The sequence below is a fragment of the Microtus pennsylvanicus genome, chromosome 2 (genome assembly GCF_037038515.1).
Source record: "Microtus pennsylvanicus isolate mMicPen1 chromosome 2, mMicPen1.hap1, whole genome shotgun sequence".
Taxonomy (NCBI): Eukaryota; Metazoa; Chordata; class Mammalia; order Rodentia; family Cricetidae; genus Microtus; species Microtus pennsylvanicus.
The window spans coordinates 122784660-123888773 of record NC_134580.1 but is presented as its reverse complement, the minus strand read 5'-3'; the positions used below and the strand labels follow the sequence as shown (position 1 = coordinate 123888773).

The window sequence follows — 1104114 nt, the reverse complement described above, 5'->3', positions numbered from 1 at the left end:
AGGCAAGGAACTAAAGAATTGTCTTATTTAACAACCATTTGAGCCTTCTGTGCTGGCTGGCTGTGTCAGGCTGGTGACTCCAGTGGGGTCAAACACAAAAAAACAGATTCAGGTCAGGCAGCAGACAAGAAAGGAAAAGCTTAAAGGGGCAGCTTTTGTGAGAGTGTGTTTGCGTTTGCTTGAGGACGGTTATAGCCTGACCTTGAAACAAGGCTTGTTTGCGTGTTGCAGGAAGTGTAACAGCTCCACCCATCCTGTGGTCCTGCTGTACCATTTTTGTAACACTTAACAGATAAAGTCAGGTTGCCAAAGGGTTAAATTGCTTGCTTGTTCGTACATTTCACTTCAAGTAAGGATCGTTTAATCCTCTGTTCTCAAACCAACATGATATTTTTATCCCTTGTTTTCTGGTGGCTTCAAATATTTTCTCTCAGCATATGAAAGAAGAAGTATGAGAGAGGAGGTATTTGTGTCCATTTGTTCAAGCTTGGAAGTCTCTCTTCCCCGAATCCCCTCTTGGCCTGACAAATCACACTCAATCCCAAAGGCTCACCTCAAGAGGCCTCTGTGTTTCTCTGCTACCTGTCAGGCAGTAAATCTTGCCCCTTCCTCAGTGATTCAATGACTTGATTTAAATGCTAGCGTGGAACTTAGGTAGTTAGCCCATGTTTAATTTAAGGATAGTAAAAAAAATAAAAATCCTAGAATATTATAGCTATGAAGAAATTTCTCATTTTAATTGGAAATAGCCCTTCTAGATAGTTTGGTTCCCCTGGGATGCGCTATGCTTTTGTAAGAACACAAATTTGCAGGCTAGCTGCTTGCTATATTGAACCTAGGAGAGGCCATCACAGACAGTTTTGTGTTTTGAAATGTAAAGAAAATTAAGGCTGTCTAAAATGATAAGCATTAAAATTTCTTGGTCTGGCAATGAGGCTGGGACCTGTAATCGTATCACTGAAGAGGTTGAAGAGGCAGGAGGCCAGCCTGAGTCAGACCCTATTGCAAAAAACCAAGGAAAGATAGGGAAACTTCTGCTAGTCTACAATAGGAGGAACAGGTGTAAGACCAGTTCCAGGGGTTTTTGAGACCCAGCTAAAATCCTTCCCTTCTTGTAATTTGGTTGATAAGTGTAGTTTGTATAAGATTTCCCCCATAGTCTCAGGTATTTGAATGCTTGGTCCCCAGTTGGTGACAACTTTTGGAGAGGCTTACAAGGTATGTGTTTGGAATCTCTGCTCAGGTCTCACTACTCCCATTCCAGATCCTGCACCTCAGGAAGCCCGCCAAGGGTCAGCTCCTCCCCAGGAACTGCTCAAGACCACGCCTATAAGGTATTAAAGACCTGTTGCGAGCCCTACCCTGTGATTCCTCTCCTGCCTTTCTGGGAGTCACCCATTAGTGCTCTGCTTTGCTTGGCTCTGTTTATTAGATCTGGTCTTATTAATTCGGTCTAATGTGTCTTATTGCATAGACAGAAACCAAATAAACAGAAATTCAATACTTATCAGTATGACCTTTTTGACATAAGTGTGTTACTGGAAATGGACTTTGAGAGTTTCAGAAGTTAGGCACCATTCCCAGTTTTCTCTCTCTTCTTCGTACTTGCAACTGAAGGTGGGAGCTTTCCGCTTTTTGTGGCAGCTGCAACCATGCCTGCTGGCTGCCATGCTTCCCAACCTTGAAGGTGATGGACTCTTCTCCCTCTGGAACTGTAAGCACAAATAAACCCTTCTATTAAGCTGCCTCAGTCACAGTGTTTTATCACAGCAATAGAAAAGTAATTAATACAATGTTTGTCTGTTGATTATATACATGAGCCTCCACCCCCAAAAAGCGCTTTTACATTAAGCTACTTTGTGCTAAGCCCCTGTCTATTGTAAAGACGTGTCCTAACAAACCAGTTGCCAATTTAGGGAACTAAAAAACCCATTCTCTTATGTAGTGAAATAATCATTTTATTTACATAGAAGAGGTAGAAAAACTGAACATTTGGGGGCTGGAGCAATGCCCTCTAATTCAAGATAAACTTTATTGGCACAGCAGAGGGGCCATGTGAACAGTTCTCCCACAACACTGTATAGCCCAGGCAGACCTCAGACTTGAAATCCTCTTGTATTAGCCTCCAATTGCTAGGATTACATTCATGCTCTACTTCAACTGGCATCAAACTCCTGCTTTTATTAAGGAGGTCAAGCATAATGGCTTAAGACCTAATAGCCTCATTTAATTAGCTCATTAAAGGACCTGTCTTCAAATACATTCACATTTCGAGGTGCTAGAGGTTCTGACATTGGTAAATGTATTTTCTCCTCCTCCCCCTCCTCCTCCTCCTTCTTTTCCTCTTCCTCCTTTTTTATTTGTTGAGATAGTACTTATTTATAAAGCTCAGATTGTATTTGAACTTGAAATCCTGGGTGTTGGGATTGAAGGCCTCACCATGCAAGTCTTCATTTTCAATTTTTATTTTCTTTTACGGTTGATATCTCATTCTTCTTTTTCTTTTGTTCTTCCTTCCTTTCTTTCTATTTATTTATTTATTTTTACTCTTGGAGACAGGATTTCTCTGTGTAGCCCTGGCTATCCTATAACTCACTCTGTAGACCAGGCTGGCCTTGAACTCAAAGAGATACACCTGGCTCTGCCTCCTGAGGCTTTGGATTAAAGGTATGCATCACCATACCTGGCTCATATTTCATCTTTATGAACTATATATTTCAGGAAAAAAATCTTTGCCTCCTTGGTCTTCGAGTAGGAAACAGTTCCAAATGCCACTGCCTTCTTTCTGGTAGCGTTGGGAACTTATGAACAGTGACTCAGTTCACGTGCAAAATGAGATTTGTTAGGAAGCGTCATAACTTTGGGGTCAGAGACACTCAGGTTCTCGCCTTGGCATCTCATTTGTTTAGCCACGATAGGTGGCTGGAAACTTTCCACTGTCGCATCTGTCTTCCTTCCCCCCAACTTGCATCTCTTCCTCACTCCCACCTTGTTGGGGATAAAGTGCTAGTGCCCCCACCACTTTTTGCCAATTCAAATATTGCTCGTTCTTCCCTTTCTCCCAGCAAAGAAGCCCAGTCTGACTTCTGCACACCTCATCTTCCACATAAACTCAGCTCATCAGGATGTGGCACCTGTTTTAAGTTGTTTTCAATTTCGTTCTTTTCATCACTCTCTTTCTCCTGCTGCCCCCAGTCCCAGAGGCTTCTCTCTCTGTCTCCCTTGCCCTCACCTCCCCAATAAACGTCCCATGTGAGTTCTGTTTAAGAAATTTTTCTTCTAATGTATGAGAATAAAGGTATGATTTGTTGCAAGGACAGATGATTCTGAAGTTTGATGAGTTTGCCACCTGTGAGGCCAGGCTCCAGGGTGGGTCTTCTTATGGTGAAGTAAATCCCAACCAGACAAGAACAAGACCACTACTACAATTTTTGAGCCAAATTTGAAGCAAGCTTTATTAAATACTGGCCAGAATGATGGGCACTGACCAGATCCATACCCAGGATCCCCATAGTATGGCACCAAATTATATAAGTTAGAGATTTATAAAGGCAAAACCCACATGGCTATGTACATACAATAAACATTGGGGGGGGGACGAGTACAAAGAGGCCTAAAGGTTAAAGACATTGAAAAGTTGTATTTTAGAACATAAAGCTAGAAAAGGGAGCTACTAGCTTCTGTTTCTGGAACCCATCTAAAGCTTGTCTTTCAGATTTCTAGGGTTTTGACATATTCAGCTTCCATTTTAAATGTTCCTCACCACCTAAAATAATATGTAGTCATTATTGTTGGGTGAGTTACTTTGCCCATGGCTCACGTTTCTCCTTAATTGTGCTAAGTACTTTAGGAATTACAGAGCTTTGCACCCCTCCCTGTCTGTTTCTTTAATTGTGTTTGCTCTCCTTTACTCACCAAACTGCACATTGTTTTCCTATCTTTCTACTCTCTCAGTATAAGCATAGATAGCACAGTAAGTGGTAACTGAGTCACAGCCTGCATGCTTTGCTGACTTGGAATTTCCTCCACCCAATAACTTAATCCATCACTTTTTGATTCAGGTTTGCTCAAGTTTTTAGGACACGGACAAAATGAAGTCAAGTTCTATAGTGGTATATTATTTGTGTTTTAATAAATAAAGCGTTCCTGAAGATCGGAGAGCAAAACAGCCATACTGGTCAGTCATACAGGCCAGGAAGTGGTACACACCTTTAATCCCAAGACTAGGGAGACAGAGATCTCTGTGAGTTCAAGGCCACCCTGGACTACACACAAGACTGGATCTGTCTGAAAGAGAAATAGAGCTCACACAAAGCACTAAGGAAGTGGAGACAGGAGTAATATGGCTGAGTGGAGAGAGGGATATAAAGGGGAAGAGACAGAAATTCAGTGGAGTGTGGAGTTGAAGACAGGCTCTCGCCCTTTTGGTCTGAAGATTTGGTAGAGGTAAAAGGTCTCTCTAATGGTTGGTTGTTTTGCTTTTCTGATCTTCAGACTGAACCCTAATATCTGTCTCTGGGTTTTTATTATTCATGCTGCCATATTCCCACACACTGGTTCCACAGGTCAAGTTTATCACTCAGGGCTCTACTTCTCAGTACAGTGCGCTGTATGCAGCCTCTTTCTCATCGCTGTGACAAAATCCTGATAACAACTTACAAGAGAAAGGATTTATTTTATTTATAGTTAGAGGCATCATAGTCCATCACAGTAGAGAAGGCGTTCTGTTGGGGTATCACTGCCATCTGGGCAGGGCAGGAAGTAGAGAGAGATGAATGCCCTTGCCCAATGGGCTTTCACCTCCCCTCCTCTTTATTCCAGCTGGGCCCTCAGCTTTTTGGCATGGTGCTGTCCACATGTAAGAGGAATCTTCTCTCCTTAGCTAAACCACTCAGGAATCAGCCTCACAGGCCATCCAGGAGGTAAATCTTCTAGTCGATTTTAAACCTAGTCAGCGTGAGAGTGAAGATTAACCACTATAATCTCCAAGTGTACTTTGAAGACAAAAGTAAAAAGGATGTTGGTGAGCAAGTATTCAGAACATGTTTGTTTATGTACAATTCTAGCCTCATTGACCTTTACAATGTAGCTCAGAAACAGAAGAACAGAAGTGTAATATAGAAATGTAGATAATTAAAAGACGCATTTTAAAGCTCCAGTAAGGATACGCTGATAGTATAATCAGAAATATTATTCAGTTCTAAGGCTCCACCGTTAAAGCTCACATCTTTTGGTTTTTCAAGACAGGATTTCTTTGTGTAGACATGGCTATCCTGGAACTGGATTTGTAGATCAAGTTGGCCTTGAACTCACAGAGATCTGCCTGCCTCTGCTTCCTGAGTGCTGGGATCAAAGGAGTATGCCACCATCATCCAGCTTCTGCTCACATCTTAAGTCAACTAAAACCATATCACATCCCCAGCCACAAAAAAACATAACAATGAGAAGTGTAGTCTAAAGTTTGTGAGAAAGATTCTTTTGTGGAATAACCAGGCATTTGTAACCAAGCAGACTGCATTTGTGTGGTCACCTTAAAGCCTTTTTGCCAGCCAATCTCTAAATGTTTCTGACAGTGAGATTACTGTTTGCAAAACACTTGCATTCCTTAGCTGCTTTGAGAACTGAGGCTATATATATAGAAATAGGTACCTGCTATTACTGACACATTTAGTAAGTTTGGCTACATGTACTAGGTTTCAGGGAGAAAGATACGATAAAAACACAGACCTAAATCCATACTTGGTATTACATAGATTTCTATGACAAATCTTATGTTTGAGTCTAAACTATAACCTACGTGATCAGAGCCTGCTACAACATGATTTGCTGGTAAAGCAGGTGCAAGATGTCCTACATCCAGTACAATGAAAGGAGCCTACTCCATTTCCTTCTGTAATATGACATTTGAGGAAATTCTGGCAGATTTCCATTTAAGGCCACAGGTTGTATTGTCTCTTAAAGGAAGACAGGCTGTTGACAGAAGTCACACATTCCTAAGAGTGAACAGTGTAATTCCCTCTGTGGTACAAATGGAAGAGGCTCAATGGAAAAGACCCCAGTTAATGGATAATAAAGTGCAAAGCACTCTGAGAAGTGTCGAAGGTAAGACCTCAACCCTACAAGCTGATAAGCCAGCCCTGACTTTTATTTAGTGACATGGGTGACAGTTATCTGCCTTTCACTAGAACATCTAATCCACTTGTCAAGGTGTGACTTTAAATGGAGGCCTGATTTCTGGTCAGAGTTGGCAGGCTTCGAATACAAATGTGACTGCCCTGGCTGAAATTTCTTATTGGAAGAAAAAGAGATTGTGGAGACTTACGGCACCAACACCAGTTTGTCTATAAAGATATTCCCTTGAAGAGATTCTTGCTCCTGATTGAAATTATGTTTTGCCAATTAAACAATTGATTACTAAAGGGCTTACAAACCCCACTACTCCCTCCTTGGCCCCTGAGTAGAAGCAGAACTGTAGGTATCTTCTCCTTACTTCCAAATTGTTTACCCAGACCAGTTTTGGAAACTGAAAGTCAAGGTGACTGAAAGATATCTAGACCTGCCTAGCTCTAAAAGGAACTGTGGAAGATTGAGGGTCCAATGTCACCATAAGGAGCTTATGTTCCACGAGAATACGCATAAACACATTTAAAAGTAAATAACGTTAAGCAGTTTGTGAAGGGAGAGACCTTAAACATTTAGATAAACAGAGCTTAGTATATGAGTTCAAAAGAGAGAAAGAAGGGGGCTGGAGAGATGGCTCAGAGGTTAAGAGCACTGATTGCTCTTCCAGAGGTCCTGAGTTCAATTCCCAGCAACCACATGGTGGCTCACAACCATCTATAATGAGATCCGGTTCCCTCTTCTGGCATACAAACATACATGGAAGGAATGTTGTATACATAATAAATAAATAAATCTTTAAAAAAAAAGAGAGAGAGAGAAAGAAGAAAGGCCTAACATGAGTGCTGATGAAGTGAGGCAAGAATCGGTAGAGGGAGTGGAACAAGAAACAGGCCTTCCTGGTGGGATAAATGAGACTTCCATTAAAATGATGTATCATTAACCCCAAGAAACAATGTTCTCTCTCCCAACTTCCCCTGCCTACTCCGCCCTTTCCTTTTCTCTCCTCTCCTCGGCTCCTTGTCCATGTTTTGTTGGTCACTTAATTCATTCTGTCCTACAATATAGGAACCTTGTTATGAGCTTGTCTAGCCTCATCCTAAGTCATAAACACCTCAACAAAGTCTTCTTTGTTTTGTTTTGAAATAGGGTCTCACTCTGGAACCCAGGCTGGCCTAAAATTCACAACCATCTTTCTACATCAGCCTTCCAAGTGTTAAGATTACACCTGAATAATTGTGTCATCTTGGAAAATTTCCTCTGTTTTCCCTTTTGTTGTTTTGTTTAAATATTTTATTTTAATTGTGTGGGGGGGATGGGTGTATGTACCCAAATACATACAAGGTGTCCAAGGAGGCTAGAGGCACTGAATCCTGCTGGAACTGGATTCACAACTGCTTAAGAGGTTACTGGGAACTAAACTTGGGTCCTCTGGAATACCAGGACATGTCTCAAGTGCTGAGCTATCTCTCTAGGCTGTTTAATTTTGTAGTTATGGTAGGGTCTCACTGTATATCTCTAGCTGGCCTGGAGCTTGCTATGTACACCGGGCTGACCTCAAATTCACAGAACTCTGCCTGCCTCTGGTTTTTGAGCGCTGCAATTTTAAAGGTTGCACCACCATGCCTGAGTCCTGTTTCTTCTTTGCTATGTCCAGTTATGGTTCTTTTATTATTATAACATTGATTTACTGATTGCTTGCTTGATTGATTTTTTTGTGGGGACAGAATTTCTCTGTATAACTGCTATTCTAGAACTCACTCTGTAGACCAGGTCAGCTTCAAACTCAAAGATTCGCCTGCCTCTGCTTCCTGAGTTCTGGGGTTAAAGGCGTGTGTCACTACTGCCTGGCCATGATTGATTCTTCTTTCCTTCCTTCCTTCCTTCCTTCCTTCCTTCCTTCCTTTCTTTCTTTCTTTTTAATTAACTTTAGGGTCTAGAGAGATGGTTTAGCAGTTAAGAGTACTAGCTGCTCCTCCAGAGGACATGGGATTTGCTCCCTGGGCTCCACATACAGGCGAACAGCTGTATCTCTAGCTTCAGGGAATCCAATGCCTCTTTTTGGCTTCTATGGGCATTGCATGTATGTAGTGCACAGGCAAACATGCAGGCAAAACACCCATATTCATAAATTAAAAACAAATAAATCTAAAAACAACAACAATAAAACCAACTTATGGAGGTCCAGTTACTTAGGTACAGTTACACACATTAAAATGTGCTTTAGCTGCTAGGCCTGGTGGACTCCAAAAGACAAGCACAGCACAAGCAGGGCAGTGGTGGCACACGCCTTTAATCTCAGCACTTGGGAGAGTGGGCCCTGCACCTAGTTCAAGCAGCATAATAGAGCAGACCCCTTCGACAGTAAGGAATCTGGCCCCACCCTTCATCCGCCACCTGATGGATTGGGGGGGATGACCTTCCCCCTCCCTCACTCCTTGCAGCCTGTGGCAGGTGGGACAGCTGACTCTGAGGTCATGAGAGTGGCAGAATTGGCACTGCCATCCTCTGGGAGCAGCTCTTGGGAGATCCAGGCCGGGTACCTTACCTGGGCCACACAATAGAACTCACCCTGTTGGTGGGGGGAGGGTGCTGGTGAGAGCGGGAGGACTGGCCCCACCCCTCTTCATCTGCCATGTGGTGGCATGGGTGAGAGAAAAAAAGAGCAGATTTACCAGGAACATTACAAATTCCATTTGTTTATAGTTAGGAAGGGCAAGGAAGTCATCACATCTGCGGAGGCTGATAACTCTATCTGCCATATCAAATTTTTGCTTTTGTTTCCACAGGAGAAGAAAAGTTATGGATACCATCAAAACTGATAAAGATTCAATTTGAACAAGAGAGATCTCTTAATTAGAAGAGATGATAGTTCATCAAGCAGCTTGGCCATTTAATCTAAACTAACCTATAAAACTAGCAAATGCTTTTCATTTGATCAGATATAATTTGCCAAAAGGGAATCTCTCCAAAGTTAGGGTTGGGGCAGGGTTTTGTTTTTGTCCTTTCAGGATAATAAAGATATCCAGCTAAGGAATCTGAAGGTCACTAGACATCTGAAGAAAAAGGACAAATCATCCAGAAAAAGAGTAAATTGGTCTATTGATATATCACATTTTAACAGGATAAAATTTCATAAATCTTCCCAAATGTTTGTTTCTGCTGTTCTCTACAGATATATAATGGAAATGGTCTGTTTTTTATGGTCCCAGTCCAGTTAAAAATTAAAGCTGACTTTGGAGTTAGAGTGTGGTTCTCTCCTTCTCTAAACCCAAGTATGCTTGTTAAAGTAAATCCCTATAAATCCAAAATCTCTATCTCATGTGAAAAGAGCCACTGATAAGAGACAGAAGAAAAAGCAAAATTAAGAGTCTATTTCATTGCCACTAATCTCATAATCCTTTGGTTTTATTTTGACTCTTTAACAGCTTTTCTTAAGGTATAAATATTATCTCAAAATTTATAAGATTTGCCAGGCGGTGGTGGTGCACGCCTTTAATCCCAGCACTCGGGAGGCAGAGGCAGGCAGATCTCTGGGAGTTCGAGGCCAGCCTGGTCTACAAGAGCTAGTTCTGGGACAGGCCCCAAAGCTACAGAGAAACCCTGTCTTGAAAAACCAAAAAAAAAAAATTTATAAGATTTATATATACACACACACACATATATTTTAAACTTTTTGTCGTGATATTAATGGTCATATAGAGTACTAAATAATTCTAGAAAAAGGCTTCATCTAGCTCCCTGTACATGATTTTGGGTTTGAGTTTCTAGCAGGTAGCTAGGAATTAAGTTTTTATACTCTGGATGTATATACATAACAAATATTGATCCTTTAACCTCTTTGAGGTCTGCTGCATATGACACTTAAAATGTTTAAGTTTTCTGCAGTGAACCAAGACCATGCCTAGCAGCAACTTCTGAAGTCTCCAAAAGGAGAACGGGGCCCCACAACAGCAATTCCATCAGGGCTATGATAATGCCCCTAAGCTGACAAACATCACCTAAAGATCAGCTTTGCACTACAAACTGCTCAGAACAATTTCAAGGTGGCTAGCTGGGATGATCCAGCCTTACACACTACTGTAGCCAGGACTAGAGACAAGCCCTTATTTTCCCATTGCACAGAGACTAGACAACAAATGATACAACTACCTCTCCCAGGACTTAACAATTAACCCAAATTTTTATTTTCAGGATCCTCTAAAGTTGCTGTTGCCCCCAGACAGCAGGAAGTAAATTTAAGAACACAACACCCACATTCCCAAGAGGTGGGATGAGTGGTTTTGGTCTTCCATTGTGTTATGGATATTTGTAATTGTTTATGGGGGTTGGTTACAAGTAGTTATTGGTATTTGTCAGTAAAAAAACTGAACAAAGGAATTTAGATTTAGGGTTGTTGTTTTGAAAAGACAAATGTGGGATGTAAATATGATAGTATTTAAAGGTAGATTATTGAGTCTACTCTGAAAAGAAAAAGAGAGGATGTAGAAATAAGATAAAAAGGTAGATTGTTGAATCTACATTTAAACCAAATGAGCAACTACTAGTGTTAAATATTTAAATATTGATATGAATTTTTATATATTGATACAAATTTAAGGTTACTTTGTTAGAACATACCGTACACACGTTATTAATCTTGTTCAAGGTATTGTACCTATATAGCTCATTTAAAAATGTAATACAAATTTCTAGTCATTGAAAATTATTATTACCAAGTCTTTAGGATAATAAGGAAATGCAGGCTAGTAATTAGTTACCTATAATAATCAAATTTTTAGTCATATTGATATCTTTTGAAAGTCAAACATATTTTAAACAAGTCATCTTCAAACACTTCAGAGATGTGCAGAATATGGCACTCAAGATGTTTTAATAACATGGGTATTTTTTATGACAATGAGAAATGTCTGCTCCTGGTAGCATCAATTTACATTGGAGAAGATGATGGACATTAAAGAAATGCCATACAGAGTTTACTTTCTTTGTGGTAAAAGTAAGTCACTAGGCAAGAAAAGGCTCTTGCTTCGACTGCTAACAGTATGCTGTCCAAATTGGACAAGCAGGACACAAAGAAAGTGACTGCCAAACTTTGCCAAGATAAGATAGGACAGCCCTTCAGAATATCCTGCTTCACAGAAAAGTCAGTCAGATATGCTAGGTCTGTAGGCTGAAGATGGATGCCCCAACATTGCAGAGGAAACTTGGGTGACTGTCCAGGCAGTCAGCTATTTCTGTCATTTTTTTTGCACTTTTTTGGAAGTCTCTTGCTTGTACTTCCTGCTTACTCAGGCAAAATTATTTCCTTCTTGGGTGTCTGATGGAGTTGAAGACTTTATAGATATAGTTTTTCTTGTTACCAGATTCAGAAAAGAAATTCACTAAAAAGGTATATAAAGAATATATAAAGTTGAGAGACATTAAAAGATAATTTTGGCAATGCAAGTTATAATGGAAAGTGAATTAGGTACAATCCTTTGGACTCATCAAGATAGGATAGATAATGAAGTATTTTCTCTGAATTTATCTAATGCAAATGGACTAGACATTGTTGATATATTTATTGCCTGTATATATCATATATAGTTATTGTACTTATTGTATATAGGTTTTTTATATTAGTTATAATCTTTTTTATTTTAAACAAAAAGGGGGGAAAGGTGGTGATATTTTCTTTGTGCTCTAACAAATGAAGCTTGTCTGGAGATCAAAGTGCAGAGTTAGTCACTAGTTAACCATAGAGGCCAGGCAGTAGTAGCACACACCTTTAATCCCAGCACCTGAGAGGAGAAAACAGGAAGTAATATAGCTGGGCGGAGAGAGGAAGTGATAAGGCAGGGTGGAGACAGGAGTTTGGCCTCTTTTCAGCTGAGAAGTTGGTGAGGTAAGAGGTGGCTGTGGTTTGCTCCTTTGTCTCTCTGATCTTTCAGCATTTACCCTGGTATCTGACTCCGGGTTTTTATTATTAACACCAATTAGAATTCACACTACAGTGGGCCACTTGCTAGCCCACAGCTGAGCCATACCTCAGTAACAGTGTTTCTACTAGCCCTACAGCCACCCATGTGGTCATGACACAATTACTAGCCACAGGGGTCAGTAGAGTTCATCAGGGCCAATGCTGGACAGCACAGTGGAGGTATGACTTACCATGTTCTTATGCTAAATTTCACAGGTATGATCTCCATACCAAACCTGTTTATTTTAGGATTTTACTTTCTAAGGGAGAAAGGTACAGAGTATTTCGTCTTTACAGATTCAGTGGATAAACACTCAGTGAGCATCTGCTATATGCAAAGCTTTGGTGAGGGGGCACAAGGTTTACAAATATACAGCATCTCTGCCTGATGGGACTCATTGCAGAGCTGAAGACCTAGCAGGAAACTATTAGAGGTCCTGAGGTGACTAAGTAGGTTGATGCAACTTTAGCTGAAGCATGAAGTAGAAAATTGGAAGTATGGCCTATGACAGTTACAGAGCGAAAAAAGAAAGGCAACTGCAACAGCAATCCTGTCATGTTATTCATTTGCTGCTTAAGTGACTGATTATAAATCATCCTTTCGGTGATGCTGAGCATGCATGAAGTCTGGATCTATTACCAAGGCTATACCGTCATCACATATCAGATTTGGACCCATGAAGTCTCTTGGCTCAGTTTGTTATGTCTTTAAGATAATACTGAGGAGGAAGTGGAAAACAAGGATGGGTGAGAAAAAAATTATATTTTAAGAGTCAACAGTAGTCAATTTTGCTTAGTAATATGATGATATCAACTAGAAGCCCAAAACTTATTAAGAATTTAAGGTCATTGGTCATTTCTGCTGTTTCTCAAAACTGATGTACACCATCCTGCAAATCTCTATACTTTTCGGAAATTAATCCTCCACGGTGAACTAGTGTGTTTCTTTGTCCCAGTGTGGGTTCCTTAAATAGAGTCATTCAAGAAACTTGAATACGAGCTAAAGCACGGGACTGAGCACTTGTGTTATGCAAAAGCAAGCTATTATCTGGCTTGCGCCGCACAAAGCAGGAGCGGCTCGCACTCCAGAGTTTCTAGGAACACAATGGGAGAATGCCTGAAATTAATTAGTGTTCTCAGCATGCAACAAAGATAAGATCCAGAAGCTTTTCTTGCAGTGAGTGGCACGAACGTGTTCATATCTTCCTATCGTGGGATCAGTTGTTGAGGGAGGGCTGGCTTAGAAATCTTTACCTTTTACAGAGCGCGCATTGGTTAGCGCGGGCCGGGGATCGCGACTGACAATGAATAATCAAGAATCCTTTATACACAGCTGATCTCACTGCCAAAGGCAAATCAAATCACCCCAAACTAAAAATAATAATAACCAATGCATAAATAAATCATATCCTTTCCGTTTAGTATAAAGTGTGAGCTTTACATTGATGGGGCAATTCGGTCTCACTTATTTCCTCCCCAGCAGCAGGGGCAGACTAGAATTCAACTTCCTGATGCTGCACGGGGGTGAGGGGTGGGCAGAGCCATATCTCAGGACCCAGATTGCATGGTCTGACTTTAAACCTGCTGCTGTGAATCCTCTAACAAGCTCCTCACCTCTGTCCATAGCACTATTACAAGGTTATGGGACTCTTAACAGGTGGGGCCTAGATGGAAGAAATCAGAACTCTGGAGATGTGCCTTTGAAGAGGACGTGGGATGCTTGCCCCTTCCTTGTCCTCCCTATTGCTTCCTGGCCACCATAAGGTGACAGCCTTCTCCACTATGTGTTTCTACCACAATGTACTGTGCAGCCACAGGCCCAAAGCAACAGGACCAAGGCCCTGTGTTGGAAATTCTGAAACCATGAGCCAAAATAAACCCCTCTTCTTCGTAAGCTGGTTATCCCAGGAGTTTGCTATAGTGATGGGAAACTGATGAACACATGGAGGCAGCCGAGGATGCAGTCAATAGCCAAAGCTGTGAGCAAGTCATCAGACAGTTTCAGCCCCATGGCCTTTAAGATTTTCAGCTGAGGCCCCAAGCATCACAGCCTTCAGTCTCTATGGCACCCTCTAAGTTCCCAGTTCCCTGTTTCCCTGTCCACATAGTCTGATATATATATATATATTTGTTTTGAGTAACTAAGTTGGTAATTTATTTTTTTCAGCAGTTGATAACAGAAACAATGCTCATGTAATTGTGATTGGAAGTACAGAACATTTTCAGCATTCTAGAAAGTTCCTTTGGGCCCCTCTCAATCAATTCCCCTGCAAGCTCTTTCCTTTTCTTCTACTAGCACAGTTTAATTTTGCTGATTCCGGAGATGACAGATTCTTTGAACAAAATATATTTTATTAGACATCTCCAAAGAGTATGAAGGCAACTGTTCCGTGCAAAGTGCTCTGAGACAAACAGAGACAACATCCAACAATCCATGACATGGAGCAGAGGCAACATCCAAAGCAGAGGCTACTGATGGGGATGTGAGGGCAAAATAGACACCTAACATCAACCTTTGGCATCCAGAGTGTGCATATATGTGTATACACACACCCCTTACACACACACACCTTACACACATGCACATGCATATTACACACCCTACATACCCACACACATACATACACACCTACACATGTGAAAATGCACATGCCACAGACATACACATGCAAAGAAAGAAGAGGAGGAGGGCAAGAAAGGATTTACTGAAAAAAATCAATCAGAAACACTGGAAATGAGCAATGTGATAAATAAAACATTCAGTAGACAGCTTCACTGGCAGAATGGACTAAGGGGAGGGAAGAGTGTCCAAGGTTGAAGACAGAGTGGAAGAACTGACACATTAGTTAAGGACACTAATACATTTTTCAAAAGTGTAAACAGGACATGCAAGATCTTTGAGATATCATGAAAAGACCAAATCCACAATTATGGCCATAGAAGGAGGAGAAGGCCCCCATACCAAAAGCATAGAAAACATAAACTGAACTGAAACATACAACTGAAGCAGAAAGTTTCCCAAACCTAGGGCTAGAGGGGTCCATTCAGACATAAAAGGCACATAGAACACCAAGTAGATAGGACCGGAAAAGAAACCTTCAGATGATTGTGAAAATGCTAAGTATGCAAAACTAGCAAATGCATTGAAAGCTGCTGGGAAGGAGAACCAACTCATGATTGAAGGTGGCACAGGAAGACTCACCAGAAAGTTCCTACAGTAGATAAACCCTTTCAGCAAAGTGGAAGGAGTCTCTGATGTGGGCTTCCCCTCGGTATGCTGTGAATACCCATTGATTAATAAAGAAACTATTTTGGCCTACCGGCATGGCATAACAAAACACAGCAGGAGTTCCAAGCAGAGATAAAGAAGAAAGTAGGCAGGATTAGGGAGAAGCCACATAGCTGCCAGAAGCTGCATAGAACTTTGCCTAGACCACAACCTCATGGTGATGCACAGAATAATAGAAATGGGTTCATTTAAGATGTAAGAGTTAGCCAGGAATATGCCTAAACTAATAGGCCAAGCAGTGTTTTAATTAATGCATTTCTGTGTGGTTATTTCATGTCTGGGCAGCCAGGAAATGAATGAGCAGCCTCCGCCTACATGTCTAGGAAGAAATTAGGGAAATGATCCCATTTGTGATTGTCACGCACACAAAAACCACCTTAAAATAGCCTAAGTAGGGATGTGAAAGAGCTCTGCACTGAAACTTTGAAACAACTCAAGAGGGAAACCAAAGAAAATACTCAAAGAAGATGCAAAGACTTCACATTGTGAAAATGGTTGTCTTACCAAAAGCAATCTGCGGTCTCAGTGCAATCCACCTCAAAATTTGAATTCCACCCTTACAGAAACAGACAAAATAAATCTTTTTAAAGATTTTTTTAATCACATGTATTTTGGGGAATGGAGTCATGTGCATGTGTACCTTTGGAGTCCATAAGAGGGTGTCAGATCCCCTGGAACTGGAGTTATAGACAATTGTGAGCTGTATGGACGAGGAACTGAACTTGGGTCCTCTGCAAGAGCAGTATACACTTTCCACCACTGAAACTTCTCTGGCTCCAAGTTTTTTTCAAGACAGGGTTTCTCTATACAGCCCTGGCTGTGCTGGAACTCACTCTGCAGATAATGTTGGCCTCAAACTCAGAGATCAATCTTCCTCTGCCTCCCTCGTGTTGGGATTAAAGGTGAGTACCACCACCACCCGGCTCCAAAATAATTTTAAAAGACACTTGGAATCACAATAAACCTCAGAGAGGAAAAGTAATCCTGAGGGGATTGGGGAAATCTGGAGGTTTCATCAAACATAATTTCAAGGTATATTACAGAGCCACGGCAACAAAACGACCAAACAAACTTGGTAATGGTGTGCACACACACACATACACACCCAAAACAGACACATAAATTAATGGAACAGAATAGAAAACACAGATAAAACCTTGTGCAGCTATAGCCGTATATATATTTTTTTAACTAAAAAGTACTCAGTGGAGAAAAGACCCTCTTTAACAAATGTGTTGGGAAAATTGGGTATCTATATGTTAAAAGACTGAGGCTAGATACCTATCTCTCATGCTACACAAAAATCAACTTCACAAGTATTAAAGATCTTAATGCAACATCTGAAACTCTGAAACTACTAGAAGAAAAAGAAAGGAAAACACTTCAAGTTACAGGCAAAGGGAAGGACTTTCTGAATAAAATACTAATTGCTCAGGAAATATTGCTAGCACCTGACAAATGGGACCCAATGAAATTAAAAGGCTTTGCAGCAAGGGAAAGGGTTAATGGAGTGAAGAGGAAGTCTACCGACTGGGAGAAAATGGTTAGCAGATACACATATGACAGGGGATTCATATCTAGACTACACAAAACAAACTGAAACATCAAGAAAATAATCTAACTAAAAGATAGACTGTGTAGCTGAACACAGAATTCCTAAAAGAGGAAATACAAATGGCTAGCAAATAGTGTTCCCAGCCATCCGGGAAGTGCAAATGAAAACTGCACTTTTAGATTCCAATTCTCCCTAGTCAGACTGAAAAGTCAACTCAACAGTCAAGAAAACAGAGGACAATAAATGCTGGTATAGACGTGTAGGGAGGGAAGTCATGAATTTAGAAAAAAAAAACCTTAGAATGGAAGGATAAAGGACCATAACTCTTGGTTTAATAGCACCTCTCCTTAATACAATGCTAGGAACCCCACTGGCTATTAAAAGGGACCCAAGGAGTTAGTGTTTCCCTTTTTCTTCCCAGAGAAACAGTTTTGCCAGAAACTGGAGAAAGGCTTTCATGGAAGAGAAGACAGAAGAACAGATTACTGCTCAATCTTCATGGCCTGTGGAAAGAACCATTGACTAAAACCCACAAGGACAGTATTGTCCGTATTGAACAGACTTGGGATCCTTGAAGAGCCTCTCAGCCTGGGAGGACTATCAAACCCAGATCTGGAGTGAACTGGAATGATGCTTCTCCATTTTGAGGTGTTTTGTGTGATCTCAGGGTCTGTTTTGGCAGCTTTTCTAGCTCCCAGCTTGGACTGTTGTAGTGATGAGCTGAGGGCAGGCCTGCTTTTCATCCTGCCCGGCTCCCGCACCGCTAGCTTTACACCCAAAATAACAACACACAAATTGTATTCTTTTAAACACTGCTTGTCCCATTAGTTCTAGCCTCTTATAGGCTAATTCTCACATCTTGATTAACCCATTTCTAATAATCTGTGTAGCATCACGAGGTGGTGGCTTACGGGGAAAGATTCAGCATGTCTGACCTGGCGGCTGGCTCCATGGCGTCTGACCTACTATGCTTCCTTTCTCCCAGCATTCTGTTCTGTCTATTCCACCTATCTAAATCCTGCCCTATCAAAAAGCCAAGAGTTTCTTTATTAACCAATGAGAGCAACACATAGACAGATGACCCTCCTCCATCAGACTGTCATCCACACTTCAATTTCATAAAGAGACAGGCCACCCGCTTGCGGTATGAGAAACTTCTAATCACTTACTGGAAAACATGACTTGCTAGTTATGAACATCCCCTGGCTCACAGATGCACAAGATGACTCAGCTCCCAGGTGGCCTCTTGCTGAACTGCTGAGATTCAGCCCAAAGGCTATGTCCTTATCTAAGCTTGATAATAACTATTCACAGGCAGTCTAGGCAGTCTGTTAAGTATCTTCAGATGCTGGATAGTGTGCCTAGTTCTGGGATTCCAGTGTACGTTCGTGTGGTCCTGAACCCGTACATTTAACCATTACATGGCTCAGCCTCTCTGGGGATGCTCCTCTTTCAATGCCGAGCACACAGGCTGGTATAGCAAACTATCAGTGGTCCAGCAAAATTCCTTCCTCTTTTTCAAGATGGAGATGGTTTCCCAACATATTTTAAGTGAGTTATTTCTACGAAACTGAATGTGAGAAGGAACTCTCCTTTCTTGAACTTCTACTTTTACTGCCTATGGCTCCAGTTTGACCACACAAACCAGTATGGCACCCTGATGATGGTGGAAGAGCAAAATGGAAAGAAGTCCGACTTCTGAGTTCTGGAGTCTATCTAAACCAACTGAACAGAGCCACCTGCTCACCCTGGCTAATCTGTGATTAAAGAACGCACTCCAGTATTCCCCGAGTCACTACATTTGACTGCCCATTTGTTCTAGCAGTTGAAAGATCAACTAAACAATTCATAGTCAGATGATGTATTCTTTTTTTCCCCCTGGTAAGACAGACAAGTCCATGAGGACAGAGACCAAACCAAATCCATCTTTCTGTTTCTGGCCTGGAGTAGAATCTGACACACAAGTCCTTCTTGATGAATACACTTATGGAATGAGTGGTTGAATAAATGCTTACTATACTATTACAGGAATGCCAACAAGACGTGTATGTGGATTAAGACTGGACGCAGGCATATCTAAAATGGAAGCAGGATTGGTCCTCAGTCAGATTCCAGACCACATGTGGAACTCGCAGCATCCTTGTGGGACTGGAGGGAGGCATACTGTCAGATTTTGGTTGATTTTGTAAGGTAGTAGTGTGTAGACTTGCCAGTGCTAGCAAGGCCTGCCAGCAGAACCCCACGAGTGCCATTTAGTGACCACGGTGGTGATTAAATGCAGCATGCTGCACAGTGCCTCCCTAGCTCTGTTTCCAACATATTCTCCTGGTTGAGTAGCTGTGAATTTGGGAAGGCAAGAGATGGCAGAGGTACTGTCCGTCAGAATCATCTGCTGCCATCTTTGAGCTGCCAGGATGACAGCTGGGGAAGAGTAGGATCAAGTTGACTGGCAGGATGCTTTAATCTAATGAGTTTGTGCACAATAATAGTATAATAAATAAGGCTCTAGAGGAACTTGGTTATCACTTGCATTCCAAAAGTGAGATATGGCCTTACCCGAAGCTCACAGAGCCATCTGTCATCAAATATTAGTCTTTATGTCAATGGCTGGCCTGGCCTGAGGAAATGGAAAACATCAGCGGAGGGAGGTACACGATGACACCGTGTCTTTCAAAAAGACTTAAAGGGAACTACCTCAAGGAGCCAGAGATTTTCAGATGATTTTGAAGTAAATATCTACAACTACTCCCTAAAGCAGTTGGACTTGAAATCTTAGCTGCTGAATGCCAATGAGCCTTTCCACTGGACAGGTTCTGCCTGTCAGTTAAGTTATTGAGTAATATCGTTCTTATCTGCCTGGATTTGGGGCTGGAATTATTGCAATCATTTTTAATGTGTTTTTTGCCAGCTTTATCCAACTGATCCAATAAAATCTAACTGTCACCAGAACACTTTGCTAAGGATGCAGCCATTGGCGACAGGGATATCGAAAGTGGACAGAAGCTTGTGAATTAAATAAAAGCTGCTGGGATTTTCAATTGCTTGGTTTTTGCCCTTTTTTGTTATTGTTTGGAGAAAGAGAAAGAAAGAGAATTAGAACCTAAATGAAATCTTGTCAACCAAAAACACAACTAAAGACTGAGCCTAGCAAATCCCACAGTAATGGAGAAAGTCAGAGAGGAAAGGGTGGTACACTGATCACTTTAAAAGAACTGGAAAGTAGAATAACAATTTATTAAAATGAAAAAAATCAAGAATAACCAAGATCTAGTGGCAGCAAATACAGGTAACTGTCTGGGCTTAAAGTCTCCATCCAAGACTTACCTTCTTAGGATGTATGCCTTGACAAAGTGTGGGTAGTTATAGGGATGGGTTTCAAAGGACAAAAACTTGTGTCTACAAATGTCACCCAATGTGTGGGGTTTGAACCCATGACCTTGAGATTAAGAGCCTCTTGCTTTATTGACTGAGATAGTCATTCTGGTGAGACCTCATGGGTGTAACTTCTCATGTTACTAGGTGATAACTGTTAAAGTCACTTTTAGGAAGGGAAGTAAGAGGGAAGAAGCACATGGAAGTGAAGCGGGAGATTGTGGATAATGTACAGAAGCTGTGCATTCATGGTTTAGATCACGTTTTCACAACATTTTTTTTGTATTTTTACTTACTACGCATATAATAAAAGAAATTGCTAAGTCTGTTTAATAAATACTGTATGTGATAACCGCATAGGGAGTGACTTTATTAGTAGATGTGGCCTTGTTGGAGTAGGTGTGGTCTTGTTGGAGGAAATGTGCCACTGTGGGGGCAGGCTTTGAGGTTTCATATATGCTTAAGTCATAAATACTCTAGAAAGCAAAGTGTTCATCTATGGAGTTGCTGCTCTTTGGATCCTATCCAAGTTAAAAGAAAAAAAAACAGCAAAAACTCCATAGATGAACAGTTAGATTTTATATCAGTTTGATAAACAATACAAACAGACATGAGATTTTCTATCTATGTCCATGAACTTGGTTTTCTGATTTTAGCTTTGAATTTTCTTTTTTCTTATTTAAATAAGTTCTCTTCCCTCTTCTCTTCCCATCTCCTCTTTTTTCCTGTCTACTTCCCTCCGCATCCACTCCTCCTCCATCTCCATTCAGAAAGGGACAGGCCTCCCATGGGCTTACACAAAGCATGGCACATCAAGTTAAGGCAGGACCCAGATCCTCCTCTTAAATCAAGGTGGGGGGGGGGGCTGGAGAGATGGCTCAGTGGTTAAGAGCACTTGCTGCTCTTCCAGAGGTCCTGAGTTCAATTCCCAGCAACCACATGGTGGCTCACAACCATCTGTACTGACATCTGGCGCCCTCCTCTGGCGTGCGGGCATACATTGAGGCAGAATGTTGTATACAAAATAAATAAATAAATAAATCTTTAAAAAAAAATCAAGGTGGGGCCAGGTAATCCAGCACATGGGGAAGGTACAAAAGCCAGCTAAGCACCAGGGAGAGGTCCTGCTCACCCTGTTAGAAGCTTTACTAAGAGATGAAGCTACACAATTGTCACACACATGCAGAGGGCCTACGTTGGTCCCATGCAGGATGCTGACTGTTGGTTCAGCATCCATGAGCTCCTGCAAGCTAAGGTCAGCTGTCTGTGAGTTCCCCCATCATGACTCCCCTGGCTGGTGTAATCCCTCCTCCCTTTTCTTCCACAAGACTCTCAGCTCAGTGTAGTGTTTGTCTTTGGATCTCTGCCTCTGCTTCCATCAGTTACTGGGTATAGTATATCTGATGCTTTTAGTAGATGGCCAGTTCAGGTTCCCTCTCAACCATTGCTAGGAGTCTTAGTTGGGGTCATTCTTGTGGGTTCCTAGGGGTTTCCCTGGCACCAGGTTTCTCTTGAATTTCCAATGCCCCCCCATCAAGACTTCTTTTTTATTACTCCCCACTATCCTGCCTCCAACCTACCTCCCACACCAAGCTCACCCAACCCATTCCCTGTAGTTCCCACCCCCCAATCCCTGCCCCCAGTTTACCCAGGAGATCTTTTCTATTTCCCCCTCCCAGGTAAATCCATGCATCCCTCTTTGGGCCCTCCTGATTATCTAGCCTCTCCGGGGCTGTGAATTGTAGGTTGGTTATCCTATCCTTTACTCCCAATAACCACTTATGAGTGAGTATATACCATGCTTGTCTTTCTGGGTCTAGGTTACCTCATTCAGAATGATTTTAGCTCCAGATTTTCTTAATTGCATCTACTCTTAAAGTGTACTGGGATTTTGACACCTGATTAATAAATCAGCTTTTTTTTTATTTCAGTTCCTTCTGGTGTTCAGTGTCACCTGCACCCATGTCAGCATTCAGCATCTTGGGAAACAAATTTTCAAGACTTGGATACAAAATCCTTGATGAATGATCTTCATCGGAGGCTCTGGGAGCAGCTGAAGTGGGCAGGACACCTCAGGCCAGGACTCTTCATAGTAATGTAGTGTGAAAAAAAAATTAAAACTCGACTCATAAATCAAATTGTTATACGATCCAGCAATCCTACTTCTGGATATGACCACCCTCTAGAGTAAAAAAAAAAATCAGGAACATCAAAGAGATATTTGGGCATTTACAGTCATAACATAGGTCTTCACAAGCCAGAGTGCAGAAGGAACTTGGCTGTTCATCCATAGACAAATAAATATATATTTGTGGTCTACATATGGGGCAGAAGCTCTTCAGTCTCAGAAAGGAAGGAGAGTCTGCTTCACCATGAATGAAATGTGAACACATTGTTCAGGGTGAAACGGGCCACAAAAAGGGACAGGTACTGGATAACTGTCAGATACCCAGAGTGTGTGTGTATGGGGGGGACTCGCTGAGACAAAACATTGAAGTATGGTTGCCAAGAGGTGAACAGAAGTTACAGCTTAACCCTGGCGTCGGTTCTGCAAGGTGAATGTGCTTAAACCCAACACCATACTTTGTAGTGTTTAAAACAGTAAAGTTTAGGGGTTTTATCAAAGTTTTTTCTTTTTGTCTTTTTGAAACAGGACCCAGGTTGGTCTCAAACTTACTATGTACCCAAAGACTCCTTTAAGTGCCTGATGATGACACTGCCCCTCCACCTTCCATGTGCTGGGATGACAGGCATGTATCACCATGCCTGATTAAAGTCATGTTGAGGATTAAATCAGGGCTTCTTGCCTGCTAGGCAAATACTCTACCAACCAAGCTACACCCTCAGCCTTTACCATAATTTTTTTTACCATAATTTTAAAAAGAGGAAAGGATGATTTCATTGTTGTGCTTGTATAGAAAGACAAACACGGGATACATAAATCAGTTAGTGAATTGATTCCCCAGATTCCTTCGCAAGTAAGATCTGTCTCCTCTCAGTCATTTCTGATTCTGAGTGGCTGATGTCAATGTCGCACAGTGTTACCCACAGTGCATGAAGTCAGGTGTCCTTCCATTGTGTCATACATAATTTACTAATTGTATAAACCATTCAGCGGGGCTGGAGAGGTGGCTCAGAGGTTAAGAGCACTGACTGTTCTTCCAGAGGTCCTGAGTTCAATTCCCAGCAACCACATGGTGGCTTACAACCATCTGTAATGAGATCTGGTGCCCTCTTCTGGTCTGTAGGCATACATGCAGACAGGACACTGTATACATAATAAATAAATAAATAAATCTTTAAAAAAATAAACCATTCAGCGATGTGTTTCTAATTAATTAATTATTTTGGTGTATATGATGTATATGTGTGTGGTATGTGCGTACATGTGTGGGGACTGTGCAGTCCTGTGCACAGAAGCAGAGGCTATTAAAGGAAGTCCTTCACTCTCTGCCTTATTCCCTTGAGACAGCATATCTCGGCTTGAACTTGGAGCTATGCTGTAGGCCAGCAAGTCTAGCAATCCTCCGTCTCCACTCCGCCTAGCCCCGGGGCTAAAAGTGCATGTCAGCACACCTGACTCTATGTGTGTGCTGGGATCTAAGCTCAGGTCCTCCTGATTGTGCAGCAAGTGTGCTTACCGACTAACCCAGCTCCCACCCTCCAGCAACGAGGCTTAATAATTCCTCCAGCAATGAGCAATCATTATGTTCTTGTTGAAGGCATTAATGTCCCCATTTCTCCTATTTCAAACAACACTAACTAAATTGTTTCTTTTTCTTATCAAACTTTCTTTTTATTTATTCTTTGTGTCTTTCACATCATGCATCTGAATCCCATTCATCTCCCTGTCCCTTTGTATCCACCCTCTGCCCTTGAACAACCCAGCCCTCCCCACCAAAAATAAAATAAAATAAAGTTTAAGAGAAAAAAAGGGGGGGGGGAGGAAATATCTCATCATGGAAGCTGTAGTGTGACATGGTGAGCCACGCTGTAAACCCCTTTATCCATATAGCTTTACTTGCAAGTGTTCATTGCAGTGAGTTTTGGTCCAGTTCAAAGCCTCTGGTTTCTGCTACTATCCATGCTGGACCCTCATTGGGACTCCTCTTTGATATCCTGTTGTTGCCCTGTGTCATGGAGGTCATGAAGCTTAGGGTCTTCAGGACCTGTCCCTTTATGTGCTCCAGCAGATCATACATGTGGTGGGCCATTTCATAATCCTGGTCTGGGCCTGGGTAGTTTCAGGGTTGGTCAGGGCCAGCTCTACTGTGTCACCCAGGTGAGGTGCAGAGTATGGCAGCTGGCAAAGGGGACGGTCAGCTCCCTCGCCATCTGGAGCTGGTAGGGGCAAAGGGGGAGGGCATCTTTCCCTCACTCCCACACCACACGAGGAGGCAGTACCAGCTATGCCCCTCTCATGCCTTCGGGGCTGGCTCACCCGTGCCCTTGTCTACAGGGTCAGCTCTACTATACTGCCAGGCAAGGCACAGGGTCCATTCTCCTGAGTGCTGCAGCTGGTGATGGATTGGGTCAGGTCCCCCACCCGTTGCAGGTGTTGATGGGAGGAGAGCATCTTTCCCTCACCCATGCCATCACAAGGCAGATAAGGACATGACCTGCTCTCCAATTCTTACGCCTTCAGGATCAGTTTGCCTAGGTCCATGTAAACAAGATCAGCTCTAGTTGCTGTCCAGGTGGAGTGTAGGATCCTCTTTCTTGAGTGCTTCAGCCTCGGCAGCAGAGGTCACCCAGATCAGTACAACCCTGAAAGCAGCATGGGCCTTGGACACCAATATGGTTTCAGGTTTTCCACATTTCTTAGTAAGTATACTCTTGACAGTGTAGGAGTCCCCCTTTCCTGAACTCCTTCTTAGTACTTCCTATGATCTGTTCCCCAAAACTTTACAGTCTGCTGGGTATGACTCAGCATCTTATTGTGTGTTTCTTTTGTAGTATACAGCATTATGAATTTGGTTTCCTTATTATGTCTACTGATTGTATTTTCTAGAAATTTCTCCTTCTGAACTCTTTGATTTTTCCATGGAGTTGTATATTTCTCATTGATTTGGCAGATTTTGGCAAACAGGTATCTTACAAATGTCAGTGTTTCAACAATGGATTGTGACCTCACACTGTAGCAATTTTGCCACCCAGATGTTTTAAAGTCATATTTATTGACACTTTCCTTTCCCTTCATGAGTTTGTGTCTTTTCTGTTAATAAATTCTCTTTCTCCAAAGTCATGATAGTTGCCTTTTTTCTTTAAAAATTTCAAGTTTTCTTTTCCACATTTAACAATACTTGCCAACTCCTCCCCACTTCCCTTGTTTTCTTTTTGCACCCAAGCTGTTTTCTCTTGGCTGCCCATCATAGGGTTTCTAACCGTGATAAAACACCATGGCCAGAAGAAAGTTGCCGAGGAAGGAGTTCATCTGGTTTACTCTTCCACATCACAGATCATCATCAAAGGAAGTCAGGACAAGAACTGCAGGCAGGGACGTGGAGGCAGGAGCTGAAGCAGAGACCATGAAGTATGCTGCTTACTGGCTTACTTTCCATGGTAAGACTTGTTCCACGGTCTTTAAAAACAAAAAATCAAATACTTAGAAAGTTGTCTCTCTAAAATGCCCAGGTATCTCTGAAAATCCAAATCCTCTTTAAAAGTTCAAAGTCTCTCAACTGTGGGCTCCTTTAAAATGAAAAATAACTCAGAAACTTTCTTATTCCAGGAGGGAATAACCAGGGCACAGCCACACTCGAAGCAAAACCCAAACCGAAGTGTGAAGCTCAGTTCAGACGTCTGGGACACACCCAGTCCTTTGTGCAGACGTCTGGGACACACTCAGTCCTTTGTGCAGCGACGGGGGTGGTGGTTCTGCTTCTCCAGCTTTGCCATCTACAGCACACACAGCTCATCTCATTAGTTCAAGCCAGCTCGATGCCACACCTGCTGCTGTGCTTACTACCTTGTCTCATCTCCAAAACGCTGGGGTTGCCTGCTCCAACTGGGCTGCACTGTCACCACCAGCCTCTTGTGGGTTCTCTGCAGGAACTCTGACCTTGCCACATGGTGCCCAAGGCTCAACCTCTCTCCATCCCGGGGCTTCTGCTGCACCTTCACCAGTGGCCTCCCCTGACCCCGTGTCAAACCTCAGCTGCTCTCCATGCCCGATTCATGCCTTTAAACCAGTACCACCTGGGAGTCTAATACACGACTTTGGCTGCCAGCACAAGGTACAGCTTTGGCTCTCTCTGGACTACAGATTCTGTGTGTTGACCCTGAGGAAATACTTCCCAAAGACTGTGCCATCATCAACAATAATGGTCTCTTCTTAATCATAGATGATTCTTCCGGCTGAGCTTAGCAGCATCCATTGCAAAGGTTTCACTTTTTTTCTGGTCTTGTGTAAATCAGCAGATTATCCAACCCTTACTACCTAGAACTACATATTCTTAATGCAAAATACCACACAAATGGTCTTTGCTTCCCTCCAAAACATCGTAAGTCAGGCCACTACCATCTGCATCACTCTGAACATTCTTATCTTTCAAGCCCCCACAGAATAACCCATTAAACCCTGAGTACTCAATGGCTTTTCTAGCTCCAAGTTCCGAAATACTTCCACAATCCTCCCCAAACCAAGGTCAGGCCTGTCACAGCAATATCCCACAGATCGGGTACCAATTTCTGTCTCAGAGTGATAAAACACCATGACCAAAAGGGAGAAAAGGGTTTAATTCATCTTACAGCTTCTAGTCCATCATCCAGGGGAGTCAGGGCAGGAATGTGGAGGCAGGGATGGAATCAGAAGTAATGGAGGAACGTTGCTTGGTTAAAAGATTGAGTTTGGCCCTATTCCCCTCCTCAACTTAACTTCTCAGTTGCTCTACCATATGACACAATATAAAGACCTTGCCATATGCTAGCATGTGAAGAACTCTATGAATTTCTGTTTTATACATTATTCCCTATGGCTTTCTCATAAAAAATTTTCTTTCCTTCTTTCCTTCCTTTCTTCTTTCCTTTCTCCCTCCATCCTCCTTCTTTTTTTGTTTTTCAAGACAGCGTTTCTCCGAGTAGCTCTGGCTGTCCTGGAACTCACTCTGTAGACCAGGCTGGCCTCGAACTCACAGAGATCTACCTGCCTCTGCCTCCCTGAGTGCTGGGATTAAAGGTGTATGCCACCATCACCCAGCTAAATTTTCTTATGCCATCCAGGACCATGGGAAAAGAGGCAGCATCCCATATGCCACCTCCGTGGGATTCTATCCATCCTATCCACAGTGGGATGTGCCCTTCCAAATCAATGTCAATAAAGAAAATGCCCCACAAACTTGCTTACAGGCAATCGGATGAAGGCGTTTTCTCAATTGAGATTCATTCCTCTTCCAAGATCACTCTAGCTTGTGACAGGTGACAAAAACCTAGCCAGTACACACAAAGACCACTTCTGTTTCTAAAATGAGAGGCTTGATGATTTGGTCCCCTTTTGACTCAAAAAACTTGAGAAGGTAACTTCTAGAAAGCTTTTCCAGCCCTAAAGCAGTCCAACTCTTTCCATTGTGTATGTTAGGCCACAATGTACTTTTTGCTTATTTGTTGGATTGTCTTAGGCCTTTTCTGATGTTATCACAGAATACCTGACGTGAGGTAACAAGTAGAACAGAAATTCTTAGTTCTGAAGGTGCCAGCATTTGGCAAGGTCTTCATGTTTTATCAAATGCAGGGCAACTAAGCAGTGAGTCAGAGAGGGGAGAGGGGCCAAACTTAATCCTTTAACTGAGAACTCATTTCCAAGAAAATGTCATTCATTAATCTATGACATACCCTCTTACAGGTCCCACTTCTTAAATTTATTTCAGTGACATCAAATCTCAACACAAGTTTTAGAGAGAACATGTGAACTATTGCAACATAACTCTCACTTTCCCATGATAGCAAAAAGAAGAAAAAACAATGTTGGAACATGAAGCTAAAGTATTCTGAATAATAATATACTATATTAGTTAGGGTCTCTGGAGGAACAGAACTGATAGAACACACACACACACACACACACACACACACACACACGGGACTTATTAGCATGGCTTGCGGGCTGTGGTCCAACTAGTCCAACAAAGGCTGTCAACCAACTGAAGGTTCAAGAATCCAGTAGTTGTTCAGTCCACGAGGCTGGATGACTCGGCCGGAATCCCAAAGAAGCAGATTCTAATGCCAGTGAAGGAGTGAACTTGTTAGTGAGAGCAAGCAGGAACAGAAAGAGCTTCCTTCTTCCATGTCCTTTAGAGGCTGCCTCAGGTGTGGTCCATTTTAACCATGTATCTTCCCACCTCAAAAGATCTGGATTAAAAGTGGGTCAACCCACTTCAAATTACTTAATTAAAAACCCACACAGGTGTTACCAGCTGTTTGAAGTTTTAGTTAATTCTAGATGTCGTCAAAAGGGCAACCAAGAACCACCACCAGATAATTTAATTTTAAAAATTAGTATATATGCACACTTATATGTATATATGTTCACATATATATGTATGTATATATATAGCCCCACCTAGCCTGGAATTCCCTATGTAGACCAGGGCAGCCTTGAACACATTCATATAAACAAATTATAAATCATGCAGTCTTCTGTGGCTTCCTTTCATTTAGCGTGATATTTTCAAGGTTTACCCATGTAGCACACATCAGTTTCCACTCCTTTTTATTCCACTATGTGGATCGATCTCACTGTTAATCACTTACCAGGTGATGGGCATTTATTTCCACATTATACTTGCTATGAATAACATTTCTATGGACATTTAAAACACACTTTGGAGTAGATATAATTTCTCTTGGAATGGAATGGACAGACGGCAGAGCAAGTCTGTGGTTAACCCTTTGAGGGCTTACCGTATTCTATCCAATCCTTCCAGCAGCCTGTGTGATTTCTTCACATCTGTATCAACACTTGGATTGTCTCTTTAGAGCCCAGTGGTATCTCTTTGCGGTTTTGACTTGCATTGTCAAAGACTAAAAGCTTTTATTGTGCTTACTGGCCATCTGTATCTTTGGAGAGATGTCTAGTCAAATGCTATGTCCATTTGAGACAGGGTCTGTCTCAGTTACTGTTCTACTGCTATGCCAAAACATCATGATCAAAGCAACTTATAAAAAAAAAAGCATTTAGTTTCGGGCTCATGGTTCCAGAGGACAGTAGAGTCTATGACCATCATGACTGGGAGCATGGACGCCAGCAGGCAGGCAGGCAGACAGGCAGGCAGGCAGGCAGGCAGGGTGCTACAGGAGCTGAAAGCTTACATGTTGAGACAACAACCATGAAACAGAGATGTGCCGTTACACTGGCTCCCCACAGAACTCCCTGGGGCCAGGGATGAACGCCCCTGAGCCTCTCTCACTAGGCAAGTGCTGTACGACAGAACTATTCCCCAGCCCTTGTTCACATTTCTATCATGCAACCTCACTTGAATAGTCTCAGTTTTCCCCTTTAACAACTAGCAGACTTAGAAAGATATTTTTATGTTGGGAATTACACATAAACACACAGCGACAGTTTGTTTAAAGACTTTATTTCCAGCATGTAACAGCTTACGTGTCATAAAAATCATCGAAGTCATCAGACACGTTATGGTCTCTAGGACGAAGAGCAGCTTCGATGTCAGAGTTGCTGTCATCAGACTCCCCCCAGAAGGCTGGAAGAGAGCAGGACAAGGCTCATTAGCACTTTGTGCTCTAATAGAGGGTTTTCAAAACAGCAAGGCAACCGCCCAGTTGAAGGACTGGCCTGCCAAAGGTCTAAGGTACTGTGTCACCTGTACAAATTTACATATTTCATGCTATGCTCTCCACATTGTTCCCGAGAAATCCTTGAAGAATCCTTCTTTTATCTTTCAGTAAGTCCAACGCTTTATTATAGGATAGACATCTTCTGTGCCACAATTAGTGAGAGATAGTGGGACTGGAAAGCAGGTGAAGAGAGTACATCCGGGTTAAATGCTAGTAGCTGGTAGGGAGATGGGGAACTGGGTATGGAGAAGCCACTTAGGGCTACTGCAAAAGTCCTACCAGGCATGGGCAATACATACTCATGGGCTCTGCCTTGGGGGCAGGGAAAGAGAGGCAAAACACTCTGTAGGTAGAAGGCACCAATTCAGACAATCAATTCCAAATAAACTGTACTACCACTGAGGCCCACGGCACCTTCACAGTCCTTTCACTGAAGGCCTTGTTCATGGGCACCTGTGTGCACTGCCCCTGGGCTCACAGGACATGTCACAGTCCTCACACAAGGACACAAGAAGACAAAGACATAACATAACTATTTTGGTTAAGACGAGAAATGACAATTGGTGTCCGTTTATTTCTTACCATTTGACTTTATAGTGGTCACGGGGTCCCTTTTGCTTTCATGCCTATAAAATAAGAAAGTGAACATTGACAGCTGTCTAATAGTTTCACAGGGAGCTGCTCGGGAAGAAGCGGTGGTGTTTATGGTTTTTCCTTCCCAGGCTCTAAAAGCATAAAAGTGTCAAGGATCGGGGTGGCCAGAGGCACTTGCTGGGGGGCCCTCCTGCTGAAGGGAGACACAGCAGTAGTCGGCAGAGGATGATTTCCGCTCAATAGTCCTCTGCAAACACTGTGTACAAAGTGTCAGCACTCTGGAGAAAACGCCAAGTGGAATACCTGAAGAGAATTTCAAGGAAGGTGAGATACCTCAGTCAAAGCAGCAACAACAGTGCTAGCAGTTTAACAAAGGCAGTCACAGTAGACACACTGAGAAACAAAGGCAGTCACAGTAGACACACTGAGAAACAGCAGCTGTTTAGCTTTCTAGATATCCACTGATAGACATACCTGCGGCTATGGCCTTTGGTACCTACTGGCCTCCTCTGGTGAATGCAGGAGGGCAGGATAGCGGCTCTTTGGAGTGGGATTTCTCAGTGTGCCTTTCCAGGGCTGTATGCAACTTTATGAACTTAAAGAGCCCTTCTGGGAGCATCACTTATGCCCTGTATTGTACCTAAATTCTCCAAGTGTCATGCTGAGGGACATTAGGGAAGAAATACACTTTTTCTACACAAGGTATCACATTTCCCTCTCATGGCCAAGACCCTGTTCACCCTGATGGAAGAACTTTTCAAATTCATCCCCCACTTGGACAAGTCTTGACAACCTGCAGTTTACACATACGCCTTGTAATACAGGCATCAGCAAAGCAGGCTCTACTAAGGGTCCATCCTCTATGCTCTATAGTACCTTACAGCACTCCTTTGCACTTGGTACCCACTGCTGACCAGGATCCAGCAGTAGAGCCCATGGTCATTCTTCATAAAGAAAACATCAGAAAGGAACCAACAGACAGTCAATAGTCATGGTAGCACCCAATGCTACCATGGGGGTGGGCATCAACAAAGTGAGCCTCAAAAGTCCTTTTATGTAAGTATGCACACACACAATGAACCCATGTGCATTGTGAAATGATTTACCTACTTCCATTACCTAGGAGCTAGGTAGCTGGGTTAGGTGCAAGGAGGCAGAGGTAGATTATAAAAGCTCTGGGAAACTGGTAGTCTTCAGACAGCTGTGGTCTGGATAAAGAGAGGCATAGGAAGAGGGTCAAGTCTATTGCTGGATGGAATTGAGAGGACAAACAGCTTGGTGACAGAGAGGGCTGAGAGTTGCAGGGTCCCCAGATGGCAAGGTGCTTCTAGCTGAGAAAGAGGACACTGCAGCCCGGACTGAGGAACTAGATGTGGCAGCTGAATATCTTGATGCAAGAATCAAACCATAGAGGCAGCCACAACCAGACCAGGTCGCTACAGCTTCAGTGACTACTATGGGTTCCAGAAACGTGTCCAGCATACATCTGGTAGCTCTACTTGTCCTCCTCCAAAACAATTTGTCATCAAGCTCAGCAACCTTTAAGTGTGGTCTCCACTCCAACAGGATAGTCCTTTCTCCCACTGCAGAAAGTGGTAATCCCAACTCTCTGATTCTCCCAATGTCCCTTACCAAACATAGTTAATAACTATGCCCTGCCAACTTGACTTCCTGGTAATTCCCAAGGCCCTTACCAATTCCTTATGTACTTTCACCACACTGGCAAGCTAACCAGAACCTTCTGCCTGAATGTTTGCAATGGCTTCACTGATGACACCACATCTAATTTCTTCTCCTATTATCCAACTTCTGCTTGGCAACAAGAGTGAGATGCTCAACACATAAATCTTATATTTTCTGATGAAAAACTCTTTAATGTCTTCCCCACTGTTTTTGGCATAAAGCCTAAATGCTGAATGGTACTTCCCAAGGTGGCTCCCAAACGATGCTGAGCTTCCTGACTGTATCCCCATTCCCTTTCCACTGCAGTCCTCATCAAACTGCTGTTTTCCACCCATTCACTCTGCTAACCCATAGCTACTCCTTACCCCATAGGCTGCTCGTGGATTAGCCGGTGCTTAGCAATTAGCAGGTGCTTAGGGTGGAATGAATAAATGACCTTTTTTAAGCACTGGGTCCTACTGAAAGGCTCATGATCAATGTTCAATGACACAAAATGTGATCTACATGTTTATAATTAACACGTGACTCCAGTATCAGGTTGAGTTTCTTTGTCTTCTCAGCAAAGGGAAAAATATCCAGGGGAAAAAAGAGGAAGGAAAAGAAAAAAAAACTCACACAATGCTGCAAATGTGGCCACGGCCGAGTGACTATCCTCCACGCAAGTGAGTGTTTGTAATCACCCAGCTCATCAGAACCAAGTGAACTGAGCCAGCAGCAAGGTCAGGTCCCACTGTGTGGAGGTGACTCACTGAGCACGCCAGGGACCCTCTTGCTTTGTGCAAGGTAGTTTAGGCATATCATCTCTCCACGAGGCCACTCGAACTTCCCTTTTCTGTTTGCTCTGGGTTAAGCTGCATAGTTTTGAATCATTTAAGCCACTGGGAGCAGGAAACAATATCAGTGAAATATGAATTAATTGTACAGTGGCTTTTAATTATTAGACTACTTCCAAGAAACCTATTTAAGAATGTTCATCGCTGAGAAAGGTAGAGGATGCTCTCAAGTATTCTCCATTCTACCCTGGTATCTTAGGAACAATATTTTTTTTTCTCTTGGTAGGAACCCATCTCTAAAAATCAATATGATACTTTTTATTACGTACAATTCCTAGGGTCAACATTTCTTTCAAGGGTCTCACTAAGCATGTAAAGAAAGGCACAGGGAGTAGCTGGGCGGTGGTGGCGCACACCTTTAATACCAGCACTCAGGAGGCAGAGGCAGGCGGATCTCTGTGAGTTCGAAGCCAGCCTGGTCTACAAGAGCTAGTTCCAGGACAGGAACCAAAAAAACAAAACAGAAACAAAAACAAAAAAATCTACGGAGAAACCCTGTCTCGAAAAATCAAAACAAAACAAAAAAACAAAGAAAGGCACAGGGGAATGACTGTCTATGGAATCCTGGACAGAGTCAACTAGTTTAGTTATGGAGAGAAAAGTAGATGTGAACTCCCTCTTTCAGAGTAAGAAACTGGGTTTTACTTTCCAGGCCACACACTTGGGCCATCAGTCCATCAAAAGTGTTTATAAATGAATATGGTTGTACCTCAATGAAACTTCATGTAGAGAGAATGGCACTTGAATCTCATGTACTTTCACACGTCTTGAAACAGAACTTTACTTTGGGCCCTTTTAAATAACCAATTAGAAGTATAAAAACTAGCCGGGTGGTGGTGCTGCACACAAGCTACTTCCAGGACAGGCTCCAAAGCTACAGAGAAACCTGTCTCAAAAAACAAAACAAAACAAAGCAAAACAAACAAAAAAAGAAGTATAAAGACTGTTGGACACAGTGGTTAATCCCAACACTTGTGAGGCAGAGGTAGGCAGATCTCTGTGAGTTCAAGACCAGCCTGGTCTTGGGAACTAGTCCAAAAGGAATAATGCAGACCACAGTTTTGCTGTTATTTAAAGTTGCAATGCTGAGGATTCTGAGACATTCCTAGCATTATTGCAATGTACACGCAGACTGTCTCATTAAGGGAAGGTGTAAGTTGGCAACACGAAAGCAGGAAAGGAGGTAGAAGCAACATACTGTAAGGATTCACATGGGCAAGACCTCACCTAGCTCTTCATATTAGCTCCTGAATTTCATACACACTCAACACTGTAAGATGCTAAAAACGTAGAAGGCTGGAAAATTCCGAAGCTAAGAAGCATGCACTCTAAAGAAGACAGGGAGAAACTAGGGCAATAAAAGCCTAAGAGCACATAGCAACACAAAGACCAGGCCAGAGAGTACGTCCTGGGAAAATGGGATTCCTGCAGGATTCCTCCTAGATTACATATGAACTGGATCAGACATCATTGGTCAGCCCAGAAAGAAATGTTTGCAAAGACAGCCTGTCTCCCCAAATAGTCTGTCCGCTTGAAGCAGACAGTTTCAGGAAACAGACTATGAACACACATAGCCCCCAACAATGCAATGTTCTCCTCATTTCCAAGCCCCTAACCTGTATAAAGGTTGCAGCCTCCCTGCTCCCAGACCCTTCAGTTCCCCTTGCTGTGTGTGCTAATAAACACAGTCTGTTGAAAGTCAGACTCTGGTCTCTTTCTTCCTTCTGCCTCTTTCTGATGCTTCAGAAATCTAACACCAGGGGCTGCAGAGACTGGGGTGTGGGAATAAGGCAGTGAGTTCAAGAGCCTGTAGGCAAGTCTGTGGTGCGTCTTCTCGATTAGTGACTGACGTGGGAGGACAGAAGCTCATGGTCGCTTAAGAAAGCAGGGCAAGCCATGGAAAGCCACTCACTAAGCTGCATTCCTCCATGGTCTCTGCTTCAGTCCTGTTTCTGCTGTGAGATTCAGCCTTGATTTCCTCAAGACTGCAGCAACCAGATAAACCCTTTCTTCCCTAAGTTGCTTTTGGTCAAGGTAATTATCAAAGCAAACTAGGACTCTCACTAGATTGGAAAACCTAATAGAAACAGATGAGTCTCTTGATACAGCCGGCCTACTAAAATGAATGACTACATTCTGTGGTTACCAGTGGCCACTTTCATGCAGACCTTCAATGAGAAGGAACACATGAAACAAGGAGAAATATAAAATGTACAATGTGAGGAGAAAAAGAACACAAGGAAAGGTGATGCAGAGTCAAGTCCTGTACTCAAGGCGATAAAAAATTTAAAGAAAAGCCTATGCTAAAATGGAATAAAGAGAGTGGTAACCCCAGGGAAACCCCGATCTGGCTAAGCTTCCAACCTGTAAAAAGAAATGAAAGGAACACTAAGGCACAATGGGAAACGCCAACAACAGAAAGCTGGGGTAAAGGTAAACTGAAAGAGGGGACAAGTTCCAGCCCCAGCAAGCCAGACTTGGCAGTTTCGGCCTCGGGCCTCTGACTTACAGTCAAGGACACAAGACAGGGGTTGTGGAATCTCCCTTCACAGTTAAGGAAAGCCACTGAGGCCAGGTGTGTATTAGGGGTGTCCTTGAGTGGAGGCCGAGAAAGGTCACTGTGTCAAGCTGTGAAGGTGAAGCCTGGATTGTGTTAGAGACCCCCAAGACGTAGATGCCAGATTTGTGGGATACCTGCCAACAAGAGCTACAGACTGGGTGTGGGACCAGCCCAAGAGAGAGGAATATGTCACAGTCAACAAAGCTGAAAGGAGTTGGAGATCTGAAGACAGCTTTTACATGACACATAGAGATGCAGAATCTGGCCTTTGCCCTGCTGGTTTTTATTCTCCAGCATTTCCTCACTATGCTCCCTTGACTTCCCTTTTGGAATGTAATATACATTCTGTACCAATGTATGTTAGAATACGTGATCTGCTTTTTGATTTCGATTTATCGGAGTTATAGTAAAGAGACTGCCATGAGTCCCAGAAGAGACTTTGGGCTTTTAAACAGTGTTGAGACTGTAATACACTATTCTGTATTTAGAATGAATGCATTTTTTTTTTGCATTATATGGCTAAAAGCCTAAGGGCACCAGAGAGTAGAAGGTGGTGGTTTGAATAAGAATGGCTCCCATAGGCTCATATATTTGAATGCTTAGTCACCCACCACAGAGTGGAATTGTTTGAAAGGATTAGAAGGATTGGGGGTGTGGCTCTGTTGGAGTTGGTGTGGCCTTGTTGGAAAAAAAATGTGTGCCACTGGGGGTGGACTTTGAGGTTTCAAAAGCCCATGCCAGGCCCAGGCTCCTCTCTTGTACTTGGCTTTCAGATCGGGAGGGAGCTCTCAGCTGCTTCTCCAGCACCATGCCTGCTTGACAGCATACTCTCTGCCATGATCATAATGAACTAACCCTCTGAAACTGTAAGCAAGGCCCCAATTAAATGCTTTCTTTCATAACATTTGCCTTGGTCACTGGCCTCTTCACAGAAACAGAACAGTAACTAAGACAGTGGCTCCATTACAAACAGTGAGACTGACTGAGAAAAAACAAACCAAACCAAACACAATCACTGAGGGGCTGGAGAGACACGGTTAAGAGCACTTGCTCTTGCAGAGGGGCGGGCTCTTGGCACCTGCATGGCACTCACAAACATGTAAATTCCTCTTCTAGAGGACCCGACACCCTCTTCTAACCTCTGAAGGCACCAGGCACACATATGGTGCATATACATATATGAAATCAAACACTCATATATACAAAAAACACAATAAACACATCTAAAAAGAAAATCTGATTTAACAAAGGCCAGGCCCAAATGAAGTCACTGGTGAATTTTAACATACTTTCAAAGAAGAATTAATACCAATGCTTCTTAAACTATTCCATAAAACAGGAGGAAGCACTTCCAAACTCTAAGATGATACCAAAACCAACAAAGCTATAACAACAAAAGAAAATGATAGACTAGTCTCTTTGAATGCAGGCACAAAAATTTACAACAAAATTCTTGTGAACTAAAATCAATAAGACAACAAAAGAAATGCAAAAACAAACATTCGCCCTAATAAAGCTCAATAAATATTATTTATAAAACAATAAATTTAGCCGGGCGGTGGTGGCGCACGCCTTTAATCCCAGCACTCGGGAGGCAGAGGCAGGCGGATCTCTGTGAGTTCGAGACCAGCCTGGTCTACAGAGCTAGTTCCAGGACAGGCTCCAAAGCCACAGAGAAACCCTGTCTCGAAAAAAAAAACAAAAACAAAAACAAACAAAAAAAAACAATAAATTTAACATATCAATAAATAGAATCAAAAGAACAAATCACAAGGTCATCTTGGTAGATACAGAAAAGGTTTTGGACAAAACTCCAATGTCCTTTCATGACAAAAGTACCACAGCCCAGGAACAGAAGGAATGCATCTCAACACAATAAAGGCTGTTTCAGGGCCTTGACATGCACCAAGAGTCTACACATTCCCATCTAGGTCAAGATGAAGACCAGTCTTCTATCAGCAGACCGAAAGGCAGTCAGGAAGGAGCCCATGAAGACTTTCTTGAGCATGCTCACCTAGTTCCTGTTTCTCAAGACGGAATGCAGATGGCACTGGGACAGTCTGGGAAGAGGACCTCACTTGAGGTGAGCTAAGATTTCCCTTTGAAAATGTGTATACCTCTCCTATACATACCACTTGCAGATAACTGTATAGAATATATACTGCCCTTCAGCTCAGGAATGCGATGCCAGACTGAGGGGAAGCACTTTTGCTTAAAGAAGAAGGCTTGAGTGAATGGCAGAGCACACTCTAAGCAAGCACACTCTAAGGCACCTGGGGTGCCTGTGAGAGGCTCACATGGGGAGGAGAGACAGGTACCTAACAGCTTTTATACCTCGCTGGGTGGTGATAGGAACACCATGGGGCCCCTAGAAGGGCATCTGGCACAGTCACCCTCTGCTCAAGAAGCACTGGAAAAGTTAACTGAAGCCAGGTAAATGGTAGGGTAGGTGTATTCCAGTCAAACAACGAAACCCTCAAAGACAAAGGACAGTATGCTGCCTCAGGGCATGACAGCAGACTTGACACCGTGCTGGACATCCCTTAAGTCTACACAGTAGGTCAGCAAGAACACCTAGAACGTTGCTACTCCAGTGGGAGGGGTACATGCAGCGCATTGGGATGGGGCCTGCTTGATACTCACTTCTGATCCTGAAAGGACAAGCAGAGACTAGAAGACTGGGGAATATGGTAATGTTAGCAACATACTGATGGCCAATCCTCTCTCGCTCTATCTCTTCCTCTCCCCGCCCCTCCCACCCGTCTTCCACACGGGAAAAATTCCACATTAACAAACACACCCAAGTTACTGGATTTGGGGTCCACTTAAATTTGGCAATTAACTTTGAGGATCCTGCCAAGAACACAACTTGTGACAGCGAGGACAATTAAGGCTGGCTCTCGGTCGGCTGCACCCTCCCTGTTCTAGGAGAGAGCCTGCTGTGAAAGCTTGAAGACCTGCCTTTGGATCCCCAGTGTCTAACTCCATGTGCTGGGGGTGGGGCGGAAGTAGGCACATCTTTGGAACTCAGTGCCTGAACCTAGACAAATGGATGAGTTTCAGGTTCATGAGAGAACTTATCTTGAAAAATAAGGTGTAGAGAGCAATCAACAAAAACATCCAACATTAACCTCTGCTCCCCACAGTATGCCTCCACACATAGAATAAGAAGACATTAAAAAACTTACCTATGAGAAGATGTAAGATGTAGTATCTGTCTGTGAACTACAAAAATTTCTGTGGGCTTGAAATCAGTATTAAAAATTTTCAAATAGCATGTTTAATTGGATTTTTTCTTCAAAATAAACATACTTCTGGAAAAATGTAGGGCAAAAAGCAATCCAGAAAGAAAGGAAAATAAGTACAAATGGCCAGATCAACAAATCTCCGCGAATACCAATTTTAAGTTTTAAAAGGCCACCGTCTGAGGCTGTTTAAATTTGACAAAGCCTGAGCGCCCCCTGATGGCTAGTTGGAGCTCCTACAGCATATGCTGTAATTTTAGCAGCCCTGGGGTCAACTTGTTTACTTTTTTCCTTCAAATAACCAAAGTGATTATTCTTAAGCAAAAGTGCTGTGTGTAAGAAAAACAAAGTGTATGGGTTTACGACAGCAAATGTGGACTGTTTAAGAAGCTTCTAATTTAGTAAAATTGAAGGTCAAAGCAGATTTCCTAAGCTCGAGATGAGGTGCGCACTTTTATAAGGGTACATAAAGAACTGCCAGGGAATTTTTGCTTTTAATTCAGTGGATAACTAGTGTCTAAGAGTCTTTAAACCATTCCAGGGAAAATAACACAAATGATCAGATGAGAAAGGAAAGCTGCAGCCACCATCCGAGCGTCAGGTGCAGGCTGGCGCCCTCCGCTGGCCGCTCCCATCGCTGCAGGGCTGGCAAGGAATGCCACCCACGGTGGCCCAGCTAAGGGGTGTGGGTGGCCGGGTGACTTTTTGTACCTTTCCCCTAGGCAATTGTGTTGCAAGTACACACTCTTTTTCTTTTGGCAAAAATCTTATCTTGATTCAACCCGAAGGCTGGAGTTACAAGGGAACCGGTAAGCCTAAATTACAAGGGAGCTGTGCTGATACAGTCTCCATTGAATAATGGATCCTGGAGAGTGAAGCCGCCTCCTGGGGAAGGTAAAGAGAGACAATGTTTGCAGAGGAGAGGAAGCTCCGGCATGCACCCCGGAACAAAAGGGAACAAGTGGTCTTTACTCGGAGAACAGCTTCCTATTAGGACTCACTCCTTCGGACATCATGCCTTTCATCCCCACTCAACCACAAAATGATTTTACTGAAGCAAATACAATGGTAGAAAAAGATTTACACTGAAAGAATCTTTAATAATAAACTGTTGCCGATCGGCCTACTTGCCCGTGATTTATAATACAATAAACATCGGATTCTATTACGGCTCATGCACTGAAGCCTCTGCTCTGAAGAACGGAATATGAAAGCACGGGGACCCCGCCATCATCACAATGAAATGAGCATGTATAAATGTGCTAAGAGTATCTCTTTGCATCTTTTATAGCTTGTGTGTATTAATCTGTAACGCTTATTAAGAAAGTCATTGCTATGCAAAGCAGCACCCAATCCCTTTCTCTGGCTTTTCAACAGAGTGCACTGTTTAGCCAATAGGAGGGACCCTCTGGCCCTCATTCTGCATTCATCACAGGCAACATTTGCACAATGTATCTCTCAAAGGCGGCTGAAAAGAAGGCCTTAATACTCATGTAAACAACTGCAAACCAATTATTTAATGAATCAGGCCCACACATAATGAGGTGCAGACAAAGAGCTATAAATGCATTTTTGCGCCCAAGCCCCTGCTTTAAAGTAAAATCCCTCAGCTGTAGTTTGGGCTTAACTAGCACATCATAATTATTGTCTCTAGGACATCAGAGGAAGCCATTTTTTTTTAAGGTCCAACAGAGTCCTTTTTTTTTTTTTTTTTGAGGTTGCTCATCAGCTCACTGACAAAACAGAGCAAAGAAGAATTTTTAAAAGTGCTACAGCGCGCAGCACTGTTATGTTTATTCTCAAGTACTGGGTTTCGAGACCACTTGTAAAAGCAATAAAGCACAAGGAGTGACTGCAGTAAGTGGGATCCTTAAATGTAAAGCCTCTAAGAAATTTCAGCGAAGCCAGGCACAAACAGCAGAACCTGAGCTCTCCAAAGCCCAGGGTGGGGTATTAACAATAACAGCCCCAGCACAAGAACCAAACTGTGCCCAACAGCACACCAAGCTGTACACACTCACCGTCGAAGTCTTTCATGCTCGATTACTATCAAGTGTCTAGAACCAAGGGTTCCTGGAAGACCTTTTAGTGGGTTTATTTTTCTTAAAGGGGGAGGGGGTGATGAGATTACTATAACTTATTAGGAAATTAGCTTCATGCAGAAATATCATAACAAGAGGCTTCTTGCTTTAATTTGTAGGGAAACAAAGTTTAATTTTAATCTTTGAAATGTGCCCAAGTGTGAAGGACCAGGTTGAAGAAATGTTCTACATAATCCTATTGCTTTCTAAGTGTGATTAAGAACTTTCCACAGAACTTGTTTTATGTCTTTAAAATATAATGGAAACAAATATTCCTAACACTCTTAAAAACTGAAAGGATAAATTTTTAAGCCAAATAGTAACATTAAGCCTGGGAACTACCTATAGAATTTATTGACCTTTTAAAATTCTCTTAAAAGACTGAGAACTTGAATTTACAGTGTAATCCTAACGGTATCGTATTCAACACTCTGCCAAACCCAGTTAACTCCTGTTTTCCCCAACAATGTGAACAAAAACCAGGATTAAAGGTAAGTCCTGATAAATGAGGAAGCACCTTGGATACTATCAAGTTTCTAAAAGCAAGAATTTTAGAAAGTTAACCCATCCAAAGAGTCCAGGTCCTAAGATACTGAAATGTTTTTGTAAAACACAAATGAACAGATTTTTTTCCATTTTCATTTCCCTTTAGTATGACATTTCTGGATCAAATCATTTTGTTATGTGGACATTACACACAGCAGTAGAAATGTAAAGGTCACGTTTTAACATTTTAGCAGGGTCAAGTAGTAAATTCAAAGGTAACGCAATCATCTAAAGGACACTTTTTTAATGAGCATGCTATTACAAAGGAAACTTGCTAGGCTGCTTGAAATAGTATTTAGCCAAAGGTAAAAGAGTAGGCGCTGCATTAGGCAGGTGCTCAGATTCACATTAGAAAGGCTTCCTAAGAGACTGGAAGTCACTGCACGATTCATATTGGAGGCGGATGGCAAATTCAGCACACAACTCACTTATCAGAACTTATAAGGAGTGTTACATTCTAGCGAATGTAAAAGCATCAATTCTGCTCTTTAAAGGGAACAGGCTGGAACGCATTAGAAAAGGAATGAGTAATGTGGCCCAAAGACTTGTTAAGAGAAAAAGAAAGCACACACAAAAACTAACATACAGCAATTGCCTGTTGGTCTATCAGTTCCCCAGAAAGAAGAACATGCCACTTTATTTCTTTTAAGGCCTGATGTTTTCTCCCTGCCCTTTTCCTGACAACCTCCTTTGTGTGGTCTCTAAGCAGTCCTACTGCGAGCAGCTGTAGACGCTAATTTGTGGTTCACTGAGGTGTCAATTGAGTCTTAAACCAAGGAAACAACAGCTGCAAAACAATACTTGGCTCTGGTGCAAATATTTTCAGAGGTAGACTAAAGTTTCAACTGTTATTTTAGATAAACAAAAAACCCAAACCATAACCCTCCATCAAGTCATACAACAAAATAACAAGCAGCCAGGGCTGAATTCACTGCGTAGTGACATTTCTCATCTTGTTACTGCTATTCAGAAAGGCTTTCACGATTTTACCTTGACAAAGGACTTCCTTCACTAGATGAAAAACTAGCTTCCGAAGCGATTTTGTGGGCTGTCTTTGTCTTGAATGTGCTGCTGCCAATATCCAAACCTGTGACAAGCACAAACAAGGAAAGTGAGAGCTAGCCACCAAACAGCCACGAAACAAGCGCAGATACAGCCCCATGACGATTTTGGAAAATCAAGAGGAAAATTCTGTTTAAATCACAGAAGGTTTTATGCAGGAAAAATACTCACAGATCACAGCAAAAAAATAAGAATTTTCTTTGTAATAGAAAAAAAAAGGTAAAATAAAAAACAAAACAAAACAAAAAAAACCCCCAAAACTACCCAAAGAGTTCTGCTTTTACTTCAATTTTTCATTCTATTTTGTGGTATGGGGGCTGAACCCAGGGCCTCCTCAAATGTGGTTGGCAATCATGTGACCTAGAGCTAAGTCCTCAGCAAGTTCTGCTTGAAATGGCCAAGATGTATACATAGGAACATGGGTTGAATAACTCCCTTGGTTAGGACTTAGGCAGGGATGGCTCACCAAGACAAGTACTGGGAACCAGGTCTCAGACACAAGTGAAACTCCCGGATGACAAGCATCCACACTGCCTACTCTGAAGCCCCTTTGCTAAAACCTGTTTCCCATCCCACAAAGAATAAATTTCTGCTAAAAGCTACCAAGGCCACTCTTTCAGCTTGTGCTGAGGACATGGATATACAACACACTTTCTTCCCTGGGGATGGAGACCGGAGTCCTCACTGTCCTCAGCCTTGGATATTTCTGCAGCAATCTGGTTTCGATGGGCAGTCACCCCAGATCCCAGACTGCGAACGGCTTGCCTGCATGCCGTCTCTGTAGCAGAGTAGCTCTGCCAGCACCCGCTCCATGTTCGACTCAACAGGGCCTCTACTTTCATATAGGACAGGGCTTTGGGCTATGAAAAGTGGGGTTCAAAACTTAAGTGGTTTTCCTCTGTAACAGATCTGGAGACAGAGACCTAAACCATCTAACTCGGAAAGTGCTCCTTCAGGAATGAGCGGTGAGGATGAGAGTCCTATCCACACCGCCTTTAACTGCTGGGAAGGTTCCCTTTGCCTCACAGACCTGCGGACAGCCAGTGGAGAGTGGATGCAAAGCTCCATCATTCCGAGGACAGTCAACAGCACGAGAAGCTCGTGCCTGATACTACCATCAGACCACGGGGAATACAGTGTCACTGTGAGATGTCCCGAGGAAACTGACCTGCCTGTACTTAGCTGTACAACCTGTGATGTGTCATTTCATGCATGAAAAGTTTAACAGGCTATGATCAAAATACACTGTCTATGAACTGTTCAAATAGTATCATTTGAAATAAGTTATTAATATATTTAATAGTAGTATAATTTTTATAGACAGCCAAAAGATGACAATTTATGCCAAACAGCCATCTTTTGCACCTCCCAATGAGGTATCAAAATACATTTGCCAAATCATTGCAGCACCCCATTCCCAGTCATGTGGATTGCTAAGCAGTTATGCTTGGAGCAAGGCATGGCTCTCTTGGGACCTTATTTATAAAATGAGGAGGCTGGACAAACACCTTCAAGACCAGTCTTGATTCAGATTGTATGACTCAAATGTGAACAGAAAGATAACAGGCATTAAAATCTTTCCAACGCAATAAGGATCTCCTTTAGGAAAGAGGTCCTGTTTTATACCCCAAGAGACTTTGATTTTTGTATTTTCAGAGTTAAATCATAGCCACCAAAAGCTCTGCCCAGGAGGGGTCTTTAACCTAAAGTGGTTCAATGAATCCTTAAAGCAACCAAAATAAATATACAATCACTAATACTACCTAGCCATGTATTCTCCAAACATATACAGTTCTGATGCATCATAAGCAAGAGTCTTGAAAAGGTGTCTGTCTGAGGAAGAAATGCTCAACACAACCTGAAATTTGAATATAGTCCAAGAATTGTATGACATTAATAAATCACTGTACAACTCTGATCACAGAAACCTAAAGCCACTCTGAGCTGGGAAGATGGCTCAGCGGTTATGAGCACTGGTTGACCTGGGGTTTAATTCCCAGAACTCTCATGGTGGTCCACAGTCAATTGTAACCATGGTCCTAAAGAATCCAACACGCTCTTCTGATATGCATGGGCATCAGGGATGTATATGATACACATTCATACATGCAGGCAAAACACTCATGCACATAAAATAAAATATACATAAAATAAAAATAAGCTACTCATATACTTTCTCCTGTATTATGTATCTTTTATAAAGGATGCTAAATTGAGTAAGACCAAAAAATAAGATATAAGATGAAAATCACTAAAATAATAAATGTAAAATGGAAAAATATAAGAAAATTAAAATACAAACGAAATCCTATGTTAAAGGAACTATATTTAAGCCTACATTTTACCTTATTGGGGTTTACAGACCTTTCCTTAGGAAAACTTCCCTTCCCACAGAGTGAACACGCAGCACAAAGCTGCTCATCTGATGATTCAGAAAGGAGGAGATGTGGGGAAGAGAAGACAGGGGCATCCTCTGTGATAGCTGGTGAAAAGACACCATGTGAAACACCAAGTAGAACTGCAGAGTCTGTAAGAGCTATTACCATGCTGGGCCAGCCCCATGTACCCAGAAGGCAGGGACTTTCCAAATGTTTGTTTGCCAGGGATGACGAAGTTCTTGCTCACTCAGACTCAGTAACACTCCTCACAAAGCAAACTCTAAAACCACACTTCTCTCCGCATAGGATAGTTGCTGTCCTGAGCCCAAAACAGGATTCAAGTGTTGAATTTGTCCTTACTTACTTGAAAATTGACTTTCAAATCTCTCTTCAGTTTGATTCAAATTATCCTGAAGGGTAGACTTCTTCAGTAACTGGTAGGCTTTTGTCTCTATAGATGAAGAAAATGAAGAAAAGCACAGAAATATTTCCACTGTTTATAACTGTTACTTAAATTCCTCTTATGTGGCTAACACTGATGCATGGTCTCCCTATGGAGCCCAAGTGATGGCATAAAAGGTGTGTGCCACAAATAAAAATTGTGTTGAACCTAAATTTTAAGATTCGGGTTGAATTTTAAGAGTTTATTTGAGGCCGCGAATTGCACTCAGCTTTTTTGGTGGACTGTGGATAGATTCACTAGCACATGAATAGCTGCTCTCCATCCCAAGCCCTGCAGATGTATCCTGGGTAGGCAGGTAACTCTAGAGCACTCCAGGCCCTGGTTTTCAGGCCCTTATGCTAGAGAGAGGGGCTCTGAGAGAGAGGAGGGAGAATGCAAAGATCTCTGGAGGGGCAGAGGCAATAGGATGGGTCCAGTAAAAAATCTGATCACAAGGGCTAAGGAGAGGGAGCCTGCCTGCAGAAAGCAAGGCCAGGTGCACAGAGGGATCAGCAAAGCCGCAGCCAAAGGTACAAGTGAGATGCTAGGGAAAGCCTTCCTGAAAAGGCACAGACCTCAACATGATCTGGAGGGGTTGTGTCGGCTGTGATATGTTAAGTGGTTGTGGATCAGCTTCGTCTTTGCAGGCAAGTGTACTTTTTGCAAGAGATTCTCAAAGAATGCAGATCCCCGAAGCCAACTCACAGTGCAAAAAGGCCAAACAATGCATGTGAGTTTTTGGCAACATGGGCCCAGGCTCCTCTGTAAGGAAAAAAGAGAGCAAGGAATCGTGCAGTTGAAGTTGCAGTGGGCTGCTGCCTTGCAATGCAGTTACAAAGCCAAAGGAGAAGTGAAAAAGGAGACAAAGTAACATGCAGAAATAAAAGCTGGCCTACTATAAACAAAGGACTAAGGGATAAAGAATCGGCTGCAAGTATGGCATAAATCCGGAAACCTGAGGACTAGGTGGCTGCTGAGGGCTTGATGCACACTGTAGCTTGTGCCTGGGAACTCCAGGGAAACACTTCTCTCATTTGTAACATCAACCACTTGGAAAATATGGAGTAATAAAAATTATTAGATGAAACCAACCCTTTAAAAGAAGTCAATTCTTTTCATACATAGAAACAAATGTATATACATCTTCAAGTTTTTAGTTCTGAATCCTGCAGTCAAGCACCATTATATATTCAATTCTGTGTCAAACTTAAGCTTAAAAGTAGAAAATGTTGCAGTTTAAAACATACAACAAGGCAAGAGGTCTACATCCCATGTAGTATCCAGTCCCCAAGATATGAAAATCTATCCTGTTTTTTAATTCCAGGCTGATAACACAAGATAAATATATTTTTCCTCTACTTTGTTGCATCAGCTGGAACCCAATCATTCATCTCCCTGCAAAGTGCTGAGGCGATTTTTTTCTTTTTGGTATACATTTTTGGTCTAGAAAATAGAAGCAGCTATAGAGAAAAAAAGGTGAAAACATGCTGAATAAAGGGGCTAGGAGAGAGATGATGCTGAGGAGAGGTGAAAGAAAAAGCCCCAACTTCTTATCTTTTATTCTCTTTTATATGCAAATGTACACCTGCTAAAATACTCCTAAATCTACAAATAAAAAGAAAATATCTGATGAACAAGTGCTTTTAACAGCCCATTACAAGATACCATGTGTCTCACCAGTCTCTAAGGGGTGTATGGAGGCAAGGATCTGCCCAGTGCTTGTGCAGAAATCCTTAATGAAAAAAAAAAAAAGAGCTGGCCTGGAAAGGAATAACAAAGGGAAATACAAACAATACTATCACCGCTGCAAGGGAACCAGACCTTGAACTCACAAAGAACTGGGGCATTTAACTCAGGGCATATAAGTACTGTTCCTATATGAAGTGGGTAGAAATTCTAAAATTAAAATTGAAAAACGCTTTCTGTATAAAGAATGCTAAGGTTCTATTTATTACTTTTCATGGATTTCTAGACATTAAAAATGTTTTTTCCATTTATATTAGATGCATTGCCGATGAAATCAAACTCAGTTGCTTTTGCAAAATAAAATAAAAAGCAAAAAATATATTTCTAAAATGAATTCAAAAGATATATATTATCATTTTAAGTCCATAAATCAGCTATCTAGTAATCTGCTCAAATAAAAAAAAATTTAAATACGAGTGCTTTTACAATTATGAAAATACAAAAAATTCTTGTATATTTAAGACTTCAGAGAAAGAGGCCAAAAGTCTATGAATGTGGGCAGCACTGGCCCAGGGGACTCCTCACATCTGGACTTCCGGTGCTAAACTCGTCCCCCTGGAGACCTAGATCAGCAAATCCACTGTGAGGTCTCTCTATCTGCTTTCTCCACGAGTGATGCTGATACACAAGGAACACTCCTAATTCACAGGGGGCCTGGGGCAGTGTCAGAAAATAGATTTACATTCTAGTTTTAATGTCTGTGAAGCAACTCAACAATTAAACCTGAAAATAAATGCCAGGTTTGTCACTGACCTTTCATGGCTGCTCCCAAGCTGAACTGAAATAGCTCTGAGGGTACTATATCCGCTTCTCGGTGTCCTTCAGTTCCACATCCACAAGTCCAAAAACCAAACATGGATTAAAAAGATTTTGGAAAAAAATATATTAGTATTGGGTATGTACAGACTTTTTTCTTGATTTCACTTCCTGAATGACGCACTATTATGTAGCATTTACATCATATTAAGTGCTAAAAGTATCTAGAGACGATTTAAAGTACATGGAAGGATGTGTGTAGACTATATGAAGACACCAAACAGCTTTATGTACGGAAGCTGAGCATGTGTGCCCATTCCTCTTGTATACTGAACGACAACTGTACTTCCTACAACCTTAACCACCACACTGCTTGCTGCTTATCACGGTATAGTAACAGGAAGCAAATTTTCAGCTCTCAAACTCAGGGAACCTTTAACTTTTAAAAGATTGAGGGATTTCTGTGAAAAGCTGGGTTTTAACAGTATATTCCAGTGCTTTTCATTTTTCCTAGTGCCGGTGAGTGAACTCACGGGCTCATGCAAGTTAAGCAGGTGCTCTACCACTAAGCTGCACTCCAGGCCCTAAACAGTTCTGGAAAAATTACTTTTAGTGATTGATACTAAATAATTTATACATTGGAAGGGATCAGAAATATTGGCATTATCTTTGCTACTTACAGAATGGCCAGGAATAATTGGTATGAGGTGACCCAAATGCTAGAAATGCAAAATATGAAGAATGGCCTTCTTAAACCCTACAGTGGATTGAATATCGCACTGACTTCCCCAGCCCAAATTCAAATCCACTCAAACCTCAGAATGTGATCTTTTTGGTAACAGATTATTGCAGACACGTTAGCTAAGGAGAGCAAGATGACATCTCCCTGCATTTTCACTGGGCCCTAAGCCAATGGCTGGCACCTACTAAAAGGAATAGACACACAAACACAGAAAAGGAAATAAGAAAGCAGAAGCAAACACTGAAGGGAAACCACCACAAACCAGAACCACAGGGGCTGGGAAGAATTCTTCCCTGGTGCCCCATCCTGGTGGTACCTTGTTTTTTTGCATCTTGAACTGTTCTATTATCTCAGGTTTGTGGCATTGTTTTGTTGCTGAGGGAAGCTTTCGTTAGCACCAATGTTCCCCCTGTTGCAGCCTGCTGAGGACCTGGGACTACAGGTGAAGGTCACTGCGCCTGGTAAGGTTATGGCACCTGTCACAGCAGCTCGAGGAAAATGAGGCTGTATCTGAGTCCTGATTTCATGAAAATGTCTAAATTCTGACCTTTTCTCTTGATCTGAATTGCCTATGTAAAATGTCTTTTGACAATCTACTGTAGAGTCTCTCCCACTGCTTAATTCTCAACCTGGAGACTGACTTGGATGTGTCATAAAACGCTTACACCTGGGATCTACATCGAGTTCTGCTGTAGCACAGCGCAGGAAGCCCACATGGAATTTTACTGCATATTCACTGGGGGACTCTCTTCTCAATTCATGTCTTTAAACGCTGACACACTAATCAACAGCACTTCTCAGAAAGGTCTTTTTTTTTTTCTCTCTCACATCTATGTTGAACACGTCTGTCCCCCAGCTGCAAGCAGCAGGTAATAGGCTCAATGGCAGAGGCGCTGTCAGGCTGCCTTCTGCCTAGAGACAGAGGTGCTAACTATCATGGACAACACTACAGCAAACCATGCCCTGCTTTCACATTCATTGAAGTTCCGTGACCCAGGCACAGCAGATAACTTGTCTCTACTAATTCTTCTGAGTAAAGCACTTCTGAGACAAGGGAAGAAAAAAAGCATTCTTGGTGAACTTGCAGTCCTGGAGGTTATATGCCATTACACTTGGGTGGCCCAAACTTTTCACTGCATTCTTTTCTCCTGGGGTAAATCCAGTCACCAGTGACAACCTGGCCATTGTATGTGTCCAGCTCCCCCCGTTCAGCCTGGTATAAAACAGAAGCTGTAATGTTTGGAGGGCAGTGTCCAGAACTCCAAGCAGCACCCTGCACGTTGATCTGACCTGTAAAGCTTCTCCGCGGATGCTTCCGTGTGACGCTGGGAGTATTTCAGCTGGCCAGAGAATATTGAGGAGGAATGGCACAGGGAAGCGACACTTTTAACACAGCTTGACCAACAGAATTGGTGTTAAAAGAATGAGGGGCTGAATGGACATTCTTAGAGGCTTAATCCTCTTGAGATGAAAGCTGACAGCCCTTTTCACATGCAGCTTAAGGAGATGAGTTTTGCCAGGATGGGCACGTGGGGTGGGAAAAGTGGCAGTGGAGTGAGTGATTGAAGAGATAGTGTTGTGGCCTGAATCAACAAGCATTTAAGGAAATTCCTTAATTCCCCATTTTTATTCATTTGTGTGACAAATTAAGGGCCCACTGTGTGGTACGTACTATGTAAGGGGCTGGTTTTCATGATTTAATGTAAGTTGTATCATTTGCTTAAACTAAAGCTTGATACTGAAAGGGACATTAGTGTGAATACAAATTAAAATGCCATCACTGAGGATGTGAGTACTTCAGAGGGACATGTTCTCTCATAATCTTACTAAGCATCACTTTCCTCCTGGCTTGAGTATTTCCAGGGAAATTGACCAGAATATCCTGCATCCTTCATCTGGATGACGATGGTCGAGCTGTGCTCAGGCCCGTCACACTTTAGAAAAGGAAAGTCTGGCCTTGGAAAATCTTTGCAAGTTGCTCACTTCTCTAGGTGTAGTCAAAGAGAAAGGAAAGGTATGACTGCTCAACACTGCTCCCCAGAATTTCTTTGGTAAACCCATCTTTTGCTAGGATGTACACTGAGTTCTAACTGACCCAGATGCCTGAATGCAACCGCCTTTCTGCTGTTATAACAAAAGAGACAAGATGGAGGAATGAAAACATCGTACCCTCAAGTTTGACTTGGATTCCACATCCACTGAGCTAACCCTTATGCTTCTGTTTGACGTCAGGATGAGCTACTCAAATTGAGTCCTGCAGGACTATTGTGAATATTAGAAGTGACTGAGGCTTTGAGGCCAGCTAGGTCTACAAGAGCTAGTTCCAGGACAGGCTCCAAAGCTACAGAGAAACCCTGTCTAGAAAAAACAAACAAACAAACAAAAAAACAAACCAAAACAACAAAATGACTGAGGCTTACTGAGGGCAGAGGCATTCTTTTCTGACCTTAATATCCCGAGATTCAGTCTAAGTAACAGGCTAATACATTAAACATGTAAATAGTATATTATTACTTATCATATGAAGAAAAAGATATGTTCATAGATGTGACATTCATATGTTTTATCTGGATTCTTTATTAAGGATACTAGACAAATCAAAAGGGGTAGAGTGTGTTAACAACAGACTAGTCTGTAGAAATACTTGGTCTTGTTGACTGGGGAATGAGTGCTATTATGAGGGGCATTCTATTTAAATCTTGGTGAAGAAAATTTACTTTTTCTATGATGACTAACAGAGCAGATGTCTTTAGAGGAATAATAAATTAAGAATGAACTTCTCTGCTAAGAAGACTTAACGTTTGGGATGGCATAAATAAGAAGGGGAAATAAAAACATTAGAATGTTGGCATATTATAGTCGACTTTATTTGGGCCATCAACTCACAAATAACAACACAGAGACTTATTAATTATAAAAGCTTGGCCTTACCTTAGGCTTGTTTTTAACTACCTCTTTAACTTAAATTAACCCATTTCTATGAATTTATGTACTGCCCATCCTGCTTCCTCCGTGTCTCCTTGCATCTCCAGCTGGCAACTCCCCTGAGTGCCTAGATTCTTCCTCCTACTTCTTCTCTCTGCCTGGAAGTCCTACCTAGACCTCTGCCTGTAGTAATAAGGGTGCGGCGGCGGGGCTGCGTCCCCAACACCCCAGCCGCCTGCTCGGCTAGCTTATGCCCCGAAATAATTACACAGACACTGTATTCATTTAATCACTGCTTGGCTCATTTCTACCTAGCCTCTTCTAGGCTAACTCTCGCACCTGGACTAGCCCATTTCTTATCATCTGTGTAGCACCGGTCTTACCAGGAAGATTCTAGCCTCTGTCCATCCTGGGTCGGAGCTTCAGAGCTTCATCGCGTGTGTCTGCCCAGGAGCCGGGAGCATGGCGTCTCTCTGAGGCGTCTGCTCCCGAGAGGAGAGCTGTCGAGTCTGAGCTCACTTCCTCTTCCTCCCAGCGTTTTGTTCTGTCTACTCCTCCCACCTATCTTCTAACCAATGAAATGGGCCAAGGCAGTTCCTTTATTAGCCAATGACCTTCCTCCATCATCTGCCTAGCTTTTGGCTGTTCAGCTTCTTTTTTTTTTTTTTTTGGTTTTTCGAGACAGGGTTTCTCTGTGGCTTTGGAGTCTGTCCTGGCACTAGCTCTTGTAGACCAGGCTGGTCTCGAACTCACAGAGATCCGCCTGCCTCTGCCTCCTGAGTGCTGGGATTGAAGGCGTGCGCCACCACCGCCCAGCTGTTCAGCTTCTTATTACACCAATCATAGCAATACACCGTCACACAGTGGTCAAATATCCCACAACAATACATTAATTCCCTTAGTGTACAGGGAGAATCCCAGTCTTGTATGAAGGAATGACAGGATCTATAACAAGAATTCCTTCTACAGGGCCTGCTGTGGTTCAGGTTCTCAGCCCATTTACGATATGAAAGCTAGAAAGCCTGTTACTGATCACTGATCTGTACTTTAGCTATGTTCAGTAAATGATCGACTTTGCACAGAGCAGCTCCTCAAATATACAGAAAAAGAGAGGGAGCAGGCGTGCCCTTCTTATGTTAATGTCTCAGGACTCTTATTCTGAGAACAGAGTAATCTTAGAGTTCTCCACCCAGCCTGGAACCTGCCCTAGACTTCACCTTGCCCTCTTGCTTTCCTATTTCCTTCTAAAATGGATGCAAAGCGAATAGGAGAGCTTTTCCAGACACCAAAGTTACTACTATTACCTTCTGGTTAGCCTGAGGGACAGTTTTATAAGTAGTTTTCAATTCTAACACCCCAATATAATTTTATTTGAGTAGCCCCAAGTCTCATTAGAAAGCAATTTCATCCACTAGGAAGGTCCCACAAAATGGCACACAGAAAAACAATTGAGGATAATTTTACTCTACTAAAAAAGCTGATATCCCAACTGGATCTCTATTTTAAGAAAAGGTCCCAGGGGCAGGAGAGATGGCTCAGCAGTTAAGAGCATTGGCTGCTCTTCCGGAGGTCCTGAGTTCAATTCCCAGCACCCACATGGTGGCTCATAACAATCTACAATGGGATCTGATGCCATCTTCTGGCCTGCAGGTGTACACACAGAGCACTCATACGTAAAGTTAAATAAAATTAAAAAAGAAAAAGAAAATGTCCCATGTATGTCTTCCACGGTTGTTTCACAAAAAAAAAAGTTAATTTAATTTTCTTGGCCATTATGGACTTCATCCAGCCTGGTCTACACAGCAGATTCTAGGATATCCAAGGCTACACAGAAAAACCCTGCTTCAAAAAACAAAACAAAACAAAAAAACAGCAACAAAAACCAGGATTTCATTTTCAACTACACAACACAGTTGTGAAACGGCAGCTCACACTTTCAGTTTCCTTCTGAATCTTTATCATGGTATGCACATTATGTATGCTACAGAAAGCTAAAGATATCATACGGTTGGCCTCAAACTATGTTATTCATTGAAATATTTTCTGCACAGAGTGCATTTTGGGTAATGTTGCATTGTTCATCAATACTTATGAGATAGTACATTAGGGAAGGCCTGCTGCATGGTCATCAAATACCTTGCAGTCCATTCATCTGTGAGCATTGAGTCACTAAGGGCTTCTAGGCACACAGAACCAGACACCCCCAGCCTGATCAGTAAGATCCCAGGAGCCAGTCTGCAATTCACCCGTAAGGGTTTCACTTGTGGAACTCACGAGAATTTCCAAAAGTATCCAGAAATTCTTTAGGATTCTTTTCCTGATGAGTTAAAAATATCTTTCTGGAGTCAAATCAATGGCTGTGCTCTCAAGTGGAGTTGTCCTGAAAGAGCTAACTCAGCAGTACTGCTGGGAAGTACCCGATGAGCCACAGCTACACCATGTTCAGGCTGGTCTTGGGCCTCAGTCACGTCATAACTCAGGGAGGTTGAGCAGTGGCAGCCTGACTCACTGGAGCCAGCCAGCCACCATGCAGGCCCACCTAGGGACTTCTTTTTCTGAGGCATTGCATTCTCACCCCTATGATTATTTTGTTTGCTTGTTTTACTCTTTGAGCTTGTTTTGTAAGAATCCTTTTAACTGAGTGCTAGGAACTGATTTGTAAGTGTTAGGGGGTGTGATATCCTGCAAAAAAAAACCTTATTGTTACTAACATTTGGACTATTACTGTGGACCACAGACAGCAGGTCTCGAGTGTCTAATATCCAGTATTGTTATACAGAGAAGCCCTGTCTCAAGCACGAACATCCTAAGAGGCTGCAGGGGGCGCTTAGAAGGACAAGCCCATGGGTGGAGAGGACAACACAGCAACGCTCTAGGAAAAATAACTTTACAAAGTTTTCCAGGACTTCAACACTATTATTTATCTATTTATTTATTTTGAGACAGGGCTTCTCTGTGTATCCCTGGCTGTCCTAGAACTCACTCCGTAGACCAGGCTGGACTTCAATATACAGAGCTGCCTGCCTTTGCCTCCCGAGTACTGGGATTAAAGGCGTGTATCACCACCACCTAGCCTGAAACTTGCTCTTTATACCAGACTGGCCTTGAACTGGAAGATCTGCTTGCCCCTGCCTCCATCAGATACAGCTCTCCTGTGCTATAATACAGTTAATACTTCAGTACACTAGGGCATGGTATTCTCTGTCAACTATTGACAGATGGAGGGTGGGTTGTTAAAGTTATAACTTATTTTAAATAAGTTTACAGATGGCCCTTTGTGATCACAGGTTTATAGTCCTAACAAATACATCCAGAGGTCATTAAATACTTCTGCAGTCAAAGGTATTAATAAATATATACCAAATAAAAAGATAACCAAAGGACTTCATGGACATCTACAGCTTATGAATCATCTATACTTTTAGTAACATCACCAACAAAAATAAACAAACAAAACCCAGAGGGAACCCTATTAGCATTTTCTCAAAATGACAAAAAAAAGCACAATGGACATCAATTGGGAAAAAAATATTTAAACTAAGGAAAATCTTTGTATTTGGAAGTAAAATGTTACACATACATAATAATTGCTCTGCTATAAACTCCATTTTCAAAACAAGAGTTTATAACTGAAACTTGAGTTTAAAAATCAATCATCATGCCGTGATCTATCTTACCATAGGAGCAAGCCATTCACTTTTGCTTGTAAATGAAAACTAAACTACCTCATATGCAGATGAATGCCTCAGTACCTCAGCAATGGTGTGTTTATTTGTATAAATATTTAAAGTCAGACCTTTGAATTCATAATGAAGCAACACAGCACTTTACAAAATAAGGATCTAGTGAATTTAGATGTATAACAAATAAGGTTCTGTTCAGAATACTAATTGCTGCTTGCTGATATTTGCCTAAAAAATGTAATGATACAATTCAGATTCCACCTATAAACACACCTAATACATGTGCAGAAGTCTTAATAGGTCTTGATAGACGAAGCATGATTATTGAGACTTTTGAATTACCAGACAGGCTTTTGTACCTGAGGTATGAGCAAATTTCTACCTAGCACATTTTTTTAGAACATTAGTTTTAAGCAGTTTTCAGTCTGATTACTACAGGAAAGAAAAAACAAAATCAGAAACATCTACAGCTTGTCATCTAGTAACTGGGCACTCTGGCCAACGGACACTTCTCAAATGGCTACAGGGGCTGAAAAGCTGCATGATGGAGGATATTTACAGACTGAATGTTTAAAATCAAGACGAAGGGCTCAGTGGATAGGGGCTATGCTAACAAGCCTGCATGCAGTAGCTAGTATATTCTCTCTCCTCACGGAGTCCCTGGACCACCAATGACTGACCCTGGAAGCTCTGATGATGCAAAGACTGCATTCTGGGCCTGAAACTGTTAGGCTCTGGCAACTTTACCTGTGGCTGGGGTTGCAGCTATGCTTTCTTCCTTGCTCTCATCTCCACAGACACTTGAAACTTCTAAAAGTAAAAACAAAATAAAAATGTGTTTCAAATTTATGGAACAGATTTGTTCTTCAGTGCTAGCGGTGGAACTAGGGCCTCACACATGATAGGCAAACTCTCTGTACCACTGAGCTACATTCCCAGCCCTATAGGTGTTTTAAGATTTATTTTATGTACAAGAATGTTTCACCTTCATGTATAAATGTATGCTGTGTCTCGTGCCTGCTGGAGGCCGGAAGAGAGCTGGAGTTAACAGACAGTTGTGAACTGTCTTATGGATGCTGGGAACCAAACCCGAGTTCTCCCAAAGAGCAGCCAGTGCTCTTAACCCCCCTCTCCAACCCCTGTATGTGAAGTATTAATAACCATTTTCTTTTTCACTGTCTCTTCATTTACAATTCTTGTCTATTTATTTGTCTAAAGGGCACATAAGTGATTGGATTAAGATTTTTTTTAACTTGTGAGCATTTTATTTCACTAGAAGCTTAACAACAACACTTAGGGATCCCACTCCTGCCTGACTGAGAACGTGCATATTAATTGGAAGGTACCATAGAACAAAGACAGACCATGCACTTAAAACCTGGGCTAGGCTTTAGCTAGTCATCTTTTATAGTAATACCCCAGAAAGAGGATGCTGCATTGACTTGGAATGCCTTTTTGCTGTGGACACTGTTTAACAATGGTTACCTTGTTCCCTTGTAAGAACACTGTTGAGCCGCAGAGCGGGCTTTGCTTCCTTTATTCCATTATTGTCATTCAGAATAGAAGGCATGCTGCAAGATGATTCATTGCTGTGAATAGCTGACCTATGGTCACATTCTTCTGTAAGGACTTTTTTCAATAATGCTGTGGCCTACAGTGTTACAAAGAAAGCACACACACACACAAAATCAAAACAAACTGGAACCCCATTCTCTTTGCTCTCAAAGACTCAGATTTAAAATATAATTTTAGGTTAATCTTTACTTCGAATTTAGATTGTTTCCTGACATTAAAATGTCCTCAAGATCAAAATAGCAGAGAGGGGGAAGGGGAGAAAGAGAACCTGCATGAAGTTATGAAGTTGGGTGGGTAGGGAGGTGAAGAGAATCTTGGAAGAGTTGAGGAAAGGAAAAAACATGATCAAATGTTTTAAATTAAAAGTAACATCTGCTTATTTTCCAGTACAATTTAATTCTATACAACAGTTTCATCACAACAATATGTTCTTGAAGACTGAACCTTGTGCACACAAACGTTCTACTTAAGAAGTAGGCATGTGAGATGAGGTCACCTCTGTTTATCTGAGCTAGTCTGTTTTCCCTTTGGGATACGTAAGAGCAGACCCTCAGACCTCCTTTCTGTTTTCTAGACTTGTAAGAGAGAGTTGGTTTAGGACTGGAGATGTCTCAGCAGTTGAAAAGCACTTGCTGTTCTTGCAGGGGACTTGGGTTTGGTTCCCCGCACCCATATCAGGCAGCCTGTAACTTCAGTTCCTGGGGATCTGATGCCCTATTTGGACCACTGCAGGTATGTGATGCACATATAGACAAACACGCACACATACCTAAAAAATGAATTAAAGAAAAGAAATGCACCAAGCAAAAAGATAACCAACTTGTTTGAGTCTTAATCTTTAGCCAAGGATAAAAGTCTACACTTGCCTTTGAGTCTCCTGAGCAGCTGGGGAAATTCACCTGCGACCCTGCATATCTTTTTCAAAGTACACTAACTAGCCTATCTATATAAGGAAACTGATTTTTAATCATAGCCTACCTGATGAAGCAAGATGAAGAAAAATGGCAATGAATGGATCTGAGCTAACTAAGTGTTTTAATATCCAGGTAAGCACTTTGCTCCTAAGACACAACTTTGCTGATAACAATAGTTCGGTATCTAGCAGACAACCTCCATCCCACTGTCCCACTGACAGAGTACACACTCTATTAGGAATTTGCTCCATCCTGGTTATACTGCTGGTGACCTGTTGACTGATGATTACAGAAAATATGGGGCAGCATTCAATCTGTAAGAAATGGATCCAAGACACCACAAGCCAATAGGACAAAGGCCCTCAGGTTCTATGCAGTTCAGTGTCCGAGTAACAAGCAATTGTTCAGTGAACAAAAAAGAAATCACAATCTTTCATGATTAGCATGAAGAAGGAAAAGATGCTCCATGTGAGAGCCACTGAAGCGGAGCATGGGAGACCCAGCCCTGAGCATTCAGCTCAGCTAATCCTTCAAGACCACAGCCTTTGGCTCTAACGCTGCCTGCGCAGCAAAGCTCTTTCTTTCTGACTTCCTTAGGGTTTATCAGGGCTTATGACAGAAACTAGAGAAACTGGTCTGGGGGTGTTGTGTTAAGCAGCTGTAATTGTTGGCCAAAGACCCGGGGGTGTTGTGTTAAGCAGCTGTAATTGTTGGCCAAAGACCCAGCTATTAAGTTAGCCTCAGAGTAGGACGTTGTGCTGCAGTGCTAGTTATTAGGTTCTTCGCCTCTATTGGTATAAACTGTGCCTAGATTTTACTTTAGTTCTGACCAGTCTATGTAGAGGAACTACTCAGGACTTCTGCTTCAGTAGACTGAGGTATGGAATTAGAGCTCTGCCCCTAAAGCTAGGCCCAGAATGGCTCCCATCATCAGCTGTCATTCTGACAGCCCAGCAGCCTACGTACACCTCTTTACTATGGATGCTCTTTAGATCTGAAAGGAAGAAAGAAAGCCTCCTTGAACAGCATCCTCACACTGCCCAAGGGGCTTTCTGGACCCACCCTGGTCTATCTGCCTGTGCCCAGAAATCCTAAAGCATCATAAAGTATGAATAAAAAGAAACCTCACCTTTAGAAACCTTACAGTGAAATCCATAACTTGTTATGTTCTCAGGTTTAAATTATCCATACATTCTAATAGAACTTAGAATGTGTATTTCTAAATTATAATATGTGATATAATTGATAATAATTTTTAACCTCTTAAGAGTACTGTCTTAAATCTGTCAGTAGAGAAATTCCCAGGAATCCACAAGGATGACCCCAGCTAAGACCCTAAGCAATAATGGAGAGGATGCTTGAACTGGCCTTGCCCTGTAATCAGATTGATGACTATTTTAAATGTCATCAGAGAACCTTCTTCCAGCAACTGATGGAAGCAGATGCAGAGAGCCACAGCAGAGCACTGGGCTGAGCTCCCAAAGTCCAGTCGAAGAGAAGGAAGAGTGATAATGAGCAAAGAGGTCAAGATCATGATGGAGATACCCACTGAAACAGTTCACCTGAGCTCGCCGATTCTGGCCTAACAGTGGGGAGAACAAGCATTAGGACCAAAGTAGGACCTCTGAATGTAGGTGACAGTTTTGTGTCTGGGGTAGACTAGGGGGCCCTGGCAGTGGAACCAGGATTTATCCCTATTGCATGTACTGGCTTTTTGGGACCCATTCTCTTTGGAGGAATACCTTGCTTAACCTTGATAAAGTGGGGGAGGTCCTTGGTCCTGCCTCAAAGTAATGCCCTAAACTTTGCTGAATTCCCATGGGAAGCCTTACTCTCTCTGAGGAATGGATGGTGGTGGGAGATTGGAGGGAAGGTGGAGGGAGTCTGAGGAGGAGAGGAAGTGGGAACTGGAATTGGTATGTAAAAATGAGAAAAGATGATTTTTAATTAATTAGTTAATTAATTAAAAAATACTGTCTTAGAGAGAAGCCTCAGCAGTATGGTGCATGGGCTTGTGGTGGGCTATGGTGACAGCAGTAGCCTCCAGAAATTATCTGACCACAGTCTCAGCTCCACTTGCACCTGGAAGAGCGATCATCTGAGTCTTGGGCCTGAAAGCACCTAGAGGACTGATCACCAAAGCCTCTGCCCTGATTACACCTAAAGAAAGCCTTCAAGGGAGCCACAGTCCCCAACTACATCAACTGGAAGAAAAGGAACCCCCCTGAAACACAATTAGAAGAGATGGGTAGACAACAGGGTAAGAATACACTCAACAACATAAAGAGCAATACAGCACCATCAGAAACTACAACAGCAAGTCCTGAACATCTCAATGCAGATGAAACAGAAGAAAATGACCTTAAAAAATTTATGACGAAGATTGAGGTCCTTAAAGAAGGAAGGAAAATTTCCCTTAAAGAAGTAGAAGAAAAGATAAACAAAAAATTGGAAGAAACCAACAAAGCCCTTAAAGAAAACCAAGAAAAAGCAATAAAACAGGTGAATGGTTTAAGAACTGAAAACTAAAATAGAAGCAATAAAAAAAAACACACACACACACACAAACTGAGGGAAATCTGGAAATGACAAATCTGGGGAAATGATCAGGAACTATAGATGCAAGCTTAAACAACAGAATATAAGAAATAAAACACAGAAACTCAGGCATTGAAGAGACAACAGAAGAAATAGATTCACTGGTCAAAGAAAATGTTAAATCTAACTTTTAACACAAAATATTCAGGAAATCTGGGACACCATAAAAAAAACCAAATCTAAGAAAAATAGGAATTGAAAAAGGAGAAGTCCAGCTCAAATGCACAGAAAATATATTCAACAAAATCATAGAAGAAAACGTTCCTAACTTAAAGAAGGACATGCCTATGAAAATACAAAAAGCTTACAGAACACCAAACAGACTGGACAAAAAAAAGTCCCCTTATTACATAATAATCAAAACACTAAACATACAGAATAAAGAATATTAGGAACTGCAAAGGAAAAAGGCCAGGGAACATATAAAGGCAGACCTATCAGAATTACACCCGACTTCTCAATGGAAACAATGAAAGCCAGAAGGTCTTGGTCAGGTAAGAGACCAAAGATGCCAGCCCAGACTACTATATCCAAGCAAAGCTTTCAATCAACATAGATGGAGAAAGAAAGATATTCCATGACAAAACCATATTTAATCAGTACCTATCCACAAATCCAGCCCTACAGAAAGTACTAGAAGGAAAACTCGAACCCAAGGAGAGAAGCGCACATGCAATACCACCACCAATAAAAACAAACAGGTCATTAATATCCCTTAAGCTCAATGCACTCAAATCACCTATAAAAAGACACGGGCTAACAGGCTGGACTCAAAAACAAAATCCATCTTTCTGCTGCCTACAAGAAAGAACTCAAATAAGTATTTTATTTAGCCACTATTTTTAACTCTATGACCCTTCCAGAATAAGATCTGGTAATGCATAGCAAAAACCTGAAAAAATATATGTATACATACATATACACATACACATACATACATACATTTGACCTGATCTTACTAAACATAGGAGTTTGTTCTAAGAAATATGATATTTGAAAACTGTTGACATGAGGTATGACCTTTAATATTTAAAGTGTTTACAAATAGAACTAGGAGGATAACTGAGCGGTAGACTACATGCTTAGCACACAAGAATCTGGTTTCAGTCCACAGTAATACATGCACTCACGCATACGCGCGCGCGCACAAACACACACATACACACACACATACACACACACACACATTGCACTGTCAGTGTTTGAACCTCCTTTTCCTGCTTGCCACAAAATGAATTTTCTTTAATAACATCCCATATTTTTGTGTTTCATTTTAAATGACTTTAATAGTCCCTGTCCATTATATACAGTCCCCTGTCTCTATACACAGTCCCCTATCCTTATATACAATCCCTGTCCTTATACACAAACCCTATCCACTATACACAATCCCTGTCCACTATACACAATCCCCTGTCCCTATACACAATCCCTGTCCCTATCCCAATCCCCTGTCCCTATACACAATCCCTGTCCCTATCCCAATCCCCTGTCACTATACACAATCCCCTGTTCCTATCCCAGTCCCCTGTCACTATACACAATCCCCTGTCCCTATACACAATTCCTGTCCACTATACACAGGCCCCTGCCCACTTTACACAGTCTCCTGTCTTCTTTTAGTTGCCTGTTGAACATTTAAATTTATTCTTTTTCCCCCGCTAAGAAAGATTCATAAAATATCTATATAATTCAGGTTTTCTGTTCAACATTTCAGTTTCATTTTATTTTTCTGCTTGTTTCTTCAAAGAAATCACACCCAACTCTAAAGAATCTAAACTTTTTATGGGCACCATGAATCCAGAAAGGAAGGAAGTGGAAAGCACCTGGGGAGTTAAGCTCTCTTCTATACGCAAGCAGTGCCAGAGGCGTAATGGCAGCGATGACAGTTCCCAGAATTAACCACCACTTCCTCAAAATCCTTCCTCTTGGTCACAGAGAAATAATTTTCAGAAGAGAAACACATACACCAGTACCAGTTACTCGTGAGTTAAAGCAAGGAAAAGAATTTTATTCACTCATCATTTAAAAGACGAAGAGATTAATCACAAGAGCCAGGAAGTGAATATGTAGGAGATACCAGAAAACAATCCATCATTTAGGGGACATTTCTTCTGGTAAATAAAATATGTGAGAGGCAGGACCAGACCAACTCTGAGTGAGCTGCTCCTTTGTGTCACAGTCTGCCCATGCTGAAACAGACATCACTTGGGAGAAAAGAAGTATTAAGCCACTTTGTATTTTAATGACACTCCCAACTCATTTCCCCCACATAAAGTCATTACAAATTTCTCTGAATTAAAAGCATGCAGCTCAATTATGTAATTGCCTATCGGGTTATGAGGGTGCTGACAGATCTTCCCTGGTCTCCAGGGGCAGTGAGTTTCCATGGCTTTGGTCATGTGTTTACTCAAGAGAAGGGATTGACTAGAGCTGACAACACAGGGGCCCACAGGTAAACATCATTTACATGTGGCTGTTTAATTAGCCTTTTCCCCATGAGATCAAAGTAAATACTTCTGGGCTTCATTAGACTTTAAATTTCCAATGGAGTGTTCTTAAATTTTCAAAATCACTTACTTTTAAGATTTTCTCTAAAGAGAGATATTTAACCCACTGTATCTACTAAATATCTATCCTGTTTCAATATACAGAAATAACTCTGATACTCTATTTAGCTAATCACGGGAGGATGATGAAGGCTGGGGATGTAAAGATAAACATGTGTTTAACATGAACAAGACTCTGGGCTCAATATCCAGCAGCACATACACTTGCAAGCACATGGACACACACGCAGGCATGCACAAATCATCTTCAGAAATTACACATGCATTTTGTATTGAAGTTTACGGGCATGTTGTCATTTTGGTACTAATACTATTCTTTGGATTTGTGAATTTCTTTGGCCACACCTACATGTTTGAGAAACTGCTTGTTTACTCCACTTTTTAAGTAAAAGCCATCTTAGCCCTGCCCAAAGGCCTGCAGTCGTGTTCCAAACTCCAGGAGATATGCAACCCTCTTCTGGCCTTCATAAGCACCTACATTTACTTCCACATACACGCAATTAAAAATAAAATAAGTCTTGAAAAAAAAGACTGGTTCTACTGCCTCATATGTGCTGGTCTCTAACAGCTCTTCCCTGACACCCCAAACACTTTCCTGGTCTCACTTCGTCAAAAAGCCAATTTCTAACGGGTCACATCTTACATGTCCCTGTACTTCCATCAAAAGCTTTCCCTCACTGCTCCTCCAGGTAGCTGGCCTCCCTTTCTGGTATCCAGTCCTCAGCAAGAGAGGGCCATATGTCACTTATTTCTTTCCTTCCAATGGACCTGTGCACAATAATGCCGCAAAAATGTATCTGTTGGCTTCACCTTAATGACTTCACAATATTTTAAGTAGGACACACCGACAGAAAACCGGTATGTCACAGATGTTTCTAAACTCTGACGATGTTGTAGTGGATATATTTAAAATATCTCTGGGAATCAACAGTAAGTCAGAGTTATATCCTTTCACAGATATGTAAAAGGTCTAAGATCAGAAAGTCAAAAATATTATCTGCCAATCATGAAACCTCACCACTGTTATCATTTTTTCAAACATGTTTATTATTCAGAATATACTATTTCTCCAAACAGCTTGCATAATCTTGGAACTTATTTAAATGAAAGTTACTACTAACCCTAGTCCTTGGTTGTAACTAAGAAAATAACCTCATCACGTACCTCTTCTTTAAGAGAATTATCATGTTCCTTCATACATTGTCCTTGTGTCTTCAGTAAGTGCCAATTTGGTACTTGTTCAGATCTGTAAGACAGAAATAGGAGACACACACACTATATATATATATGAGAGAGAGAGAGAGAGAGAGAGAGAGACAGAGAGACAGAGAGAGAGAGACAGAGAGAGAGACAGAGAGAGACAGAGACAGAGATCTGGAAATATATGTAGAAATGGATAAATTAAAAAATTCCCATATTTTTAAAGGCCTTATAGCCAAGTTACTAACTAGAACAATGTTTATCAAGAAAAGTCTGAAACCTAACATATTTGAGACAATAAAACTGTGTTCAAACTCCCCTGTGACATGTGTGTGTGTGTCTGTCTTTGAGTGCATGTGCCTGTATGTGTGTATGTATCTTATGTCTGGCTGTGCTCACTTGCCTGTACACATGTGGAGGCCAGAGGTCATTGGGCGTCTTCTATTACTCTCCACGTTAATTTTTGAGACAGGGTCTCTTAATGAATCTGAAACTTGCTGTTCCAGATAGACAACTCTCGGTGAGTCCCCAGGATCCACATAACTCTTTATCTGACCCCATTAAGTTATCTTTCCCAGATCTTCACCAACCCCACATCAGACGGAGATCTGATCTCCAAAATATACAAAGAACTCAAGAAATTGGGTCATCAAAAGAACAAATAATCCAATAAAAAAAATGGAGTACAGACCTAAACAGAGAACTCTCAACAGAGGAATCTAAAATGACTGAAAGACACTTAAAGAAATACCCAACATCCTTAGTCATCAGAGAAATGTAAATCAAAACAATTCCATCTTACACCTGCAAGAGTGGCCAAGATTAAAAACACTGATGACAAGTTATGCTGGAGAGGTTGCCGGGGAAAGGGAACACTCCTGCATTGCTGGTGGGAGTGCAAGTTGATACAGCCCCTTTGGATATCAGTATGATGATTTCTCAGAAAATTAGGAAACAACCTTCCTCAAGACCCAGCAATATCACTTTTGGGTATATACCCAAAGGACATGTGCTCAGCTATGTACACAGCAGCATTATTTGTCAGAGCCAGAACCTGAAAACAACATAAATGCCCCTCAACCGAAGAATGGATAAGAAAAAATGTGGTACATTTACACAATGGAGTACTACACAGCAGAAAAAAATGACATCTTGAAATTTGCAGGCAAATAGATGGAGCTAGAAAACATCATGTTGAGTGAAGTAACCCAAACCCAGAAAGACAATTATCATATGTACTCACTCATAAGTGGTTTTTAAACATGAAGCAAAGAAAACCAGCCCACAAATCACAATCCCGTAGAACCTAGACAACAATGAGGACCCTAAGAGAGACATATATGAATCTAATCTACATGGGAATAGAAAAAGACAAGATCTCCTGAATAAATTGGGAGCATGGGGACCATGGGAGAGAGTTGAAGGGGTGGGGAGAGGAAGGGAACAGAGAAAAATGTATAGCTCAATAAAATCAATATAAAATGTTATCTTTCCCAAGTCCTTCTTTTTGAAAATTTATTTTGTTATGATGTTATTGCTAATAAGCATTCTCAAGTTTGACTGCATATAGAAATAGCCAGGAAGCTTTGCAAAATCTAGATACCTAATGCCACTACTGCTGAGTCTCACAAAATGGTCTATGCTGTGACCCAGACTCACTGCATTATTCTAAAGCACAACCATGTACCCTGGAAGCATGAGATATGCCTGTAAGTGACATAAATCACATCTCTATCTCAATAACAGCTTTTTGTGCCATTTTTATTATACAATGAAAATAATTCAGGTACTGTTTATAGAAGAGTTAAGAAGGAAGTGGTGCACCAGCACCAGCTGTATTTGCTATACTAAAAGGTGGCTCCTCAAAGGGAGGCTCCCTTCCAGTCTAGTTGCAAGAAACTCATCAGCTGAACCCAAAACATCAAGCAGCAACAGAAACTAAGATGTTCCCAACAGTTGCTGAGGGTTATTGAAGGATTCGGCTTGTCCTGAAGGGGCTCCCACAGCTGACACAGGAGACCATGTGGATGTCCGTGGTCCATGCTGTCATCAGAAACTATGTGTAAGTCCCTGATCCATGTTCCTGTTGACTGTGAAAGGAAAGGAAGCTACTGCATGGTAGTGATGATTGCAGACTTACAGCTGAGAAGGAGATGCAAATGGGCTTTTGTGACCAGCTCTACTCCCACACACTCTCCAAAAAAGTAACTGCCTAAACAGAAAGCCATCAGACTCTTAAAAATTGTGATGAGGCTGCTGCAGGGTAGCTCCCCACAACTGATAGCTTCTGGTGGGGGTGCAGGTGGGGAAAAGGACTCAGTTTCTTTAAGGGGCTGGCCCTGGGTCAAGCTTCAGTGGTATACAGGCAACACAAATTAGACTTTTTTCTTTCTTCTTTCCTTTTTCCCTTCTTTCTTTCTTTCTTTCTTTCTTTCTTTCTTTCTTTCTTTTTCCTTCCTTCCTTCCTTTCCTTTTCTTTTTCTTTCTTTTTTGTTGTGTGTGTTAGGGGTGTTCCAAGGACTGGGAGGACTGAGAACTGAATGTGTTTGGGGTTCACAATGTGAAATTCTCAAATAATCAATAAAAATGTTATAAAAATTTTAGACAGAGAACAAAGTACTTGACAACGTTCACATGCTCTTAAATGGCATCTGTGTCTATGTGGGCACACACCTGAGTGCAGACACGGACTATTTCCAGCCATCTTGCTTTTCTTTTTCTGGTTATCTGTGTCAGAACCTCTGTGGCACTATATTTCCTCTGATCACCTCTGTGTCACTGGCCCCTAAACCACAGGGTGCATAGGCTGGGCAGTGGCTGACATAACTAGAGGTGTCTTTCCATCTCTATGTACAGGAAAGGCTGTCAACAAGCTTTCTGCTGGCATTCCTTAGATTCTAGCACCTGTAAGCCTGTGTCACTGCTTATCCCTTTTCTAGAGACCTACTAGGTTTCACTGTAGTCTATGGCCTATGGTTTGGACCCGACTTCCACATGGAACACTGGGTGGTTCTGACTCAGGGTTTTCTTATCTGGTTGGGGTACTGTGCACTAAGATGCAGAATAGTCTCCTAGTCTCCTCAGACCAGCTCTGGCTTCCCAGAGTGGGATTTTTTTATTTTTTTTTCTCATTTTCTCTAACTCATTTTCATATTCTCCCCCTCTGCTTCCTTCCCTACCCTCTCTATAGCCCTCCCTTACTCTCCAGTATCTTGTAATGTAGCCCAGGTTGGCCTGAACTCACATCAAATTTCCTGTGTCAGTCTCCAAGTCCTGGGATTCCAGGTTAGTGTTACCATGTCCAGTTTATTTGAAATTTTTCATGATAAAATGTAGAAGAAAAAAAAATCTAGGTTCAATTTAGAATCTTTGTTGTTAATTTGTTTTGTTCTGAGAGAGTCTCATCATTTCACCCTGACTAGCTTAGGATACACTCTGTAGACCAGGCTGGCCTCCAACTCACAGATATCTACCTGCTTCTACCTCCTGAGTGCTGGGATTAAAGGTATGCACCAACACACCTGGCCCAGAATCTTCTGTAACATGTCTTGCCTGACCCAACCCAAGTTTTCCTGAATTGGAATAAGATGGGGTGAATTCTTAGAACCATTTTAAAACTCCTAAGGATGATTCCAAGACTTCCCACTCACGTGACAGAAAGCACCTTTGGCAATGTGGTTCCTACCACAACTCAATGGTATCCTGTTTCTGACTCTATGAAATGAAGTAACCTTTATGTCTATTTCTTTCTAGATTTTCCTACTGAAAAATGCACTGACTTGTTACTGACAAATTTTAGGCCATTCATGAAGTAAATCTGTTTTAACAAGTAAGTCAACTGTTTCTAGCTGAAAGTAAGTTTAATTAGAGTGAGCTTCCCTTACAATTATGCCAATTAAATTGTGAAAGAATGCTTACTCCAAGGACTAAACCATATGATTTTCGGTAGAAGCAGAGCCCAAGTGTGAGGCATTGGTTACTATAACTCCAGTCAGTAGCAGCTTCCCTGAGGCCAAGCTACTTAGAATTCTTGTATTTACTTATTAATTATTTAATAAAGTATTTATTTGCTACAAAAAGACAAAGCCAATTAATTAACTGGGTTGTGCAGAGCCCAATGGCAAGGTGAGAATGGTTAGAGCATCTGAGATTTGACTTCTGAAAAGGTTTCCTGCTGACTTGTTTCAGAACACCTGGGGCAAGGAGCTGTCCAGCCACAGCTGTCCTCGAATGTAGTCTTTCCCATGTCTCCACAGGAACACAGAGTATGAAAATTTGCAAAGTGGTACAAAAAATTGGAAAGAATTTTATTTACTTTATATTGTGAAAATGTATAACCTCAATACCATGAAGAGCAAAGAAAGTTTGATGTCATATAATTTATATACATCTCTAATTACAATCCAAACAAATATATCAGCTTCTCCTTAACTACAACTGATTTATTATAGATTGACAATTTGATCACCGTTTTAAATGCAGACACAGTAATAACTATCCTGAGTTTTATTGTGACTCTAAGTAGATAAAAAAGAAAATTTTGCATTCTTTACAAGTCATGTAAAGCTCACTGCCTGAGCTGAAAAGAATAATTATATTTGAAAGTAGATAGAGAAAATTAATTGCACCTGGAAAAAAATACAACGGATGATGGAAGTCTTACTACATTTTTCATATATGACAAAACTACTTAAAATGTTTTGTTGCAAAAAAGCAAATTTAAATAATTCAATATCCAAATGATGTGAATCGTATTAATTCATAATCGTCTAAAATAAGAACTTGGTTCTTACTTAGTAACAGTAAGTTTTGCACATGAAGCTCTTGGCATAACATAAATTAATCCTTGGTTTAACAGAAACCAATAATGATGAAAGTAGTGGTTTTATTAGTTTTTTTTCTCCTTTTTAATTTGCTTGATTTTGTGAGTAGGATTCCACATCTTTACATTATCTTCTGGAGTATGTTCTAGGGCAGGATTAGAAAGACATGTCTAAGTGCCATGTTTTGCTGAGCAAGGCAGGGCTGCAGTCATACCAACTTCGTATATTCAATAGGCTTTAAGAATTTCGTAACCTGCTAAGCCCTTCTGCTGTCCCCCCTTATAATTCTATGAGACGTGAGTCATTAACTGTTAGACAGCAGAAGTAAACCATTCTCTCCAAATCTGCACTTCTGGAACGGCTCATCAAACTGGCCTGCGGACTGTTTGGACCCTGGGAAGATCTCAGAAGAGGTACTTCATTCTGGGAAGTGCCCTGCTAGAACTCCTGGGTACTAAGGGTGCAGCAAGGTTGGTACAAGGAAGACAGAGGGGAGCATGGTGATTCAGATTCATCAGAAAGAGTTTGTGTTTTAAAATCTGACTTCTTGTCTCCCACAGGCCACAAAACTTCCCTTTTTCCCAAGGTTAGAGAGTGAATCAGTGCTACTCAGTGTTTTATAAGCAGCATCTCTGGTGACAACATATACAGCAACTCCAACCATAACAGAGCACAATATTCATGGCAGGCATTTCTGACTTCATCTGGTTTTAAAAATAATCACAGTGAAGAAAAGTCTTGAAGACTCTTAATTTTATAATTTGTGTGGATTAAAAGGGTAACGTCTTCTGAGGACTGGTGTATCTATAACTGTAGCTTGAAGGTCATATGAAATGAAATCATAGTGTAATCAGTGTAGGCCCACCATATCACTGAGAGCAACAATTAATAAATGGAACCTCCTAAAACTGAGAAGCTTCTGTAGAGCTTTTTCTAAAGAAGTTCCCAGTCCTATTGGTGCTACTGGTCCTGAGACCACATTTCAAGAACCAGCTTTAGACTAAGGGGTCTCTATCTAGAGAGAACTTGGAAATCTGGGAACTCAACTAGTGCTTAGACCTGCTGAGGTTCTTCCTGTCGGTTGGTAGCTATAATAGATAAGTCCTGAGCTGCTCACCTGACTGTACATCAGTCAAAGGTTACACCTCCCTCCCCTGCTCACCAAAGTAAACATTTGTATATTTATGATCAAACCTGTCTCAGAAACATTGCTACAAGAAGGCGCTGAATGTAAGAAGTTCACTAATATAAAAAACAAATCATTTATAGACAAACAGACGAGGATGTCTGCAAGCATGGGCAGCGTGCACCAGTTTCATCACGTGTCTTTTCAGTTTGAAGCCCTGGAACACGAGGGATGCCTCACCACAGCAGCCATTTCATGCCAGACACCCCATGTCCTGTTCTGCACTGTTGCTGCCCAGCTTCAAGTCTGGGAAGTTGTGAAGGACAGCTGTTCTGTAAACTTCAAGGTCTTCCTTCAGAATGTCACTGTGATTACAGAGCCTATAAAATAAAACAGGTACTGCCCGAGATGTTTATTTAAGCACAGACTGCCTGTTTCTAGAGGCTCTGGTGGTTCACGGTGGTTTATTGAAATATATCTGTGATATAATCTGGACATAAAAATGCAGCAACTACACGGTCTCTCCACGAAGATGTAAAATGTGGCAACCTGAAAAACTTGTGTATTTGTAGCAGTTTTACTTCCAAAGTAACTTTTAACTCTTTGATGACTTTAATGATGCTCAAATACACAGCTGGGCAATGTCATTCCACAGCCTATATTACCAATGGGAATACTGATAATCCTAACAGCAGAAAAGGCTAATTTTATATTGTCAAATCATTACAAAGTTAAATCTCTACAGCCTATGAAATTTATTTAAATTGTCCCTGCTAAGGAATTGCAATTTTCTGGCTTAAGTGTGAGTTACATCTTCTACTTCTAATGCAGAAAATGACTATTATTTTCTATTCAGCTCCCACTGCAGCAATGTTTCTTTCATTTTAATAAGAACTTGAAGGCATGGAAGAGTTATGGTAGCTTCTTTACTCATTGGGAGAATTTAACAATTTGGCCATTGTTTTAGATTAGCTCTGTCACTGTACCAAGAAAGCTCCAATAGTGCTGAGTAGTTATTGCCTCAAAAAATGTGTATTGGTGGGAAGCACGATTCTGAACTAATATGAGAGAAAATATTAAAGCCAAAACAGTATTTTTGCTTAGAAGTAGCTAATTACATTGTGAGTTGGGACTATTCAGCACACATACACAGAAAAGAAAATGAGAATTATTTATACAACTACTTATTAAGCTTGTTGGTAATTAATGTACTTAGGCATGTTACTGAACTGATGTGGTGGCTGGATGCCTGATAGCTCAGAGATAAAGAAGATGTGGGCTGGCTGCTAGAGGGGGAGGAACAGGGCAGACACCGTCCACCCCTATTCTGAAGCAGGTCTTTACAGTATAGAAAATATAAATGAGCCGCTGGATTCACGTCCCCTCTTGACTGTCATCTGTGATATTAGTGCTCCAGCTACAGCCAAGTTCCAAGCTTTTAGCCTGGGTTTCTTGATTCCTCTGTCAGGTCCTTCATCACTGAGGTCTGTTGCCCTAACCCTTCCAGATCTCCCAGTTCAGTCTGACTCAGGAAAACTTCTTATTGCCCAGGCAGAATCTGGACCCTGGCTCTTCTTGGAAGGCTTCATCAAGTAGCCACTTCATTCCAGAATACCTGCCCTATACTTCTGGAAGAGAAGGGTCCCCCAGAAGTAACCAGTTTCAGAGCAGTAAGGGGAAGCAGAGTCAATGGTGAGTGTCACCAGGCAGATGAACGGACTATCAGGAGGTAAGATAAAGATCCCTGGGGACAACTGGGAAGAAAACAATGTCGATTCAGGCTGTTCTGAACATATAAATTAAGGGATACTTTTTTAATCATAGAAAAGAAAAAGGTACTATGTTTTTTATTTCAGTACTACAAGTTGGGAATTACTTAGTAGTGAAAGTACTAAACTCCGATATGAAGGGGTATAAAAACAAAGCCCTTCTTCATCTCTACCTGCTGACTTCTTCATGTTTCTGTGAGTGCTATCTTTTGGAAGACTTCAGTTTTGTATTTCAGTTGCTGTGAGCTATGCTTGGTCTGGTAGTTTTATTTTCCATGGGGAAGAGCAGGTTGAAATGGTCATAAAGGGTGTCGAACTCAACTACATAATGTTACTTGTTTAAAGTTTTAAATATTTTACTGTATTTTAAATAAGATAAAATAATCATAAAACACTGTATTTGTTCACATATACAATAAAATTTTAGGGAAGTGCAGCCTATGCCAGCAGAACAGACAGGTGCCTAACCCACTGTCATCAGAGAGGCTTCGTCCAGCAGCTGATGGGAATGGATGCAGAGACCCATAGTCAAACATGAGGCAGAGCTCGGGGAACCCTGGGGAAAAGGGAAGGATTGTAGGAGTCAGAGCGCTGAGGACACGAGAACATGGCCCACAGAATCAATTAAGCTGGGTTCACTGGGACTCACACAGACTGAAGTGATAATCATAGAGTCTGCATGGGTCTATACTAGGTTCCCTGAATATATGTAATGGCTGTATAGCTTGATGTTCTTGTGGGACTTTTTACAGAGGGAGATGGGGGTGTATGGCTCTTTTGCCTGCTTTTGGGACCCTTTTCCTCTCACTGTGTTACCTTGTACAACCGTGATATGAGGGTTTATGGCAAGTCTTATTTATGTGTTTAGTTGGTATCTCTGGGAGGCCTGCTTTTTTCTGAAGGGAAATGGAGGAGGAGTGGATCTTGGGGGAGGAGGAGCTGGGAGGAGTGGAGGAAGGGAAAACTGCTGTCAGGATATAAAGTATGTGAAAAGAATAAACTTTTAGAGAGGTGTCTCATAGCCAGTGTTCTACTGCTATAAAGGGACACCATAAAAAAGGCCACTCTTATAAAAAGAAAGCATTTAATTGGGAGGTTGGTTACAGTTTCAGAGGCCTAGTCTATTACCATGGCAGGCAGCTGGACAGCAGGCAGTGGTACTGGGAAAGTAGCTTGAGAGCCACACTCCAACCCCAAAGCATATTCTCTCTCTCTCTCTCTCTCTCTCTCTCTCTCTCTCTCTCTCTCTCTCTCTCACACACACACACACACACACACACACACACACACACACACACACACACACGGGGGGGGGGTGAGAGGGGGAAGGGAGAAGAGGATAGAAGAGAATAAAACCTCAAATCCCACCTCCGGTGAAACACTTCCTCTAATGAGCCCACAAGTACCATACCTTCTAATACTTCTCCCAGGTGACTAAACATTCAAATACATGAGCCTATGGGGGCCATTCTTAGTCATATCACTACAGGAAGGAAAGTCAACTTCCAAATGCACAACAACAAAAGTCATCATTCAAAGAGGCGATTGCAAGGGATGAGTGAGTTATTTAGGAACAACCTGCATCCACAGAGGTAAAGAAGGAAAAAGGCAACTGACCTTCCCATTTCAGGGTCTGGTGAAAATTTCTATCACAGTTTGGCCCTATCCTTCTTCCTGGTTCATGTTCGAGGGGCCCGGGTCTCCCTTCCTCCAATCCTGGTTTTGCTCCCTCTACCTGCCATAGCTATCACAACCACTGACATGCGGTTCTGAGGAAAGGGGGCGCTCTGCTCTGGAGCTGGGGAGGACGGTTCCTGTAGCAGTTTGAATGGGAAATGTCCCCTTCCAGTGCTGCTACTCTGGGATCTAGCTAAGGGACACAGGCCACTAAGGGTGGGCCTAAAGGTTAAAATCTGGCCTTCCTTTTGGTTCTTTCTCCTTCCATGACATGAGGCCTTCAGCCATATGTTCCTTCAGCTACAGACTCCGCCATGACGGACTAAAATTATGAACTAAAGTAAGTGTTTCCTCCCTGAGGCTGTCTCTGAGAGAGGGACAGACCAGCGAGCAGCAGTGTTCTCCACAGAAGCACGGAAAGGGATGGAAAGCTAGCACGTTCTCACTAAGAACTCTAGGCAGCCTTTCTCACTTTTTTGCACTAAATTTCATTCAGTCTCTCAGAGGCAAGAAGACCAAAAGCCTGCTGAGAAGCTTTGGTCTGTGTGTTTACGTTGTCAGTTTTTGCTCTTAACTAAATAAATAAATAAGTTTAAAATAAACTTGCTGGCTAAACCCAAACACTAGAAGTTCCTTTTTAAATAGAAATCAAAGATGCGTTCTTTTCTGGATATTCTGTTCTCAACTGGTGTATATGTACGAATACATAAAAGCAAGACGAGCAGACAGTCTTCCCTTATCATTACTTCACTCCTAAAACATAATCTCTTGCCTTTGTATCACTGTCTCACAAACTCTCAAAGTTAACAACAACAACAAAAAAATTAAAACTAACTTAATTTTGGTTTTTCCCTGGAATCTCAAAAGGCTCTGGGCCTGACCAAGTCTCTTGGAATACTCAAACACTCTGCTTTTATCAAGGTTCAATGCACCACGGCACTGTTTTCACTCCAGAATACTCTTAAGCTCTCCAACATCCTTTAACTTCATGCGTTCAATTCTAGACCAGCCTAGAACTAGATTGTTCCTGCCTCAGTTTCCCTAGTGCTGGGATAGTAGGCAAGCAGCACCATGCCTCACAGTGCTCTTACTTAGAAACAACTCTGTATGCTCTCCTTCTGTCTCCTTTCCATGTGTTACATGGAAACTGTGGCGAGTGCCCAAGCCTTTTAAATCAGCGGTTCTCAACCTGTGGGTCTCGACCCCTATGGGGGTCAAAAGACCCTTTCACAGAGTCATCTTTAGACCATTGAAAAATACAGACGTTTACATTACAATTCATAATGGTAGCAAAATTACAGCCATGAAGTAGCAACAAAAATAATTGTATGGCTGGGGGGTCACACAACACGAACTGTATTAAAGGGTTGCAGCATTAGCATGTTTGAGAACCACTGTTTTAAATTATATTTTCTATCCTGAACATTATACTATCAACAACCCATACAATTCTTTTTTATTTCAGTGGCCAGAACATGGTCTCCTATGGGCACAATTACATGTTTGGTGAATAAATGACCAATTGTTTTATGATGGAGAAATAGTGGCATTGGTGATGAGGTAGCCATTAAAATACCCCAAGTTTATTTCCATTCCCACCAAGTATCTTATCTGGTCCATTATTGAATCCAGGTAAGTCATAACTCTTTCTTCCCCATTATTCTTATGACCTAGCTTCCTCTGTAGCCTTCTGTATTCAGAACCACTGCAGGTCAATGCAGAGCCACTGCGATGTTGGTGAGAAGACAATTTCACCTACTGCTTATAGGGCAACCTAATCTAGGAGCGCCTTTAAATACAGGGCAATAGAAACTAGGAGTGCCTTTAAACACCATGCCATCAAGTTCCGTCTCTTTTTTCTTACATTTCTGTCCCAAAGACATTTCATTACAACTCACGATATTTAAGATTATGAATGTTCTTAGGTTTAAATACTTGTATTAATTTCATCCATATAGCAAACACACAAGGCACCCATCTGCTGTAACATGTAACTAATGAGCCAAAGCAAGTCTGAGTCACTAATCACTCTGTGTGGCACAGTATCCATCATCCAAAGCCGTTTGGCACCTTCACTAGTCAGAGAACGGTCTAGTGACCTCCCACCCACAGGTAGACAAGTGCTACCTCCATAAGGATGCAAATTAAGATTTAAACAGTGGAACAATTGCCCAACGCTAATCCTTTTACAGAGGTGTAAATGGCCTTTGAGAACTGAATTCCAAGCTGCTGGCTTTTATAAAGGAGTCTCACAGACACATTCTACCAGAGTGGTGTTCAGCTGCCAGCTCTGAGGCCTCCTCATAAAATACTTAAATAAAGCCAATGCAACTTGTTTGTTTTGATATCAAATTTCCTGGCAATAACAAGAATGCAAATAAAACCACAGTAAGAATTAGTGCCCTGGGAAAATAAACTGGTTGTGACCATCTCAAGTCTGACTGACACCTGATGCCGGGAACTGCTGTATATGAAGCAACTGTGAAATTTGTAAACCGGGTTTTGTTTGCTACACAAAACGATTGTAGAAAGACAAACACATACATAGTTAAACAGTATTTTTCTTTGACGGGCTGTCTCACAAAACCTATGTTTTGGTGGCTACCTCGGTCCCCATTGTACAGCCCCCTGGGTGGTCCCTTCCAGGGGGCCACTTGAAGGGAGCACAATGCCCAGAAGGAGAGAAGGAGGGGCCAGCAACACAAAGGCCAACAGAGCAGGGCGGTCTGCGGCAGGCTGAAGAGCAGGGGTCAGCAAACAGCGCTGCTTCCCTTTACCCAGGAAACAAGGGTTCCTTCTCTTTACCTGGAAGCACTGTGATTAAGCTGACAGCTGGAATTATGGGCTACCTTTTGTAGGGTGCCGTCCGACTGTGCTAAGGTCCCCCTCATTGTCACAGAAACTGCACAAGCAACACTCTTGCCTTTACCCGCCTTTGGCCTCCCAACAGACCTCATCATTCTGTTCCATTTCCATCCTTAGAACTAGGCCCCTCCTGTCACCACGTTTTTTAAAAAAGTTTCTTAATGAGGAGCTGGAAGGCCTGGGAGAATTTATAATAGATGTTTCCCTCCACCCCTGAGCAGAGATAACCAGCCTGGACCTGTCACTGTTTCTAGTAGCCAAGAATCATTAGTGACAGCTGTAGATGTCTTTTAAGAAGCAGATAAGTGTTTGCAGTCCATTCTCTCTTTGGTAACTACGGATGCCATACTTAATATATAGGCTGATTGAAATCCTCCCAGTTGCAGATGGGTTAAAGATCATAAAAAACATGTATTCTTACTTCCCTGAATTTCTTTAAATCCTCACTGACCCATTGGAGAGGGGTTTAATTAAAAGGGTGTTAGTTGAGTTCTCCATCAGAATAGCACACATGGTCCTCAAATGGATCTCCAGGGCATACAGACTAAGCTTATTTTGCTTTACCATCTGATGAAAACCAGAGTATCCAGGGTAAATGTTTCATAATCATACAACTCCATAACTTTCCTAAATTTAACAGAATTGGACTGTGTATTTTGGAAAAGTCTTAAAACACTATAGGCAATATTTCTCTTAAGTAGTTATTAGATACTATTTTAAGTGGGTCCATAAGCTCCAGAATAGTTGCTCTCAACCTTCCTAAATGTTGCGACCCTTTAATACATTTCTCATGTTGTGGTTATCCCCAACTATAAAATTATTTTCACTGCTACTGAATAACTGTAATTTTCCTGCTGTTATGAATTAATATCTGTTTAATGATAATCTTAGATGACCCCTGTGAAAGAGTCATTCTACCCCCCAAAAATCATGACACACAGGTTGGGAACTGCTGCTCTAGAAGGTCCTTGAGGGAAAAAGACAACTGATATAGTCAGGGTAGAATCATCTTTGCTAGGACCTAAAAGTGGCAAAGAGCAAAACAACAACAGACTGCTGTGTTGTTACAGTTGTGTCTGGAAACACATACATACCTGTGTACATACATATATAGAAGGATATATATTATATATATGTATATAAGGAGGTTTAGGTGTGTGTATATATATGTATGTATGTATGCATGTATGTATAAGGAAGGAGACAGGGGACTCAGAGCAGACATGAAGGTTATGCCCTCTGAATGAGAAAGGGAAATTGCAGGTAGGTTTGCTGAGGTCTCAGGCAGCATTCACAACTCAAAATTAAGATGGGCATACTGGTACATGTCCACAATCCTGGCATTTCAGAGGTTGAGGCAGGAGGACAGTGAGTTCAATGCTAGACTGGGTTATAAAGTGAGACTATCTCAAACAAAACAAAATGAAGAAACAAAAACAAAACCCACCAGTCTTGGAAATATGTCACTTTTCCAGGAATAAATGATTCTCCATGTAGGCCAATTAACTCTGAGAAATGAGAATGGGGTCCAGCACAGAGTTTTATCTTCCACTGGGGAAGCAGTGAAAAAGTGTGCTGGTGGCATGGGGAGAGAAGAGTTGCCCTTCTCCCCCACGCCCATCAATGTCTGGGGCAGGTGGGAGAGCTGGCCCTGTGGTCACAGAGTGGGAGAGCTATCTTTGACCCGCCAGCTGCAACACTCGGATAGCAGGTCCTGCAGCTCACCAGGACAGCACAAGAGAGCCAACCATGTTAGCACAGGTGTGGGCGAGCCAGCCCTGAAGTTGTAAGCATGGGAGAGTTGTCCCCCATCTCACAACTGGTGGACCGACCAACCCTACAGCTGCGCAGGCCTAGACCCAAGGATATGACTTGGTCTGCCCCAACATCCACCCTATCTATGTTCTGCTAGAGCATGTGTTTGGGAACTGACCTGTATACCCAAAGTTGCAGGACCTCTACAACACAGGGCAACAACAGCAGGATATCCCGAAGGAGTCCTAGCAAGGGTCCAGCATCAATAGGTATTAGAAACCAGAGGCCTCTAAACCAAACCAATGACTCTTTGCAATTAACACTTGCAAGTAAAGATAAATGAACAAAGGGGTTCATGGCATGACTCACTGAGTCACACTGTAGTTTCTATGACAAAGTTTTTAAGTTTTTCCATTTTTTTCTATTGTTTTCTCCCCCCCTTACTCTTAAATTTTGTCTTATTTTGGGGGTGTGTAGGGGCAGAGAGTGAATGCGAAGGGACAAGGAAATGAATGAGATGAAAATATACGTAAAAAGACACAAAATAAATTTTAAAAAAAGGAAAGTGGGATGAGTCCCTCCCATAGCTCTGACTGGGTTCTAGGTCAGACAAGGACGGGAGAGGGAAATTACCTTCCAAAGTACTATATGCCTGGTCATTTCCATTTGCCTCCTACTGTTGAGTATGGCAGAAGCAGAGCAAGCCTGCTGAAAAGTCTGTGCTGGGTTACAGCTGAACCCTTCTAAGCGGCAGCATTGTATTAAACTGAAGGAGCTGAATCAATTTATGATGCAGATACTCATTCTCCTAAGAAGCTGCTGAAAGGAGCTGTCAACAAAAAGATGAGATAAGGAACAAGTGGGAAAAGCCCACCTCGTTATGAATAAACAAATGGATGAATTGTAAAAGGCAGCAGGCCAGAGGCTGTAAGGAGACAACAAAAGCTACTTGCTTTCCTAGGTTGAGTTCCTTAACCAGATGAACACACTTCTCTTGTCAGTGAGTTCAGGGAATATGAGCACAGCCCAAATGTTTTCATTTTTCAAAATGGCAGATAGCAATTTCAAGTGTGCTCTCAGCTGAAGATGGGATGGTGTTCCTGAAGCCACCTAGACCAGTATATGCCCAACACACCAATCAGGCCATCAAGGCTCCAGACTGGAAGGAGATTCGATTGTCTAGGAAAGCAATAGTTTTCAACTACTGCGGTGCAGAACACTTGAATTCACAGAAATTTTTGCAAAATACACTGAATACAAAAATTAGGGAAACATTTGCTAGCAGGCAATAAATGTATTATAATATGAAAATCAAACCACTGGCACATATGCCCACGATTTCTTTAAAAAAAAATCTATCAATGTCCACAAAATCATCTATTTCCACATGCTATTCCTTTTCATTTTTCCATTTATTTTGTTATCTTCTAGTAAGCAACTAGAGCAGGTACCAAACTTTTAGTAAAAATATTTTTCAGGTGACTGCAGTTGGAAGCCTATCATAGACCAGGCAAGTACTCTTCTACCACTGTTGTGGGTCCCTATCCTCATGACCCCCAGGACATCACAATGCTGTTCTCACCTTGCAATCAGAGCAGTAGGGCTTACCCACAAGAGATCCTCACAAGATTGGGTCTATTATCATTCCCTTATAGAAGAGCAGAGAAGTCATTAAATACTCACCTGAGATTACAGCCACTCCCTCCCTCCTGCCCCAGATGCAAGAGGCCCACGGGAGATGCTGGAGTATAAAGGACACAGGTTTACTGAAGAAGGGCACTTCACTTATGGAGCTTGTGACATTTTTACCCAGGTCTCTTTACAATGACACAGCTTTTCGGGGATCACTTATATTCTTGTAACTAAGCCCAATAAACTTATTGGTTCATGAAGCTGGACGTGGATGGAATAATTTCTTTAGTCTATGTTGGTGCCTTTCCTGGGGTTCACATCCCCTCAGGAAGTCATGGCAAGAACAACCAACCAATGATTCCACTTAAGGTGATTTTGACAAAAGCACCCAAATTACAAAGATTCATTTCCCTTAAAATTTAAGACTTTATTTAAGATTCACCACAAAGAAGGAAGCAAGTTCAAATCTAGCACTGTTCTTACCATATTCAATCATTCAGACTGTGACAGCCAGGCTGACTGATTTACCTTTGCGGAAGGAAAAGAAAACTTTAGACAGCCTATGAAAGTCAAGAACAGGAATTCTGAACTGCTCTTCATATTTCCCCGCAGGTGAGGGCAATGCTCAATCCCTACTAGGACTAAAGATAGTACGACTCAGTATAAAAGAGAGAAAACATAATAGGACCCACTCTTCACTCTGTTTTCTCCACCCATGTGGCCCATCTGCAAACCCTTGCCTCTCAGTGAAAGGAAGCACTCCCATTCTAGTCATCGAGTTTGGATATTCTTTTTCAAATACCTTTTTAAAACTTTAATATTTTCCATGCTCATGATTCTTCTTTTAAAAAACAGATTGGATATTATAATCACAACATTTCTTCCTTCCCTTTTTCCATCCAAAGACTTCTACATACCTCTCCCTGCACTCTTTCAAATTTATGGTCTCACTTTTTATTGTTATTGCCTGTGTGCATGTGTGTGCGCGAGTGTGCGTGTACGTGTATGCATGTATATATAAATATTCCTAAACGCACACTGCTTAGTTGGTATGTTACTTTTAAAGACGTCTCCCACCAATAGTTTCAAAGACTTTTCTTCAAAGGTGATAAATTAAAAAGAGAATAAAAGGGAAGGTGGACCATGAGGAACTGAAGAAGAATGACAAAGGAAAGGAGAAGTGAAGTGTGTAATGAAGAGGGACAAAGTGCTACAACTTGCCATTCAGCCACTAGGAACAGAACTCAGGCTCTAATAAGCTACTACTGCCCGTCCAAATTCTCTGACGTTCAGACAAGGTGGAAATAGGCCACATTTGTGGGCCTCCACAGACAGGTCATCTTCCAAACGGTTCAGAGATTTAAAGAATATGTCATTTAAGATGTTTTAATAACATAGGTTCTATTTTTTATGACAATGAGACATGTCTGCTCCTAGCAGCACCAGCCTACTTCAGAGATGATGTTGTCAAAGAATCTCCACATTTGAGTCTATTTTCACTTTGTCTTAAAGTCAGAGAGTTTGACCTTGCTCAAAATTGTTGACAACAACCAGGGTTACACATCCTGACCTAGGGTATGGTTACTTGGTTCTTTTGACATTAAGATGGTCTATACAGTTGGATCCATTCCACCCTGACCAATGGTCAGGATACTTAAGCATACTTCTGCTCCTTTTTATTAAAATAGGAGGTTTGGCCTTGGGAGTGGCTTTCAGTATACTTGGTCTGTTATGGGCTCACTGCCTAAACAATAGAATGCTAACGACTTGATGTCTCAAAGTATCGAAGCAAATAACTGTTCTAGTTGTCCTTTGTACCATGTTAAAACAGTCTTTTATCCCCCCCACCCCCCCGCAACTGTATTGGGGTATAAAAGTGTATGAAAATTAAAGGCAGGGGGATTTCAGTATTTACTAGAACTCCCTCCCAGTACTATCCTATGTTTTCTGCTTTATTATTTTCACTTGCATCTTCGTACTCTTTACTTATTTTCTGATCCCCATACTCCTATCCTGGTAAGTGGTATTTTTGCCAAAGCTAGTCTCTGACACCTGTCTATCTAAAGTATATCTCTGTTTTATCTTGGAAAACATACCTAATATGACTACAAGTTCAATTGTAATAGGTGACTAATTACTAACTTGCATTTCCTTATTATCCTAAAGAGTTGGTGTAATGGTAAAAATAAAACAGCACCATTCCCCTGATTGGCAGCAGTGGGCAGCAGGTCCCAAGCAGGGAACCGCATGGCGCGTGAGAGACCAGGACAGGTCAGCCGGTCCCATAAGGAGCTAGAGATGGATAGGCATGCCATGAGAAGCCGTGGTGGGTGAGAGACAGAGACAGATTGGCACACCATGCAGAGAAAGTGGGTATTTATTAAGTGGGTTTTGGAAGGAAAGGGAAGGGTAAGAGAGAGAGAGAGGAAGAGGGAGAGGGAGAGAAACAGAGAGAGAGAGAGAGAGAGAGAGAGAGAGAGAGAGAGAGAGAGAGAGAGAAAGAGAGAGAGAGAGAGAGAGAATAAAATATCCCATGTTTTTAAAAAGAAAATAACTAAAGGGGCTAGGGTGTAGCTCAGCGGCAGTTTGCCTAAAATGCAAAATGTCCAGGTTTTGATTCCTATCATTATAGAAATAAGTAGAAAGAAAGAAAACAATCACTGACCAGATGAGATGTCAAGACAAAGGTCTTTTTTTTTCTTTCTTCCTCAAGCACAGGAGTTTGGAATCAACATGGGCAAAATAGAAAAGATAGGGAGAAAAAGCATGAGAACTTGAAGATTATGTCAAAAGAAATCCAAAATTGGCATGTAAGGAGAAAGAAGGAAAAAGAGAACTGGCTATCCAAGTATTATGAAAATACCACCAAGGATACAGCATTCACACTGTGGAGATATCAGGAGAATAAACGAGTAAAGGAATAGAGAAAATATTTAAAGCAACAATGGCTTTGACTTCCAAAATAACAAGTATATCCCAACCCAAAATCTGAAAGTCAGAGAAACCAAGATAAATACCCCAAATTTCTGCGCCTAGGAATGTGCACATTCTTAATGAAATCAGAATGCAGTTTTAACTGGTATAATCTTAGAGATAAAGATTCTATGACAGCTTGAAACCTAAACCTACCTCTAACAGTAGCTGACTGACTCAGTGAGCAGTCAAGAAGTGTGCAAAGCAGACAGCAACAGCAGATAGACGTCACTGAAACACGAGGACCACTATACCCACTACCACCACCATCCAGTCGTCTCAAACTCAGAGCACATTCTAAGAATATCACACACCTTGCCAAATTTAAAATAATTAATTAATATGATTAAGAAGTATGATTTTTAGAACAAGTATGGAATACCACAGACTTGGTAGGTAAAATAACTCAATTGTGTTTCTTATGGTTTTGGGGATGGAAGACCAAGATCAGGGTGACCAATTCAGTTCCAGAGAAGGCCTGCAGGTGGCCCACCTTCTATCTGTATCTTCAAGTGTGGAGGAAAATTCTGGTATTCTTTATAATTTATTACCTCAGGTCACTTTTGGTACCTTCCTTCTCACAGGCCTTATTCCATAAACAATCACATTAGTAGTCAAGAGTTTTGACACAGGAATTGGTGTAGGCAGACGGGCAGACAAGTACTTATTTAGTTCACTATACTAGACTAGCAGAGAATGGGGAACAAATATCAGGACACAAAATTCAGCAGTGACAGTTCTTCATTACCGATATTACAAATATCAAATGGCGATTAAAAGAACAATATGAACAAGCATATGTCTCCCCATATGATAATTAGATAAAATTGACAGATTACTTGAAGGACAGGATCTATCACATACAAGGAGAAATAGATCATTTACAGAGACCTACAGCTATTGCATAAGCTGAATCAGTGTTTAACCTTCACTGGTGAATTCTAGTGACAGTCGGAGAATGAGCGCGACACCAAGCCTCTGTAATCTCTTCTCTGCGAAACAAAACAAACAAACAAAAATAAGCCATAGGCCAAGAGAAGACACAGTAACCCTTTTCATAGAGAACTGGTTATCAACACCAAATGGTCATCCTGGAAAATGTACATACAAGTAACATTATATAGACTAAGCAGGGTGTATTTAGGAGTGTGTATGTGTGCGTGTGCGCATGCACACACATGTAACAAAAAAAGAGTTTATGAATTTGAAAGAGAGCAAGGGGAGAGGCACATGGGAGATTCAGGAAAGGAAGAAGGGAATAATGTAATTACAGCCTCAAAAAGTAAAATAGATATTTAAGTATGGACAGATGCTTCTACTCATATAATCTGTGCAGAGATGCAAACTCACTTCCAATTCTTGTATCCACCTTCTACTGCTGCATAGCAAATCACAACTCTGGCACCTAACACAAATTTATCATCTCAGTTTCTATGGATCAGGATCTTGATACAGGTGAACGGGCCCTTTGCTCCAGTCTCACCAGCCTGGAATCTGCCAGACCCACAATCTCACCTAAGGTCCAATTCCATGAATTCCTTTTCTTGTCTCTGGAGAACTGAAATCTTCAGTCCCTGAAGGGTATAAAAACTATTCCTTGCCACAAGATGGCATTTTGCTTCTTAGACTTTTTTTTTTTTAATTTATTTTATTTATTATACTGTCTGTCTACATGTTTGCCTGAATGCCAGAAGAGGGCACCAGATCTCATTACAGATGGTTGTAAGGCACCATGTGGTTGCTGGAAGTTGAACTCATGACCTCTGGAAGAGCAGTCAATGTTTTTAACCTCTGAGCCATCTCTCCAGCCCCGGCATTTTGCTTCTTATAGTCTATCTTATCTGCTCAGAATCCCTCTAACCTAAGTATGGTCCCAATCTCTTTTAAAGCCTCATCTGATTAGGTTAGGCCCACCTGGATAATCTTGATTAGCCCAAAGTCAATTAACTCAGGGCCTTCATAATATCTCCAGAATCCTTTATCTTCCATATAGTATAGAATAGTCAGTAAAATGAAATTGGATGTTCAGTAGGGGGCAGGAATCTTGGATCCAACTTAGAATTCTTCCTACCATGTGAAAAATTAATCCTGAAGAGGTCAATGCTGTTACATTAATCCTTGCAAAGTAGGCCGGCCACTCCTCACATTGCCCGTCTCTTAAAATTATGTTCAATACTTCCACATGACACAAAAAATGAACTCCGAATGCATTATTCAAGGTCCTTCTCCACTGGAAACCTTAACTCTCAGAATCCCTCCTCAGTGAGTAAAGGCTGGGACTCATCCATACCTCAGTGTCCTTTGTATCAGCGTGCCTGCTTCCTTCAGACCTATTTTGCTCTTTCCCTCCTAACTTAAAGGCTATGAAGAAGCTGCACTGAGCCTCCAAGACCTTTCCTGACTCTTTGAACCCACGTTGAGTTTTTCTTCATCTGAATTTCTCCTGAAATACTGGAGTAGACTGCAAAAATGACCATATGCTTCCCATCCTATGTGTGCATCCCTTCACAATACAACTTTGAGAGCCCCACAACTCTTTATCCAATGGAAAGGCAGCAAACATGATGCAAGAAGATATCTGCACAGCACTCCTACAGGGCTGAGGGCAACTCTGTGGCAGAGTATTTGTCTAGCATGAGGAGGCCAGGATTCTAGCCCAAAACCACAGAACAAAGCCAAGGCAAGCACTAGGGAAATAGAGCTTGCCTTCATGCTGTCTTGAGGCCCTGTCACCACTAGTGACAGGCCATACTGACCTTCCAAATGATGAGAGACATGAGGCCAAGTCACTCCTGTGGCCCCCAAGTGACAATGTCACACGGAAAATAACAAAAGTAGTGCTTCAAATCATGAGGCTGGATATCAACTTGTATTTCAATGTATTTATTCTTTAAAATAAGGAGATTCAAAAATCACCCTTTTTAGTAACATTTTATGGCTTTATTGTAGTATATAGTTTGTTTTTTAAAAAATTTATTTACTCTGTGTGCATGTGTGTGTTTATACACATAAGCATACAGAGTGGATGTAGCAGTAAGAGGATAACTTTGTGGACTTGATTCTCTCCTTCCATTTTTATGTGGATTTCAAGGGTTGAACTTCGATTGTCAGGCTTGTGCAGCAAGCCTTTAAACGCTGAGCTATCTGTCCAGTCCTTGGCATGTTTTCTTATAAGAAGAGTTTATTATACTTATGATAGAGAAATTGTATAAACTGGCTTTCAATATCTGAAAGCATTTATGGGAGTGGGTCTGGAAACTGACTCAAACACTTAGCAGAGAGAGAGAGAGAGAGAGAGAGAGAGAGAGAGCGCACAAGAGCGAGCACGAGAGAGAGAGAATTTTGTGTTTGTTTGTTTATTATTTATTTGTGAGAAAAGGCTTCACTATGCAATTCCTAGTGGCCTCTAACTCACTATGTAGAACAGGACAGTCTCTAACTTAGAGATCCACCTACTTCTATCTCCAGAGCACTGGATTTACAGGTGTACACCACCATACCCAGCAAGATTTTATTTTTCTACTTATGTATGTATGTGTGTCTGTGTGTGGGTTTGTACCTTCAGAGACCAGAAGAGGGTATTGGATGCTCTGGAGCTGGAGTTATGGGTGGTTGAGAACTGCCCAAACCGGGGGCTAGAGACTGAACTCAGGTCCTCTGCAAGAGCAGTATGTGCTCTTAATTACTGAGCCATCTCTCCTGACTCTTGATTACCAAGTCAAGTATCATTAACAGGTAACTGTACAAATGATCTCTGGTATATCCATATACAGAAATACTATTCAATCATAAGAAGAAATGTATTTTGATAGATGATAGAATATGGATGTGCTTAAACTGAAATTAGTTAGACATAAAAGGGGTATGCATTACTCCACTTTCAAGAATTATTTAGAGTATGAATTTTAACTATACATTAAATATAATTAGTGTCAATGAATTGTGTATTTTACAATGGTAAATTTCATGCTATGTATTTATTATATGATTTAAAATTAATGGTGTAATATACTCAAATCCTAAACTGCATACTGTAAATAGGAGACTTGAATAGCATGTGAACTGTATCTTAATAAAGCTGTATATATATCAGCACACTAAGCTCAGTGGGAAAGGGTGCTTGCTTGCAGCCAAACCTGATGACCTTAGCTCATCCCCAGAACCTACACAACAGAAGGAGAGAACTGACTCTGAGTTGTCCTTTGGCCACCACATTTGCACCATGCACATATGCAAGCCCTCGCCAGGTGCACACTGAATAAACAAATAATTGTAATAAAAACAAACCCCCCTTCAACCTCATTTCTAGAGAGTGCTTTCATCGCAGAAAATCAATAAGCTCAAATTTAACAGCACAGACAGAAAATAACCATTGCTGACTAACCTCTTCATTTTGAGGAGGGGAGGTTATTAGCATGAATATTGAAAAATTACTAAATGCCCATATTTTCTAATGTGTAGTAGAAAATTCAAAAGTATTTAGATTTAGGGTTATAGGAAAAAGTCATTCATGCAGGAGATTTTACCTCAGAAAACCACCAAGTCTTAGGGAAATACAGTGGTCCTTAGCCTACAGAGAGAGGTACCACCTTGTTCGGCATATTGTCATAAAAATAAGCCTACTATCTTAGCTGGGTTTTTATTGCTGAGACCAAATACCATGACCAAGGAGCACGTTGAGAAGGAAAGGTCTTATTTGGCTTATATTTCTGCATTGCTGTTCATCACTGAAGGAAGTCAGGACAGGAACTCAAACAGGACAGGATCCCAGAGGCAGGAGCTGATGCAGAGGCCATGGAGGGGAGCTATTTACTGGCTTGCTCAACCTATCTTCTTATAGAACCCAGAACCATTATCCCAGGGATTGCACCACCCACCAGGGGATGGACCCTCCCCCATGTATCACTAAATGAAAAAAAATGCCTTCCAGCTGGGTCTCACTGAGACATTTCCTCTGGTGACTCTAGCTTGTGTCAAATTGATAGAACTAGCCAGCGCATCTATAAGCACAAAGCAGACCCATTCCATCCCTAGTCATAGTTTCTGATGTGCTTCTGGATGATGGATACCTGCAGCTCTTGGGTGAGTGAAGCATGACAACAGAAACCCCCTGGGCTTCCCTCAGAGGCATCCAGTTTCTATGACAGCCATCAGCCACTCTTGTGCACAGGCATGCACTCTGCACCTGTGCAGCCGTGCAGACCACCCGCTTTGACAGTCACTGCCCCTCCCTGCTGGAATGAAAGGCTGTCAGCATTTTGGTGCAATTGAAGGGTTTGGAAGGGGTGGGTCAGGAGTTAGGTGTGCAAGTTCTGTATGTGTGCGTGTGTGCATACATACACACACACATGCACACTACCCAAAAGGTTTATGTGATACTATTGTGCTCCTGGTCTTAGTGTAATCATTTATAAAAGATAAGGCCTACCTTAAACTTTTACTTAGGCTTCTTCTCCTAAAAGGATCTGATGTTACTAGCATAATTTAATTGGTTGGTTTGTTTAATCAAAGGATTTGTTTTCAAGACCTTGTAAGTTTTTTTTCTCTCTTTTTCTTTTTTAATGGTTTTTCAAGATAGGGTTTCTCTGTGTAGCTTTGGAGCCTGTCCTGGAACTCTCTTTGTAGATAAGGCTGGACTCGAACTCATAGTGATCTGTTTGCTTCTGCTTCCTGAGTGTTGGGATTAAAAGCATGCGCCAGCACCACCTGGCTCCCTAGTAAGTTTTCTATTCAGGGGGCATAGAAAAACTTCTATTTGGCCCAAAATTTCCAATCAATTGTAAAAACACATATCTTAACTTTTATGGAGGACATTAGTAAGTGCTCAAAATGTACCATGCTAATGCTCTACTGAGCACCAGGGGTTCCAATGTTCTCAAATTTACACCCAGAAAAGGAAGTCTGGCTTAGCAGCGAAGAAGTATTAGCTCTTTTAATGGTGTGAAGGAAACAAGTGACACCATGGAAAGACACACAAGGATTAAGTGTGTACTCATTAGATACAAAGTTCTGAGTTCCCCAAGTAGAACTCCTAGGAAGTTTAAATATTTCTCTCTTCCGTGGGAGAAAAATATTAAAACCATTTTTTTAAAGAATAATGGTAGGGGGCTGGAAAAAAAAATGGGTAAGGGTTGCATTGAGTGACTTGTAAATTTACCAGGGATTGCCTAGGAAAATTATAAACTGCCAATCACCACAGTTCAATGACACTCAGACTTTCAAAAACTACCTTAAAATTTATAAAAAGGAAAGGAAGGAAGAAGAAAGCAAGTGAGAGTTTACTTATAAGACAAGGCAGCTGACACAATCACTGCTGGGTGCTCAGTAACATTTTCCAAGTAGACTCTAAACACCATGAACTAAACAGAATGTGAAAAAGAATGGCTTACTGTCTTGGTGAGTCTGGGGAGGACTCCCCTTTTGAATCAGGAGGGCTTTCAGTCTGCAAAATGTAACCAGTGAAGAGCGGATCTCTTTGCTGCTCGGTGTAGACTGATCGTGAGGCCTGCCTTCTATCTTCACCCTCCAGCTTGGCTCCTGGATTTAGCAGTGACTCCAGAGTGTCCAAAATCAGATCATCTTCACTTACAGAAACAGTGAGATCGCTGCTGCTGCATGAACTTCCCTCCTGCTCTTCCTGCAGTTTCAGAAAGGCCTTTTGTGACTTTGGGTCCTCATGAGCAAGATCATCTGCAAGAGGGAAAACGAATGCACTGCTGGTTGCAAAGTTCTGAGAATGCAAATAACACAGAACAGAATTTCATTCCTTAAGAAAATGTACAGAAGCCTCCTGGTGTGGTAATATATGTCTGTAATTTCAGCAGAGGCAAGAGGATCTCTATGAGTTTAGGGTCCACTTAGTCTAGACAGAGAATTCCAGGCCTATAAGAGCTACACAGTGAGATTGTTTCAAAAATAAAACAGAAACAAAACAAAAGCAACAAACATGTAGAAGCACAGGTCTAGGAGACAGCTCAGCGAAGTGCTTGCCTCAGAGGCATGAAGCCATGAGTTCACCCTGGATGCACATACAGATGCAGGCTGGAGCGGAGCGCTTATAATCCCAATGCTGGGGAGGCAGAGACAGGGCATTCTTGTGGTCCACTGGCTGGTCAGTCTAGACAAACTGGTGAAATCTAGGCCAATGAGCAGCCTTCAAAGGAAGTAGGTAGCCTTTCTAAAGTTGACAGCCAGGCTTGTCCTTTGGCCTCCCTCCATATGCACACACATGTATATCCTCCACAAGATAAATATGCTCATATGCACACATACAAATGCATTAAAATACAGCAGCAATTCACAATTAGAGTATTGAAATCTTTCAAAATTGTGTTTCTTTTTTAAAAAATGTATAAATTTAGTGGTGCTAAGGCTCAAACAAACTCAGGGCCTCCTATATTGTAAGTACATATCTACCATTGAACTGAACATCCTCAACCCTCAAAAATATTTTAAGCATATGCCTTTAAAAATTCATATTTTGAACCATTTCTTTGAATATATTTAAGAAATCATTAGAATGAAACTCATTGACAAAGTCATTTCTTTGTTTTTAGACAAAGAGATAAAATTATAGATCATAACCAGAAAAGGGAGGCACTAAGAAAACTCAGCAAACAAACAGACTCTCATCTCACCTGAGAAACCATCCCAAGCGGAATGCTTCTCTCCAGCCCACTTATTTGCAGATGCACGGTGTTCTGAAACTGATAGCGTGGGGCCCAGCGGGCTAGCTCTTTCTTCTCCGACTTCAATATGTTCTTGTGTCAGTATTTCTCCATTTGATCCCTCTGATCTGCTGGAACTGTCACACTTTAAATCAGTGGTTCTGTTCTCTGGACTTAATCTTTCCTGTACCGAGGCATGGAGCTCAGCAGACTTCTTGCCTTCAGATAAATTACCCTTGCTGGGACGTGTGCTGCTCCCTATCTCCAAGCAATGAGTTTGTTCTTTCTCAGACAATACACAGCTTGTGACTGGCGTTTTCTCACCGATCTGAAGAGATGTCGTTCCATCTATTTTGTCAGACTTACTTGAGCACTGTGTGTCACTATTAGTTTGTACTACACAGCTGTCTGTCACACAGCTGCTCTGGGCTGTCTGTTGGTGTGAATGTGGGTCAGGAATTGAAAAGTTCTTTGTGGGTTGCTTAGATTTCTGCTCTGTACTGAAATTGTCCATGCTTGAGATGGCTGACATCTGGCGGCCCATAAAGATTGTTGCTGGTTGATACAATCCTCTTGACATGGCTGTCCTTGAGTTAATTCCTGCCTGTACTGCACCCTGCAAAAAGAGATGTGAGTTAAACACATTGCATATGAACAATGAAGCAGAAAGAAAAGGAGGTAAAGGAAGCATAACTATAGAATTCAACACCTACCACCAACAAAACATGTCTTCCCACTTAATGAGTTGGCAAACTCTACTACAGTCCAGATTATTATTGTAATAATAATGTCACTGTACAAAGTAACTATTGCCAAAAAACTATAGAACTCATTTCTAAAAATGAAATGCATGCATTTAATCCAGCTGAAGTACATGGCTCAAATAAAACAAAATTAGTACATTTTAGGTTATGTGTCTTTTACCTCAGTGACATTCCCTGGAAAGTGCTGAGTTATAAAAGCCCTCTACCCAGAGCTCATTTAGCATTGCTATAAAGGAACCTGACCAAAGACCAAAGAGGGGGAAAAAAAACAAGGAAATACATAGGGCAGACAATGAACAATGAACAGATTCAACTCTATTTCTACTGCTTTATATAAAATAAAAACTTCCAGTGGTGACCTTCATAACGGCATTAAAGCACAGGATAGTAATAATCTGTAATCAAATTAACATCAAAACTTCCTGAACATCTTTAAGGAACTTTTAAGTAATTTAAATTTACTAGCATGTTTATAGGAAATCTGAGCCTGTCCTTTGAAGCGTAGAGAAAAGGAGAGAAGACAGAAAGAAGCAAAGCTGAGCAGAGAACCAGCTTGTACAGGGGTGCTGGTGCCAAGCAGAACTAAAAGTAACAAGCGTGAAGCCTTCTAGAAGCTAAGTGCTTTTCTTCCCAGAGGACCAGAGCACGGCCACAGTCAAGAGTGCTCACTTCCCAGAGCCTTACACTGTGGATGGGGAAATGCAAAATGTATCTACACCCTTCCTCTGCAGAAGGAAATACCAACATCCAAATTGCAGGACAAGAAATGTCAGAAACAACAGAATCCAGGCCGTATTTCTCTTCAAACATTGTCTCTTCTAATCCTGGAATAACAGAACAAAAACCACAACCCACCCCCAACTCTGAGGTCAACAAATCAAGGACACCAGAGAAAGGCAAGGAGATAGAGCACTTACGCAGTCTCTGCCCTGCAACAGCTGACAACCCAGCAAAGCTCTTCAGCTCTCTGGGAGTTAATCAGCCTTCTAGGAATCTGGGGAGCATTTACTTAAGAGAACCAGTCAGATCTTGAAAAGAACTGTAAGCTTCTGAGCTGCCAGGTGATGGCCAAGTTAACAACCTGTAGTTACAGGGAAACCCAGACACCAGAAGAGGAATGGGGTGGGGGGTGGGGACAAAATTCTTTCAAGGGCCCCATTTCCAGACAACAGTCATCATTGGACTATCTGGTATCTCCTTGGGGGACTCCACACAAAAGACTATTTTGAACTAGCTTTGAGCCGACAAATAGCCTTTTTCCCAAGCCCAGTTTGCTGAAAATAATCAGAAGCAGTTCAATGTGGAAGCTGCCTAAGGCGTAGACAGCACTTGGAACAAACAAAAGGCTACATACATTTTAAAGAGAAAGCTGGTCAAAGAGCTGCCTGGGGTGGCAGACTCTGGAAGGTTCCAGTATACTCTTGGGAATCTGGATGACCACCTGCAGGCCCTGGGCTGTGGGAATGTTCAAGTAACAGGAAGTAAATGCCTGAGCTCTCACCTGAAGCTCACTTTGAGGCTCCAAGCAAGAAGTGACGGCCAGCTGGGCGGTGGTGGCACACGCCTTTAATCCCAGCACTCGGGAGGCAGAGGCAGGAGGATTTCTATGAGTTCGAGACCAGCCTGGTCTACAGAGCTAGTTCCAGGACAGGCTCCAAAGCCACAGAGAAACCCTGTCTCGAAAAACCAAAAAAAAAAAAAAAAAAAAAAAAGAAGTGAAGGCCAAGGTGTAGCCCAATGTACTTAGAACCTATAAGCAAAGACAGTGAGACTCCTAGTCTAATGAAAGCTGATGGTTATTAACTAAATTTAATAGAAATCTCAGAGACCACACATAAAAAAATAAATCACAAAATGGCTAAACAAACAGAAATTAACACAATTTCTGAGGGTAGAGTTCTCAAAATGGCCACATTTAATTACTAAAAATTAAAAGAAGTAATAAACTTTATTTCACATAGACAGTGAGCATATATAACCAGCAAAAACAATCTCTGAGCAAGTCCAGGTATTAAACTGACTAAAGCTATTAAATTAAGTATGATTAGCTAAATAAGTTAAACAGTTAAAAAAAAATCTTGTCCAAAGAACTAGAGTAATCCAACACACAGAGGCTAACTCCTCAGGCACCCAGATGAATGACTTTGAAGCCAGTAGGTGCATTTATAGAGAGCTCTCAAAAGTGGGAGGGGCAGGAGAGGGAGGAAAGGAGAGAAAGACGAGGGAGGAAAGGGAGGAAAGGGGAGAGAGATTTTAAATACAAGAATAATGTCCAAATAGAGAATATTATAAAGATAAATAAATTATAGGACTGAAGCCAAGCACACCTATAATCTCAGAAGTTCGGAGGTAGAGGCAGGAGAGTAAGTAGTTCAAGGCCAGTCTTGCTACACAGAGAATTCAAAGTCAGCCTGAGATACATGAGATACTATCACAAAAGAATTAACAGAAAGTACAGGTCTACAATCCCAGTACTCTGGCAGAGACAGGCAGATCCTTATGAGTTCGAGGACCATCTGGTCCACACGGATAATTCCAGACCAGCCAGGCCTACACAGTGAGATTTTGTCTCAAAACAAATCGTAGGACTAGAGGTCATGCCAAGGATGAGTAAAACCTAGGTCTAAACCATAGCGCAAGAGACATAAATGGTTAAAAAGGCCCAAGTGGGAATTCTTCAGTTGAAAACAACCATTATTAGAACGAAGGGCTTAGCAGCAGAAATAGACAGAAGAATGAATTGGCAATGCCGAGATGGATACACTGGGACAGTGCAATCTGAGGGAAGAAAGAATGAAGAAAACTATTAGCTTCAGAGTACCTCTTACTATAGCAAATGCATTCAAGTCCCAGATTAAAGGAAAGGGACAGAAAAAGGCTATGGGGGGGGGGTAATCTTTATAACTGGAATAAGCAAATGTCAAGGGTACCAGAAAATTAAAAATAAGTCAAAGGGTATTATTCTCTACAGTCCCTAAGCTTAACTTGTATAGAAACTCTGTCAAAAAGGTTTATTTTTGAGTCATGATTTGAATCTGGGACACAAATCCACACCAGTGATACTAATTAATGGAAAATGGTAGTTACCACAAATCAGGCTAGCCCACCAAAAATCAAAGTGACGTTTTCGTTGAAAACAGACCATTTCTGAATCTGTATTAGTACTTGACTACAAAAACAAACCTGAACTAATACCTGAGCTGTCTTCTCACTCGCATATATATATATCTTACAGCTTCAGCCATCAGATGTGGAAATCTCAAATAGCCTTTGGGGTTAAGTGTGCACAACCATTGCACAGATGGTCAAAGGGGTCTGGGAATCTTTGTTCGTTGGTAATGCAAACTACAGTTAATGGTGATCCTTCCATGCACCTAGAATAAGCTCTAAAGGGAACTATAAAATCTGAAAACTAGAAGATACCAGGATAAGGACAGAGCAAGCCCCACCGCTGCACTAGAACACACCTCTAGACTTCAGAAAGAGCACAACAGCCAAAATCAGTCACTGCTCTCCTTACTCACAGAAACAAACAATACGTTTTCCTCTGAAAGTCTTGTCAATGCTTGCCTTTTACTGTTAAAAAAAAATTAGCCCGCCCTCATGATGGGGTCATCATAGTATTTTTTGTTTTGTTTTTTGTTTTCCAAATACATGCTATACATATGCACTCAGAATCACTGACTGCCTTTTCTTTGTCTTTGTTTCCCTGAATGAATAGGTGTTGGAGCATCTTGGATGTTTTCTTTTACAATGGACACAGGCTGTTTAAAAACATAACAATCCCATTATCTTTATCATCATTCATTTCAACCACTTCTGATTTTCTGCCCTTCCAAAAAATGCTATATAGACTGAAGTGGGGCCCTGGCTGGCCCCAGGCTTCTCTGGAATGTTCGGAGTGCCCCATGAAGCTCTTTTCTCTCTTCTGTAAGCCTAAACCCTCCTTCTTCATATAAGGTAAAGCAGATGGGGAAAACTATAATGAATTCTTTCTTCAGTTAATCTCTTCTGGAGTAACTTTTGTTTCCTTTTAAATCACTCTTCTATCTTTTGCCCACATTTCCAATTCCAATTATCCCATTTCACTGTTGGATATGATGGCTAAGGAAATGGAGCATTCTACTCTTCAAAAAGCTTTACATGTCCTTTTTCTGTTGGCATGAAACAACACAGCTGAAGTCTTTCACCAAAATGGTAGCATTCATTATTTCCACAACCATCTTGGCAACATCCTCATTCTCAAACTCCACGAAGGCATAGCTGCAGCTACTTCCAAATCCTTTTACTTCTGGACAGTCTGAATCTTAGAATAGTGCCAAACTGGGAGAAGCAAGCATGGATTTGGCTTTTAAAAAATGCTGGAGGTAGGTGGCCCCAAAGATTGCTCCAGAAATGGGGAGGGGCTAATGTGTATATATGTACATGCTTGTGCATGTAGTATGCATGGAGGCCAGAAGTCAATGTCAGCTGTCTTCCTCTGCTTCTTCTTATTTTTTGAGACAAGGTCTGTCTGAACCTGGAGCTGTCTGGCCAGCAAACCCCAGGAAGCTTCACTGTCTTTGCTTCATTAGTGTTGAGATTACACATGTGTATCACTGTGATGGCTTTTTTTACATTAGATGCCGAGAGCTGAACTCATGCCCTGATGTTTGCCACCACCTCGTGTTACTACACAGATTATTAGAAATGGGTTAATCAAGATGTGAGAATTAGCCAGTAAGAGGCTATAGCTAATGGGCCAAGCAGTGTTTGAATGAATACAATTTGTGTGTTGTTATTTCAGGTGTTAAGCTAACCATGTGGGAACCGGGCGGGACGAAAAGTAGGCCTGCCCGCAGCTCCTTACTACAAATGGTGCCCAGACGTGGATAACTGCATACAAAGAAAACCTGAGAAAGCTTGGGAAAGAATAGAGTAAAGCATGTTTCCTTGGTAGCAGCAATTTCTCGGGTCTGCTCTGCTTGCTAGAGGCAAGCAAGCACTCTCATCTAAGACAGGCTTCCTGACTCAGCTTTAGCTGCAAAACCCTGCAGCTCTTTTAAGAGGTCCTGCCACGAAACATTTAAACAGTGTTGATGAAAAGCTGAACGCATGCTTTTCGGTTTTCAGCCGTAGCAGGAAAAAAGCTGTGCCATTTTAAAAATGTCGGTTTTCTGGGCCGTCCTGCCAGGGCAAACTCTGACTTTTTCAGGCAGGAAGTCCAACTAAGTGTGGTCTGTAAGCAGAATGCTGCAGCTTGCTTGCTGGCAAGGACCTTGAAACTCCATAGAGTTGTGGCGATAAACAAAGCTATAGCTGGTACCTCCACCATGAGGTCGGAAAGCTAAGGAATGGGCTGGATCCAGCCGTCAAAACCACGGCTTTAATCCTCTCCATAAAGACTCATGTGGTCAGAAAAAGAGAGATATACAGTAAAGAGAGATTCAAAGTTGAAGAAAACCTCTAAATGGTTTACAGTGTGTTAAAAATATATGTAGGCTAAAGGTTAAAGTTCTTAAAGTAAAAAAAAAAGAGAGAGAGAGTAGTTTGGTGTGGTGGCACACACCTTTAATCCCAACACTTGGGAGGCAGAGGTAGATTGACCTCTGTGACTTCAAGGTGTGGCAGAACACACCTTTAATCCCAATGCCTGGGAGGCAGAGACAGGCGGATCTCTTAGAGTTCAAAGACAGCTTGGTCTACAGAGTTATTCCAGGACAAAGATATTCAGAGAACCTGTCTCAAAAAATAAAAGTAAAAATAAACAAAATAAAGGTTAAAATAAGGCCGCACAATGACAGAAAATACACAGAGAATCTTGATACTGTATGCTATTATGCTCTCTTTGAATTGTTTGAATGCTGAGGAAGGAGCAACAGCTGCTAAAAGATATTTGTTTATAAATGCTGCTGAACTAATCCAAGATAGATATTTTGAAAATACCTTGACTTTAAAATTTGGATCTAAGGTTATAATGCTTTGGAAAAGTTCTTCTTTTGTTTTCACAAAGGATGAGACCCTGTGGATTGCTTCTATCCCAATATGGTATGATAGACCACGCCCTCCTGAAAGGTTGCTGTGAACACCCTCAAAAAAATTACTTCACTCAACTGCTGATTCAGATGAATCTTAGCACACAGGTTATACCATGAAAGACCTAGATTACAACGTCCCCATTCAGCACAAAGCAGTTTGGAGAGAAAAAAACTGTGCCCATATTCCCAAATATTGTTTATAAATGTTCTTTTACATTTAAAGGGGGAAATGATATAGATATGAATAATTTACATTGGTATAAATTTTACTCTATTGATATAAATTTAAGGTCAATATTGTTATATGTATTTCTGATCTTGACTAAGGTATTGTGATTGTATAGTTCATTTAAAAATGTAATGTATAATTAGGAAATATAGGTTGATAATGCATAATCATCAATAATAGTAAAGCTTGTAGTCATGTTAGATTTTCTAGATATATAGAGATATATTTCAGTTAGATAGACATTCTTCAGATCTTTCAAAGACTGCACAATATGGCATTTAATGTTTTAATGACTTAGGGCTTTTCATGACAATGAGACATGTCTGCTCCTGGCAGCACCAATCTACTTCAAGAGGAAGATGGGCATCGAAGAGGCTGTTTATGGAGTTGGTTAGCCATTTGGGCAAGAAACTGCTCTTGCCTGGACTGATGTATTAACTGGACACAAAGAATCCACAGAGAGAGAACTGCTGAACTTGCCTAAGGGTGAGATGGTCTTTCGGGGTTCTTGATTCATGAAAGAGTCTGCGAGACATTCTGCAGGACACAGCAGAAAGTGACTGAACTGTCTTTGAAATTTCCTGCTTCATGGAAGAGTCTTCTGGATACTGTGGGCCTGTAGGCCTAAGATGGATGCCCCAATGGTACAGAGGAACTTTGGGTGACTGTCCAGGCAGCAAGATGTCTCCGTCATTTCTAGAGTTTGGAAGTTGTTTATTTTTTGTTTAATTAGGCAATATTATATCCTTTTGGAGTCTTTGATGGAGTTGAAGAATAGACAGAGAGTTATAGTTGTTTTCCTTTGTTATGATAAAAGATAAAGTAGATATAAATATTGTAACTGTAATTCTTACTTGATAACTGTTTTGTTATATGTAATTTTGCTATGTTAAAGTTAAAGCCTTCTTTTTTGTTTAAACAGAAAAAGGGGAATGATGTAGGAGGGTCTTGTGTTTTGTGTTGATTTCATTGGTTAATAAAGAAACTGGCTTGGCCATTTGATAGGCCAGCCCTTAGGTGGGTGGAGTAGACAGAACAGAATGCTGGGAGGAAGAAGGCAGTGGGAGAGATGCAATGAAGCTCCAACCCAAGATGGATGTAGGCTAGAATCTTCGCGGTAAGACACCTCCTCGTGGTGCTACACAGATTATTAGAAATGGGTTAATCAAGATGTCAGAGTTAGTCAATAAGAGGCTAGAACTAACAGGCCAGGCAGTGTTTAAAAGAATACAATATGTGTGTTGTTATTTCGGGTATAAGCTAGCTGTGCGGGAGCTGGGAGGGATGAAAACCAGGCCTGCTTGCTCATCACTACACAGACTGGCTACTAACCCAGCAAACAGAGGACACAGCAGTTCTCATGATCTCTCTCTTTTTTGTTCTAAGCAAAAACCAAAGCCACAAAGTAAAGGGCCAGGTATAGATCTCAGATGGAAAAGTCATAGGGCAAAGACCAAATGAAGTGCATCTGAGTTACTCCCCCAGTAGTTCTCAGATCTCTCGGATTGACTAAAAGAAAGCAAACGATCCCCACTGAACAAAACTTAGAGAAGGAAACGCCAGGAACAAGTTAAGATGCTCATCAAACAAACAAGGGAAAGCAGCACATAATGGGAGCTTACAGTCATGCTTCAGACCCACAGGAAGTGGACACGATGCCCTGTTAACAGAGGTTTGCTTCTGGCAAGGAGAAGCAACAGCTCATGACAGGAAGTAGTTCAGTGCTCTCTGATTCTGCCAGGTGTGACCAGAGTTCCCAGACTACTGAATTCTGAGTTCTCTGAAAAGTTGAGCAATATACTTACGAATGAGAACATTAGGTTTTAGGGGCCTGTAGCTAGTCAGGAGTTATGATCAGACGGCCCTAACTACACATAAAAAAATGAAGTGGGACAACACTCACTAAAATCCCATACAGGCAACTCTAGAGGATCCATCAAGATTCAAGAAGTTTGGGGCTGGAGAGATGGCTCAGCGGTTAAGAGCATTGTCTGCTCTTCCAAAGGTCCTGAGTTCAATTCCCAGCAACCACATGGTGGCTCACAACCATCTATCTGTAAAGAAGTCTGGTGCCCTCTTCTGGCCTGCAGATATGCACACAGACAGAATATTGTATACATAATAAATAAATATTTTTTAAAAAAGATTCACAAAGTTCCTAAGTCTTCAGTTTGGTTTCTTCACTGGCTAGTTGTCACTGCTTGTTTATATGAAGTGATGTGTGGAAGTGCATGTATGCAAACTTACAGAAAAGTTGCAAGAATCACAGAAAAAAGTAGCTTAACACTCTTTAGCAAGATGGATCAAGTGTTTGCATTTTTCCCATTTCTTTGCCATTCTTCTCTGTTCTATACATGTGCCTGCAATACATTTACTTATATATGTAGACTAGTTCTGTATGTTTCCTAAGCTCAGGGCACTACATTCTTTGTCCCAGTGGTGAGCTTCATTACTATAATCAGAAAATTTAATGAGGATATAATTTTGTTCTCTATTCTGTAGTTCACAGTTTTTGTCAATTGCCCAAATAATGCCCTTTATAGCTAGTTACCTTTGTTCTAGGTTTAAGATTCAATTTAGGTTTGTTTTTCCTGAGTCCCCCTAATCTGCAGCAGATGGTTAGGCATTCTTTCTCATTCTTGACCTTGGCAGTTTTTAAGAACACAGGTTATCTGCCTGCACATGTTGTCTCTCAATGTATTTCACTGATGTTTCCTTAAGATTGCACTCATATTATTCATTTATGGTAGTATAATCACAAAAGAGTGTTTCCACTTTGTAAGGAGTAAGAAGAATGAGAGAAAGAAGAGAGACAGAGACAGAAAGGTTGATTGATGCCTAATTTTCTTCTAGTAAACAAAGTAATTAGAAAATAAACCCAACAGAAAAAAAAGAACACCACACAAGTGTAGTAGCATTTCACTTGTATTTTAATAAATAAAACTTGCCTGAGGATCAGAAAAGTAAATATTGGCCAGCCTTCTAGACCAGGCAGCAATACAAACACCTTTAATCCCAGCAGATACACTAGTTTGCCAGGTGATAGTGGTACACACCTTTAATCCCAGAACTAAAGAGGATTATAAGACGGGAGAAGACAGCTCTTGGGTACAGTCTCATTCTGAGATTCCTGGAGGCAGGATTGTCATTTTCGAACTGAGGTGGAGCTAAGAGCCAATGGCTGGCTGTTTTACTTTTCGGATCTTCAAGCTGAACCCCAATTTCTCTCTCTGAGTTTTTATTAATCATATTTCACACAAGTTCATGTATAGATCATTTATAACCAAGAAAAGTTGGGAGCAACCTATACATACAAAGTCAGGACTTTGCTTGGCAGCTTTTTCATTTGTTATCACTAGATTCTAAGACACATATTTCTTTTCTTTTAAAAATAATCTTCAAAACAGGAAAAACTGTAAGTTCTGAGTCTTCTCAGAGCAGTTTCTGAGTCAGGGAGAACTCCCAGTTCTTCATTATTGTTGGTACTGCATCAGAATAAGGACTTCAAAGGCTTATAAGAGGCAGACATACTGTCAAAAGAAGGCACATTTGTTCAGTATTTAAGAATCTGATATAAAGACTAGCTTGTCTGTGCCCTTCTACTGCTGTGTAGCTATGACCTGGCAGTAGATCCATCCTCTCAGGTTTTTGCTTTGTTCTTCCTTTTCCTGCACTATCCACCTTCCACTTCTTAAAATTTCGGGGAACTAAGGAGAGTAAGAGCGAAGCAAATGAACACGGCTGAACATACTTACTGGTGATCAGAAGTCTCACTAACAGTTATTTTTACTGAGGGGGAGAAAGGAACCTGTGTACAGATATCAACAAGTTTAGAACTGACGGACATAGGAACTACAGTTTCAAAGTAGATAAGTCTTGGTCCTTACTCTACTTTAAACAATGCTGCATTCATATTTTAAAAACTGATAGGAACATTTTAATTTTTCTAAGTGATTTTTTCCCCCTACAGCCAGGGGATGAGAAGCAGAAAGCTGAAGGAGAAAAGAAAAGGAGCTGTCAGAGCAAGCATTCAGTTACATGAAGAATGGCTTTGCTAGTGATGTATTATTTTACTGAGTATTAGCAGGGTTGAGATTTGCAGAGGACCCTAAAATGACAAAGAAAAAAAAAGCAGCAATGTATGTTTTCCTCTGGCACTCCCCTTGTGCCATGTCATGGGTGAAAGAAACCATTTCCTATAAAATGTATGTGTCTTTGCTAAACCAGCTCCCGCTTCTCTTGTCCTCCCCGTTCGCTGTTTCACCTTCCCCTCACTCCACTCCTGTATCTATGTGCATGAGTTTTCCACTTGTAAGAGCCTCTGCACCATAACATGCTTTCCCATCATCCCACCATAGACGGCGAACAAAGGAAGAGAACTGTCTAGCACAAAGTTCCCATCAAAGGTGTTTGGACTACGGGGAAAAGGCTCCTTCATGACTTGCCCTTTCCCACCATTTTTTTAAGCAAATTATTTTATATGGTTACCTAAAAGTAGGTTGATAGACATATTAAGACTCTTGACCAAAATAAAGTTTAAAAGCAAAACTATGGTTTTTGTTTTGTTTATTTGTTTTTTAAGACTCCGCACGATGAGTCTGTCTTTTAGGATTTGGATCCAGACTCTAGCGCTCAACAGTGTGGGGTCCGGGAAAGACAGAGAATTTCTTTGAGCACTTCTTTCTTGATTTGCAAAGTAGACATTAAACACACTGGATTTTGTAAGGCTGTTGTGGACTCACACAAATACACACCCACACAAATCCCTAGAATGAAAGCAGAAATATAGCAAGACCAAAGCCAATGTTAGTTACTATTAGACTGGTTTTCCATTAGATACTTAAAAGGCACACCTAAAGGAAGCAGGATGCCAACCGTGCAGGCTCCATCTGGACTGTTACTGCAGATAGGGCACATCTCTCTTAAAAGAGAAGAGCTCTCAGCGCTTTCTCCTCTCCTCTGAGCAGTCTATTAGCACCCTTTTGGTCTGAAAGCTGAGAGAGAACATTTCCTATACAGCCCTGAAAAATGGGTCTGTGCATCTAGTCTGCAGAAGGCTTTGAACTTGCTTAAATAACTCAATCCTCTTGAGAAACTACTATAATCCAGTATAGTTTCTAATTGTTTTCTGAATTACCAGCATAGAAATTAAAAAGTTATAGGATCTGGGAATGTGGCACAGTGGTACAGAGCTTACATTTGTAAGGGCTTGTATTCAGTCCTCGGCACTGAAAAACCTATTAATGAAGACACCGAGCTGAAAATAGAATGTTTTACCTTTCATGGCTCAGAGTAGAATTGACGTCATTGTAGATGTGAGAATGTCTCACATAGACGTGAGAAGGGAAGGTCACCATACCCGCAAAGGCAACTGCTCAGAGCCTCATTCTGGGAAGTCTGTTTCCATTTGAGCAGTGACTCAAGGGAGCTACTGGTGAGAGCAGCACCATAAACTGGTAAGGTCAGAAACTGGCCTTTCTACATATCTGTTGACAGTAACCTTCTCTGCTTATTTCCCATGGCAGCTGGAAGAGGACAGGACCAAATTCCTGGGCCCTCATCATCCTGGTGTACACCTCGCATTTTCCGACCACACCTGTTCCTCTTCATCTGTGACCTTCTGTTGACAGCCACAGAGCAGTCAGAAGTGGGGACAGACACACGGTTCAGTGGCTAAGCTGGAGGATAAATACCTTCCTTCCTTTCCCCTAGGGTAGGACACTTCTGGGATACATTTTGTCTAGTCTTCTGAGAGTGCCCAGTGGGCTGAGTGCCAGGTGCTCACAGCGATAACCCATTCAGTCACACACTCACTGGCTGCTTTCCCGTCTCTGAACTTCCCATCCTCCTTGACTGTGCTTCTGGGACTACCTCTTAAGTAAGTACCTGCATTAATCCTTGGCTTGGGATTTGTTTCCAAAGGATTCCCAAGTCATTTGCTCTTTCAATAGGGGCACTTGAGCTTTAGAATTCAGTTTCCTTCCTATGAGGGGTCTGTTCCTTAACCTCTTGGCGATGACCCTGGCCCTGCAGAGGCTGTCCTGGTTTTATGGATACTGCTCAGAGGCTGAGAACAGCTGTCGCCCCCCCTCCTTGAGCAAGGAAAAACCATCCTCCCCATCTAACACTGGGATGCTGCCTCTCCTACAGTGGGGCTGCTCCAAGCAGCAAGTAGGTCACCTCTGCTGACCTTCCTCAAGTCAATGGTTAAAGCTGTTTCAAAGCTTTTTCCTGACCAGCAGACTCACAGTGACTCTGGTGTCTGCCTGTGCAGGCTTTCTCCATTTAAACTCTTTCTACCGTACAATCAAGCCAACTGGAACAGATGTCCCCATTACTGAAACATGAAGAACTCTAACAATCTGCTACATCCCTAAAAAAACCTTTTTATGATCTAGCCTTACTGCTTTGATCTAGACTCTCTCCCCCATCAGTGATTTCTTCTGCAATAGTTACCCCGATTCTCATTTCTCCAGGTTCACCCTGGCCAGCTTCACTCCTGTGATATAATCCCAGTAAGCACAGATATGCACACAAGCACACATTATTCTAAGAAAAGCTCAGTTCTTGAGCACAGAGCCTTGTTATAGGTAACTGAATCTCACGATACATCTGTCCAAATTCATTTTATGGTGTGTCCCACAATCTCTTTAGATTTCAGCCTCACTGTGCAATGACCTTCTGGGCTTCCCTGCTCCTACTCCTTTACTGGTGGTGCTATGACTACCAACAGTGTCCACACTTTGCCAAAGATCATCCATCGTCCTACTCACCCTGTAGTGCCTGCCAAGCACCATTTCCTCCATTAACCACAGGCACCACAGAGGAAACAGCCTCATCTTTCTCCTGCAGCTCAAGTTCATCCCCGTAACTAACTTATTACACACTACCTTGTGCCTCAGAAAGAACAGTTTTGTGAGAATATCAAGAGAGCAAGAATTAAGACATTCTTGGAGAGGCCTACTGTGGTTTCTCAACAGCACAGTTACTCGGTGACTATACTATGCACTAGAAAGTTCCAGACACCAGTAACTGGGCATGGAGAGAAATTCCTATGACTATCTAAAGAAGAGGAGCTTGGATTTCAATAAAAAGTACAACATAATTCATAAGATAAGGACTTGTTCAGAAATTAGCATTTAATGATTAACTAAGCCATGATTTTGCTGCAGTGTGTTTACCTTTTAACTGATTAGACATCAAGAGAAAATTAGAAAAGGCAAGATACAAGTTCCTCAAAATGTTGCCTAATTGATTTTTATTACAGTCAACAGTCAAAGCTTTTGAGGAAAGCTTTCAGTACAAAGAAAATGCCCTGTTCTAATTATCAAATGGAGACTCCATAACTATAGGCAAGGTAAGGAGTCAGTAGTGCAGACAGGGGGTTAAAACTCTCCATTTTACTTAAGTGTCATTGATACAGCCACACTAAGAATGTGTCTATCAGGAATAGCAAAGAAAGAACAAACTGGAATATGTCTATCAAGAACAGCAGAGAAAGAACGAACCGGTTTGTAGATTCAAAGTATGTCAATTATTTCCCGGCCAAACGTCCAACAGAAATGTCAGTCTGGTCTGGAAGTCTATCACATCACACCACATTGCCCCACATCTAATGGTGTAGAAATCACTTATCATTAAAGGCCTTTTAATATAGGTCAAGGTTGCTGGGGCTTGGTGTTTTGTATCTTACTGTTTAAAGAATACTCTAAATTCTAGCTTTTTAACTTTTTAATCTATGGAAAAAGAAAACTAAAACTTCTATAAACTCAGATTAATGCCTGCTAGTGCAAGGAAGAAAGGAAAACGAAAACCTTCCTCCTACCATAAAAACAAAATAGTGTGGCCTCTGTTTCTTTTCTGATAAGAGTCTTAAATACCAAACAGTTAACTGCATAATAACATTTACTGGCAGCCAGGCAACCTGCTTAGCAGATATATAAAGCAGGTAAAAGGAGAAAAAGTTAATTTCTTGGCTGAATGATTCCATCGGTAGCTATAGGGCAAACCTGAAAGTCTTTTAGTAAAGTAGCAGTTGATTCTTCTATCAATCTGTAGCACACATACTCTTCCAAGGAAAGCATTAAATATGAAAATCATATCCCGTTATCATCTGTTTCCAGCTTTCAGCCCAGTAAGCTTTTCTTAATGAATGCTGCAGCCTAAGGAACAAGCACGCTGGTGGCTTCTCTGAATAATGGAGTGATGCTACCATTTTTGCTTATTACAATATCGACTGGCTGAGGGGGTTTCACACATAGTCACAAGTGACTACTCTTGCCAGCATGCTCCAAGTTATTACAAGATGTTTTTAGACATTTCATCTAAAAGAGCTTTACTGCTTTTAGTGAAGAAAACATCTATGGTCTTGAGCAGAATCATTTATATGGAGATAGGCAGAAGGATTAGAAGCCTGTATTACGGCAGATACATAGCAGAATTTATTTAAGTATTCCTTGCCAGTCTTTTTGTCTATTGCTTAGATATGCAATCTTTTCTTCCCACTTTGTCTGTGAAAAGGTTCAAATGTAAAAATTATACATACAAAGGAAAGAATCAAAGCACCATACTTAGTTTATTTTCATTTAAAACATTTCTCAATCCCATAAAAAGCAGCTACAAAACACTAATGATAAAAATACAGTTTTACCTTTTGCAACCCCTTCAGTTTTCTATAAAATCTTAAGTCCAAGTGACTACCTTTTGGCAAATTTAATTAAATTAGACATTAAAACAGTGTCATAGAAGCAAAATTCTTTAGATAATCATGGTTCCATCAAAAAATCCTTATAGTAAGATAATTTTATTTAAAACTCTCAACATATGAAACACTCTAAAAATTGTCTAAATTTTGTCTAAAAACCATAAAATCCACCGCCTTACTGTGCTACCTTTTCTCTGGCTTCACCTTCCGTCCCCAGGCTGTCTTTCAACAGGAGGTGCATCTTCTTCATCTCGGTCTCATATTCAGTCTAAACATAAACAAAGTTTGATTTTATGGGAGATACTATCACCATTACGAGTAAAAGCCACCTATAGCTTGCCATCTTTGCAACAAAAAAGGAACAATGGAGCAGAAAGAAGCTGACGTTGCTGAGAAATTCAGCTTATCTTAGAAAAAAGGCAATTTCACAAATAATATATCAAATTTGAACTCTATGAAATGCTACATAATTTTATAGTAAAACAAGGCTTAGTGGATTTTTAGTTTTCTACCTTTTTATGGAAAACCTTAATCCTCAATACACAGCAATAGCATATTTTCTTTAAACTATCATGAAAACCCAGTTACTTGATTCTAAAAGTTAGATGTTAGATATCTATTTTCAAAGCCTAAAAAGAAAGACAGAAAGAAAGAAAGAGAAAGAAAGAAAAAACAGAAGTCCTATGGGTTTGTTGTTTTATTACCTATTTTATCTTATATCACTAGGATCCTCAGAGTCACAAAATTCAGTACATTCTTTACTAGGGCATCAACTTGAATCAGTTTTATTCTCTAAAAATAAGAGTATACTGTAGGCAGTCACCAGTACCATCAAAATCAAGTTTGCTTGGGCATCAGTAACTGCACCAAGAGGCCTGCACTGTCGCCTCACTATAACTATATATATGAAACTATATGAAAAAAGGAAATGATTCAGTTCCAAAATGTATTCCTCTAAAATGCACAGCATGAAAGTACTTTGATTCAGTATATTCCTACTCAAAGCCTTAAAAAGCCGCTGACTGCAGTTCATCACAGATAAGTATCAGGATGTTTCTGAATTAAGCAATTATACACACAATTAGAAACATACCTCAGAGATAATGAATTAAAGGCTGTTTCCTTAGCTCCCATTCTGAACAAAAAATAGGTCTGAAATTTGTTTTGGCAGACAAAAAATGCATCAGCGACAATAACCCAAACTGAACATCTGCCTTAACATTTTTAAAGATATTATACATGCCCACCTTTTTAATAATGCTATTTCTTCTAACAGGTGCTATTATTAACATGACAGGGGATAATAAGGATCAAGGAACTATGTAGCTAAAGTTTATATAAGACCAGTGCAAATGATACAATAAGATGATAAAGTAAACAAAGATAGTGGAATAGGCAGCTATCAAAACGCAGTTCCCACGCTTCTGCTCTGCGTCTACACGTTTGAATTCTGACTGACTCGATTCCTAAGCCCAAACGCTTTCAAACCGCAAACTTGTCAGATACTAGGAGAAGTACCTTTAAAGGACGAGAGTCAGATTACAATAGACATAAAATAAAAACACATAAAACTGCTCCTGCTGTGACTATAATTTTTTTGTTATGATCAGTGAGTATTGGACCAGTCTGGTTATTAGGGATCATTTCAGAACCACCTCCCAAACAGAGCGCTTTCTCACAGAAGTACAAGGGTTTTATTCAATTAATTATGTTGAAGCAAAGAGCAAACGATAACTGCATAAAGTTTCAAGGAAACAGTAGAAATGCATTCTCAAGAGCCTGACCTAGACTGTTCTCAACACACTGAAGTTTACTGAACAATAAGGTATTCTTTCTAAAGTATGGATCAAAAAAATTGTTTAATAAATTTTGAAAGCAGAGTGATGCTACCATAAATTAATAACAAATACAAACTATATCTTTGTACCCTTTAGAAGAATAACCACCTAGAATATTCTGTTCTTTTTCTTTGCCCTTTCTGGACATTTAGTAACTACCATATCTATCTTCTGAATGCTAGAAATTTTCCAGCTGCAGGACTATTAGCTCCCTAGTGCCACCTTCTCTCCAGTTGCAATTAAACAAAAGCAAAGGATTCTACTACTTTTATAAGTTTATTTAGGATGGATACACACCAACATATCCCAACACTCAGTGAGGAGGCAGAGGCAGGAAAATGGTGAATTCATGTGTACCTGAGCCACACAAGAAATGTCTTGAAAAGGTTTTTTTTAAGTTTGGTTCTAAAATAGCATACAGATTAATTTTCCTAACTGTTCTTGAAAAAAGAAAAGAAAGAAAGACAAGAAAAAAGAAAAAAAAAGTCTAGTTCGACAGAGGACATGTCCTTGTTTGCATCTTCATTCTCTTGTCTCATCCCTAATCTTCTCTCTGATCAAGCTCAGGAGTTTTTTCTGTTTCCCTAAAAAACATCAGGGATTGGAACAGATCCTTTCTCTCTAGTGTATACTCCAGTCTTCCCTTCCTTTCTGACACACAAACTTTTCGTGGTTAGATTTGTTGATTTAGGGGGCAGGGCAACTCATGTCCCAGTAGCATCACCTAATCCAGAATCCCCAGGAAGACCCTCTTGTCATTTTCCCCAACCTAGAAAACCCGTTTTTATAAACTAACAGCAATGAGTTAACCTATGTGATAACACCTTCTGTCAGCAACAGTTCTGCTTCATGGCACTGGCGATGCTGTCCACCTAAATTTAAGAGAACCTCTCCACTTGCTTCCTCATATGCAAAAGCAATTGATTCAGCTAAATTACTAGGCACCGTTAACAATAAACTGGGCCATGGGAAGAAGAGACAAGCAGTCCCACAGGTCTCTGGGCTCTCCCCGCACTCACAACACATTTCCCCTCCTACTGCATTCCTCTGCTGTCACTCCCTTTTCCCTCCCCCACACTGTCATTTGCCTGACAATGTCCCCACTACCCTTCTTCCCTACTACTTTCTTTCCCTCCCTGGTTTCTGAAATCGCACAGCTGATTCTCAGTTACAGACTAGGGAAAGAGCTTACACTAAACAGATATTTAGGGTCAGCAGCCCCACTTCCACAGGTTGTAACTGAAGATGGGCACAGTGACAAATTGTTTAATTTGATTCTCAGGTGAATCTTTGGTTTTCTCTCCCCCTATTTTTTCCAATACCTGTGCTTCCTCTTAGAGAGTGGAGTCTCACTAGAAGACACAAGAGAACGTGCATTTATTCAACTAGCACTTATAGTAACAAGGTATATATAAGATATAACTAAACCCATATTAGTTCTCACATAAGTGGCTACAATCCATTAAGACAACCAGACCCCAAATATGGAAGAACTGACTTTCAATCAGGTCTCAATGCTTACTGAGTGCTTATTGGAATCACAGTCTGGGTGGGACACAGAGCACTGACATCCTAAGACAGGAACCCACAGTGAAATAAGAACAACCAATACATAAACAGAATTATCATGAGGGAAGGACAGAGATAATTACGACACAGACTTAAGACAGGGCAAAGTGACAAAGGCAGGTATGAGATAATGTGGAGCATTCAAGGAAATGCTGTTTGTTCAGCAGGTTAAAGGACTGTGGGTATATGTGATCATGAGAGAAAGGGTGCACATGTCCAGCAGATAAAGAGGTAGAGAAACAGTGAAGTAGAAAAACAGTGGGAAGATACAGGGATGGGAGAGGTAGAGGAAGGAAGACAGAGAGAGAGACTATGTGTATGTAAGTATGAGGGGTGCATCATAGGACTGAGGTGGGGATAGTGAGCAGGTACAGACCAACACCTGGGCTCTGACCTGAGATACCTGGGCTACCACCTCATAATTGGGTGAGGCTTGCCCTTCCTGAATTCTGACATGCTGGTGCCATGCCTAATACAGTGTGGTAGGCTGCACATATACTAGTGTCTTAAGGGCCTTTTTTTGTGCTCCAAAGTTCCAGTACCCGAGTACCTGTGTCTAGGGCCTCTCAAAGCCCAGGGAGGTTTCTCTGTCTGTAGGAGTACATGACTAATTCTCCAGCCCCATGTGCACCCCTACCCATCCATTCTCAGCCCACACTGCTCCAGAGCCACTGCAGAAAATCATAAGCTGAGCCATGAGGTCAGTTCATTCTTTTTTAGCTTTCAAGCTATTCTAAAGGATTTTAGCATTATATATACAAAGAAGGAGAAACTGACCAAATGTAACTTGAGAAAAACCTCCATCTCTCAAAAACTGTTTCAACTTGTTCTCCTTCCTGGAATTCTACGAACTTTAAGTTCATGTGTATTAACTATGCTCTATCCAGGACAAAGTCTGCAACATTTGGAGGTGTAGGTGATGCGCTCTGAACATCTTTAAGTAATTTACCCAAGGTCCTCAGCAAGGAGGTAAAGATCTGGCATCAAAGTGGAAAAGCATTAAGAGGGAACAGATGACTCCATCATAACTAAAGGCCAACACTAGACACTGGCATAAAAGACCAACATCTCCTAGGACAAACCTTTGCTTACAGCTAAACTGATGGTCACAAACTGGGTTTCTGGCATTAGTGCTGGGTTCTGCGGACATGTGCTCAGAGCACCATGTAGGCATGCACTAGAAGGGACTAAGGTGCCAGAATAAAAGGAAGCCTTGAACAGCAGTCACTATACACAGAGCCAGGAGCATGAAAGGCAACTTCAGGGAGCACTCATCAGTGTAGCCCAGACCAAAAAAGACACAAAACAGGAAAAAAAAAAAGGACTCAAAAAGGGAATCGACTTCTAAAAGGAACCTTACTGGTGCTTAAATTCACACAATAACAAATAACCCTGTTCAGACAACTGAAAGTGGCTGCCACTGATCTGGGAAAGCTTTTCAAAACACATTGTAGAAAACAAGATGCTACCTTCAGTTTCTGAAGCTTCTCTGAATTTGTGGTCAAGTGTTCAACATAAGTCTGGACACACTCGAACTTCTTTAAATATCCTTGGTTTCGGAGATGAGCCCTCCTTTCAGATTCACAGATTTCCTTCAGGTATTTCTTTAGTTTTGCACATTTCAGCTTAGCTCTTAAGGAAAAAAAAAAGTAGATCTTTAATAATATAACTCAAATTTAACAAACTTATAAATAATTTTCTTTAACAAAAGTGTTAATAAGACAATAAAAATCTAAGAAATTTTACTCAAAGCATTGATGCCCAGGGAATAGAATGCATATGAAAGTTCAGAGAAAGAAAATTATTATGGTATCACATTGGTCACGACATACTTCTCCTGAGAAATGCACAGTGCCATTGGACAACACAGGAAAGACTCATTCTGTTGGGACAGGTCTCACCATACAGCCTAGGATGGGCTGGAACTTGAGGTCCTCTTCCTTGGCCTCCCCCGTGTGAATATTACAGGTGTGTGGCACAATGCCCAGCTATGTGAATCTTTTGTTTTGTTTTGTTTTTTGGAGACAGGGTTTCTCTTTGTAGCCCTGGCTATCCTGGAACTTACTCTATAAGGCTAGCCTCGCTGCCTGCCCTGCCTTCTGAGTTCCAGAATTAAAGGCAAGCACCACCACACCCAGCTCTGGATTTATTTCTTAAACTGGAATCTGGTTTCAAGAGCACTGTCTCTTTAGTCATATTCAGATGCAGACTTAGCCCAGTTTCTATAGGATGACAATTTTTAAATTAATCACTCATACAAAAGCAGAATCAAACTATAAACTATAGTCCATAAAATTAAGAGAATTTAAAATACAAAAACTGTCATTTAAATAATGTAAAAACGTATTAGACATTACAACATGTTAGTGAAATACTTCATAGCAAAATTAAACTCTGAGAAACCTTTTGGAGACTCTTATCCAAATTGTAAAACTAAAAGACATAGTAGACAGCTAAGTACACAAACTTCTCTTCTCATAGACCGATATGCTAATCTTCTTCCCACTTCACAATGAACTGAACCACAAATGAGCACCTTATGGGGAGCATTTGTATTATTGGTCCAGTAAGATATTTTATATTTTTTCATCTACATATATTTTATTTTATATTCTTTCATCTACCTTCCCAGTACAAATTTTTGAAGATCCTAGAAATTTCAAAAATTAATCAACAATATATCTTAAGCCTCTAATTCTAGGTCAACAAGATTTCTGAAATCCCTGCCCCCCTCCCATTTGGGGGGCAGTGGTGGGGAGTGTTTATGTATGAATGTGTGTTCTTTGCAAGTCAGAGGACAACCTTGGGTGTCATTCCTCACCTTTTATCTCGTTTGAGACAGGGTCTCTTGTTCACCACCACATATAGCAGATTAGCTGGCTCACAAATTTCTAGGGAGCTTGGTCTCTGCCTTCCATCTTAATATGGGATTTCAGACAGCACCACCAAGTCAGGCTTTATGTGGACTCTGAACTTCAGTCCTCAGGCTGCCCAGCCAGAACTTTTGCACTGAGCCCTCTCCCCAGACCAGAAGGTTATCGTACTAACAACACATGCTTTAACTGTGATTGGCTGTCTTCATCTGTCCTTCTGAATATAACAATCTACCACTGTTTTTCCTGCCTGTACCTGTATGTCTGACACAAATGACGGTAATGGAGGGTGACTCAACACACTCATATCTAGAGACTTAATAAAGCTGCTTAGCAGCCATGTCTTCTCCACTCAAACTCTAGTCCTCATTCTTGCTATTAGCCTTCAAAACTGGTCATGTAAGCCATCTAGCCACCCAAGCAAACCCACATCTATTCAGTAGTGCAAGTATGAAAACTGTCTAGCTACAGTCAACAGAAAAACATGCAGGTAATTACCACGTGCTGAAGACCATGAGGAAAAGGAACGGACTTTTCAGAATAACCTGCCCTAGCTAAACCTGCAAGGAGGCCCTCACAGGGGCAGCAATTTTTCAGGTAAGGCCTGAAAGATGGAAAAAAGCTAGAACATGATTTAACCACTACAGGAAATAAATATGTTTAAATAAGAACAAAAAAGACTATACTGCCTTATTTTAAAACATTTAAGCAAGCTGGGCAGTGGTTGCACATGCCTTTAATCACAGCACTCGGGAGGCAGAGACAGATGGATCTCTGTGAGTTCGAGGCCAGCCTGGTCTATAATAGCTAGTTCTAGGACAGGTTCCAAAGCTACAGAGCAACCCTGTCTCGAGAAACAAAAACAAAAAAAAAAAAAAAAAATTAAGTAAAATCATATTGCTAACACAAAAAACTAAATACTGAAAACAAAATGTTTATAATAGCTATATAAAATCATAGTATTTACTGCAAATTATTATGCATTGAAAATAAAATAATGACAAAAACATTCCAACTATAAGAACTATGATATAATAGTAGGGATTCTTTTTTCCTTTTTCTTTTCTTTTTTTTTGGAAACAGGGTATGTAGTCATAGATGGCTTGGAATTTACTATGTAGACCAGGCTGGCCTCAAACTCACAGAGACACAGAGATCTGCCCGCTTCTGCCTCTAGAGTGCCAATACTAAAGGTGTGTGCAAACACCACAAGTATAGGGATTAAATTTTGACTAACAGCTGCAAACGAGCTGGACACTCATCACTGTCACCTCTTACCTGAACTTATCAGACTTATTGTATTCATAAAGCTTGTCTTCCAGGTCGAATCTCTTCTTTTCACTGTAATACAACAACAACAACAGAATAAGTCACTGTATTGTATAAGCTGCTTTTACTGTATTCAGACCATGACAACCTTTAAAATCACGCCTTTGTGAGACTGTTCCATCAATCTATTTGAAAAAAGAGAAAATGTCTTGAGTGGCTGAAACAAAGACCTATCACCAAGGAAGCAGAAGAAACAAGGGGAACACCAACGTGAAGCAAAATCTCAAGATTCTCATCATCAGTGGAGCTCTGTTGTGCATGCCTGTAAAGCCAGCACTTGAGAGGCTGTGGCAAGAGGATCAGGACATTGAAGTCAGCCTGGGCTATATAGTGAAAACCTAGCTGAAAAACAAAAATTGACAAGGATTCTCAAAGTAAGAGAAAATGTTTGAGGCCAGCTTGTCTCAGAAAGCAAACAAGGAAAAAAGAATGAACTCAGAATAAATGTTGAAAGGACATCGAATATTTATTTCCACATTAGAAATACGTGTTGAGATCATGATTATTAAACCTTCAAGGGTTCTATAACCAATTCGGTGCTCAGGAAAAATGAATGACTAGATGGTACAGGGAATTTGCACTTAAATGGATCTTAGAATGCTATGCCTCCATGGTATTACAGCCATGAAAGACTGAAGTCTGGTCATGAGGAATCATCAAAAGGACCCAGAAAACTTAAATTGTCAGGACCATGACCAACAGGGACGGACCAAAAATTTCCCTCCAAGTAGACAGAAGAGATGTGGCATACAAAATGCAAACCACGTTTCCCAATGAAACTCTAGACCAGTAAAGACCAGAAGGGAAGAGGGACACTGCTGGGACAACTGGTGTCTGGCCTGAGTGTGTGGACTGGCACCGCACGGCTGGCCGGTAGCTGTGAGAGCTCTACTGTGGCTGTCTAAAAGGGCATTGTTACTTTTTTTAAGTACATTGAAGATTTTAGTGATGATAAGCTATCACACTTGCAGTTTCAAATATTGCAGAGAAGAGCATTGATCTGAATATGCATATGGAAAGAGAAAATGAAAATACAGTATCGGGACTTCAGGAGAATCTGGGTGAGGAAAATACTGGAGTTCTTTGTCCCATGTTTGCAACTTTGCTGTAAGCCTGACTTGATTTTAAAATGAATCTGTGGTATCTAGTGAAGGGGGCCACCATTTCTCCAAAACTCCATCACCTCCCAAACTGCAAGTTCTTTTTAATAATGATGTAAAGATCTTTGGTCTCAGTTCCCTCTTCTGGGGATGCAGACACCTGCCAATCACACTTCCTCTCTTCAAACACTCCACATCTTAGCAACCACAGTCAGACACATTGTGGCTCTCTATTCTATGCAAAATGGTGCTGATCTCCTCGTCAGCTCCTGTCTTCTAACTCCTCCTCCATGCTGCTGCATCTCTAAATGGTGGTCCTTCGTGCGAGTTTTAAACATAAGGCTTAAAAATTTGATATTTACCTCAGTGAAAGTCAAAGGGAAGGCTTATTGGTTGGATCACTATGTGAAGCCTACATAGCAAATCTCTGTTTCAGACTCTGAAATGCCCAAACCTGAGATGCTTACACAGCCCACGCTTCAGTCACTTGTGCCTCTCATCTGGGCTTTCACAGCTGGCTGTTCTTACAAGACTGGATATTCTGCATTTTAAGGCACTTGTTCTGTCTGTGCCTCAATACTACAATTTTCCATCACCCTCAGCTCTACTCAACTAATGCCTCAGTGTCAATTTCTGGACCATTATGATATGTTACCCTGAATCAATATCACCATTGAAAATAACTGGGGCTGGTTAATGGACCTTTCAAAGGATGTTTTTATATACAATAATTGTTAAGCATCAGTCCCACTTATATGTTTCTACCACACTTGTGGGCACTATACACACTGCAACATGTCACTCCATTAGACTCTTTTAGATTCAATTATTGACTTTCGCGACAATGCAGAGAAAGCACTACATACACACAGAAAAACATTCAAGCTATATAATTACACCTATGTGTGAATACAGAGAAGATGACAGGGGTTCAAAACAGGGCAGTTTCAAAGGGAGAGCCCAGCTATCAGCTCAGCTAACCTTTCAATGGCTGCCTCTAAAAGGGGTGAGAAAGGCTGAGCTGTTTGTTGTTGCCGTTAATCTCCCGCTTCTCTAAAGTTTCCACATTGATAAAGCATTTCCGACTGCTATCCAAACAGCAGCATTCAAGAGGACCGCAGACTTTCAGGAGACAGCGCTCCCTATGCTGAGACAGGCTTTTAGCTTAAAATGTTATTACATTTATTTGTATGTATGTGTGTGCGTGTGTGTGCATGTGCGTGCGTGCGCATGTGTGTGCTCACACACATCCATGTGTGGCAGTCAGAGGACAACTTTCATGAATCATTTCTCTCCTCCCACCCTGTAGTGGGATCAAACTCAGGGCATTAAGTTTGGCAGCAGGCACCTTCACCTGTGGATCTATTTCACCAGCACAGCTTTAATATTTTAAAAGCCTACTAACCTAGTTTAAAAAAAAAGAAAGAAAGAAAAAGAATTCTTATTCTACATATATTAATCTAGTTCCCTCATTCTGCTGAAGAACCAAAGTTCAAAAAGGCCAGTGACCCTTTGTCAAGGTCTCAGGACTTGCCATGGCTAGAACTCATGCTCCCGTGCTCTTCCTGTAGTGTTCTCTCTAAAGTTATTTGCTTCTCTATCTTGTGTGCAGTATGCATTAATTAGAATTACTTACAGATTCTTAAAATGAAAAATGATCACACACAGGAACAGATTTATACTGACTTAAAAATAAAACAAATCTTCAAATGCAGGACCATGAACAGGCCATAAAATGTGATTCCAATTTCTTATATAACGTCAACAACCTTACCTTGCTTAATAATTAAAGCAAGAAGCGCTAAACATAAAGTGGATAACCACTACACAGTTATTGTGCCATAAGGATCATAAACAGCCAGGTGTTTCGAGCACAGGAGGCAAAAATAACTCACCACTGACTTAGCTCAAAAAGAATGTCATTTAAATCAGTCACATTTTAAGACCAGATCTTTAGCTATGAAACACAAATAAGTTAAAGCCCAAGGTAACTAGACAACTCTTCAACTACAGCAACGAGCTAAAGGCACAGAAACAAAGTCTTGTTTTTTAATTATCTGGTATATGAGGACATTTAATATCACCTTCGATGACTAGAAAAGTTTCGTTATTTAATGACAACACAAGGCCACTGGGTTCCACATAAGGCATTCATAACACCTAGACACTAGCTAACTGACTCTTGGATTCCACTCATAAACTCAAATATTTTACCAAACTCCTCTTTCACCAAATGTACTACACTGTAAGCCAAAGGGTCTGCTAGGTGTCATTTCCTCCCTCCCAGAATACTCAATGTAGGCCAAAGAAAAAAAAGGAAAGATGTCACCTGTGTTCCCCAAGAAAGCAGTAAACAAGCTGAAGGTACAAACATTACGAAGTGTTTGGAAAAGAAAGGCTCTGCAGGGAATGATAGATATGATAGATAGATAGAAAGATTATATATATATATATATATATATATATATATATATATATATATATACACACACACACACACACACACATACATACATATATAATACATTGATATTTTTCTTCATAGATATTTTTTTAACACGGGATCTCCCTGGATAACCTGGAACTCATTATGTAGTCTAGGCTGGCCTCGAACCTGTGATCCTCCTATTTCTGCCTCTTCAGCATACGCTACCACCAGCACACCCATAACTGATTAATTTTTTTAAAGTGGGAGATTACGAGATCCCTAGGTAGGTGAGCAGGAGTGCATCTGAAAGAAAGCAGGATGTAGAAAGAAGAAAAAACATGGCAAGGACAGCTAAAGCCTGTGGTAAATAGCTCACAAACAACTGACAAAAATTACGTCTAGCATGAGATGCAGTTCCTTTGAAAAATCACTTACTTTACCTCACCTGCAATTATCGTTATCATCTTAGAATTGTTTTAGCTCTCCTGTTCCATCTGAATGATTCTGTAACTTTAACACTCACTAAATGTTTTATTTATCAAGAGATCCAAAAATCTATTTCCTTTCTTGTCAACTAATGAGATTTCTAAGTCCAATTAATTTGGCAGCTAAATAAGCGTTCCGACAACTTATCTTTCATGTGGTTATTTATCGTCAATTGCTTTACAATTTTCTCTCTTTATGCATTCTTAGATCTAGCTCTTTCCAATGGTTCTCATCTTTCATGCCTTAATTAAAGGCAATACCAACCCTCGAAGCTGAGCTCGTTGAAAATTTCATCCCTTCACTAAAAATTTAGGCAGCCCCCGACACCTCCAAATGACTCCTGCATTTTAACAGGACGTGGGTTTTAAATATACACTTACACGCACACCACCCCACTCCAGCCTGCGCTCCTGGACCCGTCATCATTGATGCAGTGTCAGTGTCAAGCTAGGATGACAATTTGAAGAGAGAGTGAGGAGGAGGCATGTAGAAGAGGACTAGAGAAATTCACACGACTTGACGGGGACTGGCAGGCAAAAGAACTCCCACTCTGACTTCTGGCCGCATCCCTCAGGCTGAGGGACACGGCTTTAGTTGCCATGGGAGATTCTAGTCTCTCTCTCTGTGTGTGCCTAACTCAAACAAGGGGTCATTTGTGTTGAACTTTGTGCTCCGGACCCAATCCGGAGCTAGTGGAGGGTCGCAGGAGGGTCCCGGGCCTGGCGAACCTTTGGCGGGAATGGGAAGGAACGCCAGACAGGGTACCCGAAGATCTCAATGGCGTAGCTGACTCCCCGACCCGTCCCGCGACCGTACCTTTCCCGCAGCGCCTGCTGGAGCTGGCCCACCCTTTCGTAGTAGCTGGGGCTCGCCAAGGGCGCGGACGCGGCGGGGACCTGGCGCCCACCACCGCCACCGCGCCCTCGCGGCATCGCCACGGGGCAGCGCGAAGGCCTCCGTTGCCAAAGGAGACCGCCCCGACATGCAACGCGGGTAAACACGGAGCCAGGCCGCCTGAAGAGGGCGGGGCGGAGGCGGGGCGCCGAGGAGGCGGGGCAAGATGCCGTGCGGGGCGGGGCGGAGGCTGAGAGCCTGGCAAGGCGGCGAGCCCTAGTGGTACAGGCTGCTTAGGAACCAGAACCCCAGAGAGTTGTGTCACCTCTCGGCTACAACTGTGTTGCTCTTCCCTGCTCCTGCTATAGAATCCGTTCCGACTGTATTCATTTTATCAGATGCAGTTTCTTGTTTCCCACTCCTTTCCCCGCCTCTTCTTAGAATTTGCAGGGAGATACTGTAACAAGGTTATTTTGCTACCAGCACTTAAAAAGCAAAGCAAAAAGCCAGAAGAAGAAAAAAAAATTAAGGACTCCCAATACTCAACAGATGTATACAGTCCCGTGCTGTCCTAGGAACGTGATGGCTCCATTTGCCATTAACTTTTACAGGAGAGAAAGATTTGGTTTCTAACTAGTTACTTGTGAATCAATTTACTTCTACAGACAATTCTTCGAGGTGTGGAGCCAGACTGCCTCCAATAAATCCTCTCTCCCACTGTTTAGCTGTGGGGGAATCCAAGGCACCCCAGAGTATATTAGGCAGGCTGTGACAGCAAGATTGATTTAACCTTGGATCATTTCAAATGAATTAGGGGTTTCTAAGGAACCAGAACATAGGATCAGTTTTTATCATTGCCTCCATCAACATGGCAAAAGGCTTCTTGAAGAAAGACAACTATATTCTAAAAAACTCATTTAAAAAGGGAAAATAAAAATAAAAAATGTGTAAGCACATGTATGGAATCACTGTGTGGTTCCTTATTCTACACTTTTTTAGCTTTCTTTTCTCAAGCCAGCAGTTTTATATGCAAAGCGCCACTTTAACCAAAGCATCTTTAAACAGTGAGTCAGGACACCATGGCCGTTGCACAGAATCTGAATGGGGTGGGGCTGTGTATTAAAGTTTGCAGCAGTAAACTATTCCTAAATGTACAAAGACCAAAACTCAGTTGAAAATTAAGGCATCATGTATCCCAGGTGTTTCTGGAAGTATTTGTCCGTGTTTCACACCTTGGCATAACACGCTCACTGTGCACTGCGCATGTCTGTCACGCTGACTTCAAATCCTAAACTGGTCATTCGGACAAGCAAGGAAGTCCTCAAAGGTCAACAATATAAGGTTATGACTTTACTTAGCCTTTCTTCCACGTACTGTCTGCCTAAATGTTGAAAGGTACAAATTAAACTCGACTGGGCAATATATCCATAAAATTCCAGCACTCAGTGGATGAGGCAGGAGGATCTCTAAATCCAGACAGGCCTTACAGACTCTGCCTTTATTTTAAAAAAAATGTGGGCCAGGGAGGTATCTTAGCAAGCAAAAGATGCTTGTTTTGCAGGTATGACAACCTGAATTTGATTTGCTTCCCCAAAGTTGTCCTCTGACCTCCACTGGTACACTCTAGCACACATGCATGCACATTGATGCACACACAATATTGATCTAATTAAGCTCATACAATATTGACCTAATTAAGCTCTCATGTATCAGGATAAGAGACTATAAGTAAAAGAGGGTCTTCCTCCTGTCTTCACCGTTATACCTTTGTAAGAGTGTGGACATCCCAGGGTGGAATTCAGTTCTTTCTAACTAATTCTGACTCCTTTCCTAATCCAACCCCCTGCTGTGGGACAATGGTTTTGTACCTTATAAAGAATTGCTACTTGTATTTTTAATAAAACGCTGATTGGCCAGTGGACAGGTAGGAAGTATAGGTGGGGTGACCAGGCAGGAAGTATAGGTGGGGCAATGAAAACAGGAGAATTCTGGGAAGAGGAAAGCTCAGTCTGCAGTCGTCATCCAGACACAGAGGAAGCAAGATAAGAATGCCTCGCTGGGGGCAGGAGGGATGGCTCAGAGGTTAAGAGCACTGGCTGCTCTTCCAGAGGTCCTGAGTTCAATTCCCAGCAACCACATGGTGGCTCACAACCATCTGCCTCTCTGATGAAAGGTACCAAGCCACGTGGCTAACACATACAGGAATAATGGGTTAATGTAAGATGTAAGAATTAGTTAATAAGAAGCCTGAACTAATAGGTCATCAAGTTTATAATTAATGTAGGCCTCTGTGTGTTTCTTTGGGACTGAAAGGCTGCTGAACCAGGCAGGACAGAAATCTCTGTCAACACCCCCTAATTTCCCACCCCAGGTTCAGGGTTGCATGATAAGATGCCTCACTCAACAATAGGGCTGTCTGTGCCCTACCTTCTCTCCATTCAACAAATCCCATCTGCATCCACAAACCTAACTCAGCCTCCTTTTGACCTAAAGCTAAATACTAGTGTTGACTCCTTGTAAGAATGGCCCAGGAAAGAGCTCTCTGGAGGCCCTGGAAAGCAGTTTGGGACCCTTAGAACTAGGTAGGGGTCTGGGTACATGGTACTGTGTTCTAGAAGATGTGTGTTTGTGCACCCTATAGGCATGTGCTTGACTCATGTCAAGTGACCAGAACAGGTCTGTGATATGCAGGGCTAGTGCAGGACTCTCCCATCCCGTGATTAGATAAGCAAGGATGTGACTTACACTTATTTGCTCTATCAACTCATTATCGCAAGTCAATCCATGCTTGTGTACTGAGGTTTATTTTACCAATTTTAGTGTGTGATGATTAATCTTCTTTGTCAACTTAATTAGATTTGGAATCACCTAGGGGACACATCTCTGGGACGGGGATGTTTTCACAGAGATTTAACTGAAGGGAAAGGTCCATCCTGAACATGGCCTGCAGCATTCCACAGGCAGCAGGGCCAGACTGCATAAAAACAGAAAACAAAGCCGGGCGGTGGTGGTGCACGCCTTTAATCCCAGCACTCGGGAGGCAGAGGCAGGCGGATCTCTGTGAGTTCGAGACCAGCCTGGTCTACAGAGCTAGTTCCAGGACAGGCTCCAAAACCACAGAGAAACCCTGTCTCGAAAAAACAAAAAAAAAAAAAGAAAAAAAAAGAAAAAAAAACAGAAAACAAGATGAGTGTTAGAATTCCCTGTGCCTTGTTTCTTGGCTCTACCCAGATGTGAAGAGTGGCAACCGCACACTTTTGCTGTCATGGACTCTGCCATCCTTTGCATAACATGGTGGCTCTGGAACCCTCTGGAACCCAGGAACCAGAAGAATTTCTTCTCTCAGTATTTGCTCACAACACTGAGAAAAACAACCTATACACATAGAACCAAAGTTTTACTACAATCCTGACAAAAATAAATAACTTTTTTTTTTTGGTTTTTTTCCGAGACAGGGTTTCTCTGTAGCTTTGGTATAAATAACTTTTATTAGTCCTCTAGAGTAGTCTGTGGGGTGAATGACCAGGACCCACCCCACAGACTAATGTCTAAATGGACCATTTCCAGCCCCTTGAAATGCAGGCATTTACCCTACAGTAAAAAAGCCCAAGATCAGGCCCCAAACTCCCACCAATCCCAGGCCAACCTGGAAAGCTCATTATTCCTCCCTCCCCCACCACCATCACCACACACACAAAGAAATCCTAAGTAAAGTATGTCTCCTGCTCCGTTCTTTGCTGTTTCTCTCCTGAGCAGAGACAGCCATCCTCGTCTGTCTTTCCCAATAAATTTCTTATATGATGTTTGTTGTGTGGTGTGGCTTTGTAGTATTCTTTGGCTCCTGACAGCCATGATACCTTTCCCTCAGAGATGTAACACTACACCTTTCATTTTTAAGATATTTTATTTATGGCTGCACATTCTTCTACGATAACAATTTAATAATTACATTCAGAAAATAGCAGTGTTGACCGAGCACCATTCAGTTGATAGTCTTCTGTCCTGCCCAGTTCCCGCAGTCATTAAGTCCCAGAGAAATCACACAGAGGTCTACATTAATCATAAACTGATTGGCCTAGTATCTCAGGCTTCTTATGAACTCTTATATTAGTCCATAATTCTTGTCTGTGTTAACCATGTGGCTTGGTACCTTTTTTGGCGAGGCAGTCACATTTTGCTTCCTCTGCATCTGGGTCACGACTGCAGACGGACACTTCCCTCTTCCTAGAATTCTTGTTGCACCACCTCTACTTTCTGCCTGGCTCCTGGCCAATCAGCGTTTTATTAAAAATAATAATAAGTGACAGGATAAAAGACCATTGTCCCACAGCAGCACAGAGTAAACAGGACAGACAGTCATTTACCATCCTGCCCCTGACCACACACACACACACCAGGGGTTTTTTTTCCAGACATGGTTTCAGAGAATTCATTCGGTAGACCAGGCTGGCCTCAAACTCAGAGATCAGTCTGCCTCTGTCTCCCGAGCGCTGGATACCACCACATCTGGCTGGCATCCCAATTTTTATCAGGTCAGTTTAGAAGAATCTAAAATTAAATACAGTTAAACAATAAATACTCAAAATAATTAAAATGCTCAGGCTATGGCTGACACATTAATGGCATATAATAATTCTAGATGGAGGGCCTCCTTTATCAACAGTAACACATAGCAAATGGAAAGAATATTTCTAAAGTATTTATGTCAAAATTATACATTTGGAATAATGATAAGCATTTAACAAATTCAGAATTCTTCACTTTAAATATTTAATTTGGCTCTCTTTTAATACTTTGCTTTACTTCCTCTAGTAGCCTGCCTGGACTGTGAGTCACTGTCTAATGTTCCTGCAAGTCTAGAGTGAACTAGATGGGAGAAGAGCTCTGACTTTAGCCCCTTATTTAATTTAATTAATTATTTTTTTTATCAAAAGGGTCTTTTTATGTAGCCCTGGTGGCCTACAACACACTATGTAGATCTTACTGACCTGAAACTCATGACAATCCTCTTGCCTCTGTCTCCTGAGCACTAAAATTATAGGTTTATTCTACCATTTTCAACTTTGGTCTCCTCATTTTAAAGATGAAGAAAAAGTCTTGCAGCTGGTAACATGTGTGATTTTAATTCAAAATTTGTGCCCTCAGTAAGCCAACAGCACCGGGGGCCTGTGTGTTGAACCAGCATTCACATGGGTCTTTGGATAAGCTACATGAAACTATTGTATCTGTTAATTAAAGCAACTGAATGAAATGCTGGCATGGCTTTTAGGGATATGTTGAAATTAGAACTTTACCCTTTAAAAGATAAATATCATGTCCTTCCCCCTCTTTGATTGAGCCCTTGAATATGTTAAGTAAATGTTCTACCACTAAATTTCCACATGCTCATACACACACACATACACGTACACGCATGTGCGCGCGTGTGCATGTGTGTATGTGTTTGTTTGTTGGGGGAGGAATTCCACAGCCCAGTTCCACTATTTTTCGCCCACTGTTTTGTGTTTTAGCTAATGTGTCTTGGAGAGATAAATAGACATCTATCTATACATCTCCATCAAGACTTTTTGTTTTCTTATGTGCATATGTGTGCACCTAGGTGTACATGTGTGTGCCATAGGCAGGTGCTTGAGGAGGCCAAAAGTGGGTGTTGGATACCCTAGAACTGAAGTTACAGATAACTGTGAGCCACCTGATGTGGGCACTAGGAGCTGAACCCATGTCCTCTACAAGAGCAACAAGTGTTCCTGACTACTGAGCCATATCTTCAGTCTGGCACCTCAAGATTCTAAATAGCTGTGAGGCATTTTCTATTATGAGTACTACCTGAGACAATTCATCTAATCAGTCCTCCTTTGTTAAGTTTGTTTTTGCTTCATATACTATGATATTGACAGTGATGTTTAATGCAGTAAATTATATTTTTAAACAGAACTTTGGATCTGCCTACCCCTGCCTCCTGAGTGCTGAGATTAAAGGCATGAGTCACTACCGCCCAGCTCATTTTCTATGCTATAACAAAATATGTAAGGCTGAGTACTTTATACATGAAAGAGGTTTATTAGCATGTATTTTGAAAGGCTGTAAGACCAAGGTCAAATGGCCTCTTGGTTTGGTCTCTGGCCAAGGCATACTATCAGAAGACAATGAAGATGAAGCTGTTATAACAGAGATCACATGGTGATATCAGAAGCCAGAGAGAGTGATGTGGGATGCCCTTCTGTATGCTGTGAATATGTCTTATTACCATTAGTTAATAAAGAAGCTGATTTGGCCAATAATCAGGTAGAATATAGGTGGGAAGGAAATCCAAGCAGAAAGACAGGGGGAAAGAAGGTGGAGTCAGAGAGATGCCAGCAGCCACCAGGGAAGCAAGATGTCAGGTAATAAGCCACAAGCCTCGTGGTAAAATATAGAATAATAGAAATGGGTTAGTTTAAGTTATAAGAGCTAGTTAATAATAAGCCTGACCTAATCGGCCAAACAGTTTGTAATTAGTATTAAGCCTCAGAGTGGTTATTCAGGAACTGGCAGGAGGGAGAGAGACCTTCAGTTACAAGACAGCATCAGGGTCTAGGCTACTCTGCACTACGTGCTATCTGAGAAACATGGTAGCACTTCAAGACCAAGACTATGATGAACATTTGGCTTCCAGCACAAGAACACTTGGGGAATACACTGACTTTGTATCTAAACTGCAGCATCTACATACCTGGATGGGTCTCATATAAAGGACTTAGGATATAAGACTAATAACCCCTAAAGTCTCATAAGCCAATTCCCACACCCAACCTTCCAACATATATCCTGCTGGCTTTGTTTCTCCAGTGAATCTTGGCTAAAACAGAAAGCTATGGGATTGCTAAGAGCATTTTGCTGGGAGACATTGAGATGATAAGATATAGGTAGTCTTAAAAAAGAACAGAAAAAGGTATGTATGAGGCCCTGGTTTCGATCCTGGAAACATTAGGAAGTAAACAAATAAAAATGTCAATGAATAAATTTTCTCATTTTCTTTCAAAACAGAAAGACCAACAACTACTAAATACCTGAGCTACCAGAAAGCTAAATAATAGCCAAAATACAGACTAAAGAGGAGTAATGGGAAAATGAAATGTTAGAGGCATTGTTTAACGAGATAGACTCTCTTTGTCTCATAACCCCTGTCGACCTACAAGTAAGTCCTTGAATCAGCTCCTCCGAGTTCTCCAGGACTGCCTCTATAGGAGCCCTTTGAAGCATCATATCCTTGTACACTCTGCCCCTTGAGGAGCTGGACTGTGGCTTTGAGTACCAGTCAGGGACAGGTCTGCAGCTCTGGATGTGCGAGTGGCAGGTTGTAGGTGTTGACAACACACAGGAATTGATCTAACAAGGCCAAGATCCTCCTCAAACATCATTTGGTGGATTTCATAATTGTTTGCCACTTGCACGCACTTCTCATCAGGGTTCAACAAGTACTCCTACCTAGAAGGACTGGAGACAAAGAGACACTCTAGGCTTCTCTTATGATGGTGCACTCACGGGAAGGTTAAAACTAAAGAGTTTTTGCATAATAAACGCCGGTTAATTTGATAGCTACATGTTCATGTTTACAGGGTGAGATGGCACCGGTGGAGAATTTTGTACTTCTCATTGTGTTCAATTATCTAGGAGGCTTTGTAGAAACACAGGCTTCATTCATTCCTGGGGCACCTCGGTGGTGAAGCCACAGAGAGCATTTTCCCTACTCCAAGTACTTACACCGTGTCCTTGAGAAGTGGTTGAACAGAGGTTGAGAATTTTGAAGCAGGTGCGTCGTTGATGTGGTAAACTATTGCCTGCTCTTAAAAACTGGGTGCCTTGGGCAGAATGCTTGTCTTCGCTAAGCCCCGAGTCTGTCACTTATAAAATGGTGGCAGTATCAGCGCCCTCCTCTCTCAGGGCTGTTGAGAAGATTAAATGGTAAACTGTGTGATGTTTTTTGAATTATGACCAGTATAGTTATTGCATCCACATAAGCTGGAATTGTTTCTTTAGAAGGCAAAGAAACAATCCGGTGGGAGGCAGAGTGGGGTCAAAGGGGTGGGCCTTGTTTACCTCATGGTCCTGTATCATGCAAAGGCTTAGGTTTTGATTTTTGCTTTTTTTTTAAAGGAGGCTAGCTTCCTAGAGTTTCCATTCTTCATTATTGTTTCTGAGGCAATAATCATGCAAATTTAGTTATGGAAAATAACATACGGTGAAAAAATTCTTCTTGTCCTTGCCAGCAATCCTCCAATTTCTTCTCCTACTTTCTTAATATGGCCTTCTTGAGTTATTCAAAACATGCATCTGTCTGTGTCTATAGGTAGATGCGATACTACTTTAAATATGTTTTTATGTAGAGTGTTTTGTTTTGAGAGTAGAAGAAGCACAAACTACATTATGCCTGTGGAAGTCTGGTGACAACTTAGGGGTTCTTTCCTTCCACCACGTGGGGACCTGGGTACCAAACCCAGGGCATTGGTCCTGATGGCAAGTAACCTTCCCTACTGAGCCATCCATCTGGCCAGCTCCACTAACTATGAGACAGTGTTTCTCTGTGTAACAACACTGCCTGTCCTGGAACTCTCTTTGTAGACCAGGCTGGCCTCTAAATCACAGAGATGTGCCTGGCTCTGCCTCCTGAGTGCTGGGATTAAAGACGTGCGCCACCACAGCCCAGTTCCACTATTTTTTACCCACTGTTTTGTGTCTTGTGTTTTAGCTAATGTGTCTTGGAGAGATAAATAGACACCTATCTATACATCTCCATCAAGACTTTTGTTTTCTTATGTGCATATGTGTGCACCTAGGTGTACATGTGTGTGCCATAGGCAGGTGCTTGAGGAGGCCAAAAGTGGGTGTTGGATACCCTAGAACTGAAGTTACAGATAACTGTGAGCCACCTGATGTGGGCACTAGGAGCTGAACCCATGTCCTCTACAAGAGCAACAAGTGTTCCTGACTACTGAGCCATATCTTCAGTCTGGCACCTCAAGATTCTACATAGCTGTGAGGCATTGTCTGTTATAGGTGCTACCTGAGACAATTCATCTAATCGGTTCTTCTTTGTTAAGTTTGTTTTTGCTTCATATACTATGACATTGACAGTGATGTCTAATGCAGTAAATTATATTTTTTTATTCTTCAAATCTCTTTTATTGTTTCATATATAACAAAAGTAATATTTCAAAACTATTTTTCCTTTTTTTATTAGAAATTTCTGTCTCCTCCCCGCCTCCTTTTTCCCTCCCCCTCCCCTCAGTAAATTATATTTTTAAACAGAATTTTGGAATGTCACCAGGGTAGACATCTTTATAAAATGCCACTGCCCTGCCCACGATTGTGCTAATCAAGAGGTCATTTGTCCGTTATGCACATGTGCTTTGCTTGTGACAATGGAATCGTTATGGTGGAAGTGAAGATATTCTAAAAAAAGACATTTGTGTCTTTTCCTTTAGGAATCATATTCTTAAGTTGTTGGTCCCCAAGAAGTTGGAATTTCCCCATAAATCTCACGCTGGGAGAAAGAAAAAGCTTGAAGCCTGGTGCCAACAGGAGGGCAGCCAAGACAGGAGTATTAATTGCCTTGAGTATGAGGCTAGTCTGGGCTATATAATGACTTCAAGGCCAGTCTAAAATACGTAGCAGAGAGAAATAGAGTCTCCAACAAAAAGTTTGGTATCAAGAGATAGGGCCTTTGGAAATTCCTAGGTTATGGGGGCAGATCTCTTGGGAACAGGATTAAGGCCCTTCTAAAAGAGCCCTTGTGCAATTTTCCCCATTTGTCTTTTCTCCTTGTGAAGAAATAGCAACAAGACATCGTCCATGAAGCAGAGATCTGTCTCAAGAAACCAAATTTGCCGGCCTCTCCGCCTCCAGAACTCTGAGCAGCAAGTTCCTGGTGTTGATAATGTACCCAAACTGTACTATTTTGTTGTCGCAGCCTGTGCGGGCTAAAACAGCTTTCTAGCATTTCCATTTTTCATGTACTCGCAGAGCCGTCCCATTCCAGGAACACTGTCAAGGACAGAGATGCAGAATGACCTGGGTCACACAGAAACTATAAATGAAATCTCCGGGTGAACCAAGAGAAAATTAACAAGGGCAGCATTGCTGTTTAGGAGCAGCATACTCACTGGCTCAGAATTTAGCCTTTGTGTCCTTAATGACACACTTCATGATAGGTCAGCAAATAAGGACTTTTGAGTACTTGGCCTAAAGAGTGCCTAGCACAAAGTAAGTTTCCGTGGAGAGCTTAGAATACGAGCCTAAGAACTCTGATGCGGACATGGTACTCACTACGGTTCACTCACTGGTTGTATTGTTAGCATACACGACCTCGCAATTAGAGCTCCAAGCATTACGTGGTCTGTATTTACTAACACTCAGAGTTTATATGCTTGTCAAAGTCTCATAGAAGACAGAGAAATCAAGGATAACCCATTGCAATCTACATTACATTGCCAGGGCCAGCAAGATGGTTCAGTGGGTAAAAGGGCTTGCCAGGCAAGCCTCAAGACCTGAGTTTCATCCCAGGAACTTACTATGGAGAGATCAACTCCTGAATGGTGTCCTCTGACCTCTGCATGAGTGCTGTGATGTGTATGCTTGTACACGCGCGCGCGCACACACACACACACAGGCACACGCACACATGCACACGAATAGTAAATAATTTTTTTTTTGTAAATAAAATTTTAAACATTAAACTACAGCTTTATGGGGAACCTGAAAACCAAGCAATATCCTTCTGGTTTCTCCTAACTTGCTGAGGAGATAGGAAGATGAAAGAGCGGTACCCAAGAACAATTGTATTTATATATAACAAGAAGTAATTGGGGGTTGAAATATTTTAAATACCACTGTGCTAGTCCAATTCTCATCTCCCTAACAGATTCCTGAGAGGGTTGAAAAGGAAGACAGGTGATTTTGAATCACAGTTGTAGAACATCTGCCTCACGGAAGGAGAGGAGACATGCTGGGTAGGATTGTTCCTTTGCCTTTTATGTCATCTTGGCACCCAGCCTATTGGATGGTACCACCCATATTCAGGGTGGGTCTTTCTCCCTTAGCCAGTCCCCTCTGGAACTGCTCTCGCAGCAGTCCAGTAGTAAGCTTTACTAACCTTTCAGGTGCTTCTTGGTCCAATTACCTTGACAGTCAGAACTGGTTGTCATTCCACGTACAATATGCTCTGGTTTGAAAATCTCCTGAATTCATATTGCCGTTTAGCTCCCCGGTGTAACAGTGCTGAGAGACTGCACATCCGTTAGGAAATGATTGGCATTAGTAACTAACTTGACAGTGGGTTGTCATAACGGGAGGCCACTCTGTGTTGTCTTCTTCTTAACAGACCTGCTTGTCCTCTGCTTTGCCACCACAAGCAGGAGCCCTCACCAGACACAGCCATTCATTCTTGGATTTCCAGCCTCCAGAAATAGGACCCAAATAAAATTATTTTGTTTATAAACTATGCAATCTCTGATATTCTCTTACAACACTAGATGGAGTAGACACGAGAGCATTTAAAAATATGAGTTATCTCAGGATAAACCTGGTGTAAAATGGGGAGAAAATCTTCTATGCTGAACACTGTGATTATTGCTGAGAGGCATTAAAGAATTTGTAAGTAAATTGAGAAAATGCTGACCAGGGCATGCAACATGGCTGAGGGAGCAGATGTGCTCAGATTAAACTCGGTACTCAATGGAATCCCAATAAAATTTCCAGCAGTTTTTGTTTCTTTTGAGATACTGACGGAACGATTATAAAATTCATATAAAGCTGGGTGGTGGTCCCACAGGCCTTTAATCCCAGCACTCAGGGAGGCAGAGGCAGTCGGATCTCTGTGAGTTCGAGGCCAGCCTGGTCTACAGAGTGAGTTCCAGGACAGCTAGGGCTATCCTATCTTAAAAAAACAAGAACAAAAATTCGTATAGAAATGCAGAGCCCTAGAAAACAAACAAACAAATACAAAGGCCGGCTGGGCAGTGGTGGCACACGCCTTTAATCCCAGCACTCGGGAGGCAGAGGCAGGAAGATCTCTGTAAGTTCGAGGCCAGCCTGTTCTACAAGAGCTAGTTCCAGGACAGGAACCAAAAGCTACGGAGAAACCCTGTCTCGAAAATAAAAAAAACAAGAACAACAACAACAAACAAATACAAAGAAAACTTTAAAAAAGAAGAAATCCAGAGAACTAATGTTGTTTTTAAGATTTCTTATGGGAGCTAGCGAGACAGATCAACAGTTAAAAGCACTTCCTGCATTTGTGGAAACCCCAAATTCTGTTCCCAAGACCCATATGGAAGCTGACAATCATCGTACCTCTAGTTGTGAGGGATCCACAACCCTCTTCTGGCCTCAGCAGGCCCGTGATACACATACATTCATGCAGGCAAAACACACATACACAGAAAATAAAAATAAGTATTTTTAAAAATACTTATAATGGGGTTTCAATACTGTATTGCTCTAACCAACAAGAAACCACTCAGGTGTCCTCCACACCCAAGATTTGGGTTGAGGAACTTGGTAGATACACTCAAAAGCTAGATAGTGGAGGACTTTTGGTCACAAGCCAGAAATGCTAACCTGAGCCTAGATCTTGGTCCAGCTTTGTGGTGTTTGCACTCCTGTGACTTTAAGAGATGTTAAAGATCTGCTAAATTCTGACCAAAAATCAGGAATAACACTCTGTGCAGTGCTCTTCCTCAGACTGAAGTATGTGGGGGTGAACTAAAAAAAGGAAGCAGAGCGAAGTGGCTCATGCCTGTAATCCCAGGGCGTGGGAGGTCTTAAGGCTACCCCTGGCTACAGAAAGAGTTTGAGGCCAGCCCAAGCTACATGGGCTCCTGTTTTATAAAATAATTAATAATAAATATAAGGAAAAGGAGATGAGATAAAATAATTTTATACTCTAGAAGTAACAATACAAAATGAGAGAAATTCAGGTGTCTTAGGTTTTTATTGCTATGAAGAGACACCATGACCATGGCAACTCTTAAGAAGAAAACATTTAGCTGAGGGGTTCACAGTTTCAGAGGTTCGGTCCATCATGACCATGAAGGGGAGCATGGCAGCATTGCAGGCAGATGTGGTGCTGGAGCTGAGAGCGCTACATCTTGCAGACAGGAAGTCGACTGTCACACTGAGAGAAGCTTGAGAAAAAGAGACCTCAGAGCCCGCCCCCACAGTGACACATTTCCTCCAACAAGGCCAATTTTATAATAGTGTCACTCCCATTGGAGGCCATAATCTTTCAAACCTGCACATTAGGTCACCCGCTACTGAAAAGCACACAGAACATGTTCAGTCTCTAGGAAATGCTAGAGCAGAAAGTCAACATTCTTTATAATCCAATTTCTTCTCCAAGACCATCCTTCCTCCTTTCCACTTCTACCCTCTTCTCTCTTCTTCTATCTCTCTCATGCTTCCTTCCTTCCTCCTTCCCTTCCTCCCTCTACCCAGCCTGGTCTACAAAGCAAGTTTCAGAACAGCCAGGGCTGTTACACAGAGAAACCCTGTTGTGAAAAAACAAAACAAAACAACAACAACAACAAAGAAGAATGATTTGTGTGGGGGTGCACATATACATTTAAATGGGTTGATGCCTGTGAATGCAAAGTTTGAGAAATCAGAAACATTCAGGCCATTAGAAACTCAGGAAGGAGCTGGCTTGGGGCAGAACTGTTCCAGAAAACCTGCTTTTGTTTTCAAGGTGTCTAACTGGTTTGTGGTTTGTAGTGATGCTACGTTCTCAAAGAGGCTCAGAAAACAAAGGTGGGTGATGGAGAGCTTTATGAAACAAAGCTAATTCAAAATTTACAACTGGCTTTCTTAAACCAGAGCCCTGGGCTAGGAACTGAGAAATGTTGAGTTCCTGCTTTGGCTGTGAGCTATGAACAAGCACTGTGAGTCCCTGTGCTAAGCGTATTTCCACCCCCACCCCCACACCTCTAGCATTCCAGGAACAGTTGGTAATGTGTACAAAAACAGCAATATAAGCTGTCATGGTGGCAATGACTTTTAATTCCAGGACTAGAGTGGCAGAAGGATCATTAATTCTGACCAGTTTGTCTTAAAAAAGTAAAAAGTGGAACAAACAAACATAACAACAAACCAAAACCAAAACCAAAAAATGACAACACAAACAAATAAGTAGAATTATTTTCCCCACATTTAGGCTTCTAGTTGACTAAACATTGTGTTTTCATTGTTTTGAAAGCTTTTTATGTGGTATGATTCCTCAGTTCACATTTCAGAAGAGGATACTATCAAGCTCACTAATTCAGGTTGTGTTCAGAGTCTCCAGGTTTGGAACAAAGTCTTCAGAGACAGGCATTTGTCCACTTTAACTCCTAGGATACAAAATGATCTCTTAGTCCCCGACAACACATGTCCCTGTCATTGCAGAACAGACGTAGGCATCACTGCCTGGATAAAGATAGTCATGATATTTTTTTCCTCCATGGGCTTATGAAAAAAATCATACAATATTATGTTTCTTCTCCTCTGCACTAGCTTCTGTAGGATTTATGAATTTCACCTAGCAGCGCATGTGTGTGTGCGTGTGTGTGTGTTGAGTTTTGATACCTATCTCTTTGTGTGTTAGTGAGCAGGGCAGAAAAACGCAGACAACAGACTAACAGAAGAGAAAATATCTCATGAATAGACACATTTAATATTATTGATGATATTCTGTGATAAAATAGAACCATAGGATCAGGATTTATATATTTATTTGCTTACTAAATTGGCCTCATACCCTGGTAGGAGAATTAAATGTAATTTAGCTTCGAAGGATTTTGAGCATATCCTTGTTTGGCATTTGTTTTATTTTATATTTTTATTTATTGATTTGTTTTAGTTATTTTTTTTTTGGTTTGTTTGTTTGAGAAAAGGTCTTCTGTAGGTCATGTTGACCTCAATCTAGCTTTTCAGCTAAGAATGACCTTGAACTCCTGATTCTTTTGTCTCTACCTGGATTACAGGCAAGCACCACAACATCCAGCCTATTTTATATTTTTGAAGAGAAAATAAATCGGCTGGATCTAAGGTTTCCTCAGAAAACTGTAGCTAATAACTGAGCTTCACCGTAGTCTCTTCCTAGAAAGACTGGCGCCTCCTGGCCCTCCAGGCTCAGTTTAGTCTGAGCAGAGGAGACTGGCTGGGTGCGAGAGTTAGATTTCTTCTGAGTGTGGATTTCAGAATAGACAGTTTAAAATGCATATGTTGGCTGACAGGTGGGTATCCCTGTCACCCCTTCCCAAGGTGGGGATGACTTCCTTTCTGTATATTGTTGTCTAAGCCTAAATGCTGGGGACTGGCCACAATGCTCTGCACCAAGACCACTTTTAATAGGCCCTTGTTTCTTGTGTGTATAATTAAATCATAATGTAACATTGATTGGTTTGTTCATTTTTAAAAGATCTGGTTAATAAAAATAGGAAAGGGGGAATCAAGAAAGTAAGATGACTTTATGTTTTTAAAAATGAAACCTCCAAATACGCATTCAACTGAAAACATTTAATTTTTTTTCTTTATTCGCAATTTGTAGTGTTCAGAAAAAGAATAAGACAGCCTCATTGCTCTGAAGTTAAGGAAGCCATCCTTGGAAATGTCTTCTCTGACCTGGCTCCATCGTGAGTGAAGAAGCTGGGATTCAGTCAAATTCAGCCTTCTGAAAAACTGCAAGTGAGGACACTGTTGATTAAAATCGACTGTCGTTTGTGTAAATCACCCCGATTAAAATCTAAATTTCAAAAAAAATGGGCCGCGAAGGATGTGGTTGGACTTCCGACAAACTCTCTGCTGAACTCTAAAGCTGGGACTGCACCTTTCCAAATCCTTTTCTAGGCAAGAGGTCCCCACAATCCGCCTGGGGCTTGTGAGTTTCTTAAGAGTGACTGGAGAGCCCCCCATCCCCCAAAACCAGACGTACCCGCAGCCGGGTGAACCATTCAGGGCTGTCAAAACACAAGGCGCCGTGCTCAATCCCAATAACTAGAGTGATGATTAATGAGCAGCTTGATCATTTAATATCTCATGTGATTAAATTATAAGGCGTGGGGGAGGGGAGCTCCGCACACTCCCGACAGCGGTGGGGGACACGGATCAGCCAGCGGGTACCGGCAGCACGCGCGAGCCCTGCATTCCTGCTTCGAACGTCGCCTGGCTTGGCTCCGCCACCGCCACCGCCGCCGTGGGTCGGCGCTTCTCAAGGTCAGTGGGTCTGGGGAGGGGAGGGAAGGAGGAACTCAGGTGGTGGTGGTGGGGGGAAGGGGTCGCTTGCCTAGGGGAGGGGAGACGTGGACACTCGGCAGGGTAGGTCAAAGCCGCCCACTCTTCCGGCAGCAAAGCAGCTTTAATTGCTGGAAAAGAGCCTCAGGCAGAGGACTATCAGACCTTAAATCTCATTCCCTCTACTGGAGTCTGGGGTGTTTTGTTCCTGGAAAGGAGGGACTGGTGGTCTGGAGCTTTGGATCTCCACCTGTCCCTGGACCCCACGCACCTAGACCTGGAGTGGCTTTTCCTGTACATAGGCCTGGTGACCGTCGAGTGGGAACACTCTTTTTGAGCCCGCAGACCCTTGCGGGGGCTCGTGCCGAGCGGGGTTCACGCCAGTCCGGTGTTCAACCGGAAGGTGTGCGCAGTCGCCCCAACGTACCGAGATGCAGGGACGCTCAGAGACTCCACAAAACTGCTGAGGGCTTCTAATTGTCTGGGGGAAGGGGAGTCGGAATCGTGGGAAAACGGGTTCCTTTGGTTTTTTAAAAAGAGGTTCAGCTGAGATTCCGGTGTGACTACCACTTACCTCCGAAGAGTGAGCGGTGGGCCGCGCTAAGTAAAAGGGCGGGGGCTGTCACTCGGCAGGGGCTGGAGCTACACAGTTCCGCCTCGAGCGAGGCAAGTGGCTAGTGGCCTTTGCAGTTCAGCCAAGCTCAGGGTCCGCGCTGGGGACAGCAGCCTCAGAGGGGTCTTGAGAGGCAGCCGGTGGTTCACCGGGGGAGCCACCTCTTATTTCATGATCATATTTTAGGTTTTACCTTTTAGCCAGGGGTGGGCAGGCCCTCCTGGAGCAGACCCTAAGAAACTGCACCCCAGAGATTTGTTAAGAGCCGATGCAGAAGGGTAAAAATTACAGCGCCATGCCCAGAGCTGCAGAAGGCCTCTAGCCAGGGTGAATTTTCAGCTCAGAAATGGTATCCAGTGGGGAACTGCTGGTGGAAACCAAGGCTTTCATTCAGCTCTGGAGAAGGGTGAGAGGAAGGAAGAGTGGTGGCCTCCGCTCTCTCCTTCAGGGGAAAGATTGGAAGCTTTCTAGAGCAGTTCCTTGGATATGGAAAAATCATCTCCCCCTAGTTCCACCTAATTTCTTTGAGCATTTGAAAATAGCATTAAGGAGGGGAGAAAAATCACTCATAACTAAACACACCTGTAAATAGAAGTCACAATACAGAAAATGTTTACACGCATGCATGCATATGTATGTTTCTCTTATTGTGTATGCAAATGTTTATACAAGGTATTATATATACCTAAAGAAAATGAAAAGAAACCTACCCATCTAGACTAGAAAAAAGCCCTCAAAGAAGGAAGGAAGAAAGAAAGAAAGAAAGAAAGAAAGAAAGAAAGAAAGGAAGGAAGGAAGAAGCACTCTACACTGAGGTTAAGAGGCTTGGCCTGAAATGCCTCCAAGTTAACAGATGCAGATTTTGACTGCTATTTCAGGATATTCTGTCTTAGGGAAGAAAAATCCTGAAATGGGGGGAGGGGTCAAAGGGGGAAGCCTGAAAGCCGCTTTGGTCCTTGGTCTTAAGTGGCTTCAAACCTGGTCGCCTCTTCCTTTCCAAGGCCTCTTCTTCTTCTACCCCGGGCCCAGGCTCTAAAGAGGCCACTCCCCTCAAGGTGCATTGGTAGTAATCGGAATAATCGAGGAGGGTTTATGGTCAAAGCTGTTGCCTCAGTAGATGGCAGGGCCAGAATATTGCCTTTGTTTGTCTCTGGGGTCCTGACACGCCCTCAGGCCAACAAGTAGTCTCCAGCCGGACAGTTTAGTTCCAGTCCCTCAACCTCGTTCTTCAATTTGTTTCTTGTCGGTGCTTTATTCAGTTAGCCCTATATATCAGGTTCTCTGGGAAATGGCGGCTTGGATCTACAGAGAGTCATTTTTAAAGTCGGTGCCAACCTTTCTACAAGACATACACACTATTGCGTAACTAACTTGTGCCTGGTGGAAGCAAGACCTTTCCCAGGAACTACTGTGGGCTCCGGGGGCCCGACAGGGAGAAGCCTAGCGCCCTAGACAAAATGAGCCTCTGAAAGAACTACTCCGTGTTTTCAATGTTAACTAGGAGCAGGGAGGTGGAAGCATGGGCAAACTGGGTTTTATTTCCCAGGTTATCTGCTGACTCAACGATGCCAAGAGACTAAGGATTCTGAAAGTTTTTAAAGGAGAGTTAGTTTTATTCCCCGAGTCCCAAGATCACTTCAGTTTGATGGTGGCAGAGATCTGCAGAACAGCCTGTCCAAATTGGTGGTGCCACCGGCGGCGGCATTGTTCTGCAGGACTTGCGGGTAAGCGCTCTGCGGAGGGACCTTTTCTTCTACCGGAGCGCGAGTTGGCGTGCATTGATTTCACCCCTCACTCTCCGCCCTGCTGCTGCCCAACATCATTTAGGCCAAGATCGGGTATAATGGGAAACACCATCAGCAGACAATTACCCTTTCAGAGGATTCACTTTTCCTCGCAGACACTGTTATTTGAGAAATAGGATCATTTGATTTCATATTGCACTAAATAACACCCAGCCGGTTCAAATTGCCAGCTTCTTAAAAACCGCCCATTGGAATAAATTGCAAAGGCCTCTTTGGTTTTTCAGGCCAGTGCTGTGGGTACCGGGCAGAACTTAACAAAAATAACTCTAAAGCCAACCCTGAACAGTTGACACACCGCGCTTCCCTCCACCCCCCACGCCCAACTTTGAGATGGCTCAACCACTTGACTTTGGAATTAAAATGCACAGTTTCAGTCACCCAGGAAGCGCTTCGAACCACAAAGTGCATTAGTGTTCATCGGAGGAAGATAGTGTGGTGCAGCAGACAGCGAATTCTCCGTATCGTGCAAGATTGCCTTAGCGTGCTTGAGGACTGTTGCAAGTTTGGGCTTTACTACCCCTGCTTGTGCCTTTCCGGTTCCCGGGTGTCTCACTCCCAGAGCCAAGTGCCACCACTGCGGACACCGCGGGTACAACCACATGCCCTCTAGCCCTGCTCCTTCTACCCTCGCAGCTAGAGTCAATTGGGTATCTACGACTCCAAGGGCCTGCCTAGATGGCGGGGGGGGGGGGGGGGGACACTGCATTGGGGCATCAGCGCGGCCCTGTCGAGTGGGAGAGAGGAGAGGACCAAAAAGCCAGCAGAGAACATTAGATTAGTTAGTTGCGCACACACCACCACAGTCATTTTAGGAACTATTAAGCCCTCTGAAGTTGATCAGTTTGCTATGGTTTAATTGACACTGTTCAACTAAGTGACAATTGTTCTGCTTATGGGGATGATCCATCCACAAACCACGCGCTTAAAAAAATTGAATTCTTAGCTCCTTCATGCCAAGGGACAGAGTGTGTTTAAGACACACAGAGTTTTGGCAAATCTGACCTTTGGAGCCTTTCTTTGTTAGATTTGTGCTTAAATACTTCGGGAAGGTGGGTTAGATTCTTCCTCTCCTAGATAAAATAAAGACAGGATCCTGGAGCTCTCCCTGACGCAACCCACTGACCTCAGCAGCAAGAAGGGACCTTTTGTGGGCCAGTAGAAAAGGCCCTCAGTGACCTACTGGAGAGCCTTTCCCTTCTGGTGGGATTGGGAGGAGCCAAGGAGAAGCGAGTTGTGGGCCCTTAGGAATTGTTCAGAAGTACCAAGTTTCTCCCAGTTGGGCAGGCGCTCGGGGCAGGGTCAGCGGTGACTGGGAAAACGTGGGCTGTCTACCTAAAATGGGTAAGATACTGTGTTCTCATTCTGCACTTGGCACTGCCCTGAGAACCCTTAACCTCGCCTCTCCGAAGCATTCCGTCAGATTACTTTTCTTCCTCATCAATAATAGCCTACCCAGCAGGCCCAATGTACCCACATAAAAATCTGGGCAATGAGACTTGGGTGGGCCCACTTTCCCATACAGCCTTGCATATCCGGATCCAAGGCAGGCTGGGACTGACCACTAGATCCCAGAGAGAGTTTGGGCGCCTGCCCCATACCTGGCGCCTTATTTCGTCCACCCACTCCATAGCCTCCGGGCCGGTCATCCTCAACTGGAGTAACCCTTTTCAACACCCCACCTTTTCCGGGTGTACTACATAACCCAAGAACCATTTTCCCCCCAAGTGCTAAGGCCACAGGGCAGCTTTCCTAAGAGAGGTTGGAAAAAAGCGGTTAAATTCCGAGGTTCAAGAAAAGCTGTCTTAGGGCGATCGAAAGTTCAATGCCTGTGTAAACCGAACCTCAGAGCTTCTGACGGAACAGCCGAGCGCCACAGCAACTCTGATAAGCGGACCTCCGCTGGCAGAGGCTGCTGGTCAGCCGGCCGCGCCCCGGGAAGGATGTCCACGCATGCCTTTGACACTCTCCTCCCGGGTCAGAGTCCGCAGTGTGTGAATTAGGGTCGACCTGCGATACCAGCTGGGGGAGTCGTGCCCGCCCCGTCCAGGCCGGAGTGCCTAGGTGAGGGCAGTGGGACAGCTGTCGCGGCTCCAGTTGCTTTGGGGAGTGGCTAAGTAGGTCAGCCCCTTTGCCCACTATTACCGCCCCCCACGGTCGCTCGCGTGTCAGTGCCGGTCCCCCGCGCCACCCTCACTCGCGCGCTGTCCCTCCAGGTCGCAGCGTTTACCAGCGCGTTTTGTCCGCAGTTGGATTCCAGGCTGAGGGGCTGTAACCGTGCTCTTCTCCGACGAACGCTAATCAAGTAATTTCCCCATCCCAGTCCCATCAAATTGCTCTTTAGCTGTTGAACCACGGAGTTTTGCTCGTCTTTTCACATGCTAATCACGCCCATTCAACGGCTCTCCGTGGGGCTGTTTGTCGCGGGATAAATCTTCTTGTTTGCCCGCTGCATGATTAATTGATATTGTTGTCTGGCTTTTGTGGGGACCGCTAGGAGCTGAAAGGCGACGCGTCGTGGCTGCGCCGGGGGCCGCTGGCGACGTCTTCGGGCTGCGGAGGTCCCCGCAAGGTCGGGCCAGGGCTGATGACATTATGCGCCCGATTTGGTTTTCCTTATTAGAACGATGATGAAAGACTTGGAGACCCGAGTCTTTACAGCCCACCACCCGGGCGCTTGAAACCACACAGCGTTTAAGCCACAAGCGCAGACAAAGCCCTGGCATTTGCTCAATTCAGGAAAACGAGTTGGGTGTCCACGCAGGAGACAATTACATCTTATTTCGGCCCACCCGGGATTTCAGTGGAGTTGAATGTGGCAGTGCCGCGCAGAGGTTGGGTTCTCAAACAAAGAATTTTTTAAAAAAGTGTTTTTGATTGAGGGCGCTAATAGAAAACAAAGGATCAGTTAAGGAAGCCAGAGCCGTTGTAGGGCAGCCGTAGCGCAAACGCGGCGCAAAGGCGCCTTCCTAGGCGCCGGATACTTGTGCTTGTGGATTTGCAGAAGAGCGCTGTTCTGTGACTGCCTTGCCAGCCACCACCAGGATCCGCCTGGACAAGAGCTCTAAGGCCCCAGTCAGTCTGCAAATTCACATTTTATTTGAGGGCACCGATTCCTACTCGGTGCTGTATTTTTCTGCCTCTGGCAGATGTGCAACCAAACCTCCAAATTCCTCTGCCCCCTGAACCCTTCCTCTGCGCCCTGGGGTTTTATCCTCCACAGACATCCCTAAAACTTGGAGATTCAATTAAACAATTCCACTTACGCAGAGCTCCTACGGTCTGCTCATTGCAAATATTTCCTTTTTCGAGTTCTTCAAAGAAAAAAAAAGCAAAGTAAAGAAAAGAAACTGTCGCCTTCGCTTTCACTGCGTGCGGGGTAATTGATAGGCGCCATCAGAGGTCAGAATTTGCATAAGAATTAAGAGCAGTAAATTAATTTAATATTCCGTGCACATCCCCAATTATTCCTGGAGACCTTTGTCTCCGCGGCTGCCAGAGAGGGGATTCAGCTGCTCTTCAACCAAACAACATCTGTGCGGTTAATAATTTGATAAACAGCTCATACAAATAGTTTCTGAATTATCTTGCTGCCCAATGACTATTCAGTTTGGAAACGTTTTGGCAGGGTCTCCCGGAGTCCTCTGAGGGGCTCAGGCTCCCGCCCTGACAAATGTCCCATCTTTTAAACATCAGCAGAAGACAATGTGTAGAATAAGTCATTATCATTGAGTAATAATCCTACTCCTTAAAATAAAAAAAAAAGACACAGCCTGGGTGTTCTGGGTTAGGGCAGGTCATCTATTAGAGATTCCACCTGTGATAAATAAACAGGCTGGGGGTTGAATAGAGTGAAGGCATACTATGTGCAGGTAAAATGGGGTGCTGGGAGAGTGAAGACATACTGTGTGTAGGAAAGATGGGATGCTGGGGAGAGCAAAGAGAGGTTGCAGGATGCTTCCCTTAACTCCTTTACAATTGAGTAGCTGGACTTGTACGTAAATAAATCCTCGAGGATCTTTGGGGGGTGACGGACTAGAAAACCAAGGTATGACAGAGGAGCAGATGGAGATTAATTTTCTACTATGTTGCTTCTGATATCTTTCATTTTCCCCCCTCTACATATGAGTGTTATTTATTTAAAAAATGCATACAAAAGTCACAGGGACCGGAAAGAAGGTAAGTTATGTTGGCTCATGTAGGCCTTGACGGATTTGTCCCAATGCTCCTCTTTGGGCACCACTACTTCTAACCCACCATGATTCACCCACCAGTATCCTGAAAACAGCTTCTCCCAAAGCCCAGGTACAGACAAGACAGATGGACAGGGCCCCCACAAAACTTTGAGTTAGCCCAGCTAGTGAAACAGCTATAATAAGATGATGCTGTCCTATGTCAAACCCAACCTGAATTTAGACACTAACCCCTCACTGTTACTGTCTGTAATACAGAAGATGTCATGGCTGTCATTATGTTCTATTATCTTCCTGCCACCCTTAGCAAAGCCTCTTCCTGATAGAAAGTCTAGAAAGGAACCATTTGATCTTGAATGAGACTCAGACTGCTCTAATTCCTGCAACCTGGGCATTGTGGCTGTTTACAATGAATCTGTATTTACCCCGGGATTGTTCTGCAGTGACTTCAATATAACAGGGTGTTTTGCGAGAGTCTTTATCTCTGTCTATACATTTCCACATGTTTGATGTACACACCTCATACATTCCGCATCCTACTTTTCATTCCCCACACTGCTGACAATCTAAGTACTTGAAGTCACTGAAACTACCTACAAGTTCTGAGGAGTGTGGAGGCAGCAATATGATAGACCTTTATGCTTCTACTCTAATGAGCCCCTGGAAGCATCGAGCTTTAAAGACAGGCAAATCCTTCAGGCTATAGGTCTAAATATATGACTTTACACTGAAGGCAATGCTTGCCTGGGCTCAATTGAAGAATTGCTTTTCCAGAAAACAAGTCATTGTGTCACCCAAATAGGACAATAGTATTTCTACTGGGCACATTTATTTCTATTTTTAACATTTTCTTCTTGCATTTCATTAGGTTTCTCTACAGAACTGTAGGTACTGTGGGGCCTGGCAGGCTTTTATATGCATACAAATCATCTCTGTTATTTATGATTGGGGTATCTGTCTATATTGTTTTATTAATTTCTGACTTTGATTCAGACTACTCTAGTCACCCAGAGTAATTTGAAAACATTTCTTTTCTTAAATGGAGCATTATCAATTCTTTGGGGAGCCATTCTATTTTAAACACCAACATATTCAACTGCTTAATCTCTAGCTCTGATGTTACTCATTTTTATGCCCACAACTTACCCCCTTTGGGTTTTTTTATACTCCATATTTATCTTCCTTACATGTGTTTGACTGTGGTTTTTTTTTTACAGCACTGTGGGCAGAAAAATGGTTAGTAAATAAGAAGGTAGATAACTGATTATATTTTTGACTCCGTGAGTAAAAAACACAAAACAAGGAAAGTAGAGACTCGTTTCCTACTAATGAAACCCTGTTCAGAAAAGCATTCTGGACACCATCGAAGTTAATGAGTTTGGAAGGCTTGTCCTCATAAATGCTTGGCTCTTTGGTGATGAAATGCATATTGCCAACAGTCTACTAATTTAGATATATCTTTGGAGGGAGGTTTGGACATAACCGGAACTTGGTCCTGTATGTTTGTAGGTAACCAACTTTCTGCGTCGAGTTCAAATCAGAGGTAGCTCTTCCTCCTCATGTCCACGAGCACTTACAAATATTGGGGCTGTTGTAATGAGTGATATTTGGTAACTTAAAGAAAACTCTGGGGGTCCACAAGATGGGTCAGCAGATAAGGGTACTGGCCACGAAGTGTGACCATCTGAGTTCCAATTCCCAAGTCACATGTGATAGAAAGAGAAAACTGACCCCCACAAATCATTCTCTGACTTCCATACAGAAGTGTGGAATGGCACACATGTTCTCTTTATCTCTTTCTCTAAATGAGCGAATGAGTATAGTTAGTTTAAAATAAAAAAAGATTTTATTTTTATTTTTTTTTTCTGGTAAAAAAAATACAAGAGCACAAATCCACTTTTATTTATTTACTTTTCATTGGTTTAAATCCGGGATGGGTACAGCATCACACGGATTCTGTGTCCAATGGCTTTTGCAGGAAGGTTGCTTCGGAATTTGGCACGGACCATGCCACTGTTTCCATGGACCCGAGTTACTTTCTCCCAGGTCACTCTGCTTTTGTTTGGTTTGCCTCCAGGTGTCACTGTGTTGTTTTTTGCTCTATACACATAAGCGCATCTCTTGCCCAAGTAGAATTCAGTTTCATCTCTGGCATAAACGCCTTCAATTTTAAGGAGAGCTGTGTGCTCTCTCTGGTTCTGGACACCCTGCTTATAGCCAGCAAAAGTGGCCTTGCACCACAGCCTTCCAGACATACTGTCCTTTAGAAGTCCTGTTCCCAGCAGGCCTCCACAGGCACCAAGATGGCTGAAAGCATAAAAAAAGATTTTAAAAGCACAAACTTTGGTAATGTTACTTACTGAAGTTGGAAAAGGAAATACAATCCCATGTCTTGGGGAAAGTTTAAAGGCCAAGAGGCAGAATGATGATTCAGTGCGTTCTTTATTTAGATAAAGGATTTCCCCCAGTGCTGGGAAGCAAACCCAGGCTCTTTAAGATACATTTGACTGGGATGTTTTTTCTTTCTTTTTGAAAACTACAATTAGTAAATAATCAGGAAATTCTTCCTATAAACAAATTCCTCTAACTTATTTGCTTCTGTTGATGTGAGTAAATACAATTTTTACATATGTAGTCAGCTTAACACTCAGAACTTAAGAAACTTTGAATTTGAAAACATCGACATACAGAAAAGCTATGAACAGGATCACCTAAATAAAGTGGTCCGTTCTCATTGTCTTCTATTTTCATAACTAAATAAACTGCATTAGTTTCTCCACCTGAGATACTGGTTCAAAAGGATGCATCTCTGTGAGCTTTGGATGTTTGGAAACCACAGAAGTAAGCCCGGGTTCTCCAGAGATGATGATCCAAAGTTTCTGGTCACCAAGGGTATCTGCTACATCCCTGGTTTTTTCCCATTCTCTCCTGGCCAGGGTTGTAGTTAGGCAGGTCCAGCTTCACTCTTCAGGGCTCCCTTCACATCGCTGTGACTACAACTTTGTAGAGTTGTTAGCGCAGGTTCTGCATAGGTAATAGCACTCCTTGGTAAAGAGGTGCCAGTGAAAGAATCTGTGGCCAAGAGCCAAGGTCACCATGGTTCTGCTTAAAAGGAAGAGTCACGGGTAATGGGGTTTATGAGTTTCCTTTGCTGCTTGAGTTGCTCTGAAAGTCTGATCCAGTAAACCCAACCCACGAAGGAGTTCAGGAGCATGCTCTGCTTTGCTGACTCTGTTATGAGGAACGAGGGATCCACATAATACCAGATTCAGCAACATGGCATTTGAGACTTTCTATAGCGGACCTGGTATCAGAGTGAGACTACAAAGGAAAAGTTGTGGGCAGGAAAGCTCATGGTTCTACTTGTCCACTCAGTAACTGCAGACATTGCCTGATTTCCTATGTCACAGACTACGGTCTGCCACTTTTCACCATTTATTTTCTTTCTGTAGCATATACAAGGCGGTCCAGCTGAACTGCGCTGCTTAGCCTTCTTTGCAGCTATATGTGGCCCAGGAGACCATGTTCTCCCCGATGGGACACAAGCAGATTGGCATGCATACCCCTTAGCTCACTTATGCCCCTCTCTTTCTTCTTACTGTCTTAGAATGACATAACTCTGGGACCCCATGACATCTTCTAGGCTAGAGTCATCTCTTTTACTCTGGAATATTATATGAGGAGAAAAGAATTTCTATTTTGATTTAAAACGTTCATAGTTTTGTTCATTTTTTATGGAATGTATTTAGAACAATCTTCTTCCTAGCTTTGTTTTTTTTTTAAACTATGGAGTGAGCATATGTTAGTTCTGATTTCTTCAAAAGCAAGCACTGTTGTAGAAGGTGATCCCAGAAAATACCATTAGTTGAAGGATGGGAAGAAAGGCAACTTTCTGGTATCAGGGAAGAGGAGTTCCACTAAAGTGTGTTATAAAGCAAATTATTGTTATGGGCAGCTAGAATTTAATTCTTTGGAAGAACTAGAGAGACTGTGAGCCCTTATGAGTTGGAGTATTTATGCTCCAACCACTCTCTGTCACTAACTGAAGGCTATTCTTTGTGAGCATGATTTCCCCAACAAGGTTAGCTTCAGAAGGGACAAAACAAGGTACCGGTGCTTGGCCATTGAACTGGTACACACTAATGTATAAAAGGGAAGAGACAACAGACAAGATACTGAGCAGCACCTACCACAGAGGATTTTGGATAGACTGTCTTAAGATCTTCCGGTATTAAAGTTATTTAGGTTCAACATTAATGTGTATTCTTCTAGCTGCTAGTCTAAAATGCCCTCTCCAGCTGGATTGGTTTGCAAACTTGAGTTTCTCATATAAGTTTGTTCTTTACTTCTGCTTTTTTTCCCCATTGGAAATCAGTTACCTACTCTTGAACTCCGTTTATTAATGATAAAACACCTGTCTACTGCTTTTTAACCAACTACTCTGTGATGCCATGGCTTAAAGCAAAACTTTCTGTGGGTCAGAAATCCAGGCAGAACTTGCTGGGCATTTTTATTCATGGAGGTTCAGAGTTTGTGTAGAAATCCCAAGATGACCTCTCACCCCGCCCCCCCATCCATCCTATGGCCTAACAGAGACATCTCACCTGCATAGCAACCGAACTGTATGAGAAAGGTAGTGAAAAATGCAGGTCTTAAAGGCCCAGACAGTCCAAGGTCCAGAAAATGTTACTCCAGTCTTATTCTACAGGTCAAAACACTCAAAAAGTCGGTCTAGCTTCCAGAGAAATTGGCTCCTCTCCCTGATGAGAGGAGCTTCATGAGATGGGAGGAAGTTAGGTGCTGTCTATCTTGCTCACACACCCCCCTTTCTACTTATCCCAATCCCCAGGATTCATTTCTGTCCTACATCATATAGGAAGCATAATGTGTCTTCTATTTCATGTCCTCACCCAAACTGTTAAGGTATTTATTAACCCTACTTGTTGAATCTTCCTTAATTATTTATTTGTAAACAGAGACTGCACCTTGGTTTCCTGGCTATCAGGAAACCCACATCCCACATCATCTCCTCTTTATAATAGAAATGGGTTAATTTAAGATGTAAGAGCTAACTAGGAATATGCCCAAGCTATTGGCCAAGTAGTATTGTAATTAGTAAAGTTTCTGTGTGATTATTTGGGTCTGGGTGGCTGGGAACTAAAGAGCAGTCTCCATTTACATTTATTGTCTTGTGAAATTTTTTGTCACAACTTATCACTAATCTTCCTGGACAGAAAATGGAGGCCAGCATTCCAAGGACATTTTGAACAGTTAGGACCACATAGTGAATTCTTAGCTCATATTTGTATACATACAAAAAACACAGAATGAGAGCCAGCAGAGAGAGTGACCAGCATCCATATGCTCTTGTATTAACATCAAGAGCACTAAAAGTCACTCATTTCAAGTATCTTCTTCTAGAGTGTTCAACTATATTCTAAAAAAATATTTTTAAAAATCCTCCTAGCATAAATGAGACCTAGATGATATATATAAATCTACATGCAGAAATGCTTGTGAATGGAATGGGTTACCTGGAAGGCTCAAGCTTCTTCCCAGAAACTAGTAGCCCCACTGTGATGTTCTAGCTCCTGGTCAAACATTAGCCTTTTAAAAAAATAATTAAAAAACTGTTAGAGATAAAATTGGGTCAGGAAGGGTGTAAATTTAAATATCTGTGTCTTATTTGTAAATTAACAGATGAGAACAATGTTTTTCTTTCTCTTACAGAAGAAAGTAGAGCAGGATCAATGTTCTGGAAGATCAGAGGTTACTGGAGCTGAGGAATAAAGAACTGAGAATGAAATATTTCCATGGATGAATCATCTCGCTTCACTTCAGTCCGGCTGCTGGTCCAAGAGACATAACGAATTATTTATTATCCCGGGCAGTAGAAAGTAGCGTCTATGCCCATGGAAAGCGGAGAAACACAGAAATATGAACCTAGGGAAGATTTCAGAACAAATGAAAAAGTTTGTGTGTCTTGGCAGTCAGCTGATGGAAATCTCTCAAGTTTCTGGATTCTAGTCTCCTACGCTATGATTCAACTCTTAGTCATTAGGTTTCCAAAGACAGAGTAAGTAGAAAAATGGGCCATCATGTCCCTAGGATATACACAGGGTTTCTTCAGCCCCTTCTTTCCTTCCTTCCTTCTTTCCTTTCTTGACTTTTTTTTTCTTCGTTTTTTTCCTGCCTTCCTTTCTTCCTTTCCTCCTCCTCTTTTTGGTACAGTCACCAAAGGAAGATCTGCAGACAACTTGGATGACCAAAAGAGCCAAAGATTGACAAGACTTCCTCAGTTGATTCTAACTGACTAGGGCTAGGAATATTTATATAGCTTCTTGACCATGGTCTTCCTGCTCATTCCACCCTACTTCCTAACTAAATGGCTTGAACAATCATTTTATGTTGAAAATTTACTATATCAACCAAAGAGGCATTGCTTCAGCGAATCCCCTGGCTAAGGGTGCCAGCTGAGTCAAAGATGCTCCTTCTGACACACTCACTGTCACAGCTAGTGCCATGTTGTGCACTGGTAGCTGGAGTGCAGAAAATGCGCTGTGTGGGGTTCCTGGAAGTTTGTAGTGGATTCTCTGTTCTAAGGAGGCAGAATAGAATAGGGTCTACCAAGGAACACACCTAGGTTTAAATTGCTCTGTCTTTTGCTATGTGATCTTGAGTACATTGGAAAACCTCTATTAGATGCATGAAAACATTTCCTCATCTGTAAAGTGAGGGTAGATACACTTGACTCACACGATCATTGAGAGTAATACCTAAGCCGGTTGTGGTGGTGCACGCCGGTAGGATTTGCTGAAGGAGGCAGAGGCAGGAGGATCACGAGAGTAATACCTAAGTAGATAATACTGTTTCTAGGTACCAAATTGTACTTAATAAATGGCTTGTAAAACAAGGGTCTTTTTGTCATTCTCTGATCATTTCACTACATCACTGTGTTTGCAGTCTGTGTGTATACAGGTCCCACCAGTAGATTATAAGTAGGTACCTGAGACTCCTAAAGATAGAAGAGAAAACCAGAGTAAGGAGTCTTCGCGGCCACCCAGTTAATTGAGGAGAACCTTTTGGTGCCAATTTGAGGGAATTCATAAAGCAGACAAAGCACTCAAACCGTATCAGAGAGGAATTCTGTTTTACGAGAGAAATAACATGAGAGCTGGTATAAAATTTGGAGTTGTCCCTTTTTCCTCGAACATTCACTACCCAAATTACATACGGCTGAGCCCTCTTCCTGCCGCCTCGTTTCCTTCTAAGACTATAAAAGAATCCTTTCCCTTTCTTTCTTTCACCATTTTCGTCGTTTTCTGAGTCCTAGCCGCACTGACATTTGCGTCTCTCTGGGAACCTCTGTAAGCACTCCCTCTTGTCCCATCATTATCCCTTGGCCAAACTTCTCCCTGTGCAATCATCCCTCCAAAAATAAATGGTGAGTAATCCTTCCTAAGACCTCCTCTTCCAAAGGCTATTTGTTGGCTGATGACACTACAGAATTTGCAGTGTGCTTAAATGCCAGTGGAGCAAACATCTCTCCATTGACTCCAATTTACCTGAAGCACTCTGATGAGGGTGCCTTTGTTTGTCCTTTTCAGCTAGTCATTTGTCAGAAAGCCAGGACTGAGAGATTTCAGAAAGGACAAAAGGAACGCCATCTCAAAAAAACAAAAAACAAAAAACAAAAAAACCCAACTCCTCCTCTCAAAAAATTGGAGAGGGGAAAAAAGTGCCTGGAGAAAATTAATTTTAAAAAGATAAATAACACACTTATCTGGAGAACTGCAAGAAGTGAAGGCACTCAGAGATGTAACCTTTTGGAGGGCAGCTCTATTCTTGAGTGCCATTTTGATCATTATTGCATGAGTCCACTTCCAAGGATGCATGCTTCCAAGAGAAGTAGAGACAAATGTCTTGGAATTTGCTTTTCTGTGTGCTGCTGTGAGAAACTCAGAGCTGGTCTGGATAGCAACCAGGAATGTAAGGGCAACAGCCCCTTATATACTATTGGCTGGAGGTGGTGCCAGCGTGTGGCAGTCGTTAAATCTCTAACTAGTATTCATACACATGAAGGAAAGTTGTTGCTTCCCAATATGATTGCGAAGTTCTGTCCTTCGCTACCAGTGCAGGAAAGGGAATCAAGTGTGCCTTCTGAAGGCACTCAGGAGCTAGGACTTTATTTCTACTTTTGGGGGGTAAAGGGCTTGCACAATCTCTTCACTGAGTTTTTAATCGAGTTGCTATTCCACTCTTCCTTTTATGGAGCCATAGAAGTGTCTGTAATGAAAGATTAAAATGGTCCTGTGCAGTGGTTTGCAGTGGCTCTGCCCAAATAAAATATGACAGCTCTCTCGTAGGGCCTATATGCAAGCAGAGGCAGCTTGGGAGCAGGCTGCCTTAGACTCTCTGCCATGCATACTGATTGAAGGTTGTATGGGTTTCCTGAATGCTATAAAAAGGGGGCGGGTAGAGGTTGGTGTAGGAGAGGAGAAGAGAAAGAGAAAGAAGGAGAGAGAGAAAGAGAGAGAGAGAATTTTTTTCATCAAATTACTGCTGTCCCATGTACACCAAGAAATTGAACAAAGCTGTTTATATTTCCTGTAGCAGAGGTAACACACACACACACACACACACACACACACACACACACAGGCTAATGGCTACTTTCCCAGAGTGGTAGAAAGAAGTAGTAAATGGGACTGTGTTGATGCCAGGAGAAGACCCGGGCAAAGATCAAGATACCCAGCAACATATCGGATAACACATAATTGGCGGGTCACAGCCAAATGAGTGTAGTCACGCATCTCCGGGCAGGCCTTTGCTGGTGATAAAGACACTTGTAAACAATTCAGTCCCAGAACACGGCAATAATATGTTGATCCAGCGTGTAATGAGGTGTTCCTGGAATCAATAAGCAGTCATGGAGAGCAGGGAGCAAGGGCAGCGGCTGGCTTTTTGATGACCTTTTCTCACCACCAAGGACCCCATCTCCCCTGAAGAGGACTTTTCTCATTTTGCAGCAAGCTCTGAGTGTCAGAACTTCCATTCGCAGCCAGCAAATGAACAGCCAGGCCCTGCATGCTAATGAAGTCCAGGCTATTTTGCACCTTTTCATCCGCACATTATGCTCTTGACTCTGGAGAAGGTGGGAATTAGGCCGGACCCCGGTGTCAGGCTGCCTGATGGCTCGGCTCCGGAAAACTGGTAATTGAAGCTGGTGACTGATGCGAGGGAGGCCTGAATTTGGAAATAAACAGTTTCAAGCACTGCATGTCATTTCTAGAGAGACTGCTGAGAGAATGGAAATGAGCTCCTTTTCTTGAATCTAATGCAGTTTCTCAGCAGGAAAAACAACGTCTTTTAGACAACAATGCCAGTCATTAAGATTTAAACGTTCTGGCGATAATAGACGTACTGGCCTTGGCGTTGACAAACAGCACTTATGTAAATGTCTTTCAACACCCAGATCTACATGTAATCCACGCCCAAGAAGATAACTGTGTGGGAAAGCGGAAGCAAAAGCAACTAGGAGCCTATAAATATCTCTCATAAGGAGAGAGAAGGAACAAACAAACAAAAACCTTTTGGCCAGCACGTCAACCGTTGCTTGTCAGCGTCGAGCTTGTCAGCACCGGCGAAAGCGGCAGCCCTCGTTGAAACAATGGAAGGGCAGAATAGCACCAGCAGCTACACTTTACCTGATTACTTTCTCAACACCGTGCTTTATTTCAAACGACATCCCAACCTCTTCATGTGGAAAGTCACCCATGCTCTCTAACTATCCACGGCATCTGGGCTACGGATGCTCCAAGCTTAGGGGAGCAAAAGTTTGAGTCTAGATTCCTTTGCTTGCAGTTTTTAGAAGGAAGTTCTCTCAACAGTGATTTCTCTTAATATCACCAGACTGTCACAAAACCTGGGACAGAACACGGCAAATCATCGTGAGGTCTATCTTGTTCTGCAGCTAAGATGTACTGGACATTGCTGCATGCAAAACAAAAAGGCCTGTAACCTAAACACAGGCTTGTGGGTTTTAAGAGGCCTTAAAAATCATCTTTACTAGACATGCCGCCAGCCCAGTTCTTCCTGTGCAGGTAAAACACCTTCAGGGATGAAATTACGAGCCCCGAGAAGAGGAGAGTGGGGACGCTGTGATTCATGGTGGCAGGCTGTCAGGGAGTCATGAATATCCATTCCTTTGCTCTTTTCTCGCTTTCCTTCCCTACCAGAAGTGAGGTTTTGATAGTTCAGGCCTTTTCCAATTTAATAGTGACATGCAGGATTCTCACATGCAGGCTCTGGTTTGTTAGAGACATCAAGGAGATGAGTACAACTTGAGCCTGCTTGGATGTCATTGTCACTTCAGTTTAAAGGTAGCAAACCTATCTCACAAAGGATCAACACTGAATTATTTCAACATTTCAAAAATATAGATAAGTAATGCATTTCTAATAGCATACTTGTGGGCTACCAGATGGATCAATGAATATTCAGCAGTTCTTTGCATAAAATGTATAGACCTGAAGAAGAAAGAGGTGACGTATTAAGCAGGCATGCATGTACATGTGTGTACAAGCACACAGATGCACACACACACACACACACACACACACACACACACACACACACACCACACTCACAGTCACCTGTCCTTCCTTATGACAAGGGTGCTCCATTCTGACTTTACTCCTGTGCCTCAGAGGATCTCCCAAGTCATAATAGTGGAAAAGAGGGAGAAAATTGGGGTCACCAAAATCTGATAATAATAACTACAGGCTCTCTGAGCATGATGGGAACACGTAGACTAGGAATTTAATATTCACATAATGATTCCTTCCATGTTCAGAGCAGCACTGGTTCTTTTTTGAAAAGCTTGTGGGTACTTCATCACTGGCTTCTCGTTATAAGCTTATGGCACAGAGACTGATTTATTAGCATTATGGAAAGGGGAGACAGAAAAAAAATCATGTGATTTCTTTCTTTAAAGATCAACAGCAAATACAATGGCCAAACCAGGATCAGAACTCTCTGTTTCAAAGCCCCTGTCATACGGTTCTTTTCTATAAACTCACACTTCCCCTAGTAGATATCAGTTTACATAGTTGTGCAGTGTTAGGTCATTTCTATGGTCATTGTTCACAAGCCTTTCGTCTTCTGTTGCTGTTAAGGGACTGAAATTAAGTTTACTTGGAGTCAAGATTTGAGACTCCCAACTATCCTAAAAAAGAACAGCCAGTTTGAGGCCAAACTGTTCTACATGGTGAGTTCCAGGCCAAGAGACCCTTTCTCAAAAAACAAAACAAAAACAAAGACAAGAGCCAGGGCAAGAGTCTTTACTGGCCATTGGTGGAGACTTCTACAACCTCCCATCCCTTTTGAGTGAAGGCTTGTGTGCCTTTACTGAGAAGTCTCTTTCAATTCACCCCAGAATGAAAAGCAATGGCATGCCAAAGAAGCCATTCCATCTTAGACCAGCTTGATGAACCGATGCATTCTGGTGTGCATGTGTATGTGTGTCTGTGTGTCTATGTGTGTGTGTAGGTGGGGGAGGATCATTTTGGGAGAAACGGTGACTCAAGTAACTGCCCTACCAAAAAAACTACATCTTAGCGTGAGTGATGACTCATGAAAACCGCATCTCTGGAGTCTTGCATCTCCAGGCATCCTCCACCTTCTGTCTACTTTAATATCAAATGCAGCTGGGGCAGGATTACCTACAGCTGATTGGAGGGTGGGGTGGGGGAAAGCAAGAGGCAGTGGTTGGAGTCTCAAGTGAGGGTTTGTTAACCAAGGGATGTTAACAGTCCTCATGTGTGAGGGGCTCCTATGGGTAAAACCACGGCTGTTCTGATTTCCCATTTTCTGATTTTCTGCCTGGAAGACAGAGTGCCACACCAGGAACCCTGCCTAGGAAAGGGTTACTCCACACATCTGAAGGGTTAAGCGCACAGTCTTGTCTTTGCCCAAAGTCCTGGCTCCATCACCATATCAACAATAGCAGAAGAGCCAAGGATCCTGACTCTGCTCATGTAATGAGAATGCACGAAGTCAGTCGCCTAGGATGGAAAAGAACACTTGCTATGATGTCTGTGTCCCAGGTACTGTTTGTATTTTTAGTCCACCTGGCTTCCATCATTGTAGTCCAATCTCAGTTCTGCCTTGAGGTTGCCTCCGGGGTTGTACAATGGCTGCTGAAGCCTTAATCTCATCTGAAGGAAGAAAAAAGGAAGGATATAACTGCAAAAGAGCTGGGGGAACCATCACTGCTTGCAGTAGCTTTGAACATCTCTAGCCTTCACCTTGTGCCTACAACTTATTTCCATCTGCAGAAAAGCTGGGAAGTGTGGAGTTGAGGCTGGGTATGTTGTTGCTACTAGAGTGAGGATTGTTTTGCTAGGAAGAGAACAGATGCTGTGAAATTAATTCTTAAGAAGACCCAGCTTCCACCAACATTCAATGTGCAAATTTAAGCAATTATTTAACTTTTAGTTCTCAGTTTATAATGATAGTGGCTCTTTCCTCCCTACTACGCTGGGGATGGGTTAAGTTATAGTTTGGATCTGAAATGTCCCTCTATGTTTATGTGTTAAAGCTAGAAGTGGAGAGATGGCTCAGTAGTTAAGAGCTCTTACTGTGGACTGAGGTTCAGCCCCTAGCATTCTTAATAGGTGCTTCACAACTGCCTGTAAAACCAATTCCAAGAGATCTCGTGCCCTCTTCTGGCCTCCTCGGGCACCTGAATGCATCTGCTGCTCATAAACTCTTTCAAGCACACATGTAAATAAAAAATATTTAGAGTTTGCTTCTGAGTCCATGATGCTTTTGGACGTTATGGGATCTTTAATAGGTGGAACCCATGGAAGGTCTTAGGTCAATGAGGGTGTTCCACAGAAGGAGTCTGTGGAATGCCTATTTCTGCCTCAGTCTCCCTGTCTTTGCTTCTGTCTACCATGAGGTAAGCAACTGGTTCTACCATTTAATCCTCACTATGACATGCTGCCTTGCCCCAGAACCAAACTATAGGTCCTGATCATGGACTAAAATGGCCAAAACCATGAGTTCAAGGCAACCTTTTCTCTTTTATCTCAAGTATTTATTATAGTAATGGCAAACTGACTGACACAGGCTGTGAAGATAGAGTTGTTCACAAAATGTGTTCATTGCCGATCCTGGCATGCAAATGTTAATATATGGCAACCCAGGAAATAAGATATGAAGATAATCTCTGCTTAGTAGAGACTGGGAAGATGCAAATGAAACACCAGCAGGAGGATAGATACTACATCTCTCTTCTAACACAGCAGTTAAGTGAACAACAATATATGGCTTGCAAGGCCGCAGGGAACTGGGCAGTCTCAAAAACCACCAGTGGGATAGCAGACAAGGATCTTAGGGGGAAATTAGCAACAATCCTTCTCAGAACTCACCTTAGGTAAAATACCTCTGAAAAGACCTGTCTGGTAGGGGTTGGCATTGAATAACAGGGGTGGTAGTGGAGGAACTGGACACAACCAAAAGGAATGCCCTGCTAAACTGGTTCATCTCTGCCATGGCTCTCTACATAGCAGATTAGAAAAAGGAAGATGCGTTGGCATGGAAGACAAGAAAAGGGAGGGCAGATATGGCAAGAATCTGCTCAATCAAAACAAGCTGCAGAATAGCATGTAGGGTAATGCGTGTTTGTATATATCTCTACTGTATACACACACACACACACACACACACACACACACACACACACACACAAATAGAGGTTTGTCTAGACAGACAGACAGATGTATACTTGTACTTTTCTACCTAGTGTTCTGAAAATGTATGCATCGACCAAATCACAGTCCACTCTGAGCCTGGGAGAAGGGGAATGTCCAAGGAACTTTGTTTTTAGGTTTGTCTGTCATGAAGTACTCTCTTCTTGTACTATTGTTGGGAGGTAGTTAGTTGTCCCTTCTGCCTATCTTGTGAACAGAAACATTGACATTGTTAAACTTTTGATTCTTTTAAAAATTAAAGAAAATATTTCAAAATAAACTGATGAAGCAAACACACATATTAATGAGTCACCAGGTGATATTTTGATACATGCACATATTGTAGAATGGTTAAATTAGGTTAAGTATATTCTCTCTCCAATATTTATCCTTTCTGTATGTCAAAAACACTTAAAATCCTTTAGGATGTTATTCTATAGTCAGTCTTCTATGTAGTAGTCAATAGAGCTTTTTTTTGTTTTGTTTTGTTTTTCGAGACAGGGTTTCTCTGTGGTTTTGGAGCCTGTCCTGGAACTAGCTCTTGTAGACCAGGCTGGTCTCGAACTCACAGAGATCCGCCTGCCTCTGCCTCCCGAGTGCTGGGATTAAAGGCGTGCGCCACCACCGTCCGGCTTGCCAATAGAGCTCTTTACTCCTGTCTAACTGGAACTTACTTTCATTAGTCAGCATCTCTCCATTCCTCTCCTTTCTCTGTGCTCCCCAGCCTCTGTTAACAACCATTCTATTCAGCTATCTTTTCAAAGGCATTTATATAGTCAATAGCCTTGTATCATTGTGTCCTTGAGAACAGCTAGATGGTAAACCATTTCAACAGAGGTTATTGTTTATCCCATGATATAAAAATGCCTACTGTGGGAAAGAGAAGCCATGGGAAGATCATCCATGGAGAGAAAACTCAATTAGGGATTCTAGTTGACGTCTTCAACTTCTCCAGTTGGTTTCTGCTGGGTACTGTGCGCACATAATTTCATAATGTCATCTCTGTCTATTGCTATTTGTTCTTTTACTTGGAAACCTCACCAAGGGAACTCTGTCTAAAGGAAATTCCAGTTGACTGATTCTATTGGGCTTCCTCATTTGATTTCTGCTAGACATTTTGAGCACCTGAACTGATGATGTTTTGCTATCTGCTCTATCTATCTATCTATCTATCTATCTATCTATCTATCTATCTATCTATCATCTATATAAACAATCAATCTATTACCTATTAATCTATCTGTCATCTATCTATCATCTATCTACCTCTTGTTCTTTTCTTTATCCTTTTACTTAGGCTTGTTATTTACAAAACAAACCCACTTATTCGAATCAAAAGGATGGCTATCATAGATCATTCTCTTGGCTGAACAGAACACCTTGAAAGGTAGCAGAGCAGCCCACTCTAAAGAGAAGCAGATTTTTTTTTCATGTCCAGCCTTAAAACTGGCAATATGTTCTTCTAGTGAAACATTTGAACAAAGTTTGCTATGGTGGCTTTGAAAGATTGGGTTTCCTAAGCTAGCATTTTTCAGGTCCGATGCAAACATCCTGTGTATATATTACCCATTACGACTAACCTCTGTATCACCCCTGTGGTACTTTGTGACCAGGTTGATCAGATTTACATTTGGAAACTTGGAAATTCATGGTTTCTATGAGTAACAAAGTTGATACCTCTGACAAGTCTTATGTCTTCTACCAGGAACCATGAAATTAAGGCAAGGTAAAACCACAGATTCTGACATTTACTTTATGAAAGAATATAATACAAATACTTAAAAGAATGTAAAATTTAAGTATACCATTGAATCTTCAGAAAATGGATTGAGCAAGTCAGTGAGTGTTGTTGAAATATTATTCCTTTACGCTGTGTGAAGATGTGTCACTGTGATTGTTTAATAAAACGCTAAACGGCCAATGGCTAGGCAGGAGGTTTAGGTGGGACTTCTGGACAGAGAGAGCTCCCGGAAAAAGAAAGGCAGAGTTGCCAGCCAGATGTAGAATAACGAGGATGGGCATAATGGAGATGCGGTAACAACCATGTGGAAGAATGTACATTTTAAAAAAATGGGTTAATTTAAGTTATAAGAGCTAGTTAGAAATGAGCCTAAGCTACGGCTGAGTTTTCATGATTAATAAATCTCCGTGTTATTTCTTATGAGCTGTTGGCTCAAAAAGAAAAGACCATCTATAAGTAAGAAGTATTCTCTTGTGGTCTATTCTTCAGTTTCCACATCTAGGTTCCTGCCTTGAGTTTCTGCCTTGGCTTCCCCTGATAATGGACTGTAACCTGTTGGCTCAAATAACTCCTTTCCTTCTCACACTGCTTTTGATCATCGTGTTTTACCACAATGGCAGAAGCAAACTGGGGTAGACTGGCACCAGAGAGTGGGATCTTGCTGTGATAGACCTGATCATGCTGGTTTGGAGAAGATTGTAGCAGCATTTAGCTCTTTGTGCTGGGAAAGCTATTGAGCAGCGGGAATTTGAGAGATAAGAATGTTGATGGAGGCAGGAGGATCTCTGAGTTCGAGGATAGCCTGTCCTACACAGTGAGTCCAGGATAGTCAGAGCTATACAGAGAAACCCTGTGTGTATGTTTCGGGGGGGGGGTGGGTGAGGTGGGGAAGAATGTTGATGGAAATACAAATGATGGAGAGGCCTGGCTTGTGAACCTTCAGAGGGAAGCAAAGACCCTATTAGGGCTCTTCGTGTGACAGTTTGCCTTACTAATCTGTGGAACAAGTGACACCTACTTGTGCTTCACTGTGGCATTTGATGTTGACTATCTGGGGCTAAAAACAAAGTCAGCTGTGATGATTAATTAGAGATCGGCATCACTCAGACAAAATATTCTGGGAAGTGGGCCATGTCCAGCATACTTTGGTCTAGAACCTGACTGGGACAATGAAGGAATAAAGGAAGGACAGGCCGACACACATACGTACAGAGAAGCTGTGATCAGGTGGGCTTTGCTCATGCTGGTAGAGCGCCAACAACTGAGCATGCTCTGGAACTTCACTCCACTTACTATGCACAATCGCAGGAGGGAGGCTTGGCTAGCCTCCACAGGCGGTGTCCGTGGGAGTTTCAGGTCACAGTCATCTGGGAGCAGGAAGCATGACTGTGACCTGAGACTCCCTTTGTGAACACTCTTGGACCAGAGAGAGAAAGGCTTTGCCAACTTCCTGAGTCTCACCTGGTGTGTTGGCCAGCTTCATGACAAAAGCCATCGTTATCTAAAAGGAAGGAACTTCATTTGAGAAAATGCTTCCTTTTGCATTAGTTCCTGTCTCCAGGTCCTTGCTCTGTTTGAGCTCCTGACTTTACTGCTTTTGAGGATGGATTGTGTGGTGGTTTGGAAAAGAATGGCTCCCATAGACTCATATTTGAATGCTCAGGGAGTGGCTTTAGGAGGTATGATCTTGTTGGAGGAAATGTGTCACTGGGGGTGGACTTTGAGATTTCAAATGCTTGTGTCAGGCTCAGTGTCTCTCTCTCTTCCTGCTACCTGTGATCTGGATGTAAAACTCCCAGCTCCTCCAGCACCATGTCTGCCTGTCCACCACCATGCTTCCCACCATGACTATAATAGACTAAATCTCTGAACCTGTAAACCAGCCCCAATTAAATATTTTCCTTTATAAGAGATGCTGTGGTCCTGGTCTCTGTTCACAGTGATAGAAACCCTAAGAAAACTGTTACATGGGACTGTGAGTGAAATAAACCTTTTCCTCCCCAAGTTGCTTTTAGTCATGGTGTTTCATCACAGTAATGGTAACCCTAACTAAGACACCTGGAGAAAGGCTTTGCCAGTTAGCATAGGTTTGAGGCACTAGAGTCATTGGCGTGGTGTGTCCACCTCAAAGTACACATTCACTCAGGACTCCATCCATCCTTTGCACATTTACTAAGGGTTTTCTCCATTCCCCATAGGGAAGTCTATCTTTAGGGTCAGTACACAGAAGCTGGGACTGGGCTAGTCAAGAGACACAAAGCTTCACATCAAATTGGCAGCAGAGCTTGTCAAATATTGTACAAGAGTCTCCCACGTGATACTGGTTTTGAAGGCAGGGAGGGTTCGTGGAAAGCACTTGAGTGTTGGCACTGTGTGAAAAATATTGCTCAAACACAGCCATGTGTTTTTTATTTTACCCATCAGGCAAAGTGACTGGGCATTTTCTTAATTGCTAATTAAGGTAGGAGGGCCTAGCTCACTGCTGATAGTTGTATCCTTAGGCAGGTGGGTCTGGGTTGTATAAAGTAGCTGGACAAGCTAGTTTTATTCCATTGGAAAGGACATGATAGCTCCCACCTTTTAATACTTGGTGAAAAAGTTTGAGCATGAATTTTGTAGGAATAATATATTAGTTTTTTTTCTGCTGCTGTGACCAAAAGTCCCTAACAAAAGCAAGCCAGTAAGTTCCTCCAGGGTCTCTGCAACATTTCCTGCCTCCTGGTTCCAACCTTGGCTTCTCTTGATATGGAATATAACCTATAAGATAAAATAAACCTTTTCCTCCCCAATTTGCTTTTGTGATGGTTTTATCATAGTAACAGAAAGCAAACCAGGACAATATTATTGGATATTTTTTTTATTATGGAAGCTTTGACTATGGACACAAGTAAACACAATTGTATAATGATCCCCTGTGCACGCAGGGTCCAGTGTCAAGTGCTGACTTCTGATATTAACTTATAATCACAACTTAGCCATTAAAGAAGGAGTGTCTCAGTCTTGACAGAGACCCAGGCAACACACCACAGCATCTCCAGCTGAGAGACAGTATGCTGAGTGACAGCTCTGTGGTTTGAATGTTTGTGTCTATGGTTGTTTAAATGAGAATTGCATCCCCTCCATGTGCTCATGAACACTTGGTACCCAGCTGATGGTGCTGTTTAGGAAAGTTATGGAAACTGTATGAGGTGGGGCCTTGCTGGAGGAAGTCCATCACTGGAAACAGTTTTTGGGTGTGTATAGCCTGGGGTCACTTCCTGTTCTCTCCCTGTCTCTGCTTCTTGTATATAGATGAAAATGTGGGCAGCTAGCTTCCAGTTGCTGCTGCCATGATTTCCTTGACTGTAGCTGTGCCTTTCCCACCATGACAGACTTTGCCCTTCTGGAACTGAAAGCCAAAAGGAACTCTTTCTTCCTTAAATTGTTCTTGTCTCCCCGCCCCCCCTTTTTTTTCCTAATCACAACAAGAGAAAAGTTATTTGATACAGTGTCTCTTCCAAATTCCTGCTGAAGCTTTATCTCCAAATGATAGTGTTAAGAGGTGGGGCTCTTGGGAGGGAGTGATGAATGCATGCGAGCTCTGTCCTCATGAATGGAAGTGATGTCCACAGAAAGTGACCACACAGACCTCCATGATCTATCCCCCACTCTCCATGCTATTTATTCGAAGCCTCTTGCTTTCCTCTTTGGATTATTTTGGCATCTTTATTGAAAGCTGACTAGACACTTGTAAGTCTACACTTGACACTGGTCTGTTACATTGGTCTATGTGTGTGTTTTTGAAGCAACACCACAGTGTCTTCACTAATATAATTTCACAGGAAGTCTTAAAATCCAGTAGAGACATTAGTTATCCTAAGTTGCTCTTTTCTTAATCTCATGATTGTTTCTGCTAACTTGCATTCTTTACATTTCTATACACATTAAAAGTCAGTCTGTTGGTTTCTAATAAAGCTTGCTGGGACATGGTTAGAAATATGTTGAGTAAATGGAATCGATATGGGGAGAACTGAATTTTCATCTTTATAAAATTGAGTCTTCTAAGCACTGAAAATTGTATCTCTCTTTTATTCAGGTTTTCAAAGTGATATTACAGTACTATAGACATGCTGCAACTCTGTTACACTCATCTCTGGGTACTGGATGTTTTTGATGCTATTGCAAATGACATTTCAAAATTCCTTTTTCTAGGGAAGGGGCAATATAGTGGATAAAGGTCTTGCATTGCAAATATGAAAATTAGAGTTTGGATTTCTAGCAGTTATGTAGTACCAGGAAGGCCGGCCACCTGCTGATCATCCCTCAGGATGAAGAGAAAGAGGATCCCCAGAACAAGCTAAGAAGATAGTCTTAGCTAAATCAGCAAGCTCTGAGTTCAAGTGAGAGACCCCAAGTCAAATATATAAGGTGACCAGAGAGCAAAGAAGACACCTGACGCCATCTCCTGTCTTACATACACACAAGCACATATATTTGTATGCATACCCACACACACATGTGCCTACATACATGTAACTATGTATGCATGTATTTATACCACATGCATATATGCACACAAACCTTTTTCCATTTATTTGTTTATGGCACACAAAAATAAAATTATTTTTGTATATGGAACTTTATTCTATTTGTTCTAGTACCAGTATATTTGGATTTTCCACAATACAGTACATCATTGTGAGTAGAGGCAAATGTGTCTTTTTGGGTATTGATGCTCTTGTTTATTTGGTTTGTCTCTTTTATTCTGTTATTTGTTTCTCTTCAGTGCTTATTGTTTCTTGAATGCTTTTCTTTTTCTTGGTTTTCAGGGCTCCTATCTGTGGATCTTGTATGTCTTAGTGTATTTTGTCTCTAGTGTTTCATGGCTGTCTGGAACAACACCTTTATTTTTCACTTAGGTAACAGGCTAGCAGCCTTTCATCCAAATGCAAATGCTGTACAGAATGGGAAGCAGGCTGCATGAGAGAAGATGGGGACTTGGGATTCGGATCCACTAGTTTGAGATGCCCAGTTTCTGAACTGTTCAGCTCATCGGCATAGAGGTAACACCAGGTTTGTTCACCATCGACATGCGTGTGAGGTCGGACATGTGCTTAATGGAGGCATTCCCCACAAGGGTGAAGAAAACAAGGAGACAGAACTCTAGGCAACACTATAGAGAAGGGCCCACTGGACTTGCTAACCAGGGAACCCATTAGAGAGCTGGCTAAATGGCATTTGGAAAGATGAGGTTTGCAAGGGGAAAAGGAGGGGGTTGGGCGGTGGGGTGGGGATTGTGAGGCAGGTGACAGTGGGTGAACAGCATGGGAAATATAGATGCAGAGTGTGGACGACTCTTTGCATAATTAGAAGTCATGCCGAAAATGCCTTGGAAGAGCAAGTCTTGAACAGCGTGGGAGGGTTTCCAAGGGAAGCAAAACTCTTCAACAACTTGAGCTGCTTTTGATTGTCGATTGTCTCCAAACTCCACTTAAAATGACTGTTCTCTGGGTTTCTTTTCTTTCTACATTTTTCTACTAAACTTGATAGAGGAGGACTCAGCTCTTCATCTTCTCTTCCTCTGTAGGCCCTTTGAGTTTTCTCTTCTGGGAACCATTACCAACTTTCCATCCATTCTTTTCCGCTAAACATATGTTGTGGTGACCACACATTTAGAAAATTTCTGATGTGTCTCTTTCCTGACTGTAATTTTTTTTTCCTTTTGAATCTGGATACAGTTTTCACCATTGATTCCATCTGAACCACTTCAATTAAAGACAGAAAAGTAAAATCCACATGAGAATTCTTGTGTGTGTGGAATGAAGCCTCATCAAATACACACACACACACATACACACTGAACACCTGAGTCTCCCTTTTATCCCAATAACAAGGGCGAGAAACGCTTTGAAATCCTCCCTGAATTCCATGTAAATGACCAAGGCAGTTAGGTAGCAAGTGATCTTCAAAGCAGGCGGCATCTTTCCAATGAATGTCTGCGCTGATTTCATTATTCCTCAAGGCTCACTGATGTCAAAAAGAACAAAGAGATAAGGGAAAAAAGTATCTCTTTGATTGCACCCCTTGGTGTGTATTTCAGAATGAGGATGTGATACTGGACTATTTCTCTGGTCATTTAGGGACTTGCCGACATTCTCTATTAGCACTGGTGAAGAATGGGAAGTTTCACATGTGTTGGTGGGTGGGGTAAGGACAAGCGGAATTACGGGGTCAGATGTCTTCATGTTCTATCTGGTGTTTTTTATTGACATTGGGGATTAAGCTGCGTAAGAGCAGGTTAAAGATTCGGGATGCAACTCAGGGGCAGGACAAGTGCTCAGCACTCACAAGCCCCCAGATTTAACCTTCAGAAGCACAAATCAAAACCCAGAAACAAGCAGATAAGAACCACACTAAAGAATCAGGAGGAACCAATAGTTATTTTTACCTAATATCAATTGCTGTTTGAACTTCAAACCTTTAATCCTTGGCGCTGTAATGTTCAATGCTTTCATCTTTAATGTGATTTTTCAGTTTTTAATTTTAATTTGTAATAGAAAAAATGCATCCTCAAAATAGTCCTGTGAAACTCTTGAATTTGATTTCTACAATTCCTCAGAGTCCTCATTGTTGCAGCAAAGATCAAATCTCAAAGATGTTCTAGAACCAAAGACTCCACAGAACCTTCTTGGCTTCATCACACTGTAGAAAAAGAAACCAGAAAGGGCGTCCAGTGTGTATTAAATAAAGGATATCAGCTACCTTACTCAGGGATTTTCTAGCAACTGGGGAAGGAGGTAAGTTTGAGGGGATGGTGGTAGGACAAAGTAAGCTAGTGTTTTTTTGTTTGTTTTGTTTTTTTTGCGGAAGCAGAATACCAGGATAACATTATTACCTTTTTCATTATGGAGAAAATTTTTCTGACTCTTAAATTCTGGTATTTAGAAAATGATTAGTAAGAAAACTTCATAGGAAAATTAATTATATATTAACACCTAAGGAGAAATGGGTTTGTTATTTTAATTTAGCTACAGAGGGCCCAAAAGAACACAGAACCTTAATTGCTTTGGCAAGAGGAAGCTATAATTTAGTTTGTGTGCTGACCCAACTCTCGTGAATACTAGTAGCATAAGTCTCCTTGAATCTGTCCAGTGGACAGGGAGGAACAGACCTGGAGATGGAAGCAGACATGTAGAGAGAAACAGATAAAAGCAGACACATATAGAGAAACGGACATGTAGCTCACTATTTTTGTCACACCGTCAACCCCCGAAAGAAACAAGTCAAATCAATTTTAAAAGAATAGTTCAGTTACCACGATAGATTTAAAACAGTTTTTATTTCCATATATAATGTGAAAATGTTGAGATGTTTAGCTTTGTGTTTTTCTTTTCTTCTTGTTCTATCTCTGAATTCTAACGTGCATTTGACATTGGGATCCCAGCTTAAGTTAGACATTGCAATTACAGTGGTTGAAATGACATTTAACCTTACCCAAACAGCAACTAAGCTGTAGAATATTTTACACACTTTTAGTTTTGAATATCAAATTAATTAAAATGGAAAGTAATAATAAATATCAATTCTTCACTCAGAGTAACCACATGTTTGGCCGTTGCATGTGGCTGCTGGCTGCTATCAGTTTTCTCCAATTTGCCGTTTCCAGCATGGCCCTAATCAAGCCTCTCTCCAATCTTCCAGCAAGAACTTGTTTTGGACTACTTCCAGCTATGAGCTGAATTACATCCTTGCCAAATTCATGCAGAAGCCCAACCTTCAGCAGCTCACAATGGGGCTGTGTTCGGAAAAGGGTATTTAAAGATGGGATTAAGGCAAAACTGAGGCATATGAATGGTCTTCAGAGAGGGGATTTGCACACACAGACTCCAGAGGTGCTCCTACATGAAGAAAAGCCAGAGGGACAAGAAGGATGGCCACGTGAGGCTCCAGGAGAGAACGCCAACCACTGACTTCTCTTGCATAAGCCACCTAGTCTGTTGAATTGTGCTATCACAATGCTAGCAAAGCAAAAAAGGAACCTAGCAGGTGGAGGGTAAACAAAGGTCATATATAAGCACCCTACCCTTTCAGAAGTATACCTTTCATTTAGTCACTGGCTTCGGATCTTGGTATATCTGTAGATTCCTAAAACTTGGCTTTCAGAACACATTTTAAGAAAACAGGTTTCCAGACTTCCTTTTTGGGGTTTGTTTCTTTAAATTGCATTCATCTTTTATCAGCCTGCTGGCTGGGATATAGCGTGGGTTTTCCATTCAGAAGCTGGTGGATGAATGAGATGCACCCCAAAAATCACAAACACCCAGTTTTGAGGTTCAGAGTGAAGGGTCTGCACCCATCAGGTAGAATCTCTTGCCTTTGTCCATCACAGCCACTCAGTCTCTTCATGATCGCCAAAGTTTGTTAATAACATTTGCACCTATGCTAATACAATCAGAAAATTATGCAGCCCGTCTACTTCCTCCCAGAGAGAATGGGGTGATCAGCTATTAGTGATTCACACTGATGAGCCTCTACTAATTGCACAGAATGTAATTAGTGATTATATAATATTTGAGCTCTTGCAACTGTCATTAATGTCCACAATTCACCAGAGATGGGCCCTGCTGAATGGAGTATGATTGCTGCATGCTGAATCTAGTTAATCTGAGGTATGGTAATCAACACTGGGCACACTTTAGGCAGTGGTTAAAAGCACTGGTGACCTCAGGAGAGAGAGAGGGAAATCTCACCCCTGCCACCTAGCAAAGTCTGAACTGCATACAATAAATTTCTTTCAAAAAGAGGAATTCAATAATGAAATGGCCTGGCAAACTCAAGGGCATAGTTATTCCATGGCTTTAGCCCCTTTTAGATTGCTTTTGTAACAGATACAGTGATCAAAATGTTGTATTGGTGCTGATATTAATTATGACACATTAGATTACTGACTCAGGATGTGTGAGATGTTAAAAGTTATGGTGGTTTTATCAGGTGGCTGAGAACTGGATCAAGACAGTTCTTGAGGAGCAGGAGAGGTCCTCAGCACTTTAGAGCCTATACTACTCTTCCAGAAGACCCGAGTTCAGTCATCAGCACCTTTATCAGGCAACACAAGAGCCTACAACTCCAACTCCAAGAGATCCCACACCTCTGGCCTCCATGGGCACAGGCATTCACATGTGTATGACCCAACACAGACCCCTCATATCATAGTTAAGAATAAAATGAATCTTAGCAAAGAGAAATAGTTCTAGGGTGTGGCTCACTGGTAGAGAGCAAACAAGCTTCCCATGTGTGAGGGCCTGAGTCTGATACTCAGCAAGGAGAGAAAGCAAGAAGAAACAGGAACCATTCTTCCTGAAAGGAAAGCCGGCAAGATGGCAGATAGGGTGAGGGGGTGAGGGACTTTCCACCAAACCTAACATGCGATCCACAGGGTAGAAGGAGAACAAAATGGCCACATGTTGTTCTCTGACCTCCACGTGGGCGTTACGTCATGGCTGTAACATGTGCGTGTGCATGTGTGTGAACACACATGTAGAGCCAGATGAATGTATAGAGTTTAAATGCCCCTCAAAGGGGCCGTGTGTTGAAGATTTGTTCTCTAGTGTGGCATTAGTGGGAGACAGTGGAACATTGAAGAGGTAGGGTCATGGTGTCTCTTCACAGCAATAAAATCCTAACTAAGACAGATATAAAGTGATTTCCTATATCTAGGTGTGGTCCTTCATACCTAAAATCTTGGGATTCAGGAGTCAGAGGCAGGAGGATTGCTATATATTTGAGTTTAACCAGGGTCATAACAAATTCCAAGTTAACTACACTACACAGTGAGACTCTGTCTCAACAAAAGTCAAAAACAAGTGTTGAGGCTATAGCCCAGTAGTAGATTACCTTCTTAGCTTAGTGCCCAGTATAGAGAGAACAAACTACAAATGAGCAAACAAACAAAACCAAAACAATTTCCTCAAAGCTAAAGTAGTAACAAGTCCAAAGCATAACTAAAAGCCTCACAGCATGTGAGGAACACAGGAAAATGCAGGATGACAGAACCCCCAGGTGACCTTGGTAGACCCATCTCTTCTGTCCCAGACTTGCAATTCTGGGACTGAATGTATCTCAGATGTGTCAACTGGAGACAAGGAGAAAATGTGTGCCATAGCCTCTTTCATCCAAGAATGTGATGTCTCAACATGCCTGTGCTTAGTGGCACTGGGGACTGTTTTCAGAGGCCTCGGTTATAGTGCGATGTGGAGCCTGTACATGAGTCTGTCCATACAAGGCTGCTTGCCTGGGCCTTGCGGAATTGGTTTGCTGTGGATCCTGAGAGTGTCTATTCATCCTTGTGGTCTATCTGCTGGACTAAATCTGCTTTCTGTATTAAATCTGCTTTGCCTGACTTATGGGAATGTTCTGCGTCAACGGGCTTATGCAATTGACAGGAAACCTTTGCAGAGAACTTTTCTAATCTAATAATGTGTATGTATCTATGTCCCACAGAAAGCCTCGCAGTTAATGGTGAGTTCCTGAGAGCTTCCCTTCTGTAATTGGGAATGGAAGAAGGGTGCCTGCTGGCACACATTTCTTCAATAGCATAAGGTAGTTCTGGCCAGCGCAAACTGGAAAGAAAAAAGGAGCTTATGTGTGTTGGAAAGGAAGACAAAAAAAATTTAATAAAATAGCTGACACAACTGATACCAAGAAAAGAAGAAATAGTTTATAGATAATTAGGGTTAATAAATGGGCTTAGTAAGACCAAAGAATTGGTGACCAGTTGGCAAAACCAGCCTTATTCCCAAGACAATACCAAAGATCAGATGTGAGCTTTTAAAGAATTGTACTATGTCTAATATCATTTAAGATAAAACATTTAGTAATAAATATGGATATGTGAGAGTCCCACACAAAGGACCATGGAAACTGGGAGAATTCCTAATGTTATAAAGATGCCAATTCTTTGTAGTCATCCGAAGATTCAATGTAAAAGCAGAAACAGCATGAGAGGGAGGGAGAGAGAGAGAGAGAGAGAGAGCGAGAGAGAGACGAAATGTACAAGTTGACCCTCAAAGTCCTATGGAAATACAAAGAATCAAGAGTGGTCATGGAACTGTTAGAAACAAAGCTCACCTAATTGCTGCTCTGTTATAAAACCACATGGAAAAGACGCAAGATGGACAAACAGAGCAACAGAGCCCAAGGCCCAGAAGCAGACTCACACACACTTACCCTTTTGACTTTGGTGAAGAGTGTCATTGGAACTCAATAGGGAAAAGGCAATATTTTCTATAAATAAATCTGAGTTAACTAATAACCCAAAGGAGGAAAAAAAACGTCATTGGCTCCTCCTTGCATCACACATAAAGATAAAGTTCATCTGGATCATACATCTCAAAATGAAGAAATAATTTCTCAGTGGATAAAGACACTTGCTGCCAATCCCGATGACCTGAGTCTGATCCCCAGGATCCGCAGGGTGGAAAGAGAGAACTGACTCCCCAAAGTCATCTTCTGACCTCCGCATAAGTGCCAATGCATAGACATGCCCCTCACACACACTCACATGTGCATGCACACACAAAATAAATAAAAACTGTAACGGAAGTAGCACGACAGAGTATCTTAGTATCCTGCAGAAGGATAACATTTCTAAGATGATGATAATTACCAGTCATGGGCAGGAGAGCTGACTCTGCTATTAAAACCACTTCAGTTCTTAGCACCTGCAAGCAGCTCGCACCTGCTTGTAACTCTTCCAGCCTCTGCAGGCACTAGGCATATACATTATACTTGCATACATCAGGCAAAGCATTCATTCATGTATAGAGAGTGAAAACAAACCTTTGCAAAGTCACCACTACTGTGCTGGCTAGTTAGATGTCAGCTTGACACAAGCTGGAGTTATCTGAGAGGAGGAATCTCAATTGAGAAGACGCCTCCATGAGATCTGGCTGTAGGGCGTTTTCTTAATTAGTGATCAATGGGAGAAAGCCCAGCCCATTGTGGGTGGCTCTGTCATTGGGTTGGTGGCCCTGGGTTTTTATAATAAAGCAGACTGAGCAAACCAGAAGAAGCAAGCCAGTACATGTACCTCTCTATGGTCTCTGCGCCAGCTTCTGCTTCCAAGTTTCTGTCCTTTTTGAGCTTCTGTCCTGACTTCCTTCAGTGATGAATAGTGATCTGGAAGTGTAAGCCAAATAAACCCTTTCCTCCTAACTTGCTTTTTGTTCATGGTCTTTTGTCACCGTAATCAAAACCCTGGCTATGACAGCTGGTTGTAAAAAAAAAAAAAAGTCAAGTCACAGATGAGGAGAAATACATGCAATATACACATATGTTATTATTTGTGCTTGTATAATACATGTATGTACCAGACCTAAAGGCTGATATATTGTACATGTAAAAAATTCCTATAAACCAGTATAAAAAGTGAGTCACGAGAGAAAGGCTTTTAAGTACATTGCATCAATTGCTGCTCAACTTAGCAGGGAATTGCAAATTAAAACGTCATAGAATTGCTATGATATGTTGTAAATCGCCCATCTTGATCCAGCCTCTCAAAGGCCATTGGCTGAAGGAGGTTCCCCATCAAAGGAGAGAGAGAGAGAGAGAGAGAGAGAGAGAGAGAGAGAGAGAGAGAGAGAGAGAGAGAGGAGAGTTGGAATTGTAAGATCTACCAAGGATATAGAGTAACTGGGAAGTCTCCTATACTAAAGGTAGGGTTTTAAACTGGTGCAACCACTTTTGAAATTGGTGTTAAAATTTTCTGTAGAAGGGCATATATACATCATATGGCCTAAGAATTCTATTTGAAGATATCCAGTTAAGTTTGCCTGTGTGCTCAAGAGGCTTGTAGAAGAACGCTAATTGAAACATGATTAAAATTAAAATATTCCAAGCTTAAAATACTCTCAGATTTATCAGCCATTGTGTTAGTCCACTGTTTTATCATTGTAACAAATATCTGAGCTCAACAACTGAGTGGAGAAAGGATTCATCTTGCTCTTGATTTCAGAGGTCTCGGACTGTGGTCACTTGGCTTTGCTGCTGCCTCTGGGACCATGTGTGGGGAGGCAGAGCATCATGGTGAGCAGCATCTAGTGGAACAAAGTGGCTTACCTCATTATGTACAGGAAGTGGAGGCAGGGAGGAGCAGGGAGTGACTGATGGATAAGATACCACCTGGAAGGTACTTCTCCAGGAACCTACTTTTTCCACTACTTAATAGGCAATTCACCTGTGAACTCATCACTCCATAGGTGGGTTTAGCATCTTCATGATACCACCTCTCAATAGTGTCCCTATCTGGGGACCAAGTCTTCAAATGAGTCATTTGGGGCCTTTCGTATCTAAATCATAGCAACAATAGAGTGAATAAATAAATTTTGATATAATGTTAATATTGGAAAATAGCAATAAAAATGAAGAAACCATAGATGTATTTGTGTATATGTATGGATGATCTCATGAACCAATACAGAGAAAAAAGACGGGCACAAAATAATATATACCGCACATTTCCATTTATATTAGAGTTCAGAGCAGGCAAAAAATGTACAGTGATAAAATGCAGTCTAGTGATTACCTTTGTAGGAGGCAAAATTTGGGAAAGGCATGTGGGAAAATTCCTTTTTTTTCTTGATACTGTATCATGTAAACACCTGTACAGATCAAGGCTTTTAAAAATAAAATACACTTGCCAAAATATACTCAGATGAAGAACTAATATAGTATCAACAATTTTATTCCTGTTGTTGTGGGGAGCACATGCGCCATTGTATGTGTGTGCAGGTCAAAGGATAAGTTCCTAGAGTCTGATCTCAACTTCCACATGACATAGCTTCCAGGGATTGAACTCAGGTCTCTAGGCTTGTATGGTAATCATCTTTACCTTGGGGAAAGTTGTCATCACTGCAAATCAATTAGTCAAGTTAGCAATTAAGCTAATTAAGCAAATTTAGCAGTTTAAGACATCAAAAGAAAGCCCCAATAACATCAAATAAAACCCTATAAAGCAATATGTGTATATATATATATATATATATATATATATATATATATATATATAAAATTTTAAACATCAAAATGTGATATCAGGGATAAAATCCTTAATAGAAAGTTTACAAAATAAAGTTGAGGCAGTATCCTAGAATCTAGCCAGGACAAGGAAATGAGAAACTATAGCAGAGAAAAGTTTAAAGGATCAATTCAGAGTCAACATTTAAACACCGTAATTCTAGAAATAAAGAAAAGACAATGGAAATAAGAAACAAAACAACATTACAACTGAAGGAGTAACCAGAGGGGAGGCTCCTGCCAGTTATGAGCTCTGTAGGATTTCATCACAAAGCAAGGGATGAACTAGCCTGCCTCCATTTTAGGCTTAAAAGCCAATTTACAGTCAGGCAGTGTTGGCACACACCTTTAATCCCAGCATTCGGGAGGCAGAGGCAGGTGAATCTCTGTGAGTTCAAGACCAGCCAGGTCTAAAGAGAGAGTTCCAGGATAGCTAAGGCTACACAAAGAAACCTTGTCTCAGGAAAAAAAAAAAGAAAGCCATCTTACAAGAAAGACAAACTAGATCCATTCCTGTTTATGATTAAATCTCTGCTTCTCAAAGACTGAGCTAGGTTTCCCCTGTAATCTTAACTACAAATGGTTCTGCTCTGCCTGCTCCAGAAAATGGCAATCATGTCTTTGTTTCAAAAAATTATTATTTCCACCTTGCAACCATACCTTTGTTTCAGGAGGTTGTTATGATCATCTTGCAACCTTACCTGTGTTTCAAAAGGTTATTATGATCTCCTATTGTTATGGCCACCTATTGTTATGACCACCTTGTTATGTTCTGCTTCTGTAACCCAACCTATTTGCCTGACAAATCCCTCATTTGGAAATCCCCTATTCCTGACCTATAAAAACCCTTATCTTCCTCACGTCCAATGCTGACCTCTTGAACCCCACCTTACGGGGAGGCAGCCCATGTACAGGCATGAAAAGCTTGCTTTAATTAATTGCTTGCTTTAACTAATTTGGCCATGATGATCTGAGTTAGTGGTCTTTCTCCTCACATCTTTGGATTATTCCAATATTGTGTTAACAATATTGGAGAAGGTCTGAGAGCCGCAAGCAGTTTTTAGAGGGGGCCGGGAGTCAAAAGCACAGACAACCAGATGACTAGAATTAGAAAAGCAATGGGTTAATACTCTTGGACTTTCAAAAGAAAAATGGTTTCAAATTAAAATTATTCTTGACAGTGAAAATATCAATCAGTAAAGATGTATCTTTAAGGAAAAAAATTTTAGATTTGTGTACTGTGTGTGCGTGTGTTATTATGCCATAGTCCACGAGTTTTGGTCAGAGGCTTGATCGCTTTGATTTTTCTTTGTTAAAATCTCACAAATTGAACTCTTATTTTTTTTCTTACTCACTGGATTGCCACCACTTTTATTTGGGCCTACAGTTATGTGTGTGTATTTGTGCAGTGGTAAATGACAATCAACATTGACTGACCATTGTCTAGTGCCAAACACTATGCTATGTGAGTTTCTTGTGCGTGTGGAAACAGCTTATGCCATGTCCAGGCTGTATTTCTCATGTGCTAAGCCTTTTGTGTACAGTGTGCACAGTGGCCAGATGAGTGAGGGGTCCTTACTCAACTCACTTTCTTTTTCTTTTGAGGGAGGTTCTCACTCTTTGGTGGCCTCTAACTCATGGTCCTCTTGCCTCTGCCTCTGGAGTACAGACATGCACCATTATCCCAGTTTCCTTACCCCTGACATGTGGAAAGAGCTTGATTTACCCAAAGACTGATACGAGAGGAGTGATATCTTTCAAAATCTAGACATACATAAACCTGCCAATTTTTCCTTCAAATTCAGTCCTGGCATCTTTCCTTTAGACCTTTCTGATTTTTAGCTATTAAAATACTGTAGTAATAGGAGCAGTGGGGCTGCGTCCCCAGCACCCCGGTTGCCTGGCTAGCTTATGCCCCGAAATAACAACACACAAATTGTATTCATTTAAACACTGCTTGGCCCTTTAGCTCTAGCCCTTACTGGCTAATTCTGATATCCCGATCAACCCATCTCTAATAATCTGTGAGCACCGGTCTTACCGGGAAGATTCTAGCCTACGTCCATCCTGGGTCGGAGCTTCATCGCGTGTGTCTGCCCAGGAGCGGGGTATGGTGTCTCTGCTCCGGAGAGCAGAGCTGTCCATCTGAGCTCACTTCCTCTTCCTCCCAGCATTCTGTTCTGTTTACTCCTCCCACCTATGTTTTAACCTATGAGGGCCAGCCAAGCAGTTTCTTTATTATAATTAACCAATGAAATCAACAGATTGATATATGACACTCCCACATCAAAATACTTTTGCTTTTTTAACTTATGTTTTTAAGAAATTCATATATAGCCGAGTGGTGGGTGGTGGGGCATATCTTTAAAATCCCAGTAACTCTGTGAGTTCAAGGCCAGTCTGGTCTACAGAGCTAGTTTCAGGACAGCCAGGGCTTCACAAAGAAACCCTGTTTTGAAAACCAAACAAACACAAGAGATTCATGCTCAATGTGCAGCATCTCACCAACCACCTGTTTCCAGGATTAGTGACAGAAGACCTGCGCTACTGCCTCTAGCAAAGTTCTCTCTCTAGTGTCCCCCACCGTGTCCGACAGCAGTCACGTGGATCTCTGCTGGATGACTGAGAATCAGAGCGAATGACTAGAACATTGCTCTTCGATAGACAGTGAACATGGAAGTCTGTCTAAAAAGATATAATCACTCTTTTTGAAAACTGTGTCTCACATAAACAGCCTTTAAAACTTAACTTTTCTGCCCTTGGAAGATGACAATATCCTTTATAGCTGACCAGTTTCACTTAACAACTTGCAAGAGATTTCCCTCCACAGCGTTGAAGTATTCTAAGTAGGTGATTAAAATACCGGCTGAAGCCGCAGACCTCTGTCTAAACCGCAACGCCATTGAGTTTTCCACCTTTGAGGCTGCAGGCGGCGATTCCAGCACTGTTGGATCATTTTTCTGCCACACCGAGCGGGTGTCACTGAGACTCAAGAAGTCTTCTGGCTAGTAAAGGGCTTCTTTCAAAATGAACTGTGACCCTGAGGGCTTCTCTGTGGTACAGACGCGCTCTTGTCTCTTCAATTCTCCCTGTCTTCTGGGAGAAACCCTGCACACATGCATTCAGTGGACTCATAGATGGTTCCTTAGCCTCCCTCCTGCCTCAGCACCTGTTGGTTTGGAATTACCAGGGACCCCTGGGGAGCTTTTCTTCTCTGCTGGCTTAGGCTGATACAGTTGTTCCTCTGTATCCACCAGCTCAAAAAAAAAAAAAAAATCTAAAAGATGTCTGTCTGTATAAAACACATACAGATTTCATTCTTGTCATTATGCCTTAACAATACGGCACACCAGCTGTTTGAATGGCATTTCTACTGTATTGGGCATTATATGTAACCTCCAGATGATTTAGCCTATGCTAGAGGATATTCCTAGGTTCTGTGCAAATACCGCACCATTTTATTTAGAGGATTAAGTATGTATGGGTTTGGGTATCCAAGGGGGTCCTGGAGCTGATCCTCAGACAGATACTAGGAGACTCCATCATATAGACACCATAGCTAAATCTAAACTGAAAAACTGACAGCCACAGACAAAATCTGTTGGAAGTAGCATCTTCAAGGATGGAGGAATGTCTGCCTAGGAGGGAAAGAATGTGTTCAAATCTGTCTGTTTGGATTAAGGGTCTCCTGGCCTGTGAGGTCTGCCAGTAAGATTCCTTCCTTTGTCTCAGCATGCCCCCAGCTGGCAGATGGAGCTTACAATTTGTTTTCAAATATCTTGGCCCGGCTACAGGATCTGGTGTTTAAAAGGAAAAGAGGTACATGAAGATTTCCCCAGCCTGCAGCACTCTGGGCAAATAATAATCATCTGGGGGCGATCTTTGGGCTGTTGCAACACGTGAGGATTAACTATTCAAATAAAATTCCTTCTGTTTGAGAACAAGCAATTCATTCAATCCCAGTCAATCTGCTCCAGGCTGAGGTCTTTTGCATTTTTTTTTTTTTTTGCATCAGTGTTTTCCCACTCTTTCCATCCATCCCCCTCCCTCCCAGGGGACAGAGGAGGGGACAGAAATCACAGTCAGGTTCTCACTGGCGCCTCTGCTGTACTAGTCAGTGGATCTGTCACGGGTGGGGAAACTCTTCATCTGGAGCTTGAAGAATATGACAGATGTCTCCAGGACTCCGCCTATGCTCCCTTAACTTACCCCAGAAGCAGCCTGCAGACAGTTTCCTTGCCAAGCCAACTTGCTTCTCTCTGTTTGAGGTTATTATCAGTGCTCAAATGGGACAGAGCAGTCACACTATGGAATTAAAACCCTAGAAATGGCCGTCAATCCATGATGGATAATAGTTAGTGAGAAAATATCCTAGGATCCTTGCTTCCCAGAAAGACAATTCCTTACAAGCTCTCAGAGGACCACGAGGGGCCTAGTGCCAGGGGCCTATGGCAGTAACCCATTGGCCAATGCAAGCTGGTTCCCCTGGGACTGTTTTTCACCACTTAGAGTCTTCCTGCATCAGCTCCGAAGTTGGTCACCTAAATTCAAGCCCTCATCTCAGGCTCTATTTTGAGGAAACACATATTCAGTCAGGCAGCCTGTGCCATGGTAGGAGCTGGCAAAGGCAGGCTAGGGAGGGGTGGGTAGGATGGAGCTCTGTTGGTAGACTGCTTGCCTAGCATTGTAGCGGCATTTCATTTGTATCTTAATAAATAAAGCATGCCTGAGGATCAGAAAAGTAAAACAGCCACACAGGCCAGCCTTACAGACCAGACAGCAATGACACACACCCTTAATCCCAGTAGACACACTAGTTTGCCATAGAAACCAGGCAGTAATGGTGTATGCCCTTATTCCCAGAACTAGACAGGATTGTAAAATGGGAGGAGACAGCTCTCAGTCTCTTATTTTCATTCTGAGATTCCTGGAGACAGGATCGCCATTTTGGACTGAGGTAGAGGTAAGAGACAGTCAGTGGCTGACTGTTTTGCTTTTCTGACCTTCAGGTTGAACCCCAATTTCTGTCTCTGAGTTTTTGTTGATCGTGCTTAATAGCGTGGATAGAGACCTGGGCTTACTCTGCAGTATCACATGAACCAAGTGTGATGCTTGCCCTTAATCCTGACCCCCAAGAGGTGGAAACAGGAAGGAAGATGAGAGACTCAAGGTCATTCTTGGCTACAAAGTGAATTCAATAGTAGTCTTGGATACAAAAGTCTCTAAAACAAACAAACCTAGCCAGTCTTCTGTGCCATCTACCCCAATGCTTGGGGTTGTTTACAACTTCTTTCCACGTTTAAAATTAGTTCTTGTCCTTGGTGACAGCCAGGATGATCCCAGTAGGACAATTTCTGACAGGGCTCCCAGGCGAAGCTGCCCACCTGGGAGAGTGAGTGGTGGAAACCCAACTCCAGTCCCACCTGGTTCTGGCTGTACCCACCAAACTCTGATCACGAGCCTGGGTCATCAGAAGATGAGCTCTTTGCTGACTGGTCCATCTAGCACAAATCATAGCTAATCATCGCATCATAGAGACAAGATTCTCATTTGCCCAAAGATTATTTAGGTCTAGCAGCCTTGGCAAATGGAAGATCACTGATTACACCACCACCTTCTAATGAAAGGTGATGCTGACTTCTTGAGGTGAGCTCCTCAGGCAGCTTCAACCCCTTTCCCTGGACTCTGCATTTCAGAGATCACACAGTGCTAGCTGGTTTCTTACTACTATAATGAAATGTCGAGGATTGGCTACTTTATAAAGAATAGAGGCTCAGAGTTTGGAAAGTGCAGTAAAGTCTAGGGGTTTCTGGCGATGTCTTATAGAGTCCTGAGGCATCACGTGCCAAGAGACAAAGAGTGCCTGTGTGGATATGCACCTCTGCTGGCACACCCAAACAACGTTATTTCATGCAGGAAGGAGGGCTGCTTGTTTGTCCTGGCCGCCTGGCTGCTCAGCCCAGAAATAACCACATGAAAACTGTTATCATTAAATCACTGCTTGGCCCATCAGTTCTGGCTTCTTATTGGCTAATCTTATATCTAAATTTAACCCATTTCTATTAATCTGTGTATTGCCACGTGGTTGTGGCTTACCGGCTAAAGTTTCGGCATGTCTTACTCTGGCGGTGGGTCCATGGCATCTCTCTGACTCTGCCCTTCTTTCTCCCATCATTCAGTCCAGTCCTCTCTGCCTACCTAAGTTCTGCCCTATCAACAGGCCAAGGCAATTTCTTTATTCATTAATGGTAATCATAGCACACAGAGGGGACTCCCACATCACCTCCCCTTTTATGTTTAAATAATAAAGGAAGGTTTTACTTTAACATAGTAAAATTACATATAATAAAACAGGTACCAAGTAAGAATTACAGTTATAATATTTATATCTACTTTACCTTTTACTATAACTAAGAAAAACTATGAATTCTTAAACTCTATCAAAGATTCCAAAAGGATATACTATTACTTAAGTTAACAGGAAGTGCATTGTAAGCAACTTCTAAAATTCTAGAATTGACAGAGACATCTCGCTGCCTGGACAGTCGCCCAAAGTTCTTCCGTATCATTGAAGCATCCATCTTCAGCCTACTGGCCCATAGTATCCAGCAGACTTTTCCATGAAGCAGAAAATTTCAAAGACAGTTCCACCTATACTGGAAGTTTGTCAGTCACATTTTTTTTTTTTTGTATCCTGCAGAATGTCTTGCAGACTTTTTCATGAAGCAGGAACCCTGAAGGACCATTTCACCTTTAGGCAAGCTCAGCAGTCATTTCTCTGTGGGGCCTGCATGTTCAGTTAAGCAGTCCAGGCAACAGCAGTTTCTTGCCCAAATGGCTAATCACCTTCATAATGAGCCTCTTCGAAGCCCATCTTCCTCTTGAAGTAATTGGTGCTGCCAGGAGCAGATGTGTCTCATTGTCATGAAAAGTACTAACTTCTTAAAACATTTTAAATGCCATATTCTGAAGGTCTCTGAAAGATTTGAAGAAGACCTAACTAACTGAAATCTATCTCTATATATCTAGAAAAGCTAACTAACGTGACTACAATCTTGACTATTATTTAGATGACTATTAACCTATATTTCTTAATTATATATTACATTTTAAAATGAACTACACAAACACAATATCTTAATCAAGGGCAGAATTATACATATACAATGTAACAAAATTTACCTTAAATTTGTATCAAGAAACCAAGATCCATACCAATGCAAATTATTCATATCTATATCATATCCCCCTTTAAATGTAAACAAACAATTATTAACAATATTTGGGAATATAGGCCTAGTTCTGTCCATACTACTTCCTGCTGTTTGGGGGCGCCGTTAATCAAATCTTTCACAGTGTATCCTGTGTGCTAGGTTCATCTCAGTCAGCAGTTAGGCAAAATATTTTCTTTGTGGGGGTCTTCAGAGCAACCTTTCGGGGGTCTTGTTCCATGAGACCATATTGGTCTGGAAGCAATCCACAGGTTCTCATCTTCTGTAGAAACAAGAGAAGAACTTTTCCAAGGCAACATATTTTTAGACCCAAATATACCTACAGGATGCAACATTATTTGGCAATTAACAGAATGAAATACTGGTGCTGATCAACACACACAAGCACTCTCAGGAGCTTCCCTACCTCCGCTGCTCATCTGTGGACAGCATCATTTCCATCCCAGGCCTGGTGGGCCATAGAGCTGCACTCACACTGCACATAGCTTCCAAGTGAGTCTATGAGGGCCACTCTGAGCCCCATGTGTTCATCTGCAAAATGAAGAAGTCAAACAAGATGGCTTATCATTTACTTGATATAGTTTTTTAAAGCTATGTATTGAAATAAATAAAAATAAAACAGGAAAGCATAATAAAAAGAATAAAGGATTTTTCTTTCCAGGAGTGGATGCCATCAACATGCTGGTAAATATCCTTCCTTCCTTTCCTTCCTTCCTTTCCTTCCTTCCTTCCTTCCTTCCTTCCTTCCTTCCTACCTGTCTTTCTTTCTTTTCTTCCTTCCTTCCTTTCTTCCTTCCTTCTTCATTTTTTTAATTTAATTTATTTATTATGTATATAATGTTCTGTCTACATGCATGCCTGCCTGCCAGAAGAGGGCACCAGATCTCATTATAGATGGTTGTGAGCCACCATGTGGTTAGCTGGGAATTGAACTCAGGACCATCTGGAAGAGTTGTTAGTGCTCTTAACCTGTGAGTCATCTCTCCAGCCCCAGTTGGTAAATATTCTTTCTGATACCTCTATGCCATTCCCATAATACTTTGGCTCATTTTACTTCACCTGTTGCCATAGCTGCCAAAAGTGCAGGTGTAACCTCAAATTACTACGTATCTCTTGCTCTCTGTTCTGGCACATCCCTGTTGTTGCAGGTTGGAACATCAGTGGCCAGTCAGTGCTGGTATTCACTGAATGTTCACCTAATGTCTCTGGCTGAAACTTTGAAATGTTGTATCAAGAGGCGGGGTTGTTGGGAGATATCTGAGTCGTGATGATGGTACCCTAGACAATGGGATTATTAAGCTTCTTTCATTTTTGTGAAGAATCCTTCAACAGTACAGCTAATGCTATACAAAGCAATGGTCCTTGTCTAGAGTCAAGCACTTGCTAGGCCCTTTGAGAAACCCCCGAAGTGTGAATTGCATCACATAACTTATCTCCCTTGGGGGCATTTGTGAGTCTTACAGCACATGTGATGCTGTGCTCATGGATGAGCTCATAGAAACTAGAACCCATGAACAGGCTCACAGCCTCCTGGGTAGGGTAGTGCTTCTGCTGGCTGAGGACAGTTCTCCAGAGAAGCTGACAGCTGGGAGCTGTTGGCATCATCACTCCCAGCAGCTGGGAGACAGGACGTGGCCTCATTCGAGGGATCTGCACCACAGCTCATGCATAGAACTTTCGTGACCTTTCTGAGAGTCTTAATGCGTCCTCTTTATAGGATACATGGATTATCAATTTTCAACTTACACCTTTGCTGCTTTTTCAGTCTTTCCCATCCTATTTCCAAATACTTAGATGAAGATAGGTTAGAATAAATTTCAATTAAGTGACAGCAAAATTGGCACTTAAGACATAATGCATCATTAAGTATTTCATAGTAACTAACAGCCCTTAATGAGCCATGGCCTTTCAGAGAGCCATCAAAACGAATTCCCAAAGTCATCTGCGGTTCCTAGGGACTTTCTTTTGTGCAGATGTAACCTCAAATTACTACTTATTACTTGCTTGCTGTTCTGGGACATCCCTGATACTACAGGATGGAGCATCTATGGCCGGCTAGAGAAGATTGAAGAAATTTGTTTCACATCCCAGTTCCTGGAGATTGCTGTGCTTGCATCCCTTCCAGCCAAGAAGCCACCCAAGCCTTAGCGTCTTCTTCACGCCTTAGGCTCCATCTGACAGTCTCTATTAGTTATCAGTACAATTGCTCCAGGGACCCTTCAGGAAGCCCAGAGGCATCCAATTCAGTTCCTTGAGCCCTTCTGGAACCCCTGGGGAACAGTGATGGAAGTCTTTTCTCTGCTTTTCTGCCTCTGAGGATTGCTAAGGTGACTGCTGCTTTCCTGTGAGGAGCTTGCCTCTCCTCCTCAGTTTCTCTCCTGTGTGGTTCACCAGAACTGGCTTTCACTGGAGTGACTTTGAAGAAGACTGTTCTTGGTGCATCTACCTGAGCAGAAACAGCCATTGAGAGAAGTGATTGTTAACCTTTCGACCCACTTCTCTTTGCCTTTGGTGATAGAGTACAGTATGCTACTATAACGCCAACCTCATTGGTTGCTATGAAGCTTCAGGAGTTGAGCTATGAGGACATTTGGAACAGTGCCTGGCTTGTGGGAAGGCTTCAGGAATGCCCATGAGGTCATTGCTCCTCAACTTTCATGGTTAAAATGGACTTAAAAACTAGATTTAAGGTGGCAGAGTGCTTGCCTAGTGTATGTGAAGGCCTAGGCTCCACTTCTAACACTTAAAAAGAGAAGAGAAGAAATCTCTAGTTGGCTCAGTGGTTAAGAGCACTTGTTGCTCTTGCAGAAAACCCAGGTTCAATTCCCAGCACCTACATGGTGGCTCACAACCATTTGTAACTTCCCAGAGGATCTGCTGCCCTCTTCTGACCTCTTCAGGCACAGACACCCATGTGGCGCACATACATACATGCCAAAACACTCATACACATAAAATAATAAATACATCTTTAAAAAATGAATGACGAAAAAAGAAGGAAAAGAGCTATCTGTATTCCAACATTTATATTAAATATATTTGTCCTGACAGGACAGCCCCAGAGAACTCTGGGAAAGTGTATCACAGAGTTAGGAAGCTGGAGGCAGGCAGGATGCAGCCCAGTCTAACCAAGCAGTGTGGCCTTCAGAGATGTATAGAACTGCTTTGGAATTGGAGCTAACTCTCCTGAAGCCCAGTCTGACAATGTGGGAAAGCAACATGCCCACCACAAGGTTGTTAGTTTAAGTGAAGTAGAGCCTAGGGCGTAGTGAGTTCTAGAACCAGACCACACAGTATGAAGGCTCAGTTTCTACCACCTGTTCCTTGTGTAACTGAAAGGTTAATCTCTCTGTGGCCTCAGTTCTCTTCAGCTATCAGATCGAACAATAGCAACATTTATTTTTTATTAGAGTGAGTGTGACCACATCTATGTCTGTTTTTCTGGTACTGGGGATTGAACCTAGGGCTCAGGCATGCTAGAACTGCTGAGCTACGATCTCAGTAATTTAACATCTATGATTTACACATGGAAAGCATTTAAAACATGGATGCTTTTTATGATAGAATTATATTATTAACGTAATTAACCATTAATTATATTATTAACATAATGCTAAAAACAATAGCTACTATGATGGTTGATCACAATTACCAACTCTACTGGCTTTAGAGTCTCTGGGGGTGTTTCCAGAAAGGTCTGAATGGCACTGCCCCATAGGCTAGGGTCTTATACTAAATGCCAAGGAAGAATGGACCCAATACCTGCATGCGTCTCTCTGTTTCCCGTGGACACAGCATGACCAGCCACCCCAGCTTCCACCATCATGCCTTCCGCACGATGACAAACCGTACCCCTCCTTCTTAAGCTGCCTTTGTCATCCCAGTGAGATAAGAAACTAATGCAGCAACTATCAGTTAGCATGATAAAAACACAAGTCATAAAAATGACATGAAATAATTTTAGGTGGGTTTAATGTAGTGTAATAGAAAATATTAGTTCTTTTCTATTTTACTTCAAATCTGAAATAATGCGAGCCCATGAAGTAAAGTAAGTTGGAACAGTGTCATTTCAAGGTTGACAGACCGAGTGAATTGTGTGCTGTCACCATATGGCCAGTAATCAGAAGTCCTTACCTCCTTCCCCGAGATTAATGTTGAATTATGGAGGCTTTGCATTCTGATGTTTCTTTAGGAACAACACCCTTTGCATACACTACCACCAGCTTGCGTATAAAAAGCCCTCGAGCACCGTCTGACATAGAGTGGGCAGCTTCATGAATGGCAATTATCACGAAGACACGGGCTTCAGTAATGTGCCAGGGCAGTGTGCCAGGCAAGTGACTTCAGCTCCCATCAGCTTAGCTGAGTCCCTTTCCACCATGGAGGAGAAAGGCAGACCGGAATGGCTCTGACGTTAGCACGCAGAGCAGAAATCTCTTCTTTACGAGGCTCCTACTGGAGTCACCGGGCATCATCTCCACCTTGCCATATGTACAGCTTGCCCCTTTGACCACAGTCTGAGAGCTGTGACATTCTTGTGCCTTTTCTTTATCACACCATTATATTGTCTAGCAGAGCGCCATGGAACTGTGGTCTAGACCGTAGATTTGGGTCACTTGGGGGTAGACCTTAAAGGCTATGGCTGCTTCTAGTGCTGGCCTGAGCGCTCTGCTTCTTCGTCAGCCAACAAGCGAGGCGTCTCTGTTGCACACTTCCATTACTGTGAATTCCCGTCATGCCTTCTCTGTCACGGTGGACTGAAAACACAAGTCAAAATACATCTCTCCTCTATTGCTGCCACTGTAGGTATTTGTCACAGTGATGAGAGAAGTAGCCAATATACTGTGAAATGGGCAAGAATTGGGTTATAGATCTAGAAACTTTCGTTTTTATTAATAAAGGGCCTGCCCAGTGCTGCTGGTCTGTTCTTCACTGGTCATGCAGACTGAGATGGACAAGACGCAGGAAGAGAGCAAACCGTGACTATTTGTAAGGAGCTGACAGCTAGTCAATGATGAATACCAAAGGAATGGGGAAAAATATTAATGATATGAACTCAGAATACTTACAGCACCCACATTACGGAAAAGAATGTACACATAGAAATAATGTATATGTAAGGTTTTAGGATGCAGTACTCTGGTTATATATTGCTGTGCAACACAATGTCCAGACTTACTGGCCTAATCTCTAGCTACCATTTTATTACTACTCAATGGTTTACGTGGGTTGAGAATCCAGAAGGTACTTTTCCCGGAGCTTACACATAAATTGCTGGCTGGCACATCTATATATGGTGGGGTGTACCAGGCTTTTTCTTTTAGGCCGCCAACCAGCTCCCAAATCATCACATGGAGACTTATTATTAGTTTTGAATGCTCAACTTAGGTTAGGCTTGTTTCTGGTTAGCTCTTTTAATTAATCTGTTTCTCTTTACCTTTTGCCTCAGAGCTTTTTACCTTTCATTTTTTTTGTATATCTTACTTTCCTGCTGTCTCCATGTCTGGCTGGTGACGGCTTGATTTCTGACTCTCTGTCCCTGAGGGTGTGCCTCTCTTTTTTCTTCATGCTCTTCTTCTTTTTTCTCTTTCTCCAGCCTGGAGTTCTCCTCCTATTTATTCTCTCTGCATGCCAGGCCCACCTATCCTTTCTCTGTCTAGCTATTGGCCATTCAGCTCTTTATTAGACCAGTCAGGTGCCTTAGGCAGGAAGGTGAAACAGATGCAATACATCTTTATATAATTAAACACACATCCTTACATCATTACAATGTTGCATAAACAAATGTAACACATCTTTAGACAGTTAAAGTAATATTCTACAGCATAAACAAATGAAACACATCTTTGCCTAGTTAAAATAATATCCCACAACAGTGGGGAATCTTTTTCTGTTCCCATGTGCTCTGTCTACACAGGATTGTTTGTGCTTTCTTATGGCCTGGTGTCCTCTGGGCTTCTATCATGGCAGCTAAAAGTCTATAACATCAGGTATTCCAGTCCCCAAGGAAAAAGCTGAATTACTTTTTATGACTGTGTCTTGGAAGTCACTTCTGCTGAATGCTGTTGATTATGAGAATCACAAGGCAGTTCAAATTCAAAGGCAAGTGAATTAGGCGTCACTTGTTGACGGAAGAATGGCAGGGTTTAGTTGATGACAGTGAAGTGACCACCTTCAGAAAATACAGCCTGTGCTCTCTCTCTGTCTTTGTGTGTGTGTGCATGCATGTTTGCATCAGTGAATTCTGTTATCTTCCAATACTTGTGAAAGCAGCCACAGAAAAGTGACTGAGCATGGGTCAGTACAAATAAGCCGACTAATAAGAAACAGTGTCTGGACTCAGAGGAGGAAAGATGGTGTTCTACTTCCGGAGCCTACATGGTGGAAGGAGAGAACTGATTTCCATATGTTTTGGACCTGAACCTGGGCTGCTTGGCACACTGGCACACACACACACACACACACACACACACACACACACACACACACACACACACACTTGTGCGCAGAATCTATCAGGTTAGTAGCTGTCTGAGGTTCTCTGACCTCAGCCACTGCTAGTGGGCCCGTTGTATTTTCCAGCCAGCAAGGGTGAATGCTTGTGCATTCTTAGACGAGAGAGTGTTAGCTAATGACTATCAGCAGCTCCGGAAATGAAGGGAATCAGTGATACAATAAAAACTCTAATTGCTTGGCAGCGGTGTTTAGGCCTCATTAGGTAGAGCTTCAAGAGAAATAAACTCCTGCGTCAATAGATAACAAGGCATGAAATAGGTTATTTCCGTTCTGAAAGGTATGAAAGCGTCCCGGGGTCTGATCTAGTCGCTTAGTAGATTATTTCCTGTCATCTCCCTTAATTGAATTTTATCCCTTGCTCTTAAAATGCTTCCCTTCAAAATAAAGCTACAAAGTTCAGAGAAGTCATATTTGAAATCACGGTCACAGAAGGCAAAAATCATCCTTATCAAAAAATATGTTTCAGAAAGAAATGAAAAACAACAACAACAACAACAACAACAAAAACCCCAAACCGACAACTCTTAAACTTTTAGCAGACCACCTTTCCCCCAGCTGTGTGGGTTAACTGACACCCGAATGGCCTCTGGAACTCATCCCTCTGCTACAGAACCCGACTTCAGATTGTGAATGTAAAAACTGTGTGGCTGCATTTCGGTTCTTCCAGAGAATTCTGCCCAAAATTTTGTTTTTAAAAGTTTTTCTCTTAATTGGGATGGAAAAAAAATTCAGGTCTGACTTCAATATGAATTTGTTTTTAATATGCTTTTGGTTTGTTTTTCAGACTTATATTTTAATTCTTTGTAAGCCTTTCTACCTTTCTACATCATCATGTGTGTCATGAGAATCTCTCTCTCTCTCTCTCTCTCTCTCTCTCTCTGACACACACACACACACACACACACACACACACACACACACACACACACACACCCCACTGTACTACATAGTTAGATAGAGATGGGCCAAAGAGATCATAATGGCTCACATCTGGATTTTCAAGGTTTAAATTTTGTTATCTGTTTATCATGGTTACTATCCACTTTTAAACCATCACTTTCTTAAGATAAAAAATACAACTATGTAATCATCTCCCTACCTGCTTGGAATATGTTCCCTAGCTTCCCTCAGAACCTTTTTGTAGCAGGCCCTGAGAAGCTGAGAACTGCACTTGGCAGAAGCAAGTACAAATTAACACTTTGGACAATCAATCTCCAGAATGGACTTTGACAAAAGAAAGGGGGGGGGCATTTTAACGCAAAACCTTTGAAAGCTACTGTTTTTCTTTCTTTCATGCTCCATCTCATGCTTGTTCCCAAGGCAAGTGATGACATGCTACAATGACCATTACAGTGACTTAGCTATTACCCAGACCAGCAATTACGATGGTACTTTGTAGTCCTGGATCCAAGCACAGGGAACAGAGCTACCCACTCTTAGAGTGGAGGTTCACAGTTAACCTAATCTAGATAACTCCTCACAGCCATACCCAGAAGACTATCTCCTAGGTGACTCTAGATCTGGTTAAGTTGATAACCTAGAGACAGCCATTACACCTTAGTTAAACAGAGTATAGGTTTGAGTGTTATTAAGACTGTATAGAGGACAGGAGAGCAGGCATTCCTGAATCCTGCCTGGACTACAGTTATTTCTAAAGTTCTAAATTATGAACTAAAACTCAATAACTGTTCTTGGGTCATTTGCATTCTCAAGTGTCTAGTGGGGGGATTTCAGGCATCATTGACAAGGAAGGTCAGGAAGGAAATGGGGTCTCAAAGAAGCCACACTCTGTCCTGGGTGTGTTCCTCTGGCCTGAATCAATAAAGGTCCATTTAGTGACTTGCAAAGCCGTGGCTGAGCAATCCCCTGAAGTAGTGGGCCTGGAAGGGCCTTGGAGGGTGGACAGATTATTTCTCCTTACGTCGGCATCAGCAGGCGGGAGCTGAATCCAAGGTCGATATCTGGGATTCTCCTGCAGGAAGCAGGTGTCTGGAGAGCATAGATTTTCTGCTATGTACACTCGACTTTCCCCCTTGTTATTGGCCTACATCAGGCCAATTTCAAGCCCATCAAAACAAATGATTGGAGAAGTCAGCCTTGAACTAAACCTGTATATGGCACTTCTGGAAGTCAGGGCTGGTGCTATGTGCACTCTCTCATCCCACCATCCTTCATCATCTTGGTTTCATTTTTCTTATCTTTTTTTCTTTCATTTGCAATGATAACACACCCTCACACGCAGCAGGATAGTGAGGTTGCTGCACTACAGAGACAGGCATTGGACATGCAGCAGGATAGCGAGGATGCTGCACTATAGAGAAAGGCGTCAGACATGCAGCAGGATAGCGAGGATGCTGCACTATAGAGAAAGGCGTCAGACATGCAGCAGGATAGCGAGGATGCTGCACTACAGAGACAGGTGTCAGACATGCAGCAGGATAGTGAGGATGCTGCACTACAGACACAGGCATCAGACATGCAGCAGGATAGTGAGGATGCTGCACTATAGAGACAGGCGTCAGACATGCAGCAGGATAGTGAGGATGCTGCACTATAGAGACAGGCGTCAGACATGCAGCAGGATAGTGAGGTTGCTGCACTACAGAGACAGGCATTGGACATGCAGCAGGATAGCAAGGTTGCTGCACTATAGAGACAGGCATCGGACATGCAGCAGGATAGTGAGGAGGCTGCACTATAGAGACAGGCATTGGACATGCAGCAGGATAGTGAGGATGCTGCACTACAGAGACAGGCATTGGACATGCAGCAGGATAGTGAGGTTGCTGCACTACAGAGACAGGCATTGGACATGCAGCAGGATAGTGAGGTTGCTGCACTACAGAGACAGGCGTCAGACATGCAGCAGGATAGTGAGGTTGCTGTACTATAGAGACAGGCATTGGACATGCAGCAGGATAGCGAGGTTGCTGCACTACAGAGACAGGCGTCAGACATGCAGCAGGATAGCGAGGATGCTGCACTATAGAGACAGGCGTCAGACATGCAGCAGGATAGTGAGGAGGCTGCACTATAGAGACAGGCATTGGACATGCAACAGGATAGTGAGGAGGCTGCACTACAGAGACAGGCGTCAGACATGCAGCAGGATAGCGAGGATGCTGCACTACAGAGACAGGCATTGGACATGCAGCAGGATAGTGAGGTTGCTGCACTATAGAGACAGGCATTGGACATGCAACAGGATAGTGAGGAGGCTGCACTACAGAGACAGGCATTGGACATGCAGCAGGATAGTGAGGATGCTGCACTATAGAGACAGGCGTCAGACATGCAGCAGGATAGTGAGGAGGCTGCACTATAGAGACAGGCATTGGACATGCAACAGGATAGTGAGGAGGCTGCACTACAGAGACAGGCGTCAGACATGCAGCAGGATAGCGAGGATGCTGCACTACAGAGACAGGCATTGGACATGCAGCAGGATAGTGAGGTTGCTGCACTATAGAGACAGGCATTGGACATGCAACAGGATAGTGAGGAGGCTGCACTACAGAGACAGGCATTGGACATGCAGCAGGATAGTGAGGAGGCTGCACTATAGAGACAGGCATTGGACATGCAGCAGGATAGTGAGGAGGCTGCACTACAGAGACAGGCATTGGACATGCAGCAGGATAGTGAGGAGGCTGCACTACAGAGACAGGCATTGGACATGCAGCAGGATAGTGAGGAGGCTGCACTACAGAGACAGGCATTGGACATGCAGCAGGATAGTGAGGATGCTGCACTATAGAGACAGGCATTGGACATGCAGCAGGATAGTGAGGAGGCTGCACTATAGAGACAGGCATTGGACATGCAGCAGGATAGCGAGGATGCTGCACTATAGAGACAGGCGTCAGACATGCAGCAGGATAGTGAGGATGCTGCACTACAGAGACAGGCATTGGACATGCAGCAGGATAGTGAGGATGCTGCACTATAGAGACAGGCGTCAGACATGCAGCAGGATAGTGAGGATGCTGCACTACAGAGACAGGCATTGGACATGCAGCAGGATAGTGAGGATGCTGCACTATAGAGACAGGCGTCAGACATGCAGCAGGATAGTGAGGATGCTGCACTATAGAGACAGGCATTGGACATGCAGCAGGATAGCGAGGATGCTGCACTATAGAGACAGGCGTCAGACATGCAGCAGGATAGTGAGGATGCTGCACTACAGAGACAGGCATTGGACATGCAGCAGGATAGTGAGGATGCTGCACTATAGAGACAGGCGTCAGACATGCAGCAGGATAGTGAGGATGCTGCACTATAGAGACAGGCATCGGACATGCAGCAGGATAGTGAGGAGGCTGCACTATAGAGACAGGCATTGGACATGCAGCAGGATAGCGAGGATGCTGCACTATAGAGACAGGCGTCAGACATGCAGCAGGATAGTGAGGATGCTGCACTACAGAGACAGGCATTGGACATGCAGCAGGATAGTGAGGTTGCTGCACTATAGAGACAGGCATTGGACATGCAACAGGATAGTGAGGAGGCTGCACTACAGAGACAGGCATTGGACATGCAGCAGGATAGTGAGGAGGCTGCACTATAGAGACAGGCATTGGACATGCAGCAGGATAGTGAGGAGGCTGCACTATAGAGACGGGCGTCAGACATGCAGCAGGATAGTGAGGAGGCTGCACTATAGAGTCAGGCATTGGTTTTACTCAGCACTCTTCTGGAAAGTCAAGGATGATGTGGCTGAACACCCTCTGGACTGGGGACCCACTAAATAGGGAATATTTACAATGTGTTGTTATCTATAAAATCAGGCTACCTCGGGTAGTCAAGGGGTGACCAGATATCTGACCAATTTCTGTTGTGGGCATGTCTTAGTGTCACACTGCTGTGAAGAGACACCATGACCACTGCAACTCTTAAACAGGAAACCATTACAGTAAAATAGGGTGGGGCCAGAAATGATAAGGAGAGGAGCACATAAATCAGCTTTCCCCAGTAAGTCTTGCTGGAGGAGTGCTTGAGGGAGGATATGGAATTTAACAGTAAATACAAAATGGTGATTTATTCCTGTTGCTTTTAAAACTGTGTAGCCTCTATAATTCAGAAAATGGAAACACAAACTTTTTAAAAAAATACCAACTTTTTAATTAATATTTAAAATACATTTTTGATCTATGCTCAGTTGAACCTCCAGGGTGGGGGGTTGGCTGTATTAATCACGTACTAAATGCTCACACATTTCAGGTTTCACACGGCAGTAGTCTCTTAAACCTCTTGAAATTTTTATTTATTTATTTGCTTGAGGAGTATATATGCATGCATGCGTGCGTGTGTGTGTGTGTATGTGTGTGTTTGCTGTGTTTGGGTGCATGCATGCTGTCCTGGAACTGGCCAAGCAGGCTAGACGGGCTGGCCAGCAAGCCCGAGGGATCTGCCTGTCTCTGCTTCCTCAGCAGCAGGATTATAAAGTCACACCTGACTTTTTTTTTTTTTTGACATGGATTCTGAATGCCAAATTGGGATCCTCGTGATTATAAGGCAAGCTCTTTTACCAGTTTAGCCATCTCCCCAGCTCTTGTAACCACTGTTCTCAAGTCCTTGCTTATTAATTCTAGCTCTGCACTCATCACTGTGTCTGTTTTTCCTGACCCATCTTGCTTCTTGCTGGGGATCACGTTTCCTAATTCTTTGTGGCTTAAACACTTTTGATTGTGTGCTCTTGAGTTCTCAAGTTCACCGCATCCGCCTGTCGTGGCAGGCGATGAGTTTCCTTGCATATTCCCGGAGCTTTCAGCGGCATCTCTCAGAACGCCAGCATCTCCCCATCTGTATTTGCTACTCTTTTCATCCACGTGACAAGTCACCTGACAGGAGAAACTTAACAAAGGAAAGGATTGTTCTGGCTCAAGGTTCAAGAAGGATGGCAGGGCATGTATAGTGGCAGGACCAAGAGGTCCTGGTCACATCGTGCTTGCAGTCAGCAAGCAAGAAGCAGGCAGGAAGTGGGACCAGGCTACAAATCTGAGGCCTCACCCCCAGCGACCCACTTCTTTACAGTTAGGCTCCCCCTTGGAAGGTTCTACAACAGCACCACTAGCTGGGGATTAGGTTTCACACTCAGCCTATGGGGACAGTTCATGTTCAAACCACAACACCGATCCTATGCAAACCCCTTAATCTCCACTTAGCTCACAGATCCCCAGGGATTCTGCCCTCTCAGACCTCATAGGGTCATGCTTTGCACCGATACAGAGTCGCATTTGGGCAACTCGTTAAGGTGAACTTTGTACAGACGGGCAGAGCTCTTTCTCTGATACCTTGATGATCTTTGGCATCTGCTCCTAGTATTGGCGCCAACCGGGCCCAAACTCCAGTCTTTGGCTCCTCACCTAAGTGAGACCATGATGTCTTCTATCTCTACCTCTCCACACTGCAATTTTGAAAGTTCTTTTTTTCAGGTAGACAGGCAGGACACAGGGTCCTTGTGTATTTCCTTCCCTTCAGAGCCACAGTCTGGAGCCGCATTCCTACTTGTAGAAACAAGCCTGTCCAGTTTCCTAACGGTCCACAGAGGTGGTGCTCAGGGTGCACTTCTCCTCCATCACGGTGGGAAGCAGGCATCATCTTGCTGTTGTACCAATACTCTGAGATTTAGGAAAAGTCAGCTGTGTCTTCTATTCTCTCCTCACTTGCTCAGAGTCTGATGTTACAGACTGGAGGAGTCTCGGGAAGAAGGTGTCTGTGCTGTGGATGGATCAGAACATAAACAGTGCGATGGTGTGTGAGCCCTGTGCTCACATCTCTTCACTTGGCCTGGGCTAGGATGACTCTCTCTTCCCCACACCTTCTCCTTTTTCTTATTTGCATTAAAGCTATTTGGCTTCATGACCCTGCAAACATAGCAAGCTCTCCTCTCTCTCTGACTTCTTTTCCTCCAGCCCATCATGACCCACAGGCTGCTGCACAAGGGTGCACTGACAATGGCCTTCAAGATCCTGAAGCTGAACAATAGGGACCACCAGGGAGAGGTGCCAGTTTGGCCCTCAAAGCTGACCCCAAAGGCTTTATCATCAGGATCATGCCATATGTCCTCGTTAATCCAACATTTGGGTCACAGGGTGAAAGAGAGTATAGAGACTGGCTAATGCCGTGGCTTAACTCTCCTTGCAAGTTATAATCTGGACTTAACGAAAGAGGACATTTTGTTATTGAGCAGCAACAGTGGACTTGGTAGAAGGCAGAGCAGCTCTCAGAAAATACTTTTAATTTGCATATAGAATTCACGAGAGCACAATGGGTTAACTTTCATATCTCCCAGCCTTCCCCCAATGACAAACTAGAAAGCATCAGGGTGGGTGAAGGAAGGCAGATTCCTTATAAGACTCTAGATGGTGATGTTCAACTTTGCAGCTTACTCCTGAACTCAAATTATACCTCTACTCCGCTCCAAGTTGCATATATTGTCTTGTTTCAATAGTGAAATTTAAATCTAACATTCCTAATGCTCATAAAATAGTCCCCCTGGGCAGCTGGCTCTTAACAGCTGCCAAAAAAAGAGTCTGTCTCTGTAGGCAGAGACTGCTTGTTCGTTACCAGCCACCCAGACCCAAAATAACCACACAGAAACTGTAGTAATTAAAACACTGCTTGGCCAATCACTTAGGCATATTTCTAGTTAGCTCTTATATCTTAAATTAACCCGTCTCTAGTAATCTGTGCATCGCCATGAAGTCGTGGCTTAACAGGAAGTTTCTGGTGGGCTCCCGAGGGCATCTTTCTCTTTTGGCAGCTACATGGTGTCTCATTGACTCTGCCTACTCTCTCTCTACATCTATATGCTTGGAATTCCCACCTTGCCCTATTCTGTGCTGCAATAGGCCCAAAGCAGTTTCTTTATTAGCCAGTGGCATTCACAGTATACAGAGGGGGAATCCCACATCATGTCTCTGCTAATTAGAAAGATAATCAGGTCTTGAAAAAACCAAATAATTGAGTGAGGGTTTTCAAATCTAGCAATTTTAATTATGTAATCACTCTCCCAATGTTCACTGCTCCATTTCAAGTTCATTCACCATTGGGTAAAGGGTGTACATTCCAGAGAGACTTTCCTCTGTGCTTAAGTTAACAGCCAAAACTGGACAAAGAGGAGTTGGTAGACTTTACCCAATCACGATCACAATGTTTTGAATATTGAAGACTGGCACATGAGAGGCTCTTGGGAAACATGGGGTGGCCAAGCTTCTTCTCTCACCAGAAACATCTTGAGTAGACACCACTGTGTTTTTCCTGGAATTACAGGACAAGCTTTGAACTACTCATTAAACATGTAATAAAACAGAGTTTATATTGAATTATACCAAGCAGCTTTTTTCCCTTTCTTCCTTCCTTTTTCTTTCTTTTTTCTCTCTTTCTTCTTCCTTTCTTGCTTTCTATTTTCCTTTCTCTCTTCTTTCCTTCCTACTGAATTATACCAACCAGCTTTCTTTTTTACTTCTTCCCTCCCTCCCTCCCTCCCTCCCTCCCTTCCTCCCTCCCTCCCTCCCTCCCTCCCTCTCTCCCTTCCTTCCTCCCTTCATTTCCTTCCTTCTTTTTTTTTTTTTTGAGACAGGGTTTCTCTTTGTAGCCTTAGCTGTCCTGGAACTCATTCTGTAGAGGCTGGCCTCGGACTTAGAGATCTGCCTTCTCTGCCTCCTGAGTGCTGGGATTTAAGGCATGAGCCACCATCGCCCATAAATACCAAGCAACCTTCTATCAAGAGTATGATGACTCCTCTTTGACTGACTAGGCTTTTGCTTTGTGGAGTGGCAATCTGGATATTACTGAGGGTGGATGCTGGCTGGTCAGGATTTCATTTTGCTCTGTTTTCTGTTTTGTTGAGTGTCAATGTGGCCAATAAATCTGCCTCACAGTAGTTACCTCTTTGCTATAAATTCCCCAAATATAGCAAGATAATTTCTGCCTAGAACTTTGGGGTGGGTCAGGTAGGGATAATGTCTTTGTTCCCCACATTGGTAAAAATATGTACAGGTAGTTTGGGCAGGGGTTAAACAGTAAAGGGAGAAGTATCCAAAGGACAACAGCGACCCTGGGACCCTGAGTTCTGGGGAAGTTAATGAACATGGAGAAAAGTTAACTTTACCCAGCAAAAAATTGCCCAATTAAGAGGCAAATGATATCACAATGTCACTTTGATATAGTAGTATTATTATTTTGATTATGCAGGAGAGATTTTATGCACATGTGGGGTGCCACAGATGCCAGAAAAGATCACTGGATTCCCTGGAGTTACAGGTGGCTGGGAGCTGCTGGACTTGTGTGTGAGAACTGACTGCACTGGGTTCTCAGCAAGAACTTTCTTAGCATGTGCTTCCTTAACCACTGAGCCATCTCTCTAGCCCATGGTAGCACATCGAAGTATCACCTCTACGTGTGTTAACTTAGTTCTTTTGTGTCTGAGGTGTCAAATAGGAATCATGAGATCCATCTAAGTCTCTAAAAGTGTCAGTAGCCAACATCAAATATTAACTGAAAGAATGATTGGTATATATGGTGTGGGGGGTGGGAGTGGGAGTGGGGGCAGGGCTTGTATAGCTCACTCAGTTGTTGGCGTGCTTCCCTGACCTTGCACAAAACAATGAGAAGTGTCATTTCTAACTGAGGTGTGGATCTGGCTTGTTACATGGCTGGTGTAACTAGCGGACAACCAGCAGCCTGAAGATAGCCACACAGGCTACTAAGATTCAGGGGCATCTCTAACATATATACCAGTTGGCAACTACATTTTTTGATTGCTTGGCAATATGAAAAAAAGACTTTGTGCTTTAATAACAAAAGATAATTTTTAAGAAAGTGGACTTATTGTGACTCTGTGCCTAGCTCCGGTTGCTGTTATTGTCTGGGTGGTTTTTCTGGTCCAGGCTGGCTTCAGTGACCTCTAATAGACCCTTGCTATTATACACCCATGAGGTGTGTGATGACCAGATAGAAGATGATGGCATTGTCCACAAGTATGGTAGTCAGGCGGGCTGTCTGTTTTCCTTCAAGCATCTCATGGTCCAGCAGGATCTCTGGAGTTTGTTTATTTGCTGGCACAGCAGGGAGTCAGTGAGGACTGCTTTTCCAGTCCCTGCTTGTGCCACCTCTGAGATGCTCATTGGACAAAGGAGGCGCACAAACACAGATGTCTGGAGATACCATAGAAGAGCAGGAATGGGGGCAGGGAGAAGTTAGGAGCATTTGCATTTCCCTCAGTCATATTTTGTGGGTGCTTGCATCTTGTGTGCAGTTTCTCACACATATTACTCCATCTTCAAAGCAACAGAGAAAGGGGAATGTCTATGTTTTTCTGCATGAAAGCTAGTTCTTTGACGCTTTAAAGTATGCATGATATTAAAAAGTTGTAAAACCATAAAACAAGTTGCCAGAATTTGAGATGTGAATGAAGATGAATGTATACGTTAAAAGGGGGATTAAAAAAATGGTTTTGGACATGCCAGCTTTTCCAGATGGCTGTTTATATATTTCTATAATGTATAATCAACTGAGTGAGTGATTCTACTGCCTTTTTAGATATCTCTCCACATGGTGTGTACCTGTGTGTGCATGCATCTGTGTGTGTGCGTGCGCATGCACGCACATTAAAAATAAAGTCCTGGCCATGCGGTGGTAGCACACGCCTTTAATCTCAGTACTTGAGAGGCAGAGACAGGCAGATTCTCTGTGAGTTCAAGGTCAGCCTGATCTATACAGCTAGTTCCAGAACAGCCTGGGCTATTACACAGAGAAACCCTGTCTTGCAAAACCAAAAAAAAAAAAAAAAAAAAAGAAAAGAAAAGAAAAAAAAGACTCAAGCCCTACTGCATGGGGGTTTGTTTTGACACCCTCCCATTGAGCGCTGGTGACCCCTGCTCAGTATCTCTCTTATTTCCAATGTTGTCACATTTCAGCTGACATTTGAATTCAGCTTTGAATTAACTGGCTTTGTGATTATAATAGTTTCAAAATTCAGCTTTGAATTAACTGGCTTTGTGATTATAATAGTTTCAAATCTTTTTCTATTTAAAAAATATGAGTAATGTTTGGATTATGGCCACACCAGCACCCCTCCCTAGATCCTTCCGTTTCTCTCAGGAGGGAGGGTAGCTTCCCAGGCATGTCCCTCCTCCATACCTTGACTGAAGGTATGTGAGGAGAATTTGCCTTAGCTCCTACAAAGCCCTGGATTCCATTCCCTGCACACACACTTCTACACACATTAAAAGCGGCATCTGGCATGTCTTGGCAAATGTATGGCAGTAATGTTCAATAATGGAGAAACCCCAAGACGTTTCCGGTGATGCCAAAATCAGGCCCAGAGTAGTAATGATCAACCCCAGCTCCCTGACTGAGCAAATACTTTTCTCATTTGAAAATCTTCAGGGCTTAGCAATGTTCTAGTGCCTCCATGCTGGGTGTTTCTGCTTACATGTCAAATGTGTCTGAAATGCATTTCTTAAAGTGAGACTTCGCCCCAGTAGCAACCTTCACAATCTATCGCTTCCATTTCTTCATGGTGAACAGATTCGCTGACGTGGAGCCCTTATCCAGAAACCAATGGCATGCTGAAGGTACCGGCACTCAGCCTTGGAATTCAGCCTGCGTCAGAATCCATACCACCTGCCAGGTCAACCTCTGCTGAGTGGCATGGTGACAAGGCGACTTGATCTGGAGTCACAGCCGGCTTCTGCCTGGCTCTGGAAAGGTGACATAGGGCAGAAATCCTGCCTGTACTGCTGAAGGACTAACAAGAAGCAGGGAAAGGTCTTGAAGCCAAGGCGGGCCAGGCAAAGGCGGACCCTACAGCCAGCAACTACCCTAGCAGAAAGAAGGCAGTGAGCAGTGAGCTCAAAACTGCAGCCCGTGACAGACAGCTCCTTATTTGTAAGTAGTTAATGTTTCTTAGCAAGCACTTCTAAAGGAAATTGGTATGTAATGACGGCACTCACTGGAAAACAGGCCGATTAGAAAATGCACTAACTTATCTAGTATTCATTTGGAAAGTAAATGGATGCGCGGCAAGGTGAGAGTTCACTACAATTCAAATATTTTCCCTTAACAGGCTGTAGCACTCCTGCCTTAATTCAAGCAGAAACACAAGTATGAATAATCAAACTAGATGACGCTCATCAAGAACCTTTGTGCCTTGCACCATTTCAAATGGTCATTGAAGCTTAATGGCAAAAAATTTACATTCTTCCTTTAATTTGTATTCTGTTCCTTCCTTCTGAGTGATGTGATTGCGGCTTGCTGTTGCCTGCTGTATTATTTTGATGCAAATACTGTGTTGTGTGTGTGCCTGCGTCCAATTTCCTGGCTTTTGCTGGCAAGAGAAGGGACTGCAAAAATAGCTGAAAATCAGGGTTATTTAAAGAGTTTATAACGACTGCTCCTAATAACTGAAACAATACAGTTGACGAGCCCCCTGCTTGGAGACACTTTGATGGCTGTAAGTTAATAGAACCCCACAAAGGAAGAGAAAATCAACAGGAAAACCACTGTTTACTCGTCTCCTTTTCTCTTGAATGTTAGGTTTTATTCTGACGGGAAATTACAAAAGAAATGAGAGAGAGAGAGAGAGAGAGAGAGAGAGAGAGAGAGAGAGAGAGAGAGAGAGTTGAGATTCAAGTGAAACTCCCTTTCCTGTGACATACTCACCCGGGAAAGAATGCTTTATTGAGATACAGGGGGTTGCCGCCAAAGACTGCAAACATTGAGCCCCAAGGGTGATCCTTGAATGTAATGTATGCACAAACTAATTTATGATACTGTGACTAATTTCCATTTCTTGTGCTTAGAGTTGCCTAGCTAATTACAGAGATGTTTTCTTAACTTTAGTAATTACGTTCTATGCTTTCGACAGGCAACGGAGCAAATGAGCAAGGCCAGATTGCACGGTACTTGGAGACAAGTGCATCCAGGCATCCAGGCGAGGGAGGATGTGCGCTGTGCTTGCAGGGCCAGCATCCTTGATCAGAAGCCTCGCCAGCTTTGACCAGCACCCGCAGGCTGCAGCAGAAGCATCTGGAGACATATTTGATGGAACACCCCATAATTAGACCGGCTGGCTTAATTAGGAGAAGTTTGTGGGTAGAGGGTTGCTGGGGGGCTGTGTTGGGATCTGAAGGTTTACTGTCTCCTCCCAGGAGGCCTGGGACACAAAGCTCTACCCGCTGAGTATGCACATATTGGTGTCTGAAGATCCAAGACAGCTCTGTGGCATCTGTGAACCCAAGGCAGGGGACCAGGGGACTGCCCCCTGCAACAGAAAAACAGCAGTCCCAACCATTCCCCCATGCCTTAGATATAACAAGACAAACAGGAGGAACACTCAGATATTTAGATGTGATCACTGTGTGCAAGTCACTCTGGAAGGTGTGTTTTGAAACTGGCTTCTGGAGGCTGGTGGCAGGAGGGTATGGACCATGATATTCATCTTATTCTTGGGAATCCCTCCTGCGGCAGAAAAATACATCATACTAAGGGCTCCTTAGGAACCGAGGCCTTAGTTGCTCAGCTCAGTCAAAGCTTTCCAGCCATCTTAGAAACACCAGGCACTGCCCATGAAATCAGCTCCCAGCAAGGCAGACAAGAGCAGGGCTAGTGGTATAGTGCACGCTTGGTGGGGGGGGCGGCGTCTGTGCATAATTCTGAAGCAAATACAGACTAAGACATTGAAAGCCTCAGGATTCTAGACGCTGTGGTTTGAACATGCACTGGAGGATGAGGGGGAATGGGATGACCCCTTCTGTGGCAGGGAAATGCAGCAGCCGAGGGGGAGAGAGAGAGAGAGAGAGAGAGAGAGAGAGAGAGAGAGAGAGAGAGAGAGAGAGAGAGAGAGAGAGAGCGCACAGCAGCTACCAGGGCACCCCTCACTCCATGGTCACCGACTCTGTTCACATTCCTAGAAGTGGCTTTTTTCCCACTTACACAGGGAAAGAGTAAGGAAGACAGAAGAGGGTATCTGTTGTGAGTTCGTGCATGGATGCATGTGGTGGTGGTGGGGCTTGTTTTCCCCTCAGGGCAGCAATTTTTTGCTCTCTGGGATATGAATTCTATTTATGGCTAGTATGCTATTAGTAAACAGGAACAGACGCCAATACTCTGTCCCCACTCTACCAAATTAAAATGATTTTCCTGCCTTACAGAGATGAGGTGATTTGTACATCAGGCCATTCAGGATATGAAAAATAGATGTGTTCCTTAAATATCCCACTAGATAGAAACATTTGATGAAACACGGTTCAAGCCACTCATGGTTATCAATTTTAAACTAAGCCAGCCAGGTAGCCTGCATGAAAACAGGCCATGTGGAGGACCTAGCTGTTGAATTTTTAATGTGCTGTTGAAAACCATTAATGGGCTTGATTGTGAAATCCTAAAAATGGGTTTCAAATGTATTTGAACAGAATTCTTCACAAAATGATGAAATCTAACATTTGACTACTTGCATCTCAGTCCATTTTCTCTTTTAAATTTTAAAATTAAATTCATTTTATTTTTCATTGTATATGTGCCTATGTGACTGCCAGTGTGTTCATGCCAGGCTATGAGTGTGGCGGTCAGAAGACAGCTTTTGGGAGTCAGCTCAGGGTCTGAACTCAGGTTACGAGGTCTGTGCTGCAATCGCCTTTATTCGCTGAGCCAACTAGTCAGCTGCTAATCCTTTTTAAAGTCTCAATTGCTGAGTTAAATAATCAACGTTTCAGAGTGGAAAAGAAGAGTGGGGGGATGCTAAAATATTGACAGCACTTCTGGACTTTTGCAGGGCTAAAAAAATCTCTTATGAAAGAAAAGAAGCTTCAGGTGAGCTTGGCTTCTGCAATGTTTTGCCTCCCAGTCACACATGACAGATGCAGGAAGCCTTACTCCGGGGTGTGGATAATTCAGAGAACAGGCCTCACTGGAAGCAAGCCATCTTTTCATCCATTCAAGGGAGGCTGATGTGCTTGTTTGTGTGGTGTGGAAGCAAGAAATGCATTAAAAATGTAATTATTTTGACACATTCCTTTAAAAAGGTTATTATTTATACTTAATGCAAAGTGTTTTAGACGGCCATTGTGAATGAGAAGCCACTGTCCTTGGTCCTTAAACTGCGAGCACCTTGGAGACGCAGCGCCAGACGCAATCAGCAGACACCAGGAGTTTGAAGCCAGGCTGTGGGGAGGGCTCATTTATGAGCTGGGAAAAGTAGGGATCTTTTCTTCCATCTCTCCCAGAATTCTCCCTGCACTGCATTTTATTCCATCTTATAAGCCAAGGCTCATTTTCCCTCATGGAAACAGTGCTTCCCCCTTCAGTAACTTATTCATTCTGCAACACCTTAGAGAGAAAGGCCACAGACACCGTTCCTCAGAAACGAATTCTGGATGTGGGCCCGACGCTGGGATCTTCACTCTGCTTACAGACCAGGGAGAGCTGTGATGGGTGCCCAAGAACCATGGGTAAAGTTTCTCATTCAGGGGAGAAGTTTGTCTGTTTCTGTCCCATTCCATTTTGTCTTGGTTTGATGCTAAGAGATGGAACTCCTTAACACCTGCCCCCCCATCTCTTCTCTTTCTACCCACCCCATAGTCATAGAGAGGGCTCAGATGGTCTGCTGCAAAATGCCATTTGAGGCACTGATGAATAATTTACATGCACAGCAGGTGGGAGTGAGTTAGTACATAAGGGTCCTTTGAAGAGGAGGGAAAAAAAATATTGCCGCCTTTCTCAGAGAACCCTGACCTTGGCAGCAGTGCGCGAGGAAGCCTTTCCAGAGGAAAGGTAACGCTTGACAAGTGTCAGAGAGTCTCATGGCACACAGCGCAGGCCTTGCAGGCTGGAGCTGGTTTTCAAACACACATGTGTTCATTCACTACCCAAAAGGTGAAGGGCTCCGACTCTATCCAGTTAACAGCTGTAGCCAGAGCCTACGAGGAAAGGATTTGAGCGAATTCTAGCTCCACTGGGTTTTCTCATCCTAAAAGCTGCCTTTCCTTACTGGGCCCACTCTTATCTCCAGGGTTTCTAATAAAGTTATTTGAAATTGAAGACAAGCTTAAAATTCCACCAACCCTAAAGAAGCCCACCGATTTCCCTACAGAACAACAATTAAATCTGGAACAAAAGTGCTTGTAGGTGTGTGTGTGTGTCTGGATGAAGCAAGGCTGTCAGCATTTTAGTACAAATGGAAATTTCTTCTTTTCAGGATGTAGGCGTAAGAACTGGCTTTTGAAAACAGTAAAATTTGTGTTTCTAAAAGGCAAAAAAAAGGAGAGAAAGAACCAAAGATGCACTCAGCTTTTTATTTAAGACCAAGCATGTTGTTCCCCAAGTCTGTCTTAATTTTGGACGCTGACATCATGCATGCATTTTAAATTATTAGGCAGATAATGACTTCTTTAAAATAATTTCCATGCTCAGCTACAATAAAATAGATTTCTTTCAAAGATCCTTTAGTAAAATGTGCTCAGTGTTACTTTCTGTATCATGCAGGTCAATTTAATTCAGCATGGCTCTCGCTACCCAGCTAAACAATTGCTTTTCAGTCTCTGGAGAGCATGGTGAATGCAGCCAAGAATACCCATCCAGAGGCGGCCTTGGACACTTGTTCATAAAAACTTGACATCTGAAGTCCCACTCTTTATTAATCTCTTGTCAAAGAGTTAGTCAAGGTTTCTGGGGGAAAAATGTCAATGTCATATAAATCATTATTAATTATTCAATAATGAATGAGATTAAAATGGAAGAATGAACCATTTCAAAAATGGGCATGCAAGCATCTGATTCACCAGTGGCCCCTCCCACAAGGGCTTCACCTCACCATCTGCAGCCTGCATTTCTCTGAAGCTGCAGACTGGAACAACTACCAATGCTCTTGACAGAAGACATAATAGCAGCGTAGATGGTCTGTGTTTGGAGGTCAGTCAGGTGCTTTGGTTTTTATGTCTGTTCCCGGAGGTCCTTTAGCTAGAAGTTTGGTCCTCATATAAGTGTATTAAACAGTTGTAGTGGTAGTGGTGGGTTATGGTTCTTTTTTTATTCTGTCCCCAAAGGGGTTAATATAGTTCTCTCAGGACCCTGATTAATTCTTGAAACTAGTTTCTTGTAAAGTGAGACCCCCTCAAATATGTTCACGTTTTGTACCAAGTTACCTTTGTTTTGATGTAGTGGGGGTGGGGGCAGAGACAGACAGGATACACTGAAACAGATAGGATTACCTGGTTTTTGACTCTCATTTTCCAAAATTGTAAGATAAACAAACCTCTTTTCTTTATTAGGTACACAGACTCAGACGTTTCGTTAGACATCTTGCAAGGTGTCTATGTTCATGATTCTCCGGAAGTAGAGACTCACACAAGGTTTCCAGCACAAATAGTTTATTTGCAGATGATTGGAGAAAACGCAGGCAGAGGACAGAAGTGAGGCAGGTGAGAGAAATAATCAGATTTGCACGAAGGATCAGCTTACAGTATGGCCAGCTGGGCCTTAGTGCCACTGAGGACTTACGGGCAATGGTTGGCACACGTGGGAGAGTTGTGTTCAGCATTCAGTAGCTGGACTGTGTAACTGCCAGCTCTCGTTTGTCAAAAGTTGAGGGGGCAAGCAAGCCTCTTTCCTACCAGAGAAAGCTCCTTGGGAAGTTTCCAGCCTCCAGAGGAATTGCGAGCCCAGAGGAAACAGGAAGGGCAGCAATAGTGTCTCCAACACAGCCGACTCAGATTAAACTAAAACATTCAACACCAAGACACTGTTTTAAGTTCAGGCTCCAGCCCTGCATCTGTTGTCTGTGGGTTAGGAGTGATCTCCAGGAGGTCGCCCCCCCCAGGCCTGTGCCATGTGAAGGTTAAAAGAACTCTCAGAGATGCCCTATTGCTTCCACAGAGCTCTGTGGTAACCTCACATACCCCAACCCCTTCAAAATAACAATGAATTATTCTAAATTAAAGCCAGGAATGAAACTGGACCCTCTGAATGTGGTTGACAACTGGGGCAGACAGAGGGGCCAATGATAACGGCACTGGGATCTGTCTCTACTGCATGTACTGGCTTTTTGGGATCCTATTTTCTTTGGATGCATACCTTCCTAAGCCTAAATGTAGCGGGAGGGCCTTGGTCTTCCCACAGTGCAGGGCGCCTTGCCTTCTCTTAGGACTGGAGGGAGTGGGGGGAGGGTGTAGCGGGGAGTGGGAAGAGGGGAGGAAGTGGGAATTTTGATTGGTATTATTTACAAAGTAATAAAAAAAAGAGGAAAAAAATAAAGCCAGGAATGAAATAGTATAAAGGATACAATTTTAAACCAGGAGCAAGGTTTGTATCTATATCAGCACTTATGGGGAGAGTTAAGAGGATCAAGACTCACCTGGAACTCACCTATGTTCCAGGCAGGCTGTGCTATCAAGCAAGATTCTGTTGCAATCCACACCAAAAAGAAAAGCAAAACACAAAAATTTGAAGTTCTTATTTTATTAGCCTCTCATATCCTTAATGTATTGTTCTAAGGACTTCCAACTGGGTTACTGCCTTGGTAAAGGCCCCACCATTCACACTGTCTGTTGTCCTGGGTTCCCTGATCATTTCTTTCTTTATAATATGGTGAGTTGGATGAGAGGGGCCACCAGATCCTAGGCAATCAATTAGAAAAGTCTGGCTAAAATAATTTTATGGCTTGATTTGAAAACATAGCTGGGGCAATTGTACCTCTTTCAGGAGTCTGAGTCGTAGAGCAGAGGCAAAGGGTCTGTGAACAGTGGGCAGAGAGGGCAGGAGCTTATAAGGCAGAGATTCACTAATAGCTACAAAGAGCACAAAGGACTCAAGAGCAACAAGTCAGGGGTAGAGGAATAATTGGCTCACCACTCAATTGCCCAGTGTATCTACCTGACCCAGATGCTGAGATCCAGGATGTAAGAATGTCTAGCATATGGTAGTTCCTCAGGGGATATTTGTTGAGTTGATAAGTGAATCTGTCAGGAAGTTCAAGTGATGGAAGAGCCATGCATGTCACAGCACAGGAGAGCAAAGGAAGGAGAAGTCAGAAGCAGAATTCGGGCATGGAAGCCCTATAGTAAACATGCCAATGACATGCCCATTATATATATGATCATAGATTAATAGGTGAGGTGTTTTCCGAATCATCAGATAAGAAAGCAGATGCATGGAGAGATTAAATTCCTTTCCCAGGAAGACATTGTTAACACCAGGAAGAGCCTGGATCCAAACCAGTCCAGCTGTCTGTGACAAAATACTCAATTAAAAATAACTTAAGAGAGGCAGCAACCTCTACAGGGGCAGGTACAAGGGAGCGACTGTTGAAGGAGCAACCCTGAGCCAGAGACCTCTGCGGGAGCAGGCCCAAGCCAGGGACATCTGAGGGAACAGGCCTGAGCAGTAACCTCAGCTGAAGCAGGCTCAAGACAGAGACTTCTGTGGGACCGGGCATGAGTCATGGACCTCTGAGGGATAGGCCCAAGCCAGGGACATCTGAGGGAACAGGCCTGAGCAGTAACCTCAGCTGAAGCAGGCTCAAGACAGAGTCTTCTGTGGGACCGGGCATGAGTCATGGACCTCTGAGGGATAGGCCCAAGCTAGAGATCTCTGTGGAACTGGGCCCAAACCAGGAACTTCCATAGGAGCAGGCTCAAGCCAGGGACATCTGTGGAAACAGACTTAAGTCAGTGATTTCAGCTGGAGCAGGCCTGAGGCAACAACCTCCACAGGAGCAGATACATGGAGCTACCACTGAGGGAGCAGGAACTTCTGAAGGCATCACAATCCCTGACTTCAAACTCTACTACAGAGCTACAGCACCGAAAACAGCCTAGTATTGGCATAAAAACAGACAGGAGGACCAATGGAACTGAATCGAAGACCCAGATATCAATCCACACACCCTAAACACCCGATTTTTGACAAAGAAGCAAAAAATATAAAATAGAAAAAAGAAAGCATATTCAACAGATGGTGCTGGCATAACTGAATACCAATTTGTAGAAGAATGAAAATAGACCCATAATCTATCGCTATGCACAAAACTCAAGTCCAAATGGATCAAAAACCTCAACATAAAGCCAGCCACATTGAATCTCATAGAAGAGAAAGTGGGAAATACACTTGCATGCATTATCATAGGGGACCACTTCCTAAATATAACCCCAGCAGCACAGACAGTGAGAGAAACAATAAATGGGACCTCCTGAAACTGAGAAGCTTCTGTAAAGCAAAGGACATGGTCAACAAGACAAAATAGCAGCCTACAGAATGGGAAAAGATCTTCACCAACCCCACATCGGACAGAGAAATGATCTCCAAAATATACAAAGAACTCAAGAAATTGGTCATCAAAAGAACAAAAATCCAATAAAAAATGGAGTACAGACCTAAACAGAGAACTCTCAACAGAAGAATCTAAAATGGCTGAAAGATACTTAAGGAAATGTTCAACATCCTTAATTAAAACAACTCTGAGATTCCATCTTACACCTGTAAGAAAGGCCAAGATCAAAAACACTGACGACAACTTATGCTGAAGAAGATGTGGGATAAAAAGAACACTTCTGCATTGCTGTAGGGAATGCAAACTGGTACATCCACTTTGGATTTCAGTATGGTGATTTCTCAGAAAATTAGGAAACAACCTACCTCAGGACCCAGCAATGCCACTTTTGGGTATATATGCAAAGGATGCTCAATTGTACCACAAGGATGTGTGTTCCACTATGTTCATAGCAGCATTGTTTGTCATAGCCAGAACCTGGAAACAACCTAAATGCCCCTCAACCAAAAAAGGGATAAGGAAAATGTGTTACATTTACACAATGTTGTATTACACAGAAGAAAAAAATAATGACATCTTGAAATTTGCAGGCAAATTTATAAAATATCACATTGAGTGAGGTAACCCAGACCCAGAAAGACAAATATCATATGTACTCACTCATAAGTGGGTTTTTAGACATAACTCAAAAAAAGAGCCTACAATTCACAATCCCAAAGAACCTAGACAACAATGAGGACCCTAAGAGAGACATACATGATCTAATCTACATGGGAATATAAAAAGACAAGGTCTCCTGAGTAAATTGGGAGCATGGGGACCATGGGAGTGGGTAGGAGGGGAGGGGAGAGGAAGGGAAGGGAGTGGAAAGAAATATATAGATCAATAAAAACAATTAAAAACATAAAAATAACTTAAGAAATGAAAAGTTTACTTTGGCTCACAGTTTGAGGGGATATAGTCCAGCATGATGTGGAAGATCTGACAGGGAGCTTGAGTTGATGATACTGTCTTCACAATCAGGAAGAAACAGAGAGAGATAAATGCTGATGTTCAACTTGTTTTCCGCATTTCCTCCTTTTGCTTATGGGTTGGTATCTCTCATATTCAGGGTAGACCTTCTCCCTTCAGTAATATCCTTTGGAAATTCCCTCAAAGACACGTGTCTCCAGGTTGCTCTAAATGCTTCAGGGGGCAACAATGATTGGTAAGTGTTGTGGAATATTACTTTAGCTATGTAAAGGTGTGTTTCTTTGTTTATGCTGCATTTGTTTAATTATGTAAAGACATGTTGCTGTTTCACCATGCCTACCCAAGGCACCTGATTGGTCTAATAAAAAGCTGAATGGCCAATAGCTAGGCAGTACAGGGATAGGCACTGCTGGTAAGCATAGAGAATAAGTAGGAGGAATCTAGGCTTGGGAGAAGAGGAGGGAGAAAGAAAGGGAGACACCCAGAGCGAGCCAGGCAGCCACCAGCCAACCAGCCATGGAATAAGACAACCAGAATGAAAGAAAGGCAAAAAGCCCTCAGACAAAATGTACATGAAGAGAAAGAGGTTAACATAAGTTATAAGAGCTAGCGGAACAAGCATAAGCCAAGGCTGAGCATTCATAACTAATATTAAGTCTCCATGTCTCTATTTGGGAGCTGGTTCATGCCCCCAAAAGAAAAAACCTGCTACAGACAAGTACTTAGGGCAGTATCTAATGATTCAGCATCACTGCTTTCCAGACTTGCTATAAAAAAATCTTAATTTTTTTTTTTTTTACTGCTGAGTAGTATTCACATTCTTCTCTTGAGGGGCATCTAGGCAGCTTCCAGGTTCTGGATATCATGCAAATGGATGGAACTAGAAAAAAAATCCTGTGTGAAATAAGCCAGAGACCCCAAAAGACAAAAATAGTATGTACTCACTGATAAGTGGATATTAGACTTAAAGCAAAAGATAATCAGCCTATAGTCCATGACCCCAGAGAAGCTGGGGAACAAGGAGAACCCTAAGAGAGACATACATGGATGCCCTGCATAAGGGGAAATAGAGAAAATCTTCTGAGAAAATTGGAATGTAGGGTGGGGCGGAGAGAAGGGAGGGCAGAAGGGTGGGGTGTAGTAATATGGGCGGCAGCGGGGCTGCGTCCCCAACACCCCAGCCGCCTGCTCGGCTAGCTTATGCCCTGAAATGATTACACAGACACTGTATTCTTTTAATCACTGCTTGGCCCTTAGCTCTAGCCCTTACTGGCTAATTCTGATATCCCAATCAACCCATCTCTAATAATCTGTGAGCACCGGTCTTACCGGGAAGATTCTAGGTCGGAGCTTCATCACGTATGTCTGCCCGGGAGCGGGGCATGGCGTCTCTCTCTGAAGCGTCTGCTCCTGAGAGGAGAGCTGTCAAGTCTGACCTCACTTCCTCTTCCTCCCGGCATTCTGTTCTGTTTACTCCTCCCACCTATCTCCTAACTAATGAGAGCCAAGCAGTATCTTTTTATTTAACCAATGACCTTCCTCCATCATTTCCCCTTTTTCGGTTTAAACAAAAAAAAAAAGGCTTTAACTTTAACATAGCAAAATTACATATAACAAAACAGTTATCAAGTAAAAGTTACAATAATCTTTATCATAACTAAGGAAAACTATAACTATAACTAACTATTCTTAACTCCATCAAAGACTCCAGAAAGATACAATACTACATAAGCAAACAAGAAAAAAGCAACTTTTAAACTCTAGAAATGACAGAGACATCTCGCTGCCTGGACAGTCACCCAAAGTTCCTCTGTACCGTTGGGGCATCCATCTTCAGCCTTCAGGCCCATGGTATCCAGCAGACATTTCCACAAAGCAGGAAATTTTAAAGGCAGTCACTATCTGCTTGTCCTGAAGAATGTCTTGCAGACTCTTTCGTGAATCAGGAACCCTGAAAGATCATCTCACCTTTAGGCAAGTTCAGTAGTCCTCTCTCTGTGGGTTCTCTGTGTCCAGTTTATGCAATAGTCCAGGCAAGAACAGTTTCTTGCCCAAATGGCTATCAAACTCCATAAGGATCCTCTTCGATGCCCATCTTCCTCTTGAAGTAGATTGGTGCTGCCAGGAGCAGAGTGTCTCATTGTCATGAAAAGTCCTCAGTTATTAAAACATTAAATGTCCTATTCTGTAATCTTTGAAAGACATGAAGAATGTCTATCTAAAATATATCTCTATATATCTAAAAAATCTAACCAACATGACTACAAGCTTTACTATTATCAATGATTATCCATTAACAACCTGTATTTCTTAATTATACAGTACATATTTAAATGAACTACACAATCACAATACCTTAATCAAAATCAGAAACACTTATACATATAACAAAATTGACCGTAAATCTCTATCAATAAAGCAAAATCTATACTAATGCAAATTATTCATATCTATATCATATCCCCCTTTAAATGTAAAAGAACATTTATAAACTATATTTGGGAACATGGGCGCAGTTTTTTCTCTCCAAACTGCTTCCTGCTGAATGGGGGCATCGTTAATTAGGTCTTTCATGGTATAACCTGTGTGCTAGTTTCATCTCAGTTGGCAGTTGAGCAGAGCAATTTTCTGAAGATGTTCACAGCAACCCTTCAGGAGGACGTGGTCCATCATACCAAATCAGAATTGAAGAAATGAACAGGGTCTCATCCTCTGTGAAAACAAAATAAGAAACTCTTTTCCAAAGTATCATATCCTTAGATCCAAATTTTGAAATCATAATACCCTTATATCCATTCTGGTTTAGCTTGGCAGCCCATATAATGAAATATCTCTCTGTACTTAGCTCCTTCACAGTCAAAAAATTTAAAGAAAACACAATGTACATAATCCAGACTCTCTGTGAATTTTCCATTTTTACGTGGCTTATATTTCTTTATTTCTTTTAATCTCTTAACTATCTGTACTCTGTCTCTTTAAAGACTTTACCTTTTTTTTAAACCATTAACTTTATTCTCTATATTATTTTTCTTCTCTCTCCCAAGCCTGCGTACACTCATCCAACAGTGTGACTCATTTAGTGGTCTGAATCTGTCCTATTGTGAATCTGCAATTTTTTACTATCCAGGAGCACTTTTGATTTGCGCCTTTAAATCACTAGGTGCTTAAGAATCTAAGCTGTGACATTCCTATGTTAACTTTTTGCTTTTTGAGCGTATATCTTTGACCTGGAATAACCCTGTAGACCAGGCTGTCTTTGAACTCTCAGAGATCCGCCTGTCTCTGCCTCCCAGGCACTGGGATTAAAGGTGTTTGCTACTACACCTTGAACTCACAGAGATCTGTTTGTCTCTGCCTTCTAGGCACTGGGATTAAAGGCGTGTGCTACCACACCTTGAAGTCACAGAGGTTTACTTTAAGAATTTTAACTTTTAGTCTGCATATATTTTTAACACACTTTAAACCATTCAGAAATTTTCTCTGTCTTTGAATCTCTCTTTACTGTATATCTCTCTTTTTCTGACCACAAGAGCCTTTAATTTACCAAGCAATCTCAGTAGGACTAAAGGCGTGGCTTTGCCGGCTAGATGTAGCCCATTCCTTAGCTTTCCAGCCTCATGGCGGATATACAGGCTGCAGCCATATTTATAGCCACACCTCTATGGCGTTTCAAGGTCCCTGCCAGCCAGCAAGCTACAACAGACAACACTCAAATCCTCTCTCGGTAGCCGGCCCTCCTGCCTCAAACAGTCAGAGTTTGCCCTGGCAGAATGGCCCAGAAAGCCGGCATTTTTAAACAGCACAGCTTTTTTCCTGCTACGGCTGAAAACCTAAAAGCATGCGTTCAGCTTTTCGTCAACACCATTTAAGTGTTTTGTGGCAGGACCTCTTAATGAGCTGCTGGGTTTTGCAGCTAAAGCTGAGTCAGGAAGCCTCTCTTAAATGAGGCACTTGCTTGCCTCTAGCAAGCAGAGTAGACCAGAGAAATTGTCACAATCAAGAAAACATGCTTTACTCTTTCCCAAGCTTTCTCAGGCTTTCTGTGGACTCAGTTAGCCACACGTCTGGGCGTCAGTGGGGAGGGGAGAAAGGGAGAAAGGAGGAGAATATGAGGGAATGGGGGAAGGACAGAGAGGGAGAATAAAGTTAGAAATATCTTCTTTGTGGGAGCTATTATGGAGCTAGCATGAAACCTGGCACCAGGAAAGTTTCTAGGAATCCATGAAAATGACCCCAGCTAAGACCCTAAGCAATAGTGGAGAAGGTGCCTGAACTGACCTTCCCTGTAATCAGATTGATGACTACCTTAATTGTCACTATAGAATCTTTATCTAGCAACTGATGGGAGCGGATGCAGAGATCCACAGCTAAGCACTGGGCTGAGCTACCGGAGACCAGTTCAAGAGAGGGAAGAGCGATAATATGAGCAGAGGGGTCAAGACCATGATGAGGAGATCCACGGAAACAGCTGGCCTGAGCTACTGGGAGCTGACTGACTCTGAACTGACAGCTGGGGAACCTGCATAGGACTAAACCAGGCTCTCTGAATGCGGGTGACAGATATGTGGTTGGGGCAGTCTTTGTGGCCACTGATAGTGGGACCAGGATTTATCCCTAGTGCTTGAACTGGCTTTTTGGAGCCCATTGTCTTTGGAGAGATACCTTGCTCAACCTGAATATAGAGGGGAGGACCTGATACTGCTTCAAAGTGATGGCTCAGAATTTGTTGACTCCCCATGGGAAGCCTTACCCTCTCTGAGGACGGGATGGGGGATGAGGTGGCGGGAAGGAGGGTAGAGTGGGAGGAGGGGAGGGAGTGAGAGTGGGATAGGTTTGTAAAATGAAAAAAGATCATTTAAAAAAACAATCAATTAATTTAATAAAAAATCCTTAAAAACAACACAGAGATTTTAGCTGGCAGAAGTGACATTTTATTTAACCTAGCCAACTCTAGAGTTCCTGCGTCACATTGGAAAACAGAGGCAGAATGAAAAAGCAAAATTTGCAGATGGCCTCAACTTCTGTGACCCTCTGGGAAAGAATGGAGCCGGACAAGTGTGATGGTTATGGAGAGTGCGGGTATATCCAAAGTCACTGAACCGCACTCAGTGCTACAGCGTGTTAAAATGAGAGAGTAGGTTATGTATATTTTATCACAATAAAATAATGAAGAAATATACCTTGTTACTAGTTTCAATTTCATTCTGGCCTGAATCAAGATTTTTTTTTTTTTTTTAAAAATCTTTTTAGACCTCCTCTCCATCTGATCTCAGCATTGCTCCTGTGTGGAGGGTGCTAATGAGCTGGGGGGGGGAGGGGGGGAGCAGCTGGAGGGTAGGGGCAGGGTAAGGGATTCCATCATCAGGTTTGCTTAATGAGTGCACTGGCACCAGGGGTCTACTGGAGGTGAGCACGTTCTCTTTGCAGTCTTTTGATCAGCTTGGATTGCAATCAGCTAAGACACACTGTGTTTTCCCGTTATGCAGACCCAAAGGTTACCTCTAGAATACACTCGGAAGTAACATGTGGCAAACTCTAATAAATGAACCCTGGTTTTGAAAAGTAAGGCACACTCTGCCCACTTCTCAAAAGGGATCCCAGCCGGTACAAATCCTGACTGAAGAGTCAGGAAAGAGATGCCTGGACCTGACTATTCATCCTCAGCCCACCTGCAGTCTCCTGGGGACAGTAGCTGGGACTGCCAATGGGCTTGCTGTGTCTCTGTGGGTGGGGTATCTTGAAGTGCTATGGCCAGTGCCTCCAGGAGGCATACCCCATCCATAAGAAACAAGGGGCTGCAGGTACCACTGGGAGATGCTCTCTGGGTAACACACACGAGGCACACGTGTGAGAACAAGAGCCTGGATTCCTAGGACTCACACAAAGGCTTCATGAACTGGTGACTAGCTTGTGATGCCAGAGTATGTGAAGTAGAGACACAGGAACTCTCTCCAACAAGCTGCCTAGCCAGACTGGCTGAGCAGCTGGCTCTCGAAAGACCTTGCCTCAACATATAAGGTAGAGAGAGATCAAGGAAGATACCTGATGTCAGCCTTGGGTCTACACACACAGACACAGATGCAGATGTTTACACATGTAAACATGCACACACAGATATGCACTCATCTACACATGAACACCCATACACACAAGTATACATATCAAATGCATATTTTAGGGAGGGAGGGAGGAAGAAAGAGCTTCCAAGAAGGTATGGTAGTACGCACCTTTAATTCTGAAATCGGGAGGCAGAGGCATGTAGATCTATGTGAACTCAATGTCAGCATGGTTTATATAGCAAGTTTCAGGCCAGCCAGATCTACACAGTGAGACCCTGCCTAAAAGTAAGAATAAGCTTCCTTGTAGCACTAGAGATGGCTAGGTAACCTCTTGAGACACCTACTTTATGCCAACTTTCATATTCCCTGCCCTCTTCAATGCACCTCACAAACATTGCTTATATCCAAATCCTCATTTTAGTATGATTTAGGTGGGGTTGGTGGGGCCCCAAATTACAACAATTTCCAACTGGCCTCCTGCATGTTTTTAGATTCCTCATGAGTGAGGTCAAGAAAACTGTAAGCACATGAGCAAGGAAGTCGGGACCACGAGGGGTGCACCCACCCACTGAGACAGTGGAGCTGATCTACTGGGAGCTCACCAAGGCCAGCTGGACTGTGACTAAAAAAGCATGGGTTAAAACTGGACTCTCTGAACATGGTGAACAATGAGGGCTGATGAGAAGCCAAGGACAATGGCACGGGGTTTTGATCCTATGCAATGTGCTGGCTTTGTGGGAGCCTAGCCAGTTTGGATGTTCACCTTCCTAGATATGGACAGAGCGGGGAGGACCTGGGACTTACCACAGGGCAGGGAACCCTGACTGCTCTTTGGACTGGAGAGGGAGGGGGAGAGGAGTGGGAGGAGGGGGAGAGGGGTGGGAGGAGGGGGAGGGAAATGGGAAGCTGGGAGGAGGTGGAAACTTGTTTTTTTTTCTTCCTTTTCTCAATAAAAAAAATAAATTAAAATAAAAAAAAAGAAAACAGTAAGCCCCACTTCTTACTGGAGTGGAGCATAAGTCTTTTGTGATTCGGATGGTTCCTCCTTCTGTGAATTACTTTGGCATCACAGGGCCAGCTGGCTCCTCCTGGCACTTAGAATCTGGGAAGCCCTCCCTGTTAAGTGACAAGTTATTCAAGGGTTTGGCCCCATCTTGGGCCCAACAAGTGTTCTTCAAGGAATGAAAGAGTTTATACGGGCTCTGAAGAAAAACAAAACTGGCTTCCCTGGCCAGAATGAAAAGGTATAAATTACATGGAGGGATAAACAGAGATCATGTGTATTCAGAGCCGTCAGCAGAACCCAAAAGTAAAGTTAGGCTGGTTTTAGTAACTTAAAAACACATTTAAAACTCTTCCACTGTGAGCTGTGGTCTACATCCTCCTCTTTTGAGTTTGGAGACAGCTCTGTGACTGTGCACTGGTTAGGAGGTGGCGATGGGGAGACTCTTCCAGCCCTAGGGCAAGGCTGGAAAAAGCCTGGTTTTCTTCTTTGGATGCCTTCAACTACCAAAAGAGGCCACTAGTTAGACACATGATGACAAATGACCTGCTTACTCATATCTGTTGAGTTCTCTCAGCTCAGGTGGCAGGAATTTGAGTAAAGACACCTTCAAATGAACCAAGCCATAGCTGCCAACTGACAGCAGTCACGTGAGAAATCCAGCTGACCACCACATTTGTAAGCAAAGTAAAATCCCTCATCCTCCGTTCTCTTTCTCTCCTCCCCATCCTTCTCCTCCCCTTGTTTTCTTTCTTCTTTGAAGATACTGAAGAGCAAACCCAGGACTTTACACATGATAGGTAAGCATTCTTCCACTGAGCTAGACCTTCAGCTTTAAATGCTTGTTAATTAATTAATTTTAAGTGACCTTTTTAGGATGATTGCCACAGCAACAGATTGATTTGGTGGCAAATGACTGAATGTCCAACTTGAATTAACACTTGTTCTTACTGTAGACACAAAGTCTGGGGATAGGTTGTTTTTAGTCTCATTGGTTCAGCTGCTCTGCAGTGTCAAGGACTCAAGTCAGCATGTTAGAGAACATTTTGGCTTGTCTTCACACCAGCAAGATGGCAGCTTCAGATCTGAGCAACACATTCTCATACAAAACTCAAAGGTGGCAAAAGGGCCACTTCCCTCTACAGCTCTCTTTTTATGACCATTCGAAACACTTATTTTACAGGCTGTCCCCTTGAATCTCCATGGACATGACTTATAGGTGGGCAGTGAATATCTTTAGGCTCTGACACTATGGGAAAAGAGTGTGGGCTTGGCTGGTGAATAAACCACACAGTTTATTATTATTAGTATTTAAACACTAAGAGGGAGCCCAAATCACAAACCAATGGGAGGTGCACTTATTTATCTACTAAAGCGCTTGTCACTATATCTGCTCTTAAGTGCCAGGTATCCTGAGCATCTAGAAAAGAGATGCTCATCAGAGAGCCAGATACCATGTGCTAATGACATGCTAGTAAGGCCCCGGCCTTCTGAACTTTCCGTGGGAGCCACTAAGGTCACGAGAATTCTTCCTCTAAGAGCTCTCTGGTGGCTGCACCCACCTCACCAGAAACATGAAGAAGGCGATCAAACCTCTACCTCCGAATGGGCCTGTGTTTGCTTCATGGCAACATCCTTGATTATCTGCCGTATTCTTGCTGTTAGGATTTGAGCTTCTCCTATGAGGCATAAGGTAAAACTCGCGAGTGTTCATCAACTTATCAACAGGCTGGGGGTGATCTTGCTTGCCCTTGCAGATGCCTGTAATGTCTATTCTAATTCTCACCCATCACTTGTAAGCTTCTCCAAAGGGAGAGAATGTATGGAAATTATACTCAGAGAGTCATGCTGGTTGGTTACAGCAGTCTGCAATTGACAGACACTTGGAATCTCGCTTCCATGCTAGCATCTCTTGACAGTCTGGTGCATACTCCTTAAAGCTGCACACTGTTCTAGAAGCGGCATTAGCCCCACATGCTCGAGAGCACTCTCCTTGGCATATGTTTACAAACTCAGACTGAGATAGACCTCTCAACAAGGAGACAAACATTCACTTGGAATGAGCATTTGTGCAAGAGCGGCCTCCTAACTTTGTGTGTGTGTGGAAACATAGGCATGACAATGATTGACATTCTTTAGGCCTACCACAGCTGAGCTCTGTAAAAGCCTTTATTGTGTGCTCAGAGGCTGCAGAGCTGTTAGTCAGGCCTACTGGTAAACCTCCTTCCCCTTCAGAATCAGTTCTGTACTATTCCCCCGCACCTTCCATTTCTGTCTTTCACAGAAAGTACTTCAGCACATTCCATCTTCACTATGATTGTTTCTTCTCTTTTAAAGGTTTCAGTGAAATCTGGAAATTTAAATTCCCATATATTGCCTTTTAAAAAAATCTCATTTCTCCCAAAGATGCATAATACATTTTTTTAGTGTCTTCTTTAGACCAAAGGTTTTTGAAGTTAACGATATTTGGAGATTTGTTCCCTTTGGTATTATTTAGATCAAGACTGTGACTATTTCTGAACACCTGCATAGTTCTAACAATTGATAGGAACCAAGAGAGAGTTGAGGATGGAGCCACCCTGATTTCTAGAGGCAAAAGGCCCTGTTATGAGAAAGTTCACTTGCAATGTATCTACACAGATAGTGCTATCCATTTGAGACAGACCAGTGTATAGATTCTGAGGAATTTGAGAATAAAAAGAAGATAAGCCCCCATCAAGTTCAACCACCACGGTCAAGCATCAAATGTCTATAATGTATATGCCACGGAACTTTGGGTATCTGGTGCAGGCTCTCTGGGCTGTTTTCCACTCACATAGGGACTCAAACTGACAGAGGAGCTGACCCATCTGGGTCAGATGGTTTGCAGGCTGCAGGAACAGATAAGAGAGAAGACCTGAGCTGACCATTTTCCTTGCAATTCACTTTTCACTGACACTTATGTTTGAAGGGTCCATGTGGCTTCTGTTCGCATTTTCCAGACTAATGTGGTTTGATGCACCAAGACCCCCTGAAAGGTTGCTGTGAAGACCCCTGAAAAAATTACTTCACCCAACAAAAAGCAGGAAGCAGTTTGGAGAGAACTATGCCCATATTCCCAAATATTGTCTCTAAATGTTTCTTTAAATTTAAAGGTGGATATGCTATAGAGATTTGCATTGATATGGATCTTGGTTTATTGATACAAATTTAATATCAATTTTGTTATATATATTTCTGCTCTTGATAAAGGTATTGCATTTAAAAATGTAATCTATAATTAAGAAATATAGGTTAATAGATAATCATCTATAGTAATCAAGTTAGTTAGGTTTTCTAGATATATAGAAATATATTTCAGTTAGATAGATATTCTTCAGATCTTTAAAAGACTAATAGAATATGGTATTTAAAATGTTTAAGAACTTAAGATTTTTCATGACAATGAGACACATCTGCTCCTAGCAGTACCAATTACTTCAAGAGGAAGATGGGCATTGAAGAGGCTCCTCATGGAGTTTGTTAGCCATTTGGGCAAGAAACTGTTCTTGCCTGGACTACTTGATGGTATGCTGTGTGAACTGGACACATAGGACCTACAGAGAAATGACTGCTGAACTTGTCTAAAGGTAAAACGATCCTTCCGGGGTTCCTGCTTCATGAAAGAATCTACCAGACATTCTGCAGGGCACAGAAGAAAGTGACTGACAAACTGCCAATATAGGTGGAACTGTCTTTGAAATTTCCTGCTTTGTGGAGAAGTCTGCTGGATACTATGGGTCTGTCGGCTGAAGATGAATGCTTCAGTGTTACAGAAGAACTTTGGGTGACTGTCCAGGCAGTGAGATGTCTTTGTCAATTCTAGAGTTTTGGAAGTTGCTTACTGTGTACTTCCTGTTTCTTTAGGTAATATTATATCTTTCTGGAGTCTTGGATGGAGTTGAAGAATAGATAGTTATAATTATAGTTTTCCTTAGTTATGATAAAAGATAAAGTAGATATAAATATTGAAACTATAATTTTGTTTTGTTATATGTAATTTTGCTATGTTAAAGTTAAAACCTTCCTTTTTATTTAAACAGAAAAAGGCAAATGGTGTGGGAGATCCTCCTGTATATGTGTTGCTTTTATTGGTTAATGAATAAAGAAATGGCTTTGGACCTATAACAAGGCAGAACTTAGTCAGGCTGGGAAAACTAAACTGAATGCTTGCTGAAAGAAGACAGTCAGAGAGAAGCCATGTAGGAGTCAGAGAGAAGCCATGTAGCTTTGCTGGAGACAGATGCTGGAACTTGCCTCATGGCAATGCACAGGTTAATGGAGATGGGTTAATTTAAAATATGAGGTAGCCAGAAATATGCTTAAGCTGTTGGCCAAACAGCATTCCAAATAATATGGTTTCTGTTTGATTATTTTGGGACTGAGCGGCCTCTTACAACAAAACCTCTCAGTGACTTTTACTCTAGGAAACAGAATCATAGTCACCACCTGTCATAGTTAGAGTTTCTGTTGCTGTAAAGAGACATCATGACCCCAGCATCTCTTATAAAGGAAAGGCCATAAATCCTAATAGGGCCACTCTCTATGGGCCAAATATTCAACACACGAGTCTATGTGGGCCATTTCTATTCATCATTCTGGGAGTCACTGTTCTTTGTGCCCAGTGTGCACCAGGTACCATTCCACTTCATGTGTATTATCCAATGTGTCCATGGAAAGGCCCCTTTCTCAGCTCTACTACACAGATGAGGAAATGGAAGTTTAGAGAGGTTAAAGAATATTTCCGTGAGGTAAGCCAGACCCAAAAAGAGGAACATGGGATGTACTCACTCATATTTGGTTTCTAGCCATAAACCAAGGACATTGAGCTTATAATTAGTGATCCTAGAGAAGCTAAATAAGGAGAACCCAAAGAAAAACATATAGGCATCCTCCTGAATATTAACCTTCAGCAAGCAATGAAAGGAGACAGAGACAGAGACCCAAATTGGAGCACAGGACTGAAATCTCAAGGTCCAAATCAGGAGCAGAAGGAGAGAGAGCACGAGCATGGAACTCAGGACCGCGAGGGGTGCACCCACACACTGAGACAATGGGGATGTTCTATTGGGAACTCACCAAGGCCAGCTGGCCTGGGTCTGGAAAAGCCTGGGATAAAACCGGACTCTCTGAACATAGCGGACAATGAGGACTACTGAGAACTCAAGAACAATGGCAATGGGTTTCTGATCCTACTGCACGCACTGGCTTTGTGGGAGCCTAGGCAGTTTGGATGCTCAACTTACTAGACCTGGATGGAGGTGGGGGTTCCTTGGACTTCCCACAGGACAGGGAACCCTGATTGCTTTTCGGGCTGGGGGGAGACTTAATTGGGGGAGGGGGAGGGAAATGGGAGGCGGTGGCGGGGAAGAGACAGAAATCTTTAATAAATAAATAAATTAAAAAAAAAGAATATTTCCAAGTGTGCACAGGGACCAGGGGGTAGAGAAAGCCCCATTTCCTCAAGCCTAATTTTGAATTGCATGGATTCTTTACTATTGGTATATTAAAAACAAAAACGTTGTCCTGGCTCCATGTTTAACAGAATCCATGAGTTCCAAATGTTATTAAAATGAGTACGGCACTGAATTTACTGTAACTGTAAGCACATGGAGAACACTAACTTAATGAACACCATGTCTAGACAGATAAGATGGATCAAATGGATTGCCATAAGGAACAGATAGAGAAAGTAGAGAGTTAGTTTGAAGACTATTTAATCAACCAGGGGACATCTCCATCTTGCTTTGGAAGCAAGCCAAGCAATTTACATTACAGAGCTTGGTCCAACTACGTATGCCTTTGCCTGCTGAATTATGGTTGCTTTCTGCCCACCTCTTTTTCATGTTAACAGGGAACTTGGGAGCTGCCCTCTGGAAGGATCAGAGGCAGCGAGTTGTAAGTTCTGTGGGCTGCTATCCCTCTGGGATGTTATTACCAGAGATAAAAAATGTTTTCCTTGAACTTTATTGTTCAAATAGGGAAACTGTGTATAAACAGTAGCTGCAAAGGGGGTTCCTTTTCATCCTTGCGGCTTGTACCAGAAAAGCTTTATGTAATTCTGAAGCCGCGCAGGAAGAGTTTTGAAGTGTTTGTAGGAGTTTGGGAAGTAGCTCTGAGGCTCCTAATTTTTTCACTTCCATGGATGCTGTCACAGCTCCTGAAGAGTGTAGCAAAGCACCGAGCATGCACCCAGTGGATTCTATCACTTCCGTGAATTTCACACTCACAGTCTTGGCGTTTTGCTCGCGGACAAACAATCTATGGGGAACTACACTGGCAAGATCCTAAGGATGCTAGCGGCTTTTGGTGTGGTTTTCAGACCCAGCTCTTCAGAACATAACAGTCTTACTTGCCTCTGGATGTGTATGAGTGGAATTCTCCATATACATCCTCATGCATTTGACTCCTTTTCTTTGTACCACGTTTGTGAGATTCACCCGCGTAGTCATAGTTCATTCATTCTGACAGTAGACAGCATTCCGCCATTGAGCCATTCCCGTCCTCTTTGCCCGTTCTGCTTGTGATGGGCCCTGGGTGATCTTCAGCTCATAAAGGCTGTCTGTATGAACCAGTCATGTTTTTGGTTAAACACAAATCTACATCTATTTTGGAACAAAATTGTCAGCCTCTAGTATTCTGGCTCTAGGAGAGGTGGCTGGTGTTCCACAGTGACTTTAGAAGCCAATGTGTATGGCAGGTATTAAGTTTCTAAGGTGTATATGTTTTGGGATTCTCTGGTAATATTCCTTTCCAAGGAGAAGGTTAAGGGTAGGCCTGGGGTAAGAGTGATTTGACAAGGTTGATATCCCCTGGGAAAATTGCACTGGCCTGCTGTGGCCCCAGTAAATGATGTCACAGTATCAGTCACAGTAACGTTTAGAAGCTTCAGCCATTTCCCCCTTTTTAAAACAAGCTGGGTGTGGGGCTGTACTGCTGTGATTGTAGCCAGGGAAGGCTGAGGAAGGAGTTCCATCGTAGGCTACAGAGTGAGTTTAGCAGAGCGCTGGCTTCATGTGAATGGAGCCCTGGGTGACATCCCAAGCAATGGATAAACTGGGTGCAGTTCAATCCCTTGTACCACAGGAACTAGACATACACTGTATGTAATGATGTACTAAATTCTGCTTTATTTGTCTCATATATCTGTGTATGTACATGAACATATATGAGGGGGAGGAGGAGAGAGACACGTGAAAGCAGGGAAGACTATTCTACAGAAGAAAGGAAGAAAACTGGGAAGATGTGGAAAGAAGAAGCAGAGGAGGGTAGTGGGTGGAAATATGAGCAATATATATATGTATATATAAAAATGTAATAAAACTCATTATTTTATTCAAAATAAATAAAAAAAGAAGTTTCAGCCATCTCTGCCCTCTTGAACACACGGATGTTCTGGGAAATTCTACAGGAGGCAAATGTGTGGAGACCTGATGAGATTAGCCAATGGCAAAGCTTTTGCAAGAATGATCCCTCCTCTTCCCCTTGCTGCTCCTCCCTCCTGCAAGGCCACCAGGGAAGGTTCAGTGTAAAGCTGACTTCCACGTCTCTTTCGTAATAATACAACATTTCCCCTGCCTGCCCAACAGCCAGAGACCGCTCTCCTGGCGTGCGCGGTGCCTGGGTTTGCTTGCCAAGACAGAGCCCGGCGAAGCTTCCACATAATCATTTCCAAACATTAAAATGGCCCCATTGTCATTACAGCAGGGAGATTGAATTCGCCTCATCAAAGCGGAGTGTGACAGGTGACTCAATAGGACAGTGCCAAGCGCAGAGGCAAGAAGATTAGCAGGGCACTGATATCATTATTTCCGCCTATCACAGATTCGGCAGGGAGGCAATTGTAATTTCTGGGCTTATTAGTCTACATTCGGAGGGAAAAACCGAGTGATAAAACTCACGGTGACAGCTAGGCATTTGTGCAGCAAGTGCTGTCACCGTGACACTTAGAAAATGCCAATGTGACTACGTCCTCATAATCCTCACTAATAGAGGTTAAAGCCGGGCACAAAGGCACCCTTATCAGTGATCAGTCCACTAATAACATTTGCATTTTTAAGTTAAATATGGTAAGGAAAAGAGTAAGTAGTCCTTTGCAGTTGAAACAATTAATTTCACAGTGGAATTAGAAAACAGAGCCAAAATTTTCCAGGCTCCTTATCTCTTTGATCGCTTGCAAGAATCCTCCAAGGAAAGAGATGAGAGCAGTGTGAAGAACAATGTTACGGGCGGTATCTATTGCCTGTGAAACTGTCGATAGGAGAACATCACTAAACTCCTGAAATTAGATTTCGGCCCCCCTCCAGCTAACACACAATGCCGCTCAAGGACTTAAAACTAACCAGTGCAGTGGAAAATATCTTTGCATGCTTAACATATTCCTCGTTAATGGCCCCTGTTTTGCCCGTCAGAGGTACATTAAATCACATAATCCCAAATCTAAAGATCCAGGGCGGGTCAGACAGCACAGGGATGGGTGACAGACACAGAGTGCCACTGACTCTGAAGAGTCCTCCCAGCCCACCTGATTCACATGGCTCCCCCATAACGAGTATGTTTTCAATGGACGTTTTCCCCCATGGCACTGGCAACAACAATTCAAGAACCCTGAGATTCTTTTTGTAGATAATACCAGAGTATTTTTCCATAGCCAGGCCTTGAAAAAAAAATCACCTAGCTTGGAGAATGCATTAGAATCCCAATTTTATTTTGCTGGACACATTACAGGTGGCAAGCCGTTACTTCCCCCCATTTAAATAAGAGACCAATTAAGAAGACTGTGTAATTCAGTTCTTGAGTGAGTGGCACTGAATTCAATTTGCTTCAAGTCAATGAATATAATGCAAAGTTATTAACGGAAAGGTCAGGGGCTGTGTAGAAAAGCATACACACAGGATGGGACATTGGTAATTAGTACACATTTTGAATGTGCTGGTGTGCTAGCATACAGTGGAGACAATCTTAATAGGATTAGATGCTAATAAACTTTTAAGTCTGTGTCCCTGCCTTTATATGTAATATATATGTATATATATACATATGTATATGCACACACATATATATTCACAAATAATCCATTTCCAGCGCTAGAGAGTAAATGTAATGATTAGTTAGGAAAGCCATATACATCAATTAGAAGCCTTAGCATGCTCTCAATCAGAGTCATGTCCAAGTAAGGGTTCTATGATTCTGAATTTAGAAGCTGGGTGCACTGCCCTGGTATCATAGGGGCCATCTACATGGGCTACCCTTCTGAATTTAGGAATTCGTATTTTCAAATGCATCAAAGGAGTCCAGTGATGGAGGAAGGTCATTGGTTAAATAAAAAGAAACTGCTTGGCCCTCATTGGTTAGAAGATAGGAGGGAGGAGTAAACAGAACAGAACGCTGGGAGGAAGAGGAAGTGAGCTCAGACTCCACAACTCTCCTCTCGGGAGCAGACGCCTCAGAGGGACACCATGCTCCCTGCTCCCGGGAAGATGCACGCGATGAAGCTTTGACCCAGGATGGACTTAGGCTAGAATCTTTCCGGTAAGCGCACCTAGCTGTGCTACATAGAATATTAGAAATGGGCTAGTCCAGGTGCGAGAGTTAGCCTAGAAGAGGCTAGATAGAAATGGGCCAAGCAGTGATTAAAATACTACAGTGTCCGTATAATTATTTCGGGGCATAAGCTAGCCGAGCAGGTGGCCGGGGTGCTGGGAACGCAGCCCCGCCACCCTTATTACTACAAATGGTGCCCAACGTGGGGCTCGAACCCACGACCCTGAGATTAAGAGTCCCATGCTCTACCGACTGAGCTAGCCGGGCAGGCAGCCGGGGTGCTGGGGACGCAGCCCCGCCGCCCTTATTACTACAGTCCAGCTAGGGATAACAGGGCTCATGTATGGTGTGTGTGTGTATGTTTGTGTTTGTGTGTTTTGCTTTGTATGTCTGTGTCCCATTTTTATTTGATATAGGAAGAAGACTTCCAAACTTCACAGATACTCTTTAAAGGTCTATGAATCTGAGGCAAAGGCAAGCACAGTAGTGACTCTCTCTCTCTCTCTCTCTCTCTCTCTCTCTCTCTCTCTCTCTCACACACACACACACACACACACACACACACATGCCGTGCACCACGCCCCCGTGTCTGCGCTCTGTGCGCTGGCACCCAGTTCACGAGCTTCGGGCAAGGGAGCTGGAGATTAAAATACACAAACATACACAGACAGAGAGACAGCGACATCCCAAGAATGCCCCCTTTATTGTGTTCAGGGGCAGATTATATAGAGATAGCCACGCTCCAGCCAAACCCACCAGAAACCACTCTCCTGCCATCAGGAACTCCTGAAGGTCTCGTGCTTAGAGCAGCTGTAGGCACTCAGATCAGGGGAAAATAAGTTGTTTACAAGAAATCCAGAATCTGGGGTCCCACTGCTCCCAACACACACACACACACACACACACACACTGCATGTGCCTCATTGCCACATGCGACAGCACACCTGTTCCATCCAGCTGACAGCAGCTTGATGTAAATTGGGCTACATGCTCCTACGCCTGGACGCACTGAGCCTCTTGTCTGTCTCACTTCCTCAGCCCCTCCTGATGGCACTCCTAAGACACTGTGCACTGCACGATGCACAGTGTTTCTGGGTGCTTCACAGAGTTCCTAGAGTGTTCCTGGGGTACTGGAACAAATGAGTAAGCAGGACTCAGCTAATGGCAAAGGAAAAGACATGATTGGCCCCAGTGTGTATGTGTGTTCTGGTGCGTGTGCCAACCCCACATGGCATGTGTGTGTGCCTGTGATCCAACTGCAGCTGTTTTATGTATTTATGCTAACCCCACCAGATGTATGAGTGTGTATGTGTGCTAACCCTACTGTCTGTGCACACATGTCAACCCTTGCTGTGCTCTAGTCCAGAGTCTCTTGCTCGAACTCCAGAATTCCACTATCAGCCCACTCCGGATTGAATATTCTTTCCCTTACCCAGCAGCCTCAGCTCTCCACTGTTGTCCTGTCACTTCACTGTGTTCTGCATACTTACGACCCCCACATTCCCGTGCTGAAGCCAAATCTCCAGCGCAATGATATTTGGAGGTGAGGTCTTTGGAAGGTGATGAATGTTCTCATGAAAAGATGGTACTTTGGTGTAAGGGGACATGGAGTTCTCCCTATCCTTTCTGTCATGGGAGGCTTTCCTATGAATCAGGACACAGTAGTACTCACCAGAATCTAAGTATGTCTGCACCCTAGCTGTGAGTGCCTGGCCTCTAGAACAAAGAAATGAAGTCCTGTGGTTTTTATGCCATTCAGTCCTTGCTCTTTTGTCACAGTAGCCTGAGATGACTCACTAGAATTCTGGCCTCAGAATCTCTTCTGGGAGAATACAGTTAAGTCAGTGGTCAGGATGCACAGGCCATAGCATGGCCGGGAGAACCAGAAAATCTCAAGAACTTCGCCAGAATTATAACAGTGTGTCACGTATTCCTGTGTTTTATTTGAGACAGGGACTTGCTGTGTAGCTCTGACAGGCCTGTCGGAAACTTGTGCCTCCTGGCACACTGCCTGACTTCCAAGCACACCTATTACAAGTTATGATAATAAAGGAAGTGCAGTGATAAACAATAGACAGGTTTGTCAGCAGGATAGCAGGGAGAACCCAAGAAAGACACACATGCATGTCCTACGGATTCTTTTTTTTTTTGATGTAGAACTTTAAATTATTTATTAATAACTTCAGAAAATTTCAGTATATTATCCTATGCATAAAACAGAATTAAACTATTAAAAATAGATGAGTGTTTGTCAAAACATTCATGAAAATTATATATTCATCCTTCAAAACATACACATCTAGGGGTAGGTAAGAACTTTTTACATAGGACACCAATACTGCAAGAACTAGCCCCAACTATCAATAGATGAGACTATAGGAAAGAAAGAAGTTCTATTACAGCAAAGGACCAGGCAGTCTACGGCATGGGAGAAAATCTTCACCAGCTACCATCGAGATAAAGGGTCAATATCCAGAATTCTCAAAGACCAAGGAAATAAAACTGCAATAAATGAATGGGCAAATGAACTGAGTAGGAGATAGCTCTCAAAATTAAAAAAAGAAAAGAAAAGAAAGAGAAAAGAAAATCAAATGGCCAATAATTCTTTTGGTAAGTGTTCAATATCCAAACCCATCTGCTGTGGGACAATGGTCTTTACAGACCTAAACAGAGAACTCTCAACAGAGGAATCTAAAATGACTGAAAGACACTTAAGGAAATGCTCAACATCTTTAGTCATTAGAGAAATGCAAATCAAAACAACTCTGAGATTCCATCGTACACCTGTAAGAATGGCCAAGATAAAAAACACTGATGACAACTTATGCTGGAGAGGTTGTGGGGTAAAGAGAACACTTCTGCATTGTTGGTGGGAGTGCAAGCTGGTACAGCCACTTGGGATGTCAGCATGGTAATTTCTCAAAAAATTAGGAAGCAATCTTCCTAAAGACCCAGTAATAATCACTTTTGGGTATATATCCAAAGGAAGCTCAATCGTGCCACAAGGACATGTGCTCAACTATGTTCATAGCAGCATTGTTTGTCATAGCCAGAACCTGGAAACAACCTAGATGCCCCTTGATTGAAGACTGGATAAGGAAAATGTGATACATTTACACAATGGAGTACTACACAGCAGAAAAATAACAACATCTTGAATTTTGCAGGCAAATGGAGCTAGAAAACATCATTTTGAGTGAGGTAACCCAGACCCAGAAAGACAATTATCACATGCACTTACTCATAAGTGGTTTTTAACCATAAAGCAAGGAAAGCCAGCCCACAAATCACAATCCCAGAGAAGCTAGACAACAATGAGGACCCTCAGAGAGACATACATGGATCTAATCTACATGGGAAGAAGAAAAAGACAAGATCTCCTGAGTAAATTGGGAGCATAGGGACCTTGGAAGGGGGCTGAAGGGGGGTAGGGGAGAGGCATGGCGGGGATCAGAGAAAAATGTAGAGCTCAATAAAAATCAGTTAAAAAAATAGTCCCACGGATTCTTAACCAAAGCCCAAGAATTTACAGTGGGAAAAATTTGGTCTCTTCAATAAATGGTGTTGGAAAAACAAGGCATCTGCATGCAAAAGAATAAAATAGAACTCTTGTGTTACATACAGTACTCAACTTGAGGGAGATTAAAGATTAAACATAAGGACAGAAACTTCAGGGCTACGAGGGAAACTATAAGAAGACAACTATTGAAAATTTGGCCACAAATTTTGACTTGACTCCCAAAAGAAACAAGAAATGCAGAAATAGATAAGAAAGGGTCTTCATCAAACCAAAATATATATTCATAGCAAAGGAAACAAATAACAGTGTGCGAAGAAAATGTCTAGATGGGAAGAAAAATATATAGACAATAAAAACATTAATGCTCAACATCCGCAGGAGACAATCAACAGTGATAAGGAAAAACATTAAGGACCGTGAATATGGACGCTTCTCAAATAACACATTCAAATGATCAACAGAAGTGGAAAAATACTCCACATGTCATCATCAGGGAAATGCAAGACTAACAAAAACCCCCAAACAGATATTGGGATTCAAGTTGAAGATCAGAAAAGCAAAGCAGCCAAGCTGCTAGAGAGTTCCAAGGTTCAGAAAAACAATGGAGCAATCCTGTCTCAGAGTGAGTGCAGACTGCAGGGCTCTCCATCAAATCTCAGACTGCAAAGAGCTCTTATCTCCTGCCACCTTACATACCTCTCTCCGCCCAGCCTTATCACTCCTGTCTCCACCCCCCTAGAGCTAGGATTAAAGGGGTGTGATTCCCAAGTGCTGGGAACATCTTTGTGTGAGTTCTATTTCTCTTTTTAGAAAAATTCAATCTTGTGTAGCCCAGGTTGAGCTTGAGTCCTGAGATTAAAGGTGTGTGCCACAACTCCCTGGCCTCTAGTGGTTTAGTTCTGCATTCTGATATTCAGGCAAGCTTTATTTATTATGAATGAAATGAATGAAACTTATGCCCTGGCAATGCTGAAGCACGCATGGGCAGCCTGTATATGGTGGTTCTGTTGAACTTGTCCATGTTGGGTTTCATGGTCTTGGTTGATGAGGCACATTCTATGCCTCTCTCCTTCCCATCTCCGGCTCAGGCAGCCAGCCAGCACGTAAGAGGCCTGCGGACAGGCCACTCCACCACCGATGCCATCCATTGGATTCTGTAACCTACAAGATCCACTCTGCTGCCCAAACCCACCGAACCCATCCACCCACTCCTCACCCCTGGCCAACCATCCCCCACAGCATCAGCAGCCCCTAGAGGCACAAGCACCACCTGCCAATTGGAGGAGGAGCAGCCTCCCTGTGAAGAGTCCTTTATGTGTATGTTTTAGGTACAAGGGTGTATTTCTTCTTGTCTGTGACTCATACTTTCATTTTCTTAGTGCCCTTTGTAGAGATGAAGCTTTCTTACTGAATAATCTTTGATATTGTATCTAAATGGTCATCACCAAGTCCAAGATCATCCAGCCTTTCTTCTATGCCATCTTCCAGGAAGTTTGTATTTTGCATTTAGGTCTGCAATCCATTTTGAATGGTGTGTGTGTGTGTGTGTGTGTGTGTGTGTGTGTGTGTGTGTGAATGATGCAAATTTAATGACTAGGTTTTAAAATTTTAAATAGTTTTTTTGACATGTGCGTATCTGGTTGTACCACCGCAAACTAGAGTCACCAGGGAAGAGGAACCTCAATTGAAGAATTGCTTCAGTGGTACTGGCCTGTGGGCATGTCTGTGGGCATTGTCTTGGCTGATGGTTGATATGGGATGGTTCTGTTCACTGTGGGTGGTGCCACTCCTGGGCTGGTGGTCCTGAACTATAGAAGAAGGCAAGTTAAGCAAGCCATTGGGAACAAGCCACTAAGCAGCACCCCTCCAGGTTCCTTCCCTGATGTCTCCCACTGGTGAAGCATAACCTAGGGGTTGTAAGATGAAGTAAATGCATTTATCCCCAAGTCGGTTTTGGTCATAGAATTTATCAGAGCCATGGAAAGCCAGCTAGGGCAATCCTGTTCTATTTGCCCTTTCCTTTCTCTAGTAATGTCCCATTTTGATTCCCAGAACTTTCTGGAAAGTGTTTAAGTCCAGTAGTAACACTTCTCAGGAATCTTCTTCCTTGTGTTGATTCTTAGGGTTTTTGGCTTTTCCTTATAAACTTTAGTTCACTGATATCCACAAAGCTATGTTAGGTTTTTTTAAATTTTATTTATTTATTATGTATACAGTGCTCTGCCCACATGTATTTCTGCAGGCCAGAAGAGGGCACAGATGGTTGTGAGCCACCATGTGGATGCTGGGAATTGAACTCAGGACCTTTGGAAGAGCAGGCAGAGCTCTTAACCACTGAGCCATCTCCACAGCCCCATATGTTAGGTTTTTATTGTAACTGCATTGAGCATACTGACAGAAAACTGCATTTTATACCTATCCACAAATTGTGATCAAAATACCTTTTTTAAATAAATATTCAGTGTCATCAAATTTTATTGTGTTTCACTAGCTTTAGGGTGACCATGCAGTTTTAGCATTCAAACGGAAAATGTAAAGTTGGAGTGGGGATAGGGTGAGAGAAGACAAAGATGCTCATTCTGATAATATGGGGGCAGGGACCGGGCAGCTGGAGCTGACTTACATGTAAGGTTATCCTTTGACTGGGGCCATTTTATTCTATCTGCCTTGTATTCTTGGAAATTTAAGTGCAAACTTATTTTCCTATTGCAAACAACATAGTAAAGATAGTGACTACTCAGAAGTAGTCCCACACATTTTTTCCAGAGATTTCCTCAGGATCAGTTACCGCGTGTATAATTACTTGGTCAAAATTCATGAATAGTTGTTACAAAATTCATGAATAGTTGTTTTAAGAGCAAGTTAGCAAATTCAAAAAACTTTAGAACCAATTGATTCACGTACACACACATGCACATACACATGGTCACTGAAGAAATGTTTTGTATTTTAAATCTTATAAAATACCTCTTATGATAGCCTACAACTTATGTCATAGCTATCAGAATGTTTATAATAAAATTTAATTTCCATGTTGTTGCTCAAAAGCAAGTTGGTATTTTTGTTTTTCCTGTTTTAAGATAAACATGGAACTTGGTTACATTACAAGTGCAGTCAGAAAGGACACAGAAATATAAGAAAATATAAGAAAAATAAGTCACTAAAGGTCACTTTTAAAAAGCTAGCTACCTTTAAAATTTTTCTTTAAAAATCTGTATTTAAAACTAAATAAAATTACTTTTTAAGATGTCTTAAAACAAGAACTTAAAAGTTTGGATTTCTTTTTAAAAATTACTGTGGCTCATTTTTGTGTCATTTTGAAAGGTATGCATATTTTATAGAAGGTTTATAATTTGACACAAACCATCATTTCTTGTAGAAAGTCCTCGTCTGTGCCTCTCCTCCACCATCCCTGCAGAGGAAGCTGGAAAATGTAGCAATTTTGTGGGCAGCCACTTCTTAGGAGTAGCAGCAAAATCTTTAAAGAAAAAAAGCATGATTTCAACCAACATTCTCTACCTTGTCTACACCTACAGCATGCACAAGCCATGACGGTGGGTCTGGATGGAGATGAGGGAAAGATGAAAATCTTCAAAATGCAGTGTGTGAAATCCTCAAAGAATCAATAAAAATATTTTTTTAAAAGTCAACTGACAATGAATGTTGGTGAGGATGTATGGTCAAAGGAAGCCTTACATGCTGTCCATGGGAATATAAATTGTGAATCAAAACGGCGATTCCTCAAAAAACAAAACAACAATTTAAAAAAACACAGAACTATCACAGCATCAATTTGTACCACTCCACTGTGGTAAGAACTGGAAATACTCCCTCAGGCTCATGTGCCCGAACACTTGGTCTCCAGCTGACGGCGCTGTTTTGAAAGGTTGTAGAAACTTTAGGAAAAGAAATCTTGTTGGAGGAAGTAGGTCACCGTGGGCGGGACTTGAGACCATAAGAATCTGGCTCTGCTTCCTGCTCCTACTTCTTGACTTTGGACTGTGACCAGCTGCCATTAGCGCCTGCCGTGCCTTCTCTCCAGTGATGGAGGGCATCCCTTTTAAACTGCGGGCCAAACTAAACTCTCCCTTAAGTGTTTCAGGTATTTGATAAATACACGCTACTGGGTATATCTCCAAAGGAATCTGCGTCAGTGCACCACGGAGGTACCTGCGCATCCATGTTTACTGTAATACTATTTACCATAATCGCGATATGGAACCAGTCTAGATGCTCATTGATAGATGACATATAAAGGAAACATGATATACACGCAGCAGATTATTATGTAATCACAAAGAAGAAGAAAGTCCTGCTGTTGGCAGGAAAATAATGGAATTGGCATCATGGTGGCAGAAGTCATAGATGTAGAGAAACTGGGCTAATATGGTAGCTTCAGGCTGCTTCTGACAGTTACTGGTTGTTGCCTCATAGGCCCAGGTTCCCAGGAAGTGACAGCAGCCCTAGCATTGTGGCTACTCCTTGTGGAGCCACCATAGGCCAGACGGCCAGACACCTCACTACTCCGTCCCCCCCCTCCCCCCGACCCCCAGCCCCGGAAGCTTCAGACCAGGCCAAAGGTTGATGAGAATTTTCTCAGAAACAGTTAAAGGACAGCTATTTCTACTGCTTACAGTCTCTAAGTGGGGAAACTGGGAAGTTTCTGAGGCAGAGCCAAATGACTTTTTACATCAGCGTTGGAGTTTTGTTCATAATTCAAGGCGACTTCTTATCAACTGAAGGAAACAGGCACAGATCTTCTTAAAATAAAATGAAATTCATGGACTGAGGACCACAGCTCCCTGAGCTGCCAACAGTGCTGTTTGTAGAACTCGAATTCTTCAGGCTGTCTTCCAAATCCTAGCACTGTGTTCTGCTTCTATTATTAATTTTGGTCCTCCACTTCCTGCCATACACAGCACTGCATAGAAAGCCTTGGTGTTCAAAGGCTCCTTAAGTCATTTCTTGCTGTGCTAGGCATCCAAAGAAGCAAATGACGGGAGACCACGCAAGTGCAAACAAAATCCTGTGGACTTGCTTCAAGCCACTGAAGACGGGTAAATTAAATACCACCTCACCTCAGTGGCTTAACTGAGGGATATAGCAAATCTGAAAAGGTACGAGGGGGTGCAGGAGCCAGGTGACCATGTCAACTCGCCCTCGGTTCATGTGGCTTTAACAGTGGTTGGTGCACACTAAGCATGCTCCGGTGCCCTGTTTGTCTCGGTAAGATTCTCTGGCATCTTGGAAGCTGTCCCCAGGTATCTGGAAGCCATGTCTTAGAGGTAGCCCTCAAACAGTAGATGGTAGGGAAAACTCAACTTCTGGTCTTTCTTTTCTTTTCTTTTCTTTTCTTTTCTTTTCTTTTCTTTTCTTTTCTTTTCTTTGTTTTCTTCCTTCCTTCTTTCCTTTCTTCCTTCCCTCCTCCCTTTCTTCTGCTTTTGACTGCAGTCAACTGCATTTTATTAAATTTTTTTGAGAATTTCATACACGAATACTATATTTCCACTTCTTCCAACTTCTCCCATGTCCCATGTCCCCCTCAATCATTCTGAATTTTGTGCTCTCTTCTTGAATTAGTGTTACATACAAATGCACACACATGTACAGATACATGCATATGTAAATACACCCTGCAGAGTCCATTTAGTGTTCTCACATGTGTGCATGTTTAAGGTTAACTGTTTTGAATTCCATAACTTCTCAGGAGGCTCATTCTTAGAGAAGACTGATTCTCCCTCTCTCTCCGCAGCTATTAACTGCCCATGGGTACTTCATCTAGGGGTGAGCCTTTATGCTATTTCCCACATCCATGCTGGCATATCAACCGGTGTTATTACTGTGCTGGTCTTGTTGAAGTGACCACATTTTTGAGATTTCACAGCTACAGCTTCCCTGTTATATGTATGTGATACTACCCCATAGCAAACGTCTTGGCCTTCCGTCTCTTACAGTCTTTCTGTCCCAGCATCCACAGTATTTTCTGAGCCAGGTGTAGGGCTTGCAATGGTTGGTGAGATCATAGCTGAGGTGTAAGACTTGCGTTAGTTGGTGAGATCATAGCTGAGGTATAAGACTTGCATTGGTTGCTGAGAGCATAGCTGAGGTGTAGGACTTGCATTGGTTGGTGAGGTCATAGCTGAGGTATAGGACTTGCATTGGTTGCTGAGATCATAGCTGAGGTGTAGTACTTGCACTGGTTGCTGAGGTCATAGACCCTAGAGGAGAGCCTACTGCTGCTACTTTCCTAATCCAGTCTGATTTCCAACAACTTCTGGCATTTTGAAGAGAAGTAGTGAAGTGTGCAGCTACTCACAATGTTAGCAAGATTAATAACGTAAACAGTTGCTCTTCCATTTTGGTGAATTCCACACATCTGCACTGAACATATACAGACATTTCTCACAAGAAAATTCCCTAAATTACCCACACAGCGTTTTATTGTATTAGGTATCTGAAGTCATCTAGAGAGGAGCTAAGGTGTATCAGAGGATAAGCATGGGTTCTGTGCAAATGTAACACCATTTTATAGACGGAACCTGAACTCTGTTAGATCTAGTGGCGATCCTGGGATCCATGCCCCATGAATACTGAAAAGAAGACTCCATTTTACTTAATTTTGACATGTTGTAACACTCTCTTCACTTTTTTTCCTAGAATCTACCCCCAAACTAGCAACACCGAGGTCTTTAACCCAGACTTGGGTTTTTGGTATTTCCAAGCCAAGTGTATACATCCAGTTCCTTGTTTTCCTTATTATGTCATTTCAGACTTGGTTTCTGATTCTTAAAAATAAAATTTAGTTGCTCCTAGGTATTTTAAGTTACACTCAGTTGTGTGTTGCTCTTTCTCTCTGTATCACCACATAAAACTGTTCCACACCCATTCTTTTCTTTGGCCAAGACTGTTGAGTGAACCCTAGTGGTGCATCCCATTGATAACCTGACAGAAACAGGTAACCATTTGCTGTAAACCTGCTTTGTGTTGGCCCTTAGACAAACCCAAAATACACTGGTTTAGAATACTCCTGAAAGGTCGGCTTCTACGGCTCTACTTCCCAAATGATGTTTAATCTTACCCAGTTAATAAAGTAGTAGACAGCGTTCAGTTCAGACACATGTAGACCCAAAGTATGTATTCTTTCAGTGGTTCTAGACGTTTTTAGCTTCCAAATTTCCTTCTATGAGCTTTTCTTATCTTATATTTTGCTTTCTGCCAGCTACATAACCTTGGCTTTTTTAAGAGTATCTATGCACCAGGGCAAAGGTCATGCCTAGGTCTTTAGATAGTTACTGATATAGACTTGAGTTGACAGTGATGCTACAGAACCAAAAATTGCCTTGAGGACTCTTATTAGAGTAATATTTAGGTATATATCAGGTAGTAATTAGGATTCCGGCCAAAATCCACCCCACAGTGCGTCCAATATGTTCTCACCCCCAACTGATAAATTATTATTTTACCACACACATATGCACCATCAGGATGATGATTCTCAGCAGCTGGCAGAATTCTCATCTGGATTCCCTGTTGTGAGGATTAAGAGGGATGATGGTAGAGCCAAGTGGAAGGCCTGAAACTGTTCTTACTCTGTTCTGGCCATGGTAATAAAGCAGAAGAACACATCCCAGGAGAGCCTGGGTCACTTTCAAAGACTTAATGCTATCATATACTCATTCAATTCATTTGTAGGACACTGCAAAAAAAGGTAACATAAGCCACCACAGACTTAGTCAGATGGCATATCATAGTTGCAAGCTGAATGCTGCTCCATATTGGGATAGATGAATATCAACTCTGGAAGCTCATATGTGACCCTTGTACCTATGAACATGCTGTCTTTAATCACCACAGAAAAGGGCTGCAAAAGCAGTTACTTCTGCGTACAAAGGGCAGCAGCAAACACTTCCCCTGAGATATGTGGGCTTTTCTGCTTTCTGCCACGGTTTAAATCAGAGGAGCTTCTACTGCTAGGATCTGGTGAACAGAAAACCACAAGCGTTCTTAATATCCTAATTAAAAACATTTTACGAGAAGGCAGACAATAGTCCTCATGAAGATCTCTAGAGGACATTTCTATCCATGGAATCTTTAGAAGTTCAAAGATCTATAAGCATGCATCAGAGATATCTTTTCCATGGTGAAACTCATTCTCTTGTATCTCACACCTCCTTCCCTCCCTTCCTTCTTCCTTCATTCCCTCCCTCCTTCCCTCCCTCCCTCTCTTCCTTCTTCCTTCATTCCCTCCCTCCCTCCCTCCCTCCCTCCCTCCCTCCCTCCCTCCCTTCCTTCCTTCTTTCCTGTTCGGGTGGAAAGTTCCATTCCAAGGACCCTCCTCTGGGAGTTGATTCAGCCCAGGCTCCACCTCTGAGAAAGCCTACCAAACAGTGACCCCTCCCCAGAGATGCTCAAGACCACTCTCGCAGGCTATTAAAACTGCTCCCCTCCCCTAAGAACAAACACGTGGTTTTCCAGTCTTCCTTTTTCCTCTCCGTCGTTTCCTGGGCTTCCTTCTCAGTCTCCTCTCTGAGGGCCTGGAAGGCCATCCAGGAGCACTGGCATCCATTAAACCTGGGCTTTTTCTAATTCGGTTTGGTTTGGTCTGATTTGGATTATTGCGTTGGCAGAGAGGTTTATTGGGCCACAGAAACTTTTCACTTCCTTCTTCCATTCAGTTTTTTGAGAAAGGATTTCTCTGTGTAGCCCTAGCTGTTCTGGAACTCACTTAGTAGACCAGGCTGGCCTCAAACTTACAGAGATCTGCCAGCCTCTGGCTCCTGAGTGCTGAAACTGAAGGCATGAAACCACCATGCCTGATGTCCATCATCTGTTTCTAATCTTTTTGTTTGTTTGTTTTTTGTTTTTTTTTTGAGACATGGTTTCTCTATGTAATAGCCTAGTTGTCCTAGAATTAGGTCTTGTAGAGAAGGCCAGCCTTGAACTCACAGGAGAAGCACATACCTCTTCTTCCTGAGTGCTGGGATTAAAGGAATGTGCTACCACTGCCTGGCTCCTGTTTCTAGTTTTTAGTGGTGATAGATGACCCAGTCATGGGATATTGAGTAGCTATACAACTTCAAATGCCAACATGAATGAATATTCCTAGATTTAGCATACACAGCGGGTAGACAGACAAAGCACAATTCTAGTATATTATGCAAAGATCTATAAGGATTGGGCCTGGATAGAGCCAGAAGAAACACAGTCAAATAAGTAGATGGTCCAGTTCTGTGGGTCAGGTATTTCTCCTGTACTCATGTGCTAGGAACTTAGCATCAAAAGTTACATGGTAATGCTCTTTGAGAGTAACCTTTGGTATTAAGATTAGATAAGGTCTTGAAGGTAGGACCCGCTCTGAGGCATTAGGGACTTTCTAGTAAGTGGGCAAAGACTTAAACTAGATGCTTCTATCATCTTACAAGATGGCTCTAGCTCCTGCCACTATTCGGTGTTTGTCTTGTCATCTGAAGAGTCCTGTGCACTACCCCTCAGGCTTTTAGATGGCTGGTTATAAATAGAGACTGCTCATTTGCTTCCTGGCCACTCAGACCCAAATAATCACACAGAAACTATATTAGTTAAAACACAGCTTGGCCAATGACTCAGGTGTATTTCTAGCTAACTCTTGCATCTTGAATTAACCCGTTTCTATTAACCTGTGTATCGCCATGAGGCTGTGGTTTACTGAATAAGGTTCTGTTCTAGCATCTTTCTCCAACAGCAGCTACATGGCTTCTCTTTGACTCTGCCTACTCTTTCTCTACAGCTCTGTTCAGATTTCCCACCTGGTTTTACTCTGCTAAGCTATTGGCCCAAACAGCATTATTCATCAACCAATAAAAGCAACACATACAGAAGGACATTCCATATCATCTCTCCTTTTCTGGCTAATTAAAAAGGAAAGTTTTAATTTTAGCACAGTAAAATTATATATATAAAACATTTATCAAGCAAGAATTATAGTTACAATATTTAGTCCATTTACATTTGGCAAATTAAGGAAAAGTACTCTAATCTATCCTATCTTTGTGAGTCTAAAGTTTTATATCTAATTTATCTTTTTATCATAACTAAGGAAAACTACAACTATCTGTCTTCAACTCTTCAAAGACCCCAGAAGCATATAGTATTACCCAAGTAAATAGGAAGTGCATTGTAAGTATCTTCCAAACTTTAAATTGACAGAGACATCTCACTGCCTGGACAGTCACCCAAAGTTCTTCTGTAACATTGGGACATCTATCTTCAGCCTATAGGCCCATAGTTTCTGGCAGACTTTTCTATGAAGCAGGAAATTTGAAACTCTGTTCTGTCTTATACTGTCAAAGTTCATCAGTTGTCTTCTTCTGTGTCTTGTAGTATGTCTGGCAGTTTTCTCTGTTGAAGCAGGAACCCTGAAGGACCATTCCAACTTTTGGAAAGTTCAGCAGTCACTATTCTGTGGTACAATACACCATCAAGCAGTCCAGTCAAGAACAGTTTCTTGCCCAAATGCCTAACCTTGTCACATTGAAGGCAAATTCAATAGTGAACTTCTTCAGTGCCTATCAACCTCTCTGAAGTAACTGGTGCTACCAGAAGTAGACATGTTTCACTGTTGAGAAAAGTCTAAGTTCTTAAAACATTTTAAATATTATATTCTGTAGGTATTTGAAGTGTTGAAGATTATCTGTCTAACTGAAATATATCTTTGTATATCTAGAAAATATTTGATTATTACAGATGACTATCTATTAATCGCTATTTCTTAACTATACATTACATGTTTAAATGAGCTATATAAACACAGTACCTTAAACAAGAGCAGAAATACATATATACACTGTAACAAAATTGACCTTAAATTTGTATCAATAGACCAAGATCCATAACAATGCAAAGTATTCATCTCTATATTATATCTCATATCTTTCCCCCCATTTTTTAGAAAGAGATTGAATGTGACCATATAACTATTTATAACCAACCCCCTTTAAATGAAAATAAACATTTATAAAAATCATTTTGAGAATTTAGGTGCTGTTCTCTCCAAACTTCTTCCCTGTTGCTTATTGGGTGAAGTATTTTTAGAGGTTCATGACACCTTTTGGTGGGAGTCTTGTTCCATCAAACCACATTAGCCTGGAAGGAATCCACAGGTTCTCATCTTCTGCGAAAATAAAAGCAGAACCTCTTTTCCAAAGCAACATATCCTTAGACCAAAATTTTGAAGTCAAGATACCTTTATGTTGGTTTAACTTAGCAGGCCCCAGAATCAAATGTCTCTCTTGCCATCAAGAAATTCAAAGAAAACACAATAATATTCATAATCCAGACTCTGTGTATATTTCATCTTTATGTGGCTTATTTTTCATTACTCTTTTAATCTATGACTATCTGTACTCTTTTATATTACTTTCACTGTCTCTTTAAAGACTTTGTTTTAATTTTTTATCTGAATCTGTCTTTATTGTGTATCTGTAATCATTTTCTGACCAGGGGCACTTTTTTTCCCCTAAATGCTAAGCAGGCCTAGCTAGGACCAACTCTGTGGCTCTGTCTGTTTGTTCAATCCAGTCCAACATGACAAAGGCATGTTCATTTTCTCTGCAAGCCATGCAAACCGCCCCAGATCCGGGGACATAGTAGGTCTATATTGCCCTTAAGCAATTTGTAACATGCAACTCACAGACCCCATTTAAGTGCAGGACCTCCAAAAAAAGCCAGAGTTCATTCTTCCAGCATGAATCAGGAAGCTGGATCTTAAAGAAGCCATGCAATTTTTTGCCACTAACACTGAATCAGGAAGACTTCTCTTAAAGGAGCCATGCCTCTGCTTGCTACCAGCAAACAGAGTCTATATGAAAAAATATAGTTACAAAGAAGCTGTGTTTAACTCTGTTTTTTTTTGTGTCTAAAATTCCTTCCCAAGCTCTCTCAGTTTTTATGTGGATGTGTTGCTCCACGTTAGCACACCATTCTGTAGGCAGAAATTACTCATTCATTTCCAGATGCTCAGACCTGAATAATCATGTAGAAACTATATTAATTACAACACTGCTTGGACAATGACATATTTCTAGCTAGCTCTTACATCTTGAATCAAACAATTTCTATTAATCTGTGTATCACCATGAGGCTGTGACTTATCGGGTAAGGTTCTGTTCTGGTGTCTTTCTCCTTCAGCAGCTACATGGCATCTTTTTGACTCTGCCTCCTCTCTCTATATATATCTCTGTTTGGATTTCCTGCCTGGCTTTACTCTGCTAAGCCATTGGCCCAGTTATTTAGATGTGATCAAGTTCAGTGTCTTATGATGGGGAGATTATAATTAAGTGTCCTGATGGGCCTGAAGGAGACAGCATCAGAGATGAAGAAGATGACGTGTGGATCAGGGATGAGGCTGAAGGAAGGGCAGCCATAATCCAGGGGATGCACATGATCTCCAGCACCCAGAAGAGACAAGGGAAAAACTCCCCCTGGAGTTCCTAGAGGAAATCAGTACCTTAGGACCCACTTAGAACCTCTGTCCTGCAGAATTGAGAAAACACATCTTCACTATTGTAAGTCACTGCATTTGTGGCAGCTGGTTAGAGCAGCAATGGGGCATTTCACTCGTGTCAAACATTGCTGAGCATCCTGTCCGCATGCAGCTGGAACGGTGATCAATGCCGAGGTTAACGACCCTCTAAGAAGCTGTTATCGTAATTCAAAAATATGTTTGGCATCATGATATTACATTATTAGTGGAGGAATAAGACCGGTAGAATTACTAGAAAATCATCGATACGTGAGTATTACAGAATTCAAAGAAATAGTTTTTTAAAAAGGAATTTGTCTCGGCTTTCTTAACTCCGCTATTCATAGGGAAGACGGATTTAATTTACTGAGAGATAGTATCAGGGTTTCATAACATAGTTTTGTTAACGTCCCCCCACAGGTACAGTGATCCTGTGATACGGAGCTGTACAAAGGCTCTCTGAAATGCTATCAGATCCTGCTGGAAAAGCAAAGAGCCCGTTAACTTGGGCAACAGGCCGGAGTTAGGAAGAATTCTGGGCAGAGATGATGACTCTCTGCAGCCAGTACAGCAGGTGCTATGTCGAGTGATTAGATACAATTGCTGTCTCCTCAGAAAGATGCAGGAGCCATGGCTCATCTCAGGCAACCAGAGGGGAGGCAGCCTTTCAGCTGAGCAAGGGCAAGGGAGTCTGTCGGTAGTCATTGTACCCAGTTCAGATAAGTTGCTGAGGCGTGACTGCTCAGAAGTGATCATCACTGACTCAAGTGTCACTGTGGTCTGAGAGGTCTAGAGGAGGCTTGGATAATCGGAATTTCTGCCCTGTCTTTAGTGAAAAGATACGGTGAAGACCAAGCCTCGTAGTGTTATTGAAAACGTTTGGTCCATGGAGCCGTGAGCTACATGCTTGCACACCGTTTCTGCCATGCTAGTGAACTTGAGAAGGAGGGACAGTTACAGGAGAGGGGAGAAGGTTTTAGAGAACAAAACGTTCTAGGAACTCTTGGGGGCACTAAAGGCAAGTGAGGTACTCAAGGTAGGTACAGCATTTGAGAGGTCATTGGCTCTTTAGGCCTGGCCTGGGACTCGGTTCAGTAGACTGTACTTAGGAGCCAGTCGGACTGCCAGAGGTTAGAGGCCTAAGTCCACAGCCTCTGGTGAGTTAGGGTAAATTATCCTCTGGGCCTGGAACCGTCCCAGGAGGGACTGGAAGGAATCCACCACCAGATAGTCAGTCTTGTAGGTAAGAAATGTTCCATCAGTGTTAGGGAGAGGCACACCTTTAATGCCAGCATTCCAGAGGCAGAGACCAGTGGGTCTCTGGAAGTTCCAGGCCAGAATGGACTGACTACATACTGAGTTCCAGGAAGCCAGAGCTACCTAGTGAGACTCTGTGGGAAAGAGAAAGAAAGAAAGAAAGAAAGAAAGAAAGAAAGAGAGAGAGAGAGGGAGGGAGGGAGGGAGGGAGGGAAGGAGGGAGGGAAGAAGGGAGAGAGAGAGAGAGAGAGAGAGAGAGAGAGAGAGAGAGAGAGAGAGAAAGAAAGAAAGAAAGAAAGAAAGAAAGAAAGAAAGAAAGAAAGAAAGAAAGAAGAAAGTTGCTTTATAACCACTGGTTACCACTGTCCTGGAGGCAGTGCCAGAGTATGTTTAAATGAAGGCAACAGAAACAAGGAGGAGGTTTCTACCCACAGGGCCTCACAGCTTTCTGAGGTTCTTGGGAAAAGAAATGAGGAAGCGGAGGGCATGGTCTCCCTTTCCCCAGTGTTTCAAACCCAGTCCCAAATGGCTTCTTGCTAGTGGGTGGGGACTGGCTGCCTTATTCCTCCTCCTTCAGGGGGTCTCCCGGCCTCTCCCACCCTTTCTTCTTAACATGCCTTTATTTGCTAGCCAGTGTTCTCGGCCTCTGGATGTTATCGCCCAGGCTGTAGCTGCTCTGGGGCACGCACAATGACAAAACCAATCAAGAGTCTGCAGATAAACCGGGACTGCCAACTTCGCACACTCAACAAGTCCTCTCCGTGGACAATTAGGGCCAGAAGATAAATATTGACACATTAGACTATTTCCTCGTTTGTTTTCTGATGACTGTTTAGGCAATCTGATGGGGCAAAATTCCACTTTTCTGATAACCGATTCTTGGGCTAATAGAAACAAATAAATAAAGGCCTCTGTCCACAATGGGCTGGGCAGGCCCATTGTGCAGAACCACTAATCGGATTAAATGGACTCCCCCCCCCCCCCCCCCCGCTCTGTTTGCAGCCACCCAAAGTCTCCTGAACATTCTCTACATCTGAAGGTGCAAGCAAACCCTGTCTCTTGGCAAACAAAGTGTAGGGCTGGGGAAAGCACTGCTGAACCCTCGCAATGAAGCAGACAAGCTGAGAAGGTCGCTTTGGCCAGAGAGCTGCCGAAAACAATGCATGTGCTTCCGAATATATTTTCCCCTAATTTCCATTAAAAAAATTGATAACGAAAGAGAACGGTAGGCTTGTAAACAAATCCCTACATGCATGAGAAGCCCACAAGTCCTGCAGAAGTCATTCTTCTCCAGCATCCTGGGGGGCAATGCATCTTTCTGATTCTGCCAATTTATCTAGGAAATATTACAATTTAATCTGTGTTAATAAAAGACCAACAGTGTAACAACGCCTGGGGTTTTATGTGTCTGGCTGGCTTCTATTAGCATTTAAATCTGCGTCCATTACATCAGTCTCTTAAAAATAAACACAAACATTTATGCGAGTGACAATTCGAGTTAGCCTTAGTCAGTCTTAAATAATGTCACTCAACTCGGCGTTTGGACCGAAGCCTGTGAATCATGAGGTGTATTTTTGCCTACAGTCTGATAATTTTCAAAGCTATTGGCAACCTGGGAATTTTCCTTCCTTATCACCAGGGCTCAGCTAACTTCACTAAGACTAATCAGGCTGGGAATCATTCATTCAAGGATTGCATGATCATGTTTTTCTTTAGCTGTGACAGCTGCCTCGGCCACATTAGCAATGCAGATTAGCCAGCCTAATAGGTTAATGCAGAACACGCGAAAATTAGGTTTAATCCCCAGTGAAATAATCTAACATTTTCACATTTCTTGATGTTGGGATAGAGACATTGCTTGTGACTCAATTAGGTGTAATGTAGATCAAAGCAAATTTACCTTCTGGCTGAACCTTCCCAGAGTTTAGACAGAAGAATACAGCGAGGGCCCTTTGCTAATTGGTGAATAGCTGCCGGGAAAAATTGCATTAGGAACATGTAGGCTGTGAGCAGAACTCTTTGGGCCTACCTATGACAGACAATTGATGTATTTTGCAGATCTCTGCATTTACGGCTGTGCCATCCTGGTGAAGTTGCAGCTCAAAATAAGAGGTAAATGCTTTGTGTACCAACCCATTCATCCTTTGAGTGAAACCTTGTTAAACAGAACCCCACCCCCCACCTCCCCCACCTCTCTCTCTCTCTCCACCTTCTTCATGTCCTGCTCAGGAGTATCCCAATTGTGTTCTGAATGGGCCTGCATTGTGCAGAGAACAGAAAGAGAACAAGAGGGTGTCTAATGTTTTCATTCTAGCGAATAGCATATCAAACACACATCTCTTTCAATCATAAAAAGAAGGCAAAAAAAAATTACATGCCCTCGGTTGCCAAATTATTTTTTGCCTTGACATCTTAATTCTTAATCCTTGTGTGTGGTCAAATCAGTCTACTATAGGCAACCAATCAAGCAATTATTTCTAAATTATATTTGCCCAACTCACATTGATTGGCCATTCTTTTCTTATTGGGTTAGCTCATTAATTCCGAGCAGCTTGCTTATTATGCCTTCCACATCATTTTCCTTCCCAGCCTATCTGCTCCAGCCAGCCTGCTGATGTTTCAAGATGCCATGGGGAGGGGGGGACGACCAGCGATCTACGCATTGTCTCCTCTAGCAATTACAATTCACATTGCTGATTAACTTTGATGTGAAAACTAATGAGATAAGACAAGTTATCAAGGCAGGCCTGATCGTCATTCCATTTATACAGCGTTTGCCACCGGTGAATGACAAAACCTAATGAAGACGTCTCCGACAGCAGGCTGAGCCGAGGCAGGTTTCAGTACTGTCAGCCGGAGCTCTGCCCCCTTCTCCTGGTCTATCTGAGACGCGTTGGAATTAGCTTAATAATGAAAACACTTCATCTAAATGGACACATGTTTACATTAAAATAACTACGTGATAAATAGATGGGGAAGATTTTATGCCTTCTTGAGTCTAAACAACAAAGCAAAAATGCGCCGCTAGGATTCACTAAATCATTAGGAAAATTCAATTTAAGCTATTCCCCTTGTCCGGGAGTGCTTCCCAGTTAATGGGTAACAAATGTTGGGTTTGGGAGGACGGGGAAGGGACTGAGTTTGGGAAAAACTGGAATGATTTACTTTGCTAAGATGGTAATAGATAAACAGAAGCACAATATGGGTGAAGCTAATGAACACCGTCCCCCTGGCGCTAACTTAGTGGCGAGGTGACCCACGGTGAAGACAATCCAGGCTGTGCATTTTCATGAGTTCTCAGCATTTCTGGGCCTCAAAACAGGCAAGCCACTAGCTCTGGGTTTCCTGCACAGAGCTCTGAAGCCCTCCACGCCTGCCGCTGATTGTGCAGCGGAGGCAAAGCTTTGCTCCGGACACATTTGTATGCATTTCCCCCCAACAAATTAACAAGGAGAGGCCTAGCACACTGGAAATGAAGATTTTCTCCCGATACAGTTTTCGGGGCTAAGCATTAAATCTTACAAAGAAAGAGAGTCATCCTTAAATTGATTAAACACAAGGATCACACTTGAGCTTTGCTCAAATTCTCAAGTATTTCTGTGGCTAAAAGAATGTGGAGGCATTTTTTTTTTTTGCCTCCAGAGCATATAGGTTAGATTGGATACAGAAGGAAATCAAATGCCAATTGTTTTTAAAGATATCAGCTTTTTCAATGAGTCATGTTGTTTTTTTCTGATTAAAATTGTTTTTAAAAATGTAAGAGAAAGACAAAAATGTTCATTTTCCTAAAAGAAGCATTTTTTCCTCTTACTGTGTGCAGTTGTATTCTGTTTTTCATTACATAACATCATGGCATAACATTCTATCCAAATATCATGGGAAAATTGAAATAAAACAATGAAAATAGATGTTAGTTTTTCTTTTTTTTTTTAAAAAAATAGGTGGCAGGTTTTTTTTTGTTTTCTTTAACTAAATATGATTTAAATACAGTTTAAACTATTTTAAGGTAACCAAGGGTGCATTTAGTATTTTAGTATTACATAAACAATATCCGCTTCTGCAACAGAGGACCTTCTTCCCCTTTCCTACTGTACCCATCCCCAAGCATGACAAACAGGCACCACAGTAACAAGAAAACAAACCCAGAATCAAAACAGACCTATGTTTATCGTGATGCTATGTTAAAGAACTCTGGGGCATCTGATGAAAGTTAACAGAAAGTAGCCATTTAAAGACGAAGAGACAAATGAGTACTTCGGTAAGGGATTAAGTCTGAAGGCTCAGAACCTACGGTGAATCTTAGGTAGCAGAAGATGCTATAAAAGTACTTGCTTTAGAGCCAAAAGCACAAGTGGGAAGTTGACCCCCACGATGGCTTGATGATGAGGTGCCCGGTTTATAAAATTCCCCTGTAATAAAGAGTCTGCAACACCCACTAAACACAGAAGCAATTGTACTAGAAAACGGGTTTCCAATTTTGACTCAAGTGACAAAATTAAACCCATCTGAAGAAGGGCTGCCGGGTTCTTCTTTGGAACCCGCCTCCTTCCCCTCCCCCCTGATACACTGGTTTCTTTTAGCCCATTTCTCTCTTGAATTCTCTCATGGTTGTGTTTACCACTCAATTCTAATGTTAATTAGAGACATACACATCCGTATTAGTGACCCACATTTTCATTAGCACAGCCCACCCTGGCAAATGAAAAACCCAGGAGTGTGTCTGCCTGTGAGCCAACAATGCAGAGATGGCTATATTATTGAACACACATATCTTGCATTCTTTCTTCCTTGGTGTTAATTTTCCCTTTCTGTGTACTCTTATTATGTTCTCTCGAACACGGGTGGCAGGTTCCTTTTTAGTCTATTTCTTTAATCTATTTTAATAAATAATTACAGGCAGGCTACAGAATTTATTCATTCCAGAGAGCTACCTTCTTCGCATTTTTTTTTTCCAGAAGCGCAGCTCAAGGAGACATGGTGATAACCAGGGAGGCCTGGAATCCCTTCTACACAATGTCATTATGAGCCCCCATTTAAAATGAAAAATGTACATTATCCTTAAAAGCAATACAAGGTTAGCGCCTCTTCCCAGGGAATGCTTAACAACAAACGGCACTGGCTCCATACTCGGGGAAGGAGATAGAAGAAAATGAAAGGAAGGAAAAATCCATACAAAATATTTTAAAGATACACAAGACCCTCGTCAGAAGAACAATAAGTCCTATACCCTTTGTTTTCTTTATAATAGGGAATAATTTTCATCCACTGGACTGTTTGAAAATTTCATTCCTAAGTCAATTAATCTGCTTTTTTTAGTGTAATACTTACGGGCTCTTTGTTGATATTATTAAAAACAACAAGATCTTATCCTATTTTCTAGTTTTTTCCACATTGCCCAGGATGACGAATAATTTCTAATATTTTGATTTAGATGCTCATAGAATAGAATCCCTTCATCTGCCTTCCTGACCCTCATCCTACAAACAGGTGTGAGTAGAGTGAGGTTGTAAGTGGACATCGTTATCTTTCCCCCAACCCCCCATAGATGTACACTAGGGTACATTTCACCAATGAACGCTTTGCTTCTCCAGGGTTAAGTTTTAGACTCATCTTATTCATGCACCAGGATAGTGAAACAGGGAACTAACTTCACAGCTTAGCTGCATGGTAGATTTGTAATATTTATCTTCAGGGAACTGGGAATAAATTTCTTTATTAAGTGCTTGCTTGCTAGCTTGGGCTGTGTTGTCAAACAGTTCCCCCAGTATAAGCACTAAAATTCACTCACTGGGTTCCTGTCACATAAATAATTTTGATAATAAGGGGGAAAGGCTTGCTTTCAATATATATATATATATATATATATATATATATATATATATATATATATATATATATGTATGTATTTCAGTCTTGAGTAATGTTTTATTTAACATGGTTACAGCACACCTTTTGATTTGGGGCTTAAAGTAAATAATATTTGTACATCTGAAACATACTCAAGACAAATGAAAAGCCTCTACATGCTTTTGTGTGAGATGCTGAAGGGCTCTACAAACTTAAAAGGACAACCTCAATTAAGCTCATCTTCATCTGGAAAAAGTAGCAGCCGAAAGCTGAATATATTAGATAATACGCACTCGCCGAACAGCATTCTCGCAGCTATTTAAAAAAATTAAAGAGAAAAGGGAGGAAAAAAAAGAGAGAAAAATAGTCGTGATAACCAGCCCAGAGCTAGCCGGAGTGTCGCTGGCTGCTAATATTGTTTGAAACTGTTCAACTAACTCTGAATAGATATCCATATTCGACAAAGACGTAATTAATGGCAACGTTTCCTTCAGTCTCAAGACATCATAACAAGCTGCAAAGTACAAAAAGATTTTTATGGGAACTAATTTAAGGACAAAGGGTTGACCTCTCGCTTTTCATTAAAAAACAGGAGGGAGGCAGAAGAATGACAGCGCTCAGTCTCCTTCATTTCAAGCAGCCAATTTCAAAATGCAAATCACAATCTGCAGATGCCGGAGGCTGATAGAGATATTTTAAAATATCATTTGTTCAATTTAAGGACATCAGACATTTGAATTTTAAATAAAAAATCAAAACCAATTTTGGGATTCATTTTTAGTCAGGGAGTGAATGTATTCATGGTGCATCGAAGGTCTTTAGGTTAGCTATGTTTTCAAGTGTCTAAAACTATTCTTGTAAACCATTAATTTTATATATTATTCCCAAAACCTTTTAATGGAGAAGCTCCATTAAGACACACATTATTCCTCATTATCGGAGCAAGTGAGAAGTGGTGCATTCAGAGTACAGAGCTGAGAAGGATAAAAGCAATCATCCAAATCAGACACCTGATTCATAGATGACTCAAACTCCGCGCGTGCGGGACCCTACAGTTTGCTTGCCGTCAGTGCTAAAATAGAGCCTCAGAGCTCTGCCTTCCCAGGACCTGACTGGGCGAGCAGATCACTAAGCACAGCACTCTGGCTAGAATTCTGACCTTTCCTAACTCCAATCTGGCTTCTTTTTTTTCCTCATGTGCCCTTTCCTATCTGACCACACATTTTACTTTTGTCTGTTCCTGTCCCTTTTTAAAAATCATAGAATATAAACTTCAAGAAAGCAAGAATCTTGGACCAGTGAGATGGTTCAATGGGGATATGAGCTTGCCTGAGAAGCCTGGTGATCAATCCCTAGAACCCAGGTAAGGGTGGAAGGAGAGAACATACTACACAAAGTTGCTTTCTACATACATGCCATGGCATGTACACTCACACACGTGAGTATGCATACACATAAGAGCACACACACATTAATAATGTTTTTAATTAAAAAAGAAAGTATGGCTCTTTGGTTATTCTGTGCATTGTCAAACCATTTTGCTAATCTTGCATGGCCCAAAATAGTAGCCACAAGTCACGTGTGCCTATTAAAATTGAATTTAAAACCAATTAATATTGGCCGGGCAGTGGTGGCGCACGCCTTTAATCCCAGCACTCAGGAGGCAGAGGCAGGCGGATCTCTGTGAGTTTGAGACCAGCCTGGTCTACAAGAGCTAGTTCCAGGACAGGCTCCAAAACCACAGAGAAACCCTGTCTCGATAAAAAAAAAACCAATTAATATTAAACAAATAAAAACTTAGGCTTTTAGTCACAGGAGTCACATTTCAAATGCTTAGGAGCCATGTGACCTGATGGCTGTCATATTGGACATTGTGGATATAGAACATTCATACCATCACAGAAAATTCTATTGGACAGAATTGGCCCAACAGTGCTGGGCATATATTACACACTCAATAACAGTATACACTTAATACATTTTTGCTGAAATTAAATTGGAAGGCCTGGAAATAGCTGTTTCTAGGAGAAATGATCTCTAAACCTTCTCTCTGTGTCATCTGCTTAGACCGAGCAAGAGAAGCATGGTTTGGCAGAGGTCTCCCAGCATGGTGTCATGTAGCCTTGCACGCATTTCATCAGAGAACGTAGCTCTGAGCCTTATGGCTTTGCTTTGAAAGAAAAGATCATGTAGTGGAGTTGATGGGGTAGGTAAGGGAGAGAGCACCACCCCCAGTTTAGCTGGGATATGAAGGCTTGGAGGGATTAGCACACTGTAATGAGAGGATGATGCATGTCGAGATATCCGTGGTAGAGTTCATGCCTTCACACTGAGTCCAGAGTTTGCCTAACAAGTGCAATTTTTTGTACACACCCACAGACATCTTGGGCAGAAAATAAATCTTTCATTGAATCAAATTAAATAAATTAAAAATAATCAAGATGGGGAGGTGGAAGATGGGTCAGAGGTTAAGAGTATTTGCCGCTCTTCTGGAGAACCTGAGTTCAGTTTCCAGCATCCTTGTTGGTCAGTTAACAAATGCCTGTAACTCCAGCTCCAGGAAATCTGATGCCCTCTTTTGGATTTCCTGAGCTTAGGTATATACACATGCGCGCGCACGCGCGCACACACACACACACACACACACAAATCTCCTATCCATTAAATATTACCCTACAGGCTCACTGTTTGAATGCTTGGTCCCCAGCAGAGGGACTTCTTTTGTTAGGTCTTTAGGAGAGGGGGCTAGCTGGAAGAAGGAAGTCACTAGAGAAGAGTTTGAGGGCTGTTACCATGCCCCTGTGACACTTGGTGCTTCCTGGTCTGCTGTGATGTGAATAGCCACTGCCACATACTGCCACCACCATGACCTGAGCTGCTCCTGCATGCTTTCCAGGATGGACTGAAACGTTCTGAAGCTGTGAGCCTAGCTCAAACTTTCCTCCCTTAGGGTTCTGTCAGGCCGTTTGTCACAGCGTTGTAAAAGCCACTAACACATCTGTCATGCAGATGATGCTTTCCCAAACTGGTATCTGAGGAGGGAAGTGCTAAGAAGCAAGAAAGCGATGATGTACTACTATTTAGAATCTAGATGGTGGATCTAGACCAGTTCCTGGGCACTTGGACCGGATTTGAGGACACTGTAAGCCACCTTGTGCTCCTCCTCTCTACCCCCAGCAAGAATCTGCTGGGTTAAAACCTTACTTTCTCCCTTCAGTCACTTTGCCTTTCTTCCCCTTGGTAGGTAAGCCAGTTTTATAGCATGGTCAGCTCTGCTGGTGCTAAGTATAAAGAAAAACTCACCTGTACATTTGGGGCCACGATGTGGATGAAAGTGAATATTCATCCATCGGGAACTTTGAAAGGGCCTGTGGGCAATACTGAACACAGTAGGAGGCAGAGAGCGCAGAGAAGGGAAGCCAAAGCGGCAACATGTGCGTCTTCTAGATCTCTAACTGCGCACTTCTGCTTGTTGCAGCTGGGATAGCGTGGGTTGTTATTATAGTGGGTGATCACGAGCGGAGACGATGACACTTGCAAAAGGAGGAGAGGGCTCGACTTATCTGAACTTAGACATGATGTACTCCACAAGAGCTAGGCTCAGACTGCCCACGTCGCATTATGGCATCGCTAAATCAAGATTATTCTGTGTTTGTCTAAGCACTCCATGAGGGAAACGGCTATAAAAACAGAAGTCAAAAATGGAGTGGAAGCCCATTTAGAAATATAGCTCTGAGCTCTGGTTGGTCTTAGCCTATACTCTCGGCGACTAAACTGCATACAGATGGAACCGTCACAAATGTTACCGAGCAAAGCCCCACTATCATATAAAATAAAGACTCTAATAGCAAAAAAAAAAAAAAAAAAAAAGGAAAAAAGTTGCAGGAACTTGAGATAGATGAGTCTGAGAACTGACCTCAGCCCCTGGAGATGTTTGTTAATCTTTGGGGTTATTTCCAAAGCAAAAAATAGAGACACTCAAATATTCTTGAGGGTTCATAAAAGGCAAAAAATACATGCATACATCACACATGTGCCATGGGCATATGTGACACCTGGTCACAACTGACCATTAGCCAATTTCTAGGCTAATTCTTTGTGTGAGTGGCAGGTCAAGAGACACTGAATTTGGTAATGCTGCTTAGAGTAGCTTTACCTTTCCTTTTTTCCAGGAAATAGAAACATTACAAAGCAGTCATGTTTCACCTTTTGACTAAATATAAATACTCTGAGAGTCACAAAACAGAGATCAAAACATTCCTGTAACCAAATATAATTTGCTTTACAAGCAAGAACTAAGGGTATTCTCATCTGCCACGGAGAACAAATGAGAAACTATACTTGCTTCCTCCTTTCTTCCTTGTCTTCCTCTTTCCTTCTTTCCCTCCCTCCCTCCTTTCTTTTTTGAGACAGGTCCTCACTATAGAATCCTAGCTGGCCTGGAGTTCACTGTGTAGACCAGCCTAGCCTCAAACTCACAGAGATCCACCTGCACCTGCCTCTGCCTGCCCAGTGCATGTACCACCAATCCCAGCACAAGAAATAGTACATTGTAAATCAAGGCAATCTCAGAAAAATTGAAAAGATTAGACCTCATATGGTATTGTCCATTTAGGGATCTATGAAAAGTCAACTTTATTTGTAGCAAACTTGTGACTTCATACATAGAACAATTAACAGAACTTCTACTTAGAAAAATGATGAATGTGCAGTGTAACTGATATACACTGTAATTACCCCCTGTTGAAATAAAATAAACCTTAAAAAATAAAAATGACAGTGTAGCACAAAGCAGATGCTGGGATCACAAATCTGAACCACCGTGCCTGGCTCAGTGGCAGGCTTACATTGTGTTTCTGCCCTTTTCTGCTTGGATCGCTATAGAGACTTTCTATACAGCATTCCATCTTCTCAATGGGTCTCTTACTCTTCCTATACTTTGTGTGTCCTGGGTTATTAATAGGGATCATAAAGGAATAGAGAGAAACTAGATGTTGCCTTGACTTTTATTTATCAACATGCTAAATTATAATTTACCCCCAGTTCTGTGTAATCTCTATACGTCTTTTCCTTTGATGAGTACTACCCCTTAGAGATCTGTGCCTTATTTCTGTTTATTGTTTGTTGTTTTTCTTCCTCCCAAGAAATACAGTAACAGTGGAGACAGAGCTCTTTGTGTGGTGCATGGATGTTTTTCAAATGTATGGAACAGTAGCTGGCATATCCTGGATACTTGATCAGTACCTGTTGAATGAGTAAATGAACACACTCTTTGAAAACCCCCCATTATGGCTTATGAAAAACAAGCCTTCCCTGATTTTCTTTCCCCATTTCTTAGCCTCACTCTGCACTGCCTTTCCCTCCCTGGGTACTCTCTTGGAGCAGGAAAGCTCCCCAGTTTTTGTTCCTGAATCTTTCTGTCACATAGCATGAGCATTGCCTCCCCTCTTCCTGCCTTCCTATTCCTAATAGGCCGATATTAATACATCTGGTTTCTGGCTTAGAAGTATGTGATTCCTCTCCTGGGGCTAGAAAAAGCGCCTGGCTATCAAGTAAAAGACTTCAGCTATTACTACCACACACCATTACTGCATCAGATTGGCTGTAAGCCAATGACACACTAGCCGCCATGTGGACCAAACTCACTGTCTCACCTCTTGATTCCCCAGAGTGCAACATTCTCCTCTAGGCTTTCCATTGACTCCATCATTTCTCTAGCCCGCCCCATCTCCACTTTCCTTTTATGCCTCCGTTTCACCCTTTCTCCTTCTCCTTCCTTTGTATGTGCTCTCCAAAAGCCTGCAAGAATTCAGCTTCGTTGGGGACAACTCCCATAACACGACTCTCTTCTCCTCTGCTATTTAGAGCCTTTCTTGGGTTCTCAGAAGGCCAGGCCCTGGTTAAAATTATATCACAGGCCAAGTCAGTCTTTGACCATCTCTTCCTAAGTTCCGCAAGGAAATGTCACTTTCTATGCTCTTCTGCTACTACCGGAATTACTGGAGATGTCCACCCTTAGCAACTTTAGGGACTTCCCCTTACTGAAGGCTTTATGGGTTTGAAGGTGGTGACTGCTTGTTTGTTTTCTGGCCACCCAGACCTGAATAATCAAACAAAAACCATATTAATTACAACGCTGTTTGTCCAATAGCTGAGACATATTCCTGGCTAACTCTTAGATCTTAAATTAACCCATTTTTACTAATCTGTGTATCGCCATGAGGCTGCAGCCTATTGGTAAGGTTTTGGCATCTCTTTCCTTCAGCAGGTACATGTCATCTCCCTGACTCTGCCTACTCTCTCTATATATCTTTTTTTCAATAAATAAATAAATAAATAAATAAATAAATAAATAGGGGATATGATACAGAGATGAATACTTTGCATTGGTATGACTCTTGATTTATTGACATAAATTTAAGGTCAATTTTGTTTTTATGTATATTTCTATTCTTGTTTAAGGTATTGTATTTGTACAGCTCATTTAAAAATGTAATGTATAGTTAAAATTATAGATTAATAGTCATTTTTAATAGTCAAACTTGTAGTCATGTTAGTTAGATTTTTCTAGATATAAAGAGATATATTTCAGTTAGATAATCTTCATCACTTCAAAGACCTACAGAATATGACATTTAAAAGGTTTCAAGAACTTAGACTTTTCTTGACAGTGAGACATGTCTGCTTCTGGCAGCACCAAATACTTCAGAGAGGTTGATGGGCATTGAAGAAACTCTTCTTGGAATTTGCCTTCAATGTGACAAGGCTAACCATCTAGGCAAGAAACTGTTCTTGCCTGGACTGCTTGATGGTATGCTATATAAACTGGACATGCAGGACCCACAGAAAAATGACTGCTAAAATTTCCAAAAGAAGATGAACCTTCAGGGTTCCTGCTTCATGAAAGAATCTGACAGACATACTGCAGGACACAGAAAAAAGTGACTGAAAAACTGCTGACATAGGTGAAACAGTCTTTCAAATTTCCTGTTCCACAGAAAAGTCTGTCAAATACTATGTGCCTATAGGCTGAACATGGATGCCCTAATGTAACAACAACAAAAAAAAAAACTTTGGTTGCTTGTCCAGGCAACAAGATGTCTCTGTCATTTCTAGAACTTTGGAAGTTGCTTACAATACACTTCCTGTTTCTTTAGGCAATATTATATCCTTCTAGGGTCTTTGTTAAAAAAATCGTTATAATTATAGTTTCCCTTAGGTATGATAAAAGATAAATTAGATATAAAACTTTAGAATCACAAAGATAGGATAGATGATAAAGTATTTTCCTTAATTTGCCAAATGTAAATGGACTAAATATTGTAACTATAATTCATACTTAATAACTGTTGGTATATGTAATTTTACTATGTTAAAGTTAAAACCTTCCTTTTTATTTACACAGAAAAGGGGGAGATGATGTGGGATTTCTCTCTGTATTCTGTAAATGTGCATTATTATCATTAATTTATAAAGCCTATGGCAGGGCAGAATATAGCCAGACTGGAAGAGATATATGGAGAGGGTAGGCAGAGTCAGGAAGACGCCATGTAGTTGGTGAAGGAGAGAGAGACACCAGAAATTTACCAGCAGGCCACAGTCTCATGGCGCTACACAGATTAATAGAAATGCGTTAATTTAAGATATAAGAGTTAGCCAGAAATATGCCTAAGTTATTGGCCAAACGGTGTTGTACTTAATATAGCTTCTGTGTGATTATTCGAGTCTGGGCAGCTGGGAAAAGAACAAGCAGTCCCTGCTTACACATGTTAAACAAGGCTGCCCTGAAAGTGCAGTGATGACCATATCCAGAAAAGTCTTACAATGGCATTTTAGGCCAAAGAAAGAGAGGCTTTTATGGAGTCTACATCCTGTGTCTCATCATTGTTCCTCATATGGTCCAGTCCTACAGTTCATCTGTGATTTAGATGTGCAGACTTCCTTCATTCACCTCATTCTTATCAAAAGTTTGAATTTGCAACTACCCAGATGCTGCTGATATACACTCCCAGTGTTTGCAGGTAGCAAATTCTCAAGGGCTCTTTCTGACCAATACAAAGAACTGTCACATAGACTTATTTTAGAACAATAAAATTACCATGTTAAACATCTATGTGCATACACACACACATACACACACACTTTTTTCTGCCCACAAGAAGACATACTCTGTAAAGGCCCTTTAAGAATGAAATTCTGCTGGGTGTGGGGGTGCACACCGTTATCCCAGCACTAGGGAGACATGGCAGGCAGATCTCTGTGAGTTTGAAGTCAGCCTGGTCTACAGAGTGAGTTCCAGTGAAACCAGAGCTGTTCAGAGAAACCCTGTCTTGAAGCAGAAAAAAAAGAATGAAATCTCACCAAGAACTGAATCAAATATTTTCTTGTGGGATTCATTTTAGCAACACAAATTGATTTTCCCAGAAGTTTTAAAAGTCTCCTCAATTGGGTTCTTAATCAGTCTGCCTGCCCTGATCATCCGGTATGAAGGCAAGTTCTCCTCTTGATGCCAAGCAAGCCAGTCCTGACAGAGAGGCATAACAGTCTGAGAGGAGGTCATGCATGCTTGCCAGTTCCCCTGCCTCCATCACAGGTTGATGGCCCCTGCAGATGTCTTGGGGCAAAATAAATGAGTTACAGATGTGGAGAAAAGAACTGAACACATTCATGCAGAAGTGAAGGGGACATTGTGCGTCCTATGGTGAAGTCTCTTGGAAGGTACAATGAACAACAAATTCATTCTTAATATGTCACGGGAAATCTCATGCGGGATGTACTGCTCAGCAAAGAATTTCCTATTTTCCAAGCTGAGAAACCTAAACCTAATTTCTCACTGAGCATTCTTCCAGTAAAGCATCTGATTTCCACTCACTCGTCTGATTTCACAGTTCAATGTCCCTACTTAAATTTAGAACAAAGTAAAGGTTCACAGGAGTGATTCGGTACCCATTTCATAAAGCAAGATTACTTCTTCAGGTCTACTGTCTTCACTGGGGGAAGGTATGTCACCTTCTTGGAAATATATCCAAATTCATAACCTTGTTCTATATGGTCCCTGGGTGTCACAAAGAGATAATGAAGTTTCTGTTGTGTGGAAAAAGAGGGAGGACTTTTTCTTTCCCTTTCAAGTTACTACCATCTATAATTGCCCAGTGGCATATGTGTGGAGATGATGGTGGTGATATATGTCCCTGTGTATAAAGTGTAAGTTACTGTGAGTCAAGATAGACCAATGTTAAAGCCAGACTCCACTCCCAGCCACCTCAGTCCCTCCCAGCTCCTCATCTCAATCGCCAAAGAACTCTCAGCCCACCGTGTATTCCATAGCCTTGAACTCCCTGTATATTTTAGACTGGAACTTTGGTTTCACACTTACTTTTTAGGTAGGCTAGATCATGGGTGTCCAATGACATTTAAGGAAATCTGGAGGTCATAGAACGGTGCCATATGGAAGGCACCATGGCTTGTCACCAAACACTTGTCTTGTGATATGGTTTCTCTCTTGACAATGACGTGTCACCAGAACCTCTGACGCGTGCCCCTAGGATAGGACTACATCTCAAGGCAGATATTTTATGCATCTAAAACTGAGACGCTAAGCCTTAACCAGGATTATTTCAGCACTACGAGCTCCATCCACCATGTGCCTGTGGTCAGCATGGGATTAGCTTGTTTTCCAAAAGGGCAAGGACAGAAGTGTAAAAAGACCAAGAGAAAAGCTGGCATGAACACGCAAGGCCCTGCTTCACTGTCCTTACATGCAATGGCCTTGGTCATCACCTGCTGGTTGTCAGTGTCCTCTTTCCATGAGAACAGACACTCATGGCAAGGACTTCAACTCTGTTCACAGTTGTGTTTCTTCTGTCTAATGCAGTTCCTGGTTTGTTGTAAACTCTTCACTCCTTTGAAAAAATAAAGAATTGGGGGGGGGGGGGGCATTGTGATTCTTTACTTGCAGACATCAGGAAAATCCAGGTGACTTTTGACAGTGATCACTAACAACTCATTAGTTGCCATACATGTGATTGAATAATTTGGAAACACTGGCCATAGTTTGGGACCAGCATGGTGCAGTCACTCATATCTGTTTAATAGGACTCAGAGGAAATTAATGTCTTCTCGGAGAGGAAATAAGCAAAAGATAAAGTGGCAGAACCCTAGAAGATGTATGTTGGGTTATTAATATTTTAGCACTCATACAAATGAATGTTCTTCAAACCAATTAGGCCCTTTAAAGAAAACAGCCTCTAACTATGTTCTTCAAATTAATTCCAATCGCATCTTCAAGTCCATTTACAGCCAAGCTCAGCGTCCTCCCCTTCCGTCAGCTGTTGACTTTCTAAGTGCCCCAGGCAGCTGCGTGTCTGTCTGAGATTCCCTGCGATGCCTTGCCAAACCCAGGTTTCTTAAGACTGCTGACTTCTATGGGGCGCCCTGACAAAGCTTCCACTCTATGGTGGCTTCGAAGCCCAGGCGCCCAGCCAGCCTTCCTCGGCAGTTCAGGGAGTCGGGGAGACCGCTTTAAAACCATGTCACGCTCCTGTGACAACTGCTCCTCTGTGCTTATTTGAACTATCCCTCCCAATTAGCAGTAATAAGTGACTCCTAAAGGAAGAGCAAACACTGCGCCTTCATTAGTCGGCACCAACTCTCCCCGCCCCTCCCCGGGACTCGCTCGCCTGCGCCAATCGGCCCCCGCAAATCCCCAGAGTCTCCCTCCAATAGTGTTTGGAGAAAGCGAAACACGTCTTACTCCCAGTGAACAAGGACCGCCAAAAGGCAAATTAATGACAACCCATTTGAAGAGTTTGCTTGAAATTATTGTATTCTGCCTATCCGCTGAAAAATTGATTGCTCCCGGGGTAGAGGGAAAAGTCCAAATCAATAGAGTAAAGCAAAATGGTCAAAAGGCATGCACCAAGCCCATTTATTTTATCTATTTACCCTTCCTGGCTGCTCCCCTTCCCAGCTCCCCTCCCTTCCATCCCTCTGCCCCTTCTCCAACCACACACATTTTTTAAAGAAATGAGATGTAATTTACAGGGCGGGAGGTGTTTGGCCTTTTCAGATAAAGCACTAATGGCAGCCTAGGGACTGCTGCACAGTTATACATCTCCCAGATGAACTGGGGCCTGCGAACACCTCCAGTCCCCAGTTCAGGAGAACAACGTCTGATCTGGGGTGGGCTATTCCCTCATGGCCCGCAGCCTAGCTGGGCAGACAGATATGCAAATGAGGCATTTGGCTCAGGAGTCAGGCACACCGAGTTCAGCTCACCCCAGTTTCCTAGCTACTGTGAACCTGGCAGCAGCAGCATCTCCTAGGAGACTAGGAAGCGAGGCACGGCTTCTCTACACCTGTTCAAATGACTTGCTCTCTGGTCTTAGAGTGAGACCAGCATTTCTGGGTCTCACCACACTCAACGGAAAAAAACAGGGACAACAGTAACGAATTTGAACTGGGTATAATGGTGTGTGCCCGTATAATGGTGAATGCCCCTTGTCCGAGGTACTGAGAAAACAGGAGCTTCCTGGAACCCAAGAATCTGAGGACAACTGGATAATAGAATAAGATCATCTCAAAAACGAAAATAAAAATCAACTAAAACCCCTTACCAATTGTTCCGAAGAAGGTAGAGTTACTTTTATGTTCTGACAGTGTTGGGCACTCGAAGAAGCTGCGAGGTTGGTGAGAGAAAGAACCTAGGACTTTCAGTTGGCTCGCTGTTCACATGAACATCATGGAAACCCGGGTTTCCAAGTAGTTCCGGTTTTTGATCACTTCCTGTTCTTAGCAGCGTTCCTCAGCTTTGCTTTGGCGGCAGTGCTAGCTAGTCCCATGAACACAATCTGCTGCTGTCATAGCACTTTGAGATCTTAGCTCATCTAGCTGGGAAATACCAGTCCATCTTCTGTGGGGACCTGAACTTCAACTCCTCCAGCGCCCTTCCTCCATGCCTTTGATTGAGTCTCAATAGTTCCAGACTCTTCTTTAAAAGCAAGCAAACAAACAAAAATACTAACTTTTTTTTTTTATTGATTGTTTGGGAATTTCACATCATGAGCCTCAAACCAAGCTCTCACATTTTATCTCCCAGCTTCCGGAAAGTGTTATCTGTGTTCTGCAGAGTTCACGTGCATCCATGGTGTTTGACTCTTTTAGCTGTAAAGTGAACAATTGTTTAAAGTATATAAACAAAACAGATTCAAGTTCTGTCTTCCACCAACTGCTGAAGCTCTTTGGAATGGCTAGGACAAGATAAAGACATCAGCAAATGGAAGAGAGTCAAATTGGTAGACTGGAAGGAGTTTTAGGAGGGCAGTCAACAAAAAGTCATGGTTATTGGAAGAAAGGGGGAAAAATGAAGAATTGAGGACTTGAACTTTTTAAAAGAGAAACTTGTAGAAGTACAACACACTCAGGTGGGCAAGGTTAACATTTTCTGACGCCCTTAGCCACAAGCAATTATCTCTCTTCTCTTGCACGTAGCTTCCAATTTGTCCAATTAGGCTAAAGCTTTAGTATTGGTTTTCTATGGAAGGGACCCCAGTAGCAGATGGAAACAAACACATGGTCTATGCTGGGACATAAGTGAAGGTGACCCCAAAAGTGGGGGCTTCCTTCTAGACCCTGGATTAGGCACAAACCACACCCAAACACCCGTTTTTACAGAGAGGTCCTTTAATAAGTGGGGGAAGAAAAGTTCAAGTGGCTGCTTTCGCACTCAGGGAGAACACAGCAGCAAGTGACCTTGCAGGTGTAATTTTTAAGAAAAGAAGGAGGGGAGGTCTGTGTTAGAATGGGGTAGGATGTGGTGGTAAAGGAGATGGGCTACACGAGAGAAGGGGGAAGGGGAAGGGACATTTGCCCAGAGGGACAAAGGATTGCCTCTGCATAGAGGAAACAAACTTGGCATGTAGGAAAATGGCATGTAGCTGTATAAAGGTGAAGGAGGGAAATTTCTACATTAGGATGATGTATTCAATTTTAATTTCTTTCTTTCTTTACTTGTTTTACATATCAACCATAGCTCTTCCCCCTCCCCATCCATCTCCATTCAGATGGGGTAAGGTCTCCCTTGGGATTCAACAAAGCCCGGCACACTAAATTGAGGCAGGACCAAGCTTCTCCCCCTCTGCATCAAGGTTGAACAAAGCATCCCACCAAAGGGAACAGGCTCCAAAGAGCCAACTCATGCATGTATCAGGGACAAGTCTTGATCCTACCACTAGGGGCCCCACAAAAGATCAAGCCATACACAGTCACTCAGATGCAGAGAACCCAGGTCTGTCCCATGACTACACCCTAACTGATGGTCCAAAGTCCATGCACTCCCACAAGCTCAGATCAGCTCTATCTGTGGGTCTTTCCATCATGATCTTGACCACCCCCCTCCTTGCTCATGTAATCCCTCCTCCTCTCTTCAACTGGCTCAGCCCAGGGCCTGGCTGTGGATCTCTGCATTTGACTCCATCAGGCACTGGATGAAGGTTCTCCAGTGACAGGGTAGTCACCAATCTGATCTCAGATGAAGGCTAGTTCAGGCACCCTCTCCACTATTGCTAGGAGTCTTAGCTGGGGTCATCCCTATGGGTTCCAGGGAGTTTCCCTGGCACCAGGTTTCTCCCTAACTCCAAAATGGCTTTCCCTATCAAGATATTTCTTTCATTACTCTCCCCTTTGGTCCCGCCTCCAACTCCACCATTCTGATCTCTCATGTTCTCATCCCCCATCTCCTCCCCTCTACTCTTCTGACCCCAGTTTACCCAGTATTCCTCATTATTTCCTCTTCTCAGGGAGATCTATGCATCCCTCTTTGGGTCCTCCTTGTTACCTAGCTTTTCTGGGGTTGTGAATTGAAGCATGGTTATCCTTTGCTTTATATCTAATAACCACTTATAATTGAGTACATGCTGTGTCTGTTTGGGTCTGGGTTATCATTTGCCTGGAAATTTCTTTTTCCTTTTTCTTTCTTTCTTTTTCTGAGTAATACTCGATTGTGCAGCTATACCACATTTTGTTTATGCATTCTATGTTGGAGGGTAATCTAGGTTGTTTCCAGGTTCTGGCTATTACAATGCTGCTAAGAACAGAGTTAAGCAAATGTCCTTGTGGTATGGTTGAAATACTTTGGGTAAATGCCCAACAGTGGTAGCTGGTCGATTGATTCCCAATTTTCTGAGAAACTGCCATGCTGATTTCCAAAGTGGCTGTATAATTTTGTACTTCTACCAGCAGTGGAGGAGTGTTCCCCTTACTCTACATTCTCTCCAGCATAAGATGCCCTTAGTATTTTTCATCTTAGTAATTCTGACAGGTGTAAGGTGGTATCTCAGAGCTATTTTGATTTTCATTTTCCTGATAGCAAAGGATTTTGAAAATTTCTTTAAGTGTATCTCAGTCATTTAAAACTCTTCTGTTGAGAGTTTTCTGTTTAAATCTGTACCCCATTTTTAATGAGATTATTTGGTATTTTGATGTCTAATTTCTTGAGTTCTTTATATATTTTGGATATCAGTACTCTGTTATATGTAAGGTTGGTAAAGATATTTTCTCAGTCTGTAGACTGCTGTTTTTTTCTTATTGACAGTATCCTTGACTTATATAAGCTTTTCAGGAGGTCCCATTTATTAATTACTGATCTCAGTGTCTGTGCTACTGTTATTATATTCAAGAAGTAGTGTCTTGTGTCATGCATTCATGACTACTTCACTTTCTCTCCTATCAGCTTCAGTGTACCTGGATTTATGTTGAGGTCTTTGAACTACTTAGGATTGAGTTTTAGGCAGGGAGACAAATATGGATCTATTTGCATTCTTCTAAATGATGGCATCCAGCTATGCCAGCACCATTTGTTGAAGATGCTTTCTTTTTTCCATTGTTTATTTTTGGCTTTTTTGGGTCAAAATTCAGGTTTCATAAGTATGTGGATTTATATCAGGGTATTTGATTTGATTCCATTATCCACAAGTCTATTTTTATACCAATACCAAACTTTTTATTTATTTATTTATTATTAATTAATTTTTATTTATTTATTATTATTTTTATTACTGTAGCTGTATAGTTGAGCACAGGACTTGTGCTCAACTATGTTCATAGCAGCATTGTTTGTCATAGCTAGAATCTGGAAACAACCTAAATGCCCCTCAACCGAAGAACAGATAAGGAAAATGAGATGCATTTACACAATGGAATACGCCTTTAATCCCAGTGCCTAGAAGGCAGAGACGAACAGATCTCTGTGAGTTCAAGGTGTAGTTGCAAACACCTTTAATCCCAATGCCTGGAAGGCAGAGACAGGCGGATCTCTGAGAGTTCAAAGACAGCCTGGTCAAAGATGTACGCTCAAAAAGCAAAAAGTTAACCTAGAAATGTCACAGCTTAGATTCTTAAGCGCCTAGTGATTTAAAGGCGTAGATCAAAAGTGCTCCTGGATAGTAAAAAATTGCAGATTCACAGTAGGACAGATTCAGACCACTAAATGAATCACACTGTTGGATGAATGTACGTTGGCTTGGGAGAGAGAAGAAAAAGAATATAGAGAATAAAGTTAATGGTTTAAAAAGAAAAAAGTAAAAGTAAAGTCTTTAAAGAGACAGAGTACAGATAGTTATAGATATAAATAAAAATAAGCCGCGTAAAAATGGAAAATTCACAGAGAGTCTGGATTCTTTGTATTATTGTGTTTTCTTTAAAATTTTTGACTGTGAAGGAGCTAAGTACAGAGAGACATTTCATTACCTGGGCTGCCAAGCTAAACCAGAATGGATATAAGGGTATTACGATTTCAGAATTTGGGTCTAAGGATATGATGCTTTGGAGAGAGTCTTCTTTTGTTTTCACAGAGGATGAGACTCTATGGATTTCTTCTATTCCGATTTGGTATGATGGACCACGTCCTCCTGAAGGGTTGCTGTGAACATCTTCAGAAAATTGCTTTGCTCAACTGCCAACTGAGATGAAACTAGCACACAGGTTATACCAAGAAAGACCTAATTAACGACGCCCCCATTCAGCAGGAAGCAGTTTGGAGAGAAAAAACTGCGCCCATGTTCCCAAATATGGTTTATAAACGTTCTTTTACATTTAAAGGGGGAAATGATATAGGTATGAATAATTTGCATTGGTATGGATTTTAAGGTCAACTTTGTTATATGTATATGCATATTTCTGCTATTGATTAAGATATTGTGATTGTGTAGTTCACTTAAAATGTAATATATATAGCTTGTTAATAGAAAATCATCAGTCTGTAGTCATGTTAGTTAAGATTTTCTAGATGTGCATAGATATATCTTAGATAGGCATTCTTCATATCTTTCAAAGATTATAGAATATGGCATTTTAAATGTTTTAATAACTTTGGACTTTTCATGACAATGAGACACTCTGCTCCTGGCAGCACCAATCTACTTCAAGAGGAAGATGGGCATCGAAGAGGCTCGTTATGGAGTTTGATAGCCATTTGGGCAAGAAACTGCTCTTGCCTGGACTATTGCATAAACTGGACACAGAGAACCCGCAGAGAGAGGACTACTAAACTTGCCTAAGGTGAGATGATCTTTCGGGGTTCCTGATTCATGAAAGAGTCTGCGAGACATTCTTCAGGACAAGCAGATAGTGACTGCCTTTGAAATTTCCTGCTTTATGGAAATGTCTGTTGGATACCATGGGCCTGAAGGCTGAAGATGGATGCCCCAATGGTACAGAGGAACTTTGGGTGACTGTCCAGGCAGTGAGATGTCTCTGTCATTTCTAGAGTTTTAAAAGTTTCTTTTTTCTTATTTGCTTATGTAGTATTGTATCTTTCTGGAGTCTTTGATGGAGTTAAGAATAGTTAGTTATAGTTATAGTTTTCCTTAGTTATGATAAAGATTATTGTAACTTTTACTTGATAACTGTTTTGTTATATGTAATTTTGCTATGTTAAGGTTAAAGCCTTCCTTTTTTTGTTTAAACAGAAAAAGGGGAAGTGATGTGGGAGTGTCATATATCAATCTGTTGATTTCATTGGCTAAGCAATAAAGAAACTGCTAAGCCCATTGGATAGACCCACCCTTAGGTGGGTGGAGTAAACAGAACAGAACGCTGGGAGGAAGAGGAAGTGAGCTCAGACTCCACAGCTCTTCTCTTGGGAGCAGACGCAGGAGAGACGCCATGCTACCTGCTCCAGGGAAGACGCACACCATGCCCCAGCTCCGACCCAGGATGGACTTAGGCTAGAATCTTCCCGGTAAGACCGGTGCTCACAGATTATTAGAGATGGGTTGATCGGGATGTGAGAATTAGCCTAGAAGAGGCTAGATAGGAATGGGCCAAAGCAGTGTTTAAATGAATACAGTGTCTGTGTAATTATTTCGGGTAAACCTAGCCGGGCAGGCGGCTGGGGTGTTTGGGGACGCAGCCCTGCCACCCCTATTACTACACTCAGTTTGATTATTTCCTGACATCTACTTCTCCTTGGTCAGTTTGCTTCTTTTTGTTATAAAGCTTTCAGACATGCTGCTAAGTGGCTTGTGTGAGATTTCTCTAAATCTTTATGTGGGCACTTAGTGCTATGAGCTTTCCTCTTAGCACTTCTTTCATTGTGTTCCATAAGTTTAGGTATGCTTTGCTTTTGATTTTATTGAATTCTAGGAAGTCTTTCATTTCTTTCTTTATTTCTTCCTTGACCAAGTAGTGGTTCAATTGAGAGTTGATCAGTTTCCATCAGTTTGAAGGTTTTCTGTAGTTTGTGTTGTTGAGCTCTAACTTTAGCCCATGGTGGTCTGATAAAATATAAGAGGTTATTCCATTTCTTTGTATCTGTTGAGATTTGCTTTATGACAGAGTATGTGTTTGATTTTTTTAAATCCATTTGAGTCATAACAACTATTTGTTGCCTTGTTTCTCTGTTAGGTTTTGTCTGGCAGACCTGTCCATTGGTGATAGTGGGGTATTGAAGTCTCCCACTATTAATGTGTGAGGTTTGATGTGTGATTTAAGCTTTAGTAATGTTTCTTTTGCAAATGTGGGTACCCTTATATTTGGGGCATAAATTTTCAGAATTGAGACTTTATCTTGATGGATTTTTCCTGTGATGAAAATGAAATGTCTTTCTCCATCTCTTTTGATTAAGTTTAGTTTGAATCTATTTTGTTAGATATTAGATAGCTACATTACATTGTTTCTTAGGTCCATTTGATGGATTTTTCCCTCCAACCCTTTACTCTGAGGTAATGTCTGTCTTTGAAGTTGAGATATGTTTCTTGTATGCAGCAGAAGGATGGATTCTCTTTGGATATTCATTATGTTAGCCTGTGTCTTTTTATTGGCGAACTGAGTCTGTTGATATTAAGAGATGTTATTGACCAGTGATTGTTAATTCCTGTTATTTTTGATTTTGGTGGTGGTGGTGGTAGTGTTTGTGTGTTTCTCTTCTTTGGGTTTTGCTGTTGTGAGATTACCTATTGCCTGTGTTATTTTACTTTAATTGAGTTCTTTGGTTTAGAGTTTTCCTTCTAGTACTTTCTGTAGTGCTGGATTTGTGGATAGGTATTTTTTAAATCTGGTTTTGTTATCAAATATCTTGTTTTCTCAGTCTATGCTGATTGAAAGCTTTGCTGGGTATAGTAGTCTGGGCTGGCATCCATGGTCCCTTAGTGTCTGTAAAATATCTGTCTAGGACCTTCTGACTTTTAGAGTCTCCATTGAGAAGTCAGGTATAATTCTGATAGGTCTTCCTTTATACACTACTTGGCTTTTTCCTTTGCAGCTCTTAGAATTCTTTCTTTATTCTGTATGTTTAGTGTTTTGATTATTATGTGGTGAGGGCACTTTTTTTGTCCAGTCTACTGGGTGTTCTGTAAGCTTCTTGTACCTTTGCACACATGCCCTTCTTTAGTTTGGGAAAGTTTTCTTCTATGATTTTGTTGAATATATTTCCTATGCCTTTGAGCTGGGATTCTTCTCCTTCTTCTATCCCTATTTTTCTTAGGTTTGATCTTTTTATGGTGTTCCAAATTCCCTTCATGTTTTGTATTAAGGATTTATTGGATTTAACATTTTTTGACTGATGAATCTATTTCCTCTATTGTATCTTCAACATTTGAGATTTTCTCTTCCATCTCTTGTATTCTGTTAGTGATGCTTGCATCTGTAGTTCCTGCTTGCTTCCCCAAATTTTCCATTTCCAGAGTTCCCTTGGTTTGTATTTTCTTTATTGTTTCTATTTCAGTTTTCAAGTCTTGAACCATTTCCTTCACATATTTGATTTTCTTTCTTTCTTTCTTTCTTTCTTTCTTTCTTTCTTTCTTTCTTTCTTTCTTTCTTTCTTTCTCTATGACAGGATTTCTTTGTATAGCTTTGGTGCCTACCCTGGAACTAGTTCTTGTAGACCAGACTGGCCTCCCAAGTGCTGGGATTAAAGACGTGTGCCAGCAACACCCAGCTTTCTTTGCTTTCTTTAAGGAATTTATTAATTTCTTCCATTTTTTGTTTGTCTTTTCCTTGACTTCTTTAAGGGAATTTTTTGTTTTCTCCTTAACAGTTTCTATCATCTTCATAAATTAATTTTTAAGTTTGTTTTCTTGTGTTTCAGCTGCATTGGGATGTCCAGGCTTTGCTGTTGTAGGATCACTGGGTTCTGGGGGTGCTGTATTGTTCTTTTGGTTGTATAATGTATTTTTACATGGGTGTTTACTCATCTTTTCTTCCAACTGGTGTGGTTTGCATTTGTGCCTATGTAGCCACTGTTTTCCTAACTGGTGTGGTTTGCACCTGTTCCTATGTAGTCTGCTGGTATTGCAGGGGAGGGCTGGCCACAGAGAGAATGTCCAGGTTTGTGGGGTTGTGTGATGTAGTGTGTCTTGGTGGGACAGCATCCAGTGGGTGGCAGTGTGGGGATGCAGCCTGGAGGCAGGTACCTTACCTGCTTGCAGGCTGGTGGCTACTCTGCAAGATGTTTAGTTAGTAATAATGCTAGTTAGCTCTAAGAGGAAAGTGTGGAGGTAACACAGGGGAAATGGAGTGTTTAGTCCTGCTGAGAACCCCTGGGATTGTGTGTATGATGCTCCTGAGGCTTATCCTACAGAATCTGCTACTCCTATTGGTTAATCAATGCCTAGGAGAAGTGATCATATACCCACCCAGGGGAATAGTCAGGGTATGTTGACTGACATTCCTGTCAAGGTTGCACATACTGGCAAGAGTGATGGAGAAATGTTACTTGGATTGAGTTCTTCACATGTGGCAGATGTGTAGGCTCAGTCACATAATGCCCATTCTGCTGCCACTATTCTCATTTTGCTGATGAGGAAAAGAAAGCATAGAGAGGGCAAGTAACTAACCAAATGTCACTCATCTCTTGCCCAAGGTCATTTACTCTTTTAGGGAGGCTCAAGCCTAGAAGCCTGGGACCCTAGACTTCGAACTTCTATGCTGTTAGCTTCTTAATCCTTGTAGATAAGATGCCACTCAACATCACAATTTCCCAGGGTAAATCCAAAGGCTTTTTAATAGCAGAACAGCAGGGGGCTGTGCCAGAAAGCATAACAGAAGCCCACCAGATTCTGTTCATCCAGAGAAGAAGAGGATGAAGTTTGGGGGCCAAGATCTGAGATCTTGGAGAGATAGTATCTGTTAGATCCAAAGTGACCCCCCCAGAAGGTCCAGTTGGTGCCCCTGGTCAGATGTGTGTGGGTTTATTTGGCATGAACTTTCTAAAGTAATTCCCTAAAAATAGGCAACTAGTCACCTGGGGACCAGTGTCACGAGAACCCCTCAAGAACTCTTGCCACTGCTACCTCTACAACCCTTAGACCTGACTGGATTAGAGGCACATCCTCCAACAGTGCAAATTGATGGTCGCATATGTGGTTCGGTTTGTGTCTCTTTGTCCTCCATCTTTGAACCTCCTGTGCCACCAAACTGCCTTTCTTTCAATGGCCTTGAAAACCACTTACAGATAAATCTTCCATAAATAGACATTAAAAACATGGCCAGCCCCTGATTCAATGAAACTCACAAGGCAGGTGCCAGCTAGATGTCTGTGCTTGATAACGAAAAGACAAGGAGCTAGGAAAAGTCTTACGGTTCTAAACAGGGGAGGGGGCTGACTCCTCTATCTACAGAGCCATCTCACCAAGAAAAGGATTCTTCTGCGAAACATGCGGCCTTAAGACCATGCTCATTCAGTTTAATCATAATGGGATTTAAGAATTAGTTCCAATTCAAATGAAAGAGAATTTTGCTCTAAAATTTATAACCTCACCTCTCTTAGTTTGGGTGCACCCTTAACTCCTTATCAGAGAGCATTTGCATGCTTGCTGTCATTCCCTAGAGACCAATGTAGGCAGTCTCAGACATTGCTACCATCTGGATTGGTATAAGGAAAATTTTAAATGCTTCTCTGATGAAGAGTAATCTTTTTTTTTTTAGAAAAAATCAAAGACAAATGAAAACCTTTAAAACATGGTTTCAGCTTAATAAGAGGGAAATTTTTAAAGATTTGAAATCTCCAGATGGCTCCGAAGGTAAAGGGCCTGCTGCAATCAAGAGAGCCTTCCTTAGGATTTCTAACACTCATCCCAAACAGCCAAGCACAATAGGATGCACCTGTAAGCCACCTGCACTGGGAAGGTGCACAAAGATCCCTGAGGCTCTGTGGCCAGCCAGTCTAGCCTTATCAGTGAGCTCCATGCTCTGTAAAAGACCCTGACTCAAAAAATAAGGTGGAGAGACCATTGAAGAAGATGTTGGCCTATGGCCTACACACACACACACACACACACACACACACACACACACACACACAGACACCTACACACAAACCTTTACACACACATGAAACTTGGAGTTTGTACATTCTCCATTTATCCCTTTCCTTTTTAAACTTTTGCGGAACTCAGTAAATGCTTGGTGATCCCAGTGGTCAGCTCTGCCCTAGGACAGGTGGATAAGCCCTTTGTTGTGAATCTCCCCACAAATGGCTCTCACAATGCCCTTACCAAAACTCACACCACACAAAGAGAAGACTAGAGAATTTCAGTGACTTGCGTGAGAAAATAAGGGAACATCCAAAAGTGAAGATGAATTTGGCCCGACTCTCACGACAGTGAGGTGGCTCAATAAAAGAATCCGGCCATGTGGACTTCAATGTCACAGGAACTCAAGAGTCACTTAGGCGATTTGTCACTGCCCTGACATTAAAATTTGAAACATTCCCTCACCCTACGCCCTTTCCCCATGTCTCAGAGCATTCCTGACCATGTCCTTGCAGCAGATACAAACACACACACTCACAAACACACATCGGTATAAGGTCTTGTCAGAGCACTCCCTGCTAGAAATTGCCCTGGTGGACAAAGAACAATTCAGTCCTGAGACACAGCTACCTGGGATTAATACAGAGACATGTTAGACAACTCAGGCAATGACTTCATGGCAGAATTTCTGGCAGCTCTTGGTAGTTAATGTCTCTTTCAATCAAGCCTTTGATACACATGGAGTAGAACGGAGTTCAAGGTTGCCCAGGCTTGTTAGAATGTGGTCGTTCACTGAACTGACTAAACACAGACTTTCACAGCCAGTGGTGCTGGGGGTGGGGCAGTTGTACCAGGCAGTTTCACAAGCCTGACAAGGACAACGGCCTCCGTAGCGGTAATCAGTCACTACTACGGTAGTATTTGTATAGCAAGTCATTGAAACCCAGCGCTCCAGATAAGAATCATTTATGCTTTAAAGTGTTCTATCTGATGTTTGTGCCCCACGTAGATGCTCCAGCACTGAGGGAGGTGGCTTCTTAAGGCCCATTTCACTGCTCCTTAGAAATTTTCTCAGAAGATGGGGCCAGTACGACAGTGACCTCATGGCCACTCCAGAGCCTTGTGTGAAACCTGGATTACACGAGTCTTTTGGGACCAGTCTTCCTTGATTCCTCCTCTCACCCCGCCCGCTTCCAGGGAACACAGCCTCAGCAAAAATCAGGGTGGTCTTCAAGTGCATGCGTGGAAACATCAGGTAGGCAGGTCACATGCAAAGTGTAGAAATGTCTGCTATTGGTCTTGGATGCCAGCTGATGATGTTCTCGGTCTTTGAGATGCTGGAATCCAGCAGTCTGCTAAGTTAGGCTTCACATGCTAGGTGAAACGATGTCAAGTCAGACTATTAGTGGACTATGAAGGATATTAAAGATACCCAAGATGCTTTAGTTCTAGAGCTGCAATATCCCAACTCTTCACAGTCATGAGGTTCAGGCAGTCAGCCTTGCAGGTTCTTTAATGCAGGTGTGGCTTTGTTCTGGGGACTTCAATTGAACCCCGACACTTGGTGAGCTTTCAGTTTCTACTTTAACATGAGCATAGACAGCCAGTCCTGAAATCATACTTTGCCCATTCTTCAGTTCAATGGGAAATAAAGTCAACAGGTCAGGAAGATACATGTTTGGGCTAGTTAAGGGAATTCTAAGTGGTCCTCCCCCAAACAATCATGTGTTACATAAGCATCTTTCCATTTCTTGGGGTCTTATTTTTTCTTGACACATGGATGTGACAGTTTTCTCCACTTTTGCCCTCTACTCATCAGGTTCTTTTTCATTCAGTGCTTGGGAGCAATGCTTCAGTATTGAATAGGAGTGGAGAAGATAGATCTTAATGCCACTTGCCTGAAGGCATACCCTCCCACACAAGGGATGCCTTGGATGGGGATCTAGAACCTCATCAGGAATTGTAAGGAAATCTGAAAGGTGCTGAGACCCTCCCACCAACAACACTACAGAGCCATTTGATTCTAATGTAGGAGAAACTCAAAATGGTAGAATTGGTACTGTAAATGATTTACTGATAATTTGCTTAGGAGATGTTAAATCACACGAGTGGAATTTAGCTGAAGGAGCACTGCTCCCCAAAGTACCCCAAAGATGAGTATGCTAACCAGGCCTGTTGGAGATAAGAGAAATTTAGGATGCTAGGATGCAAATGTTTCCTCACCAGGACTGACTAGCCATTAGGTCCCATTCCCATGACAAAGGAGGCAGCACCAAGAACAGCCATCCAGCCATTAGGCTCTGAATCCAGTATCAAAGACATCTAAGGGCAACTCGAGGTGGCAGTGCAGAGTCACAACCATCATTAAATCCAGGTCTCCCATTAAGTCACCTATGCTCTTATCAGGAAAAAAAATGTAATTCTTCCAGGTGGGCAAGATGACCCTGGGTAACAACTATTCAAAAAAGAACAATACGGGAGTATTTAAAAATACTTCCAGCAATAGGTAATGTTTTTGCTGTGTAAAATTGCCTATCTGCCTAAGTGGTCAGATTTGCAATCTCCTGACTGTTTAAATTGCTTGAAGTGAGCCAGCACCAGGAAGTTAGCACACAAAGCTGGCAGTGGCAATGAGGGTGTTCTCGCTGTGGTTGTGGAGGCCTTGGTTAAGGGCACAATGCCAGCCTGAGGTAGATGTGAGAGGCCCACTACAGTTTGCTACGATGTCATAGAGGGTGGTGGCGGAAGTGGCAACAATGCCACTGCCACCGGTAAGCTTCTTTGGAGTGTCTAATTCTCATTGCGTGCTGATTTCATTGGTGTCCAACTAGCTAGTATGAAGCTCCTGTGTAGTTTTTTTTTTCCTCTTTGGGGGCATGCCTCCAAGCTCCTAAATAAATACACAGAGACTTATTCTTATTTATCAATGCCCAGCCTTAGCTTGGCTTGTTTCTAGCCAGCTTTTCTAAATTAAATTATCCCATTTCTCTTTAACAATGTTTTGCCTCTGGCCTTTCTATATTCTACATATCTTTCTTTCCTTCTTACTCCGTGACTGGCTGTGTGGCTGGGTGACTGGCCCCTGGCGTCCTCCATTTCTTCTTCTTTCCTCCCTCCTTGCTCTCTTTTCTAGATTTCTCCTATTTATTCTCATGTCCACCAGCCCTGCCTATTTCTTGCTCCTGCCTAGCTGTCGGCCCTTTAGCTCTTTATTAGACTATTCAGGTGTTTTAGACAGATAGAGTAACACAGCTTCACGGGGTTAAACAAATGCAACATAAAGGAATACAACACATCTTTGCATCATTAAACAAATGTTCCACAGCATAAACAAATGTAACACATCTTCAACTAATATTCCACAACTCTTTGTCTTCTTATTCAAATGGGGAGCCACAACACCTGATGTGATTATTTTGCTAACTGGAGCTAAAGAAGCCAGAGGCAGGTTGGAGCAAGCCTTCTTTATCATTAGAGGATGCTCCAAATACATGGGCTGCATTTGGAACAGCGGACTATTTTTAGCTAGAATTGAAGACAACACCGTCTATTGTCTAATCCACACCAAGGAATGCACACATTTTTAATCCAGGTTTTGTGATTAGCTGTCCCAGGATCAGCTTCACTGAGTTTGGGTCTGAGAAGGCCAGTGGATGATGTACCCGAAGGATGTGCAGAGGCTGCAGGAAAAAAATAGGAACAAAACTATCAGGATCGAAGAGCACAGCGCCTGTGAGACGAGTGGTTCTGCTGAGGGCGCTGACCATCACAACCCTTTGAAAGAGTGTTTGGCGGTGTCAACTAAGCTAACCCTATGTGTATCATGCAATCCCAAATGCCACTCCTAGGTATACCCTTGGGAAAGTTAGCATATCTGTGTATTAGCAAAGGTGTGTATGTGTAAAAAGGTTGGAGCGGCTCATACTAATCCCAAACACAAGCATCACTGCCTTTCCACAAATGGAGAATCAGGAAACAAACTAGGGCACATCCACAAGGCGAAGCAGGGCCCAGAAGTGAGAATGAATAAGCCGTGACTTCAGCAGCATGGTGGTGAATCTCACCAGTGCAATGCTGAGCAAAAGAAGCTAGACACACAACAGTGGATGACACATAATTCCATTGGTACAATAATTCAAAAAGAGGGCTGAGATGATTCAGGGCTTAAGAGCACTAGCTGTTTTTTTTTGTTTTGTTTTGTTTTATTTTGTTCCCCCAGCGGACTTGAGTTTGGTTTCCAGCACCCACATGGTGGTTAATAAATCATCTGTAACTTCAGCCACAGGATCTGATACCCTCTTCTGGTCTTTGTGGACACCAGGTACACACATAGTACACAGACATATCTGTACTAAAAACAAATATACACAAATAAGGTTCACAAGAAAAATATTTAGAGAAGGCAAAGAGATGTCAGAGTAATACGTTTTCTTGGTGGAGGTGATATTATTAGGGTATGGAGAAGAACATGAGGGTCTAGATGTTGTGTGTTTGGCTATGAAAGTTCAAACCTCCAACTGTGTTGAAATACAAGTTTGTACACATAAAAAAGCACATGAAAAGTTTTTTCTACTTAAAAAAATACAAATATCCATGACGCATATGGCTTAAGATATGCTGCAAAATGATGAGAAATACAAATTAATGTGTCATGGGATAACTCCTCTGTATTTTGTGAATATGTTTTATTACCATTGGTTAATAAAGAAGTTGATTTGGCCAATAACCAGGCAGAATAGAACCAGGTAGGAAATCTGAACAGAAATACAGGGAGAAGAAGGGTGGAGCCAGAGAGATACTAGTAGCCACTGGTGAAGCCAGATATGAGGTAACAAGCTATGAGCCTCATACTAAAATATAGAATAACAGAAATAGGTTAATTTAAGTTGTAAGCGCTAGTTAATAATAAGCCTGAGCTAATCAGCCAAACAATAATAACTGATAGTAAGCCTCTGAATGATTATTTTATAAGTGGCTGCAGGACCGTCGGAGGGGGAGAGAAACTGGTCCAGCAGGGCTGGATGGGACATAGCAAAGTCTCCAGCTATATTAATGTCTCCCAACTTCAAGGATTTCATGAAAGAGTTTCTTTAAAATGCTAAGAAACTTGCCTGACTCCAAAATTCAACTGTTAAAATTTCACACTCCTATTCAGCACCAACTTTCAGAATAATCTGGTAGAATAATCCTGGTAAGTGTTAGAAACCTTGGATTCCACTTAAAAGGTCTTTTCTAAAACAAAAAGGCCTGGGTGTTTTCAATTTTAAAAGGTAAGAATACATAAAAAATCAACTAGGCAGGCATCTGTGATGAAGACATCTGTGATGAAGGCATACATGATGAAGGTATGTGTAACTGAAAGCATCCATGATGCTGAAGGCACCCATGATGATAAAGACATCCATGGTAATAAAGGCATCTGTGGTTGACAAGAGCTGGGTTGTGATTGTGCTAGAGATTTAAAGAATTTTCTCTCACTTCTTTAAAGAGAATTTCAATGACAAAACAAAACTCCCAAACTCAAACCAAATAAGTGTCCTATTTCTCAAGACCTCTCTCCTAACTAACATCTCTCACAAATTGCCATTGAGACTCTACTGAACACCAAACTAAGGTTTGCCAAAATGTTTGTCCCACAGAAAACTTTGGGAAGGAGCCCTGACTAAGCATTTGATGTGAGTGCCTGTTCTCAGGCAAAGCTCTACAAAATGATAACTCCAAAGACATCCAATTCTTTGTGTATAGAATGTATACAGTTCACAAAACAAACAAACAAATACTATCTCCAGTTTTTAGGTATGGAAATCTTGGGAGACTGGAGAGATAGCACTGTAAAAAATGGTTGACAGACATGGAATAAATGTCCTGGGATGAAAATATAAATGCTAAACACAAATGAAAAAAAAAAACTGGTGCTGTGGCTAGGGTCTAAAATGTCCCTCGTAACCACATGTTGAAGGCTTGGTTCCTGGCTGATTGAGAGGGTAGAAGATTTAGGAGGTGCAATCTTGTAAGAAGAAGCTAGGGCATTTGGAGCATACCCCTGAGCCACCCCTTTTTTTTCTCTTTTTGCTTTCTGGTTGGCATGAAGTGAGCAGCCTCTGCCATGATAGGTTGCCTCATCATAAGCCCAAAGCTACAAGGCCAACCTGATGTAGACTGGAGTCTTTGAAACTGTGAGCCACAATGTATCCTTCATCACTCAAGAAGCTTCTTTGGGGGGTATCTTGTCACACTGAGAGGAAACTGAGTCTCACCGCTGTTAGCGTCAGGAACCACCACAGTACACACTGACTTTGGAAATCTCCCTGTGGGAAGAGCAGCACTTACTCCAGTGAGTATTTCTCCCTGGCATGTTCTCTGTCTGGGGTGAGCTTTTGAATGCGCAACTGTTAGAGTTGCTCTCTCAGGGAGTTGGCTCCTCAAAGCCTCCCAACTAACTGCCTCTAAGACTCATTGCCACTAGTACTTTTCATGGATTAAAGCTGACTCACCTAAGGCCACTGATTCATTAGTTACTCAGCAAAGTGTGGATGAGGCTCCTTGTGGAAACAAATATGGGGAAGTTTCTCTGTCATCTTAAAACCTCCCTGCTTTTTCGTTACTAGGCTTAGGACAGTTCAGGTGAATACTGCACTGTATTTGAATTTACAGATTATGCAAATTGATTATCGATTCTAAAAGTTTTGTAAGACATTTGAGTTATTTACTTTTGAATTCTTTGTCTTTTTTTTATCAACTAAAACATACATAATAAAAACCGTGCATGACTGCCAATGTCTGCCTGATGAATTTGTACAAAAGACACACCTCTGTGCAACCAACTTCACAAAATAATTAATACCCACCATGTCCTTTGGGCACCTCTCCCAGACAGTAGCTCCCCCATCAAGGGTAATCATTCTTTTAACAAATTAATTTACTGTTAGTGTATGTGTATGTATGTCTGTGTTCATGTGTGTGTGTGTATATATGTGTGTGTTTGTTCATGTGTGTGTATGTGTAAGTAGGTGCACACATGTCACAGCAAGCATGTAGAATTCAGAAAAGTTCCATCTCTTCTTCCACACGAGTCCCAGGGATTGAACTCGGTCATTGGTGCTTTTATCTGGTGAGTCATCCCATCAGCCATCTCTTTTGTGGTTGTTTTGATAGTAGCTCACTATGTAATCTAGGCTAGTCTTGAACTCATGATGCAGTCTAGGCTAGTCTTGAACTCACAATGCAGTCTAGGCTAGTCTTGAACTCACAATGCAGTCTAGGCTAGTCTTGAACTCACAATGCAGTCTAGGCTAGTCTTGAACTCACAATGCAGTCTAGGCTAGTCTTGAACTCACAATGCAGTCTAGGCTAGTCTTGATTTTGTGATACTCCTACCTCAGGGCCCCAAACGCTGGCATTATAAGTGTGGGGCAGCATACACTACTGAGGGTAATCACTTATTTGGCCTGTTGTTGAACTTTAAGTGGAAAAACAAAATGTGTGTTCTTGTGTGTCAGGTATCTTTTTCTCAATATCACATTCACTAGGTTCATCCACATAGATACGTGGAGTCCTGGTTTCTCGTTCGGATGTCTTAAAACCTTCCATTGTATCTCTGCCATAATCTATTTGCGGCACTACTGGGAACATGAGCGGTTTCCAGTTAGGTGCCAGGGTAAAATATGGTTGCTATGACGGAAAGTCTAGAACATGATCTTGGATGTACATGTGACACACGCCTGAAGGAAGGGAACATGCTGTAGGCGGAAGCTGTTCATTCATTCCCAGCTTCCCAGACCCAAAATAATCACACAGAAACTATATTAATTACAACACCACTTGGCCTATTAGCTTAGGCTTCTCGTTAACTAACTCTTATATCTTAAATTAGCCCATTCCTATTGTTTTGTATTTTGCCACGAGGCTTGGGCGTCTTTCTCCTTCAGTGGCTACATGGCGTCTTTCTGACTCTGCCCTCTTTTCTCCTCTATTTCTGCTTGGAACGCCTGCCTTGCTCTATCCTGTGTTACCATAAGCCTAAAGGAGATTCTTTATTAACCAATGGTAATAAAATATATTCACAGCATACAGAGGGGGAAACCTCCATCAACAAGACACTGATTATATCTTGGCTGCATCAAGACTTCAGGTTTCTGAGGCCAGGCAATGCTTAATCACATCATCTCTGGATCATAATGACTAGTGGATGATACTGGATATTTTGCTGTATTGTTCCATGCTTCCAGTTTCCTGCCGGTAATAGATAATAGTAACAGCTACATCATGGAGTTTTAGCTTGAACAGCATGAGATGCCGGGAGAGCATTCTTGTCATGCCCACTCTATACAACTGAGTTCTCTAATATAGGCTTGTTGGCAACTTGACCTGTTTTCATGCATGTGGGTTTGTCCTGGGTAGAAAATGCCATGTTGTAAGAGGATTTCAAAGAACCTGAGTGACATACTGCCTCAAAGAGTCCTGTCTGACACCCCAAGAACTTGCTCACGTGGGTGCCAGCCTGTGGAAGACATCCAATCCTATGTTTGCCACCTGTCCAGGGTTGCATCTGGAACTTCACTTCTATCTCCTCCTCACCTGCTCATCATCCCCTCCTCTGCCTGCTGCCACTACTTTGTCCCCTTCTAATGGTCTCTTAATTCCTTGCCCACTGGGGGTGTTTTCTCCCTGCATGGAATACAGATTCTTTCCTGCATGGTGCCATTAGCAGAAAGAAACCTGTTCCCATAATAACTGACTTCTTAAGACAGCGCAGCTGCCTCAGTCAGGGGTCACTGCATGAACCAGAAAACAAGGCAGCGGTTTATGAAACATAGTTGTATTTGAATAAGACCGGTCCACATGGGATTAATTAGACACATCCACGACGAGCAGAAGGAGGTGTGCTGTTGGCTTTGCTCACCCGCCTTTCCTATCACGGGGCTGGAAGGTTTATTTCTGTTGTTTTTGTCTGCATGGGATTAAGAAAGAGGAGGTTGGACACAGTTATTAAAAGAAAAAAAAAAGAGCATGCCTAGTGACCTAATTCCCTTCTGCATCTTTATCGTGTACCAGGATGCACAAATCCCACAAGGGACAGAAATGCAAATGAGTTTTACTGGAGACTAAAACATTTGGGAGGGAAGGAGGGACACACACATGGGGGGGGAAAGGGAGAGAGAGAGAGTGAGAGAGAGAGAGACCCGAGTTTGTCATATAACACCACTGCAACTAATAATGCTCAAAGTTTTTTTTTTAAATGACATTCTATTATGGAGTTTTATTTCCTGTCCTGGCAGGCAGCCAACTAGGCATAACGATTCAGAATTCAAATACTGTACAAGGATATACAGTAACCAAGGTTCTCTGAGGATTTGAGCAAATGTCAGCAAAGCAAGCCTCGAGGAAAATTTATTAGTTGGTGCAGATATCTCACAGTTTTACATGGACACTGATAAGGCCATCTGGGAACCCCTTTCACCATTAAGTGATTTAGAGTTCCCCCCAGAAATTCCCTTGTCTGCAACACCTCACTAAAGCTGGAGACAGCAACCAACTAAAATGGGAACATTCATTATTTGCTCATTCCAAAGGATACATATTACTTTAAATGCTTTTTTTCCCCTCCCTAATGTAAGACCCATAGATAGAGGAATTTCTCCTGAAATCTGTCAGAGCCAGAATGAGAGATGTGGATACAGTTTCAGATGTGTGGTGTGGGGCTGGAAACAGGGAAGAGCTCCTGCAAAAGCAGGCTGTGCCTCAGTGGCTGCCGTCTGAGTGTCCCTGGAGTTCTGTGGGAGAAGAAAGTGACCACTCATGAGCTCTCCAGTACAGCAGAGTGAAGGCTGAAAGGCCAAATGTTGTGACCAGAGGTGCAATCTAGGACCAGCACTGATGGGCATCACATGCTTTGACAAGTACCTACCAATCCAGCACATCCCCAACACGCAACGAACACTTGGACCAACTTGACCACGTTTCCTTCTGCAACTACTAAGGCTTTGGGGCCTAAGGCTGACTGGCATCTTTCTGTAGCTGTGACCACTCTCTCTCATTCCCTTCCAATAAATGTGTGCTCTGTGGCTGCTCTAGAGATGGCTACATTGTTGCTGCCAAGTTATTACTCGGTCCACCCCTGCCATGCCAAGAAAACATGGAAATGGGGTTTTCCCCATTTCTACACGTTCCTTCCATGTTGGTTGAAATAAGACATTGTCTAAGAATTTGGGGGAACAGTTTGGGAAAGTGGGTTCAATAAATTTTCAATTAGTACTACCAACGAGATGTTCTGGAAGGCCAAATCCAGCCAGGTGACTTTCAGCAAACATATAGGCAGATGTAGTGTGGAGGAAGCCCAAGGGTGAGTGAATCCTTGCCCCCAGAGAGGCCCAGTCAAGGTCTTCCAGAGAAGCTCTTGACAAAGGTTCTGATGCAGCACCAGGGAGCTCAATGGTGGCTTCTTGCTCAAGCTCTGTCTCAAAGGTGGCCAAGTGGAAAGAAGAACTATGCAGGCGTGAACAAAGCAGCAGGCACTTGTGAGAAGAAGCCAGCAGCCGGGCTATTTACAGTGTGTGGGGATAAGTGACGAGGAGAGGAACTGCCAACCCTGATGTCTTTGGATTAAAAGACTGAGATTCTTGGCTTTGTCGTTGAGGCTTGGTTTAGAATTTTCCACAACAGAAGTTCAGGATGGCATTTCATTTCCATTAGGTTGTTCTACTGCTACGAGGTACCCACCAGAAGACTACTTAGACACAGGTTTGAGTCAATAGAAGTCTATAGCAGCCAGGTGGTAACTACACTTGGTGTTCAGGACCTGAGCACAGTCCCAAGCTTTTCTCAAGGTGAGTTTTTAAGTACAAAAACCACATCCTTAATTGACATGACTCAGTTAGCAAGAACAGTTAGCCAGAAGCAGAACTAAAGAAGCCAAAAAAAAAACAACCAAAAAACAAAAAAAAAATAAACAAACAAAAGAGACTTCCCAGAATTATGGACTTGGATGGATTAGGTCTTTGCTCTTGTTTTGGTGGGTGGTGCTGTCTACATGTTGCGTTTTGAGTTACTTTCATTATGATGTCACTTGTGCTGAGGTGCTGAGGTCTAGGTGCCTACTAAGGTCCAGGGGTCTGTTATACTACTCAGGTGACCAAGAGCAGCTTTTCGAAAAGTGAAGAGAAGGGAGACTCTTTCAGTAACTAATTTGATAACTTGGTAAAGATGACATGATATCTAGACCTTAGTAGCGGCATAGGAGTGGCAGTCATCAGGGAACACTAGAAGCAGGAATAAGCAAATCCCAAAATTTCAACTCAGGAACACAAAGGCTTATGTCACTGGAATTCTAGACACAAAAGAACAGAGTTATGCATGGTTTCACAGCTTCTTGGTAGCAACATTTTCCCAGGTTGGCTTTGTTTGCTAGAGGCAGGCAAAGGTGTGATTCCTTTAAGAGAAGGCTTTTTGACTCAGTATTACCAGCAGAAGCTGTGCAGCTCCTTTAAGGGAAGGCTTCCTGGTTCATGCTGGTCCTGTTATGGAGCACCTTAAATGGGATCTGTGAGCAACATGTTACAAATTGCGTAATGGCCACATAGACCCGTGTCTTTGGAGCTGGGGTGCTGAGCATGGCTTGCAGAGGCAGTGAACATGCCTCTGCCATGTTGGACTGGGTGGAGCAAACAGGCCAGGCTGCGGAGTTGGTTCTAGCTATACCAGCTTAGTATTTTTTTAAAAAGTGCTCCTGGTCAGAAAATGATCACATATATGAAATAAAGATAAATTCAGATAAAAAGACCTCTGAAAGGGTCACAATATTCGATAAATGTACATAGACTTGGGAGAAAGAAGAAAAAGAATATAAACAGTTATAAAAAGTAGTTTAAAAAATAAAACAGTCTATAAAGAGACAGTAAAAGTACAAACATAGATTAAAGGAGTAAAGATAATAAAATAAATATTAAAAAGTAATAGAGTAATATAAAAAGGCCATGTAAAGATGGAAAATACACAGAAAGCCTGGATTATGTGTTTTCTTTGAATTTTTGAATGCAAAGAAATATTTGATTCTGCAGGCTGCTAAGCTAAACCAACATAAAGGTATCTTGACTTTAAAATTTGGGTATAAGGATATGTTACTTTGAAAAAAGGTTCTACTTTAGTTTTCGTAGAAGATGAGATCTTATGGATTTCTTCCAGGCTAATGTAGTTTAATGGAACAAGACCCCCCAAAAGTTCTCTGTGAGCCCTAAAAATACTTCACCCAACAAAAATTAGGAAGCAGTTTGGAGAAAACTATACCCAAATTCACAAAATGGTTGTTTATAAATGTTTGTTTTCATTTAAAGGGGAGTATGATATAAAAATGAATACTTTGCATTGGTATAGATCTTGGTCTATTGATACAAATTTAAGGTTGATTTGGTTACACTGTGTATATGCATTTCTGCTCTTGTTTAAAGTATTATCTTTATACAGTTCATTTAAAAATGTAATGTATAATTAAGAAATATAGATTAATAGATAGTCATCTATAATAGTCAAACTGTCGTTATGTTAGTTAGGTTTTCTAGATATACAGAGATATATTACAGTTAGATAGATAGTCTTCAACATTTCAAAGACATACGGAATATGGCATTTAAAATGTTTTAAGAACTTAGACTTTTCTTGACAGGGAGACATGTTTGCTTCTGACAGCATCAATTACTTCAGAGAAGTTGATGGGCATCAAAGAAACTCATTACAGAATTTGCCTTCAATGTGAGAAGGCAAGCCATTTGGGAAAGAAACTGCTCTTGCCTGGCCTGCTTAATGGTATGCTATATGAAATGGACAAGAAGGACCACAGAAAAGTGACTGTTAAATTTCCCAAAAGATGGGATGGTCCTTTCATGGAGGAAACTTCCAGACATTCTGCAAGACACCAAAGAAAGCAACTAATGAACTTTGTGATTACAAGGCAGAACAGATCTTCAAATTTCCTCATTCATGAAACTCTACTGGATGCTATGAACCTGTAGACTGAAGATTAACGGCCCAACATTACAGAAGAACTTTGGGTGACTGTCCAGGCAGCAAGATGTCTCTGTCAATTATAGAGTTTTAGAAGTTGATTACAATGCTCTTCCTGTTTACTTAGGTAATATTATATCCTCCTGGGGTCTTTGATGGTGTTGAAGAATAGATAGTTATAGTTTTTTTTAGTTATGGTAAAAGATAAATTAGATATGAAACATTCCAGATACAAATAGACTAAATACTGTAAGTGTAATTCTTGCTTGATACTTGTTTTGTTATATGTAATTTTGCTACGTTAAAGTTAAAACCTTCCTTTTTAATTAGACAGAAAAGGGGAGATGATGTGGGATATCCTTCTGTATATGTGTTACTTTATTGGTTGATAAAGTTGTTTTGGCCAATGGATTAACAGAGTGAAGCCAAAGGGGAAGTCTTAACAGAGATAAAGAGAAAGAGAGAGAAAGTGGGCAGAGTCAGCGAGACACCATGTAGCTGCCTAAGGAGAAGGACATGCTGGAACCTTAGGAACCTTTCTGGTAGGCCACAGCCTCGTGGCAATACACAGATTGATAGAAATGGGTTAATTTAAGATGTAAGAGCTATCTAGGAAAATGCTTGAGTCATTAGCCAAATAGTGTTGTAATTAATACAGTTTCTATGTGATTATTTGGGTCTGGATGGCTGGGAAATGAACAAGCAGTCTTCCACTGTCGGGATCTGCCCTCTTCTGGCTTCCAAGGGCACCTTCACACATGGGGCAGACATACTAACAGATAAATAAAAATGAAATAAGTCTTTAGTTTTTACAGTTGACAAACAGCAATGCTGGAGGGTGGGGAGGAATGAGAAGCTGAGCAGAGTGTCTAGAGTAACTGAAGAGCTTGGAAAGCAGGAGGTCATCCACTTTAGAGGAATCTGGGAAGCCAGAGCAGAGCTAAATTCAGCAATAGGCATCTATCTAGCATTTTGGCAAAAGCAGAATTTGTTTCTTCCTTATTGTTTTTTTACTTAGTATTTTATATTTTACTTGACAAGGAACATTATGAACTATATGAAAAGGCAGTAGGGAAAGGGTTAAACAATATTTTGATTTATTATTAATACTCAAAGGAGTTCATGTCTTACTCCTACACATAAGATATTTTATCATGCTATAATATAGTGGCCCCTCATTTCAATTAGCAGAGAGCTCACCATTAGCTAACTAATTAAGGCTATTCGCTCACATCTATTTTCTAATTACAGTTACCACTGAGATATTCTCACCCAAGTGGCTGGCAGTTCTGTGGACTTATTTTAAATTTAGTTCGACAATAACAAACAACTAATTAATGTTTATAAATATGACAAAATCCCCCCTGACGTGTTATGGGTATTGCATACACTAGCAACCGGTTTATTAAAACATTAATTGCAGTTGGATTTGCTTTGGGATTCCTCCATAATCCATTTAGTACAGAGCAGGACTAACTCATTTTGAAGGGATTATAAAGGAAATCCTTTGCAAAGTCCCTCGTTTAATTCACGCTGTAGTCAAGGCAGGAGAAAGTTTACTTTCATCACTTCTGTGACTCTTCAGACTTCTTTAGTGTGGCACTTCATTCCTTCCTTCCTTCACCCACTTGGTGTTGTCAGGAAGCGATTGTGTTCAGGGCTTCGGGAGGGTGCCCCAACATGTTCAAAGGTTCCATAGATCAAACCTGCAAATTCCATCAATCAAATCTTTATGCGGGTGGTTGATGACGTTAATTTTGAAACTGGAAGCATCTCCTTGCTCTCTCTCTACAAACACCTCATAATTATGCCTACCTTAGCAATTTCCCTCCTAGGTGCATATATTCAAGAGAACTGTGGAGAACTGTGTCCACATGTGCGCTAACAGAACACATATTAGAATGTCCACCACAGCATTATTGTAATAACCCACAAATGGAAGCTAACTGAATTCTCATTAACAATAAGATAAAAAAAAGTGTGCTACATTTCCATAGTGGAATAGTACACAGCAGTGAGAAAGGGTAACTGTGAAGTTCAGAGACAAACGAAACTTGTGGTGCTAGAAGTTTCTTGGAGTTACATAGGAAATTGAAACTTCTTGGGTTCTGATAATGTCTCTTGGTTTGGGTTCTGTTTACATGAGTGTTCAGTTTGTGACCATTCACTCCTTGGTTATGATTCATGTATTTTTTTATTCATGCTATATAAATTTCAGTTTTCTGTATGCAAAATAAAACTCTGTCTGCTACAGTCTAACTTTTTTCCTGTGTATTTGTGCTTATTCAAATGTTGAATGTTTACACGATAATTTAAACCCATTCATTCATCACACAGGCAGTTCTTGAGTACCTGATTAATTTGCATGCCCATGGAGGTAAGTATGAATAAATACACATAAGCACATGAATCCTGAAACAATACTCAAGGTTTGTGCAGGGCATCATTGAAGGGCAATAGGACAACAAAGCAGGTAGATGAGAGGCTTAGGACAGGGGCCCAGGATAGTTGTTGCTAAATATTCCAACTATTCGCAGCATGCTCTAACTAATGGGACTTACTGGTCGATTCAAACATTTAAACTGTGATATGTTTAAAATGTCAACAACCCTTCACCCTATGTAGGCGTCAGACCCAGAATTTTATGTAGGAATTACTTTATCATCCACTGGTCTAGTGATGCCCAAGCCCCTGGAAGAGCATATGACACTGGGCAGAATCAGCCTGCACACACTTCTCTCTGGCTATATTAGTTCAAATGTAAGCATGGATCCTAAACTGTATTATTATAGGGAAAATCTCTCTTTCTCCTTCCTGGAAATTGAGAAGATGGTAAGTTGGGGCAGTGGTAGCTGGAATGAATTCACTCCATAGTGATAAATAAAGCTGGATTCAGGGGGCTGGACTGAAAAGTCCAAAAATATTCCACTCATGCCAAGTATCTCCATTTTGCCTTCCTCTTAATGCTTCCTTGTAATTGGTCTAGCCTATGATATTTTTTTTAAATCTTTTTTTTATTGAGAAAATGAGAAAAAAAACAAGTTTCCACCTCCTCCCAGCCTCCCATTTCCCTCCCCCTCCTCCCACCCTTCTCCCCCTCCTCCCACCCTTCTCCCCCTCCTCCCACCCTTCTCTCCCTCCCCCTACTCCTTTCCCCCTCCCTTTCCAGTCCAAAGAGCTGTCAGGGTTCCCTGCCCTGTGGTAAGTCCTAGGTCCTCCCCACTCCGTCCATATCTAGGAAGGTGAACATCCAAACTGGGTAGGCTCCCACAAAGCCAGCACATTACATAGGATCCAAACCCCTTGCCATTGTCCTTGGCGTCTCATCAGCTCTCATTGTTCGCCATGTTCAGAGAGTCCAGATTTATCCCATGCTTTTTCAGTCACATTCCAGCTGGCCTTGGTGAGCTCCCAATACATCAGCTCGGCTGTCTCAGTGGGTGGGTGCACCCCTCGTGGTCCCGACTTCTTTGCTCTTGTTCTCCCTCCTTCTGCTCCTCATTGGGACCTTGGGAGCTCAGTCCAGTGCTCCAGTGTGGGTCTCTGTCTCTATCTCCATTATATGTTGACAATGAAATAGATCCTCAGCAGCAAGAAAGCATAAGATGCCATCCCTCTGTCCTGAGCTCAGGAGTCAAAATCTTCAGTCACATGCTATTAGAACAGTTACAGGGCCTCGGCCAGACCCTTAAGAAGGGCATAAATGCCAGCTACAGGCCCAGCATGTTTGACCTGGAAGAAAGAGGTTGTAGTCACCATTCTTGCAGAGTGGACAAAGTCCTCATTCCTCCCCATCCCAATCTGTTCTTTTCCAAACCAAGGAAAATCCAGATATCAGAGTCTGCTGATGAGGAACCCAACATATCACAGTTTAAATGTTTGAGTTGACCAGTAAGCCCCATTAGTTAGAGCATGCTGCTAATAGTTGGAATATTTGTCACCTCTACAACCCAAGTTGAAGTTTAATAGCATTATATCAGTATTGAGAAGTGAGGTTTTTAAAACATAATTGAGGCCTGAGGGCCCCGTGCTCGTGGATGGGACTGATACCATCAAAGCCATAAACCAAGGACATTGAGCCTATAATTAGTGATCCTGGAGAAGCTAAATAAGGAGAACCCAAAGAAAAACATATAGGCATCCTCCTGAATATTAACCTTCAGCAGGTGATGAAAGGAGACAGAGACAGAGACCCACATTGGAGCACCGGACTGAAATCTCAAGGTCCAAATCAGGAGCAGAAGGAGAGAGAGCATGAGCAAGGAACTCAGGACCGCAAGGGGTGCACCCACACACTGAGACAATGGGGATGTTCTACTGGGAACTCACCAAGGCCAGCTGACCTGGGTCTGGAAAAGCCTGGGATAAAACCGGACTCTCTGAACATAGCGGACAATGAGGACTACTGAGAACTCAAGAACAATGGCAATGGGTTTCTGATCCTACTGCATGCACTGGCTTTGTGGGAGCCTAGGCAGTTTGGATGCTCAACTTACTAGACCTGGATGGAGGTGGGGGTTCCTTGGACTTCCCACAGGACAGGGAACCCTGATTGCTTTTCGGGCTGGGGGGGGACTTAACTGGGGGAGGGGGAGGGAAATGGGAGGCGGTGGCGGGGAAGAGACAGAAATCTTTAATAAATAAATAAATTTTAAAAAAAAGAAACTAGACTTTAAAAAAAAAAACGGATAAAATTAGTCTTCCTCCCTACCTTGCTCTCTCTCACCCGCTCACCCTCCACCATATGATGGCACAGCCAGAAGACTTTCTGAAGTTGTCAGTGCCGTGATCTTAGAATTCCAAAGCTCCAAAACCAGGAGCCAATATACTTCTCTTCATTATAAATTACATGGTCTCAGGCCTGGAGGGAGATGTCACTTGGTAAAGTTCCATGTAAGCATAGGGATCGGAGTTTAGTTCCTAGAACTCGCACAAGAAGCTTGGTGTATACACCTGTAATTCTAACCTTTGAGAAGTGCAGATAGCAGCACCTGGTGAATGATACTTGAGTGTCCCTTCTGATCTTCAGGCACATGGTGCACACATGTGTGCACAACACACAGATATACACACATATATACATATATAAATACATTTTAAAATTATTCACTTTATGTATTCTGTTACAACATTGTTTGCTTAGGTAATATTCTGTTACAACATTGTAAAAGGAGACTGTGCGTTGGTTTCCTGGCTGCCCTGAAATGAACAGTCTCCTTCTAAAAACTGATGCCATTATGTAACAAAAGACTGTGTGTTAGTGTCCCAGCCCCAATAATTACACAGAAACTATATTAATTACAACACTGTTTGGTTGGTGGCTCAGATGTATGTCTAGCTAGCTCTTACATATTAAATTAATCCATTTCTTTTAATCTATGTATCACCACGAGGCTGAAACCCATCCTAAGAATCTAGTAACCTAACCAATATTTGGAATTTACCCAAATTTGGAATTTCTTCTCATCCATGATGTCTCCCCTAAAGTTCCGATAATTTCATTATTCCGCAAACAGCCAGTTTCAACACTTTGGATTTTCTCTATTGTGCGTTTGTTTTCTATTTCATTAATATTTATTCTGTTTTTTTCCCTGGCATTTTGAATTAGTCGCCTAAAACATAGCATATCAGCCACCCTCTTTCCTACCACATGAACTGCTGGCTTAAGTTGTATCCCATGTTAGCTACATCTTGGTTTGTCTTAAACAGCATAAGGAGCTACCATCTGCCTCAAGCAGTTTCCCATGATGCAGTTGTTCTCACATGAACCCCTGTGGCTCAGATAGGGTGTTGTTGTTTCATGGAGGTTTCACTGCCTCTGTGTTCAGTTGTGTGGTGGTGGTGGGGGGGTGTGGACATCACACCTTCTCCCCAGCATCGCATCGGTGGAGGTGATGATGCCGACATTCCTTTGTGCAGAGCTCTGCTTTCGGGTATTTCCTCACGGGTTCATTCATTTCCATTTTCCTTGCTCTTTTCAATGACCTGGCTCAGCCTGACCACTGGCCAGTTCTGTCTGATTCACACCTCAGTCTGTGCTGTTGTTCTTGAAATCTTTTTTTTTCCTGATGTTCTGTAACAGACTGGATCACCTTGGCTTGTTACACACTTTCCTCATCTGAAGGTGACTCATGTTGGTCTTTATCCGTATGGTGACAATGATTTTTTTTTAATTGCTTTTGGTTTTGACGCAGGATCTCATATAGCCCAGGCTGGCCCTGAATTCCTGATTCTCCTCCCTCTACCTCCTGAGCAGAGGTTTATATAGGCGTGATCCACCACACCCAGCTGTGGTGCTGCTTTTGATTGACCTCCCTTAGCATCCTGACTTTAGCCAGACCTCAATGGCTATTCGCTCAGTTCAACCCAGGCTCGAACAACAGCAATGCTATAAATAGATAAATCAGGAATTAGCACTCTCTGCTGTGTTGGGTTTTCATGTAGCAGAGCCTTAGGCAGGGAGAGGTTCTGGTCCTTGTGAAATGTTGCAGGAGCAACCTCAGGAAGGAGTGGGTGAAGTCAAACTCAGACAAAGCCCAGATGTGGCCTGCTGCATGGACGTGGATGGGGCTAGGGTGGGGGAGCTCTGGAGCAGTTTTGCTTCATTCTCCTTTTGGAGCAATGACTCCTGGCTGTCCCTGAGAAGTAGTCAGTTGCTAGCTGGAAGTTGCCTGGGGTGGGAAGAGGGACTTGTGACTTCCTGGTAGCAACAGATCAGTCAGCTGAGGACGAGCTACCAGAGTAGTTGTGAGCAATGGGCAGTCTATAATGCTAACAGCACAGAAAGCAGGGGCTGGCTTGGTACTGTGTCCTGCCACATGCCCTTGCTTTGCTAAAGAACAACTCCAAAGCCCCATGATTGCCCCAAATAGAGCACCCGGCAGCATGCAGGGTGGAGGAAGAGCCTAGGCTTCTGAATCGGGTCATACAGCAGCATGTTGCTTTCTCCGTGACACCACCTGACAGCGCTGGGCTGGGGTAGGCTTGCTGGTTTCATTCACTCTGAACAGATGGCCTCACCCTTTTAGTTGTATACATTGCTGGGCTATTTTGATATTTATGATGTGAAATGTCACTCAGTCCATTATTAATTGTAACCTGAATGTCCCTAGGTCTCACTGGGCTGTAGGTACAAATGAGGTCATATTGACAATTAGTAACCAATTAAGCTAGCTCATTAGCCCCCGTCCCTTTAATGGCTGTAATCCGTGCCAAGGCTGGTTATTTCTGGAAGCTCCCAAGGGGTGTCCCATATGTGCTTGTTACAAACTGTAGCCTGCTCCTCAGCTGTTCCTGCTCACTCCACGGCTTATAGTCAGTGCTTGACTTACTACCATTGATCAGTTTCCCTCCCATCTCCCTGGAGTGCCAATAATACACTGTTTGATAAGGGTCAACAAAGTCTTTACTGAAGTCTGGAGGCGTGGGTATTTCATATCTCTCTATTAAAACTAAGTATTTAACTTTTTACTTTAATTCAAAAATACTAAACTTAAGGAAATTTAGTAAACCAATAGAATTAAGTTAGTTTATCATGTCTTATTTTGAAAATGCTAATTATCTTAACCATATAGATGTATGACTAAATGTATATATTATATACTAAATGTATACTATATATTATATGACATATACTGTACAAAATGTATACCTTATATACCAAGTGACTGTATTATATATTAATATATGATAAACGTATACATTATATATTTAATACATATAATTAAATATTGCCTCCATAACATTGACTAGTAGGCAAATCTGAAGGGCATTTTCTTGATAAATGATTGATGTAGGAGGACCCAGGCCATGGTGGATGGTACCATCTCTGGGCAGGTGGTCCTTAGCCTCTTAAGTGATGGAATTACAAGCTTTTGACAAAATGTATGGCACTGAACTTTTCAACTACAAAATTTCCATTTGGTTCTCTTTATAGTTTCTTTATCTTAATTAATAGTCTCTATTTTGTTTAGATATCATTTTCAGACTTCCCATTAGTTCTTTGGATCTATTTACAGTAGTTTCTTTAGGCCCATGTCTAGTAGATCCAGTGTCTGCTTCCTCTGTGGTAGTTTTTCCTAAGTGGGGGTCATATTTGCTTTCTTATTCCTTTGTGTGACATTTAATATTGTGTTTCAGACCATCGTCTAAAAATGATATAATGTCGAAAGTGTGGGAGCCGGATTCCTAACCTTCTCTGGGTCTGTTTTTGCTGTTCAATATTAGTCAGTCTTTGACAAGTGACTTCTGAAGGGATTCTGAAAGGCTGTATCATCCCTGTGTGTGATAACCATAGGCTCTGCTCAGTCTGGTGACTTCTGAAGGGATTCTGAAAGGCTGTATCATCCCTGTGTGTGATTACCATAGGCTCTGCTCAGTCTGGTACCAGAGAGTTCCTGAAGCAAGCGCCTGAGGCAGACATCTGCCTGGGGTCTCTGATGTGTGTGGCTATATGTCATCATAGCTCAGAAACTCTGCTCTCGTCTTTGCTTCTGGCCTGTGTAGAACCTCTAGATCAGTCTGAGGTGACCTCTTAGTGGCTGCTCGGGTATCTCCTGAGAATTCTCACTGCTGCATAATTGGTCTTTGGCAAGCATGTGACCTTTTAGATGGTCAGGAATATGATGACAGCCACCACCCCATTCAGCCTTTGTGTTTTTGCTTCTTGGTTAGTCTAATGTTGCCCTCAACTGTTACCCATAACCTCAGTCAATGGTGATGTGAAAACCTTAAAAGAAAAAGCCAGCCTCACCTTTTTCCTTCTTAAGGCCATAACCAAGTGAGTTCAGATAGAACAAGTCCTTTGGGTTGGGGTTTCAAAAGAACTTCCAAGTTGCATAATATTGAGTGATGAAGTTTATTCTGCTCCCTCTGGTATCAGGAGCACAGACTCATATTTTTCAAGGCTATCACTGAACTGCTGGGAAGGGGCAGGGTTCCAGTAAGCTCGGTGCCACATGCTTGCAATTCTTACTAAGATTAAGCCATAATTCTTGATTAAATATTTCAAGGATTCTAGAAGCTTGGGGCTAATTTCCAGAGTTCTAAACATGTCGATTCTGACTACTACTTCCAACTTTTATGGAAGACCAAACTTTCAGAATCTTTCCCTGGTTGTCTTCTTCGATGTCGCCTTTGTTTCTACTGCTTGGGATTCTGGGCACTCGTTTCTTGTGTTAGAGCTATTATGGATTCATGACTGCAATTCTTTGCTAGCCTTCCCCTCGCTGGAGTAGCTGAGTCCTTTAATTGATATTCCTGTGAAAGAAAGTCAGGTGGACCATCTCTGCCTATTGACTGAGTCTCTCTGGTGTTATTCCTGAAGCAGGCAGACAAACTCTTTTTCCTTTGCAAGGATTTTTACTCCTTTCAAGGAAAAAGTACTGACTTAAAATTCAAAACTTCAGGCCATTTTTTTTTAGTGTGCTCAGTTAACTCAGTACGTGTTGATTGTTTATGTATTAAGAAAAGAAAATAAACACGGGTGAATTCAGTATTCACTGGATTGCCTTCCCAGTTCTCTTCTGCATCTCTGTTCCTTTGCTTGCATATCTCTCTTCCTCCTATCTGATATTTCTAACCTCACAACCCTACCCTGGACCATGTGAACCCCATCATGGCTGGACCCTGACAAGAGTGAATGGGGTTTTCTTGACGTGGCCTGGTGGTTTATAGATGTTAAGGCTCCGGCTTTTTCTCATTGGCTCACCCCAGATGTCATGCGAACCTTGAATAAACTCTGCTTGTCCATATGGATGGTTTTCTCATAGAAGTAGAAAGCTCTGATCACTGGGTAGTCTTCACTTGTGAAGAACCAGCCTAGGTGTTCTGAAGGTGAGCTCTCTTGGGTGAAATCCTCAACTAATAACAGATGGGGCTTGATGAGCAAGTGCCCCGCTTGCACAGGTGAGACAAGGCTGGTGTGTCACTGAAACAATCTTCCACAGTTCCTGCTGGGATTAGACTCTGGTCACTTAGAGCATGCACCTCCTTGTGAGCCTGCTTATTTTTGCTCTTTTCCCTTCTTCACGCCCTCACTTCCTTGTCGTATGTTATGGACTCAGCTAATGGATAAGTTAATTGCATTCATGTTCTTGCCCTGTGGCCTACTTCTATACAAACCCAAACTCAGACAGTTGAACAAGCAGCTTCCGTCCTGATGTAGGTGGGTCTTGTATCTATCTGTTGCTTTCACACATTAATAGAAATGGGTTAATCAAGATGTGAGAGTTAGCCAGTAAGAGGCTAGAGGCAGTGTTTAAATGAATACAGTTTGTGTGTTGTTATTTAGGGTGTAAAGCTAGCTGTGTGGGAGTCGGGCAGGACGAAAAGCAGGCCTGCTTGCCTTGTCACTACACCGTCCAAGTTACCAGAGACCATAATGCTTGGTAAGAAATCCCTGGTGGAAAAGGAAGCTTTTTTCTCTGTGGTTTTGATCTCTTTACCAAGATATACCCAACCGGAGAATTCTGTCCATCTTCCCGTGTGAGACTGAGTTGAGGAAACATTGTCTTCAAGTTGGGAGGGAGCTCAAGGAACCAAGACAGTTCCAACGCCTCCTGAGTACCCTGGGATCTGACAGAGGAAGGTCAAATGTCACCAGAGCTTGCATGCGGTTTAAATAAGGCAGACATGGCAGTATATTGTTCTTGTATCAAGGGCCTTGCTTCTCCAGCAGAAAAATCTCTATTTCCTTCCAGTTAAGTAGAAGAGGCCCTGGCATGGTCTCACCAAGAGCCACGCTATTATCCCATCCGAGTCAACAGTCACTTAAGAGCCCTCCTATGTTTTTCTAAGAGCTTGAACTTTGGAAGGTGATGGCCAGAACAACTATACTAAATGTCGCTTACTGCAGCGGTGAGTTGTGAGGCCAGCAGAGGGCATTCTCAATATCGCCAAACCTCATTGAGTAGTCAAAGTCAGAGAGGAGCCTTTCACAGACCTTCAGTCACCCGATTGGCCTACAGGCATCTTCTTGATTGCTAACTGACGTGGGAGGGGCTACCTCACTGAGGACAGCATCATCCTGAGACAGGTGGGCCTGGGCAGTAGGAGAAACGGAGCTGAGCCTGAGCCTCAGAGCAAGCTAGTCATAGTCCTCCGTGTTTTCTGCTCCGACTTCCTACTTTTTGATTTCCAGCCTCAGCTCCTCTCAGCGATAGACTAGAACCTGTAAGTTGAAGCAAACCCATTTTTCTCAAGTTACTTTTGGGCTTGGTGTTTGTCACATCACCAGAGACACAAACTAAAACAGCTGCTGAGAAACAGGAGCAATGTGTCTGGACCCCCACATGGACTCCTGGCGAAGCTAATAGGTAGTTATTGATATGAGGTTATGAGCGTCCTTGGTTGAAGGGATGTGTGCATTGGTGGTGATGGAGGCCTCTGGCTGTGTTTCTCTCCACCTCTGATATTTCCAGGGCCTGAGCGCCATTGGCCTCCTAATTATGGCTATTTCCTGCTCCTAACCAAACGTTCTAAAAAGACAGTTTGTTTTTACTTTGTGTTCCATCTTATTTATTCTTTCTCTAAATAAAAGTTTGAGGCTTTAAAGTATATTTAGAAAATAAATTATTTAAGTTAATAAATATCAGAATTTAAAAAGAAACCTAGTTTATCTTGATCTTCCTCCCACCTCCAGGAGAAAAAAGACCCCCTCAAGGCTCAGGGCTTTTAACTGTCATTCCATGTCCCACCTCCTCTGTGCTGTAGAAACTGGAAATCTAAAAACCCAAATTCTCTAGGCTTCATGGACTCCCCTGTAGATTCTTGGTTGGATTTGCCAGTGAGGTTTAGGCATACACAGTTCGAATGGGGTAAGGAAGCAGAGACCATGACTAGTGGCAGCTTCTGGTCTCTGCTTTTGTGTTAGACGTCTGTGTCGACGGTTCCAGTGAGTGCAGAGTCTGCTGCAATAAATGACATGCTAGTGTATAGCTGTGATCTCGTTAGTGGGAGGTCCATGCCTCCAGACCTCCAGAGTCTGCTGCAGTAAATGACATGCTGGTGTATAGCTGTGATCTCGTTAGTGGGAGGTCCATGCCTCCAGACCTCCAGAGTCTGCTTCAGTAAATGACATGCTAGTGTATAGCTGAAATCTCGTTAGTGGGGGTCCATGCCTCCAGACTTCCAGCTCTTTTATTGATTCTGTAAGTTCTAATGTCCTGTATTAAAAACTTTTGGGGTTCATACCTGTTTAGGTAGGGTGTGGTGGCTCACACACTTAATCCTTTCACTTGGGAGGTAGGGGCAGGAAGATCTCTGTGAGTTTGAAGAAAGCCTGGTATACATAACAAGTTCCAAGATAGCCAGGACTAGAGAAACCTTGTCTCAAAAAGAAAAAGAGAGAGGGGGAGGAAGAGAAAGAGGAAGGAAAACAGGGATAGAGGGAGGGAGGGAAGGAGGGAGAAAAGGAGAAAGGAAGGAAGGAAGGAAGGAAGGAAGGAAGGAAGGAAGGAAGGACACTGGGGGTTCTCCTGACCTCTGCACACATGCAAAAACAGGTTCACATGCACACACACATACACACGCATTGCACACACATAATTATTGACCTTGTTGCTTAGCAATACAACCTTTCCCCACTTTGGGGTTGCACGGTCATCTGTGAGCTGAGGCTCGCTGCCACGCACCCATATCAGAGGATTATACCACATATTACTAACCTGGAAAGATGCCACACTCAAGGTACGAAACCCAGTTTCTACTGAGTACTCATTGTTTTCACACCATTGAAAGCAGAAAATCAAGCATTGAGCCACTTTAATCGGAGGCCATCTAGATTGATGGGCAATAACCAGGCTGTATAAATACAACACTCTGATCCACAGGCTGTGGCAAAAACGCCCAGGAAACAAAGCTATAATCTCTACAGCAACTGGCCTCACACATCTAGAACTTAGTCAGTGAAGGACAAAGCTTTCCTAGTTTTTGCCAACATTCTACCTAGGACCAATCAAGAAAAGCCAAATTGGCTGTGCAAACCAACTACTCAGGGTACTGGGCTGCTAGTCAGTCTTTCTGCAGCTTCTCTGGGCCAACAACCTCCAACCAGGGTTCACCAGAATATGCTAGAATATGTCCCAAGTCCTCTGCCTGCCTCTAAGTGTCTCCCTGTTGCAAGTAATGTGGCCAAGCCCTGCCTTACAAGCTCTGAATGAGAAGCTCCTCTTTGATCTCATTTGGGCAGTTTATTCCACAGAGTTCACAGAAGAAAAAAAATGTAAGAGGCCAATAAACAAGAGAGAAAAAACCCAAATGAAGCTAATCTAGAAAGAAATGCATTTTTTTTTAACTTGACAAAAGTTAGAGATCTTTAGGAAGAGAAACTTCAGCTGGGAAAATGTCTCCACTGATTGCCTGTAGATAAGTGTGGAGAGCATTTTCTTGATTAATGATTGATGTGGGAGGGGCCAAGCCTTTGGAGGTGGTGCTACCCCAGCTGGGTGGTCCTGGGTTCTGTAAGAAGGCAGGCTGGGCAAGCAAGCCAGTATGCAACACCCCTTAAAGGCCTCTGCATCAGCTTCTGCCTCAAGTTCCTGCCTTGACTTCCCTTCATGCTGGACTATAAACTGAAATAAACCTTTGCCTTCCCAAGCTGCTTTTGGTCATGGTGTTTTATCATAGCAACAGAAACCTAATTAAGACAGTGACAACCTTTTTTTTTTTTTGCCTGATTTGGAGGACATTTCATAGTATTAAACAAGATTTTTTTAAAAAGGTGCCAGTTCTTAAGCCTAGTAACTCCAATTTGAGCAACTCATTTTACAGAAATTTTCTCATGAATAAAGTACAAAGATGCTCACTAATTGTTTGTACAGACTAAATGTCATAAGCAGAATGAAGAAACTATGGACTGGCCAAGCTGTGGCGTTTCCTGCGATCTCTAATACAGCACAGTGCTGGCGATAGAGAGAAGGCTGGGGTAAAAGGCAGTGGAGAAGACGCAGCAGAGGCCACAGGGCTGTTTGTAAGCTTGTGCATGCTCTTGGCATCTCTCTAGCGACTGGACACAAGGCCATAGAGGTTGGTCCCAGAAGTAGAGTCTGAGAAGGGGAGGGGAGTCTTTTGCTTTATATGTATCTTCACTGTTTGTGTTTTTATTATGATCACGTACAACCTTGGTAATGAAAAAAAAATATCAAATTGAAAAAGGAATTAGGTGGGGGATGCTGTTCTGGTAATGGATTCAGTCCATCACCTATGTTCTCACTTCTCCTCCTACTGTGGCTGAGATATGCAGACTATGGATGGGTTTTGGCAATAGCTTTGATTCTTGGAACAATAGCAGGGATAATGAGGAACCCATTTGATTGGTAATGCTCAGCCACACCTTGCCAGAGGCAAGAAGAACACTGGTGCAGGTGTCTGCACATCCAGTCTCAATTATCTGCTATTGTCCAGGAGTGAGCTGATCTCACAAGTGAGTCTTCCAGAGCAATAGAAGCTCATGATCCCTTTTAACAGCTAGATTTGTCTGTCTTTCTTTCTTTCTTTCTTTCTTTCTTTCTTTCTTTCTTTCTTTCTTTCTTCTTCTTCTTTTTTTTTCAGTTTAACTGGTTTTGAGGCAGATCTTTCCTAAAGGAATTGCACAGCTCTGTTTTCTCGAACACAGAACACATCCCCAGTGACTTAGATTAGACCACGGACTGGTGAGCTCCAGCTGTGCTTTATGTCTGTCTGTCTGTCCCCATGGGAGACACTGCAGTGGATGGGGACGCTTGACTCTACTTTGACATGCAACCAATTGCTGCGATTTTGAATTTGAATTTACGTGTAGTAGGATATACACATCCTTTGAAGATAATGCACCTATTGGGTCTTACCCACTCAGAGGAAACTACTACCTATGGCTTGTAACTTAATGGTTCATTGTTTCATCTTACTTTGTGTCCCCATAGGGGGACCCAGTGCAAAGATTAGGGTAAACATATTTCCCTTGGTAACCCCAGAAAACACAAGGATGAGTGCTTGGAAAGAGGAAGGAGAAGGACAGGAAAAGGAGCCCAGCTAAAGGCAGGTTGATGAGTAGCCAAGGTTACAGGGAGGGACATAAACTCACCATCTCCTGGGTACCCTCTGAAAGATAGTGGGACTTGTTTACTTATTATATCACCTTCAAGAAAGGAAACTGGAGGATGTGTTCACAATGCCCATTCCTCTTATATGCCCACCACCACCACCTAAAGGCTATAGAGGCACAAAGCAGGGGATTGGATCTTTAGCATTTTATATCCTTCACCTTAGCTGGATGATATGACATTCTCAGACAGACACAGGAACAAGAAGGAATAGAACAAACAGAGTCAGAATCATGGACTACACCTTCTCATGACCCCGTGAGCTATAAGATAAAAGGAGATGGACAGTGAAAACTATATATCAAAAAAAGTTCAAAGATAATGAAGTAATTACAGCATGCGACTATTACATAAATCCTGATTCAAACTGAAATAAACATAGGGCTTGTGTGGTAACAAATTTGGAACTGCCTAGATATTGACTTTTGAAGAATTGTTCTTATTTTAGGTGTGATGGTGGTATTGTGGTTATGTTTCAGGAAGAGACTTTATTATTAACAGATACACCCTAAAATATTTATAGATAAGATAATATGATGTCTTGAATTTTCTTCAAAAGAACACACAAAAGGGAGGAAGCAGATGGGGGCTAGGATTAAATAAGATTGTCCAGGAGTTAATAAAATGCCGAGGCTGATGCTGGTGGGATTGGCAGATCGTGATACTCTGCGCTCTACTTTTCCATGATTGAAAATTTATACAATGAATTTGGTAGAAAGTATTACACAAATATTTCATTATACACTGCGGTACGTGCCGTGACAGCCCCGCACAGTGTTCATATTGTGCCACTGAACCTGACCCACGGGGAAGCCACGTCTGGGCACGAAATGTGCTTATGTCCCTATATTGATTCCTTATTATTAAAATATTGTTTGGGAAGATATATTAAAGCCATTTTTTTGTTAGAAAAACTTTTTTTTCCATTGCTAGGAGTTGAACCCAGAGCAATGAGGCCTGCTAGCCAATGCTATGCCACTGAGCTCAGTCCCAGCCCCTCTCCATTCTCCTCAAAGCGTTTGGGAGGTAGGTTTTATTTTTATTGTCTCTATTTTTGTTAAATGCTTATCTTTCTTTTCTAACTTGAAATTTGGTCTGAGTATGAAGTCGAGGGAGGGCCAAGGGTGTCAGTATCTGAATAAAAGGGACATGTCTGTTATGTCATTGCTGAGATAACTGTGAAAAGAGAGGTAAGGAGCGCCTAATCATATCCATCAGTCCCTCAGTCCCTCAGTCCCTCAGTCCCCCAGCCAGCTAGACATGCAACTGTATCCCTTCTTCTTGAACCTGCTCCCCTGGTAGAATAGAGTCCAGGTGGTGTTGCACGATTCCAAGGTCAGGGAAGGTCAGTTTCACCTGTTGGTCTTGGGAAATCCTCTGGGAGAGTCTTGAGATGCCATGTAAGAAGTTTGATTACTCTGGGGTGGTCCTGCTGTAAAGAAACCCAAGCTGTGTGAGATCATTGGCAACAGCCCTGGCCGCATTAATCGCCAAACCCACAAGGAAAGATGGTTCTAAAGTATTCTACTCTCAGTCCATAAGAGACCTCAGTCGTCTTTGTAGATCTTTGTAGTAGAGGCCCTCGGAGATAAAAGGAGAGACATAAGACATACCCACACAGTGTCGTGTGAGTATAAGAAAATTATTACTTCATGACACTAAGTTTTGGGATAATTAGATACCAGTTACAACCAGAATATAGGTCCAGAAAAATTGTGACTCCCACAGGGGCCAAATATCAGATATTCTGCTTATCAGATATTTACATTACAATTCATAACAGCAAAATTATAGTTATGAGGTATCAAGGAAATAATTTTAAGGTTTGCGTTTGTCACAACATGAGGACCTGTATTAAAGGGTCATAGCATTAGGAAGGCTGAGAGCCACTATTCCAGAAGCTGGTATTGTAAGTGCTGGGAAGGGCAGAGTTGAACTTAGGCTGAGGAAAGGGAAGGAAGCATGCCCACAAATCCATTAGTTTCGAGCAGGATAAAAGGTACCCAGCTGTAAAACAGGCATAGCCTCATTTATTGGCCTCTTCATTTTTTTTCTTCTATGAACTCTGTGGAATCAACTGCCCAGATGAGATCAAAGAGGAGCTTCTCATTCAGAGCTTGCAAGGCAGGGCTTGGCCACATTACTTGCAATAGGGAGATACTTAGAGGCAGGCAGAGGACTTGGGACATACTCTAGCAGAAGACAGGGAAGCTTCAATCTGGTGAACCCTAGTTGGAGGTTGCTGGTCCAGAGAACCTGCAGAAAGGCTGACTAGCGGCCCAGTACCCTGAGTAGTTGGTTTGCACAGCCAATTTGGCTTTTCTTGATTGGTCCTAGGTAGAATGTTGGCAAAAACTAGGAAAGCTTTGTCCTTCACTGACTAAGTTCTAGATGTGTGAGGCCAGTTGCTGCAGAGATTATAGCTTTGTTTCCTTGGCGTTTTTGCCACAGCCTGTGGATTAGAGTGCTGCATTTATATAGCCTGGTTATTGCCCATCAATCTAGATGGCCTCTGGTTAAAGTGGCTCAATGCTTGATTTTCTGCTTCCAACGGTGTGAAAACAATGAGTACTCAGTAGAAACTGGGTTTTGTACCTTGACTGTGGCATCTTTCCAGGTTAGTAAAATGTGGTATAATCCTCTGATATGGGTGCGTGGCAGCAAGCCTCAGCTCACAGATGACCGTGCAACCCCAAAGTGGGGAAAGGTTGTATTGCTAAGCAACAAGGTCAATAATTGTGTGTGTGTGTGTGTGTGTGTGTGTGTGTGTGTGTGTGTGTTAACAAGCCCAGGAGATCTGTGTGCATCTGTCTTCATCTCCCATCATGCCATCAGCGGGAATAAAAGCACAAGTCATAATGTATGACTTTTTACATAGATTACTTAGGTTCTCAGGTTTGCAAGGCCAATACTTTAGCACTGGATCCATCTCCCTAGCTCCTCAAGACATTTTTTTTTCCTTTTCTGACATTTTCAACAAAGGGTGGTACTTTATTGTCTACATCATTGTGAGCCGAGGAGCATTGGGACATTAGCTCCTGATCACTTCGTTGTCTTCATTTCTCTTGCCCATATTTCTTCAGGGTTATTGATTTTTTTTCCTGGAAGTTTCTGAACTCAAAACTGGGACACTAATCTTTCAGCTTCAACCTTTGGGATTTTGTTCCACAATTAAAAAGGAAAAAAATTATGTATGTTGGCTTTGCATAGACTGTTAAAAACCAATGAGTGCAGGTGTACACTTCTCTCCTGCAATGCAGCTAGGCTGCCGTGTTTAGTAGAGAGGATTTGAACCTCTCCAGATAACGAGCTTTGTAGATGAGATGCAAAAGCAGGCCTGCTTTGTCCTAATGCAGGTCATGCGATGCTGAGGAGTGTGCATGCAACCGGAAGCAGAATTTATGACACCTATGAAGTGGGACAGAATGGGGTCCCATGGACGCCCCATTCTTTTCTGTTGCTCTCCTTTCACACACAGATTGCCAGGCACATATATAAATGCCACCCTGAGTGCGGAGAGGCTCCCCAGAAGCTTTTCTTAGCATAAGATTGAAAATCCAGTTTTGACAAGAATAGCCCCAGATGTTACTATTTAAAGCCTGATTGTTCTACACACAGTAGGTCAATAAATCATGAGACCCACAGCTGCTCCAGTGTCTAGAACCATTAGGCCCCATGAGTGAAGCACACAGCGGGGAGGAGACAGAGTGCACAGAAGGCTCCTTGAGAAACAAACACTTCCTTATGTGCATTTAGGTCAGCTGTGGGGAGTTGCTCTCATAAAGGGTATTTTATGAACCTGAATAATAGGAAATTATATAAATATACATAACAGGTCCCCACAATACATATGGAAGGAATAAAGAACAGCTAAGTAATGGAGAATTAAGTGTACTGAAGGGTTCATCCAGCCTTTTTATTAAACCACGAGAGAGAAGCTTCTATATTTATAATGTTACCTTGATGTTGTTGAAGGGTGCTGATATATCTAAACAAGGATTGCTTGGGTTGGACCTCAAAGATAAAACTGATTGGAGGGGGTTTGAGACCAAAACTAGAAATCGGGCTGCTCTATCTTGCTTTTCTGTTGCTGTCATAAGACACTCTGATCAAAAGCAAGTTGAGGTAGGGAAGAGTTTGTTTCAGCTTTTACTTCCAGGTCACAATCCATCACTGAGGGAAGTCGGGGTAAGAACTCAAGGCAGGAACCCGTGGCAGCAACCATGAGGAATGGCTGCTTGCTGGGTCACTGTCCAGCTCATGCTTAGCTAAATGTCTTATGCAACCCAGACACACCTGTGATGCATCTCACAGTGGGCCTTTCCACATCAATCAAGAAAATCTCTTACAACATGACCACACAACAATCTGATTATGGCAATTGTCAGCTGACGTTCAGTGGCCCAAGTGACTCTGGGTTGTGTAACATTGATAAGCAACACAAGCCAGCACATGAGCTAACTGCACACCTGCATTCATTCTGTACACCCAAGGTTGTTCCACTAGGTGTTCAGTGAGTGCTAACTGCATGCCTGGCCTTATGCATGGTTTGGAGGCTCAAATGCTGATGATTCCAATACTGTGGGCTTACAGTTTGGAAGAAAAGCCAGAAATAAAGTAGAAAGAAAATATATGAGGCTGGGTGTGGGGAGCTGCATACGATCCTGGCATTCAGGAGCCTGGGATGAAGAATCCAGCTCATTGGGACTGCACAGCAAGACCTTGTCTCAAAATAAAGCAAAGCACATGAATAATGAGCAGACTTCCTCCAACAAATTGGCACACCAATGTGTGCTAGCTAAATCCACATAAAACCTGAGAGGGCTTGGAAAGGAATTCTAGACACTAAAAAACAAAGTTTAGCCGCATTGATTTTCCCAAATGGGCTTTGCTTGCTGGCGGCATGCTGTGGCTCCTTTAAAAGAGGTTTTCCTGATTCAGTGGTAGCAGAAAAAAAGCCGCACCATTTTAAAATGCCAGCTTTCTGGGCCATGCTACCAGCACAACCTCTGACTCCTTCAGGAGGCTGAGCATTTCAATGTGGTTGTGAAGAGAGTGCTACAACTTGCTTAATGGCAACATAGACTGGCTGTGTGCCTAAAAATAAGGCTCTGAGCATGGCTCTCATAGGTAGCCAACAGCTCTGCCATGTTGGACTGGGCAGGCTAAGCAGGAAATGCCATATTTCTCCTAGCAATGACACCACTTAAGCTCATAAAAAGGGCTTAGCATTTTAAGAAGCACTTCTGGTGAGAAAAAGGTAATTATAAATACACAATAAAGACAGAGTCATATAAAAAAGACCTCTAAATGGGCCACAGTGTTGGATAAATGTGCATATGCTTGGGAGAGAAAATAAAAAGAATATAGACAGTTATACAAAAGTAAATGGTGGATTTTTTAAAAAGGTAATGTCTTTAAAGAGACAGAGTAACAAGCAATAGATTTAAAACAAATAAGCCATATAAAGATGGAGAATACACAGAGAGTCTGGATTATGTATATTATTGTGTTTGCTTTGAATTTTTTGACTGTGAAGGAGCTAAGTACAAAGAGACATTTCATTGTATGGGCTGCTAAGCTAAACCAGCATGTATATTATAAAGGTATTTTGACCTCAGAATTTGGGTCTAAGGATATGTTGCTTTGGAAGAGAGGTTCTTCTTTTGTGTCCACAAAGAATGAGAACTTGTGGATTCATTCCAGGCTAATGTGGTCTGAAAGGTTGCTATGAACACCCCCAAAAATTTACTTTGCCCAACTTCTGACTGAGATGAAACTATGAGATACACTATGAAAGACCTGATTAACAGCACTCCCAATCAGCAGGAAGTAGTCATGAGAACTATGCCCAAATTCCCAAAAATTGTTTATAAATGTTTCTTTACATTTAAAGGGGGATATGCTATAGATATTTGCATTGGTATGGATCTTGGCTTATTAATACAAATTTAAGGTCAGTTTTGTTATATGAATATTTCTGCTCTTGATTAAGGTATTGTATTTGTGTAGTTCATTTTAAAAGGTAATGTATAATTAAGAAATATAGGTTAATAGATAATTATCTATAATAGTTAAACTTGTAGTCATGTTAGTTAGATTTTCTAGATTACAGAGATGTATTTCAGATGGATAGGCATTCTTCAAACCTTTCAAAGACTACGAATATGACATTTAAAATGCTTTAGGAACCAATGACTTTTGTTTGTTTGTTCGTTTTGTTTTTGTTTTTTGTTTTGAGACAGGGTTTCTCTGTAGCTTTGGAGCCTGTCCTGGAACTAGCTCTTGTGGAACAGGCTGGCCTCAAACTCACAGAAATCTGCCTGCCTTTTGCCTCCAGAGTGCTGGGATTAAAGGCATGTGGCACCACCACCCGGCCAAACTTGGGACTTTTCATGACAGTCAGACACATCTACTCCTGGCATCAATTACTTCAAGAGGAAAATGGGCAATAAAGAGGCTCCTTATGGAGTTGGTTAGCCATATGGGCAAGAAATTGCTCTTGCCTGGACTTATTGATGAACTGAACATGCAGGATCCACAGAGAAATGACTGCTGAACTTGTCTAAAGGTGAGATGATCTTTTGGGGTTCCTTCTTCATGAAAGAGTCTGATAGGCACATTCAGGACACAGAAGAAAGTTACTGACAAACTGCCAATATAGGTGGAACTGTCTTTGAAATTTCCTGCTTTGTGGAAAATTCTCCAGGATACTATGGGCCTGTAGGCTGAAGATGGATGCTCCAATGGTACATAAAAACTTTGGGTGACTGTCCAGGCAGTGAGATGTCTCTGTCAATTCTAGAGTTTTGAAAGTTGCTTACTTACAATGCACTTCCTGTTTACTTAGGTAATATTATATCCTTCTGGAGTCATTAATGGAGGTAATATTATATCCTTCTGGAGTCATTGATGGAGATATAGTTTTCCTTAGTCATGATAAAAGAGAAAATAGATATAAATATTATAACTGTAATTCTTACTTGATACCTGTTTTGTTATATTTAATTTTACTATGTTAAAGTTAAAACCTTCCTTTTCATTTAAACAGAAAAGGGGAGGTGATATGGGATTCCTCTCTGTATGCTGTGAATATCATTGGTAAATAAAAAAAACTGCCTTGGCCTGTTGATAGGGCAGAATTTAGGAAGGTGGGGAAAACTAAACTGAATGCTGGGAGAAAGGAGGCAGAGTTAAAGAGAAGTCATGTAACCCTGCCAGAGACAGATGCCAGAACTTTAGCTGATAAGCCACAGCCACATGGTGATACACAGATTAATAGAGATGGATTAGTTTAGGATATGAGTTATCCAAAAATATATTTAAGCTGTTGGCCAACAATATTGCAAATAATATGGTTTATGTGTAATTATTTCAGGGCTGAGCAGTTGGGAAACAAAAAAGTGGACTCCCCGACAGATTACTGCTTATGAAACCAATAAAGGACATTCTCTGTCCAGTGCCAGAATAATGAGCAAAGAAGATTGTATCAGTCTTTTTCTTTTGGGCCACCAACCAGATCCCAAATTATGACACAGAGATTTATTAATTTTGAATGCTCAGCCTAGCTTAGGCATGTTTCTGGTTAGTTCTTTTAACTTAAATTAACCTGTTTCTCTTTTATCTACTTTTGTCTCAAGACTTTTTACCTTTTTTTAAACTTTCTTCCTGTTTATGTCTAGCTAACTAGCAGCTGCCTGGCTTCTTACTTTCAGTGTGTCCCTTATTTTTTTCATTTTTTTCTCCTTCTCTTCTCTGGCCTAGATTTTTTCTCCTATTTATTCTCTCTACCTGTCAGCCCCACCTATCCTTTCTCCTCCCTAGCTATTGACTATTAAGCTCTTTGTTAGACTAATCAGGTGCCTTAGGCAGCAGGCAAGGTAAAACAGATACTACATATCTTTTCATAATTAAACATACATCCTTACATCATTAAACAAATGCACCATAAACAAAAGCAACACAACTTTACACAGTTAAAGTAATATTCTGCAGTATAAACAAATGTAACACATCATTGCCTAGTTAAAGTAATATTCTATAGCAGAAGATGAACAAGAACACTTGTGGCATCTGTGGCAGTTCATTTTGGTCATTCTGGCTTGTCTTGGGGATGTCCAGATAACTGACAAATGCTATTTCAGGTTGTGTCTGTATAGGTGCTTCAGGAAGAGTTTAGAATTTGGACTGGTGAATGAACAAAGCTAGCGTCTCTCCCCAGTGTGGGGAGCATCATTCAATCCCTGAAAGTTTAAAGAAATGACAGGTGAAGCCAGGGTAAATTCACTCTGAGCTGGGCTAACTGCCTTCTCCTGAACTTGGACATCAGAGATCATGGCCTTTGTGATTCAGAATGTCACACACAGCACCAGGAACCAGTGGCTCCAATCCTCAGGCCTCCTGCCTCATATGGGACTTCATTATTGGTTTCCCTGGTGACCATCTTACAGACAGCAGATCATGGGACTCCTCAGCCTCTGTACTATGATCTATTTCCCATGATAAATCTTTTCTTGTACATATCTGTTGACACCCTGCTGATTCTCTTCTTTTCTTTAAAAAATACTTTTCATTTTAATTATGTGCTTGGTTGGGGGTGAGAGGCTGTGTGTATGTGAGTGAAAGTGGATGCAGAGTCTAGAAGAGGATGTCTGCCTGTAGGAGCTGGAGGTTCAGGCAGCTGTGAACCACATGATGTGGGTTCTGAGAACTGAACTTGAGTCCAAGGACCGTTTATGCTCTTAGCCATTAAGCAATCTTTCTATCCCCTGATTATATGTTGATAACCTTGGTTAATACATATTTTAGTAAGACATATTAAAGCTTAAAAAGATACTACTTATTTATGTAAACTTCACAATTAATGAGACATGTATATTTTATCTGATAACTCTTTGGGCTAGCCATATGATATGTTCTAGTCCTGGTCAGCAACAAATGTAGAGGAAGCAAAGGCTCAAATGCACTAGAATGTAGGGATTGTGTTTTCATTGTTCTTGGAAACCTATATCTGTCACAATGCTAAGAGCAACCTATTACAGAAATATTCTCCAGTTATGCCCATTGTCTCAACTATTAGCCCATCATACTAGATAGGTACCACTTAGCAGCCAGCTAAGAGCTAGCATAGATGCCAATGAGCTTCCAAAACCCAATGTCTTGGCTTATACTTCCATCCTAGCCTGTTTCTACTCTAGAAATGTATTTCTCGCAGTTTGGAAGACTGGGAACTCCATGATGAAGGCACCTGCAGATTCAGTTCATAGACGGTCCTTCATCCTATGTCTTTATTAGTGCAGAAGGCAAGGCATACAAGGCAGACTTCTGGAGTCACTGTTGTAAATATACATCCCATTGATGAAGGGGCTCCTGCCTCTGTGTCCTGATTACTGCCCCAAAGCCCTACCTCCTAACCACCACACTGCTGCTTTAGTTTCTAAATATGAATTTGAAGGTAGATAAGTCTTCAGATCGAAGTGACTTCTCTTTATCTCTTGGTATTCGCATCCAGACCTTTTAGGAGCACACACTGATGCCAATTCTTATATTTTGATGGACTTTAACTTTTGGTTCCAATCAAAGCTTTAGGTATATAGACAGAATGAAAGGAACTAAAGCCACAAAGTTTAAAATTTCAGTAAAGAAATTGGATCCAAAGAAGAATTTCATACACGTTTCTTGCCCCCTTTCTTCATCAGAGCACAAATTTGGGAAAATTCTGAGGACAGGGAGTTTTCAGATCTGGTCTGTCCCCATGAAGACTATGGTGCTGTGACTATTTTAAAATTGGTCCTACTTACAAAAGCAGATGCATCGTTTTAAGGCTGGTGAGCCATCTAAGAAAGCAGTAGAATTTCTTTCTAACTGGACACAAAGAGGAGAATCCATAGAGATACTTCAATAGCTCAGGGAGAATGGATTCTCAGTTGCTTTCCTCTAAGATGCCATGAGTGTATCAGACATCAACACCAAAGGAGGCCAATAACAAAACCTTGGGACCCATTCCAACAGGGCAGGCAGATCAGATGACACATAAGGGAAAACAGGAAAGCAAAGAACCCTCTTCTATTGTCCATGTGCTCAGTCTTCCATATTCAAAGACAGTTTTAAATATGTATCATCATTCCAGTTAGCAAGGCAAGCTTGCTAATAACGGTGCGATTCAGCCATCACTACTCCAAATAAACACATCAGAAATGCCATCACTATAATCAGATTAACAGCTGCCCTTTGCATTCTGCTCCGAATAATCATTCAGACTCTCTTTTGTCAACTTGGCAAGTATAAGAAGTTTCTTGAGCATTTGTCTGTGTAATGCTTATTAGTTTGTATAGGCGGCTTGGTACAGTAAAGAGTGTTCACTTTCATGATTTCATGATTTTTGTGCTACATGTCATTATTCACTATGGGAGTTAGTACCTTTTCTGAGAACAATCCTACAATAGACTAAATGTCATTATTTTCAAAACTACCCTCACAGATTATTAGCTATTCCATCCCCTTCTGAATACTTTCAACTCACATATCCAAGCAGTTGTTCATAATTGCATTATTCCTGAGGCTGATTCTTCTTACCAATAAAGCCTGAAAATGCCTTTTCAATAGCCAGACACCCACTCCTGTGAGCAAAACTGTCTCTACCCATTTGGAGCATTGGGCAACAGCTGGGCTCTTTTGTAAATAAATTGAGAGCTAGTGATGAATTTGTTTGCTATTGTAGTTGTATTCATGGCATGAAAGCCATTGAAATTCAGAGCTGTGTTATCTGCTGTTCAGCATTTTTATAACTTATGAAATCTAAGAGGGAGAAACATTAAAATCATTTATTTAAATTTTATCAAAACAAAATGCTTTTTTTCTGGCTCAGTCATTTGAGAACATTTAAATACAATAAACACTAAACAGGCTTGTTAAAATGGTGTCTGCAAGCATGTAATGAACACCTATTCTTCCAGAAGGGAGGCGGGTATTAGCCGTGCACATTAACAGTTCTTCTAAGAGGAGGACTTCCAACTATGAACTGATTTTTATTTCTTTTGCTCAGTTCCCTTTGACAGTCACTTGACCCCCCTCCCATCATGCTTTTCTGTCTGACTTGACCCCTTTCCATCATGGTTTTTGACTTGAAAACATCATATATCATTATGATTCAATCAAATATAGAGGAAAACAGGGGGAAAGCCCTGCAAAATGACAATTGTTTTTGTCATTCAGCCAATGACAATTGTTCAAAATAGAAACAGATCATAACCTTGACAAAATTTTTCTATTTCTGTCTGAACAATTCACTTCTCCACTCCCATGTCCTTTCCATTCTTCAGAGAAAGCAAGAACATTTCATTGTGATTGGTGCTTTTCATTGACTTGTCTGTGGGTCACCATTGTCTCCACAAGGAATCCCTGTTACTCATTAGTATCTTTAAATACAGCAAGAGGATATTCTTTCTAAGAGAAATTAATTCAGAGCCACGGCCACTGCCAAATTTATAAAACAAAGTTGGATGCGGTTTTATAGTGTGGCAGTAGTTACTATGTCTCTGTAGTTCAATTCTAGAGTGAGTCCTTACTGTGGGTGTGTGATAGAGTGTGTACCTCTGTGTGTGTGTGTGGGGGGGGAGTTCTTGCAGAAGAAGAGTAGGAGACAAGTACTTCACTTATTTACTTATAATAGATTTTTCGAAAGCCTTCGTGCCACGTTTGATGGAGTAAAACTGTAATCCCAACACCTGGAGGTGAAGACAGGACTATTTGAAACCAGACTAAGCTACATAGGACATTAGAAACCAGTCTTACAGTACAAAATAGACTGGGTGTTTTTGGTTTTGTTTTTAAAAAGGACACACAATCAGAAAGGAGTAGGGGTGGATCTGGAAGGAGTTAGGGGAGAGGTGGGAAGGATAAATATAATCAAGATGCATTGTATGCATGTATGTTTGAAATCTTAAAGAATTATTATTATATTTTTAAAAGGAACAGCTGCATGAGACCTTCTCAAAACAAAACAAACAAAACAGCCACAAGAAGATTGGATTCTGTTTTTTGAAACACTGAAAATTTTTTTTATTGACTAAATACACATGAAGATTGGATTCTGTTTTTTGAAACACTGTAGATTTTTTTTATTGACTAAATAGTTCCTTCAGAATTACTGGGATAAAAGAAAGCTAAGTGGAATGGGAGCATTTGGCAGTTTTCTACAGAAAGCTTGGCTCGGTCAAGGGAAACTCAGCCAGCAGTACAAATGTCCTCAGTTAGTGCTCTGCTCTGAAGCACCTCTTTATGTGGACAAAATTACCCAGCCCTCTACCTTTCTCGAGAAGTCTGCAAAGCCTTCCTAACCCCATCTAACTATACGAAGCCAACAGCCTATCCCAGCAGAGTTTCCCACAAGGTTCTACAGGTGGAAGCTCTTGGCTAACACAGACTCCAACTCTTTTCAAGCTGTATACCTGTTGTTCCTCAGTAGACATTTCTCATTTCCCCAAAAGTTTCTAATTTTCTTCTGATATGGGCAACTTAGAAATTTCTAAGAACTCTCAGGCAAAGAAAGTTCTATCTGTCCAGTTGCCATTCTATCCCCCTGAGACCTAGGAATGAATCTTGAACCAGATTTGTAATGTTTTCTTAGATCAGATCTCCCCATGCCGCCAAAGAGCTGTAAGATTTTTCCTAGGCAGATGTGAACACCCATAAACCCAGGTGGTCACAACAGACCAGCAGAAAAGAAAGGATACCACTGGAGTCCAATTTGGTGAGCCAGTGAGTTTTGTTGGGGCTACTTGCTGAAGCCTTGGTGAGGCTTCATGGCTCCATGGACCATGGATGACTCAAAGGCAACCGCATCATAGAAAAGCCCACTCCAGCGTGGATGATGACTCAGAAAAACTGCATCCCTAGAGCACCATGGTAACCAGCAGGCAGCTCAGGGGGTAGAGTCTCTTCTCTTCTCCCTTCTTTTATAACCTTAGGAAAGGATTTTATGAAATGTTTATGTTTCTAATGTTTCCCAACTCTACAAATTTTGGTTATTCCTTGGGGCTGAAGTGCTGTAGGAATCTCTACCATCAGTAGCCTTAAAGTTACCCACCCACATGGGCATGGCCTCTTATACTATATATGCCGATGTAAAGCACACTTCTGGCCTCTTTTCCAGCTGCAGGATTTGGTTGCTGTTCCCCGTTCCATCAGAGGATTGTGATTTGTGAGTCTACCCCTAAATAAATAATCTTTTATTACACTCAATTCTGAGCTAGTGTGGGATTTTTTTTTAGCATCCTCTTCACTGAAAAATATCCACACCCACCCCAGGAGAGGATATTTCAACTCAGTAGAGATAGCTGTACAACACTAGGCTGACCTTACACGCTTCACACTCTGCCTTAGTTTCCCCAGATCTGGGATTTCAGGTTTGTATTTCCACATTTGAACTTAGAATCAAGAATGATGTTTAGCTGGATTTTTATTATCACTGGTTAACTGGATTTAAAATACATTTCTTTATGCAAGTTACATGCACATACATGTGTCTATAAAAGGCAAATGGGTCCTTTTATTGAATTATTTGTGTATTCAGTGGGAAACTATTCACAATCAATTTATATGAAGGAAAGATTATAGCTCCTGACTGCCTAGAACTCACAGACTGGCAGGAAAATGCACAAATCCTGCTGAGTAGAAACTGTCCACCCACTGAATCATCTGATGTCAAAGATGCTTGGTTGGTGCTGATGCAAGTTAACAACTCTGAAAATAAAAATAAAAGAGTTTAGAGTTGGGAAGGAGTCCCTATTCTTTATATTGAATTTCCAAGATTTCTTATAAGGAAGTTTAATGTAAGTGTAAAATGCAAGAAGAGAACAAAAAGTATTGAAAAATGTGTATATAATTTATTTGTAACTATAACATACCATAAGAGATCATGGTTTTAATCAGAACTAAGTTAAGCATCATCGTATTTTTCTTTTTTATCCTGGAGCCCAACACATAGATTTTGCTGAGCATGTATTTTGAGCATGGCCCTGTGTGTGTTGCACAACTCATGCAGGGGTTTGCAACATATTGTATTGTATCACTGGTGTAAGGTGGTCTTGCACTTCAAAGAGACCCGGGGATCTGAAGATGTACCTAAGTCGGTAGAATGCTTGACTAGGATGTGCAAAGCCCTGGGTTGGATCCCAGCACCGTACAAGCTGCCTAAGGCAATATATGCCCATAATATAGCGCTGGGAAAGTGGAAGCAGGACGGTCGGAAGTTCATGGTTATTCTCAACTATATGCTGAGTTTGAGACAAGCTTGAGAGATATATACATACACACATATACACACACATATACACACACACATATACACACACACACATATACACACACATGCATATATATTTCAGCTCTTACCTGAAAGAAAGCACCCTTGAATTTCAGTAGCTTGATACAAGAGTTTCTTTCTCTTTCTCCTTATTGGATATAGGCTTCCATGAGTGATTCTGAGACCAGCATCCTTCCAGGCCGAGGTTCTAACATCCATTAGAACTTAAACATTCCATTTCCAGCTTAGACAAGAGACAGTATAGCAGTCCTGGTAGGAGGTTATTGTGCCTCCACGGCTCTGGGAAGCGGCAGCCACAGCCTGCTGAATCTCCGGAAAACTGGGATAGAAGACCTGTCTGCCTACCAGAGGAAAGGGGAATAAGTTGGAGAAAAACTGGTTCATCAAAGTCCTGAGTTTTCTGACATAGCTTTCATAGAGAAGAAAATGTTATTTACATATTCTAACCATATCATGGAAGAATTTGATTAAGCAGTGCCTTGGAAATTATCTTAATCTTTAAGAGTCTTCATTGACTTAATCTTCACACAGCAACCCAACCATTAAAGACAGGAAACTCCTTTTTACTAGATTCCTTTAGACTCCCCCAGCTGTCACGGCATCGCTCATCTGAGAGAGCGTGACCCGTGTCTGCTGCCAAGCACCGGGGTTGCTGAACTTCAATCATAAAACATGAGCATTTTTAGAAAAGACTCGTGAAATAACGCAGGTATCTGCTCAAAGGAGAGTTAAAGGAGGACTTGCTTGAACTATTTCAAATAGATTTGTTAAGTGGGGCAGGTCTACAGACAAACAGAAAAATAAGCGTTTCCCCAGTATGACAGCCCTGCATCACTACCCCCTGGGAGACATTCTGAGAAATGTGTGATTAAGCAAGTTTATCATCATGCAGACAGCATAGGGTATGTTTACACAAACTAGGAAGGCAATGATGTCACTAGACGACAGAATCTGGAGACTAGTATCACACATACAGGCCGCCATCAATCCATCGTTGTGTGCTAAATGACTATACTTGAAACAGTCTTCTTTGGCTGTGAAAACATTACCACAGAGGTAGCTTTAAACAGCATAAACTTCCTATTTCTGAGTCTCCTAAGGAAGAGGTCACATCAAGGTACTGTGATGTGAATAGGAACTAGCCCCCATAGGCTCACATGGCAAAGCCTAGGCCTCTACCCAATGGCCTCATCCTGAGAGGCACTGGAAATGAACAGTTCTTAGTGAGCAGATACTTAGTGGTATCTTGTCCCTGGCTCCTTCCTGTATCCCTTTCTTTGCATCCTATCTGCCATCAGTCTTTTCCTGCAAGCACTTCCCTCCATGTTCAGTCTCACCATGGGCCCAGACTCAGTGGCATCAAAAACCCCGGACATCGTGAGCCAAAATAAATCTTTCCTTCATTAGGTTGTCATAGTGATGAGGAAAGAGACTGTGGTAGTTTGAATGTCATTGATCCCCATAAACTCATAGGGAGGTGTGGCCTTGGTGAAGTAGGTGTGGCCTTGGTGAAGGAAGTGAGACGCTGTGGGGCAGGCATTGAGGTCTCTTTTGCTTAAGCTTTTTCAATGTGACAGCCCACTTCCTATTGCTTTCTGAACAATGTGTAGCCAGCACCATGTCTGCCTGCAGGCTGCCATGCTCCTCACTAAGATAATAATGGGTGGAACCTTTGAACTGTAAGCCACCTCCTTTTAATTAAATGTTTTCCTGCATAAGAATTGTCATGGTCATGGTGCCTCTTCACAGCCATAGAAACCCTAAGACAATGACTAACATACAAGGCATTGATTGGGATTCACTAGGTCTTATTTGAAGTTTGGAGTCTTCTTCTGAGCTCATTCAGGTCACCATTAGAATCTACTGCTTGCTGGTTGTAAGCAGCAGTCACCATCCACTCCTACAGACCCAGCATGGTGTTTTCTCATATCATAGTAGCTTACATATTGAAAGCCAGTGTCTACAACAGAGTCATGCACAGCCAAACCCAGGTAAAGGAATGACAGCTCATCATACCTGCATTCCAACCCATTCTCAAAGAATAAGGAACCTCAGAAACTTAAGTTGTTCCAACAAGATGAGAAATGAAGAGCGTAATTGCCTTAGTTAGGGTTTCTATTTCTGTGAAGAGACACCATGACTATAGCAACTCTTATAAGGAAAATATTTAATAGGGGTGTCTCGCTTACAGTTTCAGAAGTTCAGTCCACTATCATCATAGTAGAGAACATGGCAAAGTGCAGGAAGACATGGTCTGGAGAAGCAGCTGAGTGTCCTATATCTTATACACATCAGGATGTTAACTGAGACTCTGGGCAGTATCCTGAGTATAGGAACCTCAAAGCCCACCTCCCTCAGAGACACACTTCCTCTGACAAGGCCATCCTCTCTCCAACAAAGCTACACCTCCTAATAGCGACTCTCCCTATGAGCTTATGGGGGTAAATGACATTCAAACGACCACAGTAATGGAGCAAAAGTCATAAGGAAGCAGTTACTGGGTCTTACTGGAGGGAGAACAGCTGGATTAGAGTTAGAGCACAGAGAAGCACAACAGGAGAACGTATGAGAATGAAGTGTGGTAGCTTGTATGTGTGAAGATGCCTTGGATGAAGTGTGGTAGCAGGTATGTGTGAAGATGCTTGAGAAAACCTATTACTGTATATACTAACTTAAAAAAACAGTTTTTTTTTTTTAAAAAAGATGTGACAGTAAGCTAAAGAAGTTGGCTTACACACAGCAGTTTTGTTTTTGAGCCATCAAGATGATGGCTAAATTCATCTTTGTAAGTACACAGGGAGCTGACATCTGTATGCTTCTGGAGAACAAAACTGGGGACAGAATAGGAACACAGGGATGGTTCTACCTTTGGTTTAATTATTCCTGTTTAGATCACCTTAGCACATGAGTATACCACTTATTTCAGATGACATCATGAGCGGGATTTAGAATAGCAGTTTCAAGCTGATCTAGGGAAACAACATGCAACAGTCGTGGCCAGTGCTATTACTACTGTAGGATGGAGTACAGCCTTGTTTGGCCTCTCCCCAAAAGAGTTTGCCTGAGTCTAGTGAGCATCATCAACCTTGAGCAAGCCAGGAGGATGGTTCACATACTAGTCTCTTGCATGCCTTGCAGGCTGGCAATCACTAAATTAATGAGTATTGCAAAAGAGAGTTTAATCACCATCCACCAATTATGTGGAGATGGGCTATAAATCTCAAATACGCTTCCTCAGGGACAAGGTCTGGGGATAGTTGAGTTAAACAAGCAGGATAGAGGAGCCAAAAGGATGACTCGGTGGTTAAGAACACGAATGCCCATCCCTATGGGACTCAAAGTCAGCGTAGAGTTGACTCCCACCCCAGCAGCATGGGTGCTGGGATTTACCACTCACTATCCTCAGTCTGGATGGGAAAATGGATCCTAAAAAGGAGCATGTCAGCGTCCTAGAACTTCTGACTGCCCTAAGGTGGGCCAGAAAATGGCCCAGCAAATAACACTAGTGTTTATAGGCAAGGCTTGTGGTCAGTGTGTATTGGAGCAAAGTGTCTCACAGCAAACACTACATACCCTATCTAGAGACTGGAAACATTCTCCACTTCTGCTACAATGCAACCTAATCAATGTCTTTGATTTGTTTATAAGTATACAGTCTGCGTTTTTAAAGTTTTCACGACTCAGGAGATAGATCCGTGAATAAAGTGTCTGTTGTTCAAGTATGAGGGCCTGAGTTCAGAACCCAGCAGCCTTGTTAAAATCTGGGCATGGTGAAATCTCAGCATTGGGAGAAAGAGACAGGAGAATCCCAGGGATTCATTCACCTGGCTAGCCAACTGGTGAGCTCCAGGTTCAGTGAGAGACCCTGCCTCAAAAAATAATGTGAATTGCAGAAGAAGGCATCCTTTGTCCTTTTGCTACTATACATGGGTATACATGGGTATACGTGGGTATACATGAGTATACGTGGGTATACGTGGGTATATGTGGGTATACGTGGGTGTATGTGGGTATACATGGGTGCAGGCACACACGTGAGCACACGTGCACACACACATACACACTTATTGTGTGTGTTATTGTGTTTGGGGGATTGTTTTGGGGTTTTGCTTTAGGGTTTTTTCTTTAGACAATGCGATATGTAGCACAGCTTGGCTTCACATTTGCCCTTGTCTCCTTCAGCTTCCCTAGTGCTGGGATCTTAACTGTGCACCACCGTGCTCAGGAAGATGGCTTAACAGCAACTATCAATGAGTCAGTCATTTTGATTAAAGAACCTGTTTCAAGAACTGCCAGTGAGCTCTGTTTAGACTTAACTTCTTTCTAGGAGTCCTTTGGGGGAACACACTGCTTTTATAGTGGGAGACATGCCTCAGAGCTCCTGATTTAATTTGGGTAGAGTTGATGAGGAACTCGAGCACAGCCTGTATTTGATGATTCCACAGGGAAGGGACAAAAGGGATGGATGGTGGCCTCCGTGGGACTCCACCACAGACACTGATCCTGATTCTGGGCTGCACAGGGTAAAGTGGGGAGGGCCCCCAGGCTCTTTCTCTGCAGCCTGCCAATCCAGGTAAGGCCCAAGTGCCTACAGCTGTCAGAGCAAATCCCAGCTGCTAAGTCAGACACAGAATAAGGCTGTCAATCATTCTGCCTCAATGAAACATGGTCCAAAAAGTACTACGGGCACAAAACGTCGTGGTGTCACTGCCTGATAAAGTCACCTGCAGTCGCCTACAGAATCCCCACCACCTTTTAATACCTCTGACACCTGTACTACCATTGTTGGGGCCAGGTGTTCCTTGTCATTCTTTCAAAGGACACTCTCCATAGCCTTACCAGTAAGGTGGGGTTACAAAAGTCTTTTCTGTAGACGTCTCGTCACTAAAGCATTTCACAGGGTTGAGGGCTAACCCTGGCATCTCTCTTCTCTCCCCAGTTCTCACAGTGACCAGAAACCAGGGGTGTGCTTTGTAAACCGCCAAGATGAGTTCTGTAGGCAAGCAAGTCTGAGCTGCTGCTCTGTTTTTGGAGTTAGCAAAACTACTTGTCAGAGAACACACAAAACACTACTTTGGTTGGAAGCAGCCTATCACCTAGTGAGGCAAGAGTGTAGTAAGATGCAAAAGAATTACCTGGAGAAGGGTGTCTGAGACCGCTTTTTTTTTTTTTAATGAATACACTAGAGATAAGTCAGATTCACCTGAGCAGAAGTCTGGGTCTGCCCGCAAGCTCAAAATCTAGAGCCTACAAGCAGCTAAAAATAAACCCTGCCCAGGCAATTCTTGGTTTATCTGGCCCTTTCCTTGGGTCTTAATAAGTCATTAAGTTTCCTCAGAGTCAAACAAGTCTCCTCATTATGATGTTCCCATAAAAGCAACTTCCTGTTGCTCTGAGAATAGTAGAGAATGGCCCCTGATATGTGGAGATTTGAATGCAAACTGATAAAAATCAGAATTTCTGCATGTGATGGATATTAAAAATACCAAACTTTTATGATTTTTGAATGTTAAACAGCATCCCCAGGGTTGAGGTGACCCCGAGGTGTGTGATACCGTGAGCAGAAGAAAAGCAGGGTAAATGCCCTCACGTCGCGTATCTTTAATAATTTGCCGGTCCGGCCTGCAACCAGTGTGGTCTGCTCGCACGCAGCCCACCCAGCCCCAGCTGTTGGCGTAAATAGCTCATTGGCAGTAGTTTTCCAAGGGCTCTTTGTCAATCCACAGTCAATCTGCCTTCACGGAACTTCACAAGAGAAGCAGAGTAGCCAACCGGCTTCCATTTGGGGATCTCTCTGGACGTGGTTAATCTAAACTCAAGAACAAAATCATTCATATTTGCCCCTGTATGACAAGGATTACCGCCACTGCGATCTTTTTTATCCTCTGGTCACTTTCTTTGCTACTTAATCTCTTTCTCTTGTTCAGTGGGCCCCTCTTATTTTCTTCCTTGTAAGAAGCAGGAGCCCGCCCCCACTTCCTTTTAAAGAAATGCAGAGTTAAAAGGCCAGCTCAGCTTGACCACCTGGATGGGTAGGGGCACTGTCCACCCAGCACCCCACCGGCAGCCAGCTGTGACATTATACAGCTGCCAGCTTTGTTAAGCCCTTGCTTGTAGGATTGTCCCAACACTGCTGACAACCACCCCCTACCCTGCCAATGTCCCCATCTGATTGTCCTCAACTTTTCTTGTTCAATGCTGTTTTGCACATTATTCAGCATGGGGAGTCTGCTAAGCACAGTTCACGCCCCGTGTAAGGCCACACAGGGGAGGCAGAGGTGGGTGGGGAGGCCCGCTGGCAGGGCTGAATGTCTTGGAGGGAGGTGGCCTATTCACATCCCTAACAAGATCATTACCAGTAACTAAATACAAGCCTGGCCTCGTGACCCTCTGAGGATGGGGAGGAGGGACTGCAAGACTTCTGTGTCTCAAAATCCTGCTCAGCTGCCTTCCAAGGCTAGAAGTTAAACCTGAGGTCCAAAGGTGCCTAGCTCTATTCTGGATTCCTCAACTCCCAGCTCTCAGGAATCTAGGCAAGACCCCCTGGTGGGCGTCTCCCTCTCTGCCCAGCCCAGCTCTCAGGTATCTAGGTAACACCCCCTGGTGGGCGTTGTCCTCTGTCTGCCCAGCCCAGCTCCTCAGATAACTCTGTTGGGTTTCCTTTCTGGGACTGCCTGGGAGCCGGCTTTGAGGTGATCCTGCCCTGTCTATCCAGCCTTTCCACAACTCCCAACACAGCCTAGAGGTGAGATGGGTGACCCTTAGCCATTAGACCAGGCCAGGCACTGGCCCAGACTGGGCAAGTGAGGCAAGCAGGGCGGAGGACTTGAGTGCTGTGCTGAAAAGCTCCCAGACTCCCTGGCCTAGCCTGGAATTTCATCAGTGCTCACCAAGTCTGAGCCTGGGAGACCTGCAAAGGCTGGGACTCACTCACAGGCATGAGAAAAGGTAAGTGAACACGTAAAAAGGCGTGACAGCATGTGAGCTGCCTGTGACAGCTAGCACGTATCAGTGCTTATGTGAGTGTGTGAATATGTGTGTGACTGTGTATATGGATATGATAACTTTATGCAACCGACTGTAGGAGAGGTAAGCATAATTGTGTGCATGTATGTACTCACACAATTGGGATATTTGTGAAAATGTGTATGAGTGAATTGTCTAAGTATGACTGTGAATGTGTTTGAGAGCATAGAAGAGTAGGTATGTAAACAGTAATGTGTTAGTATGTATGGGAGCATGTGTGTATGAGCGAGTGTGGGGCAAATGAGTGTAAGCCTGTGGGTGAGCATCCATGTATATGAATAAATGTATTTACTGTGTATATGAAATATGAATGTGTGAGCATGTGTAAGTACATATATACTTGTGTGAAAGGCTGCATATGTGTGAATATGTATATACATATTTGCATCTATCAGAGTGTATGTATGTGTTTATGTATTCATGTGAAACAGGAAAGGTCACTGGGCTACTGGGATGTCCAGTGTAAAGGGATCCACAGGACCATTCTGGGTAATGACATGGCTCTCAGTGGAGTATCAGGCAGGGACCCAGATCCCTGAAGAAGGAGCTTGGTGACCAACTCCTTATTGTTAGCTACATTTTTTCATGATGTTCAAAGCAGAGAAATGTCTTAAATTACAAAAAAAAATACATTTACCCTTTTGTACTATGTTTAAAGCCGTTCATTCTGGTAGATGTCCAAATCAATCCCTTTTTATATTCCTGAGGAATGTAAGGAATGTAACAGAAGTCTGTTCACATCCATTCTTCAGACCCTTTCTGGGATGTTTGGTTTTCTTTTCCCTTTAAAGCAAACACTTCCTTTGAAGACATACTAAGGTAGAACACACGCCCATAGTGCCTGCAGACTTGGATTCCCCAGAGAAATCTCCTTATTGAGGTCCCTTGTATTTTAATTGTCACTATATACAGCGGGACACGGGGACTTTTAATGATACATTTAAACCCTGTTGGACTTGAACAGTAATAATTCATGAAAAATGTTTACTGTGGGGAGAAGAGGTGGGGTTGGGGTGGGAAGAAAGTGCCAGAGAAGCCCCTAGCTGCACATGGAGCTGCTGGCCTTAGAAACAACTCTGCACAGACTGGGTACTTGGACCCCAACCAGACACAAGAGACTGAGCTCTGACATTGTTGGCAATAAATGCTTGCTAATTCTCTATTTTGAAAAATCAGCCCAGCTATGGTGGCACACAGCTTTAATCCCAGCCCTCAGGAGTGGAGCAGAGGCTAGCGATCTCTGTGATTGTGAGACAAGCCTGGTCTACAAAGTTCCAGGACAGCCAGGATTGTTACACAGAGAAACCCTGTCTCTAAAAAACAAAAGAAAAACAAAACAAAAAGCCAAGTGACATAGACTTGGGTTTGATTGTTTTCTTCCTTTTTCTTCCCAGTTCAAAGAAGTGCCACCATGCCCCCAAGTTCCTATGAGTGTGGGGTGAGTGGAGCTGGGCTTTTTACCCCGGCAAAGGCACACGTTGTTTGAGGTCCTGCCTCTCTCTCACTTCTAACAAGTGAGAGGTGGTCTCTCCCCTTTTGTCTCCCTGATCCATTTCCCCACCCTCCTCCCCACCCTCCTCCCTACCCTCCTCTCCCTTCTCCCCTCCTTTCCTTCCTTCTCCTCTCTTAGAACTACCCCTACAGTGCACCAGAAATGAGACTCAGAGTCCCTCACCTGAGGTGGCAGCTCACAAAAAAAAAAAAACACAAGTCTTGGTTTCTTTGCAACTGAGAGCACCCCAGTGTGCTGGCTATTGTGATACTTGTCCAAGCCTTCACCATGTGGAGGGAAGAAAAAAACATAATGGGAGAGGGTTTGGGCTCCCGTTCTCTCAGCTGTCCAGTAATCTTGAAGCCATGTATACATGATGTATACTTAATTTTTCCCCTGGGCATTTCATTGCCAGCAAGGTGCTTCCTGGCTACCACGTATAGAAGGAGAACGTGAGCTCATGCAGGAAATGATTCTATGATTTGGTTTCTCTGGACTAGACCCTGCAAGCAAAGCTGTGAAGCCTGAGACCTGCTGCTTTATGAACTGGGGCAAGGTCATGGTTCTGACCTAGAATGGCCAGCAAATACCCATGCACTAAAGGCATGGTCCTCGGTGCATCCCTGTTCAGAGATGAGGACTTGAGTTCATCAACAGACAAATCCCTAAGGGGTGATTGGAAAGTAACTAAAATTTTAGAAGTGGAGCCTCGTTGACAGAAGTGGCTCCTCGAGGACATGCTCTTGCGGACTCTACTTTGTCCCCACTCTCCTTTCTCTGAGGTCCCCAGCAGCATAGGTGAGGAGCTTTGCTCCACCACAGGCTCCCCTCTATGTATTCCACCTCAGCATGGGTCCCTGACCTTCACAGATTTAAAAGAGCAAGGATTATACTTTTGAAACAATGTGTTAAAACGCATCTTCTTTCCTTTGTCCCTATTTTTGCCACTATGACAGAAAGATGACCACCACAGATACCACCTCATAGAATCTTTGTCAAGAGAGTTGTCAGCACTGCCCTCTTCCATGTCATCACAGGAAGCCACTTGAGTCGCATGCTTTCCATTACAGACTTAATTGGGTGGAACTTAAGCCTTCCTCAGACCTGAATAGAAGAGTTGCTCCAAAGAGTTCCATCAACATAGAGTAGCTTTCTCCCAGTGACTTGAAAAAGCAGCGTCTTTCTTCATGGGTGATGGCATATGCTTCTGGTTAATTAATTATTTTTATTTTATGTGGACTGGGTTTTGTCTGATGCATATCTGTGCATCGTGGACACCACAGAAGCCAGAAGAGGGCTTTGGATTCCCTGGAACTAGAGTTTCAAGTAGTTGCTAGCTCCCATGTGGGTACTAGGAATCAAACCTAGTCCTCTGGAAGAGCAGCCAGTACTCTTAACCCGTGAGCCATCTCCAACAAATGATGGTGTTTTTTAAAACACTGGGCTTGCTTCCTCTCCTTGCCTGGCAGCCTCTGAGGACAGCTAAACCAGGACAGATAAAGCAGAAGGTAAAGGTTTTTTCATTATATTCTTTTTAAGTTTTATCATTAGGTGTAAGGATTTTCATGATGAGAAAACACAATTTTCAGGTTCACAGAAACTGAATATAATTTGGTCTGTCTTTTAAAGAATATAGCTTTATCAAAGTGAGCTTATTACTTTATAATACACTTCTACTTATCTTCATACCAAATTCCTCCTTAATTAGCTGGTCTTCTTCCTAGTTCTCAAATGCCCCAAGGTTGGTCCACCGCGGGGCTTTTGCATTTGAGCTTTTCCTCTAGATCTTCCCATGGTTCTTCACACACCTAACCTTTAACCCAAATGTTTCCTATGCGAAGCAGACTTGCTGAAGTAGCCCCTGTCCTACTCTTCTGACCTGGGAACACTTTCCAGTGTTTAAATCTGTCTCCTCTCCTTGTTCATGTTCTTTCCCCAGGAAAGTCTTGTCCCCCATTCTCGTGGAGCCATTGATTGTGCTGGACACAAAATTGGCACTCAGGAAATATCGTTGGCAGATCTCCAGTCGGAGGATAAGGAAAACTCCTTGGTGCTCCTGTTTGATGCCTCTTTACACAGTTCTTCCCTTTCGGGATTTTATTTTGTGGTAAAATCGTGCTTTTAGTATGCTAGGTTTCCATCCATGGATTCTGCGCAGCAAAGAAAGCAGGGCTTTGTGCACTACTGTGTAGGGCTGGAGAGGTGGCTCAGTGGTCAGGAGGACTTGCTCTTTCAGAGGTCCCGTTCAACTGCCACCACTCACTTGAGGCAGCTTTCAACTGTCTGCAACTTCAGTTCTGGGAACTTGAGACCCTCTTCTGGCCTTCATGGGCACCTGTATGCACGGACACGTGGGTGCATGTGGGTGTTTGTATGTGTATGCGCACGCGTGTACACACATACATACACACAAATAGAAATGCTGTAACTTTCCCAATTATTTCTATATGGATTTGGGGCATCTGTCTGGGAATAGAGTACATCCTCAGCGTGCACAAAGCCCTGGGCTTTCATCTGCAGTTCTGAGGACTGTGGCGGTGCAGACCTGTAATTCCAGCACTTAGGAGGAGCAGGAGGACCAGGAATCCAAGGTCATTCTCAACTCTGGAGGGAGTTGGAAGCCAGCCTGGGCTACATGAGGCCCTATCTGTGTAAGTCTGTGTACTCTTTGTGCCACGCTGTTAGCAACCAAATGTCTGCTGTGATCTTTGCCCTCCCGTTTATTATCCACAGCACTAAACCCTCTTCAAGTTGCTCCTATGCTAAGAACCCATAAAGACATTTTCTGTAAGAGCTTTGAAGGATCATTTAAAAAGCTCAATTCTACCAGGTTTCCCCTCGTCTCTCCAGGGTTCTTTTTGCACAAAAGTGCCCTTGCCCATGTTGAGGAGGCTCTGAGGAAATAAAGCACTCCAGGCTGAGACAGGTTTGGATTGGCCAGCCATCCTGTGGTTCTTCTATTCATCTGAAGAGCAGTTTACTTCTGTTTACCTTCCGTGTAGGGTTTTTCCACGGAGTTCATTGAAAGTCTTTCTGAGAACTTAAAATTCAACATGGTCCGGAAGTCCACCCCATTCATATCCATCATCTCTTCCATCCTGTCCCACGCTGTTCCTTAGAGACAGTCAATCTTGATGTTTTCTCGTTTATTCTCCCGTTACACAAAATTTTATAAGTAAACTCCAATTTTCCACTCTCTAAAGATTTTCTCTTTCATTTTTCTTTCCCACTGAACAGTCAAAACACACTCCATCTCAGTTCACAAGTCACTTTCTCAGCCCCCTAGTACTCCACTGGGGATGCACCATGGTTTATGGGAATATCTTTCTCCACTAGCTCTCCTAGTACTGAAAGGTGCTATGCAAGCTTCCAAGGGAGGCGAGCATCCAACATCCCTACCTGTCTGTGATGCTAAGGACCACAACAACAGCGTTGCAGAACAACCCTAAGAGTGCAAAAGTGACCCTCGTAGCCTGGAAGTAACCAATATCTCTCTAATCAGACTTAAGACCTGCTGAACAGGAGGGAATCCATGTCTGGTACTGAAAACGTAGCCAACTACCTTTGGCTAGAGTGGTCATGGGTCTTAGAGGAGAACCTACTGCTGATACCAACTGCATTCTAAATATTTGTCCTTATATCCACAGATGAGTGCAGCTCTCATTTCTCATCAAAAACAAACAAACTTCTCTTTGCAGCCGACAGAGATTGCTACAGAAAACTATAAGCAGTCAAACACAGAGAACAACCAATCACAAGGTGCCTGACCACAGTTTATACCTCTACAGCACAGCTCCGGAACCTGATATTCAGGACACATCACAGGAGAGAGGGAGGAGAAGATTGTAAGAATCAAAGGACCAGGAAATCTCCTGGGAGATCGCACCTCCTAGAAATGACGGGGCAGCTATACCCGTAATACCTCAATAATATGGTTTCTTAAAGAAGACCTGAAGAAGCACACTAAAAGACATGCTAACAAAGAAGGGGAAAGTCTTACGGAGCCCAAGCCCTAAACAAAGAACTACAGGCAGCTAAGGAATGTTAAAAGCTGGAGAAAGTCTTCCCCAGGGGTGATCACCCTAATATGTTATCCAATACCAAGTTGTCAGCCATACAGTTAATATGAAATGGACTCAGCATGCATATATATATATATATATATAAAAGAAAAAAGGCCACAAATTCAAAAGGGAAAATGACATGATCATAATTTAATTTTCAAAATATACAGTAAGAAAAATACTCTCTTTTAGATGGTTTTCAATATTTTACCATTATAAACAGTTCTGCGATGAACTGCCTTATATCTGTGTATTTTTACATTGTGAAAGGCGTGTCTTTAGAGTCAGTTCCTACATTTAGTATTGTTGGGCTGGGGAACATTTGCACAAGCAGTCTCATTGACTAAGCTAAGTTCCCTACTTCCAAGAATCATGGCTGTCTGAATTCTCCTCAGTGCATAGAAAGCTATCCCCACCGCAAACAGTCTTACCATGCTTCCTAATCAGACAGACAAACGGTGTCATCTTTCCATTAGTATGTGTCTCAATAACGATGAGGATGAGCAGGCTTTTAAAGCATCCAAGAGCTGTTGTAATAGCCTCTTGTTGAGAACTGCCTGTTCTTGTCTTTCTCATGTTCTAAGCAATGATGCTTTTTTTCCCTTTACAGCTATAAAGAAATATCTTTTGGGGGGAAATAGGAGCCCTTGTGATATATATTAAAATATTTTATCTATCAGATAAAGTTGTGAATTTCTTTTTATTCTACTTACATTTGTCAGTCTTTTTCTCTGTTGCTCCTACATTTTGAGGCACATTTAGAATTCCTCTTCTTGACATCAAATTACAAGACACTTAATGTGTTTTCTATACATGTTTGAGTATCTTTGACTATCCCCACCCTCTTTGATAGACTGCTGTACCATACAGCCCAGACTGGCCTGGACCTCTGGGTGCAACCCAGACTGAACTCAGACTGTGATCCTTCTGCCTGAGTCTCACAAGCGCTAAGAATATATCTTCATTCTTTTACATCTTGAGTCTAAATTTTAGATTAATTCATTTGGAAATTTTTCTTGTGTGTGATTTGTCTTAGTTATTGCTCTGTTGCTATGGGACGATGCCATGGCCAAAGCAAGTTATAAAAATAAAGCATTTGATTGGGGGCTTTCTTACAGTTTCAGAGGGTAAGTCCAAGATCATCATTGCAAGAAGCATGATAATATGTAGGCATGGTATTGGAACAATATATGGGAGCACACATCTGATCAGCAATTTTCAAGCGAGAGAGAACAGGAGACTGAGCCTGGCATGGGCTTTTGAAACCTCCAACTCCACTCCCCCTAGAACAAACCTCCTCCAATAAAGCCACACCTATTCCAACAGGGCCACACCTTCTAATCCTTCCCAAACAGTTCCACTAACTGGGAACCTAACATTCAAATATGTGAGTTTATGGGACCCATTCTCATTCAATCCCTGCTGTTTGTAAGGCATGGCTCTAATTTTATGATTTTCCCAAAATTATTTGGCTATCTCAGTAATTTATTAGAGGTCTTATTTTTATCTATTTTGTATTCAAGTGTGTGTTGTGAGGGGGAGAAGGAAGGGAGGGAAAAGGAGGAAGGGAGAGAGGGGAAACTCATCCCACAATGTACCTGTGAAGCTAGTTTCAGGGAGTCAGGCCTCACCCCACCTGCTGAGGAAGTCTCCTTATTTCTGTTACAATGATGCTCACTCCAGAGCCCACTCCCAACATAAACCATCCAAGTCTATTCATAACTGTGTTAAGTCCCATAGTAATACTTAACAGGCCTCTCAGCCAAGCACAGGCAGATGATGAGGATGGCTTACTCCGTGGAGGTTTCTGTATCATGGGATTTCTAGCTAAGGTGGGTTATAATATAGCTGGTAAAGGATGACCAAGGCTAAATCATGAGTCTAAGGCTAGCCTGAGCTATATAGTATGTTCCTGGGCTATATAGTAGTATGGTCAAAACCAGCCTGAGCAATGTCAAAAAATTTTGTCTCAAAACATCAAAGGTTATGAATATAACCCCATGAAGAGCACATGCCTAGCATGTGCCAGGCCCTGGGTTTGATTCCCAACTCTACAAATAAAAGCTAGAGAGGAAGTAGCATGGGCCTGCAGCATCGGGCTTTAAAGGACAAATAGACAAATCTTGCTGCTATGACAATGACTAGTTTGCACCTAAAGGGGTCTGTAATAGGAAGCCTTCGTTTGTTCAGGGTGTGGGCATCTCTCTATTTTTTGTGACATCATCTTTTCCTCTTGGTCATCCACTTCAGCAGGGGCATCTCTGAAAGCATTGACATTGGAGGCTTTTAAAGAGGTAGTGATTTGGGCTTATTCTGCCACCTAAATTCTTCCTCCATGATCTCCTCTAAATTCATCCAGAAGAATGATGATGACAATAGGACCTTGAGTGCCTAAGCATGCCACCAGATAAGTTTTGTGGACAACACTTCCTTTATCCTTGCTCCGTTAGAATATCTGTTTTGCAGAAGCAGAAACTGAAGTTTATCTAGGCTATGCTGCACGATAAAGCCATATGGTAGGTGATGGAGACATTGACAGGGCAGGGTCAATTTCCTTTCAATACTATCAGAAGAATGGGGTCTTTCTTTTTTTTTTTCTTTTCTTCTTTTTCTTCTGAGACAGGGTTTTTTGTTGTTGTTGTTGTTTTGTTTGTTTGTTTGTTGTTTTTTTTTTTTTTTGGTTTTTTGAGACAGGGTTTCTCTGTGGTTTTGGAGCCTGTCCTGGAACTAGCTCTTGTAGACCAGGCTGGTCTCGAACTCACAGAGATCCGCCTGCCTCTGCCTCCCGAGTGCTGGGATTAAAGGCGTGCGCCACCACCGCCCAGCTTTCTTGGTCTTTTAAGACACGGTTTCTCTGCATAGCCTTGGATGTCCTGGAACTCACTGTGTAGATCAGGTTTGCTTCGAACTTACAGAAATCTGCCTACTTCAGCCACCCAAGCACTGGGTTTAAAGGCACGTGCCACCACTGCCCGGGTCTAAGACTGGTTCTTAATTGTTACTGTTTGATGAGCAAGAAATACCCAAGAAGCTTACAGTATTGAGTTTTCTTTCGTTTGCTTATTACATGACTTGCAAAAAAATTAGTGGGGACCCATTTGATTTGCACCACAGCCCAACTCAGACCCACCCACCAGGAGAGACTAAAAAATAAGGACAGGTTGAGCTTTCTAGATTATGATTCCAGCAATAACTGCTGTTGGTTATTCAAAGGTAATGCAATATTAAAAATAGGAAAGTAATTTTCTAGGTAGAATGGATTCTGGTGATAGATTTCAAATACAAATAGGATGAGATGGCCACACTTAAAAACTACTGGGGTACCGCCAACTACCGTTAAACACAAAATGTCCTCCTGTGTCTAGTATTCATTTGCCAGTCACATTGTCATTTAAAAGTAGTCATTTCGAAAGCAGTAATTCACTCTCTACAGTCTTTCCTTAACACAATTTCAGCCTGCAATTTAGATGATAGGAAAATTACAATCTCAGTGCACTATATTATGTGATATAAATGTTATTGCAATTAAGCCTGCTAGGAACACACACACACACGCACACACACACACGACCCAAATACAACTGGCCTGCGATTTAGTCTACCCAACTGTTTCCTTTATGGGGAAGAGACTTCTGCTATTCTAATAGAATATAGGGGCCCAAACAAGTCTCAGAAACCAAGTGACCAGGTTTGAGCAGAACTGTAATGGATGGAAGAAGTCTGAGGTTTACCTTTATTTGTCAGGACATAGGCATACAGAACAAACCTCAATCTCAATGATTGTGAAACAGCTAGCTATTAAAGCTAGATTATCAGAGTGATCCAAGGTACCTCCCCCACCTGTGCAAAGACAACTGGGCTCCATGACTTGAAAGCTTTAGACGACTCAATTCTCCTCCAACCACTCAGACTCCACAGTGACTTTCATGAATCAAAAGATAAAGTTTGTCCTAGGCTGTCCTGATCATTCTTCAATGGCCCTCTGTGGAAGATACCTTCCCTTCCCTCTTATTCTTAACTCTGCTGAGTAAATACTAGATCCTCCATAAATCTAATCAGATAACTCTTTGACTTCAAAGCGTTCAAAGACTCTCTTGCCAATGTCATACCTTCTTGGGGCTGACAGTCCCCAACACATCTTCCACCTATGCTTTTTTATGGAATTCTTGGTCAGCGAGGCTGGGCTTTCCTCATCTGGGAAGCCCAGATGTCTAAGATCCCCATGAACTAAGTAATTCTCTTTGTTTGTCTTCTGCTGAGGTTTTTGCTAAATATACTTACGATGGCTTTTAATGCAGTTACCAGTGGTAATGGCTGGGTTTTGTTTGGAGCAAGGAACTCTGAGAGCTCAGTGCTGTTTCATTTCAGGGCGTTGCTGCCATGTTGAAAAGATTTAGGCAAACCCAATACAAGGTGTGGTAGCTTGAATGAGAAATAGCCCCATAGGCTCCTATGCTGGACAGTTTTATGCTCACTTGACAGAAGCTAGAGTCACCTGAAAGGAGGGAACCCCAAATGAGAAAATGCCTCCATAGGACTAGGCAAGCCTGTAGAGTATTTTCTTAATTAACAATTGATAAGGGAAGGCCCAGCTCATTGTGCATGGGGATTCTTCTGAAGCGATGGTTCTGGTTTCTATAAGAAACCAGACTGAACAGCCTAAATGCCCCTCAACCAAAGAATGGGTAAGGAAAATGTGGTACATTTACACAATGGAGTACTACACAACAGAGAAAAATAATGACATCTTGAAATTTGCCGGCAAATGGATGGAGCTAGAAAACATCATTTTGAGTGAGGTAACCCAGACACAGAAAGACAATTATCATGTGTACTCACTCATAAGTGGTTTTTAAACATAAAGCAAAGAAAATCAGTCTACAAATCACAACCCCAGAGAGTCTAGACAACAATGAGGACCCTAAGAAGGACATACATGGATCTAATCTACATGAGAAGTAGTAAAAGACAAGATCTCCTGAGGAAATTGGGAGCATGGGGACCATGGGAGAGGGTAGAAGGGGAGGGGAGAAGCAGGGAGGGGAGCAGAGAAAAAATGTATAGCTCAATAAATCAATAAAAAATAATAAAAAAGAAAGCAGACTGAAAAGGCCATTAGGATAAAGTCATTAAGTAGCACCTTCCGAGGCTTCTGCATCTGCTCCTGCCTCCAGGTTTCCACCAGCTTGAATCACTGCCTTGGTTTCCCTCAGTGGGATATGTATACCAAACACTTTCCTCTCAAAGTTGTTTTGGGTTGTGGTGTCTTATTATAGCAATATTAACCCTAACTAAGGCAGTTTAGACTTGGAAGGGTGCACATACCCACACACGGGCTTATCTATAACTAAAAACAACAAAAATTGTCTGCATCGAATTACCACAAAGGAGAGGAGCTATCACAGGTGGGAGGCTTTCCATTCACATCCCATTGTGAGAAAGCAATCACGTGAGGACATATAACTTGTAAGGGGTGCTGGGAAATGCAACGTCACTGTGGTGAATTGTACCCAGGAAAGAAGAGAAAGCCGAGTAAGCTCAGAGTGAGCCTCTACAGTGACTTTTATTTAAAAAAAGACTTGGCAAGCTTACAGCAAAAGGCAATATTGAAAGTCCTATCAAAGACAACCATGATTATAACCGTGATTTCCCGAGTGCTTGCTGCACACCAGGCACTAGCTTCTGCATACATTGCCTCATTTTTAAAAAATAAATTGCAATGTAGATATTATCTGAGGTATTTTTTTCCCACTTTAAAAATCCGGAAGCACAGAGGAGAGTGGGATTTCCTATTTGTGCCTCAGCTGTCACGCCGTCTTTCCTAAAACTTTAACCTTCCAAACAGTGTCTACACAACACTGTGAAGCTGGGAATGCAGCAACGTGTGACCTGTGAGAGGGAGAGGAAATTTGGTGGCACACCCCTTTAACTCCTCCCTTTACAGCAGAGAGAACTGAGGTCTACAAAAGAGAGGAAGTGCATGGTTGGCAGGGTCACCCTGATGTGTGGGCTTTCCCGACCCAGTGCCAAGTTCAAAGCAGCTGTGGAACCAGTAGGGATTGCTGTTGTGTTGTTTGAAGTTATTCCAAGAGTTCATTTTTTAAGAGTGGTTAGCACATCTATCCATGCTTGTCCTGATTGGTTTTTGTCAACTTGACACAAATCCAGACATATCTAAGAAGACGCCTCCCTAAGATTGGCCGGCAGGAAAGTCTGTGGAGGAGTTTCTTGTTAGTATTTGATGTGAGAGGGCCCAGTTCATTGTGAGTGGTGCCATCCCTGGGCAGGCTGAGCAAACCACAAAGAGCAAACCAGTAAGCAGTGCTCCTTTCTGGCCTCTACTTCAGGCCCTGCCTCCAGGTTGGGCACTGAGTTAGAGAATGACCTCGAGTTCAAAGGCAGCCTGATCTATATAATGAGACTCTGTCTCGAAGACACAGACAGATGGGGGGTGGTGGTGGGTTCTGGAATGTTCGAGAAGATGGTGAGAAACAGTCTCTGATTCCCAGGCTTACTGGCCAGACATGAATCTGTCTTGGGGAGACTCTGACTCTCAACAAGGCAATGAGCTTGGACTTGGGTTTAGATGGGTCCTATCAAACCAAGGACAAGGGTCTTGGTTCCCTAAGATTCTTTCAGTTTTTGTCGGGAAGGCAGTGCCTTTTGTGCCATTTCCTACCATGCTGCCCCCCAACATAACACAGGATGTAAGTCACTGCCTTTTGATATTGTTCTGCATGTAAGTGATTTTGAGAGAATTTTCCTTGAGCAAAGCAGAAGCACCTGCATAAATAGGAGTCTCTGCATTTCTTATTCTGTTATGGGTGAAATGTCCTTTCCACACTTCAATCTGCCTCTAACGCAATCAGATCAACTTTCTATCATTGGTAAAATGACAGTTCATTTGCTTACCATTTTTTTGCCCTGTCTTCAAGCTTTTCTACCTTTTCAGGAGGACCGTGGAAAGTTCAATACACTTCCAAGTAGCAAGAAGATTCCTACATGTTGTATAAATACCACACATCTAAGCGAAGAGTTCTGGGCTCCTCCCTTCTTCCAACCCGGGAGTCATTTTAACCTGACTTAAAGCAAAGCAGGTTTCCAAGGCTTTGAGAAATGCTATTAATTCTGTAAATTAGCCCCGACTCACCTGTTTTGTCAATTAATCCACTGGCACTGAGCTCATTTGGATTCTGTTCAGACTTGGAAGCCCTTTGCTACAGACAGAGGCGACGCTTACTGCCAGAATGACAACCGGCTTGGGTTTATTAGCTCGCTAGGCAATGTTTTCTGAGTGAGCGTAGACAGTGTGAAAAGGCCCAATTTTGATAATGGATGTGCCTCTCTGAGCTTTTAATTCCATGTTTAATTGGGCACAAAATTCAGGCTCTCAGATTTCGTGGAGGTGCTGGGCAGAATAATCAATCCAGCAGTGTGAGGAGTGGAGTGGAGTGGGGCGCCCAACTTTGACTCGACGGCTCCAAGGAAGCCCCCAACCGAAGTCTATTGGCTTAAACCACATCTTAATGAACAGAAAATTATAAGAAATTGTCTTGATTGGGCTAAGTGCCTCGTTGTCAAAGAATAATGTTAGAGAAACAAAAAAGTTAACATAGGTTTTCTGGCTCCAATGTGGAGAAAGCTGCACCTTCCAAGTCACTGAAGACTGGTGGATGGGTCCTTCCTCCTCCACCTGAACAGTGTCTGGACCCCCACCTCCCTCTACCATCAGCTGGGAGGCCTTTGGTAGCTCCAAACATCCTGAAAGGGCCTGTTTAAAATTCTTTTGTCCAATGCAAAGTCTTCCTGAAAGAAATACAATTAGCTTGTAGAGTTACCAGTGGTGACTGGTCCCATCATTTTTAAGAAGTCATTTACAAGTTATAACCAACACCTCCACTTTCCTGACTTGATGATCTCTCTTCCCATTGTGACCCTTCCTTGCCTTTTATTTATGATTTTTTTTCCCTACTAGGTAAGGTGACTTGGGAGACCATCCTGATTTCCCACTGTCTGCTCTGAAGAGGAAATGGTTTCGGTATTGTCTTAGCTCTGCAGGTCACACTTCTCTCTGCAGCCATTTTTGTTGCCAGGGAATATATGTATATAGATGCATATGCGCACATATACATACACACAATGTATACACATATTAGGATTCGGGTTACTTTCACTGTCTTCTTTTCTTGAACCTATGACTTTTTAGACGAGTGTTTCTAGTCTCCAAAACATTAGAGGAGCTGTTGTTTTTTTCATGCATCATTGGTTTCTGCTTCAGTTAATTTTAGTTAAAGAACAGATCTCCAATCTGTTAATTATTTGATATTTGGGACTGTGTTGAAGTACTTCATATACATTTAAAAAGGCAAGCTTATTTTTCATAGGGTAAAGGTATCTGTGTTAAAGCAAGCCTGTTTGTTGATTTCCATGAACAATTTTGCTGTGCTAATTTTGCTTTGGTCTCTCTGCTTTGAGAGAGTTGGGGTACATTGTGCTTGGGAATTTATCGACCCAAACCATCTTCATCAGTCTTTATATATTTCAAGGTGAAATTGTTCTGATCATGGTTTTAAGAAGGTTTGGACTATAAAATGTATTTTGGGTAAGTAACAAGCGATGCCCTAGTACACATACACTGTCCGGCTAAGGATGTTGCTGTGGCTTGTTAAAAATGTCTGCCAAATAACTACATGTTGAAAGATTGTTCTATCAGGAGATGGTAGAAATTTTGTATGAGCTGTAGCTTAGCAGAGGTCCTCTGGTCTCGAAGAGATACTGTGATTTGTCAGTCATTTTCTTTTCTCCCCCTCTTCTTCCTGGCTGTAAGGTGAGCAACTTTGCTCCATCACAGTCTCCCCATCATGACTGACTACGTCACTGCAGGCACCAAAGCAACCGAGTTGAAAGATCCTTAAATCAGGAGCCAAAGCAACTCCTCTTTTTCTTTTAATTTTTTTTATCTGACAGCAATAACTTAATTAAGCATTATCCCCTCCCCCAGTGTAAACAAAATCCAGTATATGATTATTTTCATCATATTTGCAGGATTTCCTTTAAGAAAGTCTGTTACATATGTCTTTTTCATGTTGATATTTTCACTCTAAATTCTATTTTCTTCTACTATGAAAACTACCAGTTTTCTTTACCTCTTTTTAAAATATTTCTTTTCATTATCTTAATAGTGTGTGTATCTAGGTGCCTATGAGGGACCATGCAGGTCCCATGAGTGTAGCTGTCCACAGAGACAGAAAAGGGAATTTGATACCCAGGAGCTGAGGTTACAGGCGCTGTAAGCCACCTGCTGTGGGTGCTGGGAACTGAATTCCAGTCCTCTGCAAGAGCAGTAAGAGCCCAATAAGGCTAAACCATCTGGACATATCTCTCTTTGCCTCATTGTTTTCTTTTTACTCTCAATCTTTTCTTTTCAACCCTTCTGTGTCACTTTGGGATGAAACTGATTTCTTTTCCTTTTCGACATCCACAAAGGTCATCATCCAGTTAGGAACTCGGCCTGAATTTTTTTTTTTAATAAAGAAACCCTGTCTAGAGCCAAACTCCTCAAATACTTCAAGTACTTTGAAAATCTATAGGAATGGCAGAAACTAATTAGATCCCTTCTTTGTTTGCCCATCTAGACTTGGGGGTTGTGGATGTCCGGAGCTCCTGAGTTGCTCTTCTCTTCTCTTTGGGAGAAAACATGGACCACAGTTTCAGGATGCTCGGCTCTCAGATCACTTCCCTAATCAGAAGGCAATAACAGTGTAACAGCTCTCCACACCCTTCAGGGAGTAAAATGTTTAGATGGGAAAAACCTCCCTAAAAGCATTTGTGAGTGATGAGTGAGTGGTTTTTTTTTTTTTTTTATCAGTGGTGATAGGGACTTTCCCCCATAAATACATGGCATTCAATAACACAATCTCCTTTCCCAGCTACATGCACGTGTCCTTCAAAGCACTCTTCCTCCAGTCACGTGATCATTCAGCAGAGCAAAATCAGCCCGTTTACATAACAGCTGTTAGTGAGAGCGTTGACATATTACTTCAGGGCCTTCCGTCTATAATGGGTTTTTCAAATGTGTTGCCATGTTCAGTTGATTAGTTGTGGGTGATCTGAAATGTCAAACTATTAGCCTTGACAACTACTGCCAAGGTTACTATCTTTGGAAAATATCTTTTTAATAATATAACTGTTTGTAAGTGGAAAGGGTGATGCTCAGAACACAAAGTCACAGTAAGTGTGGATTAGCAAGCCACCAATGGCCTCACTTCCTCTTTCTCCTGGGTGAAACCTGGGTCACAGGGTTTCGTTTTAGAATAAGCAAGTTCTACCAGGGAACCCCTGAGCTTTTCTGAAATATGCATATAGATTTAGGGATTGGAATCTGAAACAAGGGAGGAATAGGGACAAAAATCTCCAATGGACGATTCGGGTACCTGCCTCCCACTCATGGTTAAAAAATGTCATGATTAAAAAGACGTTTCCAAAGCTACCCAGGCATAAGGGTTTAGAATCAGGCTTCAGAATGGAAGAATCTGCAGATGTCAATCATTAAGATGGAGCCAGTAGTCAGGGAACCAGAAATGGGATAACATTAATCTTTGACCCCCATCCTCTCTCATCTCCACTGTCCTTCCCAAGTGCAGGCTACCTCTACAATACTGTCTCTAGTATTCCTTACTGTAGCCAGTGCAGCCTTCCCTCTTCTCCATTCATAATCTCAATAAGCAGGATAATCATACAGTCTATCTTCAAAGCAGGATACGCTCAAGAGTAGAAGGGATGTATGAATTACATTGGACATGTTAGTCTGGGGTTCTCCTAGACACAAGAATGTATGCTCACTCTGCCAGTAAAAGTCATATCGTTAGGTCTTTGTCCCTCTTGGGAATATTTTCCTTCTAATATGGGCTTCTTGGAAATCACACCTGAGCTCAGGGATTTTGCTGGGATGGGAAATGCGGCAAGCAAAGCATCACCTATCGCTTATTATTGAAATGGAATTGACGCTCACACAATCAAAGAAATCCAAACCCACCACTGGTTGGACCTGAAAGCACCTGCTATCACCCCAACATCTCCCCAGCCTAGACTGACCGTGTATTCAAGCCTTCAGCAGGGAAGAAAGATCCATCACCAGGATGTCATGCTGACAAGACTGGAAACATGGCAATGCTGTTTCCTTTGTGCTGCTTCTCACAGTGAAGTCAGTTGACCTCAACCACCGACATCCATAGCATCCACATCTATAGCAACGTGAAGAAGAAGGCATTAAAATTCTGGGAGGTGGGTCTTTTCAGGATCATCTTCTAGAGCAAAGATACTGGTATCACACCCTAGCCCAAAGTCAGACTGATAATGGAAATCTTAGCTACTGCCAGGCTGCTGGGGAAGCAAGCTAGGGGGAGTTTTAAAGAATGGACCTCGGTCAACTCTTGTAGCCAATCCATGAAGACAAGCACAGAAGTCTGTGCTTCAGTGAGACATCAGCATTGCAGATCTGCTCCCCCACCTACTCTACCCTCAGAAATACGTGGGGGTCTGGGAGCCTGATTCTGACATTTTTGTTCTCCTCTTCTGTATAAGGAAAAGGCACATTTTGAAATGTGCTTTGGTCATCTCAATTTTAAAAAATGCTTAATAAAAATTGGAGTGAACATAGATTTTGAAGTTTATTTAGATTCTTAGTCTGAATAGGGCCGGCAGGGGAGGATTTAAACTACTGAGCTGTGCTGGATGACGTCTGTGTGATTCTGAATGTGTAATTTTGTTATTTGTGGGAGTTGTGGCCCTTTGTTGTGGAGGACAGCCTCAGAACGATGCTTTCAAGGTAGGGTGAAACCTACAGACTGCCAAAGGGAACGGAGCTTGACATACAAAATGGTAGAGAGGGTGACATAGCAATATGTCTGTGAGTTTAGTAGCACATTAAAATGCAGGGCCTGGTGGAGTCTAGTAGTAGACCTGGATTTAGTGATTTAGATAATGGCATCTCTGCAATCATAGTATGATGTGAAAACACCTGATTCCTATTGGTGGCAGTCACAGGTCCTGTTGATATTCTTGTGGTTTATTGACTGTGTGCATAAGGGAAGAAAATGTCAAAGTTCACTCAGAGGCTTGTTAAAATAATGAAATAATTTGCTTCCTATCAGAGGTTACAGGCCCCCTGAGTTCCGATCATTGGTTTCTTAGCACCTCAGATCAACAACACACATCATCTCTGCAAACCACAACCTCGGTCTGCCTGGTAATACACGAAGGCACAGCCGACCCGCTGTTGACTGCACAAGCCCAACTCCATCACAGAGACTGCTTTAGAAACCCTGCCCTTCCAATCTTCATCCCCAAATGGGGCAATGGCCAAGATTCACATTCTTTCAGCTCACTTTTGTACATCACACCCGTCTCTCCTGCTGCAAAGGAGCTTTGCTCACCACATATGTAATTCCTCCTGAAATAAGGTGAACATAGAACTCTTAAACTCTCAATTGTGGGTCAGAAAATTTGATAGGCAGGTCTTCTTAGCAATGCAGTGTCTGGTGGAAGGGGCCAGGGAAAAGCCAATTACTACCATCCCGCAATTGCTTTTAATTAATAATTAATGAATATCATTAGAGAAATAAACAGAATTGAGCGATTCTATGACTCAGTGTGGCATATGTGGCATTGGGTCATTGGGACCAAGCAGATTTTGGTCCTAATAGCAGCTTAGATATGCATTAAATATGGCCCCAGTTAAGTGTTTAATTTCTTTGAGTCTCACTTTCCCAGGGTATAAAATCCCCGAGCTGAGTCAGAAGGAATAAGTGAGAGCATGCAGACCCTTGGGCAGTGCCTTACACAGAGGTCAGTAAAGAACCTAAAGTACTTACCACTCTTACTCTTTCCAAACACAAGCACCCCTGTATCTCCTTTTGTTGGGTGGGTTCTTTGTACACATGACAATTTTATCACCAGAAAAATACTGTGCCCTACTCTCGATGCTTCTTGTGAATGTTAATTTGGCAAACAGTTATGGGGACTAGAGAGGTGGCTCAGAGATTAAGAGTGTTTGCTCCTCTTCCACAGGACCTGAATCTGGCTGCCAGGACCTAGGGTGACTCATAACTGAAACTCCAGCTCCTGGAGATCCAAATCTCTCTTCTGGCCGCTACAGGTACCACACGCACACACACACACACACACACACACACACACACACACATACTTGTAAATAAAAACATGCATTTAAAAAGGAAAGCTCCAATTTTTTATAGTATGTGCCAATTTCTCAACCAGGAATAAAAAACTAAGACTTTTGTACAGAAAAATAATTTTCACTACAGATGAGGAATGGGAATCAGAGGTACAAATGGTTAAGAAACAAAAATTCGATAGAGGGTCTAAGAAACAAAATCGTAAGGAGATAAATCAGAGTTCCTAACACCACACACAGAGGGTACCCTTTGACTCTCCTTGGCAGTGGTGCTATTGAATCAAATAATAAAGGAGACATTCCTGTCTTCTCTCTCTTTTTTTTTTTTCTTTCGGCCTGGCAAAATTAGTTGTTTGAATGTTGCTTCATGTCAACAGAAGCAACGTGTTTCAATGGGATTTGTTGTCTTGAAGATGCCTCCATTTGAAACTAAATCCAGTTCCTGGCATATATCTTAATGATGGACTGGAATATAACCATAAAATACTGAGTCTGGTGAGACGGTGCTATGGTCTGAAGGTGAACTGTCCCCCACAGACTCGTGTGTCCTAACACTTGTCTCTCAGCCAGCAGAGCTATTTTGAGCAGCTTTAGAACACGGGTCACTAGCGGCCAACGTTGAAGACCATAGTCCAACCCGCTTCCAGGCTGAGTTCTCTGCTTCTGAGTCCAGTGGTCAAGAAGCCAGCAGGCCATGCTGCAAGCCACTGCTTTGGGCCGCATCCTGCCCATGGCTTCCCTGCCGTGATGTACTGTGTACCTGAACTGGGGGCTAAAATCCATTCCTTCCCTAAGTTCTTTTGTCAGGTGTTTGGTGACAGCACTGTGAAAGCAACTGTACAAGAACCACGGAGTTTTATCGTGTCCTTAAGAAGGTGTAAATGGAGTTTCTGCCCCACCTTACTCAGAGAGGCATTCTCATCTTGTTTCCTCTGTCTCTGACTGGTGACTGCAGACTGAGCCTTTCCTCTTCCCAGAATTCTCCTCGTCTGGTCATCCTGCCTACACTCCCTGCGTGGCTACTGGCCAATCATCATTTTATTAAACCAATGTAGTGGCATTTCACTCGTATTTTAATAAATAAAGCTTGCCTGAGGATCAGAAAAGTAAAACAGCCACACTGGCCAGTCTTATAGACCAAGCAGCAATGACACACACCTTTAATCCTAGTAGCCACACTAGCTTGCCATAGAAACCAGGTGGCAGTGGTGCACACCTTTAATCTCAGAACTAGAGAAGATTATAAAACAGGAGGAGACGGCTCTCAGTCGTCTCATTCCGAGATTCTTAGTCGCCATTTTGGACAGTGGCTGGCTGCTTTGCTTTTCAGATCTTCAGACTAAACACCAACTTCTCTCTCTGAGTTTTTATTAATCGTGTACCGAACTAATACAAGTGACAAGCCTTTACAGGGTCCAAGAGCATTATGCCACGGCAGAAAGAGCACTTACAAGGTAAGCAGCAAGGCAGTCTGCCTCAGGCCGACATTCTTCCTTCAGCTTCACTTCCTTGACAATTTAGTGATGGAATCTCTGGGAGACTCCTCAAGAAGAGCCTTGTCTCAGTAACTCTGTTGCTGAGAAGGAACAGTTGGGACCTCTTTTACTCCTTCCATTGATCAAACTAGGCTCTAATATGTACAATAAGCCGATAAAAATTAAAGCTGCATTCCATACGTATTGCTTTTATTTGTGATACCGGCAATTGCCTGTGACAGTCAGGTTTAATATTTAACCAATCTGGGCTGGAGAGATGGCTCAGTGGTTAAGAGCACTGCCTGCTCTTCCAAAGGTCCTGAGTTCAATTCCCAGCAACCACATGGTGGCTCACAGCCATCTGTAATGAGATCTGGTGCCCTCTTCTGGCCTGCAGGAATGCATACAGGCAGAACACTGTATACTTAATAAATAAATAAATCTTTTAAAAAAATATTTAACCAATCTTCTAGAGAACCAGAAACTTTGTTTTTGTTTTCCACTGAACTTCCACAAACCGCCGTGTGTGTGTGTGTGTGTGTGTGTGTGTGTGTGTGTGTGTGTGTGCCGACGGTTAGATCTGCAGCCTCAGACATGCTAGGTCAATGTCCTACCACTGAGTCCATTTCCAGTCCATTTTATTACATTTTGTGACAAGACCTCCCTAAGTTGCCAGGTGAGCCTCAAATTTACCAGATTCAAAGGACATGCGATGTTTACAGCTTCTCACAGTTGGTAAGTGGGAAAGCTGGGATTTGAACCTGTTCTGCTGGTTCCCCTATAGCTCCCACTCTGAAGAACCACAGAAAAACCTAAGGAACTGAACTTACATACCTGGAAAAGCAGCAAATTTTATGAAGGAAGAGATAATAAACTGACTGTGGACTATACAAATTTGCTCCATGGTACGCCTTTCGGAATCATCTTAGCAAGATTTTAAAGCTTAACTTTCCCACATTCCACCAAATTTCAGTCAAAGGTAACTTGAATTCATATTTGAATTGCATTAATTTATTCAGCAGCCTTTCCCATTTAGGCCATAACAAATAGGCTTTAAAAACCTCAAGAGTGATGGCTCTCCCTTTCTGTTCAGATTGACTTCTAATGCTATTCTAGGGAATTACTCAATAATAACTCTGGCCACATTGCGATGAAAAGATAACGTTATTTCCATGGGGTATCTTTTCCTTGCCATGGGTGAAAAATGAAAGCACATAAAGGCTAATAATGTTATGTAAGGTTTAGCAGCAAATCAAATGAAATTATAGGTGTGAAATAGCTTTGCAAAGCACAGAGTGCTATCCAAATATAAGGCATCATTATGAAGAACGCTGGCACTCCATAACTTTCTGACCATCGCACTCCAAGTATTTTCCTGACTTCAGCTCAGGACATCTTACCTTAAGTGTAATTTTCTGGTTCTTTCACTCACTTAGCAAACTCTCGCAGGCCAGATGTCATACTCTTGAACTAAGAGCCTACAAATACGGTGTCAAATAATATGCAACAGAGACTAGAAACCTTTCTCGTTGCTGGGGGAAGGGATCACATTTCAAGTGTCAGATACTCTACATTAAGGTACATCATACTCAGCTGTCAGGCATTTACTAAATGGGTGTTGATTCCTTGGCTGGGTGAAGCAGAATTCCCCAGGCATGTTGAAAAGCTAGCAGGGCGTTTAGCCATAATTACTTCTGACTGTTCTTTCCCTTTTTACTCCCCCTGCCACCCCCATTTCCCCTCACAACTTGCCTCCCCCCACTTCCCTTCACACCTCCTCTTCCCCTCTTGTTTAAGTGTTTGCTTGCTTTGTTTGGTTTGAGATAAAGTCTCACCATATAGCCCAGGCTGGCCTTAAACTCCTGATCCTCCTGCCACGGTGTCCTAAACACTGAGATTACAGGCATGCCCTACCAAGCCTGGATTATTCATGGTTCTACCGTAACATAGTAGACATCTGAATTACTTATGAAAAGCATTTTACTAAGTTTTTTTTCCTCTTAACTCTTCCCTGTGGGGTGAAACCGAATCACTTCAGAAACCATTGTTTCCTCTCCAGTTATTTGTACAAGTTTATTTCTTGTCATTTTTTAAAAGAGAGGGAGAAAGTCAGACCGGCTGCTGTCTCAGGATACAGCCACCAACACAAACTACTTCTGTCTGCACTTAGCAATGAACGTAACAGAAGGCTAGGACTCTCCTCGTAAGCCACAAAGTCCATCCAAGCTCCAACATCCCCACCTTCAGGAAATCATGCAAAACTCACCTCAGGGCCAGGACATTTTTGTCGTGGGAGCACAGGGTACACCCTGAAGCTACTCCTCGGATTCCCCTTTCCTCTTTTCTCCCTTATCCTCTCAACTCTCATTCCACAGAAGCCCTCCAACCCAGATGCCTGGTCTCTATCCATCTGCTTCCTACCCGATGCAGCTCAGACAATGAGAGCAAGAAAGAAGTACCCACCGTTCTCAGCCTGGAAGAGCAGGCCTCTGTGGGATTCCAGTTAGAGGTTGATGCAGGGATGCAACCACAGAGACACCCCTCCCCAGCTTCTGTTCTATAGGGAAAAAGACAAAAATAAAGACTCAAGGATTCCACACATTTTTCTGGTGATGAGAAAGTATTGGCGAAGGTTTGAGAGAGTCTAAAGTTAACAACTGAGCAATCTCCGAAGGGCTGAGGTATTCCAACAATGCTCCTTTTTTCTGAACATTTTCTGTTCCTTTGTAAAGATGTGTTGGATCCAGCTTTAGTTGGTAAGCAGTTCTGCCCGGATACTCACCAACATCAGAGAAATCGATTCAGTTCAATGATGGGCAGATACCTTGTCCCACTCCTATTTCCTACCAGTTCTCTAGACCGGCATGTCCAGTGGAACTTTCTAAGAAATAATCTCCACCCCTGCTCTCTTTTTACCAGTACAGTAGCCACTGGCAGCATGTGCTCTGAGCATTTGAAATGTAGTTAACTGGACTGAGGAAACTGAGTATGAAGTTTCGGGGTTTTGTTTGCTTTTTTATCTAAATTTAACTGCAATAGCTAACTTCAGGAAGATATCAGACACTACCAGAGACACCATAGTCTGTGACGGCAGCATTGCAAATAGGGTTGAGAATTTGCACATGTCCAGTGTAGGGTGGCTTTCTTTGGCGTATTTACAATATAACTGCTTTTCTTTGGTTCCTCTCTTCCTTCCTTCCTTTCTTTCTTTTTTCTTTCTTTCTTTACTCATTCCTTCCTTTTTTCTTTTTTTTCCTTCCCCCACCTTTTTTTTTTCAAGACAGAATTTCCCTGTTCAGCTCTAGCTGTCCTGGAACTCACTTTATAGACCAGGCAGAGATCCTGCCTCTGCCTCCAACGTGCTGGGATTAAAGGCTCACATGAGCCACACTACCTGGCACCCCCTTTGCTTCTTTTCCTGGTCATTTCCCACCTCTATTTTCCAACACCTCCATGCTTCAAAAATCGCCCTTCCCAAGAGTAACACAATCGCAACAGAAAAGTGAGCAAATATCTTAGAGAGACTTTAGGGATTTACAATTTTAGGATTTTTAGCCAGGCGATGATGGTGCACGCCTTTAATACCAGCACTTGGGAGGCAGAGGCAGGTGGATCTCTGTGTGTTCGAGGCCAGCCTGGTCTACAAGAGCTAGTTCCAGGATAAGCTCCAAAGCTACAGAGAAATCCTGCCTTGAAAAACAAAACAAAAAAAGCTGCATTTTGTTTTCATGGGTGATACTACATTTGAGCTGAGTAACCAGGCTCTATGTCCATGGATTCAACTAGCCGTAGATAGAAACAAATGGGGAAAATTACATCTCTGCCTATTCATGTACATACTTTTTTATTGTTATTACTCCCTAAATGGTACAGGATAGCAACTATTTACACAGCATTTACATTTTCATGGTATGAGGGGTCATTGGGACTCTAGGAATAAAGTACATGAGAGGGTGTGTCCAGCTTACATTCACATTTTGTGCCTGAAGATTTTGTTGTGGGGTCCTGGGACCAATCCTTTTGCAGATAGCAGGGAGAAATTCTATTCATCATTTGGTCTTCAATCCTCAGGTAGAAGATTGACAGGAAATGTGCAGCCTACTGGTCTACCTTTGTAGGAGACATTGGCAAAGCATTCATCTGTATTTTCTTAAACGGCCAGGCATCTGACCATTCGAGAGCTCCTGAAAGTAAGGCTGGGGCTGGAGAGGTGACTTTTCAGATAAAATTGGGCAACCTGAGCTCCAATTCAGGTACCTACATAAGGGTGGGTGAAGAGAACCAACTTTACAAAGTTCTCTGACCTTCACATGCACACGCAAGGCAAGTGTGCACATAAACTCTAGCATGTGTTCTCGCTCTCTCTCCCTCTCTCTTTCTCCCCACTAAACACACACACAGTAATAATAATAAATAAATAAAATTTTGAAAAGTAAGTTTTCATGGCTTCTCCTAGATCTGATGGGTCTAATGTACACAGAGCGATCTCCCCATTCTTTGCTTGACACTAGTACTCAGGCCAATTTGTGGGAAGTCTTGACCTGTCAACTCCAACTTCGGATCTGATCCAGTAGGGTGCTGAGCAGAGGGAAATGTTGATAGAGTTTAATAAGGAATTTGGGGGGTTCAGAGAAAAAAAAACATTTTAAGTTTAAACTCTGCCCTAGAGGTGAGATAGAAAATGCAGCAAAGAAACCAGGGAACAAAAGAAGATGCTTGGGGTCAAGATTAGAAGGCACAAAAACACACACTGCCATAAGTGGACACAGAAGTCAACTGCACAGAAGGGACTGAGGACATCACAAATTGGAACAGCATAGGCCACAGGAGACATCAAGAGAAGAGGAATCCAATACACAACTCCTCTGTATTGACACCCGTTGCTCTGTGAGTAGGAACTCATAGTCTTTGTCAAAAGGCATATTGCCTGTTAAGTGTTCTTAATACAAACAGTAATAACAGTAATAACAATAATGGAGTGAATGAGATGGTGGGAATATCAATGGCCTGCCACTTTGATAGGGACAGAGTTATATACGCCTAGCCTGACTGAAGTTAAACATGCCTGTGACACTCTGAAAAAGTGCTATGAAACAACTCTCTTGATAAGTTGTGTATGTTTTAATTTCTATTTGGCAAATGTCATACCAACTTTGATGCCTGGTATGGATTCAATCACTGACAAATCCTTTCACAGTCTTCCTGCAAACTTCCAATTAATAAGCCCTGCAACAGTATGCTGTATGAGGCCCCCGGGGTCAAAGGAGTCATGCCTAATCTTTACAATGAGGCTTCGGGGGTTCTGAGCAAGCCGGGGAGCAGTTCCCATTCAGAACAGTGCCTTGTCGACGCCCACTTCTACTGGCCCATTTAAAAGCACAGTCTTGAAATTTTCATCCCCAGGAGCCAAAAGGGGTTGCCTCTTCCCAGCGATTCTTTCCCCCACAACTACTACATATTTAAACCAAAGGCTAAAACTACGAACCCAGATTATACTACCTTCATCTTTCCTTTACTTTCCTTTCTCGTTACTTTCCTTGCTCCTGTGGGGTAGAGAACCAAAATTTATGGGGCGGGGGAGTAGGGATGGGGAGGAAGTAGAAGAAAACAAGGTCATTAGCTGAGGCCATGATGTCTGTCACATCTACTAGTTAAAATTTTCTTTGACTTATGAAAATTCATCCTGAAATGGACGGAATGTGCGATTCTCTTTGGGGGTAGGTTGAGAATAGACCCAATCTCCTCCCGCCGTCGAGTATTAGTCTGTAATTCAAGAGCTTTCTCCTTATTCCTCCACTAGACATTTCTTGGGTTTCTCTGGAAATGGAGATCTGCAATCCAAGAGGGTTTCCTTTCTCTCTCTGTGACCCTGGCCTTATAAAGAAGTAGGCTGCACTAGAGGAGGCGACTCATGCATCATTCACTCGGTGCCTGGATACTAACCTGCTCATAGCGATTCCAGGGGCTCTTGTTTCCTGCCTTTGAACATTTCTATTCTCGCCGTATTACGCTTCTACGCCTCTGTCATTAGGTACATCTGCTCAGACAAGTTTGCTATCATTTATCTCACTTATTGTAACATCGAGCACACCATTAGTGTTGCTTAGAATCACCTGGGCTCCAATGAAGATGCCTTAATAGTTCTGAAGGAAACTCACCCGAATTACAGAGCACGGGAGAAGGGTTCACCGGTCTATAGCCGCGAAGCTCTTCCGGCACAGTGCTGCATTCGCTTTCATTCATTTTCCGTAGAGCAGGTTAAACCTCTTGAATTAAGATCTAGCTCAGATACCAGTGGAAATGGAGTGTGCACAGAAACTGATGTTTACTCAAATGTGTTTGCTGCTGGCGTGCTGATTCTCCCTTCCTCCTTTTCATCGCCCGATCGCGCTCTCAGGGTGCATGGAACCCAGTATTTCCAATTACTTTATCCTTTCTCCCAGTGTGTGCTATTGGAGCCTGCTGACAGCTACAAAGATGTTTTGTCTTCTTTTTAAAACAATGGCTTCTGTTGGTTTTTAAAACAATAACCGTGGGATCTCTAGTTGATTTCAATGAAGAGATGTTATATGATATAATTAAGAGATGCTGTGTAATTGCCTTCCATTCTAAAGGTAAAAAGAACTCTCGCTGCTTTTTAGGATTCTGCACGCCTCTTTAAGTCGACGACAGCCCAAGGCCACAGCCTTTCATTCATTCACTCCTAAATTTGTACCTTGCTGAGGCAGGAAGTGAATTGTGGCCAAGAGTACAATCACACCCAGAGGGGCTCTTCCTCCGTCACTCTGTGCTTGGGCGCCCCCTGCTGTCCTAGTGTATGTTGACAGCTGCTGAGAAGTAGCCAGGAAGAAACAAGACAATAAAGATGGTTAATTTTTTTTTTTTTACTAAGCTTTAACAGACAGAGACCCTCACCTAGATGGACAAAAATATTTGGATTCTGTATCCCTTTCCCATAACCATCCTAAGAACTTAATGTCACTTTAAAAACAATACCTGTTCACCACACACTTTCAAAATGGAGGCTCTAAGCAGCATACCTAGGCATGGAGAGATGTGTGCACAGGTAATTCTCCCTCTCATGAAGGCACCCCATTTCCTTCTAATAAGATGCTGACACTGCGTCCTCTTTCTGTGAAGTGTTGTATCAGCACAGCTCTACTGCTGATAGCTGATGCTGGGGTCAGACTCCGGGCCACTCATCTCACACAGAGCATACTAAAATGCCTACCTAGCACATGCGCATAGTGAAAACATGCCAGGAGGTGTCTCTGAGATGCACTTGTACCTGCAGAACAGAGTGTACTTCCCACAGCCGCCACTCCGGGAACGGGCCACTTCCAGAAGTATGAACATCCCACTCTGGGTGGCCAACAGAAGCCCAAGCTAATGTCACTTTAGGACCCCAGCATCCCTGGATACAGAGAGGGATGGGACTGACCTCCTGGCATATACTGGAGTAAAACATCAAATGTGGACCAGTGTTTCCTTAGTACTGAGGCAAAGGGCAAAACTGTCTTTTTGCATCAGTGCAGAGCAAGCATGGCTTGAAGGACTGGTAGTGGTGCCAGGGTTGGGAAGTGGCAGTCTCCTGACCTCCGTCACGGCTGTCCACCGTGGATGTCGCCGCCTCACCTGCACTCCCAAATCACAACTACCCTCCTCACCTCCATCTGCTCCTTCTTCACTCTGCTCTTATATTCTAAGTTAGATTTTTTCCCTCGGAATTCCAAACCAGTCTATCTCATCCTTCGGATCAAAGACTTCAATCACTTTTTACAAAGATTAAAACCCCAACATAGCTTCCAAAGCCAGTGAGGACATTTATCTTTCCAAACAACCTCAGATCTGACGCCCTCCCACCTTGTACTGTGTATTTTACAGGTGCACCCAATATTGAATCTTAAATTCCATGAGGATGAGATAGCATCTAACAACAGTATTTAAAATGTCTAGTGCCTAGCCTTCTGTCTGGAATAGCAGATGCTAACTGCAGGCTTTGGAGGACTAACAAGGAGATGTGCCCTTTGTGGGTAGCAATAGCTAGCTCTAGTGCCTATGTAGCTTCATTGACAACAAATAATCAACCACAGACATCATCAGTTTGGTCCAGATTAAAAGGGCTCCATGCTTTAACTGGGAATACTTGCTGAGCAGAGCCTCCTTAAGTATTGAAAACTACCAAAAGCACCAAAATTCCAGAAATTTCTCTGCTGGAGGATTGAGCTCAGAGGCATTTGTTTTCTTACCTGTTATCATTTGCCAAGGTTTTAGGAGGAGATACATCAAATGGCCAAGCAGAGGGCCTCTTTCTGGTCATAGGACATTGGGAGAGGAGTGTGGTAGTTCAAAGAATGATTGGTGAAGATTGGGTTTTAAGGGTCTTAGCCAATGTTAACCCACAGGAACTTCGCACAAAGGCTTTCTTAGAGAGGTTGAAATATTGTCTCATTTGCTTTCATTTCTTTTAAGTAAGCAGAAATATAAAAAACCACCCACAATTTCAAATCCTAGTAGAATTGTAAACCTAACTTCTGCATGATTATGAGTTCTCTTAAATGTTTTTTTTTTTTTTGATTTTTCAAGGGTTTCTCTGTGGTTTTGGAGCCTGTCCTGGAACTAGCTCTTGTAGACCAGGCTGGTCTCGAACTCACAGAGATCCACCAGCCTCTGCCTCCCGAGTGCTGGGATTAAAGGCATGTGCCACCACTGCCCAGCCTTCTTAAATGTGTTTAACTGGATTTTCTTAGAGATATTTTCTCATTCAAATATTGCATTCATTTGGGGGACTTGTTAGGCTCATGTAGATATATCATAGAAGCACCCATAAATAAGCCATTTAAGACTCTTTGTAAGGGTCGAATGCACTTCACTGGTTGACATAAAGCCCTAATTTCCAAGAGAGGTTTTCTGCTCCAGTTCTCTTTCTTGATATCACAAAACGGGAGCTAGATACCAAAGCCCAACCCATTGTGACCCACTCCCTAGTTATGAGTTTAGCCTTTGCAAGTTAATTGTACAAACCCACTGGATTAGCTTGCTTCAGTCATGACCTCACTCTGGAGCTTTCAACTGCTCCTCGTTGTCCACTCATTAAACCCCAGCTCCTTAAAGACCCTCTGCAGACGGATCCCATGGCTTCCCATTTCAAAGCTTTCCGTCTGCTATTTCTACTTGCCCAACAGCACATATGACTGAGCATTCAGAGATACCTCCCGGCCAGAAGGGTCTTTAGTAAGTGACTGAACTGGTGTCCCAACATGAAATGTTTTCTTTGGTTTCCCTCCCAATGCCTCCGCTGCTTCCGATGTCTGTACACTGACTTATCTTCTGAGGGGAGGTCATTCTCAAGGTTAGGTTGGCCATGTGCCACCCACACCCCAGTTGCCTCTAACTAAGGAAGTCCTCGTTGTCTTAATAATTGTTTGCTAAGAGGAAGAATAGTCGTGGGTGACTGTCTAGTTTAAGTACCTTCATTTTATCCCAAGAGCCAGCAGAGGGTCTCACCTCTAACTGTCAGTGCCAGCCTCCCAAAGGTGAATGAGCATCTGAATCTACAAATACCATTCTGCAGCGAACCAAAGCGACCTTGCAGCAAAATTGAAAAGACACATTTCTTGTATTTCCCCCCAGATCCGAGAAGCTAAGTGTCAGAGGCCAAGGATAAGAACGTAGTTTTCTAAGCTCACAATAAAGAAGAGTTTCTGATTGTCCTGCTTAGAAACAGTAGGAGGGTCTGGGGTGCTGGCTACTTACATAGAACTGTTGCCTCTACTTTAGAAAGTTCTTGTTCAATATGGCCCTGGTGGACACTACCCTGATTTTATATAAATATACTTGACTTTTATTTGTCTTTCATTCATGCCTCGGGTTAAAGGAAGATGGACTAGAAATGACAGTGCTGAGCAGATCCTCTGGCAACAGGAGACTCGGTTCCCAACAGAGAGGTTCATTGGCTGCTTGTCAGTGGCCAGAGCAAAACAGGATTCTCTAACTAGACTCCAAGCCCCATTTCCATTGCTGCTAACACTGATTTCTATAGCAAGTTTTCTTGTCTGACTATCTTTGCGTTGCCAGCCCCCAAATAACAGCATGGAGACTTATTAATAATTATGAAAGCTTGGCTTTTAGCTTAGGCTTGCTCTCAACTATCTCTTATAACTTAAGCCATATTTTTAATCTATGTTCTGCCACATGGCTTGGTTACCTCTCCTCAGTACGACACATTCAACTTGCTTCCAAGTCTACTGGCGAAATTTGCTAGCCTCAATTCCTTCTCCTCTTCCCCTCTCTCCCTGGAAATCCCATCTAGCCTCTCCTGCCTAGCCTTTGGACATTTAACTCTTTATTAAACCAATCAGAAGGTCGATTGGCAAAGGCATATCTTCACAGTATACGAAAAGATTATCCTGCAACAGATTTCCAGGAATTCAGTCACCAACTGGAAGACATTAAGCTTATTTTGACAGAGCACTATTTAAATACGGTACTTAAATCTAAGACCACCTCTTTCTCCAGAGGCAAATATTATCCCGAAATGTCTGATACGGTCCTGAATGCACATGCGGAAGGAGCCACCCTGGCCTGAGGTGTGAAGAACTATTGAATGGTTGACATTGACATAGAAGCTTTTCTTGTCGGGGGAACCACCTCTGCCTGCCTTTCCAGCCCTTCCCCTTCCATCTAAACATTAACGAGCACAAAGATCAGATGAGAGGAATTTGATTGTGTTCTCTCTCATCTCTCTCACTTTCTCCCCGCAATAGGAGCACTCCCCAGGTGAGGTGGAGACTCAGACAGGCATCTCTGGGTTCATGACTTGTCTCTTAGCCCAGTCATTCTTTGCTGTAGTCCAGGTTAGCCTGGAACTCACTGTGTAACTTTGTCTGACCTCAAACTTGCAGCAAGGTCTTTGTGTCTCAGCCCCTGTAGTGTTGAGATTATAGCCATGAGCTACCAAGCCCAGTTTCTGGAGTTTGGGGTTTTCGTCTTCATTTTTGTTTTGTTTTTAAACAGAATTACCAGAGATCTTATAAAACCATATTTATTTAATTATCTTATGTTCTCCCTCTCTGTCCTTCCCTCTCAGCATTGATGTTCCATGAAAACAGGATTTCTTTCTGTCCTCACTAACTATAACAATGCCTGGCCTACAGTAGAGTCTCAGTAAGTTCTTGTCAAGGGACTGTGGTCTAAATAAGGATATTTTAACAAAACATCAGCTTTTCTTGACACTTTTATAGAAGATATAAATATAGGTAAAATGATCAAATTAAGTAAAGTTGTGCTTATCAACAAAGAGATGGGCTGGGCCAGAAGAGTAGAAGATGATATTTAAAATATCTACCCGTGAGTCATGAGAAAAGCTAGTCTCTGACAAGAAAATTCACCCAGCCAGATGAAGCCTTCAACAGGGCGTCCAAAGCTTCAACACAAAAAGGAAGCCCCTGGGGACCTTGTTAATAGACAGATTCTAATTTAAGGAGTATAGGGCTGGGGTGCCCCAAGTCTGTATTTCCAAAAAGGTTGAAAGTGATGTCATGTTCATGACGTTGGTCTGTGGGCCGTACTTTCAGTAGTGAAGCTATGCATGACCAAAGTGTGCTCAAAACGGTCACGTCCTTCATTTCATCTTCACAACAGAACGCTGGTCAGATGGCAATGTTAATGATTTTTGTATTTTTTATTAATACTCAAGCCCCAGAAAGTATACACCCAAGTAACCACAATAGAAACTTCAGATACGGAGACGAGTAGTTTGGTTAATGACAGACTGTTTAATATATCAGTGGAAGAATAGGGTTTGCAAAATTCTATGACTACTGTTTCGTTCCCATTTGATATGCTGCCCTGTTTATGGCCACTGGTATAAAACAAACACACTCAGTTCTACCCGGAAAGGAATCTTGAGTCGTCTTCACACTTACTATTTCATTGCCTCACAGATGTTGGAGGAGAAAAGAAAAGTAATTCATAGACCAAGAGTGACCCCCTTCAAGGCTACTCCACACAGATTTTCCAGTTCCTATGCCGATGTAGCCCAGACACCATTTTGCCTCTTTGTGGGGGAATGTAAGATGCATTCTTCCTTGACTAGTGCAGAAATGATACTCAGCCCTCCAGATGTTTACATAACAGAGAGCTAAAGACTTATAAACAAAAGAAGAACAGTTGTGCACCAGAGACACTGAAGGCTCCATTCATCGGGGTCCACCCGCTGACTTCCACACCCAGCCAAGCTATTTATTCTAGAGTCCCCCAGACCATTGAAGGCTGTTCTATGCCCCTCCTCCTTGCTGCATGGGTCCCAGCATCAGAAATCTGAAAAAGAGTGAGGCTCACCCTAGAGAAGCCATAGAAGGGACAATGTTGAGTTCGGGGTTGCTTAAAGCTCTGGTTTGATTTCAGCCATATACAGCCTTATTAACCTCCCCAGACTAGGCCACACCTTCTGAAGAGTGAGACCTCACTTCCCTTAAGCCTAGGAGATCCAGGCAGGCGCTCCATCTGATGCTCTGTGTCCAAGGTGAGGGGCACTATCTTGTCATAGCCTTCCCATAAGCCAGCCTATCTGACAGGTGGAAATTAAACATAGAAGGGCGTTTGGTTTTTTTTTTTTCTGAGAAAATAAAAGTGAGTTCTAGTCCCAGTCTTGACAATCACAGTCCACTGTAGGGGTTAGGCTAGAGTTTACTGTGAAATAGTTTCCTACCTTCTAGCCACCCATCAGGGACGTCTTGCTGCCCCCTCACGCACATGAACACTTGGACACACTTCGTATGTGCTCAAATGCTCTTAGACACACACTTATTGCTTACCACTTTAACCCTGGGCACACAGTCAATGGAATGACAGTTCTGTCCTCTGACTAAAAATCTCTCCCATACTTCTAAACCCAAAAGTGTCTAACCAGCTACCCTCAATTTGTAAATGCCTTGTCCGGGTCCCCAAATTCCATGTTTTGCACGGATGAGAAATTAAGAAGTCCTATGCAAATACTTAGCAATGCCATAATTCTTTGACTCATAAGCCGTATTGGGGTCTGTCTCTGAAGCCAGCAGCATCAAGTGCTCTGTTCTCACACCTACAACTCCGTTTATTTTCCCAGATGCTTGTTTCCTTTTGGTGACTTCCAGGGTCTCCCAGTTTCCTAGTCCTGATATTCTGTTCGACCCTTGCCCTTCACATGTCTCAGTGTATTGTGCCTGCAGCTGACAGATGTCATCAAGGCTGACCACCTGCCTGGGCTTCTGTATAGTCCCTACCTCCACAGCTTGCCTCTGTGTACATGTCTGTCCCATCATCTGGACTTCCTGTTACCTCTTGCTGGACTCCCCCCACCAACCCTACTGGTTGCCTAGGTGACCACCGGTTGCCTAGCACCATCTTTTACCAGCCAGATGGGCTTCCTGTCCTTGGCCATTGTGGGTCTATCTCTGACCTGCCACACCTGGAGCAATACGTTCTATCTCCCAGGCTGCCTGGACCACGTTTCCACATCCATCTATGTCAAGGGAGGAAATTCTTAGATAAGTAACAAGATTGTCCATTCTGCCAACCTGCAGGCTAATAACACCACTGTATTATTCCAACCAAGTCAGAGCACTTACCAAGAAATGAATCACAAAAGCTACCCCTAGCTGTCCCTTTGAAAATTTCCATTCCTTGTCCCAACATATCACTATAACAGAGACCACAGTGCTCTCAGAATAAACTGGATATCACAAAAGACACACTAGGTACTCCTAATATTGTTTTTAAAAAAATCCCTCTAAATTCTTGACTTAGGAAAATTAATAAAACAGTTAAAATTAACCTAATAATAATTCAGAGACATAACAATAAAAATGTCATATACATAAACAGGGGCTACTACTAAAAAGAAGCTGATTTTGTTTGTTTGTTCTGTTAAGGCCGGGTATCGTTTCTCTAGGCTGTCTTTGAACTTGCTATGTAGCAAAAAAAAAAAAATGACCTTGAATTTCTGATCCTCCTGCCTTCATCCCCCAAGTACTGGGATTATAGGCATGTGCCATTATACCTTACCCAGTTTCTACCAGGCTAGGGACCTGAACAGGATCTACCAATTGAGCTACATATACATCCTGCAGTTAAACTTCTACCTGAAGAAAAGCACACACTCATATGTGCTCCAAGTGAAAATAAGAAGCTACCAGTAGCACCCATTAGAAGCTATCTGTTTTGCTTACCTCTCTGTGAATCTGAGCTATCTTTCTTGAGCCAGTTATATGAATATTCGGCAGAACCTTTCCCAGTGTGCACTCTGTCCTTTCCACAGAAATGACAGGCTCTGGCCTCCAGCAAGGTGCCAGAGGATTGGAACACCTGTAGCTTACTTGGAGAGAGGGAGAGAAGCCGGAAGACTGCCAACAGTCCTGGACAGCAGCAGTGTGGAGGAGAGAAGGAAAAACTGTGGGGGGAGAAGGAGAGGGGTGCCCAGTGAAGGAGGGTGGGGACTTTTCCGTCCCATCCTATTTCTACCTCTCAATGATGGGAAGATCAGGAAGGTCAAGACTTTAGCTCTCAGCTGCCACCTATCAGATAATATCACTTGAGAAGGGGTAAGGGACTCCAACTTCCAAGGAATGTTACAGTTTATATATATTAATATATATTCATGTGCATGGTATTTATATATAATTATATATGTTACATGAACATTATATATAACATATGTACATTCTGGTGTGAGGTGATATAGTATTTCCATATAGTCAGAGACTAAAACCCTGAAAATTATTTGGAATATTTCCCTTTGAGAAGGAATAACAGTTGATTCCCTGGCCCTGTTCACAGGCAAGTGGCCACATAGCTCCTTTGTGGTCACCAACCCTGATGACCTGCAGACCCCACCATTTGTCTCTTAACCAGAATTTACCAAGCTCATACACCCAGAACTCATACACCATAACTAAGTCTGACTAAACCCTATGTCAGCCGTGGCTTCCTTGGATGGATTCATGAAACAGATGTCTTGGGAGCAGGGTAGCAATTTCTTCGCTTCTTAATAAAACGGGATGACCTTGAAGTTCCGCACAGATCTGAAAATGTCCCCAAAGCACTAAGTCATCAAACAGAGGTCCCCACTCTTGACCTCCCATCCGGAAGCCTCCCAGATAGCTGCTGCCTCTGCCAGTGTGGGTAAAGGGTGTTTGAAGTAACCTGTTCATTTGTTTGGGTTTTTGTTTGGTCGTTTGTTTTTGAGAAAGGGTCTTACTGTGGGTCCCAGACTAACCTCAGACTCCAAGTGCCAAGTCCACAGGTATATAGTACACCACCAGTTCAAGGTCAACATAACATAACCATAAAGCTTTCCTTTAACCCCATCGATAAAACTTGCCTAATCTGGGTAGTGACTTTGCTACGTGGGTCAAAATGATTTCCTTTCTTCTCTCTTCCCCACCCTCCTCCTCCTCCTCCTTTTGCACCCCACCCCTCTCTTTCCTCTTTTCCCTTCTTTTCTCCTTCTCCTTCTCCTCTGCTCATCTCTTCACCACCCTGTCCTCTACGGTGGTTCTGATAGGTTTTGTTTGTCCCCACTATGACCTGACGAGGATAGCTAATGAAGTCAGGGGTTCATTTTTATAAGTCTGCTGAAGTTCAGCACCTCCTTCCTATGGCTATGGTGCTGCAGAGGTACACACAGGGCTCCAGCGGGGGACCCCTGCTTCTTGTCATTCTGTTGGAAAGTGGAGTGACTCTGGAAGAAGGCCTGAGAAGCTGGAGCCCTGTGACCTGCTGCGCCAGCCCTGCCTGGTTATGATGAGACCTCCTCAGATCAAATGCAGGGCTTGGACAGAAGGACAATATTAACATGGTTAGGGTCAGAGGTTGGCGAGAAGAAACTGCAGAGAGGGCGAAGCTCCCAGACTCTCCCGTGAACACCTGTGTTTCCAGGGTCTGTGAGCCAGCTTATGCCTGGCTGTATTTCACTGGGATATTTGAGGCAGGGGAATTACTGTTTTCCACATAACTACTAAGTGACCCTAGTTCAAAGACAGAAAGTGTTATAGACACAACGTGAACTCCCGTTAGACTGTGGCACCCGGAAATGTCCCTTGGGGAGACTCTTTGGGAAGTCAAGAGTTCTTGGGTCCTTTCTGTAAACTTCTCGGCAATTGTTGCTCTGCACCTTTGGTTTCCGCTCCTGGTGCACCAGAGATGGAGTCTGGGGAGGCAGACCGTCCACAGAGCAGGCCTTCTCAAGGCAGCTGGGTTATGAGCAGGCTGTGACACTCAGTTCAGCCTCACCCGGGGAAGCTTTGCATCCAGGAACCAGGGGCCCGAAGATTCCGCCTGTTTCAGACTTCATCCTTAATTTCCGTGTGTCCTGGAGACCTTTGAAAACTAACCGCACGTCTTACAGTTGATGTTTTTCTCCCGGTGCTTGGAGAGTCTGGGGTTAGACGAATAAACAGCAAAGCTCCTGGATTACTGTGGCTCCGTGTGGGTCTAAACCCACGGGTGCTCGCTGAAGACAAAGCACACAAAAGAAAACGGTCCAGAAAGTGACAGGGGGAGGGGACACGTCACTGTGCAAAGCAAATTAGAAAGCAGACTTAGTTGTTTCCCAAATCTTTTCCTTTGTTTCTTTCAAAGACAGGACTCCACTCTGTTATCCAGAACGACCTCAGACTCTTCAGCTCAACTGATCCTTCTTCCCTCTGTCTCCTAAGTGTGGAAACTACAGGGACGTGTTTATTTGTCCAATGCAAAAAGAAGCATAAACCCTAACATAGCTCATCCCATGCCATTTCATCCTTGCAGGTGCGTTCCAAAAGAGGAAAAAGAGAGATTGGAGCCCCAGACCCTGTCAGAGGTTCAAATCGTCAGTCCAAGGAAGATGGAGTTGGCAATCAGTAGCACTGAATTCAGTTTCAGATCTACTACTCAAAAGTTGTGTGAGCTCAAGCCTCAGTCTTTCCATCTGCAAAATGGGAACGTTGCCAATTATCCTATTTATATCTTGCACAGAACTCTAATACTTAGGTGTGAAAACCGCTGTGTGTTGCAAAGTCCTACTGGCAGAAATGCTTTGCCTTAGTCTATTGACCTGGTTCATTCAGCGAATAGGCCTGAACATCACTTTATTTATTTATTGTTTTTTAACCAAGAGGAAGAAAAGTTCTCTGAGCTTTTCAAGGCCTGCTGAGTGATTTGAACAGTCTCTTCTCCACCTTGTATGTCAAGTGGTCCCTCAACGTGGTGAAGTGGTTTAACAGCCTGAGCATTAGCCATGCTCCATCAGGAGGGGAGAGCAGAGTGCCACCTGCAAGGTAGAGTTCACCACCAGGAATCCAGGCGGAGCAGAAGCAGGCAGGCCGGGATTCCAACCCTGGCAAGTCTTGAATAGGAAGCTGCCAGATGGTCCTAGGGCTGGCAGCAAGAAGGAACCGCTGAGGGAACATGACAGGTGCCCTGAATGTGTCACCTAGAGAGTGCATTCTTGACTCCAACAGGTACTGAAAAGACACAGGGGCCAGGGTCTGAGAGGGAAGGGAGAGACCAAACCTGCCTCCTGTAGAATCTGGATCTACCTACCAAATGGCTTGGAATGGGGGTAGATTGAGACATAAATGCAATTTAGAAACTGGAGTCAGGATTTTTTTTTCCCCAAAAACGCTCACCAAGATTGTCTACCAGAAATCTCCAAGGTAGCCATCTCAGTGGATGCAGGACTTAAAGATCACCCAGACCAGGAGGAACTGAAATTGCAACCTCATCTTATACAAATGTTGATCTTGAGAATGCCAAGAAAAGTACAGGTGCTTGTAGGCAGGAAGTGTAGCTAAGTGGAAGAGCGTGTATCTAACATGCACAAGAACTAGGGCTTTGGTACCCAGAACCATAGTGTCTTAGTTAGGGCTCCTATTGCTGTAAAAGACACCATGACCGTGGCAAATCTTAAGGAACACGTTTAACTAGGCTGGCTTACCGTTTCGAGATTTAGTCATTAACATCATGGCAAGAAGCCTGAAGGCATGCAAGCAGATATGATGCTGGAGACGGAGCTGAGAGTCCTGTGTCTCGATCCACAGGCCGCAGAAGGAAACTGCCACACTGGGTGTGGCTTGAGCATATCTGAGGGGTAATTTGAATGTAATTGGCCCCCATAAGCTCATAGGGGTGGCACTATTAGGAGGTGTGGCTTCGTTGGAATAGGCATGGCCTTGTTGGAGGAAGAGTGTCACGGTGGTGGTGGGCATTGAGGTCTCCTTTGCTCAAGCTTCCCTCAATGTGATACTCAGTTCACTACCTGTTGTCTGTGGATCAAGATGTAAGACTCTCAACTCCTTCCTCAGCACCATGCCGGCCTACATACCACCATTTTCCTGCCACGGTGATAATGGCCTAAGCCTCTGAAACTATAAGCCACCAAAATTAAATGTTTTCTTTTGTTAAAAGTTGCTGTGGTCATGGTGTCTCTTCACAACAATAGAAGCCACAACCAAAACAGTGAGACTTCAAAGCCTGCCTCTACAGTGATACACTTCCTCCAGTGAGGCCACACCCATTCCAATAAGCCATACTTCCTAATATTGCCACTCCCTATGTGCCAACCACTCAAACAAATGAGTCTACAGGGGCCATTCCCATTCAAACTACCACACATGGGGAAAAAAGATGTTATTAAAGGTGAGAAAGGTGTTCTTTATCTGCCTCATTTGCATGTGGATGTGATTATGACTATTAAAATTCGTCTGTAGCTGGTGGCATGCAACAGAATAAACATCTACCCATTGGGGCTGTACCTCTTGCAGGTAGCCCCTCCCTGAAGAAGTCTCACTAGACCTGAGGCGTTAGCCACTTCCACACTTCTGTTCCTTAATAAGTTGCATCTAACTTTGCTGCTTTCAATAATAGCCATTGGTGCTGGACAGATAGATGCTCAGTAGATACTAGCAGTTACTACTGTATCAGAGAACCTGAGTTTGGATCCCAGCATTTAAAAAGGAGAACTTACAACTGCCTGGAATTCCAGATCCAAGGGGTCTGACTCCACTTGCTAACCTCTATGAACATCTACACACACACACACACACACACACACACACACACACACACACACACTATTTTAAAAACACAACAATAACCAGTAAGTAGTATTATAACTCTCTGGCCTTGATTCCAACCAATAATGAGAAGTTTTGTCTCAGTCTCCAGGAACCATCTTTCTGAAACCCCTGAATCCTCTAAGACCTTGGCAGCAACTTTGACCCAATTAGCCTTCTTGTGACAGCTCTGACCTGTGCCTTTCAGTAGCTCATATGCCCATCTAGAAGATTTCCAGCTTTCCTGGGCATTTCACTGTACTAGAGCAGGAAACCATGGACTCAGGGAGGTGGGTGTCACCAGGATCAGTAACAAAGAGCACCAGTACTAGGACCCTGTGTCCTTGTCCAATCTGGGCATTGCTCTTTATCTGAATGTGGAGGTGTGTGGGAAATGTGTACCCACTCCCAAGCTTTCCATGTACTTGAAAAGTCTTTCTAAGAGGAGACAATAAGGGTCATTTGAGGTTCATTTTATGTGTCAGTAGCCTAGACCACACCACCCAAATCAAACATCATCTGAGATGATCTCGTGAAGGTATTTTTTAGATAAGGTTAATCTCAAGTCAGTAGACCGAGAGTCAAATAGATTGTTATTCATGTGGACAGGTCTCATCAGTTCCGCTGATGGCCTTAAAAGTAAAACTGATGTCCGCCTAGGCAGGTGGAGCTCAGCATCAGTCGGCCCCTGATGACCTACCTCTTCCCGGAGCCCCACATTAGCCTTTCTGCACATTTGATACCAACTACTTACAGTCAATATCTCTATGTACACACTGTTGACTCTGATTCTCTGAGGAGTCCTGACTAACCCAGGGGTGAAAAAAGTCGCACCCCAAATACATGCCAGCAGCCATGAGGATGCACACCTATAATCCCAGCATCCAGCTGGCAGAGGCAGGAGGACCATGAATTCAAGGTGAGCCTGGGCTACAGAAGAAGACCCTTTCAAATAAATAAGTAATAAATAAGTTACCACCGTGCTTATTTTAAGTTTATATCTTACACATGAATAGTCATTTGATGGGGACCCTGAGTGCATTTCCCGGGGAACACAACAGTCTTGTTTACATCTGAGTTGTAAACAAATTCTTTCTTCCCAAGAACAGAGTCAAAGACAAAGTGTGTGTGTGTGTGTGTGTGTGTGTGTGTGTGTGTGTGTGTGTGTGTGTTTAAATGACCTCATTTTTATATAAACCATTCTGGGATCCAAGGCCAAGAAACAAACGTTTGGGAAAACAATGATGTACAAAACTTTTCCCTCCATAAGACTGCAGCAAAGTAGTTGTAAGTCTTCAGGTTAGAGCGAAGAGTTCCAGTGAGGTTTTCAGAAAGGGAGCCGAGTGGTAGAACTGAAAACAGAATGATGTGTTTAAATCCCAGAGTCATCTGTGTCCTAAAACATAGACCTGGACAAGGTGGCCACACTGACTCCAGTCTCTGTCCTGTGCAACACGGAGTGGTGGAGGTCCTCTCAACTGGGTCAGACCCCAAGGGCCTTGTGCACAGTGTGCCTCTCTCTCTGCAGCCCCTTCCAGCAGCCCTCTGCAGGGGCGACTAAAGGTCATTTGATTCAAAAGCTCTTCTCAAGTACCCTGTGTCTAGCTCGGGAAAGAGATTTTTATTTTCTGGCTCACACCGCCACCTGCTGGTGATGGCTGAACCTCCGCGTCAAGCGCCTGCAACTCTCTTTTAGGAGATTGTTTTATTCTAAAGCTTCATTGTTGGAGGTGTTCCTTTACATCCCGCGTGCAATCCTTCCGTTCACACTTGCCAAACCAACTCATGGGACACAAGTTACGCACGTTGGCAGAGGGTGTGCAGCAGAATAACGGCCGAGGAGCTAAAAATAACAAGGTAACAGAACCTTCCAGATCTCATTTGGATAATTAGCACCTACACTTGTCGGTTGTTTGATTGCTTGGTAATTGCAGTTGAAGTTAAGCAGGTAAATCTGATGGGTGCGTGTTTGTTTGTGGACAAGGTTAACAACGCTGCGGATGAAGCATCCCCTCATCAGTCTTCAGGGGCCCCATAGTAATTAATGGGCGGTTAGGGAGTTTTTACATATGCAAATCAACACGGAACAGGGAAATGTCTTCAGATGACAGACAACAGGTTCATGAGAAACAGAGGTGCGTCGTTAATGTGCACTGCTTCAGAGACATCATTTAGCACAGGTGGCCAGGAAACTGGCAACGTGTACCCGAAAAGCCATTTCAGAGGCTTTCAGAGCAAGGATGCCCGTAGGTTGTCAGACAGGGAGAGTCGCCACGTCTGTCAGACAGGCTGGAGAGTCACATCGTCCCGTTTCAGCCCCAATATTACTTCTTCTCCATCATCACTATGTAAATAAGAGAAGACCCTGTCTGAAGTCGGGAATAGCCTGGGTGAAGTTGTGTGCTTTAAGGTGAAACTCCGAGCTGCTGAGACAAATGGGGTCCTTCCACCAAAAGGAAACCCATGGGGGATGTTCTCAGCAAACGGAGAGCTTTCAGGAGGCTTGTGTGCATATCCTTGTGTGCATAATCTCCAACATGTGTATAAACTGTGGGTGGGCGGGGCAAAGGAATGGAGGGATCAGTCCACAGGACCACAAACAAGAAGAGGACAAGTGGTCCTTGCTCAGCTTCCTGTGCACAGTGATACAATTCATTGGCAGCTGGTGCTGCTCCTACAACCAGATAAGCCTGTAACTTACAACTTGCTCGCAGTCAATGGTCAATAGGCCACCATGGGCTTAAGAAGTAGATGGTAACCTCATCCTATTGGCCAAGCTTACAGCTCCTGAGGGACCAGCGTGCAGGGTGCAGGAGATGGTTTAGGGCTTCAAGAGGTTGTCCCTCACTCTTTGCTTAAGACTGACTTGATTAGTGTGTGACCTTGAAGCCAGTCGTATGTGCCAGGCAGTGGGGATTATGACTCTGCCCTATGTTCTTAAACGATCAAAGTAACTTTTCCACTTATTAAGCTCTTAATAGAATTTGCCAAGGGTCATTCAAAAATTCTTTTACCCTGAGGACAAACGTAATGGTCATTGAGAAAGGTACTGAGTCGGGGAGCCTTGGAAGCCTGGTAGTTGCCACCACACTGCCTTTAATAAGTGGTTCACCGGCCCAGGGATCTGACTCCCCTTCCGGCATCCCTCCCTGAATTTGGTACCTCTTAGGTACCAAATATCGACTGAAAGCCCACATAGAAAGCCTTGTCTGGGGTCCCTTTACTGCAACCCAGATTTCCAGTACACCTATTTTCATTGAGTGTGTGGGGAAGCGGGTGAGGTTCGTGTTGAGATGTCTTCCTCAATCACTTCTCTATTCACTGAACCTGGAGCTCAGCAATCTGCTGGGCTGACTGGCCAGTAAGTTCTAGATCTCTATCTGTCTCTACCACCCCTAGTGTTGGAGCTGCAGGTCCCTGCTGCCTAACTCCGTGTGTGTGGGTGCTGGTGGTCTGAGCTCGGATTCTCGTGCTTACATGGCAAAAAACTTCACAGACTGAGCCATCTTCTCAGTCCTGTATTATATAGCATTATGGGGCACAGTGTGATAACTGGATACATATATAGAGTATGTAACGATGCATCCATAGTTGTAAACATTTCTGTCTCCTCAAACTTGTGTGTGGTGTGTGTGTGTGTGTGTGTGTGTTGATGAACACATATAATGGAATACTTTTTTGGAATACAGTATTATATTATGTACACAAAATTGCAGACCAAAGTAGCGCTGGCTTCTGGGTCTCTGGGGACCCTTATCCCAGCCTGAGAGCCCATTTATCCAGTTACCATAGTCAACATTCATTCATAATGAAATAACACGTAAGGTGTTGATTGTCAGGCCCCTGACCTCTGTGACTGCCTTCTGAATGAGTCAGGGTTCCATCTCCCGAAATAACCTCTCCATCTTTCTTTCCTTTCTACACCGTGAAAATCTCAAGCTTTAATAAATCTCAATTCTGGTACCAGAGGAGGGGCCAGGAAGAAGAAATGAGAAGAAAATAAAAGTGGGGGAAAGAATTGGAATTCCACAGACTATCCACTAAAAGTGTTATAAGCAATATCTCAATTCTTACCACAAACCCCCAAAAGAAAATCCTACAGATGAGAAAAGTGCAATTCAAAGAGGGTCTAAGATTTGCCCAAGAAGAAAAGGGGTTGAGTCCTCTTACCAATGCAAAATGTTCAACAAGGAGAAACAGAACACGTGATTGAAGTCCTAGAGAGCAAAATGAATCTCTCAGGATTTAATCCATTTAGCATAGACAAGTAGCAGATGTTATGCTATTCATCCCAATTCAGAGAATGGCATTTTGCCTTTATAAATATACACATTTCCACATTTTCACTTATAGACATGTGTGTGTGAGAGCTGTCCCTATTGCTTGTCTACTGTGCCTGTGTGTTGTGTCTGCCTGTTGTATGTGTCTCTGAATTGTGTCTTTCCTGTGTCTGTCACTAACTAAGGGCTTTGCTCTGTATTTATTGAATCCACAGATGGCATGGAATGGAGAAGATATGAAGAACAGCTTTTTACAAACCTCTTTAACAGAATTTTACAAAGGAAGAAGTTACAGTACTGGACCCACTGACCCAGAATAGCTCTCAAAACTCGGAATAACACTCAACCACAAACAGAAGTTAGCAGTCTGTATCCACTTGTTGGTTCCATTTGTTTGGTTCAAGGTTGCTTTCAACCTGGTGGTGGCTTTCTGCAAATGATTACCACAATACACATCAACCACAATACACATCACATATACGTACATGATTCTGGGTCAGGGGCATAGAAGAGCAAATAATTTAAGATTAAAGCTATGCAGTAGCTTAGGTTGTAAAGTTGATTACTTGAGAAATTCAAGGCACAGCAGGGTTAGTTATAATGCTTTTTTAAAATTTATTTATTTATTAAAGATTTCTGTCTCTCCCCCGCCGCTGCCTCCCATTTCCCTCCCCCTCCCCCAATCAAGTCCCCCTCCCTAGTCAGCCCTAAGAGCGATCAGGGTTCCCTGCCCTGTGGGAAGTCCAAGGACCACCCACCTCCATCCAGGTCTAGTAAGGTGAGCATCCAAACTGCCTAGGCTCCCACAAAGCCAGTACGTGCAGTAGGATCAAAAACCCATTGCCATTTATAATGCTTTCTTAATGAGCTAAAATGGGTGAATACACAGTAGAATAGTAGGTTAAGTAATAGTCTTATTAACTGTCAAAGTTTTAGTATCTTTGAAGATGAGAGATGTTTTCAGAAAAATATATCACTGTTTTTTGGTCAGTTATAGTGGTCACCAAGGTGTTCATTGAGGTGGCCAGTTGTACTGTTCACTGTGGTGGTCAGCTATCGTGGTCACTATGGTGGTCAGTGAGGTGGCCAGTTATAATGGTCACTGTGATGGGCAGTCATAATGGTTACGGTGTAGTCAGTTACGGTGTCCAATCTAATGGTCAGCCATTGAGTCACTCTCTTTGGCAATATTAGTCACTTTGGTGGTCACTTTGGAGATGAATTATAAATACTCTGATGGTCAGATGGAGTGGTCAGCCATCGTGGCCACTTTGGTGATCAGGTGTAGTGTTCACTCTGACAGTCAGCCAGACTGGTCAATTCTGTGGTCACTTTTGTGGCCAGCCACAGTGGTCACTCTTGAGGTCACTTTAGTGGTCAGTTGTAGTGTCCACCATGATGAGCTGCCATAGTGGCCACTTTTCCATGGTTACTTTTATGGTCAGTTGTATCAGCCACGGTGATGGTCAGCCATAGCAATCACATTTTTTGGTGTCTATTCTGATGGTCAGTCATAGTGGTCACTTTGGTGGTCAGTTGCAGTATCCGCTGTAATGTCAGTGGTAGTAGTCACCTTGGTGGTGACTTTTATGTTAGCTGCAGCATTCACTATGGTGGCCAGCCATAGTGGTCACTGTCATTATCAGTTTGGTAGCCAGTTGTAGCGTCCACTGTGATGGTCAATCATAGTGGTCATCTATGTGGTCAGCCATTAATGGTCACTTTTTGTGATCAATTGTAGTGTCTGCTTTGCTCATCAACCATAGTGGCTACTGTCGTGGTCACTTTTGTGATCAGGACAATCCGATGGAGATATTTTGAGGTTCCCTCTTCCCAGATAGACTGCAGCTTCTTGTGTGACATTGGCGGAAACGAACCAACACACCAGACGACCTTGGCTTGAGGATTCCCTATAAGAATTGCTGCCTTTCTTCTCGTGAGAGTTCCCTTTTCACCCACCAGACTGTCCCTCTCCTCTCAATACTTCTTCTGGTTTCTTGCTAGGGTTTGTTCTGGAGAACGGGCACCAAAGTGTGACACCTACGACACAGAGACACTATGCTGCAGGGGCTGTGGAGACGGAAAACTGCCCCAGAAAGTGATAGATCTCACACACCCGAGAGGACTGAGGTGAGAACGTTCCTGTAAGGGGTGGGTAGTAACCGAGGGCATGAGAACACCATCTGGGAATGCCCTCTTTCTGGTGCCAGATGTTGTTTAGAGAGGTGGGTGTGAGCAAAGAAGACGCGTGGCGCCCTCTAGTGAGGGCACATTCACACTTCTGTGGTAGATCTTAAGTATTTTTTAAGATACAAGATGAAGCACACCTGCAGTCTCAGCTTTCTAGGAGACTGAGGCAGGAGGATCACAAGTTAAAGACCAACCTGAGCTACAGAATCAGACTGTCTCAAAAGAAAACAACAACAACAACAATAATAATAAAGACTGCACTCTTTCTTTGACCATTTACAGAATCATCAAATACTGAGCCCTAACTAACTCTTTTCATCTCAGGTCTCTCCAAGGTTAATGGGAACAAAGGCAGGGGATTGAACACTGTGCGAGTACCACTTTAACGTGGTGGTGGATTTGCTCTAGGGAAAGGTTCTGTGTATTTGACACTGAGTGAGGAGTATATGGTACAGAATACACTTGCAGCTTAGGAAGCCAAAACTGAATAAAATCTTAGTTTTCTATAACATACGTTGCCTGCTCAGGTTCAGGAGTGAACGTCTTGGGCTGGGGTGTGCCTCAGTGATGGTATACTCACCTAGTGGGTGTAGAAATTGGGTTGGATCTACATGCAAAGAAATATTTTTTTTTCAGTAGTGTAAAAGCTGAGAAGCAGAACGCACAGGAGGCACCAGGAACTGTACTTGTTCGCAGTGGCATCCTCCGGTCTTAGAATAGGACGATGCCATTCAGGAGACCACACTGAAGGCAGAGTCCTCCTCCCTATGCCTGACAGCCTGAAGCTGCTCTTTCCAAAAAAGCGCTAAGTTTTAAGAGCACCCTGAGTTCTCTGAGACTCCCCAAATGGCAAGACTCAGTCCCTATCTTTCCTTGGCAATTCTAGATCTCCCCCAGCAGAGGGCGCTCGAGAAGAGCTGGCCGAAATTCGCCTTGAAACCAGTTATTGAATAAAACAGCAACCAGGTGATCTCTGTGAGTCTGCGGCTGCTGCTCTCTGGCTCTCCACCCCAGAGCACAGTGCCCAGGTCCTGACCATGGCTGATGACACAGGAAACAGGCCCCGAAACATTATCCTAATCAAAAGTATACGATGGTAACGGTTGAGAGTCAAACACCATAGAACTGCTCGGAGTTCAGCACTTTTGGGGACCCACGGGGATCTCCTTTCATGGGTCACATGTTTCTCTTCATACCTCAAAATGAATCTCCCTTCCTTACAACGCAGTTTGTTTCCCTTGCTCTCCCTCACGTCCCTACCCCCTCTGAGGGAAAACTGAGAACTGGGGGCGGGGGAGGGCAGCGCCGGAAGGGGAATAGTTACACAGGATGTTTTAAAACACTACCGCGAGGTCACCTCAGTCTCCACTTAATAAAGCAGGTTGTTTGAATGCAACCAGACAGTGCCACTAGGCTGCACAGAGAAACCCTGTCTCTAAACAAACAGGAAATAACCAAACAGGAAGAATACATAGGTCAAGCGATATTATTATTCCTTTCATTATCCCACCAGATATCCCCAAATGATCAATGGCTTTAAGAAAAATATGCAAAGGGGAAGGAATATTTTAAAATAATAATTGTTTCTAATTAAATTACTCAGTCTGACTTTCTCTCTGGAGGCAAGTGGAATCTCTCTGATCTAGATTGCTGGAGGGAATGCTGCCACCTGGTGGCTGTGAGAATTGCTACTTACAGCTGACAGCCCAAGATTAAGAATTTACAGCACCCAAGAGATCTCTTCGACCCAAGGGTGTGGCCACTTCGAGGTGTAGATCATCTAATGATTGCACAGGATGGGGGCTAATGGACTCAGTTCCTGTCCTGGATAGTTTTATGTCAACTTGACGCAAGCTTGAATCATTTTGGAAAAGGGAATTTCAGTTGAGAATATGTTACTACCCAGTTGTCCTATGAGCAAGAGAGTTGGCATGTTTTCTTAGTTGATGATTGATGTGGGAAAGCTCAGGCCACTGGAGGCAGTGCCACCTCTGGGTTGGTGGTCCTGGGTGCTAGTAGAAGGCACATTGAGTAAGGCGTAGGGAGCAAGCCAATGAGCAGCACTCCTCCATGACCTCTGCATCAGCTCCTACTTGGAGGCTCCTGCCCTGTCTGAGTTCCTTTGACAATGAACTGTGGTGTGGAGGGGTGGGTGAAATAAACCCTTGCCTCCACAAGCTGCTCTTGGCTGTGGCAGTTCATCACAACAATGGTAACCCTGACTAATAGAGGCCCCTTGCCCAAGTCGGGGTGATCCTGGATGCATCTCCTCATTCCAGAGCTCCTATGGGACTGGCTGAGATGCTGCCTTGACAGATGGCATGTACTCCCACCCTGGTACCGTTCCTACCTTCCTTCCTGGACTCTAGAGAAAGTAGGACCAAGTCACATTCTCCTATGGAAGAAGCTACACAAGAAGGACAATTTGGTGATTGTGACACGGTCTCCAGTCTTGTGACCGTTGCACCAGCATCTCTCTTTCTACTCGTGCTAATGGGCCACACAGGGCACAGCCTCTTGGTAGCAGCTGACAGATGAGGGAAAGGCAGAGGTTGGTTCATGAGTGTTATTTTTAAATCTGAAACACCCCCATGGGCCCATATCTGAGTGCTTGGTCTCCCGTTTGTAGCACTAATCTGAAGGTCGCAGGGTCTTTAGGAGGTGCTGGCAGACCTGGGTCACTAGGCTTTGCAGACTATGTCCTCCCCGGGTCTTGGACTCCATCTTTGCTTCCTGGTCCACAGCCATATGAAAACTCTGGTCCACGCTGCTCATAGCACCATGTTTTCCCTACCACCTTGGACTGAAGTCTCTACAAACATGAACTATCCCAAGTCTTGCCTGCCTCGAGTCCTTGTTTCTGTCAAGCATTTTGCCACTCTGACGAGGAAAGTCGTGAAGATGATGGGCGAAGGGCTTGGGTTACAGTCCAGGATAATCTCATCAGTGTGGTCATAAAACACAGTCACAAGGGGCTGTTGTCTAACTCACAGGGCTTCAGGCTCTTGCCAAGGGAGGTGCTTTTGTACTGCAGCATATACATTGGTTTGTGAAGGACTTAGAAGGACTAAGATTGGGAACATGGATGTCTGGGGAAAAGACGGGTCCCCAAAGTTTCAGTTACCTGTGATCAACCATGATCCGAAAGCATTAACTAGAAATTTCTAGAAATAAGTTCTAAATTGTAAGCTACACACTATTGTGAGTATCATGATGAAATCTAGAGTTCTCTTGATCTATCTGCCCAGGATGGGAATCATACTCTGTCACCAGCAAGCCCATTCTATATACTTCCCATACATTTGTCACTTAGTAGCCGCTGTGGAATATTATTTTAACTGGGGAAAGATGTGTGATATTTGTTTCTGCTGTAGAATCTTTAACTGTGTAAAGCTGTGTTGGTTTTGTTTATGCTGCATCTGCTTAATTATGTAAAAATGCGTTTGTTTCACCTTGCCTGCCTAAGGTACCTGATTGGTCTAACAAAGAGCTGAACAGCCAATAGCTGGGCAGAAGAAAGACAGGCAAGGCTGGCAGGCAGAGCAAATAAATAAGAGGAGAAATCTAGGCTCAGAAAGAAGGAAAGAAGACGAGAACAAGGAGAAAGAAGAAGACACACCCAGGGCAAGAAGCCAGGGAGTCACCAGCCACCCAGACACAGGAAGCAGTGAAAGTAAGTTATACAGAAGGAAAAAAGAGTAAAAAGCCCTGAGGCAAAAGGTAGATAAAGAGTTGTAGGTTAATTTAAGTTAAAAGAGCTAGCCAGAAACAAACCTAAGTTAGGCCGAGCATTCAAAACCAGTAAGTCTCCAAGTCATGAGTTGGGAGCTGGCTGGTGACCCACAAAAGAAAGTCTAGTACTAGGAGCTGTCCTAAATATAAGATTGGCTGTCAGAGTACCAGTGTCTGTGCAGATAACTTATAACTTATTTTATTTTATTACTTTAATTATTTATTATGAGTGTGTGTGTGCATGTTGTGAGAGGGTATATGCAAGCACACATATGTCATGGCATGGAAGTGGAGGCCAGAGACTGAATTCAGGTCCTTAGGCCTGGTAGCAACTGCCTTTACCTTCTGTGTCATCTTTTACTGAATAATCTCTCAAAGGCACAAAAGCAATGGTATCAATTCAGAAGTACCAAAGAGAAGCTGTAATGTCCTTTAAGTAAAAATGTGAAAATAATTTTTCTCTTCTATTATCAGTCATTGTGGTTAATCTCTACTGTACCTACCTAATTTATAAATTGATAATAAGTAATGTATGCCTAGGAAATATAGCAGTACATAGAAAGTTTGATATTACCTGACTTTTGAGTTTCAGTGGGGATGCGAGTATGTATTCCCCCCTTGATTTGATTTTGTGTTGGAAATCAAAGACTATCTTCGTTAGGGTTTCCATTGATGACACAAAACACCATGACCAAAAAGTGAGTTGAGGAGGAAAGGTCTTATTCAGTTTATACTTCTGCATTGCTGTTCATCACCAAAAGGAAGTCAGGACAGGACTCAAGTAGAGCAGGATCCTGGAGGCAGGAGCTAAAGCAGAGGTCATGGATGGGAGCTGCTATAGTAAGGAACCCCCTAGTTAGTTCCCGGCTGTTCAGTCCCCAAATAACAACACAGAGACTGTATTAATTAAATCACTGCTTGGCCAATTATCTCTAGCTTCTTATTGGCTAGCTTTTACATAGACAGAAGGACCTCCCACACCAAGCTGCTTATGGCTTCCCGTTTTCTTATAGAACCTAGGACCACCAGCCCAGGGATAGCACCACCCACCACAGGCTGGACCCTTCCCATTGATCACTAATTGAGAAAATGCCTTACAGCTGCTTCTCTTGGAGGCATTACCTCGACTGAGGCTTCTTCTTCTCTAATGACTTTAGCTTGCATCAAGTTGACACACAAGACCAGAATTACAAAGACTGTTCTTGGTACTGTGTCCACTGTAAATAAAACTCAGGTATGGATGTAGACATGACCCTCTGTGCTGCATAGTTTTATGTTGACTTAACAGAAGCTAAAGTCATCTGAGAGGAGGGAACCTCAGTTTAAAAACTGCCTCTGTAAGATCAGACTGCAAGCAAGCCTGTAGCGCATTTCTTTATTGGGGATGGATGGAGGAGGGCCATTGTGGATAGAGCTATCTTTGGGCTGGTGGTCTGGGCTTCTGTAAGAAATCAGGCTGAACAAAGCATTAAGCAGCATCCCTCCGTGGCTTCTTCATCAGCCCTTGACTTCAGGTTCCTACCCTGGATGGGTTCCCGTTCTGAATTCCATCAATGATTTGGTAGTAACATGAGACAAATAAACCTTTCTTCCACAAGTTGCTTTGGTCACGTTATTTCATCACAGCAATGATAACCCTAAGACAACCTAGCCACAGTGACCACCATGAATGACCATCACAATGAACACTACAACTGACCACCACATTTGTCATAAGTCACCTTTTTGGAGTAACTTCTGCCATGGTCATTGACGTGGGGTTGTAGGTTCCAGGACAGGGGCATGAGGAGTAGAAATGTTAGGTAAGAGGAACAGAGATTAAGAAAGAACCACAGAGGCATAGGATAGTACCAGAAGGGCAGCTCAGCAAATATCGAATGCTGAATTCTGAGTTCGGAGTTCTCCCACGTTTATTGTCCTTACACTTTTATACCCCAATACAAAAGGGGGGACAAAAGACTGCTTTGCCATGACAGAAAGGATACCAGAACAGTTACTTGCTTCAGTACTTGAGACATCAAAGCATTAATTCCTTAGGAAAGCATTTGATGTTTGGGGCAGTGAACACACCCTAGACCAAGTATTCTGTAGGCAACTACCGCCTATGACAAACCTTCTATTTTAAATGAAGGAGCAGAGGTAGGCTAGTATCCTCTGATGTTTGGTCAGGGTAGAGTTGATCCATCTCTGTGAGCCATCTTAATGTTCAGAACACCAAGTAACCACACCCTAGCTTGTTTTTAACCACACCTGTTGCCAACAACTTTGAAAGAGCAAACATAAACTCAAACTCTCTGACCTTCAGACTAGGTGGAATAGGCTCACATTTTTTTGCATCCCCACACACAATGATCACAAAAGTGACCACTTTGACTAATGAGAGCAGTGACCACCACAGTGATTACAACAACTACCCATCAAATGACCACTTACATAACCACCACAGTGACCAGTATGACTGACCATCAGAATGGACACTACAACAATGGACCTCAACATTGACCACTACAGCTGACCACATTGAAGACCACCACAATGATCATTATGCCTTCAGAGTGGACATTGTGACAATGACCACTATGATTGAGCATCATAGCAACTGCTATAAATGACTCCTATGGCTGACAACATCAGTGACCACCACAGTGACCACTATGACTGCCCATCACAGAGAACACTACAAATGACCACCCTAGTGTTTACTATGGCTGGCCATGTTGATGAATACCACAGTGACCACAACATCTGACCATCAGTCACAGCAGACACCAAGACTGAGCAACAGAGTAACCACTACTGCTGAACACAAGCATGACCACCACAGTGACCACTATGACGGACCACCAGAGAGGACACTCCAGCTGACAAACACAGTGATCACAGAAGCAACCACTGTGGTTGACAAACATCGTGGAAACTACAGCTGACCACCAAAGTGGCCACTATGCTGACCTTATAGATTGCCAGAACAGTTGTCATTATAATTGACAATTGGAGTGAACACTACAATTGACCACCAAAGTGACCACTACAGCTGACCATCAAAGTGGATGTTATAAACGACCACAACAGTGACCACTATGATTGTTCATCAGAGTGGATGCTAAAAGTGACCACAAAGTAACAACAAAGGTGACCATTTAAACTGACCATCAGGCCTGGCAGTGATGGCAGGCCGATCTCACTGGTTTGAGGCCAGCCTGGTCTAAGTGAGTTCCAGGACAGCCAAGGTTACACAGAGAAACCCTGTCTCAAAAAACCAAAACCAAATACAAACAAAAATCTGACCAACAGAGTAGAAAGTATAGCTGGTCATCAAAGTAACTGTAAAGGTCACCACTACGGCTGACCATCACATTGGACACTATTACTGACCACCAAAGTGACCACCATGACTGTCCATCAGAATGGATGCTATAGCTGACCAATAAGTGACCACAGAAGGGACCACTATGGCTAATCATCAGAGTGGGCACTACAACTGACCACAAAAGTGACAAATATGATTGTCCATAGGAACGGACACTAACAACTGACCACCACAATAACCACAACAGTGACCACTATGATTGTCCATCAGAGTGGATGCTAGAAGTGATCACTAATGTGAACGAAACAGTGACCACAATGGCTGACTATCAGAGTGGATACTACGGCTGGCCACAGAAGTAACCACTCTAGCTGACCATATAGATAACCACAGAGACCGCTATGACTGACGAACAGCGAGGTCACTAGAGCTGACCACCAAAGTGATCAGTGTGGTTAACCATCAGAGTGAGCACGAATCGGCCATGAAAGTGACTAAAAAATGACCACGTTGGCTGATCCCAACAATTACCGCAACAGTGACAACTATGATTGTCCACCAGAGTAGATGCTACAAAGGTGACACCTAAAACTGACTATCAGAGTGGACACTACAACCGGCCAGCAAAGTTAACCACAAAAGTGGCCACTATGACTGACCACACAGATGACCAGAACAGTGACCACTGTGATTGACCATCAGAGTGGATGCTACCGCTGATCACAGAAATGACCACAAAGCAACCACTATGGCAGACCATCACAGTGGACACTACAACTGACCACCAAAGTGACCACATAAGTCATCATTATGGATGAGCATCAGAGTAGGTGCTACAAGTGACCATCAAAATGACCACAGATGTGACTAACAACTGCTGACTATGGTAGTGTACACTAACGCTGACCATCGTGAGAGATTTGTTTACACTGCAGGAAGATGCATCTATATTTTGCCTCACCTACCTAAGGCACCTTACTGGCTTAATAAAGAGTTAAGTGACTCATAGCCCGGCAGGAGGGGATAGGCAGGTCTTCTGGGGAAAGGATTCACTAACAGACATGAAAAGAGTCGGACATACAGAATGGAGGGAAGACTGTGGCAGAATATAGATGAATAGAAACAGGCTAATTTAATTTCTAAGATTCTCAAGTAATCAACTTTACAACCTAAGCTACTGCATAGCTTTAATCTTAAATTATTTGCTCTTCTATGCCCCTGACCCAGAATCATGTACGTATATGTGATATGTATTGTGGTTGATGTGTATTGTGGTAATCATTTGCAGAAAGCCACCACCAGGTTGAAAGCAACCTTGAACCAAACAAATGGAACCAACAAGTGGATACAGACTGCTAACTTCTGCTTGTGGTTGAGTGGTATCCTGAGTTTTGAGAGCTATTCTGGGTCAGTGGGTCCAGTACTGTAACTTTTTACTTGTAAAATTCTGTTAAAGAGGTTTGTAAAAAGCTGTTCTTCATATCTTCTCCATTCCATGCCATCTGTGGATTCAATAAATACAGAGCAAAGCCCTTAGTTAGTGACAAACACAGGAAAGACACACATACAACAGGCAGACACAACACACAGGCACAGCAGACAGGCAATGGAGACAGATCTCTCTCTCTCTCTCTCTCTCTCTCTCTCTCTCTCACACACACACACACACACACACACACACACACACACATGACAAGCCACAGAATACAAATTATAGACAGACAGAAGACACTGGAGAAATCAAATTTTGGCTCAATCTTGGCCAAATTAATCCAAGAGGGGTTTTTGTTTTGTTTTGTTTTTGAGACAGGGTTTCTCTGTAGCTTTGGAGCCTGTCTTGGAACTAGCTCTTGTAGACCAGGCTGGCCTCAAATTCACAGAGATCCTCTTGCCTCCGCCTCCCAAGTGCTGGGATTAAAGGTGTGCACCACTACCACCTGGCTGAGGAATTCTATTTTAAAAATATTATTATTTATTAATGTAACCCTGACATATGTGGTATCCCTGCTGAGGTTTTTTCAATGCTTAATCAATGTGGACAATGAAGGGTGGAACCACACCATGACAAAGACTGCTGAGTTATACATACCTCCTGACCTTATGCCAATACCCTGAAGATGGCCTTGGGGTTTTGGTCACTGGACCTATTCTTCCCAATGATTACTTCAATAAATCTAGTGTTGTACCTTGCAAATAAACCCTTCTCATATTATTTTAAATTAAATGTTAAAAATGGCAAATGATACAAACAAGCAGATACTGGTCAACAGGCATACACGAGAGAGAAGGGACAAGTCCCTTGTTCCCACGCATTGTTTAGAGATGACAAATTAAAAGTGGGGATTGAAATAGAGAAAGAGCGAGATTATAATGTGCTTGTCTATAATGTAAAATATACCTGTTTTGCATAAATTAAGGTTACATGAGTTGGCTGGTAAATATGATGAAAGCTAATAATAATGGGGAAGTGAGAAAAACATTTAAGATAATATTATGAAGATCTCATTAAAAACTTGGTTATATTCTGTCTTCAACCTATGTTTAAAAATTTAACTTTATCTTTGTGTTAAAGGTATGTTAACTACATGTTTTCTTTCTGTTTTCCTAGAAAACAGAGCATCAGGACTATCTTTTAAAAGGTTTATTTATTGGATATACAGTGTTCTGTCTGCATATATACCTGCAGGCCAGAAGAGAAGGCCAGATTTCATTATCGATGGTTGTGAGCCACCATGTGGTTGGACCCAGGACCTCTGAAAGAGCCGCCAGTGCTCTTAACCTCTGAGCCTACTCTCCAGCCACAGGACCATTTTTTAAAGGCTTAACCAGAGGAACAGAACCAGTAAAAGAACCAGTAGGAAGAAAACACACAGAATAAAGGGATATTTACTGTAATCAATTGCCTAATGAGGCCACAGAGACCAAGTTCCATGGTCTGTTGCCTCCAGGCTGGAGAGCCAGAAGTATGCTTCATTCCGAGCATAAATGTCTCAGAAGCAGAGACAGATAGTACAAGTACCATCTCTGGGCAGGAAGAAATGAGGGGCCCAGCTCCAACGCTGAAGCAGAAAAAAGGGAGGTGTCTTAGCGTTCTATTGCTGTGAAGAGACATCATGACCCATGAAACTCTTTCAAAAGAAAGCATTTAATTGAGGCCTGCTTATATTCAGAAATTTAGTCCATTATCTAATGGGAGCCTTAAAGTTCTAGCCTTTAAGGTTTCTGTTCAGGGTTCAGTTAACGATACCAGGATGAGCTGAAGGGGGCTAAAAATCTGAGGGTTAAGAGCTGAGGGGTAAGAAACCTACTTACAACAGAAATTGTCTGTCCACGTTTCTTTATTCTTCTCTCCTCTTTCTTCATTCTTATTCTACCTTGTTCCTTGTCCTACCCCTTACAAACGTCCTCAGTCATGTATATCCTTAAAACCAGCAATTCCCCCACCCTAGCAGGTCCCAGAGCCAGAATTCTTTTGCCCCATAAAAATCAAATAAGAGGTTTTTTTTTTTTCTCGCCCACACAGATCCATGCACGTCCAGTAAACTCCTTAATGGAGCAAGTTAGCTAAGAAAGGAATTAAACCATCAGAGAATTCTAAAGGGGAAGGTTACTGCACTGTGCTACATTTTCAGGTGGTAGAAGAGTTAAAAAGTTTGTTTTCAGTAAAATTATGAATAGGGCATGATTTGTATTTTAAATCAGCACACCACTTCTTTTCTCTCAGCATGCATAGAATTGGGTACCAAGCAACCTACGTAAGCAGTCAGGGACTAGCTGATGGCCTAGATCAGATAGCACATACACCAGACACTGCAGTTTCTATGGGCTTAGGTTTGGAGTTTTGCTCTGGGCAGTAGAAACAAAGAAGGGACCCAGGCCTCTAAATTATCAGTTCCAGGTTACACTGTTATCAGCTGTTCTGGTCACGGGGTAAAACCAGAGCAGCAGCTTGGGCAGGTAGTAATTCTGTGTCCTTGGATATCTGAATATCTTAGAGTACTCTATGCCTGGACTCTAAGCACTGACCAAATGCCAGCTGATAAAGATAATTGCAGGAAGACAGATCTCTGTGTTTAACTAGGAGAGAGGAACAAGGCCTGGCAGTGGGAAACTGTTCTCACACGTAGCCCAAAGGCATAGGAAACAGTTCTGAACTGTGGGAATTAATTCCCAAACATGTAACAGAAAGGGAGTCAGCTACAGCGAAAAATGTGCAGCAAAGGACAGCCACTTTATTCACAAAGCAATAGCACCAAAAAGCCTTGCCTTTGGTTTAGCCTTTATCAGATCCCTTGGTTCTGATAAGTCGCTTGTAAAAGGATAGCTATATTACTATATAATGTTGTAACTTTTAGCGATTATCATATGGTGGGAAACATGGCAGCATGCAGGCAAACATGGTGCTGGAGAAGGAACTGAAAGTCTACATCCAAATCTTCAGGAAGCAGGAAGAGAAAGAGATAGTCACTGTACCAGGCTTAGGCTTCTGAAACCTCAGAGCCCACCCGCAGTGACACACTTCCTCCAACAAGACACGCCTACTCCAACAAGTCCAGACTTTCTAATAGTGCCACTCCTTGGTGATGAAGCATTCAAATCTACGAGTCTACGGGGGAGCGTTCCTATTCAAACCACAACAGGAGGTGAGTTCTCCTTTCCTGTGTTTTTCCTTCTGTTGAAGGCATTGGTGGTTTGAGTGAAGCCCACTCATACTAGGAAGGGCCAATTGCTTGACCTGGTTCACAGATTCAAATGCGAATCTTCCTCCAGAAACACCCTCACACACACCTAAAGGTAACATTTACTAGGACATCCATGGCTCTGTTGACACAGAGACCTGTCACAGCAGCTCCTCCACTGGAGTATGGTTCACTAACAGCTCTTACAGAAGTGACGTTTTGTCCAGACGAGAGATTCTCTTTGCAGGGTGGGAGATCAAAGATTGGCAGGCAACACCAGCTCTGCATCTGGAGGCCTCCTGGTGATGGAGGAAGGTCATTGGTTAAATTAAAAGAAACTGCTTGGCTCTCATTGGTTGGGAGATAGGTAGGAGGAGTAAACAGAACAGAATGCCGGGAGGAAGAGGAAGTGAGGTCAGACTCGACAGCTCTCCGCTGGGGAGCAGACGCTTCAGAGAGAGACGCCATGCTACCTGCTCCAGGGAAGACACACGCTAGGAAGCTCTGACCCAGGATGGACTTAGGCTAGAATCTTCCCGGTAAGACCGGTGCTATATAGATGATAAGAAATGGGCTAGTCCAGGTGCGAGAGTTAGCCTAGGGGAGGCTGGGTAGAAATGAGCCAAGCGGTGTTTAAATGAATACAGTGTCTGTGTAATTATTTCAGGTAAGGCTAGCCGGGCAGGCGGCTGGGTGTTGGGGATGCAGCCCCGCCACCGCTCCTTATTACTACATCCTGGATCTTTACTCCCATCATGCCAAGATCATGAAAGATCTTCCTCTTCTGGGGAGAACTGGGAAACACTTCAAGTTTTCGTGACTTTTAAGGAAAACTCGATATCTGGAAGAAACTGGGCAAGCCTCTTTCATCAATGTAGTCAATCACTGTGACTCAAGTGATCGGTAACTGAGCTGCTTCCCTCTGCCAGGCATAGGGGCCCCACATTTCTCTCCATTCCTGATGGCAGCTTTGAGGATCATCAGTAACTGCCAATGCAAATGTATTACAGCCTCCTCGATTATCTGTCTGCTCCTGTGTGAGGCAAATTGAGAAAATTAGTTTGGCATACAAAAATACAATACGTTAGCTGAACGCTGGCAGCACACAAAAGTAGAAGTTATTATCCCTTAACACACAATGAAGAAACTCTTCATTTTAACAGGAAAATTATAGGCTAGAATTCATAAAAACATGTGAATTTAGGTTCTCTTGTCAGTTTCTGGATGATGCCCAAGGTACTCACAACCATGTATTTTGTTAGGACAAACCATTAAAAATATTTAGCCTATTTTTTAAATTAAAATGCTTTTTTCTCCTTCTATCATTATTCCCAAATATATCCCCATCTTCTGTGTGTGTGTGTGTGTGTGTGTGTATGTGTGTGTGTGTGTGTGTGCTGGGGATTGAACTGTTTGTTTTGTGTATACTATATAAACACTCTACTTCTGAACTATATTCCCAGTCCCATTCTCAAATATTTTTTTTTAAAAAAACTATTTTTATATTATGTGTATGGATGTTTGTTGCATAAATGTATGCAAATAACATGTGTGTCTGGTGCTCACAGAGGCCAGAAGAGTGCACTGGATCCCCTGGAACTGGGGTTACAGATGGTTGTGAGAAAGTCATCTGCTCTTAAATTTTAATGAATTATTTCTCATCATTTTGTAAGTAGGAAGCAAAGAAATGAAGTGAGTCTCCTGAAACACTTTTTGAATGAAGTACAAATATTTAATGGAAATAGGGTTATCAAATTCCTGGTCTAGATTGCTAACTTCAGAGTATTGCCTAGTCTCCAAAGTATATATTTTAACAAATAAAGCTTGCTTGAAGATCAGAGTGCAGAGCTAAACCACTAGAGGCCAGACAGTGGTTTAATCCTTTAATCCCAGGGCTCAGGAGATAGAGGCAGAGGGATCTCTGTTAGCTCAAGACCACCCTGGGCTACACAAGATTGAATCTATCTAAAAGAGAAACAGAGCTCACACAAAGGTGATCCCAACACTTGGAAACACACTCCTTTAATCCCAGCACTGTGAAGGTGGAGATGGGAATGATATGGCTGGGTGGAGAGAGGAATGTGAGGCAGGAAGAGACAGGAGCTCAATGCAATCTGAGGTTTGGTGGAGACAGATGCAGTTGAGAGATGTAGTCTCAGGACCAGATCACCCCTTTGGTCTGAGCATTGGTAGAGGTAAAAGAACTCTCTGGTGGCTGGCACTGCTTCTCTAATCTTCATCATTAACCTCTATATCTGACTCTGGGTTTATTGTTATTAATACCAATTAGAATTCATGCAACAATCACACTCTGACAATAGGAAGTAATTTTAAGAACACGATGCCCACTTTCCCAACAGGTGGAGTGGATGGTTTTTGGTGAGTCGGTGAGTTAGGAATGTTTATCATTGCTTAAGAGGTTGGTTACAAGTTGTTACTGGTCATGGTCAGGGAGGGAACTAAGCAAGGGAGGTTAGATTCAATGATTTCTTTATGCAAGGAAAAAGGGGAAATACAAGAATGATAGGGTAAAAGGGAATATTATTAAATCTACTTTAAACTAAAAAGGAACTACTAATCTCAAGTGTTTTACAATGGTATGAATTTTGTATATTTAAAGTTATTTTTGTTAGAACATACTCTATATGTGTTTCTACTCTTGTTTAAGTTATTTTTATATTGATACAAATTTAAAGTTATTTTTGTCACACTATATATTTCTACTCTTGTTTAAGATTTTTTATATAAATTTAAGGTTATTTTATTATACTGTATTATATGTTTCTATTTCTTGTTTAAGGTATTGTATCTAGGCAGCTCATTTTAATATGTAATGTAAAGTTCTAGTCCTTGAAGGCTATTCAGGTTAATAAAGAAATACACATTATAGATATTCATCTATAAGAGTAAAACTTATAGTCAGGTTAGAAATATTTCCAAAGTCAATCAAAGACATATTTTAAATAGATAGATGGTCTTCAAACACTTTAGAGACCTACAGAATATGGCATTTTAATGTTTTAAAAGCATAGGACTTTTCATGACAGTGAGACACATCTGCCCCTGGTAGCACCAGTTTACTCCGAAAGAGGATGATGTACATCAAAATCCTCCACATGAAGTTTTCTTTCATTTGTGGCAAAGTTATCCACTGAGCAAAGAAACTGCCCTTGCCTTGACTACTAACAATATGCTGTCCAAATTGGAAAAACAGGACACAAAAGAAGGCAAACTTTGCCAAGACAAGGTAGGAAAGTCCTTCAAAATTTCTGCCTCACAGAAAAGTCTGTCAGATATTCTAGGCCTGTAGGCCTAAGAAAGATGCCCCGATATTATAGAGAAAACTTTGTTAGCTGTCCAGGCAGCCAGCTGTTTCTGTCATTTCTATAGTTTTGGATTGTTTTCCACTTCCTGTTTACTCAGGTAATGCTGTATTTTTCTTGGGTCTCTGATGGAGTTGAAGATGAGATAGTTATTATTACAGTTTTCCTTGTTATCAATTTCAAAAAGAAAACTCACAGAAGAGGTATAAAATGTATAAGTTTAAGAGACATAAAAGCTTAAATTGTTTTTCTAAAAGTGTTTGAGGTCTTAAAAGAGTTTCAAGATGGTGATACAAGTTATGATAGAAAGTGGTTTGGGTATAAAACTTTAAATTCATCAAGTTAAGGTAGATAATAGATTATTTTTCTCTGAATATGCCAAATACAAATGGACTAGACATTATGAATGCAATTCTTACCTACTAATTTTCCTATTCTTTATAGTTTTATTATTTAGAGTTAAAAGCTTTCCTTTTTATTTATACAAAAAGCAAGCATGGAACCCATCGGGCCATCTCCCTAACCTCAGCATTTTATAACTGAGTAACATTGTACTCTTAAATTTGCATAATGTAAAACTGACTTGGGAATTTGTCATCCTTAGCATGTTGGTACCAAGAAACTAGGAATCCTGTTTATATCACTGCGATGTTCATAAGCTTTACCACTCAAAAACCAAAACCCACCTACACAAGATAAACATGGCAGGAGTCATCAAGCATATGGAGCAGTGTGCATAGACGTCACAGTAAACTACAGTGGAGATATTGTTGATCCAAAGTGAGTCATTGTAACACTCACTGGGTTTTTAACTCTTATGTAATTGGATTTAAAATATTGATATTTTTAGATACTTTGATGATATCTAGAGACAAAGGGATGGAGTATTTGAAATTGGAAATATTCTATAAGCAGCTTTGACTTCCTGGCTTGACTGTCTACACTATGGATGTTGACAATTTTAGGGTTTATGTTTGGACTGCAGGAATGTTCTCTTTATAAAGGGATACAAAAGTGGCACGGTTTAGTTTTAGTTTACAGTAATCAGTATTAAGAAGGGGGGAACTGGCACTATTGAAAGGAATGACTTGAAGCGACCACTTTGCAGGCTACACAACCCTCTGTGGACTTCTGGGACAAGGCTGTGCAGAAACAGGTGGCTTCTGTTGACCGCTTAGGGAAGGGAAATGACTTAACACCTCACCCTTTCCCCTGACTTATCTCCTCACTGTAGTGTGACTTGCTTGCTTAAGTCCCATGAAGATAAACTGTTTAGGGGTCTTTAAAGCCTGACTTGGTAGACAAGGACAAGGGAAATGCCTCAAAAAAATAAATTAATAAAGCACCTGGCCAGCAAACATGAGGACTAGAATCCAGGTCCTCAGCAACCACATAGATACTGGGTGGGCATGGTGGCCTATAATCACAGTGTCCAGGGAGCAGAGACAGGGGACCTCCAGGACATTCAGGCTAGCTTTGCCTGCTTGTTAAACTCTGGGTTCTATTAAGAGGCCCTGATTCACATATACACACATGCATGTGCACCACACATACATGCAAAAACAAATAAAATAACTAAACAAATCCTAGCTTCAGACAGATATATTGGTACATGCAATCCCAGAACTTAGGGGACCGAGACAAAAAGATTGTGATTTTGAGCTTACCTGCGTTATATGGTAAAACCTTGCTGGAAAAAAAACCAAATAAAATTCTTTGTTCTCGTATTTAAAAACTGGATTCCACTGCCAAACAGAAACTACTGACCACAGATGCCACCAGGGCAAAAGTAGGGACAGCTCTTCTTAGAACAGTTCCATTTTTAAAGATAACACCCCATCCCAAAGTCTGCATTTATTGCAGAGGAAGGAAACTGTCGCATAGCCACTTGACTCCAGTTGACAGTAGGTATCAGTGGTCTCATAAACACTCCCTTTCTTCAGGAATCACATGGCAAGTTTATCTCTTCCTCAGTGCACAGCATGAGCTTGACCTAAGCAGGAAGAACCTCATTTCCCCTGATATTGTTGCTCCATCAAGAATTTACCTTTCATGGATTGCAGAGATAGCACAACAGTTAAGAACACTAACTGCTCTTCCAGAGGATCGGGCCAAATTCCTTTGTAACTCCAGTTCTGAGTGATCAAAAACCCTTCGTGGCACTGCACATACTGCACAGATATATCTGCAGGCAAAAACATCCACACACATAACATAAAGATAAATAAATCTCAAAAACTATTTGCCATCCAAAGAATACTGGATTTCCTGCTGCCATAACTCTGTCTGGCATTCAAGTACATGCAAATGTGTGGCCCAATGCTTAGGAGAAATCCAGTGCTTATTAACTGTAATATCCCATAGTACCAACAGCTGATTCCCCAAGTAGAAGCTCAGACATTTGGCTCATCTCTTTAGAGGTGTGTGCGTGTGTGTGTTAATGTTCTCGACAGAGGTCTTCTCCATTGTCCAAATCATAGCCAGAATCTTTCCTGGATCCACACGGAAAAGCAAAGCAGAGAGGGTTTCAGTTCACGACTTCATGCCACACTGGTCCTGCAGAGAAGAATCCCTGTTTGAATTGGGTACTTTGACCTCATTTTCCTTTGCTAATTGCCAGTATTAAATGTTTCTCTTTGACAATGAATTTCTGATAAAACATCTGTTTCCATTCAGTGAACTATTGAGAGTCATAAATTCCAAAATCTCTGCAGATGGGCCAATGATGTGATAAACACATTTTCACAGCGAGACAGATGGAGGCATTTCTATAGCCACAGCCATCTGGGGATGCAGGTCAGGGTATGGATAGCAGGGCCTGCTTCAGGGATTTTAGTAGAAATGGCAACAGTAAAAACAGCAGCCTTTCCTCTGAATTCAACAGCCGCTGTTATTCTTTCTAACAGAGACTGCCTGATTGACCTACAAAAGCGAGTCCTGCTAAAAGCAAGTTAGATGAAGTCAAGGCTCCCTGCACTGACTTTGTTCTATCCTCATTCTTCCTAGATTCTTTTCTATAGGATATCTGAGCCATAAGGAAGGATGCTCCCAAGGTGTGACATTCTTTAGTTTCCTTGTAATATCTACGTATGTCTCTACAAAACCACCTCAAAGTAACATAGAACTTAAGTGATGTTGACTGGCTTGACATACTAAGAAAGCTCCAGTAGAAGTCCCTTAATCTGCCTTCCAGCCAAATGACTGTCCCTAAGTCAGTGGTTCTCAACCTATGATCGCAACCCTGTTGGAAGTAAAATGACCCTTTCATATGGGTTACATACCAACTATCCTGCATATCAGATATTTATACTATGATTCAAAACAGTGCCAAAATTAAAGTCATGAAGTAGCAAGAAAATAATTTTATGGTTGGGGGGGTCACCACAACATAAAGAACTGTACTAAAGGGTCGCAGCATCAGGAAGGTTGAGGACGACTGCCAGAAGCTCCATCTGTATGGGAAGTTTGATCGGTGTCTACTTAGAGAATCGAGCCTATCCCAAGCTGAAAGAGGCTTCTCACTGCACCAGGACAAAGCCGGAGATGAACTTCCCTTAGGACCAGGTCCCTCCAGACATCTGGACAGCAGCAGTTGGTTTATCTTTGGAAACTCAAGTAGAATCAGCTAGCCTTTCAAAACCTTATGATGGTAAATTCCTTTGTCCAGAACATAGGTGAAAATAGCCTGCCTGGCTCTTGAGGTATCTCAGGAAGGTTTGCTCCCATCTGAGAGTGGGAGCAGGCAAAGCCATGGGCTCTTGCTTCAGCCCAGCACCCAGGGTTGGTGTATATTGCGGCACTGAATGTTGTTGTTGTTGTTTTACCAGTCCCAATCCCACGGCTTCAAGGCTCGCTTCATGTTTCTTCTGTTTCTTGATTTATTCACTGAGTTCTGAAGGACTTATCGGACTCAATCTATAGATATATAAAATGTAGCAATTGGTAATGTTCTCTGCTGTGTTACGCTCTATTTGCCTGCCCATACATTGATCCTGAACCCACTTTTATGAGGCACTAAGCATACTCTAAGCAGATGTTGCATTGTGAAGACTGTCTTGCTTGCAGCGAAGACAATTAAAGTAGAAATTTAAGAAATTCTTATTTTTTGCTTTTGTTCCTTAAAAACACAGAACTGGCCCCTGATTCTGGTCCAGCTGGGCTCTACATCAGGTTTCTCTCTGAGTTTCTTCATTCCTTTTTTCTCTTTCTTCTAGTCTTTCTCTGTGGGGTAGTTCCTAGAGACTCAAGGCAGTCAGCTAAGCCATCCCAGAAGACAGATTTCTGTTCAACATTTCACAGACTTCCCACTTCCTCTCTCTGGGGGCATGGTGTCTGGTAGACCAGCCACCATGGGAGCATGGTGTCAGACCAGCCACCATGGGAGCACGGTGTCCAGTAGACCAGCCACCATGGGGGCACGGTGTCAGACCAGCCACCATGGGGGCACGGTGTCAGACCAGCCACCATGGGGGCATGGTGTCAGACCAGCCACCATGGGGGCATGGTGTCAGACCAGCCACCATGGCCAAGTGTAGTGCTGTTTTCTTTGACCTACCCTGGACACCTGTTTCCCAAAGGAACTGGTGCTTTCAGAAATTGTGGGGAACTACAGAACAGCATAGCCCTGGGGCTAGAGAGATAGATCAACAGTTAAGAGCACTTGTTGCTCTTGTAAGAGGATTCACGTTCAGTTCCAAGAACCCACATGCTGGCTCACAACCATCAGTAACTCTAGTTCCAGGGAACCCAACATCCTCTTCTGACCCCAAGGTACCAGACACACACGAAGTATATACATATACATAAATAACATATACATGTAAAACACTCATGCATATTAAAGACAAAACTAAATCTAAGTTTTTTTTAAACTCCACAGACCCTACGGAGAGGAAATTACATAGATATGTACCCTTTTACCTCACAGACTCATCTCTTAGAAGTCATCTCTCACATACAGTGAACAACTGATGGAATATGCATACAGTTATTTATTACAGAGCAGCTGGTGATAATGAGAGGTTGTTAGGAGTCAAACATCCACCAACAGGAGGCCACTCTATCCAACCAGGGCTGCCGTGCAATGGAGTCACTAAAGGAATGAAGAATGCAACAAAGGTTAACTTTTATGAGCCAGCTTGCTGGGATTTTTTTATGCCCCGATATTTGGTTTAGAATAATTTAATCATTCACATTGCTTCTGCGAGGATAAGCTGGATGGAATCAGTGAGTTGAGAAAAGTAAATTATCTTCTCTAATGTAGATGGGCCTCATCCATTTGGTTGAAGGTTTGCAGAAAGCTCAAAGTTCGTCTTTTACCGAATTCAGGTGGAACTCTCCCTTTCTGACCCTTCCTTAAAATTGAAGCACCAGTTTCTCTAGTGCTCTAACTCAAATGGTTACATCAGTCTTCAGGATGGAATTGTACCATTGGTCCCCAAGTCTCTCACTTGTCCATGTGGTCCTGAAGATCTCAGGACTTAACAAATTCCTATCTGTCATCTACCGTTTGTGACCTGTCAATCATCTATTTATAACGTGTTATCTATCTGTCAATCATCACCATCATCAACCTATCTACATCACACTGATTCTGCTTCCCTGAGGAACACTGACAAATGTGAACATCAACATTCTCCACTATGGAGTCATTTCTAGGACAGATCAAAGTGGGGAAAAGTGCATATAATAACTGATTAGTGTTTACCTGAAACACTGGGGTCTACAATTTTTTAATACTTTACTGGTTGTTTAATGGAAGTGTAAATAAGAAATAATTTATAATTATCTGTAGAAACAAAAGTCAAGGTGTGAGAGGCAGGCTAGCAAGCAGCAGGTGGGGTGAATGGGGCAGAAAGCTGGGAGCTCCATTCAACTGGCAAGCGTGCAGCCAAGAGAGCAACTGGAAATATTCCCACTCTTTACACTTTCAGAACCCTCCTCCAGAGACAAGCTTCCTGCAACAAGACCACACTTCTTCAGCCTCCCTAAGCAGTGCCACCAACTGGGAACTGAGGGTTTAAATTCTTGAGTTTATGAGGACGTGTTCATTCAGCCACCACAGGGAGCATCTTGGAGCAAGACAAATTTTTGTGTTGTCTGGGATAGCTTGATGCTCTGTGGGACCAAAGAGACAGGATATTTGATGCAGGAACAGTGCAAGAGAGTGTTGGCTTCATGTTGAGGTCCTTCCTGTTGACCACATAGACATACTCAGTGTTGCTTCCTGAACAAATGGCTGGATCGTTCAGCCTTGGCTGAAGGGATTCCACCCAAAAAATAAGAGCTACTCAGATTAGCATAAATCTGTGCTATGGAATGAAAATACAGCTGTGGGACAAGAGATGGGACAATTCAAGCCAAGCAGTGATCCTGCTGAGACTATGATATGGTGAAAGTCTCAAAAGCAGAAAACATTCAGAACTGGAAGTCTTTGGATATCTCAGACTGATACCTGGGAAAGAAATCTGTGAAAAGCTAAACCCAGACTCAGGAACTAGTCATTTCTTTGCAACGAAATATTCAGAGATGAGCAGAGTCAGGGAGATGCCATGTAGCTGACCAAGAAGCAAGAGGTAACAAACCACGAGCCTCATGGTAAAATATAAAATAATAGAAATGCGTTAATTTAAGATGTAAGAGTTAGTTAATAAGAAGCCTAAGCTAATGGGTCCAACGGTGTTGTAATTTATATATAATTTCTGTATGATTATTCGGGTCTGGGAGGCTGGAAAACAAAAGAATAGTCTCGGCTTACAGAAAGTTAAGACATGACACCGACCCAAGCCCCAGAAAATTTGCTTCTTTACCTCTTGTATGGGACAACCTGAAACACTGCTCCCAGGAAGATCTTGTACCCCTTATCCAGATGGTAGCCTCCTCACTAACGCCCCATATCCACTGCCTCCTCATGATCTATTTCTCTACCTTCCAACTGATGCTCACTTCCTCCGTGTCTGATACTCAGAACATAAATCTAAACAGTCTCAGGGATGTTTTCCCAGCAGTCCATGAAAGGGTCTCTGGGCCCTTTTAGTAGAAAAATCATATCAGAGGCAGCATGGAATATTGATTCTAGCTGCCAACTCAGCTAGATTAAATACTAACTGGAGAATAAGCAAAACCTTACTTTCTCCATGTGATAAGAGGCTGGCATGGAAGTAGGGAAGGCCTTCCCTCCACCAGGGCAGATGCCCTGCAGTCCACAGTGAGTCTGGGTAGATCACTGAACTGAGATATACCCTTCTTCTCCTGCCCTTGGGTATCAGAATGTCAAGTCCTGCTGTGTCTGGGCTCCAGGACTCCCTATACCAGTGAGCTCTGGATTCTTAGGCTTGGACCTTAAACAATAAGTTACATCCTTACCTTTCCCATTCTGGGCTTTTTGTGCCCGGTCTGGGATAGACTACTTGTCACCCCATTCCCCAGTTCACAAATGGCCTGTTATGGGAGTTTTGGCCTGTGTAGTCATTCAAACCAATTAACCTATGAAATATCCTCTTGTTTATCTTTATCTGTTGCTTTTTCATTCTATCTTTCTATGAAACACGTTTAGAGCTACATGGAAGTGATCCAGATTTGTGGACACACCTAGAGCAAGGCCAGTAGAATCTGCTGCTGAGTCCTACGGAGCCGATAGTAGACAGAGGCCGAGCCCTTGTGCAGCAGCTGGTGTGTGAGTGCAGCCTGAGCCAGCCAACAGTAGTGTCCTGTCCAACTCTGTCCCTCCAGAGTTCAGAGTTTGTAAGGATGCTCTTGGAAACCACTTCCAGTTTGCAGGAAAATTGTATTCCTGCTGTGATTGTGCCTCTAGGCCTTAGATATCAGCTCTGTAGACATCCTGATCACTTTGACCATTGAGCCGTTCACCCTCATCTCTGCCTACATGCAGCCTGGCTCCTCTAGGGCCATCCTATAAGGAGAGTGAGTGGGTCCATCTGGCCTACAAAGCTTAGCTAGAGTCATAAGTGCCTTCCTTATTCTGAACCAGCAGCTAATGTTTCATCTTCAATATCCATGCTCCAGGCAAGCAATGGCCTTGTTGTACTGCACACATAAGCTGTAGTGAAGCCCAGGCACAATCTCCTGGTCCATAAAGGATCTACAGTGCTTAGCAGTTTATCCTTTCGACTTTTGTGAGCATTTGTAAAATCTTAGGGAAAGCATCATAGTTTACAGATTGTGTGAGGCCCCTCATCTTTGTTACACTCTCTGCCATTCATGGCGACATTTCAGATAGTCCCAACTATCACACACAAAGTGATTGCTGGGATTGATTTAGGAGTTTAACCCAATGCTGGGGAGGTATTCTCTCTCTCTCTCTGTCTCTCTCTCTGTCTCTGTCTCTCTGTCTCTGTCTCTCTCTCTCGTTCAAGGTTACTTTTCCTCTTGTCTTTGCGTCTCATCTCTCCAGAATGGTGTCTCTGTGCTACTGCACACTTTGAAACACAGAGGAGCAGAGGAAAATAAAGCCATTGGCCAGGTGAACATCCTACATTATTGACTGCATGCCATCCTGCCTCAGTATATCCTGGAGGAAGGCAAGAAGAGATATCTGTCTGTTTTGAACAAGAGAAAGTCACTCTGGGGGCTGGGACGATAGTTCCATCTGATCTCAGTTCAGATCCCATACACCTATATAAAAAGTCAGGTACAGCACGGTACATCTTTAATCTCAGGTTAGCAAGGCAGAGACAAGAAGAGAATACAGGATTTGTTAGCTAGCCAGTCTAGCCAATTGGTGAGCCAGCTCCGGGTCCAGTGAGAGACTCGAAAATAAGGAGGTGAGCCAAAGAGATGGCTTGGGGTTGGAAATGGGAAGAACAAATCACTTGCTATGGAAGTCAGGTGATCCAAATATGACCCTGTAATCTATGTGAAAGAAGAAGGAGAATGCTCATTTCACAAAGTCTTCCTCTCACCTTCACACATGCTCCAGTATCTACATGATCTGATGCTGAGAGCCTTGCTCTCACCGGGTCCAAGAACCTGGGATGGATGAGTGAAGTCGGTGAAACAAAGAAAAATATGACCTCCTGTTTCAAACAAGTGGCCCTGATAGCCTGAGACGTTATTATTTACAGTTTCAATAATTTGCATGAACATTTTTACAATCATATTTATTTCCTTTGAGATTATAAAAGTAGTTATAATAATGGTCAGTTTGTTCTCTTATCTCCTTCCCTTTCTGTCCCCCAGCTTTCCCACCGGTAATCATTACCTGCTTGATTCGTTGCCTTGATATTAGAAGCATGAGCAGTATAGCAAGCAACAAAGGAAGTTTTCTAATTAGGCACACCTACAGGTGGACCAGTGTGTCCACTGGTTAATGTTTATCTCTGGTCAGATCTAAAGTCTCACAATCAACTCATCAGCCAAGGCTGAATTAATCCATCCTTCGTTCTATACTACTCTGTCTCCTATAGAGGGTATACCAGATTTTCTCCTGTCATCCTGTAAGCCACATAACTTAAAAGCTTGCTCTTAAGAGTTGGCACTGCTTCTCTTTTGTCCTCATGTCTCCTTCAGCTTCCTACGGCGCTGGGACAACCGCTAGAAATGAGGGCATTGTGGGTTTCTACGATTCTGCTTCAATCCCTGTTCCTAGACTGTTCCCATTAACTCCTGATATCATCTATTGATTAGCATTTCTCCTAGACTCTTATGGTTAAAATCATTCTCTCCAGAATAGTTATGCAAATCTGTAATATTGTCATGGACTTCTGTTTACTTGTTCAGACCAGTCACAAGGTGCATTGGAAAGGCAGGGTCCTGTTCTTGAGACTCCTAAATTCATGGTCACATAATGTCTAAAACATCAAAGACATTATGGGCTAAATCAGAGACACTGCGTATTTTTAACAACATCCCCTCTGGCTCACCCAGAGAAGAAACGTCAGGGAAAAGTTTTCCTAATACAATAGCCATTTCATCTATGGCTCTAAGAAAGTGAAACTAAAGGCAACCAGCAATAACTGGCATAAGGAAAGCAGGAAGCACATATGTTCCTGGGGTCATGACCAGAATTATACAACAAACTACTCATGGGCCTTGCCAAAACTGGGTTAAATTCTCCCAGGCCTTGCCAAAAGGAGAACTTGTTTGTATTATTCTCATGCCTTGCCCTCCCCCCCCCAAAGAAGTCACATGGCTCCCGGCATTCTGACACCATACACAGAATAAAAATAATAAATTTAGAAACTAAGAAGTTTGAGACACTATTAAGGAAGACATCTACAGTAGCCTTTGGCCCCTAGACGTATGAATGTATCAGTGAGCGCGCGTGCGCACACACACACACGAAAAACTCACCATGGCTATTTTTTCTATCAGTAAGATGCCTTTTCCTACACCCCTAGAGTCACTAAACAATGTTTGGAAACATTGGATGTTTCACGTCTGATGATAAGGAGGTGGGACCAACACCTGTACCCCAAATTGGAAAGCGAAGAGGTTGAAAGATACTCCCCTAAGCATAGCCCACTACCATCAAAATGCTTATTCCACAAGGACACCCCTCAGCCTGCCCCACCCTGCCCAAATACAATCAACCATACTTCTCTTTCATTTGGGAAGACACAGGGATTTACTAATCATCTATGTCACGTTTATTGAGTTCATTTCTGTGTGCGTTTCTTTGGATTTTTTAGCTGGTCATCTACGCTTCACACTGGTCTGAGGAGTTATTAAAGTTATTTTCAACAGATAAGAAAACTGAGGCCCAGAGGTAAGGGGTAAAGGCAGGGTTTGCACCCAGGCATGGTGTCTGCAAAACTCTCTTAACACAATTCAATCCTGATGAGTACATACTGGCAAGTGTGCCCAGGGACAGCATTTCCATAGCCAGAACAGTCTATTGCACCACATCTGAATCCCAGGAGCTGTGGGCATGCGGACAAGACCTTCCCTCCTCAGTACAGCATGCTCTGTCACAAATGCCACTTTGTCCCTGGAGCCTGGCAGATTACGGGAAGGGAAGGAAAAGAACCGGTGTTCATTCTGGGAAACGGGAATGTCTGCGTGAGAAAGCCTGATGTTTTATGAGAGCACAGTGGCGTGGTGGTAGGTCAGGGTGGAAAAAAACGCTCACAGTGTAGAGACCAGGAAGAAAATAAGACAAGCAGCCAAGGTCCTGCTATCACCGTCAGGAGCATGGCCCCTATTACCTAACCTCTTTCCTGCACTCTCCATCCCATAAAGGTCCCACCCATGCTCTTGCTGTCACGACTTCCTTTCCCACCACGATGGAACCTTTCAAAGTGTGACTCAACATAAATCCTTTCTCCCTTAAGTTGCTGACTCTTGTGATTTGCCATAGTAATGAGAAAAGGAGTGAAGACAGGTAGTGACCTGGGGACGGGGGGAGAAGACAGAAATAGTATAACAAAGTAGTGCCATCAAACTACAGTGAACATGTGACAAAGGGTAGCCTGTAGAGGACTGGGGCAAAATGGGTAGAGTGTCTTAGGGTTCTATTGCTGTGACAAGACACCATGACCAAAAACCAAGTTAGGGAGGAAAGGATTTATATGGTTTATACCTACCAGATCACTGTTCAGCATTACAGGATGTCAGGACAGGAACTCAAACAGGGAAGGAACCTAGAGGCAGGAGCTGATGCAGAGGCCATAAGGGATGCTGCTTACATGCCTGCTCCTCATGGGTCTCAGTCTGCTTTCTTATAGAACCCAAGACCACCAACTCAATGATGGTGCCACCTATAATGGGCTGAGCCTTCTCCCAACAATCACTAATTAAGAAGATACATTATAGTCTTTCCTGCAGCTAGTCTTATGGAGGCATTTTCTTAACTGGGGTTTCCTTCTTTCAGATGACTTTAGCTTTTTTTTTTATGTCAAGTTGACATAAAACTAGGCAGCACAGGGAGTAAGGGGCTAGCCTGCCTCTCTGTCTTGCTTAGTTTTGGCTAAGGGCCACCCTCAAAATAGAATGTCTTTAGCCAACAATACTCTTGGCAGTAATTCCTTTCTTGATGAAGGAACTGATTTCTGTTTTTGGTAGTTACCCCAGAAATCAGAATTTAAAGTAAAGATTTATGTGAAAGTGACTTACAGAGAAGATTCCTGAGAAAATCCTGGGAGTGGGATGGTAGACCGGAGAAGGGAGGGTATCTATGAAGCCAGGAGAGATTTCAGGAAAAGTCTCACTAGCAGTGGCTTTGAGTGAGCCTCTATGAGTCTCACATTTGGAACAGAACAATCAGAGCCAATCAGAGTCAGTCTGTCCCTGTGTATCTGCCCAGTGAGTTCAAAGCTGTTATAGTAAATTCTTGTTCTTGTACCTGAAGGCAATGTGGAATCTGGTGGTTTTAAGAGCCAGAAAAAAAATATGCAGGTGCTGGCTGCAGGAAATAAAAGACAGGGTTGTATGAATAAGGGGGTGTTTGAGAATAGCAAATAAACTTGAGGCAAGAGAGTAGGTGTATTGGTCTGAATGAAAATGGCCTCCGTAGGCTCATGTATTTAAGTGCTTAGTCTCCAGTTAGTGGAACTGTTTGGGAAGGATTAGGAGGTGTGGCCTTGTTGGACTAGGGGTGGGCATGTCAGAAGATACAGTGTTTTGAATAAGAATGATCCCCTTAGGCTCATATATTTGAATGCTTAGTCACTAGGGAGTGGAACTCTTTGGAAGGATTAGAAGGATTAGGAGGTGTGGTCTTATTGGAGGAAGTTTGACACTGGGAGTGGGATTTGAGTTTCAAAAACCCATGCCAGGCCCAGGAAATCTCTCTCTCAATTTCTCTGTCTCTCTGCATCAGGATACAGCTTTCAGCTACTGCTCCAGTACCATGTGTAACACCATGTTCCCTGTCATCATGATACTAGATTAAGCCTCTAAAACTACAAGCAAGCCTCCAATTAAATGCTTTTCTTTATAAGAATTTCATTAGCCATGGTGTCTCTTCACAACAATAGAACAGTAGCTAAGACAGTGGTGTTCTAGAGGTTCTAGGTATAGGCTGATACCAGCACAACATCAATGCAGGAAAGGAATGTGGAAAACAAAATTAATTGTTTTTGAAAGTTTATATGTATGAAAATGTCATAATGAGACCCATTATTATATATAATTAATATGTAATAAGAAAAACATTTTTAAAAAATCTTAAAAAATAGCAAAAGAAAATCTGTAAGGCTGTTCACTTAAGAGCCAACCTAGACATATATTTTTATAAAAAAGAATCCTGGTGTTATAAGGATGTCTTTCTCCAGGGCTGATGATGCTCTGAGCTCTTTGTCAGATATTTGAAAATCCCAGAAAGACCTGATAATTATTATATCCCCTCAGCAGACAGCAGAGTTGGCCTTGCACATCCAAGGATTCTGTGCTTTCAACTCATATTCAGTCAATACTGTATTGAAATTTTTAGTTTTAAAAATTGTCTGAAATCTAGGACTTGCCTGTAATGCAAGCACTTGGAAGCCTGGGGCAGATGGATCCTGATTTCCAGCCCTGCCTAGTCTATAGAGTAAGACTCTTCCCCCACTCCAGAAAAAAAAGCTGTAGATGTAACTTTCTTTCCTGCAAGCAACTCCTAAATAAACATGCTGAGGTTTATATTAATTACAAATGCTCAGCTGATTGTTCAGTCTTATTACTAACTAGCTCTTACAATTTAAATTAACCCATTTTTTGTAATCTATGTATTGCCATGTGACTAATGGCTTTACCTGTCCTCCAGCATGTCTTGCTCCTTCTGTGTCTCCTTGTGAGCCTACTGACTCTGCCATTCTTCCTCCCAGCATTCTTAATTTGGCTGTCCCACCTATATTTTCTGCCTAACTATCAGCTAATCAGTTCTTAACCAATGAGAGTAATATATATTCATAATATACAGAAGGATTATTCCACAGCACAAAACAACCTACAGGAGTATCTAATCTGAGTTTTTCCTTGCCCTTAAATAACACAATATAAATAACATTTACATTCTTTTAGGCATTATGCATAATATATATGTGTGAGGAAGATGTATACAGGTTCTGTACAAATACAGCATTTATATGAAGGACTTGTAAGTAACCCCAATAAACTCATTGGTTCACCAAACTAGATTTCAGTGGAGAGAGGGGGCTAGAGCCAACCCCCCAAATAAAGATACAATTATACCATGTGCTGTATGATGATTTGCCCCAGTTTAAAATATTCTATATTGGGGGAAAATTCGTTAAGACTCAATAAGTCTTAAATACTTGGGAAATTCTTGAGGAGACTGCTAAAGACTCAGGAAGTAAACAACTCAGAAACCTCAGGAAGTCCCTGGAACCAATCAAATGAACTAGCTCTCCGCCTCTCAGAACATGTAAATAATAGAGACTGCTGAGGAAATGTAGATCAGCTGATTTGCCTGAAAGAAACACTCTCGAATGATGTAGGAGGGTCATCTATCTATGTGTTACTTTCATTGGTTAATAAAGAGACTGCCTTGGCCTTTTAATAGGGCAGAAAATTAGGTGGGCAGAATAGACAGAACAGAATGCTGGGAAGAAGGCAATGAGACAGATGCCATAGCCTTCCTCTCTGAGATGGACGCAGGTTAGAATCTTCCCGGTAAGCCACCACCTTGTGGTGCTACACACATTAATAGAAATAGGTTAATTAAGATGTGAGAGTTAGCCAATAAGAGGCTAGAGCTAATGAGCCAAGCAGTGTTTAAATGAATACAATTTGTGTGTTATTATTTTGGGTGTAAAGCTAGTCGGTGGCCGGGAGCCGGCTGGCAGGAAGCAGCCCGCAGCTCCTTCTACACTCCAACCTGGTGAGCTGCCTTCATGTTGGGTAAGGAGCTGTAGTGAGATCCTGGGTTCCTGTATTTCTGAGCCATCACCCATGCTGGGGCAGACTTTCAGGGGCACAACTTCCTTTGAGTTGTCTCTGACTCTGAAAGTAACCCTTCATCCACTTTCCTGTAAGTAACCCCAATAAACTCATTGGTTTACCAAGTTGGACTTCAGTAGTATTGTTAATTTCTCCTGTTGTTGTTTCCTACCTGGGGTGAATAGATGTGTGTGTGTGTGTGTGTGTGTGTGTGTGTGTGTGTGTACTGTCTCCCAAAGAAAAGTGTCCCATAATACCATGTAGAAAGAGCAGTCCCAGGAGTTAGACTCATTTGCTTCACCACACAAATTCTCTGTATTTCCCATAGGTACAATACCAACTTTGCATCACTTCCGCTTGGACCATGAAGAATAAAGTTCACTGGTTACTTCTACCAGCCCTTGAAGGCATTCGTTTAGGCAAATCGGAAGTTATTCTCGGAATGGTCTCCACAGTCAGACTCAGGTTTGCTTATTGGTTTATTTTCCTTTCTCTCAGTATTTTCCCTCCCTCTGTAGAGAAACCCCAGATCTTATGTCTAGAATTCTTTTAGGGACAGTAACTGGCTTAAAGGTATTATCATTCCACTATACACAGAAGTTAGCTTGGAGTTTTGTTATTAATTTGACAGTTGTTCGTTGCAGGATAGAACCCTTGAAGTCCCAAAAAGTGGTAGAGCTCAATTTTCCTATTTTGCTTATTGTTTTACTTGTTCATTTGCATTTTAGTTTTTAGAATAGTTTTGGGTTTCCAGAAAAACTGAATAAATAGTACAAAGTTTCCTTACCAGCGTGTTGTTGTGAAACACTATTCCCAGGGACACGTGAAAAAATACCCACTCGCCCCAGATAGGGAACCAATGACACACTAAAATAAGCATACCACCAAAGTCCAACTGGGTGATCCAATGAGTTCTATTGGGTTACGTCCAAGAATGTGGGTGAGGGGTTACTTACAGGAGCAGAAATGACTCAAAGGCAGCTGTCTTACCAAAAGTACACCCAAACATGGGTGACAACTCACAAAGTCTGAAGACTCTGAGTTCACTGTACTTGCAGCAGCTTAACAGGCTGAAGTGTGCCTTTTCCCAGGCAATGAGCTGCCCTCTGCCTCTGTTAGGCAGCTCAGCTGCTCCCTTTCTTCCCGACAGCTTCGTTAGTGAGACTCCCGGGAAACTTGTCTTGGCTGAGGGTGTCTCTCAGTTCTTGTTGATTATACACACGTGGGGCTGGAGGAACCTAGTGTGTCCGGCCAGTCTCAGGGACTTCTGATATTTCTCAGTTGTTCACTTCTGGAATCATAATGAGCCTCCCCTTGGACCATCCCGAGTCTTAACAAGCTGGAGGACTGAATGTATACACTCGGAGGAAATTGCTCTACAGTGCCAACTGCACACAGATTCCACCATCACTGAAATATCTAATACAGTGTGTTCTTATTGCAGTGGAGGAGCTAAGGCTGACACACTAATTAAGCAAAGTGCATTGTTTACTTGGATGTCTTTATGAATTATATTATTATTTATAATTGTCTTAGTCAGAGTTCTGTTGCTGTGAAGAGATACGATGACAACCCTTACACGGAAAGCATTTAATTGGAGCTGGCTTGCATTTTCAGAGTTCCATTTTTGTCCATTCTCAGCATGGTGGGGAGCATGGCAGCATGCAGGCAGAAATAGTGCTGGAGAAGGAGCCAAGAGTTCTACATCTGGATCCACAGGCAGCAGGAAGAGAAAGAGTCACTGGGCCTGGCTTAAGCATTTGAAACCCCAAAGTCCACCCCCAGGAACACAGGAACACACTTCCTCCAATAAGGTCACACACATTCCAACTAGGCCACACCTCCTAATCCCTGACAAGTAGCTCTACTTTATAATGACCAAGCATTTGAAAATATGAGCCTATGGGGCATTCCTATTCAAGCCACTACAATAATTGTAAATATGCCATATGAATTATAAGAATCCTGTTTTGATCTTGATCTCCTAGACTCTACTCATGTATTCTCCCTCCTTTTTTGTTGAAATTATTTCACACATTTGCAATTGTAGTTAATTTTCTTGCCTCAGGATTTTGTTTTATTGTTATTTGAGACAGGGTCTCACTCTGTAGCCCTAGCTGGCCTGGAACTCACAGAAATCTGCCCTCCTCTGCCTTCCAAGCGCTGGGATTAAGGGTGTGTCTTTAATTTGCTTTTACCTCAGCATATTTGCGTAATTTTTCTCTGCCCGGAGGTTCTCTTTATCAGACGGTGTGCTGGATTGTTTTATGTCAACTTAACACAAGCTAAAGTCATCTCAAAGAGGAGGGAAGCCCAATTAAGAAAAGGCCTCCCTATGATTGGGCTGTAGGCAAGGCTGTAGGGCATCCTCTTAATCAGAGATTTATATGGAAGGGCCCAGCCCATTGTGGGTGGTGTCACCCCTGGGCTGGTGGTCCTCGGTTCTATAAAAAAGCAGGCTGAGCAAGCCATGTAGAGCAAGCCAGACAGTAGCACTCCTCCATGGCCTCTGCATCAGCTCCTGCCTCCAGATTCCTGCCTTACCTGAGTGCCTGCCCTGGCTTCTTTCAATGATAAACAGTGCTGTGGAAGTGTAAGCTGAAATAAACCCTTTCCACCCCAAGTTGCTTTGGTCCTGGTGTTTTATCACAGCAAGAGTAATCCTAGCAGATGGTATCAACTGAGGACTTTTTAAATAGAAAATTAATTCTCACATGCAATCCAGTACATAAGAAGAGAGTACAGACTTCAAAGGTTTAAAAGCCTATACCAAGTGTCCAAAGGAGACTTTATTTCCCTTGTGGATGAGTAGGTTAACAGTTAAGAGCCTGTATCAGGAAGCCCCGCCCAGTGACCCACACCTGCCGCTTGGAGGCAGGCGGAGCAGGAGTACAGGGCCGCCCATAGCTACTTAGAAACTTCTAGGCCAGCTCAGGAAACCTGAGACCATTTCACAAAAAAACCTGACCAATCAGAGGTCAGGAAACTAGAAAGGAGCTCATGAGAAGAGAAAAGGAAACCTTAAAAAAGAACAGTGGGGAAAAGAATGGAACACAGGCGATTGGAGTGGAAGCTTTTAAATTCATAATAAAACGTTGATAAAAAGAAAAAACAAGCAAAATTCATATTTAGCCTAGACACAGAAAAGGGGTGAGGTGGATTGGAACAGGAGTGAACTGAGGAAAATACCTTGCCCCTTGCTCCATCTTACTTAAAGTAAACAAACCTGTTACTTCAGCTCAGTTCTCAACAGTCAGGACCTCCCAGGACTCAGGAGCACTGTATCTCCCATTCCCTGAAGGGAGGCTAGAAATACAAAACCTTGTACAAAATTGAATTTTTACATTTTGGAAACTTTCATACACACACACACACACACACACACACTTGAAACATACTCAAATATCTATGTATATATTCACACTTGGAAACATACTCAAATATCCATGTATATATGCATGCATATAATTTAACAGAATGTAGAACAAGTTCACAGAATCTGCCTCTTTGTGAACTCCGGCCCTTACACCACAGATCTGCAGGCTCTGCAGAAATGACCGGAGAGAAACTAACCCTTGACCACTCTTTTCTCATAAAAGTGTCATTCTTTGCCAATGGCACTTTCACAAACCTTCCTTCTGTGCTAAATTGGATTAACCAGGCATACATAGAAAGCTTCCTGGCCTGGGAACCTTCACTTCCTGGACAAGGTGAAGAGACACACGTTTCCTCTTCCGTTGCTGATGAGCCCTTTCCTTTAAGAGCTCCCTTGTCTCATTCCCTTGGGCTGAGACTACCCTTTGGAGGAAACTTGGCAGAGGTTATATTTAGAAAAGCCTGGGCCAGACAAACTCCCCTATCAGCTGCTGAAACACATGATCCCACAGGAGCCAGAGTCTGTGTCCTGTGTCCCACTATTTCTGCATGCCTTCAGGGGGACTTTATATTAAAAACACACACACACACACACACAATTGGGCACTCGTGGCTTATATGCCCAAGAGTTTCTAAGCACCACTATAAAAGAATTTAATAGTAACTCTTTTTTTAATGATTCAATTGTCTGCTTTTGCTGGTAACTTAACTGCCACAACAAGAAAAAAAAAGGAATTTGGGACTACTGCCAACCTTACTTAAGACAACAGTTCTCTTTTTTTTTCTTCCTGTGATACTGGGGACAAAAGCCAGGACCTTGGATATGGTGGGATGCGCTCCACCACCAATCTATTGCCCAGCCCCTGAGTTTTTTTGGTTTTTTTTTTTTTTTTGATTTTTGAGACAGGGTTTCTCTGTAGCTTTTGGTTCCTGTCCTGGAACTAGCTCGCGTAGACCAGGCTGGCCTTGAACTCACAGAGATCCGCCTGCCTCTGCCCCCGAGTACTGGGATTAAAAGCGTGTGCCACCACCGCCCGGCTCCTGAGTTTATTTCTTAACACTTCCTCCCTACATCCACCTACTTGTAAGTACACAATCCGTTCTAACTCAACATGTATGATGTCTTCAGTATTCAGGAAAAGCCACACAGTTGGCTTATGTAAAGGTTTGCTTACCTAGAGGCAAGACAAGGAATAAAGGCAAGCCAACTTCTAAATTCACCAATAACCGTGCTGAGAAAACTCTCACAGGAGCTGAGGTCTCAACACTGGTGTCTAGAACCAAAGGGAACTTCTGATACCTTATTCTCTGTTCTGTCAAGGAGTCACATGACACCCCAGGTCACAGAAAATCATCAGTTTCTTGCCTTTGTGGGTGTTAGAGATTGATTTATATCCCCCTTCTGCATATATTGATATCCTAACCTCCAAATCTTCAGAACGCAATTGTATTGGGCTTATCGGCCCACTCTCTGTTAATATAACAAAATACACAGGACTGAGAAGCTGATAAAGAAAAAAAGTTTACTTGGCTCACAGTGTTGGAGGTTTCTTGTGAGGGTCCCCTGGTTGCATCACACTTTGGCAACATGACAAAAATAAGTTTGAGAGAGATGGAATGTGGGTAGGCATCTAGAGAGCTGGGAGGGGCCAGTCTAGCTTTATTATATATACATTCACAAGGGAATTCCGTGAGAAGGAATTCCATCAAGCCGTCCAAGATCAGCAGTTCAAATAACCCAATCACCTCCAAGCTATAAGCTATCTTTAAAAGTTGCCGAAACACAGGAAACCAAGCTTCTAGCACACAAGCCCCAGGAAGCAAAAATCATATCCAAACAATAAGAGAAGTCAAGGTCTCTACAGAGAAGTAGATATGAAGAAATCAGGTCACGTGAATAGACTTTAATCCAATATAACAACTTGTCCTTAGGAGAAAAGGACATTGGGACAGAATCATACAAAAGGGAAGACCTTATTAGGGAGGCGACAGTCACTTGCAAGCCAAGGACAAAGGGCCTCAGAGAAACCAAGAGGCCAGTACCTTGATACTGGAGATCTAATGTCCGAAACCAAGAGAAATAAATTCCTGTCATTGAAGTCACTTGACCTGTGACTCAACAAACGCCCACAGTGGACTAAGCTGCTTTTGCTCTCACTGTTAACTACCACCACCCATCGCTTTCCCCTGGATGACTTGAGACCTTCATTGCCTGCCGTGCTGCTGTGCGTGACCCACCGCTCCTCCGGTTGAGAGTACTGAGAACAATCCTGTTTTCAGATGCCTTTCATGCTCCCTTCCTTGTTCTGGGTTTATGGCCGAGGCTCATGAGATATTCTCCAGAGCCACCTGACACTGCTTGCTTGGTGTACAGGAAGGGACCCTCTTAGAATGAAGCCTGCGCGGGTGCAAATGTGTGTAACTGAGCATGTCGGTGTATATGTTTGTTTGTGCGTGTGAAACATGCTTTGATGTGGGCTATCATCGTATTCACTTATCCCAATGCCAGTTTGTTCCAGAAAGGGATAACCAGTCTACACTGACCATAAGGTGAGGCGGAGAGGAAGGGGCACCACTGGGAGTTTGAGAAGTCTTGGGGAATAAAAGAAATGTTTTGTGTTTCATTTGAGCCATGGATTTCTGATCACAAACATAGTTATCTTTTACTAACTTATTAAGTTGTACCCTTTACTGCTTGGCTGCTACTTATTATGTTAAGTGAAATCTATCTATAAAGTTGGCTTTTATTTTATTATTTTAAGCTTTTGCCGTACATTGGCCATGCATGGTAGTGCACGCCTTTAATCCCAGTACTCAGGTGCAGAGGCTGGTAGATCTCTGAGTTCCAGGGCAACCTGGTCTATGTAGCAAATTTCAGGTAAGCTAGGGATACAAAGAGAGAGAAATAAAACAAATTATGTGTATGGTTTGGATGAAAATGGACCCCATAACCAGAGGTCTCTTTATGAGGCTATGAGATATTCTTGAAACATCTGTCCCTGGACTTTATGCAGGACCAAGTTATTCAGAACAAAGTAAACTCAAAAGGTCAACAAGGTTTGGTGGGCTAGAGGAGTGGGCCACAGTTCAGACTGCAAACCTCTTCCCACTATATACTCAGGCAATTACGTGGCGTATACAACAACAAAGTCAGATTAGCTGAAGTTATCTCAGCCATACACAGAGACTGATATCAATGAGCAAAACATGGAGTGAGTGTAAAGATGATAAAGAATGAGATGTCAGGACCTCCCTTTCTTAGAAGACTTAGCACATGCAAAGCCGCTGTGATGTCATGTGACCAAGGAACAGCAGAACGCCAGGATTAGACTTATAAACACATTTTATAAAGATATAAACTGTAAACATTGTATTATGCCAGAATTCGAATAATAACTGCAGGAGCTTTGGCCTGAGGATATTTCTTGAACACTGTGACCATTAAGAGTTAATGATACACTGTTTGGGCAATCTGCCTGGACTATCTTGGAGATTTTGTTTTTGTTTAGTGTCCTTGTAGCCACAAAAGCTACCATCCTGAGAATAGGCTCGCATATGCCTCTAGAGTCTTAAAAGTTGGGTTATGGGGTTAGTGAGTAAGAATGATTATAAAGATAAGTCTGTTTATCAATGATGTCAAAACTCGAAGGAACCAGTGGTGGCACACACCTTTAATCCCAGCACTCAGGAGGCAGAGGCAGGCGGATCTCTGTGAGGTTGAGGCCAACCTGGTCTACGAGAGCTAGTTCCAGGAAGGGCTTTAAAGCTCCAAAGAAACCTTGTCCTAAAAAAAATAATAATAAAAAAAAAACTCGAGAGGAAAAATGATTGGAAAATTGGAAATGACAACTCTGTTCTGTCATAGTTTATTAATGATGACTAAAAGATGAGCAAAAGGAAGCGAAACACAAATCCAAAACCAAAAATGATATGATCTATGTTTTAGAACGACATGAATGTATCCCTGCTTACTAAATTCTGTATAAATAAAGACACACTCTGGCTGCCAATTTGCCAGGCTGCAAGATTCTCACCATCACGATGGTCTGGCTCACCTCTGTCCCCCATCACCTCCTTACGTCCTCTGCTGGGGGCTGGGATCTGTCCACTGCCCGGATAGCTGTAGGCACCCCACAGACTCATAGGGAGTGGCCTTATTGGAGGTTTGGCCTTGTTGGAGGAAGTTTGTGTTGCGCAGGTGGGGGGGGGGGGGCAGGAGCACTTCAGAGTTTCAGAAGCTCAAGCCAGGCCCAGGGTCACTCTATCTTTCTGCTGCCTGTCAATCCAGATGTAGAACTCTTGGCTCCTTCTCCAGCACCGTGTCTGCCTGCATCCTGCCATGCTTCCCACCATGATGGTAATGGACTAAACCTCTGAACCTGTATGCAAGCCCCAATTAAATGTTTTCCTTTAAAAGAATTGCTGTAGTCATGGTGTCTCTTCATAGCAATAAAACCCTAGGACAATGAGTGCTTTGCCTGGTATATGTAAGTGCACTATGTGCTTGTAGTGACTGTTGAAGGGCAAAATAGGAGTCAGTCCTCCAGAACTGGAGCTGCTTAGGCTTGTGAGCCACCCACGTGAGTGCTGGAAGCTGACTCTGGTTCTTCAGAAGAGCAATAAGTGCCCTTAACCGATGAGCCATCTCCCCAGTACTAACACTGTTTTTCTTTAAAAAAAAAAAAAAAGTCATTTGAAGAGGTTCACATTCAGATTTTCAGTACCCTTAGGATATGACAAAGCAGCTGGAAGGTTTCTGTCACATTTTAGAGACAGCTCAGAAACCTGCCCCAGTGGTCCGTGACTCAAATGTGTGATTGGTTTCCTTACTTCCCACCCCCCACACCCCCTGAGATAGGGTTTTTCTGTAGCTTTGGAGTCTATCCTGGAACTAGCTCTTGTAGACCAGGCTGGTCTCGAACTCACAGAGATCCGCCTGCCTCTGCCTCCCAAGTGCTCTGTTAAAGGCGTGTGCCACCTCTGCCTAGAGTTTCCCTACCTTCAATGGCCTGGCAAACAGTGGAGATAGAAGGCAAATGTGAGTGTGTGGACAAATGCCTACTCCAATTTAGCCAACCAGGGTGAGAAAGGGGTGTGGAATGAGGGCACCGAGCATCCACACAAAGAAAGCCTTAGCTGACTGTGACAGCTGTTTGCTGTACCAGGGACTGGATGCCTCAGATTCAGGCAATGTAAGGAAACAGCCACTCATCCAGGTCTTAGCTCAGTTTCTACTTTGGAATGCAGACTTTGATATTATCAGGACAGGTATTTAATGAAGTAACGCCATAGTAAGGTCACCTAGAAGGACTTTTGTTGGCAACTGGAAGGGGCATTTTTAGAACAAGCCCAAGCTCTTATGTCACTTTTGTGGGTTCAGTGCATGCTGCCATAGACAAGAGTAGCCTGAACCACTATTTTGCTATTGATTTGAAGCCATAAAGTATAAAGATAGAGTCAAAGCTTTCAGAAAATGTCAGAAGCCAGAGTCAGAACCGTTTGCTGTTTCCCATTTCAATAACCTTGTATTAAGGTATAGTGTACACGCAGAAAAAATGATTCAGTTATAAAAGAACAGATCTCATGGTCAAAAATTCACACACCTGGTTGTTTTATTAATCTATTTGCCTAGTCTGGAAAAGGTGTAAGGAAAACCCAAGCTTGTTTAGCTTAGTGTTAGAGGTTGGCCACCCAGAATTGATCAGAAGGGCCCAGCAATTTGGCTTCCAGGGAGAGCCTCAGGGAGGATGGTATCACAAGGCGGGCACTGGGCAGAAGAGAACAGTCACATGACATAAGGGAGAGTCAGAGAGATCCAGGGAAGAGTCGTGCTCTTTGAAACAACTCCATCTAGGGAGAACTAACTCCTGCCAGGAGACCAGCATCAGTTGTCCCCAAGGACAGCAGCCAGTGACCTGAGTTCCTTCTACTAGGCTCTGCCTCTTAACTATTCCATTACCTCTCAAGCCACTTCTGGAAGCCAACTTCCAAAACCCCAAAGTGACAATATTACCCGTACTCTGATGTCCCCTGCCATCTCCTAGTCGCGGTCTCTTTATCTACTGTGTAGACTTCCAGAGACAGGAAGGTAGTTGAAGGAATCCTGCTTCTGAGCCACGTTAATCTCCTTCAATTTGAAGGATTCAGCATGCCTACATGCCACATATATGGGCACTGTGTCCTCTGTCCAGGTGGGGTTAACATAAATATCGCTACCACAAACACCGTAGAACATCTTGGTAGATAACATGTCAAGAATTCTGTTGATTATGTTTAAAAGTTGAATGGTCAGCTCTGATGTCTGGTTTCAGGAAAGTCCATCAAATAATTTTCTAAAATCACTGAAATATTGTTCAGCTCAACCATTTGCATGAGTTCTTGCTGCTCCGCATGCTTGCCAACATTGATTTTTTTTTTACCCATCCTTTCCATTATAACTGTTCTAGTGTGTCATAAAGTCTTTTGAGGAAAAAATGGATACACTTGAAAAGAATAGTCATCAAAAATATTTTCTGAACATTATGCATATTTTGTTTTTCCAGTATACAAGTATGTCGAAAAGTGTTTAGGTCCCAGGCAATCAATTGTATACTTTCTATCCAAGGACTCTGGATGCAATTAGGCATATGATTCAATTGTGTTGTGTAGACAATATTGAGATCTTGTTTCGGGAATGGAAGTTGGGGCGGCAATTTGAGACAATAACTTGGAAATATCCACTTACATTTTAAATGTCCATTGACTGTGTTTCCTCTTTGGAACTAATATTATAAGAATACCTAAGTTATGAGTTTTGTACAGTTGTATTACTTAGACTATTGCTTATAAAAGCAGGAAAAAAAAGTAAGAAGAAACCAGCATGGTTTGTCAGCATGGAAACAATATAACACCCCTATCATGGACTACTGCACAGTCATTAAAAATGAGGTAGGGTTAGTATTTAGATTATTATTATTATTAGAAGTAGTGTTTTATCATTTTTTATGGTTGGAAGGATCTAAGTTGGGACTTTTCACATGCTAGGTCTTGCACACTATACATCATGGCGTCTCACAACCTTCAGTAAGTCCTGTTCCAGGGGATCTGATGTCCTCTTCTGACCTCTGAAAGCATGGGGAATGCATGTGGCACTCATACCTTTATGCAAGCAAAACACTCCTATGCATAAAATAAAATTTAAAAATCTGAAAACATGAAATAAGTAAAAAATAAATGGCCAAAGAATTCAAATAGACATTTTCCAAAGAAAATAAACAGATGGCCAATAAACACATGAAAAGATGTTTAACATCTTTAGTTCTTAGACAAATAAAAATCAAAACTGCAACAAGATAATACTTCATGCTCCCTAAATTGGCTCTACTTAAAAGACCAACAGTCATAGTGATATTTCTATTGTATTTTGATAAATGAAGATTGCCTGAAGATCAGAAAGCAAACAGCCACCTTGGTCAGCCTTACAGACCAGGCAGTGGTGACACACACCTTTAATTCCAATAGTCACACTAGTTTGCCATAGAAACCAGGCAGTAGTGGTGCATGCCTTTAATCCCAGCACTGGAGAGAAATATAAGACAGGAGGAGACAGCTCTTGCACACAGTCTCATTCTGAGAATCCTGGAGGCAGGATCACCATTTCGGACTGAGGTAGAGGTAAGAGCCAGTGGCTGGCTATTTTGCTTTCTGACCTTCAGGCAAGCTTTATTTATTAAAATACAATTGAAACATCACTACAAACAATAATGAGTACTGATGAGGATGTGGAGAAACTGAAATTCTCATTATTAATGGGAGTGTGAAATGACGCAGCCACTGTGTAAAGCAGTTTTGAAGTTTCTCAAGAAGTTAAAAATAGAGTTACCACATGACCTAGCATTTCAAATCCTAAAATACTCTGAGATAAGGACAGAGTGCAAAGGTTTATTTATGAAATACCTTTGGGAAGTAATCCCAAAGCAGCAAGAGGTAGGGAGTGGGATGAAGAAGAAAGACCAGACAAAGGCTCTTAACCAGGCCAATCACTCACCAAGGCAAGGTACACAATCCTACTGGGGAGCCGTGGGAGACAGTAAGAGCACGTCTCTCTGTTGTCCAAATCAGTTGACTAATCTGGTGGTGTGCTTACTAATCCGTTCTCACTAGTCAGGATAGAGGCCTGCCCCGAAGGAGAAAATGTCCCAGAAGCTCAGGGGTTTTCTTGGCCTTCTACCCAAGTCAGTTAACTAAATAATTCAAAGCTTGCTTCATGTTAATTCTAGATCATGTTAAGTTGATAATCAAAATTAACTCTCATACAAAGTTTGCAATCGTCTGGCTGATCCATCATTTCAGAGCATAAAAAGGGGGGGGCAGGAAAGGCCTATAAGAGAGGAACGTGGGGGTGTGAAGAGGAACAGCATAGAGGGGAACTGGACACTGAACTGAAGCATGATGTTCTAGTTCCAGTGCTGTTGCTCTGATGAATAATTGGCCAAAAGCAACTCAAGAGGGGAAGGGGTTGATTTGGTTCAGAATTGCATGTACAGTCCATCACAGCAGAGATGGCGCCGCAGCAGGTGCTTGAAGCAACTGGCACATCATAAAGACAGCCAAGGGCAAGAGAGAATAAACACATCCTTGCTTGCTTGCTTGCTTGCTTGCTACTCAGCTAGCTTTCTCTATTCTTATGCATCAGGGTCTAGCCCATGAAATGGTGCTGTGCACATTCAGGGTAGGTTTTCCCACCTCAGTTATTATTAAGCAAGGTGCTCCCCGACAGCCAGGCCTGAGACCAACCTGATCTAGATAACTCCCGGTTAAGACTCTTCCCACTTTATTCTAGATTGTCTCGGGTTGGCATTCTAGAGTGTCTTGGGTTGACAGTTAAAGCTAACCAGCACCAATGGGAAGCAACAGGCAGCCTGAAGAGGGGCCTGTCTCCTGGAAAGAAACCTTATCCAGTCCTCACAATTTGTCAGACCACCTTACAAGATGAGCCAGGAGTGACAGCCACCCTTGTTGTTGAACAAGTCAATTAATTGAACAAGTAACAGTGAAAAGCAGCAACAGATTCGTTCAATGTGACTATACTTGGAAGAGGGGTAAAGATACCTATTGATTGACACCCCCCCCCACACACACACACATACACACTCCTATCTCCCTCCCCACCAGTCTGTCTTCAGGGTCCTGAATGAGGCTTGGGTTTAAGGAGCGTCAGAGTACCGTAGCAGTTAAGCAGGCCTGGTCAAAGTGGTCGGTTACACTCTCAGCAATCTGTGAATCTCTCTTGAGCAAGTTCCTTCTCTAGCTGACACAGGTTTCTTCCTTTTCCTTTTCCCAGCACAGGAGACTCCTGGAAAATTGCAGGTCCTGAGGATGCCTTGTTTCAATAGCCTGATGATGGAAGGGGGAGACGTTTGTCTTTCTTTAGAATATCCTCGTTCCTGTCAGGTAGGTTACATCATCTCTGCCTAATTTCATTCCAAAGCTTTGTTTCAGGCCCTGGGGACCTGACTAATTCTGCCACTGGAGCCATTCAACTCTTCTTGAGAAGGCAGAGCTGACAGGCACCTCTGGAGACACAAGCAAACAAATCAAGCAGTTGCTTCCTGTGCTCACAGAAACAGGCCTCCCTTTCAAGTGTCTTAGAGAAAAGATAAGGTTTCTAGGAGTGTCTGAGAAATACTCATTGCTTGAGGACTGCAGGTGGATATTGTTGCCTAAACAAGCAAAAGTAAACCGGAGTTTTGTAACATTTTTACATTTATTTAATTTTATTATATTTTAGTTTTGTGAGACAGGGTTTCCCTGTGTAGTCCTGGCTGTCCTGGAACTCACTCTGTAGACCAGGCTGGCCTCGAACTCACAGAGATTTGCCTGCATCTGCCTCCTTAGTGCTTGCATTAAAGGCCTGCACCTCTGCCACCTAGCTTTTTTCTTTTGATGTGTAGGTACCCACCTAAGTTTATGTGCACCGTGTTAGTTCAGGGGCCAATGGGTATCAGATCTCCTGAAATTGGAGTTACAGGTGACATGGGTGATGGGAACCACACTCCAGTTCTCTGGAAGAGCGGAGAGTGTTCTTAATCAATGAGCCATCTCTTTACATTTCTAGTTGAGAACTTTCTTTTGTAGCCAGGTGGTGGTGGTGTACGCCTTTGATGCCAACACTTGAAAGGCCGAGACAGTTGGATCTCAGAGTCTGAGGTCAGCCTGGTCTACAGAGAATTTGTTTTGTTAGTGTAGTTTTGCAAATGGTGTCCAGTGAGAAGTACAGTGGGTAAAGACAAAATAGGCAAAGAATAAGGCAAAAATAAGTTTGGAATCTGCAACTTCAGAACAATTGGCTGGGCTGATAAGGAAGCACCCATTCAACCTATTCACAGGTGCATCAGGGGGCGAACCTTCCAGAGAAAACAGTGAGAGTGTGCTGTAGGGATGACTATGTCTAGCTTGGAGAGCTTCAGACTGAGGTTGGGGTGCTCTGACCACTGCAGTGTGAAGGGGAACCCTGAAGGACGAGTGATGCAATCTGAATTTCTTGTCTACACAATTGTTTGGGCAGCTCAGTTGTAAACAGGATGTAAGGGTCTGGGCCAAGAGAAGGACTGGCTAAAGGCAGGAATTTAATCTCTTCCCTGCTTTATGCCTGCGAGTGATCATAGGGGAGGTAATAATAAAAGAACTCCAACAGTCAGACAGCAGCGATTCTGAGAGTCTAAGGCCTTATGACCTCCAGCTTCTCTGGAACATGATCTTTGCCAAAGAAAGAGAGAGGTTAACTTTTGAAGGTAGGCACATGAAAGGCTCCCATTAAATCGTCTGAAGTGGGCAATTGGCCCTTGAGCTGCTCTGAGCTGGACACCCGGTCCCTTGCTCTATCACCGAAGCCTTTCAGGGCAGGAATAAGTGCTGTTGGCAACTGCTAGTCCTCCCACCCCACATGGGGCAGATGTGACTGCTGCCGATAGTAACTGTCCCCTAAGCTGTGTTTCAGTGAGTTTAAAAAACCACATTCAGTTCCTCTTGAAAAACCACATTCAGTTGTGCGGTTCCCTAGTGGACACCAGGACCTAGCAGTTCAAAAGATCTGCCCTAACTGCCCAGTGCAGCCCACCTATCCAGTGAACTCTGCGAGCCACTGGATGCAATTTTATCCAGTTCCTTTTTATTTCTGAAATTTTGATTTCACTTATTTATTTACTTACAAGGCATGTGAGACACCTGCCACCAAGCCTGGCGATCTGAGTTCTGCCCACATGGTGGCAGGAGAGAATAGACTCCTCAAAGTTATCTTCTGACCTAAATTTAAAACAAGAGAGATATTTTTTTGCGGGGGTAGGAGCTAATACCTGCCATGACCGTGAATGTGTATCTTATGAAAATGGGCCAAAATAAACCATTAGGGAGAATATGAAAGCGAGACAGTGTAGAGATGACCATACCCGACTGTTACCGCTTGCTGCCGTTGGTTTGTACTAGCTGTATGGAAATTCTAGCTTTCTGATTCTTTGCTGCAAAGGGAAGTCTGGTTTGTGGAGAGTGTGAGACTCTACAGGGACTGCGAGCGCCCGCTTTTTTCTTTCATCGGGAAGCTGAACGCTGAGGCTCATTTCAAAGGCCTGCATGAGAGGCCATTGTTTGGGTTACCACAGCCGGCCCAGGTTCCAAAGAACAATGTAACAATTTCCTGGTAGTAAATCACCAGACATCAGCAAATTGGACGAACAAGATACACAGCACTGCATTTCCTCCTTCCTTGTCAGAAATTTAGTCAAACAGGAACTTCAAAGGTCACTTTCTTGCCACACAATCACGTGGTTTTAGTACCCTTGCTGCAACCTCAAACACTTCTCTGGGATTTTAGTGAATGAACAACCCTTGCAAGGAAATGTCGAAAGAAGAAAACAGTTTTAGCTAGAGAAGTGGGAAAGCAGGCGCTTGGCAAAGAAGTCAGATGTAGTATTCTGCACAAGGAGTTGATGATACTTAATCCCTTCTGTTTATTTATTTGGGCTTTTGTTGTTGTTTGGTTTTGGGGGTGGGGGTACAACCACAAAGATTGTCTGCAAAATAGCACAATGGATAATTTTTAGTGAAGTGACTTATGTAATCACTCGGTCCTGCCATCATCCGTGCTCCTAGTAGATTCTGTAAAACGTTTCTGCCTCAAAAGACTTGGCTGAGGGCTGGAGAGATGGCTCAGCAGTTAAGAGCACAGGCTGCTCTTCCAGAAGACTGGGGTTCAATACCCAACACCCACATGGCAGCTTACAACCATCTGTAACTTCAGCTCCAAAGAATATAAAACCCTCTTCTGGCCTTTTCCAGCACCACGTTCATGTGCACATACAAGAACACACACAGAGAAATAAAATAAATATTTTTTAATTATTTTTATTTTATGTATATAAGTGCCTGTATGTATGTTTGTGCACCACACATGTAGCGGGTGACGTTTTAAAAGACTGTGATGAGGGCTGGAGAGTTGGCTCAGTTGCTAGGAGTACTTGTTCTTCCAGAGGACCTGGGGTCAATTCCCGAACCCACAACAAGCCTGTAACTATTGTCCCAGGAGAGCTGGAGTCTGATGCCCTCTTCTGACCTCTTTGGGCTCTAGTCATGCACATGGTACACAGGAGGGACATACATGCAGGTAAAACAATCACACATATAACATAGTAGAGGAAATCATTCTCAACTATTTTTAAAGAGACTGCGATAATAGTTGGTGAGCAAAACTAAGGCCAGGTTATTTTTAATCTATTAAATGAGTTGACACTTTGGTCCCCTCTGCAAGGATTGTAGCTGTTAGCAGCTGTTTTTCCTTCTCTCTCCCTCTCTCTGTTTCTTCCTTTAGGGTTTTAAGTTAAAGCAATCTTTAGATGTCTGTGCTCATCCTACCATATTGGCCATAAGTAGACATTATGGCCAGTACTTTACGAGGAAACCGTTCCAATCTTTCCAAGGTAGAAAGGGCAGCAACTCTGCCTCTGACCTTCATAGCCCTGCTTTGTTGGTCTTGCTCTTTCCTTCTGTCCTCTTTCAAAGCAGACCATGAGAAACCTCCACCCAGATTTGGATGAACCATAATGGGTCTCTATCATTAACTGATATGCTAATTAAGGTATCCAGTAAAGCATTCTAATGAACTTTCTTGTCCCCATCCCAGCTCTGATGTCTTTTTGACGAAGCTGTTGTATTTTTGCTTCTAATCGTAGTGACAAATCAGCTGACATCCGTGTGGTTGAAGCTGTCTTTTGGCCTTCCTGCAGAAACTTCTTCATCTGCACTTTGTTCTTAGCCAAACTGACTTTTCTCGCCCATGTTCTTTGATTATGAGACTGGACATGCCTGGTATGTAGATGACTGTGATTTGTATTAAATGCAGTGTGTTCTGGGATGTCACAGTTAATTTCAGTTTCCAGTTATTTGACACACTTGGAAAGAAGCAACTCAACTGGAGTTGCCTCCATTAGATTGGCCTTATTGTTCTGTGGGGCATTTTTTTTAAAAATAATGATTAATGTAGGAAGGCCCACCGCTGAGGGTGGTACCACACCTAGACAGGTGGGTCTAGTCTGTATAAGAAAGGTAATTGTGTAAGCTAGGGGGAAGCAAGCCAGGAAGCAACTCCATGCTCTCACCTCCCACCTTGGCTTTGCTAGATGATGGATTATAACTTGTTAGTCAAATAAACCCCTTTCTTCACCAAGTCTTTTTTGATTATGACGTCGATCACAGCAATCAAAAGCAAATAAGAACATGAGGTGTATGGTGTACATGTTTGTGGGTGTAGGCATGTCTGCATGTGAGGTGCACATGAACCCTTGTGGGCACATGTGTGCATGAGTGTATGGAGGCCAGAGGTCAATGTTAGGAGTCTTCCTAAGTTGCTCCCCACCTTAACTTTTGATAAGCCTGGAGCTAGTTGATTCAGCTAGACTAGCTGGTCAGTGAGGTCTGGGGATGTCTGCCTGTCTGGCCCGCCCAGCACTGGGAGCCGGGATGTGCTCTGCCATGCCCAGCTCTTATGGGGATGCTGCTGATCCAAACTCATGTCCTGATACTTGCATTACAAGCACTTTACCAGCCAAGTCATCTCCCCAGCCCAGATTAAAGGCTTTTAAAAAATATTCATTTTATTTGATCTATATATAAGTGTTTTGCCTGAATCTTTATATTTGAACCAGAAGGTGTCAGAGCCATGCAGTATGTACTGGGAATTGAACTCGAGTCCTCTGAAAGAGCAACAAGTGCTCTTAACCACTAAGCCATAGCTTTAGCCTCTAGATTATGGGCAAGAGTCATATTTAACCAGTTCTACTGTGGCAATGATAGCCCCTTCCCTGCCACTGTGGCTTTACCATCACACTCCCCCCTCCACCCCGTTCCCTTAATCTGATTGTGCACTCCTTGCTCTGAGTCTCGATTTAGCCTCTCTGTCTTGCTGCCCATGTAGCAATCCAACTCTGGATGATATTTAGACAAGAAGCCATTTTAACAGCTCTATTAGAGTTTATTTTGACTTTATGTGTAGAGTAGGGGTGTTTTGCCCGCATGTTAATATGTACACCTGTATGTGCCTGGCGACTCAGAAGCAAGAGCACAGCATTGGATCATCTGAGCAGATGTAAACCACAATGTGGATACTGGAAGCCAAATCCAGGTCCTGGCTAGAGTTTCAATTGTCCTTAATCCTTGCGCAGTCTTTCCAGCCCTGCACTTCAGATGTTAACTGTTCCTCCAGAGTCTGTTGTTGGGAAATGGTAGAGCCTATAGGAACAGAGCCTGTTGAGAGAGATTCCAGCCACTGAAAATGTACCCTAGGAGGTAAAGGTCTAGCCCCTTCTCTTTTCACTCCCCAGTGGGGGGGGGGGGTTTGCTCTGCCCTGTGCCCCCACCATAATGGGCTGCTTCCACTAAAGGTTGAAAACAGGGACACCATCTACTAATGTCTTACATTAAAGAGAATGCTTTGAAACTCCAAAACTGATCCAAAGTAAACTTTGTAAGTTGATCTCTCAGTTGAGCCAATACTGACTTTTTGTTCAAAAAATACAAAGGGCTTTTTGTTCAAAATCTTTGATACTTTATAGACGTAGAGCTATGCACAATAATCAGGTGCTATACTTGCTGTTTATTTAATAACTTTATCTTTTTTAATTTTGTGTATATGACTGTTTTAACTCCAGGTTTGTGTGTCATTTGCCTGCCTGGTGTCTGCAGAGGACATTGGATCCCATGAAATGGAATTATTGGTTGTGAGCCCCCATTAGGTTGTGGGAATTAAACCCAGGTCCTCTGGAAGAGCAAGCAGTGCTCTTAACCACTGAGCCATTTCTCTAAACCCTATACTATTTTTCCTTCTGTTCTGTATTTTTGTTATAATTTTTAAAAAAAAGTGAAATAGACTTGAGAAAAAAAGTCACCAGTATACAGTTGTGTCTTTTGTTTTGCTTGTTTGTTTGTTTGTTTGTTTGTTTGTTTGTTTTTGAGACAGGGTCTCACTGTGTATGTAGCTCAGGCTGACTAGGAACTTGTTAGATAGACTTGGTTGACTTGAACTCACAAAGATCTGCCTGCCTCTACCCCTGGATTAAAGGCATGCTCCACCATGCCTAGCACAATGGCATCTTAAGACCACTTTTTACAAGTGATCTTTATAATTCAGTGTCATATTCTATTATCTCAGGGGACTCTGAGAACAAAGAAAGATAATCCATAAATAATCTTATTTATCCTTAGAAATGACTTAACGTGACTAGTACATTTGCTTTAAATGTTTTAAATTGCATTTATTTATTCCTGTATTAATGTGTGTGTGCATGTTTCTCTGTCTGTTTTATAGTGTGTGCCTGTGTGCACGCATTTCATGGAGTGCATGCGGAGGTCAAAGGACAGCTTCCAGGAGCCAGTTCTCTCCTTCCACCATGTGGCTACTGGGATTAAACTCAGGTCGGCAGGCTCTTTGGCAAACACCTCTATCAGCTCAGCCATCTCACCTGTCCACAAATTTGTTCTCTATGACTCTCACAGAATGAACAATAAGAAAAAGGAAAAGACAAATTTTTGCTAACTATAATTGATTTTTTTCAGTCACATAGATAGTAATCTCACTACTGAGGCTACTTGATAAAAATTATTTGGGTCGTCATGTAGAATGTTTCCAGTATCTGTTTTAACTACACTATTGTTTAAGTGTCCATGTCCAATTACAAATAATTATCCTATATATTTTTACCGTATGTATTTGTTCAGACATTATCTTGTGAAGAACAGGCTGGTTAATATTTATTTTAATATGTTTTCAAAGTTTTTTGTGATTTTCTACCACATATCCGCTGCTTGCAAAAATATATCTGTTGTATAGTGCTGGTTATTGGATGAGTTAAAATGTTGGTACATCATTCAACTGCTCTCGAATCTATAGTTATTGTAATCCTGCAGCAATTCGTTTGAAATCAAGCATCACAGCCTCCAAATTACCAGTGAGCCAGAGCACTCGTTATCTATTATACAGGAGAATGTTGGACAGGTTGGTGTTCATTTTCATCAGCATGCACGAAGACTATTTCTAGTTTATTTTTTCAGCTTGGACCGCAGAGACCTTGCCTGATATGTAGCTTAGCTATGCAAGAAAAGAAGGAAATGACTGTTGACATCCTATCAAGTCTAGAACGAAATGACTTATTCTGTCCATGGAGATCATAATAAACCTCTTAATTATTTTTGGATAGATTCCACCATCAATATCATGCCAGCCCCCGTCTTTGCAAGCCTGAGGCTGAGTAACCTGTAGCGGACACTGTTGGCACTCAGATTTTCTTTCTTTTTTTTTTGTCTATAATTAAAACTTTATTGAAAAACTGACACCAAAATAGGAGATCACTGTTGTATACTTTATAAAATCAAACACAGTTACATTGTCTTGGTAGAGTCACTAAACTTGATAAGGCTTTCTGTGAAAAACGCAAACTCAGGAACTTGTATAGATGTTTAGTGTTGCTTTCTTCTAAATGAACAGCCTTCTGTGAGCCTGGCTTTTCCTCCTGCAACCCTTTTCTTCAGTAGGGTAGGTTTCCTTCTAGTAGTCTGACCTGCAGCTCTTATTTGAGACCTGCTCTCCAATGGCTGGTACCATTTTACACAAACAGAACCCTTTGTGCAAATGTTCAGATAACCTTGGAGTGTTGGCGATTACTCTCCTCTAGCGGTGGTTAGATGCTGAATGCCCAGCTTCCTGCCCGCAGTTGGAACAAGTTTGGGGTCTGACATATCTTAGGTGTGCCTGCAGGATCAGATAAAAGCTACCTTCTGCAGGACTTAACTGGACCCTACATGAGAGCCTTTCTCTCCTTGGCTGTTGTTTCCTATTCTTAGTGCTTCCTTAGCAAACCACTTCCACTTCATCTTAAGGTTTGTTTGGGGGAATCGGAATTAATGTGGGACCCCAAACTCTAATCTATGCCCCCCATCCTGGTCTTCACAAACCCTGCATTTTTATTGCAATCTGAGGGGATCTCAGGGGTGGACTGTTTATTGTTACTACCTTTTCTCCAAGGTCTTTAACTCTTAAAGAATTCATCAGTGTTCTAGCTTTTTATATTCTATTTTCTACATCTAGAAACTTCAGACTGTGGATTTAATATGAGCATCAAAGTGTATACCGTTACAACGCAGATTGTATATCATTTCAAAATAGCATTTAATGCAAAAAGTTGCAACTACAAACAACTTCCTAACGAGTTCCAGAGGATAGGGGGCATGAAATCAAATCCTCCCTATCAAGGCCTTACAGCTACTGTGGATTCACTATGAGCTACCACATGGTCCCAGGTCCTCTGGAAAAGCTGCCAGTACACTTAACTACTGAACCATCTCTCCAGCTCCATAGTCTTCTGTGTCTTAAGACTTGGATTAGGTCCTGAGTGGCCTTTGTTTTTCTTGGAAACAAATTAATTCTTTGAGGTCTCACCAGGCAGGAATCCAGCAGGGGTCACTCATTAGTGGAGAATCTGCAACTGGTCTTTTCAGTCCATCTTGTGTGTCTGAGGCACATATACTTCCTTATTGACCTATTTCCTGTAGCTCAGGGAGGATTTCATCCAAGGAAGTACGTGTCATACTTACATCATGATCCCAATTGTTTAAAGTTCCTATTATGACCAATTAATTATAATGAGAAACAGGGTTCTCTAATTCTCCCTGATGATGTGCTTTGGAAAATGGCAGGCAGCACGTCCCAGTTTTGAAAGGATGTTTGTGACAGGAAGTTTCATAAGAAGAACTTGACAAAGCTCTTGTGTGCATTGTGCCCTCAGCTGTATTTGCAATATCGTTTCCTATTGTTGATTAGCCTGTCATTCTGGTCACGCGGCAACCCTGGTGCTGGTAATGTGTTTATTTACAGAGGAGGTGGTTTGGGTGGAGGAAAAGGGGATAGCTAAGAGGTTATTTCTTGTGTACTTAAAAAGACAAATTAGAGGCTAAAGAAATGGCTCGATGGGTAAGAGTGTATACTGTTCTTCCAGAAGACCCAAGTTAACTTCCGGCCCAGCCCCCATGATGAGGAGCTCAAAACCACATAGGATTCCAGCTCCAGAGGGACCCAACATCTCTGTTCTCCTCAGACACCTGCACTCAGATGCAAAGACCCACACACAGACACAAAATTAAAAGTGAAATAAATGTTTTAAAGACAGGCTCTAAAAGCTCAATCCGTCATTAAGTCTTTCCAACTACTGAGAAGGTGCATCTTGCTTATCAGTGTTCACTTCCGTTCATAAATCAGTTCCCATGACTCACACGCTATCAATTATGCATTTATTTCTTCCTCCAGTCATTTGATTTACACAGTGTCCCAATGTTTTCTTTTATATTTATGATCGTCTATGCTGGTAGCATAGTTGAAATCCTACTCATTTTTAGAGCTTCTTATTTTGCTTTATTATATATTAGCTCAGTGGAGTTTTATGACATCCTGTGAGGTCAGCAGTACAGATATCATCATTTTCTATTTCTATAGATGCGACAACAGGCTCAGGGGAGTAGGAGACTTGCCTTATCAGGATCACAGTACTTGTTTCAAGAAATCAAGCACTTAGGCCGGGCGTTGGTGGCGCACGCCTTTAATCCCAGCACTCGGGAGGCAGAGGCAGGCGGATCTCTGTGAGTTCGAGACCAGCCTGGTCTACAGAGCTAGTTCCAGGACAGGCTCCAAAGCCACAGAGAAACCCTGTCTCGAAAAACCAAAAAAAAAAAAAAAAAGAAATCAAGCACTTTATCAATTTTGATCCGACGTGTACTCATGACCTTCAAGAGCTCCATCTTGCCCTTTTCCACTCCCTCACACTGGATATGATCCTAATTCCAACCAAGAAATTGTCTGTATAATTGGTAATCTGAGTTTTTGTGTACCCTCACCACTTTTTATAGAACATGTTTTAAGTAGCCTTGATCTTATATACACCCCACTTTTCTTTCAACTCAAATTGTTTAAGTGCTGAAGAACCAGAAGTATTGGTTTTGGCATTCCAATAGTTTAAAGTCATCTGTGTTGGTGGTATAGTGGAGATCATGGCTGCCTTCCAACAGTTTGGAGTCACCAGGAGTCATATCTTGATCCTGATGGTGTCAAGATCTCCAACAAGGCATTAGGTTTTGGCTTAAAGAATTAGCATATTCTTTGATCAAACAGGTTCAACCATCCCTAATTATAATTCATAAGTTCGAGAGTCTGCTTACTTTTATTTTAGTAGAACCTGTTTGTTCCTTATTTCTTAAACAGTCGCCGTGTATTTAGGTTAAACTGAGCCTTGTTCTCTATGACTGAGGACTGCTCAGCCTCTGTAAGCCTAAAATTAAAAGTCTCTGATACTGGCAACATGGTATTTTTAAACTATATTTGGATTTTAGAAAAGACTGTATGTGAAGGCATTTAGATGCCCAAGGACAAATCTGTGAAATCTTGATGGCCTCATTCATTTCCCATGGCCCAACTGCAAGCTAGTCATGAGACAAGAGAAGACAATTAAAACATTGGAAAAGTACATTCAGTTTTTGAAGGATTTATGAATGTTTGTGCTGGAATTAGAACTAAGTCTTGATTCCTATCCCTTCTGAGGAAGGTTTTAGCTCATGTCTCGTTCCTTTATCTGTTTTCACTATTGTGAACCTCTCCTTTTTTTGTTTTTGTTCATTTTTTTAAGACGGGGTTTCTCTGTATTACAGTCCTAGCTGTCCTGGAACTAGCTCTTGTAGACCAGGTTGACCTTGGACTCACAAAGACCCACCTGCCTCTGCCTTCCAGTGCTGGGATTAAAGGCATGGGCCACGACCACCCAACTGAACCTCTCTTAAATTAAATAGACTTTAAAATATTTTTTTGAAATTATAAATATCATTTATCCTTCCCTATCCTCCTTCTAACTCCTCCCATGTAGCCCCATTCTTTCTCATCTTTTTTTCTTTGTTATACACACACGCACGAGCACTACTAAATATAATTTTGCTTGTATGTTTTGTATGTGTTTGATTTCAAGATTTCAGGGCTGATCCCTAGGTACTAGATAACCAATTAGGAGCTCTTCCTTAAGGAAAACTACTTCTCCACTCTCAGCATTCTTTAGTTGCCCGTAGTTCTTTGATGAGGGTTGAAGCCTCTGAGCATTCCCCCTTCCGAGTTAGCATGTCTGTTGGTCCTGTTTGGGCAGACTTGTTCATGAGACTTAATGGATGTGGCTTCTCTAACACTTTTAGGAGACACAACCTCTATTGTCCCCCAACCCCGTCATCTCCATTGTCACCTTTTATGTTCCTGATTTCTGCTGTTTCTCCAGTTATATAGTCATATCTCAAGAACTGGCGCTAGGAACCATGGATGAGGGAGAATGGAGAACATGCGATATTTATCTATCCAGGTCTGGGTTACCTCACTCACTATGATCTTTTCTGCCTCTGTCCAGATACCCGGATAGATCCTAATGAAAGAGACAGAAATCTTTATTACCTCGATATGCTTGTGGCTTTTTGTTTTATTACCAAATGAAGCTTTACATGGCTAACATAATACAGGAATTACAGGGGATAAAGTCTCTTGGTTTCTTGAGCTTTACTTAAGACAATCTCATACGCATGAGGGAATATTTGGAATTGAATTTTCAACCTATCAGTATATAGTATAAGTTTACTTTGCACTAAGTAATGAAGAGAAACAAGATGTAAATATGGGCTTGTTTGAAGAGTACTTGAGATTGACTGATAAAATTTCAATCTATTAAAGAGATCTTAAAGCTCTGAATAGAATATAACTAATTAATAGGTGAAACAATCCATTCTGTTTCTATTAGAAAGGAATTAGACAATATGAGCCCAAGTCACTGAGGAACTAGTGCCCTTTAAGAGTAGGCCTGATGGTGTCTTTTGGGTTATCAATATATGAGGTCCCACAAATGAGAGCGTTTATATTATAAGTCAAGATGTTACTTGTTTATTTTAGTTACATATTTCAGTACAAAACAAGTCATCTCAGAATCCAGTAGCTTACAACCAACAACTATTTTATTATTATTTTATTATCTATAACCTTGCCTGGATCACCAATGTGATCTGCTCCCCATATGTGAGTTGGAACTCTTGCCATCTCTATGGACACTTGACTGAGTTGGTTGTCTACTGTGGAGAACTGGTGGTTAAGGTTGATTGCTAGCTGAGAACTAAAATGGGTCCGTAGATTAGTTGTCCCCATTCTCTGGGTGAGTTGAACTCCTTACACAGGTAAATATTCTAGGAAGAAGAAAGAGAAAGCTGCAGGGCCATTTAACATGGCGCCAGAAATCTCAGGCCATCAATTTTCCTACATGTCCTATTAGCCAAAATAGTCATGGAGAAGAGGAATGAACACTGTTTTTCTATCGTAGGTGGATATGTATAAAGGGAAGGAAAGAAATTCATTATAATGATTATTGAAGATTGTGGAGAGGTTTGTATGGTGGAGACCAGTGGAGCCTATGGGAAGGATGGGAAGGAAAGTGTGATGGGGATCATGGGAGACTTTAGGAAGGATGGGAAGGAAGTGCGATGGGGATCATGGAGACTATCCACACAGAGCTCACGTAAACCCACAAGTCACGGAGAGCAAATTCAACATTGTGGTGATAACCCTGCCATGCTCATTGCTGATAGCTACCAGCCTCCTGCCTGTGCCTTCTTTAAAGCTGATTTTCCTTGTAGTAGGTTATAAGGAAACTTATAACTTCTAAGCACAGTCAAAACTTGAGATGCCACATATTTGGTTTCTAGCCATAAATAAAGGACATTGAGCTTATAATTCATGTTCCTAGAGAAGCTAAATAAGAAGGTGAATCCAAAGACAAACACATAGGCATCCTCATGAATATTAACCTTCATCAGGCGATGAAAGGAGACAGAGACAGAGACCCACATTGGAGCACCGGACAGAAATCTCAAGGTCCAAATCAGGAGCAGGAGAAGGAGCACGAGCAAGGAACTCAGGACCGCGAGTGGTGCACCCACACACTGAGACAATGGGGATGTTCTATCCGGAACTCACCAAGGCCAGCTGGCCTGGGTCTGAAAAAGCATGGGATAAATCCGGACTAGCTGAACATAGCAGACAATGAGGAATACTGAGAACTCAAGAACAATCGCAGTGAGTTCTTGATCCTACTGCACGTACTGCCTTTGGAGGAGCCTAGGCAGTTTGGATGCTCACCTTACTAGACCTGGATAGAGGTGGGCGGTCCTTGGGCTTCCCACAGGTCAGGGAACCCTGATTGCTCTTCAAGCAGATGAGGGAGGGGGACTTGATAGGGGGAGGGGGAGGGAAATGGGAGGCGGTTGCGGGGAGGAGGCAGAAATCCTTAATAAATAAATAAATTTTTTTTTAAAAAAAGAAAGGAAGTCAATGAACTCTACAGCCCTAACATACTGACTTTACTTCCGGTACATACAGCCTGACTTCCGGTCTGATTTTTAAAGTCAGAAGTCCTGCTCTTAAGCCCGCCTTTCTGGACCACGCCCCTTCCCTGCTCTCTGTTCCCATCCTTCCTGAAAAGAAAAAAAAATCCCACGAGTGAGTCATTTGGTACGTACACACAATGAATAAATAAATAAATTTTTAAAAAGTCCATCCCTTAAAAAAAAACAAAAAAAAACTTGAGATGCTTGCATCTCTTCTGGAATCCAGAGCCTTCTGCTGTGGACTTGTTTCCCAGGCTTGGACTTCATCTCCTGCTCTCCTAGACCACAGGGTATCTTCTCGTGCAATGTATTCTCACTCCTATCTATATTTAGGACACTGGTATTCACTGTCCTCCTAAGGTCTTCATGGACTTTTAGTTCTAGCTTGCCCACATAGAATTGTACCTATTTCCCCACTCCTAACATAGAATGGACAGATTGCCATGCAAGATCTTAAGAAAATCAACAAATACTGACTAAGCGAAGGACTGTGGTTAGGACTAAGCTTCTGTTTGTAGAACAGAGGAAGAAGGAAAGGTTTTGAAGAAAGGTAAGTGTATGTGGGAAAATTCATGTGTGGGGTAGGTGATGACAGCCAGGCAAAGTTCAGATTTGGTGTGATACGTAGTCGTAAGCCACCGTGCATTCTTGAGATGGGGTGTGGCTTGGTGAAATGATATTTAAACAAGATTAGTGACGAGATGGAATGCAGGGCAGAGTGGAGAAACTAAAATCAAAGAGGCCAGCGGTGGCTGGGCTCAGGGGGTATCGGGTGGAAATGATTGACATATTCCTTGAAGGGGAACAAAAAAAAACTACAGAGTGGCAGTTTATTTATTCATTTACTTGTTTACTTTGGAGACAGAGTCTCTCTAGGTAGCCCTTGCCTCACAAAATTCATTTTGCAAACCAGGATGACCTTGAACTCACAAGGAATCACCAGTTTCTGCCTCCTTAGTGCTAGGGCTAAAGGCACGAGCTACCACGCCTGGCGGCAGTGGTTCCTTGGATGTGGGAAATTGTAATGAATACCAGAGAGGAGACTAGTGTGGTCACCAGTGGGAAGGTGTGGTTGAGTCTGGAGGAGGGGTTGGAATAACTGAGAGCAGTGTGCAGAAAGCAATGAGCCGGGAAAGACTTGGGGAAGAAGTCTGCTGAAGACTAAGAGCGTCCTCATCTGGGGTGGCAGATACCATGGAGAGTGATGGCTCAGAAAGACTGAGGGAAGAAGAGCTGGGTTTTCATGAATTTTTCAATAGAGGAGAAAAGAGACAGGATACAGTAACAATGACTGATCTGGGCTTGGCCAAATTTTGAAGATATCAGCAGAAAGATGGACATGAAGAGGGATGCATAACAGTCCTCCGTCATCCTACGCAAGTCTCTGTCCTGGTTTCTAGACCTGACGGTTCCTCTGATCATCATTCATATCACTTAGCTTCAAATGAATTTGAAGCCAAGGATCCCAGCCATCCATTACAGGTAGAGAAACATGCTGAAAACTCAGTCATCGTTTGGGCAGACAGCCAGATCCGCTAGGCCCTGTGCTGCAAAGCGGCACCGCACTGGTTCGCTCTGCTTCTCCTGCCTAGACATAAAGCCTGCCTCATCCTCAGCTGTCTCTGGAGGAATAAGGCCTTTCCTCCTTCCCTCTCTTTTCTATTTTGAGCTAGTCACATAAACGCTGTTATTATTTGTCTCTTTCCCTTTTAGTGGGAGTTAGCATTTGCCTCTCTCAATCAATACTAACATTTAAAAGTCTCCATTGTGCTCAAGTGTTTTTTTGTTTATTTTATTTTTTTTAGTTGTTGCAAAAAAAAAGATTTCTGCCTCCTCATCAAGTAAAAGGCTTCCTCCTTTCCCTTTCCCCTTCAGTGCCGTCTTGATCATTTGCTCTTGCACACACACACACACACACACACACACACACATACACACAGAGGGAGGGAGAGATACAAGGATTATTCTCTTATATAACCAATGCAATTATCACCTGCCTCTTTCTATTACTAAATACATTTTTTAAAGAAATTACACAATTTTTTAAAAATTGTGCAACAGAATTCAGTTTCTAAATTGTAACTTTAAAGATAAAGCAGCTTGTTTAACCACCCCCTTCTCAGTCTTGTTCCCACCATCCTTCCAAAGCACATTATTGTAGTGTTTTCTGTCTTTCCAGATGTATATTTTTAAATGATATATTTATATAGGATATATAGTATATGCACATATATGTCTAATGATAAATTGCTAACATGTTTAAGCAATAAAAAGAAAGCGCTGATACCTTCAGAATGGATGGATGCAAAATGTGTTAAACAAAATGGAAGATGCCAGACTTAAAAGGCCACATTTTGTACAGTTTAACTCACATAATATTTTGGAAAAGAAGAAACTATAAAGATTAAAGCATGCCAATATCTAACTGTTGCTGGTTTTGTTGTTTTGTTTTGACTTTTAGTTTTCTGTGACAGGCTTTCTCTGTGTAGGCATGGCAGTTCTAGAACTCTGTAGGCCAGGCTGGCCTGGAATTCACAGAGATCTGCCTGCCTTTGCCTCCAGAGTACTGAGATTAAAAGCCTGTGCCATCACTGCCCAGCTATTGCTGGGCTGTTTTTTGTTTCATCTTGTTTTTTGTCAACCATTTATTTAGACTTATCTCTGCTACTACATAGCACTCTACTTCCTTCTTTTAACTGCTACATATTTTTCCATTACATGCATCTTTCATTTTTTATTTATATAGTCCTGATAGTCGTGATTATTTAGATTTTTTCCCCCAGTTCTCTGCTAATAAAAAGACAAAGCGATGAAAAGCCTTTGGCACATCGAAAGAGTTTCTCTGTGGTGGACATGTAGACATTGTGATTTTGTATTTGAACATCCTGTTCAAACTACCACACCATGGAAAGATCTGGTACAGAGTTTGGGAGCAAGTGGGTTTCTGGATGGGGGCGGGCAAAGGTGTGTTTACACCTAGTGAGTCTATTATATATAGTGGGGTCTGCTCTGCACACATATTTTGTGATTCACTTCAAGAGCTATCAATGTGCTCATCACTCTAGGGCCGGTTTGACATGGCTTTTCCGAGTTCTCCTGGGTAATGAAGCTCCAGTTGCTGCCATTACACACTCACTTTACTCCCTTACTTCTTGCTAGTGTTTCCTGGCTTCACCTTCTACTCCACTGTTGGCCTTTTCACCTGTTTGTCAAGGCTGCAGCTGCCAGACTGTGGTGGCTGTAGTCAGGAGACACAGGCACGTAGTTCTCCCAGGTTCCTCATAGGTCCAGTGTGTTTTAGCAGAGGCTGAGGTGGATGCTTAGGGCAGCAGGTTGCTGGAGGACCTGGCTGGCCTTGAGGTTCTCCAGTCAGGTGGAGCTAATGGAAACACAGTCGGCCAGAGAAAGAAAGCTGATAATCACTTTGCCCTCCAACCATTGATTGATGTCTCACAAGCCAGCAAGGCATTCGGGAGCCAGGACTACAAAGTCAACGCCCCCTTACCCAAGGAAGAAGTAGAAGACACCCTTCCCAGGGCCTCGCCTCTTTTCGGCCATCTAACCCACTTGGCCTTCTTTCATGTATCAACTCTTGCAAAGGTCTCAAAGAAGGAAGCAGATGATGGGAAAAGTCTGTAAGATGGAGCATTGCGTCAAAGGACAATAAACAATTAGATTGGAAAAATTAAAAGTTTATTGTTATCTCTTACTCAGAGGTGAGTGGAACCTCAAGATCAAAGTCAAACAATGAAAGAGGTTTCCCTTCCTCTGCATAGTTCAGCTTGGTTAAAATGTGTGATTCCAGCCAGACACGGTGGCACACGCCTAGAATCCCAACGCTTGTTCGTCTGAAGGAGGGGTACAACAGGCAACCCTGTCTCAAAAAAGGAGACAGAGACTTCTACACAGACAGCATTTGTAGTTGAGCTCTGGGTACCAATAGTAGGAGCCATTCCCCTGAGGATTCAGGAAAACCTCAGGGAAATAGCATGCCACCCAGGCATGGACAGAAATAGGAAACACTCTCGGCAATGTCTTTCCAACACGCTGGGCTGTGAATTGGCTTCTTCAGTTCTAGCACACTTTCAGGAGCGGCTCTTTATTTGTTCTAAAGTACCTCTCAACTCCTGATTTCTGGCCCTCCCTTCACAGGATGTTATTAAAAATGAGCCAAGTTTTCCACAGGCTTCAGTTCTCTTTCAGAGTGGATCAATATGCACAAGCACTTGTCTGTCCATTTTGCATTCCCCTGGAGTGGTTCTGTCTGTACTCCGCTAAGACGGGATCTGACCTCCCTCAGCTCAGATGGGACCCACGCTAGCCCCCCAGTCCTATGTGTGGGGGTTGCGAGGCTCACATACAGCTACCTTTGAGAAGCTGCCAATGCGGGAGGCACTGGTATTCTAGCCTAACACTCAGCTTCTGGCTGAATCCCACAGATCTGATTATTGAGGGTGAGAGATGGGGTGGAGATGCCATTGTGGAGGAAGTGGGAGGGGACTTTAAGGAATTTACTCAGTACTTTTGCCTTGGCAGGACTTTATTCATCCACAGCCAGCTACATCTCAAAGGCTCAGTTGACGCTTGAGCTTGAGCTCATCTCTGAGCCAGTTAGAGGAGGCAGTCTCAGCCCTCTCGCTTGAGTAAGCTCAGTTTGTACCGGTTCCTAGTCCTGAACAATATCTAAGAATAGGGCGCCGGGCATTTCCTTTACTGGCAGCATAGTGACTTTTCATGGGATAAACTCAAAATGGAAGGGCCAGAGGCCAATCTGTAGCTAATAGGGAGGGGAGGGGAACTGTAACCATGGCAGCAGCAAGAATAACACTAAGGATAGGGATTATGCATGGAGTCCTCGCTCCAGGTCAGGCCACAGTAGGCAGCTTCCTGAGCCCAGACAACCCCTCATCACCCATGAATCCATACTACCTTCGAGGAAACAGTCTGAGAGAAAGAATCGCCCCAAATCCTAATCCTGCAACTACTAAGGGACTGAGCCAGGAAGCCAAAATTAAAACCCAGATTCATGTTCTGTCAGGATTTCTCCCTCTGAATTTTTTTCCTCAAAGCCTTTGGAGTTACGATTTGAAAAATCAGGCCAGTGGCACAACACAGTGATGCGGCGCCAGCCAAGCATGCCCAAGGCCCAAGCCTCAAAAGCAAAGGGAAAACAATTACTAGGGGCCACAGTGGCACAGGCAGGTAGAGGCATGAGGATCAGAGATTAAGGTCATCTTTGGTTACACGGTAGATTTGAGGCCAGCCTGGGATCCTAGAGACCCTGTCTCAAAAAAACAGTAACAAATAAAATAAAAATTCAAGCAGAAATATGGGGAGGGAGGAAGGGAGGGAGGAAGGGAGGGAGGGAGAGGGGGGAGACAGGCTGGTTAATGGTACCAGGCTGCAATTGGATGAGACTGAATTCTGATGTTCTAACACATAGTAGGGTGACTGTGGTTGACAGCAGTGAAGTCTATGCTACAAAATAACTAGTAGAAAGATTTTAAATATCCCGAACACAAACACTCAGTGCCTGAAGTGACAAGCGTGCCAGCTGCCCTGACCCGTTCATTACTCAGCACACACTTGTATTGAGGTGTCACACTGTACCCTGGAAATACATCTGCTATCGTGTCATTCCAAAGTCAGTTTGCATGTTAAAAGACAAGGGGCCTGAAGCCAAGTCCCTTTATTCACGACTAGTTCACAACTCCTCCAAAAGGAAAGAACATTCTGAAATTCTGCTCGGATTCCGAATCCCAGGTGTTTGTCACCTGAGGCCAATATGGTAACTTGCCATTCAGAAGGTCCTTCTACACAACTTTCTCCTCAAGTTGGCAAGCCAGGAGAGTGGCCTTTCTGTGGGATCTCTGACCTTCTGACTCTCCCATCAACTCTCCACATGGCGGAGGCTTGTCCAATTCCAAAATCACAACCAGGGAACAAGGACAAATTGGGGGTGCTGCCACCGTCACTCCCCCCGCCACCAGCTGAAGAGAGCATATCTTCAGAGATGTTCACTTGGACGTGTGTCCCTATTAAGGCCTATTGCCGCAATGAAACACCATGACCCAAAGTGAAGTTGGAGAGGAAAGGGTTTATTCAGCTTACACTTCCACATTGCTGTTCACCACCAAAGGAAGTCAGGACAGGAACTCAAACAGGTCAGGAACCTGGAGGCAGGGACTGATGCAGAGGCCATGGAGGAGTGCTGCTTACTGGCTCACTTCCCAGGACCACCAGCCCAGACATGGCAACACCTACTATGAGCTTGGCCCTGACCCATTGATCACTAATTGAGAAAATGCCTTGCAGCTGGTTCTCATGGAGGCATTTTCTCAATTAAGGCTCCTCCCTCTCTGATGACTCTAGCTTGTGTCAAGTTGGCACGCAAAACCAGCCAGCACAGTGTGCTTTCCCCACTTGAGGCCAAGTTAATGAATGCTAAACTGTTTCTACATCGCAGTTTTTAAATAGTGAATTCAAATTAGACTTCAGTACATACAACCTGTACCTGTGATTGGGAACGGGACTGGAGCATATTCGCCGTGTTTTAGGTGAGAATTATACTGCAAATGTATGCACATTCCATCCTGAGGATTGGAAAACAAACGACGGCAGAAGGGTACTGAAGGCGAGCTTGTCTCCTGCAGACTTTGTTCCTCAAGGGGCGGTCAATCCGTGTCTTTCTACATGCCCACTATCAGCGCAGCCAGAGGGCCACCTCCCAAAACAATGCTGGGAGACTAATTGGTTTACCAAGAATTATCAAAAAATGCTAGTGTGTTTTTTAAAAACAGGAGTTTTTGCTGGATTACCTGCTGTTTAAGAATTAGAATGCAGACAAAATGGCTCTAAGGTATTAGATAAAAGCAAATTCTAATCTGATCCGCTAGAATTTTTTTTCATAAACCAGATTGCATAATGCGCCCCGCCACCTTTAAGCCTCCTCGATCCATGCCAAGCTGTCTTTGCGCTAATCGCTTTTGACACAGTGCCCAAAGTAACAGAGCAGATCTCCCTACAATATCGATTTTAGTCCACAGGACTCAGCCCTTGAGACCCAGTGCCCTGTCCCCATTAGTGTTAGGATGCTCTGGAACACCACCATCCCCTCCCCCACACGCAGCTCTGCGTTTGTCACAAATCGGTGAGGTTTGCCGGCAATGGGAGAAGTTATAATAATACCATCGGTAATGAACAGTCCGGTGGCACTTCCTAAGTCCCGAGTCACATGCCAGGTGTCTCAGAGGAACATTCATTTAATCCAGTAGCCCTCCCTGCTGCAGACACCAGCCTGCAGCCAGAGGGGCAGAGGGAGAACCAGGGGAGTTCATTACAGGAACAGTTACAGAGGTGAGGGTAGGACAAAGGGACCCACATGAGGTCACGGTGAGGGGCCCAAAGCATAGATGGCAACAATGGGTAGTCTTTATTGGCCCAGGCCTGGAGGAGCAAGGCAAAAAGAGTCTGGAAAGAGCTGGAGTCACATGATGGCCATAAAGGGGCATAGCTGTATGTTGAGGCTGGACCAGGAATGAGTATAAGACAGTAGGGCCAGGAGATAGGTAAGAATGTCTGGGTTTCTCTCTGCTTCAGGCAGCACCCACCCACTGGCCACACTAACCTGGCAGGCAGAGTGTGCTGGGTGATGTTAATCAGAGAGGTCTTGTTCTTGGGCATAGATTAGGGAAGAGGATTGGATCATTGAAAAGCAAGCAGAGAAAAACCAGCATAATATAGTGGTCCTTGTTTTCATTCTTAACCCAAAATACTCAGGCAAGAGATGGGACAAGTGGGGCTCAGAGCGTTCCAGTGATTTCCCCAAGTTGACTAGAGATCTGGCGTCAGGCTTCGTGACTTAGGCTGCCCTCGGTGTGGTCTCTGTGGTTCTTTTACTTCCTTGCATTTTGGAATCTGGTGAATGAAAACCTGCCTGCTGTCCAGATCCATGCCTTTCCTTGTGACAGACTGGAGCCTGCAGTCTCTTGGACCAGCTTTCTGTCCTAATGAAGGAATTTCAAGTCTGAAACTGTCAGACTTGATTTCGAGGGCCTCTTACACAGCCAGACGTGCAGCAGGGAGCTGCTGCCCTCCTGGCCTGATAATTGTGCCAGTTTGTTTTCCATTACGAGGAGGAAGTACCTGAGGCTGGGTAACTAATAAAGAAAAGGCGTTTCTTTAGCACACACAGTTTGGGAGGTTTACAGTCTAAATAGTGTAGAGCTAGTTTTGACAAAGGCTCCTTAACGGTGTCACCTCACGGTAGGTAACACCGAGAAAGAAATGAGAGAGATCACAAGGTAAGACAGGAAGCTACAGAGCCTCTGGAGGACCATGGCCTACCTACCTAACAACTCCCCCACTTAGCCCCACCTCTTAAAGGTCCCACTACCTCTCAACATTCCTACAGGACGGATCAAGCTCCCAATACCCACCACAGTGGAGGACATATTCAAAGGACAATAATGTTGCCTATTAGAGTCTCCTTATATTCCATTCTACACCATGGAAAAGGCCATACTGATGAAAGTGATGTCAGATGACGTCATCATCCTCTCTCAATACTGACAGCCGTGTGCCCGACTGGGGCCCAGTGGGTTTGCTCAACTTAAAAGGCTTTTACTACATTTCCTATGTGCGTGTTCTCATGTTCTCTAATGGTGACCTCTTCGTTTCATACCACTAAATGGAGGAAACTTCAAAATATTCACACAATAATTTCTACCCCCCCCCCCCGCTCTGTATTATCCTTCCTTCCTGATCAGAATAGTTGTCTGAGTGGGTAGATGGATGGATGAACAGAGCAGAAGAACCCAGTAATATAGAATACATGGTGGAGTGGCAAATCCTAAGAATAACCCAGGGGACACTTGCAGAGAGTTATCTGTAACTCCACCCATGGCTTCTTATATCGTTGTGTCCTAGGCAGTCTCTGACCTGCAGGGTCACTAACCAGCCCAAGGAAGTTTTCTAGGGTCAAGAATTGGTGGATAAATATATTAGTTTCAATGCCCTTAGGTAGTACAATACTTATTGCTTGTATTATGAATAGTTTCTCCAGGAGCTAGGGCGGAACTGGTAACGGTGCATACCCTTAACTGTGTATAAGAATTCTACCCTTCCCTCCTTGGTTACTTTTCCATTCTTTCCCAGTGTTTCCTGCAATCTCAATCCAAATAAATTATCTGAATTCGAGCCTTGCCTCAGGATCCCCTATAGGGAGAGCCAAGACTAAGGCACTGGGAAGAGGTTGCCAACAGTTACATAGAGATAGCAGCCTTGGGCTTTCTGTCTCGTGGAACAACTACCTGTAATTCTACACTCAGTCTCAACTTCATAGCCCTACGGGGACAGTCCGGGGTAGAGATAATTAGAGAACATGAGAACACACACATAGGAAATGTAGTAAAAGCATTTTAAGTTGAGCAAACCCACTGGTCCCCAGTCAAACCCAATTGAAGGTCAATGTGGTGGTGCACACCTTTAGTCCCAGCTCTCCCGAGACAGAGGCGGGCGAACCTTTGTGAGTGCCAGGCCAGCTTGGTTTACATTAGGAGCTCCAGGCCATGCAAGATTATATAGCAGGACCTTGCCTTTAAACAACGACAAAAACAGTTGAGGAACACCTATTGAGCCACCCTGGGCAAATTTAGTAATGTTCAACTTTTTAACCCTTTCCAAAAGGGAATACACCAGGAAGTCTGTACATAATCAGACTAACCCAAAACAGATGAACAATTACCCAGGGGAGGAACCCCTAATTACTCCCCTGGAAGTTAGTCAGGACTTTCGCTGTCAGCAGGGGATTAAGTGAAATCCCTCAGTGGCCACTTCGTTTCTCTATTAACTCTCTTGTGTTAAGTTTGCACCACAGGCCTGCACAGGCTTGAAAGGGAAGGTATTTAACCAAGAAACTGGATGTTCTAGATAAAGAGTGGCTCCGCCCTGCCATTAACATTACTTTGTTTATCTAAGAGATTACCATTCAAGTTCTTACCTATTTTATCTTAAATCATGTTTTATTACCAAATGTCACGTGAGCACCTGCAGGGACCGTGGAGAAGATCAGACCAGGAAATAAAAATAAAAAGCAGTGCATAAAAATTCAGGTCGGCACCTGGGGGCCCTGTTTTCTCTCGGCTGTGTTATAGAGCAGTGTGGATGTACGCATGTAATGGGTGCTGTGGACATATCTGAATTTTCTTTTTATCACCTTAGGAAAGTGGCGACATGGAGTACAGATGTATTCAACACCAATTTTATTATTAGAAAGGCTATCCCGAAACTATATTTTCAGGGATTATTTTTATACTGCATTATTAGAAAAATGTCTTTCTGTGTAGAATAAAAAACACATGGGGGTGGAGAGGGGTAAGACTCCCAAAAAGTTAATGGCAAATTAGCCAAAAATGTGTGAGGAAGTCTTAGGAAAATCTACTAGCCTGTAAATGAATTTAAAAATGCAACTTTTTTTTTTAAAAAAAAAAGATTTTTGAGAGGCAGGTGGATCTGTCTAGTCTACAGAGTTAGTTCCAGGGCAGCCAGGGCTACACAGAGAAACCCTGTCTCAAAAAAAAAAAAAAAAAAAAAAAAAAAAAAAAAAAAAAAGGTTTAACCAGAGATAACCTAGAAGGTTATTAAATGAAACTTTGTGTCAGGCACAAATTACCTCCCTGAATTATTGATCAGGGAGGCCACAGAGGCATAAAACAACACAGGCTATTACTGTTACTCTTTGTTTTCCACCATAATTAGATGATAAGACCCTATTGCTGAAGATATCATACACTTGGATTGCAGGACAAGGAGAAATCAATCTTGAACTGACCAGAAACTACTGGCTAGTGTTGGAATGTGCTATGCAGGCTACTTGGGGAGAAAAAATATCAGTGATCTTACAAAACTTTGTGTTCCACACGCTAAGGTACTGACCTGGGAGTTAAGATGTGCCTACTGGTGCCATAATGGCATAACTGTCATGGGAACAACCATCCACTTGCTAATTGGATTTAAACCTTGCTTCACAACAGGGATTCAAACCTGGTGCTGCTAACTGACTGTAGGGTGGGGTGACTATGGTTAATTTTGCTAAGTGGTCATGTCGTGAAACTTCTTTTTAAATATTCATTTTACTTATAGATTGATGGTGGGAGAAGTCTCTTTTTATGGCAGGTGGTGGTTACTATAGAAACCTATGGCTGTGCAAAGTGCTCAGAAGGGGTGACGGTGTGTGCTCAACTATAGATGGGACATTTATAACAACTACCCTCCTGCAGAAGAGAAAGCAAAGAATAAAAGTACCAATGGCTAGAGAGAAGTACTAGGAGATGCTATCAATTGTAAATGGCCCAACTGCTGCATATGTGAATTCAAAGCAGATATGGCTGCCTGAGTAAGACCTGTACAAGATCAAGTCAGTTGAAACTTCCAATATGGATGGGGGAAAGACTCACAGAGCCCCACCCCTCGCAGAGGAACTATTGAGAGTTGACGGTTGCTAGTCGTCCCCCCCATGAGGTATGGCCACAGTATGCTGCCTATGCCCCAGGGGATGGCATCACATCCAGGCTTATATGGGCAGCCCTAATTGGACTCAGTGATTTGTAAATTTAAAAAATAAAAAAAATGAGAGAAAGAACTTTAAGTTTGGAAGGAGATACATTGGGGGAACCTAGGAGAAAATGGAGCAGAGAATGGCTGGGTGGATATAGCCAAAGACACATATACATATATAAAAATAAATGCAAAATGTTAACAAAAAAGGAAGGCTCTCTCAATTTATTCTTAGCTTAGTCATGTAACTTTCTCATTTAACTTTTCATTTAAACACAATTTTCCTAATGGGGGAATAGCATGCTAATTTTGTTTAATTTATATTTTTTCACTTAGTAATAAGATTGATGTTTCCTTTTGTTTTACTTCTTTTGTTTTTCCTTGTGTCCTCATCATCATCTCCTTATGTGCACCACCACCGTATGCTTGTAGTGCCCACAGAGGCCAGTAGGGGGCACAGGATGCCATAAACCTGGAAGTATAAGCAGTTACAAACTGCCTGTTGTGGGTTCTGAGAATAAAACCCGGGTCCTCTGCTAGAGTAGTAAGTGCTTTTAATAACAGCTTTCATTCCAGCTCTCTTCTCTCTTTTAAGTTAGTAATTTAAGTCAAACTTTGTTCAAAATCTGAAAAGAAATCAACAGATTCTCTTTGCTTCCTGGGAATTGTTGATTCAGATTTTGGAAAGTGTTTAACCACAGATTGCTTCAGAGAAACTTCCGGGGATAGGAGGGTCTGTTTGTCTTTAGCATATGTAAGGATGAGGATGCTTTGCTCTTAGGGGTTTCCTGTGACTGCCTAAAGACCCGTGGCAGGCAGGCGTTCAAGGTCACTTCCTCAGCATCCTTCCCACAGGGCAGCACTCAGCCACTGTTTTGCCAAGAGGTTAGTGGCTGGAGGAAGCCCCTTTATCAGCCAATTGTCAAAAACACAAGCGCTTTCTCTTCCTGGAATGAAGAACTAATAGATTTGTGTTAAAAAGGAAGAGGGAGGCAGTATGACCTAATGTTTGTCTCTCACTTCTGGCAAGTTTTAGATGTTTCAACAAGAAAATATGATTAAACACATTCTTTACACAAAACCCAGCCCACCTATTTGGAGGTAGCTAGACAGCAGAACACTAGTAATGTTGGCTTACAGTAACATGGATGCTTTTCACGTAAGCAGTTCATGAGGAACCAGCCCTGTCTTTATGTGGGTAAATGCAAGTGGCCTCTGGCCTCTGATGGCCTTTGTTCCCTTCCACCGTCCCTTCTTCTTTAGCTACCTTCCACGAGTCTGCCATTAGCTGCCACAGTGACTGCAGGGTCCAGTGAGGGCTAGTCTGGATCCAGGACTAGTCTAGGGTTTTGTCTGAACCCCTGTTGCTGGTATGATCATGTTGCTCCAGTCAGGGCCTGTGAAGGAATAGCTTCAGGAAGCCTCAGAACAGAGGTCCCATCAGACCTCAGCCTGCAAATCGGAAGCCAGCAACACATGTGGACTTCTCTTGCATGGAATAATAAATTCTTGCCCAGCAATGGTAGTATATATCTTTAATCCCAGGACTTGAGAGGCAGAGGCAGGGAGATCTTTATGAGTTCGAGGCCAGCCTGGTCTACACAGTGAGTTTCAGGATAGCCAAACAAAACCCTCTCTTGAAAAACCAAAAGAAAAGAAATAATAAATTCTCTTTCTCTTTTTAAGTTGTATCAGAAAAAGTCTTAAGCAACATTGTTTTATTCATAAATGCTCTGGTGATTTTTTTAAATATCTCAGATTTATAACAAATGTAAATTTTAACATTGTGAACAAAGGTGATAATTTTAGGATTCAGGCATTATGCTGACCCGTCTGTCACCTGGCAGCACGCACCCAGGGTCCTACGGCTGCTACATCACTACTAAGTCTGTATACAGGTGCAAAAGTCCCTTTAAGAGATAAGCTCCACCCACTCTTTCTTTCTGCCATTTCTCTGTGAAGGCTCTCTGTCTGTTTACCCCTTGCCATGAGATCCACAGTCCTACCTTACACATATCATTACAGATACTGTGACAATAAAACATTGATAAATATAGGAATTTTAGTATTTTTATGTTTTTATTTATTTTTTGAGCTTTTCTCTTTTTTTTTTCTTTTTGGTTTTTTGTGACAAGATTTTGCTGTAGTTTTAGAGCCTGTCCTGGAACTAGCTCTTGTAGACCAGGCTGGCCTCGAACTCACAGAGCCAGCCTCTGCCTCCGGAGTGCTGGGATTAAAGGCATGCGCCACCACCGCCAGGGTTTTTGAGCATTTCTTGCGGCATACTTTTATCACATTCTTTCCCCTCCCCTAGCTCCTCCCACATTCTCCTCCTACCCCAACTCTTTCGATTTTACATCTTCAGTACAACTAAGATGATTCACTCTGGGATTATTAAAAAGGACTTTTTGTTTGTTTTTTCCAGACAGGCTCTCACTACGTAGCTAGGGCTGTCCTGTAACTCATTATGCAGACCAGGCTGGCCTCAAACTCAGAGATCCACCTGCCTCCTAAGTACTAGGATTAAAGGCATGCACCACTACCATCCCACCCAGCAAGAGTGTATTTTTAAAAAACTTTTTTTACGTACTCAGTATCTGAGTTTTTCGTTTGTTTCATTTTGTTTCATTTGAAACAGGGCACACCTTGTAGCCCAGGTTGGCCTCCTTGAACTCACATAGTCTTCTGTAAGGGCCAAAGTTAACCTGTAAATCCCACTTGCTCAAGGACAGTTAACTTCCTGAAATCCTGGGGGCTGGTTCTTCTGAGATAAAAAGCCACCTTTTTTCACTCCCTAAAAAAGTTTGTCTGAGCCAGCTGTATCAGATGTGCTTGGTCAGATTTAGATGAGAGGTAAGTAGGCAGGAAATATGTCAGGATGTAAGCCTGCCCTGATTGGATGCAGGCAGGGAGTTACCAGGATACATGTTTGCCCCTAATTGGATATAGGCAATGAATATATCAAGATACATGCTTGTGCCCACCCTGATTGGGCCTGATGAAAAACACATAGTCTTATGGGCTTGCCTTTATAAGACTCTCAAAATATCACTCGTGCCATTTTCTGGGAAACCCCGAACAGTACTGGCCAGAGCCCATAATCCTGGCCGGCATTCTATTAAAACTTGCTTCAAATTTGGTTCAACAATTGTGGAACTGGTCTTTCTCTCCTGCTTTTAAGGTTTAACACTTCCTCGCCTACTGAATGCTGGCATTGAAGGCCTGTTCTACCTCAGCCAGCTTTCTTCAATGTCTGCTTGGATTATTTATTTTTGTTTGTTTCTTTGTTTATATAGTACTGTGGATAGAGCCCCGAGGCCTTGCATATTAGGCAAAGGGCTCTATCCAATTTGATATTTTTTTAAAGATGCATCTATGTTTTTATTTTATGTGTGTAGGTGTTTTGCCTATATGTATGCATGTGTACCATTTGCATGCCTGGTGGCTGCGGAGACCAGCTGAAGTTACAGATGGTAGTGGTCCACTTGCCCAAGAACAGTTAACTTCCCAGAATCCTGGGGGCTATGGTTTTTCTGAGATAAAAGGCCACCTTTTTTCACTCCCTAAACAAGTTTGTCTGACCCAGCTGTGCCAGATGTTCTCCCACATTTAGGTGGGAGGTATGTAGGCAGGAAATAAGTCAGGATGTATATGGGTGCTGGGAACCGAACCTGGGTCCTCTGTAAGAGCAGCGTGTGCTCTCCACGGCTGAGCCATCTCTCCAGCCCACAGTAGGATAGGTTTTGACAAATACATTCCCCTGTGTATCCTCAGATTAGACATGGAGGTTTCCATCTCTTCAGGCACTTCTCTCATCCTCTTTTCAGTTACTCTCCACCCCTGACATGAAGAACCACATTCTGCTTTCTGTACCTGGAGATTAGCTTTGTCTGGCCTCAAAAGGCATCCACATTTCCCCGTGTCTCTTTTTTCATATGCATCTTTCCCAGCAAGCTGCTCTCTTGTGTCTGTCTTCTTTCACTCACTCTGAGCAGTTCTTTTTAGATTTAGTTCATCTGCATTAGTGTGTGAACCAGTTCTTTTTGTTGTTGTTGTTTCTCTTTTGTTTTGAGGCAAGGTTTCTTTATGTAACCCTGGCTGTTCTGGCACTCACTCTGTAGACCAGGCTGGCCTCAAACTCACAGAGATCCATCCACCTGCTTCTGCCTCTGGAGTGCTGGGATTAAAAAGATGTGCGCCACCACCCAGCTGTGGCTCAGATTTTACTTCCAGTCACCGAAGTGACACTTTCTTGCCATTCTTTCCCTTGTGGATGCATATTATATAATTTTAGAGATGAGATTTTTGTTCATATTTATGTTGCACAAAACTCAGAAGTCCAACTCTGTAATACCACAGCCACCTAAACTCACACACCGATATCACCATGGGAAGATGGAAGCTACATTCAACACACAGAGCCCTAGTTCAGTGGTCCTAGGCAGTAAATATTCTTTGTGGGTTAAACAGAATCACTTCAGATTTTGAAAAGTGTCCCAGGCAATAAGACTGGTTGAAAGAGGCCTCGAAGTGAACTGAAGATTCCTTTAGACTGGGGGTCTGCAAATGTCTACACTGTTGGGGATGTTAAATATAAATTGGGACAACAAAATTGGGCTAGCCACAGAGCTGGGATACTTTTCTAGCAAAGGAAGTGGTAAGTACCAAGCCATGAAAAGGAAAGGTTCTAAAGAAAGAGAACGCAGTCGTGTGGATTGAACAGAATGAATGAGGAAGTCAGCAAAAGCAAAGAGGCTCCGACGTGTGGATGACCTGTTAGCTTGAGGCACAGTTTCATTATGTAGCCCAGGCTGGCTTTGAACTTGAGATCCTCCTATCTCAGACTCTGAGTGCTGAAATTATAGGCTTGTACTACCACACCCAGCCTTAGATATCTTAGCTATTCTAGCTATAGAATAGGATTACCTCTAATAGAGAATGGTGCTCCTTCCTAGAGGATCCTCCTAAGGACAATGCCTGGATGTGCACCCTTTTATAGCCCCACACTGGGGTTTGGTATCAGACAGTTTGATCCTTTGTTCCAAATAACACTTGTGTTTCAAAAGCCTACCGCTGTTGTCACAGAAAAGGTACCCTTTGGACCACAATTCTTAAAGTACCTCCATCACAGCACGCGACCCAGAGGCCTGTGGAGTCTTTCTGCCCTAAAGCAGAAGAATCCAGATGGTTTTGAACTCTAAGCCACCTGAGAAAAGCTGCCCAATTTTGGCTTTTCCCTCAGCTCAATGTACAGACTTTGCTACTTTCTATCATTTAACCTTTGGATGACCTTCATCTCTACTTCAGGGGCGCACTCAAGCATGCGCGTGCACACACACAGATATATAATCTATGCCTGATACTATGTATTGTTTGAAACTGTTGGCTTATACTTCAAAGGTGACCTGGTTGTAGAGAGAAGTGGTTTTCTTGTATGAATTGTCAATAGTCTAAGGGGGAGACTTGAATGGGAATTAAAACTTCCTCTTTTTTTCTAAGAAAGTAATCATTTACAAAGGCTTCTCAAGAAGATGACCTGGGCTGAAGCCTCCACTCTGCCATCTACTGCTGTGCAACTATTTGCATATTATCTAGTGTCTCTGAACCACTGCTGAGCAGAGAAGTCAAAGTACAAGAGGAAAAGAATATAAAGATAAAGCCCAAGTTCAAAGCCCAACTCTCTCACTTACGAGCTGTGCAACTTCAGATAAATTATTTAACCTCTCTGTGCTTTGGTCCTCTATATAGAGTGGGGTAACAGTAGTCTGCATCTCAAAAGGCTGTTGTGTGGCCTGTGTGGTGGTGAAGGCCTGGAAGCCCAGCCCTCCTTGCAACAGAGGCAGATAGATCTCTATGAGTTCAGGACAGCTAGGGCTACATAGAGAAACCCTGCCTCAAAAACAAAACGAAAAACAAGCAAGAGGAAGAGAGAGAGAGAGAGAGAGAGAGAGAGAGAGAGAGAGAGAGAGAAAGAGAGAGAGAGAGACAGACAGACAGACAGACAGAGTATTATGTGGATGTAGATACCTTAAGAAACACTTGGAAATAATGCCTCCCACAGACTGTGTGCTTTCTGAATTTAGCTACTTTTTTATTTTGAAAGTATTGTTTGTTCCTCGCAAGGACAAAGCATTGAAGGCTTGACATTTCCTGGCACAGGTGTCTCACAAATATCTCAAAACCCGCCAGGACCTCTAAGCTAGAGGAAACGTGCTTATTATTCAGGGTGTCACCTCTAAATAGCAGCGAAGCTGTCACCGCTCTGATTAGGTAAGCAGAGCCCGCAAAGCGCTGAATCATCGCCCCGATTCCCCTGATGGAAACTCACGTGGTCACTACGCTCACTTTCTATTTTTGAAATATACCTTCATAGATGGAATTTTTGGTGAGGAAGTGAGAGAAAGCCAGAGAACTATGTTATTTAGAAATGATGTCCGCGATCACATTAAGTTGGTGGGGGGTGGGGATGAAATACATCCAGCCAACTGACTGGAGGTGAGAAAGGAATAATGGCCAGTTAGTTCACCTAATTTTCAATAAGAACTAGTGATGAAAAAATCATAAAAGTCAAGTTAATCTACTATAAATTAAAAAAAAAAGACAGAGCAAGGCAGATCCTGAGTCACCTTCCTGGACAACTATTTTTATTGACTTAAGATAACAAAGGACGAGCGTTTGAATGGAGCTGATTAGTTTCTGCCCAACAGACAACTCACACCCTGGAATTCCCCCGGCCTTGAGGATTGTTGCTCAAGCCAACTTTACAGAGACAGATTTTCTTTTTTTTTATTAATTTATTTATTTATTAAAGATTTCTGTCTCTTCCCCGCCACTGCTTCCCCTTCCCTCCCCTTCCCCCAATCAAGTCCCCCTCCCTTGAGAGACAGATTTTCTTTTCCCCAATGTTGGTCAAAGAAAAAAGTTTAAACTCAGAGAAACTTTTTACTGCTAGCTACTGATTAAGCCATTTTTTTATTGATAGATTTGCCAACTTTCCACAAAACAAGATTCTTTTTAGGTGTGTGTGTGTGTGTGTGTGTGTGTGTGTGTGTGTGTGTGTGTGTGTTTACCATGTGCATGTGCTGTTGCCCTCAGAGGTCAGAAAAAGCTGTCAGATCCCCTGTAACTGGAATGATAGGAAGTTGTGAGCCACCCAGTGTGAGTGGTGGGAACCAAACTCAGGTCTCTGCAAGAGCGAGCAGTACTTACTCTTAACTGCTAAGCCATCTCTCCAACTCTGACAGACTCTATAGTCCTTCTTTCCTCCCTTCCTTTCTTTCTTAAATTATTTGTGTATAGGGGATAGGAGGGTGAAGGGTATATGCACAAGCATGCAGATGCCTGAATCAAAGGCTGGAGGTGTCAGATCCCCTGACGTAGTTGGGAACCATCTAATGTGAGTCCTAGGAATGGAACTCTGAGCCTTTCCCAAAGCAGTACGTGCTCTTAACCACTGAGCCACCCTCTGCCCCTAATTCTACATTTCTGTACTACATGCATTGTGGACACACTGACACTTTTTGAGAGAAATGTGTAGTTAGCTAGCAAAGTAAAGTCAGAAAAAGGCTGTGCCAAACTTGATACAAAACCAAAGTAGATCCATGTCTTTTTAGATTATGAACAATGTACTTTGGACAAATAAGTACCCGAATGATGAATTCAAATTACATTCCTTCCAAAGAACTGCCATAGTGTTTTTCACCCTATAAACCCACTCCCATGTACATGTTCTAACAACCACACACGCATGCATGGGCAGGAGTGAAGCATTAGAATGGCCCGAGTATCTACCATTGTACATGGAGTAGATGAACCAATTAGAAGTAGAGTGGTTGACATAAAAAAAAATCCTCAGGAATATAATACCAAGCAGAAAAAGCAAGATAATAGAAGAAACAGCTAGAATGAGACTGCCTTTTATATAATGACTATTATATACACCACATAAAGGCTTTATGTGGTTTCACAGACTTAGATGACATTATAGTTAGAATCTTATATGCCCTTTGTATTAGGCAGGTGTTTCTAACAGAACAGAACTGATAGAATGAATATATTTATTTAAAAATTCCCACATAGAATATATATATATGTATGTATATGTATACACACACACATATATATGTGTGTGTATGTGTATATATACATGTATGGGTATTTATTAGACTGAATTACAGGGTGTGAGATCTGGGTAGTTCACCAATGGCCTTTCCGTGATGGAAAGGCCCAGAATCCTGGTGATGTGTTCAGTCCACAAGGCTGGATGTTGCTGTGGTCCCAGTTTGGTGCTGGAGATCTGGTGGATTCCTGCAGAGCTGCCTGCTGGTCCTTGTCTGTGTTGGAATTCTGAAGAATTTGGCTTTAATTTCTGCGACAGAACAGGATAGAAGAGCTTGCCAGCGAGAATGAGGCAAGTGGAAAAAGAGCAGTGTTTCCTTCCTCTGTGTCCTTCTACGTGGGCTGTGAGCAGAAAAGGAGGCCCAGATTTAGGGTGGGTCTTCCTGCTTCACATAATATGATTAGAAAAATCCCTCACAGGGGCACATGGTAGCTTGGGTTTCAGTCAACAACCAAGATCTGCCAACATATTTTTAAAGACTCATATGCTAAAGGCTTGACTATCAACCTGTGGCCTTATTGGAGGGCAGAAGCCAAGGTTTGGTGGGAACAAGCCAAGCTCCTAGGGGATGTGATCATTTGCATCAGATGTCCCCTATAGTCAGACATTTGAATACTTGAACCCCACTTGGTTGTGTAGCTTGGTGAGGCTTAGGTGGGTGTAACTTACTGGAGAAAGTATGTCACTGCAGGGTGGTCTTGAAGTTTGAGACTGTTGACATTCCCAGTTTGCTCTCTGCTTCTTGCTTGGGGTTGAAGATGGAAGTTCTAAGCTGTTCTCCCATGATTTCTTCTATGGTAATGTTTTATCTCTCTGAAGCTGTGAGCCCAAATACACCATCCCTTCTGTAAGTCTCCTTGCCCATGGTATTTTATCCATCAATAGAAAAGAATTAAAACAGGGGTATAATCCTGAAGGGGGTGTCAAGTCCATATCCCCTTCTCTGTTTTTCTTTTCTTCCTGGCCACCATTAAGTGAACAGATTTCTTTCACCTCACACTTCTGATAACAATATACTATGTCAACAGAGACCCAGAGCAAAGGGCCAACTGACCATGGACTGAAACCTCTGAAATCATGAGCCAAAATCATTATAAGTTGTTTCTCCCAAGCTTTCTTCTTTTGTCTCAGGATGGAAAGGGAGCTAATATCAGTGATGAAGGCTAGCAACTGTCTTTATTCAGTTTAAAGTTTGCCTGACTCCAACCTCTAGGCCAAGGCCCAGATAGATTTCTTCCCGGAAGTACCCTTTCCTCCGATTGCCTGCCCACCTCTTGCTCAATCTGTCATCCATCTAGAAGCTTAGGGTTTGTCTTGCTTAAGGCTCATCAATTCAATTCACTTTCATTAGGTTATAGGTTGGTTTCTACTTTGCCTGATTCAGCATTAGGCAAAGAAAATTTGTGAAAAATCCTAAATATTACATTATTCTGATGTTAACTTTGGCTTATTAATTTGACCATTGTGTGTGCATGTTTATGGTGGGGGGGGGGTGTGCGTGCGATTGAGTGCTGCTTGGAAACAAAACACAGTTTAAAAAGCAAGTACTTGTTTGGGAAGAGGATCACAGGATGAACTGGCAGAGAAGAACGGAAACAAGATGAGGAAGGAAAGCGGTTCAAACGTGGCTCTTTCTCAAACAGGTAGAGTTAGTCTTCCGTATCCATGGATTCTGTATCCATGAATTCAACCATCCAGAGATAAAAATACTTTTAAGAAATTCCATCTCTCCTATCAACATAGATATGTAGTTTTTTTTCTTTTTATTCGCTGAGCAGTCCAGGGTAACAACTGTTTGCAATGCATTTGCACTGAGGATCAGAAGGAATATAGAGGTGATTTAAATATACAGGAGGATGCATATGAGCTATATGCCAACACTACACAGTTGTCTATAAGAAACTTGGCTGTCTTTGGAGTTTGTATTTGGGGGATATCCTAAAATCAATTCTCTACAGATACCAAGAGGGGCATCTGCAGTCACTGTGAGCAGCTAGAACCCTGGCCAGGAGGTCATAGAACACATTCCTTAGTTATCTCTCTGCAAAGGTGAAGGAGCTGGGACTTTATATACCAGCTTCCTGTCATTTGTTAGTTAAGAGCTGCCTCTGAGAGCATCATCCCTCTGGCCTCCTCATCTTACTTGTATGTGGTCCTAAGTACAAGTTCTTAGGATATAGGAAATAGCCCTCCAGGCAGAGAGGCACAGGGGTTCACTGTCTTTAAGTACATGTAAGCACGGAAGAGACTAAGCAAAGCACCAATTTGTTGAGACAAGACTGCCAGGGAAAGTTTTATATCTACCAACATTTCTAATGATGTTCCTGCTTCACCAGTGGCACCAAAGTCGACTAAGCACAAATTGCTTTTTGCTGGAGTCTCAGGTTCCAAAGCAAGAGACACACAAACATTGCATCAAGTGCCACATTTTTTATTGGAAGAATTCATGTCAGGCTACTGAATATGCTTCCAGGGGTCAAGGTGAAAAAGCATTGCTACTCCAAGAATTAGCAGTCAGGAAGGATAACCAATTCTCTCATTAGACTCTCCTTTCTTATTTTATATACAATGGGGCAAACTGCCCATCTTCTCAACCAATCAGGAAGGAAAGGGACTCAGACCTCTCAGATAGTCTCCAGGATGTTTAAAATCACTGCTAAGCAGAAAGCTGCTGAGTCCGGGCAGTTTCCTAAACCTCCCACAAGTGACCAGCATGTGACTGACCTTCCACTGGTGGCACTCAACTGGTAAAGGCACATTTAAAGGGAAGTTGGCTCCACTATGTATACCCCAAAGTTTAAACCAATTATATTCATATATACTATAATTCGTCATATAAATGAGCTCCCTCTACCCCCCGCCCCCCGTTTCTCTCTGCGTGTGTGTATGTGAAATATGTGCACATGCATGAGAAGGTAAGGTGGATTTGGGGTGTCTTCAGTTACTTGCCATCTTGTCCATTGAGACAGGGTCTCTGAGTGAACTTGAGGTTCATCAAGTCAGCTAGACTGGCTAACCAGCAAGTCCCTAGAATATTCTTGTTTTAAGTCACCCCAGCACTGGGGTTAAGAGACTCTCATGACCATATCTGACTTCTCCTGTGGCTACTGGGGATCTGAACTCAGAGTCTCATGAATAGGTTTTCTGTACCTCAATAGCAGGTTTCTCCACTGATGCAGTAAGCCAGATCAAGCTCAAGTGAAGAAGTAAAAAAACAGGTTTATTTTGAGCAAAGCAACTCCCAGATGAGTTCTCCAGTCCCCAGGGATGGAGGCAGGAAAAAAGGCAGCAGAAATCATGTACCTGAAGTAAAGAAGGGAGCTTAAATATCCTGTAGGTGAGGGGTGTCCTCCATATGCTGGGTTTGTGTCCAGGTATGGCATGCTTTAGGTGGGTACTTGAGCTGCTGGCCGCTTCAGGGGAGAAGAGCCACTGCAGCCACCAAGAAATGGGAACTGGACCTTTTGGTGCCTTTTCTTTGTTGGAGATTTTCTGAGATAGTGAGTTTTGGAGATAGAGGAATGAGGCTTTCTGGATAAAGCAAAAGTGAGCTGGAGGTTCCAGCCGATCACTGCAATCTCTCTGGGTTTATGGGCACCCGTTCAAATCTGACAACTTCCCATTGGCATGAGAGAATGTGGGGAGGGGGCACAGAGAAGGGGAGTTTGGAGTCTGTGGGCTCGTGTTCAGTGGGAGGTATGGGTGAAGAAGCATTTGGTTAACAGCTACCCTGGAAACCTCCCAAATCTGTTCCTGGAGGAAGCGGAGAAGGCAAGTAGCAGCCCATCATCTATGGGAACCGAGAGAGGAATTCAAACAGAAAGGGAACCTGAAATGATCCTATTCTATAACCATACTGAAGATGAGCAAGGAAGTCAGGACCAAGAGGGGTGCACCCACCCACGGAGACAGTGGGGCTGATCTATTGGGAGCTCACCAAGGCCAGCTGGACTGTGACTGAAAAAGCAGGGGATAAAACCGGACTCTCTGAATATGGCGGACAATGAGGGCTGCTGAGAAGCCAAGGACAATGGCACTGGGTTTTGATCCTACTTCATGTTCTGGCTTCGTGGGAGCCTAGACAGTTTGGATGTTCACCTTCCTAGACCAGGATGGAGGGGGGAGGACTTTGGACTTTCCACAGGGCAGGGAACCCTGACTGCTCTTCAGACTTGAGAGGGAGGGGGAGAGGAGTGGGGGGAGAGAGAGAGGAGTGGGGGGACGGGGAGAGGAGTGGGGGGGGAGTGGGAGGCTGGGAGGAGGCGGAAATTGTTTTTTTCTCATTAAAAAAAAAAGAAAAAAAAACAAACAGAAACCTAGAGGCAGGAGCTGAAACCGAGGCCATGAAGGCATTCTGCCTATTGCCTTCTCCTGGGGCTTACTCAGCTACCTTCCTTATATACTCTGGGCCTCCCTTGCCAGGATGACACAACCCACAGTAGCCTGGGCCCTCCCGTGTCAATCATCAATCTAGATGCCCCACAGACATGCCCGCAGGCCAAGGCAATAGAAGCAATTCTTCGTTTGAGGTTTCATTTTCCCAGGTGACTAGTTTGTGTCAAGATGGCAAAGTCAAAGGAGCACAACATATTTTGTATAAGTTATCCAAAACAAACTTTAGTTTCTAAATATTTTTATTATGATTATAGCTGAAATTATTGATCTGGCTTATATATACTCTAAATCAAGTGGGCAATGGAGATTAGCTATCATAGGAAACAAAGGGTTTTGCACAGTTCCATCAACTCATTCTGCTGGTGTCTTGAGCAAAGCTGTGTAAAACCATGAAAAGGCGCGCCTGTGGGAACCCCTCCCCAACAAGAGCTATCACACTGACAGGGGCACACAAATGTACTGTTTTGGCACACGGGCACTTCCTTGTTTGTATGTTCAAGGAAGTCTGCAAGAAAAGAAAAACAAAATCGTATTTATGGGGTTTCTTCATGCTAGGCATTGTGCTTGATTCATTTAGTGATCATTTCTGCCTTGAAATATCCTGATGCAAGTTTATCTCCCTTCATAGATGAGAAAGCAGAGTGTTGGAGAATTACATCATCCACATAAAACTGCACAGGTAGTATAGGGGTGTGCTGGTTTCCCATTCTTGTACCAAATACCTGCTTTATAACCAGCTACAGACAGATTGGTTTGCTTTAGCTCATGAGTGTATGGAGTTAGGGTTCCTGGCTGGTTGGTTCCGTTGCTTTGGGGCCTGTGTTGAGATAACACATCATGGTGGGAGTATGTGGGAAAACTGTCCACCTCAAGAACATGAAAGGCAGGAAGAAGAGGGTCTGGGTCACAGTATCTTCTTTGGGAACACACTCGTAGTGACTAGAAGACTTCCCACCAAGGCCCACTTTCTAACATTTCTACCACTTCCCAATAGCATCTGGGACTGAAGATCGAAACCTTCAAACACAGGCCTCTGAGGTACTTACCCAAACCATAGCCATGGAAAGGACATGTCCTGCTTGCAGTCTCAAAAGCAGGCTATCTGTCTCTGCACTGGGGCCTCATCACCCTTGATAATCAGTTAGTCCTCTGGTTCTTGCTGGTTACAAAAGGCTACAAGAAAAGAAATACTTTTCTGCAAGCTCAGAAGGGTTTTGAATACAGCCCCGAGCACACACATGAATAACAAAAGGTCAGACTGGGATATGTGGGAGTATTTAACCACTCACCATTGCACTGTATAAAATTATGTCTAAGAATTTTGCAATATTATTATGAGATCCTGTGGTCAAACTGGTGGAATGGGATAAGAGGAACAAGTCATAACACCGTTGTGAAAGGTCTCAGAATGGTGAAGTTCAGGAGCGGCACGAGGGCAGAAGTTCTTTGGGGTCAGAGATTTATTAGGGAGCTTCTTGATGCCTTTGAAAGACTGCCTAGAGGGGGTTCTAAGGAAAGCTCAGTCCCTCAAAGCAAAGTAGGGTTCCCTTCTTATGTGTTTTTGGGGAGTTGTCTTGGGCCACATAGAAGACCATAGTACATATTCCCAGTCAGATTGCTTCTGATTTCAGGATGGCAAGAGGAGGGAGAAAATACTGATTGGCCCCTTTGGTTAATGTATACCCATCAAGTGTAGCCCCTGATAGTCAAGAGTGCTTAGTAAACTTCCTTTGGGGAAGTGAAGAGGATTTCAGACTCTTAGGCATACACAGTTGGGTGCCTGCCACTTCTTCTACAGCAGCTGTGAGGACAAAAGAGAAAGAGGCTGAGGCAGGTGAGTGTGTTTAGAATAACCCCAAGCCTAAACCGAACAGGTAGTGATTCCACAAAACCCAGGTTCTACCAAGAGTCACATAGCCTTTTATTATATCCTTTTTTTTCTGCCTTGTCCACTTCTTTCCCCAACACTGATGCCATCTCTGACCCTGCTTATTTTCCCCTGCCCAGTCTCCGTTTTCTCAATGCTTTCCCTGCATGTACCACTCTTATTAATTGCTATTAAGTAATGAGGTGTCTGTCTCCTACTTTAGACATGGAGTTCTCCGAGATCAGGGCTGGTCTGTCTCCTCTTTGGTCTAGGACTTCTCTGGCGTATGAAACTGGGTCAGAGAAGGGATCCAATACGTCTATCACCCATTTAAAAATGATTACTAAGAAAGGCAATAAAATGTGATACACTAGTGTTGTTCATAGAGAAGGACTGCAATTCAAAGTCAACAGGGAAGTTGAAGTTAAAAAGATGAATGATATAAAGAGAAAGCGAAGGGTTCTCTGACTGGCCTGAGCATGGCAATAATGGTGCCAACAGGTTTTCTTCTCTATCCCTTGCTAAAAACCATTAGGTTACATTCCTAAAGCTAGCCTCTAAGGTCCGGGGGCTTCTTTTTTTTCCCTACGGACTCATTCCTGAGACAAAACACCAAGGTTCGATAACCAAAAGTCATAATTTGGCTACACTGGCTAGCCTGTCCAATCAGAATTTACCAACTCACCCCCAGCACAGACTCTCCCTTTTTCTCCTTAAAAACCCACTCTTGGCCAGGCAGTGGTGGCACACGCCTTTAATCCCAGCACTTGGGAGGCAGAGGCACCAGATCTCTGAGTTCGAGGCCAGCCTGGTCTACAAGAGCTAGTTCCAATATAGGCTCCAAAGCTACAGAGAAACCCTGTCTCAAAAAACAAAACAAAAAAACAGCTGCTAATGCTTGCTGCCTGCCTTGGCTGCCCTCCCACCTGCTTGCCCCTCTGGGGCAATAAATCTCCTTTGTGCTGAGAATTTGGTGTCTGGGTGTGTCCTGTACCAACTCCAAAGGGGCCACTCCAAGCCCCTTACAGAAAGGTCTCTCGGAAGCAAACATTTTGAGGATGTCAAGGGAATCGCTTAGTAATGCCTTTCCCTCCTGGGCGTTTGAATGCTTAAATATTAGTTAAGCAAGACAAACAATATGGTTCAATTAATTTTCAGTTACTTACTATGGAAACTAGTATTTGCAGGTTTATCTCTATCCCATGTGTAAGTACCTTCAAAGAAGTTCCCAGTTAAAAAATTTGAAGGGGGCAGAATTCCCTATCAAAAGTAACTCTTAAGAATTTACTAAAAATATCATTTAGTCATCTTATTAAAGCCCAAGATCTTAATTATAAATTAGCTCCGTAAATGAGTAACTTTTACACCCCATCCCAGGGTACATACTGATTAATGTCAAGAGAGTAGAAAATGATGCTTCTGTTCTCTTTATCGCTCTAGGAAGCTGTATTCTTTATTATAGTTATCTTAGCTTTTCGGCCTCTAACACTTTGCCTCCAACAGAGCATTCCACAGTGGATAGAGAAATGCTACATCTTGCATTACCTTGGAAGGAGATAGTATCTTCATCTTACTAAAAAGGGAGCCGGCATCATAGATTTTTCTATCCGAGGAGAGCCAGTGAGGTAAATGAGTGAACTGGACATCTGCCCAAGACTTAGCCAATTGGGCATTCTCTCTTGTTAGATGTGAGAGGTGGTTGGGGTCCTTTGTTGTTGACAGGGTCTGTAACATGCTGATTCCTGTGTTTCTGCTGTGATCTGTTCAGGCTTCCCAGAACATCCTCCATTTCTGATTTTAGAGTTCTCTGAGCCTGAATTATCTATCTGTTTATTATTTATGTGGGTATGTATACATGTGGATGTGTGTGGATATGTATTTTCCCCAATGCGTATGTGGAGGTTGGAGACAACCTCCAGGTGTTGATTTGTTCTACAGTGGGATCTGGGGATCCATCTCAGGTCATACAGCTTACCAGTCCTTTTACCTGTAAAACCTTATCTTGTCAGCCCTCCACTGATTTTCTTTTTAAGACTGATATTCTTATATTGAATTCTTCCAGTCATTTTTTTGTTTGTCTCACAAACTAAGGATCTGCCTGAAATGCAGAGACAGTGGTTTCAATTTAGGGCATAGATTTACATTTTTAAAAAAATTAGAAAAAGGAACTTGTTTTATGTTTCACAAAAATTACTGTTTCCCTAAAATTGCCTTGAAATTACGTTTTAGAAAATTCTGAGTCATCAAGCAATTATTCACAGCAGGATACATCTCTGCATCCCGAATGAACGGTTTTTGTCAACAATTTTCTCTCGTAGGCATTCTTGCCTCGCACATTCGAGTTAAGGCTTCCACAACTGCTCTTCACCCCCAATCAGTGACATTCATTTAAAAAAAAAATCAAACACACAGCTCTCAGAGGTAAATCTGTGCTAATATTCATGGCTGTATTCTGTCTTTTGGGGCTGCAGATAGGATAACATAAGCAAGCATCCACAGATTTCTCAGCTGGGAGAATTTTGCCTCACTTCAGCTATTAAAGTTTTATGAGGTTGGATAGGCTGTGGGTTGGATCCCCAGTACTAACCCACAAATAACTCTAACAAAGTTTTATTTACTAGTTTGACACTTTCTAAGGTCCTTGATCTTCCCAGTATTATTCAGATTTTTTTTAACTTTTGAAAGTTTTCTGGTATTTACTATTTGACTGAATGTCAATGTGATGTATATCCATGATTTGATGCTGAGATGTTAATTCTGTTTTGATTACATAAAATAAAAATAGATGACATCATGGTGAAAGTGCATAGCTGTGGAAACATTTGCTTGAATAAATTTAGAAAAATTATGGTTTCTTCCCTTTAGGCATTCTTTTCTTATCAGAAGCCCATCAGACACATCAAAATGGCTAGTGCACTTAAAAAAATATGTCGTCTGTCCTTGAGTGAAATTCTCATATAAAATGATTTATAGTCAAGTTTAAAGTTAAGTATTAAATGTCTTTTTTGGCAGATATTTGAAAGGGAAAAAAGAACTAAGACTTTTCCATTAAAAAGAAAGTAATAGGCAATATTTTAGGAGAAAAAAATACAGATCTTTAATACATTCAGTTATCATAAGAATTTTTTCTCTCTTTTTTTTGGTTTGGTTTTATACAGGCTGGCTTTGAACTCTAGATCTTCCTGCCTCCACCTCCCAAGCACTGGGATTAAACGTATGTCCCACAATGCCTAGATGTGATCCTTGCTCTTTAAGCATTGGGATTTGCATTTCATCTGTATGGAATATTGTTTTTTGTTTTAGGAGGTAGGTAGATGTCATAGTTAGTCTTTGTCAACATGACACAAACTAGAGTCACTTAGAAGGAGGGAACTTAGGTTGATGAATTGCCTCCATCACAATAGCCCATGTGCACGTCTGTGAGGTGTTTTCTTGATTGCTGATTGCCATAAGAGGGTTTAACACACTATGGGTGGCGCCATCCCCATGACAGGTAAACCTATGCTATATCAAAAGGGTCACTGAACAAGCCAGTAAAGCAACAGTGTTCCTCCATGGTTCCTGCTTCAAGTTCCTGCTTTGAATTCCTGTATTGGCTTCCTTTGATGATACTTGATGATGTAAGGAGAAACAACTCCTTTCTCCCCATGTTGTTTCCATTGAGTCTCCCCCACCCCCACTTCATTGCAACAGAAAGCCAACTAAGACAATGTAGATTCTGAGGAATGTGAAATAGATAAATAAGCAAAAATTAAGTCAAAGTTTCAGGGCAAAAGTTGATACAAGAAAAAAAATCTTACATGTATTAGACTGTAGTTTTTCTTGATTTTTTTGTTGTTGTTTGTTTTTTTAGAAAATAAGGATGTAATGAGTCCTGTAATCAATACAAATGACTGTTCACGTGACCCCAATAGTACCTAAACAAGGATGCACAGTACCACTGATGTCTTGAAAAATATTATTCCTGAACATGTCTGAAAACTGATTTTCTTACACTAAAATCAGTATGCTATTCATGACAATTAGAATTAATATGCAAGCATTTGCTATTTTAGTCACCCTGAAAAAAGTAAATCCTGACAAACTGAAAGACTCTGTGAAGAATGAAAATGTAAGTACAAAATGTTAGGATAACTGAACTTTGGGATAACTTTGACTTATTTGGACCTACAGTGCTGGTCAACATAATCACCTAGAAGAATCCCAGCTGCTAAAGTTCACAAGAACTTTGTTTCTGATAGCAGGGACTGAGTGTTGGGGCAAGAGTTGGTTGGGGGAAGGTGAAGGGTACCTGCCAGGCATTTCTTCTTTGTTGCTAGTAGCAACAGTAATATAGAAGAAACAGAGAGCCTAGAGTGGGGATAAATGATGATTTTAGTAAGTGATGATTAGTCTGTTTTAGAAAGAGTTTCAAACAATAAAGCTAGAATGTTTAAATTGGGATAGGGTAGCTGTTTGAAAGAGATATCTCTGTCAGTCTCAGGCATTTGTATACTTGATTCCTAGTTGGTGTCTGTTTGGTAATGATTAGGGGCTATGGTCTTGTAGGAGACGGTGTGTGGTGCTCTTTCTCTACTTCCTGTTTGTGGATCAGGATGTGAGCTCTCAGCTAATGCTTCAGCACTATGCCTGCCTGCTGTTATCACTGAGCCATGTTGGTCATAGACCTCCTATCTCTCTGGAACTGTAAACCCCAATTAAACTCTTCCTTCTATAAGTTGCCTTGGTCACGATGTGATGCCTTATCACTATTATAGGAGAATAATTAAGACAGGTACATAATATTTTAGAGAAGTAAAAACATCATACTGAAGTGCTCCAACATGTCCTGGACATCATGGTGCGTAAGTAGGGAACAAACTCATTCATTTGATGAACATTGACAAAAGGGAACCCTGGATCTGCGATGGAAACAAACCCAGAAACTCTGAATTATAAAATTGTTTGAGAAATATTTAACAAGGTTATTAGGTAAGTTTCAATGTACATAAGGCCCCTGAAAAACCTTTTTTTTTTTTTTTTTGGTTCAGTAGAAATGATTGGGAAGGTACAATATTATGATAATCACAATTTACCCATAGTAATGTTCAGTAGCTCTTTCTTGGTTTGAATTTATATGAATAAATTACAATAATAAACAGCAAGCACCAGGCAGCATCAGAGTTTGATGAGTGTTTCTATTTATTCTTTGGGCCTACTTTGCATGTTCAATGCCTTTCTGAAAATCAATTACAAGGTTGTTTTTCTGGCAATTTTCCTTGGTTAGAATCTTGGAAGCCAAACCTAGTTCACATGCCTTCTCCCATTTATTAACAGATAAAGGGCTATGGCCATGTTAGGCTGTGTGTGTGTGTGTGTGTGTGTGTGTGTGCACAGTCTGTTTGAAATAACCAAATAAACATACTCTGCTAGAAACACTGATATAGTGAATAGACAATATTTTATTTTCAAAATTAGAATGGATTTCTGGATTTTTATTCATTTAAAGCATTATAAATAGTCCAACTGGGTATGTTGGTACATGTCTGTATTGTCAGCACTAGGGAAGTGAAGACAACAGGAAAATTAGATGTTTGAGACCAGTCTGAGCTACAGGAGACCTTGTTTCAAAATAAATAGATAGATAAATAAATAAATATGAAATTATAATCCATTATCCTCTTTGATGATAAACTAAAAGTTAGTTCTTGAATTTTATTTTCTAAGTTTTCATTCATTGAAGAATCTTTTATTGGGGAAAGACTTGCTTTTTTAAGCTGATTAAACGGTCACATTTGGTCTTGGGGTCCCCTTCAGGCAGACTCCTGATTTCAAACTTTCTCATTGGTTTCTTCCCGCCATCTTAAATTTGCTGCATACGTTCCTTGCACCTGATCTAAAACCTGCCATTTCTCTAAAGATAAAAATGGCATCTGGAAGGAACACTCTGGGTGGTAGGTGTATTCACTACCACTGGGGGGGGGGGGGTCATTGCTTCTAGACGCCTTCAGAAATTAGAAGAACTAGGAAATGGTAGAAGGGGGTCCTCCCCTCCTTTTTAGAAACAAGTATCAATTCTAGGGTTTATTTGGAATGGGAAAGGACCTACTTAGTAACAATACTGTCAACAAGGAATAACAAGATTTACAATCCAGCTTCAATACTCAAGCTAGGGGGCGGGGCACGTCTGAGTCAATAAAATAAAACTGGGAACTAGGGGCTGGACAGATGGTTCAGAGGTTAAGAGCACTTCATGCTCTTCCAGAGGTCCCGAGTTCAATTTCCAGCAACCACAAGGTGGCTCACAACTATCTAGAAAATGATCTGTTGTCTTCTTCTGGTATACAAGCAGAAAACTGAATAAATAAATAAACACATAAAATTGGGAATCTAGGGACACACACACATACACACACAAACACATGAGCACATGATTGACAAACAACTGAGCAAAGCAAGCAGTTTTACAAATATTTCGAAAACAACTACATGTCTGTACAGAGAAGAATAGATTTTCATCTGTGAGCTTTTTGTTGCTATTTTGTTTTTCTGAGACAGGATTTCTCTGTGTAGTTCTGACTGTCCTGAAACTCACTCTGTTGACCATGCTGGCCGTGAACTTACAGAGATCCATTTGCCTCTGAACGCTGGAAATAAAGGCATGCACCACCACTTCCTGGCCACCTGTGAATTTTTATGTCATGACTTCATATTGTTAATGTTATACAGTTTTTAGCTTTTAGCTAAGAATCTCACTGCATAGCCTTGGCTGGTCTGGAACTCTCTTATGTATACCAAACTGGCCTTGAACTCAGAGATCTTCCTGCCTCTGCCTTCCAAGTGCTGGGATTAAAGGTCTGTGCACCATGCTTGGCTAGTATTTTACAATTTTTGCTTAATTTTTAAGTTTGGTATTTGAGGGTGTCCCCTTTCTGTTACAGTTATTGTACCTCTCTGCAGAGCTCTTGCTGTAAGAGTATATGCCTCTAAGGAGCTATAGCATGGAATCTGTTTTCCAAAGTCCCTTGTAATAACTGTACTCTCTTTATTGTGTGCTGCCATTCACACACATGGCTGCCCGTATTTGCCAATATTTTATTTTTCTGATTTTTTTGTTCCATTTTAAACTTTTCTTTTGAAGTAAAAATCTTTGGTTATAATGACCTCACAAATTAGAGCATCACACAGGTAGATTGAGGGAGCCATGCCTACAAACTCTTGTCCACCTTTACACTCCTCACCATTGGGATGTCTGTTACGAAGCCACTAAACTTCACTTGGGGTTTTATTCTTTTGCTTTTTTGATTGGTAAAGCATTTTGATTGTTTGGAATGAAACAACACAGCAGATGTTCTTGGTGAGGACCCTGCTCTATCTCCTCCCCCATCACCTTTCATCCTGCCTAAGTGGGCACCTACATCATTGATTCTGTTAGTCATTCTTCTAATGTTTCTAAACCCATATGTTCCATATTCTGCTTATTGCCTATAAAGTTTAATATATCTGGGAGATCCATTCATTTAGAGCAGCACATGGGAAATTTTCTCTTTGATTTTTGCAACTATCTTTTTTTTTCCCCATCACACTCTTCATGTGGGTGTTCAAGATTGCAACCAGCCACTGTCAGAAGTATCACATGGGTTCTCTCCAGCATATGAAGAACTAATTTTCTGCAGGGGCTACCAAAAATCTTCACGTTTGGTAACCTCAAACAATGAAGACTTTTCTTAAAGTTCCTAGAACTTATATGTGTCAATTCAAAATGTTAGTAGGCTTAGGCTACCCTGAAAGGCCTTGAGGGAGAAACTTGTTTTGCATTTTCTGGTTTCTGGAGGCTTTAGGATTGTGGCTGCATTCATCTTAACGTCTAGCGTGCTGTGGCCTCTCCGGCATATCTCTTTTCCCTCTCAGTTTCTTTTATCTTAATTTTTATTTTTTATTATTATTACTTATGTGTGTGTGTGCCACAGCATACATGTGAGGTCAAAGAACAACTTTGTGTACTTGGTTCTTCCTACCGTTTTGTGGGGTCTAGGAATAGAACTTAAGTCCTCCGGCTTGATCCTGGGACAGAAAGCACTTTTACCTCCTGAGCTATTTCACTGTCCCTATCTTCTCCATTTTTGTTTATTTCTTTGTTTGTTTTGTTTTTATAACAAGAACATTTGTCAATGGATTTAAGACCCATTCAGAGAATTTATGATGATCTTAAGATTTTAGAATTAATCATGTGCTTAAAGAAACTTTCTTCCAAATAAAGTTTCAGCCATAGTTTCTGGGGATTAAAACATAGAGGAATTCACTGGGGGGTAAGAGAAACTGTTCCACCTACTATACTGGGTACTAGAAAAATGCTGGGAAAATTAATCGGCACATTCAGTTTCACATGGGAGGAGACAGATCTTCAGAGTACACTCTTTCAGTGAATTTCTGGAGTAACAGACAAGTATAGAATTTTTGCTGACTTTCCCTTGTATGACTTGTACAATTATATGTATTCTCTGCCAACAACATTTTTCTATAGTACTGTTATCTTGTAGGTGCCTTGTAGGTGTCTGTCTGTCAGTCTGTCTGTCTCTCTTCTTTTTTCTCAAGGTCTCTAGCCCAGGCTGACCCCAAATTTTCTTTGTAGTTGAAGATGACCTTGAACTTCTAATTGTTTTGCCTTTACTTCCCTATATGGGGGTAGGTTATAGCATGTGATGCCAAGTCTACTTTGAGGTTCTAGAGATAGAATGCAGAATTTTTTTTTTTTGATTTTTCGAGACAGGGTTTCTCCGTAGCTTTTGGTTCCTGTCCTGGAACTAGCTCTTGTAGATCAGGCTGGCCTCGAACTCACAGAGATCCGCCTGCCTCTGCCTCCTGAGTGCTGGGATTAAAGGTGTGCGCCACCACCGCCAGGCTAGAATGCAGAATTTTATGCATGCTAGGCAAGCAGTGTTCTGAGCTACATCCCTGAAGCAGGGGAGCACAGAAAATAGTTTAGTAGTATTGGACTTTTATTTGTTTGTGTTTAGCACATGGTGCTATCCTAATAATAATGCATTTGGCAGTCTGAGTCTGTTACCTCCACGTACAGTGCACACACATTTCGCTTCTAACCATGTACTTAGCAACCTGCTAGCAACCAAAGATCTTCCCACCTGCATTTAGGTACATGCTAAATCACCCCTCTCTGAAGAATGGAATACATTTCTCCTCTCTTTAGTGACCATCAAACAGACTGAGACTCAATTCAACCAGAATGGAAAGACTGATTGAGCCCACACAAATTGGGGGATACATGCTCAATAGGATAAATGTGAGTGCTCAAATGGCTTTTCTATTTACTGTCTTACGTCTATGCATAATTGGACATGCCTATGATTAAAATAAGATGTATTACGGAGCAAAAGAGTGAAGTACCCTTTAGTAAATAAATTACCCCTTCTCTTGAACCTCATAAAAGAATGCTCCGAGCAGTAATTGGGACCCACAAGTATTTCACTTCTGCTACCGGCTGCTCTATCATATATTCTGATCCTTTTCTATTTCTTTACTTTAAATAAAGTTTACTCACTACTGTGGAATTTGTGTGGGCTTTTATTTCATTTCTGAATAAGAGGCCAAGAACCTAGAAACTCCCAATACAGACAGCACCTCTGACTACTGGTAACATACCCAGTCTTTTTAAATGTTATTTCAAAGTAGCTTTACTTTGTATTGCAAGTTACAAGCTTAGTTTTTTTTTTTAGATTTAAATTTTTAAAAATACATTTCGAGTCTGTGTGAGTCTTTGCTATGTATGTGCTGTCTATCTATCTATCTATCTATCTATCTATCTATCTATCTATCTATCTATCTATCGTCTATCTATCCAACCATCCATCATCTATCTCTATCTATCTATCTATCTATCTATCTATCTATCTATCTATCTATCTATCTATCTATCTATCGTCTATCTATCCAACCATCCATCATCTATCTATCTATCTATCTATCTATCTATCTATCTATCTATCTGTTGTCTATCTATCCAACCATCTATCATCTATCTATCTATCTATCTATCTATCTATCTATCTATCTCTCTATCTATCTATCTATCTATCTATCATCTATCTATCCAACCATCTATCATCTATCTATCTATCTATCTCATCTATCTATCATCTATCTATTCATCCATCTATCATCTATCTATCTATCCATCTATCCATCCATTATCTATCTATCTATCTATTCATCCATCTATCATCTATCTATTATGTATCTATCTATCTATCTATCTATCTATCTATCTATCTATCTATCTATTCATCCATCCTCTATCTATCTATTCATCCATCTATCATCTGTCTATCTATTATCTATCTATCTATCTATCCATCCATCCTCTATCTATCTATCTATCTATCTATCTATCTATCTATCTATCTATCTATCTATCTACCTATCGTGTGTGGATGTTTTGACTGCATGCATGTCTGGCAACTATGTGCATGCAATGTCCTCGAGAAGCCAGAAGAGAACATCAGATCTCTGGGACTAGAGTTACAGATGGTTGTGAGCCACCATGTGAGTGCTGCAAATGGAACCTGGGCTCTCTGGTAGAGCAGCCAGTGCTCCTAACTACTGAGGCATCTCTCCAGTCCCAAGTTTTAAACTTTGATTTTCACTTTTCTTATTTATTGATTAAGGTGGCAATAGAGTGTCTGAAAACTACTCGACACTCTGAAGTCTAAGGAAGAAATAAGTAACTACAGAGTGAATGATTTCTTCAAAGGGTTCGCAGTCCAAAACAAAAAAAAAGGATTATTTGAGAGAATAACAACAAAATGGGAATGTCATGAGCAATATACTTGTGGGCAGACAAGCATCAAAACGCCAATATGTGAATCATAAAAAAGAAGGGAGTTCACCTGCCATATGGTGGTATGGACTAGGGAGAGAAGCCTCCCATCAATGCCTGAGGCAGGTGGGAGAGCTGGTCCTGTGGTCATAAGAGTAGGGGTCCCAACCTCCCCCCACCCCCAGCTACAACATTTGGGAGCACATGCCCTGGACCTCACTTGGGTAATACAATAGAGCCAACCCTGTTGGAGGAGTTGTGGATGAACCAACCCCAAAGTTGTAAGCACGCATGTTCTGTCATGCAGCCATATGGGAGGGGAGAGATGCCCCCCTTACCCTCACCCCTTGCCTCCTGCAATAGATGAGAGAACTGACCCTCCTCCTTATCTGCTGCACTCTCCTTATCTCCTTCAGGAGAGTGGGCTTGCCCCTAACCAAGGCATTGGTGGTCAGCTGGGGGTGAGGATGACCACTCCCATTGTGAGTAAGGGAGACCCTGTCCCCAATACTTACCTGATATGTGGCAGGCAGCAGAGGAGAGATGCCCTCTTCCCCACCCCCTGCCCATCAATGTCTGAGATAGGTGGAGGAGCTGACTTGGGGCCATAAAAGCAGGATGGCTGTCCCTGCCCCGTCCAGAACTGGAGCACTCAGGAGAGTTACCTCACCAGGATAATACAATAGAGCTGGCCCTGATGGCTAGGTGTGGGAGAGCTGACCCCGAAGGCTGGAAAGCAGGAGAACTGGCCCCACCCCTCAGTCTTTGCAGCAAGAGGAGAATTAGCTGGGGCAATGCAGGGGAGCTCACCCTGTGGTGAGGACAAGCGAGAACTGGTGGGTGGACCAACCCTGTAGCTGCCCAGGCCCAGAACCAGGGATATGACTATGGCCTGCTGGAGCATGAGAAGGAGCCTGACCCACAGATCCAAAGCTGTAGGATCTCCACAACGCAGGGCAACAGGATATCCAAGAAGAGTCCCAGTGAGGGCCCAGCATCAATAGTAGAATCCAGAGGTCTCAAACCAGACCATTGACCCTTTGCAATGAACACTTGCAAGTAAAGATACATGGACAAAAGAATGTATAAGTCCCTGTGTGACTCATTGTGTTACACTGCAGCTTCCATGATGAGATTTTTTTTATTCCTCCCCTTTTCTCTTATATTTTGTTTTATTTTGGGGGGGGGGATGCAGGGTCAGAGGGCAGACAGAAAGGGACAGAGAAATAGAAGGGTCAAGATACATGATGTAAAAGATGCATCGAATAAATAAAAAGAAAGAAAAAAAGACTATGGAATCCCCAACATAAAATCAAACAATCTGTTGATGATGCTGGGACGACCATGTCTTTCTATGACATTTCGGGGGTAAAGGGCAAAAATGGGCAACTCATTGAGAATTTTAAGTCTAGTTTAAGCCATAAATTTCAATAGAAGAGAAGGGTAGCATTTCATTAGGATTGTGTAAGTATTGCAGTGTAATAATTAAGAGAGGAAGAAAGACCAGCAAAGCAATGGTTTTTAAAAAAAAAAATTCAAAGAAACAAAGGGGGGGTGTAGTTTTGTTTTTAATCAGTAAGTATAAGAGATGAAATGAACTTATATGTATAGATGTCTGTCTATATTTTACCAAGTTGTGTGTGTGTGTGTGTGTGTGTGGTTTTTCAAGACAGGGTTTCTCTGTGTAACAGCCCTAACTGTCCTGGAACTAGCTCTTGTAGACTAAGTTGGTCTCGGACTCACAAAGATCTGCCTGTCTCTGCCTCCCGAGTGCTAGGAGTCACTACTGCCTGATTATCTACCAAGTTTTTAAGAGAGCATATATTTAGCATACAGAAATACATACATTTGTCTAGTTTCTCCTCCTCAGTTGGATTGGAAGTTCTGGTAGTCAGGGACTTGTTTCTTATATTTCTTTTATTCCCTGGGTTTAGGATTATGGTTTTACATCACAGATTCTCCATCGATGTTTGATGATAATGAGAGGTCACACTGCAAGAAAAAATTGAGCTCTGTGAGATAAATGCATTTTATTTTTCCAGTCAGTTTAAGAAAAGGTATCCTGTTCAAAGGAATGGAGCAGGGAACGCAGTGTTTTATTATCTGCAATGGAGCACAGGATAAACTGATGATAACAAGCACTCTTGCCTTGACTGAAAAATAATATCACGTCTCTCATTTACAGCAGTTTTGGGAAGGTTGTGGCCTTGATTTATGACATCATCTGGGGATACAGGAGGTGCATTAGCTATGCCGTTATCCTCAGCATAAGGATTAAATCTCTGGGTCTGTGAAATTTATGCTCTTTGGTTTGTCAGTAGACTGTTTTTTTTTTTGGTTGAATAATATTCCTTTGGGTATGTCTTAGTTGTAGCCATGCTATTTTGATAACTCTAAAAATAGAACTTACAAGAACTGAGATGTTTTTGCATGCTGAATTGAAATGTGCTGGTCTGCTTTATCATTTAATGTGTTTACTGAGTGCCTGTAGAGATCAAATACAGAGCTAAATACAAGGATGTGTAAATTCCTCGCCCGTCCCTCAACTAGAGAAAAAGACAGTTGAGTTGTTTCTATTTGGATGGAAGGCATGTGAGTAAACTGTCACCTTAAGTACGTGTTAATAAAGCTGAAATGTCAAACCTTGGATGCTAATAATTCTACAGTCAGTTCTTTTGTAAGGAACCCTCTGAGCAGCTTCTTTCTACCTTAAAGTCTTGCTTCAGGGAACAGGCATGGGGCATTAAAAAGCATCTTGGCTCCAGAGTCAGGCCCCTTAGGTTCTATTTCTGGTTCTGTTACTGGATTGCCATGTGACCTTGCACAGCACAGGAGCACGCACTTTCCACACAGCAAGAGGAAAGACTGACATCCAGACCTGGCACTTGAGGTTGGGTTCCAGGTGCCTTAGGGACGGACTGGACTCCTCACTGAGCTCCAGCGCATCGTTTCTACTGCCAAAGTCATTTACTTTAGTGTGAAATTAGAGCTCTGATTTTGGTTCGGCCGCAAGGACTTTGTCTCTCTCCTTACTGTGAATCCAGAAATCTAGAAATAGTTCAAAATTTAAAAGTCATACAACTTTTCTTATTGTTTTTGTTGTTGTTTGGGGAGGGGGGAAGGCCGGAAAAAGGTAGGGGAGTAGGGGGTAAAGTGGGTGCGCTCCTGCGACACAGTAGAGAGAAGGGAGGCTTTCAAGGGCAGAGTCTAGCACCTTTAAGACTCTGGAAAGGAGGGCGCACCGCCTGGTCTACTGGGGACTACATTTCCCGGGAGCACTTGCGGCCCACAGAGGGGCGGGACCACACGCTCGTTGACACAGCAATCTGATTGGAGGTCACAGCGCAGACTCGGAGCCGGGCGCGCGTCCCCGCGAGGTCCCTGCGAGGCCTGGCGTGTGTTGAGAGACGGTCCGGGTTGCGAGCGTGCGACGTGCCGGAGGGGCGGGCCGGAGGCTCCTGTGGGGCGGGGCCGAGGGCTTCGCGTCGACACCGCCTTCCTGCCCCGCCCCTGGCCGTTCGTCCCGCCCCTCCTTCCTGGAGCCTCCGCTGAGGCTGAGGCGCCGCGGCGGCCGGGAGGGGGGCGGCTAGTGGCCGGAGCGACACGCGCCCGCCGCGACCCTATGCAGTGACTCGTGCGGCGCAGGCGCCTCCTGCCCCGCCGGCGGGGCCCGGGCTTCCCGCGGCGGGATGTTCTCCCGAAGGAGCCACGGGGATGTGAAAAAGTCCACGCAGAAGGTGCTGGACCCCAAGAAGGACGTGCTGACCCGCCTGAAGCACCTGCGGGCGCTACTGGGTGAGGCGCGGGGCGTGGGCTGTGTGACCAGGGGCACCTGCCGGAGGATCGGGTGCCACCCGTTGCGTGGGCCTGGCGGGCTCTCAGGTCCGAGTGATGCAGGGGGCCGGGGATGGTTTGCACAGGACCCTTGCTAGCCCAGATCGGGGACTCTTGAGGCATTGTTCCTGAAGGCGGTAGGCTAGCCCTGGGCGCTGCGCTGTTGCCCCAAGTGTAAACTTAGTCAAGATTCTCTTTTGGGCGCCTAGCCGCGGGTAACCTCGAGGCCAGGCACAGAGGTGACTATACCCTGTCCTCTCCAGGAAATAAAACCCGGCACAAGTGGAGCGGGCGAGAACACACACCTCTGCCATCTCCCTCTCTCATTTTAAAAATTTAAATTCTTGACAACTTGGATTAGACCAAGACCTCAAGCCGTCCCATCACCGACTTAGTTGAACTGCCACCATTCTCCTTTTAAAATGTTATTATATTTGAGTGTGAGCCTTGGCTGTCCTGGAACTCACTCTGTAGACCAGACTGGAACTCACAGAGATCCACCTGCTTCTTCTTCCTGAGTGCTAGGATTAAAGGCATGCACCACTACCGCCCTGCCTCCTCCCTTTTAATGTAATCATTTTGGGGTGAGGAGAGCCAGGCTCATAGAGTTCTTGGTGTGAAGGGGGCTCTGCTCAGAGGAACCCAGACTTTCTTGGGTTCAGGGAGGCTGCGTCTCTCTTATAACCAGAATGACAGCCATTTCTCCCTGCCAGCCTTCTCTTTTTATGGCCTGCAGGGTGGAGGTTCTGCAGAGCCCAGGTGGGCCTGGAATTGACCTGTGAAGATGTGAATGCTCGCCCCTGTGGATGTGATGTGTCCACAAGGTCTCCCGGTGCTGGGGATGCGTCGCTTGGCTAGACTATGTATTACATGGATCTAGTTCTGTCTGTCTTAACTTTTGTTCAAAATAGAAACATCTTTGCCTGTCTATGGACAGTCTTGTCTGTATTTTGGGGCCAAGGAAAAGACATGTTTCTTCCACGTGTATTTACTGTTGAAACAATAATATTAATAGAAATTTAAGGCCGGGTGATGGTGGTACACTCAAGAGGCAGAGGCAGGCAGGTCTCTGAGTTCGAGGCCAGCTACAGAACAAATTCAGGACAGGTTTCAAAGCTACACCAATAAACCCTGTCTCAAAAAACCAAAAAACCAAGAAACCCTGTCTCAAAAAAAAAAAAAAAATTAAAACCAAGTTTTAGAGTGACTGTCACTTGAGAAAGTAGGGCTTAAAGAATTCATTTTGTAGGTGAGAATATTAAGCATTTTATTAATGAGATTAAGAGATGCTGATTATTTCTGTTTAGAGTATGTAAACTATCTCTGGGTGGGAGACAGGCCAGTAAACTAGCCAACCAACACCCAATGGAAAGTAAAACTCAAAACCATGACCACCACCACCACAAAAAATATCCCTCCTCCTCAAAAGAAAGCCACCAGATTTTGCCAAATGAAGTTGCTTGTTATCTCATCTTCCTGGAGATCCCACTTCATGTGTTCGGTTTATGATGAATGTAAAACAGTTATTGTTAGGGGGATTAGTTTCTGGACTCTTGAAAGCAAAATGTGGTGTTCTTGGTAAGTTGAACTTTCTCCTTCCTGTAGTGAAATGCCCAGGCACACAAGTGCTTTGTGTTGGGTCCTTAGTATCTGATTATGCTGCAGGGGCGTTTTTGATAAAGTGGATTGAACAGTATTTTAAGGCATTTGATATGTTGGAACTTTTTCTGTGCTAGAGAATTTAAGCCTTTGTTCTGACTTGGAAGCCCAAGATTAAGTTGGATACATTTTATAAAGTCAGAAACCTAGATCAGATGAGTTTCTTAGAGATAAGCAGTCCTTTTTAGGATTCTGAGAAAGTGGATACTTTTCGGGTCTGAGTGTCCCTGATTTTTCCTCTAAGGCGTGTGTCTTATTTCAGTTGCAAGTGGCAGGGATAGCCTGGGAACCAGGTCAGTGGCATCTCTTTATGATACATTTTAAATTGTGTGTGTGTGTGTGTGTGTGTGTGTGTGTGTGTGGTGGGCTTGTGCTAGTGAGTCCAGTAACCTTGGAGGCCAATAGAGGGATCGCCTGGGGTGATTGCAAATCTCCCCGAGATGCATACTGGGAACTAAACTCTGTACAAGAACAGCAGGTGCTCTTAGCCTCTGTCTGCAGCCTGAATCATCTTTATATGTGAAAAAAATAACAGCTGTATTATCACTCAAAGATAAAAATCTGTGTTTAAAATATTGTTTGTAACATAGAGTTCTTCTTTGATATTACATTAGGAATACTTTTGTTGCTGATGACGGCCGAATTTCCTTTATGTATTAGTGATCTTTAACTATAGGGGCTCTATTTACAAAACAAAAAATAAAATTTGAGGAATTCTAGCCATAATATTTAGTGTAAACTTTTGCTTTCCAGCTGTGATTAGAAGACTTTAAAGAAAACTAGTGCATCAAAGTGTTGGTTCCCACAGCATCAAATATCTTATTTAGTTATTACCTTTAGAAAAGACAGTGTTCTTGAGAGGAATTAAGTCAGTATGAAGGCAACTGAAGGGAATGGGTTTAATTAGTATTGCATATTACATATGCACTTATAACCTTGCTTTTCATGTCTGCGTCTTCAAGTGAAATAGGACTGGCATTTTTTTATGTAAGGATGATGCTACTGACCTGGGTTTGCAGCCTGTCCCTGCCACTTGTAGCTGCACAGCAAGGACTAGTACTTAGCCTGCCCTTGAACCTCAGCTTTGTTACTCTGTTAAATGGGTATGATAGGGTGTGAGTACATATGTAATGGCTTCGGCTTGGGGCACTTACCAGATTCTTCTTCGTTACTTTCCTCCTTCCATTAATAGGACACATATTTTAAGAGGTATTTTATCCACCCTTCGTTTTTTATTAGATAGTGGTAATGGCCTTACTCCCTTGTCATAAAAAGTAGTCAGTTTGCTGAGTCCTGACAATGTGTTTTAAATCAGCCCTTGTAGGACTCTGTTTTAATGGTTTTCATGTATCATTGGGATGAACGAGGAGCTGACTTCAGTTCTTCTTATGCTGTTTAAATCATCTTTAGGAGAGAAACTGAGTAAGCCAAACAAATCACCCCCTCCTCACAACCCCTGTGTATTACTGTATTGCTCCAGCGAACCAGTAATCCCAGACTTTGGGAGGTTAAGGCAGGAGCATTATTGTTAATTTGAGATTAGTTTGGGTTACATAGAAAGTTCTCTGTCAGTCAGGTCCACATAGTAAGATCCTGTTTCAAAAATAAAAAAAAAAAAGTAAGGCATATATATAATTTAAAATTTTCTTGTAACAGCATTTATGATACAGAAGCATATGAAATTAATTTTAATGTTTTATATTTAACCTAATGTATCAGCAGGTAATAGTAAAGATTAACAAAGAGTTTTACAGTACTATGTGAATTAGTTAATTAATTCTATGTGAATTATATAAAATTCATTATGTATTATACGATCAGAACACTTGACTTGTCCTTACTAGCCACATTTTCACATGTACAGTAGCAAGATATGGCTAGTCGCTACAGGTTGGAGAGAGTAGGATTTGACTTTGGGAAAGCAGTGTGGTAGGGCTGGGCAGTTCCAGCCAGGAGAAGGTAGAAGACTTGGTAGTAGAAATCCATGTGGCAATGGTACAGGCAGGTGACTCTTGTTGCATCTCCTGGGAGTGGGGAGTTGGAGCACTGGGCACTCAGGACCCTTATGTAGAGCCCAGTGGAGATCAGGTTAGAGTCAAATACCCTAAGAAACAGGCTTATGCAGACTTGGTGGCCCAGATCGGAGAGGGTTTGGTTTGTTGAGTTGGAGCTAACACTTGTCCTTCCTTAAGGTGGGAGCTTCTGTGGAGACTTTTTAGAAGGTCAGGAGGTAAGACCTGAGAACTGTCCATCTACCAAAGACACCAGAAGAGTCCCTGACTCCCTACATATATTTAGTTACTAGTATTCTTCATGTTTCGTCCCTCTCGGTTTTAGTTCCAAACATTTGTGAGCACAGTAGCCTAGGCTGGACTCATGGGAGTATTCTGGATAGAGCTGGGGGGAGGGGTCGTAGCTAATGACGGGGCATGGCAAGTTTGGTGTACTGCAAGTTGAATGTGAGAAAAGGAAGGTCCAAGTGGAATGTCTGGGATGAAATTGTGGTATGTGGGGTCAGGAACTTAATGAGAGGATAGCAAGCAACGATGTGATTCTTTAGAATGATGAACTCATCACTCTCCCCACAGCTATGGTGAAGGTAGTGCTCCCTACCTCACCCTCTAGCAGAGAAACTGAGGCACAGTAGTTAACTGTTTGTCTACCAACCTCAGCTGACTAGCTGATATTCATACTCATAAAACCGGACAGCCTGGTGATAGAAGCCTTTAATTCAACTTACTTACTCTGGAGACTGAGACAGAAAGACTGAAAGTTCAAGGGCTGTTTGGGCCACAAGGTGAGTTCAAGGCCAGCCCGAGAAATTTAGTGAGATGTACTCAAAATAAAAAGTAGGAAAAAAAGAAGCTAATGTTGTGCTTCTGTTAGTTGTCTGATTCAAAAGGATATTTATGCATCAGAGAAAGTGTTTACCCATCAGAGTGAATGTTAATACATAAACAAAGCCCAGCAGTTTTAGCCTGTCTTGCAAAAATTGTGGGACATTTGTAACTCTCTTCTGGTCTGTTCCAGAGAGATCTGGAAGATCCTATTTGACTTAAGCATGACAGATTTTTTTTTTTTTAAAGGCTTCTTCTGTGCTTTATCATTCAGTTCATTGGGTTCTGTGTCCAGGCTTGGCAGGTAGTGAGATTTTTGCACAGACAGCCATTCTATAACTAGAAAAGACTGGGAGCTGTAGTTTCAGGTCATAGCAGCCCTGTTTTGATCTCTTTTAGTTGGCCAGGTTAATGCAAAATGACTTTGCCATAATATTTCCATTGCTTGTTTTTCATCAATCACTGTTCCATTGTATCTGCAACCTCTAGAATGTAAAATGAACGTTGTATACTTGTAATATTCCTGCCCCTAGGATTGAGGTTGTCTAGACTTGAGAAAGATGAGCCCAGGGCAGCCGTCTGAACTGAGATGCTCTGTGTGTGATAACTGAGAAGGATTGCTTTCCAACACCTGTTCTGAGAAAGGAGAGTATTGGTAGGCCTGGGATACTTTCCTATAAATATTTATAATTTAGAGTTTTATTTTGTTGATAGCACTTTACTCCTACGCAAGCATAAGAACTTCTTCAAGTTGTTTACAATATTGGTCTTTGGTCTACAAACTGAGTACAATAGGTACAACTGTAGCTAACTGTAGGTTTTTTTCTTTCAAAGTTGGGTTTTCAAAATACCAATTGATTACATTTAAACCTTAAATCAGTCTTTTCCCTTCCTTCCTTCCTTCCTTCCTTCCTTCCTTCCTTCCTTCCTTCCTTCCTTTCTCTTTTTTTGGAGACAGGGTTTTTTCTGTATAACTGCTCTGACTGTCCTGAAACTCATTCTATAGACCAGGCTGGCCTCAAATTCACAGAGATCCTTCTGCTCTGCCTCCAGAGTACTGGGATTAAAGTCCTGTGCCACCACTCTCAGCCTTAAATTTTTTCTAAAAGAACAGAATCACTTTACTGCTAAATTAAGAACAATTAATGTGTAAATGTAGCAAACAGTTACTTATCTAGCCACCTTATGCTTGAGATTGTAAGGGAAATGGTGTTGCACACACACCTTTAATTCCATCACTTTAGAGGCAAAGTCAGGCAGATCTTTATGAGTTTGAGGCCAGCCTGGTCTATAGAGAACTAGTTCCAGGACAGCTAGAGTTACACAAAGAAACCTTGTCTCCAAAAAGAAAAAAAATTCAATTGGGAACTTCGTTTTGTGTAGTGTGTGAAGATATGTGTGCTGTATTCAGATAGTATGGTGTAAGGTCAAGGTTTAGGGTTAGGTAGAAGAAGCAGATGCTTAAATGATGAAATGTCCACACAGGGCTTTGAGTCCTACAGTGGAGTGGGAAGAAGGGGAGGGACTATGGAGGTGGTCACAGCTGAGCGAGAGTCACACAGCAAGCCTCCTGGAAGTGTCTGGAGTGCTTACAGAGGAAGGTCAGGACTGAGTTGCGGTATGAATAATAGATAAAGGACTTTGCTTGGTGGACAGGGAGTAGATAGGACATTGGCAGAGAACATAGCTTTACAGAGACAATTCTGCAAAGCACCAAGGAATTAAGCAAACAATGGCTTTTGTACTGGGTATAGGTAGACGGTGGGAACCCAGTGATTTGTTTGAAGCAGAAAAGGAGGATGTCTTTTCTTAAGGAAGGGTCGGGGAGTCCTAGCCTCTTTTTGAAGCTTATATGCCAGGAGAAAAGCAATCTCTGTTCATTTTCAGTGTAAGCGCCGAGGAGATATCTGGTCTTTCCACTGTATGGAAAGCACAGTCCTTAAATTGAACCCAGGACTCAGAGGGGAAGCCCGCAGAGATGGGTCCTACGGGAGTGCTATAGAACCTGCTTGAGCTAATGGGTCTGGTATGTCTCTGCCAGCTCCCCCCTTCAGCTGCCCAGAATTGATTGGTCTCATCCTACTTCTGCTTTAGTTAGCTAAAAGCATGTCTGGGCCTTGTACCCAAGAGTGCCCTGTAATGTCCTAGTAAGAGGTATTCCAGATTGAGAGCAGTTATAAGGGGGAAGACACGAATTTTTAGTATTTTTTAAGAACCAGGGTAATTTGAGTTGGTAATAAGAGGACTTAATAGGAAGGCTGTGATCTGCAGTGGGATGGGGCAGAGGAGGGCTGGAGAGAAGGCTCAGCCTATAAGAACACTGGCTGTTCAAGCATAAGGACCTGACTTTAAATTCTTAGCATCCATGTAAGAGGCCCCTAGCTCTGGGTGGAATGGAAACAGGAGAATGAGTGGGATTGCTGGCTACCAGCTCCATATTCAGTGAGAGACCCTCTCTCAAAGGAATAAGCAGAGTGTTAGAGCGATAAGTCACCCAGCATTTTCCTCTGACTGCCAAGCAGTGCACAGGCATACCTGCACACACATGCATGCATACACACGCACACACACACTCTATACATAATACACACACCCACACACACCCCAGAGTGGGGGTGGGTAGGAAAAGGGCTTGTTAGGAGGGTGTCTCTTCACTGGTGGCCTAGTAAAGAAGGCAGGAGTGGAGTGCTGGATGGCAGAGATGTGGAGGGAGCTCTCATGCCATACTCTCTTCTCTGGAGGTCAGTGGTGACATCTGCCTGAGCCAGCTTTCTTGCTGGTGTGGTGATAGGAACTTGGAATGTCATACTCCCTCTTTGGGGCCACATATCCTTTTAAAATAAGGAAATTCGGCAACATGTAAGGCTTGCTTCTGTTCTTTTTCCGGAGTGAAAAGGCATTTAGCCAGAAGGAGGAAGAGCTGTGTAATATGAGCCTAGTTTAGTAGAGCAGATGTCACATTGCCAGCTCTGCCACTCTGTGCCCACGTGCTCTGGGGTTGGTATGAGGTGGGACTACACTGTGGGAGGTGATCTCTGCAGGCTGTGACTGTGGTATGTAAGGGTCACCATGCTTCTCTTCACTGTGCTTTCTGTGTGACTTAACCTCAAGTAAGCTGTAACTCCACAGCATTGACAGGTCTGTTCAGTAGTACTTTATCCTTATCCGGAGCTTTTTCTCATGTTCTCCAGCCAATCAGAGGGCCACTTCAAGTCAGTGGCTGTTAATCATGAAAGCTTAGTAAGTGTCAGATTGTGGCTGTATTGTAGGTATTCTGCAGGGCAAGCTGTCTTTACCTCATGTCAGCCTCCCAGATCTGTCAGTTCAAACAGCTTTTCAGGTGAGGGATCCATTATCAGAGCCTGGTGATTGAGAATTAGACGAAATTCAGAAATTGTATCTTAAAGTATTTGCCTTACGGAGATACTGCGATCCTTTGTATCCTTGCTACTGTTTGCATCTGGAAAACATTGAAGACTGCTGCAACAGTAAACAAATACTTCGATTTTGCTATTAGAGACTGTTCAGTGCATATCAATGCATATGTAGAGACTGCTCTGCCAAGGACACACAAAGTGACATCACTTGTGGCCCACTGTATGAGTCCTGAGAATGTAGGGTTCTTGTTCCTGCTGCATACGGTGTGACTGACTGGCATCCACCTGGATCCACCAGTTTCTTCCAAAGCTGAGCTTCCCTCAGGCAGCTTCTAGCTGAGTAACAAACCAAGCTTCCTTGCAGAGACCCAGGTGCAGTTAGAAGAGAGCCTTGAGGTCCCCTTACTCAGGCCAAGACCTTTTGGAACTTCGTGGCAGACCACTATGCTCAGCCCTGTCCTTTCCTTTTCTCTTTCCCAGGGCTCAGACCCGTATGTAGTCTGAAATCTCTACATGCCTTCCCTAGGTCTCCTTTGTCTCCCAGGGAGTTCCTCCACTCAGTCTCACATGTGGTTAACTCTGTCCCTTCTCTTAGAACTCGAACCAAGCACCTTCTCTGACCCTGTCAAGTGGTTTCCATCCTGCTGTTTACAGTGCTTCTGGGACAGGACGCACACACACGCACACTCACACTGCAGTTCCACATAAACTGTCTTGTCCTCTGTCCTGAAATTAGCTTTCTGCAGAATTCCTACAGCATGTTTTACCTCTCATTAGACATTTATGCATTTTCTTTTCTTTTTTTTAAATCTTTTTTTTATTGAGAAAATGAGAAAAAAAAAACAAGTTTCCACCTCTTCCAAGCCTCCCATTTCCCTCCCCCTCCTCCCACCCTTCTCCCCCTCCCCCCACTCCTTTCCCCCTCCCTCTCCAGTCCAAAGAGCAGTCAGGGTTCCCTGCCCTGTGGTAAGTCCTAGGTCCTCCCCCCTCCGTCCATATCTAGGAAGGTGAACATCCAAACTGGCTAGGCTCCCACAAAGCCAGCACATTACGTAGGATCAAAACCCCTTGCCATTGTCCTTGGCGTCTCATCAGCTCTCATTGTTCGCCATGTTCAGAGAGTCCAGTTTTATCCCATGCTTTTTCAGTCACAGTCCAGCTGGCCTTGGTGAGCTCCCAATAGATCAGCTCCACTGTCTCAGTGGGTGGGTGCACCCCTTGTGGTCCTGACTTCGTTCTGCCTCGTCTTCCGATTGACAGCTTATGGCAAACAGGACAGTTTCTTGCTCCTCTTGATGCCCCTTGGTAACACAGTTCTCTATGCAGAAATAATAATACCTGGGTGGGGAGATGGTTCAGCAGTTGGAGTGTGTACTATTTTTGTAGAGGACCAAAGTTCAGTTCCCAGACCATATATATGACAGATAGTTCCCAACCTCGTGTAACTCCAGATTCAGGCAGATCTCATGCCTCTGGCTTCCATAGGTACCTGAAGTCATGTGTGTACACCATTCAATAATTAAACATAATAAAAGTAAATTTAAAATATTAAACATTAAAAAGAATAATATTAATTTGGCACTCTCTATGTTCCCAAGTACTGCCATGGTTTCTTGCATGTCAACTCATTTAATGCTTCCAAATGAAACTGAGACATGTTGTAGATGAGATATAGAGAGATTAAGAACCCTCTCTAAAGCTATGTAACCAGAAAGGTCTGAACTCTAAAGTCCCCTGTTCATTTAGCAGCTGTATGTCTGTCATAGTTCTGTGGCAAGCAAGGTGTGCAGCATTAGGTAAGCCAGGATTTGCAGTGGAATTCTGAATGAGTTTAAACAAATAAACAATAGTTTCAGAACATATAGTTTGAGTTGGGAAGTATCTAGCCACCCATGTGGATATTTTAAGGAATTTGAGAGCCTCCCTGTCCTAAAGGTCATTTTATTTGTGAGAAGATGTCAGCATGTATTAAGACTGTGAGTTAAGGATGATGGTCCTTCCAGAACAGTGCTTTAGCTTCCCCTTGCATTGTGTCATCATCATCATACCAGGTCCTTGGTGCCCAAGGAGAGGAGATAGAAGAAAGGAGTGTTTCTGTGGACAAAGGGACAAACAATCCTGTGGGCAAACCATGATGAGGGTAGTGAGGAATGGCTTGGGTGATGCTCATGAAACAAAATTGGAAGTATTAGTGTCAGATTTTAAATTTGCAAAACTCAAAACTGACTTTCGCTTTGTCGCCAAGGACCTTTTCCAGTTAAAGAGAAAGGAATTTTTTACAGTGAAATAATTGAATAATTGATAGTATTTTCAACCCGTAAAGTAGAGAGAGGAACTTAAGAAAATGCTTTTAGGAATTAAATTAGTTTTTTTCCTGTCTGCTTGTATTTGCGACATAAACCTTTGTCTTCTATGGACTGTATCTGATAAGATGAGGGTGTGTGTGGACCAGTTAGGCCTGATGTTCTAGCATTTACAAGGAACGCTGAAGCAGAGGCAGAATGTCTGCATATCTTCCTCAGCATGTGTCTTTATGTATCATATTGCAAATATTTATTTTGGCAAGAATATTCCCATCTCTTTCTTGGTCTTAAAATAAACACATACACAAATAGATCACCTTCAACTGAAATCAAAAGTAAATAGCAAAGTGGAAAAATATGTCACATTTGTAAGAGGGGAGTTAGTTATATCTTTAATACATAATAACTTCTACACATTAACAAGAAAAATTATAATATACTGTTACAACCAGGGAAATGAGCTGTAGCCATATTTGAAATGTCACATTTTACTAATAATCTAAGATATATAAACTTATATATATTATCACTTACCTATCAATTATCAAAATTTGTTGCAAGAAGAGGCTGGTTGTCCTTCCTGGCCACCCGGCTAGCTTAGCCCTGAAATAACTACACAGAAACTGTATTCATTAAAACACTGCTTGGCCCATTGGCTCTAGTTTCTTATTAGTTGGCTAATTCTTACATCTTAATTTAACCCATTTCTATTAATCTATGTCTCGCGACGTGACTGTGGCTTACCAGCAAGATGTCCATCTCAGGCAGAAGATCCATGGCGTCTTTCACTCTGCCCTTTTTCACAGCATTCAGTTCTGTCTTCTCCGCCTACCTAAGTTCTGCCCTATCAGGCCCAAAGCAGTTTCTTTATTAACCAATGAAAGCAACACATGAACAGAAGAACCTCCTACACCAAAAATGGTCTCTCACCCCAATAACATACATGTGAGGTTGCTAATACACATTTGATAAGACTATAATTTGGTGTTGTCTTTCTGGAAAACAGTTTAATATGATCTTCAAAATGTATGTATCATTTGGCCCAGTTCCCTCCTCCAGGGAATAAATGCTATATTTAAAGTTTATTCTATTAAGTAATGTGTCGCCACATTGTTTGCCTGTTTATTTTGTTTATTGAAGTGAGATTCACATCACATAAAACTGACTCTTTTAAAGTGAACAGTTCAGTGGCATTAAATACTCTTGCAATGCTGTAAACCATGGCCTCTAGCTTCAGAATTTTTGTTTTTTGAGACCGGGTCACTCTACATAGTCCTGGCTGTCCTGGAACTCACTATCTAAAGCAGCCTGGCCCCCATCTAATAGAGATCCTCCTGCCTCCGCCTGTCCAGTGCTGGGATTAAAGGCGTGCACTGCCATATCTGGCCTTCCAAAGTTTGTACTGGGGCAAAGGAGCCCTGTAGTCATTAAGCAGTCACCCGACTGCTACTCGTGTGCATCTGTTTAGTCTGACGGGGTTTTTACATTTTCCTTTATTCTCATCCAAAAGATGTGCTCTGTATTTGTACTAGCCAACACCTTTGTGCTCAAGACGCACACAGCAGCACCAGCTGAAAGAAGGGACGGAACAGGCACAGGGCAAGGGCACCTTCGACTGGAGTGTCATCAGTGTCCGTGGCGTTCCCCGCTCACACCCACTCTTTCTTTTCTCTTCTCACTCACAGTTCTGGGTCTGTTTTTAGTTTCTGTGCTTTTGTTTTGTTCTCAGACCAGCTCTCCAGGCACAGGAGAGATGATCTCTGGCTTCCTCAGCCTGACACAGCTCTAGAGCTAGTGAGTCAGGAGAAGAATCCAGCCCCTCCTCAGGGATCCACCCAGTTCCCAAGAACCTCTCTGATTGGCCTTACTTGGGTCACTTTCTATTTCTGGGCCAGTTACTGGGTGAGGGAACTGGGGTGTTCTAAAGAGTTAGGTTGGTCATTTGCTCTGTTCCTGGAGATGGAACCTCAGCTCTAGCCCCTTTATACGCTCATGCGCAAGACGGTGCTGGCAGTGCCCCTGTTTGATGCCTGTTTCACTATAAAGTTCACTAACTTTTGTCCCAAATCACTGATGAGAAATCCTTCGTTGATATCCTGTAAATTCTACTTAAGATTGTAGAAGTTATATTTAAGGAGTAATTTGAGGGAAGTAAGACACTGTCTTTTGAAGAAATAGATTTGAGCACTCCAAGTCTGTCTAGAATAGAGAATCTCCATTGGTTTTTAAGTTATTCCGTAGAGTGAGTGACTGATATTCACAAACCAAGGCCCAGCTCTCATAGGATTCTTGTTCTACTGAGACAGACTGTATGTGAGTAACATTATAATGTAATTTCAAGTATTGCTAATAGGAAATTGGATCTTGGTAGTGTGCATACCTGTCTAGATATTGGGGTCAGAAGAGACTTTCTAGAGTGTTTGACAACGGCCTGAGTTGAGAAGGTCTCACTTATCATTATTTTCGGGAACAGTATTCCAAGCAGAGGAAACAGTAAGGGCAAAGGGTTTGAATTGTAACTGTCTTGGAACTGCACCACAGTCCCTAGAGTTAAAGTAGAAAAAAAAAATGGAGAGAAGAGCAGGGGTAAGGCCAGGTGGGGGAAGATAGATAGGAACCCCAGGGGGCAAAGGACAGGTCAGGAATTGCTGTGGTTCCTGTTTGGGAAGTAGACCTGCTGGAGTAACTTACCAGACTTCGGCTGTCTGACCACAAGCTTTCTTCGGCTTATCTATTAGTTACTTTTCTGTTGCTGTGATGAAACACCATGGCCATGGGAACTTAGAGAAGGAAGAAGTGTTTATTTCCAGAGGGATGAGAGTCCGTGACCATCATGGCAGGGAAGTGTAGCAGCGGGCGGCCATGACAACTGGAGCTGGAGGTGAGAGCTGAAGGTTCATATCTTGAACCACAAACAGAAAGCAGGGGCTGAACTGGGAATGGCTTCGCACCCCCGGTGATGAACTTTTTCCAGGACAAAAAGGACAAACTTCCTAAGCTTCCCCAAACAGGGGTTAGCAACTGGGGGACCAAATATTCAAATGCCTGAGAATATGAGCTGGGGGGAATCTCATTTAAACCACCACTGTTTACTTCATGAACAGTCAAATGCTTTGTCCTGAGCTAGGCAGTGGCTAGAGACAAAAGAGAAGAGAGAAAGAAATGGTGTTAGACAAGTGAGTGGTGTAAAGTTGTAGCATACATACTTGTGGAGGAGGTTTGTGTCCTTCCTTACTCTTCAGTGACCAATGATGAGGTTGCAGGCCAGGAAACCAGGAACACTGTGGCCCATGGCACAGGAAAGCTAGAAGTAAGTGGGCTGAACTGGTAATCCAGCAATAGACAAAGGAGAGGCATACTAGTAAGACTGTAGACGGGGATGAAAAGGGGACAGGCCAGTAGCTGTCCCAGGAAGACTGAGCCCAGGAAAACGTGTATGGGTCAGGACAGTAATGATACAGCTATATAAATGATGCTAAAGGCATCAGACACTGCAGGGAGGCTCATTACAGGTGTGCAGCCAATTTTGAACTCATGTTTTCTGTATTTTGAGTGTTTCTTAATAAAATGACCTGAGAGAAATTGGATCTCTGCCTTATTATTAATTGTATTATAACCCAGTGTCACCGAGCCTTGCGTTTTTCTCAGATGTGTGACTGTGGTTAAGACAGAGCTTAAAGGAGACAGGCACACAAGTTCCTGCATCCTAAGCTTGCTGACCACTGAAACCATGATGTGTGTTTTCTTCTGTCCACTTTTGTATGTGTTGTAGTTACTGTTTTATTGCTGTGAAGAGACAACATGACTAAAGCAACTTATAAAAGCATTTAATTGGGGACTTGCTTACAGTTTCAGAGGGTAAGTCCATGACCATCCTGGCAGGGGCATGGCCGAAGACAGGCAGGCATGGCACAGGAGGAGAAGCTAAGAACTTACTTCTTGTCTGCAAGTTGGAGGCAGACAGACTGGGGCTGTTGTAGACTTTTGAAACCTCAAAACCCATCTGTAGTGACATACATACCTCCTTCAACAAGGCTACACTTACTCCTTCCCTAAATAATTCCACCAGCTAGGGACCAGGCATTCAAGTGATGGAGTCTGTGGAGGTCATTCCCATTCAAACCACCACAAGTATACTTTCCGCAGCTGCGGTTGCTTAAGCTCCTGTGATCCTCCAGAGAAAATGTTAGTCCACCCCAGCAAATCCATAAATGCTTGCCTCCCTCTACAGAGAGCAGCTTAGCGGTCAGTGCCTACTCCTCTGCTTGAGGGCTGAAGTCCTGTCTAAAGCCATGCCTCTGTCCCGCATGCTTGCCCAAGTCTACTGTTGCTGTCTCCAGGTCAGAGATCCCACCCACCACCTGTAGCATGGTGATTCAAAATCAGATGGCAGGAGGAGGTTAGTAGCTGGAAGAGGATCTTGTGGTGGATTTACAGAGCTGTCATTTCTGAGCAAGGACCATCTCATTAGCACTTTATAGTCAGTGTTCTGGCAGAATAAGAGGTTGACTCATATGGTCTAAGGCTACCAGGTCTTGAAAATGAAGAGTGCTGTGATTGGAAATTTCATCACCTTATTTTGCATCCTAAGGTGTTCCATGTTTGCTTATTTCCACTTAGTGCAAACTTGAGAATGACATAAGCAGTCTCTTGCTGCCCAGTTCTGTTTTCTATTCTTTCCACTGAATTACAGACACACAATCTTTACTAAACAATGAATCTCCTTTTAGCAATTAGGTCATTACCAAGCGTTCAGTGCAAGGTGTGTGCTGTTCCAAAAGTGTACTGCATATGATGAACGGGGAATTTATATAATTTGCTGCTTTTAGAATTGGCAAAGATATTATTTTATGTATTATTTTGTTAAATTTCCTTTGAAGTTGAAAAGTTGTGTTTTTCAAGTTTAGAGAATAATGTGGACATTGTCTTGACTGCATAGTTGCTAATTTCTTTTATAGTATTCCAGCTTTGAAAAAATTTCTTTACTAAAGATTGGGAAGCACTTTTTCTTTTATTGGGGGGTACTTACGTATTTTATATGCCTATTATGAGAATTTAAATATGAGTGAGCTTGAGTGTATAAAATCTTTGAAAATTCTGTAGTCCCTTATCCATTGCTGGTATTTGTGTAAGCTTGCAGTCTTATTTGTGCATGTTCTCCCTCTATCGCTTGCTCTCAGGTTTGGTCGTGATTGCGCAGGGGGGAGAGAGAGGGGGGGGATTTTATATGAGTTAGCATTATATCTAGTCCAGGACGGGAAGGCTACATCATCCTTATGTGGCTGTCTTGTGCTCTACTGAGTGAACCGCCCTCCCTGACCCTTCTTCCTACAGCAGTAAAGACTGTACCTGCCTCCTGCCGTTGCTCGAGGGTTAATTGAGTCACCCTATGCAGAGCTGTTTTGCAGGCTATTATTATATTATTAATAATAGTTATTTGACACAAGCATTATTTGATGGCCTTCCCCGCCTTCTTCACCACTTTTTTGTTTTCTTAGCTGTTGAGTGTGGCGGGAAAGAGGTAACCATTTAGATTTTACTTTACCTATCTTATTTCTGTCTCTAACAAATATCAAACATACATCCCCCTGTGATATAAGCTGGCCCCAGTCCAGATTAGGACAAGAATGTGCAAGTATAATTGCCTTTAAAATGTCTGATGAGATTTATGTGAGCTTTTCTTTGTTTGTTTTGTTTGTTTCTTTTCTTTCTTGTTTTTTTGAGACAGGTTTTCTCTCTGTAACCCTGACTGTCCTGGAACTTGCTCCACAGAGCAGACTGGCCTCAAAGTTAGAGACCCACCTGCCTCTAAAGGCATGAGCCACTACTACCTGGCTTCTGGGAGCTTTTCAATTGGTATTAGTATTTATTTTGTATTTTATTTCAGCTGTCTGTGTAGAGGGATGCTTTTGGCTGTAACTAAGAGAAAATTAATAGAAATGGATAAAAGGAATTTTCCCTTCCTATATAAAGAGGTCCTCAGGCAGGGCAAGCCGGAGTGAGGAAGTCCAGTGTTGACAGTCCAGGCTTCCAGCCTTTCTCCTGTGTCATCCTCACTGAGTCTCGGTGTCAGAATACCCAGAGCTACCCAGATGGACCGAGAGCCAGAGGCAGAAAAAGGCTGCTCATTATGTCCCTTGAAGAACAAGTATTTTCCCAGTACCTCTCTCTGAGACTTCTGTTTAAATGGATCGGCACTGTGTCAAAGGCTCGGGTCCATGGTAGTCACCGGCAAGGGTTGTCTTGTCTTCACAGTAGGCTCAGTTGTGTCAGGTCCACTCCTATGGGCGTGGTGTAGGCCAGCCTTCCCAGTGGGTACAATTCTCTGAAGGATAATCCCTGAGTACACTCTGTTAGGAAGAGTGAGGGGCTGTTTGTGGGGGTGAGTGGGTGAGGTGAGGGAGAGGACCAACAGTGTCTGCTCCAGGCAGCTCTTAAGATTGTAGCCGGAAGTACTGTGGAACCCTTATGGAAACTAGTTGCCGTTTATGACAAGTTTTTGAATACATACACATGTACACACATACATACACACATGCATACATATGGGGGAATTTAAAACATTTAAATAGTGTAATTAGTATGTAACTAGGGTAACAGTAAAATATGACTCTAATGTATGTAAGAAACAGAAGTATCAAAGAAGCCAAACGAATTTTTTTCTTCTGCAAATAAGATTATGTATTGTGTAGTAGTCCCAAAGGGTCTCCATTCTTTCTGAGGCCAAGGCTAGTGAAACTCGGGCACAGGGTACATATGTATTTTCTCTTGGCCTTGAGAACACTGAATATTGGCCATTGTATTAACAGTGATAATCTCCTTAGAGCAGGACAGCAAAAGGATGGTTAGACTAGGTGCCTTCATTTCGTGGGTGGTCTAAAGTGCTTGTTTTGTTATTAAGCATTATAAATCACATGTATGCTGGACTTTTTTTCATATGCATTGATTTTTGTTTTGTTTATTGTTTGTGTGTGTGTATGTGTGTGTGCTTGCAGGTGCCCACAAAGTCCAGAAGAGGGTGTCATATCCCAGAGAGCTAGAGTTATAGGAGGTTGTAGGCCACCAATGTAGGTGCTGGGAGCCTAACTCTGGTTCTTTGCAAGGGTAACAAGTTCTTTTAACCTCTGAGACTTCTCTCCATCCCTAGTATAAACATTAAAAAAAAAAAAAACTTTTGTACCTAGCACATGGCTTGGTTTTGGATAAATGCATTCAGCTGAACCAGGGATGAAACAGATTAGGATTTATGAAGGAAGAACAAAGGATGGAAGGGCTGAGGGACAATGAAAGGTTCCTAAAAAGATGAGGATGGTGAGGTGGCTGAGAGATGGCTCAGTGGATAAAGGCACCCACTGCCAAGCTCCGTAACCTAGGTTTGGTCCCTCGGGCCCACATGAACTAAGGAGAGAACCAACTCCTGCAAGTTGTCCTCTGACTTCCATTTAGACGCTACTACATGTAAATGCCACTCCCAATAAATAAAAGTGTGATTTTTTTAAAAAAAGGATGGCTGTGGAAACTAAGTTGGGAATGTGAGGAAATGAGGACTTGAGTACAACATGGATCGTAACAAGATGATAGATTCAAGATTTGATCCATGGACCCAGTAGGGTTGAAGAGTTTACGGGATCAGGGTTCAGGAGTGGGCAGGAAAGATAAAAGATGGCAGGGAATGGGAGAATGAATCACTTGAAGCCAAGGCTTAGGAGGCGTGTAGTAATCACCAGGTCGAGGCTCCTGTGGGTGTGGGTGGTAGAGGTGGAGTGCCTGACTTCATTAGGGATGAGGAAGCCAGGCATCATCCTGTAAATGTTGAAATCACCGATAATGGAGACAGGAGCCGGGCCCGACAGTTTCTGGAGAGTGTACTGGGGTGGAAGGGACAGTGCGCCACTCCAGCTGGGCTTGGGGTGGACACTGGTCTATGGTGTGATGAGCAGCAAAGGAGCTCTTTGTCTATGTGAGGAAGGAAGGACCAGAATGGCCTGGAAATGGTGGTGTGTGTGTTATGTTAGAGTTTCAGGGTGTGTGTTTGCAGGGTGAGGGAGCAGCGAAGTGCCACACTTCATCGAGGCCAAGTATCATGTGAGTGTAGGAGGAAGGCGAAAACCTCACCTGGTGGCTGTGAGGGACATATTCTTAGGGGATGCCAGGCTTCAGGCAGAGCTGAGGGTCTGAGCTCTACTAGAAATGTGGTAGACTCGAGATTTGTTGAGTTGTACTGGCTGTAGCAGGTGGGTGCACTGTGTTAGAGACCTGGGATGAGACTGGGAGTATCCAGAGTGGTGTGGTGTTGGTATCTAAGATGAGGGGCATGTGAGAAGCCTGAGGTTCTCAAGAGATGAATACAAACGAGGAAGCCTAATGTACACCTCGGGAGTGCTCCTAGACCGCTGCCTCTGACTGCAGCCTTAAGGTTTCTTAGGCAGTTTATTGTTGTCACCTAAGGGAGAGGGAGCCTGTGTCTTGCAAAGAACAAGGAGGGACTTCTGCTCCGGTGGGTGGAGGGGATTAAGAGAGGAGCCAAAATTGTTTTGAATATATTATTAGTTAATATCTGAATGATTTTGGGGATGTAATTGCATATCAAAACTGTCTAGTGCCTATAATTGGGTGAGGTTGGAAGTATTGTACTACTTGAGAGTTTTACAGAAATATGAAGTCCCATGTGTTACAAAGCATACTTTTGAAACAGACTTTGGTCTTCTGATTCTTAAAGCTTCATAGAAATCGTATTTGTGTCTTAGACTAAAAAAAGATATGCAGAGAAAGAGATGAGAAACAGTAGGGAGAACTAAGATGCAGTTAAGAGATGGGGTTTATTTTTGATTGGATTTTGATGCCAGCAACTGAAGAACTGCTGTTGTTAGCATTTGGATTTGTGGGACACAACCCAGAATAAAAATGAGAGTTAGGGTCAGATTTGGGCTACCTTGTATGTTGAACTCAAGGCTGAATTTGTGGAAGGTGTGGGCTCACTAACAATGTTAAATGTTGTTTTTCTTTTTGAAATTCCTGGTAACTGTTGTAATCAGAACTTAGGTTGTGTGATCCTTGTGTTTTATTTACTTTGAGAGATAAAGGGAATTGATAGCTTGGAGGAGGCACTTTGTTTTATTTTTGGAACAGGGTCCCACTCTGCAGCCTTGACTGGCCTGGAACTTGCTCTGTAGACCAGGCTGGCCTCAAATTCACAGAGATCCACCTGCCTCTGCCTCCTCCTTTGTTTTGGGATCAAAGGCATGTGAACCACTCCTGGTGCATATTTTAATTTTTTAAAAGTGAGATTTTGGTTGCATTAACTCATATTTGTGCCAAGATTGTGGGTATGGTTCTCGGGTTAAAGTGTTTGCTGTGCAATTTGTGAGGGGTCTGCAGAGCTCACATAAAGTTGGGTGTAGTGTTTATGTATAATTCCAGACCTTTTAAGGTGAGATTGGAGGCAGAGAGAAGACAGTCCCAGGAAGCTTACAGGCCAGCTCTTCTGGGGTAGGCATCAGTGAACATCCAAGATATCCTGTCTCAAACAAATTGGAAGGCAAGGGCTGACAGTTGAGGCTATCCTCCGACCTGCAGTCGTGACTGTTGCATGCAGCAGGTATAAATGTCTTTCAGTAAATAAGTGGTGATAGTTCGTCATCCTAATTATTAAGCAATTTAGTTACTAAAAGTACAAGAGAAATTGATATCAATTCATTTAAAAAAATCCTATAGTAGCAAGCTTAGAAGCTTTCCTGTTGAACATCTTTTTAACCAGATATCTTTCTAATATAGCAGATGGTGTATAGATATGAGCTAATTTTATAAAATGAGTATTGACAATAGTTTAAGGGATGGACACATATATGCTTATGGTGCCATTATTTTGAAAATTAGAAGTTAATTTTAAAAATTAATAGAAATTAATAGCTGTAGAGTAGGTATCATTGCTTGTTGTCCTGTTTTATTAATTTATTTTGTGTTTAGATGAGATTGAGCATGTTTGAGATGGTATGGCTGTGGACTTATTTTGTATTTAGGATAGAAGCCCTCATCTTTCTTCATAGTTAGGAATCTTTTGGACCACTATTATAAGAAGTTTTGCTCTGATTTTTAAAAATAAATCACTTTCTGGTTCACTGTGGCCTTCAGTAATGCTTTTGTCTCATCCATAGAAGGGGATTAAATTATCAAGTCTCTCTGAATATTTAAGTTCTGCTGACTAATAATCTATTCAGTGAGTATTTATTTAATGCCTATTCTAAACTCTCTCTGGAGCAGGATGCACACATGAAACCAGAAGGTGGGGAGCCAGGCTGGAGTCCCTTCCTGCTAACACACTTGGGGAGATAAACAGAGCTAAGATAAAGGGCTATGCCACCTTTTCTCAGTCCCTCCTGTATGGGGTACTCCCACCAGAGCCTCAGCCACATTGGTTTGAGGCCTTGATCACTCTAGGCTCAGAGTCGAAATCTGACTTGCTTTCCATTGCATAAATTTGTATTTCCACACACATAAGGGTTTTGTGTTTGTGCATAGGCAGTACAGGAAACATAGACTCTTTAGCTTATATTCTTGGCTTTCTGAGACAAAGTCTCAGTTTGTATCCTAGACTGGAATTCGCCGTATATTTCAGACTGTCCTTAAACTGTGGCAGTCCTCTTGCCTCATCTTCTTGAATACTGTATAGGTAACATTTTAAGAGTCTTCATATATATATAAAGTCAATTTTCAGAAATGGGTTTCTTTTATAATAATGATAACAACTTAAATGTGTTTGTTGATTGGCCGTGGAAATGCAGTCATTCCTTGGACGCCTTCTGTTCTCGGACAGTAAAGCTGCTGAATCTGGAGAGCTTCCTGGTACGGTTGGCTTCCTCTCCTAGATAAGCTCCTGTTGTTTACCTGCGACAGCATTTTACAGCACTTGACTGCGCTCACGGGAGGTGCTCAGATGAACCACTTGATGTCACATGGAGTCCTTTCCTGACTCAGGCTAGGAGGGTCACTGTTGATAGAAAGTTTGTGTCAAGGTGCAGGCTGTGCTATCTGACTGCATTTTCCCTACTCTTTTTTTTAACTGGAGGTGACAGTGTGTTGTCCTTGGGGCATCTGCTGTAGTTCGCTCACTCGCTGGCCCTCCCATCAGTGAGGTTGTTTGCACCCACTTTCTTCTTCTGCACTACTGTTTCCACAGTGTTTCAAAACAACCCGTTCTGACCTCAGCAGCTCCCAGGAGCCTAACCTCAACAAGCATCTATTTTTCACTCTCCTGATGTTGGGTCTGTACTGCCTAGGGCGGTTCTGCTTCTGACTGCAGATTGTCTGGATTTGGCTCTAGCCTCTTGGGTTGGGTCCAAATGTGCTGCTGTGTTTTCTCAGTTCTCTTCAATCACTGACTACCTCAGACTTTCCCAGCCAGTACTGTTCTGTAAGCACCACTTACTGAAGCAGGCCAGGAGATCAGCAGGGAGTCACTGTGAGTGGGCACAATTTATAGGTGTGTCTAGGGGGAACAAATAGTACATGGCATCTTTACATAATGAAGAAAAGAGGGTACCTACCTCAGCAATTACTTAAATCATATCAGCCTCTAAGGCTAATATTGGCCAATAAAACTAATCGTACTACTGACAAAATTTTAACCTTGTGTCTCCCTAGTTTATTGTACATTATTTTCCTTGTTCTCCATCTCCCCCACCCTTTTCTCACTCTTTCTCTCTGTGCATGTGATGTATTTGTATGTGGACCTGTGTGTAGATATTCCCTCTGTGCGTGCCCAGAGGTTGACATTTGATGTCATTTTCTTGAGACAAGGCTCACTCACTTCCACTGGAGCTTCCTGTTGCAGCTAGGCTGGCTAGCCAGCAAGCCCCCAGATCTGACTAACTCCACCCAAAAGTGCTAGGATTATAGGTGTGTGCCGCATCTGGCTTTCACATAGATGCTGGGGATCTGAACTCAGTTCTTAGGATTGCTCGGCAAGCACTTGCTCCCCTCCCTAACCTCCAGTTTCCTTGTTCTTACCAAGTGTTTCTAAATGATTGTTTTGGTAAGTCACCTTGAATTCTTCACTTGTCCTTTTTCACTGCCACAAGCCTATGATTTTGATCATCTGGCCTTCAGTACCTTATTCAGGTGATTGGACTAAATAGAAAATGTACACAAATACGTGTCCGGAACCAGGTGGCTCTTCGCTCTAGGATGTGGGTAAAGGAGGTCTGAAGGTACTCTATCATAGAGGATCTGGGCTTGAGCTTCCTTCTTTTCTTTTGAGTCAGCTGGGACTCCTGAATGGGCTACAGACTCCCCTTCATTTGGTTCTATAGGGATCTGCTGAAACAAGTTCTCATGAAGCTATATTTGACCCTTCTAACTAAAGAGCAATAGAATTGCCATTGAAAAGGATCATGTGTAAAAGGAGATGGAGGGAGAATTGGCCTGACTTCATGGGTATGCTTGTTGGCAGTATTTACTGTTGTGTTGGGATTAAGTAGTATTTAATATGGGATGGTCTTGTTAAGTATATGAATTTCTGAGTCATTGAATTTGATGGCTTCATACATAGGTGAGGTTGTGTTATTTTCTTCCTGGTGAGAGAGCTTTGCCAGGAGCGAAGTAATTATACAAAACAGGTAACATTTATGTGATGCCAACTGACATTCTACAAGCATTCTGCATATGTTTATTTTCTCTTCACTGTAGGTAGCCCTGCAGATTAGGGACCACTGTTCGTCCTGTTTTTCAGATGAAATTGAGGAGCAATTTATCTCATTTGTCTCAGACCTTGTAGCGCTTGCAGTCAGACGTAGTCTGCTCCAAAGGTTTTGCCGTTAGTCTTTGCTGTCGACTTCCAGCTGGAAGGGGAGAAAAGGCTGTCAGTATAAGGAGTGCAAAGTTTGATGTGATATACAGATTAGCTTTGAGAGAAAATGGGAAAGTAATGCAGTTTACCGGCTGCTGATGGTGAAGGAGTAATTAATGGTTACTTAAAAAATTTAGAACAGACCTCAAGCTCTGTAGGGATGGATGTCTGGCATTCTCTTCCCTGTGGTGTTTTTGGACGTAGTTGGCAGAGTTGTCTGATGGTAATAAGACAGCTTCTAGCTTCTTCATCAGACACAGGATGAGCGGAGTGAGGCCTCCGACCTGGCTCTGTCCTCACCTGTCCCTGAAGCTGTGAACTGTCATGCTGGTCCCCATTCTTGCTGACTATTGCTCACTCTGCTCTGCCTGCTCACTTTGAGCACTTCCTGTTCTTTTACCTGTGGTTTTTCTGCACATCTTCAGGGATCATTTATTTCCTCTAAATTCCTGACCTGCCTTCTAGTTTTGATTTGAAGTCAGAAACTCAGGTAGGAATTCCACCCAGGCCCGAACTTCCTAACTTTCTTGTTGTTTTGGACAGGTCAAAGGAGATCATTTAAAGGTGATCCCCACACTGCTCCATCTCCTTCACAGAGTTGTAATGAGGGTAGAGTAGAATAACTCATAATGATCTCATGTAACGTGAAAAGCAGACCGTAACTATATGCATTATTAATATCCCAAACTTGCCTGTGTGGGGTTGTCTACTTGCTGTGGTGCCCTGGCTGTTGTTGGTTATGTTCACCTGTTCATTCTGTTGGCTTTGACTCTTACTCTCTTTGAATTTCTGAGCACTTGACTTAAGAGTGCTAGTTGGCAGTGATAGGGTACAATAAGTGAATGAATTACGCAAAAAAGCCTGTCTAAAGAAAGTTTGTGGTTATAGGGGTTCCCCCCCACAGCAAACCCATCCTTTATATCTCTTCTTAAAATTTGTTTTGCTAAAATTATTTTCTTTTAACCTTTTTTTTCAGGGTGCTAAATTCCAGTGCTTTTTGCAAGACCTATCTTTACTCTGTATTCTCTGGATCTTGGATTAGATGTAGATGTGCAAAACATCTGGTAATCAGACTTCGTCCATTCACTTAACAAATGGGTAGTCCAGGTCATTTCTTGAGGCAGAAGGGGCATCAGTGAACCATGCAGGTGGAATTCCTGCCTGCATGCAGTTTCCGTTCTTGTGAAGGTGTCAAATGATACAGATGTATCAGGGTAAGTTGGAATTTTGGCTCATTTTAGTGCTGTCTTTGATGAGGACTCCCAAGACAGTGAGGAGTCCTGAGCTGGTGTAAATAAACTGAACGTGTAGTAACACTATGCTTGTAGTAGTGCTATGCTTGGCTTACTGTGCTCTGGATGACCTTGAAGTATCTACTTGTCCTGCCAAAGAGAGCTTTAATCTCTTATCAATAAGAAGGACTCTGGGTGATTAAGGAAGGTGACTGCTACCAGGCCGTTGGCTTTAGGAAAGCATTGTGGTCTATATGGAAGCCCTTCAGTTCTTGTGGCCTGTTTTTGTTCTGGTTGCTGGTATTTTGAATGTCTTGAAGGGACCAGGGGCCAAGAGATCGGGTGGGAGATTTGCTGACCAGCCAGTAACCTGTCTGGGCTGTACTGATGCTTCTGTACCTGTACCTCCCGGCTAAGGGAATGCTTTGTTTCCCTGTGGCTTCCTGAGCCTGAAGCTCTTTAACTGCAAGGAAGAAGGCAAGAGATTGGATGAAAAGTATAAAGTGATACTTGGGACATTTGTGGATTTCTTTGAGGTATTAATGAACGATCCCATTTCTGAAGGATGAGGCCAAGCTAGTTATAGGATGGATGATCTGGGAGTCACGCCAGTATCCCTAGGGGATCTAAGTGGAAAAAGTTTGGAAACTTTGAGGAGTGTAAAGACATCCCAGAGGGTAGAGTGTAGGGCTTGAGGGGGACAGTCATGTGCAGTGGAGGTGCAGACAGGCTGGCAGTGGGTGGTGTGGTTTAGCTGACAGTGAGAAGTGACTGGGCCACCTCTTCTTAATTCTCTGGCAGAAAGGGCATTTAGTGCCAGGCTTGCCAGTGGTTTGAGCTGCAGTTAAAACATACACAGTCCTTCCTGGCAGTCTGTCTGCACCTCCACTGTGACTTCCACCCTGTTCTTCTCCCGTTCTGGGAGGCGTCCTACTGCTTCATTCCTCGGGGCATCTGGATTCCTGAGCGAATCAGGTCTTCTCTGTTAGATACAGTTCCTGTCCTCATAGAAACTAGTCTCACTCATACATCACTAAACCCCTGATATTTTCATAAATCAGTTGAATAAAAGAACACCCTACAACAGTCAGTGCTAAAATAATGACTACCACTTGTATACCTACAAAACAGGAAATCCTGAGATCAACAGAACATAGATGTCATGTTGCAACAGGCAGATTCTGAATACGGCTGTCAAGGATTCCTAGAAAGCCTATGTTGCTCCTAAGAATGACAATAGTCATTGGTTGCTAAAGTGCTTGCTTAGTGCGCGTGATGCTCCGAATTTAATCCCTAGTACCACTCAGAAGCCAGCCGCTCGGGAGAAGAGGAGGCAGGCGGGAGGATTAGAAGTTCAAGGTCATCCTCCACTATATAGGAAGTTGGAGGCGAGCTTGGGTTGAAGACCTTGTCTCTAAATAAACCAATAAGCAAACAAGTGAGTACATCCATAGATAAGAGAGCAAAGGTGTTCTTCCCTTGTGGGCTGACGCTACTTTGTCCGGGGCCTTTTTCACCAAGGTCAGTTTATCAGCTACTAGGAGTCTACTGTTTGGTGGTGCTTTATTTTGGGCAGTAAAAATAATATGAAATTGAAAACTCATGTGAGTTTATAAAGATTTTAGATGCATTATTCTGAAGAACTTGTAAAAAATTTTACACAAAAGGGCCTTCTGTGGTAACCAGAGGAAGTCAGGTCTGTAGATCCCATGCTGTTAGCTCTATGACTTGGGCACTGCAGAGAGTGTGCCTCATGGAGTTGCAGTATTTTATTAGTCAGGTCTGCAAATCCAGGGAATATTATTCTGTGCAGATTAAGTGGCCCCATCCGTTTCTTTTCTTGAATAATCTTTAGAATTTTGAGACTGTTTCTAATTTCCCTTATATGTATAATTCTATGGCATTAACTCCAGTAATCAGGATCTTGTAAATGGCACAAACAATGTTGCCATCATAGAAAAATGGACAAAGGTTTGTTGAAAGTGGATAACCTCCCCAGCTGAGGTTTTTGCCTGGGTTGAGCAGGGCCCTGGGAAGAAGGAACCCGGTGGGAATGGTAACTGTACCACCCACCTCTCTGGCATTTAGTCCCTGATCACAGCAAAAATGCGTGATTCACAATATCAAGGGGGAGTGAGGGCGGGGCACCTAGGCGAGGGAAGGAAGGGGGACACACGAGCCCAGTGCATGTGACTGCAGGGATGTATTGGGAAGACGTGCTTGGTCACAGTGCCTGGAGCACTGTGGTGGTGGAGAGGGAGGGGAGGTTTGTCTGCAGAAGACCTCCACCAGAGACCCCCAAAAGTCCACAGACTGTTCCCTCTTTGAGGCCCCTGTCAAAGCTGCTTCTTCTATGACTCTCCATGTCTTCTTCTCCCCAAAGAAACTCAACAGACCAACCCACTTTCTCCAGCCTTTCACCTGGTCTGTGAGTGTTGTCCCCAAGCAGTCCTGACAGTCTTTCATGACCCTCACGGTTTCCTGCACATTGGTGCGGTGAGTGGTACCCCCTGTGCAGTTCTGACCTCTCTTAGGTGAATAAACAAATGAGAATACGGTATTGTTTTTTCTCATAAGGGAGTAAGACTAGCTTTATTGTTTTTTCTATTTCTGAAAATTTTTGTGAATATTTTTTAATTTTTGTTTTATTTATTCTTTTTCTTTTTTCCCTCCCTCCCTCCCTCCCTCCCTCCCTCCCTCCCTCCCTCCCTCCTTCCCTTCCTTTCTTCTTTTCTTTCCTTTTTTGAGACAGAGTTTCTTTTTAACAACCCTGACTGTCCTGGAAATAGAAATCACTTTGTAGACAAGGCTGGCTGAGATACACCTTCTAACTTCTGAATGCTGGGATTAAAGACCTGAACCACCACACCTGGCCATATTTATGATTTCTAATAATGATGTAAATGCAAACTTCTCTTTTCAGATAATGTGGATGCAAGCGATCTTAAGCAGTTTTTTGAGACCAACTACTCTCAGATATATTTCATCTTCTATGAAAATTTTATAACACTGGAAAATAGTTTGAAGTTAAAAGGTAAGCATTTCTACAACTATATTTTTTTGAGTATACAGGAGATTCCAGATATTACATTGTCTTGAGCCACAAGTTCTGCATTTTTAAACTTTCTCCCCAGGCTTTTAGACATCACTCTGGTGGGCTGGTTGACATCTTTGTTTCCCTTGAGTGTTCCCGCAAACAGGTGTTAATTGAACAGCAGATGGCTAAAGGGAAAATAGAAGGAACCGCAGAAGGCATGAATTCCAAAGGGACAAATTATTTAAAGAGCAGGGGAGAAAAATAATGCAATGGGCAGTTTAAAAAATCCAGATTTAAGATGAATTTGGTGGCACAAGCTATAACCCCAGAACTATGGAGGCAGAGACAGGAAAATCATGAGTTCAAGACTCACACATAGTGGCCTACATAGTGAGACCTTGCTACAAAAAGCCAGACACAATAAAACAACCCCAGCAGCAGAATCAAATTCCATTCAGGGGGATGTGAAATGAAGTCAGGTGTGTCCTTTACCCATACCTTCCATCCTTAGAGAGTTTTTTGTATTACAAATGAGTTTTGTCTGTATATGTTTTCCTATTTATGCCCATATATAAAATATTCTTTGGAAAGCAAACCAGCTATGGTAATTTGGGTGAAGGAACTGTGTAGCTGGGAAGCCAGACTATCCTCATCCTTCTTGCTGTTTCTCCTTGAGCATTATTTGACCTGTGCATGTTGGTTTCCTCCTGTCAGCAAGAAGCAGGTTAACAGATGCACTAGGATTTCAGCACAGAGCTTGGCACACAGCAGCTGATTAGTAAGGGCCATTATTGTCTTTGCCTTTCCATTTCATGTCATCTGTTTGGGAAATTAGGGGAAACAAATGGAAGTGTTTTTCCCGGTCTCTTACACCAACACGGCATATCATTCTGCTGCTAGAGTCCCCAACAAACATCAGCTGGTGCACATTAATGCCATTCAGTCTTGCCAGACTGCAGGGAAGTAGTTTCAGATCCTGCAGGCTAAGGGCTGAGTGCCACAAAGCTGCCCCCTTTAATGCCACTTGCAGGTTCTAGGTTGCTGCCTGTGCAGTGACAGACTGACCATAATTAAGAGTCTAATACTCTCTTCTTGGGGTGGGTTAATTTGCTAGAGGAGCTGGGAGAATGTAGGGAAACACCTTACCTGTTTATTACAAAATTTTAGTTCATTTACTGAGTTGCAGATGAATAATAGAGATTTTAAAGGGAGCCTATGAGCAGATAAAGCTGTGTGTGAAGTCTGGAAGGTCCTGATTACGGATTGCCATGGAGTTGGAGAATACTCTGCATGTACATGATACATTCTTCTTCACAATCTGGGAGCTTCCTTATCCAGAATGTCTTGGGTTTAGTGGAGGTTTCATTATGTAGGCATGATTGGTCACTCTATTAGCCACAGGGATGAACTCAGCCTGAAGGTTGTAGGTGGGTGGATGGAGCTGAAAGTAGAGTTTGAATGGAGAATAGCACTGCAGGTAGAGGGCACAGCCTGAGCAAAGGCAGTGTGCCTTTAGGGCATGTGTGGGGAATGTGTTTGTTTCTTTTTCTTGAAACTTAAGGTAATAGAAAGAAGTATGTAGGAAATCCTACCTTGAGCCTTGACTTCCAGGCTAGGGATTTGGGTCTTTGCTTTTAATTATATCCCATAAAAAACATTTACCTCTGAGACAACTTAAATGGTGAGTGAATAGGGCCCAGACGTGAGTTGGGGGACTGACTGGTGCTGTCACTCACGTGAGAGCTGCTAACACAGCAAGGTGGTGATTAAGGGAGGAGAAAGAGTTCCTGTGAGACTGGATACTTAGGAGAGGGAGAAGTCAAAGAACCTTTCAGGGTCCCAGTTTGACTTATGAGGTACAGTTGTAGCTTCAGAAACCTTCAAGGAGAACAATATTTGGGAGGCAAGAAGATGAAGGCAGCTATGACCAATCTGTATTTGAGGTTCTTGTGGAACACAGAAATAAATATTGGCTGGGCAGCAGAAATATAGGTTATCTGAGCTTGGGAGAAGGGGATAGAAGGCTGCTGTTGCCAAGGGAGAAAGTATATCAAGAAAAAGGGAGTCAGCAAATAAAGGGGAGAGAAATATATTAGTAGAAGGGTGTCAGGAAATTGTGTTGTCACAGAAGCCCAGGGGGGAGAGATTTCAAGGCATGCAAGATCAGAAAGCCTGATGATGCAGAAAGATGAGATGCAGTGGGATTAGGAAGTGAGAGCTCATGTCTGACATGAGATTTCTTAGTGAGGAACTGTCAACTTGACAGGTGGGCATGGAGCAGAGGGATGTAGAGCTGAGGAAAGCACCCAAGGAGCTGCCATGTGTAGACTGTGCTTTAACTGGTCACAGGGAGAGTTGTTATGGACTGTACCTGTAGGCAGTCCGGAGAGAGATAGCAGATATAGTGGGGCTTGGAGAAGGGGGTGGGGGTAAAGTGAACAGTAGAGAGACAGAGAGATGAGTTCAGAGTGGCTTTTTTTTGTCTAAAGAGAAAAGCTAGAGGATGAATGTTGACAAACTTTTTGGTTAGCAGGAAAGAAAAACTGAAGGGCTTCCTGAGGTACTCCAATTGCTGTGATCAAACAAGTGTGTGGAGGAGAAGGGCTATGGACCCAGGGTTCAGTGGGCTGGGGTATGCAGCAGGGGACTCAGAGTCTTACCAAGAGCTTGGGGCTTTAGCCTACATCAGATGACACAGTAGCCTGTGCCAGGGATGCCAGCGTGTGCTCTTTTTAAGGTGTTTCTCAGTTTCCATCTCCAATTAAGCTGGTATAAATCTTGAACTTAAGAAAATTTATTTTGGCTACAAGCGTAGATATACCAAATGTGAAATGATCTGTATTTACTTAGCTAGTTTTGCTCTACTCTATTTTGGTTTGGAGGAGAAAAGGGTCATGTTTTTTTGCAATCAAAATAACAATTAGCTGAGTGTGGTAGCTCAAGCCTTAACATCAGCATTCAGGCGGAAGCAGGGGGATGGATTTCTGTGAGTTCAAGGCCAGCCAGGTCTATATAGTGAGTTTGAAATTTGCCAAAGCTACCTAGTGAGACCTTGTTGCAATATACACACACACACCCCAAATAAAAACAAAATAGCAATGAAAAAATTAAAATATCAGATTTAAAAATAAGCCAACCATCAAAAGTTATTTTGTCATAACTTATTTTCCTTTTTTCTTTCCTTTTCTTTTTTCACCTTTTTTACATCCATTCTTTTAGAAAATTGTAGTATTTCAAAACTGTATCAGTTAGTTTGTGTAATATGAAAAATCACTCCCAAATTTAATGCCTTAAAACAACCACTATTCCATGTGTGGTTCTCTAGGTCTGCTGTGGAGTTTTTCTGGTTTAGTCTAGCTTCTGCTCCTTGGTCAGCTGTTTGAATGGCCTCACTCACGTGTCTTACAATTGACCAGAATGCCGTATTTCTCCATGTGGAGATTCATTATCCAGCAGGCGGGCCAGATTGAATTCCTTTACAGGATGGCCTCAGAGTCTCAGCATCAGCCAAAAATGCCTCACATCTGCTAGCGTCACATTGGTCAAAGGCTATCGTGAGGCAGTTCAGATTCAAGGGAAAGAGACATCTGTTTATGGTAGGGAAAAGACTGTGTCCCATTTTGGAAACTCTCCCAAAGATTCAGTGATAACCAATAGGAACAGTGGGAGGTTTTTGGAAGCTCTTGCTTTTAGTGCAGTCTGCATTGGAGTGCAAAAAGGAAAGTGAACCCCCCCTCCCCCAAAGAGAAGAAAAAAATGTTTACTAGGAATAATGAAATCACTTTATGGTAACTTCAGGTTTTCAGTTATTCAGGACAAAACCTTGAAGATGCTGGCTGTCTTCAGAATGTATCATTGGCCTGTCTCCTTGCCTACACTGATTATCCTTGTCTAGACTGGCACGAGCTTTAGGAAGGGTCTCCTCACTACTATTCTTGTGCTTTCTTCTACCCCGTTTCTTTTCAGAATAGTAGCTGAAGCCATGACTCACACAATCACTGTGAAAAGTCCTCAGTGGCTTTTCATTTTCAAATCACTGTAGTGACTTTATCTGATCTGTCTTCCTTTGCTGCACCTACTCTCTAAACTCATCTGCTCAAATCTTCCCCATCTTTGCTCTAGCCTCCAGGTCCTTCTGGCTGTTTTCCGATGTGCTCAGCGGCAGGAACTTTGTCTGGTCCACTCTCCCTGCCTGGGGTGGGACTCCCTCATATTTCTGTAGCGCTTGCTTCTTTGCCCGTTGTACATCTTTGCCTAGTTGTCGCTTTTCCAGCAAAGTATTTCCCAACTTCCCAAGTCAGAATTGCATATTGGTTTTAGTATTCCTCATTTGCTTTTGATCATGGGTTTCTTAACTTATTTATAGTTTGCCTTCTACTGTCAAAATGTAATCTTCCCCAGAGTAGGGAGTGTTGTTTGGTTGGTTTATTCCTTTGTCCCCTGGGCCCAGCAGAATTCCTGAGAAACAGACAGTTTTTAGTATTTGTAAATGAGAATTCAGTTAGGTCAGGAGCCTGCAACTGATAGCTTACTTGACTTTTGTTTTGTCCTTGTTGTTGAGACAGGGTTTTGCTGTGCAGCCTAGGCAGGCCTTGAGCGCTGGTGATTCTTGACCTCCCACACTAACAGTGTTACAGTCGTGAACCACCATGCCCCATTGGATTCATTGGATACAGTCATCTCCCTTCATTTATGTACAGCCTGTGGCAACACAGTCTGATAGTTGTAAGAGATCTAAAAAGCTTAAAATATTTACTATCTGCTGATTCTAGAGGTAGATGACTTAAGCTACATGCTTAGCACAGTGTTTGGGTCATATATAGACAATAAATGATAATTCCTGCTAGAGGCAGATAGTACAGTTTTTATATTGCCAATTAATATTATCAAAAAGGGCATTGCGGGGCTGTGAGTGTAGTTCAGTTGATAGAGTGCTTTCCTACCTGAGTTTGATTCCAGCACCACATAAATCTAAGTATGGTAGCACACCTTTTGTAATCTAATTTTAGTTCTTGGGAGGTAGAGGCAGGAGAATCCAAATTTCAAGGTCATCCTTAGCAACAATGATACCCTATCTCAAAAAAAGAAAAAAATGAAGCCTAAAATTGTGTAATGAAGGAGACAGATTCTTGTCTATAGATGTCATGCTCTGTGCTTGTTAATATTATCATGGTTTGCCCCACACGTTTTTCCCATAATTTGAGCTGGTGAGTACCTACTTAAGAAACAAACTTTAGAAAACATGGACGTTATAAGAGTAAGAGGTGGCTGTGGGTGACATGGACCCGATGTACCAACTCGGGGCCCTCTTTCTAGCAGTGCTCCCCCTGAGTGCCGGTAGTTAGTTCCTAATGCATGTCTGCAGCATGGGAGATGCCTTTTAGCATCATGTATGAGATTCTAAAGCTTAAGTGCTAGCATGTTGACTCATTTTTTTTTCTTAATTTCCAGGGAATAATAAGTCACAAAGGGAGGAGCTGGACTCCATCCTCTTTCTTTTTGAAGTAAGTTTTGGTACTATTATTATTTTTGCTACTTATTATTGTTATTATTTTAGCTTTTAAAATCCTTGTTAAAAATGCAATACTTTATTTGAGCCTTCATTTTACTTGAAGACGAATAGAAATGGCTGTACCTTGCCCTCTCCCTACTTTTACAACAGATACTGCTAAAAGTGTTCACATGATTTTTCTTTTAAAAAATGTACTAAAGTGTTGCTTGTGTGACCAACTAGATGTAAACATACTAGTTGGACGAGTAAACACATTCTAAATAGTAATAAGCTATTGCTGTCTTCCTTTCCATATGAACTTTCATGTGACTTTTACATAAATGTCCTATGTCCCCAAACTGCAGGTGATATATAGAAACTCAGTTTTCCACATATGTGTAATATTTTAAAATTTATGTGTATGGATGGGGGTGTGTTGCCTGCATTTGCGTCTGTGCACCAGATGTTCAGTGCCCTTGGAGGCTAGAAGAGGTGTCAGATTGCTGAGGATGGAGTTACAGATGATTGTTACCTGCCTGGTGTGTGCTGGGATTATACCTGGGTTCTCTTGAAGAGCAACTACTGATGGGGTTTTTGCATATCTATGTCTCTGTGTATATAGGTAGTCTTTAAAGCTGGAACGATGTTTGCCTGTGTGTTTTTTAATTAAATTAGATTTTATTTGGGTATATGTGCAGAATTGTGCTGCAGGCATACCCCACAGCAAGCATGTGAATGTCTGCTACAGTAAATTCTCTCCTTTCACCATGTGAGTCCCAGAGACTGAACTCGGGCTGTCAGGCTTGATAGAAGGGGCCTTTACCTGGTGAACCATTTTGCCAACCTCTTGGCAGTGCCTTTGCTTTTGAATGTTTTTGAGACAGGATCTCTTCATGTATCCTTAGCTGTCCTAGATCTATGTAGACCAGGCTGGTCTTGAACTTGAAGAGATGTGCTACCACGTCCAGCTTGTGGCAATTTTTTTGTGTGTGTGTTAAATATAAAATTCTTCTTGCTCAGTGTACTAGGCAGGTGCTAGATTATGAACACCAGAAGAACTAGACTCAGAAATGAATTACAAGTTCTTTCTTTTTAATTCTTTTTTTTTTTTGAGACAGGGTCTCTCTACATAGCCCCGGCTGTCCTAGAACTCTTTGTGTAGACAGGCTGGCCTTGAACTCACAGAGATCCACCTGCCTCAGCTAAAATTAAAGGTTGTGGCACTGTGCCTGGCTTATAAATGAATACATTACAAATGAAGAAAAACATTTACTTATTTGGTGTGTTTGTGTGCAGGTCAGAGGGCAGCTCTTGGGGGTGGGAGTTCTATCCTCTCACCAAGTGGGTTCTGGGAGCAAACTCAAGCACTTTTATAGACCCAACTACATAGTGGAGCCCTGGATTATAAGTTCTCAATGTTAGTTATTCATAGTTTGAAGCAATATGTGCATAGTTTGATCTAAGAAGAAAAACTGAAGCTGGGCAATGGTGGCGCACGCCTTTAATCTCAGCACTCAGGAGGCAGAGGCAGGTGGATCTCTGCGTTTGAGGCCAGCAAATTCATTTTTCCTCTTTTTGCAGATATCAGTTGCAGATAGCTTATTGGTTAGAGGTAATTCTAATATCCAAAGTACTTAGTAGTTTAAATCTCTTGGTTACCTTTCCCAATACAGTGGCTTCTTTTTCTTCATCTTTTTTTCCCCTCATTTTTGCTTCTGTTATAAACTCAATATGAATCACAGATTTAATTTCTCTTAAGCCTTTCTTTTTCTAGATGGATTTGTTTCAGCTTTTGACAGGAATTTGGGAGTAGTTTCAATTAGAATTCCTTTATATTCCTTTGAGGGTTACTAATGGGATCTCAGGTTGAATATCCAGAACTTCTGAGGGTAGGGCTCAGGGACTAGAAGGACCCGACATCTGTCCAGTACAGTGTTGGCATGAGAATACGCTCTTTGGCTTCTGCATTCTTCTTTGCTTGGAGATCACAGGTCTTTCTGCTACCCCTTTTCCTTTTCTTTTCTTGCTTCTGTCTCTTCTGCTGTTTTTGTTTGTTTATAGTTTCCCAGAGTTCTCAAAACCGTGCGCTGCTTTGAGAGTTATATTTGTTGTTGTTCCTTTTGACACTAGTTGTTCCAAAGGTAGGAAGCCTTCAGAGTTCTGAGTCCTAATCCTCCCACAAAGGAAGTCTGATGCCTTCTTTCCTGTCCAGAAATTCCTCACTAGGGAGGAAGCTATTAGTGATACATTACTATTTACAGAGAATTAGTTCCTTATATAGAAGAACAAATATATATTATTCAAAGCTTCATAAAACCTTCACTTTGCATATAAAATATGGGTGAATGATGCACTTGTATTTCTTTTGTTTATGTTGTATGCTCTGCTCTAGCTTTATAAGTAATTTGTGTGTTTCATTCTGGGCACTAAGCGACTTCATTGCTGCTTTCTACATTAGAAGTGGTTTATGAGGGCTCTGAGATGAATACTAAACCAACATGTAAATAATTGAGAAAGGCTCCTTTTAGAAGAGGTAGAGTTATTGATATGTTAAATTATAGAAGTGATCCTGTGCAGGACTATTCTATAAATAAGAAAAGGGTTGGAAGAAAGTCGAGAAGTAATAAAGTTATGGAGGGTGGACTGTGAGAGGGCCAAGTGCCAAGGCCAAGGGCCAAGTGCTGGGGCAGCTTTGGCAATGGAAGCAGTAGTTTTACAGCGTTGTCATCTGTTGGACAGTACAGTGTCTGGTGAAGTTAGTGATGAACAACTAAGGTTGGTAGCTCAGGTCATAAGTTCCAGGCTGTGGATGATTGTACAGAGATGAAATCTGTTTGCCTTTACCTCCAGTGGGATCACATGTCCCTCTGGAAGATGACCTGGCTAAGTGATACGTGCAATATCACTTAGGATTTCTGTTCCTGTTGATCCATGAAGATGATTCTCATCCTTTTTTAATATTTGTTTTATTGTTGGCAGAGACTACTTATTCATTCCTGGCTGTCCAGACCCGAGATAATCACACAGAAACTGTATTAATTACAACACTTTTTGGCTAATAGATAGCTTAAGTGTATTGCTAGCTAGTTCTTATTTCTTAAATTAACTCATTTCCATTATTTTATGTTTTACCATGAGGTTCGTGGTTTACCAAGGTTCTGACTGGCAACTTGCGTCTTTCTCCTTTGACAGCTACATGGCGTCTCTGCCTTTTTTTCTCCCAGCATTCAGCTTAGTTTTCCTGCCTAACTTTACTCTATCCTGCTATAGGACCAAAGCAGCTTTATTCATTAACAAAGCACATTCACAGCATACAGAGAGGAATCCCACATCATTTTATTGTTATTGTGGTTATGACTAAATTTTTATTCTATCACGGTTGGTTGTTTTTAATAGAGATGTAGGACCTTAAAACATGAATTTAATTGCCACCTTACATTGACTAGAACCTGTTTTATAAGGAACATTCTGTTTAATCCTTTCCTTCTGAAATAGATTATGTCTTTCTAGGTTGATTTGTGTGTGTGTGTGTGTGTGTGTGTGTGTGTGTGTGTGTGTGTTGCTGTTGGTGGTCACATGTAGGCTTTGACCTTTGAGTTACATTTCCAGTTTTTAAAGATTTTATTTTTAATATGTGTATATGTGTGTGTCTGTGTGGGTTTGTGCATGTGAGTGTAGTACCTGCAGAGGCTGGGAGAACACATCAGATCTGGAATTTTTACCAGATGTAGGTGCTAGGAACTGGACTCAGGTCTTCTGCAAGAGCAGTATGTATTCTTAACTGCTGAGCCATCTCTCCACCTACATTTCTAAGTTTTTATAGAAGAAAGGTTGGGAGGTCTGTGTAGTTAGGTACCTGTCTCAGATTGCATACTTACCAAGTCGTAGCCCAGGGGATTACCTGTGTTCATAACTCATTGCCATGTTGTGAGTTCTACCACTACCCCACACCTCTATTTGAAACATCCTACCATTGGAGAATCTGGATACTATTCTGTCTTCAAGCGGCATTCTGCAGAATATTTCTGTCAGCTCATGCCCATTCTTTAAAAATTCATTTATTTATTTATTTATTTTATATACAGTGTTCTTCCAGCACCAGATCTCATTACAGATGGTTGTGAGCCGCCATTTGGTTGCTGGGAATTGAACTCAGGACCTCTGAGAACAGGCAGTGCTCTTAACTGCTGAGCCATCTCTCCAGCCCCTCATGCCCATTCTTATTCATTCATTCATCAGACATATGGACAGTGTACATACTTCATGCCAGGCTCAGGTCTAACTATTGTCAATAGCAATAAGCAAGACAGATGGGGCCTCCAGTCCTTTGAAGCCTGTGCTAATATTCAGGGTAAGCTGAAAAGTTAATTGGGAAGAATGAACTTATATCAGAACTCCAGTAATGACCTTCTATGTCTCTTCTCTGTCTCTCCTTTGGTGGAAAGGGAGTCTGGTCTGGGAAGCAGTACTCAGGGTGACAAGTAGATGTTTGGGATTCACTCACTCCAGGCCTCCACAAGTGCATTCTCTTTCCTCTCCACTGATTTGGGGATGCTAGGTAGGCGTCAGGGTCTGCATTTGCAAAGCCTTGCCACACCCTGTCTTCAGGAGTCACTGTGTGATGAGCCTTGGGCTGCAGTGGGTTTTATATCCTACTTTAGCAGATTTCCAGGTGAGATTGTAGAGATATTGGGTTTAGCCTCTCATGGTTCTTCAAAGTAGGGGAAAAGACTTAATATAGACTTTCCTGATAGCAGTTAGGGGACTTGTCCCAGCATGGTGCCAGGAGCTCTGCAAGTAAGGTGAAACCAAAGACTGTCCTTCATTCCTGTGACACTGGGTGGATTTGAATTCCTCTCAGTAGCTGGAATGTTGATTTTATTGCTGTAATCTCTCCTTGGTGCTTGCATTTACTGGATACTGGGGACATATTTAAACAAAGGACCAAAGTCTTTTTCCCTGTTTTTTTTTTTTTTGTAGCATTGTTATTCTGATGTCTGCTTTTGTTTGTGAACTCAACAGACTAGATGGTAGAAAGAGTTTAAATGTTTAGTTTATTCTGGATATAATTTGCTTACTATATTGTCGTGTATTAATAATTTGAATTAGAGCACCAAAGTCTGAAGTGAAGGTGTCTGTTCCAGTGGATAAAGTAACCTCCACACTGCAGGCTACAGTCTCTCTTATGAATTGTGACCTAGAGGTGAGAAACTTGGGACCGGCCCAACAGTGTACTGAGTTACTGAGTTACCTTGGAGGAAGGAAACCTGGAGCAAGATGTTAGTGGAAGTTTGAAATTACATTCTTGTGATTGATTATCTGCTGTAGCACAGGTACCCTACCCATTCCAGCGTGGTAGCAGCTGACCTGTGGTAACCGACACCCTCAAAGAAGATCATGGAGATGACAGTTAGGAAATGCACACATGAATCCTTAGAAGGTAGTGGAAGAAAACACATCAAGACTTAATGACAGGGTATTCACAATAACAAGTGAGCATGCTGTGTTATGGTAGAACAGAGCACATCTTCTCTCTTTATGTTGATTTCACACTGATGCTGAGACATTGTTTGCATGAATTGGTTTCTTACATTCACTTAGAAGAGAGTTGTACGGATGCTTGCTGTATCGTAAATTAGAGAGTGACACCTAGTGTTTGATGTGCATGTGACACTGGATAGGAAGGAAAAGGGCTGACTTGAAGCCTTCCTTCCAGATAGCTGATCCTGCAGACCTGGGGCATTCGCTGAATGATCTTGACAGCATGGCTAATCCAAGCTAGGCTGCAAGTCTTTGGTACTCTCTAGAGTCATTGAGGGAAGCGTTTAAAATGTAAGTTTCTGGGGTGGTGAGAACCAAGTTACAGCATTTTATGTAAACTTGGTTATTTCTCTCTCATTGCTTATGCAGACTCTTTCAAAGTGATTTTTTTAAAATAAAAAATTGGCATGGAAAGGATAGCTAATTAGTTATTCTAGCACAAAAATAGGAGAGAGTGAAAGATGTGGTAGTTTTTAGCCAAACTCCAAAAGCCTGCATGAAATGGAGACTAACATAGCAGCTGTGGCCCCGACTGACACTTCTTAGGTGAGGTGCATATGTGCAAATAAGATTCTTCTGAGAGCTGGTATTTCTTCATGGCAAAGCCCACCTCTTATGACACAATTTCATGCTACTAAGTGGAGGACTTGTGAAATGTATCATATATCTGCTTCCAAGGTTTTCAGTGTTGCATGCTAATACGTAATGAAAGGTTTTTAAATTTATATGTTAGTACCTAATGGGAATGGTTTTGTGGTTTTGCATAGCTTGTGCTGATTGCTACCTTGGCCTCCCTGCAGAGCCTCTTGCTGTCTACTGGAGTATGTAAGTGTATGGTCTGTAGGGAGCAATCTCCTGTCCCCACCCTCTCCAGTGCTCTCATTGTTCGGGACTGTGATTGCACTCCCAGTGCTTTTTTAAGGGCCTCTTCATCAGACCTCTGCCTCCTCATTCCTGTCACCTGCCTTATTTTCGTCCCCATTGGAAACCTCTTGGAAGTCCTCAGACCAGCAGAGCAGCTTTCCAGGGGTAGGGTAGACACTGTTTAGTTTTTCTGAAATAGCCTTCTCTTGTAGTCTCACCTCTTTGTTTTCTTCAAGATCCTGTTCAAAGGTATTGCTGCCTTTCCCCCTTAGATTATAACTGTCAAGGCAGGGATGGTGTCTTTGGTCTCTCACACGGTGCCTGGCACAGAATGGGCACTTAACAAGAAAGTTAATTAATTAAACAGATAGTTTAAACCTGTATCCTGTGAGTGATCCATTTATTGAATTCATTGTTTTCTCGTGAGTACATCTGCATACATACCTCATGAGTAGTTTTGTGTTTTATTATCAGGTTTTGTGTGTTTAAAAGCCTTTTTTGATGAAGTTGGTCTTTCATAGGAGAATTTAACCAGCTTATACATAAACTTTTTGTGAAATAATCAACATTTTTACCTTTATCGTTGCTCTAGGAAGAATCACTGTTTTTTGGTTTGTGGAATATGCTTTGCAATTTGAAAAGTATAATTTATATTTTCTTTCATTCTGGTAATTATCTTTAAATTAACAAAACAATATCATTCATTTTTTATATACCTAGAAAAGGTGTTTAATAGTACCTTGCTTTTTCAACCCTCTATGTATTTTGTATTTCTCATTTCTCAGCATTTTAAACAATTTATATCCATGTTATTTTATTATATTATTTTTAGATGCTATTTCTCTTGTGTTAAGTGATTTGAAAAAAATATATTTTTATTAGCATATTTAATACCAGTTATGTAAATACAGCCCATTGCTATAGGATTTTTATTTCTACATTCTTATTAGAGAATTACTTTGATTAATATTTGTTGCTAGGATGTGAATTATGTACTTTGTTGAGGAAGGGAAGATAATATGACTGATGTAGCTCAGGAATACCTTTCCTTGAACTTCAGATATGTCTAAACATGTATAGTGACTACATAATTTTCAGATCACTGCACCCCTCTTCTTTGATGTGTATGTCTCAAGGTAGCCATAATTTGCTGCAGATCCATTTACCAGGAACTGTATGCATTGTTGTGTATCCTTGGTCTGCTTTGGGTTTCTGTTGTCCTCACATTCTGTCTGGGTTCTAATGCCTACTCAGTGGCTCGTGACCAGTTCATCACACTGTCCTTTGGAACTTACTGCTGATGAGAAGACCAAGGTCAGCCTGATTATTGTTGTTTGATGAATAAACTACATTTTTGGTTTGGTTTTCTCTAGTGCTTTTAGTTTTGTACTGACTTTATAGCTTTGCCCAGGCATTTTCCTTTGTCCTTTTCCATGGTTCTGGGGAGTTTTGTGGTGTACAATGTCGTGGCACATGGATAATCTGCAGTAGTCTGGATTCATGCTATCCATCTTCATGTAGTTAATGTTTTCTAATTTCAGAAGATTATTTAATGATACATCTATTTTTTACTTTATACATTAATTTTCCTAAGTTTTCATCCTCTCTTCAATATTCACTTGAGTCTTTAAGAAAGTGAATCAGAAATGCTAAAACCAAATTATCAATTTATTTATTTATTTGTTTGTTTGTTTTTGAGGAAGCATTTCCATTTTTCTGTAGGATTGTTTCCTTTTTGGAACCATTGTTCCAGCTACATTGTACTTTCTTGGGATAAAGTCACCCTGCATGCCTTTTTACTTCTGTCTTAGTTAGGGTTTACTCCTGCTGTGAAGAGACACTATGACCACAGCAACTCTGATAAAGAAAGCATTTCATTGATGGTGGCGGCTTCCAGTTTCAGAGGTCCAGTCTATTATGACCATGAAGGGGGGCATGGCAGCGTGCAGGCAGGTGTGATGCTGAAGCTGAGAGTGCTGTATCTTACAGGCAATGGGAAGTCAATTGACTGTCACACTGAGGGAAGCTTAGGAAAAGATACCTCAAAGCCTGACCCTACAGTGACACATTTCTTCCAACAAGGCCATACTTCCTAATCGTGCTACTCCCTTTGCGGGCTATTTTCTTTCAAACTACCATAGCCGCTTTATGTAAATTTAAGTAAACAATAATCTTTCTTATATGATAACCTTTGCCTTTATAGGTCTTCACTGATATGTCTTACTTTAAAAAATTATGTTCTATATTTATTTTAGATATCTTATTGAAATTTAACTCGTGTTTTTTCCTAAGCTAAGAAAATTATTGTGTCTTAAGCATTGGCTATTATCCTGAGCATAGGAAACCTTAAAGTCCACCCACACAATGACACACTTCCTCCAACAAGGCCATACCCACTCCAGCAAAGCTACACCTCCTAATAGTCATACTCCCTATGGAATTACGGGGGACAACTACATTCAGATTACCATACTTACCACGTTAGGGTATTGTTCTCTTCTTTGTGCATGTGTGTGTGCACCTCCCCTGTATTCAGCATATCCATCTTATTTTTAAGATTATTTGTTCATGTTAGCTCTGTCTCACTTGAATTTAAAAGTTCTAAACAAGTGTGTGTGTGTTTTGTGCATGCACGCACAGGTGTGTGTGTGTGTGTGTGTTTGTCTGTGTATACTAAAACTAGAATTCCTTTGATTTTCTTTTGTAATTTTTCACTTATCTATTTGTTCTTGTCAATGATTATTAGGAAATATTGTGTGCTAGGCACTGGTCCTGATGTTGGGGATAGTAAATGTATCACTAAAGTGTGGGTCCTTTCTCCCAGGGAATCCCAGGTATAATGGCAGAGTGGGCCTTATGCCTATCTACCTGAGAAATATGCTGGTAGAGGATCTTTTTGAAGTGGTCTTATTCCAGGAAGTGAATTTTCAGTTTGGTGTTTACAGTGGCAGTATGGATATGACAGTATGGAGCTAGTTTTCCTTACTCCACACACTGACAGATTAAGTAGTAGAAGGGATTTCTGGTATAAAAAAACCCAGCATTTTTTTTAAAAGCTAAAATATTTTTATTTTATGTTTCGGGCTGGGGTTACTTAGTTTGTTTGTTTGTTTGTTCATTCATTCAGTCATTTAATAGCCCAGCCACAGCCTCTCCTTTCTCCTCTCCTCCCACTCTCTCCCCTCTGCCCTCCCCAGACCACCCCTCCTCTGTATTTGCTCAGAAAGGGACAGGCCTTCTGTGGGCATCAGCAAAGCTCAGCATAGCAAGCTGCCCTAAGAACAAGCACCTCCCCTGTATTCAGCATATTCATCTTATTTTTAAGATTATTTGTTCATGTTAGCTCTGTCTCACTTGAATTTAAAGGTTCTAAACAAGTATTAATGACCAGTGAAGATCGTCTGTCTATGTAAGAGTTGAGTTATTTTTAGTAACTGGTGAGAATCCACCAGACAGTAGCAAAAAAGTTGTCTGTCTTTAGGTTGACGTGGAAGCATGGTGTGGTGTGCTTGTGGGCTCTATGTGCGTGGGTCCTTCTGAAGCCAGGCACCTGCAGAATGCTCTTGTGAAAAGACCACCAATTCTCATTCTAAGTTTTCTGCACATTGTTGCTCCCAAGGTCATGAAGCTGAGATGTCTGTTCTCTTAAAGGAAGTCTTCTGTTTTCTGCCAGGGCAGCATCTTCTGTGTGCACACTTCGTGCCCTGTAGCTGGCCTGGGGAAGGCTTGCTCCCAGGCTCTCCAGTCTCACATTGAACGGGTTTAGTTGGTTGTTTCAGGTAGATTAACTGGTATGTATTAATATGTAATATCTTCCTCATTCTTCACTGCCATGCTTTCCATGTAGACTTGCAGTCAAGTGTGAATCAGCTTGAATATACTGCAATCATCTGGTAATAATTTTGGGAAAAAAGTTTCCCATCTAAACTAAATGAAGACCGGAGTTTTAAAGTTCACTGTGGCATCTTGTATGAACTCCGACTTACGTTTCATATTATTCCTGGTCATGCAGTGGGTTCTGAAGAAAAAGTAGCTGTGGATAATCAGTTAAAAGAACGGCAGATTCCCTGATGTGCTGATCGGTAGTAATACCTAATTTCGATTTTGAGTGTGCTGTAATGGATTACCATATAGATGCAGCTGAGACTGAGCATTAAACAGAGTCATGTGTTTTCCAGAAAAAGTAATATTTATTCACACTGTGTGGCTTTCTTGAAATATTTTTTTATTTTATTCTCCAGTGAAACTACAAACAGGATGTCAATAGCTTATGTAGCATTCACAGCAGTGTAGCTTAGAGTATCAGCTGCAGTACAAGAAATGCCAGATTGCATTTGCCTCACCAAAAGTAGGCTTCATCTGGGACATCTGAGGCACAGGCTTAGCATTTAGACTAGGTAGTGGTGTTTGGCTTTATATTTATTGACCCACATAGGATTTAATCCATAAAAACCAGCCATCACAATGTTATTACAGAAAGAAGTGACAGTGAGGGATTGTTTCAGTCTCTGAATTGTTGTATTAAATTCTGTCATTTGGGGATATATTGTTTTTAAAAAATTATGTTGTTTATGTGTGTGTGTGTGCGCAAGTGTTTGTGTGAGTACATGTACCACGGACAGAGGACAACTTGTGGAACTCAATACTCTTCTTCCATCATGTAAGTCCTGGAATTGAACTCAGGCTGCAGGGCTTGGTGGGAAATGCATGTATCCATTAATGCATCTCACAGGTGCTTTTTAGGAACATTATTACCTCAGGTATTAGACATGATGTGTTATATCTAAACCTTAGAGTTTATTTCTTAATATCTTTAAAGTTGGCTGATTTTATAAATTGAATAATTTTGAGAAATAACAGTGATTGTCTTGACTTTAAGTATATTGGAGATGATTTTTGTGGCAAACTTGGACAGTATGCAGACATCTTTATGCCCATCTACTTGATATACTTATATATTTTCTGTTTTCTCATATAATATATACATATATATGCACACATATATATGCTTACATAAATACACGCACACATATATAAATATGTTTGAGAAAGGATTTCTTTGTGTAGCCCTGGCCATTCTGGAACTTGTTCATTAGATCAGGCTAGCCTCCTACTTAGAGATCTGCTTGCTTCTGCCTCCTAAGTGCTTAGATTAAAGGCATGTGCCACTACTGCTTGGGGGACATCTGGGCTCCTGAAGTGGGACACACTTCTTCAGCGTTTCAGCCTTTTCATCTGATGAGAATGACTAGTTAATAATTTAAATATTACTGTGCACATAAAAAGATGTATTGCTCAGATTCTTCTACAAGAATTTGCCACCTACTACAAGAGTGGCATCAACTGGTACCCTTGGCTGTTAGTGCCTTCAGCTTTCCAGCCCTGGTTATACTTTTCTTTCCATGAGCCTGGAACATAGAGTCTCAATTCTATTTGTCTGGGACTTTGCCTTAGAGCTCCCTCTCAGCTGGCAATGGCTCCCCTGCTCATCCTGTTTTCTTCCCATTTCTTCCCTGGTGCTCCTCTTCTCTCAATTGTTTCTAATAACCCCATTGTAACATATTTTTCCAAAGACCTTATCTTGCAAAGATTACTATTAATTTATTACCAAAGACACTGACTGACCTTGGCCCTCCTGTGGGTATAGCTGGCTCTTGAGTTGTTGGTTTGGCAGCAGCCTAGACATGGCATCCTTCATGTTAGTCCAGTTCCAGAGTTGCTGGTACAGATGATGCTTTCCAGCTGGCTGTGGTTATTTCTCTCTGTAGGCTCCCAGGTATTGTATTCCAGGGTGTGGCAGGGCATGGGTGTGTGTGGGTACAAGGGGCATTAACGATTATGTCCTTTTGTTAGGACAAGGCTCATGTGAGTTTTTGTTGTCATCCTCTAAAGCAGGACTTCCCAAACCTTTTCTATTCATGATCCCCTTTTGTCAGAGAAATTTGTACTCTACCTTGGGTATATAGGAATAAAATGGGTATCTCAATGAAACATTTTGTGATAATAGATCACAAAGAAACTTATTTTAAAATAATCGTTTGTTATACATGTAGTTTTGCCATTTATTAGAGATGGAATCATGTTTGCATAATGATAAGACAGATGTGCTCATTTTTACCTTAAGAATTAGATTTTAACAAAATATTTGAAGTAAGATAGAGTCTTCAGTTTTTCACAGTTGATCACTGTTTTTACTTTATGTCTGCATAAGTGCATACTGTAACGTAGCAGAAATGCAGTAAGGCCATTTCAGAAATTGCTAGGAATTCTGTCCTAATCTTGTGCCAAAATTCATATAATGATTTTGAACTTAACCAACAGTTTAAAGAATCAAGCTCATCAATGCAATAGAAACCAAAGATGCACAAATTTAATGCTTATGTTCTGAGGAATGTTTGTGGGAAAATAGTGAAAATCTTTGATGCCCATAATTAAACCATTATGTTTCCATAGGAGCAAAAAACTTTGTGTACTTGTAAAAGCACTACAATTCATAAACATACAATAGACTCAGATCTGAGCTGTAGGGTTTCGGGTAGCATTTGCTGGCATTGCATGCAAAGTACAGAGTGTGTGTGTTGTGTATTTTGAACCAAGTCTGCAATAAAGTTGTGCAGTGCATCTTGGTCAAGCACTGCTAGCAATACCTTAGATTCATTACATGTTTGATTTTGGATTAATTTTTGGTTGTTGCTTGTTCAGAAACCTTGTACTTTTGCCAACGTTTCGTAACTCCTATACTGTTAGGTGATGTTATTTGGAATTGCACCTTGTAGTTTAAGAAACTGGATTATAGAGAACTGACTTTTTAGGGATGAGATGTGGCTCAGTGGGAGATCACTTACATAGCAACTGTGAGACTGTCAGTGGTAATAACTGACTTCCACATCTTCTGATTCCATTTTAAATGTATTTTATTTTTAAAGCTGTGCATGGTGGCCTATACCTTCAATCCTAGCACTCAGGGGGCAGAAGCAGGTCGGTTGCTGTGAGTTCAAGGTCAGCCTGATATACATAGGACAGCCAGGGCCACATAGAGATACTGTCTAAAAAAAAATTATGTATGTGTATATGTATGTCTGTATTAGTTAGGGTTTCTATTACTGTGAAGAGACACCATGACCACAGCAACTCTTATAAAGGAAAACCTTTAAATGGAGTGACTCACTTATAGTTCAGAGGTTTGTTCTGTTATTGTCACACTGGAAAACAAGGCAGCATGCAGTCAGACATGGTGCTAGAGAAGGAGCTGAGAGTTCTTACATCTTGACTCACAGGCAACAAGAAGTGGTCTGTGACACTGTGCGTGGCTTGAGCATATATGAGACCGCAAAGCCCACCCCCACAGTTTCACACTTCCTCCAACAAGGCCATACTTACTCTAACAAAGCTATACCTCCTAATAGTACCACTCTGTATGAGTTTATGGGGGGCCAATTACATTAAACACATTGTAGTGTCTGTGTATGATGTTTGTGTGTGTGTTTAAGTGTTCATTTTTGTATGCTTTTATGTGTGACTACAGGTATGCACATGCCACAGTGTGCACCTGGAAGTCAATGGACAGTTGCTGGTTCTTGCTTTCTTCCTAGTTTGAGGCAGGCTCTCCTGTTGTTCACAACTGCTTATAGCAAGATAACTTCCGGAGATTCTGCTTGCCTCCCATATCCTTGTAAGAATGCTGGGATTATAGACTCATGCATCTGCGGGATGCAAGAATAGGAATTTCAACTCACAATGATAATGTATTACTAATGCTAATAGATATATTTTAACTATTTGCAGTTTTCTATATTAAAAGAAAAGTAGTTGCGAGGACAATGAATTGGCTTAGTGGGCAAAGGTACTTGCTGCCAGCCTGACAACTTACTCCAATCTCTGTTAGCCACTGTGTAAAGAGAAAACTGATCCCCATGGTTGTTCTCCAAATATTTTAACTAGTTATATTAAAAATAAAAGGAATCTTATAATTTAAGTATAATTTACCACAATGTATTCTAGAGTGGGGGTTTGAGGAAGGTCATTCTCATCGATTTGGGCTTTAGTTTTTTTTCTTTCGTAAGCATAATAAAATCTTTAAAGTTGGTTGGGAATTCATAAATGAATATAATATATTTTGATTAAATCCATTCCATTTTCAAATTCTCCTCCAACTCGTACCTTTCACCTCTCAACCTTGTGTACTCTGTTTTTAAATCCATGGATCATGTAGTGTTTCTTGAATGAGCGTGGACATAGGACCATCCATTGGAGCATAAGTAGTCTCCAGGAACCATATCCCTGAAGAGCAGCTGACTCTCCCTCGCTCAACAGCCAGCTTTTGGTAATGAGGACTACTTTATTAGCCCAGTCTTCTTTTTCTTCTGAAATTTATTTGTTGTCCACTAATGGATGCTTTCATAAGTACAATCCTAAAACTGGCCAGGCAGTGGTGGCACAGGTTTTTAATCCCAGAACTCGGGAGGCAGAGACAAGAGTATCTCTGTGAGTTCGAGGCCAGCCTGGTCTACAAGAGCTAGTTTCAGGACAGGCTCCAAATCTTCAGAGAAACCCTGTCTCAAAACAACAACAACAATAACAACAACAACAACAGACCTACTTGTAGGCATTAACTTTATGAGATTCTTACATACATATTAAATTTATATTTATATCATACTTATTTATTTATTTGTGTGTTGAGGGGGAGGTGAGTAATATGGGTCTATCACAAAAATTTACTTAATTTTTAAAAAATTTTTATTTTGTAGAAAATACTGCAGTTTCTACCTGAACGAATTTTCTTTCGATGGCATTACCAGAGTATAGGTAAGATGAAAGCAAACAATGTATTAGTGATATGAATTTCTACCAGTTGAGGTCCCGACAATGCTTCATATAACTAATACTATCAAAGTAGCGTATAGAAAGAATTAAAGGTATGGTAATTTAAATCAAGTCCAACTTGGACTTTGTAGGAAAATCTCTCACCACCACCACTGATTGAGTACAGAGAATAAGTGATTGGAGTGTTCAGCCCTAAATGCATCATTTATACCATATCTCTCCCACGAAAGGCACAGGAAATAGCTTGTAAGAGGGCATGGAAGGAGTGTAAGAGTCAGAAGTGGAGGAGGGCTGTTGTAGTCACGAACTCACAGTGACTGCAGCTGCCTGCACAAGACCTGCAAAGATCAAGTCTGTTAATATTATAGGATGGATGAAGCAGGGGGTTAAAGAAAGCAAAGGTGCTATAGTGGGAGGGGTCCAGCAGGTAGTGGGAAAAGAGATTGTATAGGTGTATTAAAATTTCAGTTAATAAATTAAAAAAACTTAAATGTTATTTTAAATGTGCCCTTTGAGGTATAGTCCACGGGCTCCCCAGGAACATGCTAAGGATGCACTATTTCAGATTTCAGTCTGACCTACTGAGGAGCATGGTGGTCTTCTAACAAGAGACACAAAAGGATTCCTGTGCACATCAAGTTGAGAAGCACTGATTTATTTTCTTAAATAATTGTACATTATTCCTTACCAAAAAATTATTCTTTAAGCCTGCATTATTGATACAATATTTCTGTGTTTGAATGCTTTAAGATGTGGCAGCCAGAGGGAACTTGAAATTAAGCAAGTAACATCGCTGTCCTTTCTGCCCAGCTCTTTACATCTGACGGCACAGTTGCAATTTAAAATGCCCCATTCCAGGGAACCCACTGTGAATTCTGCATGTTCTTTATAAAGAGTTCCTGCTTCCGTCCTACCTGTAAGACTGGCCCTTGATACGTTTTTCTTCTTTACCCGTTGGCTACACTGGAGGAAACCATAACCCTTGGAATGGAATCTTCTTTATTTGATAATTTCTTTCACTAGTTATTGAGGGAGAGACAAACCTTTGGGGGCAGAAACAAAGAGCATGTCACCATTCCTGCTTTGGATGGGCCTCTCACCCTGTGGATAGATGAGAAAAGTAATTACACTGAATTGTTGCTGTGATGGGACTGTAGTGTAAGGGAGAAGAAAGGTAGATGTGTCTACCCAGGAGAAGTTGAGGGGACCCTTCAAGAGTAGTCCCTTCCACCTCAGCCTTGAAAGGTGAGCAGGGCTTCCTGGCCTGAAAAAAGATAGCATCATCAGTAGATAGTCCAAAATTCAGAGTTCTAATTTTAATTTAAGATTATTTCTATGAAAACAGGTAATAAGCTCTTACAGAAACTGAATTTGAGATTTGTGTTACAAATTTAAATTTAAAGAATATAAAGCATGTACACTAAATACAACCACGGAACTTAGTGACTGAATCTTAATTCTGAGAGAGCTTCTTAATCTTTAAATCTTTCAAATAAGCAGAAAAAAAATCCCTTATGTCTGAGAAGGTTTGCCCTAGCACTTCTTGAAGCTTTGCAATTACATATTTAAAATAGATAAAAAAAAGTAAAACTGAAAAATATCACCTAAAGAGGTACCCTGAGGACTTGTGAGATTCTGTGGTGTGGTAATGAGAGTAACTGTGTGCAGCATTTTTGGCTGTTCAGGTAGCATCATCATGGCCAGGATGAGCTAACCAGGGGACCCTACTTATCTAAGTTCGTGAGGGAGTGGCTATAAGTCATGCTCCCGTGAGCATGGAGCCAATTCTCTTGGTTAAGCAACAGCCCCACAGCTTGGCCTTTCTTTCACCTTGGTCATCTGAAACCTTACTTTTCTTGGAGACACTTCTGTGTCAGGATCATGGAGATGAGGTCATGGCCTTTCTTTATGTAGTTCTAATTCCAGAAATGGTTCAGCACCCCTCCCTCTCCTTGGACTGTGCCAGCTCGGTACAATGTTGTCTCATCTTTCTTTTTCTTCATGGTCTCGTTCTTTCCCAGTCCTTCTCCTTGTTGCCCATAAGCTCATTGCCCCTCTCCTCCATCCTCAAGCGGCTTCCTGACTTTTTTTTTTTTATCAAATAGTTGTCTGATCACAAGTCTCCATCCTGCTGGTCTCTTCTTACCTACTCACTTCTAGGTCACCTGTTCTGATTTTTATTATTTATTTTTTTATTGGGGGTAGAATAAAAAGAATATATAAAAATTATTATGATTGTAGCATCACCCCAAATTTCCTCAACCTCCTTAGTAGCTCCTCTGTTCCCCTCTTACCTACCTCAGCCTCAACCACTAATACAGTTTCACAAGATTCCCAAGGTATGCCACTGAAAGTAAAACCCATAAAAGAAAAATTTTGATAAGTTGGATTTCTTCAGATCCACCACTGGTCTGTCTTTGTATTTTTTAGTCTTTTTTAGATGGCATCACACAGCACTGTTCTTTTTGTTTGTTTGGTATCTGCCTTAAAGTTATTACTGTGATGAAATACCATGACCAACTTGGGGAGGAAAGGGTTTGTTTGACTTACATATCCTGGATGACTGAGGGAAGCCAAGGTAGGAACTCACACTGGAGTAGATTCTTGCTGACTTGGTCCTTATGGCTTGCTCAGCCTTCTTTCTTAGAGAACCCAGGACCCACCAGCCAGGGTGGTAAGATCTACAGTGGGCTGGTCCATCCTGCATTTCCCACCAGTTAGGACAATACTCTATAGGCTTGCCTACAGCCTGAGGTTATGGAGGTATTTTCTCTATTGAGGTCCCCTTCTCTCAAATGACAATAGCTTGTATCAAGTTGACTCAAAACTAGCTAGCACAGCATCTTTTATGCTCTATTTACTTTGAGATTCACCTGTATGTTACGTACTAATCGTTCATTCCTTTTCATTTCTGAGTAGAACAGTATTCCATTGTATAGCTTTGCTATCATCTGTTGATCCATTCTCTTGCTGATATAGTGTTCAGTTGATTCTCATATTTGGCTGTTATGCATAAACCTACTGTTAGACATTTGTGTGCAGGTCTTTAGGTAGGAATAAGCTTTCCTATCTCCTCTACAGCACACTTAACTGATAATTTTTTTTTTTTTTTTGCAGAGTGGCTATATCATTTTATGTCCTCAGTAGTGTCATGGTCCAGTTAACAGCAGGTGTTACGGTCAATGTTTAGTTTTTGGCTATGCTATCTCATTGACTTATGGTCTTTAACTTTTGTTCATAGAATTTCTGTGTGTCTCTGGTAACATGTGTTTCAAGGCTACCCATTTAAAAGTTGCATTGTTTTATTTTCTCAATTTTTGTTTTTGGGGTTCCAGTATTTTAGATGGAAGTCTTATCAGATATATGCCTTGGAAATATTTTCTCTATATTTTGACAATGTTTTTAATTTTTGGATAAGTCCAATTTACCATTTTTTATGGGTTTTACTTGTTGTCATATCTAGAAATCTTTAAAAATATTTTATTTAATATTCATACATGTATAGAATATGCTTGGATCAAAGATTACTTCTTATTCCTTCCCTCCAGTTCCTCCTGTTGAAATAGGAGCAGTGGGGCTGCGTCCCCGGCACCCGGCCGCCCACATGGCTAGCTCTAGCTTATGCCCCAAAATAATTACACGGAAACTGTATTCTTTTACACACTGCTTGGCCCATTTCTATCTAGCCTCTTCTCGGCTAACTCTCGCACCTGGACTAGCCCATTTCTTATAATCTGTGTAACCCACAAGCTGGCTTACCAGGAATGATCTTAACCTGCGTCTGCCTGGAGTGGGAGAATCATGGCGACTCCTTGACTCAGCTTCTTTCTCTCAGCCTTCTGTTCTGTTTTCTCCTCCCACCTATGTTTTAACCTATGACGGCCAAGCAGTTTCTTTATTGCTCAACCAATGAAATCAACAGATAGAAAGATGACCCTCCTCCATCATCCTCCTTTATCTGCCCAACCACTTTTCCCTCATATACTCTATTTCTCTTTTAAAAAAAATTGCTAAATCTTTTTACTGCTTCCTGTAAGGGCATAGGTGAAGGAGCACACAACACACTGAAGAATGGATAGCCTCTCAGGGCCCACATCCCTGAAGAATTGACTCTCCCTCCCTAACCAGCCATCAGTTGCCACTAGCTCCTCAGACAGGCATGGGATAGGAGTCTGTTATTAATACAAAATCATAAAGATCTCCTGTGTTTGCTCATATGCTCTCCACCCCCAGTCCTACTCAGAAGACAGTCTGGTCTGCAATTCACAGAGATCCACCTGCTTCTGTCTGCCAAGTGCAATATCACACTTGATGCATTTTCTTCCAGCAATTTTATGGTTATGTTTCACATTTAGGTCCTGGATCCATTTTTAAACATTTTTTTTTTTGGTGAATTATACTTTCTTCAGTGGACCACTGTTCCTTTGCACTTGCAGTGGATGTAGAAATGTCAGAAAATTCTATGTTTTTCCTCCACTTGCCACTTGCCATGATCTTTGCAAATCGGCAGCCCAGGGCTTTTTTGTGCCCCTGACCATTCTTATGAAAGGACAACTGATGGTGTGTGGTGGTACTGATCACTTTACTAGTTTGAGATATGAGGCAGAGAACAAATTTTTAAACAAAAATCAAAAATAGGAAAGAGCTTTGCAATGTTAGCATTACATTAAAAACATCTATCTGAACTTTTAGCTTGGAAAATACTCAGAGCAGAGGGGAATCTCTGGAGTTCAAGGCCAACCTGGTCTACAGAGAAAGTTCCCTGCCAGACTGAGCCACTGAGCTCTCTCTCCAGCCCTCCATTAATATATTTCAGGGATGTTAGATTATGAGATATGGCCAACATCTTAAAAATGCAAGTTTCTGGAAAGAGAAAGGAACAGTCCTGCATAGCTGGATAATGCTATCCTCAGAAGACATTGTATACCAAACAACATTCCCAGTGTGAGGTGTCAAATACCTCCTTGTAAATTGTCGGTCAGAGAAGCCCCAGAAACTCCCTGTTCCCAAAAGTACATCAATGTAGATCACAGTGCTGGAAGGTGCTATTCAGACTCCTGGAAGAGAAAAGGTGTTAATAGTCTTAACTAGCCATAAGCCTTATAGACTAGAATGCTGCTCTGTCAGACGAGATGTGCCCACTGCTGTGCAGTTAGCAGCCACTCTAGTTCATATGCGCAGGGCACACAGAAAAGTCTGCCTGACAGTATGTGTATCTGTGATCTCAGCACTCTTTAGGAGGTAGGAGACACTGTGAAAGCTACCCAACCAAGAGGAAGCTCCTGGCTCAGTACCAGCTTGATTTCTCTATTTCTTGCATCCAAAGCATCTGATATCTTCAGTAATAGGGTCTTATCATCTAGTTCTGGTGGACAACTAAGAAGAATAGCAACAACTTGTATTGTTTGGGGACCTCAAACGCCTCTTATTTCATGAAATTTTTGTCTTTGTGGGCATGGGTGACTCAGACTAATTTTTTCCAGCTCTTCTCATTTACTGGCACATTTCAATTTTTTCTTTAAAACTGAATAATATTCCATTGTACATATGTACCTTATTTTTATTAACCATTCTTCAGTTGATGGACATCTAAGCTGGTTCCATTTTTTAGCTGTTGTGAATAGAACAGCAGTGGAATGGGTGAGCAAGTTTCTCTGTAATAGGAATGTCAGCCATCTGGACTTTTTATAAAGAATGTTTAAGAGTCTCCCATACTCAAAGTACTGCTATCTTTAAACTTATCTAACAAGAGCCCTTTGGGGGCCAGCCCCAATACCTTCTCAGGGTTCAGAGAGGAAGCAGCAGCCAGTGAAGGACTCAGGATGTCTGAGGGCAAATGAATCTCTCACTCCATGTTTTTAATTCAGTTTCTTTATTGTTCTGCTGTGCTCCGAAGTTTCCAGTCTTACACTCAATCAGCAATTCTCTGCTGATAGCAAGGTTACAAGGCTTGAATTTCTCAGGGTCATAAGACAGAGCTGCACAAACTTTCTTTATGGCTCCAGGGAGGTGTGGCTAGAAAAGCACCCAGGCACCACTAAGGCAAAAGAGTTGAGTTAGAGAGCTTTAAATTCTAAGAAGGGAAGAAAAGGGGAATTCGTGTGCTACATTCCTAAAGTGATTAATTACACTAGAGGTCTGTGATTCATAAAATGGAAAAGAAGGGAGGAGCCTCACTCAACCCGCCTGAGTTGTGGAACCTGAGAACTCAGGGTAGCCTTGATGACCGGCATAAACTGTGGAAGAAGACATGCATTTTCACCAGTGTTAGCTAGCTGGGGGAAGGAAGGGAATCTCTCAGATATAAGAATTGCATCTATCACCGTAAGCGGTTAGAACAATGGGAGTTTATGGCTATATAGTGCAAAATCCGGGGTCTGACAATTTCCAGCCACCCATGCTAAACAGTGGCATTTGTCCCCATGCCGCCTTTGTGAAAAGAATTACTTTTCTCCAGAACTGCTTAAATGATCAATAGCTTTTCCTGTTATCTTTCAGAGTTAAGACACACGCAGTTAATTTCCTAGACTCAGATCCTGTATCAATAAACCAAAGTGAGAGTAGGTGCAAGGAATTAATGACCTTTTAGAGTTGTGGGGGGTGTTTAACTGAGGTTGCACTTTCCTAGATCAGCTGCGGTGAATTTGGGGCACCTCCTCATCTGTGAGGACAACAGATCAACAAGCTCAGATGTGCCTATCTTTGAAGGTCCCAAATGTGATCTATTTGGAAGACTCCTCTTGTGGCCAAATGTTCTACAAATAAAGGATAATTGCAGGGCGCTGGCTTCTAAGTTTATCTCAGGGAATGGAGCAGAGATTTGACTTGAAAACAAAGGTTTTTGATTGTGTGACTAACTTTCTCACCAGGATCCCATAGTTTCGGGGATAAAGTCACCTGAAATACTAGTATACAGGGAAAATTATGCCCAATAATTTAATACACTGCTGAATCTTGGGACAAGTCCCACTAGAGAAGTAGAGTGCTATATCTTCACAAGGGATTCACAGCAGAACAACCGCTATTCTAAATTCGGTATTCCCAGCATCTGGGCCTGCCTCCACCAGAATACACTTTTTCTGGTGGGTTGACCTTCTGATTGGTTAACTAAAATCTCACCGCATAATCCTGCAGACTGAAGCAGTTATCTTTTCTTCTGTGAGGTTGTTTGTCTTTGATGATCAGTCTTAACGTTTTTGAAAAGGCATGCTTTTTTTTTTTTTCCTTTCTAAAGCTGATCTTTAAACAGATATTTTGAGTACTATTGTGTTAAGAACACTTGCTGCTCTTGCAGAGGACGTGGGTTTGGTTCCAAGCACCCTCACATTGGGTAGCTTACAACTGGTTGTAATTCTAGTTTCAGGGAATCCAGTGTCCTCTTGAGGTCAACTGCACTAACAGTGAACACACATACCTGTGTATGCATGCATACATGCATCATATATACACACATAAATAAAAATAGAATAAAATAAATGTAGATATTAAATATTCCCTCATATACCTTAAATATTTTTAATATACTCTATTTCTAACCAGTTGTTTTAAACTTCCAGGCTCAACTTTAAAGAAGCTTCTACACACTGGAAATTCTATTAAGGTAATCATTTTTGATGAAAGTATAATGGAATATTTCTTTAAACTTTTTTAGATTTATTTTATTGTAAGTGTTTGAGTGTTTTGTCTACTTGTTTGTATGTGCACCACATGTGTGCTTGGTGCCACCAGAGGTCAGAAGCAGGCACTAGATTGTTTGGAACTTGAGTTATGGATGGTTGTAATTAAAGACTGTGGGAACTCTTCCAGCATGTTTCATTTGCATCTGATAACACACTTTAAATTCTCATTTACTTATGTATTTTCTTTTATTGACATCTTGTAGTAATAGGAGCGGCGGGGCTGCGTTCCCAGCACCCCAGCCGCCTGGCTAGCTTATGCCCCGAAATAATTACACAGACACTGTATTCTTTTAAACACTGCTTGGCCCATTCTCTTCTAGGCTAATTCTCACATATTAATTTAGCCCATTTCTAATCATCTGTGTGTAGCACCCCTAGGTGCGCTTACCGGGAAGATTCTAGCCTACGTCCATCCTGGGTCGGAGCTTCATCGCGTGTGTCTGCCCAGGAGAGGAGAGGATGGCATCTCTGTCTGAGGCGTCTTACCTCACTTCCTCTTCCTCCCAGCATTCTGTTCTGTTTACTCCACCCACCTATGTTCTAAGCTATGAGCCCAAGCAGTTTGTTTATTACTTAACCAATGAAATCAACAGATTGATATATGACACTCCCACATCAACATCTTTTTAATCATTTAGGACAGAAAAGGAGGAATGTGTGTCTTTGAATTCTGAAGCTAGGGTAAGACGGAAGTGAGTGTAGAGTGAAAAGGGACATGTCTGCTCACTTCTGTTGGGTGCTGCTCACCATACGGGTCATGGTGAAGGTGTGCAAGGATGCTGAGGATTGACACAGGCAGGGAAGTCGGGAAATGGCCCTATGTCTCTTACCCAGGTCTTCAGAGTCCCATTTAGCTCCAAGGAACATTTTGTTAACATGACTGAAATTCTGCTCTGTTATCTCATAGTGTAAATGTGGAGAGAGAATATCCCTGCCATTGCTCCTATGGACAATTGAGCATTGATGATCGGGATAGTGTTGTCTTACAGAATGAAGCGCTATTGATAATTCAGTGGGAGCCAGGCACTGCTCGATGTGCCTTATGCGTGTTAGCTCAGTCAGTCTTCCCATTTCGCAGATGGGCAACTAAGACATAGAGAAGTCAAGTGATTCTCCATCTATCATAGCTAGACGGTAGTAGAGGGTAAATTTGAACCCAGGCTCTGGTGCCCAGTCTCTTAACCTTTGTACTACATTACATTCTTGCTTCTTAATGAGAGAAGAGCTTGTGTACTTGATATCTTTATCTTCTCCCCTTCTCTCCCCTACTTCCCTTTCTCTTTTTGCGGGGTGGGCAGGATTTTGCTTTGAAGTTCATGCTGGCCTGAAACTTGAGATTTTCCTATCTCAGATTCCCAAGTGTTGGGATTACAGATGTTATACCACTATACCATACCTGTTATTCTCTCTCTCTTTTCTTAAGACTGATGCTGTATTGCAAAGCATTTCTACAAATATGTGTTAAATGTTTGATTTTTGTTGATTTTAATTTTGTTTTTAGATAAGATGTGAAGGAATCAGACTGTTTCTTTTGTGGCTTCAAGCACTTCAGACAAACTGTGCAGAAGAGCAGGTGCTGATTTTCGCTTGCCTGGTGCCTGGTTTCCCAGCGGTCCTGTCATCCAGGGGACCCTGCACACTGGAGACACTCATCAACCCTAGCCCTAGTGTAGTTGATGGTAAGCAGCATTACCAGGGCTGAATGCTAAAATGCCATTTTTAATTTTTATTTATATATATATATATATGTGTGTGTGTGTGTGTGTGTGTGTTTATGTGTCTATGTGTGTTTCTATAAGTGTATGCCTTATGTGTGTGGGTACCCGAGGAAGCCAGAAGAGGACACCAGATCCCTCAGAAGCTGCCGTTACAACTGATTGTGAGCCATATGTGTGCTGGGAGTAACTGGTTGTGGACCATATGACATGGGAGCTGGGAGCCAGCCTCAGGTCGCCTGGAAGAGCATCAAGCCAAATGCTCTTACCTTCTGAGCCATCTCTCCTCTTGAGCTTACCTTGAGGTTTCCTTGGTGTTGATATACTTGAATAAAAGTCTAAAGATTATTGCTTGTGATTCACAGAGGATTCCTAAAGACATTTAGAATCCATAGGTTCAGCCCACAGTACCACAGAAAAGAGTAAAAAACCTGGGTACATGGAGTGGTGGCATAAGCCTATGATACCTGCACTTGGAGGTGGAGTAGAGGCAGGAGGATTAGGATTTTAAGGTTATTCTTGATTGCCTAATAAGTTTGAGACCAGCCTAGGCTGTATGAGAGACTCTTGTCTTAAAAAACAAAACAAAACAAACGAACAAACCAGAACAAAAAAACCTGGAGCCTATTTTCTACTAAATTATAGTGAGAATATTTGTGAAGTGACAGAAACAGGAGTGGAATGCAGGGGCAGATGTTGGTGTAGTATGAAGTAACAAGTGCTTTGTGTCAGCTAATGAAATTTAAATGTCCTCCCTATCCACCGCCTTTTGTTCTTATCACTAGTGTTTCTTTAAGAGGCCATTCATCTCACTTTGCCAGCTGTGTTTTTCCATGTAGCATTTATAGAAGGACTGTAGTGGCCTCATTGGTCTATCTGTGTCCTGTGAGTGTGAACTTACTGTGTAACACTTCATTGCATTGTATTTTAGGCTAACAAAACCAGAATTTGATGGGAAAGAATGGTCCAGAGGAAGAAAAGGCTTCATGGACTTTTATGCTGGGCCCTAAGCCCTAGTTCATGCTGGTTTTGGGTGCAGTTGAGCAGTTCCAGTAGCTGGATAGATGTGTTGTAATAGAGACCATTTCTAAACTCCTATTTAAAATTGATGAATAACCTCATAATTATTTTTTACCCTTTAGCAAAAATATACCCAGAAGAAATCACCCCACTTCTGCCAGCTTTATCAGGGGAGAAGATTGCTGAGGACCAAACCTGCTTTTTTCTTCAAATACTGTTGAAATATATGGTTATTCAGGTCAGAGAAAAACCAAGCTGTCTCACTGATTGGTTTATTTTTGTAGGAAGGAGAATCACTGCCTCTTTTCTTTCAGTGTGTTTGTATTGCTTTCAGTGGGGTGATTTTTATGTAGTGATTTCATTAAACACAAGGCATGCATTATTGCTGGGCCACTTCAGCAAGACTTGGTGTGAGTACTTTTTGTGTAAGTTAAAGTATTACATCATTTGGCAATTTCATACACAAATGAAGTATATTTATATCATCTTCATACCTCTTTCTGCCACCTCTTCCTGTCTCTTCTTTCCCCATCATCCTTCTAACTTCATGCTTCCTCCTCTTCCTTTTTTTTCTTTCTTTTTTTTAAATGTCAGAGTCTCACTATGTAGCTCTGGCTGGCCTGAACTTGCTATATAGATCAGGCTAACCTTAGACTCCACCTACCATTGCCTCCTGAGTGTGCCAGCTTACCCAGCACCTCTTTTTTAAAATAACCCATTGAGTATAATTAGAGCTGTTTAACTAGATGTGCTTATATGCAGGGCCATCTATTGGACCATGGGTAGCCTACCATGGGCCACACTGCTGAAGAAAACTGACTCTCCTTCACCCAGCAGCTACCATATGCCAAAAGCTCCTCCTCTGTCCATTTTAGAATGTTGACTGACTTGACCCTGTGAAGGCAACCACAGCTCCTGTGACATGCCCTGCCCTGTCTAGGAGACAGCTATTTTGTCGTAGTCCTTCTTGACCTCTGACATTTAGAGTTTTCCAGTCCTCCTTCCAAGATGTTCCCTGAGCTATGGGACAGGGGCAATACATACAGGTGTCCTAGGTGGGACTGAGCACAGTCACTTATTCTATGTACTTGAACAGTTGTGAGTCTCTGTATAAACCACCATCCAGCACATCAAGAAGCTTTTCTGATGAGGGATGTGAGGTGCTAACGATGGGAATAAACAAGAGTGTTTAGAAGGCAGTTTGATAGTGTGTCCCTTTAGCAAAATAAGTGGGATCTGCCCTAGGGCCTGTGATACTCAGTCATGGGTTTTTGGCCAAGTTTACCATACCTAAAATTTGTATCATCTTTTGAGCTTTGTTAAAATATGATTTCATTATATTATTACCAATATTGTCATTTAAACATTTATAATAGGAATCTTAATCTAACATCATTTCATGTTTGTATATATTAATTTAAACTGTAAATATATAAATGTTTCCCACATATTATCTACAGGCTGCAAGTTTGGAATGGAAGAATAAGGAGAATCAAGATACTGGTTTTAAATTTCTTTTTACATTGTTTCGAAAGTATTATCTTCCTCATTTGTTTCCATCATTTACTAAGTTAACCAATGTCTACAAACCTGTACTTGGTAAGTGCTCTTTGATTCCTGTGTGGATGTCATCCACAGAGAAACTACACAGTAGATTTCATAATAATCCCTTTAGGCAAAATAGTCACACTAAGTTCATATTGAATGGTAATGTTATTGTGGGAAGATAATGTTATTTAATGAACAATTCAATTATGTGAAATCACTAAGAGATTTTTGCTTCATGGAAATAATTGAGGCAGGAGAATTGTGAGTTAAAAGCCAACTTTAGTTACATGTAGAAATTCTGTATTTAAAAAGAAATAAAAAATTATTTATTGTCAATGTTTTAGCCTCAACAAGGTACTCCAGGAATATAGGAAGTAGTTAAATTACAAGGTAGGGCTTATGGCAAGTTCTTATCTCAAATCCAGCCATATAGAATTCGTATTTGATGAAAGTAATGAAGATTGAGTTTCTGAGTTCATTTAGATGAAAAGTCTTGGCTTCCTAAGTGTCGGGATTACAGAGTTGCGCCACCATGACTAACTTTAGATATTTTTTGTTAAAGTTCATGTTTGCTTTTACGTTTGTTCCTGTCATAAAATAACATTAAATTAGCTGTTCAAGAAATGAAGATATATTTACTATTATAGTCTCAGATAATCCTCAAAATTGTTAATGAGAACAATTAGCATGTTGGTATACTATTGCAGTATGTAGGTAATAACAGCCACCTCTTTTTATTTATATTGCAAAGCAAAATTAGAAAGAATGAAGCCTTCTGGAAGATGCTATTTTTAAACATTTATAGGTCATCATTTTTAGTTGCTATTCAAACAACTAAATATATGTTTATTAATTGAAACCATTCATAGAGATTATGTAATGTTAAGATTCACTAACTTAATTACGTTTTTTTTCATCCTATCAGAAATTCCCCATTTGAGACCAAAGCCAATATATGTTACTGTAACTCGAGATAATGAAACAACTTACAGTACAAAAATTCCATACATGGCAGCACGTGTTGTTTTCATTAAATGGATTGTAACTTTCTTTTTGGAAAAAAAATATCTAACTGCAACACAAAACACTAAAAATGGAGGTGATGTATTGCCTAAAATCAGCCAGGTATGCCAGCCATTGTTTAAAATCTCTTTTTTCTCAATAATAAACCCACTTGCACATTAGCAAAGTCACTGACTCTTAGAACTGTGGTTTTTGTAGATCTTGATTTACTGGCTCATTTGTCTGCGGGGCTGAGGTTTCAGAGGGAGCTTTGGTCTGAAGACCTTTGTCATGCGGTACTGGAATTGCTACAAGAAGGCAGTCTCAAGGGCAAGGAGAATTCTGAGAAGATAGCTCTTATGGGTACTCTTGTGGGTACTCTCCTGCTTCCCTTCTTTGCTTAAGTGTTGTGTCTTCTGAGTACAGTCACAGGCTCTTGTCTTCATCAGTCACCAGTAACTGAAAGGCCCTCAGGTTATGTAGATGTGGCCTATGGAGTGGGCTCATGCTTTCGCATATCCTCTGGTATCTCAGGAGAGGGTGTTTACTAGCAGCTCAGGATCCTGAGGTAGCTATTGCTTTATGATGCTGTTCCTAGAAAGAAGTCTACCTTTGTTTAAGGCCTTGATAAAAGACTTCTTAGGTTGAAGGGTCTTCAGTATGTCTACTTGGTAGAGTACTTCTGTTTTTCAGAACTTAGAGATCAGTCACATGGCTTTGTGTAGGTTGATTACTTTTGTTTCTTGTTCCCAAGAACATGGCTAGCAAGTATAGTGCACTTACTAAATATTTGCTGATATCAAGGACGTTCCAGACAGTGACAGGACATTGATCCAAGCTGGGAAAACATAAGCTGGAGGAAGCAGATCAGAGTTGGTATACTTCAAGGTCATTAGTGCCTTGATGGAAGGAGGACTACCAAACATCTAGAGCCTGTGGATCTGCTGTAGAGGACTTACTGGAGACCCAGAGGGCAAACTTGTTTTCAAAAGCATCTCGGGATAAAATTACAGTAAGAACAACCGAGGGCTTGCTGAAAACTCAAAACAAAACCAAACAAAACCCTTTAATTTCATACTTTGGAAGTTAGAAGATGGTAATGATTATATTTATTTTCTTAAAATTTTTATTTCAAATTTAAAATATATTGTTTCATAGGTCTAGAGTGAGTGAACTAAGTGAGGTGGTTACACACTTTTAATCCCAGCACTCCAGAGGCAGAGATAGGTAGATCTCTGAATTTGAGGCCAGCCTGGACTACAGGGTGAGTTCGAGGATAGCCTGTACTATTGCACACTGAAGCCCTATCTCAAAAAAACAAAACCAAAACAAAACAGCAAACACCAAAGAAAACAAAAAAAAAAGTTACTGTCCTTGTCAAGGTGATCAAAACTGTTTCAAACAACACACAAGTTTTATAAAATATGTTAAAAAATATTTTAAAGTTCTGTTTCACAAGAGAATTTACATTTTTGCTGAATATGAAGTGGTTTTGGTCTTCTATTCCCCAAGTGAAATAATGTCCTTGTCTTGGTCTCAAACTAGTTTTTTTTTTGACAGGGAGAAACAGCTAATCATGTGCCTTTTAGACTTAGCTTCCCTAGCACTAGGTAAATCTGCTCTTACAGATTTTCTTGTTTTTGTAATATGTTACTTAGATCTTTGTTACTGTGGCAAAAATACCTGAAATAGTCAATTTAAAATGTTTATTTTGGCTCATGGTTTAGAGGTTTAGTTTATGGTCATTTAGTCCTGCTGGTTTGAAATTGTACATCAGGGATTGAAAAAAAAGAGAGAGACTACAAGGCAGCTGGCATATTTATTTGTATAACTCTTTAGTTATATTAATAAAACATTACTTTTACTAATTCTGAGACAATTCTCCCAGTGATCTACAGGCTCTTGGGACGAATGGATAGAACAATGACACACATAAGCTGACATCCCAGCAGAACTTTATACATTTGTTTGTTGACTCTGTTGTAGTATTCTCTGTTGCTCTTGAACTTTGCAGAGGCAAGGATAGGATGTGCTGACCATGTTGGCAGATCAAGATAGAGAAACTGAGTGTCATCACTCTCAGGCAGCACCGACAAAACAACTGAGACATTCCCTCAAGAGTTGCTTTGTGGGTAGTGGGTGTCCGTATTTATATTGACCCTGAAAATGAGCATGTATGAGCAGTGGGGTTGAGAGGGTACCAGGGTGGTAGAGAGATTGACATGGGGAATAAGTGACAGTCTGTGTTATGTGGATTTCTGAGCCAAGCCGTGGTAGTGCTGGCCTGGTCCTGGTAGGCATGACTGTTCCCTGATAAGGCTTTTTTTTTTTTTTTATGTTCCAGAGTACTAAAAGTCATGTCTGCATAGACCAGCAGGATGGACTCATGCTAACAAGAGCTTTGAATTTCAGCTGAGTCTCCTGGATGGGAGACAGGTCTCTTTCTGGAGCTAGTTCTTCATACTTATGCAGCCACCTTTTTAGCTCCGGAGCTTATGTTTAGATGACTTGATGCTACATAGTTCTCCATGCTGTTTTAGTTATTTCATTGCTGCCTCAAGATGTAGTGTCTTAAAGCAGAAACCTTTCAACCTTATTTTTTGATTTTATTTGTGGTACAGAATCTGGCTTAAAACAGCTTGTGTATTTTATGCACTCTTGGGTGGGTGACCTTTAGCTGGGGATGGCTGGTCTGGAGGATCTAAAATGACTTCATTCACATGCCTGTTAATGCTAGTTGGAGAGAAGGCTGGCTCATCTTGAACTAGTCTACACTGTTTGACTAGCAAGATCATTTGGTTTCTTATGTGGCCCCTGGGGGCTCTGAGAACAACATGTTTTAAGAGTTGGAAAATGTTAACTGTTCACCTTTTGGGCCTGGTGATTCTCAGTGCTTTTGTTATAAGCAGTCTCCCAAGTTTTCACACCTCTGTGGCAGTAGAGTAAACGAGAAGTGTAGCGCTCTGGTGTGATGATGACACACATTGCATTTACACCTTAACTTATTTCCACAAATGCAAATTAAACTTTTTAGCTGACAAAATTTCACAGCCCTCTTTCCTGAAATAGCTTTGTAGTTTTCCTGTTAAAGTCACTGAGTTGAGAACTGATTATTTGGTTTATTAGAAAACTGGTAAGGAGAGGTTCAAGAGTCATGTTTCCGGCACCTTGTGATACCCTGTGCAAGTTGATGGTAGTCAGAGTACTTGGAAAAAGGCAAGACCTGAGTCTGGGGATGTGGATCAGTGGCAGAGCACAAGCTCACTTATGTGAGATTGTAGGTTCCTTCTCTAGTACTGCAATATTCACAGAACCCAAAAGGCAATGAGCAAGACAAGACTCACATTGTACTTGGTGCTGGTGAGTGAGGATGTGGATTGCTGAGACATGTGATGACATTTTCCAGACTGGTGGTGGTGGTGCAGCCCAAGAAAAGGTGCCCGAGCTGGATGGTGCTGGGTCCACAGAGCAGGACAAAAGCCATTCTAACAGCAGCACCTTGTCTGACCGAAGACTCAGCAACTCCAGTCTTTGTAGCATTGAAGAAGAGCATCGAACAGTGTATGAAATGGTGCAGCGGATCCTCCTGTCAACACGGGGTTATGTGAATTTTGTGAATGAAGTATTTCGACAGGTCAGTGTATGACATACATTCATGAAATTGAAGTCATCTTTGTTCTTGAGTTAGTCAACTTCCCATTGTCTAACACAAGCCTGGGGGCATCAACTTAAATATAGGAGGTGTATTTTGTCTCAGTTTCAGAGGTCTCAGTCCAGGGTCACTAGGTCCTGTTGCTTTGGGCCTGTGGCAGGGTGGTATTAAGGTAGGGACAGGAAGCAGCTAAGCCTGTTTACTTAGTGGGTGGGTGTGAAAAAGAGAGAGCAAGAGACTAGAGTCCTACAGTCTTCTTTGAGGGCACATTTTGCCATGACCTATACTATCACATTAAGCCATACTTTCTTAAAAAGTTTATGTCACTTCTGAATAGTGCAAGCCAGAACCAGATTACACCTGGGCCCAGGGGAGGATGTGGGCATTCCAGATCCAAATTGTAGCATTATTGCTTTATTTATGATACAGCAAGTGTTGATAATTTGGCCCAAATTATAGAACTAAGTAGAGGCCCTTCCAGGCCCACTTTTAGTTTGTCACAAGTTTCTATGACCCACAAAAAGTTGTTTTTTAAATCATTATATAATGAAGGAAAATTCAACAAATACTTTCATGCCTCCATAGCAAACTCAACTCAGAGGTAGGTTGTTGACAAAGCTTTTTGTCCCGCCACATCCCATAGCTGTTTAGTCCCAAAGAAACACACAGAGTCTTACATTAATTTTAAACTGGTTGGCTTATAGTTCAGGCTTCTTATTAACTCTTATAACTTATATTAGCCCATAATTCTTGTCTGTGTCAGCCACGTGGCTTGGTACCTTTCATCAGCGAGGCATTCTCATCTTGCTTCCTCTGTGTATGGGTGACAACTGCAGACTAAGCCTTTCCTCTTCCCAGAATTCTCCTGTTCTGGTTGTCCTGGCTATACTTTCTGCCTGGCTACTGGCCAATCAGCATTTTATTAAAATACAAGTGACAAATCTTTACAAAGTACAAGACCCAGCAGTACAGCAGTAGGTGGATAGAAAGCCAGCTATTCTTAGTACTTAGCACCAGGTGAATCCAATGTTTTCAGAGCTCACACAACCCAGAGGGTTTTTCAGAAAGTTGTATTTTCCATGAAACGTTGTGTGACATGAGTATGTGATAGAAATATTTGTGGCACAGGAGAAAAGAAATGGATGAGAAAGGGAGTAAAGGGAGAAAGGCGTTTCATCCAGGACAGTGGAATACCATACCTCCCATAGAAAGGTGCTGGGAAGAGCTGAAGCAGGAAGCAGGAAAGAGCAAGGCAAAGACAATGAAGGGATCAGAAGCCAGGCTGCAACTGATGCCCGAGGTTTGCAGCAGGGTTGGTGCTGAGTGGGACATGACAACATTTGGGATCAATTTTGACTGGCATTTTGTGACTAGCCAATTCTATTACATTATCAATTTATCTTATAAGGGAAAAATGTACTGCTGAACTGCGATTAAAAGCCAGTAATCTTAGAATTTGGGAGTTGGAGGCAGGAGGACAGGAATTTAAAGCAAGCCTCAGCTACACAGCTAGCTTGAGATTACTCTGGGCTCCATGAGACCTTTCTTGTCTCAGAAGACAAACTGAGTAACTAACTAAATAAATGTGTCATTATCAGAAATTGATTAGGAATCATAATATATAGGGTTGTTTAATCTTAGTTTTGTATTTAGCAAATCCTTCATCTTACTTAGTTCCACAACCTTAGAGTACAGAGTACTTGCTTTGTTGTATATTGTGCTTCTTTTTCTTTTTTCTTATCATTGAGTGGTTTCAAGAAGGTATCCCCAAACTCACTTTCTTTGGTTCTTTGAGAATAGTGAATGTAGGTTTTTATTTTTTGTAGTTTATTTTGTTTTGTTTTTGTTTGCTTGTACATGTAGCCAGAAGTTTATCTGGGTGTAATAATCTTAGGTTTACTCTTGCACTTAGGAATTTGTAACCAGACCTCTTTCAACATACAAATGAGATCCAGGGAGACTATAAGAACTTCAGTTCTAAAGTTGAAACTTGGGGATTTGTACTTTTAAAATTCTGAAAAACATCAACTTGAACATGTTTGAAGTAAGCAAGAAACTAACACCTGCCAAATATATACTAGAGAAGGAGAAAACAGAATTTAAAATGAAAAATAGTGATAATTGGGATGTTTACTAAGCCAGGAGGGAGTTTCAGTGTTTAGTCTTAAAGCAGAATGGCGGCATCAGAAGACACACTAAAATGAGTAAAGAAATGATCCTACATGCAGCTCAGAGTGACAGGTAAAAACTGGGACAGGTTGAAGCAGAAGGCTCTAATGAGGCCTGGTAATTTCCTTGCTTTTCTCCCTGTTGTCTTTGTTTTCTATTCAATGAGATTATCCTGCAATAACTATAGATTTTTTTCCCCCTTTGAAAGTCTGAGTATCTGCAGCATTTTTACATGGCCACCAGTTGCAGCATAACTGCCTGTGCTGGCTAGTTTTCTGTCAACTTGACACAAACTAGAAGAGGGAGCCTCATTTGAGGAAATGCTTGATTAATGTTGGGCTGTGGGTAAGACTATAGGGCATTTTCTTAATTAGTGCTTGATGAGAGAGGGCCCAGTCCTTTGTGGGTGGGGCCACCCCTGGACTGGTAGTCCTGGGTTATATATGAAAGCAGGCTGAGCAAGCCAGGAAGCAGCATCATCCATTGCCTCTGCATCAGCTCCTGCGTCCTGGTTCCAGCCCTGTTTGAGTTCCTGAATTGAATTTCTTCAGTGATGAGTGATAGGGATGCATGAGCTAAACGAACCCTTCACTCTTCAGCTTACCTTTAGCTTATTTATCATGGCAATAGAAACTCTGGCTAAGACACTGCACAAAGTCAAGTTTTGTTGCTACCTGGTGAAACCAACCATTTCAGAGAGAAGGTGATGGCGAAAAGAAGAGCTTTATTGACAACAAGTTGGGAAGCTGGTAGATGAGGACTCTTGGGTGTTTAAAAAAAAATAGAAACATTTTGTGAGGAGTTACAGGTACAAAGCTTTATAGGGATTGATTTGGGACAGGGACATAGAGTGGACAGACCTTTGAAATTTGCAGAAATGGCAGTAATTATGAATTTTCTATAGTTTGCTTTTCTGATGCACAGACTGTTGGTATCCATAAGTCAGCAGAGGTTCTGTGTTTGTTCTGTAAATCTAAAGAAAAGTTGCTGATTAAATAGCTTTATGTTCCATGCCATTTTAAGGTCTTTTCCTAGGAATAGCTAACTCTGCAGTTACAAAAGTGTGTGGAAGGAATCTTTCATCACAGGATAGCCAAAGGCAACTGTCTATGCAGAACAGGGGAAGATAGCTAAAAGAGCAACTTTCCCTGAGTAAGGTAGTGAAATGAAGCTTCTCACAAAAGAAAGAATTTAACCCAGAGGTGTCCTTTGTAGCACAGTTGGTGGGAGACCTGCAGTAGACTGCTCAGCTGTGTGACAGCCGAGCTCAGGGATTTTTAAGATGGATTAAAACCATCTGAAAACTATGAAGCTAGACTATTAAGATAGAGTTTCCCCTCTGTAGCATTAGTATACATTTAGTTACTATGCCTTCCTATGGATTAAATAGTTATTGTTGAGAAGCTTCCAGTTTTAAAATTTTTTTAAAATTAAAATATAATTGCAGCATTTCCCCACTTCCCTTTTCTCCCTCCACTTCATATCCTCCATAATGAATTCCACATTACGAAATGAATGTGTTTTGCCAGTGACACACTCCTTTAATCTCAGCACTTGGGAGGCAGAGGTAGGCAGATCTCAGTGAGTTCGAGCCCAGCCTAAGCTATAAAGTGAGTTCCAGGACAACCAGGACAATTACACAGAGACACCTTGCCCTGAAAAACCAAATCAAACAAACAAATAAAATGTATATATGTATACCATGCTTTTCAGAACTGCTATATTATATGCTACATAATATATATATATATATATATATATATACATACATACATACATACATATATCATATTCATTTAGAATTCTACAAATGCCCTTCTTATGATATTTTGTTCCTTGCCAATTTTCTGACCTAGGATAATTTCCCTTTAGGTCTGAAGGACAATTTTTAGTATTTTCCTCTATTGGCAACAAATTTTCTTATCTGAAAATGCCGCTTTTGAAGAATGTTCTTTCTGGTGCTCTATTATGTCTATCCTGGTAGCCATGTGCTCTCTGCACTTTGAGGAACATCAGCCCTTGTTTCATGGTTTCTGTTTAACAGGCACAGCGGGCCATGTGGTTTGTTGCTTTGAAAGAAATATGTCCTTTTTTTTTTCTTTTTCTTTTTGCCTCTTGACTGCTTTTAATGTTTTCTAGTTTGTCTTTGGTCTTCAGCGGTTATACTGTAAAATTCTTGTATCTAGTCTGCTTGCTTTTGTGATTCATGATTGTGTGGATTTGTTCTCTTAGCTCAGCCACTCTTGCATACTGCTCTGGTCCATATTTTGTGATTCCATCTAGCTCTGCATAGGGTGACCTTGTTATTGCATTGCCTCTTTGCCTCTGCTTACTATTTACTGCATGCTAGAGATTTCCCTCATATTTCTCCTAGTTTTCACTTCAGCTGGGTCCCTTTTGCCCAGCCTATATGCACATAGCTTTGAATTTGGATTGTTTTGTATTCAGACTTCACTTACTTCAGGTTCTGATATTCCTGATATATAGATTTTTTGTTCATTTGTATCTTGTCTGGTTTTTTAAATTATGATTTTATTCAAATTGACTTAGCATATTTTCCATGATATTTAGTAGTATGTTATTTATTATATTGTCTTAGAAGTTTGTAGAAATATTTTTGTGATATATATATATCACTTTATTTTCCGCTATACAAGAACTGTTTCTTGCTCTCTGTGAGGAGGATAGTATGCTATTCCTTTATTTTGGGTTTGGATTACTGAGTTGTCTACTTTTTGTCAGAACTGATTTAATGGCCCCTGTATTTCCTTCTTTGTAAAGTTTTTCTTAAATAATGTACAATAAAAAAAATGCCAGACTTCAGTCAGAGACTGGGGGCTAAAGTGTTTATAGATCGAATGGACCAATAAAGTGCATAAGAAATAGAGTGGATTGAAGGAAGAATAGAGGGGTGGATTGGCAGATAAATATGTAATAGAGCAAATATTGTTACTGCTAATAACATCAGAGGAATAGGGATATGGCTATTCATAGTGAAAAAAATTTTTCATGTGATATTTCTGCAATAAAATTAAGGAAGAAAGTGAAACATGTACTTTGTCATAATTTCTGTGTTTATTGAGTTACATGGCAGAATATTGATTTATTCAATTTTGTAATCTTTTGATAACACGGATGCCTGTGCTCTGGAATTTGATGTGATCTGGCTGACACCTTAGGATATTTCTCTATCTTATGCACCAATGCTGAAGCGACATCTGCCTGTCATTTGGTCCTTTGTTGTGAAACTTAGGGGTGGTATTTTAAAAATATGTGGGAATTACTGTAGCTCTTTTGTCCTTGTCTGTGTCATTCAAACAGTCATTTGAATATGTGGGGGGGGGGGCAGCCCTTCCTGCCTACCTTGCATTGCAGAAATAGACCCTAAATCTGAGATGCAAAAGACAAATGCATTTCTTCTTCAAAGTCATTTTTTTCTGTCTTCTTGCATTAAATTATAAATATGTAAGGAGATTCCTTAATATTAAAAAGTTCCTTGACTGAGAGATGGTTCAGTTAGTATAATGCTCAGATCCCCTGCATCTGTGTAATACAATGTGGTGCCATGTATCTGTAATCTGTAGCTTCTTGGTCAGCTAGTCTAGCTAAGTTCCATGTTCAGTGAAGGATCCTGTTGATAAAATAGGACACTGAAACAGTCAAGGAAGGTGTCCAGCATTGGCTTCTGGTTTGTGCTTGCACACAGAAAGTATTTTTAAGTTCCTACAAATGTGCACAGTATTACAGGTGGCCAGTCTGGTTAGCATATGCGGGAGTACTTGTTCTGATAATGCAGAAATCTGTCTGGGAAGGAAGTAGAGGGGAAATGTGGGAAGAAGGAGCGTAAGCGGGATGAAAAAGAAGCAAGAGAAGAAGAAAAAGGCAAAACAAGCAAGAAGAACCCATATTTGTAGCCGTCTCCAACTTCTGTGGTGTTAATTAACCCCACCATGGCCGTTTTTGCTCTACACCTGAGTGCAGAGCCTGGAGCAGGTAATGAAGTCAGCTCCCATGCCTGCCATAGTCGCTTTCTGGCTTTGCAAACCATTTCTGATTTTTTTTTAAAGGAAAATTACAAGTTTAGTTATAATTATTTTATATAGACAGTTAAAATACCTGCATAGGTATTTTAAAGCTACCTGGAATATAGAGGAATCTATGAAACATCGTCATTTTTCTGTTCCAACTATCACAATGTCTTTTTCTTCCAGATGAGTGGTATGTAGAAAGGTGTGTATGTGGTCTCTGTACAAGTTAAATGTTTCTGAAGTTGGTAATGGAAATTTCTGTGGCTTTATGATGATCTGAGAGTGTGGCATTAAAGAGTGTTTTGTTTTGTTTTTGTTTTTTCAGGCATTTTTGTTGCCTTCCTGTGAGATATCTGTAACAAGAAAAGTAGTTCAAGTATACAGGAAGTGGATTCTCCAGAACAAACCGGTGTTCATGGAGGAACCAGATAAAAAGGATGTTGCCCAGGAAGATGCTGACAAATTAGGACTCTCAGAGACTGACTCCAAGGAGGTAACATTATCACTCAGTCTCTGAGTTGAGGGTACATACCTGTATGCAAAGTAGACCTGCTCATTCAAGGGTCCTACTCTGCCCACGAAGACAGGTGGGAACAAGACATTCTCGGGCTGTTGGTTCTGTGAGGACCTGCCTTAGAAGTGTCGTTCATGCTGCATCTTTGGTAGGCAGTTGTCTCCTTCACCCTTAGCTTAGGGTCACAGGAACATGGCCTCTTTCTTAATCACTGTTGCAAGACAGATGTTTTCTCATAATTTGCAATTCTGTCTTTGAGACTGAAAAGCTGTTATCTTCTCCTTGACTTATTTAAATAAATAGTTGTTGGAAAAATTAAACATAGAATGTTTTGCCAGACTTTTCTTTGGCAGTTCCCTGTCCAGAAGAAATCTGTATCCAATGTTTGGAGAGATTAACCGAGTAAAGAGCAAGTACTTCTGGTGCATCAGCAGTGTTGCCTTCCAGCAGGAGGCACTGTCCCCTTCAAGGCTCAGGCCTGAGTAAATCTAAAATGATGGTATAGAACACCCTCCAACACAAAAGAAACAAATTACATTTGTCTTCCTGATGCAATTAACTTACAATATTTAAAATTCTTAGCTACAGACTTAAAAAATTTAAATATCTGAATTGATTCTGTTGTTTTGATGTTTTAGTATTGGGGAAATCATTTTAGAAACGAGTTATGAGGTTAGATCAACAGTGAACTGGTAGAATTTGTATGTGTAAAGGCCCAGTTTCTGTGTCCCAGGATCAGGCAAACTTGGCTCTCTCAGCAAACAGTAAGGGCTGAGGCCACCTTGGGTGGTAGAGGTTGAGTTCTAAGCAGAGTTTAAAGGACCAAGTATGTAAACTTAGGTTTCTCTATACTTGGCTAATGTTTTATTATCTTCGGAAGGCCTCATCTGAAAGTTCTGGCCATAAACGGTCATCCAGCTGGGGACGAACATATTCCTTCACAAGTGCCATGAGCAGAGGATGTGTGACAGAGGAGGACAACACAAACGTGAAAGCCGGGGCCCAGGCTATGCTGCAGGTACGCCGCCATAGGGACACAAAGACAGCCCTGGTGGAGAAGACAATTTGAACATTTTGTTTAATTAGAGTAATGTCATATGAAGTGCACTGGTATTTTGAGTATCAGGCAATAGAGGACCATTATGTTCTAAGTTTTTTTTCCCATCTACAAATGAAAAGGTTTTTTTTTCTAGTCAAAAAGAAAATGTAACAATTGGTTGCAGGTTTTTTGAGAATGATTATTTTATAGTGAATGTGAAGTTTATATGATTTATACCCTAAAGTGTCTCTGAGGACATCTGAATAATTATTTGGATTTTAATTTGTAAGACCTTATTCCCTGTGTGGGCGTGTGTGTATATATGCACACACACACACCCATGCAAACACACGTACACACAGAGAAAGCAAGAGAAACATAAATAAAAATAAATCTTAAAAAGAAAGAGTAAAGATGAGTTTACTCTTATAGCTACAGAGAACATAGCTGTAGCTCACTCATCCTTATAGCCTGTGACCTTGACACAGACACTCAGAGGGGTCCTTGCCCTTTGTCCCTGTAGCTCTCTCCATGTGGACTCCAGTCATCCTGTAGCTCTACAGCTTGAAGAGTTGCTTAGTGAGGATTTACATTGTTTTTGTAATTATTGTATTCAGCAACTTGTCTCTTGAGTGTTGCTCCTGGGGAAAGGGGCTTGATGGAGGTCTGATGAGAGTGTTCTTCTACTGCTGAGTACAGTTTGGATGTATACATTGATTGTTTGGTGTTGCCTTAACTGGTGCCAATACAGTGACAAGTATTCATGTGTTAGCTTCTTGAGGCTATTATTAAAAGTAAAAGTGTAGTATATGAAGATTTTTCATTAGGAATGGGTAGAATTTTGAAATTCTTGAAGGCAATACATGAAATTAAAAGGCTTTGTATTATAGTATGTTATTTGTGACTTACTCATATAAAACATTGTCACTAAAACTGCTTTAGTTTATTAATCAGAGAATTCTTTGTTTTCTCTTTTCTAATTCAAAGCCTTATTTAGATTGACATTGTGTTTGTATCTGGTAGTGATTAGTGATCTTTTTCCTATAAAATTGGGACATGAAACTTTTTTCATCTTACAAATGTTAAATCTTAAAGGCTGTAATCAGTTTTTTATGTGTGTTGGTTAGAACCTGTCTGGTCAACCTATGTGTTTTATTTGGGATTTCCTCCACTAAGAAGCCAGAAAAGCTGGGTTTGTTCCCACCACCTCATCGCTTATACTATTTTACTAAAGGTGACTTACAAAGGATTATGCATATAGATAGACAGATCCATATGATTGGTTTTATGTGTACCTTTTGCTGAAATATATGTCTTTGTACCACATGCATACCTGGTGCTGAGGCCAGATAAGAACATTGGATTCCTTGGAACTGGAGTTGCAGATGGTTGTGAGCCACTGTATGGGTGCTGAGAATCAAACCCAGATCCTCTGAAAGAGCAGTCAGTGTTCTTAAACACTAAGTCATTTCTCTAACCCTATCCATTTTTAACACCAAGTTGACAACAATGAATATCTGAAATTGATGGGCCACTGGTGTCATCTTATGAATGCTGACATGTTCCTTCAGTGTAGAAAGCAGTAATTTACTGTCTGAGAACTGGAGTCAGCCCTGCTGAGACAGAACAGAGAACCTAGATCCCAAAGATCTGGGGCCGAGCATAGAATAGTCATCTGTCTCTCTTATTGTTCCTTTGTAATATTCTTTTATCTTATGAATTTGCTGAGACTATTGTTTCTTGCTGCATACCAGATTTCTCCTATTTAAAAAAGTCCTGCAGCAAATGGTAAAACATTTGCTATACTGTGTGAGGACTGAAGTTTCGAGAAGCCAGATGGGCTTCGCAACCCATCTATAATTCTACTGCTAGGGAAGCAGAGACAAGAAATCCCTGAAACAAGTTAGCTAGCCAACTAAGCAGAAACTGAACTGGGTTCAGGGAGAGACCCTGCTTCATTATAGAAGATGGAGAGGCAGTGAAGAAGACACCTGATGTCAGTTTTCTGTTTCGGATCTCCACATGCACATATGTTCAGCTCCCACAGGAACACAAACATACAGACACATACCACATGCACTGCCAAAAAAGAAGAGGAGGAGGAAGAAGAAAAAGAGGAAGAGGAAGAAAGAAAAAAAGAAAAGTCCTAATCCTAGAAGATGTAACATCAACCATGTGGCATTGTCTGCTTCCAAGCACAATGCTGCTCTCCGCTCAGTTGTTATGCCTCTTGTGGACACTTGCAATATTCCATCAGGAAGCAGGTTTCATATACCGTGCCAGGAACTTCTGTCAGTAAACCCACTTGGTTTACTATAAATTGATTCTTATTCCTCCAACTTGATGTCTTAAATTCACCTTAGAAAAACAATTATAGCGCTCTTTTCTACCCATGGGCCTCTTTGACCTTCTGTTCATTCCAGACCTTCTCACCCTGACACAATGGTTCTGGTTTTTTTTCTAATTGTTGTTGTTGTTTTATTGTTACTGTTGAAAGATAAAACAAGTTCAAATATTGTATGACTCATGACTAAAATAACAATGTTTATATGGAATAGTAGAGAAAGGCCTTTTAGGTGTCTACCTAGGCAATTCTAAGGGGTGAGCTACAATACCTGGATCATGTATTGGTGTCACTTGCTGTCTTGGAAGAGTCTGTGAAAATAACTCAAAGGCATTCATTGGTCATATGATTAGTTGTATTTTTTAATGTAAAATTGTTGGCTTTAAGGTCTTTCTTACAAATGCTGCGAATGTCTTTTTGCTGGAGCCATGTGTTGAGGTTCCCACGCTCCTGAGAGAACAAGTGGATGCTTGCAAAGCTGTGCTGATTATTTTTCGGCGCATGATAATGGAACTTACAATGAATCAAAAGACATGGTAAGTTTATCTCAGATTAACATCAAACAGCTACCTTTTCTTTATGGTATAATCAAAGTGTTAAGGTTTCCATTTATCAAATGTCTTTACAAAGCTGACAATAAGATAAGCATCCGCCCCTTGGCAGCTTTTATGGATTGTCGCAAAGGGAACTAACTACCCAGCACTTGCATAATTCATTTATTTTCATTACTATTTGTAAAAATGCTTTTGAACAGGAGTTAGTGTTACACTACTTAGTAGCGGATTTTGCCATTTTAAACTGTTATCAGACAGTTTTATGATAAATGGTGTGTGCTTTGTAATATGATTCTTTATAAGCTCAAGTTTTTGTTGTCCCGAAGTGCTATAAATTTGAGTTTTATTCCTTCAACTTGGTATTTTAAATTCACTTTGTCAAAACAGTTCTTTTAACTAATACATTATCAGAGTGACAGAAAAGTACAGTCAAAAAGTATGTCTTCACTGTTTTTTTTCCCTTCTCTTTTTTTCTTTTGCTGTTTTTCTCTTAATTGTGTTCTTAAAGGTAAAATGTGTTAGATGTTTTCCATGCCTGTCTTCCATAGTGGATAACTCCACATCACCCTCAGTGTTCTCAGTGATAGACCAGCAAGGCCTGAGCCATGTCTTCTTCCCATTGTCTTCACATGTAGCCTGTTTTAGAAATGCCTCTTGGGTCTGCCTAGTATGTTCATATTACTTAGCCACCTGTAAAACTACTACAGGTGCCCTTATACCTCACATTCTAGAGCTTTGCGGCTACTGCGGTTCTGTGGCAGGGAAATCCTTTCTGCTGTAGAAACTTTTCTAGGACCACACCTGTTTTATAGATGCCCTAGAGCCAGTACTGTTGTCTGTCCACAGTAGGTGGAAAACCCTAAAAACAAGGCAAGCATGAGCTATTCGAGACCATAGACCACCAAGAGGAGGGAAGAGTGGACCCAGAGGAATTCTGCCTTATAAAAAGTTCACAAATAGCAAAATGAAGATTTGAAAGTATAAATAACAAGGTCTTTGAATTAGTATTCTTACCAAGTCAAGTGCTGTTAAGTTTGGAAACATTACACCCATGCTCAGTGTGATGTAAACTTAGCCGTATCATAGTGGTCCAAACAACTCTGTGGGAAATGCTCTCAGCTGGATGATGCTCCCTGTACCACAGCTGTGTGAATAGTATTTCCCTGTTTCTTTTCTTAGAAAGTGATGAATTCTGTATACATCGTATAGCAAGCATTATAGTTTTTATAGTCATTTTATTCTGATGAAAATTTAGGAAGCCAAATAAAGCAAATGTTTTTCCCTTTAGTAATTTGGAGGTTTCCAGATACATGTATAAACAGACATTTGTAGAAATAAGTAAAAGTAGAAACTAAACATGGTAGAGAATAGAAAGGGGCATGGTCTGCTTCCCAGACAGACTTGCTGAATATTTAAGTTCCAAATGACCGATGCTTTCTTTTGCTTCCTTCCCCCTCTTTATCCTCCTCCCCTTTCTTTTCTCCTCTTCCCTTCCCTGTCTCTCTGTTTCTTTTGTTTCCATTTATTAATTAACTCCTGAGCATCTATTATGAACACACAGTGGTGCTCTAAATAGCATGCCCCACTGTGACAGGGGCCTGGGTATCCTGACTGTGAATGGCAGGCCATCTCCAGCTCTGTCATTTCTTTTCTCTCTTCTCTTTAGACTTGCTGTCCTGTGCTGTGCACATGTGTCTCTAGATCAAGATGGTGCATTTGTCTTCCTCCTCCATTGCTGCACGAGTTCCAATTGGTCTTATTAATAAAAACCCAGAGCCAGATATCAAAGCAAATGCTGAAAGATCAGAGAGAAAGGAGCAAGCCAACTCTTGCCTTATTAACTCCTCAGCCGAAAAGGGGCTGAGCTCCTGTCTTCTGCCTGATATTGTTCTCTCTGCCCAGCCATATCACTTTCTGTTTGTCTGTACAGACCTCCAGACCTCTATGGTTAACTAGTGGCTAACTCTATCCTCTGATCTTCAGGCAAGGTTTATTTGTTAGAGCACAAACAAAATATCATCCACTTCATATTTCAGTATCCGTAAACAGTGCAAAACAGATGGCATAGAGTGCTGGGAGAATAATGTTAACACTTTGGTAAACTCGGGACTAAAAGCCCAATGGAGTCAGATACCAAACAAGCAGATAGTAAATTCCCAGAGGTCATTATACCACGAGAAGGTTACTGAGATTCTGCATTATCAATCCACTGCGTAGACACAGGAAAAAAGAAATCACAGATCCCTTTGTCTGACCTGAATCAGACTGCTCTGTCATCATCTTCCTTTTTTCACTAGAGAGTAGGAAGAACAAGAAGAAAGTAGTGCAAGTGAATAAATGGTTAGGGCTCAAAACCTTATAAGAACCAGAGTGATTTCCTTAGAGAATGCATGAACTTCTCTGTTCAGAAGATAATATATTTTCCATCCCTATATAGTCATGGGTATGAGAAACATAACTTGGCTATGTGAGAAAGAAAAAAATGAACTTCTGCTGTTTTAAACACCAATGGTCATAATTAGCAGTTTGATGTTGATTCTTTAAGCCTATTATGTAAAGTCCCCTTCTGTAAGACTGAAAATGGTGACCGAGCTATGGTGACCACAGCTGTCCCACGTGTGCTCTGTGGTTTAGGCAAGGTCTACCAGGCACAAATATACTGCCCATCAGTGTTCAGTCCTGACCTTTCCAAACTCCTCCTGCCTTCTCCAGGAACCACAGCCATGCAGTGTTATTGACTGCCTGTGTCCTCATAGGAAAGACCAGAGTCAGTTTTGTTTTTATTACAAAGGCAGATGGGGGACTCTACAGGTTAAGTAACAAAATGATGGAGAAAGTCAGAGTCCTGAATAAGTTCTGTCTGGTACAGCTATTCCCTTGGTGAGTGCCCTGGTGTGCTGCTCCAACTGGGGGAAATTATCTTGTCCTCCTTCCTGCAAAGAGAAAAGTCAGGCTGGGAGATGTCTGGAAGATGCCATTCTGCCAATTGGCATGGATGTAGAAAGCATGTTTGTAGAAATGTGGTAACATAAAGTAGTTTATGCGGATAAAATATGATCTTATTGTCTAACTGACACCTAGACTTTTAATACTTTGAGATAATACGTGATTATCAGTGTTGCTGACCGCAGAGATCTCATACCTATAAAGTGCTTTGGAGATGTGATTACTAATATGAGCTTTTATTTTGGGTGGCCCAGGGAGCAGATGTTGCAAATCCTTCTCAGGATAACAGAAGCTGTCATGCAGAAGCCAAAGGATAAGCATGTAAAGGACTTGTTTGCCCAGAGTTTGGCAGGGTTGCTTTTCAGGGTAAGTCTTTTTTATTAAACACTGGAAATGCAGAATTGGAGCAGACTTGGCAAATTAGTTTTAATTACTGAGATTTTACATGTTATATCAAATTAACTTTGCATTTTTAGAAATTTTCCTTCTTAACTTTGTTCTAAATGTTGTGTTCTGTTTTTCACAGTTAACATTGGGTTTTTTAGGCTCCCTTTCTACCATCTCCTACCTCTTGGTTTTCTTGAGAGTGACAGGAGTTGAACATCCTAGTTGGGGAGAAAGCTAGATTGACAGTTACAGGATAAATAGAAATATGGAAACAGCATGTAAATTTGAGGCCATCCTTGTGTCAAGTAACTGTATGTAAAGCCTCAGACTGGATGGAGTGACTGTGAGAGAGAACATTTGCATAGGAGGATGAAGGCTTCTCTGTGCTTGATAGAAGAGAGCGAGCCAGAGATGCCGAGCAGGGAGGCCCAGTTTGCTGAGGGCAAAGCTAGAGTAGATTGTTCTAGATGCCCAGGGAAGTAAGCAGAGCCAGGTGACCTTTGGTTCTGATAAGATGTGGGAGGTTGAAAATGTTCAGAGAATGTCCAAAGAATTGAAGTCTACTTGAATCAGGAAGTAGAGGTAGCAATGGTGGATAAGGCTTCTAAGAGCTCTTGATATGGAAGGGAGGAGAAAGGAGAACTCTCTGGAGGGGCACTGTGTTTGGAGGGTGAGGTTTGAGCAGGTGATTCTTAAGTGTTGGCTTGCCAGTGCCATGTTCTAGTGAAAGAGGTCAGGATGTATTGATGCAGAGGGAGGAGCACCTCAGGATCTGGGAGGGTTGGATGACTCTCAGTATGAGCTGAGACCCGAAGAAGTACCAGTACTTTCTGCCCCAGTGGGAGCAGGGTCAAGAGTATACATAGGCTGCCAGCTGATGGGTTGCCCAGGGAATTAGCCTCAGGCTACACAGCTTTTTACAGGTTTCATAAAGTTCATTAACATTTCTAGAAAAGAACAGTGTGCAAAACTATGGAAATGTATGGCATTCTTCTATATTAGGCCTGACCTCGAGTAATCTGATAGGTGGGAGCACCGTGAGCTGAAATGACGGCTGAGAAAGGAATCATTCTCTTCTCCATTCATGGCTTTTGGATGATACATATTAAGAGTACTTATATAGTATAGGTAGTGTGTGTAGAGGCTGCAGAAGGAATTGGCATGTGCTCACTTGCCTCACTGGTGTTCTCTCTTCTTTTGACTGACTTGCCCAGCTCATGGGTATATGTTATGGGAGAATACATACATTTTTATTTGAATTTTTTTTTTAAGTTCAGGGCTCACTATGAGTCTTGGTTGGCCCAGACTTTTAAATCTATTGCTTCAGTCATCCAAGTGCTAGGGATTATATGCTTGTGTTATTATACTCTGACTATATGGGTTTTGTTTTTGTTTGTAGTAATCCAACCTAGTTTGTTGATGCTACTACTTTGCTGCCTGCATGGATATACAGACACTCTGCACTGTGCTCTATCTGCGCAGCATCTCACTGTCAACACCTGAGCTCCCAGTCCTGGCGCTTGGTTGTCAAGTAGGCATGAGCTAAAGCCAGTGTCAAGCCTGATTTTCACCAGTTGTCTGGATGTACCTGTTATGTGTGTTGAAATTAGAAAGTGAATTTGTTGCAGGATTAAGAATGAATCTATTCTGTAATTGTTGTTTGTATTTGTTTGTTTGGGTTGGGATGGGATGGGTCAGGAGAGAATTCCCTTAGGGGAGTGTTCTCATCAGATCTTTCTTGTACCATTTTTTGGCCCTTGATTGCTTATGATTCTAATGCATTTTGGAAATGAGTACAGAAAAAAGGGTGCTTAGATTTAGAATTGACCATGGAAGAGTAGAGGAAGGCTGAACTTCGTAGAGCTTGACAGATCCCAGTTGTGACTCTGGTCCTGGCATTGCTGGCTTGGTGGCCTTGAGTACCACCTCATCTTCTGTGTCCCTGCCTGCTCTGCAGTCAAGACAGGACAACATGGGAAGTGCTCTAGATTTGTGATCATTGGTTGGACTTCCAGTGTCCTTTGGTGAGATATGAGGAGGGAAATGGTTGTCCCCCTAAGTGACACATTATAGTGAAGATACACTAATTCAGTTGTTGTACAGATGAAAATGGATAGATATTTGTGTTTTTGTTTTTTATAGTAAAGAACTAGTAGAGGTAAGGAATTTTTAAGTCACCATTATCCTTTTTTCTACTGTTCCTGGTAGTGTTCTTTTTCCTCTGTTTTATAGATAATTTACTTTAACATAATTTCTTCTAATGATGGTTGAATTTATCTCATTTAAAAAACTTTACGAAATTATGTTGATTGCCTCCATGATGTTATAGCTCGTTCTCAATCCTAGTTAGACCATGTGATGTAAGTTCTGAAGGTGATGAGGAAGCATTGCTTCTGTCTATAATAGGATCCAGTACTTGACAGTGTTCAGTGTCCTTCTTGAGAGTGGGGGATATAAGGAGAGAGGAGGTGGTTGGTTATCAATTGCTGTCACTGAGGCAAGGTATGTTCCTGTGGTTGTTGGGCTGAGCTTTATCTAATTAAACACTGAGTGTCAGTGCTGAGGGACCTTGACTTTGATGAGAAGTGTAACTCTGGAAAGGCCAGCTGACTCTCTGCAGGGCTCAAACCAAGTTAGTAGCACAACCTAGTGCTGAGACCATCACTCTCACTTCCTTTTGGAAAAGGTAATTGATTGAAAGGCTGTCCTACTTCTCTGTTTCTCTCTCCCACCCCCCTCAACTAGCTTTGAGGACTTTGCCCCATGTCCAATTGTGAATTTTGTTGATGATTTATAGGTCCATATGCGTGTTTGTGACATTGGCTATGACAAATTCTCTAAACTGCGAGAAGTCACCCTCTGCCTTCCTTCTTCTTTCCCTCCTTCTCACCTCCATCTTTTTCTCTCTCTCTCTCTCTCTTCTTTTTGTTATTTGAGAAAAGGTCTTACCTGGCCTAGAACTCACTATGTAGACCAAGCTGGCCTTGCCCTTACAGCCAGACTCTGCTGGAACTAAAGCCAAGTGCCACACCACATCATCCCTTTATTTCTTAGAGCTTAGTAAAGTGATTTCCAGTCTTGACATCTTTCTACACCAAGACAGCCATCTGGTTTTGTTCATGCTAACAGAACTGCAGCATAATGGGAGGTGATTTTTAGTGACTTCTACAGCCTCTACCCTCTCCTCTTACTCCACTAAAATTATATCTAGTGATCTAATACTGGGTCATTTTTATTACCCTAATATTTAATTGAGCATTTTTGTTAAGGCTAAAATGCCAGTTTCTGTCTATACATTTTTAAAATCATGTCTTCAATAGTTCAAAACTATTATTACCAGAAAACAGTAAATTAATAATCTTCATATAATAGAAAATATTGATCTAATAATAAAATTGATCCAATTTTAGATCAAAATTAGTAATCAGTGATTGACTTCTTTTCATGATGATGTGCTACAAGTGCCTTTGGACTGCCCTGAATACAGCAGGTGGATAATCAGGAAGCCAACCAAGGGATCTGTGTTGGATATAAAGACAAAAGAGTACACAACAGTTAGAAGGGAGTGGAGCCATGGAAATGGATAACCAAAACCTAGGTGGAAAGTGAAGAGCTGTCAGAAAGAAAAATTCAGAACCACCTGACTAGAAGATGAGGAAGTAGGAAAGTTAGACTTCAATAGAGGAAGGAGAATGGCTGTAAGCAGAGAGGATATCTACTTCAAAGAGAGTGTGTTGCTTTTTAAAATGAGGAGAAATACAGCATGTAGCTCAGGATAGTTTGGCTTAATAGAAGCACAGGACTCTGAGAAGGAACCCAGGGCGGGAGTAGGAATGCCCGCTTGGAAGACAGCGCAGATGGAGGTGACACTGGCTAAATGCTGTTGGACTGAAAGTATTGGGGGCTGAGGTCGAAGGGAAGTCTCATTTAATGAGTTGTCTTTGATTCTGTATCAAGCCCAGCTGCTCAAAGTCGTGTAGTACTCGAGTTTGGAAGAGCACACCTAGAGGAAGATGTCTGCCGTAGCCTCTCTGGTGGTGGCAAAGAGCCACCTTCAGAAGTTGAGTAGTCACTGGACAAAGGGTTTTATGTTCTTACCAATATTAGCAGCAGTAGCCATGCACTTTAGAATAATATTTCCTCAGATAACTCATCTAACATAATTCAGATCCTCGTTACTTTTGGTCAAAAGTAAGAAAAACAATGAAAAGGATATATATATATTTTTGTTTGTTAAAAGTCATATATCTGGTTGGTTTCAGACACTTATCGTGGCTTGGATCCGAGCAAACCTCTGTGTGTACATTTCTCGGGAGCTTTGGGATGACTTTCTAGGTGTGCTGTCGTCCCTCACAGAGTGGGAGGAGCTCATCACCGAGTGGTCCAACATCATGGACTCTTTGACAGCGGTGCTCGCAAGAACTGTGTATGGAGTTGAGATGACAAACCTACCTCTAGATAAATTAAGTGAACAGAAGGAGAAGAAACAGCGTGGCAAAGGTATTTATGCTTTTCCAGGGCAGCCGCAGTGGTGTTTATTTATACGCCCAAGCCGTTAATGCATTGTATTTCATAATGAGTTGAACTAGTTGCGTAGTGTCTTTGGTTTTCGAGACAGGGTTTCTCTGTGTAGCTTTGGAAGCTGTCCTGGAACTTGCTCTGTAGACTAGGCTAGCCTCGAACTCACAGAGATCTGCCTTCCTCTGCCTCCCGAGTGCTGGGATTAAAGGTGTGTGCCACCACCGCCCTGCTGCATCATGTCTTTTTAAATGCTGGTCATTAGTTTATGATTCCTATTATTTTGTTCCCTTAATGAAACTGGTGACTATCTAAAGAGACTGTGGAAGAAGAAAAATGAGAGAGAAATACTGATAACAGGAGTAGCAATGACCAGTGCTTTGCACATGGACTTCATCATTATGATAGCTATTTTAGATAGTTCTGTGTCACAGACAGAAAACCCAAAATACAAAGACTTTCTAGTGATTGACGTCAAAGCTAGTCAAGTCCGGCCCAAGGTACTACTCAGATCTGTTCTGCTGCCTCCCTGGAAAATGTAGAGGAATTCAAAGTGCTTGAGATGGGACCCATTTTGGCTTTATTGTGCTTCTAGGTAAAGCTGTTTTAATAATTTTGAGTTGTAAAACAGTGGAAGTTTCTGTCGGAGATTGCAGTTGGTATCCCCTTGTCATCATTACAATTCCTAAGGAGTGTAGTACTTGAGTTAACGTGTCTACTCCAGCTTATACTGTGAAGACTAGAGCTGGCTCATTCAGACGCGTATGGTACATATTAAATGGAAAAGGAAATAGGATAAAGTGGGAAGGAGCTGCGGGTATGGCTAAATGCCAGAATGCATTCTATGGAGCCTTATGGGCTTGCTAGGGAAACATGCAGAGATGACTTTGGATATGACCTTGATGTTCTCAGGGTTATATCAAACAGAATCATAGAATGCAGAGGTAAAAACAATGTGTTTCCTTGGGTGATAAGTAACTTCCTTTGGTTCCGGGACCTGGAAGGCATCTTTCTTTCAAAGCTTTGTCAAGTTACACATGGTTACAGCAGATTATGTTTTAGTAATAATAACCTTATTGTAGACTATATCAGTTGGTTTTTGTTATGTGACAAATCACTCCAAGGCTTGCTAGCTTAACATAGTCACTGTTAGTCTGATTTTATGCAACTTGGGTTGGATGTTTTCATTTGATTCACTCTGTGCTGTGGCCACTTAGGCTGCTCTGCTTCTAGGAACTGCCTGGCTGTCAGCCAGGGCAGTGAGTGTGACTCTGCTACATGCTTCATCCAGCAGATTGGCGAGTGCTTGTGAATACAATGTTACAGAAGTAGATTTTTTCAGGTCTCACTTCTCACTTCTTTAGTTTTACTACCAAAGTATAATGAAGTCCAGAGTCAGTGAGAACAAAGGATGTGGATATAGGTAAATGTGAATCAATTCTAGTGATGTGTTAACCATATGTGATGTGTTCATTGAAGTCTGAGAATGGTTTGCCAAATCCCCAGTTAGTAAAAGTAGTTAGAAGCCGAAACAAAATAGCTTATGCTCATAGCATTCCACTAGAATGGCTTAATCCTAGTTTAGATTTAGTCTATGTAGTGCAGTAATTTTCTAACATTGCTTTAGCAACAGGTTATTTTTTTTCTTCACAGTTGAAACTAAACAGGAATCTTAAAAAAAAATACACACTAGCTTAGATGTCCTTATTCTCTTCTGGATCTCTCTTGTATGACTGTTCTTACAATGGGAAAGATTGGTTAATACGTACTTTTGCATGTGGAAGTAAATACTATGAAGATACAATTTTCATGAAGCTGCTAGGAATTAAAAATACTTTGGTAGCAAATATTTTGAGGTTACTGATGTATCTTCCTGAACTGCAGCACGAGGAAGCAGGTCTTAATTTGCAGCAGGGGAATCTGCTGGTGCAGTGTTGTACGTAGGCCGTTTCTTGACTGCTGGTAATATGTAATTGTATGATTGCCATTAAATTCAGCTTTTTGATTGTTTTTCTCATCTTACCCTTTATCAGGTTGTGTTCTAGATTCCCAAAAAGGGGCCGCTGTGGGTAGATCCTTTTCTCTCAGCTGGCGTAGCCATCCAGATATGACAGAGCCAATGAGATTCAGAAGTGCTACTACATCTGGAGCACCAGGAGTTGAGAAGGCCAGAAATATTGTTCGCCAAAAAGCAACTGGTAAATATTTGTTTAAATATCATTAAACAAAACTAATTGCTATTTAAGTAAATTTATAGGAATAAATATTTTAAAGTTCTACTCAGAATTTAAATATTAGATCTTTTATTAAATGAAATCTGTCAATACCTTTTAAACTTTCTGTTCTGCTTACTTCTGAAGCCTCAGGTTTTATTATTTATTTCTAAAGTCTCTACTGTGAAAGGGAGCATGATAAATGCAGCTTTAGCCTCATTGATGCCATTGCTAGGCACTGTGCCTTGTAGAGTGTGTGATAACTGGTTCCAGCAAAGGAAAGGAGGGTGACACTTGGTTTTAGGATGAACGGAGACATTCTCACTTTTTACTTCTTTAAAAATATTGAACGTCCTATGCCTATAGATGCTGCTTTTACAGTCTATTTGAACTAGTACTGTTACTTGGTTGAGGATGATCAGACAGCTTTGTTACATTTTACTATGGCAAGAGACAAATCTTTAAAAGGGAAGCTATATTCAGAACAAAGGCAATAAGGTTCTCTCTTCCCTTTGTACTCTGATGTAGGATTGAAACAACCTTTATCTCAGTTTCTTACAGTTTCTCTCATCAGCAGCACCATGCAATTAGAGTTGGAAGTCAACAGCTTCAGAAAAGCTTACATAGGTTCCTCAGGCCATAAAACAAATATTTGTTGAGTTTAACATATTTTGTTCATTGTTTGTTAAAAGCCTGATATACATGGTTTAGCATCCTGTTGACAGTGCCTGTAACATCCTCATTATTTATGCCTTAGCATTTATTGGTAATAGTCTTTTTAATTATCTCCACCACCTATTCTGTTTCTTTTCCTTCATTCTGTCTCCTAAAAAGAAACTCAGTTTCAAAAAACATTCAGCACTGAGGATGCCCACTGACTTCCTGTCTCAGTTCCAACTTCTACAGCTTTCCCTGCCATCATGGAATCCTTCAGTGAAAGAGATCAGAAGCATGTGATAAAGGCAGTGTCCTTCCCAAGCTGTGCTTATGCCTGCCTTCTCACCCTTGAATTCCAAGTATAAGCACTAATCCCCAAACACTGCATTTTATTTATACGTGTTGGTCAGCAGCAGATGCATGTATGTTCCATATGATACCATAAATCTTAATTTCCACCAGGTATTTTAAACTAACTGTATAGTAGAAGCTCCAGCATGCTTTAGAAAACAATAAGGAAAGGCAGGCTATGTTTCAAAATGTTCTCAGGTGTTTGAAGGGCCATGTGACATTGGACAAACCTTTTCAAAAAGTTTTGTAAAGATATTTGTGGAATATGTACTTTGAAACTCTAAGGTTGACTTTTATAGAAGTAACTAAATTTTAAAAGCCTAGAACTGTTTTATTTTTGAAAGACAGTGAAAACTGTCAATTACACAAGTCTATTATATTTATGCTTTATATATACACATGTATGCATGCATATAGAAGCATTTTCTATTTTATTTTATATCTTTTAAAATGCTAAGTGTTGTGAATCAGTTGTTACCTATTAATAGTCATTGAAGATTTTTGTATTCCTTGCAGTTTAATAAGACTTTAATATTATCCATGGGTAATTTTACTTAGTTTTCTTTTCCTACTTTTTAACAAAGTCCAGAGTGTTTTCCCTATAGTTTGAGTGTATAGAGGAGTTTCTCTGAGTGTGGAAGTTCACTGAAATAGTTCTCTGTTCTTAGGGAGAGTTAGTAACAGTTCGCAGTAATTGTGGGATAGCCACTCAAAAGTAGCGTTGTTTCTTGCATCTCAGTAAGAGCGGGTTAAGATATTCACATAACAATTCACCCTACAGATTTCAGTTAGTTAAAGCAGCTATGATGACACCAGAGAATCAGAGTGTAACTGAAGCAGCCTGGCATGGAAAGATAACTCTGGCCCTGGGTGTCAGTGATGGTGAAAATCCAGATTATAACCTGACAGTGATCAAAGTCAATCATAATTGCCACATAAAACAGCCAGTATTTTACATTTTTAAAATGCATGGTGATCCGTTTTGGGAAAATGTGCAATCATTTGATTTATAAAGGGAAAGCTCTTTAAACAGTGCTCAAGTAAAATATTGTCCATATCTTGAGATAAACCTTTTATACTTTGACATTTACATGGTTGTTGCCCTTTAAATATATAATAATCTCATTGCTGGAGATGCTGATAGCAAAGAATAGGGGAAGGGACAAAGTAAAAAATTTGTTTCAGTTTTTGCAAGTGTGCCACTATTGTGTATAGTTTTGTTTCACATATACTTAGCAGAGGCACATAAAATAATAATATAACAAATAATCCTTTGTACTTTGATTTTAAGGAAAGATTCGATTTTATTAATTTGAAGTACGCTCTTTCTCTTTGTTTTTATCAAATGTTTATTTAACCAACAATGTATGAGAAAATTGAAAGTTGAGAAACTTTGGCTTTATTAAATGTGAAATACAATATAAAAAGATAGTTTTCGTAGATATCTAATAAAATATCTGATTTATATATTCACAAACTTCTGTGACATTTAGTTCACTAAGTGGTTAGCTTTTAAATACAGTCAGCTCTCAGTAATTCAATTTCTGAATTATTTATTGCTTAATAGAAATTGTTTTGTCTTGGATCAGATTTTCTATTTCTCACTGTGGTCTTTGTATGTGTACCGTTAGGAACAGATACTACTGTACTAAAAATGTAATAATGGGATGTGCTTCAGCGAGCAACCCAGACATCATTTAGATACACTCTGATATACAGCAGCAGAAGGAAGGGTAATGCATGAAGCATTCCCAACTGAATGTGTGGAGTGACCATTCTAAGACATCATCAGCGCTTGGCTGAAAGATGGCTGAAAGTTGGCTGTATTTAGAGACTGTGATTAAGTACTCTGATTTTACTGACTTCTTTTAATGCTTAGAATGGCTTCCTTTAAATGTTTAAAGTAATTGCAGCACCATAAGAACTTAGAAATGGTGAAAGGTCTCGCTGTGCTCTGATGCAATGTTACTTTATCTCTCCTGGAAGCTAAGCGAAGCCAGTCTATCAGCAACTGTGTCCACCTCTCTGAGGCTTTGCCTGCCACTAAAAGCGTCCCGCTCCTCCTCCATACCGTGAGCGCTCTCTTCCCTGGTCTCTCTTACTCTTCTTGCTCTCACAGGCTGTCAGGTACTGTAATGCTGTCTTGTGTGTCCCTCCATGTTCTCAGGCTTCTCTCTCTTGCCCTAACTCCCCCCGAGAGTCACACTCAGGAGACTGCCCTTTTCACTTGTGTTAATTTTTAAAGATGTTGATGGTTGTTTTTGTATAGTTCATGTTTAGTAGCAACTAGGTAGCCAAAAATTCTGTAATCTCCTGGTTATCAGATTCATGCTGATAATTGAGGTTTTAGTTAAAACACAACAAGAAAAAAGCTAAACTGCTAATTCCTAAAACATTTTTGTTCTTAGATTTCACCCAGTTGAAACTGGATTTAGTTCTTGTGTGTGTTTTTCTGATGATATTGTAGTGCCTAGCACAGTAAGATGAATGTAGTTAATAATAAACCACTGTGTATCTTGACATAGCCAGGGTAGGGTGTTTTGAATGAACTTGTCAAATAAATGGTGAGAGAGATAAATACACTAGTTATTTTGGTCTGATGTCACATTGCCCACACTGTCCATGCATCAAGATTTCACCCTGTGTACTAACCACTGTATGTAATTTAATTACCCTGTGCCAGCTGTAAAGGGAGGATGTTGTAGTAGCAAAAGCAAGTTTTCTCATGTTCTTCCTAGTCACTCCTCAAAAGAAGAGTACTTTCTGCTATTATATCCACAAAGAGATATTTTCAGTCATTTTAAGATGAACTAGATCTTAATTAAGAGGGAAATGTTTTCATATTCTTTCTGCATTTTGAGTTCTGACATGTAGGTTAGGAATTTTTAAATATTGGGAATAGCCTAACAACAGTTTCTGTAGCATAAACACTATAGCACTATTGTAGTTCGACAAAGCAGAATTAAAGCATAATAAGATACCAGGAGGGAAGTGTTAGTTTTAATTGATACTGTTGCCTAGAAAACTCTCTTGTGAGCACTGAATGTTAAAACAGCGAGAATGGCATTGAAAAGGGCCACCACCAGTTAAGTTGCTGCTTGAGCAGTAAATGCTTGGGCATCAGATTTTCCAGAAAGTGTACTTCTTTTAAGTAATTAATGATGTCTTTGAAAGAATTTGCTATATATTTGGCTGGTTGACACCAAAAAGAAGTCTTTTAATGTGAAAAGTTATATTTCAGTCTAGTTTTCTTTCCTCTCTTCTTCACTTAGGTTTTTCTCACTAGTTTTTCTGGAATAAGTTCTCAGAAAAAAAATCCTTCCTATTTATAGCTTCATTTTTAAATGTTTTGTTCTTATTCAGGGTTGCTTTTTGACTTACTCAAATATTTGGCCTTATGTGTGCGTTCATGGCTCCAGCAGAAATTGAGTGATTTGGTGCACTAACTGTCAGTTACCCTTTTGTGCTTTTCTTTTTGTTGTACTGTTTCAGTGGTTGCTTTTTTTTTTTTTGATGGCAGTGGTCCTTGTTTTGGTTTCTAATCTGTGTAAGCTGTCATCCCACCAAAATTATAATAATAGAACCAATAGCAGCAGATTTGGAGATGCAAAAAGCATTGGTATTTGAATTTCGGGAGAGTCGAAAAAACCCACTTCCATTAATCTGAGTAGTTGCATTGAGAAAAAAAAACATGCCCCTGGGAAGTAGGCGTGCCAGCTGGGGAGTCCTCTTTCTCGTTCATGAGAACAGTCCCTCTCCGCTGTCTTACACTGTTATCTGCTTTTTGTGTTGGGGCATTGATCAGTCTGTAGTACTTTCATGCTATACAAGGATAGATTTTTCTTTTTCTTTGGGGAGTATTGGAATGGTTATAACTAGCAGATTGACTGTCTTCCCTTATCTTACCCTACGGGACATTAGGGCAAGCCTTGCTTAGATGCTTCTGTGCCTTGCTCATACGCTCCATGGATGTGCTTCTTGTTAGAACCTGGACTAACTTACTCTCAGAAGCTTACCTTGTGGACATCTAAGGTGATAAATAGCCAGAGTCCCTGAGCTTTTAGAAGGCAAGTTGGCTTCATGATTGGTGTTTTTCAAGCTAGGACCTTACGTTCTAGTTTTGCTTGTGTAGCTTTGTGCAGGAGTTAAATGGAAGAGTATTTTGTTTTTTGGAGACAGAGCCTTGCTTCATATAATAAGATGGAATAAGGAAGTCTGCAATTAAAGAGTGAGTAAAAAGGAGACAGACATCTGGAGAAAATAGAAGCTAACGGAAGAGCTGGCACATTTAGTTCAGTCATGCCGACTCTTCGTGGGGAAGAGAAGCGGTCCTTATGATCATTTTGCTGATGTTTTCAATGGAGCTTTAGAAAGCAGTGGGTTAGTGATGGTGTTGAGTAACTACATCCTCAAGAGACAGGAAAGTTAATGCTTTTAAATCGGGTGTTATTGGACTTCACAGAAGATAAATGAACTTAGACTCTGAGGCAGAATTCAGCACTTCAAAGTGATTGAAACAGAAATTGTGTGACATGCGAAACAGGATGCATTGAATCTGAGATTTATTGTACAATTGTTATGTAACTCAGATGTTCCTTTTCTGTTTGACAGACAAATCCAAGCCTTTATATTTTATACCAGTGTTAAAATCATTTTCATTAGTTACAAAAGAACAGCTCATCAGGACACAGTAGAATGGGAGCAGCCTTAGCCCAACGCTTTCTTCGACAACAACATGTCAGCAGAGGGAGCTCAAGAACCGTTAGGAAGGAAAAGGCGTTCAAGTGTCATTCTCTTATCCATTTGCATAGAGCTCTTATTGAATACAGATAGTGTGGCACACACAAAAGTCCATGAAATGTGCACCTTCAAATCAGCGAATTGGATTTATATTATGACATAAGAATAATTGTAAATTCCTTTTTACACATTTTCTCAATTGACAGTCAACTTCAAGTGTAGACCCTAACAGAACGCTAAGGTATGTGGCTGTCTTCTTCCTTCCACTCTAGTCTCTCATTCTTCCATCCCTGCCATTTCCGGTTCTTTCTACAGCCTTGGACTATCTCCATCTGAGAAGTCCCTCTTAACAGTTTTGCAAAAACAAAGCCTTAAAAGATGTATTAGGCCCGCCTGTTGGGAAGGCAGACAGCTGGTGGTAGCAGGCTCCTGTCCTCCGTCTGCTGTGTTGAGGACCAGTGGGGACACTCTAATTTGGAAGCCATGGTGCTGTGGCTGTGTTGCATCCCGCCAGATGGCGATGTTCTTTATCTTTAGAAAGATGCTGCCAGTGTTGGCTCTGCTCTTATTTACTTCTGCTCAGAACCCAGAAACTGGCATCCATCAGTGTTTGGCACCAGGCTTCAGAGAAAAGAAAAAAAACAAAAACCACTCCTCCCTCTGTCCACAAAAATGGGCCCTGGCCAATTATTTCTCAGATAGTTAGGAAGCTCTTGGGCTCCCTCTACTGATACAGGAGTGACAAATACAGTATCTTCATTTAGCCATCTTGCAAAATTAGAATAAGAAGGTAACTAGAAGGGCTGGCCCCATAGTGTTGAGGGGCCTGATGCTAAAGAGTCTAGAAGACTTGCAAAAAGAGCCTAGTCTTTGCTCTGGGATATATAGGTAGACTTAAAATATGCACATATGCCTTGAGTATCCTCTATGGAAAAAATGAATAGTTCTTTGCTGCTCAAGAGAAGCAGTAGGCAGAGATGGCCTCGGAAAGATGAAACTGTCTCTTCATGCTCTCTTAGCCTATGTTCTCTCAGGTTCCCATTAAGCATCCATCTTTAAACTGTGTTTTAAGATGATAGAACTTTGATTCATAGTTATGACTCACGCAAAACTCATAGATTTGAGCCTTGTAATCACACTAGTGTAGTAGAAAATGGAATTTTCATTTGGGAAGGAAAAAGCAGAGCAACAACCCTTTTTGGAAATCCCATACATTAAACTCAGAATCATCCTGTGTACGCACATCTCCTTAGCTGGAGTGAGCCTTTACTGTGGGTTATGTCCAGATGAATGAGCTGTATTGGCAGTGAATCTCCATTCCAGATGAGAAACCAGTGACATAGCCAATTTAGATAATATAGATTGAGTGTTGAGAACTCTCTTCTTAAAAGTAGTAAAACTTTTACTGCTTAATTTTTTATTTTTGGAAAATATGGTGATATGGGTGTAGGGATATGAAATTTTATGATAGCATCAGTGAGTTTGGAGTCTAGTGTAGAACTGAGCAGTGACTTTGCATGCTGAATGTATAGCAAGAAGTATAGTGGTTTGTACTTGGTGTGACACTACAGTGAGGGATAGGGGACCTGGGTAAGATTAGCAGAGGGGAGTGAAGAGCAGGGGAGAGAGAGAGAGACAGAGAGAGAGAGAGAGAGAGAGAGAGAGAGAGAGAGAGAGAGACAGAGAGAGACAGAGAGAGACAGACAGACAGAGACAGAGAGACAGACAGACAGAGAGAGAGAGAGGCAGAGAGAGAGAGAGAGACAGAGAGAGAGAGAGAGACAGAGAGAGACAGAGAGAGAGAGAGACAGAGAGACAGAGAGAGAGAGACAGAGAGACAGAGAGAGAGAGACAGAGAACAGCGGGAGCCAAGAGGATCAGTATTGCTGAGACTAGAGAGAGTGGGAGCTCTTAAATGATGATTGGGGAGCAACTTGTGAGGTAGGGTTGAGAAAGGCCAGGTGGACTAATGGCAGACACGGTTACACCTTCACTTTTGAGGGGCCTCTTGGACAGCCATGTAGAGCATAGTAGAAAGGAGACAGTAGCTAGTTAGCAGGCTTTTCTGATGATCTAGGCAGATGATGATGCAATCCTGAGACTATAGATCTCAGGTGAGTGGTAGGTGCTGTGGCTGGTCCTAAAATGAACTCTGTGTTTTAGAAATGAGCTAGAAGGGAACCCATCTCCAGGGGAATAGAGGATGTAAAATATTAGCAAAATTATCTTTGGTTTTCCATTTTATACCACGTGGATCATTTTTGTGCTTAGTGACTAGTTCAGATCTGCACATGGTAATATGAGGTTTAAATAGCATTTTATTTTGCACAGTTGTGCATTAGCTGTTAGAAGGAATAGTACAGTTGGAATTCCTGTTTCCTTTCATCTTTATTTAATGTTGGGGGGTTCCAACTGTGCTTTCTCAAGTATTATTTATCTGTCTATGCATTTCCAACATGGCTGAGTTACCCTTCCTGCTAGGAAATTTCAAATGACTCAGAGTTATTGACCTTTTTTTATGTGTGTGTGATTTTCTTCCCTCACCCTTTTTCCTTCACCTGGAAAACAGAAGGCTAATTGTAGCTTGAAAAATGTATCATGGAGCGGAATCTTAGTGTTAATAAATATGGATGTTTGGTGCTGCATGCAGATTATTTTACTGTAGCCTGGCTTCTAAAAACAATATGAAACTTAATGTTTAAATCGGCTAAGTGTGAAATGCTTTTTAAAAAATCGCCAACCACAGTCCTGTGTTTTGTGTTAATGCTTCCAGAAGTGGAGGAATTCCAGCAGGCAGAGAGTACACCCACAGCCGACTCTGATTATCTTGTGGTGGGACAGCAGCAGGTCCCCCGGAGCAGCAGCACCTCTGACATCACTGAGCCTTTGTGCTCAGATTCTTCTCAAGGTATGTGGGATCTTTAATGTTTGTCTGATCCACTGGTTGATTTTGAGACAGGGTCTCTCTCTCTCCCTCTCCCCTTCTCCCCCCACCCCAGAACTCAGTTTGTTGATGAAGCTGGCCTCAAACTTGCAAGTTTCCTCCTGTCTCTGCCTCCCAAGTACAAGGAGTAATTACCCTGGTGCTGACTGATTCCTCAGTTACTAGTGAAAGCTATAGATGTGGGCTTGGGATAGGGGTAAGCTGCAGGTGGTATTGCTTATTACATTTATTTAAATATCTGCTTCAAGGAAGAAGGGGTCTTGCATGTTATGTATGTGTTGTTAGTGTGGGTGTGTGTATATGTGCATATGTCTGGAGGCCAGAGGTTAACCTGAACTATCTTTCCTTGATGGCTTTCAACTTACTTATTTCTTTATTTATTTTGAAGCAGACCTTTTCGCTAGTGTGAAAGCTTACCTGTGAGCTCTAAGGAGCCTCTTACCTCCCCCTGCTCTGCCCCAGGTTGCAGCCCCATGCTGCCTCATCCAGCTTCTTTTTATTTATTTATTTATTATGTATACAATATTCTGTCTGTGTGTATGCCTGCAGGCCAGAAGAGGGCACCAGACCCCATTACAGATGGTTGTGAGCCACCATGTAGTTGCTGGGAATTGAACTCAGGACCTCTGGAAGAGCAGGCAATGCTCTTAACCTCTGAGCCATCTCTTCAGCCCCCTCATCCAGCTTCTTACATGGCCTGGGGAATCTAAGCTCAGGTCCTGATGCTTGTGCAGCAGGCACTTTGCCATTGAGCCATCTCCCCAGCCCAGGTAGTCACCTTGTCATTTGACTATAAGAATGTGACTTCTGGAAGTGAAACTCTTTCTATTTAACATATTTATCTGATACACACTCTTCAAGTTTGGCATGACTGGAAATTAGAGAGGAGTCTGAAGTGGCTGGAGAGGGAGAGACAGAGAGTTCCCAAAGTGAAGAAACTTTGCAGTAGGAAGCACGAGAGGCAGTGAGGGTCAGGCATTGGGAAGAGCTGAAGGGTCGAAGTGCGCACGAAGGCTGACCAGCTGTGTGGAAGTTTATTAGCAACTCGCAGGCTTCACTGAGGTCAGAAAAATCCCTAGAGCATGCATTGGGTTGGTCTAGCTTTCTGCAGCATCAGGGTGTGGAAGGGGAGGAGGGAGTCAGTTGTTACTGAAGCTGCAGACAGAGAGTAGTGTATCGTATAGTGAAAAAACACTCTTCAGCGTGTACAGCGTCAGTAAATGTGCTGCCGTTAGTTCCATAGGTCAGCCACTTTATTTCCATGAATCAGTCAGAAAACATCCTGCCCTGTTTATCAACAGGTTATCCTGTGTCTTCTAATATCAGGGTCAGCAAACGAGGAGGGAAACTTTTCCTTAGAAACCCTCTTGAAATAAGAAATTATAGCAAAAAATAAAGCTGAGAAAAAATATTATCTGGAAATTTTCTACTCCTTAGAGGCTTTTGTGTGGATTACTAGGGATATGGCTATATACTTGGTGGTAGAATACTTGTCTAACATATAGGAGGCCACGAGTTTAATTCTGAGGACTACTAGGAGAAACAAAGAAAAAAATATCCCTTAAGTATTTGAGAGAACCCACCAGTTGCTTGAGGTTTTCCTATAAAAAGGGTTTTCAAATCCTTTCAGATTTTAACAAACTTCACCTGAGAGAAGAAAAGCTCCAGGATTCTAGTGCACAGTACAGTGTGCTTCCTTTCTGAAGAGCTCAGAAAGCATTGCTTGGTTTCTAACAGCATCTCCATTAGCCCAGGCTGGCCTGGAACTTGCAGTACACTCCTTGGTCTCTGGGGGCTAGCTTACTGGCATGTACCACTATGCCTGGCCAAGAGGAGGCAAGTACTCTGCCCATGTGGGTGTGTGTCATAGTACATATGCTGCTTAAGATGATTTATGTATGTAGATTTCAAAACAGCATGTTATATAAGATAAACATGCATTATTTGCCAAGTAAAAATTTAAATTAAAGGACTATGATACTACTTTGATTTTCTGAATTTGATTTTGATGTTTTTCTAGAAACTGGTTCTATTTGTTATTTTTTTTCAAATTTAATGGCTGCAGATTGTTCTTCAGATGCTTTTATGATCTTTTCTTAAACCTTTGCTGGCTATGTGGCAGTATCCCCTTTTAAATTGTTGAAGCTGTTTTTGCTTTCTCGTGCTAGTCTTTCTATTCAGGCAACCCAGAGCTGTCCTGTTGTTCCCTTCCTGTTGCCTCACAGGCCAACCCAGGCAGATCTTTTGTCAGATGCCGCCCCCAAGCCCACCTCCCCACGGTGATGTGTCATATGCCCCTGTCCAGCATAGTGGACTAAGTGCCCCTATGAGCCACAGTGAACAGTGTTGCATTTGCTCCAACTGAAGCTATCTGTGGGCTATAGATCAGGTCTCTGTGTAGATTGGGGCTGGAGAGGCTGCAGACCCATAATTTATGAGTATAACCTATGATATCTAGACACATGGTTTATCTATCTGCTTCTGCCTCTGCCAGTCTGCCTGCCTGCTTACCTGTCTGTTTGTCTCCTATTTTACCTTCTGAAACATTCATTTTATCATTTTTACTTCTATGTCTAGGTCAAAAGGTAGAAAACTCACAAAATTTGAGCTCTTCAGAACCCAGGTCTCTTCAAGAGAGTAAAGAACATGTGAAACGAGAACATGAAGGAATAACAGTAAGATTTCCTAGAGAAAATCTCTCTGTTGCTATAACCAAGCATAAATTATACCACAATAATGGATTTTTTGCTGATAGTTTTAATATTTTCCCATTTAGATTGATTATAGGTCCAAATAATCTTTAAGTCACTTAAGGTTGTACTTGCTTTCTATGTAAAATACAGTCATTCTACAAAAACGGGGGCGGGGAGGTTAGCATGAAATAGAATTTACTGGCTGGTCTCATGTTGTCCAGTTCCCTTTGAGCAGGTGTACTTGCCTGTAAATTCTTCATTTTAGATTCCTTACCTGACACAGTATTCCTAAAGATTTTGAGTGTTTTTGTTTTATTTTGTAAAAAAAGGCATTTATTAAAAAAACAAAATATAAAACATAAATAAGAAATGGCCTATAACTCATTCTTTCAGATAAGCCTCTGTTTGTGATTTAAAACAGCATATATTTATAGAAAGCTTAGCTATAGAACAGACAAATTCCTTCCTTGCTCCCACCTCTTTGGAAGATAGCAGAGTTGAGTTCCTGTGTTTTTGGGTTTCAGAAAGACATACATCAGCTTTTCTGTATAGATCTTGCTTTTCATAATGAAGCAGATCCAGATGAACCCATTCCTGCCCAAGCACCAGAACAGTTCTGGTTCTGTTGCTTTGGCCACCAGTTTTGTTTTGTTTTTTAGTCCTTTGCTTTTGCCTCCCTTCTCAGTGGCATGGTGTTGGCTGTGTTTTACATACATTCACATGTATGTGGCTCCAAACAATATATTACTTAGTTTCTGAAGTTTCTGAAATCTCTGTGGGTGCTATTGTTTTTTTCACTCAGTTGTATGTCTGTAGAATATCCACATGGTATTTTGTAGTACTTGATTCATCCGAGTTTTCTCTGCTGTGTGATATTCCAGTATGAATATATCACTTATTTTTCCATTCTTCTGTTGATTCTTTCCAGTATTTTAGTTTTCTGAAAGATTTAGCCATGGACTTTCTCAGACTTTCCTCAATATCTCTCCATGTTCAAATGTTTCTCTGTGTGACTGTCTAGCCGTAGACAAATAAATTATACAAAGATTGTTCTCTACATGATAATGCTCCTTTCCCAAATGTTTGTAGCTGTCTTATCTCTACCAGCAATGTAAAGAGTCTCACCAGCACTGAAATTTTTGCAGGCCAACCACATGGAAATGGGATATCTTATTTGAATTTCTTAGATTACTAATAAGGTTTAAAGTTTTCGTGTTGATTGTTTATATTTCATCTGTGAAATGAAAGTTGATGGTTTTTCTCATTTACTTTCCTTTCTTTTACTTGTATTAGTTCTTTGTATAGTCTGAATAGTGACTGGCTACTGATTTTATTTTGATTATGTTTGTAACAGACATCTTCTCTGTGTGTGGCTGTTTTTCACTCTGGTGTCTTTGGTAAATACAAATCCTTCTTTTTCATATTTTTTATTATGGTAGAATTTTATGGATTAAAGGATTCTAGCTACAAAAGGATAAAGTACTCCCTTATTTTTATTCTATAAAATGCTTCACTTTTGCTCCACACTTTCAAGTCTTTTACTCACCTGGAGGTGGCTCTTGATTATGAAGGAGGGATGGTCCAACCCCTCTCCCAAATGCTTGTTAGAGATCTCATTTCTCTGTCTATCTATTATCTATTTTTGGTTTTTTGAGAAAGAGTTTCTCTGTGTAACAGCCATAGCTGTCCTGGAAATAACTTTGTAGACCAGGCTGATCTTGAACTCACAAATATCCACGTGCCTCTGCCTCCCGACTGCTGGGATTAAAGGCATGTGTGACCACCAACTAGCCTGAGGTCTTATCTATTAAATCTGTTTTTCCTTTATTTATCTGAAAGGCCCATCTCTGTCATATATTCTGTTTCCTGGACATATCAGCCTTGATTTTGCTCCTCAGGTGTTTTGTCTCTGAACAGAACCACAGCATCTTAACGACCACAGTTTGCTTCCTTCTCCTCCTCTCTGCCTCTTCTAATGGAAGGTAGTTTTTCTTTCTAGTACTCTTTGTCTTTTCTTGGTGCTGTTACGATGCCTTCTCTCCATCCTGTCTGGTTGTTTCTTGCTGGTCTTTGTCCTTGACTTTAAGTTTGACTGCTAGGTATAGATTTAATTTGGCATATGCATTTGCCCATTCTGGTATGTGCTATGTCTGTGCATCTGTGGTTACTTTTCTTCTGTTCTTTTGGAGAAATCTTGTAATAATTCCTTCAAATAGTCACACTTTGATTCAATCTTCTCTTTTGTTCCAGAATTCTAGATAGAAGTAATACTAGACTTGCTTATCCTGCCCCCCATGTCTCCTAAGTTTCTTTCATATTGTCCATTCTCCTTGAACCTGTGGACATATTCTGGCTTGTTTCACCAATAAAAGCATCCTCTGTCTTTCACCAGTTCAGTCAATCTGACATTAGGAGATAGCTTTGGAGGTACTTCCTGTGAGTTTCAGAATGCAAGCAGAATTTCCTATGGATCGCTTTCTCTACTTGGAGGAGGTTTGGGCTTTCAAGGTTCTGTTGAGGTGGTGTTTTGTTACGTTTTTTTACCTCACAAGTGTACTTTCGCTTCTAAGTTCAAATGTATTCTTTTAAGTATATCTTGTTATTTGGCCATTTTTATTATTTTCATATTTTACACCTTTAAAATGCTCACAAATCCTAATTCCACATTCTCTACCTGATTTGCTGCAATCCTCTGGAGTCTAATTCTGTCTGGAGTTTTTTGCTGCTCTTATGGTGGTTTGTTCCCGAGTTGTTTGCTGATTCTTGTGAATCTGTGAGAACCCTGACTGTCTAACTGATGAGGACTCTTCAGGACAGCATTTGCATTTTCATCTTCAAGGGATCAGGAAGTGCCACTGTGATCCTGCTTCTCAGTCCTTTGCCACTAGCAATGATAGCACTCACTTTACAATACGTCATTGGATTTCCCTGAGCTCTGTTCCTTCTGTTCTCCTAAGAGGACAGAGCATAGGGACCCTGAAGTTATGCTTCCTGTGAGCCCCAGTGTGCAAATGAAGTGCCCATGAGTTTCTACACTTGGAGGGCATCTTGTCTCCCCAACATTGGAAGCAAAAACATTCTACTTTGTAGTTAAGGAAAGATGAGCCTATTTCTATTTGGGTCATTTGATATAAATCACTGTTTATTAAGGCTGTGTAGTAATTTTTCATATACCATGAATTTTGTAAATACTTTATTCATGATTCTTTATAGACAAGTAACTATAATTATACATTTTCTCCCTTTCTTTTTAATTGCTTTAAATGACTCCTGAATCTCATGACTTTGGGATTGTATGTTTTTTGTTGTATATCCTAAAGCTTGAATTTGTATCTCATTCCTCACTATCTGCTCTGTCCTATCATTCGCCCCCCCCTCACTTAATGAACATTGCCTTTTACTATTCAGCCTAAAGACATAAAAAATTCTCAACATTTGTCCTTTCTACTTTTCTCTCTGCCTTCATTTGTCACCGTCATCCTCATGGTTCTGTGACGACCTTCTTTCGCTTACATGCTGTGGAAAGCTGCAGTCCTCCACTGCAGCATTCTTCTCTTTCCTTCCTTCCTTCCCTGCTCATTTACTGCTCTGGCAGTTCCCTTAGCAGCCCTCTCTTCCTGCACGCACCACAGGCACAAGTGCTGGGACTGTCCTTCTGGTTATGGGTTAAGCACACTTAGCTACTGTCCATATGGTACAGTTGCTCATGCAGTCAGTGTTAGGTCCAGAGTTCTAAACCTCTTGTTACAGGTTCCCTGGCCACTGCTCCTTTAACAAAATCTGCGTTTCTCCTCTCTTTCCTTCTCCTCCTGGCTGTTCTGCATGGCCTGCTATAATCAGCTCCCTTTCCTGCACATAGAACTTGCTGATTACCAGTCCGTACTTCCTGCTTTGAGTTCCCTCCTGCCTTCCCTCTACCACTTCATGTCTGTTGCCTTCTTGAACCGCTCTCCTGTAACTGTCAACTGATTAAGGTAACACTTTATTTTACATACCTTTCACAGACTTTATTTGCCTATTTTACTTATGAACATTATTATTTTATTTTGTATAGTTTGTGTATGTTTTGTTCCTCCAAGAAAACTATAAGTTGCTAGAAGATGCAGGTTGCCTCCTGTTCTTAATCCTTTGTGTTTAACATAAGGCCCCGTGTTTACCAGTGCTCAGAAGATTCTGTAGTATATTAACTAGGAAGGTTGTGAGCAGCCCTTTGGAAGTCTGGGTAGAGTACTTGTTTTTTCTGCCTAAACATTCACAGGGAGCTCAGGCCTCCTGCAGAATTTTGGGACTGTGTGTGCACTTGACTAGAGAAGCAAATAGAACTTCAAAATAAACCACTTCCACAGGATTTGGCATTCCTTCTTGGTATATCCATTCAGCTGTGTCAGTAGAAAATATGAACTGGAGTTTCAGATCTTGAGAAACATATAACTTAATTATACTAGCTGGTGAATGCATTCTTCAAAAGGAAAACACCATTCAGTGTTTTGTTACTATTATTGCTTCTTTTATTTAAAAATAGGCTAGGAACTTAAGAGTCGGGTAAAAGTTTTACCTTTCCGGTAATGAAAGCAGCATTTCTTTTTGTCTGAAGATCTTGGTTCGAAGGAGCAGCAGTCCTGCTGAGCTGGATCTGAAGGATGATTTACAGCAGACACAAGGAAGATGCAGGGAGAGACAGAAGAGTAAGTCCCAGGAAATGGGGTCTGCTCATGCCTAGTGCAGAGTGGACCTGCTGTGATTTCTTCTTTTCTAAATGGAGTGCTTGTCTTGTCAGTAAGGAGGGGGTAGTTGTGGAGAATATTTTTGATCCAGGAACTTAGAAGTCATGTAGTTAATTTAGTCAGTAGAACAGTTTCAGCCTATTATATATACCCAAGAGGCCTATCGCTCCATCCCTGGGCCTTTCCCCAGATAAGAGGAACAAGAGAGACTTAGGGGTGCTGACAGACCCATAAATAAAAGCCACCTTTCCCACAAAGTCCCCACAGGGAAGAAACACAAAGCTTCAGAGGTACATTGAAGTCATTGGGCAAGCGTGTGAAAATAAAATCTGCCTGGAATCTTGAGATGTTATCATACGTTATGAAATCTGGACCCTGTGCTCTGTTCTTTTGTACTTAGAGGCCAGGTTTCCTTCTTGTCAGTGTGACAGAGTGGGAACAGTGTGGCAGGGGCACACCCGCCTGGTGTGCTACACACCCAGCTGGCCCTCAATGGTGTGCTGCACACCTGGGCAGGCCCTCGGTGGTGTGCTTCACACCCGGCAGGCCCTTGGTGGTGTGCTTCACACGTGGTGGGCCCTTGGTGGTGTGCTTCACACGTGGCTGGCCCTCGGTGGTCTGCTGTACACCCAGCTGGCCCTCGATGGTGTGCTGTATACCCGGCTGGCCCTCGATGGTTTGCTGTACACCCGGCTGGCCCTCGATGGTGTGCTACACACCCGGCTGGCCCTCGATGGTTTGCTGTACACCCGGCTGGCCCTCGATGGTGTGCTACATACCCGGCTGGCCCTCGATGGTGTGCTACACACCCGGCTGGCCCTCGATGGTGTGCTACACACCCGGCTGGCCCTCGATGGTTTGCTGTACACCCGGCTGGCCCTCGATGGTGTGCTACACACCCGGCTGGCCCTCGATGGTTTGCTGTACACCCGGCTGGCCCTCAATGGTGTGCTACATACCCGGCTGGCCCTCGATGGTTTGCTGTACACCCAGCTGGCCCTCGATGGTGTGCTACACACCCAGCTGGCCCTCGATGGTGTGCTACACACCCGGCTGGCCCTCGGTGGTGTGCTACACACCCGGCTGGCCCTCGATGGTGTGCTACACACCCGGCTGGCCCTCGATGGTGTGCTGCACACCCGGCTGGCCCTCGATGGTGTGCTACCTACCCGGCTGGCCCTCGATGGTGTGCTACATACCCGGCTGGCCCTCGATGGTGTGCTACATACCCGGCTGGCCCTCGATGGTGTGCTGCACACCCGGCTGGCCCTCGATGGTGTGCTGCACACCCGGCTGGCCCTCGATGGTGTGCTACACACCCAGCTGGCCCTCGATGGTGTGCTACACACCCGGCTGGCCCTCTGTGGTGTGCTGCACACCCGGCTGGCCCTCGATGGTGTGTACTGCAGCTCCTCCCACACACTGCCTTCCCTCTTTGCTGCCTGTAGCTCTGGGGAGGATGTGCTGTGAGACCCAGCAGATGGATCATCTGCTTATTAAGACAATTCTCAGTTCTTGCAAACAGCTAGGGGACAGCAGTAGAGACAGTGCAGCTCAGGGGCTGTCAGCATTGTTAGGGAGTAGAACTGTCAGGCAAGCAGCTCTGCTGTCAAGCAGCAGACTGGTCTAGATTGCCTTGTGCACAATTAAATAAATAACTACTTAAGTCTTTAAATCTCTGCATGATTACCTTGTGACAAATGAGCACTTCTAGTGTTTAAAGGATAAGATTTGCAGTGCTGCAGATCTGTAGTAGTAGGACACCTCGTTCCAGAATCTGCCAGCATGATTCAGCCTGGGCTTACGTCTAAACATTGGGTTTGCAATAGCAGAGTAAATTTGCAGTGCTGTGAAGTCAGTTACCACCATATTCCTCCTGTTTATCTCCTCATGTCGTGGGTGGATATTGATAGGACCTGGGACTTGGTGTAACTTTGAAACACAAGGAATAACTGATGAAAGACATTGATAAGATTGCTGCATTATGAAGCCTTTTAATGCCCAGTCCTTGGAAGATGTATTTTTATTAAATAAGTGTTCAACGGGGACATTACTGAACCCTAACCAAGTTCTTCAGGTTCAGCCCAAACCTCCGAGCAAAGCCTGTCAGCTGTGCAAGTGTTGTTACTTACATGGAGATAATTTTGAACCTTATCTTCGTATAGCTGCAGTCTCAAACTTTGGTTGCTCTGTGTGCCAGGTGAAAGTACTGGTAGCGACACAGCTTTGGGCTCCAACAATGAGACAGAGCTACCCATGAGCCCATGGCAGACTTGTGATGAGGACCCAGAACTCAACACTCCCACAGATGCTGTGCCAGACTCTGATGCCCGCCACTGGTTACAACTGAGTCCTGCTGATGCTTCAAACTTAACAGGTAATTGTGTGTGAGAAGGATTACTGCTACAAATAGGAGGTGCCAGAGTTCCCTGCCTCGGACACCTGAACCCCTTAGCAGCGCAGTGGGAATGCCACTTCCAACCACATTGGAGTTGCAGTTCCTGCCACCTGCTCATATTGCTTGTGAATTCTTAGAGTCTTGGATGGAATGAATTTTGAAATCAGGCAGATGTGAGAGGAAGCCTGCCTTGCTTATGACTAATGTCTCCTATGCTAAGAAGTGATGGTACCCATCCCAAGGTCTTTGGAAACAGAAAATAATACTATTTTAGCTTATATGTGCCATACTTGTAGACTAAGAGGAATGGCTGTCTTATTACTTAATTTTTAATTATTATAAAATATCTGATACACAAAATGTAAAATTTTGACATATATGTGTGATAAGGGGTCATAGTTTTAAAATAAACAACAGTGGCCTGCTACTACTCAGAAGGGCATCCACATCAGTGAGATCTCAGTCTGCTCAAACCTGTCATCTTCTTACAGCATCCTGTAATGTTAGCCCCACTAAAATAATAATAGTTATTATTATTCGTGGAACTGTAATGTCAGTGTTTTATATGAATATGATCTTGACTTTTTTTCCTGAATAAAGAAGTTATTAACTGAAGCACAAAAGCAAAATCTGAGTATAGCTGCTTTAACTTCAGCATTGCAGGGAGAGACAGGTGGACCCTGGGAACTCGCTGGCCAGCCAGTCTAGCAGAAAAGGCAAGCTTTCTACTCAACAAAAGGCCCAGTTTTAAACACCAAAGTAGAGGTTAATATAGGAAGACACCCAACTTCTGGCTTCTTCATGCATGCACAAGGCACCTATGCTCCCACGCATATACGCTCCACCCACACCGCATATGCCTAAAGAAATAAGTGATCTAATAATTCTCACTGGTTATGGTGGCATCCACTGTAATCCCAGCATTTAGGGTTTGAGCCAGGAAGCATATAAGAAATAAAAGCCCATTTTAAATGCTAAAGATCACTCAAAACTAAAAATAAAGGCTAAAGTTTTATTTTAAATGATTTTTAATCAAGTAAACTTTAATTTTCATTGTGATATAAAACCTAAGTTAGCTATAGTGTCTGTTATTTTTTTAAATCCTTTGTATTACAACATTAAGATGCCATACAATGAGCATAAATGATATTGGTAAAATTCTGCCAATACTGTGAAAGTAAATAGGATTTAAGAATTCTAATTTTATATGGCAAGCAGACTAAATCTCTCTGTTTCTATTTTGTAAGACACAGAGAAATCATGCCACCTGACTGGAAAATACCAGTAAGTGCCTGAGGTGGAACTGGCCTCCAATGCTGTGCAGTCCCTAACCCTCCCCACTGAATTATTTTACAGTTGTAAAACCCTGTGAATTACTGGAGAATTGTTAGCGCATTTATAAAATAAACAGCTTGTGTAGGTCTAGTATAGATGAGATCTCACCATGATGGTTCTATGGATCTAGTGATGAATCTCACTTGAATGTTTTTAAAGATGAACCAGATGTAATTATTTTTATTGAAAGGAAAGAAAATTGGATGAATGCCTCTTTTGTTTGTCCTTGGGAAAGATTAGTCTTGATCCCATTTCAGAGTATGCATCTGACTGCTTAGGGTAGTGAGCTGTGTAACTCTGTATGATGCACCATGCTGCGATTAACTCCTCCAAATACTTTGTTCTTTGAAATACTAACATGGAGAATCAGTACACACAGTTCAAGAGTTCATCCTGTCAGCTGTGGAAAGGACAAACTGTAATATGAAGAGGCTTAAGGATTATCACGGTTCTGAACTAAACTTTCTGTTCTTAAGGGAACAATTTCTGCATAAATGGAAAAAAAAGGAAACTCTTGTTAGCTGGGTTTTTAGGATACAGAATGTCATCTGATGGGGCTTGGGCATGTGGCTCAGAGGTAGCACTTGCCTAGCATGTGTGAGGCCTTGGAACTGATCACCAGTACTGCAGGAAACCAACAGAAAGTGTTGTTGTTTCTCACCTGCCCACTATCAGTTGTTTAGAATGAAGTCAGGGCCCAGCTAATAGGTTCCTTTCATATTCGCTTGCTGTCTAAATGTTGTTCTAAAATGTACTTGGGCTATGTTTAATCAGTTATATTAATGCATGTAAATAAAATGATAGTAATTAGGAGAAAGGTTTATTTCACTTGTCTCTGGACATAAGAGCCATAGAGGCAATCTTCCAGGTTCAATCAAGAGGCAGAGAAAGAAAATATGGGGAACAATCTCTGCTGTCTTTTCCATGGGGAAAGCAAGGCAAGGCAGGGTGAGCGGACTGCTGTAAGTGACCTCAGTGAACTCTAGAGCATGTGACTATCTAGTTGCCTGGGACCTGGGCCTGGAGTAGGAAAGGCAAGAGTAGATGGACTTGAGCTTGCTTACACTGATTCATTTACTTATGAAAAAAGCCGTACTTTCTCTGGTGAGGAGTTTGGTATTTTTACAGTTAAGAGACAGTAGGAGGGACAGTTCCTCTCTAATTTGCAAGGTCCCAGCCTCCATAGCATTAAGAGTACAGAAAGTAAGAAGACTGCAATAATATATACATGAAGTCTGCTTAGAGAATAACTCATAAGTGGGATGTATCTGTGGCTCTGCTTCTACAGCATTGTTGCTGAGCTTATCCCTTATTTAGCAGAGGAACCTGCGATCTAGAAATACCTATTTAGATGCTGTGAGAAATAAGAAGATGAATGGGGCTGGAGAGATGGCTCATTGGATAAAAGCACTTGTCATGCAAGCATGAAGACAATAGTTGGATACCCACATGAAAACCAACCAGGTATAACAAGTAGTCATTTGTAATCCCAGTACTTAAGAGATAGGGATGAGGGATCCCCAGGATAAGCTGGCTGTCTAGATTAGCTAGAATTAGTGAGCTCTGGGTTCAGTGGGAGATTTTTTTTCTCAATAAGTAAAGTGGAAAGTGATTGACAAAGACCATCAGTGTCTACTTCAGGAGCCACCCTCTGTGAATTCACACTCACACAGGTGTTTCAGTACATGTAACCAAGCCTACATACATATACACACCACACATATACATGTGAGAGAAAAATATGAATGAGTCATAGCTATTGATTTCTTAACAATTTGCAAACAAGACAAAAGATGCGTCCTGATTATCACAAATAACGTGATGTAGTTTATGTAATGAAAGTTAGAATCTTAGGGATAGACAAATAGACTAAAAACAATGGGTATAAAGTTTAGAACTCATTCTTCACAGGCATGGAATCATTGTGTGTGATGGAGGCGCTTCCACACCTAGCAGGGGAAAATGTACTATTAAATGCGTCCCTGTTTGACAAATATTTATATATGGTGGGGTTAGAGAAATAGAGTCCCTACCTCACACCATGTTTGAAGTCAGTTCCAAAAGTATAGAATTTTTAAGTATGAAAAGGAAACTTTAAAAACACTTGGAAGAAAATGTCTTCTAAAAAATAGAGAGAGGAAGAAAAAACTCTATAATCTTGGGGTAGAGAGGGTTTCTCAAATGAGAAAGGAAAGAAGCAACAAAAAGCTAACTCAAAGTATCAATAGTTCAATCTAAGCAAAACTAAAACTTTTAAAATCAGAGAAGGTTTAAAAATTCCATCACTAATTAGGACCCCAAAAGATAAAGCCCAACTTTAATAGTCATTCCTCACCAGGTTCCTATAAGGTTTAACTAAGATTTGATAAGAAACAGCCAGCGTCTTTCTTTGGGAGGGAGGGGCCAGTGTCTTCCTCTGATGAATTATGAGCTCCAAATGGGAAGACAGATTGTCTTTTATGTACACAGAGTCCTCCTGACTTCCTGGACAGTGTAGGTAAGAGATGCCCTCAGTAAATAGCCCAAATCAATGAACAAATATGCTTTAAGCCTTCATATTATTATTTAGCTAAAAACATCAATTAAATTTTAACCTTAAATTTATCATATATAATGTAATTTCATATCTCTTTTATTTAATGTATTTATCACTGACCTACATCCCAATGTCTCTTACAGGAAATGCTTTTAATTACAGTTATAGGTGTGAATTGAACATTGTTCCCCTACACTGAATTTAAAAACAGTTCATCAGGGTTCTGTCACCAGACACATTTTTGGTATTTTACCAGCCTCTGATATGCTTGTCCATCATGAAATATTGTAAAGGAAAATAATAGTAAAGGTTACAGTAGCATGGATAAATCGCCTTCTAGAGTTTTTAAATTGGGACTGAGCAATAATGAAAGTAGACAGGGAAAGAGAGGAGTGTCAGGCTGCCATGGAACAGAACACCAACTTGGACTCCAATCTCCTGATTCTTGAGGTGCTCACCTGGTTTTTCTGTCCCTACAATTAAGAAGTTGACTAGAGTCTGAGAAGCAATAGCTTTTGTTTTCAAAGAAAAAGGCTGTTTTTGTTTAAACCCTGCCACACCTACATAAAATTGCAGCTGTATGAACTGGCCCTTTGATCATAAGTCCCTATCTGCCAGTTAAAATCTGTTCATTATTTTCAAATTCCTAAATTTTACATTTGTTCATTATAATCATGTATGTATTTAGAGAAAGATAGCATTTACATATGTGTAAGAGTCCACAGTTTAGTAATTTTAAAGGTCTCTATAACATTTAGAAATAGTGGAACAAAAAGAACCTAGGCTACTAATGAAAATAAAGCAAATATTTGGTATTTTGGAGGTAAAAATGGACTTTTCTAAAATCACTTAAATCCCCCTTTTTAATCAAGCGTTCCTTCATTGAGGACCCATCTACATGTAAAATGTCAGCATCTGTTCTGGAACTCGTGCCACCAGCCGGAGAATCTTGGGCAAAAACACTTTAGCTCATTAAAATCTTCACAGCACTACTGAAAAAATGAACACAGTCCCTTGAAAGACTAAAGAGCTCAGCATATTTTGATAATGGGGGATATTGCCTACGATTTTAGTCTCCGAGGCAAGAATGGTTTCTGAATGCAAGGCAGATTTTTTATATAGATCCTAAAAACCTGAGGGTGTTGGTTGGTGGTGGCAGCAGTGCAGGGGTGAGTGAGTACCCAGCCTTCATGCACGCGGAGTTCTCACTCCAGCAAAGCCGCAGTGTCACTGGGATGCGGGGCTAATCTCACTTCGTATGACTGCATTCTTAAAGTTGGGGTAGTAGAATGAAGCAAAGCCATGAACTCCTAATTTTCTTACTCCTCCCCACCAAGGACTTGTAGCGAAACGGCAGTCTTACTCATGTCGGTTCATGAGCATTCATTAAAGCTTCCCCACGGCTTTGCAGACTGGCAGCTGCTCGGTGCTGTGCTTGATTTTCAGGAGTCTCTTTTGAGGCTTTAAAAGTCAGAAAATGAAGAGGACCCACAAGTAGACTTTATCCTCTGTGCCTTTGGGTTTTCAGACATGGCTTGCGGGAATTTTGGTTTTGATGTCTGTCTGTACATGTCATTGTGTCTTCTCAAAGGAGTATATGGTGATTCTTTGGAAGGAATAGACTCATTTTCCTCTCAGAAGCATCAGTACTCCTACAGACAGCCTTTCCAAAAAACTGTCATCCTTACCGAATCTGTTGTTTCAGTGTCTGGGAGCTTTCCATCAATAGCATAAAACCTCTTGGGCCCATCTTGGACCTGCCTTCTCCTTTTTAGACTCATTCCTCTGGCTCCTTGCTGGCCCTCTTAGGCTTCTCCTCAGGTTCCTCAGATACATCAGAGATAGATCAGAGTTATTCTTCATTTTCTTAGATGATGCCTTAAAAATGCAAAAATCAGTTCATTTTTCTTTGTCTGGGGTAAATGTTAGAATATTTTTGGAATAATTATGTAAATAAGAATTGAAAGTGTATGACAACAGAGAGAAAATACTGATGGCAAAAATGGAAAAATTCAATAAAAATCTCACCAAAGACTCAAAAGGAGAAGCAGAGCAAAGGTGACAGAAAGCATAAAGATTTAGAAATAAGTCAAGCGCATTTCCTACCATAATCAATATAATGAGTTCTCTAAAGGAGAGAAGACTACTGCTATAATTCTATGTGGCCAGCTGGATAAAATTTAAAGCAGAAATTATCAGCAGTTACAATAATTCCACATTTATACGAACTTCCCAGCCTCCAGGTAAGTGAAACAAAATTTGGGGAGGAATCCCCCCAAACCAGAAACAACAATAAGAACAAAAATGAGAAATGACTGATAAAACCATACTCATAGGGAGAAATGTCTTAATATAAACTTCCATTAATTATTAATTGATATTTTAAGCAAAAACAAATGATAATAAGAATAAAGGAAACATGATACAGTTAGTTTAGTTGAGTGGACATGGACACACGTGATGTGGGATGCCCCTCTGTATGCTGTGAATATCATTGGTTAATAAAGAAGCTGTTTTGGGCATGTGTAGGGAAGGGCAGAACTGGGAGGAGAAGTAAACTGACTTCTGGGAGAAAGAGGGCGGAGTCAAAATGAAGCTATGGAACCTGCTGCCAGAGACAGATAAGCTGGAACCTTGCTGGTAGGCCATGAGCTTTGTGGTAAAATATAAAATACTGGAGATGGGTTAATACTAGATTTAAAAGCTAGCGAGCAATACACTTAAGTGATTGGCCAAGAAGTGATTTAAATAATAGTTTCTGTGTGATTATTTGGGGAGTCTGGACGGCCAGTTAAACACACATGTGGCTTCTTATAACACATACATATATATGTATTTGTGCAGGTGTGTTTATCTTTGAATTTAACAGCTAAGATACACTTAGAAATCACACTGAACATTAATAAGTTGGCCACTTTGTCTCAACAGAGATGCCTGTTTTTTTATAGCACGTTCTGTGATTTTGAGAGAATTTCTTTTCAATAGAATAACAGACCAATTTAAAGAGGGAAATGAGATACTAAAAACCATACTTCAAATAAAACAGTACATATTGCAATCTCTAGAATGTAGCCAAACTCTTTTATGGGGACAAAATATAACCTAGTGTCTATGTGTATAGTAAGTGAAATAGAACATGTGTGTCCTATTCCAAAATTAAAGTGGAAAAATAAAACTGTAGAACATGAACTAAAATGCTAGTAAATCTTGGGAGGTTACATGAGTGTACTAGAAAGTGAAACAGAACAAAACCAAACAAAAAATTATAAACATTAACAAAGCTAGATGAACAGGTCAAGATTGATCAAAGAATCAGTATGTGAGAAAACACAAGTACATGGACAATATGATGATTTAAAATAATATCAGATGTAATTTGAGTAAACTTATAAAAGCAAGGGAGAATCTCTCGCTTTACTTAATTGCAAATGAAGACACTTTCTTTTCCAACTTTTTCTGTAGAATGAGAAAGAAAGCTCTCTTCTGTCTTTCTGTCTACCTTGTGCTACTTTGAGAATAAATGCAGACAAAAATCAGTATGATAAAAGTGAAGTTAGAGACCATCACAGTCAAAAGCATATACGCAAAAGTCCTAAATAAAACATTAATAAAGGCAATAAAAACAATAGAAAATATACATCAAAAGAGAAGTCCCTGAGTGCCCCCCCCCATAAAAAGTCTTAGTTCTGCTCCCTGTTGCAGTGATTAAAATAACCTGACAAAAACAACTTGGGAAGCAATTTATCTTAGTTCACAGTTTCAAGATACAGTCCCTCATAGTAGCAAAGTGAAGGCAGCAGGAACATCACACCACACATACCCACAGTCAAAAGCAGAGAGCAATAATACATTAATGCATGAACGCCCAAGCTCAGGCCACTTTCCCCTTGTACTGTACAGGACCCAAACATCAGAAATGGTGCCATCTACAATGAATGGGTCTTCCAACCCCAATTACTATAATTAAGACAATCCCCACAGATATGCCCACAGGCCAATCCAGTTTAGTCGGGCCCTCTTTGAGACTTCCCAAGTGGTTCTAGACTGTATAAAGTTGACCTTTAAAAACCAACTCTTAGAAATACTCCCTGTAAGATCCCAACTAAGGAACAGTCTATGAAGTATCTGACCAGAACTCCTCAGAACTCTGAAGGCTGTCAACATGTGAAAAGCCTAAGAAATGGTTACAATCTAGTGAAGACTTTAGAGATACACGTATTGTTCCTAATGACCATTATAGTTGCAACAGGAGGAAAAACTAAGGAACTCTATAGGATGCAGAGGTGGCTCAGTGGGTGAAGTGCTTCCTGTGCAAGTATGAGGGCCTGATTTGAAATCCCAGAATCTGCATGAGTCTGATGTGGTGGGGTGTATCTGTAATTCCTGTGCTCCTGTGAGGAGAAGGGAGGTGGAGACAGACACAACAGTGAACAGAAGACCCTGCCTCATGCAAGGTAGAAGGCAAAGGACCAATTTTCCAAAGTTGTACTCTAAATCCATGTACATGCCGGGGCATATGTGTGCCTACACACACACACACACACACACACCTTTTTTTTTAATTTTTAAATAAAGTTTGGCCTTTAATACTGTTTTAGTACTGGCTTGTTAGTTGTAATAAATATCCTAATGTGAGAAGCTGATAAGAGGGTAACTAAACAGGGTAACTAGTGTAGAGTATTTGGAGATTATCTCTACCCTACTTACAGTTTTTTCAAAAATCTCCAACAGTTTTAAAATAAAATGCCTATCTTTTAAATAATAACACGAGGAGCAAATTATTAAATAAAAATGTATTAAAACTGAACAAGAAATTAGGGGCCAGAGAGATGGCTCAAAGAGCACATGCTATTCTTGAGGACTCTGGTACCATTCCCAGCATCCACATGGTGGTTCACAGCCATCTGTGACTCCAGTCCCAGGGGTTCCAGTGTCTTCGTCTGACCTCAGGAGCACCAGGTGTGCATGTGATGGGCATGCAGGCGGGCAAAACACTCATATGACTAAAATAAATCTTGAAAATTTTAAAATAAGAAAATGAAATAAGTACTCTTTACAGATTAGGTAAAGCTGGGTGTGGTGGTTCATGCCATCCCAACATTCAAGAGGCTGAGGCAGATGGAGCTGTGTGAATCTGAGGCCTGCCAGGTCTACACAGTAAGTTCCAGGACAGCTAGCATTACACAATGAGAACCTTAAAACAAAAAACAAGGTAAAGAAATGAATAAAAAGGATATTTAAAAATCCTAATTGAACTTTTATATCTAGTTGACTATAGTCGTAAAAAAATATAGATAGCTCCACTTGTTCCCTCAAGTCCTTCCTAAGCCACACTGAAAGGACAATTAAATGAGTCATAGCTCCACAGGGCACAGATAGCAGGGGGAGATAATAACAGCTAATTTCTAGAGATAGCAAAGAAGATGGGACATACTAGTTGAAATGGCATTGTCTCATGTCAGGGGGCCTGACAGCTGAGAAGGAGCCTGGCTGAAATCATAGCTTCTCTGAGAGTTGGAAGGATAGCCATGTTAGGTACCTACACAAGTAGGAGGCTGTGATGGGGCTGAACACAGGTGCATCCATTTCAGAACGTGTAACTGGGCGTAATGGCCTTCAATCCCAGCACTTGGGAGGCTGAGGCAGGAGGAGGGTTGGAAGTTCAAGGCTCACCTGGATTACAAAGTGGGACAGCCTAGAGTAAGACAGAGTGAGATGGGGGGAAAAAGGAAAGAAAGAAACATAAGAAGAAGAAAGAGAATTATCACTGCCGACAAGCTGCAGACTTTATTCTAGAAGATAAAGTAGATGACAGTGTTTCTGGGCTGTGATCACCAGTGCATGACTAAGTACGGAGACGATGTCTTGAAAGCAAAGGGATTAGATTAGATAAGGGTTGCATACTTTCTCAGCAAGGGAGAGTTTTTTGGGGAAATCATTTCCTGGAGTTTGAGTTCTAGGAAAAATAAGAAAGCAGCATAAGCTGAGTTGTGGTAGTATGTCCCTGTAATCCCAGGAATCAGGAGACTGAGGAGTCTAGAGAATTCCAGGCCAACCTGAGGTACAGAGCAAATCCCAGGTCAGCCTGGCTGTACAGTAAGATGTTGTCTTAGCAAAACAAACTAACATCCAGAAACGAAAATCTGGGGCTTTCAGGTGGTTCAGCAGGTGTCATAGCAGGGAGAACTGACTCCTGCAGGCTGCCCTCTCACCTCCACATGTGCATCTGGCATCAGACACCCACACATACACAAATATGCACATGCAAAATAAGTAATTTTTAAAGCCTTAATCTCCATCCAAAATACCAGTGTTGAGAACATTGCTATATGAGTATATGCCTTCATGGACTAAGTTTCCACTGAGCACGTGGAGATGCCAGGAAGACCCTGCAACTGGCCGTGTCACTCAGTGGGTACAATGTTAGCCTAGTATCTGTGAGGTCAAAAGTTGGATCGGTGTGAGCAGATGGTATTGGAGAAATGCAGAACTGAAGAGAGACAAAAAAATCAGGTATTTAAAGATGTGAATATGTAAAGGACCTGAATCTGGGCCATTACTCTGTGTGAGAAAAAGATGATGGGAGGGAAGAGAGAAGCAGCTTGTGGGTCTTTGGGTATCCAAAGGCACATGAGATGGAGAACTGGTCCAAGAGGGAAACCAGGTGCATGTCATACCTGGGGATCAGCTAATGAAGCATCTCAGGAAGGAGGCCTAACTGCACACATCAGATCTGCTGGGGACTGAGAATGAAATGCTTTACTTAAGCACCACGGAGACCGTAGGTGATCTGTTCAAGAAAACATGAGTGGGATGGAGGGGCTGGAGCACAGTGTAGACTAAGGTTTTGATAGAGAAGGAGCTTTGGGCAGTCTCCAGAGGGGGTTGCAAATTGGAATGAAATCTCTGGGCTGCAAAAGGTTTGGAGAATACCCCTCTCCCCAGGAAACACAAGGGCAGAACTGTAAGAAAAGGGTATGCGGAAGAAGAGAAGTTAGAAAATATCATGCGATGCTTTGGTTGCTGGCTACCGTTTATTCTATAGCACATATAGGAGAAATATTCTTGCTATGATGCAGCACTCTCGAGTGCCTTAAATGTATTTCTGGTTATTTTTCTCTCTTGCTTTCTTCATAAAATCCTGCCCAGGATCAGCCTAAGCATATACATCTTTTCTTGTTGGGCTTTCAGTTTGAAGAATCAAATATTTGACCTTTCATGACTAAATCTCTATTTCTGTTATGTCAAATTCTCAACCATTTTTTAATCTTAATTACTTTACTGAGAATTCATAAAATATAAGCACAGGTAATTTGCAGTAAGGCTAAAAAATACTATGATAATGAAATTAAGATCATGTCGGCAGATTCTTCCCTTCTTTCTCCACAGACAGCAGAGAATGTCTTGCAGACGACTGTAGTATAATTGCTGGAGGGAACCTCACTGGTTGGCATCCAGATTCTGCTGCTGTGTTATGGCGAAGAGTCTTGGGAATCCTTGGGGATGTGAATAATATCCAGTCACCGAAGATCCATGCCAGGGTTTTTGGCTATCTCTATGATCTGTGGTACAAGCTGGCCAAGGTGTGTTCTGCTGTTACCTTTTATACTGATCCAGAAAAATTAACATGCATCATTTAACATATAATCTATTGATTGCATTTTAAAATGCAGATTATGTGTTTAAATGAAGTCCATTTGATTGCCCAAGAATAAGTCATAATATCTGTCATTTTAATACTTTATTAAATGCCTAAGAGTTATTTCATTTAGTACAAAAGTATAAGAATAGAAGATATTAAGAATAGAATACTATGTGGATTTGTTATTCATTTTAGTAAAGTGTTGGTATTTTTATTGTGCAAAGTTGGGAAAATGTAGAAAATCATGAAGATATTTATAGCCTTATTTTATAGAATAACCAGTATTAATATATAAAATATATATTTCCATGAGTAAAGACATTTTATAAAATAAACTCTTAGATTCATTTTTTCATCCTGTATCTTGATTTGATACTAAATGTACATTTTCCATCATAAAATATTTTTCCAAAATATTGTTTACATTTATATAGCATTATTTATGAAATCATTTCTTACCCTTTGGAGTTCATGACCTCCCTAGGTGTTCACGTGCTAGGAAAAGCAATAACCATTCTTTTGAGTTTGAAGCTCTAACTACATGTAATAAGCCAGACACAATCCAAAAGGACAAGAAATCTCATAATGAAAGAAAAACCTTGGTGCTGGTCCTGCTGAGCCAAGGCTGGGAGAGGAGCAGCTGTGGGCGGGGCAGGCCAGCTGGGAATTTAGAAAAAAAAAAGAAAAAAGAAGAAAAACATGTAAATACTATAGATTTCTCATTCCACCTATAAAAAATGGAATTGGTTTCTTGGTTATACAATATTGCTATGTATTGGAATAAATAGAATGTTACCTCACCCAAAATTCTCTTTTGAATTAGATACGAGACAATCTAGCGATAAGCCTGGATAACCAGTCGTCTCCATCTCCTCCGCTCCTGATCCCACCACTCAGAATGTTTGCATCATGGCTATTCAAGGCAAGTGTTTATTCTTTTATTGCAATTTCCTCTTCCCTTCTGGAATTGAGTTTTAAAACTGTAATTGCCCAAGACTGCATGTTTTGAAGACAGACTGGGACTTACTACAGCCAGCACATCCCACGTCTCCAAACAACTCTTCAGGAAAACTGAGAAGTAAATGAAATGTTGAAATGCTCTGCATCTGGTCTTGATTTAATCTAGAAACATCATCTCCTTGGCAGGCTACAACTCTGCCAAATGAATATAAGGAAGGCAAACTGCAAGCCTACAAACTGATCTGCGCCATGATGACCAGACGCCAGGATGTTCTGCCAAACTCAGATTTCCTGGTACATTTCTACCTTGTGATGCACCTGGGATTAACCAGCGAGGACCAGGTATCCTGTGACTCCTTTATCATGGTGTACCACAGTGAGAAACTGCTTGGCACAGTTTATGTGTATCAGGGCTTGTGAAAATATGCCAGAAATGCTTAAATCTTCAGTGGCTTCTACTCTTCACACAGACGGTTTTCAAATATATCGTACTCTTACTTGTTCCCCTCCCTGACTGTACATGTACCAACTAAATCTGAATTTTATTCTGCAACCCACATCATCCACTCTCTGTTTTTGTTATCAACTGCAAAGTACCATCTTAGCTATTTTGCCCCTGCGGTTCTGGCCAATTTAAAAGTGTTTGGAGATACATGTTTTAGTAGTTGTATTCTTTTGGTGAGGTACTATCTCCTGTGACTTAAGGATATTGGCATTCCTTGATCTGAAGTTACTTTTATTTATTCCAAAGAAATAGAAGATTTTGTTTGATAGGACCAAAAAGACCCAAGGCCTTCTTCACAAAGCTCCACTCCCCACTTTGTAGATCCTGGACTTAGGGTAATAAGATGTGACCAGTACCCGGTCTTCCTCCCTTGGGAAGTTCCCTAGCACGCATGAGGGACAGGAGGAGGGATGTGGGTAGGCATGTGGACTTTTGAAAACTGTTCTTATTATATTTGCTTATTTCTTTTGTGTGTAGGAGTTGAGGTGTGGGCACATTAGTGGCACAGCTGAAGTGTGAAGGTCAAAGAACAACTTGAAGCAATCAGTTTTCCTTCTGTCATGTGGGTCCTGGGGTATTCAGGCCACCAGACTTAGCGGCAAGCTTGACATTTATTTATTCATTTTCTCTGGAATGTACTTGGGTTTTCCAGTGCTTGAAAAGTGGTCACCATATTCTCTGGTTCCCTGGTATGAACTTTGAGCTGTACTCATTGAGCTTTGTTCTGATCCATTACCACACTATCTCAATGGGTTGTTCTTGTCTTGTTCCCTCTGAGCAGCGTTAGAAGACACTGACAATAACGGCTGAGCTTGGACCCAGGGCTTCATTTATTTTTAAAATAGATGTCTAAGTGGGACATTAAGTACAGGCGCTTGTATGCTCTGCTTAACTATTTCCAGCTGCCCCTTCAGGTGAAAGGACCTCCTTCAGAATGATGCAGTGCAGGGCACATGGAAGATTAAGGGGTATAAATAGCAAAGAGAATCAACTTCAAAGGTTCTAATGAGCTTCCTCAGTGTAGGAAGGTTGGCTTTATGTTAAAGTAGTGTTTTGATAAGATTTTTCATGGAAAAAAATATGATTTGGAAATAATGATCACCTGTAGAATTTTTGATATATAATAAAAATAAATCTGAAAACAGCACAAAGCAGTAGTTCTTAGGAAGTTGGGTTTTTTTTAGAAAGTCCCATAAAGAGGTGTGAATTTAAAATCATCTTTCTGTGTAGGTGTGAAAATGAAACAATAAGATATGAAATAAGGATTATACTATTTAAGAACTCTAAGTAGTATGAGTATGCTTTTATGAATTGTTTTAAAAATATTTTATGTTAAGGAAAAATTGAAAATTATGTACTTTAAATTTTCTTCACATTTTAATGTACATCATATTTTCAGTTAAATGAAGACAGTGATCTTTTGTAGATTTGTTTTAAAATAATATAAATCTTAAAAGACAGCCAGCAGCAATACTATCATTGCAGACGTTAGGACAGAATGGTGATATCCTACATCTCTACTGTATAATTAATCTATTGTGTACGCCAATAGCAGCCTGAATTTTAAGTGACTTTAATAGAATTAACTATTTTACTTTAACCTTAACAATTATTAGTATATGTATTAGAGACCCTGACTGTCTGCCAAAGAGAATTACCATAAGTGAACTTCATTTCTTCCCCAGAAGAAACTTACAGAGTCCTTCTAATGAAAGAAACCTTTCTTGTTTAGCTAAGAAATGTCTCTGGCTAATTAGTTTAACTTTTGGCCCAATTGTCTAAATAGACCATGTTGGTTGTTTGAGAACTTATCTGTACTTCTGGAAACACATGCAATATTCATTATAAAAAGAAAAGAAAACATTTGCTACAGAGAATACAGTTAAATTCAATTTTTAATTGGTACATCAAGCACCTGTGGCTGGTACCATGTTAAGGCTTTTTTCCATTATGTGAGAGTCGCAAAGAACTACACTTCCATAACAAAAGGATTTGTTTATGAAGAAGGAGAAGTCTAAAGACTATCCTTTGTTTTAAAAATAAGTAATAGCAAATATATATGTATATTTTAATTGAACCTTTACTAGTCTTGTTTTATAAATAAAATACAAGATGTGTTTTCTCCTTTGGTCTCTGGGTGGCACTCTTGTCTGCTCAACCTAGCCATGTGGTTTAAAACTGCTGGAAGAGCCAGAACCCTTTGAGTGATAGTGTGTACAACATGATGTTTTACAAAATGCTCTCCTGAATCTGAGAATGTCAGGATTATGTCCATGATGCTCAATAAAATACTGAGATAAAAACAAGCACTAAGAATTAAGTATCGTTGCAAAAAAATGCTTGAAGTAATTGAGATATTCAAGTGTAAAAATCATTCATAAAATATATATCTCATAAATAGCCCTCTGTTCTTGTGTACAATCATGTTAAAGCATAGTTTTATCTAATACAACACCAAATTTGTTTTGTAAGTCAAATAGCCAAAATGTACTTCTAAAACAACATTTGTAATAGTATTAGCTATCTTATTAACTTATTTAATATCCAGCACAATGGCCTTATCAGATAGCCTTTCTCTCTCAGTGTAGATTTAGTGTGGGTTTGTAGAAATAGTGGTGACTTTCTTCCTCTCTCTCTCTCTCTCTCTCTCTCTCTCTCTCTCTCTCTCTCTCTCTCTCTTCTTTCCATGATGAGGTTTGTTGTCATTGTTGTTTTTTCCAGACAAGGTCTTACTTGGATGTCCTGGAATTCACTATGTAGATCATGCTGGTCTGAAACTCATAGAGAACTGCCTGCCTCCTACATGCGTGATAAAGACATACACCACCTTGCCTGACCTTGGCTTTTTTAAAACAATATTAATCTTGCTACCAGTTCAGAAGTAATTAGAATCTTAAGCATCTTTATAATAGTGACCAATTATGAACTCTGCATGATGTACAGGACTACTCAGCCTATGAGTGATCTTCCTTTTGGCCTCCTCTGCTTAGCTGCATTGTGCCTGTATTGGGGTGGAGGTGGAGTGGGAGGGTGTTTGTTTCTCCTAGATCCACAATGCCAGGAACAATGTGATGTCCTACTGATTCTTCTCCACAGTTCACTTGGCTAAATATCATGTCCTATCTCACTAGTAATGAAAGTTCAAAACATCTTGAGAATTTTTGCCAAATGCCACATATTCAAAAAGTTGTTAGAATTCAAGGAAAGACTTGATTTACCCATTGGGCATGTCTTTTCTATTGATTGACAGCTAACATGTTGATCAAACACTTCTTGACCTTATTTCTCCCTTGCTTTCTTTTGCCTGACAATAGTCCTTTCCACTTCATACTCACTAGACCTCCAGATGCCTTGACCTACTTCATACTCTGACATACAGATATCTTCCCACGTAGTTGCCTTTCCAGCTTTCTGTCATTGTTTTGGTTTCTCATCTAAAGCTGTTCTTGGTTGTTCTTAGTTTTTCCTAATGTTAAAGCAGCTTTTTCACCTCAGTCTTCCCCAAAATATTTTGACATGAAAGGAGCTATGATTTGGATTTATTAAAAACATTTCCTATTAATTTCATGATTATTTAAAACATATGGAAAGATCAATACGTGTGAAATGGAAAAGGACAGTTGAGGAAAGGAATTTTATTTTCATGTTTATAAGAACATATATCAAAGACTGGAAAGTTTTCTTTTCTTAAAATAAGTGAACTATTTTTTAACAATGACTTACAGATTTACCGTCTTAATGTAATTTAATTTGTCTGTTATACATCAAAGTTAAATTCTCTTTTAAATGCAAAGCTTACAGTAATACAAAGTTATTGTTGCAAATTTGCATATAGAAATTTCGGGAAATGTGGATCTTTGTTATTGTTGTCTATAATGTTATATTATCATATTTTCTATGGCAGCAAGAAGAAAAGCATAAAGCTTTCCTCAGGTGAAGAAGACTATATAGTTCTGTTCTAGAATAGCCATTGACATGTAGGTTTTAACCTTATTAACATAATATTATTATATGGTAAAATATAATGTGAGGATATGTAACAGTTAGAGCCTTCAGTGGAACTTGAGTTCTAGTCTTGGCCTTCATTTCTTAGCCAAATCATTTGGGCTCGTCTTGCCCTGGTTCTGTGTCAGAGGAGTATATTATAGAGGGCTACTTCCCTTGCTGAGCATGAACCCTTATACGAATGACTACAAAGGACTATGAAGACAGTAACTCCAAGAGCCTCATGCATTTTATTTTCACAATAACTGAAAATTACCCATCTGTCATCTTATTTTTTAATATAATGATTTGGCTGAAAAACATACTTATGTACTATGAAATTTTACAAGTGGAGAAATCCTTACTCCTTGTGTTGTGGGTCAGACATAAGTAGTGTTTACTTTGCCTTGTATACCCACAATCTAGAAATGTCTTTTGTGGTCCTATGGTCATTGGCTTACTCTCTTTACTTGCTTCTCACCTAAGTCAATGAAGGATGGTGGAAGACTCCTTCTAACTGGGTTGACATAGCACTTGAAAGACTTGGAGATTAATGGGATGACATCTTGAGGGAACTGGGTCCTCCTGTCTGGAGGTTCTGTCTGGACACCAGCATCACTGTAGGCAGTCAGATCTCTGCCAGTGCCAGCCTCCTCGGGGTGTAACTGGGTGTGTTTGCTTGCTACCCTTTTCTTGACTGTTGAAATTCATACTTGATTCTTTAGCTGGAAATTCTGTAATCCAGCTAACACTGCTATCAATTCCTGTCCTCAAACTTCTTGAAAAGTGGATTCTGTTGTCTGCAAGTAAAATTCTGGCAGTGACTGCTCCATGGTGCTGCTGAGCCCTGGAAATTCCAGATCAACAGCAGTTCAGTTTAGCTTCTCAATACACCTGGAGCACTAACTTAAACAACTTGGGTTGTTTTCCCCCCTTCTAACTATAGTCACTTATTTTGTAGCCAATATGTCACTCGTTCTTTAAGTATACTTTTTAACTGTACCAAAATATACATAGATATAATTTTAGCACTATATATAGAAGATTATTCTACCATAGAAATCAAAATAAGTTTATGATTTTTCTTAACGGATGTTCCAACCTCCTCTCATGAGGTATATGATGGAATAATATAATAATAAACAGTCGTTTGTAAAAAGATCCCCAGGGGCTCCTCAGTGAGCGTAAGACTCACCAGTGAGCTATGAAAGCAAGGTGCAGGGGTGATACATGTAAATTGGCCATACCAACTCTTCTAATAACCCCAGACAGCCTGCATCATGCAGTGATATGTAATAATTGCATCACCTTTTCTCAAACAAAGAATTGCTCTTTGCTAGAAATTTAGCCTTATAACTAGAATCTTGTATGGTAAATATGTATAAGTTCATCAGCTTAGTTAAAGCTAAACTGATAGAAATGTTCAGTTATAGAAAAAGAATTATTATGCTAAATTTGGGGAAGGTGGAGGCTTATTTGTCTTTTTTGTCTGAAATAATTTAATATCTCTCTAAAGTCCTCATTTTGTATAGTAAGTTATTTTTACAAAAAAAAAACAATTCACAGAATTTTAATTTAGTGCTGGCATGATAGAGTAGCCACTTTGGCATTTAGACATTTATGCGATACCTACTGTATAATCCTGAAGAGATCAGTATAAAAACTGTGGAAGGCTCACCTTATAGAAACTGCATTTAAAAAGAATTTTTAAAGTCACAGTTTTGTTCTGTGAAGGAAAAGGAATAATCTGAATCTATTTTTGTTGTAACAATGACTCTTGTATCTTTATGCTTCAGGATATGACTTCAGAATGGCTTTAATATGCAGTTTTTATAGCTGAAAAGCCTCCTGTTGAGAACAGTGAGACCTGAGAACAAGATTCAACTTTGCCACAAGTGCTCAGGGATCAGTTACACTAAAGGACTCTAGAGTCCTTGAATATTCTTGGGTTTTCTGGTTTACTTTTAAATATTTATTGCTAAGGTCATACCGTTCTTTCCTAAATATGTTACAATATTCAAGAACTTTTTTGCAACGAATATTTTTCTCACCATTGGTAAAGTATTGGGTTTTTAAAAGTATGATATACATAAGTGAATATCTGTAATATTCATTAACTTGGACAAAGAACTAAAAAAATGATAATTGGGCATCAAATGTCCTTGTAGTTAAATTATTTTGCAAATAACTCGTAGAAGAATTTGGACTTGGCAGGACTTAGAAAGACTTAAAGAGTGGCAGGATTTACAGAACAAGATGTAGGATGTTAGAACTTCTCAGACAATGCTCAAGGACCAATGACTAGAACAGATTTGACTCAGTGCCAAGTATGCGTGGATGAACTAACATATGAACATGACTAAGCAGGCAGCACAGCACTGTAACGGGCCCCAGACTGTCTGGAGCATCAGAAGAGTCAGGTGTAGATAGGTCATACAGGCATTGCCCTTGTACTTTTCATCCCACAGATAATGGAGCACGTTTGTTGGTTTTAGAGCACAAAACTCAACATGATCCCCCCCCCCCCCAAGAAACCAAAAGACAAAAACCTAACACTTTCAGGAACTTACACCGTAGTGATTATGTGGGGTGAATTATAGTCATGTGACAGTTGATGACAGCAAAAACAGAAAGGGAATTAAAATAACCCAGGAGCAAGTTAATGAAGGTTAGTGATGACTGAGACACAGATGGGTTGTGTGTGCGTATGTGTTTTATATATTCTATGTGTTTTGTTTAGATATGTTTTGTATATGTGAAATATTGGGGGCAGATAAGGTACTCCACTGAACAGAAAGTGTTCTGACAAGGTAGAGCGTCCTGGGAATGTTCCTGTTGCTTCTCAAAGCCAAAGCTAGTTGAGAAAAAGAAGGAAGGCTGGCTCAATCGAATGGAATACCCGAACAGATAAACTCATGTAAGGATAGGAAATAATGGTTCTGTAGCAAAATTTGGACACCTCATGATTCAACCTTCCCTCACCTTAGATGCCATAGTGGTATCAGGCACATGTATATTCCCAAGAATTCTTTCCTATTAGAAATTAGAAATATATGGGGAAGATTCCCAGGGATTTTCTTTACCTAAGAAAACCTGCTTTCTTTCCTCTCTCTTTTCCTTTTGAGATAGGGTTTCTCTTTTTAACCCTGCTTCCTTGAACTCACTCTGTAGACCAGGTTGGCCTTAAAACTCACAGAGATCCACCTGCCTCTGCTTCCCGAGTGGTGTAATTGAAGGCATGAACCACTACCGCCTGGCTGAAAACACATTTTTTAATCCTGTTGGAGTCAAACAGTTGATGTGCAAATCATAAATTTACTCATTTATTGAAACAGAATGTCTAAAGGTCTTTCTTATTTGGTGGTTTTTGTTAGCCAGCTTTGTTACTATGTAAAAGTAATCTGACACTCAAAACATTTAACCTCTTAAAATGTATGAGTACATCATTTAAGTTCACTTCATTCAAATTAATATTTTACTTCATGAATATATAAAATTTTTAAGTTTTAACAAGGATTGATGAAAAAATAATAGTTATAAGGATAAGTGATATGTGTTCCTCTCGCTATGTGTATTGTACCCAATTCAGAATGATAAACGAATACCACTAGGTAGTGTCCAGAACTTTCTGAGTGTTTCTTAAGTTTCATGGAAAAGTAGCAATTATAGATTTATCAAAATTTGTCAAGGAAAATAAATTTTATTAGGCTTCATTTAGCTATCAGTGTCTATGTAGACTTCAGATGGTTGGCTGCAGCAAAAACATTTAAAGAGAAGGGTTTTTCTTTTTCTTTTCTTTCCTTTTATTTTCTTTTATAACTATATAACCAATAATTATTTTTGTTAATCTGCCAAGCCCACTTATACCTCAATAAGGAAAGTAGAAATATGTAGAAGGTGACAGATGGCAGAGGTTTCAGTTAAGGGGTTTAACATGTGTGCAGTGAACTTGTTTCATAGCCTTAAAATGTGCAAGATGATAGCACAGGAGACTGTTTCAGAGAGAAACTTGTCCACCTGCGAGGCCAGAAACTAAAAAAACCTTTGATTTACCTTGTTGGTTTTAAGGGTGTAAAGCTTTTCTTTTAAGTAAATGTCATCAATGAAGAATATAAAGCATGCATATTCCACCATAAATCTTTTATATATTCAACATGACATAATACAAATAGGTCTTCTCTGAAGTCTCTTTTTAGAAATATATTTTATTTACTATAGCCTCTCCCAAGGAACAAGTCAAGAACCTTCCTTAATGGAGTCTTTGGAATATGTCTTGTCTTGTCCCAAGCAGAATAAATGCAAATGTGATAGAAATGCAAAACATGGAGGCTTCACTTTGTGCCAATGCGTTCTGCATCCACCAGTCATTGTGGCAAAGTGGGTAACCAAAGCAACCTCACCACGCCACCTGAGAGTCAAGGTCCAGCTACAAGTTTTAGAGCAGGCTTTAACTTTCTGCTGTGATGATGGGCTAGTCAGCTTCTCACCATAGAATTGTGAGTCTGAAGATGGGGTTTGGGAACAGGTTGGACTCCCCCATCCCCCGAAGATCTTTGGCCATTTCTAGAGACATTTTTGGTTGTCATAGTTGGGACATCTAGTGGTGTGTCGAAGTATAATACACAGGACATATGAAGAATCTATGACCCAGAATATCAACAGTGCTGGAGAAGAGAATCCTTGCCCTAGAAGGCAGTTGAGCAGATGACACTGGGATGAGAAAAGAGCCAGGCAACCCAGTGGCAAAACTTAGCAATCACAAAACATATGTAAGACCAGCCTCTTTCACTTAACCAAGAAATTAAAGCATATGAACGTTTACTAGAGAGATTAAGAGAGGCAAATGTTTATGATTGGTTATATTGAAGTTACCAGTGTTTGTTTTTCAAGAATTTTGCTAGTGGAGCTCAACTAAATTCTTCATTGATTTTCTCTTTTTAAGTTAACTTAAGAAGTGAAACATGGTCTGATTAATTCGGGTGAACATGCAGATGACTTGAGGTAGATTTTGCCTAGATACACAGTCTGATAAGTTTGTGGCCTAAAGCTGTGAAGTTCAAGGTGCTAAGTTACAACTGAAAGCCACTTCCCTACCCACCCAAGACCTTGACACTCTAGTTGAGAGGAAGGCTGGCTAAGAGGACAGCTTGCATGGAAGAATGTTGGCACAGAGATATAGACAGGTGCTTTTCTAAGTAGCTAAGGCAGTACGACGTGAAAGATTAGGTCGTCTTACTTTGTGAGTTGATGTATCTGGAGGTTTCTTTCCTGCTACCAGCTCCTGAATAACTACTCTGAGACTTAATATTAATTACAAATTGTTTGGCCTATTAGCTCAAGCTTATTTTTAACTAGCTTTTAACAACTGAAATTAACCCATTTCTATTAGTCTATATTTACCATAACATCTTGTTTCTATTGTGGCTGCTGGTGTCTTCTGGCATCTCAAAGACTCTTGCCTTCTTTTTCCCTGTATCTTTGTTTAGATTTCCCGCCTAGCTATATTCTGTCCTGCCATAGACCAAAGCAGCCCCTTCTTTATTAACCAATGGTAATAAAACATTCACAGCATAGACAGGGGCATCCCACATAAAGCTGAGACTTGTAGGGTAAATTGTGACTTACCATCTGGAGAAGTGTGGGGTGTGTGTGTGTGTGTGTGTGTGTTGTAGTAGTAGTAGTAATAGTAGTAGTCTACTCTATCCATCTATATACATTTTTCCCTTGAGCCTCTGACTGAACCTAGAACTTGCCACCTATGCTAGCTCATGAGCAAGCCCCAGTGAACCAGTGCTGGGATTGCATGTTTGTGTGGCCAGATCTGACTTTTATGTGAGTGATGGGGAGTTGAACTCAGGTCCTCATGATTGCAAGCAAGCAGTCTTACCTACCAAGCTAACTTCCAGCTGCTGGAGACACTTTATCATGCAGTTTTCTCTTCAAACATGATAAGTGACTGTGAGTGTTTAAACCCCTCTAGCTCTGCGGGCTGTCCAGCGTTTTCTTGGATTGCGTTGGGAAAGCCATGTTCAGCTTGGCTTGTGCCCTGGCCTTGTCCTTAAATGGCTGTAACCTTGAGTCAGCAGCTGTGTGGCTCTGTTTTGCTACTTAGTCTGTGAAATGGGTTCCCAGGGTTCTCTCTGGGTCTTTCACAGAAGAAGATGTTGTCCTTCCATTGTCACTTGCCTCTCACTGCAGCTGCTTCCCCCTGAGGCTGAGGACATAGTTCATTTACCTACAGGATCATCCTTTCTTATTTAGAATCTGGAAAGTTTTAAGAGAATTCGTGTTTTTCTCTAGTCAAAGAGGTATGACAGGGATGGCCTCTGGAAGTATTACAATATACTTCAGTTATATTAAAGAAGAGAGGGTACGTAAGCTCCCATCTGCAGGGGAAAGACTGTTGATGTTAAAAGATTTTCAGTCATGATTGTGGTTTAGAATTTATAAAGGATATGTTGGCTGCAAGGGAAGCATTTTAAGCGGCAGGTTTTCCTTCTGTGGGAACATGCTCTCCTTGTGGGGAATAAGCTCTTTGTTTGGTCGATTTCTTTTACTGTATAACAGTAAGTGGCGGTGTGGTGATTGCAGATTGTTCAGCTATTAATGCTATTTACTGGAATACATTTTAGAGAGAGCATTATTTTCTAAAGAAACAGTAAACAACAGTTTTTCTTTTATTCTCTCATGGAAAAATATTCTCTGGTAGGTATTTGTGGGCTAGAAAAATTTGAGCAAAAGAGAGCTTCTAGTAAGGAGACATGACAATAAAGTGCCCACCATTGTTACTCACACTGGAGTTTGTTGGGCACGTGCAGCATGGTCATTTCATTAAGACCTAGTGCCGTGTGTCGTCTAGTTGGTTCTGTCCTTGATCTCCATGGCAGTTGTTCCCATGCAGAAGCCGCGCGCTCTGGCCTGCTCTCTCATGTAGCTGTCTCCAGTCCTGAGAAGTCATTGCTGAAAGCTGGGGAAGAAATGATTACCGTGTCTAAGTAGGAAGTTGTCGGATGGTTTGGCTTTCATTTTAGGGCTTATTTATTCATTCATTCATTCATTCATTCATTCATTCATTCATTTTTTTTGCTTACTTATTTTAGTATGAGTATGTTTTGCTTTTCCTTTTATTGAAAAAAGCTTTTTTTCCCTTCATACGGTTTGCCCTGCATAATCATAAGGTTTCCTTTCCCTCCACTCCTCCCAACTTGTCCCCTTCTCCCCTCCCATATGGATTCATCCTCTTTCTGTCCTTAGAAAACAAACAAATTTTTATTTATTTATTTATTTATTTGTTTGTTTGTTTGTTTGTTTAAGATTTCTGTCTCTTCTCCACTGCTGAAGAAGATAAAAGGAAGATTATGGAAGTTTTATATTAAATATAATTTTGAGGCAAAAAAAAAATAGAAAACAAACAGGTTTTGCCAGCAGTGGTGGCGCACGCCTTTAATCCCAGCACTCGGGAGGCAGAGGCAGGCAGATCTCTGTGAGTTTGAGGCCAGCCTGGTCTACAAGAGCTAGTTACAGGACAGCTCCAAAGATACAGAGAAACCCTGTCTCAAAAAAAAATAAATAAATAAAAATAAAACAACCAGGTTTCTAAGGAATAATAATAAAATAAAATATAGTACAATAAGATAAAACAAAACCCAACACATTGGGGTGGAACAAAACAGACAGAAGGAAAAGAGCTCTCTATAACAGGCATAAGAAACAGATGCAGAGATCAACTGGTTCTCACCCTTAGGAATCTCATAAAAAATAAAAGCTATAATGTATGCACAAAGGAGCTGTAAAGTAAAATGACAGAAAATATCTATATAAATAAAATCAAAGTTAAAAATTATGCAAGATTTATAAAATAAACAACCCTACCATGACATTATGAGAAAAAGAATCTCCCGTGATGTCATTGAGTTCATTTTCTGTTGGTCATCTACTGCTGGGCACGCAGCCTATCCTTTAAGAATGGTTTGCTTCCCCAGTGAGACTCCATTGGAGAAAAGTAAATTTTCATTTGTAAGTGGTTATCAATTAGATAGCTTCTGGGTTAAGGATGGGTGCATATATCTACTTCTCCTTTCAGCTCTGGGACCCCATCTAGTACAGACCTGTGCAGGCCCTGTGTGTGTTGCCTCAGTCTCTGTGAGTTCATGTGTGCATGGATTCTGTTGATTCAGAGGACCTTGTTTTCTTGGTATCCTCAGTCCTCTCTGTCTCCTATATTCTTTCTGCCTTCTCTTCTATAGGGTGCCCTGAGCCCTGGTGGTGGAGGGATTTGATGGAGATAATCCTGTTTAGGGCTGAGTGTTCCAAAGTCTGATGGGTCTCTGTATTTGTTTTTACCAGGTACAGAAGGAAGCTTCTTGGGCTGGGCAAGGCATTGATCTATATAGAAGAATGTCTTTAGGAGTCATTTTATTGTTATGTTTTGTTGAAAGGAGGCTGCTTCTTGGTTCCTGCTGCTCAGCCCTGAAATGATCACACAGAACCTGTATTAATTAAATCACTGCTTATTCCATTAGCTCTAGCTTCTTATTGGCTAACTCTTACATATTAATTTAACCCATTCTATTAATTTGTGTATTGCCGGGTAAAGTTCCATTCGGCTACATCTGGGCTACATGGCTTCTCTCTAACTCCGCCTCCTTTCTCCCAGCATTCAGTTTAGTTTTCTTTGCCTACCTCTATTCCCTGCAGAGGCCCAAGACAGTTTCTTTATTAACCAAATGGTATTCACAACATTCAGAGGGGAATCTCCCTCCCCCTCCCTCTCCAGTTCAAAGAGCAGTCAGGATTCCCTGCCCTGTGGGAAGTTCAAGGTCTTCCCCCCTCCATCCAGGTCTAGGAAGGTGAGCATCCAAACAGACCAGGCTCCCACAAAGCCAGCACATGCAGTAGAATCAAAACCCAGTGCCTTTGTCCTTGGCTTCTCAATCAGCCCTCATTGTCAGCCACACTCAAGAGACCGGCTTGATCACATGCTCCATCAGTCCCAGTCCAGCTGGCCTTGGTGAGCTCCCATTAGATCAGCCCCACCATCTCAGTGGATGGGCGCACCCCACCCGGTCCTGACTTCCTTGCTCATATTCTCCCTCCTTCTGCTCCTCATTGGGACCTTGGGAGCTCAGTCCAGTGCTCCAGTGTGGGTCTCTGTCTCTATCTCCATCCATCGCCAGATGAAGGTTCTATGGTGATATGCAAGATATTCATCAGTGTTGCTATAGGATAAGGCTAGTTCAGGCGCCCTCTCCTCAGCTTCCCATATGAACTCATAGTTTCCGATTTCAAAACTTACTAAAATTACAGTATTCGTAAGTGGTTATACCTATAGAGCAATAAAATAGAATTGAGAACATGGAAAGAAACATGTGTATCTATGGTGTTTTTTGACTAGTTTTTGATGTAGCTGCAAAAATAATACAATGAGGAAAAAGTAATTTCTTCTCATGCTGGTACAGTTGGACATCTTCATACAAAGGGATAAAATTAGGTGCTGCAATGAGGACTACTGAGAACTCAAGAACAATGGCACTGGGTTTTGATCCTTCTGCACGTACTGGCTTTGTGGGAGCCTAGGCTGTTTGGATGCTCACCTTACTAGACCTGGAAGGAGGTGGGAAGTCCTTGGACTTCCCACAGGGGCTGATAAGGGAGGGGGAGTTGATTGGGGGAGGGGGAGGGAAATGGGAGGTGGTGGTGGGGAGGAGGCAGAAATCTCTAATAAATAAATTAATTAAAAAAATTAGGTGCTGCATAGACAGACAGTTCATTGGGTAAGAGTACTTACTGTTCAGGCATGAGAACCTGAGTTCAGACTCCAGCACCCATGTAAAAAGCTGGGCAGTGCCACACTCGGCTGTAACCCCAGTGTTGTTGGAGGCAGAGCCAGGAGAATCATTGGAACTTGCTTGCAGCCAGTGTGAAAGACCCTAGAACAGTAAAACAGGGTGAAAGCGCAGGCCACCTGTCTTCTCTGGTCTCTGTGTATGTACATGGGCTCACATACCCTTGCACCACATATAAAACACATACACATGCGATGAAATTAGCCTCACACCATATGCAAAATTTGACTCATAATGAACCAATGGTCTAATTGATGTGTCAGAGCTAAAACTATGTTTTTAGAGGAAAGTAAAATAGGAAATTGTGACTTTCTTGGAATTGACACTAAAGACTTAGGAATGATAAACAACCAAAGAAAAGGGGAGAATGTAAGTTGTCCTTTACCAAAATTAAAATCTACCATGCATCAAAGGACAAATCTCACAAGTGAAAAGATGACTCCTAAAATGGTTAAAAAAAATTTCATATCACATGCCCAAAGAGGTCTCCTGGCCAGAGTGTCTGAAGAAACACTGCAATTTAACGGCAAATCAGTGGCCCAAGTATAAAAGAATGAAGGGCTTAAATAGACTAAAATTTCTCCAAAGGAGACATCAACATGACCCACAAGCACGGGAAATGATGTTGAATACAATCAGTCACAGAGAAATGTAAATCAAAACTACAAGGTACCACTTCATATTCACTAAGATGGCTGTTAAGGTAATTTCCTTAAAAGGTAAAAAAAAAATTGACAAGACTAGAAGAATCCTTGAACATTCCAGGTGAGAATGTAAAGTGGAAGAGCTGCTGTGGGAAGGAAACAGCCCTCAAAATGTTAGCACAGAGCTCACAGAAGCAGCGCTTCCACTGAGAGCTAGCTCCTTAAAGAGCTGGCCTCAGAGATTCCACACATCTTTTTTTTTAGTCTATCAATGTTTGCTGATAGATATAAGTATAAAAAATCAGAGCATGAACATGATTTGATAAATTAAGTAGACTTAATTTCAATACTATAAAAAGAAGAAACAATTCAAATTCTCCCCATTTATTTCACACCTACAAAAACCACTTCAAGGGCATTAAAGATCTCTCAGAACTGATCAGTTTTGTGCAGGTAAACCATGTTTCTTTTTAAAAGGTTTGTGTACTTGCCCAGGCTCAAGAATATAAAATCTAGCACATAAAGTTCATTTCTAGCGGTAGAAATACAGGCAATATACTGTTATGGCAACAACCATCAATTATTGTTAATTTTTCTATAACAACCAAATGGATAATAAAATATTGCAACAACTCAAGTATTACTGAGAAAGTGCATCTCTACAGTATTTAGTGTTGCTGTTCAGCTTTTTACCTTAAAACAGCCTATGGTAACTGGCATCAAAGAAGGTCCTTGCAGTAGACTGCCTCTGCTTGAGAACTTAGAATGTAGTTATTGCATGCTGCTAATATTTTATCAAGACATTGAGGATACTCTTAAAGTATTTGATGGTAGACAATGATTAAGACACCACACTACAAAAGCCTCATGCAGAAGGACACCTTACTGATGTGGTTCTGCTTGAAGTACCGTGAGAAAGGTTACAGTGGGATTGTCACACATCATAGCAACAGTATGTTTGCACAGGTTAAGGCTTTAGCTGCTTCTTTAGGCCGCTTCTTTCTCGGATTCTTCTTCTTCAGCAGTTTCTAACCAGGTTAGCCACTGATTTACCTGAAACAAAGCCTTGCCTTTCCTGGAAACTCTTGAGTTATATCTTCCTTTCAAGCCAAAAAAGCTTTCTCCTCAATAATTTCCATTCATAGAAATGAGCAAAAAATCGAAGTAACATGCCTTTTGGGAAGCTGCTATTGTAACAGTGCACCTGCAGAGCACACAGGGCGCTGACCTGTAGATCCACATGATCATGAAGGAATTTCTGCATCACTGGCTTGAAAGGGAGCAGCAGTCATTCTTCCTATTCTAACTGTTCTTCGAAAGGAGAGAGGAGGAATCTGTTTCATTGCTAGGTGATTCCACACATCCTTATAGCACCACTGTTGAACAAGTACCAAGGTAGAAACAACTCACATGCCCACCAATTAATAAAATAATAAGCATGGCAGGTGTGGGGCTCATACTTGAAATTCTAGCCTTCAGAAGGCTGAGGCAGGAGGATTACTGGAACCTTAGTTACATGTGATCCAGACTCAAAAATAAAAGAGAAAATGAAGGCTATCAACACAGTAGAATATTATTTAATTTTTAAACATCCATGCCAGACATGTTAGCCTATGCTATGCTTATAATCCCAGCAATTCTGAGATAGAGGCCAAGGAATATCAGGAGTTTAAGGCCATCTTCAACCCCATAGTAAATTTGAGGTCAGCCTGAGCAACATGGACATCGTCTCAAATGAAAAGTAAAACAGGATAAACCTTGAAAACATGTTGAGTAGCAGAAGCCAGATATATTCTGAAATGCCCAGAGCTAACAAATCCACATAGACAGACGGCAGATTAGTGGTTGCCAGGTACTTGGATAGAGGGGAAGCAGGGAGTGGCTGCTAATGGACATTGGGTTTCATTTGGGAGGGATGAAATGTTCTCAAGTTAGATAGTGGTGATGTTTGCTCAATTCTGGGACTATACTAAAAGCTATTTTGTACACACAGGTTGGATTTTATTACATATGAAGTATTTAATAAAGTTGTTACAAATAGCAAAAAGAAGTAACAGTCAAGACAGGACCTGTGACTTTCAAACACTGGTGTAAAGTAAAATTATATACAGTGTTTCACACCTGCCCAACTTGCTTTCGGAAGGCCAGCAGAGCATTCCTTGTCAGATGAGGGGTTAGTTGTAAAGCAGGTATAAACAGACTTTGAGATGCTTCCTCTGGACTTGCAGGCTGCCTTGTGACCCCTGCCCACTCATTACTGTGTGACTGGCAAAAGTTCTCTGCCTTCAGAAGAGTTTTTCACATAGCCCACTTCCCCTCTGCTGTGCATGCCACTGTCCTGGGAACTCTGTGTCACAGCAGTTCTCGGGGTACAGGGCTTAAGGAGTGTTGAGTCTTAGCTACTGAGCCCAGTTATTCCATCCTGTCCTTTAGTAACGTAGAAGTCACATTTTGAAAATCTGCTGCTTTTCTCCAAATAAATTGCATCCCACATGGCCATTAATACAGAGAACATGCGGCATATACCACCTATCATTCGGCTCAGATCTAGAGAGTAACCTATGGTTTCATACGGTGCCATGTTTTGCTATGCCTTGGTGGGGCATAATGCCAGGGAGTGCATAATGACCTAAGTTTTATTTTTGTCACCAGAGTCCAGATAGCAGCTTATGGTCTCTAAAAGTTTGTGTACTCAGAGCTGAAGGAGCAGGGAAGAGAGGGCCAGGTCTAGAATTTGAAGGTTCCTGATCTATTAGGATAGCTAAAGCCAACGATAGTTGATATTTGCAAATGTGTCCTGAAGGTACTAAAGAGTCATAGGTGTGGCTGTTGTTAATTTAAATTATATCCACATTTAATGTGAAAAGTATTTCATTATCATTTCCAAGTGTGGGATGAGTTGTGTCTTTTTAATTAACCAGGTTTCTGGGACACACAAATCCTAACAGTTCCCATGTTGCCAAATAAAAGGTTCCTGTGACCTATACTAGAAAAAAGATAGGTGCCCCGAAAAGTAGGAATGAAATCATTTTACTGTGTATGTAGCATTTCTTAAAGGGAAAAGTCAGGTGAAGAGTTAGGTGATTTTTGCACACACAGATCTTATTTCTTGATGACTGCTTAGGCTCACAGAGGGCCTGAGTGACTTTAGGTGGGAGAACCGGATCTGTTTGCTCTGGAGAAGCGAGCACAAGTCCTCCAAGGAGAGGCAGGGAGACAGATGGCTGGCTATTGTATTACAGGCATCATCTGCTAGGTCATGAGCAAATATTAAGTGAAAAATATCCATGTGATTGGTGTGAAAGCACAGCCGCAACATCGGCAGCGCAGGAGGGATGGGAACTTGTGCACGTTTGTGTTTCAAAGAATGTCGTGCGGACATGTTAGATATACAGGGTTAATTCATTTTAAACTGTGGTAAAGTGAACATTTGTCCCCATCTTTGACACTACTGTGCAATATTTTGAATTGAAATGGCCAGTAATGGCCCCTTTTTTTATTTTCCATAACAACACAAGCACTAAATTATAGCTGTGCAATTATGTAAACAATGGAAATGCTTCCAGAAGGAATCCTTCCTTTTAAATTTTCATTTTGTGTAATTGTTGGAAGGTTTAGAGCTGTAATAAACAAAATTATTTTACACATTTATCATTCTAAAGGTCAATTATAAGAGAACTAAAGAAGCAGCCCTGTGCAGAATGAGTAAGCCAATTTGTGCTGCCGTCACCATATGTTTTCCTTATCACGTATAGTTTTTCCAGTTACTGTGTACATAGCGTTCAATTAAAGCGATTCATTTGAGGGGCTGAATGTAGTTTGTGTTTATAGAACTGCGCTTTGGAGGAGAGGAAACAACACGCCTCTATTTGAATTACCTGATTTTTTGCAAGATCAGTGATAAGAGACAGATGTTCTCACCAGTTGCTTTCTCATAAGCCTGAACCCTGTGATAAGCTGCAAAGCCACAATTATCATCTTACAGTCTAGCTTTTGAAAGCACTGAGCATGGAGCTCGCACATGGACCTTTCACTAAAACAGAAAATGCCAGTGTGTGTCCTGCTTACCGTGTGGCAACAGGTCACAAGGTGGTTTCTTTCCAGCAGAAACAGTTTGTCTGCTCTGCCCTCATCAGCGTAAAGAATAAACCTGAGTCCTGTTCCAGACTCCATTTGCCACTCAGCCCGTTGTCGAGTTTAATTTCTCGTTTCGTCTGTTTAGAATGTACAGAAGAAACCGATTCTTACGACCAGACTCGCTTGTTTGAGGCAGGTTATAGAATTCCTCAAAAGAAAAAGCTTAAAGAACGTAAAGATCTTGTTCCCAATTTTGCTTCTGTTTTTTTTTTTTTTTACCCCCAAGTTATATACATGATCTCTAATTTCTTGTTAAAGAACTTATTTTAGGGGACTGATTGCTGGAGTTTTTTAATTTCTGGGGTAACATGATCAAAGAGACTTGTCTGTGTTATCTCTGAAATGTTTTGAGATACCCTTCCTCTATAGGTCATAAACATTCATTCAGTAAATTATACCAGCCGAACCTATGAAGTAAGTTCTGTGAGGTAAAAATGCTCTCTTATTGAAAACACTGCGAGCAATCCTGTTTACTTCTGTGTGGCCTTTGCCTGCCTGCACAAAGCACCTCTCCATATCCCCACCCCACTGCCCACTGCTGTTCCTGGGTGGCCCACAGTCTGTGACTCACTCAGGCCTGATGGCTCCACTTCTAGGGTTCTTCGTGGGGAGAGTCTGAACACAGGAAAATTTCCCAGCAGCAGTTATAGTGGAGGTAGCTTCGAGAGAAGGGGTCACACAGTAAGAAAAGCAGCCCCTTGCCCCAGTACAGTCTATCCTTATGACATTCTCAGGCCAGGAGGGGACGGCGACGGCTTGACCACTGTCATGGGCCCTGTAGCATTGCAAACCAGTGTTTTTAGAGAACTGTGCCTGTCTCAAACTAAGAGCTTCTGGCATCTAGTGATGTTTGTAGCAAGAAATTCAGCACCATTTGCTTGTTAATATTATATTGGTTTTAAGGAGTATATTCTGTTTCTGACAAAGGGTAATCGTTTTACAGTATAATTTTAAGTTTCAGAAAGGTCACTTTGAAAACATCTTCTAGGCAAACCATGCTTTAGAGGGAGGCATGAGGGCTGCCCCTTGAGTGATGGGTATATAGTAACTGCCATTCTGTCTTGTTTATATAATAAAAGCCATGTCAGCTGAGAGTAAACAAGCAGAATGTGGAGAATTTTGTTTTGTATTTCCCAAGATTGATCTTAATACCTCGAGGTAGAGGAGTGGAGTGAAAGAATGGTTTTTCTATGAGTTAGAAATGAATGGAGCTCATCGTGGATGGCCCTTGGTTGAGAACATGGATGGCAGATGCTCTCCTGAGTACCATGTGGCTATTCCTAATTTTAAAGTGTTATCTCAAAGATAGACCCTTTGGACTGCTCCATTTCAGTGTAGATAAGCAAAGTAAGCCAGCATGTGGTGGTAATTTGGCTGACTGGTCATATGCCCCCCTCTTTAACCCCCACATTAACCCTGCCCCAGTGTTGTCTTTGGTAACTACAGCAGAGGCACACTTTCCCTACAGGCTCTGACTTATGTGGGTGGCAAGTAGGGTAGGCTTGCCATCTGTTATTGTCCCTCTCTTTCCCATCTCTTTGCCCATAGAAGCAGCTTCAGTTGAAGTCACTGGCCCAGGTCCAGGGACTGGATGAGCCCTGTGACTTTATCTCAGCTACATGTGTATCTGCCATCTTTAGCACCAGTGACGATTTTGTAGTTTCTTCTGAATATATTTTCCCCCTAGGTCTTTATGCATATGAAACAACGAAGCAAGTTTTACAAATTATGGTTTCAGCTTGCTAAAGGATTCAGTTCCCAATTCCCAAAAACCTATTCCAGAAAACTGTCTTTAAACCAAAATTCTAAATTCCAGTGGTGAAAATGGCTCATTTTAGTTTAGTGTGTGCTAAAGATTTAAAAAGCCCATAGGCTTCAAGGTTTTAGCTCCTCATCTCAACAGATGGAATTAACGCAAACATAACAAAGCTAACATCATGACTGTTTGCATTATTAATCTTCAGATGCATGGCATTCTGCTACCTTGCTAGCCAGGTTTGCACGAATCCTTTCATTGCAGCATATGTCAACAGAAATGTGCTTCCATCTGCTGCTGGATAGCTTGATGCCTGATATTCTGAGACAAGGCCCCAGCACAATGCATACCTCTGTGAGTAATTACAGGTGTGTGGTGAGGAGCCCAGGGCATTAATCAGAGGCTTAATTATGAAAAAGGTAGATCTTTTGTTCCACTCCTGGAGCCTGAGTCTACCACACACTTTCTAACCTGCAACATCCATCTGCTCAGTCCAGAGAATGTTTGTCTTGGCTGATAGGAACCCTAAAGTGTATCGCAGGACATGATTAAAGCAGGCTTAAATATTAACTGGGAAAAAACCTTGGTTCTAGTTTTTCTTCCATTCCTTCCTTTTATATCTGTTTCTATCTATCTATCTATCTATCTATCTATCTATCTATCTATCTATCTATCTACCTACCTACCTACCTACAGATAAAAAGATTATTTTATCTGTAAATCATGTTCACTTTTGTATAAGAAAAATCCACTGAAATGCCAAACTTTTAAGTTTTAAGCTAAATTGCTTATCATATGCAAACACTAATATACTAAGTATTCTAAGGTCATTTGAAGCACAGAAATAGTATTATTTATATAAATTAAATTAATCTACTATAAGAAAAATGTCTTGGGAAAATATTTTGTGAGCACATGCAAGTTGTGTTTAAGAAGACAAGTTATGAAGTGAGATAAATCTGTTGAAGGGCCTAACATAACTTTGGAAATTAGCATGTTGCTATGCTTTGCTCTGATTTATTAGTTAAGACAGGACTATTTTGAAGGGCTTATTCAGATAGCCACACTGACAGCTAAGGGTCTTATGTTTTGCTATTTACTTATATATAGACAGTAACTGTTGGTTGCCTGATGGCAAGTCAAATAACTAAAGTACTTCAATGTGATGGGTTTGATTTATGTGCCAGCCTAGAATCTGTGTATAAGAAGATTGTAGTTTTCATTCTAATCCCACTTATACATGCACACACTCACACAGATGGCTTTAGAGGGGGCCTGGCCATGATGGTGTGAACACTGCCCTGTGGTGGATCTGATCCCGCACAGGCAGGAGTGAGGGACTGGGGGTTGGGGGCCAGCCAGCCCTCCACAGGAGTCCATTATAGGCGCAGGATGGAGAGCTGGCGGGTAGATGCTCCTGATGCCGAACTCTGGCAAACGGCTGCTGTTGGCTTTGTGTTTGTACCTCCTGCGCACATCAGATCTGTGGCAACTCCCTGACCCCGGTGCCTCGTGAATGTAAGAGCATTACCTTAACAGTGCCCACACTCCCATTACACTATTAGAGAATCTTATAGGCAAAGGAATGGAAGTCTTAGATTCTCTAATAGTGTGCTTTAGCCTCTGGGGATTGAAGCTAAAGACAGAGCCCAGTTTTTATTTTATGGGTGTTTGTGGGGTTTATTTATATGTCCATCTGAGCAGTCCTATAGCTTGTTCCAAGGAACCCATTGTCAGGTGAGATACAGGACAGATGTTTAGCGAGCCTCAGTGCCACAGGATGGGTTTTGGATAAGTCATCTCACAGTTTGTTGTCTCCAGTTTCCTTAACAAGATATGTGTACAGGAACCATTGAAGTTATGCGCCCTGCACTCTTTCACTTAAAAACCTATCACCTTTCTCTGCTCTCGTATGGTGGTCATGCATGTACACAAAGAAACCACTTTGGGGTTTTGTTCTTAAAATTACAGTTGTATTTCCTTATTTTCCTTTTCAGGATGTCTTAAACACTATCATAAGAAACTGTTCACCCCGCTTTTTCTCCCTGGGTTTGCCTGGTTTCTCAATGCTGGTCGGGGACTTTATCACTGCTGCTGCCAGGGTCCTCAGTACAGACATGTTGGCGGTGAGTATGACAATGTTCAGCATCCCAGCTCCTGGGAGACTTCACAATTGCTAACAAGGCTCAGATTTCTCCACTCTAACAGGTGTTGACTCATTAGTGCAATGTGAAACTGGGCTCTCAGAGTAGATACCCTGGCAGCTGATCTGTGAAAATGTAGGATAAGATGACATACTGGTACTGGAAAGGCGTTTCATCAAAAGGCCAAAGTGTGAGAAATCATATCCCCACTAATGTCAGCACGGTTACACGAAAGCAGGGCCTGTCTTACAGACCCTCATTAGTATTTGCCACTATATGTCATTATAGAAATAAATGCAGTAAAGAGAGAATTTGACGTGTATGTCCAAAGTAATGTGTTGTTGTTTTGTTAAATTTAGTTTGGTTACTGTGAGTCTCATGGAAAGAAACAGAAGTGCTCTTTCACTTAGATTTAAAGTGTCTTTCCCACTTGTGCTATATGTACAAACTATTAATCTAGCGAGTCACCACCCCTTGAACTCCGTAAAGATGATGGTATTTTGTATTTGCCAGGGATTTACCCGAAGTCAGTATGAGTAGTCGGGATGCTAAATTTTGTCTGATATATGGCTAATCTTTGACTTTCATTGAGGGGTGATTAGGACTTGTAAAATTGATAATTTGTGATCATATTTTTATGCTCTAATGTCTTGTTATAAGGGAAAATTAGGTAAAGAGAAAGGGAGAGATAAGAACAAAAAGGAATAATGAGAAAAGGAAAAAAGGAGGAAGAAAAAATGTAGAATTTCTTTAAAGATGTGACAACTTTTCTCACTTTGTTATTTCTTGATTGGAAGAAATCATCTCCAAAGAACCTTCTTGTTAAGGGTTAACCCTTCAAGTTGGCACTGAAAAAAATTACACGACACAGACAGGAGAATCGTACTTTGTTAGAATTTTATTGCTTGCTAGTTCTTCTTTAGAACATGCTACAGCCCTTTATACAATAGCACAACACATGGTGAGTTCTCTGTTGACATGGATCTTATGCCTAGGTGAGCTATTTAAAGTAACCTTCCAAACGTACATTGGTCAATGGGCATTTAAAAAAAAATCATCACCTTTATGTTGAATCAGAAATGCAAAATAAAACCACAAGACAATAAATTCCATTGTTAAGAGTTGTCATCACAAAGGAAAATAGTGTTGTTGAAGATATGGAGCAATGGGAATCCTTGTATACTCTTGGAGGGAATGTAAATGATATAGCCCTTGTTGAAATTTGAATGACCTTAAAAGATTAATGTAAGTGGAGTTTTTCATTGGGACCACCAACTCCCAAACAACAGAGACTCCTCATTAATTAAGAAAGCTCAGCCGATAGCTTAGGCTTATTTTTCGCTAGCTCTTATAACTTAACTCATTTCTGTACGTCTATGTGCTGCACCGAGGCTCGTTTACATCATCTATGTACTTTCCATCTGGCTCTTGATCCTCAGACTCCACCCTTCTTCTTCCCAGCATTCTCACTGCCCTGAAAATCCTGCCTAGCTACTGGGCACTTAGCTTTTTTATTATACCAGTCATAGTGACATATATTCAAATACCATAAAGAAATATTTCACAGATTAATAAAACCATTAAGTGACTTGATAATTCTACTGAGATATATGGCCAAAGGAAGAAGAATCTGCATTTGGAAAGGTGAGCTGCTTCTCATGCTCACTGCAACATTATTCCCAGTTAGCAAGTAAGAGTAACAGCTTAAAGTGTGTCCATGTGTGGGTGAACAAATGTGACACTTATAGTAGAATATTCTTCATCCTGAAAAACAGAGACACCTTGTCTCTTTGACAACATGAGAGGTTCCAGAGGCCACTTCGCCTGGGAAATAAGCCAGACATGGTCCTGCATCATCTCTGTGACATGTGAGCTCTTAAAAGTCAAATGAACAGAAACAAGGAGTTGTCTGGTGTTTGCTAAGGGCTGGGGAGTAAATAGGGCGATGTGGGTCAGTGTAGAAAGTTTCAGTACATTTTTTGAAACCTCCTGTACAAAATGATAATCATAGTTAAAAATACTGTAAACTTGAAGTTTATCAAGAGAGTGTTCCTCCATGAGAAAGGACAGCTATCTGAGATGATAGGTGGGTTAATTAAGCTTAATTGTAGCTTTCATTTTATGTGTGTGCTTTTAACTATATACACAGACATACATGTTATACCTCTTAAATCAGTCATTCCCAACCTTCCTAACCATAAAATTATTCCATTGCTACTTCATAACTGTAATTTTGCTACTGTTGTGAATTGTAATGTAAATATCTAGTATGCAAACCCCCCAAAGGGTCACTACATACAGCTTGAGAACCACTGTCTTAAATATAATTTTATCTGTCATACCTCAGAGATGAAGCTTTCCCAAATGGTGTTTTAAATGGAGAGACTATGAATATAAATGGTTGTATGAAGGAGAGAATGACTCTTCGACTTGCTTTTTTGTATAAACGTCAGGTTTAAAGCTGTGCACCTGCTGAGAGGTGCTTGGAGGGAACACGCCCGCCCAGCCAGATTTTTTTAGGTATCACAGTTAATCAGAAATGTGAGGTTATCCTGCTTGCCCAGGCAACTAGAGAGAGAGAGAAGTACGTGCACAGGAACACATCACCTGAAAGAAAGAAATCCGTGGATGCTTCCACACAGCAGCGATATTTAACAGCCAAGGCTAGAACCTATTCGAATATCCATTAGCAACAGAACAAAAACCATGATGTGCACGTACTATGGAGTACTGTATAGCGGTTCACAGCAGGGAGCCCCAGTTCTAGATGGCTCTTTGGCTGAGTATGAATCTGTGAATTGAAAAGGACAAGAACTTTAGCTAACACTCCAAAGTTAGGTGGCAAGAAATGGGCAGTTCCAGCAAGCGAGACTGTTAGTCTCTTTGGAAAGTGTCCCAGAAGCCCTGTGATAAAAGGGCTCATACTGCAAGGGAGCTGTGAGCCATATCAGATGCCTGAGGTCAGATGAGATTGAGACTGGAGGTGACCACTAGGTGTGGACCATGGAGGTCATTAGCCAAACTACTCACCATGCCTGCCTTTAGCAAACCTTAACAGTTCACCACAGTCACTCTGAACTTCATGTTTAAACAAAGCATGCCTAGTGCCTTTCTCCATGATGTCATGGCTGCATTCCCAGCTGGCAGCACTCTTCTCCGTCTCTCTTTGGATGACTACCTCCAACTCCCCTCCATATGGATGGCCTTGCTTTTTACTTGAAAAATAATGTTAAGTCGTTCTCATTTATCCTGCTCTTTCTAGATCACAAACACTGAAATGATTTTAAACAGCCGTGACAGAGCCGTTTGCCTTTCTGATTCTAAATGGGTTTGTAGATTGGTTTTCATATCACCTGTTTACATCAAATGGAGAGATGTTTTCCATTTCCTGGAAATTTGCCTTTTCATTTAGACAAACTTCTTGTGCCTAAACATCCACCAGGAAAATAGCCATAAATAGTTTAGCACTTCATGTCTAGAAGGAAAAATAAAGATTCCTTCTCAAAACCAGAACAAAGTAAAACATGTTCTTCAAGCTCCCAGCCTATGTGAAGGAACTTGGTGCTTCCCTCCTTGTGTGCAGGCACCCCGGGCAGAAGCTCTCACTCTCCTCGGCTCCCTCGTCTGCTTCCCAAATACCTACCGGAAGATCCCTCTGCTGCAGTCAGTGTCAGAAGGGAGTGAGGTCGGCACAGGAACGGAAGATGTCAAGGTACATAACCGAATCTTGAGTTTAGCGTCTACGGCTGGAGTTCCGTCACTCTCTTCCATCCTCTGCACTGATCTCCTTTCCCCTGACAGTTGCTGTGTCTTCTGAAAGCTTCAGCAGTTGTTTTCAGAAGTGAGCTGTATGAACTGTGAATGGCCACATTCACAGCTGCTGCAGTTAGACCTGATAGCTCTGTTCCTCTGGTGGTTTATTTTTTTATTTCTGTTTATTATTCCTAGGGATCATAATTATGTAATGAATCATCATTTGTAATAATTCTGTTAGCTTAGTTATACTGCATTAGTGTAGCAAATGAATTTATAAGAAATAATTTCAACAAGCTAAATATTCAATCCCATTGGTGGCCTGATTAAATGCTACTAATAACCTGAAATTCCAAGTTATTTCTTGGGGAATAAAAGTAAGCATTTTTTTTTCTGTCCTCAGCTGACATTTGGAGCAAACAGAAAGTCCCAGCACCAGTCAGTCAGTCCGTAACCCTGATTATAATCTGTAATTCAATGTGCAGTGTGTAATACAATCAAACTAAAATGGAGATTTTCCTATCTGGAAGTCTCAGATGCTTTGCTTGATTTCCACTGGATCCCTAGAAATGCTGTGCCGCAGGTTGGCTCGGTTACCCAGGGAGGCACTTGCTGCAGTGAGCCCAGTTCTCTCTGAAGGAAGGGCTGCCCGAACTCCCTGGCCTTGCGCTAGCTCCAGGGTGCCTGTGACATGGTCAGCACATGCGGGAAACCAACAATGACATCAAATTTTCATTTACTGAATTTTGTGTTTTTAGCATTACCTCATAAATATTTTACTGAAGAATGCTACCGAGGAACCAAATGAATGTGCAAGGTAAATGATGAACAAGAGGTAAACTATGTTAGAATTGTAAGATGCACATTTATGTATAAACAGTTCATGTTTTGAAAAATCCTTTCCATTTCTCTTACACACAGTGAAATGTATAGTAAACATTATGTCAGAAAGATGCTATGCTTAGCTACTTACATTGTCATTATTACTAGAGAAAATAGTAAGTTTCAGAGTAAGATGGAATATGATTTTACATAAGAACATGCAAAATTAGAAATAAATAATGTTTTCAGAAAGAAGCAGGGTTTAAGCAAACAGTTCATAAAGGCTGTATGTTTTGGGCCGAGATTCTAGACTGATTTGTGCCTCAAGAGACATTTGGCAATGTGTAGAAACATTTGGGTGCTTCTGCCAAGCATCTAAGACTGCTACCGTATGTGACCAAGTAGGAGGCTTTCTAGGCCAGCTATGTGGTAAGAAATCTGCTCCTCTCAAGGTGTAGGCCAAAGCTGGGAATGCTGAGAGAGGCGAATATCTATCTCTCACTCAACTTCCAGCCTTGGAGGACCACTTTAGTCTCTGGCAGCTTTGTGACAATTAGCACATGCCTTGGCCCTTCAGCACATGGGAAGACAGAGGCCCTAACTTTATTGTCTTGTGAACTCTGGTGATTTATTAACTTTTGTATTTTTCTGAGCTTCACTTATCTTCAGTAGGTGGCTTAGTCCAGTTTTTCCTAATCTGCCATTTTCAAAAGCTATGCGTGTATTACCAGTTTGATAACATTGACCTAAACTTGGGTATGAGATACCCCCATCTTGATTCATAGGTTCTGATTCAGGTAATGTTTTGTTCAGGAAGTTACATTATATCCAGTTATAGTCCTATCATGCTTTCACCATGTTTGGATGTCAGGCAAGGGAGTTACAAAACAAGTAATGTGTTCTTCTCCACACTCAGAATACCGTTTGCAGCAGTAGGATTAGTATCCTGTATCCAAGAATTTGTCCACTTCATCTTTGATGTTAAATATTTTGTGTATCCTCTGGTCACTGTTGCTAGTCTTCTCAAGCAGGAAGGTTTTGTCGTTGCTCACCTCTATATTTGTTTTTATTTGCAGCTTTGGACTCTTGTGTACTCTTCTCCTTGTGATGTCCTTCTTTTGTTACTTTTGAAATTTGTATACTTGGTGTATTTTTTAACTTTTTTCTTTCAACATTTAAGACTATATGCTTATTATTAAGGGCTACCTTTTCCAAAGCTTATAAGTTTTTATATTCAGTATTTTTAAATTCCATTTTTTTCTACTTTTCATTATGATTCCTTCATGAGATCAAGAGGGTTTTTAAATTAATTTCCAAATATGGTTATTTCTATCTTTTGAAATTTTTTAGACTTAATCTAATTTTTTAATTTTGTATAAATTAATGTTTTGCTTAGAACTAGAATTATGAATGGATGTGAGCTATGTGTGGATGCTGGAAACTGAACCTCCTAGTCCTTTGCAAGAGCAAGTGCTCTTAACCACTGTCCCATCTCCACCCTCGTCTACCTTTTTTTGTCTCAAAATATGTGTGTGATGATTGTATTTAAAGTGTTTAATATTTGCCTTAGGACCCCCTGTGTAGTCAGTTTTAGCAAATGTTCCATATATTCTTGAGAAGAATGTACATAGGGGCTGGAGAGATGGCTCAGTGGCTAAAGTGCTCTTGGTGTTCTTCCAAAGGACTCGGATTGGAATTTCAGCACCCATATCACAGCTCACAATCATCTGTAACTCCAGTCCCAAGTTGTCCATGCCTTTTCCTAGCCCCCTTTGGCAGTACAAATATACATGCAGCCAAATACTCATAAGAATAAAATAAAAATGGAAAACACTATACTTAAAAAGAGAAAGAAGGGAATGTACATACTGTTCTTTAATCGTGAGGTATACTGTTCTAGATGTAGCCTTCCAGTGTTTCACATAGTCTGTATTTCTTCTGGAGTTTGTTTTGTTTTTATTAATTTGATTACTTACTGAAAGGTATATTAAAAGCTTTCCACTGTTGTACTTAACCTGTTTCCTGGAATTTCTGTCAAAGGCTATGATGTTATTAGTTGCATAAGCATTTGGAATTGTCCTATCTCTGTAGTGAGTCAAATGTATTTCTGTTTATATGGCCCTCTTTATTTCTATGAATGTTTTGTTTTATTTTAGATACCCACTTTACCTGCTCCTAATTTCACACTATATAATACTTTTTATCTTTTCTAAATGGCTTTTCTTTATTGTCTTTATGATGCCTTTGCAAAAGCTGTATGTATCTGGATTTTATGATTGTATAAATTTGTGTGATCTTTGTCTTTTAATGGAGACTTTATTTTATTACCAGTGATCTTTTTGGCTGTGTTTTTCTTCTTATTTAATATTTTTAATTGGAACTCCTAAGCATTTCTCCTGTTTACTACATTTTTTCCTGCCTCTTCTTCTATGCCTTTTCCCCTCTCATTTGGCTTTTAATTTTTCCATACAATTTCATTTCCTGGATTTCCATTCAGTTCTCATAAAGGTTATTCTAGATATTTTACTGTGATTTTTAATAGTCTTGAAATAAGTTTGTCTTTTCTCACTTCTACACATGCATGTCCCCTACAACAGAATCTGCTTTCCTCTGGCCAGTGCTCCTTCCCTGTGCTAATTCCCCTTCTCTGCCTAACTTCTGCATATTAAAGTGACCCAATCTTTCCCCGTTACTGCCTGCCTGGCTCGCACTTTCTAGTCAGTCTATAACTGCTTGTTGATTATCTCCAATTTATTTACCTGACTTTTTTTTGTTTTTAAAGACAGAGTTTCTAAATAGCTATGAAGCCAGCCCTGGAACTCACTCTATAGACAAGGCTGGCCTTGAACTCACAGATATCCACTTGCTTCTGCCTCCCAAGTACTGGGATTAAAGGCATGTGTCATCACTGCCTGGATTACTTGGCATTTTTAATGAATTTCTTACATAGCCAGGCTTAGATATTGAGCTGCGTACTTGATGCCTTAGGTTAGCTATCTTAACATCCGAATGTAACACAGCCATAAATGAATCTTCCAGTGCCTTCTGACAGCCCCTACCCTATTAAGCATGATGCCCCTCAGATTTCATCTCAAGAAATGAAAATATTTACTTAGGTTTTCAGATCAAAGTCTTGTGGAATATATCTGATTTTTTTTAATCTTCTTATACCTCTCAAATAATCTTTGTAATTTGTTTCCCCTAATTTGTTCTATTTATGGAAAGTCACATTTCTCTGAAGGATAACTTATATTAGCATGGTGTTTAGAAGAAATAACAGTGAAAATGTATTTTGAAAGTTACTTTAAAAACAAATACAATTTTGTCTTACACTTGAAGTATATACTGTACATACACTTTGCAAGGGAATATTCAGTAATCTAAGAACCACGCCTTTTATTCCTCCTCAAAATTATCTTAACAATAAGATGTAATAACAGTTGAGAGTCAACAAAAATGGGTGACATGGATTGTGGCAGTTAACAGAAAATCTGCCACTTGTTTGATGAAATATTTAAGTACTAACTAGCATTGATGATTCTGTTTATCCTAAAAACTGGCCCCCTGGAAGTTCTTTATCTTTTCTTTCATGGAAGATGGTCCATTAGTATAATTGTTGCTTCTTTGAATAAATAGATTTATTTTGTCATTTTAAAATACATTGAATTTCATCAGTGTTTTCCTCCCTTTGCTTCTCTTTTGAAAGATGCATTGCCATTTGCTCCCTCGGGGTCTGGATCTGTGAAGAGCTTACACAGTGTGCCAGCCATCCTCAGGTGAAGGATGCCATCAATGTGATAGGTGTAACTTTGAAGGTATTCTCATTTCTTAATGTTTTTTTGACATCAAGCTTTCTTCCAGGATTTTAATGATTTTAACGAGTTTTAATTTTAATTAGTCCATTAGTCCTTACACTGTAGAGAGACAGTGGTTTAAAAGTCCCATTCTGAGTCCCATGGTAAATCTTCTGTGGGGCTGCTACTGACTGCCTCACTGTGACAGCTGTTCTTAGGTCATTTATAGTTTATTTGTGAACCAAGCCTAGGCCAGTTGGACATCTTAGGGTATAATAAAGTGAGGTTTCAAGCTGTGGCCTCTTTGTCATGACTGAGATAGGAGCCTGCAGCTTCCCCTTAGGAACTTGCATGTTCTCTTGCTGCCTGAACATAAGGCGTTTGGAGCATCTTCCTTCTTTGCTTTGTTATTGAGAGATGTGCAGTTTGTTGAGCATCACATAGAACTAGAATATTGGTAATCTCCAGATACTTTTTCAAGTTTCTATGATAGCTCTGCAAGGTGAGCACCACAATCCCTGTTTTACAGCTGAAAAGCACAGGAGGTCCTCTCCCATTTATATATTCTCAGCATGATGACAAAGGCTTTGCACATTTTACCTCTTTGACATCCACCTCACAAAAGGAAGGAATAAAGGAAGTGTTCAGGAAACTTGGGACATCAGGCAGTGTCTTAGTTACTTTTTCATTTTTATAAAGAGACACCATGCTGAAGCACCTTATAGAAGAACGAGTTTGTTGGGGCTACAGATGCAGAGGGTCCATGGCCATCATGGCAGGGAGCATTATGGCAGGCAAGCATGGTACTGGAGCAGTTGCTGGGAGCTCACATCTTGACACAGCAGCCATGTGGTAGAGCAAGATCTACCTGGGAATGGCATGGGGTTTTGAAACCTCACCCACAGTGACATATTTTTCCAACAAGGACATACTTCCTATTCCTTCCCCAACAGTTGCAACTACTGAGGACCAAGTATCTAAACATATAATCCTATGGAGATTGTTCTCATTCAGACTGCCACATTCCACTCTCTGACTCCCATACATGTGTGGTAAACCATAATGCAAACTGCATTCAGTCCAACTTCAAAAGCCCCCCATAGTCTTTCACAGTTTAAAAGGCTAGAGTTCAAAGTCTCTTCTGAGACTCAAGTCAATCTCTTAACTGTAACCCTTATAAATTATAAAAGCAAATGTAATATTTCCAACATACAATAGCACAAAATATATATTTATTATTCCAAATGGGGGAAATCAGGGCATAGTGAGGAAATAATGGAATACTGAAACCTGGCTGAACAAACTTCAAACCCTGTAGCTCTGTGTCTGCTGTCAAGGTATTAGATGGCTCTACCTTTCCAGTTTTACTGACTGAAGCATGTATTAGCCTGTGAGGGTCATTTTCATTCAGGCCATCACAGACAACTTTGGGAAACACACCCAGAGTCACTGAACATTCCCTAGTCCATGGGTTATAGCCTTTAAATCTGCTTTTACACATTTCTTAGTATGTTATATCTATATTATTTTATTTCCTCAGGTAGGAAGTCATTTGAATGATCCCTGTTTCTCTGTGTGTGAAATGAAGATAGCTTCTTCCTTACAGGGCTGTCAATGGCAATTTGTCAATGACAAAATGAGTTACATTTGTGCAGAAGGTTCAGCACACAGAGTCCACTCAACCATATACTCTATTTTAATTTCCTCAAGTTGTCAATAGTATGATTTCTATTAGCTGAATACAGAATTTTAAACTTTGCCTTTTATTTTCTAGGCAAACAATGACCACCTTTTTCTACAGATATATAAAAAACGTAGGTGATTCCAAACAACCAGCAATGTAGCATGATGGAGTGGTCATGTGAAAATGGTGTTAATTGGACATAGTTGTCATCAGTTGCACACGAGATATGCGTGTAGAGCTGGGAAGAGCAAACAGCCCTGTTCTTCCTCCAGCACATACACCCGCTGAGCTGCCCTGTTTACTTGGTTTTCTTTTTCTTTTTTTCTTTTTTTTTTTTGTAGTTTCCTAACAAGATCGTGGCTCAGGTAGCCTGTGATGTTCTTCAGCTGCTGGTTTCCTACTGGGAAAAGCTTCAGATGTTTGAAACTGCTCTACCGCGAAAAATGGCCGAAGTAAGTCCTTTATCTATAAAGCTAAAGCATCCACATTTCCTTCTTAATAATGTATTTGATATCTAATTAACTGTATATCCTCCAATAATTGTTAGAGAAGCAACTATTAAACTGCCATGTGAGCCCCGTTTTTAGGCAGTGTTGGCTGGCTCGTCTCAGCTGCAATTTTAATCACTGTGCAAAGAAGCCTGCAGTGTTCCAGGGCCGAGGCTGATGCTTGGAGAGTTTGAAAGGCAGACACAACCACAACAAAGAGACCTTTTGTAGGTTGGGTTTTATTCATTGAAAGTAATTTGGATGGTGCCAACAAGGAGTAGGCAGCTGGTTTAATGCCTTCCTTGCAGGGCGGGGGCCTGGCTGTTGTGTAAAGCAAGAGTTGTTCCCAGACTAAAGCCCTGGGCCACGCTTGCTGCTGTGGCATGGTTACTCGGCTGTAATGAGATCAGTGTAGTATTAACCTCTGAGGGGGAGGTGGCCAGGAGAGGAGGCAGGAGGAACAGGAAGTACTCAACCACAGCTTCTTGAAGGTTGGCTACAGCCAAGGGGTCTTTGCTAAGAGCCTAGCAGGGCCTAGCTCACAGGTGCCTGTGATAAGGCACACTTGTGCCTGGCAGTTTTTATAACTGTAGTTATTCAAGCAAGCCCTGTGTTTTACCCATCCAGTGGAGACTCTGAGGAAATTTGATTTGTCCCCCTGACAGTTGGCAGGGAGAGAGAATAGGTGATGCAGATTCATTTTCTCCCAGCCCTAGACAAACTTCTTTGGTGGAGATCACTTTGTTCTCTCAGAATCCCATCAAGTCACAAGTGGTTTGTGACCTGAAGTGACCTGGAATGAAATAGACCTTTTACCCCGCTGCAGAATATAAAGTTGGGTTTAGTGTCACCGTGTAATTCTCCAAACAGGACACCTGTGAGAATGAACGGCATACTGTGATGTGGAAACAGGAGGCGGAGACCTATGCTGTAGCAAATGGGAACCTTTTCATAATTATATTTGAAAACGTTTTCTTTTTTCACTTCACTGGAAATGTGGCACTAATAGTAGATACTGTGTGACTATAGAGCAAACTAATCCTTGCTTTGAGTCTCCCACCAAAGAAGTAGAAATCATTACATGATCATTATTTTCAAATCTCCTGCAACTGGCTTTCATCTTTCTATTGTTACCCAGTGAGTAGGTACCATGATGTGTTTAGTTGCAAGGTATAATGTAAAGATTTGCCTGCCACTTGTATTAGTTTAATAAAATGCTGATTGACCAGTAGCCAGGCAGAAAGTGTAGGCAGGGCGGCCAGACTAAGAGAATTCTGGGAAGAGGAAAGGCAGACAGTCAGTCACCACCAAATGCAGAGGAAGCAAGATGAGAATGCCTTACTGAGAAAAGGTACCCAACCACATAGCTAAACATAGACAAGAATTATGGGTTAATTGTCAGAGCTAGTTAATAGTAAGCCTGAGGTCAAGCAGTTTATGATTAATGTAAGCCTCTATGTATTTCTTTGGGACTGAATGACTACAGGGCCTGGCAGGACAGAAACTTCCGTCTACAGCAAGGTCATCTTGGGATTCTTAACATATGGCTTCCAGACTATCATGGTCTGCTTAATTGGGTTTTATCTTTTATACAGATCCTCGTGGCCACAATTGCGTTTCTTTTACCAAGTGCTGAGTACTCCTCAGTGGAAACAGATAAAAAGGTAAGTGACATGTTGGGTAGCTTTCTCCACAGTTATTTTTAATTATAAGACAGAATGATAACTAATACTACAAATGATGGTGTCATTTACTATATTATATGTTGGTTTTTACGTTTTTCCTATGAAAGCCATTTTTGTTTACTTACTTACCCTGCATTTGTGTGTCCACTGAATATTGAGCAGGGACAATTTTGTTTATTTTTACATGCCATGGGTCCTAAGGGCCATAAAGTGAGATTCTGGATATGTTTCTCTTTCTAGTTTATTGTGTCCTTGCTCCTCTGCCTCTTGGACTGGTGCATGGCTCTGCCTGTGAATGCCCTTCTCCACCCTGTGTCCACGGCGGTTCTGGAGGAGCTGCACCCACCCCGGGCTCCCTTATTGGATTATATATACAGGGTGAGTCTCCTCTAAGCCCTGGGCACATACAGTGAACCTACAGATTAAAAATTACCAAAACGTTATCATTTATGTATTTGTACCTTCTGAAAAGGACCTGTGGAAGGTTAAGTATTTGAAAAGAAATGAATAATTAATGAATAAACAGAATAGATACAATTGTAGGAAGCCAGTAGTTGTCAAGGTGGCGGTGCATACATTTCACATGACCGTCATCTTTAAACAACAGCTGTTTGATCGGAATGGTCCCAGTCTTCATGGCGCATGATTTCTGCCTACTTCATTGCAAAATGGATTGTTTATATTAAAGGAAGGTCTGCAGCATCTAAAGATCTGCTTATCAGAGTAAGGGAGAAAACATAATGCTTCTAGTAATCTCTTTGCCTTAAAGAGGCAGGTGTGGTGTTGCATACTTGGAATCCCAGTGGTTGGGAGCATGGGGGCAAAAGGATTGCCTTGAGTTCAAGGCAGCCTAAGCTACATAATGAAACCCTGCCTCAAAATCAGGACCAAAACAAAACTGAAAGAACACAAAGGGGAAACACAAAGGATAGGAGTTGAGAAATCTCACTTTGTGAGAATTGAGAGACTTTAAAATCTGTATTCAATTTTCTTTTATTTATTATGCTTTCAAAATTGTATTAAATTACCCCATATAATTCGTGGGTCCATGTGTTGTACTGATTTAAACTCAGGTTGTGGTCACCTTGCCCTCTACCATGAGGGCCTTCCCACAGCTGTCTTTCATCTCTTGGGCCGATTCCTTCCACCTATGCTGCCTTTGGAGGATGATAGACTGAGTTGTGTGCAATCATACAGGAACAGAACCTTTACACTTGTGTTTCCATTTGCTCTGAGATTGTAGGTATTGTTACTGACTTGCTTGTAGCAAAAAAAATATTTGAGAATGGAAAAAAAAAAACCAAACATATTTTGGCATGTTCCTAAGTGGGAGTCCTATCTCTCAAGCACTGTGGGGGCTGGATAGTTTGTCAGGGGTCAGGAGGTGGTGGCATACTGAGTGCCATTCCTGTCTGTCCTCAGGTTCTGCACTGCTGTGTCTGTGGCTCAAGCACATACACACAGCAAAGTCACTACACTTTGACCTTGGCTGACTTGTCATCCACGGATTATGACCCCTTCCTGCCTCTGGCAAATGTGAGGAACTCCGAGCCAGTCCAGTACCACTCATCAGCCGACCTGGGCAATCTGCTCACTGTGGAAGATGGTGCGTATGTCTACAAATATACAATCTTATGAGCATTAGAGATAAGATTGTAGTCTGGTCTGTTCTTGTGTTTTGGGTTTGTTTTTGTTTTTTTTTTAAATCTGCTTGTTGAAGTCCCAGCTTATAGGGTCTCTGATGGCAAACCTTCCCAGTTTCTTCTTTTTTCCAGTTGTTTTTCCCACTGACTTTTTCATCCATCCTTATTTAAATGGTTTTGTATTTCTGAAAACTCTTGTCTCATACCTATGGAATGCAAAAAAAAAAAAAAAAAAAAAAAAAACCAGGCTCGTTTTTCTATCCCCAAGAAGTTTTACATCTGGTGGGGGAGACAGTATGATACTGGGCTAGTAGCATCCTTAGGACTGCCCATAGGGAAGAATTAAGCTAGACAGAGCAGGGAGGACAGGCTTGGAAGGAGCTCATAGAGTATTCCAGAGCAGAAGTCCCTCATGAAGAAAGCTGGGAGCTTTCTTACCCCACTTGGGATGTGTTTCTGTGGCAGACAAGTCTGTGCTCAGATTGATCAGTGTTAATAACTACTTAAAATAGAAGGAAGCGGGGCTTCAGGAGGTGAGAGGTAAAGCTTTGTATTTCCTCTAGGAATTTAGGGGCAAGAAGATACTTGGGATCCTTTCCTTTTTAATAGTTAGTGGAAGCCCTGAGCTGACTTTGTCACTAGTTGAATCCCGATCATCTTTAGTTCTTAGTGAACAAAAAAAAAAAGTGAACTTAGCTGAAATGTGGCAGGAGGAGAGGCCAGTGGTCCACAGATGCTCCTTTTCCTGACCTCAGTACCAGACCCATTTGGGATTTTATTCGAAGTGTCATCATGCCATAGTTTGATACAGCTTGAAGACATTCTCCCTTTGTAGAATTCAAATCTTCACAAAATACAAACCAAAAGCACAGCCTCTGTGAGCAAAAGCAGAGGGAAGTTGGTTTTCCAACTGATATTTTCTGCTTGGCCTTTGTAATCTTGTACCTTTATCGTTAGTTTTATGCCTGTCCTGCTGTCATGACAACGGCGTGTTTCACATTATGAACTGTGAACTCCCAGCTGGTTTCATGTGGGTCTCTGGGGCAGTAACATTTCATAGCTGGAGCATTAAATTTCTTTGTAGTGTAGAACTCTTATATATATTTCTCTCAGGTTGTGGGAAAAAAAATTTAAGTTTAGGAAAAGACATAAATGACCACTTGTGTGACACTTTATTTTCCACTATTCAGTATAGATTTCATGTACATAGAAAAAATTGATAAGAAATCCAAAAAAATCAAGGTGATCTTGTTCTCATTCATTGCTCAGAATTTCCCAAATTTCAGAGCTTTCTTTCTTTCTAGGGTTTTTATATAGAATAAAACAATATGTTATATGTAAACTGGTTGGGTAATGTCTAACACTAAAGGTATTATATATTTATATATATAGTTGTATATTTATTATAAAGTTATATATTTACGTTGATTTATGTGCTAATATTTGATTGTTTACATTGTTATTTTAGAAGTCTAATACTCTTTGCTCAAATTATAAACCTTAATTTAAATATTTAGACCTTTTCCATAAAATTTTTTTTTTTTTTATTTATTTATTTATTTATTTATTAAGGATTTCTTCCTCCTCCCCGCAACCACCTCCCATTTCCCTCCCCCTCCCCGGATCAAGTCACCCTCCCTAATCTGCTCGAAGAGCAATCAGGGTTCCCTGACCTGTGGGAAGCCCAAGGACTGCCCACCTCTATCCAGGTCTCCTAAGGTGAGCATCCAAACTGCCTAGGTTCCCCCAAAGCCAGTACGTCCATAAAATTTTAAAACTTTCATTTTCACTTGTTATCAAATTGATGCATCCCGTTTGATGCATTTGGCACATTGAAATTTCCTCAACTACCCTCAGCCTGACGCACTCATTTCCCTTTCTAGCTACAACCTTAGCGTGTCTGCCTTTCCACTCCACCTCCTTCTGTAAAGCCCTGCTGCTCAGGCTGTGCTCAGAGTTTCACATGCTGTTGAAGTTTTATAAACCAGTTGCTCATGGATACTAAATCATCAAATACAAATTTAGTTAAGTTCTCCTAAGTGCCTCCATGATTTATGAATATGACAAATTCTCTTAAATATTTTAAGTGCCCTAATACAAAACATAAATTGTCACAATGATTATTAAACAAATATCTTCCAATCTTTAAACATGGCCCTGAGGTTTATTAATGTCCTTCTTAGGTCTTCCTTCACCCAACAGAGGGGTGCCGCAGTAGCCTCCCCAGCCAACTCTCTGGTCCCAACTGCCCCTCCAACCTGGTTTTTACCCTCATCTCAGCCCCCGAACCTTTAACTGTCTAACATGGGGATGCTTCTCTTCTGCTCATTCCTTTATCTGCAGACTTTTAAAAGTCCCTTTCAGAGTGACAGCTTCATGTAAGTTGTTTCTTTAGCAGTCTGTTTCAGTTATCTTCTTAATTTAATAATTTAATTAGAATTAGTGTCAAAATGAAAAAAAAAACAGTCTTACAGCTAAAAATCGAACATTTAGCTGGATGTAATGTTTAATCATTTTTAATCCCAGCAGAGGCAAGTGGATCTCTATGAGTTCCAGGCCAGCCAGTGCTACACAGTGACACCCTTTCTCCCAAAACAAACAAAACAAAAAATCAGAATCAAACATTGAAACTATTGACAGAAATCTCATGGTGGCCCCACTATCTGCTCACATTTTCTTCTTGCTGTTCACAGAGAAGAAGAGAAGAAGTGTGGAGTTGATCCCCCTTACTGCAAGAATGGTGATGGCCCACCTAGTGAACCACCTAGGCCACTATCCACTGAGTGGGGGCCCTGCCATGCTGCACAGCCTGGTCAGTGAGAACCATGACAATGCCCACGTGGAAGGTGCTGAGCTATCCTCGGAGGTGTTCAGGAGCCCAAACCTGCAGCTCTTCGTATTTAATGATAGCACCCTTATCTCCTACCTTCAGACACCTGCAGAAGGACCAGATGGAGGGACTTCAGGGGCTTCCCTTTCAGATGTAAGAGTCATTGTGAGGGATATCTCAGGCAAGTACTCTTGGGATGGCAAGGTTTTATATGGACCTCTGGAAGGCTGCTTGGCACGCAGTGGAAGGAATCCCTCATTTCCAGTTTCTGGCTGGCATCAACACACGTGCGGACCTCAGAAAGATTTGTCTCACAGTGAGGAGGGAGATGACGCGCTTGATAAATTACTTGAAAACATTGGCCATACAAGCCCTGAATGCCTTTTACCATCACAACTCAATCTAAATGAGCCTTCCCCACCCCCATGTGGGATGAACTGTGACCAAGAGAAGGAAATCATTGAGGTCATCCTGCGCCAGAGCATACAGGAAGATGAGTATGTTCAGAGGTGTAACTCTAATTCTGCAGTGAAGGTCACCAGCCAAAGGCAGCCCTCCCCAGTGGAGCCGCGAGGACCCTTTTATTTCTGCAGGTTGTTGCTTGATGACCTGGGAATGAATTCCTGGGACAGAAGGTAACAGTGCTCTGAATGTTCTATCATTATTGCTATGTGAGTGCTCTGAATGTTCTACCATTATTGCTATATCAGTTTGAAGTTAAAAAATAAGAAATAGAAGTTTTTTTAATCAGATTTCAATATTTACAGATTATTTTTAGCTACTGGATTAGAGCTAAAAATAAAACTGAACGTACTATACTGGTACACAGATTGAGTTCCCAAATACCTGTCAGTCCTTTGAAAGCACATGAAGCATTGTTTTGCTTCCTGTGACCCTGACCACTACTATTTCCATTTTATACAAGATACAAATGGACTGCAAAGGTGAGTGAGCCACTGTCTAGCCACAGGATTGATGAGGGTGTGAACTGGATGCACCTCAGACAAAGGACAGAGTGGCACAGGAAGCCAAGAGGAGCAGTTTGATCCCGTGGGCAGTGTGGACAGTGCTGAGACCTCAGAGAAGAGAGTGGGGTTGAGCTGCACCTGATAGTGAAGTGGGGTTTTGAAGATAGGATAGGGAAGAGATTCCCAGAGCTGACATTGAGAATAGACACAAGCGCACGCACACAAGGGACATCCTGCTGACTGAAGAGCTTTCCAGTGTCACTAAAAGGCAATGGGTTCTAGTGGGATTGTTAATGTCTCTCCATACTCAAGGATAGTGGAGCTCATTTTGAAGACTTGTGAATTAGTTACTTTTCTTTTGCTGTGATAAAACACTATGAGCAAGACATCTTATAAAAGAAAGAGTTTATTTTGGGCATATGGTTCCAGATGCTTGGGGTCCATAATGGCAGGAACAGCAGGTGGCAGACCTGACAGCTGGACAACAGCTGAGAACACATATCTAATTGATAACTGGAAATGTCACTTGACTTTTGAAATCTCAATATCTGCTCCCAGTGGCATACTTCCTCCAGCAAGGCCACATCTCCTAAACTTACCTAAACAAGTCCACCAACTGGGAAACCCATTTCAAATGCCCCAGATGTGGGGGACGTCTCATTCAAACTACGTTATCTACCACAGTTTTTCAGTGAATGAGATATTAGATGGATGGATGATGGCCGTCTTAGTTACGATTACTATTCTGTGAAGAGAGACCATGGCCATGGCAGTTCTTATAAAGGAAAGCATTTAATTCGAGCTGGCTTACAGGTTCAGAGGTTTTAGTCCATTGTTGTCATAATGGGAAGCATGATGGCACACAGGTAGACATGGTGCTGGAGAGGAAGCTGAGAGTCCTACATCTAGATCCTCAGGCAGCAGGAAGTGAGAGACACTGGGCCTGGCTTGAGCTTCTAAACTTCAAAGCCCACCCCCAGTTACACACTTGCTTCAACAAGCCCACACCTACCCCAACAAGGACACACCTCTTCATAGTGCCATTCCCTGTGAGCCTATGGGGGCCATTCCTATTCAAATTACCATAATGGCTATGTTTGTTATTGGGTTAGAAAGTAGCGAAGCTGGTCTATGGTCACATGGATCTCTTCTTCCATACTTTTTTTTTTCTTTGTAGAAAGAATTTTCATTTGTTGAAGAAAAATTCAAAATTATTGCGAGAGCTAAAGAATCTGGACTCACGTCAGTGGTATGTGAAAGTATACTAAAATATCTTTCCCTGTCTGTCTTTGTGAGCTCATAGTATCTAATACAGTTTCAGGGAAGAAGGTACCTACAGAGACACCCAGAATATTTCTGTAGCCCAGAATCTGCTGATGTTGACTTGACTGAACATTGGCATTTTATTTTGTTTTGTTTTGTTTTTGAGACAGTGACTCTTCTAAGTTTCCCAGTCTGATCTTCAACATACTCTGGTAGCCCAGGTGGACTTTGAACATGTAATCCTCCTGCCTCAGCCTCCAAGTAGCTGGGATAGTAGGCTTTCTTTAATATAAAAACCTCCCATATCTTGTTCTCTTTTAACTTTATGACCTCTTTTTCATTCATTGTTCCTGGTGTGTGTGTACATGTGTGTGCGCGCGCACGTGTGTGTATGTGTGTGTTCTCAGATCAAGTTCTTCTCACAGTATTTTATTCACTACATTTTTCTTCCGTGTGTGTGTGTGTGTATACATACATGCATGCATGCAACCTACTGAGTCTACTTGTTGTTGTTTATATGTATTTGTGTTTAAAGGTGACCATTTTGAAGTGATTTCTACAGTGGCTGTACTGTATATTCCCACCAACAATGAATAAGTCACCCCCAACCCTGACATCTTACCCTGCATTTATTTTCTTGATGATAGCCATTGTGACCAAGGTGAGGTAGAATCTTAAGGCAGTTTTAATTGACATTTCTGCATCTAAAGATACTTAACTTATTTAGAGGCCAATTGGATTTCTTCTTTTAAGAACTACCCTGTTGATTAAACTATTTGTTGATTTGGGACTTGATGTTTAATTTAATAGTTCTTTACATATTCTTTTTTTTAGACCCTGTATGACTTCAGCTGTAAAAGTTTGTTTTTTCTCATTCTGTAGCTCTCTCTTTAGGGTGGTGATTTTTTTTCCCCTCACTGTGCAAAAACCTTTTGATTTTGTATAACCCCATTTGCTAGTTCTTGGAATTATTTCCTCTGCTATTAGAAAATCCCTGTCTATTCTTTTGTCTTGAACTATTGGCAACTTCAATCTAAAATGTAGTCTTTAGTCCATCCTGAATTAATTTTTTATAGGGTGAGAGATGGGGATCTAATTTCATTTTTCTACATATTAAATAGACTTTTTTTCTCCTTTGTGTGTGTTTGGCATCATGTCAAAAATTAAATGGTTGCAACTAAATGGGTTTATTTTGGGTTCTCATCCATCAACCTGCATGTTTTTGTGTCGGTGCCATGCTGTTTTCTAAGCATGAATTTCACCATCGTTTGTGTTCAAGTGGATTTCTTGTGGTTTTATTGTTTATTCGTAAGTAAATGCTTGACTTGTGTCACTATTATTTGCATATCAGGTTTATAATTGTGATATTTTGTTGGTGGTTTTAATTCTTGAACCTAGGTATGACAACAGCAGCTAGTAAACTCCACCTGAAATTGGAAAAGCATATGTTTGCATTACACACACACTTACCTTTAAGAGGACTTAATGAAGAAATATCTTTGTCACAACACAAATGACGCAATCTAGGGGTCTTGATTGGTTCATTTTCTCTGTTAGTTAAAGAATTAAAAAGCAGGAAAAATCTGAAGCACAACAGGGGTTAGCAGAGAAATCTCAAGCACTGCAGACAAAAATCAGCAGTTGAAGAAAACCATTCATTGGAGGTAAGGAAACACACACGTGCACCAAACACACGGAGAATGCACAGAGAAAAAGACCCTGCAAAATAGAGGGTGCACATAGAAGCTGAAAACCCAGTATCTTCTTGAGGTCTTGGGGTTTTAAAGCCTCGAGTTTTCTTCCCTACTTTAGGGTTGGGAATTTGAAGGTAGACAGGATGGTTGGTTGGTCCACAACTGTTGTGTGGCATGTCCTGATCCAACCTTGAACTTGTTGAGCCAGCCCATCAGTAATGGGCCTGATGGGAGGCAGCTGCCAGGCTTTTGTCTCAAGTTAGGAGGTTGAGGAAGAAGCTGACCATCTTAATCATGCATTATCTTTGTTAACTTGCTTCTCTCTCTGCCTACCAAGTGTGTCTCCCTTCTGGTCTCTCTCCAAGGACTCAGCGGATAGAATCATAGTAAGCTTACTTATAGCTATATATCCTTTCGCTTCTTCAGAAGCATTTAGAATAAGATACATTAATTTATATGGGTCATTGTGCAGGAATCATAAGGCTACGGGGTTTTTTTCTACTCTCTCATGTATCTTTTTTGTCACTCATGGCTTCTTAGAGCCATGCAATGTTGAAGTATGTACTTTTATGTTTTCTGAGTATCGGGAATGTGCCTGAGTGGGTGTAGTGAGCCTGACTCTACCTGCAGAAGGCTGATGTGAGGTGCTTACCTCCTGGTAACACCAGTGCTCAGCAAGTGGTAAGCATTTTAGTATCGAGAAATAAAATCCAAAGAAAAGAAAATATGCAAGTTTAAATGACTCATTTGTGGTTGTAACTGAAGAAAGAATTACATCCTTGGGGCAGATCCTGCAACTCCATTGGTACTTTAAATGTTTTCAGTTCTTGATTCAAGGAAAACTTAATTTGAATTTCAAAAATGTTTAAAAGTGCTTTAGACCCTGCCATTTCTCTGTTCAGTCTTTCTCTCCTTGCTTTCTCCAGGACAGAGACTGGGCCCTCTGGAAATTCCATGTGGGATTTCTGCAGGGCTCAGGCACTTGTTTCACTCACTCTCATCTTTCGATGTTAAACAAACATTCATTTGGACCCCGAGCCCAGCTTTCCAGCATATGCTGAATTATTCCCTGCTTCTCCAGTGCTAAGTGAATGCACTGGTATCTTGTAATTGTAGCCAATTTGTTGAATGTTAATGCACTCTAGTTGCATGAGGTGCAGTTGAATTAGCTCCCTGGGGTGCTGTTGCAGTAAAATATGGCTTTGGGTAGCTGATTGGCAGTCTTCTGCCCTTTGATTAACCTTCACTTAAAACCCTAACTCTTGGACTTAGGTTGTCTTAGCCTCTAAATGCACATCAGTTCATTTTATGGGAAAGGGCATTTTTCAAGATTGCCTTTTAAAAACCTGAACTAAGTCTGGCAGCTATGAGAAATCTAGCCTGTGCTATAGATTGGTCTGACGCTAAGCAAACATTGTCCTTCAACTTTCAGGACCTTTCTATTTACTCCCGGTATCAATTTATATTTATAGCACTGTTGTGCGGGAACAGTGCGTTCTTCGCATGTTTTGAGAAAAAAATAGTCTTGCAGCTAGGTTCTTTATACTATGTGTGATGGCTGGACATACAAAATCACTGTGGTCTTTCTTGTCACTGTGTAGTGAAGGAAATGGTAAAGACATGTTTTCCTTTGTTTGGTTTTTAAAACCTGACAACACAAGAAAATGGAACTATTCTGGTCTGTTCCTAATAAGAAAAAGAAATTCATTCTACTGAGGAAAGCGTGTTGTTGATTTTATGTATGTGTGTTCCTGAATTACCTGCTCCTTCATGTACTGGTTGTGCAGCTTGTAGATATGAAGTGCTGTTGATGTTGTAATTACCATTTCAAAAGCCTGGCACTAATAAGGCCAGGCACAGTGTCTGCATCTTAGCAGACTCTCTGCAGTGCTAATATTTTGGAGGATGTGAAATTTGATGAATGTTTACAACTAAAGGTCACCTTTCCTCACACCCACATCAGTCAGTCCTTCATTTGAGCTTAGCCCTCTGTGCTCCTACACCGAGTAAATGAGCACTCAAGGACCCAGGATGGAAAAATCCTGGGCTTTAAGGATAAAACACTGATGTATTTCAGATAAGCCTGAGGTTGTTTTTTGTATGGCAAGTTTATAGAACAGAGAAAATTTGAATGCTAAGGACGTTTACGTATGTAGAGAGAGGGTTTCAGGAAGAAATCAAGTGACTGTGCTTTTGTTCTTTCTGAAACAGCCTTTTAGATAAAGGTTAGGATGTCTGCTACCATCATCTAAGCTGCCAGATTATTACAGCTCCTGTGATTAGCCAATCTTTCTGCTCTTTCTGTATTTTCTGATTCTTCTTCACATATATTTATTCCATGAGAGTGATGGGGGGATGACTAGCTAGCAAATGAATAGGAGAAAATGTTCCTCCTCCTGTGATTTATGTAACTTTTTAGTTGAGCTTCAATTAGCCTTGTTTAATAAGAAGAAAAATAACCATGAAGAAGGAAATATTTGAGGATTTGTTAAAATATGGAGTCCAGATCTACCAATTTGAATGTCTAATCATATTACAGTGTTGAGATATTAAGCAATTAGACAATAGAAACATTTCCGTATTGTTGAAGCACTTGATGCTTTTTCCTATGCAGTTTTTCATGATGTAATGCAAATGTGAGAAGGGTGGGGCTGCCCAGAAGTGGAGATGTACTTCTGTTACCACTGAAGCTATGACAGAATAAAGCTCATGGACAAAGGTGCTGTCCAGTGAGTGGTTCTTTATTAAGCTTCCTTCATCTGTACAACAGCTGAGCTTTTATCTCCAAACCATCAACAAATTGCTTGATAGAGCATCAGTTATTTTGATACTTTACCATATCATTTGTAGAAACTGGCAATTACATATTCAGATATACTGCCTAATATCTGGTCAGTTTAACAGAGACTTAGCTGAGCCTGTACTATGCATCAATTACTATACTGGACGTGAAGAAAAAAAAGAAAGATGAACAAACAGGTCTCCTTTCTTCAAAGTGCATATTATGTTTATATGATTTAACAGGAAACTGCCACCAGTCTATCATGGAGCAAGCAAAAGAAGAGATTATATCTCCAAAACAATCTTCCCAGAAGAACTGTCCAGTACATTCGGTGCCCTCAGAATAGAACACATCCTTTCACAAAGAAAATACCCAAATAATGTTGCCATTCTCATAAAGTCTTAGCATGTCTCATTGCTCCTGTCTTGAAACTACCCGTATCCTTTCGTCAAAGTAGAGCAAATGAAATGTAGGTAGATACCTAGTTATGATACATGTCTACTGGAAATGCTTTAGAACAGTGGTTCTCAACCTTTCTAATGCTGTGATTCTTTAATACAGTTTCTCATGTTGTGGTGACCCCCCCCCAACCGTAAAACTATTTTGTTGCTACTTCATAACTGTAATTTTGCTACTGTTATGAATCGGACTGTAAATATCTAATATGCAAGATATCTGATATGCAACACCTATGAAAGGGTCATTTGATCCCAGAGGGATCATGACCCACAGGTTGAGAACTATTGGTTTAGAAGATACTGTTCTTTACCAACATGAGAAGAACCTGGTGGATGATGAGCTCTGATATCTGCTGTTTTTGTGTCTCTATGTCTGAGTTGTGGTCTCCTGCTTCATTACCCTTTGTCTCCTTTCAACCACCTCTGCAGTCACCTTCAAATTGTGACTGACCCCTCGGGAGGGCCATTAGGAATCATGCTGGCAATAACAGTAATATATACACACATATACATATAGTTATTAATTCTAACTCCTTTAAATTTGAACATTTATAGCCGTGAGACACACAAGATAGCAGTGTTTTACATTGCTGAAGGTCAAGAAGACAAGTGTTCCATCTTAGCCAATGAAAGAGGAAGCCAAGCCTATGAAGACTTTGTTGCTGGTCTTGGATGGGAGGTAATTAACTTCATTCATTGTGTGGTTGCTGACTATCAGTATGTAAAACAGACCTGAGTTGTGTATGTTCTTAGGTGTATTTTTACATTCAGATGTAGTATGCCTAGAGTTCTTGAAGAATGTATTGACCTTAAAATTTAAAATCTGTTGGCTTATTTTCAGTAGTCTATCTATCTGTGGACTTATGCTTCTTAATAGCTTTTCATTTGCTTTGCATCAGAACTAAATAGTCACATGGGCTGAGCTAGCCATGGGTGGCAGTTTATGGCAAAAGTAGACAAATGTGGCCACATCTAAAAAAGAGAACAAATCTAACAGCATGATGTAACAAGAGTTACACGAATATAGTGTCTCTTTCCAATGTATTCCACTGCACCTTAACCTCTTCACTTACTGAAAACACTCAACGGTGTCTCTTTATCTCAGGTCTGTGTAGAGAGAACCAACACAGTACTATTTGTGGTTGCAGGGAACTGCTGAAAGTGTTACAAGCCCCGTCAGATAGGAGGGATCTACTGTACAGACACATGCAGACATGGACATACCCTAGACATGAGGGGGAGAACTTAGAGAAATGTACGCTGAAAGTCAAGGGGAGGGCTGAGGGGTTTTTGGTGGTTTGGGTTTTGTATCTGTATATGCTCCAGCACATGCTGGGAACCAAAGCCAGGCCTTGCACGTGCCAGGCAAGCACTCTCCTGCTGGAGCAGACAGTCCTTAAATTGTCATGGTGGTTTTCATGTGAATAGGGTTGCAGACCAGTTTCATTTTTGCTGTTCTTCATTTCTTTCTTTAAATTTTTAATTTTATATAAATTATATTTATTTGTATTCAGAAGGAAATATATTAAAATGAAAACAGTTTATGTTTTCAACTCATATTCCTGCCTAATGAATAGAACAGCTCCCGTCTGACCCTCGCCTTTTGCTCTGTGACCTTCATCAGGTGGACCTCTCAACCCACTGTGGGTTCATGGGTGGTCTTCAGCGCAACGGCAGCACAGGACAAACAGCCCCTTACTATGCTACCTCAACTGTGGAAGTCATTTTCCACGTTTCCACTCGGATGCCATCAGATTCAGATGATTCACTCACCAAAAAGGTAAGGCGGCTCCTTGGGGACAGCAGCTCCCTGCACTCATGTGCAGTCGAGGCTCTCTGGGTTTGGATGGTGACCAAGCCTGGGCACACACTGAGGCTGCTTTCCCCAGGCCTCAAAGTCAGGGTCACTCTTCCTCCAGCCACAGTTGTGTTGGATCTAAAAGGTCAACTTAGCAACACCAAACCCTGAACTGAAGGAGAAATGTACCCCAAAAATCAAGGGGAGGGCTGAGGAGTTTTTGGTGGTTTGGGTTTCTGTCTGTATGTCCTCCTGCACATGCTGGGGACCAAAGCCAGGCCTTGCTGGAGCAGACAGTCCTTAAATTTTCATAGTGGTTTTCATGTGAATAGGGTGGTGGACCAGTTTCATTTTTGCTGTTCTTCATTCCTTTCTTTAAATTTTTAATTTTGTATAAATTGTATTTATTTGAAATCAGAAAGAAATATATTCAGAAGAAGGGTTTGCTGTGTGGCTGCTTTGGCTCTTCCTCCACGTCAGTTACCTGAGAGAAAATAGTTTTACCTCAGACTGGCAAATGCCACAGCACATAGTGGCCTTTATGACAGAAATGCTGGGAAATCTCTGGGAAGGCATCCTCCCCACCCCCCAGTGTTGCTAGAGTAAGCTACTAGATTTTGGCAAAGTGACCTGCAGGTGTGTTGCTGCCCAGATGTCCCACCTTAGCTGCTTCCCCTTTGTTCATCACCTTTCACCCTATGGGTGGTTTCTGCTGAAGTTCAAAGGAAAACCTTATGCCCTCAGAGGAACTCCCCAGCCTGCAGAGTGTTTACTTGAGGGGCCCTATTTTTTTGTTGAGGAACTCATTAATGGGATAAAACTGTAGTCTGGTAAGGAAACCACTCCTGTAGGTTTCTAGGTGAGAGGGGCATCCTAGAGCTATGGTGATGTGTGCTGACCCTGTGGGCTAGTAGGTGACAGAGCCTACATTCCCACTTCACACCCGCTCTCCTACAACAGTGCAAATGTAAGGAACTGAGGGCAGTGCCTCAAGTGCTGCCTGAGGCTGTACACTGGCAGTGTGGCTATATGGTTGGAACTAGGGCCAGACAGATCTAGGCTCAAGTGTGCGTCTCACCACCAGCTTGTACCTCAGTTTTTCATGTATTAAATAAGACTGAAAATGGAGTCATGGCACCATACTGTTGAGTCAAGTGAGACGGTGCTTGAAAAATTGCTTAGTGTGATACCTAGTAGGCATTCTCTGGCCATCGCCCTTGTCATCGTCCAGTGGTGTAATTGGTTATTTTTCCCTGCCCCATTAGCCACATAATTGATACTAGCTCATGGACCCTACTGTATCTGCTTCATTTCTCTTGTCTCTGGTTTTGCCTTTTTACCACTGTAGCCCCAGATGTCTGGGCTGCATACATGATGAACAAAGTGCATGGGAGACATTATCAGAACTCGGGTCACAGACAATTTCCATAGTGATCAAGTGTCTCACATGCACAAAGCACAATTTGCATTCAGGAACTCAGCAGCCTTTCACTCACATAGCCCTGCATACTACCCTGGCCTCCCTGGGCTGGGAACCTCACAGCTAGAGGGAGTACAAGCCATGTGCTGGTTCTCACAGGTATGACAGAGCTGCCTGGCCATCTTGGGTTCTCATGACTGCAGTGTTCATGGAAAGGAGAACCCTGCTATCTGGTAGCTCACCGAATCTGGAAGCTTCCAGAATCTGGGGTTGTTGCGCTATACTCACATATTTTGTTTTGTTTTTTAATTGTGGGTACCTTGTAAAGTCTTCATACTCTGCATCTTGTCATATTGCATATTTTTGTGACTGACAATTATGTGTTAAAGATAGATTTGTATTTAAACTGTCTTGAAGTATTTCTTAAATATAGAAGCTTTTTAAAGTTTGTTTTTATACTGTTTTCTTGACATAATGCTGCTATAAATAATGTCCCGAGGCTTGTTCTAGACCCCAACTGTAATAATCAAACAGCAGCTGAAACCTTGCGCAGTGCTAAGATTTAGCATCATTAACGATAAACTCCCTTTACCAGGATGTCTCCTAGTTAGGCAGGGAAATTAGTCACATAATGGCAGCCCCCGGTTCCTTGACTTACTCTAACTAAATTGTCCCTAACAGCTTAGAAATGAGCTGCAAAATTCTAAAGTGGTTCATGCTCTGTTCTGCCCTTGTCATGGGGGAACTTTTTCAATTCTGCAATCCCGTTGCAACCCCATACTGAACTCTTGATCCTTCACTGCAGAAATTTGTTAGCTCTAGCTAGATTAGATTTTTCACAGCTAATCTAACTGCTGTAGGGGTTTGCAGAGTGGGGACAGAGCTGTGCTATTGGATTTGTCCAATTCATTTGACTCCAGGACTATAATTGCACTTATGTCTTACAAGGCTTTTATAGCCTCAGGCTGGCCAGCCACATGAAAAACAAATTGGCAGTGATACAGTGCGAGTGAAAGGGGATGAAAGGCCCACATTATCAGTCTCTAAGCAGCTCTGTTCTGGCAGGAAGTTTCTTGGTTAATTTACAAATAAAACTTAGATTTTAGGATGGGCACACTGTCAGCTGAACAATGGGGATGTCAGGCTTGACTGTTACTTAGTAAAAGTAGCAGCCGGGCCCACTGAGGAGCCCAGATTCTTCAATCAAACAGACGACTCCTTCTGGAGCCAGCTGGCGATGTAATGCAATTAGTCGGGAAAGGAGGTCAGCCTATTAGGTGTGGACCATGACCGGTGTCACCAGTGGCGTGCAGGCGTGTAGCCTGGCAGCAGCAGGCAGAACAGCTCGGGCAGAGGAGCTTTAGAACTCTGTCAGGACCAAGGATGGCAGGACATGGGATTGATTTCTTGAGGCTCAAGAGCCTGTTTGTTCTGGGAAGAGAAGCCTTGAGGCCTTCTGGAGTCTTGCATTGTGGAAGCAGAAGCCCACATGAATGCAACTCCTATTCTGGCCCTCATCTCCTCCTGAAGACGCATGCCTCCTGTCAAGTTGACTTGCCCCCATGCAAACTTGTGGGTGCATTTTTAAGGGCCTCTAATCAGAGTTCTGTAAAACTCATAAAGTGACATTGAAATGGAAATCCCCTTTGAATTGAGTACCACTTTACGTTTCTAGAATATTCCATTATGTTCTGATATACCCTAATGTGTGTAGTTTGTCTATACCAGTTTTACATACTTGGGTTCTTATTATAGACACAAGAGGTGTAATTTTTGTACTTTGTTCTAGATGTATCAGTCAATTGGTCCCGTGGCCTAAGCTCTTGGTTTTGTGGTTTAGTTAATTAAGCTGTAACATGTCCAGAAGTCTGAGGTGCCTGACACCGAAAGCAGCTCTGAGAATGGTGAATATTACAAAAATAGTTCTTCCTTAATTGCAGAATTGCCACATTGGAAGGAAGGGTCAATCAGTGTGGCACTGCTCTCCCATGCTAGAGTTTTCTCAAAATACTGCTGCAAATAAAATTAGGAAGGGTTTACTGGGGATATGTAATTGAATAACACAGTTTAGAAAGGGGTAGAGTAACTGCAAAATTTCAATAATCAGTGTATCATTCAGAGTCTATTCTGCCCTTGTGGATGAAAGGAGAGACTATAGGTTTTGGGTGTGGCATTGGGTGGTAGCAACAAGGTTGATATTTGGTAAATGGGTTGTCTCCATTCAGTCATTTCTGCCAACATCATAACCAAGAGTATAGGGCCAGCTCCCTTTGTAGGATAGGGGCTGTAAGCTGAACTCCAGAATAACTCATTTCTTAACTGTTAGCTCCTATTGCCCAAAGTTTCAACTAGATCTACATTTACCGTGGAAACCTGTCCATCTTATCTTGTTAGCAACCCTAGCGCTCATGCTGTCACTACTTAAGGACTAAGTGGCAAAACAGTGTCACAAGGTCTTTGGAAGCCCTGTAAGAAATGGGGAACGCAGACAGGCAGAAATCTGAGCTAAGAATGGCTGGAATGTAACTCAGAGAGTAGCAGTGCAGAGCTACTAAGGCTCTAGGTTCAACCCCCAGTACTGCAGAAAGAACAAACGAAAAGGAAAAGTGGGCTAGAGGGACACCTTCAGCCATGAGTGTTCAGTGTCTTAAAAAGAAAAGAACAACAAAACTTCTATGCTGGAGCTGGGTTGGCTGAGCTACGGTTTTTCCTTTTCTGCCTGCTACCCTGGGAGCCTTTAATACTAGTGTTGGGGTAATGATGGAGTGAGGAGAAGAAGAAAAAAAGATGCACTGGTTATGCTTGCATTTACAAAGTTGTTGACTCCATTCAGTTGTCCTGGATCATCATGACTTGTGCTGGGCCTCTGAAGTCTGGGCCTCCCCTTTCTGGAGCCACTATTCAGACACAGTCGAATCCCATACCTTACTCCATATAGCACAAAGGTCTCTTTCTAAGTAATTAATGGATACAGTCACTTCCAGAAGGGCATGGGTGAAAAAGAAACAGGCACTGCAACAAGCAGCTGCCTTTGTAACTGGATGACTAGAAAAGAGGCCGTGCTTGGGTTACCGTGGGTGTTTCCCTGTATAATCAAATGGTCTCTAAAGAAAATGAGGTCCATGCTCACATGTTTCAAATATGCGCACTATCCCAGAATATGATTTTTTTATATTTTTAAAGGTAAGACTAGGACATATGCTCTAATATAACATCTCAGTTTTATTTAGTACTTTTAAGTTTGGTCGCTTATACTGTCCAAGAATTCTTGCTTCTGTTGCTGGATAACATTCCCTGATGCAAGGCAGAAACCTCATTCCCCCAAGGCTTCTAAGTCCCTGGTCCCGCCAGTCCTTCCAGCTTCAGAACTTTAGTTTGGGCCAATGTTTTCACCACTGTGGTCTGTTTTCCCTTTAGTTATCTTCTAGGCCTTCTTGAATGATTTCTTTGCAGCTTTCTCCAGATTAGCTTTGTGGGGTCGCCACACAGGCAGTTGATCAGTGATGTTCTTGTATCTAGTAAGATTTCTTCTGGAAGAGCTTGTAAGGGTCTCTAGAGACCTTCCTATGGCCTTCTCAGAGACACCAAGAGTCTGGGTTTTTGGAGTTTATAGTCAGTCTCTTTATTTATAAAATGTCAAAATAAGTGAGCTAAACTACTTGAGCTATAGCAGTAAAATAGCTTTTGATGAAAGCTGAGATCAGGAATGTCCAACTTGCAGTCCCAGATAGCTATGAATGCAGCCCAACCCAAAACTGTAAATTTACTTATAACAGTATAAGATTTGTTTGTGTGTGTGTATGTGTGATTTTATTTATTTATTATAATTCAATTGTATGGGTTTCAGTGTACCGTGTGTGTGTGTGTGTGTGTGTGTGTGTGTGTGTTCTCATGGTCTCTGGTTCTCTCTCCCATGATGTTCTGTGTACTTGACAGAGCATTCCTGAGCAGGTATTTCTTGTATAATAAAGATGGAGTTACATAAAATTAGGGGGAAGGGTAAATGGCATTTTATGTGAACATTTTGGTAATCTTTAAGTGCTGGGTGCTAGTATTCCCACCAAATTTAAGTTTTAATTTAAATTAAATCTATTTATCTCCTTAAAAATATAATTTCTTATATTCTTTTTCTCAAAAAAATTTATCTCAAGACCAGTTCTCACACTTTTGTCAACTCTTGTGTTGGAGTAGCTTGTCTTACCTTATGTTGTTATTTCTTAGTAGCCCATTGGATTAAGAGGTTTAAAGATTTAAAGTAATAGCTAAATAAAAAAATGAATGTCATTTTAGTTGCAGAGAAACATTCTCAGCACTGTAGCGTAGGACTAATGTAGAAATAGAATTCTGTGTAAAAGGAGACCTCAGAGAGGTCCCCTCCGTCCCACTGGAATGTGCCCTTGGGCTTCTGTGTGTGATCTTAGAACCAAATGTGCATCCTGGCAGATGGGCTGGAGTTTCATGAAACTGTACGTTTTAGAATTCTCACTTAAGGCATCAGTGCAGTAGCCTGATTTAGGACTAAAATACTTTTGGCCTCCAAGTTTTCTAATTCAATTTGTAAGCCACAGCCCCTCATAAACTGTTGTTATCACCTCGGTTAATAAAGAGCCAATTTGCTATTGCAGCTCCGTCACCTGGGGAATGACGAGGTTCACATCGTCTGGTCTGAACACTCCAGAGACTACCGCAGGGGTATTATCCCAACAGCCTTTGGAGACGTTTCGATCATTATTTACCCAATGAAGAATCATATGTTCTTTATCACGATAACAAAGAAACCTGAGGTATGCTTTCTCCATTGTTGCCCTGACTCCTACATTTTCCACTGGATTCATGTCCTCAAAATAACTGATAAATGTCCTATGAGTGTCAGAACTGTATGCTAGATAGGAATTTCAGTGAACTGTGATTCTCAAAAGAACTCTAATCATAAACACAAAATTTCATGTTATGTTATTTGAAAATTATGTTAGAAAAATGTATGGGATTTTAAATAATTTTAATGCTTTGAAATGTTATAATTTTAAGAATGTCATAATTTTTTAACTGTGGCACATTATTAATAATAAGTTATGAAGCTGCATTATCACATGGTTATTTGGGGAATAACTGTGGGTCTAGAGTCCAGCCCTGTCTAATGCATGGGCATTGGTCACTGAGCCCTGACTGGTGATGTGAGGTCAATCCTGAAGGATTTTGGACATGTCCACAAAGACACTGGGGCCCTGAAGCACAGCCAACATGATGAGTATTAGCAATCAAAGCACCTTGCTACAGAATCAATTCAGTCATGTCAATTGGTATTGATCACAGGGCTGGCTGGAACAATCCAATGGTCTATGTCCTGTGTACTAACCGGCTGTAGTTTCGATCCTTGTCATGCCTTTACTGGTATTTTAACACTGCTTTGTGTAGTGACTTATTTTACTTTTAATTCATTAGGAAGAGTATTCTTAAGTTTGAAATTAAACATATTAAGCATATAATCTACTCTTTAAGAAAAAAAAACGACTGTTCTTTTCAGCTTGATATTAAATATAATCTTTATTTACACCCCAAAATCATTTTCCTGAAGGAGCTCATCATTATTCTAAGAATTTTTTTTAAACTTAAAAAAAAGTCATGAGAATTGTTGTATTAATTCAGATTTGCAACCTAAAGTTATATTATGAACATTGGACGTGCTAACAAGTGAAAAAGAGCTCCAGACATTGCCTGGTATCAGGGTAAAGGCTGCTTCTCTGTTGGCCATGTGATTGTTAGGGCTGCCATTAGGTTTTCTTATACAGTTAGTGTCACAGAAATAAAATCAGTAGAGTTCTAAGTTTAACATATGTGTTAATTCTCCATTGTGTGGGCGTTATCGATCTAGGAAGGCCTAATGAAAGGGGGAGTTCTCTCTCTGTTCATAGAAAGAGGTCAGAATTCATATTAGATGTTTGTGTTTCTCTGAGTCAGACCCCTGTGAATGTCAGGTTTTCAGTTTTGTGCTGTAAGAAAAAATGGCTCAGAAAAAAAGAAAGAATAAAATATGAAGGTGACCAAGAAAAAAAAAGAAAGAAAATGGCTCAGTGCTAGCATTTACATTTGCCCATGAAGAAAATTACTTATAAGAATCAAAGTTATAATTTTAATCTTAGAGAAGCAAGAGATTTAGTCCTTTTTTGCTTTTAAAAATTTGTCTTTTATATGTATGTAGTGTAGAACTAGTTTCATTAGTTGGTTTTCAGGATGGTCCTCTAAAATGTCATAATGTCCTTAAAATGCCCTTCATTTTCAAAGTGAATGAAGAGCATAGAAAGCATTTCATTTCACTGTGCTGTGTCAGAAAATGGCATTTCTCCAAGTAGCATAAAGTGCATAAAAAGTCATTAATATACTTTTTAAATTTTCCTACAAAATATGTGTAAGATAAACTTGGTCATCAATTCTGACAAGATGAATTGAAAAAATTAGTTTCTTAACATTTTAACTCAAAAAAGCCTAAAGAGGAGAAGAGAATAATAGGGCAACTGAAAACTTAGTATTATCCCTACATTTAAAGTACAAACCATTACAATGTAATAAAATTAATCCAGACATTTCCAGGGCAAGTGTAGCTGACCTTTTGTTCACCAACCACTGACCCCAGGGTGAATGCAAGAGGCTTTCGGAGGGAAAGTCTGTTTGTTTGGCTTCAATCCCTGGTATTTAAATTGCATTCCCTAATCAAATGAAAAGGCTGTCCTCTCTATCAGGTTACAGAATCCATGGCAACATTTGGCCTTTTATATCCATAATGTTAGCCTTTTTGTTTGCATCTAAGTAGAGACACCTGGAGCAATGCTAACATTAACCGATTTAGCATTAATAGCTTCATTATATAAGAATTTCTGATCAGATAGCTGTTACTTTTGTTATATTGCTTCAGCTTGTATTGTTGTCATTTTTTATCTCCTTGCTTGGCAACCAGGCAATGATTTGCAAATTTTTTTGTCTTGATTAATTAAGCAATATAATTATCAGTAACCGTGATGCAGTCTTTGCTCAACAAAGCTTCTGAGAGAAAACAATGGTAAGTCTGTTAGTATGAATGCATTCCACGCGTCCCAGATGCATGAGGATATTATGGACAATGAGGGGAAAGGCCGCCTGTGAGCGAGGACAAAGGGTGCCACGCAGACTCGACACACTGCACATACCGCCAGGGACATGCTGCGGGCTCCCTGGGACACAGACGCCTCGTTAGATTACAGCTAGTCAGCAGAGATTAATTCTCAGCCATTTGGCGCAATAATTTACCCATTCCCCAGTCTTTTAACTAGTGCTTCTTACTATGGAACTGAAGACTTTGTACTCAAAGGTTTACTTAACCTTAGCTACTTTTAGGCATCTCCAACAAAATCATTATTTTTGTTTAGAGATTATACTAACACGACTGCTTGGGTTGAAGAATATTGCTGTAAGAAGATAGACTAAGCAAATGTTTCAGAAATTATAGGTGGAGTCAGCAACAGTCTTTTAGCACCTGTATATTTCATATGAATACAATGTGACTCTAGTTTAAATGTATTTATTTTACTAATTTCTAGGCAGCCATACTTCTCTAAGAATAATTTTAATCCTTTTTTGGAGGGGGGAAAAACTCATCTGTACACAAAAGTCCTGCTCATTGGATAGAGTCATGCATATTCAAATTGTACTTTCATTCACTTGGCCTCATTAATAGCCTATGTAATAATGTGGGGCTATTTGTAATACAAGCTCACAGGCAGCATTACTTCCAAGTCCTTTGAAATTTAACATATTTCTCTTTTTCATTCCATACACCCTCTTTAAATATACAAATTATGTGCCTGGCAGAATCCGCCCCCTCTTAATAATGCCCCGCATTTGTAAAATGGTACATTGAAAAAGCATGGGTGTGCTTTTTTGAGTGCACAAAACCCTCATGGCTGAGAGGGTCTGCTCACTTTATGAACATCGTATTGAACCTCTGCTTTTTTCTTTTTTTTAAAAAAAAAAAAAACTGTGTTTTACAGCATTATTTCATTATTGATTTCCAAATAAGTCCATTCCCATCTCCATAAATATTGACACAATAAAATTTTGATCATAGAAAAGAAATATGTAATTATCAGATTTACATTTTTTGCCTATTTTCATCAGTCAGCCATTCAAGTTTCCGTGACTGTCTGTGGGTGCTGTTGAAGTGGTATCTGGTTCTCTTGTGGCTTCATGGGTGTGTGGGGTGGAGATGCATGTATGCATGCAGATGTATAGGAATGTACCCCTCTTCCAGGTGATACCTAGCTCAGGACCTCTGTCTGGAGCCAGCAGAGGACTGATATGCAGGAAGTCACAAGAGCATTTAAGCACTAAGGGTACGAGGAGTCCAGTTTGGGCATCTGTGTTTTTGCTGGAGTTGCCCCATTATACAGGGAGTGTGCTTGCCTTTGCTGCATGGTTTTGAAATTTTCTCTTGATTTCATATTATAATTTCTTAAATATTTATCTTAATCTCAGCCAAATAATTCTTCGGAGATTCAATCATTTACTTTAAAATATTCTAGAAAATTCTCAAGGAAGTAAATTAACTTTGGAAAATACTAAGATTATTTACTTTAAAAAGATCATTGAAAATACCAAAGAACTGGTTTTCTTAAACTAACTTATTAATGGATTGCTGCAGTGTGTTCAGTTTAGGTTATGTATTGTTAACATTGATTTTAGTAAAGAAGTGGTGATGAGAAGTAGCAAAAAGGCACCTGCTTGTCGACGTTTTAAATTCACACTTTCTTACTAATACACTGCACTGCTAATTAGAGGAATTCCCTATGTAATATGGATTTATATTATCCCTTTTGTCCAGTTTGTAAAAGATTGAGTCACCCACAAGCAGGTGCCAAAGAATAGAGAACATTTATTTTACAAAAGGGCCTTGATGCAGACAGAAGAAACCCACAGCAGCACCATTATTAACTTACCTCCTACCTCACAGGAATTTGGCTTTTGAGATCCCCTTTTCTACTGCTTTTCCTTAGAAGTTGGCACCATTCTCCTCTTTCTTACTTAGCCCTTGACATATTTGTCTTCCCTTGTGGGTTTATCACCCTTCCTTGCTGAATGTACACCACATAACCAACTTCAGTCCAGGCTTTGTGCCAGGAAGCGAGCTCTCATTCTCTACTCCTGAGCTACCACAGTGGGAAGAGCACTTGACCCAGGAGACAGGACATCTCCAGGCCCCTCTCAGTGGCTTCATAAGGTCCTGCATGTGTGTACACCTGCTGGCTCTTTAGCCTGACAAAGGAAGGGGGTGTTGGGACTGTGCTGGCCCCCACTGTGAAAGGAAATAGCCCATTGCCTGGAAAGTATATTTGCTAGACTAAATTAGAAATTTAATACTTTGTTTTTTGTTTTGTTTTGTTTTTCTTTCTTCTATGTTCTTCTTTAGTATAGGTATATAAGGAAGAAGAACAGTTAACTTTTTTTTTTTTTTGAGACAAGGTATCACAGAAATCCACCTGTCTCTTTCGTGTGTGTGTGTGTGTGTGTGTGTGTGTGTGTGTGTCTGTCTGTCTATCTGTCTGTCCTTGATACCGGGGCCTAGCAATGTGGAACAGGCGGTAAATATGTGATGGACTGATTGAAAGAGTTTTTCAGTAGGAATGAGTATCACAGAGCAAAGGAAACAGAGTGGAAGGATAGGTGGTACAGAGGCTGCTTTTTTAGTTTGTACCAAAGGACACCAGGACATAAGCCAAAAACCAAACAGGAAGTCTTAGGGAATACATCAGGAGACAAACAACTACAGAGACACACAATAACACTATACAGGATTTCTGTTCAGAAACCATGTCAACAAGAAGAGAGGAGAGCTGTGCACTAGAGTGATGAAAGAAAAACTGCCCAGAATTCTGTGTCTGTGGAAATGATCCTTCAAAAGTAGAGACTTCCTCAACCAAACAAGACATTTTGAGAGAATCTTGTGTTAAATGTTAAATTCTTCTAACAGTAGGAAAAAATAAAGGCTATTTTTGTCAGGATAGTGCCTGTCACATAAACTTGAGGACCTAAGATGAGGTAGACAGAGTTAGAGGATCTCCAGAGCTCATTGGGTAGTCAAGTCAGTGAGCTCCAGGTTCAAGAGATGATGACATACATTGGCCTCTGGCCTTCATATATGTTCATGTACACATACCCAAACAAACAACACCACATATACAAAAAGAAGATGCATGCATCTACATAAAAAAGAATAACTTTAGAGAAGGAATAAATGAAGGTAAAATGAAATGCTTTGATGGGCAGTGTTGGCACACATCTTTAATCCCAGCACTCAAGAGGCAAAGGCAGGCGGATCCCTGAGTTTGAGGCCAGCCTGATTACAGAGCGAGTTCCAGAACAACCAGGGCTAGATAGATAAACCCTGTCTTGAAAGAAAAAAAAAAAACCAAAAAGAAAAAAAAAGTACTTCACTTTTCTTGTTAATTGATCTAACGGTTAGTAGTATGTTTCACATAATAATAGCAACAATAATTTAAAGTGACAGTGGGCAACAATGACATAAGAATGGGACCAAGGGTTTGGGGATGGGCCTCTCATAGTGTTATTTAAAGGGGGCATTTTAAATAATTATGGAAGTATTTTAAATGTGGGGCAACCTCTAAAAAAGTGTTTAAGGGTTGGGCAGTGGTGGTGCAAGCCTTTAATCCAACCACTTGGGAGGCAGAGGCAGGGGGATCTCTGTGAGTTCAAGACCAACCTGGTCTACGGAGCGAGTTCCAGGACAGCCTAGGCCATCACACAGAGGAAACCCTGCCTCAAATGAATAAATAAGTGTTTAAAATATGAATTGTAATTGATACGATAAATGAGAAGAAAGATAAAATCATAAGAACTTTCAGATAAAACCAGAGAAGATAGAAGTGGAAGACCAAAACGAAAACTAAAATAACACAGCACATATTAATTATCACTATCTAGAACTTTATAATCACTATTCTAAATATTGAATTAAAAGACTGGAGGTATAGCTCAGACACAAAGTACAAACTTAATAGCACGAACAAGCCCCAGGTTCAATCTTAGCAATAGGAAAAAAAACACAGACATTTTCAAGGTGCAAAAAAAAAAAGGAGAAGAGGAAGACAAGGCCCAACAATAAGCCATCTAGCAAAGACCTTTAAATAAATGCTAATGAAGAATATACCATGCTATCACTAATCAGAAGCTAGGCTAGCAGTATCAGCCAGCTTCAAGTAATGAAAGTGATCAGAGATAAGGGAAGTATTGCACAGTGATTCTGTGGACAGAGAGGCTCCCTGGGTTATGATAATTGAGCTGGGACCCAGTGAAGCAGGTATTCCAGATCTCATCAAGTATGAAGCAGGAAGGACAGGACAAAGACCTGAGGTAGTCTGAGCTTCAGGAGTGACTACAGGAAACACCCTATGTGACCAGCATCAGAGAAGTAGGCTGGCAGGCCGTGCATGCAGAGCCCCTTGGGTCACAGTGGAGTCTGGACCACTATTTTGACTTTGATGACCTTGAGAAAAGCAGCAAGCCACTCCAGTCTTCATCATTTCTCTGTAAAGTGGGGATAGAGAAGAGTTGGGAGACATCCACTCAGATGTTCCTGAGTTTTTAAAACTCCTGGTCTGTGGTTAACACAATCTCTTAATGAATTAAAACATACATTCATTATGTATGTAGGACAAATTAAGTGGTCAGCTTTTTTTATAAGACATTCATTGAGGTGCCATGTTGCTTCCCGACAGGACTTGCTCATTACTTGAAAATTATTTACCCCAGGCTCTGTGAAATAGTTTAAATCTGTTTTCTCTCGTCTTTCAGGAAACTAGCTCAAATTCAGCAAGCCATTTTCTGAACAGCGCAGTCCTTAGAGTGTCCCCTAAAGAGAGCTGTATTCTCTTGAAGACATCCCTGTGTCACCTTGCCACATCTTGCCCTGAACCACATGTGCAAAGTGCTGCAAATATATTATGTTGCACTTTCCACAAAAATTTTTCCCTAAACCGACAAATTGTCTTCTAATACTACCTTTTCAATTGACTGTCTCTCACTTCAGTATCTCAGGTACAGATACAGAAGTGCAGCCGCTCCCTTCCAATTCCTAATTCCTGGGGGATTGTAGACGTCCCCAAGCGGAAAGCTGTGACCAGACATTGCGTCGTAGCTCTCAGGAAGGTGCTTATAGGAGGTGTGTTCTGACTGTACCAGCAAGTCCTGGATGTCCCCTACCCTTGGGCATCCCTAGAGCAGGACCAGGCCCTGGTCTGCATGGCCTCTGGTTTGCCTAGAAGTTACTTCACCCTTTTGACCTCTCTTATTGAAGCTTCTTTATTCTCCAAATGGTATGTGATCCTTTCATCATCGTTTATAAGTACCTTTTGTTTTAGGTTTGCATAGAAGATTGGTGAAAGATGTGGGAAAACGTGTTATTTGTTGTTCTAATCAACCCCCTCAAAGCTCTGTTGAAGTCCAGCTGAAGCATGCTCCTTTAGAGCAGCTGGAGCCTCTTGGGGGTTGAGGGGGGGAGTTATTCCTGACCAAGCATTTATGGGGAAAGCTGTTTCGATCTGTCAAGATCTGACAGCTCTCCACGTGCTCTTTCCCACACATGCAGACGCTCTTAATAACCCCTCTACTTAACCTCTACATCTAAAGTTATTTCCGAATTCACGGTTGCGGTGATCCTTCCCGTACACTTACTGCTTCATAGCGGTTGTGCTCATTATGGCAATTGCTCTTGACCTCTCAGATCATTTCTCTTCCCCCATCATTCTGTGCTGTAAGCAGGTATTCTCTAGTATAAAAGAATGTGTTCTCTCTACCTGACTTTGCCATTTTGGTCTCTGGCCACCTAACTTTCAAGGATCATCTAAAAAATACATCTGTAGCCTCTGTATGTAGATGCATAATAATGAAGGACTTTTCATATGTGTGTGCTTCAGAGTATTCATCCTATAGCCACACCAAAGACAAATATGAGATGTTCAGAAGAAACTCAAATCCAAAACCTTTATATTGCATTACTGTCTTCTCTTACGATAGAGTCAGTGCCAAAAGCCAGACACAAAAATCATGGCCGTATCTTTGTTATGAGTGTGATACCTGCAGCATTGGGGTGTATAACTGGCCGATTAAGAAAGAAGACAGTTTTCAGCATGGACTGGATCTCAGTAAACCCATGCATAGCAATAGTCTGATTCTAAAAGCTCAAGGTTGTCTGTGAAGCATTTGCCAGCTCCAGTTGAAAGCATCAAAATGTTCCAGCTGAGTCCTTGGGGGATTAGTTCTTATGTATCAAATGGAGATTTGTCCCAAATATTGTCGTCACCCTTGCAGCTAGTTAAACCCTTAGGCTGATGTACTTGACAGTGATAGCAGGTGCCATGAACTTCGGGATCACTACTTCTCAGCAAAACGCTGCCTTTGTGTTCACAGTTGGCCAATAAGAAAGCTTGGATGTGAAAATGTCCTGCTTTGCACCCCAGCCTGATGGGTATAAATTAGCTTGGGCTGTAATTTCTAGGCATGTGCTTCCTCTCAGCCAGAGCTGTGTATCATTTAGTCACGGCCGACATGGCAGGAGCTCCATAGCTATCTTCCATCTTGCAGCTAGCTGGTAAGGAAAGCCAGTTTGTTAACAGTCATGGAAAATCTTAATACCTAGACTTTGGTCATTACACTAGGATAAGACACTTGGGAGTTGTTCAGTTTTAGATAGATGAAACATTGGAATCCAGGTTCTGATCAGAACTCTGCATGTAGCCTTTCATTAACTTTATCATTGAGTATGGGACCAGGATGTGGTGCCCCGGAGCTCTTTGTTCCCTGTCCCCACCATGCAACAGCAGCACTGTTTTCCTAGGGTAGGGCCGCTCATCCAGACCCTCCTTTACTGTCTGTAGCAGTGCACAGTGATCCCAGAGCCCAATGTAGCCAGTAGCCATCAAAGAGAACGGGAGTACTACTGCATTAACTTTTCCAAAGAAATCAAACATCAAAAGAACAGGAGAACAAGAGTAATGTGGAAGGCCCTGCCTTAGGCCTAGACTTCAGTTTTCTAATTACAAAAGAATCACCACCCTCTTGGGGGTCACTGGTTCCTGGAATATGCCACATCTCACAAGTCAACATCACCAACTCCAGGGTCTTAGGTCCCAAGTAGATGTGACTCCTCCCTTTGGCTCCATAGGGCCTGTATGAACTGCTCTAGTATCTTATCTCTTATGCCACAGCTTACAACATGCTTTCCTACAACTAAAGTAAGCCTCTACCCCATTCTTCCTAAGGAATGTCTACTTCCCTTAGCCTCCGTCATCTTTGTGTAACTGTTCAGGCTAAACCAGACACTGCACTGAGTCCTTGAATGAATGAGTCTATAAGAGGAAGTGATGGTGATGTAGAGACTTCTTGTCAGATATAGCAGAAAAGATCATCTCATGTACTTAGATTACTTCTCTGAAGGTTTTGTGATTTTTTTTCTCTGTAAAACCTATAAGACCTCTGTAGATCATATTTTATGATGTAATAAAATAATGATAATAATTATGCTATCATTTTATTTTCTTATCAGTTGTTGCTGAGGGTAGAAAAGTAGGTTATGTGAGTCCATTCTATATCTGTTGATGTTTTGATCATTTCCCACAGACTCTTTATTATAATTATATAATAATATAACAACTAAAATAGTAACAGTTTTGATTATTTCCTTCCAACTCATAATATCCACATATTCGCCCCTTTCTTTCTCTCCTGTCCTGGCAAATTCACTAAGGAAAGTGCTCTTCTCATTGACTCTCACATACCACTTCCCAGTGTTTCACTACTGCCATAGTTTAGTATATGTTAGTGCAAACTGGTTTTGGTTTTTGGTTTGGGGGACTGTGAAGGGGTTTGTCCTGCTACACAAAACAATAAACAGGACAGAATATACTAGCAGCAGGCCGCAAGAGTGAAGATACTCAAATGTCCAACAATACTTTTAATGAAGTTCCTTTTTATTTAATAGCTAAGAATTTTTTATAAATAGAATTTGAATTTAATGAAACACTTATTTGTTTGTTTGGTTTGGTTTTTTGAGTCAGGGTTTATCTGTGTAGGCTTGGAGCCTATCCTGGAACTCACTCTGTAGATCAGGCTGACCTCGAACTCACAGAGATCCGCCTGCCTCTGCCTCCTAAGTGCTGGGATTAAAGAAGTGGGCCATCACTGCCTGGCATGAAACACTTATTTTAAAGCTATTTTCTGAAATGATCATCTTACTTTTCACATTTAATTGATGTTGTTTTCCACTTCCCTAAAACCTTCTAGAAGGTTTTTGACTTCCTTAGAGTAGAAATTGAGAATTATTCAATTTTCTACAAAGTTCTCCTTGTTTCCTGCCCCACTTCTCTCCCTTTTGGTCTTCCTTCTACAATTTGGCTCTGGCAACTGTGACTCTCCTGCCTTTGCTTAAACACACTAGTCCTATTCCTAATACAAGCTAGACACCTGCTGTTCTTCATGGAATATTCTTCCATCCATTGTCCTCATAGATCCTGGTTCATTCTTCCAACTCCTACAGACTTTTAATGAAACATTTCCATTAAAGCCTTCCCTCTCATTGTGATATAATTGGAGATACACATCCACCCAAAAGCCCTTTGCTCTTCTCTGCATCATCATCATCTATTTTACACATCATATACGGTATGTGTTTAACTGTTGGTTTTCTGAAATCTGTAATAAACTTTGAGTTAGCTTATAGCAGAGATTTTATGTGTGTGTTCTTCACAAAGGTCTATCATATAATATTGTGAAAAATCAAGAGAAATTGTACGTGTATATAAGAGTTACTAGCCAGCTCCAGTCCCAAATCTCACTGAGCCAACAACCTCCATGTTAATGAGTAGAATTAATGAAATTCTAATAGAGGGGAAAGGAAGAGAAAAGAAAGACATCCACGAACACTGTGGTTTGCCCACATGGTGGAAATGTATCTAGCAAAATAAAGCCAAGCCTGGTTCTGAACATAGTTTTTCTGTTCTGAATTCCAGGTTCCGTTCTTTGGGCCTCTGTTCGACGGAGCCATCGTGAGTGGGAAGCTGCTGCCAAGCCTTATCTGTGCCACGTGCATCAATGCCAGCAGAGCGGTGAAGTGCCTCATCCCACTCTATCAGAGCTTGTATCTTTTTGCTGTGAATATGTAACCTATTAACCCTCCCCAGGGTGAGATTCCTGGAGAGCTTTCAGGAGAGGTAAGTGGGCTTCAGGCCCAGGCTGTGCTGCTGTTTGTTGATCTCTATGAAGTACAATGATATGGGGCTGCATTGAACATTGTTTTCCTAGTTTGTTTAGGAGTCTTTGTCTGAGAGGCCGTGACTGTCGTGCTCAAGCTCATGGCTTCTGGGACTTTTCCCAGATTCAGTCTCTTTTTTTCGAGTCAAAGTCCACTGTGCAGAAAGAGGAATATGTAGCAAACCACTGCAATTCTCATTCAGAGCACCAGAAAGCAAAAAGCAAATGAAGTGACTAATAAATCAGAAACTGTACACAGCACCTGAGAAATGCAGAGAGTTCTGATGGATGGAGGAAGGAGAAATTACACCTGGCAGAAGAGAGGGGGAAGGGAGTCCTTGAATCAAACTGTATCTGGATCCATCACTAAGAGTGGAAAGAAAATTTTTTACAACTTTCTCCAATCATTCATATTTCCTCTTTTAATTTCTGTTCTCATCTCTGAAAACAGGAGAAATTTCATGTTTCTAATTTTTCTTTCAAGCAATAATTGATATGTATAGCTCCTAAATCCACATGTGATCTCCAACTATAAGAAAAGAAAAAGATTAAGATGAATGACTTTATAAAACCACTACAAAAACCATCTAACTTCCTAACAAAACTTAGAATTTCTTTGTTTCTAATTGGTATCAACAATGATTAAAAACACATTCTATTCTAATTGGTATCAACAATGATTAAAAACACATTCTATTTGACCTCTCCATAGACTTCTCCCAGCCTGATTGTAAGTGACGTATTATTAGTGGGTAGCGGGCGAGTGAGAAATAACATGTAAAGAGATACAGTTTGTGACATACCTTTCATTAAAATATTGGTCATTCGGTTGAATAATATCCTGCCTTTAGATTTTAAAAAGTACATATGCCATGTGGCAACTTAAAATTATCATAGAAATTAGTAGTAGAAAAGAGCTATTAGGTCCCATCTGGTCCCTCCCCTGGGGCCAGGCTGCATTATTCCCTCCAGCACACACTCATGCTTTGTCCTGACTGGTGGGGAGTGTTTGGAAGCAGCACTCTCTGCAGAGACTTCCAGAACACCCCAGATGTAACCTATAGCTGCTGCCGTTTCCACCTCCAGCATGGAGTTTATATTTCACATAAACTGCAGCTTACAGGACCTTCTTGGCAAAAATGAGAAAGACCTGTCCACCAACTGGTCTGTCAGTTGGTATGTGACCTGGAATGAGCTAGACACCTGTCAGTCAAGGATACTAGTCTGAGGCAACAAAAGTCCTTTAAAAACAAGAACATCCTATTTTGTAGAAGTCCACTTTGATTTTTTTTAATCTTGTCACACCCTCTCCCCTTATCAAACAAATCACAAAATAAATGTTTTGTCATTTTGCTGAACATTAGCTATGTGCTTTTGAGCAGTCAGATTTAGGGAAAACAGTATTTTTAAGGGTTGAAAAGATAATGATCAGTATCTCCTTAAAAACCTCAAGGAAATCACATCATGAGTGTAGGTGCCAGTACTCAAAAATAGCTCATAAAATAGACGATTTGATATCTTAGAGGACAATTTAGTATAAAGAGGAAAAATAATAACAAAACCTATTATATTGATCATCATAAAGTTTTAAATATTTTTCTCTTAATTAATTTGTTAGTCAAATAAATATCTAAAACAGTTAATCAAATGATTTACACAAATTTGTATACAGTTGTAGTCATGTGGGAAAAAATTTTTGATCTTGTAGCTTTTTCTGTCTGCAGAACTGCTAATACTGTAGTCAGAAATAAGGAATATAATAAAAATGAGGAAATGGGAAAGAGAAAAGGGAGATTTTTGTACTTTAAACATCCTCACTAAGTTTTACAGCTGTTTGTGTGAGCTTGTGCCAGCTGCTCCTGTAAGGTTCACTAGAACGTTGAAGTCCTCAGTGCGCTTTGGGGAGCATCTGAACTGCTCCAGTGTCATAGCTGTTGTCTGGAATTTGCTGCTTCATTGACATCGTCTTATATTTGAATTTTCAAAACCACTGACTATTCTAACCAGTCCTAATTATGAGTGCTAATTGCATGCCTTCATTTACCAAACACACAGTTCCTGTGGCCTGTCTGCCAACTCCAGTGCCGGAAGCTAGGGCCACTGCAGCCCAGCAGGACTCTAGGAGCCCAGTCCTTGTTGACACGTTTTATAGACCTAGATGACACCTAAAGAGCGCACAGGCTAATCAGTCCCTTATTTTCTGAGAGCAAGAGAGACTGAGAGTTGGGGTGAACAAGAGTCAGGATAAGGGGGCCCTCTCCAAGGAGAATGAGAGGAGCACAGGTGACACTCAGCAGAGGACCCGAGATTCAGTGCTCTGGGAGGTGTATATATTACCTGACTCCTGTACATGTTCAGGTCCACGAGGGTGCCTGCGATGGATGGACCCAAGAGTCAGCTGTGATAGCAATGGCATTCTAGGTGACCCCCAAAGAAGCTGCTCAGAGTTCCAGGACACATGTACCTCAGGATTCTCATCTTAGAACAGCATGCTAGAGGGTCCGTCCAGGGCTGCCCAGTAGACAGTGGATAGGCAAGAGGTGTAGGTGCCACCATACCCTACAAGCCCTGTGCAGACCCCTAAGGGGTAAGGTCATCAGCAGTGCCTTGGATGTATCTTGATCCAGTGCTCGTGACTTAACTTGACCAGTGGGGAACAAGCATCTGGTACTCCTTTTCAAGAGAGGGAGAAAGTGCCTAGAAAGGTCCTGAAGTATAAAGCACTCTGTTTTTTCACTGCCTTCCAATGTTTGCTACTTACCATCACTCAAAGTAAAGGAGTGTTAAATTTTAAATTATTTGCTTTGATTTTTATCATTCTAAATTATAGAGTACTAATTTGATAATAAATCTATAAGCTTTCAACTCATCAGCTGACATCAATAGCATTCTGCAATTCATATGCCATAGCTCATGTGTGCATATGTTTTGTTCTTCCTGTGTGTGTGTATTCCACCATTAGTTTGCTGCTGAGCAAGGAAGAACCGAGAGGCAGAGAAACCTGGGTCACCCCGTAATCCCTCACCTTCTGTGGCAGTTTGCAGAGCAAATGATTGACTACTACAAGGGAGTCGCACAGCTTGGAAAGGGTTTGATAGGGTTCTCTGGTTACTTGTGGCTCTGTGGCCACTCACTGCTGCTTTCTTTCCACAGTCAAAGCAAGTTCTGCTTTGGCAGAAAAGTGTGACCTCTCAGCTTTTAGGATATCTTAGTCACTGAGGAAAGGGTTCTCATTTCCAGCTGCTCAAGCCAAGTGGCCCTGAAGCCCTGAAATCTCCTGTGCATGTTGAGGAACACTGGCTCTAAATGTATGGCATTGGGAGGGGTGTGTGAGGTGTGTGTGGTGTTGTTGTTTCCCCTAAAGTCAGGCAGTATATCCCTTCGCACAGCTGTGTTGGTGTGAACCCAGACTCATTAAGGAAGGAAGCAGTTTGTGTCTGCTGCCATAGAAAAAAAACTTCACTTAAAGACCAAATAGCTGGAAGAATTACAGCTACCTGTTCCCGAGATGCAAGGCCAGAGTTGAACAATACGAATTTCCTTGTCAGCCAGGCTTTTTTACGTAACTATCCTGAGACTTTGTTTTGCTTCTAATACGTAGATTGCAGTTGTGAAATAACTACTAAGTTGTGACAAGATACTAATTTCTTCTCAGTGTCACCCCCTGTCCAGGTGTCAGAGTGACCACTTAGTTAAGACCTTTGTAAATCCTTGAGGCGGGAGCACTTGCTTCTTTTGTGTAGTGACCACACACTGACCCATGACAACCAGACTGCCTAATGACAACCAAAGCAGAGAGACAGTGAAATGGGTTGTTTCTATCTCCCCATTCTCTCCCTGGTTGATTGATGTTTAACTTCCTTAGAATAGATTTGATTGGGATCCAGTTTTATGTAAATTTTAACTAATAGTAGAAATGTGGACAGTTAAGGGTCAGTTTGACTCTGGAATGTTTAGAAAAAATGCACTTCTGATTAATTGGGGATTGGAAGCACTGCCCAAACAAATTTGTCTTTTGGGCTTTTTTATTTCTCTTTTTAACAGTAAATCTAGCTTAAGGTCAATATCAAAGGAGTTCTTGTGTGAGGTTCTCTTGGATAACTGATCAAACAGTTGGAACTGCGTGGCAGAGGCACAAAGAAGACTGAAAAAAAAATCATTGTCTCTCATAATTAAAAAAGAAAATGTGAACACAGTAGGGCCGTGTGTTGAAAACACCCTGTAATGGTGCCCAGCCCTTTTTGTGGCTTGTGGGCTTTCCTGTAACCTCCTCAGTGGGCTGAACCAAATCTGCCAAGTGTACCTTCATCCTGTGGCCATTGCACCACCGAGTAGTGAGAGCTAGCTCACCTACCATCTTCCTCTCCTATCGCTCACAGGCAAGTAGGGCCTGTTCCTGGGCCTAGAGAACAGTAATTAGGAAGCTTGTCACATGTTATGTTTACAGTTCCCAAGCCAACAAAAGATTCCAAAGTGAAACTGTGGTCTGCTGATAAAACTTCCTACAACCTTTAGAGCCAAGGGCTTTCATTCTCCTTGTCATGGAAAAGGTTCTTTCACCATATGAAATGTGCCCATTAGGAGGAGTTCACCCCGAATCAAGCAGATGGTAGCTTTCTGGACTAAATGTCCACTTCAATAGAGCAATAGTCTCAGTGGCATTTGCCATCTCTACTCTCTGGAAGTATCAATATCTGGAGAGAACTAGTATTCCTAAGATAATGTAGTTGTAGACCTCTTCTGTCACGAGTGAGATTTGCTTTCATTTTCAGCTGACAGGTGCATAAATATTTGGTATATATCTAAGAGACATGTGCCTTTAATATCATCACAAGATCCTGCTCCGAATTCACACAGCTTCAAAAATGACCCTTCTTTCTAAAGCTCTAACAATCCAGGTTCTTTCTTGTCCAGTGGGATCCTGAGCTCTTCTTCCAGGACAGACCTTTGATTATTTTCTGCCCTTCTCCCTACACCGCAGAAAGAAAACCAAACCACACCATGTGTTATATTCCACCATGCACAATCAATTATGCATTTGTCAACGTCTGCAGCTTTCCTGCCATGTGCCAGGCACCATCCTAGCCACTAGGAGTATAAATATGAATAAGATATTCCAAGGGAGAGGACACTGTTTGCTCATGGACCGGGCTATGAAAGCCCATTACATGTGAGAATGACAGATGCTTCCATATGGCAGAGTGTAGGATATGCACATGCAGGCACAGGCACACAGAGAAGACAGGCAGAGAGAGCATGCACAGAACTGTGGAAGGAGAGAGAATAGGGCCCGGTCTGTAGCAGAGACAAGGGAATAGATTAGAACCTATACAAGGGGTGGGCTGATTCATTGTATAACCATAGATAGCTTTCTGTGGAGCAATTAAAGAGTAGACTTTGAAGGAACAGGTAGGTATAGAGACATAGGAAAGGGAACAAAGAAGAGAGAGGAAGCATTACTTTCAGCAAACCAGCCAAGCAATATATATCCTAGTAGTTGGCTTCATCCACCACTAAGGCTAATAGTCTCAGGTCTTTACATGGAAAATTGTGTGTGAAGACTAAGAACTGAGTTTCTGCAAGCGAGAAGTCAAGACATACCAGATAATTACAGCACCAAAAAAAAAAAAAAAAAGGAAACTACTTTAGGGTGGGATTGAGCACTTATGGAGGGATAATTACTGGGGGGGGGGGAGGCGAATTAAGTAGACTGAATGGCAGCAAGTTGCAGGTGAAAGGGATGAATGATACTTTAAGAATTGGGACCTCTCTGTGCTGAGTAGTGGTGGTACATGTGTTTAATCTCAGCGCTCAGGAGGCAGAGGCAGGCGGATCTCTGTGAGTTCAAGTCTAGCCTGGTTGCTCTAGACAGCCAGAGCTACACAGGGAAATCCTGTCTTGAAAAACCAAAGGGAAATAAGAGAATTGGGACCTCTAACCAGACCTACAAGAAAAAGAGTTATAATGGGTAATACTGTTTGGTATTGACTCAAAGCGCATTCTACTATAGGCAGCAAACTAATGTTAACTGGCAGATAGTCTCATCTTTTAGAAAACGGGAGGTGAACCACAAAAATGTACCACTTAGGATTTATGCCGTAACTGTTTGAAGGAATGTGTTATGCCTTTGAGTATTGCAGAAACTGGTGGGTTTGTGCTGGAGTTTGTATATGAGTGGGAGAAAAGTGGAAATAAACCGTACTCCAGACACTTGGGAAGCACAGTACAAGAACTAGAGAAAAGGGGGACAAGTGCTACCCATGGGAGGTACTAAGAGAAAAGAATTGAGGAATGGAAGATTGCTAAAAGTGAAGTTTTAAAATTTCAGTTGTATAGGGTATGGTAGTTCACACGTGTAGTCTTAGCACTTCAGAGGTGGACTCAGGGTGTCAGGAGTTCAAGGTTACCTTCAGCTTCATAGCAAGTCCAAGGCCAGCCTAGTACACGTGAGACAGGCCAGCCCAGTACACGTGAGACGTGTCTCAAAACAAACAGATAAGTAAATAAAATTTAAATGACTTTCTGAGAAAGAAAACAGGGAGGCATGAAAGAGCAACCAAAGTAGTTTTATAGGAAGTTGGTTTCTGATAAATTTGAGTTTAAAATTTGTACTTTAAGATTAAAGGAGGAGTCCCAAGTGCTTAGAAGATCCACATTCATAATAATGTCCCCATCTTCTGGATGTCATGGCAGAGACTACAACAAAAAAGAAAGGAGATCGGCTCCTACAAGTAAAGTCCTTATCCAAAGCCACCCATATCTACCGTTACAGCAGATTTGTATCAGAATTCAGAGCCATTAGAGATGTGTCTGTGTACATGTGTGCACTGGAACAGGAAAGTATTTCCCTCGTTTCCAAATAGGGTTAAAGGCTGATTTTTTGAAATGTTGCCTGGATCCCTTGTAAATCTATAAGGCTAAAATTATTAAACAGCCCCTGAAACTTCAGAAAAGAATGTGTTCTTCAGAGTAGGGTATCAAAAACACATTACATTTTTTTCAGAGCTTAGAAGCTTAAAAATACAAATCTTAACTTTGACAAAGTATCATGATCACCTGGCATACATGAGAGAATTATGGAACCCGGAGAGATGGATAACTTCACTGTAGCCAGAACTGTAATGCCATAATTCTGGAACTGGGCTGTTCTCTGTCCATTAGCCTGCCCATCTTCCATTCAACAGTTTTATTAATGATTTAGCAACGTTCCAGATCTATTGTTTGGGTTTTTGTTGTTGTTGTTGTTGTTGTTGTTTTGTTTTTAAAGTGGATTAACTAACCCAAGGCAAGGCCAGTAACTAAGGGTTATCTCAGCAGATGAGACCTTTGGCCCAAACAAGAAGACAGGACAGGATAAAAGAAATGGCATATATTTGGGTGGGTAACCAGCTGTATAAGAGCGGGGGTGGAGTGATATGGCTTGATAGGAGCCGTCGTGAACAACATTGGAGATTTGTAGTGACCACAGATTTGAGGTGAGAGATGAAAGGGTAACATATGTAGCATATGTTCTCTATGACATGGTGCAAAAGGCACAAAAAAGATCCACTCATAGGAGTTAGAATCCAGTCTCTGCTCCTACAATCCAGGCATCATCATCATCCAAAGATAGTGTGCTACTCTGGGGTACACATTGAAAGAAGGGCCTCACAGCTCAGAGCCAATCGAGGGAAACTGTGACTGTTATGCAGCCGTAGGCATCTGGAAGCTATTCAGACCAAGAAGGCAGCATCTCTGGTACCTGGGAGGTTGTAAATGAACTATCTGCAGCACTGGCACCACTGGGCAGAGCCAGCCAGGCAGCAGCTTTAGCTCAGTGTCATGCAAACATCCAGAGCCCAGAACCAGCTGCCTGCAGACTGAATCCAACCTACAGATGGGCTTTGTTTGAACTGCTCTTGGCCTTCTTGTATTACCAAAACACAAAACTGAAGATTGTCAGCCACAGTGAAAAACAGGAAGAGTATGGTTTTTTATATTGCAGATTTTTAGAAGAATATTTTATGTATATGGGTGTTTTGTCTATATGTGTACAACATTCATGTCTCGACCCTGCAGATGCCAGAAGAAGGCATGGAGTTACAGACTGTGGTGAGTCCCCATCAGAACTAGGAACCAAACTCAGGTCCTCTGCAAGAGCAGTATGCACTTTAATTGTTGAACCATCTTTCCAGCCCATATTTTTTAAAAAAAAATGTAGATTTTTTAAAAATTTATTTATTTAGTGTGTATATGCATGTGTATTATATGTACATGTGTGTACAGGTATGAGCAACTCTTCAGTCTTGGGAACTAAAAGAGGGGATTGGATCCCTTAGAGCTGGAGTTATAGCCATTTGTGGGATACCTAGCTTGTGTCAAGTGCTAAGATCTGAACTCTGCTTCTCATGATTGTGCAGCAAGCACCCGAAACTGCTGAGCCATCTCCACATTCCCCCAAAAATGTAGGGTTTTGGTTTGGGGGATGTTTGTTTTTGATGGAGTGAGTTTGTTTGTTTGGTTTGGTTTGGGTTTTTGTTGTTGTTGTTGTTGTGAGTCCAGCCTTTAATGGCTGAACCATCTCTCCAGCCCACAAACTATAAGGTTTTTTTTTTTGTTGTTGTTGTTCTTGTTTTATTTCTCCTAAAGACTAAGAATATCTGAGCTTGCTGATGGTGGTGGCACACTCTTTTAATCCCAGCACTCAGGAGGCAGAGACAGGCATTTCTCTGAGCTCGAAGCCAGTCTGCTCTGCAGAGTGAGTTCCAGGACAGCCAGGACTACACAGAAAAACCTTGTTTTGAAAAAGTAAAAAATAAATTAATTAATAATTTATTATTATTATTATCATCTGAGCCTACTGGATCTTCCTCCCCTTATGCTAGTAGTACCTAACCTCTTCACTGGACATCTGTCCTTCTAGCCACTGTAGTCCCCACCTCATGAGACCCAGTGCCAGCACCACCATCATGGCTGTCAGGTCCTGACTGGAAAGCACCATTCAGTTCTGGCTGGAAGTCCAATAAGTGCTGCCATTTGGAGTTTTTATTGTGGTGCCAGCCTGATTCCCATAAATAATGGGCTCCATGCCTGTTGTGAAAACTAGAAGATCCCAGCTGGGAGTTACATAGCTGGAATATTTCCATTTTACCTACTAAGTATTAAAATACAGGGTAGGAAATGTCCCCTCGATGGCTTGTAGAGAATACCTTACCGTATGATAAAGATCTGCTTCTTGGTGTCAACGCTGCCCAGGACATGAAGCCTATAGGAAGTACCTGATTGCAGGGGAAGTTTTCATGAAAGGAGAGAAACTATTTTGCCATTTTTTGGTATGCAGTGACACTTACAAAGACCTCATTTCAAGAAAACTAAACTTCTAACAGTCTGTAAGAAACCAGGCTGCTGCTCTGCTTGGGAAAATGTCCACAAAAGCCTGGGCTCTTCTTTTCTTGGCCACCGTCTCAACTGGGTCACCCCTGTCTGCCAGGCTGTCATGGACAGGGATGCTGCTTCCCACTCTGCTGACCTAAGGGTCACTTTGCTGCACCCCAACCTAAATGCTACTTGTGGGTCTCCCCTGAATACAGATTCCCATCCTCCCACACTATTTCACCAACACAGTCTTTGTTCCCTTGAAGTCTGTGCCAAGATCCACGCACCTCTGCATTGACTGTTCCGCTCCAACCATACTCTGCAGGTCCCAGAGTGGACCTTGTTTTCTTTCTCTCGCTGCCTCTCTCACCTTTACCTCCTGCTACATTATGCATATGTGTGGAACGCTGGGAGAGGGGGTAGAGGGGCAGGCAGCAGGAAGGAAGGAAAACCTTCATTTGGTAAACTCATTTTGGAAAACAGAATCAAAAGATAAAACAAATACTTTATAATATTGCATTTTTTCAGAGTTGGGAGCCTTCATTGTCTTAGGTGAAAAGCGGGTCCACATACAGCCTGCCTGTGCATCTGTGTATGTCTGTACCTTGTGCAAACCCTGGTTTTCCATTTTAAAGCTATAGTTTCAGCTCTGTGCTGAACACTCAGAGTAACTGCTGTGCCTGGTAGGAAACAGATGCACGTTGGGAAAAATGGCAGAAAGGATTTTTTTTTTAGATAGAAGAATTCTTGGAAAACTAGGTATTATATGAAATAGCCTTTTAATGAATTATAGTGATATGCATGTTTCCTCTGATTGTGTTCAAAATAGTTTTGTAGCTGGAGATTTAGTCAGTGGTGGAGCACTTTCCTGACATGTACACAGTCCTATGCTCAGCCTCTGCACATTAGCTGATTGATTGATTTCACTAATACCCCCTAAAATTTATGGAGGAACTTTATACTTTGAAATTAATGGACTTTTGAACAATGTGAAAGGAAAATAAAGGCTATTCAGCAATCAGTTTTCATAGAGTCATGAGTATTTAGTAGATTTGGGGGAGAAAGAGTGAACTCAGAGATAAAGTTAGAAAACTTACAAGGCTAAACTTACTGTTACCACCAAAGCCCGTACCTTCAGGAAAGAGTGACAGTCCAGGCTCAGAGGCAAATGGCCAGAAAGCTCCACTTCTTTGGTGTTCTATGTCCTACATACTCTATTAGTCGTTGCTGGGATGGGGAGGGCAGGTTTTTTTTAACCTATTAATATGTGTAAATTTTTACGCACATAAATAAAAAATGTCTGTGATGTCCAAAGGAAGTTCTGAGACCAGCAGGAGTGGGCTGGTCTAGGCCAAGCATGCAAATACTGACAGCTGAAGTCACTTGTTGGAAAGTCTACAAACTCTGGGTACAGCTGCATTCGTCAGTTGCTGTAAGGGAAGTGTAATCAGCCAGAGAGATGCATTTGCATCTCAATTAGAAAGGAGTTGGGAGGAAGCACTAAGGTCTGTTGCAGGAAGGTTGTGGAAGAAATCTCACTGAGCACAAAAGCCCCCGGCCTTATCCTCCAGCTGAGTGGAGGACAATGTCTGAGGTTTCGTTTCCATAGGGACCAGAAACCTGCTGGGCCCCAGAAGAATCTCGGGTTTGCACCGGAATCATTTGGTCATGATGACACAAATTCCACTATTGTTCCTAAATACATTTTGCTATTAGAAAGCCGTTAGAAAAGTGGAATGGTTGTCATGTGAAAAGCATGCAGGAGAAGTGTTGGCTGACCCTACTTACCTTTTTACAGAGTGCTGTGAGCATTTCTAGGCATTTGGCATTTATTGATGTCTGAATATTCAAAGAGCAAAAGGTCATTCCATAAATGACAGTGTCTTAGCATTTACAGTTACCTGGGAATGACAGATTCGAAGGGAGCCATGGTTTCTAATTCTTTCATACTCTCCAGCTGAGGGAATCAGCATGACTTTTAACACAGAGTACAAGAACCTGGCTCACTGATCATTTAAATGGCTGGTCATTATCTGGCTTTAGATAACACCAGCAAATCCTCAAGAGGTAGCCCTCACCCTGACATTTGGAAGCACAAAGTACTATAAATTAAAATTTTCTTTGGAATATTATCAAAGCGGTTACTTTCAAAGACTGAAATCTATGCCAGACCAGACGGACCCTTTGTTTCCAGGAAAGTTATGCACTTTCCCAAAAGTCTGTGCTGGAAGCTACTAAGACCAGAGGGTGTTAAAACCTCTGTCTATGCCAAGTTACCCACCATAACTAGGAAAACTCACCCTGAGCAATTCTGAGGAAAACTTGTATTTCTGTTTTATTTTGTGCTCTCTTAGTTAATTCATTGGCTCCATCTCAGAGTAACAAAGAAAACTGCTTAAAGTGGGGAGAAAGAAAATTTCAGTCTGACATGTACAGATTGAATTCTCTTTATTTAAAAGACAAGGTTTGAATCTCGTCTTCCCATTCTGGATATTAGGGGGAACAAGTTTCCTAAAGATAGTCTCTTCCAGTGACCACAGACTGAAATAACACATTGCAGGGAAACATCAGAACCTCTTAATCCAACATTAATCAAATTTCAGTTTACTAATTATCCATTCCATTTTGAAAGGACCGGCATCAACAGAAAACATCGTAGACTCTGGGATTATAAGCAGTATTTTGAAAGTGAGACTTTCTGTATTCAAATCTCTAAAAAGGATAATACATGCCTTATTATAATAAGAGATTGTGCAAAGCCAAAGAAGGACAAAGCAGCAGGTCCAACTGGTGATCCCTTCTGTGCGTCTGCAGTGGGCTCCCAGCAGGTTCCCTGCTGCAGTCATTTGCAACATGCTCAAGGAAATTTTTTAATCAAAGCCGAATACTTTTTTGGTAATTCGAGCAAGTACAATCCAAATGCCATCATGTGAGCCTTGAAGGAGCCTCTTTTTCAGTTTTCCCTAATACTGGGAAACTCCAAACTCCAAAGCAGATAGATCTTGTTTTTCAGGTGTAATTCTGTGGTCCTATGCATTGAAAGCTTTTGCTAGAGACCCTTGGGAACTAGTAGGAAATGCTGGTCACTAGGAGGATCAGTGCTGACCCGTGTGTCCCTGTATCCAGTAAGCCCTCATGCACTTCCATCTGTATATTATGTTTGCACATGCCTTAAGCACAACCAGCTTAAGGAATGGGCAGCTGCTTCAGTTTTGAGCAAAGTGGCATGTTCTCTAAATGCCCCATATTTTAGCACATACAGCTCTCTAGGTATGCCTTGTAATTCCCAACAAGCCCACATCTGACAGTCTGCCTATCCAGACAGTCTTTTTGTTTTTGTTTCAACACAGTCACAAAAACAAATGGCGCCACGTTCAGTGGCTTATAGTTTTCATCTTCAGCTTATTTCCTCCATGTTTCATTTCAAGCGCCTATCTCCTGTTTGGTCCAAGGATATAAAAGAGTACAGAACGGGCATCCCTCTGCCGTGTTCACGCCTTTAAACCTTCAGTACAAAGCTTTGGACTTTCATCCACCCATGATCAATGAAGGGGCTGCCTCCTAAAAAACTCAGTCTGCTTGTCAGGGAACAAGCCAGCCCTTAAGATGCCAAGTCCCTGCGGTTCCCCTTCATTTGCCTATGAAGTGGGATGTGAGTCTATCAGTGCATCCCGGGCTTGAGGCAGATGTATGCCTGGAAGTGCAAAGTCTCATACCTCCACAAAGGGTAGGGCAGGCTGGCTGGCTGAGGGGATTCTGAATTTATAAGCAGAGTTCCAGAATTCCCCCAGGGCCCACTTTTCAAAGGCAAATTAGTACGTTTGCAACTTGATCCCTGGGCAACTTTTGACAGTTGTTCTAAGAATAATAAAACAGATGGACAGAATAGATTTTGGGGTTTCCATCCAAACTGCCATCCTCTGTGGAATTTAAAGAAGGCGGAGAGCCGATGGGGGAGCTGCCGCCACTCTCCATTGTGCCTTTCACACCCAAGACTCATAACTTTCTCCCCAAAGAAGATGGAAACTGTCATCACATTATATTTTCCCGCTGAGCTTCAGCTTGACTATGAGAAAATAAATAGGATGTGTGCGTTGGTTTTTTTTTTTGTTGTTGTTTTACACGTTTAAAATTAAATGAATTGAAGTCAGTAAAAAGAATGAATTTATACTCCAAGAAACTGATGTTACTATGTGTATCAGAGAAAATATAAAATTTTTCTTAAATTTAAGTACCGTACTTATAAAATCTTAAGCCCTTTGTTTAAGCTTTCACATATTATGTGCTTATTAGTTTTGAAAGTAGAATTCATTTCCAACACAATAAACACATATAGTGCCTTATACAATGCATTAGACAGCTGTTTCAGGAAAGACTATGTAAATGATCTGATAAGATGAGATTAGCCCTCCTATTGTGCACTAGACTGTTGTAGTTTGGGAAGCATTTTCTACTACCTACTCTGCTGTGGATCAAGTCTGGGTCTATTCTCCTTTTCAGAACTACAGAATGTGAATTTCTGTACTGTTAGCCACCTCTCTCCGGATTCGTATGCTGTGATCACTTCTTAGATCAGAGAGGTTAAGTAAGGTCAACTAGGCCTTAGAACTCCAGAGCCATCCTAGGCGTGCGTGTGCGTGTGTGTGTGCGTGTGCGTGTGTGTGTGTGTGTGTGTGTGTGTGTGTGCGCGCGCGCGCAGATGGACTAACTTTCAGTCCCATTGAGCTCTATCCCCACCCCTCTTGTGGTCAAGTGTTCATCCTTACTCACAACTGTGGTAGAAAAGAATTGAAGGTGCTGCCTATTCTCCACGGCAGTTGTCTTCCTACCAATGCTAGACCCATTTCAAAATGTCTTTGTTTTAGTACCTTCATTTTCAAGCATATATGAGAGCTGGCCTCAGACAGAAGTTGGGTTTCAATTTTAGACTGGTAACTAATTCTTTGGTTTTGAACAAGTATTTTACCTCTGCTTGCTTCCTTATCTGTAAAGTGTGGAAGATAATGCCTCAGTTTATTGTTAGTTGTGGAATGAAGTATATGTAAAAACGTTATCCTTAAAACATAACTGAAAGGCAGCTTCTGCAACTACATGTTCTGCCTAAGATTCAGTCTGCCCCATCCCTCCTCCCAGCGCCTTCATAGCTCTTTCCCTTCCCTTAGTCTCTGTTTAAAAGTCATTTGTGAGGAAGTTGTCTACCAAACTCTCTTCCTTGGGCAGTGTTACCTCATATTTTTCCCCTTTAGTTCTTGTCATTTAATCGTTTTATCTTTCTCCCATGATCATCATCAGCTGCTGAGTACAGACCCATTATCATTTGTGACTATATTCACACCGTAGGAAAGGAAAAGACTTGATAAAGCATGCATACCCATATAAACAGATCAAGAAAAGAGCAAGAAAACAGATATGTGCTGAGTTGCCCAAGAAAGTCTGGCTCTTGGCGAATAGTCTGTGATCAGAAGTGGTTGTACCATTCCACTCTCTTACAGAACACTGTGCTTCCTAGGCTATGCATGCCATGGGAACTTGGCAGTTGAGCTCCTCCTGTCTCTTTGGCCCTGGCTTTACTGTAGGGTGCAGTGATGGGCAGCCTGCTCTTGAGGAGTTTCTTCACCAGCAGTGTTTATTCTGGGATAAAGGAAAGGCCTGTAGTCGGCATCCAATGGTTCTGCTCGGTCTTCCAACCACAAACTACAAAAGAGAATGAGAGGATGGAAGGAATTGCATGAGGGGAGAAGGACTTCCAACTGCAGCTTCAGGCTGTCAGCATCAGTGGGTGGGTATCTCTCAGTAAGATCTTCATCTGTTGGTCTTCCAAGTCTCAATAGGCTAGAAATTTCACAAGATTTTGTTGGGTTTGTTTTCCAAAAACATACTCAGATAATAACCACAATTGTTTATTTAAATACTTCTAGATTGGAGGAATTTGGTGAGCTTGCTTTGCAGGGACAGCATGTCATTGTTGACTTGAGGTCACAGCTCTTGCTTCTGTTCTTGGTTCTGTTCAGAGGAAGGAATGGAAATTAAATCATCAGGGTCCTCACATCAGTAAGCAAGAGTACCGCCTTGAGTCCACTGATAGCCTCAGAAGTCTGGATCCATATTACAAAGTATGCTCAATAATATGGATTTTGAAAGGATGTGATAAAGAGTAAAGAGCTTCTTTTGAAGTATTTTATATAGCATAAAATTGTTCTGCTTTTACTAAGATAGAGGTAGTTTTTGGCATGCTATTTTTTAAAGCTTTGGTTTAAAGTTCTATGATTCAGGAGGTCCTTCCAGGCTTGACTGATTTGATTTTGTTTGTTGGTGATAGTCAAAACCAAAACTTTGTAAAGAGACGTACATGGGCTGGGACATATTACAGTCTGTAAAACCCAATAGCTCATGCTCAGTGTTCATTCTTGCCATCAGTTTCACAAAGAAGATTCCTCTGAACATTTGGCTGGAAGTTTCCATCTTCCTTAATGCTGTATCAGTTGTACTGGTGTGTGTGTGTGTGTGTGTGTGTGTGTTTCTGAGGTTTGAACCTGGGACAAGCAAGCAGTCTACCACTGACCTATACTAACCTATAACCTGACTGATACTTTTTAACATATTGAAAATGTACTAACATATTTGGGGAGGTTAGAAGCACTGTACTAAATTCTGTTCATTGTTTCATTGTTGTTGTTTTGGATGCTGCAGAAATGAGAGCTTTACAAAATCACAGGCTGCCTTCAACAAGTTAATTCCCATGCCAAAGGCTGTGCTTTCCAACGTTTCCATTCCAGGTCTTTTCACCGCAGCATGTTGTGTTCAGATGGCAGACACTCTCAGTGGTAAAATGTCCTCCTTCCATTAGGACTTCTTAAGGTCAGCTAAAGGCTTATTGCTGGCCAGAGCTGCTTCACTTCTCTTGCCCCCCTTTTCTCCTCAGCATAGCAGCCTGGACTAATAAGCCGACACTGCCCTGCTCATACTGCCAAGATGAGGAGTGCCACAGAGAAGGCCTGTGCTCTTTGCCCTCTGCCTACACAGCTGCTCCCAGGTGTCCATGGGGCTCATTTCCCACCTCTCTGAGCTCTCCCCCTGCTTCCTGCGTAAAGCTTGCACACACCTACGCACATCTGTGCACACACATCCCTAGTACCTCCTGTGGCCTTCCTGTGTTTTTTATTGTGTGAGCCCTTGTCGCCATCTAATTTACTGTAGAATCCACTTACTTTTTTTTTTTAATATGTGCTGGACCTACTATATGAGGACAGAGATTTTTGTCTCACTTTTTCCTCCACTGATATTTCTAAAGGTGATAGTAGAAATATTTAGCAAATTGGTAAAATAAGGGTAGCTCAGGATACAGACTATGCTTGTGTTTTCCAGGAGAGACTCAACCCTGGATGCAACCTCAGCACCTGCCGCAGGATAAATATTTGTTCAGGAAATGCTTGTTAAATGAGTAAATGAAGTCAGCCCCTTGCCATCACAGAAAAGGCCACCAGCTCCAGAACATTTCCTGTTCTAAAAAAAGAAATGAAAAATGAGTAATTCATCTTTCTGTTCAATGACTTTTACAAGAACTTTCCTATGAGAAAAAGTGCAGATCTTATGACAGAAATGACTGCCATGGCCTGTGAGCCACATCTTGCCTTTGGCCAATGGATTGTAACGATTGTTTATGAGGTGATAAAATTCAGAACTCATAGAAACCCCAGGAGCTCACAGTGTGTGGAAAGTGACTGAGGGTTCTGCTGCCTGTTTCTCTCTCTGTCCCTCTGCCAGGGACAGGCCCTGGGATGACTGAGCTAGAAGCATTCCAGTGAGGCCATGCATTAAATCTCAGTAAAGTTTAGTTTACTTTCTAATTTTAGATAAAAAGGTAAACAGGAATAGAAGCTGAGCATTGCTTCCTTTCACAAGAGCGTGAGGATTTTCTAGATAACCTAAGGATGGTGGCAGAGGTATTTTAAGAACAATGGAAGAAAAATGACTATGAGTTTCCTAGACTCAGGTTTAGGTCCTGCCTGGGTCTATTGTGGGCAATTCCTGTGCAGCAGGAATAGCTAGGAACTGGACAAGTATACCTGACCTGCAGCTCCTCCCTCAGCCAGTTTGAGTATTCTTGCCTCAGTCCAATTTTTTTGCTTGTCTCTTTGGCGCTTCAAGAGACAACGGTGGTTGCAGGGAGGCACAGGCTTTGCAGTCTCACATTGGACAACTCAAAATTATTGGCCACTGAAGTTCTAAGGGAGAAAAGAAAGCCTGTTGAGATCAGCAACATCCCAGTCCGCTGCCCTCAAACAATATTGTGGTCACTCTGGGTTAGGGCTCCAAGATAGACAAGTTGAGTTCTGTAGGCCTGTCTTATTCATATTTTAGTCCCACCATCCAGAATAGCAGGACTCAGTATTTTTAGTTGGGTGGAAATAAAAAAAAATGCAAACACTAAGAAATCCCGAGGGCAAAGTATTCTGGTGCCATTTATTTGGTTATACCATAAGATATCTTTATAGCTTAGAAGGAAATTGCTTACCAAAAGGAGATAACTGATTTTAAATAAAGACCTCAATCCAACAACTACTCATAAAAGCAATACAATTCAGTTTGTATCTGCTTCCACAGAAGCACACATAGTCTTCTGAGTTCTATGTGGATTCTTTACTTTCTCACTTTAAATTTTATTACATTCTTGTTGATTAATTGATGTGAGCAAGTGGTATATGGGATTTGCCACACATGCGGAGGTCAGAGGGCAGCTAACTTGCAGAAGTTGGTTTTCTCTCTCCTTCTACCTAGTGATTGCTAGGGATCAAATTGAGGTCTTCAGGTTTGGCAGCAGGCAATTACTTACTGAGCTATCTCACTGGTCTCACTTAAATCTGCTTTCATTAATCCCATATGTAATTTCACATAATTTAAAGAATCATGAGTTTTGATATACTTCATAATTTTCAGTTTTCTTTTTAGGTGAATTTATGTTTTTGTGCCTGTGGAAGTTTGAAAAAAAAAACAACTGGAAGCCATATAGCTAATGTTGTTGCAGTTTCTTTAAGGAGAGCAAATGTTTTGAGGGCCATTCTTTAAATGTCCACCTTTAAGTTTGATGAGTATTCCTCTTCTATGGGAAAAAGGTTTTTCGTGACTCTTGGGTACTTACTAGAAGGATGTTCTTGAAATGCATCCGTAATTGCTCTCCCCTAATTTATCTGGCAGATCTCTGGCAACAGCCTTTTAGCGCTGCTGTGAATGAATATAGGATACCCAAAGCAAGCGTTTTTTAAAAGCTGGAGGTTTCACACTGCCCCTGGCTTCTCTGACAAGTCTGTGGCCCACTGACAGGAGAGGGGGCAGCAGTGTTTGGCCCACATGCCATCTCTGTCGTGTCCCGATGCATATTACAGTAACCCTCCTAGGTGCGGGGAAGGAGTGCTGATCCTCATTTGGAAGTACAGCCTCCCCACCAGAGCAGATCAATACGTGAGCTGTCTGTCTCCGCTGCTTACTTTCCTTTTGCACAGCGAGACTCTTCTTCAGGGAGCGATCGATGGCTCTAATCTCCAGCAGCCTGCAGCAAGTCATGTGAGGCAGAGCACTTAGGTGGCATTACACGGACTGTGGAGGTGGCAGCTCGTGGCTGCAGATTCATAGCACCCTCACTAGGGACACATTCCATCCATGACGGGTGGTTCTACTCAGCCCAGCTATGGAACACCGTTCCTCTGAAACGATGCAGGGAAGAGGGACTCTGCCTGGACTGTGTGCATGTTCGTTCAAGCACACATTATGTGAATGCATGTGTGAAACACACACAAACAGGCCAGCATTCTCTGTTTGACTCTACTAGCTGTCACTGTGTCCTGGCTAGTAAAATCTACTCTAGAACCTTGGGCTAGAATTAGTTACATTCTGGCTAAATTTTAAACACTAATGACAATTTGCTTGTTGGTTGGTTTGTTTTTTGGGGGGAGAGGGTTGGTATAGATTTTGTTTTGTTGTTACTTTAGCAGGGCATGGTAGTAAGTCTAGCACTTGGAAAGTGGAGGCAGGAAGATCGGTAGTTAAAATTACATGAAATCCTGTATCCAAAAAAATCAAAACCAAGTCTTTTTTTCTTTGAAATTCCAGTGCCTGACGAGCTCATTTAGCGTGCTGTTTCAAAAGAATGAGAAGGCAGTGGGCATCAGTTGTCCTGTCTGTCTCGTGTAAGAGGCCAGGGAATGAAACTCTGGTTATCCTCGGACTTCTGGGATGCCTCAGGAGCCTCTACCTGGGAGTGAGCTGTGCAATAAATAGCCCAGGCATCCTCTGGCGGTGTACTTAGGCTCCTTTCTAGCTTCTCTGTTTTCCTCTAGTGGTCCTGCCATCCTCTATGGGATTTGGGTTACAATAAGAATGTAAGGGACGGATACGGATATAAAGGAAGGCAACCACGAAAGCAACAGCAGATTGAAACGTGAGCAGCATTGGCTACTGTGGTATGCCTGTGCAACAAGGGGCAGGCAGTGTCTCAGTCTAGTACCTACTGCATGGAAGAGCCTTGGAGAAAGGGCTGTGGCTCCCTCTGCCTGTTGGTGGCTTTAGAATGGGTCTTGCTATTTGTCCAGGCTGGCCTCAGAACTATCTTAGCTTCCTATGAAGCTGGAGCTAGAGGTGTGTTCAACTTTAACTAGAATTTGCTACATTTTTTCCAAACCCAAGTGTAACTCTTCTAGCCTGTTATCTTGGTTTCACTCTTGATTGACATCTCATAATTAGGGCCATTTTCACTCGTCTGCACATGACAGACATCTGCATCCTTTTAGTTTTTTCAAAGTGCATCTATGTCACCTTCAAAGATGCCCGTAGTGAACTTTTTTCACATGTACACCTCACGGGGACAAGGAGACAAGTTTTGTCCTCCAGAGCCAGGCATTTCTCTCTCATGTTCCCACACACTCAGCCACAGAAAATGAGGAGATGATCATTTAACATAGCATTATTTCTTTAGATGCTTTTAATACTACTGTGTTGGCAAAAAGATGATTAGCAGGTTATTTTTTCCCCAGTCTCACTCCCGGATGCAGGCTCGGAAAATGAGAAGTTAAAAGCAGGGCTGTGCTTTTCATTTTTCCCGATTTCCTTGTTCATTCAACAAGATATCCATTGGCTTTTGCTGTCTGCCAGACTCCTTGCTATTGCTGAGGATAAACATATGGAAGGCATGGCTCTTGTCCTCCAGGGGTGTTTCTGGAAGACAGCCGGTTACAGCAAAGAGCAGTGCACAGTTTCCTAATCGCTTCAATGGCAGGTTCAGCTCAGAACTCAAGGCAAAGTGTCCCAAGTAGGGGGCTTTGGCCTGCCTTGGAAGAATGAACAGGAGTCACAAAATCCTAAGTAAAAAAATGAGGGGTGTTCAGAAAGTGAACACTTTTCAGCCCAGAGCCTTCCATACACTCAGAACCATCGCAGATCATAACAGTCAAAGAGCCCCAAATGCTTCTAGGAGACCAAACCTATGGCCACTAGTAATCTTGCCTGAAGTTCCCAGAGCCCCTACAACTCCCTACACCCCTGCTCTATGTGACCTCACTCTGTATTTAAACCCTTCTCTCATGAGATATCTGCTGCCTTATGATGTGGGACACAAAGGATGCCAGGATGCTAAGCCTCATAGTGCTGTATGCTGTAGTCCCCTAGAAGAGACATTCATAGGTTCACCAACCCCTGCTCAGTCAGTCCAGGCACTAAGAACTTCACTTGTATATACAGTCCATGGGTCCTTCCAGCAACCAATGAAGAAAAGAGTCATATTCTGGGAACATATTATGCAAACATAGGACTCTGTCATCTGATAAAACACAGTCCAAGCAGAACACAGAGTAGAAAACCTGCTGGAGGCCACACAGTTATGTGAGTGTAGTAGCTGGGACCTGAACCCAGCAGCAGCTGTTCTGCCTGTCCTGTTAACCCGCTGCTAACCACTGCCTAGTAAATTCTCCCTGCTACCCAAACAGACTCGTGGGCTTCTCCTCACAGTTCCCTGCTACTTTTTAAAGCATGTTGGAACTGTTGGGGAGATTTATGACTTGTAAGTTTACAGCAGATTTTGATAAACTACTAACGCCAGTGTGTGCTTTAATGAGACTGAAGGCATGAGCGAGCAGATTCTCCTCTTGAGGCTGTTGTGGGAACATGTCGACATTGGGCTGGCCCCTCTGAAGGCTGGCATTGTCGCCAGGCTCATTAGCATCCGCGCTCCTAGCTAGCCCTTGCTGCTTGCTAGCTTACCAGCTGTTCCTGCTGCTCTGTACAATGTCGGATGTGTTCAGCTCACTGGGTTCCTGTCCTCGCCGCCGGGAGGAGACAGCCCTTCCACTGGGGATACCCACGTGGCTGCCTGTCAGCAGTGGCACCGAATAAAGTAATAGGCCTTCGCATGGCATATGGTGTCTGGATTCGTACAAGATGCACAACTCCTCGGCTGCTAATGCAGGGTGACTCATAGCATTGCTAATTTTTCAAACAAAAGCTGACTTCCACACCCACACTTTTAACCCCTCCGGCTAAAAATGTCTTGGGGGAGATCCAGAAGGAAGGCTTTCGAGGTGTTGTATGAAAAATGGTCCAGTTACTTTAAGCTTGCTTAGCATGTGGTGAAGTGTTTTCAGATTTCCATATAAAAATATTTCCTCTCCAGAGGAGGGTGCAGTTGTAAGCTTTAATTTTGAACTTTGAATTCCTTCCTGATAGTTGAAGAATGTAACAGTTTGATAGGCTAAAAAATTTTATTACAAAATTAGACTGGGATAGAGCTCAGTGGCAGAGAGCGCGCTAGTGGATGTAAGACCCTCGTTCAGCCCCTGGTGGCACTGAAAGGGACAGGCAGAAAGAGAAGTGTCAGGAGCATGGCATGACGTGCTAGAGCAACTGACACTCTTTCCTACATGCTTCCCTTTAATATCCCACAGAGCTACCGCCGGGTGACACAGTGACTCATCTATCCGTCCGTCCATCCATCCATCCATCCATCCATCCATCCATCCATCCATCCATCCATCCATCTATCTATCTATCTATCTATCTATCTATCTATCTATCTATCTATCTAGTACTCCAAACTCCTCATGCCATAGTCTTAGAAAGTTGTGAAAGAAAGTTCAGAATTTTTATGGTCTGGGGCCATTTGTGCAAATGTGTTCATAAATTTCATGTAAGATTTTTTATGTACTAAAAATAGATTGTTCACATTTATGCAGTGATCATTTTTAATTTTTGATCAAAACATTATCTGTCTTATAAGTGATCCCTTGTTGGACATTTTATTTAAGCATCAACCAATCACCAATACCATTTCTGATTATGTGTTTCTTAATCACAGTCTGGCCCAGGGATTATTTGCTTTTTGAATATGGCAAATGGACTGACTAATAATGAAACTTCAGCCTATGAAATAATATAGAATTATTAAGAAATATACATTTATAAATTATGAAAAAATTATTTTGATGTGGAAAAGGAGATAGAGACTAGTATCGTTAATAATTATTTGTGCTCCATTTTTTAAAGCAATTTTACTTAAATCTACAGATCCAAATGGAAGAATATGCTCAGCATCTTAGGAATTGCCATCTAGAAAAGGAGAGAAAAACATTGCACATTCCTGAACATGACTTACACGTTAGGGCTTGGCACTTGTTTCTATTTTTTCAATGGCTTCCTAATATCCTTGCCCTTTGCCATTGGAAATAACCTGGCATGTGTTCTGTGAGCTAAAAATTTAACTAACCTTCTAAGATTCCTATTTTAATAAGTATAAGGATATCTAGTTTTGCTAGAAACTTCTGTGAGTTGAGAGTTGTAGCTGTCACTACTTGCATTTTATCCCATTTCCACTCACAATTATGAATGAGACAAACACAATGGAATAATCACACGATTGGAGAAGAACAGAAGTGGAAACAGGCTGGTACTTGGTGTTGATATGTGGTGAATAAGATGCTAGCTAACCAGTCATGGACCCAGGGGCAGGCTTAGCTCCAGAAGGCACTTAGGGCACGGATGGATAATGTGCAGAAGCCTAGTCTCCTTCTGGACCACTCTTCCCACTCTGAGAAGACCATGGGCTGTGTCAGCCTCACTTTGCAGATGGAGAAAGTGAAGGTGTAGCAAGCAGACTCTAGTAGGAGTGGGACTAGGTTGAACATCTAAGCATCCTGACTGCTTAACTGCTGCTCTTCCTCACTTGTCCCCTCTGTGGTGGGTCTTTCTTTGGACTTCCAACTCCTGAATAATGACATGAAGACTTTTTTTATTATGAAAACTTGGCCTTAGCTTAGGCTTGTTCCCAATTAGCTCTTAAAAGTTAACCCATTTGTATTAATCTACGTTCTGTTGTGTGGCTCATTACTCTCCTCAATACCACACATCTGACTTCCTCGGCCTCAGAATTTTTTCCCAGAATTCTATCTCTGCCCAGAAGTCCCTCCTGTCCTCTCCTGTGTAGCTATTGGCTGTTCAGCTCTTTATTAAATGAATCAGAAGGTGTCTTAGGCAGGTGAGAAAGGACAGTCACACAGTGTACAAAAAGATTATCCCAACACCCCAGGCAGGACGAAAGCCATTGAAATGACAAACGTTTACAAAGTGGAACAATTTCTCTTAATTTTAGCATATTCTGACAGAACTGTCACTGAGAAGTCCCTAGCCTTTTAACCAAAGGTTCTCAACCTGTGAGTCATAGCCCTTTGGAGCTTGACCCACCCTTTCCCACATATCAGATATCATGCATATTTGATATTTACATTATAGTTCCTAAGTACAAAATTATAGTTATGAAATAACAAAATAATTTTATGGTTGGGGGTTACCACAATATAAGGAACTGTATTAAAGGCTTGCAGCATTAGGAAGGTTGAGAAGCACTGGTTTAAACCCTAATTGTATAGAATAAAGACACAACAATAAAATAAAGGGGAAGTAAAATGGGAAGGGTTCCTGTCTTGAAATTATGTATACATCTTTTATTCATGTACCTTCCAAATTAAAATTCAGTAAAAAAAAACATTAAACACAATATATTCTCTATGACCATTCTTGCCAGAGTCTAGCCCAAAATAAGCATGTATAACTCACTGTGCATCTGTCTTGGTGAAGAGTCCAAAACATGCTTCCACTGTGGTCATGTTCCTGAGTTTTTGCAGACTGTGTTACCCTGCCTCTTTCTAAAGTAGGTGTGAAAGCCTGGCAGCATAGGCCAGGGCTAATGAGAGAGAAAACCAGAGGGGAGGAAAGTGGCACAAAAGAGCATCTTAGAGCATAACAGAGGGTGCTAGGGCACAGTAGTGACCAAGGTGACAGAACAGAGACTCAGCAGTAACTACAGAACTCCCAGAACTGTGCTGTCGGGTGTGTCACTACCATTTGTCCCCTTGTTGCTCAAAGTTTTCAGTTGCTTAATGGAAGTATATTCTGTCTTAGCTGGAAAATCTAGAAGGCCATTCTAAAGATTGTATGTGGTATGTTCTGGGCAACAACTAATGTCTTCGGGAAAATGTTAGTATCTCATTAATTTCCTGTTTCTCTTCTGTTGATGCCATAAGATACATTCAGAGATAATGTACAAGTTCATATGCAGTATAGCCTATTTAGGACAAAAAATGAGGGAGTGGGTATAACAAGAAAAAGTAAAGAATTAATTAGTGATCAAGAAAAAGTATGACTAAAAATAACCCTGACGCCCTCATCTTCTGGAGAGCTTCCTTCACTGGGCCTTTAAGCTGAAAGGCCCGAGTACATGTTCTTCTGTGAATATAAAAGGAAGCTTGATAGTGTCATTCTCAATTACAAACTACATATGGAACAAAAACAGTGTCTGTTTCGTTCATTTCCATGGCCAGGCATTTTTATATCCTTGTCCCACTGACCGTCATTTGTGACCTCTGCTTTTCTGGGCCAGCCTGATGTGGGACTGAATGACCTCAAAGGTATGCAGATTAGATGCTTCCCCCTTTGGTTTCCTTGTTACCATGTTGCAGGACTTGTTGCCTGCAGTCCAGCTCTTCCCCAGGTTTGTTTACTCGTGATCACTATGTAATCATTCATTTTATGGAGCCTCATTAAGGACTGCAAACCTCTGTCCCAATTTAGCGTCATTGGAGCATAGGTAGCATCCATCTGCTTCGCCCGCACTGTTTAATTGATGAACCTGGTAATGTGTGCTCCTTCTCTGTGAGAAGCTCTCTGTCTTCTCAGGTTGTTGAATGAGACTCACATTCCAGGTTTCCATGTGGAAACTCTTGGAAGGCCTCCGTGGTAGGTGCTAATTGTGGACACAGAGCTTCTGTTAGGTCCTCTCCGGAAGGCTGACTTTACTTTTCCTTTCACTGCATAGTATGTTCTTGAACCCAGGGTCATAGCACTTTAAATAGGTGAATTATTGACCAATGTCCATAATCTTTGTCCTAGCTAAGCGTAAAGATTCTCTTTTTTGAAGCTGTGTTTTCTTTCAATCAAGAAAATTCATACTTGTTATTTGGGGATTTTCCTTTCTGAAAGTACAGTTAGAGAAACAGTGGAATGTCAGAAATGCTGCTACTTGTTGTCAGTCCCTCCTCTGTGGAGAAAGATCCCATACAGGAAATCCAGTGGGCACTTTGAATAGGGAATTATAAGATTATATGACAAATGGGACCCAACTAATCATGTTCGTTTACTTAAACATTTGTTGCACACTAAGACTGGATACTTAATCTTGATTTTTTTTTCCCCAACAGAAGACAAGCACATAAAATTCACATGCCTTTCCTTAAGAACTATCTGAACATTAAGCTCTAGTGTTCCCTATCAATGCTGTCACATCCTGGAATTTCTTTCTACCATGAAATATGTTAGAGTCACACTGATACTAAATTTAATTTAGCTCACTTTATCACATTGGCTCTGATTCCTATTATGAGAGGAAAAAGCCCAAAAACCAAAAACAAACAAAGAAACAACATTCATCTTCCTTCCTCCCTCCCACCCTCTCTCCCTCCCTCCCTCCCTCCTTCCTTCCCTCCTTTCTTCCCTTCTTCCTTCCTTTCCCCTTCTTCCTTCCTTTCTGTTTCTTTATTTCTCTTTTCTTGGGTGGGGTGTGTGTGTGTGTGTGTGAATTTTTTGTAATAGGTTTCTCTGTATATATCTCTTGTTGTCCTGGAATTTGTTCTGTAGACCAGGCTGACCCTGAACTCAGAGATCTTCCTGCTTCTGCCTCCCAAATGCTAAGATTAAAGGCATGCACTACTAAACCCAGTTCTGAATATGCATTTTTCAAAGATGCTTTTTTAAGCCCTCTCAGCATGGGGTGGAACAACTGTAATTGTCACCCCATTTGATTGTAGAGCTTCTAAATTTGGACAGTCACTGTTGTCAATGTTATAGCAAACATAAAAGCAGAGGCTTGGGATTTTGCATGGCTGGTAGTATGCTTGCCTACCATGCAAGTAACCCTGGGTTCAATCCCCATAAAAACTTAAACCCTACAGGTATATAGGGTGATCCCTCTCTAATCCCAGCAGTTGAGAGATGGAAGTAGGAGGATCCGAAGTTCAAGGTTATTTTCATTGTCATAGTGAACTCAAGCCTAGCCTGGGACACACAAGACCTTTTCTCAAATTAAAAACAAATGGGGTGGGGGGGGGAGGCAAACAGATAAGAGTTGTAGAGTAACTGAAGATCTCCTTTCATCCTTCTCTGGAATGTGTAGAACAGACTACAGTCAAGGATGGGGCTTACTCTCGAGAAGTCAATGATTTGAAGCAGGAATTCCCCAGCTCTTGATGTAGCCCTCTGTGTAAGATATATCCCACATACCCCCTCAAAGATGCTCACAGAGATAATTTTTATCAAGGAATTGGAGGCCAGTTACAGGGTGGGCTTCAGTACTTCATATGAAATAGCTAGATGAAGGTCATTTTTATATGATTCTCTGTAATCGTTCCTTATTATAAAAGTGGGTAATGAGTATGAATGTCCACTCCCTTTTGTTCCCAGAGGACAGTGCTCGTGGGGAACTGTGAGTAACAGGCATCCACCAGAGACCAGACTCTCTGTGGTACTTCTTGGAAGCCTCTAGCTGTTGAGGTTACTGCCTCTTGAACACTTGTGTTCCTCTTTAAAACTATTAGCCATTACCCTGTGTTGCTGGTTTTCCTGGGCATTGTGCCCCATGAATGTTGTTTTTGTTCACAATATACAGTGTCTACAATCCTGCTTCTGAGAGAAGGACTTTGAAATAATTAGCCAGTGAAATTCATCTTTACATGGGAATCTTTTTAATTGTCTCCCAGGCTAGAAAATCCTTAAATCTGCCATTGGCCCAGAAAGCTGGCACCTCTGGTGCTGGGCAGTAGATAGCCTGCCCTAGTTACCAGTTCACCAAATAAGGGCTAAAACCAACTTGACTTTATTGTAAGAAAAAAGTAACCAGAGAAAATTGTCATTGCTTTAAATGTAACTTTTATTAAAATATTAAAATGTATGAACAAGATGATCAAAATCTGCCAATTCCAGACTTTAGGGTGACTAGTATGAGTGCATTTTGGACTGTGATAAAACGGCTACCAACCCAAAACTTAGCTAAACCATGGCAACCAGGGAACTCTAGAGTGGAATTTGCCGTTAGAGTCATTCCTAAGTCTAAGTTTGGGCAAGCCTTATCACCCCTGAGAAGTCATTAGATGTTCCTACTCCTTGGCGCCAGGTCCATGTGAAAGTGGCAGGAACTAGTTCAGCCCAATAAGTCACTTTATCATCAAAGTAGAAAACAAAGTAATCACATTAGTCTGAGCATCATCCCTGCAGCAACTCAGGTTAGCTGGTACTCCCTGAGGTGGGGCCAAGAAATGCCAAGCCATCTCTTTCTAGTGTCGGTATACTGGCTTTTGACATGCTCCTGGGACACAGGGCACAGTCTTTCCCATGGTGTTAGGGTGCGCTACTTCTTCCCAATCTTGTCTGTTTTTATTTTAATTAGCCATGAAAACCATGTGTGTGTGCTCGCACGCACATGTTGTACATGAGTGTGAGCTGTCTACGAGGTGCAATGTGATGTTTCAATATAAATATCTATAATGTATACTGATCAATCAGGATAATTGGCATTCATCTCCTTGTCATTTCTGTATATTTCCTTCCTCTCTTCCTCCTTCATCTTCTCTCTGCCTTTCCCTATTCTTTCTTCTCCTTTCCTCTTTTCCTCCTCCTAGTCCCCTTGGCCTTAATTTCAGAACCTTCTTTGAAAATTTACCTCTCAGAAAAAGAAAGAAAATTACCTCTTTTACTGTAAGATGTGCTTTTCAAAATATTATAATTGTCAACATATTCCACTGAATTGTAATTTGTCTGGAATTGTTTTTTCAGTTCTCTAAATGATTTTACTTATTTTTAATTAAACCTTCATAATGAGAAAATGGAGAGAGAGAACAATCTTAATTTTTTGCCGCACGGCTGTCATTTTTTAACAGTACCTTTCTATAACTAGAAACATTGACATCTGTTTAATAGACCAAGGCACTAATTGTTGTGTTTCTCTGCAGAATATGAAGGCAAAGAATATACAATGTTAATGACCATCACTCCCATTAAAGGGGGAAGGTGTAGAAGGTGTCCAGCAGGAGAGTAGTTTTGGCATTAAGAAAATGGACTCTATAAACCAAGTCATGTAAGGAAACCTTCAAAGCACTTTGCTTTCAAGATCCAGGCTAGTAGGGTGCCTTGGTTCTGGCCATGTTAGGAGTACAACTTTTCGTAAAGATGCTTCCAAATTCAAATCTGTAGAGCTTCTTTCAAAGGGATTGTTTGATTTTTGCCAAGTTTTCTTTTGAAGTACATTTATACTGGTTAGTTTTATTGTCAACCTGACATAAAATAGAGTCATCTGGTAAGAGGGAACCTAAGTTGAGGAACTGCCTCCATCAGATTGGTCTGTGGCATGTCTCTGGGGACATTTTCTTGATTGCTAATTACTGGAGAAGGGATCAGCCCTGTGTGGGCAGTGTCATCCCCTGGGCAGGTGGGCCTGGGCAGTATGAGAATGCTGGCTGAGCATGAGCTAGAGAGTAAGCCAATAACCCGTGTTCCTCTATGGTCTCTGCTTCAGTTCCTGCCTTGAATTCCTGCTGTGATGGAGTGTGACCTGGACCCTTTCCTCCCCAGTTACTTGTGGTCACAGTGTTTATCACAGCAACAGGAAGCCAACTAGGATAGCATTCTTTATATGCTGCTTCATAGATCTGCTTATTAAAAAACCATTCTGAAATATGAGCTCTAAAAACCGGTTTATGAGCTAAGTCCATCTTAACTGAGTGGAGGTAGGCCTTGGCTTGTGGTCACCATGTCGAATTTTTATTACCATCCCTGATAAGTTTCTACAACAGTCTAATTAGTTATTTTGGGTTTGTTTTAAACCAAGAGTTTGAAGCTGCAGCCCTCCCTCTATGTGAAAGGCTAGTAAAGTCTACAAGCTGAACAAACCAGGGCAGCCTCCCAAAATTGTGATTCCAGGAGGTGGACAGACATCATACCGTGGGCTTCCTGCTCAGCACCAAAGACTAGCCAATACATTGGTCAGATCTTCCACCTTTGTACAATCCTAATAGCAGCCCTTTAAGTGTTATGGCTTCTCTGTCTTCATGGATCTCTTTACAGGCATGTCTGGGTTAGTCAGCCCTCAAGAAAGAGTTTCTCAAATGAGAGAAATGGGTAATGGGCAGGGTGAGACTTTAAGCATTGGCATTTCTATATTAAAATAAGTCCCAGTAATGAAGTTGCATTTGTCTTTAAAGACATTTAAAGTGCCTGTCTAACACATTTCTTGCTGCCTGTCTCTGGAGAGTGCCTTCCCAATCTGAGCCCCTGCACAGAAGAAAGGGGGCATTGTTTTACCAACTACAGCTGCACAGTGGCACCATGTGGGAAGTCATCACATTGTCTGACCCTTGCCCTAAGCAGGGATTGAAGGTCCCTACGTCTAGAAAGGATTAATGTCGCCTTGTGGGAAATGGATGCAAGGAGTCATGGTTTCTTCCAGACCCTGGAATGGTTCTGTTAGATAGCCGCTAGCATACCTAGGGCTCAGGTTATGCTGTGCCCTTTACTAAGTGCTTCATATAAATATCATGAGTTACCATCTAGACTGGAGGAAACCAAGTCCTACAGAGGGGTCTGATTTCCTGAGGAGTACCTAAAGAAGAGATAATGGTGGACTTGGAACTTGGTCTGCCCAACCACTGAGATTCATTTATGAGAAAGTCACATGGTAAGACAGACAAGCAGCCTGGCCGGCGGGAGGAAGTTGAGGACTCTGGGTGAAGTTGTGGTAGCTGAAATAATGAAAACCAAACAGCATAATTGTTACAATAAGGCAAGCAAGGCTCAAGAGGGACTTGGAGATGCTTGGAGAAGAAGGTAGCCTCAGGAGCCACTGCAGACACCATTCCACAGTCCTACCCCGCAAACCAACGCACTTTCAGAAGTCACCATGGAGTTACAACAGTTCTGAGACATCCATTCACTGGAAGTCATTTTCCTGCCCTACCCAAAAGGCATTTGTTCTGCATCCTTATTCAAGGAATGAATATGGTCACTTCAAATCACAGCCCTGGGGCTCTGTGATTATGTAAGTCTCCGAGGTAGGGCAGTCTTCTCTGTTTAGACCTTGTTAATTGATCAAAGGGTTAAAAGTATAAAAAGTACGAAGCTTTAAGAAAAAATGTGGATATTAATGCCTTTCTTTAATCTATAATAATGACTGGTTTTAGTCAGAAGGCTTTAAATGCAGCTATTGTAAAATCTCTGCCCTTGTATCAATGGTTAAGTATCTTGGTCCATTGATACAGCTTTCAAAAGTTCAAAGGCTATGCTAGCATATCTTTGTCTCCTCCTCTTTTAACTGCAAAGAAAAAGGTGTCCTTGTATCAAGCCTTAGCATTTATCTGAAAAATAAAATTGGGTTCAGTTTGTGCATAGGTTTTCAGAGAGATTAAAGTGGGCATCACACAATTTCTCTCTGTGAAAGGCTGCCTTTGATGTGCCTTCTACCTATTCATACAGAAGTGTCAGCCATTGTTTTTGAGCCATAGAAGAGTGTCCGCTTTGTCACTGGCACATTCTACTGCCTTTGTGTTGGAGCCTTGTTCAAGGTGGATCTTATCACTCAGAGACAATGTTACTGGAAACGTGCATTGTGACCAGACACCAGCCTGCCTGGGAAGATAAATGGCAAGGAAAAGCCGAAGCGTTTATCTGAGATGATCAGGAAGCAAAGCTAGGAGCATGCCTTTCTGAGTGTCCGACTGTGGTCTGAGCTCTTGGTACTTCATCTGCCAGTGACGATAATTCTAGGGTGCTGACTTTGCTTTGGTGCTGGGTTCTAGTTTGCTTTTGCTGTCTCAAGTCAGAACTCAGTGAAGTGGTTATGTTCAAGACCACAAAATAGCCAGGTGCTCTCCCATCTTGAGCCGAGCTAAGGTGAGGGAGAGCAATGTAAGGAGGCCCAGGAAACATGAAAGCATGCTCAGGAATGATCTGGAGGCCAGCTGGAAAATCTGAGCTCTCTGACCGTGCAAGGTGCTGAATGTCAGCAGGACGTCCCCCTATCTTGCAAAAGAGAAAACAAAGACTGGAGAAAAAGCATGACTTGCCCAAGGCCTCCAAGACACCAAGTGGGAGTGGCGCATCCCCCAAGTTCACTCTTCCAGCCCTGCTCCCGCCTCCCAGCTGCTCTGCTGTGCCTCAGCTAAGCCTACAACCCCTCTTACAAACTCCTTCACATTTGCATATCAACTGAGGTTTGCCTTTCTTGCTGGATTTATTCAATCTTTTTCATCACTAAAAAAAAGCAAGATCTTTTCTCTGTTAAATGAAAGGGAAACCCAATAGAATTTCTCCGTTGTCTTCTCTTCTTTGTGATAGCTACTATGTCCTTCGGGGTGATTTAGCTTTAGGGGAGTGATGTTTTCATGGATATAGTTCTCAGGGTTTGTTTTGTTTTTTTTTTTTTTTTGCATTCTTTTCTAAACTTGTCTCCTGATATGGGGGCTATCAGCATTGAATGCTTGCCCAACATATGTGAGTCCCTATATATAGGGGACTGTGAGAAAAAAATGAATTTAACTAACTTAAAAAATGACAGGTAAGGCTCAGTTCCTAGGACAATGGTATTTAAATGGCCTTGTTCTACCCTGTACCTGTTTCTCAACACGTCCACTTACAACTTGGGAGGGAAAGAGAGAATACTCCTCCCTGTTCCCTCTGCTACTTGGAGGGAAGCCTTTCAGCTCACTCCCCACCTTTCCTGTCTGTGTAGTCTCTGCTGCCGAGGATCACAGATCACAGTCTCCAGAAGGATGGAGGCAGAGAGACACATTTCTAGCTGTCCATCAAATTCAGTTAGCACCAGGTCTCCACAGGGCCACTGTGTACCTAAGCACTGGTAATAGTTCCTGGCTCGGAGATTGACGACCGATCAGCACACTCTCTTCCTTTTCTGTGTAAAAAAGCTTCTCAGATGAAACAGCCCCCCCCCAAAAGCCTCTATGCAAATTTGAAAGTCCTGCACTAGAAAATTAGAAGGTGAATTCTGAGTCAAAGTACAATTTCCTTTCCTCGCCACTCCATTCCAGCGTGCTTTCATTCGTTTTCCATTTGCAAGCGAATGTTAGCTTGTATTAAAATGAAGGCAAAGCCACGCCGATCCATTCCAAAGAAGCATTTGGCCACCAAATGAAAAAAAGAGCCAGGAACCATGTATAAATTATTCAGAAATTCGGTAAATAAACATGCAAACTTCTAGCTGGGGCTATCGCTATTGCATTATTCAGTCCAATAAGGAGAATTTAATTTAATGGATATTCAGCAACATTGTTCAGCGATCAACAAAAGGCATACTGTCTTTTATGAATAACTGATTTTCTCGGGGCATTCTGAGGAAAGTGGGTCCTCGTTAACCCTAGAATGGCTAGCTAATGTAATTGAAGCGCGACCACCTGGCAGCGAGGTTGCCCGTCAGCTGCCAAGGAAGGCCGGGGCTGGGAGTACCAGGTGCTCAGCTCTCGCTGTCTGATTGTTACAGTGGGATAAACAGCGTGATTGCACAGTATGGCCGGGGGCGAGGATCCAAGACTGCTGCCAACCAGAGAGCGCGCTTTCTTCCCTGGTCTTTGACAAGGGAGAGCAAAAGTGCTCCTATTCAGAGCAGGTAGGGCTGACAAAGCCGAAATGCTGTCTGCTGCAATTAGGACAAAAAAAAAAATGAGACAGGCCCAAGAATGAAACAGAGGCGAGCCTTGAGTACCTGTGTCTGTTATCCCACAAAGCCTAGGCCTTTTTAGTATAGGCTGGGAAGACTAAGCATAAAAATGTTAAAGCAGTTCAAGCAAAGGAACCTAACTGCCGAGTGACCTGTGTTTCTTAAGGCACATCGGCTTTGTTACGGCGTTTCAAAGCACAATGTTAAGTCGGCACAGTGCGATAAACTTTATTTAGGCCTGACTTCCATGGCAACCCAAATTCCCTGGTTCCTTGATTATACTTAATAAAATCTAGAGCCAGGTCATTTCTCTTTCTCTATCTTGCTTTATAAAGACCTACAGGCATCTATATTTAACAAACAAAAAGATATCTTGCTCTGTGGCATCATTTAGTCTTAGCATTTTTAAAAATACCACTACCCATGTAAATACATAAAAGGAAATTGGCGTTATTCAACTTTTTTAAAAAATTAATTAAGAAACAGGCATTATGACCTTTCCAAGGGCTTTAGAATGTGAAATGGTTCGTTAAGCTCCTGTTAGTTAAGAGTAAAGAGCACTTCCCCCAAACAGCACGGCAAAAAAAAAAAGGCTCTCATAACACATCGATTTGTTTCATTTGCTGAGCACAGGAACCATGAAATGTTTCATCCCCAGCAACACATTAAATATGTGCAGAAGTAAAATTGCAGCTGCAGAGAGCCCTGGACTTTGTCCTCGTGGTGTGTACATTTCAATGGGCTGAGAGGAAGAAACAAACGGCAGAAGGATCCCTTTATGAAATTAAATTACCTGTTTTGTGTTGCTTTGAAGCCGTGCATGCAGCCTTTGGTTCAGGGGACTCCTACTACTACAGACTGTCGCTTTTCCATTGGTTCCTCCCATCAGCTTCCCCTGCCCAGCCCCGGGTCAGAATCTGTCACTGAGAACAGAAATGAGGAAAACGCTTCCAGCTGGCTCTCCAGCCTCTCACAGGGTATCTAGCTGCAAAAAGATACAGGATTGCTTATTTCACTGGTCTGACTCCCTTCCCTCACACCCTGGTGAAGGCTGCTTAGGAGGGACAGCTCTGAGGGAGAAAAGGAACCAGTTTCCTGCAGGGTTTTTTCTTGTCCTGAAGGAGTCCTGTCCCAAGTCCCATTTTGCATTGAGTGCTCTGTAAAAACAAAGTAAATGTGTGTAAATTTAGTTGCTGAAAATTTTACAGATTATTTTCCGATCTTGAAATTACATTCTCTCTCTCTCTCTCTCTCTCTCTCTCTCTCTCTCTCTCTCTCTCTCTCTCTCTCGTTATTACTGAGACTCAGGTCTTAATAGGCAACTCTACTTTGACCTTCGTTTTAGAATCTGGAACTGTAAACTGGCTCAAAATCCTGTTCTCCACAGTGAACATCAGGCTATGTCCAGCCTCTCCAGGGCTGTTTCTTCATCAGTCAAACATGGCTGGAGTCGGTGCTGCAGCATGAGGAAAAGGAGGCAGGAGAATTGCACAGTCAGGCTATGTGTCCAGTGACCAGTGGGCACTCCCAACCCTAGTCTGCAGTGTTACAGTCACCGGTGGCCCTGGCATTCTTAACCACTCCTGGGGACACCTAAAAGAATGAAGTCTGTCAGCGCACTTTGTGCTGTGGACCTTCTTCTGCCCTTCTGAAAATGTAAGTGCAGAAGCACATAGTTTAAATGTACATAGCTTAAAATGTAAGCACATAGTTTAAAATGTAAGCACATAGTTTTAAAAATGAAATTAGTTATAGTGGAATATTTTATTTTGAAAATATATTTTTAATTAAAATAGAATTATATCACTTTACCCCTTCCCTTTCCTACCTCCAGTCCCTCTCAAGTACCCTTCCTCCAGTCCCTCCCATACCACCCCCTCTTAAACTGGTAGCCTCTTTTTCCTTGATTATTATTATCATAGATAGATAGATAGATAGATATACATATTTGTGTATGCATAACTATAGGCAACTACTGATGGCTAGGAAAAGAAGAATTAGCCTCTTTTAGGATGAGCTCCTTTATTGGTTGTTCAATACAGAGTGTTCAGCCCTGAAACCATATACACATAAACAGCAAAATGGACTCAACAGCTTATATTTTTGTGTTTGCGGGATGCTTTTTAGAATCAGACACACCCGCACATGGTTAACTGTGTGTAACAACCCCTGGAGTTGTGCACTGTTCCTGTAATTTTTAGACTTTAGTAAAAAATAGTGTTTTGAATTAGGGGATGTTAAAGGACCTATGATTTCCATGGTGACAGTCACAAGTATTGTCACTATGGTTTTGATGTCTGTATTTATAATGGAAAGAAATGTATCATTTCAGAGAGTATAATGAAAGTAAGCCTGTACATTTTACCACCCAGGTTAGTAGGCCCCTCAGATTCTGATCATCGGCCATCCAAGAGACCCCTGAGCTCTGCATTGTGACCTGCCTCCTTAGGGATTCATTCGCGTAAACTTCCAAGTCAGAGCAGAGCACTAGGGAGACAATGAATGAGTAAAAGGAACCACCCCTCAACTCCTTCTGCAAGGTTTGGAGACCCACATGCTAGGAAGGAGGGACAGGACAGAAAGGCTTGGCCTGGGTGGCAACATGCAGGACTGGTCTGGCCAGGGGCTCTGCCTTGGCCTGCATTTGCTGCCAGATGGGATGTATAGAGTCCTGTGTGTCCCATTTTACCTTCGGGGTCACTTGTTATCCCTCATTTACTTAATCTCCCCATTTGCAGAAATCATATTTCTATTTAAATTAGCAATAGCCAGCATTTATTCAGCTAACATTAAGAAATCCATACCAAAAATCGATGAAGCAGTGTGTTTATGTACCCATTTTAGAAGCACCTGCAAACTTTGAGAGAATGGGGAACTAACGAAGGTCCTGCCAGCAGCCTCTGAACTCTAGGAGCATACCTGGTCTAGATTGGACCAGGTATGGCCCGTGAGTGTATTCAGCAGGTTGTGTTGGGCAGTTAATAGTGGCAAGCCGCTCTGCACCCACATATGCCCCACCTGAGTCTGACCCTCTCCCTTCCAAGAGCCCTGTTGCCTCATAAGGCCAGGACTTTTTTCCTGTTTCTATTTGGATTTCATTCCTGCCTTCAGCCTAACAAAAAGTAGGAACACACTGAAACCTCCAAAGCGACCCTGCGTTTGCCTCCCTGGGGCACACAAGACTTCTGTACTCCTGCCACAACCAGGCTTCCCTCAGCCATTCCGATGCCTTCACGTACACATGCCTGCAGGGCAGGGTCACTACCTCTTTACAGTTATTGCCAGGGGCACCTAAGTACTCTTATCAGCCACCATTAGTTTCCTTTACATTGAGGATGGCATGGGAAGAGGCACAGATCAGTGACACTATAGCCAGGAAAGCTTTGTCCTCCTGCCTTGTATTGCTGTAGGTGTTGATATGTATTGCTGGGATTGTTTCAGAAAACATGGGAGTCCCAAGGGCTTCAGTAGCCTTCTAGGTCTGGTAGGGCTTTATTTGAAGGGTCTACAAGCAGTGTTTAAAAGGAGGCTATTTTGTTTCATGGTGAGTATCTTCTAAGCCTGGTCTTAGAAGACAAAGGAGAAATGCCAGCCAGAGGAGCTGTGGCCATAGACAAATGCTGAGGGGAAGATGCCTGGGGCTCACTAGGCTTTTCAAAGTAACCCATGACTCTCTGATACTAGGTTAAATTTTGCACATCAAAACCCAACAGTTTTCTCTTTAACCTAGTATCATTCCCCCATTTAAGTCTTTAATATTTCTGGGATTTGGGGATGAGTTTTCAAAAATGCTGACCATAAGCTTAACCTTTTCCTTGTCTCTTGAGTTCAAGCCAGGGCAAGCATGCGCGCGCGCGCGCGCGCGCGCGCGCACACACACACACACACACACACACACAGGAACACGTCCTTTCTATTTGGCCTAGATTCCGTGAGCACTCACTGCATTTTCAAGATGTTTTATCACTTGCCTATTACACAGTGAACAGAGAGAGCCTCAGGTCTAAGGTCCCTGTGACTGTTGCCTTCATTCCCAAATAACATCCAAGCATTTAGCAGATGATTTCATTTTACATCTTCCATGAACGCATCACTGAATAGACTTGGGAGAGAGTACATTAAAGTTGAAATAAATTAACAAGACCTTGCTCTGAATATGCTTCATATGTGAATATTTAGTTACGCCCATCTAAAAATATTTCAGCTTCATAAGTCAGCTTATTGGTGCTATTTGTATAGAAAATCATTATTAAAAAATCATCTTTTTTTGCCTGGCGGTGGTGGCGCATGCCTTTAATCCCAGCACTCTGGAGGCAGAGGCAGGCGGATCTCTGTGAGTTCGAGGCCAGTCTGGTCTACAAGAGCTAGTTCTAGGACAGGAACCAAAAGCTACGGAGAAACCCTGTCTCGGAAAAAAAAAATCATCTTTTTTTATGTAGATGGGCCATGCTCTGCTGAAGAAAGACGACCATTATCATAAAGCTCATGGTTGTGGTGATTGCTAACTTTTGACCTTTTCACCAGTTACTTCATCCATGGTGATCACCTGGCTTATGGCACCAACCAGCTAATTATAATCACCAAAACTGGTAGTACTCATAGCAGATCAACAGGTACAATGAGACAATCACATTTGGAGACTCATCTCTGCAGAAAATTGACCTGGGTATTATGTTCTATAGTGGTTCCATCATCACAGAAAGTTTCTTGTTCTGCTGGATTTTGACAGGTAGAAGCTCTGAATCCTCTTACTCAAAGGTGTTTCTTTTCACAGCCCTTATGAGTTCTCTCACCACCTTAAAAACACATAATAAAAGTAAAGGTGTACATTTCCTTAGCATACGGAAGCCCTGGATTCATTATTCAGCAGCACAGAAAAGGGGAGAGGGAGGGAAATAAAGAATGATTTCAATGACCTTGTATTAATAATCACAAATTAAAAGACAGGAAGACCATTTATCGCTCCTATTAAGTCTGTGCAAGAAAAATTAGCAGATATAGCTTATTAACTACACAGCTTTTATTTGAATTTCAAAGAGAGAAAACACCCAAAACACAGACATGCTCTAGAAAGTTCCATTGTATTCAGAGGTTAGTGTTCTCTCTTTCTACTGTACCTGACACAATTCCAAGCCATTATTTCAAGTATCTCACACACCAACTAATGTGTATTTTACTTATTCGTTTATTTATTTTTGACTATTGTCCTATAGCCCAGGCTAGCCTAAGGTTTGTAATCCCTCCTGTTTTTAATTTTCTTTTTAACTGACAAATCATAACCTTGTGTGGGGTTAATGTAAAGTTAAAGTAGTTAACATATCCATCACTATTTGTGCTGCTGGTTCCTTGTGAGAGCATTTTTTTTAAATCAGCTCTAAAGGCAATTTTGAAACGCCTAACATTCTATAGTCACCACACAAATTTTTTAGTCCTTCTCTCTCAAGAATAACTTTATAATAACTCACGTGTAAAATTACTTAAATTATGGAGTGAGGCACATGATTAAGTTTTCATTGTCTCTTCTCTTCCTATTTGTTGAAATTATCCCTTCCTTGCTAAGATCCTGTCCTCCACCAGGAAGCAGCTACTAAGCTGTTTCTAGGGCTTTCTGTGCAGATCCCTACACTATATTGTTCCCTTGCTTTTCAGCTCAGTGCCTAGCTACCAGATTTTTCTTCCTGTTTCACCTGTGTTTCCCAGTCTAACCTATAAGCCTCCCGAATATCTGCAAACCCGGGTCCTGGGCTTCCCAAGGTAGCCTGTGTTCCCCCTTTCTTTAAGCATGGCTTTTTTTTTTTTTCGAGACAGGGTTTCTCCGTAGCTTTTGGTTCCTGTCCTGGGAACCTCTTGTAGATTATCTCCCCAGTCCTTTCCTCCAACCTACTCTACCACGTTTCTCCTGCATGTGTAGAGTCCATTGAGTCTCAAAACCCTGCTCCACACATCCCCCAACCACACCAAATGTTGGAGCCAGCTCCCTTCTCTTAGTACTCAGCCTGTTTGTCTACAGCAAAATAACCTGTATCAGCTACAGACTGGGAGGAAGTAGATACCATGAGTAACATGTCTTTTATGTTCTCCATGAACCCAAGTCTAATCATCCTTCAGTGAGGAACCATTCACATGGTCTCTTTGACCCTTGGGGTTCACATAGCATATGTTGTGGACTTCGTATCCCCAGTGACCTGCATATGGGATGTTTTGGGAAAACAGTGAGAACCCGTCCCTGCTGTCAGCATAGCTATGGGGAAGTCTGGAGGGCAGTGAAGAAATACAAAGGGGATTTCCAAAGTAACATTTCTAAGTTTCGTCAGAGGTGGGTGAGGACAGTCAGAAACATTAGTCTAACAAGTAAGTCATCGACATGCTTGATCAGTTTAGAGTCTGCCAGAGGCGGGACCCGGGCTTCCACAGCTAAAAATGAGTCTTACCTCCTGCTCTTGAGCTCTGCTTTTAGTTGACAGGACATTTGCCCTGCAGTCATTCCTTACCTGTTAGAAGTGCTGGGGCCTGAGGCCAGGGTGGATGTGACTCTTGCCATCAAGGGAAGATCTTCCCAGTCTTCCTTGTTAGGGCCCAGGATTCTGTGTCCAAGGCCTGGCCGTCAAACCAGACAGTCAGGGATTGATGGACACCTGGACCCAAGCCTGGCCTCTTATCCTCTGCAGTGTTGTGCTGGGACTCCCAGCACACATTTGTTTTTCTCTTGCCGGTTATTTTCCTATTCAGTTCTGCCAATTGAACTGGAATACCACAAAGTTCAACATCCACTGCTGCTCCTCAGCCCTCCTCTAGGGCCTGCCTCCTACTGTACCCAACTGTGTGCTGATTGTAAAGAGTACAGGGTGAAGGGGTCTTAAAGCCTGACCTAGTGAGCCGGCAGTGCTCTGTTGGCATGATCCTGTGCTTAGACACAGGTGTATGCCTGTGTCTGGAATCTGGTTTTGACTTTACTCTTTACAATGGCGTGTGGACTCTTACCCTGAATTTTCAGTTCATTTGCTCAGAGGCATTGCACAATGATTGTACCCTCCTCACTGTGTTTTAATAACACCAAGTGATGCCTGATTAAAAATAATCATTTGCCATAGCCCTGTTACCCCAGAAGACAGCAGCTGTAGGATGCCAGTTCGTTCCTAATAGTGTTCAGCACTTCATTGTGGCTCAGAAGCCAAGTGGATCTCGCAAGGGAAAGCTCTGTTCTCCGGTGCTGTAGGTGGTGAGACTTAATGACCCATATCTGAGAGTTCTAAATGATTTTCACTGAAGATCTCCACCAAAATAATCAATTAGTAAAACTGTAGCATTCTCTCCTAGTTTTCTTCAAAATGTGACTAGAAATAAGCAAGCTAACTTTATCTTTAATGAGCACATTAAATTTCCTAAACCTTGATGCATGAAGGAAAGCATTGAATTAATATAGTTTATTACTGTAAATGCTGGCTTCTCTTGACAATCATGCAGATAATAATTCAGCTAGGAAGTCATCATTTATGCCAGATACACTGTAAAAATTGCCAATTTACTTTGTGCTACTTTGGCTCTAGAGGAAGGAAGGGGTAGAGTTGCTTAGTCTTTCCCCGTCAGTACCAAACATTATAGTTGGAGAATTAACTCACCTTTCCGCATTGCAAATTTTCCAGCTAAAAGAAACCTGAAAGTTGAAACTGAGAAAGCACAATAGAAAGAATAGGCCAGCTTTGGAGAGTCCCTTGGAGCAATCTGCTTGCCCAGTGGCCGTATAGCCAATCATCCAGCCAGCATCTGTCCACTGAGTTTGCCTAGGCTCAAGTTTGGGCTCCGATCATTATTTGTGGGGTGAGCTCAGGACTGTTGGATTCTACTCCTTTCTTTTCTGTAGTTCGAGGTTTTCAGAAGTGTCCAATAAGTTCATGACTACAGAAGGGCTTCACAGATGGGAGAACATTGTGCCAACACTTCTTACTTTATAAATACTGTGTCTCTTATTTATTCTGTAATAGATATTACCCTGAACAGAATAATTATAAGGTAATCTCACCACAATATGTTTTAGAATGCTCCAAAATCCTATAACCCTTGTTGTGCTAGTTGGGGGATTATAAGAGTCAAGACTAAGAAGAGGGCTAAGGAACACGGGAATGCTTTCCTCACATCTCAGGAAGAATACGGATCTACAGGAAGCACTCAGTAAATATCAGGTGGGTGAATGTGTGGTGCACAGGCGCAGTAACTTGGAGACTAAACAAATAAGGAGGGAGGCTATGTGCCTGGGATGAGCAGCCAGGGTGGGCACATGGCCGGGGGACTTGGTATACAATCCTACTTTCCATGTGAACTGTAGGGAATGAGTACAGAATGACTCCAAAGGGTATTTTGCTCATCTAGGCCATGTCTCATGCCATTAATAGAAAACTGCTGATTTAATGGAGCCGCTTTTGATCTATCAAGAAAAGACACATCTAATTCAATTTGGCTATTTTTCTAAGAGTAAGTATCTTAATCTGCAAGAGAATGATTTGATTATAATTTAAAGTAATAATATTGCAGTCACATTTTTAGTCACGAAGATGAGATCGAATGACTCTATGAGGCCTAAGTGGAAAGTCCCAGAGAACAGTGAGAATTGGGACTTCAGCAGAGTCCGGGACTGTTTCTATTGTATTTTAAGAGTATATTTTTGTCAGGATGGATGGGACTTCGGACAGAGAATTTGACATACAAAATGTGAAAACAAAAAATTTTCATCCAAGTGCTAAGGACACTAAACCTAGAACATAATGACAAAGAAACCCAAGATGTAATCACCGGTCATTTTTTTGTCTAGCATGTCTTTCTTAAAGTATATGGCATCAGGAGAGAATTTCTTTTTGACTTTTGTTCCAGTTGGACAATCTCATTCCTGTATTCCCCTCTGGATTACTTAGGAAAAGTTAAAATGTTTAGGCGCTCAGAAACCACTACTGAACTAAGGCAGAGTTGCTGCACGGTTGTGTGATCCAAGCCTCTGCACCTCATGACATGGTCTTCCAGTTATAGCCCATCTTAGACCAGGTCTGCTTAGAGTTCTCTCAGAAAATTGCTTTCTTGTATCTGATAACCTGTGGTTGGCATGCAGGATGCGGATGCCAGGCCTAGGGTCCAGCAAGATGACTGACTTGGACGAGGGCTCTAAGGAAGAAGAGAGTGAGTGAGAGGAAGTTTGTATGACTCTGTGCCATGGAAGGTCTAGCATACTGCTCTGCTGCAGAAGTCCCCACCCTGGAAAGAGAGCCACATGCCGGTGTGCTGTGCCTGCTCTAACACTGAAGCACCGTTAGTCTTTTACTTTGCATTTGTTTCTCCTCAGAATGGGAGAGGTGAGAAAAGGACATCTATCCATAGCTCCATCTTGCACATGGCTGTGTGGACCTGGCCTTCTGTCAGCAGTGATGTCACTGGTCTTTTCTTTTTTTTTTTTCTGCCTCCTCCCCGCCACCGCCTCCCATTTCCCTCCCCCTCCCCTGATCAAGTGTCCCCCCCCCCCCCCCCCCCGTCAGCCCAAAGAGCTATCAGGGTCCCCTGCCCTGTGGGAAGTCCAAGGACCACCCACCTCCATCCAGGTCTAGTATAGTCAGCCTCCAAACTGCCTAGGCTCCCACAAAGTTAGTACGTGCAGTAGGATCAAAAACCCATTGCCATTGTTCTTGAGTTCTCAGTAGTCCTCATTGTCCGCTATGTTCAGCAAGTCCGGTTTTATCCCATGCTTTTTCAGACCCGGGCCAGCTGGCCTTGGTGAGTTCCCAATAGAACATCCCCATTGTCTCAGTGTATGGGTGCACCCCTCGCGGTCCTGAGTTCCTTGCTCGTGCTCCCTCTCCTTCTGCTCCTGATTTGGACCTTGAGATTTCTGTCTGGTGCTCTAATGTGGGTCTCTGTCTCTGTCTCCTTTCATCGCCTGATGAAGGTTAATATTCAGGAGGATGCCTATATGTTTTTCTTTGGGTTCACCTACTGGTCTTTTCTTGTTAAGGAGCCTCTGAGCTCAAGAGGGAAGCCATGACTGAGAACTGGACTAGAAAGGCAAGCTGCTGGTTGCATCTGAGAGGTCTGGAACAAAACATCCTACTTTTGGCCTTCAGTCTCCTCTGTGAAAAGATCCTGAGAATACAAGCTACAGAAAGGGGTGGTTTTAGGAGTAAATGAGACAGCGCCCATCTAACACACTCAGGCAGGAAAAGCACTAGACCATTCCAGCTGGTACTAGTGCAACACCAGCTGAGGTGCCCCTACCAAGGCCTCTTGTGCTCAGACTGTAGTGTGGCTTAAATTGAAGGACTGTGAAAGCAGATCTTTTCCCCATTGGAATGGGTTACCACAGTGCATCCTGAAAATGTATTTCCCTTCAGAGAAGGGTGTGACCCTCATACACAGGGTCCCTTGGTTCCATCCTCTGTACAAAAGATGGAGAAGGAAGAAGACAATAAAGAGCAGGAAGAATCCTGTTCACTACCCATTGTCTCCAGAATACTCCATCAACTGCACCCGAGCTCTGTGCCAGACTCTGCCTTGTTCTTTGTTTCTAGAATTCCTTTAGTATCAAGGGAGAGGATGTCCCTTCTTCAGCACCAAACAAGTGTTACAGGGATGCGCAGCCGCCTTACAAAGTCTTCAGGGCAGGGAACTTCACCTGGGAGTTAAGAAGCACTTGGTGTCTCCTCCAGAGGCACCAGAGCATTCACTCCACTCACAATATTCGTTCTTCGGGTCTCACTGTGTTTAAATGAGCTCCCTGCACAGCCTCCAGCAAGATCAGCAGACAAGTGTGGCATAGCACCATTGAGTCTGTTGTGAAACCAACACCATTCCAGCAGCCCCTGGGCATTTTTGTGACCAAGCTCAAGAGCAGAACATCTCATTTTCTACCGCAGAAACTGTGGTGTGCGTTAGTGGTAGTAGTACCTTTGCCTGGATTGTGCAAGACTGGCTTTCATCCTCAGTCACCTGTCTGCTTCAAAATTCCCATCAAAATATTTGAGTAGCTCACTTACATTTTCTGGTTATCCTCCCCTGACCCCCCACCACACACACTCCTTATGTCAAATGTCAAAGGTGTAAAAAAAAGAGCTTTTCCAATACAATGAGATGCCTCCCCACTCTCCTCTGCCATTTTGGCCTTGCCCAGAGCAGATCTTTGCTGTCAAGCCAGGCATGCCCACAGCAGAGTAGCTGGCCCTAGGACTGCCAATGAAGATGTACTCTGTACTCTGCCATGGTGTTCAGTTCTCTTTGCCCAGTGTGGCTCCTGCCGTAGCGGGCATTTTCCACATGTTACGCTTTGGATAGCATCAGTTCCTTTAACAGCATGTGGTGGCTGTTTTGCTGTTTGAGATACTGAGGACCTCTGTGATGTTAGAATTCCCCCAGATTTCCAGCTGGGTTCCTCAACTGCAGTGTTGCTGTCTTGTTCTGGTAACTCTGTAGTGTGTTTCGGTTTCGGGGACAGGTCAGCAACTCCATTTATCTGTCAGGTGTTATGACACCCCTGCGCACACCACCCTGCACTGTCTGAATGTGCTGAAGGTCACTTGGCGACCTTCATAGGTGTATCACCTCATTTTTTAGGTTACTATTATTTGGTAAACACCTAAGTTTTCTTGGAGTTTATTCTTATCATCTGATAATTAATTCGGTATTAACATTGAATGTTATCCCAGAAAACTCATCCATTAGAATTACTTTATAAAAATATAGAAAAATCATTTTGTCCATCCAAATACACCTAACTTTACTATTGTTGTTGTTTATGTGTATGGGTGTTTTGTCTGCAGACATATATGTCTGTGTACCACATGTGTGCCTGATGTCTACAGAGGTAAGAACAGGATATTGGATCCCCTGGAACTGGAGTTATAGATAGTCGTGAGCCACCATATAAGTACTGGGAATCAAACCCAGGCTCCCTGGAAGAGCAGCCAGTCACTAACCACTGAGTCATCTCTCCAGCTCCCACCTTTATTATTTTTAAATGCATAGAAGGAAGAAAAACTTTAACTAAAGCTCAAATTTTGGTTTTGGCGTTTTTGTTTGTTTTTGTTTTTGGTTGTTTGAGTCAGGGTTTCTCTGTAGCTTTGGAGCTCTGTAGCTAGTTCCTAGAACGAGCTCTTGTAGGCCAGGCTGGCCTCAAACTCACAGAGATCCGCCTGCCTCTGCCTCCCAAGATTTAATATGGGATTAAAGGCGTGTGCCACCACTGCCCAGCTTTTTTTTTAAGATTTATTTATTTATTATGTATACAGTATTCTGCCTGCGTGTACCTGCAGGCCAGAAGAGGGTACCAGATCTCATTATGGATGGTTATGAGCCACCATGTGGTTGCTGGGAATTGAACTCAGGACCTTTTGAAGAACAGTCAGTGCCCTTAACCACTGAGTCATCTCTCCAGCCCTAAAGCTCAAATTTTGTAAACATCCTCCAAAAGCAACCATTTCCCTAAAGTTGCTTTCAAAAATGAAAAATCAATAAAGTCTGTGGAGAACTTGGGATCATGATAATGATTTCTGTAGTGTCTAAGGGCCATTGATAGGCAGCAGCTCAAATTCTCTCTATGGCCCAGGCTGGTCTTGAATTTTAATCCTCTTGCCTCAGCCTCATGTATGCTCCAGACAAGTGCCACTAGTGTTCATTTTAGTCTTAGACTTAAGCTGGGTATAAACTAATTTGTAGACTAAATGGAAATGGCTTTTAGGCCTCAAGATCACAGTACTTGTAATTATTAAATAATTCGGTTAAATTATATTTTACTGGCTAATACTTAGAGTGTATTTTATTTAGTAATTTTTCCTTATACAGGCTGATGGTAGGGCTAAAAGTCCACATGTATTCCTGTTTCATCATCCTCCTTTTTATGCTCTGCCACAAACAGGACTCAAGGCATTTCCAGATGCTTATACATTTCTAATTGTCTTCCACTTAGTCAACAAACAGTTCATGGATACGAAATGCCGACAAAAGGTCATTGCTGTGATTAAGGTAGAAAGTACATTTTTAGTTTCCATTGAAGATCTTTGGGATGAGTGAAACCTATGAAGGAGAAACCATCCAAGTGATAATGACAGACATCAGCCATTGGCACCAACACCCAGAACTATCAGGTGTCAATCGTTCCTACTGATCCTGCCCTTCTCCAGTGGGTTTCATCAGCCAAGTAGCCTGTTGAGTCGTTTCTCACCCAATCTGACAGCACTTTCTCGAGACCGGAAATTCGCTGAATGACTAATTTTCTTGTCAGTTATGTTTTTGCTACTGTGAGGCTCTGATTGATGGTGTCAGGGGGCATTTTCTCACTTATTGGAGGAAAGGTGCTCCTGGAGAAGGAGAGAAGACAGGTATGGTTAAAAGGCTGTGATTAAAGATGTGTTCCACTCCAGCCAGTCCCCAGGGAAGAGCAGGACTGATCACGTCTAATGGAAATGTGAACCAAAGCCACGGCACCCTTGGAGTGTCTCAGATCCTGAGAGGAAGCTCTCAGTTCCTTTGCTGATGGCCTGGGGATATGAGAGCAGACCTCCTCCAAAAGTCTAATTTAATAGCCCAAGGAAAATCTGCTTTCCCTCCATTTCCATTTGTTCTTATCATTTCCTCAGAATTACTCTTAAACTGAGTTATATGGGTGTTTTCTTCTTATATGGGTGTAGCGGCCTACCCCCCTCCAGGAGTGTATCATTAGAACTGGAGACCTAATCTAATATCTTATACCTCCATGTGTTTCATTTCCTCTTCCAGAGTATCCACTTCATGCGATTGCATTATTCAGTCAGGGCTCCTCTTCATGTCACCAGGCTGTGACATTTACATTGAATGATTCATGTATTTGCAATCTTAAATAGTCCTAGCATTGAAATTTGCATTCTACTGAAAGACAAACAGACTCTGCATGGAAAGGATATATGGCTTTAGAACACAACTGCATCTACTCCCGTTCTGCTCATTGTGGAATTTCATCCATTTATTTAGAGTGAGGCATGGCCACCTGAACCCACCTGGCAGGTACCCAGAAGTGCCAAGGATCAGGTCAAGGCCTCTGATCCCAACTGTGATGCCCTTGGCCCCTATCAGGCTGTTCTGTCCCCAACTCCTCCCACCTTTTCTGTTTTTCTCATCTTTGCTCAAATGTATGTATGCCACATGCCCCTATATATCCTTTCTGAGGTGTGCAGAGAATAAGTGATTTTTGAGCCTTTTGTACAGCCCATTGGTTGAACATAGAGATGCATAGATTTTCCTTACTTGTGCACTTCTCCCTAGGGCCACTAAGTACTGAAATGAGGCCACTTTGTCCTCATCCCTGAACCCATTCAGACCCAGGGTCGTTCCATCGTCCCCAGACTTTCTGCCATTCTCTTCCCACTCTGGATTCCAGTCACCTGCCCTGTACGTGGGTAGCTGTTTCCTGCCACCTCTTCAGAGACATTCCTGACCTGTTGTGCTGCCCTTGCACCCCTGACACTACAGTAAGGACAGCTTGCCTTATTCTACAAATGTGTCTTTCGAACAGTGTGCCGTCTGGTGAGAGGAGGGCATCTGGGTCTCATGCCCTGGTTCTAGAAGCCCAGTTTGGGTACTCAGTGAAATTCTAAATCTGTTGAGGGAATGGGTATTGAGAGCCTCCTTTATACTAAATCTGTTCAGGGGATGGATATTGAGAGCCTCTTTCATACTAAGCAAGCACTCCACCACTGGGCTGCCCCTGCGCCCCGCCCCAGTACACATTACTTGAATAAATACTTGGATGAAGGTAGATTTGGGTTTTAAAAAATGGCCGTTGTTTTAGATAAGGTTTTCTAAGCAGATTATCTGTTGAAATTTTACATACAGGCCATGTATGTGCACAGGTAATATTTTGACCAACTCCAGATTCAACCCTTTTTGCCATTCTTGGTGCATATAGTAGCATGGGCAGACATAGCTTTTTAGAGGGTTTGTTACTGGAGCAGGACCCTCACTTTGTGGGTGGCATTCTTGTTCATCCTTGACCTGAGCTCTTTGATTCCCATCTGCCAGCATCACCCATGACTTTCTGAGTGCTGAGCTCTGAACAGAGAACAGAGCCATGCTGTTCTGCTCCTGGAACCAGAGCTCTGAACACAGCACATCTCTTTCTGCTTTCTTTAAGTCACAGTCCCCACTAACACCTAAATGTGTGCCTTTTACAACAACTCCTAGCATTTAAAAAAAAAACCCTGCTCCCTCCTTCAGTGCATAAAGAAAGATAGATACTACCTTCCGTTTCCACCAGGCTGCTCACTTTTATTTTGAAATATTTATGGATGCTAGAAAATACATACTATTTCTGTAGGTCAGTGGAATACTAAACCGTGCCACTGCACTGACTCCCCATCTATATAAAGACCAGAGAGTATAAAGACCCAGCACTGCTTCCTCCACACCACATGATAGATGCTAGCATATGTACTCTCATCTCTAACGACTGGTGCACAGAAGACCCACTTGTGCTCCTCCACACCATGATGGATGCCACTGTACTGACCAGTGCACATAAGACCCACCGTGTGCTTCCTCCACACCACGATGGTAATTCCTGTCCATGGTGTTCTTGCTCTTTGTGGTGGCTTTGTGCATATGTGCAAAGGTCTTCGCAGAACCCTTCCCTTCTCTCGTCTTTAAGATTATATAATAGAATTGTGTAGCAAATGCTGCTCAGCACTGTGCTTTTGGATGAACATTGTTTCACATTCCAGTCATGTTAATGCACTTGTTAATGTTAATGAACATGTTCATCCAGATTCACTGCCGTTTACTAGTTCACGATGTGACCGTGTTTCTTAGGGAAGTTGGAAATAGATTCTTTCTCTTTTTCATCTCAGGATGCTGTGAGCTTTCCTAGACAAGTACACGTAGCATGAATTCATATGTTACGTAGTCAAAATTTTGGCTCATGTTTCTTACTGTCTGTACTTAGTAATGTCAGAGTGCCTTCACAAGAGATGAGGACAGTTGCCTCACACCATGGATTTTGAGAGTTCTGTGCCCTGTGTGTTTGTTGCTGTTTGGCATTGTTCTGTGTTTTATTCTTTACCAATCTGGTATATATAAAACAGTACCTTATTGTGTTTATAATGCTGGATATTAATGATGTCTGGCACCTTGATGGTCGAAGACCTGCCTTTTATTGATTTTTTTATAGTGCATAGTTTGTATTTCTCCATGGTTTTGTAATTTTTTTTTTTGGACACTAAGCTTGTGCCTCCACCCACTAGGTGCTTGTCTTTGCTTTTTGCCTCTCATTGAAGCTTGGTGGTGAGTAGTAACCCTTTGTGTGACTGTGGCCAGATGTACCAGGTTTCCCCTTTGTGCTTCATATTTTGGTTCTTGTTTAATAAACTTTTTATTTACCAGGGTCGTAGGCAGATGTCCACACATCTGTAAGTTTCATGCCACTGACTTTATTTTCTAGTGCAGAACTGTACTTAACATTGAAAACTATAACCTCCCCACAAACAGTCTTTGCCTAGAATGCATGTAGTGCATCACAGCTCAAAGCAATGGGCATAGGTCCTAGGCAGTCATTATCTACCCAATAAACATGTGTAGAGGACTTAGAAGCAGCAGCTGTGATGTAAGGCTGAACCCACAGTGGTTTCGGATCACAGGAACCTTTTAGTGAGTTAAGGCCTTGAGATGAGGGGTTCTCCTGGCTTCTCCAGTGGGAACTAAATCCTGTGACAAGTGTTCTGCTGATAGACACACAAGAGCTCACATGGCCATACAAGCAGGAGTGTAAACATCCTCCTGGCATCTGAAGGAAGGAGAATGGAATTTCTCAGAGTCTCTGAGAAGAGAACAGGTCTGCTGAGTTGGAGCTCCAGCCTTCCAAAACTAGTAAGAGGGGAAGTCTGAAAGCCCTCACTTGGTAATCCTTTTCACCAAGCCCAGAAAGCTAGCCTGGGAGCTAGCTGTGTGATGAGATGGCTATGACCCCGGTAGACTAAGAATTGGAACACTGTCAGCACTGGAACAGGATTCTTCAGGGGAGCATGTCACACCTCTCTGACATTCTAAAACAAGACTTCCTTTCCTTTGTAAATGGCCACTGGAGAGTCAGAAGGCTGGTGGCTTCAAAGATGGCTTGTTTGTGTCACTAATAAGTTGCTGCAAGTGTTGGGAACCTTCAGGGTAGGGACATTAAGTGACTGGTATGGCGCATACCCCAATATCACAAGGCAACCTTCCCCCGAGGCCAGTCTGAATATCTTGTCCACACTTGGAAAATATAGAGAAGGGCTGAACAACACAGGTTCCAAAGGATTAAAAAAAATAAAGAAAAAACTTTCCCGTGGAGTGCCTTTTACAAACTCTAGGGCAGATGGTTGAAGTGGTCAACGGTCAGCCATCACAGAACCCAAGTAAGGAGAGAGTGGGTGGGTGAGGGAAGAGGGAGATTAAAGTGGGAGAATTGTGGATTTCTGTATTCCTTGCAGTCAGCGTGGCCTGTGTGTAGAGTCAGCTTAAACATGTGTAAGATTGTTTTTTGTAGCCCACAAATATTTAAGTTTCGTGGTTTGTCCTCATTGGGAATTTAGCTCCCAACCTTGCATGAGATCCTGAACTTGACCCATGTATTCTGAAATTCATGATCTTTTCAGAGAGCGGTGAAAGTTAGAAGAAATTTGGATGTTTCACAAGACCTCTGCTCTCCACATATAGGATCATGTACTCTCATGCATGCATGTACCATCACATAATCATGTACACATCTACAGGTATGCATGTATACACCATACACAAATAAATAAACCAGGGCTGTGTTTTTGCTAAGACTACTAAACAAATGATTTGGGACATGCATGTGTTCTTAGCTGTTTGAAGCATTGTCCAAGCTGGGGTCATATTTGCTTTCTCTTTGTCATGATGTTTAACATGCTCTGGCTTGGACCCAAGTGAGTTGCATTTGATGTCTCTTAGTCTTACCCAACCCCCATAGATGTTTGTCTAAATGACAACACCCAGTTTAAAGCCAGTTAACACTGCTGAGAGGGATGGAGAGTGTGTGTGACCGTGACAGTCTAAGGCCTGGATGGCAAGATCGGGAACCTTCTGTGAAGGATCATTTCCTCCTTCCGTATTCAATTCTGAAGCCCTTTTGGTTCTCTCTAGTGTCTGTAGCTCTGTGGTACAAGAGTCAGACCATAAACCTTCACAGAGCGGGAGAATCCCAAAACGTGATGCCTGCCCCCTGTGAGAGCATTGCTAGGCCTCCTCCTAAGAGCCCAGATCTCTCGGTCATGACAGGGACCAGCCTCTTGACAGCTGGATGGTGTCATCTAGGATGCAGATGATGGGCAGCCACCTGGGATCTGTGTTCAGCAGTCCTGTAGGTTTGATTGTGAGTTTGATGAACAAGGTTACTTTCTAGAGAAGTCTTCCGTGGAGAATCTAGCAAAGGGAACACACATTTCTGTGTTGTTCACTGTTATTCCCAGCTCTGTATGGGGATGTGTTGGACACAGTGGGACCTTTCAGGAAACAGAGGATGATAGTAGGCAGAGTGTGACAGGTCTTTAGAGGGGCATGTCTGCTCTAAGCCAGGCCCACAAGCAGCCTGTAACGAAAAGGGGGGAGCCGTGAATTGAACATTGACAGTGGGCCACAGCAGTCTGAAGGCTCAGGTGGTTGTCAGCCATAAGTTTAGCTCAGCTCTTTGAGTAATTTGTCACGCCTGGCTCAGCCCCTGCTGGGCCAGCACGTGCCAGCTTAGAGTGAGAGGGCCTGTTCGCCAGACGGCCACTCAGGCCTAACGTCCTGCTGTTCCCCGGACCAGTGGCTCGCTGGGGCCATCCACGGAGGGCCGCTCTGCGGTGACAGCCAAGTGCTGTGCAGAATGAGCATGCTCATAATGAGACGTGAATGGCATTAGTGGATCCCTCTAGAATTGGGCCTGAGCAGGCGCCTCTCACCGAGGAAGTTTGGCAGCCTGTTCATTAAGGCAAGTCACCAGGAGTTCAACCCACGGCCCGGGAGCCAGCTCTGGAGCATGCTGCCCAGGCCTGAGGCTGTTTGACCGTCCATAGAAAATAATCATAAATCTTCAGAGGGGCACTTGTGAAAGCTTCCAATACATTTTCTTTATTTTTTAAAAAAGAGTTGTGTAGAGCAAGCTTAAAGGGGACTTCTAGTACGAAGCAGATCCTGGTATTACTTTCTACAGTTGTGCACACATCCTGTATCTGCTGTTTGGCTTAGCAACCCCCAGCTCTTGTGATTATTGAATGCTTGAGATATATGGAGTGGGGCAGAGAAGTGTAGTTGTTCCTTTTGCATTTCAGTTAATGAACATCTCAATTTTAGTAGTCACACATAGCTACCAGGTAATTCAGCACTGTTCCAGAATGACTCTTATCCCCTCACGGTGTGACACCATTCCCTGAAGATATAATGCAATGGGGAGAGCAAGCCTACATCCAGAAATCAGTGTCAAGACCTTGCCAAAAGAAAATAGAAGAGTGTCCCTAGTTTTAAAACAAGATGTGTAATTGTTCCCAGCTTAAATTTTCCAAGTGGACAACTTGAAAAGATTCTTTTAAGATACATGGATTGTTACTGATGTATACAGAATCATATTTTTTCTTTGCAGCCCCAGATAACAAACCAATAAGAATCTGCATTCCCTGGGTTTTGTGGTCATGAAGAAATGGCACAATTTTCAAAATAATCAAAACACATCCTTTAACTTTTGCATCAGTAATGAGGAAGGGGGAAATGAGACATCATGCCAGCTTCCCCGAATGTTAATTCCTAAAGTTACATGTGCAGCGCCTCCATTCACTGTCAGATCGTTCTGACGTTTCCTGTTATTGGGAGTGCATGATTCACCTTCAGAGGAAACAGAAGCTCACACAAAGGGGAAGATTTGCTTTCTGCCCTGTGAAAGGCTGCCACACGCAGGGGTCCTATTAAGACAGCTGGAAAGTTGCTTCGGCGTGTTACGCTTGTAAGTTTTATTGGTGACTGGTTTTTGATTACACATTTGAATGTTGTGTGTTCCAGGCTGCAGCTTTAATTAGAAGGCAATGGTTTCTCTCTCTCTCTCTCTCTCTCTCTCTCTCTCTCTCTCTCTCTCTCTCTCTCTTTCCCTCTCTCTCTCTCTCTTTCTTTTTTTGCAATTGTATTGTACAGCATTTGCTACACCCTCCACATCCATTCTTATTTTCTAATGCTCATCACTTACCCTGGTCAGAGGCTCTGATGCCCTTGCAGAATATGGTTCCTAGCCTTCTCTTTCTAATAACGTTCATTTTCTTACTTTTGTTGAATGATGTAGCCAGCTCTTACAGTATCAGTTCCCTGTGTTTTTAGGCTGAGAATTCTCATTGGCCCAGGTGGAGAGTGAAGACGAAGGCTGCCACATCCTGCCACCGCAGCGTTGACACAGTCACCCACCTGTCTTGTTCTTAAGTCAGCCTTAGAGATAATGTAGTGCTTTGAAATAATCCTGTAACTTTTGATGCACGTATTTTTTTTTAATGATATTACTGTTGGATATAGTTGAAGCCCAAAAGAAATCTAGGCCTTAAAACTAGCGTCTCACTATTGTGTGTGACAAATATCTAACACTCTGGCAGAAAGCTAAAGAGTTTCCAAGATAGGTTTTCACACAAAATGGGGAAGGCCTAGTAACTAACTGCATTTAGAACAAATTGCCCGTCACTCCGCATGCCATTTGCACGTGCGTTTGTCTCCTTAACCAATTACTGCAGCTACGAAGAGCGAGCTCTGTATCTGGAAGCAATAATTCAGAACCACCGGGAAGTCATGACATTTGAGGATTTCGCAGCTCAAGTCTTTTCTCCCTCTCCCAGCTACTCTCTCAGTGGAACGGGTGAGTGTCTACTTTATTCTCCTCCCTCCCGCTTAAGATGCATTTGAGTAGCAGATGTACACCTGTTTTTCACAGATAAATGCTTGCAAATTTAAGAAGAACATTCACCCTCTGAATCAACTAATGAATTTCAAAAGGAATGATGACATTCATTTTAATTTGTTTTGTATCCGAGCTGTTCGCTGTGTTCCTTTCTTCAGCTATCCTGTTAACCCTCGAATCTAGCAAGGTTAATGAACTTTTTCTCAATAATGTGCTCCGGTTCATTCAGGAGTGTGGGTTTCTTGCTGAGCTGGGAATATGTTGTTTAAAAGCGATGCCCAAATCACTGCGTACTTATCAAAAAAAGAGTTCTCACAGTTGAAGCCGTTGCTACTAATGCTAAATGGGGATTATGCCGCTGAGATAGGAGGGTCAGGGATTAATGCCGGAGACATGGAAGGACAGTGTCCCCAGGCCCATCATTACAGAGTGCCGCGTGCACGCTGCTCTCTGGAGTGGTTGGTGTCATGCGGACAAGCCACCAACCAGAGCAGCACCTGGTGTGGAGCCTTTAGAAAGTGGCTTATAATGGTTTTCATTTAGTAGCCCAGTGGAACTGCAGAATTTTTCATGGATTTTCTCATCTTTAGACACGTACTATCTTTATATAATATTGTCAGTTTGAAAAAATACGTACTGCCACTTAAATTGTTGGCATGATTATTAAATTGTTGGTATTTTGGTATGGGACTTTTGTCAAAGAATAAAATTATTACTTGTGCATTTTTGCATGTTGTTACAGATGAATTGCCTGTCAGAGAGTAGGTGGGATATTTAGTCTCCACATGTTGAAATTCTCAACAAGGGCTTCTTTCACCCTCCCTGCTTAAGCATAGCTATAAGGACGCTTAATAGATTTCTAGCCCGTGCTAATTGCTTCTGAACACAGCCTTGCTTCTCCTGTGCTGACTTGTTAACAAATATCTTACACACAAAGTGAAAAAAATCAAATTCAGTGAAATAAATCACTTACAAATAAAATCAGCCATGCGTCATTGTTTAACATCGCTGGCTTCAGTCCGTGCCTCTTGGAGCTTTGTTGGGAGATAAGAGAGAGAGGCAGGCACTTGCATGGGGAGCCAGGAGCAGCAGGCAGAAGGCTTGGGAGATAAGCAAGCTGGCCGAGGTGCGGAGCTCCATTTACATAATCACGCCTCTGCTTCCTGGTGAGGCGAGAGAAACACAGGGATGGCCTCTATTGATCTTTGTTGAACTGGGATACTGAGCAACATGAGAAAGGCTTATAACTTAAAGCTTTGATTAATGTTTCTTGCATTAAAAAAGTAGAACAGCTGTGAATTGAATTCTTTTATACACTCTGCCAGCATTCTATCTAAGACAAAAAAAAATCTGTTTCAAGGGAAATGAAGATTTCGTACCCAGTCTGCTAGAGGTTTAAAGTTGTGTGCTTTTTCGTGAAAGAACACAAGGAAGCTGATGCTGCAGTGCTCCATTCACGCCCTTCTCGTCCTCTGCAGGCGCTGGGACCGGTTTCCCAGGGCAGGCTTTTGTTTTTGTTTTCAGCTTTAAAGAAAAAAAAATTATTTCTTAAAAATAAAAGAAAATATGAAATAACTAAATATTTAAATTTCTTAACTTTTATTTTTAAGGTTGATGATTATCGATGTTATTGAGATAATGACAGATGTTATTTTCTGTGTATATTTTACCCTCTGTATAAATAAAGTTCACCATGATTCAAACCAGTGCAGATTCAGTTCCTAGTAACAGCTTAAGTGAGACTGTAGAAGCATTTGGGTTCGTGTGACCACTTGCGGGAGGGTGGTTAATAGGTTTTTTAGAGAATGTCTTTAAAAAAAATACTTAATAAAAATTCTGACAACTCGTCAGGGCAGGTATTAAAACTTTTATACATGGAGCAAGAAACCTAATATGAAAACCAAAATAAATGTGGTTCGTCCTTCTTTCAGATCAATCAACATCAGCCTCACTTTTCCTGCAGTTCACAGCTTCTGTCTGCCCTTCACAGTGATTCGGAAAGAACTAGAAATAAAATCTATCTGAACTACAGTGTGGGGATAGTACAGCGAGGATGGGGTTCATCAGCCCCCATCACAGGTCCCATCTCAGCGCTGTGACTTCGTGGCTTATGTGCAGACTTCACTTCTGCAGAATTCCCACCCCTACTTCTGCTTTCCCAGAGAGGAACATTTTCCACTGATTTACGGTGATTTTCATTTCTGGGGACAAGCAGTCAAACCCACATGAACTCAGCCCTGCCAACTTACACTCAGAAACTGAGGTGAAGCCTGCTCTTTCAAGCAACAAACCAACTGGAAAAATTGACCCTGAACTGCTTAAGCTCCCACAGTGCACAGGGCCTAGCCAGACCCTCTATGGCCATCAATGTCATCAAAGCAGGGCCTTGGGCCTCTTATAGGCACACACACAAATTTTCCTAGGCTTTGTTTGTATCCTTAGCTTTCAGGAAACTACCTGAAGTGTATAGTGCAGCACATCCAGAAGGCAGCACACCTCTAAAGAGAGGAAAATGTGCCAGGTGAGCCTGGCCAGAGACACTACTGATGGGAAATGTCCGTGCCTCCCACACTCCCTAGCCTTGGAACCCTGGAGGTCAGAGCACCCAAATATGTACACCTGTCCATGATGCACTATGAGCTCTGAATAGGGGCACAGGTCTAATATATGAGTTTTAAAAGAGGATTCATCTCCCAATCAGAAATGCAATTTTAAAGGAGCCCTTGGTATCTGTTGCATCTCTTGCTTGCACTAATAATACTCTGTATGAATGGTATTTGGATGGCTTTTTTACCTAACCTGGCCTGTGGTTTGCCTTTTGGTCCCTTCCCTTACTGACAAGCAATAAATAATCTAAAAGATAGCCAATATTAACATATATATGTTTTATGCATGCATATTTATATTCTTTTAACCCACACATCTGTGGTAATAGAGGACTAAGTTTGTGTTTTCATGTACTCAAAGAAGGGGACCAGCAGAGAGGCCTGTAAAGGGTTAACAGGAATGGGCACCCTCGAGTGCTGGGGAGGGACTGATGTAATCACTGCAGCTCACAGCCAAGTGCATCTGTTCACCATGAGGTCATTCTTCTGCATGCTAATGACTTGGAGAATCCAGTCTGATGTTTGACATTATCCAAAGGGATATAGTGTAAATCTTTACCTTTGGGAGCTGCTCTTACTGAACAAAAAGGGGGAAAGAAACTTGTTTGGACTTGCATAGGGGTTTTCTTTTTAGTGTGTTGTTGTTATTGTTTGTATGTGGGTTTTTTTTTTGGTTGTTGTTTGGGGTGTTTTGTTTTGGGGTTTTGTTTGTTTTGTTTTGTTTCTTGGACCTGCTCTAAAGATTGTGTCTGGACCTTGAAATCTTGGAGGAATCCACTTATGTCTGTTGATTAATGGATCCAAAAATAACTATTGTGGTCACAGCTAGCAATTTGTCAATTTACATACAGTAGGTATGTCTCTTGTAATATCTAACTTTCAGAACTTGTGCCTTGGTCAGAAGTTGGTAAGAGTATGGTTTTATTTTGAGGAATGTCTAAAACCAAGTTCAAGGAGATTGGTTCTCAGTATCTCTGGATTGACTAGTGTTTGCTTGAGATGCCAACACTGTTTATGGCTCCTGCCCACTTCAATATTGCTGTGGAGGGCCAGCAGAGGGAGCACAGGTCTTTGTTTATTTGTTAGCCTCAAAAACACAGTCCTTGATTTCTCCAAGACCCGGCCAACAGTACTTTCTCCTTCATGACAGGTAGGTTGTAAAGGCTCCAGGATAAAAAGCAAGTGAGAGAAAATGTGTCACCCCGATTTTGATCCACTATCTGCTGCTTGAATGTAGGTCATATTTGGGGCTTAAACCAGATTAGTCTGGGCCAGTCTTAAGATGCTGTCACCATCCAAAGCTGCAGACTTTCCTCTTTCTCAGATGTGTGCCTGAATGGCCTCTTGGGAAGGAATATGGTGCTCATCTGTTTTATATAATAGACTTTTGTCTTTCTTTTCTGCTGTTCACTACAACTTTAGACATTATACTTAAAGACCCTTACCTGGTGCTATCAGGGCCACCTGATGGCAGCCAATGAACTAAATTCACAAAGCTGCGGACAGCACATCCTGTTGCACCTCAGTCCCAAAGGGAATCCGGCATGTAGATGCTGTGCTAGTTCTGTAGGTCACTGGCTGTGCCCTAAGGGGTGAAGCTCCACCAGCTTCCATGCATGTGTGCTCACTATACCAGCATCTTGTAGGCTTATCGTTCTACATATAGATCCTGGAAGGAATAGTCTACTGGGCAGTTAATAAGTTAGCTTCCAGAAACAGACAGGTAAACCCCAATCTTGATCTGCCAAGATTTAATGTTGATTAAAAAGGTAATCCCCCTGTATATTCATTCAGTCAGTATTTGTTCTCTTTCTCCTTCTCCTTTCCTCTGCCCCTGTTGGAATGGTCTTAGTAAGGCTTAGATTGATAGCACAGCTTATACTTCTTAGATATTTAATTTTATCATAGCCTAGGGAAACCAGGAAAGAATATCATAGAATGTGGAGGTAGAGGAACCTTCAGAAATATCAGGTCTAGCCTCTCCTTAATAGTTTTGACTAAGCTGAAGCATAAATCATGAATGAACAACCAAAGATTGTAGACAAGTTGGAAAACATAACCCTTACCTCCCATTCCACACATAAACATGCCATCCCAGTGTCTACCCTGTGCTGATGGTTCCATAAACCAAGCGGTAGTGGTTTATTATTGAAATTAAAGCCCAGAATTAAATTTGAGAATTACATATAGAGAACCAGAAATTTTCCTTAAACATACATTCTCTTATGTCATTGTCTACTCAAGAGCTCACAACCAACCCAAGTTATTCCCTCATCCCAGTTGGCTGTCCCTGGTCAAAATGTTGTCATGTATTCTTCAGATAGATAACTACCCTCATCCCAGCAATCCCATCTGGACCCAGCCTAGATCCCTTCCACACAACTAGCTCAGTGCTGACCCTTTTGCTTTTGTTTTGTAATTTATAGATGTATTCTTGAAAAGGTGAGAAGATATTGATAGAGAAAGTCCCTAGCCACTCTTAATCTCATCACCCAGACCCAGCTTGGCTCCTCCGCAAAACCAATGGATTTTCAGTGTGATCAACTTACAATGGATTTATGTAACTCTGACAAGTATAGGAGCATTTCTGTCTCGATTTTTTTTAGCACACATAACTCTGTAGTGTGTGTGTGCATGTGCAAGCACACATGAGCACATGTAAGCATTTATCCAAAGTGGGTTATAATGCATGCCATCTCTTTCTTATAATACATGTGGCAGGAATAAAATAGTAAGCAGGGAAGAAAGAAGTCAGGCTGTTGCTTTAAGTGGCACAGGTGTGTCTCTAGATCACAGATGTGTTGGGTCTGATGCAAGATGCAAAACAAACACCTATAATTACATTTTACCTGCCTTCACCATTCTCGATCTCTTAGGAAAAGTGGGTCATTGGCAAGCAATATGGTCAAAGCCTGGCGTGGGGAGAAGGGGGAAGCCAGGAGCCAGGTTAATCCCCAGGCTGGGTAGCGCAGTTCTGAATAACTGAAACTTGATTCTGGGTGCTTTTGTAAGTGGTGCTGAGGGTTTTAGAAGAACTCTCTATAGCCCCGGTTGGCACCACACTTTGCTTTGTGCTTATTCATCCCTATATCCTTTTAACACTCTGTTACTCTCCTCCTGTTGCTCTGGGAGACAAGCAGAGGTGAGACATATTTTTCCATTTGGTCAGCTAGAAAGTGATTCTGCAGCCTGTCAAATGCGACATCTCTGACATGGCTCTGCCTTCCCCTGAGCAGACCTGTGAAGAGTATTTAAGGATACACACAAGGTTCTGGGAGCCTTTAGAAGGCTCTTATCTCTTCCTTTGTGGAGAATGCAGTATTAAGGGAGAAATATATCCATGAAGGAACTGTATCCAAAATCAGGGGAGGGTGATCCTATATTAGTTATAGCAAAATGTGACTACAGGCGAAAGTGGCCCTGCTCGCCAGTGACTGGGGCCACTTACGCTGAGACTCCCCTGAGACGGAGTGCCATATGTCTTATGGTCCTGGAGCCTGTGAACAGGGGCTTGCCTCCTGTGTCCTCCACCACCCGTTAAGTATCCAGCTTTTGCCTTTGCAACATCGGCCAAGACCTAGGATGCCTGAAAACTAAAAGTCCTTCTGCAAGACCAGGATGGATGAGCAAATGGAGGAAGAGCCAAGAGAATGCAGACTCTCATGGTCCGTCCTGACCCTGGCCAGTGCTGAGACTTGAGTCCACAGCTTCTGAGAATGGGAAGGGAGCTGACATATTAGAGTTGTCTAGAAACTGTTGGAGGCATGGTGGAGGCACCTCCAAGAGTCTCTCTCCTATAAGATACTGTAGTCAGTCAATCCGGCTTTCCTGGCCTTCCAGGGTTTTATGTGCAGGTGGCATCTTTTTCCCACCTAACTGCTAATTATGACTCAGGGGACACTGAAGCAGTTACCAGGGGATGGCCAGCAGGTACCAAGAATCTTTCTCATACAGAGTTTTGGAAATGAATCTTTATTAAAGCTTATTCAAAATAGCCTCTCGAGTTTGACTAAGACAAGCCCAGGGTTTGGGACACCCAGGCTCACATTCTTTGAATGGCAATTGTGGCATTCGTGTCAATCTGGCCTCGCAGGTGGTCCATGTGCAGCCTTAGCAGCTGGGGCTTCCTGGAAGATTCAGTGATTTTGCTCGGATTTCCATTTAGCAAAGAACAAACGAAAGCAAGGCCAAATGAAGCTCTTGTGCTGGCATTGGTGTCTGCTGTTGGATAGAAGGAATGTTTTATGCTATCCTTTCCAGGGATGCTCAGGGTAACGCCTGGGGGGTGGGGGTGAGGAGCCTGTAAATTTTTCCTTAAAGCCTCACAAAAGACTAAATGGAAAAAAATTTTTTGAAGATGGGAAACATGCCAGTCAGTATTGCAGGAGGATGGATAAATGGGAGGGAGAGAGGGAGGGAAGGAGAAAGACTTATAGCATTAATATGGCCAGCATTGAATTCTTGACACAGAAGAGGGTTCACAGCACTATGGCAGAGAAAAAATAACAAAAAGCCTATTTTCTTACCACTTAAAGGTTATAAAATGATAAAATCCCAGATGAGCTCCACCTTCTTGTGCCCCACCCCCACCCCCTACACACACCTGCTGGAGGCCACAATGAGGTGCTGAAATTCTGGCCAGCCTAGTATCCTGGTGGTACCCACACCTCTCTTGCAGCTCAACCAGTTGGTAGGCCAACAGCATCATTCCCCAGAGCATCTCACAAACCCCACAGGTAGGGTCTTCAGGCAGTCACTCCACACCCATGAGTGTCTTAAGGACTTAGTTGGAGAGGCCTAGAAGTGGGCAAAGCAGAAGAGGCACCCAGCAGGCCTGTGATCCTGTGCTTAACAACTGAATGCCGCGGCAGTGCAGGCATCCCCCCCGAAAATTTGCTATGGCTGCACTGTGTTCCTCGCCACAGTACCATGGAATAGAATCCTGCACCTTGGGTACCCAGGTGGAAAGAATTTGGCAGCACCTGTCTTTATATGGGAAGGGGAGCCTGAGACAGGCAGGTGTGTGATCTGAAGTCATCCACCTCACTCTGGCCTTGAAGAGTTATGTCGATAGCTATGGGCAGCACAGAGAAAATCAATGACTAGGTAACCCAGAAGAACAAGGACGTAAGGCCAAAATTCCTGCAGTCATGTCTCACTCAAGAAGCTCCATGTGGTAGCGCAGGCTACTCAAGAGGCCTGAATGAGAGGATCCCTTGAGCCCGGGTGGTCAGGGCCAGCCTTGGGAATGCCACCAAGACCCTTTCTCAGAACAATGGGTAAAGGTCTCCAGGACACGCCACATGCTTCAGTTGCTGTTTCCAGCAGGCCATTTCTGTGCAGTTTCCCCACCATCTACCCTGGTGAGGAAGGCTTCTCCTTGGCAGGTGAAGAACTGAGGAGGGTGCCCGGCTGGTCATGTCAAGATCTGGGCTTAGAACTTAGGTCATTCTGTCCTGGATGGGACTCTTTGTCAGACCCACTCAGGGTGCCTGCCTTTTGGGTATCCATTGTGTTGGAACAAATCCACAGGAGTAAACAGCCAGGTAGCAGAGAAATCCTTTCCTTGTGTCAAAAGCCAAACATTCTCCTCAAAGGCAGAAAGAACTAATTTGTTGGGTTTATGGCCTGGCCAAGTTGTGGTGTGAGTGGCAAATGCTCTCCTACTTTGGCCCAGACAACTGAGCAATGTAATTAACATGAACTGTGTTATTGTTTGCTCCAAACGTGAGTGGAGTACATGGGAAGAGCTTTGGTAGAGAAAGCCTTGCTCTTGGGACCACACTGCCTCCTGATTGTCTAAAGACAACAGGCGTGTTTGTTTGTGTGCTGAGGGTTGAGTCTAAGGACTCATATACTTTGAATAAGTGATCCATCACAGGGCCTTAGTCCCATTCCCAGCCCCAAGGAAGACTATTTCTGTCAATAAAACTACCGAGGAGTCCCGTCATTTCTCTGATGTTTCCTTGAGTACTTGAGAATACACTAGAACTCACAGTCTCCTCAGAAGAGACCTCAGACGTAACTGCTACTTTGTTTTAAGGCAACTGCTTATCAGGGGATTCAAAAATACAGTTGTGAGTGACAGACATATCAAGCCCAGGAAGTCCTGAGGCAGAACACTTCTAGCCGCTTCCTATATGGGCCACTCTCGAGTTGTTTGAAGAGAGCTGAACTCAAGTTACAGGACATGTTCGAGTCAGCCTTGGTCACTAGGAGTACTGTGCAACTGCAGGAAGTGTGCTTGCTTTGAGGGTGGTGTAAAGTTAAGATAGGTTCAGCTAAGGAGGTATTGGTGACATCATCCACATGGCCCATCCTTCCTGCCCCTCCTTCCTGGGCCCCACAGGAGATTTTTTTTTTCTCTAAATCTTGAAGTCATCTTTGTATCGCTTTTGAAATGATGAGTATAGAATATTTTTCAGACCACTTTCTGTCCTGTTGAGGTGGGGAGGGAATATAACTCAATGGTAAATACTTGACCACCATTGTAGAAGTTAGTTTGATTCGGGAAATAACCAGGCTAGCTAAAAGATAAAACAATTATATTTCTATTTATTATAAGGGGAAAACTCACGAAACAGGAAGGAGAAGTCCAAGCTCAGCTGTGCTGGGAGGGAACCACAGAGAGAGAGAAAGAGAGAGGAAGAGAGAGACAGAGAGACAGAGAGACAGACAGAGAGAGAGAGAACCAGGTCCCAGAAAGCCGCACCCTAATTTGGTCCCACCTCTTGAAGATAATTGGTTAACAAAGCTACCCCATCAAACCATGTACAAGGCCCTGGCTTCAGTCTTGAGCACTACAAAGGAAAAAGAAAAAGAAAACTTTAAGAAAAAAAAGGTTGTATTGAGATATTATTAGCATATCATGCCAATCATCCAAAAGAGTATACATTTAATACTTTTGGTATTTTCACAGATTGTACAACTACCTCCATGGTCTAACTGTAGAATGTTTCATTTCCCCTAGAAATAAAATAAAAACTATTCATAAATCAATCTTCATTCCTTCCACAAACCCCACCCCTGGTCCTGAGAAGCCACTGACCCACCACCGTTTCTATGTGTCTACCTACCCTGGACATTATACGAAATGTCCATGTATACACATGGAACGAGACAATACGGTGACTTGGCTTCCTTCACCTAACATGTTTTCAAAGTGTATTCATGCTACAGCATTTATTGTGTTTTTAAAATGTATTTTATTGGCATGTTTATACTTTGATAATTTCATTCGTGTGTACATTGAAATATTATACCCACCTGTTTTGACTCCTGCCTTCCAAATTCATGTCTTCCTTTTATAGCCCCCTAAACCCAATAGTGATGCCCATGTGTACATGGATATAGAACCATTCACTGAAGCATGGGAAATCTACCAGTGTCTATGCCCTAAAAGAAGAATGCTTCTTCCTCCTTATTGGAGGCTTTTAACGTTGCCAAACAGTTCATTCATCAGTTGATGGTCTCTTGGGCTGTTGAGAACAGCACTACTCTAATAGCCATGCACTGTAGAGCCAGTTTGAGAAGACCAGCAGCCTCCCTTATGGTTGCAGTGCAGCCGAGACCTTGCTATCCATGTGCTTTGAGATATTGAAGAGGCCTGGACACCTTTCTCCACTGTGGCTAACCAGTAAGTTGGCACTGAACCACTAATTTTTTAAGTGTGTAACTTAGTCATAGCTCCTAAATTCACATAATAGTTGCCCAAAAGGAAAAATGCCAGCAACGTTTTTTCTTATTGTTCCAACTGCGCACTAAGGCCCTACACAAGTGTGCCTGCAAACAGTGCGGGTGCTTTCTTCTTCCCTCCATGCTTGTTGGTCCAGCTGTCCTGGCTTTCTGCTTCAGAACCAAAGTTGATGGGCAAGACCAACAACCAAGCAGTGGACGCCAAGCCCAGTGCCAGGGCTGGAGCCAGAACATAGCCACTGCTGCTGGATTGGAAATACTGGAAGCCATCCTTGGCCATTTGGAGATGTTAATTAGGCTGGCAAATCCCCACTGGTCTTGGGTTGCCAGTGTTGAGTTGCGTGTGCAGGCTTTCCCATCCACTGCCTGCACCTGTTCCCCTCCTCAAAGCCATTCCAAGGGGTCTGAATAACCCGTCAGCTCTCTGAGCCCCTCTGCCTGCCTTCCTGCTGGGAGAATAGTTAGCACTTGCCTCAAGCCGGAACCCCAGTGCAGTCTTTCTTCCTCTCCCATGCCAATGCTCGAAATCCTTCTTTTTCTAATTATCTTGAACCAGTTCATTATTTCCACACTAACTGTTCGGTAACAAGGATATGGGGAGAGGCAGCCACATTTCTTGTCTGCCCTGGCCCAAATTTACCCCAGGTGGCAATGCTGGACAGCAGGCTTCCCTCAGAGATAAGACGCTTGCTCCAGAATCCACTCGGTTGCAGCTGGAAGAAACAAACCTATAAATACCCACAATTCTCAGATTGCATCCCTAGGCAGAGCTGCAGAGAATGCAAATCTCCAGCCATGTTTGTTATTCCGTGAATTCAAAAATGAAGCCCTTGTTGGTATCCAGAATATCAAAGAAGTCACACAACACCCAAAAAGTAAAACACTTCTTTAAAAATGTCCTCTGGATTCTCTAGGCTTCAACTTTTGTGTATGAGTTGCCAATTGGTCAAAACTTCTGCCATTTGGTGTCTGAGTTAGATTATGAAGGGGTGCCCCCCCCAGGAGTCTCTCCAGCTGCTCCTACATGAAAAGGAGCTGGCTGCTGATTCCCCAGTACCACTAATGTCCAGACATGCTTTCTTATTCAAGATACACTGTAACCCTGCAGTACAATGTCCTCAGTCACCATGGAACCTCTCAAGACCCTTGTTTCCTAACTTGGCCTCTTACTTCAGATACCACAGAAATGTATGTGTGTCTGTGTATTTGTGTGCTCTGCCTACCCCACCATCCACTACGGCCCCCAAATCAAGGAGGGTTTTGTTTGCTGTATCCATTGCTGTAGCCTGTAATGATACTCAGAACACATCTGAGTGGATGAAAAGAAAGATGGGCATGCTTTGTGCCCCTTTCCTGCCAGGCATCATGTGCCTCCCCGTCTCTTCTCATCCCTCATCTCCAAGCTCAGTGTCCTCTCTTCTAGGCTCTTTGAATAGTGTTCAGGGTAGCTGATGCTCTGTGCTAGCCCCTGGGGTTGTACTGAGAGGCAATCTGCTCCCTGGCCCCAGCAACTGGGACCTCGCCCTTCAAGAGGACTGCCTAGATGTCAAGAGCAGGTGACGTCTGAGCCCTATGGAATAATCAAGGCAGCCTCCAACTGCCCCTGCTATGCATCTCCTTAACTCAACCATGGACTGGCAGTTACTGAAATATTCTTTGTGGGCCGGCACACCACACCAGGCTGTGTCTGGGGACCCTCAGGAGAGGAGCAAACCGGTCCTCATCAGCAATTACAAACAAGTCCTCCATTGTTAGTGAGCCATCTGCTTTCTGGGTTTCTACCAATCAAGGGCCTGTATGCATAGCGTACCCAGGGCCAAGGGGGCTGCAGGAGAGTGAGATCAAGGAGCCCCTTCATAAAGAGCCTTTTCTCACATAGGAGAGCATCAGGAGCCTGAGGTAGACCCATGCACACAGAGGTATGAGGATCTTCCATTAGATGAAATGGAACCTTGCAGTATGGCATACTGGGAGAAATTATCCTTAGAAATTATCTTCTAAGGACATCATCATCTGTTACCCGCAGTCAACCTGGATAGAGCTTCTTATGCCCACCCATGGAGAAGGACCCAAGTTCATAGTAAGACAAGGAAGTGCCACTTGGTCATCCAGGGCTGGTCATGGATCCTGGCTTCCCACCCCAAATGCTCTATCAGGAGGCCGAGTTTTCATCAGTAGATTGGAGAATACAACTTCATGGAAGTACACACACTTCCTTCAGAGAGACATAGCAAGGAGAGTGTCCGAATGGTGTTAAAAAATCTCTAGTCACTGTGCCAACCTTGGCAGATGGGATCAACAGAAAGTCTGAGTTTGTAATTGTGGCAGTGTGTACAACGATTTGTGTCGCTGCTAAATGTCCAGATTTGATAGGCATCGAGCTATATGGAATTGAGTATAGTTGTTGGGGTAGAAAGCTACTTTCTGGAAGCAAAAATAGTGTGCATGTAACTGGAAACACAGGGAGTAAGATGGTGTGGAAGGGCTGACAGGGGCCTGTCATAAGGATCGGGAAACTGAGATCTTCCCTCAGTTCTGTATGCTTCTGGGGACTCCTTTGTAAATATGGCCCCTACTGGTATTTGGTCCCATCAAGTGGGTATTCAAGTGAGCGTTCAGGAATGATGCACGAAGGCTTTAGGAACAGGGGGAGCTGGGATAAACACATTTTCTCAGCAGTGAGTCCATTATCAAACTGAAGCTGCTGCGGAGGTGTCCTTCCATTCACTGGATTTTTATCTTCTCTCTCTTCAGATTAAAGCACAGAGCTGTCTCATTAGACTTGAGCAAGGTAAGACTAACACTTTGGTGTCCCCCTCCCCACCATGCCCATGCACACGCTAAACACTGCTTTTGGGGAGAGGTATCGGTTGACTAACACTTCATGCCCACTCAGCTCCTCGGGCCTCAGCCTTGCCTGCCTCCTGTCTTCTCCCAAGGGGCCACTCTCCTGCCCTTACATGTCTGTGCTGCCTGTGGAGCCCAGCTCTGTCTGCCTTTCTTCTGCTGGTACACTCTGGGTGGAATCTGACACCAACACCTGCCATCGTGGAAAATGTCTTTGTCGCCTCCCTTTTGTGTGGGGGGCTGCAGGGAGCCCTGGGTACAGGACCGCTGGCCCCCCTCCCCCTTTTGTTGTCGCTGAGCAAGCCTGGAGAAGCAGGATGTTGAGATGAGCCGATAAGATAAAGCTCGTGCTGGGCTGGCCTTTGACTACTTGCCTTAGCAGAGGCCTCCAAAGGCCTCCATGCAGGGAGGGCAGGTCGTCAGAGGCCTCCATGCAGGGAGGGCAGGTCGTCAAGGAGGGCTGCTGAATAGAGCAGCTGGGACAAGAGAGGCAGACAAAAGCTAAGCGAGTGCCGAGGGAGGCGAACCCCAGGATCTGCAGTCTAGGACTCAGAGAACAAGCTGAGATGGCAGGTGTGACCTCCCAGCCTGACCTTTCTGTCCTGGGCCTGAGATACTGACCCAGCATAGATAGCTCAGATGGGTGGCAGCCACCACTGCAGGACTGGGTATGACTCTCCGGTGTGACCTGGCTGTACTGGTCTCTGGTTCACAGGTAGCAGAAACTTGGGTAGTGACTATGGTAATGCCACTCAGAAGAGAGAGAGAGCTGCCATTTAGTAGCCATATTCATTCCTATGGTGGTCCCAACACAAATAGGAAGAGATCACCCAGGACACCCCTGTAACCCAGCAGGCTACCATACCTGCTGGGTGGATGAGCAACCAGTCACTGTAGTAAGTCAATCCTCTAGCCCAGCTGCCCTTTCTCTTCTTCTCAACCATCAACCAAAGCTTTGGACTGGTCCCAGCAGTGTCCCAAAGGTGACAGCATCTACAGAACATAAGTGCTCTAGTCAAGAAGGCTGAGCAGGATTGTAAAGTCCCTGCCCAGTAGGAGTTTAGGTATACAGATTTGTATTTACAGCCCCCTACCCCGTGTACTCCTGCGCCTGCCCTGGCAGAGGTAAAACAGAGACTAAGGGCCCTTTGAATAAGCCCCGGCTTCCATCCCCAGCAGAAGCGGAACTGGGGCAGCGCTGCCAGCAGCTTGCAAGTGTAGTCACTGTATCAAAAAGTCAGCCCTTATCCTTTGTGCCCATCTATGCATTCTGCAGCTGCTGTCTCCCCATCCATCATAGGGTACAGTGGGCATAGGGGAGTCATGGCAAGATGAAGGTGCGCTCACAGGAGTTGAGAACTGAAGGAATGCATGGGTCATGGTTACGCTGGATCCTGGTGTGGCTGTGCTCTCTGCCTTTAGGAGTATAAACCCCTTGCTTGCAGAGCTTTGAAATGATGGCTCTGACTTATTCACTAAGACAGCTGGCACTATTCTGTCCATCTGCAGGACTCAAGCTGTGACCCTCTGTCCTCCTTGTCTTCCCTGGTAGAGGGGGATTGGCGAATAGCTAATATGTTTGCTTCTGACCAAGCATTCTTAACGCCCGTACCTAATATCTTTAAGCATTTATTGGCTTACTTTTTTTCTTTTTTGGCTTCTTAATCTCAACTGATCTGATCAGAGTGGGTGGCCTTTCAAACCAGAATACTCTCTGAGGTTCAGCCAGGTTTATTTCCCCTCTTGCCCTTCACCCCGATCAAATGTTCCTGCCCACTCCTAACAACTAGGAGATGGAGATATGCCCATAAAAACCCAATCCTTGAGGGGCTAGAGAGATGGCTTTGCAGTTAAGAGCTGGCTTCTCTTCCAGAGGACCCAGGTTCAAATCTCAGCACCCACATGGCAGCTCACAACTGTCTGTAACTCCAGTCCCAGGGGATCTGACACCCTCTTCTGGCCTCTGTGGGCACCAAGTAGCACATGTATATATGTAAGCAAAACAAATACATGTTTAAAAACAACACTAATCTTGGAATGGCCAAGTCTAGCTATACTTTGCTTAAAGCAGCCTAAGTTTTGTATTTTTGCAGTACTGGGACTTAGGGCTTCGTGCATGCTAATTAAGCTTTCTACCACTGAGCTACCCCCACTCCTCATGGCCTGTTTCTGAAGAGAAAAACAATAGGAGAGGGCTCAGGGCCTGCCTCTCTCTCTCTCTCTCTCTCTCTCTCTCTCTCTCTCTCTCTCTCTCTCTCTCTCTCTCTCTGCTAACCTCACTGACCCTAGAAGGGAAGGAGGGGGAAGCCTGTCCTTGGAATCTGCACCGAGAAACCAGAGAGTGCATGGGACAGTGTCTCCCCACGTGACGTGACAGGGACTGGCAAGGACCGATTTCAGAAGCTCTTCCCCAGAAGATAAGGCATGGTCAAAAGACATATATATTAAAAGAAAAAGAAGCATGAATAAATAAAAAGCTGTAAACAAAATAAGCCAAGTAAATTAATTTCGAACACCACTAATAACCGTTTCAAAGGCCATAGTTGTAGCGGAAAAGCCGTAGGGATGAGGCTCCAGGAGCACTGCTTTTGAGGTTTGTTCTAGGCGGAGGCCACTCAGGGAAGCTTAGAGCATTTAAAAATATATTACAAGGGGAAGGGTGATGAAATGATCCTCTCATTCGAAGAGTGGCCCTCCGGGAGGTCGAGCAAGCCGCAACCCTGGCCGGGTGTTGCAGCAGCATTCCTGTATTCCTCTGAGCCCCTAGACAGCCACCCTGGGGAAGGGAGGAGTGCAGATCTGTGCGCTTTAATTTTATTCCTTGTTCCCTCCAGTGCTAAAGAGCTGCATGCTCATCTGGACTCATTCAGACAAGCAATTTAGGCCTGACCTCTAGTCTCAGGCCCTTTAGGGACTAAGTGAGGAGTAGCTCGTGTGAAATATCAATATGGAAACACACAGGGATCCCGGGAACTCAGCATTGTCACCGGCTCAGCCCCGGGCTCTCCATGGCTTTCACTCAACTCTGCTGCAATCTGATGCCTTGTCTTCATTCTTCTGTGCCAGCCAGAAAGGCTGATTTTATTTCAGAGATTCACAGATTTGTAATTCCTTGATGTAGAAAAATCCAGGGCAAAGACTAAGAGGAATGACATTTCTTTGGTGGTACAGTCAGCAAACATTCTGGCAGTATACACTGTGGGACAGGGCAGACATCAGACCCTCTTCCCAGTGACCAAGTTCCCTTGGTCTTCTGAGTACCATATATACTTCCTTCAGTATGTGGCCAGAGATTCTCTTTGACCTCTATGGTGTGGTCATTCTCTGTTTCCTTTGCAGGGGTCTTGACCTCCAGCCTGAGTGTGAACCCCAAGAAAATCCTCCATGTGAAAGACACAGGCAAGAGTCCCCTGCTTTACCCAGATCCCTCAGACCCAGGCTCCTGGAAACTGCCACTGTGCCAGCATGTGCAGCAAGCCTTCCCATTGTCGGGCTGCCAAGGTCAGAAGTGATGTAGTTTGTGTGAAACTTTCAAACAAGGCTGTGTCCTCTTGTCCTGGAATCTCATAAACCCTGGACTTCAGAAGAAGAGAAGAAGTTGCCATCAGTCAGGAACAAGCCTGCTGTCATGTGAACAATGGATAGTCTGGAGCCTCTAGTCAGAACACAGTAGCAAAAGGCTCGGGGCCCACAGGGAAGGGGCAGAGGGCACTTGTCTGCGTTCCCGAATTGTTTTCCTGTCATGTATATACCCAAGCTTGGTTCCCCAAAGGGCTGACAAAACAGTTGTGTAACTGTTGGAGGGATTTCCTCCATAATGGTTTTGCTAATCCTTGTGTTAGGGTTTACAGTTTAATTCAAACTTTTCATCATCAAAATTTCGTCATCATGGAAACTGGCTGTCCCCAGGGTCTTTTCCCATAGGAAGTTTTTACCTCCATCACTGAGCCTTTCTCCACCTGGTACCTGAGATCCACTGACTTAGATTTTCCTGGCAACATAGTTCTGCCAGATCTGGACAGTGATGTTTCACACGGAGCGATCAGAAGTGTCCGGAAATATAGGCCTGTCCGCATGAGAGCACTAAGCTGATATCTCAACCCTGCTCAGGCCAGCTCAGCCCAACCTAGCTTAGTTCAGCTCAGCCCTGCCCAGCTCAGGTCAGCCCAGATCAGCCATACCTAGCCCAGCCCAGCCCTGCTCAGCCCTGCTCAGCCCAGCCCTACCCAGATCAGCTCTGCTCAGCCCAGTTCAGCCAAGCCCAGTCCTGCTCAGCCCTGTTCAGTCCAGCTCAGCCCAGCACCACCTACATCAACACACAAGATTAGTGCCTGTTCCAGCTCCAGGGCTGACCAGCACCCACATTGTGTCCAGTGCCGCCCAAATCTCACTGGTAGTCTTCCTCCTACCTATTGCTCAAAAACCAAGACAGGCCTTGGAAACAATTCTTGTCACTTAAGTTTTAGGGTAACAGATTCCAAGCAATAGAATATATATATATATATATACCTATCTGACACCAAGGAGAGTGTCTTGTGCCTGTTAGGGATGGAAAAGAGGAAAGGAGTTAAATGAATCCCAGTATCCCATCCCTTGCTGGACATCTTGGACCTTAGAATCCAGCAACTAAGAGTCAGTTGACAGGGAAGACTTCTGTCCCCCCTCCTCACCTTCTGCCCTGGCCCTAGCCCTATCTCAGAGCTCCACTGTTGCTCCATTTCCTGCTCTGCCTCAAAGCAAAACACAGAAATTGCAACAGAGGTCATCCCTTGCTGCATGGGCCTGCTCCATGAGGCCGTTTCCCAGTGCATGTGTCTAGGGTGACCCCTTCCCTCCAACAGGAAGCAGTTGTAGACTGTAGCCTGCAGGGACTCAGGCACGGGGAGGAAAGCCCTGATGTGGCCACCTCTCTACCTTCCTCTGCCCTCTATTCGTGCACATCTCTCCTAGCCTACTTGGTCGTTCCTCTGAGTCTGCATGTCATCATTGTCTGTTCTCCCAGAGAAGCCAGCCTTTCCCATCTACTGTAGAGTTGATTTGGTAGAGAAAGGGGCAGAGCCAGAAAGCAGGCTTAGCCTTGCAGTGAGTGAGAATTGTGAGCACCCTCCATCTGCAGGGAGCATCCATCCAGGTGCTTTGAAGGGAATTCTGCAGCCTCCCATCACAGGCCAACAGAGAGAAGCACCTGGAGAGCTGCCTAAAGATCATAAACACAACAGGACCTTGCAAAGCAGAAGTAAACCTCTAATCCGTGTGTGCTGTTTCCTAAGAGCCCAGGATGCTCACTCACTGGGAGCTTAATGGTGACAGAAGGGTAATGAGATGCCATGGCATTTCCCATTGTGTCAATGATACCTTGATTCTCAACCCACCCACCCACCAGTGTGTGTGTGTGTGTGTGTGTGTGAGAGAGAGAGAGAGAGAGAGAGAGAGAGAGAGAGAGAGAGAGAGAGAGAGAGAGAGAGAGAGAGAGATTTTTGAGCTTTCTGGTCTGGTTGTCCAGTATTGCTCAGACTTCTATTATTGATCTGTTATTTGGCTGTTTACAAAGTGCCCAGACCTGACTCCTGCAGCAAGGACAGCAGCCCCTGCAACTCTTCCAGCAAGTAGCTTCTGCAAGAACACTTATCTTCAGGCTGCATAGACAGACCCCTGTTGTGGAATTCTTGTTATTTTGGAAGTCCTCTATTTTTGTTTTTGTTTTTTCCAGTGGCAACAGAACCCAGGGCCACAATCCAGGCCCCAGAGGTCCTTTTTAACTCCCCCAGCCTTCTGTTTATAATTTTATTTGCCTCCGCAAGCCAACACTCCCAGACTTCAAGTGATAAATTCAATTGGAATTGAATTTGGAGGTACCAAATAATTTGACCTTGTTGTAACTTTATGATTTTTAGTATCCCCATGTCCTGGGGAGGAACAGCAGTTTATGTCTGTTTATATTTTACTTTTTTAGTTCAAGATCCTTAGGTTGGTAATGGCTCTGGTTAGAGACTTAGACTTGGGGAGTGTGGACTCTGGCAACCATGTTTGGTTGGATTTAGCAGTTCTTGTTATTTGGGGTGGAAAATTGAAATTATCGAGTTTGCTGTTTCTTTTTTTCAGTTGGAAAAGCAAATATTGTGTTTTCATAATAAATGTGTTTTAGCAAAATTGCTAAGGGTCACTCATCCGGTAGCGACCCTCCAGAGAGCCACTCATCACATTAGTATTAGTAGGTCAGCCATCTGTAATCAGAGTGGCCCTAATTACCCCAAAGTGTTATAAGACTCTCTGGGTTCCTGCAGGGTCTGGCCAGTGCCCTTACTTCTTGGCATGCTGATTGCCAGATTTCCATGAAGAGGGAAACTGATGTTTATAGTCTTGTTGATTAGACGTTTATGCTTTTAAAAAAAAAGTAATCCTACAAAATTATGACTTTTTAAAAGTATCTAGACCTTCAGCAGACAGGAAAAAAAGGAAATTTAGCCTGATGAGTGACTTTTTACAGTGTCTTCAGCAGCCAAGTTTGCAGCTTTTGAGAGCCCCGGGGAATGGCCCCTGACTTGGTGATGTGGCTAGTTAGTCGGACCCTTAGCCTTATAAAGGAGATCACAAAGCTCCAGTGAGCCATGCAAATCCTGTCTTCCTGACTGTCCTCAGGTGTCACTTCCTTCTTGCCACTAACGTGTGGTAGAGGTTTGAAGGACCCTCTAAGCCTTCCAGTGTGTCTTTCCTGTAGCTGTGTTACTCCATACCTACTGAAGGGGGCGTCACGTCTAAAGGAAACTCGTGCTTGTATTTGCACGCAATTTCCATGTATATGGCATACACAGTAAGCAAACACGTTCTTAGTTCGGTCTACAATGTGTAGTGCGTGTAAATAGGGGGACAATTGATAGAGGATAAATTAAGTTATAGCATGTTGTTTGATTGTTTTGAGATCTCTTGTTATTTAGCTTCCCAGAGCTGCACATTTAGGTTGTTCCGAGATGGGGGAGACCTCCAGGTCCGCCCCACCTTGGGAGGAGTGCACATGTGCACTAGGACACACTCCACGAAGGCAGCCATGCTGGGAAAACACTTAGCTCCTTAAACGGTGCCGCTCAACTCCAGTCCGCTCCTTTTCGTTCTGATTCCCTGGGATGATTTGATGAGCTAGAACTACAGCATCTAGGTGCTGCGTGTTTCTGACATTCTCATAGTTTGTAGGAAAATAAAAGCTTATCCCAGCATCTATACAAAGTTGATTTGCATTTTTTATTGAACAAAGTTATTCAAAAGCGTTTTATACACCCAAAGCCAACAGGTGTTCGGTATGGTAGCCGATACCACTCAGAAGGCTTATACATACTCATGCAGGATCTACGTCATGGTTCATAGTATGGAATGCTGATATTCAGCCACCAGGGCACCTGCGGCCTCTGATGTCACCGAGTACACTTCTATATATGTGGTTCCTCGAGACTCTGGTCTACAGATGGGACACCATCCGTGTCCTCCACCCATCATCTCACCAAATTAAACCCATCCCTGTCTTCATAATGGCATGGCTAGGCCAGTACGGTCTGTTTTTACAACTGTTATTAAGCCTCATAGTGACCTTTGCCCCCTGCCTTGTCTTTCCTAGGCACCCCTGCCCTATTCTGGCTAGAGTTCCTGTCCTTAAGGAGAACTTTGATATTAGGTGACAGGCAATATGTAATTTTGACCTCCTAGTGTGGCTGAAGCCAGGTACTGATATTTCCTGCCTCAGGACTCCAGAAATCACATTACAACCTTGTCTGTGGTCTCCGAGACCATAGTGTGCCACTCCGTGTTCCAGACAACAGCGAATTCTCAGAATGCTGAACAGCCTAGTTTATAACAAATCATTCACTTGTTCCTTTAGCAAATGCTTGCTGAGCACCCATTACTTGCAGAACATGTTGGTGTCCTGAGAAAGGGTCTAGGGAGTCAAGTGCAAAGTGGAGCCTCAATTGGCCTGGCTTCATTTTAGCTTTTAACTGATAATTAAGAGCTTATATAGTTCCTTCTAGAAACAACTGAAGCTTTGTGAGCCAGAAGCACTACTTCACAGCCTCCTGCTTCTTTTGGGCATTTCTAAGGAGGATTCAGATTCCTGCCTCATTCCCTCCCAGGGTAGAACTAAAGCATCTGCATCCCTTATAGCTACCCGGAAGGTGATGGATGCCCAGAAATTGACTAGGGAGCTAGAGGAGCCATGCTGATGGCAGCCCCATGTGTCTGTTGAGCTGGGTGGCCCACTGCTCTACAGCTGCTCCTTGGAGCCGAGTCCTTTCCTTTTGCTAACTGTTCAGCTCGGCAGATGGCCTTCCAGGATTCCCAGGGAGCTTTCCTCTGGGGTCATATTGGGCTACTTTGCAGATATGGAAATGAGCACTCAAAATGCAAAGGCTGCTGTCACTACTGTCTCATAAAGTTCTTCTCATATTTATAGCAGAAAGGTGGGAAGGGGTTGATTCCCGGTACCATGTTTCCTGTGAGAGATTGGCTCATCTTCATAAACCCTCGTCGACACCCTCAGACCATATCAAAAAGAATCCAGCTTCCACTGAAAAGGACCATTACTAGAAGAATGCAATTGTCGATTTCTGATGTGGGAGGTTTTGTTTGTTTAGCATCCCAGGAGAAATGCCTGTCTCCTCCGACCGAGTATCTCCTAATGAGAAGACACCGCATTTACAGTGTTCACTTCTAAATCTCTGGTATAGCTTTGTGTGTGTCATTTAAGCCAAGGCCACTTGATGAAAATGTTTATACCAAGGAACACTATTCTCATTTGCACTCTACAAATGGATATGGTTTTAATTGCATTTCATTTTCAAAAAAAAAAACCATGGAAGTTGTGGGAAAATATCGCAAAGAATACCTCTCTGCATACGTGGTTCCTTAACACCCTGGCCTACAGCTGGGAACACCAACTCTGTCTTCCATCTACTTCTGCTGTAAAAACTGAGGCCTGAAGGTGTTACCTCACTGGCTGTCAGGCAGCTAGACTGGGGCTCTAGCCAGGAGCTGAGTCTCCCGGGTCTCCATGTGTAGTTACACCTCCATTTAGCACCAATAACTGTTCCTGACCAGTACATGGACTGTTTCTTAAACAATGTAATTTTCTTGTGCCCGCTGGAGTGTAGCCACTGTGAGGATGCTTCTAAGACCACATGGGAGGCCACCCTGAGTCTATTGTCACAGGAACTAGACTGAGCACAGTAAGTGTTGGCACTGTGATGTCTGATTTGCCAGAAATCTGACCTCTCCTTATCATCCACAAAAAGAGCGCTTGGAACCAACCCCTATTGGGAATTCAAATACCACCAGATAGCAGATTCCTGGAAAGGCAGGTTGCATGGGTCTTAACTAAAAAAAAAAAAAAAAAAAAAAGACTGAAAATAAAGATCTGGCACCAAGGCGGGCTTAGTGCAATGCCTAGCCAGGCGGGCTGACCACGCTCTGCAATGTCTTTCCCACCTTCTAGAATCAAAAAGCCACATGATGTTTAGCGCTTGGTACCATTTGACCCAAGTTGTAATTGCCTTCGAAGAGCCTTTACAGGTGAGTATTCCAGGAAAAGATGGTAAAAACACACCGAGTCGCTTGAACACCACAGAGACCACCAGCGAACGGCTTGCTTCCAAAGCCAAGGGTCAGGTTTTCCACACACTGTCTGCTGTAGCTTCTCCAGTGTAGCTTCCCAGTCAGGGGAGGCAGAGGTCTATCTATGGCATGCTCCCCTTGCACACGCACTCCTCAGCAGCTGGCCAGCAGCACCACAGCAGGAAAGCCTGGGTGGGAAATGACATCCATACTAAAGGGTGGCTGAAGACTTGCTGAGATTGCATCGTGCTTCATTGGTTGGTAGAATTTTACAAGGAAAATATTTTTAATACCTAAGTCCCTGCTAGCCTACATTAAGTTGGATAATAAGAGATGAGGTGCGGATTTAAACTCCTGTGTTGTATGTGTGAATAAACACCTACCAAGCGTGCACGAGGCCCCGGGTTTGATCCCTAGCACTAGAGAAAGAGATGGTTGGAGTGTGTGTGTATGTAGATAAATAGGAGAATTTAAAAATCATGTTGAAGATTCTACTCTTTACATAACCGAAGTCAGAGAAACTAGGAAGTCCTTGTCGGCGTCTTCCATACCATGTCAGACATGGAAAACACAGGTTTAATATCACACTGATACGCGGCTTTCCGTATCTGACTATGTTATGTATGCGATTGAAAATTCCATTTAAGACCTTTAAGAAAGGAAGAACAGATGCATTAAATGATCACAGGAATAAGAGTGCCTTTTCCTGTGTGTCCAGGTGGAATTTCTAATCTAACATTTATGTATCCCTCCCTCCCTCTCTCTCTGGCAAAATGCTCATTGAGTTTGACAGACTATTTTACATGAATAGGTCCCGCTCATCAGCCTCCTCCTTGGCGTGGGGTCCCAGGGTCTGAAAATTGGAGTGTGCTTTTCACTGAGGGTGTGAAGTGTGGAGGGACGGCTATTACAGATCCTGAAAGGATCTTTTTGACTTCAGAAAATAGCCTGGCCAAGAAAAGCTTTTTTCCATGAATACTCACAGACTGCATTATGCTCCTCAGATGATAGAGGTGAGCACTTTTGATCAATATTCCCCAAGAAATGCTGCCAGGCTAAGTGGGACCCGAGGGCCTCTGGGAGACCCCCCCTCCCTCGGAGCTGCTACACCTCTGCAGCTCACTTCTCCCCGATGCTTTGAGATACAGCCCCAGCTCTCCTCCTAAACACTGCAGTCCGTTCTGCCCTCCATGTACCTCACCAGAAATGGCTACTCCCCGAGCTTTCCTACGGGAGCATTTTGTCACCTCCGTTTCAGAAAAAGCCAAAGGCGGAAGAAAGACTTGAACAGGAGTAGGAAGTCTTGAGCGGGAGCTTCTGAATCAAGGACGGTTGGTTGGTTCACTTACTACCTGCACTGACATGACAGTGTGGATGCATGGTACCCAGGCGACGGTATACATTTTCTCTCCCGTTTTCCCCCTCTCCGTGGAAATGGTAATCAGATTATTAAAAAAACAATCAATTCTTTCTCAAAGCCTTCTCTCCAGATTCATGCAAACACACACACACACACGCACACACACACACGTTGGCTTTTATTTTGCACAGGAATGGCATTATGTATTTGTTACTCTGGTGTTGTTTTTAAGATTTACTATGTCATGGGTACACATATCTCTAATCATCATGCTTAGTTACTGCATATTATTCCTCAATATGGAATTTAAGTCCTTTGTTCTCCAGTGTCCCATATAACAACACTCCTGGAACAAACACTATCACACTTCTATCCTGGCACATGGCTGCTTTTATCTTTGCAGATAAATTTCCGAAACAGAAATAAGTGAGTAGTACATCTTGGATCTGGAATGTGCTGCAAAGGCTTCTGGGTCAAAGGCTTGGTTGATCTGTGGGACAAACAGAAGACAGGGAAAGTGCTGTGCCTTTCAAGATTAGGCAACAAAGGGATTACAATCTCCTTCCTGGCCTTTTGAATGGCTTGCTCTGGGAACGCTGCCATACTGTAAGGACACTCAAGCAGTGCTGTAGAGACTAGAGGCTCTGAGGGAGCCAGACCAGAAGCCACCCTCCCCTTAGTACCATCAGCCTTTCACCCGGATGCAGACCTATTTCACGGAGAACTGTAACTTCTTTTTTCCTTAATTCAAAAAATTTATGTTATATGTATGAGTGTTTTACCTTTATGCTTATCTGTGTATCACATGCCTAGTGCCCATGGAGGTCAGAAGACAGCATCAGATCTCCTGGTACTGGAGTTATGGATGGTTGTGAGCTACTGTGTGGCTTTTGGGAACTGGAAGTACAGACAGTGCTCTTAACCACTGAACCATATATCCAGCCCCAATAACTGTAATATTCCAGGACACAGCCCTTCAACCAAGCATGCACCTGAATTCATTCGTTTGTATTTTTTAATTTGTGACAGTCTTAGTAGCCCAGGTTGACTTGACTGTGAACTCAGAATCTTCCTGCCTCTAATTCTGGGCACTGGGAATGAAGATGTGCCCCACTCGTGCCCAGCTGCTTCTGAATTCCTGGCCTAATGAATAAGTGCTGCTGCTCTTAACCACTGAGTTTTGGAGCAATTTGTTGTTACGTGGTCAAAGTGATATAAGCACACTAATCCTATGGATAGAAACTAGAACACTGGTTGTTTTGAAGCTGAACCCAAGATAATGTAGAGGGAACATTTACATACATCAGTACATTCTAACAATGGTTCAGAATCCATGGTCAGATAGAGTATCACACAACCTCAGCACCTAGACCACAGTATTTATCAAAAGGGGGCCACACTAGGGACCCAGGGCCTGGATCACGTGACCTAAGGTGACGTGGTCAACATTTATTATATCCATTGTACATAAAGAGATGATGGATCCTGCTACACTCTACACAGGGTTGAGGTGAAGAGCAAATAGAAAAGTTCACATCGAGTGTTCTGAAAAGCCAGAGAGAGAATGCTAAAAATGGCAGGTATTTATTATATAATTCGTGTGGGAAGTCCTTCTGTATATGTGTTGCTTTTATTGATTAATAAAGAAGCTTTTGGCCAATGGCTTAACAGAATATAGCCAGGCTGGAAGATTATATATATATATATATATATATATATATATATATATATATAGAGAGAGAGAGAGAGAGAGAGAGAGAGAGAGAGAGAGAGAGAGTGGGTGGAGTCAGGGAGAAGCCATGTAGCCTCCACAGGAGACAGATGCTTCCGCTGGAGCCTGCTGAAACTTTGCCGGTAGGCCATGACCTCATCGTGATGCAAGGATTAATGGAGATGGGTTAGTTTAAGATAGAAGAGCTAGCTAGAAATATGCTTAAGTAATTGGCCAAGCAGTGTTTTAATTAATACAGTTTCTGTGTGCTTATTTTGGATCTGGGCTGGGAAACAAATGAACAGTCACCCCTCAACAGAATTGGCTTCCAACGTGGTCAACTAAATCCACTTAAAAACCTGAGGAAGTTTGAAAAGGAATTCTAGACACACATACACACACACACACACACACACACACAAAAGAAAAAAAGCAGTAATGAAGCCTCTTGCTTTGTTTGCTGTCGGAAAGCAGAATCGTGGCTTCTTTAAGAGGTTTCCTGATACTGCTTTAGTAGTAAAAACTGTGTGGTTTCCGTAAAAGCTGTGGCTTCCTGGTTCACCAGCACTAATGGCTCTGACTCTTTCAGGAAGTCTGGCTAAGGAGCACTTAAATGAGGCTTCTGAGCAAAGTGCTACAACTTGCTTAATGGCAACATAGACCTGAAAATGGGGCAATGTGCATGACTCTCAGAGGCAGCGAACATGCCTCCATCATGTTGGACTGGGCAGAACCAACAGGCAGGACCACAGATTTGGTCCTAGACATGCCTGCTTAGCATTTAAAAATAGAGTGCTCCTGGTCAGAAAATAATTACAGATATGCAGTAAAGATAGATTCAGATGAATAAGACCTCTAAATGAGTCATAGTGTTGGACCCATTGGATGCATAGGTTCATAGGTTTGAGAGAGAGAAAATAAAAAAGAGTATAGACATATAAAAAAGTCTTTTAAAAAACAGAGTACAGTCATAGATTAAAAGAGTAAAGATAATTAAATATTAAACTTGCATTAAAAGTAATAGAGTAAGAAAAATAAGCCACATACATAAAGATGGAAAATACACAGTGAGTCTGGATTATGTTTATTATTGTGTTTTTTTTTTCAATTTTTTAACTACAGAGGTTTTATGGGCTGCTAAGCTAAAGCAACATACATATTTTAAAAGTATCTTGACTTCAAAATTTGGGTCTAAGGATATGTTGCTTTGGAAAAGATGTTCTACTTTTGTTTCCATAGAGGATGAGAACCTGTGGATTCCTTCTAGACTAATGTGGTTTGATAAAACAAGATCCCCTGAAACAATGGCCCAGATGGTCCAACATCTATGACAGCTTTAGGACTGCTGACTGAGATGGACCTACCACATAGCATACCCCATGACACACTTGATTAACATCACCCCCAGTCAGCAGGAAATAAGTCTAGACAATAATGCCCAAGTTCCCTAAATGATAGTTTATAAATGTTCGTTTAAATTTAAATGGGGATATGCTATAGAGATAAATACTTTACACTGGTACTGATCTTGGTCTGTTGATACAAATTTTGGATCAATTTTGTTATATGTATATTTCTGCTCTTGAGTAAAGTATTGTGTTTGTACAGCTCATTTAAAAATTTAATGTATAATTAAATACAGGTTAATAGATAGTCATCTATGATAGTTAAGTTTGTTGTCATGTTAGGTTTTTCTAGATATATAGAGATATATTTAAGTTAGCTAGATAATCAACAAACCTTTCAAAAACCTACAAAACATGGTATTTAAAATGTTTTAAGAACTAAGGACTTTTCATGACAATGAAAAACATCTGCTCCTGGCAGCACCAATCTACTTCATGAGGATAATGGGCATTGAAGAGGCTCCTTATGGAGTTTGTTAGCCATTTGGGCAAGAAACTGCTCTTGCCTGGACTGCCTGATAGTATGCTGTATGAACTGAAAATGCAGGACCCACAAAAAAAAATGACTGCTGAACTTGCCTAAAGGTAAGATGATCCTTTGGGGCTTCTGCATCATGAAAGAGTTTGTCAGACGTCCTATAGGACACAGAAGAAAGTGACTGACAAACTGCCAATATAGGCAAAACTGTCTTTGAAATTTCCTGCTTCATGGAAAACTTTGCTGGATATTATGGGCCTATAGGCTGAATATGGGTGCCCCAATGTTACAAAAGAACTTTGGTTGGCTGTCCAGGCAGTGAGATGTCTCTGTAAATTCTAGAGTTTTTGAAGTTGCTTATAATGCACTTCTTGTTTACTTGGGTAATATTATATCTTTCTGGAGTCCTTGATGGAGTTGAAGAATAGATAGTTATAGTTTTCCTTAATTATGATAAAAGATAAAGTAGTAAATATTGTAACTGTAATTCTTGTTTGATACCTGTTTTGTTATATGTAATCTTGCTATATTAAAGTTAAAACTTTTTTTAAAATTGAACAGAAAAGGGGAAATGGTGTGGGAAGTTATTCTATTTATGTGTTGCTTTTATCAATTAATAAAAAAAGCTGCTTTGGGCCAATGGCTTAACAGAATATAGCCAGGCTGGAAGAGATATATAGAGAGAGAGTAGGAAGAGCCGGGGAGAATCCATGTAGGCACCACAGGAGACAGACTGTAGTCTGCTGAAACTTTGCCAGTAGGCCATGACCTTGTGGTGATGCACAGATTAATGGAGATGGGTTAGTTTAAGATGTTAGAACTAGCTAGAAATATGCTTAAGTAATTGGCCAAGCAGTGTTTTAATTAATACAGTTTCTGTGGGCTTATTTTGGGTTTGGGCTGGGAAACGAATGAGCAGTCTTCCTTCAACATATAATGAATTACCCCCAAAACTTAGTGTTTTAAAACAACAACCAATGTGTTACTTTTCTCTTTTGGTGTTCCAAAGAATGAACAAGCCCATCTAGGCTATTCTTACCTGGACTCACTTGAGCAAATGTCACAAGGAGGTGAAAGGAGTTGGAATCCTTGTCCCTCTGATGTCAGGGGTTGATTCTCCATCTTGACTGAGACCCTAGTTTAGTCTGACTTGGACTTTCTCATGGTGTGAAGACTAAGAGCAAGAGACATGGGCAGAAGATGCAAGGCCATTCGTAACCTCACATAGAAGTCACACTTAGTGATTTCGTGGTGTTACTTCTAACATATTTTAAGGAAGCACTCACAGAGACCCATTCAGTCTTACAGGGAAAAGAATGGGTATAGGCTCTGTTTCACAATGGGACACATGTAAAGGAATTTGAAGAAATATTTTAAAGCCTGTGCCAAATGCCTTAGTATTTTGTGAAACTTTTCATTAAAAAAAAAACCTCAAAAGAGCAAAAAGTATTGAGTTCTTGCTAGCACTTGACCTGAATAACTCATTTAATCTTTTATCAAAGTACTATCCAAGCCCAGCCTCACTAGCTTCTAAATACAGACAAGATTGGGCATGTTCAGGGGATGGCCATAGACAACTCATTCAGTCTTAACAACATCCCTGGGATGTACTTAGTCACAGACAGCTCAATATACTCTAGACAGCTGAAGTAGATGCATAGTCAGATGCTCCTAGTTACCTCACTTTGTGTCTTGGAGGGTCATAGAGAAAGATGTTGGGACTAAAATATTCAGGAATACTCATATTGTCTTGTCAGACAGGTCATGACATGATACTGAACCTTATGATGGCCACTTCAGAGACACAAATCCCTTTGTCTCCCTGCAACATGAACTACACTTGATACCACCTCCTTGGCATTCCTCTTATGGATCTATGTCTCAGAGTTCATCTGAGCAGAGATCAGGCATCCCTAATCCAAGTATAACCTGACTCCTCATAGTTGAACATTGGTGTTCATGCCCAATCCATTTTCTAGAACCTTCTAGCAGAACCTGGCTGCAAGGGAGACTGGGAAGGAAACTTTGGGAAGTCTACCTTGGGCAGGCTGAGCTCATTAAGTGGGAGATTATCTGTATCACAAACTCTAATTGGTTTTAATAATAAAAACCTGGAGTCAGATATCGGGGTAAATGCTGAAAGATCAGAGAAATAAAGGAGCCAGCCACTAGAGAGACTTCTTAAATCTATAGCATCCTCAAACCAAAGGGGTTGAGCTCCTGTCTCCTTCTGCCTTAGTTTCCTCTCTCCATCCAGCCATATCACTTCTCTCTCCACCTCCCTAGTGTTGGGATTAAAGGTGTGAGATCCCAAGTGCTGGAATCAAAGGTGTGGGCTTTGTTTCTCTTTTAGACTAGTTAAATCTCATAGCCCAGCATGGCCTTGAACTCCTGATATTCCTGCTTCCACCTCCCAAGTACTGGGATTAAAGATGTGTGCTGCCACTGGCTGGCCTCTGTGGTTAACTTGTGGCTAGTTCCACCCTCTGATCTTCAGGCAAGCTTTATTTGTTAGAGCACAAACAAAATATCACCACAATTATCTAAGCACAAAAAGGGTAGTCAAAGGTATGGTGCAAGTAGAAAATATAATCAATGTCCAATACATGTGAATTCTATCTTTCCCTCATTTTATCAATAGTAAAATGATCAGAGAGAAGATAACTGATAGCTTATGTAAAGCCACACAGCTCTTAATGGTAGAGACAAGATGGTGAGACATTTGTTCTCTCATCCCCATGGAACCTCAGCAGGTACAACATGTCAGAGAAGGAATGGCACTCCTCTATATATGAGCTTGTGAAATCCCTCCACATTGAAAGGGAAAAGGAAATCCCAGAAACTACAGTTGTGGCATGCTCTTTGAAGCATAAAGGTTAATTCTTGTTGAGTGGGGAGAGTCATGGTGGAAATCAAATATAGAGTCTCATGTTTGCTAGGCAAGCAAGGTTGACTCTGCTACTGATTTGAATATGATATGTCTTCTGTAGGTTCATCAGTTGAAGGCTTGATTCCCTAAGTGATTACTATATTTTTGGAGGTGGTGGAACCTTTTGGAAGCAGGACATAACTAGAGGATGTAGGTCACAGGAGGGAACCATGTCTTTGAAAAACATATTTTACCCACACTTCTCTCTCCATCTTTGCTTCCTGGCCACATGACATAAGCAGTGTTGTTTGGCCATTCCCATCATCCATGATTATCTGCCTCATGACTGACACCTCTGAAATCATGAGCCAAAAAAAAAATCACTCCTTTCAAATGGCTATTCTCAGACTGACTGATAGACTAACATTTTCCTTAAAGTTTCCAGCCCAGTGTGGTGGCACAAGATTGTAACTCCAGTACTTTAGAGGCTGAGGCAAGAAGATTCCTGTAAGTTCAAGGCCAGCCTAAGATAAAAAAAAAAAACTTGTATCAAACAAACAAACAAGTTTCTATATCATGAGTATCAGAGTCTACTTGGTTTGATGTGTTGGGCAGAAATGTGTCTGCAGCCCCCTGCTGCCCTTCCTACCTAAATTGTTCAGGGATATTTTTTTTCTTCCCTCATTCACATTGGTTGCCATGGTTCTGGGATGGCCTGTTAACTTGCCTGCAGGAGTATAACAGTGAGTGATTTCCACACCAAGAGTTTTTAGAACCAAAATGGAAAGTAAAGAACCAGACAGAAGGTAGCATAGAAAGCCAGCTTAAGATGATTTAAAATGCCACCCTCTATTCCTCTCTCTTACGCTTTGTATCTGCAGGCTACTCAAGCAGAGCGGAATCTACGAATTTTGTATTATGCGAGTGTGAGAGCCTTTGTTGTGGTTGGAGTGTTGAATATATCTGATTTTCTCATGAATATCAGATACTTGCATTTGCAAGACTTTTGGAAATAAGTTTCTCCTGTATGTACTATAGGAGACAACTTTTCTCTCACCAGGTGGGGGATAAGTCATCTGATTCCTGATTGGGCATTATAACTGTGCATGTTCTAGAAGACAGATTGCATAGCAACATCCATATGAATCCTCCCACATCAGAATGCTTGCCACCTTGGGTTGCTGTCTTTGCACCTGGATGGTCAGCTCTAAGCCTGACTCTTGTAGGGTCTCCTATGTCCTCATCTATTCCACACACAGTCACCAATGAAACCTTGTAGAGTACCTGCAAGAACTCAGTAAGTCAATCTCATGAAGGCCTCAGACTAGGCCAAACTAAATTTAGCTGCTAATACAATTACAGATGCATTAGCTGGGGCTAGTGGCCCCTGGTTAAGATTTCAAAGCACCAGCTTTTCTTAGTTCAAACATACCATGTGCCCAAGCCAGGATGACTCAGTCTGCGAGCAACAGTTCACTCTACACCCTCGATATGAACGTCCACACATGCTTCCTGGCATCTAGTTAGCATTCAGGTTCTAACGCAGAGCTATGTCCACGTTGAGGTGTGCAGTTCTGTCTGCTCTTCGACCTGGCTCCCGCATGATGCTGATGCAGTGAGTCTCTGCTCAGCAAAGCCCTGAAAATGCACAGTAGGAGCCTGCAACCTGTTTATCGTGGTTTCCCGTCTTCATCTGTTTTGTGCTGCCGTGACAAAATGCCACAGGCAGGTTGGTTTATAATGAATAGGTGCTTATTGCCTTACAGACTATGGGTCCTGGGAAGTCCCTCTTCCCTTGGGAATACCAAGGGCCTTCCTACTATACCATTCCACTGAAGAGAGAGAACAGCAAGAAAGAGCTTGACCGGCCCAAGGCACTTCCATAGCTCCCTTCTCTTCTGCATTAACAATCCTAATCCACCCATGAGGTCAGAGCCATCATGACCTTGATGCCTCCCGTTAGGCCCCACCTCCAAACACTTGTATTGGGTGTTATATTTCCAGCATAGTATTACATTTCCATCATATGAACGTTGAAGACACATTCAAACCATAACGCCATCGTAATTGATATGCTATGATACTGAGTCAGAACACTGATATAAAAATAATGACGGGCAGCCTTTCTTCAGTTTTGACTACTGGACACTAACCTAAATGTCCATAAGCTTAAATATTTGCACAATTCAAAGAGATCAGCAGTTTGCCAAGAGGATGCTGGTGGCTATTCGGGTAACACAATGTTGAAGCAAGTAAATGCTAACTCAGTCATCTTCTGTCTTTGAATTGACTTTAAAGCTAGTAAGTGAGTAGTTACCCCAATTCCCCAATTCCTTGAAACGTTAAGTTGAACTACATACAAAGCTTTTATTTTTACTTATAAAAAGAGCCCCAAGTTGTTATTTCACTGGATAATGTCAGGTCGTTATGTAAGAAACCTTTCAAGTAATGGACAGCCTTGCCGTTTTAGTTAGGATTCTATTGTTGTGAAGAGACGCCATGGCCATGGCAACACTTTATAAGGAAAACATCTAATTGGGATGGCAGCTTACAGTTTCAGAGGTTCAGTCCATCGTTATCATGGTGAGAAGCATGGCCTCATGCAAGCAGCTGTGGTGCCTGCATCTTGCAGGCAACCGTAAGTGGATTGATTGTCACACTGAGTGAAGCTTGTAAAAAAAAAAGAGACCTCCAAGTCTGCCCCCACAGTGACGCACTTTCTCCAACCAGGCCACACCTCCTAACAGTGCCACTCCCTTTGGGGGGCATTTTCTTTCAAACCACTGCACTTGGCTCTCTGTTTAGATGTCTGTAATGATTGATGGGAGTCAGAGTGGGGTTTGCACTGCCTAAAGCAACCACGATGGAGGGGTGAACATGAGCAATATTAATAACATCAACTGGGAGACAGTGTTCTGTTTTGTGGGAAACAGCTTCTTCGCATCTATATTCTAGAACGGCAACAGTTTATTTCACGTAGACGGCAAGAGACAAAGAGCCCGAGATCAGTTGATGGGACGGGCTTTTAAATGGCAACCCTGAGCGTGTGTATTTTAGCCCATCTCCTGTCCGTTCTGTTCTTTGTACTCAGGAAATTGTAGCCTAATTTTCCTTTCTCCTGTAGAAAGACCCCTCTCCGAGTTCTGTTCTTCCATGCACTAACACCTTCCTTGTGCGCTATCAGATTTGACACACAATAGCATCTTGGCTTACGTTGTTCATTCTGCCAGCCTCAGGTGTGACTGTCATCTGGCTGGGGTATTTGCAAAGAGGACACTGCCCTGGGGCTCTGGCTGTGTATAGCAGAGACGAAGCAGATGTTGCGCTCAGTGAAAGGCCTTCTTTGGTGAGTGAAAGAGGAGAATAATGAATTAAGGTTGAAGTTTCCCGTGTTATCTCCCTGCTATGCTATGCTAGGTCTACTGGCTCAAGCCAGATGGAAGGAGCTATGAAAGTGTGAAAACTGTGTGGACAGGCTTTTAGAGGCGTTCCTGGCGTGGTGGGGTGTGACTGTGATGTGCTTGCAACACAGGCTTTTGAAAGTCAGGTCTTTGTGAGTGTTCCTACTGCCATGAACATTCTAGAAGTTCATTCCGGCTGGAATGGCTTGTTCCTCTAGTGTGGGCTTGTTGCAATGAGTTAATAGAGGGGATAAAAAAAAATCAAAGACTAAAAGCAGAAGTACTAATGCTTTGTGTGGAAATGCCACCAGGGAGACCACACAGCACAGCAATCTTCAAACAAGACAAGCACGAATGTGTTCACCCCATAACCCATCTGTTCACCATACAGAAGGAAGTGTGTACAGCCTGGACAGCCCCATGTTCCACAGGCAGTGTGCCCACAATAAAAGTATCTGGTAGACAAAGGATGGCAGATACTTGGGGCTTAAAAGATGAAGGGGTGAATGTTTGGGTTCATTTAAAATATGTTCACTGACTTTAAATCATGCACTCAGTTTGTTCTCTGATTTGGAGAAATGTATCAGGCTAGGGCCTTTATTCGGCTAATAAAATCCAAATTGGATAACTGTGAATGGTAACTCTGCAAGCTAGACCTTTATTCCTCTCACCCCTGAGAGAAACCAACTTCTTTCACTCCAAAAGTCTATCCTAGGTTCCTTTCTGGGGACACCTTTCTGTGGGCCCTGTTGCTTTTGATACTATGTCTAATTTCAAATAACATCTCCCTATGGTTTCTCCGGGGAGAATGTATTTAACAAAACAGGACTTGTTCTCTTCAGAAAACTTTCTTGCCTGGTCAACTGCCTTAGGAAATCAAAACCTATAGTCATTCGGCTACATAGGATGAGGATGTTGAATATTACTGATCTACTATTTCCTTAGCAAACTTAGAAGAAGACAGGACTTCCCAATATCACCTGGTTAAAATAAAAAATTTCTCGACCCACCAGAATCACAGAGCTAGTAGGGTTTCTCTGTCACCTTAAGCCATAGCCTCTCTGCACTCTGTATGACTCAAAAATGGCAGGTGCCAGAGACAGTTGATCTCTGAGATGCAGAAATACAGGACTTCCAGCAGAGGCTGGTCTGGTTTTTCATTCTGAGAGCTCCTAGATTGTTCTGCATTCTGAGTCCACTGGGTGGACATGCTCTTGTCTGTCCAGAGGGAGTCTCCTCCAGTTACAGGGTCAGCTCTCACTTCTGAGCTTCTCCCATGTTGCTACTGTTCTGACTGTCGACAGACGCCTCAGGAGTGACAAGTGCACCAGGCTTTGCTGTGAGTGCTCTCACCGAATGCTGGTCCATCAAGAAGAGACAGTCACTTCTCAAATAGAAGATGAGACGAAACTCAGAGATGCATTTGCCTTCTCTCTCTCTCTCTCTCTCTCTCTCTCTCTCTCTCTCTCTCTCACACACACACACACACACACACACACACACACACACAATTTTCAGACTATTTTTTAGTTGTTTTATCAGAATGCAGATTTAAAGTCTGACATCTATAAGCCACTGTATCATGCTATCTTGCTAATAAGATAGAATCAGAGTTAGCATGTTGTTAATTCTGCAGGTTTCACCCTGTGCATTTCTCTCTACAGTTCTCTTAGGTTTTTCATTGTGAGTCTAGCCTTGAATGGCTGAGACATCCCTCCAGGCCCTCTCTACAGTTCTCTATGGTTCTTTCACCACATGGATTTCTCTCCACAGTTCTGATTACTTACTGTTCTGAAAATCCCACCGCTCGTAGCTTCAACCACCAAACATTACAGCTTCCTATACCTGTGATGTCAAAAAGTTTATCTTAACCTGGCCCCACAACAAGCTAATGGGTGACATTTGCCAGAAAATTGTTTGAAGACAGCAAGTTTGTTCAAGCTAACCTTGCTACATGTTGGCAGGTTTGTAGCAAATTCTAGATGTCACATGGGAACAACAATTAGGACAAAGAGGTTGCCTCCTGTGTGAAGAACACCAGGTCCTTCTGGGGTCTGTGCTGTCTTTTATCTCCAAGACTTTGGAATGCTCCCTGAGGTGCCCCATGGTGCTTATACCCCCGCTCCACCCATGGTATCTATCACTGAGATTATCTCAGGTTGACAGGTAAAGACAGAGCCTAGACGGATCCAAGTGACGCAGACTACAGCTACAGAGCCTGACCAACCCTCACTAGGGACCCCTTTTGTCCTTTGTCTGGCTAGTGGTGCCAGAATTATCCATTTAGTTGGATTAAGAGGCACTTCTGCTTTTGTCTGGTTTGACTCTGGAAAGCTATAGAATGAAGTAAATAAAGAAGAAAAGAAAGAAGGAAGGAAGGAAGGAAGAAAGGAAGGAAGGAAGGAAGGAAGGAAGGAAGGAAGGAAGGAAGGAAGGAAGGAAAAGTAAAGAAAAAGGGGGAAACTGGATACCAGCTGCAGAGCAAACATCTGTAGAGGAGTCGTGTTGAACCCTCTCCAGCAGTGCCCCACCCCCAGACACACCAGGCAACTGTGTCACCCAGGTCTCCGCAAGGCACTTAACAAGCACCCCAATGTCGCTGGACCTGCAGGGCTGGAGTCCAGCCAGCCTCCTTCTAGACTGAAACTGACCAACATTCTGGGCGGCTAGTAAGTGTGATTTCCTCTGTCCATGGTGCTACGCAGAAGGAAGGGAAGACTTGTAGCCGCCAGCAGACCTAAGCAGTGTTCCTACTCAGGCCCCCTTCGGAGCTTCCACTGTTCCAGCCTCAGAGAAGCAAAGCCGAAGCCCGTGAGTGATTTGGCACCCTGGGCCTCGGGACAGCGATGACGGTGAGGAAAGAGGTCAACCCAGTGCTTCTCGGCTCTTCCAGGCACAGGCTCACTGAGCATCCAAAGCAGTTCAGAACACCTTCTTGCTTTTTTGTTTTGCTCCATTTAAACATAAAGAGCTGGGTTAATACTTCCTTTATTTGTCTCTTTGGGCCCCTCCCTCCTTAACCAGGTTGCTCAATCTAACCCCCAATCCTTTCACCACCAAGCCTCCACTGTGGTATAAGATGGGAAATCATGGATTGGCTTCCACCAATTACCTCCCAATATTGGAAGGCCCTTAGAACACACAGCCTGCCCACAGCAGCCTTGACATCAGTAAAAAGAAGGGTGTACTTTTCCACTCTCCAAGGAAGCACGGAAAGAGGAACGCCGACTTCCTTATTACAGAATATTATGCTAACTCGTATTACTTTAAAATCTGTCACCCAGTGCTCCCCGCCTACAATTCAGGGTCCTCTTCAGTCATCTCTGTTTACTATGCAGCTTCACTTAGAAGCACATACATATACACAGAATCTTGGTTTTTGTTTTGGAGAAGTAATGCATTTGTTTAACTGAAATATATTGCCCCAGGAGACAGAGAACCACTCCTGGACAAGTCAGTCACGTCTGCCTGCATAAAGGTGAATTCCCACCCTGTGGTCAAGGGCAAAAACAGTGAGTCCAACACACAGATGGCAGGTGTTGTTCCCGGAGACAGGTCTAGACTTGTGGAGTGGGGCCAGATTTCGTATTTATTAAAAAAAAAATTCTACTGCCACTGAACATCCATGCACTGCGTGTAGCTTGGATGGTGTGTGGTTCAGAGGGAAACACTTACAGGTCTCACCAGTCATTCTGGACCTTTCATTCCCTGCTCAGTCCATCCACGTTCTTTTAGGGAAATCTCCACAGCGTAGATCTCGTAGAGAGGCAAATGTGGGTGGAAGCCCTAATGGGCATTAGGAAAGAACTAGCAGACCTACACAAGACAAAGGGCACGCTCATTGGTGAAACGTGGCTCTGCTGCTTGCTTGCACTTTTTGGAATACTGTGGGTGAGCCACAGAACTATTCTTCAAAGAGCTGAGTGACAAATAACGGAAAACATTGTAATTGCCTGTTATTAAATTTAATACCCCAAACAGATGGTGTGTGCCCCCCCCCCCCGCTCATGTACCCAATAGATGGCTCACCTGACTGGAAACTTATTTTAAAGCCCTTTCTCCAAACTCAGTTGCTTAACTTGTGTTACACCCATATGTAAATTTCTTTTTCCTAGTTGTCCTTGATGATGATGATAATTATCTCTCCCACTGTATTTGAGGAATGGCATTCACCTAGCCCCCAAATTATAGACCAGTAAAGAATATGTTAAATAAAAGTGGTATTCCTGTGTCTGCAGAGACAGATTCTTTTTCTTGCTTAGTTAGGCCCCTCTGACCGGCTGCTAGGGCTTGCTCTAACTTGCTTTTTAGTACGTTTCTCTCAGAAACGGCACAATCTAATACAGGTTCAGCTGTGAAAACTCCCCAACTCTTGTGAGAGGGAAGGAGTTTTCCCTAAACATAGAAATACAGGCACTTTTAAGAAACCACTAAAAACCATTTAAAGTCCATTTTGGATCCTCTTTGGAAGGAGCTATGTAATACTAAAATAAGACCACAGTATTTTGACTTTGAAAATATTTTATTTGAATAGTAAATATTTATACAGTTGAAACAGTTCTATCGAAGCTTTCTATAAATAGCTAACAATTAAGAAAATAATGTATGTAGAAAAGAGATTGCATTTAAAAGTAAGAGCTGTCGGTTGTACAAGGGCCTTGGGGCCCCTCAAGCAGAATAAAATGGTATGTTGTCTGTAATTCCCTCGGATAGATAGAAAAGTTAAAACTTTCAGCAGACCCCTTTAGTAAAAAGGTTCTTTCCTAAAATGCACAGTGAAATGTCAAATTGACAGGGGGAAAGCTCACAAAACAAAACGAAAAAGAATCTGCAATCAAATAATATCATAATCTTCATAATTAATATTAATAAATAAAGAATAAATAACAATTACGCATAAATCAACATATACATGTAAAGGGAATTCATATAGTCCTACCTCAACAAAGATGATCAAACCAAAACCTCTTCTGTGAAATACTGAGGCGGATACTAACTACAGCATCTCGAGAAAACTCCTCTCCCTCCCCCCAAAACAATCCCGAACAGACAACAGGTCAAGGCATTTGTGGCTATACTAAAGAAAACTCTTTTTTTTAAGCAATTTGATTTGTTCACATACAAAAAGGTAAAGCCAGACTCCAGCAGTTCACAAGCCATAATAAAGCTAATCGTGTGGGAAGTTCAATTTACAGCCTGTGAAATATAAAGGCATTTATTCCTCAAGATTCACCCAAAACAACCCGTACGCTACAGACATTGAGAGCAGAGATTGGTAGGCAGAGCAAACCGCATTTTCTAGACCATGAACACAGCGAATACTAGCAAGAAAAACAGCTTCGCCCCTCAAGGGGAGGCTTCCAACCACGAGACAAACGCATACAGCTTTTTTTTTTCTCCCCTGTACAAGAAAGAGACGGACTCCTGTTGCTCCATGGGTGGGGGTACACAACGTAAAGGGGGTAGGGTCCAAAAGGAGTCACAGCGAGAGGACCAGGGTTACCATCACGCCACACCGAGAGAAGAGGACACTTTTACCCCGGGATAGGGGTCGGGGCACCCCAGCGCAGACATGGGGGCGCGCTCTCTTTGTGGGTCTCCAAGTGAAGGCACAGTTCTGGGGGCCGGGACCGAGGGCGCACTCTAGCAGGCTGGACGCACGGGCACCTGAAGGAGGATCACCTGTCTATTCTCAGACGGGTGGCACTTGTTGATGTGCCGCGTAAGACCCGGGGAGCTGTAGAAGGTGGCCGGGCAGTACTTGCAGGGGAACACCTGGGCAGCGTGCAGCAGACGCAGGTGGCGCTCCTGGGCGCCCTTGCTGGGGAAGGTCTCCCCGCACACTGGGCACAGGTGGCACTCGGCGGCAGCACTCAGGCCCAGTACGCCGGCCGCCTCGCCGTCGCCCGCTGCCTCCTGGGGCGCCTTTTCGTCGGGCCCCGCGTAGAAAGCCAGTATGTCCTCGGCCGGAGGCGGTGGTGGCGGCGGCGGCGGCGGCGGCGCGCCTTTGGCCTGCAGCGCCTGATGATGTGCCAGCAGGTGCTTGCGCAGATAGGCCTGGCGACGGAACTTCTTGGCGCAGTGGTGGCACTCGTAGAGCCCGTCCTCGGAGCCTGACTCGGATACGCCGCCGGGGCTCGGTGTGTCCCGATCGCTGCCGCCGCCAACAGCCTCGCGCGCCTCGGCCCTAGTGGCGGCTTCGGGCTCGGGCGCACGGGCCGCGGCAGGTGCGGGCCGTGGTTTGTGCCAGCGGCGGTGCGAGGCCAGGTTGGCCGGGCAGCTGAAGACCTTGGCGCACTCTGGGCAGCGGTACTCCACGCGCACTATGCGCGAGCACTTGTGCTGCGCCAGCGCGAATGGGTCGGCGTACTCCTCCTTGCACAGCTGGCAGATGAACTCGCCCAGCGGCCGGGTTGCGCCCCCCGCGCGGCCCCGCGGCGCCTCCACCGGGCCTTCCTTGATCTTGAGCCCCAGTACCGGCGACGTGGTCACCTCGTCCTCGAAGTGCAGCTTGCGGATGGCCTTGGGCTTTTTGGCGCTGGGGGCCTTGGCTGCCTTGGCGGGTGGCTCTGCAGCGAGAGTGGCGGGGGGCGCGGGCCGCTTGCCTGGGGGCCGCAGGGCAGCGGCGGAGGACAGTGGGGGACCAGGCCCGGGACCCCGGGCCGCCTCAGCACCGGCGGAGAACGCGGTGCCCATCTTGAGCTCGGCAGGCGCGAAGAGTAGCGCGTCTCCGCCGCAGGTGCCGCCGCCGCCAACGCCGTTGGCGCCGCCACTTCCCCCTGCGAGCAGCGCGGCGGGCGTTGGGAAGGACTCGGCTGACACCGGCGAGCCGAGGTTGAAGCTGCGCTCGAAGTACTTGTGCTTCTCATGCTCGCGGCTCACCGGCCGCGTGGGGCTGTAGAGAGGTGCAGGATGAGCAGCCTCTGGGTTGCCAAAGTGCGCGGCCCGCGGACCTGTAGGGGGTGGCGGCGGACCTGGCGCGCAGGCAAGCGCGGCGGCGAGCGCTGCATGGGCGCGCTCCGCCAGCGCCGGCGGCGGAGGTGGCGGCAGTGGCCCGGGGCTTGGCACTGGGGGCTCGGAGCGGGCGCCCCCGCAGCCGGGTGACAGCAGCAGCGCGCGGTCACCGTCCTCGCCGCCCCGGACACGGTAGGACACGGGCGTGGACTTCTTGCTGCGCTTCACCAGGAACCCGCGGGGCATTTTGGCGTGGTGCAAGGGCAACGCACTGGCTGAGTCCCACCTCTGTGCTCCGCCCTGGAGGCTCTCAGTGCCCCTAGCTCATCGCCTGCACGCGGCGCGGCGGCTTCGGGACTAGCGTAGCGCCGGCAGCGGCTGGCCCGGCTCTGAGCCCTGCACGCGAGTCCCTGTCCCCGGGCCCAGGCGCCGCTCCCTTTTAACGGGGGGAGGGGGCCATTGTTCTCGCCTCCCGCTTCCCCCGGAGCCAATCAGCGCGTCCGCAGCTCCTCCGCCGGGGAGGGTGGGAGGGCGACGGAGCAGCAAAAAAAGGGGCCGGGACTCGAGGGTCGCCCGGTAGGTGCGGCAGATGTACCTGAGGGCGCGGGGCCCCAGCGCGCACCCCTCGGCCGCCCCGCCCCGCCGCGCCCGGCGCCGCCGCCCCGCCTGGCCCAGGCACACGCCCGGCCCCGCCTCCCTTCACGGTCTGCTGCTCCTCTATGGGGAGGCGCACGTGCCTGGGCTTTGTGTATCTCCTCCGGGGGGCGCGGAGCCGCCAAATGGGCCCGTCCATCAGCACGACAATGTGTGCCCCCCTCCCGCGCGGGGATTACCCGCGGGTCGCGAGCTAAATAGCAACAAAGGAGAAGAATGGCCCCAAATATGTCAGGAGGGTTCAATCCGCGAGCCGGAGCCCAAGGGGAAATTGGGCGCGCTGTTGGGGTGGGGGCGGGGACGACCAGAGGGCTGCGGCTGCGGCGGGAGAAGGTCGCGGGAGCCCCGCATGCTGTTCAGGAAATCAGCGGGAAGGTTAAAGCGCTGCAAAATCGGGATAGCTAGCGGCTGGCGGGAGCCCTGGCCGCGGGACCCCAGGGTTCCGAGTATAAACAGGTCGGGCCTGCGGGCTTCGGCCGAGCGCGGTGTCTGTGCGCGCAGGCTCTGCCTGCTGATGAGCCTCGAAAAGCTTCTCTCGAGTTGGAGAAACTGTTGGCATAGCACGTTTTCGATCGTTCGCGGATGCGAGGCTGCAGCCCTGACTGGCTGGCTGACTTCCAAATGGAACTTGAATGTCTGAACTTACTTTCCTTTCCCTGAGGTCCTGAGCCCGGGGGATTGGCGTCCTTGCCAAGGTCAGACCCAGGTTTCAGGAACCTCCTGTCCGGCCGGGACGTAGGCAATGCCTGTGGAGCTGACCCAAGCAGGCCACGCGCGGTGAAGTTGGTTTCCACCCTATGCTAAGCCTCATGCATTTTCTTTCGGAGCGGGCATTTTGTCTGCGGGTTGACATCAGATGCTAAATCAAGGGCTCCAATCAAGGCGCTGCGGAATAAAGCAACCGCCTGTCTGGGCACCCCCCCCCCCCAGCCGTGCCCCCTTCACCTTTGTGAAGGAAATTAACCTCCCGCTATTGAGCGCGGGTCGCGGCCAATCTGGACGCAAAAGAGACGCGTGCTGCCGGGGGAGGGGGGGAAGGGGGGCCAATCTGTCCTCCGAGGGAGGCTGCTGCGTGAGAGGACCAGCCGCTTCCCTCATGCCACCGGGAAGAGACTAGAGCGAAGGACACCCCCGGTACACACACTCCACATCCTACACCCGGTTTGGACCTAGACCGGGCAACTTGTCTAGGACCCTCCTCCGGGCCCAGGGCCGAGGAAACACAAAAGATTGCATTTCTCGGGGAAAGAAATAGGTCCCTACGAAGGCACATTAGCCAGGACTGTCCTTCACCAGGGAACAAATAGCTGAGACTCATCAAATGTCATAGCTGTGGGGAAAATGTCACTTTACTGAAAGTGAAGGAAACATTTTTTTCCCCCTCGCAATGCTCTCCGAGACTAGATTTTGCTGAGTTTCAGTCACGCCTAATTCCACTGAAGGCATTTAATTGTTTTGGGGTTTCCCTCTGAAAATACCCTGGCTTGGAAATTAAATACAGTTTTTCAACAGAATCCACTCGAGTAATAAACTGTAATGGGGAGAGTTATTACGGTGAGTTAACCAAGGGGGGGGATCTTACGAGTTTATGTCTGTGATTTTTTTTAACTCATTAACTGAAAAATACATGACAGGAATGCTGCGATGGTTGCTAGTCCTTAAAAAGTTAGACATCCTAAAATAGATTTACAATTCCTGAATGTTTCTGAAAATAACTGGTGTTATTTCCTTGATCTTCTGAGCGCTGATTAATACGGCTGATGAAATTAGAGGAGGGAGAGGGGGATTCCGGGACAGCGCTGACCAATTTTATTTTCTAATCACGAATCCCATCTGGGTTGTAGAATAATAGGGCAGGGCTCGACGGTCTCCCCCCCCCCCCCCCCCCCCCGCAACAGGATATTGAGTCTTGCGTATGTAACACTCTTTTTATTCAAAACACTACCGGAAGAGTTAGTTGCCTAGTGAATTCTTAAACAAACAAACAAAAAAACCCACTAATAATTGTAAAGAAGGTGTGTGTTGGGTGGGAGGGGGGATGCATATGACCAACAACTGGAAAAAAAAAATCTTTGCTTGAGGGAATTCAAACAGGGCTCTTGATTTAGTCAGGGAAATCTATGCAGATTTTCAATGGATGTTTTTCACGCCGGTACAGTTAAGATAAATGGAAACTTGGAAAGTGAGGCTGCGCGCAGACACTTGCACGCATCAACCACCCTTCAGCAGGTGCAGTCCAGCAGTGGTGGTGAGTCTCCACCGGAGTCTGCGGAATTTTCTCAGAACTTGCTGCCTGCAGGGACCAAGCGATGTGTTTTACTCCTGGAAAGAGCAAAGCGCGCCCGCGGCCTGCTTCTCTACACTGCGATCCAGAAAAATGGACGCAGGGAGCAGGGGTGGGGAAACCTTGAGCTACTTTTCCTTCTTTGTAAGGGGGGGGAGTATTTAACGGAGTTGGTGGGAGGCAGATCACTGAAGTGTCCCTCTGGGACACCAAAACACGGACTCCTTTCTGGCAGGGACAGCTTGGGAAAACCTCCCAGGCCTCTCCAGTGCGTGTCCATGCAGAATGGGGTGTGAGTACCAGTTCCCCAGGCGGCATAACTGGAGGTTGGCTGTGTACCACCCTCTCCTATTCCTGTGTATGCGCTTGCCGTCGGGGGGCAAGCGTTAGGACTCACTGTGACCCTCAGCTCTGCTCCGAAAGAAAGTTTAGACGACTGGGAGTTTCTAGAAAGTGAGTGTCTGGGTACTAAGTACAGTCTTCCGGAATTTAGCCGCGGGTCTGGAGTTGTACTAACAGCTTTGGCCACTCTGAAGGAGACCCACGGGTTAGGGGTCTCAGCCCTTCGTGGGCAGGGGCAGGAAGAGCTTCTGGAGACACAAGGTTGTGTGTGTGTGTGTGTGTGTGTGTGTGTGTGTGTGTGTGTATGTATGTATGTGTCTGGGTGAGTGTCTCTGGTCCTTTCTGCTATTCTGCAGCAGCCGGCTCTCTTGATTTAACAGAAGCCCCCAGCTCCCTCCCACCCCCACCCCCCACCCCCCCGCTCCCCGGTTCCCACAAGCCACGACTAGAAGGCACCGAGCCCTACGTCCCATGGCCACCGCCAGGTCCCGGAGGGGCCAGAGTCCAGAAGCTTTGTGTTTGCAGGAATGAAGGGTTGTCTTGTCAGTCCCAGGGGCACGCGAGAGACACGCGCAGGCGGGATGCCGCCGCCCCTCCCGGCCCAGTTCGGCCTCTGGGCACCTTCCGGGCCTCTCCGCCCCGTAGGCCGCTGCCTTTGTTCGGCACATTAGCATAAAGCTGCCACGGATCTCCCGTTTAAATAATTCCACACAAAAGGAGAGTGCATGAAAGAGATCGAACAAGGGTGAAGCCGCGAGGCCGCGCCGGGCGCTGGGCGCTGGAGGGACGCACTCGAGTGTCCCCTCCCCTCCAGAGCCCAGGGCCCCGTACAATCTGCCGCGCACCCATTATGAAGCCACCGCTTTCATACCACCACCCCACCCCACCCCTGTGCCGTCGGGCCACCGCACACATTTTGGAGTGCCCTCAGGGCTGTTTGTTTTTGCATTGGATAGGGACAGTAAGGGAGGACGTAGGGTGGTTGGCAGCTAGAGGGGTGGTGCTGGCGAAGCCAGAAAATGTGGGAATGTCTCAGCTAGAACTTTCGGGCGAGCAGAGCGCTGGACAGCGCTGACTAGGCCGGGTTGACAATGAACCTGGGTGCAGAGGTAAAAATGAACCACAGAAGCGGAGTCAAACCCACTAAAGAGGCCGGCGACGCCAGGGCCAACACCCCACATTTCACATCACCATCCTCTGGGAACCTGAGGGGCACTTTTGGCCTGGGCCTGTTTCTGCCCTTGGGTTCAGGCACGTTTCTCTTACAACTTATCCTCGGAGCTTGCTTCGACCCCTCTCCCATCTGGTACACCCTTCCACCCTTTCTCTCCCACACCTCCTTTGACTGTTTTTCCCTCCCTCCCTCCTTCCTGTCATCCATTCCCCCACCTCTCCACCCCACGCACCACCTCTCTTTAGGCCAGTCTTCCTGTCTTTTCCTCTCCACCTCTCTCCTGGTCTTCCTCCTCACTTCCAGTCGCCCCTCGACCTCAGACTTTCCCTCTCCCCATCTCTTCCTGTCCCCTCCCCCGCAGTGTTTCTTCGCAGGTCTTGACAATCCCTTCCCCCTTCCTCATCACAGTCCTCCCTCCATCTCTGTCCTCCCTCAGTCCCCTCCTCCTTCTCTCCCTTTTCCACTCTTACCTTCTTTTTCCCTCCCTCGATCTTCCCCCACTCTTCTCATCCCCCCCCCCCCCCAACCTAGAGGCCAACGTGTGTTATTTTATTTGTCTAGAGAGAGCCTATTTGTTCAGTGATGTGTGGCCTCCTGGTCGCCTGCTTTAATGGGGGACGCGGAGGCTGGGTTTCTGTGAGCATTAGCATACAGCTGCCGGGCTCCCGCCCCGGCCCCGCGCTTACTTTCTGCCGGCCTTATCTTCACTTCTCTCAGCCAGAAAACAATCAACAGCTCCTCACACACGCGACTTTCCAGTCCGACCCTGTTAAGACTGGCTGGCCCAACTGCATTCTGTCCTTGTGTTCCTAAGTGTTTAATCTCTCTCTCTCTCTCTCTCTCTCTCTCTCTCTCTCTCTCTCTCTCTCTCTCTCTCTCTCTCTCTCTCTCAATATTGATTGGCTGATTTTTATCCTCCAGGCATGTTTTCTTTCTCTTTCACACCATTTCTTATTTTTCTTTTGAGTTCCTGTGAAATTTGAGCGCAGTAAAACCCACAAGAAGGTATTTATAGGAAGGTGGAGGGTACGCTGTTTTTCTAAGACCTGACATCTATGAGAACATTAGCAATATTAGCAAAGTAGCGTTTGAAAATTTAACTTTGGTGTTTTCTGGTTAAAACAATGCAATTCCAAGACAGACCCTCTGAGATGTTCCAGTGTAGTCTCTGAATTTTTATGGTGGCCTCTATTCTCCTGAAGCCCTTAAAAGAGACAGTTTCAAGCTATGACCAATGGCTGTGGGGGCTTCCTTTCTTAGGAAGCTTGTTCTCAACGACTGCACATATATGCCAAACGTTCCAGCATCAGAAACTTGCTTTCTTAAGAGTGGGACGAGGATTAAAATTTCAATGGACACCTATTGTAGGCTACAGGATGCTTCAAATGTGCTGCCTGTGTTGGGATGTCCACGACTCCCCTTTTAAAGGCAGCAAAGAAAACACTTTTGTGAGCAGATTTGTGCAGGACTTGCTGTTAAGGTTAACATAGTCATCTGGGGTCACGTTTGTGTAACTAGAGGCTTTATCATGGTAATAGTTGGCCACAAAAGTCATAACTGTTAAACCGGCTCACTGACTTTGTTCTGTTAATCTCTAGCCCAGTAGTATCCCAGGGCCTGTCACCCAAACCTCTACATTTGCTGAAGAGTTTGATCCAGGTCCTCTCAGGAGCTGGAAGAGCAAGGGAAGAGAGCCCGGTGCCTGAGTTGATGACCGTGAAATATGTGTTGGGTGTGAATTCTGAAGCGTGGACCAGCAGAAATTGGTTCCCATTGAAGTGACACAGTTTATACCATATGGCCATGGCTGCCCTCCCCCATCAATACACCCTGCATTTGTGTAAAACCTATGTGTGTAGGAATTAGTGGCATTTCTTACTTGCTTTGGTCTGACTGCAGAAAAATGGAAGTTTCGTATTCTGGAACAATTTTGTTGTGTGAGGTGCCAAGCAACTTGCTTGCTCCAAGTGTCAAGGAAGCTTGCAGCGGAGGTGGATGCTGGGTATAGACTTCTGGATTACTAGCTCCCATTTTGCCTTGTGGAAGCTGGGAGAATCTTGCCACTGTGCCTTTGTGCGTGTGTGTGTGTGTGTGTGTGTGTGTGTGTGTGTGTGATCAAACCCATAATGTGTACATAAAAACCAAGCCCAATTGTGGCTCAGTTGCGTCATGCTGTTCCTGTTTGTTTCTGAATTCATGTGCATTTGGAGGATGGCAATTAAAACTTGCTTTATAAGAGAAGGTTGCTTGCTTGCAACCCTCCTCCCTTTCTTTTTCTCTCCCTCTCTCTCCCCACTTTCTTCCCGATAGTACCACTTTGCAGTCCAGGCTGGCTTCCAAATCACTATTCAGCTCAGACTGGCCTTGAATTCATGATGATCCTCCTGCCTCATCCTCTGGTTGTGCCAGAAATGAGAAAAAAAAACCAATTCTGATCCACATCGGACACGCTAGGGACCAGACCTCCTCCTACCTCACTCCCCCCGGGAGGTCAGAGTCAAAGAAAATGAACTAGATTAATTTCCCTCTACATTTTTAGAATTTGAAATCTGTGTGTGAATTTCCTAGTCTTCCAATTTTTCTTAGTCTTTATGTTCTTAAACAGCAAAATGATTTTTCAAAAAGCAAAACAAAACAACCAAAAGACCAAAAATGGCTGCGAGAGTAGCCTTCTTGGTTTCAAAAGGCCAGGTAGGTTCTACCCAGTCCTCCTGAGGGTAGTTGACAGATTTAATTTCTCCTTGTCCGTTTACCAATTTTCTATTCTGTGTGCACGGTTTTATTTTTATATCACCCACTATTACTTGGTACGCATAGGAAGAGCTAATGGAAGTGGCATCAGAACACTCCAGGAAATCAAACAGACTCACACACAAGGTAAAAACAAGTTCTGCTCAGTAGGAGTTCATTTTATTGCTAGAGTGGATTATTCTGCAGAGAACCTGCCTATGTTTGTAAAAGCTCCCTGGCTTAGCAGTGCCGCACAGCCGAGCGCCACCTACTGGAGCATCAGGAAACCACCGGGGAGAGAGAGCGTGGACGCGGGGGAGGGGCAGGGGACGGCTGACCTGAGAGAGGAAGTGATGCCAGCGGGACCTCTGGCTGCAGTTAAATGATGCCGGGCCACGCGTACATGGGCAGGTGGGACTGGTTGTAATGAAGGTAATCCAGGATGCTCTTCTCCAGTAGGTTTTTGTAGATGGACTCCTCGAAAACCCTTTGGAGGTATTTCTGGGGCTTCTCGTTCAGGTTTATTTCCTCATCCACTATCTTGTAGGCCAGCTGCTCCATGGAAGGCTTGTCGGCCTCCTGTGAAAGCAGTCAAGAGGCCATAGTCAGAGCTTCCTGGGACTCAGCACCACCACAGCAGGGCTGGGTGGGCTCCCCAAGGACGGGAGCTTTTTAAAAATGATTCACAAAGGTGACGAAACACAGGTAATGCACGCTGCTGTTCTTAGCATTTTCAGTGGGCAGTTCAGTACACTCACACCACCGGACAGCCACCACCGTCATCTGTCACTTATCTGCAGAGTTTGTGTCCTGGATGACAGAAACGCAGGGACTCGCAGTCCTGTCCCCCTGTCCACCCCCCAGTCCCTGGCTCCTTTCGAGGGCACCTCAGACAACTGCCACCGCACACTTTATGTTTCTGTGGGAGGATTCTTTTTTTTTATCACGTAACATGCTGTTACTAACAAGGATGATGGTCTTAAGCCCTTAGTTTTTCAGATAACAGTTATCTGATTGCTTTAACATTTGGACACAACAACCCCGAGATTTCTGGTGGTTTATTGCTTTGGGCCTTGCTAAGGGGTATTGTTTAAGACATTCAGAATAATGTTCTCAGTAGAAATTTTAATAAACCTCCTTAAACACACGACCCAGGAAGAGTAAAGTTCTTTTAGACTGTCCACAATCCATAAAAAGCAGAGGTTTTCGGACAACTTGTAACATTTTGACACATACACATTGTGAGGCTGCACTGCACAGCGCACACTCCACCCCTGCATGCTACTCCGATCCCTCAGGTGGCCCTTGCTACAGGACCCTGACCAGCTACAGCAGGGTTGTGACTAAGGATTTTGAGCTGTGTGATCCTGCCATCATGGTGACTACTGATCATCCTCTCAAACAAAAGCCACAGTGTATTTACATCAAATTCTAACAGGCCTGTGGATTTCAAATAGAAAAAGGAATAGGAGTTCATTGTGGCGTTCTACTGGACCGGCACAGACTGAAGACGCAAGCCGTCTGGAGGCACATGACCATCTGGCTGTTTAAGCAAAGTATGACCAGGTTTGAGAGATTATAAACATGGTGTTTAGAGCAGTCAGGATATGGCACAGAAATGGAGATTGAGAGCCAAATGGTGGGCTGGGGAAAGGCAACTGATGCCTGGAACCATGGGCCGGAGTGCGAAAACATTGATGTGCCGGCACAGTCCGTGGAGACAAGCTGCTGTCCACAGGAAGCTGGTTCTTTTTACAGTTTTTCTGGAGGATTCTATCTGGCAAACATGAAGCATTGAACTGATAGAAAGAGGGGCTTGTTACTGTACAAGGCTGTTCTGCAGTGGTTGGAGGTGTGTGTGTGTGTGTGTATAAGATCACAGAATAGTACTTGTGACTTCTTCCCTCACATTGTACTTATCTGCCACCAGCTCACCTCCAAGTGCCCCTAGTGTGTCTGGCTTCTTTGACTTAACATAATGTCTCGGCTTTTTTTATAGTCTTCTGAAATTTCCTTATGTTTAAATTTCAGTTTTAGCTCATAATAATTGTGTATATTTATGGGGTACCATGTAATGTTATGATGCATGGTGAGATGATTAAGGCCAACTAGCATATCCAATGCTGCATATCCTCACCAGCTCTGTGGTAAGGACGTTTCAAACCCACCCTTAGGATAAAACTGGAATAATTGCATTATCATTAGCATCAGTGACCAGGCTATACAATAGGTGACTAAAACTTTTTCTTGTCAAAACAACCTCTCCCCTTCCCCCATTCTCCCGGCCTGGTCAGCTCCCTGCAGTCACCGTTCTTGGCTCTTCAGATTTTGTGAGATTATGCAGAGCCCGGCTTCTTTTACTTAGCAACAAGCTAACGCACATTGTTGCATGGACCGACTCATCTTAGGGCTGAACAGTGTTCTACTACTGTATGCACACCATGTTTTCTTTATCCATTGACCCATGGATGCGCAACTAGGTTGTTCCTGAATCTTGGCTATTGCTGCTGTAGTGAACACTGGAGTGTAGACATGTCTTCCACACACCCATCTCTTAATGAACTCCTCTCGAGATATACCCAGAAGCAGATCTGTTGATCACATGGTGGCTTCATCTGTGACCTCTGTGCTACTTTCCAGGATGGCCTCACTTACGTTCCCACCATCAGTGTTCAACAGGTTTCTTTTGTCTGTGTCTTCTCCAGGCTTCTAACTCTTTTCCAGCAGGATTCTAACAGGGTCTGGAAGTGGCTTGCTGTGTTTTTAATTTTCAATCCTTAGAGGTGTTAATCATTTTTTTCATGTTTATCGGCTGACAATTTGTAGGTTTCCCTTTGACAAATGTCTTTCAGGTCATTTGCCTATTTTTTAAAAATTAGTTATTTTATTTGTTTTGTTATCAAACTGATTTAAGTACCATGTGTATTGTGGATATTAGGCCCTTATCCAGTATGTGACTGCAAATGCTTCATCACAACCCGTGGGCTGTATGGATTCTGTTCATCATCTCTCTGCTGTAGGGGCAGCTTTTCAGTTGGACCTAGACCCACTTCTTCATTTCTGCTTTTCTTGCCTGTGCTTGGGTTATATCTAGAAAATTCTTATCCAGACATCAAGTCTTCCTCCTGTTTCCTGTTTCCAAGGAGTTCTCTTGTTTCTATTTTATAAGTGTTCAGATAAGAATATCAATTTTTTTGTTGTTTTGTATGTGAATGTCTAATTTTCTCATTGTCCTTATTGAAGAGTCTGTCCTGTGCCCATTGTATGGCATCTTTGTTTAAAAAAATCAATTGACGAGGGGGATGGAAAGATGGCTTAGTGGTTAAGAGTGCTAGCTACTTCTCCAGAGGACCAGAGTTTGATTCCCAGCACTCACACGAGGCTGACATGTCTGTAACTCCAGGTCCAGGGGATCTGGTACCCTCTTCTGGCCCCTTTGGGACCTGTGCATGCAAGTGGTGCACAGATATACATGCAGGCAAAACACTCATACGGAAAATAAAAATTAAAAAACTAAAACAGAACACCTTAAAAATCAATTCATTAAATACATTGTATTCATGTTTTAAGTTATCAAAGGAAAGTTTTAAAAAGGAATTCTTCCAGTAGATTGAAAACGTTAACTGCTACTTACTGACTTTGTTAATCAAGTGGCTTTTTCTCTCTCTGTTGGTGGAGGCGGTTCATTCCTGGCCATTCAGACCCAAAATAATTACACAGAAACTATATTATTTAAAACACTGCTTGGCCTATTAGCTCTAGCTTCTCATTGGGTAGCTCTTATATCCTAAATTAACCCATTTCCATTATTTTATATTATACCACGAGGTTTGTGGTTTACTGACAAGGTTAAGGTGCATCTGCCTCCTGTGGTGGCTACATGGCACCTCACTCACTCCACCTATTTTCTCCCAGCATTCAGTTTAGTTTTCCCTGCCTACCTCTATTCTGTCCTATCACTGGCCAAATTAGTCTTTTTATTCATTAACCAATAAAAGCAACACAGAATATACAGGACTTCCCACATCATCTCTCTTCTCTCTTCTCTTCTCTTCTCTCTCTCTCTCTCTCTCTCTCTCTCTCTCTCTCTCTCTCTCTCTCCCCCCCCCCCCCAGTCTTTATTTGATCTAACAAGGGTGAGTTCCCAGCTTCCTGCTTTGGCCATCTGCTGCCATTTTGAGCTCTCCTGGAACTTTATGCCAAGAAAGAAAAAAAGAGAGGAAGGAAGGGAGGGAGGGAGAGAGAGAGAGAGAGAGAGAGAGAGAGAGAGAGAGGAAGACAGAAAAAGAAAGAAAGAAAGGAAGGAAGGAAGGGAGGAAGAAGAAAGAAACTTCTTTCTTCCACAAGTTCCTTCTGGTCTTGGTATTTTCTTTCTCACAGCCACAGAAGCGTAACTAACACAGAAGCCACTTATTTTGTTTTCTTGTCTAGCTGCTCTGGCTGGAATATTCTGTACTATTATTGAATGGAATTGGCAAGAATGGGTGCTTTTTCCCTGTCCCTGATCTCTGAGTATGATGCTGTGAGCTTGTGTTTAGAACAGAAGGTCATGTCTCTGCTGAGAAGATCACAGGCTTTTGTCCTGGAAGATGGCTTTGGGGCTCATTATTTTTTCTTGGCTGAGTACTATTACATGTGTGAAGAGACCACATTGGTTTATCCATTGATATGCTGACGGACATGTGTGTGGTTTCCCCTGTCTAGCTATTCTGAGTGCTTTGCGTATTTGTGTACAGGCATTCATTTGAGTAACTTTCACGTCTTCAACGAAATAAGATACCTAAAAATACAGTTGCTGGGTCAGAGGGCTATTCTCTGTAACTATTTTAGGAATCAAATTACTTTTCATAGTGACTGCTTACCTTTGCATCCTCACTAGCAGCTGTGTGAGGATGCTATTTCCCCCACATTTACTGTCTTTTTTCAAAAAGATTCATTTTCCTGAGTTTGAGTGTTTCACCCACATGTACACCATGTGTGCGTCTTATGCAGGTTGAGTTCAGAAGAAGGTGTCAGAATCCCTGGACCTGGAGTTACTGACAAGTAGGATTTGACACGGGGGTGCTAGGACTTGAAGTAAGGTCTTCTGGAAGAGCAGGCAGTGCTCTTAACTGCTGCGTCTGGGTCACTGGGTCATCTTTCTCTAGTCCTGTCCTTTAAAAAAATTTTTTTTTAAAAAAAATTATGGTCACTTCAGTGAATGTGTAGTTGTATGCCATTGTTGTTCTGATTTTTACTGCCCTAATGATTAATATCATTGAACATCTTCTCGTGTAAGTGAGCATATGTGTAGACTCACACTTACTTGTTCGCATATTTGTTTGTTTATTTGTTTATTCTGGAAACTCACTGTGCAACTGAGACTGGTCTTGATCCTCCTGCCTCAGCCTCCCAAATCCTGAGGAATTCCAGGTGTGAGTTCTAAGGCCTGGTTACATCCAGGACTTTAGTTTAGTTTTATTCTGTTACTCTATGTGGCTGTCGTTATTTAGTATCACACTGATTTGTTACTGTTGCTTTGAAGTAAGGGTTGAAGTCAGAAAGTGTGAAGCCTTCCACCTTCTTTGTTCTGCTGTCTCTGGAAGACAGTTTGGGCCATTAGAAATCTCTTGTATTTCTATGTGAACCTTTCTACGTCCATAAACAAATGCCTTTGGGATTCTGATAGGATTTCACTGAGTCTGTAGAATGTTCTGGGTGGTGCTGCCATCTTAACAAAACTGTCTCTAATAAGCCTATGAACATGATGTCCTATTTATTTAGGTTTCTGAATCTTCCAGAACACTGGGTAGCTTTTCAGTGTCCAGTGTTGCGCTACTTTAATTAAATTGAGTCCCAAGTATTTTATTTTTTCATGTTACTACAAGCAGAACTATTTTCTTAATTTCACCTTATTCATTCCATTCTCACTCTATTCAGGCAGACGGCTGACTGCGTGTGTTGCTCTCGTATCCCGCAATTTTGCCAAGTGCATCGTTAGCTTTATTATTTTCTGGATTCTTTAGAATTATGTCATCTGAGAAAAGTCATAGCTTTACTTACCCCTTTCTAAGGCAGGGGCCTCTTCTTTCTTCTTTCTTGTTTATTTGCTCTGATTAGACAATCTTAATTGTCTTCCAGGGCAGTGTTGAACATAAGTGGTAGAAGGAGACATCTTTGCCTTATTCTAGCCTTCCAGGGTAAGCCTTCAGCTTTCAGTTATTCAGCATCAGTCTGATATTAGCTGTGGATTTTCATAATTTATCAGATATGGGACATTTCCTTCTACTGCTAGTTTTTTAATGTGTGTATATCTGTGTGAATGCCACATGTGTGGGTATGCCCATGGAGGCCAGCAGAAGGCATAGGATCCACTGGAGCTGGAGTTGCAGGGAGTTGTGAACAGCCTGATATGAGTGCTCAGATCTGAACTTGGGTTCCCCTCTTAGCCACGGAGCTGCCTAACCCTGACCCTACTGCTGGTGTTTAAATTATGAAGTGTATTTTCATTTTTAAAACATTTCCTTTCCTCCCTTTCTTTCCTTTTTTGTTCTGTTGTTGGAAACAATACCTCATGGAAAGGGTATCTTAAAATTTGCTATATAGCTGAGGCTGATCTTGACTCCCTAATTCCTCAGCCCCTAGTCCGTCCTCCCCAGCACTATGTTGGATACCATACCTGGCCTTAGTTTTCAGAGGTGATGACATTGTTTTCTCCCCCACCTCACTGTAGAATACTGTGTTGTGTTGCTTTTTGGTTTTGGTGTGTGTGTGTGTGTGTGTGTGTGTGTGTGTGTGTGTGTACTAGTCTACTCACATTCCCAGGGTAAATCCCATGTTGTAATGATGTGTAATCCTTTTAACATGCTGTTGGATTTGGTTGTTAATGTTGCAGTAGAGGATTTTTTTTTTTGTAGGATATCTGTACACTGTGAAGATGCATTGCTGTGGTTGGTGTACTAAAACAGCCAATAGGTAGGCAGGACTCTGGGCAGAGAAAGAAAACACAAGGAGGAAGAACTCCAGATGACTGGCAGGGTTGCCAGTCGTCCGGGGGACACAAGACATGCAGGAGGAGAGGCAGCAGTCGTGAACCATGTTGGCAGGATGTAGATGAATAGAAATGGGATGATTTAAGTTATAAAGACTAGTTATAAAGACGAGTTATAAAGACGAGTTATAAAGACGAGTTATAAAGACTAGTTATAAAGACTAGTTATAAAGACGAGTTATAAAGACGAGTTATAAAGACTAGTTATAAAGACGAGTTATAAAGACTAGTTATAAAGACTAGTTATAAAGACTAGTTATAAAGACGAGTTATAAAGACTAGTTATAAAGACTAGTTATAAAGACGAGTTATAAAGACTAGTTATAAAGACGAGTTATAAAGACGAGTTATAAAGACGAGTTATAAAGACTAGTTATAAAGACTAGTTATAAAGACTAGTTATAAAGACGAGTTATAAAGACGAGTTATAAAGACGAGTTATAAAGATGAGTTATAAAGACTAGTTATAAAGACGAGTTATAAAGACGAGTTATAAAGACGAGTTATAAAGACTAGTTAGGAACGAGCCTAAGCTACAGGCTAAGCATCCATGATTAGTAAGAAGTCTCCATGCCGTTATTTGGGGCGTGCCTGGAGGGACAGAGAAAAACTCGTTACAGTTTTGGAAGGAGCTCTAGTAGGCCTGAGCAGGGCAAACATGACGGTAATGCTTGTCCTACCCTTCTCCTCCATTCCTTCTTCCTTGCAAAACCTTTAGATTACATCCCCAAAGCCTATTCCTTATTTGGCCACTTTCTCCTCAGGAGGCTGACTACTGGGGTTGAGCTATAAAAGTACTGAAGTTTGGCAATCAAAAGCCTTCTTTCGGCTGCCCTAATTAACACGCCCAATCAAAACAAACTCATCCTAAAACAGGGTTTCCCTTTTTCCCTTTATAAACTGCTTCTTGCTTATGGGCCACATCTCCTCTCTCTCCAGAGGCAGTAGTCCTTTGTCCCTCTGGGACAAATATCCCTTCCCCCATCCCTTGTTTCTTTCCCCTTCTCCCTCATTCTCTATCTCCTGTTTGTCTCTTATTCCCTGCTCTTTGTCTCCACTTTGTGCTGAGAACTTCATCTTGGAAGAGTGTTGTGCTGATTTCAAGGACCCCTCAGTTTTTACATTTAAATCCATCTTTGCCTGGCCATGGTATCAGGGTAAGGGTCCTCTCTCCTATTTGTTTTGAAAGAGTTCAGGGAAGACTGGTGTTATTTCTTTAACTGTCTGGTGGAAGTCACTAAGGAAGTCATCTACCCCGAGTTTACCTTTGTTGAGATGGGTGTCTGTTTTCATGTGCCCATGGAGGGCAGAGGTCAGCTCTGGGTGTTTTCCTGGGGTGTCAGCCACTGTGTGTCTCTCACTGGCCTGGATCCAGCCCTACAGCATGGACTGGCAGGTCAGTAAGTCAGATAACCACTTGTTTCGTCTCTGCCTTCCTAGCACTGGGATTACAAGCAGATGCCACATCACCTGGCTTTCTATGTGTGTGCTGGGGACTCAACTCTGGCCCTTGGCTTTGCATAGCCAGCACTTACTGACCGAGCCACATTCCCTGCCCTGGTGAGAGGTTTTGCTTATTGATTCAATGTCTTCGTTATAGATCTGTGGAGATTTTCTGCTTCTTCTTGGGTCAGTTTCTAGTTTCTGTGTTTCTAGGAGTTTGTCACTTTTATCCAGGTATCGTCTCGTTATTTATAATAGTCTCTGAAAATGCTTTCTGGTTTTTATAAGCCTACAGGAATGTCTTTGCTTTTGTTTCTGATCTAGTAATTTATAAGTCTGACCAAAGGCTTAGGATTTTGTTGGTCTTTCAAACAACAGCTTTTGTTCTCACTATTATTTTCCCAGTCTCCAGTTCACTTATTTCTCTCTGCTCTATTTTTATCTTCCTTCCTCCCTCCCTCTCTTCCTTCCTTCTTCCTTCCCTCCCTTCTTCCCTTCCTCCCTCCCTCCTCTTCCTTTCCTGCTTCAGCTATTCAATTCAGTTTGTTTTCTTACTCTAGTTCCTTATGGATGGTATGGCATACCTTATGGAAGTATGACTCAGGACTAGTATTTGAAATCGCTCATTCCTGTTTTTACAAATATATTTATTTTTATGTTTATTTATGTGTGTGTGTGTGCGTGCCTGGAGCTAAAGTTACAGATGGCTGTGAGCTGTGAGGTTCTGCTATTAAGGGCACTTACGTTACTTCTCTCTTAAAGAAATTAGAAGAGTGAGTTTTGACTATACAAAATTTGACTATGGCCAGTGACCTGTAAGCTTCATCCATAGATGAAATGTAATGTTCATTAACATAATTAAAAACTGAAACACCAAGGATGTTATACTTAATGAGATCCTGTACTACTTGGTGATAAACTAGAGAGGAACATGAACTGGTTAAAACGTTTAAGAAAAAGGATTTCTGCTATTCTTTGATGCAGCTACACTTTCTATTTTCCTCTTGTCCTACATGACTGTGTGGTCATGGCTCGCCCAGGCAGTTTCGGTGCTGGGGCTGTCACCCCCACTCTTAGTTGGTGGTGGCTGGAATGGCAGAACCATCTTTTGCTCCCCAGATCTGGCACACATCCCTTTCGCTGCTCTTCTGTCTGGAGGGACCAGCTAGGCCTTGTTCTGTGGGACCTGAAGGTTTTCCCAAAGTGACCCTAAATCTGCATAGCGGCAGGCACCACACCACATACCCCTTCTCTGTGTGGCTTTCCCACTTGACAAATGGAAATGCTAAAAGCAGAACGGTGCCCACCGAGGTTCTTTCCCTGGTCCTCCGTGAAGCAGGCCACACCCTCTGCCTGGAAAACCCACAGGAATGATTAGAAGTCCTCGGTGTGCTGGTTGGCTTGGGTCAAAAGCCACTCCTGTCCCGAGTCGGCACAGCAAGCTGGCTCGCAGCTAAGGTCAAGCTGCGGATGAAACTTTGAGGGAGCCTTGAGGGGTCCTGGCAAACGTGATGGGTGCTGATGCGTTTAACAGTTTCTCAACGCTTGCTCAACACTGATGCATCGTTGTTAATGTGCCCGGCATTTTCGTGAGTTTAGACAATGGCGTAATGCTGCGGTGTCACGCAGAATAGTCTCACTGTCCTAAGCCACCCTTCACGCTTGCCTGTTCACCCAGGCTTCTCCCATTCCTCCAAATCCCGGAAAAATAGTGCTTTAGGAAATTGAATTTTATTGAAGAAAGTATGGTCTGTGGTAACAATTATGCTAAAATATGTTTAAGTTCTCCGCTTTTCAGTATTTATATCAGAAGCTGGCTAGTAACAAGAAAACACCACCTGTATCCTAAAAGCCCTGAGGACTGTGCAAAGGGTTAATCAAGGAGCTCAAAGGTGGGGCTCGGAAAGCTTTGTTGGGGTCACTCGGGGATAGACGAGTCTTTGCTCCTATGGCAGCTTTCGGCAGATCACGTTTTGAGAGGAGGGGAGGTGTCCAGGACATCAAGTAAAGACAGTAAGCGCTAGGTTTGTCTTCAACCTGAGCAGACCTCCTCCAGGCTCCAGCACGGAGCACAGAGCCTGTGGACCTGTACCCATCTTCAGTATATAAGTACAGATACTTCAGCATATAGCTCTGTGTATCCACAAGTTTCACACCAACAGATTCAATGAACAAGGGACCAAAAATACTTAGAAAAAATTACACCTATATTGACAGTGTTCATGTGCCATTTTCTTTTCAGTATTCCCTGAATGATGTGGTTCAAGTGCCACAAGGTTTTAGTAGGCAATTTAAGTAATCTAGAGATGATCAGATGTATGCAGAAACATGAGTGGGTTCTATATAAACACTGCTCCATTCTATATAAGGGACTCAAACATCTGAGCACGTGCTTCAGCATCCTTAAGGGTACTGTGTTCAGGGAGTGTCTATACACACGCTCCAGTCTGAATGACGTAAGCGCTGTGTGACTTTCGTGCGTACTCACATTGCTTCTCCCCCAAGGCTGTATGGGATTAACTGGAAGCATCCAAGCTTGTGGAGACTTTGACTCTTTAATGTAAATATTTCCTAGTGACACTGACCTGCTGGACTTTTACCTACGTGGACCCTAAGGTGTGCCATTTTCATTTAAAGTCTAAAACTACGCTTCCAGTTGGAATCTAGTTCAGATTAGTAAATTGCCTACATTTTGGAGCAGGCTCCCGAGGAATCGTATTGGAAATGGAAGGGGGAAGATGAGCTGGTGATTTGACCCTGCATGGCCCCAATCCTCTTTTCCCAGCTGGAGAGGGAGAGCTTTGAGTTTGGAAGCTTGGTCACCAAACTACTGTGTAACTCAGCTATGGAGGGTGATTAAGCTTCAGTGTCTCCTTCGGTGTAAGGTCTAGGAGGTCCTGCCACCCACCTTTAAGTGAGGTGGTATAAGCTAGGGCTGGAATATGGTAGGGGCTACATAAATCTAGGCTGTCCAGTATGGTGGCTCTACCACAGAACATGCAAGGTTGAAGGTCCTGTGACCAGAGGGGACATTCTGAAGTTCCTTAAGATATCAAAATGAGATAGAAACTAATAAAGACCCAGGCATGTTGTCTCTCTGAAACAAGGTGGAGTCTGGGATGGATATCCCACCTCCCTGAGCAAAGACACTAACTTTCTTCAAACTTTAAGAATATCAGAAGAATTAGCGTGAAGTTTCACAAATACCTCCTTATCTCCACAGAGGCATGTGCTGAGCTTGGAGCATCAGGACATGGCGCCTAGCTTCCAGATAATTCTCTATCATATTGAGGGAGATGTTTTAGCTATAAAAGGAGTGTATTCTGACACTGGGGTGACTTCTCTTTGATATTTATTTATTCATTCATTCATTCATTTATTTTGCGGGGGGTGGTGGCAGTTCTTTTGGGTCAGTCTTGTGTAGCTTAGGCAAGTCTGGAACTTGCTATGTAGCAGAGAATCACCATGAACCCCCCAGCTTCCTGCGTCATTGCCAAAGTGCTGGGATTAGAGACACAGGCCCCTAGACCTGGTACTTTTATATTTTTTAAAACACACATACACACGTGGTGCACACGCACACACACGCATGTATCCTCAACAATAACAGACAGAAAACTAAAGGAATGCAATTTTCATTCTAGGCAGCAGGAAAAACAATTCATCTCTAGTTTTCAGTCAACACAGTTAGCTGATCATGAAGACAAAGCTACTCATAAAAATGCAAGAGCAATGTAGTGTCCAGAAAAGGGTCTAAGGACAAGTCACTACCCCTGAACATCACTGTCTACATTGATAGACTCCAGAGTTTATTTAAGGAAGCACAGGGCTGCTAAAACACCACTGTGAGATGGGAATGCAGGGGAAAGTCCAAATGATCAACGGCTGTCAACTGCTCACAATTTGCAAAGGAATAACACTCACGCATCCATTAATCACGCTTACCTGCTTAGAGTTTAAGATTTGGCGCAACTCTTTCCTGAGATCAATAAAACGATCGTGGAAGAGGGCCATGCACCACGGCTCCGTGAAGTAGCTGGTGAGGGAAGAAGAGATTCAGTTAGCTGGCAACCCTCTCATTACCACTAATAAAGTATTTACCTGCTTTTTTGCCTTGATAAATTACAGTTCTGGCCCCATTGCAATCGTTTGCTCATAAAGAGCCTCGCGGAGCAGCCTGGCCAATCAATGCTTTAAATGGATGTTCCTGATGGAAGGCCAGGTTCCGTAATTACATTTAAAGTGGTTTAATTCAGAGCTGGGGCAGGACCCAGTGAAGAATCCTGATTTTATCAGAATTTAAAAGCCTGAAGACTTGTAAAGAACGGCGTCTCCATTATCTACCCTCATTTGAGAAAAACAGATTGCGGGATTGACTGAACTACTGCATGAACAGATTAAATTTGGGTAGAAAATAACACAAATGTTGTTCGTCATTAAGGTCTCTGGATTAATAATGAGCAGAAAACAGGCCACCTCGGCGTCGCAGCCTGGCCTCTGCACGGCTCAGCTGATGCTTACCTGAGCGGCAGGCAGGGAAACTGTGCTTTTGTGTTCAGGCTACTAACTGGCCAACTGAAGGCTGAGCAGATGCCTATTGTATACGGAGAACACAGTGATCCCCAAAAATGTCATGCATTCGTGGAAAAGCTGATACATCCTCACGATAACCAAACATGTTTACTAAACTTTAGCCTTTGCTGTCTTGTCACATGAAGCCACTTGGGACGGGAAATCAAACGTCCTCAGGGTCTGAGCCCAACTCCGTGGGTGTCACTTCTCTCTGGGAATGAACTTGCTGACGCTGTCATGGTTTGTGGGTGCCGTGGGTAGGCGCACAGGGAGAAAAGACTGCTTTCCAGCCAGAGGAGCAACAGAGGCAACTGTCCCCAGGGCTACCAGGCATCAAAAGAGAAACATAACAAGAGTCTATGCTTGGGTCCGCTCCACACTCAGTTGTGACCTGATTTCTTCCTTAATTGCCACCTATAGTTCATCCAATCTTAGCTCCACCAATACTATCTACCCTTTGACCCCAACATCCCCACCATGATTGCAGGCACTAGGAAAACTGTAGGGACCCAAAAGACAGATGTTCCTGTCAACATGGATCTTATATTCCTGAGATGACTAAGGGATGGATGGTATGCTAGACAAAGAAGACTTCACTGAGAAAGAATGAAGCGAAGCAAGGACAGAGTGGGCACTGTTGGAGTAGTTCTTTGTGTAGGGTAAAGGCTCATGGGCTTGCCTCCTCCACCCACAAACTTTTCACCAGGTTTATCTGTACCACAACCTCCAGTATTCGGGGAACACCGAGGAAGATGGAGTGGGAAGGATGGAGAGGAGCGATGTGAAACACTTTCTCTTGGGCATAACACAGCTGCTGTACTGTGGTCACCTGCACAAGAATTGCAAAAGATGTGCTTGAACGTTCGGTCAGGATAGGGGAGGGGCGCATGAAGCCACACCCCTTCCTGAGGAACTATAGACAGTTGCCGGAGAGAGGAGTTATTTCGTTCAGTGGTATGGTAACTTGTTCAGGCTACAGTAAATACCCCCCTACCCAGGCTCATGCAAACAATCTTAATTGTACTCAGTGCTTTCTCTCTCTCTGTCTCTCTGTCTCTCTCTGTCTCTCTCTGTCTCTCTCTGTCTCTCTCTGTCTCTCTCTCTGTCTCTGTCTGTCTCTCTCTGTCTGTCTCTCTCTGTCTGTCTCTCTCTCTCTCTCTCTCTCTCTCTCTCTCTCTCTCTCTCTCTCTCTCTCTCTCTCTCACACACACACACACACACACACACTCACGCATGCCCCCTACACTTCAAAACAGCAATAGACATGAAAGTGAGAGGGAGCCTCTTAGGAAAAGAGGGTTTAGAAAGAGTCGGGGAGATGGAAGAGAGTGATGGGGTAAATGAGAAAAATACATTATATACTTGGTTGGTGTTCTGGGCCTAGATTTCTGGGCCCACCACTAGCCAGTTTCTTCATCTACCAAGTCTAATACAGGTTCTCGGAGAAGCAGGTGGCCTTAATTCTCTGAAAATACTTTGAGGACTGCACAGTTCCTGGGATGGTCCAGGAGGAGTAGGGTTCTTTAAAAAAAAAAAATTAAGGTTGGGACTCTCTGTGGCTTCTCCCCAGTGCCCAGCAGAAAGGGACCTTGTTGTTTGAGGACCCACTTCCCATCACAGCATCTTAAACAGTTCGCACAGATTCAGGAGACCTGCAGTTTTGATTGCCCAGGTGGCAGCATGTTTGGGGAGCCTTGTTCAGAAGGTAGCAGTCACTATAGCATACCATTCTGCCAATATTCTCAGAATGCAACAGTATCAGCCTTTTTTTTTTAATTTATAAAAGAGAAAAGCAAAGGTCTTGGTTTTGGATTTTATGCCCCTCTTGAGTTCTGCCAAAGTGAGACAGCAATGACCTTGAGACCAAACCAGCAAGTTAGTCCTGATCAGAGAATGGGAAGCAATTTAGGAAGAAAACAACCGGCAGAGAGGTGGCCAGTGTCCTCCAAGGCCCCCAGGTTATTTACAAACACACATGGATTATTGACCATCCCTCCACAGTCAGGGACAGTACCTGCTATTAGGAAAGGTGTTTCAGAGAGCTGGGGAAAGGGATAGTTTCCTCTAAGGAAAAGAAATTGAATGCAGCAATCTACCAGGCTCAGAGTCTTAGATGCAAGATTGATCCTCATTTCTTGGTTTCTGTTCATTTGGGAAGTGACTGGCTAAAGCCCTGGCTGGATACCTATGGAACAGCTAAAAGGTAGCAGCCCACTTCCTTTACATTTCGCTCCAAAATGTGGTCCTTGGGTGCTTACCACACACAGCTTCCAAGAAGTGTGCGTAGCCTGTTCATCCACACTTTGTTTGACTCTGAGATCCTGTTTGCTTGCCAGTAAATTAGGTTTTGTTTGTTTGTTTTTCAAAGCAGGGTATCTTATTAGGGTTTCTTTTGCTGTGAAGAGACACCACAACCATGCAACTCTGCTAAAGGAAAACATTTAACTGGGGTGGCTTGTTTACAGTTCAGAGGTTCAGTCCATTATCGTCACAGCAGGAAGCGAGGCCTCATGCAGGCAGGCATGGTGCTGGAGAAGTTGCTGAGAGTTCTTCCATCTTGACTCACAGGCAACAGGAAATGGTCTGTCTCACTGGGTGTGGCCTGAGCACATATGAGACCTCAAAGCCCACCTCCACAGTGACCCACTTCCTCCAGCAAGCCACACCCCCTCCAACGAGGCCACAACTCCTAATAGTGCCACTCCCTTTGGAGCCCAGGAGGTGTGCTGCTTACTGACTTGATCAGCCAGAGCACCATCCCAGGGTGGTCCCGCCCACAACTGGCTGGCCCTCCCTCATCAATCACTAATTAAGGAAATAGCCCGCAGGACTGCCTACAGCCTGATCTTAAGGAAGCTTTCTCTTAATTGAGGTTCCATTCCCTCCTCTCAGATGACTGTGGCTTGTGTCAAATTGATATAAAACTCTCCAGCACAGGCATATACCACCAAGTCAGGCACATGCCCCCAATTTTTAATTTTTTAAACTTAATACACTTTCCTTCATGTACTAATAAAACATTCTTTTCCTTCTTGCCAAGCTTTTGTACATGTACATATGGTAGGTTGAGCCCATTCCTCCCTCCCTCCCTTTTCTTGTCCTTCCCGCTCGCTCCATTTGGTCCTTTCTGTCCCCCTAGAACAACGGTTCTCAGCCTGTGGATCACAACCCCGGAGGTGGGGGTTGGGTGACCCTTTCACAGGGGTCACACATTAGATACCCTGCATATCAGATATTTACATTACAATTGATAACAATACCAAAATTACAGTTAGGAAGTCGCAATGAAAATAATTTTATGGTTGAGGGTCCCCAAGGGTAGTAGCTTTGGGGAGGTTGAGAGCCACTGCCCTAGACAATTTTAACTTGTATTTTCATGTCATTAACATGCCTGTCACTAATATTAATATACGTGACTATAGACATGATTTGTATAAATCTATATAAAACCTGGGAACATTTGTCTCTCTGTGATTGGCTTCATTTACTTAATATTACCATCTCTCCGTGTCACTGTGTCCCAGCGCACTGGACTTCTAATATACCTTCATTTAAAGGCAACTTTTGTTTTTTACACTAACAAAGCTGAAAGTCGAGTTCTTATACGGGTCGCCTCCTCCAGCATGTTTCCCTGTTATTCACACCTGATGGGGCTGTTGCTATGGGGACATTTTGACCACCAATGGCCTGATACTGCTGCAGGGTCACCAACGGCCGTGGGGGGCGGGGTTCTTGCTGTGCTGTCAATCTCAGCCTGTGGATCACAACCCCGGCATGTGCAAAGATAGTGATGCAGACGATCCGTGCTACGCGCCTACGCAACTGTAGTAGCACACAGATAACTTCATGGCCCTAAAAATCCTCTGCGCTCTCCCATTCGCTCCTCCACTCCTCTTTTGAATTCTTGGCAAACTTACTTTTTAGAAAATTGGACTTTATTAAAGACAATGAGGGATTGATAACAATTTTGACAAAATATTTTCAGTATTTTAGAAATAAATAATATTTTTCAAACAAGAAAATACTATGCTTATCAAACTTGCTAAAAGTTCCACACCATGCACACACACACACACTACACACACAACGCAACACACATGCAACCTCGTACCTCATATACATTACATATAAACACACATACTCAAACACACACACAGCACAACACACCACCAACATACACATACCCTCACAGCACACACACATTACATATAAACACCCCCCCGCACATATATTACATATAAATTAGAACACACCATGTATACATTACATCTAAATTATAACACACCATGTATACATATAAATACACACTCAATACCATATACTCTACACACATACATAAACACACGCAGCACAATACACACACACACACCACACATACACACAAACACCACATATCACAATATGCCCTCCCCCCACGCATTCAAGGGCTATGAGTTCTGGGTCCCTGCAGCAGCCAGCACAGGGGTGCCTAGGATTGAGGCTTCTGACAAACACTGCTGTCCCAAGGTAGCGGTCAGACTTATCTGTCCCCCTCCTCTATGGCAAACTTTAGCTTCAGCCATCCATTTGCAGGTGATCTTGTCTTTTTCTATTTCCCATGTAGATTAGATCCATGTATGTCTCATTGGGTGCTCTTTGGCTTCCAGGCCATCTTAACATGAAAAGACTCCTGAGTTGAGACCCTGTGAGCCAGGGACTGGCCCTGCTTGCTGAGCTGAAGGCTGTTTCTGTCCTTATCACAACCCTGTGCCGCAGCCTAGTCGGTGCTGCGAGCTTGGGAGAAATTTGCTTTGCCCTGAATATCGTCAGTTAAATAAAAAAGCCCTAATTTGTTTCCCAATTCATATTAAAAAACAGGTGATGAAAACCAGACAAGGATGCTCACGTCTTTAATCTTACCATTTGGGAGGCAGAGGCAGGGGGATTGCCACGAGTATGAAAGCAGCCTGGGCTACATAATGAGACATTGTCTGTGGTTGTCACAGCACAAACAAACTATCACCACAATTGTCTCAAGACAAATAGCCAGAAAAACCAAAATAAAAACAAAAAGGAAGATTAGTCACAGAACAACTTGCCTATCTGAATACCTCCCTAGACACCACAAGGAGAGGGTCAAGGGGACAGACAGTGAATGGGTCTCAGATTTGTTCCCTTCCTAGTCACAGGTGGGATGTGGAGGACAGTCACAAAGTCTCTGGATCTAAACAGGACGGGCAGCCTCTGCTTCTTTGCCAGAGGCGGGCCTGCTGCTGTTCCAGGAACTTAGATTCTCTGTTACTTTGCCAGCCACACACTCCTGCCTAAGAAAGCACTGGGAAATGTCAACTTGTGGAAGCTAGCTAACCATCCCTGGTCGATGTGGCCCGATCATTGAGATATTGATTAGCCTTATCCACTGTGCACTGGGTTATTGACAGACACACAGACACTGCCTGGGACTCTGACAACCTCTGCAGCCTTCAGCCAGGCTGAGGAAAGCAGATCCACACAGTCGCTGGGAAAAGTTGCACTCCTTGGCCCCAGAGAAGAGTGCAACACGTCTGTGGGCAGAGCCCCGGGCTCCAGCCACCTTCCTTCCTCGGCCGCCTGAATAACTGACGTGTCTGGTGTTAGCCACTGTGCCTGCCTAGAAATCATACTCTCAGAGAATTAGCCATTTGTTTTTCAGAGTCTTGGACACTCAGTTCAGGAAACCCTTGAGGTTCAGCCTAGGGGGTGGAACATGAGCTCTAGCCGGGGCTGTAGCTCAGTTGGAGGGAGTTCGCCCAGCATGAGTGAGCCCTGGACTCGAATCCATTACAGGGGGAGGGAGGAAGAAAGGAAGGAATGTGTCTAACATCCTTGAGGATCCAGTCACTGACCATCACCTCTGTGGAGACAAAACCAATCAAAACCGTGGGTCTCCTTGCCTGCCCCACTGCTGTGGACACAGGAAGCCACTGGGTGACACGGGCTAGCGCACCTCTGCTCAGGCACGCTGCTGGCCTTCAGTTGGTTTCTCATTTACTGAGGTCTTTTTTTGTTGCAGCCACTTCTCAGCTTGTGTGACACGCTACTGCCACTCAAGTGAGTCTCTGGTGTTGCCCAGCCTCAGGACTTTTAAGTTTCAGATGGGTGCAGCGATGGTCCTTTCCCCAAAGCCTTACCGTCCGAGTTCAGGGAGACACAGACTGTGCTCTGCCCAGGGCAGCATTTTGAATAGAACACCCTTCCCACTACTGTTCTTCAATGGCCCCACCCTACCTCTTCATCTAAGATGCTGCCAATCCCTTCCCGTGTGAGTCTGAAACTAAAGACATTGGTCGAATACTTGTTTGCTGCTCAATTCAAAGAAAGCCTTTCTTTGCCACTGTGGCTTTCTTCTCTGGGGCTGCTCTCCTCACTCCAGGGACATCAGGATAAATTAATTCACCAGCAATTTTATAGAGCAGTAAATGAAAGAGGGGCTTCATGAGGAGCCTTTGTGAGGGTTCTCTGCACTGAAGCGTGAGCAGAAAGAACAAATTGTGTGTTGATTGTTAAACTGAGGCCTTTTCTTTTCTTTTTTCTTCTCTTCTCTTCTTTTTTCTTCCTGTTCCCCAATTTCCTTCTCTTCTTCCTCTCTGGTTTTGTTATTGTTTACTTGCTTGCTCTTGTTTTATTTTATTTGTGTTCTGAAGAGGTGGAAGTTGCACACATCCTACTTAAATGAACCTGCTTACTTGTTGAATGAACCAAGTCAATCAAAATGGCTGATGACGCTATGGTGACCATCAGAGAAAGTGTCCTGGGGTTCCAGGAACCCAGAGTTCCATGGACTGGACCTCATCCTGAGCTGTCTGACTTTTTGTCTGACTTGCAGGGATAATGGCTTTGCTGCAGAAATGCATCCTGCCTCCAGACCAAAACATTTTGCTTCTTTTAGTGTTTATCTACGGATGATACCACCTGTCCATCCATCAACAGCAAAGGGAGCTGGGTTTGGCAGGTACCACTGGTGGCATCTGCAGTCGGGGATGGCTCTGGGCTTCAGTTCTAAGAACCACCCCTCTTATTTTTATCTCTGATGTTTTTTTTTTTTTTTTTTTGCACATCTCCCATTTCGTAAGGCATTAATCTAGTCAGCACTATAGCTCGGCAGCCCATGACTGTCCAGCTACTTATGCTGACGCTATCTAAGCTCAGGCCTAATGGTCTAAGGCAAGGTTGGCATTTAGTTGGGCAGGAAAAGGAATGCTCTTAGGGCTCTGGCCTCCCTTCCTGTCCTTCCCCGCTTACTTTGCTCCTCTTCATAGAAAGCCCAGCAGCTTTCCTCTAATTAGGCCACCGGGAGCCTGGCTAACGTCAGGCCTCGCAGCCACTCAGCCCTGCTCCCAACCTCACCCATTTCCTATCCATTTACTGTAAGGGAAGGAAAAAAGTGTCTACGTTTACAGAGAATTCCCCGGGAAACTCACAGGACAGTGGACCAGAAGAAATTGCCTTTTGAGGCACCAATGCCGCAGAAGCCAGTAAACCCTAGAAAGAGGTTTTGTTGCCTCTTTTCCCCTTTGGTTAAATTATCTGCTCTCTGAATTTTTAAGAGTGCTTAGTAGAAATGAAATACCGCTAGCCAGTGAAGACAGAATACAGTGAGGAGACGTCGAAAAGAGTTAAATAGCAAAGGCATAGTGGACAGAATTCCCTTCCCCAATGGGCTTTTGAAAATAATGTGCTCCTGGCTTTCACGAGAGTCCTGTAGCTGCAAGAACAAACTAGAAGCCATTCTCCCCCATCTTTGACTCTCGGGATTTAGGGTTTGCAGGATCTACTATGGAGTATACCTGTCTTCGCTTTTCTCTTTCTCTTGTTTGCAGCGCTGAGGATCAAACCTTGCACATGCTAGGCGAGGACTGAACTCGACCCCTTGCTTGCAAGGGTGAAAGTATAAAGGGCGCATTCCTGCGTCTCTTCCCTGCCCCCCAGTGTGGGTGATGGGTTATAACCTATGGAGGAGTGAAAGCCCCAAAGCCCACACTGAAATGCATGAATGAATAAACAAACACAGACACAATGCAGAATAATGAAGATAGGATAAATAATGGAATTAGAAAAAAGCCACTATTTGGTGAGCGGTACCGTGATACTTGAATCGGGTTAGAAGTGTCAGTCGATACTCTTAACATGGGTAGAAAAAAAAGTAACAATGAAAAATATGATATTTTCACAGCCTCAAGGCACCACTGACTAATCACCAAGGCAAGGGAGCGCATTTCCAGGGAAGCAGCCCCAGGCCCGCTCTACTGTGACTCCTGTAAGAGGAGGAACAAAAGGGCCTCTTAGCATCCTAGGACTCCTAAAACAATAACCAAAGAGAATATAGGCCTTCTGTGGCTCTTTCCAAAGCACACAACTTAAAAAGAATAGGGAGAAGATGGAAAAACCAGAGTGGGGAGGTCCTACAGAACTTAGTTTGTTCTCCGCCCCCATCCCCAGGGTCTTACGACGACGCAACCCTGGCTGTTTTGGAATTCACTATCTAGATCAGGCTAGCCTCCGACTTCTGATATGCCTGCCTTTGCCTTCTGAGCGTTCCACCACGACAAGGTGGACTCGTAGCTTTCAAAAGACATAGTCATAGAAAGAAAAGGCTATGGGGTTGCCCCCAGTTGGAGAAGTCTGAGAACAGATGGCATTTAAGGAGCTCCCGAATGGTATCCTGGGGAAGAAGAAGGGCATGAGGACCACAGTGACTGAAGATTCAAACTTGTTCTGAAATAATGTCAGTTTTAAATTCTGGCAGTTGGGTGGCTTAGTGATTTACAGCACTTGCCACAGAGAGTGACGATCTGAGTTGGATTTACAGAATCCTCACGGTGGAAGGAAATGCCCACGAGTTGTCTTCTGACCTTCACACATGTGCTGTGACGATGTGCACCCAAACACACATACAACATACAGTAAACGAATAATCTCAATACAAAATTGAAGATATTTCTGACAATCATGCGGGGGTAGTGCAAGAATGCTGTTATTTTTAGGAGACAGATGAGTATTTAGAAGCAAAGAAGTATCACATAAGTGACTCATTCAAATCTTAGGAGATAGTTGTATTTTTCTATGGAGAAGGGGAGTGTGCGTGCGTGCGTGCGTGCGTGTGTGTGTGTGTGTGTGTGTGTGTGTGTGTAAAGGGTGTGTGGGATAGAAAATGATGAAGCAAGTGTGATGTTTATATCTAGAGAATCTAAGCGAAGGCCTAAGTTATTCTTCATTCTATTTCTATTTCTGTCCTTTTGGAAGGCTCATGTTACTAGGGAACAAAAGGCCAATGAAGGCAGTCATTGGGTATTTTGTTTCTTCATTGGGTTACACTTAGTGAAGAGGTGACCACAGATCTTTAAGGCCTGTGTTCTCTGGGCTTCTGTGTCCGGGCCAGGTTTCTGAGAGTACCCCAGTGAGGGCTTACACTGTGTGTGCAGGGACTGGCAAATCTGAAGGAATGGCTAGGATGCAGTTGGCCGGCCCCTGGAGGGACACTCTTCACTCCCAGTGGCAGGGCATTCTCCGTTTTCATGAAATCCAGAGCTCTTTCTTTAGAACTCGAAGGGATGTAAGATCACGCCGGAGAACTCTTGTCTTTTCAGTAAAAGGCTAGGGTCCAGAATAAAAATTACCCAGGCCCATACGGTCTGGCCTGAGGGCCACAAGCCACCTGCAGCCCCCGGGCCTCTGTAATGTGTGCACTCTGCAGGATGTATTACAGAAGCAGAATACACTCCCTTCATATCGAGAGACCCATGCAAAGAAAAGAAATAGAATCACATCTAATTAATATTTGTTTTTAGTTAAGTAATAAGAGGACAATTGTTTTGGCTAGAATTGGATTAAATAAAATTATTTTATTCATTTCCTCTGGCCTTCTAGTCTCCACTCCCCTCCCTGCTTTCCTGCAGTCCTGGCAGCGGAGCCCCGTGCCGCACTCCAGAGAGTCAAGGCTTACTCCTGAGCCACACCCCAGCCCTCCTTTGCTTCTTTTAACATTTTTTAAAAAGTTAGTCTTCTGAGTCTTGCATCATTTCTTCTGCATAGCACTGATGCGGATTAAAAGGGTAAAAAAATGTCAGTATTTGTTGAATCCCCATCGAGAGAAGCATTTCAAGTACAGGGATGGACATGCTGTGGTCCATACGGAGTAGCTAGCCACAAGGAGCGTGATGATGTAAGAGATCGTCGTAGCATTGTGCGCCTCCAGCGCTGCAGTAGTGCCCTGGATGCGCCACAGGGAGTTGATCCCTGGGGCAAGCAGGCCATATTGAAGCCTGGGAGGACTGGTTGTCCACCAAGGGTATTCTAGTCAGGAGGAATGGCCTGGGGATACCCACAGTGGTGTGAGGGATGCTGGGAAGGAGACATGATATGAAGGCTTTAGTGTCCAGCCAGATGTGAGGTGAGAGGCAGTGGGTCTGGATAGAATCTAGGCGTCTGTCTGTGGGTTATGGAAAGGTTTAACAAGTGCGCTGTGGACCGTCTGGGTATATTCTAGGGCAGATGCTGGGGAGGCAGTGTGGTGTTGCAGACTATTTGTTTACACTGTGTGAAGCTGTCACTGTGATTGGCTTAATAAAGAGCCGAATGGCCAATAGCTAGGCAGGAGAGAGTGGGCAGGACTTGTGGGCAGAGAGAGGAGAATAGAGATAAATATAGCCATGCAGGAGACACCAAGGCAGACTCTCAAGAAGTAGGGCATACATACAGCACAGGAGAGGTAACTGAGCCACGTGGCAGAATGTAGATTAATAAAAACAGATTAATTTAAGTTATAAGAGCTAGTTGGGAACAAGTCTAAGTTAAAGGCCAAGCTTTCATAATTAATAATAAGTCTCCATGTCATTTTTGTAGGCTGGAAGTCCAAGGAAAGTCCACTACATTTGGTGTCTGACGTGCAGGATGTAAATCAACATAGGGCCTGAGAGAGTAGGAAAAAATTCTGAACACGGAGTCAGATATGGCTTCCTGGCAACCTTGGTCTCTCAAGCAGGTCCAGTGCTTACTGTGTACAGAGGTGTGGCTCCTTTAATACAGCCAAGCACTGGAGTAGTGCACACACTACTGGGGTGGGAGACTAGATAGCACAGATACAGCAGCTTCCCAGAACTGGGAAGGACCAAGGCAGGTGGAGCCAGCCGCCAGTGCTGTGTGCTAAGTGAGCTGTGTGGTGGAGGGCCTACCTGCCACCTAACAGTCTGAGGGCTCATGTGATCATAACACACTGCAGGCACTTAGTCAAGCCAGGTCCAGACCGAAAAACCTCTGAACAGGTTACAGCGTGATGGAGGAAGGTCATTGGTTAAATAAAAAGAAACTGCTTGGCCCTCATTGGTTAGAAGATAGGTGGGAGGAGTAAACAGAACAGAATGCTGGGAGGAAGAGGAAGTGAGCTCAGACACCACAGCTCTCCTCTCGGGAGCAGACGCCTCAGAGATACACCATGCTCCCAGCTCCCAGGCAGACGCAAGCGATGAAGCTCCGACCCAGGATGGACATAGGCTAGAATCTTCCCGGTAAGACCAGTGCTACACAGATGATAAGAAATGGGCTAGTCCAGGTGCGAGAGTTAGCCTAGAAGAGGCTAGATAGAAAAGGGCCAAGCAGTGTTTAAATGAATACAGTTTGTGTGTAATTATTTTGGGTAAAGCTAGCTGTGGAGTCAGCCGTGGTGCTGGGAATGCAGCCCCACCACTCCTATTACTACAACAGCGTGCTTGAAAATGTGCATTGATATTGAAGCGGAATAAAGGAAACAGGTATAGACATTCACAGAAAAAAATAATAAAGCAAACTCTTTAGAGAAAGAGTAAAGTAAAATAAAAATAAGACATGCAAGGGTGGAAAACACGCAGGGTGACTGGATCCTGTATGCTGCTTTGTTGACTTTTAATTTTTTAAATGCTGATGAGAGACACTGAATTGTGGAAAATACTGCTAAATCAAACCAGTCTATATATTTTAATGATAACTTCAGAGTGGAAGTCAGGAAATACGTTGTGTTGGGGGAGAGGTTATACCTTTGTTTCTACAGGAAACAAAATGTTATAGATTCCTTCAAAATTAATAAAGACCAGATTCGACCAGAGGAGACCTCCTGCGCATCTTGGCTACAGACATGAAAGAAGAAACCAAGAAAGACCACAAGACAGGTGACGTATATGCTGAACCCCCTACTATGGGAACAGTTCTGAGACTGGATGACACATGATACATCTTATGACTTGCTATTACATGGCTTCCTTTTATATAACGTGGATAGGAATTTGGTTATACAACCCAAACAAACATAAAGTTAACAGATGCCTTTTACCTACTCAAACATAAAACAAAAATCATCTTTAACTAACTTGTGCACACCACACGTTCCATACTTGTGTTAATGCAGATATGCACGTTACCTTCAAAGGTTTGTGTGTTTTCAAAAAAAAAGAACCAGACACTAATGAAGATAAATATCCTAGGTGATCTAGTCTCTCAGAATGTCTCTGTTGCAACTTCCTCAAAAATGTACATCAAGACCAAATCCAAAGCTGCTACCTAAGATGGTCCAGCCTCAGAACAGTCAGGACCTCAGATAAGATCTACACTTTCCCATCACACGGAGACTGGACAACAGTTGAGCACCCCGTTTTGTTTTACTTGTTTGGAGGCACGGTCTTTCTACGTACCCTGGCTGTCCCGGAACTCTTCGTAGACCAGGCTGGCATCAAACTCACAGAGATCTGCCTACCTCTGCTTCTTGAGTGCTGGGCACCTTAATTCTGTGATGGGAATGCCCTTGATAGGTGCCACCGGCTTATCACTTGGGCTTTGTACATTTGAATTCCATACTTGCTCTTGGGAACACACTGTGTTTAAAGTAGGATGTTGCCCGTGTTTCTTACGGTGCCGGATGCATTTCGGGTCGGGTGCTAGCCCATCCTTAGAAAGACAGCACGGATGAATACGTGTGGCTACCTCTCACATGCTTAGGGATTGGAGAGCCTCCATTATGCTAAACACCTCCAGTCTTTGGTCCCAGCGCTCTGAAGGAAAATTGAGCTCATCTGGAGAGCAGACAGGCTCCAACAGGAAGCCTTTCCCCGCTGAGGCTTGCCTGTGTGAGAAGCTGAATGGCAGAGTAGCTGAGGGGTGTCTGGGTGAGACTCCAGGGAGGGGCACTTGGTCCGAGGATGGTGGTCACGGAGTGACAGCTGCATAATCACATCATTAAGGGCCATCTGATATTATTGGAAACAAAGCCATTATTCTGATACTTTAACGGTCTCAAGCCTGAAAACCACTCACTGTCTAATTCAATAAATAAGCTACTTAAGTATAGACAGTCACAAGGAAGAACAGATTTTGTGTCATATTAGCAAATTTGATTTTCATTAATGCGAGATGAATGTCTTCTATGAAACACTTTCATATCATATTAATGACATGATAGCAAACAGCATTCACGGGTTGCTAGGCAACACAAGGACCCTCTAATGATCTCCTCCGTACTTGAGAGGCCACAGAGGGAAGATGCCTGAGCTCTCTGGACACTTCCTCTTTCTTGGTAACCATTTCTCCTGGAAGACCACAAGGGGGCTGGGAGGGATGGGAATTAATCCCACCACTCACCATGGCAAAGTTGTACCTGTGCATGGCTGGGATCCCTTTCATTGACTCACAGCTACAAGAGCAGGGGTGGAGAAAGGGGCTGCACTGAAGGGGTCAAGGATTCAGGCTGCATGCCTTTCCTTCTGCTTAGGTGGCCAGCAAGCTGTTGCGGCTCTGGGAGAGTAACCTTGAGGGTTGGTTATTGCTGAGCCTTGGTTTGCTGGGTCTGTTTCATCCCTGTGTCCCTGCCACCTTGGGGCCGAGCTCTTCAGCAGCTGCACGGTGGACTTCATGATTCCACAAAGCAGGGGTAGCCATTTGATGGACGTATTCTAATCATATATCAGTATGCTATAACAGCACTAGAGCCTAGTGACCCAGGGCAACAACCACTGACGGGGCTCATAATGTCTTGGCTCTGTCCCATGGTGATGGGGCTGCAGACAGAAGTAAGAATGTATATACACACATATTCGTGAAAATATACGCATCCAGGTGAGCTATCTTTAAAAATAAAAATATGAAAAATAACTTCTTTTTTGTTCTTATTTTTCTGAGACAAGGTCTTGCCATGTAGCCTTGGCTGGTCTGGAAGATTCTATGTAGACCAGGCTGGCCTCTCACAATAGATCTACTGTGCCCCCGAGTGTTGGGATTAAAGAGAGTGCCACCAAGCCCAGTGATAATAACTTATCATAAACTTTCTTGTGCTGAAGCTTCAGTAACCTTATAAATGACATACAGTTTTCACATATTATTTGAATTAGTATTCAATATGCTTACTGGGTGGTGGTGGCACATGCCTTTAATCCCAGATCTTGAGAGGCAGAGGCAGGCAGAGGCAGGCAGATCTCCATGAGTTCAAAGCCAGCCTGTTCTACAAAGTGAGTTCCAGGACAGCCATGGTGGTTACACAAAGAAGCCCTGTCTTGAGAAACTAAAAATAAATAAAAAATATACAATATGCCTTTATTTTAAAAGCATATTTTAGGGGCTGGGAGTTGGCTCACTGGTTAAGAACACTTGTTGCTCTCTCAGAGGACCCTGGTTCAATTCCCAAGACCCACATGGTGGCTCCCAACCATCTGTAACTCCAGTCCCAGGAGATCTGAAGTCCTCTTCTGATCACCACAGGCACCAGGCATGTGTGTGGTGCATATGCTTACATGCAAGCAAAACCCTCATGCGCACAAAGTAGCCAATCTAAAAAATTTAAAAAATTAATCTGTAGGTTTCCCTCTCCATCGCTGCTTATTTCTTGCATTCTTTTTGTTGTTATTGAAGTAATTGGGCTGTCTAACTGTAGCTTCTACACTCTGAACTGGTGCTCCAATTCTGTCACACTCGCTAACATGCTCTGCCATCTTGTTTCCTGTCACTTAGTGTGGGCTAATCTTGCTCAGATTTTGGTCCATTTAGCTTGTTTGTTGCAAGGTGCTGTGTTTTCTACTACTAAGTGAGCTCTGGCCTTTGCTTCCTCCATGTCAGAAGCCATGGGTGATCAACACTGGCACCCACGGATTCCTTAGATATTGCAAAATCCAGACCGTGATGATATTGAGGATCAACTTGACGGGATCTAGAGTCACCTAGGAGACAAGCCCTAGGGATGTCTGTGAAGGAAATTCTAGACTGAACTAATTGGGGTGGGAAGACCCATTCTAAAAATGAGTGGCGCCATCCCATGAGAGGGGAGCTGAGCCCTAACATACATCTCTCTCTGCTTCTTGACTGCAGATGCCATGCCTCTGCTGCCATGATGGGCTGGACCCTCAAACTGTGAGCCAAGATAGGCCCTTTCCTTCCTTAAGTTGCTCTTCTCAAAGGTTCTGTCATATCGGCGGAGGGAGAAGCGTCTAGTCGTTCCTTCTCCGCTTATGGGAGATGATGTGATTATTTCTTTGGTTATCCCTGGATGGATGTTCACTGAATTTTTGTTTGGGATAATTTCCTCTATTATCTATAGTATTTCCACCATCTCCTAAGTTCTCAGGCCCCTTTGATTCTGGTTCCTTCCTAAGTGGCCAGCTTTACTTACTGGGATCTTCTATGTGCCTCTTAAGGCTCCTTCTGTGAGGTTTCACCACGGAGTCTTTGGGGTGCAGTCATCTACTGCATGGGACCCTGGTTGCCTTTGCAATCTGGAAATTAATGATTTATGCTTCTGGAATTTTCTTCTATCATGCTTTTAGCAGACGCCTTCAGTATATTTTCTTCATCTTCTTTCTAGAATTCCTATCAGTCAGGTAGAATGTCTGGTGCTTTCTGTCATGACATTCTCTTTCCCTTCCTCTCCCGGTTGCTGCCACTCTGGGACAGGTCTGGTTCTTCTGCTTCCATCTCCCAAGCGCTGGAATCACAGCTGTGCAGGTCACCATGCCCAGGTGTGTGCAGTGCTGGGGACTCAACCCCGGAATTTGTGCGCACTAGGAAAGCACTCTGCCAGCTGAGCCACATCACCAGGATCCCAAGGTGCCTTCCAATGTGATCCTAAAGAAGTCTTCACCAAGTTTTTATCTAAACTTAACTCTTCAGAATGAGGCAGAGCTTTATGAGAAAATTCCCCATGGTTAGCCTGTGTCTTTTATGTCCAAAGGTGTAAGGATCTCTGATAAAATTAAAAACTCAGGTTAGTGATTTTTTCATCCTTATCATCGTAATAGGTTTCTTGCTCTTCCCACAAAGCAGAGCCATGGGCAAGGATCACATGCTCATGTTTTTGGTTTTTTGAGGGGTGCAATTTCAGGGTGTCTAGAGTAAAAGAAAAGGGAAATGAGATGGAAAATGGAGAAAGTCAGGATTACACTTTATGTGCCCTGTACTGTGCTACACAGTAGGATGTCTCTAGACCAAGACACACAGAGAAACTGAGTCTCGGGACAGTCTAAGAAAGACAGAGGAAGGGAACATATCTTCTGCTCCTTCCTAACTGCAGAGAAAAGGCTCCAGCATTTCCGCAGTGTGTCAGGAGCCTCTTTGGCAGCTGTTTGGAATCCACATTTTACGTGACATGGATTTCTTCCTGTCCAGAAGGGGGGGTTCCTAGCCGTCAGCCTGTGTTGGGGTGCAGTGGGGTGAAGATGCATTCTGCCATTTATGATATGCAGGGAGAGGTTTTTGTCTGCTCTGTAGCCCCCAGCTCTTCAAGCACCCTGGTCCCTGGCCTGATAAGTGAGACATGACCATCTGACAGTCTAAGTGGGCAGGGACATCACAGGCACCCAGACTGACCTGAGTTCTTCCTCAGGAGGTTTTTCAGAGTCGCCGTAGAAAGGAGAGGTTCCCTGTCTCCTGATTCATGGGGTCAGAAAGTGCCGTGCTGTCTCAGATAAAGACCAGCTCCAGGATGCCCTGGCTTCCCTGCTCCTCGTGCTCATCCTGGGTTTGGTTCTGAGGGGTGCCGAAATCTCCTCTCTGGGGTGTCTGCTCACTGGAGCTGGGCTTCTGTCAGTCACAGAGAGTCTGGACTAATACTGCGTATGATCAGGAAGATTATGGACAAATATCTTGAAATGCATAACTATTAAAAACCAAAGAAACCCTGAAATTAAAAAGGCTTCCCTCCTTTAGATTGCTCCCTCCATAGAATGCTGAGTTGTTACAATACAGGCCTAGGCGAACACTTCGGTCTAGCACATAATTGGAAAAAAATCACATTAGTTCAGATATTAAATCCCTGCCAGGGCCCCAGCATCCCTGGATGCCCCTGTGGAAGATCCACTTGCAGATCTGTCTGGAAGGCAAAGACCGACTAGAGGATGTCCTTCAGGGTTGCCCTGGAGATGGACCGGTTCAGGGACTTACATCTTAGTTTAGGAAGCCCTGGAGATGGACGGGGTCAGGGCCCTGCATCCTAGAGGATGCCCTTCAGGGTTGCACTGGAGATGGACCATGTCAAGGACCTGCATCCTAGAAGATGTCCTTCAGGGTTGCCCTGGAGATGGACAGGGTCAGGGACCTGCATCCTAGAAAATGTCCTTCAAGGTTGCCCTAGAGATGGACCAGGCCAGGGGCCTACATCCTAGAGGATGTCCTTCACGCAGCCCTGGAGAGGGACGGGGTCAGGGGCCTGCATCCTAGAAGGTCCTTCAGGGAGCCCTGGAGATGGACTGGGTCAGGGGCCTGCATCTCAGACATAGCACTGCAGGCAGTGAGTCCGTGTTAATATCTTGGATGCGTTTGAGCATTGTTCAATTATCACATGCAGAAAGCCTCCAGCTTGCAGGCACCGTTTGTCAGCTGGGCTTCTAGGGGCTGGGAACTAATCATTAAGGCTGCCAAGGGGTGGAGAAGCCTTCCCCCAGCAGCCTCCCAGCCTCCAGCATGGGGTGTATTTTCCTATTTCGCTTGGATTTGCTCCTAATGATTGAACTATAGATTATTAATGCGGAACACCTCTGGGATGCTAGGGTGACTGTGCAGGGCTCTATTCTGCCCTCGGAGTCTTCAGCACGTATCCTGGCCTGGCAGACGGTGTTCTGGCAGCTGTCTGAGCTGCTGGGGCCAAGAGGGTACCGTGGGCTCCAAACAGTAGCTCCTATTAGCAGCTACAGGGGCATCGTTGGTGGCATTTGGTGCTCTCATCTCCCCAAATTACCAGGTGGAGTGAATAATGAGCCTCAAGCCACGTCTCAGGGGTTTGCCGCAGAGGTGACGGAAAGTGTTTTTAAGAAGGAAGGAAAAGTGGTTTGGGCCATGCTGGGGCTTTGCCATCTGTCACTTTCACAAAGTTATCCTGGGTGTGTGTGTGTCAGAAAGACATCTCAGCATCACGCTGCCAGCCATGCTTGTGGGTGAGAAGGACCTGTAGCTGTGCCCTGCGGGAGCAGTGGGCTGCAGAATGCTGGTTCCCAAAGAGCGACTCTGAGCTGAAAATCCCCTGCCTGGCATCCGACACGGTCTTGACAGCTGTCCAGGAAGGGGTCCTAAGGTCCCCTTTACAGATAAATGAAGTTTAGAGTCCAGACACCACTGCGAGGAGTCGTCCGAGGGAGCCCTTCTGTGCTGTCCCCTTATCACACCACAGGGCGACCCTGGTGACCTTCAAGACCAGATAAGGGAGCTTCAGCTGGCAAAATGGCAGAACCAGGGATAAACGCGGGGTGAGAGGACATGGAGGTAATTTCCACCATTGCTAGATCGGGGCTTTCCAGGCTTCCCATGTGTCTTGGCCGGCAGAGACTCCTATCTCACCCCCACTGCCTGCTTATATTACTGGTAGCCTATGGATGAACTGTGAGGAGACAAGAAGGACCAGATGGCATGAACCTGTCCAAGTCAGCTTGAGTTGACAAAACAACACAGCACACAGCACTGCAGTCTAAACGGGGTAAACAACAGAAACCTATTTGGAATGTTTAAAATCAAGGCGCTAGCATGGTCATTTCCAGATAGCTTTCTTTACAGCTTGGAGCAGGCCACCTTCTTGCAGGGTCCTCCTGTGGCGAAGAGGAGCAAAGGCTTCCTTATAATCTCCCCTAGCTTCCTACAGACCCTATGCAGTCACTTCAATCAGAGATTCAACATATCAGTTTGGGGAGACACGGGTCTTATGGCAAGGGGCTATAAGTGGGGTTCCCAGTTAGAAGAAAGTAACCAGCAGAGAGTGAACAGGCTAGTGGAAAGAGTATGCCTCAAGAGACGTTGGCTGGGTGTAGGCAGGGTGGTGTACGTCTTATGGGAGACTTATGATACGTACTACTCTGGAGGTATTAGGTAATAAGTAGTAAATGAGTTCTAAAATTTGGAAGCAGTCCGAGCTTTGAAGCTGCTTCTCCATGTCCCCTTGCTTACACTTTATCTGATGTTTTTCTTGCCATTCTTCCATTTATTTCTTTGTAAATAATTTGCCTATTTTCTCTTTGCTTTTATCGCTGGTTCTCAGCTCTTTGATAATGATATGGTTTGGTCTCATTTTCTTCATTTTTCTTGAGATTCACCGAGCTTAGATTCGTGGGAGTAGAGGCTGCAGGCAAGTCTGACAGGCAACCTGTGGGTGACATGCTCCCCAGAATAGTAATGAATGTGGCCCAACTCAAGACCTTCAGCTTAAAATGTGTGTGTGGGGGGGTGCAGATGTGTGTGTGTGTGTGTATGTGCGTGTCTATGCACATGTATGTGTATGGATGTGTGTGTGTATGTGTGTGTGTTTGTGTATTTATGTACATGTGTGTGTTTGTACATTTTTGTGCATCTGTGTGTATGCGTGTATGCGGATGTGTATGTTTGGTAGGTGACAATGTTATGTCACAACATCAAGAGCTTGGACGCCCCTGGTAGAGTCACATCAGAGTTAGAAACATCTGTTATCATGTCTTCAGTCAACTTGAAGCTGTCCTGTACTCCATGCTCGATCTAGGTTCCTTCTCTTCTCCACGTTTCATTTGAGGCATTTTAAGTGGTGATGTCTTTAAATTTACCGATCGGCAGGTTCTAATCTGCCACAATCGTGGTGTAGATTTTATCTTAGATCTGTCAGTTTTCATCTCTTGATGCCTGTGTCTTTTTATCTGCCCTCCATATCTGTACTTAGGACTTTGATCACACAGAATCCAGTTATAATAGTGTTTCTCCTATGCTTGTCTGCTAACTCTAAGGCAGTTCTGGGTTGATTTTGATTGAAAGATTCTTCTCCTCTCTGCAGGTTGTATTTTCATGTTTCACTGCATGTTTAGAAATTTTTGCATTGGATGCTGAAAACTTTGAGTCTGACTTTGTTAGATGCTGTAATTTTCAGCACCAGATGAACTTCCTTGAGTTTGTCTGGGGATGTCGTTAAGTTACTTGGAAACAGTTGGACACATTTGAATTGGGTTTGAGATGTGTAAGAGGGATCGGAGTGGTGTTCCAGGACTAACTCATGCTTTCCCAGGGCTTTGAAAAGTTGTCCCCAAGCCTCACTGAACACTCAGGAGGGCTCTGCTGTAATCTCCACAGTTCCCCCCTCTCTGTGGCTTTTCCCTCTCTCCTCTGTCCTGAGGAATTGACCTGCCTTGCTTTCCCCAGACTCACAGTGGCACCTCCTCCATTCGGAATCTTCTGGACTCCACCCACTTTTGATGGGGCCTGGAAACCTTCCCAAGGCAGTGAGCTAGAGCAATCCCAGTGTTGATGTCAGCTAAACATTCTCTGCCTCACTGTCCCCGCCCTGTTGCATGTTCTATTGAAACAGCTCTGCTACACTTAGCTCAGGCTTTTGGTTCTTTCAAATGAGAGGGTAGATCTGGTCTTCTGAGGTCTGAAAAAAAATGAACACCGAATTCCACAACATCTGCTTCTAGAATTCAGATGAAAGGTTTGTGGACCTGACTATAACCGAGGAAAAATTTATCCTTATCAATAGTAGATATAAAGCCAGATTCCAAATGCTCTTTCTGCTACCTTCCGGGGAGCTGGCTGACTTCTGGTCGTTTGCATACCAAAATGTGGCAGCAGCGCTGGAGACCCTTTTAGCATGGTTTAGCCAAACCATATGTGTAGGAGAGTGGAAGACTATATGCCCTTTCCAGCTCAGGCCCGGAGAGCTACCACGTGAGACCGAGTTGTCTCCAGAGAGACAGCCCTGTGTGAGACTTGGCATCTGGGCATGAATACCACTGGGTATTCAGTGGGTGAGGACCCTGCTTTTTTGATTGGCAAGACTCACTCACTGTGGTGTTTAGCTGTAGCTGACTCTCTTGGGCACCAGGAAGGATTTGGGGGTGACTGTGCTGCTGAAATGGATCTCGACAGAGAGGGGAAACTACAGAGCTGGTAAATGCGCAGCAGTGTTCTAGTTCCACGAATCCCCTTCTCTGGCAAAGACTGACCCCATCTGCAGAGCTGCTTTCTAGAAATTTCTTGGAAGCCGGACACTGAAGCCACTGCTGTGTAACCTAGCCACAGTAGATTCTGTTATCTGCAGCTAGACCTCAGCGGACAGACTGAGCACTGCATGTCCCCATCATGTGGCTGATGAGGGGTTCACTCCATCATTCCCATCCTGCCTCGTGCATGGCTCACCAGGATTTCCAGTCCACAGCTTCTTTGGAAGAGTCCTTTACAAGTTCTAGTCATTCTGTAGAGGTTAGTTAGCTGCTAACTAACTGTAAGTCCATAGAACCAGACACATAGGAACTGCATACAAGCCAGACACATAGAACTTTAATTTTACCTAACAAAGACTTCTCCAAGCTACAGCATCCTCTAGGCACCCTGGGTTTGGCAAATCCGTACGGATACATCAGTCTTTCATCTGGCCAGAGCAATGCCAGAGCATGGCTTCAAAATGACAATAAAACTCAACTCCTTGCTAATTTTAATATAAAGTACAGAGAGATGTTCTAGTATTTTCATCATTCACACACGAATCTAAGAAGCTCCTGAGGTACCTTTATCAGGGAAACAAAATTATTTTTGTGTATCAGGAATAAACATCCTTAGTCTTTTTGTAACAGGGAAATGAAAAAATCACACAAAACGACTGCTGATCCTAATGGCTGGTCATTTGCACGATGTGAAACGTATTCCTCTGGTCCTGCAGGCAGGGAACTAGACAGAGCTGGGAAACTGGTTCAGAACTCTCAGTGCCACTGTCTTGGCAGCAGCCCATGGCAAGCTTGGCCAGTCTCTCCTCTCTAAGATGGATATGATGGGCTATACCCAGGATCCTCTGAGCATGTGGGTTCCCAGAGAGAGAGAGAGAGAGAGAGAGAGAGAGAGAGAGAGAGAGAGAGAGAGAGAGAGGGGTACCATTCAGGACCTTGTTCTAGGGTCTCGGGGACAAACAGATTCTGCTCACTTCTCACAGTTCAATCATCTGAAATCTGGGTACTGGGACCAGGCCTAGGTTTTATGCTGTATTACCTAGGGGTTCTATATTTTATTAGACATGGGTTCTATACTCTACTTGGCTTCTAAAATGTTTTTCTATAAAAAAAATTGGATTGCTTTTAGAATGGAAAATTTTAAAGATTGAATCTACATGTACAAAATAAGCCTCCCAAAGAAGTCTAAAAAGATCCAAAAGGAAAGACTAGGCTTTTGACACCCGTGACAGTTCCCGGCTGCCCAGTGGATTCAAAGCAGTTCTTGTAATTGCTAGTTTGCAATAAAATTTTAGGCAGCCAGACCAGGTACATCTTAGCAGACGAAGAACAGAATTTCTGAAATGTATTTATTCGAGCAAGCAAAATCACAATAAACTAATCAAGCTGCTTCTTAAAGTTTGGAAATGAGGCATTTATATTTATGCAGTGTGGTGCCTTAGGTAATTGTTGTCTTTTCGGCTATTATTTTAGTTCATAAATAACAGCTGTCAATCACATACGGACAGGTGGGTATCCAAGGAGATGGAAGAAGGAACATCTAGAGAGGATCTCAAGCCCCAGAGCATAAGTTTCAAAATGAAAAGTGATATTAAAAGATGCTCCCATGGACAGGAGTCAGTTTGGATCAGAGGGTGGCTCTCCGAAACCCCACATAAAGGCTTGGTATCTGACAATAGGTTGGGACCCTTGGTCACTGAGATCTCATTTGATGAGCAAGTGGCCGCAGCTTAGGCTTGAGCAGCCGAAAAGGTTAGTATGAGACAGAACACTCATGTTACCACCAGGCCAAGTGTCCTTTGTAGAACCTGCAGAATGACCAGTTACCCAGAATGCCCTCCTTCCACACTGCTCTCCCTCCTGACTGTCTTTCTTTGGCACACGATCTGGGGAGAATTAGTTTTCTGGATGTCCCCACAGAAGAAGGTACGGAGAGGAATGGTCCACTCATTGGGCCTATCCATGAGCACCCATCTCTTAGGAACAATAATGGCAGGTGAGGAGTCTGAGGCGCCGGGGTTGGTCGGTGGCCCTGTGGGAAATCTTGTCCCTCCTATGCTGTGTCCAGCATCACCCACTACAGTCTATGAATGTTGTTGGTGCCTAGCTGTTTTATCCCACAGAACTTTCTGCAATGACAGAAGTAATGGTTTCCTTTCACATGGGAGTTTCAGGCCAAACTCTCTCTGCGTGCACAGTTATTTCTTGATGTCCCTGGGAAATCCGGTGTTCTGTCAGGATACTAAAATTGACTGACGCTCAAGAAGTGTGCACCCTGAACTGGCATAGCGTCTCCATGGAACCTGCATTCTTCTCTGTGTGCAAGTGTGTGTTCACGGTGGCGTGTACACCCATGTTTAAGTGGGCATGCATCTATATGCCTAGGTGTATGAAGGCCAGAGATTGAAATCGTGTGTCTTCCTTGGTCCCTCTTGGTTTTATTTTTTTGGGACACAATCTCGCATTGAACCTGGGGCTCATCTATTTCACTAGGTTGGCCGGCCAGTGTGGTCCAGGAATCTAGCTGCCTCTACTTCCTTGGCCCTGGGATTTACAGGCACGGCTGCCTTGCCCACTTTGACATGGGTTCTGGGGATCTGCACTCTGATCTTTCTTACCTGGCCATCTCCCCACCCAATCCTCTCTCATACTCAGGATCGTCTCTAGATTACTTCCTCAGAACAGTCAAGATGCTATGCAAATAATTGTTATGCCATATTGTTCAGAGAATGTTTGCACATGCTCAGTAGAGATCCAACATTCCCGCTCCCCCACCCCCATATCTTAGCTCGTCAGTGAGTTGAATCTGCGGATGCAGAAACCGTTGTAGCGGAGGGTTACCTGCACACAAGTGAGCAGCATGGTAGTGACAGGGGCAGGTGGCAGCTGTGGGCAGGGAGCCATGCGCAACTTAAAAGGAGCAACAGTGGCCGTGCTATAGGGAATTTGTTTTTATAAAGCTTGGTGGAAAGTTTGATTTTTTTTGAGAATGTGGCATATGTAATTTAACAGGCACACATGTCAGTTATGTCTCACACTTTTGAGATTACCCCATGTTCAGTACACGTGCCAGCATTGTCTTCTGGAATACAGAACCATCCCCGGGCTGCCTAAATCATCTCCACTCGGCATTAGTATGTGACTTAAAAACACACATTTCCTTTTAAATAGTAAAAGCATGTTTTTTTTTATAGTAGAGAGGATGCAGGCAAGTTATTTTAAGATGTAACAATGTCCGCTTGGGAAGGGCAGTAGAAAAGTTATAGACATTCCTGTCAAGGAAAGAGGGTGGAGAAATGGTGGTGAGGGCTCATTTGCCAATACACCTGAGCCCTGCCCTTTCAGATTGGTGCTGACTGTTCCTCAGTCTGCGTGTTAATTCCTTGTGTTCTCACTGATAACATAAAAAAAAAATCTTGGACGTTATTCGGGATGCTCATTTCTTTCATCTGTTCACGGGACTCTTCTCTGGCCAACATAAACTTGGAAAACTTGTTGAATCCAGGAAACTAGAGAGTGAAGGGGAAGGAAGACCTTACAGAATGGGGGCAGGAGAACAAATGTGATGTGAAGGGGGCAAGAGAAGAAGGGGAAGAAAGTTTAAGTAGGAAGAGGGACAGGAATGTAGGGCAAGGACAATAAATATGAAAGATGTTTGAAGAGTCACATGGAAACCTACTATTTCATGTTATGAAATAGTAACATTTATGTATAACATATGTATATAACACACACATACACACATATATATAAAAGAGTTTAATGAAATTACCCTACACAAAGGCCTCATCCCAGAAGCCATAGGTTTCCAAATAAAGTCCAGTGCTAGGTGTGGGGTACCTCCCTTCAAAGAGTAGAGACTGCATCTGTAAAGCTGTCAGTATAAATAAGATATCTATATCACATCCATCCCTCCAAGGCTCAGAGACCATCACAGAAGAGGCGGCAGAAAGGATTCTAAGAGCTATAAGTTGAAGAAGACCAGAGAAAACTATCTTCTGGGCATGACCGGAGCAGCTGCGGTTTTCTGCACATGAGCCAGACAGTCAACGGTCCAGTCTGGATCAGGGAGGCACTCCAGAGTCCTAAGGAACTGTGGATGGCTTTGGGAGAGACGACAGAGAGAGAGAGAGAGAGAGAGAGAGAGAGAGAGAGAGAGAGAGAGAGAGAGAGAGAGAGAGGATTTCCAGACATAAGAGCCTGGCTGTGATTGCAGTGTAATAAATAATTAGGGGACTGAGTGGGACCACTGCACCCTTCTTTGCAGTTGCAAAGAGAGAGACAGCACAAGGTGGCTTTCCTAAGGGTGCAACTTCTGGGGCCTGACAGTTCAGAAAGGTAATGGCAGCCTTTTAAAGGGCCTGCTCAGGCTCCATTTAGAATATCGGGCACAGCAGCACTTACCCGCTAAAAGTAGGCTGTGGAGTGTTCGGGAAGCATGCACAAGGATGGCGGTGCTCGAGGGAGGAGAGGCCTTTGGGGCGGCTTTGAGAGCCGAGATGTTAAGATGTGAAAGGAGGTGATTTAATCAAGGCTATGAGTATCTGATGGGCTCCTACAATGAAGCTGGGGCAAGACCTATTCAGGCTGAGAGGACAAAGGATGCCAGGGACTGCTAATTAAGGCTAAGGGGCGGGGGGGGGGGGGGAGTCAGCAGGCATGACCTTTCTTTTGCAGGGTCATCCTTAAGTGAGGCTAAAAAGAAGACGAGGCAGAGTTAAGAAAGCAGAAAAAGAATATGAATGCCGTGTTAAAGTCGGTGACAAGCTGCATCTCGGCAAACTGCCTCAGCCAACCCTCCCTATCCACTCCTCCCAGCAGGTATTGTCCTTGCTTGAGGTTCCTGTCACCTCCAGGGTCCTGGGAAGGAGGAGCAGACCCAGTGGAGAAGAAGGTCCTGTTTACTGTAAACCCATCAAGGACTCAGAGACCAACAGGCTTGAGAGTGTGTGTGTGTGTGTATGTGTGTGTGTGTGTGTGTATTTGTGCACATTAAGGAGTGTGTGTGCACATATGTGCACACCTGAGGTCTCAGCTATACAAATGCTTCGGAGAGAAGATTGGGAAAGGGCAGATTTTAGTGACATATTTATTTTAGTGACATGTTCATTGTATGACTTTACAATGGTAGTTGATTGAGAAAGGAACAAATGATTTTAAAAAATAAAGTCTTTCTTATTTTTCCAAAGCAGTAAATCAATCAATCAATCGAGCGCCTGCCCCTCCCATGGCAGAGTGCTGAGTGAACGCTCTCCCCTGTCTCAGTGGTGAATGAGTTCCCCGCCTGTGTCTCTTTCTCTTTCCCTCTCTCACCCAGTGGGTGAGACAGTTCTCGCTCACACACGCACCAGTGGTGGTGAATTATGCCAGTGGTTTGTACTGGCACTGTGAGGTAGAAACAAAGATGGAAACATGGACAGATCTAAGCCAACCTGGGCTGCAGAACCTCCGCTGCTGCGGCAGCTGTCTGCTGCGCAGCATTCTAGCTGACTGCTCAGCTGTCACCCTGTGCTCCCACAAAGCTCCCGAGGGCATCTCTGAAGTGGGAGGGGAGCCTTCTTGGTACTCGGCTTGTAGGAAAACAGAGCCCTGAATATCGTCAGTCCCGCCAGCGTGGAGGAAGGTGTTCTCAGTGTGGCGGAGGGATGAGCAGGGAGGAAATGCAGCTGTCTTTGAATGAGACGCGCGGCTGGAGCTGCCAAGGTCAGGAAAACAATTGGTAATCATATCTTGGCCAAAATCAGCTGAGCCATTCACCCTGCTTGGAGAGGGCCAAGTCAGCCCTGTCTGACAAGAGGCAGGGAGAAGGGTGCTGGGCCAAGAGTCAGCACCGGGAGCTGGCAGTACTTTGTGGCACTTGAGAAGAATGTGGCCGCAGCTGCATGTGTGCACATGTCTGCCAAGGCATGGTGGGATCTTCGGGGCCTCACTTGCAAATGCGTGGCCAGGGTCTTCCTGCCCCCTGCCTCTTTCTGACAGATGTCAGTCGGCACTGAGTACTGTCCACTCTGATTTGGCCATCGTGAACATTCACTCTTAACCAACCAAATTAACTTTTATAATTATTACCATCATCAGATAACAGCTGTGCCCTGACTAGAGGCCTCATGCTCACCAGGGCTGTTTCAGGGCGAAACAAATCAGCCGGGGCTTTGAATTTGGCTAAATGTGAAAACATTTCTTTCTCTCTCTTTTTTTTTTCCCACATTAGATTCTTAGCATCTCATTTACCACTGAACAGGTCTTATTTTAAACCATTAAAAAAAAATAAAGATTCCCCTGGAACTCAGATGTTTCAAGGGTAGCGGACTGACAGCAGTTTCTCGGATGCATTAGCTAAGAAGAAATAAATTTCCTTTTTAAGTACCTGTGGTTTTACTACCAGTGATGGACAAGTAAATTCCACAAAATTATTAAATAAAAACACCTGCATTAAATGATGTCATTGCTCTTGTGACCTAACAGATATCCACAGAACAGTTCATCCAGACACTATAGGATACATACGTTTCTCTGTAGCCCAGAACTATTGAACTCTCTCTGCAATAATTCACGTTGTAGGGCACAAAACAGATTTTAAAAAATATAAGGAAATTCAAATAATTTCTCATCTTGATCATATTTATTTCTAGCTGATGATTTGGGGTTTGGCTTGTTGTTTTTCCTGAGCGCAGTGGGATAAAAGCCGACATAAACACTGAGAGAAGCTACAGAGCAAACTCGAACTCACAGAGACTGGACGCTACACCACTGGATGCTGAATGAGTTCACCAAAAAAATTTTTTTAAAAAATCCCAGAATTGAATAAAAATGAAAACACAGCATAACAAAACTTACAGGATACAATGCAAACAATGGAAGTTTACATTCATTATATTTGTGTTACAAAGCAAGAGCAACTGCAGATATCTAAAAATGCATCTTAAGCCTTGGAAAAACAACAAGCCAAACCCCAAATCAGCAGCTGGAAACAAATATGATCAAGTCAGAAATGAAGGAACCAGAAACAGCAGGAGTACAAAGAATCAATGAGGGAAAGAGCTGGTGATCTGAAAAGATAAACAAGATCAACAAACCTATAGCCAGCTATCCAAAACAAATAAGATCAGAAAAAGGAGACTTCACTGCCATGCCCATAACATGACTTCCAAGGACTTGAACTTGCCTGGTGACAGGGAGGAATTGAAGAAAAGTGAAAACAGATCCACAGAAAAGTGGGGTCTGGTAGGCTGGGCTCTCTGATGGAGAAACCTCAGAACCCCAGAGCTCAGTGTGTAGACCGTAGAGAACTGAACAGGAAGGCGGGATGACTGCATTCAGATAAACATGGAGGCAGAGTTTACGGTGGACATCTGAATTAAGGAGGCAGGTTCAGCTAGCCTCAGGAGGAGCAGGCTCTGTAGGTGAGCAGTCTTCAGACTGGAAACATCCAGGGCGCGGGGGGAGTGAAAACTATGGATTTGGCTTTGTTTTGTTTTTTGTTTTCGCACACACTATCAACATTCACATGTGGGCCAGGAGAAAAAGCTTTGCCATTTCCCCCTGAGTCTCATCCCTGGGGAGAAGGCTTTGCTGTAGCTCATGGGTCTAGATGAACAACACACACTGACACAGGACTTCACTCGGTGCTTTCTCTGCCCCCTACACAGCACAACAAAAACAGCAAAATTCAGAAAATCATTAGGCTATACCTTTAAACTTATATTTGATTAAATTGGAAAAAATATTTTAAAAAATGGATAAAGTTCTAAATGCATATGACCAACTTCTATTGCTGTGAAGAAACATCATGACCATAGCAGCTCTTATAAAGGAAAATATTTAACTGGGGGTGGCTTACATTTTCAGAGGTTTAGTCCATTATTATCATGGCAGAATACAGTGGTATGTAGGTAGACATGGTGCTGGAGACATAGCTGAGTTCTTCATCTTGTAGGCAACAGGAAGTGAACTGAGACACTGGGCAGTATCTTGAGCATATATGAGACCTCAAAGCCCACCTCTACAGTGACACACTTCCTCCAACAAGACCACACCTACTCCAACAAGGCCACATCTCCAATAGTGCCACTCTTTGGGGGCCGTTTTTTTTTCAAACCACCGTACCTACCAAAATTTAATTAAGGTAAGCAAATAATTTTAACACATTTATAACATGAAACGAGACTGAAAGAGCAATACAAAGTTTTTCATCTAAAAATGGCCAGGCCTTCACTGCTAAGTTCTACTGCACCTTTAAAGAAGAAACAACACTAACGTTTCTCAGACTATTTAATAAAACATAAATGGAAGGAACAGTACAAAATTTAATTACCTGGCCTGTATTACTTTGACACCAAAACCCACTTAAAAGATCCAACAACAACAAAATATGATAGGCCAATAACAAAGGTGCAAACATTCTTAAGAAAATTCTTTAAAAAAATCCAACAATGCATCAAAAGATCATTCACCATGATCAAGTTGGCTTTGTTCCAGAGATGTAGGGATGGTTCATCATTCATAAATAAAAAACAACCAAAAAGCATTTACAAATCAATAAATGTAATGCATCACATAAATGGGCCCAGGAAAGAAATCACATTACCATCTCAACAAAGAAAAAGCTTTAGACAAATCTCAACATCCCATCATGATGAAAGCCCTGAAGAAACTAGAAACAGAAGAAATGTATCTCAACATACTCAGGCTTTATACAACAAAATCTATAATCAACACTAAGCCAAATGGGGAAAAGTTCTGAGCGCAGTGGGATAAAAGTCAACATAAACAGTGAGAGAAGCTACAGAGCAAACTCGAACTCACATTTCTAAAAGGATCTATAGGTGGACTTTTTTTTTATTAATGAAGGACTTCAGCCAATTTGCAGGCCACAGACCTACAAAAAAAAATTAAGGCATCCCTTTCTATCAGCAACAATCAACAAGAGTGATGCTTTGAAATTAATTAATTATTATGAAAGAGAGAACGCACAAGCGTGCAAGCATGATGAGCAGGTGGGTGTATAACAGCACACACGCGGAGGTCAGAGAGCAACTTTGCAGAGTTGATTCTATCCTACCTTTACGCAGTTTCCTTGGCTTGAACTCAGGTCATCAGGATTACAGAGCAAGCGCTTTACTCTCATTGAGCCATCTCATTGGCCCAATAGAATGATGCTTATAGCAGCAATAAAATTATACAGCACCAGGACTGGAGAGATGGCTCGGTGGTGATGAGCACTGACTGCTCTTCCAGAGGACCCGGGTTCGATTCCCAGCACCCACATGGCAGCTCAGAAGTTCCTGGGCGATCGGACACCTTCACACCATTGCACGTAAAATAAAGTTAAACAAATCATAAAAATTCTTCTAGAAAATATACAATACCTTGGGATCGTGTCAGACAAAAGCTGGGCAAGTCATTTATGAAGACAAATTATAAAATTTTATTGAGATCCATGAGAAATGATCTAAATAAACTGATGCTAATTTATAATTTATAATCCATATCCAAAAGGTCAATTCTTGCCCTAATTAAGCAAGAATTTAATGCACTGTCCACTAAATCCAGTGGATATTTTCATGGAACATGGTGGGTTTATTATAAAACTTTTGGAAAAGTAAAGGGACAAAAATATCCAAGATATCCTTGAAGAAGTTATTAAGATATTACATTAAATTAAGAATACATATTAACTGCCACTATATAGAAAAGAGTGGTTTCAAAGCAGTAGAAGAAACATTTAAGCTATGTGACCAACACAAGTTTGCATCCAGAGTATATCAGTCCTCTTGGGCATTTTCAAGAATAGAACCCTTAAGGTCACAAGGTACTATCATAAATGTCCTATCAACAAATTAAAAGGCACTTAGCTGTATCAGTCATCAGAGAAGGATGCAGAAAATCAAGAAGATACATTTGTATATGACCAGACTGGTCTAATTTTAAAGTCTGAACATAACCAATGTATGATGGACAGACAAGAACTACCATGCATGGTTGTGTAGACAGACTAATTTGGGAAAGTTTAGGTACAGATTGCAAAGACTGTGCACCTACAGGGCTGTGGCTCTTAGAAACATTCTCCACATGAAGTATGCTCTTGGTGGCCACAGAAGTGTTTGTAACAGCACAGAGAACTTAAGAGAACAACCAGCAGGAAAATTTATGAATCAATAGTGAGCGTTCAGCAGTGGAGGACTACCGTTGTCTGTGCTGTTGCAAACACTTCTGGGAATCACGGGCACTCAAATTCTGTTTCATAGACTGTGTTAGGTACGACTGTCTCTGACACCATCTTGTTTTATGGATAGAAAAAAGGTCTCCCCACCTTGCTAAGCAGCAGCTGCCTTTGGAAGTGGCTTTCAACTGTAAAATGGCATGCCTTCCTCAAGGCATCCTAAATAATTTGAGACTTTTCTGTGCTATGATACTAGGACCAGCATCAAAGATGACAATTTTCCCAGGACTAATCTAAGATTTGATGCATTTTCCACCAATTGTAGTGGTTTTTTTCATGGAACTTGACATGTCTAAAATAAAACTTGCTATAAAGTTTTTATTCTACACAACTTTCACTCGCTTGGTTGGAGGTATCCCAAGATAGTTTATACCTCCATATATATATATATATATATGTACATATATAATATGATGTTATATATACATATATAATATAATATGATTATATATATTGAAGCTGCTGTGAAAGGTATTATTTCCCAGATTTCTATCTCATTCTTTCATTTTGTGTATTGGAAGGCTACTGATTTTTGTGTGTTAATTTTATATTCTGCTACTTGGATAAAAGTGTTTATCAGCTGTAGAATTTTCCTGGAGGAGTTTTTAGGGTCATTTATGTATATAATTGTATCATCTGCAAATAGAAGTTACCTTGACTTCCTCCTTTCCTATTTTTATCCCCTTAATATCCACCAGTTGCCTTATTGCTGAATCTCAAATTTCAAGTACTGTATGCAATAAGCATGGAGAGAATGAACATCCCTGCCTTGCTGCTGATTTTAGAGGAAATGCCTTGTGCTTCTCTCCATTAGGTTAACGTTGACTGTGGGCTTGCTGTAGATTGCCTCTGTGTGGTTGAAGTATGCTCCTTGTATCTCTGATCTCCCCAGGACTTTTACTATGAGGAGGTGTTGGACTTTGTCAGAGGCCTTTCCTGCACCTAATGAGATGATCATGTGGTTTTTGTCTTTCAGTCTGTTTATATGGTGGATTGCATTTATCAGTTTACATTTGTTGAACCATCTCTGCATCTCTGAGATAAAGCCTGTTTGATCAAGGAGGATGATCTTTTTGATGTGTTCTTAGATTCGGTTTGTAAGTATTTTACTGACAATGTTCATAAGGGATATTGGTCTGCAATTCTCTTTCTTTGCTAGGTTTTTGTGTAGTTTAGGTATTGGTGTAAGTGTGTAAAAGAACTGTGTAACCTTGTAAAAGAGCTGAAAAGGATTACAATGGAGATTGCCAGGACAGAAAGTTTCTTCCTGATGTCCTTGATAAACAGTCATCCACATGTTGGAAGGAAAAAGGATAGGATGCTAAGCGGCCGGTCTAATAGTTACAGAATTTCTAATGGAACCAGATTCCTCCACATCCTGACCTTCAACCTTTCTTTTAGGTTGGGTCTGCTGCCCTCAGCAGCCCCAGGAGGAAAGGGACTGGAGCATCATCTCACTTTACACTTTCATGACATCAGCATCATGCCTAGTTGCCTCTGAGCTCCAGCCCAGGCCAAGTTATGGACACATCCAAGGTCATGTACCTCCTCAAGTGAACCTTTGCTCTCCAGCCAGTGCTAGTGGTCTGACATCCATTACTCGGTGACAGAGCCCCCTCAGCCACGCCAGCCTCTCTCAGTGATTCCGAGTCCTCTCTCAGGTGCATTGTGACACACATTCCTCCAGCACAAAACATCCTATGTAACCGTAATGCACCCACAGTCCAAGTCTGTGTCCAGCTTACCTGTAGAGATCTGGAATGAGCTTGTCATCAAAGCGAACGCACAGGTTGTTGAGGACTTGCTCGTGCTGACCAAACAAACGGATGTAGTTGGAGGCTGGGAAAGGCTCCTTTGAAAAGCACGTGATGGCCTCCACCAACTTATACTTGCTCATGTACAGTCGGAAATATGTCCCATCCTTCGCATTGCCGGTAATTATTTCTGAACCCTGGGTGAGAAGGAGAAATGGATCAGGGAAACAATGTCCAAAACATTCCTCGACTTTGGGAACTTTACCTTAGTGGTGTTTTGATGTTTCACGTATAATAGGCAAGTTTTATCCTGTTGCAAACGACAGCTGTTGACCAGACACAAAGGAAGACAGCGGCGCATTGGAAATGACATTTTTCAGGACCAAAATGTTCCTCGGCACACTTTCCATTGTCGTCACATTGTTCTGCGCTTTTAAATCAGTTGCTAGGTGACAACCAACTCTATCGCTCAATATCTCACCCAGCAAAGGACCTGGGTCCCTTTTCGATGATGGGTATGAAGTATCAAATTTCACAGAACCATTCTGAAAACAGGATCTTGGTCAAAGTGATCGTGAGGAATTCTAATTGTTTTAAAGAATACTTAAACAAATAAAAGGTGAAAACCTGGTGGTTAGGCTTGGGAAGGAGGGTGGACAATGACAGCTGGGACATTGATAATTTAGTTCCCAGGAGAAAGGTCGTGGACCACAGCCTACACCCCAGACAGTCTTGGGTGACCTTTCTCAGGACACAGTGTACACCCCAGACGGTCTGTGGGTGACCTTTCTCAGGACACAGTGTATACCCCAGACAGTCTGTGGGTGACTTTTTTCAGGCCACAGTGTACACCCCATACTTTCTGTGGGTGACCTTTCTCAGGCCACAGCATACTCCCCATACCATCCGTGGGTGACCTATCAGCTTGTAAGTTGTTCAAGGTGTGGATTTTGCCCCTTAGAAACCCATTAAAACTGCCCCAGGAACCAGACTATGAGGAAGGGCTCTCTTATAACCCCATGCCACGATTACCTTTTCTATTTCAGCCCTACCAGCTACCGACTCCTCACTGGGGCTCTGCTCCCTGTTGGCCTCAGTAGACAAACACAGGCTGTGTTGGTAAAGGCTGAACTTTTACTTTGCCCCAAGACTCTGGATTTAGTTCCCTACAACACCAATAACACTCTGCTGAGTGCATATAGAGCTAAGCTTTCGCTCTACACTTGAACGTGGCGTTTATAAAGCTAAGGCAAATTCAACTTGTCTAATGCCAAATGTTTACTTAGTCCTGGGTCCACCCCAGGGCTTCATCTAAACATGGACACACAGCGTGATGGTCAGTGTGCCTGTCAACTCACTAGGATCTGAACCCCTCTAGGAGACAAGCCTCAGCACACCCGTGGGACATCGCTTATACTAGGTTAGCATCTGGGAGGAATCATCTTGATTGGGTCACATGAGATGCTGAGACCCACCCGAAAAGTAGGCAGCCCCGGTCCCTGGGCTGGGGTCCTGGGAGGCACAATGACAAGGGCTTGTGACAGGCTTTTCAGTAAACAGCCACCCTAGAGAACGTAACAGGGAGGAGGTCATGCTGGTGACGGATCTTAGCTGTGGAAGGCAACTCGTGTGGATTGTAATGAGCTTTGGCACTGTCTCGGCATGGCTGGGGTTTGGGGTGGGACAGTCTGGAAGCTTGGAGTGCGCTGAAATATTGCACATCACCGTGATGTGATGAAACCCCCATTAACCTGGGTTGCAGTCAGGTTACTATTGCACATCACTGTGATGTGATGAAACCCCCGTCAACCTGGTTTGCAGTCAGGTTACCCTGGAAGTGCTACCCATTCCTCCTGACACTCGCTGCCCTGATTTTTTTTTTCCTGATCACACATTTTGGAAAAACGATCCAGAATTCACACCAAGTGGAAGTCGTGGGATTAATCAGTCTCAGTGTTCGAGAAACTGAGTCCCCGTCTCCCATGACAAACACACGATTTAGGATTTAATAGCATCCAAAGCGGAATTGTTGTGACAAATTTCTTTCCTCTGTGGCACACAAGCCAACAAGCATGTGGGCCAGATCGGTACATCAGCTCATTCTGAAGGCGTCTCCAGTCTTCTCTTCCGTTTGCTGGGAGAGCTCATGGATTACTGAAGTGGCTTCCAACTTCACTGTTCTACTCACCGAGAACTCGAGACGTCTAAGATTGGTCTGGACCATGCCTACTGTAAGAACAGTGATTCAGTTTCCCTGGGGGGAAATACTGTTCGGTGGCCTGCAGTCTTTTTCTGCTGGCTATATTTAGGTGACTGCCTGGCCATTTTGGCAACAATTTTGCATAAATTAATTCCCGCTCCAAAAGATTGCCATGGAGCCATCCTATATATATTTTTTTCTTAGAAAAATGAAAATGGAAAAAAAAATCTGCTAAGGTCTACTGCACTAATTAAGAAGGAAGCCCACCTGGCAAATAGTTAATGACAGCCAGGAGTCCTGTTCAAGGACTGTCATAGCACCAGCCAAAGAATCTGCTTAAGTTGCACTGTCTTTAGAATTCTTGTTATCTGAAAGCCCTTCTGTCTCTTCTGACTTGATGCAGAGAGCACAGGCCGAGGTCGATGCAGGAAGACTCTGGTGTGGTCTCAAATCAAGACCAACATTTCCTGCTCTTGTATGTTGAGGTTGCTTATCTCTGGTGACAGAGGAAGAGACGCTCTGGTGCTTCGCAACCAGACACCTGAAGGAGCGGGGAAGCTGGGTGCGACGGCGCTTGACCACACCCTCCATACCCAAAAGACTGGGTGGGAGATTGCAAGTTTGGGGCCACCCTTTCAGCTAGATAGAAAGACGCTGTCTAAAAAACAAACAACGCCCCCCACCCACCATCAGTGGGTGAGGCCAAAGAAAGTTAAAAGAAAAAGAAGAAAATATAATATCTTTGATTCCCTCTAGAAGGAGGAGGTTTCATTATCACATGGAAGCAGGGTTTACACGAATTTGCACCATTCACAGGCCGCCTGCTGTCCTCCAAGCCGTGTAAGCGATCAGTAATAATTTGCTTTGTACAAATGATCAATAACAAGTCCAGGACCGAAGACAAGAGGGATGACTTATTCCAAGCCCGTGAGAATCAAATGGAAGACCTGGGATCGGGTTCCTGAATTAAGGGGCTAGGGGTTAATGACTTAGAGACATTTTGAATCCCCCTTTCCTAATAGCTTTGAAGGGTTTTTCTGGTATATTCTACTTATACTTGATTGGCCAGAACCCACCACATGGCTAGCCCTCCCTCCAAGAAAATCTGAGAAATATCTTTATGTTCAGTTGGCCATGTCATTAACCCTAAAAATATTCAGAAGATGATAGGAAAGGAGACTCTGCCTCCATTGAGGGGAAATCAAGTGTGACGCACAAGAAAAGGAGTCACCATTTGATAAGAACCCAGCCAGGGACAATCTGTCAGAGGAGCTTCCTTGAGGAACTGTCCAATTGACCAGCTAAAGGAAAGCCCCACCCTTAGCTCCCACCTCTCCCAGGTGTAATTCATGAATGGGAGGGAAACAGTTGGGCCTGGTGGTCATTCCTGGTCCAAAGAATCTGCCTGCCCCAGTAACACAAAGGCAGATAGACGTCTATAGGCTGGTGGTATAGTGGTACATCAGAACCTATCAATGGCAGCGTAAGGAACAAAGACTCTTTGATGGCCATTTTAAATGCTGACATGTACAGTGAGAGGATGATGTGCAAACCAATGACTGAGACAAAAATTTTACCTCCCCATAAAACCAATTATTACGACTAGAAGTAAAACCCAATACTTACGAAATCAGGCTGTGATCTTTGAACATCCAAGGGACTTGGTATGGTAGGTTTGGCAATATGCAGATAATGATAAGACCCAGGAAGAATGCCACCTAGAGAAATGGACTGTTGGTTTATATTTCATCAAAGGACAAACAGAGATGCTCATGAAACTCCAGCTAAAGTATGGCTGGTTAGGAAGGAAGGCCCTGGGTGGTTAAACATTATTTAATCAAATCAGTACAATGGAACTAGAATACCTTATAATATAGCCACCTGTGCAAGACATGCAAAGATGCATCCCATTGATATATAACACCTCCCTATACCTAACTCACTGCTACTTAACCAGACCAATAGCTCCAGAATGTTGCCATGGTGTTCCTATTTCCCATACTCCTCCAAATAATCAAAACATTAAAAACTGTATTTTACATGGAAAATTAAGAAAGTTCCTTGTTTAACACTTTAGAAAATCATTATTATAAGTCCTTAAGATTTTGGAGATAATCTTGAACCTGACCAAGCTCTAGTCTTTGGGGCCCCTCCATTCTCTTACCTGTTTGAGGTCATTCCCTAAGATCCTCCTCAGAGGAGAGCAGCAGGACCCCCCTGAGACATCTTCTAGAGAGAGGAAGGCAGTAGTGGAATGTGGGCTTTGGTCTCCGTGGCCTGGTGTTCCATTTACTAAATCAGATTTCTTAAATACGTTCAGGCCCTATACACACATGCTTTACAGATAGTCTGTGAACCTCGCAGAACTGAACATCAAATTCTGTAAATATGTATGTTTCTCATGGTGGGAAGGTCCACAAATATTTTAAAACATGGTTTTAAAATATCTCTTTTCTGTCTTTTTAGCTCAACATAAAAAACCAACAACCTGTCTTCCTCTTCCATAGGCAACCTGAGGTGACCTGTGAAATGGTTCACTCCTCTCTTGACTCAGAAAATCTTGTAAAATCAGGCAGCTCAAGAAGTTCTTATTCTCACATTAACTTTGGAATACCCATGAAACTACCCAAGTCACCAAAGGTATGTAAATCCGAAAAGTCACTAAGTACCTGAAGGATGCCATATTGAAGAAGCAATGTGCTTCAATCTGGCAATATAACGGTAGATTCAGTAGATATGCCTGTTGTAGAATATTATTTTAAGACATGTTACATTTGTTTATGCTGTGAAATATTTGTTTAATGATGCAAAGACATGTTACATTTCTTATATTGCATTTGTTAGACTCTACAAAGCTGTGTTACTTTGCCTATCTAAAACATCTGACTGGCATACCACAAGGACCTGTGCTCAACTATGTGCATAGCAGCATTATTTGTCATAGCCAGAACCTGGAAGCAACCTAGATGCCTCTCAACTGAAGAATGGATAAAGAAAATGTACATTAACACAATGGAGTACTACACAGTGGCAAAAAAATAATGACATCTTGAAATTTGCAGGCAAAAGGGTGGGTCTAGAAAAAAAAACCATATTGAGTGAGGTAACCCAGACCCAAAAAGACAAAAATAATATGTATTCACTCATAAGTGACTTTTAGACATAAAACAAAGAAAAACCAGTCTCCAGAGAAACTAGACAACAAAGAGGACCCTAAGAGAAATATACATTCTCCTGAGTAAGTTGGGAGCATGGGGGTCATGGGAGAGGGCAGAAGGGGAAAAAGAAGAGGAAGGGAAGGGAGTGGAGTAAAAAGTATAGTTCAATAAAAACAATTTAAAAATGTTTCTTAAAAAACGAAAAACATCTGATTGGCTTAATAAATAGCTGAACAGCCAATAGCAAAGTAGGAGAAAGGGTAGGTGGGGCTAGCAGGCAGAGAGAATAAAAAAGAGAAAAAATTTGGGAGAAGATCAAGGAGAGAGAAAAGAAGGGACCAGCCACCCAGCCAGACATGGAATAAAAAGGAGAGAAAAGATATACAGAAATAGTAAAAAAGAAAATCCCAGAGGCAAAGCATAGATAGGATAATTTAAGCAGTGGTACATGCCTTTAGTTCTAGTCCTGGGGAGGCAGAGACAAGTGGATCTCTGTGAGTTCGAGAACAGTCTTGTCTACAGAGCTAGTTCCAGGACAGTCAGGGGTGTTACACAGATAAATCCTATCTCAGAAAATCAAAAAGAGAAACAGAAAATCTGGCAAGAAACAAACCAAACTAAGGATGGGCATTCATAAGAAAGAATAGGACTCCATGTGGTTTATTCGGGAGCTTGGTTGTGGCCCCACAAAAGAGCCAAATTAATAAAAACCAACTACATATGCCCAAAGCAAATAGTAGGGCTGGACACAGGGTTGATGAACCCAAAAGAGAGATAAATTCCTGCTCTACATGCTTAAGGGTGCAGAGAGCAATGCTGAACTTAAAAGGTTAGATGTAGATTCTCTAGTCATTGGTCATATTCAAGTCAACAAGAACATACCCAACCTAAGACATGCCTTTGAACTTGCAGAGCTCACAGATGCATTAACCTATACATGAACTCCCCCTGCCACATGGAGATGATCACCACTGAAAAGAAACAAATTGTTTCTAGGCAGGAAGAGAGGGTTGTGGAGAAGAAAAAGGTATTCCAGGAGAAAATGGAGAAACAGAAGCTTGAGGTACAGGAATAAATTAAACATAAAATAAATACAAAAAATATGTCTTATATGAAAGCATTGTTTTAGGGGACAAGAAGGCTGAGGAAGTGAAAATGGACTGTTTCACAGCTGTGAATGGCTGAACCTATCCATGAAGAGGGCAGGCTCTAGAGGCTGGAGGGATGACACACGGTAAAGGGCACTTGCTACCTTTGCAGAGGATTGGGGTTTGGCTCCCAGCACCCACATGCCCATAACTCTAATTCCATGGTATCCCATGCCCTTTTCGGGCCTCCCCAGGCACTATACACATGTGGTGCCCAGGCAGCACAACAATATACAGAAGATTAAAAAAATAGATAAATGTTTAAAAAGAGGGGCAAAGGAATGGGCTGCCTATAAGTGTCTCTTTAACTATGAACTTATGGTAAGGATAGGAATTTAGGGGGAAGACGTCAGGGCAAACCAGTGCTCACTACCCCTGAGATCTCTAGAGAAGTTACTGATGATTTTCCAGTCTATAAATTTGGGACTGTTGTTACGAGGGGAGCTCATAATAAATGCTCAGTATACAAAGGTCCACAGTAATGATATTGCCAGTTCACAATGAATGCCAAAAAAAGACAGTTTTTCCTACTCTAGGACAGTCCACTAAAGACCAAGGATCTATGTTTAAAAGATACACGTGGCTGCTCTGAACACTGTCCTCAGCAAATGAGAAAAGGGCCCTTCCACATACCTTGGATCTTGGCTCCCTTGTACATGGGGATGAGGCGGTCAAGGTCAGCTGGTGGTTCAGTGATAGGCTCAAGGGTTGGGTCAAAGAGACTGAGCATAGCTGCTGCCAGCTGAAAGCCAATTTCTTTGGAACTGAAGTTGCTGTGGGTCCACTCGTTTGAGTAATATCGGTTCGAGAATTTAGTGAGGGAGCCAGCAGCTCTGATGGCTATGTCATTGGTGTGGAAGGTAGTGTCGATCACAAGTCGGCCATCATAGACAAGGCATGCATCATTAAAGGCTTTAAATGTTTCATAATCCACATTTTTCTTGTAGAAGCTGAAGAATACCTACAAAGTGAAAAAAAAGTGGTTTGAACGAGAACAGCCCCACAGGTTTGTATGTTTGATGGAACTGTTTGGGAAGGATTAGGAGGTATGGCCTTGTTGGGGGAGGTTTGTCACTGGGGGTGGGATTTGAAAAGTCCACAATATTTCCAATTATCTCTCTCTCTTGCTTCCTGCTTGTAGATCAGATGTAAACTCTCACCTACTGTTCCAGTGTTATGCCTGCCTGCCTGCCTGCCACTATGGACTCTTACCCTCTGAAACTGTAAACAAGCCCCAATTAAATGTTTCCTTCTATAAGTTGCTTTGGTCATGGTGTCTCTTCACAGTAATAGAAAGGTAACTAAGACAATCTGTTATTCCTTTCTGTGTTCCTTGTTGGGGATAGCAAAGTTGGGCAAGTGATCTCCCAGTTATTGCTCTTAATTTCACCTACCCTAGAGTGTGGACAGTCTTTAGAGTATAGAAAATGTCTATGGAAGTTTATCATCACTCTATGCGATGAAGGGGAGAGGAAGGAAGGGGAGGGAGGACAGAGGACATTACGGACCTTTGGTATGAAGAACATATTAAGGTCACCCTACATCACTCTTTATCATTCAATTTATAATATGATAGGAAGAAAGATATCAAGTAAGAGAAGCCCTTGCACAGGAATGAGCATTTTTGCCCCATGAGTTGGAGATCATATTTCCCCTGTTTTCCAACACTTGAAGTCTCTACTGCAGCCCCCTTTCCACCTCCTTTTCTTATGTCTGACTCAGATCTCTCAAGCTTTCTTTTTGGAGTGTACTTCATCTTCTCTTGAATCTTCAGAGCATTTCACTCATGAGTTTTAAAATCCAGCAATCTTAAAAAATTTAATTACACCTTATTTATTTATTGTATGCATATGTATACTTGAGTTTGTGCATTCTATGTCTTGGATGTGGAGGCCAGAGGACAGCTTGTGGGAGTCAGCTTGTGCATCCATAATGTGAGTTCTGAGAATCAAATGTAGGTCCAGAGACATTTTCTGTACTCTAAAACTGGGTGACCTCTGGGGTGACTGGACCTGTAGCCCTGATTGCATCACAAGGAGCAAACATCCGAGCCTTGGATTCACTGGCACAGTGCTCACCAGAGACACAGCTCCAACTATACCAATCAGAGGAAGATGATAGACAAGGTAAGAACACACTCAAGACCACAAAAAGCAACATGACACATATGAAAACAAGTAGCCCTACAAGAGCAAGACTTGAACACCCAAATATAGATGATGAAGAAGAAAATGACCTAAAAATAACTTTAAGAGAATGTTTGAGGCCCTTAAAGAGGAAATGAAAAATTCTCTCAAAGAAATGGAGGAAAAGAAAATCCAGGACAGCCAAAACAGTCCTGTACAATAAAGAAACTTCTGGAGGCATCACAATCCCTGACTTCAAACTCTAATACAGAGCTACAGTACTGAAAACAGTCTGGTATGGCATAAAAACAGACAGGAGTGTAACATTAGGGCCTGCTTGTTGGGGTTTCTGTCCTGCCCAGTTCCCACAGCCTGTAAGCCCCAAAGAAATTCACACAGAGAGTCTATAGTAATGATAAACTGATTGGCCAGGCAGGAAGTATATGCAGGTCAGCCAGACAGGAAGTAGAGGTGGGACAATGAAAACAGAAGAATTCTAGGAAGGAGGAAGCCCATTCATCCCAGTCCTGCCCAGATCACAGAAGAAGCAGGATGTGATCTGCCCCACTGAAAAAATGTACTGAGCCATGTGGCTAACATAGATAAGAATAATGGGTTAATATAAGTTATAAGAGCTAAAACAAAGCCTGAGCTAATGGGTCAATCAGTTTATCATTAATATAGAACCTCTGTGTGATTTTCTTTGGGACTTGCTAGCTGTGGGAACAGGGCAGGACAGAAACCCCAACAAGCAGGCCTGCTTGTTACAGGGGAGGACCAATGGAACCAAATCAAAGACCCAGATATCAAGCCACACACCTACAAACACCTGATTTTTGACAAAGAAGAAAAAATATAAAATGAAAAAAAGAAAGCATATTCAACAAATGGTGCTGGCATAACTGGATAGCAACATGTAGAAAAATGAAAATAGATCTATAGATATTGTCATGCACAAAACTCAAGTCCAAATGGATCAAAGACCTCAACATAAAACCAACCAGTCTTAACCTTTAGAAGAGAAAGTAGGAAGTACACTTGAACGCATTGGCACAGGAGATCACTTCCTAAATATAACCTCAGTAGCACAGACACTGAGAGAAACAATTAATAAATGGCACCTCCTGACTGAGAAGCTTCTGTAAAGTAAAGGACATGATCAACAAGACGAAACAGCAGTCTACAGAGTGGAAAAAGATCTACAACAACCTCACATCAGACAAAGGGATGATCTCCAAAATATACAAAGAACTCAAGAAATTGGTCATCAAAAGAACAAATAACCCAATATAAAATGGGGCATAAACTTAAACAGAAAACTCTCAACAGAGGAATCTAAAATGATTAAAAGACAAATGCTCAACATCAGAGAAATTCAAATCAAAACAACTCTGAGATTCCATCTTATACCTGTAAGAATGGCCAAGATCAAAAACACTGATGACAACTTAATGCTGGAGAGGTTGTGGAGTAAAGGGAACACCCCTTCATTGCTGGTGGGAGTGCAAGCTGGTACAGTTCCTTTGAATATCAGTATGGCAATTTCTCAGAAAATTAGGAAACAACTTTCCTCAAGAACCAGCAATACCACTTTTGGGTATATACCCAAAGGAAGCTCAATCTTACCACAAGGAAATGTGTTCAACTATATTTATAGCAACATTCTTTGTCATAGCTAGAATCTGGAAACAACCTAAATGCCTTTCAACTGAAGAATGGATAAGAAAAATGTGGTACATTTACACAATGGAGTACTACATAGCAGAAAAAAAGTAATGACATCTTGAAATTTGCAGGCAAATGGATGGATCTAGAAAATATCCTATTGCGTGAAGTAACCCAGACCCAGAATGACAATTATCATATGCACTCAATCATAAGTGGTTTTTAAACATAAAGCAAAGAAAACCTGATGGAGGAAGGTCATTGGTTAAAAAAATAAAGAAACTGCTTGGCTGGCCCTCATAGGTTAGAACACAGGTGGGTGGAGAAAACAGAACAGAATGCTGGGAGGAAGAGGAAGTGAGCTCAGACTCAACAGCTCTCCTCTTGGGAGCAGATGCCTCAGAAGAGACGCCATGCCCCGCTCCCGGGCAGACAGACGCCATTCAGCTCCGACCCAGGATAGACGTAGGCTAGAATCTTCCCCAGTAAGCGCACCTTGGGGTGCAACACAGATGATTAGAAGTGGGCTAAATTAATGTGTGAGAATTAGCCTAGAAGAGGCTAGATAGAAATGGGCCAAGCAGTGTTTAAATGAATACAGTTTGTGTGTTGTTATTTCGGGCATAAGCTAGCAGGCGGCCGGGGTGCTGGGGATGCAGCCCCACAGCTCCTATTACTACAAAAACCAGCCCCCAAATCACAATACTAGAGAACCTAGACAACAGAGGACCCTAAGAGAGACATACATGGATATAATGCGTATGGGAAGTAGAAAAAGACAAGATCTCACGAGTAAATTGGGAGCATAGGGACCTAAAGAGAAGGTAGGAGGTGAGGGGATACTGTGGAACCATAGTCTTGTACCCTGTAAAGATTTGTAACTTATATCGGTTTAATAAATGAGTTGTCTTTACTGAGAAGTAAGCTTTAATTTTATCTTTAAAAAAATCAAAATCGACAAGGCCTCCATTTTAGACTGAGAGACACAGAGAGGCACGGGGATGGAACACAATTTATCAGTGTCAGAAATAAATGAGGTGAGAGACATCCAGATAAGCTGGCTGGTAAAGCAGAATCAGAATAAAAAATAAAAGTCTATATTCTGAAGAGAGGAACCAAGGGTGAGCCTTGGAAATCCACAAAAGAAGCGGAACTATACTTGGAAAAGGCAGAAAATCAACAACAGCAATAAGAAAATGGGATGCAGAGTAACCATAACGGAGCCTTGGCCCACAGTTCCCTGCTGTGGGGAGATGGAAGATGCACAGTCCTGGTCTCAGGAAAGGCCCACAGCCACCACTGCCTCAAACCCAGTCACTGGTTTTGGAAAGACAATGACTTCTCTGGTACATGCACCAGTGAGTACGAATAAATCCCACTTTATAGCACCGCGTGACTCGAGGTGTGGTGGATGCTATCTCAAAAGATAAATTATTGTTAAACACTGAGCTACCCAGGGGTCTTATCAGAGGACAATTGTACAACAGAGAAGCTCAATTTTGCTGCCACAGTCACTGGGTGAGGGAAAGCCCAGAGAGACAGCTGGATGGATGCTGACCATGAAGGCAGGAGGCTCTTCTCAGACTGGGAAGTGATGTGGGATTCCTCTCTTACGCTATGAATATGTTTTATTACCATTGGTTAATAAATAAGCTCCGGCAGTTCCCTGATTAGCAGAATCTCCATGTCAGGCCATTTTCAGGAGCTTCTCGGACCTGCAGACCCATGAACAGGACTGCTGTAATTTTAAGTCTGGGGTTGCCCAGGGGCCTGGGTTACTACTGTATTCTTACTGGGGTGTGTTATAAGAAAGCAGAATAGGAAAACCCCTTTCCAGCACCCCTTGGGGTGTCCCTCACTTGGTGAGATTCTCTCCCTTTTAATGTGCAGCGAGCAGAATGACTTGCCCGTAGGAAACCTGTGGTAGCAGAGCTACTGACTGGCTACCGAGGCCTGGTCTAAGGGGCAGACACCCCAGCTCCCATTCCACTTGCTTTTAGAACTACCACTGTGTTTTGACAAAGCACAGGCTCAAGAAAGGGCTAAAATCTCAGCTGAAGTTGATCCAGCATCAGTAGCCAGAAAAGTCAATGGGCCTTCTAGGTGATTCCAGCTCTCTCTACTGTCTTAACTCAGCTACGCAAACCCCCAAACAGGATCAATAAATAATGATAATAAATTGTCTTAAGTCACCACATTGGTAGAAGTTTCTTGCTTCTTGGCCAAGGACAACCTGGACAGTTTAAAACATACCCCAAACCCTGCAGCCGTAAATTCTCTGCTGCAGTCTTCCAGAATCCCTAGCCCCTGGGAGATGGTTCACAGGGATGGACTTACTGAGCACTCCAGTCGGAAAGGCTTGGTGGAAGTGGTGAAGCTGGCGCTGTGGATGGGATCTGGGTCCTGGCCGTCGTTCCACTGAGCCAACAGTGAGTCCTTATAGACAGTCACCCCAGCGGCAGTGAGTGCATCTTCCAAGGCACTCTCTATCACATAGTTGTTGAAGCAGGTTATGTTGGAATCGGCTGGGGGATGTACGAAGTAGATGCACACCCCCTTCATGCCAATGTGCAAGAGTGTCTCCACTGCCGTGTAAGCGTCAATTGTATTCCCATAGACAATGACCTTCCCTAGAAAGAGAGGGACACGCTAAGACACACAATTAAAAAAAAAACTTATTAGTCAAATGCTAATAATGCCGAATTGCTCCCTCTAACCCTTTCATTTTTCCGCTGCAGGAAGCCAGTGGTGTTTCCTAGCAACGGCGACCAAGATAATTTAGTAAAGAATTGGCACAAAACATCCCACAAAGTAGTCAAGTACTTCTAACGCAGAAGTAGGACATTCATTTATGTTCCTATAATTTGAAAGTTGAAATTATGCTGGAGGAAATGGTCTAGAATAAAACCTTTTATCTTGTTTTTGTTCCCTATTTGCTACACTTATTAAGGAAACAAAATTGCTGAAGTCTACCAGGCATACAACTTCTCGTGAGCCAGGAAAGGACACCGGCAAAAAAACACGTCCGCCTATGGGTGTGACACGGAGTTTTAATATGGAAATGCTGACCCGGGTTGATTTCAAGGTAGCTCCCTTGTTTCTGAGAACTAAGAGTTGCAACAGTCTGCTTTCGATGTGTAATTTTATAAAGATTCAAATAGCTGGTTTTAGAATTGAATGTGTCAAGACCTCGCTAGAGGATGGAAGGGTATTATTTTGCTCAGCAAATATAAAATCATAATATAAGCTGGAAAGAATTCCCTGTATAAGAGAGCATTCTGAGAGGAGCAGTCAACCCCACTTATTTACATATTTCAAAAACGCCACAGAAATAATTACAAATGTTATTATTTTACCAGTTTTAAGATCAGCGGCACTCTAAACTGAGTGCAGCTTCTACTGTTTATGACATTGAGTTGTTATTTTTTTTTAACCTTTTTTACCAAGAAGAAACAAGTGCATGTAGACTCATTTTTTCTGAGATACGCTGTAACAATTTTACCTTAGTGTCTACACTCACTGAGTCTCTGTTTTGTTTTTCTGGTTTACACAACAAGCTATGAAAAGAAATTTCTTAAGGCAAACTAAACATGTGTATTTATTCAGTTTAGTTGAATAAATTATGCAAAACTTGCTTTCTTTTTTCTTTCCTTTATTGAATTTTTTTCATACAATATACTTTGATTATGGTTTCTCGTCTCTTCATCTCCTCCAAACTCCCCCTTACCTCTCCTTCCATCCAAATTCACAACCTTTCTGTCCCTCATTAGACAACAACTAGGCATCTAAAGAATAATAAAGTAATAACACAAAGACAAACAGATCAAAATAGCACAGAAAAAGCACGAAGAAGAACCAAATAAAAAGCATGAGAAACACACATAGATACAGAGACACACGTTTGCTCACACAGGTATCCCACTTAAATATAAAACTGGAAGTCATAATATATACTCAAAGGACCTGAAAGTTTTCTTTTTTTAAAGGCTCTGGCTCAATATTATGAGACAAAGAACCTCCAAACAAGCCACTGAGTTCATTCTGTGGTGGCCATCTACCACTGAGCATGGGATCTACTCTTAAGAGTGGTTTGTTTCCTCAGGGAGACTCCCTTGGAGAAAACTAATTTTTCATTTGCACATGGTTATCAACTGGAGACGGCTTCTGGGTTAGGGATGGGGACACATGTCCACTTCTCCTTTCAGCTCTAGGACCCCATTTGGTACAGACCTGTGCAGGCCCCGTGCGTGCTGCCCTGGTTTCTGAGTTCACCTGTGCATTGGTCCTGGTGTATTCAGAAAGACTCCTTTCAGGGCATCCTCCATCCCCTCAGGCTCTTCCACCTTTTTTACTTCCTCTTCTGCAGAGTTCCCTGTGCGCTAAGGGGAGGCATTCGATGGAGACATTTAGGATTCTGTGGAGACATTCCTTTTAGGACTGAGTAAGCCCAGGATTCTCACACTCTGCATATTGTCTGGTCGTGGGTCTCTCTATTTGCTCCTATCTCCTGTGGGAGGAAGCTTCTCTGATGGTGGCTAAGCAAGTGAATGATCTTTGAGTATATAAGATTGTCATTAGTAGCCATTTTATTGCTATGTTCCTTTAGCAGAACAATAGTATTTGGTTTTCCCTAGGTTCCTTGCCTAGCTAGTCTCAGGATCTTGACCACCTAAGCAGTGCTGGGCAGAGGTCCCATCTCATGAAGTGGGCCTTAAATCAAATCAGATAATGGTTGGTTACTCCCACAAGCTTGGTGCCATTATTGCACCAGCATATTTTGCAGGCAGGTCACCACTGAAGACCAAAAGGTTTGTATCTGAGCTGGTGCTTACTTTTCTCCTTTGGTAGCATGCAGAGTACCTTCCAGTTCCATGAATAGTAGACCATAGGGGTAAAAGCTCTAGAGAGTCACCAGTTGGACTTCCAATGAGTTATGTGGGTGTTGTCTTCAGCAATAGGACCTTTCCATCAGTTTGAAGGGAACAACCAGTAGCCTTGGAAATAGCCTGGGTTGTTTCGGGGTTCCTATGGAGCTTCTTTGGTCAACAACTTCATTAGATGTAGCCCATTACTAGTACTGGAAGCTTCACTTGTAATTGTCCAGTTGGCGCTCCGTATCCCTCATCACTTGACAATTTCACTTAGATTGCATTCGTATATGAATAGGAGGCTTCTACTACACTGGGCTTCCACATGACTCCTCAAATGGCCCTTAGTTTTACATGTCCTTCCCCATATTCCCTCCACGGAACCTCTCTTCCCTCCTCCCCCCGATTTGATCCTCCCTTTCCAGTCCTCCACCCTGCCCTTGTCCATCCATAACTATCTATTCTATTTCCACTTCCTAGGGAGATCCCTTCCTCTCCCAGTCTCTTATTCTCCACCTAATCCTCTGTGGTTATATGGATTATAGCTTGTTTAACAATAACTTATCCACATAGAAGCAAATACATGTCATATTTGTTTTTCTGGGTCTGGGCTACCTCACTCAGGATGATTTTTTCTGGTCCCATTCATTTACCTGTGATTTTCAGAATTTCATTCTTTAAATGACTGAATAATATTCCACTGTGCAAATGTACCACATTTTCTTAATCCATCAATCCATTGATGATATGTTTCCAATTTCTGGCTACTATGAATAAAGCAACAATGAACATGAATGAACAAGTGTCTATGCTGTAAAGTTATATGCACAACGGTGGTATAGCTGGATCTTGAGGCAGACCAATTCCTATCTTGCTGAGGAACTGTCACACTGATTTCCACAGTGGCTGTACAAGTTTGTACTCCCAACAGCAACGAATGAGTGTTTACCTACTCCACATCCTTGCCAGTATGAGCTGCCTTTTTTTTTTATCATGGCCATTCTAACTGGTTTAAGATGAAATCTTAAAGAAATTTTGATTTGCATTTCCCTGACGACTAAGGATGCTGAACATTTCTTTAAGTGCTTCTCGGTCATTTGAATTTCTTCTTTTGAGAATTGTGTTTAGAGCTGGACCCCATTTTTAAATTGGGTTATTTGTTTTCTTGATGTCCAATTTCTTTGAGTTTATATATTTTGGATATTAGCCCTGTATCAGATGTGTAGATGGTAAAAAAAAAATCTTTTCCCATTCTGTATCCTGCTGCTTTGAACATCTGATTTTTCATAAAGAAACCAGACATGCACACTGGAAAAAAAATCGCACCTTCAACAAATAGTGCTGGTCAAACTGGATGGCCACGTGTAGAACACAATAGATTCATACTTGCCACCTTGCACACAACTCAGCTCCAAATGGACCAAAGAACTCAACATAAAGCAAGATATACTGACTCTAATAGTGGCACAGAAGACTTTCTGAACAGAACAGCGAGAGCACAGACACTAAGAACGTTAATAAATGGGACGTCATGAAACTGAAAAGCTTCTGTATGGCAAAGGACACCATTAAAACTTGTTTCCGGTCCAAAAAGAAGGCTTATTTAGTAAAAAGATAAGCTCCAAGAACTTCCAGATGGCGCCTCTGGGGCAGCCTACATCTAGAAAATACTCCCGTGCGCCTGCTCCTCTGTCATGGGATGCCAAGCCAGCAGTGTGGGGGGGGGGAGGGGAGGGTAGCCTTACTCGCCTTGGCCAGTATTGGGAAGCAGGTTCTTCAGATCAGCAGTTCCTTGGCTGATAGGGTCAACACTTTGTTTAAAGTCCTGAAGCTCCTGCCTACTGCAGAACAGCAATCTTGGCTGTCCTGTACCACCATGAGTGGGCCTGCCAGGAGACAAGGCAGGACACTAGAACTGTCAGGGGGCTGAGTCCCAGTCTTTCTAAATAGACGTTACAAAGCACGCTCATTTTCAGCTGAAGCAATTTAAGTGTGTATGCCATACAGAGCCCAGGGTTTTGTGTTCTGCACTCTGCCATGCTAGCTGAGAGCAATTCCACTGTGAACATTTTCCTGCATACCCAGGGAAGAAGGGCAGCTCTGCTGGAATATGTGGCAAACTGGACTAACCAGTGCTCCTAATGGACTGTCAACAGCTTTGACGATGTTTCCAACTAAAAAAAATCAATATGTTTTATAAGACCTTTACTTTTATTGGTAAGACTAGTGAAAGTCTAACCTAGAACTGTTTTGGCTAGTATGACAGCTTTTGAACTGTGACAAAGTGTCTGAGAGATATCAACTTATAAGGAAGAAAGAGTTGTTTTGCTACAGAAGTTTTGGTCATGGAACTTGGTTCTTTTGGACAGTGATGGGGCAGAACATCATGGTGGGGGTGTGTGTGCCTGAGGGAGCCTGCCTCCCCCTTATTGTGGCTCTGAGGCAGAAAAGACAGGAAAAGGCGGGATTCAAGTCCCCCCTTCAAGGGTGTTACTCTATTGAGCTGACTTCCATCCACAAGATACCACTTCTAAAGGGTCATACCACCTCCCAATAGAGCCACAGGCTGGGGACCAAGCCATTAGCATATGGGCCATTTGGGGAGACACAGGACCCGACTGTAACAGCTTTCTTCAGTTTGAACTAACAGTCTCTAAAAGAGAGGCGACTCTTTAGTTTCCTAACAGACAGCTATCACAACAGCGCTGCATAACAAGCCTCCCCAAAGCCAGTGCCAAACAGCTTAAACAAGCATGGTGTGCAGTGTCACACACTTGTGGAGAGCTGGAGTTTCCTGACACGGTTCCGCCTTGTGGTTTGCTGGGTAGGAGTTTGCTCAACATGTGTTTTGTCTTCCCTGAACAGATAACTCCCCGAGGCATAGTCTACTTAGGACAAAATGCAAGAACACCAATCCTGGAGTTTACTTCCTGTCCCTGCTTACACAACAGCCACAGGATTCCATGGCCCGCAGTCACACCTAAAGCCAAGAGAGCAGGGAAGGGCCTTAAGACAACACAGGGAGGGGCGGGGCGTGGACCACGCCAGTCACGTGTAATGGCCGCTTACACAGTTCCATCTAGAGTATTCATTCAAATACTTTCCATCTGATGATATCGTCTCACTACTCATAAAATATACAAGAATCTCATTATAATTTGTTTGGAAATAAGTCAGATTATAGTACAGACCCACGAGGAGGAGACAAGCTAACAGCCTGGCACGACAGAGTCAGTCTGTTGGCTTCGCCAGTCCTTTGAAATAGCTGTAGTAATAGGGGGTGGCGGCAGGGTTGCGTCCCCAAACACCCCAGCCGCCTGCCTGGCTCGGCTAGCTTATGCCCCAAATAATTACACGGACACTGTATTCTTTTAAACACTGCTCTGGCCCATTTCTAATAATCTATGTAGCGCCCCTAGGTGCGCTTACCGGGAAGATTCTAGCCTAAGTCCATCCTGGGTCGGAGCTGGGGCATGGTGTGCGTCTTCCCTGGAGCAGGTAGCATGGCATCTCTCCTGCGTCTGCTCCGGAGAGCGGAGCTGCGGAGTCTGACCTCACTTCCTCTTCCTCCCGGCATTCTGTTCTGTTTACTCCACCCACCTAAGGGTGGGCCTATCCAATGGGCCTAGCAGTTTCTTTATTGCTTAACCAAGGAAATCAACAGATTGATATATGACACTCCCCCATCACTTCCCCTTTTTCTGTTTAAACAAAAAAAGGAAGGCTTTAACCTTAACATAGCAAAATTACATATAACAAAACAGTTATCAAGTAAAGGTTACATCAGAAACATTTATACATATAACAAAATTGACCGTAAATCTCTATCAATAAAGCAAAATCTATACTAATGCAAATTATTCATGTCTATATCATATCCCCCTTTAAATGTAAAAGAACATTTATAAACCATATTTGGGAACATGGGCGCAGTTTTTTCTCTCCAAACTGCTTCCTGCTGAATGGGGGCGTCGTTAATTAGGTCTTTCATGGTATAACCTGTGTGCTAGTTTCATCTCAGTTGGCAGTTGAGCAAAGCAATTTTCTGAAGATGTTCACAGCAACCCTTCAGGAGGACGTGGTCCATCATACCAAATCGGAATAGAAGAAATCCATAGAGTCTCATCCTCTGTGAAAACAAAAGAAGACTCTCTCCAAAGCATCATATCCTTAGGCCCAAATTCTGAAATCGTAATACCCTTATATCCATTCTGGTTTAGCTTGGCAGCCCATGTAATGAAATGTCTCTCTGTACTTAGCTCCTTCACAGTCAAAAATTTTAAAGAAAACACAATGTACATAATCCAGACTCTCTGTGAATTTTCCATTTTTTTACGTGGCTTATGTTTCTTTATTTCTTTTAATCTCTTAACTATCTGTACTCTGTCTCTTTAAAGACTTTACCTTTTTTTTTTTAAACCATTAACTTTATTCTCTATATTCTTTTTCTTCTCTGTCCCAAGCCTACGTACATTCATCCAACAGTGTGACTCATTCAGTGGTCTGAATCTGTCCTATTGTGAATCTGCAATTTTTTACTGTCCAGGAGCACTTTTGATTTGCACCTTTAAATCACTAGGCGCTTAAGAATCTAAGCTGTGACATTCCTAGGTTAACTTTTTGCTTTTTGAGCATATATCTTTGACCTGGAATAACCCTGTAGACCAGGCTGTCTTTGAACTCTCAGAGATCCGCCTGTCTCTGCCTCCCAGGCATTGGGATCAAAGGTGTGTGCTACTACACCTTGAACTCACAGAGATCTGTTTATCTCTGCCTTCTAAGAACTGGGATTAAAGGCGTGTGCTACCACACCTTGAAGTCACAGAAGTTTGCTTTAAGAATTTTAACTTTTAGTCTGCATATATTTTTAACACACTTTAAACCATTCAGAAATTTTCTGTCTTTGAATCTCTCTTTACTGTATATCTCTCTTTTTCTGATGACAAGAGCCTTTAATTTGCCAAGCAATATCAGTAGGACTAAAGGCGTGGCTTTGCCAGCTAGATCCAGTCCATTCCTTAGCTTTCCAGCCTCATGGCGGAAATACAGGCTGCAGCCATGTTTATAGCATTTCAAGGTCCCTGCCAGCCAGCAAGCTACAACGGACAACACTCAAGTCCTCTCTTGGTAGCCGGCCCTCCTGCCTCAAACAGTCAGAGTTTGCCCTGGCAGGATGGCCCAGAAAGCCGGCATTTTTAAACGGCACAGCTTTTTTCCTGCTACGGCTTAAAACCGAAAAGCATGCGTTCAGCTTTTCATCAACACCGTTTAAGTGTTTTGTGGCAGGACCTCTTAATGAGCCGCAGGGTTTTGCAGCTAAAGCTGAGTCAGGAAGCCTCTTGGGGCTACCAGGTAGGAGCGGCACTCAGCACTTTAATTCTGAGACTGAGCGTGCAGCACAGAAATTCTTTTCATCCAAGTTACATCCAAATCTGACACGCAGAGCACTGCGCAGTCTGAAAACACGTCCCTGTATGGCGGCAGGAATCCGCCATGCTCTTCCGCCTGCCTAAGCCTGATTCTGCCTTCTGCCCAGGAGCAGGCGGGGAGCTCTGAGTCATCGTCACGGTCTCAGAGCACTCTCCTTCCGATCCCAAGCGGGAACACAAACATAAAGCCAGAGTTTGCACTGGCGGCAAAGCCCCAGGAAGCCGCACTTTAAAATAATGCAGCTTTTTTTCTGCTGCTGTTGCTGAATCAGGAAATCTCTCTACAGCACGCCACCAACAAACAGCAAAAATCTGTGTTAAATGCTCTCTCCCTTATTTTTAAGCCTTCTCAGGTTTTGTAAGTGGGTTTAGTTAGCCACACGTCTGGGCGTCATTTGTAGTAATAGGGGGTGGCGGCAGGGTTGCGTCCCCAAACACCCCAGCCGCCTGCCTGGCTCGGCTAGCTTATGCCCCAAATAATTACACGGACACTGTATTCTTTTAAACACTGCTCTGGCCCATTTCTAATAATCTATGTAGCGCCCCTAGGTGCGCTTACCGGGAAGATTCTAGCCTAAGTCCATCCTGGGTCGGAGCTGGGGCATGGTGTGCGTCTTCCCTGGAGCAGGTAGCATGGCATCTCTCCTGCGTCTGCTCCGGAGAGCGGAGCTGCGGAGTCTGACCTCACTTCCTCTTCCTCCCGGCATTCTGTTCTGTTTACTCCACCCACCTAAGGGTGGGCCTATCCAATGGGCCTAGCAGTTTCTTTATTGCTTAACCAAGGAAATCAACAGATTGATATATGACACTCCCCCATCAAATAGCTTTTGAAAATCTGTTGCCTTTGAAATAGCTTTTCCACGGGAGATCTTTCTTTCCACTATTTTCCTGAAATTGGGAACTATTTTTTTCATCGTTTCTCACTTTTACTTTGCAAAGAAGTTTCAGAGGCAATTTGTTTATGACTCTGATATGCCAAGTACAACACCGGCACTTTTATATACTTTATCATTGGCTCCATGATGCATGAGGCTGGAGCTTGACCTGACTGGGGCCACACACACACACACACACACACACACACAGAGAGAGAGAGAGAGAGAGAGAGAGAGAGAGAGAGAGAGATCTGTACAGAGAAGCTGGGCTATGCTCATCTTGATCCAGCAGTACCAGCACCAACTATATAACAAACCTCACTCAAAGTATTGATTCTTTACAGCAGAGAGGGAACACGCTGTTCTCAGTGATCAGTGTAGGGGAGCAGTGTCAGGCTGCAGGCATCCTGCAGGAGGAAGGGGAGGGGCGAGTTTTGTGCACACTGGTCAATTGTTGGTAAACACTGGTTATTGGCATAGAGGAAGGCTTTGCCAATTTCTTCTGAACTTCACGAGGAAGAAGGCTTTGCCAGTTCCCATGTTGTCTGAGAGATTGGTATCCTTGACATGGCTGGGCCCATGTCAACAACACACATCTACTTGGGACTTCATCCCCTCCTCACACATTCACTCAGGGCTTCCTCTACTCCCCAGTTACTCTTCTTGTTACCATAACAAATCACTCAAGAAGAACCGATTTAAGGGGAGAGGATTCGTTCTGCTTCAGTTTCGTGGTAGGGAAGGGTTGGCAGCACTCATAGTAGCACAGGAGGTGATTTGTCCACGTCAGTGAATGAAGTAGAGAGAAGCTGGGTTGTAACTCATGAGGCGTACTAGAAGTGACTCACTTTCTCGAGTGAGGCCCCTACTTCCTAAAGGTTCCATAATCTCCCCAAATAACACTTAGTCCCTTGCTGGGGACCAAGGGCTGAAACACACTAGTCCACAGAGCAAGTTTCAGATCCCAACCATGTCATTCTTCCATTGGTCTCCATGGGCTCATGCCCATCTCATAAGGCAAAATACATTTCAGTTCAACGTCCACAAGTACCCTCATCTTTAAAGTACCAATCTTATTCAGAAGTCCAAAGCCATTCCTGAGATTTTAGGCGCTCTCTTAGTTTTGAGCCCCTACAGAATGAAAAGGAGAACTCCTATAATTCAAGTTCACGATAGAACAGGGTAATCATTCCCATTCTAAAAGTGAGGGACAGGAGGACAGCAAGGAAGGTTCAGGCCACTGACCAAAGTGCAGCAAGGTATATCAAGTCCCACTGTTCCATGTTTGGCACTTAGGGCTTATGGTGGGCTTCACCAGGCTTTGGTAGGCCTGGGTGACCATAGGGCTCTGCTACCTTTAACATATATAACATCTCTCTTGGGCCATCTCTACTTGATGGCTATACCTTTCCTTGGTGAGCACTCCATGTTCCTGGCATCTGAAACCTAGAGTTTCCAAGGCAACTTAAACTTCACGCCACAATTTCACTTCACGACCTCTTGGAGCCTCCTTGCCAGAAATCTGTCCCAGACACACACCATCCATTCTCGGCAGTCTTCGGAACCTTGGTGCAAGCCTCCCTTACTCCCTAACCCTTGCCTTCTGGACATCTGCCAAGTCAGCATGGTGTGGATGCTGTAGTCAAGATCTGCTGTCTGCTTGAGAGGTAGCCCCTGGGACCACAGCTGCGGTGGCCCAGTGCCTTGTGGCTGCACTATGGAAGCTTTCCCTGGGCACTCATTTTCAGTAGGCAATTGCTCTGCTTTTGCAGGCCCTCTCCTCTCCTTTCTTTTCTTTTCTTGAATTAAAGTTGAGAACCACCACCGTGCTTTGACAGGAGAGCGCATGCCCTCAAGGCACCATTCCTACTGCTCCAGCACAAACTTTCCTCAGTTGGCACGGTAAGAAGTACTTAGTCACTAGGTGGGCTGTGAAACACAAACGTGTTCACCTTAACAACGGCAGTTCTGACAGTATTAGATCTGATTTTGGGTCTCCAGTGTAGTTCACAAAATCCTATATAATCTTCAGTGTGATCAAAGTTATATGTTTAACTACAACCAACAGTAACTGTCAAATAACACTCCTGCATGTAGGTGCCATGGTAACACAGGGAGACAAGAAACCCCTTGTGCTGTTTAGAGAAAGTCAGGCATCAGGCAGAGAAAGCGCAGCCTTCTAAAGGGGCTGTGAGAGCATGTGGCTCTTAGGATCTTCAGAGTGTAGTGCTGACTTGGTTTCAGATTTCAGATCTTAGGACTTCCTTACGTCTGAGATGAAGCTTATCCATTGTACAATGTTCACATCACAGGGGTTAATCAAGTCAGAAACGGAATGAAGAGCACAAGAGGGACAGAGAGGTAGAAGGACAATGAGAGCCTGAGACCCAGATTGTCTCGAATCTGCAACTATAATAGAAAAGGATGATTTCAAAAGCCAGGGAATGCGAGTGGTGGTGCAGGGTATTTCAGATGAACTGGAGGATACGTGCATAAGGAACAGGAAGGGGCAGAAAATCCTTGTCTTTGCTAACAGCTGCCTGCTTTTGTCAGGAGATAGACAAAAAACATGCATGGGGTCTCCCAGGCACAGAACACCTTGGTCCTGTACGGAGGGGGTGAGGAAGATTCTGGTTATGTAAGGTCCAGCTGTCATTGCTGAAACATCTTCTTCAGAGACAGCCTTTGGTCAAAGGTAAATGTCACCAATGCAATCCCGGGACTCATTGTCATATGATTCTGAGTCTTTGCGGGGAGATCTCCCCAAAATGAACAAGAACACCAGTACTGACTGCTTTGGGATTTGTATGTGTGTGAGGCCACCGTACAGTGGGCGACTGGAGGGTCTCCTCTGCAGCCAGTTTCTGCTAGGGGCCCTAGTTGTGGTGTGCTTTCCAGCTATTCTTCTTGAGCAGACAAGATAGGACCAGCTTTCATACTTGACCCAACAGGTGGCAGATGAAGGACGAGCTGTTCGGCCTTCAAATGGCAAGGGATGGCGGCTGATTGGAACTCTGGGTGAATGTGTAGAAGACAAAACATTCTGCAGTTCCCCATCACTAAGATTACAGACCAGGGAAGGAGGGCATGATCCCAGGGAACAGCCCTAAGGATGACCTTGGGAGAGAAGGAACTGGAAGTCACTCTCCGGCTCTTTTTGTAGCTTCCCAGAGAAGGGGGGCGTGGCTTTAGCGCTGACCACCAAGGTGGAGAGGAAGGCATGAGGTGATGGTGAACTGTCTGTCCCTCCCTCTCTCTCTACAGGGAAGGGTGGGAACCTGGCATCTAAGATAAGAATTTCTGGAAACAGTGACTGCCTTGCCTCTGGTACTCCCTTTAAGGCAGGAGTGAACACACTAGCAGCCGTGACAGGTCACATCCATCACACCTGGGAAGACAGCCACAGCAGTGCACCTCAGCATGAGGGCCTGTGACTTATTTCACGGAGGGAGGGGGTGTCAGTTTGGTAATCCTGGTCCCCGATTACAGTTACGGTGCCAAGGGTCTGAAAATCCCCTCATATTTAAGGGTAAGATGCCTTCCTAGGAAGGGAAAGCTAAGTTAATCTCTCTATTAAGTTCAAGGAATAAAATACAGTGTTTTTTTTCTTAGTGAGACATTTACCACAAAAGTAACAGAACAACCTAAGAAATCATTCCAGGAGAGGCCAGAAGACACTTTATTCTCTGGCTCAGATACTGGGAGAACCGGCTTTGTCCCTGCTTGGGACCTCACTGACCACCACCCAGGCACCCCAAAGGCAAAGGAGGATTCTGGGAGATACTGCAGCTTAGGAAGAAAGGAGGGATATTGTGACCCGGAGGTCAGGCTGCAAATTTAGAGTTCAAGAACTCAAGAAAAAAACAAAACAAAATGAATAAACAAACAAAAAACTGAGAAAATCTGTGTATATGGGTTGAACAAGGATTTTCTTCCAAACTATGTCGCCAATGTTGACCATGAAGTTGAACTCCGAGTTCCTGCCTCTCCCTCCCAAATCCTGGGATTGCAGACATGAAGTGGCATCTGGCTTCTGGCTGTTTCTTCTTCTTCTTCTTCTTCTTCTTCTTCTTCTTCTTCTTCTTCTTCTTCTTCTTCTTCTTCTTCTTCTTCTTCTTCTTCCTCCTCCTCCTCCTCCTCCTCCTCCTCCTCCTCCTCCTTCTTCTTCTTCTTCTTCTTCTTCTTCTTCTTTGTTGTTGTTTGTTTTACTTTTTGAGACTTGCTTTGTAGCTTAAATTGACCTTGAACTTGTGATCTGCCTGCCTCAGTCTCCAGAATACTGGGATCACAGGTGTGCACCACCACACCTCCTGTTTCCTATTTAGTTTTGTTGCTTAAATTTTCATTTATTATTATTATTATTGTTGTTGTTGTTGTTATTATTGTTATTATTATGTGTGTGTGTGTGTGAGATGTGACATGAGTGTTGCAACATGTAGGTGGAGGCTGGAGGACAGTCTGTGGAGTCAATCCTCTCCTTACACCCTCTTAGGTTCCAGGGCTCAAGCTCCGGTCACCAGTTTGCTCACCAGGCTTTCACCCTCTGAGCCATCTCTCTGGCCCCATTCTCTTCTATTTTAACAAAGACTTCAATTTTCTTCGTCCACTTCAAAAGAGACATATGGTCATTCTGTATGACCTCTTCATCCCCAGACAGGCCTGGAAGATAGGTTTTATTGTTTTTTTCCCCCCAGAAAGCAGAGCAGAGAGGTCAAAGTCACACGCAGCCAGTGGGTGGGTCCAGGGAACTCACAGTGAGCAGGCTTTATATCCCAGAGCCCAGCCCTGCAGTTGCAGATGGACGAGCAAGGCTGGATTTAAAATACTCTAACTGGGATTTTATCTGGATGAAATCAAGAAATTGCTAGTTAATGAAAGAATTTTTAAAAAATTGTACAACATTACCCAAAACACCACTTCTTTACAAAGCATCTCCTGCCTACAAACAGACAATAATACTCTTTAGGCTTTTTATAAATTAGAGCATAAGGTTTCTCTGACCCCGGCCTGACCTGCCTCATTTTTCCCTCATTCATGAAGGGAAGAATGTTTTCGCTGCAACAAAGGTTTTGTCGACGGCGACTCGTGCACTGGAATTTTAATGTTTGTTCTTCCTATAAACACGCTTTTAATAAGGCAGTAAACTGTATTTAGCTACAGATGAAAATAATTGATCCATTTCAAGCCATTAGGGTGGCTTTGTTTTTTGTTTTTTTTTTAAACTTTACTTGCACCCTTCTTCTCATTTTCAGGGAAAGCACAGAGGTAAGAGCAGATGAATTTCAATTAGGCTCAATTAATGCCACAAACGGCTCTGATGTATCAGTGGCTGGGTTCTATTAGAACCCCCCAGCTGAACACTGCTGGTTTTGTTTGTACTTGAGAGCCACCATTTGAGCTGTGACGTCACTCGCTATTCTCCACAACTCAGAGCAGGGCCCGGAGCTGGGATAATTGACATCTGTAACTCTAGAGCACGGAAAATGGAGTCTCAGCTGCTTCCATCATGGCCACTGGGCTCCCCTGTGGGAGCAGAGGACTGCAGTGTCGAGCAGCAGCTGGGAGTGGGGCCACGCTCTGAAGTGGCCTCTGCGTGTGTCTAACAGGAGTCTCCTCCTCCCAGGAGCAGTCACTGTTCCTGCCATCCCGTGCTGCAGGGAAGCCAACCCTGGCTTTTCCTAGGACTTAGGAAGTGGATTCCAAAGAGATAGGCAAGCCTCCCTGCCATGGCCAATAGATACAGGGGAGTTCTTTCTCTTTAAAAAAAATCTAATTTTATTATTGAATATTGTGCGTGCTTGCATGCCTATACGTGCACGCTTGTGTGTGTGTGTGTGTGTGTGTGTGTGTGTGTGAGAGAGAGAGAGAGAGAGAGAGAGAGAGAGAGAGAGAGAGAGAGAGAGATATGAATGCAGGCACGTGAATGCCACGGTGGAGGTCAGGGGACAACTTTTAGGATTCACTTCTCTTTGTCCACCGTTGTTTCTGGGAACTAAATGTACCTTGTCAGGTTTGCATGCTAAGAGCTTTTATCTGCTGGGCTATCTTGCTAGCCCATAGATAAACTCGGGCTGGCTTGGAACTCACTATGTAGCCTGGGCTGGCCTAGAACTCCTGGCGATCCTCTTGCCTCAGCTTCTTTTCCTCAGATTCTTGGGAGAAGTGCCTATCATTGGTTACCTTTCCCTGCCCCCATCACCAACCATCTGTTACAAAGAATATCCCCATTCTTCCTGGACGACTGGCTGTCTAACTCAGCCACAGGCAGGAAGGAACACAGCCTTCTTCATTGACATGCCAGACTTCCTGGTTCTGGCCTCAGATACCACCACTCCACAACTAACTCGAGAACGAACTAGAAGTGGTTGTGCCCACTGCCCCACCAAATGTCAATGCGACCACTTTGCCCACCGCTCGCACCTGCGACTGCACCACCTCACCTGACTGCTGTCGTCCTCTGTATGTTAGGCTCTCGATGCTGTCTTCCTTACATGGGATGTTGGGAGGATTTGATGAGAAAAATGAGTTCTTCTATCCAATCCTCGGTACAGTGTCTCAGCCACACTAAGAATTCTGTAGACACAAGCTATTCTGAGTGTTAGCATAGCCTCCCATGTAAGGAAGATCTCATCCAGACCCTAACATACAGAGGGGTCCGATAACTTGCTCAAGAGAGTGGTGGGCCCTAAAACTGAGCTGATACCACCAACCCCCAAACTTGGTGTCACTCAGTGTGAGGATCTCCCCTCGGTCTACTCAGCCAATGTGCACTCTTGCAGGAAACGCAATCTCAACCAAGGGGTGGCCAGTCATCACAGTTGGCCACCAATTTCCAGGTGAGGCTGAGAGTAGAGTGTTTTGATATGACTCAATGTGAGAGCTGGCAGGATGTTGCATACCTATAATCCCAGAACCCAGAGGGTGAGGTAGAAGGATCGAGGCCAGCTTGCAATACACGGCAAGACCCTATTTCAAACACAAAAACAAAACCACTGTGAGTCGTCTTCACTTGTAGGCACTAAAACCTTTTTGAACATCCACTTCATATCAGGCTTGGTATGAATACAAATGACATTGAGAAAAATTACAGATACACATACACACACACACACACATATACACACATATGTATGTACGTGTATATATGTGTATCTATCTATCTATTATATCTATATATATGACATTAGCAAACTCTAGATTCTAGATGTCTCTATGACATTGCTGCTATAACAGTTGCTTTCCTTTCGAAGAGCAGCGCCAGGAAGACTGCAGAGGCATTTGACAGTATTAGAGGGGGCTTGAAAGTCCAGTGATGAACCTGGGGTCCCAGAGTTTAGAGGGGAAGTGGACACAAGTCCCCATCCCTAACTTAGCTACTTGAGGGTAGGCCCTGTGCCCAGAAGTAGACGCCAACACAAAATGAACTCAATGGTATTCTGGGAGATTGGAAGACTTTTGATTTTATAATGCTTTGTTCAGGTATTTTTTTTAACTTTACTTTTTTTTCTTATATATTATAGTTTCTAATTTTATTTTTATAAGTTGTGCTTGTGTGTGGTGTGTTTCCTTTGATTTTTCTTCGTTTTTTTTCTGTTTGTTTCTTTTTTTTAAAATTCTAGTTTGTTTGTTTGTCTATTCGTTTTCTAAGGAGAGATAGAAAGAAGGAGTGGACTTGGATGGGTTGAGAGGTAGAATCTGGAAGAGATAAGGGAAGGGAAACTGGGATCAGAATATATTGTATTAACATTTATTTTTTTAATAAAAAAGTGAACAAGCAAATCTAGCGATGAGATTCACACTGTTCAGTTAGGAGACAAGGGGTCATCAAGAGGACCACATGGGGTATGCAAATGCTGCCCACACAGGCCTCACCTCCCAGAGGACACACTGTCAGCTGCGGCAAAGCCCAGGGCACGTTAGAGGGCTCTAAGCAGAGTCCTCTTTTCAAGCTGCCTTTGCTCTGTGCTGTATTCTAGAAGCTCCCACAGAGGTAGCTGTCTGTTGCTGACTCTTGGCTCCCACGTGGAGATATGCTTTCTGTAGCCAACTGGGCGACTGCCCTAGGCACACCTGTCCTGGGGTTTAGATTGTGTCCCTGGGATTCTGCTCAGTGGGAGGACGGATGGCTCTGAAGGGGTGTGGGGTACTGGAGGAAGGGACAGGAAAATAAGTTCAAGACCAAGGCCTGAATGGGACTAACTAAAACCAGGCCTGAATGTGACTTGAATTATGGAAAAGCTCCAAAGAGAGTTTCCTAAGGCAGGCAGGAGGTAATGCTTTCCTTCTTACGTCTTCACACATGAGAAGTCCCTTGAAAAGGCCTCTAGACGGAGCTAATTTAACTGGGCTGGGCTGGGCTCCTCAGATACCCTCCAAGCTTGGACTCTGTCTGAGTGCTAACAAGCCATACCTGGGTGATGGGGCGGGGGAGAGCCTGCATTTAAGACAAGGGACTACTTTTCACACATTCCTTATGGCCCTTGAGTGGAAAAGAACAGACTCTCAGAGTGGCTTCACAGTGGCAGCAGACAGTCCTAAATCTAAATAATAAAAAAAAAGCAGTCCTCTTAAAGTAAGTTTCAGAAAACCACCGACTCTGAGAGCCAGTCACATTCACAGAGGTTCACTGAGGGCAAGGCCTTCCCTCACATTTGAGAACCAAGAGAACAAACAAGAAAGGCACCGCCAGGAGACTGGAGTGCTTCTTGCTTGTCTGCTCTCAGGTTCAACCTGAAGAGCTTGCATTGCTGCTCTCAAAGGCCCCATTTCTTGGTCAGAATGCTCCCATAGTCCCATCACCTCAGACACTCCAAGTTCAAGGTTAAAACCCTGTCCACTGTCAGGACAAGCTGCCGTCCTAGGATAAACAGGCTGTGTTCTTTGGCTCTTCTGCTGTCAGGGAGTTGATGTTCTGCGTCGAGTCTGATAATTTGATGTAATTTGTCCCAAGTTCTATGGATTAAAGAGAACTCAGTAAACACGGCTCATTACCTGGTACTGTAAAGGCTTCCTGGCACACAGCCATGCTCAGGCATTTCTGGGGCTGCTCTCTTGCTGCGGCCCCAGAGATGAATATTTGCAGTAGACTGCATGCCCTGACAGTCTAAGGTATTTACTAGTGCTTTTTAATGACCACACACTGACACTCATGAAATCTTGAAGCCTACACAGGTCAATCTAGAGGTTTTTAAAACTATGGTGGTTATTAAAAAAAAAGAGTCAAATGCGGAAACATGTTTAAACATATGTAGACACAAATCTGAAGATGTCTTATGACAGGTTTACAGCTGTCTGCTGGATTCATGTGTTGATCCCACCTCTGGCAGAGGTTCTAGATCCGTGTGGACTTTTGATGACTCAAATCCAACCTTTAGGTTACTTTTATTTCAACTCCTCTAAGAGCCAGAACCGCCTTGGGGAGCTAGTATTCGCCTAAGCTAAAAACCTGACAAGGAAAGCACGTTGAAGAAAATTACAGGCCAATCTCATTCATAAGTTTAGAGACAAATAGTTCCTATCATACTAGCAAATAGAATCTAGAAATGGGAAGAATTCCATTCGATCCCCATTAACTGCTTCATGCCCTGAATACACTAACCTCAGAAGTTTTGAAAGACCTAAGTCATTAACTGAAAATCAGAAGGAACTGTATTTAATTCTATTGCATTGACTATATTAATTAATGGAGGAATACTTAACACATGAAGATATTTAATTTGGCAATTTGATGCCCACTTTCTGGGCACTTAGGGGTCTTTATGTCCTTGGAGGATGAGAACCTCCGCTCTCCCCATAGGTAGCCGTGGGACTCAACCTGATCTTAGGGAAGATGGAGGGCTGAATGCATGGTCACTTCTATTTCCTGGCTCCCAGGTTTCAGCCAAAAACATGCGGGCAAAGCAGGCTCTGTTCTAGTTGTTTCACGAGTCAAACAATTTCAAAGAAATCCAAACAATGGCGAAGAAGATGCCTGGGAAATGCTTTTGAGTGGCGCAGGCATTTGTATAAATGTTTTACTTTCACAGTTGGGTTCAAAAAGTGCTCTGCAGCTCGAATGCATCTATTTACGGGAGGACTGCGCGGGCAACAGCAAGAAAGGGAACAATGGGTCCTGAAAAGAAGAAAAGGGCCCTTCCAACGCCCGCCTTTCTTCCTCCTCCTGGCTCTTTTCAGCTTCACAAAGGGAGACATATTTTCCATATAATTGCTAAACATGTTTGCTTATTAAATTATTCTTTAATTAGTTAATGATTTTAGCCATGCTTTGCTCTTCGGATATTCATTTTGTGTAATAAAATAATTATAGATAATTAAACTATCTCAAGCCTTTTTCTTTCCCTCAGAAAACATTCTGGGTATCCAAAAATGACAACAAGTTGTAAATTAATCTGGAAAACAAAGCATGACAGATGAATGATTTGGTTGGAATTAATTAGACACTAATTATACACTGGAACTAGATGAAGAATGAGCCTCATTATAAAAATAAAATGCTATTCTGAAAGGCTGCAGTCACAGTAACTTTACCTTCTGTGAGGATGGAGTTGCTTCTCATCCAAATGAGTGCCTTAACACAGTCTTCCTCGTCATTGAGAATGAAGAGGTTGTGCGGGACTTTCCCAGTGTACCTTAGCTCTCTCTTCTCCACAACTTCTCTGTTCGTCAGATGTTTATCGATATCAGCCCCTGTGGGGCATGGAACCTGAGGCGCGTTACAGAGAAATGGTCAAATCAGTGGTGACGTGATTGGAAGAAAATAAAGTCTATATCCATACTCTGGCATGGCCTTTTTTTTGTCCCCAGATATAAAATTCGGTTCCAACAGAGAGGGAAAGAAATACACAAATAAGAAAGCAGAATGACCACTTTGAGGCAACTCTTAGAACAAATTGCTCGACTTGTCCAATGCTGTCATCCGTTATTTCAAAACTCAGTGGCAGAGACCAGCCAAATATTCCATTCTGAGCCATACTGTTCTTGTTAGTCAGTCATTCAGACAGGGACAAATCAAGGGACAGTTTCTCTCTGTGCTCCAATGGCTGGGGCCTTGGCTGGGAAGAATTGGCAGCTAATGGTGACTTGATGCTCTGGGGGTAGACTCATCGGCACATAAAGATCAGACCTTTCTTTTTCCTCCAAAGAATATGCAGAGTATCTTAAGCTAACAAGCTGCGATCAGCCATCTGAAGGTTGCTGCTCCCTGTGGTCTGGAATACCCACTTAGGACTTGAACACTTCACACTGGGGCAGTTGAGTTTCCAGGGAAAAGGTCTTGAGAAAGGAGCTTCACACTCTTCTTTAGCTGAGTCCTGGGACTCCAGAAGTTTCTCCATACAAGATTCTGTTCTTTACAGGGTAGCTATAGGGGCTTGCCCACAATCAGGGGATAAAATGCCTTAAGAGTATTGGAGCACTCTGGATCTAGCAGATATGGATATGGATATATATATATATATGTGTGTGTGTGTGTGTGTGTATACATATATATATATATATATATATATATATATATATATATATATATAGAGAGAGAGAGAGAGAGAGAGAGAGAGAACTATCTTCCGCAAGTCCACTACTTCAGGTGCTGATGTTCAAGTCTACATAGTAACCACAGAGAACACAGAAGATCAGTGTTTGCTTATAAAAGGTATAAGACTGTCATTGTTCATTTTATCAGGAGAGAAATTCTCTACTTCATTCTCCCTCCCCCTCTCTCTCTTACACACACACACACCTTGTATTATTTCTGCTCTCTTGCTGTTATCACAAGCATGCATGGAAATAGAAATAAGAAAAAATAACAATAAAATCACAATAAGGGATGGTGGCCAGCATTGGTCGTTCATGCTGAGGACACTCTGGCAACCAGAAGTCTTGTGCCTTAGCCCAGGAGTTCAGCCATGCCTCAGCCCCATCCAGTCACTGCCAGAGCACGGCACAGGCTCAGGATGGCCTGATCTGATTCCTCAAGAAATGTTAAAGCCTTGGGTTTGCATGTAGACTCTTGACTTTTTATTTTTGATTCAAATTAAAACCAAACAAACACTGTTGTTGACGCCAAATAAAATGGCACAGTTGCTTGAGATTGCTTGGTAGGCCACTGCTCTGGCCCTTCGCTCTGGCTGCCAGGTGGAAATGGTGTAGGCAAAAAGGCAGCCCAGGGAAGTGAGAAAGGAAAATTGAAACTTTGGTGGAAGATCTTTGTGGACCGTGTGGCGGATTCACAGTGGAAGACCTCTAGCATGAGTCAGGAAGAGTTCTACAATGACAATGACAAAAGCTTGCCTGGGTACAAGACCTCGGATGAATCACGCCCTTCACGCCCCCTCAGTCCTTGACTACAGTCATTTCATAAAATGGGAGCGGGCATAACAATGACTGTGAGGGTTGAGTCAGCCATCCTGACTGTCTCAGGGAACACTCGGTAGTCTGAAGGATCATTACCACCCTGATGAGGATTCCAGGGGCAGTCCCATTCTTCTCCCAGGCATGAGCATTTCTTCTGGAAGCAGACTTTCAGACTATGAGATAACACAGTATTTTCTGTCTTTCAGGGAAGATGTCCTAAAATCTGGACCATGAGATATGAACTGAATTCTTCAAAGAAACCTTAGGAGGGTCTGAGCACTGACTGGTCATCTGGTCAACCCCAAGGCTTCATCCCTATAGCTAAGTATCTCAGTGACTTCAAGCCTCTGTAGGAGCGCTTTGTTCTTTCTTTTCCTCAGTGTGATTCTAGAAAATGAATAAAATTGTCAACACTTTTTGTTCCATGATGTATCCTTTGATATAGTCATGTTCAGCACAGAAGGCATTTGGGGCTGCTGTCTACACTGGCATCATGAAGTTCACCCTCTATTACTACTTCTCTTTCTCCAACTTTCCTTTGCTGCTTTTTGTGGGTTTGCTTCCATAATCTGTCACTGTGTATTTTTCCACTAAAGTATTTTAATGTTTTATATTTATTTTTTACATTTGTGTATGTGTGTGTGTGTGTGTGTGTGTGTGGTGGGTATGTGAGTGTTGGTGCCCATGAAGGCCAGAAGCATTGATCCTTTGGAGCTTGAGCTACAGGTAGTTGTGAGTCACTCAACATGGGTCCTGGGAATCCAATTTAGATACCTCAGAAGAGCAGACTGAGCGGTCTCTCCAGCTCTTAAAACTTTACGTTTTTATTTTTTTTCCTAGAGAGGGCATGCCTGCTGGGGCACTTGTGGAGATCAGACAACAAACAGCAGTCAGATTTCTACTCCCGTCATGTGGGCTCCAGAGTTCGCACTCAAGGCTGTCCGTCTTGGCAGCAAGTGCCCGTATCCACTGAGTCATCTCACTGGCCCCTCACTGGCCCCTCACTTTAGCTATCTCTCCAAAACTGATTGATTTTCATTTTTATTGATGAGTAAGTGTGTGTGTCTGTGTAAGTATATGCCACGTGTGTGTTGATGGCCTTGGAGACCAGAAGACAAAACTGGATTTCCTGGAGCTGGAGTTACAGATGGTTGTGAGCCACCTGATATAAGCACTGGGAACTGAACTCAGGTCCTCTGCAAGAGCAGCAAGTGCTCTTAACCACTGAGCTAATGTCTCCAGCCCCTTAACTGTCTTTTTATTTTTTTTTAGAAAAAATAACAGTCATTTTGATTGGATGCTTTGCTTGTATTTCAAATTTCATGTAAACCTGGTCCTAGTCTTACATCAGTTTGCAACCGTGACATTCTCTGTCCCAACCTGCGTTTCCGCTTATGTCGTTCTGGTTTGTACTTGCACCACTGCAGCCTTTGCCTTTCTCTTCTTGCCTTTTCCTGGTCCAGGGTTTCGGGGGTGAATTTCTTTGTGCTGCTCCTCAGCATACTTTGGTTCAGTTCCTCTCAACTGGCAGGCAGACTCTGCCACTAAAATGGTCCCATCAGGCTGCGGTGCTTGTAGACAGTGCCCATTCCCCTTAACCACACCTCTTCTCCATCAATTTCCTGATCTGTCTTACCCTGATTTACAGTGGGGATTATATTAGTAGGTATGTTCAGAATGTAAATTATTTGTAAATTATTTCCATTACTGCTTGAAATCATCCATTGAATGGCCACCTATGTCCTCTAACGACTGGAAGACTCTGAATTCCCTGTCTGTTATTTGGAGTACAAGTTAAAGAAAACAAACAAACAAAAAACAAAAAGAACAATGACAACAAAAACCCACAAGAGATAATTTTCCTAAGGTCTTGCATATAAAGAATGGCCTCTGAGACCTAGCTGGACACGTGGCTCTCAAGATATCACATTTCCTCTAGAATTCCGTGTCCTTCCTTCTGCTTTCTTTTGTCATTTAGTACCAGACAGGAGATTGTTTATGCCGCCATTATTTTTATCCTTTTAGGGGGACCATTTGACAATCTGTTATTTTTCTTCTTAAATTTGTTCATTGCCCCCCATCATTCTCACAAAACAATGAGAAATGCCTCACTCGTTGACATTTGCCAGAATGTAACTAAATGAAAGAGGAAAAAAAAAAGTCTTTGATTTTGCTTGGAATCAATCAAGTGAACAATTCTTTTCTGGGGTAAGGAGAGTTTTCTGCTAACGTTTTTAAATTCCTGTCACAAGCCTGTCCAGAGATGAGACACAGACTCCAGTTCTCAGACGAGAGAGTCCCCTTTCCCCTCCACCATCACAGGAGTGTCCTTCTCGGGTCTGTTCCTGGGAGGGACACCAGTGTGAATAGTCCTCACTCCCAATAAGTTTGTACTCTTCGCTTTATTTTTTTTTATGTCCCCCCTACCATCCCAGTACACCCTGGAGATCTCTTTTATTTCAAATCTATGCATCCCTCTTTGGACCCTCCTTGTTATCTAGCACCTCTAGGGCTGTGGTTTGTAGCATGGTTATCCTTTACAGCTGATATCCCCTATCAGTACGGACATACCATGTTTGTCTTTCTGGGTCTGGGTTCCCTCACTCAGGATGATTTTTTTCCTAGTTTCATCCATTTGCCTGCAAACTTCATGTCATTCCTTCAGCCACACACTTTTGCTTGCCCGGATGGCATGTACCTGCTGTAGACTCCATGATTCTGAGCCACACCTAGCCTATTCCTACTGCTTTGTCTCTCTTGTCTTCCCATCTACTGGCTTTTGGTGGCCACCATCCCTTCAGAAGCCTATGCCTCAGTTTTGTTTTGGTGTTTGCTTGCTTGTTTGTTTTCTTGGCCAGAGACAAACTCATTTGACTTTGACAAGTTTGGTTATTCCTCTTTTAGTGAGGTAGCGCAAATCTGGGCATGAGAAGACATCTCCCACTTTTCCATCCAGTTCATGAGCATATGGCTCTGGGACTTCACTAGGAGCAAGCTGGGAGTGGTGTTCAAATCTGGCATGTGCTCGCCAACAGAAATGGGCTGAAGAGATGGCTCAGCAGCTAAGAACACTTGTTCCTCTACTCCAGGACCCAAGTTTCGTTCCCAGCACCCAATCTGTAGCACGATCAATAAAAATCCAGAGACAGAAATTGGGATTCAACCCAAGGGTCCGAAAAACAAAAACATCCAGCCATTGCCTCTTACCTTGACCTTAGTTCAAACTGGCAATCCTGCTTCCAGGACTCTCAGAAAGAGACTGAGTGAGGACTGTCTCCTCCCGTCTTACATTTCTCTCCAGTGCTGGGGATTACGGTTGTGCACCAACCACTGCCGCTCAGTTTCTTGGGCAAACTAGTGTGACTAGTGGGGTTAAATGTGTGTGTCACTGCTGCCTGGTCTGTAAGGCTGAACAGTGAGGTTGTTTTACTCTCTGAACTTCAGGCAAGCTTTCTTTATTAAAATACAAATGAAATATCACTACACACATCATTCCTGAACTCATATCAGGTGACTCGCAAACACCTGGTGATCTGATGCCCTCTTATGGCCTCTGCAGATACCTCCACAAAGTGGGAATCATGTACCACACACACACACACACACACGGATACATACACATAACATAAAAATAGTTTTAAATTGATGGAAAGTGTAGATAAGGGAGGTAGAGAGTCTTAAATAAATTAGATTGCTGGGCAGTGGTGGCGCACACCTTTAATCCCAGCACTGGGGAGGCAGAAGCAGGCGGATCTCTGTGAGTTCAAGGCCAGCCTGGTCTACAAGAGCTAGTTTCGCGACAGGCTCCAAAGCCACAGAGAAACCCTGTCTCAAAAAACCAAACAAATAAATAAATATAAAAAAACAAAAATGAGTTAGGTAAGTCTTCTTCTAGAAAGGAGCGTTCACAGGCAATGTATGACATTGGCGGAGCAAGGTCAAAGGTTCCATAAATGCGCTATTTGGAACTCAGAGTCACGACCGACAGAGAGTCAAAATGTGTCAAACTGGGGAGCTCAGGAAAGGGGGCTTGCGGGTAAGAGTAGGCTAGGCGAGAACCCAGCAGCCCTCTTCACCCTCTGTTCTGCAGTACAGCTCGGGGTTTTGCTCTGTGACCAAATTCTCTGAATAAAAAAACCTAAATGGTGTATATTTAGACATTTAAAATACTGTAGAATGTTTCAGACTGAGTGTGCTGACGAGAGGCTAAGGGTTATAATTACATTTTATGAGATGTTGTCTTCTTGCTTTGGGTTTAAGCTCCACTGTCATCATTTTAATTTGGCTTACAAATCTGGAACAAAAGCGTGAGAGAGCTGGAGCGAAGGACATAGGGAAAGACAGAACAACTAGACGGTCCCCAATGAATTCAGCTGCCCTTTCTCGATCACTCTATGTACCTTTGATTTTTATGTCCGTCTGGAAAAATTAAATTGGAACTCCCCTTTATCACTTCTTCATTCCATTTTTCCTGTTGTGAAAAGGGCAAGAGCTTAATGTGCTGCCGACGAAAAGCTGCAGGGGCAGCTGGGCACACATGGGCAGATGCCCGAGTCTCTGGGCAGCTGGCTGAGTCCTCTGCTCCATTTCCAAAGTGTGGGCTTGCAGGCAGTGGTGCAACCAGGGGGCAGGTGAGGGGGGACAGGCTGACAGGGCATCCTGCACTTCATTCTCGTTTAGTGAAAAGCAGAAGGAATTCTTAATAGCAAAAGGAGGAGTCTTCCCACTAACTTTTTATTCTTTAACTAGGAAGATCTATTTTTTTTACCCTTCAAGAATAAGTCTTAGTTTTTTTAAAAAAAAAAAAATCTTAAAAGCTTTCTTTCTTTTTCTTTTCTTTTTTTAAAGAGATCGATCCAAGCCACTGAAATTGCAGTCCATTCATGGCAGCCCTGGCCTCCCCAGGGAGCATGCTAGACACTCTTATCTCAGGTTACCATACTCTGAAGGTCCCTGCTCAGAGCCTGCACCTTAAAGGGATGCTCAGGGGTAGTGTGTGGCCAAGCAGTTTGGGAGTTCTTTTTGTAAGGTGCATGTAAGGGATTCAATGTCAAGAAAGCTGAAGCGGATCAAAACTGCATGCCATTGTCCTTGGCGTCTCATCAGCCCTCATTGTTCGACATGATCAGAGAGTTCAGTTTTATCCCATGCTTTTTTTGGTAATAGTCCAGCTGGCCTTGGTGAGCTCCCAGTAGATCAGCTCCACTGTCTCAGTGGGTGGGTGCACCCCTCGTGGTCCCGACTTCTTTGCTGATGTTCTCCCTCCTTCTGCTCCTCATTGGGACCTTGGGAGCTCAGTCCAGTGCTCCAGTGTGGGTCTCTGTCTCTATCTCCATCCCTCGCCAGATGAAAGTTCTAAGATGATATGCAAGATATTCGTCAGTATTGCGCTAGGATGGGGTCATTTCAGGTTCCCTATCCTCAGCTGCCCAAGGAACTAACTGGGGACCTCAGCTTGGGCACCTGGGAGCCCCTCTAGGGTCAATTCTCCTGCCCACCCTAAAGTGGGTCCCTTAACTAAGGATTGTGGTTCCGTGCTCCCCTATCCAACCTTCCTTTATCCCGATCCTCCTATTTCCCCAAGTCCCCCCTCCTTCCCTTCTACCTTTTCTCACCCCATCTCCCCTTATGCCCTTCCCACCCCACCCCCAAGATCCCACTTTTCTCCCCGGCAATTTTGTCTACTTCCCTTATCCAAGAGGATAACGATATGTTTTTCCTTGTGTTCACCTTCTTACTTAGCTTCTTTAGGTTCGCCAATTGTAGATTCTGTGACCCCTATTTATGGCTAGAAACCAATTATGAGTGAGTACATCCCATGTTCTTCTTTTTGGGTCTGGGATACCTCACTCAGGATAGTGTTTTCTATTTCCATCCATTTGCATGCAAAATTCGAGAAGTCATTGTTTTTTACCGCAGCGTAGTACTCTAGTGTGTATATATTCCATACTTTCTTCATCCATTCTTCCATTGAAGGGCATCTAGGTTGTTTCCAGGTTCTGGCTATTACAAACAATGCTGCTATGAACATAGTTGAACAAATGCTTTTGACATGTGATAGAGCATCTCTTGGGTAAATTCCCAAGAGTGGTATTGCTGGGTCCAGGGGTAGGTTGATCCCAAATTTCCTGAGAAACCGAAACACTGACTTCCACAGTGGTTGCACAAGATTACATTCCCACCAGCAATGGATGAGGGTACCCCTTCCTCCACAGCCTCTCCAGCAAAGGCTATCCTTGTTGTTGTTGACTTTAGCCATTCTGACAGGTGTAAGATGGTATCTCAAAGTTGTTTTGATTTGCATTTCCCTGATTGCTAAGGAAATTGAGCACGACCTTAAATATCTTTTGGCCATTTGAAGTTCTTCTGTTGAGAATTCTCTGTTCAGTTCAGTGCCCCATTTTTTAATTGGGTTAATTAGCATTTTAAAGTCTAGTTTCTTGAGTTCTCTATATATTTTGGAGATCAGACCTTTGTCTGTTGCGGGGTTGGTGAAGATCTTCTCCCAGTCAGTAGGTTCCCTTTGTGTCTTAGTGACAGTGTCCTTTGCTTTACAGAAGCTTCTCAGTTTTAGTAGGTCCCATTTATTCAATGTTGCCCTTAATGCCTGTGCTTCTGGGGTTATACCTAAGAAGCGATCACCTGTGCCCATCTGTTGTAGGGTATTTCCCACTTTCTCTTCTATCAGGTTCAGTGTTTTCGTGCTGATAATGAGGTCTTTAATCCATTTGGACTTGAGTTTTGTGCACGGTGATAGATATGGGTCTATTTTCATTCTTCTACAGGTTGACATCCAGTTGTGCCAGCACCATTTGTTGAAGATGCTTTCTTTCTTCCATTGTATACTTTTAGCTCCTTTATCGAAAATGAGGTGTTCATAGGTTTGTGGGGTAAAATCCGGGTCTTCTATACGATTCCATTGGTCGACTTCATCTGCTGGCTTGGTGGGAGCCTAGCCAGTTTGGATGTTCACCTTCCTAGATATGGACGGAGGGGGGAGGACCTAGGACTTACCACAGGGCAGGGAACCCTGACTGCTCTTTGGACTGGAGAGAGAGGGGGAGAGGAGTGGGGGGAAGGGGAGAGGGGTGGGAGGAGGGGGAGAAGAGTGGGAGGAGAGGGAGAAGAGTGGGAGGAGGGGGAGGGAAAGGGGAGGCTGGGAGGAGGTGGAAATTTGTTTTTTTTTTTTTCTTTTCTTTATTCTTTTATCAATAAAAAATGTTTAAAAAAAAAAAATAAAAAAAAAAAAGAAATAAAGGAAAAAAAAAAAAAAAAAAAAAAAAAAAAAAAAAAAAAAAAAAGAAAGCTGAAGCGGTTCTCCGTCTCTGCTTTAAGCCACCTGGGGAGCATAGTGAAAATACTCACGACCAGCCTCACCTAGCATAATTGAAGCAATTCCTGGGGACGCGTGTGGGGATATGTTTCGAAAGCACCCCGGGAGGTCTCAAAGTGCAGCCAAGGCTGAAGACACGTACTCAGCTACACCCCGGCTACTTGGGTAGACAGAGGACCTGTGGGGTCCTCTGTGCTGCCTCCCGTCCACCTTTGAAAGCAAACCGCACGCACTCTCTTGCCGAACCCACAGCACTGGCGGGAGGGTTTCAGACTCCCCCCCCCAATCCTTAAGTAATAAAGTAAGTTCACTGGAGAGATGCTTGATTTCTGGGCACCACACAAAAGAACACTGCACAGGGCACTGTGGGGGTCCCAAGAGCTGCTGTCCTCAGACAGGAAGCAGCTTCAGTCCTAGCTAGCAATGCTTTAGTCAAGCGTGGCTGGAGCACTGAGGCAGAAAGCGTGGTCACTGGGAAACTAGTCAATCTGATTTCCTAGTTTCATAACTGAGAGACAAAATAAAATAAGGGTTGACAGAAGGTGCGCATGTTTGAAATGCTTTCGCGTGAGCGCATCGCCCCAGCCAAATGCTAGCCTCTTGAGGCATAAATTAATTTAGCACAAATGCATGCCTGGTTGGGTCTGGAGCCTGTTATGATGATCCATAAGTGTTAGACTTTGGGACAACAGCTTCAGGAATGACATTTCTCCAACTAGCTGTGATTTTTTTTTTCCCCCCTCAACAGAATGTTTTTCTTGGAATGGCTTTCCTGGGAGGGTTTGCAGACACCATTCTGGTCATGTGTGCAGGCCTTGAAGAGCACTTCTATGAATATAGAGTGGCAGCTGTGCGGGAAGACAGGACGCTCTTTACGCAGGGAGTGTGCGCCCCAGTAAGCATATTGCCACGTCCGCGTGCGCCAGCCGCGCCCCCGGTGCACCAGCCTTACCTGGTACTGCTGCCCGGTACAGAGAATGAGGTGGTCGTAGAACACGATCTCGTTCTTGGAAACCACAACGTGCTTGGCTGCCCGGTCTATGCCCGTCATTCTCCCCACCACAACGTTAACCCAGGAGCACAGCGACATCAGCGCGTAATCTTTATCACTAAAACAGTGGCTGCAAAGAGAGACGCTCCATCAGTGTGACATTTGAGCAGCTGACAGCGGGCATTAATTAGACATCTGGCGAGCTGGTTCAAGTCCCCCTACTGAGCTGGGTCTGTGCTCTCGCTGTGAGCTTACCAGGACCAAGACTTAGACATTTTTTTTTCCCTTCTGAAACACTTAAGCCACAAATTGACATCCTCCTATTAAAGCTTGGTTGTTCCACCTGGCTTAGGCTGGCCCGCCAGGGAAGGGGGCCTGACTGCGTATGTGAGATCACTTGGACTCCCTTCTGCCCCTGTTTCAGGGTGACCGAAAAATCTACTTGAACTCTTGAATTGTTGTACTGGCCACAGACTTCAAAGGAATGTAGAAGAAGGAATATGACATTAGACGGAACCCCCAAAGGCAGGTCTCAGATTCCAAAGATGTGGAAGACCCTTCCTTTTTGCTAATTTGATGCAAAGGACTCATTCCTTGTGCCTGAACGACAAAACCCATTTGTGGGAAATGTCAGGGAGTTAAGTTCATAGCAAGTGCAATGCCTGGAGGTTTGGGAGCCCAGTATGAAGGGCAGGGGTGATTTATGGGGAGACGGAACTTTTACACACATCAGCCTATGGTGGGTGAGAGTGGTGGGGTTATGGGTTATGGGCCGAACCGGCTTTCTTTCCTTTTTTCCTTTTTGGGTTCTGTTTCAATTGAACACTGTTGTAAAGTAACAAAAGTAGAATTCTTGTGATTTGAGCTTACTTAGAGAGGTTTCTTTTCCCCCTTAGGTGGGGTTCTATAGAATTTTCTCAAAGGTTTCACCTCTTGCGATCCCGACCTGAAGGCTGAGACTCTGAGGTGGCAGGACAGCGGGTAATTTCATTTACACTGAGGCTGCATTATCTTTCCTGGGAAGAACCGTGCCAAGGTCTGTATCTTTCTTCTTCTGCCAATGAGCCTGGACCCCGGGGACCCTTTATCCCTGTCTCCTCACCTCTCACTGTAGGACAATGAGCCCATCCTATGTGCCTCCACCTCTGTGAAAGGCGGACACGAGAATGCAGGAGCTGCTGTTTGGGGAAGCGCGATGCATACGTGAGGGCTCTTATTCTAAATAGTACTAATGATACATAATCCTGTTTACTCTCTTTGGAGGCAAACAGGATTCTGAAGTGGTAATGGGAGGACATTTTTTCTTTTTGATCCACACAGGAGTCTAGTCTCACTGCACAAAGAGAATTCTCATAATGGATGCACATTAGACCCCGTTAACGGGGCCTGTGAAAAGAGACGGGAGCTCCAGGCTTTGTGTTTCTCCGTGAAACAACACTTAAAAACAAGAAAATTTCTTCTTAATAAAAAAAAAGGAAAATAAGGGGCTGGCCTGTCACAGGAAAATAATGGAGACTAATATGAAATTCTCTTTAAAAAAAAACACCTGACAGTTTTACAAGAATATATGAAAGTTCAGCTTCCCACCCAGGCACATGGAGGGAACACACAAAGGATTGCTTGTATTTGCTATGCGGTCCTTACTACTGTAAGTCATCCAAGAGGAGAAAAAATTAAATATAGTTAGTGCCCAGGGATTAGTCTTAGGAGGATTTGCCCAGAGATAAAAGCTCTCTGGGGAAATTTGTGGGCGCCTAAGACAATGTTGTTTCTAATGACGGTGGGACAGTCCTGTCGGCAATGTCAGAATGCGTGTTTCCGAGCTGCAGTCTGAAGCTCTGTCCGGTGGGAGCTGACGCTTGGGAACACTTGGCTTTAAAGCTTTGCTGAGACACTGAAGGGAGCACTGGAGGCTGTGGTGATGTCCGCACAGTCTGTGAACTTTCTCAGTTTACAGCGCCATGCGTATGCCCACACTTTCCATTTCAGATGCTCCTGCTCCTCTGGACCGTCTGTAATGTCCCCATTAGCTGAGTGGAACTATCTATTGCAAAATGCTGAAGACCCCAACCCAGCAGAGACTGCTCCATGGCTTCACGCCATCACCCGGGTCCTCTGGAGAGAGACAAGGAAGAACAGAGCCACACCGCTGACAGGCCATCTTCCACAAGCAAGCTGGGTACCAACTCAAACATCCCGGGAAAGGGGGCTGGGGGTGTAGCTCGGTGGTAGAGTGACTGCCTGGCATACACAAAAAGAAATAAAAATGGAAAGTTGTCTTCATAGAAAAATCTAGAAAAACAGCTGGACATGATGGCAGAGGCCTCCTTCCCAGCACTTGGAAGGTGGAGGCAGGAGAATGAGCATTTGAGGTCTGTCTGGGATCCACAGTGAGACTCTGTCTCAATAAACAAACAAAAACATGATGGGGAAATTTCTGGGAGACGGCATAGCTTAGGTATCCTGGGTACAAGGTGTGGCCTTCTTGCCAACATCATACGGGCCCAAAACCTGACAGGAAGAGATAGCCCAAGCCCTTAGGTGCATGATCGAAAGCCATTCCACAAAGCAAATGTTAGGTCTGAGCAGATGCACGCCTCAAAGAGCCAGAATTTTTCAGAGGTAGAAAGAAACTTTGAGGTTTGTAGGGGATTAGCTGTGACACACTGGGAAGAAGGACCTCGGCAATTAACTTTCAATTATTCAGGGTTGATTGCCCAATTAGTGGCTTTCTCCGGCTTCCTGCTCCTCTTCCTTCCCACACCTTCTTCCAGCTGCCTCCTAGGTACATCGTTAGCACCTCAACCAGAGGCTAGATGGGGGTGGGGGTGGGAGTAGGGGAGGTAACGGATTGGCGCGGTGAGAGGACAAAACGGCTATTTATTAAAAGTATCAACAACAAGAATGAAGTACAGTACTAGAGACAAGTTCACGGTCGTGTTGAGAAGGAGGAATTTGGATTATTAGATCCGTGTATGTTATTTGCACTTATTACTATTGAACACCAGGATCCCAGACAAGTTCCTTTCTGAGGGCGGTTTGGAAGTCAGTGTCCTGTTCCGGCTTCAGCCTCTGGTTCCTCTGGCTGGTGGGTCTCCTTCTTCATGGAGAGGATATTTGCTGCACTTCCGAGGGGACCTTCATTTATTTTACATTGTAAAGCTCCTGCTCTACTGGAGTGTAGGGTTTGGGATGGGGACAATAGACGCCATCTTAAAAAGAAAACTATGTAATATTTAGAAGGATTTCATGAGCCAGAAAAAAACGGAGCAGAGTAAGGCTTAGTTGAGTGTATTGACTGGTTGTCAACAAACAGGAGAGTGAGGGTAGACTGTGGGGGGGGGGCACATTTAAGAAAAAGAAAAGCATATGGAGAAACCCTGTCTCGAAAAAATCCAAAAAAAAAAAAAAAAAGAAAGAAAGAAAAAGAAAAGCAAAGGTCTGCTGTGTTTGGGTACATTAAGATTGCTAGTCTGGAGAGAATGGAGAGAATTGAAATAGTAAAAGATATTGAGGTCGTTTGAACGTAATTGGCCCTCATAAGCTCATAGGGAGTGGCACAATTAGAAGATGTGGCTTCACTGCAATAGGTATGGCTTTGTTGGAGCAAGTGTGTCACTGTGAGGGTCGGCATTGAGGTCTCATATATGCTCAAGCCACGCCCAGTGTCCCAGATCACTTCCTGTTGCCTTCTGGGCAAGATGTAGGGCCCTCATCTTTTCCAGCAGCATGACGTCACCATGTCACACCGTGATGATAATGGACTAAACCGAATTGTAAACCACCCAATTCAATGTTTCCCTCTGTAAGAGCTGTCCCGGTCATGATGTTTCTTCCCAGCAACAGAACCCCTAACTAGGATAGAGTCAGTGAAAAAGGACAGACCTTATGGAGTTCCTGCATTCCAGAACATTCTGTGATGACAAAAGCATTCTGGCAGTATGGCAGCATGCTAGCAACTCATTTAATTTCAATTATTTAAATGGAAACAGCTCCTTGCGGTTTGTAGCTACTCTACTGGACAAGTAGAGTTCCAGGAGGCAAGGAGCTGATATCACCTGAGTCGTGTGTGTGTGTGTGTGTGTGTGTGTGTGTGTGTGTGTGTGTGTGTGGTTCTGGGGACTGTGTTGAGAGGCAGAGAGACAAGGGTAGAGGTAAGGACACCACATTACTCCACGTCGCCACTCCAGCTGCTTATGCGTGTCACACCTGAAGAAAATCAGATATATTCTTCTCGTTACGTCATACTCAACCTTCAGATGGGTCAGAAAGTTCCACCAAGCTGACTGACTTAAATTCACATCTCTTTGGAATCATGTAATTTACATAATGGGAAGGCAGGACTGGAGAGCTTGCTCAGCAGGTAAGAGCGCTGTTGCTCATGCAAAGGGCCTGGGTTTAGTTCCCAGCACCCATGTGGTGGCTCACAACCTCTGGTTAGCTCTGCTTCCAGGGGACCTGGCACCCTCTTTTGACCTTAGCAGGGACACATATGGAACACAGACATACACAGAGGTAAAATATCATACACATAAAAATAAAATAAATCTTTAAGAAATTAAAAGAAGAAATGAAAAAGGGAAAAGAGGTGTCCTCCCTTCCTGGCCAGGTCTTGGCGTTCAGTTGATTTTAACCAAAAATTCAGCATACTTTACTAAGCATATACTTTTCACAATCAAGAAAGCTCAAGTCCAAGAGAAACAAAATCCCTTGTCTAGACTATAGTGGCAGGCATGATTCTAGATCAGCACACACACATACACACCCAGCTCAAATCCCACATACTTGCATTGTGCTGAATGACATTCTTCCAACATGTACGTGTGTGTGTGTATGTGTGTGTGTGTGTGTGTGTGTGTGTGTGTATGGTCTAATAAAGGTGGGATTGAAAACTTAGTGTGAAACACTTGCCTAGTATCCTTGAGTCCCCAGTTTGTATCCCCACCACTACAAAAGAAAGGCGCTAATTGAAAATGGGCCTGGCTCTGCTTGTAAGGAAGGGGAGGGTTTTCCCAGTACAGGTAAAACAAGTCTTTCTTCAAAAGGAATGTTGAGTCCCTTCATCAAAGAGTCTGCCACACCACCACCCCATGTGGAAAGGGGATGATTACCCTTTCCTCCTCTCTCCTCTGAACACCGGGAGACAGTTTCTCCCACAGAGCCTGCATTTTGCTACCAGAAACTGAAATTAGTGGAAGCTGTGTGGAAATGTCATTTCTAAGAACGGATGTTGTCAAATGACAGTTCTGCCGGAACAAGAAAGACAAAGCTCTCCTGGCCTGGTGAGGACAGCTGCAGGTGCCTATGGTTTGGTGGGGTGGGAGAGAGGCTCACACCCTAAGTTGCTGCCTGTGGGGTAGAGTGGCGGCCACAGTGTCTCTGTCCTGTTTCTCAGACCCCAATGTAGAGGCAGCTGGTCTCGTGAGCTCCTTCCAACTGCAGGGACAGGGAAGCTGTCTCCCTCATAGACAACAAAATACTGGACCATTCCCTCACTATCCTTCCAGTTTTATGTCATCATGATCCAAGCTGAAGTCATCTGAAAGGAGAGAACTTCAGTTGAAAAGATGCCTCTGGAAGATCCAGCTGTAGAGCATTTTCTCAACTACTGATTGAGGGAGGGCTTAGCCCAAGGTGGGTGGTGCTTTTCCTGGGCTGGTGGTCCTGGGTTCTATAAGAAAACAGGCTGAGAAGAGGAGCAAGCCAGTAAGCAGCACTCCTCCATGGCCTCTACATCAGCTCCTGCCTCCAGGTTCTTAACCTGTTTAAGTTCCTGTCCTGACTCCCTTCCAGGGTGATGTGGAAGAGTAAGCCAAATACCCTCCGCCCCCCCTCCCGGTGCTTTGGTCATAGTGTTTTATCACAGCAATAGAAACCCTAGCTAAGACATGCTCTGATGGGGTTGAACTTGTTTTTCCCAATTAATGGTACTCTAGGAGAAAGGTCCTCCACTCTCCCCCTTGAAATTTATTATTTAGCATAAAAAAGACTGCACATGAATTAGGAAGAAAATTAGGAAATGAATCATACTCGCTTGCTAGGAACTTCCTTTGTTCGCTGCCCAGAAGTTTTTTTCCTGGGAGTCCGTGAGTTGAGATCAGGGTGAGATTATTGAACTTCAGGTGAGAGCTGAAGAGAAATAAACAGAACACAACTTTTAAAAACGTTAAATGTGACTAAATGAAAATTTACTGCGATTCAGCTGAACTTCATGTAGCATTCAACTCTTGGCCTTTTCTTTGGAAGTAGAAGCTCTTTCCAAACAAATCATCAAATAGAACCTTTATAACAAAAAAGGAAGACCGTGCTCAAGTGGCTAACTGCAGAGAACCCTAGAGGCTGTGCCAGCATATGGCAGACACTTTGAGTTTTTAAAAAACGTTTCTCCCAAAGCAAAACAGAATAAACTGCAAAAATTGGGAGGTAGGAGACAATTTGGCATAAACCAATGGCAAGTTTGAGGGTCATCACACTTAAGAAAAACTGGACTCCTAACCCCCACAGTAGAGCACACACATTGAGTCCTCGGGGCCACACGATGATTTTCGTGATATTATTAGTTTTATTTTCTCAGGTGGAACTGAGGCACAATGGTTTTCTAAGGCATGTAAGGCCACTGTCTGGCTCTAATGTTGCCTCATCTAACCTTTGGCTATAGGGAGGTCCCCTGGAATTTGGGAGATAGGACTTCCCCAGTGGACACCAAAATCTGAAGGTGCTTAAGTCCCTGATTCATGATGTTGTTACATTCACAATAAGCTATACACCACCACTTGATGTAGGATGACCTTCTGTATACTGCAAATAGGTGTTGCCTTTATTTGTTGATGACTCAAGCTGCTTTAGCCTATGGAGGACAGAATATAGCTAGGTGAGAAAGCCAAGCAGAGAAAGAACGTGGAGTGAGGAGTCTCTAGCCAGATGCAGAGGAAGCAAGATGAAAATGTTGTACTAAGAAAACATATCAAGCCATGTGGCTAAACATAGGTAAAAATTATGAGTTAATTTAAAAGTTAATAATAAGCCTGAGCTAATGGGCCAAAGAGTTTGCAATTAATATTAAGCCTCTGAATGCTTATCCGGGAACTGGCGGGTGGCAGAGAAACGTTCAGTTTATGTCATCTCAGAATTACTTATAACAACTTACACAGAATAAATAGTAACTGGGATATTGTGCTGTTTAGGGAATGAAGCCTATGTGTGTTCAGTGTAGTGAAATTTTTCTCCCAAGGGTTTTCTGCTGACACTGGTGGAATATGTGGATGTAAAGCCCAAAGAAAGCCCATCTCTAAGTGGGCTATGTTGTCCTGTATGTTGGAAATCACTCAGAGGCTTCCCAGATTGTTTAATCCCCACAGTTCAACACCAGTCTTTCCACTTTCAGACATATATAGTTATCCACCTTAGGGTAACAGACTGTCACCTAGCAGAATATTCTAGAGAGTCCTTTTTTTTAAATTGTTTTTATTGAGTTACATATTTTTCTCTGCTCCCCTCTCTTCCTCCCTCTCCCCTTCTACCCTCTCCCACGGTCCCCATGCTCCCAATTTACTCAGGAGATCTTGTCTTTCTCTACTTCCCATGCAGATTAGATACATGTTTGTCTCTCTTAGGGTTCTCTTTGTTGTCTAGGTTCTCTGGGATTGTGATTTGTAGGCTGGTTTTACTTTGCTTTATGTCTAAAAGCCATTTATGAATGAGTACATATGATATTTGTCATTCTGGGTCTGGGTTACCTCATTCAAAATGATGTTTTCTAGATCCATCCATTTGCCTGCAAATTTCAAGATGTCATTTTTTTCTGCTGTGTAGTACTCTGTTGTGTAAATGTACCACATTTTCTTTATCCATTCTTTGGTCAAGGGGCATCTAGGTTGTTTTCAGGTTCTGGCTATGACAAACAATGCTGCTATGAACATAGTTAAGCACATGTCCTTGTGGTACGATTGAGCACCCTTTGAATATATACCCAAAAATGGTATTACTGGGCCTTAAGGGGGGTTGTTTCCTAATTTTCTGAGAAATCGCCATACTGATATCCAAAGGGGCTGTACCAGTTTTTACTCCCACCAGCAATGGAGGAGTGTTCCCTTTACCCCACATTCTCTCAGGTATCAGCATGGCGGCATACAACTATAACTCCAGAAGTTGGGAGACAGAGACAAGGAGATCATAAATCCCAGACCAGTCTTTCTCAGTAAAGCAAACCCAAGAGCCGAACTGCTTTACATTTGCATCATGCTTTTCAAGTCTGAGCCCTTCACAGTATCATCACAGGAGTAATCTTCAAAACAATCTACACTGGGACTTCGGAGAAAGCCACAGGCTGTGTGCATTTCATGTGAAAGATGGCAAAAGTAAGCACTTTGTTTAAGATCATGATGTTCCAAAGCAGCGGAGGCCGGCGAAGCAATTCCTGCTTTCCAACCCCAGGCTGCATTCCCTCTACCTTTCCCCGGCTGGGCCCCGCTCCCTGGAGGTGGCTTCAGGAGATTGCCCAGCGCCAGCAGAAGTATCAATGAACTCGCATGCTTAGGGGTCACTCTCAGCTGCCGTTCAGTGTTTCAGACACTCCTGCTGCGATCTGCCCTCTGCATAGCCAGCAAAATATTATGGGTGAGAGCTTATCACAAAAGCCTCACTTAAGGAGAAAGACATTTGTCCGTCCCCCCATCTCTTCTTGGTTTACATGGCCCCTTTCAATCAATCAAATGCCAAAAAGAAGGCCTTCACTGGGCCAGAGGAAAACACCTGCCTTCCTTTCTCAAGAGGAGGTGGGAGATTTTCCAACTGGAAATGCTACCAGTGTACTGGCAGTCTGTTAAGTAGCTCTAAAGACAGGACCCTGGGTGAGGGCACAGGGTGGGGTGGGGATGAGGGTGCCAAGCAATACGTTCAGCCGAACCTAACAGCTCAATGTTATGGAAGGCTTTGCTCCCACGTCTCTAGGGATAGCTATCATTTAAGAACGCATATTCCTATTTAACATGGAGAAAACCAAGCATGTCTTATCCTCTAACTAGAGGAATAAAAAAAAATATCTGACTACCTTCAAATAGCATAAAGGCCACAGTAAAGCTGCCTGCTTGGGCTGCCAGTCTGCAAGCACACACCAGTGACAGGCCCTGGATTATTAACTGTCCCATGGGAAACACAAGTGATTGCTGTGTCACAGGCAGTTAAGGTTTACTCTGGCTCTGGAGCCTCTGTAATCAAAATGTACTTCCTATGGTACTAGTCAGAGCTACGCACGGGTCCTTTTTACATCTCCATGTAGACGGAAGGCTTGATGACTATGCAGCTTCATCTTCTACTACAAAACCATTCCCTATGTGGATCAAGTGACTTTGAAATTGCCAGATTACCGCAATATGTTATCCTGAATTGTCCTGCAATTAAATTTTTTTTCTCAAAAGATAAAAGAATGTTCCCAAAGGACAAAGGATGATTTTGTTGTTTTTGCCTCATCTTCATTTCTTCTTCTTCCTTCCTCTTCCTCTTCTTTAACATTATCTACAATTAATTACATAGTACAGATTTTTGGGAGTGGGCAAGATTTCTTGCATTGTGTTTATTTAAAAAAAACTGTTTTTCCTTCTTTTCTTCCATCATAGTGAAATTCCTCTTGCATTCCTCCCTGCGACTGTCCTGGCCCTTTATCTAGTCAAGCCTTGCCATCTCTCGCCCATTCTCCTGTCCTCATTCTCCATTTAGCATGACTCCTGCGTCATATAAAAAGCACACAGATGCCATTGACTTCCAACCTTCCCCTTCTTGCACCACAAGAACATCTTCCACTCTAAAGACAGGTGTCTGTCTGCCAGCGATCCCGGTCTCCTCATCAAATGCCTGTGACATCTGATTTGTGACGTTCCATATGCCAACCCAGTGCTGACGAAGATGGGTCCTAGGAGTCGACGGAAACATGGCTCCATTTCTCTGCTTCTTTGTGCGTGGATCTATTCTCAAAGTCAGCCTAGATCCACAGTAGCTCTTGGGGCTCCCTCCACCCATCGCGTTAATATTATGGGCAGAAGGAGGGAAATGTGGTGTTAAAAGGCAGAATTCCTGCAGCCAATTATATCAAGTACAGTTCATGTACGCCAAGAAAGAAAAAAACCATGTGCCAAGTGGGCGGCACCCAGAAACTAGAGCGGTGCCCGAGAACAATGGTGACAGACTGCGTTTGGAGAGGACCAGAAGAGACGTATAGAAAACCGCGTAGTTGACGCAGGTTAGACAAGCACACGTCAGCTGGCTGGCGAGCCTCCGGAACCCTATTTTTACTATGATGATGATTGAACTCACGTTGGTTTAGTTTGGCCCAGTGAGGGAGCCAGTTCCAAATCAACAGCTTCCTACATCATTCAACAGCCGGAAGGACAATGTATTAAAGAGCCTATCAGGCAGCCCCGCGTGATATTTCTGCTTATATTAGCCGAGCTCCCTGCCACTGCCACATGTCTTCGCAAAGGAAGTTGGAAACCACGGGTTTTCATGAAACATAGTGATTATTCCTCCCCCCTAGGAACCAGAGTGCCCTGAATGCTATCACTAAGCACACAGGACAGAATGAATCCTGGGGGGCAAATAGCAGTCTTGACTTGGACTCCTATCAGCTTGTGAAGGACGCATGGGGTGAGGACAAAAAAAGAACCTTATGAACCAGGAATTTAGGCAAAAAACACATGACATACTCCACAAAGTCTCGTGCAACAAAAAGGAAGGCTTGCACAGGATTATGGGAGCTGAAAGGGATAGAGAGTCATGCAGAGACTAGCAAGACAGGGTGTGCCTTTGCAGTCTTGAGCCCAGAGGATGGAGGCGGAAAAGACACTGGGACAGGTGGGTCAAGAGTGAGGGCTATGTAGGTGACCCTAAGGAGCCATGGCCACACTCTGCTGCCTAAAAGCTGTCTCTCATGACGTTTCTATTGACTAGCTCTCCCTCATTCGTACATTTATTCCTCATCAACCATCCCGGGCTTCATGCCCACTTCCCCAGGTGATTTCATCCACCACCATCTTACCTGTTTCCCACAATGCGCTTGACTATGCTTTAATGTTTCTTCTGAGCTATAGATCTAATTTCTAAATGCCCCAGGGTCATCCCAGATTCAGCATGTACAAATTAGGATGCTCCAGGGCATTCCAGATCAAATATTCAGCCAAACAGAGCTCCTGGCAGTTCCCACCCCATTGCTTTCTCTGTAAAAGTCATGACCAACTCACTCACCATCTCTCACGCTAGAAATCTGGAAGCTCATCTTCCATTTCCTGTCACCATTCCCACTCCCCAGGCCAGTTACTGCGTCTGGTCATTTTCACCCCATTTGTATTCTTGAAGGCCCCCGTCTGCCAGTCTCACAATACACTGTGAGAACTGACCATCCACACAGCCATTGGAAGCATATTTTTACATTCAATCATATTTCAGGGTTTCTGGTTTTGAGAGTCCAGCCTTTGCACTCTACCTTGGTAGCAACAGAGCTGAGAAGTAAAGAGCTCGCATGGGCTTGAGAGTCACACTGTCTTAGCTGGACCCTTAGTGCCGGAATCCTGACCTCAGGCAGGTTATTTAACCTTTTTACCTGTAAATTGGAGTGGCAGAACCTAATGGGTCTTAGGGGAGCTGTGCAGATGAAAGGAGATGGTACCCAAGGATGTTCAGACAGAACACTTTTGATGGATAGTAACTGTTTCGTTGCCAGGATCAGTTCAGACTCACTAGCATGGTATGTAAGTCTTTATGGTCAAGGGCTAATCCAACCTTCCATTTAGTTCTTTGTAACATCAATCTTCTCACCGCTCACTTACGCTTCCCGCCCTTTCGTGTCTGCATACAGAAAGACACAGCACTGTCATGTGTTCCTTCCGACTTCATATTTTGCTCTGGTAGTTTTCTATGCAGTTAGGTACGGCAACATCTGAATACTTGATTTGATTTAGTTCAAGTGCAACGTTTATAGTGCTGGGGATGAAATATTGAGATGAAATGTTGCAGAGTTCACATTTGCTTATGTATGAATATTCAGAAAGTTCCTGCAGACAGAGCAGCACATCACTGGGTGCAGCTTGGCTTTGGCACAAGCACCACAGGAAGTGGCACAAATAGCAGAGTCCCAGAAAAAACCTGGGTCTCAGATTTACTGGTTGGCTTAATGTACATCAACAATATCTAACAGCCTTGCGAGCCCTCTGCTCCAAAATCAAAGGTCACCATATTGTGAGGGGGGAAAAGTTCAAGTTAAGTGCGCAGGCCAATGAAACCTTACACGAATGCACCTGTATTTTTGCAGCAGATAATTCCAGTGGGGATTTCACGTTGCCGTGGATACAAAGGGAGGAAACAGCTCAAAGATGCTTGTGAAGCAGGGAGGGATTAGAGTATCCAGGGAAATAAGTAAAAGGTATTGGGTTTCATTCCGAGTTTCAGAAGGACAGCTACAAAATTAGGTCTAAACATCCTTATCCCACAAAGAAAGAGGAACGCGCCGCCAATTTATTGTAAGCAGGAAAAGGACACATAGAACTTTTCATGTTGCTTTTCAATCTGTTAGTCACTCACTCATTAATTTTTATATTTTTTGCTGATTTTGTGTGTGTGGCATGACACAGGCAGCCAGCCAAGGCGAGTGATTTAATTAACTGGCTTTATTAATGCTTCTATTTGAACAAACAGATAATGTAGAGGAAAAAAAATAATTACCTCACATCCATCTAAATGTTTCAATTTAATTTACTAAAACCTCTGCTTTCAGAATTGTGCAAGACAGTGACAAAAATATTTTCCAGATGACAATAAATCCGAACTCAACACAGATATGAGACCGGACTGGGTATTTTACAAGTCAAAGAACAACTCAGATGTAACTCCATATTAAAGATGTAAGATAGTAGCACACAATTAATGGTTAAATGCTACAGACGGGAGGTAAAGAGTGGGGACTATTGTGAATTTCCAAAATTAGAAGACAAATGTGTTGAAAACAAGTCCAAGCAAAGATCTGTTATAAGCAAACAGCAGAGTAAGAAAATCTACCAGTTTTTCCCTGAAAAAAAATTAACTTTTCAGTGGTTCGTGTGTGTGTATACATGGATGCATATGTGTGTGTGTATGCATGTATGTGTGTGTGTATGTATGTATGTGTGTGTGTTGTTGTTGTTTGTATGTCTAGACCATGAGAGAATTTTTGCTACATCTCAAGATATTTGCTTCATTTTTGTTCAGCTAGTAAAAAATACCATTGGCTGCATCCATAGCCACAGAGCTGTCAGTAGTGGCGAATTCGGATCGTCAGGGGAGACCAAAGAAAGAGAGCCAAATGGGACTGAGTGAAGGACTTTGAGCACACGCAGAACATGGGGGCCCACAGATGTGGGTCTGTGCTACCTTGACTAAAGGTCTGAGCGTCTGAGCTACTCTTGCTCTTTCAAAGTTATTGTCAACAGGTCTGACCTAAGGTGTGGCTACAAACAAGATACCCCGATCTTGGGTGTGGATACTTGGTCTTTTGAGTATTAATTTGGCCCACAGAAGTGGATCCATTCCACCTTGAACAAAGATCAGAGAATCCAAGCTTATTCCCGTTCCTTCATTTTTAAGACAGGAGGTTTGACCAAGGAGTGGCTGCCTATAGGATGCTTGGTCTATGGGTGTATTTGTTATATGTCTGTTAAAGTACTTAACTAAGGATATAGTTGTTTGATGCTTCAAGTACTGAAACAGGTAATTACTTTGTTTATTTCTTGTATCATCTAAAGCAGTCCTTTGCTTTCTCCCCCACCTTTTGGATTGGGGTATATAAGCACAAGGAAAATACACACGGGTGATTTTCAGTCTTCACTGAATTTCCCTCCCATCTGTGTTTCTGTCTTTTCTTTTGTACTTCTATTTTTTTCTACCTGCCATTTCTTAATCCTCATGCTTCCTTCCAAGTACAGACGAACAAACTGGGTGGGACTCGGCTGATATTGCTGCCCTGCTGCAGGATGGAATGGATGACCTGGATGGGGAAGGTCACGTGATAGACGCCGCAGATTAACAAGGCACCATAGGTGTAAAAGTAAAAGCTGAGTGCTCGAATAGATAGAGATAACTAATACAGATAGAGATAAAAAATATTGGGAATAAAAGATTTATAAATAAATGTCTGTAGATATAGGACAAGAGCAGACAACTGTCTGTACATGTGCTTGGGCATATTTTGATAGCCAGAGGTGCCAGGATGGAGTAGAAACAAATGCAGAAAATTGTAGTGTTTGTAGATCATGAAGAAGGTGAGGGTTTGCGGGGCGACATAGAGGTTAAAACTTTCCCGACTCTACTCTCTAGTATTGGGGACAACCTTTCCTTGGTCCACTGTGGGTGGTGAACCAAAGCCTCCTGTTGTCCCTAGTCCCTGCAGCAACTGTGATGGACTCTGGAGAAAGGAGACAGCAGGCTGTTCTCACAAGCCTACCCTGAGCCCAGCCATCTTCCAGATATGACCTGGGTGTGCTCTGGAGTCCCCATGGATCTGTCAAGGAAGGGGCATGATGGCCAAAGTCATGGTCTGTGGGGAACATCTAGAGACTCAGGACGTTAGGTGAAATGTTTATGTACCTGTGCTCAAAGGTAACTCAAGAGTCCTTAATGGGGGAAAAAAATTATGCTTGGAAAATGATGAGAATAAAATTTGGGGGTTCCAGCAAAATAGATTAAAATGAACTGAATTTGAGTTTTTCCTTACATTTTATAAGAAATGATTAATAATGGTCTCATACAGTGTACTCATGCTTTGAGTACATGTTTATATATGTTAAATAAATACAAGCGATAAATACCAAGATGATAACAGTAAGACAAACGAGAAAAGTTCTGTACACAAGAAATGCAAAACATAAGGCACAAGTCAATCAGGTTCACACGACCAAAAGCAAAGCATTATGGGACTAGAAGAACCAGTGATATCACTTCTGATGACGAAGAAAGGTTCATATTTTGGGCAATAATGGCCATTAGCAAAGCTTTATTAACACCATATGGGCTGGCTTCCTCATGCTTGGCAGTTACTTCTTGGGCTCCCGTCTTAACTGGTGATCCGTTCAGCATGTGGCTTTTGCAAAATGCTTTCTACTAGGTCCAATTTATATGTAAATACTGGAACCGGGATAATGACTTCGGCTCCATCATGTCAATGATGGCATGATAATTAGGCTTGCTAGGCACTAAAGTAATGATGTAAGTTAGAAGTTATATTATTTCCTGAGAATTAGAAAATGTGCTTTAGAAAACAAACCCATAAACTAGTTTACCTACCATGAACAATTACAGGGGGGAAGTAGTTCCCTTCCAGCTAGATCTGTCAACTTTGAGGAGATGTCTACATAAATGGTTCCTAACCCAGCTGCATTGCGGAATTATCTGGAGTCTGTCAAACACACATATCCTTGGAATCCACTCCATCCCACTGAATTATAATACCAGGAATTGGAGGCCCAGAAACTCTATTTCTATAGCTCGCCTCACCCCCACCCAAATGGCTCACCTATGCACGGTCTGGAGCTTCCAGAAAGATCACTCAATATTAACCCCAGGTCTAGGAATCCTTTGCAGTATTTTCTCCACCACACATTGTTGAAATAAAATAAGAAAATTCAAATTTTGGATTAATTAATGGATTAATTTTGGATTATTTCTTTGAAAGGAATTATCTTCTAAGTACATAGTTAGAGATACATATGGTCTTCAGAGTCATTTTCTCACGAGATGGTCTAATCTGGTCGGGATTACATGCAGTGACTCACAGAAGTCCCGCCATCCAGAGAGGACAGCCACGAGCTACAGTTTAGATCTCAAATGTCCCCCACAGGGCCCACATGCTGAAGGTTTGCTCTCCAACCTGAGGTACTACAAGGAGGGGGTGAAATCTTAAGGAGGTGGGAAAGGAAGGTGAGAGGGAGAGAGGGAAGACGGGAGGGAGGGAGGGAAGACAGGAGGGAGGGAGGGTGGAGGAAGACAAAGAAGGAAGACTGACTAGATCCTAAGGAATGAGCTTTTGGGAGATAGACCAAAGCGCTTTTTCCTTTTCTTTGCTTCCTGGGCACCTCTGCCACCACAAGCTCCCCGCAATGAGACTGTCCTTCACCAAGGCTCAAAGTGATAAAGTCAAGAGACCAGGGACTCGAACCTCTGAAACCTAAGTCAGAAGACACCTGTCCTCTTTTCCAGCAGATCTTTCTCAAGCATTTTGTCACAGTGACGGGACTATGATGAGCTCTCCACTGTCACTTCTACTGAGGGCTCCCATGCCTGTGTTCACAGGCAGGATCTTTCTGTGTCTCCCCATCAAATTCTGTCCAATGTCAGGTGCTGACAGAGCCCAGTCTGACAGCTCCTTATTTCCCCCAGAGCACCTGTATGTGGTTCTGCTTGCACCAGGATAAAGACCTCAGTAGACACTGGCCCGTCCTTCTGGACTGCATGAGCTGTAGACAGTGCTGGCTCTTTCACAGACCTCCCGAGTAAGCGGTTCTCAAAAGGAGTGACCTTCAGATTCCCCTACAGGTTTCTGACTTGGTCCTGACACACTTGAGGATCTACATCTCACACAGACTCTGGGAATTATTGAAGGTGCTGGGTAGGTCATAGCGTTGACCTCTCACACAACAAAGAAGCAAAGGACTGTATTTGTCAATGCATCTTTTTTAATCCTAGTAAATAGTTCTTGTGACCTTGTAAAGGGGGACAAGTAGGAAACTCTTTAGACCACAAGGGTGGCACAAAGTCCTCTTTGCCAAACCCTTGCTTTTCTGCTGTCTTTGTCTTTAGAATGAGCAATTGTAAGATTATTGATACAACATAGGTAAAAAAGCTGAGGAAAATTGGGAACATGAGGGGTACTCTAGTCGATCATTTGGGGTCTGGTCACAGCATCTTGGCCCAACTGGTCACCTGAAAAAAGTTTGCCAGCTATCAGCATTCCCTGCCCCTGTCTGCCAAAGAGCATCCTCGAAACAAGGGAACTGGAGGAGGATGCTGGAAGAACAGTCCAGGGTACCAATCATCAGCTAGGACAGGGGTAGGGTGATGATGCTCGGGTGTCCTCACCTCACAGAGGGACCATTTTCAGTTGTCTCTCTCCAAGAGCCCTACCAGGATGGGGGCCTCAGCTACCCTGCTACTCAATAGCCATCTGACAACTATGCTTGCCAGGGGCATCCCTCGTCCCTTCTCGGTCTAAGCGCCATCTTGTCAGACAGTTCCTAGACTATCCCCACGCCACACCATAGTTCTTGGTTCTTAGCTCATTTTGAAGGAACATAAACCAAGATGGGGGCAATGTTATTATTTTAAAAGTATCCAATTGCAGAAGTAGGCTGAGCACAGGACTCAGTTCTTGGGTACCTGGTCTGTGGGTCTTGAAGAGTATACCTTATACCTAGCACCCTCAACTCTAAGGAAACATCAAGAACCTATGAGAATGATGATAAGCTAACTCCTGCCCTCAAAAAAGGCATAATATTGACTTTAAAAGATTGCATGGGGGCTGGTTCTAAGAGTGTGTAAACTTGGTATTAAAAGATGGGGAATACTTCTGAAAGGAGCAGGAATAATAACTTTAGCAAATGAAGATAGTTTCATTTAATACTAATTACATTTATATACTGGAATAGGATTAGGAAGCCTGATTATGATCTGTGGACCAGGTGTCCCAGCTCATTCTTTTCTGATCGATCAACATCTTGTCATTCTACTGGATGGTGGTGGGGGGAGCGTGGGAGGCTGAGCCTCTATGTTTAGCATGATCTCCCCACTGCAGCTCCTCCCGTGCTCAGCCACCAGCCTGACCTTGGTATGGGTCCCTGGTGATCCCTCTGTGGCTCCAACACTACAACCCAGCAAGACATGACCTGCCCCACCACCTGTCTCAATTGACTGCTTTGCTCCCCAGGCTGCAGGGAAGGGGACATGAGCATGCCTTCATGCTGTTTGGGCCCTGGTGTGAACCAAGCAACCAGGGTGCACACACCCCCTAGCTGCAATGACAGAGACCCGGTCACAATCAGTTTGCTCATGGGGGTTGGCTCTGAGCTCAGCAAGCAAGCACTGACTATTATGAGTCACCTAATTAGTGGCAGGCCACACTGAAGGTTTCAGATGTCCTCAGACAAACATAAAGATAAAGAGGGTAATTAAGCCACTGGCCCTAGGCTGGCTGCTGCCAGTGCCCACAGCTGGGCCGGATACTGAGTGGAACTGTGGGACCTGATAACAGGGTTATGGTCACTCGGAGTCAGAGCTATACAACTTCCTGGTTCTAGCCTATTCTTTGCCTCAGTTTGTTCAACCAAATGAAGGCTCCATATCTTAACTAAGGAGCCTGGAGCTCTGTTCATTGATGGGGTTTTTGGTTTTGTTTCTGTTTTGTTGTTGCTTGTATGTTTTGGGAAAACATCTCACTCTGTAACCCTGACTGGCCTGGAACTCAGAGATCTTCCTACTTCTGCCCTGAGTGTTGGGACTAAAGGTGTGCATTGCCATGATTGGCTTGGTCATTTCTGAGCAACATTTCTCAGTGTTAGTACCAGAAGGGACAGTATGGGCTTTATGGTGCCGAAGAGTGCCTCTTGTGAATCACAGTAGACAGAGGGTCCTGGGGACACTTCTCAGGGCTGTTTCCAGTCAATATTATCCCATGGATAATTTCTACAGTTTTTAGGCTCTTCAAGAGATTTATTTTGCCTTGGAGCTGATATAGGAAGGCTTTGAAATTAATAGAGAAACAGGACTTGTTCAATACAAGAAAATATCATAAGACACAGAAGCATAGAGATAGCCATAGTGGAACAGAATAAAGTAGTAATTACTTCAACTCTGCGGGATTCTGCCCACAGGACAGCGAAAACAACATTCTTCTGAATGGCAGTAGGAGGAAATACACGGAATTGGGATTCTGTGGGGCAGTGTCTTGGGCTGCCACATCTAATGAGCTTACAGATGACACCCATGCCACCACAGACTAGGCTGTGGACAAGAGGAACAGAAAAACAAGAGAAGTGTAAAAAGCTAGTTCCAGTTTATGTGCCCTGCATTGGCAGAACATTTCCATAGTCCTTTGTAAACATGACTTTAGAAAACCCAATATATTCAAAGCATTGCATCTGAGGAGTTCAGCTGGACTACAGTAGGCGCACAGGACGAGCAATAAAAGTCTATTTACCAAGCAAATAGAAAACGCAAATAAGCCAGCATAATGCGACTATTTGGATGATTCATAAGGTAGCCTTCCAATCACAGTTATTCAGAAGACATAATGAGGGTCACTGAATAATAGGTGTGTGAAACACGAACTGTGGATTCAGACATGAATGTTAAATCATTATGACGAGGCTCAACCATATCTTCATTAACTGAAACAGGAACCACTGTAGTCCATAAAGTTTTACCAATGAGAAATAAGGTGTGTTTTGTGGTTGTTGTTTTACTCTTGTAGTGTAAAAACGCGTGATTCAAGATTTGAGGAACTCCTCAAGCATTTCCTGTATCTTTCTGGCTGTGAAAATATTTTCCCACGCCGAAAGCTTGAGGCAGTGGTTGGTGGACATTCCGGTGAATATGGCTGTTAACCAACGCTGGCTGCAGGTGATGCAGTTTTTGGTGCATCTCACTGACTTGCTGAGCACACTTCTCAGATGTAATGGTTTTGATGGCGTCTAAAGGCTGCAGCTGATCAGAAGGGCAGTAGACACCGAACAGTGTCCAATGCCATCGTTTGCTTCACCTATGGCTTTGAGAAGGGCTCTGAAGCTTCCTCTTTGTTCAAGCACTGAACTGAGCCAGTGGTCATATACAATCAAGTTCTTGATGCAAATCATAATCCACCTGAAAAATAGTTCATTGCTGATCTATAGCATCGGACAAGATGGCAGTTCAAAATGACGGTTTGGAAAAAGATTGAAGCCAGCTCATAAGGCATGGACTCACTGAGCTTTCCCACCTATCCAGTTTGCTTCAAGCGCCAGACAGACATTGCACGGTCTATATTGAGTTCTTTGGCAACTTCGCAGTTAGTAATAAGAGAATCAGCTTCACTCACTGCTCTCATTTGGCCGCAGTCAGCTTTTGCTGGTGGCCACTATGCTCATCTTGCCCTGCAGCTCTCCCAGAACCACTGCACTGCCTGCTCATTGGCAGTTCCTGTGCTGAACGCAGTATCGACATGAGTTGTCTCTGTTGCTTTAAGACCCATTGTGAACTCAAGGAAGAAGACAATTTAAAGCCAGGCTGTGGTGGCACATGCCTTTAATCCCAGCACTTGGGAGGCAGAGGCAGGCAGATCTCTGTGAGTTCTGGTGTACAAAAGTGAATTCCAGGACAGCCAGAGCTGTAACACAGAGAAAACCTGTCTTAAAAACAAAACAAAACAAAAACACAAACAAACAAAAAACAAAAAAGAAAGCGGTTCGAATTTGCTTTTAGTTTAACATCATTTTTATAGTCTAAAATAAATATGAAATAAACAGAAAGTAATACATTATTAATAAAAAAATAAAGTCAGAAAAGCTCATGGGAGTGATGTATAACATAACCACAATTACTTAAGAATGCATTACAATATCAAATGGAGAATTTTAATAATGCAAAAACTGTAACCACTTTTGTATCAGCCTAATATTAACAAAGGGGAACAATCTAAGAAGACACAACACAGATGCAAAAATTCTCAATATTTGCAAGCCAAATCAAGAACATACTTAGAAGACATACCTAATGACTAAATTCGTTTCATTCCAGAGATACAAATATAATTCAGCACACACAAATCAATAAATACATGGCCACACATAAAAACACTTAAAGACACAAATCACATGATCATCATCAACAGAGGCATAAAGGACCTCTGACCAAGTTCAACATTCCTCCATGAAAAAAGTCATAGAGAAACTAGGAATAGAAGGAATATACCTCAGCACAACGTAGGCTGTGTCTAACAAACCTACAGCCAACACTGGCCTGAATGAAAAAAGAAATAAAAGCCTTTAATCGAAAAGCAGAAACATGACATGCTTTTCTACTCTTATCCAATGTAGTGCTTGAAGTATTAATTAGAGCAAGATGAGAAACAGAAATAAAAGCAATAGAAATAACAAAGAAGCCAAACTATTCCAATTTGAAGACAGTATAATTCTGTACTTAAAAGATCCTAAAGAGTCCACTGGAAAATTCTTAGATCTAAGGAACACTTTCAGCAAATTAGCAGAATACAAAAATCTACATACAAAAATCAGTAGTTTTCCTATATACCAGTAATGAACCTGCCAAGAAAGAAGTGAGGAAGGAAAAGAGCCATTCACAATATCATAAAAAATAAATACCTCAGGAAGTCAAAGACATCTGCAATAAAATCTTCAATGATATTTAATGTGTGTGTGTGTTTGTGTGTGTATGTGTGTGCATATGTATGTGTATGTGCATGTGTGTATGTTGTATGCACATACTCGTGTGTACTCAGAGGTCAGAGATGATGTGTACTGGCATGGTCTATCATTTTTCATGGTTTCCCTTGAGACAGTTTCTCAATGAGTCTGGTGCTGGGCTGGTGGATCCAAACCCCGGAGGTCCTTCTGTCTTTGCCACCCCCACAATGCTGATACACAGGCCTGTAATACGGCACCTGGCTTTTTACATGGATTCTGTGTTTTGAATTTAGGTCCTCATGCTTATGTTGAAGCATTCTGAACAACCCACTGAGCCAATGTTTTAAACAGAAAGGTTAAAACACTGAAGAATGAAATTGGAGATACTAGAGGGTCGAGAGACTACCCATGCACATGAGTTGGCAGAATTGATGTGTGTGTGTGTATAGCATGTATATGTGTGTATATATATATCTGTGTGTGTGTGTATAGATGAAATTACTAAAAGTGCTCTACAGATTCAACACACTTCCCATCAAAATTGCAACATTCTTCACAGAACCAGATAAACAATCCTAAAATTCCTAGGAAGACAGCCATAAAACCTTCAACCTATAGCTTGTGCCAGCTGCAGAGTGTTGTAGGACCAGAGCCTAGCAGAATTCTCATCAAAGAGACCACAGAGACTTCATTCAGCAACTGATGGGAGCAGATGCAGAGTTCCACAATCAAACATTAGGCAGAGCTTGGGGAGTCCTGTGGAGGAGGGGGAGAAAGGATTGGAGGAACCAGAACCAGATGGTTGAGGGACATTAGAGAACATGGCCCTGCACAGAATCAACAGATGGGGACTTGTGGGAGCTCTCAGAAGTGGCACCTGCGCCGCACTTCATGTGGACTTTCCAGAAAAGCACATGTTAGGTCTAACAAAGCAGCTCAGGAGTGCAGGCAATGCTCACTACCGCCCCCTCCCCCAATCTTGCTTCTACTCATAGGTAGGTAGCTTTTGGTGAAATGTCTTCAATTTCATTGCAGGCCAAATTGTGGGTAAATTTAGTTCAAGTGGCAACTAAACCAATAAGGTGAAATATGCAGTGAGTCACTATGGTTATTGCCAATTTAAAAAATAATTAGAGAAAATAATGAGAAAACTATTTCCTCTCTCAAGGATTAGACATCTGTAAGCCGATACCAGTCTCCTTCCAGTGAACATAATCTCTGTAATGAAGACAGAGAATTGTAGGTGCTTTATAAAGGTCATTCTGATTGGGGAACTTAATCAACCCAGTACTTATACCAGAACTTATATTTGTTTTTATTGAACCTAAGTCGATTCCATAAAAGGAAAACTACACGTACATATCTTAATGTAATCATTCTAAGCAGAACATTATAAGTATTACAGCCAAATTAAGATTTAAGACCTGTTGATAATCACTTCTTGATTTCCCCAATTTCAAAACTCCACCCCACTTATTCGTCACTCAGATATGGGATGCACAGGCTTGGCATTCAGAGTCTTGGGAGCAGGGACCCAGCAGGACAGTCAAACGCCCCAGTTACAGCAGCCACAGGGAAATGAATGTTCACAGCTTCCCTCATGACTTCATCCCTGCCGTGAAATGCTGCTAAGTGGCCAAGGGGTTGAGACATGTGAACTCTGTTGTGAACTTCAGTAATGACACACAACGTACTTCCGGTTAACTGAGGTTACACTCTGGAAGGTCAACCACGTTGGCTAGAAAGTTAAACAACAGACTGACTCTTTCCTTGTTCAGGAGCCTCCAGATGAGCAAGTCATTCGCTGGTGCTGCCTTATCTCCCTGGTAGGCATGAGCACTTGTTGGGTGGAGGGAGGTGCCCTTAGCTAACTTCCCAGAAGTCTCGCTCATCCTCAGGGGCTGCTAACCATTGGCTTCAAGAGTAGTCATAGTGAGCTAGATTTTCTTGTCTCCCTCTGGCCTTAGAGCTCCCACACCTTTGAACAACGGCTGGAGTTTTTCATGTGACCCCGAACAAATGTTCTAGGGAAGAAATGGCCTCTTTCCAGTCAGGTCTCCATAGTTTAGAGAAACTCGGGTTCTTTACAGATATGTGATAGGGTGGTGCACACCACTAAGCCCAGCATTTGGGAGGCAGATGTAGGAAGGCCAGCTTGGTTTGCTTAGTAATAAGATTTTGTCTAAAAACAAACAAATAAAATAATGACAATGACTTCTCTAGTATTTGTGCCAGCCAGTAAGAATAAATCCCACTTTGCCATGTTGTATGACTCGGGGCAAAATGGGATTCTATTGCTGTGAAGAGACACCATGGCCATGACAACTCTTATAAAATAATGCATTTACTTGGGGCTTGATAGAGTTTCAGAGGTTTAGTCTGTTATCGTGATGGGGAACATGGCAACCTCTGGGCAGACACGGTAGCTGGAGTTCTACATCTGGATCTGCAGGCAGCAGGAAGAGAGAGACTCTGGGACTGGCTTGGGCTTTTGAAACCCCAAAGCCCACCTCAGTGACACACTTCCTCTAACGCAAGGTCATACCTCCTAATCCCTCTCAAACAGCACCACTCGCTAAGGATGAAGCATTCAAAGATATGACCCTATTCAAATCACCACAGATAGAACCTCTGTCCAGACTTGGCAAGGTACAATTTCACCTCCCACACAGAAGGTGGTCGCCTAGCCCTTTGATAGTGAGACAAACTGACGCCATCCAAAGCAAGTGGTCAGGATATGCTAACGTCGCTCTGCTCCTTCTTTGTAATTTTGGAGGTCACCTGGGAAAGAGGTGTTAATTCATTCTACGTGACAGAGCTGGCCTACAGAGCAGGAAGACGGAGAGGAAGACATGACAAAATGGACATAGACAAGGTGTGGACATGACCACAGAACTGATGCACAGGTCCTTGGAGCATTTATTATGGCTTCTAGTTTTGTGTTTTTATGGGTTTCCTGTGTGACAAATCTCTGAGTGTGTGTGTATCTATATGTATTCTTTGTGCTTTTTATTTGGCTTTTTTTCCTTGTTTGCTTTGTGCTATTAAGTTTTGCTTTTGTTTTATTGTATTATTGTTGTTCAGATGCCTGGTTGTTGTCTAATGAGAGACAAAAAGGATTTGATTTGGATGGGAGGGGAGCAAGAGAGGATCTCAGAGAAGTTGGGGGAGGGGCTGTAATCAGAATAAATTGTATAAAAAAGTTCTATTTTCAATCAAAGAAAAATAGAACAAACAACAACAACAAAAACTAACCAAACAAATAAGCAAACAAAACCCTGGATACCTTTCTAAGAGTAAATGAAGGAGAGTTAGTAGGCACAGCTGCACTGTTGGTAGGAGATACAGTTTCAAATGTTCTAGAGCACAAAACTTAAATAACTATAGTTGTAACCATTAATTGGGTATTTCAAATTAGCTGGTAGAAAGGACTTTGATCCAAACACAAAAGAAGTGACAGATGGGAGATGTGCTAGTTACATTTTATACAGTGTTTTGAAATATCACCCATATCTACGAAATGTCCACACACTATATGCCAATTTAAAATGAAAAAAAAAGGAGAGAGTTTTGCTGCTGTTGTTTTGTTTTTAAAAGAGTAGATGAGAAATCCAGTCTAAGGGAAGTCAGAAATCATGGAGCTCCCAAGTCAGGACCGACGGTGCCAGGACAGAAGTCCAAGTTCTTAGATTCCAACCTAGGGTTCCTCTGTTTGGAGAGTCAGTGAGCAGGTAGAGCGGGAAAGACTGGCGAAACCAGGAGTCCTTAGCAACTGCCCATCTGGAAGTGGGCTCTAATAGGCAGCAGTGGAGAGGACAGCATGGGAAGCCACATGGACCTGCCTTTCCCCAAGGGTTATGACTTCATGTCTGGCATGGGGCTGGAAGAGAAGTTCTGATGCTATGCCATTTCTAGATGCCCGTCTTTGATGCATAGCCAAAACTAGCTCCCAGGGCTGGGGTCCTTGCTGCCCAAGGTAGACGATCTGAGTTAGATACCTGGGACCCACATGGTAGAAGGAGAGAACCAACTCCACAAAGTTCTCCTCTGACCTCCACACAGATGCTGCGGATGTTGTGAAACATTACTTGGCTCTGTAAAGCTGGGTTGCATGCGTTTATGCTGCATTCATTTAGCAGTGTAAAGACGTGTTGCTTTGCCTGCCCGGGTACCTGATTAATCTAATAAAAAGCTGAACAGTCAACAGCGAGGCAAGGATAGACAGACAGACAGACAGGTCTGGCGGGAAGAGAGAATAAAGTGGGTGGAGGAATTTAGGCTGGAGACAGGAGAGAATGAGAAGAGAATGAGGGAGAAAGAAGGGAGATGCCCGGGGCCAGCCAGCTGGGCAGCTGCCAGCCAGCCAGACATGGAATAGGACCCACAGAATGAAAGAAAGGTAAAAAGCCCCAAGGCAAAATGCAGATGAAGAGAAACAGGCTAATTTAAGTTATAAAAGCTAGCGGGACAAGCATAAGATAAGGCTGAGTATTCATAACTAATATTAAGTCTCCATGTCATGACGTGGGAGCTGGTTCGTGACCCCAAAGAAAGCCTGCTACACACATGTATCTTGTTATGCTCTAACTTTTATACATAAATAAATAAATATAATAAAAAGTTGTTAGGGATGGTGGTGCACACCTTTAGTACCAGTACTTGAAAGACAGAGGCGGGCAGATCTATGTGAGTTCGAGGCCAGCGTGATCTAGCCAAGACTAGATAAATTATGAGTATATACAGTATACCAGTTACATTGTAGAATCTCGGACTCATGCCCCAACTCACTTTGGAGCTTCTGATTCTGCCTGCCTGGTGTGGGATTTAGGAATCTAAATTCTTATCAAAGACTTGATGTGATTCTTACGATTGCCTTGGTAAGGTAAACACATGTGGAACAGGACCAGCAGAGGCTTTTGGGAAGGGCTCATATGGTACTGATTTTATACATTCTAGGCCTCACAATCTTGGCTAAGATGCTCAGCTTTGTAACTGAGGCACAAAAATAGTCACAGGTAACACACGAAAGCCAATATAGCTGTCATCCCATAAGCTCTATGGACAAGTCATTTGTCCTCCTCCATCCCACATCTAGAATGTTCCACTGACTCATTAATCCACACAGCTCTGCAAACAAACCCAAAGTGTGTTTTCTCAAGTGGGGAGAGAGTCCCCCATGTTTGAACAATTACAAGGACTGAGGTTCAGGACTCAGCACCTACACCTGCTGAGTCACAACCAGATCCAAGGAGTCAGATGCCTGCTGGTCTCCACGGGAATCTGCATGCATGTGGTGCACAGAAACTCACATGGGCACACACATGCACATAAAACAAAAAGTGACTAAGTAAAAGTTACAAAAAAATTATTAATTTTCAAAAATAAACAGATAAATGACTAAACAGAATGAAAGAACTCACCAAAACACCAGTGTCTCAAGGAACGAAATTCCAACACTGGATGCGCCAACCACAACGATTCTGGCGTTGACCGTGACTTTCGGTTCTAATGTTAATTTCCTGTTTGTGTGGTTTAAGGCATAACTCGGCTGCAAGAAAACAAAGAGAAAAAAATATTTGAAGAAAATGTACCTGAATCAGTGCCCCAGATGAACAATTACAAGACATTACTAAACTAACCCTGTGCAGGAAATCAAACCCAAAAATGGTCGTGCAATGGCCACAGGAAAGTGGATACACAGATGTTTTCAAGAAAGGAATGTGGTTCTGGGGGAATGGCTCAGAGGCACATAGCACTTGCTGCTCTTCCAGAGGACTGAGGTTCAGTTCTCAGAACCCCCAACCTGGTGAGTCACAACCTCTAGATCCAGATCCAGGGAGTCAGATGCCTTATGGTCTCCATGGAAATCTGCAATCTGCATGCCGTGCACATAAACTCTCTCTCTCTCTCTCTGTCTCTCTCTGTCTCTGTCTCTGTCTCTCTCTCTCTCTCTCTCTCTCTCTCTCTCTCTTTCTCTCTCACACACACATTGAAAATTAATAAATAAACATTTTTAAATCTAACAATATAGTAATTTGCTTAATATCTAAGCTCTGTCACAAAAAATGCTTGATTTTAATTTTTGTCATATGGCAAATATTTCATTAAGACCCACAGCTCTTCGTGATTAGAGATGGCAAAGTAAATAATCCTTCAAGACAGCCAAGTTATTTCCTGGGAGTTGTGGTTCCATCTTTTCTTATGTCCAAACTTTTGAATGAAATTAAATTGTATTACTTGAAGCCAAGGATTTCCACTTGCCCATCCCCATGCCTTTCATATCATTTAATGCAGGCAGCACTTTGTAGTCAGCAGATCCCTGATGGTATTTGCTGAATGACAAAAATGTGTTGAATGCTAAGGGCTGTTCACTCTTCCAGTTGCCTCAGAATCAGGGAAGACTCTAAGAAACACAGAACATAACCATGGTACCTTTAAAATCCATATTTGCGAAAAAAAAATGATCCTGATAAGTTGATCTGTTAATTTATTCTGAAGAGGCTGAACAGTAACAAAGGCTTCACAGAGAGGGAGTGTGTATCTATTAGATGGAGGCATAATTCTTGAAAGAAAATTATATGATACACTGAAAGTCACTGATTCTATTTTTAATTCAACACACACTTTTATTGGTTGATTTGGTGGCATTTGATACTATGTGTCTAGAGAATTATAATTACCGCTGACTTCTCATAAGAAACAATGGAGGCCAGAGTCAGTGAAATGACTATATTATCATTAAATCAGCTGAAACTCATTCTCTGGATCAGAAGCTCACATCCTAGCAGATAAAATCCACATTTCATTTTCTCAAAATCCCAAGCTCTTAGGAGTTGGAAGTCCAGAAAGCTGATGGGAGAGGTCTACTTTAAAGTGTGATTCTAGTCACCCTTCAGTGCCTTGGGTGTCATGGCCAGAGGCTTTGCCATTCACCAAGTAACAGCCAAGATGGAGATAACCCCACTGTGGAGTTCTAGTCAACCTAGCAATGTGGAGGCATAAAAATTATCTAAAGGGATTTTAAACAAAGCTGGAAGCACCTAAATTCTCCATAATTAACATTGCTAATGTCTCTTAGCATGTTTTGTTCCCTATGCCCACCTTTAAATGGACACCATGGGGTTCTGGAAGAGACTAGATCCACATCCATCTTACTAAGGGGTCTAATGGACAAATTAGAAAACCTTAAACCCCTGCTATTCAATTGGCTCAGCATAAACATGTGACCTGAGTCGGCCCATTCAGAGTGAAGTCAAAGCTTCCCTACTTCCTACACAGCCCAAGATGCAGATGGGAAGCCTGAAATGGCAAAGTCATCATAAAGAACAGCATCTGGGGTTGGGACTCCAACAGAATCACAGAGAAATCATTCTCAACCACTTCCTGAAGCCCATGCTACCTTTGAATTCTTCGGTGACATAAGCAATGAGTATCAGTCACACACCACCACCCCAGAGCTTCCTAATGTGTCATTCCAAAATACGCTAGCACCAGTCACTTATTCTTACTCACAAAACTCTGGCTTAGCATCTTATAAGTGAGATGATGTAGGTGGGATTCAGCTGCAGCTGTCTCCATCATGTAGATTCCAGACCAGCCTTGTCTGTCTGCCCACTCCAGATAGATAGATAGATAGATAGATAGATAGATAGATAGATAGATAGATAGATAGATAGATTGGTGGATGGATGGATGATGGATGGATAGATGGATAGATGATAGATATTTGGATAGTTAGACATATCCCTCTCACTGAGAAGTTACATAATCCAAACTCCTCCTTACTCAATGATTAGCCTAGCACATTAAACATGTACTCTAGCTTGGCCTAATCAGAATGAAGCCCAGAGTTGTATAACTTCACAAGTTGCAGATGCGAACCCCAGATGGTTACCTTATTCTCCACCCCATACCCCTTCTGATGAGAGACAACTGGGGCTTATTCCTATAGTAGCAATGGTAGACCTGTGAGAAAGGCAGGCAAAAATCAGAGCTGCTTCCTATTTCCAGCTAAAACAAATCATATGCTGGAGTCCAGAACTCCAGCAGGTCACTCACCTCGAATGGAAGAACCCTAAGTCATACAGCAAGGGCATGGTCTAGGAAGGGATGAAGGGTGGAAAGGACAGCGCTTGCTGCATTTCCTCAACCATTTAGACCAATTCGTTTCTTGCCTATGCAAATAAAAGCTTCCTAGACTGATATATTTTCTACATGAAAATAATAGAGAATACAGTTCTTCAAATAAATATCAGTTATGCAAGATACCAAGTTCACGCTGGCTTGTGTAGGTGTTCCAGGGTTCCATATGCCCTGGCCTCCTGCACTCAGCTTAATTTCCGAGATGAGCAGACGACAGGTCCACTTGGCCGGTCTCGGCTTCAGTGGTTCAGAGTAGAAAAGGTAGGAAATACAGAGGTTGTCATGATGGCAGCTCATGGCGGGCCTAATTAACAGACTTAAAATGCAAGCATCTTAATGGAGGTCAAAAGCCAAGCTTCCTCCCATTAGCAGGTAGGCTCAGATATTCTCTTCCACCGTGGGAAGTGTAAACTATCACTGCACCATGGGCAGTAATGAAATTCCCTGCTAAAGAATTAGACATCATTCATGAAACGGCTCCAGTATCGCGATACAAAAGCAGGCGGGGATGAGCAGAATGGCTTTTGTTTCCCTCACAATAGTGGTAACACCAACAGCTGCCAGGCCTCAGAAATCACCTTCTAACGACTAAAGACGCGGAGTGGCTTTGGGGTGTCAAGAGTTAGTGATCAGTACCAGGTAGGGGCAGCATCTCAGAAGAGGGAGCATGGGTCACAAGGGAGCATGGGGTCCTGTACACCCAATTTTGTCTCCAGTTTTGCTTAAAAACACACCCATTGTCAGATAGGATGAACTCTCCTGTGGTGGGGGTGGTGGGAGCCATTCTTTTTTAAATTAGTAGATGCAGCTACAAATGCCTCCAGATTTTTCTTCTGCCCAGCAGACAAGCCTCACTTGGTGACAGTGCTAGAGAAGGCTGCTTCTGCTTTTAAAGGGCGTGTTTTTCTTATAAGCACAGAGCAGGCTTTGGTTTAGAATCCTTCCTTTAGGCTTCTTCAAACTGTAATGTAAGAAAACAGGTATGGCCAGGCAAGGCAGTGCACGGCTGTTAGCCAGTATCCAGGAGGCTAAGGCAAGAGGCTCACAGTGTCTGGACTACACAGCAAGACCCTTTCTCAGAAGAACCAGAAAAAAAAAAAAAAGACAGGGAAGCCCCTCTGAGCCATGCCCGCTGGTGTGTGTGTGTGTGTGTGTGTGTGTGTGTGTGTGTGTGTGTTTTCACCCTGAGCATCTACCAAAAAAAAAATGCCTCATGAGTGGAGGTCTATTGGGGCCTGATTACCTTACCAATAAAGTCCAAGTGAAAATCCTCTATTGATACTGGTTTTACTTATTCCTATTATTTTTAATATAGTCTCATGTAGCCCAGACTGGCTACAAATTTGCCACGCAGACAGGCAAGGATGGCCTTGAACTTCTGGTTCTCCTCTCTTCTCTTCCCAAGTGCTGGGATTACAGGTGTGCCGGCACAGCCATCTTTATGTAATACTCAAGATAACTCAAGTCTGTGTGTGCCTCAGACGAGCACTATAGCAACTCAGCTACATGCCAGCCCTTTGGTCCATATTTCAAATGTAGAAATTAAACGTGCCTTATAACCCAAATATCCCAAGAATAAGCAGAGGAACTGTGAGCTCATTATGTACATAACACAGTGACGGGATGGAGGGAAAGTCAGAGTCTCTCTCTGCATCATCTCGTGGTGGCTCTGATTCTATTTTTCTAATGGTGCTGAATTAAAATCTTAGACAAAAGGCTGCTTCCTTTCGGCAGGAAGGACTAACCACAGGCCACAACATATGCACTAACCCTTTAAAGTTAAATGGCCTATAAAATTGACATTGACTTTGGTAATGGCATTAAAACACAAACTTTAAATTTCATCCCTGAAGTAGGAAAGGAAGTGATAACATGGGAGATCCCGCTGAGATGCTCCTGAGCTGAATGTGAAGGCTTGAGAGGACAGGAAAACATACAATCCAGGTAAGGAACTGAGAAGGGCTGAGACGAAATTGGAAAGAGAATTTTCATTTCCTGTGCGTGTCTGCATAGAAGACTGACTGTGAGCAGAAGTCACCAGGAAGAAGTTTTAAATTTTAGCTGTTTTTTTTTTCCCATTACATGGTGTGTGTGTGTGTGTGTGTGTGTGTGTGTGTGTGTGTGTGTACTGGGGACAGGGGTAAGAAGGCAACCACAGGTTTGCTTCCTTGGTTTCATCCACTTTGTGAGTTTCTTTCTTTATTTACCTTTGTTTGTGTTGTTTGAGACAAGTTCTCTCATTGACCTGAAGCTCATCTAGTAGGCTAGACTGGTTGGCAGTGAACCTCATCCTCCCCAGTACTGGGATTATAACCACACAACACCATTCTTGACAATTTTTTTTTAAGATTTTTTTCCTTTCTTTATATGTATTAGTGTTTGGCCTGTATGTATGTAGGTGCACCAGGTACATGCCTGGTGCTTGTGGAGGCCATAGGGGGCATCATATCCCCTAGGACAGGTGTAACAGTTGGTTGTAAACCAACATATGTGTGCTAGGAATCTCACTCAGGTCCTTTGCAAGAGTTAACAGTGCTCTAAACTGCTGAGCCATCTCTCTAGCCCAGTGCTTGACTTTTTAAACACAGGTCCTGAGGATTGCACTTAGGGACTGATGCTTACAAGGTAAGCACCCTACCAGCTAAGTTATCTCCCCAGCCCTCAGCCCCCTTTAAAGGAGCGTTGACACACTTGTTCAGAATTGTTTCAGTTAGCTCTCTTTGGTTAATTCTAGTTACCAAAATGAATAAACAAATAACCTGGGTCTGTTTAGAAATGTTTAGGTTTAATTTTTTCTGATATGATGATGCTGATGTGAATTCTCAGCTGAATTTGTGCCATGATTCACACACCAAGAGACATGAAGTACACAGTCTTGAATTTTACACATGTGTTACCTGTCCTGTGTGTATAAAGCATTGGTCAAACAGAATTTTACCGGATTACACAGACCTGGATTCTGTTTGCCCATTTAAGTTCGTGTCTTTATTGTGCCTGAATTGAGTCATAGCAATGACAAAACATTACTGGAAATCTATTCCAAAAATAGATCCAGGGCTCTGTGAGTCAAAGGACTTGATGCAAAGCCTGGTCCCCCAAGTTTGATCCCTAGGACCCACATAAAGGTGGGAGCAGGGAACTGATGTCACAGAGTTGTAGCATGCGTGCACCCACCACACCGTAATAACAAGACTATTTTAAAAGAGAGATCCAAAGTTTGAAGTTACTAACCTTATAAATAAGCCAATAAACTAGAAAGCAACTAACATAACTAAAAACAGCACGACATAATAAACACAATGTGGCAATGTCTTGGATTCTGTTCTTTCTGAGGGCATTTTTTTTTTTAAGTTATGATCAGCTGCTGGAATAGGCTGGGTGCCACCAGTCTAGCCTGGGTTAGGCTTTTTACTTTCTTTTTCCTTCCTTCCTTCCTTCCTTCCTTCCTTCCTTCCTTCCTTCCTTCCTTCCTTCCTTCCTTCCTTTCTTCCCTTTTCTTTCCTTTCTTCCCTTTTCCTTCCTTTCTTTCTCCTCCTTCTTCTTTTTTCACCCCTGGTTGAGGTTCTGAACCTCTTTTCCTTAGTTTGTTTAGGTGTAAAGTGGAAATAAACTACTCGTCCCTACTTCCTCAGCAGGCAGACATGTAGACTATTCATTTAAAAAAAAAGTCTTCAAGCACTTGGCACTTTGCAGGTAAAGATGTTACACAAGGTAAAATTGCGCATCTCTCCACACTGCCGTATGAAAGGCAAATCTCCGAAATACACACATTTTTAAAGGGCAAAACAAAAAGCTCAGCTTTCAGCTCCTGCCCGTATGGATGCAGCGTTGTGTTACAGAAAGCTTCTGAGACTTCAAAGGGACCTCAGTCTACGCACAAAATGGAGGATGCAGAGCCTAACCCACGAAGAAGGAGACTTCTGAAAGCCCTAACCAGCCTGCGTTTACTTTGCACATGCGGTTTCCCTTCCTGTGCTTCCCGAGTCGCTGTCTTGTCGTTGAGAAATCCTCTGCTCTCACAAATTGAATAAAACAAACGGTGACAGATTGGCGGTACTGCAAATGTCAGTGTACGTTTCAAAGTTCACAGTTCATGAGTGGGACCTCTTTAGGGGGAAGTATTACAGTCTTCGCCAAATAAACGAAAGGCGGTTGTGTGGCCACTTAGAAGCAATCAACGGAAGTGACAGGCACAACAGGCAGTCCCACAAGGTCACTCGTGGAAGATTATCCTTAAAAATTCGCAGGCAGATACGAATGCCAACACCTTAGTCTGGCAGAGCATAGGAAATCTGTGGGGACAATGTTGTGAAGCATTCTCTTAATTTTTCTCTTGGTTGGTGAGGCTCCAAACAATTCTGCAGCATGGAGGTTTCATTTATCTATGAATATCTTTTGAGGGCAACAGTGACTCAGGGATGCTTCCTGATTGACACTAGGAGAGCACACGTGAAGCTGTAATATGTGGGCCAAGGATGGACCTCAGTCATTGCAGGGTTGGCTCATTGCCATTTCCCCTCCCCCGTAGCGGGCACATCCAAGTGCCCACTGAATGCCTGACCAAAACTACATAGCGGGAAGAGAACTCATTGACTCAGGGTGCAGAGTATACGGTTCATCATGTCAGGGAAGGCATGGCATTGAAAACAGCTCACTGTGTGGTAGCAGGAGCTGGTTATACTGTAGAGAAAGCTTGAGCTAGAACCTGGCCAAGCTAGAACCCATGAAGCTCTGTGAACGAATGAAATTTATGCCCCGGCAATGCTTAGGCATGCATGGGCAGCCCGTATATGGTGGTTTTGTTGAACTTGTCCATATTGGGTTTCATGGTCTAAGTTGATGAGGATGACTGACCAGGTCTCTTCCTCAAAAGGGCACCAGATCTCATTACAGATGGTTGTGAGCCACCATGTGATTCTGGGAATTGAACTCCAAAGTTCAATTCCTTTGGAAGAGCAGGCAGTGCTCTTAACCGTTGAGCCATCTCTCTGGGTTGTGGTAATGCAAGCCAGTTGTGGTGGCACACGCTGGTAGGATTTGCTGAAGGAGGCGGAGGAAAGAGGATGAAGCTCTGTCCCACCTCTTAATGGCCCCACAACTTCCTGCAACAACTGTCCCAGCTTGGGGTCAAGTGTTCAAACCCAGGAGACTGTGCAAGAACATTTCACGTTCAATCCACAGCTCTCATTAGATATTCATGAAGGAACCTACCACTGATATTGCCTCTGCAAAATACTAGTCACATTACCCAGGATGACCTCTCATTTAAGGAACTATCACACCTCCAATTCCTTTCCAGTCTTCACATTATTCCAGCAAGGAGTGGGAGCTCAATGGATTTTTGTGTGATTCTCATGGACGATATGCTTCCTTGCCGAAGAAAGATTCCTGTGCCCATTACAGTTAGGCTACGAATCACATCATGCACAAACCTAACTCCAAACAGCCTAGAGAGGATGGAGGATGATCTATCACTTATGCAGAGTGGAAATCTGAAAGCATGCAGCCCCGGGCGGGCTCTATAGAGGCAGGACCATGAACTGATCAGAGACACAGGTTTGTCTCTGTACAACTTTCTCTCTTATTGCATGACTTCTATCTGTAAGTATGGCCCAGGTGGATGCTGGAGACCCACACATTGTGTTCGCATCCCAGGCAGCACCGTTACCTGGTATATGGTTGCCATGGCATTACTAAGGCTGGGGGAGGGAGTGGGTATAGAGGGTAGGGTGTGGCGAGGCAACTGTAGTCTTTACTAAAGTCCCTTAAGCTCCTCTAATGAATCACTTTCAGCTTTCACTTTTTTCTTATCTACTCTACCTGTCCCAGCCCTTCTTATACCCTTATTTCTTGTCTGTTATCATCGTTTTTGCCAACTTGACTTGTAGCCAGTCTTTCCTTTAGGCTTCCTTATATTCTATTTGTTTATTTTTAAATACTTTTCTAAGTGTACAAAATAAGGGGATGTGACATTTTTATATATTATTACATATATTATATAATAATATATAATATTTATCTTATTAAATGATATATACACACATATATATCATTGTTCAGATTTGCTCTCCCAACACCCTCTCTTGTTCCCCATTCCTGCTGATCCCCACCCCCCTCCCCCACAAAAGTCCCTCTCTGTTTCATGTCATGTGTATGTATACATAAATACATATAAATCTGGGTTCCTTGTATGACAGAGAATGTGATATTTGCCTTTTTGCCCTCTCTCATTATCCTCCCTTGTTTGCCTTCCCTTTAGACACCTTCCGCCCCACACAGTCTACCCTCTATGTAGCATCCTATTTATGTGTGCATCACATAGGTTCCACCTGGAAAACAAGTGATAGTTGGGTCTGTTTTGTTTTGTTTAACACGAAAATCTTCAATTCCCTTCTCTTTCCTGCAGATGACATAATTTAATCCTTCTTTGCACCTGAGCTGAGCTCTGTGTGTTTATACACCACATTTTCTTTATCCATCCCATCTGTGGATGAGTGTCTACGCTGGCTCCGTAACTGAGCTGTTGTGCATGGTATGCAGTAAACACGGGTGTGTAAGTACCCCTGCAGTGTGCTCACATCGATGTCTTTGGCTATAGGCCTAGGACTGTATAGCCGGATCGTGTGGTAGTACTATTTTCAGATTTCTGAGGAAGGGTGACCAAACCAGTTCGCGTTTTCACCAGCCGTAACTAATGGTCCTCCTGTCTCCGCAGCCCCACTAGCATTTGTTGGCATTTGTCATCTGCAGCTATTCTGACTAGGCTGAAGAAGTTTCAAAGAAGTTTGATTTTGCATCCCCCTGATGGCTAAGGCTGTTGAACATTTTTTTTTCTTATTTTGATTGGCCATTTCTGTTTCTGCTTTTTGTTTTGTTTTGTTTTGAGACAGGATTTCTCTGTGTAACTTTGGTTCCTGTCGTGGAACTCACTCTGTAGACCGGGCTGGCCTCAAACTCACAGAGATCCGCCTGTTTCTGCCTCCTGAATGCTGGGATTGAAGGTGTGGTGTGCGCCACCGCCCCCCTGGCTTCTGTTTCTATTTTAAGAACAGCTTGCTCTATTCATTTGCTTGTTTATTGACCGGATGATCTGTAGCCATTTTCTATCAGAAAACTGTGTTTTGTGCGTTGAATGGAACGGCTGGGGTGGTTTCGTCAGTTCTAGCTTACAGGTGTTTTCTAGGTTAGCATGCCTGAGATCAGCCCTGCAGTCAGTCTCGCCTGTCCATCACAGTGCCACAGGCAGCCACTCTTGTGGCAGGGTCGTCTTTATTTGTTCAAGGGCAGTTTCAGTTACCACTTTACAAGAGCTGTGTGCTAGGTATACAGTATTTCGAGCTTAGTGGCTTCTGATAATGTCTTCTCAAGGATTGTAGCATGTTTAGACATTGACACAAACAAATGTTATATTTCCACAAAGGCCAGAGACTGAGCAGGCTACAGATTTGCTATCAATGAAGCAAATGTTGCAGATCAGAGGAACGCAGGTCATTCCACATTTTCTTGCAGTACAACTACTGAGTGTGTTTTTAGGAGCAAAATAAAAGGTGATACTCAAAAGTAGATAAAGTTGTGCTATGCTTTGTTACTGAAACTCATGTAGAATATTCTCCCCATCACCCCCAAAATACTGCATTTAAAGGAAATGTAAATAGCCTCTGGTCTAGGAAGAGAAGAGAGGAATTTCAAGCCAGGGCTTCCATGACTGATACACCTGCTGTTCTGGACTTGTGTTCAGACGTTGTGTCATGGTTTAATTGGCCACATTTTTTTTTCCCGCATGGCACACGAAATAAAGTTGTATCTTGCAGATGGATGATGTCTTGGACTTGATGTGATTAGGGGTTAATTCACTTTTTTAAATTAAATAGCACCCTGAACAAGTAACTCATATAGCTGTTAAAAACATGACAGGTTTTTGTACAATCCACAAACACTTGCAAAGGAGACTCACTGTTGGCTTCTAGACAGTGCTCAAAGCCATCAACCCCCACTGTGTAGCATGTTAGCAACTGCGTCAGGATGATCCTGAGCAGCTCCGGTTTCCTCTCTCCTGCCTCAGTGTCAGGGGTGTACCAATGTACCTTTGAGGCACCCCAGAACTCCCACAGAAGCAGTCTGGGAAGTGTTTGATGCTGGGAATGCTTGATCTTACCATCACCGCTGGAGAAATGACTTTGCTGGAAGGAGCACACCGTGAAAGGCAGCAATGAGGTGGAGCCGTGGCAGGAAAGCCTCTTACAAAACCCAGCATTGGATTTGTATCATCCTAAAACTGCCACCTCCGGCTTTACTGCTGTCTTCCATATGTATCTCAAGCTACTTTTTTATAAAACACTATAATTAAAACATTTTCAACTCACCCCTGCGTGCGTTTGAGTGTGTACGTGTCTGTGTGTGTATGTGTCTCTGTGTGTATGTGTGTGTGTGTGTATATATATGCATGCAAATGCACACCTGCCACAGCGCATATGTAGCAGTCAGGCTCACCCACAAGAGCCTTTATCTGCGGAGCCACCTCCCCTGCTCCCAGGTACATCTCTTAAAAAAAAAAAAACAAAAACTTGCTGACTTAGCGTGTGGCTCCCTAATCATTCTCAAGTCCATATGCCTACAGAACAGCTACCCATGTTAGCACTTCAAACGAGAATGCGGCCTCCGAAGTTAGAAACAACTTCAAAAGAGATTGAAGGCATTCTTCCAAAATGTGCTCTTCCAAAATGATGACATTTGTGTACGGGTATCGAGGAGTAAACGTTTTCCGTCCATCTAAAGCTCACTCCAATCAGGGGAAAAACAGCTAGTCTGCCTCTGCAAACCTCATCTCCCCGCCCTTTCCCTCACACAGAATCCTTGACTCCAAACACATGCACTGTCAACCATATCAAGGAACTCACCACCTGAGTGGCCTCAAGTTTGGAGACAGAGTCCCACGGCCCTTCGGAGGTGACTCAGAGAACTTAAGAGAAACGCTTTGTCTACCAGGCCATGAGTTTACCATAAAATGACAGAACGCAGACCTGGCCAGACACACTGAGCACAACAAGGGTCTCGAGGCGTCCACGGGCTCCTCCAGATCTGCTGCATTCCCTGCATCCCCCTATGGAGGTGCTCCAAAACACTTGGCTTCTAAACACTTGCGTTTCTAAGGCTGCTTCATCAGGGAGGCAAGGCTGACTAAACCACTGACTGCTGGTGGCTGACATCACCCTCCAGTCCTTCTTGTGTCCCCTGTGGTTGGGAATGGGCCTGAAATTCGTCTTTTCAAAGTTACTACCTTTCTAGAGATGGAGGCAAAATCCTGTCATCTCAATGGGGGTTAGCTATCATCTCTCAACTGGTTTTTCAAAAGGTTGGAACTTAAAAACAAGCAACGTAGGTCTTTGTTTGATACTTTGAAATTTTAATGTAAGTGACTCCATTTGGGGCCTGCTTTTGTCAGAGCTAGCAACAAAGCCATTTCTAACTTGGCGGTGGGAATGGCGAGTACATAGGAAGCTATGTGTGTAGTAGGAGGTTGCTTGTTGGTTCCCTGGCCACCTAGAACCAAAATAATCACACAGAAACTGTATTAATTAAACCACTGCTTGCCCCATTAGCTCTAACTTCTTACTGGCTAACTCTTACATCTTATTTTAACCCATTGCTAGTAATCTGAGTATCGCCACAAGGCTGTGGCTTACCGGCTAAAGTTTCAGTGCATCTATCTCCAGCCGTGGCTCCATGGCATCTCTCTGACTTTGCCCTTCTTCCTCCTAGCATACAGCCTAGCTTTCCCCACCTAGTTCTGTTCTTCCCTGCCATAGGCTCAAAGCAGTTCTTTATTCATTAACCAATAAAAGCAACACATAGACAGAAGGACCTCCCACACCAAATGTGGACTGCATATGTGGCCATGTGAAAAACCTCTTCACAGACCTTATCACCAAACTGTTAGCGTGAAGTTTAACTCAATCAGCTAACTACAGCATCTGCACATAGTACGCACTGGCCGAAGAGCTGAACTGTGAATGAGGTCTAGCTTTTGCTGGACGAGGTGAGGACAGAGTATATGGGGAGGGGCAGTGTATCGGGAAGCTACTGCTGTGTAATGAATGACTTGAAAATGCACAGGATTACAGGAACAAATGCTCATTTAGCTCCTGGGACCATGGACCTGCCGATTAGGCAGACCATGCTCTGGATGCAGTTCTGGACTCAGCTGCGAAGCCCTGGAGTCAGCTGGCCCAGGATGGCAGGAAAAGTCGGGGAAGGATTCCCAGAGAAAGTGACAGCTGAGCTGGATTTCCAAAAATCCCCAAAGAATATTTGCAGGCAGACAAAGGCGAGAACTCACTGGGTGGAAGGGAAAAGCCAGACCAAGGCTGAACACTGACACTCAGGTCAGTTAGTCTCTATGCATAGGTTGACAGACGAGGTCTTGGATGGGAGGCAGAATCTGCATGTTTGGAAATGCAGGAAGCAACCACAGGAGATTCAAGGGAGGAAAGGAACAGGGGTCAAGGCAGAAGGAGGGAGGGGAGGCTGAGGGCCAACTGGATGTGCTTCACACTCAGTATTTGGCACATCTCTGAGCCTGGAGTGAAACGAAAACTCTTATTTCTGCAAAGAAGGAGCTGTCTGGTGCAAGCTGGGTGAGCTGGGCAAGTGGCCCTGCACTGCTGGGTTCAGGCCCAGGGGATCAGCTAGGAAAATGACAGCCCTGGAGAACAGCTCCTTCACTTAGAATTTCTGTTGAAGTGAATGCTGTCCCAGCTGGTTTTGTTTTGTTTTGAATCTTGCTATACTTCAGCATTTTCTTAGGTTTGCTCCTGGATGTGTTCCAACACACACTCGCCAGCCCAGTGAACAGGCTACCACACGTGACTGAGTTTAAGATCTAGTGTGTGCCTCTGCACAGTGATTGTTTCTTTTCAATCAGCCTCGGTGTTTCTGTTGACATCCAACTGTATCTCCAATTCTGTTTCAAGAAATCAGGGTTTCTTCTTTCATCTCAGTGCGAACAATGGTTTGGATTCTCTTTCACGTGACTTGCATACCAAAAGGCTCACTGGGGCTACTGTATGGGCAATGTACAACGGGTGTTTTCAAAGAATGGGCTTTTCTGGAAAACTCCTAGGGAGTACGCTGAGGCTACAAATGAAGTTCAAAGGAATTTGGTCGGAATCAATGGAATTGCCTCTTGGTTCACATGAAGGACGTGGAGCGAGGAATAAGACAAATCCACCTTCCTTTTAAATTGAAATGAAAAGAATGTTTGGCAAGCAGCTAAGCAGAAACCTCAACAGGAAGGGAGGGGAATGCAATAAATGGGGGTGGCTCTTGGGAACACAAGTGAAAGATTCATCTTAACAGAAGGTGCCGGGCCAACTCAACTGTTCAGATAGTTCACATCAGATCAGGAAAGAGAAGGGTCTTAGTCCCACTGCTAATTCTTACAAAATGAGGAGTCCCCAAGACTGCCGTAAAAATTCCCACCTGTTTCCTCATTCTTTCAATTAATTCCTGATGATTCTGACATTATTTAAGACCCACCAATGGCAAGACTAGTGGAACACCCCCCCCCCAAAGTTAAGCGTTTGATATACCTAAAGTTTTGAAAACAAAACCAAACAGTGATAACAATGTTCTATAATTAATTAGCACAAAGGCTGCTCTGTGCCGAGATGTCCTGATGGGAGCCGGATGGCTGCTCTTGAGGGTTAATGCCTACGAAATGGCAGGTGGGACTTTCTGGACGCCTCACGTCGCAAACACAAAGTCAAACATGAATCCTCCTCCTTTTGCTCAAACACATTTTTTTTCTTCCTTTCTCAATCCCCTGCAATCCTTTGGAGTGGATGGCAGGAGGCAGATACAGTGTTCCGTAATTAACACCCGCTCACCGCTAACATCCCACTTGGGTTGGTGTAAAGATAGGTCACGTACTTTTAATTTCTCACACGCATGTCAGTGGTAAACAGTCCCAGCATTCGTGCTAATGACACCATCTGGCGCGTCCCCTAACTGTGTAGCCTTCAGCTTCCAAACAAGATGTAATGTCAGCAACACATGAAACCCACTGACATTTACAGTAAGGAAATTTATTATCAGCCATTGGTTTCATATAAATGTGTTTGCATGACTGCTGGGGCTTTAAACTCATCACCTTTGCCAGGCGAGCAAAGGTGCAATAAATAATGGATTTTAAGCCATGCATGTACTACCAAATCATTAAACATTTATCGCGCAGGCACAATAGCATCTTGAGCAACAGTTACCACTTGAAATATTAATGCCACTTTTGAGGGTTGAATGGAAGCCATTCAGTCTAACCGTTAATGATTTTTAATATGTTTCAGTATAGAATACAAGGATTTTCAAATTTTCTATTTTTTTTTAGGTGGAACGTGACTATGTATATGTAAGTAGCTCTTTAAAATAATTTTCTCTTGGAGAACAATTACTTTATGCTCTTTCGTTAAATACTAAACATTGTAACTGAAATGTTTTGTTGGAAAAGAGTAATTGTTTAAACCTTTTTTTCAACACCATAAATGGCAGAAGAAAGGTTCTTTGGGGATTAAATGTATGCTCCCTTTAAAAAAAAACCTTAATGAATTCATCAGTTATGGTTGCAATTAAACAACTTTAATTTTGGATTAAGGAAACGAATATGAAGTCAAAAGCAACAAAACCCCTTGAGTAACCAAGCTGCATCCGCCCCCATCCCTATTCCTTTAGAAATATGTCCCCAAGCATGCCAGTAATTTTCTTCTATAGGTTTGTCTTATGGGTAGCCATTGCTCTAAGTTAATAATGAAAAAAAATGCAGCTACAAAGAGGGCGGATACTGCCTCTTTGGAGGAGTTAGCAAAGAATAATAGTGTTTGATTGAAAGGAACAAAGAGAAACATTGGTGGGAACTTTGCTTGCTGGATGTGGAACAAGGAAGGTGGGCAAAGCCAGGGCTGCCCTGGGGAAGTTCTTCCTTTGGCTGGCAAAGGGTGGCTGCAGATTGTGCTATCCAAGGTCACACTGAAGATGGGGCTCTAGAAGGAAATCTTAGCCCATTCTCAAAGTGGAAAATTGTCCCCTAGAAAGAAGCCATAGGGTAAGCCCTCCTGTGAGTGTGATTGCCTGGCAGCAAAAAGATAGATAGGTGACAGATGGACAGACAGTCCTGGGTTCAAATAAAGACATGACTTCATAGGAGACCTCTATCCTGTCTTGTAAAGGCTGATGTTTACTTTAGAGCCTGTAAAATTTTAAAGGGAACTGCAATGTAAGAGTTGACCAATGAGAAGCTAGAGCAACAACAAGCGGCCTCCCTTCACCAACACTGCACCTCATGGATTTTCCTCTCATTTTTCTCATCACCCATCAGACGTGCACCAGACAAAGGGAGAAGGTAGAAACACCCCAAAAGGTAGACTCCACCCCAGCCCAGGAGGAAGTTGGGAAAGATGCTCTGGGAAACCCAGCAGGAAATTTGGATCTGAGTCCTGTTCCTGAATGAATTTCAAATCAGCGGAGGAAAATTTGAGAATTCCTGGCTGCGCCTTGAATAGTGACTGTCATGTAAATGGACCCAGGACCTGGTCCCCTCTTCTGTGTCTTGGGGTTGGAATCCAAGATCTGGCCAAGACCATGCATCTGCAACGCTGGCTTCTTGTGCTGTTGGGCAGCCTCTCTAAGGAGTGTTCATCTTATGTTGGGCTGGAGTCAGGGTGGGAATCACAGGAATGGGGAGATGAATATGCTCTCTCATGAATACACCTACCTACCCATCTACTGCTGCTCTGAAGCCATGAAGAAGATATTTAGAGTTGGGTGGATCCTATCCCTCCACAACTGTCTTTGGTACTGAGGGAGGAGGTCTTCCCTGTGCAGCCAAGTGGTCTGAGTTCTATGCATGTACCCGCAAGTCTGCCTGACACAAAGAAACTTCTTCAAGGGTGAACTTTAGAGGCATTATGTAGACGTTAACTCGGTCCACTGGGACTCTCTGGCCTATTTTAGAATGGCATATACTGCTTAAGCCTTGCCACTGAAACAAAGGCATTAAGTATGGGAATTTTTTTTTTCCAAAGCTGTTTTCTAACAAATGTTCCGTGAGAGGCCACACACTCACCCTTCCCTCCCATCTGCCACTAATTAATTTACAACTTTTCTAGACCTCTAGCTGTTCATGCTATAGTTTCTGGAAATGACTATCAGGTCTGTCCCAGTGGGGAAGAATCACACATGGCACCACCAAGGAGGCTTCTGACGCGTCCTTCACAGTGGTACTGGCTCCCTAAGTACTTTTAAAATCTGCTTTCTGCATAAGTGTGTGTGTGTGTGTGTGTGTGTGTGTGTGAGAGAGAGAGAGGGGGGGGGGATGAATCACACTCCACGGCAAAAACAACTCTCCTGAAGGGTGCTGGGCGGGGGAGAACAGTTAACAATGAAGAACAAGAAACAAAAAGCCGTTCAGCAGATGCATGCCATTCTTTCTCTCCAGTGTGGACCAGTTTTTCTTGTTAATTATATCACCTATTCTTTCCTTATATTGATAATTACATAATTGCAGGACACAGATGGGTGACAGAATGCACCCAGATGGTGACAATGTAAACAGACTTACAAATTGCTTTTTCTTCGGCATATTAAAAAGAATTATTCAATAATACATAGATTTCTATACTCTGCACATCTGTCAAGTGGAGCCTTCAAAATGGCAGTTACTTTGTCAATTTTCTTTTCTTCAGCAGATACAATATCCTCCCTAGGAATTCCTGGGCAGCCAATTGCCATGGAGATAAGATATTTGTGCTTTTCCAAGTATCTGGACACCTGAAAATTTAAATTCTTATCTGAGCCCACTGGCTTAACCCACCCCTGCCTACTGTTAAAAAAAAATAAGTTGTATTTTTGAGAGGTCTTATGATCTTATCTATATATTTATATAGGACTAGCTATACCTTGAGCAAGACATGGAGGGTTGGAAAGATAGTGGGGTTTGCTTTAAGAATGTATTAGAGGGACTTGGAGATAGCTCAGTGGGTAAAATGCATATTATACAAACATGAGGACCTGAGTTTGTATCACTAGAACCTACATACAAAGCCAGCCAAGGCAGAGGGTACCTGTAATCCCAGGGCTGTGACAGAGATAGTCTGGCTGAACTGGCAAGCTCCAGGTTCAGTAAGAGGCTTTACCACAATAATAAGGTAGAGGGGTTAGAGGTTAAAAGTACTGGCTGTTCTTCCAGAGGACACAGGTTCAATTCCCAGGATCCATACAGAGCTCACAATTGCATATAACTTCAGTCCCAGGAAATCTGATGCTTTCTTCTGGCCTCTGTGGACATCAGATATACACATGGCATACAGACATACACTCAGAAAAAAAACTACCCATATACATGAAAATAAACAAAAATAATAAGGTGGGGGGAAATTGATGAAGACAATGTAGATCTCTCTGGCTTCCAATGCATGCATACACATGTGCACATGCATTTTCTCATTCAGGTACACACACAAAAGCACCTCACAGACAGACAAAAACACATGGAGAAGGTGATGCATTGGAATTACTGCATCTAGTGGGTTTTGTGAATAAAGTTCTTTTAAAATTACTCATGCAGCATTGATGCTGCACTTATGGGGTGTGTGGAAATGTGACCGCACAAGGGGCCAGCGAAGGATCGCATCTGTTCCTTCAAGCTACCACCCCTATGTCTGCCCCAAGTGATGATGAGCAGAGGTGTGGGGGTGGGGGTGAGGTTTTTGTTTGTTGTTTTGTTTGTTTGCTTGTTTGTTGGGAACAGAACATTCCTATGTAGCACAGGCTGGATTTGAAGTAGTAATCCTCTTGTCTCACCTTCCTGAATGTTAGGATTTGGGCGGGGGCCTCACCATACAGTACACTACAGAGATAGTTTACCTGCCCCCACTTCCCTTGGCTTTTTTCTTGATGCACCTGGTGTTCCTGACACGCTGTATGAACAAACATATGTCTGCTGGTTTCCTGCTCGCTTCCCCCACTGGACACATACTCTGAGTGGCACGGATTTGCTAGGTTCTTAGTGTTGCATCATCAGTGCACAGGGCAGGGCCCACCATTCAGTCAGCACCCAACGAACAGTGACAGAATAAAGGACATCAATGAATTTCCCAATTCTAGGCCTCCTAGCTGGGCCACTGTGTGGGCAAAAGAGTCTGTCCAGCGAGGGCATGTGGGACTCCGGTCTAAGTGAGCTGAGGATGCCCGGTGGCCCAGGTTTCCCTCTGACATGAAGGGCAGGTACAAAGTAGAGTGTGTGGATCGGAGTCAAGGACAAAAAACAGACCATGGAGGCGTAGGGAGAGACAGACCTGGATGACTTCTGGTAGAGCAACCTGGCTTGGGGAGAGCTTGGATGAGGATGGCAGGGGCAGTCACAGAATTCCACCCACTCTCGGGGCAGATGGCATGGAGATGCGCTTCACAGGAAGGATGCAAACACTCCTTGAGGGCCAAGTCTGGGTGTGACTGTCTTTTGCACGTTGAGAGAGACAGACAGGAAAAAAAATGCAAAACTCCCAGGGAGCCTATGATGCTGCAGGGGTCCGAGTCTCTTTTGGAATTTGGGATCCAATGGAGTAGGCTCTAAGAAATAAGCCATTAAGGAAAGAGAAGACAGGGCAATTTTGTCTCGTGGAGTTCTATCTCTTCATGTTTGGGGGGACCAGGATCTCTATCGGCTTAGAGAGTGCTCTGTTTAGAAAGTGTTCAAGCCTCTTGGGTATCAGGCAGCACACAGTCATCATAGAGCAGAACCCACAGATCATGGGAGGTACTCCATGTGCTGAGAAGACAGTTGCCTGTGTTAGAGAGGCAATGGGAAACATCAGGGGCATGTGTCTGTCTCTGTTCTGCCCATCTTCTTGACGACATGATAAGAGTGATGAGTCACTGAAGTCACAGAAGGGGTGGGGTGGGCACATAACCTTAGTTTTACTAACACGAGTACCCAAACACTCAGTGTATGGGGATTGGTCCTGCCTGTCTAGGAAACAATTATTCATCTATAGAATATAATTCTGCATTTACTACCTGACCATTGGTGATTTATCACAGAAAATGCCTGATTCCATTTTGAAAGTAACCATTCATTCTGGCCCCGTGAAATCACCAGCCTGAGGACCAGTGAGTAGTGATGGAAATGAGGGTAGGTTTGGTGAATAGAACTTTGCTAAGGTGACCAGAGGGTGCTGTCTGTCGCACGCTTCTGGGAAGCAGCTCCTTCTGGCTAAACACTCAATGGCTACCATGGTGATAATGTTAATGACACGGAGCAGGGATCAAGCAGCCCAGGAAGTAGGAGCAATGGCAGAGTGTACGATTTAAGTTTATGACCCCAAGTTTCACTTGAATGGGTGTGGCTCATGTCTGCTGTGCTATGGCCAAGTCGTGTTCAATAGTCCAACAAGTAGCAATAAAAACCTTTTATGACTCCCATGTTATTTCCATAACGTGTTTATTCTGTTCCCCCAACCCTGTTTCACATGATCCCTCTGATTTCTTCTTCCTTGGGGAGGTTAGAGTAACAATCATGGCATCTGTCATCTTGAGGAAAATGGTCTGAGGAATGATTAATGTTCTGGAGAATGGTGGCAGCTCGAGACTTGAACACCGAGAGCTTTAAGCTCTCTGTGTTGAGGAGACACCTAGTGGAATGTGAGCCAGGACCTTAGAGGTCGCCCTGGGCTGGAGACTATGTCTGAGGTCCCTTCCCAAGGCCCATTTAAGCTTCTGCCTGTGATGCTCAGGTACTATTCTCCCTCAAGATTTGTCGAGCGAGCGTGTCAGTAATGATAATGTGTGCCCTTGGGCTGATTTCATGGAAACCACTGAGCTGCAGAAGCCTTCTGATCCACGTGAGCTCAATTCGACCATAAGCCTGCGCAGCTTCTGGGGTGCTTTTTCCTGTGCCTTTATACGCCCCTCCTTTTTTCCAGTAGAATTTATTAACAAGTTATACCATGCAAAATTATTTCCATGAGATCCTAAAAGGGAGATGTATTGTACTTTCAAATAGATGTGCCTATGGACATAAAATCATTTGCTATTGAGCGGGTCAGCCCCCTGGGGAGGCTGCTGAGTTAGAAGAAAATGGGAATGGAAGACTATCCATGATTTCCACCTGCCCTGCAAATCTCGGTCTGACATCACAAGGCAGCATTGTCCGTGCAGTGGCCGTCTACTCAGAGACAGCATCACACCAGCAAGGGGAATGCTCCTTCAAAGTCAGGAATTTCAAGTTTTCATTTTCAATCCCCAAATGATTTTTTCATTTAAAAGATGGCAGCTTCACCTTTGATCTATTAATATCATTTCCTGCAACTGACTCAAAAGAAATCCTCCCAAATGTGCTCTAAGGCAATGAAGACGGACATAGTAACACTGTTGATGAAAATATGAATTAAAAGCTTCAATGGCCAATGTAAGGGAACTGCTCACGATGATGAGCCATGGGTCCTTGTGTCAGTATAGCATCACAGAGATGTCAACTTGGGCCACTGAAGCTTCAACACAGTGGCTCATTCCTCAGAACCGCCCTTCCACCCAAACCAGAGTCAGGGCTGAGAGGGTGGTTCCGTGGTAAGACCCTGACAAACACATGAGGCTCTGAGTGACAGACAATGTAGTGGTTACAATAGTTGGGAGGAGGAAAGGAAGCTGAAGCAGGAGGATTGCCATGACTTTAAAGCCAGTGTGGGTTACATAGTAAGATCTAGGCTAGATTTATCCATAGTGTGGGACACTGCCCCAATTCAAAAAAAAAAATCCAGGAAAAAATGAGGAGTCTAATGTACAAACCAAATGGCATTTAAAGCTCTCACTCAACATAACACTGTCAGAGGAGGGGTACTGGAGGCAAACCTCAGCAGTTAGGAGCACTTGCTACTCTCAAGAGGCTTGAGATGGTAGTGCCTACATCAGATGGCTCACAACTGCCCCTAAATCCTGTTCCAGAGATGCCAATGCGCTCGTTTAGCCTTTGCAGGCATGTGCACACATGTGACATTTATTCACACATACATACACAACAAATATATGTATATAAGTACACACTCACACATATATGTGTCATAGGAAAGATATAAAATCTTCTGGTGGCCTTCTGGAGAGTTCCTTAATACTGCCTTGCTCTATGTCCGGAGAGCCCCGCCTCCATCATATAGAGAAGAGGTGGGATGGCCCTGTCTTAGCCTCAAATCACAGAAGCTTCACCTATGGACCCTGTAGTGAAAACTCCAAGAGAAGGGTGTGATAGGCCAGCGTGCAGCCTGTACTGGTGGAATCTCCCAGTCCCCAGAAGGATGAGCCTTGGCCTAGGTCCTTAATGGCAACACCACATCAACGAGCAGAGATGGCTTAGCCGCCAATTAACTGCCTGGGAATACATGGATGCTGGTCCCAGTCCTGGAGGGGTCTCTGAAGAAACCCCACGAGAACCCCAGGGGGAGAGGAGTCCTACCCACGCAGCCGGGACTGCCCTGGGGCGGGACACGTGGAGACTAGTCTTGGAGGTCTCCAAGTTCCTCCCTCTCCCGGCACCATTTTCAGAAAAGTCAGAAATATTCCTAAATTCCTAAAGAGGAAGAAACTGACAGGCTTTTAAAAACAATAAGAATAAAGCTGCCAGTTAAGTGTTAACGTGGGAGGGGCCGGGTAAAATAGAGGAGCCTCCTTGGTCTCTGGCTTCAGCTGCAAGGCAGGGAGGCTGGCTGACCTTTGCATGGAAATCGAGTTTCTGTCATTACATAAGACAAAATTGGATGTTTTATAGGATTACAATCATGTGTTGTGAGCTGGAATGGCCCACGGAGCTTTAATGAGCTAAGACTGACCAGCAAAGTCACGGACAGTGAGTGAGTAGACACACAGTCAAGAGAAACAAGAGCAGGTGGGCCTTGTGATGGCTTCCACAGTCCTGAGAGCTCCTCGCCTCGTTCCCCACCTCCTGTCACCTCAGGCTTCCCGCTCAAACTTGTGTGAGGGGGAGATAACCTCATAGATGCATGGAGTCCCGTGGAAGAAGCAGTGTTCCTTCATCAGTTCCCACCAACGGAGGACCGCCTAGCTGTATCAGAGGACGAGGTAGCACAGGAACACAGCGATAACAGCTTGAAGAGAAGGGCGGGTTTCAAAGAACTGAGCGAGACACCACACTCAACTGGGGCATTTTTCATTGAAAATGATCTAACCAGACATACACACACACACACACACGCACACACACACACGCACACGCACACATGTGCACACACACAGTGGAGGTGGGTGGATGTTGCACATTTACAATGGCTCATGATGGGGGAGCAGGAACACGTGTGCATGCGGAAGTCACGTGTGACCCTCAGGTGTTAATCCTCTGGCACCATTTCACCTTGTTTTGTTTTGTGTTCCCACTGGAACCTGGAACTCAACAATTAGGCCAGACTCCCCGGCCAGCAAGCCCCCAGAAATCTGTCTCTACCTCCCTAGTGTTGGGATTACAAGCACACACCACCACACCTGGCTTTCTGTGGGGGTTCTGAGGACTGAACTTAGGTCCTCAGGCTTGCAAGCAAGCACTTTACTGACTGACCCATCTCCACAGCCCCTACATGACACAATATCTACCCGTGTATAGAATGGGTGAATATAGTGCTGACTTTGTCTAATTTTTTCCTACCATAAATCTGGGCTGACTTTGTCGTGATATTCTATTTTTAATCAAGGAGGGATACATAATGTCTCTAGTCAGCACCTGCAGCTGTCATTTGACTGGACCAAGTATTGTAAAATACCAGAGCCACGCCACCTGTAAGCACTGCCAACCTTTTCTTCCCCAAAGGCAAATTCTAAAGAAGCTACTGGGCCATGAAGACCAGCTCCAGCCTGGGACCATTGGAGCCTCTCTCAGCAGCCACCTTCCATTGCTCTGTGGCAAGCAGCCTGATGTGGTAGTAGCCGGGGACTTCTGGAATCTCTGTGTTACTCATGATGGCTCTGTGGGAAGCAGGATGCTCTCTCCCACATAGCAGGGGTTGTGACAAGAACCCAACCAATACCCAGGAAAGCCTTCAGGATAGGGGTGGAGGGTCCTGTTGTGAAACTTAGCAACTCTTTTTAAGAGGCAACACCACCACTGGAGATGGACTGGAACAAAGGACTCACAGGCAACGTCAAGGCAGAGGTCACCTCTATCTCCCTCTGCTTCAGATGAGCATCTACAGCCCCATCTCCCCTAAACGCTGCTTCAGGACCAAAAGAAGCCCATGTCTGACTGAGCAGGACATGTAAAAGCAGGAGAAACTGTATTTAACAGTATCTATGCTTCTCTGGGAAGATCCAGCAATTCCACTTCTAGAATATACAGTCAAAAGAAATGGAAACACACACACACACACACAGAGAGAGAGAGAGAGATTTTCATAACATAATTATTCACAATAGCCAAAAGGTGAGCACAATTCAAATTTACAATGGGAGATTAAATAGACTGTGTCATTACCCACACAATATCATATTTATCAATAAAAAGAATAAAGCACAGACAAACGCCACCACATGGCTGCACTCTGAGAATAGGCTAAGTGAAAGAAGGTGCTTACAAAATACTACGTGTTGTATGAAGTGTCCAGATTAGGCAGGTTCAAGAGATAGAGTAGACCTGTGGTTGTCAAAGTCTCAGAGAAGGAAGCAAGGGTAAGAGAGAAAATACTAAAAATGTAGGCAGTAGGGGTGGTTTCATCACTCCGTGAGTTTACTAAGCCACAAAACTGTGGCTTTACAGTATTAATGATGATTGGTCTCAGTTATCAGTGTGGGAGATGGACTCTAGACACGGCCGTGGGGGACTTTCTTGGTTAGCTTAATGGAAATGGGGAGATCTACTCACTCTGGGCGGCACCATTCCCTTGGCTGGGATCCTGGACTGAATAAAAAGGAGAAAATAAGTTGAACACAAGCATTTATTACTCTTGTTTCTTGTCTGCGAATGAAGCTACCTACAGTTCCTTGGGCTGTGACTTCCCCACCATGAAGGAACTGTGACCAAAATAACAAAAAAGAAAAAAAGACAAAACAAAAACAAAAAACGAAACAAAAAAACCCTTCCTAAGTTGTCTTTGTCACAGTATTTTATCATAGCAACTGGGAAAGTTGCCAAGACGTGTGTGTGTGTGTGTGTGTGTGTGTGTGTGTACAGATCTACTTTCTTGAACTTATTACTATTTATGTCATAGTAAAGTTTTGTTAGAGGGACATTGTCTTGCACCATTTATTCTACAGAGTGAGGATGAGATTTGGCATTCATAGAAGATGCTACTAAGACACTGAAGTCAATTTCACAATCTATTCTCATCACTTTTCTATCATCTCACATCCCAACTCCTAAATATCACCCAGCATTTGCCAGTTGTACTGCCAGCTCCCCAAGGAAAGCACCAGGCACTCCTATGATAGGCAAAGAACACTGTTGAGCCCCCATTCAATATAAAGCTAAATCTTGAGGAGTTTATAATATAACCACCATATGGGATCATAGTTTTCTCCTTTCATGGCAGCTGCCACCATAATTCTGAAAGGCTTATAACAACATGCTGATACAACACAGAGAATTAGAGACACCCTCCATCTATGGGTGTCTCAAAACAGACCTAGCAGGGCAACCTGTACCAGATGTCTGCCTCGCCGAGCCTCACTCAGGCAGAGTCAGGCTGGTGCAGGGTTGACAGTAAGAGCAGACGCTCTCTGGCGGGGGTGGGGAGCGAAGTTTGTTATGTTTTGGTGAAGTGGATGGTGTCAAAGAAGTCAGGGAAATAAAAAATCAGTGTCAAGCTCTCAGCCTTCTCTGGGTGCCAGTTCCTAGAAGGGCCATGACATTGGACGTAGACATTAGTTGATAAAGTCTACAAGTCATGACTAAGAGTGAGAGTTGGGTCAAGCAACTGCCTAGTTGGAAGGACTGAACAAGTGACCCCACTGTGACACACACACACACACCCTTCTGTGGGGAAGAGGGTCACAACAGTAAGTGCTGAATAGACAGTTATATAACATAGTTCGTACAAAGCTTTCAGCCACAGCTCAGCCAACAGTAGCCACAGAATGATGGCTGCTATCACTTTATAAGAGAAAAGATTGGTGACAGTCACGAGGACAAACTGCCGGTTCACAAGCCATCCTGACACTGGCATACAAGCAACATACTATATTTAATGAGGTAGTGTCAGAGAATTGGGGAAAATGACATGGACGGTATATTATTTGAGGAAAAGAGGGAGCCCGTTGAGGAGTTTATACAAATTTCTTTGCAAATCAGAGGGAAGGGGTTCACTACCATTTGAAGGAACTTTGCTGCCCAGGGGTAGCATGAACATGTAGGGAATGGCTGAGAACTGGGTTCAAAAAGCAAACCAGACCCTGGTAGTGATTGAGGGGTGAATTTCATGCCAAGGAAATCTCCTCATGGTGGCATTAACAGTACATGGATGAAGCTGAGTTTACGATTTTAGAATCATCTTTCGAGGAGAGTCCAGAGAACTGTGGGGTTTGATTTGTTTTTAAAAACCACACAAGACACTTCAACCACAACTACAACCAAGGGAAGGCTGACTACTGTCAGTGACCGTTACCAGGTTTAAGGAAGAGCCTGGGAAACAATGACGCTGGGGAGAACCTAGCAGGTGCTGGGAGAATAACGCAATTTCCCAAGGCAGCAGATGCCCACGTGCAACGGGATCCAGTAACCGTCCATCAGATGGTAATTATAGCTGGACTGGGGAAGAACAGCCCAGATGAAAAGGGGCAATTCAAAGGGTAACTGAATGCCAGCCAGTGACATCTTCTTGAGATCACATACCGGGAAAGGGCGGGCCAATATTTAGCTCTGGGGGTGGGGGTGGGGAGCTTAGAAACACTGCCAATTTTCCTTGTAGAAGGACAAAGAGAGATGTGGAGAAAACAAACACAGAGAATCCAAATGGAGGCCTCCAAAGAAGTTAGTCTGGATTTCATCAGACTGTCAATAACATCAGAGCTGATCGCTGTGAAAGTATGATTTCTCAGGAGGGGAAAGATATCATACATCCATTCTAAGACCACCATAAATCAAGGTGAAGAAAAAATAGTTAGAATAGACTACTAAGAAGTTTGGTGAATAATAAAGATAGTGAATTCTGGAGTTTATCATTATAAATCATTGCTACTTAAATACCCCAAGAGGAAGCAGGACCTGGGACAGGAAGTACAAATACCACAGGAATTCTACAGACATAGGTTCAATCCTGGCTTGAGTCCTCGCTTTGACTATCCTTCCCCCTCCCCCATCTACCTCTATTACTCTAAGTAAGGGGCAGGGGAGATGGATCTGACAGAGGGCCTGGACTCAGTTCCCCCGGCACCCACGTGGAGGCTCACAACTGTTTGTAACTCCAGCTCCAGGGGATCCAGCACTCTTTTCTGGTCTCCGTAGGCACTGCATGCATATGGTGCATAGACTTACATGCAGGCAAAATACCCAAACACATAAAAGAAATAAATTAAACAGAAAATAAATATACTGTAATGTAAACTGTAAGTCTACTGACAGCTTCCCCAAGAGTAGTGACAGTACAGAGTCAACTCAAAATCCCTCTAGGGTGCAGGCAGGAAAGAAAAACAAATGCTTCTCCACAGATCTCCTAAGTAAGAGAAAGGCAACTCACTCCAATCTTTAGTTTGTCTGCACAAAGAATTCGGGCAAATCCCAAGTATTTCTCAGGATCACAGTGTGCATGATGGTGAGCTATGATGACCCATTTAATAAGATTCCCCAGACAATAGCTCAGAACATAGGTATATAGACCAAGATGGCGCATTTGAACTGGATGGGAATCTTCCTGGCCTATCATGCAGATTATGATCTTGACCAGAAAACACCTTCTCTCTTCTCCATGAATTCCTACTGCTCAACTGGAGAGATATTATTGTGACTCTTGGGAACCAGCTTCTAGAAGGTGTGAGGGAATGAATGCATTCGGGTGTTTTCCTATGGCCTGCTCTGAAGTGAGCTATCCATTCGGAGAAGCGCCTGGGAAGGTGCATACCCAAAGCAGGCAGAAGTTCCGTGGCTTCAGGGCGGGGAGAGGAGGGCACACTGCTCTACCCATGCAGAGATGAATCTCAGTCACGGCTGCCTTGTGCCAGATTCAAATTGGCAACCCACTGAGATGAAACGCGGTCTATCCCATTCCTCATGCCTAGAGTGATCTGTCTCCTTGAAGATCGGCTTCCTAGATGAAAGCAAGGGGATGGCCACTCAGAGATATGCTAAGCATGGTCAAAGGCATAAGAAGCAAGTGGCTGGAGAGAAATGGAAGGGTGTGTGTGTGTGTGTGTGTGTGTGTGTGTGTGTGTGTGTGTAAGCTGCTGCATGTGGCAGAGGGATGTGAGACTTACAGCGGAAAGGGAATTCTGTGAGAAATGGTGACTGTCTGCCCTGCATGGTTCAGCCATAGGAATTCTACTTCTCTTCTCAGATAGGGATGTACTTGGACCACACTGAAATTATTCCTCCAAACAACCATATTGGGCTCAACTTTTCTCAGACAATTGCTTAAAATATTGAACCCATCTAAAATGTTTTTTTAAAGAGAAAAAAAGAAAAACAACTTTAAATGATATAAATCAGCACCTCAAGTTTTGGATACTTACTTAGGTCCATTCTATGTGGGTTATAATGTTGCCGATCCTTTGAATAGGATCTTTATGTTTTCAAAATTGTTACTCGAGTTTAGTGTCGCTACTGTGTTTGTTTGAGGAAGTGCTGGAGATCAAAGAGAAGACCCTTCACACTCTAGACAAGAGTTCATCCACTGAGCTGTGGCCCCAGCCCAGATACTGTTCATTGGTCTTGAAACCCCACGGCTCTTCATTTTATGCAAAGCTGATGATCTAACTCCAGACACTGTACAGGGTAAATGCCACCAATCGCCTTTCCCAATCCCCTTAGTAAATCTTCAGCTTACTAAAATACACATCAAGATTGGATGTGGTCAGTAACGGTAGATACAGCTCCTAGACAGTCAGAATTCACCAATGCCGTAGATACCACAGGACCAGGACTGTGCAACAGGCAAACATCTGCACTATTGCTTTTCTCACCGGCCTATTGAGGGTTTTTCTTCCTGGAGCCCAGGTTTATACTATCGGTCTCCCTTGTGTCTCAAGATGTGCCAGGGCTCTAGAAGGAGAAGGAGTCACACATTCTGACATGGGCAGGGAAAAGGTTATTACATGTAAGCAATGATTTCAAATCACACCAACCTCAGAAGTAATGCTAGGATCATTTTTAATGAAACAAAATGTTTTCTCTCCACCTGGAGCTCCAGCTCATCTCAACATGGCTCAGTTCCAGAGGTTCCCAGAGGCAGGCAGAGGACAGGCAGGAGCATCTTGCATGCTTGGAACAATATGCTCATGCTCCATGCAACAGCTCTGCATGCCTCCCCGACAGCTTGAACACCCCTGCTCATTCCATGAAAGTACTGGCTGAAGTCACAGGAGCCCCAATAACACAAAAGGCCCAGCCCTGTCTGCATGAAGGCATGTAGGCAACAGTTGCAAAGGTATGACATCGGTCATCTTTACCGGATCTGGTTCATACACTGCAAAGCATCATCTGGTGAGATCACATACACACACGCACACATACACACACACACACACACACACACACACATGCACGCACGCACGCACGCACGCACGCACGCACACACACACACACGCTTCTAATCAGAATTATGGAAGCTGTTTCTGAGACAGATACAGCATACAGCGGCTTTCTCTGACCCATTCCAGGATGTCCCAATGCAAGAGGGCCCTGGTCCTCCTGGTGGGCACCTGTATATCTCACCTTCAGAGCGCAGTGGACCCTGACACTAAGACCATGCCCATAGACTGATAATACGAAGAATCTGGCCATGGTGTTTGCTTCCAGATGATGCTGGGGGAAGGGGAAGCAAGTGGGGAGAAGGAAGAGACCAACTGGCCAAGAATAGAAAATGACTGTCTCCAGGTGCTATGTATATGGAGAGTTTTTAGGACTCTATAATGGGCCCCAGGACTGCAAACATGGTGTAAACAGGTCTACCCTTCCCGCTGCCCTCTCCCTTACTAAACCATTAGATTACATTCCTGCTTGCCGTCAAAGCCCATTCACTTACTTGGCTATGTCCTTATGCCTAACTTATTCCTGATGCTAATTACTGAGGTTCAGCTACCAAAACACCAAGGCCCAACAGTCAAAACTCATTATTTGGCTACACTGACTAACAAGTCCCATCCGGCCTTACCAACTCATCCTAACATAGATGTCCCCTTTTCTCCTTGGAAACCACTCCTTCAGGCTCACCAGCTGCTGACTTTGCCCTGCCCAGAGCCGCCCCCCACCCCATAGCTTGTCCCCTCAGGTGTGATCTCTGCTTACTTGGAGGCCCCTTCAGATTTCCGCACCCCTCAGGCTGTGGTTCGCAATAAGTCATGTGTGAACTGGTCTATGAAGACCTAAGCACATGGAAGTTTCTAGTAATTCGACAGACTAATTCTATGTCTGCAAAAGTTAACAGTACATAACTAAACTTAGATTTGTCTGTCTTTGCGTTTTAAATGTTACTTTTCCAGGAATTAATTTTGCTAAAACTATGACAGACTGACATCTGAAAAAAAGAGTAAGGGAAAGGTCTCTCATGGCAGGGGGTGGAGAATAGGGAACATGTTCTATATGATTGTATCTGCTTACCACCTTCCATAATAAAAACTTCAAAAAATAAATAAAACCAAACAGCTGTTCATTTTCAGTCTCTCCTCAAATATAGATATGTAATTGTTAGAAAATAAATACAAATTTTGTTATTTTACTAATATAAGGATCCTGCCAGACTTGAAGCAGCCTCAGTTCCAGAGAACTGAGGCCTCTGGACTGGAGTGGGAAGTCCCCACCCCTGTGTGAAGCCAAGCTGGGGGCATCATTCATACGTTCCCTGTGAAGAGATCCCTCAACTCTGAGGAACAGTTCCTGGACTTAATGTTTGAAATGTTTGAACTTTTACTCTCCTTTTTTAACTTTTAGGAAGAGCAAAACTTAGCCACTGAGATATTTTGCTTTTAAACTCAAAGTACCCAGAACACTAGGAGCCTACATGTTGGTCCCATTTTTCATTTAAATTACAACAATCACAAAAGCTGGTTGTGTCTTCACATACATGAACTTTGACATGCAGGTACTAGGCCCTTTTCTTGTCTGGTCATAAAGGCATTCCAGGACTAGTTTTTACCTCAAGAAGGATAAAATAAACAAGCCTGTTACTCATTTTGACATCCCACAGGAGTTTTTATGCAAGTATTAAAAATCAAAAACAAAAAAACAACACCAGCTTAAGACTAAACACCTCCAACATGACATATCTCTGGCAGCTTTGTCCTAATGGCAAGAAGACCACTGACTGACTTAAAAGCAAACAATCAATTGAAAGGGGGATTCTTCTGAGGACAGGGAACGAAGATAAAATATGCTGGGGGGGGTGAGGATGGCTCTAGGCCACTCATTTGTCTAAGGACCAGCAACAACACACAGGGTGTCCCTGCTGAATCCTCTGAAGGAGGATGTGGCTACTGTTTTAGGCTTATGGTGAAATAACCACTTGAGGGCAAGGCTGCGGGGAGCCGTCGCAGGGCGCCGCCTGTAAGGGTATGAGCGCCAGGTTCCCTGTAACTAAGAAGCAGCCTGCTCGGTGAAGACAGGGCTGCCACCCCATCTGCCAAGCCCGCGGGAGCTGGCACCGTGCCTCCCTGCCTGCCGCCCTGCTACCCACCTGATCCTTGGAGACCTCCTTTGATGGAGCGTTTATGCCAAGCTTTTCCAGAGGATAGACAATCTGTCGTCGTGGTCGCACGGGAACCAAGTAATGAAGGGCAGATGTTAGGGAGTGGGCGTAGGAGTTCTGGATCTGAAAGGCAGCAATCTCTACTTTAGGGGAGAGAATGTCAGAGGCGCACAGCGCAGATGTCGGCACGCTGCTTGACAAATACAAAACTCTTCACTCGGCCAAGTCAGAGAGGGGAGGGGAAAAAAAATCAGCAAATAAACAAACATACTCTTCGAGCAGAGGAATGAATTGTAGATAATGCCTGACACTAATGAAGATAATTACGAGAGTAATTCCATTACTATCTCTGTGGGAATGACAGATAAACAAGTGGTTTGGTTTATGGGATTTTTCAGTACAAGTATTTCCCCCAGGAGAATATTCTTCTCCATAGTGATCGTGAATCAGCTTGATTTGACCCCATTAAGCTGTGTTATCCGAGCCCTGTTAACCTTTGTGTGTCTGGCACAAGCTGTAACACACGTAGATAAAATGCCACCCAGGGGGCAGCAGAGGCCAGATGTGAAAGCACTCGGGCAACATCACTGGGGCTTTTAAAAAAAAATGAAATAAGGGTCTTAGAATGAAGGAATAAAACTGGAGAGTGGGGGTAGAGAAGAGAATCAAATAATTTTGATTTGTATGGTGATGAAGTTATGAACTGGATTTATGCTTGCTGAAAGAGATAAACAACTTTTACAACAATGCCTTAAATATTACTTTTATCTAGTTTTTAAAACTTGACAGAGAACAGTGTCTCTCACATTTATGCAATCTTGGGAATTATAAAAAAAGAAAAAGAAACTCAGGGCCAAGAAACCATTTCACCCTTGTCACAGTTAGGGTTTCTATTGCTGCAATGAAAAACCATTACCAAATAGCAAGTTGGGGAGGTAAGGGTTTATTTGGCTTACACTTTCATATCATAATAGAAGGAAGCCAGGACAGCAACTTAAACAGGGCAGGAACCTAGAGGCAGGAGCTGGTGCAGAGGCCATGGGGGAGAGCTGCTTACTGGCTTGTCTCACAAGGCTTATTTAGCCCACCTTCTTACAGAAGCCAGGGCCAGTGGCCCAGGGATGGCACCACCCACCATGGACTGAGACCTCCCACACTGATCACTAAATGAGAAAATGCCATACAGCTGGATCTCATGGAGGCCTTCCCTCGGATGCGGCTCCTTTCTCTGATGACTCTAGCTTGTGTCAAGTTGACACACAAAACCTGCCAGTACAACCCTCAAGTGTAAAACTGGGAAGAAACCAAACTGGCAATGATGTATCTACTTACTGAATTGAAGCTAGAGAGAGAAAAAAAGTAAAGCAGAATTAGATGTATCTTAATAGATGTAATAGTTTGCATATGACTTGTGTGCCATTTTAAAGTAGCCATGGGCATTTATATCAGCTTCCATGAGAGCTTTTGTTTGTTTCTTTGTTTCTGTTTTTGTCTTTTTTTCAAAAAAGACAGGGCTTCTCTGTATAACAAATTCTGTTGACCAGGCTGGCCTCAAACTCATAGAAATCCACCTGCCTCTGTCTTTTGTTGCTGAGATGAAAGGTGTGCACCACCACTGCCCAGCCAGAAGAACTTTCAAAACTCCTTCACCACTGCACCTCACACCCTGACTTCACATGTTACTGAAAATCGGAACCCAGGAAACCCTGGCCAGAGTGCGGTTTGCATGTCTGTGAATGTCTAGGTCCGTTGTTCTCAATCATAAAATTATTTTCATTGCTTCTCCATAACTGTAATTCTGCTACTATTATGAATCGTCATGCAAATATCTGACATGCAGGATAGCTGATAGTTGATCCCCAGAGGGGTCGTGACTCACAGGTTGAGAACCACTGGTCTACGTCCTGATGAAGATGCTTGCATGAGGTAAAGGGAGAGCATCTGCCACAGTGAGATACAGGCAGCTCGATTTCACTGCCAGAGGACTTCGGGCTGAATTTGGGACTTCTCACTCAAATGACTTGGGACGGCATCTCACTCTTGTCTTCTGTGTAAACCAACTGGCAGTGTGACTGAGGAAAGTGTTTCCAAGGGTGCTTTGCGGCTTTCCTAACGCCACACTGGTTGGAAAGCAGAGGCGGGGGCAATGAAATGCCCAAGATGTCTTTACTGTGGACGCAAGTGCACTTTGCTCTTGACATCCCATATCCAGGTAGTGTGGCAAATAGAAACTAAGAATTTAATATCACACCTGGAAGGTCACACAGTTGGTATTCAGTCAAGCGTAAAGTGAAGGAAATTGTTTGAGGCCAGGGTTTTCCTGTACAACTGTTATTTTCCGGGTCATTAATCATCTTGCTGGCCTGCTACATTTTACAGGGGACACAAGCACCAAACCAAAACAAAACCTCCCTGAAGCAGGGTCCACAGCTCACGACAACTCTTTTCCACAGGCTTCCTCCAGCTGGCTTTTGTTTAAGATGATACAGGGGCACAACTATTATAAGTGTATGCGCTAATGCGCTCACAGATTGTCTGAGAAATACTTTGGCAAGTAAGAGCATCTGAAAATTGCCCTTAGTTCCTCACGGCCACTGAGAAAAAGGGTGGACAGTGTCAAGGGCTCTCAGTAGAATGTGGAAAAGCTTGAGGTCATGACCCAGAACTGAAGGGACAACTTCTACTCAACCTTGAAAGTACACACCAAGCTGGGGACCACCGTTAGTGACCAAGGGACGAGTTTTCAGAGTCCCCATGGGAATCTGGCCTAAATCACACTTACTTGTGGAACATCCAGGTGACAGTACATGAGTAGGTGAAGGTGTGTGTGTGTGTGTGTGTGTGTGTGTGTGTGTGTGTGTGTATCAGTAGCTCCTATGAGACATAGCTTGAGGAAGAAAAAACACGGGCACAGCCTGCATGGTAAAACATGCAGTCCTGAGCACCAAAGCAGGATAAGAGGAGGACGTGGAGGTGAGATGAGCTGGTATTTGGATGGATATAAACAACATGTGCACGGTCTCTGTTGCTGTGTTACTCGGTGGAAATATAGCAAGCTTTAGATGGAACGGCATAGGTATTCCCTATAGCAGAGTTCCATTACAACTGTACGTCTCCCCCGTTCATCCATTGTTTTTATGGAAATGGTTATAAATTTTATTCAGAATGCACTGTATAGCACACCAATTTTATAGGCTGGAACTACTTTATTTTACTTATTTCTGTAGGGTTCTGTATTTCAAAGAACATGATAGGATCATGTTGGCTTCACACCATGAGAAATAATTGGCTGCTTGTGTCTTGTTCAGCTAGAGTTTTCGGTTGCCATTTTGCCAATATAGGAAAACCAACCAATTTGGTTGGTTCTTGTTGTTTCAAAAACTGGAAGCCTCCCGGACTTTCGCCACAGTGAAGCAAATGGCCTAATCAAATATGGCCCGTGGAGATTCAGCTTCATGCTACAGTCAAAGTCCTCACGAGCAGAACAAACAAGACGCAGCGCACACGGGATGCCACCATGCACACCTATGCGCAGGAGGGGACAGCCTATGTCAGCCTCTTACCTTGTTCTCCCGAGATTGTGGGTATATGGGGTAGTAGAGACATGACTTATAGCCTAAGCGAAGGATCTCCTTCAGGAAAAACTTGGTGTAGTGTCGGAAAATAGGGTTCAGGGCAAAATGGTTCAAGCGCCCATGTTCTTCTTGCTGGTGGTGGCTGAAGTAGATGAAATCCTCGATGTTATAATGAGATCGTATGTACTCTATATCCTAGAGAAGAGGCAGAGGAAGGATGTTTCAAACCAATTACCTGTGTGCATGTTGTGATAAAGAGCTATGTAAAAAGTCCCTTAAGTGGGGCTGGGGAATAGCTTACTTGGTAAAGATCTTCTCATTCAAACACGAGGACCTTAACTGATCCTCAGAACCCATGCCCGCTCCCCCCCCCCCAAAAAAAATGTCTTCTGTGCTGTACTCTAATCCCAGGGCTGGGGAGATAGAGAAAGGAGGATTCCTGTCGGTCATGGGCCACACAGCCTCATTCAGCAAATGGCAGGCCAATTTGAGAGTTGGCTCCTGAGAAACAATACCTGAGGCTGTGCTTTTGCTTCCCCATGCATGCACATATATATGCATCCACACATGGATAAACACACACACACACACACACACACAATTGTTAAAAATTGCTTCAAGTGCAATAGTGAAAAGTGTGTTTCTTCCACTATTCATTGTCCTGTCTTTAATTGTTTTTGCAGCACTGGGGGTTGAGCTGAGAGTCTTGCGCATGCTTGGCCAGTGCTCTACCTCTGAGCTACATCCACAGCCCTTGGTTATTGAGACTGGGTCTCTCTACGGGAGCTCAGGCTCACCTTGAACTCACTATGTAAGCAAGGCTAGCCTAGAATTAGTGATCCCTTTGCCTCAGCCTCCTGAGTTCTGGGATTACAGGTTTACAGACATTGCCACGCTTGGCTTACTGACTCTTAGAAAAGAAAGTGTGTGCTTGTTCAGGTAGCTGTCTGTGGAAGGTGGCTAACTAGTTTAGTTCTTAGGTAGCTGTCTGTGGAAGGTGGCTAACTAGGTTAGTTCTTAGGTCTTTGGCTACTGTCAACCTGGCAAGCCTCAGTGCCGGGTCAGGTTCGGCATAGCAGTCTCAGCACATTTCTGGGCACGAGGAGCTGCAGTGAGTCAGGGCAAGTGCTGAGCACACGTATCTGAGAGTCAGCAGACAGGCTCCCTGGTCTCCTGGATTTGTTACCAATCACCTGCTAGTGGAGAAATATTTCATCTCGGAATTATACCCATTAGTACACAACTTGGCTGGGAAGAAAGAACCCTAACGGGGTATGGCATTCCTCCCTCTGCTCCTGTGACACATAAGGGGTTTATGCAATGGGAGGCAATTTAAGGAACTCAGGAGTGTTTCCTCAGAGAGGAAAATCCTGGGCGCGGGGCTCCTGTCTTCATGGGCCTTTGTCTCTTCACACTACAGTGGCATCAGGACTCATGAGTGCTAACTGTGCACTGTGCAGCCTGGCCCCCTTCACCACTCTGGTGTGCACCGTTGAGAGCAGGGAAGGAAAAGGGATAATCCAAAGTGCAAGTGACTGTCCCTGATGACAAGAAAATTCATTTTTGACAAATATGGCCTCCAAGTCTCTACTGTAAACCCATTGAGTGCAAATCCAAACATAGTATAAATAACAGCCACACCAAATGATCAAACCAAATGCAGATGGATAAAATACAGTTTCAAGAACAGAGACTGAAGAATATGAAGAACTCAGCTTAAGTTGTAACCAGCAAGCTGTGACAGCTTTCAATATGTATACAAATGTCCCCTCCCTAGCCCGCCGGCACCCAGCTTCTGTTCCAAAGTATAACAGAAATTGCAACCACCCAGCAAGTGGTGGCACCCCAGAGCAGTTCTGGCAGCCTTTCAATCTTCATTGACCCTGGAATGGCTTTTATACCACAAGACTTTAATTACCAAGGAAACATTGCTCATTATAACATAAAAAGAGTGATATAGGCAAGACTGAGAAATCATTGAAAAGGAAAAGGCGGGGAGCTAATGGGGGTCATTAACTTCAAAACAGCAGATGGGCCACGTGCATCTAATTTTATTCTCATTCCAAGTCCCTTAAATAACAAGAACATTTTTTATTTAGATTTTTTTTATTTAAATTTTCGAAGAAGAATAATGGGATAGAAGAGAGGCCAGCGTGTAAGGCAGTGTCACCATGAAAGGAAACTTTATGGCTTGGTTAAACCTTCTTCTCTGGGTCCACACTGGGGTTCCTGCCTGCCTATTGCTACTACATCCAAGAGTACACAAGTGGAAGTGAAAGAATGGATGCCCACCTCCCGGTTGGTCAGGTGGGTAGCCCTGCCAGTATCAGTGGGGAAGAAGTGGAGAGTCGCATCCATGCCTGCCACCCACAGTGGCGATTCAATCTTTCATTCATGACACAGACTGTGAGATACTAATATGACAGACAAGAGGGGAGAAACATGACTTGCTACAGTGAGGAAAAGGATAATTCAGATGACGGGAGAATTTTCAAAATCAATGTACTGCCTTCATAGGTCCCCCAAATAAATCTTGCCTATAACATAATTTAATATCAAGAAGAAACTGTAAGTGAATTAAGGGAAAGGCATGGAAGTTAAATATAGGAACTCTGAGAGAGAGATTCCAAAAGAAGACCTGGATATATCGAAATCATAGTCAGAGACAGAATTAGAAGGTCAGAAAACTAATGTCAAGAAAATATTTTCAAGTAACAAGTAACAAATGCATTTATTGGGAACCCCAGGTAAGACAGCACTTACTGCCCTCTAACACTTCTCAAAGCCTGCCATCAAAACCAGACTGCACTGCATCCCCTGGGCTCCACACTAGGGCCCACAGCCTGGGCAGCTGTATCACTTAAATCTAGATACCTAAATGCCAGTGTAAGAACACAATCAAATAACAGAAAGGGCAATATGGTATCACCAGAGCCCAGTTATCCTACAACAGCAAGAACTGAACAACTCAACACAACTGAAGCACAAAAAATTGACCTAAAACTTACTTTATGAAAATTATAGATGTCTTAAAGATGATCTGAACAAATCCCTTAAAGAAACAGAGGAAAAAACAAACAACAAAAATTGGAAAGACTCAATAAACACCTAAAAGAAAGCCAAGAAAAAACAATCAGGTGAAGAAAACAGTCCAAGACCTGAAATGGAAATAGAAGCAATAAAGAAAACACAAAATGAAGGAATCCTAGAAATGGAAAATTTGGGTAAGCAAACAGGAACTATAGATGCAAACAGCACCAACAGAATACAAGAGAGGAAAGATAGAATGTCAGGCATTGAAGGCGCAATACAGGAAATAAATTCATCTGTCAAAGAAAATGTTAAATCTAAAACATTCCTAACACAAAGCATCTAGGAAATCTGGAAAAGACCAAACATAAGAATAACAGGAATAGAAGAAGGAGAAGAAACCCAGCTCAAAAACCCAGAGAGGATATTTAACAAAATCATAGAAGAAATTTCCAGCCTAAAGAAGGACATGCTTATAAAGGTGTAAGAATACCAAATAGATTGAGTCAGAAATGAAAATTCCTTCACTACATAATAATAAAAACACTAAACATGGTAAACAATGTTGTGGGGCAATGGTCATTTATCCTGTCACTTGCGCTATTTTTAATAGAATGCTGATTGGCCAGTAACCAGGCAGGAAGTATAGGCAGGGTGATCAGGTAGGAAATAAAGGCAAGGCAATGAGAACAGGAGAATTCTGAAAAGAGGGAAGCCCAGTCTCTAGTAATGACCCACTCTCAGAGGAAGCAAGATATTACTGCCTCACTGAAAAGGACGGAGCCACGTGGCTAACTCAGACAAGAATTATGGGCTAATGTAAGTTATAAGAATTAGTTAATAAGAAGCCTGAGCTAATGGGCCAATCAGTTTTTAACTAATGTAGACCTCTGTGTGATTTCTTTGGGACTTACAACTGCAGGAACTAGGCAGGACAGAAACCTCAGTCAACAGAATGGCACCCACAGGGACAATTACATCCACATAAAGCCCGAGACAGCTTGGGAAGTAATTCTAGATAGAATAGAGTAAAGCATGGCTTACTGATAGCAACACTTTCTCAGGTGGGCTCTGCTTGCTAGAGGCAAGTGTTCTCATTTAAGAGAGGCTTCCTGACTCAGCATTAGCTGTGAAACCTTGCAGCTCTTTTAAGAGGTCCTGCCACAAAACACTTAAATGGTGTTGATGAAAAGCTGACCGCATGCTTTTTGGTGGTAGCATGGACCTTGAAACGCCACTGAGTTGTGGCAATAAACGTGGCTCCAGTCAGTACCTCTGCCATGAGGCTGGAATCTCAGAAGGCTAAGGAATGGGCTGGATCCAGCCGTCAAAACCATGGCTTTAATCCTAGCCATATCACTTAGCAAATTAAAGACTCATGTGGTCAGAAAAAGAGAGATATACAGTAAAGATAGATTCAAAGATGAATAACCCTCTAAATAGTTTACTGTGTGTTTTAAAATATATGCAGGCTTGGGAGAAAAATGAGAAAAAAAAAGGATAAAGTCCTTAAAATAAAAAAAGAGTACTTGGGTGTGGTGGCACACACCTTCAACCCCAGTACTTGAAAGGCAGCCTGGTCTACAGAGTGAGTTCCAGGACAAAGATACACAGAGAAACCCTGTCTCAAAAAGCCAAAAATTAAAAACAAAAATAAAAAAATTGAGTTTAAAATAAAGTCACATAAAGATGGAAAACACACAGAGAATCTAGATACTGTATGTTATTATGTTCTCTTTAAATTGTTTAATGGCTGAGGAAGGAGCAACCACTACTAAACTATATTTGTTTATAAATGCTGCTGAATTAATTCAGGATAGGTATTCTGAAGATGCCTTGACTTCATAATTCAAGTCAAAAGGTATGTTACTTTGGAGAAGAGATTTTGCTTTTGTTTTCACAGGAGATGAGAGGCTCTGGATTCATTCTGAGTAAGAAAAATCATGTTTGATCAAGGAAGACCACCTGAGAAATCTCCAGTAGGAATGGGTGGCCCAGATGTCTGAGTTCTACATCCAGAAAATATTCAAGACTGCTTCCTGAGATGATCAAACCTCACAGGATACTCCAGTCATGACTTGATTATAATTCTGAATTTTCTTTAGGTCCCCATAATATTATCATCATCCCCAATCAGCAAAAAGTAGCCTGAAAAACTATCCCCACATTTCCCAAAAATGAACTATGGATATTTTTCTTTGTTTAGAATGTTGGTTACAAGTTGTTATGGATAATGGTCAGGAGTAAAGCTAAACAAAGGGTATTAGATTCAGAGTTCTTGTTTTTTTTTAAAGGGTGGAGTGCTGTAGGATAATGGTCATTTATCCTGTCACTTGTATCATTTTTAATAAAATGCTGATTGGCCAATAGCCAGGCAGGAAGTATAGGCAGGATGACCAGGCAGGAAATAGAGGCAGGGCAATGAGAACAGGAGAATTCTGGGAAGAGTCAACAGAACAAAGAAATAAAATTAAAAGCAGCAAAGAAAAAAGGCCAACTAACATATAAAGGCAGACATATTAGAATCATACCTGACTTATCAATGGAGACACTAAATTCCAGAAGGGCCTCTGGAGTGGTGTCTTGAAAACACTAAGAGTCCAGGTTGCAGGCCCAAACTACTATGCCCAGCAAAACCATCAATAATCAGAGACAGAAAAAAACAAGATATTTCATGGCAAAGTCAAATTTAAACAATAGCTATCCACAAACCCAGCTCTACAGAAGCTACTAAAAGGAAAACTTCAACACCAGGAAATTAACTACACCCACAAAATTACAGGCAATAAATAATCTCATATCAGCAAAACACAAAGAAGGGAAATACACACACACACACACACACACACACTCACATACACACACTACCACCAACAAAACAAGAAAATAACAGAATTTAACAATCACTGATCAATAACATCTCTTAATATCAATGGATTCAATTTGCCAATATAAAGATACAGGCTAATAAAATGGATATGAAAACAGGATCTATCATTATTCTGCTACATACAAGAAACACTCCTCAACATCAAAGATAGACATTACCTCAGAGTTAAGGGTTGGGAAAAGATTTCCAACCAAATGGTCCTAAGAAGCCAAGTTGGTGTAGCTATCCTAATATCTATCAAAATAGATGTCCAATCAAATTAAAAGAGATGGAAAAGGACACTTCATATTCATCAAAGGGGAAATCCACCAAAACGACGTCTCAATTCTGAACATCTATCCTCCAAATATAAGGACACCCACATTTGTAAAAGCAACATTACTAAAATTTAACTCACACATTGAAACTCACACAATAATAGTGAGAGACTTTAACACCCCACTCTCACCAATGGACAGGTCTATCAGACAGAAATTAAGCAGAGAAATAATAGAACTAACAAACATTATGATTCAAATGGACCTAACAGATATCTTCACCCAAAGACAAAAGAATATACCTTCTCAGTAACTCATGGAGCCTTCTCCAAAATTGACCATATACTTGGCCACAAGGGAAGTCTTAACATACAAAAAAAATAAAATAAAAGTACCTTCTATAGAGCTGGGTTTGTGGATAGCTATTGTTTAAACTCTCAGAGTGAAAAAGAAAGGGTAATTGAGTACAAGATTAATATACAAAACTTTGTGGTCTTCCTATATCGTAAAGCAAACATCTAGAAAGTACAAGAAGAGGTATCTACATATAGTACCGAGAAAAAAATTATAAAATATGTAGAAAAAATCATGAATGTCTTAGAGTATATGGGGGAAGGGTCATAGCAGGAGACAGATGGTATGTTCAAATTAGAATAGTTGGAGGGAGGCTCATGAAAGGGAGTATTTACAGAGATGAGGAGGGTGTAAGGAAATTAGCAGGGACTGCAAACCATTAGTGGCCTCGGTGAGTGGACTAGGTGGAAGACTGGTCCCAGCAATCCACAGAGAGAGCACCCTGGAGAAAAGACCACATTTAAAAGCCTAGTGGGTTAAGTGTGAGCTCAGCCAGATATAGACACCTCAGTTTCCCTGTCCTCCCTCCTCCTATCAAGGCTGGGATAAAAGTTGCACAAAACTCCATCTGACAATTTCAAACATTTTTAACTTAAAAAAAAAAAAGAGAGTCTCGAAAGGCTGCCAAGTGGGAGACAGGTTCATGACCAGACACTTTAGGGACAGGATTCATTCACGTTAAGTAAAAGTAAAAACCTTCAAAGAGGCACCGTGTGCTGGATGATTCGTGGATATATAGAAAGTCACAATCACAATGAATGGCGGCTTCCTAACTTACCATTTCTTGTCTGATCACGGCAATGCCAACTATCTGGTTTGCAACTTCAGCTACAAACACCTGCAGAGCTGTTCCATCCTGCAAAGGTAAGGGGCATTTTGTTAAGACCCTGGAGAGCATCACCACCAAGGTCTCTGAAATCAGCCCCTGGGGCATCCATGACTGGGATGCAGTCACCAGCCTCAGCTGCAGTCACCACGGTAACAGAACCAACACTCGGCAACATTTACAACCCCAGGTGCTACGCTCAAGGCTCGCTTCATCGTCAGCCCCACGCTCTGATGCCAGAATTATTATCCCATCTATTTTATTTACAAGACAACGAGGCTTAGGAAACTGGGTGAGTGCGCTCATGAGGCGTGAGTCCACGATTCAAACCTCAGTCCCTTTTACACAGAAGCTGCTTCTACAATACACAAGCGCTTCCCAACTTTTATGACCTTAGGACATCAACTCAGTGAGGACTCCAAAGAAATTCCTACTAGAAATTAAAGCTGAAAGGACATGAGTTTGCTTTAAAAATTCACTAGTAAAATGAAAATTTAAACTAGCTGTTTTATTTAAAAGCAATAATGATTTTATTTTATTTTTACATAAAATATATATTTTACGTAAAACAATTTTTAGACATAAATTTTATTTTTTTCACCAAAAGAAACCTTATATTTTCCTAAACACAAATATTTCGAGTGACATTGTTTTCTGCTTTTGCAAATCTCTTTGATCTGGCTTAGTGGACAGCAGAATCTGCACATCTGCTTTTATAGCCAACCTGCTGCAACATGCTGTTTGATGCAAATATATGAAAAATCTCATCTGCCTTCACAACATATAGCTAGAGAAGACAAGCATCCAGGCATCTTTCCAGGGAACTGTGGCTAGCCTCTGAGACTCCACAGCTGGTAGTGCCTGGAGCTAGCTGCAACGCATCATCCGACAGCCCTGCTGATGAACACTGTATGCACTACTGCGCTAAAACCCAAGCGTTTGTTTCTACTGACTCTTACACATTTACTCACGTATGCTTTGATAACACTGTACACTGTTAATTAGAAAAAACTGACTCATCAAGCTACCCAGATTTCCCAATCTCATGACGTCACTGATGTCATCGGAAACGTTGCCCTAGGCATTGCACAACTATCAAGTTCATGATGGCAGCTACTGATTTTCTCATTTTCTATTTTCTTTCCTGACTAGATCTTATCACAGGGGGCAAGTGATTCTCGTTTTATCAGGTCGACAGGCTCGTGTTATTAATTTTAAAGAAAGGCTAGTTAAATACCCAAGTCCAAAAAAAGAGCAGTTTTTCTTTTTTCAAGTGAAAATGGAATTCTATAAAAGAAATGGCAGTTGGCCCAAGCGCATTTCATGCATCGGTTGAGGCGGTTTTTCTCCTCAAACACCCAGCATGCTTCAGGATGCACCAGAGACATGTCGCAGAATGCTGAAATCCAATCTCAAGTGTGGCGATTCGACAGAATTAAACATGTTATTGCTTCATCAAGGCTCTTCCTTAAACTGCTTCTAGCTTCCCCTTCTGATCTAAATGAAGAGATAACTGTGGGCCCACAAACAGTCATGTGAGGAAATAATTTTGTCATAATGCAAACAAATCTCACAAGCATATTGCTGAGGAAAGGCATTCCACACCAGGAAAAAAAACTGTATGATTTTCTTTCCATAAATCTCAGAAGCAGTTTTAACTAATTTCTGATTTTAGAAGCAGAGGTATTAACCTGGGGAAAAGTTTCTGAATGGAGTTTTGAGGGGACCAGCGACAAGTGGGGACAGTCTCTGTCCAGAAACAGGCCAAATGTACATAGGGTATTTCAATTGTAAAACCCACTAAAATGTTTCTTGGTCACAGAATGATAAAAATCATTTCAAAATCAAGCATGTTGGATAAGTTGCGGCATGCATCTGCAACCTCTTGGCTAACTGCATGTCTAGTGACGTCAACTGGCAGTCACTAAGGCCTCAGGGTTAACATGTAGGCTGACACCAGCCTCACTCAGTGTTAACATGTAGACGGACACCAGCCTGTTTTTTTTTTCCATGGCTCACATACAGGTTATTATGCTAGAGAAGGTCAAAGATTGACCACAGAGGATCATCCTTATATCTAGCCCTTGAAACCTCAAGCTAGCTCAGAAAAGGTCCTGCCTAGGTTCACCATCTAACGCAACTAAAATAGAGCTCCATTACCCTAAGTCTGGTGCCCACTGCTCCTGGACCAGACATCAGATACCATGGATTCCTAAGCTGTCATTCCATGGTGACAGGCAGATATGTCAACCCCTCACCCCACCTCTGATGCTCCTCACCCCCAACAGGATTCACTAAGTGATGCTCAAGGAAGCTTCAGACCCAAACCTTCATGGGTCATAATGGTCCCTAAGGCCCGGGAAAATGAGGCTACAGCAACCACCAGCAGTACTTACGGGATCTCTGCAAGCCTCAATGTACTGGGAGAAATCATCCAGTATCTGCCTACTCAGCACGAGGGTGCTGACAAGGTTTTCAACACCGATAGTATCCGCAGAAGTGGCTAATCTTATCTTAATGGACCTGGACAAGAACAGAGATAGGTTTCTTGGTTATAATACTAAAATAATATCACACTTACATAAAATAATATCTGATAATGTATATCTATGTAACATTAAGGTTACATAGATAAAAGTTTATAAAAATAACTCTCCTCATTCAAGAATACCTAAAAGTAAGCAAAAAGTACAAAGAATAAAATCATTGATATTACAAACCAATGACAACACAAAGTTACATTTTAAGTATATATAATTTAAATAAATATAATTTTTTCAGTTTTTTGAGACAGGGCTTCTCTGTAGCTTTGGAGCCTGTCCGGGAACTAGCTCCTATAGACTAGGCTGGCCTCAGACTCACAGAGATCTGCCTGACTCTGCCTCCTGAGTGCTGGGATTGAAGGCGTGTGCCACCACCATCTGGCAAATACTTATAATTTAGCACATATAATTTAAAATATTCGGCATACTTTATTTCACATTGCATACAGAGAGTTAAAATGCCTCTCCCAAATTTAAAAAAACAAATTTAAAATTATTACATAACTATTTTCTTTTCCTTTCCTCCCTCCCACCCATTCTATGTACCTCCAAACACAGTTGCTCACTCTCAAATTCACTGCCACTTTTTTGTTGCTTTTATGCATACGTACAAATACATAGTTACATAAGTATGTGTTGTAATAGGAGTGGCGGGGCTGCGTCCCCAGCACCCCAGCCGCCTGCTAGCTTATGCCCGAAATAACAACACACAAACTGTATTCATTTAAACACTGCTTGGCCCATTTCTATCTAGCCTCTTCTAGGCTAAGTCTCGCACCTGGACTAGCCATTTCTTATAATCTGTGTAGCCCACGAGGTGGCTTACCAGGGAGATTCTAGCCTACATCCATCCTGGGTCGGAGCTTCATCGCGTGTGTCTGCCCAGGAGAGGGGAGCATGGCGTCTCTGCGCTTACTTCCTCTTCCTCCCAGCATTCTGTTCTGTTTACTCCTCCCACCTATGTTTTAACCTATGAGGACCAAGCAGTTTCTTTATTGCTTAACCAATGAAATCAACAGATTGATATATGACACTCCCACGTCAAGTATGACCTGTTGAGTCCATTTAGTATTGTGTGTATGTGTATGATTTCAGAGATGACCACTTGGAGTTGGATAACCAATAAGGGGCTCATCCTTGGGAGATGCTAATTCTCTCTTCTCTGCTGTCATTAATGAGTTGCCTATAGCTTTATCTGGGGGGAGGAGCTTCTGACATTTCCCCCTTCCACAATAGCCTGACTATCAGCATCTTCATCTTTCAGGTTTTATTTAAGCAGCCATGTTGTCGAGGTCCATGGATGTAGCTTCCATCATTTCTAGGAAACATGATCTCATTGCAGACTTTCTGGTTCTCTGGCTCTTACAATCTCTCCCAAATTAAAAACAAAAGAAATGTTTCATGCTGGAGAAGTTACAATGCCTGGGGTTGGTTTTCTGTGAATGCTCCCTACAGAGCTGGCCAAAGTTGCACCTAGTAAAGGGTCTCATCTTTGGAGCTTATTTCTCTGAGGTCGACATCTTAGGACTCTTAACATGTTCACCTGTAATTTTGTGTCTTTAAGCAAAGTTTAGTGAGACAAAAGGACTTAGGGGTTAGTGAGTCTAGGGGTTAGGGGCCATGGCTTATACTCGATTCTCACTTCCTACTGTCTGTTCATTGATGAGTCTCCTCCCACCTGCTCCCTACTTCACCACCCCATCCTCACTAACACCTCTCTTTGTAAATAGTGACACCCGAGATCTACCTTGGACATCGGATGGAGAGCATGTGAAGGGTGCGGCAAAGACGTGGCTAAAGCCATCGTTTACCTGAAGTGGGGGATAGGGCATAGACATGGAGAAAGTTGCGGATCGGGTGCATGACCTGTGGAGTCTCTCTGGTCACGGTTCCCTCCCTTGGTAAGCAGAGTCAGGCTACCTATGGTTGGTGACCTTACCCATGCTGTTTTTATTTTAATAAAATAAAATAATTTTAGTTTATCTTGGGGTAAAGTGTGCCAAGGATTAGAACAGTCATCCCATAGAAAGAAAATTTTGCTCCTCACATCCAGACAAGTTCCATATTTTTATTTTGTAATGGGTCTGTGTGTCATATAAATAACCTTATATCTTGCTCTCTCTACTCAGTTTTATTACTAAACAGATCAATGTTACTCATCTTAATAATAAACAATTCTAACTTAATTAACTCTTATTTGTGGTGAACATCTGATATGGGATTCCCCTCTGTGTGCTGTGAATACCATTGGTTAATAAAAAAAAACTGTCTTAGGCCTGTGATAGGGAAGAGTAGAGCTAGGCAGGGAAAACTAAACTGAATGCTGGAAGAAAGGAGGCGGAGTCATGGGGAAGCCATGGAGCCACCACTGGAGATGGACATGCGGGAACCTTGCCAGTAGGCCATGAGCCTCGTGGTAAAATATAAAATAATGGAAATGGGCTAAATTAAGATGTAAAAGCTAGTCAATAAGAAGTTAGAGCTAATAGGCCAAGCAGTGATTTAATTAATGCAGTTTCTGTGTGGTTATTTTGGGGCTGAGCAGCCAGAAACAAACAAGCAGCCTCATACAACAAATATCTGTGCTTAAATTGTAATGCATGGTTACATGTTATAAAGAAAATGGTTTATTTGCAAGGATATATATGTGTACAATGATCTGGTTAAAACCTGATCAATTACTATCACCTCAATCACAATTCTAAGCAATCTTGAAGACAAAGATGAGAACTTGGCTCTGATATGAACAGTTTGCCCAATAATCTAGTTCTGATAGATTAAAGGTGTAAATGTTTTTTTTTAAAAAAAGGCCAAATGTATTAGGGAAATAGAAGAATGAAAACAATGTCTTACAAAATGTCCATAACACCTTGGTCACAACACCCCAAAGGAAAACCTAATGTCTATAAACTGATACATGCTTAGAACACAGCATATGTACACAGTGGAGTTATTCAGCCACGGAAGGGAAAGAAGTGGTAAGGTATGTTACATGTGACAAAGGTCATGTGTAAAACATTACACATTGTGCTGTTTCATTTTTATGAAAGGTCCAGAATAGGCAAGTTTATAGAGGTAGAAAGGACACTGGTCAGCTGTGGGGACAAGGTGACCAGTTGACTATTCAGTGGGCTTGGGTAGGCTAAGAGGTTACAAAAAATGAAAATAGACAGAGATGATGGTTGCACAACATTGTATATCCACTAAGAACCACGAAATTATTCAATTAAGCGAGAACATTGGGCTATATTACTTGCATCTCAATAAGCTATTATTGTATGCATGACAGTCTATGTGTATATATGTATGAAATATCAAAGAAAGTTAAAAAGGCAAAGAAGGGGCTGGAGAGATGGCTTAGCGGTTAAGAGCACTGGCTGTTCTTCCAGAGGTCCTGAGTTCAATTCCCAGCAACCACATGGTGGCTCACAACCATCTGTACTGAGATCTGGCACCCTCCTCTGGCATGTGGGCATACATGGAGGCAGAATGTTGTATATATAATAAATAAATAAAAAAAAGGCAAAGAAGGGAATAGCAATGGCCACTAATAGTCAAACCAAAACGATGTGGTTACATAAGCAGCAGATGAATTAGCATTTAAGGCTGAAGTCCCTATGAGAAAATTAACTTTTATTTGATAAAGTAAAATCTCAGTAGAGAACAATGCCAAGTCACCAGGTTTCTGCCAAAACAGCTTCAGGTTCCTGAAGTGAAAATTAATAGAAAATGATGTGAAATATTGTACAAAATTTGGATACGCTTAATCTGAAGGATGCTACTGCCTCAACGTGAGCAAACTTGGCATCCGTGGCCCCTTTCCATCTGAGTGGGCAGCAGCTCTGTATTCCAGCAGCTGAGGCCCGAATCACCAGCTTCCTCTCGGCATTCCTGCATACCCCATCTCAACCACACGCCAGATGGACTGGCCCTTTAAAAATACACCTGACTCCAACCATTTCCATCACTCACCCCGGCTATCCCTACTCCACCGCTGGGATGCTACAACAGGAGCACCCCATGTCTCGGCATGCTCCCCCTAGCTCCCCCAACCCATCCTCAACAGAGATGCCAGGGTGATGCCTCTAAAATCCCGAGTCCTAGCGCCTGACTCTACAGTGCTAATCCCAGTAATGACGGAGTTCATGGCCTCTTATGCCCGAGGCTCTTCTCAGAATACCATTTCTGAGTGTCTAAAACAAGACACAGAGAATGACAACAGGTGAACTTAAATCATTGTGATTAAGCAGCGGTCTATTGATTGCTCTAATATTTTGCACTGGTGCGCATAAGTAATGAGCGACAACTGCAGATATCCGAAGCTGCAGTATTGAAGGAAAACGAGGAGGAAGCAGCAGGGGCTGGCGACACCACTGTGGACTGCTGCCTCCTTTCACAATGGAGAGAGACGCTGGTTTTCAAGTACAGCTTTGTGAAAATCAAGGATGTGATTTTCCACCTCGACTCCATCCACAGACCCTGGGCGAGAACATCAGTTATCTTGCCCACTGCGCTGAGTGACAAGCCAAAATCACAGAGTGGCTTCGAGGACTCCAACCAGTCTCCTCTCCTGGGTCTTTTCTTCACACTCTCTCTAGATCTTGCACCTCTAACCTGTCTCCAAATTGTGGGCTTCTTTCTTTCCCTGCCTCACCTTTCAGACCCTGTACTAGTCCCCAAACTCAACCCTTGTGCTCCCTCATCACTTCTCACCCGAAACCCTCACCTCTCAGCTCGGTGAACCCAGACCTACCTGGATACCAACGGTGTATACGGACATCGCTGTAGGAGCTATGCCACCTAGCTCTGACCCCGCACATTCTCCGTCCTATTTCTCTCTGCGCACTTCTTCCCTTCTCTTTGCTTTGTGGGTCATTCCTCCCTGTCTATTAGAACATGAGTTCAAAGACAAAATCCCTGCCTCTGCTGCAACGCTATAGCTAGAACAGCTCGCGATGGACAGCGGCTGCCAAGGGAATGAATTACACAGCCTGGGTGGAAACAGTCAGAGCGTCCCATGCTTATGGCATGCCTTTATGACTATGATAAGTGTTGAAATTATAAAGTGCGCAGCGGGAGCAGAAAAGTAAAGGAATACGAATAACTGTCATAGTTAGGGTTTCTGTCGCTGTCATGAAACACAGTGACCAAAAGCAACTCCGAGAAGAAGGGGTTTATTTGTCGTAGGCTTCCATGTCACTGTTCATCATTAAAAGAAGTCAGGACAGGAACTCAATGAAAGCAAGAACTGGAGATAAGAGCTTGTGCAGAGGCCATGGAGGAGTGCTGCTTACTGCCTTGCTCCTTATGGTTTACCCAGCCTGCTTTCTTACAGAAGCCAGGATCACCAGCCTAGGAGTGGCGCCCCCTACAGTGGGCCACCGACACAGGCTTGCCAGCAGACTGATCTTAAAGAGACATTTTCTCCACTGACTCTCCCTCCTCTCTGATGATACTAGCTTGGGTCCGGTTGTCATAAAACTGGCCAGTACAAATACCTTCCTCCCAGCTCCCAGCTTCCAGCTCAGGCCTACTTTGAAAGCCAGGGCTTCTCCTAGCCTACAGTGGCACTGAGTAAGGGCTCAATGGGACTTGAAGTTTTTTCTCAGGTGTCACAAATCACAGACATCATTTCTCTCCTCTATCCACAGAAATAGGATCGGGTGACACAGCCTTTTTGCATTATACCAAGAAGCTCACGTGACTGTTATTTATATTCAGCAAAGAGGAATACTTGACAATCTTTATATGATCCTAAAATTTCAGCAGGAGGAGGTGTGGGCAACTCTGCCTGACACAGGACTCTCTAGTTGCTTGAAATGTGGCTACTCAAACTTTATTGGTACTCTGTCAACTGGGTTTTGATTCACAAGACTACAAAACAGCTCAATGCTTTCATGCTGAGCATACATTGAACAAAGTTGTGTATGTAATAGGTTATATGATAAATACTGAAATTTAGTTGTGCCTAGTTTAAATTTGTACATTAATATGCCTATTAGAAAATTAAAAATACTAATATACTCACAGTGTATTTTTCATGGGTGGAGCTGTTCCACATGCCTGCCTTATATTTATCCCTCAAGATAATCATTTACCTCCTTTGAGCCTGGGTCTCTCACTGGTAACAAGCTCAGCAGTTAAATTGACCTGGCTGGCTTTTAAGCCTTGACCACTGCTGTCTCTGCCTCCCTGGAGCTGGGATCATCTGACTTGGGTTCTGGGGATTTAGCCAGTGTTTGTGTCACTGCTAAACTGTTTCACCAATTTATTGACTGCTATCTACAGGCCCCCAAGAGCTATTTTACAGAAGTTTTTAACTCAGGAAGATGAGGAGGGGAGGGGAAGAGGAGGGAGAGGGATGCAGAGTACACATCTGTACTCAGAAGGCTGAGATTGGAAGACTGAGAGTTCCAGGCCAGTAGTGAGACCCTGACTCAAAACAGAACAATAAGCGGAGATAGATTTAGGGCACAGGGGCCTCTGCATTGTTTCTGGTTCTGGCGACAGCAGGTGGCCTGTTTGCTTTGGGTTTAACTGGAATGAGACGGGAGGCCTATGACTGGCAGAAAGGAAACAAAATGTGGCATGGGTGCACATCCTAATCACTTCTGTACAAAAACTGACCGGAGCATTTAGAAAACATGAAAAGTGAGCAAGCTTCCAATTAAAATGTATTTGTCTAAAACTCAATCATTAAATTGACATTACTAAAAATTGTTCATTCCATCAACCAGTCACAAAAGGCTCTGAAACATCTGGAGTGTCTCCAGGGCTGCAGAAAATAGTGGTTCACTGGATGTGCCTAAGAGTCATTCTACTTCAACTCTCCATAAGCTCCGAGAACCTTCTCCTTTTCATCACAACCACTATCGAGGGCCTGTTCTTTCAGCCTGGCTATGTACAACCTGGAAGGAGAACACTTGGGTTGTTCTGTTTTGTTTCTGCCTTCCACGACCTTTCCAGAGACAGCTGCACACTCAGTGACCATAATGATCATAACTATCCTTTTCTTCGGGGTTCAAAACAATTCTTGGGCACCCTGACTCAAGGTCGAGATTAGTGATACTTTTCCTTATCTATCACATTGGGGATTACAAGTTTTTCCGTCTTGGTTACCTGTTTTCACCACAAGATGTTCTATCCATCTCCTTAAAAACAGAACAAAATATAAAAGTAAATCTGGCTTTAAAAGCCAGAATTTGAGATATTCAGTTTGACTATACACATAAAAAAATGAAAAATAATGTATGAAAAGAAAAAAGATTTACTATGTATCCTCTTCTATTTCAAACTGAATGAAGGCTTTTAGAAACTACATATTTGTGTGTCTTTCCAGTTACTGTCTCATAGAAAATTGGGCAAATTTGGTGCCAATCAAGGGACACAAAAGATGTAATGAAGAATAGGCGACCTGAGCCTCGCCGAACGTCCTCACACAGCTCCACAATCAGCAAGACTTCACTGTGAGCCATGCACAAACAAGAGAGCAACCATGCCCCAAACAAAAATGGCCCCAGCAGACAAACTTGCTATTGCATTCTACTCAACGAAGCCCATTAAGGGCACAAGGAACAAAGGACAGATTTGATCTCACCATCCACCGGCCATGATAACGCAAGCCTGAAGTGAGTAAGACGATGACATCACAGGATAAAAAATGGCAACAAAACAAGTAGGAGCCACTTGCAGAAAAGCAAATACAACAAATCTATTGAAGGGCAGATTCTCTCGGAGGCGGACCACTGAAGGCCATCTTTATTTACTGAGTAATGTTGACAGTGGCTGTATGACCTAGCCAAGAAGTGAAGTGTTTCTAGCACAGTAAATATGAGTTGGATGAGTAAGTATGCTATATCTTCCTGTGAAGGAAAAATGTCAGATTTCAGAAAAGCACAGCATGGAAAGGTAGCAAGAGGGAATGGGCTACCAGGTCAACCAGATGTGTTCTGCATTGACGATGGGATAAGAAGAAAGGCCAGCGGGCAAATAAGAATGGGCAAGCCAGGGAATGTAAGAAAGCAATCTATTATATGACATGAAACCCAGGGCTACCTTTGGAAACAACTTTGTAATTAGTATACAAGTGAAATATTTTCATTTAAAGACCCGTCCGGTATCATAAGAGAATGAGAGGGAGTGAGGGGTGTGGGATCTGTTGACAGAAGAGGTGGCCCTCCCTAACAAGCAGATGAGTTATCTGTGTCCGTGCTCACTAGCATGGCCAGAGGGCAGATGATAGAAACAAATATAATTTCCCAGGGGACAAAGAAGGAAATTAGGTAGGGGACCAGAACATGGGGTCATGAAATTTAAAGTAACCCAACATAAAAGCAGGAGCAATCCATTCCAAATGTCAAGGGAAGGAAAGCAAAAACCATGGTATAAAAAGAGAACATGTCAGGGACTTGTGTCCTTGCTGTCCCCTCATGGCTCCCTCCTCGCCTCTGTCGTGCCTCTGCTCAAGGCCACCTCTCCCGTGCACCTTGTGAAGACAGCGGTCCCTCCCCATCGGGCACTTAGCCACACGCTGTACTCGTCTCGTTTCTCCTCATGTACCCACTATCTAGTTCATCTCTTTCCTTTATTTGTGTCTTCCTTGTCTGGCTTAGAATGCAGACCCCATGAGAGTCAGGACTTCTGTCTGTCTGGGTCACTTATGTTTGCCCAGCACCTGGGTTAGAACTGGCACAAGCACACGGTTGATGCTGCATGTTCTATCAGATGAATGAGGAGCTCCGCCGCGGGCCTTTGGAACCGAAAGCACACGATTAGCCTGTTACCTTCCCGCCGTGGTGCTACATGGATGCCAGCCCAGAATGGTGCAGCCATGCCAATGTGATAAGAGCCAACTGCAGATGGAGCAGACACAGGAGAGGCCACAGCAGAAGAAAGGAAAGAAACAAAGGCCCTTAAAACGCAAACTTTGAAGTCCTGCCTATAGCCACGCCGCCTGCTTATGGAGCAATCAGTGGCAGAAGCTCGTCCTGAATTAGCCTTTTTTTACTTATTTTTTGGCTACTTTTTAATTAATTTATTAATTATTTATTAAAGTTTCTGCCTCCTCCTCACCACCGCCTCCCATTTCCCTCCCTCTGCCCCGGTCAAGTCCCCCTCCCTCGTCAGCCTAACTGAAAATAGTCTCCCAGTTAGTGTAAACTTTGAACTTTAGTTAACTTGATACCAAGTTAACAGTTTCTATTAGAGATATAACAGGTGCCCGTGATTTGCTTTAAGTCAAACCGAAATAAGCAACCTGAGTAAAAGGAGGCAGGAAAGATCTAAATAGAAACCTCACCAGAGAGGTCATGTGGGTGAAGGGTAAGCATTTGAAATGTATTCACACAAAATCATTCCTTGGCATCCATCACTAGGGAGCTGCACATTCAGAGCACAGATGCGGTGATGCCGCAGAGCAGCTCCAAAGGTCAAATCCATACCGAGAACAGGGAAGCTTGACAGGGATGGAGAGGAGCTGTGACAAAATGGTCCGGCCACTCTTTGAGAAATGCTGACAGGATAGGTAAACTATACTGTGATCATAGCAACTAGCAGTCCCATTCTTTCTCAGCCAAATAAGCTGAAAAACGTAGGTCTACACAAAACCCTGCATGTGCATGCTTTTACATCTTTGTTCATAATGGTCTAAACGTGTTCCTTAGAGGGTGAACAGAAAAATACACTGTAGAGTGTCTAGATGCTGGCATATTATTTAGTGCTAAAAATAAGTGAGTCACCAAATCATGAAGTGACACGGAGGTTAAATGCACATGACCAAGTAAGAGAAGACAAGTTGCTAAGGTGACATATTGTAGGATTCTAACTACTTTTCTAGAAATGGTAAAAAAAAAAATGCAGTGAGTAAAAAGGTCAGAGAGTGTCAGGGTTAAGGGGGAGGAAGGAACAGCAGGCAGGGTACAGAGGTTTAGGTCAGTGAAACTACACTGTGTGACATTATAATGGCGTCATCACATGTGTCCCCAAATCCACTAAATATACAACACAATGTTAGTTACTTTCCTCATTGCTCTGACAAAATGCTTGACAAAAGCAACTTAGGGAGGGAGGGAGGGAAGGAGGGAGGGAGGGAAAAAGGAAGGAAAGAAGGAAGGAAAGAAGGAAGGAAGGAAGGAATTATTTCAGTTTGTCATCTGAGAGGATGCAGTCCTTCACGGCAAGAGGACAGGGCAGGGGAAACCTGATGCAGTTGGTCACATGATGTTCACACTCTGGAAATGGAGAAAGATGAATATGACACTCACTAGCTTTCTCCTTTTTATTCAATTCAGGATCATGGGACAGTGGTCCTTCATTCAACATGGGTCTTCCCTGGATTAAATATCTCTAAAAGTGCCCTTACAATCATGCCCAGGGTTATGTCTCCTAGGTTGACTCCAATTCCATTGAGTTGACCATTAGACCATCACAGAGGCTAAACTGGAACCCTAGCATAAACTATGGACTTGGGTTGATAACGAAGTATCAGTTTGTTCATCCGCTGTAACAAATGTACCCTTCTGGTACCAAATGAGAATAATGGGACAGAGAGGGGAGATGGGAGAAGGCTTTTTATGTCTCCTCACTTTTTCAGGGAACCTAAAACTATTCTAAACACAAAGTTTATTAATGAAAAAGCAAAAAAAGTTATCTTTATCACCCTCCAGTCCTGCTCTTCAGAGGTACCTGGCTAAGTAGAATCATACACCATTCTAGAACTTCTGAATACACGTAAGACCAACACTGGCTGTGATGTGTGTGTGTAATGTCATTTTCCTCCTCTTCTTTTCAATGGTGGGGAAAGCGTGTTCTTACTAGAAGCATATCTAGCTGACTCTTGCCATGTTTCCCAGCCTCCCCTGCAGCCAGATCAGAACCAAGTTCCAAGAGATGATGAGGCCCCAGGAAACCGCCCTTCACTAACCCTCTAAGGGGCAAAATGGCGAGAAGAGCTCTGCCACATTTACAGAGCTTTGTTGTCACCTTTTTCCTTGTGCTAGACCTTATGGTCGGCGACGCTGCTGCTCGGGTTGTGAATTAATGCGATGGGTTAAACTGGGCCCCGAGGTAGCAGAGGCCGGGTGGCAGCAGCGAATCACCAAGGGCAAGGTGATCATGGTTATCACGATGGGCAGCATAAACAACGCAATATCCACAATGCCCTGACCTGTAATGGGCGGCACAGACACAGTGATTGTTATAGTGGCATGGCTTGTATGGACCTTTGGCACTAGATAATCCATCACAGTGTTCCCGGGCATGAAACAAATGAGAAGCCTGAGGCATTTTTGTTTGATCTGTATGAGCTGAAAAATTCTCAAACAAATAAAGGCTACATTGTATCATGGAAAGGGGGCATCTTGGCCCAGGAACCAATTTTCTGACTTGAGACAGTTTGCAGACATAGAACCCCTTAAATGAAGGGAAGGTCGAGTTTTCCCTGAGGAAGAACTTGATAAAATGCCTAAGCGTTTTACAGCTAGCCTTTCTCCAGTCCTTTCCCAGAGGGACCTGTCGCATATTACAAGGGTAACTGTAGACTGGGGGAAGGAAACAATCGGACTTCCCAGAGTCTGTTGGATACTGGTTCTGAGTTGATTCTAGGAGACTGCAAGAAACATTGTGGCCCTCCAGTTAAAAAAAAAAAAAGAGCTTATGGAGGTCAGATGACTCACAGTAGGTCCAGTGTGTCCCTGAACTCATCCTGTGGTTATTTGCCCAGTCCCAGAATGTATACTTGGGACAGATATACTTGAAATTTGGCAGAATTCCCACATTAGTTCCTTGATCTGTGGAGTGAGGGAAAGGTCAGATGGAAGCCTTTAGAGACACCTCTGCCAGGGAAAACAGTGAATCAGAAACAGCATCACACCCCTGGAGGAGCTGCAGAAATTAGTGTCACCACCAAGGACTTGAAAGAGGCAGGGGTGGTGCAGGTCCCCACATCTCCCTCTAACTCTCCTATCTGGCCAGTGTAGAAGACAAATGGATTGCGGAAAAATGACAATTGACTGTTGGAAATTAAATCAAGCAGTAATTCCAATTGCAGCTGCTATATCAAATACGGTGTCCTTCTTAAGCAGACTGGCACGGCTCCTGGTATATAGTACACAACTATTGATCTAGCAAATGCCCTTTCCTCAGTACCTGTGCATAAAGACCACCAGAAGCAATCTGCTTTTAGTAGGCAAGGCCAGCAGTATATCTTTACAGTTTTACCTCAGGGTATATTAACTCTCCAATGCTTTGTCTTAACTTAGTTTGAAGGGATCTTGATCTTCTGTCTTTCACACAAAATTGATTCACTATATTGATGACATTATGCTAATTGGACCAAGTGAGCAGGAGGTAGCAACCATGATATATCCATTGTTAACCTATATGTATATCAGAGGATGGGAAGTAAATTCAACTAAAATTTAAGGGCGTTCTACCTCAGTGAAATTCTTAGGAGTCCAGCGATGTGGGGCATGCAGAGATGTTCCTTCTAATGTGAAGGATAAATGATTGCACCTGGCCCCTCCCACCAACTAGGAAGAAGCACATTTAGGGGTCTATTTGGATTCTGGAGACAATGCATTCCTCACTCGAGTGTGTTACTCAAGCGCAGATAGCAGGTGACTTGGAAAGCTGCTAGCTTTGTGTGGTGCCTGGAACAGGAGTAGGTCCTTCAACTGGTCCAAGCTGCTATGCAGGCTGCTCTACCATTTGGACCATATAACTCAGCAAGCCTGATGGTGCTTGAAGAGTCAATGACACATAAGGATGCTGTTTGGAGCATTAAGCAAACCCCTACAGGTGAATCACAGAAGAGACCTTAGGGATTTTGGAGCAAAGCTCTATCATTATCTGAAGACAACTATTCCCCTTCAAGAGACAGTTTAGACTCTTAATGGGCCTTAGTGGAAACAGAACCATCATGAGCTGGATTTTATTGGCCCACCAAGTAGAATGTACATAGCAGCCGGGCGGTGGTGGCGCATGCCTTTAATCCCAGCACTCAGGAGGCAGAGGCAGGCGGATCTCTGGGAGTTCGAGGCCAGCCTGATCTACAAGAGCTAGTTCAGGGACAGGCACCAAAGCTACAGAGAAACCCTGTCTCAAAAAACCAAAAAAAAAAATGTACATAGCAGCCATCCATTATCAAATAGAAGTAGTACATAGTGATGAAGCTTGATCAGGTCCTGAAGGCACAATCAAGTTTAATGAAGAATGTGGTAGAGTATTATTTTAAGGTGTGTTGCTTTTGTTTATGCTGCATTTGTTTAACTTTGTGAAGCTGTGATTCTTTGCCTGTCTAAAACACCTGATGGTCTAATAAAGAGCTAAATGGCCAATAGCAAGGCAGGAAAAAGGATAGGTAGGGTTGGCAGGCAGAGAGTATAGATAGAAGGAGAACTCTGGGAAAGAAGGAGCGAAGAAGCAAGGAAAGGAGGATATCAGGTGCCAGGCACCCAGCCACCCAGCCAGCCACAGAGTAAGAGTGGAGGTAAGATAAACAGAAAGAAGAGGCCCAGAGGGAAAAGGTAGTTGGGATAATTTAAGAAAAGCTGACAAGAAACAAGTCTAGCTAAAGCCAAGCATTTATAATTAAGACTAAGACTCTGTGATTTCTTTGGGAGCTGGGTGATGGGCCCCCTAAAGGAGTAAAGAGTAAAAGAGTAAGAAAACATCTAGCAACATTTTTGGCATACCAACGTGTGGCTGGAGTAAAAGAAAATCCCACAACAAAGAAGCTGCCCAAATGCCTGTGGTTTCTACTCCTTGCTGCTAAGCATGCACCTATATTTTCATGGGGTGTGCCCGGTGACCAGCTGACTGAGAAAGAGAAGACTAGAGCCTGGCTTACTGATGGTTCTGCACATATTCAGGCACCACCCAGAAGAGGACAGCTGTAGCATTACAACCACTTTCTGTGACAACCCTGAAAGACACTGGCGAAGGGACATCTTCACACTGGGCAGACCTTCGGGCAGTACACTTGGTCATACATTCTCTTTGGGAGGAGCAATGGCCAGATGTGCAATTGTTTGCTGATTTGAGGGGTAGAGCCAGTGGATTGGCTGGATGGTCAGGGACTTGGAAAGGACGTGATGGGAAAATAAGAAGAAAAGTATCTGGGGAAGAAGTATGTGGATAGGTCTCTCCAAATCAGCAAAGGATGTGAAGATACTTATGTCCCATGTACATGCTGAGCAAAAGATGACTCCAGCTGAGGAGGAGCACAGTGATCAAGTAGACAGGATGACCTACTCTGTGGACAGTCAGCCTCTTTCCCCAGCCATCCCTATTATTGCCCAGTGGACACAATGAAAAAGTGTCCTTGGTGGCAGAGATAGGGGTTATACGTGGGCTCAACAACCTGGACTTTCACGCACCAAGGCTGACCTGGCTACAGCTGCTGCCGAGTGACAGATCTGCCAATAGCAGTGACCAACAGTGAGCCTCAGATACGGTACCATTCCCTGGGGTGATCAGCCAGCAACCTAGTAGCAGGCTGACTACATTAGACCACTTCCTCCATGGAAAGGACAATGGTTTGTCCATACTGGAGTACATACTTATTCTGGTTATGCATTTGCCTTTCCTGCATGTAAGACTTCTGCAAAAAACACCACTCCATGAACTTACAGAATGCATTATACACTGACATGGTATTCCACACAGTACGGCTTCTAACCAAGGAACTCATTTCATAGTCAGAGACGTGCAACAAGGGGCCCACAATCATGGAATCCACTGGTCTCACTGTGTACCCCACCATCTGAAGCAACTGGCCTGATAGAAAGAAAGAATGGTCTTTAAAGACACAATTACAGAGCTAAGTAGGTGACAGTCACCTGGGAGACTAGGGCAGGGTTCTCCAGAAGGCAATATATGCTTTGAATCAGTGTAAAATATATGGTATAGTTTCTCCCATAGCCAGGGTCCATGGGTCCAGGAATCGAGGGATTGAGAAGGGAATAGTTCCATTATCACCCCTAGTGGCCCAGCAAGAAAATTTTTGCCTCCTGTTCCCTTAAATTCTCCTGGCCTAGAAGTTTTGGTTCCAGGGGGAGCACTCCTGCCAGGAGTCACAACAAACATTCCATTGGGTTGGAAGCTCAGACTTTTCCCTAGACATTTTGGGCTTCTGATGCTCTATGCCAACAGAGTAAGAAAGGAAAAACAGTGTGAAGCGGGTGATGGATCCAGATTGCTAAGGGCAACTGGCATTGCTTCTCCACAATGGAGGTAAGAAGGATTATGTCTGGAGTGCAGGAGATCCTTTAGGGCATCTCTTGATGCTATGTCCTGTGATTAAATTCAATGGGAAACAACAACAGCCTAATCCAGGCAGGATGGCAAAGGGCATGGACCATTCAGGAATGACGGTATGGGTCACTCCTCCAGGAAAAGAGCCAAGACCTGATGAGGATGGAAGAAGTACAGGGTGGGTAGTAGAAAGTAGTTATAAATACCAGCTAAGTTCATGTGACCAGTTGCAGAATGAGAATTCAGTAACATGAGTGTTTCTGTCATATTTTGTTAAAAATGTGATTGTACAGATATTTGTGTTTTCTTTCTTTGATGTCTTTGTCATGTAATACAACATGAATTGAAAGAATATCAGGGGTTGTAATATTTAAGTTGTGAGATACCAAAATAATGTCCCTCAAAGGACATTGCCACCTATTCTAAAAATTATAATGCCTTTGTAGCTGTTCAAGGGATAGTTATTATGGTATATTCCATTACACTGTGTGAATATATGTCACTATGACTGGTTTAATAAAGAAGTTGACTGGTCAATAGCTGGACAGGTAGAGGTTAGCTGGGACTTGCAGACAAAAAGAGAGCACAAAAGAGAAGGGGAGGGGTCTTGGGAGTCATGAGGAGATGCAGAGGAAGCAGATGCACTTGCTGTACTGAGAAAAGGTACTGAGCCACATGGCAAAGCATAGAGAAGAAATGTGGGTTAATTTAAGAGTTAGTTAGTAACAAGCATGAACCATTGGCCAAGAATTTATATTTAATAACAAGTCTCTGTGTTGCTATTTGGCAACTGGCTGGCAGGATAGAAAAGTCCGCCTATAAGTTATATCATACTAAGCATATTATGGCATAGTTATTGTTTTAATTTGGAAATTAAGCATGACATAAGAAGATATGATTGTGTGTGGAGTTGGCAAGGGGTGGATTGTGATGGCTATTCTTGGATTTCAATTTGACCACATCTGGAATTAACTAAAACTCAAGCATCTGGGTATACATGTGAGGGATTTTTTTTTCTTAATTATTCTTTGAAGTGGAAAGATCCACTTTTTATCCCAATTTTCTGAGGTGGAAAGATCCATCTGCAGGCAGTCTATATAAAGGATATGAAAGAAGGAAGTGCGCTGTCTCTCTCTCTCTCTCTCTCTCTCTCTCTCTCTCTCAGTCTATATAAAGGATATGAAAGAAGAAAGTGCGCTCTCTCTCTCTCTCTCTCTCTCTCTCTCTCTCTCTCTCTCTCTCTCTCTCTCTCTCTCTCTCTCTCTCTCTGATTCTTTGCCCTCACTGTCACTGGTAAGTCCATTCCATCACTAGATACTACTCTACTTCTCTGGGATTCTGGTATATACTAAAGACCAGTAGAGAGATCCAACCTTGTAAACTGAACAACTACTGGATTCTTGAACTTTCTGTTGGTAGACAGCCATTGTTGGACTAGCTAAACTGCATTCTGTAAGCCACACTAATAAATCTTTTTCCATCAGTTATGTTCCTCTAGAAAACCCTGACTGGTATGAGCATGATTCAGGCTGATGGGGAAAGAACTGTCATGAACATTCCTATTCAGTGCTATCCCCTGCGTGTTATACTATCAACATACCAGACAAGAAATGTCTGTTGGCGCAACCGTGGCTCAACCACAAATAACTGCTTTCTGATTGGGCTTTATGTCCACTTTACAGGAGTTAACTAATGTCTCATACTGGAAGCCAGGGTAAAAACCCATGGCTGTAGAGATCATAGGCCCCCATAGGAAATCAACTGCTATTTTGTTAAGTGGATGTGATGTGCCTGTCATTTCTACTTACACCCATAGACTACTGTTATTCTCATGAGGACAGAATTCTTTCTCAGTGGGTGAGAGTTACAGCCATGACTCAGAACAGCTGAGAACAGGTGGCTGTTACTAAAGCATAGTGATTCACTGCTCAGCCATAAAGGAAGAGAACAGTAAGACATTTCCATCACCCTTTCCAAGACTCAAGGAGCATTTTCAAATAAAGGAAAATAAAGAATGTAAGATCCTGGGGGAATACGTGGAGTATTGTTATTCCTCATGAGGGAAGAAAGAAGCTCATAAGACTCAACTATGGAAATGTGCTGGGCTAACAAAGCTGGTACTTAGAAGATGAGCTCCTTCCCAAGGTTATATCAACAGTGAAGAATAGCCAGGAGAAGAGAGTATTTTGGAAGAGCTGGCTAGAGGTTGGGCAGGAACTCTAGGAATAGAGTTTCATTGAATTTTAGGAAGTCTTTAATTTCTTCCTTTATTTCTTTCTTGATCCATTGATCAAGTGGTGAGCATTGTTTAATTTCCATGTGTTTGTGGGCTTTCTGGAATTAGTGTTGCTGTTGAATTCTAATTTTAAGCCATGGTGATTTGATAAGATACATGGGGTTACTCCAACTTTTGGATCTGTTGAGGTTAGCTTTGTTACCTAATATGTGGTCAGTTTTTGAAAAGGTTCCATGATGTGCTGAGAAGAAGGTCTATTCTTTTATGTTAGGATGAAATATTCTATAAAAGTCTGTTAAGTCCATTATTTCTCTGTTAACTTTCTGACTGACAGACCTATCCAGTGGTGAGAGTTGGGTGTTGAAGTCTCCCACTATTAGTGTGTGGGGTTTAATATGTGATTTAAGCTTTAGAAGTGTTTACATATGAGGGTGCCCATGTATTTGGAGCATAGATGTTCAGTATTGAGATTTCCTCTTGATGGATTTTTCCTGTGAGTAATATGAAATGTCCTTCTTTGTCTCTTTTGATTGATTTTAGTTTGAAGTTTATTTTGTTGGATATTAGGATAGCTACACACGCTTGCTTCTTAGGTCCATTTGATTGAAAAAAATTTTTCCAACCCTTCACTCTGAGCAGATGTCTGTCTTTGAGGCTGATGTTTTTTCTTGTACACAGCAGAAGGATGGATTATGTTTTCCTTTCCAATCTGCTAGCCTATGTCTTCTTATAGATGAGTTGAGTCCATTTATATTAAGGGATATTAATGACCAGTGATTGCTATCTCCCGTTAATTTTGTTGGTGATGTTATTTTGTGTGTTTTTCCTTCTTTGGTGTTTGCTGCTGTGTTATCATCAATTGTCTGTAGTTTGTTTTTGTTTGTTTGTTTTTTCCTTTTTTCTCATTTTTTATTAGATTTTTTTAAATTTATTTATTTATTTATTAAAGATTTCTGCCTCCTCCCCGCCACTGCCTCCCATTTCCCTCCCTCTCCCCCAGTCAACTCCCTCTCCCTCATCAGCCCTAAGAACAGTCAGGGTTCCCTGCCCTGTGGGAAGTCCAAGGACCTCCCACCTCCCTCCAGGTCTAGTAAGGTGAGAATCCAAACAGCCTAGGCTCCCACAAAGCCAGTATGTGCAGTAGGATCAAAACCCTGTGCCATTGTTCTTGACTTCTCAGTAGTCCTCATTGCCCGCTATGTTCAGCGAGTCCGGTTTTGTCACATGTTTTTTCAGACCCAGTCCAGCTGGCCTTGGTGAGTTCCCGATAGAACATCCCCATTGTCTCAGTGTGTGGATGCACCCCTCGCAGTCCTGAGTTCCTTGCTCGTGCTCTCTCTCCTTCTGCTCCTGATTTGGATCTTGGGATTTCAGTCCAGAGCTCCAATGTGGGACTCTGTCTCTGTCTCCTTTCATCGCCTGATGAAGGTTAATATCCAAGAGGATGACTATATGTTTTTCTTTGGGTTCATCTTCTTATTTAGCTTCTCTAGGATCACGAATTATAGGCTCAATGTCCTTTGTTTATGGCTAGAAACCAATTATGAGTGAATACATCCCATGTTCCTCTTTTTGGGTCTGGCTTACCTCACTCAGGATTAGTGTTTTCTATTTCCGTCCATTTGCATGCAAAATTTAAGAAGTCATATTTGTTTGTTTTTTGAGGTAGCTAATTTCCTTGGGTTGGAGTTTTCCTTCTAGTATTTTGTGTAGGGCTGGGTTTGTTGCTAGGTATTGGTGAAATCTGCTTCTGTCATGGACTACCTTGTTTCAATGGTGATTGAAAGTTTTGCTGGATATAGTAGTGTGGGCTGGCATCCATGGTCTCTTACTGTCTGCATAATGCTTGACCAGGACCTTCAAGCTTCATGGTTTCCATTAAAAAGTCAAGTGTAATTCTGAGAGACCTGCTTTTATATGTTACTTGGCCTTTTTCCTTTGCAGCTCTTAATATTCTTTCTTTACTCTGTATGTTTGGTGTTTTGATTATTATATGGCAAGGGAACTTTTTTTTTATCTAGTCTATTTGGTGTTTTGTAAGCTTCTTGTATCTCCATATGCACATCTTTCTTTATGTTGAGAAAATTTTCTTCTATGATTTTGTTGAATATATTTTCTGTGCTTTTGAGTTGGATTTCTTGTTCTTCTATTCCTATTATTCTTAGGTTTGATCTTTTAGGTATCCCATATTTCCTGGATATTTTGTGTTAAGCTATTGTTAGATTTAATGTTTTCTTTGACTGATGAGTCTATTTCCTCTATTGTATCTTCAGCGCTTGAGATTCTTTCTTCCATCTCTTGTGTTCTGCTGTTTATGCTTGCATTTGTGGTTCCTGATCATTTTCTCATAATTTCTGTTTCTATAATTCCCTCAGTTTGTGTTTTCTTTATTGTCTCTATTTCGGGTTTCAAGTCTTGGATAGTTTCTTTCATCTGTTTGACTGCTTTTCTTGGTTTTCTCTAAGGGATCTGTTGAGTTCTTCCGATTTTTTGTTTGTCTTTTCCTCCATTGTTTTAAGGGAATTTTTCATTTCCTCTTTAAGGGCCTCAAACACTCTCCTAAAGATATTCTTTAGGTCATTTTCTTTTGCTTCATTTATATTTGATTGTTCAAGTCATGCTGTTGTGGGAGCTACTAGTTTTTATTGATGTTGTGTTGCTCTTTGAGGTGTTGAGTGTGTTCTTACCTTGTCTACCCATCTTTTCCTCTGATTGGTGTAGTTGGGGCTTTGTCTCTGGTGATCAATCTTCCATGTGCCAGTGGATCGTAGGCTCAGTTGGTTGCTCCTCATGGTACAGTCAGGGCCAAGGGTCCAGTCTCCCTGGAGGTCACTCAGTGTTCCTGGAGGTCACTCAGCAGTCCCGGAGGGCCACTCTGCAATCCTGTGTGTCATTCTGGCCTCTTTCAGCAGAAGCTGCTTGCTTGGGGCTGCTCCTGCTGAGGTCACTGCTTTGGGCCTGCTCCAGCAGAGGTTGCTGGCTAAGGCCTGTTCCTGTAGATGTCCCTAGCTTGGGCCTGCTCCTGCAGAGGTCCCTCTCTTGGGCCGAGTCCCACAGAGGTCTCTGGCTTGGACCTGCTCCTTTAGCAGTGGCTCGCTTGTACCTGCTCCTGTGGAGGTTCTTGCCTCAGGCCTGCTCCAACTGAGGTAGCTGACTCAGGCCTGCTCTGGCAAAGGTTGCTGACTCAGGCCTGTTCCCACAGATGTCCCTGGCTTGGACCTGCTCCCTCAGAGGTCCCTGACTGGTGCCTGGTCCCACAGAGGTCTCTGGCTTGGGCCTGCTCCCTCTGCAGTGACTCCCTTATACTTGCTCCCATGGAGGTCACTGCCTCAGGCCTACTACCTGGGAGGTTGCTCATGCCTCTACCTTCTAAAGGTTCTATAACCTCCTCCAAACAACACCACCTACTAGAGACCAAGTGTTCCACTACTTGAGCCTATGGGGGACATTTTCCATTCAAACCAGCCTAAGACATTATCAATCTCCCAGGAAGTCACACAACATATGAGTTCGCTTACCTGAGCAATCCAGCTCGATGGAACACATAGAGATCATGCTCCAGGGTGCAATTGTTGAACGGGACGACCTTTACAAAGTTCTGGATGAGGACAAACTCAGGGGTGAGATGGGGCACAGATATCAAGCAGAAGTTCTTACCCTAAAAAAAATATTTTTTTTAAAGTCAACAGGGTATTCGGAGACTATAAGAAGCCATATATAACTAAGCAAATTCATGCTATAAAACACTAATGAAAACAGAAATGAAACAAAGCACAAGTTGAGCTTTTCCACCATTTGGAGAGTCATTAATACAACTCATGGAGCCAAGCAACTCGGAGAAGATGGAGCAGACATCAGCAAAGCTGACTGAGAGCAGAACAAATGACTGTAACAGAAGTAGATTCTTATTGTTGCAGCTGATCTGAGACCGGGCTTCATTATGCAGCCAAACCTAGGCTCTAACTAATCACTCATATCCTCCTGCCTCAGCCTCCCAAGTTCTGGGATTGCAGCTTTAGAGGGATGTGCTACCACATTCAACTCCTAGCACTTGATCTCACTGTCTTATTTAATTTCGTAGCTCTGGAGACTGTATCCAGAGCCTGGCATACGTTAGGCAAGAACTCTACCACTGAGCCAACTCACCAAGATCTCTACCACTGAGCCATTTCACCAAGAACTCTACCGCTGAACCATCTTACCAAGAGCTCTACCGCTGAGCCATTTCACCAAGAACTCTGCCCAGGCTGGCCTTAAACTTTTCTCTCTAGTCCTTGCATATCTTGAATTTACACTTCTCTCTCTTCAGCCCTCTGGGTTTCTGGAGTAAAGGCCTGTGCTACGAAACCTGGTACAGATTTTTAAACTAAGACCATTCGCATTTGGGAATTCAGTTTTACCAGTGAGTAAACGAGACAGCATAGTATCATAACAAGGGCCTTGAACTTAAAAAATGAGATTCATAGAAGCCTTGGCCTCTCCTCTGTGAAATGTGAAATACTCCAGGCTTTCTGCCTTTAAAGCCCTCTGGTTATACACACACCCTGTGTCATGACATCATCCTTTTGAGGTGATAATCTAAAGGCAAGCATGAACCCCAGAAGACACAAGAGGATCAGCAAGTTCCTTTCTAGACCTTGCTATCCCAGGCAGCAGCCAGTGGTTACATGTGACCAAGGAGAGTTTGCATTGTAGCTGGTGTGACTGAGAAACTAAAAGCTTAATTTAATATCACTTAATTAATTTAATTTCATTAATTTAAACTTTAAAGACTGGCACCAAATTTCACTTATTGGACAAGTTTTGTGTGTGTGTGTGAGCCATGTCAATCTAGCCCCACCAACTCGAATATGCGAAGTTTCTTAGCCAACTGCAAATCTCGTGAGACCTAAATAGAATTAAGCACTGCGGATGAAAATTCAGTTCTTGTATTGAGGTATGCTGCAATCTAAAAACACTGCACTTCAAGGCTTAGCGTGAGAGGAAGAATATAAAACAGCTCATTAGCAGGGCTGCCATTGATTGCACGCTGCAATGCCGCATCTGAGACATTGAACTGGGCAAAATGTGTTATTAACGGGGGCTTCATTTCTTCCTTTTTACTCTTTGTTCACGCGGGCGACTGGAACACTCACTCCAGCGTCTAAGACTGTACAGCTCCAGGCTGTCTGTGTTCCTCGAAGCCACTTGATCCTGCCCCAGGTCCCCACAGAAGCAGCCTGCTCTTCCCAGAGCTAATTTGTCCCTTTGGGACTTCGCCTCCTCTTGAACCCTGTGAAGGTATTACTTGGGCTAATCCAAGGCCCTCGGGACATTTTGCAGCCCCAAGGAGTGAGTCATTATTTGACCTTATCTTCCTTCTTTCTAGCAAAATAACACAGCTTCTTTCAGAGAGACTTTAGAATCACAATGCTGAGCTACTCAAGCTGAAAATGAGGACTGGGTGCCAAGTCTCGGTGGGCTTCCTCGGGGAGGGGGTGCTGACGATAATGAGTTGCTTCAGCTTGGATTTGAGGGATTAAGGGTGAAGTAATGAAGGTATTTTGTTCCTGTATCCTTATATCCCCAAGTCAAATAGAGTCAAAATGTAAACAGGTCTTCTGCCTATTAAAATCCAGTCTTACTTCTATAATGTGGATGTAAAAACAAGAATGAAGCTCAGTGAAATGTCTTTAAGGCATCTTTGAGGAAACCAGCTTTGAACATTCTTTGTTTGGGTTAATCCACATAGCTTTATGAGCTTCGAAAATGCCTTAAAAATCAATTTAAAGAAACCACAGTAAAGAATACATTGCCCTATTCTAAGGTTGTTTGAGTTCTGGAAAAAAATGAGAAAGTAAAATCTAGTATCACATAATAATTACAATATACTTATTTTTGGCCTCAATGTTACAAGTAGAAAGGACACACAAAACAACAGATACTCTGCCTGCAGTCTGCCACTGAAGAGTCAACTTGTACATAGAACCGTCACAGCGAAACATCAGCAAGGTCCTTCCAAAGACCTACTGCTTCCCTTGACTGTTGTCCTTCTCCGCTTCCTTTCCTTCCAATGATAAATTGTTGCCTAGGGATACCCCAGACAACAGTGGGACCATGGAGAGGCTCAGAGTCCCTAAGATGGAGGGGTATGTTTGCACTTTGACCTCACACTCAGTGCCCAACATGGGCTGAGCTGCTTCTACATGCCAGCCACCACGTTAGGCCCCAGGAATAACCAGCGAAGAGAAGCCAAGCTGGAAATCTACCACAAGTTTCCTCTTTTCCACCTGCCACAAAACAATGTATTGATGCCAGGATAGTCTGAGCCAATGTAAACCAGAAAGAAATCCAACAATCCAAGGTACTAAAGATTCCTAACTGCTGGCATTTTCATATATGACCATGAATTATTTAATCCCAATAAACCACTGGAATACTGTCTCTAAAAGAAACGACCGCACAGCAGATACGTTACTGAAAAAATGACAATATTTTCTATTTTTAAGGGTTTATGACACGCCATTTGACCATCTTTTCAGAACAGGGGAGGAATTCAAGCCTCAACATTCACAGCATTTGAAATGTCTGTACAATAAATATTCTGCCTTTCTATGACTTAACTATAAAACCAATTATATTATTCAAAATTCAGCATATACTCACAGGAAAAAGACTGAAAACAAAACTCATAAAATCCAGGGACCTGTAAACAAGGAAGTGAACAATGTTACTAGACTGCAAATAAATGTAGCATCATGAGACAGTTCATTATGTGCCCTCCCACCCTCCCCATCCCCCCAACCCCCACCTCCCCAAACCCCCATCCTCACCCCTCCTATCTCCCACCCCTCCCACCCCCGGCTTTCAGCAGTTAGCCAGACAGCAGTGTCTAATCGCTTGCATACACCTGCACCATAGGCTTCATATGGCAGCAACGAGGTATCTTTGGACACTCTTCACAGTGACCAATAATATCTGCAATTCAAAGCCAATACTAATGATGGCCAGTCTGTGGACATGATCTTCCCCTTTCTTCTCGGAAGAGTTAAGGAGAGACGTGGCTGTGGGATAGGCTAGTCTGATCTTTTTCACTTTTATATGCAGAAATTTTTCTAAATAGCCACATTTGTATTTTCATAGGCAAATTATAAGGTATCATCAAACTAAATCAAAAGTAACTATCTAGGCAAAATTTTACCTAAAAACACAGAGAAAAGAAACATAAAACAAATATAGAAGGTCATTCCAGGCTCTTTGGTCTACACTGTAATTAAAATAGAAAGATTTCTCTTTTCAACCTCCACAATCTCCATAAAAGTTGAACATCTAATATTAAAAAAAACATACTTCTAGAGGCTAAAGGTGGGAAGGTTATGTTTAAATGTACCCCCTAAAAAGGAAATGACCAGCACTGTTTTTTGTTAACTCTGAGGTACTGGAGAACCTTCTGCTCTATTAAAATGGGCACATATTTTCCTCTTTAAAACAGCTTGTGGGTAAAGTTGTAATAGGCGATTGCTGAAGGAAATGCTAAGTTCAGACATCATGCAGCAGTTCCTATTCAGCCTGAGAAAGGGGGCCATAAGTGTAGAACGCGTAGGTGTTCCTAAGGGAAAGGGAGTGGGAGCCATGACTGACAGACATCACGCCTCCTTCTTCCAAAAGCTTTCCTGAATTGCAGGGTGTCCCTTTTATGCCCTACATTTTGGCTTGTCTCCTGCCCCAGATTAAGGATGGGGCACAAAGTAACAGACTGAGCGCACACTGAAGTACGACTCGGTGACCATCACCAGCTCCGGAATGAGCACTGAGTCAACCAGGCCTCTTGAAACTTTGGTGGGAAATCTCGGCTACCAATCAGAGAAACGCAGACTGTTTAGAATGGAAACAGTATGTGGCTACCCAGTAGGCATTTTCAGAACTTCAACTGTGCTACAGGTGAAACAGAACTGGCCAGAGATTTTTTGGCCCGTTCTGAAGGTCTTATCCAGATTTTACAAACTAGAATCTCTGTATGGTGTAGAGAGCTGCGTGGTATCTCAGCAGCTATCGGCTGAAGGAGCGGAAGGAGCTCCAGCAACAGTATGGGGTCCAAGAATCTGTTGTTTTAAGGTCCCCAGAAGACTAGGATATGGGGTCTGGTTTAACTACCGCATACTCTGTAAAATTGTTACCTAAGAAATGCTTAGCACAACAGACAAATAGAAGAGATCAGCACTTGCCTTGCCTCGTACTTCTCATCGATACAAAAGAGCTGAATGCAAAACGCAGTGGATTCTCCCAGGTAGATGGGGCGGAAGTGGGAGGATTCCTCGGGGAACAGGAAGGATGGCAGGGAGCTCTCACTGCTCAAAGTGAGGTCCTCATCACCCATGTTGGAGAGCACGCTTAACTTCTGTTCCACATCCTAGAGCCAGGAGAGAGGGGCAAGCTGGGGGGAACCACGGGCTAGTGGCTGCACTGTCTCTCCATGTCCTGCTCCAACGATGCCTGTGAGACTGTCTCCTCAGAAACAAACCATCCTGCAAAGGTCTATCTGGAGACCTTATAGTGACATTCAAAATGCACAGTGATACAAACAAGTTCTCACACAAAGGCCAGAAAAACAGATGTTTCCATTGTTGTTCTAGGTAGAGATTCGTGTGGTAGTGTTGTGTTGTACACATTAACACCATCAGCAATGGGTCTCATCAACATTTTGTGGCACTAGAATTTCTGGACCTTGAAAATGCTCAGGTGATTCTGGGAATGAGATGGGAGCCCAGAAAGGTCCACTTGAGCTCAGCCACCAGGGAAGTTAACACTGGGTACATCCACACTGATTTGGGGGTGAAACCTGATTCATTCAGAGTTCCTTCTGGGAATTTTATTAATCAAAGTAACATAAGCAGAGAGTCAAAATACTAGTAGTAAAACTTGGTAAAGAAAACCAGCTGTCCCTTATCCCCCACCCTCCCATCAGGTATTGCTTTTAACCGTTTTGTTTCTTGGGGTGCTTCCCTCTATTTCTGAAAAACGGGCTTATGCTGCTATTCTTTAATTTATCAATTTAAATTTTTTTCTTATTAAACACTGAAATGATGGATATATTTAAGTGATTTCCAACATTCCTTCCTGTATACTATCCCTACTGTATAACTAAATTACATTTCTCGTTACACCAGTATTGACACTGTTATGATATACTGTAGATGACGGAATGCCGATCATGATATGTTATTACATGTTAGGATGTATGGTTGCCACCATGAACAAAGTCGTCTAACTTAACCCCATTCTCATTTGTGGACTGTATTTTTATTTCCTTGGTTTCTACATTTCTTTCATATTTTGTAAGTTTGGAGAAGTGTTGGTCAATCTCGGCAATCGGGTATTTGAAATAATCTATGAAACTCACTGTTACTCTCCCCTGCCTATTCATGTCTTGGAGTTTGTATGGTTTGGAGAAAAGTGTCCCTCCCCTAGGGTCAGGCATTTGAACACTCAAGGCACACTTGAGGATGCTATTTCTGAAGGTGTAGGAGGTGTGACCTTGTTGGAGGAAATGTGTCCCTGGGGGGCGGGCTTTGAGAGCACGTCGCCTTGCCCTACTTCCAGCTTATCCTCACCATCTAATGCTCTCTGGTAAAGATGTGATCTCTCAGCTTCCCGCTGCTACTGCCACAGCTTCCTCTTCCTGCTATGCCTCCCCACCATGACCAACCTTGAGCCGTCTGGAACTCTAAGCCCAAATAAAATCTTTTGGTCACAGTGTTTTATCAAAATAACAGAAAAGTTACTAATACAGAGGCTGCAGAGATGACTCAGAGGTTAAGAGCACTGGCTGCTCTTCCAGAGGACCTGAGTTCAAATCCCAACAAACACATGGTGGCTCACAACCATCTGTAATGAGATCTGGTGCCCTCTTCTGGCCTGCAGGCATACATGCAGACAGAACACTGTAGACATAATAAATAAATCTTTAAAAAAAATGATACAAAACTCTCCCAGCCTACAGTTCCAACCTGCAGGAGAGACTGGGGGAAGAAAGCAATGGCCCTCAAGAAGTGTGTCTGAATCCCCAGAACCTGAGAACATGTACCTTACAGCGACAGGGGCTTAGCAGATATCACTAAATTGAGGATTTTGAGAAGGATCCTGGTTTACTTAAATGGATATGATAAAATGTCGAGGGAGGCAGTATGCTCAGATGGGGTGGGGAGGTGTACTCTTGTGGCCCTGAAGATACTGGAAGAGGGTAAAAGGCAAGGAATATATGTGCCCTCTAGTCACTGGCAGAGCAAGGAAAAGCATTTCCCCAGATGCCTCAGAAATAACCCCCCACCTCTCCTTAAAGACTCAGTGCCGTGAGACCTGTCTGGAAATTCTGATCTCTAGGCCTCGAAGACAACAGGGACAATTGTTTTAAGCCACCAAGTTGTGGTAATTGATTACAGCAACAAGGGACTACTCCAACAAACACCTCGTTTCTGGTTTGGAGGAGTGGGTGGGGTTCCTCCAGCTGAAGTGGTGAATGGCATTCTCTCCATTCTCAGTCCCTCACCATCAGACAACCTTGCACAGTGTCTTCTTGGTTTCTCGGGGGAATGCTCACCGGTCATGTCCCCTGGGGTATGGTTCGTCAGCTATGTAGAGGGTGCAGGGAGTTTGGGGTGCAGGTTACTCCTTACCAGGCTGCCAAACAGACCTCTGTGCTCAGCCGTGCTACTTACCTCCCTCAGCGGAACCCCAAGCCCCGGGGGCGAGCCCCTACACTTTTCCTGGCCTCCTCCCGGACTTCTTTCCTCTTTCTCAGTTCTGCTAAGCCAGTGCAAACTCCTTCATCGATTTTCTTGATTCTAAATATTTTTTAAGTGCTTATCTCCCAATAACTCCTTTCCATCCTGTTGTCTTTGTGGATTTGTGCCCTTTTCACTTCTTCACGGTCATCTCAGTGGGTTTTGGGTTTGTTTTTTTTTTTTTCTGGAAGGGTCAGGAGATAAACATGGGAAATCGATCTTCCTTGCTTACCGACTTACCTAGGGTCCTCAGGGGGTCTAAGGGTTCTGGTCCTCCCATCCCGTTCCATCCATGTCTATAAAGTAGTGGCCTCCCTCTTAGAAATATTAGAGAGAAAACTGTCTCCTCCCACTGAACTGTCACTCTCTTGCCTGGGGACTAGCAATGGCCTAGGGTTAGTGAGCATCTCAGTGCGGGTCCTCAGAGACAAACCCAAGCTCTGGGTCTCTGCAGCTGTCACGAAGCTCTGGGAGGAGAGAGAGGAAGTGAGGCAAGAATGCGACGGTCACCGATGCAGGCTTTTCCAGGAGTGGCTTTCCACTATGGGCTCCGTGCTGTACACTCTCTGCCTCAGAGGGACAGGGGCTGGGTGTTGATTCCCAGTCACTCTCCTCACTGGCTCCTGGCTGTTCCCTCAAGAGTGGGAGCTAGGCACCTTTAGCCCTCTTCCTTGGGGTGCTGAGGGACACTAGACAACAGAGGACAGAGAGCGGGGGTCCAGTAGCAACTGCGAATGTGGACCTGTTCCCATACAGTGCCATCTGTCTGACAGCACATCCTGCTTGCCCAGCCCCACTCTTCCCTGTCTCCACCCCGACCTGCAGACAGCCTGGCCAGACACACCGAGAGATCACAAGTGCTCTAGTTAGAGCCCTGATCTCCAGCTCAGGGCTGGCCATCAGAAAGTGCCTCCCTCCCTCCTAGCAAATTCCTTGATTGGTCAGGCTCTGGGGGTTAGACCCCAGGGGTCTGGCCTTCTGACAGAGCTCCAATGTGTGGGGGCAGCGTTCAGTGTTTGTCCCGTCGTGCATCTGCTAATTTTCACGGCCTGGGCCTCCCTCAGAGACGCGCAAGCTTCTAGAGACAGCGGAGTGCAGCAGACTGTCACCAGAGGCCCTCTGGAATTGGGGAGAGGTTTAGCCTTGGTCTTGTCGCTGGGACAGAAAGGGCAGATCATGTTAATCTCCTGCTCAAGAAACGATAATGCCTTCCTCTGCTCCTTAGGTCCAAATCCTGAGGAGGATCACAGGGCACTGGGATCTCGCAACTCCCCAGTTTGTGAACAAGAAACAGAAGACACAAGAAGGCACGAGTGGACCCCCATCTGACAAAGAAACAGTGCTCAGGTGTACGTCAGATGGAGAAAAGTAACAAAGGAAGATGCCCTAGGGATAGCCAAAGAAGATGCTACCAAGCAAACCTTGGTTAACCGAATGAAGCTTGACTTGAACCTGCAACAAGAGGGAACCTTTACAGGAACCTAAGCAGTACATAAGTGCACACACTTACAGTGGATGAACCTGGGCGTGTGTGTGCATATATGAATCTGCATATATCACATGGTATGTACTTGTGTGTATATGGGAAATGAACAGCACGGGGGGGGGGGTTGCTCTAATAAGCATTTTAGCTCTCCAAAGCTTCTCTTTGGGCACAGAAGAAGAAAAAGATGTTTACTAAAATTGTTAGAAATAATTGAAACACAAAGTATAACTTGCAGTCTGAGCTGTGCAGGGGAGTGTGGGATTAGGGATTAATTACAGCGGGTCACAGTTACCCAAAGCTAATCCCGAGGACAACCTTGGTTATGCCTTGGGGAGAGGCAGCGGAGTGCTAGAAGAGGAAAGGGCACACGAAGGCTGAAGGGAAAGGAGGGAAGGCAGAGGCCCTGTGCACACACAAACCTTACCTGCATTTCATCAGAGTGTCTACTGATGTCCCCTGACGGTAAATCCCCAGACAAAGAAGATTCTTCATCTTTCTCCTGCAAAAGACCATGAAAAGACATAAGAATCAACCAAGCCATGAATGGTCGGAACCCAAATTCTGCAGCGAATCGCCAGTGTTCAGACCTCGGGGCCTCTGCTAATGGCTAGGAGACACGAAAAAGTGATGGAGCCTCAGTTCCCTCATCCCGCATCCACCTCCAAGACTTTTTTAAAAGGAGAGAGGGAGGAGGTAGATGGCAGACTGATTGGTGTTTAGGACCGTGCAAGCACCTCCTAATTCTCTCTAGATGTTAGTTGTGACACCATTATTCTGTGTAACTTGAGAGCTTCACCAAGCTTTTTTAAAAATCTGTTTTATTAAAGTATAATTAACACACAATAAACTGCATTCATTTAAAATATGCTTTTTGAGAAGTTTTGACTTGTGTATATACCTATAAAAAGATTACCCTAGTTTAAACGATGAACATATACCTCACTCCCATAAGTGTTTGCATTTCTCTGTGCCCACAGATCCCACTGCTTTCAGTTCTGGTCCAGGCAAACACTGATCTCTTCTTCGTCACCAGATTCTTGGAATCGAGGGTATGCTTTTACTGGGAGAGGGGTTGACTTCTATTTCTTTTGACATTAAAAATTAAATCATTCACATTCTCAAGCATCCGGGCAATTTATTCCCTCTTGTTGCTAAGTATCGCCCGTGTGTGAATGAACCAAAATTCCTGCATATCTTCATCAACATTTAGAATGCTGAATTTTTAAATTTTTGATCATCCTAATAATGCATGGTTGTGCCTGCTTATCGTTTTAATGTGCATTTCCCTAATGACTGAGGAAGTTGAATGTCATTTCATTTAGACATTTTCTTCTGGGAAATGTTCACTCCAATTCCATATTCATTTCTATCAGGATGTTTTGTTTAACTTATGCTGACCTTGATGCCAGTACCATGATACCTAAATACAAGAATTTTAAAATATATCTTGAATCCACTTAGTTTCAATTCTACAACTTTGTTATAAATGATCCTGACTGCTACGGGTCCTTTGTCTTTCCATATGAATTTGCTGTTTTAATTTCTAAAGTATTTATTCCTGCTAAATTTTAACTAGGGTCTTGCTGGATCTACAGAGGAATTTGGGAAACTGACATCTTGACAAACATCAAGTTTTCATATCTATGCATACAGGATATCTCACAGCTTTATTTCTCTTTTCAGAAAGGTTTAGCAGCTGTCAGTGCATAGGTCTTAAACTATTTCCTGGAATTTTACTATTCTAAATGGTATGCGTTTCTATTTCTGTTTGTGTGCTGCTGTTATAGGAAGATATTTAAATAACATCTGTGAGAGCTCATTTTCAGTGTCAGCTAGGAGGCTGGAGATGGGTCCTGTACGTCTGTGAAGGCATTTTGAGAGAAAATAAGAGAAAGAACCCTGAAAATGTGGGTGGCATGATCCCATGGGTTGGGTGTCCAAACACTATAAAATGAGAACACCAGTAGAGTGGACCTTTGACTTTTCACTGCTCCCTGTCTACCACAAGACACCTCTGTCACCTATCCCTGTGGCATTAATGCTCTGCCTCTTCACAGGCTCAGAAACACGGAGCCCGGTGACTGTGGACCGAGCCCTCTGAGATCATGAGCTGAGACAATTCATTCCTCTCATTAGCTGTTCCTGTCAGTATGGGTCGCAACAGCAAGAAATGCAACTCATGCAAGACAAAGTGACATTTATGCATCAAGGTGTGAACAGTTTTGAAATTTGCTTAAATATGTACTAGTGCTGTAGCTACTTTGTGCATTTCCTGCATAAAGGATCAGAACAAAATGCAGTTTTCATTTTCCTTAAAATACCAATTCTTTTCTCTTTTTCATATTTTTGTACACTGGCTTAGCCCATCAGTACCACATTTAATTGAAGTGGTAAGAGAACAAAGTCAGAGAGAGAGAGAGAGAGAGAGAGAGAGAGAGAATCCATCCATAACCATTAAGTAACAAGCTAACTTTTTTCAAATGTACTTTATCAAATTAAATGCCTTATTATACCTAATTTTCTAAAAGTACTTATGGGGAATGGATGTTAAATTTTCTAATTCCTTTTCTGGATTTATGAAGAAATTGTGTTTTTTATTTGCTAATATAATAAAATACAATTATGGTTTTCATGTTTAGAGAGTCTTGTATTTCCAAACAGACACCTAAGAATAATCCTTTTTAAAAATATTGTCTTGGTCTGTTAAATTTCTTTTTGTTTGTTTGTTTGAGACAGTATCTCAAGCAGCCCAGGCTAGCCTAAAACTCTCTATACATCTCAAGCTTGTTTTGAACTTCTGACTCCACTCCTAAGTGCTTGGATTACATCCATGCACTGCCATGGCTGACCACTTGTGTAGACAGAGGCTGCTCATTCATTTCCTGGCTGCCCAGACCCCAAATAATCATACAGAAACTGTATTAATTACAACACTGCTTGGCCCATTAGCTTAGGCTTCTTATTAACACTCTTACATCTAAAATTAACCCATTTCTATTATTTTATATTTTACCACGAGACTCGTGGTTTACCGGTACCAGCGCATGGGCATCTTCTCCTCTGGGGCAGCTACATGCTATCTCTCTGACTCCACCTACCCTTTCCTCCTCTATCTGCTTGGAATTCCCACCTAGCCTTATTCTGCGCTGCAATAGACCCAAAGCCGCTTCTTTATTAACCAGTGGTAATCACAGCATACAGAGCGGAAACCTACATCACACTTGGACCCTATCCTTCAATAAGTGAAAACTTCTTTATAACTTTACTTGTCCTGTTTTGGCCTTTCTGTCTTCAGAGGGAAGACCACCAGACACATCTAGTCAACAATCTTGTCATTGTTTCTTCAGGGTTTTTGGTTGTTTTTTTTTTGTCCCAATCTCTTTTTTCTTCTCTGTAGACTACGGTTTAACATATATTAGGTCACTCTGTCAGAGTTCATTAATATTTTAAAAAAGAACAAAAAAAAAAAAACCCTTTTCACTACAGGAGAGATGACTCAGCAGGTAAAGGTGCTTGTCACCAAGGCTAACAACCTAAATTCAATACCCAGGACCCACATGGTAGAAGGAGAGAACTGACTCCCTGAAGTTATATTTTTAGACTCCCCATTCTCATTGTAACACAGAGAGTGTGAAATAAAACCTTTTGTAAAATGTTTCACTTTTCTATGCCTCAAGTTCACCAATCTTTTCTCCCACGATACCTAATCTGTTGTCAATCCTTCTGATGCACTTCTCAGTTTCTGTGATGCACATACAGTGTGGTTTTAGCTCTAGAATCTGTGGTGGATCATTTTAGTATCTCCTGTGTCTCTCTTTAACTTTGAGAGCAAATAGAATGTAGTAGAACTCATTTTTTTAGAGAGCATGGAGTTGGGAGATGATGGGGAGGGAGGTGGACCTGAAACTAACTGGGGTATGTGAACGTGATCAACATACCCTGAGTATGTATGAAACTCTCAAAGAACATATTAATAAAATCCTTGCTTTGTTTGCTATTTCTACCATCCACTTTAGTTTGAGGTTGATTAATGGATTTAGCTCTGTTTGAGGTGCTATATATGATCCTAGGGTTTGAGTACATGGTTTTAACTGGATTCTAAACACTGTGAATACATCTGTATTCTTACCAATATTCTCGGACTTGGAAAGTTACCTGGAAAGTTGGACCCTTTTGATTCTTGAATCATGAGAGAGACCTGGAATGGTTCTTCCTCTAGAGAGTTAGAATATTCTCATTATGGAGCCAAGACACACATGTGTCCTTTCCCTGGGCCTTGTCAAGTACACTGTTTTCTAGTTTGCTGGGCACAGACACCATTTCCAGCCTGTAAACCTGTGAGTACTATTGGCCCTAATCCCCTGGGAAGTGCACTGCCCATGTCTGACCTCAGCACACGCAGCATGCTCTGACCAATGCTCAGCTGAAGACCAAACAGCATCCTTTGCATACAGATGACAGAGCTCAGTCTCTGCACAACTCTCTCCTCTCCGCTGCTCTATCCTTCAAACTCTAGACTCCACGGACGCACTGATCTATCTGTCTTTGTGGATATTTGCCTGATTTTCACATGCTGTGAGGTAGACAATCACAGACTGAGTCACCTTGTTTCCCATCTCAATGACGTTAGGATCCTTTGCTATCGTAGAGAGAGCACTATCTTGAGAAGGCTTGTTTTGTGTATTTCAGATCTTTTTTTTTTGGTTGTTGTTGGAGAGTAAATGTGATGTCTCCTGCAGCAGCACACAAAGTGTTCCATTTTAGACACAATGTCTAAGGGTCTAAATGCTTCTCATGAGTCTCGTTTCTCTCCATTACCCGGGCCCTCCGCTCTTTTTTGAAAGGGTCCACTCTCTTTTTGGCCTCGACTTCTTGCTGTCTCCCATCCTATTCTCCATGCCTTTCACTAAGAGCCTCTTCTCTTTCCATCACATACAGCCTCCTGCAGACTGGGACTATGCTCGAGTATGGGGGTTCCCTCAGCACTTAGCGGGGTACCTGACCATTGTGATCACTAGATCTATGTGGATAAAACTGTGCTTGAAACATGACACCCAATTATTACACACTGAGCCTTTTGTGGCTTGGGGCAACCAGCGAGCATTCTTCCAAAGAGAATGAAAATTTCCACAACATTAAAATTGGGGAAGAGAGTCCAGGGGGACCTAGTGCTAAGCCTCAGGTCCTCCTTCCTTCTGATCCCCAAGATTACTCTGTGTGTGTGTGTGTTGACTGATTGACAAGAGGTACTTTTTCTTTTCTATGTGAGGCTATATAGGAGGGGGAAAGGAGGCACTTGGGCTTAGGAAGCAATAGTTCTTCACCTACTCCCAATCTTGAAGGAATCCGTCAAGCAGAAGTTGATGGGACTATATAGTCCAGCCACTAGTGAGTGCTGACAAGGTGCCAGGAAATTCACAGAAACCTAAGGGTGAACCCATTCATTTCACCACCTGCCTGACACACTTGTTGAGGTCTTCTAAGGAGGGGACCTGAGTGGCCTTGCTCCTGAGGACAAAAGGGCATGCACTGACAGCCCTTCAAATACAGACATTTTTAGACACTGCTCAAATCCAGCAGTGGCTGGATTCCTGGGCCCGCCCATTAATCCCCATCTATCTCATCACATGACTGGTTCAGGACTCCCTGGGAGTGGATTCATCCCTTGGTTTAGGTCCAGGCAGCAGCACCCCACTTGCTCTGTTATAGACACACTGGCTGTAAAAGAGTGAAGGAAAGCTCATCCTGAACCCACACAAGTTGAGTGAAGCTGGGTAGCTCTCCAGGAAACAGCGACAGGTATCTTTGCGGCGTACCAAGGCCCAATCAGGGCAGGAAGGAGCATGCTGGTGCATTTGAGTGTGTGGAGCCTGTGTGTTTCTTTAGCAACTTTGAATTGCCTAATTAGCTTCCAGTGAGCAACTGCACCTGCCTTAGCTTCCTCTAGTGTGGGAACGTGCGGGAGGAAAGGTGGAGGGTGGAGAACTGGCGGTGTCTTGAGTTGGGAACAGAACTAGGCAGTACTGTTCACATGATGCTGGCTTTACAAACAGACAAAATACGAGAGTTACAGGATCATGGAGACTTGCACTAGGCTCCAAAAAGTCACAGAGGCCAGGCACTGTGTGGCAGGGTCAGATTCCCTGAGGATGTCCCTGAGAGATCACTGTATGGAGCTGAGATGAGGATGCTTGGATGGCAAGGAGGCATCAGGATCTGGAGACACGAGGGCTGTGGCACACTCAGCCTAAGTTGCAAGCACAGACTGTGGCTGGCCTAGAAGGACTATCCTGTGGTTACAGGCAGCAGGGCTGTAAGAGAAGCACCCGGGCTGCTGGAGTTCAGATGATGCCACCCAGAGCCCAAGATGCTGGGCACATACAACAGTATTTGCTGCTTGTCCTGCTGGGTCTGGGTTTTGCTTTGGTCTTCCCTTGCTATGCCCCTATTTCTCTCTTTCATAATGGGAATAGTACCCCATGCTGGCATACGTTATGAGTATGTAATCTTGTAGGGGCTCACAGGTAAGACTGTCTTGAGTCTTCCACAGGAACTGGACTTTGGAATGGGGTCCGGACTGTTATAGACTATGGGGGCTCTAGAAATACATTAAATGAATTTTTTCTTATGAGATGGCCATGAACCCTTTAGGACAGTGTAATGGCTAAAGGTGACATATTTGGGTATCACGTTGACAAGGTGTAAACTTGTGATCATTAATTAGCATCCACGTAGAAGATACTCCTCTGGGGGTGTCATTGAGGGCATTTCCAGAGAAGTTTCACTGAGAAGGGAAGTCCTACCCAGGCATGGATGGCACCATCCCACGGACCGGGGTCCCAGAATGAATTCTGGAGGGGGAGGAAGAGGAAATCAGTCTTCATCTCTCTTTCTCTGCTTCCTGACTTCAGACACAGTACGATCAGCTGCTTCACGCTCCCACTGAGATACCTTCCCCGCCATGAGAGCCTATGGCCTCCTCATATTGGAAGCCAAAATTAAGTCTCCTTTGCCAAGGTTGCTTTGGTCACGTATTCTGTCACGGTTACAAGAAAGGTAACAGCTACGGGACGAAGCTCCATTCGGGCCTGCATTCTCGAACATGCCCATGAGGCTTGCCCATTGCAAACTTACACAATTTTACCACCTGAGTGTGAGCGGGGCCTTTCTGCAGCAGATGACAGGATTCAGTGGTGACCCTAACTAATTCAATGTCACAGTAACCAGGTCCATCCCCATCCCTCAGGCCCGGGGAGGTCATGTCCCTTACCTGAGTCTCCAAGGCCTCTGAAGAAGCATTTCTTCCTGGTTCCTCAGCTGCTTTCTGAGAACCCTGGCTTTCACTCTTGGTTTCTGTATCTTTGAAAGAAAAGGTAGAGGAAGGACAGAAAAGAAATGATAAGGTATCCACAGAGCAATAGGAAACTGCGCAGAACCTCAAGTGTTTTCAAGTGATGGTGGCTCTGCAGGTGTCCATTCCAGAGAAGAGCACCTGAAAAAGTGCTGCCCACTCTGATCCTCGCACTGACACTCGGGTGCTAGGCGAGTTCCTCTTCAGCCCGTCTCTGACTTGTCCGCATGAAGAAGATGAGGCCATGCTGCCCCAGGGAAGCAGTGCAGATGAAATCACACAGAGGGCATGCGCCTGACATGGAGGAGCCCCCCAGCCTCGGCCAAGCTCTGGGTAGCAGGCTCCTTTGATGTCAGGTTCCTTTGAAGTTTCTAAGCAACCATCACCCTCCTGGATGGCAGGCTTTGAAACAGTACTGAATTAGAAAACACAAACAAACACCACAATTTACTATACAGTGCCCTCGGAATGCCAAAGACTGGGAAAAGGGCAGGTTCTCTTGGGAAATACCATGAACTTAAGGTCTCCCCGTGACACTGCCATTAGCATCTCTTCCCTCTTTTCCTTTCCCTAGTCTTTTCCTCCTTTCCCACCTTCTACCCCCAACCCCACGGCCCTTTCTCCCTGTCTCTAATCCTTTGCCAGGATCTTGCTATGCAACCCAGGCTAGCTTTGAACTCACATTCTTCCTGCCTCAGTGTCCAGAATACTGGAATTACAGCTGTGTGCAGACATGCCGGCTCCCTTTTCTATTTTCTACTGAGAAGAGCTGGGGCTGAGCTGTTATAATATGCTCTGCAAAGCAAATCATCTGGATATTCTTCACATGCTTAATCCATAAGAATTACAATGGGAAAATGGCCCATTTCCCATGCAAAAGCCTTCTCCCACTCAGACTCTTCCTCTCTCTGCTTTCTCTCCCCTCCCCTCCCCTCCTTCCCACCTCCAGGTCATCCATGCCTTAGCAGAGCAATTGGGGAAAGATTACGACAGTAGGGATGTTCACCTTCTCTCTTGCCTAGGGCCCACTCCACTGAGGGAACTCAGCAGTGGCATCTATCTCCTCTGATGGGTCCCAGCTCAGAGCAGCACAGACACTCTGCTTGTGGGCATGAGGCCCTCTGGGCCCTCTGAATGGCCCAGACACGCAGTCAGTGTGAGGAAGCTGCTCTGCCTTCCTATCTTTAACTATCCCATCAGACATTGCAGAGCCAGGCAGAGCTCATGATTCTCTCTGCTTCTGCTTCTGGCTAGCTTGTCTCTCTACATCCAGCACTAGGATGACTCTGACAGACGCACTGGACCACGGAGGTCTTCTGCGACTTTTTAACCAAGACGTGGGTGAGTGAAATACAATGAGCATCTAAGAGAAAAATTAGATGCCCAAGGCGGGTTTTTAAGAGTGATAATGCTGAAGGCACTGATGAGAGAGACTCATATCCAGACATGAAATGGAGCTCACTGGCCATGAAGGAGTGTCCCAAGAAAAGACAGAATCCTTCTGAAGAAAGATGCTTTGAGGAAAGGAAAACCCGTGGTGTCTCTAGTCCCTGAGTATGCTCTGTGCCTGGGCTTCCTAGCATGTCCATGATGACAAGTCTGGCTCTCCCAGGCTAATTCACCTGGCCGCAAAACACAGAAAGGTGCTGAAGTCAACCAGCTTCTACAGCGGTCTCTTCTATGTGAAGGAGAATTCACCTACTGACGTGAACATGCAAAACATTTCCAAGACCTAGAAGTTTCCCTCACCTCCCTGAGGAGTCAACACACCTATTTCTGACTACTACTGATTAGTACTATTGATTAGTTTTGCTCCCTGTTTTAAGCTACACTCTGTTTTTTAAATGGTAGTTCTTATTTTAAGTTCCAAACTGAAGAAGAGATCTAAAAGAAAACCCAAGAACACGGCCTATTCTATGCGTATATTTTTTACAATTAGAATAAAATTTCTAAAACTATTTAAAGAATGGAACAGATTTAGAGTGAACTAATGATCCTGGCGACTTAACCATTTGCTAGTCTAACGCTCACAAGACAATTACCAACGACAATGACTAATTGTCTTAGCTAAACTGTTGTGAGGTGTCGAAGCTTATTATTAAGCAGCTGCCACCATTGTCCCCAGAGGTGGCCGCATTTCAGAACTGGGCAAGGTGATGTTACATCTCCCTTCCCAAAGTCTCTCGGGTTTTGTGAGGTTTAATTAGTTAATGTTCACAATGTGCCCTGAGGCCATCAAATGTGACATGCTATCTCGGAAAAGTCAAGGCTGTGGTATTATGTGACACTCTACCGAAAACATAACCCCGGCGACAACTTTGTTATTTTATTGCTTCCACCCCGTAAGCGATGTCGGTGTCACAAGCAGCAGATTATTCCAGCAGAGGGGGAGATACAATTTTCTATGGCGTTCTCTGGGTGACATTACTTATCTGAAGTGGCTTTACCACAGGCTAATTAAACTAGAGGTTCAAGTACCTCCCTGGTACAGGCACTCCCAAAGCACAGCGTCCAATGCTGCGTTCGTAATGATGACTACCTATAGAGAAGCTTCTATACGCTTTAGGTTCGGCTAGCCGTTGGGTCCACCCTGCTGTTTCTAAGATGAATATTACACAGAGAATGCAACATAACATATTTTGAAGGCTTTTGAAAGAAATAGTAATGTGCTTTTACATTCATTTTAAATAGCTGTCAAAAATCCTATAACTGTTTCTATACAAGGAAATAAGGCAACCCTTAAATAGTAAAGATGGAGAAAGAGTTGGTGAGCAATACTTTCAAAGGAATAGAATAGCTCAAACTTCCTATAGTAAGACATTCTATAAAGCCAATCTTTAAAACAGAGGATTCTTGAGGAATGAATAGAAAATAATGGACTAAAAATATACAACTAGACATGAAATCCTGACTGGTGTTGATGATAATATTTCAAACTTGTAAAGAAAAAATAAGCTATACAGTACTGTTGACTAGCAGTGTTAATAAAAAGAAATTTTTTAGCCCCTATTTCCTAGTGGATCTCCAAATTAACTGTAGATAAGATTACATTCCGAAGGTTTAAAAATCTGTTTGAAATGATTAGAAGGCTTGGAAGATTAGTTCCATGTCCTTGCAGGTGGAAAACCCTTCCTTAGGGTTGAGACGTTCATTCAGACTCCAGGTAGAAAGGACACAGGCTATTCTTCTAGACAATACCCCAAACTGAGAGTTAAAGACAAGAGAGCAGACACATGATGATAACCATGCCAACTGGCAACCAAATGGCTTCCCCAAATAAATTTCAGCTCAAATCAGAGGTTACTACTACAAGCAAGAATTATTCCTAAAATAGCAATGATGAGAATATTGCAAATAGCTTATGAGACACAGGCAAGGCATTGCCACATGGAAGATTCGCAGCTCTAAGTGTGGAAAGAGAAACACCCCGATGATGCAGACATCTGGACAATAACGACCAACAGGAACTAGCACTATTTAGATGATCAGAGTGTCCCGCAGACACAGCTTCTTCGACCCACACCTCTGAAGGCGACTCCACTTTGGGAGAAGACTGACAACCCCTTGCCCCTGAAAGTATGAGTTCAGCTATCACAGACCAGGAGTATCCCAGAGGCCCCCAGGAAAGGATTTGGTCTTTCATCTTAGAGAAAGAGTTAAAAATTAATGAGAGAGAAGACAACGGCAGCTTAGAAGCAAGCAGCAACCACTTCCTTGTGTCTCTGTGGTTTGGAATCAACTGGAAAACAGCTTCTCAGCAAGGTGGGTGTTTGAGGGGACACATCGATAGTTATACAGAAAGTCTGGTTATCAGAAGACAGGACTAGATAGAGCCTGTTCACTTTGGGCAGGCGCCACAACCCATCTGCAGGGAGGAGTGACAGGAAGGGAAGGAGGAAGAGGCAGTGAGCAAAAAGGGCACAGAAACGGAAGCACCACAGAAAGGCAGGCTGAGCTTAGCTGATCTGGGAGCTACATGGCGTGCTGATGCTGGAAAAGTACTCCACATGCCCCAGGGTGACGGCACAGCGCTGTACGGGCAGGCAGCTTTGAGGTCATACCCAAGCTTGCTTCTCTGGATAACAGTTTTCTTTTCTTGTAACTCAAAGCCAATTTTGTCACAGTATCCAAGCCATCATCTACCATGTGGTCCAGCGACATGCCATCCAACCCCCACTGAAGCAATATCACAGAAACATACATGCAGCGGGATCCGGGTTGGAGACACAGTACAGAATCCAGATCTCTTTACCTTTAACACCAGAGGGTGTAAGCAGACCGTGCTTTTGTTTCCCAGCCGCTTGGACTCAAATAATCACACAGAAACTATATTAACTACACTGTTTGGTCGATGGCTCAGGCATATTTCTAGCTAGCTCTTACATCATAAATTAAACCATTTCTATTAGTCTATGTATTGCCACGTGGCCGTGACATTACCTCATTTTCTACACATCTTGTTTCCTTGGCGGCTAACTGGTGGCTGCTTGCTGGCTGCTTGACTCCGCCTACTTTCTCTCCATATCTCTGTTTGGATTTCCCTAGTGACTTTTCTCTGCTAAGCCATTGGCCAAAACAGTTTTATTTATCAACCAATAAAAGCAACAGATATGTAAAAGGACACCCCACCTCAGGAGGGTGTGATGGCCACTGAAGAGAGTCAGGACTGAAGTGATACATGCAATTATGTCCAGGGACTGGCCTGGTTACCTAACTTAGGAAGGTAGGTTCAGCCACTCATCCTCAGTAAGCCAATAAGAGAGAAGTAATAGTGAAAAGTGAAGAAGGAGGTGCATCCAATGTGGCCACACTAGGAAGGAACAAAGAGGTCCAGTGGCTCCAAGTCCATCTTTCAGGGATTGACGTGAGGCTTGGGTTTAAATAGAGGGCAAGAGGAAGACGTAACTAAGCAGTCTGCTCAAGATGGGGTCCCATTCATCACTGCCTCACTGTTGGGCTCCAGCGGCAAAGTGATCTGACATGCAAGAACTGGCTGAAATCCCTTTATTTGGAGGGACTCGTTTGCTCTACATGCCCCAATCGCAGTTCATCAATGGAAGCCAAGGCAGAAACTCAAACAGAAACCATGGAGGAATGCAGCTGACTGGTTTGCTCTTACTTTTGTTGTTGCTGAGAATTTCAAACAGGAATACTGCATTTTACATCATTCCCACCCCTCCTGCTCCTTCACCCCAATTCCTCTTGTTCCCCCCTCCCTCTCAAATCTGTGACCTCTTCTTCAAGTATTGTTGTTACATATATACATCCATGTGTAGGGACACACACACATTTATACAACCTTCTGAGTCTGTGTAGTCTATGCTTGTATGTACCTGTGTGTTCAGGGCCGACCACTTGGGATCAGACAGCCCCCCCTAGGAAGCTTGTCCCATTGGCTGCCTGTAGTGGAGCCCTGTGAGACCTCCCTGTCCACACGGACATACCAACTGTCCCTGTGCAGCTCTTGTTTAGGTGATCATATTGTTAGGGTTTTATGAGTACAGCTTCGTTGTTATAAAATCTCTCTAGTTGCTTTTTTCTTTCATTTTATTGATTCGTTTATTTATTGTGTGTGTGTATCCATGTCTGTATTTGTGTTCCAGTCTGTGTCCTTGTCAGTGTCCCTGTGTCTGTGTCCCTTTATGTGGGGGGAAGGGAGAAACAAATTCTTCTGCCTGACACTAGGCTTTAGCCTTTTCTTCCTCCCAGCATGAGACTCCTGGGAAAATTCCAATTCATGGGGTCTATTGTTTCCACAGCCTGATAGTCAAAAGAAGGAGTACAGTGTCTCTCTTCGCGAGCTCTTTACTCCTACTGCGATGGTTCCAGCCTCAAGAAACCATAATTGCATGTGGTAGAAAGCACCAACGCAGCTGCACCTCCTGGACAGTAGTGTGTGCGCTGCTCTAGGTGAGGGCTTCAGGGGGCACCCGAAATAGTCACCGGGCCTGCAGCTAACATGGAGTGAATCTGTCTGGAGTAGACTTCAGCCTAGGGAACTTTGGTTCCCTGCACTAGTGAGCAGGGGAACAAAGTTATTCCAACCAGATTCTGTGTCCACCCAAACCACGCTCACTGCCTGAGTAGTAAGCAACACAGAAACAAAGAAAAAAAGTACCCAACCAACCAGTAAACATCTCATAGCCTGTGCTCTATCCAAGGGGTGCAGAGCACAGAGAGCCATAGGAAGAAGTGCGGATTTATGGAAGCAGGGACCTTTTACTTTTGCCTACACAACGACCCTCATGGAGACAATAATTTAATCTTTAAAAATAATTATTTAGAGTCCAGAGAGATGGTCCAGAGGTTAAGAGTACCTGTTGCTCTTGCAGAAGATCCAGGTCCAATTCCCAGTATCCACCTAGTAGTTCACATCTGTCTGTCACCCCAGTTCCAGAGATTCTGACACCCTCTGAAGGTACCAAGGAAACACAGGATTGGGAGGCGAAGGAGGATCAGAACTTTAATGTCACCCTTAGCTACATAGCAAGTTCAAGGCTCTCCTGAGTTAGCAGATGGAGAAGAGAAGCAGCAGCAGGTGGAGGATGGGGAAAGAGGGGAGGAGGAAAGGGAAAAAGAGGGGAAATATTGATAAAGGGGAAATATATCAAGAAGACAACTGTACTTTCACAATTTCACAAAGTAAAAGTTTCTAACCTAGACATAAAGAGCCATGCAATACACTAATCAGTACTCTGTGCCCACCAAGAGAGCAGCCACAGATCCACAAGGGAGCTTCAGACTCAATAGACATCTGCAGGTATACTAGTTACTTTTCTATTGCCATATGAAACACTATTACAAAAGCAACTTATAAAAGAAAATTGTTTAATTTGGGCTTGTGGTTTCAAGGGTCATATCCATGGTGGCAGCAGAAGGAAGAATATGATAGCAGGAGTAGCTAAGAGGTTACATCTTGATCCACAAGGAGAAGGCAGAGACAGGGGAGGGAGGGAATAGGAGGGAAGGAGAGGGAGGGAAGGAGACTGGGGATGGCACAAGTTTTTTGAAACCTCAAAGCTCTCCTCTTGTGACGTATCTCCTCCAACAAGGCCATACTCATACTCCTAATCCTTTCCAAACAGTTCTACCAACTGGGGACCAAGTATTCAAATATATGAGCCAAAGGAGCTAATCTCATTCAAACCACCACAGCACACAAGTAACAATTGAAATAATTGCTTACATTCTGTCAGATCACAATAGGAAAAAGCCCTAGAAACCAACAGCAAGAGAAATTATGCAAACACATAGAGATGGAATAATATACTTTAGAACAATTATTGAGATATTAAAAAATATAGACTTAAAGACTTCCTACAATAAAATGAAAATGTAAACACTGTAACAAAATCTGTTGGACAGAGCAAAAGCAATTATAAGAGAGAAGTGTATAGATATTAATGTCTATATTAAGATAAAATCAGAATCTGATATCTTACACAGTCTGACTGACTAAGATAACTCAGGCAGTAAATGCAGTGCAGCCAAGGCCGACGACCTGCATTCAATCCTTACGGCCCGCACGATAAAAGGAGAGAAGTGGCTCCTGCAAGCTGTCCTCTGACCTCCACACGTGTGCAAACACGCATACTGCCCCCCACTCATATTAAATAAACAAAGATATCTCAAAAATATAAATCTAAGATGCATCTCAAGGTCTTAGAAAACCAGAAACAATCCAAACCCCTATTCAAAAGGAAATGATAAACATTAGAACAGAAATTAGTAATATTTTACAGATTGATACAATAATAAAAAGTCTCCATCCAAAGGAAAAAAAAATCTAGGACCAGATTGATTCACTTCTTAGTCATTCAAGAACATTAAAGATGTAACATTAACGTTCTTCTAAGTATTCTGTAAGGTGGAAAAGGAAGAATGCTCTAAGTTAATTCTATAAACAACAATTACATTGACACCAAAATCAGATACGATTTTAATAAAACACATACGAGAAAGTTAAAGACCAATATCTTGATGATTATGGTTCAATAAAATATTTGCAAAACAAAATGTGATAACATATTTAAAATGTCAACTCTCACAATCAAGTTGGCTTCATTCTAGGGATACAGTTTGGTTCAATAAAAATGTCCCCACAACACATAAAACCAAAGCCAAAATCACACGATCATCTACACAGTTCCAGAAAAATGCCTTTGGCAAAGCTTAACACCTTTCCATGATAAAGCTTTGAAGAAATAAGATACAGAAAGACCATAACAGCATAGTAAATAATATATAAAATAAATTCATAGCAAGTATCATATGAATGTGTAAAATCCAAAAACGCTTCCTCTGAAGTTGAGAACAAGGGAAGGATGTTCACTCTCATGACTTCTATTTGATATGGCCCTGGACATTTTAACCAATGCAATAACGCAAGAGAGAGAAATAAATGGGATGCAAACAGGGAAGGAAGGAAGAAGTCACATTATCCTCATTTCCAGATGACATTATCAAATGCTCAGAAGACCCTAAAGATTAAAGCACAAGACTTTAGGCCTGATAAGTATACCAAAGTAATAGAAGACAAAATTCAACATTCATAATTCAGTGAATTTTCCTAACAGATCAATAATGAACACCAAAAATGAAAAAGTACTGAGGAGAATAATCCTATTAACAAAAACCTTAAAAAATAAGAATAAATAGACACTTGGGAGATGTCAGTGACAGTGTCTGTCACCCTAGTGACAAAAGGTAAAGTCAGGAGAGGCGGATGGAGAGGCAGGGCCTAGCTAATTGGTGAGCTCCAGCTTCAGAGAGAACTGCTGTCTCAAAAACAAAACAAAACAAAACATGAAGAGCCACGGAAGAAGACAACATCCACTTCTGAACATACGTGTATACACATGCATACATGAGAGAGGAGAAGGAAAAAGAAAAAGAAAATATTTTAAAATAAACCTAAGGATGAAAGACTTTATTGAAATGTACAAAACACGAAGAAAACTTGAAGAAATTCTGAAAGGCAACCCATGGTTATGAACTGACAGAACTAGATATCATTGTAAATGACCTTGTTTTTTTTAAAGTAATCTGCAAATTAAATGCAATCTACATCAAAATTCCAGTGACATTTTTTATAAAAATAAGACAAAATGCCCTAAAATTCTAAAGGAAGCATAAAGGGCCCAAATAAAAAAAAATCCTGAGCAAAGAGTTATGCTTGTGGTACTACAATACCTGACTTCAAATTATTCTGTAGAATCATAGTAACTAAATCCACCTTTACCTCTTGCGATATAATGAGTTACTTACCACTCTGGAGGAATATTCCAATGCCTATCTGATCCCCATAGTCCTCAGGCTATTGCCAGTTAATTTGAAGGCCCTCAACCACTCAGACCCTGAATTACTAATAGAAAGGATTTTCTTGGCAATAAATGCTTTTATTTTATCTTCTAAGGACTGACACCACAGTACTTTTAAAAAAAATTAAAGATTTATTTTTTTATTTTATGTGTATGAGTGTTTTGCCTGCAAGTATGTGCGTGCACCACGTATGTGCAGTGCTGGGGAGGCCAGAAGAGGGTGTTGGATCTCCCGAACTGAAGTTACAGATGGTTGTGAGCTGTCATGTGAGTTCCAGGCACCAAACCCATGTCCTCTGCAAGAGCGGAAGTGCTCTCTACCACCAAGCCATCTCTCCAGCCCTAAGTGTTTTATTTTTTAAACAATAAAAAATCAAAATGGATAACTAAGGCAACTACACTAGAAAGGACAAAATGGATTCAAATCAATTGGGAGAACAGAGGCTATATAAATAATATCAGGAATTAATAAATCCAAAAGAAACCCTGAAAATTTAGGGGCTGTTCTAAAAGTGAGGTTGAAAAGGCCAATTAGACAGAAAAGTCTAATTGAAGGAGGAGGTAAAAAGATGGATGGCTTTAGAAAGGAAATAACGATAACATGGAGAAAGAAAACTCTCCTGGAAGCAGAGTCCCCACAAGCATCTTAGGCAAAAAGTCTAAGGAGAGCATTTGCCTAAGAGGTCCACAGAGCAGCAACCAGCACAGGCAGAAGCCAGCACAGGCCAGAAAAACCAGTGAGCAGCCAAGAAGACCTCAAGGGCTGTAATTACCAGTGGTGCCATCCTGGGCAGAGCTGAAATTCCATGAGCAGAGTGAAATAAGAATGACTGATTCCAAATGAAGAGTAAGGGTGAAGCCAATACAGAAGGATCTAAGAAATCAGCCTGGGACGCAGCTGAAGCAACTTCTCAGCGGGAAAAGAAAATGGCTCTCCTTACAGGAAACATGGTGACTCAGCCTCATAGTGCTAACATTTGAAAGAAGAGATGCTGCACCTAAACTAACTCCCACCCACCCCCATTTATTTTAGGTTGCTTCTTCTGTGATAAAGGAGAGCTGGAACCTTGCAGGTTTGGAACCAAATTATCTGGACCTATTTCTAGTTCCTCCTCCTGCAAAAACACTTGACATTCATTCATCTCTATGTTTGATCGAACATCCTTGTGACTCTTCAGGTAAACCCATTTAAGAATGGACAAATCAGATCCCTTAGCTTTGACTAGCCCAAAGGCCAAGGATGTCATCACAGAACATCTGATCCACATCACTGAGTTTCCCACATCACCGTACCCTACCCACCTGACATTTCCACCAATGTATCTGAAAATGCTTTTATTCATAACTTTCGTCGTTCTGTTACTGTGAAGCCTTCATGAAGCTGTTACCACATCAGGCCAGCCTGTTTGGAGTAGTCTGTGTCTCTGAGCCACGGACACTCATCTTTAGCTCCAGAATAAGCTATCTTTTATTATTTTGCTGTGAGGCCTGGGTTGTGCATTGACAGGGCATTTCTGTCTAATAGAAGCTGAGTACTTTTCCATAACTACTACAAAACACATTTTTGTAGAACTAGTTTTGTGATGCTTGTTTTTCTCTTGACTGCCAAATATTTTTCATAGACTTAAATCAGCAATCAATAAAAAAATAATAATATCTTTCCTTATGGAGTTAAATACACACACACACACACACATAAAACTATACCCCAGCCATGCTAATAATTTTTTTCCATCTTCAATACTAGTGGTCCTTTTCAAGAAAAAAAAATATCAAAATTTTTAAGTCTGATTCCAAAAGATACAGTTTATTAAGACCCATGAGAAGATAAAGAGGCTTGCGGGTGCCTCTCCCAGGTCTTTGGCTGAGTGATCCATGTGGCCCTGGAGGTCAGAAAACACTAGAGATCAAGCCAGCTACAGGGGGAGAAGGCTGGTGGCCCAGCACAGAAGAGCTGGCTTCACGCCGGGCATGCCCAGCACTGCTTTTCCCTTTGTTTGCTGCCATGTACCAAGACTGTGTTTTTAGTAAATTACTTCCTCTGCTTCTTTGCTCAGATTAAATTCGGTCCATGATAGTTTAAGAGTTGTCAAAATAAAAACACATTTGTGGGCAGAGCGAACTCGGGGGCGACCCCCACGTAATGGGTGCAGCCCACTGACAGCCAATTTAATCAAGGGGGAATTCAGAGTATTCATAGAGAGCAATTGATTTTCAAGAGAAAAGTCAGCAGGATCAAACAGCCAGTTGGGAGGAAAATCCCTTGAATCACCCCCATTGCTGTGTTTGCTACCAACCAACTCCTGCCTCCATATAGTGTAATGGCCAAATTACTGTAATTATCCCCAGCACAAGTGGCATATCAACATTATTTTAAACATGGATTTTTTTGCATAATCTTTCATTATTATCATCCAGCCTCCCATTTGAAAATGGAAAACAACAACAAACTGTGATGTAGCCCCCAAAGAAGAAAGGTCACCAGAGAGAACAAATCAAAGGGTTATTTACATGTGAATATACTGAGATGTGTTTTACAGTCAAATACACTCTTGAAATTCATTAAATGCTTTGCTCCCCTGCTTCATAAATATGGGCAAAAGAGACATCACCTACTGGGAAAATAATCCCAGCACATAATGATCATAAGGAATATAAATAAAGCCACTCTCCTTTTCAAAGACCTCCAGGCCCCGTATCAAAGCGTTTGTGCTTCTGCCATTGTGAAATGAACCCAACCGCTGGAGAGCGCGGCCGGCCGAGTCCTATCGCAGGTTTGCTCCCGGGGCTGAAAGGGGGAGTGGAATGCGGATCCCCTTCATCTTGCTCCCTCTAAAAATAATGGATTCTTAAGCAGCTGCCATCGTTTGTGGCCGCCGTTGGTTTTGAAATCCTGCAAAGGGCTTAGAAGGCAGCGCTGGAATGAAGATAGAAAATCAGTAACAGGTTTTTGCTAAATAACCCAAAGGGCCACCCAGCGGGCTTGGGGCGCTGCCCCTGGCTGCTTAGTTCTAGATTTCAGCTCTGCCTAGTATTCCTCCTGGTCTGTTACAAAACCTGAAGATGTAACCCCGAGATCCTCTTGCAAGAGCCTGAACTGTCTGTCCATCTTGAGGACAACTTGGCCCACGCACACGTCCGGTACCATTTGCTTGTTTTCTAGACATTTCTATGTGTCGCTGTCACGTACATTATTCCGGAAAATCGAAGTTGGAAGCAGTAATTAAAGCCTTGGAGATGACAGTAACATTATTGTTGTTGTTGTCCTTGTTATTATTAACCTTCATATACAAAGATGCTATTCGCTGGCAAAAAACTAACAATAATAAATAAATAAACTTTTTAAAAGGACAGAATTTAGGACTGGAGGTTCAACAGCTCAATGACTGAGCATTTGCCTGCCGTGCACAGAGCTCTGGGTTCAAGCCAGAACACTACAAGTCATTTAAAATGAGAGAGAGATAGAGATAGAGATAGAGATAGAGATAGAGATAGAGATAGAGAGAGAGAGAGAGAGAGAGAGAGAGAGAGAGAGAGAGAGAGAGAATGAATTCTTAGGGAAATAAATTTCAGCTGACATATTAAACTTGTATACACATTGCATAGAGCAGCCAACTGCAGCCACCGCCAGGTTTACTATGGTCATAGCCTAGCAGCCTTGGCCATGAAGCAGCAGAGAACCATACCGCCAGACCCTAGGGAAATAGAAGGCAGGGGGAGAAAGGGACCCAGATGCTGATGATAAGAACTGGAGTTGGAGACTGGTCAGGTAGACAGGGAACCCACAGCGGCAGCCTGTACAGTGCCCTGGCTACAGGCTGCAGGGCTTTATATGATGGGGTCTAAGAGGCAGTGGGACACACCTGGTCGGGTGGAATGTACTCAGCATTTAATAGGTTAAATGAAGGTGCTCAGGTGAGCCCTATTCTACTATGAACTGTGCCCTTGTAAGAAGAAGACACTGAACAGGGACCAATGGCGGGTGACGGGAGGAGGAGTGGGGACGGGGCGGACACCACCATATGAAGGCATAGGAAGAAGATGGCCATTGGCAACCCAAGGAGAGAGACCACAGAAGAAACCTGCTGAGACACCTTGATCTCCGAGGACTTGAGACCTTGGAACTGGGAAATAAATGTTTGTTATTTAACTTGTTACTGAGGCCATTGGGAGGATCCTGAGACAAGATGCATCTCGTTTACCGTGTTTTGTTTTTAATACAAAATCCTGGAGAGCCCCGAGTTAAAGCACTACAGGTAACTGAGGTCCAGATTGTGCATGCAAGGCAGGAAGGTTGCTGTGCTCTGCACACAAGAATCTCACACACACCTGAAATCTGGGTGAAGAAACAAAGACATAAAAATGAAACTGGGTATAGAAAGTGGAGCCTTAGGAAGGCTGGGAACAGCCTGGAGGATATTTAATATGCAAGAAAGTGGTAAAGCACTTTATTGGGTTTTTTGTTTGTTTGTATTTTGGTGTTTTTTGTGGTTATCAGTTTTTAGTTTGTTTGCTTTTTAGTTTTTGCTTTTGTTTTTTTTTTCAGCTCCAGTACATACAAAGTAAATTGAGAAAAGCAGCAGAAATAAATTCAAATGAAATTAAATATGACAAAAACATTTCCTGGCAGCAAGAGTGATATGTTTGATAATTTTAAAGGCAATGCTGCTTTTTGACATGGGGTGTTTTTGAGAAAAAAATTTTATTTTGAATGGCCTTTTAACATATAATAAGCGACACTTCTCCTGGATGGCTTGGTTACAGGGAGCTATGCTAATTATCTTTTTGAAAGGCCACAATTCTGTAATATAAAATAAAATCTCTCCCTGCCAAGGAGCACATCAAATTCTACAAGGATTTTTGTAAGGTGGGCCCCGGGTGTGTAATGAGATTTACAAGTCTGAACCTTGCAGGGGTCTTACCAAACAGAGATTTGGGCTGCCTGGAACACACCGGCCTACATGACGAACAAAAGTTGTTTTATTTGGCCTTGTCTTTTTTTTTTTTAAAGCCATTAAACAGGGTGATGCCAATACAGCTGTGGAAATGCAGGCTGTGCCCTATTTTGCCTTATGCATCATCAAGAAAATTGCCAGCTCAGTTCTGATTTCGCAATCTTTATTGTGGTGGTGCAGCTAACAAAAGCCACAGCTTGATTTGCAGACACCACAGGGGCCAGCGGCGGGGCCAACTGGAAGGAAACACAGCTTTGAGCTTTGAGCCATTTTGCTGTCGCTAGAGGAGGATATGCACTAACTACCACGCCTATGGAACACCTTGAAGAGGTTCTGCGCTTCTTCAGAGGCTTAACAATTAAGAGGTTCTTCTAAAATAAGTTCTCCACTAAATAAAACTTTTACTAGTTTTCTTTATAGTAGTTCAAAAATCTACATTTTTAGAACTCACTCACCCCAGTCAACCCTGTTATATTATAGCCTCAAGGCTGCTTAGCACACACAAACCAAAATTTACTAATGCGTCATAGGTTATACAGATGCAAACAGTGTCCTTACGGGAGTAGGCACAGGCAATGCATGTGTATGTAGTGCTCTGGTGTATACAGCTAAGCCTTTTAGACTCAGTGGACACTTATAAGGCTGACATGGTGGACAGTGGGCTCATCAAAGAACCAGCGAAGGAAGGCTCCTTTATTATATGAATAAAATTAAGTTTTACTATTTTTCTGCTTGGCCGGGTTGAGGCTGCTGTGAAGTTCAAATTTTTCCCAACTGTGAGGGAAAGGGAGTCAGAGATCTATGAACAAAGAACACAGGAAGAGGACTGAGGAGGAAGGGACAAGGGAAGGAACCACCAAGAGGTGCATTACCAATGACAGACAAGGGACCTGGAGTTGTCTGAACCTCCATCTAGTCTGTTGTGTGTGAGATAAACGCTTTCACGGTTTGGTACAAAGAGAATGGATTGACAGTTTGATCCCTCAGAAGCAGATCTGGAGTCACAGATAGAAAGACAGTAATTGATATGGGAGTTCTGAGGGATGACCTAAGTCAGAGGGCAGGGACTTGATTCGGGGAGCGGGGATTGCTTGCAGTGCTCACTTCCTAGCTCTTCTAGCTGCAACTTGACAGGGCAGCATGTCTTTCCATAGCTCTAGACAGGCCTGACGATACAGGGGTGAAGATGCCAGCAGAAAAAAGTTGTTCAAATTATGTGTCTTCACACATGTGCAGATGTACAATCAAGTTTGAGGGTATGGGTTGGACACTGGTAAACCACTTAGGAAATCTCTTATTAAACAGCTCACTGACATGAAAAATCCTGACTCTTATGTAATGAAACATACTGGTTACGGGGGTATTCAGTCTACATCTACGCTAGATCTCTTTTCACCTGAGAAATGTTTATGCCCTGGATGCACAGGTATATAAAATATATAAATAAATTAAACATTTACCAATAATGAATCATAAAAATTTTTTGACATCAGTTCTTAGATAAACATGTAATTTTACCGCTTTGGAGCATGGATGTAGGCACTTTGATGTGTTCATGAATGTGCACAAGCACTGTGGAGGTTAGAGGAAAATGTTAGATGTCTTTGTAGATAAAAGTTTCTATCATGGCTGGTCCTGCAGCCATTCAGTCTCAAAGAAACACACAGAGGCTTATATTAACTATAAGCTGCTTGGCCTATTGGCTCAGGCTTATTATTAACTAGTTCTTACAACTTAAATTAACCATAATTTTTAATCTATGTTTAGTCATGTAACTTGGTACCTTTTCTCAGTAAGGCATTCTCATCTTGTTTTTTCTGTGTCTGGCTGGTGATTACAACTCTGCCTAGCTTCTTCCTAGAATTCTTCTAGTCTGGTTGCCCCACCTATACTTCGTGCCTGGCTACTGGCTAATCGGCATTTTATTAAACCAATACAAATGACAAATATTTACAGTGTCCAAGAGCATTATCCCACAGCATTTCCCCTTTTTATATTTTTAGCAAGAACCCTGAATCTAATCACTTTTGTTTAGCTTTTTTCTTGACCATTACTCATAATAACTTGTAGCCAACACTCTAAACAAAGACAAACATCTATAATCCATTTTTGGGAATATTGGTGTAGTTTTCTAGGCTACTTCTTGATGACTAAGGGAGCTGATAATCTTATGGGGACCCAAAGAAAATTTAGGACTATGGTCACGTCCTAACTAGAGTATTCTGTGAGACTGGATCATCTCAGCCAGCAGTCTTGATGCTGTTCTAGATGTAGAACTCAAAGGAAACTGCAACAGAGGTGCTCTGAAACGTTGGATCATCTGGGCCATCCGTTCCCATTGGAGATTTTCCAGGGGTTCTTCCTTGATCAAACTTTATTTTTCTTAGCCCAGAATGAATTCACAGCCTCTCATTTCCTGTGCAAACAAAAGCAAAGCCTCTTCTCCAAAGTAATGTATCTTTTGACTTAAATTTTGAAGTCAAGGCATTTTCAAAATATGTAGGTTGGATTAATCCAGCAGCATTTATAATCAAATGTCTTTTAGCAGCTGTTGCTCCTTCCTCAGCAGTCAAACATTTCAAAAACAGCACAATAACATACAGGATCCAGATTCCCTGTGTATTCTTCATCTTTATGTGGATTTTTTTTACTCAGTTTTTTGTTTTTTTTTTTTTTTAATTTTTAGTTCTTTGAGACAGGGTTTCTCTGTGTATCTTTGGCTCTCCAGGAACTAACTCTGTAGACCATATTGACCTCAAACTCACAGAGATCTGCCTGTTTCTGCCTCCCAAGTGCTGGGATTAAAGGTATGCACCACCATGTCTGACTACACTATTTCTTTTTTTAAGGACTTTTTATATTCTTTTTCTTTTCTATCCCAAGCCTATGTATAATTTTAAAAATACTGTAAACCAATTAGAGGTTTTATTTCCCCATCTGAGTCTGTCTTTACTGAATATCTTTATCTTTTTCTGATCACATGAGTTTTTAATCTGCTAAATGGCATGGCTAGGATTAAAGCTGCATCTTTGGCAGCTGGCTTCATCCCATTTCTTAGCTTTCTGAGAGTCTAGCATCATGGTGGAGGTACTGGTGGGAGCCACATTTATTACCACAACTCTGCAGAATTTCTAGGTCCATGCCACCACCAAGAAGCATGCCACTGATTGCTTGTAAATACCATTTAAGTGTTTGATGGTAGGGCCTCTTAAAAGACTGCAAGATTTTTGCTGCTAACACTGAATCAGGAAACTTCTCTTGAAGGAAACAGAGCCTATCTGAGAAAACATAGCTACCAAGAAGCTGCAACTGACTCCTGTTTTTGTGGGTTTAGAATAGCTTTTTTTTTTTAAGCTTTCTTAGGCTTTATGTGGATATACGTTGCCGAATGTTGGGCACCATTATATAGATCAAAGTTTCTGTCCTGCCTGGTCCCACAACTGTTCAGTCCCAAAGAATCATACAGAAATTATATTAATTACAACACTGTTTGGCCAATGGCTCAGGCATATTCCTAGCTAGCTCTTACATCCTAAATTAACCCATTTCCATTAATCTATGTATTGTCACAAGGTTGTGCCTTACTGGTAATGCTCTGGCATCTTTCTCCTTTGGCGACTACATGACATCTCTTCAACTCTGCCCTCTCTCTCTCTCTCTCTCTCTCTCTCTCTCTCTCTCTCTCTCTTTCTCTAACTCTGTTCGGATTTCCTACCTGGCTTTACTCTGCTAAGCCATTGGCTGAAATAGCTTAATTCATCAACCAATAAAAGCAACACATATAGAGAAGGAAATCCCACATCATGTCTTTCTCAATTATTCCTCATCTTTTTTTTTTCTATTGATACAGGGTCTCTTGCTGAACCTGGAGCTCCTCACTGATTCAGCTGAACTAGCTGGCCAGCAAAGCATAGGGAACTTTCTGTCCCTGCCTCCTCTGCATTGGAAGTGCAGGAGCATGTATCATGCCAGGCTTTTTAAGGTGCCGGAATCAAATTCAGGTCCTCATGTTTATGTGGTAAGATATTACTGGTTGAGCCATTCTCCAGTCCAATTTTAATATTTTTTAATTAATTAATTTATTAGTTATTTTTCACATACCAATCCCAGTTCCCCCCCTTCTCCCACTTTCCCCTTCTCCATCCCACCTCCCATCTGCAATTTTAATATTTATTGAAGAGGAAAGGAAATTTGCATACTAATTAGATACATGTTATTTACTTTTATGTTAAGAATTATGTCTTGGCAAAATATTTGACACCGAAGCAGTAGAACATGACCAACATTTTCGGAGGTGACTAAGGTTTTGGTTGTGCAATTAAATGCTGAGGATGCTGCTTCCCATAAGGGTGTAATACAAAATGGCAGCAGTATGCCAAGGACTATCTTATAAACTGTTGGAAATTCTATCTTAATCTCAAGCCAAAATTAATTTTATGATTTTGGGTGTGGCATATATATATATATATACCTGTGAGTGTAGGTGCCCACACACGTTAGGGGCAAAGGTTAGCTATCTGGTACCCTCTTTGATCACTTTCCACTTTTGAAACAAGGTTTCTCTATGAATGAACCTAAAGCTCATTGATTTGGCTACATTTTTCTGGCCAATGAGCTTCAGAGATCTGTCTATCTCTGCCCCTATCCAACTCTGGAGTTACAGGAATCATTTAATATTTTTTTTAATTCAAGCCAGCAACTCAAACAGCAACTTTTCAAACCAAACGTTTGAACACAATTCAATTAAAGATATACTAATTTGATACTTACAGACTGTAGAATCTTGATCAAAAAGTATTAAAAGTTTAAAAACATTAAAATCCCCACTCCTATTTTATATATAAAGTAAAACACTGCAATTCATAACACTCTCAGGAAACATTCCTCAGCACATGGTACGACAGGTTGAGCACTGTAAACTGTACATGTTATATGTTCAGAACAGTGAAGTCACATGATAGGACACAGGTGGGCATCTTGGAGTCATTACACAATTGCTTCTGAATTGATTTTTGGTCACTAAGCATTAAAAAGCCTTTGATTGTTGCCAAAATTTTATAACCCTTACATTCAGACCCCACTGGGGTTTTGACCCATAGTTTTAGAAACTGTGACTTGCCAGGCAGTGGTGGCGCACGCCTTTCATCCCGGCACTCTGGAGGCAGAGGCAGGCAGATCTCTGTGAGCTCGAGGCCAACCTGGTCCACAAGAGCTAGTTCTGGGATAGCTAGGACTGTTACACAGAGAAATCCTGTCTTGGTGGGGGTGGGGGATGAATCTGTGACTAAAGAAACAGATGGAGGTGTTGGGCTGGGCTGAGAGTGTAGCTCAGTGGTAGACTGCTTGCCTAGCATGCAAGTGCCTGAACTTGACACCCAGACTGTTACTTTGTCCAGATGCAGAGAAGTAAATAAGAGGCTGGACTGTGCTTTTGAGACAGTTCCTGATGAAATTTATAAACCTTGGACAAGCTTGGGCAGAGACGAAATGAAGAGAGCTGCCCCTGCCCTGACTCTTTGGCATCAAGCTATGAGGATAAAATGAGGTAATGATTATTAGCATCCTTTGGAATGAAAAACCGCTGTCCTTCATAGCTTTACTGTCAACTTGACACAACCTAGAATCACTTCGGAAGAGGGGACCTCAACTGAGTAATTGCCCAGATCAAACTGGCTTGTGGCCATGTTTGTAAGAGATTGTCTTGATTAATGATTAATGTGGGATGAGCCAGCCCACTGTGGGGGGCACCATCCCTAGGCAAGTGAGTCCTGGCTATATGATAAAGCCAGCTGAGCAGGAGAGAAAGCTGGTGAGCAGCATTTCCTCTGGTTTCAGCTTCAATTCCTTCCTGTCTTGGGCTCCTGCCCTGACTTCCCTTACTACTGGATCACGACCCGGAAGTGTGAGCCACATCAACCCTTTCCTCCACAAGCTGCTTTTGTCACGGCTTCGAGAAAGTAACTAGAACAATCATCAAACAAAATATGAGATATAAACTATAGCAAAATACAAACTGCAATGATGTGTGCTCATTTAAAACACAAATCTCGGTTCGTGTTTTTGAGAAATTATATTTCCGTAAAAGACTTTCACCAGAGTAACAAAACCCGAGCAGGTCACGGCTCATTTTCAGTCTTCTCTGGAGCTTCCTCTGTTGATGTGATGAAAAGATGGCTGTGGAATTTGTTGATGACTCTGCCTGGATATAACGAGCTGCTGGGGACCTATGACTCCATCCCTGAGGTATCGCAAGTCTACAATGGAAGCTCCCTGGTAACAATTTCATAAAGAATCATTTTTGTGTCAGTGAACAGGAAACCAATTTTCAAAAATAAACACCCTGTGATAGGTAACACGTTTCCCTACCTCTTTTGCTTGCCACCCTGTCCTAGAGCAAATGGTTTTAAGAAATGGGCTGAAGGAGGTAATGAGAAGCCAGCTGCCTGCCTTTCCTGTCTTCGCAGACTTTTGCTACGCAGAGCCATAATAGATAACGTGTAGATGTGTCAGGCCCAGAGTTCAGCTAAACTCTGACTCTCCTCCTCCCCTCTCCAGTAAAATTTCTGAGACAGGAATTTTCCATTCATTCTATATAAGGAACAGGGGTAGTATCAGGAAGACTCAGCCTCAGGAAGGGTCTATAGCCTTCCAATTTGCTTGGTTTGTTTTGGTTTTGGTTGGGGTTTTTTTTTTTTTGTTTGTTTTTTGATACAGTGTTTCTCTGTTTAACATCTTGGGCTGTCCTGGAACTCTCTCTGTAGACCAGGCTGGCCTAGAACTCACAGAGATCCGCCTGCTTCTGCCCCTGACTGCTGGGATTAAAGACGTGCGCCACCACATCCGGCTGTTTTGTTTTGTTTAATGAAAACAGAAAAAAAAAATTGTATGCTTGGCACTGAGCTAAGTGCATCACAATCCCAATATTTACTCCTCCTACCCATCCCTTGATTGGGTATTATTTGTATCTCTCCTTTATACATGAGAACACGAGCTGCAGCAAGGCTCCCATTTGGTGCCACCTTCAAAGAAGACTTCTAGCACTGGAAAGCAACTGTGACAACTTCTGGTTCACGACTGTCTTATGTGTTTAAATGTTCCTCCAGAACATTCCTTCCCCAAGAGCCTGGGGAAGGCACCGTTCACCATGCAACAGTAATGACTCGAGTCTCACTTTCAGGAAGGGTGCTGTTGTCAGTACCAAAGGGAAGAGCCTTTCCACGGAGGGTTTCATCATTCTGTGTGATGAGTGTGCACCGTCAGGACACGTGCATCCACTGTCTAGTGTTTGGTGTGCCCACTGAAGGGACAAGGTTGGCTAAATGACACCTGCGACTGACTGGAACACCAAGTCCTGTGCCACCAACCATATTGCTCCTCTTCCTATTTTTGAACAACCTTACTAAAACCCTTCATGTTATAGGAAGCAGTACAATTTTTAAAAAAATCATGATTTTCCCCCAAAAAGTGACTGAATGGCCAATCATAAAGAAACAATGGCCACTATTATCAATGTTTACTGCTCACTAAATTCATTCAAGACATGGACACCAAGTATAGCATTTTACAAGCCATACCTCAGTGAAAATCCACAACTCCTTCCTGATGGCAGTTTTCCTCACCCTACACATGGGGAACCCAGATAAGAGAATTGAACTGACACACCTAAGCTCGCCTGCCTGTTTTTATCTATCTTAAAGAACCTTATCTATCCATAAAAAAAAACTACTTAACCATGAAGCTATCAGCAGAGATTACCTCATCTTACTTCATGAAATGCTGACACAGACAATATTTCAAAATTCATTTTATGGCTCGAGGTTAAGAGCTTGTATTGTTCCTGCAGAGGACCTGAGTTCAGTTTCCAGCATCCATATGGTGGCGCATCCATATGGTGGCTCACAATGACCTGTAACCCCAGCTCCAGGGGATCGGATACCCTCTTAATTACATACACAGACACACACATACACACACTCACACAGTATATACCCATACAGACATACACACTTAAATATAAAGTGAAAATTGATGTTATTTCATATATGCAGAAATCAGTTGTACAAATTCAAAATGACCATTTGCAATACACTCATGCTACAGAGGGTTTGCCCAAAGACATAAACACAGAAATTCTTATTGTAAAGATCAAAGTTTAAAAGTATACAGAGTCTTCAAGCTTGTTTGCTTTTTATACATTTAAATTTTTAAGCACTGGGGATTTAACCCAGGGAACCTAGTCCATATGAGACCAGTGATCTGCCACTAAGATATTTCCCTAATCCCTTGAATTCTTGAAGTTATTTATTATATTCTGGTGTTTTCTCTCTCTCTCTCTCTCTCTCTCTCTCTCTCTCTCTCTCTCTCTCTCTCACACACACACACACACACACACAGAGAGAGAGAGAGAGAGAGAGAGAGAGAGAGAGAGAGAGAGACCCACAGATTTCACAAAGATGCCAATAACCGTGTGGATGTACTCCATAAATGGGACTTGGAAGGGACTTTTTGTGACTAGCACAGCTGTGTGTAAGATGTGTGCTGACTTTTCTGGTATGTCCTGGGACAGCCACCGTACCTTGGCTTTCTTTCAAACTTGACTCTCTTGATGGTTCCAGAAGATCGTCAGGATGTGGGACACAGAACCCATGGAAAGGGCCCAGGTCGAAGCACTCGTGCAGCAGGGGCAAGTTCACGCTGGAGCACACGCTCATGAACCCGACGGCCTTGCCTTCCACCTGCAACACCAGAACACAGCCACCTATCAGACTCAAGATCTGCCAAGAGTTCTTGGCATGTGGCCCGCTGGGAGCGTGGGGGACACTCTTGGGTTATTTAAGGGTGGAAAGGTCTTCCAGTAACTCTTGTGTCCAGTGCAATGCATAGAATACAGAAACATGCTCAAAGGCATATCCAACAAGTGACCACTGGAGATGCTCTTAGCAGTTGGGAAATAACTTAGGGAGTCACCAGAGTGTCCCTGAGGAGACCCTGGAAAGCTACACCTGTCCTCTTTCTGAACCGCTCCCTGCACCTCCCCTGTTTGGAGGGAAAGAGCTCCGTGAAGTCTGGACTGACATACTAACAAACAACCCTCTGCACACTAAATCCCTGGCTATGAAGCTCTTTGCAATGGTCGCCATGGTTTTAATATATGGTTTTTTTAAAAAAAAATTTTTTTGATGAGGAACACAGACTCCCAGGAAGCTGAGTGACTGACTGACTGACTGACTGACTGACACAGCCATTCTATTTAGGAAGTGGACTCACGGTACTGTGCACCATCCATTCCCAAGGGGCAGCCCCTCACCAATGGGCGAGGCTTCAACATCCCACAGCAGAGAAGCCAGCGGCACGGATGTTTGATGATACAGCAAAAGACAGATAGCAAACTATTTCTCCAATAGCTTTGTGTGCTTGAAAAACACACAAAGGTGCCCTTTATCTTCAAGGAGTCCTTTTTAAAATGAATCTTCCTTGCATTTTCCTTTCTTTCCAGGACCCCTCCCCAAATGATACTTGCTATAAAAGGCTGATTTACACAGCTGTTTTATAAAGCCATTGACACTTTAATGAAAGTCCAAAATAAACATTTTAATTTTTTCCCCAAATAACAAGTAATTGTTTGTCTTGTTTGCACTCCCGAACAAAGGCTGCGGAGCTGCAGTTGTCTGGCTTCTCTGTCGTTTCAGGCCCAAGACTCAGCAGACGCTGATTAACCAATCCATCTACCATATGTGCAGAAAGAGACGGCCAGCCTCACTCCCGGCAGGGAAAATTGGCATCCATCTTGGTTCACATGGAGATGTCCTTCTAATCTACAGCCGTGCTGGCGCAGCGAAACTTCCATGGCCTGAAATACCTTTTGCTGGCTTCATGGCGAGCTGCGTGTGCATGATAAGAATGTATTATTTATAAGACCGCCGCTAGTAATGAGCTGTTACACTAATGGCTCATTGTGTTGGGGATTTGGTTTCAAATGGCATGGATCACACATTCTGATGAAAATGAGAAAAACATGTTTTGCCATTAGGAACAAAGATTTAGCATTCTCCAATTCCACAACCTGTTATATTCCCATCACTCGGCTAGGGTTGTAACAACTTACAAAAGCGCACAGTCAGAGGCGGCTGCAGAGCAAGGACAGAGGGTGGACACATCCGCTCTGGTCTTTGGGTTCCTTTCAAATGACTGCCTGGAGACACACCATTCTGGAATACCAATTTACAAAACTCGCCTGGGGTATGTTGGTGTGTGTGTCACTTGTATAGTACAGAGGCATTGGCTGCTGTTGCCGTTCAGCGGACACAGGTATTTTCTGCCGTCAAAGTCTGGAGGACAAAACTGGAGATTTTGCTCTTCCTGTCTGTCCTGTGAGTGTCTACATGACCACACAGATAAGATTTAGGACACTGGAAAACCATCTGTGAGCTTGCCTTGTCTTCACAAATCGGTCTAACTCACAGACACGTGTGCACTTTGGCATTCATAATGCCACTACCAAAACCCACACAGTCAGGCATCCCTTTTGGGTGACAATATTTCATAATGAGGGCTTTTGTCCTCGTTGTGACCGTTACTGGCTTTCATCCCCTTCTCTTGATGCCAAGTGCACGGCTAACCTGGCAGGCTCTCTCCCGCCTGCAGGTCAGTGGTGCTTTCTCGGACCACTGCTGCCCATGTCCGGGATGATGCCAAAACAGACGCTCTGCCCATCTGTCTCTAGGAACCGCCTTGGCCTCCAACTACCCTTCCTTGAAATCTCAGCTTGGAGTAAACACCAGATGTCAAGGTACACTTATGACAAGGAACCTGCAGCAAAGCCACAGCTCAGAACTTCTCCAAAGTAGCAAACAGGACAGAGAAAGTCAACAATTCCTCAACAAGGCAATGTCTTTTCTCCTAACGCAAGCCAAGCCCTCAAGAGCTCTACGTGCTCAGCCTGAAACCATCCTGTGCTGGGTTGGAAAGAGGCACACTTGATGTACTGGGTTGGAAAGAGGCACACCTGATGTACGTGGGTTGGAAAGAGGCACACTTGATGCACGTTGTCCTGTTACCCTTGGTTAGTGGTGGCTACAGGGTAAATGGACCAGCCAAAGAAGCCCACCCTGGTTCTGAAACCAGAGGCCAGTGAAAGAAAATAGACCCTGGCCCCAAAACTAGAGCCAAAAAGTTAAAAAGGGGGAAGTGAAAGAAACATAGTTTGGCCTTGAAATGGGAGCCAATTCTGCCCCTGACCAACTAAACCAACCAATCCCTAAGCAGGAAAACTAACCAATCTCTGAACAGAAAATAATCTCCCTGGGAAAACTCCGCCCCTAAGAAGCCCTATATAAACCCTTCTGCCTGTTCTGTTGTGGGCAGCTCTTTCCCACCCTGGCAGAGGCAGCTACTTTCCTGGAATCCTCCTTCCTAAATAAATCTCTTACTAAAAAAGAGTTTCGGGTGACGCTCTTTCCCCAGTGCAGAAAAGAAGAACCTTTGCTGAGACTTTCCCTTAGGGTAGCTGACTTTCCCTTAGGGTAGCTGAGCAGAAAAAGTAAAAACTTTTCGCTGCCGAGGAGATTGCTACACTTCTGCAGAGTCTCTGCTTTAGCAGAGTGAAACAAAAGAGGTAACATCTTGGGCAGAAGAAGAGCAGAGCAGAAGAAGGGGATAGCTTTGCTAGGACGATCCTAGAGGGGAACAGAGCAGAGCTCAGCTGTAACAGCTCTCTCTGGGAGAAGAGCAAGACTACTGACTACTATGTCCTGTGGGGAAACCATCCTCTACCACAACCCCAGCTCCACATATTGCTTTACTTCCTGATGAGTTAGGCCTGACTTCCTGAGTCAGGTTACCTTTCCCTCCAGAGCTCTCCCTTCGCAGCTCCTGAGTTATCCCTTTGCAGCTCCAGGTATCATGTGAATTCCCCACAAGTCAGAATACCTTTCCCTCCAGAGCTGTCCCTTTGCAGCTCCAGAACTGGAACACACACTTACAGTGGCTGCCCCAGGAGATGTTAACAAATGCCCATTCAGTGTTGGGAAGAAATGCCCGGATGTTTAGTGTTTGCCAATGGTAAGATACTGTCATCATGGTAGTTTCAAGTTGCCAACTGACGTCATCAAACATGGAGTAGAGATGCAGGGCAGAGATATGTGATGGCATTATTAAATACTATGTCCACGGGATAAGACCACAGACAAAATCCCCAAGAGCTACATAATACTAAAAGAAATCAATTGTACCCTTTAAACATTATTTACTATAATTTTTTATACTGTAAGTTTATACAAGTGGCTTTTTGTTTGGGGGTTTGTTTGCTGTTTTGTTTTTGAGACAGGGTCACCTGTTGTCTAGACTGGCCTTGAACTGGTTATTTAACTATGGGTGACCTTGAACTTTTGATCCTCCTGTCTCTGCCTTCCGAGTGTGAGGATTACAGGTACATGCCACCATGCTGGTTTTATATGGCAGGAACTCTACCCAGTGAGCTACATCCGCAGCCTATACAATTTTTTTTTTGTTTTGTTTGGTTTGGTTTGGTTTGGTTTTTGTTTGTTTATTTTTGGTTTTTCAAGACAGGGTTTCTCTGTATAATAGCCCTGGCTGTCCTGGAACTAGTTCTTGTAGACCAGGCTGGCCTCGAACTCACAGGGATCTGCCTGTCTCTGCCTCCTGAGTGCTGAGATTAAAGGTGTGAGCCTACAAGTTTTAATAATGGCTATGTTCAGCAAATAGCTTGCAAAGTTCCTGAGGATTTGACAACTAGCTCTCTCAAGCTAGACCAGATATCTCCACCCAGGGTAGTGACATGTCCAGGATGACAGGTAGGGTGGGACAGTAGGACCAGTATTTAGCTTGAACCTGGAAAGGCTTCAGACACAAGATGTGGCTTTCCTGCCTGGTTCCTGTTCCCAGGCCCTGCCTATGTTCTTGTCCTTGAATACAATCTGTGATCTCCTCTCTCTGGAACATAAAGCTTCTGATGGCTGAGGCAGCACAGCCTTTGGAGGAGAATAGGTTGACCCCTTCACCTCTTAGGGACACCAACGTTGATGTAGGAGGGTTGGTCATCTTTCTGTGTGTTACTTTCATTGATTAATAAAGAAACTGCCTGGCCCATTAGCTCTAGCCTCTTACTGGCTAACTCACACATCTTGATTAATGTGTGTAGCATCACAAGGTGGTGGCTTATCAGGAAGATTCTAACATATATCCATCTTGGGCCGGAGCTTCATTGCGCGTCTGCCTCACTGCCTTCTACCCAGCATCCTGTTCTGTTTACTCTGCCTACCTAATTTTCTGTCCTATCAAAGGGCCAAAGCAGTTTCTTTATTAACCAATGAAAGTAACACATAGAGAGTTGACCGACCCTCCTACATCATTTCCCCTTTTTCTGTTTAAACAAAAAAGAAAGGGTTTCACTTTAACATAGTTAAATTGCATATAACAAAACAGTTATCAAGCAAGAATGAAAGTTACAATATTTATATCTATTTATCTTTATCATAACAATAGAAAACCATAATCATCTATCTATTCTTCAACTCCATCAAAGACTCCAGAAGGATATAATATTCCCTAAGTAAACAAGAAGTAAGCAACTTCCAAAACTCTAGAAAAGACAGAGACATCTCATTTTCTGTGTATTTTCCATCTTTGTGCGGCTTTTTTTAACCTCTATTTTGTTTGTTTTTACTTTTTGAGACAGGTTCTTTGTATATCTTTGTCCTGGAATAACTCTGTAGACCAGGCTGTCCTTGAACTCCCAGGCATGGGGATTAAAGGTGTGTCCTGCCACACTTTGAAGTCACAGAGGTCAATCTACCTCTGCCCCTTGAAGTCTCAGAGGTCAATTTACCTCTGGCTCCCAAGTGTTGGGATCAAAGGTGTGTACCACCACACCCAACTACTTAAATGAATACAATTTGTGTGTTGCTATTTCAGGTAAAGCTAGCCAGGTGGTGGGAAGCGGCCCACCGCTCCTATCACTACACAACGTCACAGGGTTGACACTGCCACTTCCAACCTGTGGCTTTCTTCACCTCCATGTTCACATGGAAAGTGAAAGAAATAGACCATGAAAACGAACAAGGCAGAGGTCACAACTGCGGTAGATCAGTTCCTCAAGGGATTTGGGGTGGCACTAACACCCTAAACAAAACCAGAGAACTAAAAGATTCCTACAAATGAAGACTGGATCACACAGATGGAGACATAACAGGAAGACCAAAGTCCTTGTTCAGGCTCTGCGTTATTTGTTGCCTGTAGTTTTTGGCGGTTGTGGAAAAACACTGCTTTTCAAAATGGTGCTGCTTTGGCCCAAATGCTTCCTGACCCTTCCTTTTCTCATCAGCCTAGAGCTGAAGGCTGACTGAGCTGTGAAGAGAGCCATCAAGCAGACCGCACGTCAAAACCACATGGGGAGCGTTAAGATGCTCCCTGGCTACTCCAGCAGAACACCCCACTTCAAGTAAAAGAGAGGGACGTTTAATGTCCTTTTCACTCCTCCCCACTCAGAAACATAAAAGAAGGAACCCCTGTACCGTACCATGGACTGGAACTCTCCTCAGAGCCCCCACCATACTGCCATTGTCTCCGTCTATGATGCTAATAACTCTCCAAATAAATCTCTTGTCACAACGGGCCATCCACCTCAGTATGTCCTTGAATTCCAAGCCAAAACTTGCATTACTATTCTATTTATTATTATTATTGATGTTGTTACTGCTACCACCACCCTGTTGGGAGTAAAACGATCTCACTGCAGCTTCTGTTGTTCTGTTTTGTTTTTGAAACAGAGTGGCCTAGATTTTGTTTTGCATGTGGGCTGGTCCTGCCCCAGTCTTCTAAGTACAAGGATTCCAGATGTGAACCACCATGGCTGGCTTCGCTATGCTTTTGACTAACACTTCCCAAAGGACTAATGAGACTGACATCTCACGATGCCAATGACTCCTTCTCATGTGCCACTGACAATTTCTGTATTCTTTTTTGAAGGTGGGGCTGTCAATCAAAGCCTTTGCCCACATCTATTTTGGAGTATTTGACTCTGTATTCGTTACTGTAAGAATTATGACACTGGCATGAAGTTGGCACAAAGTCTGAATGTCTTCCGGGAGAGTCTCGTAGTCACCAAGGCTGTGAGGCCCGATGTGGAAGCAAGCCTCAAACTGCTCGCCTTATTTACACACAATATTTGCTCTCAAATTTCAAGAAAAGTCATGTTCTTTAAGAGGTCTTACAGCTTCAGCAAAAGAGAAAAGAGTGTATGAAGAAAGAATCCCTAAAAATATCACCCCAGAAACAAAATTGCAAATTCCAATTTTTAATGCTTTTCAAGCAGCTGGCATAGAAATCTCTTTTAAAAATCAAAGTCAAACATCCGTTTGCAAACAAAAACATAATTATGATTCTATTAACGAACAGGATGGGTAGGGATCCAAGAGCTCTATTCACTTCACGTTTGTTTACTATTATTATTTATTATTGTTGTTAATGGTTTATTCGAGACAGGGTTTCTCTGTGAAACTGTCCTGGCTATCCTGGAACTTACTGTGTAGACCAGGCTGGCCTCGAACTCACAGAGATCCACCTGTCTCTGCCTCCCAGTTGCTGGGATTAAAGGCGTGCGCTACCACTGCCTGGCTGTTAATCTGTTAATTATTATTTTTAAAGAGGCTTTAAATTTTTTAGTATAGTATTTATGTGCCCGTGTGTGTGTGTGTGTGTGTATGTATGTATTGGGACGGATTTGCCAAGATGCACATACAGAGGTCAAAGAACAACAGTGTGGAGCTGGTTCTCTCCCTCCACTCTTCACAATTTCCCAGGAGTAAACGCAGCTCACTAGACTCACTGGGCAAGTGCCCTTCTCCACGCCATCTTACCAGCCCGCATTTGTTACATTATACGAAAAGACGAGCCCTAAAATTCATTCAGGCTCTTCCCCATCATGTCTCCTGTCCGGCAAACCAGCTCTCACTCTGGAAGTTGAGCTGCTCAGTTATAGCTGATAGAAGACCTACTCCAGACATGGGTGACAATACACCAGAACCAAGGGGAAGGTTTCCCAGTTTTTTAATGTAAAACCAAGTCCGTTGAGCAACAACACCCTGCAACTTAGAGAAAAGCAGCCTCCCCGCCCCCACTCTCCTCCCCACCCGCTGCCTGGGTGAGGCCAAGTCTCCTGGGGTTCCTTAGTTCAAGGGCTCCCCAGGCAGCTCAAGTGTGAGAACCCCTGCTGCTTCCAGACGCTTTCCTCAGACTGCATGAGCGTGGGTGAAAGACCCCACTCCTGTGGCCCTGTTCTGACATCATACACTCCCTGTGGTGTTGCGGGAGGTCCTCCCACTCCTCCAACCTATCGCCGCTGAGATACCAGCCCCTTGGGGCGTGGTCTCTCTCCCTTTAAAAAAGCGGCCACTTCCCTCTCCTCTCTCTCTTCACTTCCTGCTCCGCCGGCGACTAGACTCCTGGTCGCGTAGAGGGCTGTTGCCTGGGACAGTGATCTGTGAGTTTTTCCCCTTTAAATAAATATCACCCTATTAATCATAATCCCAAATTGGGGTGGCATTGTTTGTGACTTACGCCTTCATTTTGGCACCCAACGTTTGGTTTTAGAACCTCTCACGGCTCGCAGCCGCGAGTTCGGCTTGGCGGCCGCAAGTTCGGCTTGGCGGCCGCAAGTTCGGCTTGGCGGCCGCAAGTTCGGCTTGGCGGGAGCCCTTGCTTCCTCAGCCGCTGCCTGTGGATTTAAACTCCACAGGCCCGTGGATTTAAACTCCACAGGCCCGCGTAGTCTCTGCCCGCGTGGTTTGCTCTTTTCTGAGTCGTTTTTAAATCTCCCTTGCAAGCACAGCTCTTAAGTGGCACGAACCAGAGCACGCGGTTGCTGAAAGCTGCAACCCCTCAGGGTGACTCTGTCACGTGGAGGCATAAGCAGCTTCCAGATTGCTCTTCTCTACCCCTGGATTCTGGGTTTCTGGTTCCATCTCTGGAATTGATTTAATTACATTTACTTTGTTGAGAAACTTGCGTTTTCCAGTTTTTAACATCTACTAAGGCACTGAAACAGGACCATGTTTTCATCGCGATTCTGCAACAGCGCCACCTGCTGGACAATAGGTAATATGGCAATTTTCGTTTCTAACGCAAATTTTACTGCTTTGTTTTCACTAATACAATGGATTAGTAATTTTGTATTTACTAATACAATGAATTACATCATACAAGGTCTATATGATTATGGGAATACCTTAATTTGCTTGTTACTAGGCTTCAGTTTTCTTTTTCATATTCTATCATTAAGGAAGAATATGGCACTCCTAAGAATGATAGAATCTTTACGAACTAATAATGAACAACTAATTGACAGGATTAAAATTATTGAAAATCAGAGGTTATCTGAACAAGTGGATACTATGACAGACAAAATTGATTCCATATCCAAGGGTATTAGAAAGTTACCTGAAAGGGTTCAGGCTATTGAATTTGACCTTCAGAGTTTATCACAAAGTTTTGATAAGGTAACAGACAGAATGTACCTCCAAGATGGGAATCTACATGATATACAAGAAAAGTCTAAGGAGGACATGTTATCTTTGAAGGAAAAAATTAAAGCTTTGGAATCACAGGTGCAGAATGGGGACCAAAAAATTGATACCTCAGTGAAATCACTGGAAATATATACAGGTCAAGAGATTCAGGATTTAAGAGAGACAATGATAAAAAGATTTGAAAAGATTGGAGAAATTATTGCAGCTGGTGAACAGAGTAAGGAGGCACAAGGACAGGATACAATGCCTCCACCAGCTATTAGAACTGGCTTACCCAGGGTTCTAGCGACATACCCTATACTTGATTCTGACAAAGCGTCAACTTCTAAAGGCTCAAAGGGAGTCAGAGAAGCTAGATGGACACCAATAGCAATGAATGATCTGAAAGAAATTAAGCAAGCTGTTGTTAATTTTGGCTTGCACAATGCATATGTAAAGGAAATGATAAAGACTTGGGCTTCTAATGCTAGAGCTATCCCCCATGATTTCCATCAGTTAGTGTCTGCAGTTTTAGATAAGGGACCTTCCTTGATGTTTGGAATTTATTTCAGAGAAGAATCCAAACATATGGAACAGCAAGGAAGAGCAAAAGGTATTGAGGTTTCCCAAGATCAAATTCTTGGTGCAGGAGAATATGCTGATCCACAGGTCCAAGCTCTTTATGACGATGAAGTACTGTGTCTATGTCACCAAGCAGCTTTAAATGCTTTGAATAGGATACAAGATCCAGCAAAAAGGGTTGAATCATATACCAGAATTAGGCAGGGACAGAGAGAACCCTTTATTGACTTTTTGCAAAGATTGATTAAGGCTCTGGACATAGGGGTAACAGACCCAGAATCTAGACGAATACTTCTTGAATCTCTAGCTTTTGAGAATGCAAACATAGAATGCAAAAAGATAATTGGGCCTTTAAAGTCTAGATCAGCACCTATGGATGAATGGATTCAGCATACGATGAATGTTGAGACGTTTAGCTATAATGATGAATCTTGGGTAGGAGAAGTGATTTCCAAAGCAATGAGGAGACATCAAACTGCCAGGTGTTTTAATTGTGGTAAATTAGGACATTTACAAAGGGATTGCAGGCAAAGAATTTCTAGGAATAATATCTCTTCTGGGAATGACAAAAATAGGAGACCTCGGCCTTCAGGTATATGTAGGAGATGTGGTAAAGGCAGGCATTGGTCCAACGAATGTAGGTCAACAACAGATAGACGGGGCAATCCGATATCATCGGGAAACTCCATGGGGGGCCTCTCGCAGGCCCCCAAGCCAACAGTGGCCCAGTCATTCCCAGTCACAGTGGAGAACGTGCCTCACCAAGAAAATTAAAAGCTCCAATTTCTGCTGTAAAAAGTAATACTGGTCTAAATGATGAATTACGTGTGGAGGATGAGTCAAAAAAACCAGTAGGACAGAGTAAACGTATATTTTGGCAGACTTCTATTAATGATCAAAGACCAAAGCTAAGAGTCTGTATAAATGGCACTTTTATTGAAGGCTTATTAGACACAGGTGCGGATGTAAGTATCATTACCCCAGAATCTTGGCATCCGAATTGGCCTCTTCAAGAGGTAGATGTTCAGTTCCTAGGAATTGGAACCCTATCTCGTGTAAAACAAAGCACAAGATGGGTTGAATGCATAGGGCCCGAAGGGCAAATAGGAAGACTAAGGCCATATATAGCCAATATTGCCATAAATTTATGGGGCCGTGACCTGCTACAGCAATGGAATACCCAGATTAACATTCCTGTATTTCCAGGAATTCATAATTCGGGGAAGGATATGATGAGGTATTATGGAAAAAGGTCACCAGCCATTCAGGCTGTACAAGAACATACAGCAAATACCAAACCTTTAGAGGTACCAACAGCCCTACCTTTAAAATGGCTAACTGAGAAGCCAATATGGATCAAACAGTGGCCTCTAGCTGAAGATAAACTACAGGCATTGGAACAGCTGGTGCAAGAGCAACTAGATGCTCACCATATTGAAGAATCAACCAGCCCTTGGAATTCTCCTGTGTTTGTTGTAAAAAAGAAATCTGGTAAATGGAGAATGGTGACAGATCTAAGAGCTGTCAACAAAGTAATTCAACCTATGGGCCCACTACAGTCTGGAATTCCTTTGCCTTCTCTGTTACCAAAAGGATGGCCTCTTATAGTTATTGATTTGAAAGATTGTTTTTTCACTATAAATGAAGGCGTAAGTCACAAACAATGCCACCCCAATTTGGGATTATGATTAATAGGGTGATATTTATTTAAAGGGGAAAAACTCACAGATCACTGTCCCAGGCAACAGCCCTCTACGCGACCAGGAGTCTAGTCGCCGGCGGAGCAGGAAGTGAAGAGAGAGAGGAGAGGGAAGTGGCCGCTTTTTTAAAGGGAGAGAGACCACGCCCCAAGGGGCTGGTATCTCAGCGGCGATAGGTTGGAGGAGTGGGAGGACCTCCCGCAACACTGTGGCCTCTGTCCTACTTTAGTCTCTGTTGCTGGGATAGAACACAGACCAAAAGCAACTGGGGGAGGAAAGGGAAGAAATGACTGACAGGTTTACAGCCCAGCATGGAGGGAAGCTGAGGCAGGAGCTGAAGCAGAGACCACGGAGGGATGGTGCTTACTGCTGGATCGTCCTCACCTTGATAACTAGAGAACCAAGGACCACCTGCAAGTTATTAAGGTCTGAGGACAAATGCAAGTTATCATATTTCTCTCTCATGCTGTCGTTTAGAGTCTTAACACTATCAATAAAATGCTGATAGGCTATTAATCAACTCTGGCAGAGTGCTACCACTGTGCTACTGCAAGATCAAAGATGTTAAATTCTCTGTGGTCGTTTTCTAAAGATACTTTTCATTGTGCAAAAACGTCTGTCACAGTCATTCTGGCATAAATATGCTGCTGTTTATACAATGTATGTGTCTGAAACTTACGTTTTACAAACTCAAGGAATCTTATGAGTTCCAGAGAGCCGAATCGAAGGACTCACTTTAAACAGGTCAGATATACCCCTCTCTGATTTCCCTGACACCCTCCTCCTCAATTACCAGGACCTAAAGAAAAATTTTTTTCTTCCTAAACTTAACCTTGTCCTCTGCTCTTCCAATACCTTGCCAGATCCAAGAGACACCGGACAGTTCCACACCACAAATCCCGGCCAGGAGTGTGGCAACCAGCTGGCCCAGGACGTGACCAGCACCCAGCTTTCTCGGGGCCCCCAAGCTGGCCTGGCATCACCTAGAAGGGTATGCAGGAGGGAAGGGCACGTCAACTCCAGGGATGTTCAGCAAGCCAGCAGAGGCATGGCTCCTTCCTCTCGTTCCTTTCACTATGTCCCCAGGAGGGCCAGTCACCAACCTCACACACCACAGCATGATTCTCTTCGTCTTGGGCCTCTATGAGTTCAGCCAGGAAGTATTCGCCATAAATTTCTCTCAGCGTGTTGTCATAGTGCATAAATATTGGCATGAGATCGTCATGGTCTTCTACCCTGTGTAACAGAGAGCCTCCGGTTTAGTGTTCGCTCCAGCCATTTCTCCCCCCCCACACACACACACACAGAACACCTACTGTGCTCTACCCCTGTGGGAAGGGCCAAAGATACAGCAACACTTGTGAAAGTGATTGATGCCGTCACAACCAGAACTGTAAGACACTTTCATAACTTCAAATATTTCAGATGACACTACAGCTCTCCAGATGAAGAGTGGCAGGGATGAGAAGGACAGGGAGGTGGGTCACGCCAGCAGAGGGGTCAGTGTTGCTGGAGACTGGGAGGGACGGCAGCATCCGGCAGGAACCCAAGGACAGTGGAGGACAGCACTTCCCAAATGTGTTCTAAGGATCACCACTTCTATGGCATTATCCCACAATCCCTTTCCTTTTTTAAATTTTTAAAACACTCGTGTGTGTGTGTGTGTGTGTGTGTGTGCGTGTGTGCGCACATGTGTGTCTACCTTGAACTGCAGAACCATTGCTGTCACTATTTACCCTTATGTTTCTTTTCTGAGACATCTCTGCAATTTACCATGGAGGGAAAAGTGCTATGAAGGTAACCAAGCCCTGCTCACCGTTCTGGGGACATTCACCTTGACTTCCATTCTCAGGACACTTTACAATGTCCTTGACACCTAGTTCCGGAAGTAGGAACTAGGCTTACTACCACATGGTGATGCTGGCTCTTGGACTCCATGTCTTTCTTCATTTCAGTATACTTTCGGGGACATTTCGTGTTGTATTTTACCTAAGATCCTCTAATCTTGTGTTCCTGTTACTAAAAAATATTCCAAATTCCCACGACTTTCCCCGTAGTATGTTTGATATAACTATCGACCTTTATTCTCTACCTTTTTTATTCATTAGTCTATCATCTCCACCGCCCCATTTTATCTTTGAGGCTGACACTAGCCCCGTCTACTTAGGAATCCATATGTGCATACGGCTCAATGTTTCCTCCATCTCTGCTGCTGTGCCTCTCAGAGCAATCCCAGGGGTCAGGCAGTGCCCTTTCCTCTGATCAGATGCTCTCAGGGTTTATGAGATGGCTTGCCCAAGCCCACAGAGCTGCAGCACGGCCTCGGGATGAGCTCAGGCCTGCCAACAAAAGTCCTGCCTTTGCCAGACCTAAAGTTCACGGTGCCCTTCAAAATGGCATTCTTTATGACACTCTTTGAAAGCCGGAAGTGCATGCAAAAATAGTTGAGAGAAGTGTCCTTGGCTCAGTGACCGAGGTTCATCATCCAACCAGATGGGTCACAACTCCTCCCAACCCCGCTGTAACAACCCCCCAGTCTTTCATAGATGGCTTCCCCAAATTAGATGTTTTCAACTAAATGATCTCCATCCGGCTCCCAGGATGAAACTTTGGCCTCTACTGGCACAGGCTCAACCACCGCTGGAATAAGTCAGGGCTAGAATCAGCCCCGAAGAGAACATACTAGAAGATGTGGCGGAGTAGATGATAGAATAATGAACTAAAAAGCGTAGAAAGAGGGGGCTGAAGAAATGGCTCCGAGGTTAAGAGCATTGCCTGCTCTTCCTAAGGTCCTGAGTTCAATTCCCAGCAACCACATGGTGGCTCACAACCATCTGTAATGGGGTCTGGTGCCCTCTTCTAGCCTTCAGGCATACACGCAGAAAGAATATTGTATACATAATAAATAAATAAATAAATAAATAAATAAATAAATAAATAAATATTTTTTTAAAAAAAGCGTAGAGAGAATATAGGTCGAAAGTTATCTCAAACACACTACAGGGAAAAGCACGTGAATTTGGAGTATTTTTTTTTAAGTATCAGGAACACAGTATTAGAGGATCTTAGACAGGTAAAATACAAAACTAAATATTCTTAAAAGCATATTGAAAAGAAAGGAATGAGATCCAAGAGTCCTTTAGTCATTTGTGATGTGTGTACGTACGTATGTATGTATGCATGGCGCGCACACACACACACACACACACACACACACATATATATATAAACAAAAAACTCCAAATACCTTAATGAAACTAATATATTTTTTTAAAAAAGACAGATCTCTATAAAAATCTGGACTGGAGATATGGGTGGATCATTTTACCTAGAATGCACAAATCTGGGGATTATCCCCAGAAACATAATACATAAATAAACAGTTAAAAAATCAGAGCTGCCTGGCAAGGAGGCACACCACTTAGGTGACTGAGAGCGAAAGATAAAGAATTTGGGGCCAGCCTGGGCTACAAAGCAATACTCTGTCTCAAAACAAAACACCTCTTGGGTATTGTGGTGAACACCTTTAATCTCAGTACTGAAAGAGGAAAAGGCAAGCTGATCTCTGTGAGTTCAAGGCCAGCCTGGTCTATGTAGTGAGTTCCATGCCAGTCAGGGATACACAGTGAGTCCCTGACTCAAAAAAGCAAACCAAACCAAATACCAACTCAGATCTCAGAGCTAAGAGAGCTAGCCAAATACCAAAGGGAAAGACATACATAATATCTAGATGTTCCTTGATCAACATGACTTCTGGGTACCATGACTTCAGGGCCATGGAGGAGAAAGCTCCGTGCAAACAAAACAAAACAATGAGAAAAGAATGGTTTGGAGCCCTCTCCTGGAGGGTCATAGTCACATAGTAAAGGCTCAGAGAAGCATATGACAAAGAATGCTTAGCCTTCCTTATGCATTTCTCTTTACTGGCCCACTGCACCCTTGGTTCCCTAAACTTCCCTCCTCTTCCTTGTGAGGAGGTACTCACAAGGGAAAAGGCAGCACTGGTCAGCCACCACACTGTGACCAAAGGTGTTGTTAACTCTCAACACTCTGAAAGGACGGAAGGCAGCGGTTCCCATCTAAGCAGCCAAAATCTTGAATTTTACTATCACCCTGGCTCTGATGTCACCACTGGCCATCTCATTCCCTCACACCAGGGCATCAGAGGGACTGGCCCAAACGGGGAGCCAAAATCGAACACCAACTGCAGGTTTAAAACACGAGTGCCCTTCAGATGCTGCCCTTGACACCTGCCCACGTATTTCCGTGTGTATCTGATCACTTGGAGAATTATCAGCCGTCATCTGTGGCCGGGTGACCACATATGTGAAGCTCCACCATAAATCCATCAAAGGCCTGTTGGGTGTTCTTTTGAAAAGACTAGAAGAAAAAAGACCACTTTGGTCTGGACCCTGTATCTGCCACCTGTGCCTATCAAAGATGCAGTGTTCTATCTCTGAACTACATCCACTATGCCACGTGATCAGACACGTGTAAGTGTAAATCAGACTATAATTATCACTCATGTGGGAGGAACCGGTAAGAACTGGAGAACACCCACAATCAGCAGGCAGAGTTTTTGACTCCAGAAGGCTGGACCACTACCCTGACATCCCATTGGCTGCTCCATCCACCGTCAGTGTGGCCTCACAGCTCTGCTTCCCTCGGCTCCATCGGTCACTTGGAAATGTCTGAGAGCTCCTCGCTGTTTCCGGATGGGTCCAAGGGCCCTCGCCTCCATCACATCCGCCTTATCCCAACCATGTGCGAGCTGACATATGCACTGTTCTTTAACGCTTCTTGCCTCTCTTCCTACTCAGAACTCCGATCCACTTGCCTATTCCTAATTCCTGCATCTTTGAAGACGACCTGCACCATCCACCCTCCATTAACACTTCCTTCCAGGCTCCTCTTCCAAAACACTCAACACTGGGATCATCACTGGATATACAGTGTCTCGCAATAGCGTTGATTATTTTAAGCAAGATGTGGCATCTTAATAACCAAGGAATAAGTTGGGGGGGGCACAGAAGATCTAACACAGCTCTGAATTATGGTGCAGAAGTGACAGGCAGTAAGGACTGGGTCCTTCCCAAGAACCCCCACTCACAGCTCTGTGAGAAAAGACTACTAATCCCAGGATGCCTCTGGAAATCTGAACCTACAGTACTCCACTGGCCACTCCACAACCCTTCTCCTTAGCCTTCTGCCGCTCCCTGCTGAGATACCTGCAAAGATATTTCACCTCCAGGTCTTGGTGCTCTCATTTACAAAGGGAGTGGGGCATGAATCCTGGGACCACGCGATGGGGTGGCACACTGGAGTGTTAGCCTACTGCCCACACAGCAAGTGTTTGCCCTCTGTGTGAGGCCTCGCATCCTCAGCAACAAGAACCTAGAACTCTGCTTGTTTCCCACTTACCCTTGCAAAAAAGCCACTGTCCACAGAGGCTTTCTTTTCCCCCATTAAAAAGAATCCCTGGTGACACTGTTCGGAGAAGTAATGTTCTAGGAGAAATAGCCTGTGATTCCATTTTTGAGAACATTTACCCAAAAATTAAGGGTGTATCAACACAGGTCAACAAATATCAAACCTATTTTAACAAATATCAAAGCTATTTTACACGACTGGAAAAATAACTTAATATTCTAATCATTTCTAAGTGCTATGGTGGTTTGAATAAGAATGGGCCCCTTAGAGCCTAGGCAGTTTGGATGCTCAACTTACTAGACCTGGATGGAGGTGGGAGGTCCTTGGACTTCCCACAGGACAGGGAACCCTGATTGCTTTTCGGGCTGGGGGGGGGACTTAATTGGGGGTGGGGGAGGGAAATGGGAGGCGGTGGTGGGGAAGAGACAGAAATCTTTAATAAATAAATAAATTTAAAAAAAAAGAATGGGCCCCTTAGGCTCATGCATTTGCATGCTTAGTCACTAGGGAGTAGCACTATTTGAGAGGGATTAGGAGGCGTGGCCTTGTTGGAGTAGCGAATCACTGGGGGCAGGCTTGAAAGTTCCCGAAAGCTGACATTCGCTCAGCATTGCTCTCTCTCTGTCTGCGGACCAGGGTGCAGCTCTCAGCTAATTCCCAGGACCCGCTGCCATGCCAGCTGCCACGCTCCTCACCAGGATAAAGAACTAAGCCTCTGAAACTACAAGCAAGCTCCCAAATAAATGCTTTCCTTTATAAGAGTTGCCACGGCCATGCTGTCTCTTCACAGCGATATAATAACACCTAAGACAAGTACACTGAAATGGCATTCATATAAGAAAGTCCAAACTCCCAGGACATATCCTGGATGCATGAACTGGCTTTGTGAAGCCCATTCCCTATGGCGGGATACCTTACTCAATCTTGATTGGGAGGGGAGGGGCATTTGGTTTTACCACAACTTGGTATGCCAGACTTTGTTGACTCTCCAACAAAGGCCTTACCTCCTCTGAGGAGAAGATGGGGAAGGGAGAGTGGGGGAAAGAAAGGGAGGGGGGAACTGGGGTTAGTATGTAAAATTTAAGAAGTTTTAAATAAAAGAGAATCCACCAGGCAGTGGTGGTGCACACCTTTAATCCCAGCACTCAGGAGGCAGAGGCAGGCAGATCTTTATGAGTTCGAGGCCAGCCTGGTTCTAGAACAGGACAGCTAGGACTGTTACACAGAGAAACCCTGTCTTGAAAAACCAAAAAAAAAAAAAGCCCTCTGTGTGTGCATGTATATGCATAGGGGTCTATTTTTTGTGGCTGTTACTGAGTGGTGACAGGATGCATCAGACTAATCATCTATAGGTATGTATACACAGCTCATCTGTCCAAAAAAATTTTTAACAAAGCCCAAACTCAATTTTTATTTATATGATTTTATTTTATATGACGAAATATGACTCTAGGCCTGGAATCCGAGCCCAGAGTCCAAACTAGAATGTGAAATTTGTACACAGTTCAAGGCTCATCGGAGAAGCTTCTTGTAGTAGATGGCAATTGTCATGGAAACCCAGAACCAGTCAACGTACAGAGAACAACAGACACCAGACTCCTGGGCCCCGAGTGGGGTGTCTGGTTACATTCCCCCCCCTCAAGGCTCGGGGATCCATGAGGGAGAGGGGGCAGAAACCCTGTAAAGGTCGAGGATGGCAGGTGACTGCAAGAGAAGGAGGCAGATGTACTCGCGGGCTCACGGAGACTGTGACAGCATGCGTAAGACCTGCACAAATGCAGGCCAGACAAAGATCCCAGCACAAAGGAGGAGAAGCGGGCCTCGGGTCTCACCTCGAGCCGAGGAGCTGTCTACATTTAACTGCAGCTGGGCCATGGAAGTCAGTTTTCTCCAATGGAGTAACACTCAGGGAAGCCCCTACACCCAGGGTAGTCAGCTATCACAAACCAGACTATGGATTTCTAAAATTAGAGAGAGAATATGAAGTTGAGGGACAAGAGGGACAATTTGGGAGGAGTTGTATGAGGGGATGAATACAATCAAAACAGATGATAAGACATTCTCAAAGAATAAGTGAAAATATTGTTTTTTTTTAAAAAATTTTTGAGGCTAGATATGGTGGAACATAACTTTAACCCAAGCACAGAGTTGGGAAGCAGACAGGTCTCTGAGTCTGAAGCCAGCCTGGTCTACATAGCGGGTTTCAGGTCAGCCAAGGCTACATAGTAAGACCCTGTCTCTGAAGTAAAACAACATAAAAATAGAAAAAAACAGTTCGAGATGGCAATTTTTAACTACATTAATGTACATAGATTTGATAATTATATGCTGTATATTTATATACAAACTTAATAAAATTGTGGCCCGAAATTTTGGTGAGTATGTACGTGTGTGTGTGTGTGTGTCTGTGTGAGACTGGTATGTTGTAAATGTTTCATACAATAAAGAAACACATAGTCATAATTTAAAACTAAAAAAAATATTCAGGAATATTTTTCCTGGATATTCAGGAATAAAGATCTAGAAAAGCCCTAAGCCATGAACCTCCCGCAGCCCATTAGCAAAGTTGTCCAAAATCAGACCTTAATACCGATTCTCCTGAGAAAAAACAAGAAGTAAACATTCAAGCCTTGGAGTTCTGAGCACTGTCCCTTAAGCCCTTCTCCAAAATGGATAGCGAGGAACTTGTTCAACACACTAAATGCATTCCTTGGGGTAATCGATAATTTAAGATCTTGCATCACCCTAAGCGCTAATGCTAACGGATGACATCAGCCTCCAAGTCTCAAATGGCATATGACAAAGCCAGCCTTGTGGCAAGAATGCCTCTGGCTAAGGAGAACCATCCATGCAGTAAAATGTCTCTAAGAGCACTCTCCTCTCTCTTTCTCCTCTCTCTCTCTCTCTCTCTCTCTCTCTCTCTCTCTCTCTCTCTCTCTCTCTCTCTGAAGACGAGATGACAGCGCCATCTCAGCGCAAGGGTGGCACGCTCAGCAGGCACGTCCTAGCATTTGCAGGCTGTTCACCATGCCCACAGTGATGCCCACAGTGATGACCGCGCTGAGGTTATAGAGTCCCTCAGCACGGAGGACAACAGAAACACGGTTCTCAGAGAAGTAGTATTCCTTTACATCTTCATTCAGAAGGCGGCTTGGGAGGAGAAATCATGAGCTTGTCGATGCTAGCAACTAAAAAAATACTTGAATTTCTTAGGAGAACAAAAGGTCCAACCCATAAGGATTTGCCATTCTCTTAGGCACTCAGATGTCCAGCGGACTCTGAGAACCAGGTCAGACAAAAGTGGAGCTGAACTTGGTTTTACCTCATCTGGGGGATTGGGTATCTTCTAAATTTAGGGCATGGCAAAAACTAAGGATGGCCCATGTGGTGGCTCTGGCTGACTTTCTGGAAGATGGAGAGATGAAAAGACAAACTTAGCCATCCTTTCACTGTGTCCTTGAGCCAGGAGGGACACGGTGGTGCCCTGGATCCCATATAACCCTTCCTGGCAGTTTGGCCAAGTCTCTTGGCAACACACAGTTTGTCAGATCACATCACTAATGCAACATCCTGTCTGCTCTATAAGACCGCCATCCTAGAGGAAAAGGCACAGGCTGGCTTCCCTTAAGTCAGAGAGGTGTGTGGTGTCACGTGCTGGGGAAGGTCACCTCAGCAACAGCACAGAGGCAGTCTGCACATCAAGACGACTTCCCAGACTCCTCCGCCAGCCTCCAAGCATCTTCCATAGCTAAAGGGTCTGCATTTCTCCAATTAGACTTTAAAATATACTACTAAAAAAGCTGTCATTTTAAATATCACAAATACATTTTACTGTAGTATATTTGAAAAAAATAACAGAAAATTCAATTTAGTTCTAAAGAATACAGATTGCTTTGTTCAATCAAGAACACTGTGTCAACATGGGACAGGGCAACATGGGGTTGCTGGCAACTAGATTTTTTTTCTTTTCATCCACGGCTCAAAAATGAACTACCTTTTTCTTTCCAAGAGCTCTTGTGCCCTCTAGTGGTCTTCCTTACGAAAATTAAATTCATCATTTCTAAACGTTCATTCTAGAACTTTTAAACTGGCAGTTAGGCCCATTCAATTTATGATCACTGGAAACTGTGATTTTTAAACTTATGGGGAATTGTTAAACCCAAGGTTTCTATACCTTAGGAAGACTTCAAGATCTGCAAGAGGCCATGTAAGTCCTCCCTGCCATCTCTACCGCTGGGATTGGACGCACGTGTCCCCCTCACCGACGGATTGACCACCAAAACACAAGTCTGGTGCAGCATTTTGGTAACACATTTCCCAAATTTGGTGACAAGAAAGTCTCCGGATAAATGTTGTGATTTTTCTACATCTCCTTTTAAAATGTTTCAGGATCTTGATTACTTATAGCTCAAAACATTAATTCCTATGAATTGCTTAGAAGTCAAATTGAAAAAAGCAAAAAACCATCAGCTGTTTTATAAAATTAGCTTCTGGGGCAGGAGACGTGGTTCCGTGGTTAACAGCATTGGTTGTTCTTCCAGAAGGCCTGGGTTCAATTCCAAGCACTGACATTGCTGCTCACAACTGTCTGTAACTTCAGCTCCAGGAGATCCAATGCCTTCTTCTAGTACCAAGTATACACACGATACATAGACACATATGCAGACAAAACACCCATGCACACAAATAAACAAATAGTAAGTAAAAATAGATTTAAGGTTATGTTTATTTTTTTTTTAAAAGTGCCTCAGCCGGGCGGTGGTGGCGCACGCCTTTAATCCCAGGACTTGGGAGGCAGAGGCAGGTGGATCACTGTGAGTTCAAGGCCAACATGGTCTACACAGAGAGTTCCAGGACAGCCAGGACTGTTACACAGAGAAACCCTGTCTCGAAAAACAAACAAATAAGTAAATGAAATATCTGCCTCCACGAATGAAAGGTAGGTGTTGTTGTTGTTTATTTTTGTTTGTTTGGTTTGGTTTTTTGGGACAGGATTTCTCTGTGTGATAGCACTGGGTGTCATGGAACTCACTTTGTGGACCAGGCTGGCCTCACAAAAGGCAGTGTTTTTAAAAAGACATTGTTTGAAATATTAGTTTTCTTTTTATTTTTTAAAGGTTAAAGTTTTAAATTCTTTATTAATGTGTTCTTTATTGTACATATTTGTGCGGGATGCATGATTTGATACAAGCATGCAGCTGTAACAATCAAATTTGGGCAGTTGGCATTTCCATGTCCTTTAACATTTACGGAGTTCCTGATTTCCTCTCTTCTAACAAAGAAAATTTTCATCTGTTTTGAAAAACAGTAATTGAGCCAACATGATTAACCATCGTCATCTGCAAATAGGCAGGATGCCATGCAGGGGAACTCGAGCTATTTAACAACACTCCCAGGCAGTGCATAACCCTTCTCCTGGCTTAGTCTTCCCTACACCGGCGAGAACTTGGAAAAGGAAGCCCCACCCTCCCAAGACCAGGGGTTTCTATGCCACGAACACCTCGCACCCACCACTGAAGATTAATTAAGAGCACTGTGGCTTTTAAAGGTGTGTCCGGCGGCAGCTACGCTTTGTTTCAGACATAATGAAAGACAGCGAAGAGTAACTTTGTTAATTAGTGTCTGCGTAGAAGAGCAGATTACAGCATCGTTTTCCACGTGGCAAATGAAAGAAACAGGAGAGGGGATTATGGTGCTAATTCATTCGGTTCTGAATATGTTGCTAGTTAAACAGTGGAGGGATAATTACATCCCCCAAACCCGTCCCTGGTTTAGTGTCTTAAGAACTGTGCTCCTCACCATTAATTATCAGTGCGAGTAGCTACTGATGAAACAGATGTCAAATGTGGAGGAAATCAGTGAAAAGCGGCAGCCTAAGAGGCAGGAAGCCACGCCTACTCCATGAGGCCATGCAATGTCTGTGTTTCTAGCACTCTTGAGGTAAAAGTCCACGCAAGTTTCAAGATACCGGCAATGTTAGATCCACGAATGCTAAAACGCCAATCTATCAGTTTGGGATAAAAGGCTTTAAAAGTGGTACACGTCTGTACCTTCTTCAGGCAAAAGCGCTGTTTTGTGTCATGATTGCCACCTGAATTCACTACTGTGCCTTCGTTATCTTAGCATAAATGCTCCCTCTTTATCTCTTTGGATTAGGACAACCTCCCTCTTGGTATCTGCTCCTCATGGAGTCTCTGTGGTGCCAGCAAAAGGAACAGTGAGACAGCAAAGGCTGCGTGAGCAAGACCTTGGGTTCAGGTATCCAGAGGTTTACTTCTAGCTTTGTGGGCCCTGCCCAGTGGAAGGCCACAGCCATCCTGCTAAGTAAGTCTTAAGAGAGGGAAAAGAAAGGAAATGGTGAGGAAGGAAATGGCAAGGGAGAATCTGAGACTGAGCGGGAACTATTAATTGCTTTAATGAGGGTTAGTGCTGTCTACTTGACAGGATCTAGGTCCACTAGGAGATCTGGGCACACCTGAGAGGGATGATCCCGGTAGGTTAGTCTCTGGACACAACTGGGGCGGGGGGAGCAGCAGTATTTTGTCTACTGAGGCAGGGAGAGCTGCCCACTATGGGTGGCACTCTTCCCTGACTGGGATGTTAGATGGTATAAACCCAGAGAGAGAGCCAAGCAGCCACAAGCAGCCACAGTCCTCAGATTCAGTCCCCACTGCCATATTTCTCCACCATGACGGGCTGGAGTCTTTTTTTTTTTTTTTTTTTTTTTTTTTTTTTTTTGGTTTTTCGAGACAGGGTTTCTTTGCAGCTTTGGAGCCTGTCCTGGAACTAGCTCTTGTAGACCAGGCTGGTCTCAAACTCACAGAGATCCGCCTGCCTCTGCCTCCCGAGTGCTGGGATTAAAGGCGTGCGCCACCACCGCCTGGCTGGAGTCTTAAACTATGAGCCAGGATAAGCTCTTTTCCCCAGATTGCTTTGTCGGGTTTTTAAATCACAGAGACCGAAAAGCGACTGGAACAGTCAGTAAGTGCTTCCTGGAGCCAGATGCCAACTGAGCACATTGTCCGTCTCTTCTCCTGTTATGGACATTCTGAACAGCAGACAGGGCACCAGGGAGCAAGCTAACAAAGTCAAAGAAATGGATCGCTTTCTGATTGGCTGCTTCTGCGCATGTCCGCTTCAGTACTGCATGGATAAGCAGTTTTCCCAATGCAACAACGTCTTGCAGAATGTCTATGTTGAAAGTATTCTTACTATTCTTCCGGAAAATGATAATTTATAAGATACAAATGGGCATAATAACTGTATATTTAAAATTTAAAAAATGTTTGGGGGGCAGTAAGATGGCTCAGTGGGTAACAGTGTGCTTGCTGCCAAGCCTGATAACCTCCTCTGATACCAAAGCTGTCCTCTGGCCTCCACATGTGTGTTAAGTATGTGAATATTAATATTTTTCCCATGGTATCTCTTTTCTGGAAAAACTTGACAACAGCTAAATTTCTGTCATAGTCAGTGTGTTTTGTCCTTGTGACAAATACCTGAGAAAAGCAATTTACAATGGGAAAATTGTATTCTAGGTCAAAGATGCAAAGGCTTCAGTGTCTTGGTAGGGAAGCTGTGATGAGGTGATCAGAACATGCCCATAAGGAACACACCCACCAGGAACACGCCCACCAGGAAACAGGGATGATGCATGTACTCTCTGGATTCCCCCTTTTTTCCCTTTTTTTCCAGTGGAGCCTTCAGACTCCAGGATGGTGCTGCCCACATTCAGGATGTCTTCACCTTAGTTAACCCTTTCTGGAAACTCCCTCACAAACACAGTCTCCTATGTACTTATCAACATGATCAAGGGTGAGAATCAAGACTAACCATCATCACCATTCCCATAAACAACTAACAACTAAATGAATTAGTCACACAATAGCCAGGCCATCTTGGAACCTAAAAATAAGTTCTTTTTTTGAGAGGTTTTGTTATCATAACTTACGGATAACAATGGGTTGGGTGTGACGTTCTCAGACACGTCTATGGTGCACCTGCAGCCTATTTGCCTCTTATTCCTATCCCCTTCCCTTGTCCCCCTCCGACTACTGCTGACCGTCCACCTCTTCCCCACTAAGCCCACCTCCCACCTTTTCCTTCTTCTTTTTAATTGGTGACCCACTGACTTTCACTGGGGTTGCTAACAGGAGCATAAGCAAGAGTGCAGCCATAGGGAGCATGGACAATCTACTAGTGGTTACTCCCTCCCTTGGTAACCATTAACTGCCTGTAGATCCCTGGGGAAAGTGGGGCCTTGGGAGTCTCTTGCCTCCAGCTATGTTAACTGTAAAGACAGTGAGCTGCTATATTAGGTGCATAATTAACAGAGCATATGATCACAATACTGTGTAATGCATACAGTGCCCACAGAGGCCAGAGGGAGGTATCGGATCCCCTGGAACTGGAGTTACAGTTGTGAGCTGTCATATGTAGGTGCTGAGAACTAAACCTGGGTCCTCTGTAAGAGCAGTAAGTGGTCTTAACTACTGAACCAATTCTCCAGTCCTCCCACCCCAAACCCTCCCACCCCAGTGTATTTGTATTTTGAGGCAGGGTCTCTCCACGTAGCCCGGGATGGCCTGTGACTTACGATCCTTTTGCTATTGCTTCCCAAGTGCTGGGAGTACAAGCATGTAGCAACATGCCAGGCTCAGAAGTATATTTTTTTTCTCAAAATATTTTAGTGGTTTCATTGTTCTTTGCAGAACTAGAGCGTGAATCCAGGGTCTTACACAAACCAAGCAAGCACTCTGCCTATCAGTGTGTTTTGTTGGTGTTTGTGGGAGAAGTATTTTGATTGAATCCTTGGATGCAAAACAGCTATATGGAGTCAACAGTACTTGCATGTGTCTATCTAGCTATGAACAATTTTAATTCCTAACACGTTTCTAATCTGAAAATGTGATTCATTTACTAAGAGAACCTATCCTTCAAATAGGTAGTAAAAATGGCAGGGAGAAACTGAGAGATTTTAAAATAAAATTAAGATAAAGGCATAACTATTAGGTTTATGGAAATTTCCCATAAAAAAACAACACTGCCAACTTGTCAATAAAATGTCTTTAAAGGATGCAACTTCTTGAACAGCTAAGGATGATCCTGTCCAGGGGACTGCCCTCCACACACACACACACACACACACACACACACACACACACACAAGAGCAGCCACACCCGCCTATCTGCCTGGCGATGACCATTCCAGGGGCTTCCTGCTTCCGCTTTGCCCACTCTGCCTCTCTGGTTGAATTCATCCCCTCAGACCAAGCTCAAGAGGCCATCTACATGAAGTTTTGAAGTTTTTATTTCTTCATGGAGGTATGGCAACATGTGAGAAAGCACATGACCTTCAATGACCTTCAGAAGATAGTTTGATGAGCTCAGACCACCTAGCACTCAGCAGCACTGCCTCCCTCCTCCTGCAGAATCCCCTCTTGTCCCTCCCAGTCTCACTTTCCCTCCTTAGCATAGCATCACCAACCTGATTTCTACACAGTAGCTTCATCTGTTGTAGACCTCATAAAACTGAGGTAACCCCTAGATATCTTTTTCTCCATCTGCCTTCTTTTATTCAGCATGACTCTCTGTGATTGGTTGCTATGGAAGCAACTCATTCTGTTGAATGGGGTAACATCTACTATATGTATGTGTCGTAGTGGAATGGGTAAACACTCAGAGGGCTATTCTTGGGGGCGGGGATGTGAGGTTGTATTTATTTCTCTGTGTCCTTCCCTCTTATGAACTAATATCCTTATTGTTTACTGCAGGCAAGCCCCCTTGTGATATATATGGTGCTAGAATTAACCACAGGAAACTGAACTGCACAAAGTAGGCAAGCCTCCAGCCCCTGCAGTAAATAATATTTAGTGCTTCGTGGATTGTTACATGTAATCAGAGGTACACCATCAGACTTAAGTTAGGTCATAGGCTGTTGCCAAGAGCTCTGTGCTGTTGTCTACACACTACACCGCTAACAGAGAGACACGTGACCCCAGAGCATCAATTCTGTTTTGCAAATTTATTCATCTGGTGAATGGCGGAACCAAAAATCTAGATCTAGAATGTCATCATTACACACTCTTAAAAACTATGTTGTAATGCTACATGCTCTTGCCTCTTTATAACAAACAAATTTGATGCTTTTCTAAAGTAAATTCATCAAATATGGAAATGGGCGAAGAGGGTACAATTTATGCTTCACAGGGGAGCAATCATCACTGTGAAATGACTTCCCAATGCACTCCTATTTCAAAGCAGGCTAGCTTGTCCTCACCTTAGGCTGGAACTCTAATGGGGCAGTTAAGTATCCTCACTTGGAGCCTCAGGATAGTGTAGTAAGGTGTCCCTTTAGGCTGGCATGTTGGGAACACAAAGGTCCTTGTGCCCATAGATCTTCAGGGAAAACAGAAATTTTAAACAACCAGAAAGGGAAGGACATATGAACTGTTTTTGCAGAAAGCTGGGAACTGGAAGTGATTAATAGCCCAGTGATCTGAATTTTCTGTTGGGCCAGGCCCTATCAAGTTCCCAAAACCAGGACCAGAGATGTCTAATAGTCTAAATGACCCTTACATTATCTATGTAACCAGGGGCTCCCCCAACCTCGCTCAACCAATACCAGAGGTGGCTAATAGCCCGAATGATCTCTATGCTGTCTATATGACCAAGACCAGCCCAGATTCCTTCTTAGGTTCTTAAGCTAATGCAAGCAGCCTATTTCCATCACCCATCTTCTTGGAAGAAATGATAAGCCCTGAGTTGAGTTTCGCTATAATTATGCTTCCTGGTAAGCCAGGGATTGCATTCCACCAAGAAACTTTTCTCTCAAATTATGCTGTGTTTAAATATACTGGCAACAAGTCACCCAGCACCAGACTCCCCTAAATTTTCATTTTCACCTCACTGTGATTCATTTCCCTGCCTGCCTACACCTGAAGGGACTGCCTCTGTGCCCGCTTTCCCACCACTGACTGTCCACAATGGCTCACACACACATTGTGTGTGGTGCTAACTATCACATTTAGTTGGGCTGGAGCTGACACCCACGCCAACATGAGGCCTCTCGTCTCTGTCACAGCCATCTCAGGGTGGGGGACCTCAGCGTGCGGCTCACTACCTTCAGAGCAAACATCCCAGGAAAGCCAGGTAGAAGCTTCCAAGACTTAGTTCACCCCTCCTCAAAGCTGTGCTGGTGAGAGTGTGCACAACTGCCTGGTGTCACACAGAGGACACACACAGCCGACAGCTAACAAGAGGACTGGGGAAGTCACACTATAGGGGGGAACCACAGCAAAAGATGGGATAGACTACCTTGGAAAACAGACTTCGCCACATTTATACCCTTAAACGGCTATGCTTGGACGATGTCATGAAGACACTGAAGACTTCAATTGGAAAACTCCTCTCAGAATGAACAACATCCTATTCCTAAGTGTTAGAACACGGGTGGGTTTTACGAGGAACACTAAATAGGCAGATTCATTTTCAAGTTTGTTTTATTTGAGAGTTTTCTTACTTGCTGCAGGATTAAGGGCTATTTTAGAAGCCCCTAGTAGTAAATGCGTAAGTCCCCAGCTACACAGAACCAAATGAGAAATACCGGATAGTCTTGTTGATTACGCCATCTAGGGAGATGCTAGGAATCGCCAAACGAATGTTATGAGTATCACAAAAATTTAATCTAACTGACTGATTAAAAAGTCTCTTATAACTGGGTGGTGGTGGCCACATGCCTTTAATCCCAGAACGTTGGGAGGCAGAGGCAGGCAGATCTCTGTGAGTTCAAAGCTAGACTGGTCTACAGAGAGAGTTGCAGGACAGCAAAGGCTACACAGAGAAACCCTGCCTTGAATATCTAAAGGGGGGGAGTTCCTTATAAAGATGACCATCCCATGAAGTTTACATCACACAGGCACTATGCCAACTGTACCTGGCTTTGCGAATATGCAGCTGAGGGTAGTGGTCATGCCTGTGACATATGTGCACTGCAAAATCTTCATCATAGGACAAACATGGAATGTTCCCCACTAGGTCAAACACAGTTATCAGGGTTGAACCTAAACCACAGAAAGAAATGTATCCTTTAATCAAGGGATAACTTCAAGATTTCAGAAAAAAAAATGGGGTCCCCATTCCACTTGGAAATTTACTGGCTGTAATCAAGTACCAACATGATATGCTTAAAGTCCGGTGACCAATCTTCTTTCCCATTCCCAAGAGTGCTACTTTCAGCTTCAGTTCCTTGACAGTTTCTGGGGACACCGGGCTGTTGAGGACCTTACCTAGGCTCACGTATGTTGGCAATATAAGGAATATGAAGTATAGTTCTGGTACTGCCTTGAACACAGTCCTGGGGAAGAAAGACGGGATGGGATGGTGTTAGTAACAAAGCAACCACATTGCCTGCCCCTAAGAAAATGAGGTGTCCGGAAAGTCACACGAACTCAGTTGCTCCCTGCTAGTAAGGGCCAGAGCATCTCCTGGGCGATTTCCTTCCTCTCTACTTTTCCTTCGATTCCAAAGAGCTCCCCCCCCCCCCCGTCTGTCTGGTGGAGGTCGAGCGAATAAAGGGCATGACGCCCAAGCAGCACACCAGATTTCTGCTGACATTAACCTCTGACCTGGCATCTGGATGGTCTGGTGTGACATTACAAAGTGACTTGAAAGCTGAGCCACCCACCCCCACCCCGCGGTCTGTACAGGCTGTCAGAGACGCATCGCCACAGCTCAATGGCCCTGCTCATCATCTTTCCACACACCCTGCTATTCAGGATGCTTCTGCGGGCGGTCATGTCGATGTAAACTTCTAAAGAAAAGACTGAGGAAATCTTACACTGAAAACACATAAGTCTGCAAGTCTTCCCTCGTTCCTGACCACCTCGATCCAGTTCTTTAAATTAGTGCACTACCTGTTGGCCTCAAGTGATAGCAATTAAAAACAGGGGCTCGAGAAAGAATGGATTTTAAGAATTAGATTATTTCCTTTTGGAAATACTGCTGCTATTAAATTAATAGAGGATTAATGTTACAACAAACTATAAGCAAATTAAAGGGTCCAAAGAACTTTGTTTCATTTGAAAAATACTCCATAAGGCATCTTTCATGACCACCGTCCATGCCGAGTCACCCACTCACCGAATGATCTCTTTGAGGCAGCCAGTGGAATACTCGTCCACAGCCACGAAGAAGTGCATAAACAGTGTATTCAGAGGCTGCAGGAGAAAGAACATGTGGATAAAACACTGGACCAGACAGAACAGGGCTCAGAGCAGTCCCAAGGGCAGAGCTGGTCAGGATTTGTGGGTCACAGCTTACGCCAAAGGGACAAGACACCCACATAGCAGTTTAAGCCCTCTGTCTCACTAGCTTCGAATTAGCTAAGGAAGTGGAGATTGTGAGTCTAGAGTGCCCAGCCCCTGCTCCTGCCCTCATGGAGGAATTGTGGGTAGGGAAGAGCCTGCAGGGGAGTGAAATCGATTACGGACTCCATAGTCTTGCCTTTGGGGGTGTCTATGCCAAGTGAAAGACAATCACCCTTTCCCTGGGGCTCCTGAGCCAGCAGCTGCTGCTCTATTCATGGGACACGAGGGAGAGATTCTCTTATGAAATTGAAGGATGGAAGGCAGATGCTGCATTAGGAATCCAAAGGCTTTTTTGTTCAACATTCCCGGAGTCCCAATCAACTTATTATTCCTGCGATCCAGAAAACCTGGGAGCTAAAAATGCAGAGAAGCAAGAGTCTCACGTGGCTTTCGGAATCCGAGTTTTAAAGGGGCTTTGTCCTCTGACTCTTGGGTGATTAGCTGGCCTAAATAATACTAGTGCTCCTTTATGGTCATCTCTCGGTTCCTGTATTCATGAAGGTTCTAGAAATAATGGAAATACACTGAAAGGTGATTATCATACATGCATTTCCACTGGGGAAGTGGGAACCTCAGGCTTCCTGATTTCTTAGTAAAGCTGCTCCTCCCTCAGTATTTGGGGTGTTGATTCCAGGACCTCTGTAGATACCAAAATTGATGAGCACTCAACTCTGGTCCCTGTATCAAATGGTGTAGGATCTATATACGATCGGCACATGTCTCTGATGTACGTTATTATGCCTTAACAGAGTGTAAGCGTGACTTGAGGGGCTGCTTACTATATTGTCTGGTAATAATAACAAGGAAAAGCCCTGCATGTATGCAATACGTGTACTTTTTGTTTGGTTGGTTTTTTTTTTTTTTTTTTTGGTTTTTCGAGACAGGGTTTCTCTGTGGCTTTGGAGCCTGTCCTGGAACTAGCTCTTGTAGACCAGGCTGGTCTCGAACTCACAGAGATCCGCCTGCCTCTGCCTCCCGAGTGCTGGGATTAAAGGCGTGCGCCACCATGGCCCGGCATACGTGTACATTTTTACAAACACTTCCCATTGTTAGTCAGCTGAATTTACGGTGTGGAACCTGTAAATGGAGAAAGCTGACCTTAGTTCTCCAGGAAACTTCGGGTTACCAACTACACAGCCATGTGCTGTCTCCACTTCCGTTGGCTAACCTTTGACTCGGAAGCACTCAGCAGGAATTGGCAAGAAAGAAATCACGAGTTTGACCTGTGACCTTGGAAATTCTCAAAAAGCATATATGCACAAACTCCCAAGTCCAGATAACAACAGACTAAGGGGTTCTAGGCCCTTTCTCTAGATTAATGGTTTAATCCATTAACCTTCCTCAACATCTGCCTCGGAGCACATGGCTTACTACGTGCTTGATTTATATAGATAATTTAGGATTTACTCCCTAAACATCTTTAAGACAAAAACCATTCCTTCAGTTCCAAATGCTAATGAGATAGAAAATACACTGAGGACTAATTAAGGCTTAATCGGTGTAGCTCAGCAGAAAAATGTGACTTACAAATGCAAATCAAAATGCAATTTCACATTTTCTGGCAAATACATTTAGAAAGAATAGAACTGGCTCTGGGGAGATGGCTCGGTGGGCAAAGGTGCTCACTGTGTAAGTGTGAGGATCTGAGTTCAAATCCCCAAAACACACATAGAAAAGCCAGACATTTAGCACGCCTGCCTATAATCCTGGCCCTCCTACAGGAACGTGAGAGGTAGAGGAAGGCAAATTCCTGGGAGCTTGAGGCCCAAGTGGCGTGGCAGATGCCGCAGATAAACAACAAAACGAGACCCTGGCACAAATTAAGGTGGGAGGTAAGGACTGACACCTGAGATTGCCCTGACCTCCACAGACATGTATGTATGGCATGTGTGCTCCCACAGTCACACACGTGAATGTGCATATACATACACAGTATAGTCATAAGCACACATACACACAAGAGTAAGGACGAATATGTAGATTTAAAATGTTTTATTTAACCTAATATGTTCATTTTATAATTAACACATAATATAAAAATTGTTATAGTGGATTATTTATTGCCTTTGAGACAAGGTCTTGTGACAATGATCTGGCTGGACAATTACTCACTACCTAACACCAACTAACTTGAACTCACAGCAATCCTTCTGCTTCAGCCTTTCAACTATTACCTGGATTATTAATATATAAAAAAAAAAACATGGCATACTTTACACAGTTTTCCCTACTAAGCACTTCAAATCTAGTATATGTTTTATATTTGCAGCACATTTCAATGCAGACTAGCTAATGTCAAATCCATAATGGCTACCTGACATCAAAGGCGCCACCCTCCACGAGGGCATTTTAAACGTTACGCAGTCTGACTAAGTGTTAAGCTCTGTTGTCATTCCTAGGGCAACTGCTAGGTGACAGAGGCCTTCCTAGGATATCACAGACCTCACAAAGGACACACAGACATCCGTAGGGTATCTAGATATACATAGTAGGCACACCAATTCTTTATTTCCAGATCTTGTAAATTTAAAAGCACAAGGTAGGACCTGGGGGCAGCTGGCTGACAGGGCCATCAGGTACCCATCCTATGTACTCTGGACCCCCCTTGGCTCTAGCATCTTATCGTTTTGTTTTTAACATGTTATGATGTTGCTATGATATGCGTGAGGGTTGGATTTCTCGACCCAGAAACTGAGATGACGCTGGTCTGACACCAGGCCCTCCCTCCCAGTCGAGTTGTTCCAATAAACATGCTGTGTGTTTTTCTTACTGTGCACGGGATTTCATTGTCAAGCTCCTCGAACACGGACACCCAGTTGTCCTGCTTGGCAACATTCCAGTTGGGGTAGTCCAAGAAGATGCCATGGGCCATGATCTCCTCCTTGTCATTACAGAGGGTAACAGCAAGGTTTGCCTTTTCTCTGTGAAAAGAATGAAAATACATACATTAGTAGAGACAACCAAAGTGGGGTGAAGGCAGGCCATCCTCTTCTTCCTGGGGCCCCCGGAGCTCTGGAGCTGCTGCGTGAGGTCTGGTTACAGCCAGAGTTGTGCGAATGATGTTGCTCAAAGTGTGGGTGTGTTTGTTCAGGGTGCATGAAGACATCAATCAAGTTGTTATTTAAAATTATGTTTTCACTAAAAGTGTCACATTTATCACAGTAAATATCCAATAGCCTTCTTTGGCACACTGAGCAGAACACCGTTCTATCGCATACCTCCTCCACCTTCTCCAAGGTAGCAATACCACTGTGTTGATGTACACCCAGCAGAGTTATAGACAGTTACAGTGGTCAACTGTCCTCTGCTGGGGACTAAGGTGTCACTCAAGACAGGAGACTTCATGCTAAAAGCCAGGAAGGTCCTGGGAAAACTGAGATGGGCTGATCACCTGTGCACAAGTGGCAAAGCTGCATTTAGAGTCAGTTTTATTGGCACTCTTATGCAGGGTTCTTCCGAACCCCGAACCCAGGTCCCAAGGCTGAGTTACACAGAACCTGCGTATCTTTAGTCACCAGCTCACTTTCTATTGCTGTGATAAACACCAGGACCAAAAGCAACTTAGCTCATCTTCCACTTCCAGGTCATAGGCGATCACTAAGGGAAGTCAGGGCAGGAACTCAAGGCAGGAACGTGGAGGAGAAACCACAGAGGAATGGCGCTTACAAGCATGCTCCCAGGTTCACATCTAGTACTTTCCTATGCTCTGGTGCACCCTGAGTTTTCGCTCCTCTCTTTCCCCTCCCCTTCCCCTCTACCTCTCCACCCCAGCTCTCTCTTGCTAGGGAATGAGCTTTTAAACCTGGGGCCTCACCAATGGCAGGCAAGTACTCTATCACTAAGCCATATCTCTAGCCTCAGCTACCCTCTGCATGCTGTGAATACGACTGGTTAATGAATAAAGAAACTGGCTTGGCCTGATAGGGCAAAGTAGAGCTGGGTGGGGAAAACTAAATTGAATGCTGGGAGAAAGAAGGTGGGATCAGGGAGAAGCCATGTAGCCCCACTGGAGACAAAAACCGGAGCTTTACCCGGTAAGCCACAGCCTCGTGGTGATGCACAGATTAATAGAGATGGGTTAATTTCAGATATGAGTTAGCCAGAAATACACTTAAGCTATTAGCCAAACAGTATTGCAAATAATATGGTTTCTGTGTGATTATTTCGAGGCTGAGCAGCCAGGAACAAACTAGTGGCCCCCTACAACAAATTGGCACTCCAATATGTGCTAGCTAAATCCACATAAAACCTGAGTGGACTTAGAAAGGAATTCTAGACACTAAAAAACAAAGTTTAGCCACATTTTTTCCCATATGGGATTTGCTTGTTGACAGCGTGCTGCAGCTCCTTTAAGAGAGGTCTTCCTGATTCAGCAGTAGCAGAAAAACAGCTGTGTGGTTTTGGAACAGCGGCTTTTCTGGGCCATGCTGCCAGCGCAAACTCTGGCCTTTTCAGAAGGCCAAGCATTTAAATGGGGTTTGTAGGCAGCTGGCTGCAAGTTACTTGGTGGCAGCTTGGGCTGCTTGGTTATCAAAGTTGAGGTGATGAGCGTGGCTCCCACCCAGCAGTCTCAGAGGCAGTGAATGGACTGCAGCCATGCTGGACTGAGCAGAGCAAGCAGGCAGGGTGGTATTTGTCCTAGCAATGCTGCTGCTTAGGTTTTTAAGAAGCACTTAGCATTTTAAGAAGCAGTCCTGGTCAGAAAAGGATTACATATATACAATAAAGACAAATTCAGATGGAAAAGACCTCTAAATGGGTCACAGTGTTGGATAAATGTATGTAGGCTTAGGCGAGAGAAGAAAAAGAGTATAGAGAGTTGGGAAAGAAGTAAATTGTTTAAAAAATAAATAAAACAAAGTCTTTAAAGAGACAGACAATCATAGATTAAAGGAATAAAGAAAAAAGCAATGTAAAGATGGAATATATACAAAGAGTCTGGATTATGTATACTATTGTGTTTTTTTTTTAATTTTTTCACTGCAGAGAGACATTTGATTCTGGGACTGCTAGGATAAGCCAACATATATACTTTAAAGGTATCTTGATTTTAAAATATGGGTCTAAGGATATGTTGCTTTGGAAAAGAGGGTCTTCCTTTGTTTCCACAGAGGATGAGGCCCTGTGGAATCCTTCCAAACTAATGTTTGATGCAACAAGACCCACCAAAAGGTCTCCATGAACACCCCAAATTACTTTGCCCAACAAACCAAGAAGCAGTTTGGAGAGAACTATGCCCAAATTCCCAAATATTGTTTATAAGTGTTTGTTTACATTTAAAGGGGGTATGCTATAGAGGTGGATACTTTGCATTTGCATTGGTATGGATATTGGTCTATTGATACAAATTTAAGGTCAATTTTGTTATACTGTATATGTGTATTTCTGCTCTTGATTAAGGTATTGTGTTTGTGCAGCTCATTTAAAAATGTAATGTATAATTAAGAAATATAGGTTAATAGTCTAGCTTGTACTCATGTTAGTTAGGTTTTCTAGATTTATAGTGATATATTTCAGTTAGATAGGCATTCTTCAAACCTTTCAAAGACTACAGAATATGGCATTTAAAATGTTTTAAGAACTTTGGACTTTTCATGACATGAGACACATCTGCTCCTGGCAGCACCAATCTACTTTAAGAGGAAGATGGGCAGTGAAGAGGCTATTTATGGCATTTATTAGTCATTTGGGCAAGAAACTGCTCTTGCCTGGACTGCTTGATGTTAAGCTATATGAACAAGACATGCAGAACTCACAGAAAAAGGACTTCTGAAGTTGCCTAAAGAAGGTGAGATGATCCTTTGGGGTTCCTGCTTTATAAGAGTCTGCTAGACATTCTGCAGGACACAGAAGAAAGTGACTGACAAATGGCCAATAAAAATAGACCTGATTTTGAAATTTCCTGCTTCATGAAAAAGTCTGCTGGATACTATGAGCCTGTGGGCTGAAGATGGGATGCTCCAACGATACAGAAAAACTTAGGGTGACTGTCCAGGCAGCGAGATGTCTCTGTCAATTCTAAAGTTTTGGAAGTTGGTTATAATGCACTTCCTGTTTACTTAGGTAATATTATATCCTTCTGGACTCTTTGATGAAGTTGAGGAATAGTTAATAGTTTTCCTTAACTATTATAAAAGATAAAGTAGATATAAATATTGTAACCATAATCTTGCTAATACCTGTTTTGTTATATGTAATTTTACTATGTTAAAGTTAAAATCTTCCTTTTTTATTTAAACAGAAAAGGGGAGGTGATGTGGGATTCCCCTCTGTAAGCCGTGAATACGATTAGTTAATGAATAAAGAAACTGGCTTGGCCTGATAATACAGAGTAGAGCTAGGCGGGGAAAACTAAACTGAATGCTGGGAGAAAGGAGGCGGGGTCAGGGAGAAGCCATGTAGGCCTGCTGGAGACAGATGCTGGAACTTTACCTGATAAGCCACAGCCTCATGGTAATATACAGATTAATAGAAATGGGTTAAATTAAAATGTAAGAGTTAGCTAATAAGAAGCTAAAGCTAATGGGCCAAGCAGTGATTTAATTAATACAGTGTCTGTGTGGTTATTTTGGGAGTCTGAGTGGCCAGGAAACAAACAAGCAGCCTCTACAACAAACCTTCCTTTTGTTTAAAATTTATTTTTATTCTTTTAAAATTTATTTATTACATATAGTGTTCTGCCTGCATGTATCCCTGAAGTCCAGAAGAGGGCACCAGATCTCATTACATATTGTAGTGAGCCACCATATGGTTGCTCAGAATTGAGCTCAGGGCCTCTGGAAGAGCAGTCAGTACTCTTAATTCCTAAGCCATCTCTCCAGCCCCCTATGTTGTTGTTGTTTTTTTTTTCTTAATAATGTGTATTTGTGTGGAAGTCAGAGATGTTGGATCCCCAGGAGATGGTGCTAGAAACCGAACTAGGTCCTCTGGAAGAGCAACAAGTGCTTTTAATTGATAATCTCTCCAGCACCAAACTACCTTTCTCATTCCAGGCCCCACCTGTGTAGCAACCACAGCACTTAGTGTTCTGTGTGTTAGTATTCAGCATCTGTGCTGGCCTGTCCCTGGAGTTCTGACAGGATATGTCCTCACTGTTGTCACTAAGAGCACCTCCTGTGCACATTCCCTATGTTCTCTTTCAAAAGGTGGGCTTTGCCCACCCCCCCCCCTCTCTCTCTCTCTTCTGCCACTCCTGTTCCAGAGGCCTGTCTTTCCCCTCCCCTCCCCCCTTTTCCCAGTCCCTTTCCCCCAATAAAAAAAACCCTCCACGCGAGCCCTGTCACATAGTGTCTTTCTCTCATGCACCGTTTTTTCAAATTACAACAGTGTGCTCTTTTCTATCAATTAGAAATCAAGAAAATGCCCATAGACATGTCCCCAGGCCAAGGTGATGAAGGCGGTTCCTCAATTGAGGGTCCTTCTTTCCAGATGTGCCAACTTAACAACAAAATCAGCATCACATGCAGCATCACCTGAAATAGCTGCAGAAACAGAGACCCAGCAGGGTCTTATGTAAGCTAAGGATTACAGGACGAGAAGCAGCAGCCTTCCAGCTCTTTCTGGAGCTGGTTGTCCCCAGAGGACTATCTCAACCATCCTACCTACCTGCCAGCCTGTCTTGTGGTACACCAAGACAGCAAAAGGTCTGATCAAAGCCGGTATACAGTTAATTGTAGCACAATTAATAAAAACCCAGCGAGAGATATTGGGGTCCAACCTGAAGGTCAGAAAAGCAGAACAGCCAGTCACTGGCCCTTACTTCTACCTCAGTCCAAAATGGCGATCCTGCCTCCAGGACTTCTCAGAATGAGGGTTGAACCCCAACATCAGTCTCTGGATTTTTATTGATCATGCTACAGTTAAACACGTGAAGAATATTCACATATAAATTGAAAGGTAATTTTCACTTGCTTAGCTAAATAAAGTTAAGTATTATCTTAAAGACACTTTCAATCCAGAGGTCAGGAGTTACTGCATCCCACAGATAACCCTGACTTTCAACATCTTCCTTCCCAACACTCTACTCCCTTTCTCCGAAGTAACTTCTCATTATTTGGTGACCTCAAGCTCACTATCCTCTTGCCTTAGCTTCTCAGTGCTGGGATAGCAAGTGTGCCTCAGCACCCCAGCTCAGATTCCTCCATGTCAGGAGTAGTTTTCCATTGGAATAAGTACTTTGTGTGGTTTTAAAATATAAGTGCAGGCCCATAACTTCTCAATTCATCGAATACTCTCTCTCTCTCTTCTCTCTCTCTCTCTCTCTCCCTCTCTCTTTCTTTCCTGGTCTTCTGTACTTTTCAGCCTTAGACCATAAGCTATGGCTGAGAACCATCCCTCTCGTTCACACAGAAAAGAACACCCACCACACAAGACTCCACAAACATCAGATATGACTTGGACAGCAGTGGTGGGAAGGAAGAGGTGGGCAAGGACTGGGGACAGAGAGCTGCCATTGCCCCAGGGAAGCAAGGGACACTGTGTTCCTGGAATCTCAATTTTAACTTGAAATGCATTTATCCATGGGAACCTTAGGGTGGCGGCTGGGTTCTATAGCACAATTAACATGGTACCGTACTGCACAGACATTATGGATTAAGTAAGCTTTTATGGGTTGGCCTGGGAAGCCAGCCAGGAACAACTTTGTTTCAATGGGGAAAATGCACTACAATTTCCAAATAGCTGCCACAATAAAAAGTGACTTATGTAGCATTATTCTTTTGTGTACATAATTTCCATTTGTTATTGCCCCTTGGTCATTGTGCCCTTCTAGGGGCAGATAAAAAACATTCTGGGATCAAAAAGGGGGTAAGGAGGGCAGATAAAACCCATTCTGGGATGGGGGAGGATATGGGTAGAAAGAAAAGGCTTTTAAAAGATGGATTTTAAGCTTTCTTTGTAATAGTTCAAACACAAGCTATAGGGACCTTAGACACATGTACATAGCATGTCTGTGTGTATACGTGACAGATGCATATACTGTATGTACTTCACACAAATCACATTAAAGCTCAAAGATATTGCCCAGCAATGAAAACCAGAATGTCTTTCTTTGGAGTAACAAATGTCTCATTTGTTCCACCGGTTTAAGGAACTTCCCAAATACAAACAAAACTTTTGTCAAATGCACTTGGTGGGAATCTTGGTGAAGTAGCATCTTTGGGCTTTGTTTAAATGAGTGAGCGAGAGACCTCAGTGTTCCCTTGAATTCTTCACACGCAAACAGGAAGCGGGGCTCTGTCCATTCTGGCCACTGTGTGGTGTCTGCTCTCAACATGGTAGCTTTACTTCCTGCGCTTATTTCTTTTGCCTGGTCAGCTCATTTTTATCCTGACCATTTTATAAATGAGATAAGGTTTGCTCATTTCTGTAGACCTGTGAATGAGCAATCTAATAAAAAAGAAAGAAAGAAAGAAAGAAAGAAAGAAAGAAAGAAAGAAAGAAAGAAAATGAAAAGAAAGAAATCACTATTTTTAGAAATGTCTCAAAAAAAATCAGTCATTAAGCCTTTAGGACAGCCTGGCAAAGGGCCAGGAGTTGGCCTGGAAAAATGAGAGGTAGGTTTGGGAGTGGATGTTCTTGATGCTCCAGGGAATGAAAAGGTAAATTTACCCCTCAACACTGGCTTCTACGGCTGGTCACCGCGCCTCTGAAATAAGGACCACATTAGCACAATAGTTGTTTCTGGCCTTGAACTCCAGGGTACTCTTGTCTCAGCCTCTCAAATCCTGGGATCACAGGCACTGGGTCCCCTTGCCTGACTTACAGAATTACATTTTCACTACACCTTTTCCACACAGCACAGCTGGACTTCCCTAGCTGCCAACTGAGGAAAGAAAAATTACCTTCAAAATTGCTTCAAGACCCAGCTTGCCTTCCGGACTAAGTGACTGCCGAACGTCAAGTCCTCAGGCAACTAGTACAAGACTTAGTTAGTGTACAGGCAACTAGTACAAGACTTAGTTAGTGCACAGGCAACTAGTACAAGACTTAGTTAGTATACAGGCAACTAGTACAAGACTTAGTTAGTGTACAGGCAACTAGTACAAGACTTAGTTAGTGTACAGGCAACTAGTACAAGACTTAATGCACAGGCAACTAGTACAAGACTTAGTGTACAGGCAACTAGTACAAATCTCTTTTCCCAATACTTTTACTTTAAATCTTTATGTGATTTTATATTTTTGTTTTGTTTTTTAGCCAACATGCCCATCTTAATCTTTGTACAGAAGAGTTCAGTCCACATACATTTACTATGGAGTATTGACATAGGTGCGATTTTCCTCTCTTTCTTTTCTTGTCGCTGTGGACTTAATGAACAAGGTACCCTGGGGGTCTTGTTCTGAACACTCACGACCAGCTTGGTAGTAGTATTCTGGGAGACTGGGGCCTTTGAGACGTTTGGCTTAGCTAGCAGAAGTGGGCTTCTGGGGGTAGGCCCTGGAGGTTCTATCTTCCACTGGTTCTGGCCTGAAATGTCTGCTTCTTGATCTGCTGCGATGTGAATAAGCCACGCTGCAAGCTCTCTCTCCACGCCCCTCCTGCCGTGGTAGACATGCATACCCTCTAGAACAATGCACCCAGGCAAATCTCCCTTCTCTTATGTCTTTTCTGCCCAGTATTTTGTCCCAGAGACAAAAATGTAACCAACGCTCTTACCCTCCTGGGGTTTAAATTCTATTCTACTTTCTCCTCTACAGATCATACATTGCAATCTCTAGGCCTAGTCTCTCCATGATGATCCTAACCAAATGAACAAATTATACATGTCACGCAAAAACACTTATCTTCTGCACATTGCAGCAAAAACCCCCAAAGAATTTACTGACGTAAAGGGAAGACTCCCAACTGGGCTGTGATTCTGTGAGTTTAGTCGAGCAAGTTTTGTGCTAAGAGTCAAATGTGGCTGCAGCCGGAGGCTGCGGAGATGCAGTGACTGAAAGCACTGGCATGCATGGCTGGCAGGAGAGAGCGGCTGCAGGCTGAGGGCCGTTCTGAAGACTTGCCAGTAGCTACGGGCTGCAAACTTTGATCGGCATGGCAGCTGAATTCTGAGGTCAGGAGAAGCTGCACGATTCTGCGTGCCTTAGACTTGAAGTCACAAAGCATCCCTTCTGCTACTGTCTATGGATCACACAGGCCATCCCTGGCTCCATGTGAAAAGGGACAACACACGCGCATTAACATCTGGACGCATATCAAGAGCTGTGGTGCAGCCTTATGAAATACAAAAGTAATAGGATATGTTATTTTTTTAATAAAAATTAGAAACTGACGGAAAGATTTGCTGGGCAGTGCTGGTGCACACCTTTAATCCCAGCACTCGGGAGGCAGAGGCAGGCGGATCTCTGTGAGTTCGAGGCCAGCCTGGTCTACAAGAGCTAGTTCCAGGACAGGCTCCAAAGCTACAGAGAAACCCTGTCTCAAAAAAAAAAAACCAAAAAAAAAGATTTTATTCTTGTGCCCATAGAAGGTTATTATATATGTTATACAATATATATATATATATATATATATATATTAAATATTATATATCAGGCAGAACAAGATCTTTGAAGAAAAACAGTTGTCCACATTTTCAAGATGAGAGGAACATCTTAGGGACGGTTAAGAGCAAGTCTGGGCTTGGTCACTTATGTTAGCCTGACCTGCAACAGGCCTCTCTTTCTCATCCATCAAATGGAAGCAGCAGTGGGAACCTCAGATTAGGTCTCAAAACCTGGACATGTTAACATTGCACCCCAATAAATTGTACTAGTGAGTGGGGCACTTGAGGTTTCGATTCAAGTTTGCTTGACTCTAATGCCCATGAGAGGTCTTCGGTTTACACAGTTAGAGGACATAGAGGTCAACTGTCCCTAGATGTCCTGATCCACATCTGTCACTATGCAGTGAACTGCCCACTTGAAATGCCATAAGATCAACGGACCATTTCTGGGGCATGATAAAGGTTTCAAATGGTGGTGGTGGTGGTGGTGGTGGTTTTCTCGCTGGGAACTGGGCCCAGGATCTTATGCCTTCTAGGTGAAAGCTGTCTCTACGCTACATTCCCCCAGCCCTGTAGTAAAACTGACGAGCATTCCTGAACTTACTTAGCCATGTACTTACAGAAGATAGATGATATTTATCCTCCCAAAGAGCTTCTGAGTAAATTTTCTAATGAGGTTTTTGATACAAAAGATATCCTGGGATTCTGTTCTTCGGCAATGAACCACCTCTACCTTCCCTCTGGGAGAAGTGAGGACTGACATTTTTCCTCCTGTACCCAAGAGAAAGAGAAAAGTCCCTTATTAATTTGAGATGATGGGATAGTTCAATTACAGTACACACAGCACAGGACAGTTACTTAATTTCATGTGGTCAGGGTAAACACATGTAGGGGTTCTCAGGGACACTCACAGGACACATTTTCCCAGGTGGCTGGCTTCAACAATGGTTATTGCAAACCTGCTAAAATGCTGCTCTCCTAAAAGATGAACTGAGAACAAACTTGCCTAGAACTTTCTACATCTATTTTAAAACTGCTTTAGATATTGGAAGGGCTCGTTGACTGACGTAACCCACCATGACGGCATACAGTCTTATTATAAAGAAAGTACCGACAGCCATGTGTTGCAAATATCTGTACACTGTATGGAGAGATGTTGGCTGTGATTGGTGTAGTAAAATGATGAATGGCCACTAGCTAGGCAGGAGAGGATCAGTGAGATTTCCAGGAAGAGAAAGGAAGAGAGCTCTAGGCACAGAGAGACACCAGCGAGATGGAGAACAAGTCGGACATACCGTACAGAGGAGAGGTAGCTGAGCCGTGAGGCAGAACTTAGATTAATAGAAGCAGGTTAATTTGAGTTAAGAACTAGTTGGAGGAAAAACCTAAGCTAAGGCCAAGAGTTCATAATTAATAATAAGTCTCCATGTCAGTCCCGCCAATAACGAGAAAGTCCAATTGCAGCTGTGCCCACATTCCAAATAAGAGTTTGCCCTTATGGAACCTGGAACCCTGAGAGACATCAATCTTGAAAGGTTTTATGAGACAAAAACTTAAGCTCATGTTACTAAAGGAAACACAACAATCTGAAAAGACATGTCTCCAATCTCTACAAAGAGTAAAGCTACAGAGACATTAAAAAATAAGAAGGCTATTGCACCCACCCCCACTACCTGCCTAAGTACCAGTGTCTTTGCCTCAATTCCCTCCCCCTCCCTCTTCCCCTCGGCTCAGGGATCATCATCGAAGAGGAGGCAGAAAGAGCCAGGTAACCACAGAAAATATCTGGACACAGCAGGGCAGCTGCACACATGAACATCTGTGACAGCATGTGCAAGAACTGTGCCAACCCAAGCCAGACCACAACCCCGAACAGAGAGTCAGGCCCACAGCCCCATTCCTGACAGTGGGGAAATTAACAATTAGCCACTGGAAAGGGTTGGTTTTCTCTAAGAAGGCAACCCCTGGGAAGCTGCCCATGCTCCAGTTGTGGTGTAGGAGGCCCTTCAGTATTTGTGTTGCTTTCATTGGTTAAGCAATAAAAAAAGAAAACTGCTTGGCCTGATAGGGCAGAACTTAGATGGGTGGAAAAGACAGAACTGTATTCTGGGAGGAAGAAACCAACAGATAGAGAGAGCCACCATAAAGTCACCAGGTCAGAGACGCTGAATCTTTCCCAGTAAGCCACGACCTCGTGGTGATACACAGATTAACGGAAATGGGTTAGATCAAGAAGAGGCTAGATATAATGAGCCAGACAGTAATTAAATTAATACAATTTCTTTATGGTTATTTCGGGGGTTAAGTTAGCCAGGTGGTGGGACACGGTCCGCTTCCTCCTACTACACAGTGGAAGACTACATTTATCCAGGAATACTTTGGCAAAGCAAATGGAACTTAAAAGGTTAAAAAAAGACACAAAGTTGGGTGGATGGGGAAGTGGGGCAGATTTGGGAAAAATTGGAGAGAGTGGATATAATTAAAACACACTGTACAAAACTCACAAAGAAGTAATTAAAAAAAGCAGTTAAAAAAAAAAGATGGGGCTGGAGAGATGGCTCAGTGGTTAAGAGCATTGCCTGCCCTTCCAAAGGTGCTGAGTTCAATTCCTGGCAACCACATGGTGGCTCACAACCATCTGTAATAAGGTCTGGTGCCCTGTTCTGGCCTGCGGATATACACACAGACAGAAAATTGTATACATAATAAATAAATAAATAAAAAGATGGCCAGAAGGTGGTGGCACATGCCTTTAATCTCAGCACTGGAAGGTCGAGGCAGGCAGATCTCTGTGAGCTCAAGGCCAGCCTGGTCTACAGTGCAAGCCCTAGGACAGCTACAGTTGTTACACAGAGAAGCTCCTGTAGGGAAAAAGGGACAGCCAAAGAAACACATTTTGGCCCTAGAATCAGAGCCAATGAAGGAAATATGCTCTGGCACTGAAATTAGAGCCAAAAGGCTAAAAAGGGCCAGTGAAAGAACCACACTTTGGCCCTGAAACCAGAGCCATATCTACTTCTGACCAACTAAGCAGAAAACCAACCAACCAATCCCTGAGCAGGAAAATGAACCAATCCCTGAGCACGAGATCTAGCAAAGCTGAGCTTCAAGGAACTGAAATCTGAGCAACTCCCACCCTGAAAATCTCTCTGGAAAAACTCCTCCCCTATGAAGACCTATATAAGCCCTAAGCCTGTTCAGTTTGCTGCTGCCCTCCTCCATCCTTGCAGAGGCAGCTACCCTCCTGGATTCTTCCCTCCCAATAAACCTCTCTCTCAATCAATTAGTCAATCTCTCTCTCTTCTGTTTTTCAAGACAGGGTTTCTCTGTGTAACAGTCCAGGAACTGTCTTGTAAAACAGACAGTTTTGCTGTCCTGGAACTAGGTCTTGAAAACCAGACTGGCCTTGAACTCACAGAGATCTACCTGCCTCTGCCTCCCAAGTGCTGGGATCAAAGGCCTACGCCAATACTGCCCAGTCCAATAAATCTCTCCTCTCTCTCTCTCTCTCTCTCTCTCTCTCTCTCTCTCTCTCTCTCTCTCTCTCTCCCGAGACAGGGTTTCTCCGTAGTTTTTGGTTCCTGTCCTGGAACTAGCTCTTGTAGACCAGGCTGGCCTCGAACTCACAGAGATCCACCTGCCTCTGCCTCCCGAGTGCTGGGATTAAAGGCGTGCGCCACCACCGCCCGGCAAATTCAATCACTTTTTTGAAGGTGCGTCAGCTATTATACTTACTGACATCTAGTGAGCACTTTATATAGGCTTTTCAATCTTAAGGAAATAGGTATTTTTATTTTTTTATAGTCAAGGACATTAATGATAACAGAATTGAAATAATGAAAAATTCACAGACTAAAAATTTACACATCACTTTCTGACCATAGGGTTAGGTGTTTTGCTACTGGCTTATTTCCTTAACATCTTGTTTCAAAAATACCTCTTTCTATTAAAAAAACAAAAAAAAAAAAAAAAAAACTACGTTTCAGAGACGACCCAATCGCTAGGAAGTCAGAGACCAGGGGGCGGGGCGTGGACTCAGCGACTACAAAGCCCAGCATTCACCGCTGCGCCGCCCACTGCTTGCAGGGCTGTGGTTTCTTTTGCCGCTCTTTCCTCCTCTACCAAGTTTCCACATCGGAGGTGGCTTCCTACGACCCCCGCAGGTGCCACTGCCCACAGCTGCACGCATCCCGAAGACCGACCTGGCTGCGTCCCAGGCCTCCCGGGCCCTACGTTCCTGCGGCACAGCCCACGATACCCACCTCACCCGCAGCTGCAGCCGAGCCGCTCCACAGAGGACGCGTACACGGTTGCTACGGAAACGAGGTGACGTCTCGCCCAACTCACGCGGCGGTCAAAGGTCGTCCTGGCGAATTCCGCTTCCGGTTCCGGGATCTAGTTTGTTGTGGGCTGGCTCTCAGGTGTGGGCCGGTTCTCGAAACTGATTTCTGAGGTTCGGGTGAGGGTCGAGGTTGCACCAGTTCAGCGGCTGCAGACATGGCGGCCTCTACGGCGGCCGGGAAACAGCGAATTCCCAAAGTGGCCAAGGTAAGCGACGGCGAAGGGCCCCAGCACAGCATCTGCGGTGTCGTGCTCCGGACGCTCGCGGTAGCGAGCTCTGCGCCTAGGTCGGTGGCGTGGCGAGGGGTCTTGTCACTCCAAGCTCGTCTCGAGTCTGTCCTGCCCCCCCCCTCTCTCCCTCTCCCTCTCTCTCTTTCCTCCCTCCCTCCGTATCTCTCTCCTCTCTCAATCTCTCTCTCAATCTCAATCTCTCTCTCTCTCTCTCTCTCTCTCTCTCTCTCTCTCTCTCTCTCTCTCTCTCTCTCTCTCTCTCTCTCTCTCTCTCTCCCCTTTCTACAGCTATCTGGGGAGCGAAGGAACTTCAGTTGATAAAAATTCCTCCATCAGACAATTAGGCAAGTCTGTTAGGCATTTTCTTAATTTGAAGGGCCCAGCCTTCTCAAGGAGTGCCACACCTGGGCAGGTGGTCCTGCCTACTGTAAGAAAGCAGGCTGAGCAATCAATCCAGTGGGCAGTGTTCCTGTGTCTCAGTTCCTGCCTCTAGACTGCCCTTCCTGATGGGCTGTGATCCCAATGTATTAACCGAATTAACTCTTTCCCCTCCAAGTGCTTTTGTTGGTGATGTTTTATCACAGCGGTAAGAAAGCAATTTAGAATGGTTTGCCTGTACTTCGGTCCCACCTAAAACGGAACACGTTTGGCTTGTAGCTACTGTGAATTAGAACAGTATGCTTGCACTGCGGGTCCATCTAAATGTGAACACGTTTGGCTTGTAGCTACGGTGTTGAACACAGCTGTGTGTGCCCGAGAAGCTAACAGACTGATGATGGGAAGTTTCACCTGACTTAAAGTGTCAAGAGAAAACCAGGTTGACCACTAGAGGGGTTAAAATAAGTAGAAGAATCCTGCAAACAGGTTACAATGTTAGGAAGTCGTGCTTATTCTACTCCTTTAAAAAGGAAAAACTAGCTGGGCGATGGTGGCGCATGCCTTTAATCCCAGCACTCGGGAGGCAGAGGCAGGTGGATCTCTGTGAGTTTGAGACCAGCCTGGTCTACAGAGCTAATTCCAGGACAAGCTCCAAAGCCACAGAGAAACCCTGTCTCGAAAAACCAAAAATAAATAAATAAATAAATAGGAAAAACTGCTGTTGTTTGTCCCTTCTTTTTTCTCTTGACTTTCACTATGGACTCATTATCATGGATGCCATGAATTAAATAGAAAATGCTGGATTCCCGCCCCCCGATTCTGTCTCATAAAGAATTGAACATGTCATTCAAAGAGGTCATCTTGTCCTCATACTTGCGAAGTTCCCATCCTGGAAAATGTTTGTGGGTTTTAAACTCTTGTGTGGAGAACACTATCCAAAATAGAAATGTCTTTTTTTTTAAAGGTGAAAAACAAAGCGCCGGCCGAGGTACAGATAACTGCCGAGCAGCTCTTAAGAGAGGCTAAGGAAAGAGAACTCGAGCTCCTCCCACCTCCTCCTCAGCAGAAGATCACAGATGAAGAAGAACTAAATGATTACAAACTGCGGAAAAGGAAGGTAAGTCTTTTGGGAGTGCACTGTGCACAGCTGTCCATGTCTCCATCCACTGGGGAGCGCCCTGCACAGCTGTCCATGTCTCCATCCACTGGGGAGCACCTCGCACAGCTGTCCATGTCACCACCCACTGGGAGAGCACCCTGCACAGCTGTCCATGTCTCCATCCACTGGGGAGCACCCTGCACAGCTGTCCATGTCTCCATCCACTGGGAGAGCACCCTGCACAGCTGTCCATGTCTCCATCCACTGGGGGAGCACCCTACACAGCTGTCCATGTCTCCATCCACTGGGGAGCACCTCGCACAGCTGTCCATGTCTCCATCCACTGGGGAGCACCCTGTACAGCTCTCCATGTCTCCATCCACTGGGGGAGCACTCTGCACAGCTCTCCATGTCTCCATCCACTGGGGAGCACCCTGCATGGCTGTCCATGTCTCCATCCACTGGGGAGCACCCTGCACAGCTCTCCATGTCTCCATCCACTGGGGAGCACCCTGCACAGCTGTCCATGTCTCCATCCACTGGGAAGCCCCCTGCACAGCTGTCCATGTCTCCATCCACTGGGGAGCACCCTACACAGCTGTCCATGTCTCCATCCACTGGGGGAGCATCCTGCACAGCTGTCCATGTCTCCATCCACTGGGGAGCACCCTGCACAGCTGTCCATGTCTCCATCCACTGGGGAGCACCCTGCACAGCTGTCCATGTCTCCATCCACTGGGGGAGCACCCTGCACAGCTGTCCATGTCTCCACCCACTGGGGGAGCACCCTGCACAGCTGTCCATGTCTCCACCCACAGGAGGAACCAGGGCCTGGGAATTCAGAGACAGCCTATGTGGTTTGACCTCAGGCTAATATTTGGGATTATTTAATCCACTAGTATTGTGGAAGTTATATGTCAAACTCTCCAAATTACTGAGGGTACTTAAAGGTAATGTTAAAAGTCGTTTTCTTATTAGGAATGAGAGTAGCATACATTAAAATACTCGTTATTGTTATGGACAACAGAAAAACTACCAGTCATTCTTCCAGTAGTTCATTATATCTACATGTTTTTTGTTGTGTCCATAAACTTTAGAGAAACACTTGTCATTGTAACCTGTAGTGAGCTTCTTGCTTCTCAGCATCTAGGACATAATTTCTCTTAAAAAGGGATGAAATGAGTAACTTTTATTACAAGGCAAAAGGCAAAGTCATTTTCTCTTTAATATACTACCCCCATCCCTTTTGCCTTTCAGACTTTTGAAGATAACATAAGAAAAAATAGGACTGTGATTAGTAACTGGATAAAATACGCACAATGGGAAGAAAGCCTAAAGGAAATTCAAAGGTAAAATTGCCATAAGTGTAATATTTATATATAATACTTATGAGAAACCTAGGGGAGGTAGAGCAGAGGGCCGTACTGTGTTAGCACCTTCCAACTTCTGTTCATGGCACTGTCAGGTTCTTCTGAGGGTCCTTGGGGCATTGGAAGGATGGCCGGAGTGTTGCAGGAGTCCTGGTGGGTCCTGCTGCTAGTACTCCTGAGGCTAAAGAAGCAGTGTTATATCTGTTTTCTCTGTGTTCGTATTTCAAAACGAGAAATGCTCTGCTGAAATCTGTTGTCAAGATGAAGATTGTGGCCTTGACTTGCTGCTGAGCCGCCTTTCTGCATTCTCCCTCATAGCCGAGCCTTGCTGGGACCATGTTCTTGCCAGTTCCTGTGCACACCACTGTTCTTCCCTGTGACATTTGTCTGCTCTCTGCCTTGACCCCTTGAAGGGACCCTTCCCCACCAGCCTCGACTTTGGAACAAACTGGAATTATCTTTCCGTTCGCAGTTCTGGGATTCCTCCTGCTTGGCCTGTTTCACCAGACTTTCCATTCCTCTCTCTGCTTCCTGTCAGACCTTGACTATGATGTTTATGGCAATATGAAATAGTAGCGTGCTTCTCTCTCTTTAAAATTACAGTAACTTGGGGGCTGGAGAGATGGCTCAGCGGTTAAGAGCATTGCCTGCTCTTCCAGAGGTCCTGAGTTCAATTCCCGGCAACCACATGGTGGCTCACAACCATCTGTAATGAGGTCTGGTGCCCTCTTCTGGCCTGCAGGCATACACACAGACAGAACACTATAATAATATAATATAATAATAGTAATAATAAGTAAATAAATAAATATAAAAAAATTACAGTAACTTGAGTACATCATTGCTTTTTCTCTTTCTATGATCAGAACTTGACTCATGATAGAGATCCAACAAAACAGCAGGCATTGCAGCGAATTTGAAGTGCCTACTGCGTATCTTATGGTGCTGCTTTTGATGCTCTCCATATCTTGTTTGTTCAGGGCTCGATCCATATACGAGCGTGCTTTAGATGTAGACTATCGGAATATCACACTCTGGCTGAAATATGCAGAAATGGAAATGAAGAACCGCCAGGTCAACCATGCCCGAAATATCTGGGACCGAGCCATAACAACTCTGCCACGAGTCAACCAGTTCTGGTAAGCCTCTGATTGTACAAAGCGGCCTTTTGTGAATTAGCAAAGTTCTCCCTGCTGTGTATTAGTTTTACTTGCAGTTATGGTAACTGTGGAACTTTACATTTTACTTTTCCTTAAAATACAGTGTTTTTTAATGTCACATAATCCAGAGTCATAATCCTAGTGTTCTACAGCTATATAATAAAACCTAACAAAGCATTGGAAATGTCAAAGATTCCTTTTTTCCCTAAGTCATTTTGACCACAGCAGGCATCTTTGGGTGGTTCTGTATCAGGTACAAGTACACATACATGGAGGAGATGCTGGGCAACGTCGCTGGTGCCCGCCAGGTGTTTGAGCGCTGGATGGAATGGCAGCCCGAGGAGCAGGCCTGGCATTCCTACATCAACTTCGAGCTGCGCTACAAAGAGGTGGAGCGGGCCCGCACCATTTATGAACGCTATATCCTTTGAATGAGGTGTACGTGGTTTGTGGTTATCATGGGTGTCTACCTCTCAAAAAGATGTCATAGTCAAGAAATGTAGCTATTAAGCTGACATTGAAGGTCAAAAGGCACACTTCATCACTTTCACATTTTTTTGTAAGGATAGGAATTGTTTATATAAAAATTTGTGGTCTGGGTAATTGGGTGATTTGAGTCTTTTCAATGATATGGGTTCATTTTTTGTTTTTTTGCACTAAACCCTGGCTGCCAGAACCACAGGTCTATGTTTAGCATTAGCGCTGTTAATGGAGGTCAGCCAGAGGGTCGTTGCTTACTAGCTGTGACTCCAGAGTCATTTAGTTCCCTGAACCTCTGTGTCCTTTCTATACAAGAAAAATTAAAACTGAACATGGTGAAGCTAAGTATGTACTCATTGTTAGGGCACTTGGCTAGCATATTCTGAGGCCCCAAGTTTAGGCCTCAGCACTATAGAAATTTGAACAGCCAGTTGTGGCAGGCTGATGTTAATATCTGGAAGATGGGGTCTGTAAAAGCACTGTTAGAAATGGCTCTGTGATCCTTGTCACCCAGAGGTATCATTCTCTCTCTATATATATATACATATAGAGAGAATTATATATACATATATGTAGAGAGAGAGCGATGCCTGAGTGTGAAAGCAGGAAGGGCCCATGCTGTGACTATAAGGCACTTTCTCCCTCCCTGAGGCCAGTAGGATGGGGCTCTGACACCTGTTGTGGGACAACCTGAGACTAGTTGCTTGATGGCTTAGTTGATACGGTGCTTAGTGCACAAGCATGAAGCCCTGTGTTTGCATCCCTAGCACCCACATAAAGAGCTGGCCTCGGTAGCACCTGTCTGTAATCCCAGAACTGGGAGGTGGAGACAGCAGGATCGATAGGTCTGTTATGCACTTGATATTGCCAGTAGTTGTGAAAACCCTGGCGTGCAGGTGAGGAAACTGAGGCATGAATGATTAACTTTCCTGGGGTTCCAAGTGGTGACGTAGGTGTATTTGAACCAAAAAAATCAGCTTCGGAACAAGTGCTCTTGCCATCTTTGGTACATATGAATTAATCACTAGAAATTTTTGGCTTCTTCAGGGAAGCTTGATGTGCCCTGTTAATTTAGTGGCAAGTGAAAGCTTTCCCTTTAGCTTCGGACGGCAGCTTGCTCTGCTCGTTGTGGGTAGACTGCCATGACTGAGCTTTCCTTGTAACAGGTGCTCTCTATTGACTGTGTCCTTTTGGCCAGAAAGTGCTCAGTTTCATAAACATTCCCTCATGTTATAGAGACAGCAGTGGTGGGTGAGCGTGGTATTTTTCTCTTTTCCCACACTGAAAACTGGGATGAATGACTTGTCAAAGATCACAGGGCTTATAACCAGGTTGAGAGTTTTCTTTGGCTTCAGGCTTATGTGTACACACTACTGCGTCCGCACTGAAGGCAGATGAGAATGAGTAACAGGACCCTGACCCCAGAGGCTGGGGTCAGTATGAGACTCCCTGGTATGTGCTTTGTCACCCTCCGGTTGTATTTGAATTGCTGGGGTATGGGTGGGGATGGTCTGGGCCTTGAGCCTTTTAACATGCTATGTATGAGCTCTGCCCTGAGCTCCCGCAGCCTCCGTTGTTGGGTTAGCTCTGCTGTCTTGCCAGCTCTCTCCTTCACTCCCCTGCACTTGTGCTCGTGCACCCCGCTGTGAAGAACTGGATCAAATATGCCCGGTTTGAAGAGAAACATGCCTATTTTGCCCATGCGCGGAAAGTCTACGAGAGAGCAGTTGAGTTCTTTGGAGATGAACATATGGACGAACACCTGTATGTGGCCTTTGCTAAATTTGAGGAAAACCAGAAAGAAGTAGGTGCACAATGAGTTCATTTCTGTTTTATTTGATTCGCTTATCCATACAGAAAATGTTTTTTAGATACGAAAGCATTATTTCATACAGAACAGCATGCATGTATTGCTGAGCTATAAATTGGAGCTGATGTATGATAACTAGCTTAATTTTATTCTGCTTTGTTTGAAAATCAAGCCTTTAAGTAACCTGGAGTTAGATGTTGTGGCATGTGCCTATATTCCCAGCATAATAAGTTTGGAGCCAGCTTAGAGTACATACGACATTATTTCAAACACAAAAATACACATATAAACTGACGAGAGTCTTTTGGTATCCTGAATCAAGGGCTTTATAGATAATAACCTAGGGAGGCAAAGAACCAATGCCATCAACCAAAGGAAACAATGCATGATGGAAACATAGATTGCCCCACAAATAAACCAGTTTCTTTCTTCCTTGGTATAGACAGAAAATGATAGAATTGGAGGCATTCTTTCATCAGATTCTCTCTTAATAGGCAGGGGTTAGAGAGTTTTTTTGTTGTTTGTTTTTTTTTTAGATTTATTATGTATAGTGTTCTGCCTGCATACGTGCCTGCAGGCCAGAAGAGGGCACCAGATCTCACTACACATGGCTGTGAGCCACCCTGTTTGCTGGGACCTGAACTCAGGATCTCTAGAAGAGCAAGCCAGTGCTCTTAACCTCTGAACCATTTCTCCAGACGGGTTAGAGGGTTTTAAGTGGGACAGTGACTGGATGACAGTTACTGAGCTTCTGACTAGTTCATGAAGGTATTCTGGGGGCAGGGCAGGGGCATAACAAGAGTGGAACCAGGGGAGGGCTGAGGATGAAGCTCAGTGGGCGAGCACTTGCGAGCGTGGATGCAGCTCTGGGTTTGGTCATCAGTACAAAGGGGACACATGATAAGCCAGAGGGTCCAGCGAGAAGGTTTTTGGAATATTCTCAGTTAGAAACGGAGGTGGGCAAGCATCAGGGTAGAGGAGAAAAGGGCAGCAGGGGAGAGATGAAAATCACAGCACTTGTTGAAAGAGTCAGTGAAGGAACGGAGAACTGGAGAGGAACCAAGGCAGGCTTGTGGGGCTTTGGGTGTGAGCAGGTATGCCATGAAGCTGTGGCCTGCTAGCCTGGGGAGGACCCAGGATGGGTGAGGAGAAATAGAAGCTCAGTTTTGAGACAGTATTAAATATGGAACTAAAAAATAACCTTTAGAGTCCTTTCTGACTCTAAATTTAATTTACAAGTAATAAGTTGCAGTTATTCTCAAGGTTTGACTAAAATGAGATTGTTTTAGTATCTGTCTGTTTTTAGTTTGAAAGGGTACGAGTTATCTACAAATATGCCCTGGATAGAATTTCAAAACAAGAGGCCCAAGAACTCTTCAAGAACTACACCATCTTTGAGAAGAAGTTTGGGGACCGGAGGGGTATCGAAGACATCATCGTGAGCAAGCGGCGATTCCAGTATGAAGAGGAAGTGAAGGTGGGTGCCGCTGGGACGGCAGGGCTGTCGGCGCTCTCGAGCGAGTTGACGCTAGTGATTACTCTCTTGCTAATGTGCCTGATAGACTTGGCAGCTAGTGCAGGCAAACTGGAATAAATGTGGCTTAAAGAAAGGAGAGCAAGCCATACTTGGATTTGCTATGCCATTCCGTAGTGGAAAGTCCTTTAACTGAGAGCAAACTGAAGACGTGTGGAACTGGGCAGGATGGACCACACCTGTAATCCTAGCACCTAGAAGATAGTCAGAAAAATATTAGTTCAAGGTCAGCCTAGGTTTCCTATTGAGTCCGTGCCTCAAAAGCTATGTGACCTCTATTTGAGGTCATTTTTGGAAAAGGATGGAAGGACCAGAGATGGGTCCAAATACTTGCTTTGCATGAGCAAAAGACCTATGATAGAGAGTTCTGTTCTTATCTCCAGAATATGCCATTTCCAGTTTAGATAGCAGTGTTTTCTCTCCAGGTTCTTGTGTCTTGCTTAGTCAGATTCAGGTAGCTCCTAACAAAGGACAAGTCTAGTGTTAAATGAAGTGAGAGGTCCATAAGGTGTTCAGGATGAGTTACTCTTATTTGAAAAGGTGTTTCCTGATGTAGAGTCTGATATGAACGCATTGCAATTTCATTATCAGCATAATGGTATTACAGTCATATGTGTAATAACATTTACACAAGTTGGAAGCTGTGTGTAGACTCGTCTGTAGTCCCAGGACTGGCCGAGGCACGATAATTATCATGAGTTCAAGGCCAGCCTAGGCTATGGAATGAGATCCTGGCTCAGAAACAAAGGAAAAAACGGAACGTCATTACCGAGTAGTAAAGGAAAGGGTCTTCACTGCGAGGTGCCAGCCAGTGCCCTTTACAGTTCTATACGGTCTCAGGGACGCTGTTCTGAACATGAGATAACAGGTAAAAACTAAGGGGAAAAATGCTAACATACAGCAAGTTTGGCGTCTCCTTATAGTTCTGACAGCCTGTCATCAAGTCTAGCTTTGGTTCCGGTTTTATAGACTAGCCTGTTTTTTCCAGGCTAATCCACACAATTACGATGCATGGTTTGATTACTTACGCCTGGTGGAAAGTGACGCAGAAGCTGACACCGTGCGGGAAGTCTATGAGAGAGCCATCGCCAACGTGCCACCCATCCAGGAGAAGAGGCACTGGAAGCGCTACATCTATCTCTGGATCAACTATGCGCTCTATGAAGAGCTGGAAGCCAAGGTGACCTGTGGCCTTCTTACCCCAGTATCATGGTTGTGGATAGTAACTGATAGTTGCAACTTTTGAGACAAACTTAGTTTTAAATTCTTTTAGGACTCTGTCCACCCATGTACATCATTTAAACTGTGTGCCTTTTGAGACATGGTGGTGTTTTTTTAAAACCTCAGGGCACAATTAGGTAGCATTTAAAACCTGAAAGGGAAAGAATGACAATGAGGCAGTTTAATTATATACAGTTTCCTAGTAATGGGTTTTTGTCACAAAGAGGATTGTGGCCAGATTGTACATTTTTCTTTTGATAAAAATCAAGTGGCATTTCCAAAAATAGGTTCTGTATAAATTAACAGGTAAAGACTACCCTCTGAGTGTTTGAGACTGGAACATCTTTCTGCTGTCAGGCCTTTCTACAGAGATGAATTCAGACTTTGATGGCCACATTGTTATTCTTAAGATAGTCAAAGGTAGTTGCTATTTTTAATCATAAATTAAATCAGTATTTAAAAACAGAATCTTGAGAAATGGGGTCTATTTATTTCTACTAGTAGTCATGAAATTAGTAAAATAAGTATGAATGTAATTTTTAAAAGATTATTTTAATCTTGATACAGGATCCTGAGAGGACAAGACAGGTATATCAAGCATCTTTGGAACTAATTCCTCACAAAAAGGTACACGTGCTAGATCAAAATCCTGTTTTATTATTTATAAAATAATATGTATCGATTGAAAGTTTTCAAGTGAGTGGCACCATGAGAATAAAAGGAAACACCCTATTGTTGTTCATAGAGCAGCCTGTACTGGGACAAGTAAGTGACACAGATCCAGTGTAGGAATCCAGGGCAGTGTGGGTAATTCAGAGAGGCCAATGGCAGGAAAGAGATTCACAGTGGGTCTTTTGGTAACAGATATATCATGCTTGTGTGGTTAAACATGTGGCTTCTTTCGAGATGTTAAAATGTGGCTCTCCCACATTTCCCAACATGAGAAACAAAATCCTAGTGAGTTGTTCTTAGAAATAGTATGTTCATGAGTTCAAGGCCACCCTGATCTACAGAGCAAGTTCTAGGATAGGCTCCAAAGCTACAGAGAAACCTTATCTCAAAAAATAAAACAAAACAAAAAAAACAGAAGAAAAGAAATAGTATGTTCTATCACCTCACAAGTAGCCCACAGAACATTCTAAGTAGAGGCTATCATGCCATGGAATATATAACAGCATCTGTCTAGGTCATCATGGGTATATGTGTGTATAAATTTTATTACATTCTTATTTATGGGGGAGGGCTGTACATGTGCCATAGACACAGTGGAAGTCAGAAGACAACTTGGGGATTTGTTCTGTCCCCATGTGCGTCCTGGAGAGTAAACACAGGGTCAGGCCTGACAGTTGGTACCATCGTTCACTGAGCCCTATCACCTGCTTCATGCTATATTTTTAACCATTGATAAATGTCATCTTTGCTTAAAAACAAACAAAATATATCCCTCCTCACCTGAAATTTGACCAGTGGCCTTTGGTTAAATTAAATGAGCCTCTTAGGTCAGATCTTTTCTGTACTTTTGTTTTGTAGTTCACATTTGCCAAAATGTGGTTATACTATGCACAGTTTGAGATACGACAGAAAAACCTGCCATTCGCCAGAAGAGCTTTGGTAAGTAATGGAGCATCATGTCTCACTAAGTCTTAGGAGAAGGTTAAGATCTTTATGCTTACAATTTGAATGATTTCTACTGAAAAAAAAAAAAAAACAGGAACAAAGTAGGGTGTGCTGGCACACACCAGTTTTTTTAAAAAAAGGAAAAAGGTGGATGACAAAGTTATCGTTTATAGCCTGGGACATGTTAGAAAACTCACAGATAGCACTCTGAGAATAAGTGGCTATGGAGTGCTCATTCTAAGTGGGACATAAACATAACCCTGCTCCCTCCCTGCAAGGCTCAGGGACCACTGGGGAAGACTATAACAACAAGATGGTGGGAAGAGTGTTTTGGGTTTTTTTTTTGGTTTTTTGAGACAGGGTTTCTCTGTGGTTTTGGAGCCTGTCCTGGAACTAGCTCTTGTAGACCAGGCTGGTCTCGAACTCACAGAGATCCGCCTGTCTCTGCCTCCCAAGTGCTGGGATTAAAGGTGTGCACCACCATTGCCCGGCCAGTGGGAAGAGTGTTATGAACTGTCTTCTGGACATTGCATGGCAATACTCAAACTCAACAGCAGCATCAGTGGCCTGCAGAAGATTTGCATGAGATCACGCTATCCAGCATGAAATGAGGGAGGGGCTCGTAAGGCTCCACCTCCAGCTGGGAAGCCATTGGCAGCTGGTGATAGATAGCTGAGGGGGAAGCATCATTTTTCGTCAGGGGTGTTGCCACTGATGGTTACCCAGGCTCATGCAGGCCAAACTAACTGAAGGCAGTGTGACATGAAGGTGGGCAGAACATTGGGGGGAGGGGGATTGGGGTGGATATGATCAAGGATACACTGTATATGTGTATGAAATTGTCAAGAGATACAAACAAAAACAACACTTAAACATTGAATGGTAATGCTTAAATTGTAAACACTGTTTAAACACTGGAAATGTCTATAGCTACCACTTACTAGATCTGTCCCCAGATTAGTAGTCTGATCTTGTGCAAAATTTTTGATGTATTAAATATAAATATACTTCCTCATAATTTGTCTAAAAAAAAGTCTCAGTAGGGTAAAATACTGTGTATCCACACAATTTTCCTTTGGGTGAACTATTTGCTTCCTGTGAGTAGTATGTCAGGTTTGATTACCTTTTTATTTAAAGGTATGTATGTATTTTTGTATGCTTGACATTCATATTTTCTAGGGAATCTTGAGTGGTACAGAATTCCATAGCTGTGATTGTGCAGTGTCGCCTGTGGCTGGCCAGGCTCCATGTCATGTGAACGCCTGGCCAGCCGTGGAGAGTACGCTAGCACAGCAGCAGAACAGCCTGCTGTGCACAACTCCAGCAGAAGAGAGCGTCTAGGACAGGTTGGCAGTGACTAAAGGAAGTTGAACCCTAAGTATAACGGTACTCTCGGCCACTTTATTCTCCAGGGGACTTCCATAGGCAAATGTCCAAAGAACAAATTATTCAAAGGTTATATAGAACTGGAACTACAGCTTCGAGAATTTGACAGATGTCGGAAGCTTTATGAAAAGTTCTTGGAATTTGGACCTGAAAATTGTACCTCATGGATTAAGTTTGCAGAATTAGAGACAATCCTTGGTGATATTGATAGAGCTCGGGCAATCTATGAATTAGCCATCAGCCAGCCACGCTTAGACATGCCAGAGGTAAGGATCCCAAGTTGGATATATTTTAAATACTTGTTAAGTAGTCCCTCAACTAAACATCTATAAAGATGATTCAACCAACCTATAGTCTTTTCCACCCTTATTAGGATTCTTCTGTTTGTAGAGTAGGAAAGTGGGCTGGGGGAGCATCCGCAGCAGCCCCCGCACAGCTGACAAGGTTAAAGAGGATGAGAAGGCTGGGTAAAGGAACAGCTGTCCTGTCATCTCCCCCAGGCACGCACGCACACGGGAAATGGGGGTGGAGACTGCATCTCTAGGTCCTGAAACATGATCTTCCTAGATTGTATGGCGACAGGCTTGGAGTACTGGCCCACCTTCCATAGTTAGGCCACAGGTAGCACTGACACAGCTAGGACTGATTGAGTCTCACAGGACTGCAGAAGTGCCCTAGCAGTGCCCTAGCCTGGTCAGTCTTGTACTAACATGACCCCGCATGAGGGCAGAGCTTCCTGTACCGCTGTAGCACCTGTGGCCTCAGTTCCTCCACTAGACTGCCAGTTCCAGGTATTTCCATGATTTTGTCACATGCAGTTAACTTAGGGAGAAAATAAGCCAGATTAGCTGCTGTATGTGTTCCTATCTCTAATGTCAGTTTCTTGTCATTTGAGTTCAAATAACATTAACTGCCCACCACAGACTCATGGAAATACCTGGAATTCTTGACAAATTTTGGTTGTGTTGAACATTTGAAAAACTCCAAGAAAATGTAAAACTAAATCCAAAGCCTTTTTTTTTTTTGTCTTAAATTCTAATTACATTTTGGCAAGTTTGTAAATGCTACTATTACTTCACCAGATGCAGTCTTAATTGAAGAGTCTTAGGGTCTTGGGTGTAGGTCAGGACGGCTGAACTATAGGGGCACGTATCTTTCTTAGTGCTAAGACTGACCTATTATTTTTCCTAGGTACTTTGGAAATCATATATTGATTTTGAGATTGAACAGGAAGAAACTGAAAGAACACGGAACCTTTATCGGCAATTGCTTCAGCGAACACAGCATGTCAAGGTACCCTTACTTTGGCAGTGATCTTTCATTTTCCCTTGTACAGTAGTTTTGGTGTTTTTACACACGTTATTTTAAATGACTTTCTTGAACTTAGGATCTGTTGTTCTCAGGGGACTTAAGAATTTTAAGCCCATTGTTTATGCTGCACATGAAAACCCCACATGTCAAGATTTTAAAACTGTCAGACACCTAAAAGCAGGAGAGTGCTTTGGTACTCACAGTGCAGTGCAGTGTTCTCATCTGGAATGCTTGCAGTAATGTGGCATCGGGTGTCCTGAACTGGAGAATTGGCTTTAAAGCTATTATGTTACTGTCTTTTGGCTGACATGGTTAATTTGGTTATTAACCTTTTAAAGGTATGGATCAGTTTTGCTCAGTTTGAGTTATCCTCGGGGAAAGAAGGAAGTGTGGCTAAATGCAGACAGATTTATGAAGAGGCAAATAAAACCATGAGAAACTGTGAAGAAAAAGAAGAGAGACTTATGTTGCTGGAATCCTGGCGAGGTTTTGAAGACGAATTTGGAACAGTATCAGACAAGGAAAGGGTAGACAAACTCATGCCAGAGAAGGTCAAGAAGAGAAGAAAAGTCCAGGCCGACGATGGGGTAAGGAGTAGAAATGAACATTTTTAAAAGCAGAAGTAGACTGCATGGATGAGGACTGCTTCTAGTCCAGCTACTAGGAACACAGCCAGGGGTGAAGATGGGGCACGAGGTGGGGTAGCAGAGATACCTTAGTGAAGGTGGAGTCTAGGAGTTACATGAAGTGTGATATTTGTAGAGTGGGAAGTTGGCATGCATGGGGGCAGGGGACAATCCTAAAAAAGGCCTTGTAGGGTAGAGGAAGTTTGGTGGAAACCATTGAAGACTTTTATACATGATTAGATTGCTGGCATCTCATATAGGTGAACTTCAGGAACTTAGGTTGAAGAATATGATCTATTGCATGATTTTCAGAGATCCAGTAACTGGGAGGTGGAAGGTGGGAGATGAGAGAAGAACAATATTTAGAAGTGAAATCAATAATACACAGCTATGCAGCCTCTACTACTAAATATTCAGTAAAATTCAAATTTTAAGATTATTTTTAAGAGTGTTTTGCTTGCACGTGTATATGTGCACCGTGTGCATGCCTTACACCTTTGGAGGTCAGAAGGCAGTACTGGATCCCCTGGAACTGGAGTTACAGATGGTTGTTAGCCACCTCGTGGGTGCTGGCAACCTAATCTGTGTCCTCTGTAAGAGCCAGCAACAAGTACTCTTAAGAGCTGAGCCATTTCTCCAACCTGTGAAATTCAGAATTTTAAGTCTTAAACATGACTGCAGGGTGGAGCTGAGTTGCTGAGTGTCTCGATTGCCTGTGGAGAAGCTGTACTTAGAGGTTTAGTGTTCTTCCACTTGGTCCTTCGTTTTCAGTGAGCTGCAGCTTCGTCTGAGCAGCTGTTCTAGTCACTCAGCTCCTCTACAGCAGGGTTGATGTGGCTTTGTACTTACTTGTACAGTAAGTATAGTTGAATTTGAACTCTAGGTTGCTCCGAGTTCTTCACTCTCCCTTCTGAATGAAACATGCTCCAGCTATGTCTGCTCACCTTAAAAGCTAAAATCAATGTATTTAATTTTGCAGTCCGATGCCGGGTGGGAAGAATATTATGATTACATCTTTCCAGAGGATGCTGCCAACCAGCCTAACCTCAAGCTTCTGGCAATGGCCAAACTTTGGAAGAAACAGCAACAAGAAAAAGAGGCTGCCGAACAGGATCCAGATAAGGACATTGATGAGAGTGAATCCTCATCTTTTTAAATGTTGTGACTTTATATAATGTTTATATTTACTCAGTAAGGACTTGTTTGGCATCTTTGATAGCTACCTTTTCAATTATTTTTAAAAACACTCTTGGGTTAAATGTGGATGGGACATTAACCGCAAGTAAAGGAATTTTTTATAGTAACTTTGCTGCCTGAGTCCTGACTGTCCTAGTATTCACCCACAATTGTCTATTACATGAAAGTAATGTGCTTAGCACCTACTCTAGGTGGAACTGCTGCAGCTTTGTTTTTTGGGACAGGGTTTCTCTGTGTAGCCCTGGCTATTCTGGAACTCACTTTTAGACTAGGCTGCCCTCCACCTGCCTCCGAGGTGCTGCGATTAAAGGCACAGGCAAAGTGTTCACGACCCATTGTGCAGGAAAACTTTTAAGCCACAGGTCTGTTGTGAAGGTCTTCATGCTTCTAAACCTCTCACTGTCTTGTCTCTTCAGCCACAACCTGAGTCCAGTCCTAGCACTACTGTGTGGTGGCTGTGTAGCTTAGTCTTTGTTTTCTGTTTCCTCAAACTTGGGGGAGGATCATGGCACCTCATTTTGAGATTCCACCCCTTTTCTTTTTTAGCAGTATGTATCCACTCTTTAGAGAATTAAATGGACTTGGGCTGGTTTAACCTCTAAATATGCTGAAGTAATTTGTAGCAACTGTATTTTTAGACTTGGTTGTTATTTCCAGGAATATTTTAGCTTGGCTTTGGTTTGCTCCCAGCAGTTTCTAAAACTGGTTGTTTTGTTACCTTGTTTAGAAAACAGTGGCCTGCATATGCAGATGCTCTCTTAGCCAGTGTCCTGTGTTCCTGTTAAAATCTTAACTGAATCTCTTTAGAGTGCTTGGAGCCTTCCATATGCTGCTTAGGGCATGACTCAATCACAGCACTGCTGCCGGTCTCCCAGGCTTCGTGAATTCTGCAGTTATGTCTGCCTAGAGAATATGCATCTAACAACTGATGCTTAACTAAAGCTGTCAGAAAACAGCAGGTGTCCAAAGGACCCACAGTGATTGCCTGTATGCTCAGTGATGATGCTGAAAGTAGCACAGTAATATACTTGGTGCTGCTCACATTGTATTAAAATAGCATTTGCCTGGTCTTGGAGGCAGTGTTTTAATCTGTACTTCACAGCTGTTGGTGGTGTTCAACATCCAGTGCTTAGCACCATTCTTACCTATAAGAAATATTAGTAAACGATTATTAGTTGTCAGTATATTCATTTAAGGGAATAAAAGCTGCCTAGTAATATTACTAAATTGGGTCTTGAAAATAAGATGATTATATTTATTTATTTATTTATTTATTATGTATACAATATTCTGTCTGTGTGTATGCCTGCAGGCCAGAAGAGGGCACCAGACCTCATTACAGATGGTTGTGAGCCACCATGTGGTTGCTGGGAATTGAACTCAGGACCTTTGGAAGAGCAGGCAATGCTCTCAACCTCTGAGCCTCCGAAAATAAGATAATTTTAGAAGTTAGAAGAAAACAGTACTACCGAGTAAACGATAGATCTTTTCAGGCACCAGACAGCATCACGCTTAGGTGTCAGCTTAAGTCTGCTAGTCAGGAAGAAAATCTGTCATTGAACCTTTTGAGTTGGTGCAGATTTAAGATGAAGGTGAGAGCAGGTCAGAGTGCTAGTTTCATATCTGGGCCTTCCTAGAGCTTCCTGGTTCTCTTTATGCTGCTTATCCATATAGTTAGTGAGTTTGCTCTAAAAGTTCACTTGAACAAGTGTGTGCCAGTATGAAGGGCCAGGAAACATTATTCCTCCTTGAGAACAAATATCTCAAAATAATACCTTTCTAAAGTAAATCAGGTGCTACCACTTGATAGCAAGATGGAAGATTATTGGAAGCAAGTTCAAGGCCAGCCTGGGGACAGAGCAAGACCTCATCTCAAAGGGAAAAAAAATGAATGCCAAAACACACATTTTCAAGCCATTTCATGTGGGCTTTTTTTGGCTACTGCCTGAATATTTCAGTACATGCCTGTGGTCTAATTACATGGCCTTCACGAGTTAGATTCTGTTTCCCCGTGTTAGTCTCTCGTTCAAAGATAGGATTAAGCAGTGCTAGCAGGAAAGGTGCTTTTTGGGAGGATTTTCACACAGTAAGAAGGAAACTTAAGTATGCCAGACAGGGATGATTTCAGATGTGCATTTAAAAATGTTTTATATAAAAGTCAAAACAGGCACCATATCCTAAACAACAACCCTCCATAATCCTGATTAAAAGACAACAAACTTCAGAAAACATTCATAGTCAACAATGTGTTTTACTATACATCTCAGATTTATACATTTCATATATGCTTTTAAAGCTTCAATTAAGAGTTCAATACAAAATAAAATATATATATATTTATATATGTGCAGCAGTGGTTCTCAGGCACAGGATTTAGGAGGAGGATGGAGGGAGTCTTTCCTTGGCATGTACTGCATACGGTCAACCATGATAGTGGAACGTGTCCTTCTGACTTAGCTGCCTTGATTGAATTTTACTATGGCAACAGTTTGAACATGTATGCTATTGCTCATTGGATCGATGAGATTTGAAGTTTATAGCCTGTATTTTCATGAAGTCTTTAAGACCTAAATGATTACTTTCCTCCTAATAGAGCTCCAAGATCATCCTATGAAAATAATATGTCCACAAACTTGTCTGGAACACCTGCCTAAGAACCACTGCCTATGGTTATTCAATGTCCTCAGGTCTCACAGGATGAGGTAACGGTATGATGGATTTCTTCTCGGTGTCTCTAGAAAGTGCTTTCCTCATATCTGTTAGGAGACAAAGTTAATGTAAACAAACAATACCAAACTTTTTAAAGTCAAATTGAGTGTATGGGTTCAATTCCTATCAAGTTTTATGCCCTCCTTGCCCCCCCCATCAGCAGTTAACTAGGTTCATAAATGTAATTCTTTTGGATTTATTAAAATGGGTATTTAGGTCTGTGGTGGGAAGTTATAAGTATTTTGACTTTCTCTGGGAGTTTCTTCCATGGCAAGGAGCTTACCATAGGCATCCTCATCAGGCTCCCCGTTGCTGGCTGAGTAGTACTCTATGACTGTCCTGTAGACACTATAACCCAGCTGCTTGTACATGTTGACTGCAACTTGATTGGACACTCTTACAAAGAGATCAACAAAAAATCCACCTTTTCTTTAAAAAAGAAAGAAAAAAGAAATGTTAGAACTATTAAGAACACTGGACAGTAACAGGCCTAGATCTTTAAAAATATTCGTGAAAGGCATTGGGGCTCATGGCTGTAATACTAGCAGCTGGGAGAGAACTGTGGGCTCAAAGCTAGCCTGGGCTACAAAATGGCGTAAAACTAATACTTGGCCTTTGACTGATGGTAATAATAACCTGGCTTCTGCTGTGTTCTTTGGATTCACTGAATCGCAGTTTTTCTGCAATGTGTGCACTCTGACCTTCCTTCCCTCCTTCCATTATCAAGGAAGGACACTGTAGCCTACAAAACACATTCTCTCTGTCTTTCTGTCTCTGCCCAGTCTTATTACTGTGGATAGTCCAGGCTGGCCTTGGAGTCACAACAGTCCTGCATGACAGGATTACAGGTGTGAGCCAACATACCTGCCTGGCAATCTGCCACAGCTTTTGTTGGAGAAAAAGTCTGGCTACTACTAAGATAGAGCTGACTTGCTAACTATTTCCTTTTGTACCACCCTCATGCTAAGAATAGCTTTTAAACTGGCTGCTTTGATAGAAAACCTATGCAACAGATCCTATGTGGCTGCAGAGTATTTCCCCTCTGCCCTGGGAAAGATGTATGTTCTGTACACTACCTGATTGCCACCTGATAGTTTTTTACAAAGAACCATGTTCAGCTCATTAACAATTCATCCATTTTTCTTGTAGTTTCCAGAGTATGACATTGTTCTATCTTGATGGATGTTTGTCCATGTGAGCGTGCTGTGGGGGGTGCACATGTGGAGGTCAGGAGTGTAGATCTGTCTTCCCTCCTTGCTTGCTCTCCACTGTATATATCCAGCTAGCTGGCTTGTGGGCTTTTACAGATTCTTGTCTCCATTTCCCATCTTGCCTTAAGAGCAACTGAACCAAGTGGTAAGTTACCGTGTTCAGCTTTTTACATAGGTTCTGAACTCTGGCCCTCATGGCATACATCATGCCAGATTCCCAGCCAAGATATGTAGAGACCCCTTAGTGTGCTAGTCAAATCTAATGTAAATTTTGGCTATAATGTAAATCAACTTCCTTTTGGCTATAATTTGTAAGAGAATTTATTTCCTATAAGCAGAATATGCATTACTTTTCTTTTTGGTACTGCTGGAGATGGGACCACTGAGCTACATCCTTAGTCCAAGTATGTCTTTTTACTGCAGTCTTTCATAGCTACTTCATTTTCTATTTTAAATTGACTTTTATTTTTTACTCCTATATGAATATTATATTCTACTTGGCTACTTAGTTTTCTCTTTTAAATTGATTTTTATTTTTACTACTATTATATTCTACTTGATTTAATGTACATCCAAAAAAAATGACGTGATTAATGCTTACGTGTATATACTCACACAAAATGATGAAGCATCAGAAATTGGAAAGGAAGACAGATTAGTAATTTTCTACCTAAATTATATTTATACTGTACCTAAGCAGAAAGAATATAAGACCTATTAATCAGACCCACAAATACATGTGCCTAAGGTTATAGCTTGTTAGAACCCATTTCCTCTTTGTATGTCATTAATGTGTGTTCAGTCTACCTAAAACTTTCCTTCCTCCTAATATTCAGTCCAGGAAAAACTTTAACATCACAAAAACTTTTTCTCAGGCATGTTGGTACACACCTTTAATCCCAGCAAATGCGAGGCAGAGGCAGGCATCTCTGTGAGTCGGAGAAGAGCCTGGTCTAACAAAGCAAGTTCCAGCAAAGTCGGGGTAACTATTTCTTTTCTTTGAATGAGCTGATTTCCAACTTGGCTCAGAGCATTCATGACTGGTTAGTTCTTTAGAAACTGTCTTTATGAGATGGGTGGTGGTAGCTCACACCTTTAATCCCAGCACTTGGGAGGCAAAGGCGGATCTCTTTGCCTGGTTTTACAAGAGCTAGTTACAAGGCTAGCCTGGTCTTACAAGAGCTAGTTCCAGGATGGGCACCAAAGCTTCAGAGAAACCCTGTCTCAAAAAAAACAACAAAAAAAAAAGGCACTGTCTTTATTAAATCCGATAGTTCTGTGTAGTTCTGTGGAAACAAAGTCTCTAGATCTGTAACCATCCCTTCATACAGGAAAAAAACAGCAATTTGACAAATACCAGACACAGTATCCTGTCCCTCCTAGGAATTGGGGAAGCTTAAGTTACTATGTTGCTTTTCACTCTCTGTGAGACTGAAATGGAGTAATGCCTGTCTTTAAAAGTCATATTATTGGCAGTTACCAACCAAACTGTACTGGTGCCTCAAACTCAGAAGATATGTGATTTTAAGACAGGGACTCACAATGAAGTCATGGTTGAACTGGCATTCACTACTAGTCCAGGCTGGCCTCAAAGCTAACATCTGTCTGCTTAATTTAAAGGCGTGTACCACCATGCCCTGGCACAGGCTAATTTTAGATGCTCAGGGAAAACATCAAAACTCAATACATCCTTACTGCTACATGTCCTTTGGATGACAGACTTTTTACAAAATGGGCCTCTGACACTTGCTGCTATGATTAAACTAATGCATGAAAACCAGTAGGAATGGTAATGTTGCATGTGTTTCAGGGTTTAAGAAGTCATTCAGTGTTCAACAGTGTACTTCTCCCTCAGTAGTAGATGGCCATAGTTAGAAATAAATGACTTAGCAGTTTACTTATTTTTCTATAGATGGCTACTAGCTGTTAAAAGAAAAACAAAGTTAAAACTGAACTACTTTAGACCTAAAGACATCTCCCATAGTGCCAAGAGCACCAATAACCTTCCTTGAAAGGTTAGTCGTTTTTTTATTCCAACCAGTTAGCTAGCTCGGGTCTATGGCCGGTCACACCGCATTAGTTTCCCCCAATAACAAAGGAGCAGCAATAACTACATTATAAATTTGACAGAATTGTAGAAACTATTGCAAGCTGAAAATGAAATTCCTCAGAGTCTAAAGCCATGACAATTCCACACATTCACAAGACAAAAAACACCCTTCAGATATTCAACAGCAAAAGAAACAGGGTTGACAAATCACTTGGTGTATTTGAAAAATAGCTCTCACCTTTCTGAAATCTCCTCTAGTAACTCCATAAGTTTAGCAGCCAAGCCAAGACGGCGGAATTCGGGGGCGACAGACAGAGCTGTGACGTGTCCATGCCACTCTTCCCTAGCTACTGAGCCTTCTGCTTTGCCCATAACTGCAAACAGAAAATTGCACCAGTCATTAAAACGCTAAGGTGTGCATAAATGTAGAGTTATTGTTTGCCATTCACCTTTCATGATAAAAATGCACTAAGGTTTTAATTTTTAAGTAGTGTTGTCAAACTAGTGAGTAATATTTTAATTTGAAACTCCACTTGCAAGTAATATTCTATACCTACTTCTAAAGTCAGACTTAAATATTTAAATATTTAAAAATCAACTAAAAACCAAGGATACTTTTTGTCTGAATAAGCTACATTAAAATAGTTTAGGATTTATTCCCAAATAGCTACATTTGAAATTGCATACACATTTACAATGTGTATGTAATTGTAGCAATTCATAGCTCAAGTTTTTGTTAGAAATTATTAAGTACATATGCTTAATCACTGCATTATACACCACGTCATATAGAAATCTAACGTACACTTGGGAGGCAGAGGCAGGCGGATCTCTGTGAGTTCGAGACCAGCCTGGTCTACAAGAGCTAGTTCCAGGACAGGCTCCAAAACCACAGAGAAACCCTGTCTCGAAAAACCAAAAAAATAAACAAAAATAGAAATCGAACGTATGGAATGAAAGATCCAAAGACTAAAATCATGTCTGTTAGGTTCACTGCTGAATCTCTTGGCCTAGCACAGGGCTGGACACAGAAAAGATGTGGTAAAGTGTTGGTAATTGATCAGAAAGTAAAATTATAGTAAAGCAGACTAAAGCCTATATTAAAATCTCTACTCACCCAAAAAAGTACAAGTGGTGGTGTACTTACTATAGCCCATTAGTTCTCCGCCAGGAGCCTCTGCGACGATGAAATACTCTGGCCAGTGGGCAAGGTACTGTAAGTAAAAAGGAATCCCATACTAGACCTGTTAAGGAATATGAGGAGTGATAAGCAGCAAAGGTTCTTCATTACAGGAAAGTGGGGTGGGGTGGGGTGGGGTGGAGGAGTTCAATTGAAAATATACTATCAGGTACATCTTTAATCAGATACACACATCTTTAATCCCAGTACACTGAAGGCACTGGAATCTTGGAGTTTTGAGGCCAGCCTGTTGAGTTCCAGGACAGCCAATGAAAAATATTGTCAGGCTAGAGCGGTGGCTTGGTAGATAAAGTGCTTCCTGCATAATCGCAAGGATTGAAACTCAGATACCATGGCTACCAGCGAAAAGAGTGATTAAGAAAAACAGCTGAGGGGGCTGGAGAGATGGCTCAGTGGTTAAGAGCATTGCCTGCTCTTCCAAAGGTCCTGAGTTCAATTCCCAGCAACCACATGGTGGCTCACAACCATCTGTAATGAGGTCTGGTGCCCTCTTCTGGCCTGCAGACATACACACAGACAGAATATTGTATACATAATAAATAAATAAAATATTTTAAAAAAAAGGAAAAACAGCTGAGGCCGGGCAGTGGTGGCGCACGCCTTTAATCCCAGCACTCGGGAGGCAGAGGCAGGTGGATCTCTGAGTTCGAGGCCAGCCTGGTCTACAAGAGCTAGTTCTAGGACAGGCTCCAAAACCACAGAGAAACCCTGTCTCGGAAAAAAAAAAAAAAAAGGAATCATTTATGCTCAAAGGAAATGCCCTGCCCAACTACCCTGGCGCGTGCCTGTAACCCCAGCACAAAAACAGAAGCATCTCTAGTTCAGGCCAGACTGGGACACAAAGCAAGACCCTGTCTCGCTGAACGAACGAGGAAATAAATGTTGCTCTTCAACCTGGGGTGCCCTGACTGCTACGATTCACTGCTGTTTGTTCCACCTTAGTGCCAGCTCTCTGCTGCAATCACAGAAGACAACACTATTAATACATGTTTACTACGAGGCTCCCAGAAAACCTCACCAGGGTTAGCCTTCAACTTCTCTAGACAGCAGCCAGCTGGTCTTCCTGCCCCTAGCACTTGACACTACAGCCATCTCTCTTCTGCCTGATGGGGGAACCCCTGCAAATATCCCCACTCCCTACAGAAACACTAGGGCCTATATGCTCAAAGTAAGCTGATTCACAGTCTACAAACTCTTACCAATTTCCCTATTTTACTATACAGTAAATATTTGTAATCACAGTTATTCAGAAACTAGATAGACCAATAAGTACTCTGAGGCCTTTCTGCCTTTTCTATTCCCTGTTTCTGATGTGGCCTTTGATGCTTGCACTTGTTAATTTTGTTGTTGTACAGCATTCCTTGCATGAGGACACAACTTAAATACCTCATCCCTCTGCCAGGGAACATCTGGGTCACGTCTAATTTCTAAAATAAAAAAAAAAAAAACAAAAAACTTTGTTTTTTTTTTTTTTTTTTTTTGCTTTTCGAGACAGGGTGTCTCTGTGGCTTTGGAGCCTGTCCTGGAACTAGCTCTGTAGACCAGGCTGGTCTCGAACTCATAGAGATCCACCTGCCTCTGCCTCACAAGTGCTGGGATTAAAGGCGTGCGCCACCATCGCCCGGCAAAAAAACTTTGTCTTGATGGCCTTTTTAAAGACAGCTTAATTTACCATTTCCTAACTAGTAAATATGAATGACATTCCAAATTTTCAATATAATTCTCTTAAATTTTTGTGATGTCATTTTTTTGTAAAAGTACAATAACATGTGAGATCTTGGGGACTAACAGTCTGTCATACCTACCCAAACCCTGAGAGCCACAGACAGTATGTAAATTAACATGGATATATCCCAGTAAGAAAATTATTAAGAAATGAGTAGTGAGCCAGATTTGGTGCATGAATCTTATATTTGCCAAACCCTGGAGTAAAGTGCCTGTTACTCCTATTTTCAGCCTTCAGGAAGTGGACTTACCGAGTATACTTGTAAAACCTTTTCGGAAAGACTATGCCAGATGACTGTGGCACTAGCAGTTTCTAAGACAATGCTCAACTTCATCAACAGCAAGACTATGTTACAGCTTTTTAAACTTCTGGATGATCTGATAGATTAAACTAGATTCTCAAGTGATTTTAGTTTTCATGTGTTTTGACTGGTGAGACTGAACTAAGTCTTCACTGCTCCTCTGCCCTTATAGGCTACCAGTTAATTCCCCAATCTACCAGCAGGAGTCAGTGGAACATGGACTGGAAATCCTATTTGTGTTGTAAGCCACTGATCAGAGCAGAGCAGTCAAGAATACCCTAACTCAACACATTTTTGCTCATTTTCTACTGAGATGTTAGAAACTGTTACTACCAAAATCCTTTATCCACTGCAGCAACATGTCAGGAGGAAGATAGCAGGCAGTGACAGAGAAGGGCTGTACAGTGCTTCCCAAAGAGAGTACCTCCCCTGCTGACTGCACAGCCAGAAACAGATGTGTTCTAGAAGCCATCTAGACCATAAAGACCCAGGTGCTCCTGAGCAGGGCTATTGGAGACATCATGGAGTAGGTGTAGCCTGAGCTATCCGTCCCCTCTTACCGGAAAGGGAGACAGGGCCTGAATCACTGTTCTGTTGCTGCTATGTAAACCAGGTTTACTGTGGATGGCCAAGGTGGGCAGCAGAGCTACAGAATTACTGATTCATATAAAGCATTATAGTAATAGTTTGTAGGCAAGCATAAGACCACTCTCGTTTTTGTAATTGCTTTCAATGTTGCTTAAGCTGTTCAAAACCTATGTGCTTAAACTTTTTCTCAGTACATCTGTTTTTCCTTCTGTTTCTCCCATTTTTTTCTTCATTAATAATCCTTAGTTTTACTTTTTTTTTTTTTTAAAAAAGGATACAGTTTCTGTAAGAGGATCCAAGTTACTGAAAGAAACAAGAGATGGCAAGAATTAGAATTCCTTAATTCAATTTAAGTAAGCTTGTGAAAACTAGAAAGATTATGTTAATCAAAACAAAATATGGCCAGGGCGTAGTGACACACACCTTAATCCCAGCACTCATGGGGGGTGGGGGGAGCGGGTAGAGACAGGCTGATCTCTGCCAGCCTGGTCTACAGACAGAGTTCCAGGACTACACAAAGAAACTCTGTCTTGCTGGGAGGTGGTGGTGCACGCCTTTAATCCCAGCACTCGGGAGGCAGAGGCAGGCGGATCTCTGTGAGTTCGAGGCCAGCCTGGTCTACAAAGGGAGTTCCAGGACAGGCTCCAAAGCTACAGAGAAACCTTGTCTCGAAAAACCAAAAAAAGAAAAACTGTCTTGAAAACCAAACAAACAAAAAAATCAAAACCTGAGAACCAAAGAAAATTATTTAAATAACCCAGTAGCTACATGTGGCACCAATAAAGGGATCTATATACTTTCTCATTTAACTGCTCCTGTACAAGCAGAATTACAGCTAACTCCATCAGACTTCTGCAGGCATGAGGACCAGTTAGGCGTGTGTCCCTATGGACCAATCCAACTAGCCTGCTCCCTACTGCATCACACCTGCCTCTCTCTGGTCCTTCCCTTCCAATTCCCCCAACCTTCTTGATGTGAGTACTCCCCCACCTTCACCTTTCCCCTACTACTACAAAACTCATGGACCCCATGTACTTTCAACTCAATTTCACTGTACCTCCATCCTGCTACCCCACTCACCAAGTCCTCGTGCCATGGGGAACTACCCAGCATGTCACACCATACAACCTCAAATTGAGCGTTCTTGAAAACCATCTCCAACCCTTCACTTCCCTATTCAGTCTTTTGCCAAGCTCAAAACCAGCTATTTTCAACTATTTCCCTTTCTTGTCAATCTCTGAAGGGCATCAAGTAGTCATACTACATTGCTCTAGTGCAGTGGTTCTCAAACTTTTGGATTTAAAAACCTGTGGCAGTGTAGTATTATGGAAATATCTCCTATATCCTAAGAGAATGGAACTTTTGCTGGACCTCCAGGCCAGAGCTGTTAATACACTTGAAATCACTTGACTATTAGCCTACTGTATACTCATCCTGTTTGTTTAACCTTCCTTTAAAAGAACAATGTATCAACCTTACTTGCCTGTAAGTAAGTTCTGTATCTAATCCATACAAAACCCTACTTCACACTTAAAACAAACCTATTATATTTATACAGTGTACTGGTTAGTTTTTATCATTATCAACCTAGACATCTGGGAAGAGGCAATCTCAATTGAGAAAGTGCCTCCATAAAACTGGCCTACAGACAAGTCTATGAGGCATTTTCTTGATCACTGAATGGTTAATGTGGGAAGGCCCAGTCCACTGTGGGTGGTGCCACCCCTGGGCAGGGGTATATTTGTGAGTTCAAGGCCAGCCTGGTCTACAAGAGCTAGTTCCAGGACAGTCAAGGGGCTATTACACAGAGAAACCCTGTCTGGGGGGGGGGACGGACGGACGGACGGACGGACAAACAAGCAAACTGAGCAAGCCAGGGGAAGAAGCCAGCAACCAGCACTCCTACATAGATTCTGCTTCACTTCCTGCCTCAGCTTCCCTCATTGACTTTGACCCAGGGTCTAGTCAGTGTTTACCACAGCAACAGAAACCTTAAGCTTTATGGGCTACATAAATCTTCTCAATTTTAAGTTCATTTAAAAATAAATGAATCACGTTAACATGAATAATTTTACCAAGAAATATAGTAATGTAAACAAAAAAGACAAGTGACCGTGGCATTTTAGTTTTTCAGTGTCTGATTTAAAAGAAAACAGTTGGCTTCTCTAGTGCTTGCAATGCTTGCTATTGCCGGGTGGTGGTGGCACACGCCTTTAATCCCAGCACTCAGGAGGCAGAGGCAGGCGGATCTCTGTGAGTTCGAGACCAGCCTGGTCTACAAGAGCTAGTTCCAGGACAGGCTCCAAAACCACAGAGAAACCCTGTCTCGAAAAACAAAACAAAACAAAACAAAGGCAATGCTTGCTATTGAGAGACTGCACGCCTGAAACAACCTTCTTAGCACTGGGAGGAACTGATCCTGAGGACTTCTGGGTACTGTGGCCTGCCCTATAGAGTCCCCACCCTCCACATCTCAACGACTTCACATCTGTGGCTCACCTCAACTTTCCAACAGGCTGCCCTTCCTCTGTCTCCTCACATACACCCCTAAAAGCACCTGCACCCGGCCGCTACTTCCCTTCTGACATTGCACAGGCTGCAGAGCCCAGCCTCCTCACTACTCACGACACTGCCCCCAGTTCTTTCTCTCCTGTATTTGCAGTTCTGCAGAATCTCCTGAAAGGAATGTACAAAATGTGGCACACACCACCTCGTGACAGTTCCCTAGTCCTACTTGGAGTCCTGTTAGTAGGCTTCTGGAGCCCCACCTCAGATGCACCCCCACCTCGGCTTGGCCTATCAGTTTCATTTATACTAGCCTTTGGCACTCTAAGGGGATACTGTAGAGTTTTAGTTTTCATTCCATCACTGATGTCACCCAGCTTCCTGGCTGATCCTTAAAATCCAATCTTTAGATCCACTGGGCATCCCAGTGCACTTTTTAGAGAAGCCCCAAAGACCCAGGCTTGAAACTCTCAGACCCATCTCTTAAACTGTGGCACTTGACTAGACGCCCGCTGCACAGGCTATCACCCGACCCCCATCCAGATGAGCGGATACTGCACTTACCCAGAGTCTACACCAGGCATCCATGATTCATCTTCCCTGACATCTTTCTTCAGTGACATTTTCCCTGAAAGCCCTACCCAAAGCTGTATCTCTTCTCAGTAAAGTTTCTCTTCCCTGCTTCTTTTACACACACACACACACACACACCCCAGTACCTCTACAGTTATCTTTATATATTACACACCTACCTGTTGTCTATAGACACCAGTTGATTTCTGTTCTGCTCACTGCCGCGTCTCCAGCAACAGCACACATGTAAAATGATCTGCACTGGTTGCTTCCTTCAACCCCTGCAACACCACCCAACCCAGTGACTCACTGCTTGCTAACATGGACTATTAACAGAAATGAGAAACTGGGCTCCTTTATTGGCATTAACGACAAGAGGCTTACCAAGCCAGGTGAGCTCAGCTCTATTGTTCAAAAGTGGTCACTTAGCCGGGCGATGGTGGCGCACGCCTTTAATTCCAGCACTCGGGAGGCAGAGGCAGGCGGATCTCTGAGTTCGAGACCAGCCTGGTCTACAAGAGCTAGTTCCAGGACAGGCTCCAAAGCCACAGAGAAACCCTGTCTCGAAAAAACAAAAAACAAAAAAAAAACCCAAAAGCGGTCACGTGCATTTTCCTTCTACTTTCTCCATTCTCCTCCTAAGTCTTCAAAATGAATTCTCCTGTCCAGTCCTGAAGCTTCAGGCACTGTATCAGCTCCACAGCCTTTCCCACCATTCTAGGCCATTGCCAAGGCCTCCTCAATGCCTTCCCTGCCTGCTTCATCTCCTCTAATCACCGTGTACTGCTCATTGGCTCAGAATTCAGATTGAAGTATTTTTAAACAGCATGTGTCTGTATCTTTACAGACCCCCCCCCCATCATATTCTCTACACAGCAGTATTGTAAGTATTTATAAAACATGTACACTGTATTATCTAAGCAATCTCAGGTTATGTGCATACCACACCACTGTAATAACGAGGTTGCACATCACTGGATTTTGGTGTCTGGTGGGTCCTAGAAGCCCATGGGTACCAAAGAACCTCACTCAGACTTGGGATCCTCCAGCCTTAGCCGCCTGAGCGTCAGAACCCACGTTTTCATCATTTAATGGGTATGGTTTGTTTGCATATACGTCTGTGCACCACATGAGTGCCTGGTGCCTGTGGAAGCCAGAAAAGGCCATCAGATCCTCGGGAACGGGTATCACAGTCAGGTGTGAGCCTCTGCACCATCAGCAGTGCTTTTCACTAACCCATCTCTCTCTAGCTCCATGGGACCGATTGTTTTTTAACAGCCACCTGGGCCAATCTCCTTGGGTAAGATTCCTTTCTCCACCAACTCCGTTGTCAGAGCTCTCTTGTGTGTGCAATGCCTTCTTTCACCCATAACGAGGACATTAGCCCAGGACACACGGCTTATGAGCGCTTGCCATTAGGAGTTCCATGCAGTGAGGATTCAGCACTAGCTGAGCCTAACAGAAAGGGCACGGGATCGCATCTGAACGTCTCAACTAGCTTCACCTGTAAGCAAAGGCCCACCTTGGCTTTTCGCTCCGTTTCTCACCTGCAACCTTCCCCGGGGCTTCCTCCTCGCCTTATTTTCCTTAGCAAGATTCATCCCAGAGCGCTATCCTTTCCGAAACTCGGACCACCTGGTCCGTAGTTGTCCCTGCTCTGTCCTTACGCACAGTAAAATCGAGGTGCTGTGTCTACAGGAGTTCAAGGGGAAATGTTCAGCTTTTTAAATGGACATCAACTTCCAAAATAATTTTTTTTTCTTTTAAAAAAGGCGGGCGGGACTGCAAATCACAGTTCTTTTAAAATTGGATTGAAAAAAAACCACACAACACCAGGGCTTCCTGGACACAGGAGACCTCCCCTCCACCCCCCTCCTCACAAAATGCAGCCTCGTCAAATACAGTGGGGCACGCCTTTAATCCCACCAGGAAGACATAGGCAGGATCTCGGAGTTCGAAGCCAACCTGCTCTACATATTTAGTTCCAGGAAGCCAGGAATACAAAGTGGAACGCTGTATTTTTTTCCTCTTTTTCTTTTTAAAGCAGTCTACTTTGGGGCGCTCAGCTACAGTAACTACCAAGCACAAACCACCTCTTACTGCTACGGCCCCGACACCGCAAGGTTACTTCACTGGGATACAATCTAACCAGCGCCACGCCGGTTCCGGCCCCCGTCCCCGCTGTGACCCGACGGCGGGGAGCGGGCGCACGGTGTCCAGCCCAGCTCCGCAGCTCCCCGGGGCACTCTGAGCGGCCGCGCCTCGGCCAAGGTCACCGGCCAGCGCGGCCGCGCAGCGCCCACCCGGCCCACGGCCCCGCGAGACTGACCCCGGCCCATGCCGCGGACGGAGCGGCTGGCCGCGCCTCACTCACATGTTGTTGAAGCGGAACAGGTCGTCGCAGGTGAAGGCCCGGAGCGTGGTCATCGCGCCACAGCTAGACTCCCAGCTCAGCGCGACCCCGCGCCCGCACTGCCGGAAGTGCCCGCGCGCGCGCGGCCGCCATGGGGCGGGACAAAGAACTACTTCCGGACTAGAGGTTGCTGGGCAACAGGGATAGCGTAGCAGCTCTCTCTGGCGGTGGAAATGAGCAATTGCTTTGGTGCTCCTCTCCTGCAACCCTTTTCCAGAAAGTAGTCAGAATGATAGGCTAGCAAGGAGGAAGAAGCTGGGGTTAAGAAGCCAAATGATAAAAGCAAGCTTCAAAACCACAAAGATGCTTCATAGTATGAGCCAGGAAGTGGTCCCTAAAAGGATGGCTCGGGGCCTCATTTCTCAACCACCAGCATGAACCAGGGATGTGCTCTTGAGTTTTCTGGTACCACATTAAATTTATAAAAAAACAAAGATACAACGCAATGCCCAGCAAAATTCTTCAAAGACCTCGAAAGAACAGTACTCAACTTCATAGGGAAAAGCAAAAAACCCAGGATAGCCAAAACAATCCTGTAATAAAAGAACTTCTAGACACATTACAATCCCTGACTTCAAACTCTACTACAGAGCTACAGTACTGAAAACAGCCTGGTATTGGCATAAGAACAGACAGGAGGATCAATGGAACTGAATAGAATACCCGGATATCAATCCACACATCTTCGAACACCTGATCTTTTATAAAGGAGCAAAAAATATCAAATGGAAAAAAGAAAGCATATTTAACAAGTGGTGCTAGCATAACTGGATATCAACATGTAGAAGAATGAAAATAGACCCATATCTATCACCATGCACAAAACTCAAGTCCAAATGGATCAAAGACCTCAACATAAAGCCAGCCGCACTGAACCTTATAGAAGAGAAAGTGGGAAGTACACTTGAATGCATTGGCACAGGGAACCACTTCCTAAATAGAACCCCAGCAGCACAGACACTGAGAGAAACAATTAATAAATGGGACCTACTGAAACTGAAAAGCTTCTGTAAAGCAAAGGACACGGTCAATAAGATAAAATGACAGCTTACAGAATGGGAAAAGATCTTCACTAACCCCACATCAGACAGAGGTTTGATCTCCAAAATATACAAAGAACTCAAGAAATTGGACACCAAAAGATCACATAATCCAATAAAAAAAATGGAGTACAGACCTAAACAGAGAACTCTCAACAGAGGAATCTAACTAAAATGGCTGAAAGACACTTAAGGAAATGTTCAACATCCTTAGTCATCGAAGAAATGAAAATCAAAACAACTCTGAGATTCCATCTTACACCTGTAGGAATGGCCAAGATCAAAAACACTGATGACATCTTATGTTAGAGAAGTTGTGGAGAAAAGGGAACACTTCTGCATTGCTGGTGGGAGTGCAAGCTGGTACAGCCCCTTTGGATGTCAGTGTGGTGATTTCTCAAAAAATTAGGAAACAACCTTCCTCAAGACCCAGTAATACCACTTTGAGGTATATATCCAAAGGATGCCCAATCATGTCACAAGGACATGTGCTCAATTATGTTCATAGCAGTTTTGTTTGTCATAGCCAGAACCTGGAAACAACCTAAATGCCCCTCAACCAAAGAATGGATAAGAAAAATGTGGTACATTTACACAATGGAGTACTACACAGCAGAACAAAATAACGGCAGTTTGATTTTTGCAGGCAAAGGGATGGAGCTAGAAAACATTATTTTGAGTAATGTAACCCAGACACAGAAAGACAATTATCACATGTACTCACTCATAGGTGGTTTTTAAACTTAAAGCAAAGGAAGCCAGCCTACAAACCACAATCCCAAAGAACTTAGACAACAATGCGGATGCTAAGAGAAACTTACATAGATCTAATCTACATGGGAAGTAGACAAAAACAAGATCTCTTGAGTAAATTGGGAGCATGGGGACGGGGACTTTGGGGGAGGATTGAAGCAGGGGGGGCGGAAGAAGCAGGGAGGGGCGCAGAGAAAAATATAGAGCTCAATAAATATCAATAAAAAATGTATAAAAATAAAAAAATAATAAAAAACCAAAGATGAAAATGGTGTATATCGAGTATGGTGATGTATGCCTTTAATCCCAGCACTTGGGAGGCAGAGGCAGGAGGATCTCAGTGAGTTCCAGGACAGCCACAGCTGTTACACAAAGAAATCTTGTCTCAAAAAAAAAAGAAAAAATAAGAAAAAAGCGGGAGGGGAACATACAGGGAGATATGGGAGAATTTTGGTATATATGTATTTTGGGTATGATTATATATATACATATATATAAATTCTCAGATATATATAATCATATTTCATTGCATATGTGTAGAAAATTCTCAAGAATAAAAAATTTAAGTCTGAATGTAAGCAAAATGCAAAATTGCTTTTTTATAAACAAATAAATCATTATACAAAGAAATATAAGTAAAATGCACACAGCCCCCAGGCATGTTAGAATGTGTACCCAGGAATTAGAGGGTTGAAGGAGAATCTCGACTCCCAGGTCAGCCCGGGCTACATAGCAAGACCCTGTTTTCAAACAACAACAAATAAAAAAGGAGTAAACAAATGGCCATGGCACTTAAAACTGCTCGAATGTATGCGCAGACATGGATAAAGCGGGTCAGGGTCCTCAGGGCAGTCATCCCTGCTCCATGGCACAGGACACGGCGCATTCATATTTTTAAGGTCAAGAATCCTTTTCATTACTACCAATTTTCTACATCTCACCGAGCTGTAGAAACCAGCAGAAGATAATAAAAATTAAGATCAGAAGAGTTTACTACTTAGGATGTCCAGTATTCTTTTTGTTTAAATTGGTCATTTCAGAATATTTTGTAACTTTTCTGACATAAACTGATGTCAGTTTGAATTAGTTGGTTGTGAAGTTTAGTTGGTATTCATAATTCTATTCTAGTTCTGATTTATAAACACTATAACCAGCAGGTCTATAAGTATTTAAGTGCAACAGAATTTTACGTTTTTTTTTCTTTTTAATATTGTGAGTTTAACACAGAGGTAGCACTTGGCCCATGCAAGTACTAGATACTGTGGGCTGTTAATTTGCAACCAATGAGAGGGCGCATGGTGGCTGACACATGTAATCCAGCTCTTGGAAGACTGAGGCAGGAGGATTGCAAGCTGGAGGGCAGCCTCATGGATTTAGTGAGATTCTATCTCAACACAAAAACAGAACACAGGCATTTTGAGTCTCAAATAAGCACTACCCAGCAGCTACAGAGCCATAGCAGCAGATGGCGGGGCAGTAACACAGAGAGAAGCATAGAAAACACACAGACCTCCCTTCTCTCCCGGTGAGCCTACTGACCTTAAAGCTGTTACTAATTCTGTAGCTGAGCACCTTCAATCAGTATCTGAAAGGGAGCCCAGTGCAAGCCAGCTGAAGAGCTGAAAGAAGGGCCGTGCATAGGTTATGGGGGAAAGTTCTGTCATCTCCTGCAACAAGGTATTTACGTTATAGGCTAAGTTATTTGTTTTTTGTTTTTTTTTTTTGGTTTTTCGAGACAGGGTTTCTCTGTGGTTTTGGAGCCTGTCCTGGAACTAGCTCTTGTAGACCAGGCTGGACTCGAACTCACAGAGATCCACCTGCCTCTGCCTCCCGAGTGCTGGGATTAAAGGCGTGCGCCACCACCGCCTGGCTAAATTATTTATCTTTAAATAATCCTGGGCCCCTGGAAGGTACACAGTCAGAGTCTTCCCCCCCTGCAGCTGTTTGAAGGACTCATACCTGGCAGGCAGAACAGTACCTGCCACCTTGTCGAGTGACGGAAGTGACCCAATGAAATGGAATACTTTGCATATTTAAGACGGTGACCGTAGAATATGAGGGAAAACCCTCAGCTACAGACACCTTAGCAAACTTACTTCAGGGACATTGGCACGTCTCTATTGCTCCCTTGTGAACAGCCTTCAATAGAAGGCAGCCTTGCAAGCCACCTCCCTTCTCTCCTGCTGTGCTTCACGTGGAAAAGCTTGCTTGTTTTGAGTTTGGGGTTTTCCTGTGTTTGGTTGGTTAGTTTTGGGTTTTGGTTTTCAATTTTTTGGGGTTTTTTTGTTTGTTTGTTTGGTTGGTTGGTTGGCTTGGCCTTTTCAAGCCAATACATCTAAGGTCTGTTTAAGTTTTAAAGCCTGCCTTATTTTAATAAAAACTTTATGTGCACATTAACACATTGTAGACAGACTTGTGGAGATATACAAATAAAGAATGACTCAAAATTCTATCACCCCAAAATAAGTCATCTTTAACCTCTGGATAACTAGATCTCTCTGGGATAACTAGATCTCTCTGCCTATTTTAGGGGCAGTGAGGGAAGGATTTATTTAAAAGACAATTCGTTATTATTTTAAGTTGTATAAGTAAGTATCGAGTAAAGTGTATTGCTTTAAGTGTCCTTAAATTTAACATAAGAAGCCAGGCGGTGGTGGTGCACGCCTTTAATCCCAGCACTCGGAGGCAGAGGCAGGCAGATATTTGTAAGTTTGAGGTCAGCCTGGCCTACAAGAGCTAGTTCCAGGACAGGAGCCGAAGCTACAGAGAAACCCTACCTCTAAAAACAAACAAACAACAACAAAAAAATAAACATAAGGAAAAAGAACTGAATTAAAACTGAAGAAAAGAGCCGGGCGATAGTGGCACGTGCCTTTAATCCCAGCACTCGGGTGGCAGAGGCAGGCGGATCTCTGTGAGTTCGAGACCAGCCTGGTCTACAAGAGCTAGTTCCAGGACAGGCTCCAAAGCCACAGAGAAACCCTGTCTCGAAAAACCAAAAAAAAAAAATAAATAAAAATAAAAATTAAAAAAAAACTGAAGAAAAGTTAGGTTTTCTATAGTTCCAGCCCTTGTGAGGTGGAGGCAGGAGAATCAGGTCAAGGTCATCCCTCGCTAGTGAAGAGTTTGAGGCCATCCTGGATTATTTAAGTGAGACCTTATCTCAAAAAGCAAACTCAAGGGGGCTGGAGAGATGGCTCAGTGGTTAAGAACATTGCCTGCTCTTCCAAAGGTCCTGAGTTCAGTTCCCAGCAACCACATGGTGGCTCACAACCATCCGTAATGGGGTCTGGTGTCCTCTTCTGGCCTGCAGGCATACACACAGACAGAACACTGTATACATAATTAATAAATAAATAAAATAATTTTAAAAAAGTTTTTTTAAAAAAAAGCAAACTCAACAAGCACAGTGGCCTCCACCTTTAATCCCAGTACCCAGGAGGCAGAGGCAGGGGGATGGAGGTAAATTCCAGGCCAGTAGGGCTACATAGTCTCAAACAAACCAAACCAATCTTAAAATAAAGCTGAAGAGATTCCCAAACTCACAGGAATCTGAGTGCCTAAAAGTTGCCTCTGAAGTTGATGACGTGTGTCACCATGTCACTGGATTTACTTAAACACACAGACTACATTTAACTCCCCGAGTGCCCCCAGAATCCTTTGCAGTTCTAGGACGAGCTTTATTGATTTCCACTTCAGGGCATTTGGCTTTGACTTTTCAGAGCCAGGAAAAGTTTCTACCACAGCTGCACATTTTCCTTGCCTTAGCCATGACTCAGAGGACTTTTGATTTATCATTTTACAGTGAGTAATTCCTTTTACTGCTTAGTTGGAAAAAACTACAAGCTCTCTCGCCACATTTAATCACAACCTATTTTCCTGCTCATTGAAACAAAACCCCACGTGCTCTCTGTAAACAGTGCTGCCCCAGATTCACATCCATCACTGCAACCCTCCACATCTGAAACACGTCAGCGTCTTGATGCCCCGTCTGTTGCTGCTCCGACTCTTCTTCTCCTGGTTATATGGAAGTACAAAGTGAACAGGTAAAATACAATACATGTACTGATCTGTCCTAAGCAAGAGGCTTGACAAATGCCCGGTGGTGGGGGCACACACCTTTAATCCCAGCACTCAGGAGCAGAGGCCAGCGGATCCCTGTGAGTTCGAGGCCAGCCTGGTCTACAGAGCTAGTTCCAGGACAGGAACCAAAGCTACACAGAGAAACCCTGTCTTGAAAATCAAACACAAACAAAAACAACAACAAAAAAGAGGCATGAGTAGGTATCTTTGCTTTAGAATTTTTTTTTTTATCAAATAATAACTGAACAGGATGGATGCATTGGCCTTGGCTGTCAATATAACTATCTCTCTTCAGTTTTGTTAATTAGAATGTATAAAGGCATTTGCTACTAAAATTAAACCTGACTATGGCTTTCAATTAATCAAGGAAGGCTGGATATATCTGTTCTCTACTATAGTTCACTAAAATAAAAATAAAACAAATTTTTTTTTCAAATCTTTAAAGTACTGAAATTAAAATACTCAAGAATGAATTTAAGAAAAATTATGAGGGGCTGGAGAGATGGCTCAGAGGTTAAGAGCATTGCCTGCTCTTCCAAAGGTCCTGAGTTCAATTCCCAGCGACCACATGGTGGCTCACAACCATCTGTAATGAGGTCTGGTGCCCTCTTCTGGCCTGCAGGCATATACACAGACAGAATATTGTATACATAATAAATAAATAAATATTTTAAAAAAAAAAGAAAAAAAGAAAAATTACGAAAATCGCAGTGTGAAAAGTACAAGATATTGTTGAAAGATTCTGAACAGGCTCTAAATAAATGGAAATCACTCCATATTTGTGGATCAGACTTAGGAATTAACAAGAAATGAATATCCATTTTTATACATAATTTGTATTGAGTCTTTGGTAATTTCACATCAAGCGCCCCAGTCCCACCCATCTCCCAGTCTCTCTGTATCCACCCTTTTCCTTCTAGTACACACCTTCAGGAAAACTTTAAAAGAAATAATAAAATAAAATATAAAAATACAAATAAGAATATTAACTAAAAGGACAAATGAACAAACAAAAACCAAAAATTCCCCAAAACAAGTTGGCGCTCCCCAACATTTACCCCATCTGTGACCTGCTGGAGTGCATGAAGGGACTGATCCTGTGGAACAATAGCAGCAGGATCTTCATGACTCCAGGCAACAGCAGGCTCTCCAAGAGGAGATTCAGTGAGGGTCCAGTATTGATGGCGTACCCTAAGCCAGAGGCCTTGTCCCTGATCAACAACACACTGCACAGCGAACATTTCAAAGTAAAACTTTTTGGTCAAAAAAGTATAATTTGCGACACAACGCAACTTCCAAGGCCGCTAAGACAAACAAAGAGGTGATGCAGAGGCGGGAAAGATACAACACTGTTTTTTATTTGTTTTTGTTCTTATTTAAAACAAATTTTTTTAAGGGCCTAAAATCACTGGAAGATGTAGCTTAGTGATAGAGAGTCCTAGGTTTAATCTTGACAGTACCAAAAATAAATAAATGATAAGTGGTTTGTCTAGTCAAGGTGATGCCTCCAACCCTGGTTACCTGACTTTCATCCCTGGGACCCACACAGTAGAGAGAACCAACTCCTACAAGTTGCCTCTTATTTCCACAAACGTTTTGTTTGTTTGAGATAGGGTCTCACTATTTTTGTAGTCCTAGCTGCCCTGGAACGTGCTATGTAGACCAGGCTGGCCTCTAGCTCACAGAGATCCACCCACCTCTGCCTACTGGAGTACTGGGATTAAAGATGTGTGCCTGGCTTTACCTACATACTTACACACACAGTAATAGAAAATTTTATAATAAAATGGAATTTCAAAGGTCCTAACCCTTTTGGACAAAGAGGTTGGATGAGAAGACAAGAGCCAATGAGAAATGCCAACAAAACTTTGGACTCCAGAAAATATATTTATCACACAGGAGAGAGCAATGGTTAAGGGCAGGAGAAAAAGCCAGCAAGAAGTAAAGCAGTGTGTTTCCTGGGAAGACCCAGGGCATGGACACAGCACATGCGACTCCCTGGAGAGACCTAGAGGTTGTGCCCAAGTACTCAGGATGAAAAACAGAAAGACAAGAAGAGGGAAAGGGAGACTGGAATAGAAAGGAGCCTCCTCACCTTGGAACTGGGTGGGAGTCTCTCTCTAACTTGGAGTTAAGAACTCCAGCACTCCTGGTCTACAAGAGCTAGTTCCAGGACAGGCTCCAAAACCACAGAGAAACCCTGTCTCGAAAAACCAAAAAAAAAAAAAAAACCAAACCAAAACAACAACAACAAAAAACTCCAGCATGGTTAACCAAATGTGTTGTGAAGGTTGTCTAAGTAGATATTGGCTTTATACACGGACACTTCAACTAAGAAGGTTAAAATAGCAGTGAACCGTGCTTAAGGCCTAAGCATACGTGACCAAGTATGGCCTTTCTCTTCCCAACTGTAAATGTGCAATTTTCTAGTAATCACACAAGCAAGATCATAAACTTCATTGACAGCGAAAGAAGACTTAACCCCCTTGTGTAATCTTTATGATTCATAGTTTTATTTATCAGATTGTAATTTTACCCAAGGCAATAAGGAACACCTATAATCTCGTAAAAGGGAGGGGAGGTTGGGAATGACATTCCTTTAAAAATGCTTTGATATGTAACTTCAGAGACAACCAAAATAGTCAATGTGGCTCCTGCCAAGGCATTTAAAATGGACTCTCTTGGAGAATCACACCATACCTATGTCTGGATGCTACTACTCTTTCCCTGAGCACCTATCTTCACCCCCCCACACACCCATCTTTTATTTTACACATATAGGTGTTTTGCCTGCTTGTGTATCTATGGGCCACATGCATGCAGTGTCCTCAGAGGCCATTAAGGGTGCCCGATCCTCTGGTACTGAATTTACTGATGGTTCTGAGCTACTATGTGTGTGCTAGGAGTTGAACCTAGGTTCTCTAGAAGAGCAGTCAGAGCTTTTAACCACTGAGCCATCTCTCCAGCTTCTGCCCTCCTAAAAACAAAACAAAACAAATAAAAAAAAAACCAAACAAACAAAAACCTCTTATTATCCAGGTGCCTGATTAGGTTAAAAAGGAAATTGAATCTTCTAGAACTGGAGCAGCAGGAGGCTGTAAGCCACCATGTAAGTGCTGAGAAGAGAACCCCGGTCCTCTTTGAGAGCAGTAAGCGCTCTTAACTGCCAAACTAACCCTCAGTCCCTAAAACCTGTAAATAAACCCCAAGACTCCTTCACATTGGCTGGTCCTCAGACTCTTTTCTATGCTGCCCGTGTAGAGGTGTCTGAAAGTGACTCCTCAGGCTCCCGTAGACGGAAATGTGGAGCTACGTCCTGAGCCCATCTGCCTGCTGCCACCGCTCAGTGCACAAACGATGAAGGACAAAGAGGCAGTGATCTTCCACAGGAAATGGAGCATCTGAAAGACAGAAACTTCGCCAGATCTCAGGATGCTGACAGCTAGACTGGTCTCTCTGTCCACTCCCAGCAGGATACAGGAATTCTCTTGCGGGTGGTAGTGCCATAGCTTGACCCGAGATAAAGGACTCCTAAGTCCTTTAACATTCTACCGTCCTCCATAAAAGGACAGGCTACCCTTGCGGGGGGGCGGGGGGGTGGCACCTTCAAAGAGGTGTTACATTGTTATCGTGCACAATGAAATGAGAAACTCCAGAGCAAGAGCCTAACTCTGGTAGAGGCTTTCCTGCACGCACACGCCCTGGGCTCTGACCTCAGGATCTCCCCACAAAGTAACATTGAAGTGAATACAAACGGCAATGTAAGCATGCTTCTAGGAAAACGGAGGCTAATCACGGAGACGGAGCTGAAAGAGTGTTTTGGAAGGAGGCGTTAGACGTAAACGGGAGTGGAGAGCAAGGTGTCCCTCTCTATTAAAGTCTTCTAATGTTTGAGTTAATAAATCGTGAACAGTTTTTATTTTTATTTTGAAATCCTACCCTCCAAAGAGAGTAATTTTTTTTTGAAATACTGGTTGTTTTTTTGTTTTTTTTAATTTTTCATTTAAAAGTTTTTTTTCATTTTACATAACAACCACAGTTCCAGGTTCCTCCCTTCCTCCCGCTCCCCGCACCCCACCTTTCCCCTACCCAACCCCCTAGCCATTCCTCAGAAAGGCTGACTCCCGCGGGGCATCAACAAGAACTGGCGCATCAAGTTGAGGCAGGACCAAGCAAGCCCCTCCTCCCTTTATGGAGGTTGGGTTGAGCAAGATTTCCCTCCATAGAGAATGGGCTCCAAAACGCCAATTCATGCACTAGGGATAAATCCAGGTCCCACTGCCAGTGACCCCACAGACTGCCCCAGCCACACAACTGTGGGAGAAGTCTGAATAAAAGAAATAATAAAATCGAATCACATCACATACTGTATTTCTTCCAAGTAAGTTAAGGGCAGCGCTGCTGGGCTGGAGAGATGGTTTAGAGGTTAAAAGCACTGACTGCTCTTCCAGTGGGGCCTGGGGTTCAGTTCCAAGCAACCACATGGCAGCTCACAGCTATCTATAACTCCAGTTCTGGGGGACCCATCCCCCTTACACAGACAAACATGCAGGCAAAACACCAATGATTATGGGGGGGAAAACGCACTGTTGAATGTTTTTTAATGTATATGTTAATATCTAAATAAGTAAATAAATATAATAAATAAATGAAATATAAAAAGGGGAAGTTGTTGGGATAATCACTGACTATGGTTGCATTTTTAGCTTTCAGTAATCCCTTTCTGGGAGTGCTCTCGAGACTGCCATGAGGGCGGAGATGGCTCATCTCAGCAGTTCCTTTGGGCCAGGCATGAGAAATCAGCAAGACTTCTCTTGGCATCCTCCCTCTTACATTTAGTTTTCCTTTCCTGGAAAAAGCTCTTACTATAGCTCCTGATGGTACTCTTTGCTAGTAGGAAATGCTGGGAACAATGGACTGCTTCCAATTTCTCTGTCTCTGTCTGTCTGTCTGTCTGCCCCCCCCCCCCACACATAAAATCATCTCTGCTAATATATTAAGACTTCATTCTCCAGATGGGTGCACTAGGCACAAGAGCCTAGTTTGAGATGAAGTACACGTGAAATTAGATGTGCTGTTAAGTGTGAAATACACCTAAAATTTTGAAAACTTACTATTTTTAAAAGAATGCCAAATGCATCTTTAAAGTTTTAGATTCTTGAAATACAATATTTGGAATCTCATGGGTCAAATAGCATCTATAACTAAAATTAATTTGAACTGCCAAGGTTTTTTTTTAGTTTTAATAAGTGGCTTATAGAAAATTTACAATCAGCTTTATGTTTATATTGGACAGAGCAGTACTTCAGGGTCATCTGCCAGTCAAATAAGGAATCTGCCCTATTCAGGTGTTAGTGGCTCCCAGGTGTGCTGTCACTTTAAGAACCACGTCTAGCTGGGCTGTACTAGGCTGGCAGAAGCAGGCAGATCTCTGTGAGTTCAAGGGCAGCCTGGTCTACAAAGTGAGTTCCCAAACAGCCAAGACTACACAGAAAGACCCTTTTTAGAAAAACCAAGCCCCCCCACCACCACCACCCAGACCCAAACCAAACCAACAAACAAAAACTGTGTCTGGCAGGGCAATGGTGGCACAGACCCTTAATCCCAGCAGATGCAAGCAGATCTCTGAGTTCGAGGCCAGCTTAGTCTACAAAGTGAGTTCCAGGACAGCCAGGGCTGTTACACAGAGAAACCTTGTCTCGAAAAGCAAAAACAAACAACAAGAAAAGAACTGTGTCTGGTGTCTCTTGGTGGGAGCATGGGGGAGGCATTAATCACCTGGATACTTGGATCTCACTTGAAGGCTTGGTTGGGGGTCTAGCATCTCCAGGTGATTTCAAGACAGCCTAAGCCTAGGAGGTGTGTCGTAGAGCGCTTGCCTAGAGAACACAAGGACCTGGGTTCCATGCCCAGCACTACCAGAAAACAAACAAACAAACAGATAAAACAAAAATTACACGCACCTGAAATAGGAGCAGTGGACCCTGAGTCTCAGTGACAGACAGGGTGGGTGGGTGACGGGTGCCCTGGGTTCCATTCACAATCAAGACTCCAGCTGGAGCGGAAGGAGGGACAAAGCAGAGCCTGTGTTTTGGCAGAGAGCCTTGGAGTAGAATAGAATATTTTAAGACTTGCTGTGAGAGAGAAACACCTTACAGATCCAGTGGCGGTGGGGGGGGGGGGAGAGAAGAATTAGAAGGAGAGTCATCATGAAGGGAAGAGGAAAAGCTAGTGACTACAACTTCTATTGTCGGTTAGGTTTTTTTTTTTTTAAATATTTATTTATTTTGTATACAATATTCTGTCTGTGTGCATGCCTGCTGGCCAGAAGAGGGCACCAGACCTCATTACAGATGGTTGTGAGCCACCATGTGGTTGCTGGGAATTGAACTCAGGACCTTTGGAAGAACAGGCAATGCTCTTAACCTCTGAGCCATCTCTCCAGCCCCCTACAACTTCTATTGTGTGAGTGACATGTGCCCTAGAAACCTAAGTGCTGCCTACAGAGGGGCAAAGGGTGTGCTGAATGTCCTCACCCGCTATCTATAGACATCATCGTCACATGGCAAGCTGTGAGAGATTCAGCCACATTAATTCTAACATATATTAATATATTAGATATAAACATAAGTATCTAATATATCTGTCAGAGGAAATACCCAGAGTCATTCATGTAACACTATTCTAAGTGCTTTTAATATAAGAGAATAAACATTTTGGAAAATTGTTGTTTTTGGATGCAAGTTCTTTTTTTTTTTCTCTTTCTTTCTGGTTTTTGGTCTTTGGGTTTTCAAGACAGTGTTTCTCTGTGTAACAGCCCTGGCTGTCTTGGAACTCACTCTGTAGACCAGTCTGGCTCGGAACTCAGAAATTTGCCTGCCTCCTGAGTGCTAGGGTTAAAACTGTATACCACTACCTCCTGGCTGCAAGTTCTTACTAGAATCAAGAAAAGAAGCTGTCTCCATTCCACTTGGAGATCTTCCTTGGTGAATCCTTAGAGCAGACCGTGGTCCCCTCTAGTGGGAGCATTGGTTCCTAGCTGGGCTTGGTGTCACGTGCTTGTAATTCCAGCACTCAGGATCAGGTGTTCTAGGCCATATTTGGCCTGTTGTTTTATCTCCCCTAATATGAAAAAAAAAATGCCTTTGAGTATTGACCCAGCATGTAGCGAAAGTAAGATCATTGCAGGCTTAAGACCAGTTTTCATCAACATAGTGAAGCCTGTCTTTAAAATCAAACAACAGCAGCAACAACAACAAAAAGGGAGAATAAGGGGTATTGATGCCCTTCAGACCTCTGCGAGTGTATCTGTTCTTCTGGCGGGTGGGTAAGAGTGGGTAAGGGTAGTGTGGGAGCCCACAGATTTGACTTGGGTCCACCTTGACTTAGGGCCAGAGTTCAAACCTATTCTTGATCCTCAAGGCCAGATTACAGGATGTTTGACCTAAGGCATGGTTACTGGGTGCTCTGAGAATTAAGGAAGCAATCACACTCGCTTGTTCCCTGTATCATGGTAAGGAAATCTTTTGCTTTCTCCTTTGGTTTGGGGTATAGAAGAGCTATGAGCAATAAATTTGGGCGGAAGCAGTGTTCGGTGGATGCCCTCCCGACTCTATCATCTGTCTCTTGCCTATTGCTTTCCTCAATCTGCATTCCCCCTTTCTGGAATGTTCAAAGAGGAGGACTGGTTTCCAAAAGGGTAGGTGTGCATGCGCACTGCATGCTGGGTATCAAACCCAGGACCAAGAGTGTACTAGGAGAACACTATATTACAAAGCAATATGCCCACCTCCAAATAAGCTTCTCTCTCTTTTCCTCTCTTTCTTTCTCTCTCCTCCTCTCTCTTCTTTCTTTTCCTTACTTTTTTTTAAAACTCTCATAGTTCCTTTCCTACCAAAGTCAATATTCATGTGGCAAGTTTGGGCCAGCTGCAACCCACTATCTGACGCTAAAACATAGACTTTTTAAAACAGAACCTGCTTCCTGAACCAAACGCCAGCTCTCTCCTTTCTCTCCTTTCCCGTCATCTGCTTATGATTCTGACTGTAATATGATTTGGGGTGGAGGTCATTTTTCCAGCTTGACTTAAGATCACCAAATGGCAAACAACATTCTGGGTCTCAAATTCACCCATCTGAAAATGGTCTGGAAATCAAGGAGAGTGGGCGTTTTATTCTCAGACTCTGCAGGTAATTCCAACACATGTCCCGTGTAGACAGAGCCCTTCCCAGGTCAGTTTTCACAGGCATTTCACAGGGGTGGGGAGTAGAACCAGGCTGTTAAACACCGCAGGCCTCGCTTATTTCATCTTCCAGAAGATGAAGGTCGGAGCTGCTAGGGAAGAGAGGCCACATTTGTGAATGGAAGCAGTCAGGCCCGGCTTCCTGTCTTTTGCATTTGCTTGTAGATCTAAAGTAACTTCCACACGATACAAACAACCAATTTCCATTTTTTTTCTCCGTCCCTAAGGGGGTCATATTTGGCAGTATGTCCAACATCAAAAACAAAATCCCTTCCTCTGGCTGGTGTTCAAGATATTTTTAGACTTGGAAGTGCATTCTCCATTCCCTCCACCCAGCATGTATATTTTTACTCGGCTTTTATTCTATCCAAACTCCACCAGGGTCTGTTTCCTGGCAAACTGAGAAGTGAGAAATGCCTGCGTGGGGGGAAAAATGAAGACACATGTGTTGAAACTCTGCCAGGGAAGCATTGCCCAATGACAAACTAGGGAAAGTCTTGTGATGTTTTCTTCTGCTCATTCTAGCTTTTCTTATTCTGCTCTCATGGGGCCTGCTCAGACCACCTAATTCAGATGCTGTCACCTGCTTTCAATCTCAGAGGAGCTCCCATCCTTAGCACATGGACAGCAAAAAGGTCTAAATTTGCAGAGTCAGGAGGGCAGCTGTACAGATGCAGGGGGCAGCATCTCTTCACTCCAAACATCAAAAGCAAGTTCATCCAGCCCTCCTTCTGGTTTCTAAGTAGCTAAAATCCTATGAATGTCTCAGAAGCCTTCTCAACGCCTTTTCTTCTTTCTGTTAGCAGGAATGCAAAGAGCCCTTAGCAGTCAGGCATGGTTGCAATTACCAGAACACTGGCCTGCAGAAGAGGAGGCCTGTGCTGTTGATTTTGCAATCGTCCTGAACTCTCAGCCGGGACACAGCAGAGGTTGCCTAAGGACAGGGAGGAGTTGTCTGCAGGGCCCTGCCTGGCTCTGAGTTCAGATTAGCTGTGATTTGCCCGAGAGCCATCAAAGCCAAGTTCTGTGCTGCGTAACCCTGCAAACACTTGCAGGTCACAGGCCATCTGTTTTCTCTTCCTGTTTCTTAGCTTTTGTTTTATCAGCCCATAAACTTCTGAGCAATGTCTTTCTGTTTGTTCTTCACAATTACCAGCTCAATGTGACATTTATTGTCATGTGCTCTGTGTCTGCCCGTGTATGTCCGCGTGTGTGTGTGTCTGTGTGTGTGTGTGTGTGTCTGTGTGTGTGTGTGTCTGTGTTATTTGAAGCGGGGTCTCATTATGTAGCCCAGGTGGACATGGAACTCACAGAGATCCACCTACCTCTGCCTCCCAAGTGTCCCAAGTGCTATGATAAAAGGTACAGGCCACCAAGTCCAGCCACTGTCATGTACACTTGCCCAGCATCTTTGGGTACCTGACTATATTCTGACTAAAACAAATCATCTATAAAAAAAAAGACAACTGAAGAATATTGAAAAAATTATTTTACACAGGATTATTGTACAGTATTACAATGTATTATGTGCAAAATTCCATTAAAAAAATCATTTACAAAAGGAAGCACAACACGGTATTGCTGAGGGCTCTAGGACAACAAAAGCCAAGGACACAAGATACAAAGTCTCCCCAAATCAGACGCCTGTGCATCCTCACACAGTACAGTAACATGTTTTTGTTTGTGCAATGACCTGTATTACACCGACACATGACCCTTTTAGTATGTGTACAGCATAAATCTAACTTCACTACATATCCATGTCGCTTGTGTGTATTCCGTTTGTTTTGTTTTGTTTGTCATGCTGAGGATGGAACCCAGTATGCTGCTTTGTGCACGCCAGCTCCACCACTGAGCCACATCCCAGCCACTGCCTGTGATTACAAATAAAGAGGAGTTTTTGGTTCGGTTTTGCTTTTTGGTGCATTCCTTTCCCATCAACATCTTACTGAACTCAACAAAAGCCATATTCTACATTACTTGGCTTCTACCTAAAAATAATTGGATGCCATCAGTTTGGGCCTACAAAAGGGGCACAGGGAGCGTTATCCTTGATTTACTTCCCTTGTGGGGATTTTTAAAATGCTTCCTAAAGCAGATAGCATATGGAACGGATCTTTGTCCAACCTTGCTACAGCACGTATTTTCAGGACTGACTCCTTTTCCGATTCCCCCCTAAAGCCTGAACCTGCAGGCTGCATTCCTCAGCCCCCTCCTTAGAGTCTGTGTTTCTCTCTCTACCTCTCTCTACATTCATTTCTCTCCTAATCCTCAGCATCGATTGCTTAACAATATAAGCAAACAGCAAACAGAACGACGCCACTAAAAGTGAACAAGGTAACAGTACATCAGAGTCTTCAAAGGCGGTCTGTGGCCAGTGTCAAGGATTGCTTTAAGACAACCAGCAGTCTCTCCCCACAAATTTGCCAAAATATCCAGTTACAGAAGAGAGACATCTAAAACGTGATACTCTCAAATCCAGCAAGAGATTTATCTTCAAATATTAAAGGTTAAATCACATGCATATTTATAGAATATTTTAAAGTTACAAAAATATTTTAAAAACCAATCCTGACAGTTTACCTGCAACTGCTATAAAAATTTTCTATGAAATATATAAAAAAAACACAAAGGCTCTTTGTAAAAAAACATTATAGAATGAAGGATGGAGGAAAGAGAGGAAAGAGGGAAGGATGGAGCCATCCACGGAGCTGAGAGCTACCTGACACATTGCATCGGCCAGTTTTGTCAACACCTGCTATCGAATCCAAGAGAAGAGCTTGTACCTTAAGTGTTTCCTCAGCACATATACAAACCAACCCAGAAGCTGGCCAAGGTGAAACAGCCAGTGATCTCTGGACACCTGAACCATCAAATGCAATTGTTCCTTTCTGGAGGACAATATTACTATTCATGAACCCCAGCTACCTCATATGGGCAATGTATCTAAAAGATGCCCTGGGCTAAGTCAGCCTATGGATGGCTTAGTCACTGAACTGAGGGGTCCTTGAGGAGGTGACTGTCTTTCAAGCTCAATATGTGGCAGAGCCAGAAGGCTAGACTCCTAGCTCCCTTTCGGGTGCATCAATGGGAAGTCCCATGTGTCCTTTATGAGGGAGTGAGTTCTTGCCCATTCTGGAAAATCACGCCGTAAGGATCATTCTTGATTCGCTTGTAGACAAAGTGGAATATGTGGGGCTGAGGCCGGCTGTGCAGCTCAGCCTTGATCTTTTGAGGATAAGTGTCCTCTGCCAACTGCTGCCACGTTTCGTCAACGAAGAGGAAGAGGCTGTACTCCTCAGGATCCTCCACCTTAAACTTCTCAGCACAGAGCTGACACACATCCTCTGTGGTGATGTAGGGCCTCACGAGGAGGGTCTTCCCTGTGCAGCCGCTGTTGACCTCTTGGAAGGCAACTCGGAGGTAATTCTGCAAGTAGAAACAGAGACGTCAGGAGCAAGGGCAGAGGCAAGTGCGAGGCTGAACTTGAGCGCCACTTCAAGGCTAGCGTTTGTCCCAATGTCTAGCCAGACCATGCAGATTGCCAAGGAAGACTGATTGGAACCCGGACAGTGGTGGGGACTATGGCGTGGACTGAGCTGCCACATTTTAGCTCACTGCAAAGAGAAGCAACAGGAAGTCCCGCCTGCCCTGGTTTTCATCTTTATCCATTAAAGCCAGCTGCTGAAGAAATCCTGAGTAAGAGTGTGAACCACATCCAGAGCTGGGATGTTTCCCAGCTTGAAAAATAACGAAAACAGCAGAAGGGTCTGGTCGAGGAGTTAGCAGGAAGGATTTAAAGCATCTCGACACACCAGCACATATGATGCTCACTTTGTGCCGTTCTGGGAAAGCCGAAGCAAAGACAAGAATGCTTAGGCAAACCGCTGATGCCTGCCCATTCTCCCCAAACAGTGATCTCATGTGGTGCAACCTCTCAGTGGCTCAGGGTATAGTGTGGGAAGAATCAGGGGGAGGGGATGTCAAGTCTGCAAGAAGACTTCGGAGATGGAGCTGACTAAGCACAGCGTGATGCTACAGGAAGTACAAGGAGATGGCTCGGGCTTGCCATTGAGAATCATGTAGGTGTTCACTACCCTGAGAGGCAGTAAGCCTGCTGACTCCTATGGCACAAGCATAGACTCCTATAACACGGGGCAGTTGCCAAGATTGTGTTATTCTGGGTAGCTCCTTTATTTCCAGGTCCTTTTTTTGTTTGTTTGTTTGTTTGTTTTTGTTTTTCGAGACAGGGTTTCTCTGTGGCTTTGGAGCCTGTCCTGGAACTAGCTCTTGTAGACCAGGCTGGTCTCGAACTCACAGAGATCCGCCTGCCTCAGCCTCCCAAGTGCTGGGATTAAAGGCGTGCGCCACCACCGCCCTGCTTCCAGGTCCTTAAGAGTGGTTAGTTACATACAGGCTGCAGAGATGGCTGAGCTGTTACAGGCTCACAAGCAAAATGGTTACACACAAAGCAGAGAAGTCCTGGTCAAGTTCTAGCTGCATCTAGAGAACACACATTGTGGCTTCTTAGTTCTGGTTGAGAGGGCCAGCCTTCCTTCTCCTGTGGCTGCTAGGAGGCTTAACTGGCATACACGAGGGGAGGCTCTTGGGAAGGATCGTGTACTCTGGACACGTAAAATGTTTCATGCCATCTGGAGGGAGGACACTGGCCAGCCTGATGACTTTGCAGAAGGGAGGCTGGGTCAAGTGGCACTCAGGTAGAGATACGAAGGTTGGTCTTCACAGCATGTGCATGAGCCATTAGACCTCACATCGCTTCTCCCGTTCTCGTGGTACCTTGTGCATTTATCCAAGGACTCCTGGAGAGAGTAGTCTACATAGCCCCAGTGAGGAAACCGAGGCATTTCACTGTGTTGGCTACTAAGGAACATTCTTCTTCCAGTAAGGGGGAGCGCTAGGGGGATTGTGTCTATGACCCTTGGTACATAGAGTTCCATTTCTATATTTTTGTTTTCATACATGACCTGAGCACTCAAAATGCACTCTCTTAGGTATTACTGTAGGGAGACATGCATCTTTAAAGTGGGTGAGGCCAGTGGCTAGTGCCTGTGCCTAAGGAAGGGCTCTGTGGTGTGTGGGGGTTGGGCACCATGGGTCTCTAGGTTAGGAGTTTCTGGTAGTCAGTGGTGATAGACAGAGAAGCCTACTGATGGAAGAAGAATGTACTTTTGTCAGTTTTTCTGATCTCAGGGGGTGCAGACCCTTAGGACCTCCTCCGTGCTTAGCCCATAAGGCAGTAGTCCAGTGGTCTGCATGAGCTAAATAACTTACCACGTGGGTGCTCTTGAACAACTCAAGTGGGGGTGGATGTGGGGGGCACAGCATGTGTTCTTGCTTTGTAGTTTGTGTGTCTGGAAGGAATTTCTGAGAAAACTGCAATCTTGGAGAAGAACATGCTGACCTTGCTCTTTTGAAGCATGGGCTGACTTTGAACCAAAGGTTGTTTACCGAAAAATCAGAAGAGGGAGAGAAAAGGCAGGGGAGGTGAATCTGGACACTAAAGTGAATTCATCCCGCCTTTCCAGGTTCCTGCTAGGGTACTTGCTGTGTGGCACAGCCAGGCTTCAAAGGTCCAGAGAAGCCTTCAGAAGACTACCCAAACACAGCTGCAGCCTGGTTCATCACCATTGCATAGGCAAAAGTAAATCAAGGGTTGCTGGGTCGGGAACAGCCTTCTATAGCCCTAATTCACCTCAGGGAATAAACTCATTGGGAATCATACAAGCCTAGTAGTCCAGTCTGGAAACCCAACTGGGGCTTGGTTGCTGTGTTCACCCTCAAACTGAGCCTTTGCCCTAAATGCTGAGCTGAGATTCCTGGGGATTGTGTTTGGCGAGTGAGGGAGAAAAGGGGGAAGGAGAAACAAAAGATCCGATGTTGTACCTCCCCCATTTCCCAAAGGGCAACCAGGTGGGCTGCAGGGGGAAACACCCACTGTTTCCTGAGGAAACTGGATATCCTATGTCTTTGCCTGGGTTTCTCCTGTGGACGTCCTGTCAGGCTAGGTATTTCACAGCACGCCAAATGTTTTAGGAGGAATCCGGCCTTAATTTGACTTCGTTGTCCTAACGGCAGCCAACTGTGGGCCATGCCTGTGTGTATCCTTTATGAGGCAATTCTTATATTTCTGTGTGTGTTGGTGCTAAAGTGATTCACGCTGACGAGAAACTGTACTTCGACTTTCAATATTTTTCTGTAAGTGCTGGGGATGGAACCAGGGCCTTGTACATTCATTCAGTCTACCACTGAACTATCCTACTGGGTCAGACACGGTGCATTTCTTGTGTTTTAGTGTAGTCAGTGGGGAAACAGAAGTGAAACAGTAAGGTCAGAGGGTGGCTTCATTGTTCCTTTTCCACCAGACGATTCATCTGAGCCAGGGCCTTGGGTCCTGAGCCCATGTGCTGTAGGAGGAGAGGGAAGCGAGGTGGGTACCTACCTGAAAGTCATCTACAGTGGGGATGGTCCGGTTGGTGGTTCTCCGCTTGTGCCACTGCCTCAGGGTGTCCCTGGCCTCTGAGCTGAGCAGCCTCGCAGCCTGTTCTTCTTGGAAATTCTTTATCAGAGATAGTGCTCCATAGGCGCTCGTCAAGTAATAGCCTCCTGGAAGAGCAGAGAGAGTGGGTTCTCAAGAGGGTCACACTTCACACTGGGGATGGCCATGGAGGTGTACTAGTGTTAAAGGCGTATTGTATACAGTTGTCCTCGGGTGTCCTAGGGGGTGCAGAGTCTATGATCCGACCCCTGTACACTAAAATTTATGGATGGTAAATATTCATATAATACAGCACTATACAGTATACTATATATGTATACACTATACAGTATACTATATATGTATACACTATACATATAATTTACATAATACCTTTGTAAATCTTAAATCATGGCTAGATGCATGATTCTTATACCCCATATAATAGAAACACCACACAAAGAGCTGAAGAAAAAAGACGATGAAAAATTTGCATTTCATTTTTTTCCCTAAATATTCACCACCCACGGTTGGTTGAATCCAGAGGCACGGAGCCTATGCATGCGGAAGTGGACTGTGACTTGGCCATCGCTTCCACAGAGAGCACATGTCAAAGAGCCTATCACTCACATCTTCATCCTACTCCTGCATGCATCTCACAGATTTATGGCCATGCTGGGGCCAGGGAGCATCGAAGAGCTGACAGCATTTCTGTCTCCACGTTTTAAAAAAAAGAATAGAATTTACACGTTAAAGAGAGTGGTGTCCTTCTAGGAGTGTCCTTAAAATGACCTCTTGTGTTTGCGGGGAGTGCTCACAGACATGCCCCATTGTAAGACGCCTATGCATTTTTCTAGGTTTGTCTTAAAAATTAGTTGCTTGCAGAAGAGTTTGTAAGTGTGCTTGGGCGCCACTAGGGGGCACCTTGAAGGTGTAGCAAGAATTCTCTGAACGCAGCACATTTTATATTTAAAATATGTCAAGATATCCATTGAAATTCTATTACGTTCTCAAGACAGAGTTGGGAGGAAGAAGAGTGTAAGAAAAAGGACCTGAATCCGTGTTCCCCAGAAGTGGAGAATCCCTGCTCCACGGAAGAGGGGACATAGAATGCTGACCACTCATTCAGGCGCAGACTAGACATTCATTGCAGTTAAGCGTGCTGTTTTCAGAAGGGTCAGTTTCATGGCCAAAGCATTTAATTGCTCACAGAGGACCTTGTAGAATATTCTCTGATCAATGTACAGGATTAAATGGTTTCAGCTCTCAGGAGCACGGGTAGCGGGCCTGGGGGACCTGCATTGGTTTGAACTTGGCAAAGGGGGTTTGTTGTTTACAGTCACTAAGGGAGGTTTCTCTTTCTCTTTCTTTGCAGTACTTTATGGTACAGGGCCTCAGGCACGCTAGGCGGGTGCTCTAACATGTGAACACACCCTCAACCCAGTCCGCCCACATCCCGACCCTACCCCCCATGATTTAAGATCTCTATGACAGCCTCTGCTATGAATTATTGATCTTAGTATTTGTCCCATGAGCAAACCACACGTGACTCAGGGTAAAATGCTAGCTAAATGCCACACAGTGGAGTTCAGGGGAATCTACAAGGACTTCAGGAATCGCTACAGACTTTGTCCTGGTGTCAGCATTTAACTGTGGCTCTGGGGGGCTGCAATCCTTGTGGGGTGATGAAGGGTTCCTTGAATTTGATACCATGGCCCCGATGTGCTCAGGCCACTAAGGAGAAAACCTCAAACGCTGGAAACACAGAATTGACCATGCTTTGAGACATGTGGCTACAATTAGGAGACGGTTTCACCTTTCAGCCCAACTATATCCCGCCATAAGCGAGAGCTCTGCGCTTGCAAGGAAATCCGTGGTGCTGGGACTGCAAGTGAGAATACCTGCTTGCACAGCAGAAAAGACATATGACTGCTGTCAACCCGACCCAAGAGAGCTTCAGACAGACCACAGAAAGCGAGGCTCTGTGACACATGACCGCAGCCCTGCAGATCTGGATCGGAGGAGCTGCAGTTCTACGCTCTGCCGCTTAGTCCAGAGCCACAGCCAGCCTGCCTGGGCCGTGCCCTCCCGAGGACTGTGTGTAGAGCACACTGACTGTTCCTACATTAGTGTGACCTTGTTTCTTCTTTTTTTTTTCCTCAAGGGGATTCCTGCAGGTGAAGACAGTCCTGCCATCTGTCACAACGCAGCGCTTATGACATTCTCCTTTAAGAGGACAAGCTTGAAACACGGGGCCTCACACTGAGGCACTGCCAGGAAAAAGAGGGAGGAAATGGTTGTCTCTGTCCTCAGACCACAAGACGTAAGCATCCGTCTGTCCCAAGTACACACTGTCAATAAGAGAAGGGCGATTTTCTAAGGGGAGACTGGCACACTCTTTCCCCCCAAAGCCTCAAGGGGTCTTCTTGCTACCAGAAACCACCAAAATAAACCCCAAACTGCAATAATCACATGGTGGGAAAAGGGAAGGCTTGCTGCTGGAGCTTACAAATGTCTACCTCGGTGCCTAGGCAAAGCCACACTCATTTTCTTTCCTGCCCAAGCCCCGGAAAGTGAAGAGACACAGTGGGTCTTATGGGCTCATAATGAAGTATCTGGTTCCCTGGCCGAGAATTTCACTGAGAGGCTAGGAACAGGCAAGAGAGAAAGGTTGAAGAGCTCATTCGTATCTGCCTCTGGTTGGCTCTGACCAGAAGGGGAAGGGGAGGACATGCTTTGGGGACAAGGAACAGTAGGTCTCTGGTAGTAAAATCAAGCCTGGCAGATTCAAGTTAGAGGACTGAGGACATTAAAGGTCATCCTTGGGATGATGATGATTTGATTCCCTTCAGCAGACAAGCCTAGGTGATGCATACCTTGGGGAATCCCAAGGGCAGGTGGACCTTTGTGCTCAAGCCCAGACGGAAACTCAACAGGAACAAAGAAAACACAGCTGCACCCTCAGTGTCTGTCTGGGCCATCTTAGGGACTCCTGAGAATGATTAACAGGTGGGCACACAGGCCCTGATTTGTCTCCTTGCAGAATAACCAGCTCACAGGAGAGTCCCAGTTCTTGCCGCCTTTCAAGGTTGTGAGCCACACACTCAAGCATCTAAAAGATTTTCCTGATTCAGCCTCTAACTGATGCAGAAGGAAAAAGAACTTCCTCTGTGAAGACACGTGCAGGACAAGACTGAACCTGAACACCAAGGTCAACAGAGAGCAAACTAATGCTGTTTGGATGTTTACAACAATTCTTTTTTTTTTTTTTCGAGACAGGGTTTCTCTGTGGCTTTGGAGCCTGTCCTGGAACTAGCTCTGTAGACCAGGCTGGTCTCAAACTCACAGAGATCTGCCTGCCTCTGCCTCCTGAGTGCTGGGATTAAAGGCGTGCGCCACCATCGCCCGGCTTCTTCTTCTTTTTTTTTTTAAGGGCCAGGTTTTTATTAATTTTAGTGATAACAATAGCAGGTTATTTTTTTTAGTAGTGTAAGTATTCTTTAATAAAAAGTCAATAACTTCTCACATAAAAGAAGCTGGATCTTTTTTTTTTAATTGTGCCATTTGAAGGGCAGGGGCTCCAACTCAGTGGTTGGCTGCTTGCCTTGCATGCATGAGGCCCTAGGTTCAATACTAGTACTGAAGAAAACAAACACACACCAAAAGAAAAAGATAGTCTATTGAATGCTCAGTTCTACTAAATTAAATTTCTATTGTCAGGCTTGGTTGCATTTTCTTTCTTAATTTTTATTTTTCTATTGCTATTAGTACTGTAATTTTAAAAATTCAGTATAGTACATATTTTGCTCTTTTCAGGGAACAAGATCTCATGTCGTCTCAAACTCATGTTTTAGTCAAGGATAACCTCGAACTTCTGATCCTTCTGCAAGTGCTAGGATTACAGGCACCCACTAAAATACCCAGTAGTTTTAAGCTAGAAAACAATTAGTCCTATGGTGAACCAGGAAGATGTCAGGGACCCCCCCACAACTGGTTTCCCAGCCACAGGGTTGTATTTGGGGTTATAAAGATGCTTTGGAGCTAGATAGAGGTGGTAGTTGTTCAATACTCTGTATTTACTACCCATTGTTGGACTGTTAACTGTGTGTGTGTGTGTGTGTGTGTGTGCGCACATGCGTAGGTGCGTGAAGATGCACACCAGAGGACAACCTTGGGTGCTATTCCTCAGATGCCGTACACCTTGTTTTTTAAGACAGGACAGGATCTCTCATTGGCCTGGCGCTCACTGATTTGTCCAGGTTGGCTGACCAGCCAGCCCTAGGACTCCACTTGTTTCCAGTGTTTTCTCTCCAGTGTTGAGACTTCTGATTTATACCTCGTGCATGCAGAGGTTTGAACTTCCCTGACTGAGGTATTTCCCCAGCCCTCACTGTGCTTTGTGAGACAGTTCTTTGCTTTGTAGCTCAGGCCTGTCTGGGATTCATAATCTTGCTGCTTCGGCCTCCTAAATGCTGATGACAGGTGTGGACCATGACGCCCGTTTCGAAATGGCTAATTTTACATTCCATGAATGCAAATTCATCTCAATTTTAAAATGCGTCAACCCCTGCCAACTGCCCCCCTCTCCCCACAAAGCCTAGCTGCCCGGTTCCTCTGACACGCTCAGAGCACGTTACCTTCTCCATGCAGCAGGGATGGGTCTAAGAGCTCCATCATGTACTCGATTTCAGTGTCCAATTCCAGCATGTCACACTGAGCTATGACATAGGTCAGGACTGGCAAGAAGTCATCCGCACCATACATCCTCCCTGGGATCAGGAAGAGAGGGCAAAGTGGGATATTTCTGTCAATGCTACTTGCTTTCACATCCTGTTGCTATTATTAGCCACCAAGGAGTCATGCTGGGGAAACGCACTACTTATAACCGGGCGTGGGGGTTGCTGGAATTCTACCTACGTGGCCCCTTGACTCTCCCCACTGTTTACTGAGACGGGCCCCTTGCTCATAATCTCAGAATGAATGCCTATGAGACAGTCAACACAGTTCAGGTTTTCTTCCCACTTTTAAGATTTGCACACTAGAACAAAGTGCCTGTGTTTTAAACTGTTAGCAAGGCATGATATCAACCCTTAATAAAACATTTCCTTAGGCTAAATCTTTCTGGCTCACTTACTGTGTTCTGTGCCCGTTTATCACAAATGTAATGACAGATCAAACTTAAACCAGGAAAAAAAAATCTGCTCTGTGCTCAATGTTTATTTAATTTGTTCATTTAAACACGGGTTGATGATAGCACCTGATTAATAGCAACATGAGTAAAAGACAAACAAAGAAAAGCTCCTTATTTTTTGCATTCTTTGCAGTGGTGGTTCTTACTCGTGGTTACTTTGCTATCCAAGAGAGCACTGATGGTATCTGGATCGTTTTCCATGATCACAGTTGGAAGGTGAGAGAGAGTGGAAATGGTATCCAGGATGCTGCCTGGCTTCCCCACAGGAAACAGGACAGCCCCCACAATGAAGATGATCATGTCTGAAATGTCACCAGTGTGCAGGCAGAAGGACGGTGCTACTGAACAATGTAATCCCCCGCAGGTATTAGTTTGGAAATCTTTATAAACGATCTCATGAACTATAGAGCTATGTGCTTCAAATTTCAGAGGCTATGTCTACAGGCTGACAACAGCTTACAGGCTCTGGTTGTGTGTGTGTGTGTGTATGTGTGTGTGTACATGCACAAGTGTGTGCATGCATGTAGGGGTCAGAGGATGACATTAGGTATTTTTCTCAATTGATCTATTTTGTATTTACTGAGGCAGGATCTCTTCTGAACCTGGAGCCTATTTGGCTATTCTAGCTATTCATATTGCCATAGGGGTCCCGTCTTTGCCTCCTGAGTGTGGGATTGTGTGTAGGCTGCCACACACATCCACCCAGCATTTATGCAGATGCTGGGGATCTGAACTCTGGTCCTTATATGCTCGCCTGACAAATGCTTTGCTCACCAAACCATTTCCCTGGTCCCAAGAGCTCAGAGGTTAAGGTCCTCACTGAGTAGTCACGCATTCCTATCTACTTCAGCAATGGGTAACAGAGTCCGTCGCTTCTCTACTAAGGTAATTTCTGTCAGGAAAAAGTTGGTAATTGCCCACTATATAACAGGAAGCTCCCTGAAGGCCAGAACAGGGCGGGTTCAGTCACTACCCATGAATCATGGGTACTTCTGTATCTTTAGGGAAGAGCCAGGGGAAATCTGAGGACTTATTTCCTACTTTGTAATTCTGTGATGAGTTCCGATGGCGATGCTTCAGCCCGTATTACAGAACTGGCTAAGAGAGCCTCACTTCTACCAAACACTCCAGCTTTCTCATACACGTGTGGTAGATGATCGCTACAAACCCTCATGAGCCAGGGTGCGGTAACCGTTCTCCGTAATATTCCTGTTGCACTTGGGGTTCAGATAGAGTTGCCTCACCTAATTCTCAGTTCTGAAGGGGAGGGTCATATGTAAGAACAGATGTGGAAACCACAGGGCAGAAGATTAAGGCGGCTAACGTCCCCCGGCAAAGAAACACGTCCCCAGGGGGAGGACAGCATATTCGTATGCTCTATATGGCACTAACTCTGTTTAAGTCAGCACTGTAGGCAGCTCTTGTCCTTATGAATGATCACTGGCTGCGAGGATTCTGTTGTATGAGACTCGTGTGACAAATTTCACCAGCTGCACTTATATTTCTGCAGGCTGATAGATGAAATTAGAGACCAAAGGGAGGGGACACTGGGGCTCAGACAGACGTCTGGACAGAGTGACAGACTGCCTCACCTGAGTTGTTCTCCATGACAGTGTAGATGAGCTTGCAGACCCGAAGCAGAAGCATGACCTTCTTTTCTGGTGAATACATCTTCTGCATGGTCATGAATTTAACTTTGATTTTCTCCAGCTCCACCAAGTCAGGAGTTGGGGCAAAGACCCCCAGTTCCTGTGGGTTCCTCTGCCGTACAAGTTGCAGGTTTTCCTTGAGTTGTTTCCACGAGCCGTCGGCCGTGTGGAAGTCCTTCAGCATGGCCTCCACGTGGCCCTTGAGGGGCTTCAAGATGCATTTGTGCATGGCCTTCTCCAACACCACATCTGTCAAAGAAAACGCAGCGTCTGTGACCACTGTCTGAAGAGAGAATTGCAATGGGTACTATTATGGGATGCGTGTCTGTGACTCTATACAGCCTTAGAGGAGAGGGTAACTATGTGATCAGAATGTTTAACACACAACAGACAACAGACAGAACCACCAGGATTCACAGGCCAGGAAAAGCGACCTTTTCCTGATTAGACCTTCCATGCACACAATCAATAAAGTAAGCGGATTTATTTTAATCCCCCTATGTACAGGCAAATATTCCAGAAGACCTTCTTTCGATCCAGGTGTCCTACCTCCCCTTCCTGCTGCTATGTTATCTTACAGCATTTTCTTTCTTTAGAAAAAAAAAATGAGTGTGAGCATTCATGTGAGGCGGGGGAGAGTGGATACATGCTACAGCAAGAACATGGCGCTCAGAGGACAGCTGCAGGCGTCTAGTTGCATCTCAGGCCTTATTTGAGGCAGAGTCTCTTCTTCACTGCTGTGTACACCAGGCTAGCTGGTCGGCAAGCTAAAGGTTTTCTAATACTGAGGGTGCGATCTTGGATTGGATTTTGAACCGAAAACCTCATTTGATTTGCAACAGAGGACATCAGTGGGGGATCAGTTAGGTGGGATCTGAATATAGCTTGCAGCTATGGTAGCTGCGTCAACACAGCTTCAATATTGTTTTTCTTGTTTCTCTCAAGTTTGATGACTACACTATAATTTGCAATAAAAAGCTTTGATTGGGGCAAAGGGGGCACAGTGGTTCAGAAACAAGGAAGGTACATGTGTGTATAAACACCGAGAAAGAAGAACGAAGTGACTGTGGCAAAGGGCTAGCATTGGGGAATCTGGGTGGAGACAGGGCATTTCTTTGTATTATTGGTGCAATTTTCCTGTCAGTCTGATACTATTTCAAAATGAAAAGTTAAAACATTTAAATTTCTATGGAGTTAGGAAAATCTTTAGGTGTGGGTGGAGTTATTTTTCCTTCTTTGAATGCTCACCCAGTGGAATAGCTTCCGTTGTCACTATTAAAGAGGATAGTAACATAAATCTGGGGTCCTAGGTTGAAGATAATTTGCACAGTGATGAATTCTCTGCTTTTTCATCCCACATGCGGCAGGTCTCATCAAGTCTACCTGAGCTGTACTGTGGTGACAGCTGATACATGATACCAAGGTGGTTCCATTTTGTAAATGCACGGATCCACTTATTTCTAAGACTGGAAAGAGATGGGTTATTTCTCTGGCCTCTGGAATTCTTGATATGGGGTCAGATCATACTGAATTCTGATTACTGTTTATTATTAGAGGTCTGGGGGGTGGCAGAATAATTTAAGTCAGATGTGCAAATCATGAACTTTAAGGTGAGAACTGAGTCTAGAGGTTAGTGCTGATCCCACAGCGACCAGAGTTCCTCAGCCTAGGTTTCCCTCTGTTCCTGCACTTCCACAGTCTTTGTTTAAAGATAGAGCGCCATACAATTAAAGAGCAAAATAGATACACAAGGGGTTAAAAGAGAGAGGAGAAGCAGCAACACTCTCACTTCACATGAGACATTAGACAGGTCCCCGGTTTGCAGTGGCTGTGTTAATAAGCTTGTATGACTCCATAGCTTCTTTGACTTTATCCTGCATGATCATTACCATAAAAAAAAATCAGTAGGAGCAAGTGAGGGCTTGGATGAGCTGAGCCCTATGCAAGTACTTCACTCAATTCTAATCCAGTCCTTGCAACAGCTCCCTACTTTTGCATGACATTAATACTATGCATATTTTACAGGTGATGAAGCAGGAGCCTGTAAATGTCTAGCAACTTGCTTGAGGAGACGTGACTACTTGGAACAAGCATTTCGTCAGCTTTTCCAGATAAACCATCTCTCTCTCTTTCTCTCTCTCTTCTTTGGCGTGCTAGGGATCAAACTCAAGGCCTTGAGCATATGAAGTAAGTGTTCTACCACTGAGCTCTACCCTCCCTCAGCCCCCAAGTAAGCAATCTCTTATTTTAAATTTCAAGTCACTTTGTAAGTACTGACCAGTTTTTTGTTGTTGTTGTTGAAGTTTTTTTTGTTTTTTTGTTTTTTTTTTAAATCTCATTCAGGGTTCCGAAAGCAGCATTCATGAATACCACTCACCTGCACCTTGGCACCTGCACAGGTCTCCAAAGAAGTGGAAGGGCCATGCCAATCACTAATTAGGAATTGGACATAAATGTTTGTAGCAGTGCTTTTCATCATTGCTCCAAATTGGAAAGAACCCAAAGCTTGGTCCAACAGAATGCCTGCATGAGCTGTATTCACACCACAGTCTACTACAGTGGGTTTCAGACAATGGGAGACGTTCGTTCAATGAGGAAGCACACTGTCCCACATGCAGTGTGGGTGAAACTCCAGATGCCACACTGGGTGTGAAAGAGGTGTACTCAGCAAATCTCCCACAGCCTTTCATCTCTATAAAGTCTAACACACAGCCTGCCGATGGTGTCAGAACTCACGTCGGCAGTTGCCCTTGGGAAGGAACTGACGGGTCACGGGGCCACTTTGGTGTCTGTGAGGAGAAAGGAGACGTTCTCCTAGATTTAGTTGCTGCCTATATGAGACTCGGTGCTTAAGATTAGTGCACTTTATGCACACAAATACACATGTGTTGTGGAATAACCCTTTTGTACACTGTGACGATGTGTTGCTCACACTTTAATAAATAGTCATCCATCCAACAGCTAGGCAGGAAGAGGCTAGGCAGCAGAGCCAGACTGAGAGAACACTGGGAAGAAGGGTGAGTCACCAACCAGATGCAGAGGGGTCAGGAAGAAAATGAACCATATAGCAGCATGTAAATTAATAGAAATGGATTAATTTGAATTATAAGAGCTAGTTAGTAACAAGCCTAAGCCTATTGGCAGAGTATTTTAATTAGTAATAAGTCTCTTTGTGGTTATTTGGGAGCTGACTGGCAGGACAGAAACTCCTGCCAAAATACATGTAGACAGAAGACAACTGAAGACCAACCAGCATGAGAATTTTACCTGGAACTCTCAGAACAATGTGTAACTTCAGAATAAGCCCAGTCACTTCTGTGCCCAAGTGTTGTTACACAAACATTCTCCAAACCAGCAAACTGAGTGGGCCCCCTCTTTCATTCATTCATGTGGCCAGGGACCAGTGCTGGCCTTGGTGTAGTGGGACTGTGGGAATCTGTTAGTACCTCCTTTTCTTTTCTTTTTCCTTCCTTCCTTCCATTTTATCTTATGTGCATTGGAGCTTTTCCTATGTGTATATCTGTATAAGGGTGTAGGGTCTTCTTGAACTGGAGTTATCAATAGTTGTGAGCTGCCATATGGATGAACTCAGGTCCTCTGGAAGAGCAGTCAGTGTTCTCAACCATGGAACCATCTCCCCAGCCCCCTCATTTTCTTAAAACAAAAAAGTAAAAATAATTCCTGGTATTGAAATGGAGGGGAAGCTTGAACCAACCCTCTGATTTCATTTGATGCTAGCTAGCAGCCTAGGCTGTCCTGGGAGTTACTATGCAGACCAACCTTGCTTCAAACTCACAGCGATCTTCCTCCCTCAGCTTCTATGGTTGGCTGACTCTTGGCTTATTTTAAAAGTCACTCAGAGGTGAAAAGCTTGTATGGTGTCCTCTGACCAGGACATCTGCCTAGACAGTGTCTTCTCAAAACAAACAAAAACGAACACAGAGTTAGGGTAGGATGGAGGAAATGGTGGATCTTGAAGAACTTGGAAGAAATTCTCAAATAATTAATAAAAAAGATTCTATTAGAAAAGAAGCTCGGCTATGTAGCAAAGGAACAGGTCTTTACTGGCTCCACAGTGCATAACATATGAAATGTGTTCCCTAGGGTACAACTCTTCACCTTGTTTCCAGGCATCTGAAATTGGTCTAGGAATTTGTCCAAATTGTGTCTAGCTCAAACAAGTTGAAACCAGTGACTCATTACCTGGGCATGCCAGGTGTTTGATGGGTGACCTTTGCTACCAAGGGTCAAATACTCCACGCACAATAGCTGGTGTTTTCTGTGTAGGTGGTCAACTGCTTCATTTCCCTTGTCTGTAAACCTCTCTCCCCCCTATCCATATGTACATACGTATCCTCAAACCTTTTCTATCCTCAAGAAGGTGGATTTGAGACTTGGAACTTTTCATCTCCTCATATTTGGCAACCCAGTGAACAAACTCTCATGCCAAACAGTGACTTCAGACACACATGGCGTAGGCAGAACAAGCGACGCTTGGTGACAGTGCTAGGCAATTTTTCCAAGTTGGCTTTTTGTTTGTTCTTTTTAAAGACCACACTTTAAAATTAAAACTGGCCTCTTCCGATTGTTTCCTGGGCTGTACTCTTTCTGACCACCCCTACTAAACCTTCAATAAAGAATGGGGGGGGGGGAGTTTTGAAATAAAAAGAAGGACCAGTGGTCTCACTGAGGGACCTCCACTGCTTCATTCCACTAAGAAACCTGAGCTTCTGCTCTTAAGCAAGAGAGAAAAATTATTTGAGGAACATAAGAAATGGGACCTTTCTGAATGAGGGCTAGCTCAGACCAAAACCAAACCGAAACGGTGGCCGTGCTCAGAGTTCTGGAAGATCATCAACTTTCTCCTTTCTGCTGATTTCTGTTCTATCTAGTTGCTTTAATTCCAACATGAGAAATCCAAATCTTTTCAACTAAGAGCAGCAACACTATTCTAGATACCTTGTGTTTACCGACTCATCACATCCTCAAACAAACCCCATACAAAGAGGACTTTGCTACAATCACTTCACACAGAAGAAATCCATAGCATGCAGCAAGCAGGAGGAAGAGCGAGGGGTCCAGCCCTGAACACCTACTGCAGGCTTCTAGATGGTATGCCAGCTGCACCCCATCATCAGAAAGCGTGCAGAACCGAAGAGGGCAAATGCCCCTTCATGGACAAGGGATAGGTGACTGCTCTTCTTGGTGCTCATTAGTTTTCTTTTTTGTTTTTCTGGTAACAAGAAAATACTAGAACAGTCAGGCTTGGTGGTGCATGCCTTCAGTCCCAGCACTTGGGACGCAAAGACTGGTGGATCTCTGTGACTTGAGGCTAGTCTGGTCTACACAGAGAGTTCCAGGACAGTCAGGGCTAGAGAAATCCTGGCCCTTCTACTGTGTAAAAAGTTGACAGTGAGTTTACACTTCTTTTTTCTCATGCACTAACATACATGTGCAGACATGTTATTAGCAGCCAAGCAGAGACCTCAGACTCAGTGGCTCAGGCTCAGCTCTTCCTGCGACACATCTCACACTCGGGCCTTTCAGCAGAGATGTTTCCCTTGGCAGAGTGGGTAGCTGAGGGAAGCAGAAGGCTGTTTCCAGGAGTCACAAGATGCAGACATGAAGCATAAAGGGCTACTTTTAAAATGTGTGACCTTAAGGGAGGATGGCCTTCCCTTGGCTCAGCTCCCTCAACTATTTGGGCTGCCTCCAGTTTCACAATGGACCTGCTGAGAGGACTTGGTGAGGTCTCAGGCCATGAGTACCCAGTGTGTATCTGTCATCTACTAAGAATGTTGAAGTTACTGCTTCCTTCCTTGGAATAAAACGGTGATGCATCTGGAAAGAGACCCCAGGGTTTTTGAAGCCAGGGTTTTTGTTTTGCTTTTCAGGATTAATTGCGGTCAGATTATGAGTGGCCTGTTTCCTAGTCACCTTTCCCTGCTTGGGTACTCATACCTGCTAGCTCCTTCCTTTTGGTACAAAGATGGAGGATCCAAGGCTTTCTAACCACACTTCAGTTTCTCTGGAGTTTCACCACCACCTTCCTCGATTCCTGTCACAGCCTAGAAGCTGCAGAGAGCTGGCTATCTTGGGTGGTCCTGTATCCACCATAGCAGGAGAATCCAGAGGCAAAGAACCCCAGGCCTACTTCGGATGAGAAAACATGGCATAGGCAGAGGCTAGTAGGCTACCAAAGCCTCCCGCTGAATGTCGCAGGAAGGGTGGGTTCAAGCCAGCGTTAGTGGAGGTTTTGGTCTGGTGATTGGAGAAGACCAGATTACCCTGCTGGACTTGCTTTATTCTGTCTCTTCTAGGACCTAGCAGGACCTCTCTCTGTACTTCTGTGCCTTCTCAAAAGCTCCTCCTGGGTCCACTCGACTTTCTCTCAGCATGGATTCCAGTGATAACTGCCCACCTCTCTCAGTGCCTCCCCTGTAGGAACCTTGTCCCTTGGTGTTCTTTGATGCTGCTGCTGCCAAGATATTGGGCAGATTAGATTTTTCTCCTTGACAGGAAGTCCTCTGAAAATCTCACTTCAGGGAGATAACTGGAACTGACCCAGACTCCAGGCACAGATTCTCCAGGTAGTAAATATCCCAAGCATTAAACCAAAAATCCTTCCCTTGGGGACCGGCACAAAGATGATGCATTTCCTTACCTCTACAGATCACAGATACCTAACTAGGGATGACATCAGTGCCAGGTGGAGGACTGTCTCTGCAGCCCTGCTGGGAGAACTTGGAAAATAAGTTTGCTGTGGGCATGTCACCCACACATACTTGGACTCATCAGCAATGATGCTTTATCATTATTGGGTATTACCAGCCCAATTGTACCAGTATCAATATATAGATGACAAGCACTGACATTGTGATTCACTTACATTTCTTATTTTTAATTATATGTATGCATATGTATCTATGTATACTCATCTATGCGCATGAGTGCGGAGACCCAGGATCCCAGAAGAGGGCATCAGATCCCATGAACTGGAGTTACCGGAGGTTGTGAACAGCCCAATATGGGCTCTTGGGTCCTCGGAAGGAGTGATGGCTGCTCTCAACCACTGTCTCCAGCCTCTCACTTTCAGTTTGGCTCATGTTGGCGAGTTTCAATAAGGCCATCATGAAAATGCATGGGCTTTATTCCTGTATTGTCTTATACAAAACAATCTCTGGAGCTGATTTCGGTGCCTTCCAGTAAAAGAAGCGGGGGAGGGGGTGTGTGCAAGAAAGAAGAGGAAGCGAGCCTGTCCTTCTTCAGACATTGAGCTTGTGAATCTGGGCTGGAGGTCAGACTGCAGATGACCAAAGGCTCAGCCTGTGCACTCTACCCACATAGCCGAGACAGCCAACTGGGACTCTTTCAGTTTGGCACAAGCATCTCTCTGGCCACATGACTCAGAATGACTTTTCAAAAAGCAAATAATTTAAGAACTTAAACTGCACTGTGAATTGAATACAAATGCCATCAGACGCTGGAACTCGAACCGGACTTAGACACTCCTTAAAAAACAACACTCCATCTGCAGCTTTTGAGAGGCAGAGGCCACAAGTGTGAGGCCAGCCTGGTCTACCTAATGAGCTTCAGCCTGGTCTACATAGCAAGTTCCAGGTCAATGGGGATACCCTTTGCCAAAAAAGCCAAAACTAAAAAAGAACCCCTACATAAAACAAAACAAACACACATTCAAAACAAAACTCAACAAGTACACTCAAAAATGAAAAGAAAACAAAACCCTAAATGATTTTTAAAAAACAATAAAAAAACCCACAAACAAACAAAAGAATTTCACCATAACCTGAACCAAAGTAGTAATGACTGTTTAAATTGGACAAAGTACATGTAACTTTACCTTTTCTAGAAGTGGTTTCTCACTAAGTTGCTCAGGTTGACCTCAGACTCCTGAGCACAAGTAATCCTCCCGCCTCAACCTCTTGACTAGCTGGGACTATAGGCATTCACTCCTGTACCGGACTCTCAATGTCCTCTTTTTAAAAGTGTTTTGTTCTGTGGTACCCAACCACATTTCAGTACCATTTTCCCAGTAAAACAAACAAGAAACAACGAAGACTTAAAAAAAAAAACAAAAACAAAACCCTTTAAGTACATAAATTAATGTGCTCTTTGACAAAGGTGGGAATGGAGCTTAAGGATGCTTCTTCAAAGAATCAAAATGCTTTTGGGAAAAAGAGTGTTTTGGTTTATAGTAATTACAGGAAAATAATAATACCGTCTCCCTTTTCACTACAATCGTTAGGAATGTGGAGTTAGGTGCTTTGCCACTATTGGTCATCTGTGGTGAACAGTTTATATGAAACAGAAACTCTTAGGGCTACTAACATTTTCAGAGTCAGAGAAATTTTGCTTTTCTCAGAGAAAGACAGGGGAATCTCCCAAGGCTGATATCAAGTCAAAGGAAAAAAGTGTTCTACTAAAATCAAACATCCAAGTTTGGCAGAATTGAGATTTTATTTATTTTTTAAACAAGAAAATCTGGACTTTCTCTCATTGGCTGTCTGAGAACAAAGCAAGGAAGGATGCCAACAGGGCATGAATATTGGGATAAAAGGATCGTCACACCCATCTGTCCTGGGACTTCACATCATGGGATATCAACTAAGAGTCAGCTTCACTCTGCCAGTCAAGAACTGACGGCAGGACACTCTTGCCCAGACCACTGAGAAGCAAGATGTAATCTACTGACTGAAAAAGGTACTGAGCCACATGGCTAACATAGATCAGAATAATGGGTTAATATAAGTGATAAGAGCTAATAAGAAGCCTGAGCTAATGGGCCAATCAGTTTTATAACTTAAAAAAAAAAAAGAACTGACGGCAGGGCTTTGTGTAAAGCCTCCAAGTGTGTCCTGTTCTTGTCAAACACTGGCTTGTTCTTCCCCTTGGAGACATGAAGGTGAGGGACAGCTGTCCAGGAAGGAAGCCCCCTGGTGGGCCTGGAATGAGGGGAGAGAGGTTTGCACGGAAACCAGAAACCGGCCCACGTGGCACTCTCAAGAACTTCGTTATTCAACAGACTCTCTGAGCTGATGCTAGGCAACTCTCTGTACTCAGGAGCCTCTCAGTGGCAGGACTTCGGGGCAGAAGTGCTCCACAGGAACGGTCTCAACAGAATGAAAACTCCCCATGGCAGGACATGACCATCAACAGTGGCCGCTTTTTAGGTTGAGAACTAACTCTCTGCCAGCAGCTCACACTTGGTTAGAGAGCCCCAGGAGGAAGAGCGGGCATATGAGCAGAGCAAGAATGGGCAAGATCTCTTCTCAACTCCTTTGCTTATGTAACTCTAGAACCATCCCTGGAAGACAATGTCAGCACCATCTGCAGACCTTGTGCGCAAACACATGAGGTCGCTTTTACCTGCGAATGACCTGACCGCTCTAATTCTACAGGTATTACCCCATGAAATGCCTCCTTCCACTTCCGTGGTTTCAGAATGGATGTTCTCAAAGTCTGGCATTAAACCTATCTCCTAAGTTCAGTCCTCCAGCAAGAAAGACTGGATGAAATTCTTTTACAGCAGAGAAACCCAAGCGGCATTCTTGAAAAGCCTTCCCAGCACTCACAGACACCTGTTCAGAGCAAGCCCAAGGCTTGGGATTCTGTGGATAGCATTGAAGTGCTGGTGCTTCATAGCTGTGAAGATTCTGGAATTCCTTCCAGGAAGTGAGAGTGGGAATGAGCACACACACAATAGAGATCAGAAGATCCGGGCTGCATACAACCCCCCTTCCAGGCTCAGGCTTACCCTCTGCCCATAGCGCTACACAGCTTGACCTCTCTTGGAACTGGAAAGTGACGGATGATATATGCAGAAATATATCACCTTTGAGGTTATGAGTCCCCCAAAGGGGCACTGTATTAACAAGTCCTCAGTAAGTCGCCTTTATAGCTAAGTGCAAAACGCAGACAACTGGGTTAAAGCGACGTTCTCACTGGAGTCCAAATCTAGTCACTTCCACATCAGAGGGGACTGGCTGGCTTTCTAATAATTACCATCACTTCTTCCCCTTGGTGCAGTTTCCCAGGCTGACCTCCGCTACAGTAACCTTCCCCTTACTTTCAAAAGCCTGGCGCTTCTCAATGCACTTTCAAAATACTATGTTTTCCATTCATGAAGCAACAGGAAAAGCTGCCTGCCTTCAGGCAAATGCTAAAAAAAAAAAAAAAGAAAGAAAAAGAAAAACAATACAAAACACTCCAAACAAGGCTGGGCAAGGCAGTACACTCCTGTAGTCTCAGCTATTCCTGAGTAGGACTGCTGGAAGCCAGACTGTGCAAACAGGCTAAGCAGAACAGCAAGACATCTGACTTAAGCAAATTAAACCAACTAAACAACCAACCAAACAAATACACAGCAAAACCAATCCATACAAAGCATGGCGATAGCACCGGGCGGTGGTGGCCTTTAATCCCAGCACTCGGGAGGCAGAGGCAGGCGGATCTCTGTGAGTTCGGTCTACAAAAGCTAGTTCCAGGACAGGCTCCAAAGCTACAGAGAAACCCTGTCTCGGAGAAAAAAAAAGCAGGACGATGTTTTTATAGGTATTAGTCATAGTCACAACTGTCCTAAAGACAAAATACAAACACAAGCCTTAGCTGAAGGAGTAGGCTGACGCAACGAGGGTTTGCCACAGGTGTTGGCTCATGCCTACAATCCCAGGCCTCGGAAGGCTGAGGCAGGAGGACTGAGAGGGTGAGAGGCTGGTCTGTGTCACGCAGTAGAGCGTCACACCAGTTCCAGTTCTGAACTTGCCGACTACTAACTGGAGTGGGTTGACACATTACCTGACTTCCTTCATCTCTCACGGGATAGGATGCATTTTGACTGGGGTGTATATGGAGGTGAGTGGGGGGCACCCACTGAAGCAGCTTTTTCAGGTTGCCCAGCTTGTCTGGGAGACTCTACAGATGTGGGCTTCCCTCCTCATTAGAGATTTCACTTTAAAAATAAGAATTGTAAATTTCAGGAGTTTTGGAGAGGATGAGTTTCTGAGTGATAAACACACACACACACACACACACACACACACACACACACACACACACACACACACACACACGATAGGCAAGCTTCCTGAGACCTTCTTGTATTGGTACTTAAGGAATGAGCAGGGAAGCTCAGGCAGAGGGAGGCCTTGTTCCCCAAGGAGCTCCTGCTCTATGGGCTGGCTGGTGCTGTCTGCATATGCAGCTCACTCCTGCCAGCAGCCTCCCACCTTCCCCAGCCCTAGGAGGAAGCATCTCATTCTCTTTTCTAGGTAGGAGCCCCCATGGCTAGGAATTTGGAGTTGGTCTTCAGGAGAGGCAAGACTGTAGGCTGGGGGCGGGAGGGGGGAGTGGGGGGGGAGGAAGGCAACTTCTATGACTATTTTGCATTCTGAGGAAGTCTCCTGAAGAGTTTTCAATTCTGAGACACATCACAAAGACACATTCCTTTCAGCCACTCTCTCCTTCTCTCGGGAGCACCCCAGCTCCTCTAACCACGCCCAGACAACCCTGGGCTAGGTCAGAGCACCACAAGAAAACAAACAGGGCTTTGAGTCCTTTGTGACCAAATCAAAGAGCTGCTCAAATTCAAAGTAGGAGAGAGAGAGAGAGAGAGAGAGAGAGAGAGAGAGAGAGAGAGAGAGAGACTCTATCACATACTGTTTACTACTTTCAACAAACACACCCAATCAGAAAGTAGAAATCTGAGTTTAGCTAAACCATGGAAATGTTTGCAAACTCTTGCCTGTTGCTACCCACTGACTGAAGTCTTTCAAATTAACCTTTTAGAGTCAATCTTCCAAACTTAAAACAAAACAAAACAACAATAATAATAAAAACAAAACTTGGAAACTCTTGCCCTAAAAAAAAAAAAAAGGCTTGCCAAATTCAAATTTGCCTTGGCAAGCTGCCTACCAAAGGAACTATTAACCATCCAGCCCTTCTGTGAGGTCACAGAAAGAGCATTTCCCCTTGACTCTGGAGAGAATGCTTTTCATGTGATCTCCAAATTACGGCACTCATTACACCAAACAAACTCGTCTTTCCCCTTTCATGTTGATTCCCCAACTGTCCCTGATCTAGACACTGTAGGGCGAAGGAAGCAGTGCGGATACGCTTGAGGCAGGGCAGGGTCTCGGGTCTGTGTTCTGCGTTCTGGGCTGGGGCTTGCACACAGGTATGCTCTTCCCACCCCGTCTTCACACTCCTAACATATGCTACAGAAGAAAACACGCACAGCCGCTCAGATGACAGCAGACATGCTGGCTAGAAGCAGGCAGCTCCCACAGAGTCCCACGCTCAGAAAATGCTCGACAGATGTGTCACACACACAGGGCAAGAGCAGGCGGCAACTGGGACCCGCCAAAGCAGGACATTTGCAGCCTGACCTGTAGCATCTGCCTTAAAAGGGAGATCTTTCCATTCAAATCCGGTAGGAGAGTGTGTCATTTGTAACTTAACAGCAAACTTCATCCAAAACACCACTAACAAGACGCACCATCTGACAAAGGTTACAGCAGTTCTTACATTTGAAGGTGGGGAGACAGGCACTTACCAATTTGGTCTTCAGGGATCAGCGACTCGATAGGGGGGTCCAGTTCGGAGCTCTGAGACAAATAGTTCTTGACCTGGGTCATAAACTGTCGGATGGTCTGCAGCATGTCAGTGCTGGACACATGGCATTCCTTGTTCTCCTTCAGGAAACTCACGTAGTCCTGAACCAGGCACCCGAAATAGGTGCATTTGTCCCGGGACAGCTCGGCGATCCTGCGGACCATCCGCTTCTCAGGGGTCATGAAGGAGCTGAACACCCCGCTCATCTTTCGCAACTGGGACTTGACGAGCTTGGGCAGCACAAAAGAGCTGTTCCTCTTCTTTTTGGACTTGATGGGAGGTGCCATGGTCTCCTGGTCACTCTCCCCTTCGTAGTCCTCCAGGCTACTGGTTGTATCAGCCTCGTAGCCATACAGGGGCATGCTCCGGTCGAAGTCCAGCGAGTCGGAGGAGGAAGTGGAAAGGCTCATGTCGCTCAGCCTCTGCCTGCCTCCATGGCACGGTGGTGGCTGTGATTCAGAGTCGGGCGGCGCCCTTGTGCAATCCCCGGGGGCGTCCCTAGGCGGGGCTCCACCTGCGTGCCCAGCTGTGCCCAGCTCTGGCTCAGGCTCTGGCTCCGGACTCCGGCTGGGCCGGCAGGCGGTCAAGGTCTTAGCGCTGCCTTCCGCTTCCAAAAAAGAAGCCTGCTTCTTCAGCCGGGGTGGAGGGATGGGAGTTGGTTTTGTTCCAAGCAGAGTTACGTTCCCATGTTTGCTATGGTTGACTGTTTCTGGCATGCTCGTCTGGGGTTCAGTCCTGGATAGCCCAGGGCTTGTGTGCAGACTATTAATAGCGGGTGGCGGGGGCCTGGGTGGGGGGGACCGAGGCCTCTCGGTGCCATTCGCGTTGGAAGTCCTTGTGCTCGGCCGCTTTGGGCCTGGGCTGAGGTCCTGGCTGTGCACTTTCAAGAAAAGAGGATTAATAAAACACAAGGCTCCGTTGGTCTGGCTGCACTCCAGCTCCGAAGGCGTCCTGGTTTTTATAGAATGCACTCCGTTTATAAGGCAGAGCTGACGCAAGGAGGCAGGGCAGATGCCGGCTGAGGAGAGAGGCCTATGGAGAGGTGGGGAGTTTGGGGGTTTGTTGTCAGCTGAGGAGCTCCAAAAATCTGAAAGTCATTATCAGCGAAGACAAGAATGTAAATATAGTATACTTGGGCCATTCCTTTACAAGTAACACACACACACACACACACACACACACACACAGAGAGAGAGAGAGAGAGAGAGAGAGAGAGAGAGAGAGAGAGAGAGAGAGAGAGAGAGACTGCCTGTAGGGCAACAGAGGCTTAACTTTGGGTCTGCCTTTTTCCTTTGTGCCCTTCCCCCACTATGCTTCCTTACTGAAAAGGGCCGAAAGGCAGCCAGACCCAGCTCTGGGCTAACAGGAAAACTCCAGGGATTTCTCACCTTCAAAGCCTTTGAGAAAGGTTGGTTGAGCCAACAGACAGCTCCAGCCCAGCCCTTCACACAGGTAAGAAGGACAAAGAGAACTGGAAGGGGTCCAGGCTAATCTTGTAAAGGGCACAGGGCCACTGAGCTTGCTTTGCAAAATCCCACTCAGGCCTGAGAGCAACAGCACCCTTTCCAATCAACTCCTCCCGGATACCCTCCAACGAGGAGGCTGCCAGCAAAGGAATCCATAGGCCTCCAAGTTCCCCTTTATGAGGTAGGACCAGCAGCTGGGCCTGAGGGATGTTACACAATCTGCTGGAGCTTTTACGCATTCAGCATTAAAATCCACCAGAGGAAAACTGCATTCAAGAGTTCCATTCCTACAGGGTGGGAAGGGGTGGGGGAGCAGTGTGTGTGTGTGTGTGTGTGTGTGTGTGTGTGTGTGTGTGTGTGTGAGAGAGAGAGAGAGAGAGAGAGAGAGAGAGAGACAGAGACAGAGACACAGAGAGAGAGAGAGACAGAGAGACAGTGTCTAGGATCTAGACACCTAGGTATGAGGCTTTGAAATCCCAAATTTCTACTCAAATACTGTGGTCTGATTGTGAACCTATCCAAAGACCAAAGTCTTAAAATCTTAAAAGAAATTCCCTTTTCCCCCTAGAAGGAAAACATTTAATGACAGTTAAGCCCATGCTGATTCTGCCAGAGCACTGGGATAAAGTCAAAGCAGGTGAACTGTGGGTGTTGGCTCATTGTCAGCCATAGTCTGGCAGGACTGTGGGGCTTTGGGGAAGATCGGCAAAGAGGCAGACTGCTGAAGTAAGCGCCAGCCCCAGAGTGAGACCTTTGGTGGGAAGACGGGACATGGCCCACAGCAGCAGGGTGGGAGCTGAGTAAGAGGGGAAGAGAGACAGATGTCACTGAGATACCATCATCACTCCTTACAGCACGGGACTGTCACTACTGTCTGTGTGCCGCTTAAATGCCACACACGTGGATGCTGAGATGCACCACACCGGACTTCTTTTTCTGTTAGTGCTGCCTTTCCCCAGAAAGATGCCACAGAAAGAGAGGAACCTGGCAGGTCTTAAGCTGGGCTCTCTACATCTGGGGAGCCTTAATCGTTTGACGGGTTAAGTTAGAGGATTTAGGAGTTACCCAAGTACACTTAGCGCCAGTATTTGAAAGTGGGATGAACATTTGACTTGGGTAAAGAGTCCCAGAACATGTGATTCGGGGACCTCAGGGTTCTGACAGCTGCATGTTGTCATGCAAGTGGATTCTTTTTCATTACAATTGTGTGTTTGATGTAGTAGTGGAACCGTGGGCAGACCCACAGGGATACTACTGGACTTCATTTTAAGATACACCCAGGCAGGGGTACCCACTTACTCAGTCCCAGCTGGGCTAGTTCTTCAAGCTGAGACTCCGTCTTGGCTGTTGAAATGGCATAAGGTAACTTCAAGGTGAATGGCAGAACATCCCTGACATAAAGAAAAAAGGAAGAGAATGTTCATAATTACACGGCTGCTACCTCTCTCATGCATTCATTTTCACTTTAGAGACGTTTCCTATTAAACGGTCTAAAACATCACAAGTTGACACCATACCACATCCAACCAAGCGTCTCTCTTTTGGCAGCTCTCATCTGAATTATCACAGGCCAAGAACAAGGCTGCCTGATTGAATCTGTGCCAGCGGTCAGGTTCCTTGCTGGGTAGCATTGGGTGTGTAGAGTTCGTATCAGGATGTCTGACTGTGCCGGTAGACCCATCACCCCTCTAAAGCAGCCTGTCCCGCTGAGCTAGATGCCCTCTTAATGTTGGACTCTCACTCTCTAGACATGAATGCTCAATCCTTAATCCCCACTCTCTTACAGACAGCAGGTTCTCAGCAAGTGTCTGTTACCGTTTCATCGTACCATTTGCTAAGCGGAGATCACTCCGTGCCCCCTGTGTGGCAAAGATGAAAGTCTCTACTGTGTTTTAGGGCTGGTGTACTCTAACTTGGATGTACACAGGAGTCCCTGCCTGGAAATCTCATTATACCACACACTGAATACTTAGAGTCAGGAGGTCTGGATGGTGCTCTTAGGCCATGAATGCCACTTGCTACTGAAACAATCTCTGAAGGCACGTTCCAGGTGCTTCATGCGGATAACTGCTAAGGAGGGTGGCGCCATGTGCTGATAAGCCACATGCAGAGGGGGCCCCAGAGATCAGCAAGCCTGCTAGGAAAGTGTCAAGCTGACATCAGGGTCCAGTCATAATCAGGGCATACACTCTTCTGGAGCAAATGACGGGCCATGGTGTGTTTTTCTTAGAAAGGGTTTTAGCAGATGGAATAAATGGTGGTTTATTTTCATATGCAAGGCTGAGAGGCAAGCTCTAAGAATCCATAACATTAGTACAGGGCTCAGCATAAACTCCCGCCCAGGAGAAAGTCATATTCAATGACAATGGTGACTTGAACAAAAAGGTATGTTAATTTTTTCTTTTTGGTAGTGGTTTTGGCCTTAAAAAAATAATTATCTACTCCTTCCCTCCATAAATGTTTATTATCATCTACAATAAACTAACATTGTTCTGGGCCAGAAACAAAACCTAAGTCCCTGCCAGAATGGAGCACCGTGCCAAAGAACATCAACAGGATATAAACAAGTAAGCTATGTATAGAATGTAGGGAAAGGGACACCAACCATGGGGAAACATTATGTGTGAGGGGGAAATAAAGACTATTGGAAGCCAGCAGAGATGACTGTGCACACCTGTGACCTCCGCACTATCTGTGATAGGGAGACTTCAGCAGGAGGATGGGAAGTTCCAGGCCAGCTGCAATTACACAGCCAATTCCACAACAGCCTGCCCCCAAAGAGCAAATAAAATAAATAAAAATAAAGGAGGGCCAGCAGTGAGATGGCTCAGTGAATAAAGGGGCTTGCCATGCAAACCTGGCCCCCAGGAGCTTGACCCCCTGAAACCCTGGTTTTCAGGTGAGAGGAGGGAACTGACTCCAAAGGTTGTCCTCTGGCATGCGCATGCTCACCATGGCACCAGCTATCCCCTTCCCCCACATGACACACACGCATGCACATGCTCATAAAAAACATTTAAGTAAAAAAAAAAAAGAGTATTTAAAGGTGATTTTGGCCTATATAGAGGCTACAGAGATGGTTCAATAGTCACAGCACTTGCCTCACAAGCATGAGGAACCCCAGAACCCACGTTAATGCCAGATGGACGAGGTAACCCCTGTGATACCATAAGGTAGCGGTAAAGGACTCCCAGAGCAAGCTGGCTAGTGAGAATAGTCATATTGGTGAGCTCTGGGTTTGACTGGGAAACCCTGCCTCAGTGAATAAGGTGGAAGTGTCACCGAGGGTGATTCCTGACACCAACCTCAGGCCTCCACAGGCACATGCATGTAAGTACGTGTACACCCCACCCACATACATGTAAAATGCGTATGTACTGTACACACACACAGGAAAGTAGAAAGAGGTATCCAGTGAGCAAATTACACAGGGAAGATGATTCCAAGGTGAGGGAGCAGTATGTGAAAAGGGCCTGGGGTGAGGGGTGGGGTCTGGCACATGAGGAGAGCAGCCAGTGAGTCACCGTGGCTACCATGGAGCTGGGGAGAGATGGGAATGCAAGCTTCTGCCTGTATTTTATCATCAAAAAAAAAAAAAAGTCTTGAAAGTTTCTGTTGAAGAAAATCATATACCAAATTATCCTGTTGTTTATGGTAAGCTTAGGCAACATTCTAGAATGCACTAGATTAAATCTGGATGACTGGAGAATCTTGAAACCCTTAGAGCTGTTGACAGTCAATTACAAAGTTGCAGAGTCAATGAAAATAACAAAGCAGGTGTGGACCAACACCTGATAGTGTTACCAAAGCTCTACCATACTCTCTCACATGAAATCAGGAGGCTGTTTCTCCTGACGGTGTCCAGCCCTGGTCAACTCCTGCTTCCACGAGGCCTCCCTGCCTGACCTAAGACTGTGAACACCTTCTCCTGTGTCCTGGCGAGGGCAGTGATCCTGACTCTACGCTGAAGTGGAGACTAATGGGAACTGGAGTGTTGTAACATCAAAGTGTACCACAAACCCATGTTTGTAAAACCGCATTCAGTCTATTCAAATCTACTTTCTTTACCCACTGTGGAGAAAAGTTACGTGTAACAAAACCAACCTATGCTTATTTTAAGCTTTTACCTAGCTCAGCATCCTAGCCAGAGTTTAAACATCATCTGACTGGCTTGGTGTACTTAATGACATAGGACAGGAAGCTATACCTGACATCCGATAATAGATGGTTGTAGCTTTTGACTTATTTAGACAATTAGATGTTATGTATGAACTGCCTCACATTGTGCCAGCCAGGAGTACCTAGCATCTTCACACACACACACACACACACACACACACACACACACACACACACACACACACACACTTCCTTCTTTATTTATACCTCATTAAAAAAGGAGCCCTGATATTAAAGTTTGCACATAACAAACAAAATAGAGCCTACATCTTAATGCAGAACTTTCCTCTAAGAGTTTCAGGCCATGTGCAATCCGGATTTACTTTATCTTTGCTCTGTATGCTTTATTTCTAAAGAGGGAGAGACTAACATTATTCAGCAGCTTCTGCTGTCATGCACCAAGCAGTTGAGCACCTGTGAGGCCCACTGACCATGCTGGGAAGAAACTGCATTCATTAGTATCAGGATCATGCAACCATATTGACTGGTGTAGGCCTTGATGCACCCCGTGGGACACACGGCAGCACAGCAGGGACTGGCACTAGCTGTGTTGAAGCTCAGGTGTGTGTAGTTGGCAGAGCAGAGTGAGGAACTGTGGGCTTTGGCATCAAGATAATAATGGATTCAAATTCTCGGTCTCCCTCCACCCCATGTGTGTGTGTGTTTCTTGAGTGCTGGGGCTACAGGTGTGTTCTGTACCTGCTAGTTTGATTTCTTTTTTAGATTTATTTATTTTTCTTATATATCTTCTTGTATGTATGTGTGTTTTGCCTACATATATGTCTTACACCACATGTATGCCTGGTGCCCTCAGAGGCCAGAAGAGCATGTTGGATCCCCTGGGACTGGAGTTATAATTATGAGCTAAGACTTGAACCCTAGTCCTCTAGAATAACAGCCAGTGCTCTTACCCACTGAGCAATTTCTCCATCCCCCTATAATTGCTGGTTTTTGATTATATGGTGATAAGTATCATGGGATTTCGATCCATTTAGCCAGTGACTTGGGGCAGCAAGCTCTAGAGCGTGGTCTGAAAAGCTGAAGGGGGAGGGTCTCTCGCTCTCTTGCTCTAGCGCTGGGTGGTAGGAGAGCAGGCAGTTTGGTGTTGGTGCTCTTTCCCCTTGGGCAGAACAACCGTGGTGGCATCTAACCTATCCTGTATCAGTGAGTGTTCACCCTCATTATACATAAATAAATTCTTTAGAGCCTCTCCCAGACTCTCGTGGATTCTCACACAGGTAAGCAAGCACCTCATTCCCATAGTTGGAACTCACAAGGCTTCTGAAAGGGCTATGGATAATGTGCCTGTTGTGCCTGTCACAAATATAGAAGACTCCAGATACTATTTCGATATTAAAAAGCGTGGTCCAAGCCTAGGAGTGATATCACCATCACCTAGGGGCTTGCTGGGCATGCAGGATGTGGCACAGTCCAGATCCTCTGAGTTCGATTCTGCCTCTTAAGAGGATTACAAGCGATTCTGGGGCACAACTGAGCCTGAAAGGTGGCTGGTTCTCTATACTGCGTTGACAACACCCAAGCAACAGGGAGCTCTGTGGTGCTACTGATCAATGGCGCTCATTACTTCTGTTCCCAACAGTGCTTTCCATTAGTTGATCCAACACCGCAAATCAGGTGTCCACTAACCGTGGCTTCTCTTGTCCATGTATACCTGACACGTACTGTGTGGGAACCCACCCTAGTCTCTATGATGGATTCTCTACGAGCCACCAGGTAGAGGATTTCAGAAACACTTTGGAAAGACTGAGCCCTGTCAACCACTGATGACCAAGAACCAAGAATATCAACGAGGAGTATTAGAGGAGAAATCAAAGAGCATCAAGTACCTTGGCATTTTGAAAAAAAAAAAAACTCTCAGGCCCCTTTATAATTTTTTTTTTTTTTTTTTGATTTTCGAGACAGGGTTTCTCCGTAGCTTTTTGGTTCCTGTCCTGGAACTAGCTCTTGTAGACCAGGCTGGCCTCGAACTCACAGAGATCCACCTGCCTCTGCCTCCCGAGTGCTGGGATTAAAGGCGTGCGCCACCACCGCCCAGCTCTCAGGCCCCTTTACTTGCAAAATATTGATGCTGAGAACGTCCTGTAAGTGCCTCAAGTGAAGTCTGTGCTTAGTAATTTACCATCGGCCTTAATTGACCTTCTGACCTTCAATCCCTAGCCTGCCCTGCTACTCCAGTAAGTGTTCTGGCCTGCTTGAAGTGTGGAGGGCAGAGAAGGGAATCTTCTCTGTGTAGTTGCCAAGTATTTGTGGGTGGAAGGCTCTTTCCCCAATAGCCCGATTACCAGGAGGCAAAGTTGGAAGGAAGGCTGTCAGCCAACTTCACCTCCAGCTCACAGGGCAGCACTGACGTCATCTCTATCCTGGTTGGCTCTACACTAAACCAGGTGGGTCTGCTGAGCGGGGAGGGGGCTGAGGGAAGGGTGGTGCCACTGGAGTTGCGTCCTGGGGGCTACAGAGAGGTCTTCTGTCTTCAGAAACACATTTCTGTTAAACTTTTAAAGATGGGAATTGCAGTTTGTCATTATTATCGGGGTGTTACTGGCACCCATTTTATCGGGGTCCTGCTGGAATTCAGTGGTGCGGTGCTGGGAAAGCTGGATAATCTCATGTCCTGAGACAGTGCCTCACACAGAATGAACCATCCTGGATCCCTAAAGTCTTTCTTTTTTAGAGGTATTTTGTGCACAATTTTAATATAACTCTGAATAGACAGGATATAATTACATCAAGGGGGAAAAAAAAAAGATTTGTACTTCATTCTAAACTTTGCCTCCAAAGCGTCCTATTTGCATGGAAGCAGCTCCCCTCAGTGGCTCGTGTGACACCCACCACTGCAACTGCAGCATAGCTTCTGCCTGCATCTGAGTCATTATATGTGTGCACTAAATGCAAATATATTTAGTCAAATTTTAAAATGTCAAAAAAAGATAATGCTACATCATAGTCAACTAAGTAGCGACTTCATTCTCTTAATCTAAAATGGCGCGCTGTAACTAGTCGTACTTCAGAGCTTCAGAAGCGAAGCACACAGGCTCCAGTGACCCTAACCTGGCAAGCAGGTGGCATCTCCTTGGGGTGAGGCGCTCACCAGGCAGGCACTGTCCATCCTGAAAGCTGCCCTCACATTCTTTCTGCTGATGAGCAGTGCTAGGGTCTCCTCTGGAGATGCCTCCTCTTCCTCGGGCCATTTATGGCTCAGCCTCAGTTAGCCTGAGAGCAGAGTGGCCATGCCAGGCAGAGAAAGGAAAGTCACCAGGATGATGAATGCTAAACAGTCTAATCCTTAAAATAAACCAAGCCAAACCCAAGTGACTCCCCAGTCTCGCTGAGGCAGCCATGAGTTGTGACCTCTGAAAAGACATTTCCTGAAGCCTCTGTAGTGAGCAAACAGAAAAACCAAGGAAGCCAACCTGGGCTCTGTCTGGTTAGAATAGGCAAGGCTTGCTCTTGCAGACCACCTGGGTTTTATTCCTAGCACCCATACGGTGGTTCACAACCATCTGTAACTCTAGATCTAGGGAACTCTGACTTCCTCTCCTGTTTCTGTGGGCACAAGGCATGGAGGTTGTACACAGATGTATATTCAGACAAATGCTCATATACATAAAATAAAATTTAAAACATCTAAAAACAAGGAAGAAAGGAGGGAAGAAAGAAGGAAGGAAGGAGAAAGGGAAGAAGGAGAGCCTGTAAGGCCAGCAGATTTCTTTGCTTAATTACTTCAAGAATGCTAGCTCCATTTGGCTGTTTTTGTTTTGTTCTTTGGCAGTGCTAGGGATCAAACTCAGAGTCTCATGCTTTGTAAGCAAATGCTTTACCACTCAGCTGTAACTCCAGGCACGAGAACACTGACTCTGAAAAGCTGTTATTGCTGCAAAGGAGAGAACAATAATAGAAACCTACAACTCACATCCTTTCCACACTGATCACATTCTGGGCTGGGGCTTAATTTCAACCATTAATTCAGTCCTAGAGAGGATGCGAACCTCAGCTGGCCCGAAGAGCTGTGCAGGATTTATGGATTGAACTAAAAAAATCCACACTTGAGAATAGATTATGTTCCCTGGAGTTTTCAAAAACACTGTCAGGAACCTTAAAAATTTACAGGTTTAAGTACTGGTTTCATCTGTCTGTCTGTCTGTCTCTCTGGATATGCGTGTGCACGTGCATGCATGTGTTTATACAGGTGGTATGTATATTGCTATGTGGGTGTATACTTGTGTGTGTGTGTGTTTTCTGCTCAATGGCTCTAGTCATCAGAAGCCATGGGACCAGCATGAAGAAATAACCACATCAATGAGAATTTGCAGCTGGAGGGCCAGGCAGTTGTTTCTATCTTAAACCTAATACTGGAATGGGGTGAACATCTTCTTTAAGCGGCAAATTCTTCCCTGACAGCTCTTAGGTGACCAGCCTTCCAGATCCCTTCTCCAGACCGAAGTCCAGATCATATCACACACCAAGCAGGTCCTTCAAGTCATGGGATGTTCCTTACCTGCTGATGCAGTAGAAAGCAATGAGCCGGAATAAATCTGCAAAGCTGATTCCTGAGCCTTCCAGGGAAAAGGCTGGAAAAAAGAAAAGAGATTCCAGAAGGTGTCTGAGTCTTCCTGAGTGTCTGGGAAGGAACAGCATCTAATGCAGCATATGTGGGCCCATTTCCACCCTCTCAGACTACTGTGCAGCTTATCCAAACCAGCTGTGAGGGGGCTGCCTGACTGCCAGACACAGCTTTAAACAGTCAGGCAAGGGCGGCCTCCCTGACTCATGCTCAGCACACGCTCTGTGCCCAGTAAACAGACACTCACATGCACAACAACCTCTCTGTTTGTTTTGAAGTTCAGAGCACAGAGTTTGGGCAGGGCCAAAGGCTCATCTGGCTGAAGTGAGAGGAGAGGCCACTAGCACTTGGCAGCAATGGGTCAGAGGTCCCACCACCCCAGACCCTTTCTTCCTAGACAAGTCAGAGTCCTCTGGCGCAGGGCAGAGGGGCAGGAACCTAGAGGTCAGTTCAAGGGCTCTAGAAATCATTCCATGGGTGATATTCCATGTAAAGAGTCTAAAATGCTGTCTTCTTGCTTGGCCACATCACACAAGTTCCCAAATGAAAGACGCATTCAGAGAAGAAGCTGTTGCTACAGGTACGGCTCCCAAATGGTGAGGGTAGGCAGTGGCTTGGTGAGGGTAGGCAGTGGCTTGGTGAGGGTAGCCAGTGGCTTGGTTTCCAATCCTCACGGGCCAACCACCTTCATCTCACCTACTAAATGGCCAATAACAGTTTTTGCCAGACTGAAGGAGCAACATAGACTATAATTTGTTTTTAATGAAATACCTTATGTGAAAGAACTACATACGAATGTATGATGGTGTCTATTGCATCATCCAGAAATAATAAAATATCCACTTTTGTAATAAGCCCTCCTCCACCCCTCTCTGTATAGAGACCAACCTGCCGGGTAGATATTATTATGGTAGGACTCAGGCCTGCAGTAAGTCATTATAGATAGGATAATGTTTTGTATAAACTAGCTCTTTCAATCACTTGGAAGTCCCTTGGGGAGGACTGGGATGGGGGTGACTGAAGAACCTGATAGAGGGTAAAAAAACCTCTGGCTTCAGGGAACACAATAAACAGGTGTGTGTGTGTGTGTGTGGCAGAGGGTTCGAGGTTCAATGATAGTGACCATGCTTCGGAAGAAAGGAAGTGGTTTCCTTGCCATAGTGAACCTTGGAAACTGGGAAGGATTTAAAAGCCAGTATGACTTGTTGCTGGGTGGGCCAGCAGCCCTTCAAAAGCTACCTCAGAATAACAAAATCAACTTAACATAAATTCATTATTTATCAATGTGCTAGACAGTCACTATCTTTAAAATGGTGGTGGGTCTCTAAGGTGACTTCAGATTATCTCCCACGGCATTTACTTTTCTCCAGGTTCAGCATGTCAGGGGCATGTGTTTCCAAGGAACCCTTGAGCATGTGAATTCCATGCTCAAGGTTCCAGTTCATTACACTTGAACCGGAAGCAGATCATGGATGCAGGTAGGATTTTCTTGTGCCAGAAATGTCACTTCCTTGGATTCTATGCAAGGTTATTGGCTCAAGGAGACTGAACACCACGGTGAGGGAATCTTGCGCCTGCCATTCAGTTAAACCTCAGTACCTTCAAATGTAGGGACTGAGTCGGGCTCCATCCTGCAGGCTTCCTAGCTCCCCTCTCCTGACCTTCACCCCTCAGTTTGTTAACCTAGAATTTTCAGATCTCCCCACTTTGTTGTGCAGATCCATTTCCTGATCCTTTCTTGGAGACTGGCAGTACCTCAGAACTGTGTGTTCCTTCTTTTCTTTAAAACTTGGCCTCCCGACACTCCACATTTTCAGTGACCAGAAAGCAGACGACAGGGAGGAAACCAATGCTGCTGAGCATCAGCTCCCTGCAGCCCCTAGCTAGTCATCTGCCCATGGGGCTAGATTCATCTGGGATTAACCACCTTTCACGGAAGACTGAACAGTGGCGACCTGGAGGGAACGCATGTGCCTGAGGCTTATTTATTCAGGAAGGTGTGTAGACACAGGCTTTGACATTAGATCTCGTAAAAGGGCTGTGGCTGCAGCTTCCCTGGGGTTTAGTCATCAGCAAACCAGGGCCCCAAACTTACACGGTACCTAACTGGGAACAGGGCAAGAAGAGACAATCTACACTCAGCGCCTCTCGTGTGCCAAACCCTAGGGTGCACAGAGTATGCACACATGGTTTAATTGACCTATGGCTTACTCAGAAGCTAGCAACACCTCACTGTAGAGATGCTGGATGCCAGGACTAGACATGTCTGTTGGCATCAGAGTCCAGGCTGCTTCCCATCAGGCCTGCCTTCCCTGCCCAACAAACACTTACTGTATGTGCTTTCCTTTATAGGAACCTCTTTGAGAGGCGCTCCAAATTCACAGGGCAGGCGAAGGGAGAGGACTTTCTTCTGCATTTTGGAGGATTTACGAACCAGAAAGATCTAGAAGAAGGAAGGAAAACACAAGTTAAGGAGTTGAAAACCTGGGTACATAATTTCCCTTACCTATGATGCCCTGCACATAGAACACCCTGCCCAACAGGACTGCACAGCTCGGTGCAGAACACTCTACAGAGAAAGAGCTCAGAGCCTATGGAAGGCCCCACTGCTTTCAAAAGGGGCTCACAAGAACCTTACTTTCTCTCTGACCCGACGTTATCCACGAAGCTTAAAAAGTCCCCTGTCTGCAGAGGCACTGGCAGTTTGGTGACTGCTTCATGGTTGTAGGTACATATATGCCTCGGCCCCTGTCTCAAACCTGGGGAAAACTTAAATTACAAAGAAGTTCACATTGATCAAACCATAGATGGCAAACTGGGAGTTGGTTGGCTAGTTTGGCTCATGGCATATTTATGAGAAGAACTTGAATTTGTTAAGAGTAAAGCAGCAGTTGTTTCTGAAGTTTTAGTTTTTGCTTTTGAGTATGAATTGCTAGCTTCTTTTGAAAAATGAGATAACATGTCAAGTCAGACACACAAAGAAAAGCCCCAGAAGGGAAAAAAAATGGCTGCTGCATTTGGCAGGTAAGTGGATGTCCTCTGAGGTTTGTCCCAGCCAACGCTGAGGCTGCTCCCTCCATGTCCCAACACTGTCTTCACATACGTGGTTTACACCAAACCAATTTCTAGCAATGTTGTCAAGGCCACTGGAGCTCTGTCAGTACAGAGACAGGCCTGCCATGTGCACATAGCTATGTAGGTCCAGCATTTCCACCTGGCCTACAAATCAAAGGGGGTATGTAGTTTGGTGGCCTTGGCTAAGTCCTAGTCCCCTTCCTTCTTAAGGGGCTATACTCTCCTGTTCCTTCTTTCTTTCTTCTGGACTCGAACACCTTACACGCTCTTCCTCTCTCTCCTGCTACAGTGTTTCACACCTCACCCCAGCTGATCTTTGCTTTTCTCTTCATGTCTACACTTTCCATGATGCTTAGGGAAGGGGTTACTAGGAAGCCCTTTGAGCTTTATTTTTCCCATAGTATCCATGGGGTATCCATGGAACTCATCTGGTTCATCCATCAGAGCACTTGGACTCCGGGACAGATTAAAACCAAAGCAAATGCTCCCCAAACAGCATTCTGGGTGCATGTGTTTGGGCTAAGGGGCCCAAACTTTGAGAGGCTGCTTCCTTAAAGAGTGGGGACTAATCAGGAATGAGTGGTGCACATCCGGGCTTTGATTCTTAAATCACTGAAGCTTTGTCAGAGAGGCTGACCAAGTCAGGCCTACAGAGAGCATCCACCTTGAGCCTGCCTTTGTGAGTAAATCTGTGTTGATGCCCGGTTACACATTCCTTTACATGTCGTCTGCAGCTGTTTTTGCCTGACAAAGCCTGGTGAGTCGATGTGACAGATACTGAATTACCAGAAAACCCAACAATGTCTATAATCCTGCTCCTTACAGAGCAGTCCACAGGCTCTGTCTTGGGTGGTCGCTTAATGAAGGATGCAGTATTATCCTTAATGTATTCATGCCACCAGGGCCAAGCTTCTAGCCACTTGCTTTTCCTTCATCATCACACTTGTTTCTGGTCCACATGGCGCCTGTCCTCAACCTGCCCCATCTTGTCAGTCTAGGCCCTGTCAGAGCTCAGGTAGCTGGACAGAGAGACTGACTACCCTGCTAGCTTAGTCCTCGTGCAGGTCTCAGCAGGAATGGTTTATGCTCCACCCCAGCAGGGAAGCAGGGCTGGGTGGGAACTGCTGCCTGATTTGTACTGCTTCCAAACTTTGGGCAGAAATACACATGCATGTCATTCAACTGGCAGAAAGGAAAGTCTTGCAAGAAGAAGTTTCTGAGCTTAAAGACCAAAGCTAGAGGTATGCCCAGTATGCTGGCCAAGGAGCTCTCTCCAAAGAGGATCAAAGGGCTGGAGAGATGGCTCAGTGGTTAAGAGCATTGCCTGCTATTCCAGAGGTCCTGAGTTCAATTCCCAGCAACCACATGGTGGCTCACAACCATCTGTAATGAGGTCTGGTGCCCTCATCTGGCCTGAAGGCATACACACAGACAGAATATTGTATATATAATAAATAAATAAATATTTAAAAAAAAAAAGAACAAAGAGGATCAAAGACTGTGCCTCATAGCCCCGAGCATATTCTAACGCAATTCTTAATCCTGTCTGTTTCTGTTTGCAGGAAGGAAAGAAGAAGCAAAGACAGACTCACTTATATGGACAGATAGTGACACAGATAGGCCCTGGTTGCTCCAGGACCCCAAAGCTGCTATGGCATTCCTCAGCTAGCTAGTGATAGGATTTTCTCCTTGCTATCCATGTATTAGTTACTTTATATCTAGCATCTGCTTTAAGCTTTATTTTATCTGGGATTTACTGTGTTTGTCTTTTGTTTGGACACTGCACAAAGTGCTGTCCACTAGAACACTGACATCAGGTATCTTTGTCAATTGGTCTGTACGTTGTTTATTAAGGTCTCTCCATTGAATCCAGAGCTCACAGATTGGTTGGGGGAATCCAAGCTCCAGTCCCCATACTTTGTATGATCAGTGCATTATCCACTGAGCCATTCTCCAGCTCCACCTTTCTTCTTTAAAGAGAGTCTTTCTACATAGGCCAGGCTGGTCTTGAACCTAGGTTCTCCTGCCCCAACCATCCAAGTGCTAGGATTGCAGATATGGGCTGCATTGCCTATCCGTAGAGTAAGTGGACTGAGTAAGAGGAATCAAGGGTCCTGGATAAATAGTAGCTGCTGAAACAGAATCAGACTTTGGTTCACATGGAAAGCTACTGCGAAATGCAAAGAAAATACTGATAACCTGAGAAGCCAAGTCTGTGGTCACAGAGCTTTTTAAGGTTGTGTTCCCAGATAAATAGTTGGGCCCCGTAGGGTCCCTAGATTCAGAATGAAGGGAGAGCATCATGGGCAAGCAGGGATCCAGGACCAGGTTCAGAAGGTCAGTCCCGGGGCCTCTGGACAGGGCTCTTTCTTCCTTTGATGCTCTGGCACCCTGCTGGGTCATACAGCTCCATAACTGAACAGATGAAGACAGGAAGAGAGGCCTGGAAAGGATCTGCTCCTGAAAACTGCTTCGTGGACCTCAGAATTTCCCTGCATTGTATTTGAGGCCTACACTGGAAGCCACACTACCTTAAAAGCTGAGAAAAACTTTCTGGAACTAAGTGTTTCTCTGTCTGCTGGCAACATGCCTGCCTCAGCCTCTCCGAGTCTTGGGCCTTACCCCTGGAGGCTGGTTCTGCAGAACCTCTGCTGCCTCTTCCTCACTGAGACTCAGCTGCAGCCATATGGGGTGTGTGTGGAGGAGCCAGTCCAGAATGCTGAGCCTGTTGGAGAGGCTGTCATAGCCAGAGTCTCGCGGACAGGTCTTCCCATCCTTGTCTTCCGAATAGCCATCATCCTTGTGTCTCACCATGCTAGAAGGAAGAAAAGGACAGGGCTCAAGTGACTGATGCCATCCCTAGGAACTTACTGGGCAGACCTTTCATAGGATGTGTACCCCCGAGGGTATCACCCGTCTATCTAAAGATCTTGAAAACAGACATGTTTTATTTTACTCTGTATCACCAGCATAAAAGGAAGCACTTTGTATTCAAAAGGCCCAGCCTTCTACCTCTACCCCTATTTTCAAAGGGTTCTCAATACTATAAAGATTATTATTTAGCTTGGGTTTGTTTGTCTTTGGGCATAAAGTATTTGTTACTTGGAGGACAAACCTTTAAACTGCGGAACTTAGCCACAGTAAGCCTGAGGTCTCAATGCGTAAAGGCACTCATCACAAACTTTACAGGCAAATCACACTTGGGGATATTTGTCCTGTATCTAAATAATTGTCTTTCATTTCTTCTTACAAGCCTATGCATTATTTATCCCCAACATTGGGAATAATAAAATATTGTAATCCAATGGTGCTGTTGATAAAAGTCAACAAATGCAAGTCCTAAAAGCTTTTTATAGTGGGTGTGGTGTGGTGGCACAAGCCATTAATCTCAGCAGTCAGGACGTCTCTGTGAATTCAAGGCCAGTCAGGGCTACAACAACAACAAACAAACAAACCAAACCCACAAATAAATAATTCAAACAACAACAAACAACAACCCCAAATGTGTCTACTGGGTGAGCTGTATTACTCAGATACAATGTGGAATGCTACCCCACGATCAACCTGGAGAATACCATGCTGAATGAGAAGAACCAGGTGTGTAAGTTCATTGAGTCTTGTGGTGGGGGATAAACAGGCAGTGAGCTAAGGTCAAGTATTGTACAGCTCTATTACACAAGTTCCCAGCAGGAAAAGTCCTCGGGAGAGAAAGTAGGTGAGTGGCTGGCTGGGAAGAAAGGAGGGGGAAATGAGCAGGGACTACAAACAGGTACCAGGTAACCCGGAGTTGTAGGAAGCATGGTATACGGTAATGGCGGGGATTGCACAACAGCATGAACACACTGAAAACCCCGGAATGACTCATGCCCTTCAGATGGGGAGGTTTCACGGTCTGTGAATCATACCAACAAACAAGCCATATCATCCTCCTTTGGTCCCAGCACCTAATTCTAGGTGAGAAATGAGAAGCCTGGGGCCTGAAGGTGGATGGAGCTGCTGTCCTCTCTGCGAGCACCCCATCATTTCCTCCTTGGAGCAGAACACTGTAAGTACTGTGACGCTGTCTGAAAGAAGGATCGGGGTGCTGGTCTAATCTACATGTGGGCTACACGTGACTCCAGCACTTAGAAATGGAGGTAGAAGGATCAAGATGGAGACAAGGTAGAAGCCAGGTGTGGAGCCCAGGCCTTTAGACCCAGAGGGGGACAGCTGGATCTCTTCCAATTGGAGATCAGTTTGATTTACATAGTGAGTTCCAGGCCTGCCAAGGCTACAGGTGAGATCCTGTTTCAAAATCAAAACAAAACAAAATGCAGAACAAAACACAACAAAAGTACTGCGAGGTCAAATCTTGATCTAGGGCCTGTCCTTGCTCAGAGGGAGAGTCCTGAAATTCAAGTCCAAGGTTGCTTGGCTCTGGGGAGCTTCCTCTCTCCCACTCAACATTGACACCTTTCCTGGCTCTGAGGGAACAGGTCCCCCACATGGTCCTGTAGTAGCCAGCAGGACTGTCACACTTGACCCTTGTGTTCAAAGAGTTAGGCTTAGTATGGGATATATTCAGTCATCAAACACATACCCAGTGTGCATGCTGGCTAAAGCCCTAAGATGGGGAAGGATGGGAGCGTGGAGGATTGCAGAAAGGAGACGTGAGATTGTGGATGTGGGTGACGCCCATCTTTGTCACTGTCACGGAGACAGAACAAGAGCAATGGGATGGATGGCCAGGGAACCCATCCCTCCCCGTCCCCAGTGATCTAAGCAGCCCCATGTCTCATTTATCTTCTAGATGTGTACCTAAAGCACCATATACACAAGAAGCTGAGGCAGAAGGATCACGTGAACCGAGGAGACCGAGGTCAGCTCGGGCAAGCCAATGAGGTCGTCCCAGCACACACACAATCAAAGACAGGTCATGTTTTTTTTGTATTTCTTTTTTGTGCAAATGAAAGTTTTCTTTCAATTCTGCTATCAATTCCCAGAAAGAGGAGTCTGTGTCAAAATAAGTGAAGCTGTTGCCCCTTCTGCAAAAGCCACTGCAGTCCCTCTGGGTGTTCTAAAGCGACTATTTATAGAGGTACAAAAACAAACTTTTTGAGGGGAAGCCGGCACGAAGATTTCTACCACACAGGTGAGCTAACTGAAGATTACCACCTCTCCACCCTGCCCATCTATAAAAACCAGCAGAAAAACTTGAAAAGGGTCAGAGGTAAGACTGCCCACCAAACAAGGTCAATGAGACTCTGAGGCAGGATGTGGGTATGGGGATCCCAACGGGAGCCACATTGGAAGACTCTATAACTTGCCAAATTTTGAGCCTGTGTAGGAATCATCTGGGGACTGGTGAAGCCAAAGACTCCTGGTTTTGATCCCCAAGATTCTGATTTTGTAGGTCCTGGTGGGCCAGAGCCGCGGCAGTTCTCCCAAGCTCTGGGGAACACTGATCCTGTCCATTTGAGGACTTCACTGTAAGGACCACTGGTTGGAAAGCTAAGTAGGAAATGTGAACTTTGGGTTCTGATCAGTTAGCTGTTTGGTTTTGTTAGGGGACTGGAGGAGGGGAGTGGTAACACGCTACTAAAAGAATCCCTGAAGTTCAAAATAATTATTTCAGAGCCACGGAGATATGGCAGTATTGCACTTGCCTAGCACGTTCAAGGCCCTAGGCTAGATCCTCAGCACTTCAAACAGAACCAAACCAAAATAGAAAAACCATAGCCCCACATTTCCCCGCCTTCGCCAACCTGCCATATTTTATCAAGTCCAAATCTGACGTGTCTAACACGCTGATGCTCCTCCCTGGTGTACTGAGCAAGTAAGAGGCTATTTCGCTTCCCCTCAGAAAGTCACATCCCACAAATCCTCCCTGGTTTGAAGCTGTTGTTTTTAAAACCACTCTTTGTTCTGATGATTGGCCTCGGCCTAAGCAGCCAGGGCCCAGACGGGAAGACGGCAAGCAAGATTCATGGAGCCTCATAAAGGAGAAACCATAAATTAAAGCTTGCAATTAGTCTTTGGCACCGACTTGATCCAACCAGTCACGTGAGGTTTATAGCGTGCTATTAAAGGACCAAGTATCTTTTTATCAGGGGTGATCTCCAGCAAAGAGCTGATGGATGACATATGGACTGTCAGGTGAATGCACTCCCTCCCTCCAGAACCCCCTTTTCAGGACAGGGGCCCACACCCTGGTTGTTAGGAGCACTGGTTACCAACAGCTTATAGCCTCCTCATTCTCCTGGAAATGCCTGGGAAGTTTTATCCAGCCTCTCTCTGGGAAGCTACTACTGTTCATGATGTACAGACGTGGTTGGAGAAGGAGTGGCCATCTTGTTTCAAGGTAAGGCAGTTTTGGAGTGGGATCTGCCGGAGTCAACATTTTTTCCCTTGCCTCCCTTTCTGTCTATACCCCGCTCCCAAGTGCTTCCCTCCAGAAACTATCTCCACAAGAGTTATATGCATCACGTTCTGCTTCTAGGGAGCTCCACCTAAGACAGACCCACTGGGAATAACAGAAACCATTGGTTTCCAAGACCGATGGGTATCTCTATGTAAATGAGTGTGCTGACAAAGTAATAAGGCACCCATGATACAATCCAGGCATTTATAATAATGACATGGTCACAGTGAGGTGTCCCAGGGGCCAGTCTCAAGGGTGGAAGCATGGTGTCCCTCTTCTAGCTGGTCCAGGCATGTGAGACCTTGGCCAGTTCTGAGCTCCATGTTCCTCGTTTGTTAATGGTACCTCCAGCACCAGGTGGTGATTATGTCTTAAGAATCACTTGCCTGAGAGCAAGCAAGGACTGTGACTGTGTGCTAAGCCCAGCAGATAAAAGACCATAAGGAAATACCAAAGGACTATGGTGGCAAAGAAGGGGCTTAAACACAAGAGGGAACAAGGAAGAGGAACAGGGCAGAGACAAATATGCAGAATCTACATAAGCAATACACACACACATATGATATAAAAGTAAAAGGGAATATTTAAGGGGAAGAGAGGGTCATCAACAAAGAGAGAATGGAAGGAGGAGGATAAACACCCACTGGGAAACTCATAGCCCGCATCTGTTGTCATGGAAACAACAGCCTAGCATCAATGGCTCTGAGTTAGACAGCCAAGTATTCCAACAGGGCTCTCTAACGCTGGTTGTCCCTGGGTCACACCTCACTTAAGGCTCTTCGGAGTGTAGGATGAGGGGCCTTCCCACTTCACTTCTAGGTACCAGGCATTCATAGCTGGAGGAGCTGTAAGGGTCAGCGAGAACATAAAATGAGCTCCCAGCGGTACAGCCAGGCTGACACTTGACATAGTTTTATTAGAATCAGCAGGATTAGGATCACCTCCGAGAAACTGCAGCTGTGCAGCAGACTCCAGAGGAGAGCTGCTCTTTTACGTTCTGATCAGAGCCTGGAATTCAGAAGAGACCACAGGGCAGCTCCTGATGGCCAGTCCCAGTGTCTACAGTATATCCAGATGTTTGCTTGAACGCTCCAGTACACTGCTCCCTCTACCACGCTCCATCCGAAACATCTAAAGTGTTTATTTTGACTTTATAGTTTAGTCTTTTTTAGTCAAATGTGGGACAATAAAGTAAAAGTCTATAAAAATTGGAGGTTGGGGTGTATAGCTTAGGGGGTGTAGTTGAGTATGGGAATGTTCTTGGGTTTGATTCTCAGCATTGTACAACATAGAAATATTAATTAATTAACTAGTTAATTAAAATTGTTGTGAGGTTGTTTCAGTGGGGAAAATATTAGCAGGGTAAATTCAGTCCATAATTTTCCAGATATAAGAATCCTAGTTCAGGAGCTGGAGAGATGGCTCAGAGGTTAAGAGCATTGCCTGCTCTTCCAAAGTTCCTGAGTTCAATTCCCAGCAACCACATGGTGGCTCACAACCATCTGTAATGGGGTCTGGTGCCCTCTTCTGGCCTGCAGGCATACACACAGACAGAATATTGTATACATAATAAATAAATAAATAAAATATTAAAAAAAAAAAAAGAATCCTAGTTCAAGCCAGGTGGTGGTGGCACATGCCTTTAATCTTAGTAATCGGGAGGCAGAGGCAGGCGGATCTCTGTGAGTTTGAGGCCAGCCTGGTCTACAAAGAAAGTTTTAGAACAGCCAGAAGTGTTTCACAGAGAAGCTCTGTTTCAAAACAAACAAACAAACAAACAAACAACCCCCCCAAAAAAAACAAAAAAGGACTCCTAGTTCAGGTGTTAATAATAAAAGAAAAAAATATATATATATAAGGGCAAAATCCAAGTTCTTACTGTCAATCAGGAACAGTTTGTGTCTACCTGGCTGATAGGTCTCAGCCAACGGGCAGTGCTCTGATCGAGGTCAGCCTTCAGCCTTGGCTCAAACTTATAGGATTCCATTGTTATAGACTAAATTCCTGCTCCAGGCCTCAACAGGGAGCCTGAAACAGAAATGGAGTCACTGCTGCTCAAAGTCAAACCCAAATCAAGTTGTTATCTGTCATCCAAAGAATCCTAATAGACAACTTCCAATCAGTAATCAAGAGAGAAAGAGAACAGCCAATTTCCCAAACAAGAAGGTCTCAGTTGACTTTAACAATATTCCCTCTGCCTTAACCAAGTAAAGGTTACCAGAAGCAGCCAACCAGTTAGTTATGTGCATTTTTTTTAAGATAGCATCTTTCTATGTATTCCTGGCTGTCCTGAGACTTGATATATAGAACAGGCTGGCCTCAAAGTCACAGAAATCTACCTGCCTCTGCGTCACAAGAGCTAGGATTAAAGTTGTGTGCCATAATTACACCCAGGCCCTCTCTCTTTTTGTTTCGTTTTTGTTTTTGTGAGACAGGGTTTCTCCATATAACAGCTCTGACTGTCCTGGAACTCACTCTGTATACCAGACTGGCTGCAAACTCAAGGAGAC

At 42.9% G+C, this 1104114-nt stretch overlaps 8 protein-coding genes across 24 annotated transcripts in view; 2 read left to right on the top strand and 6 right to left on the bottom strand.

Moving 5' to 3' along the window:
* Positions 1-29853: 29853 nt before the first annotated feature.
* Positions 29854-118845, bottom strand: Kiz (kizuna centrosomal protein). Of its 2 annotated transcripts, XM_075962386.1 has the most exons (14): positions 118661-118845; positions 113780-113842; positions 111098-111260; positions 106409-106489; positions 90478-91123; positions 89230-89530; positions 64185-64266; positions 56849-57014; positions 56111-56173; positions 48011-48076; positions 45434-45520; positions 42620-42716; positions 30670-30713; positions 29854-29993 (listed from the first exon to the last, which is right to left on the bottom strand). In XM_075962386.1, the coding sequence occupies exons 1-14, from the start codon at positions 118774-118776 to the stop codon at positions 29890-29892; spliced, it is 2079 nt and encodes a 692-aa protein (XP_075818501.1). In that variant the 5' UTR covers positions 118777-118845; the 3' UTR covers positions 29854-29889. The 2 variants fall into 2 exon arrangements, with proteins under 2 accessions (XP_075818501.1, XP_075818502.1); XM_075962387.1 differs by lacking the exon at positions 106409-106489.
* A 24564-nt stretch (positions 118846-143409) lies between these two features.
* LOC142845093 (large ribosomal subunit protein eL33-like) lies at positions 143410-143825 on the bottom strand. Its single transcript, XM_075963847.1, has one exon. The coding sequence runs from the start codon at positions 143784-143786 to the stop codon at positions 143454-143456; it is 333 nt and encodes a 110-aa protein (XP_075819962.1). The 5' UTR covers positions 143787-143825; the 3' UTR covers positions 143410-143453.
* Positions 143826-459291: 315466 nt separating this feature from the next.
* Positions 459292-717143, top strand: Ralgapa2 (Ral GTPase activating protein catalytic subunit alpha 2). Of its 7 annotated transcripts, XM_075962383.1 has the most exons (41): positions 459292-459532; positions 486747-486857; positions 492312-492364; positions 507507-507564; positions 515139-515182; positions 516763-516940; positions 518119-518234; positions 519457-519595; positions 520470-520669; positions 523953-524180; positions 530721-530888; positions 531790-531927; positions 534680-534828; positions 538047-538158; positions 542442-542679; positions 544731-544895; positions 547905-548045; positions 553432-553566; positions 556180-556277; positions 560890-560980; positions 563220-563396; positions 574678-574871; positions 575754-575852; positions 576077-576232; positions 598759-598887; positions 602489-602617; positions 603417-603475; positions 607187-607295; positions 609300-609410; positions 611042-611110; positions 611372-611509; positions 612554-612737; positions 615468-616239; positions 617750-617821; positions 623325-623448; positions 624394-624549; positions 630613-630771; positions 642037-642164; positions 696614-696735; positions 709833-709869; positions 713265-717143. In XM_075962383.1, exons 1-40 carry the CDS (start codon positions 459427-459429, stop codon positions 709835-709837), a joined length of 5760 nt encoding a protein of 1919 aa, XP_075818498.1. In that variant the 5' UTR covers positions 459292-459426; the 3' UTR covers positions 709838-709869; positions 713265-717143. The 7 variants fall into 7 exon arrangements, 6 of the variants coding, with proteins under 6 accessions (XP_075818498.1, XP_075818495.1, XP_075818497.1 ...); XM_075962380.1 differs by lacking the exon at positions 709833-709869 and having other exon boundaries at positions 713265-713576; XM_075962382.1 differs by lacking the exons at positions 709833-709869; positions 713265-717143 and adding an exon at positions 698138-698220.
* A 19125-nt stretch (positions 717144-736268) lies between these two features.
* On the bottom strand, positions 736269-738080 carry Insm1 (INSM transcriptional repressor 1). The gene has a single exon (XM_075962378.1). The coding sequence runs from the start codon at positions 737942-737944 to the stop codon at positions 736388-736390; it is 1557 nt and encodes a 518-aa protein (XP_075818493.1). The 5' UTR covers positions 737945-738080; the 3' UTR covers positions 736269-736387.
* Positions 738081-740520: 2440 nt separating this feature from the next.
* On the bottom strand, positions 740521-1011105 carry Cfap61 (cilia and flagella associated protein 61). Of its 3 annotated transcripts, XM_075962374.1 has the most exons (28): positions 1011043-1011105; positions 1007401-1007551; positions 998066-998216; positions 995069-995145; positions 994216-994283; positions 993864-993990; positions 977605-977737; positions 965273-965432; positions 942342-942430; positions 935496-935570; positions 931030-931214; positions 929471-929510; positions 926344-926483; positions 905191-905317; positions 902747-902824; positions 895426-895632; positions 891851-891985; positions 860273-860400; positions 839479-839577; positions 833410-833578; positions 823304-823478; positions 803942-804234; positions 798447-798774; positions 795134-795225; positions 791299-791504; positions 757301-757391; positions 745221-745461; positions 740521-740645 (listed from the first exon to the last, which is right to left on the bottom strand). In XM_075962374.1, the coding sequence occupies exons 2-27, from the start codon at positions 1007541-1007543 to the stop codon at positions 745261-745263; spliced, it is 3717 nt and encodes a 1238-aa protein (XP_075818489.1). In that variant the 5' UTR covers positions 1007544-1007551; positions 1011043-1011105; the 3' UTR covers positions 740521-740645; positions 745221-745260. The 3 variants fall into 3 exon arrangements, with proteins under 3 accessions (XP_075818489.1, XP_075818488.1, XP_075818490.1); XM_075962373.1 differs by lacking the exon at positions 740521-740645 and having other exon boundaries at positions 745032-745461; XM_075962375.1 differs by lacking the exons at positions 740521-740645; positions 891851-891985 and having other exon boundaries at positions 745032-745461.
* Crnkl1 (crooked neck pre-mRNA splicing factor 1) lies at positions 1010834-1026648 on the top strand. The gene is made up of 14 exons (XM_075962376.1): positions 1010834-1011328; positions 1012695-1012847; positions 1014087-1014178; positions 1015180-1015338; positions 1015613-1015779; positions 1017465-1017643; positions 1018956-1019126; positions 1020172-1020363; positions 1020972-1021031; positions 1021935-1022015; positions 1023434-1023673; positions 1024599-1024700; positions 1025057-1025305; positions 1026324-1026648. Exons 1-14 carry the CDS (start codon positions 1011278-1011280, stop codon positions 1026498-1026500), a joined length of 2073 nt encoding a protein of 690 aa, XP_075818491.1. The 5' UTR covers positions 1010834-1011277; the 3' UTR covers positions 1026501-1026648.
* A 2124-nt stretch (positions 1026649-1028772) lies between these two features.
* Positions 1028773-1041921, bottom strand: Naa20 (N-alpha-acetyltransferase 20, NatB catalytic subunit). Its single transcript, XM_075962379.1, has 6 exons — positions 1041780-1041921; positions 1036606-1036630; positions 1033659-1033749; positions 1032750-1032885; positions 1029534-1029679; positions 1028773-1029297 (listed from the first exon to the last, which is right to left on the bottom strand). Exons 1-6 carry the CDS (start codon positions 1041830-1041832, stop codon positions 1029212-1029214), a joined length of 537 nt encoding a protein of 178 aa, XP_075818494.1. The 5' UTR covers positions 1041833-1041921; the 3' UTR covers positions 1028773-1029211.
* A 15486-nt stretch (positions 1041922-1057407) lies between these two features.
* Rin2 (Ras and Rab interactor 2) overlaps positions 1057408-1104114 on the bottom strand; it is a 160295-nt gene continuing 113588 nt past the window's right edge. For all 8 annotated transcript variants that reach the window (XM_075962365.1, XM_075962366.1, XM_075962368.1 and 5 more), the window contains 9 exons: positions 1097827-1098019; positions 1094461-1094572; positions 1092064-1092136; positions 1084668-1084759; positions 1081844-1082989; positions 1069216-1069521; positions 1067070-1067201; positions 1062397-1062560; positions 1057408-1059365 (listed from right to left, as the gene is read on the bottom strand). In XM_075962365.1, the coding sequence (XP_075818480.1) occupies positions 1059045-1059365; positions 1062397-1062560; positions 1067070-1067201; positions 1069216-1069521; positions 1081844-1082989; positions 1084668-1084759; positions 1092064-1092136; positions 1094461-1094572; positions 1097827-1098019 (2539 nt within the window). In that variant the 3' untranslated portion in view covers positions 1057408-1059044. The remainder of the gene's footprint in view (positions 1059366-1062396; positions 1062561-1067069; positions 1067202-1069215; positions 1069522-1081843; positions 1082990-1084667; positions 1084760-1092063; positions 1092137-1094460; positions 1094573-1097826; positions 1098020-1104114) is intronic.

Bases quoted from the DNA above. Each gene is read 5' to 3' on its own strand.
- Ralgapa2 (XM_075962380.1), top strand. From the start codon at position 459,427: ATGTTCTCCCGAAGGAGCCACGGGGATGTGAAAAAGTCCACGCAGAAG. The intron at 544,896-547,904 runs GTAAATATTTGT...CTCTCCTGGAAG, and splicing joins TGTTCGCCAAAAAGCAACTG to CTAAGCGAAGCCAGTCTATC. The intron at 623,449-624,393 runs GTAATTAACTTC...GACCTTCATCAG, and splicing joins TTGCTGGTCTTGGATGGGAG to GTGGACCTCTCAACCCACTG.
- Insm1 (XM_075962378.1), bottom strand. From the start codon at position 737,944: ATGCCCCGCGGGTTCCTGGTGAAGCGCAGCAAGAAGTCCACGCCCGTG.
- LOC142845093 (XM_075963847.1), bottom strand. From the start codon at position 143,786: ATGTCTGGAAGGCTGTGGTGCAAGGCCACTTTTGCTGGCTATAAGCAG.
- Kiz (XM_075962386.1), bottom strand. From the start codon at position 118,776: ATGCCGCGAGGGCGCGGTGGCGGTGGTGGGCGCCAGGTCCCCGCCGCG. The intron at 106,490-111,097 runs GTAGCATCTTGT...GTTTATGTTTAG, and splicing joins AGAAGCTTCAGAAACTGAAG to ACTGAATATGAGACCGAGAT. The intron at 91,124-106,408 runs GTAGCACAGTAA...CTCTTTTTGCAG, and splicing joins AAGGTGAAGCCAGAGAAAAG to GGTGCAGTACAGGCAGGAAT.
- Cfap61 (XM_075962374.1), bottom strand. From the start codon at position 1,007,543: ATGTCAGTCCTCACTTCTCCCAGAGGGAAGGTAGAGGTGGTTCATTGC. The intron at 839,578-860,272 runs GTGAGTTCTTTC...ATTTCTCTTCAG, and splicing joins CTTGAGACACTGGTGTTTTG to CTCTCACCTGAAGTTCAATA. The intron at 745,462-757,300 runs GTAAGCGTGATT...CTGCTTTCACAG, and splicing joins AAATCTTAAACTCTAAGCAG to GAGGCCGACAAGCCTTCCAT.
- Crnkl1 (XM_075962376.1), top strand. From the start codon at position 1,011,278: ATGGCGGCCTCTACGGCGGCCGGGAAACAGCGAATTCCCAAAGTGGCC. The intron at 1,015,780-1,017,464 runs ATATCCTTTGAA...ACTCCCCTGCAC, and splicing joins CCGCACCATTTATGAACGCT to TTGTGCTCGTGCACCCCGCT. The intron at 1,019,127-1,020,171 runs GTGGGTGCCGCT...TGTTTTTTCCAG, and splicing joins AGTATGAAGAGGAAGTGAAG to GCTAATCCACACAATTACGA.
- Naa20 (XM_075962379.1), bottom strand. From the start codon at position 1,041,832: ATGACCACGCTCCGGGCCTTCACCTGCGACGACCTGTTCCGCTTCAAC. The intron at 1,036,631-1,041,779 runs GTGAGTGAGGCG...TGTTTCTTTCAG, and splicing joins CTGTTCCGCTTCAACAACAT to TAACTTGGATCCTCTTACAG. The intron at 1,033,750-1,036,605 runs GTATCCTTTTTT...TAACAGGTCTAG, and splicing joins TGGATCCTCTTACAGAAACT to TATGGGATTCCTTTTTACTT.